The following is a 1,153,433-nucleotide window of genomic DNA, read 5'->3' as shown; positions in this document are numbered from 1 at the left end:
TGATTTCCTGGAATTATGAGGTCCAGAGAGCAAGGTGGAACTCAGGCCAAGATCAGATCAGCCCTGATCGTTCTGAATAATAGAATAAGCTTGAAGGGCCAATCACTGTACCCATTCTTTAAAAAATTAAAAAGATCAAAATGTTATTTTATTGCCTCTTCCTAAAAGCATGCATAATCTTTTGACACAATTTCAGTCTGAATGAACATGTGATTCTAATTAAGCCGAGCTCCAGAGCTCTGGCTTCAGAAATAACATTATAATATGTAAACCTGCCTTATAATTCTTTTCATTCAACATTTGTCCCCTGTAATTTCAAAATTATAAATGGTAGAAAACCGAATTGAGATATACCCAATGATTATGATAGATAGATAGATAGATAGATAGATAGATACTTTATTCATCCCCATGGGGAAATTCAACTTTTTTTCCAATGTCCCATACACTTGTTGTAGCAAAACTAATTACATACAATACTTAACTCAGTAAAAAATATGATATGCATCTAAATCACTATCTCAAAAAGCATTAATAATAGCTTTTAAAAAAGTTCTTAAGTCCTGGCGGTAGAATTGTAAAGCCTAATGGCATTGGGGAGTATTGACCTCTTCATCCTGTCTGAGGAGCATTGTATCGATAGTAACCTGTCGCTGAAACTGCTTCTCTGTCTCTGGATGGTGCTATGTAGAGGATGTTCAGAGTTATCCATAATTGACCGTAGCCTACTCAGTGCCCTTCGCTCAGCTACCAATGTTAAACTCTCCAGTACTTTGCCCACGACAGAGCCCGCCTTCCTTACCAGCTTATTAAGACGTGAGGCGTCCCTCTTCTTAATGCTTCCTCCCCAACACGCCACCACAAAGAAGATGTCTTTTTTGATTAACAATACTTCCAGCATCAAAAGGGGAGTTGTACTTTGAAGGGCACCCTGGGCTGATGAAGGATACCTCCATCTGCATGAGTCAGGTATGGACTAGTTTACTGAGGAAGATATGCCATTTTCCAAACAATAGTTCATTAATAGAACTAAACTCCAGAGTAGGAGATAGAAAACACCGATTCAGAATTGATTCCCCAAAGCTGTTTTGTCTTCACCACTATGTCTCTGCTTGGGGTTGCATGCAAACTTTCTCCTGGAGAGTAACTGCAAACAGATTTCTTTGGGCAAAATCTATCTCAGTTAATCTAAATAGAGTATAAACTTAGTTAATATTGCAGTTTGAAACAACCTTATACAAGTTTACTACAGATACAAGTGTTCCAGATCTGAGAAAAGCAAGAGGTACTTTATCATGGAATGCAGCTTCAATCCCATTGTAACATGTGCAATGTAACACATTAAATATTACATTATTATGAATGTTCAGGATTGAGGTAATGAGAAAGTTCTTCATAAATTCATTTAGTTTTATGATGAACTAATATTTCACTATAGTAAGGGGGGGGTAATTTTACCTCATTTTAGGATTAACGCAATTCTATACATATAGATTAAATGTCCATACATACTGTAACTGTTGAAGTAATTTTCTGTTTGTAGAGAAACAAGTCACCTATTCCTGTTTCCAAGCAGGAATTACAATGGAGATTCACAGTTCAAAGGAAATTGATTTTCAAAGTACATAAATGTCACCATTTGCAACCCTGAGATTTTTCCTGTGCGCATTCACAGTAGATAAAAGAAACACAATAGAGTCAGTGAAAAACCACACACAAGATGGACAAATACCAATGTGCAAAAGGCAATAAACTGGGCAAATTAGTTTAGGTTTCCTGGTTTTTCCAACAATGAGGAGGAACCCATCACTATCACCTGTCTTCCCTATATTTCCATGGTTTCTGGCAGATTGCCATAATCCTGAAGAAATAACAGATTAATACCATCCACAATTCATAAGGAAGTTCAAATGACAATTTATGAGGGTCAAAGGTTACCTGGGACTCAGGACAGCTGGTGGTTACAAGATTCTCTGTGAATGTAGAGCAGTGTATATCATTCAGAAGGGTGTGCGGTGGAAACCCGCATCTTGCTTAGAATTTCCCTAGCACATAGCCCTCTATTTTTTAAGCTCCATGTACCTAAGAGTTTTTTAAAAAACCCTATTGTATCCGCCTCCACCACCATCACTGGCAGTGCATTCCATGCACCCATCACTCTGTGTGGAAAAACTTACCCCTGACATCCCCTCAGTTCCAAGCACCTTAAAACTATGCTCCCTCCTGTTATCCATTTCAGCCCTGAGAAAAGCCTCTAGATATCTACACGCTTAATGCCTCTCATCATCTTATACACCTCTATCAGGTCACCTCTTGTCCTCCATCGCTCTGAGGAGAAAAGGAAAAGTTCATTCAATCTGTTCTCATAAGGTAGGCTCTCCAATCCAGGCAACATCCTTGTAAATCTCCTCTTCACTCTCTCTGTAGTATCCACTTCCTTTCTGTAGTGAGGTGACCACAAATGAACATGGTACTCCAAGTGGGGTCTGACCAAGGTCCTATATAGCTGTAACATTACCTCACGGCTCTTGGAACTCAATCCCACGGTTAATGAAGGCCTACACTCCATATGCCTTCTTAACAACTCTGTCAACCTGCTTTGAATGTCTTATGAACACGGACCCCAAGATCTCTTAGATCCTCCACACTGCCCATGAGTCTTACTATTAATACTACATACTGTCTTCAAATTTGACCTACCAAAATGAACCACTTCAAACTTGTTTGGGTTGAACTCCATCTGCCACTTCTCAGCCCAGTTCTGCATCCTATCAATGTCCCACTGTAACCTTTGACAACTCTCCATACTATCCACAACACCCCCAACCTTTGTGTCATCAGAAAACTTACTAACCCACCCTTCTCCTTCTTCATCCAGGTCATTAATAAAAAGAAGAGGGATCCCAGAACAGATCCCTGCGAAACACCACTGGTCACTGACCTCCATGCAGAATACGAACCATCTACAACCACACTGTACCTTCTGCGGGCAAGCTAATTCTGGATCTACAAAGCAAAGTCTCCTTGGATCCCATGCTTCCTTACTTTCTAAATGAGCTTTGCATGGGGAACCTTATCAAATGCCTTACTGAAATCTATACTATTCTAATATCTACTAATATTCTCAACTCCATTGGCTGACCAAAGACCATCTTGTTCCCTCTTTTTCTATTCTCCACTCTGCATTCTTAGATCTTCTCCTTACCTACCAATCACCTCCCTCTGCTGCCCCTCTTTCTTTTATGATCCACTCTCCTCTCCTACCAGATTCCTTCTTCTCCAGCTCTTTCCCTTTCCCACCCACCTGGCTTCACCTATCACCTTCTAGCTAGTCCTCATTTCCCTCCCCCCTCTTTTTAATCCTAGCATCTTCCCATTCCTTTCCAGTCCTGAAAAATGGCCTTGGGCTGAAACATCAACTGTTTATTCATTTTTCTATAGATGCTGCCTGACCTGCTGAGTTCCTCCTGCATTTTGTGTGTGTTACTCTGGAATTGCAGCATCTGCAGAATCTCTTGTGTTTATGATTTACTGTTACTGTGAGCTTTTCATTTCTCATTGTCTGCAGCCTAAATATTAACAAAGCTCAGTTGGGCTGAAATGATTGTTACAAGCTCTGAGTCTTTTCAGTATGTTGTAACACAGAAGCACATAGCAAAAAAAACATTTGCATGAACAACTGCGGTTCAACTCTTCATTTCATATCAGGTGAAGTCATGGATCCCTTCTACAATACAGCATGAAATTCAAGTGCTCCCCTCAATGTGGATTGTTACTGAACAGACATTATAGATTGTACGCACGCAGACATCTTGCTTACGCAGAAAACACATAAATACTCAATATGAAATTGCCAGATCTTCTAAGCTGCAGTGTATTGCCTGAGAGGACAGAAAAATCAATTTTCACATTCATATATACTGCATGGAAAGACTATCTGTGCTCACATCTGATAGCAATTATCCTTCTCTACTAATCCCATTTTCTAGCAATTGGCTCATGGCTTCCTCTAGCTTTGGATTTCAGGTGCTCAGCTAACTACTTCTTAAATGTTGACAACCTCCTTTATTGATGATGAAAAGAAAATAACTGTCCCAGAACACACCTAATGACTCACACATATTTTTGCTTTACATGTACACAAAGAGAACAGCATGGCCCGTCACCCTCACTGTTCTTAAGTCTGAACGGAAAACTCCTATTTTTATACAGAATTGGCAGTGTCCAGGCACAAGGAGCATCAATGCAACAGGGCCAGGGTCAGAGTGAGGAACGACCAGATGTTTGGACAATTTAAACACTGGGCCAGATGGATTGAAAAGGCAGTGTGTCAGGACCTGCTCGCTACTCCACTATTTTCACTCCGCTCTGCACTGCACTGAGGTTGAGGCCTGCTCCGGGCTTCAAGTCTGAGGACTCACTTTCATTCTAAATGCTATTTGCTTACTTTTATTGTTCGTGCATTTTTTAAAAAATTCCCCGCTGCAGGTTTCTTTGTTTTGAAAGGAGACTATTATCAGTTGTATTATATATGTACACTTCGATCATAAGTGTACTTTAGACTTTGCTGCCTTCAGAGATCCTTGGACATGTCTCACTGTTCTTCAATGCTGCCCTGATGAGGGGTCTCATTGACTGTTTACTCTTGTCCATTGATGTTGCCTGGCCTGCTGCATTCCCTCAGCCTTTTGTACACATTGCTCGAATCTCCAACAGCTGCAGATTTTCTTCTTTATGAATGGGAGAGGTGTTGCACTCCCCCGCCCAACCAGATTTTCTTTGTTCTACTATGTGGACATGATTCACAGCACCACCCCAAATGCTCCTCCTCCAATGAACAGGTACAGACCAGAGATTACCAGGGATCAGTAGGACAGTGCATTTCAGAGAGATTTTAAACACATCCATAAATAATTTATTCTATGTCCCTGAAACCAATTTCCATACCAAAGCTTACAATATGTTTAAACTGGTGTTTTATGCTACTTCCACAGCTGAGACAGGAACATAGAAATTAAGAGGCAAGATTACACTTGTATACCTTCAACAAACTGAAATTAATGCTCCAAAACCATGAAAAATTCAGTCTCACAAAACTACACAAACTGAAGAAACCAGTTAAAAAAAGGGCACATTTTAAAATTACATTTACAAAACAAAATCAATACCAAAAACTAGAACAGTTGTGGAAATATTTATACCACCTGATGGCTCAAAGAGACTATAATAACCCATCACTCAACCAAGAAACCCCCATCAGTATTTGACTATCTTAATGCAGTCAATTTACCATGTTTTGAGGGGGCGGGGAAGTAAATCAAATCATCCTGCCAATACAGTCCTGCATATTCAGTTGCAAATGGTAGAGAACAACCGAAGACAACCAGTCCAAGGATGTTGTCATTGACAACATCAAAGCCAAATGTGCAAATACTAAAGATCCGCAAACCATGGCTCTTTGGTGATCCTCCCCATCACAGAAGCCTGCTTTAAATTTGAAACATATTCATAAGGAAATAACCTACTTCTGGATACAACAAAAAAAAAGGCAAAGTGGCTAGATAAAAATACTAACAGTACTCAAGACTCCACTCTAGAATAAACTTCCAGCCAAACTAGTACTGTTACAGCACTAGCATCAACTTAACATGCAAAACTGTCTAGGCATGCCCTGTGCAAAAATGCAGGATAAATAATGCATGAATCTGCTTACTCAATTAGTGATAAAAGATGTTGTTAATGGCAGGTATTGTTAACAGTACCATTCAGTATTGATACTCAAAAACCGCTCCCCCAATACTCAATTTGAGTTTCACCAAGACTACTCCACACAGCAGATTGGCTCCCTTCAAGGCAACATTTCCAAGTGTGCCATGAAGCCCAATAAAATTATCAAAAGATGAAACAAAATTCCTATTGGGTGGAATATAATCCTATACAAAGGAAGATATAGGAAAATATTCCTATTAGCTTCTCCCTCAAAAAAGTTGCACCATATTCAAAGAGCGAACACGAGTAAATCTGCAGATGCTGGAAATTCAAACAACACACACAAAATGCTGGTGGAACACAGCAAGCCAGGCAGCATCTACAGGGAGAAGCACGGTCGACGTTTTGGGCTGAGAGAAGGGTCTCAGCCCAAAACGTCGACAGTGCTTCTCCCTATAGATGCTGCCTGGCCCGCTGTGTTCCACCAGCATTTTGTGTGTTGCACCATATTCAACTTCAGATGCAAATAAAGAAATAGCTTTAGCAGATTGCCACTTATTCCATAAAAGGCAACGATCTTTCAGCAAGAGGGAAAAACCATGGTTACAGGCATAACCAAGCTGTAAACAGCAAGTGCAACTTGTAGAGGCTTTTACACAACAGGACATTTGATGTAACACTGAAATCAACTTTTAAACTGGTTTGGTAGGAAATTGTGTTACACTTTAGAATTGGGTATAACCTAGTGTAATTTTAATGTTTTATTAAAATAGTTTTGTTTCCCATCCTAAGCATTGAATATTAAAGCCAGCACTATTAAGGAACATCAGACTAATCTTGCTTTGTTCATAAATTTTATTAAAGCTGCACAAATTTGTTTCTCCCCCCCCCCCCCACCATTTGTACACAGGACCATTCTTTTTGTTCTTTTTGTACATTGACTCTATTGTTTATTAACTTCCATAATACTGAAATTGCAAGGGTTGCCATAACTTCAGAAATTAGAATTTCAGGTAGGCAAATGCTGTAACAGTGAGCAATGTACAATTTGTATTTGTAAGCATACATGGCAATTGAACAAGTAATAGGTTAAGTAATGCTTAACATCTTAATTGCCCACTATTGAGCAATAATTTGTTTAATCATATGCATCTGGGAACACCTTGCATAGCCTTGAGAAATTACACATTTCTTTCTTCCTAGAATTAAAATCCTTCATGTTATCATGATTATACCCAAAATTAGCTATTTTCTATGAAGAATATCACAAGATAATATCTAATTAGCATAAAGGTCATGGAACCATATTTAATCATGCCATTTCAGATTCTAAATGTTTAATGCTTCCATAATGAAAGTATATCAAGGAATGCACTCAATTACATTTGATTTCAAAATCATACAAAATCCTAGCATAACCCATGAAGTTTACTTTTTTTAAAAAAAAAAGTTCAAGGCTACAAAATATAACCAAAAAATGTCATAAAAAGAACAGTCCTAGTTATACAAAATACTGAGGGGATACTCCAGTAGAAAAGCAGCAAGTGTGGATCACTGAAAAACAGCCAATCCAATCCTTGTTCCAGATCAACAATTTGGCTTCTGATAGGTTCTCGTGCACACTGCATCTCCCATGGTACAAGTCTGATTGAAAAAGGACATAGGAATCAGTTATATGTACAGAACATGGTGATTCACTACAGGACTAAATGACTTTCAGTGCATATATTGTTTGACTCACCATACTAATGTGATTACTGACATTCACTTTCACAATAAACATTTAAAAGGTCAAACACCACCAACAAAAACTTTCACGCCAAGAAGGCTGAACTAGGTAACACTGAGACAAGTCCTTACCAATATTAGTTTATCATCAATCAGTTCTCTAACCAGGGTTGTTTCTTTTCCATCCCACCGTTGTGTTTGGACTATTTTGCCATTATCCATTACCACTGTAGTCTGTTGGGGATGCAAACAGAGGAACATTTAGACCACAAGACATACTACAGGAGAAGAACTAACCCATTCAGCCCATTGAGTCTGCACCACCATTCCATCATATCTCTCTCAATCCCATTCTCCTGCCCTCTCTCCAAATCCTTGGACACCCTGACTAATCAAGAACTCAAAATGCTGGAGGACTGAAGAACTTATCAAGAACATCAACCTCCACTTTAAATATACTCAATCATTTGGCCTCCATGGGATCTTTGGCAAACAATTCCACAGATTCACCACCCTCTGGCTCAAGAAGTTTCTCATCTGGTCCAAAGGGAAGAACATCCACTCTGACGCTGTGCCCTCTTGTCCTAGATCCACCTACAAAAGAAAACATCCTCCTCTGCACACCCAGAGCCATCAAATCTCCCCAAATGTTAACCCCTTCATTTCCCCAATCATTCTCATGATCATCTGGACAAGAATGCCAGCACAGTTTTTCTTAGATAAGGGACCCAAGACTACTCAATTCTCAAAGTACAGTCTGATCAGTGTCTTATAACACTTCAGTATTATGTCCCACTCTTATGTTATAGTCGTCAAATGAATGCTAACATTCCATTTAGGTTCCTTCCCACCGACTCAACCTACAAGTTAACCTGCAGGGAATCCTGCATAAGGGCTCCCAAGTCACTTTGCACCTCCGATTTTTGAATAGTTTAGAATAGTTTATGCTTTATTCTTTCTACTAAAGTGCATGACCGTACACTTGCTTACTCTACATTCCATGTGCCACACGATTAACCATCCTCCTAACCCGTTTTAAATCCTACAGATTCCCTGTACACCACCTGCCGCTCCACCTCATTTCGTTTCAAACGCATCCACAAAGCCAGCTTATTCCTTCGCCCAAATCACTGATAAGTTAGGACCGTAAAAAGCGGCCCTAACACCACCAGTCACAGCCAGCCAAACAGAAAAGGCCCCATTTGTTCCCACTCTTTGCCTCCTACCAATGTTCCATTCATGTTAGTATCTTTCCTGTAATACCATGGGCTCTTATTAAGCAGTCTTATGTCAAGGGCCTTCCTAAAATCCAAGTAAACAACATCCATTGACGGCCCTTTGTCTGGATTAGTATCTTTACCCTGAGAAGTCGACACTTAGCAAATTACAACGCTCAGCAAGGTTAATTGTTCATGCACCTTGGTTTTCCTATTGTCAGCTGTGGTCTCATCAAACTCCTCCCCGAATTTGAAATGAATCTTTGTGCTTTTTATCGTGCTGTCGGTTGCTATGGTGATTGTATCGCCGTCCTTGGAAATTGTAGTCGTGGGTTTAGCCATTTTAGCCAAGCTCCTTAGTGTCATACCCACTCCTGAAAGGCAAACAACATACGACTCTTAAACGTTACTGACACGCGCCACGTTGCTTGCCCCACATGGAACGGGGACCGATTTTGCACTGATGCTACTACCACTTCCATGAACTGTCAACCGGGTTTCTGGAATCCAAATTACTGTGAAATACAAGGAGGGGTTTCGAAATGGATTCAGACACTTGAATTCGGGTCCTTCACCTTTAAACAAAGTCTTTATGCAATTCCTGCCGCATTACAAACGACAAGCAAGATGGTGGGATTTCATAATACACTACTATAATGTCATCTATAGGACCTACTGCAGTTAAATAAAAAAGCTCCGCTTGAACCACAAAAAGGGAAGAGTAGTGCGGCTGCATACATTACATGGGGGAGGGGAGCACAAATTATGTATACAAGAGGAGCAGAATCCTCACCTAGTTCAGCCATGTACTCGTCAAATTTTTCCGTTTTGATTAAGATCCATTTTCCTAGAAATGCGTCAACCATTTCTGCTGCGCCGCTACCTTCAAACCTTCACCACCCCACCGAAAAGTGACTTTCTAGCCGCTGCAAGCGGTTCTGCCGCCTTTAAACCCAGAACCACGTGCAAAATCACTCAAACCAATCCTGAGTGGGAACGTCAGGCATAAAGAGGCAGACAAGCTAAAACAAATAGTGAAAATGCAAATATTAATTCAGAATTAATCAATATGCGCAGACAAATAGACTCTAAAGAAAATCTGGAATATGACTGCATACCGATCGGGTAGTGGCATTTGTGCTTAAAGTGACCTTTCCAGAACATGGATCGGTAAGGTGGAGTTTCAGTGGAATAGCTTCAGGGATGGTGAATGTACGCTCCATTCTGCACAGCACTAACTGAGGAAACTGAGAACAAAATTCTCAAATGAGCTTTTTTTTAAATATACATTCCCAAGGCTGCCACTCGTATCTACACTCGCTATTCAGCGCCGATGAAGAGAAACTGCGAGTTCATGCCACATTCGGTTGCAGGCAAAACAATGTGGTTAATGTGTGTGGAAGTAGTAAAGGTTATATATTTATATTGTTTTCAACTTTATTTGTCTGATCCTGCAATCACTCTTTATATCAGTATCCAATGCAATAATTATTTTTTTTAAAAAACCCTTTTCTTAAATGTCTAATTAATAGAGTAAATTTATGCTTAACTTATGTTTTTTTTGTGAAAGCTGCGCATGTGCCGCGAATAAACTCCACTTTGAATTTAAACATCCCACCTTTCATTTCTAGCAGTTCAGTCTGCTAAAAGATTCTTATGACATTATTTAGAAACAAGCGGTAAAAAAGATGGTGCAATTAATAGAGGATTTGCCTACTTGTCAATATTATGCCGCTTTCTGGCAGGTCTTGCGACTTTTACTTTGATAGGGAGAATATGGGAAGTGGGGAATCTGTGGCAGAGTTTTTTCGTTGAATTTAATGTTTCAAAAACAATATTCTCCGGATGCTGGAAATCTCGTAGAAAAATTATGGAAATCATTCGGAGGTTAGACTTCACACAAAAGTTGACCTTTCTAGAATTATCCACCTGAAACATTTAACTCCATAAATACAGCAGAGTAAGCAGTGTCTCAAAGTTAAAAGTCAATTTATTATCAAAGTAAATATATGTCACCATATATAACTCTTGAGATTCATTTTTGGGGGTATTCACAGTGAACACAAGAAGCACAATCAGATCAATGAAAGACCGCCCCCCACAGGACGGACTAACGATGTACAAAAGACAACAAACTGCAAAAAGTATATTAATAAATATCAATACAGTTTGAGAACACGAGATGAAGTGTCCTTGAAAGTGAGTCCATAGGTTGTGGGAACAGCTCAGAGATACGAGAATGAAGCTATCCCCTCTGGGATATTAATTGTTGCTGAATCTGGTGGCACGGATCCTGAGGCTCTTGAACTTTCTTCCTGACGGCAGCAGCGAAGAGAGAGCATGGCCTGGCTGGTGAGGGTCCTGGATGATAGATGCTGCCTTCTTGTGCCATCGACATTGCTCCATACAGATGTGCTCAATCTGTTAAGAGAGAAACAAAGTTAACATTTTAAGTTAACCTATTAGCGACCTGAAGCTTTTTAACGTCTTGTTCTGTAGATGCAACTTAATTCATTAAGTTAAACATTCTTATATATTTGTGACCTTTAGAAAAGTTCTGTTTTGATGAACTACATTTGTTCAACAGAGAATTTAATTCTCATTCCTGCAGTGAAAAACAATTAAGTTTCATAATGATTCATGGCACCGAATTTGCTGCGTGTGTTAAGACAAAGGCCCAGGAAATGGCAAGTTGAGACTTAGTTAGTAAGCTGTGCACACCCAAGGTGAATCTTGTCTGGAGTCAACATCAATCAGACACTCTTGCAGCTACTGTACTGCATGAACAGGAAAGTTGCTGCATGGCAACAGTCTAATCATGGGATCTGAGGAACACATCTTCCAGCACCATGCTGTATAGTGCAAGTAAACAATTTAAACTTTGCTTTACTGTGGGGCATCTCCAATAGCCCATGCAAAGATGCTTATCAGAACATGGTATGTTGACCACTCTGTAGAATATATTTAAAGCTACCATGACCATGGTACCACTGAAAAAAAAACACTGAACAAAGCACTTTCGACGAATTTGGCAGCCAGTCCTGAAACAAGTGTTATGTCCCTGATTGGCATATTCACTTGTTTGACAAATGTATTATGGATGAGTGAGGGACTGATATATTCTTCAACCAACTTATTCAATGCTATGGAAAATTAAGCTAGTATCCATCCAACATTAATGTAAATTTTAATAATAAACATTCATTTACAATATTTCTAAAGGGTAAAGGTTGAAAAGTATTTATCACTGTCCATAAACTAACTTATTTGGAGGAATAACTTGTTCCATAACTGAATTGAGTATAAATATTTGTGAATGAAATGCAGTTCATTTTTAACAGTGTAACATTTCTGCTGACTGAACAGATAATGGAACAAAAGATCTCCTTATCTGCTGTGCAAGTGCACTCCCTGGAGGACATTTACAAAGCCATTGGTCAATAGCACAGGCAATTTAGTTACATTTCCAGCTTTTACCATAGCAACAGATACATTTCTGCTTTTAGATGGCTGATATACTATAGCTGTAGAAGAGTAAGTATAATTGTACATTTTGATATTTAAGTCTATAGTTGCAGAGTACTCTGCAGATACTGTCATAGTCGTGGATATTAGGCAATGTGTTGTTAAAACTTCAATCATGCTAGAAAAGATTTTATTTTCAATTTATGATCAGGTGTCCACATCTGCTGTGGTCTGTGCAAGGAAGTGAAGGGTGGCAGCCTTGTCAAGTCAGAATTATCACAATGCTATAACTTCGGTAACTGAATATTGATCAGTGATCTCAGAACTCAGAGTATGTAACAAATACAACACAGGAAAGTCAACATGTATTATCATGAAAATATCTCCTTCTGCTGACTAGGCACAGCTTTAGCCTCTGAACATCCTTAGACAGATGCCAGGCCAGTAAGCACTGTGATCAAAGACAAGCGAGGACAAGAACTGATGTTCTCTCAACACTCTCCTCTCCAAGTTAGTGAGTCTCCCATGGGAACAGGGGGATCGGAGATCCATGCAGGAAATAGGACTCTGGTCAGACCCCACATGGAGTACTGTGCTCAGTTCTGGTCACCTCACTACAGGAAGGATGTGGAAGCCATAGAAAGGGTGCAGAGGAGATTTACAAGGATGTTGCCTGGATTGGGGAGCATGCCTTATGAAAACAGGTTGAATGAACTCGGCCTTTTCTCCTTAGAGCGACAGAGGATGCAACGTGACCTGATAGAGGTGTATAAGATGATGAGAGGCATTGATCGTGTGGATAGTCAGAGGCTTTTACTCAGGGCTGAAATGGTTGCCACAAGAGGACACAGGTTTAAGGTGCTGGGGAGTAGGTACAGAGGAGATGTCAGGGGTAAGTTATTTTATGCAGAGAGTGGTGAGTGTGTGGAATGGGCTGCCAGCAATGCTGGTGGAGGTGGATACGATAAGGTCTTTTAAGAGACTTTTGGATAGGTACATGGAGCTTAGAAAAATAGAGGGCTATGTGTAAGCCTAATAATTTCTAAGGTAGGGACATGTTCAGCACAACTTTGTGGGCCAAAGGGCCTGTATTGTGCTGTAGGTTTTCTATGTTTCTATGAAAGAGGCACGTGTGTGGGTGATACCCTAAGTACGAGTCAGTGAGTCCACAACTTGAGGCCTGGAGTTTGGGATCCCATTAACTGTAGGTCCTGGGGCCAATACAAAGATCAAAGTTAGGTTAACTAAAACTGTAGTTAATCATTTATTATTATCCTTGTGTTGAAGAATTATAGAATATTGTATCAGGAGAATGAGATCTTCCTGGACTCTCTCCCTTCCGGAGATCTACCATGTGAATAAAGACGTGTATATTTAGTGTGGCTCAGTTTTAGTCAGAACACAGGCTAATGAACAAATCTTTTCTTACTCCACATAAGGAACAGCAACCAAAAAGCAACAGATTAAAATTGATATAACGTATCAGATTTGTGTACAAAATCAAATATTAACTGCAGTCCTCAACACATACACCATTTCCTAACCACTGAATCCTACCCTGTTCTCGATGGCTTTTTCAAATTTAATCAGCCTATTGGCAAGCTTGATATTATATTGAATCTGAATTGGATATTAGATCATGTATCTGTGTCTTTGTCAGAACAACAGGACACTGCTTGAAGATTACCGAACAGATTATTTTAGAAAGCATAATGTAAGGCAGAATTCTACTCCGATCAATGCAGCAGAGCATGGGATAAGAGGGAGCAGAAAGCCCCCTGAGGAATGTGGTAATCGGAGATAACAAGGCCTGGTCCTAATATCATCATCGTTGAATCCAAGGCATTAAAGAACAAAGAGACACTTCAACTGTGAGACCGGTAGAGAGGGCTCCAGAAGAACAAGATGATTATATTGAAATGATTATGTCACAGGGAATTGAGCATGGGCTTCCTAAGCTTGCATTATCCAAATATGGATAGAAGCAGGGAAAGTGTGTGTAGATTGCATAGATGAAGTGGATTGGCCCCTCTCTTCTTGGAGGGAAAGATCAGTTAATGAAATAAGTACATGATCTGAAAACAAACAGTGAGAGTTATTTTCTTGCTCCACAACAGAATGTACTTCTACCGCCATAACTCTGCCTGACTATGTCCCTACTTTGTCAGCTGATGTAAACCAAATCCCTTCCTTTCTTATCTCGGCAGTTGGTTTATTATTGTTGTCACGTGTACCAAAAGAGAGTGAAAAATTTTTGTTTGCATGCCATCCGCACAGTTCATTCCAAACATAAACTACGTTGATGTAGTACAAAATGAAAATAATAGCAAGTGCAGAATATAGTATTACAGATACAGGGGAAGTGTAATGCAGGTAGGCAAATAAGGTGCAATGGGCCATGGTGTGGTAGATTAAGATTAGGAGCTCAACTTTATCTTATTAGAAATCTATTCAAGAGGCCTATAACAGTAAGACAGAAACTGTCCTTAAACTATGTATCATTGTCACTGGTGCTGCAATAACATTACACTTACTACTACTGTGTCATTCTTTATTATGCGTTCTGTTATTTTTTTGATCTTGTTCTACCTCAATGCGGTGTGCAATAATTTGACCTGTCTAGATGGTAGGCAAGCCAAAATTTTCACAGAATCTTGGTGCACGTGACAATAATGAATCGATTCCAATTCCAATTCTGACTGTCAACCTCTTAGGTTTTAGGGCATCAAAACCTGCACTGGAGGGCTACCCAACCAAATGTTTGTATTTTTTCCAAACTTTTATTTATCTAAGGAACATAAATATGTAAAAAAAAAATCACACCACTGGTATTAAGAGGAAATATTAATCATGTGATCATCCATTTAAGGGATGATATTTTCTGTTCATATGCACATTTTTCAAGTTTAATTGAAAATGCATTGGACATTTTCTGCAATTCTGCTGCAGCTGATACAATTATAAATACACAGTGTATGTAGAACAGCAAGAGATATGCTCTTCCAGCTGGAGAAAATTAGCATGGTGATGAACAGCTGCAGTAATATCCTAATGAAACAAGTTTTAGAAAACATTTACATAAAAACAAAGAAAAGAGCAGGAACAGGACCTTAGCCCACCACGTCAGTACCAAACCGTGATGCCAAATTGTTCTAAGCACATCTGCCTGCACATAGTCTGTATCTCTCTGTTCTCTGCCTGTACGTGTGCTTGCCTCTTAAGCATTGCTCTCAGATCTGCTTCTACCACCTCCCTCGGCAGTGTGTTCTGTGTAATTGTCTCTCCCTCTGCAAAAAAAAACCTCCTTTAAACTTTCCCCCTTTCACCTTAAACCTTTGCATTCTAGTGATTGATATTTCCACCCTGACAAAAACTTCTGACAATCTACTCTGTTTAATGCCTCTCATAATTTTATATACTTTGAGCCAGTTGCCTCTCAGACTCTGTTACTTCAGTGGAAACAGTCTAAGTTTGTATAACCTCTCCATATAGCTAATGCACTCCAATCCTGGCAACATACCAGTGAGCCTCTCCTCCAAGGCTTCCACATCTGCTCTCTGATGTCTCAGCCAATAATGCACTTAATCTGTGAATGTGGCCTTACTTAAGTCTTGCACAGCTGCAACGTGGCTTTCTGGGTTTTATTCTCAATGTCTTGACCAATCAGGTGAAGCATGCCATATGCCTTTTTTGGGATATAGATAGAACATAGAACAGGACTGCAGGGTAACAGACGCTTCTGTGCATGTGATGCTGAACTAATTAAACTAATAATTAAAAGACTAACTAAACTGATCTCTTCTGCCTGGGAAAAAGATATTGGCTGTCTACCCTATCTACGCCTCTCAGATTCTTATAAACTTTTATAAGGTTCCCCCAGCCTCCACCACTCCAGAGAAAACAATCTGTTTGTTCAACCACTTTTTGTAGTCTTTGCCCTCTAATCCAGGCAGAATCCTGGCAATCTTTTTCTGCACCTTCTCCAAAGCCACCAGAGTTGAAAGCAAGGCTCCAAATGTAGCCTAACCAAGGTTTCATAAAGCTGTTAATAACCTCCTGACCTTTGAACTCAATGATGTGACAAATAAAAACAAGTATGCCATGTGCCTTCATTACCACCCTATTGACTCATTTGTTTATTTAGAGATACAGGGTGGAACAGGCCAATGAGCCACACCACCCAGCAACCCACCTATTTAACCCTAGTCTAATCACAGGACAAATGGCAATGACCAATTAACCTACCAATTGGTAAAAAAGGAGACCCACCATTGACCATGGAGGTTGCAACCTCGCTATTAGTACAAAGACAGCACACAGGCCAGGGTAAACCTTTATGTCTTTGGAATGTGGAAGGAAACTGGAGCACCCAGAGGAAACACCTGCATTGACGAGGAGGACATTCAAGCAACTTCTTACAGACAGTATTGGAATTGACCTCCGAACTCCAACAGCCTGAACTGTAATAGTGCACGTTAACTGATACCATGGTGCCCTGACTTGTGCATTGATTTCAGGGCATTATGGACTTGGACACAAGATCCCTCTGTATATTACTACTTCTCGAGTCTTGCTATTAACTGTGTATCTTTCCTTTACATTTGATCTCCCAAAGAGCAACACCTCACACTTGCTCAGATTAAGCTTTCCATCCTATCTGCCTTCAGGGAGTTATGGCCTTGAACCTCAAGATCTAATTGATTGCACATCAATGTTCCTAAGAGTCCTGGGATTTACAGTATTCCTTCATCTTACACTTAACCTCCCAAAATGCAAAACGCAAAACCTCACACTGTTTGAATTAAAATCCATCTGCTGTTTCTCTGCCCAAAATTTGAATTTACACTATATATTTACTTCTCTTTATTATAAGTTAAAGTAAAGGAAGGTGCAAATATATAAGCAAGAACTTATTTGAAAATAATAATTTAATTTAATAGAAATGCCTTTTGGGACAATAGAAATCTCTTGATTATTGTTATTCAAAAACGTTAGTTAATTGGATCAATTCTAGTGAATTTAGACAAGAGGTAGTGAATGGTCCCTGTGCTTTAGACCCAAGGCCTGGCCGAAATTGAATCAGGGATTTATTTAAATTAGGCCATTAAACTACAGGCAGCCTGCCAGAAAAGTGAAATTCAATTTCACACTGGATCTTCAATATGTCCTGTTCTTAAGGTTTGGAAGCTGATCAGGAGGAGCTGTTCTATATCTTTGGCCTTCTCATTCAGGCGACTGATTTTACAAAGCTTGTTAATTCCCTCTAGCAATCCCCATAAGATGGAAGCTAAGACTACACGTAAACCAAATATGGCTGGTTGGAAGTACTGCCTGCTTTTGTGCCTGTCATCCTAGGCTCAAGACATCTGTACTCTGGTAGGTGGTGGATATTGGCATCAATATTATGAAATTATTGCTTTATCTTCACGTATTTACTTGTATCTAATTTTAATATAAGTAACTATATAATGGTAGCATTTTTCCATAGGCATTTGGTGTGATATTATTAACTTAAAGGATAACTATTTAGTATTATAATTTTCTGCCCAGATCTCAATTGTTATTGAAGAAAGACTGATAAGCTGGATAACCTATTTCTCCATGATAAATTCTGTTTAATTATTACTGTTGAACAATAATTTCACTTTGTACTGATGCTTACGATGTGTGGTGTAAATCAGGAGTGAGGGCCCCAGATGCCATATTTATACTTTGACTGAAATATCATTGTGCTGGAAATTCATTTGTATTAGTGCTCCTATTATAAATACACTATTAACTTCTTAAACATAAGTAATCACAGACTAAGCCTCAAATTAATTTAATATACTGTATCCATTTTTTCCTGTCAGTGACAGGAAGAAACCTACAAAATCTTTATATATATGTTCTATGTTAAATAATTGGGACCAACTTTTAATTCAGAAAGAATAGCCGATAATTTTCTTGAGTTTCTTCCATTTCCATATCATAATTTTTCTGGAGCAACACACTTTGGCAGCTGGAGTCTCTTGTGTCTTCATATTATTTCTGGAAATGCATTGAAATCTTGGAATCCCTGACAATAATAATGGGGCTTTGTTGGAAAAGGTGTAACTTTGCTAAAATCCACATGATTCCTCGGAGTAACTTTACTGAAAGTGTTCGGGATTCCGTGTGCAGCTCTGCCTGAAGAGCAATAGTGTAACTTTACTGGAATTGTGGTGGATATTGATAATAACTAAGTCAAATTTGTTTTCATGAACACCCAAACCACTACTAGAAGGGAGGAAGAATTCCCATGCCAGTAACCATTTCAAGAGAAGCTGGGAAATATTTAAGCAGATGACTCAGTGTTTGTTTAAAAGTTTTGAATTTAAAAGGGTGAAAGCAAAAACAAGTACTTTAATGCCTATTTAATTTATGATTGGGCATCTTACCAACTAGTTGGTAATCTAATGATTGAAGGTAGATATTGCATTAACTGGTGTAACTAATTGTTTGACTTAATCAGCTTCTGCTTGTTTCTAGCTAGCAATCTGGATGAAATTCAGTCAAAAATCCAGTCAGATATTGTAATGGATTTCAATGAATCACTATCCAGGTTACATGGGAATTTGATTCAAATAAGGCACTAGGAACATAATAATAGATGTAATTCACTGGGAGCTTTTGTAGACCTAAGTGACTTCTTCCAGTTCATCCGCGTAACAGCTTATTCTTCTTTTTTCATATCTTTCTTTTCTTTTCAAGATGGCTGGGGTCCTGTTGGAGTCCGTGATCTACAACTGCAGCTCAAACCACGGTTCTGCACTAGCAGCGGGTTCTCAGTGCGGCGTGTGGCCTGGTGTTTCGATATCTCCAGGAGCGACTTGGTAGAGATGCGCCTTTGGGGTGCATCCCTGCAGCCGGCCCGGTTCCTTAGTTGAAGCTTTGTGTGAGACTGACACATCGAGAGAGCAGGCAGTGTATGCTGCTGTCAGAAGGAGGCCCTTTCGCTCTCTTTTTGATGGTGAGTGAGAGTCTGTCAGTCCTTGATTCGGGGGGCTCGGAGAGGAGACGCTGAAGATTATAACATCTTAACAGCGAGTTGCTGGTCTCAGGTCTCATAATTGCAGGAGCAATTTCTCTCTCTCCCTCACAAGTGAGAGAGAGCCTGTCTGAGATACCGAAGTGTTGGGTTATGGACCGTGGTTTTTGGGGGCTTTTGCTATTGCTTGCATGGTAGGGTGAGAGAGTTCAATGCTTTTGCTGGCGCAAGTGGGGCAAGGGTTGATGCTTCTCCTGCTTGTGCGTGCGAATGGGGAGGAGGGCTTCGGTGTTCTGATGTTTCTGTCATTCATTCTTTGGTGTTTTTTAAAATTTCATGGATATCTGTGAAGAGTAAAAATTTCAGGTTGCATACCGTATACATTCTCTGATGTTAAATTGAAACTTTTGAACAATTTAATTTCAATTTTATTCCCTTCCTTAATCTAGTTCATCAAGGCAATCCTTATGCTAGCATTACTAATATTATCTCTGTTATAGTTAATCTAATTAGATCAGTTTTTATTAATTTTCCTTTGTTTGAGGAGACAATAAAGCAATTAGAAAACCCCAGTCCTCATCTTTTATAGCAATACATTTACAATCAATTTAAAATATTAATAATTTAAGAAATGAAAATGATCTGAAGATAGAAAATTATTTAAAAGCCCTTCTTAATATATAAAATGTGAACTACAGTGGAATGGTTAAAACTGTAAAAAGCTTATTTCCTCCTTTGCTCTTTCCAAAGCCTGTAAATACATTGGCAAATATACAGAGAATGGGGCTTTCTTAATTGGACCACATAAAGTCAGCATGCCATTGTCTTGAGTTCTGATGCATGGCATCTTATCAAATAGATAAAAGGAACATTGAGTAAAATCAAGGGCTGGCTATTTTGCTGATGAAATAAAGATTCAAGTTTATCTGTCACACATACAGTGCATCAAAACATACAGTGAAATATGTATTTGCATTAACAACCAACATACCTAAGGGTGTGCTGGGGGCAGCCTGTAAGTAAAGTCCTACATAAGAAAATAAGATAAAGGAGCAGAATTAGTCCATTTGGCCCATCAAGTCTGCTCCACTATTTCATCATTGCTGATCCATTTTCCCTCATGTTCCTTCATGCCCTGACCAATCAAGAATCTATCAACCTCTACCTTAAATATACATAAAGACTTGGCCTCCACAACTGCCTGTGGCAAAGAATTCCACAGATTCACCACTCTCTGGCTAAAGAAATTCCTCCTCATCTCCGTTCTGAAAGGATGCCCTCCTATTTTTAAGCAGTGACTACTGGTCTTAGACTCTCTCACCATCCTTTCCACATTCAGTCTGTCAAGGCCTTTCACCATTTGAGAAGTTTCAATGAGGTCATCCCTTATTCTTATGAACTCCAATGAATACTGGCCCAGAGCCATTAAATCCTCTTCATATGACAAGCCTTTTAATCCTGGAATCATTTTTGTGAACCTCCTTTGAACCCTCTCCAGTTTCAGCACATCCTTTCTTAGATAACAGGCCCAAAACTGATCAGAATACTCCAAGTGAGGCCTGAACTGTGCTTTATAAAGTCTCAACATTACATCCTTGCTTTTATATTCTAGTCCTCTTGAAATGAATGTTAACATTGCATTTGCCTTTCTCACCACCGACTCAACCTACAGCTTAACCTTCAGGAAAACCTGCACAAAGACTCCCAAATCCTTTTCTGCCTCAGATTTTTGTATTTCCTCTCCATCAAGAAAATAGCCAACCCTTTGAATACTTCTACCAAAGTTCATGACCAAATTCTTCCTGACACGGTGTCCCATCAGCCACCTTTTTGCCCATTCTCCTAATCTGTCTAAGTCATTCTGTGGCCTCCTTATTTCCTCAAAACTACCTGCCCCTCCATCTGTCTATGTATTGTATGCAAACTTTGCGACAAAGCCATCAATTCCATCATCCAAATCATTGACATATATAGCGTAAAAATAATCAATCTCAACACAGACCCCTGTGGAACACCATTAGTCACCGGTAGCCAACCAGAAAAGGCTCCCTTTTCCTCTATTCTTTGTCTCCTGCCAATCAGCCACACTTTCCAGTATTTTGTGTGTGTTGCTTGAATTTCCAGCATGTGCAGATTTCCTCATGTTTACACCTTATCCGTGCTAGAATCTTTCCTGTAATACTATGTTAAGTAGCCTCGTGTGGCACCTTGTCAAAGGCCTTCTGAAAATCCAAGCACACAACATCAACATTCTAGTACCAACATCAGTGGTATCAGAGAGATTGCACTAGGACTGATCTGCCACAGATTTGAATAGCTATTTCTCAGTGGACTTCTATAGCTTAACTCCACATGGTTCTATTAACTTCAGCTATTTATGATGGTTACTTTGAAAAGTTAAATCATGTACTTAAAAAGTACTAGAAAACTTAAAATGTCCTTTTGTTATGTAGGAACTACAAAAAATACATAGAAACATAGAAAATAGGTGCAGGAATAGGCCATTCGGCCCTTTGAGCCTGCACCTCCATTCAGTATGATCATGGCTGATCATCCAACTCAGAACCCTGTACCTGCTTTCTCTCCATACCCCCGATCCCTTTAGCCACAAGGGCCATATCTAACTTCCTCTTAAATATACCCGATGAACCAGCCTCAACTGTTTCCTGTGGCAGAGAATTCCACAGATTCACCACTCTCTGTGTGAAGAAGTTTTTCTTGAAGAAAAACTGGATATGGAAATGATCAGATTGGGCTAACAGATATGGTAGATCCATTAACACACATTTTGGAAAATTGGCATGTGAATATAAGAATTAGAAGAAGTAGGCCTCAAATCTGCTGTGGTATCTCATAAGATCATATTTGATCTTAATGTATTATCAAAACTGCATTCCTTCCTTCCCCCAATAATCCTTTACCCCCTTGCTTATTAACTATTTATTAATCTCTTTTAAAAATAATTCTGAAATTCTGCTTCCACCATCCTTTGAGGAAGACAATTTCAAAGACTTACGGCTTTCTTGAGGAAAAAGGTTGCACCTCATTTCTGTCTTAAACAGTTGATCCTTTCATTTTGAGATTCTACCACGGGCAGAAACATCCTCACTATGTTCTCTCTTCAAGGACACTCAGTATCCACAAAATGCTAGAGGATCTCAACAGGTCAGGCAGCAACGATGGAAAGGAATATACAGTCGACGTTTTGCGCCCCGACCCTTCTTCAGTACTGTCTAGCAGAGTATGTACTAGGACACCTAGATCCGATCTCCACAACTTCTCACTTTTAAAGATCCACACAGAGTCCGGAGTTATAAGGGGTCTTTATTCATACCAAGCAAACTGCCAAGGGAGACCTGATGGAAGAATCTCTCTAATGTTAAACAATATCTAGCTATATTTACCCATTAGGTTACAAAGATAATAGCAGGCAATAAAATACTAGTTCAAAAGTTAAAACTGCATGGTTTATTTCAAAATTTTGGTTCTGAATAAATAGTTCCATGGAGTTCTACATTTTTAGTGGGACCACATCTTAACTAACAAGAACTGCTTTGCTGAATCAATGGAGCTGACATTGACATTCTAAAGTTACTGATTTTAAAAAAAACCCTCAAATACTCAATACTGTGTGGCATACAAACATGTCTAGAATTGATTGACCTAACAGTTATGAACATGATCAAGTTAGATGTGCCATGTGGTAAAATAGTCAATGTAGAATCCTCTCGATCTCACCAAGGACTCCTTTTATTAACATCACAATAATGTAAAATACCTTAGCTCAAAATGTCAAAAACCTGTATTAATGTAGTTTCATTAAGGTAGCTCTATCACCTATATACGAGGGGTGATTGATAAGTTTGTGGCCTAAGGTAGAAGGAGTCAATTTTAGAAATCCTAGCACATTTATTTTTCCTACATTTGCACACTTAGTCCAGCGGTCGAGGAGCATACGGATCCTTTTTTGGTAGAAGTTGGCGTCTTGGACCTCCAGAAGTGGTCCACAGCATGGGGTGATTGATAAGTTTGTGACCTATGGAAGAGGAGATGAGTTATTAACTTCAAACTTTCTACATTTTCATTCAAAGAGTTAAATTGCACGTGCATGTAACGAGAGCTGCATAACTCACCTCCTTCTACTTTAGGCCACGAACTTATCAATTACACCTGCTGTGGACCACTTCTACAAAGAAGGGATCCGTATGCTCCACGACCACTGGACTAAGTGTGTCAATGTAGGAGGGGACTATGTTGAAAAACAAATGTGCTAGGTTTTCTAAAATTGACTCCTTCCACCTTAGGCCACGAACTTATCAATCACCCCCCCCCCGTACAATACTTGGCCAGTGCATGTGAAAATGTCTCATGGTCATGTCGATTTCCAAAACATATCTCATTAAGTGAAGGGATCCAATTGCCTGCTCCCTTCACAGAGCATGGTGTAAGTTTATGCAGTTGTTCCTGCTATTTCATGAACAATGATCACATATAGATTACTTTTGGAGGAGGTCAGTTCTTGTTTGAATGAATGGCACCATACCTTGCGTAATTTTATATTGTTTGATTGTGGCTTTAATTCATTGACACTCTGTGCCAGAGAAATTGCAAAATATGAGTATAAGGCATTCTAGCAATCAGTTGTTTAGAGTTCTGACTTCACATCCTATCCCTGGACTCTCTATTAAATGTAGTGACATTTTGTAAATTACACAGATATATTTAAAATTTGATTTTAAGTATGTTTTTGATTATTTTGCTTAATTTATTCTTTCAATGTATTCTGTTCTTAATTAATTAAAAGCATCATGAGCTTTCAAAGGCCATTGGTCCAGAGCTTGTGATGGCACTTCTGAATACCACATCTACGCGCCTAATCAATGCTCAAACCTGCTTCAGTTGTGGGATAATTGCAGAATTGAGGCTTTGAGCTTATTGGGAGCAATGATACTGCAGAAGATATGTGTGGCTAGAAGGCTTCATGTCAGGGTGTGGGAGATGTGTGCTGGTGGCGAGAGGAATTAAGTTTGGCCCATCTTATTTTTAAACTTACATTGATATTAACAGGACACATGGTATTATTAATGCATAATAAAATATTAATATCTTTCATGACATTCATGGAAACCTGCTGCTTTGAAAATAAGTATGAATCTTTAATAAATTTATAAATAAATATAATAAATACTGAATTTAGTTAAATTCAGTTTTCTTAACCTTATAAGCTATTGTCTTAGCTTAACAGGTATTGCAATCCTCACTCAAGATGTATAATGTTCAATGTCAGGGAATGAAAAAACTTCTTGTATCCTAAATGTCATGATATGCTCTTCAGAAAAGGCAGCATTTAATTAAGAGCAATTAGCTGTCTCCCTGCTGAGAAGTTTCAAGAAGCAACTGTCCTCACAAAAGATCATTTGCACATGACAGCCTTGGATGTCAGTCAGTTCTTCTACAGTTTGAGATCAGTTTAACATAATTATATTAGGCAGAAAGGGTAGAGAAAATATTTTTCTCACCAAATCTCTGTTGTTGGATCTGACCAGGACTGAAGTAGGATTCCAATCAGCTATTGAAGACCAATTATTTCTAATACACCATATTAATTCACCTACTATCATGCTCTTTGTTAAAGGTGAGTGTCTTTATTTCTTTGATACCTGTGAAAAATTTTAATGGAGATGAGAAAAGTGACTGCTTTAAATGGGAAACAACCTGGATTTGTAAGTTTGAAACAATCTCAGTGATTATGTAATAAATATGATTTCTTGACTTTGTTGAATGTGAATCCTAATATCGTCCACATACTCTCGGTCGATGTTGATTTTGCATAATTGTTGATAACTTCAGTAATTACTAATTTTGAATTACGTAAATTGTTACACTTGACTGCATCTAGTTCCAGGAGTAACCAGCTATATCATGGTCCCATCAAAACTTAAGTTCATTATGGAGTCATAAAACAGTTGGATCTGATATTTCTAAAGGAGTTTGTCCACTCCTTTGTTATGTATTTATGTCATATTAACATTACATCCACTGTCACTATAGAGATTTTGAGAGAAAAAAATATTTTCTTTAATTCTTTGCTTAACATTGTTACCATTTTATTCCAATTATTAATAGCCTCTAAATTGCATGTGTTTCTAAGTATATATGAGAAAATTACAATAAATTATATGATTTATAATAGATACACTGGACAAGATAATGCAGTTTCATGTTGACAATATACTAGTGTCCTGACATTCTTTGATAGATCTTATTTTCCTCAGTATATGGAATTATTTATAATTAAAATAGCATAAGTTTGCTTTGAAATGCCTGATGCTGCAAATACTAGCTTCAGAAAGAAGTGAATGATTGCAAATCATTTAGCCTAACTGATTTTGATATTTCCTAAAATATGTTAATTCAGGATTGTTGATTTTGTATATAATTACATCCTTGTCATGCAATTGAAATTAATTTTTTTTGAAATCAAATTCAGTGTTCTGTGAAAATGTCTTGACTTTGTATTGACTGTTAAATTATTTTATGTAAATATTAATATCCATATATTTAATACATGTATATCAAATTTATTTAAATAGTTTGATGCCTTGATTCAATAAATTAATGACCATATTTTTCCTGATACAGAACTTCTGAAACAATAATAATTTTTCTATCATAGATAAGAAAAATATAATACTTTTTCAAAATCTTTGTTTTGAGGTTTACAACCATTGCTGCAATTACAGCTGATAAAATTTCTTGAAGAGAACATAATCTGTTGTATTTTATGGACAACTCTGGTTAGAAGTATTTGAGAATGTTACATTACATCCTGTCCCATCTTTCCCACATCAACACTCTTTTTATCCAGCATTATGGTGCATCAGTCTAATGAACAAGTTAGAACATGATTAGATGCTTCATTAGCCAATGGTGAATTACTAATATACGTACATGATAGTCAAAAACCATCTATTGGCTAATTAATAATCAGAAATGTTTACAAAAATCAAATGGCCCTATGGTTTTCTCTGGAATTGTCCACGACAATGTCCTAGAGAAGGAGTGCCGGGGTGGTGGGGGGTCGGGGGGGGGGGTGGCATGGGTGCAGACACACCTAGCACTGAGACACCAGACAAGGTCATTTGATTCCAAACAACTGGCTTATTTTTTCATGACAAAATGTCTCTCTGGTGCTTCCCTCTTCCTCACCTCTCCTTTCCCAACAATGATTCCTCTCTCCCTGCCCCATTCCCATTCTCAGAGCTCAATAGAGACCCATACCAGACAGCACTCACCTATGTCATGTATTTTTTTTTTTGCACAACAGTACAATGTAATACATAAATTCACTATAGAGCTGTACAAAAGTCTTAGGTACTCTAGCTATATACTGTATATGTGCCCAGGACTTTTGCACACTACTGTACATTATGAGGTACATTTGATTAATTAGTATTACTAATGTGACTCCTTAGTGGTACTGGACAAAATGTGGTAGGGTTTTGATGAAAATTAAATTAAGTCCTCTTTTAAATAATCCAATTTGTGCAGGTTTTGGAAATGTGAGTGTTTCATCCTTATTTAGAAATAAATAGGCTACCCATGATATAAAAACCACAATATCAACTTGTCTATTTTGAGCATTTCTGAAAACATTGCTGCATTTCTTGGCAGGTAGCATAACTGCACAGAAACAGGCCATTCAGCCCATTTAGTCTGTGCCAAGTCATTAATCTGCTTTATCCCATCGACCTGCACCCACAGTATAGCCCTCCATATCCCTCTCATCATGTACCTTTCTAAATTTTTCTTAAATGTTGAAATCAACACCATAACCATGACTTGCACTGCGAGCTTGTCCATCTTCTGAGTGAAGAAGTTACTCCTCATGTTCCCCTTAAACTTTGTATCCTTTAACCTTAACCCACTATTTCTAGTTGTAGTCTCACCCAACCTCAGTGGAAAAATCCTGCTTGCATTTACCCTATCTATACCCCTTATAATTTTGCATATCACCACCAAATCTCTCCTCAGTCTTCTACACTCTGGGGAATGAAGTCCTAATCTATTCAATTTACCCCTATAATTTAGGTCTTCAGGTTCTGGCAACATCCTTACAAATGTTCTATGCTCTATTTCAATCATATTTACATCTATCCTGCAGGTAGGTGACCACAACTACACACAATACTCCAAATTAAGCCTCAACAATGTCTTATACAATTTCAACATACCATCCCAACTCCTGTACTCAATACATTGAATTATAAAGGCTTTGTTTCAAAGCCAAAAGCTTTGTTTATGACCCTATCTACCTGTGACAATACTTTCAAAGAATTATGGAACTCTTTTCCCAGATCCCTCTCTTCTGCTGCATTCCTCAGTGCCCTCACTGTGTATGATCTATCCTAGTTGGTCTTTCCAAAGTACAACACCTCACACTTGACTGTATTAAATTCCATCTGCTATTTTTCAGCCCATTTTTCCAGCTCATTCAGATCCTGTTGTAACCTTTGACAATCTTCCTCACTGTCCACTACACCCCCAATCTTGGTGTCATTCACAAATTTGCTGATCCAATCAACCACATTATCTAGATCAAAAACCTTCCAAAAACTTTCCCACTGTCAATGTCAGGCTCAGCTGCATATAATTTCCCATTTATTTGTTAGAAACTTCCTTGAACAATGGAAAAACATTAGCTATTCTCAATCCTCCGGCACCTCATCCATGACTAAGGATATTTTAAATATCTCCTCTATGGCCACCACAATTTCTCCTCTAACCTCCCATAGGGTCCAAGGAAGCACCTTGCCGGGTCCTGGGGATTTATTCGCCCTAATTTGATCAAGCCAGCAAAATTTCTCCTCCTCTAATCTATATCAGTTCCATGATCTCACTGTTACATTGCCTTGCATCTATAAACTCAGATTCTGTCTCCAGAGTAAAAACAGATGCAAAAAAATCTATTTAGGATCTCCCCCATCTCTTCAGCTCCATGCATAGATTACCACTCTGATCTTCCAGAGGACCGATGTCAGCTCTTGCTATCTTTTTTCTCAGTATATCCATAGATGTCATAAGATCATGTGACATAGGAGCAGAATTAGGCCATTTGGTCTATAAAGTCTGCTCTGTCTTTTGATCAGGGCTGATCCATTTCCTTCTCAATCCCATTCACCAGCCTACTCCCTGTAACCTTTCACACCCTGACTAATCAAGAAACTATCAATCTCTGTCTTAAATACAACCAATTCCACTGATTCACTACCCTCTTCTAAAGAAATTTCGTATCCTCCCTGTTCTAAATGGACGTCTCTCTATTCTGAGGTTGTGCCCACTGTTGCTAGAGTCTCCCACTATAGGAACCATCTTCTCCACCTGCACTATATCTGGGCCTTTCAACATTTGTTAGGTTTCATTGAGATCACCCTTCATGCTTCTAAATTACAGTGAGTGCAGGCCCGGAGCCATCATATACCTCTCATATGATAAGTCTTTAATACCCGGAATCATTTCATGAAAATTCTATAAACTCTCTCCAATGTCAGCACATCCTTTCTTAGATAAGGGGCCCATAACTGCTCACAATACTCCATGTGAGGCCTGTCCAATGCCTTATAAAGACTTAGCATTACATCCTTGTTTTTATATTCTAGTTCTCCCAAAATGAATGCTAACATTGCATTTGTTAACCTTTATGGATTCCTGCACAAGGACTCACAAGTCCCTTTGCACCTCATTCTTTTGAATTTTCTCTCCATTTAGAAAATAGTTTATGATTTTATACCTTGTATTAAAGTGCATGACCATCCAGCTCCTGACACTGCTTTGCCCATTCTCCTAATCTGTCATGCTGCAGCTTCCCAGCTTCCTCAATACTACCCGTCCTGCTACTTATCTTCATATCGTCTGCAGACTCGGCCACAAAGCCATCATTATCCAAATCAATGAAATACTATGTAAAAAGAAGCCCCTAGGATTCTCTATCACCTTATTTGATAGAGTCACCTCATGTCTTCTTTCAGCCCTCCTGATTTCTTCGTTAAGTTCCCTTGCATTTCTTGTACTCCTCAAGTACCTTATTTGTTCCAGCCGGCCTACATCTGCTGTGCATCTCCTTCCTTTTCTTAACCAGGGCCTCAAAATCCCTTGAAAACCAAGATTCACTAAACCTATTATCCTCGCCTTTTATTCTGACAGGAACGTACAAACTTTTGAAGGCCTCCCACTTACTAAGTACACCTTTGCTGGAAGACAACCTATCCATTCCACACTTGCCAGATCCTTTCAAATACCATCAAAATTAGCCTTTCTTCAATTTAGAATCTCAACCCAAGGACCAGACCTATCCTTTTCCATAATTACCTTGAAACTGATGGCATTATGGTCACTAGGTGCAAAGTGTTATCCTACACAAACTTCTGTCATCTGCCTTGTCTCATTCCCTAATATAAGATCTAGTATTGCACTCCTTCTAATTGGGACCTCTATATACTGATTAAGGAAACTTTTCTGAACTCATTTGACAAAGTCTTTCCCATCCAGCCTACTTACAGTATGGGAATCCCAGTCAATATGTGGAAAGTTAAAATCACCTACTATGGAGAATGTGTGGAGCAGGTTAAGACCTACAAGTATCTGGGAGTACAGTTAGACGAGAAGCTAGACTGGACTGCCAACACAGATGCCTTGTGCAGGAAGGCACAGAGTCGACTGTACTTCCTTAGAAGGTTGGCGTCATTCAATGTCTGTAGTGAGATGCTGAAGATGTTCTATAGGTCAGTTGTGGAGAGCGCCCTCTTCTTTGTGGTGGCGTGTTGGGGAGGAAGCATTAAGAAGAGGGACGCCTCACGTCTTAATAAGCTGGTAAGGAAGGCAGGCTCTGTCGTGGGCAAAGTACTGGAGAGTTTAACATCGGTAGCTGAGCGAAGGGCGCTGAGTAGGCTACGGTCAATTATGGATAACTCTGAACATCCTCTACATAGCACCATCCAGAGACAGAGAAGCAGTTTCAGCGACAGGTTACTATCGATGCAATGCTCCTCAGACAGGATGAAGAGGTCAATACTCCCCAATGCCATTAGGCTTTACAATTCAACCGCCAGGACTTAAGAACTTTTTAATAGCTATTATTAATGCTTTTTGAGATAGTGATTTAGATGCATATCATATTTTTTACTGAGTTAAGTATTGTATGTAATTAGTTTTGCTACAACAAGTGTATGGGACATTGGAAAAAAGTTGAATTTCCCCATGGGGATGAATAAAGTATCTATCTATCTATCTATCACAACCTTGTGTTTCTTGCTACAGTCTCTACAAATTTGCTCCTCTAAATCCTGTGGACTGTTGGGTGGTCTATTATATAATCCCATTAACATGATTAAACATTTCTTATTCCTCAGTTCTACCAACAAAGCCTCACTAGATGAGCTCTCCAGTTTGACCGGACTGAGCACTGTCATTACACTTTCCATGACTAGTAATGCTACCCCTCCCCCCTTTAATCCCTCCTGCTCTATCACATCCAAACAATGGAAACCTGGAGCATTGAGCTGCCAGTCCTGTGCCTTCTGCAACCAATTATCACTAATGGCTACAACGTCCTAATTTCACATGCTGATCCATACCCTAAACTTATCTGTCTTTCCTTCAATACTCCTTGTATGCATAACCTTTTGATTCCTGACCTTGTATGTTGGCTTAATAACATCTTTCACCACAGTGACTCCTTTATCTGTTCTGATGCTCTGGTTCCCATTCTCCTACAACTCTAGTTTAAACCCTGTCCCTCCTACCCCTCATGAAGGACTAGCAAACCTTTCTGCTAGGACATTAGTCCCTGCTTCCCTGGAAAAGAGCCCAATGATTCAATAATGGTTTCAATATGTACAATTAATGTCAGAGAAGTATATACAATATACATCCTGAATTCTTTTTCTTCACAAACATCCACAAAAACAGCAGTGCCCCAAAAAATGAATGACAGTTAAGCATTAGAATCCTAAAGCCCACCCCCCCCCAGCTCTCCCCTCCCATGCACAAGCAGCAGCAAGGCAACGACTCCCCCCACCCCTACCAGCAAAAAAGCGTCAGCGCCCTCCACCGAGCACTCAAGTGTGCGGCAAGCATCAATAAAGACACAAACTCGCATTACCCCAACGACTACTCGTTCACCTGGAAATTCAACATACCACAGGCTTTCTCTCTCCATAATAAGGGAAAAAGAGGTGTCCCCGTTTCACAGTGAGAGGGGAGACATAACAAACAACACACTGATTTACGATGTTAAAAGTCTGTCGCGTTTCTTTTTCCAAGCTCTGTGCCCAGAGAGTCAGCCCCAGAAAGGCTCAGGTCTCTGGACACACAAGCAGCTAATCTGTTGCTCCTGATGTTCCATGTTCTCCCAAGACGCCTCAGTCAGGGGCACCGGCCTCGAATCAGCATGTCTGCAGAGCCACAAAAATCCAGCACCCTGAAGGTGCACTAGTCTTCCAGGCCGCATCCCTCGGATATCAAAAAGTGGCTGGTCGTGAGGCCCAAAGAGTGGGTCCCATTCCCACAGAGAACCAAAGTCAGACTGTAACTCCAGGTCAAGGTCTTCCACAAGAACCCCGAGAAAAGGGAAATAAGAGATATCAAAGATAAAAATAGAGCTGTTTATGAAGATGCAAGCAAAGAAGTCGCTGTTTAGCGCCGTCTTGACTTTGCTCAGTCCCTCCGAGTTTCCTCAATCTGTTGGAATCCTTTGAAGAAAACAAGTAGGATAGATGGAGAATAGGGTGATGTTGTGTGCTTGGATTTTCAGAAGGCCTTTGACAACTGCCACACGTGAGATTGCTTCACAAGCTGTGAGCCCGTGGTAATACAGGAAAGATTCTAGCATGGATAAAGCAGTGGCTGATTGGCAGGAGGCAAAGGTATGGAACAAAGGGATCTTTTTCTGGCTGGTTGCCGGTGACTAGTGGTGTTTCCCAAGGGTCTGTGTTGGGACTGATGATTTTTACATTGTATGTCAATTATTTTGATGATGGGATTGATGGGTTTGTTGTAAAGTTTGCAGATGATATGAAGATAAGTGGAGGGACACATAGTTTGGAGGAAATAGAGAGGCTACGGATGGGTTTGGACAGATTCGGAGAATGGGCAAAGAAATAGCAGATGGAATACAGTTTTGGGAAGTGCATGGTCATACACTTTGGTAAAATAAATGAAGGGATTGATTATGTTCCAAATGGAGAGAAAACACAAAAAAAAATGACGTGCAAAGGGACTTGGGAGTCATTGTGCAGATTCCCTAAAGGTTAATTTGCAGGTTGAGTCTGTGGCAAGGAAAGCGAATGCAATGTTAACATTCATTTCAAGAGGACTAGAATATAAAAGGGAAGATGTGATGTTGAGACTTTATAAAGCTCTGTTGAGGCGTCACTTGGAGTATTGTTAACAATTTTGGGCCTCTTATCTTATAAAGGATGTGATGAAACTGGCAACGGTTCAAAGGAGGTTCACAAAAATAATTCCAGGATTGAATGACTTGTCATATGAAGAGGATTTGATGGCTCTGGGCCAGTATTCACTGGAATTCAGAAGAATGAGGGGTGGCCTCATTGAAACCTATCGAATGGTGAAAGGCTTTGATAGAGAGGATGTGGAGAGGATGTTTTCTCTGGAGGGATAGTCTAAGACCAGAGGGCACAGCTTCAGAATAGAGGGGCGTCCATTGAGAATGGAGATGAGGAGGAATTTCTTTAGCCAGAAAGTAGTGATTTTGCCACAGGCAGCTGTGGAGGCCAGGTTTTCATGTATATTTAAGGCAGAGTTTGATAGATTCTTGATTGATCGGGGCATGAAGGGATACAGGGAGAAGACTGAGAGGAAAATTAGATCAGCCATGATGAAATGACAGAGCAGTCTCAATGGCCAAATGACCTAATTTTGCTCCTATACCTTATTTTCTTATGGTCTTATAATCTGATGCCATCCCTCCTACACCAGCTCTTTAGCCACTTACTTAAACTGTGTGATCTTCCTATTTCTAGCCTCACAAGCCTGTGGCCCAAATAGCAATCCTGAGAACACAACCCCGGGGGTCTTGACCTTTAACTTAACCCATAACTCCCTGTACTCACTCTGCAGGACCTCGTCACCCATCCATTCATGTCATTGGTACCGATTTAGACTACGATCTCTGGCTGCTCACCCTCCCACTTGAGAATGCTCTGGTCGTGGTCTGAGATGTCCTCAACCCTGGCATCCAGGAGGCAACAAACCTTCCGGAAATCTCATCCTGGTTCACAGAATCTCTTTTCTGTGTCCCTAAATAATGAATCCCCAATCACTAGTGTTCACCTCTACTCCCCACTTTCCTACTGAGCAACAGAGCCAGATTCAGTGCCAGAGATCTGACCAATGCAGCTTTCCTCTGTTAGGAGAGTTCCCCCAACCATATCCAAAGTGGTATGTCTGTTATTGAGGGAAACAGCCACAAGGGTATTCTGCACTGGCTACCTATCCTATTTCCCCCTCCTGATAGTCACTTGGTCACTTCTATCCAACAATTTCACTGTATGTCCTGTCTACCAACCCCTCAGCCTTCCCATTTCCAGCTCCATCTCTTTAATATGGCATGTTAGAAATTGCAGCTGGATGCACTTCTTGTAGGCGGAGCTGGCAGGGACACTGGAGGTCACCCTGTCTTCACACATCCCGCAAGAGGAGAATTCTGCTATCCCGCCTGGCATCCCCACTGCTCTAAATATGCAATAGGAAAGAAATAAAGGATAAATAATGAAAAAATATCTACTAACATCCTATCCCTCTCCTCTCCAAAGCATCAATCAGCCAAAGCCTCAACTCCCCTCTAAAACCTAACTTCCTTTTATTGGCCAAGTGCCTAATTATGTGTAACCCGATGTCTCCTTGGGAACTGTGGTGCGTAAAAATGTGCAGACTGCCCCATTCACTTCTTTTTAAACTTAAGTGTGTCTGTAGTGAGCAAAATGTGTTGATTTCCCTCATTGGCTTCTTTTAATTGCTCTCTCCTTCTACTCAATGCAATTACTTTTTGTGACTTGTGGAAAATGTGCTAATTGCCCCGTTTGCTTCTTTTGAACTCTCTCTCCTTGCATGCAATCCGATGACCTGTCAGGACTGTGGAATGCAATATGTCAATGATATGTACGCCAATGACATTCCAATCTTGTATTCCACTGTGTTAAGTAAAAGTCATCCAGTCACAAATGTGAGAAAATCTGTGGATGCTGGAAATCCGAGCAACACGCACAAAATGTTGGAGGAACTCAGCAGACCAGGCAGCATCTATAGAAAAGAGTCTGGTTGACCTTTCAGGCCGTGACACTTCAGCAGGTCATGAAGGGTCTCAGCCCAACATGCCAATTGTACTCTTTTCCATGGATGCTGCCTGGCCTGTTGAATTCCTCCAGCATTTTGTGTGTGTTGCTTAAGTAAAGTCATGTTAGTTTACGTAGAATTCTTTTTAAACAGTTTATAAATTCATTGCTAAGATACACACATATGCATTGACATATTAAGGAGAGAAATTATATGCTTGGAAGTGAAAAATTCCACATACATTATTTAGCTCCTGTAGCTTTTTTCTGAACAACATAATTCAAAATGTCTCATGTGGTTGTATCCAATTGATTGCAGCAGCATTTTGATATGAAGTGAGTTGAAATGGCTGAAAACTGACTTCTCTGATGATGAGAATCTCAGGAGGAGTTAAGATGAATCATCTACTTGGTAATGTTGGGTGAATATTGTTCATTTAAATTTTCAGGTACATTTGACTAATAATGTAAGTATAGTGTTTGAGTAAGCATTCTTTATTTGTTTAAATAATTTATTGCCGGTTATCTGTAAAATACATGAATTGAATATGTCATGATGCTACCACATTATACGTATGTGCCTCACTTAAAGTAAAAATGAAGTTAGACTCATATTCCTGGCTTTGTGATTTTGCTTTTTATTAGTTTTATGCTTTGGAGTTACAATACGTAACAGTGGTGATAAAGAAGTTTTAAGCAAACGCGAGATGACTACCTGCCTGTTGAAGCACAGCAAGATATCTGAGTTTTAAAAAAAGTGCAACATGATTGTTTTCATCAAAGTAGCAGGTTTTCTTCACAAAAGGGAAGTTGAAAGAAAAGGCAGAAAACGCAAAAATTCATGGGTTCATAAACCTTGAGAACTCGATGATAATATACTTTTTTTTAAATAAACAGAAATGGCTGGCTACATCAGAAAAGTAGACACGTTTGATTACACAAGAGAAAACTGGCTATTGTATCTGGAACAAATTGAGCAGTATTTTGAAGCAAATTTAATAGCCAATGTAAAATGAGTGCCAATTTTGCTGAGTTCATTGGATTTAAAGGCATAAAGATTGCTTTGAAGTCTGACTGCTCCACCAAACCAGCTGAAATTAGCTTGGCTGATAGTGTGAAAGTATTGCAGGAACATTTATAACCAAAAACATTGATGATTGCAGAAATCTTCAGATTTCATAAGTGGAATCAAAAAGAATGGGAGTTCATTTCAGCATACATGGCTCAGTTGAAGAAGTTGTCTGAGCATTGTCAGTTCAGTGATGGGCTTAATGACACACTGAAAGATTGTTTTATTTGTGGACTCTTACAAGAATGCATTCAAAACAGCTCCTAATTGAAGCATAGGCTATAAAAGAGCAGTTTAAATGACTGTATCGAAGGAAACAGCAGACAGAGACACAATTCAGTTGTAGTCAGGAATGAAAGTGAGCGTGAACAAAATTTCAACATCTAAACAGAAACCTGCCTGGCAAATAAATTGTGTTATTGTTGTGTCATGGGCTCACAATCCAAGTTTAGAAGTGAAACTTGCAGAAAATGCAACAAAATAGGACATGTACAAAAAGCATTTCAAGCAAACAAAAATAAATGGACTGCACATGGAAGAGAAAAAAGTAAAAAGTCAAGTTGCAGTTTCAAAAAGTGCACTAATCTGTGTGTTGTAGATAAAGAATCTGATAATAATGACAGTGACACAAGACTGTGCAGCCTTGAGATTTACATGTCAAAACTAACAAAAGACAAGTAATATGGCTTACACCAGAAGTAAAAAGCAAACTAATTGAAATTGAGTTAGACACTGGCTCGGCTATTTCAATCCTTTCACAAAATGAGTTTGAATGGCATTTCAAAGATACTGATCTGAAGCCTGCAGGTAACCAACTAAGAAATTATACTGGAGAAAAGAGAACTCCTGTAGGAATCCATCCATCAAGTGCATGCAACTTCCCCTGCAACAGAGTCACTTGAAAACAATTGAGAAAGTTACTAGATAGTTCCTTATACCATCAGTGATAAAGTTAGATCCTATGGAAGCTGAAGGACTTCTTTCCAAGGTTGAGTGGAGCCCATGGGCAACACCAGTGGTCCTAATAGCCAAGAAGAATGATTCTGTCAGGATCTCTGGTAATAAGGTCACTATCAACTCAATGCTGAAAGTAGATTCATACCCTCTGCCCAGGATAGAGGACATTTTTGCAAACCTTCGTGGATAAAAACACTTCGGCAAAATGGACTTAGCTGAGGCCTACCTACAGATGGAGATGGAAGAAGAGTCCAAACCATTTCTCACCGTAATGGGCTTTATTGCTGTAATAGGCTTATTTTTTCAGAGTAGCACGTGCACTCCAGCAGTAAGCTATTCATTAGCTGACGCAAGGCTGCACAGGCATTAAGTGTATCCAAAATGACATCATTATTACTGGTAAGGATGACAAGGAACATCTTCAAAATCTCAAGGCAGTGTTTAGAAGATTATGGCCTCAGAGCATAATGCAGCCAGCATGAGTTCATTAAATTAAGCATCACTTACTGTGGTAAATCCATTGATGCACATGATTTTCACAAGTGTGCTGAGAACATTCAAGCAGTGGTGGATGCCCCAAGGCCAAAGGATGTGTCACAGTTGTGGTCCTTTTTAGGATTTGTCAATTACTGTAACAGGTTTCTGTCAAACTTGGCTACTATCCTCTATCCCCTGAACTCATTACTACAGATCAGGAAGAAATAGTAATGGACAAAGCAGTGTGACGGGTTTTTCAAAAATGTTAAATAAAATGGTGACTTCAGAGACTGGACTTACACATTATGATCCATATCATCCAGTGAAGTTTGTTATGCACATTTCAGGATACCAACACACCCAGAAGAAAGATATCCAGAGTTGTCAGAACCACTTCCTACAGTCCCAGAGTCAACTCCAACAACTACCAGGGAGGAGGCCCCAGAACCTGAGATTGTTTCACAGCCACAAGTCTCACCTGCCAAGCAGAGTGACCACACTTACCCCCACCTTGTCAGAAAAGCTGTTATCCCATAAGAGTAAGAATCCTCCATCGTAATTAAATCTTCAGAACTGAATGAGACAATTTAATATCTACTATTCTGTGGATGCCTATATGTTAGTTATAATATATACATGTATACAAGTTGGTATGCATTTTATATTGAGTTGGAGTTTATAGCTAAGCAGGGAGGAGAGTTGTGTATTTATTATTTCAGCAACTTTCTAAATGTGTTGATTATCTAAGTATTCTTGTTTAAATAATTTATTACAGGTTATAAGTAAAAGTACGCAAAAGGCATACGTCATCGTGCTACCACATCATATATGCATGATTCACTAAAAGTAAACACAAAGCTAAGACGTGTTATTCCTGGCTTCTTGTTTTTCCTTTTGTTTAGTTTTATGTTAATTGGCAATTGTAAATTGGCCCTAGTATGAAAGGAGTGCAAAATCTGAGGCAAGTTGATGAGAATGTAGAAGGATAAAAGAAAGGGTTAATGTAGAACAAGTATAAATGGGTGTTCAGTGATGTCCCTAACAATACCTTTGCCTGTTTAATTTGTCCAATCAATACCATGTTCAAAAGTTTGAAGAAATCTATCAGCTGAGTATGTATACAGCCCAGAAATTCATTTTCTTGCAGGCACATGCAGGAAAATAAAGAAATACAAAATAATCCATGAAAAAGAAACATACAGAATAAGGGCAGATTCCCACAGAGTGAATGTAGAGGCTGTGGAGTCGGTTCAATGCTGAGGAGATGGAGTCCATCCGTGCTGGTCCAGAAGCCTGATGACTTTAGGTCAACAACCTGGAGGCGTGGGACTCAAGCCTCCTGGTCTTCCCACCTGATGTTAGTACTGAGAAATCTGCCAAAATAACTGTGCTACCCTTTTTCACAGGTTATTGCTACGTATGCTTTACCTATTAAGAGGCTGAGGGTCAATAGATCACTCCCACCCTCATTTTCACTCACCAGATATTTACATTTTCTACCCAGTCAAGCCTTGGGATTGACCTCGCCTCTCTAACTGTGCAAAGAGATATGTCAAAAGCAGCGACAGACCTACATTAAATACAAGGTGCCAAGCTGGTAAAGCTGAAATGTAGGATGCCATATGTGTTGATGTGGAATAAAAACAATCAACAGACAAAACTAAGTGATGCCACAACCTATGGAACAGATTAAAGCTCTGCAGTCCTGCAACATCTCATTATCATTGGTGTTGGACAATTAAAGAACTGACAGTAAGGAGAAACTGCAAAATCATCACATCATCAGCAAACCTGAGGCACTGCAGGTGAATACTGAAGACAATTTGTTGCAAGTATACACAAACAAGCAAAAATCTGCAGATGCTGGAAATCCAAGCGACACACACACAAAAGCTAGAGGAACTCAGCATGCCAGGCAGTATCTGTGGAAAAGAGTAAATAGTCAACATTTTGGGTTGAGACCCTTCATCAGGACTGGAGAAAAAAGATGAGAAATCAGAGTAAGAAGGTGAGGGAAGGGGAGGAAAAAATACAAAGTAGTAGGTGATAGGTGAAACCGGGAAGGGGGAGGGTTGAAGTAAAGAGATGGGAAGTCCATTGATGAGAGAGATAAGGAGCTGGAGAAGGGGGGAATCTGACAGGTGAGGACATACATCCATGGAAGAAAGGGAAGGTGGGGTGGGGGGAGCACCAGAGGGAGGTGATGGGCAGTCAGGAAGATGAGGTGAGAGTGGGGAAAGTGCCGGTGGGGAATGGTGAAGGAAGGGAGCCATTACCGGGAGTTTGAGAAATCGATACTCATGCCATCAGGTTGGAGGCTATCCAAATGGAAGATAAGGTGTTGCTCATCCAACATGAGTGTGGCCTCATCGCAACAGTCGAGCAAGCCATGGAGTGACATGTCACAATAGGAATGGGAAGTAGAATTGAAATGTATGGCCACTGAGGGGTGCTGTTTTTCGGCGGATGGAGCGTAGGTGCTTGGCGAAGCGGTTTTACAATCTATGTTAGGTCTCAACGATCTACAGGAGTCACATCGGGAGCAGCAGATACAGTTGGTGACCCCAACACACTCAGGGGTGAAGTGTCACATCACCTGGAAGGACTGTTTGGGGCCCTGAATGGTAGTTGCGGAGGAAGTGTAGGGGCAGGTGTGGCACTTGTTCTGCTTGCAAGGAGAAGTACATGTTCCTGATGCATGTATGTGTCTGCCTGTGCAAGCAGAAAGTGGGGGGAGAGAAAGACGTGCTTGGTGGTGGGATCCCGATGGAGATGTTAGAAGATGTGGAGAACTATATGCTGGATACGGAGACTGGTGGGGTGGTAGATGAATTCTCTCATGCCAGTCCATGACCTCCTCTACTGCTGTGTTGATGCCAGACTCAGATAGGAGGTGCAACACCTTATGTTCCATCTGGGTAGCCTCCAATCTGATGGTGTGAACATCGATTTCTCGAACTTCTGGTAATGATCCCTCCCCACCATTCCCTATTCCTATTTCCCTTGCTCACCTGATCTCCTTACCCGCCCATTACCACCCTCTGCTGCTCCTCCCACTTCCCTTTCTTCCCTGGACTTCGGTCTTCTCCTATCAGATTCCTCCTTCTCCAGCCCTTTATCTCTTTCACCAATCAATCTCCCAGCCCTTTCCTTCACCCCTCCCCTTTCCCGGCTTCACCTATCACCTTCTTCCTCTCCTCCACCCACCCTCTTACTCTGACTTCTCATCTTTTCTCTCCAGTCCTGATGAAGGACCTGGGCCTGAAACATTGGCTGTTTACTCCTGTCCGTGGATGCTGCCTGGCCTGCTGAGTTCCTCCAGCATCTTGTGTTTGTCATTGCAGCCATATGTGGTATGTTTTGTAACTCTAAAACATAAAACTAATTAAATATAAAAATGTAGAACCCCAAATGCCAGTCGAACTTCATAGTTACTTGATGTGAGGCATGCATGTATAATGTGGTAGCACCATAACATATGCAATTCACATATCACATATAATCAATAACAAATTATTTGAACCTAGAGCCCAGAATTACCATGTGACAGGGAGAACATAGGCAGGACCCAAGACCAGCTCTCTCAGTGTGTCGCTCTGTCACCCCATACTGTAAAATCCCAAAGGCAGCTTGAGAGTGAACATCCCAGGACAAGAATGAATTCATAATAAATAAGAACAATTACACTGGTCTGGAAATGAAATTGTCCAGAGTGGACAGAGCTAAGAGATAGGTCAGTGTCTGAGCAGTGGCAGATACATAAGCAGCTAGTTCTAATACTCAATGTAAATTTACCTCAACGAGAAAGCAGAATAACATCCATGGAAACATAGAACATAGAATAGTACAGCACATTACAGGCCCTTCGGCCCACAATGTTGTGCCAACCCTCAAACCCTGCCTCCCATATAACCCCCCACCTTAAATTCCTCCATATACCTGTCTAGTAGTCTCTTAAACTTCACTAGTGTATCTGCCTCCACCACTGACTCAGGCAGTGCATTCCACGCACCAACCACTCTCTGAGTGAAAAACCTTCCTCTAATATCCCACTTGAACTTCCCTCCCCTTACCTTAAAGCCACATCCTCTTGCACTGAGCAAGCGCCTCTTCCCCAGGGCACTGAGCAAGGTGCCCTGGGGAAGAGGCGCTGGCTATCCACTCTATCTATTCCTCTTAATATCTTGTACACCTCTATCATGTCTCCTCTCATCCTCCTTCTCTCCAAAGAGTAAAACCCTAGCTCCCTTAATCCCTGATCATAATCCATACTCTCTAAACCAGGCAGCATCCTGCTAAATCTCCTCTGTACCCTTTCCAATGCTCCCATGTCCTTCCTATAGTGAGGCGACCAGAACTGGACACAGTACTCCAAGTGTGGCCTAACCAGAGTTTTATAGAGCTGTATCATTACATCACGACTCTTAAACTCTATCCCTCGACTTATGAAATCTAACACCCCATAAACTTTCTTAACTACCCTATCTACCTGTGAGACAACTTTCAGGGATCTGTGGACATTTACCCCCAGATCCCTCTGCTCCTCCACACTACCAAGTATCTTACCATTTACTTTGTACTCTGCCTTGGAGTTTGTCCTTCCAAAGTGTACCACCTCACACTTCTCTGGGTTGAACTCCATCTGCCACTTCTCAGCCCACTTCTGCATCCTATCAATGTCTCTCGGCAATCTTCGATAATCCTCAACACTATCTGCAACGCCATCAACCTTTGTGTCGTCTGCAAACTTGGCAACCCACCCTTCTACCCCCACATCCAGGTCACTAATGAAAATCACGAAAAGTAGAGGTCCCAGAACAGATCCTTGTGGGACACCACTAGTCACAACCCTCCAATCTGAATGTACTCCCTCCACCACGACCCTCTGCCTTCTGCAGGCAAGCCAATTCTGAATTCACCTGGCCAAACTTCCCTGGATCCCATGCCTTCTGACTTTCTGAATAAGCCTACCGTGTGGAACCTTGTCAAATGTCTTACTAAAATCCATGTAGATCACATCCACTGCATTACCCTCATCTATATGCCTGGTCACCTCCTCAAAGAACTCGTATCAGGCTTGTTAGACACAACCTGCCCTTCCCAGAGCCATGCTGGCTGTCCTTGATCAGACGATGGACCATCCTTGGTTAATAAAGAAGTTGAAGGATACTGTTAAAGATGGCAAGCTCCAGTGGCAGATCAGTGGACTGGGAATGCTTCAGGAAACAACAATGAAAGGTCAGAAAGCTCCTACCAAAAGCGAACTTGATTATGAGAGAAAATATGTATGTAATATCTAGATAAATAGTCCATTTTTTGAAAGACATATAAAAAGGAAGAAGATGGCGATAGTAATAGTGGGACCTCTGGAGAATGAAGTGGCTTAAATAGAGGATTGTTTACGGAACGCAGTTTGTGGCCAGGATCAAACAATAGCTTCAATATTCAATCCAATATTCAATATTATATTCAATCTAAATGATGATCTAATATTCAGTCAGCTATTTCTGTGCATCCTATGCTGTGGGTTGGGGTGACAGAATTACTAATCAGAAACAGTGAAAAGCAGTGATGAAACGGTGCTGGGTGTGGCAATATTCATAGTGAAACTTGGTGATACATTTGTTAAGTGCACGAATGGATTGTACAAATGATTATCCAACATGATCAGTGTTGAAGTTGGGTGAAAGCAGCAAGTGAAAATATGATAGTATGGCCTTGGCCTGAAATATCAATTGTTTACTCTTTCCCATAGATGCTGCCTGGCCTGCTGAGTTGCTCCTGCATTTTGTGTGTTTTGCCATGATCTGTATTTTATTTCATGGTTTCAGATCTGATGCAGTGGTTGCTCCCCTGAGACAGAGGGAATGGCCTTCTGCTCCAGCCTGAAGTTAGAGCTAAGATACTTAGCGGTGTAGTTCTGTCACTCTTGAGATTGTCCTTATGGATTCTCTCATTCCAGGGTCTGAATTGCATATTGTGTTGTAAGGTGTCTGTGTGCACCACCAGACACACAAGCTTCACAGAGCAAGGTGCAAATCCAGTGACAATGGGATCGAAGGGACTGGTGACCAGGCTCTGCTGCATATTAATGCTCAGCCATCGTCGTCACAGCTGCCAAATGTGCACCCTTGCTTGCTCAACCTCTCTCTCTCTCTCACACACACGCACACACACACACACACACACACACACACACACACACACACACACGGATACACACGTGCACAGGCAGACACATACACGCATCAGGGACATGTACTGGCATGCGGCTAGATTCATTACTAGGCTGGGCGGCCAGTGAATGGGTGACAAATGAAGAGAAATGTAATGGGCAAGAGCTGCAGTACTTTAGTAATTATATCAATCATGATATCCCATATCTTCTCAAAACATACAAAATAATTGGTCAGTATTGAAGCTTTAATATCATTGTGTTCTTTCTTGTAGTATGAGATGACCCACACTTTATAAAACAGAAGAGGCTGAGCTGACCTAAAAGTTGCCTTTTTTACTTCTGGTAGACACAGATGCACATTGTCATAGCAAATGGCAATTGGGGAAGAAATGTCGTCCAAAGTCTCTTCATTATATATCTTCTTTTTTGAGAAAGGATCTAGTGCTTTCCTGGCATTTTTGACAAGTAAAATCTAACCCTAACCCTACTTTTGACAAGTAAAATTGATTATGACTGGTATTTCAATGACAAACTGAGCCATCTTCATCAAGAAATATGCCTGGGCATGTCTAGTCTGGTGGTAACCCTGTAGTCCATCCTTCCTGATTGGTTAGTCCACATCCAATTAGGTTTCCGCTGTCCCACCTTGTGTACAATTGAATTCCAGTTCTTATTTGGAGAGAGACCTTCATCTTCGTTAAAATTCTTTTCCTCTAGTTTTATCTTAATGGCTTCCTTCACCAGATGGTTCCAAATGTGATTGTCGCAGCACAGTAGTTTTGTGCATTTGAGGTCAATCCTATAGCCATTGTGAATGCAATGATCTGCCTTCGCCAATTTCTCCAGGTAATACAAACAAAATTACCTCCTGAGCTCCTTGATGTGAGTTTCCTCTGTCTGTCCTATCTGGCTGATATGTTGCTCTTTATTCAGAGGGAATCCTGTAAGCGCCAGCTGACCTGAGTCCCAGGTCACTTTTAACCCACATCAGCTGTGTTTTGAGTGTCCTTATAGTTTGTGGATGGTATTAATCCGGTATTTCTTCAGGATCCTGGTAACCTTCCAGAAACCTTGGAAATATAGGGAATACAGGCAGTAGCAACGGGTTCCTCCTTGTTGTTAGGGTTCCTGGTTTTTGTGTTGCCCCTTTTAAGAGCCCAATAGCTTTCCTTCACCTTGTAGCCATTCTGTCGGAATGTCACAAGCAATCATCGTATTTCCTCGGGGAGCCTCTGGGTCCAAAATAGTTTTTGTAGAAGCAATTATTCTACATAAAGAGTCATTTGGTGGCTGTTATTGTTGAGGTACAAGTCCATGTGAGTGGGTTTACGATGGATTCCATGTCCAAGGCTACTGTGCAGCTTCCATTGTATTAGAAAGTATCAGGAACTGGAGACAACCATTTCTCTCCATCTCCATTGTAAATTGAGGACTTGTATTGAGACGATGGAAAAACCAGAAAACCTAACGAGGAGGAACCAGTCACTACCGCCTATCTTCCCTTTATTTCCACAGTGTCTGGAAGGATTGCCAGGATCCTGAAGAAATACTGGATTAATACCATCCAGAAACTCATAAGAAAGCTCAAATCACAGCTTATGTAGGTCAAAGATAACCTGGGATTTGGGTTATCCCATGAAATCAACGTTAGCAGAAAACTGCATTTGCAATGACCATAGTATTGACATCATTGGCAAAAAACAACCGTGCCATGCCAATGGCTTTTGGGACTACCTTGTAAAGGAAGCTATTGAAATAAAACTAGAGGAAAAGTATTTCAATGAAAACTGGAATTCGATTGTAAACAAGGTGGGGGAGTAGAAACCTGATTGGATGAGGACTAACCAATCAGGAGGGATGGACTACAGGGATGTAAATACCACCGGACAAGACATGCCCGGACATCATCCTTGATGAGGATGGCAGAGTTTTTCATTGAAATGTCGATTTGATCGATGCCTGTTCTTGGCTGGAAGCCCAAAGAGAGTTTATTTATCTTCTTTTTTACTTCTAACTTCCACCACTCCCACATACTTTGCAAGTCAAACTTAACTTTCTCATCTCCTGCTCTCACCTCATTAAAATTTAATCATTGTCTCTCCTTTATAATATAAATAGAAATGTGATATGCTCTCTGTAATTCAAGAAAGGATAAACTTTCCTGAGGATAAACCATCACTCAGTCTATTGTAAACATGAGAAAATCTACAGATGCTGGAAATCCAAGCAATACACACAGAATGTTAGAGGAATTCAGCAAGCCAGAAAGCATCTATAGAAAAGAGAAAACCGTCAATGTTTCAGGCTGAGATCCTTCATCAGGTCTGGAAAAAAAATAGAGAAGTCAGAATAAGAAGGTGGAAGGAGTGGAGGAAGAAGTACAAGGTAACAGGTGATAGGTGAAACTCGGAGAGGGGAAAGGGTGAAGTAAAGAGCTGAGAAGTTGATTGGTGAGAGAGATAAAGGGTGAAAGAAGAGAGAATCTGATAGGAGAAGATAGAAAACCATGGAAGAAAGGGAAGGGGGTGGTGATGTGCAAGTAAGGAGATAAGATAACAGAAGGAAACAAGAATGGGGAATGGTGAAGGAGGGGTGGGTGCAATTCTGGAAGTTTGAGAAATTGGAGGATATCCAAATCGAGAACAAGGTGTTGCTCCTCCAACCTGAGTGCACCCTCATCGTGGCAGTAGAGGAGGCCATGGACTGACATGTTAAAATGGGAATGGGAAGTACAATTGGAATGGCTGGCCTCTGGGAAATCACGCTTTTTATGGTAGGAGGAGTAAAAGTTGTCCCTATCTATGTTGGGTCTCACTGATAAAAAGAAGGCCACACCGGGAGCACCGGATACAGTAGATGACCCCAACAGACTCAAAGGTGAAGTGCTGCCTCACCTGGGAGGACTGTTTTGGGCCCTGATTAGTAGTGAGGAAGGAGGTGTAGCGGCAAATATGATACTTGTTCTGCTTGCGAGGATAAGTGCCTGGAGGGAGATCGGGGGTGGAGGGGGAGGAGCACGAGTGGACAAGGGAGTGAATAGGGAGTGATCCCCGCAGAAAGCAGGAAGGAAGTGGAGGTGGGGAGGGAAAGATGTACTTGGTGGTGGGATTCCGTTGGAGATGGCGGAAGTTATGGAGAATTATGTACTGTATGCAGAGGCCTGTGGGGTGGTAGGTGAGGTCAAGTGGAACCCTATCTCTGGTGTGGTGGTGGGAGGATGTAGTGAGGGCAGATGTGTGCAAAATGAAAGAGATGGGGGTGAGGCCAGCATTGGTGATGGAGGAAGGGAAATCCTTTCTTTGAAGAAGGAGGACACTTTCCATATCCAATACATAATGCTCCGTAACGTCTGCCATCTCCAAAGGTATCCCACCACCAAGCACATTCTTTCGTCCCTCACACTTCTCTTTTCCACAGGGATCGCTCCCTATGCGACTCCCTTGTCCACTCATGCCCCTCTCCCCACTGATCTCCCTCCTCACACTTACCCTCTCAAGCGGAGCAAGTGCCACAACTGCCACTACAACTCCTCCCTCAGTACTATTCAGGGCTCCAAACTGTCCTTCCAAGTGAGGTGACACCTCACCTGTGAGTCTGTTGGGTTCATCTACTGTATCCGGTGCTCCTGGCGTGGCCTTCTGTATATCGGTGAGACCTGCCGTAGATTGGGAGAGCACTTTGGCAAGCATTCTTGCTCTGTCTGCCACAAAAAGTGGGATTTCCCGGGGGCCATCCACTTCAATTCTACTTCTCATTCCCATTCCAACATGTCATTCCATGGCCTCCTACACTGTCACAATGAGAACATAGTCAGGTTGGAGCATCAACACCTTATATCCCATCTGGGTAGCCTCCAACCTGATGGCGTGAACATTGATTTCTTGAACTAGTATTTGACCCCTCACGCTCTATTTCACCATTCGCCATTCTTGTTTCCCTCTTACATCTCATCTTCCTACCTGTCCATCACCTACCTCTGGTCCTCCTCCACCTTCCCTTTCTTCCATGGTCCTCTGTCCTCTCCTGTCAGAATCCCTTCTCTAGCCCTTTCTCTCTTTCATCAATTGATTTCCCAGCTCTTTACTTCACCCCTCCACATCTTCCAGTTTGACCTATTTCCTGCCACCTCGTACTTCTTCCACCTCTACTCCCACCTTCTTATTCTGACTTCTCCATTTCTTTTCTAGTCCTGATGACTGGGTCTCAGCTTGAACCATTGACTGTGTACTCCTTCCCACAGATGCCACCTGGCCTGCTGAATATTTTGTGTGTATTGCTCAGTCTATTGTGTTCTTTAGAGTTTGGTTATTGAATAAACAAGTTAAAGAAAAGAATGCTGTAGCAATTGAAAAGGGTATAAAATGTTGTTTTATTGCTGCTTCACAATATCATTGGGAGATAATGTAATTTGTCTGCTCCCTGTTTGCAGAGTGTTAAAATCATTTATACACATCTAGTATCATATGGTTATTCCTACCCCAGGTACTAGAGTCTTCAAACAATATTATCAGTTGGTTCTGTAGACTGCAGTGTTAAAACCGTTCTCCTCAGCTTGTCCTTATGTTTTGATTACATTAACTTGCCCTGATTGAGCTTGTTTATTTGATATTATTACAACGTATAATTTGGGTCAAGGTTTTATGTTGGTTCAAATAGTTTAACTTCAATCACACTAAGTAGTTCAACAATACTCATATTATCATTTTAAACAATTTTCTCTCAAATATTCATATGCTAAACCAACAGGTATGTACAGTAGAAGGCAGGCAGGAAGATGTGACATTGCAGGCCTTTCTCAATGATTTTGCCTCTTCCGATGAGCAGGTAATGTAATTATAACTAAAGATCAATTAAAGCCAGAAGTTATTTTACTTCAGCCCGATGTTGGTAACAGTTTCAAGTTAGTCATATATTTGATCTCCACTCCACTTTCTCTTGCTTGTTAACATTCTTCTTGACAGTCAATGGGAAATGGAAATAGGAGTTTTCATTATTTCACTCCTTGGTGAAAATGTAGTATAAAAAAGAAGGGATATTGTTGTTGTAACATGACATGGATGAGTTCTGTTATGAAATGCTCACTTAAATCCCTTCCATTATAATTATTGAAATAGAAACTGAGGTATGGAAATTGTGAGAATAAGGATAAAGTAGAAAGAATAAACACGAATGTATGCAAGGTAGAAAGCTATTGGCATGTTATAGATAGCTGAAGTTGACTAATTAATTTACTGAAGGTTGTCTCCCCCAGCAGGTGATAAACCTGAGAATGAATCACAGGAAGAGGAGCTGCAGATTACCAGTAAGAAGATTGTGGAAAAGGTTGTTCTGCAGGCTGTGCAGCAGTATACCCTAGAGAAAAAACAAATGAAAAAGCCAGAACCAAAAAGAGTTCACAATCTGCAGACATCTGAATGAGCAAAATGATAAGAAAGGAAGAAGTCTAGGATTGAACTGTGACTGAAACCTGATAAAATGTGGAACAGCTTCACTCAATACACACCTTGTGGTCAGCTCTGTATTTGTGTATCACGATGTACATATTAGCCTAGGCCATGCAGACAGAATAAAGGGACTATGCCTGTTGCAGGCATTGAGAAAAGTCATCCACTGAAATTTAATGGAAAGCATATCACCTATTTTCCCTATTTCAAGACAGTTTTCAAAGTTCAAAGTAAATTTATTACCGAACTACACACACGAACTACACTCAGCAGCATCTATGGGAAAAAAAAGCACAGTCGACGTTTCGGGTCGAAACCCTGCTGAATTCTTCCAGCATTTTGTGTGTGTTGCTCGGATTTCCAGCATCTGCAGATTTCCTCTTGTTTATTACCAAACTACATATGTCACCACATACTGTACCGCTCTGAGATTCATTTTCTTGTAGGCATACTCAATAAATCCCAATAACAGTAATAGAATCAATGAAAGACCACCAACAGGGACAATAACCAATGTGCAAAAGACATCAGACTGTGCTTATAAAAAAGAAAGAAGAAAAAGAAATCATAATAACAAATAAGCAGCAAGTATTGAGAAAATGGGATGAAAAGTCCTCGAAAGTGAGTCTAGAGTTTGTGGGAACAGGTCAGTGATGGGGCAGGTGAAGTTGAATGAAGCAGAATTAGAGGACCTGAAATCTTGTTTCTCCCTCCATAGATTCTGCTGAATACTGTATTTGAGGATTTGTGCCAGTAAGTAAAGTAGGCTGAGTGGCAAAACAGATTGAAGAATTCAGACCAGGTAGTTAAACACAGGAATTATGAGCAACATGTTAACATTTATATGAAAAGCATATTAAGTCTGGGGCATATACATTGGATTGAGGAAAAAGATGATATATGGCAATAAAACATAATGGTTTTATTACTTTAAACTCTTTGTCAGTTTTTTATGGAATAGAAAGAAATACATCCCACTCAGACATTCAACAGGCCAGCATTTTCAGTCTAACTTGCAGCAAGTCTACTTTGTCAAATCATTGACTCAGTTGATAGCACAACCATTGAGGACATTACTGATAGTAGCTTTGGGATGTATGGATGAAGATATGCATATTCAGATGCCAAGACTTGTTGTCTTTTCCACTGTAATACCAGTGAATACAGATGGTATTGACTGTTGCAAATTCTGGGTCAATAATTATGATTATACCTATATTGTATTGATAAATGATACCTAATATTTTAAAAATTGAATTGTACTGAATATACTGTTGTTCTTGATATGATTGATTTGTTTTATGATATAATAAAGGATAAACCATAAAACTTTTTTTTGTTCTTATTTAAGATTCAAGGTTTTTTAATGTCATTTCCAGCACACGTGTAAGAGAAAGAGATATTTGTCACTCAGACCCAATGCAGTACAAAAATAAAACCATTAAGATAAAAAATACAATAATAAAAAGCACAATAGATATAAATACATGTGATAGCTTATATACATAGATTGATTGTATGTTTTTAAAGTATATGTTGTGATCATATAAGCTTTACATATAAATCTGAAGAAAGAGAAATTGTTTGAGTTGCCTTTTGAAATGAAATTGCTATACAAAAGAGTGTATTTTTTCAACTCTGAGTAAAAGCTATTGCTAATGTAAAAAAAACATTATTGTATATTAGCCTCTTTTGTAGAGACTAATGTGAACCATACATACAGGACAGCTGAATATCTCAATTTTTTTTCTTCTGTAATATTCACATTTGTATGTGGCAGGTAATCTCTGTGATATTTTTGTAGCAAAATAGTAGACCATGTTCTTCGATAACCAATGTATTTCACATTTATGTTACATATTTAACAAAGTAGAATTCATACGATATGTAAATGATTCACTACCAAACAAAGTTTAACTAAGCCAGATAAGGATATATTAGAATTTTAAAAAGTTTTAAAATTAGCTTTAGAATTTAATAATGTTTTTGCCATGTAAGGAATAGTAACAAGTATATTGACTGGGTCATGCCCTCAGTATTAATCAAATAATTCCAAAACCTGGGTCTCTGTAACTCCCTCTGCAATTGGATGCTTGACTTCCTTATCTGGAGACCATAGTCAGTGCAGATCATTTATAACATTTCTTCCTCACTTACAATCAATGTATTTGCATCTGAAGGATTCATGTTTAGCCCGCTGCTCTACTCTCATGAATGTGTGGCTAAGCACAGCTCAAATGCTATCTATTAATCTTATGATGTCATCACAGCTTTTGGTAGAATATCAGATGGTGACAAGGAGAGATACAGGAGGGAGATAGGTTGGTTGGTTGAATGGAGACACAACAACAACATTTCAGTCAATGCCAGTGAGGCTAAGGAATTGATTCTGGACTTCAGGAAGGAGAAGTCGAAAGAACATGCACCAGTCTTCATTGAGGGATCACTGCTAGAATTTATAATAATTTTATATCTATGCACTGTTGATAGTCATCACTTGAATCAAGTAAGCTGTTCTCCTGCGGGGTTTGGGGAAAATGTGAATTAGGTATCTGAATGGCATGACCTATTCATTGGGGTTGGTGTTGTGATGGAAATGCTCTTCATGTTGGCCTCTTCCTCAGTCCTTCCAGCTCATCCTCAAAATCTTTCATAAGGTTCTTTGGTGGGATTGTTCCAGGGCTTTGATGTGTCTACTGTAGGTGCTCCATATAGTATTGCAGGAAGGATGACTACTCTTTTGACCAAAAATATTGTTTGGACTATATAACTGGAGTAAGCTTCTCTTTTGGCCTTGCTGCTGAAGTTATTTTGTCAGGAATAAAAGGAGATGAGTTGTTCTACCTCCATGCTCTTATCAACGAACGAATCCTGATGTTTTCTGGACCTGTAGCCAAAGATATTTTTACAGGTATCAAGGGTGGTAGATTTAAACAGACCCCAGTGTTCTTCTGTATCCTCTGGATACTCCGGTAGGAAGTTTTCCCTAATGAGGCCTGAAGGTGTTGTTGGGTGGCTGTGTCAAGCAGGCTCTTAAGTTTTAGTCTTAACCTGGTCTGTTTTGTATGATTCCTCCTCTTTTTTCATGAAGCTGGTGGACATAGTGGAATGGATCAGGTGATGAGCTGTTCAGCAGTTATCAGTGCCCTTGTGATATTCACATCATGGTGGTCCCTAGCTCAGACAATGACATAGCCAATGAGATGCCACTGTTTAGATCAGGTGTGCTTCCAAGATGCCTTGAATTTGTTTTCTTCTGCTGGAAGAGAGTTTGTGATGATAAGATTGTTCTCAGCACATATGGTGAGAAGTGGTATTCTATTGGAGATGATGTTGCTAATGTCTTCCTTTCCTATGGCACTCTGCAAAAGGATGAAGTCGCCACTGACTGTGGCATTGAGGTTTCCTGAGAGTATTATCTTATCCTCTTGTCTAGACAAGTGTAGATGGCTTCTTTTTCATACTTATGTGAGAAGAGATGGTGCGTAAACACTCACAAAGGTTGCCATCTGGTTGTTGGTATGCACAAAACACGTTATTTTTAGGGCATCTTTTCCAGCCCTTTCCCCGAATGGGGTGAACAGAGTGAATCCTAAGTAGGGCTGCTTAGCCCTGATGAAGGGCTCTTTCTGCCTCAGTCCAACAGCTCAGCGACTGAATCAAACACTCACTGTCCAATGTGCCCTCTCAGGACTAGGGGCTTCCAGACCTCACAATCCTGCCCCCCTTTGCCACTTGCTGACTACCATGTGATTTAATGCAGGATGTTCGGGTGGATTCTCTTCATGGAGAATGCCCGTGTGTGACTTTGTTTAGCGTGGGGAGGCTAATGCACAGACAGACACCACACAGATCTTGGCAGATTGGGGTCAGTGTCCAGTGGCATCAGAGCAAGATGACAGGGAGCCCTTCACTATGCAGCCTTCCTCCACCTTCAATGTGTCTTCCTCTTTCACCTGCTCCACAACTGAGGTCTTGGTTGCATTGCTCTTTGCCTGGAACCTTCTCCTTGACCTTACTGCCATGGGTGACCCTACCAGGAGCTAAACTCCAGACAGCATCATTCTCGTGATCTCAGGAACTCACAAGCCTCTTCACCATGATAAGGTGACGAACATTTGCAAAGCTTTGTACTGTACTGCTGCTGCTAAACAAAAATTTTCACAAAATGTAGTTCAACTAATAATAAGTCTAATTCTGATTCCGATAAGTTAAAATATAGGTGACTTATAGGAGTTTAATTTCACAACTCTGTCCCTTAGTTTGCTCAGTCTTTAGGTGGAGTTATACATAGAAACGTAGAAATCTACAGTGCATTTCAGGCCCTTCAGCCCACAATGTTGTGCCAGCCATGTAACCTACACTACCAGCTGCCTAGAATTTCCCTACCGCATAGCCCTCTATTTTTCTAAGCTCCATGGACCCATCTCAGAGTCTGTCAATAGACCCTGTTGTTTCCGTCTCTACCACCTTTGCTGGCAGTGCATTCCACACACCCACCGTGCTCTCTTTTATTTTGTCTGTGTGTTGCTTTACCTGTCAAATTAAGTTAACCATTTTCATCCAAAGATAAGAATATTTGGCAAGATTTTCCAATTAAATTTTAGAGTCACAAGATGACACAGGTTCCAAGCAATCCAGCCAAAAAATGTCAAGGGTTCATCTCAGCATTTCAGGTAAGTGGCAAGCATTATGACTGTATTAAATTGAGAAGGGAAGGTAGGTCTGGGTGGGGTAATCCATCACTCTCAAAAATATAATTCCTCCTACTGCATTTGCAAGCTGTTTCTCCACTTTTAGTAGGATTTGAACACTTCTTTTCTAAACCAATGCAGGTGATGACTTTTATGGCCTATACACAAAACGATCTTCATTTCATTATTCTGTCTTTGTCAGGAATCTCTGGCACTCTGGTATTCAGGAACACTGGTGATGGAAGGCAGCGTCACTGCTGCGCCTGGCAGACCTAAGATTTGATAGATCAGGGTTAGACATCCTGGAGTTTGGTGACAATGTGAACTGGTGTGCTGGTGGTGGGTGGTGAGAGAGGGGCTGGGGTATCCTTTTAAGTACTGAATAGTACAGAGTGAGAGAGAATGGAGATAATCACATCATTTTTGGGTTAAAAGTTGATGTCAATTGTGTCACATTGATGACTTCCTGATGGCACCTTTAACCAGAACGGAAGAACGGTGGTTTGATGTCACTTTGAAACACAGGCTTTCGGGTGTGGCGATGCAGTAAAATTCGTTCATTCCCTTTTGCATTAGCTATAAAATGGCTGAATATGTTAACATGATGGCTGAGTTAAGTTTTTTACGCTTTAGTTAGAGGTTGGCCGTCTGAGAGGATTTACTGAAAGTCACATGGCGGTGAAGATAAGTAAGAAGCTGAACAGTATAATATTAAGGTATTTTTTAGGGCAGATTGGATATCTCATTGTGCTGGCAACCTTGATATCACTTCATATCTGGCCGAAGTGTTAGGGCTCACTGGCTGCTCGAGACTGAGTGGTGGAAAGTATATGAGCTGAGCTGCTGATGTTCAAATAGTACCATGAACTGCATGTAACCTTGAGTTTAGTTTATTTGTTGAGAATCAAATAAAGAAGCTTAAGTATTCTTTTTTTCAGATTTATATCTGTAGTTAAAAGTTGAATTTGATCTGTAGCTACTATAAGTGTTAAACAATATTTACTTGAGTTACTAATTTCTTTGTCGTTTTGTTTAAGAGCTAAATAAAGTTATTTAATCAGAGTATCAGGAAACCTGAACTCTATTTTGAACAAATCAGTGTACGTGGTTGGCAAGGTTTCACTCTGAGCAAAATTTCATTGAAAGAAAGATGAGAACAGGCTGGAGGAGGTTTTATTTCCTGTGTGGGCAGATAATCTGAAGGTCTTAATGCTCTTACCAATTTAATAGCCACAAGACATGAGCCAAAGTCACGGGATCTCGACTGCTTATAGGGGCAAGAGGTAATAGCTCATTGGATGGCACAGCTGTTGTGGGAAGTGGGCCTAAAAAGGACACCACTCGGGCTGCACTTTGGATGTTTATGGATGTACCAAAATGTGACCCTCGGTTTGGCTAGCGGCTTAATCTAGGGGATGACAGCCCCTGGCCCGGCCAAACTTAAGAAACCTTGTTTGGGTGGATGCTTCACGCTTACCTTAGCCTTAGCAGTGAAACATTACAGAGAGGCCATCACATTAACAGTGAAACCTTACAGCATGTTACATAAGGATAGAGAGCAACTAATAAATGCCTTAGAGAAAGAAGTTTCTAGGTTGAAAGGTGAATTACAGAAGGAGAGACAGTGAATGCATATAAAACTGTATACACAGCCCAAGAATGGCCTGAAGAAGCTGAACAGTCAGGAGCCGTGCTGGTCTGCTGACTGGCAGTGGCTAGACAAAATGTTGAAAGTTGATTACAACCCAAACCCAATGAAAGGGTGCACGATGATGGTAAAAGGCTGGAGCCTGGACACTATCTGGTCTGTCTATTACAATAGACAAGTGGATCAATCTATTGATTGTGTACATGAGGAGGGGGAGGGAAATTATGAGCATCCTTACCAGACTTTTCCTCTCAGAACTGAAACTTGGGACAAATGGGGCAGAGTGAGTGAGGAACATGGTGAAGGTCAGCATGAGGATGACCAGAAACAGCAAACACCCCAGTGGTGTGCCCAGTGGCATCAGTCAGGACCAAAGTGGAACGTAATTGAGAGTTTGTGCAACAGATTTTGTTGAACTGTTGAACTGTCAGTTGCCAAAGTATCTATGCAAGGTGCTTCAGTGTATGTCACTGGATCAATGCAACTGTATGGGATGCATCAGTAACAGTGTCCTTGTTCAGCCAGGTGGTGCACGCCATTTGGCATCATCGTCCTAGCCCAATAGACTGGCATATAAATCCTGCAGAGTGGAATACACTTGAGCAAGGTGTGCAGCCACTCAAAGAGCCTTATATGAGGACAAGCTGACAGGCCCAAACCAAACCCCTTTTACTCAGCAAATCCAAGTGAGGCCAGTAGAATCGGAAGGGTTATGTTGATGCTAACTACCTTTGTGCTAAGAAAATTAATAGAGGAAATGGCATTTGGAATGGAAACACGACAGTGGGACAGAGTAAGATGTGACCTGTTAGGGAAGCACCCACACGTTAACAAGGGGCAGCAACTAGCAAAAGGCTGTTCAGAGAGTTCATAGGGGAATCAGTAAAGCACCCCCACGACCATTCACAAAGAAATGTCTCTAGCCCTGATGAAGGTGGGGGAGCCAAAAGAGAAGATAATTGGGATTATTACCACAACGCTTGCCATGTGAAAGGGAAATATTGGCAGGGGGATACAAGGATAACACCTTCTTCCCACCTAACCGCAGATGTGTCGCTCTACCCCTCCCAAGAGAAACTGGTACAGATTAATCAGAAACTGGAGTGGGAACAGCTACGACAGAATCAAAGAGTGAGAGGAGGGTGAGTCAGCCTGTCCTATAGATGTCAACCATCGATCCTGTCTGTATACAGGATTTCCCAAACCTCGATGGGGTCCTAAGGCTACATGCCCCAGGTACTATTTTAGGGGGGAAGGGAAACCAATAGTGATTGATGGGATTATTAGACATCTGTGCTGAGCCAATTAGGGAAAACAAAAATGGGTAGAAGGACTCAGAGAAGAACTGATACCGGTGACAGAGGTCCAGATGATGTTATCAGTGGATAATGACACCAGAATGTGAGCCCAGTTATTGGTGTGCCAATGCCAGAAATGATTCTGGGAATGAATATGCTTCACAGCACGAATAGGAAAATTTATGGTTGGAATTCAGAAGATCAGTGCCTTTAGAGTGGGAGAAGCTTTTAAGTTGAGCTTTTGCATATACCCTCACCTGATCAGGTGGTTTTTCAAAAACAGAACCGGATACCAGAGGGACAAAAAATTACTGAGACCATTAGGGAATTTAGGGTAACATGGCTGGTAAGGCTAGCCACATTACAGTACAACAGCCCAGTAAGGAAATCGGATGGGAGCTGACACATAAGCGCTGACTATTGACAGTTAAGTGTGTATACATTGCCTTTAGCCTCAGCAGTGCCAGATATTGCTACCCTGAGGGAAAGCATGTTGGATGCAGGAAGAACACACGTGATTGACCTGTCTAATGTGTTTTTCTCTATTCCTTTGGGGATGTGAGTTCACAGGATCAGCTTGCCTTCATCTGGGAGAGGAAGCAATACACATTTACTAGACTTCCTGAAGGGTACGTTCACAATCCACCTAGTACTGTGCCCCCTTCCAGCTCTGCTTCCCTCCCTGATGAACTCAATTACTTCTACGCTCGCTTTGACTGAGAGAACAAGAAGGTCACCATCAAGGTGGATCTCCCACCTGGTGAATTGCCTCTCTCACTTCCCACCTCCGATGTTTGTGCCACCCTGATCAGGGTGAATGTACGGAAGGCAGCTGGTCTGGATGGAATACCTGGCCGTGTGCTCAGAGTCTGTGCAGGGCAGTTGGCCGGGGTTTTCACCCTGAGCAGGGTGAATGTACGGAAGGCAGCTGGTCCGGATGGAATACCTGGCCGTGTGCTCAGAGTCTGTGCAGGGCAGTTGGCCGGGGTTTTCACCCTGAGCAGGGTGAATGTACGGAAGGCAGCTGGTCCGGATGGAATACCTGGCCGAGTGCTCAGAGTCTGTGTAGGGCAGTTGGCCGGGGTTTTCACCCTGAGCAGGGTGAATGTACGGAAGGCAGCTGGTCCGGATGGAATACCTGGCCGAGTGCTCAGAGTCTGTGCAGGGCAGTTGGCCGGGGTTTTCACCCTGAGCAGGGTGAATGTACGGAAGGCAGCTGGTCCGGGTGGAATACCTGGCCGTGTGCTCAGAGTCTGTGCAGGGCAGTTGGCCGGGGTTTTCACCCTGAGCAGGGTGAACGTACGGAAGGCAGCTGGTCCGGATGGAATACCTGGTCGTGTGCTCAGAGTCTGTGTAGGGCAGTTGGCCGGGGTTTCCACCCTGAGCAGGGTGAATGTACGGAAGGCAGCTGGTCCGGATGGAATACCTGGCCGTGTGCTCAGAGTCTGTGCAGGGCAGTTGGCCGGGGTTTTCACCCCGAGCAGGGTGAATGTACGGAAGGCAGCTGGTCCGGATGGAATACCTGGCCGTGTGCTCAGAGTCTGTGCAGGGCAGTTGGCCGGGGTTTTCACCCCGAGCAGGGTGAATGTACGGAAGGCAGCTGGTCCGGATGGAATACCTGGCCGTGTGCTCAGAGTCTGTGCAGGGCAGTTGGCCGGGGTTTTCACCCTGAGCAGGGTGAATGTACGGAAGGCAGCTGGTCCGGATGGAATACCTGGCCGTGTGCTCAGAGTCTGTGCAGGGCAGTTGGCCGGGGTTTTCACCCTGAGCAGGGTGAATGTACGGAAGGCAGCTGGTCCGGATGGAATACCTGGCCGTGTGCTCAGAGTCTGTGCAGGGCAGTTGGCCGGGGTTTTCACCCTGAGCAGGGTGAATGTACGGAAGGCAGCTGGTCCGGATGGAATACCTGGCCGTGTGCTCAGAGTCTGTGCAGGGCAGTTGGCCGGGGTTTTCACCCTGAGCAGGGTGAACGTACGGAAGGCAGCTGGTCCGGATGGAATACCTGGCCGTGTGCTCAGAGTCTGTGCAGGGCAGTTAGCCGGGGTTTCCACCCTGAGCAGGGTGAACGTACGGAAGGCAGCTGGTCCGGATGGAATACCTGGCCGTGTGCTCAGAGTCTGTGCAGGGCAGTTGGCCGGGGTTTTCACCCCGAGCAGGGTGAATGTACGGAAGGCAGCTGGTCCGGATGGAATACCTGGCCGTGTGCTCAGAGTCTGTGCAGGGCAGTTGGCCGGGGTTTTCACCCTGAGCAGGGTGAACGTACGGAAGGCAGCTGGTCCGGATGGAATACCTGGCCGTGTGCTCAGAGTCTGTGCAGGGCAGTTGGCCGGGGTTTCCACCCTGAGCAGGGTGAACGTACGGAAGGCAGCTGGTCCGGATGGAATACCTGGCCGTGTGCTCAGAGTCTGTGCAGGGCAGTTGGCCGGGGTTTTCACCCTGAGCAGGGTGAACGTACGGAAGGCAGCTGGTCCAGATGGAATACCTGGTCGTGTGCTCAGAGTCTGTGTAGGGCAGTTGGCCGGGGTTTTCACCCTGAGCAGGGTGAACGTACGGAAGGCAGCTGGTCCGGATGGAATACCTGTCCGTGTGCTCAGAGTCTGTGCAGGGCAGTTGGCCGGGGTTTTCACCCTGAGCAGGGTGAACGTACGGAAGGCAGCTGGTCCGGATGGAATACCTGTCCGTGTGCTCAGAGTCTGTGCAGGGCAGTTGGCCGGGGTTTTCACCCTGAGCAGGGTGAACGTACGGAAGGCAGCTGGTCCGGATGGAATACCTGGTCGTGTGCTCAGAGTCTGTGCAGGGCAGTTGGCCGGGGTTTTCACCCTGAGCAGGGTGAACGTACGGAAGGCAGCTGGTCCGGATGGAATACCTGGTCGTGTGCTCAGAGTCTGTGCAGGGCAGTTGGCCGGGGTTTTCACCCTGAGCAGGGTGAATGTACGGAAGGCAGCTGGTCCGGGTGGAATACCTGGTCGTGTGCTCAGAGTCTGTGCAGGGCAGTTGGCCGGGGTTTTCACCCTGAGCAGGGTGAACGTACGGAAGGCAGCTGGTCCGGATGGAATACCTGGTCGTGTGCTCAGAGTCTGTGCAGGGCAGTTGGCCGGGGTCTTCATGGACATTTTCAATCTGTCCCTGGCCAATCACCGTGGTGTCATCTGTGAACTTGATTATGGAGTTAGAACTATGTACAGGAACGCAGTCATAGGTGACAAGGGAGTACAGAAATGGGCTCAGCACACAGCCTTGAGGTACGCCCCTATTCAGGCAGTTGTCCCCACAAGCTTCAAGATCGCCACCATCATGCCAGTGCTGAAGCATTCCACTGCCACGGGCCTGAATGACTTCTGCCCAGTTGCACTCACCCCCATCATTGCAAAGTGCTTTGAGAGACTGGTTCTGTCACATCTGAAATCCTGTCTGCCCACTACCCTGGACCCCCATCAATTTGCCTATCGCACCAACAGGTCAACAGAGGATGTCATCTCCATAGCATTTCACTCTGCCCTGACCCACCTGGACAACCCCAACTCTTACGTCAGAATGCTGTTCATTGACTTTAGTTCAGCATTCAATACTGTGATCCCCTCCAAGCCGATTGCCAAACTTCGCCAGCTTGGTATCAGCTCATCCCTCTGCAAATGGACCTTGGACTTTCTGACTAACAGACCCAATCTGTTAAGTTAGACAACCTCTCCTCCTCCACTTTCACCCTGAACACTGGCGTGCCTCAAGGCTGTGTGCTGAGCTCTCTTCTGTATTCCCTTTTCACCTATGATTGCATTCCTGTACATAGTTCTAACTCCATAATCAAGTTCGCAGATGACACCACGGTGATTAGCCTGATCAGAGGGAATGACGAGATGGCCTACAGGCATGAGGTCCAGCACCTGGCCACGTGGTGAGCTGACAACAACCTGGCCCTTAACACCCAGAAGACCAAGGAGATCATTGTGGACTTCAGGCATGCTAGGAGCCACACTCATGTCTCCATCTACATCAATGGAGCTGTAGTGGAGCGTGTATCAAGCTTCAAATTCCTTGGTGTCCACATGTCTGAGGATCTCACCTGGTCCCAGAACTCCTCCATCCTGATCAAAAAGTCACAAGAGCACCTTTATTTCCTGTGGAGCATCAAGAAAGCTTACCTCTGTCCCAGGATACTGACGGACTTCTACTTCTGTACCATTGAGAGCAAGCTCACCAACTGCATCTCAGTGTGGTATGGCAATTGTCCTGTATCGGACCGCAAAGCACTCCAGCGTGTGGTGAAAACTGCCCAGCAGATTATCAGCACCTAATTGTCCATCATTGAGAACATCTACCATAAACGCTGCCTGGGCAGGGTGAAAAGCATTATCAAGGATGCATCTCACCCTAACCATGGACTTTTCACTCTCTCCCATCCGGAAGGTGCTACAAGAGCCTCTGCTCCCACACCAGCAGGCACAGAAAGAGCTTCTTCCCTGAGGCTGTGACCCTGTTGAACCTCTTATCACAGCACTAAACAGTATTGCACCCATATTGTACTGTCTCAGTACTTTTATATTTGTGTGCTGTAACACTTACTTTTTATTCACAGTTATTTTGTAAATTCTTTGCATTTCTCGTTAGATGCTAACTGCATTTCATTGGCTATGTATCAGTACTCAGCACAATGACAATAAAATTGAATCTAATCTAATCTCATCTAATCAAATTTTGTCATTCTTTGTTGGCTCAGGACCTGGAGCAACATTCCCTCTCGCCCAACATTACAGGTTACACATTCAATCGATGATATTTTACTAAAGGGACCCATGGACAGAGAAGTAGTGGAATCTCTTCTAGTTCAAGTTTAAGCTTAATTGTCTTTCAACCATGCACATTATTAAGAACATAAGAAATAGAGCTTCACCATTCAATAAGATCATGGTTGATTTGGCCATGTACTCATCCCCACCTATCTGCATTTTTCCCATAACCCTTAATTCCCCCACTATGCAAACATCTATCCAACCTTGTCTTAAATATATTTACTAAGGTAGCCTTCACTGCTTTAATGGGTAGAGAATTCCACAGATTCACTGCTCTTTGGGAAAAAGCAGTTCCTTTACATCTCCATCCTAAATCTACTCCTCCAAAACTTGAAGCTATGTTCCCTAATTCTAGTCTCACCTACCAGTGGAATCAACTTTCCTGCCTCTATCTTATCTATCCCTTTTATAATTTTATATGCTTCAATAAGATCTCCTCTCATTCTTCTGAATTCCAGTGAGTACAGTCCCAGGAGATTCAATCTCTACTTTAGTTTGATTACAGCCAAACAAAATAGTGTCTCTCAAGGGTTAAGGTGCAAAAACACAGTACTAACAGCACACAGCAGTCTGCACATACACAAACAGCTGCAGTTCCAGAAAAAGACGGTCACAAAAATATAACATAGCTCAAATGGCATGGTCTGTAGATTGATAGTGCCCTGGTCCACATGTCTTTCACCAAGAGAAAACTGGAGAGCAGCACCAATGGAAGGGGCCAAATTACCAACCCAGTATGAATTCTGGTGTATCCACAGGGGCCTCTGTTCTCTCCCATACTGCCTCCAGTGTCTCCTTTCTTGGACAGCGGCAACAGGCAACACTGGGGCACGAGGGCCTGGGCCACCCAACATCCAAGGCAACACATTTCCCCCACCATCGGTCTTGCCAATAAACCAGTGAACCAGACTTGCAGTATTCTACATTACCATTGTTCACCAGGGTCTCACAATCACAGCAAAAAAGCTCAAGGCAATCACTTGTACTATTTGTTGGACCATGCATCATCTCCACAAAACAATGGTATGCAACAAGTCCATGTGAAAATATGGTACAAAACGAGTCCAACTCCATCACTATCAAGCAACTCGCTGATGGGGAATCTGCAGTACTTGATGTTGTTAATATCCAGCAGTGTCTTGTGATTGAAAAAAAGATGCAAAGGATGAACATCCTTTGTTTGGAGGTAGACAGGGTGTTGTTAATGTGCATGCCACCATCTTACTCTATATGTTAAAGGAACACATGACACAGCGTGGATGGGCATTCAAAGTACGAGGGCCCAGAAAGATGGTTCTGACATTTAGCTGGAGGTCAGCTCAGGGAACCATCTTGGATAAAACCAAGAATAATATATTTGACAAAGTGACCTTCACCATTAAGAAGTGCAGAACTTTGTTGACCTGTTTAGATTTTGGATGCAGCATACACCTGATGCACCATCAATAACTCTGAGATGTGGGTTAAGGTAGGCTTTTATTGGCTGGAAGAAAGCACAAGCAGCAAGTGACCATCACACAACATCCTGGAGACTGAGGAAGGGTCTGTGGCTCCAATCGCCTTTATACCGGGGTCTGTGGGAGGAGCCACAGGAGCAGTCAGTGGGGGGGGGGGGGCATGTCCAGACAGGTATATGTAGTTCACCACAACACCCCATCTGACATTCCTGTTTAGGCCTCTGTATGGAACAGCCAGAAAGAAAGCTGAATTTGAATAGGCCTGACCAATAGAGGGCATTCCAGAAGGCAGAGCAGGAGATGGCCCAGCACTGACACTCACAGCATGAAAGCCTGATATGCCTTTTGAGTCAGAAGTATCAGAGTGGGAAGGTGTGACTGTTTGGAGCCTGTGCTAAAATAAGGGAGCCACCAATGTACCATTGGGATTATGGTCAAGTAAACTCCCAGACCTGGCTATGTGATAAAATGCTGTTTGAAAGTGTTGGACTGTATAGAGGCAGAGAACACTACAGCACAGAAAGAAGCCATTCAGCCAGTCTAGTCATCGAATGATTAATCTGCCTAGAGCCATTGACCAGCACCTGGACCGTAGCCCTCAATACCCATCCCATCATATACCTATCCAAATTTCATTCAACTGTTGAAATTGAACCTGCATTCACCATTTGCGCTGGCCGCTCATTCCATGTTCTCACTAACCTCTGAGTGAAGTTCTCCATTATGTTCCTTGTCAACATTTCACCTTTAATCCATGACTTCTAGTTGTAGTCTCACCCAACCTTAGTGGAAAGCCTGCCTGCATACGAAGCTAGACTGGACTGCCAACACAGATGCCTTGTGCAGGAAGGCACAGAGTCGACTGTACTTCCTTAGAAGGTTGGCGTCATTCAATGTCTGCAGTGAGATGCTGAAGATGTTCTATAGGTCAGTTGTTGAGAGCGCCCTCTTCTTTGTGGTGGCGTGTTGGGGAGGAAGCATTAAGAAGAAGGACGCCTCACGTCTTAATAAGCTGATAAGGAAGGCGGGCTCTGTCGTGGGCAAAGTACTGGAGAGTTTAACATCGGTAGCTGAGCGAAGGGCGCTGAGTAGGCTACGGTCAATTATGGAAAACCCTGAACATCCTCTACATAGCACCATCCAGAGACAGAGAAGCAGTTTCAGCGACAGGTTACTGTCGATGCAATGCTCCTCAGACAGGATGAAGAGGTCAATACTCCCCAATGCCATTAGGCTTTACAATTCAACTGCCAGGACTTAAGAACTTTTTTTTTAAAGCTATTATTAATGCTTTTTGAGTTAGTGATTTAGATGCATATCATATTATTACTGAGTTAAGTATTGTATGTAATGAGTTTTTGCTACAACAAGTGTATGGGACATTGGAAAAAAAGTTGAATTTCCCCATGGGGATGAATAAAGTATCTATCTATCTATCTATCTATCTATCTATCTATCTATCTATCTATACCCCTCATAATTTTGTATACCTCTATCCAACCTCCTCTCAATCTTCTGTGTCTTAGGGAATATGTACTAACTGATTCAACCTTTCCCTGTAACTTAGGTCCTCGACCTGGCAACATCCTTGTACATTTTCTCTGCATTCTTTCAATATTACTTACACCTTTCCTGTACGTACGTGACTATAACTGCACACAATTCTCCAAATCAATCCTCACCAACTTCTAATACAATTTCAACATAACATTCCAACTCCTGAACTCAATAGATTGATTCATGAAAGCCAATGTGCTAAAAGATTTCTTTATGACTCTATCTATCTGAGGCAACACTTTAAAGAAATTATGGAACTTTATTCCTAGATCCCACCGTTCTTTTGCACTCCTCAGTGCCCTACCACTCACTGTGTAAGAACTACCATAGTTAGTCCACCTAAAGTACATCACACTTGTGGGCACTAAATTCAGCTGTGCCATTTTCAGCATCTCCAAATCTAACTGCAAATTTTGATAGTCTTCCTCACTGTCCTCTACACCCCCATTCTTGTTATCCACAAATTTGCTGATCCAGTTCACCTCATTATTGATATAGTGTAGATGACAAACAACAATAGACTCAGCACTGATCCCTGTGGCACACCACTAATCACAGGTCTCCACTCAGAGAGGCAACCATCTATAACCACCCTTTGGCTTCTCCCACAAACCAAATGTCTAATCCAATTTACTATCTCATCTTGAATACCAAGCAACTGAAACTTCTTGACCAACCACCCATGCGGGATCTTGTCAAGTGCTTTACTAAAGTCCATGTGGACAGCATCTACTGCCTTGCCTTCATCAACTTTTCTGCTAACTTCTGCAAAAGAAAACTCTATAAGATTGTTTAGATACGACTTACCACACACAAAGCCATGCTGACGATGCCTAATCAGTCCCTGTTTATCCAAATACACATCTGCTCACTTAGAATACCTTACAATAACTTTCCCACTACTGATGTAAAGCTCAACAGCCTGTAATGTTGTGGTTTATTTTTAGAACATTTGTTAAACAATAGAACACCATTAGCTATACTCCGAACCTCCAGCACCTCACCTGCCACAAAGGATGACTAAAATATCTCAGCTAGGGGCCCATCAATTTTTGCACTTGCAGAGTCCGAGGGAACACCCTGTCTTTTATCCACCCTGATTACCCTCAAGGCAGCAAACACTTCCTTCACTGCAATTTGTGTAGGGATCATGACCTAGCTGCAAATTTGCCTCACTTCTATAGACCCTGTGTCCATCTCCCAAGTAAACACAGATGTAAAAAATCCATTTAAGATTTCACCCAGCACTTTCGGCTCCATGCATAGATTACCACGCTGATTTTCCAGAGGACAAATTTTGTTCCTTGATATCCTTTTGCTCTCAATATATCTGGAGAAGCCTTTAGGATTCTCCTTCACCTTGTCTGCTAGAGCAACCTCATCACTTCTTTTAGTCCTCCTGATTTCCTTCTTGGGTGTTCTCTTGCATTATTTCTCAAGTACCGGGTACCTTATTTGTTTCTCTCTGCCTATACCTGCCATGTACCTTCTTCTTTTTCTTAACCTGGTCCTCAGTATCTCTTGAAAACCATGGTTCACTAAACCTGTTATCCTTGCCTTTTATTTTGACAGAAACATACAATTCTATATACTCAAAATTTCACTTTTGAAGGTTTCCCATTTATCACGTACACTTTTGCAAGCAAATAACCTATCCCAGTCCATACTCGCCAGATCCTTTCTCATACCATCAAAGTTGGCTTTTTGCCAATTTAGAATCTCAACTCGAAGACCAGACCTATCCTTTTCCTTACTTACCTTGAAACTAATGGCATTATGATCATTAGTTATAAAGTGTTCCCCTACAAAAACTTCTGTCACCTGCCCTGTCTCATTCCCTAATAGGGGATCTAGTATAATACTCTCTAGCTGGGACTTCTGTGTACCAATTATGGAAAATTTCCTGAACTCATTTGAGAAACTATTACCTGTTCAGCCCTTTCACAGTATGGAAATCCCATTCAATACGTGGAAAGTTAAAATTACTTACTATCATAACTTTGTGCTTCTTGCAACAGTCATAGCTCTCTACAAATTTGCTCTAAATCTCATAGATTAGTGGGTGGTCTATAATATCATCCCATTAAATTGGTCATACCTTTTGTATTCCTCAGTTCTAACCATAAATTCTCACTAGATGAGCTCTCCAGTCTATCCTGACTGAGCACTGCCGTGACATTTTCCCTGACTAGTAATGCCATCCCTTTAATCCCTTCTGCTCTGTCACATCTAAAACAACAGAACTTCAAAACATTGAGAAGCCAGTCATGCCCCTCCTGCAACCAGTTGCTACAATGTCAAAATCCCCCATGCTGATCTATACACTACGCTCACCCGTCTTTCCTATAATACTCTTTGCATTGAAATATATGCAGCTCGGAATATTAGTCCCATCGTGATCCCTGACTTTGTATGTAGGCTCAACAACAACTTTCTCTACAATCACTCCACTATCTATTCTGGTGGTCTGGTCCCATCCCCCTGCAACTCTCGTTTAAACCCACCGTGCAGCACCACCTAACGTTCACACTAGAATGTTTCTCCTTTTCCTGTTCCGATGCAAGTCTCCCTTTCTGTACAGGTCCCACCTTCCCTGGAAGAGAGCTGAAAGATCCAACAATGCAAAACCCTCTCTCCTTAGCCACGTGTCAAACTGTATTATCTTCCTCTTTCTGTCCTCACTAGCATGTGGCACAGGTGGACACCTATTCAGGGGTGCTGATAGCAATTTCATCTGCTTGAGCAGACCAGTAAAGCACTACGATCAGACTAGAGCATGGCTCAGGCATATGGAACACTTATGAAAGTATAATTAGTAAACAGAAGCCATTTTACTGGGTAGCAAGTCTAAGAGTGGATTGTGCAAAATAGCTTGTGCTGAGAATTTCACATTCTCCATTATTCTCAAGCTTCTGTGTTGATTGAAACGATAAATGGTCTCCTGAAACAGCAGATTAGAAAGCTGACCTCCACAAGCACATTGCTGGGAAGACATTCTGTCCTACCATTAGCACTTTAGACCCAAATTGTAGGGCAGAATAATTTGAACAGACCACTTTGTCACACCTGAATCAGAAATGGTGGAAGAGCAAACACCTTCAGCTGGGCCGAAAGTAAGTTTGAGTCGAGCTAGCTGATGCATACAGCAGGGTGCAGAAGCAGAAAATGTCAATAGCAATACCGATTGGTTTATATTGCAGGGAACTGTAAAAACCCATTTGTGTAGATTGTGGTAAATAGACTAAAAGAGAAGGAATTAATAATGACAACTGCTCTTTTGACATTACAGGAAAACAACAAGTAAGTATAAGCTTTATCTGTCGACAACTGGAAAAGAAAGTTGTGAGGAGAGCTGGTTCCCTTAGCCTGCATTATTTGCGTTGTCAGATCTTGCTTGGACTGAATTTTATAAATATATACTCAGAAATTGTGCCTAAGCAATTCGATCTGATGCAGGTTTTAGTTATAATGATCTTGACAGTTTTGGTAGTGTTACGGCAACATAGGGATTTGCATCCGAACACCTATTTGTATATGTCCCTTGCCTGTGCTAAAAGTGCTAACTTAACTAATTCTTGGGTGTGTTCACATATTCCTATACACCCCACAGGGGGTATTCAGCAGTGTCCTGTCCCTTTCAATTGAGCTGTAGTTTTGTCTTGGTTAGCCTTCAGTAATAGTACCCAGTCACCAATGCCAATGAAATCTTCCTCTCACAACTATCAGCACCTAGGGGGATGGTAGAACCTCACAGTATTGCATCTTCCATACTCCATTATCACTGTCCCTTGACCAATATCTCAGATATTGTCTGACCAACCAGGTCTTTTTGATTTCAGAAGTTTAAAAATTCTGGATTTTGGATTGGGAATAGTTTTTGTAATGTTGGTATCCTTACAAATCACAACTGTTATTTTATGCCACCTACTTTGAATGGTACCTATTTTATATGTGGCCATCGAGCCTACCTCTGAATGGGTTTAGATATTGTCCTATCAAAAGCTGGGGAGGGGGCATATACACTTGTGGGAACTGACTTAATTTCCTTGCAAATTTGTAAACTCCAAACTTGCAAATTACATCAGAAATTTAGCAATGACTAAGTCTTTGAGGTATTGCAAAACCTGCTGGATGTGTTCAGTTATGACTGCCAAAATACAGGGGATAATTTCTTTTAGGACTGTCTGTTGGAGTAGTGACATCAGCACTGGCCTTCAAGACAGATGGTCCTGAGTTCAATTCTGGCAGGGTCCCAACCTGGGCAGCAGTAGTATCTGTGCAGAAGAAAGGCCTGGCAAACTACTTCTGTTTCTTGCCACAAAAGCTATACTACCCTTATGGATAGGGTTGCCATGAGCCAACAATGACTCAACAGCACGCAAGGACAAAAACAATTTCCTTTATGCTTATTATAGCTGCAATATTTTTGTGTTCAGCTGCTTAGAGGCTGCTGTATACAAATAGGTTTACCAAGGTACCCATGCATGGCCCGCGACCTTTGACGTAAAGCTGTAAGCAACAGTGAAATCAAGCTGTGGAGGTGTGGTAAGATGAAGCAGAGTTAGTGATTTCCCTGTTATAATAGGGATCATATGGCTGAATATGTTGACAAGATGGCTGACAAGTTTTGTTTTAGGTTCTGGTTACAGAAGTAGGCTGTCTAAGAGAATTTATTGGAAATCACGTAGTAATTTCCAATAAGTCAAGCATAGGGCACCTTGCCTTATATGGAGTTATTATTCATTTGTAGGTGAGATAAGGAAAATCCAGAATAGTATACTAGTAAAGATTTATCAAGTGATTTTTGGATCTTCTACATGAGCAGGTTAGCGAACAATGCCTAGCAATATTTATATCCCCTCATGTCTCGAAGTGTTGGGCCTCCTCAACGGCTAAAGACAGAGTGGTGAAGAATATACAAGTGGTGCTGTTAAATGCTGATAAGTATTATTATGGATTGCATGCAACCTTGAGTTTGATTTATTAGGAAAGAATCAAATAAAGAAGTCTGTGTTTTGTTCCTTGATTTGAATTAGATTGGATTTGTAGCTGAAGGTAGAAAGTTAAATTAGTTCTGTGACTGAGAGTAAAAATTACTGAAGTTACTGATTTCTTTGTTCTTTTATTGAAGAGCGAAGAAAGTTACTTAATCAAACTAATTGTTCAGTTGTGTCTTTCACGAGGAAACAAAGGAAACCTGAGCTCAGTTTTGAGCCAGGAGGTACTCTCTGTTCTGCTTTTTGTATTCTAATGTACCGTGGGTTACCAATAAAGAACCATATTCTGGAAGAATAGAACTTTTATTTAACAACAACTACATATGCTTACAATGCCATGTTTTCTTGATCTTCCTATCATACCTGCGCATGCTCAGAACTCTCTCCAATCATGTTCTTACATGTCATATCACCACATCTTCCTTTCCTTAAAAAGAAAAATAATTAGCAACATTGACCAGAGTAAATGCATAATTTAACATGTCTCTATCAGTCTCTCTGGGGGTTTATGAACACGAGTAGACCTTCTAAGTGGTTAACACAGTTCTTGTATTTTGCTGTTATTTCCATGTTTTGTCTGGTCTGCATCAATTAACTGAAACTCTGAGGTTGGCTCTTTCTTGAGGTCTTTGTGATTTCTTCTTAACACTGCTCCTTCTTCTGTTTGGACCATGTATGATCTGGGTTGTACTTCTTCAAGTTCTGTAGCTTTCTGTGTCCATGTGTTCATTTTGTCTTGTATCCTTACTTCGTCTCCTTGGTGCAGTTCAGGTAATGGACAAGAACAACTGTCAAAGTATGTTTTCTGCTTTGCTTTGTGCTCATCTTTCCACCTTTTCACTTGTTCACCTCCCTCTGTTCTCAGAAGGCTCTCATCTATTGGCAGATTGGATCTCAAATGGTGTCCCATCAAGAGCTGAGCAGGTGAAAATCCACACTCAAGCTGACAAAGCTTGATAAAAATCACCTCCACTATCTTTTGCTTTGTTCATCAGTTTCTTGATAATTCCTACCGACTTCTCAACTAATCCATTGGACTGAGGGAAAATGGACTAGATGTTGTATGAACAAAGCCCATTCCTGAGCAAACTGTCTCATGCATTCACCATTGAACTGTGGACCATCATCTGTGAGAACTTCATCAGGTATACCATGTCTGGAAAAAAAAACTGATTTCATGCATGTAATTACATTCTCTGCTGTTGTTCTGCTCAGACCACACACTTCAGGATACAATGAGTAGGAATCTGTTATTAACAGATAATCTTTGTTGTCAGTTACAAAAGGATCAACACCTACTTTCTGATAAGGTCTTTGAGGACTAGGATGTGGATGCAATGGCTCCTTAGGGTTGCTAGGTTGGTATTTAAGGCATATTTGACAAGAAGACTCCAATTCTGCAATTTCTTGATTCATCCTGGGCCAAAACATCCCTTCCTGTGCCCTTCTCTTACACTTTTCAATACCTAGGTGGCCTTCATGAATTTTCCCAAGCATTTCTTTTTGGAGACTTTTAGGAATCACAATTCTGCTACCTTTGTACAATATCTCATCCACAACAGAAAGTTCTGATCTGTGGTTCCAGTATTCTTGTACTTCTGAGGTCAGCTGAGTACATGAGTTTTCCAGGTGTGTGACACATTCAATACACTTCTTTGCAATTTGATCATCATTCGCTGAATTTGCAAAGGACGGTCACTTAAAGGTTTGCAAAACAATGCAATCAGAGGCTTATGATCAGTTTCAACATCAATAGATTGCCCTGACACAAACTGATGAAATCTCTCTGAAGCAAACATAATGCTGAGCAATTCTTTTTCAATTTGGGCATACCTTGTTTCTGGATCAGATAATGAACGAGATGCATATGCCACTGGTAGCCATTCCTTATCATGTTTCTGGAGTAATACTGCCCCTAAGCCTGCTTGAGAAGCATCACGTGAGATTTTGATGGGTCTCTCAGCATCATTGAATATCAACACAGGTTCTTTAGTGAGCACTTTCTTGCGATTTTGCCATGCCTTCTCCTGTTCACGATTCCAGCTCCATTCGTTTTTCTTTTCTGTTAGCTGCCTCAATGGAGCAAGCTGTTCCGAAAGATTGGGTATGAATTTTCCCATGTAGTTGACCATTTCCGTGAACCTTTGAACATCCTTTTTACATTGTGGTCTTGGCATGTTCTCAATAGCAGAACCCTTCAATGGATCAGGACGCACACCCTCATCGCTGATGATATCACCCACAAAGGTAAATTCAGTCACTCCCAGTTGACATTTGTCTTTATTTAACTTCAGGTTTACCATAACCATATAACCATATAACAATCACAGCATGGAAACAGGCCATCTCGGCCCTCCTAGTCCGTGCCGAACTCTTAATCTCACCTAGTCCCACCTACCCGCACTCAGCCCATAACCCTCCACTCCTTTCCTGTCCATATACCTATCCAATTTTACCTTAAATGACACAACTGAACTGGCCTCTACTACTTCTACAGGAAGCTCATTCCACACAGCTATCACTCTCTGAGTAAAGAAATACCCCCTCGTGCTTCCCTTAAACTTTTGCCCCCTAACTCTCAAATCATGTCCTCTTGTTTGAATCTCCCCTACTCTCAATGGAAACAGCCTATTCACGTCAACTCTATCTATCCCTCTCAAAATTTTAAATTCCTCGATCAAATCCCCCCTCAACCTTCTACGCTCCAATGAATAGAGATCTAACTTGTTCAACCTTTCTCTGTAACTTAAGTGCTGAAACCCAGGTAACATCCTAGTAAATCGTCTCTGCACTCTCTCTAATTTATTGATATCTTTCCTATAATTCGGTGACCAGAACTGTACACAATATTCCAAATTTGGCCTTACCAATGCCTTGTACAATTTTAACATTACATCCCAACTTCTGTACTCAATGCTCTGATTTATAAAGGCCAGCGTTCCAAAAGCCTTCTTCACCACCCTATCTACATGAGACTCCACCTTCAGGGAACTATGCACTGTTATTCCTAGATCTCTCTGTTCCACTGCATTCCTCAATGCCCTACCATTTACCCTGTATGTTCTATTTGGATTATTCCTGCCAAAATGTAGAACCTCACACTTCTCAGCATTAAACTCCATCTGCCAACGTTCAGCCCATTCTTCTAACCGGCATAAATCTCCCTGCAAGCTTTGAAAACCCACCTCATTATCCACAACACCTCCTACCTTAATATCATCGGCATACTTACTAATCCAATTTACCACCCCATCATCCAGATCATTTATGTATATTACAAACAACATTGGGCCCAAAACAGATCCCTGAGGCACCCTGTTAGTCACCGGCCTCCATCCCGATAAACAATTATCCACCACTACTCTCTGGCATCTCCCATCTAGCCACTGTTGAATCCATTTTATTACTCCAGCATTAATACCTAACGACTGAACCTTCTTAACTAACCTTCCATGTGGAACTTTGTCAAAGGCCTTGCTGAAGTCCATATAGACTACATCCACTGCCTTACCCTCGTCAACATTCCTCGTAACTTCTTCAAAAAATTCAATAAGGTTTGTCAAACATGTCCTTCCACGCACAAATCCATGCTGGCTACTCCTAATCAGATCCTGTCTATCCAGATAATTATAAATACTATCTCTAAGAATACTTTCCATTAATTTACCCACCACTGATGTCAAACTGACAGGTCTATAATTGCTAGGCTTACTTCTAGAACCCTTTTTAAACAATGGAACCACATGAGCAATACGCCAATCCTCCGGCACAATCCCCATTTCTAATGACATCTGAAAGATCTCCGTCAGAGCTCCTGCTATCTCTACACAAACTTCCCTCAAGGTCCTGGGGAATATCCTGTCAGGACCCGGAGATTTATCCACTTTTAAATTTCTTAAAAGCGCCAGTACTTCCACCTCTTTAATTGTCATAGGTTCCATAACTTCCTTACTTGTTTCCCACACCTTACACAATTCAATATCCTTCTCCTTAGTGAATACCGAAGAGAAGAAATCGTTCAAAATCTCTCCCATCTCCCTCGGCTCCACACCTTACATGTTGCCTCAAAGACTTGTCTGAGTCTAGTGTCACGCTCTTGTTTAGATGATCTCCAAACAATAATATCGTCCATGGAAGTATCCACACCCTCAATGTGCTCATATAGCATGTGAATGGTTTTATAGTACACTTCAGGAGCTGATGCAATTCCAAACAGAAGCCGAAACAGATAGTATCTGGCAAAAGGAGTGTTAAAGGTACACAACTTTGACCTCAGTTCATCTAGCTTCAGTTGCCAGAACCCAGGGAATGCATCTAATTTACTAAAGTACTTTGTATTAGCAAACTGTGACATAATTTATTCACAAGTAGGCAATTTGAAATGCTCTCTTTTAATGGCTCGGTTCAGATCTCTTGGATCTAAGCAGATCCTCAGTTTTCCATTTTTCTTATCAGCAATGACAAATGAATTGACCCATTCAGTCAGTTCATCAATTTTTTTTATGACTCCTAGCCATTCCATTCAGTCAAGCTCTGTTTTCAGTTGTTGACATAATGCAAAAGGCACATTTCTATATGGATGTACTACCGGTGGCACTGTGTTGTCAATTTTAATTGCGTGCTCTCCTGGAAGACAACCAAGCCCTTTGAACAACTTCATACTCTTTCATCAAGTCACTGTATTCTGACTCTGTGTCACTGTCCAGGGCTAATACTCTTTTCACCAAATTCAGTCTCTCACAGGCAGATAAACCCATTATTGACTGTACATTCCTTGGCACCGCCACAAATGAAAGTGTGTGCACAATATTTTTGTGTGATATTTTTGTCACACATGTTCCTTTAACTGGAATGGCTGCAACTGAATATCCAGTCACTTTTATATTTGTCTTATGTAACTTTGGTCTTGGCTTTAATGCATTAAACTCAGATTCTGCAAGAACGTTTACTTGTGTTCCAGTATCAAGTTTAAACAGAATATTGTTTTGTTCACTTGCAATAGAATATTCCAGTCATTCTTTGTTTGTTTTCACAAAGCACATCTATATAAAACTCCTCAAGTTAGATTTTCAAGCACTGCATTTACGTGTTTTATTTTCTTTCTACTTCTGCAACAGCATGAAAAATGATTACTCTACCGCAGTCGTTGCACATTTTCCCATACGCTGGACACTGTTTTAACCGATGCTGCTGCCCACAGTGATCACATAGCTTTTTTTCTCTCAATGATGTCTTGCTCTCTATTGGTTTTGTTGTCGTTTTATTACTTTTTCTAATATGTTTGCGCTTTTTCACAGCATCTACATTGCAGCTCTCAATGAAAAGTTCTTTAGCCTGTGACGTCACGGTTTCTGAAGCTTTGCAGAGCATCAAAGCTCTTTCCAAGTCTAAATCTTGTTCTCTTAACAGTCTTTCTCTCAGACCATTATCCAGAATGCCACAAACAATTCTGTCTTTAATGAGAGAGTCTGTCACTTCTCCAAACTTGCATGTTTTATTCCGGTGTCTCAACTCAGTATCATATTGATCAATAGTTTCACCAGCTCTCTGTGTACAAGTAAAAAATTTATACTGCTCATAGGTCACATTACGCTTCGGTATATAAAATGCTTCAAATTTGCCCATTATCGATTTTAACTTTAAACTATCTCCAGTTTTAAAAATAAAATTATTATATACCTCAATTGCGTTGTCACCTATTACGTGGAGTAGAAGTGCAGCTTTCATTTTTTTCTGGTTTTCCATCCACTTCAATCGCTGATAAATACAGTTCAAAATGTTGCTTAAATTTTCTCCAGTTCTCAGCTATGTTCCCAGACAATTGAAGTGTCAGTGTAGGCTGCAAACCTTCCATTTGTAAAACTGTTAGCAAACACCAAAACAGTTCAAACTCTTTTTTCAGAAAATTATCTTTGATTCTCCCGTGTTAGGAAACATAATTCTTCCAGACCAACTTCTGACACCATGTTGTGTTCTTTATATTGATACGTACCGTGGGTTATTAATAAAGAACCATATTCAGGAAGAATAGAACTTTTATTTAACAACAACCACACATGTTTACAATGCCATGTTTTCTCGATCTTTCTATCATTCCTGCACATGCTCAGAACACTCTCCAATCATGTTCTTACATGTCATATCATCACACTGTCAATGTGTAGGTATCTTCATACATCCATCAGAATACAATTATATTACTTTTGTACCAGTGCAAATGAGAAATAGAAAAGGCATGTAAAAAGAGTAATGTTAAGATAGTCATGGTAGATTTAGAAAATCTGTTTAGTGCTGGAGGCCAAGATAGGAAATTTGTAGAATGCCTATGACCAGCTTGTGGTTGATCCCATTAGGGGAAAGGCAATTCTGGACAGGGTGTTGTGAAGTTAACCAAATTTGATCAGAGAACTTAAGGTAAAGGAACTCTTAGGAGACAGTGATCATGTTATGATTCAATTCACCCTGCAGTTTGAAAGATAAAGTCAGAAGTGTTATTATCACAGTGGAGTAAAGAGAAATACAGAGGTGTAAGAGAGGATCTGGCCATAGTTGACTGGAAGTGAACACTAGGTCGGATGATGGCAGAGCAACAAAGTCTGGAGATTCTGGAAGCAATTTGGAAGGTACGCATAGATACATTCCAGAGATGAAAAAGTATGCTAAAGGGCGGATGAGGCAACCATGGCTGACAAGGGAAGTCAAAGACAGCATAGGTGCAGAAGAGAGGGCATACAATATAACAAAAAATAGTGGGAAGTTAAAAGATTGGGAAGTTTTAAAAACCAACAGAAGGCAACTAAAAAACCAATAAGTGAAAAAAAAGATGAAAAGTGAGGGAAAGCTAGCCAATAATGTAAGAGGATACCAAAAGATGTTTCAAATATATAATGAGTAAAAGAGTGGATATTGGACCACTGGAAAATGGTGCTGGAGAAGTAGTTATGGTGGACAAAGAAATAGTGGAGGAACTTAATAAGTATTTTGCATCAGTCTTCACTGTGGATGACGTTAGCAGTATGTCAGAAATTTGAGTGTTGGAGGGCAGAAGTGAGCATTAGGGAGAAGGTGCTTGGGAAAATGAAAGGTTTGAAGGTCAATAAGTCACCTGAATCAGATGGACTACACCTTAGTGTTCTGAAAGAGAAGGTTGAAGAGATTATGGAAAAATTAGTAATGTTCTTTCAGCAATCACTAGGTACCAGAAAAGTTCCAGAGGAATGGAAAATGGAAAATGTCACTCCACTCTTTAAGAATGGAGGGAGGCAGAAGAGAGGAAATTATAGGCCAGTTAGGCATCGATGGTTGGGAAGATGTTTGCGTGCATTATTAAGGATAGGACTTTTCTATGACTCTGACTCCATAAGGTTTCACGGTACTTGGAGGCACATGATAAAATAGGCTAAGTCAGCATGGTTTCCTTAAGGGGATGTTGTACCTGACAAATCTGTTGGGATTCCTTGAGGAAATATCAGGTAAGATAGACAAAGGAAGATTTGCTGACCGGCAGGAGGAAAATAATGGGAATAAAGGGGACCTTTTTAGGTCAGCATATGGTGTTTCACAGGGGTTAGTATTGGAACCACTTCTTATCATGTTATCCATCAATGATTTGGATGAAGGAATTAATATCATTGTGACCAAGTTTGTGGATGATACAAAGATAGGTGGAGGGGCAAGCAGTGTTGAGGAAGCAGGGAATCTGTAGAAAGACTTAGACAGATTGTGAGAACGGGCAAAGAAATGGAATACACCCTACCCTCGTTATATACGTCTTCAGACAATGCGGATTCACAGTTACGCATCAGACCTATTTCTACCAACTTCTCCTTATATGTGTTCAAAACTCACAGTTATGCGAGGCTGTTGGGATGAGAAGCCCCGCTTTCCTGCCAATACAAGTCATGTGTGCACGCCTCACAGTCTCGCTCCCGCCGGTCTCGCATTGGTTTTGACAGCATGTGGATGTGCGATCTTATGCTCTTAAACTTTTGTTGTTATTACCTAGGGTGCACTGATTTTGTGCTTTAAGTATTTAACTATGCCTCCTAAGCGTCCTATGTCAAGTCCTGGGCCATCAGCCAAGCAGCAGAGAAACGTTTTAACACTCGAAAAAATGTTGAAAATTATAAACAGGGCCGCGTCAGGTGAAGGTAACACAGCTTTGGGACGCTACGTCGGCCTGGGTGAGTCCACAGTTAGAAACATAAAGAAAAATGCTGAGAAAATAAAAAGTGCAGTGATTGATTCATCACAAGTGTCTTCAAAGATTGTTACCAAAGTGCGTAACCCGATTATGGGTCACTGGACAAATCTTTGAAGATTGGTTTGCTAATCATTTGCTGTTGAGGCTGAACGCTACTGCTGGGAACAGAATCTTGCCTCTAAAGTTCTTTTGTTGCTTAACAATGCAAACAAAACAAAATGATGCCAAGCAAACAATCCTCACCACTTTCTACAAACCGGTGTCATCTCCTGCTGCCGGCGGTTCTGAGAGTTCTGTGAGTCTTCCTTCATTCCTTGATGTCCTTGATGATCCTGACGACCCACAACCATCCACCTCATCCATGTAAAGCTGCCCAACACCACAACCACCACTCATCTCCTGGAGAGAACACACCTGCCACTGTTGGTGAGTACTGTACACCCTGGTATGTTAACTTTCTATGATTTATTATGTTGAATATTACCTTAAATTGATGAAATATAATACAAATGTTTCCTTGTGGTATTGCTTTTGTGTTGTATTGGTATGAAAATGTAAATAAATTACAGATAAAACATATTTAGGAAGCCCTCCAGAATGCATCCCTATTTTCTCCAATTAAATAATTATTCACATTTTGCGTTTTCCATACTATGCATCAACTGCGAGGAACGTACCCCTCGTATATAACGAGGATAGAGTGTATAGTGCAAGGACATCTTTGGGCTGTGGGGGGAAACCGGAGCACCCAGAGGAAACCCTCCCAATCAGGGGTGAGAGCTTACAAACTAAGTAGCAGCAGGAATTGAAGTTGTTTGCCTGTTCTGTAAACCTTTTTGCTAACCACTACGCTACTCTGCTGCCAATATATCAGCAAGGATGTAACGTGAGGCTTTATAAGGCATTGGTCTGGCAGCACTGGGAGTACTGTGAACAGTTTTGGGCTCCTTATCTAAAGAATGTGTTGGCATTGGAGAAGGTCCAGGGTAGGTCGTGGAAATGATTTCAGGAAAGAAGAGGTTAACATATTAAGAGCCTGTACTCGCTAGAGCTTAAATGAATGAGGGGCAATCTCACTGAAACCTATTGAATAATGATAGGATTGGTTAGAAAGGGTGTTTCCTGCAGTGGGTGAGTTTAGAACCAGAGGGCACAGCCTCAGAATAGAGGGACATCCGTTTGCAACAGAGAAGAGGAGGCATTTCTTTGCCAGTGGATAGTGAATTTATAGAATTCATTGCCACAGCTGGCTGAGGAGGCCAACTCATTGAGTGCATTTAAAGCAGAGGTTTTAGGTTTTTGATCAGTCAGGACGTGAAAGTTTATGGGGAGAAGGCAAAAGAATGGGGTTGAAAGGGATAATAAGTCAGCCATGATGGAATGGCGGAGAAGACAGCATGGGCTGAATGGCCTAATTCACTTTCTATATCTTATGGTATTACGATTAGGCCAAGCAGGTATTTTATCCCTTGGGCTCTTCCGGCAGCTGATAGACAACCCCCACCCTGTATTAAAACAAATCAAGTACATCCTTAAAATACTGTAATATCCAAGCATTCCTTGACCCAAAGAAGATCAAGTTAAAAGTAAGATTTTTAAAGTAAATAACTCATTTTCCTTCTCCATGAGTTATTATTTGAATACTGTATTGAATCAATTGCTTTAGTTACAGTTGAATTGTGTAGCTTTCTGAATTGGCTATATTAATTTAAACAGAAGTTAGTGTTGCAAAACGTTATTTGCATTTGCAGAAGTTGCAGCATTTTATAACTGATTAATTTATGAAATTTACAGGAAGATCATGAACAGTGGTTGTTTACAATAGTGGTAATATGGAGAAAGCAATTGATGCAAGACTGCATAAAACTGCTCCTGGGTATGGTCTAGAAGCTGTATTGTTTCTGCCAATAAGCTTGCTTTTTGTAAACAAGAGAAAATCTGCAGATGCCGGAAATCCGAGCAACACACACAAAATGCTGGAGGAACCCAGCAGGCCAGGCAGCATCTGTGGAAAAAAGTACAGTCAACATTTTGGGCCAAAACCCTTTGGTAGGACTGGAGAAAAAAAAGCTGAGGAGTAGATTTAAGTGTGTGGGGAGGGGAGAGAGAAACACCGGGCGATAGGTGAAACTTAGAGGGGGAGGGACGAAGTAAAGAATTGGGAAGTTGATTAGTGGAAGAGACAGAAGGCCTGTTAGAAAGAAAAAGTGGGAGCAGCAGGGTGAGACAATAGGTGGGCAAGGCGATAAGGTGAGAGAGGGAAAAGGGGATGGGAAATGGTAAAAGGGGCAGTGGGGGTATTACCAGAAGATTGAGAAATCGATGCTCATGCCATCCCAGATGGAATATAAAGTGTTGTTTTCCAACCTAAGTGTTGTCTCATCAAGGCAGTAGATGAGGCCATGGATGCATCTCCCACCTACGCTCCATCCGCCAGAACAAGCAGGATCTCCCAGTGACCACTCATTTCAATTCCACTTCCCATTCCCATTCCGATATGTGGTGCTGAGGGCACACTTACGTTTGAGGAATAACACCTTTGATTCTGTTAGGGTAGCCTCCAACCTGATGGCATGAACATCAATTTCTCAAACTTCTGATAATGACCCACATCCCCCCACCTTCATCATTTCCCATCCCCTTTTCCCTCTCTCACCTTATCTCCTTGCCTGCCCATCTTGTGCTCCCCCTTTTTCTTTCTTCCATGGCCTTCTGTCTCTTTCACCAATCAACTTCCCAGCTCTTTACTTCATCCTTCCCTCTTGTGTTTCTCTGTCCCCTCCCCCCACCTTTTAAATCTACTCCACAGCATTTTTTTTCTCGAGTCTTACTGAAGGGTTTTGGCCCAAAACATTGACTCTAGATTTTTTTCCAGAGATGCTGCCTGGCCTGCTGAGTTCCTCCAGCATTTTGTGTGTGTTGCTTTTTGTAAACTAGATTGTAGAAGAGACTAAGTTGTGGTTTATATCATAGTGGTTCAATAGCTGGAATATTATCAGCCATTCTCAAGTAGCTCCTAATTCATGAACATGTATCTCTAAACCAAGGAGGGTTGATATAATCAGTTTCCACATTAGACCACAAGATGTCACTATTTCATTTAAAAATATGGACGTTCTTGGGAGGAAAAGCAATGTTGGCACTAAGGTAGGAATTCCACCTCGGAGAGCATGCCAGCATAATGTCTTAAATCATTGACCGTTTAAATTCATTTGTTCCGTCTTTATGAATATCACAAAGGACAAATTGTAGATGGAGAAAATCAGAGAAAATCTGAAACAAAAATTGTAAATGATGGATATATTCTTTAGATTCAGGCAGCACAGAGTTAACATCTCAGGTTGAAGCCCCTTTGTGAGGGCCTTCAAACTAAAGCATTAACCCTGTCTTTCCACAGGTACTGCCTGACCTACTGAGTCTCTCCTGCATTTTCTGTATTGATTCCTTCCACTTAGTATTTGCTATCTTCAGTAAATGCAGTAAGGGTTTGGGGGCTGAGATTCTTGTGTGTTTTTTTGTGCGGGGAGGGGCTTTGGGAGGGTTGACGACTGCATTGCCATTTTTTATCTGCAGGGGTGGGTGGGATGCTGTTTCCCTTTGAACTTACTTCCATGGTCTTTCTTTGTTTCGTGAGAAGAAGAATCTCAAAGTTGTATATTATATTCTGTGCATACTATGATCATAAGTAAACCTATGAACCTTTGAAAACATGTTTAATTAATTTTATTACTTTGGAATCCATCTGTGTGGAGTGTAATGGTGACACTACTGATATCTAAATACTCAAGAGTTTTAAAAAGTAGCATACTGTAAATACTCCGAATCTGCTATTTAGCCCTGCAACACACACACAAAATGCTGGTGGAATGCGGCAGGCCAGGTAGCATCTATAGGGAGAAGCACTGTCGACGTTTCGGGCCGAGACCCTTCAGTTAGTTCGTCAGGACTAACTGAAAGGAAAGATAGTAAGAGATTTGAAAGTAGGAGGGTGAGTGGAAAATGCAAAATGATAGGAGAAGACCGGAGGGGGTGGGGTGGAGCTGAGAGCCGGAAAGGTGATTGGCGAAAGGGATACAGAGCTGGAGAAGGGAAAGGATCATGGGACGGGATGCCTAGGGAGAAAGAAAGGGGGAAGCACCAGAGGGAGATGGAGAACAGGCAGAATGACGGGCAGAAAGAGAGAAAAAAAAGGAGGGGGAAAAAACTAAATATATCAGGGATGGGGTAAGGAGGGGAAGAGGGGCATTAACTGAAGTTAGAGAAGTCAATGTTCATGCCATCAGGTTGGAGGCTACCCAGCCGGTATATAAGGTGTTGTTCCTCCAACCTGAGTGTGGCTTCATCTTGACAGTAAAGGAAGCCATGCATAGACATATCAGAATGGGAATGGGACGTGGAATTAAAATGTGTGGCCACTGGGAGATCCTGCTTTCTCTGGCGGACAGAACGTAGGTGTTCAGCGAAATGGTCTCCCAGTCTGCGTCGGGTCTCACCAATATATAAAAGGCCACACTGAGAACACCGGATGCAGTATACCACACCAGCCGACTCACAGGTGAAGTGTCGCCTCACTTGGAAGGACTGTCTGGGGCCCTGAATGGTGGTGGTGGAGGAAGTGTAAGGGCAGGTGTAGCACTTGTTCCACTTGTGATAAGGATAAGTGTCAGGAGGGAAATCGGTGGGAAGGGATAGGAGGCACGAATGGACAAGGGAGTTGCGTAGGGAGCGATGCCTGCAGAAAGCAGAAAGGGGGGGGAGGGAAAGATGTGCTTGGTAGTGGGATCCCTTGGAGGTGGCAGAAGTTACGCTGAATTATAAGTTGGACCCAGAGGCTGGTGGAGTGGTAGGTGAGGACAAGGGAAACCCTATTCCGAATGGGGTAGTGGGCGGATGGGGTGAGGGCAGATGTGCGGGAAATGGGAGAGATGCGTTTGAGAGCAGAGTTGATGGTGGAAGAAGGGAAGCCCCTTTTTTTAAAAAAAGGAAGACCTTCTTCGTCCTGGAAGGAAAAGCCTCATCCTGAGAGCCGATGCGGTGGAGACGGAGGAATTGTGAGAAGGGGATAGCATTTTTGCAAGAGACAGGGTGGGAAGAGGAATAGTCCAGGTAGCTGTGAGAGTCTGTAGGCTTATAGTAGATATCAGTAGATAAGCCGTCTCCAGAGATGGAGACAGAAAAATCAAGAAAGGGGAGGGAGGTGTCAGAAATGGACCAGGTAAATTTGAGGGCAGGGTGAAAGTTGGAGGCAAAGTTAATGAAGTCAACGAGCTCAGCATGCATGCAGGAGGCAGTGCCAATGCAGTCGTCGATGTAGCGAAGGAAAAGAGGGGGACGGATACCCGTATAGGCTTGGACTGTTCCACAAAGCCGACAAAAAGGCAGGCATAACCGGGATCCATGCAGGTGCCCATGGCTACACCTTTGGTTTGGAGGAAGTGGGAGGAGCCAAAGGAGAAATTATTGAGAGTAAGAACTAATTCCGCTAGACGGAGGAGAGTGGTGGTAGAGGGGAATTGGTTAGGTCTGGAATCCAAAAAGAAGCAGAGAGCTTTGAGACCTTCCGGGTGGGGGATGGAGGTATATAGGGACTGGATGTCCATGGTGAAAATAAGACGGTGGGAGCCAGGGAACTTAAAATCATTGAAAAAATTCAAAGCGTGAGAAGTGTCACGAACATAGGTGGGAAGAGATTGAACAAGGGAGGATAAGACAGTGTCAAGGTATGCAGAAATGAGTTCAGTGGGGCAGGAGCAAGCTGAGACAATAGGTCTACCTGGACAGGCAGGTTTGTGGATCTTGGGTAGGAGGTAGAAACAGGAAGTGCGGGGTGTGGGAACTATGAGGTTGGTGGCAGTGGATGGGAGATCCCCAGAGCTGATAAGGTTGGTGATGTTATAGGAGACAGTGGCCTGGTGCTCCTTAGTGGTTCTCCCGGTGTGGCCACTTATATATTGCTGAGACCCGACGCAGACTGGGGGACCATTTCACTGATCACCTACGCTCGGTCCGTCAGAGAAAGCAAGATCTCCCAGTAGCCACACATTTTAATTCCACGTCCCATTCCCATTCTGATATGGTTATCCAAGGCCTCCTCTACTGTCAAGATGAAGCCACACTCAGGTTGGAGGAACAACACCTTATATACCGGCTGGGTAGCCTCCAACCTGATGGCATGAACATTGACTTCTCTAACTTCCGTTAATGCCCCTCCTCCCCACCTTACCCCATCCCTGATATATTTAGTTTCCCCCCCTTTTTTTTCTCTCTTTCTGCCCATCACTCTGCCTGTTCTCCATCTCCCTCTGATGCTCCCCTCCCCCTTTCTTTCTCCCTAGGCCTCCCATCCCATGATCCTTTCCCTTCTCCAGCTCTGTATCCCTTTTGCCAATCACTTTTCCGGCTCTCAGCTCCACCCTACCCACTCCGGTCTTCTCCTATCATTTTGCATTTTCTCCTCCCCCTCCTACATTCAAATCTCTTACTATCTTTCCTTTCAGTTAGTCATGATGAAGGGTCTCGGTCCGAAACATTGACAGTGCTTCTCCCTATAGATGCTGCCTGGCCTGCTGTGTTCCACCAGCATTTTTTGTGTGTTGTTGCTTGAATTTCCAGCATCTGCAGATTTCCTCGTGTTTGCTATTTAGCCCTGTATACTTAGACTTTCTGGAGAACCAATGAGCAAATTCATCAGCTAGTATGTTACAAAGCTATATTAAAGTCCCAAATATGAATATATAGTGAAAAGCTTTTGTTTGTGTGCCAACACAGTTGTCCCTGATGACCACACTTGCAAAAGGTGCATCCAGCTGCAGCTCCTATCAGACCGAGTTAGGGAATTGGAGCAGGAGCTGGATGAACTACTGATCATTCGGGAGGCAGAGGCAGAGATAGATAAGAGTTATTGGGAGGTAGTCACACCAAAAAGTCAGGAGGTAGGCAAATGGGTGACAGTCAAGAGAGGCAGGGGGAGCAGACAGAGAGAGCAGAGCACCCCTGTGGCCATTCCCATCAACAATAAGTATACCTTCTTGGATACTGTTGGTGAGGATGACCTACCAGGAACAAGTTGCAGTGGTCCTGTCTCTGGCACTGAGGTTGGACCCTCGATTAGGAAGGGGAGGAGGGAAGAGAAGAGAGCGGTAGTGATAGGGGATTCTATAGTCAGGGGGGCGGATAGGAGATTTTGTGGGGAAGATCGGGAGTCTCGGATGGTATGTTGCTTCCCTGGTGCCGGGGTCCGAGACATCTCAGATTGGGTGCAGGTTATTCTCGAGAGGGAGGGCAAGAATCCAGATGTTGTGGTCCATGTAGGGACCCACGACGTGGGTAGGATGAGTGAGGGGGTCCTGCGTAGGGTGTTCAGGGAGTTAGGCGCGAAGCTGAAGAGCAGGACCTCCAGGGAAACAATCTCAGGATTGCTACCTGTGCCACGTGCGAGTGAGGCAAGGAACAGAAAGATTATACAGATTAATACGTGGCTGAGAGGATGGTGCAGGAGGGAGGGCTTCAGGTTTTTAGATATTTGGGCTTTGTTCCAGGGAAGGTGGGATCTGTTCCGAAGGGATGGTTTACACCTGAACTGGAGCGGTACTAATATTCTTGCAGGGAAGTTTGCTAGTGCTTCTTGGGGGGGTTTAAACTAAATTTGCAGGGGGCGGGGATCCAGAATGAGAGAGAGGATAGCGAGATGAAGAATAAAGAACAGGTGGGGACTACACGGTTCCGGAATATTAAGTGTGTAGTAGAGAAAGGTGAGGCAGAACAAGTGATAGGGAGGACACATGTACAGAGGGATGGTCTGATGGAACATGGAGTTAAATGTGCAGAAGGAATAAGTAAATTTAGGAAGAACAACAAAATTCTAGGGGCGTATAGCCCGATGGGAGTTCGGGGAGCTGGGTTAAGCACAATAGGCAGAGATTCAAACGGAGAGAGGAGAAATGGGCTAAAAATTCTATATCTGAATGCACGAAGTGTCAGAAATAAGGCGGATGAGTTTGAAGCTCAGGTGCGAATGGGTAACTATGATGCTGTTGGGATAGCGGAGACATGGCTGCAGGGAGATCAGACCTGGGAAATGAATGTACAAGGGTATACGTGCTATCGTAGGGACAGAAATGTGGGCAGAGGGGGTGGGGTGGCCCTGTTGGTGAGGAATGAGATTCAGTCCTTTGCAAGGGGGGACATAGGATCAGGAGGAGTGGAGTCTGTGTGGATAGAATTGAGGAACAGGAAGGGCAAAAGGATCTTAATGGGTGTTGTCTATAGGCCACCAAACAGTAGCATGGATATTGGGTGCAAGTTGAATAGGGAGTTAACATTGGCATGTGGCAAAGGTAATGTCGCAGTAGTTATGGGGGATTTCAACATGCAGGTGAACTGGGAGAATCAGGTTGGTGCTGGACCCCAGGATAGGGAGTTTGTAGAGTGCCTAAGGGATGCATTCTTGGAACAGCTTGTACAAGAGCCGACCAGGGACAAGGCTATTCTGGATTTAGTGTTATGTAATGAACAGGATTTGATAAGCGATCTTGAAGTAAAGGAGCCATTAGGGGGTAGTGATCATAATATGATAAGTTTTTATCTGCAATTTGAGAAGGATAAGGGCAGCTCGGAGGTGTCAGTGTTGCAGTTGAACAAAGGAGACTGTGGAGCCATGAGGGAGGAGCTGGCCAAAGTTAACTGGACGGATATCCTAGCAGAAAAGACAGTGGAACAGCAATGGCAGGTATTCTTGGGAATAATGCACAAGATGCAACAACAGTTCATCCCCCAGAGAAGGAAGGATTCAAAGGGGGGAAAGGGGCCACAGTGGATGACAAAGGAAGTCAGAGGTTGCATAGCATTAAAAAAAAAGGAAGTATGACAGAGCTAAGGTGAGTGGGAGGACAGATGATTGGGACATTTTTAAGGATCAACAGAACTTAACTAAAAAGGCAATACGGGGAGAAAAAATGAGGTACGAACGCAAGCTAGCCAGGAATATAAAGGAGGATAGCAAAAGCTTTTTTAGCTATGTGAAGAGAAAGAAGATAGTTAAGAATAATGTTGGGCCCTTGAAGAATGAATTGGGTGAAATTGTTATGGGAAACAGAGAAATGGCAGAAGAATTTATTAAGTACTTTAGATCTGTCTTCACTAAGGAAGACACAAGCAATCTCCCAGATGTATGGATGGGCCAAGGACATAGGGTAACAGAGGAAATGAAACAGATTGACATTAGGAAGGAAACAGTGATGAGAAGACTGATGGGACTGAAGGCTGACAAATCCCCAGGTCCAGATGGTCTGCATCCTAGGGTACTAAAGGAGGTAGCCCTGCAAATTGCGGATGCATTGGTAATCATTTTCCAATGTTCCTTAGATTCAGGATCAGTTCCTGAGGATTGGAGAATGACTAATGTTATCCCACTTTTTAAGAAAGGAGGGAGGGAGAAAACAGAGAACTATCGACCTGTCAGCCTAACATCAGTAGTGGGGAAGATGCTAGAGTCCATTATTAAAGATGAAATAGTGGCATATCTAGATAGCAGTGATAGGATTGGGCCGAGCCAGCATGGATTTACCAAGGGTAAATCATGCTTGACTAATCTATTGGAGTTTTTCGAGGATGTAACCAGGAAGTTAGACAAGGGAGATCCAGTGGATGTACTGTACCTTGATTTTCAGAAGGCATTTGATAAGGTCCCACGTAGGAGATTGGTGGGTAAAATCAAAGCTCATGGCATTGGGGGGAAGACATTGATATGGATAGAAAACTGGTTGGCAGATAGAAAGCAAAGGGTAGCAGTGAATGGGTGTTTCTCGGAATGGCAGGTGGTGACTAGTGGGGTGCCACAGGGCTCGGTATTGGGACCACAGCTGTTTACGATTTATGCCAACGATTTAGTTGAAGGCATTGAGAATAACATCAGCAAGTTTGCTGATGATACTAAGCTGGCTGGCAGTGTGACGTGATGAGGATGTTAGGAGAATTCAGGATGACTTGGATAGGTTGGGTGAGTGGGCAGATACTTGGCAGATGACATTTAATGTGAAAAAGTGTGAGGTTATCCACTTTGGGAGTAAGAACAGGAAGGCAGATTATTATCTGAATGGTGTAAAGTTAGGTAAGGGAGAAATACAAAGAGATCTAGGAGTCCTTGTTCATCAGTCACTGAAGGTGAATGAGCAAGTGAAGGCAGTGAAGAAGGCTAATGGAATGTTGGACTTTATTACAAAGGGAATTGAGTACAAGAGCAAGGAAATCCTTTTGCATTTGTACAGGGCCCTGGTGAGACCACACCTGGAATATTGTGTACAGTTTTGGTCTCCAGGGTTAAGGAAGGACATCCTGGCTGTAGAGGAAGTGCAGCATAGATTCACGAGGTTAATTCCTGGGATGTCTGGACTGTCTTACGCAGAGAGGTTAGAGAGACTGGGCTTGTACATGCTGGAATTAAGGTGATTGAGAGGGGATCTGATTGCAACATATAAGATTATTAAGGGATTGGACAAGATAGAGGCAGGAAATATGTTCCAGATGCTGGGAGAGTCCAGTACCAGAGGGCATGGTTTGAGAATAAGGGGTAGGTCATTTAGGACAGAGTTAAGGAAAAACTTCTTCTCCCAGAGAGTTGTGGGTGTCTGGAATGCACTGCCTCGGAAGGCAGTGGAGGCCAATTCTCTGGATGCTTTCAAGAAGGAGCTAGATAGATATCTTATGGATAGGGGAATCAAGGGATATGGGGACAAGGCAGGAACCGGGTATTGATAGTAGATGATCAGCCATGATCTCAAAATGGTGGTGCAGGCTCGAAGGGCTGAATGGTCTACTTCTGCACCTATTGTCTATTGTCTATCATTCCATTCATAACTGCATTGAAATAGTAAAAAGGAAAACAGAATGCCAAATATAATGACACAGTTACAGTGAACGCAAAAACAGACAAATAAAATGCAAGGTCCATGACAAGGTAGATTCAAAGATCAAGAGCTCCTCTTTTAGCATATGAGATGTCTGTTCAGGAGTCCGATATTAGTGGGATAGAAGCTGTGCATGACCATGGTGGTATGTACTCTCCAGCTTTTGTATCTTTTGCCTGAAGAGCAGGTTGACAAGAGAATAGCTGGGTTGTGATGGGCCCTTGATTGTACTGGCTGCTCTCCTGAGGTAGGGTCAATGGAGGGGAGGCTGGTGTATGTGACAGACTGGGCTGTGTTTACAGCTCCTTGCAATTTCTTGGGGTCTAGAGCAAAGCAGTTGTTGTACCAAGCTGTGTTGCATTTGGATAGGATGCTTTACGTGAAGCATTTATAAAATTTGGTGAGAGTCATAGGGGACATCTGAATTTCCTTAGCCTCCTTAAGAACTAGAGTTGCTGGAAAATTGCTAGACCATGACCAGTTGTTGGTGACCTATACATCAAGGAACTTGAAACCCACAACCATCTCTACCTTAGCACCATTGATAAGGACATGGGGGTACTCTGCCCTCTTCCTGAAATCAATGACAAGCTCCATTGTTTTGCTGGCATTGAAGGTAAGGCTGTTGTCTCGATACCATGCCATTAGGCAGTCCCTCTCCTTCCTGTACTTCATTGTTTGAGATATAGCCTACTAAGATAATGCCACCTGCAGAGTTAGAGCAGGCTCTGACCACACACTAATGAGTGTACAGGGAATAAAGGAAGAGGCTGAAGATATCATTGTTGCGGATAATTGTGGAGTAGGTGTTGCCTATTGTCACTGATTGCAGTCTGTTGCTCAGGAGATCAAGGATCCAGCTGCTATTAAAGGAAGGATTACAATTAATAAATAGGAGTCTGACGTAGGTGTCTTTTCTATCCAGATGCTCCAGAGGTGAGCATACGGCCAGGGAAATTATCTCTGGCATGATAGTACTCTTTCTAAAATAGATGGAATTTCAGATTGGAGATGGAAGAGGTTAAAGATATCTGCAAATACTCCTACTAACTGATCTGCACAGGAAATGAGGGTGTGGCTATGGATGCAGTCTCTCTCCACAGCTTTTATCTCAAGAAGGCCACTCTGATATCTGTAATGTTAACTTTGGATATACATAGGTGTACCAGAGGCTGTCATGGTGGCGGTGACCTTCTGTCTGAAGTGAACATAGGTGTATTGAGGGATATTATTGTCAGAGATACTGCCAAAAACACATAACCACGTTGCTTTTTGCTCTGTAATAGAACGCAAGTCCAGTCATGATCAGTAGCTGGTGTGGGACTCCTGCTTGGTCTGGTGTTGTCTCTTGGCACCCCTGATGGTTTGTGAAGGTTGTGCTTCAAATTCCTGTGTAGGTCAGTGTCACCTGATTTGACCCCTTAGACCTCGGCTTCAGTAAGGAGTGCATCTCTCTGTTTATTGATGGTTTCCGATTGGAGAACACTTGCATTTGACTTCTTTGGCACACAGCTGAATCGTTGAATATGGGCCAGTCCACTGACACAAATCAGTAGGTGCTCGTCTATATCCTGAGACCAGCATTACTTCTCTTTCACAGATGCTGCCAAACTTAATCAGTATTTTCAGCATGTTCTTTTTCAGTTTCACATTTCAAGCATTTGCAGTTCTTTTGATTTTCATTAGAAACCTATCAACACTGGTGCAACTTGCAGTGGAGTAATGTTGACTGTTGATGTCAGTGTAAGATGAATGATAGTGAAGCAATAGCTTATTAAGCTATTCTTATTTTCATTGACTATACATGGAAAGAAGTATGCAGCTTATTTCCTGTGGTTGTCCTAAGTCAATTTTTATTCCTTTTGCACGAATTGCATTGCTGGCAAGTTGTGAATTTATTGCCCACTCCGAAATGCCCTTGAAAAGCTGGTGATGAGCCAGCATCACCATTCCTGGAAGAGAGGGAGGAGGTGAGGACTGTAAGCTAGATTGAAACTTATCCTTGCGGGGAGGTTTGCTGGAGCTGTTGGGGATGGTTAAAACTAATTTATGTACATTTTCAGAAGGTCACAGTATTAAACACTGCTATAATAGTCAGAAAGTTCCTAGTGTGCTTGGCTATGCCCATACCTCAGGTTTTTACCAGTTTGAGTTGAGAAATAATAAAAATATAGTAATAATAAATAAATAAATAGTATTCAAAACTTGACTTGTAGAATCCTTGGAAGTGATTTCATAGGTTGTGGAATCAGTTCAGTGTTCGGGTGAGTGAAGTTATCCACTCTGGTTCAGGAGCCTGATGCTTGAAGGGTAATAACTGTTTTTGAACCTGGTGGTGTGGGACGTAAGGCATTAGTGGTAGACCAATCGATTCAAAGAGAGAGAAAGCGTTGCACAAGTTGGATAGAAGAGTTTAAAAACGGAACATTCAAGGGCACGGAGCTTTAGCAATGGATCAATCGATTTGCGATTCATTAGCAGGAGCAAATAAAAGTAAAGCAGGGTCAAAGCAGAGTGGCTATTGTGTGAGTGGACCAGTGTAGGAGTGGGGATTTGAGGCTTTGGCCATGTGGGTACCAACGACATACAAACATTTGTAGATAGAACGAGGAAAGAGGTTCTGCTGAGGGAATTTGAGCAGCTAGTACTAAATTAAAAAGCAGAACCAAAAAGGAAGTAATCTCTGGATACCACATGAGCCACATGCAAATTGCCATGGGGTCAAGAAGATCAGGGAGTTAAGTGCATGGCTCAAGGATTGGTTTGGGAGAAGTGGGTTTGAATTAATGGGAAATTGGCACCAGTTTTGGGGAAGGAGGGAACTGTTCCAATGAGACAGGCTCCACCTGAACCATGATGGGACCTGGATTCCAGTGAATCATATAACTATGGCTGAGAATAGGGCTCTAAACTAAATAGTGGGGTGGGGGGTGGTGTTCAACAGATTGGTGAAGTATGGTTAAAGTAAAAGAGAAAAGTGTGGATAAAGATAAAGAAAAAGCAAAAAATAAAAAAAGAGAAAAGTAAGAGTGGATAGAAGAGAAGTCAAGTGCAAAAGAGTAAAAGATTTTAAAAGCACAATGAGTGTGAGGACACTGTAAGTGAATGCCCATAGTATTTGAAACAAGGTCAGTGAACTTCTGGCACAAAACGATACAAATTTAGTGGCCATTACAGAACATGGTTTCAGCGTGGAGAGGATTGCGAATTAAATATCTGAGGATATCAGGTGATACCGAAGGATAGGCAGGGAGGTAAGGGAGGTGGTTTAGGACTTAATTAAAGATGAGATCAGGGCGATAGTGAGAGTTAAGGAGCAGAATGTTGAGTCCATTTAGGTAGAGATTAGGAATAGTAAAGGGAAAAAAAAATTAGTGGTGGGTGTTGTCTATCGGCCACCGAAAAATAACATTACAGTGACAGTGGCAATAATAAGAGAAATATCTGAGGCATGTAAGAATGGAACATGGGGGACTTCAACTTGCACACAGATTAGGTGAATTAAGTTGGTCGAGGTAGACTTGAGGAGGACTTCACAGAATGCATCCATGATGGCTTTCTTGAACAGCATGTTACTAAACCTAAAGGGACTATGATATCTTAGATTTGGTTCTGTGCCATCAGACAGATAAAATTAGTGATCTGGTAGTTAGGGATCCTCTTAGAAAGCGTAATCACAGTATGATTGAGTTTCTCATAGAAATGGAGGGTGCAATAGTTTGATCTAAAACCAGTATATTATGCCTAAACAATGGAGGCTACAATGGGATTTGTCTAGTGTAGACTCGGAACACAGCCTATATGGTGGGACAGTTGAGGAAAAGCGGAAGACTTTCGAAGAGATTTTTCACGGTGCTCAAGAAAAGTATATTCCAGTTAAAAGCAAGGATAGTAAGGGTGGGGAGAGTGAGCCTTGGATAACTAAAGAAATAAAAGAAGACATCAAACTAAAAGCTCATGCATACAAATTTGCCAAGAGTAGTGAGAAACTGGAAGATTGGGAAGACTTTAAAAAGCAACAAATTACCACTAAGAAAGGGAAGCCAGATTATGAAAATAAACTAGCACAAAATATAAAAATGGACAGTAAAAGTTTTTATCATTATATAAAGCAGAAAAGGGTGGCTAAAGTGAATATAGGTCCCTTGGAGGACGAGAAAGGGGAATTGGTTAATGAAGAAATGGTCGAGGCATTGGATGACTATTTCTGTTGGTCTTCACCGTGGAGGACACATCTAACATGCCAAAGAGAGATGTTATGGATGTGATAGGAGGTGAGGACCTTGATACAATAGCTATCACTAAAGAGGTAGTGCTAAGCAAACTTGTAGGCCTGAAGATAGAAGGCATTCCAGGGTACTGAAAAAAATGGCAGAAGTTACAGTAGAGGCTTTGGTGATAATATACCAAAATTCTCTGGACTATGGGAGGGTGCCAGTGGATTGGAAAATGGTGAATGTCATGCCACTGTTCAAAAAAGGATGTAGGTAAAAGGCAGACTAACTTTAGGCCAGTTAGTTTAACATCTGTAGTTGGGAAAATGTTTGAAGCTATCGTTAAAGAAGAAATAGCGAGATATCTGGAAAGAGATGGATCCATTAGGCAGACACAGCATGAATTCAGCAAAGGCAGGTCATGTTTGACAAATTTACTGGAGTTATTTGAGGATATAATGAGCATAGTGGATAGCGGGAAACAGATGGATGTTATTTATGCAAACACAAGGAAATCTGCAGATGCTGGAAATTCAAGCAACACACACAAAATGCTGGTGGAACACAGCATGCCAGGTAGCATCTATAGGAAGAAGTACAGTCAACGTTTCGGGCCGAGACCCTTCGTCAGGACTAACTGAAAGGAGAGATACTAAGAGATTTGAAAGTAGGAGGGGAGGGGGAAATCCGAAATGATAGGAGAAGACAGGAGAGGGAGGGGTGAAGCTAAGAGCTAGAAAGGTGATTGGCAAAAGGGATACAGAGCTGGAGAAGGGAAAGGATCATGGGATGGGAGGCCTGTGGAGAAAGAAAGGGGGAGGGGAGCACCAGAGGGAGATGGAGAAATATAGTGAGGTTGGCATTGGTGCGAAGGGAGTGGAGAGCAGAACGTTTGGAAGCCATGAAGCTGGAATTGGAACAAGGTGTGGTGAAGTCGAGACAGTTGATGTCCCGTTGGCAGTTAGTAATAAAGAAATCCAGAGCAGGCAGAAGACCAGAGTGGGGTGTCCATGAAAGGAGGAGGGTTGAAGACAGGAGAAGGGGTCATCGGTGGGGGTGGGAGAGTCCTTGTTGAAGAAGTAGGCTCAAAGATGGAGCCGGTGGAAGAAGAGTTCAGCATCATGGCGTACGTGGAACTCGCTGAGGTGTGGGTGAAGGGGGATAAAGGTGAGGTCCTTACTGAGGACAGAGTGCTCTGCCTCAGAGAGTTGAAGGTCAGAGGGAATGGTAAAGACCTGGCACGGATGAGAGCTGAGATCAGAGGGGGGAGGGAGGCTGGTAGTGTCAGTGGAGAGGAGAAGGTTGGGGTGAGAGGAAGATGGGGCCTCTGAGGGTCCAGGAGCTGATGATGGGATGTCAGGGAGATGGAGTTACAGAGTGGTGGTGGTGGAAGAGGAGACAGGAGTCACAATAGCAGCACGTGAAGACCTGGCCTGAAGTTCAAGGCTGGAGTCTTGAGAACTAGGATCAGAGGGGGGAGGGGGCAGGCTGGTGGTGTCGGGGGAGAGGGGAGGGTTGGGGTAAGGGGAAGATGGAGCCTCTGAGGACCCAGAGGCTGACGATGGGATCTGAGGGAGAGGGGATTGCAGAGTGGTGGTAGGGGAAGGGGAGACGGGAGTCACAAATGCAGCACGTGAAGACCCGGCCTGGAGTTCAAGGCTGGAGTCACAGTTGGAGGCTGCACAATCGCTTTGAAGGTGTCCATGGTCATTGGAACCTGCGTTGCTAGTGCTGGGGTCCAGGTTTTGAATGTGCCCCGGGTTGCTGGGGCAGCCGAGGTCGACGGCCGCAGCAGCCCCTCTCACAATCACTCTGCCTGTTCTCCATCTCCCTCTGGTGCTCCCCTCCCCCTTTCTTTCACCCGAGGCCTCCCGTCCCATGATCCTTTCCCTTCTCCAGCTCTGTATCCCTTTTGCCAATCACCTTTCCAGCTCTTAGCTTCACCCCTCCCCTTCCTGTCTTCCCCTATCATTTTGGATTTCCCCCTCCCCCTCCTACTTTCAAATCTCTTACTATCTTTTTTTTCTGTTAGTCCTGACGAAGGGTCTCGGCTCAAAACATCGACTGTACTTCTTCCTATAGATGCTGCCTGGCCTGCTGCGTTCCACCAGCATTTTGTGTGGATGTTATTTACTTGGATTTCCAGAATGCATTTGATAAGGTGCCGCATAAAAGACTAACCCATAAGATAAGGATGCAGAGAGTTGGGGTGATGTATTAGCATGGATGGAGGATTGGTTAACTAATAGAAAGCAGAGAGTTTGGATACATGGATGTTACTCTGGTTAGCAGTCAGTGGTGAGTGGCGCGCTGCAGGGGTCAGTGCTGGGCCTGCAACTGTTCACAATATGCTTGAACAATCTGAAGGTGTAACCAGGTGTAGTGTATCTAAGTTTGCTGATGATACTAAACTGAGTGGAAATGCAAATTGTGCAGAAGACACAGAGAATTTTCAAAGAGATATAGATAGGTTAAGTGAGTGGGCAAGTGTCTGGCAGATGGAGTATAATGTTGGTAAATGCAAGGTCATCCACTTTGGTAGGAAAAGGAAAGAGCAGATTGTTATTGAAATGGTAAAAAATCGCATCACGCTGCTGTGCAGAGGGACTTGAGAGTGCTTGTGCATGAATCACAAAAGGGTGGTTTGCAGGTGCAGCAGGCCATCAAGAAAACAAATGGAATGTTGGCCTTCATTGCTAGAGGGATTGAATTTAAGGGCAAGGATGTTCTGCCGCAACAGTACAGGGTATAGGTGAGGCCGCACCTGGAGTACTGTGTGCAGTTCTGTTCTCCATACTTGAGGAAGGATATGCTGGCTTTGGAGGTGGTGCAGAGGAAGTTCAACAGGTTGATTCCAGAGATGAGGGGGTTAACCTATGAGGAGATATTGAGTTGCCTGAGATTGTACTTGCTGGAATTCAGAAGAATGACAGATCTTACAGAAACATATAAAATTTTGAAAGGGACAGATAAGATAGAGGCAGAAATGTTGTTTCCACTGGTAGGTGAGACTAGAACTGGACTAGACATAGCCTCAAGATTTGGGGGAGTAGATTTAAGACAGAGATGAACAGGAACTGCTTTTCCCAGAGAGTGGTGAAACTGTGGAACTCTCTGCCCAATGAAGCAGTGGAGCCTACCTCAATAAGACAAGATTGGATAGAGTTTGCATAGTAGTGGAATTAAGGGTTATGTGGAAAAGGCAGGTAGGTGGAGAAGATCATGGTCAGATCAGCCATGATCTTACTGAATATCAGAACAGGCTCGATGGGCCAGATGGCCTACTCCTGCTCCTATTTGTTATGTAATATGTAAGGTTCAGTCTTGGAAGATTACTTTTGAAATTTTACAAAGGCATATCTTCTTCAACCTTTTGCTCCTTACATTTGATCCTGAGTTCAGAAACACAGACATTTTCTGATGATTCCATAGTATACAATTGTATTTGCAGTTAACTAAGCAATCCATGCCTGTGTGTAGCAAGACTGGGATTAGATTTGGGCCTGGTGTGAAAAGTGATAATTTAATTCATTGAAAAGAAAATCAGGCAATGTTCATTTTCAACAAGGTGCTAGGTATGAAAATAAAAATAAAACCCACAGATGTTGGAAATCTGAAACATAAAACTGCAGGAACATTCAGCAGCGGAAATAGAAACAGAGTTGACATTACAGTTTGAGAACCTTACAACCACATTAGGGAAAGTAAAAAATCTTTTAAGTTACACAGAAAGTGGGAGCAGGGGTGGATTGGATGACATGATTTCTAATGGGTTGAATCCAGGTAGCTGTGGGGGAATGAGTTGTTAATGGGACAGATAGATAGTTGCAAAGAAGTAATATGTGACAAGTAATTTTCCTCGATGTGTGCCACTCAGAATGTGGGGAGAAGCTGAGCTAACATCAAAGATGTATGACTTGCAGCTGAAGAGGCCAATTCTCACAGAGACAACATTCAAATGTTCAAAGTGAATTTATTGTTAAAGTTTAAATACTACTTTGAGATGCACTTTCTTGCAGGCATATACAGGAAATGAAATGCAATTCGATTTTACAAGAAACTATACATGAACAAAAACTGACAAACACCAATATGCAAAAGAAGGCAAGCTGTGCAAATAAATACTGAGAACAAGTTGTCCGAGGATCTCACCCAGTCCCTGAACTTCTCCATCCAGATCAAAAAGGTGCAACAGCGCCTTTATTTCCTGTGGAACATCAAGAAAGTTCACCCCTGTCCCAGGATACTGACGGACTTTTACTGCTGTACCATTGAGAGCATACTCACCAAATGCATCTCAGTGTGGTATGGCAATTGTCCCGTATCGGACCGCAAAGCACTCTAGCATGTGGTGAAAACTGCCCAGCGGATTATCGGCACCCAATTGCCCACCATTGAGAACATCTACCATAAACTCTGCCTGGGCAGGGCAAAAAGCATTATCAAGGATGCATCTCACCCTAACCATGGACTTTTTACTCTCCTCCCATATGGTAGGCACTACAGGAGCCTCCGCTCCCACACTAGCAGGCACAGGAAGAGCTTCTTCCCTGAGGCTGTGACCCTGCTGAACCTCATATCACAGCGCTAAGCAGTATTGCACCCATATTGTACTGTCTCAGTACTTTTATATTTGTGTGCTGTAGTACTTAATTTTTATTCACAGTTATTTTGTAAATAACACTATTCTTTGCATTTCTGGTTAGATGCTAACTGCACTTCATTTGGCTTTGTATCTATAGTAGGCACAATGACAATAAAGTTAAATCTAATCTAATCTAAAGAGTCCTTGAAAGTGACAAAGAAAGCGAAGTATTAGGAGTTCAAGAGTTCAATGTTAAATACATGTGTTTGCCATGTGAATAGATGGAAGATGAGGTGCTGCACCTTAAACTTGGGTTGATTTACAGCTGGGCAAACAGCTAGGTTAGAGTAGGATGGAGAGATGAAGAGACCACATATTCTCCAAGAACACAAAATAGGAGCAGGAGTAGGTCACATGGCTCTCAAGTCTATCTGCTATTCAATATGCTCAAGGCTGATCTTTGCTGGCCTCAACTCATTACTGTGCCAGTTCCCCACTGCCCTCAATCCCTGATCTTTTAAAAATGTATCTATCTCCATTTTAAACACTCAGTGATTTATCCTCGTCTACTCTCTGGCCTAGAGAATGCCATAGATTCACTAACATTTGTGGAAATAATTTTCTGCATGTATCAATTTTATATGACCAATCCCTAACTATAAATATGCTCCTTCATTTGACACTTTCCTACTAGTGAAGGATCTCCACCTTTAGACCATCATGGCCTTTTATAAAATCACAGCTCATTCTTCTAAATGCAGACTCAAATTAATCACTCTTGATAGGTCAAACCACTCAACCCAGGAATTAGCTTGTGTGAATCTCTTTTCTTATAATGTCCTTCCTGAGAAAAGAGAACCAAAATGAATATGCAGTACTCCAAGTGTACCCTCACCAGTACCCTGTGCAATTGTAGCAAACCTTCCCTATTTCTAAACTCTAACAATGTTGCAATAACCTAATAACATTTTTGTGATTCATGCGTAAGAGCTCTCGGGTCCTTTTTTGCTTCAGTCATTTGCAGTTTCTCTCCGTTTATAGAACCTGCCATTTGATTTTTGTTGCTGGTGTACATGACCTCACACTTTCCCACATGAAATGCAGCTCGCCAAGCTTTCACCCACTCACTCAACCTGTCTATTCCTGTTGCAGAGCCCAAGCATCCTCATTGCACCATGCCCTTCCACCCATCCGTGCCATCAGCAAACTTGGTTACATTATACTCTACCCCTTCATTAATATACCTAGTAAGTCATTTATCCATCAAGAGCCAATATTTTGCTCATTGCATCACAGAAAGGAACCTATTTACTTTAATTTGCTGATATATACAGTATATTCATGGCAAGTTTTTAAACAATGCTAACATGCTTCCTCCACCTCATAGTTTATCGATCCCTGTTAAGGCAGGATTGAAGAGAATATGGAATATTCTTCAGTTTCCTGGAAGAATTCATGTTCAACAATACTCAAGTTGCTTCACAACATTGAGGTCAAAACAGTCCACTTGACTGATATTCTATCCATCATTTTAAATATTCACTCCTACCTTTTTTGAATCATGTATAACTTTTGTACTACTACAAAACACACTGGGACAACTCAGCAAGTCATCTTCGACAACAACTAATGAAACTCAGGCATCACATTTCTTGCAGGTGCATGAGAATACTCCCAAGTTCAACTTCATCTATCCTGATTCAGAAATACATCATTGATTTTTCACAAACACTGGATCAACAATGTTTAGGTTTTCTAGTCCTTTTCAGCAATAAAAAAAAATACAGCACTTTTAGAATGAGAAATTGATTGCCTCTGACATTACTCAGTTCTATGAATTGATAAATTCTGTATTTTTAAGCTTTTTAACTAGATGTCTAAAATATTCTTTTCAAAGTATAAAGATTTCATTAATGGTCTCAGTATGGTATATTTAAGTTTAATTATTCATATGAAAATGAACATATTTCAAAGCAGATAATTTAAGACTGTGAAAAGCAGAATGGAAAAAAAAACCTAATTGAGAAACATGATGGAATAATTTAATTTCTGGATATAAATAATTTAATGTTGGCTTGGTTTGTAGTTTCCCTTAAATTAAAGTTACCATGGTCTATTCCTTAGGCCTCTTATTTCTATTAAAGCCTCAACAAGGAGAAATAATCCCTGTAATGAATTTCCAGAAATTTACTTTGAAATGTAGAAGTCAAGGTAGAGGACGGCTGGATGACATTTAAATGTACTTGTAAATTTATGTCAGTTTTTTTTTTCTGAAGAGGGAGGGGTATTTGAGAGGATATACTTGTAAGGGAAGCTGTACTCTCTGATTACTACCATGGTGGGAAATATTTCTGGAAAAAACTTAGATGCCAAAAGCAATTAAAAATTGCCTGCTTTCAGAGTTGCAGATTTTCTTTAAAACACTAGTATTATGGTTGGGTAGTCTGTATGACTTATGGATCTAGCTTTAGTGAAAGGAATCCAATTACTATGGCTTCATCTGTATTATTTCTTTAAAAACTAGTGTTAACTACACAATTTGTAAGAAAATCTTGAAAATAGATACAGTAATGTTGACAAGCCACATTCACTTCAGAGAAAATGTTGGTTGTTTTGTAGGCTATACAATCCTTACAGCGATAGTGAGGAATTGCGAATGCCACACTACTGACTGAACAGTACTGGCTGATCCAGTTATGAGCTGGATTATGCATGATGCATTCTGTTTCTTGTACCTGTGCTCTCCATTGTTCTCTCAGAAACATTTGCATATTGTTGCCATGTGGGATGACTTGGGATCCAGGCCTTGACTCAGGAGCCATTGTGAAAAGTGGAGCAGTCCACTAGCAACTGCACCTTGGGTGGTGGATCCTGAGGTACCCCAGCCATGGACCACCCTAAAGGCATTGTTTCAGCTTGTGGATATCAAAGAGCATTTGATGTTCCTAAATATTTTTAATAGAGATGTTTGTAAACAATTAAAATAGCTTTACATTATTTAAGTTACAGGTAGTCCCCGAGTTATGAACATCCGACTTACGGACAATTCGTAATTACAAACTGAGGAAGGAGAACGCCGTCCGCCATTTTAAGTCAGATCGTGACACCGTCTGCCGTTTAAAATCGGATTGCAACACTGTCCGCCATTTTAAGTCATTGCCGTCGACACTGTGTTCAGTGTTTAACTTTGTATTTGGCTTAAATTTTTCTTAGTAAGATTCACCCTGACCCTGCCCCCCCCCCCCCTCCCCGTTCCGGTCGGCTGGTGGCGCAGTGAGATCAGCGCTGGGCTAGAGAACGGAGGTTTCCGAGTTCAATCCAGTGACAGACTGCTCCCGTGCCGGGTTGATGTCGAGCTCGCAACTCGACCTTGTAAAAAAAACCGGTGCCACCTCCAGTTTAAATTCCCACGTGGAATATTGCGGATGATCAAATACCCAAACCCAGCACAGCCCCCACTTGTCCCATTTAGCCTGTCTCAGTGCAGTGGAGTTTAGGACCCGGGGAATTCAGTGCGGTGGTCCTTAGGACCCAGCAGACCTCGGGAGCTGGCGCAGCTCAGGACCCGCTGCCCGCAGTGTTTCTGTTCCATTGACGGGAAGTGATCGCGATTGAAAATAAAGTGGAAATAATAAAGCATTTGGAAATAGGTGAAACACCATCGGTCATTGAAAAAGCATTAGGCTACAGTTGGCCAATGATTGGAATAATTTTAAAATATAACAGATAAAGTGAGAATAATGGAGCATGTGAAAGGCCCTGCCCCAATGAAAGCTACAATTATTACTAAGCAACGCAGTGGTTTAATTATTGAAATACATATGTTTCTTAAGTGTTTTATATGCATAGAAAGGTAAAATATATACTATACAGTATACTCACACAGATGTTTGTCTAACTGACGCTAAATAATACTGGATGTACTTGTTCCGACTTACGTACAAATCGGACTTAAAGACGGACTCAGGAACAGAACTAGTACGTAACCCGGGGACTGCCTTTATTAATAATTAACAAGTTCATGATATAGAAATTAATTACTAACAGTGAGAAAAGTAATAAAATAAATCACTTGCCTCATTTTATTTTCTCAATCTGGCTTGCTGAGTTCATTTAAGTTCAAGTACAACTAAAGAGCAAATGGACCGAGGATATACACTTAGTGGCCACTTTATTGGGTACATCCGTACGCCTGCTTGTTCATGCAAATATTTAATCAGCCAATCATATGGCAACAACTCAATGCATTAAAGCATGCAGACATAGTCAAGAGGTTCAGTTCTTGTTCAAACTAAACATCTGAATGGGGAAGAAATAGGATCTAAATGACTTTGACTGTTGCTGCAAGCTGGGGTGGTTTGAGTATCTCAAAAACTGCTGATCTGGGATTTTCATGCATAACAGTCTCTAGAGTTTACAGAGAATGGTGTGGAACACAAAAGCCATCCAGTGAGTGAAGATTGCTTGTTAATGACAGTGGTCAGAGGAGAATGGCCAGACTAGTTCAAGCTGACAGGAAGACGGCAGTTACTCAAATATCCATTTGTCTAAACAGTAGTGTGCTGATTAGCGTCTCTGAATGCACATCACATCAACCCTTGAAGTGGATTGGATACAGCAGCAGAAGTCCACGAACAAACACTCATTGGCCACTTTACTAGGTACCTCCTGTGCTATAAAAATTAGCTTTTTGCAGCAGCTGTATTGTAAATTTCAAATATAAATTACATAAATGTAAGTTAACATAGCTTAATGACATAATAAGCAAAAACGTGTGTGTCTTCAGGCTCCTGTACTTTGTGACAGCAGCAGTGAGAAAAGGAAATGGCCCAGATTTTTCAAACCCAGTAGTGCTTTGAGAAAAGATATCAGAAGGTGGATGTCCTTAATCAAGACACCAACCTGAGCTTAATGTCATTGAACTGCCAATGCTAATCAGGCAATTCAATGAACTACAGATCAGCGACAAATCTGAGCCAGAAGCAAAAACAACTGCTGATTATCATACAGGATGGAAACAGGCCTTTCGGCCTATCTGATTAATGCCAACCGAGATTCCCGTTTAGGCCAGCCCCATTGTACAAATCTTAAACCTTTCCTATCAGGATACTTGTAGTACAGTAGTAACTTTTAAGTGTTGTTGATGTACGTGTCTCAAAACACTTCCTCTGGCAGCCTATTATCCTGGGTGAAAAAGTTATCCCTCTAGTTCTTATTAATATTCTTCCCTCTCTCCTTAAACCTATGCCCTCTAGTTCTCGATTACCCAACCCTTGGGCATTGAACCATTCTATGCCTCTCATGATCTTACGTACCTCTATAAGTACACCCCTCATTCTCCTAAGGTCCAATGAAAACTATCCCAACTTGCTCAACCTCCCTCCATAACTCAGTCTTTCAAGTCCCAGCAAAATCCACATAAATTTCCTCTGCAATTTTTCCAGTTTAATGACATCTTTCCTATAGCTGGGTGAACAAAACAGAACACAATATTCCAAATGTGGTTTCACCAACATCTTGTACAACTGCAACATAACATTCCAACTTCTATACTGACTGATGAAGGCCAAATGCAGCCTTCATCACACGGTTTACCTGTGACGCCACTTGTAGGGAACTATGTGCTTGTACACCCAGATTCCTCTCTTCTATGATACTCACCAGGCCCTTCTCCTGTCTGTGAGAATCAAGACCTGATCTGTCTTCTCAAAATGAAACACATCATATTCAGAATATGTGTGTGCACTTCTATGAAGAAGTGAATTGCTGGACAGGGACAAACTATCCTTCGACTATACACTTTGTTAGTGAGAAAAGGAACTACATTTATGCTGTTCCCCACACTTCCTACTCCCTATTATCATCCCAATTGGCCCTACCTTTCTGTCTGACCTTGTGATCACAAGATCCTCAACCCCTGATTTCCATTTGAGTTTTGGTACCCCACACATCAACAATTCTCTCCTGTCACCCCATCCTGATTCCAAATGGCACTACCACGTTCCTCACCTTCACTCATACTTACCCTAACTTTCCCGCCCTCTGTTCATACCTGTGATCAATCCTTCTGATGCAAAATTACACCCTCTGAAAACTTTTACATCTCAAGGAGGCATCAAAGATTAATGACTGTAATTTCTTATATCTAGGAAACAGAGAAGAAAGCAATACTTATTTTCCACTTTTATGAGTGTTCTGCGTGAGAAGTAATTGAACAAGGACATAAAAAGACTTGAATTACATCATCTTTAGGTTTTGAAGCATAATTTTAGTGTATGATGTAAAAGGTGTGGGCAGAGGGATTAATTAGCAATGATAGAGTTCACAGCTAATACAGCAGTCTTCAAATTATTCAAAACCGCTTAGTCAATAAGTTTTACTTAGGGGAAATATGTATAGAGAAAAAAGTTGCAATATACGTAAATCTTTTCAAAGGAGTCAGGAACAGATCCATCATTTTTTCACAAGCGTCTTTGATACAAAGAGAAAGATGGCGTACAAGGTAAATGGATTAACATAGATTTATATAGTGCTCAAGAAACAGATGCAGAAATAAAAAAACAATTCACATGTCATAGTACCAGATATAAATAAAACCAATCATCATTTCCAAATCAATTAGTAACCATTATGAAATTGGCCTGGCCACGTACTTACACAGTTCTCATTAACATTTGCATGGCATCAGTCAGCCAGCTGTTGCATAGTGTGTATTTCCTCCACTGTTGGCAGAAATTGAAGATTTTGGAGAAAACCCATCTCCTTTGCTATGCATTCTCAGAGCAACCAAGTCCATAATGTGCAGAGCTTAGAAATGAATTATCAATTAAAGTGTCTGTTTGAGCACACAGATTTCCTGAACTTATTATTTTCTACCCTTGCTCTTCGATGGTCTGTCTCTCATTATATAATTCACTGATCACAATTCTCTATTGCATGCAGCAATCACTGTGACCTCATCAGCCCACAATGGCTTAGGAACTTAAGAAGCCTGGAGGAAGAGAAGGAAGAAGCATTTTCATAGTGTCAGGCTGCATCTCAATTCCCCAGCTTATTGCCCTGTTAGGGGAGCTGGGGGATTGAGAGGCAATCAGACACTATGAAAATGCTTCTTCCTTCTCTTCCTCCATGTTTTTCCTCCCTTCCATTGCAGCCTCTTCTGCTGCTGTACTGTGGCTGCAATGGGTAGCGTTCTTTAAGCATGAACTCATTTCCCAGCAGTCAGCACAATGATGTTGGATCTGCATGCTTTACACAGTTCAGGTGCCTTGCCGTTCTCTCCATCCATATCGGTCCCTGACCCTCTGAATTGTATTTGTTGCCTCCCCTGTTTCTAACCATGATGTTAATCCATCTATCATTCTCATTCTCAGTCTGCCTCTGCTTCTTTTTCCTTCCAGCTTTCCAGTTTTAACTAAATGTTCCAATGTCCCTCTTCGCATGATGTGCCCAAAGAATTTTGATTGCTGTTTTCTGATTTTTTTAAAGTAATGTACGTTTTGTTTTCATTCTCTGAAAGACTTTTGGTTATCCTGTCCGTTATCCTGTGTTGGTTATACTTTACACAGAGGTCCTAAAGCAATGGTCTGCAATTTTTTCTTCCAAGGCATTCTACATAGACTTTCCATCCACAAATTGTCTTTATTATCCTGATCTGTTCTATGTTTCCAATGTGTTCTCCTTGAGTTAAAACTTCAAGAACTCGCCAACTTGCCGACCTACCCAAAGTCAAAGGTCTGGTTTCTGCCTAGGCCAGTGATAATCTTCACTGAAGCTATCCTCTGCAATCAGTTAATCCTACTTTCAGTCACAACTATTTCCTCATGAGAAGATCTGCTGATGCTGAAAATCCATGCAACACACACAAAATTGCTGAAAAACTCAACAGGCCGGGCAGAATCTGTGGAACTGAGTAAACAGTTGATGTTGTGGGCTGGACCAGTCCTGACGAAGGGTCTCAGACCAAAATGTTGATTATTTACCCTTTTTCACAGATGCTGCTTGGCCTACTGAATTCCTGCTGCATTTTGTGTGTATTGCTTAACAATTGTTTCTTGATTATTTTCTGGGATTCTTTTCTCATTAGCCCATCTTAGTGTCCTTGCTACTCTTTAGTAGTGTCTGAACCTGGTCATTCCCAAATTTTGAAGTTAAAATTTGCATTGGATGATTGAATGTGCCTTCAGACTGGCTGCACCTTGATTTGTATTATTCCTCCATTATCTGATCGAATCACTGGATATAATCTAATTACTAAAATAATTGTTATTCTTAGAGTTACACAGTGTGGAAACAGTCAAGTCAAGTCAAGTAAGTTACTTCTTATTGTCATTTCGACCATAACTGCTGGTACAGTACATAGTAAAAATAAGACAACGTTTTTTCAGGACCATGGTGTTACATGACACAGTACAAAAACTAGACTGAACTACATAAAAAACAACACAGAAAAAAACTACTCTAGACTACAGACCTACCCAGGACTGCATAAAGTGCACAAAACAGTGCAGGCATTACAATAAATAATAAAGAAGACAATAGGGCAGTAAGGTGTCAGTCCAGTCTCTGGGTATTGAGGAGTCAGATAGCTTGGGGGAAGAAACTGTTACATAGTCTGGTTGTGAGAACCTGAATGCTTTGGTGCCTTTTCCCAGATGGCAGGAGTGAGTTTGTATGAGGGGTGTGTGGGGTCCTTCATAATGCTGTTTGCTTTGCGGATGCAGCATGTAGTGTAAATGTCTGTAATGGCGGGAAGAGAGATCCCGATTATCTTCTCAGCTCACCTCACTATTCTTGGCCCCAGTCATCCATGCCTCCCTAGATGCCTATCAACACTAAACCTATTTGGTTGGATTTGACCCATATCCCTCTAAACCTTTCTTATTCCTGTACCTGTCTGAACGTTTTTAAGCATTGTCGTTATACCTGCCTTGACCATCTCCTGTGGCAGCTCATTCCATGTACCCACCACCCTCTGTGTGGAAAAACTTGTTTCTCAGATAACCTTGAAATTATTCAACTCTCATCTTAAACCAATGTTCTCCAGTTTTAAACTCTCATACCCCATGAAAAAGACTGCAACTTATTATCCTACCCATGTCCAGTATAAAGTTATAAACTTCCAGATGGCCACTCCTCGGCATCCTTCACTCCAGAGGAAACAGTCCAGCCTCGTCAATTTCTCCTCTTAATTCAAGCCTTGTCGTCCAGACAGCAGCCCTGTGAATCTTTTCTGGACCCTCCTTAATTTAATTACATTCTTATTTGATATTTTATATATCAGTTAATTTGATTCTTCCAACACAGAAAACAAATGTTTCAACAGATTATTATCAGAAACATTAAAGAACAAAGCAGCTACCTACTGCCACAATTTCAAGCACCTTTAAGAGAAATGGACTTGCATGTGATTAAATTTGATCTGCAAAGAGCTGAGTACAGTGTTGATAGATGAGCTCTCAATTAAACAAGTGCTTCTGGATGAATTAAAATATGTTCTACATATTGGATGTTTAGAAGGCTTCAGTACCCGTAAATACATGGCATGGGAATGCAATACATAGTTGCTAGATTTGACTCTTTCATGAAAAATGTTGCTGTTAATGCTTATTATTTCCACTTTCAGATTCAGTTTGTATATAGGTGAAGCAATTAATGATGGTGTTTGGCTACTGAAGTGTTAAAATCAGTTAGAGCAGATTGGTCTCAGTTGCCAGTAAGAACACAGAGCTCTGTCACCTTCCACACAACCATATCAAAATGAATTATAACAGTCATTTGAACTGCCTTTCTTCATTTATGGAACCTATACCACAAAATGGGATGAGTTGAAGTATAATCAATCCTGACAAAAATGATATTCCAGAACAGAACTGAGTTGTGGTCAGCATAAGGTAACTAACAACAAAGGGTTGAATTGCCCACTAAATATCAAATGGGCTCTGAAGAGATAATTCAAAGCATAAAATTATTAGGAGGCTATATGCAAAGCAACTTCAGTTATTAAAGATTATCCTTTTCGTCAAGGTTCCATAAAAATTGCTCAGCCAGTGCAGTATTTCTCTTGTAGTGATGGTATGCTCTTTATTAATTTTATTAATTTAGTAATTGTTCTCAATTCTTAAAAGTTTCTTGTACTAATCTCAGTATGTGGTTTCCCCATTACAAAGGAAACAAAACTATACCTACTATTTATATAAAAATAGAGAATGGTGTTGTTGGTTAGCCAGTATCTGTGGAAAGAAAAGTGCTTAAAGATTTGTCATCAGTATTGGATATGAAAAGAAGTTACAGTAAATATAAGTTGAGAGAAGATGGAGGTGGTGATGGTTTGGACAAAAGGAATATCTCTGATAGGGTGAGGCCATGGCTTCCCAGCTCATTACAATGTTTATGGAGCTGCCTCATTACTAAGAAAGACAGTTGGAGAGACAGAAAAATAAAGCAAATGGACTTAGTGAAGCCATCAATTGCAGGTCAGACTTGATGCTGAATCTGAAACCAAAAGGAGAGTGGTTGAAATGCACAGCAGATCAGGCAGTGTCTGTGGAGAAAGGAAGGGTGAATTCATATTAGTTATTATAGAATACACCTTCTGGTGCTACTTGGACATGTCTTCAGTGATGAACCCGGGGTCTTAGGATGTTTCGGGTCTTTAATCATCAGACACTCTCGCCCAGGTGACCCAGCTGGGGGTGATCAGCCCCCGACTTGTGTCCAAGTGGTGCACTAATTCACGGATCCCCCCCTCCGGATCCACAGCCACCGCAAGGCCTTTTCAGCAGCCTCCAGAATGTTCTTCGTGGCTCTTCTGCACTGCAGTCCTTTTACACCAAGGAGTTTAAGAGTCCGCTGCAATGAATGGCCAGCAAAGCTCTGGCAACCAGCTTTGACTGGCTCACAGCGAGCTCTCCAGCCACTGCTCCAGCATTCTGCAACAAGATCTGTGTATTTAGCCCTCTTGCACTCGTTAGCCTCTTCAATTCGGTCTTCCCAGGGGACAGTAAGTTCCAGCAGGACCACTTGCTTTGTAGACTCTGATATTAACACCGTGTCCAGGTGGAGCAGAGTGGCTGCGATGATCTCTGAGAATTTGAGCTGCCTCCCTTGGTTGACTTCGAGTTGCCAGTCTTGTGCAGTGGCAAGAAGCCCTCCCAAGGAGCTAGGCCGATGTTGAGCCTTCTCCCCCGCTCTAATAAAGGTGATGGACTGTTTGGGTGTGTGCTGATTTTTGCTGTCTTGATCGCTGTGCTGATTGTGTCCGCCATAGACCTTAGGACTTGGTCATGGTGCCAGCGGTATCACCCTTCCCCCAACACCTGCGGGCAACAACTGAGGATATAATCCAAAGTGCCCCTCTTCTGGCACAGTTGGCATGCTGAAGTGTTTGCCATGTCCCACGTGCAGGTTGGCTGGGCTTGGGAGAACCTCATAGACTGATTGGATGAGAAACTTGATGCGCAATGGTTCAGCTCTCCAGAGCTCTATCCAGGTGAACTTGTGAGGTTCCACATGATCCCATCTAGTCCAGGCGCCCTGTTTGTACATGCCGACCATCTTGCTGTATCGTTCTTCCTCCACTTCTGCTCATATCTCGTCCTCAACCAGTTGACGCTTCTCCTTTCTGTGGGTTTTGTCGTAGTGTGGTTTGGGAAAACAGCCCAGTCCTGCCCACCCCACCGTCACAGAGCCTACCAAAATGTTGTGCACAGCCATGCCTCTGCTCTGTCGACAGCTTCCCATGCCTGCCACTTCCTTCCGGTCTTTACGCGGATTCCTGCCAAAGCGACTTTAACATCAGAGGAGTCTCAGTACAACCTCCCACTCGAGTGACTTTGAGTTCCTCTGATAGGCTGCTGATGGGGAGCTGCAGCTTGGTGGAATGCCCATACAGGGTAACGCTGCTTAAGGTCCGGGGGAGCCCCAACCACCTCCGGAGAAACTGTCTGATGTTCTTCTCTAGAGCCTCCATCGTTGACATTGGCACCTCCTAGACTAGAATGGGCCAGAGTAGCCTTGGCAAGACCCCGTGTTCATACATCCAGGCTTTGAATTTTCCTGGAAGGCCTGATTTGTCAATCGTGGTAAGCCAGGTTATCAAGTCGCTCCTGGCTTGTTGAAGTGTGGCTGTGTCCTTCAGGGAATTGTAAAAGATCTTGCCTGGGCACTTGACTGGTTTTTCTGTCACTGTTGGAATCTGGATCCCTCCCAGGGTAAAGCGGAACCGGTTGACCACTCTTCCCTTCTTCAGGACCAGAGACCTGGACTTGGCTGTTTTAAAGCTCACCCTTGCCCATGAGATGAGCCGTTTCAGGCCTTGAAGGAGCCATTTGCACCCAGGGACGGATGTTGCCATCACCCTCAGGTTGTCCATGAATGCTCGTATGGGGGGCTCCTGAGTGCCAGATCTAGACATGGGGCCTCTACATTCCACCTCCGCTGACTTGACGATCATGTCCATGGCCAGTGAGAAGAGTGACACGGAGATTGTGCAGCCAGGGATTACGCCCTTCTCCAGCCGATGCCAGGCAGATGTTAATGACTCTGAGGAGACTCTTAACCTGAAGTTGCTGTAACAGTCCAGAATGAGGTTTCGGATCACCTCTGGAACATGGTGTATAATCAGTGCTGTTTCAATGAGCTTGTGTGGGATGGATCCATAGGTGTTAGTTAGTTCTAGCCAGAGTGCTGCAAGGCTCCTTTTCTCCCTTGCCTCCCGGATCAGGCGGGTCACCACTCCTGTGTGCCCTAGGCATCCAGGTACTCCTGGGACTTCCCCCTTCTGTACTGAGGTGTCTTTGTATCCATTCTTCAAGAGGAACTCAGTTAAACTTTGGGCCACAATCTTGAAGAAGATCTTCCCTTCAACTGGCCATTTTTGAGATAAGCAGCAAAAGAGAGTGACCTATTTTTGAATCTGATACTGAGTCCCAAAGGTTACAACATGCCCAGCAAAGGGTGGGGTGTTGTTCCTCAAACTTGTACTTGATCAAACAGATTTAACAGGAGTGGGATGGAGAACTGAAGCAATATATTTACACATGTATATTAGATGTACTATTTATACATACAATGGTGTATTTGTTATCCATGAAGTGTCCACTCCAGGGTGCTTTTTGGTCTAATGGATTTGAATTCTCCTGTGTGTTATCCACTTGGCTTCAGATTGCTCGTGCCTCCAAAACATGACCTGTCTAGTGATGGCACAAATGCTTCTATACTGCTTAAATATTTGTCCTCCACGTCACATCCTCGAGTGCTATTTATTTATGCACCAACAGATCCAGTAGATCCTTGTAATTTCTGATGCTCATCTTATCCAATAGTTCCTAACTTCCAGTAGTTCTAGAATCATTTTAGGTCCATTTATTAGACTGCCATGACCTAGAAGTATGCTCACCATGTCCCCATTTTAAATTGTTTCTACTGATCTTATGACCAGTTCTAATTTCTGCCACTTCCAAGTTAGACTGTGGTAAGGACAGCCATGTCCCAAATGTAAACCCATCAGAACCTCAGCAGGGCTTAATGAGGTTTGTCTTGCGCCATCAGCAGAAATAATAACCACTTCGACCTCTTGTCCAATACCTTCATATTGGAAACAGACTATTGCACCCCTCCATTAGACATTTGATGATGTGGGGATTTTAAGCTTTCATTAGAGCACTGGAATTGATCCATACAATGGGATGAGTTGCAATGTAAAAGGAAGACAAAATCAAAAAGGGTGATGAATACAGGCCTGAAGGTGTTAAGTTTGAATGCACACAGTACACGGAATAAGGTAGACGAACTTGTAGCACATTTACAGGTTGGAGTGCGTGACATTGTGGGCATCACTGAATCATGACTGAAAGAAGGTTATAGCTGGGAGTTTAATATCCAAGGATATGCATTGTATTGAGAGGATAGGCAAGTAGGCAGAGAGGGTGGGGTGGCTCTATTAGTAAAAAGTGAAATCGAATCATTAGAAATCTACAAATTGCCACAGGAGATAGAAAATGCATGTCAAGAAAGCAATGTCACAATAATCATGGGGATTTCAATATGCAGGTAGATTTGGTAAATCAGGTTGGTGCTGGATCCCAAGTGGGGGACTTTGTAGAATGCCTTTGAGATCGCTTTTTAGAGCAGCTCATAGTAGACTCCACTAGGGAACCAGTTATTCTGGATTGGGTATTGTGCAATGAACCAGAATTTATTAGGGAACTTAAGGTAAAGGAACGTTGAGAGGAACACGATCATAATATAATTAAATTTACCCTGAGAGTGGAGATGGAGAAGCAAAAGTCAGATACATCAGTATTACAGTGGAGTAGAGGGAATTACACAGTCATGAGAAAGGAGGAGGCCAAAGTTGAGTAGAAGGAAACACCAGCAGGGTTGAGAGCAGAACAGTAATGACTGGAGGTTCTGCAAGTCATTTGGAAGGCACAGGATAGATACATCCCAAAGAAGAAGAAGATTCTAAGGGCAGGATGATGCAACAGTGACTGACAAAGGAAGTGAAAGCCAAAAGGAGTGCATATTATAAAGCAAAGAGTAATGGGATGTTCGAGGAGTGGGAAGCTTTTAAAAAAGCAGCAGAAAGCAACTAAAGAAGTCACTAAGAGAAATAGGTGGAATACACCTATTAAGTTAAGTTAAGCTAACCACCAACATTAAAGAGGATACCAGAAGTTTCTTTAGATATATAAAGTGTAAAGGAGAGTTAAGAGTAGATATCGAACAATTGGAAAATGATTCTGGAGTGGTAGTAATGGTGGACAAACTGAATTAGTATCTTGAACCAGTCTTCATTGTGGAAGACATGTTAAGTTAGAGAGAGCCAGAGGGCAGAGCTGAGTAAAGTTCCCATTACTAGGGAGAATGAGCTTGGGGAACTGAAAGTCTGAAGGTAGGTAAGACACATGGACCAGATGTTCTAGTCCCCAGGGTTCTGAAAGAGGGAGATAAAGGGGTTGTGGAAGCATTAGTAATGACATTTCAAGAATCAATGGAATCTGGAATGATTCTGGAGGACTGAAAAATTGTAACTGTCATTCCGCACTTCAAGAATGGAGAGAGGCAATAGAAAGGAAATTATAAGTTAGTTAGTCTGACCTCAGTGATTGGGAAGATGTTGGAGTCAATTGTTAAGGATGTGGTTTTGGTGTACTCAGAGTCATATGATTAAATTGCTGAAGTCAGCATGGTTTTCCTCAGGGAAATACATGTCTGACTAATCTGTTAGAATTATTTGAAGAGATAACATGCAGGTTTGACAAAGGAGAATCGGGGGATGCTGTGTACTTTAATTTCAGAAGGCCTTCGATAAAGTGCCACATATAAGGCTGCTTAACAAGTTAAAAGCCCATGGTATGACAAGAAAAATGCTAGTATGGATAGAGCATTGGCTGGCAGGAGGCAAAGAGTGAGAATAAAGGGAGCCTGTTGTGGTTGGAGGCTGGTGACTAGCGGTGTTCCACAGGAGTCTGTGTTGGGTCCACTTCTTTTTAGATTGTATGTCAATGATTTGGATGATGGAATTGATGGCTTTGTGGCCAGGTTTGTAGATGATATGAAGATCGGTGGAGGGGAAGGTAGTATTGAGTAAGCAGAGAGGCGACAGAAGGACTTGACAGATTGAGCAAAGAAGTCGCAGATGGAATATAGAGTCATGAAGTGTATGGGCATGCATTTTGTTAGAAGAAATAAAAGTGTGGACTATTTTCTAAATGGAGAGAACATTTTAAAAATCTGAGGTACAAACGGACTTGGGAATCCTTATGCGGTATTTCCTAAAGGCTGAATCGATGGTGAGGAAGGCAAATGCAATGTTCGTGTAATTTTGAGAGAACTAGTATATGAGCGCAGGGATGTGATTTTGAGGGTTTGCAAGGCACTGATGAGGCCTCACTTGGAGTGTTGTGTGCAGTTTTGGGCCCTTTATCTACAAAGTTTGTAAGAAAGGATGTGCTAACATTGGAGAGGGTTCAAAGGAGGTTCATGAGAATGATTCCGGGATTGAAAGACCTGTCATATGAAGAGTGTTTGATAGCTTTGCACCTATCCTCACTGGAATTCAGAAGAATGAGTGGGGGGATCTTATTGAAACCCATCAGATGTTGAAAGGCCTTGATAGAATGGATGAGGAGAGGATGTTTCTTATGGTGGGGGAGTTTAAGACCAAAGGACATAGCCTCAGAATAGAGGGATGTCCTTTTAGAATGATGAGGAGGATATTTTTTAGCCAGAGAGTGGTGAATCTGTGAAATTCATTGCTACAGGCAGCTGTGGAGGCCAAGTCATTGTAAAAATATAAGGCAGAGGTTGATAGATTCTTAATTAGTTGGGGCATGAAGTGATATGGGCAGAAGGCAGGAGATTGCAGCTGAGAGGTAAATGGATCAGCCACGATGAAATGGTAGAGCAGACTCAATGGGCCAAATGGCCTAATTCTGCTCCTACATCCTATGGTCATTCTGACCTGAACTGCAGCTGGTTGTTAAAAACCATTTCCTCAGAGGACTTAGGCACTCCAAATTATGTTCTAATGTTAGCATAATCTAAGGGATAAACTTTCCTGTGCCAGTTAAGCAGCAGAAGGAAATAGTCTGTTCCCAATTGAAAGAATTTGTGATGTCTCCACTGGAAGGGATGTGCCGTCACTTCCATGTACTTCTCAGAATTGGACTTTAATGTCCCAAGCAATACTAGGCCGAGACTCTGGCCACTGATCTCTTCCCTGTTCCCCACAAACTGATCATGCATATTCATCATTTTCTGAGTTTGTGCTCTCTTCTGGTTCTCTGCTTTGCAACATTTTTACTCTCCTAGGAAGGTTTAACCTCCTCTCTCATTGCATCTCTGATTCACTCCTTTCCAAAAAAGTGTACGCAAACACTTGTCTTAAAGAAAGATCTTTATCTGTGGCTGGATTAACATCTTCAGCTTTCATTGAAAGACATCACCAGCAATTCTTATCGGGACTGAAAACACAAGAGATTCTGCAGAAGCTGGAAATCCAGATTTGGACTCAGATTGATTTATCATTGAAACATGCTGTGAGGTGCATTGCTAGCGTTGGCGACCATTCCACCTGATGATGTGCTGAGGGCAGCACAAGTATCACCATATGTTCCACTGCCAACATAGCATATTCACAATGTCTGGCAGAGCAATACAAGCAGCAGCAACAACAATAACAACAGATCAGAACAATACAAAACAACAAATTCAAAACAAGGCCCTTTCCGCCCTCCTTCCATCTACCCATCCTCTCACTCAGTCACACAGCCAGACCTCCAACTCCAGGATTGGGCACATCCAGGCCTTCAGTCCTTGGCCAGGTTCTCCCATTCTCACAGACATGGGCCCTTCAGCCTCCAGTACCCGGCCTGCAATCTCAGACTTGCAGTCACCGGGTGTATACATTTAATGACAGTTTTATCTGGCTTGATGACCAGCAACTACTCATAGCATTGGACCTCACCAAGATCCCATTCAACTTGCACAGCTCTTCCTCTGCCTGATGTTCAAAAGCGTAGGAACCAGTTTTATCCAACAATAAATGGGGCAGACTCCTGGTGAATATGTGAGCTCGTACCTATCAAAGCTGCTCTGTGAGTAAAACCTAAAACATGCTTAAAGGTTCTGCAGATTGATAGATGTTATCTATTGCAACCCAGTTAAAATGCAGAGATTGAGGGCAGTTCAAACAGTATCAGACATGCTATGCAATTGACTATGATTACAGGCAAATTTCTTTACAAATTTTTGTAGCAGGTTGTCAGTGTTATTTAATGAGAAACTACAAGACCTCCATAGAGTAAAAAAATCTTTAAAGGAATGTCAACCTTAAAGCAAGTGTTGTTGATCACAATCAATATTAACATTTCCTATAGTAGATATCAAAATAACTGGAGCAAGCTGTATGGGATACTGACACATCTGGGCAGTACAATAGACCAGCTAGTAGAGCTACTGCTGGGTTCAACGCTGTCGGTGTGAAGTTTGTACAGTCTTCCTGTGAACATGTCTACTTCACCTTGGTGCTCATATTTCCTCCCACGTCCCAAAAGATGTACAGATTGGTAGGTTAATTAACCACTGTAAATTACCCTTAATGTGTGGGTGAGAGATGAAATCTAGGGGGAAATTGATGGGTTGTGGAGAAAATAAAATGGGATTCATGTAAGAATGGGCACTTGATGGTTGAGGTGGACTTAATGAGCTGTAGGACTTGTTTATATTCTGTATGACTCAGTGACTTTATTACTCTGTGACTTCCTCATCTACACATGCACCATTGATAACATTGTTCAAAGAGCCCATATGATATGCGACCTATGCCTACAGAATACATTATTATTCCTCACTGCTCCTACACCGTTAATCGTTGTCCCACATTAACTTTGGAAATATCTTTGTTCAAACTATTTGGAGGGAAGAATTGTAAAAACACAGATGAGACTTGATGAATAATATGTGTTTGATATTTTGCATATGGATTTTCAAAGGCATTTTATGAAGTGCCGTGTATCATACCTGTTAACAAGATTGAAATGCATTAAATTAAATAACAGTCACTGCGCATATACATAATGTATGCTGTCGAGTAAAGCTGCGTACATTCTGAGCTAGATATATGAGCTATGAGCTGTATTGTCTCCCACACTTGCTCTTTCAGTCCAAGTGACTTGATAATTTTCTATTCATATTTTCCAAAACTGTTTTTTTAAAAATAGGTTGTTAAACTAAACATTTTTAAAAATAGAAATCATTTATCTAAACATGTTTACTAGAAGCTACAATTCTGCAGGCAGGCATGATGGCCAAACAGTTAAATTCAAAACTTCCATTTTGCCATTCATTGTTGGTGCTTTATTAAAGCATGCTCAACAAAACCTTCATTAATGTATGTTTCTATTTGCAGGAGCACTGTTGATGACTCATCTGAACTGAAAGTGTAAATATGGCAAGCACTGAGAACCAGTCTTTCACATATTATTGTTGATGGAACAGTCAATTGAACAAGTGGCAAGCAGTTTGTAAAACAAAATAAAAACACACTGTATAAATTTGGAACCATTCAATGCTTTAAGATATTTTCCATTACTAAAAAGCTGACATGGGTAGCTAGAAAATTTGGCTATAATTCTCTATTTTTCTTTCCACAGAAGCTGCCTGATCTGCTGGGTATATCCTACATTTACTGTTCTTATTTTTGAAAACTTTATTCCTGCCCATTTCTCTAAGAATACAGTGGTGAGAAGGATACTTTGTAGGTTTTAAACTGACCTAAAATTGTTTAGCTGTTGAAGAGTGTTTGCCTTGCTTAAGCATTAAAACGGAACGCCACCTTGGACAGTCCTAAGCCTGGCTGTGAAAGGAGGAAGACTGGACATAGGCAAGCAATCCTATTTCATAAAAACCCAGAGCTACAGGAATGCCAGCAGAAGCTCCAAAGACCTCATCCTTGGGAGAAGAAGGATCTTTGAAAATTGGGCTACACCGGGGGACAACTTGAAAGACTAAGTGAGTTGCTGGTGGTGGCTGATGCTACAGTAGGGGTGATGAGCACAGTAGGAAACTATAAACCTGACTTAAATGATGATCAATGTGATTTTTCATTTACTTTTGACAGAGATTTGTCTAGAATTCTTGGCCTCAATGGCTCTTACTTTGACAGCGCCAGATTTTGGCAATGATCAGGTGTTTTTAACCTGGGGTCCACAGACCCCTTGCTTAATGGTATTGGTCGAATGTATAAAAAAATTTGTGAGCCCCTGACACAGAGTATTAATGAACCACGGCATTCTAGTAATATAAAAGCCTGACTTGGCTTTGGTTTGGTGGAGGTATTCTACACTATGCCATGTCTCAATTAAGCAGCAGCTACTAATGGGTTTCATATTGGTTGTCTACCCTCTGCTTAATTAAGCTGAGCTCAAGGCAAGTTGACATCAACTATTATAGTGCAAGTCGCTTGAGAAAATTAGTTATCTATTGCAGGAATATGTTAGCGATGGCTATATACAGTAATCATGTGAATGGATAAGCAGCATAAGTTTCTGTGCTGTCTGGTCCTGAAGCAATGACATGCGTCCATTCTCCATTTGTGATTTCTGAAACTATTTACGGAGCTAGCAAAATCAAGAGTGGCTACATTGCATCAACATTATCTGCGGACTCAAAGCATTGTGTTCAAGTGCGTCAAATCTAAAGCTGAAGCATCTCTAAATTTTAAGCAAATGCCACAAACTCCAAAAAGAATAAAATTTGAAAAATAATCTTAGTATATATTTATTGTGAGCCGAGGGAAGAACAAGGCATCGAAATGGTGCCTTGAAACAGCTGGTAAGTTGAATTAAAATAGCAATGTAGGTTGGTTACGACGAAGCAGATGTACAGTATATTATAGCTAACATGCATTGAAAGATGACGGGAAGCATGACAGAAAAATCAGCAGGCATCAAAGGGAGCCTGCATAATGTCAATACGTTTGCATCAACCTCCTCTGCAGGTCCTGGGACAACTGACCTGGCAATTCACGGGGTCTGGGTCAGCAGGAGGTCAGCTGTAGATCATTACCATCTGCTGCAAAGAGCTGCAGTGCATTGTGCCCATTGGGAAAAGGCTTCCCATGGAAATCAAGGTCATCCTTCCCTCACCTAGGTTGTGTTGCAATGATTATAACACAGGGTCACTGGGCCCATGGGATTTGTGAATAGCTTACACAATCTCTCCAACATAAGGCCCAACCATTTTAGAACAAAGGGTGTGCTTTTGTTGACTTTCTCTGTGGACTCAAATCAATGGTTTGGCTGCCTTTAGGGGTGAAATTTTCATTACCTTTGCGCCTGAAGTTGGAATTCTCAGATGTCTTTGTTGTGGCGCAACAGCAGTTATGAATGTTTAGAAATCTTGGTTCTGCTGACTACATAAATGGACATATTGAAATGCTCTTTCAGGCACTTCAACATGCAGACTGCATCATTTCCTTGGAAAAGTACATTACTGACATTCTTCACTTTTGCTATACATTTTTCTTGAATTGACAGTAACAGAATTCTATAGCTGAGGGGATAATGAGGCATGCTTTTCTTCAATAAAACAATTAACAGTAGACTTCAGTGAACCTGAGAAGCATTAACATTTCAGATTGAGTTTTGATGAATGGTCTTCATTTTGAAAGGTTCCCCCTTTTTAGAGTGTTTTCAGCATTTTATATTTTCATTTCAGATATCCTGCAGGTAATTTTTTAAATTTTCAAACATTAATATGCCATCTGTAATGAAAAATTAAATTAGAACAGAAGCTAAAAAAACATTTCTTACCACAAAATGACCTTGCTCACACTTGTGAAGTCAATGAAGTTTTTGTGAAACTTGCTTCAGTTCTGAATCTGAAGGTTATCAACTCACAGAAACTGCCATTATATTTGGAAAGCATGACATGAGCTTGGCTTTCATGGTTAATTGACAGCATTCACCAGACACCTCAATTAAAAAGTGGAACTTTAGTGACACCCTTCATAGTTGATGTATTGTCCAAACATATTATTCATGTCATATGGAGACATTAGCACTAGATCAACCACACAATTACAAAAATAATTTTGCTGTAAATTCCAGCAATTAATCAAAGCAGTTTAGGCTTTTAACACTTTAGGAACATTCAAAGAATTCTAACATTAACAAGCTTTTAAAATAATGTTTGAAATGTTTATTAAAATATCCTTTTAATAGAATTGGCTTAGGGAACTCTTTTTAACTCCATCATCTGTGTCTCTTGCTGCATTTTCAACTGGCAAAATCCAGGAGAAAGCATAACTTAACTTCTTCATACTTAGCGCAGAATATATGAGCAAGTTCCTCTGTAAGTACTGGACAATAAACCAAAGTTGTTCTCCTTTGTGTTCTCAGTGCAGTGTTATACCTCTAACAGCAACTTGTAGATTTATGTCTTAGAATATAAATATATGGAATTCTCACCAGTGCTGTCAGTTTTGCCTTCATTCCCATTGGAAAATCCACTTTAGGGTAAGAATCTGACATATACTTCAGGAAATTACATTAACTTACCTCCTTACACTTTTCCATTTTGATTGACCAAAATAGCTTGGGTTATATTGCTCTTAAAGCTATTAATTAGTGAACGAAAAGGTTTGAAAGTATTACGATCAAGCTTTATTACACTGTGTGTTTTATTAGGTTTTATCAGCAGAATTTCTGTGAAGGATTGTAAAAAAAATCTTTTAGTTGTAAACCACATAACAACTCATTGAAAATTCATCCAGGAGTTTCATATGCAATCAACAAAAAGTTAACGATTATATGCATCTATTGTGAATCCTTAAATTCCTGTCTAATAAAACATATGTTTAATATTGCATTTTAGGATAAGGCTGAGCTCCACTTCTTGGTGTCATTATCTTCCTACTTGCAAAGCTTCTCTTAGAGCAGGGTTATGTGCAACTTTGAAAATAAATCCATATTTCGCTTTCAACTGTGCAAGAAGAAGATTAAAAATGAGGAGCGATACTTCCTTTTCAAAAATGAATTGAATGAGAAACTTAGGGTTGTCAATTACTTTATAATTGCTGGCCAGGATTTGCAGCTGTAATCATGGTGAAATGAATAGCATTGGGCTTCACTGTATTAGCATACTGATGAAGACTATTGGTGTGCACATGTGCTCTTAAATGCAAAAGTATTGAGAGAAAGGCATTAATGAAGGGATTTTACTTTAAAGAACCCTAAAAATGTTGCATACCTGGCTGTGGGCTCTTGCTCCTATATTGTTGTTATAAGGTTAAGGAATAGTCCATTATTTTCTGACTGCACAACTTGAGCCTTCCAGTAACTGAATTCAATAGTTTCAGTTAACTCATTTTCCATCTTCCTCATTAACCTCTTGTTAACCAGAAGATTTCATCAAAGGCTTATAATCCCCATGGCTTCACCCTATCTGAGATATTTCCTTTGTCCTATCTAAGCCTTCCCTACTGCTTTACAATATAAAACCAACTTGTTTACTCTCTCTTTCCCAACTCTGAAGGTTCTTTAACCTGAAATGTTAATCCTTTTTCTCTTAGTCCAGATGCTACCTGACCTGCTGTGCATTTCCAGAGCTTTCTGTTTTTGTTAAAAATATATTACCCTTTGGTGCATAAAGTATAAGTGAGTTTTGAATAGTGTACAAAGCTATAATTGATGCTTACTAATATTTTGGTTTTAAAAACAATTTCCTTTCTGTAGTTTTTCATCCTTTTGATAATTTCTTCAAGACTCAATGTCCTTTGTTTTGATGCCCACCTTCTGTTTATTCAGATCTAATATTTGTCTCTTCAAGGAGAAGTAGAAGTAAACAAGAAAGATGGAATGGACTACATGAAGGATTATAAACACTTGTGTATAATGATTGGTCAATGCTATGACTTTACTATTACAAAATCATATCCTTTGCTTTATTTCTAGAACTTTCACACATGCATCAAAGACACCTATGAGGTGGATTTCTCAAAAGGCATTTGAAAAGTGCTGCTGATTCTGAAAAAAAATGTAACACACGTAAGCAAGCTTCATCAGACTTAGTACCTAGATAAAAATTAGATGACATCTTAAATGAACAAAGTCTAACTAAGATGGAAAACTTGAACATGTTGATATTCATAGTAACTATAACTTCATATGTGTTTACAAGAAAGATCACATTCTAAAATCCCACCAAATCCATACTAGAGAATAAAATTGGAGCTAAGGAAGTTATAATACGAAAATTTTCTTTTAATATTGTAAAGCTGTCAATTACGCAATTAAACCTTCACTTTCCAGTAATAATTAAATTATCAACTTTGATGATTTGGTTCCCACATATGCATTAGAGATGGGCTGTTGTCAGGAATAAAGTATTAATACTTTGAATCTTTGGTTCACTTATTCTTCAGGATTAAATTTCTCCTCATAGTTTGAGGTTAAAACCAGAATGTATGTAGGTAATAACAGAAAAAATGTGCTTGGATGAGTAATTAATCTTTATTAATGACATATTAAAGACAGGTGATTAATGATAGAGATGGTGGACAGGGGGCAGGGGACAGGAGAATGGGAATGTGGAAAGATGTAGGAATGTATATATCATAAGTCGGAACCTAGAAAAAGTAGAGTAGGAGCCATTACTTCTCTATTTCCAACGTGGGTGTGATTGAAAGTGAAACAATATTTTGAGTCCAAGAAGCCAGCCCGAGACAAGAAAGGATATTGAGGGAATGTAAAACAGGGGAGGCCCTTAAGCAGTATTGAGAGTTTAGTAGGTAATTAAAAAAGAAATTAGAAGGGCAAGGAGGTGTCACAGACAAGGTTAAGGAAACTCTTAAATCATGTTATATTAAGGAAAAAGTATTACCTATTTTGAATCAAGTTGGCAATCTGCATGTGTGGGCTCAGGGGTTTAGGTGAAGGCTTTAAAAAAAAAACAAATCTCATCTGTATTCACCAAGGAGATAGACTGTAGTTAGAAAATTCATCAAGGGTGACAGTGAAATTTTAGAGCACGTTTGCATTAAAAATTTTCAGATGAAGCCAAGATTAGGATCATAGTGGACAGCAAAGGGTATCAAATCTTGTAGCATGATCTTGACCAGCTGGGAAAATGGGCTGAAAAATGGCAAATGGAATTTAATGAAGAATTATGTGAGGTGTGGCACTTTGGGAAAATAAGCCCAGGTATGTTAGGGAATTGATGTCTTCAGTAGAACAAAGGAGCCTGGGTATGCAGATTCATAATTCCTTCAAAGTGGCATCATAGGCCCAGCAATTAAGAGAGCTTTTGGCACACTAGAGTTCTTAAACCAGGGTACTGAGTATAGAATTTGGAATGTTATATTGAAGTCATATAAGACATTGGTGGGCACCTGATTTGGAATATTGTGCACAGTTTTGGTCATCTATCTACAGGGAAGATATCAATAAGATTGGAAGCGAACAGAGAAATTATACAAGGATATTTCTGGGCCTTGAGGACCTGAGTTAGAGGAAAAGGTTGAATAGGTTAGGACTTTATTCACTGAAGCACAGGAAGATTAGGGGAGATATTACAGAAGTATAGAAAATAATGAGGATTATAGATAGGTTGAATGCATGGAGTTTGGTAGGATTAGTTTACTACATACAAGTTAGTCCTGAAGCTTAGAGCCCTTGAGGATCCAGGGCAACTAGGCAAATCCGATCCAAAGTTGCTTGGTAAAAGGAAACAGGGAGTAATAGTAAGGGTTAATATTGTTGTTGATAGTATGTGACCAGTGTTGCACCAGAGAGTGCTGCCTATTGTCTTTGTACACATTAACAATTCAGATATGAACATCAGAGGTGACTAGATGACATGAACATTAGTGATGTTGTTGAAAGTGAGAAAGAATGTCATTACCAAGACGATCAATTAGACCAGTTGGTAAGATGGGCAGACTTACAACAAGTAGAATTTAATCTTGATAATTAAAAGCTCATTACACCATGGAAAGACTAATTTAGGGTAGGACATATAATGGTGGAGCCCTAGGGAGTATGAGGAACAGAGAGAGCTTGATATCAGTTCAAACATTTCATAAAGTAGCAGCACAGATGGCTAAATAGGATGAAGGCATATGGGAAACTTGCTTTCAGTAGTGCCGCACAATATGTAAGAACAAGAGGTTATGGAACAAATTTATAAAATATATGTTAGGTCACAACTGGAGTAAGCCTTACACAGTAAACAGTAGGGCACTGAGAGATCCGGGCATCACAGTTTTTTGGCACATTTGGCTTTATAAGTCAAAGTATTGAGTACAGGATTTGGAATGTTATGTTAAATTTGTATAAGACATTGGTGGGGCCTAATTTGGAGTGTTGTGTGCAGTTCTGGTCACCTTTCCTCAGGGAAGATATCAATAAAATTGTAAGAGTACAGAAAAAATTTACAAGGATGTTGCTGGGACTGAAGAATCTGAGTTATGACGGAAGGTTGATCTGGTTAGGAATTTTCTTCTTGGAGTGTAGGAGAATGAGGGGAGATTTGACAGAGGTATACAAAATTATGACAGGTAGAGAAAGAATAAATGTAATCAGGCTTTTTCTACTGAGGATGGGCAAGACTCGAACAAGAGGTCAGGTGTAAGGGTGAAAGATGAAATGCTTAAGGGGAATGTGAGTGGGAGCTACTTCACTCAGAAAGTGGTGATAGTGTGGAATGAACTGCCAGTGGAGATGGTGGAGGCATACAAGAGAAAATCTGCAGATGCTGGAAATCCAAGCAACACACACAAAATGCTGGAGGAACTCAGAAAATCAGGCAGCATCTATGGGCCAAAACCCTTCGGCAGGACTGGAGAAAAAAATCAGAGGCGTACGTTTGAAAGGTGGGGGGGGGGGGGGGGAGGGGAGGGAGAAATGCCAGGTGATAAGTGAAATTTGGAGGGTGAGGGATGAACTCACCAATCAACTTCTCAGCTCTTTGCTTCATCCCTCTCCCTCCAAAAACGGAATAAAACATGAGAAGAGGTTAACTGGAGAATGACAATACAAAGAAATGCAAAATGGTGTGAAATGTAGGGATGTAGTGTGCTAATGGAGAAATAAAACAGAGGCAATGTTATAGATTGATGACAGCAGAATTGGTCCTTTCTGACACCAACAGAGAAAGTAAGTTACTTGAAGGTGTACAATTCAGTACTGTGTCCATTCAGCACTGTGCCTGAATGTGAAAGAGCATAATCAAGCTGATGACTTGCAGCAGAATGGTCTTTCCCTCCTACTTCTGTGATATTCAACCACATTGAGGAGAAGTGACCATGAAAAATATAGAAAATTTGCTTTAGTGAAAAAGGCTACAGTCAGCATTTCAGGATTTTTAACCAGTGTGTTCAATGAATGTTCTTGATATCATTCTTTCAGCAAACTTTTATTTTCTAGTGTCTTTGGGACTTATAAAATTGCACTGATTACTAGCTTGCAAAACTGTGTAACTCAACTATTATTTCCAACTTAAATTGGTAAATCAATTTCCCAATTTAAGATTTTTCAGTCTTGACATTCTCACTTTTGTAGTCCTTGGCTGTGTGTTTTAATGCTACTATAAATACAGTGAATTCTCAAAGAACAGCAGTCAATCCTTCATTAGTTGTCCATATTTGGAGAAATAGTCGAACAACATTTTAGTAGAATTTAACAAAGAGCTGAATGAGTTTAACCTTTGTATCTTTTATGAAATCATTGTGAGACATAAAATGATTAAATTTATTTCTTTGCTGCATCGTGACTTCTAAGGTGCTAGGAGTCCTTGTGATAATTCATGTCTCTTTTATGGGAACAAGTTCTGCCACAAAGCTATGAAAACTATTAAATATATCACATTCTGTTATTAATTTTGTGAACTGTTTAAAAAGTGTGAAACTAAACTTGTATCCAGCTTGATTTCCATTTTGATGACCTTCGAGAATACTTAACAAAAATGTAAGAAAGCCTTCAACGAGATCTAGAATTATAGCTCCTCTTTTATCATTGCTTAAATAATTCAATGGGTTATCTCTATTTTATCTGGTAATCCTTTTATTGGCTGTTGTACAATGGAAAACATGTATTTATGTTTTTCTGTTCCACTGTGAAATCTCTTCAAGTGATGCTGACCCTGAAGAAGCTTAAATCATCTCTTTCAAGGGAGTTCGGTGAGACCCTCTCTCACTACTCCCCCTCTGTGATCACTGCTGCCCTCCAACTCTTCAACCATGTACTCACCCTGACCTGATCTTTCCTACCCACCTCACTTCACTTATCAGCTTCTAGCTATCTTCCTTCGCCTCCATCCACCTTTTTTATTCTGGCATCTTCCCCCTTCATATCAGAACCAGGTTTATTATCACCAGCATGTGTCATGAAATTTGTTAACTTAGCAGCAGCAGTTCAATGCAATACATAATATCGAAGAAAAAAAGTAAGCATAAGTAAATCAGTTACAGTATACGTATATTGAATAGATTAAAATCATACAAAAACAGAAATAATATATATTTAAAAAGTGAGCTAGTGCCCAAGGGTTCAATGTCCATTTAGAAATTGATTGGCAGATGGGAATAAGCTGTTCATGAATCGCTGAGTATGTGCCTTCAGGCTTCTGTACCTCCTACCTGATGGTAACAGTGAGAAAAGGGCAAGCCCTGGATGCTGGGGGTCCTTAATAATGGACACTGCCTTTCTGCGATACTGCTGCTTGAAGATGTCCTGGGTACTTTGTAGGCTAGTACCCAGGATGGGGCCGAGTAAATTTTTAACCCTCTGCAGCTTCTTTCGGTCCTGTGCAGTAGACCTCACCCCAACCCCCCATACCAGACAGTGATGCAGCCTCTCAGAATGCTCTCCATGGTACTGAAGTCCTGCAGAAAGCCCTTGGCCAGTAACATTGACTATTTGTTCATTTCCATGGATGCTACCTAAGTTCCTCCAGCATTTTGTGCATGTTGCTAGAGGGTATAGCTTTAAGGTGAGATGCAAAATATTTAAAAGGGACCTGAAGGGCATCTTCTTCATACAGGGTGGTTCGAATATGGAATGCATTGTCAGAGGCAGTGGTTAAGGTATGCACAATAACAACATTTAAAGTATAACTGCAGATAGAGCTAACTTTGATGGGTTCTGAAAGCCTAGTGGATGTTGATTCTGAAAATCAGCTATCAAAACCATAAGCTGAAAGTTTTGCTCAAACCTTGGCTGAAGGTATAGGGATTTCATGTTGCAGAATCAGTGGAAAAGAAAACAGTATGGATTTGTAGTCATACAAGTGTATGTGTTACAATATCAGTTTTCTGCTTTATATATCAGTCACATAAATAACATGCTTGTTCGCCACTCTCATTTATTCTTGGACTCTTAGTGGCAGCTTCCTTTTGGGGCTATATCAGCTCTATGGCAAAATACAGAAGCCCTTTCCTATATAATTTCATTAGTATAACCATCATACATGTAGTTGCTGACATCTTGCATCCCCTGCGAGAACAGGCATAATGTTGTGCAACTGTTGTTTACTGTCCCCAAACATTTACTACTTACCTCTCCAAAGGTGCTGCCTGACTCTCTGGATATTTCCTACATTCTCTGTTCTTATTTCAGATTTTCTGCAGCAACCGTGCTTGGCTTTTCATTTTCATTATGACTGTCTTCTTTGTAAGTAAGTTGCTGGCCCCTTGGAAGTGATCAGTAGTCTTGCTAGTGTATCTTGCACTGCCAATGCAACATATGTACATCTTTTTGCACAACCCCATCTTTTACACAAAGATTGGTATGTCTATGGAAAGAGTTACCAGATGAAGTGGTTGAGGCAGGAACAACAACAATATTTAAAAGACAGTTGGGGAGGTACATGGAGAGAAAGGTTTAGAAGGCTATGGTTGAAACATGGCAAATGGGACTAGCTTTGATGGACATCTTTGTCAGCATGGACCACTTGGACTGCTTGGGTCGATTACTGTGCTGTATGAGCCTGTGATCCTCTCTGTCAATAATACATGGAAGTATCCTGAAATGAAGAATTTGAAGATGACTGTGACTTGACAGCTGCTGGGAAGGCACATGCACCAGGCACTGACATCAGCCAGTCCAATTCCAGAAGGCTGAAAATATTAATCTCTACTTGTTGTGAGATCTTACGCTCCTAAAGTATTGGGGTTCTGATAACTTGAGCAAGCTTAATGGTTGTCCATAGGTTGTCGATGGTGGGTATAGCATTTGTCTGCTTACCTCTCTGATGATCTTCTCTAGCTGCAGCTCTGAGCATCAGGTGTTGATTGTGCAGGTCCTGAGACCCAATGTGACAGAACAAGTTCTAATATGGTAATTTAGAGCTACCAAAGGCAAATCTGGTCTCCGAGATATAGAGGATGCTTGCAGGGCACACAAAGTAATCTTCAGCACAAACGTTGAATTTAAACTCTGTTTTACTTTCAGGAGCAGTGAACCCCTATATACAGTATATTATTACATTTTCCTGATCTGGATACAGCCCCTTCCATGGCTCATTTATTCTTGCCTCACTTTCACTGGACACTCCAGAATGTCTGAGAAGTCCATGAAAAAAGACATCAAGACTCACATTGCATCACTTAAATTAACATTAATATGCAGAAATTGACCATCAGGCCTCTTTTGTTAAGTAAATTGCATGCAACCTTACAAGCTGCAATTAAGCATGACACTCCATGGATGACTTTCCTAAGCTCTCATATTGTGATGCGATTTCTTCCTCTACTGCTGCACATCTACTTTAAAATTCTCCCATGGCTTCTTATATCCCAGTACGGAAATAGCAACTTGCTTTTCGTACTGTTGCATTCAGTGAAAAAATATGTGAAAAGCCAGAGAAGGAGTTGGATCAAGCAATGACTGAAATGTTACAGCATGAGGAAAGCACTACTGTGCAGATGAGTTAAAACTGGCTGTGGTTGTAGAGTTAGATAGCAACAAGAGATAGAAGAGCTTTAAAGGGAACAAGATTTTAGACTGCGTAAGTAGCGATAGGAGCAATCTGTGATCTGCTGATTTGAAAAGCTTCTGAACCCTGTTCAGTTCTTCTTCCTAGAAAAGTGATAAAACACTCTCCCTGGCCAAATATAACATCAGGTTGTTATTCAGTAGAAATTGAAACTGCAGATTGGATCTTTTTTTGTGATTTGTGAATATCCTTTGGCAGAGAGGTTGAATATGTTTGTCATCTTTGCAGCAATGAGCAGACCTGCCTAATCTTTAATGAAGCCAGCAGCAGATGGCATAGGTCAATAGCAGGCAGTGTGAACATTACTGCATTTGCAGTGAACCTGAGATGTCGGGAACAAGTCATGTCTGATATCAAAGTGACATGATCTGTACCAAAGGGTGAAGTGCTTTTGAACTTGCACATGTTTTTCTAGTAAGTGTATGTGTTAATGTCAGGACTTTATAAAGTCATGATATTTTATGTGAGGTCTGAAACTTTTGTTCTGCGATTAACCATGCATTTCAAAAGCACTTAGAGGAGCACTTGATTGTGTCTCAACTTTGGATCATGTGTTGATAAGTGGGATGAGATATAATAGATCTGTTTTGGTCAGCATTAATGTGATGGATTTTATGCCATGAAAGTTCTGTGATCATCACTTTGTGTACAAAGATCAATAAACCAGGATAAAACGTGTCTCACAGATCAGGTGCAAAGCCCTTCCATAGGGATTCTATTGCTTAGTGGACATTCTGCTTGCATCTAAATTGCAATATGAAATTTTACAAGGTCTCCCTGTGGGCATGGCATATCAAAGCATGAAGGCTCCCAAGCATACAGATATGATGTTAGTTGGTACACAATGCACTTTTTATGTAACTCTTGCAACTTTTGTATGCAGTTGTAGCCCTCAAAAGCCAAAAAGATTATGCTTGCCGGGGGGTGGGGGGGGGTGCGGGGAATAGGCCTAATTGAACAGAAGTTACATGACCAAATTTACTTGAGACATTCTAGGTAAATTTGCTACTGAGGGTTGCCATAAAATAGAACATACAATATAGAACAGTACAGCTTGGGAACAGATCCTCCAACCCAAAATGTTGTGCAAAACTAATTAAATTAGTCATCAAGTGCTCAACTAAACTAATTCCTACTCACAATGTCTATATCCTTCCATTCCCTGCACATCCATGTGCCTAGTTGATGCACCATCAATAACTCTCCGAGACGTGAGGGTTGGTATAGGCTTTTATTGACTGGAAGAAAGAACAAGCAGCAATTGACTACCATGCTACATCCTGGAGACTGAAGGCAGGGCTCAGGCCCCAATTGCCTTTATACCGGGGTCTGTGGGAGGAGCCACAGGAGCAGTCAGCGGGGGGGGGGGGGGGGCATGTCCAGACAGGTATATGTAGTTCACCACACTAGTTAAGAGCCCCCTTGTATGCCTCTATTGTATTTGCCTCTACTACTATCCCAGACGCTACATTCTAGCACCCAGCACTCTCAGCATGAAGAGATCTTACCCTGCACATCTGCTTTAGAAGCTGATATTTTGCAATGGGTTAGCCATCTTTGATGCTTAATGCAAGGCCAATAGTTTTCTTTACGTAGGGTAATCTAAGCAATCATCTCCACAGCTGTACATCTACAGATGCGTGGTACCTCTCTCCATTAATGCAAGGCCAATAGTTTTCTTTACGTAGGGGAATCTAAACAATAATATCCTGAGGTGTACATCTACAGATATGTGGCACCTCTCCCCTCACTCTAAGTAAGAGTTGAACTGAATCTGACCAATCTGGCACAGTTGTTCTAATTGGGAGCATATGCCATAGTGAGATATAATGCTTCCAAGTTTGCACTTTTTGCATGACTTTTGACTTTTGAGATAACCCATAGTTACTATTCACGAGTATGCTGAAGACAGCAAATTCATAATATTAAAACACATTACTCCTGGCACATCTTGTGCATCAGAAAGTTACACCTCTTCCATGACTTCCCCTTTGTAACTGGTACAGGTTTCTAGTTTGGTGCTGTTTGCGCATACATCTATGTAATTAAAGAAAAAATAGGACCTGGTGGCTTTTTGTGCCTTCTGCATGTGAGTGGCTGGGCATCATGAAAATTATGCTTGGTTTTTTAGTGCTTTGTATCCAACTCATTTCAGATACACCGTTATAAACAGAATAATCTAAATGTGAAACAGCAGCAAAAAAGATGACATTTAATGTTCAGATGAGATCTGCTGATTATGTGGAATTTGTTGCCTTTCATCCACAACAGTCCCAGCAGTTATGCATAAATGATGCATGCCTCTAATGAAAACAGTATACAGCTTCTGTGCTGTAAATATGTAATCCCAGTTCCAGGTACAGGCTTCAACACGTTATCTTGTAACAATCATTAAAACATATTCTTCACAGTTAGACGCATGAAAAACAAACACACAGCTATACTTGGTCCTGATTTGAGAGGCCTGTTGCAGAGTGTGTAAGGGAACAGATCCAATGAGTGATTTTTGTATTTGTTACCCAAACCTATCTTTCTGCAGCTCCTCTGTTTTCAAGATAGCGTGTGCAATTTGAAAACACGAAGTCATTTGCGATGACCTTAACCAAGTTGTTAATACTGAAGGAAAGAAAATAATTTAATTTGTCAAACATTAAAATAGATGTAACAATAATGAAGATAACCTGCAGTGGTAATTCTTTTCAATTTGACTAAATCCCTTTAAGACATATTCCAATGAAAAAATCTCATTCTTTCATGTTTAGTTCATTGAAATGCAAACTGTATTATAGAACATTTGAGGCTATCAAAATTTAGTGATGTTATAAGAACTGAAGCATAGTTCGTCATTTGCCTGAACTGTGTTATTATTATCAGGAGAACATTCAGCTATTGCAATAAAAACAGAAATATCTGGAAAACCACAGAACGTTTTGAACACCTTAAAAAAGAAAACAGCGTACAGAGTCATGGAATGGTTATTGCACAGAAGGTGGTAATTTGGGCCGTCATGGGAGCATTGCTCATCAGATGTATCTTTGTGAGAACCAACACAATATAGGATTCTTGTGCTGTGTTCTTCAAAGGCAAATCTAAGGTGAGCCAGAGCTTTGACAATTACATCACACGGTTAAAAGAAATGGCAATGTTATTTTCAGATAAGTTTTGAATAATAATTTTCTTGGATATGATCCAAACCCAACCAGAAGTGAAACAAATACTGGTTATAAAATAAAATCTGACCATGAGAGCATAAGAATTAAATTTAGCTCATTGTTCTGGTGAATTCAGCAGTTCATCTATTATACAACTCAATCACTCTTAAATCTCTCCACCTTATCTGGACAATTATTTCAAATAACTCTCTCTTGAGTAAAGTAGTGAGGTTTGAAATTTCTGAAATTTCCTGAGGAAAATCCTGACAAGGAGTAGCTGGACGGCATCTGCATTCAAATTCTGAATTTAAATCTGTTGCATAAAGGGAGCAGGACAGTGAGCAGTCATATTACCGTAGATTCTGGATTTTAAGCCGCTACTTTTTTCCCATATTTTGAACAGCTTTGAACTTTGCGGCCTTTAATCCAGAGCGGCTAATACATGATTTTTTTCATGCCGCCTCGTAAACATTTTGCCTCATAACAGTAGACCAATAAAATTGATGAGTAGTTCACAGAGGTCCAATGAAATTGTACGATAAATCAAGCGCACTTTCACAATTAAATTATTGTAAATCAGTCATTTGTACTCACCCTCATCAACATGGAAAACACTCGAAGCATTGTGCTGCCTTATGGCAGTTACTTAGTTTATAATATTTTCGCTTAGTAATTCATTTTCTAGTTAAAGTTAGAAGAGTTTTAACTATATTTGTTTTCTGTACTACATCGCGGGATGCTATGACGTCACACCCGGTTTCGCGGTGTCTTGTGGGAAAACGCCGGTTTGCGATAAACGGAAAGGAGGGGGGAGCGCATTACGCGAGCGGCTTTGGATCTGAGCGAACGCTGCTTTTAAGTTAAAGGCGATCAATAACTTTTCCTGGTAGGCTGCAGTATATATATTTTTTACCAGTCGTTAGGAGATATTGGAATGTTGTTCAGTAAAGAAGTATACGCAACGTATATTTAAAAGTAGCCGCGTTACGGGCACGGTTCGAAAAAAAGCATTTGCAATATGTATTTGTTTTTGTTACCATATGGATTTAATTAAAAGTTAAAAAATCCTCACGTGTAATATCTTTCTGTGTAAATATCTCATATTACAACGTGGGACACCTGCGGCCGAAAATCCGGTGCGGCCTAAAATCCGGTGCGGCCTTTACAATTAAAAAATTGATTTTATTTCTAAAATTAGAGCCAGCGGCTTTTAATCAGGTGCGCTCTGTAGTCCGGAATCTACGGTATTTTCATGGGGGCACGTGCCAGTTGCTCATTGGTCTGAAAGATCGTGAAGTCCCATTGTAATAACTGGGTGGCAGCAGCATCAAGTTCTTGACTAACTTCCTGAGGAGCTGCCGGACTGTTCCTCTGCTTGCAATGCGAACTAAATAAGAATGTAGTGACCAATTTTGCAGGAGCTCTTCACACTTGATGGCAACATCCACCAGTGGGCACTGGTTTAGAGTAAAAGAATGGATCAGAGGAGAAAGATTTTCACTCAGAGAATTGTGGAGACTGATTCTCACCACATTCTGTGAACATCTGAGTCATCAAGATAAAGATATAATCCAACATCTGGTACATGGAATTACTTTAGATGGCTACATGATGATCTACATGGACACAGTGAGTCAAATTGTTTTCCTTTCTGGTTTCTTTAAATTCACTTTAGTACTGTATTGCAATAATAACATGCTACATAATGATGTCCTGTTGTACAATTTCACCAAGTTCATGAGTGTTAAATCTTTAGCCGTTCTCCTAGCTCATCCACTCTATTGGAATTACTCATTTCCCTTTCTATCCTTCCTCAGTGTGTCTATGACCCTTGTAAGGTATGGTGAACAGCAGGGCCTACAGCCCTTTCACTGTGCCTTCAAAAGTACGTAAAGCCCTCAGTGTAACTTCTTTTGATAACTGGAACACTTTTCTGTTCATGTAATAAAACACAGAGGTGCATTCATTTGTTTGCACCTGCGATAATGTTGACTTTTACTGCCAACAAAACAAACAGCTAAATGTAAAAAAAAATTGATAGCTTGATCAATCATTACTTCTAATCGTAATATAGGTCTAAGTTACTATTGTGTTACATTAAACTCAAGAACAGAACCAGTCGGAAATTCATATGCTACAGTTAAATTATCATCTGTTCTTTTACTATTGGAGAATATCAATAAATTTTAACAATGATAAATCCAGGTTGTAGGTAAAATAATTTTAACACAGATTATGAATGAAAGTTACTTCACCAACTCGTGCTCTACCTGACTGGAATCCACATTCACATGTCATCAGGGTTTCCATTATATAAATATTAAAGGTCTGGAACTCCTCGCAAACGTTGGCTGTATTTATTGTTTGTTCTCTGTGTACTGTAACAATGTTGATATTCTAAGGATAATAATGGAGTAAGATCTCAAGAACTTTAATCTGTGAAATTCATTAATTAGGTAATACATGACCTGCTGTCCAATTCTCTTCATCTGTGGTCTATATATTCCTGAAGTCCCATGAACTAGACTTCCTATCTGCATGACAATTGAGGAAATAATACAGGATGCTATCTTTTGGAAGCAGACTCCATCCAGCAGGCAATGTGCAAGTGAAAAAGTCTATAAATAATCCCTCATTATAGTGCATTTGAAATCAGGAGGATGCCTGTGGGCCAGACCCATAATCTATTACTATAATTTAGAAAACAGCAAAATTAACTTTAAGAAGTTGTTTTTTTTAATGCCAATGTTGTTCCATAGGGCTTTGCTTTCCTTTGTTAGTATAACTTCCATATTATTTCTATGTGCTAAAGGTCATAATAGGCATCATGCTATGGAAACATATGGTACAAGCAAATTAACAACTATTGTCTTTTGCTGATGGCGAACATCAATAATTGGTGTTTCCTCCTCTACAAATAGGGTTTTAAGGGCATTTAATTCATTTGATGAATGATGACTAGAGATTTTCTATCTGTTTCACCCTGAATTTCAAGTGCAAATTGGATGAAGCGGAGTAGAAAAGCAGGCAGAGATCTACTATACATCCTAGATGTGTCCTAGAGTCAAAAAAAATATTCACAGGACATGTTCATCTGAAAGTAGCAGAAGCTTCAATTAAATATTAATTAGAGGCAGGGGAACCTGAACATCATTTCCCAGTGTTCTGGTGTGCGGAACATCCAGAAATAATTATACCAATGTGAATTTAGCATCGAGATAGGCTTGGCAATTAAATACATACAGGTACTTTCAAAGGTCAGAGAAACATTGAGGGAAAAGCATTGCAGTCACGTCCTGACTGTTTCAATTCCTTTACATCTACTGACACGTGAGTTTTAGTGAATCTTTGCAACATTTATTTACTTTGTCCCAAAACCATTTTGGCAACTAAGTCTAAAAATGAGGGAAAGGAAATAGAGGTTTAGTGGAAAGCTGAAGACGGCACAAGAGGTGCTCTGTTCCTTTAGTGCACTCTCTGCAGGTGAAGGAAGACAGACCTTGCAATGTCAAGAAGTTCGTGGAGATAAATACTCTTTCAGCAGAACAGCAGACCTGAATCTTCTGCTAAAATATTTGTATGATTACTATAATACTGACTGATTTTCCAACAGAACTCCAAAGGAAAATAAAATGAAATCAAGAGAAAAAATTATGGCAGTTGAAATCTGTTGGGTAAAAAAGAAAGAGAATGCTGGCAATATCCAAAGGTAGACGATGCTATTTTGGATATACTCTTGAGAACTCAAGACTGCGTGACCAACAAATATTTTAACAAGGTTGTAAAAATAGAGAGATCAAAGAAAGGTGCGATAGAACTGATAGATATGCTAATGCAGGGGGGAATTATGAGGCCAGATTCTTGCCTGCATCCATCCCTTATGTTTTCTCATGTGACATTTGTGGCTCTACCCTCCATTTCAACCTTTTGATGAGACAATGATCCTGAGGCTTTGACTTCAGAATAACTAGATGATCTGTTGCTTTCACAAGAATTTTAAAACTATTTTGAAATAAGACAATCATCAGACAATAAATAGAATGTTCTAGACAGCTTTGGTCGCCACATTACAGGAGGGTTCAAATAGATTTTACAAGGGTAGTGGAGAAACTAATAAAGTTTTAGTTATGAGGATAAATTTTACATGTTGGTGTTATATCAACTGGAATATGAGAGACAAAGGAAAGGCTTAACTAAGAGGTCTCAAGTTATGTGATAGAAAATATCCAATTCCCTTCATACAGTAGTTAATAACTAGATTTGAAGTAATTGATAGAAGATTAGAGAAGAGATGAGATTTTTTTTCATCTGGTACACTTGAGGTTCTGGGTGAGCACAAGACTTGGAACTTAGATCTAAAAAGAAGTATGCTGGTTAACTCTTTTTCAGTGGGCATAGACATGATATGCTTAATGGCTATTTTATATGTCATAAATGTCTATGGTTCTATAATTTTATCCCATTCCAGACTTAAACATATGTCTTAAGGATTGTCTATAAGAGAGAAAAGCATTAAGTGCCAATTCATATTACAATTGCTGTTTCTCTGCTATATGCATCTATTTTCAGAATATCTGGCGGCGCACTATACTATTACCAGATGTCCATGCAAATAAATGAACCTGCATGGTAATATTGACCTGCAGCTACTTTGGTACAATTTACATTCTCCTGTTGAGCACTAATGAAGAATTTATCCTGCAGGGAGGAATTCATGTGATAAAGAAAACAAAAAAAATCTAACTTACCAGGTCGATATTTGAAAATGTCAGCCTTTGCCACAATAAATTACTATAAGCAGGATCTTTTATCAAAGAATACTTTCAGCATAAAGTACAGCAACATTAAGACAACGCTTTCAATTTCCTGAAAATTTCACTTTTTGGCATTGGACATTCTGCATTTCCACCTTATTAGGATAGGTATGTCAATTATTTCTAGTACACTGCTATGACCATTCAGTAACCTTCAGCTAGGAACAACACACAAATAAAAATATTCATTTACATTTTTTCCATCCATAATGATAGTCTTCCAGCTATTCTCACCAAATCAGGAAGTTCATGTGTAAAATCTTTATCTAATCTCATATAGTTTAGCTCATTATGCCAAAAGCTTGAAGCTAGGCTGTGGCCTTTGCACTTGAAATCCTGAGGCACCTCATGTTATCAGGTAAAGTTTGACATCAAGCCATGAAAAGTGATATTAAGACTGAAGGTTAAAATGTTGGTCAGAATGTTAGGTTTCCAAGAGGATCCGAGAGGCAGCTGATTTACATATATTCAGACATGTAAGGTTTCAAAAAAGTGAAAGCTGTCATATTGAGGAAATGATAGCAGTGAAGGTATCAGTCAGTATTGCACTTAGCTGGTGTCATGACCCAATTGCTCGTCTTAGTTCTGGTAGCTCAGCGCAATAACACTTTCACGAATATGGTATTTTACAAGATTTGCTACAGAAGTGTCAGCTACCATTCATAACTGTGTGTCACAGTGCTACATCATAACAAAATGAACTTATTTCTACTTTCCCCATTTGCCATGAAAAGTCTCAGCCTGCCTTGCATCTAATGATCTGAAGCTACTTTTCTTGGCTATTGATTTCCCACCAACACACTTTGCTTAGACAAAGATAAAAGCACAGCGGGGTGCAAAAATCATAATAGATTTTCTTTCTTTTTCTAACTGATGCACTTCAGAATAAATTATGGATTCACCAATCCCCATAGTGCAGTGTGCTTGAAGGATGGGATAATTGAAGATCATTTAATTCTGAAGCCAAATTTTTCTACGTTGTATTTTCTTCAAATACAGCTGTCTCAGGAGCATTGAAGCTCTGCAAATTTATCCTTGGGTGTTTTCTGTCATGTACAACTGTAATTGAATAAGTTTAGGGGGTTTCCACACACTTCCTATTAAATATGGAGCAATGCCCAATCTGCTGAGATAACTAAAATGGTCGAGTTTGAGGGAAGAAATTGTTGACATTTCAGGCCAAGGGTTTTGGCCCAAAACATTGACAGTTTCTTTCCTCCCATCAGTGCTGCTCAACGCATTGAGTTCTTCCAGCAGATTGCAAATCCTGGAGTTTGGAGCAACACAATCTCTTCTGTCTCCTATCTAACATGTATCCACAGTAAAAATACACACAATTCAACATTATCACAACTGTTTGAGAAAAATCAAGTGCAGGCGTAGAGTTATTAAGTTGTATCAGGCCTTTTGGCCCAAATCATCCAGACTGACAAAGGTCCCTACCTAAATTAATCCCATCTGGCTCTCTTGGACCATATCCCTCTGAACCTATAAATATATTCATCCAAATTTCTTTCAAGCATTATGATTTCACCTGCAACTGCCACTTTCTCTGGTAACTTATTCCACATACCCACCACCCTCTGTATGAAAATTTTCCCTTTCAATCACATTTAAATCCCTCTTAACTCACCTTAAACTTTTAGATTTAGACTCCCCTACTCTGGGAAAAAGACTGTGATTACCTATCCTATTTATGCAGTTCATAATTTTATAAATCTCTATAAGGCAACCCATCAGCTTTGCTATTTCCAGGGAAAACTGCCTCAGCCTAACTATTTGATGGGCCAAATAGCCTAATTCTGCACCTATATCTGGTCTAATTTCTCATATAACTCAAGCCCTGCACTCCTGGCAACATTGTTATGAACTTTCTCTGTGTCTGCTCTTGTTTAAGCACATCTTTCTTTGATTGTAGTGGCCAGAACTTCACACGGTACTCCAAGTGTGGTCTTATTAATGTCTTGCTGCTACTGTCCACCAGGACGTACAGAAACCTGAAGTCCCACACCAACAGATTTGGAAACAGCCACTTGCCTACAAGTATTAGGTTCTTGAACCAACCACAACCTTACCTCAGCAATGGAGTACTACGACCACCTCTGGAACTACCATGAATTTGTCTTTTTTTGCACTAAGGTACTGTTTTTTTTCTCTCACCCGTTACTCTTGTATAACTTATGTATAATTTATATTCTGTGTGTTGTCTGTATGCTCATGCCTGTGATATCACTACAAGTAAGTTTTTCACTGTACATATGGCAATAAACTCAGTTTGACTTGACTTCTAAAGCTGAACATGATGTGTCCCACCTCCTGTATTCAATGCGCTGTGAGATGAAGGCAAATATGCTATAGAACTTATTCACCACCCTAATTCTGTTGACTCTTTTAAGGAGCCATGTACATGTACCTTATTTCAACAATCCACCCATGGTTCTGTCATTCATTGTGAATGTCCAATGCTGCTTTAACTTCCCAAATTACCATCAATTTACATTATCTGAGTTACATTTCATCGGCTATTCCTTTGCCCACTTTCCCAGTTGATCCTGATACTGTTTTACCCTTCTTTGCTGTTCACTTTACCACCAATTTTGACATCATTCACCATCCTTCTTATTGAGGAAAGTTCAAGAAGGGACCAGTCTTAAGTATGAACGTTAATATTTAATTTATAATTTAATTAGCTTACAAGTATATCTCTTGGCCTGCTTTACATGAAATCTCTCTCTTTATCTTTTGTTTGGTTGAATCCTTTTATTGCTTTAAAATGGAGAAGTTGTTAATTTCTCCTGACAAACTGGCTGCTAAAATGGCCCAGGTACCAAGCCAATATATGCTACCTGGATCCCACTATTTTAATCTATTTTCCTGAAAAACAGAATGTTTGCTCAAAGCTGGAAAGATAGGCATGCTGAATTTCATCATGTTAGCACGGGACGGATAGCTCAGACCCAATTTTATTAGTTATCTTATAATCAGACCTTCTATTCTTTATGATCATGAGATTTATTTATCAGGTATAGGTTATGTTCTTATGTGGTCTACACATTGTAGCAATATGTTTCATTGTACTGAGAATGAGTACAATATTAGCCAATGAATCAACACATCTGTGCTACTTTTTCCTGAGATCAATTTAAAATAATTTTCCTGCCCTTTTCTACTGATCAACATGCAGCCAATTTAGAACCACAGTTTTAATTTTCCCTTTATATTTAACGTCCCTAAAATAGATAAGAAAAGCATATGATGCAATGGGTGCATAGAAAGGTTGTAAAGAGATCATAGATAGGTCAGATGCATTGGCAAAATGAGGTATAACATGGGTAAATGAGAAAATAATTATTGGCAGAAATATAAAGGCTAAGCATATTATCTAAATCATGAATTATTTCATAGCTCAGATGTGCATGGGTATCCTAGTGCTTCATTCATTAAAGGCTGCTCTATAGGTACAATAACTAATTGAGAAAGGAAACAGAATATTATTGCTTTTATGCTTAGGGGATTGAATTCAGAAGTAGAGATGCTACACCACAAATGCTAATACTCTGATGAGAGCACATCATGTACAGTATTGCTCTTTTTATTTAAAGATGTTAATGCATTAGAAGCAGTTCAGAGTGGGTTCATTAGACTAATACCTGGAGTAAGCATGTTGTCTTATGAGGTAACAGTGGACAGGTTAAGCTTGTATCCTCTAGGGTGTTGAAGAGGGAGAGGCGACTTGATTAAAAGATCTAAAATCCTGAGAGTCTTGACATGGTGGAAGTGGAAAGGAAATTTCTTCTTGTAGGATAATTTGGACTAGGGGCCACTGCATATAAAAAATGGTTGTCCATTTAAGACAGAGATGAGGAAATTGTTTCCCCTTAGTAGTTTGTGAACTTCTGAACTCTGTTTCTCAAATGGAAGTGAAAGCAGAGACTGTAGATATTTAGAAGGCAGAGTTTTGATAAACAAAATGATAAAAGGCTATGCTGGGCAGTGTTGAAATTGGAATTGAATCAGCCATCACCTTATTCAATTGCAGAGAGGCTTAAGGGGCCGAGGGGCCCATTCCAGGTCTCATTTTACATATTCCCATGTTCATCTATTTTAATCAGCTTTCTCTTCAAGCCAATTTATGAGGTACATCATTGATTTATTTTGAAAAGCTAAACATCCTATGTCTTCTGCTCACCCTTTTCTATCTAAAAAATGTTCAAGAAATTTTACTATATTGTTAAACCCAAATTAACTTGAGCAAATTGTGCCATGTTCCAGTCACTTTTACACAAACACTGAATTTGTTTAACAGTTCTCATAACTGCAAGATGACCTAAATATTTTATAGTTACCTACGTAAGTACTTCTTATAAATATACTATGTATGCGGCAATTGAATTAATGTGTGCATCAGTTAAAATTTCTCAGTGGTTTGATTAGCTCTATGTTTATCTTCAAATTAGTACCATGGAACCTGTGTCCATCTGAGAGACTTGAGATTTGCTTGTGTGAACTCTTCAAAAAGATGGCATTTTCAACAATGCATTCCTTCTCAGTACTCCAATGGGATGCAAACTCATGCTTTTGTTTTCAGGTTTAGTAAATGTATAAATTGTTGTAAGAATTGTCTGCAGTTGGAACATTTAGGATCTTCATTTTGCTCTTCTGCTATGGAAAGATGTAATACTGTATAACCATGAGCTTCAGAAAAATAAAACTTTTGAAAACTATATTTTCAAACAGCTTGAAGCTGGTTCTACTGAAATGTAGCATCTCCAGCAGGATAGGGCAGTTGTGCAGGATAGGGCAGTTGTGCAGGATAGGGCACTTGTGCAGGATAGGGCAGTTGTGCAGGATAGGGCAGTTGTGCAGGATAGGGCAGTTGTGCAGGATAGGGCACTTGTGCAGGATAGGGCAGTTGTGCAGGATAGGGCAGTTGTGCAGGATAGGGCACTTGTGCAGGATAGGGCAGTTGTGCAGGATAGGGCAGTTGTGCAGGATAGGGCACTTGTGCAGGATAGGGCAGTTGTGCAGGATAGGGCACTTGTGCAGGATAGGGCACTTGTGCAGGATAGGGCAGTTGTGCAGGATAGGGCAGTTGTGCAGGATAGGGCACTTGTGCAGGATAGGGCAGTTGTGCAGGATAGGGCAGTTGTGCAGGATAGGGCAGTTGTGCAGGATAGGGCAGTTGTGCAGGATAGGGCAGTTGTGCAGGATAGGGCACTTGTGCAGGCAGCTCTGATCTAGCCAGCAGCATTGGAACACCTGTAAATTACTTGAAACCTACCAATTAATGGAGCAATTCATGGCCAAATGCAGGAAAACATTACAACATTCCGCTTTGGGTTATCAGTAACAATGTAATTAAGAGAACACTAAAATAGCTCTGTAGCAGTAAAATAAAGAGCAGGGGGATGGTCTTGTAATAGAGAGATAAAGAGGGAGTCTGCGGGGTTAGTACCAGACAAAGCTAATCCAAACCACATAGGGAGGCTAACATGAGCTATAGTAAATCAGTATCTGGTTACAAGCCTAACAACTATACCATAACTCCAGGTTGGAACCTTTCCATTGTACACATTAGATAAGGATGTAACTGTACACAGTTCAAGTAGCACACAGGGTAATGATGTTTAATGGCTCACATAGCACAGAGGTGCTGAAGCTTGACACCCCTAACAGCTTACCTTGCCTATTTTGCATATGGGGTAGAGATAAATGTGCTTTGAGGGAGGTGGGTTAAGTAGGGAAGAAATAGTATGTGAATAATGGAAACTTTGAACTGAGAAGTGTTCATTCCAGGATAAGTGACCCTGTTGATGTTAGTGTGTAATCTAGGGAGACCCCAGACTCCATGTGAATTCTTTCTATGTACAACAAGTACACACATCACTACCTAATGATTGTCTCTGTTCTGAGAAGAGGCAATCCAAATACCTGCCTTTGATATCTAGTGGCATATCAGCATTGAAACTATCTTCATCATGAGCCTGGATTCACCATTGATCAGAATGCTAACTGGAATAAACACCGTGGTTGCAAGAATATTTCAGAGGCTGGTGTTTTGTGAAGTGAAGGATTCACATCACATATCCCTAAAATCCTGAGTAACACACAAAATGCTACAGGGACTCAGCAAGTCATGCAGCACCTATTGAGGAGAATAAACAGTCCATTTTTTGGGCTGAAGAACTTCATCAGAGCAATAATTTTAATTGGGACAATTAATAGAAAAGCAGCAATGATCCTTGTTCCCTTTAAGCTTGCATCAAAGGAGCTCAGCTGATCATTATTCACTCAATCTCCTTCAGCACTTGCTGGAATACCATGGCTGCAGAACGCACCACCTAAAAGTTAACTGCATTAACTTGCCAAGACTTCTTTGACAGCATCTCCTGACCTTCTGAACTCTACTATATGAAAGGAAAAACAGAGCAATAACATGGGTTCTCCTACAAAGCTCCCCTCCTAATCCCACTGGATTTTGGAGATATATTATTTTTTTATTTTCACTGACTCCGAACCCTGGAAATCTCTACTTAATAATACTGTGAGAGTACTTTGATCTCAGCGAACATCTTCTACTATCATCTACTATCCAGGCTTGTGAAACTTTGCTTGTTGAAATCCATAATTTTACCTTTACAAATAAAACTCTGAACCATTTCCTTCTTTAAAAATCTTAATTGCTAGTAGAATGACAGAAAGTACACATGGTGTTTCATCTATTTGCTGTTGACATTTACGAAGTACACATTGTGCATTTGACATTTTAGCTGTAGGTGTCCCCAATATTGAGGCCAACATTACTAAAAGGACAGAACTTTGGGTTAAAAGGCTACTTATAGATTTTGATTGTCATTTTTTCCTATGGCAGTCACTGTGCCTCTGATCTACTTCAGTAATTGTAAAAGGAACTCTGGGAAATCTGAAGATCCTAAAAAGTGCAATATATATGAATTAATTCCTTCGGTGCTGTGCAAAAGTCAGACACCCGAGATTTTTCATATGGTTTCATATGGTATGGCTTCCACAAGCCCTTGATCAAGGCTCTCTAGGATTACCTGGAGGGACAAAAGCAAACGAGACAGCCGAAATCTCCAAAAGAATCGTGGCAAGTTCTCCAAGATATTTGGAACAACCTGCCAGCCAATTTTGTTATAAAACTGCACCACAGTGTACCTTAGAGAACTGATGCGAATTTAATGACAATGAGTGGTCTCGCCAAATATTGATATGTTGTTTTATTGTTTATTGCTCTTTAAACACTTTTCATTTCATTATTTTTGAAAGCATCATAGCATTACCGAATTTTTTTACATGTGCCTAATACTTTTGCACAGTACTATACAGGAGTAGTGTGAAGTTGTCCCTGTGACTCTAAAGGGACATTTATTATATGTTGGTCTTTTGTCCGTCGACTGACATGAGAAGCAGTGTTTATTAATAGGATGAATTAGACCTGTGGTTTTAGATACTTCACCACATCATGTCATCATAGCTGTGTTGAAATACAAACAATTTCACATCCATTCTATTGAATTTAGGCAGTATTCCAAGACTATTTATAAGATAACGTGATTATTGCTGAAAGCAATTTCTCCTTTATAGCTACATGCAGAGTTGAATGATAACATACTTAATAAACAAATGCTTAAAGACATTGAAGGTGTCTAATTTCAGCATAGAGGGCACATAATTTAAAAAATAGCTTCAAAGATATAATCCCTAGAGATGGAAGCCTAAGCCAAAGTAATTTTTATAATTGCAAAAACTACTGAATCACAAAATTCAGACCAGAACTTTCAAAACAAATATAATGAAATGAAAGTAAATGCACAAGGTTATGAAGTCTACATTATCTTTAGTAGTCTAGACTAAATCAATATTTCTGGTGAATGAACAACATTTATTTTCTAAACTTTATAATGCATGTACAATAATGCTGCAGAATTTCAGTTAAGGTATCTAGAGAGGAAAGCTCATCTCGATAATATGGTGCAATCATTAACTACTAACAAGATTCCTAATCATTATGTGCAAGATAAATTCACTTTGTTTTTATTAGTAGTTGCAGCATTTGAGTAAAAGAATTGTATTTTATATTTGTGACACATTGCTTTTGGCTCATTGGCCTTCATAAATCAAAGTATTAAGTACAGGAGGTGGGATGTTATGTCAAAGTTGTATAAAACATTTGTGAGGCCTAATTTGGAGTATTGTGTGCAGTTTTGGCCACCTACTGAAAAGAAAGATGTAAATAAGGTTGAAAGAGTACAGAGAAAATTTACAAGGTTGTTGTTGGGATTGAAGGACATGAGTTATAAGGAAAGATTGAATAAGTCAGGATCTTATTCCTTGGAACATAGAAAATTGAGATGAAACTTAACAGAGGTGTACAAAATTATGAAGGGTATAGATTGAAAAAATCCAAAATGGCCTTTGCCACTGAGGTTGGGTGGGACTACAACTAGAGTTCATAGGTTAAGGGTGAAAGGAGAAAAGTTTAAGGGGAACATGAAGGGAAACCTCTTCATTCAGAGGGCTGTGAGAGTGTGAAATGAGCTGCCAGCGCAAGTGGTGCATGCCAGTTTGATTTCAATATTTAAGAGAAGCTTAGATAGGTACATGGGTGGTAGAGGTACGGAGTGCTATGGTTCTGGTGCAGATTAATGAGAGTAGGCAGTTTAAATGATTTCAGCCTGAACCAGATGGCTCAAAGTGCCTGTTTCTGTGCTGTACTTTTCTCTGTCTCTATGGTGACATTGGTAGGAATAGCCTTGGGAATGTTTTCTTCAGCTGCATTCAGGATGGTCTTGGAGCAGATCATTATAGAACCAAACAGGAAGCTGTCTGTTTTAGATCTGGTATTATAATCTGACAGTCTCAGTCCTGTACAGAGAGGGTTGAGGCTAAGTAAGAATGTTAAGGATCATATTAAATTGAAAGAAAAGGCAGAGGGAGATCATAAGATTTGGGAACAATTAACTATTTGGCCCTTCAGGTTTGTCCTGCCATTCAATAGGTTCATGGCTGACCTGACATTCCTTAAATCTATTTTTCTACCTTACCTTGTTTACTTGTACTGATTAGAAACCTCAACCTTATTAATAACCAAATACTTCACCTCCTCAATTCCTGTGGCAAGGAGTTCCAAAGACTCACAGCTCTCTGAGAGAAGAAATTCTTCCTGATCACAGTCAAAATTTGTACTGTTATGTAACTCCATTTCTCTGGCAAGGACACTCATGTTGGAGGAGAAAGACCTTACATTTTGTCCAGGTAGACTCCAACTTGATGGCATGAACATTGATTTCTCTAACTTCTGGTGGTTTCTCCTCCTCCGCCTTCTCTCTTTTCCTATTGTCCTTTGTGGTTCCCTCGCTAGATAATTATTTGAAATGTTCTGATTAGAATCTATAACTTACGAGGAATATTTTGGGAACTTCAGACGATATAGAATAATGATGGGGAAAGGGCTACAAGTTACCCTTTTTTTTGCTTTCAAGATTCTGAGTAGTCAATCTCTAAATAGATCTTTAGCTAAAATTTTCCTCCATGCAGAGGGACAGTGTTACAAAGAGTGGGAATAAATGGAGCCTTTTTTCATTAGCTGCTGGTGGCTAGTGGTGTTCCAAAGAAGTCAATTTTGGGACGGTTTCTTTTCACATCGTATGTCAATAATTTGTATGATGGAATTGATGGTTTTGTGACCATGTTCGCAGATTATATGAAGATTGGTGGAGGGGCAGGTAGTGTTTAGGAAGCAGGGAGTCTACAGAAGGATTTAGAGAGATTAGGGGATTGGATGAAGAAGTGGCAGATGGTATATAATGTAGGAAAGTCTATGGTCATGCACTTTGGTAGAAGGTATAAAGGCCTAGATTATTTCCTAAATTTAAAGAATTTAAAGAAAATTTAAAAATCAGGTACAAAGAGACTTTGTGTCGGATTCCCTAAAGGTTAACTTGCAGGTTGAGTTGGTGATAAAGACGGCAAATGCAACATTAGCATTTATTTTGACTAGGATAGAATATAAAAGCAATGATGTAATGCTGGGACTTTATAAGGCATTGGGCAGATCACAATGTGAGCATTGTGAGCAGTTTTGCATCTCTTACCTATGAAAAGTTGAACTGGCATTAGAGAGGGTCCAGAGGTGGTTAACAAGAATTATTCTGGGAATGAAAGGGTTAACATATGAGGCGCATTAGATGGCTCTGGAACTGTTTTGCTGGAGTTTAAAAGAATGAGGTGAGATCTCACTGAAACCAATCAAATATTGAATGGCTTTCATTGAATGGATGTGGGAGGATATTTCCTATGGTGAGTGAGTCTAGGACCAGAGGACACAGCCTCAGAATAGAGGAATGTCTGTTTAGAACAAAGATGAAGAAATTTCTTTCGCCAGAGTGTTGTGAATTTGTGGAATTCATTACCACAGATGTCTGTGGAGGCCAAGTTAGTGGGTATATCTGAAATGGAAATTGATAGGTTCTTGATTAGTCAGGCCATCAAAGGTTACAGGGAGAAGAGAGGAAAATGGGATTGAGAGGGATTGTAAATCAGTAGTGATGGAATGGTGGAGCAGACTCAGTGGATTGAATAGCCTAATTTGAGTAGAATGGCCTAATTCCTATCTTTTATGGTCTTATTGACCAAGATCAGCCTTTAAACATATTATAAGTGAAAATCAGGTTTTTATATATATTCCAATGTTTATATGCTATTAATTACTTTCCTGATTTTATGCTAAATTGTAAATGTCAAGAGTACGAAAAGTCTATCTCTGGATGCCCACAAATTTACTCCCCTCTGCTAACATTGAACATGTATGTCTGTATTCTGTTGCCTTCAGTGGGACAACCTTGTGTAAAACCCACTGCAATAATTACAAAGCACATTTAGCCTACCAACTGAAGAGGAATTTAGAGTCATAAAGACATAAAGTTGGGCAATTTGTCCCATATATCCACGCCAGCCAGTGGTCACCCATCCATATTTATCACATTTTCCAGTACTTGGCTTATAGCCTTCTCTGACTAAGCAATTTAAATGTTCATCTACACTTACGCACTGTCAGCACCTCTGCTTCCAACCCTCTTGTCAGCAGTATATTCTAGATATTTATCACTATCTGAGTACAAAAGGTACAAATCCCCTCTAAATCTCATACCCTTTACACTAGTCTATGTCATCTGGTTTTATTCACCCCTGATAAGAAGGAAAGATTCCTGCAGTCTACACACTTCATAATTTCATATACCTTAGTTATCTCTCTGTTTAACCTTCTCCTCTTCAGGGAAAACAAGCCTAGTCTCTCAAGTCTCTCTGAGTAAGTGAACCACTCTATCCTATGTGATACACTGCTGAATCTCCATTGCACACTCTCCAGCACCATAACTTTCCAGAAATGCATGCAGTACTCCAGCTGAGGTCTGATCAAATTGGAGCATAATATCCCTGCTCTTGTGTTCAATACCCTGTGTGGCAGCTGCAATTACCACCTTTACCTACTCTCCCAGTTTTATGCTTATCCTGGTCCTTCACACCCTGACTAAGGAAGATCAGCATCCCTTATGCCTTTATAACTATGTTATCAGTGCTGCTGACTTGAAGGAGATTTCGAAGTTTCTCTGATCATCAGTAGTTTCTTGAACCTTATAATTCACAATCTATGTCCCGTTTCATCACTACTTCCAAACGTATAACCTTATATTTATCAGGGTTAAGCACTACCTGCCATTTCTTATCCTATTTCTCTGTAAAACCATAAGGCATAGGAGTCATTTAGCCCATGGAGTCTGCTCCTCCATTCTATCATGCTGATTTATTATCCCTCTCAACTCCATTCTCCTGCCTTTTCCACATAACCTTGGTTGCCCTTACCAATCAAGAGCCAATCAACATCCACTTTAAATATGCCCCCAGAGCCATCAATGGCAATGAATTCCACAGACTCACCACCCTCTGGCTGAAGAGAAGGCACCCTCTGCCCTCTCCTTCTAAAGGGCATCCCTTTATTCTGAGACTGTGTCCTCCAGTTCTAGACTCTCCCACTAGTGGAAACTTCCTCACAATGTCCACACTATCTGAACCTTTCAATATTCAATAGGTTTCAATGAGATACCTCCTCATTCTTCTAAATTCCAGTGAGTACAAGCCCAGAGCTGTCAAATGCTCCATATGCATTTACCCTTCCATTCCTGGAATCATTGATACATTGATCTACACCAATAGATTGATAACACCCCGTCAACAGCAATCTTTGAGTCAGCTGTGAACTTACGAATCATGCCACCAACATACATATCCAGATCTCAGGCCTGTTACAACAGCATGGGCCCCAATATTATCCCAGTGGAACACCACCAGTCACTAGTCTTCAATCACAAAATCATCTACTATCATCTCCTATTGTCATGACAAACTTAAAACTGATTTAGCAGTAACCATTTGGAACAGTCTCCCATATGGTAGAAGGGACTGGGGGTAGAAACAGATAGTCCCCTGAAAATAGTGTTGCAGGTAGACAGGGAGGTGAAGAAGTATTTTATCACAATGGCACTTATTAATCAGAGCACTGAGTAAAGAAGATGGTATGTTATTCTGTAGTTGCTGAGGCCACATTTGGAATATTGTCTTTAGCAGGGCATTTGACAAGGTACCCCTATGCAAGGCTTATTGAGAAAGTAAAGAGTCTTGGGATCCAAGGGGACATTGCTTTGTGGATCCAGAACTGGCTTGCCCACAGAAGGCAAAGAGTGGTTGTAGACGGGTCATATTCTGCATGGAGGTCGGTGACCAGTGGTCAGCGATCTGTTCTGGGACCCTTACTCTTCGTGATTTTTATAAATGACCTGGATGAAGAAATAGAGGGATAGGTTAGTAAATTTGCTGATGACACAAAGGTTGGGGGTGTTGTGGATAGTGTGGAGGGCTGTCAGGGCTGAGAAGTGGCAGATGGGGTTTAACCCAGGTAAGTGTGAGGTGGTTCATTTTGGTAGGTCAAATATGATGGCAGAATATAGCACTAATGGCAAGACTCTTGGCAGTATGGAGGATCAGAGGGACCTAGGGGTCCGAGTCCATAGGGCACTCAGAGCTGCTATGCAGGTTGACTCTGTGATTAAGAAGGCATACGATGCATTGGCCTTCATCAATAAATGGATTGAGTTTAAGAGCTGAGAAGTAATGTTGCAGCTATATAGGACCCTGGTCAGACCCAACTTGGAGTACTCAATTCTGGTCACCTCACTACAGGAAGGACGTGGAGACTATAGAAAGGGTGCAGAGGAGATTTACAAGGATGTTGTCAGGGTTGGAGAGCATGCCTTATGAGAATAGGTTGAGTGAACTCGGCCTTTTCTTCTTGGAGTGACGGAGGATGAGAGGTGTACAAGATAATGAGAGTCATTGATCATGTGGATAGTCAGAGGCTTTTCCCAGAGCTGACTAGCATGAGAGGGCATAGTTTTAAGGTGCTTGGAAGCAGGTACAGAGGAGATGTCAGGGGTAAGTTTTTTTACGCAGAGAGTGGTCAGTGCATGGATTGGGCTGCCGGCGCGGAGACGATAGGGTCTTTTAAGAAACTGCTGGATGGATACATGGAGCTTAGAAAAATAGAGTGCTATGGGTAAGCCTAGGTAGTTTTAAGGCAAGTACGTGTTCAGCACAGATTTGTGAGCCAAAGGGCCTCTATTGTGCTGTAGGTTTTCTATGTTTCTATCTGATCACCTTGCCATTAAGCTGGGGAAAAGTGTGTAACACCTTGATAAAGGTTTTACTGCTAACGTAATGGTCCTTATGTAGAAGCACTGTTTGGGTTTGGGTAGAGATAACGGGTGCTTTGGAATGTGAGCCATCCAATCAGGGGAGTGGGTTTTTTTTGTTTGCCTGACACCGGTGTGAGCTAGGGTCTTTGTTCGATGGGAAATAGAAACATAGAAAACATGCAGCGCAATACAGGCCCTTCGGCCCACAGAGCTGTGCTGAACACATCCCTACCTTACTGGATAGGACCTACAGTGAGGTTGTTACACCGAGGATACCGGAAGAGAGAAAGGGGGTGACGATGAGGAAGGAAAGGATGCTTGAAGTTCAGGAGACCCCAGGGGATGTACCTCTCGTAAACTGGTTCACCCTCTTGGAAGCTGTCAGGACAGAAGATACTGCCAGTCTGAGAGGCGGACAGGTCTGCAAGCCGAAAATTGGTGCAGAAGCAGAGCTGAGGAGTCAGACATCAGGAAGAGCCATGGTAGTAGGGGACTCCATAGTAAGAGGTACGGAAAGGGGTTTCTGCAGCAACAGGTGAGATTTAAGGATGGTGTGTTGCCTCCCTGGTGCTAGGATCCAGGACATCACAGACTGATTGCAGGGAATCTTCAAGGGTGAAGGTGAACAGCCGGAAGTGGTAGTGCATGTCGGCACAAATGACATCGGGAAGAAGAGGAAGGACATTCTGCAGCGGGACTTCAGAGAACTCGGAAGAAGGCTGAAAAGCAGGACTTCCAGGGTGTTTATCTCTGGTTTGCTTCCAGTTCCTCGTGCTGGAGAGGGCAGGAACAGGGAGATAATGGATCTGAATGTGCGACTGAGGAACTGGTGCAGGAAGCAAGAATTTACATTCTTGGACCACTGGGTTCTGTTTTGGTGTAGGGATGAATTGTACAAAAGGGACGGGTTGCACCTTAATAGGCGGGGGACCAGCATTCTGGCAGACAGGTTTGCCACTGCAACACGGATGTGTTTAAACTAAGTAGTGGGGGGGGAGGGGATGAACTGGAAATATAAGGATGGAGTTAAAGGGAAAGTGAAAATAAGAAAAGTTAAAAAGGACAACAGAATCAATGGAGTAGAAAGCACAAGAAGAGATCATACAGTATGGCCAAGTGAAATAGGAATTGATAGGAAAGGAGAGGGGAGTAACGAATTAAAAGTATTATATATGAATGCACGAAGTATAAGGAATAAAGTAGATGAGCTTGAGGCTCAGTTGGAAATTGGCGAGTACGATGTTGTGGGAATAACAGAGACATGGCTTCAAGCGGACAGGGCCTGGGAAATGAATATTCAAGGTATACATCTTATCGAAAGGACAGACTGACTGGCAGAGGGGGTGGGGTGGCTCTGTTGGTGAGGAATGATATTCAGTCCCTTGCGAGGGGGGACATAGAATCAGGGGATGTAGAGTCAGTATGGATAGAACTGAAAAATTCTAAGGGTAGAAAGACCCTAATGGGAGTTATCTACAGGCCCCCAAACAGCAGTCTGGATGTAGGGTGTAAGTTGAATGAAGAGTTAAAATTGTCATGTCGCAAAGGTAATGATACAGTTGTCATGGGGGATTTCAACATGCAGGTAGACTGGGAGAATCAGAATGGTACTGGACCCCAAGAAAGGGAGTTTGTGGAGTGCCTCCGAGATGGATTCTTAGAACAGCTTGTACTGGAGCCTGCCAGGGAGAAGGCAATTCTAGATTTAGTGTTGCGCAATGAACCGGATTTGATCAGGGACCTGGAGGTAAAGGAACCATTAGGAGGTAGTGACCATAATATCATATGTTTTAACCTACAATTTGAGAAGGAGAAGGGAAAATCGGATGTGTCAATATTACAGTTGAACAAAGGGAACTATGGAGCTATGAGGGAGGAGCTGGCCAAAGTTCAATGGAACAATACCCTAGCAGGGAAGACAGTGGAACAACAATGGCAGGTATTTCTGGAAATAATGCAGAAGGTGCAGGATCGGTTCATTCCAAAGAGGAAGAAAGATCCTAAGGGGAGTAAGGGGCGGCCGTGGCTGACGAGGGAAGTAAAGGGCAGTATAAAAATAAAAGAGAAGAAGTATAACATAGCAAAGATGAGCGGGAAACCGGAGCACTGGGAAGTTTTTAAAGAGCAACAGAAGATAACAAAAAAGGCAATACGCCAAAAAAAATGAGGTACGAAGGTAAGGTAGCCAAGAATATGAAGGAGGATAGTAAAAGCTTCTTTAGGTATGTGAATAGCAAAAAAATAGTTAAGACCAAAATTGGGCCATTGAAGACAGAAACCGGTGAATTTATTATGGGGAACAAGGAAATGGCAGATGAGTTGAACAAGTACTTTGGATCTGTCTTTACTATGGAAGACACAAACAATCTCCCAGATGTAATAGTGGCCATAGGAACTAGAGTAATGGATGAACTGAAGGAAATTTATATTAGGCAAGAAACGGTGTTGGATAGACTGTTGAGTCTGAAGGCTGATAAGTCCCCGGGACCTGATGGTCTGCATCCCAGGGTACTTAAAGAGGTGGCTCTAGAAATTGTGGACGCATTGGTAATCATTTTCCAATGTTCTATAGATTCAGGAACAGTTCCTGCTGATTGGAGGATGGCTAATGTTGTCCCACTTTTCAAGAAAGGAGGGAGAGAGAAAACAGGGAATTATAGACCGGTTAGCCTGACGTCAGTGGTGGGAAAGATGCTGGAGTCAATTATAAAAGAGGAAATTACAACACATATGGATAGCGGTAGAAGGATCAGTCCGAGTCAGCATGGATTTATGAAGGGAAAATCATGCTTGACTAATCTTCTGGAGTTTTTTGAGGATGTAACTATGAAAATGGACAAGGGAGAGCCAGTGGATGTAGTGTACCTGGACTTCCAGAAAGCTTTTGATAAAGTCCCACATAGGAGATTAGTGGGCAAAATTAGGGCACATGGTATTGGGGGCAGAGTACTGACATGGATTGAAAATTGGCTGGCTGACAGGAAACAAAGAGTAGTGATTAACGGGTCCCTTTCGGAATGGCAGGCTGTGACCAGTGGGGTACCGCAAGGTTCAGTGCTGGGACCGCAGCTGTTTACAATATACATTAATGATTTAGATGAAGGGATTAAAAGTAACATTAGCAAATTTGCTGATGACACAAAGCTGGGTGGCAGTGTGAAATGTCAGGAGGATGTTATGAGAATGCAGGGTGACTTGGACAGGTTGGGTGAGTGGGCAAATGTATGGCAGATGCAGTTTAATGTGGATAAATGTGAGGTTATTAACTTTGGTGGCAAGAACAGGAAGGCAGATTACTATCTAAATGGAGTCAAGTTAGGAAAAGGGGAAATACAACGAGATCTAGGTGTTCTTGTACATCAGTCAATGAAAGCAAGCATGCAGGTACAGCAGGCAGTGAAGAAAGCTAATGGCATGCTGGCTTTTATAACAAGAGGAATTGAGTATAGGAGTAAAGAGGTCCTTCTGCAGCTGTACAGGGCCCTGGTGAGACCCCACCTGGAGTATTGTGTGCAGTTTTGGTCTCCAAATTTAAGGAAGGACATTCTTGCTATTGAGGGAGTACAGCGTAGGTTCACAAGGTTAATTCCTGGAATGACGGGACTGTCATATGTTGAAAGATTGGAGCGACTGGGCTTGTATACACTGGAATTTAGAAGGATGAGAGGGGATCTGATTGAAACATATAAGATTATTAAGGGATTGGACATGCTGGAGGCAGGAAGCATGTTCCCGCTGATGGGTGAGTCCAGAACTAAAGGCCACAGTTTAAGAATAAGGGGTAGGCCATTTAGAACAGAGATGCGGAAAAACTTTTTCACCCAGAGAGTGGTGGATATGTGGAATGCTCTGCCTCAGAAGGCAGTGGAGGCCAAGTCTCTGGATGCATTCAAGAGAGAGTTAGATAGAGCTCTTATAGATAGCGGGGTCAAGGGATATGGGGAGAGGGCAGGAACGGGGTACTGATTGTGTATGATCAGCCATGATCACAGTGAATGGCGGTGCTGGCTAGAAGAGTTGAATGGCCTACTCCTGCACCTACTGTCTATTGTCTATTGTCTTAGAACTACCTAGAATTTACCCATAGCCCTCTATTTTTCTAAGCTCCATGTAGCCATCCAGGAGTCTCCGTGTAGTAATCCAGGCGACCCTATCATTTCTGCCTTCATGAAGATGAAGAGAGAAGACACTGGAGAGAACCGGTCATAGAATTTAATGCAGTGGGAACAGGATCGTTGAATTTGAATTTTGGAAGAGTTGAATTCCAACTTATGCACATTTGACTGTTTATTTATAATGGGCCCTTTTGTTCTTTTTCTTTCTTTTCTTTACTAATCCCTTAGTTAAATTAACTTACACAAATATAATTCATTTAATCGTATGCCCTGTGCTGTCTGTTATTTCTTGGCACCGAGATGTAACAAGGTAACAAATTACACAGCATCCACACAAATCGGGCTTTGGGGTGGGAGGACCGTCTCAGCCTCACGGATTTGGCGGGACCGGAGTGTGTTTTCCCTAGACGTATGCAGCCCAAGGAAATCAGGGTTTTGGAATGCAAAGGAGGATTTTTCGGAAATTCAAAGGATGAGTTATAGAGAAACAGATTCAAGCTATTTTCATTGGAGTGAAGGAAAATGAAGAATTATATTATAGTGGTGTATAAAATCATGAGCAGCTTAGAATGAGACAATGCACACTGTCTTTTTCCCAGATCTGGATAATCAAGAAATAGAGAGCATAGATTTAAGATGAGAGGAGAGGGAATTTATAGAAGCTGAGGGGCAACATTTTCACCTAGAGGGTGGACAGTATATGGAATGAGCTGCCAGAGGAACTAGTTCAGGCAATTGCATGAATAACTTTTAAAACATACTTGGATAGGTACATGGATTAGAAAGGTTTAGAGAGATATGGGCTTAACCTGGGCAATTGGGACTAGCTTAGCTGGGAATTGTGGTTGGCATGGACCAGTTGGGCTAAAGGGCAATTTTTGTGTCCTGTATGACTCTAGGGTTCAATATGGAAACTTGCTGAAGGTCTTATTGTAGTGAAGTCCATATAGACTTCATCTATTGCACAAGCCTCATCCATGCATCTTGTTATCTCCTCAAAAATTCAATCAGATTGTTCAGACAAGACCTGCTATTGACAAATTCATGCTGGGTGTCTATGCTCTGTTCTTGCATTTCCAAGTGATCATTAATCCTGCCGCTCTGAAAGTTTTCCATTAACTTTCCAACGACTGATGTTACACTTGCAGATCTGTAACTGACAGTCTTTTCTCTACTGCCTGTGGTAGAAGGCACAGCGCATTTGCTGTGCTTCAGTTGTCTGATACCTTACTTGTGGTGAGCAATGATTTAAAAATCTCAGCCAAAGCTCCAATGATCTCTTCCCAATAGCAGCCTGGGCTAAATATCATTCAGCTATGGGGATTTATCCACCTTTAAACCCACCTAATGCATCTCTATCTGGTCTTTATTTATGAAGAGTTGCACTAGAATTCCATTCTCCTTCACAGACTTCACCAACTTCAATGCTCATTTCTCTTGTGAATACTAATGAGGAACATTTATTTAGGATCTCATGTGTAACTTCTGAATCTACACACACATTGCTCCTCTGGTTTTTAATGAGCCATACTCTTTTCCCTAATGAATTTACAACACAACTTTGGATTTACTTTATTCCTGATCATCCTTCTTTACCTACCTAATTTCCCTTTAAAGTGTCACCATTCACTATTGCAAGAGCTTGCTTGCAAATTCTCAAAAATTTCTAGAGAAGGAAACTAACTTATAACGTGTTCAAAGATTGACTACTGCATTAGAACCGGTGGGCCAAACATATCCCTGAAGTGGCATCTTTGGCCTCATTTGCATCAAACTAGTGAACTGTAAACTGCTATTGAGCTGAAAAACAATAGATTGCTTTCTGATAAAGAACTCTTGAATTTGTTATTTATCACCATTATGCTAAGCAGCTCTGAAAAGAAGTGGCAATTGACCTAAAAGAAGACAACTTCTGGTAAGATGACAGCACGTTTGATTGCCACATTTTCTTCAGAGTCAACAAAGAGGGTTGCTGTCCTTCACATCTTTTATGATCGCAAGATCCCGCTAGACATTAAAGTATTGCAGGTCTAGCCCATCAGTGAGTTGCTGAAGGAGCTGGGCTTGGTGTAGAACGTGTTGCTGCTTGCTTCAGAGAAGCTTCGGAGGAGCTGGTGCACGTAGGAGGCATGCAGTCTAATAGTGAGTGACCATCTTAGTCACTTTTCCTGGGATCGCAAGACATTGGACATTGTTAATGTGGAATGCTGCAAGTTCCGATTCACTGGCAGACAGCAGGGGAGCGTGTACCCTCAGTCATAGTGAGGACAAGGCCTCGAGCTATTGCCTGATTACAGCCACCAGGAGAGAGGTGTTGAAGCCGGTGTGCTCCACTGGGGGAGGTGTGGTTAGTGCTGTCTCCCAGTTGTTGATCGGCAGGAGACAAGCTGGGTGATGTTCGACTGCAGATTTCTGTGGCATTCATGGACTCAGGATCTGGACTTTTTTTTTGCATGGCTGTGTTTTACTGGTATCTTACACATGCTTGCTCTCTTGTATGTGCTCTGTGTGCTTTGTGCTGCATGCGACTGCTGGTGCTGTGTTTTGCACCTTGGCTGTCCTGCATGTCTGTACTCGAGGGTATTCATGTATGGTTGAATGACAATTGAACTTAAATCAGCAGCTGACTATAATCGAGCACTGGAGATAATGCATGATGCCGTCACCAAACAAGAAACAGTCCATTCTGTTGGATTTCAAATGATAGTCAATGACTTCAACCAGGCTTGTTTGAAGAAATCCTTGCCCAATTACCATTAACATATAACCTTTAGTCCCAAAACACTAGACCACTAAATAGACACACGATACTAAGATATGGAATGCCGACTGTTCCATGCCCAGACGGCATTTCACTTTTTAAGCTTTGACCATCAGAACATGGAGGATTTATCTCAAGCTCTGACAGGCCTATAAGACTCTGTGATTTCAGTCTCTGAGGCGGTGAACATGCAAGCTTCCTTTAGGTTGGTGCCTAAGAACATGGTGTCCTGCCTCAAAGTGACCGTCGTCAAGTTGTCAAGTCAAGTCGTCACTTTTTATTGTCATTTCGACCATAACTGCTGGTACATTACACAGTAAAAACAAGACAACGTTTTTCAGGACCATGGTGCTACATGAAACAGTACAAAAACTAGATTGAACTATGTGAAAAACAACACAGAAAAAAAAGTACTCTAGACTACAGACCTACCCAGGACTGCATAAAGTGCACAAAACAGTGCAGGCATTACAATAAATAATAGACAAGCCAATAGATGCTGTAGAGGGCAGTAAGTTGGTGTCAGTCCAGGCTCTGGGTATTGAGGAGTCTGATGGCTTGGGGGAAGAAACTGTTACATAGTCTGGTCGTGAGAGCCCAAATGCTTCGGTGCCTTTTCCCAGATGGCAGAAGAGATTGTATGAGGGGTGCGTGGGGTCCTTCATAATGCTGTTTGTCTTGCAGATGCAGCGTGTAGTGTAAATGTCCGTAATGGTGGGAAGAGAGACCCTGATGATCTTCTCAGCTGACCTCACTATCCGCTGCAGGGTCTTGCGATCTGAGATGGTGCAATTTCCGAACCAGGCAGTGATGCAGCTGCTCAGGATGCTCTCAATGCAACCCCTGTAGAATGTGATGAGTATGGGGGGTGGGAGATGGACTCTTCTCAGCCTTCGCAGAAAGTAGAGACGCTGCTGGGCTTTCTTTGCTATGGAGCTGGTGTTGAGGGACCAGGTGAGATTCTCCACCAGGTGAACACCAAGAAATTTGGTGCTCTTAATGATCTCTACCGAGGAGCCATCGTTGTTCAGCAGGGAGTGGTCGCTCCATGCCCTCCTGAAGTCAACAACCATCTCTTTTGTTTTGTTCACATTCAGAGACAGGTTGTTGGCTCTGCACCAGTCCGTTAGCCGCTGCACCTCCTCCCTGTATGCTGACTCATCATTCTTGCTGATGAGACCCACCATGGTCGTGTCATCGACGAACTTGATGATGTGGTTCGAGCTGTGTGTTGCAGCATATTCATGGGTCAGCAGAGTGAACAGCAGTGGACTGAGCACACAGCCCTGGGGGGCTCCCGTGCTTAGCATGATGGTGTTGGAGATTTTGCCATCCACAGAGATAAAGTGCTTTGAGAGGCTGGCAATTAAATGTATCAACTCCTGCCTGAGAAGCAACTTGGATCCACTCCAATGTTCTGACTTGTGCAACAGGTCCACAGAAGATCCCATCTCATTGGCTCTTCGTTCAACCCTGGAACATCTGGACAATAAAGATCCATACATCAGGATGCTCTTTATGGACTACAGTTTACCATTAGATATTATCATTCCCTTAAAACTAATTAACAAGATTCATGACCTTGACGTCAATACATCCTTGTGCAATTGGGTCCTCGATTTCCTCACTTGCAGACTCCAGTCAATTTGGATTGGTGACAACATCTTCTCCACAATCTCCATCCACATAAGGCCATGTGCTTAGCCCCCTGCTCTACTCACTTTACACTCAAGGTCAACAAGACCAAGGAGCTAATTATTGCCTTCTGGAGGAAGAAACCAAAAGTCCAGCAGCCAGTCCTCATTGGAGGATCAGAGGTGGAGAGTGACTGCAACTTTAAATTCCTTGGTGTTATTATTTCAGGGGATATGTTCTGGACCCTGGACATAAGTGCAATTATGAAGAAAGTACGGTAGCACCTCTACTTCCTTAGGAGTTTGTGAAGATTCAGCATCACACCTAAAACTTTGACAAACTTCTGTAGTTGTGTGGTTAAGGGTATATTGACTGGCTACATCACAGCCTAGTATGGAAACACCAGTGCCCTTGAACAGAAAATCCTACAAAAAGTAGTGGATACAGCTCAGTCTGTCATGGGTAAAACACTCCTCACCATTGAGCATATCTACATGGAACGTTGTCACAGGAAAGCAGCATCCATCATCTAGGATCCCCACCACCCAGGTCTTACTCTCTTGTCATTGTTGCCATCAGAAAGAAGGAGCGGGAGCCTCAGCACTCACACTACTAGGTGCAGGAACAGTTATTACCCCTCCATCATCAGGCTCCTGAACCAAAAGGAGATAACTTTACTCAAGTCCTGATGAAGAGTCTCGGCCTGAAATGTTGACCATTTATTCCCATCAGTTGATGTTACCTGACCCGCTGATCCCCTCCAGCACATTGTGTCTTGCTCTACATTTCCAGCACTGCAGTGCCCCTTGTATCTATAACTTCACTTACCCCATTACTGAAGTTTTCCCACAACCCATGGACTCGCTTTCAAGGACTCTTCATCTTATGTTCTCGTCATATACTTATTATTATTATTTATTTCATTTTTGTATTTTCAGTCTGTTGTCTTTTGTGTATTAATTCCATGTAAACTTGCTTTTTGCAGCAATAGCACAGTACATTGCAAATATGACAAGCAGAGTACATAAACTTAAACTAAAATATTTTACATTACTTAGACATCATAAGGATATTAGGTGTAAAGAGAAAAGGTTGAGTAAACTCGGCCTTTTTCTCCTTGAAGCGGTAGAGAATGAGAGGTGATCTGATAGAGCTGTATAAGATGATGAGAGGCATTGATTGCATGGATAGTCAGAGGCTTTTTCTCAGGGCTGAAATGGCTAACACAAGAAGGCACAGTTTTAAGGTGCTTGGAAGTAGGTACAGAGGAGGTGTCGGGGGTTAGGTCTTTTTTACGCAGAGAGTGGTGAGTGCGTGGAATGGGCTGCTGGCGATGATGGTGGAGGCGGATACGATGGGGTCTTTTAAGAGACTCCTGGATGGGTACATGGATCTTAGAAAAATAGAGGGTTATGGGTAACCCTAGGTAATTTCTGTTGCAGTGAACGACTGAAGTGATCCCAAGTGCAGGACACAGGCATGGAGATTGAATTTGGATATGTTACATAGGCATAAACACCAAACAGCAAGCAGGAGGGATCTTGACACAGCCCTGATATGGTACATTGACACAGAGCCTTGACTCACAGAAACAGAGTCTCATAAGTGACCCTTGAAACTGGAGCTAATCTTAGAACAAACGGTTCTAAGCAGTCAGCAACCATAGTTTACAAGGAGGAGGAGGAGGAGGAGGTTTTGTCTGATTTGAATTAATGTCTGCTATATTCACATAAATTCGTAATTCCTGAATCCCTAATAGAACTAGCTGAGTCCACCACTTCCTGCAACCTCTTGCATTCCTGTTCATAGAAATTCCCATACCAGTCAGAATGCTTTCCACTGTACATCTGTGGAAATCTGTCAGAGTCTTCAATGTCATGCCAAGTCACTTTAAACTTCTAAGAAAGATGAAATGCTGGTGTGCCTTCCTCATGGTCGCATTAATGTGCTGGGACCAGGATAAATGCTCTGAGATTTCTTCACTCATTCTTGTGTTAAACTTCAGCCCTATGCTGGCAACTTGTAAATGCCTCATTTTAAATTTTTTATGCCTGCTTAAAATTTGTCCTTGGTCTTGTTCCTCCATATCTCTGCAAACATTATAACCCCTTTTTTCTAGCCCCTGGGTATGCCCTCAGAGTTAACTAACATATTCTGCAGAGAAAGTGGTGAATACTGGTGAAAAGGAAATGGACAGTCTGTACTAGGCTGAGGGACTGAGGGACAGATTGGCACAAATGGTGATGATTTAGCTCATAGAGAGTGGCAAAATGTAATAAGCATCAGTACATATATATGTGCCAGAAGTAAATGGAAAAAGTTGAACTAAATCTGAAATGTTAGACAAGGATTGAGAAAGAAAGTGTTTGACTGCTGGAAATGTGCCAATACCTGACTCTAATGGATCATTGAATTCACTATTGAGGGCCAAAATCAGAAAGGTTAGAGGGGAGTAAAATGGGAAGTTAAATTGACAATTGAAATTCAAGGTCACTTATGTAAACTGAATTGAGATCATCACGAAAATGGTCCCACAGCCTGGATTTGATTTTCCCAATGTGAGCTTTGGGTATATTGTGGTACTTCAAGGAGTGTTGGGCTCCTAGCTGATGGTTGTTCTGAGTCATAAAGAGACCTTACTGTGAGCATAATACATGCTACTCCTTTAAGTTTTCAAGTTCCCTGCTGATCCCTCGTCCTCACTGGCTACAGAGAATGCTGTTATAATTTTGTAAACTACCTCTGGGTCTTCTTGTAAAGGCCACTGAGCAGTAAAAACATTTGAAACATTGCCTTGAGCTGCCTGAAAGTCTGTTCCATGATTCATCTAGTGTCTCCATATGCCTTTCAGTAACTTTGTTCTGCTTGAGATGGAGCTTGCATCACACTGACACAGAATTAATATCTGTCCTATTTTCATCTTAAAAATATTAATGAGTAGGTTTTATGCATTAAATTGACTGAAAATCACAGAAGAACAGTGAACTGACCTGTCTAACTTCTACAAGTGACCTGCTGGGCTTCCTTCTGTGCCAATGCATGAATCAATTCATTAAAATCTGCTCTTATGCTCCTTCATATATGTCTTTGTGAACCAAAATTAGCAAATGTAAATTAGGTTCTGTTAACTGCTGCTTCTGTATATTTCTTTGATTAACAGAACATTCAGCAACATTAGGGAAAAGGATGTTTGATTTACAGCTAGATCTGCCTCTAGTTGTTCATATTTTAAAGGCACTAAACTTGAGTCCGTTCCTTTAGTTGGGAGATATGTTCTGAAGTATACTGTGGATACCTTGTCAGATTCAGTTGTGTCAGACGCTCTGATCATTCTGAAGGAAATGCAAGAAACCTTTGATGTGAAAACATAAAGCTGCCTTATTCCAATGGCAAACAAGCATGAGAAATCTTGTTCATGTCACTACTACTCCTGTTCAAAAGCAAAACCCATATTGTGCGCTAACAGCGTCACCTTCTTCAGCACTAGTTAAGCCACACTGCCTACTCATGTACAGCCTTTAGCTGTTTGGCCACTAATGATATCAGTGTTCTTGATTTCAGAATCCCCTCTCACCTCTCAATACAAATGAATGAGGGTTTGCCAACTTCACACAATTTGCGCACACTGCTGAATTTCCCATTGCTTGGTCTCCGAGAAAAACAGCTATCCAGCTTATTAATTATAATTCATTTGCCTGGAGACATACAGGCTCTCATTCAAAGCAGCCTTTAATATTTTTTATGTGCAAGTCCCTTGGGCAAGAAATGAAACACGCTGGACACAATATTTGTTAAATATATTATGTTGTTGCAATAACATTTTATTGCCTTCAGTCTTCCTTTGCTAAAAATTTTAAACATTCCAAGTCTGGATTCCAACCCATATATGAAAAAAAGTAATCTGCCCTGTTGAGAAATTTCTTGATTGTTAGTAATTCTCACGTTAAAGTTAATTTTATTCATTACATTTTGCAGTCTAGATTTAACTACACCAATAGTTCATATTTAACTTATCAGATAAATAAATGCTCTTGATAAACTGACAATATCAAGAATGTTTATTGATAATAAAAGCTCCTGATCAATAAGTGCTCTTGATAAACCGAGTTCATATTTTCTCTGCTGTGTAAATTTTGTGGCCAAAATTTTATGTTAGGGTAGGCTGGTATTTTCATATTTCATTTAAACATGGGGGGGCTATTTTGGCCCATTGAATATGTGCTGGCTCGCAGATCAATCCCATTCCTCACTAATGTTTTCTATAACTCAATTTCCCTCAGATTCTGTCACCCACTTGCACACTGAGGGCAAATCCCAGTGACCTAATAACCTACTAGTCCACGGGTCCTTGGGATGTTGTTGCTCAGAAATTAAGATACGTAGTGTATAATGATTTTGATTAACCTGAACTGTTCAGATTCTTCTCTCTTGTTCCTACAATATAGTGTCAGTTGTAAATGCCTTCATCTAGAAGAACTGGGCACAGGTTAAGGGGGGAACAGTTAAAATGCTACTTTTTACTGCTTTTCTACCCATAGCCTTAATATGCTTCTTTGAGGACAAGCCTAGATGCAGGGAGAAGGCAGCAGGACACTTTAAACATGCAAACTAAAACCAGCGATGATACCGGAGCCTAATCCATCAGGAAGGGTGAGAGGAAACACATACAAAATGCTGGAGGAACTCAGCAGGCCAGGCACATCAATAGAAAAGAGTACAGTTGACATTTTGGCCCGAAACTGCGACTGTACTCTTTTCCATAGATGCTGCCTGGCCTGCTGAGTTCCTCCAGCAGTTTGTGTGTGTTGCTCAGATTTTTAGCATCTGCAGATTTTCTCTTGTTTATGATAGGAAGGGTGAGGGCATGCCTGGCAGTCAAAATCTCCCTATATGTGGATGATGCTGCTGAATTTTGCAAAAACCTATTGGCATAGCAGAATTTTTGATAATTATTTTTGAATATACAGTAGATGGAATCAAGGGATAAGGCATTACTTTAGGTAACTCACTCAGAGATAAAAGATCAGGCATAATCTTATTGAATGATGGGGGAGGTGCAAATAACCAAATGATTTTTTCTTGATTATACTTGTTAGAGTCCAATTTAGGACAATCAGTCTGGCTACCAGCTGCATCCTGGAATGACTGGTGATAGAGACTTCCCACTATTCAAAGAGTTGACTCCAGCCTTTGGCCTTCAGGCAAAATTCCAAGGTTCAATATTGCTGGCTGTAAAAGCTGTAAGTGATTTTATTTTGTAGTTCTAAAATGTCCTTGAAATTAAATTTGTTCAATGGTGAAGGCAATTGTTTCTTTAAAATTTATATTGATGACGTAGAATTGAGATTACAAGTCACACTTTCTAAATCTGTGGGGGATATAAAACTTAACAGTGTTATGAAATGCAAATTGGCTGTAAGGGCAGATTTATAGTATAGCAGATGAAATTTAATCCAGAAAATAAGTGAAATGTTGCATTTTGGAAGGAAGAATGAAGAATAGCAATATCGAATATCAGACACTGTTTTAAAAGGGGTGAACAAGCCCAGGAATCTGGGAGGGTTTGTGTACAAATTATTGGAAGTGTCAATTTGGGAAATTAGTTAATAAAGCAAACATAAGCTTGTGCTTTATCAGTAGGGTACACTATCAAAGCAGCTGATGCCAAAACTTTATAAAACTGGTATTAAACAGCCACTGGAATATTATGTTCAATTATGGTTATATCATTATAAGAAGAATGCAAAGATATTAGAGGGTCCAGTGGTAATTTACAAGAAGATTTCCTGGATGAGGAAATCTAGCTTAATTAGACTGGGACTGTTTTCTTTGGCAAAGAAAAGGCGGGTAGGGGGGAAGTGGGGTGTAGCGTGGAATGATGATCTGATTGAGGAATATAGAGTAATGAGGGTCTGAACAGAATGGGTCTGGGATGCTGTTCCCATTGGTGGAGGACTTGAGGACTAAACTCAGTTACAAAATAATGGGAAAGAGAATTCATGCAGTGTGCCTTTGGTATTTGTAGACGTAACAGAAGCATGTTCCATTATGCTCCTCAAAGGAGAAATTGATAGATATAAATTAAGCATCCATCATCAGGGACATCCATCACCCAGGACATGCTTTCTCCTCACTTCTGCATTCAGGAAGAAGGTACAGGAACCTCAGGACTCACACTGCTAGGTTCAGGAACAGTTATTACCCCTCAATCATCAGGCTCTTGAACCAAAGGAGATAACTTCAATCAATTTCACTTGCCTCATCATTGAAATGTTCCCACAACCATTGGGCTCACCTTCAAGTTCTCTTCATCTCATGTTTCTGATATTTATTTAATTTTTCCTTTTGTATTTGGACAGTTTGTTGTCTTTTGCACATTGGTTGAATGTCCAAGTTGGAGCAGTCTTTCATTGATTCTATTATGGTTATCATTCTATAGATTTATTGAGTATGCCCACAAGAAAAAGAATCTCAGGGTGACATATGGTGACATATCTGTACTTTGGGAAATAAATTTACTTTGAACTTTGAAAAATATGTAGAAAGGGGAGAGAAACCAGAGGGTTTGGAAGAAGCTGGCATTGACACAATGAACAAGTGGCTTTTTTCTATGTTGTGATCTATGACTTTATGAATGTAATAATTAACTAAGTTAATTGTAAATAATTAAAATGTCAACATAAGGTAGAATAATTAAAGCAGTACAGCTTACCTCCCCATTTAACTCTTAACCTTTTGCTTCACAACCTCATTGAAATCATCGGCATTTTGGATCTAGCATCTACAAAGCTTCTGATAATTAGTTTATTCTAACAAAGGATCCAAGAGCCAAGTTCCAAGTGAAATGCTGGAAAATCCCAGCAACAACGTAGAACATAAATCAGCATAGGCCCTTTGGCCCAAAAATATGTGCCAATCTTTCAACCTACTCCAATATCAATCTAATACTTCCCTCCCAAATAACCCTCTATTTTCCTTTCATCTACATGCATATCTAAGAGTTTCTTAAAAAACTTTAATGTATCTGCCTTTACCACCATCCCCGGCAGCACAACTTACTGTGTAGTAAAAAAAGCTCTACAGAGATAGATACGTTCTTGATTAGCCAGAGCACCGAAGGGTATGGGGAAAAGGCAGGGGAGTAGGGATGACTGGTAGAATTGGATCAGCTCATGATTGAATGGTGAAGCGACTCAATGGGCTGAATGGTAGGCTTCTGTTCCTATAGTCTTACGGTACTTTCCTCCAATCAACTGAAAATTACCCCTCCCTTTAGCCATTTTGCCTGGGGAAAATTTGTAATGGCTTTTCCTTTTGGGGTGAAGAAGCATAAAAACTGACTTGATAGAATTGTATAAGATGATAAGAGCCATTGATAGAGTGGGCAGCCTGCAACAATCTTACTTCATAAGACATGTTCTTGAATTCAGGCATTATCCTAGTGAATCTCCTCTGTACCCTCTCTAAAGTTGTCAGATCCTTCCTATAATAAGGCAACCAGAAATGACCACAGTACTCCAATTGTGATCTAACCAGATTTGCATAGAGCTGTAACTAATGAAGGCCAACACACCATACAGCTTCTTAACCACCCTATCAACTTGTATGGCAACTTTGGGATATATATGAACATAGACCTCAAGATCTCTGTTCCTTCACACTGCTGAGAATCCTACCATTCACTCTATTTACTACTTTCACGTTCAACCTTCATACTTTTCTGGATTGAAATCCATCTGCCACTTCTTAGCCCAGCTTTGCATCCTATCAATGTCCTCTTGTACCCATGACAACCTTCTACACTATCCACAGTACCACCAAACTTTGTGTCATCTGCAAGCTTACTAACCCACCCTTCCCATTCCTCACCCAAGTAATTTATGACAATCACAAATAGTAGGGGTCCCAGAACATTTCCCCCACAGAACACCAATAGTTGCTGACCTCCAGGCAGAATACACTCCACCTACTATCACCCTCTGGATTTACTTCTTAATCTACACAGCCAGTTATCCCTGGATCCCATGTCTCCTGACTCCATGCCTATTGCACAGGACCGAAAGAAGCTGCAGAAGGTTGTAAACCTAGTCAGCTCCATCTTGGGCACTAGCCTACAAAGTACCCAGGACATCTTTAGGGAGTGGTGTCTCAGAAAGGCAGTGTCCATTATTAAAGACCTCCAGCACCCAGGGCATGCCCTTTTCAAACTGTTACCATCAGGTAAGAGATACAGAAGCTTGAAGGCACACATTCAGTGATTCAGGAACAGCTTCTTCCCCTCTGCCATCCGATTCCTAAATGGACTTTGAAGCTTTGGATACTACCTCACTTTCTTTAATGACAATATTTCTGTTTTTGCACATTTTTAATAATCTATTCAATGTGTGTAATTGATTTGTTTACTTATTATTATGTTTTATTTTTTTTCTCTCTCTCTGCTAGATTATGTATTCCTTTGAACCGTTGCTGCTAAGTTAACAAATTTCACGTCACGTGCTGGTGATAATAAACCTGATTCTGATTCTGAGTCTATCAGGGGAACTTTATCAAATGTCTTGCTAAAGTTCATATATGACACATCCACTGCTCTACCTTCAATTTATTTTGTCATTTCCTCAAACAATTCAATCAGGCTTATGGAGCACAACTTGCCTTTCACAAAGCTGTTTCGACTAACTCTAATCAGTCTATGCTACCCCAATGCATGTAAATCCTATCCCTAAGAATTTTCTCTAATAGTTTGCCTACTACTGGTGTAAGGCTAACTGGTCTATGATTTTCCAAGGTTATCCTTATTATCTTTTTTGAATAAAAGAATAATATTTGCTACCCTCCAGTCTTAGACCATAGAACCAGAAGATATAGGAGCAAAATTAGGACATTTGCCCAATCGAGTCTGCTCCGCCATTTCATCATGGCTGAGCTATTTCCCCCTCAGCCCCAATATCCTGTCCTCTCCCCTGAACTCTTCATGCCCGGAATAATCAAGAATCCGTTAACCTCTGCCTTAAATATACCCAATGACTTGGTCTCTACAGTTGCCTGTGGCAATGAATTCCACAAACTCGCCGCTCTCTGGCAAAAGAAATTCTTCCTTATTTTCACTCTAAGTGGACATCCCTCTATTCAGAGGGTTTGTCCTCTGGTCCTAGACTCCCCTACAACAAGAAACATCCTTTCCACATCCTCTCTATCAAAGCCTTTCAACATTTGATAGGTTTCAATGAGATCACCCCTCATTCTTCTGAATTCCAGTGAGTACAGGCACAGAGCCATCAAACACTTCTGATACCAGAATCATTTTCATGAACCAACCCTCCCCAATGTCAGGACATTGTTTATTTGATAAGGGGCCCAAAACTGCTCATAATACTCTGTGAGACCTCACCAATGCTTATAAAGCCTCAACATTACATCCTTGCTATTATATTGTTCTTCGTGGGGCCTCAGCTCCCAGTGGAGAATAAGCCATTGATTTAGACTGAGTTGGACAATTCATGCCAGAGGTACATGAAAAGAGTCTCTTTTTAATGAGAGTAGTGATCAAAATATTGAAGGAAGCGTTTCGCGGCAGTTTTTCTGTTTTGAGGAGTGACTGATCAGCAAACGGCAATGCATGAAAAGAGCTACCTTTCAGTCAGGTCCATGTTCAAGATTTAAAAAGCAGAGCTTCAAGACCCTTTTCCCTGAATTGGATAATCCACACCAGAAGTGCGTGAAACGAGCAACGTTTTAATCAGGGAGGCGATCAAGATTTTCAAGGCAGAATTTTGCAGCAGTTTTTCTGATTTTTTGGAGTGAGCAATCAGCAAAAAGGATTCATTAGAAAGGCCCATTAAGAATAATTCAAGTGCAAGCAGAGTGGCCATTGTTGTGAGTGTGCCAGTCTTTAGAGTAGCTTCAGGTCATCAGGCTTGTGTTAGGTAGGTTGTCCTGTCTCTCATGATGAGGTGGATAGACTGGAGCTACAGGTAGGTATACCTAGGTTGCAGGAGACAGGTAACTGGCTGACGGTCAAGGAGAAGGAGGGGAAATGCACAGCCAGTGCACAGTAAACCTGTGGCTGTTCTCAACAATAATAAGCATACAACTTTAGATACTATTGAGGGGGACAACCATCGGGAGGGGAGCCACAGTGACCGGTCTCTGAAACTGAGTTTGATGCTGTGGCTCAGAAGACCACAGATTTGAAGAGGACTGCAGTGTTGATAGGAGATTGCTTAGTCAGAGGTACAGAGGGATTAATGGATTTGTGGTTAAATTTGCTGATGATACAAAGATAGGTGTTGGAACGGGTAGTGTTCAGGAAACAGAGCCTGCAGGAAGACTTAGATAGTTTAGGGGAATGGGCAAAGAAGAAGCAAATGAAATACAATGTTTGAAAGTGTATGGTTATGCACTTTGGTGGAAGAAATAAACGGGCAGACTATTATTTATATGGGGAGAGAATTCAAAATGCAGAGATGCAAAGGGACTTGGGAGTCCTTGTGCAGGATACCCTAAAGGTTAACCTCCAGGTTGATTCAGTGGTGAAGAAGGCAAATGCAATGTTGGCATTCATTTCTAGAGGTATAGAATTTTGGTGGTGGGGGGGTGGGGTGGTGTGGTGTGATTGATAAGTTTGTGGTCTAAGGTAGAAGGAGATAAGTTATTAACTTAAAACTTTCTGCATAATCAGTCAAAGAGTTGAACTGCACTTGCATGTAATGAGAAAATCTTGGACCTCCAGGTGGTCCACAGCAGGGGTGATTGATGTTTGTGGCCTAAGGAAGAGGAGATGAGTTTTACAGCTCTTGTTACATGCACGTGCAGTTCAACTCTTTGAGTGAAAATGCAGAACGTTTGAAGTTAATAAATCATCTCCTTCCACCTTAGGCCACAAACTTATCAATCACCCTGGTATAAGAGGAGGGATGTGATGTTGAGGCTCTATAAGGCACTTGTGAGACTACACGGAGAATTGTGTGCAATTTTCAGCTCCTTATTTTAGAAAGGATATACTGACATTGGAAAGGGTTCAGAGAATGATTCCAGGAATGAAAGAGTTACCGTATGAGGAACATCTGGCAGCTCTTGGGCTGTATTCCCTGGAGTTCAGAACAATGAGGGGGCTCTCATAGAAACATTCCGAATGTTAAAAGACCTGAACAGATTAGATATGGCAAAGTTATTTCCCATGGTAGGGGAGTCCAGGACAAGAGGGCACAAATTCAGGATTGAAGGACGTCCATTTAGAACAGGGATGCAGAGTTGCCACAAGCGGTTGGGGAGGCCAAGTCATTGGGTGCATTTAAGACAGAGATAGGTTCTTGATTAGCCAGGGCATCAAAGAGTACAGGGAGAAGGCAGGGGAATGGGGATGACTGGAGGAATTGGATCAGCCCATGATTGAATGGTGGAGCAGACTCAATGGGCTGAATGGCCTACTTCTGCTCTTATATCTTATGGAACAGGGATGAGGTTCTGTGGACTCTATAGTGACAGACACCTGGATGGTATGTGTCCTCCCTGGTGTCAGGATTAGGGTTTTCTCAGATCACATCCATGGCATTCTCAAGGGTGAGGTGAGTAGCCTTGGTATATATTGGAACCAATGACATAGGTAGACAAAGTGAGGAGGTCCTAAAGAGAGATTTTAGGGAGCTATGTAGAAAGCTGAGAAACAGGACCTCCAGGGAAGTAATCTCAGGGTTTCTGCCTGTGCTATAGTGAGGGCAAGAATAGGATAATTTGGCAGGTGAATGCATGGCTGAGGAACTGGTGCAGTGGACAGGGCGTCAGATTTATGGATCATTCAGATCTCTTCTGGGGAAGGTATAACCTGCACTAAAGGGATGGCTTGCACCTGAACTGGAGGAAGTCCAATATCCTTGCAAGTAGGTTGGCTAGAGTTGTTCAGGTGGGTTTAAACTAATTCGGCAGGGGGATGGGAACCAGTGTGTTAGTACTGAATCTGAGGTATCAGAATCAGGTTTATTATCACCAGCATGTGACATGAAACTTGTTCACTTAGCAGCAGCAGTTCAATGCAATACATAATCTAGCAGAGAAAGAAAAAATAATAATAATTATAATAATAATAAAATAAAACAATAATAAGTAAATCAATTATGTATATTGAATAGTTTATTAAAAATATGCAAAAACTGAAACACTGTATTTAAAAAAAGTGAGGTAGTGTCTAAAGCTTCAAAGTCCATTTAGGAATTGGATGGCAGAGGGGAAGAAGCTGTTCCTGAATCACTGACTGTGTACCTTCAAGCTTCTGTACCTCCTGTCCAATGGTAACAGTTTGAAAATGGGCATGATGCCCTGGATGCTGGAGGTCTTTAATAATGGATGCTGTCTTTCTGAGACATTGCTCCCTAAAGATGTCCTGGGCACTTTATAGGCTAGTGCCCAAGATGGAGCTGACTAGATTTACAACCTTCTGCAGCTTCTTTCGGTCCTGTGCAGTAGCCCCTCTGTACCAGATGGTGATGCAGCTTGTCAGAATGCTCTCCATAGAACAACTATAGAAGTTTTTGAGTGTATTTGTGGTCATGACAAATCTTTTCAAACTCCTAATAAAGTATTGCCATTGTCTTGCCTTCTTTATGACTACATCGATACGTTGGGACCAGGTTAGCTCCTCGGAGATCTTGACACCCAGGGACTTGAAGCTGCTCACTCTCTGCACTTCTGATCCCTCTGTGAGGATTGGTATGTGTTCCTTTGTCTTACCCTTCCTGAAGTCTACAATCAGCTCTTTCGTCTTACTGATGTTGAGTGCCAGGTTTTTGCTGTGGCACCACTCCACTGGTTGGCATATCTCACTCCTGTACGCCTTCTCTTCACCACCTGAGATTCTACCAAAAATGGTTGTATTGTCAACAAATTTGTAGATGGTATTTGAGCTATGCCTAGCCACACAGCCATGTGTATATCGAGAGTAGAGCAGTGGGCTGAACACACACAACCCTGAGGTGTGCCAGTGTTGATCATCATCGAAGAGGATATATTATCACCAATCCACACAGACTGTGGTCTTCCATTTAGGAAGCTGAGGATCCAGTTACAGAGGGAAGTACAGAGGCCCAGATTCTGCAACATCTCAATCAGGATTGTGGGAATGATGGTATTAAACTTATAGACTTTTAACATCTTTGGACTATATTTACTGTGCCCATGGTCTGTTTTTTTTTTATCAATTATAATATTGTTTGCACTGTTGTAACTATATGTTGTAACTGTGTGGTTTTGGGCAGGTCTTGTAGCTTTAGTCTTTGATCTTGTTTTGTCTGGTGGATTTGGAGCTCCTTTTCGGGGAACGCGCTAAAATGGTAGTGCGATATTAATACGCAGCAGCCTCTCCGGACTCTGGATTGGGGATTGCCAAACGTTATGTGGATTTTCTGGTGTAGTCTGTTTTGTCATGTGCTTTTGTGATATCATTCTGGAGGAACGTTGTCTCATTTTTTAACTGCATTGCATTTGTGGTTTCTAAATGACAATAAACTGAATCTGAAATGCTGAGCTATAGTTGATGGACAGCATCCTGACATAGGTATTTGCATTGTCCAGGTGGTCGAAAGCCATGTGAAGAGCCATGGAGGTTGCGTCAGCCATTGACCTATTGTGATGATAAGTAAAATGCAATTGGTCCAGGTCCTTGCTGAGGCAGAAGTTCAGTCCAGTCGTAACCAACCTCTCAAAGCATTTCAGCACTGTCGATGTGAGTGTTGCTGGGCGATAGCCATTAAGGCAGCCCATATTATTCTTCTTTGGCACTGGTATAATTGTTGCCTTTTTGAAGTAAGTGGGAACTTCTGCCTGTAGCAGTGAGAGGTTGAAAATGTCCTTCAATACTCCTGCTAGCTGGTTGGCGCAGGTTTTCAGAGCCTTACCAGGTACTCCATCGGGACCTTCTGCCTTGCGTGGGTTCACTCTCTTTAAAGACAGTCTAACATCAGCCTCTGAGACAGAGATCACAGGGTCATCAGGTGCAGCAGGGATCTTCACAGCTGTAATTATGTTCTCTCTTTCAAAGTGTGCGTAGAAGGTGTTAAGTTCATCTGGTAGTGAAGCATCGCTGCCATTCATGCTATTGGGTTTCGCTTTGTAGGAAGTAATGTCTTGCAGTCCCTGCCAGAGTTGCTGTGCATCTGATATCACCTCCAACCTCGTTCATAATTGTGCCTTCACCCTTGAAATAGCCCTATGCATATCATACCTGGTTTTCTATTACAGGCCTGGGTTGCCAGACTTAAATGCCACAGATCTAGCCTTCAGCAGACGACATACCTCTTGGTTCATCCACGGCTTTTGGTTTGGGAATGTATCGTAAGTCTTTGTAGGCACACACTCATCCACACAGGTTTTAATGATGTTGGTAACAACTGCAGCATACTCATCCAGATTCAAAGATAAATCCCTGAATACAGTCTAGTTCACTGATTCAAAACAGTCCTGTAGACGCTCCTGTGCTTCCCTTGTCCAAACCTTCTTGGTCCTCACTAATGGTGCTGCAATCTTCAGTCTCTGCCTATACTCAGAGAGTAGAAGTACAGCTCAGTGATCAGATTTCCCGAAATGAGGGGGTAGAATAGCATGGTAGGAAGTCTTGATGGTGGTGTAACAATGGTCCAGTGTGTTGTTTCCTCTTGTATTGTTTGTTTACAAACAGAGGCACTGTGTAGGGAGACTCCTAGCAAGGAGAGGCTGATGATAGGGCAAAATTGCAGTCAACAGATTGAGTTGCAATGTAAAAGGTGGACAAAACTGAGAAAGATCTAAAGCTGTTGCATTTGAATATGCGTAGTATATGGAATAAGGTTTATGAACTTATAGCACAGTTACAGATTGGCAAGTATGATGTTGTAGGCGTCACTCAATCATGGCTGAAAGATTATAGCTGGGAGATTAATGTCCAAGGATACAAATCGTATCAAAAGGACAGGCAGGAAGGCAGAGGGGGTGGCTTGGCTCTGTTGGTAAAAAAATCGAATTAAATCATTAGAAAGCGGTGATATAGGGTCGGAAGGTATTGAATTATTGTGGATGGAGCTAAGGAACTGCAAGGGTAAAGAGACCCTAACGGAAGTTATATACAGACCCCAAACAGTGGTAAAGATGTGGTCTAAGGTTACATTGGGAGATAGAAAATGTATGCCAAAAGGGCAACATTACAATAGTCATGGGGGATTTGAATATGCGGTTAGATTGGGAAAAATAGGTTGATGAGAGATTTTTAGAGGGAATTTCTTGATTGCCTATGAGACAGCTTTTTAGAGCACCTCGTCCACTAAGAGGTCAACAATTCGGGACAGGGTGTTGACCAATGAACCAGAATTGATTAGAAACCTTACGGTAAAAGCATTCTTAGGGGAAAGTCATCATAATATGAACAAATTCACCCTGAAACGTGAGAAAGAGAAGCTAAAGTCAGATGTATCAGTATTATAGTAAAGCAAATTACAGAGGCATGAGAGAGGAGTTGGTCAGAGGTGATTGGAAAAGAACACCGGCAGCAGTGATGGTACAGAAACTATAATTTCTTGAAGCAATTCAGAAGGCACAGGATATATACATCCCAAAGAGGAAGGAATATTCTAAAGGCAACTTGAAACAACCAAGGTTAACAAGGGTAGTTGAAGTCAACATAAAAGAGGGCATATACAAGGGGTGATTGATAAGTTCGTGGCCTACAGTAGACAGAATTAATTCTAGAAAACCTAACACATTTATCTTCAACATAGCCCCCTCCAACATTTATACAGTTAGTCCAGCGGTGGTGGAACATATGGATCTTGGACCTCCAGAAAGTGTCCACAGCAGGGTTGATTAAGTTCGTGGCCTAAAGTAGAAGGAGATGAGTTACACAGCTCTCAATACATGCACATGCAGTTCAACTCTTTGAGTGATTATGCAGAAAGTTTGAAGTTAATAACTCATCTCCTTCTATCTTGGGTCACGAACTTATCAATCACTTCTGCTGTGGACACTTTCTGGAGGTCCAAGGTCTGTATGCTCCATGACCGCTGGACTAAGTGTGTAAATGTAAGAGGGGACTATGTTGGAAAATAAATGTGCTAGATTGTCTAAAATTGACTCCTTCTACCTTAGGCCACAAACTTATAAATCACCCCTCATAAAAGAGCAAAATATAGTAGGAAGTGAGGGGATTGGGAAGCTTTTAAGTACCAATAGACAATAGGTGCAGGAGTAGGCCATTCGGCCCTTCTAGCCAGCACTGCCATTCACTGTGATCATGGCTGATCATACACAATCAGTACCCCGTTCCTGCCCTCTCCCCATATCCCTTGACCCCACTATCTATAAGAGTTCTATCTAACTCTCTCTTGAAAGCATCCAGAGACTTGGCCTCCACTGCCTTCTGGGGCAGAGCATTCCACATATCCACCACTCTCTGGGTGAAAAAGTTTTTCCGCATCTCTGTTCTAAATGGCCTACCCCTTATTCTTAAACTGTGGCCTCTAGTTCTGGACTCACCCATCAGCGGGAACATGCTTCCTGCCTCCAGTGTGACTAATCCCTTAATAATCTTATATGCTTCAATCAGATCCCCTCTCATCCTTCTAATTTCCAGTGTATACAAGCCCAGTCGCTCCAATCTTTCAACATATAACAGTCCCGCCATTCCGGGAATTAACCTTGTGAACCTACGCTGCACTCCCTCAAAAGCAAGAATGTCCTTCCTCAAATTTGGAGACCAAAACTGCTCACAATACTCCAGGTGGGGTCTCACCAGGGCCCTGTACAGCTGCAGAAGGACCGAACCGAATAAGTATTTTGCTTCATTCTTCACAGTAGAAGACACTAGCAGTATGGAGTAAATTCCAGGTATCAGGAGTCAGAGAATTACCATTACTAGAGAGAAAATTCTGGGGAAACTGAAAGGTCTGAAGGTTGATAGGTCACCTGAACCAGATGGTTACACTCCAGGGTTCTGAAAGAGATGGCAGAAGAGATTGTTGCGGCATTATTAATGATCTTACAAGGATCACTAGATTCTGAAGACTGGAAATTTGCAAATGTCACTCCACTCTTCAAGAAAGGAGAAAGGAAATTATAGACCAGTTAGTCTCACCTCAGTAATTGGGAGGATGTTGGCATCGATTATTAAGGATGTGGCTTTGCGATACTTGGAGGCACATGATAAAATAGACTGTAGTCAGCATGGTTTCCTCAAGGGAAAATCTTGCCTAACAAATCTATTGGAATTCTTTGAAGAAATAACAAGTAGGATAGACAATGGAGAATCAATTGATATTGTGTATTAAAATTTTTAGACGCCTTTGACAAGGTACCACACATGTGGTTGCTTAACAAGCTATGAGCCCATGGTATTACAGGAAAGATTCTAGTGTGGATAAAGCAGTGGCTGATTGGCAGGAGGCTAACAGTAGGAATAAAGGGAGCCTTTTCTGACTGGCTACCAGTGGTTAGTGGTGTTCCACAGGGTCTGTGTTGGGACTGATTCTTTTTATATTAATATGTCAATGATGAGGATGATGGAATAGATGGCTTTGTTGCAAGTTTACAGAGTATATGAAGGTTGATGATGTGAGAGGTTGTTTTGAGGAAATAGAATACAGAAGTATTTCAAATGATTAGGAGAATAGGCAAAATGGCAGATGAAAGACAGTGTCAGGAAGTGTATGATCATGTACTTTGGTAGAAGAAATGAAAAGGTTGTCTATTTTCTAATGTTACGGATTCAAGCAACAATAAATATATGAGTGAGGCAGGGGTTTTTATAACAAATAACACGTTTATTAAACACTGAAAACAAACCCCCCAAAAGTAAACAAATCACTAACGTAACCAGAAATCAGCTGCTGTGCGGCAGCATAAACAGTTCTTAAAGCAATGTTGCTTAAACAGTTCTTTAAAGTAGTATTGTAAAAGTACAAAATGCTTACAGTCCATTTAAGGGAGAGACTTTTTAAGATGATTTAAATTCTCTTTCACGTCGTCTTGTTGCAGTTCCCAGACGAACTACTTTTCCCACGAAGAATTTAGAAAGATGAAGAATGAAACGGCTTAAAGGCATTGACTTTTCCTTTACAAAACTGTACTCAATCCTTTCTGCTATTCACAGGGATTAACACGAGCACAGTCAACGAATTCCTTCCGAATGAGGATCAAGCAAGGTTGAACCTGTTTCACCGTCGAAATCGACTTTCTTTGATCTTTTAACTCCCGAACTCCGATCTTCACTCTCCACTGATTCTCAACTAGCAGTATTATAAAGAAACTGCTGGCAATGACCTTTTAAACTTTAGGCATTAAATAAAACTTCATCTTTCAACTAAACTGCATCATAACATTAAATCACGCAGTGGCATGAAGTCAACATGGCAAATCCAGCCATGAACTGCCACTCCTCACAGGGAGGGGTCCTTTTATACCCTGTAAAACAAAAAAAAACCTGTCACATGACCTCTACTGGCGGGAAAATGACGTCACTCCACCATCACAAGACCATTACCTCAAGTCCAGTATAGCTTCAACACCTGTCACGAGACAAGTACACCACTGTCACGTGTCACGGGTACGTAACACTAAATGGGGAAAAAAAATTTTTTAAAAACTGAGGTGCAAAGGGGTTTAGGAGTCCTTGTGTAGGATTCCCTGAAGATTCATTTGCAGGTTGAGTCTGTGGTGAGGAAGGCAAATGCAATGTTAGCATTAAAGAGTGCTAGAATATAAAAGCAAGGATGTAATGTTGAGACTTTATAAAGCATTGATGAGGCCTCACTTGGAGTATTGTGTGCAGTTTTGGGCCCCTTAGGAAGGATGTGCTGAAACTGGACAGGGAAAATGATTCCAGAATTGAATGGCTTGTTATATGAAGAGTGTTTCACTCTGATGCTACATTCACTAGAATTCAGAAGAATGAGGGGCGACTTAATTGAAGCCTATCGAATTGTGAAAGGCCTTGATATAGTGGATGTGAAAAGGATATTTCCTGTGGTGTAAGTGTCTAAAAACAAGGGATGCAGCCTCAGAATGATGTTGAGGAGAAATTTCTTTAGCCAGAAAGTGGTGAGTCTGTGGAAATCTTTGCCACAGGCAGCTGTGGAGGCCATGTCTTCATGTACAGTATATTTAAGGCAGAGGTTGATAGACTCTTAATTAGTCAGGACATGAAGAAATACAGGGGAATGCAGGAGATAGGGGCTGAGAGGAAAAATGGCTCAGCCATGATGAAATGACAGAGCACACTCAATGGGCCAAATGGCCCAATTCTGCTCCTATATCTTTTGGTATCATGGTCTTGATTACCTCTTGTCTCCATTGTCCAAATTCAATATTGTTGGACTTCATTAATGCTTCTGTAATCTACTGTATACACTGTTCAGGGGATTGGCCTATATAACTTCACCAGAGCCCTGTTCACTGGCCTTGCCCACTTCCACCTCTCATAATGGAGATGCAGGATGGGACTTAGAGAAGCACTTTTATATTCTAGTCTTCTTGAAATGAATGCTAACATGAAGGCATTTGCCTTCCTCAGCACCAACTTATCCAGCAAATTAATCTTTAGGGAATCCTGCACGAGGACTCTCAAGTCCCTTTTTCCACCCCAGTTTTTAAAATTTTCTCTCTATTTAGAAAATAGGCTACATGTTTATTTCTTCTACCAAAGTGCATGACCATATACTTCTAAATGCTGTATTCCATCTGTCACTACTTTGCCATTCTCCTAATCAAACAATCAATCAACATACATTTATTATCGAAGATTGTATAGATTATACACCTTAAGATGTTTGCTGACAGGCAGCCACAATACAAGAAACCCAAATAAACTAAAAAGAAAGACCATAACCACTGCACAGAGGGAAAAAAACACACACCATGCAAGCAATTGATGCAAACAACAGCATTCTGAACCCGAATCTCTCTAAGTCCTCCTGCAGCCTCTTGGCTTCTTCAACACTATCTGTCCCTCCACCTAGCTTTGTATTGTCTGCAAAGTTGGCCACACAGTCATCAATTCCATCATCCAAATTATTGACATACAACTTGAAGGGAAGTGGTTCCAACACCTGTGGACATCACTAGTCACCAGCAGCCAACCATAAAAGGCTTTCTTTATTCCCGCTGTTTGTAAAGCTGCCAATCAGCTCTATCCATTTAGCATCTTTCCTATAATCGTGATATGGGTTCTTCTGGTACAATCCTGTGGCCAGTGATGATGCAAACCTGATCAGGAAAGATGCAGCAATATCTTCCTTTGCTTCTCGTAGTGCCCTGGAGTATATCCCATCTCACCCTAGGGACTTACCTATCCTAACTTTTTTCAACATTTCCAGCACATCCTCTTTTTTAATGTTGACTTGTTCAGCATATTATCCTATTCTACACTCTCCTCACATCTCTCAAGGTCCCTCTCACCTGGAGAATACTGACACTAGGTTTTCATTATGGTCCCTCCCTGTCCTCCCAGATTGAAATCTGCTGCTGGAGTTCACGTAAAATCAAATGGCAAAATGAAGTAACAAGTTCAGTCTGCTGAGTGTGCAGATGGGTTGCAGAATTCTATATTTGGTAATGGAACATGCAGAAGTCTGGAACTTGTTACAGTTTAAATAGTGTTCCTTGTGAAACTGAGATATCAGTCAGCAAGATCCAGCTCAATAAAACATTAAAACATATTAAAATGATATATTAAATCCAAGGAAGACAAAAAGGATATGTTTTCTCTCTTGATGACCTTTCTGGGTGCAATGCTATGCATGAAAAATACAAATTTAATTTCAAATGTGGACTTTAGATCCCTTGCTGATTAAAAGCAGAACATGTGTTAATATTTATCCCTTAGGCTATGGTTATGTTACAGCTATTCCATTGACATAAACAAACAGGGTGAGATGGTAACAGATTTCACATGTCATGAGTTGATGAGTTAATTTTCTTTTTTTTACTGTGTAATTCCTTTAAGCTTAGAGATAAAGTAGAAATATGTAGTTGTATATTTTTTTTGCCTACATCACTGCTCTAAATATACACAAATGAGATTCATCGGATGTAATGATCTCTGAATTTGGAATAAGGTAAATGCAGTTTTATTTCTCTTACTCTTCACTCAATACTTGATTTGTTAACTCTAAGTAAAACAGAAACAGAGCAAAGATGACTTGAAATGGGAACTTTGTGTCTCTCTCCAAAGATCTTATTAAAGCTGATGAATCTTTCTAGCATTTTAGATGTAAATGTAAAGACATATTTACTTGACAGAGATCAAGACTAAGAGCTGAATTTCCAATAATTATGAAATCCTGGCAAAAATGTAAAGATTGCATTACTCGTAAAGGATGCAAACCAAATAATAGTGTAAAGGAACAGAAACAAAAAATGCTGTAAGCATTCCCACAACTCACTAAACCACAGCAATGCTTCATGGAAGTGGAAGAGGAGAAACCTAGGATATCCTGCTCTGTTGGCATCCTTGCAGAAACTCTTCATCAGTGTCAGATATCCTGCATCTGCAGTTTTTTAAATATGATTTCCAACACTGAGGAAGGATATTGTCTTGGAATGTCAGGTGTAAAATCAGTCTGGGTGGAGCTAAGATGATTGAAGCGGCAGTTGTCTGTAGGCCTCCAAAGATTAGTGATTGAATTGGGAGCAGAAAATGAAGTATGTATGCTATAAGGTACTACAGCAATACTGGGTGATCTTAATCTAAGATTAAGATAGGTTAGATAGGTTAAGATAGGTTAAAGATAGGATAATGGATAGGTTAAATATATTATTAAAAAGGAGTCACAGGGAACTGCAGGTGCTGGACTTTGGAGCATTAAATGATTTGCTGCAGGAGCTCAGTGGGGTGAGCAGGATCTGTGTATTATGAACAAGTGGGGTATGGGAAGGGGAGGAATTCTTGATGTTTCCAGGTGAAATCCCAAAATAAGAACTGAGGTTTAATATCTTCCTGATGGGAGATGGAAATGCATGAAGGTTAAACATCCATAGTGAAGATGAGATGATGGGATCCAGGGAACCTGAAATACTCAAAATGGTGGACTCAGATACAGGTGTCTCAGTTATCGATGGGAAAGGACTGGACGAAGGGAGACAGGATCGAATCAAGATATGAGGAAATGTTGGTTCCTTATAGTCAGGAATTGGAGAATTTATAATGGGAAACAAAAAAGCACATTTAAACAATTGCTTTCGTTTGTAAAAAAAAAAATCCTAGAAATGCTAGACACAAGTGTACATTGAAAACAAGGAATTAATTGAAATTAGCATCGGTTAAAAAAGAATACTCTTGATCTGTCAGTATAGCCCTCCCACCATATTTGTCTACCTGCACTGCACTTTCTCTGTAACAATAGATTCTGCATTCTGTTATTGCTTTCTCCTTGTTCTACCTCAACATACTTATGTTTTGAAATGATTTATATGTTTGATTTGCAAGACAGAGTTTTTCATTCTATCTCGGTGCTTATGACAGTAATAAATCAATTACTAATTACTAGGATAATGTTGGAGAAATGAAGGGCATTGAAGGCTGGTGAATCCCTGAAGATTGATCATCTGCATCTCAAAGTACTAATAGAGATGGAAAACAAAGGCTACAATTGTTGCCATCTTCCAAAATGACAAAGTTCATTGGTCCCACTATTTCAGGTCATCCGTTTTCCAGAGAGAACACTGGAACAGCATACTACTTAACTTAATATTGCTATTTAATTTATGTTAATATTAGTAACTTAAATTAGCTTAAAATGCAAGAGTCTGTTAAAAAATGGTGTGATAGCTTGACACTAACAAATCTCAATGGAATTAGACAGACTACATGGATTTCTGAAAGGACGGAGATATTAGTCAGTGTATCTGGTAGAATAGATAAGGAAGAACATGTAGATATAATGTATTTGCATGTCTGAAGGCCTTTGATCAAATCCTACACAAGATATTAGTATTCAAAAGCAAACACATGGGATTGACGTCGTATACTTGTATGAATTGAAAATTAGTTGAAAGACAGGATGCAGAGAATCAGAATAAATAGGTCTTTCTCCAGAGGGTGGCCAGCGGGGTATTGCTCAGATCATTACTTGGGCGCCATAATATAGATGGATTACTTGAATGTGAGAACTAAATGTATTATTTTAAAGTTTGGTAGCATGAAGCAGGGTAAAGTAATTTGTATTATTAAAGTGCGTATATGTCACCATATACAACCCTGAGACTCATTTCCATGTGGACATACTCAGAAAATCTATAGAGTAAAAACTATAACAGGATCAATGAAGGATCAACCAAAATGCTGACAATAATTGTGCAAATGTAAATATAAATAAATAGCATTCAATAATAAAAACATGAGATAATGAGATAAAGGGTCCTTAAGACCAGAAAATGTGCAGATGCTGGAAATTCAAGCTACACACACAAAATACTGGAGCAGGCCGGACAGCATCTATGGAAAAGGGTAAACAGTTGACACTTCAGACCGAGACCCTTCATCAGGACTGGGGAAAAATGATGAGAAGTTAGAGCAAGAAGATGGGGTTAGGGGAGGAAGAAGTACAAGACGGTAGGTGATGGGTGAAATCAGGAGAGGGCGAGGTTGAAATAAAGAGCTGGGAAGTTGATAGTTGAAAGATATACAGGGCTGGAGAAGGTGGAATCCAATAGGAGAGAGTAAAAGACCATGGAAGGAAGGGGGAAGAGCAATAGAGGAAGGTGATCAGTAGGTAAGGAGATAAGGTGAATGGGAATGGTGGAAGTGGAGGGATAACTACCAGAAGTTTGAGAAATCGATGTTCATGCCATTGGGTTCGAGGCTGCCCAGGCAGAATCTAAGGTGTTGTTCCTTCATCCTAAGTGTGGCCATATCACAGCAGTAGAGGAGTCCATGGATAGACATGTCAGAATGGGAATGGGAAGTGAATTGAAATGGATGGCCACTGGGGGATACTGTTTTTCCTGGTGGATGGAGCGTAGATGCTCAGTGAAGCAGTCTGCCAATCTATGTTGGGTCTCACTGATGTACAGGGGGCCACACCGGGATCACCAGATACAGTAGATGACACCAACAGACTCCCAGGTGAAGTGTTGATTCACCTGGAAGGACAGTTTGGGGACCTGAATGGTACCGAGGGAGGAGGTGTAGGGGTAAGTATGGCACTTGCTCTACTTGCAAGGATAAGTGCCAGGAGTGAGATTAGTGGGGAAGGATGAATAGAGAAGTGAATCTTGCAGGAAGTATCCCTGTGGAAAGTGGTAAGAGGCAGGAGGGAAAGATATGCATGTAGTGGGATTCTGTTGGAGATGGTGGACTCCCCCTCTGATCCTCTGATGAGGATTGGCTCATGGACCTCTGCTTTCACTCTCCTGAAGTCTACAATCAGTTCCTTGGTCTTGGTGACATTGGGTGATAGGTTGTTGTTATGACACCACTAAGCCTAATTTTCAATCTCCCTCCTGCTTGCTGATTGGTTGGGAAAAGGATGCAAATAGGCTTCAAGGTGAATCAGACAATTTGAGTGGGTGAGCAAACACACACCAGATACTGGATAATGCTCATAAATTTAAAGATATCCACTTTGGTAGGGAAAATAGAAAGGGAGCATTACTTAAATGGTGACGATCTGGGATGTGTTAGAGAACAAAAGGGACAGTTACTGAACACAAGTATGCAAGCACAACCACGAGTAAAAAAAAACAATTGACATGTTGAACTTCACTGCAAGAGGTTGTGGATAAAGGTGTAAGGAGATCATGCTGCATCTCTATAATGCCTTGGTAAGACCTTGTCCAGAGTATTGTATACAGTTTTGATCTCCTTAATTACCTTAAGAAGGATGCACTTGCCATAGAAGAATGGAGTAAATATTCATTAGACTGATCCCTGGTGACAGCACTCCCGCATGAGGAGTCGTGGGTTGACTAGATCTGTGCTGACTAAAAGAATGAAAAGAGAGAACATCAAAATATTTAAACTTCACATGGTTGTAATGTCAAGAACAAGGTGTCACAAAAGGGTAAGGGACAGTACTGAAATGAACAGAATTTTATTTTCACTCAGAGGGTGATATGGAATTCATTGCCATGGAGGGCTGACAGGCAAAATTACTGAATATATTTGAGAAGGGGATGGATAAGTTGCTGGATGCATAAGTATGGAGGGATACAGAGAGTGTGAATATGGAACTAAGTTGAACAACCCATTATGATCTATTGACCGGAAGAGCAGTCCCAAGCGGCCAAACGACCTGATCATATTCCTATCTTCTGTGTCCTATGTTCTCCATTTTTACTTTCAATTTCCAGCACCTGTAGTACTTTAGTTTTAGGTCATTAAGGACACTGCCTAGGAAACAACTTTGACTGAGGCTGTTTGCAATTGTTCATTGCTATATAACAAATTATTTAAAACTGGATTGATCTATCACTTACGCAAAGGTCTATTAACTAGTGGGTGGACAATCTAGTGTGTACCTGGATATATCGGGACAGTCCGACTCCTTAGAGATATCACTGCAGGTGTTGGACACAGCATTGTGGGTGCATCAGAAAGGAAATAAATGCAGATAGTTATGGTGGGGGGGGTTTCGATAATTATATGGTGGGAGGAAGGGATATTACTGTTGGAATAATCAAGGGATTCAGTGATGAACAAGAGGATCTGGCAGGTGGCCAGAGAGAGTTCAGGGATTAGGCAGGTTATCAGATTGGGCTGACAGCATCAGCAACAGTTGGGAGAGGGGGAATGAGAGAAATAAGTACAAATACCACGGAGACACTGGAGATGGTCTGAAAATGAGATTCTTTAAACAATATCAAGGCACTTCTCAGCCTTCTGATAAAGATGTCTTTCAATCTCCTTGTTGACTTATATTTGACATACTTTTGACATCAACAGGCATTCCAAATCATTTGACACCACAGTGCAATTCATTGAAAATGGAAAATCAAATAGGATCTGACCTCCTATCTGGAGCTGCCGAAGGTTGTAAACTCAGCCAGCTCCATCATGGGTACTAAACTCCCCACCGCTGAGAACCTTCAAAAGGTGATGCCTCAGAAAGATGGCATCCAGAGAGGAGGTACAGGAGTTTGAGGGCACACACTCAATGTTTTAGAAATAGCTTTCTCCCCTCTGCAAACTGATTTCTGAATGGATAATAAACTCATGAACACTATTTCACTACTAGAGGATAAATTATGGCTAAGGAATTGGAGCAAGGGGGCAGGGATTCAGATTTCTGGGTCATTGGGACCATTTTGGGGGCAGGTATGACCTGCACAAAAATGACAGATTGCACTAGAATCTCAGGGGGACAAATATCCTGGCAGGGAAGATTGCTAAGGCTATTGGGGAGAATTGCTGGAGGGAGGGAACTGAACTGAAGAGACGGAGGAAGGGACAGTTAGCTAATAAGTAGAGAAACCTTGGAGGCAGTGCAAGAGGGAGGATAGGCAGGTTATAGAGAAGTAATGTGCTCAGATCAATGGTTTGAGATGTGTCTATTTTAATGCAAGAAGAATCATGAACAAAGCAGATGAGCTGAGAGCATGGGTCAGTACTTGGAGCTATGATGCTGTGGCCATTACACAGATGGATGGCTCAGGGGCAGGAATGGTGACAGAGTGCCAGGCTTTAGATGTTTCAGAAAGGACAGGGAGGGAGTCAAAAGAGATGGGGGCCATGGCACTGCTGATCAAGATAGTGTCATGGCTGCAGAAAAGGAGGAAGTCATGGAGGAATTGTCTTGTGAGTCGCTGTGGATGGAAGATAGGAACAGGAAGGAGTCAATAACTCTATTGGGTGTTTTTTTTATAGACCACCCAATAGTAACAGGAACATCAAAGAGCAGATAGGGAGACAGATTCTGGAAAGATGTAATAATAACAGGGCTGTCGTGGTGGGAGATCTTAATTTCTCAAATATTGATTAGCATCTCCCTAGAGCAAGGGGTTTAGATAGGATTGGAGTTTGTTAGGTGTGTTCAGGAAGGTTTCCTGACACAATATGTGGATAACCCTACAAAAGTAGAGGCTCCAAAACCCTCCAAAAGTACTTGATCTGGTATTGGGAAATGAACTTGGTCAGGTGTCAGGTTTACCATAGCATTGGAGGGGGATAGGAACAGACAAGTCAGGACAGCATTTAATTGAAGTAAGGGGAAATATGAGGTTATCAGGCCTGAACTTGGAAGCATAAATTGGGAATAGATGTTCTCAGGATAATGTATGACAGAAATGTGGCAGATGTTCAGGGGATATTTGCATGGCGTTCTGCATAGGTACGTTCCAATGAGACAGGGAAAGGATGGTATGGTATGGAAACCGTGGTGTATAAAGGCTGTATGGAACCAGAGGAGATAGCAGAGGTACTTAATGAATACTTTGCTTCAGTATTCACTACTGAAAAGGATCTTGGCAATTGTAGTGATGACTTACAGAGGATTGAAAAGCTTGAGCATATAGACATTAAGAAAAAAAGAATGTGTTGGAGATTTTGGAAAGCATCAATTTGGATAAGTCTCCAGGACCAGATGAGATGTACCCCAGAGTACTGTGGGAGGTGAGGGAGGAGATTGCTGAGCCTCTGGCGATGATCTTTTCATCATCAATGGGGATGGGAGAGGTTCTGGAGGGTTGCAGATGTTGTTCCCTTATTCAAGAAAGGGAGTAGAGATAACCCAGGAAATTATAGACCAGCGAGTCTTACTTCAGTGGTTGGTAAGTTGATGGAAAAGATCCTGAGAGGCAGGATTTATGAACATTTGGAGAGGCATAATGTGATTAGGAATAGTTAGCATGGCTTTGTCAAAGGCAGGTCATACCTTACAAGCCTGATAGAATTTTTGAGGATGTGACTAAACACACTGATGAAGGTAGAGTATGTACATGAAAGTAGATGTAGTGTATATGTACTTCAGCAAGGCATTTGATAAGGTACCCCATGCAAGGCTTATTGAGAATATAAGGAGGCATGGGATCCAAGGGAACCTTGCTTTGTGGATCCAGAACTGGCTTGCTCACAGAAGGCAAAGAGTGGTTGTAGATGGGTCATATTCTGTATGGATGTCGGTGACCAGTGGTGTGTCTCAGGGATCTGTTCTGGGACCCCTTCTCTTAGTGATTTTTATAAATGACCTGGATGAGGAAGTGGAGGGATGGGTTAGTAAGTTTGCTGATGACACAAAGGTTGGGGTGTTGTGGATATTGTGGAGGGCTGTCAGGGGTTGCAGTGGGACATTGATAGGATGCAAAACTGGGCTGAGAAGTGGCAGATTGAGTTCAACCCAGATAAATGTGAGGTGGTTTGTTTTGATAGGTCAAATATGATGGCAGAATATAATATTAATGGTAAGTTTCTTGACAGTGTGGAGGATCAGAGGGACCTTGGGGTCCGAGTCCACGGGATACTCAAAACTGCTACGCAGGTTGACTCTATGGTTAAGAAAGCATACTGTGCATTGGCCTTCATCAATCGTGGGATTGAATTTAGAAGCCGAGAGATAATGTTGCAGCTATATAGGACCCTCGTTGGACCCCACTTGGGGTGTTGTGCTCAGTTCTGGTCACCTCACTACAGGAAGGATGTGGAAACCATAGAAAGGGTGCAGAGGAGATTTACAAGGATGTTGCCTTATCAGAATAGGTTGAGTGAACTCGGCCTTTTCTCCTTAGAGAGACGGAGGATGAGAGATGACCTAATAGAGGTGTATAAAATGATAAGTGGCATCGATTATGTGAATAGTCAGAGGCATTTTCCCATGGCTGAAATGGCTAGCACGAGAGGGCACAGTTTTAAGGTGCTTGGAAGTAAGTACAGAGAAGATGTTAGGAGTAAGTTTTTTACTCAGTGGTGAGTGTGTGGAATGGACTGCCGGTAACGGTGAATACGATAGGGTCTCCTGGATAGGTACATGGAGCTTAGAAAAATAGAGGGCTATATGTAACCCTAGGTAATTTCAGCATTGTTTGCTGAAGGGCCTGAATTGTGCTGTTGGTTTTCTATGTTCTATGTCTGTGTTTACTTTGCACTACCTATTTAATTTTTAAATATATATTTTGTAATTTATGGTCTATTTTATGTATTGTACTGTACTGCTGCTGAAAAACAACAAATTTCATGACAGACTGTAAGTCAGTGAGATAAATCTGATTCCAAGGAAGCTATTGTGTTTCTGCAAGTACCTCTGCTGCTTTTATTAGTTAAAGGAGGACTCAACACCCCCCCACCCCAGTACAATCTTTTTCTCAGGAGTCAGCTCCAGCATGAAGTAGTTCATGTTCAATTGAGTAAAACCTACTTAAGGAGTTTGCAACTACTCAGTTGTTGACACGTTTTGAAATTATGTCAAATGAAGTCCTATCATGTCAAACAATCTCCTTGTGTTCTATGAAGTGCAAGATCTAAATGTTAATCTTCTAGGCAAGTGTGCCTGCATGGCTGGTATTGCAAAACCAGTTTATTACACAATCAAGAGAAAATCTGCAGATGCTGGACATCCGAGCAACACACACAAAATGCTGGAGGGACTCAGCAGGCCAGGCAGCATCTATGGAAAAAGGCACAGTCGACGGTTATGCAAAATGTGAAATAGTTGCCAATGACAAATAAATGTGTTTCCCATGAATTCCAAATTTCATACAGGTTTTCAACTCATTTATTTCAATTCCTTATCTCAATGTAATTTAGTTGTAATAATTAAGTCAAGGGGATTAATATCTATAATTCAAGAAAACTAGTTGACGATATTAAAATTAGTCTTCCTGAAATCAATTATTGATTTGATATTGAAGGAATACTTTAAATTTATTAGAAGTAGTTTCTTCATGATCCCTAGTACTTGAGGTAACTTAATTTAGTGTTTATGTTATAGCTTTCACTGCAACACAATATTGGAAAGTACTTCAGAGTCAACCTAGTAAGATACAGCTGTTATAGTACAGTGAAATGCAGCAGTGTGCAGTGCCAAGGCCCTAACTGCTATGCAATAATGAGATAATGACCAGATAATTGTTTCCAGAAATGCTGCTTAAATGTTTGCCAAAAAGCTGGGAATAGCTCTCCAACTCTTCTTCAAATCATGGTACAAAATCTTTCATAAGGGAGAGGAAAAAGGGACATCTAAAAAGGAGAGCCTCAACAATTCAGCCTATCCTCAGTAATACATTGAAATATTTTCTTGAATTTGTAAACCCTAACTCTTAAAATGGTCTGATTGATGCATTTATACATGATGCAAAAACTGGTGGAGTTGTACAAGGTGAGGAACAATGCAGCAGGAGCAAAGAAGAAAAAATGATCAGATCAGACAGCATCTGTGAATAGGCATAGATGGTTGGCTTCTTTTTGTCAACTCCTGCCACCTGCATTGATAGAGGAGGAATAGCCAATATAAAGAGGTGAGGAGAAGGATGGGCAATAATATGTGATAAGTGGAGACAATGAAGGACAGCAGATTGTAGAAAGGAAGATCATGACTGGAATCTAATAAGGGAGAGATGGTCGGCAGACGGCTGGAAAGAATCGGGTATGTGAGAGGACCAGGGCAGATCATAGGGAAGAGGAAGGGGCTGACATGGAAAGGATCTGTTCCTGTTCTGTATGTTCCATTTGTTGACATGTCAGCAATAAGCCTAATCCATGACATGCTGCCTCAGGGGTCTGGTACAAGGTTGACAGAAGTGCATATTAGGATATCTTGGACATACATTCACCCCCTGGGAGAAATGTTAAATAATGTGGCTCCACAGTCTTCTAACTTGTATTCTTGACAAATCGGGAAGATCGTGGAATCACTCAAAGGTGCTTGTTAACAGCAATGAATAATATGCCATGTACATGGACAGTGCCAGAGAAATGTCAAGTATCCCATCGGGCTTTGGGAAGATACTCTACTGCCTTAGAAAATGTGTTGAAAAACACAGAACAAAAGGGTACAGTGAAGGAAGGCCACATATTTGATAATTGGTCAAATTTGATGACCAGCATTTGTGATTCTGGAGACCAACCACTGGAAAAAGCAAACATGAGTTAGAAGCTAAGAGAGAAAGTTGCTAAGCTCACACCTCGGTTAAGTGCTTCAAGAGTAGGTGATATCTGAATACTAGATGCAAGTTTTGGAAATTGTAAAAAAAAAACTCGTACAAGTTACTATAAGAACCGTGAAACTTTAGAGTTATGTAATTGTTTGAAACTATGTGGTAAACTTTTGAGTTGTGATTTATAAAAAAAAAGTACGTTGTTAGGCACAGTCATTGTCTGGTGTGTTTTTATCATGTACTGTATTTAATTGACAAGAACAGCACTCTGGTACAGTTAGCAGAGCCATGTCCAAACACCACTAGAGACATCGGTTCTGGGACCCCTACTTTTCGTGATTTTTATTAACGTCCTGGATGTGGGGGTAGAAGGGTGGGTTGGCAAGTTTGCAGACGACACAAAGGTTGGTGGTGGTGTGGATAGTGTAGAGCAGGGGTGTCAAACTCATTTTAGGTCATGGGCTGGATTGAGCAAAATGCAGCTTCATGCGGGCCGGATCAGTCGGACGCGTGCGAACGCAGCTTTCGTTGCCTCCGTTTTTTCAGCCAGCTCTCATGTGTCTCAGTCTCTGCTATAACTACAAAGTGTTTCACTTTACAAATTCCGTTTCTTATGAAGAAGACTGCCGAGCAAGACTGCCGAATAAACACTAAAAACCCTGAAAACCTAGTACCTGAATAAACTCAGCATTAGCCATATCATACGCCATAGGCGCTTCGATTACTGGGGCCAGCTTTAATAGTAATTAGATATTATCTCGCGGGCCAAAGATAATTCCACCGCGGGCCTTGAGTTTGACATATATGGTGTAGAGGATTGTCAAAGATTGCAGAGAGACATTGATAGGATGCAGGAGTGGGCTGAGAAGTGGCAGATGGAGTTCAACCCAGAGAAGTGTGAAGTGGTACACTTTGGAAGGGAAGGACAAACTCCAAGGCAGAGTACAAAGTAAATGGCAGGATACTTGGTAGTGTAGAGGAGCAGAGGGATCTGGGGGTACATGTCCACAGATCCCTGAACGTTGCCTCACAGGTAGATAGGGTAGTTAAGAAAGCTTATGGGGTGTTAGCTTTCATAAGTCGAGGGATAGAGTTTAAGCGTCGTGAAGTAATGATTCAGCTCTATAAATTCTGGTTAGGCCACACTTGGAGTACTGTGTCCAGTTCTGGTCGACTCACTATAGGAAGGATGCGGAAGCATTGGAAAGGGTACAGAGGAGATTTACCAGGATGCTGCCTGGTTTAGAGAGTAGGGATTATGATCAGAGATTAAGGGAACTAGGGCTTTACTCTTTGGAGAGGAGGATGAGAGGAGACATGATAGAGGTATACAAGATATTAAGAGGAATAGACAGAGTCGACAGCCAGCACCTCTTCCCCAGGGCACCACTGCTCAATACAAGAGGACATGGCTTTAAGGTAAGGGGAGGGAAGTTCAAGGGGGATATTAGAGGAAGGCTTTCACTCAGAGAGTGGTTGGTGCGTGGAATGCACTGCCTGAGTCTGTGGTGAAGGCAGATACACTAGTGAAATTTAAGAGACTACTAGACAGGTATATGGAGGAATTTAAGGTGGGGGGTTATATAGGAGGCAGGGTTTAAGGGTCGGCACAACATAGTGGGCCAAAGGGCCTGTACTATGTTCAATTCCTGACCTCCGGTACTACTGGAGCCGAATTTTGTATGCACTGTCAGTGACTGTATGGATTTCCCTGGGTGCTCCAGTTTCCTCCCATGTTCCAAAGGCACATGGGTTAGTAGGTTAATTGTCCACTGAATTTTGCCCTTAGTCTGTCAGTGAGTAGTAGAAACTGGGTGGAAGCTGATAAGAGGATAAAAAAAGAAATTAATACAAGTGTAAATGAATGGCTGGTGTTGGCTAGACTCGGGGGAGAAGTACTTGATCGGGTGTTGTATCTCAATCACTCTATGACTCTGACCTAATGATTCAGAGGTGTAGTCACCATCAATAGATTTTTAACACACACAAAATGCTGGAGGAACTCAGCAGTCCAGGCAGTATCTATAGAAAAATGTTTGTATTCGACATTTCAAGCCAAGTCCTAATGAAGGGTGTCAGATCTAAACATCGAATATACTCTTTTTCTTTAGATGCTGCCTGGCCTGCTGAAATCCTCCAGCCTTTTGTGTGTGTTACTTTGGATTTCCAGCACCTGCAGATGTTCTCATGTCTGCAATGCCATCAATAGATTGTTGTTGGACAGAGGATGGCAGCAGGGAATGACGGAGAATGGTTGCAGATGATAAGACCATATTGTACAGGAAGGCATATGAACACTTCACAGATAAGTCTTCCCATGTTATTTATAAAGCTTAAAGTTCACCTCACAGATAATCCTGATGGAAAAATCCAATGAGGGGGGTATAGGAGTGAGACAGAAGGGGATGTTGGAAAAACATATGTACTCCTTATTGTGGAGTCAATGGTGGAAAAGGTGAGCACCCCTAAGTTCTTGAATGTCAACACCTTGGAGGATCTGTCCTAGGCCCAATGCACTGAAGGAATCATGAGAAGGTATATCATTGGCTCTAGTTCATTAGGAGTTTGACAAGATTTGGGATGTCACCAAAGACTCTTGCAAGTTTCTGTAGATGTACAATGGAGAGCATTCTGCCCATCTGCATCACAGTCTAGTATGGGAGCTCCAATGGTTAGGATTACAAGAGAATGCAAAAGGTTGTAGATTAAGCCAGTTCCAGATTCCCGGATGCTATGTAGCCTCCTGGGTGCCAAGGTCCAAGGCCCTTGGCACTCTTAAGTGGAATGGTGAGCAACCAGAGGTTGTGGTTCATGTTGGTACCAATGACATAAGTAGGAAGAGGGACGACACTCTGCAATATGAGTTCAGAGAGTTAGGTGCTAACTGAAAGCACAGGACTTCCAGGGTTGTGATCATAGGATTGCTACCCATGCCATGTGCTAGTGAGGCCAGAATTAGGAAGACCATACATTTTAATACATGGCTAAGCATTTGGTGGAGGAGGGAAGGATTCAGATTTTTAGATCATTGGGCTCTCTTCCAGGATAAGTGGGATGGATACAGATGAGATGGTTTGCACCTAAATTGGAGGAGAACTAATATTCTAGCGGGAAGGTTTGCTACTACTGAATGGGGGGGGGGGGGGGGAGAGAGGTTTAAGATAGAGTTGCAGTGGGATAGGAAGCAAAGTCCCAGAACAGATAGTGGAGTTGTTGTGGAGTCAGATGTTGTTAACACCTCAGACAAAGTCAGGAAGCAAAGGATTGAGCATGGCAGGACTAATGTTCTGAGTTGTGTGTATTTCAATGCAAGTTGTACTGTAGGAAAGGTAGATGAGTTCAGGGCATGGATTAACACCTGGAATTTTGATGTTGCAGTCGTTAGTGAGACATGTTTGCAGGCAGTGTAGGACTGGTAGCTCAATATTCTGAGGTTCTGTTGTTTTAGACATGATAGAGAGGGTGGGATTAAAGGGGGAGGGCTGACATTACTAGTCAGGAAAAATGTCATGACAGTGCTCAGTCAGGATGTACTGGAGAACTCGTCTAGTGAGGCATTATGGGTGGAACTGAGGAAAAAGAAAGGAATGACTCCATTAATGGAGCTCTATTACAGACCACCCAACAGTCCACGGGATTTAGAGGAACAAATTAGAGAGATTGCAGACTGTTGCAAGAAACATAAGGTTGTGATTGTAGGTGATTTTAACTTTCCACATATTGACTGGGACTCCTATATTGTAAAAGGACTAGATGGGATAAAGTTTGTCAAATGTGTTCAAGGAAGTTTTCTTGATCAGTATATAGAATTCTCAACCAGAAAGTGCATAATTCTTGATCTCCTATTAGAGATGGTGACAGAAGTTTGTGCAGGGTGACACTTTGCATATAGTGATCAAAATGATATTAGTTTCAAGGTAAATATGGAAGGGAAAGGTTTGGTTTTCGGTTGAGTTTCTAAATTATTGATGAAAGGCCAATTTTGATGGCATCAGTAAGGACCCGGCAAGTGTCGATTGGGAGAGACTGTATTCTGGCAAAGGTATACTTGATAAGTTCAGGGGGATTTCAATGAAACCTGCCGACTGTTGAACAGACTAGACAGGGTGGATGTGGAGAGGATGTTTCCTATGGTGGGGGTATACAGAACTAGGGGCACAGCCTCAAAATTGAGGGGTGACTTTTTAGAATGGAGGTAAGGAGGAATTATTTTTAAGCCAGAAAATGGTGAATCTGTGGGATGCTCTGTCACAGATTGCAGTGGAGGCCAAGTCTGTGGGTATATTTAAGGCTGAAGCTGAATGTTTCCTGATCAGTCAGTGATGCACTATCAATTACTCCAAAAGACTGGAAGTAGAGTAAATACTGAAAGGCTTTTATTAGCAGTAAAATGGATCCACGTCCATGCTGTATGTCTGTCCTGGACTGTGGGAGGAGCAGTGACACAATCGCCTTTATTCAGGGGTCTGTGGGAGGAGCCACAGGAGCAGTCAGCAGAGGGGCGTGTCCAGACAGATAACCCAGTTACAACCTATATACACGGTTTACCACAGTCAGGCCATCAAAGGATATGGCAAGAAGGCAAGTGTATGGGTTCAGTGGGATCCAGGATCAGCCATGAAGGAATGACAGAGCAGACTCAATTGGCTGAATGGCCTAATTCTGTTCCTATGTCTTATGGTCTTATAGACTTCAAAAGTGATTTTTTTAGAGTAGAAAGCTTCTATGTGGCTGTCACAATAAAAGGCAAGTATAATGGGTTTAGGGAACCTTGGTTTTTGAAAGATATGGAGGGACTGGTTAAGAAAATGAAGGAGGTGCATAGCAGTGATAAACAGGTAGGAATAAATTAGGTACTTAAGGAGTATATAAATTTAATAGAACACTTGAGAAAGAAATCAGGAGGACTAAAAGAGGGCATGAGGTTGCTCTAGCAAGTAAGGTGAAAAAGAATCCTAAGGGCTTCTGCAGATATATTAGGAGCAAAAGGATTGCAAGGGACAAAATTAGTCCTCTGGAAGATCAAAATGATAATTTATTCGTGGAGCGATAAAGATGGGAGAGATCTCAAATGGTTTTTTTTGCATCTGTCTTTACTCAAGAGTGGGACACAAAGTCTGTAGAAGTGAGGCAAAGTAACAGTGAGGTGATGGGCCCTTTACAGATTACAAAGGAGGGGATGTTTGCTGACTTGAGGGAACTCAGGGTGTGCAAATCCCCACTGGCTGACAGGGTGTTTCCTCAGACCCTGTGGGAGGCAAGTGAAGAAATTGCAGGGACCTATTAGAGATATTTAAATCACCTTCAGCCCCAGGTGAGGTGCCAGAGGATTGGAGGGTAGCCAATGTGTTTCCACTGTTTAAGAATAAACCAAGTCCCTAAGAATAAACCAAAAAATTATAGGCTGGTGAGCCTGACATCAGTAGTAGGAAGGTTACTGGAAGGTATTTTGAGAAACTGGTATATGAGTTTGGATATCAGGGATTGAATAGGGATAGTCAGCATGGCTTTGTGCATAGTAGATCATGCCTAACTGATTTATGGATTTTTTGAGAAGTTATCAAGAAAGCTGAAGAAGGCAAGGCAGTAGATGTTGTCTACATGAACTTCAGGAAGTCATATGACCAGGTCCCACATGGGAGTTTGGTCAAGAAGGTTCAGTCACTTGTCTTTCAGGATGAGGTAGTAAATTGGACTAGACACTGGCTTTGTGGAAGAAGCTAGAAAGTGGTAGTAGATGGTTACCTCTCTGACTGGAGGCCTGTGACTAGTGGAGTACCACAGCAATCGGTGCATTCTGTTGTTATCTGTTATCTATATCAACAATCTGGATGAGAAAATGGTTAACAAATCAGCAAATTTGCAGATGACACCAAGATTGGGGGTGGAAGACTATCAAAGTTTACAGTGGGATCTAGGCCAGCTGGAAAAATGGGCTGAAATATGTCAGATGGAATTTAATGCAGACAAGGGAACATGGCGGTAAGCTTCTTCACTCAGAGGGCCGTCAGAGTGTGGAATGAGCTGTGAGCACAAGTGTTACATTCAAGCTAAATGTCAAAGTTTAAAAGTAGTTTTGGATGGGGAAATGGATGGAAGGGGTATGGAGACTATGGTCCCAGTGCAGGTCGATGGGAGTCGGCTGTTTAAATGGTACAGCTCAAACTAGATGGGCTGTAGGGCCTGTTTCTATTTTGTACTTTTCTATGACTCTAATTGTGAGGTGTTTCACTTTGGGAGAACCAACCAGGGTACTGAATCAATATGTTCTAGAACAAAGGGACCTGGGAATACAGGTCCATAATTCATTGAAGGTGACGTCACAGGCAGATCGGATTGTTTAAAGTCAGCTTTTGGTACACTGGCCTTCATAGATTGAAGTATTGAGTACAGGAGTAGGGGATGTTATGTTGAACTTGTATAAGACATTGGTGAGGCCTGGTTTGGCATATTGTGTGCAGTTTTGGTCACCTATCTACAGAAAAGATGTAAGCTTGAAAGAGTATGGAGACAATGGAAGACATGAGTTATGAGGAAAGGTTAAATAGGTTAGAACTTTATTCCCCAGAACATATGAGAGTCAAGGTAGATTTGATATACAGAATTATGAGGGGTATAGATAGGGTAAATGCAAACAGACTTTTTCGCACTGAGGTTCCATGAGACTCCAACTAGAGGTCAAGAGTTCAGGGTGAAAGATTAAATGCATAAGGGGAACATGAGGGGAATCTTCTTCACCCAGATGGCGGCAAGAGTGTGGAACGAGCTGCCAGTGGAAATCATGGATGTGATTTCAATTTCAACTTTTAAGGGAAGTTTGGATAGGTATGTGGGTGGGAAGGGTATGGAGGGCTATGGTCCGGGTGCAGGTCAAAGGGACTAGGCAGTTTAAATGTGGGGCCTGTTGCTGTACTGTAGTTTTCTGACTCTGTGACTCCATGTACCAGTGACATGAAACTGCCTAGTGACATTAAACTGATTCTGAAGTTCTGTAGTCAGAGGTTTACTTTGCTGTTAGAACTTCTCTGTTCATGTAAAGTTATCCTCATTTTGATGCTAATTGAAGGGATTTTTAGTAGGGTGTGAATTCCCTTGGGTGTAAACTCTTGATTCTTTCTAATTGTTCTTTCCTTTTCAGGTGAAAATAATTGAACTAGTTGCCTTTGAAAGCTTTGAATTCATTACTTCTGTTCTCGGTTGGTGTGATGTGCTGTTGTCTGTGTGTAGATGGTGTGGAATAGATAAATCTGCATGCTTTCACTGGGAATCCTGTTGATGGTCCTTGGAGGACATTGTAAAGTACCGCTGGGTCCAGACAAATGTGGTTCAGAATGAATATTCTTAATGGAAACAGCTCGAATTGCCTTACATTGCAAGCAGTAGAACAGTTGATGTGAAAAGACAGATTATATCATTTTGAAAGAGGACTGCATATTTTTTGTTCAAGTTCAAGTTTAATTATCACTCAACCATACATGAATATTGCCAAACGAAGCAGTGTTCCACTTCCTGGGGGAGAAAAAAACCTCAGCAATTATACTGATCTGGCAAGTCCCTTAAACACTGTATTCACTGCCATAATGGTAGTCACTTGAATTTACATGACAATAGTTTTAACTTCCAAACTTCCATTTTAGCTGTCCTCCTGGGAGCTGGTGTTCACACTATGCTATACTGCATCAATGTCCCAGTTGCAGATGATTCATGCTCAGTGTCTCTCCATTTTAAGTCTCCTATTTCTAAGTTATTGAAGTTAGGTAGATGAAGAATACCCATGATCTTGAAATTAAGTGATGCTGTCCCTTCTTCATTCTTGTCCTATTGCTTGTGGGCATCAGATCATATTGAATGGTGGAGCAGACTCATGGGAGTATATGGTACATTCCTTCTAGTTCTGGTGCTCTTTCTCCAAAGTACTTTTGTCTGCAACTCTTGGCTGTAGGAGAAGGGATCAAAGGACTGTGGTAATGGAAGAAAGGGACATAAAGATTACATGTATCCTGGGTCCAACATATTGATGCAATTACGAAGAAGGTACAACAGAGGATACATTTCATTAGGAGTTTGAGAAGATTTGATATGTCACCAAAGACACTAGCAAATTTTTACAGATGTACAGTGGAGAGGATCCTGACTGGTTGCATCACTGTCTAGTATCGAGGTTCCAATGGATAGGATCAGAAAGAGGCAGAGGTTTGTAAACAGCCAGCTTCATCATGGGCACAAGCATCCACACAATCAAGTACGTCTTCAATATGTAATGCCTCAAGAAGGCAGCATCCATCATTAAGGACCCTCACCATACAAACAGTGCCCTCTTCTCATTACTGCCATCTGGGAGGAGGTACAGAAACTCAAAGATGCACTCAATGTTTAGGAACAGCTTCTTCCCCTCCGTCATCAGACTTCTGAAAGGGCAATAAACTCATGTACACCACCTCAATATTTTTTCTTTGTTTTTGCTCTCATTTTGTACAATTTAATTTTTAAAATATATTTCTCATTGTAATTTACAGCTTTTTATTATATATTGCAATGTATTGCTGCCAACAAAATAACAAACTTCATGACATATGCTAGTGATATTAAATCTGGTTCTGCTTTATAGCTGAACTGCTGCCACTGTATGGAGACAGTGAGGCTAATAGAGGTAATTGATGCAGCACAGACTTGATGGGCTGAATGGCTTAACTTTGCTCCTATGTTTGATATATGAGGGGCATGCAAACCTATAAATGATATACGTGAGTCCAAATCAGTAGCTTTAGAAGACAAATTTGAATCTTTGGGATGAGGTTGGGGACTGGACTCTTTGCAATGGTCAGCATACAGTGTGATCCCATGACTTCATGGTAATTGCCTTTCTTGTTTTCCAGCGTTAATTACTCCTTTCCTCCTTCACCAAGATCTCCATTGCTGTATTGAAAAATCTTGAAACTTAAGCTCTCCTAAACTGTGTTGACCCTTTTCAGGTTAGAATAATTTCATAATGACTTCCACCACAAAGCATCTCCTCTTTAAGAAGCACAGATCGGCTTTCAGTAGCACAGGATCATTTTATGTGGTACTAGATATTCAAAATTTTGGCTGTATAACTACTCAACAGCAAGGTTAGCACTGGCTGTACATAGCAATGACAGTAATTAGCAGAACAAGATGAAATTGGTGCTCTGCTTACTTCAGAAATAATAGGCGTGGGCTAATTGCACATCACAAACCCATACCTAATTTAGTCCATTTTTATATGTTGTGCTAGAAATCACTGAGGAAAACACATTACCTATTTGACAGCTTCAAATTGAATGATGGCGACTTATGTTCACAATAATCTTATGTGGTGCTGTACTTTTCAAGAGAATGGAAAAGGAAATTATCCTGTGGAGGCTGTTTTCCAAAGTGTACATTTTAAAATTCTCTTATAAGATCATAACAAATTGAAAATCTCCCACCGAGGTGCACACCATCATTAACTTGTAAGTCCATTTCCTCTTATTATTAGATAGTAACTGTGGCATACTGAACAAAAAACATTATGTTCCAGTTCTGACAATACATTTAATTCCTTAATACTACAAATAATTACACTGAAAGTAAAGCCACTAATTTCACTGTATGTCCAGTTTGAACTTAGAGTCAATGTCACAGAACACTACAAAATACACAAACAATCCCTTCAGCTCATCTAGTTTGTGCTGAATGTTCCCTTGCCCCTTCCACCTGCATCCAGACCACAGCCCTCCATAACCATCTGAAGCATGTACTTATCCATGTACTCATCATTTCTGCTGGCAGCTCATTGCACACTTGCACTACCCTTTGGGTGAAGAAGCTCCCCTTCAGGTACCTCTTAAATATTTCACTTTTCACCTTTAAACCCTTAACCAATGACCTCCTGTTCTAGCCTCATCTAATCTAAGTGGAACAAGGCTGCTTGTATTTACCCTATTTTTAGGCATCTGTTAGTCTCGAGAGACCATGGATTTGCACCTTGGAAAGTTTCCAAGGCACAGGCCTGGGCAGGGTTTGTATGAGAGACTAACTGTTGCCCATTCTTTAAGTCTCCCCTTCCATGCCAGTGATGTCCAAGGAAAGGGCAAGGGTCGATACAGCTTGGCACTGATGTTGTCGCAGAGCAATGTCTGGTTAAGTGCCTTGCTCAAGGACACAACACGTTGCCCTAGCTGAGGCTCGAACTAGCAACCTTCAGATCACTAGACCAACACCTTACCACCTGGCCATGCGCCAACATGCATTTACCCTATTATACCCCTAATAATTTTGTATACTGTACCTCTATCAAATCTCCCCTCATTCCCCTATGCTCCCGGAAATAAAGTCCTAATTTGTTCAACATTTCCTTATAACTCAGGTCCTGCCATCCCAGTAACATTACACTAGAACACTGGACTACTACAGCACAGTACAGGCCCTTCAGCCCTTGATGTTGTGCAGCCCCATATATTCCTTAAAAAAAGTACTAAACCCGCACTACCCCATAACCCTCTACTTTTCTTTCATCCATGTGCCTGTCCAAGAGGCTCTTAAATACCCCTAATGTTTTAGCCTCTGTCACCATCCCTGGCAACTCATTCCAGGCACCACAACCCTCTGTGTTTTTTAAAAAAAAAACACAAAAAAAAACTTGCCCCTGAAGTCTCCCCTAAATTTCCCTCCCTTTACTTTATACATATGCCCTCTGGTGTTTCCTATTCATGCCCTGGGAAACATGTAATGGCTATCCACCCTATCTATGCCTCTCATAATCTTATAGACCTCTATCAAGTCCCCTCTCATTCTTCTACGCTCCAAAGAGAAAAATCCCAGCTCTGCTAACCTTGCCTCATAAGACTTGTTTTCCAATCCAGGCAACATCCTGGTAAATCTCCTCTGCACCCTCTCCATAGCTTCCACATTTTTTCTGTAATGAGGTGACCAGAACTGAACATAATACTTTAAGTGCGGTCTCACCAGAGATTTTTAGAGTTGCAACATGACCTCTCTACTCTTGAACTCAATTCCCCTATTAATGAAGCCTGGCATCCCACAGGCCTTCTTAACTATCCTATCAACCTGCGCAGCGGCCTTGAAGGATGTATGGATTTGAACCCCAAGGTCCCTCTGTTCATCCACACTCTTAAGTAACCGACCATTAACCCTCTACTCAGCCTTCTGGTTTGTCCTTTCAAAGTGCATCACCTCACACTTATCTGGATTGAACTCCATCTGCCACTTTTCTGCCCAACTCTGCATCCTGTCTCTATCCTCTTGTAACACTTGAAAACCTACAGCTCCATCCACAACTCCTCCAATCTTCGTGTCATCCGCAAACTTACTCACCCATCCTTCCTCCTCTACATCAAGGTCATTTATAAAAATCACAAAGAGCAGGGGTCCCAGGACAGATCCTTGGGGCACTCCACTAGTCACTGACCTCCAGGCAGAATATTTTCCTTTTACTACTACCCTCTGCTTTCTTCCAATTTTTAATCCAAACAGCCAAGGTTCCACTATCCCGTGTCTCATGACTTTCTGGATGAGTCTCTCGTGGAGGACCTTGTCAAATGCCTTACTAAAGTCCATGTAGACCACATCTACCGCCCTACCCTCATCAATTTCTTTTGTTACCTCTTCAAAAAACTCAATTAGGCTCATGAGGCACAACCTTCCCTTCACAAAGCCATGTTGACTATCCTTGAGTAGACTGTACTTCTCTAAAAACTCATAGATCCTATCCTTAAGACTCCTTTCCAATAGTTTACAGACTTCTGATGTAAGACTCACCGGTCTATAGTTCCCAGGATTCTCCCTATTACCTTTTTTAAACAAGGGAACTACATTTGCCATTCTCCAATCCTCCGGCACCTCCCCTGCAGCCAAAGAGGATTCAAAGATCATAGCTACTGCTCCAGCGATCTCTTCTCTCACTTCCCACAGCAACCTGGGGTATATCACATCCGGCCCTGGGGACTTATCAATCTTGATGTTTTTAAGAAGATCCAACACTACTTCCTTAATCTCCGCATTGTCCAGCACACAGGCCTGTTCTATTTCGACCTCGCCCTGATCAAGGTCATTTTCATTTGTGAATACTGAAGCAAAGTATTCATTTAGGACCTCCCCAACCTCCTCCACCTCCAGGCACATGTTGCCTTCTTTATCCTTCAGCGGCCCCACCTTTGTACTTGTCATCCTTCTGTTCTTCACATATGCATAGATCGCCTTGGGGTTCTCCTTAATCCTACGTGCCAAGGCCTTCTCATGCCCCCTTCGAGCTCTTCTAATTCCTTTCCTAAGCTCCTTCCTGGCTACCCTATATTTCTCATGAGCCCCTCCTGCTTCCAGCTTCTTATATCTGACATATGCTTCCTTCCTCTTGACAAGTTGCCTCATGTGTTTCATCACAGTTCCCTTTTCCTACCATTTTTTCCTTGTCCCAGTGGGACAAACCTATCCTGAACCCAGCACGTGGTCCCTAAACTTCCTCCACATTACTTCTGTGCTTTCAACATTGAACATCTGTTTCCAATTTACTCTCACTAGTTCCTGCCTCATCCCTTCATAGTTAGCCCTTCCCCAGTTAAGCACTTTCCCATTTTGTCTGTTTTTATGCTTTTCCATAGTTACACTGAAGCAAAGGGAGTTGTGGTCGCTCTCACCAAAATGCTCCCCCACCAAGAGGTCTGCCACCTGACCAGGTTCATTACACAAAACTAGATCCAGTATTGCCTTTCCTCTTGTTGGCTGGTCCACATACTGTATCAGGAATCCTTGAACAAACACACCTGACAAATTCAGCCCCGTCTATCCCCCTTGTACTCAGGAGGTGCCAGTCAATATGAGGGAAGTTGAAATCACCCATAACTACAACCCTGTATTTCCTGCACCATTCTAAAATCTGCCTGCTTATCTTCTACTTGGTGTCCGGAGGGCTAATTGGGGGCCCATAGACTACTCCCAGCACAGTGATTGATCCCTTCCTATTTCTAACTTCTACCCACACCGACTCAGTGGACACTCCCTCTGCAGCGTCCTCCCTCTCTATAGCCGTAATACTATCCCTGACCAGTAATGCTACTCACCCCCACTTTTCTAGCTCCCATCATATTCCTTTTAAAACACCTAAACCCCAGTATCTGCATCAGCCAAACCTGCCCTTCCTTCAGCCAAGTTTCAGTAATGACCACAACATCATAGTGCCACGTACTGATCCATACTCTAAGTTCATCCCCTTTATCCCTAATACTCCTAGTGTTGAAATAGACACATTTCAACCCATCTAACCAGCTACATTTATGTTTTGTCCCCTGCTTGTCCTTCCTCACCAACTCAACATATAGCATCATGCCCTTGTCCTTCTACCCTAATCTCTGCACTCACATTCTGATTCCCACCCCCTGCCAAACTAGTTTAAACCCTCCTCAACAGCTCTAGCTAACCTGCCTGCCAGGATATTGGTCCCTTTCCAGTTCAGGTGCAGCCCGTCCTTTTTGTACAGGTCAGACCTTCCCCAGAAGAGATTCTGATGATCCAGAAATCTGAACCCCTGCCCCCTGCACCAACTCTTCAGCCATGCTTCCTGCCATAACTTCCTGTTCCTACGCTCTCTGTCTCATGGCACAGACAGTAATCCTGAGATTACTACCCTTGAGGTCCTGCTTTTTAACTTCTTTCCTAACTCCCTATATTCTTTCTTCAGGACCTCATCCCTACTCCTATCTATGTCATTGGTCCCCACGTGGATCACGACATCTGGCTGCTCACCCTCTCTCCTGGGAATACCGAGAACTCGATCAGAGATATCCTTCTAAATTTTCTCTGCACTATTTCAGTCTTATCAATAGCTTTCCTGCAGGTGATCAAAACTAAACACAATACTCCAAATTAAGTCTCACCAACATCTTGTATAACCCCAATATACCCCAATTCCTGTACTCAGTACTCTGATTAATGAAGGCCAATGTGCCAAAAGCTTTCTTTATGAACATATCTGTCTATGACACCACTTTCAAGGAATTATGGATCTGTATTCCCAGATTCCTTTGTTCTCCCAAGCTCCTCAGTGCCCTAGCATTCACTGGATAAGTCCTATCTTGATTTGTCCTCTTAAAGTGCAACACCTTACAATTGCCTGCAACAAAGTCTATCTTCCCTCTTTCAGCCCATTTTTCCAACTGCTCCAGATCCTGCTGCAAGCCTTGATAGCCTTCCTCATTGTCCAGTAAGCTCTCAATCTTGATGTCATCCACAATTTTTCTGATCCAGTTTAACACATTTTCATCAAAAACATTAATACAAATGACAGACAACACCTGACCCATCACTGTGCCACAGGCCTTCAGTTAGAGAGGCAACCATCTACTACCACTCTCTGGGTTCTCCCGCTAAGCTAATGTTGAATCTAATTTACTATTTCATCCTGATCGCCAAGCGACTTAACCTTCAAAGTACTTTGTCAGAGGCTATGCTAAAGTCCATATAGACAGTATCCACTGCCTTTCCTTCATCAACTTTCCTGATAACCTCCAAAAAAATATTCTGTCTGTATCAGTACCTCCAGTTGAACTCTGTCTTTTTGTGTGTTTTTCCCTTAGCTGTCAGTCTGTGGTTTTGTATTGCCATGTGCTCCTGTTTCCACACCTGCTCTACTCTGGCCCCTGTATTACTGAGTATTCTGTTTCTCATTATTACCTGTATTGCTGCCACCTGTGTCTCATTGTGCTCCACCTATCATCTGCTTCTCTGTTTATTGCTCAGTGTATTTCAGTCCTGTGTTTTCACCTGTTTGTTGCCAGATTGTGCCTGTGAGTTTTCCTGAGTCTGTTCAGCATTTGTATCTGAACTCTGTCTGAATATTGACTCTGCCTGTTTCTGGTTTTTGGATTTCTCTGGATGTTTTGAGCTTTGCCTGAACTTGGATGTTGCCCTTGTTTGCATTTTGGGATTTGTTACTCAATTACTATCACTGTGTGCACAGTACTGGGTCTGCAATTGGGTCCCTGCTCCAGAATCCTGATAGTCTGATTAGTTATACCTGTAACATGCAATACCATGTTGACTGTCCCTAATCAGGCCCTGTCAATCCAAATGTTTATATGTCTGGTCTCTCAAAATGCTTTCCAATAACTGCTGATGTCAGGCTCACTTGGCCCATAATTTGCTGACTATTCTTAGAGCCTTTCTTGAGCAACAAAGCAACATTAGTTATCCTCCAAGTCCTGGTACCTTATCTGTGGCTAAGAATACTTTAAATACTTTGGCTAGGGCCCCTGCACTTTTTGTACTAGTCTCTCAAAGTTTTCCCCTGCACAAACTTTTGTCACCTGCCATGTCTCCTTCCCTAATAGGAAATCCAGTGTTATGCTCTCACTAGTTGGGACCTCTGTATATTCATTAAGAAAACTTTCGAACACATTTGTGAACCTCTATTCCATTAAGACCTTTTACAGTATTGGAGTCCTGTCAACATGTGGAAAGTTAAAATCACCTACTAATGCAACCTTATTATATGTTTCCTGCATATGCTTGCTATCTCTTTGCAGTTATTACCCCTCAACCAAAGGGGATAACTTCACTTGCCCTATCACTGAAGTGTTTTCATAACCAATGGACTCACTTTCAAAGACCTTTCAACTCATGTTCTCAATATTTATTGCTTATTTATTATTATTATTTCTTTTTATATTTCCACAATTTGTCATCTCTTGCACACTGGTTGAACAACTAAGTTGATGCGGTTGGTTTGATTCTATTATTAAGTATGCCCACAAGAAAATAAATTGCAGAGTTATATATGGTGACATACATGTACTTTGATAATAAATTTACTTTGAACTTTTTGAGTATGAAACTTACTCCTCTAAATCCTACTGAATAATGGGTGGTCTATAGTATAAACCCATTAGCATGGTCATCCCTTTCTTATTACTCATATCAGATCCACCCATATTACTGCTGTAGATGAGCCCTCAAGTCTATCACCTCTGAGCATTGCCATTATATTTTTTCTTGAAAATTAATGCCACCCACCTCCTTTTAATGCCTTCCCCTCTACCTTGTCTATAACAACAGAACCCTGGAACACTGAGCTGCTAGACCTACCCCTCCTGCAACCAAGTCTTCCTATTGGTTACAATATTATAATTCCAAGTCCTGATCCATATCACAGAGGCTATGTGCAAGGGCCAGAGTCACCTCTACTTCCTGAGGAGACTGAGGTCCTTTGGAGTATGCAGGCCTCTCCTTCACATGTTCTACCAGTATGTTGTCACCAGTACAATCCTCTGTGTGCTGCGGCAATGGCATCAAAATGAGTGATGCCAACAGGTTCAATAAACTGATTAGAAAAGTTGGTTCTGTTAAAGGTGCAAAGGACCCTCTGGAAAATCTTGGCAATTCTGGACAATGTTTCTTACCCTCTGCATGCCACTTTGGCTGAACAGAAGAGCACTTTTAGTAATAGACTAAGACAACTGTGCTGCTCCAAAAAGTAGTATAGGAGGTCATTCTTGCCCTCAAACATTAGGCTTTATAATGAGTCAACCTACAGCCTGGGAAGTGATGACCCCCTCCTGTTGGACTGTTGTGGTAACTTGATTTTTATTCTTTCTACTTCTCTTCTAATATTTATATTCATGCATTTGTAGTGTTACTGTGACACTGTAATTTCCTTTGGGATCAATAAAGTATCTATTTATATTCTCAACTCATCTGCTTTAACTACAATACTCCTTGCATTGAAATAGGCACAACTCCATTAATCCCACAATGCTTAACCTTTCCATTCCTTTGTACGTAGGTTTACTTCCACAAATAAACACTCCACTATTTGCCTTGGCACTCAGAATCCCATCCCCTTGAAACTTTCTGGAAGAACTGAGTGCTCTGTAGTGTTCACTGTATTCAGCATCTGGAATTGTGTTTAAGTTTGTCTGAGATATCTTAGTAACTGAGGGCAAGAAACTCCCTCTGACATATGTCTACAATTTACTAGATTGCATTTTTCATTTACTTTCTGATGCCAGATGCACAAACATTATCTTTTTCCTATATTCATTTCCAATATTAAGTTTGCTGACAATAACACTGTGGCTGCCCAAGTCAAGGGTGGTGAAGAATCAGCACATAGGAGGGAGATTAAAAATCTGTCTGAGTGGTGCCACAATCACAACCTGTCACTCAACGTCAGAACAACCAAGGAGCTGATTATTAACTTCAGGAGGTAGAAACTGGAAGTCCATGAGCCAGTCCTAACCGGGAGATCAGAGGAGGTGAGGGTCAGAAACTTTAAATTCCTTGGTGTTATCACATCAGTGGATCTGTCCTGGATCCAGTATGTAAGTGCCATTATAACCATATAACAATTACAGCATGGAAACAGGCTATCTCGGCCCTTCTCGTTTGTGCCGAACGCTTACTCTCACCTAGTCCCACCTACCTGCACTCAGCCCATAACCCTCCAATCCTTTCCTGTCCATATACCTATCCAATTTTTTTTTTAATGACAAAAATCGAACCTGCCTGTACCACTTCTACTGAAAGCTCGTTCACAAAGCTACCACGCTCTGAGTAAAGAAGATCCTCCTCGTGATGCCCTTAAACTTTTGCCCCTTAACTCTCAACTCATGTCCTCCTGTTTGAATCTCCCCTACTCTCAATGGAAAAAGCCTATCCACGTCAACTCTATCTATCCCCCTCATTTCCTGTTCTCTCGCAAACGATGGGCAAAATGAAGAAAGCTTAGCAACACCTCCACTTTCTTAGAAGTTTGTGAAGGTTTGGCATATCGTCTCAAATGGGATTTGCTGTGGAGAGTATATTGGATAGTTGCATTATGGCCTGGTATGGGAACACCAATCCTCTTGTACGGAAAAGCATACAAGAAGTAGTGGATAAGGCTCAGTCCATCATGAGTAAAGCCTTCCTTAACACTGAGCACATCTACATGGAGTGTAGTCACAGGAAAGCAGCATCCGTCATCAAGGAATTCTGTCATCCAGGCCATGCTCTCTTCTTGCTGATGCCATCAGGAAGTAGCTGCAGAAACCTCAGGACCTGCTCTTCCAGGTTCAGAAACAGTTATTACCACTCAACCATCAGGCTCTTGAACCAGAGGAATAACTTCATTCAACTTCACTCAACTACACTTTCACCATTACTGAACTGGACTCCCTTTTAAGGACACTTCAATTCATGTTTGCAATAGTTATTGCTTTTTTATTCATTATTATTATTATAATTTCCTTTTTTCTCTTTTTTAAAAAATATTTGCACAGTTTGCTTTTTGTTTTTGAACACTGGTTGTTACCTGCCTTGTTGGATGCAATCTTTAGTTGATTCTAGAGTTTTTCTTGTATTTCCTGTGAATGCCCACAAGAAAATAAATCTATATGGTCACACACATGCGCGCGCGCACACACATATATATACACATTGATAATAAATTTACTTTGAACTTTGTGCTTCGAACTTTATTATAGAGACACTCAGTAATGCAGCCACCTCATTTTGTATCAAAAAATTAACTTTGCGAGCCACTTAACATGGATCTGGGTCTCTGCCACTTCACTATCTGGACACATTCTCAAATTCTTTCATCAAAATTATTTACCCTCACTTCCCCAGCTCTTACTCTGTCAGGGCTACATGCATCCTGTAATTTATGATAATTGTTGAGGCATTTTCTTTTTAATTATTCTAATTAGTTAATTTTAAGCATTACAGTCAATAAACTAGATTGGATTTATTTTTAGTGTCCTGCAGCATGACTGAACTTAGCACTAATTCTCAGCCAGCACTTGGTCATAAAATTCCCACTGCTATTTGTAAAGAGTTTGTACGTTCTCCCCTTAAACAACGTGAGTTTCCTTTGGGTGCTCCAGTTTCCTCCCAAAGATATATGGTCACGTGTGTAGTTGGGTGCTGCAAGCTCTTTGGGACAGAAGGGTCTATTATGCTGTATCTGTAAATAAAATTTTTAAAATAAAATAAAATTGATCAAAATGATGTTTGAAGCAGCACTGAGCAACACATGCAAATTGCTGGAGGGATCCTCATTAAGGATTTCGGCCCAAAATATCGATTGTTTATTCCACTCCATAGATGTTGCCTGGCTTGATGAGTTTCTCCAGCATTTTGTGTGTGTTGATCAATATTTGCAGCATCTGTAGAATCCATTGTGTTTATAAAACAGCACTGAGGGAGTTAACATCCAGAAACAAATGCTAAGACAGGATAGGAATAATTTCTAACAGGACCTCACCCTAGTTCAGACAACTCTTGGCAGAAAGCAGGAGGACATCAGCTTTTAAAGGCACCCTTCTTTTAGAAGACAAAGGAACTTCTGCTATCATGAAAGGCAGAAATGCTTCAGGAAAAACCAGGAATTTCTTCTATTCAGCTGAAAAGACATGTAAATCCTGGTCAATGAGATATGCAAGAAGGAAGGTCCTGACTGAGGGGTATCAAAGACACATACCAAAACCATGATAAGTACTTGACTAGAAAAGGCTCCTGGAGTGTGAAGCTCCATCTAATGGCACAATGCTGATTTCATCCACATTCATGAGGTGTCATGCAAACGTTTCGTACATCTGGATGGTCTACAGACCACTGCCCACACTTGCTGAGCATAGGCCCTCTCAGGGAAATGCATTTTATGGGGATGTTAAAATTATTCATGTGAGTTTCCTTTCCTCTGCCATATTTCAAAAGTACGCTGGTGTGAGGAAGTAGGGATCCTTATCCTCCTGAGCCCATTCTTTAAGGCTGTGCTGGCAGCTGAAAGTGTGTGACAATATGGAGTCTCTGAGGATGCGGCAGAGAACAACTGATTAAGATACAATGTAGAGATCTGGTGTGGCTGCTCAGAGCTTGGAACATCATGCTCTCTGTGGAAAGAGAAGAGGCATCCAGGCACAAGAGAATGACTGGAAGTCTTCCTGCAGATGTCACATATTTTAGTAATAATAGTTTAAAAAACTCTCAGCTTGCCAAAACATTATTCATCAGAGAAGGCCATGCAGGAGGTGATTTCTGAATATTCTAGGGAGCATCATAGAAGATAAATGCTGAAGAAAACAGTAGTTATGAGTTTAAGCATACTTTGTGGACTTTGGAAACTATTTGAACGGTTGGTAATGAATTCTAATCATACAGATCATTAGAAGTCTACAAGCTTTAGAGCAGCTTCTGGTAGAACCCACTAAGGAAAAGGTATTTCCAATTCAATGTTGTGTAATGAACTAGATTTGACAGAGCAGCTTAAGGTAAAGGAACCTTTAGGAGGCGGTGATGATAATATAATAGAATTCATCCTGCAGTTTGAGAGGGAGATGCCAAAATTGGTTGCATTGCTATTGCAGTAGAGTAAAGGGAATTACAGTGTCACGAGAAAGAAGGTGGCTAAAGTTGATTGGAAGGGGACACTAACAGGAATGGCGGTCAAGCAGCAATGGCTGGAGTTTCTGGGAGTAATTCGGAAGACATAGGATTGGTTAGAATGCTTAACAGGATAATAAGGCAACCATAGCTAACAAGAGAAGTCAAAGATAGCAATAAAGCAAAAATAATGGAAGTCAGAGGTTTGGGAAGATTTTAAAAATAAACTAAAGTCAACTAAAAAAGTAATAAGGATAGAAAAGATGAAATATGAAGGTAAACTAGCAAATAATATAAAAATATATACCAAGAGATTTTTTTTTAGATACATAAAGAATAAAATAGAGAGAGAATGGACATTAAACTATGGAAAATAGTGCTGGAGTCATAACAATGGGGAACAAAGAAATCTTGGATGAACTGAATAAGTACATCATGTCAGTCTTTACTGTGGTAGACACCAACAGGATTCCAGAAATTTGAGAGTATCAGAGGCAGAAATTAGTGTAGTCACTATTACTAAGCAGAATGTGCTTGGGAAGCTGAAAGGCCTGAAGGTAGATAAGTAACATGAACCAGTTTTATCGTATCCCAGGGTTCTGAAATAGGTTGCTGAAAGCATTAGTGAATGATCTCTCAAGAGTGACAACATTTTGGAATGGTTCCAGAGGACTGGAAAATTGCAGATCTTGCATCTGTGGATGTGTATTTCCCTCTGTTCAGGACATTTACTGCAGTAGGTGTATAGAAAGGGGCCAGAGGATCATCAGGGACTCCAGTCACCCCGAGCACAAACTGTTTCAGCTACTTCTGTCTGCCAAATGGTACCACAGCATTAAGGTCAGGACCAACAGGCTCTTTCACCAGGCCATCAGATGATCAATACATATTGATCTGATTACAGATCTTACTGTATATTGTATCTGTCTGTACAAACATGCATACAAAACAATTATGTATTCAATCTTAGTGTTTGGGTAATATCCTCCCACATTTCCCTTCCTTATTGTTTGTACATAGCGACAGAGATGCAACATAAAGATTTTTACTCCCTCATGCTGTGAGATGGATGTAAGAAATAAAAATTCTAATTCCAATTTTACTCTTTAAGAAAGGAAGAAGGCAAATAAAACCAGGAAATTACAGGCCATTTGGCCTGACTTCAGTGGTTGGCAAGATGCTAGAATCCATTATTAAGGTTTTAGCATACTTAGAAGTACCTGATAAAATTGGCTGATGTTTGCAGGATTTCCATAAAGGGCAATCCTGCTTGACAAATCTGTCAGAATTCATTGAGGAAATAACAGGCAGGATAAACAAAGGAGAGTCAGTGGATATTTTTAATTTGGATTTTCAGAAGGCCTTTGACAAGGTGCCACATGTGAAGCTGCTTAACAAGATAAGAGTCCATGTTATTACAGGAGAAACTAGAATGGATAGATAATTGACTGACAGGAGGCAAAGAGTGCGAATAAAGAGTGCCTTTACTGGTTGTTGCTGGTAACTAGAGTGTGCCACAGGGATGGATTTTGGGTCTGCTACTTTTCATTTATATGTTAGTGATCTGGATGACAGTTAGTTGGAGGGGCAGGTACTGTTGAGGAGGCAGAAAGTCAGCAAAAAGATTTTGACAGATTAGGAGAATGGGCAAAGAAGAGGTAAATGGAATACAGTGTAGGGAAGTATATGGTCGTACATTTTGGGAGAAGAAATAAAGGCATGGACTATTTTTTATTTGGGGAGTGAATTCAGAAATCAGAGGTGCAATGGGAATTGCAAGTCCTAATGCAGGATTCCCTAAAGGTTAACTTGCAGATTGAGTCAGTAGTGAGGAATATCAGCATTCATGTCAAGACTAAATATAAAATCAATGATGTAACGGTGAGGCTTCATAAGGATATGGTCAGACCACATTTGGAGTATTGTGCCCAAAGTGTGTGCTGGCATTCCAGAAATGGTTCATGAGAATAAACCCAGGAATGAAAGGGCTAATGAGTGTTTCATGGCTTGTGGCTCCTACTCACTCAAGTTCAGAAGAATGAGAAGGGATCTCATGAAACCAAGTGAATTTTGGAAGGCTCAGATATTGTGGAGATGGAGAGGATGTTTCTAATTGTGGATGAGTCTCAGACTGGAGTACATGGCCTTAGAATAGGACATCCCTTTAGAACAGAGATCAGGAGAAACTTGAATCTGTGGAATTCACTGCTATGTTTGGCTGTGGAGGCCAGGTCACTGGGTATATATAAGGCAGAGTTTGATAGGGTCTTGAGTATTAAGGACATCAATGGTTAAGAAGGCAGGAGAATGGTTTTAAAAGGAAAAATAAATTAGCCAAGATTGAATGGCTCATTAGGCTTAATTCTGCTTCTGGGTCTTATAGCCTTATGATTTTATGGTCAGCTATTATGACAGAAGTAGAGGGTGCCTTTAATACCTTTAAAGGCAACAAACTAAGCTAATCTGTTGCTAGTTCAATAGAAACAGTTCAATGATTGTTGTAATTTGGAGATTGGAGCTCCAGTTTATATGTGGTACTGACAGAAATGGTCATTACATGAATAATGACATCATTTGGGAATAGAACACAGAAGCACCCTGCTCAGTTTACCGATTGCATTCTGCAGGATACCATCCTTATCAGCAGTGTCGCACCTGGTTCCTTATGAAAGCACAAGTGGTCACGAGAAAAAGGACAAGGACTAAGGAGTTTAAATAAGAAAGGTCAATTCAGTCAACACATTCTCCTATTTGCCATTTGGTACAGCCCATGTGACAGTGCTTTAAAGCAGTGATGATGAAGGAAAACTGATGGTTATGTGCATCTTGGAGGATCAATAGGAGGGAATGCTACTTTGCATCTCATGAACCTTCATTCTCCATGGCAGTAGTAGTTACAGGATTGTAAGATACTATTGAAGGAGCCCTTGCAAGTTACTTGAGTGCAGTTTGAGTGATCATCTCTCTCTCCTGAGCAACCAAGTGGCAATCCATCTCACCTGAAAGTGTTTCTTACATGAAACCTAACATTATGACCCAGAATTTGATAGGTTGGAATCAGCTTTCATATGGTATGGATTTTCATAGTTTTAACCTCTTACTCATTCCCAAACCCAATTGTCAACACTCTTGCATACCAAATTTGTACCCTCTGTAGACAGCAGACAGGATTAAATATTACTCAAAATATTTTTCACAGCAGACGGGGTTAAAATTTACTCCAAATCTAAGTAAACTTTCTTTCAAAATGGAGGCAACACTGCAAAGGTAATTACTAGTTTAATTCTTATAGTTAGAAGTTAATGTAATATATGATACTTTATTATAATAAAATGGCTTTACAATCACTTCCAATATACAAGTACAATGATCTATTGATAATGGTACAAACAAAAAACAAGAGGTTCAGACATGTGAAACGTGAATACAGAATTCCTGAAGTGTTAAACTGATTCAAAGTTAAGTATTGTCCTTGGTTCTACTGTAACAGGGCAAGATTTTTTTACTTTCCTGAATGTTTTTGAAGTGATGGAACTGTTCCAGAAATCCATTTAAACAACGCAACGATAAGAGATGTGTCAAGAGATGATGAACACTGAATGATGCTGTTAGTGTCATTTTATGCTGATAAAATGGATCAAGTAAGGGGTCTATATGAAATCTTTTCACAGGCATGACAGTTTAAAATAATGCTGATAACATGCTGAAAATCGTTTCACTTTAAAACGTCATGGATAATAAATTGAAGGGAGCACGTTTGATCCTTGCCTGTCTTTTCCGCTGTTTGATTCCCTCAATCCCAATATATATGGGAATATTCCAGAAGTTAAACTTTAGGGAGTGTTCATCTGCTGGTTTAAGATATTTCAGGACACAGTTGAACTTAGACAGGTAAATCAGGGACTATACCTCCAAAGATATTTGATAGAAATTTATCCCTGTAGTTACCTCTAAAATCCCAGCAGATAATCTCCAAATTCACTGGTTTTGGGTGTTTTAGTCCCATTAATTGCTGCAGCACTCTTTCTTTACCAGTCTAACTTCATCACTGTTCTCATTGGACCTACTACTTACCCCAATTACCAATTTGGCTCTGCTACTGTTGAAGGTGGGTAAAGTATCTGGTTAAATTTTCTGCTTTTTCTGCTTTGATACACAATCAAGAAGAAAGCTGGGTTAGGGAGGAAAGAATGTACTCACACAATTGACGAAATCCAAATACCTGAAGTTACAATGGATTTGCTGAAAGTGGTTATAAAAAGTACAACAGGAAAAGTACCAGCAGTGATAATACACATAATTATTGGTGTAAAAAGTTTACTTGCCTTCATCCATACCTAATAACACATATCAACAACTTTCTTTAAAATCCTAAAACTATGCCCGAATTTTTGTCAGAAGGTAAAACATATCCCTCACCAAAAGTAGAAATCGCAAATGACCCATCATTGTAAACTACTAGTTGTTTACAAAATATATTTAAAATTGTAACATCATGTATCTCACAACTAATCATCACTCACTTAGATAACAACAATATACTTACAGAGGAGCAGAAAGGGTGCTGTAAGGGTTCAATAGGTACATTTAATGTCAGAGAAATGTATACAATATACATCCTGAAATTCTAGGTATGAAAAGATGTAAAGAACAACTGATAATAGATTCTGTAATTCTAAATCAAGCCTGATGGAAGAGCAGAAATCTTTCTTGTGGTTATATTGACTACCAAAAAGCATTTGATCTTGTCCCACACGCATGGTTAATAGAAGTTCTTAATCTATATAAACTATACCCAGTACTTGTGAAATTCCTTCAACACCCAATAAAGCATTAGCGTACTATAATTACCTTATCTATTAACAACCAAAAAAGTATTACCACCATTATCAATAAACTGAGACATTTTCTAGTGTGACTCTCTAAGCCCACTATGGTTTTGGCTGGCTTTAAACCTGTACTCTACCGAATCAGATGAAAATTGGGTGTCAAAACAGAAACAACCAAATGAGTGATACCTTGACATGCCTTCTATAGATGGAGAATTTGAAATTATGAGCTCCTTCATCAAAATCTTGCTTTAAAATACAAACTTATAGCAGACACCATACTTTACTATAGGTATAAGCCTGGTCCAGTTTTAGCATCAGAGTCATAAAAATTACATTAAGACTGATCCATTATTACAAATAAGAGAATCTATAATAACCAGCTGGATAAAATATAACAGGATAAACAAGCAAGAACAACTTACTTAATAGATGTAGCCACTCCAAACATATATAGATAGATAGATAGATACTTTATTCATCCCCATGGGGAAATTCAATTTTTTTCCAACGTCCCATACACTTGTTGTAGCAAAACTGATTACATACAATACTTAACTCAGTAAAAAAAATATGATATGCATAAATCACTATCTCAAAAAGCATTAATAATAGCTTTTAAAAAGTTCTTAAGTCCTGGCGGTAGAATTGTAAAGCCTAATGGCATTGGGGAGTATTGACCTCTTCATCCTGTCTGAGGAGCATTGCATCGATAGTAACCTGCCGCTGAAACTGCTTCTCTGTCTCTGGATGGTGCTATGTAGAGGATGTTCAGAGTTATCCATAATTGACCGTAGCCTACTCAGCGCCCTTCGCTCAGCTACCGATGTTAAACTCTCCAGTACTTTGCCCACGACAGAGCCCGCCTTCCTTACCAGCTTATTAAGACGTGAGGCGTCCCTCTTCTTAATGCTTCCTCCCCAACACGCCACCACAAAGAAGAGGGCGCTTTCCACAACTGACCTATAGAACATCTTCAGCATCTCACTACAGACATTGAATGACGCCAACCTTCTTAGGAAGTACAGTCGACTCTGTGCCTTCCTGCACAAGGCATCTGTGTTGGCAGTCCAGTCTAGCTTCTCGTCTAACTGTACTCCCAGATACTTGTAGGTCTTAACCTGCTCCACACATTCTCCATTAATGATCACTGGCTCCATATGAGGCCTAGATCTCCTAAAGTCCACCACCATCTCCTTGTATAACGTACAGAAGTCAGTAAATGGAGAAGTCAGAAATATGAGGAACTAAAGGAAGAAATTGAAAAGACAGTGGAACATGAACAGGGTATACATTATCTCTTTAGTATATCTACAACCGGTATCATTCCAAAGTCACTACGCAATAACATTAAACAATTAGGGCTACACAGCAATATTTATGTAAGTTATCAGAAAGTCGCAATGCTAAATACCATTGAAATAGTCTGAAGGTTCCTAGCAATTGAGAAATGAGTGTGCTTGGCTATGTCTATACCTCAGGTTTTACCAGCATGAGCTGAGAAAGAAAAATAATAAAAAATAATAATACAGTGCATGCAAAAGTCAGGGCATCCAGGTCAAAATTTCTGTTACTGTGAATAGTTAAGTGAGTAGAAGATGAACTGATCTCCAAAAGTCATAAAGTTAAAGATGAAACATTCTTTTCAACATTTTAAGCAAGATTAGTGTTCTATTTTTGTTTTGTACAATTTTAGAGTGGGGGAAAAAAGGAAAGGAGCACCATGCAAAAGTTTGGGCACCCCAAAAGATTTGAGCTCTCAGATAACTTTTACCAAGTTCTCAGACCTTAATTAGCTTGTTAGGGCTATGGCTTGTTCACAGTCATTGTTAGGAAAGGCCAGGTGATGCAACTTTCAAAGCTTTATAAATACATTAGATTTTTAGAAGTGTTTTGAAACATTTTACAGTACTAGTCTGATGAATCTCAATTATTAAGTTTGTTCCAGATTTTTGGTGCATAAAAGGAAAAGGTTGCATCACTAGTTCTGATACGCTTAGCCCGAAAAGCGCTACGTAAACCACAATATTAACAGATCTAAGATCATGATGAGAGATGTAAGCTGATAGTCATTCCAAAACACATGGAGGAACTAGATTATTCAGAACTTTCTATACAATTAAGAATATTTTAAAATTGATCCTAAAGGACATAGGAAGCCAGTGTTATGATGCAAAAACAGGTGAAATATGCTCAGACAACAACACACACAAAATGCTGGTGGAACACAGCAGGCCAGGCAGCATCTATAAAGAGAAGCACTGTCGACGTTTCGGGCCGAGACCCTTCGTCAGGACTAATATGCTCAGATTTTCTTTGTTTTGTAAGAAACTTGCTCCTGTATTTTGAACAAGCTGAAGTCGATACATATTTTTCTTAGGCAGTCTTAAAAAGAGTGCATTACCGTAATCTAATTGACTAACAACAAAAGCATGTATCAATTTTTCTGCATCTTGAGATGTTAAAAGAAATTGAAGGCTTGCAATGTTCTTAAAATGAAATAACACAGTCTTAATAATATGGTTAATATGTAATTTGAAATTTAGCTCAGAGTCAATAGTAATGCCTTCTGGCTTGATTTGTAGACTAGATGATCAAGTTTATTTCTCAGACACACTTGCTACCAGTATCTAAAATCTCTGATTTTTTTGTTATTTAGTTTAAGGAAATTCAAACTTATCCATACTGTATTGCCTATAAGACTCTGAAGGGTATAGACCTGGGGTTCCCAACCTGGAGTCCACAGACCCCTTGCTTAACGTTATTTGTCCATGCCATAAAAAAGGTTGGGAACCCCTGGTTTAGAGCCTCAGGTTTATCTGCCATAATGAAAAATACAGTTTTGTTTCATCAGCATAGCTGTAGTAATTCACCTTGTGTTGTGTTCATATGATGACAAGGTCAGTAGAATGGTGGTGTGGGATTGTGGTTTTGTTGTCAGAAACTCCTGACACTGTTGCTTAAGACATTAGACCAAACTTGGGAAAAAATTGCCGAAAAAGCAAATGTGCGGAAGTCTGCAATTTGTATCAAAAATATTGGTATAATTGGTAGACTGATTGGAACTCACGTTCATTATCACTCACACATTTAGTAGTCTACATAATAAGTGGATATAGAGGATAGTTTATAGCTCGCTGATTTATTTGATTGTGTCCTGTTTTTATGACATTTTCACCTTGTTGATTATCTACCTTGCTTTATGGAATCTCTGCAGCTACAATGAGATTCTGCTACCTTTCCCTTTCCCTTACAGCATTTTGAAATGTTTGATCCTTTCTTTTCCATACAGCTGCTCTCTGTCCTTTTGCAGTTTCCCACACAACCACAGCAAATACAAACCCTGCACTTTGCTTCTTCCCTTCCCACTGTTCAGGATACAGACTGCCTTTCCAGATGAAGCAATGAGTCACTTGCACTTCTTCCAGTCCCATGTGTCACATTCACTGATTGCTTTGCATTGCACTTGCTGTATGATCCATCTCCAGTGGCCCAGAGCTCAAAGATGCCAACCACTTAAATTTGCCATCAGACTCCCACTTTGTCCTATCTCTTTCACGATTATAATGAAGCTCAGCTCAAGCTTGGGTTAAATCACCTTGATTTCCTGCTGGGCATGTTGTTGCCTCTGTCTCATTTCCCCAACTCCCAATAATTCAGTTTCTCTGACTCTAACAGAACTCATCATATTTTCAGAAATCCATACATCTGTGATATTGGCTCAGTTTTGTTTGGTTTGTCCATTAGCAAATGTTGCTCTGCTACTTCCAACACATCATCCACCTTTGGGATGGTCTCATTTGCCCCATTAACAATTATGGAAACAGGCTAACTCCCTTAGACATCAAAGGATTTGGGATTGAGAAGGTGAACAGCTTTAAGTTCCTCGGCATGAACAGCACCGAGGATCTCACATGGTCTGCACGTACCAATTAAGTGGTGAAAAAGGCACAACTGCACCTCTTTCACCTCAGACGGTTGAAGAAAAAACATAGAAAACATACAGCACAGTACAGGCCATTCGGCCCACAATGCTGTGCCGAACATGTACTTAGTTTAGAAATTACCTAGGGTTACCCACTGCCCTCTATTTTTCTAAAATGTATCTTTCCAGGAGTCTCTTAAAAGATCCTATCATATCCACCTCCACCACCGTCGCCGGTAGCCCGTTCCACGCACTCACCACTCTCTGAGTAAAAATCTTACCCCTGATATCTCTTCTGTACCTACTTTCAAGCACCTTAAAACTGTGCCCTCTCATGTTAGCCATTTCAGCCCTTGCAAAAAGCCTCTGACTATTCACTCAATCAGTGCCCCTCATCATCTTATACACCTCTATCACCTCTATCTTATACACCTCATCCTGTGTCACTTCAAGGAGAAAAGGCTGAGTTCACTCAACCTATTCTCAGAATGCATGCTCCTCAATCCAGGCAACATCCTTGTAAATCTGCTTTGCACCCTTTCTATGGCTTCCACATCCTTCCTGTAGTGAGGTGGCCAGAACTGAGCACAGTACTCCAAGTGGGGTCTGACCGGGGTCCCATAGAGCTGCAATATTACCTCTTGGCTTCTATGCTCAATCCCATGGTTGATGAAGGCCAATGTAACCTATGCCTTCTTAATCACAGAGTCAGCCTACCCAGCTGCTTTGAGTGTCCTATGGGCTTGGACCCCAAGATCCCTCTGATCCACCACACTACCAAGAGTCTTACCAGTAAAACTATATTCTGCCATTATATTTGACTTACCAAATTGAACCACCTCACACTTATCTGAGTTGAACTCCATCTTCCACTTCTCAGCCCAGTTTTGCATCCTATCAATGTCCCGCTGTAACCTCTGAGCCCTCCACAATATCCACAATACCTTCAACCTTTGTGTCATCAGCAAACTTACTAACCCATCCCTCCACTTCCTCATCCAGGTCATTTATAAAAATCACGAAGAGAAGAGTTCCAAGAACAGATCCCTGAGGCACACTATTGGTGACCGACCTCCATGCAGAATATGACCCATCTACAACCACTCTTTGCCTTCCAGGCAAGTCAATTCTGGATCCACAAAGCAATGTCCCCTTGGATTCCATGCCTCCTTACATTCTCAATAAGCCTTGCATGGGGTACCTTATCAAATGCCTTGCTGAAATCCATATACAGTACATCTATTGCTTTACCTTCATCAATTTATTTGTTCACATCCTCAAAAAATTCAGTCTGGCGCTTAAGGCATGACCTGCCTTTGACAAAGCCATGCTGACTATTCCTAATCATATTATGCCTCTCCAAATGTTCATAAATCCTGCCTCTCAGGATCTTCTCCATCAACTTACCAACCACTGAAGTAAAACTCACTGGTCTAATATTTCCTGGGCTATCTCTACTCCCTTTCTTGAATAAGGGAACAACATCTGCAACCCTCCAATCCTCTGGAACCTCTCCCATCCCCATTGATGATGCAAAGATCTTTGCCGGAGGCTCAGCAATCTCCTCCCTCACGCATCACAGTAGTCTGAGGTATATCTCTTCCGGTCCCGGTGACTTATCCAACTTGATGCTTTCCAAAAGCTCCTGCACATCCTCTTTCTTAATGTCTATATGCTCAAGCTTTTCAGTCCACTGAAAGTCATCCCTACAATCACCAAGATCCTTTTCTGCAGAGAACACTGAAGCAAAGTATTAATTAAGTACCTCCGCTATCGTCTCCGGTTCCATAAACACGTTTCCACTGTCACACTTGATTGGTCCTATTCTCTCATGTCTTATCCTCTTGCTCTTCACATACTTGTAGAATGCCTTGGTGTTCGCCTCAATCCTGCCCGCCAGGACCTTCTCATGGCCTTTTTTGGCTCTCCTAATTTACCTAACAAACTCCACCCCATCTAAACCACTTGATCTAGGGAGATGCCAATCAATATTTGTGAAATTAAAATCTCCCACTACAACAACCCTGTTATTATTACACCTTTCCAGAATCTGTCTCCTTATCTGCTTCTCTATGTTCTTTTTACTATTGGGTGGTCTATAATAAATACCCAGCAGAGTTATTGACCCCTTCCTGTTCCTAACTTCCACTCACGGAGACTCAGTAGACAATTCCTCCATGACTTCCTCCTTTTCTGCAGCCGTGTCACTATCTCTGATCAGTAGTGCCACGCCCCCACCTCTTTTGCCTCCCTTTCCTGTCTTTTCTGAAACATCTAAAGCCTGGCACTCTAAGTAGTCATTCCTGCCCCTGAGCCATCCAAGTCTCTGTAATGGCCACAACATCATAGCTCCAAGTACTGATCCACGCTCTAAGCACATCCGCTTTGTTCACAACACTCCTTGCATTAAAATAGACACATCTCAAACTTCTCTATCACCTACCTATCCTCTCTCTCGCACTGTTTACAAGCTTTCTCTATTTGTGAGCCAACTGCTCCTTCCTCCATCTCTTCAGTTCAATTCCCACGCCCAGCAATTCTGCCCAATAGCCTTAATAAACCTCCCTGCCAGGATATTGATCCACCTGGGATTCAAGTGGAACCCATACTTTTTGTACAGGTCACACCTGCCCCAAAAGAGTTTCCAATGATCCAGAAATCTGAATCCCTGCCCCCTGCTTCAATCCCTCAGCCATGCATTTATCCTCTAGCTCATTCTATTCCTATACTCACTGTTGTGTGGCACAGGGACTAATCCCAAGAATACTACCTTTGAGGTCCTGCTTCTCAACTTCCTTCCTAAATCCCTGTAGTCTGTTTTCAAGACCTCCTCCCTTTTCCTGTCTACGTTGTTGGTACCAATATGTACCACGACCTCTGGCTATTCTCTTTTCCACTTCAGTATATCGTGGACATGATCAGAAGCATCCGGACCCTGGCACCTGGGAGGCAAACTACCATCCGTACTTCTTTCCTGCATCCACAGAGTTGCCTGTCTGACCCCCTAACTATGGAGTTCCCTATTACTGTTGCCATCCTCTTCCTTTCCCTACCCTTCTGAGCCACAGGTTGCTTCTCCCAGGTAGGTCATCCCCCCAACAGTACTCAAACAAGAGTACTTATTGTTAAGAGGGACAGCCACAGGGGTACTCTCTTGCCTTTCCCTCTCCTGACTGTTACCCACTTACCGTAGATTCCGGATTATAAGCCGCTACTTTTTTCCCACATTTTGAACAGCTTTGAACTCTGCGGCCTTTAATCCAGAGTGGCTAATACATGGTTTTTTTTCATGCCGCCTCGTAAACATTTTGCCTCGTAACAGTAGACCAATAAAATTGATGAGTAGTTCACAGAGGTCCAATGAAATTGTACGATAAATCAAGCGCACTTTCACAATTAAATTATTGTAAATCAGTCATTTGTGCTCACCCTCATCAACATGGAAAACACTCGAAGAAAAGCACATCAGACCCGAGCACATCAGACCCGAGCGAAAACGCTGCTTTTAAGTTAAAGGCGATCAATAACTTTTCCTGGTAGGCTGCAGTATATATATTTTTACCAGTCGCTAGGAGATATTGGAATGTTGTTCGTGCTGTTCAGTAAAAAAGTATATGCAACGTAATTTGTGTTACCGATACGTATGTATATTTAAAAGTAGCCGTATTACAGGCACGGTTCGAAAAAAAGCATTTGCAATATATATTTGTTTGTTACCATATGGATTTAATTAAAAGTTAAAAAATCCTCACGTGTAATATCTTTCTGTGTAAATATCTCATATTACAACGTGGGACACCTGCGGCCGAAAATCCGGTGCGGCCTGTACAAGTAAAAAATTGATTTTATTTCTAAAATTAGAGCCAGCGGCTTTTAATCAGGTGCGCTCTGTAGTCCGGAATCTACGGTACCTGTTTCCCGAGGCCCCGGTGTGACTACTTGTCTATAGCTCCTCTCTATCACCTCCTCACTCACCCTGACCAGATGGAAGTCATCGAGCTGCATCTCCACTTCCCTGATCTGGTCCCTAAGGAGCTGCAGCTCGATGCACCAGACGCAGGTGTGGCTGTCTGGGAGTCACCCGGACTTCCCACATCTCATACCCAGTACAGAACACTGGCCTCACAGACATACTTTGTCTTTCTATTCCTCACGTAACTTAACTGGCTTCAACCCGTTATCACTGAAGCCCCGTTGAGACAATGCCCTCTTACTCTGTCTCCCTCTACTTGTTACACGCTCTATAAAACTCTCTTCCTTTTAAATCCTTCCCGTTGGTCTAACTCGCTGACATTCATGCTCTTGCGCAGTCATGCCTCGAAGTTTGGTATAGCCCCTTAGATTCTAAGAACTTTCTACAGGGGCATGATTGAGAGCATTCTGACTGGCTGCATCACTGCCTGGTATGGGAACTGTACTTCCCTCAATCGCAGTGCTCTGCAGAGAGTGGTGTGGACAGCCCAACACATCTGTAATTGTGAACTTTCCTCTATTCAGGACATTTACAAAGACAGATGTGCAAAATGAGCCAGAAGGATCATTGGGGACCTGAGTCACCCCAACCACAAACTCTTCCAGCTGCTACCATCTGCGAAATGGTATCGCAGCATAAAAGCCAGGACCAATAGGCTCCGGGACAGCTTCTTCCAGCAGACTGCTTAATTTATGCTGACAAAACTGTATTTATGTTATATTGACTATCCTGTTGAACATAATATTTGATATAAAATACTATAATTGTACTTTGCACATTTGAACAGAGACTTTTACTCCATGTATTTGAAGGATGTAAGTAATATAGTCAATTCAATTCAAATCAAATCAATCTATTGCATTTATTCCATCTGTTCTATCAATCCACATCTTTGTCTCTTTATCTACAACTAAAAAATTAGCTTTTTTTCTCTCTTTCCCATTTCTAATGCAGGATCACTGACCTGAAATGCTAACTCTGGTTCTCTTCCCAAAGGTGATGTCTGACCAACTCGTATTTTTTCCCAGCAATTTACATCTTTGTTTCAGAATTCCATTATCTGCAGGGTTTTTGCATTTTTTTTACAATTACTGATGTATATTGAAATGAACAGAAAAATCTGCTAGACATAACTTGGTCTACAGTATAAATGTAACGTTAAATGTTTCCTATATGTTATATCACATGACATTACATGATTTGGAAACAAACTTTAGTTACTTGGAAATTTAATTCACTTTCAGTGGATGTAGCAATCCTTTGATGATAGCACAGATTTCATTTTTATTGCAAATGTCAGCCAGTGTAGTTCAGTCTGTGATTTTTCACTCTTTAACAAGATTAATTTTATACATCTTCCCAATATTTCAGAAGGTTTGGAGATGCATAACTCCTTTTTTGTCCTCACAATTATTTTAAGTACACTATACCATGAGTATCTATCTAAACCCTGAGCAATGACTTTTTGAGTTGCTTGCATTTTATTCTTCCTGGTCTCCAGTTTTTATTTGTGTCTCCAGGTTCTTTATCCATATCAGAGTTATGCCTATTTGATACATCCCACATAGTCTATCATGTAGAAACATAGAAAATAGGTGCAGGAGTAGGCTATTCGACCCTTCGAGCCTGCACCACCATTCAGTATGATCATGGCTGATCATCCAACTCAGAACCCTGTACCTGCTTTCTCTCCATACCCCCTGATCCCTTTAGCCACAAGGGCCATATCTAACTTCCTCTTAAATATAGCCAATGAACCGGCCTCAACTGTTTCCTGTGACAGAGAAATCCACAGATTCACCACTCTCTGTGTGAAGAAGTTTTTCCTCATCTCGGTCCTAAAAGGCTTCCCCTTTATCCTTAAACTGTGACCCCTCGTTCTGGACTTCCCCAACATCGGAAACAATCTTCCTGCATCTAACTTGTCCAATCCCTTTAGAATTTTATACATTTCAATAAGATACCCCCTCAGTCTTCTAAATTCCAGTGAGTATAAGCCTAGTCGATCCAATCTTTCTTCATATGAAAGTCCTGCCATCCCAGGAATCAATCTGATGAACCTTCTTTGTACTCCCTCTATGGCAAGAATGTCTTTCCTCAGATTAGGGGACCAAAACTGCACACAACACTCTAGGTGCGGTCTCACCAAGGCCTTGTATAACTGCAGTAGAACCTCCCTGCTCCTGTACTCAAATCCTTTTGCTATGAATGCCAACATACCATTTGCCTTTTTCACCGCCTGCTATACCTGCACGCCCACCTTCAATGACGGGTGTACAATGACACCCAGGTCTCGTTGCACTTCCCCTTTTCCTAATCGGCCACCATTCAGATAATAATCTGTTTTCCTGTTCTTGCAACCAAAGTGGATAACCTCACATTTATCCACATTAAATTGCATCTGCCATGAATTTGCCCACTCACCTAACCTATCCAAGTCACCCTGCATCCTCTTAGCATCCTCCTCACAACTAACACCGCCGCTCAGCTTTGTGTCTTCCGCAAACTTGGAGATACTGCATTTAATTCCCTCGTCTAAATCATTAATATATATTGTAAACAACTGGGGTCCCAGCACTGAGTCTTGCGGTACCCCTCTAGTCATTGCCTGCCATTCTGAAAAGGTCCCGTTTACTCCCACTCTTTGCTTCCCGTCTGCCAACCAATTCTCTATCCACATCAATACCATGCCCCCAATACCGTGCTCTTTAAGTTTGCACACTAACCTCCTGTGTGGGACCTTGTCAAAAGCCTTTTGAAAATCTAAATATACCACATCCACTGGCTCTCCCCTATCCACTCTACTAGTTACATCTTCAAAAAATTCTTTAAGATTTGTCGGACATGATTTTCCTTTCACAAATCCATGCTGACTTTGTCCTATGATTTCACCTCTTTCCAAATGTGCTGTTATCACATCTTTGATAACTGACTCTAGCATTTTCCCCACCACCGATGTCAGACTAACCGGTCTATAATTCCCTGGTTTCTCTCTCCCTCCTTTTTTAAAAAGTGGGGTTACATTAGCCACCCTTCAATCCTCAGGAACTAATCTAGAATCTAAGGAGTTTTGAAAAATTATCACTAATGCATCCACTATTTCTTGGGCTACTTCCTTAAGCACTCTGGGATGCAGACCATCTGGCCCTAGGGATTTATCTGCCTTTAATCCCTTCAATTTACCTAACACCACTTCCTTACTAACATGTATTTCCCTCAGTTCCTCCATCTCACTAGACCCTCGGTCCCTTACTATTTCCGGAAGATTATTTATGTCCTCCTTAGTGAAGGCAGAACCAAAGTGGTTATTCAGTTGTCTGCATGTCTTTGTTCCCTATGATCAATTCACCTGTTTCTGACTGTAAAGGACCTACATTTGTCTTGACCAATCTTTTTCTTTTCACATATCTATAAAAGCTTTTACAGTCAGTTTTTATGTTCCCTGCCTGCTTTCTCTCATAATCTTTTTCCCCTTTCCTAATTAAGCCCTTTATCCTCCTCTGCTGGTCTCTGAATTTCTCCCAGTCCTCAGGTGTGCTGCTTTTTTTTTGCTAATTTATATGTTTCTTCTTTGGACTTGATACTATCCCTAATTTCCCTTGTCAGCCACGGGTGCACTACCTTCCCTGGTTTATTCTTTTGCCAAACTGGGATGAACAATTGTTGTAGTTCATCCATGCGATCTTTAAATGCTTGCCATTGCATATCCACTGTCAACCCTTTAAGTATCATTTGCCAGTCTATCTTAGCTAATTCACGTCTCATACCTTAAAGTTACCCTTCTTTAAGTACAGAACCTTTGTTTCTGAATTAACTATGTCACTCTCCATCTTAATGAAGAATTCCACCATATTATGGTTACTCTTACCCAAGAGGCCTCGCACGACAAGATTGCTCAATACCCAATCTAGAATGGCCTGCTCTCTAGTTGGTTCCTCGACATATTGGTTCAGAAAACCATCCCGCATACATTCCAAGAAATCCTCTTCCTCAGCACCCTTACCAATTTGGTTCACCGAATCTATATGTAGATTGAAGTCACCCATTATAACTACTGTTCCTTTATTGCACGCATTTCTAATTTCCTGTTTAATGCCATCCCCAACCTCACTACTACTGTTAGGTGGCCTGTACACAACTCCCACCAGCGTTTTCTGCCCCTTAGTGTTATGCAGTTCTACCCATATCAATTCCACATCCTCCAGGCTAACGTCTTGAGTCTTATTTTTCTCCAAGCTAACATATCCACAATATCTGATTTACATGATTTTGAAAAGCTGCAACAGTCCATGTTCTGTGCAACATTGGTAATACTCACCAACTTCTTCTGTACAACTTTGATGATTGATTTGGTGCTGCTTCATGCACCCATGCTGAGCTTGTCAATTTCACAAACTCTATCTCCAATATTTACTCTCACCTTGAATTGATTTGATCCATCTCTAACATCTCTCTCCCCTTTCTTGATCTCACTGTCCCCATCTCTGGAGACAGATTATCTACTGATAACTTTTATAAAGCTACTGACCCTCTCAGCTATCTTAACTATACCTTTTCCCACCCTGTCACTTGTAAAAAATGACTATCCTTTTCTCAGTTCCTTCATCTCTGCTACATCTGTTCTCAGGATGAGGCTTTCTATCTTAGAACATCTGAGATCTCCTTGTTCAAAGAATGAAATTTCCCTTCAACAACCATTGGTCTTCCCTCACCCACATCTCCTCCATTTCCCGCACATCTGTACTCACCTCATCATCCTACTGTCATAACAGAGACAGTGTTCCCTTGTCCTTACCTACCATCCGATGTGTCTCTGTATTTAACACATCATTCTCTGTAACTTCCACCATCTACAATGGAATTATGTCACTAAACACATCTTTCCACTCCCCCACTTCAGTTTCCATAGGGATTTCTGTCAGTGTGACTCCATGGTCAACTTCTCCCTCCCCTCCAATGTCCCTCCTGGCACTTTTCCATGAAATTTTTAAAATGAAGGTTTAACATGGACTGAGGGGTCTGGACAATATACAAATATATTTGTCTGGTTATGTTTTTACTAATGTTCTATGTGTGCTATATATACTATGATATTCTATATAGGTCTGTTAACTTGTATGATCAAGCCGTGGTGTCACAGGGTGGGAGAGGGAGGTGGTCCTCAGGCCCATTCAGGGCCACAAGCAACTCTACCAGATGTGGCAACAATTCACCTGCCAGTCAGTCAGGGCCATCTACTGTTTCCGGTGCTCTAGTTATGGTGTCCTCTGCACTGGTCAAGCACCTTCACTCTGTTTACCGTAAAAGGCAGAATTTCCTGTTGGCCACCCATTTCAATTTGACTTCCCATACCCATTCTGACATATCTGTCCATGGCACAATGAGGCCACATTCAGGTTGGAGGAGAGACACCTCAATTCCATCTGGATAGCAATTAACCTGATGGCATGAACATCAACATCTCTAACCTGGTAATTTATTCCCCCACCTCCTCCTCTACTTTTCCATCCCCTTTTCTGGTTTGACACTGACCCCTATTCTTTTCTTCATCTGTCTAGCACCTACCTCTGGTGCTCCTTTCCTTCCTTTTCTTCTGAGGCCCACTGTCCTCCCTATCAGATTCCTTCTTCCTTAGCTCTGCATCTCTTCTACTTACTCCCTCGCAGTTTCTTATTTCATCCTCCCTCCCCCACTCACCGCTTTCCCCCCTATCTTGTTTCAAGAATCACCTGACAACTGTACATCTTTCCCTGCCCCCCTCCACCTTCTTATTCCGGCCTTTTCCCCCTTCCTTTCCAGTCCCGATGAAGAGTCTCAGCCTAAAATGTCAACAGATTATTTCCCTCCATAACTTATTCCTAAATTCCTCCAAAATTTTGTGTGAGTTGCTCAAGATTTCCATCATCTGCCGAATGTCTTGAGCTTATAGTTTAGCACTCCCTGTGTTTCCAGCTTGGTGAAGTGCAATTTCTCTTCTCTGTGCCAGTCCTTTATGTTCTAAAAGTATTCCCAGCTAATTATAACAGAAGCAAAATGTTTTCACACCATGTTATCAGATACTTCTTAGTGCATCAAGTTTTCATTTCTGAGGCTACGTCCACACTACACTGGATAAATCCGTAACCGAAGCTTTTTCTCTTCGTTTTTACCCTTCATCCACACTAAAACGGCGTTTTCGTCCCCCGAAACTGGAGCTTTTCAGAAATGCTCTCCAAAGTGTGTATTTTTGAAAACGCCAGATTTGCCGGATCAGTGTGGATGGGGTAACCGGAGACTTCTGAAAACACTGTTGGATGGCAGCGCGCTATTTCATTGTTTTCTTGAACGCAACCTAACAATTTCAGAACAGACAGCAAAGAAACTGATGCCAGAAGAGTTAGAAATGTACTCACCAAATACTTTGACCCATAACTTACTCGTAACTTCCTGAATAAATAAATATACTGTACTCACTTTGCCCTGTTTTCTGTCCTTGCTCATATGAAAGTGGTTTACCTATTTATGCAAGTACTTCTCTGACAACAGATGTGCAACAGCCTAATGTAACATTGTATGGAAATACAAGATAACACTGATGCAGACATGTTTTATACATTTAACAAGGTGCTTTATTAAAGCAACAGAGTTAGTCAGTTTCTCAATGTTTGTTGTCAGCCGGGTCAATCTATCCGTGAACTCCCTGTCAGTTGCCTCCGTACACTCCAGTATTTGTCTTTTTTTACTTTTAAGATCTCCTGCGCGAGAGCCAACACAGACACACACTTTTACGGTGAGATTCGACACTAAACATGTCGCTTGTTTTCGGTAGATGTGTCCTGCGCATACCCAGGAGGAGGAGATTTGCCGAAATCGTTGTTTCAATGTGGATAGAGATATTTTTAAAAATGCATAGTGTGGATGCCTATCGTTTTTACGTGAAACTGGCGTTTTCAAAATTATCCGGTCTAGTGTGGACGTAGTCTGAATTGTCGTTTATTCCTTAAGCCTGAAATGATTGCAATGGGAATTATTTTCTTCCTATATTTTAGAATTATTAAACTATCTTTGTTACCCAGTATTATTTTTATCTCATATTTGGTCCTTTCCTAATCCATCAGCATACATCTAATATTTCTTCAAAATTTGGAGTTCTTCCTCCATATTGAGACTGCAGATGCTGGAATTGGGTGCAAAAATGATGTTGTAGAACACAGAGAACTGGGGATAGAAGTACGTTGTTCCCTGCAAGTACCGATACAGGTAAACAAATTAAATTGAATTAAATTGACTTTATTTCTTACATCCTTCACATATGTGAAGAGTAGAATTCTTTACGTTCCATCTTTGTCTGAATGTGCAACTTATAGCAATTTGTAATAAATAGTATGTACCCTAAGATATAAAACAGAGCAGTCAATATAGCTTAGAAATACAATTGTGTCAGTGTGAATTAATCAGTCTGATGGCCTGCTGGAAGAAGTTGTCCCAGAGCTTGTTGGTCCCGGCTTTTATGCTGTGATACTGTTTCCTGAATGGTAGCAGATGAAAAAGTTTGTGGTTGGGGTGAATCAGGTCCCAATGATCCTTCGGGCCCTTTTCTCACACCTGTTGCTGTAAATGTCCTGAATAGTTGGACGTTCACATCCACAGATGCGCTGGGCTGTCTGCACCCTTCTCTGCAGAGTCCTGCAATTGAGGGAAGTACAGTTCTCAACCAGGCAGTGAACAAGCTTAAACAAAGTAATGAAGAAGGCATATGGCATGCATGCCTTCATCAGAATTAGTAAAGAAATTGGACAGCTGCACAAGTGTAGTGAGACTACACTAGAGGATTGTGCGTAGCTCTGGTTATCATACTATGGGAAGGATGTGCTTTACACTAGAGAGAGTGCAGGACAGATTTGCAAGGATGCGGCCAGAATTGAAGGGCTTGAATTACAATGAAGGACTAGATTAGTTGGCACAATTTCTCTGAAGCAAAGGAGGCCAAGGGGTTCATTAAGTCATGAGGGGCATAAATAAGGTTGATAGGCACAGTCTATTTCTGTTGAAAACTAAAGTGCAAAGGTTTAATGTGAGAGGGGAAACACTTAAGGGGGATCTGAGGGATGAGGTAGTTTTTACACAGACATATGGAATGAGCTGCTAAAGGAAGTTGTAAATGTGGGTATAATAACAATGTTTTAAAAACCATTTGGAAAGATATAGGGAGAGGAAAAGTCTAGAGGGACATGGTCAAACACAAGCTAATGCGATTAGCTCAGATAGGCACTTTGGTTAGTATGGAAACGTTAGGTGAAAGAATCCATTTCCAAGCTTTATTAACTCTTTGATTCTATGACTCATAGGATGCTTTGACAGAATCTCTTAAGTAAATGATATCGGCCAGAAAAATCAGGAAAAGAAAAATCAGAGAATTTGCTATCTGCCTCCAGGGTCACGCATCTGGAAATATATCATTGTTTCTTCATTCTTATTTAATCCAAATCTTGGAAGCCTGTATCAGCACAAAAGGACTATGACTGTTCACTAGGGTGGTCCAACATTATCTAACAGAGGCCACTGATTAATGACCAATAAAAGATTGATTTGCTACTGAAACAATGCCCCATACAACTGAGCATAAAAAAAGAATGTTACAGGCTTCTCTGCTTTTGCTGTAATATGTTTGATCACTTTTAACATTGACAGCACATCTAAATGCTTGCTTCACTGGTCTCTCCAGAATTGATCTCCGAAATACAAACATCTGATTCTGACTGTGTTGTGGCTCATTTACAGTCCAACACTATCCATTTCAACTCAATAACTGCTTAGCTTGTTCCTTTCTACATTCCTTATTTTCCTCTGAAGCCATAGTTGATTAAATGTATTGATCTGTAGACAATTTTCTCATCATTTAGCCCATTAAGTGTGCTTTATTGCTTTTGTTAACATCCCACAGCAAACACAACTTCAAGATGTCATCTGACTTAATTTCTTTTGTCTTCCTTTAAATCTTACTTTTCTTATTCATCCTGTTTTATTTTGCATTCATCTCTTGGCTTCAGACATTAACTGCCTTTTCCGTTTATATTTTTCCAGTTAATCTTCTACCAAGCAAAACCATTTTGAATTTATTACATCTTGTGCTTCCTTAGTTCATTTCTGAGTCAGACGTAATTTTCTCAAATCTCGATTTTCTAGTGATTTATCATTAATTTCTACTTAACTCTTTGACTGAGACTCTTTGGTAACAACAGCCTTTACACAGAACATGGCTACTGGGAGACTTTGCTCTAGGCTTCAATTGTTACTGGGCCAGAGATTGTCGAGGTGGCAGGAAGGGTTATGTTAGTTTGTTTATGTTGGTTAAATGAAAGTGGTTCGACTTGATCCGACGCATTACCTCACTAGTAAGTTACAGTAGCTCTTTGGTTGCTGCAGATGTATGTGAATGCTTCATAATGGTTGGTGAATGAGGAACGGTTTTTGCCTTTCGGTATGAGTTGGTAAGATTTTCATGTGATTGAGAGGAAACTATGGATAGAGAGAACCAAAGACTCCTTGAGGAGCCAGTGAGAACTATACATGCTTTTCCTCAGCCACAGTGAACTCCAAGAGAAAGACATTTGCCTTAGCCCCCTCTAGCCAATCCCTTCAATCTCCTGTGATTCTGTTGGAGGGCTATGTGATATTCATGGGTAAATGGGTCAGCTTGGATAGGCATCATGTCCTGCATGGATAAAGGACTGAAAGGCTTGATTCTGTGCTGTATTACTCTGTAATGTTAAATGTAAAATTACAATAATATCAACATATTATGAACTTAACCTCTTATGTAGAGCCATCTACTTTTAGCCAATAGCTTGAATCAACACCATTGTTATTGTGATGGCTGGGAAAACAGCAGAACTGAAACACATTTTCTATTTCCAAGATTTTAATTCCCCCCCCCCCCCCCCCGACCCCGTTTGGCTCTTTACAGTTGATGCTTTTGAGTATATCCAAGCTGTGAGCTATGTTTCTGATTTGATATTCAGGTATTTAAAGGCCTAGATACAGTGGATGCAGAGAGGATGCTCCCTGTAATGGAGAAGGCTAGGACCTGGGTGCACAGCCTCAGAATAGAAGAATGTCTGTTTAGAACAGAGATGAGGAGGACTTTCTTTAGCCAGAGAGTGGTGAATCTGTGGAATTTGTTGCCAAAGATGGCTGTGGAAGCTAAGTCACAATGTAAAGCAGAAGTTGATAGGTTCTTGATTAGTTAGGGTATCAAGGGTTACAGGGAAAAGGCAGGAGAATGCATTTCCACTGAGGTCCAGTGGGAGTACAAATAGAGGTCATGGGTTAAGGGTGAAAGGTGAAATGTGTAAAGGGAACATGAGGGGAAGCTTCTTCACTCAGAGGGTCGTGATAGAGTGGAATGAGCTGAAAGTGCAAGTGGTGCATATGAGTTCAATTTCAATGTTATAGAGAAGGTACATGGATGGCTGTGGTCCAGGTGCAGGTCAATGGGAGTAGGCAGTTTAAATGTCTTGGCACAGACTAGATGGGCAGAAGGGCCTGTTTCTGTGCTGTACTTTTCAATGAATCTATGACTCTAATGGGGTTGAGAGGGATAATAAATTAGCGGAACAAGTTTGGTAGGTCAAATGGCCTGATTCAGCTCCTGTGTCTTATGGTATTATACTTTTATGGACTGGCTAACTAAGACTCGTCTACTAAAACAACGGCATCAGAAGAACTAAGTAGATTCGACAATAGCGGTGGAAGAAAATGGACATTCATCTTTTTGGGTAGAGACCTTTAAATGGAACTGGAAAAATAGATGGGAGATAACTAGAATAAAGAGATGAAAAAAGAGGGAAACTATAACTCAATGATTAATTATCAGCATTTATATTTCATGATCTTTATAGATTCTTGTATAAATTTGAACTGGGGTACAAGGAAATGTAGAATGATTGATCAGCTAGACTATGTGTGGTGATCAGATTGAAACATTTGTTATCTAATTGTTGAATCCATTTCCTAAAAATTCTGTTCATTCGGGTTGAAGAATGTGCATGTATATAAAGTTGCATATTAAAATACCTCATATCTTCACCAATTTAATGGTGTTATCTTTGCAGGAAGCACAAACATGATTTGAATACTTAGTAAATGTCATGCTGTCTTCCCAGATAAGCACTGGCCAGATCTGACAAGGAGACAAACTGCATTTCCACTTTATTAGCAGCAAGAAGATTAGTGAAAGAGTGAGAAAGAATAAACAGGTTTAAGGAGTTACAGGTTTTAACCGAATTATATGGTCATCAACAGATTAATTATACATCAAATACAAGATCAGACTTAGATATAAACCAAAGCTTCTTTCTTATTGCATCTTTAAGCATTTTTAATATTTGTACATTTTTAATGAGTAGAATGCTTTTGAGTTAATTTTCACAAAAGAAATTTAACTGCCTTCTTCCAGCTTGAACATTTCCTCAAATTGGTCTTCATCTTTTCAGACATTCTCAAATTAATAATATGGCTTCCATTCAAGATAGAGCCAAATTGCAATATGTCCATTGATGTCATGACTCATAATTATTTGCTTTTAAGTTTGTTGGGTTTGCGGGTCAAAACAAAAGAGTTAGGGGACAGGTTAGGATTTAGGGGCTAGAATGAGGAAGGACTAGAGATCAGGGGCAGTAAATGAAGAGTTAGGCAGAGCAAGAGCCAGAGTTTGGGGTCCAGGTTGGAGTGCTCCATGGTGTAGGGTTAGTGATCACAGAGTTTGGGTCGATGGGCGCAGAGCAGACTAACAATCTGCAGGTCAGTAAGCCCTGGGTTGGAGGTTCATTCATCTGGGTGGGAGTCATGAAGGTTGGAACCCCTCCCGGAGGTCTGCGTGAATCTGGAAGTTGAGGCCTGGAGGTAAAACCCATTATTAGTGAGACCTGGGATCGAGGCCTGGAAGTCAAACCTGTGATTGGCGAGTCCTGGGCTCAATACCCAGACAGGGTGAAGGACAAGGCCAAAGTTGAAGGTAGTGGCCCAAAAAGTCCTGACGGCTGATGACACTCCTCCCTCCACCCATGTCAACAGGATCAGAAGTCATACAAGACCAGAAGTCAAGGACCAAATGTTAAACCCGTGATTTGAAAGTTCTGGAGTCTATACAAAGAGATTAGTGAACTCCAGAGGGAAGAACTGAAGGTCAAAATCCATACAACAACAACAACACACAAAATGCTGGTGGAACACAGCAGGCCAGGCAGCATCTATAAGGAGAAGCACTGTCGACGTTTCGGGCCAAGACCCTTCGTCATGACTAACCGAAAGGAAAGATAGTAGGAGATTTGAAAGTAGTGGGGGGAGGGGGAAATGCGAAATGATAGGAGAAGACCGGAGGGGGTGGGATGAAGCTAAGAGCTGCAAAGGTGATTGGCAAAAGTGATACAGAGCTGGAGAAGGGAAAGGATCATGGGACGGGAGGCCTCAGGAGAAAGAAAGGAGGGCAGGGGGAACACCAGAAGGAGATGGAGAACAGGCAAACAACTAAATATGTCAGGTATGGGGTAAGAAGGGGAGGAGGGGCATTAACGGAAGTTAGAGAAGTCAATGTTCATGCCATCAGGTTGGAGGCTACCCAGCCGGTATATAGGGTGTTGTTCCTCCAACCTGAGTTTGGATTCATTTTGAAAATAGAGGAGGCCATGGATAGACATATCAGAATGGGAATGGGACGTGGAATTAAAATGTGTGGCCACTGGGAGATCCTGCTTTTTCTGGCGGACCGAGTGTAGGTGTTCAGCGAAACGGTCTCCCAGTCTGCGTCGGATCTCACCAATATATAAAAGGCCACACCGGGAGCACCAGACGCAGTATACCACACCATCCGACTCACAGGTGAAGTGTCGCCTCACCTGGAAGGACTGTCTGGGGCCCTGAATGGTGGTGAGGGAGTAAGTGTAAGGGCAGGTGTAGCACTTGTTCTGTTTACAAGGATAAGTGCCAGGAGGGCAGATGTTGGAGTCAATTATTAAGGATGAGGTTTCAAGGTACTTGGAGGCATATGATAAATAAGGCTGTAATAGGCATGGTTTCCTCAAGGGAAAATCTTGCCTGACAAATCTGTTGGAATTATTTGAAGAAGTAACAAGCAGGATAGACAAAAGAGATTCAGTTGATGCTACGTACTTGGATTTGCAGAAGGCCTTTGACAAGGTGCCACACATGAGGCTGCTTAAGAAGATATGAGCCCATGGCATTATAGAAAAGATTCTAGCATGAATAAAGTAGTGGCTGATTGGCAGGAGGCAAAGAGTGGGATTAAAGGGAGCCTTTTCTGGCTGTCTGCTGATGACTAGTGGTGTTCCATAGGCGTCTGTGCTGGGACTGATTCTTTTTATATTATGTATCAATGATTTAGATGATGGAATTGCTGGCTTTGTTGCAAAGATTTGTAGATGATATGAAGATAGATGGAGGGACAGGTAGCATTGAGGAAGTAAAGAAACTACAGAAGGACAGATAGATCAAGAGAATGGGCAAAGAAATGGCAGATGGAATATAGTGTCGTGAAGTGTATGGTCATGCACTTTGGTATAAGAAATGAAAATGTTAACTATTTTCTAAATGGAGAAAAAATACAGAATTCTGAGGCACAAGGAGACTTTAGAGTCCTTGTGCAGATTCCCTGAAGGTTAGTTTGCAGGTTGAGTCTGTGATGAGGAAGGCAAATGCAATGTTAACATTCATTTCAGGAGGACTAGAATATAAAAGCAAGGTTGTAATGTTGAAACTTTATAAAGTACTGGTGATGCCTCACTTGGGAGTATTGTGAGCAGTTTTGGGCCCCTTATCTTAGAAAGGATGTGCTGAAAGGAGGTTCATGACAAGGTGCCCTTAACTGCTCACAATGCTCCAACTGCTGTCTGACCAATGCCTTAGAAAGCCTCAGTATGACATCCTTGCTCTTATATTCTAGTCCTCTCAAAATGAATTCTAGCATTGCATTTGACTCTCAAGTCCCATTGCACCTCTGATTTTTTAGAAAATAGAAAATGCCTTTATTCCTTTTACCAAACTGCATGATCATTCAGATCTTTGCCTCCTGCCAGTCAGCCAATCTTCTACCCATGCTGGTATGTTTCCTGTAATAGCATGTGCTCTTATCTTGTTAAGCAGCCTCCTGTTAAAAGCCTTCTGAAAATCCAAGTAAACAACATCCACTGAATTTCCTTTATTGATACTGCCTGTTATTTCCTCAAAGAATTTCAACAGATTACTCAAACAAGATTTCCATGCTGACTTTGCCTGATTTTAATCATGTACCTCCAAGTATCCCAAAACCTCATCCTTGATAATGGACTCCAACATCTTCCCAGCCACTGAAGTCAGGCTAACTGGCCTATAATTTCTTTTCTTCTGCCTCTTTAATGAGTGGAGTGACATGTTTAATTTTCCATTCCTCTAGAACCATACAAGAATCTAGTGATTCTTGAAAGATCATTACTAATTCCCTCCACTATCGCTTCAGCAACAACTTTCAGAATCCGGGGGTGTAGTCCACATGGTTCAGATGATTTATCTACCTTCAAGCTTTTCAGCTTTCCAAGCACTTTCTTCTTCAAAATAGCAATTACATTCACTTATGCCCCTGACATTCTCAAATTTCTACGAAAGTCTTCTACAGTGAAGGCTGTCGCAAAATTCCTATTAAGTTTATCTGCTATTTCTTTGTTCCCATTACTACCTATCCCGCGACATTTTTCAGCAGTCCGATATCCACCTCACTTTGCTTACTCTGTATATTTCTGAAAATACTTTTGGAATCCTCTTTTATATTATTGGCTAGCTTTCTTTCATACTTCAAAGTTCAAAGTAAATTTATTAACACAGTACATGTATGTCACCATATACAATCCCGAGACTGATTTCTTGCAAGCATACTCAATACATCTATAATAGGATAATAACCATACCAGAATCAATGAAAGACCACACCAACAAGGGCATTCAACCAATGTGGAAAAGACAACAAACTGCACAAGTACAAAAAGAAAGAAATAATAATAATAATAATAATAAATAAACTATAAATATCAAGGACATGAAATGAATAGTCCCTGAAAGTGAGTCCATAGGTTGAGGGAACATTTCAATAATGGGACAAGTGAAGTTGAATGAAGTTATCTCCTTTGGTTCAAGAGCCTAATGTTTGAGGGTTAATAAATGCTTGTGAACCTGATTAGAGTCCTGATGTTCCATTCTTTCTTCTTTAAAGGCAGCAGCAAACAGAAAGCATGACCTGGTTGGTGGGAATCCCCTGACTATGGATGCTTCTTTACTGCATTAACACTTTGTGTAGATGTGCTCAGTGGTGGGGAGACTTTGCCTGAGATGGACTGGGCTGTATCCCCTACTTTTTGTAGGATTTTCTCTTCAAGGGCATTGATATTTCCATACCTATGTGATCTCTTTCTAAGGACTTGATTACCAACAGAGCTGCCCCCCCCCCCACCTACCTGTCTTTTTGACGCAATGTACGTATACCCTTGGAAGTTAAGCTCCCAAGTATAATCTTCTTTAAGCCATGACTCAGTGATGTCCACAATGATTTACCTGGGAATCATCTACTTTGTTCCATATACTGTGTGCATTGAAATGTAACACCTTTAGTCCTGTATTCATCATCCTTTTTGATTTTGCCCCCACATTACACTTCATCTCAATTACTGACTGTAATTTGTCCTATCTCCTTCCTATCCTTCTCAACAGTGTTGCCAACGGGCCCATACTCACTCCTATCGCTCTGGTTCCCAGGGCTGCTAGAGCTGTTGGGGAGGATTCAAAATTAGCTCTAGCAACCATCCCCATAAGGGTATTGGTCCATCTTGGGTTTAGTTCTTACCCATTCTATTTTTACAGATAATACCTTCCCCCAGAAGAGATCCAAATGATCCAGAAATCTGAAACCCCACCCCCTGCACCAGTTCCTCAGCCATGCATCAATTTGCCAAATCATCCTATTCTACCCTCACTGACAAGTGGCACAGGAAGCATTCCAGAGATTACTACCCAGAGGTCCTGCTTTTCAACTTTCTATCTAACTTCCTATATTCTCTCTTAAGGACCTCTTCCCCATTCCTTCCAATGTAAGACCACAAGACATAGGAGAAGAATTAAGCCATTCAGCCCAAGTCTGCTCCACCATTCAATCATGGCTGATCCTTTTTTTTTCTCCTTCTCAACCCCATATCCCAGCCTTCTCCTGTAACCTTTTATGGGATGTCCAATCAAGAACCAACCAATCTCTGCCTTAAGTACCACTCAATGACCTGGCCTCCACAGCTGCATGTGGCAACAAATTCCACACATACACCACCCTCTGACTAAAGAAATTTCTCTGCATCTCTGTTTTGAATGGACACCCCTCTATCCTGAGGCTGTGCCACCGCTCTTGCACCATGAGAAACATCCTTTCTACACGAGGTTTTAATGAGATCCCCCCCTCATCCTTCTAAATTCCAGTGTGTACAGACCCAGAGCCATCAAATGTTCCTCGTGTGATAGCCCTTTCATTCTGGAATCATCCTTGTGAACCTCCTCTGGTAGTTCTCCAAAGCCATCACATCTCTCTAAGATGAGAAGTACAAATCCGTTCACAATACTCAAGGTGAGGCCTCACCAATACCTTATAAAGCCTGGGCATCACATTCCTGCTCTTGTATTCTAGACCTTTTGAAATGAATGCCAACATTTCATTTGCCTTCCTAACCACTGACTCAACCTGCAAGTTAACATTTAGGGTGTTCTGAAAAGGACTCCCAAGTCTCTTTGGATTTTTGGATTTTCTCCTCTTTTAGAAATTAGTCTGTACATTTATTTATACTACCAAAGTACATGACCATGCATTTTCCAACATTATATTTCATTTGCCACTTTAATGCCCATTCTCTTAATTTGTCTAAGTCCTTCTGCATCCTACCTGTTTCCTCAACACTACCTGCCCCTCCACCAATCTTTGTATCATCTGCAAACTTGGCAACAAAGCCATCTATTTCATCATCTAGACTATTAATATTCAGCATAAAAAGAAGTGGTCCTAACACTAACCCCTGAGGAACACCACTAGTCACTGGCAGCCAACCAGACAAAGATCCTTTTATTCCCACTCACTGCCTTCTTCCAATCAGCCAATGCTCTAACCATGTTAGTACCTTTTTGGAAATAACTTGGTAAGCAGCCTTATGTGTGGCACCTTGTCAAAGGCCTTCTGAAAATCCAAACATACAACATCCACTGCATCCCCTTTATCTATCTACTTATTATCTCCTCATAGAATTCCAACAGGTTCGTCAAGCAGGATTTTCTCTTAAGGAAACCATGTTGACTTTGTCCTATCTTGTCCTGTGTCACCAAGTACTCCATCACTTCATCCTTAACAATTGACTCTAACATCTTCTCAGCCACTGAGATTAGGCTAACTGGTCTATAATTTCCTTTTTGCTGCCTTCCTCCTTTCTTAAAGGGTGGAGTGACATTTGCAATTTTCCAATCTTCTGGCACCATGCCGGAGTCCAATGATTTTTGAAAGATCATTGCTAATGCTGCCACAATCTCTAACGCTTCCTCTTTCAGAACCCTAGGGTGCAGTTCATTTGGTCTGGGTGACTTATGTACCTTTAGGTCTTTCAGCTTTTTGAGTACCTTCTCCCTTGTAATAGTAACTGCACTCACTTCTCCTCCTTCACACACTACAACATCTGGCACACCATTACTGTTTTCCACAGTGAAGACTAATGCAATATCATTGGCTGTTCACTCCCTATAGAATGGTCTTGGCACCTGGGAGGCAAAATACTATCCAGGTGTCTTTTTCACATCCACAGAATCTCATGTATGCACCTCTAACTATGGAATTGGCTATTACTACTGTAATCACCTTCCCTCCACCCCCTTTCCTTCAGAGCAATAGAGCCAGACTCAGTGCAAGACACCTGGCTGCTGTGATTTCCCTTTGGTAAGTGGTCCCTCAATAGAATCCAAAGCAATATACTTAGTATTGAGGGGAATGGACTCATGGGTATTCTGTATTAGCCGCCTATTCCCTTTCCCTCTCCTGACAGTCACCTAGGCACCTGCATCCTGTAATTTAGGGGTGACTACCTTTCTGTAGCTCCTGTTCATTACCTCCTTATTCTCCTGAATGAGCCGAAGGTTATCCACCTGCAGCTCCAGTTTCTTTAACAGTGTCTCTAAGGAACTGCAGCTCGATGCATTTCATGCTGATATAGTTATCAAGTTATCCAGAGTTCCCACGTCACACACAAAGAATATACTACTAACTCTGGACACATTCTCGGTACACTAGACAAAGAAAGAACTAAAATCTTATGAGAAACTTAATTAGGACCTCTATCTGTGCTTGCCCAAGTCAGTTCTTGCAGTAGCCTGTTGAGCCAAAGCTTCCCACTCTAACGCTATCTCTTTGCCGCAGGATCATTTCAGAGAAGATCATGATCTCTTACTTTTCAAAAGCCTGCTTAAATGTCCTGTTTCACATCCTCAGCAAATGCTAAGCTCTCATGAACTTTATTCACAAATCTGGAACATCCATTCATCTTCCTCAGTTGCTTCCTCTCCTAGATGCTGACTAACCCCTGACCAATACTCCATGCAAGGACTCTTCCTGACCTAGCCCTGAACAGCATTCTTGAAAAACCAACATTTACTGCCTTTCACTATTGCTCTACAAAAAGAGTTAGAATTTGAACACGTAACTATGGGCTCAGAGTCACACTTAGCTAATGAGATTAGAGGGTGATACACCTATCACTTGTTAGCTCTTGCCCACCCTTTTTTCTCAACTATTTACACTGGTTATCTTTCAGTCCAGATGACTGGAAATGTCGGCTTTTCATTTCCCTCTGCAGAGCCTGAGTTCCTCCAGCAGTTTATATTTTTTCCAAATTCTAGAAAACATTTTTTTCATGAAGAGCATTATTGAATCTGATGGTTTCCTGGTTGCAATTACTGTTATTAGATTAGTTTTTTATTTCAGATTAATTAAATTCTTCAGCTGCTGTAGTGGCTATTTTATTTCTATCACTAATTTGTTAATTCAGGTCTCTGAATGTTTAGACTAGTAACATAACCAGTATGCTATTTATTATGCCCATTCTGCTAATGATATGTGCTCCCCAAACTGTTGGAATTATCTTTTGTATAATTTCCAGCTTCTTTCTCTCCAGCTATGTACCCAGCCCTTTGCAACACCCTCAGACCTTTAGAACAGAGACCTTTGGAGCAATGCTCTCTCTCTTCTTGCTGTCTTTGCAGATAATCAGACATAGGACTATGATTTCCTGGTAGTCCTTTTACTAACCCAAATGTAGCTAAGGTATTTCCGGTAACAATCCCTCTCTAGTCAGTTGCCCCACCAACATCTCGCCCATGCAGACAGTTATGCTTTCTGAGTCTCCACAATCTCCCTTGCATCCCAATAAAAATCTTTTATTCTTCCCTGTATTCGTCTACAGGAGTGACTTACTATCAGCTTCTATATAATGTGGTAATCACTGGAGAGGTTAACTGCCTTGCCCTAGTATCACCATAGACTTCATTTAAGGAATTCAGGACTAATGCAGAACATATCCTGGGCTACTCTGAAATATACATCGTTCTGCATCTGCTTTGCATTGCGATGGAGATGTCAAGGACATTGGCTGATAGGTATAATTCTGTGCAAATGACCACATCACTGCGCTCCTTGATTGATCTCTTAGACAGTTCTTTCTATTCCAGATGCTCCAGGAGAATATCTCAGGGTTGACTGATTAGCCAGTTTTGCCTTGTCATTTCCAGATTCAGTACTGTGGCTGTCCACGTGATTATTTTTTGTCAGGGTAAATGGAGCTTTGAACTTTGACATTATCTTTGGAGGAGATGGGAAAAGATATCCTATCCAGATGTCAGTTAAAAGGACTGATTGGGCTTAAATAAATAATGAAAATATCAGTCTATGATGTGAAATGACCACCATTTGTATTGATTTCTTACCATTCTCTTCATCCTTTTTGACCAATTTTTTACATTGTGAGTCTCCTGTGAGTTCACTCCTCATTCTAGCGCAAAGCTTTACAGAGCATAACACACAGGTCTGAAGAACCTGACTGGTGCATGAGCTGGAGGCCATCTCCAAATTTATTAAAACATTGGGTAGATGCATTGCTTTGGCTGCTTCACTTCAGGGCCTCATTTGTTCCTGTGTTTTTTTGTGTATGCCTGTTTTTTACTGAGGACTTATTCATTGTTTCTATGCACGTAGGTACAGATATGCAAGGGAATCAGTATAGTTGGACTGCCGTAGCCTGAAGACATCATGCCTGCCACTTGGGAATCCTGCATGCATGTGCCTTTTGTAAATGACTCATTCCTGCCATCAAATTGCTTTTCTAGTCCACACTTTAAAACTCTTCCAACACCCAACCAAAACTGTTCAAGACCCAAAAGTATTAGAAACAAATAATATTTTATATACATCAACTAAACAAGAACATTTTGTAAAGCCTTCATATGCATTTCTTTGTGCAACATCGAGTCTTGTAACTCCAAGTGACCAGACCCTTTTGTCTTTGCAAAGATGGCTGAGATGCTCTATGCTAAAGGCTTCTGGTTTAGCGCTGCATCTGTGAGTCTGTAAAATCTGTGGGGGGTTCTGACAGAAAGACAGTTGAAAGGATGAAGGTCTGACTGTGAAAGATACAAGCTATTACTTGTTTGTTCTCCAGAGTGTTGTTTATGAATTAGATTTCAAGAATTGGATCTACAGCTCACAATGAAACATTAGCATAGTAACGTATTGGGTAGCATAGCACTTTACAGTGCCAGCAATCAGGGTTCAACTTTTGCCACTGTCTGCAAGTAGTTTATCTGTTCTTTCCATGGTGTGAGTTTTCTCTGGGTGCTCTAAGATGGATGGTTCAAGGTGATAAGTTGTGGTCATGTTATGTTGGTGCCAGAAGCATGGAAACACTTGCGGTCTGCCCCCAGCACATCCTCAGAATGTGTGGGTCATTGATGCAAACAATGCATTTCACTATACTGGTGCACTATCAATAACTCCAAAAGACTGGAAGTAGAGTAAATACTGAAAGGCTTTTATTAGCAGTAAAACAGAGCACGTCCATGCCGGATGACTGTCCTGGACTGTGGGAGGATCAGTGGCACAATCACCTTTATCCAGGGGTATGTGGGAGGAGCCACAGGAGCAGTCAGCAGAGGGGAGTGTCCAGACAGATATACATGGTTTACCACATATAGATTTCAATGTTTTGGTGTACATGTGACAAATAAAGCTAATCTTTAACCTTCAATCTTTCAGTAAATAGGATTCTAGTGAAGGACGAAGACAAAAATGAAATACTGTATACTTACACTGAATAATATAGTTCAATTTCAATAATACAACCCTTAAAATAATATTACATTTTTTAAAACAAGTACCTGTTTACTTGAATGCTCTTTTTCATTGATGTTGTTGGTATTTGGTGTGACTATTGCAAATTTATGCTTCAGTAGCTCTAGTATAGCTCAAAGATGGATCTGGTTCCATCTTGTTCATATTCTTTGTCTCGGTGATGTATGATCTTGGTTATTGACTTTATTGATGGCTTTAGCATTGTTTCAGGTTGCCATACTGAGATGTGCAACTGCTCGTTCTCCCCACAACTGAAATAATGATTTATCATGATTTTTGCAATGTTGGCTTCCTTTTATTTGTGCATCAGTCAGGTGTTGTCATACATCTTGTCTTGTGGAGGATCTAATTTCCCTGGTAAAATTGCCTTGTACTTCTGACATATTGTGCATGTAAGTGCCATTCTCTTGTTACCACTGTGGATGATTTTGGTGTGTGCAGCTGATCCAACTTTGATTTTTTTAAAATCTGTGCACGTCTCTTAAACAGTTGAGTGATCTGTATTCAAATCCTCCCACAGCAGTTTTGAAATTTAAGTTCAGTGAATAATTTGGAACTTGGAAAATATAACAATAACTAGTTTTGGTTATGGTGACCACAAAAGGTAGCAGATTGTTGTTAAAACCCATTGAGTTCACTCACTGATAGACTTCAGGAGAGGAAATCTATCTATTTTACCTATACGGCCAATATTTGTGTTTACTCGCACATGGCATGATTGACTCTTAAATACCTTCAGAAAAGGCCTAACCATTCACTCATTTGTAGGTGGCTCCCATTACCTTCTGATAGGCAATTAGAGATCCACAATAAATGCCCACACTTGCCAATGACACCCAGTGCTGAAAATGAACAAATTATCAAAAAAAGTCTTGTGTATCTTCTGAAATAACTCTCCTTGCATCTCTTTAGGGTGTGAAAATTTCAGATCTAGCCAGCGGAACACTATCTTCCAAAGAGCTGTCACCTTTAATTGAGTAATGTTTTGTTGTTGGGTGTCTTTTATCTTTCCAGGCCTCCTCTTAATCACTTTCTGAGAGAACACCTGAAAGAACATTTTCTCGGTGGTCTGTCTTCGCAATAGATACCGGTATTTAATTTCTTGCTCCTTTTGAGGGAACTATTTAGAAGTTCAACTGCCAGCTATATGTTACTTCCTGGTGTATGTTTCAGATGATCATCACAAGCCTGAAGCTTCATGGGTAATTAATGAAATTTTGCTAGTGCAAATTACAGTACTGTGCAGAAGTCTGAGGCACATATACAGTGGGAGCTTCAGACTTTTGCACAATACTGTGGTAATTTTATGTATTGCACTATACTGCTGCCACTGAGAAAAATTATGGTATATTTGAGTGATGATAAACCTGATTCTGATATAGGTCTCTATCAGGGACTGAGAGTGGGAATCATAGTTAAGAAAAGGGAAAGGAAGATGGGAAGGAGTGTGAAGCACCAGAGAGACATTCTGTAATGATCAATAAACCAATTGTTTGAAATGCAATGACCTTGCCATGTACCTGCAACCATGCTACTCCCCCACCCCGGCACTCCTTCTCTGCCACCTGTCCCACACCCCTTCTGTGGCACTCCATCCTCGCCATTCCCAACATCCTTTCTTCTCACTGGATTTACAAAGTCGCTCTCCATTCCACGTTGAGAAATACAGAACTGTGCAGAAGTCTTAGGCACCCTAGCTATATATATATATATATATATATATATATACCTAAGACTTTTGCACAGTACTGTAGGTTTTTGTAAAGAGTTTTACTAGGATTGATGATCAATTTCTTTTCAGCCAGGCAAGTGTGGAATTTCTCACATGTATACAGAATAGTTCTTCTTATTTCTTATTTTGCTGGTGTCAGTGATTTAGATGCAAAGACCGAACATCTTACTATCTTGTATTAAACCCACCTTTTAGTTGGTAATAGAGGCATCTATCTGAAAAATGACAGTTCCTTTTTCTAACTGCAATATGACAGGCTTGTGTCTGCACATTATTTCCTGGGGTTCATTGAAACCAATGGGTTTCAAATATTAAAAATATAAAAATAATCAAAAATATAATTAATAATTAAAAATATAAAAAAAATTCAGATTATAAAATCTGATAATCAGCATTTTCTTTCAGGCATTCTCTTAAGTTTGTTTGTGATATGAAAGGAAAGAAAATTTATCTTTGGATTAGCCATAGGAAGCCTTTTAGTTCATACGTATTCTTTGATGTTTCAATTTTCTCAATGCCTGCTACTATTTTGGGACTTGGCTTCACTCCATTTGATGTGTATACCATTCCAAAAAAAATGTTGCATTTAGCAGCATTCAGCTTAAACTCATCTTTTCTGATCTTTCCATGATTAGACAGAGATTATAGGCATGTGTTTCTCATAGATCTAGGTGTCAGGTTCCTGATTTCTGCCTCTTCTATAGGCTCCATCCATTTCCTGTTTGAGCATTGAACACTGGAATTCATAAAATCAGGAAAAATTGATCATCAGTTCAAATGTGAGGTGGTGCATTTTGCAAAAGCAAACCAGCGCAGGACTCGAATGTTAGGGCATTGGAGACTGTAATAGAACGCAGAGGCCTTGGAGTAAAAGTGCATTATTTGTTGAAAGCAATGTACAGGTAGGCAATGTGGTGAAGAACAGTGCTTCAAATCCTTTGCCTTTGTTCATTGCTGCTCATCACTGCCACCATGCTGATGGAGATGTTTGGCTCGAGCAGATTTAATTGCTAGAAACGGGTGTTGGATTGATTTCCCAGTCAGCATTAGGATCAACTCCTATTATCATGACCATCGTGCTGTAGGACTTACGTCCACTGTGATAAAGTGCTTTGACAGGTTATTGTGAAACATATTAACTCCTGCCTGAGGAATGACTCGGATCCACTCCAATTTACCTACTGACACAACAAGTCAACAACAGATGCCATTTCATTGGCTCTTCATTCAGTTCTGGAACATTGGGACAGTGAAGATGTATATATCAGGATGTTTTTTTATTGACTACAGCTCAGCATTCAACACTATCACCCTCTCAAAACTAATAATTAATCTGTATGACCTAGACCTTGATACCTACTTATGCAACTGGATCCTCAATTTCCTTACTTGCCCCAATCAATACAGATCAGCAACATCTTCTCCACAATCATTATCAGCATAGGTGCTTCACACCATCTGGGTGCTTAGCCTCCTACTCTACTTGCTTTATACTTATGACTGTGAAGCTCAGTACAGTTCTAATGCTAGATTTAATTTTGCTGAAGAAGCCACTGTTGTTAGCCGAATCAAAGGTGGTGATGAACTGGCAGTTAACATGGAGATTGAAAGTCTGGTTGAACGGAGCCTCAACAACTATCTCTCACTTAACATCGGAAATACCACAGGGCTGATTATTGACTGCAGGAGAAAGAAATTGGGGGTCCGTGAGCTCGTCTTCATTAAGCGATCAAAGGTGGAGAAGGTGGTAACTTTAAATTCTTGAGTACTATCATATCAGAGGACCTATCCTGGGACCAGCACATAAGTGCCATTTCAAAGAAAGCATGCTGACGCCTCTACTTCCTTAGAAGTTCGCACAGATTTAGCATGTCATCTAAACCTGACAAACTTCTATACATGCAGAGCGGAGAGGATGCTAAATGGCTTCATTACGCCTGGTATGGAACCACTGGTGTTCAAGAATGGAAAAGCCTACAAAAAATCGATAGATGCAGCCCAATCTATCACAAAAAAAGCCTTCCCTACCATTGAGCACCTCTACAAGGAGCGCTGCCTCAAGAAACCAATATCTATCATCAAAGACGATGCCATCATGAAGGTGGTACAGGAGCATTTGGTAGCACTCCACCAGGTTCAGGAACAGTTAATGTCCTTCATCCATTATTAGCATGGATAAATTTATTTTGATTTGTATTTGCATGGTTTGTTTTCATTTGCACATTAGTTGCTTGTTAGTCTTTGTTTATGTGTAGCTTTTCATTGATTCTATTATATTTCTTTGTTCTACTGTGAATGCCTTTTTCCCTTTCAAGATTCTTTTTAAGACTCTGACTTTGGTTCTTTAAGGGAATGGGGCCCATATTGCTTTTCGATATGCCAAGGACACGACCTGGATGGTTAGCGCGTCTTCAGGCTGCCAGATTTTTGTGGCTCTGGAGGCGGGCTGTTTCAAGGCTGGTGTTGCCGCTGCTGACTGATGCGTCACGGGAGAACAAGGAAGATCGGAAGCAGCGGGCTTGCTGCTGGCTGTGTGCCCAGAGGAACAGAGCTCAGAAAAAGCAACACAACAGACATTTAACACCATACATCGTTGAGTTGTCTTGTTATGCCTCCTCTCTCGCTGTGAAATAGGGACACCTCTTTTTCCTTTATTAGGGGGAGAGAGAGCCTGTGGTATGTTGAATACCAGGTGAACGAGTAATCTTTGGGGTACTGCAAGTCTGTGTCTTTATTGATGTTTTGCTGCACGCATGAGTGCTCGGTGGCGGGCGTCGATGCTTTTTGCTGGTGGGGGGTGTCATTGCCTTGCTGTTGTTTGTGCGTGGGTGTCGGGGAGGGACTTTGGGGTTCTAACATTTAGCTGTCATTCATTCTTTGGGGCACTCGTCTGTTTGTGAAGAAGAATAATTTCAGGATATATATTGTATACATTTCTCTGACATTATACGTAGCTATTGAAACTTTTTGAAAATGAAACTTGGGAGTTATATGGTGACATGTATGCACTTTGATAATAAATTTACTTTGAACATCAGCAGGTTCGGTTTTCAACAGGCAGCCAACTGATTGCAAAGAGTCACTATTGCCCTCCTTCATCAAATTCAACTTCATTGCAGATTAGCCCTTGTGCTTGGCCACACTGGTCCTGGGAGATTGGCTCTAGTGATCACTGATTCTCCTCTACAAGCAAGCACAGGATGGTGAAGAAGCATTGCAGTTCCCATTCAATGGATGTTTTGCTTTCAGTTCTTTTTATTGATTTTTAAAAAAATTCTTGCTCCTTTATTTTCTCTGCCTGTTCTCACTTGTCTCATCTTTTATTTGATCTGGCCATTTGTTTGATTAGTAGGCTGAATATTTTCTTTCTCTCTGGAAGTGTGTATACTTGTTCATGTCTGTTGCATTATTCTCCTTTAATCTGTTTTTCCTTCTTTTAGTCTGTTTCCAACTGCACCAGCCCTGTTTATTGTACTCAGGTTGTATTTGAAGGTTACATATTTGAGGAGTCAATGTTTCTTTGCAGTTTCTAGAAATGTGTTCCATAGTGTGTTCTACTTTCTGACTAAGCTTCTGCATATTGGAAATGTTATCCCCAAAAGGTCCACTCACCCATTTTCTGCTTGTGGTCCACTTGTGTTTTTAATTTACCTCTGTGACTCCTGCCCTCATAGTCTGTTAGTTGCTAATTTTTTTTTGGTTCACTGTACTAATTATTCTAAGATACAAACAATATTTATGTTTTAACTGTTCAAAGTAAGTTCATTAACAAAATACAGTGTGTATAGATATATATGTCACCACATACAAAATTGAATTCATTTTCTTGCGGGCATACTCAATAAGTCCAATAACCATAATAGAATCGATGAAAGACGGCACCAACAGGGCTGACAATTGACATTTCAATGACAAATCCTACCATTGAAACGTTGGCTATAATCAACACTTGAACCTGGCTGGAAGCCCGTGAAAAGTTTATTCATCATATATGTCAAGAAAGCACTAGATACATTTTCATTGAGAACCTGAGATAAAGGGTCCCTGAAAGTGATTCCATAGGTTGTGGGAACAGTTGAGTGATGGGACAAGTGAACTTCTCTCCTCTGGTTCAAGAGCCTAATGGTTGAGGAGTAATAACAAGTGGTGTGAGTCCTGAGACTCCTGTACCTTCTTCTTAATGGCAACAGCATGGAGAGTGCATGACCTGTGTGGTGGGGGGTCACTGATGACGGATGCTCCTTTCCTGTGACAGTGTTCTGTGTAGATGTGCTCAATGCTGGTATTATTCTATATTAAGTATAATATTACTGGTGTCTATGAAAAACTAATCTATTTCAAAGCTCTGAATAGGAAATTTTATTTATAATATATATAATATTCTTCCAACCAGCAATGAAAAAGGGCTTAATATTGTTACTTCGGGTATTTAGTGAGATTCTTGTGACTGATGCAGATTAGTGAGTTTTTTATTACCTGATTGCAACTTGGTCAAAGGTAATTGAAAATCATCTATTTTCATAACATCAGGATGGTTTGAGCTTTTGATAGCATATGAAGAGCCTAAGTAACACCACATTCAACTAGTTAAGAGTAGGAAATACAATAAAAAGACAACTTTGTTTTCTCCCACAGATGTGGAAACTTATTTTGAATATCACTTTCTAGCCAGAAATTTTGCTCGCTGTGTTTGAATTTTGCTTGATCTGTTATGTCACTCTGCAGTTCAATAAGACATTCTTGCAATGTGGTGTCAACATTGTTCACGTTCACCCCAACTTCCTTTCAAAATATGACAAGTGTCAAAAATTTGATGGAAGTTTTAGTGGTAGATAGTAATGCACAAGTCACATTTTATAAGTATTAAAACATTCACGGGTCAGTGGAAGGCAAACAGAACCATCCTCCTGCTGCATACTCACTGAACAGCAGGCAGCCCCGCCCAGTGTGCAGTTTGTGATTTGTGGGTGGATGTGGATCAGGGCTCAGGCGACCTCTTTGTAGGTGTGAACGGTGATTTGTGCATGGTCAAGCAGGAGCAGAGATGGCGATTGATGCGCGTGTGCGCGCGCGCACACACACACACACACACACACACACACACACACACACACACACACACACACACACACACACACACACACACACACACACACACACACACACACACACACACACACACACACACACACACACACACCCACCCCCTCCCTGTTTAGCTGCCTGATTCACATCATCTAGCATATTTTTCCATTCATTTCATTCAGGGCCCCAATTAAATTACATGAGATTCAAAGATTCGAAGTACGTTTACCATCGATGTATGTATGATGTATACAACCATGAAATCCATCTTCCCCACAGATGGTCACAAAACAAAGAAGAACTATGGAACCAACCCATTCAAGGAAAAACGTCGAACCTCAACCGCAACCCCCCCCCCCCCCAGCCCACATGCGAAAGAATTGTGCAAATGGCAACAAGAAAGTACAAGCAGAAATTCAGAATATAAAACACAAAATCAAAAGGCATATTTCAGTTCAGTTCAGCTCAGTGCTCAATATCTGCAGGCTGCTGTGATTCAAAAACCACCCAAAAGTATTAGCAACAAAGGGAGTCCAGAACTAGAATTGGAAGTAGAACACATCATAAAAACTGAATTAGAGTCCAAAACCCCAATCTGCATTGATTAAACCTTGCTCTGGCACCATCCGTTGACAGCTTCGAGGAAGAGATAGATCACTCGAATGCAGGACATTCCCTCAGGAGCAGTGAGTGAGGGAGAGCGAGAGACTGTCACATGCAGACACCTTCTCCGGCAGAAGCCACTGAGAGGCTGCTAGATGGCGTTGAACACTTGCTCACCCTCCATACCTGCCTCGTTGATTTTAATCTTCCTTGGTGCTTTAATCAGAGAGGGATGAAGTCAATTATGGGCTCGCACCCTGTCTCATGGCTTCCTGGGCCCATGCTGCATGTCTTGTGGAGCCAGCGAAGTGCCAAATCACCTGATTGGCCCGAAACCACCCTGCCAGAATGTAAATAACAGGCTCTAACATTAACACAACCAGATCTGAAACCAAAAGAAGTGAAAGGAATTGCTCCGTGAACCATCTCTGGTAGCGTTGTTTGCTGGCGCTATTTTCCACTGGTACCCGAACCATAAGTCCATAAGATCTTAAGACATAAAAGCAGAATTAGCCTGCAGAGCTGTCTGTGGCAATGAATTCCACAGATTCACCACTCTCTGACTAAAGAAGATTTTCATCATCTCTGTTCTAAATAGATGTCCCTCAATTTTGTGACTGTGCCCTCTGGCCATAGACTCCTCCACTATAGGAAACACCCTCGCCACATCCACTATATCTGGGCCTTTCAATAATGCTCTCCTCCTCATTCTTCTAAACTCTAGGAAGTACAGGTCCAGAACCATCAAATGCTCCTCATACATTAACCCTTTTATTCCTGGATCATTCTCATGAACCTCCTCTAGACCCTCTCCAATGCCAGTACATCTTTTCTTAGAAATGGGGTTCAAAGCTGCTCACAATACTACAAGCTTCAGCATTACATCCTTGCTTTATATTCTAGTCCTCTCAAAATCAATGCCAACATTGTGTTTGCCTTCCTTACTATCGTCTCAACCTTCAAGTTAACCTTTATGGAATCCTGTATGAGCACTCCCAAGTCCCTTTGCACCTCAGATTTTTAACTTGTCTCCCTATTTACAAAATAGTCCACACCTTTATTCCTTTCACCAAAGTGCATGACTATGCACTACCCTAGATTATATTCCATCTGCCATTTCATTGCCCATTCCTTCAATTTGTCCAAGTCCTTCTGCAGACACCCTATTTCCTCAAAATTTAACTGCCTGTCCACCTGTCTTTGTACTATCCACAAATATGGCCACAATGCCATCAATTACATCATCAAAATCATTGACATATAACATAAAAAGAAGCGATCCTAACACTGACCACTGCTGCACACCACTAGTCACCTGCAGCCAACTGGTAAAGGCTGCTGTTATTCCTACTCTTTTCCTCCTGCCAGAGAGCCAATCATCTATCCATGCTCCATGCTAGTGCCTTTCCTCTAATAACATGGGCCCTTATCTTTTTAAGCAGCCTCATGTGTGATACCTTGTCAAAGGCCTTCTGAAAATCCAACTAAATAATATCCACTGACTCTCCTTTGTCCATCCCGCCTGTTATATCCTCAAAGAATTCCAACAGATTTGTCAGGTAGGTTTCCCCCTGAGAAAACCGTGCTGACTTTGGCATATTTTAGCATGGCCTCCAAGTAGACTAAAACCTCATCCTTAATAATAGACTCCAACATCTTTCCAACCACTAACACCAGGCTAACCAGGTTATAATTTCCTTTCTTCTTCCTCCCACCCTCCTTAAAGTTATTACATATTCATTTATTTTGTATTTATATACTTAAGTGATATTTCATTAAAACAGTAAGCTTATCATGATGTATCTTGAAATTCCTGTGGCATCCAGTTACTCGTTCTTTACTTACAAAATCCGGCTTGGCTTGGTCCCCTTGGGGGACCACATGGCCTATGTTGATAACCACAGCACTAACCTTTCATTCAGTCTTAAATCTGCATTTATTGGATGTGATTCTTAGTCTTGCAATTTATAAATTAATTAATACAAATCTGTGAATTCATTGATTCAGTTTCTGCTTGGGATTTATTTCTTAATCTTGTATGTAGCAATTTTTATTTTCAATTCTCAACCAGCTGTAGAAAAAATATAATTATTTTTCTTCTGTCAACAAAATTATATAGATGTTCTTCCCTTTGTCATCTGAGCCTTTCTGAAAACTACTGAATATCAATTTATATCTTCTTTTAAATTTCCTGATTGCCAGTTGCTTCATTGCTGGGTGGAATTGTGTAGAGATTACAGTCATTTTTCACCTAGGGGCACAGGTCTTTTTTGTTTTTAGCATTTACACTACATATGTAAAACAATATTTTTTAATTTTACTCTCTCAGCCTCTGTGCCCTTGTTAATCTAATATGCAAACTCTTTGTCTCAACCACAAGAAAATCAGCAGTTGGTGGAAATCCAGAGCAACCACACAAAATGCTGGAGAAACTCACCAGGTCTGGAAGCATCTATGGAAAAGAATAAACAGTCAACATTTTGGGACAAGACCCTTCTTTAGGACTGGAAAGGAAGGGGAGAAATCAGAGTAAGAAGGTGGGGGGAAGGGGAGGAAGAGTGAAAAATGTGCTTGTTGGTGCGCCCTGTTGGAGTTGGTCGAAGGTACAGACAATTATGTGCTGGACGTAGAGGCTAGTAGGGTGGTAGCTGAGGACAAGAAGAACCCTACCCCTGGTGTGGTTGTGGGAGGATGGGATGAGGGCAGGCATGTGCAAAATGGAAGAGATGCAGTTGAGGGCAGTGTTGATGGTGGAGGAAGAGAAGCCACTTTGTTTGGAGAAGGACATCTCATTAGTTCTGGAATGAACATCTTCATCCTGAGAGTAGGCACAGTAGAGATGGAGGAATTGAGAGAAGAGCTTGGCAATTTTACAAGTAACAGGGTGGGAAGAGGTATAGTCCAGGTAGTTGTTGAGAATCTGTGCATTTATATAAGAGATCAATAGATAGACTGCCTCCAGAGATGGAGACAGAGAGATCAAGAAAGGGGAGGGAGGACCAAGTTAATCTGAGGGCAGAGTGGAAGTTGGAGGGAGAAATGTTGAAGTCAATGAGCTCAGGAAGCAGCACCAATGCTGTCATCAATGTAGCGTAGGAAGAGTTGGGGAGTGATACCAGTGTAGGCTTGGAACATGGATTGTTCCACATAACCAACATAAAGTCAGGCATAGATGGGACCCATGCAAGTGCTCATGGCTACACCTTTGGTTTGGAGGAAGAGGGAGGAGCTGAAGGAAAAATTGTTGAGAGTGAGGAGCAATTCCACCAGATTGAGTTGAGTGAAGGTGGAGGGGAGCTGGTTGTATCTGTTGTCCAGAATGTAGCAGAGAACTTTAATGCCCTCCTGCTGGGGGATAAGGGTGTATAGGGACTGGGCATCAGAACTTTCCTTGCTCTCCCTAACTCTACAATCTTCTAGAGAATTGAAGACACCCCTTTCCTTCTCTCTCATGTAGGGTTCTAGTCAGGCTTCTCTCCAACACATTTGCCCCTCTTTGATCAGCTTGAGGGACCAAATTCCCTATTTCTGCTATTTTTATGTCCTTGCATACTTTAATTAAATTTAAGATTTCATGCCTCCTTTATAGATTTGAAAATATAACTGTTACACAGTATTTGACACTGTTAGGTATAATGTCTGAAAAGTGAAAGGCTTTTATAAGACAACTGTATATCTTCCAATAATTTTGATAAGTTGCCAATATTTAGTCCATACCTTATGCCATGTCAAACATAAAACTTAGAATTAGAGTTTTAAGAAGAGTTGAATCAGAATAGAACCTTATTGATTTTGGTTTCAGAAATTGATCATCCTATTAATAATTTTTCCTACTGTACATCTGGTCCTGCTAACATTTTATTTCATCAGTTCTCTTTAGGTCACCAGATGTCAGCAACCTCACAGTATAAACTAAGATGAATGAAACCCTACTGGCAACTCACAGGAAAAACTAACCATATATAGAACAAGCTTCATATGACGTCACTGCTGTTGAGTCTCAAAGGAGAATATTATTTTACATTAGCTCACAAATTAAAACTAAATAGGACTTCACTGAATTCATCAAGCACAAATTGTGATATTGTTCTGATTGAGCTAATATATTTAAGTTTCACAAAAAGCTATTTTCCTGTGTTTAAAGCAATAGATTAATCCAGAATCTCCCAGGAAATATTATCCACTCCGGGTCTTTATAACTGCCTTTGTTCCTCCATCTATATATGTATTATTTTTTCTCTCTCTCGACATTCGGTGCTGCAGCATCACTGTATGAGTGCAGGCAGCAGGGATTGTGAGAATGTGTTTCACCATTCCACTTCAGTAAATGCTGTACAGTGAATGCATCAAGCCTGCTGGACAACTGCTGTTTACTAGAAAGAGCATCGTTTCAGGATTAGGTGTATTTTCCACACACGTGGTCTGAGCAGACAGTGAACACTGTGTAGAGGTAAGTGCTTTTGTTTTTGTATGAGCTGTTAGGTCCAGCCTTTTTACTGTAAACATCGGTATTCTTAATTTGATTGGAATTCTGAGTCCAGGACTGACTCAAGTTATCATTTCACTTACACATTATTTATAGGTCTGATATTTTCATAGTGTGATAATGTAAACTTGCAGCAAGATTGTATATGTTCTTAATTTTTCCCCCTGTTAAAACAAACATGTGGAGTACAAAAAGAGCAGAGCTTGTTTGGTCCATTAAACGTCATTATATTGTCTAATTAACTTAGGTTATTTTAAATTTATTTCATTCACTTAAATCAAAAAGCCATTCAGACCTTTAGCATTTAAAACTGTCCAAGGGACAGTTTCAAAGTAAAGTAAATGCAGGATTGATGTGTTACTGTTCTTATATAAACCAATGGATATATTGAGTCCATTGAAAATAAAGCCAGGCTAATGTGAGATGATATGTGAGGAACCAGGTCCAGGAAATTCACTGTTCACAATGTAAACATTTGTTTCTACCGTTTTAGAAAAAGCTTTTCCACTTTGAATCAAATGCTTGATTTGTAAAGTGAGTCTGACGTTGCCTTTGGTTTTAACAATCCAGTGTGTGATCTCTAAATCTGCCTGCAGAGAAGACAAATTAAGGCTGTATCCAGAAGTGCAACAATATTATTGAAAGATATGAGCATTTTCCTTTAATATCCTATGAGTCAGGGTAGGATGCTACGGAACACATGATAGCAGATCCATTTCAGTTCCATTTGTTAATATACATCAACATGTGAGTTATTGTGCAATAATTAGGAAGAACAGTCAGCTTTTGATTCCAACTCTTCGGTTTTTGATAAGAAACACTTAATTCCTTAATGTGGATTCCTTGAGTACATTCCTCAGACTGTATTTTGGTAGATATCCATGCTTGTTGTTAAGCTTTCATCTACATTCCTTAAGAGAATAAAGTCTGAGGGACATTGACTGGTCTTGGAATATTTCCAGATCATTGGACCAGAGGCTGATCAATAAAGCAAATAGTTAAAGTGAATGATTGAGAAAATATGGATCCACAAATAATAAGCAGGATCTGACAGCAAAAGCATTCCACAAAAATTTGTATAAATTCACTTGCTAGATCCTCTATATTAAAATTTTTTTCCAGAAACAGGAATATGAAATGTAAGGTACATAATCAGAGTAAATGGATTGATTCAAATCCGAGTAAACTGAAAACACAGTTCTAACTTGCATGCTTATATTAAAAAATATGCCACCCCACTTCCTTTTCCTTATTTTGCATGAAGAACTGAGTGAAAGCATAATGCATTGGTTACATTTCATGCTGGAGAAAGTCCACACTGACAGGAGAATTAGCCTTTAACACTATCAAAAGGTGACGGCCACTATGCTATCAGAACAGTTTTACCATGAAAAAGGTGAAAGCCCAGGGCAGGTGTACACGTGACTAGTGTTATCCCTTTCTTAACCTGTGTTAATACACTTTGCCAGTTCGTGGTGTAGCATTTGGCTGTGAAACTACAGCATTTTATTATTTGATGAGAGCAGATACAGTACCAAGTGATAAATGGCCAGTCATATATAGTCATCAGCTTGCCTCAGACCAGTATTCATTTACAAGAGTAACAAAATTTCTTTTAGTAATCCCCTTCCACTATTTAATTCTTCATATACTATAATTGCAGCATGGCTGCTTGGAATTTGCCTTATTTCTTACAATTAGTCCAAGACATCTTCATTGGAAGCATATGAAGAAACAAGCGACTTACAATTAAGAATAACATATGTACAATTGTCAGTAATACATGCATGTTGTGGCAGAAATGTTGAGTTACAATGGGTACATGTTAATAGAGACACGAGATTAAAGTCATCATTACATAAGAGATCAGTTTATTTCTCTATACAGAAAAAAAGATGTTCGGAAAGCAATTAATAATGTCTCAGCAAACGGTTTACTGAAGATGTTACACTAAGGTAATTTGATCTGAGGAAATGTATGTCAATGTGGCAGGATCAGTTAGAACTAATCTTGCTTTATGTATGGCTGTCGCTCTAAGGATAGGGTGTACTGGACTGTGGATACCACCGCACAGTTGTGATAGTCTCCAGCAGTTGGCTCAGTCATATACTGATTAAGCTGTAAATTACAGAAAGAGAAAGCCTTTAACAGAGAGGGCTGATGGTTCTATTGCATATTAAGTGTTAGTATTCCACTGTCCCATATGATGCCAGACTTAGCACTTCTAGTAGTTTAGGTTAATGTGATAACAATGAACTGCACAGTCTATTGACTGGCAATTTTCTTCAATAAACACATAAACACATTGTTGCATAAAAAAATTAAAACATTATAGAATATATAATACATTTTGCAGATGAGAACATTTTCAGGTGCAAAGGCTAACATTGCTTGCATTGTAGATATAGCCCACAATAGATACTAACATCATATACATGTCACTCATGTGATCCATACTATTACTCTTGAGAATGAACACCTGAATCTCCTATGATACCACCTCTTCCCTACCTAGAGTCTCTCAATGTGCTGAAATCGGTCAGTGTGAAATGTCTTCTCTTTGATATTAGTTATCTTACTAATATCAACATTACCAGTTTGCCACTTCTTTGGCAAATTGTTGGAAGACTTTTGGATACTTGCTTTCTATTGATACTTTCTGGCAATGAAAAGAATTATCTATCTTTTTTATATGAAGCCATATTTATACTTCTGAGCCTTTGGTGTTCATAAAAAGCATAGAGTCAAATGACACATGTTTCCATGAGAGATCAGTTGCAAATGTGACAATGTTCTTCTGAAAGCCAGGATGAACAGTTTATGTAATCTCTCTTAATCTATAGTAAAGCAAAATGATTATGTTTATTAAGTCAAAATTAAAAGTTAAATGTAGTCAAATTAATCAACGTGTTGAAAGGGATTAAGTAGAAGCATATTTTCCTTGGTCAAAAATCAGTAAGATGAAATAAAATTAGGATTGGAGTTCATGACAAAAGTGGAATATTTGTCTTTCAATATACAGCTTGTAGAAGTTAGTATACATTAACTTATATAATGTTGAGACTTTTGCAACTTTATTGAAGACAATTAGATATCCTTTTTAAAAGGGAACTGTTAAAATGTTGGCGAGATTTCAGAGAAATGTATGCAATAAAAATTGCTATTATATTACATGCAAACATATGTAAAGAGTCAAATAGCCTTTTCCTTTGCTTACATTTTCATAGGAGAGATTTTCTACTTTAGCACTTGCATAATCTGTTCAGGACACAATGTATGAAATCAGCAATGCAAAGCCTGTGTTATTTTTTTGCCTTTTAAATTTAATTTCCTACTGGGAGCAGTGAAGCAGAAAATCTCCCTTAATTCTAAAAAAGCTACTAGATAAAATGTTAATCAGAAAATTATAAACATGAAATGACAAATCAGAGCTCACGATGAGGTGCTTAAAATCACATAGAATTCTCTTCCATGACTTGTTTAATAGACCCCATATACTCCCATCTGCATCTGCACACTTAGTATTAACATATGTAAATTCACCTTTAAACTGACAACTTTTACTTGCAAAGAAATGTACAAAGATGTATATGCATGCACAAACATATCCTCGCACTAAATGGGAATAGAACAATTTTCACCATCAGTCTGATAGTAAAAGCATGAGAGAGAAGCAGCTTACTATAACAGGGAACAATTATTTCACAAATTGGTGAGGTACTCTTTCTTTATAGAAAATAATTTTGGTAACAATCTCAGCACCAATGGTTTGGCATGACATTTAGAAATGGAAGTGTGAGAGCATGACGATTTAAATTGCATCAGCTTCACACCCTAATGCGTAAGGCTTGACAGATCTGAAACATTCAATATCCACAGCTTTTGGTACATTGTTTCATCTGAAACTTATAAAGGACATTCACACAATCTTTCCACCTTTAAAATCTTGGAGGTAGATCAGTGCTACATGAACTCTACCTTTTACAGGTAAATTTACATCTTAATACTAACAAGTAAATGAGCAGGGAGAATATGATCTAATCCTTTTCATGATTTAATAGTCATATTTTGCTCATTTAACTCAAACAGTGAGAAATTAAGATCATTAGCACCTCTTTCTGTGTAAAATAAATGTCCTAGGAACTTCAAATTCACGTCCACAGTGACAGCATTTGTGAGGAAAACTGTCACATTTTACATCAATCAAGACATCATAGTGTGTAAGCAGTAAATGTCTGTTGGAAGTTGGTAGAGTGGTATATAAGCATACCCATCAGTGTCTAATGCCAATTTGATACCAATGTAACTATTTTAGAGCTCTGTGTGCTACCACACATCCTTCAATCCTGAGATTTATAAAGGTATCTTCCACATGTTGAAGGTTAGTTGCTAGCAGATTTTCTTTGGTTTCTTTCACAATTTCACCATGACTTGGTGTTATCCATGGTTATTTCAATTGGAAACAGTCTGCAGGGTGAAGTGTGGCAGGTAATGGTGCTTATCTCAAAGATTCTGCACAAACCATTGCTTGCCAGGCTTGGATTAATTAGTGGGAAGAATGAGCGGATTGTGCAAAGCAAGACAACTTTGGTAAAGGGAGGAGGGTGGAGGAGACAAAAATGCTTATAAAGGACATTACAGCCAGAACTATGACCTCTACGTGGGGCAAGAAGTGGGAAATCAACATTGATTAAGGTCACTGTGGGCGGAATGAACTTTTAAATGCCTTTCTCCTTCCAGGCTGAAGCTGAATATATTAATAATTTCCCAGTGCTTGATATCCATAAATTATCATTCCCTTGATGAAAGCAAGCAGTCAGAAAGAGATAATGGCTTTACAGGGATTGTAGGCATCCCCATAGAGCAGAGTGCAATTGACTGCATACGATGACTGTAAGTACTACCTGTCAACCCTTCTGTACTCTGGAAATATTCCACTTCCTCAATTTCTACTCGGGGTGTGACTGTTGACAGCAAATCATGTGATTCAGTATTCTGCAGCATGATGCAGCGCTGAACTGATATAATACTCTATGATATTCTGTAAACCACAGTCATAATGGCAGTCTGAACTTAGATGACAACACTCAGTATTCAAATGTTACTTGGTCACAATGCACACTACAACATCAGCAATAACATAGTCTATTGTGGCAGAGTTCAAAAGTAATAATTGGAATAATAGCAGTTTCCATGTTGGGAACTTTGGGCTCACTTTAAGTACACTCCTTAACCCTGGCCTCTCATCTGAGGGGATCAAACTCTTGCAGCCTTTCCTTTGGATCTTTCACACTTAGCTCCAAGCCTTGACTTCCAGGGCTATCCTTCTAGGCACATCTTTTCAATTTCTCTTAGGCCTTGTGGATACAGAATACCTCTCCTACTTTGCAACACATCTACAAAAATCTCTAATTCAGCACCAAAATCTGTGAAACATTTTGTCATTTGTGCTGTCCCATTATTCAATATTTCCCAAGTTAGACTCTAGTAGAGTGCCTGCCAGCACTTGCACTGGCACAATAGTGAAGGCTAGCAAAACTTGTGCATCCAGCCAATGACCAGAATAAGTCATACTGGCTGGGAAAAAAGATATAAACAGAGGACACAAAGTTAAGAATGCTGTATGCCAACTATGTTGCTGTTTCAAATTTTGGTTAAATTGAAATTTGCATTAAGCTGATGAAAAGACTAGTATTTGCTTTTCATTGATTGCAAATGTGTCTATATTGAATTTTTTATGGCGGTGAAAACTCCCCTTAATGCATTGTCCAACTACTTACAGTATGTTTAGAAGTAATGGACAAGGTGCCATGTAAAATCTTGCATCTTTGGCTCTGGTTTGCTCTGAAAAGAAAAAGCAGAAGATATACTTAGTTGACACAGGAAAGAGAAGGACATTGAATGGGGTGGAAGAAGGTGCTCAGCAGACTGCAGATACTATTGGCGCTGGGATCGATAATCATTAGTAATTTACACCAATAACCCGTGACTGACTGTACATGATAGTAGGCTGCATGCATAGCTACTTTGTGGCTTCATAAACACAGCAACAGTGTGTTGCTTGGTACTTTCCTGCTGGCATCTTGATTAGTGATGCTACTTATTTCTAGCTTATTAAATTTAATCATTAGACTAGAGGGAATGTTCTGATTTTAGCAGCATTATTCTCACCTGAATAAGCGCAAGGGGAAAGCAAACAGACACAATTTGCATTTTAGTAGATTATTAATTTTCAGATTTTGAATTATCTACTAATAGCTATTACAGTTCACATCAGTGGTTAATGTTCAACCTGTCTTTTCAAGAATTCTGACACATACATACAATTGATAATTTTACTATTGATAGGATCTATGGTACAGCTCTTGCCTGCAAGGTAATTATCATTCAAATCCAAGCTTACAAAAGTTAAGGAAGTGTTTTAAGATTGTTTGGGATGTTAGCCTATTGATTTAGTAAATGCTGATTTAGTTTCCAAGCACTTTTTTGATTTAGGTAAAAGTTTGAGGTAATTCAGTCAGCATCATGATATCTATGAATGATACATCTTTCGTGGATTGGTACTAATATAGGGCTATCCCTTGTTGATTGGTGCAGATTTAGGAGAGGAGAAGCCTCTTAAACCTGCTGTTAAATTAATGCAATCTCGGAGGACTGTGTCAGTTCGTAATATTCAGCACCGTAGGAAGAACCTGTTTTTCTGACTTCCAGATAATTGAGTGCTGAGTCTTCCAAACCTTGTTTGTGTCTTCAACCAACTAAACTGTTTAATTACTGACTTGCGGCTCTGTGAACTTTCAATTATCTGAAATAATTTGTAGGCTGTGGAGTCGTTTAGGTAATGGAAATACTGTGTTCATATTCCAGCCCATAGCAGTTCTGTGAAATAAAGGCCTGAAATACTGCCAGAAGCTTGTGCCTTCAATGGAGAAATGAACAGCTTGCTCATAGGTCAGGGGTTCCTAACATTCTTTATGCCATGGACCAATACCATTAAGCAAGGGATCTATGGCCTCCAGATTGGGACCCCTGTCATAAATCTTTCCCATCTGGTTCCACTAAGTACCTCCTGCATCTAATGAAGTGGCCACACCTGGTCTGAAAGCTCTGGTGGCCTGCATGAGGAGTGTTCACTGACCATCCGGCCTCTGTTGGAAGTGATTGCTGACCCCCTCTGCGTTCACCTATTAAATATTGAAGCACGTGTTAAGGCTGGTTCTCACCCTCTTGAATGGAGCTATCAAAAAGAAAGTAGGCTACTTTATTGCAAGCATTCTTACAATTTTGTGGAGGGCTGGTGGGAAAGGAGGGAAGCATTAAATTATGTTTACTGGCTGTCTTAATCTTTTTTGTATAGATGAGCAGGTTAAAACAAGTAGGCAGGAAGAATATTTATGGGGCCATTTCTAGGAGTGGAGATTCTAGTGTTGCCCCAGATTCCATCTTTACCTGTCCTGGGACCAGATGCAAATGAGTATATCTATGGAAAATGACTGTCACATCTCTATCACAGAAAGGTGTCTTAAAGCGCTATTGCTATATGTTCACAGCTTGGTATGCACACTATTTACATCAAGCAAAAATCCATCCTTGCATCTTCAAACACTTAGCTGCAATGGAGTACCTCTTCCGCTAACCCTCTTCTTCCTGGAACATATGAGTATAAAACTGATACTTCCTAAGAAATGTAGACAACTCGAAGGATCACATCAAAGCTGGCAACAAATACAGACTGTGGTGAACCATGCTGTGAGGTTGACTTTTTGGAAGAGCAATGCCTATTTAGGCTGCATTTCAAGATAATCTTCATTCACATTGATGTTGTGAGAAAACCTCAAGTACTAGGAAACAAGAACACAAGAAAATAAGGAGTAAGCCATCAGTCCCCTCAGATCTGCCCCACCAGTCACTATGATCATGATTCTTCTTCTGTGTCAGTTCCCCTAACTCATTCTGTCATCTAGCCTCCACCACTCTCTAGGACAGGGAGGTCAGGAGGTTTACAACTTCCAATCTGAGAAATTTCCAAGCACCACAGTTTTTAATGCCACCCCCTATCTTTTGGTTACGCGTCACATCCAAGACTACTCTGTGCATACCTCTGAACTTATGAATGTGAGGTTAAGTATAACTCATTGGCTGAATCAAAGGTATTGATGAATCAGCACATAGAGGGAAGATTGAAAACCTGCCTGAATGGTGTCACAACAACAACCTTTCACTCCTTGTCAGCAAAACCAAAGAGCTGGTTATTGACTACAGGAGGCCCATGCACAAATCCTCATCAGAGGATCGAAGGAGAGTGGATCTCTCCTGGGTTCGGCACGTAATTGCCGTTAAAAAGCAAGCATGGCAGTGCCTCTTTTTTCTTAAAAGTTTGTAAAGATTCAGCATGTCATCTAAAAACTTGATATACTGACTGGTTGCTTCTTGGCCTGGTATGGCAACAGCAATGCCCTTGAATGTAAAAGCCTATAAAAAGTAATAGATACAGCCCAGTCCATCACAAGTGAGGCCCTCCCAACCACTGAGCACATCTACACAGAACATTGTTGCAGGAAAGTAGCATCCATCATCAAGGATCCCCAAAATCCAGGCCATGCCCTCTTCTAACTTCTGCCATCAGGAAGTTAGTACAGGAGCCACAGGCCCCAACCTACCAGCTTCAGGAACCTCTCAACTATCAGGTTCCTGGACCAGATGGGATAACTACACTGAACTTTATGCACCCTAATTCTGAACTGTTCCCATAACCTATGGACTCACTTTAAAGGACTCTTCATCTGATATTCTCAATATTAATTATTTATTTATTATTATCAGTATTTTTTCTTTTTGTGTTTGCACAGTTTGTTGTCTTTTGCACATTGGTTGTTTGTCTTGGTGTATGCGGATTTTCATTGATTCTATTGTGTTTCTTCGTATTAAATGAATCTTAGGGTAGTATATGGTGAAATATATGAACTTTGGTAATAATTTTACTTTGAACTTTTTGAACTTTTGAACTTCACTTATCTAAATCTGTCTTTTGATTCCTGGAACTGAGCCATGTGCCTGTACTTCTCTCACAGTGCAAGTCAATCTCACCCCTATTTTCAACTTCCTAATTTCAGCATCATTCCAGCCTGCAGCTGCTGATTTATGCCATGTGTCAGTTTGCTGATCACAGCTGCACATTAGGAAAGCCATTGACATAATGATGCAGAGTGTGAAACTTCATTGACCTTTCTTTCAATCAAAAGAAGCAGACAAACTAAACATGGGCACTTGCTGCATTGCAGGCTCCCACAAAAATCCAGGAACTGAAATAGCCATTGCAACTCCATTCACAACCCACAAATACTTAACAAACAAAACTATTTTATCTCCTGGTGGGACATCAGGAGACTTATTAATGGAGAATTCCATGTTGCTGGCACTACTCATTAATTCTTAGCCAATCACAGAGTCCCAGAGTCATAGAAAAGTACAGCATAGAAACAAGCCATTCAGCCCATCTAGTCTGTGCCAAACTATTTAAGCTGCCTATTCCCATTGACCTGCACCGGGACCAACGTCCTCCATATCCCTATGATCCACGTACCTATTGAAACTTCTCTTAAATGATAAAATCGTTCTCTTACGCACCACCTGTGCTGGCAGCTTCTTCCACACTCTCACAACCCTTTGTGACAAGTTTTCCCTCATGTTCCCCTTAAATATTTCACCTTTTGAACTTAACTCATTACCTCTAGTTGTCATCCACCAACATCAATAGAAAAAGCTTTACCATATCTTTGCCCTCATAATTTTGTGTACTTCTTTCAAATCACCTCTCAGTCTTCTACATTTCAAGGAATAAAGTCCTTACCTATTCAGTCTTTCCTTATGATTCAGGTCTTCCAGACCCAGAAACATCCTTGTAAATTTTCTCTGTGCTCTTTCAACCGTATTTATATCTTTCCTGTAGGAAACTGCACACAATACTCCAAATTAGCCTCACCAATGTCTTATACACCTTCAACGTAACATCCCTTCTCCTGTACTCAGTATTTCGATTTATGAAGGCCAACATGCTTTCTTTACGACCTTATCTACCTGTGACGTCACTTCCAATGAATTCTGGACCTGTATGCTCAGATTACTTTATTCTACCACACTCCTCAGTGAACTACCATTCACTGTGAAAGACCTACCCTGCATGGTCTGACCAAATGCAACACCTCACAGTTGGCTGCATTAAATTCCATCTGCTATTTTTCAGCCCATTTTTCCAGCTTCTCCAGATTCTGCGGCAAGCCATGGTAGCCTTCTTCGCTGTCGATATACGTACCCCTAATTTTGGTGTAATTCACAAATTTGCACATCCAGTTAACCATATTTATCTCCAAACCATTGATATAGATGACAGGCAACAATGGACCCAGCACTGATCCCTGCGACACACCACTAGTCACAGGCCTCCAGTCAGAGAGGCAACCATTTACTAGCACTCTCTGGCTTCTCTCACTAAGCCAATGTTGAATCCAGTTTACAACCTCATCTTGAGTGCTGAGTATCTGAACCTTCTTGACCAACCTCCCATATGGTACCTTGTCAAAAGCCTTGCTAAAGTCCATGTGGGGAACATCCACTGCCTTGCCTTCATCAACTTTCCTGGTAACTTCCTTGAAAGACTCGAAAGAAAGAGACAGATGGGTGACTGGGGGGTGGGGGGAAGGAATTGCAGAATAAGAGGTACACACTGTCTGGGGGCATCAACTCCAGAGTTAGAAGTTTCCAACCATTCTGCACACCTAGCGATGCTCAATGACAACCATGAAACCTTTTCTGTGGTTGGCAGGACAGAGGAGCCCCACTGGACCCTTCCCAATTCTTAAACCCTGTAAAAATGAAGTAGTGATAGTAGAGAACTCAATTAACAAGACAGATGAGAATCAGGTGTGTACTGACAAGGAGTCTTGCACGGTGCGTTACTTACCAGGAGCGCTGCTCGGAAATCTCACTGGATGAGTAGATAAGCTGGGGTGGATCCACAAGTCATTGTCCACATCAGAACAAATGACATAGGTAAGGGTATGCTGTCGGTTCTGCAGGACAGATTTAAAGAGTTATGTGGAAAGCTTAGAAACAGAACTAGCATGGTGGTCTTCTCAGAAGTTCTGTCTTTGCCACACGCCGGTCCAGGTAAGATGGAGAAAATTAGAAAATTTAATGTGTAGCTCAAATCATGGTATGTGTTAGAGGGGCATAGGATTATGGGACATTGGGGTGCTTTTTGGGGTTGGTGGGACCTGTACTGCTAGGACGGGTTGGATTTGTACTGGGCAGGTGTATTCTTCAGTTAGTTGAGGATTGCTTAAAGTAGGGAATGGGGGTGGTGTTGTGGGGCAGGTAACTTAGAACAGGCCAGGTTCAAGCGTTCAAACACCACAGTGGAGAATAACATATTTGGACATAAACCAATTATAGGCTTCAAAAGTATAAAAATGGGTCAGAATAGGATGAAAAACATCAGTAATAGATCAAGGATGGCCTGTATAAATGCAAGAAGTATTACAGATAAAATAAATGAGATGGAATTATATGCAAGTGTATATAACTATGAGATAAAAACAATAACTGAAACCTGGCTGACTTCAAAGGTTGGTGATGAATATAATATTAAAGGAAATACTTTATTTAGTAAAGGTAGGCAAGACTGTAAAGGTGGAGGAGTTTCCATATACTTAAGAGAGAATTTAAACATGAGGCTGCCTATGATAGGAGATGAATTGAGACGTCACTGATATCTGGGTGAGAATTGAGAGCTATAAGGATAAAGGAATAACATTGGGTGTATGTTATAGACCCCCTCATGCTGATAGTGATTTTAATAAACAACTCTACCAGAATATTAGAAAAGCAAGTTCTGAGGGTGATGTTGTAACTATGGGAGACTTTAATTTCCCAAATACTGAGTGGGAGAACCCAGTGACTAATGGATTACCGGAAAGTGAATTCATTGAGTTATTGAATGATATTTTTTTGACGCAGTATGTAAATGCACCAACAAGGGGGGAGGCCTGTCAAATTTGATATTCTGTAACAATCAGGATAGAATTTTGAGTATAGAAGTTGTTAAGCCTTTAGGAATAAGGAATTATAACATTGTTAGTCTCAAAGTTTTCTTGGGAGAGTATATCAGTAAAAAAAAAACAAAGCTATTAAATTGAATTTCAGAAAGGCAAAGTTTGAGCAGGTGCGACAAAGACTTTAGAAGGCAAATTAGAAGGAACTGCTTGATGTTGAATCAGTTGAGAAATAATGGGATCACCTTAAAGAGGTAATACATGCAGTGCAGAAAATGTTTATACCCAAGGTCAGGAGAAGGAATAAAAATGATAGATCAACTGCATGGATGAATACAGATATACATAAAAATATTGAAGAAAAGACAGGTACATAGGGAATATGGAAAAAATAGTAATGATGTTAGCAGTAAGCCATATGAGAGCTATATTTAAGAGGGAAATTTGGATTACCAAAAGGCAGATTGAGAAGGATATTGCTGATAATGTTAAGATTGAAGGTGTCTTCAATACTTTAGTAGTAAAAGAACAGTCAAGGAGAAAGTAAAGTGTATTAGGAATAATAATGGGGTGATAAATTATGCAGAGGACACTCTTAACTATTACTTTGCTAAAATATTCACCTGCAAAGATGTTAGCAATATGCCAGTGTGGAGAAATATAAGGTTGTTTTAAGTGACTTAGAGATGTTAGAATGTAAGGTCCTGCTTCAGCTGAAAAGGCTGAAAGTTAATAAATCTCTGGGGACAGACAACATATATCCAAGGGTACTTAAACAGGTCTGTGATTATATATACAAGTCCCTAACATGTATTTTTCAAAAGTCAGTGAAGACTGGTGAAATCCCAAAAGACTGGAAATGGGCTAACATTGTCCCGGTACATAAGAGGGTGACCGCACTGACCCTGGTAACTGTAGACACATAGAGCTTAATGTGTATCACAGGCAAGATAATGGAAACATTAATAAACAATGAGATGGAAAAGCAGCTGGTAAGAACAGGCATGTTAGCAGAAAGCCGCATGGGTGCAAAAAGATGAAACCATGTTTTATGAATATGCTGGAGTTCTATGAAAAGGCAACTAAATTTATGATAGCAATAGAGCAGTTAGTATCATTTACTTGGACTTTCAGAAGGCTTTTGCCGAGGAACCCCATGAGAAGATAATCAAATTACAGGAAGTAGATGTCCAGGGTAAGGTGTGCAAATGCGTGCAGAAATGGCTCTGAAACAGAAAACGAGTTTTGGTGAGAGAATCATTTTCACACCTAGAAAATGTTAAAAGTGGGGTTCCCCAGGTATCAGTTTTTGGGGCCACTGCATTAATAATTTATATTAATGATTTGAATAAGCACATAGCAAATAAACTAGTAAAGTTTGCAGATGACACAAAATTAGGGGATGTGCTGGTAACATTCAGGCAGCAGAATCAATACAGTTAGATCTAAACAAAATCTATATGTGGGCAAATAAATGGCAAGTGAAATTTAATGTATGTAAATGTAAAACATGACACATAGGAAGCAGAAATATTAGATATAAATAGACAATGCAGTGGGGGGGAATCTTGAGTTTAAAAGTGAATTCTATGAGAAGGATTTGGGTGCCCTGGTAGACCCATCACTATCAACAGTGATTAGGAAGGCTTATAGAATGTAGGGCAAATTAATGCATTCAGTGGAGTTCAAGTCTAGAGATGTTCTCCTTAAGCTATATAATGCGCTTGTGAGGCCATATCAGGAAGCATTTCTTTACCCAGCGAGTTGTGGACACATGGAACAAACTACCTAGTTGTGTAGTTGAAGACAGTACCTTAGAGAATTTCAAATCTAAACTCAATAGTTATTTCAAAAACTCTATGTGAATAGGAATTTGGCAAGCTTTGATGAGCTGAATAGCCTGTTCTTAGCAAGAATCTTCTAATGTTCTAATGTACTAAAAACTGTATAACTTTGATTAGACATGACCTGTCATGCATGAAGCCATGTTGACTATCCCTAATCAGTCCCCGTCTATCCAAATACTCATATATTCGGTCCCTTAGAAAACCTTCCAGTACCTTTCCCACTACTGATGTCAGGCTCGCAGGCCTATAATTTCATGGTTTATTTTTAGAACCTTTCTTAAACAGCAGAACAACATTGGCTATCCTCCAATCCTCTAGTACCTCTCCAGTCATGAAAGATGATTTAAATATCTCTGCTGGGGCCCTGGCAATTTCTGCATGCCTCCCACAGAGTCCGAGAGAACACATTGTCAGGCCCTGGGGATTTATCCATGATAATTTGCCTGAGGACAGAAAACACCTCCTCCTCTATAATCTATATAGAGTCCATAAAGTTGAAGCAGGATCAGGTTTATCATCACCAGCATGCATCATGAAAATAGTTAACTTAGCACAGTTCAATGCAATACATAATATAGAAGAAAATAATAATAATAAATAGTAATAATAAATAAGTAAAATATGCTTGTGAGGCCTCATCAGGAATGGCTTCTCGCCTCACTTCTATAGACTCTGTCCGTCTCCTAAGTAAAACCAGAATTAAAAAAAATTAAGATCTCCCCCATCTCTTTTGACTGCACACATGGATTACCATTCTGATCTTCCAGTGGACCAATTTTGTTGCTTACAATCATTTTGCTCTTAACATATCTGTAGAGTCCTTTCAGATTCTCCTTTACCTCATTTGCTAGAACAATCTCATGCCTTCTTTTATCCCTTCTGATTTCCTTAAGTATTCTCTTGTGTTTATTATACTCTAAAAGCCTTTCATTTGTTCCTAGCTGCCTATACTCGCTATGTACCTCTTATGTACCTCTTTTTTTTCTTTACCAGGACCTCAATATCTCTAACAACTAGGGTTTCCAACATCTGTTATCATTACATTTAATGTTAACAGGCAGATACAAGTGTTGAACTCACAAAAGTTCACTTTTGAAGGCCTCCCACTTTACCAAGTACATCTTTGCCAGAAAACACACTGTCCTAATCTACATTTTCCATATCCTTTCTGAAACCATTAAAATCTCCAATTTGGCATCTCAACCCATGGACCAGAATTATGTTTTTGCATAATCACTTTGAAACTAATAGCATTGTGATCACTAAATGCAGTGTGTTTCCCTACATAAACTTCTGTCACCTGCCCTGTCTGATTCCCTAATAGGAGATCAGGTATCGCACACTCTCTTGTTGGGACTTCTATATACTGATTAAAGAAACTTCCTTGAACACATTTGACGCACTCTTTCCCATCCAGCCCTTTTACAGTATGGGAGTTCCAGTCAATAAGTCAATTACCTACGATAACAACCTTATGTTTCTTGCAACAGTCTGCAATCTCCCTATAAATTTGTTCCTGGAAATTGCTCAGACTGTTGGGTGGTCTGTAAAATAGCTGCATTAATGTGGTCATGCCTCTCTTATATCTCAGTTACGCCTCACTCGACAAGTTCTCCAGTCTGTCCTGACTGAGCACTCCCGTGATATTTTCCCTCACTGGTAATGCCATCCCTCCTCCTTGACTCCCTCCCATAATATCCTGACCTGTGAAGTGCTGACTGAAATGACCACTTTTGATCTTAATCTCTCGGCACAGTTCACAAGGAGACATTGGAATGTGCATGGTTAGGTTCTTGGCAATGCCAATTTAAAAAGTGGTTTGGGCAGAGCGGCCATTGTGTGAGTGGGAAGTGTTACAGTGAGGATCTGAGGACTTGGCTCATTGAGGATTCAGTGAGGAGAGGCATAGATCATAGGTAGATTCTTTTCATTATTTATTCTTTCTTTCTTATTGCACATTTAGAGAAGTGGGGATGCCAGACAGGATAATGAAATGCTCCTCTTGTGGGATGTAGGAAGGCAGGAAGACTTCCAGTGTCCATGATGACTACACTTGTAAGAAATGCATCCAGCTGAAGCTTCTAACAGACCATGTTAAGGAATTGGAGTTGCAACTGTACGAACTTTTGAATATTGATCCATTATTCCTTGAAAGTGGAGTCACAGGTAGATAATGTCGTAAAGAAAGCATGTTAGCTCTCATAAATCAATATAGTGAGTACAAGAGTTGGGATGTTATGTTGTAATAATATAAGACATTGCAGAGGGCTAATTAGGAGTATTGTGTGCATTTTTGGTCACCTACCTACAGGAAAGCTGTAAATAAGATTGAAAAAGTGCAGAGAAAACTTATCAGGATGTTGCCACGTCTTGAGGACCTGAGTTATAAGGAACGGTTGAATAGGTTAGGACTTTATTCCTTAGAACGTCAAAGATTGAGGGGAGATTTGATAGAGGTATACAAAATTATGAGGGTATACTCATGATGGGGCAGGGCTTTTCCACTGAGGTTGGGTAAGACTACAAATAGAGGTCATGGGTTAAGAGTGAAAAGTGAAATGTTTAAGGGAAGCATGAGGGGGATTAACTTCAGAGGGTGGTGAGGGTGTGGAACGAGCTGCCAGCGAAAGTGGTGCATGCAGTTTTGATTTCAATGTTTAAGAGAAATTTGGATAGGAGTGGTATGGAAGTGTATGGTCCGGGCAGGTTGATGGGACCAGGAAGCTTAATGGTTCAACATGGACTAGATGGGCCAAAGGGTTTGTTTCTGTGCTGTAGTCTTCTATAACTCTGTAACTCTGAGTCTGCCAGGGTTTGCAACAAGATATATTCTCAGACATAGAGATTTAAATGAGCATCCGTTTGTTACCATTGCCCAGCCTTGTAGGCATGCGCATATTATTTCCTTAGTTTTCAGTCTAGCGATTGCAATGTTTTGATTTAATCTCAGAGATTGAACATCTTCTTGGCAAAGCCATTCTTTCCCCTGATAAACTTCACAAGTCAGTTTGCATGACATAGCCTTGCTGACTGAATGACCTCACTACAACTAGTCTCTTCCACTTTGAGTACATTAAGAATGCCTAGAGAATGGACAAGCATTGCACAAAAAAAAGAATTTATGGCTTTTCAGCATGTGACAGTATGGAGCAGGTTCAGAATCAGAGTTAGGTTTAATATCACTGGCATATGTTGTGAAATTTGCTGTATATATATATATATAATATTAAAATAAATAAGTCGACTTTGGGTTCATGGGTTCAATGTCTATTCACAAATCTGAAAGCAGAGGGGAAGAAGCTATTCTTGAATTGTTGAGTGTGTGCTTTCAGGCTCTCGTATCTCTCCCTTTTGGTAACAATGGTAAGGGAGTATGATGGGGGTCATTAATGATGGATGGCAACTTTTTGCGGCATGTCCTTGAAGATGTCCTGGATGCTGGGGAATCTAGTGTCCATGATGGAGTAGAATGAGTTTACAACTTTCAGCAGCTTTCTTCGAACCTGTGCAGAACCCGCTCCCCCCATACCAGACGGTGATACAGCCAGTGCGAATCCTCTTCATGGTACATCTGTAGGTATTTGTGATTGTCTTTAGTAACATACCAATTTCCTCAAACTCCTAATGAAATATAGCTGTTGTCGTGCCTTCTTTGTAACTGCATTAATATGTTGGCCAGTGATAGATCCCCTGTGATGTTAATACCCAGGAACTTCAAATTGGTCACTCTTTCTATTTCTGATCTCTCAATGCAGACTGGAGTGTGTTCCCTCATCTCACTCTTTCTGAAGCCCACAATCAATTCTTTAATATTACTGACTTTGAGTGCAAGTTGTTGCTGTTTCACCACTTAAATTACTGAACTGTCTCACTCCTGTACGCCTTTTCATCACCATCTGAAATTCTGCCAACAATAGTTGTGTAATCAGCAAATTTTTAGATAGCTTTTGAGCTGTGCCTGGCCACACGTGCATGGGTGTAGAGAGCGTACAGCAGTAAGTTGTTCTTTGAAATGACAGCTACTGAAAAGACTGCGATGCCTACAGCTGACTTAAACACAAGGTCAAGGATGAAAAGTATAATTTGAATCTATTGCACAACTTGTCCAGATGAAGGGTCTCACCCTGAAACATCGAATGTTTATTCCTCTCCATTGATGTTGCCTGACCTTCTTGGTTCCTCCAGTATTTTGTGTTTGTTGCTGAACAATTTTAATACAGTATTTGCTGGATTGGAAACATGGTTTAAAAAAAATCTACTTATTGGTGCCTTTTGGTTTTCATGCTTTTCTAGAAGGGCATATACACAGTCACAATGCTACAGTGGCTGTCAGTTTGTTGCTGAAAAGATGCCTCTCTTTTTGCCTCTGATATCCTGTCAGGATGCTCATAATAAGCTGATACTTTGATGATCCATTTCCAGATTATGGGGTGCCACATAATATGTGTGCAGTCTGGGGAAACACCAGCAAGAACAGTGCCCTAGAGTCAGAGCTCGCTGGCATCCTGATACGGAGATGGATGGAGTCTCTATTTCTGCATTTCCGTCTACATCCCCATGGTAGCATGCAAACAGCAGTTTGCACTCAGCTACAGAGCCCTGCCAAGGTGAGCAAGTTGCTCCTGTATCATTGGCGATGCTGTCAGGGAGCAGATATAGCTCTCTGGCGGTGAAGTAAGCCGTTACCCCTGGGAGCTGTCCTCCTGCTGCCTTAGGGTTAGAAAAGATTTGGAAGTCTGTATCATGCCTAACTGGAACAAGTGATCTGCCCCTCAGTTGCTATGTTTTGTCAGTGTTGCTATTGCCTGGCACTATTGCCTGGCACAGAAGAGCCAATAGGCCATCTGGCTTTGTTTTGGATATTGAGAGAATGTGGAATGAATTCCTCCAAATCATCATCATCTCATTGAAGTGCTCTGATAAGCTGAACACTGCTCCTAGAATCTTAGAAAGCCAACAGAAGAGGTTGTGCCTATATACTTCAAGACAGCAGGAGTTCTGTTCTTAACAACTATGGATCTGTTCACCGTGGACAATCCTGTCACGAACAAGTGTACCTCCCTGGATACTGTTGAGGGGGATGTTCTTTCATGGGCTAGCAACAGTAGTCAGTAGTCTGGCACTGTGACTGGCTCTGAAAGGGTGCAGTCAGATAGGGCGATAGCGATAGGAGAATTGATGGTCAGCGGGGGGAAGAAATGCTGACTGGAAATTTGAAAGTTCCAGGATGGTGTGCTGCTTCACGGATGCCAGAGTCAAGAGTGACATAAAATTCTGAAACTACAGAGCAGGCAGCCAGAGTCTGTTGTACGTGTTGTTTCAAACAACATGAGCAGAACAAGGATAAGGTCCTGAAGACTGAGTATAGAGTGTTAGTTAAGAAGGAGGAATCTGAGGTTAGTAATCTCTGGATTACCCCCAGTGCCATGTGATAGCAAGGTCAGAAATAGAAAGATAGGCTGGACGAATGTGTGACTGAGGAGCTGGTGTAGTGGGCAGGGATCGGGTTCTTGGACCTTTGGGATCTTTTCAGAGTGAACTGTACAGGAGGGTTGGGTTGCACATGAACCAGAGAGTCATAGAAACATACTACACAAAAACAGGCCCTTTGACACACCTCGTCTGTGCAGAACCATTTTAACTGCTTAATATCAATGACCTACACCGGGAACAGTAAACCTGCAGGGAAATTTGCAAATACGTAAGAACATAAGAAATAGGAACAGGAGTAGGCCATCTGGCCCATTGAGCCTGCTCCGCCATTCAATAAGATCACGGCTGATCTGACCATGGACTCATCTCCATCTGCCTGCCTTTTCCCCATAACCTTTAATTCCCCTACTATGCAAAAATCTATCCAGCTTTGTCTTAAATATACTTACTGAGGTAGTCTCCACTGTTTCTTTTGGCAGAGAATTCCACAGATTCATTACTCTCTGGGAAAAGCAGTTCCTCCTCATCTCTGTTCTAAATCTATTCCCCCGAATCTTGAGGCGGTATCCCCTAGTTCTAGTCTCTCCTACTAGCGGAGACAACTTTCCTGCCTCTATCTTACCTATCCATTTCATAATTTTATATGTTTCTATAAGATCTCTCATTCTTCAAATACCAGTGAGTACAGTCCCACGCGACTCAATCTCTCCTCATAGTCTAAACTTCCCCCCATCTCTGGAATCAACCTGGTGAACCTCGTCTGCACCACTTACAAAGCCAGTATATCCTTCCTCAAGTAAGGAGACCAGAACTGCACGCAGTACTCCAGGTGCCGCCTCACCAGCACTCTGTACTGTTACAGCATGACCTCCCTGCTCTAAAATTCAATCCCTCTAGCAATGAAGGCCAACATTCTGTTTGCCTTTTTGATAGCCTACTGCAGCTGCAAAACAACCTTTTGTGATTCATGCACAAGCACTCCTGAGTTTCTCTACACAGCAGTATGCTGCAATTTTTTTTTTACCATTTAAATCACAATCTGCTCTTCCATTTTTCCTTCCCAAGTGGATGACATTTCATTTACCAACATCTGCCAGATCTTGCCCCCTCATTTAATGTCACCCGTGGAATGAGAAACACTGAAGTGGGTCGATAGTTCACAGATTTTAATGCGAATAATGTTTGTAATGCTTATGCGATCGGCTGGTGTATGTCTAGGGGAAGATTCGTCCACCCGCCAAACCACGCCTCCCATATGCATGGATGCTGTGAAACGCACACTAATACAAACACGCACACACAATATCAAGTGTACACCATGTACGTTTACAGAATACACTTTATAAATCTTACTAGAACTAAATGATTAATAGCGATACAATATATATGAAAGGAAAGAAAAGGCGCCAGAACTTATCAGGGTTCAGTCAATTAGTGCACATCGTTGGAGCTCAACCATCAAGTCTTCGGTCCACTATTCGATCTTCTCCCACCTCCATGACCCGCGCGCCTGGGACCACCCTCGGTGATCGACCAGCAGTGCCTCCAGCACCATCCACCTTCCTCGCAATCTCCTCTCCAACTCTCCAAAATCAGCGAAACCACAGCTCACAGACCCACTAGAAAGAATAACATCTATCCCAATTGATAGATGCAGTTCATTTGCAATGAATACAATTCTCATTATCAGCAATCATAACCCAAACAAGCTGTGAGAGAAAGCAGCATAACAAAGAAGCATTTTCACTTTTAACAAACAAGGAAGCCATTTTGATTAACTTACGCAGTAACATAAGAACCTCTTTAAATGTTAAAGGGAAAAGAAAACAATAAATGCTAGGCCAAACAGGGTCATTAACTAAAATTCTCAAATGGAAAACGAAGCCTACACTCTGGCTGAAAAGAACAACTAAATAGAAAATGGATACCGCTAATCTTCAGAGACAGATGACTCGACAGTCCAATTTCTCAGGCAAGGCCGAATGCAAACAAGCAGTGAAGCGTTGCTGTACTGGGTTCAAGTCTCGACAAGTACTACGAGGGAATGAATAGAATTGAATACTATCACAATGAAATAACAAATAGCTGATGCATGCATATCCACGAGCACAATTGCCGTATCTGCTGCACTGCCAAATCCGTGGTTGTGACACTTAACCTATCTTTATCTCTCTGCTCTCTCTGTATCTTCTACAAAATTAGATTTTTCACTAAATTCAGTATCATCAGCAAACTTAGATACACTACACTTGGTCCCCTCTTCCAGATTGTTAATGAATATCGTGAACAGTTGTGGGCCCAGCACCTACTGCTGCAGCACACCACTCACCACTTATTGCCAACCAGAGTAACACCTATATATCCCACCTCTCTGCTTTCTATTAGTTAACTGATCCTCTGTCCATGCTAACATATCACCCCCAACTCTATGCATCCTTATCTTATGGATAAGTCTTTCATGTGGCATCTTATCGAATGCCTTCTGAAAATTCAAGTAAACGATGCCCAAATTTTCCCCTCTATCCAGGGCACTCATGATATCCTAAAAGAACTCCAGTAAGTTTGTCAAACAGGATCTGCCTTTGCTGAATCCATGCTGTGTCTGCCTGATGGATTCATTTCTTTTGAGCTGCTTCACTATTTCTTCTTTAATGATAGCTTCAAGCATTTTCCCAACTACAGATGTTAAACCAACTGGCCTGTAGTTACCTGTCTTTTGCCTACATTCTTTTTTGAACAGTGGCATGATACTTCCCTTCTTCCAGAGAAGTCCATAGAATTTTGGTAAACTATCACCAAAGCTGTATCTTGTGCCATTTCTTTCAGTATCCTTCCGTTATTATCTGATACCTTGGATATTTAATTCCCAATCCTCTCCACCCTGCAACCACATTCTGTAATGGTCACTAAATCATACCCCTTTGTACTGATTTGTGCCACAAGTTCACTGACCTTGTTTCAAATACTACAGGCATTCAAATAAAGTACCCTTACACACATTGTGCTTTTAAAATCTTGTAATCTTTTACTCTTTTGCACTTAACTTTACTTCACTCCACTCTTACTTTTCTCTTTTATATCTTTTGCTTTTTATTTTTCTTTATCCACACTTTTCTTTTTTACTTTACTTCTCCAATCTGTTGAACACCCCCCCCCCCCCCCCACCACTACTATTTAGTTTAGAGCCCTATCCACAGCTCTAGTTACGCGATTCACTAGGATCCAGACCCCATCGAGGTTCAGGTGGAGCCTGTCCCATTAGTACAGCTCCCTCCTTTCCTAATACTGGCACCAATTTCCCATGAGTTCAAACTCACTTCTCCCACACCAATCCTTGAGCCATGCATTTAACTCTCTAATCTTCTTGACCCTATGCCAATTTGCACATGGCTCAGGTAGTAATCCAGAGATTACTGCCTTTTTGTTTCTGCTTTTTAATTTAGATCCTAGCTGTTCACATTCCCTCAACAGAACCTCTTTCCTTATTCTACCTATGTCGTTGATATCCACATGGACCACAACAGCTAGATCGTTCCCCTCCCATTGCAAATTCCTCTGCAGGTCAGATAAGAGGTCCCAAACCCAGGAAACAGGTAGACAACGCAGCCTTCGGGACGCTCTATCCTCGTGGGAAGATTTATGAAAATGTTGATTTATGAGAATTTATAAAGATTTATGAGGACTAAAGTGCCTGAGTTATAGGGAGAAGTTGGCCAGACTAGGTCTTTATTCCTTGGAATGTAGGTGAATAAAGGGCAATGTAAAGAAATGTTTAAAATAATGAGAGGCATAGATGTAGTTGATGTAAACGGTCTTTACTCCAGAGTTGAGGAATCTGAAACTAGAGGACACAGATACAAAGTAAGAGGGGAAGAGATTTAAGAGAGACCTGAGAGATAACTTCTTTATTCACAGAATAGTGAGTAACTGGAATGAGCTGCCAGAGGAAGTGTTTGACGCAGGTACAATAACATCATTTAAGAAGCAATTCAACACATATATGCAGAGCCTAGAAGGAGGTGAGCTACATGGAAGAAATTGGGACTCAGACTAGCTGAGTGAGCACTGTGGCATGAGTGGGCTTGTTGGACTATAAGGGCTCAAGTCCGTGCTTCATTGATCTATGACTTCAGCCTGATGGTGCTAGTGTCTCCCTGTGTGGAATGGCCTTGCTGATCCAATTTCCACCTCTTGGTGCCTGTGTCTTTTCTCAAGTACTGTATGTGGTGACAGGAGTACTGAGCCAAGGTTTTCTGCTCCAGGGAGATATTTGAGGAGCAGAAAGAGACACTGATTGCAACAGTAGAAAAATTCTCATTGCAACACTAACCTGTCCCAGCAACTGGATTCTGAACGTCTTGTCAGATCACTGGCAGGTGGTAAGAGTGGGCTCCCTCACCTCCACCCCTCTGACTCTCAATGCAGGAGCCCCTCAGGGCTGTGTACTAAGTCCCCTCCTTTACTCCCTGTATACCCATGACTGTGTTGCCACCCACAGTTCCAACCTGCTAATTAAATTTGCTGATGACACTACACTGATTGGCCTAATCTCAAATAATAATGAGGCAACCTACAGAGAAAAAGTCATCACCCTGACACAATAGTGTCAAGAAAACAACCTCTCCCTCAATGTCACAAAAACAAAGGAGGAATGGAGACAGGCTAACTCCTATGGACATCAATGGATCTGGGTTTGAGAGGGTGAACAGTTTTAAGTTCCTCGGCATACACATTACCAAGGTTCTCACGTGGTCTGTACATACCGGGTGTGTGGTGAAAAAGGCACAACAATGTCTCTTTCACCTCAGACAGTTGAAGTTTGGTATGGGCCCCCAAATCCGAAGAACTTTCTACAGGGGCACAATTGAGAGCCCAGCGCATCTGTAGATGTGAACTTCCCACTATTCAGGACACTTAAAAAAACAGGTGTGTAAAAAAAAAAGGCCCAAAAGATCATTGGGGACCTGAGTCACCCCAACCACAAACTGTTCCAGCTGCTACCATCTGGGAAACAGTAGCACAACACAAATGCCAGGACCAACAGGCTCTGGGACAGCTTCTTCCACCAGGCCATCAGACTTATTAATTCATGCTGATACAATTGTATTTCTATGTTATATTGACTTGTCATATCATACATGCTATTATAAGTTTCTATAAATTGCACATTTAGATGGAGACGTAACATAAAGATTTTTACTCCTCGTATATGAAGGATGTAAGTAATAAAGTCAATTCAATTCAATTCATTCTCTCATCTGAAGGAGTAACCCTGAAACACTGAGGTCAAGCACCATCTGGTCTGGAGTACCATGCAACTCTTCCCGGTGACTTTTGCCACCAGTATCCAAAGGTGGCTAAGTTGGTGAGGCATTGTTGTCATTTTGGATAATTGGGTAGACTGGTCATGTGAGTGAGTGGCAGAGAATAGACACAAGGGGATTAATGGGACAAGAGCAGAGTGTACTCCTGAATTAATGTGTGAGCTGTTAATCGATGAATTCATGAAGGCGCATGGAACAGCAGGGAAAGGGAGAAGGAGGGAAGCAGACCTGCAAGAAATGAGAATGGCTTCCTGAGAAATAGCATGGAAAAGAGAGAGAGGCTGAGCAGTAGAGCATGGTTAAGGGAAAAAGCAGCACCTTGAGCATTACAGAAATGGTATGAAGCAAAGAGTGTGCTGTAGAAAGTAGCACTAAAAGGCAGAGATAGGAGAAAGGAGACAGAAATGTGTTCTCTGAAGAGAGTATGTAAATATTCTAAAGAAAATGCATCAATTTGAATTGGAGTGAAAGCAACAGTTTAAGTTGTGTAGAATACATCTTACGTTGTATGGAAACATCTTAACTAATGTGAAGTCAAGACATTCCAGCAATAAGGGAATGATTACTCCTGCAAGTATCACCTGAAAAATATTCGACAGGACCATGCAGCTCACTTACACATGACTGCAGGCAACCTGTCCCGCCAGCCTTTCATGCTCCCTGCATGTACTTCTCGGAAGATGCTTCAATGATCGCTAAAATCTCTTGTGCACTGAATAATAAAGCAAACAGTGACTGAAATAATCCTGGTTGTACTGTGCTTGTCTTCCTTTAAGAGTTGACTGATTAGGTCATATCTGTGACTAAGTGAGGAAACTTCAAGAACTTTAATTAAATCTTCTCAATGATGCTGCTCTTTTTAACACAGTGTGGCATTGCATGAAGAAGGCTGATTTGTTCTTATGTAAGTAGATACAGTCAAATATTGCAATTTTTTAAAGTTTTGAAACAGCATTAAAGAGACACACAACAATGTTGTTAAGACCCAAGGTACCAGAGATATGATTTCAGTTTGAAATCCTGAGGTAAGTGATAAATATCATGAACTAAGTTGTTGACCCAAGTGTTAAATTTTCTTCCACGCCCTCCCATCTTTGTGAAGGAGTACTAATTTACAACTTTTTGCATCATACAATGCAATATAACATTTGTTTTTAGATTGTGACTTGTGTTTTCAATTAAATGCATATCACCTTGCTTTGGATATCCATAGATTTCAAATAAATTTTCATGCTATTTTCAACTTCTGTAATTTTAGGGAATAGTTCACTGATATACACCATATTTTCTATTTCAGCAAATACATCATTTTGTTATACAGGTCTACCTTCTATAATCCAGCACTATTGGGACCTGAGGAGTGCCGGATTAGTGAAAATGCCGAATTACAGAAGGATCTCATTAAGCAATAGCTAACGGCCTCATCATACTTTTAAAATATCGTGTAAATCTGTACAAGTTAGATAATAATGAAACAGAAATATTAAGTGAGTAGCAAGTGAAACTTTTTAATAAAGTAATATAATGTACAGGCACAGATAAAATAAAGGGTACAGGTAAATGTGCAGGAATTAACTTATACAGAACAGCTGAACACTTCCGCTTCTAAAGTGAGATGTTTAATATACCTTCAGGCAAAGTTACATGTCTGCAAGTGTGGGGTTGTCAGGATCATCAACATCTTCATCTTGAAAAATGAGTGAAGCGTCAGGAGCTGGTGCTGAAACTGGCACAACAGTTTCTTCAAAAACTGTTGATGATGGTGGCAGCACATCTGGGTGAGCAGAAGCTGGAGAAAGGAGGTCTCCTATACGCCACAGTTCTCGTGACCGCCAGGCGGCCGGGGCTTCGGCGCTGGGCTCTTCCCTCTTCACTCACAGTTACTGAAGGTATCCTCATTAGTTTCTTTTCCTCTGCTTAGTAATATGCTTAAATTTAGTGGGTCACCACGTCTGATCTGAGGTCATAGGCAGAAGAGAACGGAGCGCTGGCCGGGCAATGCTGGAGGGCAGGGCGTGACTGCTGGCAGGTGGGCGAGAAGGCGGACCGACCCAATGCACGCCAGCTCCTCCGCCGCTGGCGGGTGAGATGGGCAGGTGCTGGGCAGCCGTACCTCACGTGAATGATATTAATAAATGCAGGAAATCAAGCAGGAATCACCTGTCTGTGCTTACGAGAGCACGCCAACATGTGAACAGATCTAATGCAACCAAAACAATGCACAGCAGATTGGTACGGTGGCCCAGTAAATTTGAAATTACAGTTGAGCGGAAAATTTGAAATGAGTGTGGGATTATCAAAGGAACCTGATGCAACATCAATAACTCTAGGAGACTGGAAGTGAACGATAGGCTTTTATTAACAGCAAAAAGGGAGCACGACATGTCGAAGACTGAGGGAGGAGCAGTGCCCCAATCGCCTTTATACAGGGGTCTGTGGGAGGAGCCACAGGAGCAGTCAGCAGAGGGGCGTGTCCAGACCCCTATACATATGTATACATGGTATATATAGTTTACCAAAGAACCGGATTACAGGTAGTCGGATTACTGAAGGTCGACTGTATTAGTGTAAGTCACATTTAAAATTGAAAAACTTCCATGACTATATCTGAAGCTGTCTTAAGAGGAAGAGTTTGATCAAAAGAGTATGAATAATAGATAGCTTGAAACTTTAACTTTCATGTTTCAAGAAATAATTATGTAGTATCTCCAACAGATTCCTCAGATCCTGTGTATTCACATTGTTCTCAGTATGTTTGCACCTATTTATGTATTCAAGTAAATGTTAATAAGTTATGCAAGACATTTTAAGTTTTGAATGATCTTTAGCAAATTAGGAATAAAAATGGGTGTAATAGAAGTAATTATGACTTATCAGTGGAGTAATCAACAGTACTATATCTCTGATCAGCTTGGTATTCTTTTCACATATCTGAGATATTGAGAATCAGAGCATATTCATTGGAGTATGGCATATATGTTGAATGAATTAAAGACTGGTTTTAATCCACAATATTAATAACATAAAGGACAATTTACACATTAGCAGGCTGAGTTCTTTGAAAAACATTGCAAAGGCTCATTCAACATCTGAATGATAGGTCTCATTTGGAATAACATGAAAAATACATCATCAAGGACTGGTCAATTTGTGATTTAGCTGTGTTAGAATCAAAAGGTAACAGTGCTTAATTTTGGGAGTCTGAGATTTCATTTGTATTTTAATAAGCTGTCAGTGCTGGAGAATTGAATATTTAACCGCTATAGCTATAAACTTGGAAACTATAGACCAGTCAACATTTAATCAGTTGCGAAGATGTTGTTGAAGAAGACTCGTAATATAAGCAGTGGAGAAAAATTCCATTGCCCTTTCTCAATCTCTCTGTCTCCATTTCTGGAGTCAAACTGTCTACCAATATAGAAACATAGAAAACCTACAGCACAATACTGGTCCTTCGGCCACAATGCTGTGCCAAACATGTCCTTACTTTAGAAATTACCTAGGGTTACCCAGAGCCCTCTATTTTTCTGAGCTCCATGTACCTGTCCAGGAGTCTCTTAAAAGACCCTATCATATCCACTTCCACCACTGTCGCCACCAGCCCATTCCACATACTCACCACTCTCTGAGTAAAAAAACATACCTCTGACATCTCCTCTGTACCTGCTTCCAAGCACCTTAAAACTCTGACCTCTCGTGCTAGCCATTTCAGCCCTGGGAAAAAGCCTCTGACTATCCACATGAACAATGCCTCTCATCATCTTGTACACCTCTATCAGGTCTCCTTTCATCCTCTGTCGCTCTAAGGAAAAAAGGCCAAGTTCACTCAATCTATTCTCATAAGGCATGCTCCCCAATCCAGCCAACATCCTTGTAAATCTCCTCTGCACCCTTTCTATGGCTTCCACATCCTTCCTGTAGTGAGGTGGCCAGAACTGAGCACAGTACTCCAAATGGGGTCTGACCAGGGTCCTATATAGCTGCAGCATTACCTCTCGGCTCTTAAACTCAATCTCACAGTTGATGAAGGCCAATATACCATATGCTTTCTTAACCACAGAGTCAACCTGCACAGCAACTTTGAGTGTCCTATGGACTTGGACCCCAAGATCCCTCTGATCCTCCACACTGCGAAGATTCTTACCAATAATACTATATTCTATCATCATATTTGACCTAACAAAATGAACCACCTCATACTTACCTTTCACTTCTCAGCCCAGTTTTGCATCCTATCAATGTCCCGCTGTAACCTCTGACAGCCCTCCACACTATCCACAACATCTCCAACCTTTGAGTCATCAGCAAATTTACTAACCCATCCCTCCACTTCTTCATCCAGGTCATTTAGAAAAATCACGAAGAGTAGGGGTCCCAGAACAGATCCCTGAGGCACACCACTTGTGCCTGACTTCCATGCAGAATATGACCTGTCTCCAAACACTCTTTGCTTTCTGTGGGCAAGTCAGTTCTTGATCCACAAAGCAATATCCCCTTGCATGGGGTATCTTGTCAAGTGCCGCTGAAATCCATATACACTACATCTACTCATCAATGTGTTTAGTCACATCCTCAAAAACTTCAATCAGGCTTGTAAGGCATGACTTGCCTTTCACAAAGTCATGCTGAGTATTCCAAATTGTATTATACCTCTCCAAATGTTCATAAATCCTGCCTCTCAGGATCTTCTCCATCGACTTACCAACCACTGAAGAAAGACTCACTGGTCTATAATTTCCTGGGCTATCTCTACTCCCTTTCTTTAATAATGGAACAACATTGCAACCCTCCAATCCTCCGGAACCTCTCCCATCCCCATAGGCTCAGCAATCTCCTCCCTCACCTCCCACAGTAGCCTGGGGTACATCTCCTCTGGTCCCAGTGACTTATCCAACTTGATGTTTTCCAAAAGCTCCAGTACCTCTTTTTTTCTTAATATCTACATGCTCACACTTTTCGGTCTGCTGTATATCTTTTATAAACCCACCTATTCCATTGCTATTTGACTATAGCTTTTCCCACCCGGTCTCTAGTAAAATGTTATTCCCAGTTCTCAGTTCTGTTGCCTCTGCTGCATCTGTTCCCAGGCTGAGGTTTTCTTTTCCAGGATATCAGACGTGTCCTTTTTTTTTTAAAGAATGGGATTTCGCTTTTTCCACCATTGATGCAGCCCTCACTCACATCTCCTCCATCTTCTCAACATCTGGGCTCACCCCATCTTCCCACACCCTCAGCAGGGATACAGTTCCTCTTGTCAACATCTACCACCCCATGAGCCTCAGCATCCCACACATCACTGTCCACAACATCCGCCACCTTCAACAGGATCCTACGTCAAACACATCTTTACTTTCCGCCCTCCCCCATTCTTTGCTTTCCACAGGGATCGCTCCTTCAGGATTACCCTGGTCCATTCATCCTTCCTAACTAATCTTCCTCCTGACACATATCCCTGTAAGTGACAGAAATGCTACATCTGCCCATCCACCTCCTCCCTCACCTCCATTCAGAGCCCCAAACAGTCTTTATCAGTGAGACAACACTTCATCTACAAATTTGTCGGGGTCAACTATTATATCTGGCACACTCAATGCGGCCTCCTCTCTGTTGGTGAGACCTGATGTAAATTGGGGGACCACTTTGTCAACCACCTCCACTCCATCCACCAAAAGTGGAATTTCCTAGTGGCCAACCATTTTAATTCCAATCCTATTTCCATTCTGACATGTCAGCCTTTGGCCCCCTCATTTGCCAATCTCAGGGTGCACAAGCAACACCTCATATTCTGTCTAGGTAGAAACCAACCTGATGGCAACCTGATCTTCTTCTAGTAATTTTATATATTTTTCTCTTTTCTCCCTTTCTTCTATTCTCCACTCTGTCTTCTTATCTCTTCTCTTCACATGCCTATCATTCTTCCTGGTGCCCCTCCTTTTTCCCCCATGGTCCATTTTCCTCTCCTATCAGATTCCTTCTTCTCCAGCCCTTTACATTTCCCACCCATCTGGTTTCATCTATCACCTTCTAGCTTGTCCTCCTTCCCCGCTCTTCATCATTTTATTCTGCCATCTTCCCCCTTCCTTTCCAGTCCTGATGAAGGTTCTTGGCCTAAAACGTTGACTATTTATTCATTTTCATAGGTGCTGCCTGACCTGGTAAGTGCCTCCCACATGTTGTGTGTGTTGCTCTGGATTTCCAGCATCTGCAGATTCTCTTGTATTTTCAATTGTACAGTTTTCTCAGCTCAATGCAATATCATCTGATAACTAGTGAAGCAGTGGAAGCAGCCATATCCAACACAATCAATGATAATCATTTGACATTTTCTGTAATATGCAAGGTTCAAAGATCAACTTTATTTGCTATATACATATAGAGACAAATTCTGTAATATATAACTTCTGTAACAGGACAGACTATTAGCCTTTTCTGAAAGTGTGAGTGTGTGATTTCTATTACAATATAGCCTTTTGTTTTTTGATTGCTTGCTGTCTACTCCATGATATACCAAACCTTCTTGCAAACAAAAACCCTGTTGATGATTAAGAAGATGATGAATAGAATTCTGTGCTCTACACTGTGTGAAGTTATTATTGTGCCCAATGATCTGCTATTTTCCATGAAAAAATATTACTGATGATGAGCAATTTCTTCAAGGAGTGATCAATCATGGATGAAATGTGTTCTATCTTCTACTTGGGCAACAGGTCAAACTGTTGATTGTCACCAAGAAGATCAAGGGCCCTAGGCATATGGGAACACCAGCATCTCCACGTACCCCTCCCCAAGTATTGAACAATCATAACTGTGTCTCCATTCTTTTTCCGGTGGTCTATATCTTTAGCTTGCCACCCAACAGTGTGTTGGATATACCTTAAGCAGAAGGAATGCAGCAGTTTAAGGTAGTGATGTGTCACCATCTTCACAAGAATAATTGCGGCTGTATATGTTGGCCTTGCCAAAAAACTGAATAGATAAAAAGTTTATAGTTGGTATGGACCAGGGATTTCCAACCACCTTTATGCCAAGGACTAATACCTTTAAGTAAGGGGTCTGTGGACCCCAGGTTGGGAACCCCTGGTATAGACTGTGCTTTGAAATTATGTATTTTTAGATTAAATTTTGCCTTCTATTAAAAACATGTTTACCAGCCATATACTGATTCTGGCTCAGATGTTTTGATTCTATTGAAAGTGAACCTGTTTGCACACTGAAACCAATGACAACTTCTGGAGTGCTCAGATGGTCAGTTAAACATGGCAGCTGAGAAGCTGCTGACATGATCCAATTTCAATACAAGTAATTGCATATTAGGAACAACTGAGCTGTCCATTTCTGCTTCCTTCATTCTTCCTATTTGATGCCCTAAATTTCAGAGGCGATGGATAAGCAAATGAATTTAGCATTTATCAAGTGAATATCACTGGACATTAATTACATCATTTTCACTCTTCCAATCATGTTTTGCAACATCAGGAAACAAGTTTTCATTGTGCACTTGAGATGTGTGTCATAAAGTGGTACAGCTAGTGATGGGAATTTCAGGTAAGCAGCTTTGGGTCCCTATCGGTGCCTTACATTTCTAAAATGATTTCCACCCTCCCCAATCCCCTTTGCCCAGTCTGCACACCCTGTCCAGTTGCCCACCCACCAGTCTTTGAAGCTAAATTAACAGTGCTGTTCAAATTCTTATAACGCAGATTGAAAACCTCCCTTCGGTTATTGCTTTATGCTAAAGGCAGAGACTGCAATTTCCTTCCAAAGAGTCCAAAGCGCACTCAACGATGCCTCGATGGAACAGTCTGCCTCCCTTACCAGCTAACAAACAATCTGCTGGGAGATCTCCATAGGCCAAGCAACATCTAATGTAACATTACAGTACATCAGGACTCTTGATTCGAAACACTGACAATTCCAGCCTTCCACAGATGCTGCTTGGCCTGCTGAGTTCCTCCAGTAGATTGATTGATGCTCCAAGTTCCAGCATCTGCAGTCTCTTGTGTCTCCATTAACCTATTAGATAAAGTGGCATGAGGTCAAGAGGCATGAAGAAACAGCCTATTGAAAGTTAATTCAATATGCTTATATTTTTGTGATTACTCAATTTTTGGTCATATTAATGAAATTATAATAGGCTACCATTCTTTAAAATGATAAGATATTAATTTTCATATGCATTTTAACCACATTGATAATCATTGCTCACCTTTGCTGTTTCCAGTCAAGATTTTCATGTGGTGATTTGTAAATGAGATTGAGAGGTAATTTTACAGAAAAATTACATTATGCAATTTATGTGCAATTTTTTCTTGATAAATGATTGTGCCCAACCCAGATAGGTTTAAACTTTACCGTGACACAAAGGAACAAATTTGATGGATAAAGTGGGTAATCTATTAGACACTTAAAAGAGATGCACATGTAGAAATATGAAATAGGCTTCTGCTATCCTGTGAGCAAAGCCAAACTAACTTCAAATTTCTGTGATTTCCTGATACATAACTCCTACTATTTTATATCCAACTATGTCTCTGAATATATTGAATGCTTTGGCTATCCTGTTACAATTCCTTAGAGGTATACACCATGTTTTCAAAACAGCAGCAACAATTTGAGGTGATGAAATAGAATTTGCTCACGCGGAGTGAGCTGAAGTGACTGTAAGTCTCAGTTCTCTGTGTATTCAAGTCAATATTATATGGTGTTCCAAGTAAGAGGATCCCATTAACTGTAGATTTCCAAGGGATTCAGGCACTTATGTATCATATTTATTTTAGTAAGTTCCCATTCTCCAGAAAAGATCAATGGAAGGCAATATTGCATATTGACATTGTAAGTGGAGCCAGACTGGGAACTAATGAAAAGAACAGTAGACTTGCCATAACAGTCAAATTGACTATCGTGAACTTCTCCAAAGTTACTGACAATCCTGGTATGTCTAGTCTACCAGTAATGGATGCGTTTTCCATGCACACTGTAATGATATTTATTCTGTGATTTTATTTGTTGTATGACCTTAGCATTCATCTGAAAGCCGTACAATATAAACTATCCTTTAACCTCATACAGAATTAGCTTTATGATTAGCTTTATCATAATTTTAGTAAATCAAATATACAGCGTCTTAGTTATCTTCTTTGGGAATGAGGTTTCTGAATTTACTGTAGTATCCTGCTTGGGTCCTGCAGATTCAGCCACAGAGGCAGAGGAGATGTTTGACAGGGTGGGTGAATGGATCGTGTAGAATTTTGTATTCTGGTTTTACACTGAAGTGCCTTACTGAATATTCTCCATGTTAAACAGTCATGGAACTGGGATAGATACCTCTGATTGGCTTGAGAGGTGAACCAATGGACTCTGAGAATTTTGCAAAGACAGTATGTATGTCTTCCTTCTACAGTATTTTGAAGTTGCTATTGTAAGTCATTCATGTTTCTGAACCATATAAGATGATGGGGAAGATGGCTGTTTAGTGGACCATGAGCTTGGTACAAGGTTTAATGTTTTGATTTATGAAATTTCTCTCCTTAGCTGTCTGAAGACTATAATGGTGTCATAGTGTTAGTTGTGCACAGCATTGTTGATATTGGGCATCAGCGAGCAGAGGCTCTCAGGGTATGGAAAATCTACAAGATTAATTTCCACAAGGTGGATCATAAAAAGTGATCCACCTTGTGGAAATTAATCTTATGAATTTTAATTCAGCTGTTGATGGGGACTTCCAGTGGCTGTAATGGAGTAGGTTGCAGTAGCTACGTGCTCCAAAATTATTCGCTCACTTTGCTGTTTAAACCTATCTCGGTGAGAGCACCGTGAGTAGAAAACACTCTAGAAAAGAGGTTACTTTAGAGACTTTGTCTTAACAAATGTCAGAGAGACTCGAAAAACTGGATAAACTGGATGACTTGGAATCCAAGTTTGACTTGTTACAGAATTCCTTCGACCTGGTTAAATCTGAACTGAAAACGCTTAATCGGAAACTTGGAAGTATACAGCAGACTGTGAATGACCATGAAATTCGTATTAAGCTACATGAAGAATCTCTGCCGATGTTGCAGAAGGATATCGAAGGTTTCAAGAAAATTTCTAAGGAGCAACTTAAAAAATACGACGCGTTACTGAAGAAACTGACAGATTTGGAGACCAGGAACTGAAGGTGCAATATCAGAATTCTTGAGCTTCCTGAAAAACTGGAGGGTAATCAACCTATCGATTTTTGTGCTCAAATGCTGAAAGATTTATTCCCTGATATATTATCGGAACTACCAAAATTTGAGCGCGTTCACCGAGTTACACCGCCTAATTGGGATCCTGCCAAACCTCGCTCTATTATCCTTCACTTTTATGACTATCAGATTAAAGAACAGATCCTTCATAAATCAAGGAAGAAACGCATATTACAATTTCGTGATCAACAATTTCGGATCGTTCAAGATTATCCACCGGAAGTTTTAAGAGCTAGACAGGTTTTTAAAGAGGTCATGTCTGATCTTTTTAAGCTTGGCCGTCGCCTTTCTCTCAGAGATTCGTGTAAACTCAAGGTTACTACTTCTGATAATAAGGTTTCTTGGTTTACGAAGCCTGAAGAAGCTAAGAAATTTTTACATAGTCTCCATGCTTAAATTTAACCTTGAGTTGCTTTATGCTAAATGTTTTAATTTCAGGTGTTCAGTCAAGTAATTGGCGCTTTGTTGATAACAAGGTTTCTTGGTTTTACGAAGTTTTAATCATTTGTTTGATTAAGTAACTGGCGCCTTGTTATCTTTCAAACTATGCAAAATATGCAGGCAGACTGCATCCATTTTTTCTTTTGTTGTTTTCCGCCTTTATATAGGTCCTCTAATGTTACTTTCTCGCAGCTCTTATTAAATAAAACATTATATTCTCTCAGTGTTATTTTTACCTTCCTTTTAGTAATTTGACTGAAAGTAATTATGTAGGGTATACATGTAGTAATTACTGAGGAATGAAACTATAGGGTGTTTTGCTTTACTTTAAATTCATTCAGATTTTTCCTATCTTTTGATTATTTATACACTTTTCGGTCTTTTACTGTTTTTCAATAGTATACAATATTCTATTGCTGATTTTTGGTTTTTTCATTATTTTACATTTTGTTTTTCTTTCTCCCTTGAATGTCTTAAATTAGTCATGTAGGAAGTTATCTAAACTGCTTCCCTTTCTAATTATTTTCTATTTGTTTATTTACTCCTTTTCTTTGCACCCATAAGTATATGTTGTTTTTACTTATTGATTTTCCTTATTTGTCTTTCCTTTTTACCGAGATTAATACTTATATTTTCCCATGGTTTTTTCTCGTAAATAGCAAACTTAATTACTTTGATATTTTGTTTTTGTATACATATATTTACAATCATTTGTTCATCTCAGCTATACATATATATTTTTTGGAGCCACCGGAGTTTTGGGTTGGGAATGTTAGAATTAGTCTTCAGCCTCCCTTGGCTGATTTCTCTCTTTGGGGAGGAGGGGGAAAATGAGTTCTTCCAGAAAGCTGATTGGAGGTTTTTACTGTTTTATTTATTCGCTATCTACATGTCTGAGATTACCTTTTATACATTACTAAAGGATACTTGATGGATTCTTTTATTAAACTCAGTTTTAATGTGAAAGGTCTAAATAACCCTGTTAAACGAAATAAGATTTTCTCTTATATCCGGAAACTTAAAACTCGTATAATCTGTCTCCAAGAAACCTATATTCATAAAGATGATATTTCACGCTTTTTGAAAGGATGGAAGGGTATACATTTTCACTCACCCTCTCAATCTAGATCGAGAGGGGTCTCTATCCTGTTTGATCAGAATTTATCCTTTATTCAACATAATGTAATTTCTGATACAAATGGGCACTTTGTTATTGTTTCGGGTAGTCTTGAGAATAAACTAATCGTATTTGCGAATGTATACGCTCCAAATACAGATGACTCCTTGTTCTTTGAACGTCTTTTCTCTTTTCTGCCTGATTTGAATCGGTATTCCTTAGTGATGGGTGGAGATTTTAATTTTTGGCTTGACCCTATATTAGATCGCTCTTCAAGTAAAACCCCTGTCACTAACAAATCAGTCCTACTTTTTAAATCTTTTCTATTTCAATGTGGCATTTTTGACATGTGGCGTTTTTTACACCCCCAAGAAAAGGAATATTCATATTTCTCTCAGGTTCATCATATGTACTCTCAGATTGACTACTTTTTTATAGATAGAAACTTGCTTCCACTGGTTCAATCCTGTGATTATAAGGAGATTGCTTTGTCTGATCATGCACCTGTGCTTCTGGCTTTAAGATTACCTGTTTACTCTGTACCAAATAGAAGTTGGCGTTTTAACTTATCATTGTTATCTGATAAAAATTTTCTAAAGTTTTTGGAAAACCATATTACTTTTTCCTTTAAAGAAAATTTTAAAGGAGATACTGCTGGTACTATAGTCTGGGATACTTTTATAGCATATATTCATGGAGAAATTATCTCTTACTCTCCCTATATAAAGAAAAAAGCTGATAAAGAAAGGTCTGACCTAGCCCCGATATTAAAAGATCTTGATCGAAAGTATGCCCTATCTCCAGATCCAAGTATATATAATAAGCGTATTGAAATCCAATCCAATATAATCTTCTGCTGACTTACACAATTGAACGACAGCTGTTGAGAGATAAAACTCAATTTTACATTCACGGGGATAGAACAGATAGTTTATTAGCCAATCGCTTAAAATCTTTTACAGTTAATCGTCAAATCACAGAAATGTTTAAAGATAATGGTACTAAGATATCCGACCATTCTGAAATCTACAACGTATTTAAAGACTTTTACCTTAAGCTGTATCAGTCTGACTCTTCTTCAGATGATACCTATATGAATGCTTTTTTCAGTAATATCAAAATTCCTACATTGTCTGCTGATAGGCTGATCTAACTGTGTTAGGCTATTTCCAATGAAGAAGTGGCTGAGGCTATACGTGCTTTACATTCTGGTAAGACCCCAGGACCTGATGGCTTTCCTGGGGAGTTTTATAAAACTTTCACTACGTTACTTACACCTTATTTATCCTCTGTTTTATCAGAGTCCTTTAAATCAGGTAAACTCCCTCAATCTTTTTATGAAGCTTTTATTTCTCTTATTCTTAAAAAAAAATAAAAATCCAGCTGAATGTTCTTCATACAGACCGATCTCTTTATTAAATGTTGATGCAGAAATCTTATCCAAAATCTTAGCTCGAAGACTTGAAAATATTCTACCATCACATGACCAGACAGGATTTATTAAAAATCGTTACTCACATTTTAATATACGTTGGTTATTCAATGTGATATATTCACCATCCAAAAAAAATCAGAGTGTATATTATCCTTAGATGCAGAAAAAGCCTTTGATAGGATTGAGTGGAATTATCTTTTTAAGGCCTTAGAAAAGTTTAATTTTGGGCCTAATTTTATTCATTGGGTTAAATTAATTTACTTGTCTCCTACCGCTCAGGTTATTACTAACTCTCAAATTTCTAAGCCCTTTAAATTACAGCGGGGAACTAGACAAGGTTGCCCTCTTAGTCCTTTACTTTTTGCTTTAGCTATAGAACCCTTAGCAATAGCATTTCGAGAATCTAAGGACATTTCTGGTATACTAAGGGAAGGTATGACTCATAAAATTTCATTATACGCTGATGATATTTTACTTTTTATCTCTAACACTGAAACTTCTTTACCTTCGGTTCTTTCTTTAATTTCCCAGTTTAGTTTTTTTTCAGGATATAAGCTGAACTTACATAAAAGTGAGCTATTTTCTTTAAGTGACCTAATGTCATCAAATGCCAAATTTCCGTTCCAAGTTGTTACAAGTCAATTTACATATCTAGGTGTAACAATTACTAAAAACTTCAAGAATTTATTTAAAGAAAACTTAAACCCCTTATTGAATTATGTGAAAAAGACGCTTTCTAAATGGTCTCCACTTTCTTTATCCCTAATTGGCTGAATTAATTCGATTAAAATGAAGATTCTCCCTAAATTTTTATATCTTTTTCAGGCCTTACCTATTTTTATTCCTAAGACCCACTTTGATTCTTTAGATTCAATTTTAACATCTTATATTTGGAATAATAAGCAAGCTCGTTTAAGTAAAGTTTACCTACAAAAAAATAAAGAGATGGGTGGATTAGCCCTACCCAATTTTAGGTTTTACTATTGGGCTGCCAATATAAGGAATATTACTTTCTGGTCTTATCATATTTATCATAAAGATTGCCCATCATGGGTCTCTTTAGAAGTTAATTCTGTAAAAAAATCCTCTATTGTCTCTCTTCTTGGATCATATTCTTCTTTTTCAGCAAATAAAATAACAGATAACATAATTGTTAAGCAAACTTTAAGGATTTGGTCTCAATTTAGGAAATATTTTGGTTTAGCGAATTTTTCATTATCATCTCCCATTTTCCTTTATTTTTTTTTATCCCTTCCATGACTGACAAAATCCTTAAGGATTGAGATGAACTAGGTATTAAGTGTTTTTGGGACCTGTTTATCTCAGGATCTCTTGCTTCATTTGACCAATTGTCAACTAAATTTGCACTCCCAAAAACACATTTTTACAGATACCTTCAAGTTAGAGATTTCTTACGTTTCCAATTAACTACTTTCCCTATAGGTCCTGATAAAAATTTACTGATAGATAGATAGATAGATAGATAGATAAATAGATAGATACTTTATTCATCCCCATGGGGAAATTCAACTTTTTTTCCAATGTCCCATACACTTGTTGTAGCAAAACTAATTACATACAATACTTAACTCAGTAAAAAATATGATATGCATCTAAATCACTATCTCAAAAAGCATTAATAATAGCTTTTAAAAAGTTCTTAAGTCCTGGCGGTAGAATTGTAAAGCCTAATGGCATTGGGGAGTATTGACCTCTTCATCCTGTCTGAGGAGCATTGCATCGATAGTAACCTGTCGCTGAAACTGCTTCTCTGTCTCTGGATGGTGCTATGTAGAGGATGTTCAGAGTTATCCATAATTGACCGTAGCCTACTCAGCGCCCTTCGCTCAGCTACCGATGTTAAACCCTCCAGTACTTTGCCCACGACAGAGCCCGCCTTCCTTACCAGCTTATTAAGACGTGAGGCGTCCCTCTTCTTAATGCTTCCTCCCCAACACGCCACCACAAAGAAGAGGGCGCTCTCCACAACTGACCTATAGAACATCTTCAGCATCTCACTACAGACATTGAATGACGCCAACCTTCTAAGGAAGTACAGTCGACTCTGTGCCTTCCTGCACAAGGCATCTGTGTTGGCAGTCCAGTCTAGCTTCTCGTCTAACTGTACTCCCAGATACTTGTAGGTCTTAACCTGCTCCACACATTCTCCATTAATGATCACTGGCTCCATATGAGGCCTAGATCTCCTAAAGTCCACCACCATCTCCTTGGTCTTGGTGATATTGAGACGCAGGTAGTTTGAGTTGCACCATATCACAAAGTCCTGTATCAGTTTCCTATACTCCTCCTCCTGTCCAATCTTTATTACTGGACAATACTGGACAATCTTTTAAATTTAAAACCTTTTGTAAATGGTTCTATTACCGGTATCTATAACTTGTTGATTGAATCTAGACAAGACTTTTTAGATAAAATAAAACAAGCTTGGGAGGATGACCTAAATTGTCAGATTTCTGATGATAGATGGAATAAAATTATTAAACGGGTTAATAAGTCGTCTTTCTGTGCTCGTCATTCTCTTCTACAATTTAAAGTGGTTCATGGAGCTTACATTTCTAAACAGAAGCTGTCCAGTTTTTATCCGAATGTTTCTCCACTTTGCAATAAATGCAACTGTGCTGATGCCTCTTTAATTCATATGTTTTGGTTTTGCCCTAAAATTGAAAAGTTTTGGCGGGAAGTATTCCATACCTTTTCACAACTTTTTAGGGTCCAATTTGACCCATATCCCCCTACTGCCTTGTTTGGTATTATTGCAGATGAAGATATAACTTTAAATACTCCTAACCTACAGATTTTAGTTTTTACCTCTCTTTTAGCAAGAAGAGCAATCTTGCTTAAATGGAAGTTTACCCCTCCTACACATCTTCAATGACTACATGATATTATGTCTTATTTAAATTTAGAAAAGATCCGCTGCTCAGTCTTAAATTCGAAACAATCTTTTTATGATATCTGGGGACCTTCCCTAAATTACTTTTCCAATTTATAAAGTTTAACAGTGCACAAACTTTTATGTATATTTTTATCTTCTCTTCTTAAGCGAATATGTTTTCTTTTCTAATTTATCCATTATCATCCATCAGCTTTTTTCTTTGGTAGTTGGTAGGGGGTTGACATTTTTATATAAAAAATTTCTTTTATGATGTATGACCTATCTTTAAATTTTTAATTATAGAGTGGTATACCTTTATGTGTTATGCTATAACATTTTGATCAATTTTATTACAATATATGAATGTACACAAGTTATGTTGAGATGTATCTATGTGTTGCACTCTGTAAATCTTTTTTTTCTGAATAAAAATATTGTAAAAAGAAAAGAAAGTTGTTGATGTGTTGCGGCAGGATTGGGGATTAATCCTCAACTAATCCAGTTTATGGGCCATGAAACCATGATTCGGAAATGCTCGTGTTTGTCTTACGGATAGAATCTTGGTCTATGCATGGTAACAGGGCTTTCAAGCCCTATTCACCATGGCAACCAAGATGCCTATCCACTCTAAACTTCTAATCTGCATTTGGCCCATGTCCTTCTATTCCTTTCCAATACATCCATGTCTCTGTCCAAAAGTTTTTAAACACTATGATTATACCTGCCTCTATAACCTCCACTGGCAGCTTGCTCCACCTTCTGTGCGGTAAAACATATCCATCAGATTCATATTAAACGTCATCCTTCTCACCTTTAACCTGCCTTTCTGTATTTGACTCCTCTACCTGAAGGAAAGGACTGTGACTATTTATCCTATTTATGTCCATCATAATTTTCTAAACTTTTATAAGGCCACACCACATCCTCCTTTGCTCCAAGGAAAACAATACCAGCCTGTGAATCTCTTTGTAACTCAAGACATCCAGTTCAGGCAACATCCTTGTGATTTTATTTTGTCTGTGTCCTTTCTAGCTTAAGCACATTGTTTCTCTAAAGTAGCAACCCGAATATCATGCCAATTGCAATATTGCAAGTGTGGTCTAACCAGCCTTTGTACAATAATTTCAATCAGTGCATTATAATGTGATGATTCAACTCATGTACTCAATCCCACAGCCAATAAATCACCAATGCCAGATGCCACCTTTGCCATCAGTCTACTTGTTTTATCACCTGAGGGAAATACCAACAGGATTGCCCAAGGCCCTGCCATTTGTATGTCCTGGATTGATGCCCTTCTGGTCTCGAAAGCACAGGAAGGTAGAGTCAAAGAGACGTAAGTGTAAACCAGCATGGAAATAAGCTGGTTGGCACAACTGCTCCATGCCAGCCACAGCGTTTTCCCTGCTAGTCCCAGCTGCCCACATACAAGTTCTCCCCTCTATGTACCTATGCAAATTCCTTCCTCCGAGATTCCCTTGTCCAATTGTCCCTCCCCACTAATCTCGCTCCTGGCATTTATCCCTGAAAGCAGCCAAATTGCTTCACCTGCCCGTTCACCTCCTCCCTCACTTCCACTCAGGGCCCTAAACTCTCCTCCCAGGTGAGGTAACACTTCACCTGCAAATCTGTTGGGGTCATCTACTCTATTCAGTGCTCCTAATGTAACCTCCTCTACATTGGTGAGACCTGTCATAAATTGGGGGACTGCTTCATCGAGAGCCTCCACTCCATCTCCCAGAAGCAGAGCATCCCAAAGGCCAAACATTTCAATTCCAATCCCTATTCTTATTCCAACATGTTGGTCCGTGGCCACCTCTTCTGCTGCGATGAGGTCACTCTCAGGGTGGAGGAGCAACGCCTTGTATTCCATCTGGGTAGACTCCAACCTGATGGCATGAACATCGATTTCCCATTTTGGTTAAAAAAAAATTCCCTCCTCTCCTCTTCTATTCCCCACTCAAGTCTCTTGCGTCTTCTCACCTGCCTATCATCTCCCGGGTGCCCCTCCCCCTTCCCTTTCTCCTATGGTCCACTTTCCTCTCCAATCAGATTTCTTTCCCTCCAGTCCTTTACCTTTACCACCCACCTGGTTTCACCTTTCACTTTCAGCTATCCTCCTTCCCCTCTTCCCCCATCTTTTTATTCTGATGTCCTTCCCCCTTCCTTTCCAGTCCTGAAGAAGAGTCTTTGCCTGAAATGTTGATCGTTTGTTCATTTAAATGGATGTTGCATGACCTGCTGAGTTCCTCCAGCATTTTGTGTGTGCCGCCATTTAATGGATGTTGTGCAAAGGCAGTTAGGGTATTTTTGTTGAGAAGTTGGAAAGCTACAGGAAGGAAGCCTTGGAGATGATGTGTAGTCCTGATGGTGAAAGACTTGTAGCATCCCCCTGATGGCAATTTGGTGAATAGGTGACTGCTAGGGTGGGTGGAGTCAGCAGTAATTTTTCAGCTCTTTTCTTCACTCTGGCGATGAACTGGTCTTTTAATGTTGGTACCGGATGATAATGATCTTCTCTGCTGAGTGGACCACACACTGCAACCTGGACTTGGAGTGGGAGGAGACAACGGGAAACCAAACAGTGATAGAGGTGGTCACAACACTCTCAATGATGGCTGAGTAATAACCCATCAGGATGCACCCTGAGATGTTAAGTTTCGTAAGCTGATGTAGGAAGAACAACCTCTACTGGGCTTTCCTAGTGATATGCACAATGTGCTTCTTCCACTTCAATGTATTGGTAATGGGAGTCCCCAGGAGTCTGAATGACTTGACCACAGGCACAACCTGACCATTAATTTTCAATGGGTTTGGGAGCAGATAGTGAGTTGTCAGCTGGAATTGATCCTCATTTCCACTGTCTTGATATCATTAAACTACAAGTTGTTATGAGCACATCATACTGCAAGACTTTCCACCTCTCTTTGATAGCAGGATGCATCATTTTTAGAATTGATACCAACTATAGTCTTGTCATCCGCAAGCTTAGAACTTTAGAAAGTTGTCTCTCAGGCCTCTCTTAAATCTCTTCTCTTTACCCTGTATCTGTGCCATCTAGTGTTGGTACTGTGATGAACAGACAGTCACATATAGTGCTCCAATGAACTTTGCACTACATCCCAAAGTAGTAATCTACTCTCAGTGGCTAACTTCCTGGATACCTCCTGTACGTAATAAAGTAGCCACTGATTGCATGTTTATGGCCTTCTGTTGCTATAACCCATCTACATCATGATGATGTATGGAACGTGGACTTCCAGAGAGTATTTGGCAAGATGACTCAAAAAGAAATGTGAGGAGAACAAAAATAGGTGATGTATACCAGGGGTCACCAACCTTATTTGCACCGTGGACCAGTTTAATATTGACAATATTCTTGCGGACCGGCTGACCGGGGGTGGGAAGGGTGTTAATCATGACCGGAATACAGCAATACTCGAAGGGGATTCCTTATGTCCAGTCTATTCCGCAATTTAGTTTTCATGGCTATCAGCAATTGCTTCTGTCCCGCTTGCTCATGTTTTTTCCGCTCAAAAAACTCAACGGGTTTGTCTTTAAGTGCAAGGTGCTTGGACTCAAGATACCTAAAGCAGTTTTGAGGGCTTCATTGCCTCATTAGACAGCCTCCTGGCTTGAACTCCAGCTTCCCACCTGCTCGCCGCCGGACGCCTTGGCCAGGTGCGGCTGGTGGGGTGAGAGGACAAGGCAAGCCAGAGGTCCCCGTGCTGGGGCCGCGGCGGTCGCAGTCTGGAGAGAGCAACCAAGCGGGCTGGCCCCCCTTGTAGGTAGGTAGGATCTATCGGCCGACAAAAGTTTGGCTCGAGGGATGACTTTCAGTATTTCACAGTGAGGTAGCTGCTCCACTGCTTACGAAACCCTGAGCCCGAATTAGGTCATCTGTGAATATTTTAGCACCGGGTTCCCACGAGCATTCAGTGTGCTAACCAGGATTAGAGGCAGCGTCCATCTGTCCGTGCTCCAGGCCAGTAGCAATGGCAATTCCCGCCGGCTGCGTGAGACCAACCAATGATCCCTGGCGCGAGGGTATCACTGCATTTAGGTGACTGATGACCTCACGTGTGTTCAAGTTCAACAGTGGGCATGACAGGGAATGAGGAAAGGTGCAGCTGACTCATATTGTTTCATATTGCCAAATCATATCATTTCCTCATGGCCCAGTAGCACATGCTTTGCGACCTGGTACCGGTCCGTAGCCCAGTGGTTGGGGATCATTGATGTATACAACAGTAGGAGTAATGTAGAAATGGGTAATTGATGGTCCGTGTGGACCATCATAGTCCTTCCATGCTGCATTGCTTTCTGACTCTGAAGGAATAAGTCACCTATTAAGAGGCTACAGTGTTGTAGCATATTGGCATGGACAGAGGATTGTCCAAAGGGCAGAACAGTGAGTAGGGATAAGAGAATCATTCTGAGATTTGTAATCTGTGACCAGTGTGGTATCTTGTGATTCAGAGCTGGAACATAACTGTTTGCAATGGATATTGGTGATCTGATAAATGAGGCATTCAGAACATTTAAAAATGAATGTAATTATCTATTCATCCTGCCTCTGAAAGGCATGGGAGTTGTAGGGAAAGCTGGTTACATCCTTTTGTCAATGAGAAAGAGTGAGGAATAAGTCATTGCAACAACAGGGAAATAAATGAACCAGAGAATAAAAATTCTGACAAGATCTTTTTTTCAAAAAAAAATCCATACCCATCTTGAGCCAAATGAAATTATGGAATTTATAGCTATGTAATGTAAATGCTGGAATTGGAACCAAGTGAGTCCTTTATTGAATTCCTTAAATGGCTTGGGGAAACAGAGTAGATGCCAATTCAAAAACACAAATTAAATGTCAGTAAATCAGTTCATTTAGAATTTGGCATGTTCAGACATGCAGAAGTCTTTGATCAGGACAGCAGAACTCACTGTGTTACAGGCTGTGGATGTGGTCATAGTACAGAAGCCACAAGTAGACTGGTGCCATCATTAGTTATGGAAAAGAAAGCAATGTGAATGATTTTAGATAAAACACGAATGAAAAATAAATGGTAAGATACATATAGAGGAGCTGTGGATGATCTCGTGAGTTCACAGGGGGAAGATGATTGCACATGTGACATGCTCGAACCTTGGATTGTGCAAATCATAAATGAATATATGTAGAGGAGGTACAAAAGAAGAATAAAAGGACAAAGTTGTGCTGAACTAATTTAAATTAGTAATCAAATAAATGAATTCTGTCTGTGCACACAATGTCCATATCCTTTCATTTCCTGCACATCCATATTCCTATCTTAGAGCCTGTCATATTTGTCTCCACCTCAACCCCAGGCAGTGTATTCCAGGCTCCAAGCACTCTGTGCAAAACTGAAACTGGCCTTGCACATCCCCTTTGAACTTACCCCCATCTGCTTAGATGCATGCCCTCTGACATTAGACATTTCAGCCTCTGGCAAAAAGATACTGACTATCTACCTACTCTATCAAAGCCTCTCTACCAGATCTTCCTTCAGCCTTTGCCTCTCCGGAGTAAACAACCCAAATCTGTAACCTGTCCAACCTTCTCTTATGGCACATGCATTCTAATCCAGGAAGCATCCTCTTCTGCACCCTTTCCAAAACTTCAACAAATTCCTACAATGGAACAACCAGAAATGAATGAAATACTCCAGGTGCTACCTAACTTGAGTTTTATAAAGCTGCAACATAACTTTCAAACCCTTGAACTCATTGTTCCAACTAATAAAGTCAAGTGTATCATATGCCACCTTTATCACCCTTTCCTCCTGGGTAGCCACCTTCAGTGTGTCAACACTATTAAAGGGTTTGTTATTAACAGCATACTGTCCTTTTACATTTGATCTCCAAAGTACAATACTTCACATTTGGCAAGGTTCAACTCCATCTGCCATTTCTGCATTGATATCTGCATTTGATCTATATCCAGCTGTGTCAGTCTTCTACCCATCACAATGCCATCAATCTTCATATTATCTGCAAATTTACAAATCTGCTCATCTATGTTTAGATCTAGCTTAAGTTCCTAGAATGAACATTACCATGGATTACCTAGTCCCACCATGTAAATAATACATCCAAGAAAGCTCACAAATCCCACTACTACCTCAGGAGCATAAAGAAATTTGCCAGGTTTATGTCAACCCAAACCATACAAAACATCCTATCTGGATGTATCACAGTTTGGTATGGCAACTGCTCTGCCGTGACAGCAAGAAACAACAGAGCTGTGGGCACAGCTCAGAACATCACAAGAATCAGCCTCACCTCCATGGACTCTGTCTACAATTGTCACTGCTTCACTAAAGCAACCAGCATAATGTAAGACCCTGCCCACCCCAGACATTCTTTCTTTTCTCTGGTCCCATCAGGCTGAAGATACAAAACCTTTAAAGCACCTACCACCAGGCTGAAGGACAGCTTCTACCCTATATTGAGACTATTACATGGTTCCTTAGCATGATGAAATCTACCTCATTATGATCTTGTGCCTTATTGTCTACCTGTACTGCACTTTCTCTGTTACATTTTATTCTGCATTCTTTTATTTTTTAACCTTGTCCTACCTCTAATGTACTGTACAATGAATTAATCTGTATGAATAGTATGTAAGTCATGTTTTCCACTCTATCTTTGTACGCCAATATCTGTATCAATACCCTGGAACATTAAGCATCCATTCATATCCTGCTCTCAACCAAGACTCTGTTAAGGCCACACTGTCATAGTTCCATATACTGAGCCATGCTTGAAGTTCATTACCCTTGCTATAACACTCCTAGCATTAAAATGCACACACTCTGTGTCTTTCACCTTTGCTGCTCTCACTGGCTATGACATTTACCTAACCTTCAATCCTTCCGTTTTCTAACCTGGTGCTCTGATTCCCATCACCAGGGAAAAACCATTTTAAACTCTCCCAAGTAATACTAGTGAACCTTCAGGCCAGGCTATTGGTTCCCTTCCAGTTGAGGTATAATCTGTCTGTGGTGATATCACATGTCACGTGTAAGAACGTGATTGAACGGAGCTATGAGCATGTGCAGAACTGACAGAATAATTGAGAAGCTTGTGTGTTAAACTTGGTTGCTGTTTGCTGTTAAATAAAAGCTCTAGTTTTAATTTGTCCAGAATATGGTTTGTTCTTAGTAACCCATGGTACGTACAAAGAACACAACACTCTCTCTCTTGTAGTGGTCACCTCTGCCCCAAAAAAGGTTCTATTGGCCCAATAACTGGAAACTCTGCACCTTGAATGGCATCCTGTGGCAGTTCTCAAAGAAGTGAAATCCACACTGCAATCCAGAACTGTACCCTTTCCAAATCCTATTTTCACATCCTTCCTGTCATATGGATCTGTGAGTAGTTATTTAAATGTTACTTAACCGAAGTTTTATACATTTGCAACATTTACGATGGAAAACTTTGTCACATGGTGTGAGCAGAATCACCTGCAGCTTAATGTGAAAAAGACTAAGGAGCTGGTGGTGGACCTGAGGAGGGCTAAGGCACCGGTGACCCCTGTTTCCATCCAAGGGGTCAGTGTGGACATGGTGGAGAATTACAAATATCTGGGGATACGAATGGACAATAAACTGGACTGGTCAAATAACACTGAAGCTGTCTACAAGAAGGGTCAGAGCTGTCTCTATTTCCTGAGGAGACTGAGGTCCTTTAACATCTGCTGAACGATGCTGAGGATGTTCTACGAGTCTGTGGTGGCCAATGCTATCATGTTTGCTGTTGTGTGCTGGGGCAGCAGGCTGAGGGTAGCAGACACCAACAGAATCAACAAACTCATTCGTAAGGCCAGTAATGTTGTGGGGGTGGAATTGGACTCTCTGAAAGTGGTGTCTGAAAAGAGGATGCTGTCCAAGTTGCATGCCATCTTGGACAATGACTCCCATCCACTCCATAATATACTGGTTAAGCACAGGAGTACATTCAGCCAGAGACTCATTCCACCGAGATGTAACACTGAGCGTCATAGGAAGTCATTCCTACCTGTGGCTATCAAACTTTACAACTCCTCCCTTGGAGTGTCAGACACCCTGAGCCAATAGGCTGGTCCTGGACTTATTTCCACTGGGCATGATTAACTCATTATTATTTAATTATTTATGGTTTTATATTGCTATATTTCTTCACTATTCTTGGTTGGTGCAGCTGTAACGAAACCCAGTTTCCCTCGGGATCAATAAAGTATGTCTGTCTGTCTGTTTACTGTGTACTCAATGCACGTATGGGTAACTATGTCATATACTTTTTTTTTAGTATGCTATGCAATTATGTTGCTACCTTCAAGGAGCTATGTACTCGCAACCCAATGTCTCTCTGTATGTCAACGTTCCTATGGGTGCTCCCATTTACTGTCACTCTTCACATAATGCAGTGTTTTTTTAAAAAGTCCCTTTGAACATTTGAGACACTCCTGCTTCTACCTTCTTTAGAATCTAGGGATTAAAAATAGGGATCTCAGGATTTGTTACCCTTTATTCATTCCTCCTTTATCCTTTGGTTAAGAACTAATTTACAATTAGCTGGACCACAATTGGAATATTTATCCATATTCCGGCCTCCACAATATATATATACGAATATATATAAATATATCCGTGCATTCCAGGGAATCAATTATTGGGATTTTTAAGTATCACTGGTATCATGCCAACTTACTTAATAGCAGAGAACATAAAGAAAAACTTCACTTGATCAACTTTGTGATTGAATAATATTTGTCATTCAGAAGCAAGACCACTTTGCCAAGGATGACAGCATGATGGTTGATTAAGAGTCTCAGATGGTTGGGAACCGGCATGAGTGTAGGCAACATTAGAGTTTGGAGTGTTCTGTCTTTGTGTTTCAGGTAGAAAGTATATGTTGTATAGTTGAAGGGAAACCATTAAACTAAACTAAAATAAACAGCAGGAATAGAATCAACAAGGGTGGGATGGTGGGCACAGATTCATGAAATTAAAATATAGTTTAAAAGCTGAAAATATAAAAATATGAAAACAGTGGGGGCACCAAAATTAATTCAGTTCATGCATAATTCTTTGAAACATTTCAGAGTATTGTAAACACAAGAGATTGTGTAGATGCTGGAAATCCAGAGCAAAATGTACAAAATGCTGGAGGAACTCAGCAAGTCAGGCAGCATCAATAGAAATGAATAACAGTTAACAGTTTGGGCTAAGACCTTTCATCAGGACTGGAAAGAAAGGGGGAAGATGCCGGGGGGAAAATGGTGGGGGGGTGTGGAGTGAGGACTAGCTAGAAAATGATATGTGAGGGGCCAGATGGGTGAGGAAGGTAGAGAAGAGGAATCTGATTGAAGAGGACAGTGGATTATGTTTCAGAAATATGAAGAATAGAAGAGAGACATAAGTAGATGTTGAACTGTAGGAAAATGACACTGGAGGGGTAGTAATGGGGGACAAGGAAGTAGCAGATGAACTGAATAAGTATTTTGCATCAGTCTTCACTGTGGAATACACTAGCAGTATGCAGGAAGTTCAAGTGTCAGTAAGCAAAAGTGAGTGCAGTTCTATTATTAGGAAGAAGGTGCTTGGGGAGCAAAAAGGTCTGAAGTTAGACAAGTCACTTAGACCAGATTGATTACACCCCAAGGTTCTGAAAGAGGTAGCTGAGGAGATTCTGGATGCATTAGTAATGATTTTTCAAAATTCACTTGCTTCTGGCATGGTTCTGGAAGACTTTGAAATTGGAGGGAGGCGGAGGAAAGGAAATTATGGGCCAGCTAGTCTAACCTCAGTGGTTGGGAAGATGTCACAGTCCATTGTTAAGGATGAGGTTTCAGGATACTTGGTGACACATGATAAAGTAGGCCAAGGCAGCATGGTTACCGGAAGGGTAAATCTTGCCTGACAAATCTGTTGGAATTCTTTGAAGAACTGACAAGCAAGATAGACAAAGGAGAATCAATGGATGGTCATGGATTTTCAGAAGGCCTTTGACAAGGTGCCAAACATGAGGCTGCTTAACAAGATAAGAGAACATGGTTTTACAGGAAAGATATTAGCATGGGTAGAGGACTGGCTGATTGACAGGAGGCTAAGAGTGGGAATCAAGGGAAATTCAAACATCTGAGGTGCAAAGGGATTTGGATGTCCTTGTGTAGGATTTCCTAAAGGCTATCTTGCAGGTTGAGATGATGGCGAGGAAGGCAAATTAAATGTTAGTATTCATTTCGAGACAACTAGAATATAATAGCAAGGATATAATGCTGAGGCTTTATAAGCACTGGTGAGGCCTCACTTGGAGTACTATGAGCAATTTTGGGCCCCTTATCTAAGAAAGGATGCACTGACATTGCAGAGGGTATAGAGAAGGTTATGAGAATGATTCTAGGAATGAAAGGGTGAACATATGAGGAGTGTTTGATGACCTGGCCTGTACTTGCTGGAAATTAGAAGGTGGTGGGGGGAGAATCTCATTGAAACCAATCGAATGTTGAAATGCTGAGAGTGGACGTGGAGAAGAATAATGGAGAAGTCTAAGATCAGATGGCACTGTCTCAGAATAGAGGGATGACAATTTAGAATGGAGATAAGGTGGAATGTCTTTCACCAGAGAGTGATGAATATGTGGAATGCATCTCCATGGGTGACTGTGGAGGCTTGCACATCGGGAGTATTTAAGACCGAGGTCGATGGGTTCTTGATTAGTCAGGGCATGAAAGGTTATGGGGAGAAGGCAGGAGAATGGGGTTGAGAGGCAGAATGGATCAGTCATGATGAAATGGTGGAGCATACTCTGGGCTGAAAGGCCTTATTCTGCTCCTTGGTCTTATGGTATAATGGGAGAAAGAGGGGCTCCAAGGGCACCTAATAGGCAGGTGAGAAGAAGAGGTAAGAGCTAGAGCGAGGAACAGAAGAAGGAGCAAGGGGGAGAGGAAGAAAAGTTATTGGAAAGAGAAATTGATGTTCATGCCACCAGTTAGAGGCTCCCTACATGGAATATGAGGTGTTGCTCCTCCACCATCATGGAAAAATAGGAGGTCATGGACCAACATGTTGGAATGGGAATGGAGTTAGAGGTTAAAGTGGTTGGCCTCTGGGAAATTTCTGATGGAAGGAGCGAAGGTGCCCAATAAAGCAGTCCCCCAATTTGCATTGGATTTCACCAATATATAAGAGGCTGTGTGGGGGGCACCTGATACAATAGATGACCCCAACAGTTTCACAAGTGTTGTATTGCCTTACTTGGAAGGACTGTTTAGAACGATAATGGAGGTAAGAGAGGAGGTGAATGGGCAGATGTAGCATTTCTGTCACTTGCAGGAATGTGTGCCAGAAGAGAGATTAGTGGGTAGGGACAAATGGAAAGGGAATCACGGAGAGAGTGATTCCCACAGAGAGTGGTGGGGAAGTAAAGGCGTGTTTCATGGTGGAACCCCATTGACAACAGTGAAAGTTGCAGAGAATGATGTGTTGGATGCAGAGGCTCATGGGGTGAAAGGTGAAGATGAGGAACTCTCCTTGTTGAAGCTCTATCCCTATAAAGGGAAGATGGGGTGAGTGTGGATGTCCAGAAAATGGAGTATGTGTGGGTAAGGAGAGCATCAATGGAGGAGGACATCTCTGATATCCTGGAAAGTAGTTGCTTCCTGGGAACAGATGCAGCAGGGACAAAAGATCCATGAAAAGGGAATCGCACAGGAGACAGGGTGGGATGAGTTACAGTTAAGATAGCCATGGGAATTGATAGGTTTATAAAATATGTCAGTTGACAGTTTGTATCCAGAAATATGAGAAAGAGGAGAGAGGCATCAGAAATGAAGCAAGTGAATTTAAGGGCAAGGTGGAAGTTGGAGACAAAGTTGATTAACTTGATGAGCTTTGCATGGTGCATGAAGCAGCACCAATGCAGTCATCAATTTAGTGTAAAAAGAGTTGTGGAGCATTGTTGTTGTGTGAATGAAGCCTCTGGAAAAATGTATTTGGGATATGAATCAACTTCTTTATTTGACAAAACAAGATATGACAGGCATCATATGGAGACGCTTTCGGTGGAAAGGTCTGGGTTGCCCAGCTTGGGGCTGGATATTCTATGTGCTAAACATCAAAGGAAATTCCATATTTACAATGTATCCACAATGCTTTCTTTGAAACTACACACAGACTTTACACACCCTGGTTCACTGAGACATCTAAAAGAATTCTAATCATAGTTTGGTCTATGATTCAAGGCTTTTAGGATTCTGTTGTTCAGAGATGCATTTTAAATTAAATCAACAATTTATATTTAGATTTGAAGATTGGTGGCTGAAATTCTTTGCTAAATGTAAATATGCTATCACTCTATCACATTACCAGCGAAGGCTCGGAACATGGACTGTTCTACATAGCCAACAAAAAGGCAGGATTAACTGGGGCCCATGCAGGAGCCCATGGGTACCCCTTGAGTTTGGGGAAAATGGGAGGAGTTGAAGGAAAAATTGCTGAGGGTGAGGACTAGTTCTGCCATAAGGTGGCAGGAAACTGGTCGTTTTTTGTCAAGAAAGAAGCAAAAAAATTTAAACCTTCATGATGGGGGATAGAAGTACATAGGGACTGGACATTCATCGTCAAAATTACATGGTCAGGGCCAGGGAATTGAAAGTTGTTGTGGAGATCGAGAACATGTGATGTATTATGATTAAGGGTGGGAAGGGACTGAGCGGAGGGGAATAGAATAGAGTCTAAGTCTGCAGACACTAGTTCAGTGGAGCAGGAGATGCAGAGACAATGGGCCTGCATGGACAGTAAGGTTTATGGATCTTCGGTAGGAAGTAGAAGCGAGCTTTGCCAAGTGAAGGAACTATGAGTTTGCTGGCAGTGGATGGAAATTCTTCAGAGATGATGAGGTTAGTGATGGTGTCTGAGACAATTTTCTGTTTGTTGCAGAGTGAGTCACTTCTCAAGAGATAAGTCAGAGGAGGTGGCTGTGAGTTGTCACCTGGCCTCAGCAAGGTAGAGGTACATCCACCACACTACAACAGCATCTCCTTTTTTTGGCTTTAATAGCAAGGTTGCGAATGGTGCAGGGAGAGTGGAGGGCACTGCGTTCAGAGAGGGTAAGGTTCGAGGGGGAGAGAGGAGTGCTGAACTCAAGCCAAGGAATGTTGATGTTTCATTAACAATTAGAGATAAAAAGATCCAGAGCAGACAGAGAGCCCCAGAATGCAGTATCCAGCAAAAGGGTTGGAGATGGGAGAAGAGGAGATTTCTAAGTTTGGTGACGAGAAGAGCACACAATATTCTAAGTGCAATCTAACTAATAATTTATCTAGTTATGACATAACATCCTGAATTTATATTGCATGCCTTGACCTATGATGATGAGAATGCTATAAGCCTTCTTCTCCAACCAAAGTATGTTTTGTCATTTACAGCAAACTATGGTGTGGAATCACAAGGTTGCTCTGTTTTTCATTCTTTCTTAATACTGTATACACTTAATAAACTCCAGCATATTTGTGTCTGTGGTGTGCTCCTCTGGGATGACTGTGCATGTGGCTAGTTAATTATATTAATAGTAATAATAATAATAACAACAGACTCATGCTAAATAAATAACTGTGGCTATTATTTCACTGTACAAGGTAGTTGTTTATCTATGCAAACTCATTTTAATATTTGTATTTTCAATTGAATTGAATTTCAGTTTATTGTCATTTAGAAATAACAACTGCAATGCAGTTAAAAAATGAAACAACATTCCTCCAGAATGATATCACAAAAGCACACGACAAAACAGACTACACCATAAAATCCACATAATGTTTGGAAATCCCCAATCCAGTCTGGAGAGGCTGCTGTGTATTAATATTGGGCTACCATATAATAATTTTACATTTTGCACATTCTTATTAACTGACTAGAAATATCCTCAAAATAATTATTGCAAAGGTATTGATACTAGTCCTTAAACATGATATAGTTTGGGAAAACCATTGAAATATAGTAGGGGAATTAACCATATAACCATATAACAATTACAGCACGGAAACAGGCCATCTTGGCCCTTCTAGTCCGTGCCTAATGCTTACTGTCACCTACTCCCACTGACTCGCATTCAGCTCATAACCCTCCATTCCTTTCCTGTCCATATACCTATCCAATTTTACTTTAAATGACAATACCAAACCTGTCCCTACAACTTCTACTGGAAGCTTGTTCCGCACAGCTACCACTCTCTGAGTAAAGAAATTCCCCCTCTTGTTTGAATCTCCCCTACTCTCAATGGAAAAAGCCTATCCACGTCAACTCTATCTATACCCCTCATAATTTTAAATACCTCTATCAAGTCCCCCCTCAACCTTCTACGCTCCAAAGAATAAAGACCTAACGTTCAGCCTTTCCCTGTAACTTAGGTGCTGAAACCCAAATAACATTCTAGTAAAATTTCTCTGTATTCTCTATTTTGTTGACATCTTTCCTATAATTCGGTGACCAGAACTGTACACAAAGCTCCAAATTTGGCCTCACCAATGCCTTGTACAATTTTAACGTTACATCCCAACTCCTATACTCCATGCTCTGATTTATAATGGCCAACATACCAAAAGCTTTCTTCACCACCCTATCCATTATGAGTTTCCACTTTCAGGGAACTATGCAGCATTATTCTTAGATCACTCTGTTCTACTGCATTCTTCAGTGCACTACCATTTACTATGTATGTCCTATTTGGATTATTCCTACAAAAATGTAGCACCTCACACTTATCAGCATTAAACTCCATCTGCCATTGTTCAGCCCACTCTTCTAACTGGCCTGAATCTCTCTGCAAACTTTGAAAACCTACTTCATTATCCACAACGCCACCTACCTTAGTATCATCTGCATACTTACTAATCCAATTTACCACCCCATCATCCAGAGCATTAATGTATATGACAAACAACATTGGACCCAGTACAGATCCCTGAGGCACACCACTAGTCACCAGCCTCCAACCTGACAAACAGTTATCCACCACTACTCTCTGGCATCTCCCATCCAGCCACTGTTGAATCCATTTAACTACTTCAATATTAATACCTAATGATTGAACCTTCCTAACTAACCTTCCATGCGGAACCTTGTCAAAGACCTTACTGGTCCATATAGACAACATCCACTGCTTTACCCTTGTCAACTTTCCTCGTAACCTCTTCAAAAAATTCAATAAGATTTGTCAAACATGATCTTTCCATTCCATTAGAATCTTACCATTTAAATAAAATGGACCTTCTGGCTATTAATGTAACAAATGCAATCAAACGGCAAGCTGATAATTGACTAGAGTCCATCACTGACAATCCAAAAATTGCAGTAATAGGATGAGGTTGTAAATCAATATGCAAAACTGCTGAAATAATATCAAAAATATCTTTCCAATATTTTTCCAAAAGAAGACAAGACCAGAACATATGTGTCAAGGAGGCTACCTCAGAATTACATCTGGCACAGACAGGATTTATATGGCAATAAAAACGAGCTAACTTATCCTTGGACATATGGGCTCTATAAGCCACCTTAAATTGTATCAAAGTGTGTCTAGCACACATTGAAGTAGTGTTAACTAGTTGGAGAATTTTCTCTCATTTCTCTATAGGTAAAGATACCTGAAGTTCTCTTTCCCATTTATTCTTAATTTTATCACATGTACCTAGAGGTATTTTTGTAATCAGGTCATAAATAATTGCTATTAAACTCTTCTGATAGGGGTTTAAACCTAATTTCTGTAATTTCAGTTTGATGTGATATCGGAAAAGTAGGTAAAATAACATTCAAAAAGTTTCTAATCTGTAAATATCTGAAAAAATGTGACCTAGGCAAATTATATTTATTAGACAACTGTTCAAAAGACATGAGACAACTATCCATGAATAAGTCACGAAAACATGTTATTCACTTTGTTTTCCATAAAAGAAAAGCTTGATCAATTCTGGATGGTTGGAAGAAAAAATTAGATATAATAGGACTTGATAGGATAAATTTATTCAATCCAAAAAATTTACGAAATTGAAACCATTTTTGTATTGTATGTTTAGTTATTGGATTAGTGATTTGTTTATTCAGTTTAGTAAGTGCAAAGGGAAGTGAGACCCCTAAAATAGAAGCCAAGGAGAACCCCTGTACAAGACTCGCACTCGATGTTCATCCATCGTGGACATTGAATTTCGTCCAGATCTTGTGTCTGGAATGTTAAATATTGAATATTAATTGCCCAATAATAGAATCTTAAGTTTGGCATTGCCAAACTGCCATCCTTGTTTGATTTCTGTAAATATTTCTTACTTAACCTTGGATTTTTATTCTGCCATATACATGAAGAAATTTTAGAATCAATAATATCAAAAAAAGGATTTAGAAATGAAAATTGATACTGCCTGAAATAGATACAGAAGTTTAGGTAAAATAATCATCTTAATAGCATTAATTCTACCTATCAATGATAAGGACAATGGGGACCATTAAGTAAGCAGTTGTTTAACATGATCAATTAAGGTTAAAAAGTTAACTTTAAATAGATCCTTATGCTTAGTTATTTTAACACCCAAATAAGTAAAGTAATCAGTAACCAGTCGGAATGGGGTGATTGTCTATAGATTGGAACTTGCATATTTAATGGAAAAAGATCACTCTTATTAACATCCAATTTGTAACCAAAAAAACTACTAAACTGAGCAAGTAGTGATAGTATTGCAGGGATGCATTTCTCTGGGTTAGAGATATATAGTAACAGGTCATCTGCATATAGTGATACCTTATGCATTCCATTCCCATGAATAATGCCAAGTATATTGGGTGAATCACGAACAGCGATTGCCAAGGGCTCCAAGGCAATATCATATAGTAAAGGACTTAAAGGACAGCCCTGTCTAGTACCTCGAAAAAGCCTGAAAAAGGTGGATCTCTGTTTATTGGTAAGTACAGAAGCCAAAGAAGTATGATAAATCAATTTAATCCAAGATATAAATTTTGGGCTAAAATTAAATTTCTCAAGCACGTTAAGTAAATATTCCCATTCAACTCCATCAAACGCCTTCTCAGCATCAAGCAAATAACACATTCTGGAGTTTTAGATGAAGAGGTATATACAATATTCATTAACCTCCTAACATTAAAATAAGAATAACGATTTTTAATAAATCCTGTCTGGTCTTCAGAGACAATTTGTGGTGATACATTTTCCAATCTAATTGCCAATATTTTGGAAAATATTTTGGAGTCCACATTCAACAAGGATATAGGTCTATATGCTGCACATTCAGTGGGGTCTTTATCTTTTTTAGGAACTAAAGAAATAGATGCTTCATAAAAGTATTGTGGAAATTTACCTACTAATAAGGCATCCTTAAAGATTCTACATAACCAAGGAGAAAGTAGATTTGAAAAGGATTTTTAAAAATCTACTGTATACCCATCCAAACCAGGTGCTCTACCAGAATTCATCAAAGAAATTGCTTCCTTTATTTCTTCTTGCGTGATGGGATGGGTGCATCTAATGCTAAACATTCAGTAAGTGGTAATTTTGAAATATTCAATTTCCTTAAAAATTCATGCATTATGGTAGAATCATCAGGAAATTCTGATTAGTATAAAGAGGTATAGAATTCTTGAAAAGATTTATTAATTTCATCATGGTCAACCATCAAAATACCATCCCATTTACGAACTTTAATAATCGGATATTTAGCCGAAGCAATTTTCAATTGGTTGGCCAATAATTTACCCAATTTATCACCATGCTATAAAACTGACTCTTACTTTTAAATAATTGATTTTCAATCGGGGATGTTAATAACAAACTGTGTTGCATCTGAAGTTCAACTCTCTTTTTATAAAGCTCCAGATTAGGAACAGCCATCGATTTCTTTAATCTTATCAACCAATGTATGCATTTCATTATTAATTCTTTTTTTCAATCCAGCAGAATACGAAAATGTGGCTCAGTTTAATAATTAGTTAACCTGCCTGCCATGTCTTGTGATGTTTCACTTCCCTTTCAGTTGTGCTTATACTTACATTCATTGTCTCTGACAATCTTCATTTACAATGGAACAAGAAGCTGCTTTCCTTTAAATTATTTACACATAAATTGCACAAAAGAAGCCAGGCCATGAAATTAGTTTGGGGTTTGCACTATTAATATTAGACTGATTTTACAGAAAATCTATCTAGCCATCTACCTGAGCTCTATTCAACGCAGAAATGTGGCTTCAACATATATCTGTAATGGACATTAATGCTTGTTTATCCCATTGATCTGAATTTGCAGTAGTGGCAAAGCTATTGTGCTTGTGGCTTGCATCAGAAAGGGCTCCTGATGAAAACCCATTGATCTCTGCAGCATTTTAGCTTTCAGAACAATGGAATCCAGGCGTCCACTAGCTGCAATCTCACCAAATTAGACAGCTAGTCATCACATTTAAAAATTATGCAACATAGATTGAAGCAAAATGATTTAAAATATTATATGGAGAGATGAATATACAGTATATTTGTTTGCAGAGCAGCTGAATTAATCACCAATCAACATTTAAAGTGAACCAAAAAGACAAAAAAGTATCTGGACCTATCTGGACTTTGACTCATGTAGATATGCTTATTTCCATTATGCAATTGAAAATAGACTTTCTTGAAGTAAGATGCAATACAAATCCTTTCCAGACATTTTCTTTCACCAAAAAATCCCATTTCAATGCACTTGCACATTAAATACAATTCTCTAATTTCTATATTGGACATATCAAATGACCTCATTCCTCATGCAACCATGCTTTCAGCAAATCAAAGGGAAGCTGACCAGATTGACCATTGTGGTTATTCCCAGAAACCCATTTTATCGCTGTGTTGTGCTGGACCTGGCCCCCACCATTGGGCTTCATGTTCTATCCCTCAGGAGCTACAACCCTGAAGCTAAACTGAGAATCACAGAATGGCTATGGCAGGGGCACAGTGCATTCAACACACCAACTCTGTCCTAATCCAATACCCAAGCGTGCCATTTACATCCCAGGCACAACCTTCCCACCATTGAGGATATCTTCAAAAGGCCATGCCTCAAGAAGGCAGCATCCATCATTAAGGACTCTAAACATCTGGATCATGCCCTCATCTCATTGCTACCTTCTCAGAGGAGACTGAAAACCCACACTCCATGTTTTAGGAGCAGCTTCTCCCCCTCTGTCATCAGATTTCAGAATAGTTCATGAAAATATGGATACTACCTCATTATTCCACTTTAAACTATTTATTTATTATTGTAATTAACAATGACTTTTATATGCCACAAGGCATAGGAGCCTATTTCATCCCATAAATTCCTCTCCACCATTTGATCATGGCTAATTTATTTTCCCTCACATCCATATTCTTCTGTTCTCATTTGACACACTTACTAATCAAGAACCTTTAAATATAAAACTATACTTTAAATACACCCAATGATTTGGCCTCTTCTGCTGTGTGTGATAATGAATTACACAGATTCACCATCCTCTGGCTAAAGAAATTCCATTTCAGCTCTGTTTTAAAGGGACATCCTTCTGTTCTGAGATTGTGCCCCCTAGGTCTAGATTCTCACTTTTGGAAAAATCCTCTCCATGTCCACTCTGTCTAGGGTTTTCAATATTCAGTAGGTTTCAATGGGATCCATCCTCATTCTGGTAAACTCCAATGAGTACAGGCCCAGAGCCATCAAATGTTCCTAATACATTAAACCTTTCATTCCTGGGACCACTCTTATGAACCTCTTCTGATCCCTCTCCAATGCCAGTAATTTACTTGCAATTTAGAATGTGATCTACACCTTTACTCCTTCAACCAAAGTGCATGACTACAATTCCCTACTCGGTAATCCAATTCTTTCCCCATTTTCCTAATCTCTCTATCCTTCTACAGACTCCCTGCTTCCTGAATACTACCTGCTCCTCCACCTACTGTATGTTGTCATATGCCTTGCAATGAATGGCTGGCATAAAACAATAAATTTCATGCCATGTCAGTGAAAGTAAACCTTATTCTGATTCTGGCCTCTACCACAGGCACCATCCCTACACTTCCTCTCTTATTGAAAATATATACAAGAACCTTTTGATCATAACAATAGAATCACTTTCCCTCATCACATCTGATGGTGTATTCTAGATGCTAAAAATATTACTGTTAAATAACAGTTCTTCCACATGTTACATTTTGATTCTTTAATTATTTCATTCAGCGTGGTGGTATAGTGACACAGCAGCTACAGTTGCTTCCTTGCAACTCGATTTCAAGTTTGCGTCTTGTTTTGTACGTGTGGAAAGTGCACATTCTTCTTAGCACTGCCTGGTTTTCCTCTAGCTTCCCTGCTTTCCTCATAGAGATCATGGATGTGCTGGTCAGTGGGTTACCTGGCTACAGTATATTGTCCTTAACATAGGTGAGTTGGGATTTAACAGCATTTGAGTGCACAAAATTAGGCGAAAGAAAATCATCGTGCTGCATGCAGATTTATACTTGATGGACCAAATAGCTTCCTTCTACTGTATGTTGTAAGGCAACAAACAATATCCACGGATTCTTGATCATGCCGCCTTTGAAACAGTTTCTATCAATTCTGTCCATATCCTTCATGGTTTTATCACCATTATTAGATTTCCTTGAAATCTCCTTCATTCAAGAACAGTATCAACTTCTTCAGGCTGTCCACAGAATCTTATCACTAGAGTCATTTTAGTAAACTACTTCTCTAATATCTTTTTCTTCCCCAAAGTCTGGGATCCAGAGAAGGACAAAACACCTCAGTTGTGAATTATACAGGTTCATCTTGACTTTCTTACTCTTCTGCTCTGTATTAAGTTGGAAAAGATGTGCTGGCATTGGAGAGGGTCCAGAGGAGGTTCACAAGGATGATTCCAGGAATGAATGGGTTATCATATGAGAACATTTGATGGTTCTGGGTCTGTACTCACTGGAATTCAGAAGGATGGTGGGGGGGGGGGGGATCTCATTGAAGCCTTTCAAATGTTGAAAGGCCTAGACAGAGTAGATGCGGAAAGAGTGTTTCCCACGATGGGAGAGTCCAGGACAAGAGGGCACAGCATCAGGATAGAGGGGAGCCCTTTCAAAACAGAGATGTGGAGAAATTTCTTTAGCCAAAGGGTGGTGAATTTGTGGGATTTATTGCCACATGCATCTGTGGAGGCCAGGTCATTGGGTGTATTTAAGGCAAAGATTGATAGGTTATTGATTGGACATGGCATCAAAGGTTACAGGGAGAAGGCTGGGAACTAGGGCTGAGAAGGAGAAAAAAGGATCAGCCATGATTGAATGGCAGAGCAGACATGATGGGCCAGATGGCCTAATTCTGCTCCAATGCCTTATGGTCTAAGTTTTATATTAACCATTCCTCCACCTGCCGTATAATTTTCAACAAACTATCCCAATAGGAATTGTGCCTCTTCTCAATTTTTACAAAAATGTAGCACATTACATTTTTCAGCATTAACTTACTTGTGAGTTCACTGACTCGCTGCTGACCATTGAGTTCACTTTGACGCCAATCACATTTTACTTTCGTACACATCATAAATTTTTACCCCAAATTGTACTACTTATCTCCACAGGATGGGAAATGTTTGGTGGAAAACTAACCTATCAAGCCCAAGTCTTCAGATTCTTAAGAGTAAGGATGATTAACTTAGAGCATGGACCAATGTATAACATTTTGATGTTGTGACCATTACAGAGACTTGACTGTCACAGGAGCCAAAGGAAGGAGAGTGGAATTGCTAATCAGGGGTAGCACCACAACTGCGGAAAGGGAGGCTGATGTGAAGGGATTGGCCACCTAGTCAGTGTGGGTGTAAGTCAGGAAGAGGAAGGAAGAAATCACTCTATTGGGAGTATTTTATCACCACCCCAATAGGAACAGGGACACAGAAGAGCAGATAAACAAGCAGATTTTGTAAATGTGCAGAAGTAACAGGGTTGTTGCCATGGGTGAATTCAACTTCCCTAATATTGACTGGCACCTGCTTAGTGCAAAAAATTTAGATGGGGCAGGATTTGTTGGTATGTCCAGAAAAGATTCCTGATACAGTATGTGGACAGGCCAACTGGAAAGGAGGTCACACTAAATCTATGACTAGACAATGAACTTGCTGGATGAGTAAGCATTTGCAATAGTAACCAAACCTCACTGACCTTTAGTATAGCCATGAAGTGATAGTATTGGAATGTATTTAATTATGGGAGAAAAATTATGATAGTATTAGGCAGGAATTGAGAGCTTAAATTGGGAGTGGATGTTCTCAAGGAAATGATAGTTTTGTCCCACTGAGACAGAGAAAAGATGGTAAGGTAAAGGGAATTAGAACGTTTAGTCAAAATAAAGAAGAATACAGTGTTTGAGGAGCAAAATCATTTAGGGCTCTTGAAAGTTATAAAATAAGTAGGAATTAGCTTAATAAGGGACTTAGAAAAGAGTATAAAAGGGCCTTGGAGAGTAGGATTAAGAAAAGCCCAAGGCATTCTACACCTATTTGAAGAACAGGAAGTTGACTAGTATGAGGGTAGGACTGCTCAAGATTAAAGGGGAAATTGTGCCTGGAGGTGAAAGAGGCAGGGGATTACCTTAATGAATATTTTACTGTCATGTTCACATATTTTACTGACATGTTTACTGTCTTTGAATGTAATGTCAGCATAGAACAGTCCAGTGCTCTTGCTGAGGTTAACAAGAGGTAGTGTTGGAGCTTCTGAAAAAATGTAAGATGGATAAATCCCCAGGGCTAGACAGGATACACCCTAGTTTACTATGGGAAATGAGGGAGGAGGTCGCTTGGGCATTGAAGATTATCTTTGAATACTGAAAGATTGGAAGATGAAAAAATTATTTTCCTTTGTTCAAGAAGGATAGTAGGGATAACCCTGGGAATTAGAGACCAGTGAGTCTTGAATCAGTGGTGGGCAAGCTATTGGAGGGGTTCTTAGGAAAAGGACATATGAGCAATTGGAGAAGCACAGTCCTAATAGAGATAGTCAGAAAGGTTTTGTGAAAAGTAACTTGTGCATCATGAGCCTAAATGAATTTTTGGAGGAGATTCACAAAAGAAATTGAATATTGAGAAGTAGATGTGGTGTATAGGGATTTCACTAAGGTGTTTGACAAGGTTTCCCATGGCTTGTTCATCCAGAAAGTCAAGAAACATGGAAACTGGGCTGCATGGATTGAGAATTTGCTTGACCACAGAAGGCAGAAGATAATAGTACAAACATAGATGGAGCATATTCTGCCTAGAGGTCAGTGACTGATGGTGTTCTGCGGGGATCTGTTTTTGGACCTCTGATCTTTGTGAATTTTATGACTGACCTGGGTGAGGAAGTAGAAAGGTGGGTTAGTAAGTTTAGAGCTGACTTAAAGGTTGAAGGTGTCGTGGATAGTATAGAAACTTATTGTAGGTTACAACGGCATATACACAGGATGCAGAATTGAACAAAGAAGTGGTAGATGGATTTATTGCTGAAAAGTGTCAAGTGATACACTTTGGAAAATTGAACTTGAAGGTAGATTACAGGGTTAATAGCAGGATTCTTAGCAGTATGGAGGAAAGAGGGATCTTGGGATCCCTCAAATTTTTCATGCAAGTTGATAGGGTGTTTAAGAATGCATATGGTGTGCTGTCCTTAGTTAATTGGGGACGGAGTTCAAGAGCCAGCAGATAGCGTTGCACCTCTATAAAACTCTGGTTAGGCCACACTTGGAGTATTGTGCTCTGTTCTAGTCACCTCATTATAGGAAGGATGTGAAAGATTTGGAGACAGAGTAGATGAGATTTATCAAGATGCTGCCTGGATAAGAGAACATTTCTTATGAAAAAAGTTTGAGTGAGCAAGGGCTTCCCTAGTTGGAACAAAGGAGGATGAGGGGCAACTTGATTGAAGTGTATAAGATTATGAGAGACCGAGATTGAGTGGATAGCCAGGACCTTTTTCACAGGCTGACAATGGCTAATGCCAGACAATATCCATTTAAAGAAAGATGTCAGAGGTAGGTTTTTACAGAGCGATGGGTATCTGGAACATTCTGCCAGTGAGCCTGATAAAACAGTGATATTTAAGAGACTCTTGGATAAGTATATGAATGTCAGAAAATTGAGCTGTGTAGGAGGAAAGGGACAGATTGATAGTGGAGCAGGTTTCTTCTGTAATGTTGGCACAGCATCATACTCTGAAAGATCCATATTGTGTCATACTGTCCTATGTTCTTAAACAATTAGTCACAGGGAGAATTGCATATTGCAGACAGCACTGGAGGCTACGTTTGAACCCAGATTGCTAGAGATGAGGGGCCATCTCTACCAGATGTACCAATGTCACTGATTAATTCCATGGGCTTCAGACTTGTAAAGCATATCACGTGGCACCTTAGCAACCCCAAAGAACCCACCATCTCACTTTCCTCTGCTTCAGCAAACCAGATAGCTCCTGATCTTGTACCCCATTGAATACAACCTTCTGATCAATGCTCTCCTGATTACTGATTCTTTGAGCTGTTGTGTCTCCCTCATCTTTACAATGTCAATTTGCAATGGAAGCTGCTCAACTAAATCAGTCATTGCATACATTGTATTGGCCATATACTGTGCCTTTTATGGGAAATCTTCAGTTCTCTCATATTTTTGAAATATCCTGTGAGTGTATTTGAAGGCATAAACATTAAACTGATGTTTGAAGCTGGTGAGTTTGCTAAATAATAATTAATTTTGATAAATGTTTCAACCTGATTGGACCTTTCACCTTGTCTGCACGCAAAGAAAGAAATGTTGCAGTTGCTCTAATTCTGAAATGAAAATAAAATAGTCAAATGCTCTGTGGGTCTGGCAGAATCTGAAAAGAGAGAATGAGTGTTGATATTTTAAGGTCTTGCTTTGCATTTCAGATTTGAATTAGGATCAAAGCCAGGATTTAGATTTCTAAAGAAAACAGGACATTTTCAAAATTCTCAGCTGGTGAAGCCTGCACCTGTGGAGAAGAAAAGCAGAAAGACACCTTGTCTGAAATGTTAATTCTCTTTGTTTTCCAACAGTTGATGGAAATTCTGGACAAGGATTTTTCTGTACATTGCTGACAAAAGGTCATTGATATGAAGAATTAGTCCCCCTGCCCTTCTATCTCCCCCCCCACCTTTCTCTCTTCCCCCACCCTTCCCTTTCCCCTTCCTCACTCTTCCTTCTCCCCCTCCCCACCCCATGCTTCTCCAGCATTTTCTGCCTTAGTTAAGATTTTCAATGCCTGTATTATTGTTCATCTGGATAATATTTTCAGGTTACCTATTTTTAGCAAGGCTGGTTCGGGTGTAGCTGAAACTCATGTTAGCTTGAGTGGTTTGGTTTGGTTCTAAAGACAAAAACTGCAGACGGTGCAGCCTGTTATGGCACAGTGAATCATTGCCAGCAACTTCAGAACTTTGTGTTGAAATATGCATGTGTGAAAATCCTGAAGTTGCTGTCAGTTTCGCAGAGTGATGACAGTAGTTTTGATGTCAGCACTGCAGCAAATACCAGATTCATAATTGTGCTTCCAGTTTTCAAAATGCAGAAAACAACTTAAATTGTTCATATATCAAATCATGAGTCACCTTTGAATGCTGGTTAGGTCTTCCAATATTCACAGATCTTTGGGAATGATTTAAAATACCCCATAAAAATAGGCATGTTGCAAATCATGGTAATACAGCAGCATACCTTGCCCTTTGCAGTACTTCACTAATTAGAGGAAGCTAGTTCGATTGGTAAGAAACAAAAATTGCAGAGAGGATATTTACAGGTATATCATTATGATTGACAAGCTCCATCTGTTTTTCACTTTAAAATGTTTTTAAGAGTACATTAAACTTTAAATAATTGGTAGGAATAAATGTTAGAAAATTTGAATGCCCAGCAGCTAAGTGTTATAGCCCCAGGCTCCAACGGAAAGGCTATAATTTTAATAATGGCTTTGATTTGTATTCAAATATGGTTTTGCCTGTGGGTGACTACGGCACTTCTCAGCAGTACTTCAAGGAAAAAGTTTCACTGCAGCTAAGTATTTAATCCAGGTGCTTATAGAAATAGTAGTTAAAAAAACTGGCATGAGTGGCTATCCTATCTATTTGGACAAGCAATTCTATAAGGCATAGAAATATGCCCCGAAGTAATACTGCATCAGGGACCTGCAACAGTTTTGGCTGAGGATATTGGGAATGTTTTAAATGCAGAAGATTTAATCAATGAAGTGTGTTTGCAAACCTGTACTTTTATGCAAACATGCATATATGAAGAGAGATAAATTTTCAGGATGGCATCTCTTAAAGCTGAAGACACAATATGAAAAACTGCTTCAACTCATGGATGTACCTTATGGAATGTCTTCCCTTGACTGATGATTGGATTGAGGGAAATTAGCAAAATTGGTAATAATTGTAAAGAAATACACTGAAGAATGTTTTGATCTCTAAGCATATGGAGTGCATGTTAAATATTGAAGAGTAATGAGTAAAATTGTTCAAGTGAGTTATATAGTTGTATTAGTGAATATAAAAAGAGTAATACTGAATATAAGAACTAAATGACATGACAGCTTTAGACAGAAAGCTGCATTTATAGACCTCTGTCAGGTCACTCCAGAGGAATCAATGCCACTCTAACAGCAACAAATCATTAAAAAATTAAACTCATTCACACTTGTTGTAACACCCGTAAGAGATGGCCAACATGAAATTTAGTGCCCTGCCTTTGTCAGAACATGATTGATTGAGTTAGCTACAGGAGTGGGTTCATTGCTGCCAGTGGAATCACAGTACCACAGCTCTGCTACTGATTCAGCACAGACAGAAGGGCTGGCATAATGACAGTGGGCTGAGGGGATAGAATCATGAATTGCAAATCTCAGCTCAGCTTACACTTTTTTCTTTCCATATGGTGGGATGACAATGCTGACTGTGGAGAAGAGAAAGCAATTGCTTTGAATTAAATGATGCTTGACTGTGGGTCCTCAGGCTCCCAGACCACCTTCCTGGTGGCGGTCATGACAAGAGGGCATGACCTGGATGGTGACGTTGCCTTTCTGAGACATGGGGAAAATGTACTTATGATGGAACCGGATAAGTCTGCTACTCTCTGTAAGTGTTCCTGTGCATTGAGGTTTCCACACCAGGCCATGATGCAGCCTGGAATGTGAAGGATGTGATTTGTATTTTACCAATTCTTTCCTTTTCCTCTCCACTCTTGTATTTCTCTTTCTCTTCTGGACATGGAAATTGCTATTGGTGTCACTCAGTTTATCTGTGTCTCTCCCTTACTTTACTGTGTCGATCCTAACATACTCCTCAGAATCTTGTTTCTTTCCCTTTTGAAGGCCATAAGACATAAGAGCAGAATTAGGCCATTCAGTCCATTGAGTCTGTTCTGCCATTTCTTCATGGATGATTTATTATCCCTCTCAACTCCATCCCCTGCATTCTCCTCCTAACCTTTGATGACCTGACTAATCAAGGACCTATCAAACTCTGTTTTAAATATACCCAATGGCTGGACCTCCACAGTGATCTGTGGCAATGAATTCCAGAGATTCATCACCCATTAGCTAAAGAAATTCCTCCTTATCTCTGTCCCTCATTTCTGAGGCTGTGCCTAGGTTCTCCCACTATAAGAAACATCCTCTCCATATCCACTCCATCAAGGCCTTTCAACATTTGATAGATTTCAACGTGATAACCCCTCATTCTTCTAAACTCTAGTGAGTACAGGCCCAGAACAATCAAAATCTCCTTATTCATTAACCCTTTCATTCCTGAAATCATTCCCATGTACCTCCTCCGGAGGCTCTCCAATGCAGCACATTTTTCTTATGTAACGGGGCCTAAAACTGCTCACAATTCTCTGAGTGCACTTTGATTAATAAAGCCTCAGCATTAACCCTTGCTTTTATATTCTCATCCTATCGAAATGAATACTAACATTGCATTTTCATGCTTTACCACCAACTCAGTCCTACATGGGGAATCCCCAGTCCCTTTGCACCTCAGGTTTTAAAAATGTTCTTGCTGTTTAAAAATGTAGTCTATGCCTTTATTCTTTCTACCAAAATGCATGACCATACAGTTCCCTGCATTATAGCCCATCTAAAACTTTGTCCATTCCCCCAATTTAAGTCCTTCCGCAAACTCCTTGCTTCCTCAACACTACCTGTCCCTCTATCTATCTTTTCATATTATCCAACAACTTGGACACAAAGTCATCAGTTCCATCATCCAAATCATTGACGTATAATGTGAAAAGAGGCAGTCCAAATACTAAGACCTGCAGAATACTAGTCACTGGCAGCCAACGCTTTGCCACGCTTTGCCTCCTCACTGCCAGCCAATCTTGTATCTAAACGAGTGTGTTTCCTGTAATATCGTCGGCTCTTATCCTCAGCATCATAAGAAAAAGCCTTGTCAAAAGCCTTTTGAAAAATCCAAGTATACAATATCCACTGACTCTCCTTTATCTTTCCTTCCTGATATTTCCTCAAAGAATTCCAACAGATGTTTTCACTATGGTGTTGATAGAACCAACCAGTGTCAATTTGAAGCTAGTAAAGCAATTGTCTCTTAGTTGTTGGGGGCGTTTCGCATCCTTCTGTTCTTCCTATCTCATCTGTCTCTGGCACCCCTACTGTGTAAAGGGAAGCTATGTTCTTAAGTTGAATACACACTGCCACAGTTACCCTCACTTATCTCGTCTGCAGGAAGCAGGGTCTGGCAGGGTCCGTCTCCATCGCATTTGCTCTCAGGATGGGGCTTTTCATTCTAGAACGAAGAAGATGTCCTCCTTTTTCAAAGCAAGGCATTTCTTTTCCTCAAACGTTAATGCTGCCCTCAACCGCATCTCTCCCATTTCACGTACGCCTGCTCTTACCCCATCCTCCTGCCCCCCTACTAGGAAAAAGGTTCCTCTTGTTCTCACTTACCACCCCACCAGCCTCCACATCCAGTACATAATTCTCTGAAACTTCTACCACCTCCAACAGTCTCCCACCACCAGACACATTTTTCCCTCCCCCCACTTTCTGCTTTCTGCAGGGATCGCTCTGTACGCGACTTCCTTATCCATTCATTCTTCCCCCCGATCTCCCTCCTGGCACTTATCCTTGCAAGCAGAACAAGTGCTACATCTGCCCCTACACCTCCTCCCTCACTACCATCCAGTATCCTTCCAGGTGAGGCAACACCTCACTTGTGAGTCTGTTGGGGTCATTTACTGTGCCTGGTGCTACCAGTGTGGCTTCCTCCTACATCAATGAGACCCAACATAGATTGGGAGACCACTTCACCGAGTATCTACTCTCTGTCAGCCAGAGCAAGTGGGATTTTCCAGTGGCCACACATTTCTATTCTACTGCCCATTCCCATATGTCCATTCACAGCCTCCTCCATTGTCGTGATGAAGTCACACTTAGGTTGGAGGAACTGCACCTTGTATTTTATTTGGGTAGCCTCCAACCAGAAGGCACAAACATTGATTTCTCAACATCCCCACCCCTTCTCCAATTCTCATCCCCTTTTCCCTCCCTCACCTCATTGCCTACCTCTGGTGCTCTTTCCCCCTTTTTTGATCTTCCATGGCCTTCTGTCTCTTTCACCAATCAGCTTCCCAGCTCTTTACTTCATCCCTCCCTCTCCAGGTTTCACCTATTACTTAGTGGTTCTCTCTCCCCTCTAAATTTACTTCACATCTTTTTTTTCTGCCGAAGGGTTTTGGCCCAAAGCATCAACTGTACTTTTTTCCATAGATGCTGCCTGGCCTGCTGAGTTCCTCCAGCATTTTCTGTGTGTTGGCTCTGGTGGTGTCACTTTAAAGGTCTCACTTGACTATAACTGCCCCAAGCTATCCTTTCCAGGATATGGTCTTTAACCCTTTGCTTTACTGCAACTTTCTCACTCCCTTCTTTCTGTCCTGTAGAGGAAAACATGAATCTTACTGAATTTCAAAAGCAGAGTCTGATACTCTATGACACTTCAATTGGGAACAGTTGGCTATCGATATCAGGACAAAAGTGCAACACTCCTGGCTAAAAACAACACAAGCATCACCTCTTTTAGCCAACAGAAACGTCTAGTGCTAGTTGATTTTGAAGGGCCACAATGCAGATTGTGAGGATTTCAGCAATAATGACATTGATGACCTAGCTCATGTCATCTTGCATGAGGGCTGTGTTAGTAACCAGCTTCTCCTCAGTGCTGAGACCATGTTAATGCTTTCATGAGCTAGTCTGGCATGTCCCCAGAACAGGAACACTACAATCTAGAAATGCTCAGTTTTGGTCATGGCATACGTTCACAGTAGGGTGTAGAGAGAGAGTAGGCAGGTGATTCATCTATGGTACTGCCATAAGTCCATAAGATATAGGAGCAGGACTTGGCCATTTGGCCCATTGAATCTGCTCAGCCATTTCATCCAATTTTCCTCTCAGTCCCAATCTCCTACCGTCTCCCCATATCCCTTCATGCCCTGACCAATCAAGAATCTATCAGCCTCTGCCTTAAATATACATAAAGACTTGGCTTCTACAGCTGCTTGTGGCAAAGGATTCCCTATATTCACCACTCTCTGGCTAAAGAAATTCCCCCTCATCTCCATTCTAAAAGGACACCCCTCTATTCGGAGACTGTGTCCTCTGGTCTTAGACTCTCACATTATAGGAAACATCTTCTCCAATCCACTCTATCAAGGCCTTTCACCATTCAAATGATTTAGTGAACACCGGCCCAGAACCATTCAAACACTCTTCACATGGCAAGCCATTCAATCCTGGAATCATTTTTGTGATCCTCCTTTGCACCCTCTCCAATGTCAGCATATCTTTTCTAAGATAAGAGGCCCAAAACTGCTCACAATACTTCAAGTGAGGCCTCACCTGTGATTCAGCAGCATAGGCCGTGCTGTCAATCCACCTTCCAAGTGTACAGATGCTCTCCAGAGTTGACCTACCAACCTGACCTGTTAGTATGCAATGCATATTCAGAACGAAGGTGAAGAAAGGTGTTAAGAGGTGTGGTGACGTGGGATGCTTCTACACTTAGACGGAAAGTAGTTGTCCAGATTACCCAAAACCTATAATGCACAATGATTACTTAAAGTGGGAAATAGCAAAGATCAGAAGTTCAGTCCATCAGTCCTTATCACTAACTTTCTACTAGCCACCTGTTCTTTTGTCCGCTGGCTAAATGATACAAGGCGTGTATCCGTGTCAGCGTTCCTTGAACCTTTATATGGTCCATCCCACATGGAATGGACCTTCCCAGCAGTGCTCCAGATAGTTCTTTCATTGGTAGGTTCTCACCAGTCCCCAGTTCCTAAGCTGGTAGATGAGACACCCTGCAACCAGCATCATCTTCAGGGTGTCAAGTAGCTGTTGATGGAAACCTTTAAGAACTTGCTTAGTGATGTACAACAATGCCACATGCTTTCATTCATAATGTAGATGTCCATCTGTTTAATTAAAAAGGGAGAGCAAGTGGTAGGTGCATGGTACTTCCCAAAACTATCTCATGCAGATAGTCTTAAGCACATGCATTTAGATAGGGTGCCTAAGACGTCTGCACAATGTCGTTTCTATCAATGTGGAACAGAGAGTGAGTTTCTAAATCTGGCAGGAGCAAGATGTTGGCAATGGCGAGAGTGGAGCATCAGGTGGCAGAGGAGGAGTGCTATGGTCGGGGGGAGGGTGTGGGGAGAATTGGCACAGGTGCAGACACACCTGGGCCTGAGACACTCTGCAAGGTCATTTGCTTCCAAACAATTGGTTTATTGATCATTACAGAATGTCTCTCTGGTACTTCCCATTCCCCTCTCCCTTTTGCCTTTCCTCTCCTGCCGCTTTCCTACTCTCAGTTCGCAACAGAGACCCATATCAGAATCAAGTTCATCATCACTTACCTATGCCGTGAAATTAGATGTTTGTTTTTGCAGCAATAGTACAGTGCAATACGTAAAATGACTGCAGCACTGCACAAAAGTCTTAGATCCGCTGGCTGTGTATGGGCCTAAAGAATTTTGCTCAGTACTATAGACCTATTATGCTATTTGGAATGCAGTGCCAGTTGAAGCACCTATGGCTAGTTTAGCTCAGTTTTGATCGATGTTTACTCTCCTATTTGACTTTACTGGTAAAGTGAGAACTGTTATCATGTGAGTTTTTTTTCAGTGATCTCAAACCTAGGAATAAATTCTTTATAATGAAAAAATTAAGCAAGTGTTACAGCATCATTTCTCTGAATTGCATAAGTTTTTACCCATGGTGATACCAAACACTATAACAAGTGCAACATCACAATCCATACATTTGGGTAACAGCATAAAATCCATTTGGAGATGCACAGGTAACACCTTGAGGGAGGACCAGCAGTAGCAGGAAAGGTTTCATAGTTACTTCACCATGATTTATCAGAGTTTCAAAGGGGTGAAACACCCTTGTAGTTTCCATAATTGTCCATTGCTACACACTACTCTTCAGGCATAATGAGATTTCAGTGTAAATGTTTACAGCAGTACCAGCTGCAAGGATGAAAGCTTTTGTTCAGGTAAAAGGTTCAGCTGCTTGAGCAGAACAGAAAGGAAGGTGGCCTTGCCACCTCAGTTGTTGTACAAGGTGGAGGAAAAACTAAAGCAAATGATCAAACGGCATTTTACAATGGGCAGAATTAAAATTGTCCAAATTTTTAAGTACAGTTTGGGAGCAGATGTGTACTCAATGGTGGTGCGTGGCCAAGTGGTTAAGGCATTGATCAAGTGATCTGAAGGTCGCTAGTTCGAGTCTCAGCTGAGGCTGAAGCTCCTTGTTGTGTCCTTGAGCAAGGCACTTAACCATACATCACTCTGCGACAACACCAGTGCCAAGATGCATCGGCCCTTGCCCTTCCCTTGGACAACATCGGTGGCGTGGAAAGGGGAGACTTGCAGCATGTCTTCCATGCAACCTTGCCCAGGCCTCAGTCAACATAGAAAGTCGATGGACAACCGAAGAAGAACTCAATGGTGATTATGATGGTGGAGGCAGAAACTGTTCTGAAAGCTGCCTTGGCTGGGAAACATCGAGGCTGTATCTCTTGCAGATATCCCTATGTTTTACTCCTAGAATGTTCACCATCATATTTCCATGTTTGATGCAAACCAAAGAACTATAAAGTTCTACATTAAGAATAGCACTATCTATAATATACCATTTATTACGCTGTACAAAACTAAAATAATGCCGTTCACAAGCAAAAGAAAATCTGCAGATGCTGGAAATCCAAGCAAAGTGCACACAAAATGCTGGAGGAACCCAGCAGGCCAGGCAGCATCTCGGAAAAGAGCACAGTCGATATTTCGGGCTGAGACCTTTGATCAGGACTGGAGGAAAAAAGCTGAGGAGTAGAAGGAAGGGGAGGGGAGGAATAAACAGAAAGTGATAGGTGAAACCAAAAGGAAAGGAGAGTAAAGAGCTGGGAAGTTGATTGGTGAAAGAGATACAGGGCTGGAGAAGGGGGAATTTAATAGGAGAGGACAGAAAGCTATGGAAGAAAGTAAAGGGTGGGAGGAGCACCAGAGGGAGGAAATGGGCTGGCAACAAGATAAGGTGAGAGAGGGAAAAGGGAATGGGAAATGGTGAAGGGGTGGGGAAGCATTACCGGAAGCTCAAGAAATTGATGTTCATACATTGGGTTGCAGCCTACCCAGATGGAATATAAGATGCAGAAGTTACGGAGAATTATGTGGTGGATGTGGAGGGTGGTAGGTGAGGACAAGAGGAACACCATCCCTGGTGAGGTGGCGGGATGACGGAGTGAGGGGAGACGTGCATAAAGTGGAAGAGCTGTGTTTGAGGGCAGCGTTGATGGTGCAGGAAGGGAAGCCCCTTTCTTTGAAGGAGAAGGACATCTCCCTAGTTCTAGAATGAAAAGCCTCATCTGGAGAGCAGATGCAGTGGAGATGGAGAATTCAGAGAGGGGGATGGCATTTTTACAAGTAGCAGGGTAGGAAGAGGTATAGTCCAGGTAGCTGTGAGAATTAGTAGGTTTATAATAGACATCAGAAGATAAGCTGTCTCCAGAGATATAGACAGTGAGATCGAGAATCGGGAGGGAGGTGTTGGAAATGGACCAGGTAAATTTGAGGGCAGGGTAGAAGTTGGAGGCAAAGTTGATGAAGTCAGTGAACTCCACATGGGTGCAGGAAGCAGCACCAATACAGTCAATGATGTTGGGAGTGAAACCAGTGTAGGCTTGGAACATAGACTGTTCCACATAGCTGACAAAAAGGCAGGCCTAGCTGGGACCCACGGCCACACCTTTTGTTTGCAGGAAGTGGAAAGTGCCAAAGGAGAAATTACTGAGACTGAGGACAAGTGCCACCAGACAGAGGAGAGTGGTGATGGAGGGGAACAGGTTGGGTCTGGTGTCCAGAAAGAAATGGGAGAGCTTTGAGGCCTTCCTGGTGGGGGATGGAGGTGTATAGGGACTGGGCATCCATAGTGAAAATAAGATGCTTGGGGCCTGGAAAATTTGAAATCATTGGAAGGATCAAGGGCATGTGAAGTGCCATGAACGTAGGTAGGAAAGGACTGAACCAGGGCAATGAATAGTCGAAATTTGGTCACTGACAATTTGGTTAAATATAAAACAAAGCTATAAGTTAAAATAACATTTAAACAGTATGAGCAACTATTGAAATACTTTTAAAGAAATGTTCTATATTGCCAGAGAGTGCTGTGGAGCAGCTGTGAAGTCTCACATGTGCATTGTACCCATTCTCCTTAATGGCTTTAATCCCTTGATACTGTAATTGCTTTCTGGAAATATTGTAAACACTCACAATTTTACTTAACTCTTCTGATCTCACTCAGGTAACAGTGTATGTTTTCCTTTAACCTATGTTGCAACTTATTTACAGAAACACTTATTATGAGAATCCCCACTTCTAGAGTTAACCTGGAATACTTTTAAACATTTACACAAGCGTTTTACGCATTTTTAATGCAATCGTGAACAATAGCCAGATCAGAAATGCTGATCAAGTCAACTAGTTCCCAAAGAGAACTCTGATAGGCCAATCAGATAGTTCACCACTGCTCAGAAATAGAACACAAAAAAAATCATATGTACAATTAAGAAACATTAAAAAAGTAGTAGAAATACTGGAGTCATGATGAAGTCTGCTGGAGAGAGACATTTATACACATGCTGTCCTCCATAATTCAAAGAGATTGAAGGATAAGGTTGCAGGGTGACAAAACGTGGCAGGAGCACTTGGAACTAAAAGCTAATCCCTACCAGGAGAAAACAGCACCTGATCTTTCTGCACTGTTCTCCAACAGTTGAAGGACTAAGTCTAGCCAGAACATAACTCACAAGTGCTCTTGAAAGTCAGGTATTAACCCTAGCTGCCAACAACCGAGCATTGCCATCCTGGTCCCCTTCATGATAGCTTATGAAGAAGCATGTGACTTCCCACCCAGAGATGATAGGTGTTTGTGCACTCGACTCTTGAAGGCTTGGACCCCATCATTGTAGATGTTTCCAACCACAACATCTGGAAGACTGTTCCAAATTCTGATAGCACAGTGAAGGAAGCTTCTATCCAGTGTGTAGGTTCTCGCATCAGGCATAGAAACAGCATGAGCAGGCATAGATAAACTTGATTGTGTCGTGCACCGTCTCTCATAAGCTGAAGGCAGCATGGCGCGAAGGTCTGCAGGGCTGTGGCTGGTGTGCATTTTGTACAGCACAGTAGCTGCGGCAAACTGTCGTCTGTGGTGTCAGCTACTGATGGCCAGCTTCTCATGAGCTGTGGCTTCATCTGCACCTATAATCCTGAGAGCCTTTCTTTGAATAGAATCAAGCTGGCTGAATACACTCTGTGAGACATTCATCCATGATAAGCAGGCGTACTCCATGATACTTCGTACCTGGGCTTTGTAAACCGTGGCTCTGCCCTCTTTGTCTAGTTTGGATGCTACTTTCCGCAGAGCTCCAAGCCTTTGTCCAGCTTTGTTTAAAATAGTGGGAAAGTGTTTATCCCACACCAACTTTCTGTCAATATTAACACCAAGGATTACTAGCTCCTTCTTTAAATCCAGCTTGCAGTTCTCAAAATAGAGGTCGGGGCTAGATGGATTCCTTTTCCTAGACATCACCGTCGCCTTGCACTTAGTAGGCTCAAAGGTGACATTCCAGTCATCTGCCCTGGCGTTCATCCTGTCAAGATCCCTATTCAGGCCTGCTGCCACTGTATTACTCTCTCTGCTCTAATTGGTGCAAAGAGTGTGCAGTCATCAGCGTACAGGTATAGCTCGTTACTGCATGCATCAACCAAGTCATCAATAAAGATGGAAAACAGAAGTGGCCCGAGTATTGAATCCTGTGGTACAGATGCATTGATGGTTGAAGAATCAGAAGCCTGACCAGAGGTAACAACTTTGATGCTCCATCCATGAAGGTAGCTCTGCAGTCATCTAAGCAGCTTTCCGGATCTCAGCTCAACACAGAGTCCATAATGCCAGACCTTGTCAAATGCTCCTTTGATATCCATACACACTTCTCCACCTTTGTCTCAGAAGGTGTTCACGTTTGAGATAAGGTGGTGAGGAGATCGGCTGTACTGTGATCCGGTCTAACTCCATACTGCCTACTTGAACTGAAGTTGTTACGGAGTAGGTAGTTCTGAACTTGTTTGTGGACTGCTGCTTCCATTACTTTGCTGATGACACTGAGTAAGGATATAGGGCGGTAAGTTGTAGGATCAGCTCTGGAATCCCGCTTGTGTACTGGTGTTACTGATGCTATTTTTCATTGTTCTGGGAATACACCACTCTAGAAGCATAGCTGGAGGAGGCAGCAGAGAGGATTTGCAAGTTCTGCACCAAATTCCTTTAAGACCCTAGTTGGAATCTGGTCAGGGCCCGATGCTTTATCAGGCTGAAGCTGTTGCATAATTTTCCTGATGTCTTTAGGTTTGAAGATGGTTTTGTTCAGCGAGGTGGTAGTAAGCTGCTTGACATCTGGTGGCTGGTCATTAGCATTTGTGAGCCAACATTTATCTGCAAAAGCCTGACAAAAAACATTGGCCTTATCCTTTGTTGTTGTAAGTACGGACCCATCGTGCTCAATGACAGGGATGTCAGAGTGGCCTGTTCTTCCAGAGAGGGAGTTCACAACATTCCACCACTTCTTGCTGCTAAGGTACTCACTGGTTAAGTCATTTTTGAGTTTAATGTTATGGTTTCTTCTGGCCTGCCTCTCTGCTAGATGGTACGACTGCCTAGCCTGTGCAAACTTCTCCTTATTAGCAGTGATGTTGCACTTCTTTAGATGGCGGTAGAGATGTTTCTTCTTTGCTGCTTGTCTGAACTTGTCATCAAACCATACTTTATTGCCAGTCTTCTTAGTAACAATTTTGCTGGGAATATGAATGTCCGTGGCCTCACATGTAACTTCTGTAAGCTTGGTGCAAGTCTTCTCGGAGTCCTTGTTTTTGAGAATACCAGACCAGTCAGTGGATGAAAGATGACCATGCATATCCCAAAAGTTGTAACATCAAACTTTCCTCTTGTAAACTGAAACATCCAACATCTCTAGCATGGGGTTATGGTCTGAAGAACCCACTTCAGCCATAGTTGTTGCCTTAGTGGGTAGGTCCGTCATAACAAGATCAAGGATATACTCCCCTCTTGTTGGGTCTGACACAACCTGCTGCAGACCAGGACTATCAGCTAGTTGTAGTGTGTGCTGGCCACCATTGCCAGTTGTCGGCTGCCCAGCCAGTCTCGGTGATGGATGTTGAAATCACCTATAAGCATCTCAGACTGTGCACTGAACTCTGTCAACTTGGGGAAGGTGTTGCTGTCCAGGTATTCGAGGACATCATTGTTGGCACTAGGAGGTTGGTAGACTGCACCAGTTAGTAGTTTCTTTAACAAAATTGCTTTAGTACAACTCTACGTATATAATGCCAGTCTAGAGTATGAGGGGAACATTTTTGTAGTGCACCTATTAGATCAAATGAAGGTATATTTAAATAAATATATCATTCATTCACCTCTCTACCCCTCCGTCTTCTGTAGCGCAATTGGGAACAGCTGCCTGTGGCAGGGCGCCGGCTGTCAGTGGCCTCAGAGTAGTCAAGTGGCGCACTTGGTGTGGGCCTTATTGAAAATGTGCCTGGAAACGGCATCTAGTTCATCCTCAGACTCTGGTGCCAGTGGTTTCATTTCAAACACCGAGGTCTATGCTAATATATCTTTGCCTTCAACTTCTGCTCACTTACTCTGCTTTATTACGGAATTCATCTCACCTTTTCTTGCACTTCTTATCAAACACAGAGCATCCTACAGTCTTATACTTTCCTTCCTCTAACAGCACGTCTGCAGACACTCACTCAGTCCATTCCCACCATACGATATACTTCTCAACATATTTAATACTTTCTGGTTCAAACATGCACACTGCCAGCATCCTTTAAAGGTCCAAACCGGGGGACTTTCAGACTACCACCCCAAACACCCCAACCCCACGCACACTTCAGAATCCCTGCTTTTATTAAACCACATGCTTGCCAGATTGATCTGTGCTTCCCTGTTGGGCATAACCTGGATAAGAACAACTTCATACAGAACCCAACCCGGTCCTCAGCAACTTGTAAAACGGTGCAGCTTCCTATGTTGGCAGCAAGTAAGGTGTTGCCGTACCCTGACTACTCCACACAGGAGGAAATTTGTGTTATAGCAGGGAATTCAATCTTTTGTTCAACTATGAACAGTCTAGGATTTGGACATGATCAGCTACCAGGCCTGAATTCCTTTCTCCCGTATAACAGTCATCTCAGTAGAACCTTCAAGTAACTGTCGCAACCGAGAATAAAATACAATAACTAAAATAATCGGGCCCAGAACATACACATTCAATTGCCTTGCAATCATACTTTTATTTTACTTACGCACAAAGAGGGGCCCCTGCCATTCACATTGTTTTGAAGCAGGACAGAAAACTGCTATTTTTATACAGAGCAGGCTAATCAGTTATGGATATTGATTGTTTGATAAATTTTATGTTTGAACTCCTTACTGGCAAGATCAATCAGCACTTACAATAGAAGTACAAAATGTCAACAGAAATTGCAAGCTGACAACCAATGACAATTCGATGTTAGTAAAACAATTGTTCCTTAGCTGTTGGGCATGTTTCGCATCCTTCTGTTATTCCTATACAGTTTGGCTCCCGCACACCCCACTGTGTAAAGGGAAACTATGTTCTTGGGTTGAACACACACTGCCACAATCACCCCCCACTAATTTCGTCTGCAGTATGCAGGGTTGGCTCTTCAAAAGTTTCACTTGACTACATATGCCCCAGGCTATTCTTGCCTGGATGCTGTCTTTAACCCTTGCCTTACCATAACTTCCACAAGTACACCAATAAAATAAATGCAAGCAGATTGGGATCAGCATGCTTGTGTTTCATGTAAAAAATGCATGATTGATTTGATAAAATAGTAAGATATCAGGAAGAACTGGCAGAATGGCCAAAGAGCTAGAGAATGATGAACCAAATGATGAGCTATACGGGTCATGAATATTTGGTAGAATGCTTAAGTTCCCTGATGCTGAGACAATTGGCCCAAGGACCTGACACTGAAGCCATTTTGGCAGCTGGATAATTTAAATTCAAGCAATTAAATAAATTTATAATGAGAAGTTTGTTTCAGTAGCAGTGACCATTAAACTTTGCTATAAAAGTTCACTTGATTCATGAAAATCCTTCAGAAGGTCACTTCTTGCTCAGACCTATGTATTATTCCAGAGCCATCAATTTGGCTGACACTTCCCTACCCTCTGAAATTGCCAAGCTAGCTACTTGGCCCAGTGTGAGTCAAACAATAGATGTTGAATTTGCCAGTTAATGCCCATATTCTGTGAAGCAATCACAATATGGTAGAACTGTACTTTGATGATTGATGTGTGGTAAGCAGCAACAGGAATGCAAACATTGTCTGGGGTTGAATTCAGCATTCAAAATGGAAGTTACAACATTTTAGCTTGAGAGAGACAAGAATAGTTATGAGAAGGGAGAATGAAAGTCAATGACTTCTCCTCCTCCATCCAACCATTAATAACACGTATTATTGTGGGTTGAAAACAGAGATTTAGGCCTATTTTTCAAAAGATATTGATCTGCTTTGCTGTGTTTTCAATTTATATTTTTTTCTGTCCCGCGTTTGAGATGAGTTGTGCACTCGGAATATTGTTGCAGTTATTCCTGCTCATTCTTTCCTCCTTTCAGGCATACCACAATCAATGTTTTGACATTATAATAATTGCAATATCTATACAATATTACAAGAACACAGCAAAATACAAGAAGGAGTAGGTCACCAGGGCCATCGGACCTGACTGCTATTCAATGTAATCATGGGTGATCTATGTTGTCCTCAACTCCTCTTCTGTGTCAGTTCCCCATAACGCTCTATTCCTCCTCCTAACAGCTGCCTATCAAATAAGCTTTTGTGCCAGTGCTGTGGATTTTGTTAGAAAACATGAGTTGATTTATTGCACTCATAACCTGCCAACTCTACACAGTCCAATTTATTAAACTCACGTTTGTACTTGAATTCAACATTGCTCTTAATGCAATGGGTTTTCATTAATAGAGTTCATGAAAAGGATATTTAAATTCTTAGTGCTCTGCCGTAAGATCAGAGATAATTATTTAATAATTTAGACTGATTATTTGCCAATTAAGTTGGTGAGATTCAAAACTATAAACCCAATTATATTCAATCACTAAGAATACAAAATGGTAATAAAGAGCCAGATATTTCCGGTGTGATGTAACAAAGGTTTTTAAGCAGGGAAGTGATGCAAAAGAGTGCAAATTTTATGATTGTATAGATCCACAACAAATTGTACTATCCAAGCTATAACCTTGAAAAATGGAAACATTGTGTTTTTCTTTGTTATTTTTTAACATCTGTTTCTCTTGACATAATATGTACAGTGATTGAAGAAGTTAAAGATTGTTTCTAACAGGAGTGAAACTACAACGTGTATTGAGTAATTTCAGGAAAATATAAAGAACATAACTAGATAGAATGTTCTCCAATTGTACTTCGTTGTGTTTAAAATCCAAGCCAAAGAATATAGCACCTTCCAACTAACCACCATAGAAACACCCCCACTCCCCCCCACCCCCAGGCACCAGCTGCCTTACTTTTGGCATTACTGTGTACATCTGCTATCTTCAAATCTGCAGAAATGCAGAAGAAGCAAGTCAACTTATTCCCAAGGCACTTCCCAAAAGAAGAGACAAGAATAATGTTAAACTACAATACATTGAATTAGAAAATGCAGAGTAAGGAAGTAAGGGGCTGTTTCTTTTTAAACGCATTAACACCATATGACAGTTTATACAGAGAAATATGTTGTTCCTATTTTGTTTATCTACCCCATAACGCTGTGAAAATGTTAGAGTCCTTGTCCAAAGGAAGAAATGAAAATTACTTGAGGACATGGTTTTAATGTGAGCAGAGGAAAGTGTAAAAGAGATGTGCAAAGCAAGTTTATTTTTATATACAGAGTGTGGTAGATGTCTGAAATGCACTGCCAGGGGTAGTGGTGAAAGCATCACAATTATGGCATTTAAGAGGCATTTTGACAAGTGCATGCATGTACAGGGAATGAAGGGGGCTGGATTAGTTTATTTTGACATCACGATGAGCAGAGACATCAAGGGCTGAAGGCCCTGTTCCTATGCTGTACTGCACTGTTCTATCTTCATTATTGTATGTGCAAAGGAAATGGGATGCTTCAATACCAACATGTTTCTTTATTTGTAATAAAAAGCAAATATATCAATGACTCACAGTACATGCACAAAAGAAGGCTTGTGTTATGTCTCCACATGGTTATGGTTTGAATTGTATTCTACGTGATCCATGAGGGAAAATGATTTGCAAGCTTTTCATTTGCAAAAAAAAGCAGATAGGGTATTTCATTCATGTAATTTGTACTTATACATTTACATTTAACAATTTGTCATTTCCTTCATACTGTTAGAGAAAATGAGAAATACAAAGAAGATTCTGTCACAGTTCTGGTACAAGTTGATGTAAGAACATAGACATATAGTAAAACATGTAAGCTGATTCACCTGCTTTGCCTTTCAGTGACTAATCAGTGACCTGACTAAATTTATCCAATTCTTTCCCATAATACCTTTGATTTACAAAGTTATATTACTTCCAAATATGAAATTAATAAATGCTGTAAAATCATCTGTAATCTGTGCAAGCAAATTTTAAATTGAGTGCTGAAATACTTTTGAATTGCACTTTGGAACAACATGGCTTTAATTTTAAACATTCTTTCTACTCCTGGACCACGCAACAGAAGTAAATACTCTTACTCCACCCTATCAATTTACCTTTAAATCTTGAGAATTTTAATCAAATTACCTTTAATCATCAGTTTCTGTTACACCTCTTTGGAATTTAACCCTTGAAATCCAAGTGTTATTCTGGCAAATCTCCTTGGAATGTGATCACCTAACCACCTCTCAGACCTTTTCATGTGGTCTAACCAGACCTTTGAGTAGTTGTCATATAATATATTTCTGCATACAGTTTTGAACAAGACCAGCATTCGATTAGCCATTTTGAATATTTCCTGTATCTATTCATTATATGTGTTTTAATGATCAATGTGCATGGAGACCTTAGCACTTTGTGCCTCCATGTCATTTAAAGAGTAAATTCTCCTATCCTTAATGGGTTTAAGGTGGCTGAATTTACTGTATGTCTGTCTATTTGAAATCAATTTGTTTTTTTTTGGATTTATTTCATCTATTAATATGACTTTGTAAATTGATCCTTCCATGTAGATTATTTATTAGGTCTTCTGATCATTATCAAACACGGATAAGTGACTTCCTATCATACCATCATAAATATATCATAAATAAATTCATAAATATATCATGATTGTTGAAATTTCAATATAAATCTTTGTGTGATGTTGTAAACCTCATGCTCTTATTATTGCACACTTCCCTACTTTCATGTGGCTAATTTCATAGTTCTTCCTTTTGCTTTCACTAACATCAACTTTAGCTTATTGTATCATTTGAAGTATTTAATAATAATCCTCGTGAAGCTAATAAACATACCTTTGTAGTTTCCACAGATATTCCTCTACCCCACCTTCCCACTACCTTAGTCAGCTCCTCAAAAATTCTACTGCCTTCGCCAGGGTGATCTGCCCTTTAAACATCATTGATGGTCAACTCAAAATATATTTAATCATTCTACCCTTAATTATAGAACTTGGCAACTATCGCACAACAGATGTTAAACGAACTGATCTATAATTCCCTGGTTCCCATCACATTTTTCTAATAACACACATTGCAAGTGTAAAATTCTGATTGAAAAGTCTACCTCCTGAACTGCAGCACCCAACTGACAAACATTTGGAGGTAAACACATACAGCTCAGATGAACTCTTTCATGTTTGTAAAGGATTGAATAGCTTGTAAAGATCTTGCAAAGGTGGAATTATTTCTTTGGTCAAAATGCTTTATTCTTAATGGCACAAACCATATTTAATTGCTATTAGGATAACAATTTCCTTTGGTCTCCCTCAGTGTTTAGCTTCACAGGCTGGTTGTGTTTATTGATTTCCTTTCCTTGAGATTGAATGGGCAGAAAATGACACTGGCATAACTTCAACATCTCTAATGTATGCTTCCATATATAAAAAATTCTACACTGCAGATGATAAATGTGAAAAGTTACTTTACACTAACAGTAAGAAGATGCAAACTTTTGGAAATGTAAATTGCGTTGAGCACATATTGGTGGAAACTTAGCAAAAGCAGCAGTTTTGAAAGAAGATGTCTGAGACCTTGTTGGAGATGTTAGCGCTGTAGGTGAAGAAAGTGCCAAAATTGTGTTTCCAAGTGATTAGACACTATAGCAGTTACACCAGGAAAAAACTCTACTCAGCAACATAAATACTACAATTGGTTTTGTCTCTTATGATTGATGCTGGTAAACTGTGTGAAAAGCTGCACTGCAATAGGGAAGCCACAAGTGAATTGAACCATCTGGAACAAAAGCCACAAAGCAATAAAATAATGTGCATTGCCAATGAAAATAAAGTGTGGACTACCAGAAGTTTACAGTTGCCAATTTCTACTCACAGATGGGTCAGTCTGTCTTGCCACATTAGTTGTATAACTAAAGCCTTTCATTATAGCAGTAGTGAAATCCAGCCTTTATCGGAAAGGTGGAACTTTAAGCAAGTTAAATGGAGGTTTTCAACACGTGCCACTTTATGCAACTGAGGGACAACTTCAAGATTATCAACCCAGTGAAATTATGTTACAGCATATATGACCAACGCAGAAATTAGCCTGACCTGAGTGAAGAAGTGCAGTCCTCCGATACATTATTACAACCGATTGACAGTGGCCAATCAAGCAATTTATGTAAGGAATGTAAGGTATGTCCTACATACATTGTAACTTGTAAGAAAAGTCAACATCTGAATAACACAGACTAGGCTCAACTGTTTACAAATATCTTCAACAAAAAAAGTATTAGATTAATGGAATAACCTGGCCTCTATAAAATCTCATAGTGTAATAAAATTAATATACTCCTTATGAATTTAGTTTTTCTTAGTAGAAGTTTAATTACTGAGGTAATGAAGTCTTACTGGAATTTTAATAGGCTGTAATTACATCTAATATATTTGCCATCAAGGGAGTGTCGCAGAGAGCCCGTGAACTGGAACTGTGTTCTTTAGAGAACAGGAGGATGAAAGGAAAATTCATCAGAAAATTATTGATTTAAATTCATAGAGGATGCTTCCCCTATTGGAGGAGTCTAGGAGCAGGGCACATAATTTGGGTCGAAGGCACTTTGGACTGAGATGAGTAATTTCTTCACTCAGATGGCTGTGTACCGCTAACATTCTCTACCATAGATGGCTGTGGAAACTCAGTCAATGTGTTCAGTCAACAGTATGTTCAGATCAGTAGATTTCTAGATATTAAGGAAACTGAGAAATATGAGATAGTGCTAAACAATGGAGCTGAGGTAAAAAATTGCTGTATCTTCATAAATCACAGAGAAGGTTCTACTCTTGTGTTGTAATTAGTGTTCTTCTTAAACATGGCTGAAAGTACTGGATATTGAAATGGCATCACAATAACTGAACCACTGATAACCGCATAATAACATGAAAAATTGTCCAGGCATGTCCTACTGCAAAAGAAATGGACACATCTAACATCGTATATTATCGTCTTTCCAATTTTCTTTCCTATATTCGTATGATGAGGGAAAAGTTTGTCAACTGTGTCATCAAGCAAGACAAGTACAACTCAATATTGCAGCACCTGATGGCAACACTCCATTCATGCTTGAACTAGATTTCTATTCCCTGTACAATCATGGTTAGTGTGCTTCAGTAGCCTGTTGACACACTGTAGATTATTTTTCTGTGTTTTCTGTGTTTCATTGGTGTTCTTTTCCCATTTCGGTCACTGGTGAAGTGTCAAAAGATGAAAATCTAGCTACCTATCTAACTGACCTTTCTGAAATTGAAAGATCTGAACTTTTATAAAAGAAGCTAATGTTGTGTGATGACATGAGTTGGAAATCAGCTCCTCTGGGGATTGGTCATCCATGAGGTCCATCAGCTACTGCTGTGAGCATGGAGGTCCTGACTAAGAGAGAAGACAATGAAACTGTACTAACAAGGTTAGAGTCTCTGAATCTATCATGAAATTTATATTTTGTATGCTGAGAGTAAATTAACATGATATGATATATTGATTTCAATTATCCTTGATATAATCGAGTAGAAATCTGTTTGGATCAGTGGCGGCAAATGAGTGGTTGCCTGTGACATAAGACCATAAGACATAGGAGTAGAATTAGGCCATTCAGCCCATTAAGTCTGCTCCGCCATTCATTCATGGCTGATCCTGGATTCCACTCAACCCCATACACTTGCCTTCTTGCCATGTGCTTTTGATGCCCTGACCGATCAGGAAATGATCAATTTCTGCCTTAATAGTTCTCATAGACTTGGCCTCCACCTCAGTCTGTGGCAAAGCATTCCACAGATTCACTACTCTCTGGCTAAAAAAATTCCTCCTTACCTCTGTTCTAGAAGGTTTCCCCTCAATTTTGAGGCTGTGCCCTCTAGTTCTGCTTACCCCCACAATAGGAAACATCCTCTCCACATCCACCCTCTCTAGTCCTTTCAACATTTGATAGGTTTCAATGAGATCCCCACGCATACTTCTAAATTCCGATGAGTACAGGCCCAAAGCTACCAAACGCTCATCATATGTTAATCCTTTGATTCCTGGAGTCATCCTTCTGAACCTCTGGACTCTCTCCTTGGGGCCCAAAACTCTTGACTATATTCAAGTGCGGCATGACTAGTGTCTTATAAAGTCTCAGCATTATCTCCTTGCATTTCTATTCTATTCCCCTTGAAATAAATGCCAGCATTGCATTTGCTTTCTTTACCACAAACTCTACCTGTAAATTAACCTTCTGGGAGTCTCGCACAAGGACTCCTAAGTCCCTCTGCACCTCTGATGTTTGAACCTTCTCCCTATTTAGATAATCATCCGCACTATTGTTCCTTTTACCAAAATGCATTATCATATATTTCTCAAAACTGTATTCCATCTTCCACTTTTTCCCCATTCTTCCAAATTGTCCAAATCATGCTGCAATCACATTGCTTCCTCAGCACTACCTACTCTTCCACCTATCTTTGTATATCTGCAAATTTTGCTACAAAGCCATTAATTCCATTATCTAAATCATTGACAATGTGGAAAGCAGTGGTCCCAAAACTGATGCTTAAGGAATATCACTAATAGCTGGTAGCCAAACAGAAAAACCATTTTATTCCCACTCACTGCCTCCTACCTGTCAGCCGGTCCACTATCTATGCCAGTATCTTTCCTGTAATGCCATAGGATTTTATCTTATTAAGTAACCTCATGTGTGGCACCTTATCAAAACCCTTCTGAAAATCCAAGTAAATGACATCCACTGCCTCTCCTTTGTCCACCCTGCTTGTTACTTCCTCGAAGAACTCTGACAAATTTGTCAGGCAAGATTTCCCTTTCATAGAAACCATGATGACTTTGACTTATTTAATGATTAGTCTCCAAGTACCTTGAAAGCTCACCCTTAATAATAGACTCCAAAACTTCCCCAAATACTGAGGCTAAGTTAACTGGCCTAAAACTTCCTTTTTTTTCTTCCTCCCTTAAAGAGTGGAATGACATTTGCAATCTTGCAGTCCTCCAGAACCATGCCAGAATCAAGTGATTCTTGAAAGATCATGACCAATGCATCCGTTATCTCTTCAGCAACCTCTCTCAGGACTCTGGGATGCAGTCCATCTGGTCCAGGTGACTTATCCACCTTAAGACCTTTGAGTTTGCCTCGCACTTGTTCTGTTCTAAGAACAATGGCACTTACTGCTGCTCCCTGACACTCACAGACCTTTGGCACACTGCTAGTGTCTTCTATAGTGAAGGTAGATGCAAAGTACCCATTAAGTTCATCTGCTATTTCTTTGTTCCCCATTGCTACCTCACCAGCATCATTTTCCAATGGTCCGATATCAACTCTCACCTCCCTTTTATACTTTATATAACTGGAAAAACTTTTGGTATCCTGCTTTATATCATTGGCTAGTCTGCCATCATATATCACTCATTCCCTATTGACAGCTTTTTTAGTTGCCTTTTGTTGGATTTTAAAAACTTCCCATTACATTGTTCCTCAGCAGGCCAGGCAGCATCTATGGAAAAGAGAAAACAAAAGAGTAAATGAGGGATTTCTTGAACTTCTGGGACTTGGCCTTTCCACCTTAACCATTCCCATTTCCTCCTCTCACCTTATCTCCTTACCTGCCTATCATCTCCCTCTGGTGCTCCCCCCCCCCCTTCCCTTTCTTCCATGATCTTCTGTCCTCTCCTATCAGATACCCACTTCTTCAGCCCTGTATCTCTTTCACCAAACAACTTCCCAGCACTTTACTCCACCCCTCCTCTTCTCCTGGTTCAACCTATCACCTACCACCTTGTACTTCTTCCTCCCCTTCCCCACCTTCTTACTCTGACTTCTCACCTTTTTTTCTTCAGTTCTTCAGTTTTTTTCTCCACCCAAAATGTGACTGTTTACTCTTTTCCAAAGATGCTACCTAGCTTGCTTAGTTCCTTCAGCATTTTGTGTGTGTTGCTTGGATTTCCAGTATCTGAAGATTTTCTCAACGTTGTTCCGTAAGTGAGTTTGCATGTTTGCCCAGTCAATCAAGTTAATCTTCTATCCCAATTATCCTAACATCATAATATCATGATAAGAAACTGATACCATCAGACATTAAGGTTTGGACATGAATTGTGCTGTTTGTCTATGTTTAATGTTATGGATAAGACTATAGATAGTCATAATGAATTATATGATCTGTAAGAGTTAACAATTTTCAACAGTTCAACAGAAATAGATAGTTAATTTTCAAATTATTGCCAATTAGAGAAATTATCTTGGACTTTTATAAACTATGTCAACACTACAAACAAGTCGAAGTTAAACATACTCACCCATTAAAATTTACTTGTATCATGGATTAAAATAATAAATTGGAAATTATTGCTGATTATTATAAGGATATAATTATTTATTGATTTTTGGCTTGTTTCTCTTTTACATTTTAAAAGCAATTTAAACCTCTGATTAATTCACTATTACATTCACATCCAGGTAACATTTGGGCTATTCTTTCTTTGATCCATAACCTATCACCAAGAGCTTAAATGGATTATGACCTTTAAAGTGACATCCTGAGCTTTAATTATGACATCACTACCCCAGCAATTTATTCTTGCATGTCACACATTGTGAATTAGATGTTCTTTTATTTAGTATTTTGCTTATTGATATTAGTACCCTTTACTAATACTTACTAGAAATCTGGATTTCCCTAAGAAATTACCCAGACAGTAGTCAGGCATTAAGAGTCAGACTGGGTTGGAAGTAACAAAATGAACATTTAACATTTATTCCGATATCGAATTGTAGGATCTGTAATTTGTTATCCAGGGAAGCTGAAAGATATTGCCCTTCCTTCTATGAATCTGTCCTCTCACCTTTCTATGCCAATAATCTGCATTATATTTGGCAGAACTTTTAGCACATGCAGGTGCGTGATGTCAGCCAGTAGAGTGGGAAAAGCTTAAAAAGACGACCGCCATATCCAGAGTGCAGTGTTCGGAGTGGGCAGCGGAGTGAGAGATAGCAAAGTGATAGGGCTTTGGCTCAACGGGCTTAAGCGGTAACGAGGCGAGGTAGGTTTACCTGTGTTAATTGCGGAAAGGAAGTATGTGTGTGAGGCCGGTTTTCTGTGCTCGGTGTCAGATGTGGCAGGTCCTGGAGTCTCCCAGCCTCCCGAACGGCCATATCTGCACCCGGTGTGTCGAGCTGCAGCTCCTAAAGGACCATGTTAGGGAACTGGAGATGCAGCTTGATGACCTTTGTCTGGTCAGGAAGAGCAAGGAGGTGATAGAAAGGAGTTACAGGCAGGTGGTCACACCGGGGCCACAGGAGACAGGCAACTGGGTAACAGTCAGGAGAGGAAAGGGGAAGAGTCAGATACTAGAGAGTACCCCTGTGGCTGTACCCCTTGACAATAAGTACTCCTGTTTGAGTACTTTTGGGTGTGGGGAACAGCCTACCTGGGGGAAGCAACAGTGGCAGTGCCTCTGGCACAGAGTCCGGTGCTGTGGTTCATAAGGGTAGGGAAAGGAAGAGGAAGGCAGTAGTGATATGGACAGGAAATTCTGTGGATGCAGAAAAGAAACACGGATGGTAGTTTGCCTCCTGGGTGCCAGGGTCTAGGATGTTTCAGATCACATCCAAGATATCCTGTGGTGGGAGGGAGAACAGCTAGGGGTCGTGGTACATATTGGTACCAATGACATAGGTAGGAAAAGGGAAGAGGTCCTGAAAACAAACTACAGGGAGTTAGGAAGAAAGTTAAGAAGCAGGACCACAAAGGTAGTAATCTCGGGATTACTGCCAGTGCCACACAACAGTGAGGACAGGAATAGAATGTGGTGGAGGATAAATGCATGGCTGATGGGTTGGAGCAGGGGGCAGGGATTCAGATTTCTGGATCATTGGGACCTCTTCTGGGGCAGGTGTGACCTGAACAAAAAGGATGTGTTGCACTTGAATCCCAGGGGGAACAATATCCTGGCGGGAAGGTTTGCTGAGGCTACTGGGGAGAGTTTAAACTAGAATTGTTGGGGGGTGGGAATCAAACTGAAGAGACTGGGGAAGAGACGGTTGGCTCACAAATAGAGAAAGCTTGGAGACAGTGTGTGAGGGAGAATTGGCAGGTGATAGAGGAGGGACATACTCAGACAGACAGTTTGAGATGTGTCTATTTTAACGCAAGGAGTGTTGTGAACAAAGCGGATGAGCTTAGAGTGCGGATCAGTACTTGGAGCTATGATGTGGTGGCCATTAATTACAGAGACTTGGATGGCTTAGGGACAGGACTGGTTACGTTAAGTGCCGGGTTTCAGATGTTTCAGAAAGGACAGGGAAGGAAGCAAAAGAGGTGGGGGTGTGGCACTGTTAATCAGAGATAGTGTCACAACTGCAGAAAAGGTGGACGTCATGGAGGGATTGTCTACGGAGTCTCTGTGGGTGGAGATTAGGAATAGAAAAGGGTCAATAACTTTACTGGGTGTTTTTTAAAGGCCACCCAATAGTAACAGGGATATCGAGGAACAGATAGGGAAACAGATCCTGTAAAGGTGTAATATAATACAGAGTTGGCGTGATGGGAAATTTTTATTTCCCAAATATCGATTGGCATCTCCCTAGAGCAAGGGATTTAGATGGGGTGGAGCTTATTAGGTGTGTTCAGGTGGTGTTTTGATACAATATGTAGATAAGCCTACAAGAGGAAAGACTGTACTGAATTTGGTATTGGGAAGTGAACCTGGTCAGGTGTCAGGTCTCTCAGTGGGAGAGCATTTTGGAGATAGTGATCATAATTCTATCTCCTTTACAATAGCCTTGGAGAGAGATAGGAACAGACAAGTTAGAAAAGCATTTAATTGGAATAAGAGGAACTATGAGGCTATCAGGCAGGAAATTGAAAGCTTCAACTGGGAACATGGAAAAGTATGGAAGAAATGTGGCAAATGTTCAGGGGATATTTGTGTGGAGTTCTGCATATTTGCGTTCCAATGAGACAGGGAAGCTATGATAGGGTACAGGAACTGTGGTGTACAAAGGCTGTAATAAATCTAGTCAAAAAGAAACTAAATGCTTACAAAAGGTTTAGAGATCTAGGTAATGTTAGAGATCTAGAAGATTATAAGGCTACAGGAAGGAGCTTGAAAAGGAAATTAGGAGAGCCAGAAGGGGCCATGAGAAGGCCTTGTCGGGCAGGATTAAGGAAAACTCCAAGGCATTCTACAAGTATGTGAAGAGCAAGAGGATAAGATGTGAAAGAACAGGACCTATCAAGTGTGACAGTGGGAAAGTGCGTATGGAACCGGAGGAAATAGCAGAGGTACTTAATGAATACTTTACTTCAGTATTCATTATGGAAAAGGATTTTAGTGATTGTACTGCTGACTTGCAGCAGACTGAAAAGCTTGAACATGTAGATATTAAGAAAGAAGATGTGCTGGAGCTTTTGGAAAGCATCAAGTTTGATAAGTCACTGGGACCGGATGAGATGCACCCCAGGCTACTGTGGGAAATGAGGGAAGAGGTTGCTGAGCCTCTGGTGATGATCTTTGAATCATCAATGGGGATGGGAGAGGTTCCGGAGGATTGGAGGGTTGTGGATGTTGTTCCATTATTCAAGAAAGGGAGTAGAGATAGCCCAGAAAATTATAGACCAGTGACTCTTACTTCAGTGGTTGGTAAGCTGATGGAGAAGATCCTGAGAGGCAGGACTTATGAACATTTGGAGAGGTATAATATGATTAGGAATAGTCAGCATGGCTTGTCAAGGGCAGGTCGTGCCCTACGAGCCTGATTGAATTATTTGAGTTTGTGACTAAACACATTGATGAAGGAAGAGCAGTAGATGTAGTGTATATGGATTTCAGCAAGGCATTTGATAAGGTACCCCATGCAAGGCTTATTGAGAAAGTAAGGAGGCATGGGATCCAAGGGGACATTGCTTTGTGGATCCAGAGCTGGCTTGCCCACAGAAGGCAAAGAGTGGTTGTAGACGGGTCATATTCTGCATGGAGGTCGGTGACCAGTGGTGTGCCTCAGAGATCTGTTCTGGCACCCTTACTCTTCGTGAATTTTATAAATGACCTGGATGAGGAAGTGGAGGGATGGGTTAGTAAGTTTGCTGATGACACAAAGGTTGGGGGTGTTGTGGATAGTGTGGAAGGCTGTCAGAGGTTACAGCGGGATGTTGACAGGATGCAAAACTGGGCTGAGAATTGGCAAATGGAGTTCAACCCAGATAAATGTGAAGTGGTTCATTTTGGTAGGTCAAACATGATGGCAGAATATAGTATTAATGGTAAGACTCTTGGCAGTGTGGAGGATCAGAGGGGTCTTGAGGTCTGAGTCCATAGGACACTCAAAGCTGTTGTACACACAAAATGCTGGTGGAACACAGCAGGCCAGGCAGCATCGAAAGGAAGAAGTATGGTCAACATTTCGGACCGAGACCTTTCATCAGGACGAACTGAAAGAAAAGAGATTTGAAATTAGGAGGGGGAGGAGGAAATCCAAAATGATAGGAGAAGACAGGAGGGGGTGGGGTGAAGCTAAGAGCTGGAAAGGTGATTGGCAAAAGGGATACAGAGCTGGAGAGCTACTTTCAAATCTCTTACTATCTTTTCTTTCAGTCAGTCCTGACGAAGGTTCTCGGTCCGAAACGTCGACTGTACTTCTTCCTATAGATGCTGCCTGGCCTGCTGCGTTCCACCAGCATTTTGTGTGTGTTGCTTGAATTTCCAGCATCTGCAGATTTCCTTGTGTTTGTGTTTAAAGCAGCTGTGCAGGTTGACGCTGTGGTTAAGAAGGTATACGGTGTATTAGCCTTCATCAAATGTGGTATTGAATTTAGGAGCTGAGAGGTAATGTTGCAGCAATATAGGACCCTGGTCAGACCCCACTTGGAATACTGTGTTCAGTTCTGGTCACCTCACTACAGGAAGGATGTGGAAGCCATAGAAAGTGTGCAGAGGAGATTTACAAGGATGTTGCCTGGATTGGGGGCATGCCTTATGAGAATAGGTTGAGTGAACTCGGCCTTTTCTCCTTGGAGTGATGGAGGGTGAGAGGTGACCTGATAGAGGTGTATAAGATGATGAGAGCCATTGATCATGCGGATAGTCAGAGGCTTTTTCCCAGGGCTGAAATAGTTGCCACAAGAGGGTGCAGTTTTAAAGTGCTGGGGAGTAGGTACAGAGGAGATATCAGGGGTAAGTTTTTTACTCAGAGAGTGGTGAGTGCATGGAATGGGCTGCTGGTAACGGTGGTGGAGGCAGATACGACAGGGTCTTTTAAGAGACTTTTGGATAGGCACATGGAGCTTAGAAAAATAGAGGGCTATGGATAAGTGTAGTAATTTCTAAGGTAGGGACATGTTCAGTACAACTTTGTGGGCCGAAGGGTCTGTATTGCGTTGTAGGTTTTCTGTGTTTCTATGTTTATTTCTCTATTTTTCTTTAAAATCTCTCAGCTGCTGTTCCTTGTATATTTACTCAGCAATATGTTTTAACTGATTGTTTGTATTGCACTGAAAGATATTTTCTCATTTAACGCTGATGGTTTTATTCACTTGAGCTGCTGCACTTTTAAGTCCATCTATCATATTCTTTTGTGTTTCCATAGCATCCAAACTTGCTCCAAATGATTTTATTCTTATCCAGTATCTGCCACTTCATGTGTACAAATACCAAATTCTACTTGTATTTGTATTTGCTTGGAGCTACACTTTGTTTCAATTTCATTTCCGAATTTAGAAAGATCACTTTGCCCCCTACATTTAATTCATTGATGTGCATGGCTGGCTACTGTGGTCTCAGAATGGAACCCAGTAAAGGATATTATTAAACATTTCCATATGCTCTAGTTGACATCATCTCCTCTCGTCCTCTCATATAGCCATCCCAAATACCAGTGTGGTAACCTTCTGTTGCACTCCCTTTGTGGGAAGTGTCTCCTTTATGAGATGAGTAGACCAAATGTGAATACAACACTTCAAGTGCAGTTACATAAAACTGTAGAAAGATATAGGAGATAATTCAATGGAAACAACCAGCAGTTTCAAGCTCCTGAAAGTGCACATCAGATGCAAACTCTCATGGTTCCAGAACACATCCCACACAATTAAGAAGGTTCTCTAACACCTTTACTTTCTCAGGAGGCTGAAGAGAGCTGGACTTGGCACATTCATACTTGCATCATCCTGCAGATGTGCAGTACAGAGTCTCCAGCAGGAAGCCTCGCTTCCTGGTACAGAATCTGCATTGCGATGGATAGGAAAGCTCTGCAGCGCCCAGCACATCACTGGCAGCAGCCTACTCACCATTAAGAACAGAAAAGTGCTGTAAAATGGCCAGCTGCATCATGAAGGACCCCACACACCCTGTTCGTGCACTGCTGTCCCACTCCCATCAGAGAGGAGGCTATGTGGCATCCATGCCAGGACCACCAGATTCGAAAACAGTCACTTTCCCCAAATAGTAAGACTGATCAACCCCTCCCACAAAATGCAGGAGGAACTCAGCAGGCCAGGCAACATCTATGGAAAAGAGTAAACAACCAAGCTTCGGGCTGAGAATCGTCCTGATAAACGACCTCAGCCCGAAACGGCAACAGCTTAGTCTTCACCATAGATGCTGCCTGGCTTGCTGAGTTCCTCCAATATTTTGTGTGTGTTGCTTGGATTTATGGAATTTTCATGTTTTTGATCAACATCTCCACCCACTAACTCCACAACTACTTTATTATTTCCTGTCAGTCATCTTGTGTACAGACTAACATCACTTTATGGACATACAATCAATATATGTATAAGATAGCTTGTATCTTATATATATAAAAGATATCTTTTGTATTTATATTTATTGTGGTATTTATTATTATAGATAGATGCTTTATTGATCCCAAAGGAAATTATTGTGTCAGAGTAGCATTACAAGTGCACAGATATAAATATTAGAAGAGAAGTAGAAAGAATAAAAAGTAAGTTACCTCAAACATGAAAGAATCATCATTTCCTTGGCTATAGGTTGACTCATTGTAGAGCCTAATGGCCGAGGGTAAGAATGACCTCATATAGCGTTCTATGGAGCAGCATAGTTGTCTTAGTCTATTACTAAAAGTGCTCCTCTGTTCAGACAAGCTGGCGTGCGGAGGGTGAGAGACATTGTCCAGAATTTCCAGGATTTTCCGTATGGTTCTTTGTTCTACCATGGTCTCCAGTGTGTCCAGTTTGACGCCTACATCAGAGCCAGCCTTTCTAATCAGTTTTTTGAGCCTGTTGGCATCAAAAGTGTTGATGGCATTTCCCAAGCACTCCACTGCATAGAAGATTGTACTGCCAACAACAGACTGGTAGAACATGTGAAGGAGAGGTCTGCATACTCAAAAGGACCTCAGTTTCCTCAGGAAGTAGAAGCAACTGGCCCTTATTGTACACAGCCTCTGTGTTGGAGCTCCACTCAAGTCTGGCATCCAGGTCCAGGTACTAATAAGTCCTCACCACATCCATGTCTTCACTATCAATAGTAACAGGGAACAGTGTAGGCTTAGCCTTCCTAAAGTCCAATACCATCTCCTTTGTCTTACTGATGTTGAGTTGTAGATGATTCAACTTACACCATTTGACAAAGTCCTCCACCTGGCCCCTGTATTTCTCCTCCTATCCTCCCTTTATACACATAACTATTGCTGAATTATCAGAGAATTTTTGCAGATGATGCGACTCCGTGTTGTATCTAAAGTCCGAGGTAAATAGGGTAAACAGGAAGGGAGCCAATCCAGTTCCCTGTGGGGCCCCAGTGGTGCTTATAGCCATGTTTGACACACAGCTCTGAAGCCGCACAAACTGATCTGCCAGTCGGGTCATCCATTATCCAGGACTACCTGACTATTGTTGTGTTCTTTATCTTTTGTTTTTGTTTTTTTGTGCAGCATTGAATCCAGAGTAACAATAATCCATTCTCCTTACAATCGTGTACAGAAAAATGACATTAAACAATCTTGAATATCCTTACAGTATTGTCAAATCTTCAGATATAGCATTTGCTTTCCCCATTCAGTCCACTTTGCATTTGCTACATCTGGCACTTCCTCAAGGAACTCCCTTTGTATTCAGAGTTCCAAAAGTTCTCTACCGCTTTCTGTTTTTATTACCTAATTTCACCTAACCTATTAGAGGAATAATTTATCAACCAGGTCATCAAACAGCAAATGGCAAATTGGTCACCATTATACAGTACCCACAGCTTAATTCTTGTCATCTGTTGCCCCTGTTGAAAATTATGGGTGGAAGGGTGGAGATGCATCTCTATCAAAGGAGGTGTAAGGTACTCCTTCCCTCCGCTAGCCTGCAGGTCACTCTTTGGTAAGGTGTAGCACTTGCTTAGCACCCCCCACCTGCCCCCACCCTCCAATCAGGGTCATATGAAGCTATGGCAGCAGTTGGTGGATGGTCATATCATCTGGTGCATATCACAAGGCCTGCTTATGCGACCACTGGCAGAAGCATACAATCTCTGAGGAGTATTGATAATGGCTGGGATCACCTGACTTGTAAAGACACTGCCCAGAAGAAGGCAATGAAGAAGCACACCTGCAGAAAAATTTGCCAAAAACAATCATGATGAAAGACTGATTGCCCATGTCATTCAACACAACACATAGTGATGATGATAGTGATTGAAAATTGGAATAGTTTTCCAGGATATACTCCTGTCTCACTGTCTCACTATTTTTCATGAATACTGTGGTGAACTACATATACCTGTCTGGACACGCCCCCCCCCCCTCTCCCCCCGCTGACTGCTCCTGTGGCTCCTCCCACAGACCTCAGTATAAAGGCGATTGGAGGCACAGCCCCTTCCTCACTCTCCAGGATGTTGTGTGGTGGTCACTTGCTACTTGTTCTTTCTCGTCTCCGAGAGTTATTGATGGTGCATCAAATACCAACCCACTTTTTAAGCTTAGCTGATTTTCCCCTTCTCTCAGGTGCTCCAACTGAAAGGTGCCTGTTTTCTTTTTATCAATAACTTGGTGAATTTTGGCCTATTTAAGAAGTTCTTTGAGATACTCTTCATATAAACCTCACTGTCTCTTAATCTCCTCATTACTTTACCATGTCTCTTTTCCATCATTGCAGGCAAATAATACAGCACAGCATTTGCAAGACTATTTGAAATAAATGTATTAATGCATTATGTCTTTTTTCCAAAAGTTTACTACTTAAAAGAAGACTGTTATTATAGTGAGTATTCTAGAAGTTTATTTACCATGATGAGGTATTTGGCAAAGGGGATACAAGAGAGAAAGAGTAATAAAATTCACTAATCAAATGACCTAGAAGGTACTGAAATATTTTATACAAGTTCATTTTCCTTTTGTGAATTTTTAATCTTTGATATATTTGCAATTTGTAAATGTTAGTTTTGACGCCTTTGCTCAGTTAACAGTGATTTTTGTTTCTTGGTCAGTGACATTTGAGCCAATCAGGTGCACATGTGGTGCACACTTAGCGTAAGTGATAATTAAGTATGATATTTTGAAGTGTGATGTTTTGATGTGTCACATTTCCCACAGTCTTTTAATTATATAAATACATTGAAAACTATTACAGAGTTGGTGGGAGGTTAATAACCATGACTGTGAAATAGCTCACATACTCCCATATCATCATTTTCTTTTTGTTTAAGTAGTAAACTTTTGGAAATTCAGTGTTCAAAGTAACATTTATTATCAAAGCATGTACACTTTATGCAACCTTGAGACTCGTCTCCTTACAGGCAGCCACAAAACAAAGAACCCATTTAACAAAAGAAGACAGTCAAACATCCAATGTTCAGAGAGAATAAAAACAAATCCTGCAAGCAATAAAAGTAAGCAAAGAGTATTCAGAATGAAAGCAAGTTCACAAACCCAAAACCCGGAGCAGACAGAGCAGGTGACAACCTCAGCCTCAGCTCAGTAAAGAGCAGAGTTAATGTCACAGAGAGGCGAGCAAAACTGGCGCAACCCTCACCTCTTGTCCTTTTCAATCCATTTGACCCAGTGTTTAAATCATCCAAACATAATGTCATTCCCCGCTCAAGGTCTTGGGCCCTGTCTCATCGATACGGACAGAGTCTAGAACCTACTGCCACATTTCGACCCATACCCAACCTTTCAAAATTAGCCTGGTGCTAAGATCGATCAAACCTCACTCTTGGTTTAGGTGGACGAATCTACCTCTCCTCTACTCCAACTTCACTCCGCTTCACTAGTCCCGACTTTGCCTTGAACATGTTTCAACTTTGCCTCCACTGCCTCACGCCCCATGCGACGGCCCTCAAATCAGTTTTGTTTTGTTGACTCTCCCTTGTTTGTGGTGATCGTTTACTATAAATTTTACCAGGAAAAGTATTATTAATGAAATACTTAGTTATATTCTTTGTTTTGTTTGCCGCAGATAAGTAATTGCTGAGCTTCACCAATGCCATCTTAAATCAGAAATTAAGCAGCATAATAGATTAATTCATTTAATAAAGTGGTAATTTTTCTAATTATTCATGGAAATTCTTTATGGCTATTTTGTGGCAGCATTATTTGCCTGTAAATTTTCAACCAACGGAAAACAAAATTATCCTAGCCAAATTTTCAATTCTCATCCCATGGCACTCAACTAATATGATCATTCAAATATACAAAAATGTTTTTTTAACTTTTACTATAAAAATCAAAGATATAAAAGAACAATTTTAAATTTAATTAGGTTATGACCCAAGTTTTACTTATCCTCGTCTGTTGGTCTTGTTCTCTGGAATTGTATCACTTTTATAAGACCATAAGACATAGGAGCAGGATTAGGCCATTCAGCCCATTGAGTCTGCTCCACCATCTCATCATGATTGATTTATTATCCCTCTCAACCCGATTCTCCTGCCTTCTTTGCTACCCTGTCTAATCTGGAACCTATCAACCTCCGATTTAAATATACCCAATGACTAGGCCTCCAAGCCATCTGTGGCAATAAATTCCTAAGATTCACAACCCACTGTCTAAAGAAACTTCTCCCCACCTCTGTTTAAAAGGGTGTCCCTCTATTCAGAGTCTGTGCCCTTTGGTCCTAGACTGCCCCACTATAGGAAACTTACCCTCTACATCCACTCTCTCTGGGCCTTTCAATATTTGATAGGTTTCAATAAGATCACCCTTCATTCTTCTAAACTCCAGAGAGTACAGGCCCAGAACCATCTAACACTCCTCGTACATTAACCCTTCCATTTCTGTAATAATTCTCGTTAACCTGCTCTCCAATACCAGCACATCTTTTCTCAGATAAGGGGCCTAAGCTTGACAGAATGCTTGAGGTACAGGCTGACAATACCTTATAATGCCTCAGAAATCCTTGATTTTTAGTTCTTTCCAGTTAATATAATAAACTTTAAATAGTCTTTAATCTAGGTCAACTTTAAACTTATCCTGATTTTTTTTCTCCATTTTCCTTTAGGGAAATAATGAAACTGGCAATTTAATAACACCATTTACATCGTCTCAGAGCATTTTCCACTTCAGAAATATCTCCCAGACTTTAATAATTTGTTATATAGGAAATGCTACAAGCAATTTTGTATGCATCAAACTCCCCGAAACACCAATGATGATGAATAATGTATTTTTCCCCTAGGATAACTCCTCATTTTTGATCAAAATATTTTCATGGGATATATTGTATCTTCTTAAGATAGCAGATTGAGCCTGGGTTTAGCTGTTCATCCATAACCAATGGTAAAGCATTGCACGGGATGTCAGCCCAGATCTCTGCGCTCATTGCTCTGAAGAGAGACTTGAATCCATAAACTTTCATCTTGGCAGATAAGTGTGCTAACCACTGAGCTGTAACTGACATTGAGAAAAGGTTGTAAATTTCACAAAAATTTCTTTTGTAAGCTAAACACTGCCTCTGAAGACTGACCTAGTCATGTCATAGAATCCCTGATGTGTAAAATCTGTCAGCCACTGAGAGATGCTGCTGGATGAATAAGCTCATCAGTGATTACTTTGACTGGATTTTTTCCACTGTCGCCTTGTCTGTGCTACACTCAAGACTGCAATTTATTGTGCTGTATGTGTTGTAGTTAGGATATCATACCTTTGTTAAAAGGCTAGTGACTTCATTGGTAACATTTTTTTTTCTCATACACTTTTATTTTGTAACTATTTGAAAACAATAAAAAAAGTTTAAAAAAAAAAAAAAAAAGAATGTACAAGCTGGTTATGAATATTCAGAGATTTAATAGTTGGTTTATAACCATAACAATAGATTACTGACCTAATGTTAATAATATGTTTAATGTTATCTTTAAATATTTTGCTGTTCAGAAAACAAAACAGAAATATGCTTTTATTTAAGTTAAATCTGCAATAATGCTATCTTCAATGGAAATACTATTATTACTTTGATTATTTCTGATATGAATTCTCAGTTGTCTGCAGTACAAGTCAGCTGCCAGTAACAATAACAGATAAAAGTGCAAATTATTTTTAAATTCTTGTGCCAGCAAATGAATGAAAAAATATTTCTTTTCTTTAATGAAAGCTCTCTCTTCCTAGTTACTTTACACTGGTCTAGCTGATACAAATCCTGCTTGTTTAACCCTTACCACAGCAGAATTTTGTGATAAATTAATAACTTAGATAAAATTACTGCAAAAATAATAAAATGAAGTATTCGGGGCATGAAAAATAATTATTGTTGAAATGCAAAATGAAAGTGAAACTGATTCACTTTATTATGTGTATGTGTACGTATATATATGTGTATATATAATATTAGAAGTAACAATTATAATGTTGGATATGGTCAATTATGAATCATGTCTGTGCTGAGTTGTTCCTGGCAGAAATGCTAGTAAAGAAGCATTAACAGCTCTTCACATCTGACTTACTGGCCTCAGATTAGGAAGAACTGATACCACCAATTGACTAATACCATTCTCTGTGAATACTCACACTGAATTATGGAGATTTATATTTGAAAATTTGTTAGTTATTATAGAATTATATAATATAAGAAGACAATAGGCTGACTGCAATGCCCCAACATGAAGGCAGGTGTCCTGTCACTTGTGCAGCTGACGGGCTTCAGTTCCACCGCAGCTTTTAATAAAAGTTCAGTTATCTAATATTTTAAAAATTTATTTCATATTATACAAAATATGTGTGCACTTTAGAATAGGAGATGCATAACATATATACCAGATGAGAAAATATTCAATGGTAAAGAGGGAAATGGAAATGTCTTCAGTCTGTATAAAAATATATTCAATGGAACAGATTAAATTCAAGGTCATTTGCTTTATGAATTGACCGTATTTAGGTGATTAATTAAGCCACAAATGGAACACTAAATGCTGCTTTTTTTTATTGGTTGTAGTACTTGGCTGTCATTACCCAGAATCTCATCTATTGCAATCCTTAAAGTAGAGCATTCTATCTTCTAAAGAAATATGTAAGTTGAAGAGAAATGATACAAATATCTTATAGGTTATAAGATGATGAGTGGCATTGATCGTGTGGATAGTCAGAGGCTTTTTCCCAGGGCTGGAATGGCTAGTACGAGAGGGCACAGTTTTAAGGTGCTTGGAAGTAGGTACAGAGGAGATGCCAGGGGTAAGTTTTTTACACAGAGAGTGGTGAGTGCATGGAATGGCTGCCAACAATGGTGGTAGAGGCGGATACGATAGGGTCCTTTAAGGCACTTCTGGACAGGTATGTGCAGCTCAGAAAAAGAGAGCTATGGGTAACCCTAAGTAATTTCTAAGGTAAGGACATGTTCAGCACAGCATTGTGGGCCGAAAGGTCCGTATTGTGCTGTAGGTTTTCTATGTTTCTATGTCAGAAGACCAACAACAGCAAACATATGCACGACGAGATCAAAGAGGTCACAAATCAAAAGAAAAGCGGGGCAACAACAGGATGTATAAAAGTAAAAGACAGATCTAGAATTATGGAAAAAGGAAAAATAATGCAAATATGGTCTGAATACATCAAAGACCTATAAGACAACAAAGACCGAGAGGACAACTTTGATATTGGCAACAACAACGAGGGCCCGGCAATACTGAAAGAAGAAGTGGAAAATGCTATGAAGAAATTGCGAAAGGGGAAATCATCAGGACCAGATAACATTCTGGTTGAACTGTAAGAAGCGCTAGAAGATTTTGGTGTAGAGAAATTAACAATCTTATTGAATAGAATATGCAACAGTGGCAAAGCACCAGAAGATCTTTTAGAGGCAGTATTCATTGCATTGCTAAAGAAACCGGGTGCAACAGAGTGTGGACAACACAGAACAGTTAGTTTAATGAGCCACCTCACAAAAATTCTACTTAGAATCATCATGATCAGAATAAGAAACAAAATTAAACCAGAGATCAGTAAATAACGATGCTGTTTTGTCAAAGGCAAGGGGACATCAAATGCAACTTATATTCTCAGGGATATTATCGAAAGGTCAATAGAAGTACAAGAAGATCTATACTTCTGTTTCATTAACTACACAAAAGCCTTTGACACAGTGAAACACCAAGTCATCATGAAAATGCTTAAAGATATTAATATCGATGGAAAAATCTAAGAATAACAGGAATCTCTACTGGCAACAAAGTGCAGCCATACGGATAGACAACAAGATTGGTGACTATCAACCAATGAAGTGAGGAATCAGACGGGGTTGTGTTCGATCACAAGACTTGTTCTCCCTGTATAATGAAAACATCATGAGAACTATACAAGACCTACCTGGAATAAGTATAGGAGGATATAATACAAACAACCTCTGCTATGTGGATGATACAGTAATGAGAGCAAATAGTGAAATAAATTTACAGAAACTAGTATCTACCATCAGCACAGAGAGCGAAAGACTTGGCCTAACCTTAAAAAAAGAAAACTGAAGTAGTGGTAATATCAAAGAAACCTGATATCCCAAACTGTAGGATCGTAATGGGAAATGAAATCCTGAAACAAGTTCAGGATTGGTCTGAAGATATCAGACCAAAAGTATCCACTCCAGGATGTGCTTGTTTTGCTAATCTGGCATTATACTTTATTTCTTTTGTTGGACTGATATCACATCTGTAAAACCTTTTGCAAAAAAATACAAAATGGTCGAAGTCTGTGATTGAACAGAGTTTGCAGCTTTGTCGTTGTATTGGTTCCTGAGAGTTGTTATAGTCGGGGGTGGTAGTGGGGATAAGCTCCCATGACTTATTAGGTGTTCCCAATGGCACTGTTGCAAATAGCCTCTGATAGCTGACAATCAAGTCCAACTCCTGGCCTTCAAGTATGGATTAGCTACTAAGTCCTGCAGAACCATTTCTACTGACAGCAGGAAGAGCAAAGGTTGGTTACCGGTTAAAAACAGCTACTTTGGGCAGATGAACACAAATCTCCACTGCCTGGTAGCTATACCCAATCAGGGGGAAGGCTTCATGAGTAAACCCCAAGGAAAAATCCAGAGCTAGAGTTCCTAAAGTAGAGCTACGGTGAGTTTAACACCAACTTGCCATGCTTACGACATCACTGGAGCAAACTGTATCAGCCTTTGCTGTTTCTTTGAATTCATCAGTTGCATGGAGAGGGGAAGCCTGTTACATGGGTTACAGCTTGCTCTCCGTATCTAACTGCACCAACTTGCATACACAGCTGGGATGCATCATCCATGGTCAACCTTGGACAACGGAGGGCCTCTGAGGTTGTTGGATTTGAATTTTTTCTGCTTCAATGTTTCATGAACGTCTCCACTGCATAATCTGTATTGATTGAAGAGTAAAGTATTAGAGAAATAGTTGCAAATAAAAAACATGTGGTGCCTGTTGGAACCTGATTGCAGAGTAGGAGATTGCTTGGGTTAATAGTAACTAGGGTTAATTAGCAAGGGTCCACATAAAGATGCAGAGTTTAAGCGGAGCTGTCATTATGTGAGTGGACAGGGTTGGAGTGGTCAGGCTTTGGTAACAACAGGATCAGGCTAGAATTTAAGTTTAAGAAGTTAGAGGCATAACAAGTGTAGACAGGCAGTGGAAAGATCCTTCTGAGAGATGTGCGATTTCAGGGTACCTAATGGTCTCTCTGATGCTATATCCGTGGGAAGCGCACACAAATTCAGCTCCCAACTGACAAGATCAGGGAACTGGATACACTCAGGACCATCTGGAAGGCTGAAAACTTCATGGCCGAGTTCTTCAGTGAGGTGGTCACAACCAGAGTGCAGACTACAGATAGTAGATGGGTGACCACCAGGAGAGGTGAAGTGGATAAGCTGTCATTGTAGAGATCCTGAGTGGCCATCCCAATCAGCAACATATGCCACTTTGGGTAGTACCAGGAATGACCTATACAGGCACAGCAGCAGTAGCCAGGCCAGTGGCTGGCTCTGAGGCTCAGCAGGGAAGGGTAAAGCCAGGGAGAGTGGTAGTGATAGGAGACTCCATAGCTTGGGGGAGGGGGCAGACGGGAGATTCTGTGGTTGTGAAAGAGAAACCAGTACAGTGTATTGCCTCCCAAGTGCTGAGGTCCAGAATATCTCAGAGTGGCTGCAAAAGATTCTCAAACGGAAGGGTGAGCAGCCAGAGGCTGTCACCAATGTCACGCTGGCACCAATGTCATCGATAGAATGGGGGAAGAGGTCCTGTACAGTAAATAAAAGGAATTGGGGATATGGCTGAACAACAGGACCTTCAGAGTAGTAATTTCTGGATTACTCCCATCCCACGTGCTAGTCAGGGCAGAAATAGGATGATAGTACAGATGAGGAAGAGGTGCAGGGGGCAAGGTTTCAGTTTTCTGGATCATTGGGATCTCTTCTGGGGAACGTATGATCTGTAAAAAAAGGACGGGTTACACCTGAACTTAAGCGGGACCAATTCCCTTGTTGGCAGGTTTTGCTAGAGCTGTTGGGGAGGGTTTAAACTAAGTTGGCAGGGGGAATGTGAACCAGAGTGACAGGGCTGAGGATGGGGCAGTTAGTAAACAAGTTAATGCAGTGTATAGTGAGATCCTGAGGGTAGACAAGCAGATGATAGGGCAAAATTGCAGTCAGTGGATTGAGGTGAAGTGTACCACAGGGGCAACATCAAAAACAGTGATGAATATAGCACTGAAGGTGTTATATTTGAAAGCAAACAATATACAGAATAAGGTCTTGTAGCACAGTTAGAAATTGGAAGGTATGACATCGTGCACATCACTGAGTCATGGCTGAAGGAAGGTTATAGTTGGGAGCTTAACATCCAACTATACACCTTGTATCAAAAGAACAGGGAGGTAGGTGGGGGGTTGGTGGTGTTGGTTTAAAAAATGAGATCAAATCCTTTGAAAGAGGTGAGATGGGATCAGAAGATGTAGAACCTTTATGGGTAGAGTTAGAAACTGCAAGGGTAAAAAGACCCTGATGGGAGTTCTATACAGGCACCTGAATGTAGCCAGGACATGTGATATAAATTTCAATGGGAAATAGAAAAAGCATGTAATAAAGGCAATGTTATGATAGTCGTGGAAAATTTTAATATGCAGATAGATTTGAAAAGTCAGGTTGGTTCTGGATCCCAAGAGAGAGAATTTTTAGAAGTCAAGTCAAGTCAAGTCAACTTTTATTGTCATTTTGACCATAACTGCTGGTACAGTACATAGTAAAAATGAGACAACGTTTGTCAGGACCATGGTGTTACATGACACAGTACAAAAACTAGACTGAACTACGTAATAAAACAAAACAAAACAGAGAAAGCTACACTAGACTACAGACCTACACTGGACTGTATAAAGTGCACAAAAATAGTGCAGGCATTACAATAAATAACAAACAGGACAGTAGGGCAAGGTGTCAGTCCAGGCTTCGGTTATTGAGGTGTCTGATAGTTTGGGAGAAGAAACTGTTACATAGTGTGGTTGTGAGAACCCAAATGCTTCAGAGCCTTTTCCCAGATGGCAGGAGGGAGAAGAGATTGTATGTAAAAGAAATAGATCTATACATTACACTCCCCCCTTTAGATTTATGTAACTCAAATCTGTATATGTAACAAGACATTCAATTTCCCTTTTACAAACCATATTCAAATACACATGCTTCCACAATAACAGTCCATAACACACTTCACTACACTAAAGATTCTTTTGGATGGCAGTCTGTTTCTTTCAGGATAGTGCCTTTGGATCTTTGGAGTAGCATCAGGTTTGGCTGGTACCTTGTCAAAAACAGCATTCTCTGTTGCCAGCATCACGATGCTGTTAGCGACATGATCATCACTGAGAGGTAGCTTCAGTGGCTCTAATGTGCCTGTCTTGTTGGATGCAGTCGACTCAGGTGTGTCCTTTGGTTGAGCATCCAGTATCTGGTCCACATGACGTTTCCATATATGATCTCCAGCATCCACAACACTGTTCCAATTCTTGTAGTTATACTATCAGGTATTCACTTGTCTGCTTGGTAATCCATTCATGCTGGGTAGTGAGGAGCTGATTTGAAATGTTTGAGACTATTTTTCTTCATGAATAGTCTGAAATCTGCTCTTGTGCATTGTCTGTTACCACTCACAATTTATTCTGGTAAGCTGTTTCTGGTGAAGACGGTCCACAAAGTGGAAGCAGTCTTTTCTGAGGTGGTTGACTTCATTGGTATGACCTCCAGCCCTTTTGAATCAGCATCCACAGCAATCTGAAACATGGAGTCCATGAATGGCCCAGCAAAATCAATATGTACTCTTTGCCACTTGGGTGTAACTGTGCCTGTGGTAGTGCATTTTGAACTTCATGTCATCCCAAACAGCTTTTGGTCAAGTCTTCAATCTGTCTGCCTATTCCTGAATCTCACACATAGCTCTAGATGAGATTCTTCATCTTGTCTCTACCCGGATTTCCATTATGCAGATTCTCTAACACTAGTGCACAGTTTAGAGGGAACCACAAGATGGGATCCACACAGCAGCCTTCTTTGACATACAGACAGTTGGTCTCATCTCACTGAGGACTCTGGAAACATAGGATTACCATGAGCGGGACATGTATGCATGTTGATGTCATAGACTTTTGTCTATGTCAGGTCATTTCTTGTTTCACTTTGTACTTCAGAATTTGTTACCAGCAAATGGTCCACCAATGCTGTGTGGAAGACATCTGCTGCATCACGGAATGAAGAGTTCTCTTCTTCAGTTGTCAATAGTGGAACATGTGACAAGCAGTTATCATTACTGTGTTGTTTGGTACCCTTGAACTCTGTCATAAAAGTGGGCTCCAAAGAAAAGTGCCCAAATTTGTAACCAGGTAGCAGACATCACTGGAATTCCCTTCCTGCAACTGAAAATGGACACAAGAGTTTGGTGTTCTGTTACTAGTGTAAACCTTTGTCCTTCAAGGTAATGGTGGAACTTCTTTATTCCCCATATTAGACTAAGGGCCTCTCGTATGATCTGTGCATAGTTGTGTTCTGCGCTTGTCAATGATCTTGAAGCAAATGCAACCAGACATTCAGAAGCATCTTTCATAAAGAGTGACAAAATGGCACCAAGGCCATAAAGGGACATATTGCACGCCAGTCTGATGGACAGCAATGAGTCATAACAGATGAGCAGTTTATCTGACGTTATTAGTCTCTTTGTTTCCTTGAAAGCTCTTTCACATCTTTCTGACTATTTCCACTTTGCTCCTGTCTACAACAATGCACTCAGCTGTAGCAATATTTGGGAGAAACTGGTGGTTGTAGTTTACAAAGCCCAAGTATGACCGAGTTGTGACACATTTTCTGGTTTGGGTGCCAACAGCACTGCTTCAATTTTCTCTTGTGACTTATGTAATCCCTGCTTGTCAATGACATGTTCACTCTTGAAAAACTCACATTTCTCTCCCGTTGCATGCAGACCTTACTCACTCAGCCTGGTAAGCACTTTACCAAGGTTCTGGAGGTGCTCTTCATCATTCTTGCCAGTCACAATGATGTCACTGAGGTAACATTGTGTTCCTGGGAGATCTTGGAGCACCTGGTCCAATGCTCTTTGCCAAATTGCTGGAGCCAAAGATGACATGATTGTACTCAAAAAGTCCCTTGTGAGTGTTGACTGTGAGAAACTTCCTGCTTGTCTCTTCAATCTCCATTTGCTTATAGGCTTGTGATAAGTCAACCTTTGAAATAATGCAATAATGCAATAATGCAATAATATCCTCTATTCATGGCAGGGGATACTGGGTTGATGCTCACTTTGAAATCCCCACATATGTAAACAGATCCAGCCTTCCCTTTCTTGAACACTGGGACTTGATTTCAGAATAAATATTGCTTGCAGCAACGACTCCCCTGCTTTTTGTTTTGAAACAATTACCTGGGATCTCTTACACCTCTTGGGGGAGAAGACAGGAAGAGGGTTTAAATCCTCATCTGAAAGGGGATACCTCTGACATACTCTCAGTTCTACATAGAATTGCTAAGTGAGTTTTTAATGCTTGAATCTCTCAAGTGTGCCCACATCTTCTGACGTCTTCAGTGGGAGGAACAATACCAAATGAGCCACAGCTGGCTTACTAATTTGACTGCCATATGGCTCTATAAGTTGTTTCATCAATGATTTTCCTCCATATTTGATATCTTGATATTTACCAATGATTTAAGAAGCAATTCCTCAAATAATGAAGCCCATTATTGCTTGAAAAAACCTGGAGATCATTCAAGCCTAGCTGATAAATGGAAAATAACATTAATTCACACTACACTAGATGTTGCCAGGTAATGATTATCACTAGGACAGTATAACTATACCCCCTGGTTTTCAACAATATTATTATCACCAAACTCCTCTCCATCAACATCCTGCGGAACATCTTTGAGCAGAGAACCAAATTGCAGTATGGATACCAGAGACTTGAGAACTCTGTCAATCAACTTGACAACTGCAAGGCATAAATCAGGAATGTGATGAATAAAGCTCTAGGACAAAGTAATGCACCTAGTTTGCAGCCTTTCCTTGTTCAACATCCACTACCTCTACTACAAACACAGGCTGTACTGTGTACATATATGTACCATCTTTCCATGGCTCCTTTAGTAGAAAGTCTCTAGCCTGTGACATCTAACAGATAGACAATGGTATTAATATTCTTTGAGAAATTGCCATGGAGAGATTTTTAAATCATTAGTAAACATCAAATCTTCAACCATATAGAGGACAGCTATTGATGAACCAGCTCAGAGTCATAGAATCATGAAATCATATGATTGACAGCAGTCAATTTAGTAAGCCAGCTGCAGCTAGTTGAGTTAAAAGAACATCTATTTAAAATTATCAATCAAGTCACACACCAACCTAAAATTCTGCAGAGCTGGAAATCCAGAGCAACAAACACCAACATGGTGGAGGATCATGCAGCATCTATGGAAATGAACAAACAGTTGATGTTTTGGGCCAAGACATTTCATCAGGACTCAAAAGGAAAGGGGAAGATGCCAGAATGTAGTGAGGAGGGGAAGGAGGACAAGCTAGAATGTGATAGGTGGGGAGTGAAGTAAGAAGCTGGAAGGTGATAGGGGGCTGGAGAGGATCGATTCTGATAGGATAGGAAACTGAACCATGGGAGAAGGGCAAGGCAGAAGGGTATCAGGGGGTTGTGATATGCAGGTGAGAAAAAGAGGAAAGAGGCTGGTGTGGAGAATAGAAAAGGAAAGTGGACCAATTACTGGAAGTTGGAGAAGTTAATATTCATACCAGTAGGTTGGAGGCAAACAAGACAGAATAAGAGGTGTTGCTCCTCCAACCTAAAAGTGGCCTCATTGTGGCAGAAGAGAAGGCCATGGACTGAAATGTCAAAATGGGAATGGGGATAGGAACTAAAATGATTTGCCTCCCGGAAATTCAGCTTTTTGCAGATGGAACAGAAGTGCTCAACAAAATGGTTCCCCAATCTACATAGGGTCTCACCAATGTACAGGAGGCTGCATTGGGAGAACAAGATACAGGCAACAACCCCAAAAGATTTGAAGGTGAAGTATTGCCTCACCTGGAAAGACTTTTCAGGGCCCTGAATGGAGGAGAGGGAGGAGGTGAATGGGCAGATGTAGCACTTCTGCTGTTTGCAGGGATAAGTGTCAGGTGGGAGATTAGTGGGGACGGACAAATAGACAACAGATTCATCGGAGTGATCCCTACTGTAAGTGGAAAGTGGTCGGGAGGCAAGGAAGTATTTGGTGGTTGGGTCCTATTAAAGATGGCAGAAGTTGCGGAGATTGGTGTGTTGCATGCAGAAGGTCATGGAGTAATAGGTAAGAACAAGAGTAACCCTATCCCTGTTGAGGTGGCAGGAAGATGGGGTGAATTCAGTTTCAATGTTGAAGGAAGGGAACACTAGTTCTTTGAAAGAGAAGGACATCTGTGATGTCCTGGAAAGGAAAGCCTCATCCTGAGAACTGATGCAGCAGAGATGAAAGAACTGTGAAAAGGGAACGGTATTTTTAAAGGAGACAGGTTAGGAAGAGATATAGTTAACATTACTGTGGGTATCAGTGGACTTAAAAAAATATATCATTAAAGAGTTTGTCTCCAGAGCTGGAAGCTGAGAAATTGAGAAAGGGGAAAGAGGTGTCAGAAATACACCGGATGAAATTAAGGAGGCAAAGTTGATGAAATTAACAAATTTATTGCTTTATTATTACTGTTTAGAAAATAAAATTTATGTCAGAAAGTATTTGAAATCTGTAAAAGACCAGTTATTATGTAACTTGAATCCTTTCTGCAACTTCCAATTAATTTGGTTTAAAGCCATGGTAATATCATACCATTGAACATAAAAGGAGTCATTTGGCATTTGTAAGATCCAATCGCATAGGTGTTAATAGTAATTGAAGGAAATGTAACTGGTTTGGAAGACAATATTGCAATTCTGTAAAGTGGTCACTACTGAAGAATTTGGAAATCAGAGAAATTGGTATATTTCTGCATGAAAATCTTCAAATTATAGCAAAACCCAAATGGTTAAGAAATTGACTTGCATTGTGCATAATTCATTTATCAAACATAATTGCTTCAGAGTTCAATGTTGGTAAGTAGTGAAACATTACATATCATTTTGCATCAGAAATATATCACCTGACATTTGGTTAGAGCTCCTTCATAGATGTTAAGCTAACTGTATGCAGTCTTTTGAATATTCAGAGAATCAAGGGATATGGATTTAGCATAAGAAAATATAACTGGGTAAAGGGTGAACTATGATCTTATTGAATGGTGGAGCATGTGCAATTGGTTATACAGACAATAGTTGCTTCTGAAAATGATGCATATTCCCACCTAAGTTCCAGCTTCTATTTCAATATTTTGTTGGGATTCCGGTTCAATAAAAATAGTATTTGAAATGGAAATATAAAATGTCATAATATTAAAATTGCATTCTGGTATCTAATCAATTCTCTTTCCAATATTCAAAGTGACAAGTTCAGTTTGGCACCTACTGTATAACAATGATTTTCCAAAGTTCATGTTCTTCAGGCAAAGGAATAGATAATAGCAAGCATTTGAATGGCAACAACAACACACCAAGTGTGATTGTGCTCTACTTTGCCCAATGTCAGAATGGACATCTAGATAATGATTAGAAAAAAACCTCCATTCCTTCATCCAGAATTCCATTTCTTCTTCCTAGCCTGAAAGAAATTAATCTTGTGTCTGTCATTCCTGGTGTAAGACTTTCAAAGTCAAGATCTTCTGGTTAAGGTGGCTCTACTAAATGCATGCAACTGCACTTAGTAGTTAAAATATTGACAAAACTGACAAAAAGCATCACTAAAGATATCTTTTCTGACGTAAATTGTGTTAAATTATTGCCACAAGCAATGAAGGAGTGAGCGATGGTGAGGCAAGTTTGGGGGTTGAGCTGAGACGGTGTATTGCAGAATCATTGTAGATGGAGTTCTGATGTCCATACAACTGGCCTGGGTGTGAGGTTGGATCATTCTAGGTGCTGAGCTTATTCACTTTTGTTCAATTTAAGCATTGGCCCAAATAGATGGAAAAGACAAGGTGTTGGGATCTGGGGTGAGAGCTGATTTTTCACTCGCTCTATATGATGGTTCCCTCTCCCTTTCCCTCTCCCTAAATTGTGATAGATTTTTAATATCTACTGGTATCCTTCATGGAAGATTTTTGATCTGCAAATCTGAATTTAGCCTCTACTGGTATACTGTCTATTTGCAATTTAAACTATTTTGGTATTATCTTAAAAAGCACATTACTTGACTCTGCGCTGAACTGAGGAATTGGCCTGGAACTAATGGGCTCCTGGGCTGTCTGCAATGATGACTGGCTTTGTGGATGTGCGCTCACTGTTGTGAATGTTAGTCCTGAATGTTATTTGCATATTGAGTGCCTCATGATATTTTCTAATGGTGTTTATTGGGGTTTTTTTTTGTGGCTGACTGTAAGATGAACCTCAAGGTTATGTACAGTATACATATTTAGAATATAAATGTACTTTGAACTTTGAATTTGGATGACTAATGGTGCTAACAGCATAATAGTTGGTACACTGATGTTGATTCTCCTCTTTGGAGATGGAGGTTATTACTGATTTATTCTGTTTTTTTTTCCATTTTGCAGATATTCTGCAGTATGACATCTGTTTCTTATTTTGATGGATTCATAGCTTTCTGTTCCGTCGCTTTATTTGTGTTGCTTCTTATAGAAGCTTTTGCATCTTTAGAAATTGTAAGTTTTTATTGTTTTTCACAGTTCTAGATCCAGCTTTATTTGCGTGAGTTATTATTTATGGATCTGCCATAATATTGTGATTACAGACTTTGTTTAGTTACTCTGTCTGCCTTTTATGTATTGCACTATTTTCAGTAATCAAATCCCTCCAGTCCATTCATTCTTGTTCAATGTGACCAAGTTAAGACCTTTTACAAATTTGCACAACTTTATTTACTGACTTTAGATTCTCTTTTTAAGTCTACATGGTTTTTGATGTTGACTCTGGCCCTATAAGTCTCAAGGAGTCAGATTAGACACTAGCAAGGAATCTTTCTGCTAATACATGACTAGTCTATCATGTAAATGAATGGCCTATTCAAGGGTAGCACTGGGAGTATTTAAGTTTGAGATGATAACTTGATTAGCAAAGTTGAAGTGTACATGTAATTTGAACACTGGAAGTGCCATATCTTAGTCAGACCAATATAATCATCTAGAACTTAGAAAGAGAGAGCTGAGGCTTAAATGGAGAAAAGAAATAAAGGCTGTTTAAAGGAAACAGATCGGAGAGTGAGAAAGGGAGACTTGAGTCTGAAGTAGAAAGAGAGAAAGACTGAAGCAGTTGACATTGCTTTTCAGCCCGATTATGAGGCAGTTTAGCCATCCGTTAAGTTAATTGCTTAAACTACTAGGAAAACATGCCGGTAAAGACAGGTAATAATTTAGAGTCATAGCCTTTGGGATTTAAAATAAAGAGACTTACTAATATGGTTTTGGGATTTGTTTTCTAAACGCAGGTTGATAGAAATTGCTTGAGTTTGCATTGTGGTAATTACAGTCATGTTGTGCAGCTCCAGGCTAACTCCATAGTGACTGTGACTGATTACATGCTGCAATTGAAGTCATCTGATTGAGCAGAGCAATGAAATGAAAGACTGAAATATGAATGAAATCTATATTGCTGTTGATTTGTTGTTTGTCCTCAGCAATATTATAATCAAGGTAAGTCTGAGGCATATAAGGCAGAAATACAATCCAGCTTCACTGAAAATGGATTAAAACCCTCACAGTAACCACATGGTAGGACAGAGCCTAAAGAATGAAATTAATTGCTAAATTGTTCCTTTTAGAATTGACGTGTGCTGAGCTACAATGGAAAAACGTCTTGAATACAGCCCATAGCAAATCAATTCATAGCTAACAGAATATTACCATTTATTGATAGGGGAATTACACACATGCTTCAGTGAGCCTCAGCAGAGGAGAAGCTATAGCTGAAGTGCTGCTTACAAAGCTGATCCCTTTTTTTAAGCAAGGATGCTAATGCATTGGGAACAATTCAGAAACTGCTTACTAGTTAATCCTTAAAGTGCTGCTGTCTTAGGAAGGGGAGGGGGTGGATATGTTCCGTAGAGTATAGAATGAGAGAGGACTTGACTGAAACATGTAAAATTCTGAGGAGTCTTTACAAGGTAAATGTGCAATGGACATTTCTGCTTGTGAGAAGAGCTAGAATTAGTGACCAAAAATAAATGTTTGAACATTTTTAAGACTGAGCTAGATAGACTAATGATGAGACAGAGATAAGCAATTATCACTGATGGATATGAATGCAGATTTTAAGTTAAATTCTGATCAACATTATCTTATTAAATGGCAGAGTACTGTATGTCCAAGTGGGCAAATAGTCTACACAACTCCTAATTCATATATTCATATGTTTGCATGTCCATATGTGGGTGAAGATAATGCTCCACTCAAAGGAATAATATTTTAACAAACAGAATTGAGGTGACTTTGTAGTGTAATATGAAGCTATCAAAATTTAATTCCATTTAGATTTAGAAGGCAACATTGATTATTTAAAGTTGATTGTACATGGATTCTTCTGTTTTGGTTTTGAATATCAGAGGTTCAAGTAGCAGTTGTGAGTTTTGACTTTTAATTTGATATTTTGACAATATACTACACTAAAGGTTGGAGTTGGTGTTACGGTTTATGTAAATTCTAATTTTACAATAATAAAAATAATGCATAATAAAATAAACTAAATTACAATAAGATATATATTTAATTAAGTAGTTCAAAAAGAGAGTGTTTGCCATGCACAAACAGCACAGGCCTTGCTAGAGAGCTGACTTGAAAGAGCAAAATTATTTAATTTCAGACTGAAATGCACATACATTACCAACAACAATTTGTCATCTGATTTCACTGAAATGAAATTAAAATGCTCAAGTTGAAAAACTGCAATGTTATTCTTTCTTTGAAATGGTATACTAATGGATTTTTGTGGGGGAAATTGCATGTTCCAAGACAGGAAATCATAGCAATTATTTTTTACAATTAAATAAAGCTTTCAAGTGGGTCATTCAGCAGAAGTGTCAGAAGTGACAGACTCAAGGCCTCTCTGTCAATCTGTGTCTAAATTTTCTCTGCAGCGGTAAGGGAACGTGATGCAAAGGTTATGTGGCGTTCAAGTTCAAATTTAATTATCATTCATCCATACAAGAATACAGCTGAACAAAACAGTATTCCTCTGTGGCTAAGGTGTGGACCATACACAGACACATTCTAGCAAACATAGAGTCACACAAAAAAATATATAATATAGAGTCCAAGTCCATGAATGACATGTCCCACAAATTGATGGTATAGTTCCTGGCTGTCCGCAGACAAATGCACACACGCTTTCGAGCTTGAAACATACAAAAAAAAATCACCTGCTGTTACACTACGCACTTGCTTCACGCACCAACTCCAAAGCCTTCCTGAAGCAGGTCCAACTTCTCCAGCAACGAGCTGCTCACTAATGTGGCTGACCTGCCATATCCAAGATTCATAAAGTCCAGTGTTGTCTTGCAATCATAAAAAATGTTTAAGGAAGACAGAAACACATTTGGTTGGCCCCCAAAAGGCTGCTGTTTAAGAGTGTGCCACCATCTTAATTACTTATTACTTACCTCACTTCCATCACTTGTAACATGTGACTTGACTGCACCTATACCATAAACCAAGCCATCATGGGAAAGTTTCATTCGATGATGTGGATCATAATGTGTCAGTACAGTGTTTGTCATCACCATTTCCTTTGCCTTTTGGAAATCCAGCTAACACTGCTTTGTCCATTCCATATCTTCCTGCTCTATAGTAATCAGTCTGAGGAATTGAGCACAGTAGCTAGGTTTGTCAGGAACCTGTTGTAGTAATTGACAAATCATAAAAAGGGACTTTTAGACTTTGGACATATGCTTGAATTTTCTCAACACACTTTTGTAAATTCTTGTGTGTCAATGATGTGACCACAGTAATTGATGCTTTGTTTATAGAATTCACACCTGTTGCATTATGTTCTGGGCCCACAATCTTCTAATCCCTTTAAAACCATCTTGAGAATTTGGAGATGTTCCTTGTCATCCTCACCAGGAACAATGATGTCATCCAAATAGCAGAGTGTCTGGGCAACTTTGCAGCATCTGGTCCATAGCTTTCTGCCAGAGTGCAGGTGCAGATGCTACTCCGAAAATACACCTATTACAGTGATGAATTCCAATGTGAATGAATAAGGTTGAGAAACACTTTGGACTCTTTTTCCATCTCCATCTGTAAACAGTCCTTTGTGCTGAAGTGTACCTCTCCAGAAATATTTGCAAAGATATCCTCCATCCCAGGCAGAGGGTATCAATCTACTTTTAATACTGTGTTGGCTATTTCATTTGCTTAAAAGTACTGCTCAATTTGTTCAGTATACGTCATCCAGTTATCTGTTGTGGAATGTACCCAAACATTTTTGCTTTTTTAAAATTTATTGCATTATCACTCAGTACTCAGTTTATGAACCTGTGAACCATTTGTTTTCTGCTTTTTTTTTCTTGCCTTGACCATCTCTCTCCCCTTGCAAGTTTAAAACTGTGTTGTGTTTCAATAGGTGGGTAGTTGTCTCGGGTTCATTTTAAAGCTACCTCGTCATCATTTTTATAGTCGTAGGAAAGTACAGTGCAGAAACAAGCTCTTCAGTCCATCTGGTCCATGCCAAAATCATTTAAACTGCTTGCTCCCATCAACCTGCACTGAGACCAGAGTCCTCCTTACCCCTAAGATCCGTATACCTATCCAAACTTCACTTAAATGTTGAAATCGAGCTCACGTGCACCATCTGTGCTGGCAGCTCACTCTACACTCTCAGAATCCTCTGAGTGAAGAAGTTTCCCTAATGTTCCCCTTAAACTTTTCACCTTTCACTCTTAAACCTGACCTCTGGTTGTCGTCCCACCCATCCTGAGTGGAAAAAGTCTGCTTGTATTTAATTTATCTATACCCCTCATAATTTTGTATACAGTACCACCTTCAAACCTCTCAATCTTCTATGTTCTAAGGAATGAAGTCTTCACCTATTCAATCTTTCCTTATAACTTAGGTCCTCCAAATCTGGTAACATCCTTGTAAATTTTCTCTGTATTCTTTCAACCTTATTTCCATTTTTCCTGTAGGTAGGTGACCAAAACTGTACACAATACTCCAAACTAGGCCTCACCAATGTCTTATACACATTCAACATAACATCCCATCTCCCGTACTCAGTACATCGATTTATGAAGGCCAACATGCCACAAGCTTTCTCTCCAATCTTATCTTCCTGTGAGACCACTTCCAATGAATTCTGGACCTGTATGCTCAGATTACTTTGTTCTACCACACTCCTCGGTGCCCCGCCTTTCACTGTGTAAGACCAATCCTGGTCAGACCTACTGAAGAGCCACACCTCTCACTTATCTGCATTAAATTCCATCTGCCATTTTTCAGTCTATATTTCCCACTGATCCAGATCCCTCTGCAAGCCACCATGGCCTTCACTGTCCACTACACCCCCAGTCTTGGTGTCATGGGCAAATTTGCTGATCCAGTTAGTAACATCATCATCCAGATTGTTGATATAGATGACAAACTACAACAGACCTGGCACCGATCCCTGCAGCACACCATCAGTCACAGGCCTCCAGTCAGAGAGGCAACCCTCTACTACCACTCCCTGGCTTCTCCCACAAAGCCAATGTCTAATCCAATTCACTACCTTATCCTGAATGCTGAACAACTGAATCTTCTTAACCGACCTCTCATGCGGGATCTTGTCAAATGCCTTGTTAAAGTCCATGTAAATAACATTCACTGCCTTGCCTTCATCTACTTTCCTGGGAACTTCCTTGAAAAACTCACAATTGGTTTGATAAGTCCATTTAATATCAGAGAAATGTATACAATATATATCCTGAAATTCTTTTCCTTCTATAAGATTAGTTAGACATGACCAATCACTCATGAAGCCATGCTGGCTGTCCTTCATCAGTCCATATCTATCCAAATACTTGTATTTTTGGTCCCTTAGAATACCTTCCAATAACTTTCCCACAACTGACATCAGGCTCACCAGCATATAATTTCCAGGTTTATGTTTAGAGCCTTTGTTAAACAATGGAACAACATTGGCTATCCTCCATATAACATATAACCATATAACAATTACAGCACGGAAACAGGCCATCTCGGCCCTCCTAGTCCGTGCCGAATGCTTACTCTCATCTAGTCCCACTGACCTGCACTCAGCCCATAACCTTTTCTGTCCATATACCTATCCAATTTTTTTTAAGTGACAAAATTGAACCTGCCTCTACCACTTCTACTGGAAGCTCGTTCCACACAGCTACCACTCTCTGAGTAAAGAAGTTCCCCCTTATGTTACCCCTAAACTTTTGCCCCTTACCTCTCAACTCACATCCTATTGTTTGAATCTCCCCTACTCTCAATGGAAAAAGCCTATCCACATCAACTCTATCTATCCCCCTCATAATTTTAAATACCTCTGTCAAGTCCCCCCTCAACCTTCTTCGCTCCAAAGAATAAAGACCTAACTCATATATGTCAAACTCAAGGCCCGCGGTGGAATTATCTTTGGCCCGCGAGATAATATCTAATTACTATTAAAGCTGGCCCCAGTAATCGAAGCGCCTATGGCGTATGATATGGCTAATGCTGAGTTTATTCAGGTACCAGGTTTTCAGGGTTTTTAGTGTTTATTCAGCAGTCTTGCTCGGCAGTCTTCTTCATAAGAAATGGAATTTGTAAAGTGAAACACTTTGTAGTTATAGCAGAGACTGAGACACATGAGAGCAGGCTGAAAAAACGGAGGCAATGAAAGCTGCGTTCGCACGCGTCCGACTGATCCGGCCCGCACGAAGCTGCATTTTGCTCAATCCGGCCCGTGACCTAAAATGTGTTTGACACCCCTGACCTAACTTGTTCAAACCTTTCTCTGTAACTTAGGTGCTGAAACCCAGGCAACATTCTAGTAAATCTCCTCTGTACTCTCTATTTTGTTGATATCTTTCCTATAATTTGGTGACCAGAACTGTAAACAATACTCCAAATTCAGCCTTACCAATGCCTTGTACAATTTTAACATTACATCCCAACTCCTATACTCAATGCGCTGATTTATAAAGGCCAGCATACCAAAATCCTCCAATCCTCTAGTACATCTCCTGTCTCTAATGATGTTTTAACTATCTCTGCTAAGCCCTGGCAATTTCTGCACTTGCCTCCTGTAGCTTTGTAATTCCAGAAACAAATGGAAAGAAAACCTCAAGAGTCCGGGAAAACATCTGTACTTAGTTTTACTTTTAATAGAGTGTTGACATATGACATGATGGCGTAATAACGTATGCCATTCACGTACTTCTTGCGTATAACCCAGAATGAATTATGTAAACAATAAAGAATGATTGATCGAACAATACATTTACAATATTACTCAGATATTACTGAAATATTAATACTTTACAGTTATTACCTCTCAAACATCAGGCTCTTGAACTAAAGGTGATCTTTGTAGAAAAATACATGGCTTATTTAGATTTCGGTAATCAGATAGTGATTGCTGACCATGCAATGCAAACCATAGAAACCGAACACACACTATCTACAGGGTAAATATATTTATTATTGTTGTATTTTTATTTTTCTTAGCTCAAGTTGATAAAGCCTAAGATTCTGACATAGCCAAGCCCACTCATTTCTCAATTGCTAGGAATTTTTCGACTATTTCGGCGGTGTTACTATTGGAACAATGTTCATGTTTCATAGTCTTTCAGTTTCCTCTTTTAACTCAGCATATTTCTGGTATTTTTCTATTTGCACAATTGGTTGTCTTTTGCATATTGATTGTTTGTTTGCCCATCCTGTTGGGGGGCTGTTTTCAATTGATTCTATTGTGTTTTGTGTATTTACTGTGAATGCCCACAAGAAAATGAACCTTATGGTTGTATATGGTGACATACGTGTACTATGATAATAAAATTTACTTTGAACTTTGAAAGTCATTCTTGGAAATTTTCCAGTAAAACGTTTTTATGTCCTCTCCTTGACCTTCATTGGATTATTTAGTTATCAGATGCTGTACTGTGGTTGTGACCTAACCAGTGTTACACCAAGCCCCTATTTATAAATCTCAGTATCTCATATGTTCCACTACTCACTTTCCCTACATGCACTTCCACTTTCAAGGATGCATGCACATGTACACCCAGTTCACCAGTTCTCTGTGCACATTTTAGATTTCTGCCATTCAAGCTATTTTGTTTCTTAAGTGTTTTGCCAAAATTGATAACTGACAACAGAAGAATAAACAGAAAGGTGCCAGCAAATGGATGCCAAATCTGAATGGCTAAGAAACGTCAGACAATTTATGACTATAAAATAACCTAGGATGACCTTGTATTATTTGCAAAGGACTTTAATATTAACCTCTCTGACAATTATGGACAGCCTCGCAGTACTAAACGAAAATGATTATATCACTATATTACTTTATTTTGGTGATAAATAATGGATTTAAATGACAACAGGAGCACTGGTACAGACTACCCTGTACCTTATTCAGGATGAGGTGTGTGACATTAGGCCAGTATACAAGATATCATAAAGGAGAAAGTCTCATTCAGCTTGCCATGATCAATCAGTCTACTTCACACATGCAGGACTGGTGCCTTCCTCTTTTACAAAAATCTAGTGACTGAATTAACACCAGTTGTACCAAAATCCTGACTAGGGAAAGTTCTCTTTCCCAATACTGCCAAGTTGTTTCTTTTTCCATTTATGCTACCTGTCTTGCTGACTCCTTTTTGAAAACCAACAATTCTTTTATATTTCTGGTTTTCATTCAGATTTCCAGCATCTAAATGTTATTGATTTAGATAGGAGAGGTATAGAAGTCTACAGCCTCGATGCAGGTTGATGGGACTAAGTAGATTTACGGTTTGGCATGGAATAGATGAGCCAAATGGCTTTGTTCTGTGCTGTGGTGTTCTATGACTCTATGACCCACAACCACCTCAGGGGTCTGATGATGAGGTATGACCCAGATACGGACCAGATCAACCTTCCTTAACTACAAGGCCTTTGTGCCAGAGAAGACAATGTTTTAAGATTAAACCTTGCCAGCTTCCTCGTTGATTGAGCAGTAAACTTCACACTCAGAGTGAGCATCAGAACTTCAGCCCCCTCTTCAGCTCCTGTCTGGTTTCTGCTTCAGCTACGTAATACAAGTTACAGAATCATAACCTGGAAATCTGGGCAATCAAAAATTTCAATAACTATATTAGGTTTACACATATGTTTGTGTTTCAGGTGGAAAAGGATTTCAGTAGAACTACATAATCATAGGGTTTTGTTTCTGGTCGGAAAATACAGACTTCAATTTTTTCCATCCATATTTCTGTTGACGAAGCTAGTTAAATGCTTCAGGCACATGGTGGGGTTTCTAATACAACTTCTCTTTTGTTTGCTTAGTTGAAGTACTCTTCCAATGGTTTATAACTCGATGGCCACTCAGTGTTAGCATTTCCACAGGCAGGTCATAGAGCACTTTCCTGATCTCTATATTTTAAATACAGCCTGGTGCGGGGGGGTCAAAAAATCACAGTGGATCAGAGATGAGTCAGTGTTGACATCAGAATCATATTTAATCTCACTGGCATATGTGGTGAAAAACAGCAATTTAAAAAATATAACTTGCAATAAGAGTTTGTGTAACATTAAATTAAATAAGTAGTGTAAAGAGAGGGCAGAAAATAATAAAAAAAAATAGCAAGATAGTGTATATAGGTTCATTGTCCATTCTGAAATATGATGGTGGAGAAGAAGAAACAATTTCTAAAATGTTGTGTCTCTCTTCAGGCTCCCATACTTCCTCCTTGATGGTAGCAATGCGAAGAGAGCATGTCCTGGGTGATGGAGCTCCATGATGAAAAAACTTAGCTAAATTTTATCAAATAGGCATCCCCTTCTGAGTTCTCTTGACTTTATATTCACAAAGGCCTCAACCAAGGCAGCACAGTAGTGTAGCAGATAGTGCAAATCTTTTTGATGCCAGCAATCACTGATAAGGGTTTAATTCTTGATGCTGTTTGTAAAGTGTTTGTATGTTCTCCCCATGGCTGCATTGGTTTCCTCTGATTGCTCTGGTTTCCTCCCACTTTCCTATGGCTAGGGTTAGTGTGTTTTGGGAACGCTATGTTGGTGTCAGAAAGTGACGCTTGTTGGTTTCCCACAGTACAATTCTTGGACTATGTTGGCCGTTGACACAATCGGCCCATATCCATCATTGAGCCCCGTCACCCAGGACACAATCGGCCCACATCCATCATTGAGCCCCGTCACCCAGGACACAATCGGCCCGTATCCATCATTGAGCCCCGTCACCCAGGACACAATCGGCCCACATCCATCATTGAGCCCCGTCACCCAGGACACAATCGGCCCACATCCATCATTGAGCCCCGTCACCCAGGACACAATCGGCCCACATCCATCATTGAGCCCCGTCACCCAGGACACAATCGGCCCACATCCATCATTGAGCCCCGTCACCCAGGACACAATCGGCCCGCATCCATCATTGAGCCCCGTCACCCAGGACACAATCGGCCCGTATCCATCATTGAGCCCCGTCACCCAGGACACAATCGGCCCGCATCCATCATTGAGCCCCGTCACCCAGGACACAATCGGCCCGTATCCATCATTGAGCCCCGTCACCCAGGACACAATCGGCCCGTATCCATCATTGAGCCCCGTCACCCAGGACACAATCGGCCCACATCCATCATTGAGCCCCGTCACCCAGGACACAATCGGCCCGTATCCATCATTGAGCCCCGTCACCCAGGACACAATCGGCCCGTATCCATCATTGAGCCCCGTCACCCAGGACACAATCGGCCCGTATCCATCATTGAGCCCCCTCACCCAGGACACAATCGGCCCACATCCATCATTGAGCCCCGTCACCCAGGACACAATCGGCCCGTATCCATCATTGAGCCCCGTCACCCAGGACACAATCGGCCCACATCCATCATTGAGTCCCGTCACCCAGGACACAATCGGCCCGTATCCATCATTGAGCCCCGTCACCCAGAACACAATCGGCCCGTATCCATCATTGAGCCCCGTCACCCAGGACACAATCGGCCCACATCCATCATTGAGCCCCGTCACCCAGGACACAATCGGCCCGTATCCATCATTGAGCCCCGTCACCCAGGACACAATCGGCCCGTATCCATCATTGAGCCCCGTCACCCAGGACACAATCGGCCCACATCCATCATTGAGCCCTGTCACCCAGGACACAATCGGCCCACATCCATCATTGAGCCCCGTCACCCAGGACACAATCGGCCCGTATCCATCATTGAGCCCCGTCACCCAGGACACAATCGGCCCGTATCCATCATTGAGCCCCGTCACCCAGGACACAATCGGCCCACATCCATCATTGAGCCCCGTCACCCAGGACACAATCGGCCCACATCCATCATTGAGCCCCGTCACCCAGGACACAATCGGCCCACATCCATCATTGAGCCCCGTCACCCAGGACACAATCGGCCCGTATCCATCATTGAGCCCCGTCACCCAGGACACAATCGGCCCGTATCCATCATTGAGCCCCGTCACCCAGGACACAATCGGCCCACATCCATCATTGAGCCCCGTCACCCAGGACACAATCGGCCCGTATCCATCATTGAGCCCCGTCACCCAGGACACAATCGGCCCGTATCCATCATTGAGCCCCGTCACCCAGGACACAATCGGCCCGTATCCATCATTGAGCCCCGTCACCCAGGACACAATCGGCCCACATCCATCATTGAGCCCCGTCACCCAGGACACAATCGGCCCGTATCCATCATTGAGCCCCGTCACCCAGGACACAATCGGCCCGTATCCATCATTGAGCCCCGTCACCCAGGACACAATCGGCCCGTATCCATCATTGAGCCCCGTCACCCAGGACACAATCGGCCCACATCCATCATTGAGCCCCGTCACCCAGGACACAATCGGCCCACATCCATCATTGAGCCCCGTCACCCAGGACACAATCGGCCCGTATCCATCATTGAGCCCCGTCACCCAGGACACAATCGGCCCGTATCCATCATTGAGCCCCGTCACCCAGGACACAATCGGCCCACATCCATCATTGAGCCCCGTCACCCAGGACACAATCGGCCCGTATCCATCATTGAGCCCCGTCACCCAGGACACAATCGGCCCGTATCCATCATTGAGCCCCGTCACCCAGGACACAATCGGCCCGTATCCATCATTGAGCCCCGTCACCCAGGACACAATCGGCCCACATCCATCATTGAGCCCCGTCACCCAGGACACAATCGGCCCACATCCATCATTGAGCCCCGTCACCCAGGACACAATCGGCCCATATCACTGTATGTTTCAATGTTTCAATACTTATCTTACAAGTAAAGCTAATCTTTACCTTATGCCTTGCTGGAATTTTCAACATTTATTTTTTCAACATTTTCAACACTCCCAACCTGACAGTGTTGTGAATACCCTGTCCTCCTCCTGAGATGTTTGTCATTGGAGCCATCCTGATGGAGCTGGTTGATTATAGTTGGTCTAGTTGCTGGAAAAAGGTGTTAAATAAGTTTCCCAATTAGTGTTAGGCAGCCACCTGATCACCTTGTTCACCTAGTGTTAGGCAGCCACCTAGGAGACCTTGTTATCTTCTTCCTTCTTCAAGTTCATATTCACAGAGATCATCCATGGATCTGGCTACAGTTAGCCACACGTTTAACCGGCAAAGTGGTACGCCCTTTCCACCACAGATGCAAGACCTCAATGTGCTTTTGATGTATGGGCTTGATGTTTTCTTCAGTGCCATCATGACTGCTTCCTTATTGCCTGATAACAGATGATGATGAGTTAATGCAAACACTTGCTTTGCATGTAAATTAAAGTTCTTTCTGAGAATGTTCCCTCAGCAGCAGCTGAAAGCGTAAGCATAATTCTCATTTTAAATAAAAAATTTCTATGCTAAGTTTTTTTTGTTGTTTTGACGAGGATGGAAGATTGCCTAAAGGGAAATCGCAAATAAGATTATCAACCTGATTTTCTAACACCTATTGTCTGCCCTTGTGGCTTCACAACCCTATAGTCAGGTTATACAAATGCGTACAGATTTCTCAGAATACAGTTAAAAAATAATGCTGTTAGCATGCAAAAAAACAAAGACGTAAAATAAGCATAGATGTTTCTTAAAATATAAACCAAAAAATCAAGTGTATTAATTTACATTTATATGGACACGTCATGCTCCATAAAACACAACCAGGCACTTCCTTGTAATTCACATTAGCCCATTTGTTATTTTTCTAATTTCACACTCCCAATAATATCATTAGTCATAAATTTCTTCCATACTGGAATCAATTGGAACTTTTGAAAGGAACTTAACACTTGCATTGAATTCTCAAAAGTCAACTGGGACCACATCTGAAATTACATTTATTTAAAGGAAACTGATAGCCTGGAGACCTGACTGGGCAGCTTTAGCACTGACTGCAAGTTGCAAAAACAGCTTCCAAAGTCGAGCTGCTCATTCAAACCACCAGAGAATGTAAACAGGAGGAAATCTGCAGCTGCTGGAAATTCAAGCAACACACACAAAATGCTGGTGAAACACAGCAGGCCAGGCAGCATCTATAGGGAGAAGTACAGTCGATGTTTCGGGCCAGGACCCTTCGTCAGGACTAACTGAAAGAAGAGATTTGAAAGTGAGAGGATGTGGTCTCCAGTTATTTAGCTGTTGAAATTGTCATTCAATTCTTGTTTAGTGATGCCACCTCTCATAGCATTCAGCTACTGGAACTCACCACTCACTGCTGCTGTAGGAGATCCCCACTTGTTTCAAAAGGGTATCAATCATACAAGTGCCCAAGAAGAACAGGGTGAACTGCCTCAACAACTACCATCTAGAGTTAACTCCTGTCTGAGCAAGGACCTGGACCTGCTGGAATTTGCCTTCTGTCACTAAAGGTCTACAGTAGACGTAATCTCAATGGTTCTCCACTCAACTTTGGAGCACCTAGACACCAGCAACACATATGTCAGGCTGCTGTTCATCAATTGCAGCTCAGCATTCAACATCACCGTCCCCTCACTACTAATCTACACCTTCTAATTTAGGTTACATGGTCGGCAAGAGTCTCAAATAGCAATAAGGATCTGTACAGGACTCAGCTAGATCAGTGGATTGTGATGCTGCAACAACAACCTTGCACTCATTGTCAGCAAGACCAAGGAGTGGACTGTGGACTTCAGGATGCAGAAGGAAGGAATATATACACCAGTCCTTATTGATGATTCAGTAGTGGAAAGGGTGAGCAGCTTCAAGTCCCTGGGTGCCAATGTCCCTGAAAATCTATCCTGGGCCCAACACATTGATGCAATAACAAGGAAAGCACACCACCTGCTATACTTCATTAGGATTTAAAGAGATTTGGTATGTCACCAAAGAGTCTTGCAGAATTCTCCATATTGGGAGCATTCTGACTGGTTGCATCACAGCATGGTATGAAGGATTTGAAGGAGGCTAAAGAGGGTTGTAGACTCAGCCAGGTTCATTGCAACACAACCCTCTCTGCCGCTGAGTGCATCTTCAAAAGGTAGTACTTCAAGAAGACAGCATCCATCATTAAAGACCTTCAACATCTGGCATGCCTTCTTTATGTTACTACCATTGGGGAGGAGGTACCAGAGAATGAAGACCCACACTCTATGTTTGAAGAACAGCTGTTTACCCTCTGCCATCCGATCACTTTCTGAATGGTCCATGAGCACTACCTTGTGTAGTCTTTTGCAGTATTCATTTATTTTTCATTTACAGTCATTTTTTATGTTTTGTACGCTATTGCTGTCACAAAATGGCAAATTTCACAAAATATGTCAGTGATTTTGTTTCACTATTTGCACCATAAAATTAGTATGAATTCCTGTAGCAGATCTTTACATCACCTCACAATTGTACTCCTCATCACCACATCAGAGAGGTCACCAAGGTGAGGTGTTCAAGCAGAGTTGAGTTCATGCATTTCATGGATGACCAGTTAGTAAGTCTACAAGTCCCTGCAGCCATTACAGTAAGAGCTGCCATTAGTAACACAGACTCAAACACAGAATAGAACACCGAGTCTCTTTCATTAAATCTAGAGGCTCTCTTCTTTATCTTTGTGATCTCCTTCTCCATTTCTGCCCAGTGACAGAGATGGTATATGTGCTATGTCTGGTTGTAATGAATTATAACAGTTCAGGTCTGTTATAAGATTTGTTATTGTCAACGTGCCAAGTATTCTGCAAAATTGTCTTGAATGCCATCCATGCAAATCATTGCACAACAGCAATACATTGAGGTAGTACAAGGGAAAAGCAATAATATAATGTGGAATATAGTGTTACAGTGACATGAAGTGTGGTTAGCTAATAAGGTAGTTTGTGAGATCAAGAGTTAAACCTATCATACAAGAGGTCCATTTAGTAGTTTTAAAACAGCAGAATGAAAGCTATACTTAAACCTGAGGGTACATGGCTTCAGGCTGTGTGTCTACTGGGGGAAGAAGAGGGAACATCCAGGGCGGGTGGGGTTTCTGTTTATGAAGGCAGTGACAGTTCAGATAGGAATGCAGCAAATTTCCAGAAACTGAGTCAGGTCCCTTAGGAACATTATAGCAGATTATTCTAGTGTTAACCACAGCATTATTTCTAATGTATCTTCAGTCAATTTCATTATTTTTCATCCAGGCATCCAATTGTATATTAATGTCTTATCCTGTTCCAATTTAGCATATGAAAAAGTAAAATCCATTTTCTTGTCAAACATCTTTTTGTAATATCATGCTGCAAAAGGTTACCAAAGGACCATGTTTGGACAACTGGTTAAAAAATGTGATGCAGTTCTACACCATTCCATTGCTTTTTCATATTTCTGTTAATTATCGAGTATCATCCTTCTGGAAAAACTTCCATTGGCACTTCCATGAACATCATTTAAAATTAAGTGAGTGAAGACAGATAAAGGTGTAATCTATGTGTAAGTACTTTCAGGAAACAAAAGAATATAATAAATACCTTGAAAATCTTAATGCTGTCAGATCTAATTGCATGCATTATAAAGCAAGGATGTGCAAAAGAGGTTTTTGACACTTGCACAGATCCTGCTGTTTTCTCGAGATCCATAGCTACTAATCTTGATTGAGCAAGTTAGCTCTTTGCCAGCAAATGTAGCAGGTTATACTAGTTTTTTGATGCATGTATTTTTCTCAAATACAATAATTGACTGACTACAACGAGAATCTGCATTAACCAACAATTACCTTTATTGTTTCAGTTAAAACCAAACATACAATACTAAATATCTGTGCACACACCCCTTAAATTTCTGTAACCCTCCCCAAACAGTCAAAAAATAGAATAGCTAATACAATAGGAGTTTATGCTAGCCAGGTGATCCCCTTGATCCCAACATAATCTCTATGTTTATGATATAGAGTCATCCAATTTCCCAATCTCCAAAGTTTTCCCTGCTTCCACATATGAAGCATTCTGTTCTTATCCTCTTTCTCATCAGTTGTTGTGTTGTTTTTTTTGACTCAGGCTTATCTGACTAGCCTGTATCAGCTTCTCATTGGATGTGGCCCAAATTTACAAGCAAAATTACTTCCACCAGACTTGTGCCTCATGTCTTTTTCATGGTTTTCCCTTTTTATTAAAATTCATAAATGTTCAGAATATTTAAAAATGTTGATCCTTGATTATGCCTGAAGTTGATACTTAGTCAATTGGCAATGTAGTTGACAACATATCAGCTCAAAACCCTTTGCTTCAGGAGGCAAGCCAGCTGAAATATTCCATTATATTTTACATTTGTCTTTCATGCAACTTTTCCCACAGGTTCAAATTAAAGTTTGAGATATCATGAAACCAAAAATGTTGATTAAAATACATTCTTTTTGTAATTAATATGTATTTCATTCTCTATTTAATCTGCTGTTTAGATCGTAACATAAACTTAATCAGGTTTTGGTTGACCTTTGTAGCACTAAACACAGCCACACATGAAGATCTTGGAATCCAAGGCTTCTAATACAACATACAATTGGTTAATAGCTGGTGTTGATAAAATCTTTCCTTTTTTATGATATCTTTATGTTATCTTGCACTTGAATATGTTCCAGAACAACTTTCACTATCAAGTATTAATCCATATTCTTTTCATAATTACTGAGTTTTCCTATCCTTGAAAAAGAATATCAAGTTACTTTACAATGCAAATGATATAATTCTTTGACAACAATAGCATCAATAGCATCAATTACACATTTAGAAATAGTTGCTGCTTCACATGCAATATAATTTTATAGATTGCTGTCTATTATGAATGCGGAGAATGACAATTCCCTGAACGTTACTGATAATAAATAGAGCAAATGTAGACACTGGGGAGACATGCAGCAGGGTAAAAAATTCCAAGTGATTAATTATTAAGATAATATGGAAGTATGCTTAAAATAATGTGTACCTATTTACAGATGTAAATGAGAAGACAAAATTACAAAATAATGCAATACACATTTAGTACATCAATTAAAACTTTAATTAGTACTCCTTTAATGCAAAAACACTAAGTTAGAATTTATTTCATTTCTTTCATATTTTCCTTCCAGTAAATTTCATGAGCGAAATAAAACAAAGTTACTAGCAGCTCAAATATATCTACAACTATTTCTTAGTGATGATCATTTTCTGTAATAATGAATGCGTGGCTGACAATGGTAGAATGAAGGAATTCATTAGTTGGGAGCCCTGACAAAATTGTAAGCAAGTGGAGAATACAGGGAAAAGCAGAACTAAAGCCATGAAAACTTCAGCACGATGATGTCGAAAACTTAAAGGTCAGAGAAGATATATGGAGAGTGATTAACCAATAAAACATCAGTAAGTGCCTGAATGACTGGCGTCCTGTCGCATTCACCTCATTAGTAATCAAATACTTTGAGAGGTTGGTCAAGGATTACATCTGCAACTTGCTACAACCCAAACTGGACCCCCTACAATTCGCCTACCGACACAACTGAATGACAGACAACCCAATAGCCACTGCTCGACATACCGTCCTTAGACATCTGGAGAAGAAGGATGCTTATGTGAGAGTGCTTTTCTTGGACTACAGTTCAACATTCAACACCATAGTTCCATCCAGGCTCAATAAGAAGCTCAGAGACCTTGGCCTTGACCCTGCCTTGTGCAGCTGGATCCTGGACTTCCTGTCAGATCGCTGGCAAGTTGTAAGAGTGGGCCTCCTCACCTTCGCCACTCTAACTCTCAATGTAAGAGCCCCTCAGGGCTGTGTACTAAGTTCACTCCTTTACTCCCTGTATACCCATGACTGTGTTGCCACCCACAGCTCTAATCTGCTAATTAAATTTACCAATGACGCTACATTGATTGGCCTTATCTCAAACAATAATGAGGTGGCCTACAGGGAAGAAGTCATTTTTTCTGACACAGTTGTGTCAAGAAAACAACCTCTCCCTCATTGTCTCAAAAACAAAGGAGCTGGTTGTGGATTACAGGAGGAATGGAGATGGGCTAACCCCTATTGACATCAGTGGATCTGGGGTTCAGCGGGTGAACAGCTTTAAGCTCCTTGGCATCCACATTACCGAGGACCTCATCTGGTCTGTAAACACCAGCTGTGTGGTGGAAAAGGCACAACAGCACCTTTTTTCACCTTAGACGGTTGAGGAAGTTTGGTATGGGCTCCCAAATCCTAAGAACTTTCTACTGCGGCACAATTGAGAGCTTCCTGACTGGCTGCATCACTACCTGTTATGGGAACTGTACCTCCCTTAATCGCAGGACTCTGCAGAGAGCGGTGCGGGCAGCCCAACACATCTGCAGTTGTGAACTTCCCATGATTCAGGACATTTCCAAGGACAGGTGAGTATAAAGGGCCCAAAGGATCATTGGGGACCTGAGTCACCCCAACCACAAACTGTTCCAGCTGCCACCATCCGGGCAATGGTACCGCAGCATAAAAGACAGGACCAACAGGCTCCGGGACCTCTTCTCCCACCAGGCCATCAGACTGATTAGCTCGTGCTGATTTGTGTGTTCTCTATATTACATGAATGTTCTATTTATTATAAATTACTATGATGCACATTGCACATTTAGAGGGAGATGTAACGTAAAGAGTTTTACTCCTCATGTATGTGAAGAATGTAAGAAATAAAGTCAATTCAGTTCAATTCAAATGGACTTAAAAGCATGGCAGATTTTAGAGGAAGAAAACAGGATAGATTAAAATTATCATACCAAATTACAAAGATCCAGCATTGTATTTTTTACCTTTTGTATTCAATTTGAAATGTGAATTTTCTAGAGTTTTTTTCCTCTTCTTTGGACCAGAGTTGCACTTGGCCTTTTATTGTTCATGGCATTAGTATGTGAGGAAAAAAGGAACCCTAAGGTATAGAGCAATGGCTGTTGTAAATCTAGTCAAGAAGAAAAGAAAAGCTTACGAAAGGTTCAAAAAACTAGGTAATGATAGCGATCTAGAAGATTATCAGGCTAGCAGGAAAGAACTTAAGAAAAAAATTAAGCGAACTAGAAGGGGCCATGAGAACGCCTTGGCAGACAGGATTAAGGAAAACCCCAAGGCATTCAACAAGAATGTGAAGAGCAGGAGGACAAGACGTGAGAAGATACGACCAATCAAGTGTGAGAGTGGAAAAGTGTGTATGAAACTGGAGGAGATAGCAGAGGTACTTAATGAGTAAACTGCTTCAGTATTCACAATGGAAAAAGATCTTGGTGATTGTAGTGATGACTTTCAGCGGACTGAAAAGCTTGAGCATGTAGATATTAAGAGAGAGGATGTGCTGGAGCTTTTGGAAAGCCCTAAGTTGGATAAGTCACCGGGACTGGATGAGATGTACCCAAGGCTACTGTGGGAAGCTAAGGAGGAGATTACTGAGCCTCTGGCAATGATCTTTGCATCACCAATGGGGACGGGAGAGGTTCTGGAGGATTGGAGAGTTGCAGATGTTCTTCCATTATTCAAGAAAGGGAGTAGAGATAGCCCAGGAAATTATAGACCAGTGAGTCTTACTTCAGTGGTTGGTAAATTGATGGAGAAGATCCTGAGAGGCAGGATTTATGAACATTTGGAGAGGCATAGTATGATTAGGAATAGTCAGCATGGCTTTGTGAAAGGCAGGTAATGCCTTATGAGCCTGATTGAATTTTTTGAGGATGTGATTAAACACATTGTTGATGGTAGAGCAGTAGATGTAGTGTATATGGATTTCAGCAAGGCATTTGACAAGGTACCCCATGCAAGGCTTATTGAGAAAGTAAGGAGGCATGGGATCCAAGGTAACATTGCTTTGTGGATCCAGAACTGGCTTGCCCACAGAAAGCAAAGAGTGGTTGTAGATAGGTCATATTCTGCATGGAAGTTGGTCACCAGTAGTGTGCCTCAGGGATCTGTTCTGGGACCCGTACTCTTCATGATTTATAGCAATGACCTGGATGAGGAAGTGGAGGGATGGGTTAGTAAATTTGCTGATGACGCGAAGTTTGGAGGTGTTGTGGATAGTGTGAAGGGCTGTCAGAGGTTACAGTGGGACATTGATATGATGCAAAACTGGGCTGGATGGAGTTCAACCCAAATAAGTGTGAGGTGTTTCATTTTGGTCGATCAAATATGACGACAAAATATAGTTTTAATGGTAAGACTCTTGGCAGTGTGGAGGATCAGAGGGATCTTGGGGTCCAAGTCCATAGGGCACTCAAATCTGCTGCGCAGGTTGACTCTGTGCATATGGTGTATTGGCCTTCATCAATGACTGGTGGACTGATGAGGGGTTGTGCAAAGTAGGGGAGGTGAGTAGGCATGGAGTTCAAAGAGAGCAGCAGGTGAATAATAGATAGAAGACAAAGTCAAATTAAATTAGTTACAAAAGTGTGTATATGTTACCACATCCTACCTTGTGATTAATTTCCTTGCAGGTATTTGCAGGAAAGCAAAGAAATACAAAGAAATATATGAAAAGCTATATATAAACAAATACTGACAAACACTTTATACGCAAAAGAAGACAAACTGCAAAATAAGAATACAGAGTACACAAGTTGTAGAGTCCTTGAAAGTGAGTCATCAGGCTGGGAAATCAATTAAGCGCTGAGATGAATGAAGTTATCCACACCCATTCACCCATTCAGGAGCCTGATTTAATTTTAATTTAGAGATACAGCACAATAACAGGCACTTCAGGCCTAATGAGTCCATGCCACCCAGTTACACCCATGTGATCAACTAACGTACCAGTCTATAGGTTCTTGGAATATGGGAGGAAACCAGGGCACCTAGATAAAACCCATGCAGTCACAGGGATAATGTCTCAATTCCTTACAGATAGCAGTGGGAGTTGAATGCCAGTCGCTGGCTCTGTAAAGCAATGCACACCACTAGGCCACTGTGCCACCTCTCGATGGTTTAAGGCTAATAACTGTTTGTAACCTTCCTGGTGTGGGACCTATAGCTCCTGTACTCCCTCCTGATGGCAGCAGCAAGAAGAAAGCATGGTCTGGATGGTGGGGGTCTTTAATGATGGATGCTGTGGCTGTGTTCCCTGTAGGTTTGCTCAATGGTGAGGAGGACTTTGTCTGTAACAAACCAATTTTTTTAGGCTTTTCTATTCATGGGCATTGGAGTTTCCATACCAGTTTGAGATGTTACCAATCAGGATACTCTCCACTGTACATCTATAAAAGTGTGTCAAAATTTTAGATAATATGTTGAATCTGTGCAAACTTTTTAGAAAGCAGAAGTGATGCTGTGACTCCTTTGTGATAACACTTAGAGTATATGCTGGTCCCAGGACAGATCCTTTGATACGGTAACACCAAAGAAATCAAAGCCACTGACTCTCTCCACCTCATTTCCTCTAATGGGGATTGGCTCATAGAGTTCCATTTTTTCCCTCCTGTACCTGATAATCATTGTACCATAACACATAGGAGTAGAATTATGCCATTCAGCCCATCAAGTCTGCTCTACCATTTCATCACGGCTGATCCATTTTCCCTTTCACCCCTAATCTCTTTCCTTCTCCCTGTGTCCTTTAACACCCTGACTAATCAAGAATCTATCAACCTCTGTCTTAAGTATACTCAACGACTTGGCCTCCACATATTCCTCACACTCTAGCTAAAGAAATTCCTCTTCATCAACACTCTAAAAGGATGCCCCTCTATTCATCTGGTCTTAGACTCCCCCACCTGTTGCTGTGGAAAATGAAAAGAGGTGGGAGGAGAAGATGTGGCTGATGTTGGGATCACATTGAAGCTAGTGGAAACGACAAATTACAAAATAAATTCTGCCAGCTTGATGAGAACGTTGGCCAAGGTGAAGTGGTTGGATCTTTGTTGCAGAAAGAAGTGGAGCAATTTAAGACCTTCCTGTGAGGAATGGAGGTGTATAAAGATTGGACATCCAAACTGCACATCCATACAGACTGTACTTCTGTACTTGTGCCCAAGGCCAGCAGGCAGACAAAAGATGCATCTATTTGGATTTGGACTTGAAATTTCATAATATCATTTGTCAAGAATATAAAATTAGGTGGGGTTGTGGATGGGGAGAACTTCAAGAACACATAGTCAAATTAAGTGAATGCGCAAGAACATGGCAGTTAAATTAAAATGTATAAAAAAGATTGCCATCATCCCAAACAGAAAAGCAACATGTTATATTGTTGAGAGATTGGGAAATTTGGAGCAACAAACATGCTGGAGGAATTTAGTGAGTTGGGCAGCATCTAAGGTGGGGGAGGGGAAGGAGCTGTCAATGTTTTAGGCTGAAACACTGCACTGGAAAATGTTGATGTTTAAATGGACCGAGGAATCCTAGTATACATTACTTAAAGCAAATATCCAGGTGCAGCCATCAGTTAGGAAAGTCTTTATTACAAGAGAATTTGCGTGGATGCTGGTCTATTATAAGAGAATTTGTGTGGAGGTATAAATTCATCTTTCTATAATTTTGTAGGATATTGGGTTTGTTACATTAAGGAATCTTGAGCAGGCCTGACCTGTATTCTTGAAAGTTTATAATAAAGAGCAGAGATGCAGTGAAACTTACACAATTCTTAGACGAGAAAATCTGCAGATGCTGGAAATCAGAGCAACACACACAAAATGCTGCAGGAATTCAGCAGGCCAAGCAACATCTAGAAAAAGAGTACAGTCGACATTCCTGCCCGAAATGTCAAATATACTCTTTTCCTTGATGCTGCCTGGCCTGGTGAGTTCCTCCAGCATTTTGTGTGTGTTGCGTGTGTTATAAAATTCTCACAGCTAAAATGCTGAAGATGTTCCCCCTGACCCAGGAGTGTAAAGAAATTTCAAATATGGAGCCTTGGTGTAAGGGCTGAGCTACTTAGGATCAATAAAAGGGGATATTTCTTCACACAGATTGTGGGGACTCCTTGTATTTCTCAATCACAGCGAGCTCTGAAAGTTTAATGAGTATTGTTAAAACAGAAAATGATCAATTTCTGCTTATGTCAGGAAAATTAAATGTATCGAGGTAGAAGATAAGCCATTATCTTGAGGAATGATGCACAGCTCAAAAGGAGAAATGGTCAATTCCTGTTCCTCATTCTTAAGTCCACATTTTTATTGGGTTATTTCCTATATTTTGACAATGTGCAAATTGCTTTTGGGGACCACAAGTAATTAGAAATGAGTTCACTCTTTCACAGCGTATAGCAATCATGTCACTAGGAGTTCAAAATCCAGTGCTCTTGCTGTATTGAAGATGCTTTCACTTTGTAGCAACACAATCCTTCACCTGGAATTGATAGCAGACTAAAGGCTGATTTAGTGAGGCTTAGTGAGTGATTTAGTGAGGCTGATTTTCTGCAGACAACACATCATGTGCAGAACCCATGCACATGTTGGCACCAGGCAGAAAATGAAAACCATGTTGCTGCATTATCAGTTGCAGAGCATACCAGGTGCAGAAACAATAAATTCAGCACCCAACCTTTTTTATGCTATGGAGCCTTACTATTAACTGAGGGGAATGTGGACCCCTGGTCAGGTGCCCATGACCTAGTTCATGCTGCAGGATTCATAAAATACTCATTGAGATGGATATCAGGATTTGAGATGCTGTTTTACAAACCACATAGCTCTGTCATTAGAAACACACACCCGTAAGCCAGGCAGCTGAAGCACATGGATATGAAAATAGAGGAAGAGAAAATGGAAGTGGTGAATAAAGTGGAGGAACAGAAAAGTGTGCGTGGGGGGGAAGGTAATATAAGCAATCCCTCTAATATACAGGAAGTCAAGGACTTCAATTCCAGAAAATCAATCTTTATTCACTAACATCCACTCAGATCAACCTTTCCTCAAGCATTGACCATTCCAGTATCTCCTTGGCCACAATGAAAAATTTCTACCACTTCTTTTGGAAGCTTCTATATATTCACCACCCTCTGTGTGAAAGTGTTCCTTTGCTCTAAAACGATGCCCTCTAGTTTTGGAGTTCCCTACCCTGGGGAAAGACTATTACCATCCATCTTATATGCTTCTCATAATTTGAAACATTTCTATAAGGTCACCCCTCATTCTGCTACTCTTCATGTTATTATGTTCTTACAAGGACTGGCCCAGTCGGCCTCTCCCGATAAGTCAGGCCCTCTAATCCTGGCAACACCTTTGTAAATTGTTCTGCACTCTTTCCATTTTAACCACATCTTTCCTACAACAGGAAAAGTCAATTTACTTTGACTTTTTGACGTTGACTAAAATGGTGCACAGTACTCCAAATGCAGCCTCACCAAAAACTTATACAACTGCAACAAAATGTCCCAACTCTGTACTCAATGACCTGACTAATGGAGGCCAGTGCGCTGAATGCCTTTTTTTGCCTCCCTGGCTACCAGTAATGCTGTTTTCAATGAACTATGCCCGTGTACTTAAAGGTCCCTCTGTTGCATTACACCCCATTGTGCTTTACCATCCATAGGACAAGTCCTACACTCATTTGGCTTTCTAAAATAGATCATCTCACAGTTAAGTGTGTTGAAATCCATTTGCCACTCCTCGGCCCACTTCTCCATAACTGATCAAGATTCCCCTATATTCTATTACCTTCTTCACTATCTACAACACGTCTTAATTTTGTTTCATCCACAAACTTAGTGACCAAGCCTTTTACATTTGCATCCAAATAATTTATATAGAAAACAAATAACAAGGATCCTGACTCCAGCTCCTGTGGCACACCACTAGTCACTGGTCTCCATTCCAAGAAACAACCTTCAAATTCGGCTTTCTGCTTCCTACCTCCAAGACAAATTTGAATTCAACTAACTGGTTCTGATTAGAAGGAGTCAGTGTGACTTCATGTGCTTTGGATTGTTCTTCACCACTTAATGGAAGACATCCATTTTTATTTGAGCTGCAGGTGCCCCATTGTGGTCAATCCTTAAATGGTTTAGGGGCTTTTGGGAATGGTTAAACCCACCTCATTAAATTCACTTTGATCCAGTACATGGGTAATTTTGTGTAGACTTGCATTCTGAACTGTTTTGCTTTGAAATTGTACCGTTAGACCTTGTAATTTTCCCCAATTTCCTCACTTTGATGGAGTTATATCTTAACTTACAAAATAGGCCAAGGCTGTGTTTCATTCTTTAGTACATCTATTTTTTTTTAATCTCTTCTGCACATGACTGCAAACACAACTCGCAGAGAACAATAAAAAAAGTGTCTGTTAAACTCTAAAATGGGGTTATAATATGAGCACCTGAAAACTCTATAACCTCTGGTGCTTGAAAGTGAACAGTCATCAATTCTATGGATGCAATTACATATCTTACTACATAAATTATACACATTGCTATATTCCACCACCACCACCCATATTCATCCCTGCCATCCCATGTCAAAAGCTAATTCAATGTTACTTAACCAAAATTTCCCATCTGCTGTAGACCTCCTCTCTTTGGTAGCATATCTGACCTTTACTTGTGGCAGTACAGAATATTTTCAGGTCTTCTGACAGGCAAAGTGTTCAGTTAACTCATCACCAATATGTAGATAGATAGATAGATAGATAGATAGATACTTTATTCATCCCCATTGGGAAATTCAACATTTTTCCAATGTCCCATACACTTGTTGTAGCAAAAACTCATTACATACAATACTTAACTCAGTAATAATATGATATGCATCTAAATCACTAACTCAAAAGCATTAATAATAGCTTTAAAAAAAAAAGTTCTTAAGTCCTGGCAGTTGAATTGTAAAGCCTAATGGCATTGGGGAGTATTGACCTCTTCATCCTGTCTGAGGAGCATTGCATCGACAGTAACCTGTCGCTGAAACTGCTTCTCTGTCTCTGGATGGTGCTATGTAGAGGATGTTCAGGGTTTTCCATAATTGACCGTAGCCTACTCAGCGCCCTTCGCTCAGCTACCGATGTTAAACTCTCCAGTACTTTGCCCACGACAGAGCCCGCCTTCCTTATCAGCTTATTAAGACGTGAGGCGTCCTTCTTCTTAATGCTTCCTCCCCAACACGCCACCACAAAGAAGAGGGCGCTCTCAACAACTGACCTATAGAACATCTTCAGCATCTCACTGCAGACATTGAATGACGCCAACCTTCTAAGGAAGTACAGTCGACTCTGTGCCTTCCTGCACAAGGCATCTGTGTTGGCAGTCCAGTCTAGCTTCTCGTCCAACTGTACTCCCAGATACTTGTAGGTCTTAACCTGCTCCACACATTCTCCATTAATGATCACTGGCTCCATATGAGGCCTAGATCTCCTAAAGTCCACCACCATCTCCTTGGTCTTGGTGACATTGAGACGCAGGGGTAGTTCTGTCTGTGTTCTGTCATTAGCATTTTCTCTGATGCTGGAAGATAACTGAGAACATCACCATTTCTAAAGTATTTCTCTGCCTTGAGTATAATCATATGCTCACAAGGTCAACGCCTATCTTTGAACTTAAAGGAAAAACATCTGAGGCATTGGCTTCATTTCTGGAACAGAGAAATTGGAAATTTGTGATCTGTGTAAATGTAAAACGCCTTAAGGAATTGCGGCTACACCTTGATCAAAAATGTATTTTGTTTTTAAAGGAACTAATTTCAAAATATTTAAATTGTCCATTTATGTTTACTGAATAATGTGATGAAAAGATGAAACATACAATATAATGTAGGTTTATTTCGTTATGAGGGAAAGAGAAATAAAATTGACATTCTTAAACTGCTAAGTAATACATCCATATTAGTCTCCCAGGGGTAATAATTGTATATAGTGTATGGAGGCTAAGCAACATCTCTACAGTGTAACAGCACTATGGAACCTAACCTACACCATCTAAATATGGCAAACATTAAATCTTAATTCCCAACATTGGTCATTGTTTGGTATGGCATTCAATGGCAATTAGTACTGAATTAGGTGATATGACTGTGAAATTGTCCCAGTAAAATTACATTGAGGTTATTTTCTGGGAAAGCCCTCTAACAATATAATTAGGAATATGTATAGTGTACCTGATTGTGACTTAGACACACAAAAAAGATGAGCAGTTCTTCCAAATGATATACAATGATGTTGCGTCCAGCTGCTGCTTGTAACTCTCTGCTTCCTACACTGGACTCACCACTGAGCCCAAAGGCAAAGCAGTGATTTATTGAAGAGAGATCTGTATGACCTGCGGAGCTAGCCTCCAACTTTATATCACAAATGAATATCAAACGTTTTATTTTGTTTATAAAGGTAAGTACAGGAAATGTTTTACTTATTTTGCTGTGTTTAATTTCTGAAATTATTAAATTATTAAAATTAGACTTCTAAATTAAATTAATAGTTAAAACTTTATCTATTAACATATTTATATCTAATGTAATATTTTTCAAACTGTGACAATATAACAAGACAAAATAGACATGTGACTTGTAATAGATGTGAAGATTCCTTTATACTATATTTGACAAAAGATAATAGAAAATTCTCTCAGATTCAGCTGTGGGAAACACCATCCTTCTTTGTTTTCTTCATCTTGAGATTTATCTTTTCAAGTTAATCATGGTGTTAAGATAAACAAGCTTTAGTTCACGTTGAAGAGATGTTGATTCAGTACCTTCATTTTACCTTGTGTGCAAGAACTTAACTACCCTGTTACAAGGGATTAGTTAATGCCCCCTGTCCGTCACTGTCCTAGTTGCCTCAACACCAATCATAAATGAACAGGCACTGTAAACAACTCTGCTTTAATGAAGTAAAATAGTTATGACCCTTCCTTACAGCTGCTTTACTCATACATTCCTCATATCTCTTGGTTTCTCTATTCCTCCAGGGAAGCCCATTCTAGTGATACTGACTTAATTAACTTAGTCATACAATCTCAGATTACTGGTAGCAAGATCTTTCTTTCCCTTATCTACATTTCAGCAAGCATAGTGTCTTTATCTTATGTTTCCAGAGGAAATTTGCTTGACTTACTTCCAGATAATGCAGCATGCATTTGCTTGGAGTTAAATAATGTGGCATCAACATTCCTCCCCTAATACCTTGGTCTTTACAAAAATAATTTAGAAGCAATATTTATATATGATGAATAAATATATTTTTGGCTATCCTCCTACTACTTAATAGATGACCTAATAATCAATAAGTTAAAGATGTTTTAACCAATACTGTACAGCTCTGTCCAATATGCAAACATCATATCAAGTTTCTAGCTGCTAAATATATTTATTCTTCATACCATTCCCCTTTCTACTCTCATTTTGTCTCTGTCTCCTACACTAATCAACAGAAGCTCAAAATAATCTTGATAAACAGTATCTCATTTTTGAATCGGTACATTGTAAACATTTGAGTTTAACAACTACTTCAGCTATTTTACATGATAATTCTGTTACTTCCATTTATACCACAATGAGACACATCTTTAGTTTCTTTTTTGTCTCATTGTCACCTTCCTTAGCTTTCCACGAACATCTGTGTAATCCACTCCTGTTTTCCAACCTATCAATCTTATTTTTCTTCTTTCCATTCCTCTTCCATTTCTTTTAAGTCCAATGTTTTCTGGTCATTGACTGAAAATGCTGACCATAAAATATAGGAATAGAACTATTGGTATATCCGGTCTGCTCCACCATTTGATCATGGCGGATCCATTTCCTTCTCAACCATGTTCTCCTGCCTTCTCCCCGTAACCTTTCCTGCCCTGATTTATCAAGAATCTACCAACCTCTACCTTAAGTACACCCAGTGACCTAGCCTCCGCAGCAGTCTGTGTCAATAAAATCCACAGATTCACCATCATCTGGCTAAAGAAATTCCTCCTTATCTCCATTCCAAATGGATGTCTTTCTATTCTGAGTTAGTGGCCTCTGGTTCTAGACTCCATCACTATAGGAAACATCCACTCTATAATGGCCTTTCAACTTCAGATCGGGTTCAATGAGATCCCACCTCATTATTCTAAATTCCAGTGAGTACAGGCCCAGAACCATCAAATGCTACTCAAATGATAAGCCTTTCATTCCCGAAATCATTTTCATGAACCTACTTTGAACCCCCTCCAATGACACTGCATCCTTTCTCAGATGAGGCGCCCCAAACTGCCCCCAGTACTCCAAGTGAGGCCATGAAAATGGTCCACATTTTTATTCTGTTACCAAATTGTATGACCATATATTTCTCAACACTGTAGTGCATCTGCCACTTCTTTGCCCATTCTCCTAACCTGTTTAAGTCCTTCTGTAGCCTCCCTGTTTTCTGAATACTACCTACTCCTTCACCTATCTTTGTATCATCCACAGACTTGGCCACAATGGCATCAAGTCTTCATCCTAATCATTGACAAATAACTATCACAACACTGACCCCTGTGGCATACCACTAGTCACCAGCAGCTAACCAGGAAATGCCCCCTTTATCCCTACACTTTGCCTCCTGCCAGTCAGCCAATTATCTATCTATGCCGGAACATTTCCTGGAATACCATAGGTTGTTATCTTGGTAAGCAACGTCCTGTGTGGCACCTTGTCAAAGGCCTTCTAAAAATCTTTTGTCATTTCTTGAAAGAATTCCAACAGATTTTTCAGGCATAATTTTCCCTTTGGTCTATTTCATCATGTCCCTACAATTATCCCAAAACTTGGTCCTTAAAAACTGACTCCAACATCTTTCTAACCATCGAGGTCAGGCTAACTGGCCTACTATTTCCTTTCTTCTACTTCCCTCCCTTCTGGAAGAGTGGAGGACACATGCAATTTTCAGTCTTCCAGAACCATGCCAGAATCTAGTAATTCTAGAATGATCATTACTAATGCTCCATAATCTCTTGAGCTACCTCTTTCAGAAACCTGGGTGTAGCCCATCTGGTGTGGGCATCTACCTTCAGACCTTTCAGGTTCACAAGCACCTTCTTCAAAGTGATAAAAACTGTGCTCACTTCTGCCCCTGACATTCATGTACTGCCAGCATACTACTAGTGTCTCCCACAGTGAAGATTGGTGCAGCATACTTATTCAGTTCATCCACTATTTCCTTGTCCCCCATTACTACCTCTCCAGCATCATTTTCCAGTAGTCTGACATCTCCAGTCACCTCTCTTTTATTCTTTATGTATCTGCAAAAACTTCTAGTATTTACTTTGATATTACTGGATAGCTTACTTTCATATTTCATTTATTGGCTATGGCTTTTTTACTTGACTTTTGTGAGTTTTTAATAGTTTCCCAATCCTCTAACTTCCCAGTAATTTTTGCCATATTAGATAGATAGATAGATAGATACTTTATTCATCCCCATGGGGAAATTCAACATTTTTTCCAATGTCCCATACACTTATTGTAGCAAAACTAATTACAACCAATACTTAACTCAGTAAAAATATGATATGCATCTAAATCACTCTCTCAAAAAGCATTAATAATAGCTTTTAAAAAGTTCTTAAGTAGTTTACTTAAATACATTGAGTCCTAACCCCGGCACTTTAACATATCTTACTCCTGGCGGTTGAATTGTAAAGCCGAATGGCATTGGGGAGTATTGATCTCTTCATCCTGTCTGAGGAGCATTGCATCAATAGCAACCTGTCGCTGAAACTGCTTCTCTGTCTCTGGATGGTGCTATGTAGAGGATGTTCAGGGTTTTCCATAATTGACCGTAGCCTACTCAGCGCCCTTCGCTCTGCTACCGATGTTATACTCTCCAGTACTTTGCCCACGACAGAGCCCGCCTTCCTTACCAGCTTATTAAGACATGAGGCGTCCCTCTTCTTAATGCTGCCTCCCCAACACGCCACCACAAAGAAGAGGGCGCTCTCCACAACTGACCTATAGAACATCTTCAGCATCTCACTACAGACATTGAATGACGCCAACCTTCTAAGGAAGTACAGTCGACTCTGTGCCTTCCTGCACAAGGCATCTGTGTTGGCAGTCCAGTCTAGCTTCTTGTCTAACTGTACTCCCAGAGTATGCCCTCTCTTTTGCTTTTATGGTGTTTTTTTTATTTTCCTGGTCAGCCATGGTTGCATCACTCTGCCTTTGGAATACTTCTTCTTCTTTGGGATGTATCTATCTGTGCCTTGCAAATTGTTACCAGAAACTCCTGCCATTGCTTCTCTGCTATCATCCCTGCTAGTGTCCCCTTCAAAATCAACTTTAGGCAGCTTCTTTCTTATGCCTCTGTAATTCCCCTTACTCCACTGTAATACTGATTTATCTGACTTTAGCTTCCCCTTCTTAAATTACTGAGTGAATTCTATCATAGTATGGTCAGTACCTCCTAATGATTCCTTTACTTTAAGGTCCCTAAACAGAACCAGTTCGTTACACAGCACCCAATCCAGAATAGATGATCTCCTAGTGAGCTCAACCACAAGCTACTCTGAAAAGTCATCTATAGGGCATTCTACAAATTCTCTCTTGGACCCAAAATCAGCACCAACCTGATTTCCCCAATCTATCTGCATATTGAAATCCCCCATGACTGCTGTCTGGTTGATAAGTAATTTTCTATCTCTCCTTGTAATTTGTAGCTCACATCCTGACTAATGTTTGGAGACCTGTATATAACTCTCATTAAGGTCTTTTTACCTTAACTCTACCCACAGCGATTCTACACCTTCCAATCCTATGTCACCTCTTTCTAAGGATTTGATTTCATATTTTACTAACAGAGCCAAACCACCTCCTCTGCCTACCAGCCTATCCTTGATGTAATGTTTCCCTCTTCACAAATTCTGTCTGCCAATTTAGTATATGCAGTACTTTTCTTGTTATTTCAGTCAAAGTCATTCTTCAGTTTTCATTAATGGAAAATTATCGAAGTATGTCATTCTTGACCTTTATGTACATATGCATTAAGATGAATTGGGCACTTAGGAGGAGCCATACATTAGATGTCTGCTCAAATATAAAATTAAAACTAAGTCCAAACCTAATCTAACCACAGCCAATTGGAGTGCAGGGCTTTTGGCATTCATCAGACTCAGGTCAAATTATCAGACTCTATTCTTCATTATGCATTAGAAGCCCATTTTCAAAGAAAAAAAACTCCAACATGAAATGCTTTTTGCTTATGTACTTACGAGTAAAGTAATTGATACAGAATAATTGAATAATATAAATGTCTTTATTCAAATGGAATCGGTCTTGTTTCAGTAGAAAATATATATTCATCAACTGGGCTTAAAAATAGTCCTCCGCATTAAGACAAGAAATCAAAGAGTTCTATGTATTTCTCAACAGGGTATCTTCCCTATAATTCAACCCATCCTATCCTTCGCCAGAGTTTCCTGAACTAGCTCAAGTGTAAGATTCTTTATCTGTAGGCGTTTTTCAAATTTTTCTGAAAGATGAGTAATGATGAGCAGTTTGAAACATATAAACACTGTGACTCTATTATGGTTTTCAGTGAGTTGAAAAGACAGTGGGGAATTTGAACCATTTCAGGTTGCTAAATGGTAGACAGGAAAATTTGCAGAAGCCAATGGGTAGGAACTGATAAGGGCTGTTCCTTACTGAAAATGACTTCACGGGTAGAGATGATGGCAAAGAAGACCTTTGACACTCTGGCCTTCATCAGTCAGGGCAATGAGTGTGGGATTTGGGAAGTTATGTTGCAGTTATATTGGACATTGATAAGTGTAGGATTGTTGTATACAGTTTTGTTCACCCTGTTCTTGGAAAGATATCACTGTCATGTATTTAATATTTCAGTGATATTTAATATTGTAAATATATTGTTTGATTAAGCATTCTTGTTCATTCAAATAATTAATTATGGGTGATATCTAATACTACGTGAATGGCATATGTCATCAAGCCATCATGGCATATGTGTGCACTTTGCCCAAAGTGAAAACCAAGTGAGACAAGTTATACTTGGCTCTGTGTTTCTATTTCTATTTTTTTTTATATTTTGTAATTACAAAGCATAACAGTGGTGATGAGTAAGTTCTAAAGTGAACCTGAGACAACTACCTACCTGTTGAAGCACAATGAAACATTGGTGCTATAAAAAAAGTGCAACACGCTTTCTTTGCACGAAGAGTAGATGTTCAAGTTTTTAAAAAGGCAGGAAACAGACAAAATTCATGGGTTAATATACAGGAGTACTGAGTAATAATAAGAATAAATTACAAAAGCAGAAATATCTAGCTACTTTGGAAAGATGGATGCATTTGATTGTATAAGAGATAAGTAGAATATATATACTCAGCAAATTCAGCAGCATTTTAATGGAAATTAAATAGCCATTTAGAGGTGAGGACCAGTTTTGCTGAGTGCATTGGGTTTAAAGGCATACAGTTTACTTAGAAGATTGATTGTTCCAATCAAACCAGCCGAAATGGCCTTTACTGATATCCTGAAAGTATTGCAGGGACATTTAGAACTGAAACTATTGTTGATTGCAGAATGTGTTTAGGTTTCATAAGCAAAATGAAAAGGAAGGGGAGTCCATTTCAATGAACATGGCTGAATTGAAGAAATTGCCTGAGCATTGTCAGTTTCGTTATGGGCTTAATGAATCACTGAGAGATTGTTTAGCTTGTGGAATCTTATAAGAAAGCATTCACAATTGAACCACAAGCTATATTTAAAAGAGCATCAATTTGCATACTGTTAATGAAAAATCTGATAATGATGAAAGTGTCACAGGACTGAGTAGCCTTGGAGTTAAAATGTGAAAACTAACAATAGACAAGCAATATAGCTTACACTAGAAATGAATGGCAAATTAACTAAAATGGAATTAAACACTGGTTCAACTGTTTCAGTCATTCCACAAAATGAGTTTGAATGGTACTTAACATACTGAACTAAAGCTTGTAGATATCCAACAAAGTTTTATATTGGAGAAAAGATAACTCCTGTGGGAATGACATTCATAACAGTGAAATACAACAACCAACAAGTTATATTGGGCTTGTATGTGGTAAAAACAAGGGGGGGGGGTCAGCATAGTGGGATTGTGTCTGGCTGAGACAACTACAACTTGACTGGAGAGCCATCCACCATGTGCATATACATCCCCTGCGACTAAGTGAACTGAAAGCAGATTAAGAAAAGTATTGGATGATGTCACAGCAGTGTTCAAGGATGGCACTGGAAAACTCAAGGATATGAAAGTATCCAGACAGCTAGATTACATGGAGGATGAAGGAATTTTTTCCAAGGTTTGGTGGAGCCCATGGGTAATGCCAGCAGTCCCAGTATCAAAGAAGAATGGGTCCATCAGGATCTGTGATGAGCTTATGGTCTCTATCAACCTAGTACTGAAAGTAGATCAATACCCTTTGTCTAGGATAGTGGATATCTTTGCAACCTCTCTAGAAGAAAACATTTTAAATTCCAAGGTGTTATTATTTCAGAGAATTTTCTTGGGCCCAGCACATAAGTGCAATTATGGGGAAAGAACAGCAGCACCTCTACTTCCTTAGGAGTTTTTGGAGATTTGGCATGACATCTAAAACTTTGACAAACTTCTATAGACGTGTAGTGGAGAGTATATTGACAGGCTGCATCACAGCCTGGTATGGAAACACCAATGCCCTTGAACAGAAAGTACTGCAAAAGGTAGTGGATATGGCCCAGTCTATCACGGGTAAAGCCCTCCCAACCACTGAGCTCATCTGCATGAAATACTGTAGCAGGAAAGCAGCATCCATCATCAGGGAACTCCACTACTCTCTTCTCATTGCTGCCCTCAGGAAGAAGGTCCAGAAGCCTCAAGATCAACACCACCAGGTTCAGAACCATCAGGCTCCTGAACCAAAGGGCATAATTTCACTCAGCTTCACTTGCCACATCATTGAAATGTTTCTACAACCAAGGATTCCTCATCTCATGTTCTCAATATATATATATAGTGCTTATTTATGTATTATTATTATTTATTTTGTACTTGCATAGTTTGTAGTCTTCTGCATTCTGGTTGAGCACTCTAGATGGGTGGTCTTTCATTGATTCTGTTTTTGTTATTATTCTATAGGTTTATGCCCACAAGAAAATGAATCTCAGGTTTGGGGGGTGGTATATAGTGACATATATGTTCTTAGATAATAAATTTACATTGAACTTTGAACTTTAGTAAAGTGGGCTTAGCTGAAGCCTACCTCCAGATGGAGATGAAGGAAGAGTCTATAAAAACTCACAAAAGGCTTTATCATTATAATAGGCTTATTTTTAGAGTAGAGTTGCAGAAAGCTAAGGACCAGGTAGTACAAGGCTGTCCAGGTACTCAGTGTTAACTGGATGCTGTCATGTCATATGCATGTGCCTCATTTAAAGTGAAAACAAAGTTAGACATGTTATTCCTGGTGCCTTGTTTTTATTTTGATTAGTTCTTAGGTTTTGAACTTACAAAACATAACAATTACTAAATTAGAAAAAGTGCAGAAAAGATTGCCTGGACTTGTGAACTGAGTTACAAGGAGATGTTTCATAAGCCAGGACTTTAATTCCCGGAATGAAGGAGATTAAAGGGTGAACTTATAGAGGTATATAAATTCATGACAGGCAGGAACAGGGTGAAAGCACATTGTATTTCCCAGGGAGGTAGAGCATAGGTTTAAGATCAGGGGCTGGAGATCTAAAAGGGACATTTTGGGAGAACCTGAAGGTAGCATTCTTATGTACTGACATCATTGTTTATCTACGTAGAAAAGATCATGGGATTGGCAGTGCTGTTAAACAAGTCTTGGTAGTTAGTGATTTTGCATTTTTTATGGCAAACACCATAAAACAGGTCTTCAGTGTGATGGATGTGGTGCCAATCAGGAATCTGTTTTTACCTGTTTATTTCCCCCCAAATGGTTTGAGTCCATGCATGTTATTAGAACTGCATACTTCCAGGCAATGGAAATTATTCCATCATGCCCCTTATTTATGCCTTGTAGATGGTGTAAGAGCTTCGGGAGATGGATCACTAAAGCAATATTTATGCAGCTGATCCATTTAACCTTTGGATTAATGTTAAGTCCTCCAAGATTCTGACTGCTGAGGTCATGGCAATAATAATTCTAAGTAAATTTGTTATTGAAGTACATATATGTCACCATATACTATCCTGAGATTCATTTAAATTTTAATAATTATCAAAGTGAAGTCTTTATAGTTCAAAATAAACATTGCTTGACATTTGTGTAGTTCAAGTGTCATTATCCCTTGTCGATTGTTCAACCATGGGGGAATGTTCTACTCTTATAATGGAAGTAGTCATTGATGAGGATGTGTTAATTAGTTTCTGATAACTACAGACATCTTTTTTGTTGTTTCTGAATTTGAATTTCTGATCAGTAGTGAGATTTTCCTTTGATTCTGATTTATCAGTTTCATTAACTTTCTTTGATGTTTTGTTCAAATGTTTGCCTTAACATAGACATCATCCTGAGAAAAGAATCTTCCACAGCCAAAGCAAAAACTTTGAGATAATTTGTTTTGAATAAGCAGAAACTTTAGGATAAATTAATAAGCACATGAAATGAAAAATTCAAACATGCTCTTTCGTACTGTGCAAATTTGAGTTCAAATATTACTAAATATTTTTCTGTCAAATGTTCCAGCAGTATTTGTTCTATTAATGGATTTTGATAAAGAAATTTACAATAGGAAAAGATGTGCATAATTATTATAATCTGGGCTTCCAGCCATGGATCAACTAACAAATAATAACTGTTAAAGTAAGAGAACACAATTAAATTTAGCTGTGACAACTTATTCAGAAAGCAAAGCATTCTTTATGACTTCCAGTTTAAGGGTAGCGTTAATAAATACTGCAGATAAAAAATAAAACAAAAGCACTTTACATTGAAGGATGTTGATGATATCTTTGTTCAGCACATACACAAATAATGTTCACAATGCTTTTCTTTTAGATGTTTATAAAGCAAGTTTGGTGATGGGGTTTATATCTAAGAAAGCATTGCAAAGGCCAGCCAATGCTGAACTGGCAAACTCTCCATTCAGTTTATGCCTGCAACCTGCGTGTAAAACCTGTTTATTTATACCCAGGCATCATAATTTTTTTGCTGATTAATTTGGTAGAAAGGGGGATTTTGTCTGTATGAGGCTCCAGCTCAGATGTAAATTTAAGTCACATGACAGATGACTAATATAAAGATCTTTTTTGTCCGATCCCAATATTTGTTTTACTCTCATGAATAATCTGCTATTCACAATCTTGAGAACACATGAATACAAATTAAAAATGTAAAAACTCCGTCTCACCTTTTCTTCTCACTTCTCTGTACTAGCAATCATCCCACCACAGTCTACTCCTATTGCAGTTTCAACCACTTCTTTACTTCCACTGATGCTGATTCAGACCTTGAGTTCCTCCAGCAGTTTGTTTTCTGATCAAGATTTCAGCATCTACAGTTTCTTTTGTCTCCAAAAGGAAATGACTACCTAATTCATATTTTACCATTCTGAAATTTGAATGATGTAATAAGAGTGGTGTTGCTCTTAAATCCTGATAAAGAATTTCATCTTAATGCTGAGTCAGAAACCTACATTGCAGTATCTTTCTTTGTATCATCTCTTCTACATTGTCTTCTCAATGTTTGGAAGATAATGAGAACTTCTACTAAAAACTTTAACATAGAAACTTGACAGAACAACAAAATCCATAAATGCCATCATATTGATATGAAATATTCTTTTAGTTAAGCCATTATTTGGACATAGCTTAGAAACTAGATCCACTAAGAACACCAAAGTGAACTTATATGCTCTGGATTGGACTGTCATTGTTTTCAGGTGAAATCAAGCCATTTGACAAATTGGCCCTGATACTTTCATGTGTTATTCACCTTAGTGTGTCTGAAAATGTTCTGTTTTCCTAATGTTGTCATAAGTCATGTGCCACACATTTAATCCCCCACTGACATAAACTGGAGAGTGGTTGCAGCCAGTGCCATTTGTGGAACACTACTAAATAATAAAAGCATATTGCTAATGAGAAATGAATTACAGCATTTCCATTCTGATATTGATGCTCTGTCTGATACCCACACTTTTCTGTGTTCAGAATATTTGAAACATCATCCCTGGTTATCCTATCAATGATGGCAATCTATATCAGGCCAATTTGTTAAGATCCTACGCCTCACTGTGGCTGAAGTTGAATGGGAATTGATCAGTGTATACATCATGTGGAGCTTATCCACATATGCAGAAAACTGTCTTCTTCCTGCTACTCTCTGTTTTCCTTCATGTCCACAGCAGCCTTTGAAACAGCTGTCATGAAGACAGTTCTGATGTACTTGCCAGTGATCATCATGGAAAAGGCACATCTGGGAGATCTTCAAGTAAGTCCCATTAGTTCTGTTTCAGCACATAATTCTGAGTACAAACCACTACCGTGCTATTTTAAAATAATTTTGGACAATTTGGCATTTGGATGAATGCACGTTTAGTTGACCAAAAAGAGATAAAATCAATTTCTCTCAAAAAGTAGTTAAGTAAATAGGAAAACTATAGATTTTCAGTTTCATTTATAGTCTGTGAAATTCCTGAGTTTGTAATTAAAGCAATTGCTGTAATTAAAATTATTTAATTGGAAAATACTTTTTAAATATTAGTGTCAAAAATTAATTACCAGTTATAATTTGCAGAGATTTCATATAAATGCATCTAGTCTTTTAATTTGATAGCTGGTAGCTGACAGATTCATCAAATTAGCTGATGTATTATTTTTGCTAACAAATTATCAAAGTTAGCAAATATGTGGGATTAGGAAAATTGTATGACAGAAAGAAAATGATGAAACCTTCCAAAATTAGTTCAATGAGGATTGAGAATATTTTTGTCAATGGAAATGCAGCAGTACCCAGCACATTATAACATTTTCAATATTGTTTGATACCAATCTAGTAAAAATTTAGCATGCATTTTTAGATATTATCCAAAGCCAATTGCTTGATGCAGTCCCTCACTAAGTCAGTCAGAAATCTTGTTTTATATTAGTAAATAATCTTCTACTTACAATCATTATATGTAATTGTTTCAATTCATTAACTTTCAATAACACATTCTCTATTCCTAGATAGTTAGGTAAAATTTAGAATGGGGCAGATTTTGAAGTCAAAGTGAGAGTTCAAGTAGTAAATTTTAAATTTACTCATAATCAACAACCATCCAGGTGATGAAAATAAAAATCTCATAATGAAAAATAGTGGATGGTTGCAAATTTGGCTCAACACCACTTCCCAGGAGAAATATGAGTTTAGCAGCTATCTGTCACATGTAATCAATGCATTAAGCTTTTTGTTGTACAATTTTAACAAGGACTAAAGCTGTAAATACAAAGAAGAATGTGCTTTTCCTTTCTTTACATTTTCTGTAAGAGAAAGAGTTAATGTTCCTGGTCTGAGATTGTACAACTATGTACGGTCGTGGACCTGAAACATTAAATATTTAACTATGTATGGTCCCGGACCTGAAACATTAACTATTTATCTTTCTACAAAAGCTGCTTAATCTGTTGAGTGCTAGCAGCATTTTCTGTTTTTGTTTCAGATTTTTAGCATCTGCATATTTATTTATTTTCATTTAAAATGTGATTGCTGAAAAGGGATCATAATATGAAGGGAATTATTCCATTGCAAACTTTCTTCCTGAGCTTTGAGGAAGAAAAAGAAGATATCTTTTGTCAGTATACTAGAAGGAGAGAATATACTTGAGTGGAGTAACTGCCTTTAAGTGATAAGTTTAAATGTGGCATTTCCCAGTATGTAATCAGTCAATGAAAGAACTGTGCAAGACCTCAAAAACACATGAAAAATGAAATGGTTAGTTTGGCTACTCCCCTCTTGACCACCCCATATCAGAATCCCACTCCTAAACCATCCAGTAATGCATAAATGAACTCTTGACATTTAATTTTATTCTCACTCTTTCTTAGTATTGTTAAATGTTGAAGTTTCAATTGAAGTTATGCATTCCTTATGACAGGAAGCATATTTTTACATTAAGTATTTATATTTGAAATGCACTGTCTTGTAAATTTTTCATCCATTTGTTACTTTCTATTGTCTTTGTTGCAATAGTTGATGCAGTTTCTCTGTAATGAACACAGTCAGTTCCTATAAGTATCATCACATCATCCTGTATTTCTGACTACCCAACAATAAAATACCTCATCACAAATTATTTATATAACCAAAAGAGAGAGTCCAAAATTCTAACAAAAATAAAGCAAACACATTTTTTCATCTTCCATTACTTCTCTTTTAGGGTTGCTTGAAACAGTGCTGAGAAATTAAAACTCAGATCCCGACAATTGCTGGTGGTTTATACCCTTCTGAAAGAACTGAAGTTCCCATCTATGTATCTGGGGGTACTCCTTGAAAAAGGAATATAATAATTTGCATACTGAAAGATAAATAAGTAGATTATGGATTTGTACCTTTAGAATTAGAAGGTTTCGATTTATTCTGTGAAGTACAACTTATTTGATAAATTTTAGCAAAACTATTGTTTATCTGGTTAGTTTAATGTAGATAAATCCAAACCATTATTTTTCAGTACTATTTGTTAATGCTACTCAAATCTATTTCATTCTTAAACTGAAGAAATGAAAACTTTCTGAATGTTTATATGTTTGGAAGGCTATCATCCATTAGCTATGAATTAAAGGGATAGTGTGTTATTTTAACTTCCAAGTAAGATACTAGAACCAGTCGAATTAATTAATGCCATCTATTGAATTACATATTTTGAGAGAAAATGTCCTTGAAGAACTAAAGGAAAAGGATTTCAATTTTCAGATTGAAAGATCTCAAGAAGCTGTAGAACTCAGTGAGTGACTGCACTGAGGGAGTATAATTTGAGAGAACATATGGTGAAAGATAACAGCAAAAGAGTGGGTTGAATGAAAGGTGTTGGTAACAGCTAAAGGAAAAAATAGAACAGAGAGAAAGAGAGAGAGGGGGGGAAGCTAGACTAAGAAAGAAGTGAAAAAATAGAACTTTGGGAAATCCCTGAATTATAAGCAACTAATGCAGTACAGATTGGATGTTCAGAGATTAAAAAGGAAGCTTTTTATTGTCATGCATTTTGAGGTTTATATGACATATTCAGTCAAAGGATTTGGAGCTATTCAAAATGATAACAAATTGATTCAAAATATTCTTATATAAAATATAGGCAAAATTAAAACTAATTTGAAGACCTGTACTACAGATCATAGATGATGTTTGAGTCTCAAAGGTTAAATATGTTTGCAAGATATTTGCAGTCTACATACATAGAAAAGAGAACAGATGAAAAGGCAATTGGATAAAGAGTAAGAGCAGTCAATATGTGGCATTTTCAGGCTCACAAATGGAGTGTAAGAAAGGATGGTACAGTACTATAAAATAAACACAAACATGTACAAGTTGACTGAGGACAGGACAAAATAAATCTCATGTTGGTGTAGAACCAGACTTTTCCCAATCCTTATTGCTTTCAAAGTTAAATTTTAAAATTTATAAAACCTTTCACTGAAATGTTTTATTAAAAATTTGTAGTATACTTCTATAAACACTACCTCTGCATATACCACTATTTCAAATCAGTTAAATCACAAATTGCTTAACCTACATTCGAAAATACTGACACAATTCCACTCGCAAATTCTGTGTACCTAACTCAGATGTTCAGGGCCAATTTTACATTCTTCACACTGTTCCTATAGTAAAGGTAGTTCATACTTCCTGTCAGGTTTATCTTACTGTCCTGCAGATAAAAGCTGTTTAATATAAAATAGTCCACACTATTTACGTTCAGCAGGCATTTAGAAAGGTAAGTGCTAAGTTAATATTTATTGTAAAATGATTTGAATATTAGAGGTTACTTGCCATAATTATGTAAGACCGTGATTGGACTGCACCTGGAATACTTGGTACCGATTTGGACATCTAACCCAAGAAATGATATACATTAAATAGAAGTGAAGTATTGGTTCACTAGACTAATTCCTTGTACAGTGGAATGCTTGTATGAAGAGGAATCATTCCATTATACTCTTGAATTTATATGAATTTAAGTTGTTTTAATTGAAACCTACAAAGATGTGGTGATGCTGTTTCACTTGGCTGGTATATTTTGAACAAGCCCAAGGGGATTGAGATTGAAGAAATTTTTTCACTTAGAGTGGCGTATCTTTGGACATCTCTGATTTGAAGGGCAGTGGAGGTTTAGTGACTGACAATATTTAAGACAGAGTTTGACAGATTGGCCTGGGTGTTGGACTGGAGGATCTGCACCAATATTTAATTCCCTATTATACTTTATTTTTTCAACTCTTGGTTTGTCATTGGGGACAAATGGGGATCTGATAAATTATTTCATTTCTGTTCAATGTTTTGATCAATTTCAGTGAATCATTTACAATTCATGAATAGATTGCAAACAAGTAATGATTTTATTCTAGCTCTTTGCCTTTGCTAAATTTAGGAAAAAGTTTGTATTTAATCACAAGTGCTAGACATGTACATGCAAGAACAACAGCCGCTGATAAATCAACTCCATACCATAATCCCGGGACTAAACATTCAGGACTTGAATACAACTGGCAGTTAATATTCCCACCCAAGTTTAGCACGGCCAGAGTGAATTTATTCCCAAGGTCTAGATTTTTGTGCAATAAATTCAGAACACTGAAAATAGAAAAGTATATATTTTTAAAAATATTTCTGAACATCTTTGACTTTGCTGATTCCTATGAAAGTACAACATGCTTATGGTGTTTGACAAAGCAGATGCAGAAATTATGATCTCCTTTACTGAATATCCGGATCTTAGTCAGGCAGTCTCAACATAAGAGTCTGCCATTCAGTACACAGATGATAAGAATTTTTTTCACCAAGTTTGTTAGTGAATATTTGAAATTCACCTTTCAGAGGAAAGGTTTATTCATTGAGAATAGTCAGGGCAGCAAAGAGTAGGTTTGGGATTTGGGGATATTATAGGTAGAAAAAGGTATGGAATTGATTAGAAAAGTGCTTTTAATAGTCATAAGGAACTAAAACACTGATTGACAAACAGTATCTGTCTGTGCTTTATTATTTTATATATATCAATATCAATCCACAAGTGAGAAAGGCATAAGGGCAAATTGATAGCTTAGAGTTTCAACACATGGTCATGTGGTAAAGGAGTCGATATGTAGAATTTGCAAATGGAGGATTGAAAGACCTTGCATAAGTAAACAACACAAAACCAGATGGCATGAACCGATTACTGTGATCAAATTCCCATGGCTTGCTTCCCTTGTGTAAAATGCTATGTAGAAAAAAGCACTTTTGTGGAATCTAAATTCTGCTATGCATAAGTGAGCTGCGTTTAACAGTGGCTGATTATTTAAGAGAACTATTTCTGATCTACAGTCTTGGTGCTGTGCATGAAGGCATAATAATATTAGTAGAAGTGATGGAGAGCTGTCCATAATGCAGCCTGCCCAGTTTTCCAGCTGGAAATATTCACTGCATCCAATATTTCACAGGAACTCCCATCAAATGCTGGATGCAAATCCTGTGCCTGCTTTTGAAACCAGATTCAGGACACCACCTGAACTGCAACGCTCATGAACTACTGGGCTCGCCAGATGAACTGTTGGGTGTGAGCCTGCAATGCATCTGATTTTTGAGCATGGACAAACCTTTGACTAAAACACAATATGGAGATTTGGAATGAGTGTACAAACAATTGAAACTCCTGTGGAGTCAAGGCAATGTTTTCTCTCCCCTGATGTCCAGGAAGTAGTTTGAATTTAATTCCTGTCATCACTTACTTGAAATCTGGAACAGAAGCCTGCGGCCCCCACATTTTCTCTTTAAAATTTTTAGAAGATATCCTAATTGACCAATATGCACCAAAGCACAGATGAAGGAAAGGTTTAGTACATGTTTCAGAAACTGTTCAGGACACCTGCAAGTAAGATGTCAGGTTTAGCAATGGACAATAACCCCCAACAGTTAAATTGCAGGCTCATTTCTATTTATGTACATCTGAAGATGTACTGCAATTTGCATTCAGCACTGTCACAAAAGTACGTTGTACAAACATGTTCATTGTTCATGGTTAGTGAAGTTTTAACGTGCTTTTAGCTGAGCATCAGAGACGGGATTTTGCTGTAAACTGAATTTGAATTTGACAGGGAATTTCACTGGCGAATCGAGATCCTTTTAGACAGCATTTGCCAACAGGCAAAAACTTCCTACTTGCCCAGAAGCAGGGGGAATGGGCTGTTAGAGGGGATCTCAAACATCCTATCACTGGCACACAAACGTCATACCACTTTCTGACCACTACACAACATATTAAAATTGTGTACAACTCAACCTACATAATATAAACATAAATGTGAAAATAAATGTTTTTAGAACAATGCAGATAATGTTTTTCTAGGTTTGTTGCTGTCAGATACTGTTCACTAAATCATACTTAATCACATAACATGAGTTCATTATCACATGAGCCAGCTGGTGGCTTAGTGGCATCAGCGCTGGACTTCAGTGCGAGAGGTCCAGAGTTCGAATCCAGCTGGCTCCTGTAAAGAGCTGGAGATATGTACGCCACTGCTGTAGTACATGATTTCCCAGTTCTCAGAGAGGCATGGAAGGAAATCATCCGCTACCTGGAAATAATTCCGGATGCGACATACCTACCTACCTACCTTTATCACATGCATTGACAATGATATTAACTGTATTGAGCACCTCAGCATATCAGCAAATTGTTCATGGCTTACTCTTCAGTTTCTAGAAATGCATTCCTGGAGGCCTCTTAAATTAAAGGCCATACAGTGAGTAGAACTTTATTAGGTACACCTGTTTGTTAATGCAAATATCTAATCAGCCAATGCATAAAATCATGCAGACCTGGTCAAGATGTTTAATTGTTATTCAGATCAAATATTAGAATGGAGGAAGAAATGTGCTCTAAGTTCCTTGACTGAAGAATGATTCTTGGTGTTAGATGGGGTGGTTTGATTATCTCGGAAACTGCTGATCTCCTGAGACATTCATGCACACAGTCTCGAGGGGTTGCAGAGAATGGTACAGTAAACAAAAAAAAAAGCAGTGTGCGGCAGTTCTGTGTGCAAAAATGCCTTGTGAGTCAGAAAAGTCAGAGGAGAATGGCCAGATTGGTTCAAACTGACAGGAAGGCGACAGTAACTCAAATAACCACAAGATACAACAGTGGTGGGCAGAAGAACATCTTTGAATGCAGAACATGTCAAACCTTGTAGTGGAAGGGATACAGCAGCAGAAGAATATGAACAAACACTCAGTGGCCTTTTTATTAGGTACAGAAGGTACCTAATAAAGTGCCCACTGAGTGTATATTTTTGTAATATAATAATCAAGGAGGAAATAACTAATCATTTTGGTTAAACTCAATGGAATCAAACCAGATCAATGTAGACTTATTGAAAGGTAAATTGTTTGATAAATTTACTAAAATTATTTGGGGATGTGAAAGGAAGAGTTTATAGAGGGGATTTACTGTATTTAGCTTTCCATATGATATTTGACAAGCTGCCACACCAGGGGCTGGTGCAATTAACAGAGAGCACAAGATGTTTAAGGATGTGTTTTGATGAGGATTGAAAACTCACTATCACATAGAAAACAGAGTTGGAATAAATAGGTCCTTTTCAAGCTGGAGCAATTAATGACCAGTGCATCCCAAGGATCAGCTCTAGTGCCTCAGTTTTTGTATATATATAAATGACTTGGATGAGGAGTTTCCAGATTTGCTATGGATATGAAAATAGGTGGAAGGGTATGTTGTGAAGGAGATGTTGCATTTCTGCAATAAGTTCAGAACGAAGGGTCTTGGCCCGAAATGTTAACTGCTCATTTCAATGGATGCTGCCCGACCTGCTGAGTTCATCCAGCTTTTGTACTTGTTGAGTTTAATCTAGGAAGTGTGAGATGTGGCATTTCACCAGGTGGATCATGTCGAAATGGAGAGAGAATGCAAATGAGTGAAGTTCCGAGGGATCTGTAAGTATTCTAGTGCATGAATCACGACAGGTTATCAGGTAGGTCCAGCAATAGCTAAGAGGTGAATTGTCCAGTATGGAATAGGAAGGTTTTTTTTAACCCAGTTGTATAGGGTATGATCCGGCCACACCTGGAATACTGTTCACAGAGTTGGACCTCTTGCTTAAGAAAAGATACAGTATAATCGCATTGGAAACAGTCTAAAGGAAATTCACTAAGTTACTTCCAGCATGAGAGGGTAGACCTATTGAGAGAGGCTAGGCAGTTTGTGTCTGTATAAATTGAGTTTAAAAATTGAATATTCAAACATTTAGGATCCTGTGGGTGCTTCAGAATGGAAAAGCTCAGTTGGTGCAGCAGCATCTGTGGGGGGAAAGCAATTGTCAGCTGTATCAGGACAGAGAGAGTAAATACACAAAGGCCAGTGTGATGAGTGAAGGGGAGCTACAGTAGAGATAGATCATTTGATATACACTCAGTGAGCACTTTATTAGGTATACCTGTTCGTTAATGCAAATATCCAATCAGCTAATCATGTGGCAACAACTCAATGCATAAAAACATGCAGATGTATTAAGAGGTTCAGTTTTTGTTCAGGTGGAACATCAGAATGAAGAAGAAACGTGAGCCAAAGTGAGTTTGGCTGTGGAAAATTTGTTGGTTCCATACGGGGTGGTTTGAGTATCTCAGAAACTGCTGGTTTTCTGTGAATTTCATGCTCAACAGTCTCAGTTTACATAGAATGGTGCAAAAAAAATAAAAATCTAAACATTCAGTGAGCAGCATTTCTGTGTGTGAAAATGGAAGGTGACAGTAACTCAAATAACCACGTTACAACAGTGGTGTGCAGAAGAGCATCTCTCAGGAACAGGGTATATACTGTAACAGTACATATATTTGGATAGACAGGGCCTGTTGAGGAATAATCAACATGGCTTTGTACATGATAGTTCGTGTCTAACCAATCATAAAATATTTTGTAAGCATGTTACGGAATATTGATGAAGGCAAAGCAAGGCCTTTAACAAAGTCCCCCATCGTAGGCTGATTCAGAAGTTGCAGTTGCTTGGCATTCAGGATCAAGTAGTAAATTGGCATAGGGCAGGGGTTTCCAACCTGGGGTCCACAACCTCTCGGTTAATGGTAGGGTTCATGGCATATATATGGAGCTTGTCAGCCTGGGAAGGCAGTCCATCTAAGAGAGGGAAAACTTTGATTTCAAACCTCTGCTGCCTTGCGGCCATACCCAGTCATGGGAAAGGCTTCGGGAGTAAACCCTGAGGACAAATCCAGAGCTGGAGTCCCTAAGGCAGTCCGACGTTGCCTTCAAACTCATTCTGGCAACTCCTGCGACAACACTGGATCTGCCCTTGCCCTTCCCTTGGACAACTTTGGTGGTGTGGAGAGGGGAGACTCGCTGCATGGGAAACAGCCGGTCTTCTGTACAACATTGTCCAGGCCTGCACCTTGGAGAAGACTTTCCAGGCACAGATCCATGGTCCTGCGAGTCTAACAGTTGCCGTACATGGCATAAAAAAGGTTGGGAATCACTGACTTAAAGGAAGAAACCAGAGAGTGGTACTAGCAACTTGCAGCTCCAACTGATGTCCTTCAGTGATCGGAGTTGGGTCTGCTGTTTCTTCTTGTATATCAATGATTCATGTGATAGTGTAGTAAACTGGATCAGCAAGATTGGGTTCACAATGGACAGTGAGGAAAGGTATCAAAACTTGATGTGGGATCTGGACAGGCTGGAAAAATGAACTGAAAAATGGCAAATAGAATTTAATATAGACATGTGTGCAGCATTGCACTTTAAGAGGACAAACCAGCATAAGACTTACACAGTGAATGCTAGGGCACCGAGGAGCTAGGGAAAATAAAGGAATCTGGGAATACAGATCCATAATTCCTCAAAAGTGGTGTCACAAATAGTAGCATCATGCAGAGAGCTTTTAGCAGATTGAACTTCATAAATCAAAGTTTTGAGTACAGGAGATGGAATGGATGTTATGATGAAGTTGTATAAGATGCTGTTGAGACTTAATTTGGAATATTGTGTCTTTTTTTCATCAGCTACCTACAGGAATGATATCAAGGAGTTTATTAGGTGTTTTTAGGATGGTTTCCTGATGCAATATGTTGATAAGCCAACTAGACAAGAGGCTGTACTTGATCTGCTATTGAGAAATGAACCTGGTCAGGTGTCAGACCTCTCAGTGGGAGAACACTGTGGAGGTAGTGATCACAATTCTATTTCCTTTACCCATGTGCTGGAGATGGATAGGAGCAGACAATTTGGGAAAACATTTAATTGGGGTAGGGGAAATATAATGCTATTAGGCAGGAACTTGGAAACATAAATTCGGAGCAGATGTTCTCAAGGAAATGCATGGCAGAAATGTGGCAAATGTTCAGGGAACATTTGCGTGGCATTCTACATAGGTATGTTCCATTGAGACAGGGAAAGGATGGTAGGCTAAAAGAACCTTGGTGTACAAAGGATGTAGAAAATCTAGTTAAGAAGAAAAGTTTATGAAAGGTTCAAGAAACTAGGCACTGTTTGAGCTCTAGAAAATTAGAAGGATGGCAGGAAGGAGCTCAAGAATGAAATTAGGAGAGCTAGAAGTGGCCATGAGAAGGCCTTGGCAATCAGGATTAAGGAAACCCCCAAGGCATTTTACAAGTATGTGAAGAGCTAGAGGATAAGTCATGTGAGAATAGGACCAAACAGGAGCAAGAGTGGAAACATGTGCATGGAGTTGGAGAAGGTAGTGGAGTGGACTGAAATGCTTGAGAATATAGACATTAAGAAAAAGGATGTGCTGGAGCTGTTGAAAGGTATTAAGTTAGTTAAGGCACAGGGATTGGATGAGATATACCCCAGGCTACTGTGGGAAGCGAGGGAGGAGATTGCTGAACCTCTGGTGATGATCTTTGCATCATCAATAGGGACAGGTGAAGTACCAGAGCATTGGAAGGTTGCAAGTGTTGTTCTTTTGTTCGAGAAAGGGAATAGGGATAACTAAGACTGGAGCGTCTTATTTCAGTGGTGGGTAAGTTGTTGGAGAAGATCCTGAGGGACAGGATTTATAGCATTTGGAGAGACATAATCTGGCTTGGGGTAGTCAGCATGGCTTTGTCAAGGGTAGGTCATCCCTTACAAGCCTGATTTAATTTTTTGAGCATGTAACAAAACACATTAATGAAGGTAGAGCACTGGACGTAGTATATATGGATTTTAGTAAGGCATTTGATAAGGTTCCCTGTGCAAAGCTCATTCAGAAAGTAAGGAGGCATAGGATCCAAGTAGACCAAGGATTCAGAATTGGATTGCCCACAGAAGGCAAAAGGTGTTTATAGATGGTTCGTATTCTGCATGGAGGTTGGTGACCAGTGGTGTTCCGCAGGAATCTGTTCTGGGACCCCTCCTCTTTCTGATTTTTGTAAATACCTGGATGAGAAAGTAGAAGGGTGGGTTAGTAAGTTTACTGATGACACAAAGGTTGGGGGTGTTGTGGGTAGTCTGGAGTGTTGTCAAAGGTTACAGCGAGACATCGATAGCATGCATGAAGAATTGGTCTGATAAACGGCAGATGGAGTTCAACCCAGATAAGTGTGAAGTGATTCATTTCGATAGGTCAAATTTGAAGGCAGAATGTAATATTAATGGTAAGACTCTTGGCAGTGTGGAGGATCAGTGAGATCTTGGGGTCCGTGTCCATAAGACATTCAAGGCTACTGCCAGGTTGACATTCTGGTTAAGAAGGCATATAGTGTGATGGCCTTCATCAACCGTAGTATTGAGTTCAAGAACCATGAGGTAATGTTAAAGCTATTTAAGACCTTGGTTAGAACCCACTTGGAGTACTGTGTTCAGTTCTGGTCACCTCACTACAGAAAAGATGTGGATACTATAGAGATGGTGTAGAGGAGATTTACAAGGATGTTGCATGGATTGGACAGTGTGCCTTAAGAGAGTAGGTTGAGTGAACTTGGCTTGCAAGTAGGTACAAGGGGTATGTCAGAGGTACGTTTATCATAGAGAGTGGTGGGTGTGTGGAATTCACTGTCAGCAACAGTGGTAGAGGTGGACACAATAGGGTCTTTTAAGAGACTCTTAGGTACATGGAGCCTAGAAAAATAGAGGACTAAGTGGTAAGGAAATTCTAGGCAGTTTCTAGAGTAGGTTACATGGTTGGTACAACATTGTGGGCGGAAGGGCTTGTAATGTGCTGTTGAATGTAATATGATTGAAAGAGTGTAGAGAAAATTTACAAGGATGTTACCCCAGTTATAGGGAAAGGTTGAACAGGTTAGGACTTTATTCCATAGAGTATAGGGGAATGAGGAGAGATTTGATAAAATTATTAGGGGCAGTGATGGATAAATGCAAGCAGGCTTTTTTTCACTGAGGTTGGGTGAAGTTCGAACAGGAGCTTGCCTTATCATAGGAAGAATGTTGAAGCTTTGGAGAGTGTGCGGAAGAGAAGGCTGCCCAGATTCAAGAAGTTGGACAAACTTAGGCTATTTTCGCTGGAGCATCAGAGTCTGAGGGAAGATCTGATAAAAGATTATGGGAGGCTTTGATAAAACAGACAGGAGTATCTTTTTCCCAGGGTTGTAATGTCTAATACCAGAAGGCATGAATTTGGCATAAATAGTATATGTATTTTTCACAGACTCTGCTTAACCCACTGATTTTCATATCTATATAGGTGCTCCTAGATAAACCTCCAGTAAAAGCCATCTTCAATTTCAAACAAGAGAAAGCTGCAGGTGTTGGAAATCCAAGAAACATACAGAAAATGCTGGAGAAGCTCAGCCGGTCAGGCAGCGTCAATGGGAAAGATTATAGCCAACGTTGTTTGGGCCAAGACCCTTCAGAAGGACTGGAGAAAAAAAGATGATGAGTCAGAGTAAGAAGGTGGGGGGAGGAGAGGAAGAAACTCAAGGTGATAGGTGAAACTCGGGGGGGGGTGATGGTGAGAGCTGAGTAAAGAGCTGGGAAGTTGATTGGTGAAAGAGATACAGGGCTGGAGAAGGGGGAATCTGATAGGAGAGGACAGAAGGCCATGAAAGAAAGGGAAGGGGGAGGAGATGGGCAGGTAAGATGAGAGAGGGAAATGGGAATGGGGAATGGTGAAGGGAGGCTGGGGGAACATCACCTGAAGATTGAGAAATTGATGTTAATGCCATCTGGTTAGAGGCTACCTGGACGGAACGTAAGGCATTGCTCCTCCAACCTGCATGTGGCCTTGTCACAACAGTAAAGGATGCCATGGACTGACATATTGGAATGGAAATGGGAAGTGAAATTAAAATGGGTGACCAGTGGGAGATCCTGCTTTTTCTGGTGGATGGAGCTTAGATGCTTGTTGAAGTGGTCTCCCAATTTATTTCAGGCCACACCGGAGCACTGAATACACTCTCAGGTGAAGCGTTGCCTCACCTGGAAGGACGGTTTGGGGCCCTGAATGGTAGTGAGGGAGGAGGTGTAGTACGTGTTCAACTTGCAAGGTTAAGGACCAGGAGGGAGATCATCCTACTTTCATTGACAATATTAAACACAAGTCTGATAATAAATCACAATTCTTAGAAGTCAACAAATTTTCAGTATGTCATTTGAATCACATAACAATGCGTATGAGCTCATATTAACAGAATGTGTATGTATTGTATTTTTAAGGTAATGTGTAAGATATTTAGAGAGGATCTGAGAGGAAAATGTTGCAAGAAAAACAAAAGAAATAGGAGCAGGCTCCAACATTCAACAAGGTCATGGCTGATCTAACCAAGGGCTCATATCCACTTAGCTGCCTTTTCCCCAGAACCCTTAATTCCCCTACTATGCAAAAATCTATCCATTCTTGTCTTAAGTATATCTACTGAGGTAGCCTCCACTGCTTCATTGGGCAGAGAATTCCTCAGATTCGCCACTCTCTGGAAAAAGCAGTTCCTCCTCATCTCCATCCTAAATCTACTCCCCCGAATCTTGAGGCTATGTCCCCTAGTTCTAGTCTCACCTAGCAGTGAAAACAACTTTCCTGCCTCTATCTAATCTATCCCTTTCACACTTTTATTTATTTCTATAAGATCTCCTTTCTTTCTTCTGAATTCCAGCGAGTACAGTCCCAAGCAACTCAATCTCTCCTCATAGTCTAACCCCCTCATCTATGGAATCAACCTGGTGAACGTCCTCTGTAGCCTCACCAGTACCCGATACAGTTGCAGCATAACCTCTCTGCTCTCAAATTCAATTCCTCTTGAAATGACAGCCAACATTTCATTTGCCTTCCTGATAGCCTGCTGCATCTGCGAACAAACCTTTTGTGAATCATGCACAAGCACTCACAACTCCCTCTGCACAGTAACATGCTTCAATTTTTCACCATTTAAATAATAATCTTGTCTTCAATTTTTCCTTTCCAAACTTGTGTTCTTGCATTTATCAACATTGTACTCCATCTGCCAGACCTTCACCCACTCACTTAACCTATCTATATCTCTCTGCAGACCCTCCGTATCTTCTGCATAATTTCCTTTTCCACTCAGTTTAGTGTCATCAGCAAACTTAGATACACTTGGTCACTTCTTCCAGAACAGTGAAAGTCTTCCACTGTTCCTCAACTGTCACACCACACAGCCTGTGTTCCCAGTCTAAACTAGCCAAATCCTCCTTTATTCCATTGAGGTCTCCATTGATTAGGCATAATACACTGGTTTTAGATCGAATTATTGCACCCTCCATTTGTATGAGAAACTCAATCATACCATGATCATTCTTTCCAAGAGGATTCCTAACTACAAGATCAGTAATTTTACCTGGCTCATTGCACAGGACCAGATCTAAGATAACACTTTCTCTTGTAGGTTCAGTAACATGCTGTTCAAGAAAGCTATCATGGATGCATTCTGTGAAGTCTTCCTCAAGACTGCCTTGACCAACTTGATTCACCCAATCTATGTCAGAGATCAGTGAGTACCTGGAATACATTTCCAGAGATATACTGAAAGTACATTCAATGGTGCTCCCACAGTCCTGAGAAAGGAAGATTCATGATTTTTATTCAACGGCAATGAAAGAATAGAAGTACATGTCCAAGACTCAATTCTATTCACCTTGGAAAGAAACTTAAAAGAACTAGTGTTTATTAGGGCTCTTGTAGCCATCACAAAATCCAGCTGTACAGAATGTAAGAACAAAACATTGGTCAAAATGTTGCCAAACAAGTGGACTACATTGTCCTGTTTGTGAGCCAGTACTGTGAATTTGAGACAATTTTGCTCTTTTATGAAATAAAAGTCCAGTCTAGTGATGCATCTTGATCCATCTACCCAGGTGAATTGCACCAATGTCAGGGATGTGAAGCACTATCATGTACTCAGGATCTGATTTACATCAGGAAAATAAGGGCAGGGATTTTTATTTTGAATTCTCCCCTATCAATTCCTGATCATCCTTCATTACAGCTTCGGGGATTTTAGTATTATAACTTGCAGATATAATTTTCCCTGTTTACCCATTGATGTATTTACACAGTTTCACTGCTGATATTCTGAAGACAAAGGACAATAATTAAAGTTACCTACAAAAACTGAATATGAAGGAAAGAGATATTCTAATAAAAGTAACTGATCCCCTTGTCTTTAGGTCCAATAGTTTTGACATCAGTCTATAAGGCAGATAAACAGTTAAAATCACAAGAGAATAATTTAGATAATTTGAAACTATATTTAAAACAGAAAATGAATCGGTTATCGGTTAAGAGGCTGAGGTAATTGTTCAAGATTTACAAATAGTTCCATTAGATGAGAAGATATTAATATTAATATATAACTGTATTGGTCTTGGCTTGAATGTGAACTAACCTGAATATCTTACTTGAACGAATTATCATATTTCACTTCTTAATTATGCATCTTCATTGCTGTTAGTTGAATAGATATGTAGATAAACAATTAAAATGATACCCTTAAGTATCGGTTTTGTCCTTGTGGCAAGCTAACATGGTATAAATATATACCATTAATTATAGGTTTAATGATGGGAGGATTTTTCCTCTCTGTCAACCATATCAATGCAGCATGGTGCAAAGAAATAAACTGAACCTATAATTATTAACCACCATTAACCTTATACATAAAGTTCTTGCTAAACACTATGTTGTATGTGACAGAAGAGCTGCACATTTGTTGGTGATCAAGCATAAACTAACTTCAGAAATAGTTACCAAATTACTTGTGACTTATAATGTTTCAGTGTTTTATGAGGGGTGATTGATAAATTTGTGACCTCGGGTAGAAGGAGTCAATTTTAGAAAACCTAGCACTTTTATTTTTCAACATAGTCTCCTTCTACATTTACACACTTAGTCCAGTGGTCGTGGAGCATATGGATCTTGGACCTCCAGAAAGTGTCCACAGATGGGTGATTGATGAGTTCATGGCCTAAGGTAGAAGGAGATGAGTTATACAGCTCTCGTTACATGCACATGCAGTTCAACTCTTTGACTGATTATGCAGAAAGTTTGAAGTTAATAACTCATCTCCTTCTACCTTAGGCCACGAACTTATCAGTTACCCCCAAAGAGTTATTAACTGATAAGTTATTAACTTATTAACCAAGTGTGTCAATGTGGGAGGGGACTATGTCAAAAAATAAATGTGCTAGGTTTTCTGAAATTGGCTCCTTCTAGCTTAGGTCACGAACTTATCAATCACCCTCGTAGGTGCAGCAAGATTCCAATATAAAAATAAAATGACCACTGAATTGCCAAATTGGTTTATAATTGTCACATGTACTGCCATCCATCGGCACAGATGCTCCACAAGGCTTTGTGCTTACTTCCCAGCTCTACTCACTTTGTACTTAAGGCTGGGAGGCTAAGCTTAGCTCCAAATGGCATATTTAAGTTTGCAGATGACAGTATTGTTGTTGGCCAAATCGAAGGTGGTGATGAATCAGCGTATGGGTGCGGAGACTATCATTGCACTGGATCCAGTATATAAGCGCTATTACAAAGATAGCACAGCATCACCTCTGTTTTCTTAGAAGTTTGCAAAGATCAGCATGTCATCTAAACATTTGACAAAATGTGCAGTGGAGAGCATACTGAATGGTTGCATCACAGCCCGGTATGGAAACACCAAAGTGCTTGAATGGAAAAGCCTACAAAAAGTAGTGGACATAGCCAAGTTAATCATAGGTCAAGCCCTCCCCAACAGTGAGCACATCTACAAAGAGTGATGTTGCAGGAAAGCAGCATCCATCGTCAAGGACCCCCACCACCCAGGCCATGCTCTTTTCTTGCTGCTGCCTTCAGGAAGGAGGTGCAGGAGCCTCAGGACCCACACCACTGGGTTCAGGAACAGTTGTTACTCCTCAACCATCAGGCTCTTGAAGAGAAGGGGCAACTTCATTCACGTCAACACTGAACTGTTCCCACAACCTATGGACTCACTTTCAAAAACTCTTCATCTCATATTCTCAATATATTTTGTTTATTTAAATATTATAATTATTTATTTTGTGTTTGTGCAGTTTGTTGTCTTTTACACATTAGTTGTTTGTCCTTGTGTACAGTTTTTCATTGATGTTTCTTGGTATTACTGTGAATACCCACAAGAAAATAAATCTCAGTGTTGAATACGGTGACATGTATATATACTGATAATAAATTTACTTTGAACTTTTAATCTATACAGATCATTTAATTACAACAGTGCATTGAGGATGTACAGGCAAGATCAATAACAGAAGGCAAAATAAAGCTTTGCAGATGAAGAAAAAGTGCAGTGCAGTCAACAGTAAGGTGCAAGGCCACAATAATATAGATTGTGTGTTCAAAAATCCATCTTCTTGTATGAGTGGACCATCCAATAGTCTTGTAATAGCATGATAGAAGCTGTCCCTGAGTCTGGTAGTATGTATACCTTCTGCCTTATAAGAGAGAGAAGGAAGAATCACTGGGGTGAGTGGAGACTTTGGTTAGGTTAGCTGCTTTCCCAAGGGAAGTGTGTACCGAGTCTGTAGGAAACAGACTGTGATGTGACTATAATCTTTGCACTTTCTTGTGATCTTAGACAGAGCTGCTGCCTTGGCAAGCTGTGAAACATCAGGATAGGTGAAAAGCCAGGGAGTATGTCAACACGTGGCTGACCTGTTTAGTCATTTGTACTGTTGGAGGACATGGCACTGTCATTTCTGTTAGTAACCGTATTTGCACTGTTAACAAAAAGGAAGATACATATATATTGCCTGTGGAGTTGACTATGACCATGGGGGTGTTCTCAAGTAATTGGGTCCTGGATCTTAAGGCAGCAGCCTATCACTTTATTCTTATTGTATAATTGCAGTCAGCAGTGGGAAAAAAAATCATTTGATGCACTAAAAAACAGAAATTGTTAAATTTATATAATTACTTCAAATTACATTCAGAACATCCAAAAATGACTTTAACAGTCAGAGAAGTACATTTTGAAGTTTAATCACTGTTGTATTAACAAGTTCTCACAAGGGTAATCTAATAATGAACAAAACATGAATTTTAGTTGTGTTGAGAAAAGGATAAATATTGGTCAGACCACCAGGGATAATGCCATTGTTATTCCTTTAAATAATGGGATCTATAATATTGAGATAAGGTGGAAGATGAGATCTTATTTTAAGTTACAAGACCTGATTTTAGGGAACGTAGCCTGCCAGGTGGTTGGAGTGTCAGTGAGGAAGCTATTTTGGAGCCAGTGTCTATAAGTATGGGTAGGGAAAAAGGATGGTTCAGAAATTAAGATCCTAGACTGAAGGGAAGTTGATTTCATTATTATAAGCAGGACCCAAGAAAAGCAAACCAGAAGCAGCCGCTTGTATTTAGGTCCACAAATGACAATTGAAAGCACAGTAGATTCCAGTTAATTAGGACACATCGGAACTAGTATGTTTTGGCACAATTAAGCACCTGCCCAAATTAGCCAAAGTTTCATAGCAGCAGATAAAAAAGACAATCTACTGTTTAACCGAGTAACAAATTATGTATTTAAATGAAATGCAGAACAAATTAGAACTCTACCAATGTTACTACAGTACTATAAAACTGTGTACTAGCTCCTCACAGTTACTGATGGAGGAATTCATCCTGTGTATGGGGTGTTTAGGGAGGGGTAGCACGTCTGGTAAAGAGGCTTGTTGTGTTCTTTCTGGGGCAGCCACACCCCAGTACTCTACTTCAACAAGCAGGCTAAACCAGGTGGCCAGTCGGCCTCATACCCCAGTGAAATTGGGACATGATTGCCCTAGCATGTGAAGTCAGCTCCAGTGGACTGAGCAGATGAGACCAACACTGAGATCCAATGGCCCAGAACATGGTTCTGCAATGGTTTATGGAGAGCAAAGGGCTTGATAAAACACAGAATAAGTCATGGTTATCCACTGCAACCACGGAAGACCCTGTTTTGTGATAAATACTCATACCACTGGACCCAGACTTCCGAGGTTGAGAGAGTGGAACTATCCTAGTGCCACAGCTTTTCCACTTTAAAAACTCACTGGCATAGGTTTCACTGTCATCATCGACTACAATGGACACCCAACGTGCTGACATGTTCTTTTGATTGACAGTAAATGAATAATGTTAGTGCAGACACACACTGCAGATAATGGACTGCCTTCAAGTCAAGTGAAGCTTATCGTTATTTAACTATATACGTATATGTATATAATGTATGTAAAAATGAGACAATGTTTCTTGGAACCAGGGTGTAAAGCACATAACACACAGTAACACATGATGACTTAAGAAGTTGAAGGTAAAATCTACAGATGAAAAATCTACACGTAAATAACAAACTACATCGCATTAACATTAAATATCATAATGTATGGAACAGATTAACCAATGGCACCTCGAATACGATGCAACAAGGAGATCAGAAGCCTGAGGGAAGAACTGTTTCTCATCCTGACCATCCTTCTTTTTATGCATCGTATTTTCCTGCCAGGTGGTAGAACATCAAAGAGGATGCTGGATGGATGGAAGGGTTCCTTAATAATACTCAGGGCCCTGCATATGCAGCACTCCTGATAAATGTCCCCGATGGATCATAGGGGACCCCGATGGTCCTCTCAGCTCGTAGGGGCTTCAGGTCTGATGCTCGACTGCTCCCATTCCGGATGGAGAAACAATTCATCAGGATGCTCTCAATCATGCTCCTGTTAAAATGAGGAGGGGGAGCCTTGCTTGCCTGAATCTCCTTAGAAAGGTACTGCTGTACCTTCTTGTTTAGGGAGGTGATATTAAGGGACTAGGTGAGATCATCATGATGTGAACTCCCAGGAAATTGGTGCACTTAACTGTCTCTATGAAGAAGCCATGTATTCACAGAGGGGAATGGTTTGTCTGCACCTTCCTAAAGATCGCAATGATTTTCTCCACGCTCAGGCTTAGGCTGTAATTCTCACACCAGTCCACCAGCCGCTCCGCTTCCTCTCTGTACTCCGTTTTGTCATTGTTTTTGATAAGGCCAGCCACTGTGGTATCATCTGCAAATTTGATGAGATGGTTTAAACTGAATCCTGTGACACAGTCATGCGTCAGCAGTGGGCTGAGCATGCAGCCTTGGGGAGCGCCAGTGCTCAGCATACTGGGATGAGAGATGTTGCTACTCACACAGACTAACTATGGCCTTACTGTGACGAAGTCTGGTATCCAATTGCAGAGGGAGGTTTTGAGACCCAGCAGGAACAGTTTCCCCACCACTTTCTGGGGTATGATGGTGCTGAATGCTGAACTGATGTCTATAAACTGCATTCCGGCATATGAGAGCCATTTTCCAGGTGGGACAGGACGGAGTGGAGGGCAAAGGCAATTGTATCTCAGGATTGCTACCTGTGCCACGTGCGAGTGAGGCAAGGAACAGAAGGATTATACAGATTAATATGTGGCTGAGAGGATGGTGCAGGAGGGAGGGTTTCAGGTTTTTAGATATTTGGGCTTTGTTCCAGGGAAGGTGGGATCTGTTCCGAAGGGATGGTTTACACCTGAACTGGAGCGGTACTAACATTCTTGCAGGGAAGTTTGCTAGTGCTTCTTGGGGGGGGGGTTAAACTAAATTTGCAGGGGGCGGGGATCCAGAATGAGAGAGAGGATAGCGAGTTGAAGAATAAAGGACAGGTGGGGACTACACGGTTCCGGATTATTAAGTGTGTAGTAGAGAAAGGTGAGGAGCAAGTGATAGGGAGGACACATGTACAGAGGGATGGTCTGACGGAACATGGAGTTAAATGTGCAGAAGGATTAGGTAAATTTAGGAAGGACAACAAAATTCTAGGGGCGTATAGCCCGATGGGAGTTCAGGGAGCTGGGTTAAGCACAATAGGCAGAGATTCAAACAGAGAGAGGAGAAATGGGCTAAAAATTCTATATCTGAATGCACGAAGTGTCAGAAATAAGGCAGATGGGCTTGAAGCTCAGGTGTGAATGGGTAACTATGATGTTGTTGGGATAACAGAGACATGGCTGCAGGGAGATCAGACCTGGGAAATGAATGTACAAAGGTATACGTGCTATCGTAGGGACAGAAATGTGGGCAGAGGGGGTGGGGTGGCCCTGTTGGTGAGGAATGAGATACAGTCCTTTGCAAGGGGGGACATAGGGTCAGGAGAAGTAGAGTCTGTGTGGATAGAACTGAGGAACAGTAAGGGCAAAAAGACCCTAATGGGTGTTGTCTACAGGCCACCAAACAGTAGCATGGATATTGGGTGCAAGTTGAATAGGGAGCTAACATTGGCTTGTGACAAAGGTAATGTTGCAGTAGTTATGGGGGATTACAACATGCAGGTGAACTGGGAGAATCAGGTTGGTGCTGGACCACAGGATAGGGAGTTTGTAGAGTGCCTACGGGATGCATTCTTGGAACAGCTTGTACAAGAGCTGACCAGGGACAAGGCTATTCTGGATTTAGTGTTGTGTAATGAACAGGATTTGATAAGCGATCTTGAAGTAAAGGAGCCATTAGGAGGTAGTGACCATAATAGGATGTTTTTATCTGCAATTTGAGAAGGATAAGGGCAAATCGGAGGTGTCAGTGTTGCAGTTGAACAAAGGAGACTATGGAGCCATGAGGGAGGAGCTGGCCAAAGTTGACTGGATGGATAGCCTAGCAGAAAAGACAGTGGAACAGCAATGGCAGGTATTCTTGGGAATAATGCACAAGGTGCAAAATCAGTTCATCCCCCGGACAAGGAAGGATTCAAAGGGGGGAAAAGGGCCACAGTGGTTGACAAAGGAAGTCAGAGATTGCATAGCATTAAAAAAAAGGAAGTATGACAGAGATAAGGTGAGTGGGAAGACAGATGATTGGGAAATTTTTAAGGCACAACAGAACTTAACTAAAAAGGCAATATGGGGAGAAAAAATAAGGTACGAACGCAAGCTAGCTAAGAATATAAAGGAGGATAGCAAAAGCTTTTTTAGGTATGTGAAGAGAAAGAAGATAGTTAAGAACAATGTTGGGCCCTTGAAGAATGAATTGGGTGAAATTGTTATGGGAAACAGAGAAATGGCAGAAGAATTTAATAAGTACTTTAGATCTGTCTTCACTAGGGAAGACACAAGCAATCTCCCAGATGTATGGATGGGCCAAGGACATAGGGTAACAGAGGAAATGAAACATATTGACATTAGGAAGGAAATGGTGATGAGTAGACTGATGGGACTGAAGGCTGACAAATCCCCAGGTCCAGATGGTCTGCATCCTAGGGTACTAAAGGAGGTAGCTCTGGAAATTGCGGATGCATTGGTAATCATTTTCCAATGTTCCTTAGATTCAGGATCAGTTCCTGAGGATTGGAGAATGGCTAATGTTATCCCACTTTTTAAGAAAGGAGGGAGGGAGAAAACAGAGAACTATCGTCCTGTCAGCCTAACATTAGTAGTGGGGAAGATGCTAGAGTCCATTATTAAGGATGAAATAGTGGCATATCTAGATAGCAGTGATAGAATTAGGCCGAGCCAGCATGGATTTACCAAGGGTAAATCATGCTTGACTAATCTGTTGGAGTTTTTCGAGGATGTAACCAGGAAGTTAGACAAGGGAGATCCAGTGGATATAGTGTACCTCGATTTTCAGAAGGCATTTGATAAGGTCCCACATAGGAGATTGGTGGGTAAAATCAAAGCTCAGGGCATTGGGGGGAATACATTAACATGGATAGAAAACTGGTTGGCAGATAGAAAGCAAAGGGTAGCGGTGAATGGGTGTTTCTTGGAATGGCAGGTGGTGACTAGTGGGGTGCCACAGGGCTCGGTATTGGGACCACAGCTGTTTACAATTTACGTCAACGATTTAGATGAAGGCATTGAGAATAACATCAGCAAATTTGTTGATGATACTAAGCTGGGTGGCAGTGTGACATGTGATGAGGATGTTAGGAGAATTCAGGGTGACTTGGATAGGCTGCGTGAGTGGGCAGATACTTGGCAGATGACGTTTAATGTGAATAAGTGTGAGGTTATCCACTTTGGGAGTAAGAACAGGAAGGCAGATTATTATCTGAATGGTGTAGAGTTAGGTAAGGGAGAAATACAAAGAGATCTAGGAGTCCTTGTTCATCAGTCACTGAAGGTGAATGAGCGAGTGCAGCAGGCAGTGAAGAAGGCTAATGGAATGTTGGCCTTTATTACAAAGGGAATTGAGTACAAAAGCAAGGAAATCCTCTTGCATTTGTACAGAGCCCTGGTGAGACCACACCTGGAGTATTGTGTACAGTTTTGGTCTCCAGGGTTAAGGAAGGACATCCTGGCTGTAGAGGAAGTGCAGTGTAGATTCACAAGGTTAATTCCTGGGATGTCCAGACTGTCTTACGCAGAGAGGTTAGTGAGATTGGGCTTGTACACGCTGGAATTAAGGAGATTGAAAGGGGATCTGATTGCAATGTATAAGATTATTAAGGGATTGGACAAGATAGAGGCAGGAAATATGTTCCAGATGCTGGGAGAGGCCAGTACCAGAGGGCATGGTTTGAGAATAAGGGGTAGGTAATTTAGGACAGGGTTAAGGAAAAACTTCTTCTCCCAGAGAGTTGTGGGGGTCTGGAATGCACTGCCTCGGAAGGCAGTGGAGGCCAATTCTCTGGATACTTTCAAGAAGGAGCTAGATAGGTATCTTATGGATAGGGGAATCAAGGGATATGGGGACAGGGCAGGAACCAGGTATTGATAGTAGATGATCAGCCATGATCTCAAAATGGCGGTGCAGGCTCGAAGGGCTGAATGGTCTACTTCTGCACCTATTGTCTATTGTCTATTGTATCATCAGTGGATCAATTTGAGTGGTGAGTGAACTGGAAAGGGTCCAGTGTAGCCTGGAGAAAGGCTTTAATGTGCTCCATGACCTGCTGCTCAGAACATTTCATAATGGTTGATATTAATGCCACCAGACGAGAATCAGTTTGGCAGGAAAAGTTGCCTTCTTTGACACTGGAATGATGATTGCTACCTTGAAAACCAAAGGGACAATTAAGTGGCATAATGTCCCAACTAAACAGAGTTCCAACTATTTACTCCATTAGATTTTATTCATTAAGAGTTGTCCCAAATAAATGGCTTCCCCGATTTACCAATGGCCCAATTAACTAGAATATTTGTATTTAATTATGAAAATGTGAGAAATCAGGGGAGATGGCAAAGAGGCGATTCTGGCGTGCCAAAAAGGACAAGATAGGTTGATTTTTCTTGGAAAAGAGACCAAAGAATAATTTGAATAAGGTATATAAAAATATGAGTGGTGTAGATTGGGTAAACAGTAGAGAACATAGGGTGAGTGGAAAGGGGAAAAGGTTTAGAACAGACCTATGAAGAAGTTTTTCCACACAAAGGATAACTGGAATCTGAATCACATTGTCTGAATGGATAATGGAGAATGATACTTTCACCACATTTAAGAAGGGATTTCAAATGACTGAGTTAAGGGGAGAGGCTGGGACTTGGAGCTTAGGACAATGAGGAGCAATATTATATTGTTACAGTTGAAAAGTGTTAGATGGATTTATATGTTCAAGTCTCTGGAATGGTAAATAAAGATTAAGAAAATTGCATTTGAGACTTCAAACTGCGGACAAAGGCATAAAGACCATAAGCCCTAGGAGCAGAATTAGGCCATTTGGTTCATCAGCCCTGCTCCGCCATTTCATCATGGCTGTTGATCATTTTCAACCCTATTTTCCTGCCTTCTTCCCATCAATTTTGATGCACTGATTAATCAAGAACCAATCAACCTCCACCTTATATATATCCAATAACTTGGCCTGCACAGCCATCTGTGGCAAGGAATTGCATAGATTCATCACCCACTAGTTAAAGAAAATTTTCTGAATGGACATCCTTCAATTCTGAGGCTGTGCCCTCTGGTCCTAGACTTTCAGAACCCTGGGGTGGAGTCCATCTGCTGCAGCTGAGTTACTTACCTTCAGATTTATAAGCTTCTCAAGCACCTTCTTCTTAATAGTGATGACATTCACTTCTGCCCCCAGACACTCGCGCATTTCTCGCATTCTGCTAGTATCTTCCACAGTGAAGACTGACATGAAATACTTATTGTTCCCCTACTATTTCTTGTTCCCCCATTACTACCTCTCCTGCATTATTTTCTAGTGGTCAGATATCCACTCTTGTCTATGTTTACTCCTTACATAAATGAAAAATCTTTTTGTATCCCCTTTTATATTATTGGGTAGTTTACCTTCATATTTCATCTTTTCTCTCTTTATGGCTTTTTTTTTTACAAACGTAGTTCCCTTCTGGTATTTTTTTAAAAGTTTCTTAATCCTCTAACCTTCCCACTAATTTTAGCTATATTATATGCCCTCTCTTTTGTTTTTTTTTCGTTACCTTTGAATTTCCTCATCAGCCATAGTTGCCTCATCCTCCCTCTAGAATACTTCTTCCTCTTTGGAATGTATCTCTTTCTGCACCTTCCAAATTTCCCCCCGAAATACCAGCCATTGCTGTTCTGCTGTGATTCCTGCTGGTGTCTCTTTTCTTTGGTCAGCTCCTCTCTCATTCCTCTGTAATTCCCTTTACTTCACTGTAATATTGATACATCTGATTTTAGCTACTCCTTCTCAAACTGTAAGATGATTTCTATCATATTATGTTTACTGCCTTCTAAGGGTTTGTTTACTTTAAGCTCCCTAATCATATCTGGGTTATTAAATTGCACCCAATCCATAATTACCTTTCCTATAGTGGGCTCAACCAAAAGCTGTTCTAAAGAGCCATTTCAGGGTCATTCTACCAAACTTATTTTCCCAATCAATCTGCATATTGAAATTGTCCAATCCTGCATGATTATCGCAACTTTACCCGTTTTACATGCCTTTTCTATCTCCTGTTCACAAGGACTCTATGCCTTCTCATTCTATGTTACTTCTTTCTAAGGATTTGATTTCACTGTTTACAAATAAGGCCACCCTCCCACCCCCCCCCAACTGCCTGCCCGTCCTTTCAATACAATGTGTATCCTTGTATGTTAATTTCCCAACTATGATTTTATTTCAGCCACGATCATCTACCTGCATGGATTCAAATATAACACCCTCAGTCCTGTATTCATCACCTCTTTTTTGGCCTCCTGTTACAGTTTACCTTATCCCACTGACTGTCTCACTGTCCTGCAGTCTCACTACATGGCGTCAGGAGAAGTAGAGTCTGTGTGGATAGAACTGAGGAACAGTAAGGGCAAAAGGACCCGAATGGGTGTTGTCTACAGGCCACCAAACAGTAGCATGGATATTGGGTGCAAGTTGAATAGGGAGTTAACATTGACATGTGGCAAAGGTAATGTTGCAGTAGTTATGGGGGATTTCAACATGCAGGTGAACTGGGAGAATCAGGTTGGTGCTGGACCACAGGATAGGGAGTTTGTAGAGTGCCTACGGGATGCATTCTTGGAACAGCTTGTACGAGAGCCGACCAGGGACAAGACTATTCTGGATTTAGTGTTATGTAATGAACAGGATTTCATAAGCGATCTTGCAGTAAAGGAGCCATTAGGAGCTAGTGATCATAATATGATAAGTTTTTATCTGCAATTTGAGAAGGATAAGGGCAGCTCGGAGGTGTCAGTGTTGCAGTTGAACAGGGGAAACTATGGAGCCATGAGGGAGGAGCTGGCCAAAGTTGATTGGACGGATATCCTAGCAGAAAAGACAGTGGAACAGCAATGGCAGGTATTCTTTGGAATAATGCACAAGGTGCAAAATCAGTTCATCCCCCAGAGAAGGAAGGATTCAAAGGGAGGAAAGGGGCCACAGTGGTTGACAAAGGAAGTCAGAGATTGCATAGCATTAAAAAAAAGGAAGTATGACAGAGCTAAGGTGAGTGGGAGGACAGATGATTGGGAAGTTTTTAAGGAACAACAGAACTTAACCAAAAAGGCAACACGGGGAGAAAAAATGAGGTACGAACGCAAGCTTGCCAGGAATATAAAGGAGGATAGCAAAAGCTTTTTTAGGTCTGTGAAGAGAAAGAAGATAGTTAAGAACAATGTTGGGCCCTTGAAGAATGAATTGGGTGAAATTGTTATGGGAAACAGAGAAATGGCAGAAGAATTTAATTAGTACTTTAGATCTGTTTTCACTAAGGAAGACACAAGCAATCTCCCAGATGTATGGATGGGCCAAGGACATAGGGTAACAGAGGAAATGAAACAGATTGACATTAGGAAGGAAACGGTGATGAGAAGACTGATGGGACTGAAGGCTGACAAATCCCCAGGTCCAGATGGTCTGCATCCTAGGGTACTAAAGGAGGTGGCCCTGGAAATTGCGGATGCATTGGTAATCATTTTCCAAGGTTCCTTAGATTCAGGATCAGTTCCTGAGGATTGGAGAATGGCTAATGTTATCCCACTTTTTAAGAAAGGAGGGAGGGAGAAAACAGAGAACTATCAACCTGTCAGCCTGACATCGGTGGTGGGGAAGATGCTAGAGTCCATTATTAAGGATGAAATAGTGGCATATCTAGATAGCAGTGATAGAATTGGGCCGAGCCAGCATGGATTTACCAAGGGTAAATCATGCTTGACTAATCTGTTGGAGTTTTTCAAGGATGTAACCAGGAGGTTAGACGGGTTGTAGTGTACCTCCATTTTCAGAAGGCATTTGATAAGGTCCCATATAGGAGATTGGTGGATAAAATCAGAGCTCATGGCATTGGGGGGAAGATACTGACATGGATAGAAAACTGGTTGGCAGATAGAAAGCAAAGGGTAGCAGTGAATGGGTGTTTCTCGGAATGACAGGTGGTGACTAGTGGGGTGCCACAGGGCTCGGTATTGGGACCACAGCTGTTTACAATTTACGTCAACGATTTAGATGAAGGCATTGAGAATAACATCAGCAAATTTGTTGATGATACTAAGCTGGGTGGCAGTGTGACATGTGATGAGGATGTTAGGAGAATTCAGGGTGACTTGGATAGGCTGGGTGAGTGGGCAGATACTTGGCAGATGACGTTTAATGTGAATAAGTGTGAGGTTATCCACTTTGGGAGTAAGGACAGGAAGGCAGATATTATCTGAACGGTGTAGAGTTAGGTAAGGGAGAAATACAAAGAGATCTAGGAGTCCTTGTTCATCAGTCACTGAAGGTGAATGAGCAAGTGCAGCAGGCAGTGAAGAAGGCTAATGAAATGTTGGCCTTTATTACAAAGGGAATTGAGTACAAGAGCAAGGAAATCCTCTTGCATTTGTACAGAGCCCCGGTGAGACCACACCTGGAGTATTGTGTACAGTTTTGGTCTCCAGGGTTAAGGAAGGACATCCTGGCTGTAGAGAAAGTGCAGCGTAGATTCACAAGGTTAATTCCTGGGAGGTCCAGACTGTCTTACGCAGAGAGGTTAGTGAGATTGGGCTTGTACACGCTGGAATTAAGGAGATTGAGAGGGGATCTGATTGAAACATATAAGATTATTAAGGGATTGGACAAGATAGAGGCAGGAAATATGTTCCAGATGCTGGGATAGTCCAGTACCAGAGGGCTTGGTTTGAGAATAAGGGGTAAGTCATTTAGGACAGAGTTAAGGAAAAACTTCTTCTCCCAGAGAGTTGTGGGGGTCTGGAATGCACTGCCTCGGAAGGCAGTGGAGGCCAATTCTCTGGATGCTTTCAAGAAGGAGCTAGATAGGTATCTTATGGATAGGGGAATCAAGGGATATGGGGACAAGGCAGGAACCGGGTATTGATAGTAGATGATCAGCCATGATCTCAAAATGGCGGTGCAGGCTCGAAGGGCTGAATGGTCTACTTCTGCACCTATTGTCTATTGTCTATTTTCTATCTACTTGTATATCAATTGCCCCATCCTTAGCCCTATCACTCAGTTTTCCATCCCTTGCCAAATTAGTTTAAACCTTCCCCAACAGCTCTAGAAAACCTGTCCACAAGGATATTTGTCCTCCTTGGACTCAGTTGTAACCCATCCATGTTGTATTGGTCATGCCGTCTCTAGAAGAGATCCCAAATATCCAGAAATCTGAAACCCTGCACCAACTCTTCAGCCACACACTTATCTGCCAAATCAAATTCTTACCCTCACTGGTGCATGGCACAGGCTATAATCCATTAATTAATACCCTGGAAGTCCTGCTTTTCAGCTTTTGACCTAACTCCTTATACTCCTCTTGAGGACCTCCTCCCTTCTCCTATCCACAATATGTCACTGGTAACAATGTGTACCCCATGACCTCTGAGTGTTCACCCTCCTCCTTTAGAATGCCATGGATCTGATCTGAGCTATCCCTGACCCCGGATCCCGGGAACACACCATCCGGATGTCTTTCGCATCCATAAGATCTGCTTTCTACTCCTATAATTATGGAGCCTCCTATCACTACTGTACACTTCTTCTCCAGTGCCCCCCCCCCCTTCCCTTATGAGCCTCAGAATCAGACTCAGTGCCAAAGACCTAGCTGCTACAGTTTTCTCCCGGCAAGGCATACCCACTGACAGTATCCACATCTGTATACCTGTTGCTGAGGGAATTGTCACAGGGGTACTCTGCACTGGCTGTCTACTCCCTTTCCCTCTCCTAACAGTCACATAGGGACCTGCCTCAGGAGCTACAGAGCGGTAGTCACCCCTGTCTTTCAACTCCTCATTCTCCCATGTGAGCTGAAGGTCATGACCTGCCATTCCAGTTCCTTAAGGAGCTGCAGCTCGATGCACTTCATGCAGATGTAGTTATCAGGGAGACTGGAGGTTTCCCAGCCGTCCCACTTCTCACACAAGGAACATACCACTACCTCCAGATCCATTCTCAGTACACAAGCCATGTACTAACAGAAAGAAAGAACTTTCAAGGAACTTTCTTACTTACTTACTCAGAACCTCCACCTATGATTGCCCATGCTAGTATACTCAAACAATGCCCTGCTCCAACAAAGGCTGCTCAAACTCCTTTCTTTTCACTGGCCCTTCACTGTCTGCCATCTGCAGAGAAAAATAAGCTGTAAGTTGAAAAACTGCTGAGTTTAAGTGCAGATAATATACTAGACTACATGGGATAGTGAAAGAAACACAGACATAAGAGTTCTGTTCAGTTTCTATTATGAGAATTCTGTTTATTACCTTGAGGAATGAAAATTCAACAAGATGATATATATGCTATGAATCATCATTTTATTAATACTCTTCAACAAATCAGAACCTAATGAATGTTAATAAGAGCTATTTAGGAAACAAGTTTGGGTGGCAAAGATGGAGAAAATTTGCAGACTGTTAAGCCTTTGGGAGCTATTGAATGCATCGTTATCAACTTTACTAGACTAGTGGATTTGGTTCATTTGAGGGAAACTATCTTTGAATGCAGCACTTAATGGAGGAAAATTACCAGGCTATTAAGATAAAGAATACGTAAAATTATTTATTTTGTTTAAGCTTATAATGGGGAATAAGGAAATGACAGAGGAATTGAACTAATACTTTGTTATCTGTGTTCATGGAAATACTAAAAGATCTGCCAAACAGATCTGAGAAACATGGGTCTAGTGAGAATAGAACTGAAAGAAATAAGTATAATGAAAACAAACTGTAACAGAGAAAATGGCGAGAATAAAAATCAATAAATCCCCAAATCCCAAAGTTTTGTAATGGGTGACAATGATGAACTGGTTATCTTTTTCCAAAATTCAATCGAATCTAGAATTGTTCTTGTAGTTTTGAAACTGGCAAAAATGACCTCAATTAAGAAGGAAACTGCGAAATGCAACATCTTAGCCTTGTTTCATTGTGGGGGAATCCATTGGAATCTATAATGAAGATGCAATAACAGTGCTGTTTGAAAACGAATCACAAAATTGAACAGAACTGAGCAACACACACAAAATGCTGGAGGAGCTCAGCAGGCCAGGCAGCATCTATGAAAAAGAGTACATTTGACGTTTCAGGCCAAGACCCTTTGGCAGGACTAGAGAAAAAAGCTGAGGAGTAGATTTAAACTTGGGGAGAGGGGCGAGAGAAACATAAAGTAATAGACGAAACCTGAAGGGGAAGGGATGAAGTAAAGAGCTTGGAAGTTAATAGGTGAAAGAGACAGAAGGCTATGGAAGAAAGAAAAAGGGGAGGGGGAAGCACCAGTAGGAGTCTATGGGCAGGCAAGGAAATAAGGTGAGAGTGAAAAAGCGGATGGGAACTGATAAAGGAGAGGGGATTGGGGTGTATTACCAGAAGTTCGAGAATTCAATGTTCATGCCATCAGGTTGGAGGCTACCAAAACAAATGTAGGGTGTTGTTCCTCCTATCTAAGTATGGCCTCATCACAACAGTGGAGGAGGCCATGGATTGACATATGGCAATGGGAAGTGGAATTAAAATGGGTGGCCACTGGGAGATCCTGCTTTCTCTGGTGGATGGAGTGTAGGTGTTCAGGCGAAGCGTTCCTCCAATCTACATCAGGTCTCAACTCCTGTATATTGGTGAGACCCAACATAGATTCTCTGCTAGTTTCTCCAGTTTTCTCACATATTCCCAAGACATGCAGGTTAATAGGTTAATTGGTCACATGTGTTTATTTAGGTGGTGTCGGCTCATTGGTCTGTCATCACGCGGTATCTAAAGTATAATGTCTTACAGCAATAATATAAGACTTCAGTCAAATTAGGAGCATAATATATTATATTAATCTTATCTAAAATAAAGTAAATTTATCAAAGACGTAATGAAGCAAAGATTCACTAGATTGGATCCTGGAATGGCAGTGTGCTGTTTAAGGAGAAATTGAGAACTTAGAAATGTCATTGAAATCCCAAAAATATTATCTAATTCAGAAGACTTGATGCAGGGAGGATGTTTCCTCTGGTTGGGGAGGCTAGAACCAGGGTCACAATCTCAAAATAAGGGGTAAACCATTTAAGACTGAGATAAGATGTCTTTTTATGCAGAGTATTATGAATATTTGGAAACATTAATCTTAGGCGGTCATGGAAACTCAGTCACTGAGTTCCATTGAAACAGAAATCAATAGATCTCTGAATATGAAGAGAACCAAAGGCATATGGGAATAATGAAGGAAAGGCATTGAAGAAGAAGATTAGCCATGATCTTGATGATTGGTGGAGCAGGATCAAAATGGCAACCTCTCACTGCTATGGGCAAAAGTTCCCACTTGCTTCAAAATGGCAACAATTATACCAGTGCCTAAGAAGAATAATGTGAGCTGTGTTAATGACTAACACCTGGTAGCACTCACATAGACTGATGAAATGCTTTGAGAGGTTAGTCATAACTAGATTGAACTCCTGCCTCAGCAAGGACCTGGACCCATTGCAATTTGCCTATTCCCACAATAGGTCAATGGCAGACACAATCTCAATGGCTCTCCACACAGCTTTAGACCACCTGGACAACACAAACGCCTATGTCAGGATGCTGTTCATCGACTATAGCCAACTAGTGGAGTAGTGCCATGGCAACAACCTGGCACTCAATAGCAGGAAGACAAAAGAGCTGATTGTGGACTTCAGGAAGGGCAATACAAAGGAACACATACCAATCCTCATAGAGGGATCAGAAGTGGAGAGAGTGAGGAGTTTCAAGTTCCTCGGTTTCAAGATCTCTGAGGATCTAACCTGGTCCCAATATATCGATGTAGTTATAAAGAAGGCAAGACATCGACTATACTTCATTAAGAGTTTGAAGAGATTTGGCATGTCAACAAGTACACTTAAAAACTGCATCACTGTCTGGTATGGGGGGGGGGGGGGGGGGCGCGGTACTGCACAGGACCGAAAGAAGCTGCAGAGGGTTGTCAATCTAGTCAGCTCCATCTTGGGCACTAGCCTACAAAGTACCCAGGGCATCTTCAGGGAGTGGTGTCTCAGAAAGGCAGCATCCGTTATTAAGGACCTCCAGCACCCAGGGCATGCCCTTTTCTCACTGTTACCATCAGGTGGGAGGTACAGAAGCCTGAAGGCACACACTCAGTGATTCAGGAACAGCTTCTTCCCCTCTGCCATCTGATTCCTGAATGGACATTGAATCCTTGGACACTACCTCACTTTTTTTAATATACAATATTTCTGTTTTTTGCACTTTTTTAATCTATTCAATATACATACACAGCAATTTATTTATTATTTTTTAAATTTAATTTATTTTTTTCTCTTCTATATTATGTATTGCATTGAACTGCTGCAGCTAAGTTAACAAATTTGACGTCACTTGCCGGTGATAATAAACCTGATTCTGATTCTGACCTATTTCTGCTCCAAATTTTTGAGTCAACCCATGTATAAAACCCAGGCAATTTCAAGAATAGCAAAAATGTTCTTTTAGAGATATGCTGTTGAGATTTAATCTGTGCACCACATGCAGCAACCATGCTCAACATTATATTAAGTTAAAACCAAGAAACTAGCTTTATAACCAAGTTAAAGAAGCTCCACAAATGAGATTTTCTAAGTGCAGTACAAGTTCAAGTTTATTGTCATCTGACTACATATATACAACCAGAAACTGCTACCCAGTCTGGTGGTCGTAGTCCTGATGCTCCTGTACCTCCTTCCTGATGGCAGTGGGTCAAACAGATTGTGGGATGGGTGGTCGGGATCCTCAACAATGCTTCGGGCCCTTCGTATACAACACTTGTGGTAAATGTTACAAATAGGATAGAGGGTGATCCTGTGATCCTGTCGGTGTTTCTTATTACCCTCTGTAGGGTCTAGCAGTCCGATGCCTTGCAGCTTCCGTATCATACAATGTTGCAGCCAGACAGGCAAATTGATGGTCCTCCTGGAGAAAATTGTTAGAATGTGGGCAGGGCACCTTGCACACCTCAAACTTCTCAGAAAGTGTAGACACTGGTGTGTCTTCTTGACGGATGAAGAGGAGTTGTGGGTCCAGGTTAGATTGTCCAAGGAACTTTGTGCTCTTCACTCTCTTCATGGCAGAGCCATTGATGTGCAATGGAGAGTGATCAACATGCAACTTCCTGAAGCCCACAATTTTCTCTTTTGTCTTGTCCATGTTGAGACTCATGAAATTGTTCTCACACCATTTGACAAACCTCTCTACCTTCTCTCTGTATGCTGGAAATAAACAATGATGTTGGAAACACTTTGAAACTGCCATCTCATTGTTGTTGATGCGGCCAGCCACTGTTGTATCATCAGTAAACTTGAGATAAGTTTTGAGTTGGATCTGGCAGTGCAGTCTTGAGTCAGCAGTGTAAACAGCAACAGGCTGAGCACATAACCCTGGGGGGCACTAGTGCTCAGTGTGATGTAACTTGAGATGCCATTGTCAACTCGGACTGACTAGGGTCTCTCCATCAAGAAATCCAAAATCCAGTTCCAGAGAGGCGTGCCGAGTCCCAACAAGGATAGTATCTTAATTTATTATTATTTTATAAATTAATAATACCTGTTGAATCCCAGAGAAGGTCTTTAAAAAAACATTTGTGTTAGATCATTGCACCTGTCATATGATGGTGTAATTCTTAGTCATCAATGCTTGAAGTCCTTTGTCATATTCACACAGCATTTGTCACAAGCAGAAAAATATCAGTAGCATAAGCACCACATCTTGGTGCAAACCCAAAGTCTCATCAGATTGATATGCAACCAGATGGAATTTCCCTATGTAGCTTTTGACCTTTTGTTGTCTTGAATAAAGAATGGTAAAAATTTGGCAACAATGTCATGGATGGTTATTTATCACTGTGTATGATTTCTGCAGATACTCCGATCAGTGATGTTAAAAGCACTTTAGAATTGCCTCAGAAATGTTCCTGCTATCATCTATTTAGTTATTGATTTATGTGGTGATCACAATTCTGAGAGCAATTTAAGTGAAATGCATAGCAGTAGGAAACTGAAATCTGGAACTTAAGTAAAGCTAGTTACAACAGGTTTGAGCAGTGTATTAGCACAGGTAGAATGGAAGAGTAAAAGATTTTCCTGTAGGTTAACAACGATAAACTCTTAAATGGATATTTCACATTCTCATTGCTTGTACATTCCACTGAAAAGTAAAAGCTCAGTAAGATTAACGAATCTACAGTGTGTATAATCGAAAGAGTTCAGAATTAAAGCAAGGGTGTTTTTTAAAAAAAGATGCTGAAATAAATGATTAAGACATGATAAAAAGAGAGAGGGTGGTATATGAAACTAAATGAAAAGCATATTTAAAAGTTAGGGCGTCACGGTAGCATAGCAGCTGGCGCAGTGCAATTGCAGCTCGGGGAGTTGGAGTTTGGAGTTCAATTCCAGTGTCCTCTGTAAGTACGTTTGTATGCTCTCCCCATGTGCGTGTGGTGCCCTTTGGTGCTCCTGTGTCCTCCTATGGTCCAAAGTCAGACTGGTTAGTACGATCATCTGTCATTGTAAATTGTCCTGCGATTAGATGGGTAGCTGGGCAGTGGACCAGAAGGGCCTGTTCTGCACTTTATCTCTAAATAATGAAACAAATAAATAAGAGATTGTAAGCACTTCTTCAGTGATGTAAAAGGAGAGCAAAAAGGAGCAGTAAATGTTAACTTTCTGCTCATAGTTCCATGCAAGCCAACACTTAACTGCAGGTCACGATGAGTTGATCAATAGATCCTGACTTGGCTAACCCTCTGCACCCTGCTGATCTCACTGTTAAAATCAGGATGAATCACAAAACATTGGAACTGAAGAGTTGGATAAGCTCACACCTGATCCTTCAGCTTAATGTTAGGAATGGTTGGTGTATGCATTGCAACCCATTGATCTGAATGAGGATGACAACTTGCAAAATCTGAATTCAGGCAAGTGTTTTATTTTCATGTATTCTAAATGTACTTAATTTCTAGCAGAGTTCACCAGGGTCAGTGAACGTACTCAAGCCTGAGGTTTTTGAATATTAGAGATAACAGAGGTTTTGATGTAGATTGGAGAGAAATTTGTCATTGATTATCCATGAAGTTGTTAGGTATCTTTGAGAACATTAAGGTGGACAAGTCAACAAAGACTGTTGGGATCTATCTCAGGTTATTGAAAGAGGGAAGGGGGAGATTACTGGGGACTTGACAGCAATCCCTCTATGAGATCTCAGAGGACTGGAGAATAGCCAATTATGTTCCTTGGTTGAATAGGAGCGATATGGACAAGCCAGGAATAATAGTGAGCTTTACATCACTGGTAGGAAAATTATTAGAAAAGGCTGTTGGGATTGAATCTACTTGCATCTCAAAAAAACATGGCCTTATTTGTTAGTTCTGCATGGTGAGATTTAAACTAGAGTTTCAGAGGGATGGGCACTAGAATACCAGAACAGTTGGTGGAGAGGTTGTGGAGGCAGAGCTCAGATAAAGATAGAAATCCAAAGGTTGAGCATGGTGCAACTAGTGTCCTCAGCAGCCTACATTTCAATGCAAGGTATTGTAGGAAAGACAGATAATAGTGTTGAAGGTGAGATAGCTGGATTACAATCAAAGGTAATATGTAGTGAGGAGAGGCTGTTGATAGGGCAAAATTGCAGTCAACAGAATGAGTTGCAATGCAAAAGGCAGACAAAATTGAAACGGATGAATACAGGACTGAAGGTGTTATATTTGAATGTGCGCAGTATACAGAATTAGGTAGATGACCTTGCAGCACAGATGGAAATTAGCACTTATGAAGTTATAAACATCACTGAATCATGGCTGAAAGAAGATTATAGTCAGAGCTTATTGTCCAAGGATACACATTGTATCAAAAGGACAAGCAGGAGTGCAGAGCTCTGTTGGTAAAACTGAAATCAATTCATCAGTAAGAGGTGACATAGGATTAGAAGGTGTTGAATCATAGTCATGGGGGACTTCAATATGTAGGTAGATTGAGAAAATCAGGTTGGTGCTGGATTCCAGGAGGGGGAATTTTTAGAAAGCCTTTAAAATAGTTTGTTGGAGCAGCTCGTGGTTGAGCCCACTAGGGTATCAGTTATTCTGGATTGGGTGTTGTGCAATGGACCAGAAATCATTAGAGAGCTTAAGGTAAAAGAATCCGAAGGGAAAGTGTTCATAATATGATCAAATTCACCCAGAGATTTGAGAATGAGAGGTTAATGTCAGATGTATCGATATCACAGTGGAGTAAAGGGAGGCATGAGAGAGGGGTTAGCCAGAATTGATTGGAAAAGAACACTGACAGGGATGACAGCAGAGCAGCAATGGCTGGAATTTCTGGAAGGAATTGAGATGCCACAGGATATATATGTCCCAAAAGGGAAGAAGTATTCCAAAGTAATGATGACACAACTGTAGCTAACAAGAGAAGGCAAAGCCAACATAAAAGCCAAAGAGAGGGCACATAATAGAGAAAAAAATTAGAAGTTAGAGGATTGGGAAGCTTTTCAAAACCAACAGAAGGCCACTAAAGATGTCATTAAGAAGGTAAAGATAGAAAACAAAAGTAAGATAGCCAATAATATGAGAGGATACTAAAAGTTACTTCAGATACATAAAGTATAAAAGAGAGGCAAGAGTGGATATTGGACCAGTAGAAAACAATGCTGGAGAGGGAGTAATGGGGGACAAGGAAGTGGCAGATGAACTGAATAAGTATTTTGTGCCAGTCTTCACTGTGGAAGACACTATCAGCATGGTGGAAGTCCCAGGTGTCAGAGGACATGAAGTGTGTGAAGCTACTATAACTAGAGAGAAGGTTGTAGGGAAGCTGAAAAGTCTGAAGATACATAAGTCACCTGGACTAGATGGTGTTCACTCTAGAATTGTGAACAAAGTAGCTGAAGAGATCGTGGAGGCATTAGTAATGATCTTTCAAGAATCACTATATGATGGAATGGTTCATGTCAAAAATCTTACCTGACAAATCTTTTGGAATTATTTGAAGAAATAACAAGCAAGATAGACAAAGGAGAATTGGTTGATGCTGTGTATTGGGATTTTCAGAAGGCATTTGACAAGGTGCTACACATGAGGTTGTGTAACAAGCTACAAACACATGGTTTTATAGGGAAGATTCTAGAATGGATAAAGCGGTGGCTGGCTGGCAGGAAGCAGAGTGGGAATAAAGGCACCCCTTTCCGGTTGGCTGCCGATGACTAGTGGTGTTCCATAGGGGTTTGTGTTGGGACTGATTCATTTTACATTATATGTCAATGGTGTCGATGATGCAATTGATGGCTCTATTGCAAATTTTCCAGATGATATGAAGTTAGGTTGAGGAGCAGGTACTTTTGAGGTAGCAGAGAGGCTGCAGAAGGACTTAGACTTAAACAGATTAGACTGAAATTGCAGATGGAATACAGTGTTTGTAAGTGTATGCTCATGCACTTTGGTAGAAAAAATGAGAGGGTTGACTAACTTCTAGGTGGAGAGAATATACAAAATACTGAGGTGCAAACGGTCTTGGGAATTCCTGTGCAGGATTCCCTAAAGGTTAATTTGCAGGTTAAGTCTGTGGTGAGGAAGGCAAATGCAATGTTAATATTCAACTCAAGAGGTCTAGAATATAAAAGCAAAGATTTATTGTTGAAGCTTTATAAAGCACTGGCCAGTCCTCACTTCAAGCACTGTGAGCATTTTTGTGCCCCTTATCTCAGAAAGAATGTGCTGAAACTGGACAGGATTCAAAGGAGGTTCACGAAAATGATTCCAGGATTGAATGACTTGTTGTATGAAGAGTGCTTGATGGTTCTGGGCCTGGATTGACTGGAATTCAGAAGAATGATGGTGACCTCATTATAATCTATCAAATGTTGAAAGGCCTTGATAGAGTGGATGTGGACAGGATGTTTCCTATGGTAGGAGAGTCTGGAACCAGAGGAAACAGCCTCAGAATACAGGCTGTCCTTTTAGAATGGAGATGAGAAGGTATTTCTTTAGCCAGGGAGTGGTGAATCTGTGGAATTAATTACCACAGGTAGCAGTGGAGGCCATGTCTATTTAAGGCAGAGGTAGAAAGATTCTTGATTGGTCAGGGCATGAGGGGAAGGCTGGAGATTGGGGCTGAGGAGGAAATTGGATCAGCCATGGTGAAATGGCGGAGCAGACTTGATTGCCAAATGACCTTATTCTGCCCCTATATCTTATGGTCTTATGGAATAGTCCGCACGGCTTGTTTTGCAGGAGTGGTCACGTTTTGCATAATTGATTGACTCGTTTGAGGAGGTGAAGAAGATGCTTGATGAGGGTAGGGCTGTGGATAGTGCATACATAGACATAAATAAAGCTTTTGAAATTGGTTCCATGAAGGGCTGAAGGTTAAGGTATTTTGGGGATTCCCAGACATTTTAGTAAATTGGATTAAAAATTGGCTTGGCCATAGAAGGCAGAGATGAAAGGGTTTTGTTCTGATTAGTTCCTTAGAGATCTATGCTGTGATTTTCATTGTTTGTGATATATGTTAATGATTTAAATGAAAATAGAGGCTAATTAGTCTAATTAATAAATTTGTTGATGGCACATAAAATGGAATTATGGAGAGTGAGGCAGAGAAGTGGAAGATGAAAATTAATCTGAACAAGCATGAGATGTCTCACTTAGGGAGGTCAAAAAGTATGAGGAAAGTACACAGTAATTGCTGTACCCTTGGAAGCTTTGATATACATGTTTTTGGGTGCAGGTCCATAGCTCCTTGAAAGTGGCAATACAAGTGGATAGAGTGGTCAAGAAGGCATATGGCATTCTTACCTTCATCGGTCATGGAATTGAAAGAAAACTGGGGAAATTATGCTGAATTTTTATGCCTTGGTTAGACCACATTTGGAGTATCTTGTATCATTCCAGTTGCCTTATTGTAAGTTTGATATGGAAGCTTTGGAAAGGATGCAGAAGTTCAACAGGATGTTGCCTGGATTACTGTGTATTAGTTATAATGAAAGGTTGGACAAACTTGAATTGGTTTCTCTGGAGTGTCGGGGGCTAATTGGGAAATCTCATAGAAGTGTATAAAATTATTGGAGGCTTAAAGACGGTAGAGTCTTTTCTCCCCAGGGTGAAAATGTCAAACAATGCAGGGTATCGCTTTAAAGAGAGAGGGGCAAAGTTTAAAGGAGATTTATGCGGCAAGATTTTTTTTACATGTATATAAAATGGGGATGGCAGGTGCCTGAAGCACACTTCCAGGGGAAGTGGTGGAAGCAGATATCATAGCGAGGCATTTGGACACACATGACAAAGAGGGAACGGGGGAGGCACAGAATATGTGTAGGCAGATGTGCAGTTTAAATTGACATTGTGGTTTGCATAGTTATTGTGGGCTGAAGGAGCAGTACCTGTGGTTCACTGTTCTATTTTCTTTGTTCAATGATCTTATTGAGCAGGCTAACGGGCTGTGTAATCTATTACTTCTATTTCTCATTTTCTTATGATCTCATTCTGTCTTTCACATTATCAAGAAAGCCGTTGGCTATTAATTATATCTGTTTCACACTAAGATAATTAAACAATGTTGTATATGTATTTAATATTGAACTGCTTAGCATATTTACTAAAATAGAAGGTAATGAAATGTCAAGCAGAAACTGATCCTGATGGGCCAGTGACAAACTGTCCAAAAATCAGCTTGTATAGTTGCATTTTATGAATCAACTGACATCAGGTTAGTACTATTCTAATCTGAAACAGTAAAATTCTGTGCAACAAATGTTAAACAATTAAAACATTTAATTAAAGTCAGGTAATTCAAAAGAAAATAAACTATTTAATATGTGCCCTTCCCCCACAGAAATCCAAACGTTGTGGCAATTACAGGGAAAGCTGTTAAGCTTGGAATTGCCAGCAAGCACTGATCCACAATCACCCAGACAGTAATTTGTCTTGCAATATTAACTAGTTACACAAATGAAAAAAACTGACAGAACTAGGCAGCAGGTCAAACAATACAGGAATTATAAAGTTGGATCAATATCTCTACAAGAAAGTTGAAGGCTTCCTTCATAATAAATTTTAAAAGTGAACTGTGGCTTAGAAACAGAAGTGAAGGGTTCAAGTTTGTAAATTACTTGAGCAAAAAGACTTACTGAGTTCAGTAGACTGAAGTGCTGAAAATGGGTTGAAATACTCTGCACTGCACAAAGTGCATGGCTGTCAGGGATATGAAAAAATGAATAATATTAATGGAAGAAGAAATTTGTGTTTGGCTGTCAGTATGTGATCAGGTTTAATATAGGATGAGCTTGGATCTTCGTGTTCAGTTCCAGGATTCTGAAAGAGGTAGCTGAAGAGATTGGAGAGGCATTATTGATGATCACTCAAGAATCATTAGATTCTGGAATAGTTCCAGAGAACTGGAAAATTGTAAATATCACTCCACTCTTTAAAAAGGGAAGGAAGCAGAAGAAAGGAAATTATAGGCCATTTAGTCTAATGTCAGTACTTGGGAAGATGTTGGAGATTAAGGGTGAGGTTTCGAGATACTTGGATAAATATGATAAAATAGGCCAAAGTCAGCTTTTCCTTAAGAGAAACCTTGTCTGACAAATCATTTGCAATTCTTTCAGGAAATAACAGGCAGGATACACAAAGAAGAGTCAGTAAACTTTGTTTACCTGGATTTTCAGAAGGCTTTTGACAAGGAGTCACACATGTGGCTTCTTAACAAGACAAGAACACATGGAATTATAGGAAAGATACTTGCACGGGTAGAAGATTGGATGACTGACAGGAAGCAAAGTGTAGGAATAAAGGGGGCCTTTTCTTGTTGGCTGCCAGTGACTAGTGTTGTTTCACATGGGTGGGGACTGCTTCTTTTCGCATTATATGTCAATGATTTAGATGACAGAATTGATGAGTTTGTGGCCAAGTGAATGGATGATATAAGGAAAGGTGGAGCAGCAGCTAGTGTTGAGGAAATTGGGACTCTGCAGAAGAACATGGACAGATTGGGATAATGTGGAAAGAAGTGGCAGATGGAATATTGTGCAGGGAATTGTATGGCTATGCATGTTGGTAGAAGGAGTAAAGGCATAGACTATTTTCTAAACAGGGAGAAAATTCAAAAATCAAAGGTGTTTAGAGACTTGGAGATATTGCACAGGATTCCGAAAGGTTAACTTGCAGGTTCATTTGGTGGTAAGGAAGGCTAATGTAATGTTAGCATTCATTTAGAGAGGACTAGAGTTTAATACAAATAATATAGTGCTGAGGCTTTATAAGGCATTGGTCAAACCACACGGAGTATAGTGAGTATTTTTTGGCCCATTTCTAAGAAAAAATGTGCTGGCATTGGAGAGGGTCCAGTGGATGCTTACTTGAATGAAAGGGTTAACATCAGAGAAGTGTATGAAGGCTCTGAGACTGTGCTCACTGGAGTTTAGAAGACTGAGTGGTGATTTTATTGAAGCCTATTGAATATTGAAAGGCCTAGATAGAATGAATTGGAGAGTATGTTTCCTACAGTAGGTGAGTCTAGGAGCAGAGGGCACATCCTCAGAATTGAAGGATATCCATTGAGAACAGATATGATGAGGAAGTTGCTGCTTGGGCAACTGCTGGTCTTCCATACGACCTTGCCCAGGCCTGTGCCCTGGAGAGGACACTCCAGCGTCGCCTCACCACAATGGCACAACGTGGAAAGCAGCAGTCTACCGGTTATAAGCCTGTGCTCTATTGGCATAGAGCAAGGTGCCAGGGGTTGCTTTCGATGGAGGGAAAGACCATCATGTCTCACTGGACAGCTACCACCGGCCTCAAGCTGGGCAGCCCCCAGCCAATTAGGTGCTGTCCCGCCACAGTCCGCCCACTCCACTGGGTGCATGGGACTTAGGGACACAAGTAGCCCAAACTGCGGACTGTAAACACTGCAGCAGGCACAACAAGAAGACAAAGGAAGGAGCCATCACTCGGACTAGAATGCTGGAATATACGGACCATGACCACTGGTATATCAGATGACCTTTGGGAGATCAGCGACACACACAAGACAGCAGTGATTAACAATGAACTGCTGAGACTCCAAGTGGACATCGCAACTCTCCAAGAGACATGTCTCATGAAATTGGGAACCCTACGTGAGAGAGACTATACCTTCTTCTGGCAGGGGAAGGACTCAGATGAGACCAGAGAGCATGGTGTCGGCTTTGCTGTGAAGAACTCGCTGCTGAAGATGGTAGGACCGAGCGAGAAAGGGACAGAGCGGATTTTTTCAATTCGAGTCCACACATCCGACTGGCCGGTCAACCTTGTCAGTGTCTATGTTCCCAACCCTCTACTCTACACAGGTCGCAAAGGTCAAGTCCTATGACCAGCTCTCAAGGATGATACAGGAGATCCCAAGTCAGGAACAGTTGCTGCTACTTGGCAACTTGAACGCCAGAGTGGACGCCGACCACGACTCCTGACCAAGCTGCCTGGGGCGGTATCGGATTGGCAACATGGATGACAACGGACAACGACTGCTCGAGCTTTGCATGCTCCACGAATTGTGTGTCATCAACACCTACTTCCAGACCAAAGCTCAGCACAAAGTGTCTTGGCAACATCCCCACTCCAAACACTGGCACCAGCTAGATATGATAACCACAAGACGCTGTCACCTGAGACAGACGTGCTCATGACTTGCTCCTTTCAGAGTGCCGAATGCGACACAGATCACTTCTGGTTTGCTGCAAGATCAGATTTCAGCCAAGGAAGATGCACTATGCCAAGCCTCCAGGCAAACAGTGCATCGATGCCAGTAAGACACAACGCCCAGACAAAGCGGTGGAGTTCATCAAGTCACTGGGGGATGCTCTCCTTGCAGACCCACCAGAAGGAGATGCTCAGCAGAGATGGGACTCTCTCAGGGACACTATCCACAGCACTGCACTCAAGGCCTTCGGGAAGAAATGGGGCAAGACACAGAACTGGTTTGAAGCGAGCTCAAGTAAGCTCACCGCTGTCATTGAGGAAAAGCGTGTTGCACTACTAGAGCACAAATGCCACCCCACCCAGGCAACACTGCAAGCATTAAGGACAGCAAGAGGCAAGGCCCAGGAAACAGCCAGACACTATGTAAATGAATACTGGCTACAACTATGCGAAAGCATTCAGTCATCATTTGACACAGGCACCATCCGTGGAGTGTACAAGGGGATCAAGAAAGCCAACGGTCCAACGCAGAGCAAGATAGCTCCACTGAAAACCATAACAGGCGAGACCATCAAAGACAAAGACAAGCAGATGGAGAGATGGGTGGAGCATTACTGTGAAATCTTCTCCAGAGAACACGGTATCTCGGACAGCATGTTAGACACCGTGGAATGCCTGCCTGTCATGGGGGATCTGGATGCTTTGCTGACTGGGAAGGCACCAGGATTGGATGGCATTCCACCAGAGGCCATCAAGTGTGCAAAGGGCGTCCTGCTAAACCATCTGCTACAAGAGAAATGCAGAGAGCAAAGACAACCACTCTACGTCGCTTTCATTGACCTCATGAAGGTCTTCGACCTTGTCAGCAGAGTCAAAATCCTCGCCAGGATTGGTTGCCCCCGAGGCTCCTCAGGATAGTTCAGTCATTCCACTCAGACATGAGGGGCGTCATTCAGTTTGACGGCTCTTCTTCGGAGGCCTTCGACATCTGCAGCGGTGTGAAGCAGGGCTGTGTGCTTGCCCCCACCCTATTCGACATCTTCTTCGCAGTCATGCTGAAGCACGCCTTTGGAACATCAAGTGATGGTGTCTACCTCCACACTAGATCGGATGGGAGGCTGTTCAGTCTGTCCTGGCTGAGGATGAAAACCAAGGTTTGCGAAGTACTCATCAGGACATGTTGTTTGCAGACGACGCGGCACTGGCAACACACTCGGAAGAGCAACTGCAACGCCTCATGGACAGCTTCTCACGAGCCTGTCAGGACTTCAGCTTGACCATCAGCCTGAAGAAGACCGACATGTTGGGCCAAGACGTTGAGCACCCCCCTGCCATTACCATCAACAACTACGAGCTGGAGGTAGTTCACGAGTTTACATACCTTGGCTCCACCATGGCGACAGTCTCTCCCTAGGCCCAGAGATCAACAGACGGATCCAGACACCAGGCTGACAAAGAGAGTCTGTGAGAACTGTTACGAACCCTGTAACTGGGTCACTTACCAGCAAAGATAGAGAGGTCCGTTGAAGTCTGATGGTACTATTTTTAACAGTATTTATTAGTAAAAATACACAAAAATAATATCAATGCAAACATACAGATAATATATGTTGTCAATACTAAATCTAACAGTGCGGGTATAATAATAATCAAAAGAAATAAGCTCTATCGTTGTCTAGGGGATAATGAATTGTCCGATGGAAATATAAAAGTCACTCAGTTCATGCAGGCTGCAGTCTTGGTTGGAGTCGAGAGAGAGATTTTTAGAAACTTGCCAATTCCTTTTATGATTTCGATCCGTCAGAGTCTCGTTGGTGTGGCCGTTCACTTGTGGCCTCTCCTTTAGCTAAGCCATTCTTCCGTGGTGAGGTTGCCAGTCCCAGGCAAGGGAAAGGATGCACGTGAGCCCCCCACCGGCTGTTGCTATTAAACGCTGTCACGGGATTTCTAGCGTTTCTCCTGGTGCATCTAAAGGGGTTGTTCCCCAGACCCCTCTTTTATCCTTACTCACGGGGTCTCAGATGTCAATCAGGTTGGGATGATGCAATTCCTCAACCAGCCCACTCTGGTCGTCCCCTGAGGGGCTTCAATGAATAGTACAGTACTCAATACACAATTCTGTCTCCAAGAGACAATAGCCGTTATCAGGGGTTTTGTTTTCACTGAGGCCAGGACACATTCCAAAACCTTGTGGATTCTCTCTCATTTCCTGGGTCCCAGACCCGAATTAATAGCGATCTTGCGATTCTCAAAAAGGAGAAATTTTGTACTCTTCAGCCCCTCAGAGTTATGGCACGTTCGTAACACCCCCTTCCTTCAAAGATTTTTACCATCGGTAAAAAATGAATTTACACAGAGTCTTACAGGATTTTCAGAATCTAACACAATACAAAAGAGTTTTTTTTCCACTACAGAGTAATACAGTTATACATTCAATTCAGCATCTAAACAGTTAGCGATTATATTGTCACTTCCTTTAATATCTTAACATCTTGTACCTTAATAAATTCTTGTAGTATCAGACTCCAATTTAATAACCACATATTTTTATTCCTTTTCTTCAGCAAACAAAAACTAAAGAGTTGTGATCTTAGCTTACATGTATATTACAAAAGTTCATGCAAATACTAATCTTTATTTTTTTTACTTTCAAACTTAATAGTCAATCTTCCATGGGGATTGTCTTTATTAGTTACATGCTTTGTCGAAATCCCTTAAAACTGGATCCTGTTATTTAAAATGGCATCCCGTCAACCCTCGCCCCTTTTCCAGTTAACTCCCATGTGGTTAACTTGTATACTAGTGTGGAATAAGCTTTTGCATGCTCCTTTCATAGGAGTTATTTTATCAACAATGTGTTCCAAACTTGGACCATTTTCCGAATTTCCACACAATTCTTTAATTTTAAGCAAGTTGCTAGTTTTCTCTTCAGGACCCTTCATGCTATTAGTTTTCAGTTTAAACTCTTTGTTCAAACAGCATTTCAAATTCTGCTTTTTCACAGCACACTCTTGAATAACAATAGCATGTGGGGTACCTTTACATTCCAACTCAACCTGTAATTGATTCGCAGGCACCGTGTTACCAAGCCATTGTCTCTGTAGCCTGGTGGCTGCTTCTGACATCAATCCAGACTTTAAATTTTCTTCATTCAATTTAGGAACTACACTTTTCCCTCAATAATAATATTCACCTCACCACCTTTTATCTCCTCACTAACTTTTAACACACCTTCGAGAACAAACAATTGGGAATTCTCACTTCCCACTATTACCAAGGTTAACCCTTTCTTCACTGAACCAAGTCCATCTGACCCACAAGGACTGCATTCCTTTTCAACTGAATCAAATACCTCAGACTTTTTCTGAGCTCCATTACTAGGTTCAGTACCACGTGCATCCACATCTTGAACACACTCAAACGGGACATCTGCCTCTTCCAGGCTTTCAATACCCGTACCCTTTTCAAATTCTAAATTCCTCTGATCCTCCCAGTTCCTCTCTGGGCAACTCCCTTCCGGAGTGAACTCAATCCCGCGGGCTGAAACAACCTCATCTGCCAACCCAGCAGACTTCTTCAAGGTAATGGCATCCTTTTCATCTAGGACCACCCTCATTTCATTATCGGGAACACCTTTAGAATTTTCAACTTCTTCAAACAGTTCTGCCAAACCAGACAGATCATCTATGTCCAACCCTGGACCTTTTAACAGCCTTATCTGTTTCTCATCTTTACTTCGTGCCTCTATAAATTTCCTCCTGGCTAAGGGCAGGTCTACCTCCTCTCCCTTACTCTCTTTCACTTTCCTATTCTCTGTTTTACCACCCTCTAACCCCTCTTGGTACAGGGTCAGTAAAAACGTCTCAGCCAAATCGATACTGACTGGATTTAAACTGGTCTCGTTCTCAGCTGCCTTTCTCGACATGCTGCGAGTGATCGCGCATGCGGGATAGATCTTGGAATGTAGGGGCGGGACCTCAACACTCACAGGCTGGCTCGTCAGCTTCATTGCTGACCAAACGTCACCACCAGCTAAATCGTTACCCAGAAGGACGTCCACGTCAGTTCTCGGGAATTCTGATCGCACCCCTATTTCCCTATAACAGTTATATACCCTATAACAGTGCGGGTATAATAATAATCAAAAGAAATAAGCTCTATCGTTGTCTAGGGGATAAATGTATTGTCCGATGGAAATATAAAAGTCACTCAGTTCATGCAGGCTGCAGTCTTGGTTGGAGTCGAGAGAGAGATTTTTAGAAACTTGCCAATTCCTTTTATGATTTCGATCCGTCAGAGTCTCGTTGGTGTGGCCGTTCACTTGTGGCCTCTCCTTTAGCTAAGCCATTCTTCCGTGGTGAGGTTGCCAGTCCCAGGCAAGGGAAAGGATGCACGTGAGCCCCCCACCGGCTGTTGCTATTAAACGCTGTCACGGGATTTCTAGCGTTTCTCCTGGTGCATCTAAAGGGGTTGTTCCCCAGACCCCTCTTTTATCCTTACTCACGGGGTCTCAGATGTCAATCAGGTTGGGATGATGCAATTCCTCAACCAGCCCACTCTGGTCGTCCCCTGAGGGGCTTCAATGAATAGTACAGTACTCAATACACAATTCTGTCTCCAAGAGACAATAGCCGTTATCAGGGGTTTTGTTTTCACTGAGGCCAGGACACATTCCAAAACCTTGTGGATTCTCTCTCATTTCCTGGGTCCCAGACCCGAATTAATAGCGATCTTGCGATTCTCAAAAAGGAGAAATTTTGTACTCTTCAGCCCCTCAGAGTTATGGCACGTTCGTAACACCCCCTTCCTTCAAAGATTTTTACCATCGGTAAAAAATGAATTTACACAGAGTCTTACAGGATTTTCAGAATCTAACACAATACAAAAGAGTTTTTTTTCCACTACAGAGTAATACAGTTATACATTCAATTCAGCATCTAAACAGTTAGCGATTATATTGTCACTTCCTTTAATATCTTAACATCTTGTACCTTAATAAATTCTTGTAGTATCAGACTCCAATTTAATAACCACATATTTTTATTCCTTTTCTTCAGCAAACAAAAACTAAAGAGTTGTGATCTTAGCTTACAATTCCATCTCCAAGAGACAATGGCCGTTATCAGGGGTTTTGTTTTCGCTGAGACCAGGACACATTCCAAAACCTTGTGGATTCTCTCTCATTTTCTGGGTCCCAGACCCGAATTAATAGCGATCTTGCGATTCTCAAAAAGGAGGGGGCGACTTTGTACCCTTCGACCCCTCAGAGTTGTGGCACGTTCGTAACAGAACAGAAAGCTGATGACGCACACCAAGATTGCAGTCTACAGAGCCTGCATCCTCAGCACACTGGTTTACGGCAGCGAGACCCGGAGCCTCGACTTCAGACGAGCGGCGTCTCAACATCTTCCACCTTCGCAGCCTGAGACGCATCCTGGACATGAAGTGGACTGACCGAGTCACCAACAATGAGGTCCTGGCCTGCGCCAGATACCCAGCCTCTTCACCCTGCTCCAACAACGCCGTCTCCGCTGGCTGGGCCACGTAAACCACATGTCAGACGGGAGGATCCCGTAAGACCTGCTGTACAGGGAACTGGCCTCCAGCAAGAGAGCAGAAGGGCTGCCCCATCTTCGTTTCAAAGATATCTGCAAGAGAGACATGAAGTCACTGAACATGAACGTCGAGAAGTGGGAGGACATTGCAAGCGATTGCTCTCGCTGGAGGCTGGAACTACGCTGAGGCCTAAAAAGGGGAGAAGAGAAGCTGAGGCTTGCTGCTGAAGCGCACTCGCCGAAAAAACAGCATCAAGACCAACACCGAAGGACAGTGCCTACAAGTGCAGCTGAGACTGTCACTCCCATGTGGGCCTCTACAGCCACAACAGACGCTGCTCTACCAACATAGACTGAAGTAAGACTTCCCAGGCGCAGATCCATGGTCTCGCGAGACTAACGGATGCCATCATCATCATAATCGAGGAGGAATTGCTTTAGCCAGAGGTTGTGAATCTGTGAAATTCATTGCCACAGATGGCGTTGGAGGCCAAGTCATTTATTATATTTGAAGTGGAGATTGATTTGTTCTTGGTTAGTCAGAGTCAAAGGTTACAGGGAGAAGGCAGGAGAATAGGGTTGAAATGGATAATAAATCAGCCATAATGGAATGGTGGAGCAGACTTGATGGGCCAAATGGCCTAATTTTGCTCCTATATCACATGGTCTTATGGTCTTACTCATTTCCACAGGAGTCTATGGTACAGATATGGAGATAATTATGGATAACTCTGAACATCCTCTACATAGCACCATCCAGAGACAGAGAAGCAGTTTCAGCAACAGGTTACTATCGATGCAATGCTCCTCAGACAGGATGAAGAGGTCAATACTCCCCAATGCCATTAGGCTTTACAATTCTACCGCCAGGACTTAAGAACTTTTTAAAAGCTATTATTAATGCTTTTTGAGATAGTGATTTAGATGCATATCATATTTTTTACTGAGTTAAGTATTGTATGTAATTAGTTTTGCTACAACAAGTGTATGGGACATTGGAAAAAAGTTGAATTATTCATGGGGATGAATAAAGTATCTATCTATCTATCTATCTATCTATCTATCTATCTATAATGCAGCTCCAAGTGATAGATTTTGGAGACAAGAGTGCTTGAAATTCCTTCTTTATCTTATACTGCACTCCAAAATCAAGGATGATTTGTTTTCACTCCTGTTTTGTGGGTTCTGAGTTATCTGATGAAGTGCAATAAACAATCTACTGGAAGAAGAGAGCAGGGTGAGCAGCACCTGTAGGCAGGAAAGGAATCTTTTAATGTTTAGTGTCAAACCCTGCAACAGGTTTCAAGCCTGAACATCAACAATTCCTTTATTCCACAGGTGCTGCCTGACCCAGTGAGGTCCTCCAGCAGAGAGTTTGTTGCTCCAGGTTCCAGCATTTGCTGTGTCTTGTCCAATGAGGCGCATGACGGACACTCAGTTTCTAGTTGAACCAAAGGTGATGCTTTCAAGGTGTCTGCTTCTGCTTAGGATTTGCATATTAGTTAAACATCTGGCAGGTATAATTTTTTGTCGCTTTTTAGACTTTATCTGTTGTTGCACCCATTTTGCTTTGTCACCAAATTTCAGCCCCAGGCTGAAGTGTGTAGTCACCTCTCTATGGCTACTGGCACTGTTGAATATTTAGAAGCACAACCATCCCCATCATAGTGAGAGTATCTAGCCCATGGAAGCCAAGTGCTGCCCTTTTGAGAACGACATCCGCTGGCCAGCAGTCTGCTATTCCACAGTGTAAGGAATTCCAAAGTGCTTACCTCGATATAAAGTTGATTTCCATTTTTTTAACTCTAAAATTAGTAGCAGAAGATTCCGGCATCGATGTTGTTTCACTCTTGACTATGCCTTTGCCTCCACAGCTGCTGCTCAACCCATCGAGTTCCTTCAGCAGTTTGTTTTTCTTTTGTTCCAGTTTCTACCAGATTCCAGAATTTGCACTCTCTTGTGTCTCTATTTCTATTTATGTTGTAGGAGGCGTAATACCTAGAAATTCTCTGTCACAAGGGATTATTAATTGCAAGGGAAATTACATGAGTCCTACAAGTTGGGACCAAACTATTTAAAAGATACTTTTGCCCATACAAATTTAATTAGCAACACACAAGCTTCATTCATCATGTTAACAAGACTCAAGTTAGTAATGATCAGATTCTTGTCCTGGGCTGTGCTCTTATTTGAAAGCAGAGTCCATTTTAGAAATTAAAAAAGCATACAATTCAGCTGATCTCCAGCTTTTTTGGCTTCCAAGTCATAGATATTCCAGTGTTTTTTTTTTCATTGGTTCATTCACAATCAGTAGATACTCCAGGCAAAGCCATCTTTTTTTGTTCATCAATAATATCTCCTTAACATAATAGCTGGGCCCTTTTAGAAGTTCACCATGTTGGTTGGTCTGTAGTCACATATTGTTCAAAGGAGGTAAAGGAGCCGGTTCCCCTTTCTGAATAGAATTAGTGAATTAAATAGATTTTTTAATTCAATCTCATTAGTTTCATGATCATGGTCACCCACAAAGGTTTATTTTTATTCCAGTTTATTTAATTAGTTTATGTAAACTCACCACTACCGCAGTGGATTTGAACTCATAGCACTGAATTAGCAGTCCAGATGCTTAACACCCAATCCATCAATGTGACTATTTTGTTACCATGCACATGTTGGCAAATAAAAAGCAATGCAAATGGCTCAATAATGATGAAACCAGTAAAGCAGGTTATAAATGCTAGGTAATTTGATGTGTAGATTAGTAGATGTGAAAATAATTAATCATAATTAACAGCTTTAAAACTTTAAACATTGGCAATTTCCTTCCCTTCCCAAATCTCAACCCAAACTTCTCAAAGTTGTACGATTGAAATGGAAACCCTGTGAACTAAGTGAAACCAGTACCCCAACAATAAACTGCAAGGATATTATCCATAGAACTTAAAATAATAAAGTGGAGAAACAGGATTTAGTTAGAAATAATCCCTGATAAAAGATAAAATAAGTAGGGTATCACAATTACAAGATAAGGAATAAGGATAGCATATAGGCTTGTAATATAATCACAACTATGAATCCAATGTCTAAGTGAGCAGGAAAGCTTTTTGTAGAGAATCATAAATCAGTAAAAATATTCTGAGGGTTACAAGGCATTAAGAAATACTTGATTAATAGATAGTAGGATAAACATTGGAGAGAATGTGTCTGACAATTAGAAAGATGATTAGATTATGATCAAGGATGCAGATTGCCGCAGTTTGCTTGAAGGGTTGATGATAATCACACTTCCTCCTTCTGGCTTACAAGTATGATAGAAAAACACGTACATATTGGATCTGATTGCTATCACCTTTACTAAGCTGTTGAGTTTCTCAAGGCCCTGCTCACAGACATTACATCCAATGGCACTTAAGATTTGTGGTACAGTCTTATTAACATATTCAAACTTCTGATCTGCTTCTTGATAGCATTTTCTTATTATCTACCCAAAAGCCCTGTTCAAAATGGAATTAAGCCCATTCATAGAATATTAAAAACAGATTACCCATCTCTAGTGATTTAGTTTCTTACCGAATGTCCTCCCACCCATTGTGGTAGAGGGAATAAAGTTAAGATAGTTAATCCATTGACTTCGCTCTTCCACGCAAATTTAAAATATACCTATCATCTGTAATTAATCTTCATCCATTAATGGATTAGCTTTTATGGTTTTGGCTGTAGACTTTGGGAGACTTATTCCTGGTTTTGGTGGTGTTGTGAGTCATCTTACACTTTTATGAACAGATAAGAAATTAAGCAGTAGCAATTCCTACCCTACCAAATATGGACCATTAATCTGCCTGGGGAAAAATTAATCTCTTGGGTTTTGAGTAACATGATACCTTATCCAAAGTGCTGAAATTAAACTGAGCTAATGTAAAATATTACTGATAGTAGCAGCATTCTAATGACTGTAAAACATGGAATTATGAATACAAAGTCAAAGAAATGATTGTGGACTGCAGGAAGATGTCAGCTGATCACTGCTCACTGCTCATACACGGCCTCTCCATGGAGAAAGTTAAGTGCACTAAGTTTCTGGGAGTGCCTCTAATGGACGATTTCACCTGGTCCCTCAACACTACCACTTTGGTCAACAAAAGCACAGCAGCATTTCCACTTCTGAAGGAGACCGAGGCAAATGAGGCTCCAATGTCTCCCACCCCCATTTTAATCAATTTTTACAGGAGCGCCTCTGAGAATGTCTGGTATTAGAATTGCAGGGCATCTGACTGCAAGTCCCTACAAAGAATTGTGAGGACTACTGAGAGGATCATCAGCGTCTCACTTCCATCCATTAGGGATACTTATCAGGAGTGCTGTGTTCCCAGTGCATTTAGCATTGTCAGTGATCCCTCCTATCCATCCATGCAACAACCTCTTTACCATCAGGCAGAGATTACTGTAGCATTACAACAAGAACTGTTGGGAAGTGAAACAACTTCTTGCCCCAGGCTGTAAGACTGCTGAGTTCCATGCCACATGCAGATCTCCAGTAGCATCATACTGTTTACTTGTTAACTTGTATCGTATATTTGCTAAGTTATTTATGGTAATGTTATGTTTATGTGCATGAGTTATATATAATGTGTTGTGCACCTTGCTCAGGAGGAAGGTTGTCTCATTTAGCAGTATACATGCGTATGGTTGAATGACAATAAACTTGAAGTTGAATTTGAAAACCTGCTTCATTACAATTTGATGCACAAATTGATTTGCAAAGAATTATTTTGAATGAATGTGGCAAAATGTCTCAATGACTAATCATTGATCTATATTATTTAATAAACATAGAAATGATTCACACAGTGCATTCAGGACACAAACATTTATGGGCAATGGTAAGTTATCTTACACAATTAAGAGCATGGATTTGTTTGGAATCACACATTCAAATGTTGCTTATTTGTTTTGTTATATTAAAAGCAAAAAAAAACATTAGTCTTGGACTTTGATGTCAATTAAAAAGAAGTGCTAAAATATCCAGGCATGTAGGACAAGAATGCACAGCCAGCTCTGCCACTGGGGTTTCTGTCAAAGCAATACAGACAATCTTGTTATTTATGGCTAAGTGAGAATGATAAGAAGGTATAGCTAAGAATGATTGTGCTGCAACTGAGGCTCAAGTGACACTGTTGAAAAAGTGTGTTTTATCCATTTGACATCTAAGCTGCCAATAGAGAAGGAAACAAGTAAGCTTTAAAGCACCAGTGTTTCATCTGGAAGAGAATGTGGACAAACTTAGATCTTATTTCAGCCTGAAAAAATTATGACTTACTGGAGCATGTTTTAAAGAAAACCAAAAGAGTAATTTGATGGAAATAATGAGATGGAACTGCCACAATAGTCATGGAAATAAGGTAAGATAATTAAGGTAAGTACATTTTGAACAAGAGCTTCAAGAATAATGAGAAAACATCTAAGATGAGGGAAAAACAAAAGGTCTGAAAGGGACAATGACCTCTCTTTACAAAATATTATGATCAACAGAATGTTACAATGGTTCACCTAAAGCAATCAAAGAGATATTTTAAAAGGAATGTTATCTGAAGGGAAGATGAAAATTAAATTTGTAGAGATAATTAATAACTACTTTACATCAATGAAATATGAAAGGAAACCAATCTTGAATGAAAGGTGAGTAATATCATGAAGCAATAAAAGAAACGATAGTAGGAAGACTGAGGCATCCCAATGAGATGCCAATGAGATGCCAATGAGATGCATCCATAGGAAGATTGTCACGTTCTTTGGTTTCACTATAAAAATCAAAAGTGATCTTCAAGACATTTCTGGATTAAATTAGATTAATTTTGTCACATCAAAGTAATAGGACATTATTCCACAGGATGACACAAAGATAATTTTAATTTTAATGAGTCGCCAGAATTGTTATTGCATCCTTGAGTTTACAGAGGATATTCTTCCCACTTACTAAATATTATTCTGATTAGCATTCCTATTACATGTTCAACAAAGTTCAAATAAAATAAACACTTTCCACTGCTCAGTTTGTAGCATGCTCTCAATTGTTAAAACTGATAATCTATTGCAACTTTTTTTGATTTTGGAAGATTCTAGTTATACTTCCAATGGTAGCTACATTTCTGAAAGAAATCAGAATTAACATGAGGTTGTAAAGCCTGGAAATGGTCTTTCACTTTGTAGAGAATGAACACATCTAAAATAAGCTAAATTTTGATTACAATGAAAGATTAGTTTACATAGATACAGTAGTCAGAACAATTATTTTAGTAGCAGGTGGTTCATGTTATTTAGATACATAGAAACATTGAAAATTTGCAGCACAATACAGGTTCTTCGGCCCACAAAGCTGTGCTGAACATGTCCTTACCTTAGAAATTACCTAGGATTACACATAGTCCTCTATTTTTCTGAGCTCCATGTACCTGTCCAGGAGTCTCTTAAAAGACCCTATCGTATCCACTTCCACCACCGTCGCCAGCAGCCCATTCCATGCACTCACCACACTCTGCATAAAAAAACTTACCCCTGACATTTCCTCTGTACCTACTTCCAAACACCTTAAAACTGTGTCCTCTCATGCTAGCCATTTCAGCTCTGGGAAAAAGCCTCTGACTATCCACACGATCAATGCCTCTCATCATCTTATACACCTCTATCAGGTCACCTCTCATCTTCTGTCACTCCAGGGGAAAAAGGCCAAGTTCACTCAACCTATTCCTATGAGGCATGCTCCCCAATCCAGGCAACATCCTTGTAAATCTCCTCTGCATCCTTTCTATGGTTTCCACATCCTTCCTATAGTGAGGCGACCAGTACTGAGCATAGTGTTCCAAGTGGGGTCTGATTAGGGTCCTATATAGCTGCAACATTACCTCTCGGCTCCTAAACACAGTCCCATGATTGATGAAGGCCAATATACCTTGTGCCTTCTTAACCACAAAGTCAACCTGCGCAGCAGTTTTGAGTGTTCTATGGACTTGGACCTTCTGATCCTCCACACTGCCAAGGGTGTTGCCGTTAATATTGTACTCTGCCATTATATTTGACTTACCAAAATGAACCACCTCACACTTATCTGGGTTGAGCTCCATCTGCCACTGCTTAGCCCAGTCAGTGTCTCGCTCTAACCTCTGACAGCCCTCCACACTATCCACAGCACCTTCAACCTCTGTGTCATCAGCAAATTTACGAACCCATCCCTCCACTTCTTCATCCAGGTCATTTATAAAAATCACAAAGTGTAGGGGTCCCAGAACAGATCCCTGAGGCACTCCACTGGTCACTGACCTCCATGCAGAATATGGCCTGTCTAAAACCACTCTTTGCCTTCTGTGGGCAAGCCCGTTTTGGATTTCTAAAATAAATTTTAAAATGATTCTATTGATAGAATAGGATACTTTGTGAGCCAAATCCATTTATAAAGTTCAAAGTCGAAGTGAATTTATTATCAAAGTACATTGTACAATGCTGACATTTATTCAATAAATCCAATAACCATAATAGAGTCAATGAAAGACTGCACCTGAAAGGGCAGACAACCAGTGTGCAAATGCAAAAGAAAAAATGAAATATTAATAAAAAGAAAAAATATATAATAAACAAGCCATAAATTTCAAGAACATGAGATGAAAAGTCCTTGAGTTATCCCCTCTGGTTCAAGAGCCTAATGGTTGAGGGGATAATAACTTCCTGATGCTGGTTGTGTGAGTTCTGAGGCTCCTGTATCTTCTTCCTGATGGCAGCAGTGAGAAGACAGCATGACCTGGGTGGTGGGATTCCTAATGATGGATGCTACTTTCCTGCGACAACACTCCATATGGAAGTGCTCATAGAAGTTTGCAAAGTTTTAGAATTCATGCCAAATGTTCACAAACTTCTGAAGAAGTAAAGGCACTTGCTTGCTAGGCTCAGGACTGATCCATTGAAATGACAACCTCAAAGAGTTTAAAGTTGCTAATCCTCTCCTGATCAAACCAGATGGGTACCTCAGACTGCTGAAGGAAGAAGTTAAAGATCTCAGTGAACATTCCAGCCATTTGATCAGTACAGGTCTTTGGTACTCGGCTGGGTATCCCATCTGGCCCGGATGCTTTCCATGAGTTCATCCTCCTGAAGGATGCTCTCACATTGGCCTCAGAGATTAAAATCACACGGTCATTGGAGGACATAGGAGTTTGTGACAGTCCCTCACTATCTGGATGGACAACGTGAGCATAGAAGGAACTGAGTTCATTTGAAAGCAAAGCCTTGCTATCAGCTATGTAACTTGATTTCATTTTGTAAGAGGTGATAGCATTCAAGCCCTGCCACAGTAGTTGGGCATCCTTTATTGATTCAAGTTTAGTCCAGAATTGCCAATTCACCCATGAGGTGGTTTTCTGGTCTTTTTGTAACTTCTCTGGTCACCAGATTTGTATATCTGATCTGTCCCTCAGCAGATTGCAGATCTCATGGCTCATCCAGAGCTTCTGTTTGAGGAGGACTGACTGATTTTTGTGGGGACACACTCAGCTATGACTGTTTTTATAACGTCCATGATAGCTGTGGCACATTCGTTCAGATATTCAGTTCTGAACTTCTATTGTAAGTGATTATAGCAAAATATTGATCTGCAAAGTATCTGGACAGTTTTAAAATTTAATTTCTGAAAAAAGCATTTGTAACAAAATGGCTTCCAAAATGTACACAATGAATTTTTAGAGCAACAGAAAAATATTTGTCAGGAAATTTAGCTGCTTTGACATAGACTGTCAGGGCTTAACAATGCTAAGCACCAAAATGGCAACCAGAAGAGCAGATACATCATAGACAAAATGTGCCAACTATACTAGGTATGAAGAAGCAAGAGGCATCTGTTCTGTGCACCTGAAGCAGATTTTTTCATCACTTTATTCCCAAGTAAGAGGGTCAATGCCTGATCCAGCTTTGTTTTGTGTTGAAGCAGACAACCCATTGCAAGTTCTATCAGGAAAGCCAGTTCCACAAAATGTCAAACCACAAAGAATGAGGAATCAATCAAAGGGGTTGAATGATAGACAATAGACAGTAGGTGCAAGAGTAGGCCATTCGGCCCTTCTAGCCAGCACAGCCATTTACTGTGATCATACACAATCAGTACCCCGTTCCTGCCCTCTCCCCATATCCCTTGACCCCGCTATCTATAAGAGCTCTATCTAACTCTCTCTTGAATGCATCCAGAGACTTGGCCTCCACTGCCTTCTGGGGAAGAGCATTCCACATATCCACCACTCTCTGGGTGAAAAAGTTTTTCCGCATCTCTTTTCTAAATGGCCTACCCTTACTCTTAAACTGTGGCCTCTAGTTCTAGACTCACCCATCAGCGGGAAGATGCTTCCTGCCTCCAATCTCTTAATAATCTTATATGTTTCATTTTGTAAGAGGTGATAGCATTCAAACCCTGCCACAGTAGTTGGGCATCCTTTATTGATTCAAGTTTAGTTAGATTCAAGTTAGGTACTTCTAATCTCATACTAAAGAACCCAGTAGCAGCTCCGAATCCCCTAGCCATATCATTGTAATTGCTGCTGGCCCTGTACTTCACTGTCATTAAGAATTACCGTAGATTCCGGACTACAGAGCGCACCTGATTAAAAGCCGCTGGCTCTAATTTTAGAAAGAAAATCAATTTTTTACTTGTACAGGCCGCACCGGATTTTAGGCCGCACCGGATTTTCGGCCGCACCGGATTTTCGGCCGCAGGTGTCCCACGTTGTAATATGAGATATTTACACAGAAAGATATTACACGTGAGGATTTTTTAACTTTTAATTAAATCCATATGGTAACATAAACAAATACATATTGCAAATGCTTTTTTTCGAACCGTGCCTGTAACGCGGCTACTTTTAAATATACGTTGCGTATACTTTTTTACTGAACAACATTCCAATATCTCCTAACGACTGGTAAAAAATATATATACTGCAGCCTACCAGGAAAAGTTATTGATCGCCTTTAACTTAAAAGCAGCGTTTTGGCTCCGCCGCTCCGCCGCTCGCCCCCCGCCGTCCCGTTTATCGCAAACGGCATTTTTCCCACAAGACGCGGCGAAACCGGGTGTGACGTCATAGCATCCCGTGATGTAGTACAGAAAACAAATATAGTTAAAACACTTCTAACTTTAATTAGAAAATGAATTACTAAGCGAAAATATTATAAACTAAATAACTGCCATAAAGGCAGCACAATGCTTTTCTTCGAGTGTTTTCCATGTTGATGAGGGTGAGTACAAATGACTGATTTACAATAATTTAATTGTGAAAGTGCGCTTGATTTATCGTACAATTTCATTGGACCTCTGTGAACTACTCATCAATTTTATTGGTCTACTGTTACGAGGCAAAATGTTTTTGGCGGCATGAAAAAAATCATGTATTAGCCGCTCGTATTAAAGGCCGCAGTGTTCAAAGCTGTTCAAAATGTGGGAAAAAAGTAGCAGCTTATAATCCGACATCTACGGTATTCAAATCAATCTCTGCTTTTCTTTACTGACATCACTTACCCCAGCAAATAATCCTCAGCCATGATCCTGTCAAGCTTTTACAATGTTGTTGCAGTTGCCGTTATCCATATTTGTGGTTGCTTTAATTGCACCCCTGTTGTGCTTTGCAGATAGCAGAAAGGTTTTGGTAATTTGAATTATTTATTTATTGAGATAATCAGCATAAAATACCCAACCACTAACCTGTGCATGTGAACTCTTTATTTAGCTGTTCTCGTTGAATAGCCAATCAATTGTGACACTCAGGATGTTGAATTTAGGGTATTTGTTGATAGAGACGTCAAAGGGAACAATTGATGGTCTCTACCTGTTAATTGTGTTGGACAATTATTACTTGCTACTTAATGCAAGTATTTGAATGTTATTTAGTACTTGGCCATGGGTTTCTGCATCATGTGAGGAAATGAAAACAGAAACTGTGCAAACATCAATATAGACAATCAGCTCTGGCTATGTTATGGAAGGAAAGTCATCAATGCTTGTAGCTGAGCCTAGGTCACTGTTCTGTTCAACTCCTGCAATGCTATCCTGCAACCAGAATAACTGATGACCAACAAACTGTCTTTCTATTTGCAAGGCATGATTTTAATCTGTGAGGAATTTTTCATTTGATTCCTATTGACCAGTTTTACCAAGTGATGCGATACTTTATCAACTACTGCCTTGGTGCCAAGACAATTCCCTTGAATTCAAATCTGGAAGTAAACTCTTTGGTCCATGTTGGACTGAGGCTGTGAAATGATTTGGAGCAGCATCACTACATTCGCAGTGAGATAAACATGGAAGCAGGTTCTTTGACCTGTCAACATGTCAGCCAATCATTTTGCCAGTGTTCTGGGTAAAAATCCAAGCTGACCATCAGTGAGCATGTTATTGATCAATAGATTCTGATTGGTTCCATTATTGATGACAGCTTGCATCACTATGATATGGATGGAGGGTAGGCCAATGGGATAATAAGAAACTGCTCTTGTCATGTCACCGGTGCAGTTTTCTATAGTGTTATCACTGCACTGGAACAATTTAGTTAGAGGGACATCAAGTTCATTAACACAAATCTCCAATAATAGATCAAGTTTGCTATCTAGTTTGGCCTATGCTTCATCCAGAGCTCTTAGTCACTACTCAGTATTATGTGCAGTCAGCTATAATGGTTGGAACCTCAGGAGAAAGCCAAGGGGGTTGGTAAGATTAGCGTTAGGAGGAGGCCAAGGAGGATCATTCACCTGGAATTCTGGTCCATTTGCTTGCAAGTGATTCTGACAAGTATTCATACTTATTTAAAAGTTCAAAGTAAATTTATTAACAATGTACATATATGTCATCATATACAAACCTGAGATTCATTTTCTTGCAGGCATGATCAGTAAATCCAACAACATAATAGAATCATTGAAAGACCACACTTAACAGGACTGACAACCAGTGTGCCAAAAGTAACAAACTTTGCAAATACAAAAGAAAATGATAAACAAATAATAAATAAACAAGCAAACAAAATAAATAAATAACCAAGCAAGCAATAAATATCAAGAACATGAGATGAAGAGTCCTTGAAAGAGCATAGGTTGTGGGAACAGTTCACTGTTGAGACAAGAAAAGTTGAATGAAATTATCCCCTCTGGTTCAAGAGCCTGATGGTTGAGGGGTAATGACTGTACGTGAAGCTAGTGGTGTGGTTCCTAAGGCTCCTCTACCTTCTTCCTGATGGCAATAGTAGGAAGAGAACATGACCTGGGTGACGAGGGTCCCTGATGATAGATGCTGCCTTACTGCAACAATGCCCCATGTAGATATGCTCAATGTTGGGGAGGGCTTTAGCCACGATGGACTGGGCCATATCTACCACTTTTTGTAGTATTTTTCTTTCAAGGGCATTAATGTTTTTATACCAGCCTGTGATCTAGCCAGCCAATATACTCTCTACCACATATCTATAGACGATTGTCAAAGTTTGATTTATGATGGACTTCTCATCAAAGCCTTTTACTCCTATTAGCTATTGCTCACCACCATTCACTGTTGCTGTCAAAATGTGCCCCATTCACTCACTTCATACCTTCATGGGAAGGCACTCAGCTGAATGTTGAAGTGGAATCATTACCTCGCTAGATAATGATGACCGCATTGCTGTGGATAACACTGAGGAACGTAACTTTCCCTGGTTGTATTGACCTTCGAATGGAGAATCCATCTGTATAGCATCTGGCACACCTCACCACCTGATTCTTAGATGCCTCGGAGACCCTGGAGACAGTTGTTTTTTGTCATTGTCATGTTGATACACTGGGGTTCCTGATTACAAATGAAGTATAATGGCAGGTGTGGGCACTCCTGCTCTGGTGCCAGCTGTTGCTTTCTTTCCTCTTGCGCACTTAGATATCATAGCTGAAGCATTCAAAATGCCATTTTCATTATTAATGTTAAATCTACAGTGCTTGTCAAAGAACCTCCATTCCTTTGAGTTGCATTTTGCAACCAGTCTGTCTTTAACAAAAATAAATCAAAAAGAGAAGTACTGCAAATGCTGGAAATCTAAAAATAAAAACTGGAAAAGTTTGAAGTATTCACTGAGTCAAACAGCATGTTTGGAAGGAGAATTAAGTCAATCACTAGAACTCTAAAACATGTCATCAATCTGAGTCATTAATTCTGTTTCTCTCTCCTCAGATGCTGTCTGATTTTACGAGTATTTCCAGTATATTGTGCTCTTAACAAAAAGGTCATGGTGACGGAAGGAATGTATAATTAATGTAGCTCACACATTATATGGATTAAATGTCTTACTCCCTGCACAACTAATTCAAGCAGGTTACAATAATTCTATTCACTCATAACATTTACATCGTTTCTTTCCTGACAGATACTAACACCCCTGCTGAGTATGTCCAGTATATTATTTTTCTTTATTCGGCTTACACAGTTTTCTAAGTGTTTTAAAATAGTTTTAGGTTTTATGGGAAATACATAATACATTGCTGTTATTATCATGCACAATCTGCTGTCATTTTTCCACATATCAAAATAGTTCATTGGCTGTAAAGTGGGCTGGAATGTCCGGAAGTCATGACATGCAACATATAAATGCTTTAGCAGTTTGCTGGTGGCCTTTTATCTGTGCTTTGGTAATAAATAAAACAATGACTTTTCAAAATATCAGAAACTTGGGAAGATAAGAAATCATTCAACCCATAATTTTTGAAAGACCATAGAAAGCTTCTTTATTTTCTTGATGACTCTAATCCATTTTGTTGGTACTGACAATTCACATGACAGATTGCAACCATTTCTACATTGCTAACAAAATAGCCATGAAAATGAATAGCAATAAGGTTGATGATTATGGGAATTCATGCAGTGAAGTTAATTAGTTTAACAATAGAATTTTGCCAAGATTAACTTCACTTTCCTTGAGAGTCAGATAAAAAAGTAAGATGATAACGTAAATACTCTATGAGGAATGGGAAAGCTTCAGATGCCTTCAAGTCTACCATGAGCATGTATTTTAAAAATCAAATATCTAGCACTGATTAGCAACTGAAATAAACCTAGAGGTGTTAGTTGACGTTACACATCAGCTCCAGTACTTATGAGGGGGCGAGGAGTGGGTGGAGGGATTTGTTATAACTGGGAAATTTGGAATTAATTTTACAAGAATGATTTATATTAAAAAGATCATGATCAACGCTTAATATGATTATTCCAGAAGTGATGTGCTATTTTTAAATTTCATTAGATGTTTTCATTACCAGCTCTGGCAAGAAGTCTATTTTTTTATTCTTAATAATAGGTAATATACATTCATTCCAAAACATGGTTTAGAGTTGTGGATCATAGCAAACTACAGCACCGAGTCAAACCCTTCAGCCTATCTATTCTATGTCAAAGCATTTAAACTGCCTAGTCCCATTTATCCTGTTTATTCCATTAACAGCATAAAAAACAAGGCTTTTATTAATTATTCTCTTGACGGCATAGCTCTTGTTCTAGAACCTAGGTTTGGGTAGGTGGTGGGGGGGTGGGGGTGGGCAAAGGTGAAATTGGTCTATGCCAAAGACACAAAAAGATTTCTGAGCAGAACTATATTTTGTTTTGTTCCAGAATATTTTCACTTGGCTGCTGAAACTACATCATTTCACTGTTGCATTTTGTCAGTGTGCTTTATTTTAAAAAGAAGAGTTATATTTAAACCTTAGGAACTCTGAATCAGCCAATCTTCTTTCTTATCTCAATAACTGAAAAGAATTGGTGGAAATTGCTTTTAACCTCTCCAATTTCTCTCATTGGATCATATTAACCTGCAGAAAGTCAGGAGCTGCTTTCTTTTAGCACATTATTATGTCACTAAGACTAACCCAACGCTCTTCCCCATCCTATACATTAATAGAATGTGAATATCACCAGAGATTTCCAGGTTGTTTTCTCTCCACAAGCTTTTTGTTGTAATACACTTGAGCATTCCTGTTTGAAGTGGAGACAAGACCAGCAGATTTTTTTTTATAGTAACCACAAGTAATGCTTAACTGTCTGAAGAAGAAACGTGACATTCTGATTGAGTTAGAAACTTTCAGTCATCTGTTAATGCAGATGACAAACCAAATGTGATCGCCTCTCCTATCATGTTAGCGTCTGAATGCATGATGGCATGAGTTGCCAGGTAATCTGCAAAGTGTCAGTGTTGAATGCAGGTAAGGGTCTTCAGTGACAACTCTTTCCAGAGCTGTCATCTGTATTACAGAGGTCATTTGATCCTCCAGCAAAAATTTTCTGATTGTCTGTGAAGGCAATCTGAATCACAGGGTAGTGATAAGGAGAAAGGATTTCCATTACCCCATCATAAATTGCTGGTAATACTCTAGATGGCAACCACTCGGAGGTCACTTCTTTTTATTGCTCTTTGTTCAAGAACACAAAAGAAGTTACAACACAATATCACACTGTAATAATTATCAGCTGTCGTATCTGGTTAAAAATACATAAAACGATAGTTGATGTTGACCTCATTGCATTTAGGTTATTATTGTCAACTGCCTATTTCTCTGATGTTGAGATAAAAATAATATCTGGAAGTTGACTGTGTGGAATGATATACATTTGCAAAATGCCATTAAGCCCTCAAGTTGATGTATTATTTTGAAAATATTGAATTGTTGGTCAGTCTTAAGAATTTCTAAGCATTTCTGCATCATTGCCATAAACTGCGTGAATAAAGAGAGAACCTTTATTACAATGCACATCAATCAGGCTATTTGGTTAAGAAAAGGTTTAGATGAAAACTTAGCAAAGAAGGAAGTAATTGAAGCTTGGATCCAACAGCTTAGCTTCTTTGCAGTGACACCCAAAAGAAAAAGATCTAGGAATTCTTCCATGTTATGACATACTTTGTGACATACTTGTGGACTTTGTGATATGGTCAAACTACCTGCGTCTCAATATCACCAAGACCAAGGAGATGGTGGTGGACTTTAGGAGATCTAGGCCTCATATGGAGCCAGTGATCATTAATGGAGAATGTGTGGAGCAGGTTAAGACCTACAAGTATCTGGGAGTACAGTTAGACGAGAAGCTAGACTGGACTGCCAACACAGATGCCTTGTGCAGGAAGGCACAGAGGCGACTGTACTTCCTAAGAAGGTTGGCGTCATTCAATGTCTGTGGTGAGATGCTGAAGATGTTCTATAGGTCAGTTGTGGAGAGCGCCCTCTTCTTTGTGGTGGCGTGTTGGGGAGGAAGCATTAAGAAGAGGGACGCCTCACGTCTTAATAAGCTGGTAAGGAAGGCGGGCTCTGTCGTGGGCAAAGTACTGGAGAGTTTAACATTGGTAGCTGAGCGAAGGGCGCTGAGTAGGCTACGGTCAATTATGGATAACTCTGAACATCCTCTACATAGCACCATCCAGAGACAGAGAAGCAGTTTCAGCAGCAGGTTACTATCAATGCAATGCTCCTCAGACAGGATGAAGAGGTCAATACTCCCCAATGCCATTAGGCTTTACAATTCTACCGCCAGGACTTAAGAACTTTTTAAAAGCTATTATTAATGCTTTTGAGATAGTGATTTAGATGCATATCATATTTTTTACTGAGTTAAGTATTGTATGTAATTAGTTTTGCTACAACAAGTGTATGGGACATTGGAAAAAAGTTGGAATTTCCCCATGGGGATGAATAAAGTATCTATCTATCTATCTATCTATCTATCTATCTATCTATCTATCTATCTATCTATCTATCTATCTATCTATCTACTTGTTAATGCAGCATTCCTAAGAGACCAGTTCAGGTGGTTACAAGTTGCCAGCAGCCTGTGTTGATCATATAGAAGTCAGGGTAACCTTTTCAAGAGAATGGACTTTGCATTTGTAAATTGGACCAGAGGTGACAGAGCACGAGATTGGATGTAAAATTGGTTAGTGGGAGTAGATGAACACAGAGAAACCTACTTGAGGAAGGCCAGTCGGTAAATCAATGGATTGCATGAACTACCTAGCAATTAATTCTAAACAGAAGAGATTCTGCAGATGCTGGAAATCCGGAGTAACACACACAAGCTGCTGGAGGAACTCAACAGATGAGGCAGCATCTATGTAAATGAATAAACAGTTGATGTTTCATGCCCAGACCCTTTATCAGTCCTGATGTTCCAGTATCAGTAGAACAGATGTGATGTAGACAAACAAATAAGGAGTTTGGAATATAGTCCTTACTGAAAGCAGGGTAGGAGTAATATGTGCAATGTAACTGTGAAAGTACAGAGACAATGATGAATGTTAATGTCACTAGACTATGCCTGATACAGAAGCTGAGAAGTTGAAGATGGGAAGGGAAGAGTCAGAGGCAACGAGACAAACCTGTCCCTTCACTTCTGTTAGAAAATTAAACCTTCTGGCAGGGACAACATGGAAACAACAGCAGCCATAAGACTTTTGGGGAAGAAAGTTGAAACAGAAAAGTAGCTAGAAACACTGGGCAGGTCAGGCAACATGTGTAGAAAGTGGGTTAAGGTTTCAGGTTGAAAACTAAACTTGCATTGCTCTCAGCTCCTGAGTACCAGCATCCATCTTCAGTTCTACTGGATGCTTTCAGACTGCTTCTCACGAATACACCGATTGGCACCACTCCAGTGTGATCATTATGAGGAGCAAAAATCGAGATGTTGACTGTATTTAATATGAATTATTCATTTCTAGCATGGACAAGATGCAAGTTTGAGTAGAAGCTATTGAAGGAAAGCTGAATATATCAGATATGTAAAATACTGAGGAAAGTAGATTATTGTTGGTAAGATAGATTAGACTTCTCCAATAGACATGATGAGTTATTGGTAATACACAACTGCTCTATAAATGAAGAACCACTTACTAAATTAAATCTGAAGGCAATTTATTTTATTTATTACATAAAATACTTCGAAATAAATAAAATTCTAAGTAAAACTGTGTTACATTGGTGATAATAGAGCTAACATACTGACCCCTCTGAAGATCTAATTTCTAACCAATGATGTATTGAAAATGTATTGAAACACCACGGACTTATGGCATTATTGAATAACATAGGGCACGCCAACAAAACAGTAAATGTGATGACCATTATACAGTGCCTATAAAAAATATCCATCCCCAAGAATTTTTCATGTTTTATTGTTTTGCAACATTGAATCACTGTGGATTTAATTTGGCTTTTTTGACACTGATCAACAGAAAAATACACTTTCATGTCAAAGTGAAAACGAATCTCCACAAAGTGATCTAAATTATTTACAAATTTAAAAAGTAATAATTGATTGCATAAGTAATCACCCCCCCCCCTTTAATATGACACATCAAATCATCACTGGTGCAGTGAATTGGTGTTTGAAGTTGCATAATTAGTTAAATGGAGATCACCTGTGTACAGCTGATTGTAGTAAAAATGCACCTGTATCTGGAAGATTCAACTGCTGGTGAGTCAGTATCCTGGCAAAAACTACACCATGAAGGTATATTTGGAATATTGTGTACAATTCTGGTCACCGAATTATAGGAAAGATATCAATAAATTAGAGAGAGTGCAGAGACGATTTACTAGGATGTTACCAGGGTTTCAGCACTTAAGTTACAGAGAAAGGTTGAACAAGTTAGGTCTCTATTCATTGGAGCGTAGAAGGTTGAGGGGGGATTTGATCGAGGTATTTAAAATGTTGAGAGGGATAGATAGAGTTGACGTGAATAGGCTGTTTCCATTGAGAGTAGGGGAGATTCAAACGAGAGGACATGATTTGAGAGTTAGGGGGCAAAAGTTTAAGGGAAACACGAGGGGGTATTTCTTTACTCAGAGAGTGATAGCTGTGTGGAATGAGCTTCCTGTAGAAGTAGTAGAGGCCAGTTCAGTTGTGTCATTTAAGGTAAAATTGGATAGGTATATGGATAGGAAAGGAGTGGAGGGTTATGGGCTGAGTGCGGGTAGGTGGGACTAGGTGAGATTAAGAGTTCGGCACGGACTAGGAGGGCCGGAATGGCCTGTTTCTGTGCTGTGATTGTTATATGGTTATATGGTTAAGGTAAAAGAACACTCCAAGCAACTCTGAAAATATTAAGAAGCACAAGACAGGAGATAGATACAAGAAAATTTCCAAGTCACTTGGTGTACAGTTAAGTCAATCATCAAGAAATGGAAAGAATATGGCACAGCTGTTGATCTGCCTAGAGCAGGCCGTCCTCAAAATCTGAGTGATCGTGCAAGAAGGTGACTAGCGAGGGAGGCCACCAAGATACCTATGACAACTCTGGAGGAGTTACAAGCTTCATTGGCTGAGATGGGAAAGACTGGACATATAACAACTGTTGTCTGGGTGCTTCATGAGTCACAGCTTTATGGGAGAATGGCAAAGAAAAAGCCATTGTTGAAAACAACTCGCATGAAATCTCAGCTAAAGTTTGCCAGAAGGCATGTGGAAGACACTGAAGTCAGCTGGAAGAAGGTTCTATGGCCTACTGAAACCAAAGTTGAGCTTTTTGGCTATCAGACTAAACACTATGTTTGGTGTAAGTCAAATGCCGCACATCTATCAAAAACCCATCATCCCTCTCATGAAGCATGGTGGTGGCTGCATCACGCTGTGGGGATATTTTACTGCAGGAGGTCCTGGAAGGCTTGTAAAGGTAGAAGGTAAAATGAATGCAGCAAACTACAGGAAAATCCTGAAGGAAAACCTGATGCAGTCTGCAAACTAACTGCAACTTGGGAGAAGATTTGTTTTTCAGCAAGAAAATGATCCCAAGCATAAAGCCAAATCCACGCAGGAATGGCTTAAAAACAACAAAGTTTATGTCCTGGAGTGGCCAAGTCAGAGTCCAGACTTCAATCCAATTGAAAATGTCTGGCTGGACTTATAATGGGCTGTTCACTTACAATCCCCTATGCAATCTGACAGCTTGAGGAGTTTTGTAAAGAAGAATGGGGAAAAATTGCAGTGTCCAGATGTGTGAAGTTATTAGAGACCTATCCACACAGACCCAAGGCTGTATTTGCTGCCAAAGGTACATCTACTAAATACTGACTTGGAGGGGGTACAATCAATTACTTTGTGATTAATTTGGATCACTTTGTAGAGATCTATTTTTACTTTGACATGAATGAGTCTTTTTTTGTTTATCAGTATCAAAAAAAGCCAAATTAAATCCACAGTGATTCAAAGTTGTAAAACAATAAAACGTGAAACCTCCCAGGTGGAGGTGAATACTTTTTATAGACATTGTACATCATCATAAACTGGCAAGTTATCAGGTTAAGACAATAAAATAAAATCAAATAAATTTAAAACATTAACAGCATGCCAGCAGTCCTCCATCAATAAGAAACTACATGGACCTTAATATTGGAAACAGGACCTTGTTAGTGACAGCTGAAAATCTATCCTCTGAACATTTCTTGTAAATTGTGATTAGCAACCAATTAAAACATTTGATTTCCCTGATCAGATGATGCTAACAACAATTAAATTATATATTTGTCAATTTGGCAACAACATTCTAAACTTAACTAGTTTTTAAGAGCTCATGTTGTAGTACAAGATTCAAAAGGTCTATATCAAATCTACAGGCTAAAAATATGCACAAAAATCAGTAATCCCAATGCACAAGAAAGCAGTATCTGTCATTAAGGGCCCCCGTCACTCAGGCCATGCTCCCTTCTTCTCGTTGCTGCCATCAGTAAAGAGGCACAGGAGTCTAAGGTCCCTCAGGAACATCTATTACCTTTCTCTTCTCAGGCTCCTGAACCAAAGTGAATAATTTCACTCACCTCAACACTGAAATGACTTCACAGCCTATGGACCCACTTTAAGGACTCTACAACTCATGATCTCAGTAGTACTTATTTATTTGTTTGATTGTTAGTTATTTTTTGTATTTGCAGTTTGCCTTCTTTTGCATATTGGTTATTTTTCAGTCTTTGTTGGTGTGTAGTTTTTCATTGTTTATATAGTATTTCTTTGTTCTACTATGAATGCTTGCAAAATAAATCTCAGGGCAAATACATTGTTAATAAATTTATTTTGAACTTTGCCTTAATATCACTAAATTTGAGCTCAAACTATATATAAATTTGCTTTTTTATGCATGACGGAAGAATTCTTCCATTTACATGTTAATAAGATAAATTTCAAGTTTGAATAAAGAAGCTACTTTAACATTTAAATTAAATCCTCCAGGTGATTAAGATAGCAAGGAATATTCATATAATTTTGCTCAATTCATACATGAATTTGCAAGAAATGCCAATTATACAAAATCATCCTACAACTAGCAATACATAACTTCGTCAATGCAGTAAAACTATTTGAAAAAGAGAGCTGTCAATCAAAATTCAACACCAAGGTACAGATATCAGGGCCAAAAGCTTGGTCAAACAGGAAGGTTTTAACAAGAGCTTTACAATATGAGAATGAAAGTGGAATTTTCGGAAGTTTAGGGAAAACTGACAGAACTAATAGTCAGCACACTTTAAAAAGTTCAAAAGTTTAAAGTTCAAAGTAAATTTAATATCAAAGTACATAAATGTTACCAAATACAACCCTGAGATTAATTTTCTTGCAGCATACTCAATAAATCCATAATAGAATAATAACCATTATATATAATCGATGAAAGACCACATCAACTTGGACATTCAACTAATGTGCAAATTACAACATACTGAGCAAATACAAAAATAAAGAAATTATAATAATAAATAAGCAATAAATATCAAAAACCTATGATGAAGAGTCCTTGAAAATGAGTCCATAGGTTGTAGGAACACTTCAATGATGGTGCAAGTGAAGTTAGCCCCTTTTGTCGAGAACTTGATGGTTGACAGGTAATTTTTAGTGAACCTGGTGGTGTGAATCCTGAAGCTTCTGTGCCTTCTTCCTGATGGCAGCAGCGAGAAGAGAGCTAAGTGGTGGGGGTCCCTGATGATGGATGTTGCTTTCCTGTAACAACACTTCATCTAGGTGTGCTCACTGGTGGGGAGGACTCCAAGCAACTCTGAAAGGGCTCTACCCATGATGGACTGAGTTGCATCCACCACTTTTTGTTCAAGGGCACTTTTTTTTTTCCATACCGTGCTGTGCTGCAGCCAATCAATCTACTGTCCACCACACAAGTATAGAAGTTTGTCAAAGTATTAGATGTCATGCTGAATCTTCACAAATTCCTGCAGAAGTAGAGCAGCTGATGTGCTTTCTTCATAATTGCACTTACACACTAGGCCCAGGACAGGCCCTCCAAAATACTAACACTGAGGAATTTAAGGTTGCTGTCCCTCTGCACCTCTGATCATCTGATATGCTGATCTGTCACCACCTTTGATTCCACCTACAACAGCAATGTCATCAACGAACTTGAATATGGCATTGGAGCTGTGCTTAGCCACACAATCATAAATGTAAAGTGAGTAGAGCAGGGAGCTAAGCACACAGCCTTGTGGTTCACCTGAGGTGATGCCGGTCATGGAGGAATCTGGCTCAGAGGTTCGAGGCTGGAACTGGGAACTTGATTCTCTAAAGTATCCTTTAAGGTAGATATTTATCTATTGTTTCTGAATAACCTCCTTGGAACCCACTGACACAGAATTTTTATATAGTTTGATTTCAAATTTAGTCCCAAACCTTATCAACTTCCCATTCACTGCCTAATTGTTTCCTCACCTGGGAAAATGTCAACACTCCCTCCAAGAAATAGCACACTGCATTTGCAACTTCCAGCCACTGATGACATCTCTCAATAAGGAATCCTACCCTCATAACCATTCCTAACCCCACCCCCCATTGACAAATACAGTCGGCCCTCCTTATCCGCGGGGGATTGGTTCCAGGACCCCCCACAGATACCAAAATTCGCGGATGCTCAAGTCCCTTATTTAACATGTTTCAGTGCGGTGGTCTTTAGGATGCAGCGGAACCCTGGACTTTATTTACCATGTCTCCCTATGGTGGACATTAGGACCTGGCGGCAACAGTGTTTCTGTTCACGAAAATAATCACGATCGCGATTGAAAATAAGGTGGAAGTAATAAAGTGATTGGAAAGAGGTGAAAAGCCATTGGTCATTGGAAAAGTGTTAGGCTACAGTTGGTCAATGATCGGAACAATTTTAATGGAAAATGTGAAAGGCCCTGCCCCGGTGAAAGCTACAATTATTACTAAGCAACGCAGTGGTTAAATTATTGAAATACGTAGGTTTCTTAAGTGTTTTATATGCATAGAAAGGTAAAATATGTACTATATACTAAGAAAAACATTTCACTAACTGACCCTAAATAATACTGCATTGTATCTGTTCCGACTTCAAATCCGACATAAAAACGGACTCAGGAATAGAACTCATTCATAACCCAGGGACTGCCTGTACTTTTAAGTCATTTCCAGATTACTTTAATACCTAATACAATGTAAATGCTATGTAAATAGTTGTTATACTGTATTGTTTAGGGAATACTGACAAGAAAAAGTAGTCTGTTCATGCTCAAACTATGAGTGCTGGAGAGAGAACTTCTGGGTTTTCCCGATCTGTGGTTGGCTGAATCCGTGCATACAGAATCTGTGGATAAGGAGGGCCGACTGTATAGATATAATGGTGGAGAATCCAAAGGGAAAGTGTTGAGTGTGCAAAGCCTATTCAGGATCTCTGCTTTACTGAATTTTTCAAGAGCAGATTTGACATTTCCTGGAAATTCATGTGTGAATTCAGCAAAATTATATGAATTTGTCTTGCTGTCTTGGTCTCCTGGAAGAATTAAAGAGCAGGCCATAAATCCAAGTAACATCTCCGTGACAGAGTAATGTACCCATAGAGTGTACGGGCTAATTTGTAGGCAATGAAATCTTTTGCAATGATTATCATGTCACTAAAAGGAGACTGAAGAAAATTGTTTTTAGAGAAAACCTTTAATTTGGAATTAATTTTATCTATAGGATTAATTTAAACCCACAGACTTACCAATATTAGAAATTTTCTGTTGGAAATGGCAAATTCACATGGATCTTCAAGACAGCAGTGAACAAAAGGGAAAGATGACGTGCTGTAATTGTTATATGGTTATATGACACAGTTTGGGCCACGTACAATTGAACCTTGAATACAAACTTAGAAAACATTGATTTTACATGATTGGAAGTTCTGCATAATCACAGTCAGAAAGTTCAAGATAATACCTTGATAAAATCGTGTACAATTCAAAAATTCAGAAATAAGAGGTGCAATGGGATTTGGGAGTCCTTGTGCAAGATTCCCTAAAGGTTAACTTACAGGTTGAGTAAAGGAAATGCAATGTTAGCACTTATTTCAAGAGTGCTAGAATATAAGATCAAGATACTGAGCGAGGGGCTTCCCTTCCTCCATCATCAACGCTGCCCTCAACTGCAGGTCTTCCATTCCGTGCACCTTTTAAATCTACTCCTCCGCTTTTTTTCTCCAGTCCTGCCGAAGGGTCTCAGCCTGAAACGTCGACCGTACTCTTTTCCACAGATGCTGTCTGGCCTGCTGAATTCCTCCAGCATTTTGTGTGTGAGGCTTTATAAGGCATTGGTCAGACCGCACCTGGAACATTGTGAGCAGTTTTGGGCCCCATATCTAAAAAAAGACATGCTGGCAGTGGAGAGGCTCCAGCAGAGGTTTACAAGAATGATTCTGAGAATGAAAGGATTAACATATGAGGAGCATTTGCTTAATAATTCTGGGCCTACACCCACTGGAGTTTAGAAAAATGAGGGTGGGTCTCATTTCAACGTATTGTATATTGATAGGTCTAGATAGAGTGGATGTGGAGAGAATGTTTCTTATAGTGGGTGAGTGTAGGATCAGAGAGCACAACCTCAGAATAGAGGATGTCCCTTTGGAACAGAGATGCGGAGGAATTTTTTTTAGCCAAATGGTGGTGAATCTGTGGAATTCACTGCCATGGATGGCTGTAGAAGTCAAGTCACTGAGAATATTTAAAGTCGAGGTTGTCCGGTTCTTGGTTACTCAGGGCGTCCGATGTTAAGGGGAGAAGGCAGAAGAATAGTATTGAGAGGAATAATAAATCAGCCATGATGGACTGGCAGAGGAGACTCAATGGGCTGAGTGGCCTGACTCTGCTCCAATGTATTAAGATCTTCGTTTTTTTTGCATGTAGAATTATACTGATGAAGGAATCAGAAAAGAGTTTTAATTTAGCAGCTTTTCTGTCCAACTCGGGGTCTTCAGAAACACTTTGCAACCAATCATTTGAAGAGCAGTTACCCACAGAAGTCTATTTCCAATTTGTACAGTGACCACAGGAATCTCAGAAGTAAATAATGTTATACATTATGGGTGCTATTTGAAGAGTAAATGACTGCTGAATATTGGTACCATTCTCCTGATATTCTTCCAAAGAGCCGTGTGTTACCTATTGCTTCTGCTCAATGATAGATAGGAACTGAGTTCATTGTTTTATCTGAAATATAGCACTTTCAACATTGTAATTGTCAGCTGAGGTCAGGTAGTTTTGAGACATGAACATTTAGAAATAAGAATAGTATTACTACACCACCACCAGCATATTAACAGTACTAATGTGCTTGACATCATTGATTTATGCCTTTATGTTTCAGTTTTTACATACACAGCATGTCTCTGGGAAGAACGATAAATGCCTGTATTTTGTGAGGTTATTGATATAACACTCTACTGAATAAAGGCAATACGTGCTGGGAGAACTCATTTCTCTGTGACCTCCAAATTACACTGCGCAGTTTAGTCTGTTTTTGCTGCTTATATATTCATTATTTTTATGGTAATGTTAAAATAAATGGCTTAATAATACCATTAAGATAATGAACAAAAGATTCCAATAAGAATCTATTAGTGTTTGTTTACTAACCTTTTGCCTTTTACTGGAATAGTACACTTATGGTACACAAATATAAAACAATCTCAGTATTTCCATCTATTGATGGGTCTTAAAATGGTGACTACTACATTAGTCAGTGGGCAGTAGTTTTTAAAGCATTCAACACACCTGTCTGATACAAATTTCAAAACCCAGCACAACTTCCCAGTACAAAGCCACAAGCTCAATTTTCACTCTGTAGCATAGCAGCTCCTCTCCCTTTTCCCGTCCAACCATTGCCTATCCCCTCAGTATTAGCTCATCTCCCATTCTACTTGACAATGATATGTGTCATTGTTAAACAAATTGAACTTTTTAATTTCAAGGTGCTGGCATATAGTTGCATTTCAAGGTTAAGAATAATTAATGTAGATGTATTAATGATATATTGTTCACCCATTGAGCTTGAAGGTAACCACGACATCATTGATTGATTTATTTCAAAAAGAACATGAGTGATTGATCAGACTTATTAGTACTTTCAACCCCCTATGGCATGCTAAGTGATAGATACTATTTTGGTTTCTCATGAATACACACAATACGATGCTTGTGCTTCTGATTTGCCTCAGCAGTTCTCCTTTGTATATAAACTGCAGCTCTACTACCAATAAGACATTGTCAGGTGAATGGATCACCAGGGAGAGATCATATCAAAATTCTGATGGCTGCTGAACTACCGTAGATTCCAGACTACAGAGCGCACCTGATTAAAAGCCGCTGGCTCTAATTTTAGAAAGAAAATCAATTTTTTACTTGTACAGGCCGCACCGGATTTTCGGCCGCACCGGATTTTCGGCCGCAGGTGTCCCACGTTGTAATATGAGATATTTACACAGAAAGATATTACACGTGAGGATTTTTTAACTTTTAATTAAATCCATATGGTAACATAAACAAATACATATTGCAAATGCTTTTTTTCGAACCGTGCCTGTAACACGGCTACTTTTAAATATACGCTGCTTATACTTTTTTACTGAACAACATTCCAATATCTCCTAACGACTGGTAAAAAATATATATACTGCAGCCTACCAGGAAAAGTTATTGATCGCCTTTAACTTAAAAGCAGCGTTTTGGCTCCGCCGCTCGCCCCCCGCCGTCCCGTTTATCGCAAACTGGTATCCCACAAGACGCGGCGAAACCGGGTGTGACGTCATAGCATCCCGCGATGTAGTACAGAAAACAAATATAGTTAAAACTCTTCTAACTTTAACTAGAAAATGAATTACTAAGCGAAAATATTATAAACTAAATAACTGCCATAAAGGCAGCACAATGCTTTTCTTCGAGTGTTTTCCATGTTGATGAGGGTGAGTACAAATGACTGATTTACAATAATTTAATTGTGAAAGTGCGCTTGATTTATCGTACAATTTCATTGGACCTCTGTGAACTACTCATCAATTTTATTGGTCTACTGTTACGAGGCAAAATGTTTTTGGCGGCATGAAAAAAAACCATGCATTAGCCGCACCGTATTAAAGGCCGCAGAGTTCAAAGCTGTTCAAAATGTGGGAAAAAAGTAGCGGCTTAAAATCCGGAATCTACGGTACTTCAAAGGATCTTGAAGGAGATATTGAAATGTTTCTTTTGTCCTCTAAGAGGATATTTTATTGTAAAAGATATTTTAGGCAGTCATTCATATCACATCTTGATGATAGCCTTTCCATCTCACTTGGGATCTCATGAGCACAGTACTGCTGCTTGGAAATTCTGCCCATGTCAGAACTTTAGTATCTAGGATCTTGTCTCATCATCTTACTTCCTTCATATTCTTTACTTCATGTGAAAATGGCCAGCTCCATAGAATGGCATGTGTAAACCACCCAGACTTTCTATACATACTTCTGGCTTGATGACACAATAGTTTTGTAGGCATTCAATTTTATTTATTAACTGATGACTTTGCACATGATAAACACAGAACTTGTACAGCACAGTACAAGCTCTTTGGCCCATGGTGTTGTGCCGAACTTTTATTTTACTCCATGATCAATCAAACCCTTCGCTCCTCAATAACCCTCCATTTTCTGAAATCGATATGCCTATCTAAGAGTCTCTTAAATGTCACTAATGTGTCAACCCCAACCACCACCCCTGGTAGCACATCCCTGACACCCTCAACTCACTGTTCAAATAAGCTACCACTGATATCTCCCCTTTACCTTCCTCAACTCACTTTAAAAGAATGTAATCATTGCCATTCTGTGAAAAATGCACTGACTAATAGCTCCATCTGTCTCCTATAATCTTCTATACCTCTATCAATTGTTACGTACCCTGTAACTGGGTCACTTACCAGCAAAGATAGAGAGGTCCGTTGAAGTCTGATGGTACTATTTTTAATAGTATTTATTGATAAAAATACACAAAAATAATATCAATGCAAACATACAGATAATATACGTCGTCAATACTAAATCTAAAATCAATAATTATTATTATTGATAATAATAATCAATAAGAAATAGCTCTATCATTGTCTAGGGGATAATGTATTGTCCGATGGAAATATAAAAGTCACTTTAGTTCATTCAGGCTGCAGCCTTTGGTTGGAGTCAAGAGAGAGAGATTTTTGGAACTTGCCAGAGTTTTTCCTGTTTATGATGTCGATCCTTCGAAATGTCATTGGTGTCCTTTTCCTTTTAGCTAAGCTGTCTTCCGTGGTCAGTCCTGCCAATCCCAGGCAACGGGAAAGGACGCACACGGGCCCCACCTGCTGTCGCTATTAAACGCTGTCACGGGATTTCTAGCATTTCTTCTGGTGCATCTAAAGGGGTTGTTCCCCAGACCCTCTTTTATCCTTGCTCACGGGGTCTCAGATGTCAATCAGGTTGGGATGGTGCCATCCCTCAACCCAGCCCACTTTGGTCATTCCCCGAGGGCTTCAATGAATAGTACAGTACTCAATACACAATCCCGTCTCCAAGAGACAATGGCCGGTATCCGTGGCTTTGTCTCGCTGAGGGCAGGACACACATTCCAAACCCATGAGGATTCTCTCTCCTTTCCTGGGTCCCCAGACCTGAATTAATAGCGATCTTGCGATTCTCAAAAAGGAGGGGGTTACTTTGTACCCTTCGGCCCCTCAGAGTTGGGGCACAGGCGCAACACAATAATAATAATAACTTTATAGCACCTTTTGTATATTAAGATGTAGGTTCAAAGTACTTTACATAGATTGTAAAGATAAATCAATATAGTCATAAAATCAAGAAAAAATTAAAAGTCACAAGTAAAAACAAACAACAGATAAAATAACACCACATCAAATATACCAAATTATATAAATAAAATAAACATCAACAGGCATTAAGTAATTCTTTAAGGAGGCCAAATTTTAAAAGTTGTTTTTTTAGAAGTATTTTGAAGCATTCTACAGTACTAGCCTGGCATACAGTACTATCTCAGTCAGTTTCAAAGGTATACTTAATGTTAGAGAAATGATACAATATACATCCTGAAATGCTTTTTCTTTGCAACCATCCACGAAAGCAGAGGAGTGCCCCAAAGAATGAATGACAGTTAAATGTTAGAACCCCAAAGAACCCCCCCCACTTCCCCCTCCCGCACGTAAGCGGCATCAAGCAACAATCTCCGCGCCACCTTCCAGCAAAAAAAAGCATCGGCACCCACCACTAAGCACTCAAGCATGAGCAAAGACACAGACTTGCAGTACTCCAAAGACTACTTGTTCACCCAGTATTCAACATACCACAGGCTCTCTCTCTCTCTCTCTCTCTCTCTTTCTCCCTAAAAAGGAAGAAATAAGTGTCTCCATTTCACAGCGAGAGGGGAGACGTAACAAACGACTTGTTGGTTTATGATGTTAAAAGTCTATTGCATTGTTTTTTCTGAGCTCTGTCCCCAAAGATCTTGGGTCTCTGAGCAAACAGCCAGAGATTTTCCGTCTCCAACAACACACCGATCTCCTGCAGAGGCACTGACCTCTGATCCCCTTATCCCCAGAGCCACAAAATCTCGGTCCTCCAAAGGCAAATGAAGCTCATAGCCCGAACCCTTAGCAGGTCGAATAATGGCCAGTCGTGAAACCCCGAGAGCAGGTCCTATTCCCGCAAAGAACCATAGTCAGTGTGTAACTCCAGGTCAGGGTCTTCGCAAGAACTCTGAAAAGGAAAATAGAACTGTTTCTGAAGATGCAAGCAAAGGAGTCGCCATTAGGCGCCATTAATCCTCTTAAACTCGGTAGAGTATTCCTGAACTTTTGTGCATAAAAGCCGAAGGCTGCATCACCAGTTCTTATATGCTTGGCTCTAGGAGGACTAGCAAACCAGTATTTGCTGATCTAAGATTATGATGAGGGATGTAAGGGGATTGACACTCCAAAATACATGGAGGTGCTAGATTATTCAGAGCCTTATAAACAATTAAAAGTATTTTAAAACTGATTCTAAAGGACACAGGCAGCCATTGTAATGAGGTCAGATTTTTTTGTGGTTAAGGTTCTTGCTGCTGCATTTTGAACAAGCTGAAGCCAATTTATATCTTTCTTAGATAGTCTTGAAAAGAGTGCATTGCAGTAGTCTAATTGACTAAAAACAAGTATGTGTATTACTTTTTATGGATTTTGATTTGTTCTAAGAAATCAATCTCTTGAAAAGCTCCTTAAATTAATGAATGCAGCCTTAATAATATAGTTAATATGCAATTTGAAATTTAACTCAGTGTCAATAATAATACCTAAATTCTTTACTTCTGGCTTGATTGGTAAGGCCAGATGATCAAATGTACTTCTAAGATTCACACCTCTTTTTTATTGCTATCAATAACCAAAATCAAGTCACCTCCTATCCTCCTTTGCTCCAAAGAGAAAAGCCCTAGCTCAGTCCACCTTGCTTCATAAGACATGTTCTGTAATGCAGGCAGCATGCTGGTAAATCTCTTCTGCACCCTTCCTAAAGCTTTCACGTCCTTCCTAGAAAGAGGCAACCAGAAGTAAGTGCAGAGGGACTAACCAGAGTTTTGCAGAGCTGCAATATTGAGAATCTTCTGACGAGGTTGGCTGTAATGGCAGACTGTATACAAGACCCGCTTGATGTAGGCTGATGTACTGCATGATATTGATGTTGCATGCTAGATATTGCAGATTCAACAACCTCTCATATTTTTACCCCAGGTCTCTCTATCTCAATGCTTTGATTTGTGCAGGATTTGGGTATCACCATCCCTGGTCCTTCCCTGATTGCAAATGAGCACACCTTCCTTCATTTTCAATATCAAAAATCTGAGACATAAACTCAAGGGGTTCTGCAGATACTAGGAATTCAGAGTAACACACACAAAATGCTGGAAGAACTCAGCTGGTCAACAACATCTATGGAGAGGTATAAAGAGTCAAATTGTGGGCCAAGACACTTCATTTGATGAAATGTCTTGGCCAGAAATGTCAGCACTTCATTCCTCTCTGTAGATGCTGCCATACCTGCTGAGCTTCTCCAGCGATTTGGGTGTGTTAGACCATAAGACCATAAGACATAGGAGCAGAATTAGGCCATTTGGCCCATTGAGTCTGCTCCACCATTCAAACATGGCTGATCCTTTTTTTCCACTCCTCAGCCTTCTCCCCACAAGCTTTGAGGCTTTGCCCAATCAAGAACCTATCAATCTCTGCCTCAAATACACGAAGCACATCTTTCATTTCCAGAATCATCCCTGTGAACCTCCTCAAGACCCTCTCCAGAGCCTGCACATCTGTTCTTAGATGAGGAGCCCAAAACTGTTCACAATACTCAAGGTGTGGCATCACCAGAGCCTTATAAAGCCTCAGCACCACATCCCTGCTGTTGTATTCAAGACCTCTTGAAATGAATGCTAACATTAGCATGTTCTACACAAGAACTCCCAAGTCCCTTTGTATTTCAGATCTTTGGATTTTCTCGCCACTTAGAAAATAGTCTGCACATTTATTTCTTCTACTAAAGTGCATGACCTTGCATTTTCCAACATTGTATTTCGTTTGCCACTTTCTTGCCCATTCTCCTAATCTGTCTTGGATAAAGGAGTAGTACACCATAAAAAAATTATTGATCTGACATTCCTTCACTAGGAAAGAGAGCTGCATTGTGTGCTCATCTTCTTCTTTCCACCAACATAATTTCTAAATCTCCTCTCTGACTCTAGGACTTAGTGAAACAATGTTATGCCTTCTGACCCCAGCATAGTTCTAGTGCCGTGGCTACATTGTCCCTAATGCATTGCCAAGAGTCTCTTCTTCACATTGATGATTTTACCACTGGCATAAGGATTCTTGCCAACATCTCTGATAAGCTGCTGTCTAGAGAATCATACCAGATACCAGACTGGCTAAATGAGTGGAAGACTAGTCTCGATAGGACATTGACTCAGTGGTGATGAGAATCCTGACCAATGTGTGCTACTATAAAATGTTTAAATATAGAAGTGTCATTTACTTCTATGAAACTTATTCCTGTAATAACATCAAGTTAATGGACATTACAGTCTTTGGAGAAACTAATGATTAATTATTTAACTGAACAATTTAATTGAATCTATTTAGCTGTGACCTCAGTTAAGTATCATAAAAGGAAACATTTCCATCACATGCTCCATCAGCCCATTAATGCCTATTATAATGATTAATGCAGAAAATAATGAAAAATAATTTACTAACTTGCAAGAAAAAGTATATTTGTTTCATCATATGGGTTGGTCTGCTTTGTAAAAATTTCACTTTTTATTGTTTTGTGAACCATACATTACTGTGCTTGTCTGCAATTATTTACAGTTTTAAATAAATATTCATCAGTAAAAATCCATATGAAAGGATTTAATCTCCAAAATAATACAGCAAAATCTCTCCCAACTGTCCCCACCCACACCATCCCTGTATGTCTGCATGCTTTTTCGCAGTTCTTCTCATTTGCTCAGTGTTCTTCTGTCAGTAGAGGTGTAGGGATATCCAGACTTTTCATAACAGGACAGCAATATTTCAGTGAGCATGCCAAGGTTTGTTACAAGTTGGATTTTGGATATGCAAACTTGCTTATCTATTCAGTCCTGACGAAGGGTCTCGGCCCGAAACGTCGACAGGGCTTCTCCTTATAGATGCTGCCTGGCCTGCTGCGTTCCACCAGCATTTTGTCTGTGTTGTTTATCTTTTTATTGTTTATATTCTGCATTTAGCTACTCCTATTGAGGTACACCTCGAATGGCAACCAAATTTTGACACATCCAGAGCCTACATTTGGCTGGCGAAGGGATTTACTCTGATATGTCTGAAGTGCTTGTGAACCTAAGAGGATGGTCACTGAGTTGTGATAACTTTTTCATGAGACAAAGACTGCAAAGGAGTGACAGCCCTGCCTGTTATCTCTGATGCTCCTTAAACCTTTATGCTTTCAATTCACTTCCAGAGAGATTAGAACTTCGCATTCATTTAGGAGCCTGTATAGTACAAACAGTTCACTGAAACAAGAAGTAAATGCATTGTCACCTCTCTAGTAGGAAGGAGGAAGCTAATGGATAAGGTCTTCCACTTACCCCTGGCATCTGTCTCTCCTGGAGTTCTTTCTGTAATCTATTGATTATCATGCAAACCTTTGGTTAATAGCCACCATTTCATTGTGTACACATTTTATTAATGATCAAACAAGTACATTTTGATGTGATACCATATCCATATAAAATAGTTTTGGAACTAATCTCTTAATATGATAATTTTATTTTTTTGTTTTAGTACTTTTATGTATATATTCATTAGCAATTTACTCCAGATTTGAAACTTCTATTGAAGTACCTAACAATTGTTGAATTTGAAGTATATTATGCCATCAATTTAATTAGATTGCAATTTCATTATTGTTATCAGTAGTTTCAAATTTCTATTCCACATTGTGTAATTATGTAAATGATTATCTGAAATGAGCTGTTCTGCGGGGTGCTGCATATCAAAGAGTGAAATTAATGTATTCCTGAAATTTCACACTTGGTCAACAGTAACACATGCAAACATACAAAAGTATTGGGAAGGAAAGGACCATCTGTTCCACCAGGAGGATCCCACTGTTACATTACCTAAAGCCTGATGAAGAACAGTCTATCCAGCATGCTAATAAACTGCCATTCTCTACTCATCTACAGTAGTACAATCTCCCGGGAATGCATATAAAAAAAATTTGTGAAGAATAAAATTCTAACTTTGGTGTAAACAAAAACGATCAGGAAACCACATGAAGGGGAACAATACACTCATTTCAGGAATCTTTTACCTTGTTATTTCATTCTTGTTGTTAATTGCTATTTATTTATATCTGCATTTGACAGTTTGTTGTCCATTGATCCTGTTCAGTTACTGTTCTATAAATTTGCTAAGGATGCCTATAGAAGTAGAATATCAGGGTTGTATATGGCGACATGCATGTACTCTGAAAATAAATTTAACTTTGACCTTTGAACATACTTAGATTACCTGACATTTCAAAACAGGTCAAAGACCACCTCAGAATGAAGTTAGCTGAGGCTTCTTTTGAAGTTAAGAAGAACGTCAAAGCAGACAGGGCAAAGTAACATCTTGTTCCAATTTTTGACCAATTGGGCAAGTTACATAACTCTATCCTTGCACACATGACTTCTCATCTGACACAATCGGACACATCAAATAACTTCTCTTAATGGAAGCACAATCAAGCACGTAACCATTTTGCATACTGCTATCAAATTACTCCGAAGTCTGCACTCCTTTAAAATGCATTGACGTGGCAGACTAAGATTATTAAAGCAGTCCAGGTTATCTACAGTACACTGGGATAAATCTTGTGGCCCTTCTCCAAAACGTTTCTAAACTCTAGGTATCAGCACACTTCTGCAAGGGGTCAATCCTCAGTTTTTCTCATTGGTGGAATTCCATCTGAGTCTGAGAGAATTCTTCATGTTTGGTTATACAGTGTTTTGCATGACTGGTCAAACAAGGGTCTATCAATGATTCCATGGCATATTTTTTTGAATAGAACAATAGTTCTAACAAATACCTGTCTCTTAGTCAGCATTCCTCAACCAGATTATTTGGACATAAAACTTAAAGAAGAGTGCTAGGCAAACTGAAAGGTCTTAAGGTGGATAAGTCATCTGGACCAGATGGACTACACCCCAGAGTCCTGAAATATGTTGCTGAATAGGTAACAGATGTATCGGTCATGATCTTTCAAGCATCACTTGATGCTGGCATGGTCCCGGAGGACTGGAAAATTGCAAATGACACTCCACTCTTCAAGAAGGGAGGAAAACAAAAGAGAGAAAATTATAGGCCAGTTAGTCTAACCTTAGTGTATGGGAAAGTGTTGGAGTCCATTATTAAGGATGAGGTTTCAGGGTACTTGGAGACTAATGATAAAATAAATCAAAGTCAGAATGGTTTCTGTAAAGGGAAATCATGCCTGACAACTCTGTTGGAATTCTTTGAAGAAGTAACAGGCAGGGTGGACAAAGGAGAGGCAGTGGATGTCATTAACTTAGATTTTCAGAAGACATTTGCTAGGTACCTCACATGAGACTGCTTCGTAAGATAAAGTCCTATGGTGTTACAGGAAATATACTGGCATGGATAGAGGAATGGCAGTCAGGCAGGAGGCAGCGAGTGGGAATAAAGGGGACCTTTTCTGGTTGGCTGCCAGTGACTAGTGGTGTTCCTCAGGGGTCAATATTGGGACTGTTTCTTCTAACATTGTTTGTCAATGATTTAAATAATGGAAATGATGCTTTGTGGCAAAATTTGTGGATAATACAAAGATAGGTGGAGGGGTAGGTAGTGCTGAGGAAGCAATGAGATGGCAGTTGGACTTGGATAAATTGGAAGAATGGGCAAAAAAGTGGTAGATATAATACAGTGTTGGGAAATGTATGAAATGTTTTTTGGTAAAAAGAACAATACCGCAGACTATTATCTAAAAATGAGGAGAAAATTCAAACTTCAGAGGTGCAGAGGAACTTACGAGTCCTCATTGAAGACTCCCAGAAGGTTAATTGACGGGTTGAGTCTGTGGTAAGAAAGGTAAATGCTATGTTGGCATTTATTTCAAGGAGAATAGAATATAAATGCAAGGAGATAATGCTGAAGCATTATCAGACTCTAGTCAGGCCACAATTGGAGTATTGTCAACAGTTTTGTCAATCCTTATCTCAGAAAGAATGTGTTGTCATTGGAGAGTATCTATAGGAGTTAATGAGGAGGATTTTGGAATGAAGGGGTTAATATATTGGGAGCATTTGGCAGCTTTGGGCCTTTACTCACTGGGATTTAGAAGAATGTAGGGGGATCTCATTCAAATCTGCTGAATGTTGAAAGGACTAGATAGGGTAGATGTTTCTAGTGGGGGTATCTAGAACCAATAGACAATAGACAATAGGTGCAGAAGTAGACCATTCGGCCCTTCGAGCCTGCACCACCATTTTGAGATCATGGCTGATCATCTACTATCAATACCCGGTTCCTGCCTTGTCCCCATACCCCTTGATTCCCCTATCCATAAGATACCTATCTAGCTCCTTCTTGAAAGCATCCAGAGAATTGGCCTCCACTGCCTTCCGAGGCAGTGCATTCCAGACCCCCACAACTCTCTGGGAGAAGAAGTTTTTCCTTAACTCTGTCCTAAATGACCTACCCCTTATTCTCAAACCATGCCCTCTGGTACTGGACTCCCCCAGCATCTGGAACATATTTCCTGCCTCTATCTTGTCCAATCCCTTAATAATCTTATATGTTGCAATCAGATCCCCTCTCAATCTCCTTAATTCCAGTGTGTACAAGCCCAGTCTCTCTAACCTCTCCGCGTAAGACAGTCCTGACATCCCAGGAATTAACCTTGTGAATCTGCGCTGTGCTTTCTCTACAGCCAGGATGTCCTTCCTTAACCCTGGAGACCAAAACTGTACACAATACTCCAGGTGTGGTCTCACCAGGGCCCTGTACAAATGCAAGAGGATTTCCTTGCTCTTGTACTCAATTCCTTTTGTAATAAAGGCCGACATTCCATTAGCCTTCTTCACTGCCTGCTGCACTTGCTCATTCACCTTCAGTGACTGATGAACAAGGACTCCTAGATCTCTTTGTATTTCTCCCTTACCTAACTTTACACTGTTCAGATAATAATCTGCCTTCCTGTTCTTACTCCCAAAGTGGATAACCTCACACTTATTCACATTAAACGTCATCTGCCAAGTATCTGCCCACTCACCCAGCCTATCCAAGTCTCCCTGAATTCTCCTAACATCCTCATCACATGTCACACTGCCACCCAGCTTAGTATCATCAGCAAACTTGCTGATGTTATTCTCAATGCCTTCATCTAAATCGTTGACGTAAATTGTAAACAACTGTGGTCCCAATACCGAGCCCTGTGGCACCCCACTAGTCACCACCTGCCATTCCGAGAAACACCCATTCACCACTACCCTTTGCTTTTTATCTGCCAAACAGTTTTCTGTCCATGTCAGTGTCTTCCCCCCAATGCCCTGAGCTTTGATTTTACCCACCAGTCTCCTATGTGGGACCTTATCAAATGCCAGAGGGCTCAAAATTGAGGAGCAAACTTTTAGAACAGAAGTAAGGAGGAATTTTTTTAGCTGAAGAGTGGTGAACCTATGGAATACTCTGCCACAGACTGCGGCTGAGGCCAAGTCCATGGGTATATTTAAAGTGGAATTTGATAGATTTCTGATTGGTTGGGGCATCAAGAAATATTATGAAAGGGCCAATGTATGAGTTGAATGGGATCTAGGATCAGCCATGATAAAATGGTAGAGTGGACTCAATGGGCAGAATGGCCTAATTCTGTTGTATGTCTTATGTTCTTAAAAATATGTCATATTACAGGCTCTTTGGCCCATGATGTTGTTCTAACTTGCATAAACCCACTCCATGGTCAAACAATACTGCATTACTATTGTTTGTGAGAAATTTTTGCTGCAAATGAACGTTGTACTTCTTATTTTGCAGCAATGATTCTACTCAAAAAGATTCTTCATTGACTCTAAAGCATTTTGCATGTTCTGTGATAATGAAAATTTCCACATAAATATTTCTTAAATTTGTTACAAAACTATTTTTGAAGTTTATTTCATCCCTCTGGTGAAATGTGTCCTCATCTGTTTTCCTAATTCTCACATTTTGTATTATTCTGTAGACCACATTTAGGTTATTTATGAAGACAATGAAAAGCAATGACTCAATGCATTGTATACTTTACTCAATGAACAACTATCTGATTCCTTTAGATGCTATCTTACAAGAAAACTATAGTGAATAGGGTTATATTGGCTTTCTGAAAAGCCTATATTTGGTGCTACATCTTAACCATTAATCTTGTAAGACAAACCTAGTAATCTAGATGATAGCAAACTGACACATCGCCTGCACTCCAGGGGCAGGGACACTCTCCCACTCCTCATCCCTCTCCTGTTCCCCCGGCTCCCGATGAGACAAAGCATCCGCATCGACATTCTTGCTTCCGGGCCGGTACCTCAGGCTGAAATCATATACCAACAAGGCCGCCAGCCACCGATGTCCTGTGGCATCCAGCTTTGCCGAAGTCAAAATATAAGTGAGCGGATTGTTATCCGTTCGCACCTCAAACTTGGCTCCCTACAGGTAATCGCCCAACTTGTCCACCACCGCCCACTTCAGCGCCAGGAACTCCAACTTGTGAGTGGGATAGTTTCTCTCCGATGGCGACAAGCTTCGGCTGACAAAGGCTACCGGCCTCAATGCTTTGCCATGCTCCTGGTACAGAACAGCCCCGAGACCCTCTCAACTGGCATCCGTGTGCAGCACATATGGCTTCTGGGGATTGGCAAAAGCCAACACCGGGGCCTGGGTCAGTGCCCGTTTCAAAGATCGGAACGCCTCTTCACATTGATCATCCCGGATGAGCCCCCACAAATGTAACACTTACCCAACAGGCTGGTATATGTCTAGGGGAAAAGGAGATCCAGCCACACACCAACCCACCTCTCGTACACGCAGGTGCTGTGATAATCACGTTTATGCCTCACGCCCGCCAACAGTATCAAACCCACAACAAATACCGGTATGAAATACACTTTAAAGAGTTTACTAAGATTAAAAGAGTATTAGGCAATATATATACAAGAAAAAAACAAAAGGCGCCAACTTATCAAAGTTCAGTCAGTTTAGTGCACTCGGTGGAGCTCATCCAGTGAACCATTCGACTCCTCGGTGGTCATCCTCCTGACTTCCACTTCGGACTCCCCGGTGGTCATCCGAGCACACGTCCTCCTTCCTCGGCGTCTCCCTCCGGACTCCCTTCACCCCCAAGCCCGCGCAACCCCTCCCCCAAGTTCCCAGCCTCACAAAACACAATAACATTCCCCATTGATTAACAAATGAATACAATTACCATATCAGCCATTCTAAAGCGAAACAACGGCGAGAGAAACATTTAACAGACAAAGAAACATTCCTACTCGTAACAAACCAAAGAAGCCCTTTTTAGTAACATACACCGGACATTGTACATAGACAAAAAGAATAAATTTGTCAGGAAAATGCTTCTTTTCCAAAAGTAACACTGAATATATTTCCTTTCGTAGCAAGGAGATTATAAAAGGTTTTTCCTAGAAAATGGTTTTCCCTGCTTTGGGGTCCTGAAGTAGAGTTCCAAGGCATATCCAGATTGATGTTGATGCCTTTGAAAAGGTTGCAATTTAAGCTCACAATGAGTGTGCACCAACTATAGTCCATTTTAGCATGAGATGTTCCCTTTACTAGAAACCAGTACGGACAATTATGCTCCAAATTTCATCCAACTGTGCAACAATCACAGAAATGTGCCATTTCTGAGAGGAGCGTTGGAACAAGCAATCAACTGACATCCTTAATTTAGGGCCTGTAAGTAGTTCTGCATCTGTAATGTCAATGAAAGTGCATTATCGGTTTTAGCAGGTTAGGACATTTGCTCCTGAGACCTCCACTGGTGTGGAAAAGCTAGATACATGGTGACCATTATCTTGCTAAATTCAATTCATAATTGGGGTGAAGGTGATGTTCATGTTGGCCTCCTTCAGTATGCTTGTGTTAGTTCATCTGTCCTTACAGCTGATCTTCAAAATCTTTCATAAAGATCTTGTCCCAGGCTTTCAGGTGCTTACTGTAGGTCCTGATGAAGGGTCTTGGCCTGAAACAATGTACTCTTTTCCATTGATGCTGCCTGGCCTGCTGAGCTCCTCCAGCATTTTGTGTGTGCTGCCTACTGTAAGTGGTCCATTTGTCAGTAAACTACTAAACTAAATTTCCTTGAAACTGCATTTATGAAAAATGCTTTTCATTCTTCTAAGGCAGAAGCTGAAATGTATTGAAATCCCTCTGCCAACAGATTAGAAAGATTTTAGACTGCCAAGTGAGAGGTGCTTTTAAAGATTGAGTAGTGCTTCACTCCACTCTCCTTAAGCAAAACGAGATCTCACATCAGCATGTAACTATAACAGTTCTGATGTTTGAATGAGACATCTGATTTGCTTCTGATTCTTTTCTCAAACTTCTTGTCTGTGAGTACTGTGTTCTTTAGAATTTTGACACTGATCTGCTTGAAGGAATGACTGGTGAAAAAGGCTTCAGTAGCAGCTGTAGCATATCCACATCTCTGCACAATATGTTGAGCACTGATCCCTTCTCCCAGAGATGCATGCTGAGTTGGTACTAATACTCATTTGGTATAATGAGAGTGAGCATTTATTATCCTTGTCCAGAGTTTGGATCAGTAGTTGCTCATTAGATGATCATTGGTTTTGTAACATCCAGTTGGATCCAAAGCTTTAATTTAACCTCATGATTTAAGGTGAATTCCTTGAAATTTTTTTCACATTACTACGTATTTTATCACGGACTTTCTTGGCTTGTAATATTGAGCTGTACTTACTCTCCCCACGCCATGAAATAGTATACATATTTAATAAAGTCCATTACCTCTAGAGGCAGCTGTTCAACTGAAACCATCATCATTGTAACTTTTAAACCTCAATAAGGCTTTTATTAATAAAGGCATTCATTAAGGCATTTGGTTAGTGGTTAAACTGCGAGGAACCTTATGAGGGTGAGATTCAGAGGCATGTGTGTGATATTGGAATGAGTAACATGCATGTGAAAGATGTAAATCAATGGCTTGGGATTGTTTCAATGATCTATTTGAAGTACTGCAGTAAGACTTTTGCATTGACACGTGAGGACAGATGTTTCTGTATAAAACAAGATTCACCTGCTGTGTTGTTCAGTTGGTTTCAGAGGATGAAATATTGTGAGGTGGAGATCAATGGTCATGCTAGGCCTTTGAAGGAAAAGAAATCATGGTTAGACTTTGCACTCCCTCTAACCTAATCTTGTTACAGCTGCTAATCCAATGCCATTACCATCCCACTGGATGCCCTCATCCTTCCTTTACTCTGTTCTTTCTTCTTGCTGAGAAGCTTCAAACCTGATTGCCCTTCTGCTAGCAAGGTTGTGGAACTTAGAGGACACAGTTACACAGTATCCACATTTGTCTTACATACTGCTACATACCTGCATGTTCAGTAGATGGTATAAGTTCATCTTGAGAAATCAGATGGCATCCTGCACCATATTCCCAATATCGCACTGGTTTGACAATATTGCACTTGTTGACTTGAACTTGACTTGGTTCTCATTGTAGCCGTACTCAGTGGGAGTGATCAGCATTGTACAGATGTTCAAAGGCATGCAAGTATGAACTCTTGCCTGTCTCCTAGGACCTTTCAGGATAGCGTTGTCCACTAATGATATATGACAATACAAACTACTAAGAATGAAGATGCTATGCTAACTTCTAGTAAACATGGCATGGATGACAAGAAAGTTTTACTCATGCTCAACTGGATCTTTCTAGCAATGAAGGGGTTAGAGTTCTTCAGTGGAGACTGAATGGCAGCATGGAACTTTGGAGAACCACTGTAATTTCAAATGCACATTCAAGCAATACTAGCTCCTCTCCACTGAAACCGAAGAACATGTATTTTATTCATTCAAGGGAGGCTAAGCAGTGATTTAATTGTCAATCCTTAATTGTTCTTCAGAAACGTAGCAGCGAGCTGCCTCCTTGAACTCTTGTGCAGGGTGTAGCTTATACCCAAATAATAAGTAAAACACATTTAAATAATTCTACCTTGTGACAATATAATGCTTTTTAGACATTGATGACATCACAAACACGAGGAAATCTGCAGATGCTGGAAATTCGAGCAACACACACAAAATGCTACAGGAACTCAGCAGGCAAGGCAGCATCTATGGAAAAAAGTATAGTCGGCATTTTGGCGCAAAACGTCAACTGTACTTTTTCCCATAGATGGTGCCTGTCCTGCTGAGTACCACCAGCATTTTGTGTGCATTGCCAGGATTTTATTTCCATTTCCAAAGAAATCACAATAGAATCGTAACATACAAAATCTAGTAAGATAGAATTAGAAGTAGAGTTAGAATTTTATTTCTTGCATCTATTTCACAGCATCTCTGTTGCTATGTACAAGGAAGGGAAACGTGGGAGGATATTGCCCAAACACTAAGATTGTATACATAATTTTGTATATGTATAAGTACAGTCAGATATGCAATCAGATCAATGCGTATTGATAAATCTGATGGCCTGGTGAAGAAAGCTGTCCAGTAGCCTGTTGGTCCTGGACTTAATGCTGTGGTTCTGTTGCCACACAGAAGCAGCTGAAACAGTTTGTGGTTGGGGTGGTTGGAGTCCCTGATGATCCTCCAGGCCATTTTTACGCACCCGCTGCTGTAAATGGCTTGGATAGTGGAAAGTTTACATCTACAGATGTGCTGGGCTGTCCACACCACTCTCTGCAGTGCCCTGCGACTGAGGGTAGTACAGTCCTCATACCAGGCGGTGACACAACCAGTCAGGATTCTCTCGATGGTACCCCTGTAGGATAGTTCCTGAGGATATGGGAACTCATGCCAAACTTCTTCAGCAATCTGAGGGGAAAGAGGAACTTCCGTGCTTTATCACCACACAGATAAATGGTTTTAAAGTCAACAGGATAAACAATGACAGCATAATGTCCATAATCAGCAATAAACTATATATATCTAAAAAAATAACCCATGTTAAAAAATAGATATGCAATATTCAAATAGGTAAGTAAAAAATAATATTGATGACTCATCTTTCTGCAGGACTGTGTTATTACATCAATTATTCACAAAGCCAATTCCCCTCAAGACAAGGCAAGAACCATACATACCTGTATGCAACGTTAGTGATCTGGACTAGGAAAAGGAGAGGAGCAAGGGTCACATGATCAGGGCTGTCACTGCCCTTCACTCTTTCAGGGTTAAGGATGAACTAGAGGAATGGGTAAAGAGGCGAGTATGAGGCAATGTATAGCAAAGCAGTTATGTGAGCGATAACCCATGTACTGCAGGTTAAGTATGGGAGTTAATGGAGTAGACTGTTATACAAAAAGCAGAAGCCAACAAACTTCCATCCATGCAGACTTCAATGTCTCAACAAAAAGAGAACAACAAAATCAATCATTCCAATAGCTAAGGGAATTCTCCACTGGAAAAGTGCAATAAGTATCTGTAACCTAATTTAATGTAGTGCCAATCCACCCAGAAACTGCAATAACTAGCAATAGCTAATTATTGCTTCAGCTAAAACATTAGGGGCTTGGTATGAGACTCCGAAGTAAGCTTGTGAAAGGAAAAGGTTCCTTGCTTGTCTGCTTGTGTCAGTTCTGTTACTCTCATAATGTATACAGAGATATTCATTTGACTAAGTTTCTTCTCGCTATTGTAAATGAATATCAAGTCCTTGTGGAACACCCTTCATTGCAGCCTTCATAAATCATTCGTTAAAGCCAGACTTGTGTTTCTATTTTCAGCTAATATAGATTAAATCACCAAATTACTCCAAGAATTATTTCCTTTAAAAAATTTAAAATGCAAGTGATCCTCTGCTAGCAGTATGTCTGAACAACTTCTGTCATCAGAAGCTCTGCCTTCCCATTGGTGCTGTTATGAGAGTCGAGGAAATTGTACAGGCAATTTTACTCTAATATTTTCTGTTAAAAATCATGAAAATTGTTGAGACACAGTGTGGAATAGGTCCTTTTGGGCCTTTGAGACACGTCACCCAGTTAGCTCCAGTTTAAATCCTAGGCTAATCATGGGACAATTTACAGTGGTCATTAACCTACCACTCAGTGTGTTTCTGGACCGTGGGAGGAAACCGGAGCACCCGTAGGAAATCCATGCAGTCACAGGGAAAACGTACGAACTCCGTACAGGCAGTGGTGGGAATTGAGCTTTGGTCATTGGAACTGTTAAGCGTTGTGCTAACTACTATGCTACCATGCTGCCCTAAAATCTCTAAAAATCATATTGGACCCATCAATTTCAGTTGACCAGGGAAGAAAGCATTTTCACCTCATCTTAGCTTTTACTTCAGTGCATCTTTCCATTCAAAAGCCTGGATCAAGGGCTTTGATGAATCTTTTTAGAACATAACCGAGAAATACTGAAAATTGTCATGTTACCTTAACATGTAACAATGGAATGAAATTGAGGCCATAATTTGACACGTGGAAACATCTAAAATCATTGTAGTAAGTATGCTCACAAACTTGTTGGTCATAAAGGGGAAGTGCAATAAGATATCTGTCTAATGGTGAAGTCTTCATTTTAAAAATGGGTTTTCACAATGTTCTCATCTAACAGTGTAAATGTCATGCTCCCATGAGTGGCATAACAGTGTCTACACTTTTCTTCAAGTGTAGGGGGATCGACGTCAAAGGATTATTCTATTAATTTATCTTCACTATCTGGGCTGGAATCTTTCAGTTTTGTTAGGGTGTTAAAAATCATCTCTGCAAGTGATTTTTGTCTTCCCATCTACCTATGTTCATTTCATCTGCAAAATGGCCCATGGTCACATTATATCAAAAATATCATGTTAGAAAGAATTATTATTCAGCAGTAGTCCAACTGAGAGAGCTCCCAACGAGTGTTATAGCACCCCATCTAGTACTATAAAATGGTCAGCATCTTGGTTTCCAGCAGTTGCACAGGCAAATGCTGGTCAGTATTATAATGTGTTAATAAAATAACAGAAATTTGGGATCATACACCAACTTGCTCCTTGAGTTGAACATGGTGAATATTTTACTCTTCAGGTCAGAGACTGGAATGACTAAGGGATAGAACATAGAGAAGGGTGCAGATTAGACAGACCAAACCCCTGCTGTACGAAATACTGGAGCCACCATCACAATTTGTACCGGATCCCCACAATGTTGCAATAATTTGTACCTGGAGACAATGAATTGGCCCTTTTGAGATAGAAACCAAGCACACTGGTGGAGACCACATGCTTATGTGATTGGTTGACCATATCTTAATTCTGATGCATGGGCATATTGTGTATTCCTAAAAGGCACACATAAGGTAGTGCACACACAGTAAACCCTTGAAGTATTAATGAAACCTGAACAACAGATGCCTGGGGACATGCACTAAAATTACTGAAATATTTGTCTATAACCAGTAAAAGAGGAATACAGGGACAGATTCCTGTGCAGAGAGCTGCTGCAGCTTCTCCTCTACAAACATCCCATCAAATTTTTGGACCTTTGACTATTCATATTTTGCAGGCTGTGTATGCACGCCTCCAGCTATAGCTGAAGGAACTTAAAATAGTTGCTTTAGAAAGCCAGGACGTTACAGGCTTTGTAGGCCAGTCATACTCCCCAACATATTCAGCAATTCTTATTAATGTTTTTTCTCATAGTCCCGGTACCACCTCCACACAAGTGTGGAAATTCATATCAGATATGTGTGTGGAATTATAAACAAATACATAGTGGAGGTGTAGGCAGAGGACTTACACAGTATTGAGTAAAATAGTCAAAAGTTTTGGGCTTAGTAGCAGCTTATAAGAGTACAAAACAAACAGCAAGAACAGATTGGGACCTAGTTCATTCTATAATGTTATCCCTTTATTCCCTTAACTCTATGTAGAATAGCCCCTAATCAGCACCTGATACATGAATGATTTCAGGTTGTTGAAGAAATCATATGCACTCACATGGTGGTAGATTTCCCACACAAGGGCAATGGGGTGCTGGCATAGGATGCTCCCCTTTACCCTCCAAAGGGCATGTAGGATAAGTTATCAAACCATCCTTATTCCTCTGGTCGATCACATTCACAGCTTTCTCCTACACCAGCCCTCAGCAGGGAAGATGTAATCAACAAACTTGTTATTGTACAAACAGATTTTGCACTTAAAAAAATGATAGGAGGTTACCAACAAATGGACAAAAAGCTACCATATGGAGAATGGCTAATATTTTTACAAGATAACACCTTAAAGAGGGAATACATTCCGGAGCACTATGACTTGCAATTTTACTTTTCATTGAAGATTCAGAACCATCTTTTCTACATAGTAATGTAGCATAACATCCTTTAGAGCACTATTCCCAAATATGGTACTGTGATGGATCAGCAATGAAAATCCAGAAAGATGGATCCACTCAATTATTCCCATTCCTGGTTATAAAAGGATATTTTTATTGGAGGAATATTTATGAATTGTTATTGACTAAACCGTTCATACAGGTGTTACACATCCTGGGACATACTGCAGGCCTCTTACACAGCTATGGTAATAAGCAAGCTGATAAACAAGTAAAACTAGCTGTCAAATGGACTTTACTGGGGTAAGGGAGGCCAGAATTTTTGTAATAACAAATTAAAAAATAACCAGGATGATGTCTTAAGAATTCGCCTAGATATAACTAAACCCAATTCCAAATGATTTCCAACGTGGTACAAATATAAAGCTGATGGTGAAGGTAAAGTCTGGGTCTACCACCCTGAAAAAGTTAAGAAGCAAATACCTGCTGTACACAAGGGGCCGCACTGATTCAAGAATTTGAACACTATCATGGTGGTGGAACAAGCCACTCAAGTGAAATTAGCCATTTCATACTGGTGGCCTTACATGTTGAGTGATTGCAAATAGTAAAGAATGTCTGACCTATAATAGTCACAAGACCACCTCCTGTAAGAAAAACAAAATCAATAGTGCCACTGCAGGTGTGGAAATTGATTATAAAGGCCTATTTCCGGTATCACAAGGCAACGCACCTTATTAGAAACCTAATAAGTATCTTCTTGTGAGATTTGATCTTTGTATGGGATACACGGTGTTAATCTCTATAACTTCTTGTAGTGTAACCGCAACTGTCACACCGCTCCAATAGTTCATATTCCCATAAACTGGCAACCACGCTCAAGAGTCTTACTTCACAGGTAAAGACTTCCAACCCATGTGTGAACGAACAGGCTCCATTCCAGCTGCAATCAAATGGCATGGTGGAGTGAAGGAATTGAGAGATTAAGCAAGGCTTGGCAAAAATAGTCTACTCTAGAGGTAAAATAGGCTACTCTTGTCACTGAAGTGCAATTTTTAATAAATAAAATGCCAATTGCAAAGATAGGCATACACACAAATTTTTTTTAATGTACCTTGTCCACCTAACTACACCCTAATCACTAACTCAGGCTAGCCATCGCCTATATACAATACAACTCAAGGAACTGAGAGAGTTTATGGGAATTCAAGAGAAAGCAAAATAACCTGAGAAAATTGTTTTGAGACCATTAAAAAGAGACTGGCTCCAAGGAAAGAAATTTCATAAAAATAATTTTGGCCCTAGTTTCCATCCTAGGTGGAAACCTCTTTATCTCATTACCCGGGTTTTCAATGACAGGACTGTGGTAGTCAACATGGGGAGGCTAAACAAGACTGAAGGTAAAACTATCTCTATAGAAAACATCAAACTTGCCCTTGCAGGGTTTATTCCTCCAGAGTGAATTGAACCCTTACATTAGCTAAGGCATTGGTATAGTGATCTGAAGGTCGCTAGTTTGAGTCTCAGCTGAGGCAGCATGAGCAAGACACTTAACCATACATTGTTCTATGGCAACACCGGTGCCAAGCTGTATCAGCCTAGTGCCATTCCCTTGGACAACACTGGTGGTGTGGAGAGGGCAGGCTTGTAGCATGGGCACCTGCCGGTCTTCCGTACAACCTTGCCCAGGCCTCAGTCAACATCGAACTCAATGGACAGCTGAAGAAGAAGATAATATATCCAGAATATATTGTTGTTTTCAGAGTAAGACAGAGTCAAACTCTAGAAAGAAATGGTGCTTCTGCTGTATTCTACATTTAATATTCATGCTTATAATAATACTGTCCTGTTCTGCCTTACCTACCATTTGCTTTTTCACAGACAAAATCACATTTACAATTCAAATTGTCACATCTGACTTGGATACCGCTAAAACATAATGATCCAGAGAATATTATTTAAGGGGATCTGAGAGCAATGATAATGCTCATTTAAGTATCACTAAATCATGGATCATCCATGATTGGATGGCGGAGCAGACTCAATGGGCTAAATGGCCTAATTCTGCTCCTATGTCTTATGGTCTTATGATCTAAATCTCCTTTAAATTTTGGTCATACAGTAGGTGAAATAATACACTGGAAGCCTTAATTCCTGCCTCTGGAAAATGATTGTTCCTATCCACACACAACTCTTCCAACTATAAACACATCAATTATTGATATGTTATATGATATTATCTATCTGGTTCTGAAAGCTACCTTGAATTAAGTAACATTAGAGTCAGCTTGTCAGTTTGAAACCCCCAAGTTTAAACAATCCATTGACTTATATTCTACCCTTGAGCAATGATAAAGCAGGTGCAGTAACTCCTTACATACAGGGTATCATCAAAATACAGAGCCTATTTACAAAGCTGTTCTACAAAAACTGCATTTTTTTAAACTGCAAGCTGCTTTTCATTTACATTTTAAGAACAGAAGACTGATTTCTATTTATGACCAGAAGTTAAACAAAACTATACAGATGAAAGTTTATGTATAACTATTTGTGACCTTTCCACTGGCAGCTGCTATTTAAGAAGCAAGCTTAGCTAACATGAGATACAATCGAATATCTATCACAATAGCATGTTTACTACCAATCATATTAACAATATCCCCAATAAACTGCATAATAGGATTAGTATAGAAATAAGTATTCCCTTTTTTGAAATAGCCAAGGGAGTTATTTGAAGTAAGAGCAAACTTCCTTTCCAGGCTGTAGGCATTCTTCAGAGGCTTATCCACTAAATATTTTGACAGCCAAGAATTACACACTAAAATTGAAGGATCACAGGGAACTCTCAGAATCTCTCTATTGTGCCTCTATAGCTATAAGCTTTAGCATTATACAAGGAATTCCCAAGACTTCAATCACAGATCCTTTTATGTGAAAATATTACTTCTACTTTTGATCTTTATGAGGAACGAAAGAGAAATTACCATACATACACATATCTCTACATTGTTGACATATCTTTAAAAAATCTTCACAACTATAGTGTAAGACCAACAAATAATGCAATGAAAAGATCAAGAAATAATTTTTTTAAATTCCGAGTGACACAAAAGACTGCAGATGCTGCAAGGACCTGTGAAGAGTCTTGACCCAAAACACCGACTGTCCTTTTCCTTCCATTGGTGATGCCTGACTTACTGAACTCCTTCTGCTCCTTTTGTGTTGTTCCATTAAAAAGTCATTCATTTCTCAGTGGAGTATGAAAAAGTCCTCTCCAAATTTGCCTTTATTTATATAAACCTTGTAATCAATTAAGCTCGGAAAAGCATAATTTTCTAGCACAATGTATTCAAATATACCTCCGTTGTAAGCCAATAATGCAGTATATCAAAATTCTGATGCATTCACATATAACTAAAAATAAAATTGACATTTCAATAGATGGAAAAAAAACTTCTGAGTCTCTAAAAGGAGCTGAAAATAATTAAAACAAAATAGTAATCAAGGTAAATTGCATTGTTCTGCTTTCCAGCAACTGGTTTAAGCAGCAGAAAAAAAAACCTTGGTACTCCAGAGGGACAGAAGCATGAGAGCACAGAGACTACTGAAACCTTTGTTAATAAACCTTTCTTTGGATGAGACTACCAGGGTGCAGCAGGAGTTCCAGTACCTTTGCAAACTGACATCACACAAAAAGACAAGGTCAGCTCGTTATTTCTGTATGTATTTCATGCATTGTGAACTGAAGTTTGTGGAGGACGGGTGGGCCGATTATTGGCACTCAGAAATGTCATCTGATAGTACACAATCTAATATGTGGATTCCCAAATTTGTTCATAATGTGGGAAATTGACATATCTAATGGACTTTCCAAAATGAGAGATGAACAAGTTTATTTTATTTATAAAATCAGCTTTATAAGCCATGTTGAGGCTTGGATCTTTGATGACTGTGAACTGACATATCATGGAGAGGCTCCAAACTCATCATTTTCAGTGAACCTATTATATTTTCACTATTTTGTGAGTAAACTCCCAGCAGCCTTCTACCTGTACATGTCTGCATTGAGGTGCTCGTAACTCCTCTGGTCTTCTCACCTGATAATATGAAGAACTGACATCACTTTGATGCTTTTAATACTCCATTGCAATACAAGCCTTTATTAATTTGTTGATTCAATTACTTTAACTGCTCTATTCCTAGCTTAACAGTCCAAAATGAAACTTCTTAAATCTATGACTTCTAACTCCATGACATAAGTAGAAAAATAGACAGCCAAAAACTGTGAGCAGTAGGGAAAAAGGCTATCAGTGTAATTTATTAAAATGGGAAAAAAATTACATGATTGGCTAAAATTTCACACAAAAACCTGCAAGCAAGCCTGGTAAATGGTATATCCATTATAAGGAAGGACGTTAACAGGATGAATGAATTTTTTCTGATAATTTGACGAATCATGCGTTTAAATGACTTCCACTTCTTTGCCTCATTTCAACGTTTGATGCAATTTTCTTTCTTATGTCATCACATTCTCTATGATATTGTATATTATCTTATGTCATCTTCTTTATTGTTTTGGCCATGGCAGGCTCCTTAATCTTAATACATTTCAGTGTGATGCTAAAGTATGAATGTTTTGTCTGTATAAGTTGTATAAGTAAATTTGTATAAGTAAAATATTTAACATAATCATCTCATTAACATTTTAGTCTAATATTAAAATCATATGAGAACACATTGTAACAAATAGCTGACTTGAAACTAATTCTCTAGTTGGTAGCATTAAGCTTTAAAAGCAGTAAGATTAAGTCTGTCTCCAGAATGAATGAATACTATGTGTCCAGTGTTACCAATGGAGGATCCTTTTCTTGAAAAGTATGCACCTACGGGTGATAATTGGATGTATGTATCTTGACATTGCACAAACACATTTAATGAGTGCAAATTCAGATCTGAATTCATTAAAATTATTTATTTAAAACCCTCATCAATTAATAACATTTGTTTCACTGCTTCCTGTTGAGTTGTTTTATGTGTTCAGGACCAGTTCGTTAAAAACAAACTTCCTTGAAATGATAGATATCTCAGTGACATTCCTTAGTTTGTTGTAGTGTGCCACAAAAAATCAATGTTCTACCTACATTATAATGCCAAAAAGCATAACACAATCAATTTATCAACCTGGGGAATAAATCCTGTAGACTGTCGGCATATTCAAATATAGAGCTGAGCCTCACGTATGTTCTAGTCACTGCTCTATAGCCAGTGTAAAACTTGGTATAAAACCTTGGCAACACACGCAAAATGCTGGAGGAACTCAGCAGGCCAGACAGCATCTATGGACAAGTGTTTGGTCGATGTTTTGGGCCAAAGCACTTCAACCGGACATGGGTTTCAGCCTGAAACATCGACAGTACTCTTTTGCATAGATGCTGTCTGGCCTGCTGAGTTCCTCCAGTGCTTTGTGTGTGTGTGTGTTGCTCAGATTTCCAGCATCTGCAGATATTCTCTTGTTTATTAAACCTTGGCACTGAATTGCTTTGTAATTTAAGAGGGTCAATCATCACTAGTATTGACAGTTCTTTTAATTTCATTATTCTGAACAATAGAATTTTATTACATGTAATGATTATAACTTGTTATGATATTATTTTAAATTCTGCCACAACTCTGCCATGGAAAAGGTCAGGCCATTGTTAACAATTAACTATTTTTTATCTTCATGCTCTGTTAATCCTGGTTAAATGTAATGAAGTATTATTGGAGCTCACTGATAATCCTACCACCCCTGTGTAAAGTAGGTGATTGAAACAATAATAAAAAAGTGTAACTTATTATTTTGGTGGCAAAGGGCAATGTCTTTATTTTTAAAAAATTAGACTAGCTGCCAGTGAAATCATATGATCTTCAAGAGATGTTTTAGCTTCTGATCCAAGTAAATAACTAATTTTGGTTCCCTCCGCCACTACATCTCATCCCCTGGCTTTGGAGAGGAAATCTGGAAACATAGGAAGCCATTAAAAGCAACATCGTATTATTGCTCAGGAACAGATGGAGCAGGATTATTCTTAATATCTGCTAAATTATGCTTATCACATTTTCCATGTTCCTGCTCCCTTTCTTTCTTTGCAACTTACCTTTTTGCTGTAAATTTCCATTTGGTACTGGACAACAATCTCCTGCTGTGTAAATTTTGCTTTTGCCAACCTCTGCCTGTTTCAGGCCATCTGCTAGCCATCAGCACTTTGAAGTGTTCTGGTCTCACCCTCTGGGTGTGAGTGCAGCAGGATGGGAGGGAAATTTCGAGTTTAGCTGAACGTCTGTCTCCAAGTCCTGCAGTGGATTAAAATTAAATTAATGTTTCGATCTTCACTACCATCTAGTGTGAATATTTGTAGAATCTCTATCATATCCAAAAGTCTGTTTGCACTCCTTTAACCTACACTCCTTTGACAAAGAAGCTTGAACTGATTACTCAGCTGACTAACTGAGTAAACTTACTCTCTAAAATAGTTTGCAAAGCTGAGAGACTTCTGATATTTCCTATTGTTGCCTGTTTTACCCATGAATTCTCATTTGAACAGCAGAATAATGAGAAAATAATGGAATCCCCCCAGAGTCCGGTTTGAGAAGCTTAAGACATCTCAGCCAATTTATGTTGTTGATCATAAACTAGAACTAAGGAAGATCAAATAGTGTAGTTGCAGATTGGACATGCAGTTCTGATTCTTTTAAACCAATGAGCTGAGAATTTCAGACATGTGCATATTATGCAAATATTTGAGAAGCTGTGAAACAATCAGGTGAAAACTTTATTTACCTTTAAGATTGTATCTATCCTTCAGCAATGTTTTGGAGCATCAGCCTGTTTTTTCATCTTAATTATGTGTAGCAGGAGCTGTCCAACTTTTGACTCAGAAGGAAGAGTGAACAGCAAAGGGCAAAATTAGACTTATATGTTTATGAAGGAAAAACCTGTGGACGTGAGATCTTATTGAAGGAAAAGCTCATACAAGTGTGTCCAATGCATACAAATCAAACCTTAAACACTGAAGTAGCTTTTGTGTCAGACACAGGTTTTAATATAGTGCAATATTCATATGCTGACTTGAAATTATCCATGTTAATTTATATAAGTGTTTGAACATTTGCCTGTATAGTTAAGTTCAATTTTACAATAGCAAAATATCAAGTTGTCAGGTCTTTAATTCTCAAATTTCAAACTTTCACTCTTTCAAAAGATTACGAAGAAGCAGATTTCATTCCAGTTTCCCATTGTCGCTCCTGTGCCCACTCATTTGTAAACACTTACCTGGGGTAATTTTCCTTCCTTCAATACTGATTTTCATAAGTGGTCTTCTGCCTAGTATATTTTTTGTTGTGCCTCATGAATATTCAGATGGTGTAGATTTCTATTCATTGTTCACTAGCCTGTGTTATCTCCATAGGATAAGTTGGATCCTTTCCTCCCTAATTGCTACCAAGAACTTGTACAATCCAAAGAGTTGAGGACCTGCTATTTAAATGTTGCACTTTTTCATTCTTACCCACTTACCTGTAATGAATTTGCAAATTAGATTCTTCAACGTATCATTTCACCCGTATTATACTTTTGGCAGGACCTCTCTTCAGCCGCTTTAAATTTCTGCTGATTTAATTATTTATACAAATTGCTCATCATTCCATTTTTAAATGTTATTATGAGTTTGTAAACTGTAGGTGAACATAAAATTAAGTCATATTCGGAATCAGACACTGGTTTACTATCACTGATAGATGCCGTGAGTTTGCTGTATTGTGCAGCAGTACTGTGTGTGTGTGTGTGTGTGTGTGTGTGTGTGTGTGTGTGTGTGTGTGTGTGTGTGTGTGTGTGTGTGTGTGTGTGTGTGTGTGTGTGTGTGTGCGCACGCTTGTGCAAGACCGTAAGGTATAGGAGAAGAATAGACCATTTTGCCCATCAGGTCTGCTCTGCTGATCCATTTTCCCTCTCGACCCAATCTCCTGCCTTCTCCCGTATCTCTTTATGCCCAGACTAATCAAGAGTCTAACAACCCCTGCCTTAAGTATATCTAATGAATTGGCCTCCACAGTGGCCACAGTGAATTCCACAGACTCACCACTCTCTGGCTAAAGAAATTCTTCCTCATCTCTAGTCCATATGAACATCCCTTTATTCTGAGACCATGCCCTCCCCCACCATAGGAAACATCATCTCCAAATCCACTCAATTGAGAACTTTCAACATTTGATAGGTTTCAATGTGGTCTCCCCTCATTCTTCTGAATTCTAATGAGATCACTCTCTTCATAAACGCTTTTCATTTTCAGGAATCTCCTTCGAACCCTCTCCAATTTTAACGGATCTTTCTTTAGATAAGGGGCCCAAAATTGTTCGCAATAGTCTACCCTTTTATCTCTTATAGTGAAGAGCATAACCATACACTTCCCAACACTATATTCCATCTGTCATTTCTTTGCCTATTCTCCTAATCTAAATCCTTCTAAGGCCTCTCTATATATCCTCAGAGCAACCTGCCCCTTCACCTATCTTTGGATTGTCCATGAACTTTGCCACAAAGCCATCAATTCCATCATCGAAGTAATTGAACGTAACGTAAAAAGAAGCAGTCCCAACACAAACCCTGTGGAACACCACTAGTCATTGGCAGCCAACCAGCAAAGTTTCCCTTCTTTCCCATTCTTTGTCTCCTGCCAAACATCTAACGCTCAAATAATTCCAACAGATTTGTCAGGCAAAATTTTCTCTTAAGGAAACTATGCTGACTATTTTCTATTTTATCATGTGCCTCCAAGTACCCTGAAAACATATCCTTAACAATCAACTCCAGCATCTTCCCAACCACTGAGGTCAGACTAACCAGCTTGTAAGTTCCTTTCTTCTGCCTCTCTCCCTTCCTGAAGAATGGAGTGACATTTGCAATTTTTCAGTCCTCTTGAACCATTCCAGAATCCATTGATTTTTCAAAGATAATTACTAATGCCTCCACAAACCCTCAGCCACTTCTTTCCAAACACTGGGGTGTAAACTGTCAGGTTCACATGACTGATCTACATTCAGACTTTTCAGTTTCCCAAGAAGCAGCTTCACAAATTTCTACCCCTGATTATCATGTCCTTCTAGCATACTGCTAGTGTCTTCCACAGTGAAGACCAATGCCAAATACTTATTCCATTCATCTGCCATTTCTTTGTGCCCATTGCTACCTCTCCAGCATCATTTTCCAGCAGTCCAATATCCATCCTTGCCTCTCTTTTACATTTATATATTTGAAGAAACTTTTGGTATGTTGTTTAATATTATTGGCTAGCTAACTTTCATATTTAATCTTTCCATTCTTAATGACTTTTTAGCTGGCTTCTGTTAGTATTTAAAAGCTTTTCAACCTTCAATATAATAAAGCACTGTATTTGCTCTATTATATGCCCTTTCTTCGGCTTTTATGTTGGCTTTGACTTCACTTGTTATATATGGTTATTTCTTCCTCTTTGGGATGTAAATATCCTGTTCCTTCCAAATTGCATCCAGAAATTCTAGGCATCGCTGCTCAGCCATCATCCCTGCCAGCGTTTTTTTTCCAAACAATTTTGGCTTGCTCATTTCTCATGCCTCTGCAATTTCCTTTAATCCACTGTAAGAGTGATACATCTGACTTTAGCTTCTCCTTCTGAAATTTCAGGGTGTATTTGATTATATTATGATCACTTGGCCCCGAAGGGCTCCTTTATCTTAAGCTCTCTTATCAATTCCATTGTGGAGCTGGCTGATTGTTCAACCCTCTGAAATGCTGGTGGAACACAGCAGGCCAGGCAGCATCTATAGGGAGAAGCACTGTCGACGTATCAGGCCGAGACCCTTCGTCAGGACTGGTTCCACCAGCATTCTGTTGATTGAATTTCCAGCATCTGCAGATTTCCTGGTGTTCAACCCTCTGTAGCTTTTTCTGAATTAGGTGGCAACCTTCTGGTTTCTTTAGCATTTTTGTCTGTTTTTTTTTGTGAGGCCAAATTGTTAGCTCCACGCTCAACCCAACATGAGTGGAAAGCGTGTAAGGATCTGGCCAGATTCGAACTCTGGACCATTCGCCTTAAAGTCCAGTGCTGATGCAACTGCACCATTGACTGGCTAAGATCCTGTACATTGGTGGCTCCCTACCAGACTTTGATGCAACAAGTCAGAATACTCTCCTCAGTACATCTATAGAAATATGCTAGTCTTTGGTAACATACTAAATAACATCAATATGTTGGGCTTAGGATAGATTTTCAGAGAGAATTCAGAACATCCACAAACTTCAATCTGCCCACCCTGATGAGAACTTCTGTGGGTTCTCTTGATTTCCCCTTCCTGAAGTCCACAATACCAATTCTTTGTTGAGTGCAACTTTGCTTTTGTGACACCTTGCAACAAGCCGACCTATCTCACTCCTGTATGTCTCCTCGTCACCATCTAAGATTCTGCCAACAACTGCTGTGTCATTGGCAAACTTATAGATGGCATTTGTGCTGTGCTTAGCCACATGTTTATAAGCTTAGATAGAGTAGAGCAGTGGGCTAAGTACACATCCTTGAGGTGCAACTTTACTGATTGTCAGCAAGGAGTAGATGTTATTTCTCATCAACACGGACAATGGTCTCACAAAGAAGAAATTAAGGATCCAGTTGCTGATGGAGGTACAGAGGCCCATCTTGTTTTTGGTATCCCTGCCGTGGGCAGAAAGATTATGACTATCTACTCTCCTATAATTTTATATACCTCTATCAAGTCAACCCTGAGCCTCCTTCACTCAAGGAAAGCAAATTTCTTCACTTTAGAGCAAATGGTTTTGATCCTGCCAGCCCTCCCATGAACCCCAACATAACTCTATTTGTTCTTGATTTATCCTCTGCCCTAACCTCCTCTGCTTCCCACCCTCTCCCTCCCCAGCATGCTAATTTAAACTATCCTGAGTACTGTGAACAAACCTTCCCGAGGGGATATTGATTTCCTTTCAATTTACATGCAATCTGTCCTTAGTGCACGGGTTCCACCTACTGCAGAAGTAATCCAATGATCAAATTACCTGAAGCCCACTGCCCATGCACTAGCTTTTTAGCCTAATGTCTATCTGGCCTATCCTCCTCACTCTGCCCTCAGAAGCATGGGGCACAGGGAAAAATTCTGAAATTACTGTCTGAGAGGTCCTGCTTTTTAATACTTTTATGTAACTCCCTAATTAAGTCCACATCTTTCTTTCCACCAATTTCATTAATACCAGTGCATACTATAACCTTTGGCTTGTTTTCCTGCCCCTTCAAAATGTTCAGTACATGATCCAAGCCATCCTTTACCCTCACACCAGGGAGGCGACAGACTTTTCTGGAGTCTTGATCTCAGCCACAAAAAAGCCTCGATAAGAATCCCTTGCCAAGACTTTCCCTACTCTACTCTCTGTGTATTAGAGCCAACTATAAAGCTGCAGGCTTGGTTGCCTCTGCTAGTTTATTCTAAGAGGACATCTCTCCAAAGGAATTCAAGATGATATTCCAGTTTGAAAGCAGAATGACCACAGCGGACTCCCACTCTGTCTGCCGACCTACTACACTTCCTAGGAATCAACCATCTTCTTTCATTTGGCAGCTACAGCATGACTACCTCACTAATTGCACTATCTGCATCTTCTACAGTGACTGCAACCATAGCTCAAGTGCTGCGTGTGGTCTAACATGAACTTCACCTACACACAAACTTCCCTCAGGTACAATTACCAGGAGCACTGGAAATGTCCCTGATATCGCACATACATTGCCCTAGACTCCAGTTCCTTCTACTGAGAAAGAAAGAGAAACATCCTTACCTAGTCAGTACATTCCCTCACCAATGAAGCCCAAAGCTCCCCAGTCTGCAGCTTGACCTGAACAGTAGTGCTTCAAGCTTATGGCCCATAAAAATTATACCTAGCTTTACTTTTATACCTCTGGCTATCTAACTTCCACAACCAATCCACAAGGTTCACTTGAACAGAGGCAGACCTCTTAGCTCCTCAAACCTACTCTACCTTGTTAGAAAATAGCTGATTTGTGATCCGACTCCTTATTCATGGTTTTGCCCCATATCCTTTAATATACTGTATTTGGATTACAAAAATCTATCAATCTCACATTCAAAATCAAAAACTGACCCAGTGCCAATTGTTAGTTCTGGTACAAATCTTTAAATTATTCCCACCCCTTGTGAGCAGATATGTTTCTTAACTTCACATTTAAATTCTATCCTTGTACAGTCAAAATCCACATTATTCTCTCTGTCATTCTCACTTCTCCACAAGCTTTGAAGAAGCAATGTGGTACTGAAACATTAACTCAGTTTCTGTCTCCATGGCCATTCCCTGACTTTTCTGATGCTTCCAACATTTTATGTTACAATTTCAAATTTTTGACATCTTCAGTATTTTTTTCTTTCACCTTCTTAATTTTGTTCTTAAAGCCTGGTTCTAATTATTAAACCCTGTGCCCTAGTTTAAGCTTCCAAACCAGAGGAAATATTTGGATGCAAGTTCATGGATGAGGATGGCTTCAACCCAAATGCTGAAGTATCCAAAGCTGGGATCGAGAAGTTGAGCTCAAAACAAACACTAGACAAAAATATTGGTAGGCTTATGATTGAGCACTGGACCTATGTTCAGGTTTCCCTTAAATATTCAATTCTTGGCACCCAAAGCATGATTATCAATTAAATGGACCACCCTAAGCCATAAATGAGGCTGCGTCAGCCCTTCATACTCCAAAGAATTAGAGCATAATCTCAGAAGCTGGCGTGGTTGGAAGCATGTCATAACAATATTTCTTTTAATCTATCAGTATTGCTCTTCGTCCACAGTCTGTATATCCTCCCACAGAAATCAATACACTATCCCTGGTGTGGTTTAACCTGAGCTTTGTATAGTTGTAGCATAATATCTGTCCCACTCATACATAAGGTTTCTTGGTACAAAGGTAAGTCTGAGTCTTTTTGATTGTAGTATAGTGTCATAGAATCATACAGTACAGAAACAGGGCCTTTGGCTCATTGATTGTGTGCCAACAGTCAAACACATTTTTACTCTCATGTCATTTTATTCTCCTTATTCTCATTATTCAGTTGAACTACCCAGACTATATCCATTACCTGGGAATGACTCTGTAATGTTTTTAATACATGTGTCATTGGATATACATTGGTTTTAGCTTTTCACCTTATTTCTGTAAGTCCAAAGTGACTTCACAAATGCTGGCTTTAAAACAATTTGGTACATTTTTGTAAATTTAATTATTCTAGTTATATCACACTAGAATTTTTTCCTTCAATCTACAGTGCTTACAAAACATTATCCTAATGCAATTTTTGCTCTTGGATATATATTAATTCTATTAATTTTGCTGTTTATAAATGTGAGAAATAGTTGCAACCCAGGTATATCCTACAGTGCACAATTAGTCACAAATTGCCTATTTTCTATGCTTTCTGGCTTAATCAATTTCTTAATCAACAATTGCTTTCATTTCTATCAGCTTCAACTTCAGTTTACATTCTTTCAGGAGGAACTTCACCAAGTGTATGTTGCAGTCCATATAATTAGCATCTGTAGACATTCTCTTTCAAAAACTGGGTTCATCAAACTTAAAACCACCCATTGCAAATACTTGCAGGCTTTCCCTGACAACTGAACATTTCAGTGTTCAGTTGCTCTTCACCATTATAGATGTTGGTAATTTACTGACAACAGATGTTAGACTAACAGGTCTATAATTCCCTTGTTTCCCATTCATAGCTAGGCATTCAGTGTTCTTTCGACTATTTTCTTCAAAGCATTACCCTATAGCAGATTACCTTCCCAAATGAATATCAGTGAATCAGATGGGGATTTTTCTTAATTATATCCACTCCTTAGCATTTATTACACTTCAGTGCCTGTATTTAATATCTCTTGAGATCTAATGCCATGACCAAAACGTTTTGGTCAAAATTGACCTTCTGCATTCCTCTCAGTCTTAATATTTACTCTTCCTCTGCCTTCTCAACTACTCAAATTTCAAAGTAGTTTTTATTATCAAAGTACATATATGTCATCATATACTACAATGAGATTCATTTTCGCGCAGACCTCCACAGTAAGTACAAAGAAATGTAATAAAAGCAACGATAAGCTGTACACAGAGGTGAACAAACAACCAATGTGCAAAAGACAACAAATGTTGCAAATACAAAAATGAAAAAAGCAATAATATAAATAATAATAATAAACAAATAAATAATAAATATTGAGAACATAAGGTGTAGAGTTCTTGAAAGTGAGTTCATAGGCTGTGGAGGGGTGAGTGATTCAGCAGCCTAACAGTTGAGGTGTAATAACTGTTATTGAAACTGTCAGTGTGGGACCAAAGACTCATGTATACCCTTCCTGATGGCAGCAGCAAAAAGATAGCATGGCCTGGATGATGGGGTCCTTGATGATCATAAGACCATAAGACGTAAGAGTAGAATTAGGCCATTTGGCCCATCAAGTCTGCTCTGCCATTCTATCATGACTGATCCTTTTTTCCCCTCCTCAGCGCCACTCCCCAGCTTTCTCTCCATAACCTTTGATTCCATGGCTAATCAAGAACCTATCAGTCTCTGCCTTAAATACACCCAATAAACTGGCCTCCACAGCGGCCTGTAGTAATAAATTCCACAAATTCTTCACCCTCTGGCAAAAGTAATTTCTCTGCATCACTGTTTTAAATGAATGGCCCTCTACTCAGAGGCTATGCCCTCTTGTTCTAGTCTCTCCCAACATGGGAAACATCCTTTACACATCTACTCTGTCAGGGCCTTTCAGTATTCAAGAGGTTTTAATTAGATCCCCCCCTCATCCTTCTGAATTTCAGCGAGTTCAGACCTAGAGCCATCACACAGTCCTCATATGATAACCCTTTCATTCCTGAAATCATCCTTGTGAACCTCCTCTGGACCCTCTCCAAGGTCAGCACATCTTTTCTAAGATGAGTGGCCCAAAACTGTTCACAAATATACTCAAGGTGAGGCCTCACCAGTGCCTTATAAAGCCTCAGCATCACATTCCTGCTCTTATATTCTAGAGCCTTTTAAATGAATGCTAACATTGCATTTGCTTTCCTCACCACCAACTCAACCTGCAAGTTAATATTTTGGGTATTCTGCAGAAGAGTTCCCAAGGTCCTTTGCATCTCAGATTTTTGGATTTTCTCCTCAGTTAGAAAATAGTCTGCACATTTATTTCTTCTACCAAAGTGTATGACCATGCATTTTCCAACATTGTATTTCATTTGCAACTTTCTAGCCCATTCTCCGAATCTGTCCAAGTCACAGCACATCTTTTCTTAGAGAAGGAGCCCAGAACTATTCACCTCAATACTCAAGGTGAGGCCTCACCAGTGCCTTATAAAGCCTCAGCATCAGATCCCTGCTCTTATATTCTAGACCTCTTTAAATGAATGCTAACATTGCATTTGTCATCTATTCCATTATCTACATAAGCATAAGAAGAAGAGTTCCCAACACTGACCTCTGCAGAACACCACTAGTCACTGGCAGCTAACCAGAAAAGGATCATTTTATTCCCACTCGCTGCCTCCTACCAATCAGCCGATACTCCAACCATGCCAGTAACTTTCCTGTAATACTATAAGCTCTTAACTTGGTAAGCAGCCTCCTGAAAGTCTAAATATACAACATCCACTGCATCCCCTTTATCCATCCTACTTGTAATCTCCTGAAAGAATTCCAACAGGTTCATCAGGCAAGATTTTCCCTTAAGGAAACCATGCTGACTTTGTCCTACCTTGCCCTGTGTCACCAAGTACTCCGTAACCTAATCCTTAACAATTGACTCCAACATCTTCCTAGCCACTGATATCAGGATAACTGGTCTATAATTTTCTTTCTGCTGCCTCCCTCCTTTCTTAAGGAGTGGAGTGACATTTGCAATTTTCCAGTCCTCTGGAACCATGCCAGGGTTTCTTGAAAGATCATTACTAATCCCGCCACAATCTCTACTGCTACCCCTTTCAGAATGCTTGGGAGCAGTTCATCTGGTCTGGGAGACTTATGTACCTTTAGGACTTTCAGCCTTTTGAGCACCTTCTCCCTTGCTGCACCCACTTCTCTTTCCTCACACTCTTCAACACCTGGCACACTGCTATTGTCTTCCACAGTGAAGACTGATGCAAAATATTCATTTAGTTCATTTGTCACCTCCTTGTCCCCCATTATTATTTCTCAGGCCTCATTTTTTAGTCGTCCTATATTCACTCTCATCTCTTTTTTTATTTTTATATACTTGGAAAAGCTTTTCCTATCGACCTTAATATTGTTTGCAAGCTTGCTTTCATATTTCAACTTTTTCCTCCTAATGATTCTTTTAGTTGTTTTCTGTCGGTTTTCAAAGGCTTCCTAATCCTTTATCATTACGCTAATTTTTGCTTTGTTTTATGCCCTCGCTTTTGCTTTTACATTAACTTTGACTTCCCTTGTCAGCCACAGTTGTACTATTTTGCCATTTGAGTATTTCTTTGTTTTTGGAATACATCTATCCTGCATCTTCCTCATTTTTCCAAGAAACTCACAACATTGCTGCTCCGCTGTCATCCCTGCCAGCATCTCCTTCCAATTTGCTTTTGCCAACTCCTCTCTCATGCCACTGTAATTTCCTTTACTCCACTGAAATATTGTTATGTCGGACTTTACTTTCTCCCTATCAAATCTCAAGCTGAACTCAATCACATTGTGACCATTGCCTCCATGATATATGCTCCATCGCTGGATTCCATTATTTCAGGACTCATGAGTGAGTAAAGTATTGATCACAGTTTCTGAAATGAAGCACTCCTACTGCTATTTTCCCTCATCTTGTTATAATGTCACATCTACATGGGCAAACAAGAAATGAAAGAAAATAAACTAACGTTATCTAAACTGCACAATATTTTTGCTGCCAGCTCAAGCTATGAGCCAAAACATTTTGATGACGGAAACCCATTGCTGTAGGAACGGAAGAGACATGAGGAGATGAATCTCTTCACTAACTTGCAGCTGCCACTTGTACTTTTTCTCCATCTGTAACAGGCTGGGTTGATTAGACTCAATTTTTCAAGGGTCCAGCCCATGTGGTAGTAAGTGTATAGTACAACAAAATAACCTAAGCCTCCTTTAATATCATAAAATTGATCACATAACCATATAACAATTACAGCACGGAAATAGGCCATCTCGACCCTTCTAGTCCGTGCCGAACTACAAATAAACCACACAAAAAACTACATAGCAAGTCAAAAAGATTTCTGGGCTCACAATTCTTAGTTACCACTCAGTTGTTGTCAGGGGGTGAAATCCAATTCTGACTCGTGAAAACACTCCTTGGCCCCAGGCACTGATTGCAATTCCAGTCTGGCTGAAATTCCAATGAAGCCTGGGAAGTCACCCTCATAAATATGAGCACAGAGTCACCATGAGACAAACAAATCTTCTGTTCTTGTCCATTAACACAGTTTGGCTCCTTTCATTTAAACAACACATCATACCCATCAATATAGTCTCTAAATCAATTAGACATTTTAATGGTCACCCCTTGTTATTTCAGTCCTTAATCTCACACTGTCCATGACACACAACATTCCTTCAGTTTTCACAGTACATTATCGTTTACAGATTAAGGAAAAACCCGAATTCCAGAAGAATCTAGCTAACAATCTCACTTGACAGACATTGCCCTTGACAGTACTGACCTACAGATCCCACATGCTACAGGTTTAGAAAAAGTTGCCACATGACCTGACAGATATTCATTCATTAATCTATAACTTCTATATGATACACCATCCCCCACTGATTCTCCGCTACATATTTCCAAGAGCAATTTGATGACCTAGTGGAATGAGTTTGAATTCTACTTGATATCAGAAAAATTAAAATTCAGTTATTCGCAGGAAATCAGATTCAGATTCAATTTATTGTCATTTAGAAACCACAAATGCAATGCAGTTAAAAAATGAGACAACATTCCTCCAGAATGATATCACAAAAGCATATGACAAAACAGACTACACTAAATCAGCATTATTATCAGAGACAGACAACACCCAAGACATGCTCTCTTTTATTACTGCCATCAGAAAGAAGGTGCAGGAGCCTCAGGACTTACACCACCAGGTTCAGGAACAGTTATTACCCCTCAAGCATCTTGAACCAAAGGGAATCACTTCTCTCAACTTCACTTGCCTCGTCACTGAGATGTCCCCACAACCTATGAATTCACTTTTAAGGATTCTTTATCTCATTTTCTTAATATATGTTGTTTATTTATTTTTATTACTCTTTCTTTCTTTTTGTATTTGCACGGTTTGATGTCTTTTACACACTGCCTAAACACAAAAGTTTGTGTAGTCTTTCATTAATTCTATAATGGATTTATTGAGTATGCCCGCAAGAAATGAATCTCAGGGTTTTATATGGTGACATATGTATTTTGATAATATATTACTTTGAATTTTGAACTTTAAATAGTCCTTAATAAAAATTATTGATATTTTCCAAAATGTTAAAAATTTTCAAAAAAATCCCCATCTGTTCCTTTAATGCTCATTAACACATCAAAATTGACCTTTCGCAGATATGAATAATTTTATCAAGCCTTTGTAATTAAAATAATGCATTCTAATCCATTGTTGGCATCACACAACAAAGAGAAATTCTGAATATTACTAATAATGCATCTAGTATCCTTGCAACTATATTTGTAAAATTCCAAGGAAGTTGTCCATTGTGTCAATGTGATTTATTGACTTTAATAGCTCCCGTGCTATTTCTGGACTATTTGTTCTTTGTTCCTGACTCTCATTTGCAGGGACTCATGCTACAAGCATGAACTTAAAATGTGTTTTTATTATTTAAAATAATTGTTGGTTTCCTCCATCCATTTTCTTCTGTTTAGCTTCCCTATTCCTTTCCTTTTTGAACTTTTTTTATATTTAAACTTTTCTGTGTATTTCCAATGATTGTTCCAACAATCTACTGCAAATTTTGACTAGCTTTCCTTTAGTTTGTTATTGGGCAGAATATTGAACTTTAACCATTTTAAATTATTCGGTGTCTGAGTTAAAACTCTATCTTCTTCTGTGTTGATTTGGGTTGTACTAATCATTTGAGGAGATAATTAGTCATTGACCTAAAGACTTCAGAGTTAATCTGTTGGTCCTGTAGGATGGATTAATATTGAAGACTATTTACTGATGATATCAATAACAAATACAGCCATGCAGTGGAGGCAACATGAAATATTTCAATAGTTGTGAATGGAAATAACCTGAGATTGTTATATAAAGGTATCTAAAGTGGGCAATATTTTGAGGAGATTGAGGTGTGCAGAAAAAGAAAATCAATATTGGTATCATTTTCAGTCAGGATCATAATATATTCTGATGGGAACATAGGATATTCAAACAGAAACATTTTTGAATATTAGAATATAAAGAAAATTTACAAGTGAGTTGCACTGTGCAGAACTGGGGAGAGAAACCAATAAGAAAGAGAAAATAAAGATAAACAACTAGCATACAATGTTGGTGTACCTCCCAATAGTGAGATCAAATGTGACATGGGTATGACGCTAACCTACAACAAAAATAGCAGCATTTTTATTACTAGCATGAAAGATTAAGATGGAAAGGAGAGCTCAAATAAAAGAAGATCTGATCCCTAACGAGAGTCACAATATTGCCTAACAATCAAACTCTGTCACTTTGATTTATTAGGATCTAAGCCAGGTCACTTTAGACAAACAGCTATGGGGCTCTATTTCACTGAAGGAAACCAAAGTGTGTAGTGAGCTGATTGATTACTAAAGGATGGTGATAGTTTGAAAGATACTCTAGAAGCAGTCAATCTCAAAGGTAATTATTAAAGAATACACAATTATCCATATTTCAACTAATTGCACAAGATTCAAGATTGATTAATGTCATTTCCAGTACATCAGTGTAAAAGAAAAGGAAATAATTGTTACTCCAGATACAATGCAGCAAAATAAGATAAAAAAACACCATAACATTAATAAAACACAAAAAAATAAATATGTAAAATAGCTTATATACATAGATTGATTCTATGTCCATAAAGTGATTTTAGGAACAGGAGTGTCTGTACATAAGGTGACAGACAGGAAACGATAACGTAGTGTTAGTTGGAAGGTGAGTTTGTAGGTGGGAGTATTGATAAGCCTTACTGCTTGGAGTAACTGTTTTTGAGTCTGTGGTCCTGGTGTGGATGCTAATTAGACTTCTTCCTGCTGGAAATGACACCTTAACCAAGAAATAACTCTATGACTTACTTTACAGTGTTAAAATAGCATTACAGGTCATCCTATTGCCATGTGCAGAAGTTGCTTAAAGTCAGAGTCAAATCAAAGTGAAGTTTATTGTCGTATGTATGAGTATATACACTCAGTGGCCACTTCATAAGGTACATCTGAACACCTACTTATTAATGCAAATATCTAATCAGCCCATCATGTGGCAGCATCTCAATGCATAAAAGCAGACATGGTCAAGAGGTTGTTGTTCAGACCAAACATCAAAATGGGGAAAAAAATGACATCTAAATGGTTTTGACCATGAAATGATTGTTAGTGCCAGCCAAAATAGTTTGATTATCTCAGAAACTGATGAGCTCCAGGGATTTTCAAACTGATCAGTGTCTAGAGTTTACAGAAAAACAGTGGGAAAAACAAAAGAAAAATCTAGTGAGCAGCAGTTCTCTGGGCAAAAAGACTTTATTAATTAGAGAAATTAGAGGAGAATGCCCAGACGATCTCAAGCAGACAGGAAGACGATAATAACTCAAATAACCATGTGTTATGACAGTGGTGTGCCGAAGAGTATCTGTGTATGCACAACAAATCTAACCTTGCAGTGGATGGGCTACAGCAGCAGAAGACCATGAATATACACTCAGTGGCCAGTTTATTAGGAACAGGAGATACCTAATGGACACTGAGTGCATATGCACAGGTGCAATGTGAGCCTTACTTGCAGCAGTAGAATCATATAATTAGCATTCTCAAGAAAAACATATATTAAATGTTAATTGACCACAACTTTTACAAGAAAGAACAGAAATAAAACAAAAAGTCCAGTTTAGTGCAAAGAGATCAAAGTGGTCATACTATTGCTAAACTCTAGTGATTAGGGTTGTGCCAGTAAGGGAAGTAGCTGTTCTTGATCCAGGTGGTGTGGGATTTAAGTTGCAGTACCTCCTGAGAGAAGCAAAGCGAGAAGATGGCTTAGCATGGATGGTGGGAAGATTGACAGTGCCTTCTTCAGGCTTCGCCTTTTGTAAAAATGACCGATGGTGGAAAGGAATGTGCTCCGATGTATCGGACAGAGATTCTCTGCACCTTCTTATATCTCTGTACTCTTGAAATGCAATGCCAGAACCATGATGCAACAAGTTAGGTCACTTGCAACAGTTCAACAATAGAAGGTTGTAAGAGTGGTGACAAACCAAACCTCCTTAATCTCTTAAAAATAAACATCTTGGTGAACTTTCCATGTGACTGCATTTATGAGCACAGCCATGGATAGGTCATCCTAGTCATAGAATAGCATCATTGCAATATCATCAATTTCAATACCATCTTATCTACTAATGTATTACAAGTTTGGCAGTTATTACAATGTTACAGCAGGTGCAATCTTTGCAGACAGCTCTCAAAGGGCATAACCCAGTATAAATAATGCTCCTATATTACAAGAGATTTAATAAATGAATGGTTGTGGCAATAATGGGAGCAAGGTGGGGAAGGCTCATCGGGAACCAGAAGAATTGATGGAGATCGCTGGCACAGGCGTATTGTTATTAGCAAAGAGTTGCAGTAAAGCATGGTGCTACAGCCTGGTGCTCCAGGTAGGTGGTTGACAGGGAAGATTGTCAGCACATAAGTATAGAGTTCTGAATATAACAGCCATAGCAAATTGAAATAGAGAACTCCAAAGAGTTGTGATCTTTAAACAGAAGGAATTTCTTCCAATCCTCCTCGAGAAAGGGGAACCCTTTTATTCTGAAACAAATACTCTCCTTGTTCTAGATACCATTAGGGGAAATGTCCTCTCAGAGTGTCAACTCTCCTCAGAATCTATATATTACAATAAGGAATCATGCATTCTTCTAATCAATTGTTCATACATGTACTCCCCTACTTATCAACCTACTGAATCTTCTCTGAACTTTTTTCAATGCAGGATCAAAAATCCAAGTGTGTTCTCACAAATTCCCTATACAGTTGTAGCAAGACATTCCTTCTTTTGTAAAGAAGTCCCTCCTGGTTATAATCCACTCCAACTGGAGGAGGTTAGACACATGGAAAACTAATGCAATCACTACAGTGCTTCCCCAACAATGCTGCTGCGGGACTGTATTGCACAGTGTGGTTTGTTACCTGCCTTGGATGTTGCTTGTGTGAGCCTGCTGAATTGAAAATAAAGTTGTCAGGTCTCCTTTGATATTTTCTTGTTGAAAAATAAAAAGATTAAGTTAATGATAAAAATTCACACTTACAATTATGACCATTGTTATCAAATTGTTGCAGGATCTTACTTCCAGTTCAAGTAGGTGTTGGAGATGTCTTCTAATGGTGGATAATTACCGACTTCTGCCTTGCTTAGAACATCTCTATCTCAATCTCTGTATTCCAATAATTACAAGCACAGTCTACAGTAATTATTTGAAGCTCACTGTTCACAGCTGGTGCTGCTCAAAATCCAAATTGAAAGTCGATAATAATTTGGTACAATTATTATTCTGATCTATGGATGATGGTGATTGCATAGGTTATAAAAAAACAGTTTAGTTATAGAATGAGTTTATAGAGTTCTTATAACAAACTAACAGCTCTCATAGATTTTACAAAACCCTGCAATGTTGTCACAGATACTAATTTCAGCCTGGGATGATGTAATATCCTAAGTTCATTTCATTCTTTTCATTGATCTATAGATTACCAATTCACTGGAAGCAAGTACCTCAAATACACCTTGCAGGCACCAAGTGAATAGCAGCCCCTTATTTTAACAACAAATAAATAAATAAGTGTCATAAATTGCACATACTTGTACCAATAAATGGACAATTGCATAATTTTTTGATTGAGTCCAGTAGCATGCATTTTACAAATAAGTATTTCAAGGAACAAGCCATAATGTTCATCAAAATAATTAATTCCTTGGCACTTCAGCAAGAGCATTCATTGTCTAAATTAATTTCATAGTTCTTTCCATCGCTACAGGGAAATGAAAAGTGTCAACCAACAGGAAAGTGAAAAAGAGACCAGAATGTTAACTGATTTTGTCCCTGTGTATAATTGGCCCTCAAAACTTTCAGCAGCAATGATAGAAATTATGAAGGAGGGTTTCAGAATCCAGTCTCACACAATTCTTTAATGACTATTACTATCCATATATAAATTAACTTCCAGTGAAGACCAAAACTCTTCATATACGTTTCCATCCTACTACGCCAAACATTCAACAGAGGAAGCAAGCTTGTCACAACACTATGATCAATGCTGTGATCAACTTTGAGATCAATTTTCACTCAAAATTAAAGACCTCTAATCTCCATCTTTTTTTTGTAATTTATTTTCATCATCAAACAAACATGTCCATAAGATGTATTTCAGACATTGTACATATATATCATATAATTATATATGTCACAAATCTCCACATAGTATTTATCTGAGGTATACACTTATAGAAAAGAGTGGAAAGAAAAAACAAGCAAGAGGAAATAACTATGTACAAGTAGGGAGTGATTTTTTTTAACAACATATTCATTGATTTGTGAGAATAAAATTAGGCCTATGAGGCATTATGTAGTTAAACCATTTTTCCCAGTTTGAATCAAATTGTTCCAGCTTATGATTAACAGATGCTGTTATCTTCTCCATTTTGTAAATGTCCATTGTAATTTTCATCCATGTATTTAAAGTTGGGCTCTCCTGTGATAACCATTTCCTAGTAAGAGTCTCTTTACCAGCCACCAACAGTATATTCATTAAATATTTATCTCTTTTCAACCATTCTTGAGGTATATACCCAAAATATATGGTCTTACTCTCTAAGGGTATTTCACATTTAAAGATGTCTTGTAGGGCATTGTGTATCCCCCTCCAATAGTCTTTGATAACAGGGCAGTCCCAGAAAATATGATAATGATTTGCATTTTGATTTCCACAATTTCTCCAACAAACAGGGAGGTTACTATTATAATGGGATTTCTGAGAGGGTGTAATAAAATATCTTATCAATTTTTTCAGTCCAAACTCCCTCCATTTCTGTGAACTGGTACATTTCCATTGATACCTCCATATTATTGTCCATTCTTCCTCAGATATCATTATCCCTCCTTCTTCTCACATTTTGTTTTAATGTATGAAGTTGAATGTGTTTTAAGATTTGACAAACCTTTATACATGCTTGAAATGATTCTACTACCGTTATCTAAATTATATGCTTTTCTAAATAGCTCTATCAAGCATGTACTTGCCTTGGTTAAATTTTTAAGCGTCCTATTAACATATTGTCGCATCTGTAAATACCGATAAAAAATCTTGTTTTTCTAATAAGTGTTTCTCTTTAAGCATTTCAAAACTGAACAGTGTTCCTTCTTTCATTATGTTGCAAAGAATTGTTATTCCTTTAGCTGTCCAGCCCTTAAATCTAGCATCCAGTTTATTTGGTGTAAAATCCAAGTCATATGCACACCATTTAAGAATTGCAATATCTCCCTCTAGATTATATTCTTTTATGGTAGTTTTCCATATTTTAAGAGTCAATTGCACCCATGGGTTATCAATAGTATTTATGTACCTTTGCAGGTTGTTATCAGTCAAAATTGCTTGTATGGGGATGGGAAGTACCCACTCCTTAATGTTTTTCCATTGAGCGTCATATGATGGGTTGCACCAACATATCACAGCTCTCAACTCTGCTGCAAAATAATAATCTCTAAGAGAAGGAAGGCCCCATCCCCCCTTGCTAATTGCAAGGTTTTGAGATGAACTCTAGGCCTTTTACCTTGCCAAATATACCTTGATATCTTGTTCCATTCATTGAATTGATTTTGATTAATCTCTATTGGTAGGGTCTGAAAGAGATATAACAATCTGGGCAGTATATTCATTTTAATAGACTCAATCCTTGAACTGAGACTAAAAAAAGGAATCAGGTTCCATCTTGCCATATCTTCCTTAATTTTTTTATATAAAGGCTAATAATTACATTCTGATAATTTTGCCAAATCTTTTGGCATAATGATGCCCAAATATTTGAAAGACTCTGCCATGCCCAGGGATATCTACTTTCAATTTCTCTTAGTGGGCTATAGTTATATGAAAGTAATTGGGTTTCACCAATGTTGATCTTGTATCCTGATAATTGACCATATTGTTCAAAGGATTGCATCAATTTAGGTAAAGAGAATGTTGGTTGCCCTAGATAGATCAAAATGTCATCCACGTAACAAGCCAATTTATGCTCTGTCCCTTTAATAGTAATTCCCCTGATATCTTCATTTTGACTGATGTATTGAGCTAATGGTTCCAGATATAATGCAAAGTGTAGCGGTGACCATGCACAACCCTGTCTCATGCCCCTTTCTAGGGTAAGACTATTTGATAAATATCCATTGATTTTAATCCTAGCAGTAGGATTGTCATATAGTGCCTGTATAGTTTTAATAATTGTGTCTTGGAAACGAAATCTATGTAAAACTCTGTAAAGAAAATTCCAATTAACCGAATCAAATGCCTTTTCAGTGTCCACGCTTATCACTATTGCTTCGATTTTATTTTTTTGTTTCTGATCCATAATGTGAAGTGTCCTTCGTATATTGTCTTGTGTTTGGCGTTGTCATATAAAACCTGTCCGATCATTATGTATCAGTATGGGTAGAAACTCCTCTAATTGGTTGGCCATGATGGAGGTAAATAATCTATAATTTACATTAAGAACGGATATTGGTCTAAATGACCCGCATTCCATTTTATCCTTGCCTTCTTTTGGTATAGCTGAACTAATCTCCATCTTCATATTCTCTGCTGTCATTCTTTCCCCATTCCTGTGCTATCTCCATACTTGATTACTTCCCCTCCTCTGATATCTCATGTATTACGGTTCAGTTTACTTAAAATCATCTGGGCCAAAGGCTATGGTCATCAAGGCTGTCCAAATTTCCTTCTTAACATCAAGCCTTAGCTGTTCAAGATAGATCTGAGGATTTGTACAGTTGATTTTAGATAGATGTTGGTATTTTGTAACAACACTTTTATGAACAACTGTCATTGACACAGCATTTACCAAAGTGAGACAACACCAACAGCAGTAGTTCAGAATCAGAACCAAGTTTATTATTACTGACATACTGTATGTTCTGAAATTTATTGTTTGTGGCAGCAGATCAGTGCATACACAAAATATACTATAAATAAGAAATTTATATAATAAAATGAAATAAGTAGACCAAAGAGAGAGCATGGGTTCATTGTCCATTCAGAAAGATGATGGCAGAGGGGAAGAAGCTGTTCCTAAATCACCATGTGCATGTCTTCATGCTACTGTACCTCAGTCTTCTATTGCCTTGCTAAAACTGCACTTGTAACGCCAGAAGAAAGCTCTGTATGCATATATTTGCATATATGTATCATCAGGGAGGCAGTTCAGGAGCCTGAAGACCCACACCTAAAGATTCAGGAACAGCTTATTCCCCTCTGCCATTAGATTTCTGAATGATCCATGAACCAATGAATACAACCTTATTATTCTTTTTATACATTGCACAATATACTGTATATATTTTTGTAATTTTATTTTGTCTTTGCACTCTACTGCTGCTACAAACCAACAAATTTCATGTCCAATATCAGTGATAATGAATCTGATTCCAATGTACACTTGCATTTATAAACAGTATAATTAGAGTTTACGTGAGCAAATGAGCTTCACGTTTTTCACTATTTCATTCAACCGACAATCACTCTAATTTAATTAAAGGTCAGACAATAACACATTTCTGCTCAAGTTTGACAATATCAATTCCCCACATGTCAAGCAATTGCTTACAAATAAATTTAATACATTGATTTTTCTGTAAGCATATTGGTATTTATAATTTATGGAAACAAAATGTTTAGAAATTTTCAGCATTTTTCATACCTTAAGTGATCATATACACTTCTCCAAATGGAAAAAAGTGGTAAAAAGATAAAATTGTATGTACTTTCCCTCTGCCCTACCTTCCTGTACACATCTTGTATCCCTGTCAATATTCATCTTCAATATGCTCTTTGCGAGGGACTTTGTGCAAGTAGTGTTCTTTAGTTATAATCAAAAGCAAGCTGATGGTATGATGATGACTCGGTACCATAACAGATCAACAGTTTTATTCATACATTAAAAATAGAACCACAGAGCATGGGAAAAAGTGATTGTTCACAGTAATTGCTTCATAGCATTCACAAACATGATTCAGGTTTCAAAAAAACCATTGACCCTCCACAAATTTGCTGGAAAGATTGTAAGTATATTAGTTACCTTGGATCATATGTTTAGAGCTTATTTAGTAAATCCCCAATTTGATTTTGAGTCCAAATAATTTGCTGTCATGTCAGGTAATGTAATAAGACAAAGTACCCTGGGAAATAACGATTGCTGAGCAGGGATATGTCCATCATTCTGAGGGCATGGCACCTGACTATCTTGAGCATATGGTAGCATTTCCCTATCTCATCCCAAGCAAACTTTCCAGCACAAAACAAAAAACAAATGACACTTCATAAGCTGAGCTTCATTTACTTATCTGGTTTCCTATATAGAGCACCCTGCTTCTGCAAGATTGGCACTTGACATGGCATTTGGTTGTGTCTATTATTAGCAATGAAGATTAATTGATCTTTTCCACTCACATTGATGGACAGTTTGCCAGTGAAAATATGACAAGAGCATTTGTTCCATTTTCTTGCAATTGAAAAATGACAGGCACTCCATGGGCATTTATTGTCAGATCAAGAGAGTGGCAGATCTTGTCCCATATGGCAAACAGCTCATATATGCCAGCTGAAAATCACATTTTTAAGCGATAGTACTTTAAAATGGGGAAAAGAGTACTTGGCCAAGCTTATTACAGACACGGGCACCAATACCAGGTAGATGGTATGTGGATTTGCACATTCCTACGACAATCCATGAAGACCCTGACAGGGGAAGGTTATGGACGGTCCGTGGACAATGATCTGCTAAGCAAGTGGTTGAAATATCCACCCTTAATCAGGGATAGTACATTCTTACACAGTAAAGTAACTCGGGACCAAAATTCAGGTCAGAACTGCTTTTTTTAAGTGGAAGGTGAAGTGGGATTTGGTACCACAAATTTTATTACTTAAAGTAGTGTTTATTCCAGACCAAACTAATGTTATTTTGCTTACATTATAAACTTGAACCTCTGCTTTTGAGTGATACTTGGATCCTGTTAATAATCATACTAGGCTGCCTACCAATAAAATGCAAAGCAAAAGCACTCATCATAAAGGAATACAGACATGAGAGAAATACACAAAATGCTGGAGATACTCAGCAGACATGCAGCATCTATGTCGGGAATAAACAATCAACATTTTGGACTGAGACCTTTTATCAGGACAGATAGAAACAGAAATACAAATAGGGATATGATTCCCTCAGTTCTGAAGCAGGGTCTCAGCTTCAAATGTTGACTATCTATTCATTTCCATAGATGCTGCCTGACCTGCTGAGTTTCCAATATTTGCAGACTTTCTCATGTTTATGATTCCCTTTCTTAGTTAATTATTTAGTTTAGTTAAAACTATGAAATCTGAATAAGAATCCTAACCTTCCTAAAATGTTTGGTGTGACAGAAATTATTGATTAGAAGGCAGCTGATAAATAATTAATTTTAAACACCTTTTACATTTTAATAATTATTGTAATTGCTTTTATTTCCAATGCAAGTAACGTGCAAGGCATGGTCAAGGAAAAGAATATAAAATTTGCCACTGAATGAAGAATTAACGAGGAAATAAAAAAAGATTTTATTGAACATTAGCAAATAAAATTGGACTAGAATAAGATTGAAATTAATTTCCCTTACTTGACCTCTTTCCAGAATATGAGCTTCAGCCTTAACATAGAAAGGTACAGCACTGGATAGGCCATTGAGCCTACAATGTTGTGCTGATCTTAATGCTAATTTATACTAAATCATACGGATCAATTCAATACACCAGTACACTGTGGTAATATAAAGTAAAACAATAACAGAGTGCAGAATAAAGTGTTACAGTACAGAGAAAGTGCAGTGTAGATAGACGGCAAGGAACAAGATCACAACCAGGTAGATTGTGAGCTCAAGAGTCCATCCTATTGTACTAGGGAACCATTCATTAGTCACAGACTGGGATAGAAGCTGTCCTTAAACCTGATGGTTTCAGGCCTTTGTATTTTCTCTCCAATGGGAGGTGGAGAAGAGAGAATGTCTGGGGTGAGTAGGATTTTTGATTATGCTGGCTCCTTTACTGGTGAAATGAGAAATGTGAACAGAATCCATGGAGGGGATTCTGGTTTCTGTAACGCACTAAGCTATGTCTTCAGCACTCTGCAGTTTGTTGTGGTCATGGACAGAGTATTTGCCATACTAAGCTGTGGTGCCTCTGGATAGGCCACCTTCTATGATGCATCAAGAAGAGTTGGTGAGGATCAAATTTCTTTAACCTCCTGAGGAAGTAGAGGTGCTGATGAGCTTTCTTGGCCATGGCATGAATGACCAGGACAAGCTATTGGTGATGTTGGCTTCTTTGGATATATGTGGACTTAAGGGGGGGGGGGGGAACATAGCAGGGGCTATAGAGTCCACTTACATTCTTCTCTCTGAATTCTTGTCTTCCTGGTATGTATAATGGAAAACAATGTAAATGGTTCCCTCTCCTGTTCTTTACAAAACCTGCATCAGTTATTCTTCAAGGGGTTGCCTTGGGCCTCAAAGGAAATTTTCATTTGTTTGGCAAAAATTATGAAAATGCCCCCTTCCCACAATCCAACCCCCTATGACTCACATTCTCATTTTCCCCACAGTTCTTCAGTAAGTCCTTCCACTTCCCCCCTATAAGATCAGAGGATATTAACAGTCATAAATAACATTCATTGCATTGACATATTCCCAATGATTCTCTGCCTCTTCAGTACAATTGACATGTTATTCTTATGTTTGTTCTCACAGATTAAAAAGTCCTCTTTGAAATAGATGGGCTTGATGATTTTGTCAGACCCAACCTGAGCAATGTTGTGCTTCTGTTGATGGATTTTACTTAGGACTGTAGTAACCATGCTATTCACTTCTGGCATTGGTCCTTCATGATCTATGTCAGTGGGACTACCTTTGCCTGATTCTACTCTTAGGTTTTTGACTAGAGCACCTCTACTGATTATTCTTTTTCTTCACATTATCTCATCCAAATTTCCCCATAGCTTTACTTCTTTCCTTCAGGCTGAGTACACCTTGCTGAAAAATACAAATAGTTCCTGTAATACATCACAATATTCTTCACAGTTCAGAAAATTGTCAAGTTTTGTATCATTAAAAATTGTAACTTGAACCCTCAAACAGAGAAACATAGAAAATAGGTGCAGGAGTAGGCCATTAGGCCCTTCGAGCCTGCACCGCCATTCAGTATGATCATGGCTGATCATCCAACTCAGAACCCTGTACCTGCTTTCTCTCCATACCCCCTGATCCCTTTAGCCACAAGGGCCATATCTAACTTCCTCTTTAATATAGCCAATGAACCGGCCTCAACTGTTTCCTGTGGCAGAGAATTCCACAGATTGACCACTCTCTGTATGAAGAAGTTTCTCCTCATCTCGGTCCTAAAAGGCTTCCCCTTTATCCTTAAACTGTGACCCCATGTTCTGGACTTCCCCAACATCGGAAACAATCTTCCTGCATCTGGCCTGTCCAATCCCTTTAGAATTTTATACATTTCAATAAGATCCCCCCTCAATCTTCTAAATTCCAGTGAGTATAAGCCTAGTCGATCCAGTCATCCAGTCTTTCTTCATATGAAAGTCCTGCTATCCCAGGAATCAATCTGGTGAACCTTCTTTGTACTCCCTCTATGGCAAGAATGTCTTTCCTCAGATTAGGGGACCAAAACTGCACACAATATTCCAGGTGTGGTCTCACCAGGGCCTTGTACAACTGCAGTAGAACCTCCCTGCTCCTGTACTCAAATCCTTTTGCTATGAATGCCAACATACCATTTGCCTTTTTCACCACCTGCTGTACCTGCATGCCCACCTTCAATGACTGGTGTACAATGACACCCAGGTCTCGTTGCATCTCCCCTTTTCCTAATCGGCCACCATTCAGATAATAATCTGTTTTCCTGTTCTTGCAACCAAAGTGGATAACCTCACATTTATCCACATTAAATTGCATCTGCCATGAATTTGCCCATTCACCTAACCTATCCAAGTCACCCTGCATCCTCTTAGCATCCTCCTCACAGCTAACACCGCCGCCCAGCTTCGTGTCATCCGCAAACTTGGAGATGCTGCATTTAATTCCCTCATCTAAGTCATTAATATATATTGTAAACAACTAGGGTCCCAGCACTGAGTCTTGTGGTACCCCACTAGTCACTGCCTGCCATTCTGAAAAGGTCCCATTTACTCCCATTCTTTGCTTCCTGTCTGCCAACCAATTCTCTATCCACATCAATACCAAACCCCCAATACCATGTGCTTTAAGTTTGCACACTAATCTCCTGTGTGGGACCTTGTCAAAAGCCTTTTGAAAATCTAAATATACCACATCCACTGGCTCTCCCCTATCCACTCTACTAGTTACACATTCAAAAAATTCTATAAGATTCGTCAGGCATGATTTTCCTTTCACAAATCCATGCTGACTTTGTCCGATGATTTCATCTCTTTCCAAATGTGCTGTTATCACATCTTTGATAACCGACTCTAGCATTTTCCCCACCACCGATGTCAGACTAACCGGTCTATAATTCCTCGGTTTCTCTCTCCCTCCTTTTTTAAAAAGTGGGGTTACATTAGCCACCCTCCAATCCTCAGGAACTAATCCAGAATCTGAGGAGTTTTGAAAAATTATCACCAATGCATCCACTATTTCTTGAGCTACTTCCTTAAGCACTCTGGGATGCAGACCATCTGGCCCTAGGGATTTATCTGCCTTTAATCCCTTCAATTTACCTAGCACTACTTCCCTACTAACATGTATTTCCCTCAGTTCCTCCATCTCACTAGACCCTCGGTCCCTTAATATTTCTGGAAGATTATTTACGTCCTCCTTAGTGAAGACAGAACCAAAGTAGTTATTCAATTGGTCTGCCATGTCTTTGTTCCCTATGATCAATTCACCTGTTTCTGACTGTAAAGGACCAATCTTGACCAACCTTTTTCTTTTCACGTATCTATAAAAGCTTTTACAGTCAGTTTTTATGTTCCATGCCAGCTTTCTCTCATAATCTTTTTCCCCTTTCCTAATTAAGCCCTTTGTCCTCCTCTGCTGGTCTCTGAATTTCTCCCAGTCCTCAGGTGTGCTGCTTTTTTTTTGCTAATTTATATGTTTCTTCTTTGGACTTGATACTATCCCTAATTTCCCTTGTCAGCCACGGGTGCATTACCTTCCCTGGTTTATTCTTTTGCCAGACTGGGATGAATAATTGTTGGAGTTCATCCGTGCGATCTTTAAATGCTTGCCATTGCATATCCACCGTCAACCCTTTAAATATCATTTGCCAGTCTATCTTAGCTAATTCACGTCTCATACCTTCAAAGTTACCCTTCTTTAAGTTCAGAACCTTTGTTTCTGAATTAACTATGTCACTCTCCATCTTAATGAAGAATTCCACCATATTATGTGTGGTGAACTACATATACCTGTCTGGACTGCTCCTGTGGCTCCTCCCACAGACCCCTGCTGACTGCTCCTGTGGCTCCTCCCACAGACCCCTGTATAAAGGCGATTGAGGCCTGATGCCCGGCCTCATTCTCCAGGATGTAGTGTTGTTCATTCTTCCAGTCAATAAAAGCCGATATCTCGTTTCTTACTTCTCAGAGTGAGTTATTGACGGTACATCATTATGGTCACTCTTACCCAAGGGGCCTCGCACGATAAGATTGCTAACTAACCCTTCCTCATTGCTCAATACCCAATCTAGAATGGCCTGCTCTCTAGTTGGTTCCTCGACATGTTGGTTCAGAAAACCATCCCGCATACATTCCAAGAAATCCTCTTCCTCAGCACCCTTACCAATTTGCTTCACCCAATCTATATGTAGATTGAAGTCACCCATTATAACTACTGTTCCTTTATTGCACGCATTTCTAATTTCCTGTTTAATGCCATCTCCAACCTCACTACTACTGTTAGGTGGTCTGTACACAACTCCCACTAGCGTTTTCTGCCCCTTAGTGTTATGCAGCTCTACCGATATCGATTCCACATCCTCCAGGCTAATGTCCTTCCTTTCTATTGCGTTAATCTCCTCTCTAACCAGCAATGCTACCCCACTTCCTTTTCTTTCCTGTCTATCCCTCCTGAGTATTGAATATCCCTGGATGTTGAACTCCCATCCTTGGTCACCCTGGAGCCATGTCTCTGCGATCCCAACTATATAATATTCATTAATAACTATCTGCACATTCAATTCATCCACCTTGTTACGAATGCTCCTCGCATTGACACACAAAGCCTTCAGGCTTGTTTTTACAACACTCTTAGCCCTTATACAATTATGTTGAAAAGTGGCTCTTTTTGCTTTTTGCCCTGGATTTGCCTGCCTTCCACTTTTACTTTTCACCTTACTACTTTTTGCTTCTACCCTCATTTTACATCCCTCTGTCTCTCTGCACTTGTTCCCATCCCCCTGCCACATTAGTTTAAATCCTCCTGAACAGCAGTATCAAACGCTCCCCCTAGGACATTGGTTCCAGTCCAGCCCAGGTGCAGACCGTCCTGTTTATACCGGTCCCACCTCCCCCAGAACTGGTTCCAATGCCCCAGAAATTTGAATCCCTCCCCCTTGCACCATTTTTCAAGCCACATATTCATCTGAAATATCCTCCTATTTCTACTCTGACTAGCACGTGGCACTGGTAGTAATCCAGAGATTATTACCTTTGTGGTCCTACTTTTTAGTTTATCTAATAACTCCCTAAATTCACTTTGTAGGACCTCATCCCATTTTTTACCTATATCGTTGGTACCTATGTGCACCACGACCACTGGCTGTTCACCCTCCCATTCCAGAATGTCCTGCAGCCGCTCAGAGACATCCTTGACCCTTGCACCAGGGAGGCAACGTACCATCCTGGAGTCTCGTTTGCGGCCACAGAAACGCCTATCTATTCCCTTTACAATCGAATCCCCTATCACTATAGCTCTCCCACTCCTTTTCCTTCCCTCCTCTGCCGCAGAGCCACTCATGGTGCAATGAACTCAGCTGCTGCTGCCTTCCCCTGATGAGACATCTCCCCCAACAGTATCCAAAACAGTATATCTGTTTAGGAGGGAGATGACCTCAGGGGACTCCTGCACTACCTGCCTACTGCTACGCTGTCTAGTGGCCACCCCTTCCCTTTCTGCCTGTGTAGCCTTTACCTGCGGTGTGGCCAACTCACTGAATGTGCTATTCACGACTTCCTCAGCATCGCGGATGCTCCAGTATGAATTCAATCGCAGCTCCAGACGCTCAATGCGGTCTGCCAGAAGCTGCAATTGGACACACTTCCTGCACACATAGTCGTCAGGGACACTGGAGGTATCCCTGATTTCCCACATGCTGCAGGATGAACAAACCACAGGGCTGATCTCAGCTGCCATGACCTACCCAATACTTGCCTCAACTTTTGAAACTTTCTCCTTTGAAAGGAACTTACCCGGCCTTACCTCACTTGGAGTGAAGCTCGTCCTCAGCCTCTTCTCGCCGATGCCTCTCGAGTCAAAGCCTCAAATCTCCACTCCTTCACTGGCCCACTCACTCACTGGCCGCTTTCCACAGGCCCTGGGTGACCTCAAGTCTAGGTCGTCAATATAGATCAATAAATACCCAACACCAATCGCTGAGAAGTGTTACAATCTGAAAAACAACCATTCACAGTGACCCCCTGTTGCCTGTTACCAAGCAACGCTTATGATCAATGTCCCTTTTATGATATGTGTTACAAGAACTCAAGAAAATATGAGCAGGAGAAGGTCACCTGACCCCCTGAGGCTTGCCCACCATTCAATAACATCTTGGCTGATCTACCACAGGTGTCGACTTCTTCTCTATGCCAGATCCCTATGGCTCTCAATCCCTTGGTCTTTCAAAAAATCAACACCTCTTTTTAAATACTTCTAATGATCTGCCTCAACTCCATGGGGCTTTTAGGATCTTAGTGGGTTTTCCCTTCAATTTTGTAAGATACTTCAACCTTATACTAACACAGAGACATCTATTGATCACATGCTACAACTTTCAATGTGGTACCAAGTAATATTCCATATGCTATACCTTGAGGAGTGCAATACTTCCCTTACCACGTTTGACATTTGGGATAGGGCATCTACTTCAGGATCAGAGAAGTTAAAATGGACTTCTAAAATGTCAAAAATTTCCCCCATGGAGGGAGCCACAGGACAGTTGTCCAAATCTATTAACAGGGACATGGTGCCTTTAAGGAATCTTCGGGATAACCAAATTCCCATGGGCAAAATATTCCTGAATCATTGAGTTAAATCTTAACAGAATTAGCCCTGGAACTAAGTGAATATTTGTGCACAATACCCCCTTTTTTCTGCGTGGCTGCTGCATACCACTTGGTGGTTATATTAAGTAGATTGATAAAGAAGCAAGATTCTAAGTTTCCCTGTGTCTCATTTCAAGAGTTGGAAGAGGATAATGGGGCAGAAATTGATATCAACTAATCGTAACATTGGCACATCCGTGAATGAAGTGTAATTTGGAAGCAAGGAACTACCAACTGAAGGTGAAGAAATCTAATTCATCAAACACCGTTTGATGAATGATAAGAGGCAAGAACAAGAGCAGAAATTGAGAGATTATATAACATAATAAGATCATAAGACATAGAAGTAGAATTAGGCCATTCAGCCATTGAGCCTGCTCTGGCATTACATCAGGGCTGAATTATTATCCCTCTCAACCCCATTCTCCTGCCTTCTCCCCATAACCTTCCATGCCATGATTACTCATGAATGTCACAACCATCGCCTTAAATATACCCAATGGCGTCTGTGGCAATGAATTCCACAGATTCACCATCCTCTGGCTAAAGAAACTTTTCCTCATCTCTGTTCTAAATGGATTTTCCTCTGTTCTGAGGCCGTGCCCTCCTGCTATATTAACCTATGGGGCCTGACTGCCCCACTATAGGGAACATCTTTTCCACGTCCACTCTACCTAGGCCTTTCACCATTCGATAGGTTTCAATGAGATCCACCCCCCATATTCTTCTAAACTGCACTAGCCTTGAGCCATAACTCACTCCTCATACGATAAGCCTTTCATTCCCTGAATCACTCTTGTGAACCTCCTCTGAACCCTCTCCTATGTCAGCACATCCTTTTTTAAATAATGAGCCTAAAGGTGCTCGCAACACTCCAAGTGAGGCATCACCAGCGCCTTATAAAGCTTGAACATCACATTCTTAAACGCTGGAGGAACCAGCAGGCCAGGCAACAGCTATGGAAAGAAGTACCGTCGACATTTCAGGCCAAGACCCTTCAGCAAGTCTTGTCCTGAAACGTCAACTGTTTTTTTTTTCCATTGATGCTGCTTGGCCTGCTGAGTTCCTTCAGAATTTTGTGTGTGTTGCTTGGATTTCCAGGATCTGCAGATTTTCTGTAGTTTGTGAACATCACATCTTTGCCCTTATATTCTAGTCCTCACGACATGAATGCTAACATTGTATTTGTCTTCCTTACTGGTGATTCAACATATAAATTAACCTTTAGAGAATCCAGTACGAGGAGTCCCAAGTCCCTTTTCACCTCATATTTTTCAATTTTGGCCTCATTAAGAAAATAGTCTTCACCTTTATTCTTTCAACCAAAGTGTATGACCATATACTTCTCTCTATGATATTCCATTTTCCACTTCTTTTCACATTCTTCCAATCTATACACGTTCTTCTGCAGACTCCCTGCTTCCTCAACACTACCTGCCCCTCCACCTATTTTTGTATTGTCTGAAAACTTGGCCACAAAGCCATTAATTCCATCATACAGAATGCTGACAAGCTGTGTAATGTGAAAAGAAGCGGCCCTCATACCAACCCCTGCAGAGCACCACATTCCAAAAGCAGCCAACTAGAATAAGTCCCCTATATTCTGACTCTTTGGCTCTTGCCAATCAGCCAATCTTCTATCCATACTAATATTTTTCCTGTAATACTGTGGACTCTTGTTAAGCAGCCTCATGTGTGGCACCATATCAAAGGCCTTCTGAAAATCTAATTAAAAAACCGCCACTGACTCCTCTACCCTGCTTGTTATTTCTTTAAGGAACTGCAACAGATTTGTCAGCCAACATTTCTGTTTAAGGAAACCATGCCGACTTTGGCCTATTTTGTCATGTGCCTCCAACTACCCCGAAACCTCATCCTTAACAATAGACTCCAATATCCTTCCAATCATAGATGTCAGGCAGAATGGCCTATAATTTCCTTTCTTCTGTCCCCCCCTTCTTAAAGAGTGAAGTGTCATTTGCTATTTTTTAGTCTTCTGGAACCATTCGTAAGACCAGAAGACCACATGACATAAGAGCTGTATTAGGCCATATGGCCCATTTAGTTTGCTCTGCCATTTGCCTCTCAACTCCATCTTCCTGCCTTCTCCCCATAACTTCTCACACACTGACTAAACAAGAACTTATCAACCTCAGCCTTAAGTACATCCAATAACATCCTCTCTACATCCACACTATCTATGCCTGACAACATTCGATAGGTTTCAAAGAGATTACTCCCTCATTCTTCTAAATTTCAGTGAATAAAGACCCAGAGCCATCATTCACTCCTCATATGATAACCCTTTCATCCCCAGAATCATTCTCGTGAACCTCCTCTGAACTCTCTCCAAAATCAGTACAACCTTTCTTAAATAAAAGGCCCAAAACTGCTCACAAACTCCAAATGAGTCTTCACCAATGCCTTATAAATTTGTAACATTGTGACCTTTCTTGTATTTTCTAGCTGTCTCTAAATGAATGCTAACATTGCATTTGCCTTCCACACCACCAAGGGTGTTCGCCCGAAATGTTGGCTACTCTTTTCTCACGGATGCTGTCTGACCTGCTGAGTTCTTCCAGCGTTGTGTACATATTTTTTGATCCACACCATCTGCAGTTGTATTTTTGTGTTTTAACCTTTAAGAAATCCTGCATGAGGTCTCCAAAAGTCCCTTTACCCCTTCAGTTTTTCTCCCCATTTAGACAATAGCCTATGCTGTTATTCCTTCCATCAAAGTGCATGCCCCTACACTTCTGAACACTGCAATCCGTTAGCCACTTCTTTACCCATTCTCCTAATATGTCTAAGTCCTTTTGCAGACTCCCTGCTTCCTCAACGCTACCTGCTGTTCAAGCTATTTTTGTATCATCCATAAACTTGGCTGCAGAACTATCAATTCTGACATTCAAGATGCTGCATATGATGAAATGATAATGATCATTTATTTTTAATTTCATATTTCAAAGGATGCAAAGGAGTACTCCCTTGTTTATCTTGTTGATCTCTTACTCTAGTGGACTAAATTTAACCTCTCTCCCAAATCATGATATCCCAGACCATATTGACCTTTCTCAGAAAATGAAAATTATGAAAGCATTGCAGATGCTGGAAATATGCGATAAAGTTCAAAAGTAATAAAAACACTCATCAAGTTACCCATCCTGCTGCCCATCTCCAACATTTTTGTTATTTTTATCTCAGCACTTGCTCATTTTACAGAAAGTAGATGTTATAGCACTATTGAAAAGAGTGAAGAGAGAAAATAACAGCAATTCCTAAATGGTCAAGCTGACTTCCATGATTGAGAAGCTCTTAGGTAAATTATCCCATAATAAAATTAGGTGGTTGTTGGAAAAATATAGGCTAGTAAACTAAGACATTGAATTCTATGAAGAAATGGAGAGATTGCACTCTGGTTGACATATATGAACTCTCAATGGGAATTTGATACAATAATGTAAGAAAGCTATCAGCAAAATGGAAGTCCATGCTATTAAAGCAGCATTGTCTGCATAACACAATATAGACTAAGGCTTAAAAAACCAAGAAGACTGCTGAATGTAAAATATTGTTCCATTTGCTCAGTTTTGGACTATTGCTTACTTTTAGATAAACAGCATATTGATGACATGGACTAGGTATATGGAGCATAGTCCAAATATTACAAACAAAAAATTTAGAAAATAGTAAGGAGTGAAGAGGACAGTAACAAATATCAGAAGGATATTTGGAAAGGGTGGGGGATTCCTAGCAGAGGAAATTCACAGCAGTCAGGTCTCCAGCACTGAGTCTGGTTCTGTGACTCAGAAGTGATAGGGGATTTGTTACTCAGGGAACAGAAAAGAGGTTCGGTGGATGAGAATGAGATTCCTGGATGGCATGTTGCTTTCCAGGTGCCAGGTTCTGGGACAGGTCAGATTGAATCCTCAACATTCTCAAGTGGGAGGGTGAGCAGCCAAAGGTTGTGTTCCGTGTAGGTACCAATGACATAGATAGGAAGAGAGACGAAGTTCTGCAAAATGAGTTCAGGGAGTTAGGTGCTAAATTAAAGGGCAGGACTTCTATTGTTGTAATCTCAAGATTGCTACCCTTACCAAGTGCTAGTGAGACCAGAAGTAGGAACATCATACAGTTTAACACGTGGCTAAGGAGTTGGTGTGGTAGGGAGGGCATCAGATTTTTGGATCATTGGGCTGTCTTCCAGTGAAGGTGGGATATGTACAGAAGAGATGGTTTGCATCTGAACTGGAGGGGAACTGCTATCCTAGTGGGAAGGTTTGCATGGGGAAGGGGGTTTAAACTAAAGTTGAGAGAGATGGAACCAAAGTGCCAGAACAGATAGTGGAGAGGTTGTGCTAAGATGGTGTAAAGACCTCAGACAAAGTCAGGAATCAAAAATTTGACCATGGTGTAACCAATCTGCTGAACTGCATGTATATCAAGACAAAAAGTTTTATAGAAAAGGCGAAAGATCTCAAAGCACAGATCAACACATGAAATGGTGAAATTGTGGCCATTAGAGAGACTTGGTTGCAGGAGAGGCATGATAGGCAGCTCAATATTCTGGGGTTATGTTGTTTTAGATGTGACAGAGTGGAAGGGATTAAAAGGGAGGTGTGGTGTTACTACTCAGGGAAAATGTCATGGCAGTGCTCAGTCAGGCGAGACTGTAGAACTAACCTAGTGAGGCATTATGGGTGGAAATGAGGAATAAGAAAGGTATGACCACATTAATGAGGCTATATTACAGTCCACCCAACAATGCTAGGGATTCAACGAAACTAATTTGTAGAGAGATCGCAGGCTGCTGCAAGAAACATAAGATTGCTATAGTAGGTGATTTTAACTTTCCATAAATTGACTGGAACTTCCCATACTGTAAAAGGACTAGATTGGATAGAGCTGGTCAAATGTGTTCAGGAATATTTCCTGAGTAAGAGTCTTACCATTAATACTATAGTCTGCCGTCATATTTGACCTACCAAAATGAACCACTTCACACTTATCTGGGTTAAACTCCATCTGCCACTTCTTAGCCCAATTTTGCATCTTTTCAATGTCCCGCTGTAATCTCTGACAGCCCTCCATACTATCCACAACATCTCCAACCTTTGTGTCATCAGCAATCTTACTAACCCATCCCTCCATTTCCTCATCCAGGTCATTTATAAATATCTTGAAGGGTCTCAGAACAGATCCCTAAGGCACACCACTGGCCACCGACCTCCATGCAGAATATGACCCATCTACAGCTACTCTTTGCCTTCTGTGGGCAAGCTAGTTCTGGATCCACAAAGCAATGTCCCCTTGGAGCCCATGCTTCCTTACTTTCTGAATAAGCTTTGCATGGGGTACCTTATCAAATGCCTTGCTGAAATCCATATACACTACATCTACTGCTCTACCTTCATCAATGTGTTTAGTCACATCCTCAAAAAAATCAATCAGGATCATAAGGCATGACCTGACCTTGACAAAGCCATGCTGACTATTCCTAATCATATTATACCTCTCCAAATGTTCATAGATTCTGCCTCTCAGGATCTTCTCCATAAATTTACCAACCACTGAAGTAAGAAGATCTACCTGCAGGAAAGATGTAAATAAGATTGAAAGAATACAGAGAAAATTTGCAAGGATGTTGCCAGGACTGGAGTAAATGAATTATGAGGAAAATTGAATAGGTTAGGACTTTAATCCTTGGAACATAGAAGATTGAGAGGAGATTTGATAGGGATATACAAACTTATGAGAGGTATAGAGAAGGTAAATGCAAGCAGGCTTTTTCCACTGAAGTTGGGTGGGACTAAATCTAGAGGTCATGGGTTCAAGGAGAAAAGTGAAAAGTTTAAGGGGAACATGAGGGGAAGCTCCTTCACTCAGAGGATCTTGTGAGTGTGGAATGAGCTGCCAGTGCAAGTGGTGTACGCAAGCTCTATTTGATCGTTTAAGCAAAATTCGGATAGGTACATGGATGGTAGAGATATGGAGTGCTATGCTCCAAGTACAAGTCGATTGAAGTAGGTAGTTTAAATGGTTTGGCATGGACTAGATTGGCTGAAAAGCCTGTTCCTGTGCTGTATTTTTCAATTACTCCAAGGATACGGACAGATTGGTGAAATGAGCAGAAGTGAGAGATGGAATTTTACACAGAAAAAAAGTGAAGTGATTTATACCTATAGTAAAAGTGAAGAGAGAAAGTCAGTGACTGAAACTTGTTTAAATGGACGTCAAGAAAAACACATCAACAGTTGCATGCCAAAATGTTGGCACTTCCCTCATAAGCTTTAGCAAGGTCAGGACTCCTGCTATGAAACAGAGGGCATGGTCTTGTGAACTGGTTGGCATTGAAGTTGTAACCTGTCTTTCAGAGATGGACTGCTCCTGGTCTCCAGAGGCAGAGCATTGACCTATGAACAACTCCTCAACAGTTACATTGAAGAACATACCAATATGCCTATTGAACCTTTGTCAATTTAGACCTAGGGCAAAAATGGTGAGCACATCCAATTCAATAGAATGGGAGAAGAAAGTCAAATTACTTTTTTTTTAAATATTGTTTCGTTTATGTTTACTTATGAATATATATATCTTCATTGATTTTTCATGTTTCAAGGATTCAGAAGTTTTGAGGTCCTTAACAAGTTTGATATCTGGCAAGCTTTTTAAAATCTGTTTTTGTTAGAAGACCTTGTTTTTGCCCTGATCCACGATGGTGTTACATTTTGCGAGGCCTTGCTACTGTAGGTTCAGGATGTCTTCAGGCAATAAGCCAACACCTACTAATTTGAAAAACAATTTATCACCTGTATCAGTGGTCAGTGGATGTATTATCATCAGCAAGAGCTGGCTGCAATATCAATCAAATGGAATAATTTTGAAAGAGATAGAGACAGCGGGTCGTGCATGGATTAATCGTGCAAGATGGTATCATTAGGTTGAGAAGTTGATGAGGAGGAATGGTGACTATACATTGAAAACCCTAATACAGAAGTCTCTGAATATCTTTGAAAAAAAACACAAAATGTTTAATATTGGGAGAAGTGTGAGATTCATGTGGTGAGACTTACACGCTGGTAAAATGTGCTTGGTAGAAAATGATTTATCCTTCAACCTTCAGTTAAAACAATAACATTGAGAAGATATACTATAAACACAAGAGATTCTGCAGATGCTGGAAATCCAGAGCAACACACAAATTACTGGAGGAACTCAGCAAGTCAGGGACCATCTATGGAAATGAATAAAGAGTCGATGTTTCAGGTCAAGATCCTTCTTCAGAAATGAAAATGGGTGGGGGGGGGGGGGCGGGAAGACACCAGAATAAAAAAGTGGAGGGAGGGGAAGGAGGACCAGCTGGAAGATGATAGATGCAGCCAGGTGGGTGGGAAATGTAAAGTGCTGGAGTAGAAGGAATCTGATGGAGGAGAGGAGTGTGAAGCATGGGAGAAAGGGAAGAAGGAGGGGCACCAGTGCGAGGTGATAGGCAAGTGAGGAAAACAGGTAAGAGACAAGAGTGGGAAATCGAAGAAGAGAAAAGGAGGGTGGGATTATTTTCATCAGAACAAGAAATCAATGTTCATACTATCAGGTTGGAGGTTACCTAAATAGAATCTGAAGTGTAGCTCCTCCACCTGAGAGGGACCCCATCATGCCAAACGAGAAAGCCATGGACCAACATGTTGGAACAGGAAAGGGAATAGGAAGTAAAATGGTTGGCCACAAGGAAATTCCACTTTTGGCCAATGAAACCAAGGTGTTCAATGAAGTGGTCCCTAATTTACATTGGGTCTTACCAAGGTAGTGGAGGCTGCATTGGGAGCACCAGATACAATAGATGACCCCAACGGATTCACAGGTGAAGTGTTGCCTCACCTGGAAGAACTATTTGGGGCCATGAATGAAGGTAAGGAAGGAGGTAAATGGGCAAGTGCAGTATATATGTCACTTGTGGGGATTGTGCCAGGAGGGAGATTAATAGGGAGGGACGAATGAGCAAGGGAATCACAGAGGGAGGAATCCCTATGAAAAGCAGAGTGTGGGGGGGGGGGGGGGATTGGGCGAGGGTAAAGGTGTGTTTGGTAGTAGGATCTGATTAAAGATGCCTTAAGTTGCGGAGAATGATGTGTTGGATGCAGAGGCTCATTGCGTGGTAGGTAAGAACAAGGTGAACTCTATCACTGTTAAGGTGTCAGGAAGATGGGGTGAGCTCAGATGTTCAGGAAATAGAAGAGATACGGGTGAGAGCAGCATCAATGGGGAAGGAAGGGAAACCCCATTCTTTGAAAGAAGACATTTCCGATTCATCCTTGAAACAGATGTGGCAGAGAAGAATGAACTGTGAAAAGGGAATAACGTTTTACAGGAGACATGGAGGAAAGAGTTATAGTTAAGATAACGGGGGGAATTGGTAGGTTTATAAAAGGTTTCGCTAGACAGTTTGTCACCAAAGTTGGAGACAGAAGGTTTGAGAAAGGGGAGGGAGGTGACAGAAATAGACCAAGTGAATTTAAGGGCAGGGTGGAAGTTGCAGGCAAAGTTGATGAAATTAACGAGCTCAGCGTGGGTGCATGCAACAGCACCAATGCAGTCATCAATGTAGTGGAGCAAGAGTTGGGGAGCATTACCATGGAAGGTTTGGAACATGGACCAAAATAAAGTCAGATATAGCTGGGATCCCTTGAGTCTGGAGAAAGTGGGAGGAGCAGAAAGAGAGATTGTTGAGAGTAAGGGCTAGTTCTGCCAGATGGAGGAGGGTGGTTGTGGAAGGAAACTGGTTGGATTTTTTTTCAGAACAAAGCAGAAAACTTTAAGGCCTTCTTGATGGAGAAATGTAAAGGGACTGGATATGCACGGTGAAATAAAATGACCAGGGCCGGAGAATTGAAAGTGGTTGAGGAGATTGAGAGCATGTGAAGTGCTGAAGAGGCGGTGCAGGCTCGAAGGGCCAAATGGTCTACTTCTGCACCTATTGTCTATTGTCTATAAGTGTCGTTGATGTAGGTGGGAAGGGACTGAACCGGTGGGGTGGGGGGGATAGAATGCAGTCAAGGTATGCGGACATACGCTCAGTGGGGCAGGAGCACGCAATATCAATGGGCCTACTCATACAGTCAGGTTTGTGGATCTTGTATAGGAGGTAGAAATGAGCAGTGCAAAGTAAGGGAACTAAGAGTTAGGTGGCAATGGATGGGAGCTCTCTAGAGTTAATCAGGGTAGTGATGGTGTCAGAGACAATTTTCTGATCATCCAGGGCAAGTAAAAGGAGGTGTCCCTGAGTTGTTCCCTGGCCTCAGTAAGGTAGAGGTCAGTCTGCCACACTACAAAAGCACCCCCTTCATTTGAGTCTTTGATGAACAGAGAGGAGGGTAGTGCATTCAGAGGGGGTAGGATTCGTGGAGGTGTGAGGAGTGCTGAAGTTGAGCCGTTTGATGTCCCATCAGCAATTAGAGATGAAAAGATCCAGAACAGGCAGAGAACAGAATGGAGTGTCCAAGAAGAGGAGGAGGTTGGAGATAGGAGAGGGGTCACTGTTGTGGTGTGGGGAATTCTTGCCAAAGAAGTGGGCTCAGAGACAGAGGCACGGAAGAAGAGCTCAATGACATGGTAGACACAGAACTTACCAAGGTGCGGGCGAAGGGGAAAAGGTGAGGCTCTTGCTGAGGACAGTACGTTTTGCCTCAGAGAGGGGAAGGTCAGTGGCAATGCTGAAGACATGGCAGGGATCAGAGAGTTGCTGGTGTCAGAGGAAGGAATGCTGGGGTGTTCAGGGAAGGTAGGGTGGGAGGATGATGAAGGCTCCGAGGACCCAAGGGGTGACAGGGGATCCTGAGAGACCTGGGGCTGGAAGCCTAGGGGCCCACCAGTGGCGAGGGGAGGTGACAGTGGCTGGAGCCGGAGCTAGAAGCCACGTAATTTACACTAATGTACATGATACATTACCAATAAAATAAATAGGATTTCTAAACTTGAATTGATCTTTGTGTTCATTATGATCAAGGCTTAGAGAAAATAGCTAAATATATTTTAAACTCTTGGTAAATGTTCTTTAATAACTGAATTCCACAAAACGTTAGAGGGGGGAACAGGGAGTTTGGATGATTTCTCTTTAGAGAGACTTTTCACCAATGTTAAATAGAATAAATAGCCACAGTTCATTATGTAAAACTCTGGCTAAACCTCAAAGTTCACTTTTGTGGAAAGGTTAGAAAAGATATCGTTTATTTCTTTCAAGTGAAAACAAACTAAATGGGTTTCAACAGAGGTATTCAAAATTATACAGGGTAAATGGGGAGTAACTGATTCCCATAGTAGCAGTCACTAATTAAAGGACAGATTTACAGTAATTTTCAAAATAAGCAAGAATAAGAATAACTTGTACTTAGACAGTAGTTTCACGTAAATTAAAACATTCCATGGCACTTTACCGGAGCATTACCAAAAACCATATGCCATCAGCTAAATGAGATATGCCGACAATTTGCCAAAGACTTTGTGAATCAAGTAGATTTTAAGCTTCCTGAATGAAAGGAAAGAGATGATAAGGCAGAAAGATTTAAAAGGGAGCTTCAGACCTTAGGGTCAAAGCATTTCACCTCATGGCTTCTGAGGCTTGGGGGATGAACCAATGTTTGACAGAGTGTGGTGGGTGCATGGGATGGTGGTAGAGGCCGATACAATAGGGTCTTTTAAGAGACTCTTAGATAGGTACGTGGAGCTGAGAAAAATAGAGGGCTATGTGGTAGGGAAATTCTAAGCAGCTTCTAGAGCTGGTCTACATGGTCGACACAACATTGTGAGCCAAAGGGCCTGTAATGTGCTGTAGATAGCGAAGAGGCTAAATTTTGAGGACCACATAAATTTCAGTGAACCGCATAGTGGAGGTAGATACAGGGAAACGGAAATGTGAGACATCTGAGAACAATTGATGTGTTTGAAAGTAAAACTGGGGGTTTATAATGGAGCCAATATAAATCAATAGGCACTAATGTATAGGGAAATTATACATTATACATGTGCAGGTGAAATTATGAAAGTGTTTGTATACAGATTGTGTGTGTGTGTGTGTGTGTGTGTGTGTGTGTGTGTGTGTGTGTGTGTGTGTGTGTGTGTGTGTGTGTGTGTGTGTGTGTGTGTGTGTGTGTGTGTGTGTGTGTGTGTGTGTGTGTGTGTGTGTGTGTGTGTAGAGTCGTCGGGGCACCGTCATGACAAGCTTTTTGCACCGATCTTTTTGGTGATTGCTCATCGTACGGCGTGTCTTGGGCATCTGAAACCTGACGGAGCCCATCCCTCTCCCGGGTTTATACAGATCAGTTAATTACAAAACACTCAGAGGATCGAAGTTATGGATGTGGGTTTCATCAGCATTCGAGGTGGCAGTGACATGGAGATGAAAGTAGGCTGACATGGCCATGAAAGAGCATTGTCATTAGAATTCATTTAGGATAAAATACATCACTGAGGACAAAAACTCTAGATCAACCTCAGATGGATGCCAGGGAACAGGATGGAGTGTAAAGGAATTGTGGTGGCAAAGACACGCAGGAAAAAGTAAACTACGTAGTGAATCATCACGGTCTGGAAGGCACTGCCTGAAAGAGCAGTGAAAGCAAAAGGATGGATGAGTACTTGAAGTACAGGGCTACAAGGAAAAAGAGAGTGGCTAAATCAGGCAGTCATTCAAAGCACAAACAAGCTTGATGGGCTGACTGATTACTGTCATCGTATGATTCTATAAAACAGGAACAGATTGGAGCTGAGAACAAAATCATTTAAGAGCCCCATAGGACCACAGCTGGGATGATTGATGAGTAGTTCAGATTAACAAGAGGACTTGGCATTAAATCAGACTGATGATAGGCAAAAGAGAAGCAGGGATGTCGTAGGTGCTGAACAATGAGATATCCAAGAACAATCAGTTGAATTTGCCATCATTTTAAATGTTCAAGGGGAAAAATAACGGTTAAAGTCTGATGAAGAGAAAAAGATAATGTTATTAGAATTGAAATTCTATGAGGAATTAGTGCTGTGATAAAGTAAATGGAAAGCATGTTATAAAATGTATTACTGGTAACATTCCATTTTTCAAAAGGTTTGATAAATTGTCAGATAGGAAGCTGGAGAATAAATTGAAGGAACTTTATTAAAAAGGACATGTCAAGGCAGACAGTAAATTAGTTATAGCACATAAGCTTGTTTCCAGAAAATATGTTTTGAATTGTATAGATTTCTGAACTCCGTGGGATCCCTGTGGCACCTTTATTCTCCTCTCATTTTATTTGGATTTAAGGACCATGTTATTACCATTTACAAATAACACAAAAATATGTTTGCAATACTGTACTCAGTAGATCACATGGCACCTGTGGAGAAAGAGTTTTTAACAACTAAAGAAAACTACAGATGCTGGAAATCAAAAAAATAAAAACAGAAAGTGATGGAAACACATTATCAGGCAGCATCTGTGGAAGAAGATGCATGTAATATTTCAAATCTGGGACCCTTCATCAAAACTGGGAATGAAAGAAAAAATAGAGAAAATCTGCAGATGCCGGAAATCTGAGCAACATGCACAAAATGCTGGAGGAACTCAACAGGCCAGACAGCATGTATGGAAAAGAGCACAGTCAACGTTTCAAGCCAAGACCCTTCATCAGGACTCCAAATGAAGGGGAAAAAATTATTTTCAGAATCAAGGAATGTGGAGGAGGGTTGGGTAGAACAAAGGGAATATATCTGATTGGGTGAGCCCCATTAACTCTTTATGACTCACCCTATCAGGTATATTTCTTTTATTCTACCCATTCTTTCTTCACTTCCTCACTGGAGTTCTTTCTTCCCCACCCCAATTCTGATGAAGAGTCCTGGAACTGAAATGCTAACAGTTTGTGTTTTCAGAGATGTTTTAGGCAAATGATCTTTCACCTGCCCATCATCGGCAATGATGAAAGATGAAATTACGCTGACAAAATTATGGAAGATCTACTTGAAATGTAACCTCTGTTTCACTGTCCACAGTTGCTGCCTGACCATCTGATTATTTTTGATTTTTATATCAAATTTCCAGTATCTGCAGTATTCAGGAAAATACATGAGTGTCTAGCTTCAAGGTTTTATTTTTGCAGTGAGTTGTTAGCAAATAACATCGATAGAAACAGCAATTCAAAGTAAACTTTAAAACAGAAATGAATACATTCAAAGAGAGATTAGAAGGGCAGGTAAAGAGTAATCTCTCACAGAGCTGAGATAAGCCGAAAAAGTCACATGAGCTTCTCTTCACCAATGAGAAAGAAAATTGTTGGGAGGTTCAGTGACATAATCTGTGAAGTATGTTTTCAGAGTAACAATATACTTCAGCACATTTTTCAAATTGGAAACTAAAGTTAAACATATTACAGAACAAATTTTAGGAGGATTATTCAGAAAGGTTAAGGAGAAAAGCAACTAATAAAATTTGTGATGTCTACCTGCAGACTTGGTCAGGTCTGAAATTTCACCATATACTAAGCATGATCTTGTAAAAATCCTACAGAAAGTAGCAGATTCAGCCTAGTATAGCACAGGTAAAACTCTCCTAACCATTGAGCACATCTACATGAAGTGTTGCCATAGAAAAGCAGCATCTATCATCAGAGATCCTCACCACCCAGGCCGTGCTTTTATCTCGCTGTTGCCATCAGGTAGAAGGTACAGGTGTCTCAGGACTCACACCACCAGGTTCAAGTACAATTACTACCTGACAACCAACAGGCTCTTGAACAAAAGGTGATAACTACACTTATTCTGCTTCTGAAATTTCCACAACTGATGGTCTCACTTTATGACTCTTTATCTTGAAATTCCATGCTTCTTATTTTTTGCTATTTATTTACATCTGCATTTGCACAGTTTGTTGTCCATTGATCCTGCTTACAGTTACTGTTCTATAGATTTGCCAAGTATGCCTGCTGAAAAGGGATCTCAGGGCTGTATGGGGTGACATGTTTGTACTCTGATAATTAATTTGACTTTGAACTTTGATACGGATTGTACAGGAAAGGTCTCATGGAAAGGAAGCTGAAAAAGATATAAGCAAAGCAAAATATCTTAGAAGCTGAGATTTAAGCTAAGCATGTTCCTCAAGACAGTGATGGAGACGAAACAGCCAAATCTGAAGTCCAGAGGAGTGAGAATTATGTTTCAGCTATGATCATAGTGTTGTCCCAGATGAGCAATCCCCATAGATGCTCACATTCATATACAGACAAAATGTTTGTCTTTAAATGGGCTATCTTCCTACAAGATGGCATTGAGTTCAAATTCCTCACTGTTAGCAAGTGAGAAAATGCATTTTGTCTACACATTGAGCTGGCATATATAACCAGAGGAGCAAAAATCTGAGGATCCAATACTACCAGATTAAGTTTTGCATGTTTCTGAAGAATTTCTGTGAAGTAGAAATTGCCAAAGTATGCAATTAACTATGTTGCTGTCATCCATGTGTAAGCAATGTACACCCAATAATAGCTGCAAGTTTGATGCAAAAGCACCTTTCAGTTAGGGCTAATACACCTACAGTAAGGTAAACATTTCATGCTGTTAATTTCCTTTTTTGCCATGTGATTTGAAGGATCTTTCTTATTTCTTTATACAATACTCTATCAAGGACTATTTAATCAATATTTGAAGAAAACACAGGCATCATAGTACACTTTATTCTGATTTATAAAGTGATTTGGAAATATTTCAAATATTTCAAGTTTTAAGAATAACCAAATTTGATGTGTATCATATCTTGGATATATGATAAACCACGCTTTGGTTGAATCATTTCCAATTTCCATAATATTGTTAAATCACTAAATACATAAAGCATACATGTATTATAATATTTGCAATAATTACCTTCACCATCATCAGATGCAACAATTGAAACTTATTTGGAGATACAGCATGGAACTCTACAAGCTGCACCACCCATCAACTGACCTACTTAAACCTAGCCTGATCGCAATACAATTTACATTGACCAATTCACCTACTATCTGTTATGTCTTTGGACTGTGGCAGGAAACTGGAGCACCTGGAGGACACCCATGCACTCACGAAAAGGATTTACAAACTTCTTAATGACAGCATTGGAATTGAACTCTGCACTCTGACACTCCGAGCTATAAAAGCATCATGCTAACAGCTACGCTACTGTGGCACACAAAAGGAAATAGACATTTAATTTTTTAAAAGTAAAGCAATGCAAAAACAGCAAATCCAAGTGAAATTCAGAACTATCAATAAAATTCCAAAAAAACAGTGAAGTTGCTCAAAATATGTTTTAAAAATACTTTTATGAGTCGTATCAGAAACCTTGCTTTAATAGAAGACATAACAGTGGAAGTATGACTAATAATAACATTTAGGCTGAAATATACAAAATCTGCAACATAAATATTACTGTACAATGTACTGTGTATGTTAATCAAAATGGCTTCTTTGTTTTGTTAAGAGTAGGAATACTTCTTTGTATGATAAGTGCTTTCTCTCACAGTTGTTTAGCTTTAGACTTGCTGATATCGGGATTGTATTCATTTGTTGACCAATGGGGAATGTTATTTTGACTTGTGGGGCTGGGAGCTTGGGGGGTTTTGCGGTCTTTTCAGGGGAGTCGGGAAGAAGACGCTGAGGAAGGTGGACGTGCGCTGCACTGCTCGGTCGACCACCCGGGTGGTCCCAGGTGCGAGGACATGGAGGTCAGAGGAAAGTGATGAGGGGTCGAATGGTTCGATGGTTGAGCTCCAACGATGTGCACTAAACTGACTGAACTTTGATAAGTTGGCGCCTTTTACTTTATTTTCTTTTCCTTCATATATATTGTATTGCATAGTACTCTTAGTTTTAGTAAAAACTTTAAAGTGTATTCCATAACGGTATCTGGTGTGAGTTTGATATGGTGTGTGTGCGCGCGGCATAAATTTGATTCTCACAGCACCTGCGTGTACGGGAGGTGGGGCTGGTGAGTGGCTGGATCTCCTTTTCCCCTAGACATATACCAGCCTGTTGGGTAAGTGTTACATTACTTTTGCCATAATCCAGACTAAAAAGATGGGGGGAGGAGGAACACAATCTGGCTGGTCCAGGTGAAGGAGTAAAGGTAGGAAGGTGGGGAAGATAAAAGAGATTCTGCAGATACTGGAAATCTAGAGCAACACACACAAAACACAGGAGGAACTCAGCTTGTCAGGCAACATCTATGGAGGGAAATAAACCCATGTTTCAGGCAGAGACCCTTCAACTTCCTTTACATCAGTGACACCTAGCACTACAGCGTGATCTCCCAATGGCCACTCATTTTAATTCCACTTCTCAGTTCAATACTGACATGTCTGTCCTCAGCCTACTCTGACACCACGATAAGGCAGGAGGCAGGTTAAAGGATCAACACCTCATATTCTGTCTAGGTAGTCTCTGAGCCAAAGGTATCAAGATCGATTCTGGTAAACACTCCCCTCTGTTATTCTTCCTCCCCCCCCCTTTTGTTTTCCCTCATTACTGTGGCCCCTTCACTCCTCCTCTTCCCCTTTCCAACCTCATAACCTGCCCATTACCTCCTTCTGATTTCCAACCTCCTTCCCTTTATTCCATAGTCTATTGTCCTCACCTATCAGATTCCTTGTTCTTCAGTCCATTGCCTCTTCCATTCTCACCTTCTATTTCTCACATGATTCCCTTTCATCCATCCCTAGTTCCACCTCTCACCTGCCATTGCCTACCCTACCTTTTTATTCTGACTTCTGCCCTCTTCCTTTCCAGTCCTGATGGGGGCCTAAGATGTTGATGGTTATGGTATGGGTATGGATATGGGTATAGATCGATATGGGAAGAGCTGCATAACACTAAGGGGCAGAAAACGCTGGTGGGAGTTGTGTACAGGCCACCTAACAGTAGTAGTGAGGTTGGAGATGGCATTAAACAGGAAATTAGAAATGTGTGCAATAAAGGAACAGTAGTTATAATGGGTGACTTCAATCTACATATAGATTGGGTGAAGCAAATTGGTAAGGGTGCTGAGGAAGAGGTTTTCTTGGAATGAATGCGGGATGGTTTTCTGAACCAACTTGTCGAGGAACCAACTAGAGAGCAGGCCATTCTAGATTGGGTATTGAGCAATGAGGAAGGGTTAGTTAGCAATCTTGTCGTGCGAGGCCCCTTGGGTAAGAGAGACCATAATATGGTGGAATTCTTCATTAAGATGGAGAGTGACATAGTTAATGCGGAAACAAAGGTTCTGAACTTAAAGAAGGGTAACTATGAAGGTATGAGACGTGAATTAGCTAAGATAGACTGGCAAATGATACTTAAAGGGTTGACGGTGGATATGCAATGGCAAGCATTTAAAGATCGCATGGATGAACTACAACAATTGTTCATCCCAGTTTGGCAAAAGAATAAACCGGGGAAGGTAGTGCACCCGTGGCTGACAAAGGAAATTAGGGATAGTATCAAGTCCAAAGAAGAAACATATAAATTAGCAAAAAAAAGCGGCACACCTGAGGACTGGGAGAAATTCAGAGACCGGCAGAGGAGGACAAAGGGCTTAAATTGGAAAGGGAAAAAAGATTATGAGAGAAAGCCGGCAGGGAACATAAAAACTGACTGTAAAAGCATTTATAGATACGTGAAAAGAAAAAGATTGGTCAAGACAAATGTAGGTCCTTTACAGTCAGAAACTGGTGAATTGATCATAGGGAACAAAGACATGGCAGACCAATTGAATAACTACTTTGGTTCTTTCTTCACTAAGGAGGACATAAATAATCTTCTGGAAATAGTAAGGGACCGAGGGTCTAGTGAGATGGAGGAATTGAGGGAAATACATGTTAGTAGGGAAGTGGTGTTAGGTAAATTGAAGGGATTAAAGGCAGATAAATCCCCAGGGTCAGATGGTCTGCATCCCAAAGTGCTTAAGGAAATAGCCCAAGAAATAGTGGATGCATTAGTGATAATTTTTCAAAACTCCTTAGATTCTGGATTAGTTCCTGAGGATTGGAGGGTGGCTAATGTAACCCCACTTTTTAAAAAAGGAGGGAGAGAGAAACCGAGGAATTATAGACCGGTTAGTCTGACATCAGTGGTGGGGAAAATGCTAGAGTGGGTTATCAAAGATGTGATAACAGCACATTTGGAAAGAGGTGAAATCATCGGACAAAGTCAGCATGGATTTGTGAAAGAAAAATCACGTCTGACGAATCTTATAGAATTTTTTGAAGGTGTAACTAGTAGAGTGGATAGGGGAGAGCCAGTAGATGTGGTTTATTTAGATTTTCAAAAGGCTTTTGACAAGGTCCCACACAGGAGATTAGTGTGCAAACTTAAAGCACACGGTATTGGGGCTATGGTATTGATGTGGATAGAGAATTGGTTGGCAGACAGGAAGCAAAGAGTGGGAGTAAACAGAACCTTTTCAGAATGGCAGGCAGTGACTAATGGGGTACCGCAAGACTCAGTGCTGGGACCCCAGTTGTTTACAATATATATTAATGATTCAGACGAGGGAATTAAATGCTGCATCTCCAAGTTTGCGGATGACACAAAGCTGGGCGGTGGTGTTAGCTGTGAGGAGGATGCTAAGAGGATGCAGGGTGACTTGGATAGGTTAGGTGAGTGGGCAAATTCATGGCAGATGCAAAGTAATGTGGATAAATGTGAGGTTATCCACTTTGGTTGCAAGAACAGGAAAACAGATTATTATCTGAATGGTGGCCGATTAGGAAAAGGGGAGGTGCAACGAGACCTGGGTGTCATTGTACACCAGTCATTGAAGGTGGGCATGCAGGTACAGCAGGTGGTGAAAAAGGCAAATGGTATGTTGGCATTCATAGCAAAAGGATTTGAGTACAGGAGCAGGGAGGTTCTACTGCAGTTATACAAGGCCTTGGTGAGACCGCACCTAGAATAGTGTGTGCAGTTTTGGTCCCCTAATCTGAGGAAAGACATTCTTGCCATAGAGGGAGTACAGAGAAGGTTCACCAGATTGATTCCTGGGATGGCAGGACTTTCATATAAAGAAAGACTGGATCGACTAGGCTTATACTCACTGGAATTTAGAAGACTGAGAGGGGATCTTAATGAAACGTATAAAATTCTAAAGGGATTGGACAGGCTAGATGCAGGAAGATTGTTTCCGATGTTGGGGAAGTCCAGAACGAGGGGTCACAGTTTAAGGATAAAGGGGAAGCCTTTTAGGACCGAGACAAGGAAAAAACTTCTTCACACAGAGAGTGGTGAATCTGTGGAATTCTCTGCCACAGGAAACAGTTGAGGCCAGTTCATTGGCTATATTTAAGAAGAAGTTAGATATGGCCCTTGTGGCTAAAGGGATTGGGGGTATGGAGAGAAAGCAGGTACAGGGTTCTGAGTTGGATGATCAACCATGATCATACTGAATAGCAGTGCAGGCTCAAAGGGCCGAATGGCCTATTCCTGCACCTATTTTCTATGTTTCTATGTTTCATTTCCTCCCAATGATGCTACCTAACCTGCTCAGTTCCTTAAGTGTGCGCTGCTCAAGACTTCCAGCATCTACAGAATTATTTGTGCCTCTATTAATTATACCTATGTGCCTTTAAGATATGGATCATGTTTTCAAAGATATGCCCTGAGGTTTGCAACCATGGGACCTTCCAAAATATCAGCTCAAAGGAAGTTGTTAAGTTCGTGCAAGGCCTATTATTCCTCCACTCCTATAAATCAGTGGGGAATGACTGAGAATGAAACCATACAGAGAAACTGATTTTAAGTTTCATGAAAACTAATTCTTGCAAAAAGTATTAACCTTTCGATTTCTTTTTAGAAACAAGAGGTAGATGGAATAACAACACACACAAAATGCTGGTAGAACACAGCAGGCCTATAGATGCTGCCTAGCCTGCTGTGTTCTACCAGCATTTTGTGTGTGTTGTTGTTTGAATCTCCAGCATCTGCAGATTGCCTTGTGTTTGCTCGGTAGATGGAATATATTGTTTTGGGGCCATAATGGGGAAAACAAGAGCTGACAGGTGATATGTGGATCCAGGTGAGGTCCTTATCTGATTGATACATTTATCACCTCCCAGCTCTTTCTTCACCCTTCCATCGCATCTTTTTATTATTGGCTATCACCCCTCTTTCTTTCCAGTTCTCATGAAGCCTCTCAACCCAAAATATCAACTATTCATTTCCCTCAATAGATGCTGCCTGACCCACTGAGTTCTTCCAGTGTTTTGGGTGTTGTTCCAGATTTCCACCATCTATTGTCTCTTGCGTCTGCAACTGTGGTCTGCTTGGATGGTGTGTACTCAATGTTATGGTTGTATGGAGACAAAAGCTACATTCTTGATGCCTCCTTCGTGAGTGTAAAACACTTTGGCACCAAAATAGCCATCAGCAACTTGTGGTCAGTGACTGTTGTGAATTACTTTCACTAAAAAAAGATGAACTTTTGTAATGCTACCTCCCCTATCTGAGTGTAATCATCTTTTTCACTTTCAGTCAACGAATAAAAATACAGCATTTTCTGGCTGCTGTCCATGATGAGGAAAATCATTGCTCCAATTCCATCCTTGGAAGAATTACACAGGATTTTTTAGTCAGGATTATTTGTTACCTGATGATTTCCTTGTACAGATCTTACATTTTTATTTTTGCCAATTGTCACCTGCAGCTATGAGTCTACTTTCTTTATTATCTGATGAAATGGAGTCAACACCATGCCAAGGTCCCTAACCTGGCAATGTTTGTGTATTTACTGGCTCTGCTGATAGTTTCACAGGCATAAATAAATCATTTCCTTCTGCACAAAAGCAGATACTGTATGCTGTTTTTATGCTGACATTGTTTTTCGCAGGTACCTGAAGATTTCTTTCCTTTATCACAGCCACAATTAGAATGTCATCCTAATTGCACAAACAATGCCAGATCTTTGCAATGTCCAATCCATGGCTACTTGCTTTGCTTGTCATTCATTGTCCTGTCCATAGCTACTCACCTTATAAGACAGCTAGTTATACCAGTACAACTCCATATAGAAACATAGAAAACCTACTTCGGCTCACAAAGTTGTACCCAACATATCCCTACCTTAGAAATTACTAGGCTTACCCATAGCCCTCTATTTTCCTAAGCTCCGTGTACCTATCCAAAAGTCTCTTAAAGGACCCTATCGTATCCACCTCCACCACCTTTACCAGCAGCCCATTCCACACACTCACCACTTTCTGAATAAAAAACTTACCCTTAACATCTCCTCTGTACCTAATCCCTACACCGTAAACCTGTGTCCTCTTATGGCAACCATTTCAGCCCTGGGAATAAGCCTCTGACTACCCACACGATCAATGTCTCTCATCATCTTATACACCTCTATCAGGTCACCTCCCATCCTCCGTCGCTCCAAGGAGAAAATTCCAAGTTCACTCAACCTGTATTCATAAGGCATGCTCCCCAATCCAGGCAACATCCTTGTAAATCTCCTCTGCACCCTTTCTATGGTTTCCACATCCTTCTTCTAGGGAAGAGACCAGAACTGAGCACAGTACTCCAAGTGGGGTCTGACCAGGGTCCTATATAGCTGCAACACTACCACTCAGCTCCTAAATTCAATTCCACAATTGATGAAGGCCAATGCACCATACACCTTCTTAATCACAGAGTCAACCTGCGCAGCCGCCTTGAGTGTCCTATGGACTCGGACCCCAAAATCCCTCTGATCCTCCACACTGCCAAGAGTCTTACCATTAATACTATACTCTGCCATCATATTTGACCTAACAAAATGAACCACTTCACACATAACTGGATTGAATGCCATCTGCCACTTCTCAGCTCGGTTTTGCATCCTATCAATGTCCCGCTGTAACCTCTGACAGCCCTCCACACTATCCACAACACCTCCAGCTTATGTGTCATCAGTAATCTTACTAACCCATCCCTCCGCTTCCTCATACAGGTCATTTATAAAAATCACAAAGAGTAAGGGTCCCAGAACAGATCCCTGAGGCACACCACTGGTCACCGACCTCCATGCAGAATATGACCATCGACAACTACTTTTTGCCTTCTGTGGGCAAGCCATTTCTGGATCCACAAAGCAATGTCCCCTTGGATCCCATGCCTCCTTACTTTCTCAATAAGCCTTGAATGGGGTACCTTATCAAATGCCTTGCTGAAATCCATATACACTACATCTACTGCTCTACCTTCATCAATGTGATTAGTTACATCCCCAAAAAGTTCAATCAGTCTCGTAAGGTATGACCTGCCATTGACAAAGCTATGCTGACTATTCCTAATTATATTATACATCTCCAAATGTTTATAAATCCTGCCTCTCAAGATCTTCTCCATCAACTTACCAACCACTGAACTAAGACTCACTGGTCTGTAGTTTCCTGGGCTATCTCTACTCCCTTTCTTGAATAAAGAAACAACATCATCGACCCTCTGATCCTCTGGAACCTCTTCCATCGCCATTGATGATGTAAAGATCATTGCCAGATGCTCAGCAATCTCCTCCCTCGCCTCCCACAGTAGCCTGGACTACAGATCATCCAGTCCCGGCTACTTATCCAACTTGATGCTTTCCAAAAGCTCCAGCACATCCTTTCTTAATATCTATATGTTCAAGCTTTTCAGTCCACTGCAAGTCATTACTACAATCACCAAGATCCTCTTCCATAGTGAAAACTGAAGTAAAGTAGTACTTTTACTTTTACTTAAAGTAAATTTCCATACACACTTTCCCACTGTCACACTTGATAGGTCCTATTCTTTCACGTCATCCTCTTGCTCTTCACATTCTTGTAGAATGCCTTGGGGTTTTCCTTAATCCTGCCCACCAAAGCCTGCTCATAGCCCCTTCTGGTTCTCCTAATTTCCTTCTTAAGCTCCTTCCTGTTCGCCTTATAATCTTCTAGATCTCTAACATTACCTAGCTCTCTGAACCTTTTGTAAGCTTTTCTTTTCTTCTTGACCAGATTTATTACAGCCTTTGTACACCATGGTTCCAGTACCCTGCCATAACTTCCCTGTCTCATTGGAACGCACCTATGCAGAACTCCACACAAATATCCCCTGAACATTTGCCACATTTCTTCCGTACTTTTCCCTGAGAACATCTGTTACCAATTTAAGCTTCCAATTTCCTTCCTTACAGCCTCATAATTCCCCTTACTCCAATCAAATGCTTTTTCTAACTTGTCTGTTCCTATCTCTCTCCAACGCCATTGTAAAGAGATAGAATTATGATCACTATCTCCAAAATGCTCTCCCACTGAGAGATCTGACACCTGACCAGGTTTATTTCCCAATACCAAATCAAGTACAGCCTCTCCTCTTGTAGGCTTATCTACATATTGTGTCAAGAAACCTTCCTGAACACACCTAACAAACTCCACCCCATCTAAACCCCTTGCTCTAGGGAGATGCCAATCGATATTTGGGAAATTAAAATCTCCCATTACGACAACTCTGTTATTATTACACCTTTCCAGGATCTGTTTCCCTATCTGCTCCTCAATATCCCTGGGCGGCCTATAAAAAACACCCAGTAAAGTTATTGACCCCTTCCTGTTCCTAATCTCCACCCATAGATAGATAGATAGATAGATAGATAGATAGATACTTTATTCATCCCCATGGGGAAATTCAACTTTTTTTCCAATGTCCCATACACTTGTTGTAGCAAAACTAATTACATACAATACTTAACTCAGTAAAAAATATGATATGCATCTAAATCACTATCTCAAAAGCATTAATAATAGCTTTTAAAAAGTTCTTAAGTCCTGGCGGTAGAATTGTAAAGCCTAATGGCATTGGGGAGTATTGACCTCTTCATCCTGTCTGAGGAGCATTGTATCAATAGTAACCTGTCGCTGAAACTGCTTCTCTGTCTCTGGATGGTGCTATGTAGAGGATGTTCAGAGTTATCCATAATTGACCGTAGCCTACTCAGCGCCCTTCGCTCAGCTACCAATGTTAAACTCTCCAGTACTTTGCCCACGACAGAGCCCGCCTTCCTTACCAGCTTATTAAGACGTGAGGCGTCCCTCTTCTTAATGCTTCCTCCCCAACACGCCACCACAAAGAAGAGGGCGCTCTCCACAACTGACCTATAGAACATCTTCAGCATCTCACTACAGACATTGAATGACGCCAACCTTCTTAGGAAGTACAGTCGACTCTGTGCCTTCCTGCACAAGGCATCTGTGTTGGCAGTCCAGTCTAGCTTCTCGTCTAACTGTACTCCCAGATACTTGTAGGTCTTAACCTGCTCCACACATTCTCCATTAATGATCACTGGCTCCATATGAGGCCTAGATCTCCTAAAGTCCACCACCATCTCCTTGGTCTTGGTGATATTGAGACGCAGGTAGTTTGAGTTGCACCATATCACAAAGTCCTGTATCAGTTTCCTATACTCCTCCTCCTGTCCATTCCTGACACACCCCACTATGGCCGTGTCATCAGCGAACTTCTGCACATGGCAGGACTCCGAGTTATATTGGAAGTCTGATGTGTACAGGGTGAACAGGACCGGAGAGAGTACGGTTCCCTGCGGCGCTCCTGTGCTGCTGACCACCGTGTCAGACCTACAGTCTCCCAACCGCACATACTGAGGTCTATCTGTCAAGTAGTCCACTATCCAATCCACCATGTGAGAGTCTACTCCCATCTCCGTTAGTTTGTGCCTTAAGATCTTGGGCTGGATGGTGTTAAAGGCACTAGAGAAGTCAAGGAATGTAATCCTCACAGCACAACTGACCCCCTCTAGGTGAGAGAGTGATTTGTGCAGCAAATACGTGATAGCATCCTCCACTCCCACCTTCTCCTTATACGCAAACTGAAGAGGATCCTGGGCGTGCCTGGTTTGTGGCCTCAGATTCTGTATTATCAGCCGCTCCATGGTCTTCATAACGTGCGACGTCAAGGCAACAGGTCTGAAGTCATTCAACTCCTTTGGTTGTGGTTTCTTCGGTACCGGGACAATACAGGATGTTTTCCACTGTCTGGGTACTCTTCTCTGCTCCAGGCTCATGTTGAAGATGCGCTGTAGTGGTTCTCCCAGCTCAGTCGCACAGGCCCTCAGTAATCGTGGGGAAACTCCATCCGGTCCAGCCGCCTTGCTGGTACAGATCTTCCTCAGTTGACCTTCCACCTGTGCAGCCGTAATCCTGGGCGTGGGCAAGGTCTCCTGTGAGTGGCTATTTTCCTGTGAGGGAAGTAAGCCTGGTGTGGATTTCTGCAGTGAGGATGAGATTGAGCTGTCGAACCTGTTGAAGAAGTTGTTCAGCTGGTTCGCTTTCTCCACATCTCCACTTATGTTCGCCCCCCGCTTTGCACTGCATCCGGTGATGATCTTCATCCCATCCCACACCTCCTTCATGCTTTTTTTCTGCAGCTTTTGTTCTAGCTTCCTCCTATACTGCTCCTTTGCCCCCCTTATCTGTACTCTGAGTTCCTTCTGAACTCTTTTAAGCTCCAACCGATCACCATCTTTAAAGGCCCTCTTCTTCTGGTTTAGGAGGCCTTTGATGTGACTAGTGATCCAGGGCTTATTATTGGGATAGCAGCGAACAGTTCTAACAGGGACAACTACTCAACTACATAGAGACTCTGTAGACAATCTCTCCATGGTGGCCACCTTTTCTGCAGCCATGACACTATCTCTGATTAACAGTGCCACACCCCCACCTCTTTTGCCTCCCTCACTGTCCTTTCTGAAACATCTAAAACCCGGCATTTGAAGTAACCATTCCTGTCCCTAAGCCATCCAAGTCTCTGTACTGGCCACCGCATCATAGTTCCAAGTACTGATCCACGCTCTAAGCTCATCCGCTTTGTTCACAATACTCCTTGGATTAAAATAGACACATCTCAAACCATTGGTCTGAGCGCATCCCTTCTCCATCACCTGCCTATCCTCCCTCTCACACTGTCAACAAGCTTTCTCTATTTGTGAGCCAACCACCTCTTCCCCAGTCTCTTCAGTTCGGATCCCACCCCCCCCCCCCAACAATTCCAGTTTAAACTCTTCCCAGTAGCCATAGCAAACCTCCCTGCCAGGATATTGGTCCTCCTGGGTTTCAAGTGCAACCCGTCCTTTTTGTCCAGGTCATTCCTGCCCCAAAAGAGGTCCCAATGATCCAGAAATCTGAATCCCTACCCCCCTGCTCCAATCCCTCAGCCACGCATTTATCCTCCACCTCATTCTATTCCTATACTCACTGTCATGTGGCACAGGCAGTAATCCCGAGATTACTACAATTGCGGTCCTGCTTCTCAACTTCGTTCCTAACTCCCTGTAGTCTCTTTTCAGGACCTCTTCCCTTTTCCTACCTGTCATTTGGACCAATATGCACCACAACCTTTGGCTGTTCTCCCTCCCACTGCAGAATATCGTGAACGTGATCTGAAACATCCCAGACCCTGGCACCTGGGACACAAACTACCATCCGAGTTTCTTTCCTCCGTCCACACAATCGCCTGTCTGACCCCCTAACTATAGAGTCCCCTATCACTACTGCCTTCCTCTTCCTTTCCCTGCCCTTCTGAGCCACAGCGCCAGACTCTGTGCCAGAGGCATGGCCACTGTTGCTTCCCCCAGGTAAGCTGTCTCCCCCACCTCCAACAGTACTCAAACAGGAGTACTTAATGTCAAGGAGTAGAGCCACTGGGGCTCTCTAGCACCTGACTCTTCAGCTTCCCTCTCCTGACTGTTACCTACTTGTCTGTCTCCCATAACCCCGGTGTGACCACCTGCCTATAACTCCTCTCTATCACCTCCTCGCTCTCCCTGACCAGACAAAGGTCATCGAGCTGCATCTCTAGTTCCTCAACGTGGTCCCTTAGGAGCTGCAGCTCGACACATCGGGTACAGATATGGCCGTCCAGGAGGCCAGGAGAATCAATTAGCATATAGGTGCTAATTATCAAGAGATGTTGACTCTTCTCTTTGACATTAGGCTGGACATGACTGTGAGACAGATCTAATTTAGTGAAAATTTATGCCTGCGGCAACTCTGTATGCAAACTTTGTGATGTTGACAATTTGTATTGCTCATCAGGTGATGTTTTGTTATTGGTCACTTCGTAATCTCTGCAGAGACTGATGATCTTATTGGTCTAGGTTCAGCCAATATGTTTTCTGATCATCACTACCACAGATTCACCATGCCATTGACGTTTTGTTGGGTTGTCAATGCATAAAGAATTGAACTGGTTTACATTGGTTTAGCTTGGGGTTAATTTTAGGTATGAAATTTCTGTCTTTTGTTGCCTGTGTATGAAACCTTGAGCATTCTTTCATAATGGTCCAGTAGCTCACTTAAACATAAATGTGATGCGTTTTTCCATCCATTCTCAATTCTTTCAATGAATCTTTTCTTACAGATCAGATCAGTTGTTATAATAAGCCAGCCATTCAGTCAATTTGTCATTTATTTATTATAGAGGGTGTCACATTCCATTTGTCCAAATATTCTTGTGTTCTCAGCAGAGAACATTCTGAATGTCATGAGCATCTGGTTAATGGCACCTTACATATTTCTCTACCAAGGCACATCAATTCATGAAAGCATCAATATTCATATTGATATTCTGATTATTGATCTTTAATTTTGAAATTGTTTTTTTCTGGTTAATCACCACCTTCACAGTTATGTAAACTACTTTTCTGTGGTTTTCTTCCGTAAAAACTCTGCTCAGTGGTTATTAGTTAGACTTATGGTGCTCTGTTTAACCCTACATTCAGAGGTTGTGTACCTTTATTGATAAAACAAGTTCCTGCTCTGAAATGGCATATACATACTGTGGTTGGGTGAGACTAGACCTAGAGATCATGGGTGAACAGTAAAGGGTAAACTATTTAAAGGGAAGATGAGGGGGAACTTCTTCACTCAGAGTGTGTTGAGTGTGTGGAATTAGGTGCCAGAAGAAGTGGAGGATGCGGATTCAATTTTGATATTTAAGAAAAGTTTTGATAGGTACATATGATGGGTGGAGTATGTTGGGTTATGATCTAGGTGCCGGTCAGTCATACTAGGCAGCATAATAGTTTGGCATGGGCGAGGTGGGCCAAATAGCCTGTTTCTGTGCTATAGTGCTCTATGTCTCTCTGACTCTAACTCCCTCCAGACCCAGTGCTTGCAGTGCTTGTGGTCATATGATCAAATCTCGATAAGAAATCTTCTGCAGCTGCTCCTGACTTGATCCTCATACCATATTTACATGAATGTTCACATTTTTGATTAACATTTTTCCATAAATATAGCTACATTGCATTTGCATTGTTCAGTACATTATGAGCTTTAAGTAATTTGGGTTGAGGATGCAAATTTATTCCTCAGCAAGCAATCCAGAAATGCATCAAACCTGCAATGCAACAACTGTACAGATGCTAATTATTTCTCCTCTCTTCTGGTTATGAGCTCCAAACTCATTGCTTTCCATAATTTCTGTTAGCACTGAGTTGAAGTGATTTTATAACTTCTTTATTCCTTTGTTAAGTAGAAGACTGACAGTGTGCTAGAGTCATTTATGTAAGCGTGTGGTTCTATCTCTTGCATAAGATCATCTTCTTACATTCACATACAGTGCTAGTCATCTTCACCCTGGCCTTCATATCAATGATATTCATTTAAAAATCTATCATTTCAATGTACAGATTGAAGAACTCCCATGCTTTGTCTGTCCACTGTTGTCTGGTCTAGCCAGTTTGTGATTGGCTTGCCATTCTCCATTATTTGCTACCTCAACAATAGCTTGTCTTGTGTTTTGTTCCATGCTGAATTTCCCTGCAACACTTCCTCATCTCAGTCTGCACGTTATACATGCCAAAATTAATTGTGAGCTTCACAGTATCACTCTACTAACAAAAGCATGGGTTGAGTTGATGTCATTAGTGACTTTTGTCACTTTTAATAGCTGTGATTCTTTGCTATTCTCATCACCGGTGGCAAGGGATTTCTCAGCTACAATATCTACAGACAGGTACCTTTCAAGAAGGGGAACAGATTTCCAGGCAAGGTAAACCTCAGGTGAAGTCTCCATATTATGAGAGTTTGTGAAACATTTTGTATCCTTTTCAACTTTTATTTAATGTATTCACAACAGCTATTCAGCCACGTACATTTACAAATCAAGCTGCTCAACCAGTAGACACCTGATTACTGTTCCAACAAATTTGCTGAAACTGACCATAGCCAGCAGTTCATCAGCAACAATACAGGACTGGTGCTGTCACTGTAACACATCGAGAGTCTGGAATGCTTGGACATGGAGCTCTCAAATGTATTTGCAAGGCAATATTATCCCATGGGTCTGTGAAATACAAACCACATTCTCAATTAATCTACAATTGAACTGTAATTCTCCTGAGAAAGGAACATAAATGAGTTATCTGGAAACATAAATCATCAAACAAATTTATGTGTTAGATATGTGACAGTGTTTAAATTTATCCTGGTAATTATGCAAATTAATTCAAAACTTGTAACTATATGAATTTCTGGACACTATTCTATCATTGGAAGAACATGGTCATTCCTTTAGAAAAGGAAGGTGCCTTACAGCATCATCCCAGAAGTTTAATTATTCATCAAACTTGATCATATTGGAAATTACAGAATCAGAATGGGTTTTCTGTCTCTCTGTAGGATCTATAACTAAGTGACAATTTATTCATATTCAATCTTTCTGAAAATGTTCTCAGGATGTGGATGTCATTTGCAAAGCTGAGATTTGTTGCCCATTTACAGTTACCCTTTCGAGGTGATGCTGTTTTTTTCCTTTGAACTGCTCTGTTGCATGTGTTAAGTTCCAGGATTTGAACCCAAATGTAGTGAGGAAATGGGATATTTTTACAGATTAGAAAGTTTTGTACTCACAGGGGAGCTTGGAAATGATGAGATTGCCATGTAAACCACTTTTCTTCTCCTCAGTTACGTATTTTACAAGCTTGCTAAGTGCAGGTCTCACCGGAAAGCTTGGTAGATTGGATAAGTGACAACAAAAGCATTATATCCAGATCATGTATGCAATGTAGGAATGTATTTCTAAACTCAACTATTCCAACTATTTTCTGCCTTTCCAATTATTTTCTGTTATAAAAGTTTCTCTTTTCTCAAAGCTACTCAACTATGAACTGCACCACATTCTCATTTCATTGTATTGACAGCTCTTTGATCATCATTCATGTACTCCAAACAATCAGCCAAATCAAGCTGAAGAATCAGAATCAGAATCAGGTTTATTATCACTGGCATGTGACATGAACTTTGTTAACTTAGCAGCAACAGTTCAATGCAATACATAATATAGAAGGAATAAATAAATAAATAAATAAATTACAGTCTATGTATATTGAGCAAATCTTTAAAACGTGCAAAAAAAGAAATACTGTATATTAAAAAAGTGAGGTAGTGTCCAAGGGTTCAATGTCCATTTAGGAATCGGTAACTGTGAGAAAAGGGCATCCTCGGGATGCTGGAGGTCCTTAATAACGGACACTGCCTTTCTGAGACACCGCTCCCTGAAGATGTCCTGGGTACTTTGTAGGCTAGTACCCAAGATGGAGCTGACTAGCTTCGTTTTTTCCTGTGCAGTATCCAACACCCCTCCCCCCTTCCCAGATAGTGATGCAGCCTGTCAGAATGCTCTCCACAGTACAACTGTAGAAGTTTTTGAGTGTGTTTGTTGACATGCCAAATCTCTTCAAACTCCTAATGAAGTATAGCTGCTGTATTGCCTTCTTTATAACTACATCAATATGTTGGGACCAGGTTATATCCTCTGAGATTTTGACACCCAGGAACTTGAAGCTGCTCACTTTGTCTACTTCTGATCCCTCTATGAGGATTGGTATGTGTTCCTTCATCTTAGCCTTCCTGAAGTCCACATTCAGCTCTTTCATCTCACTGACATTAAGGGCCACGTCATGTCACCACTCCACTAGTTGGCATATCTCACTCCTGTACATCCTCTCGTCACCACCTGAGATTCTACCAACAATGGTTGTATTGTCAGCAAATTTATAGATGGTATTTGAGCTATGCCTAGCCACACAGTCATGTGTATATAGAAAGTAGAGCAGTGGCCTAAGCACACACCCCTGAGCTGTGCTAGTGTTGATTGTCAGTGAGGAGGATATGTTACCCCCAATCTGCACAGATTGTGGTCTTCCAGTTAGGAAGTCAAGGATCCAATTGCAGAGTGAGGTACAGAGGCCCATGTTCTGCAACTTCTCAATCAGGATTGTGGAATAATGGTATTAAATGCTGAGCTATAGTCGATGACCAGCATCCTGACATAGGTGACTGTGTTGGCCATGTGGTCTAAAGCCATATGGAGTGCCATTGAGATTGCGTCTGCCGCTAACCTATTGTGACTGTCAATAGGCAAATTGCAATGGGTCAAGGTCCTTGCTGAGGCAGGAGTTCAGTCTAGTCATGACCAGCATCTCAAAGCATTCATGATTCACGATTCTTCACCAAATATGCATCAACTTCCAAAATGTTGATTTGCTCCATATCTGGGTAGCATTCTTAAAACATTCCTAATTATAGCATCAATGCAAGTGCTTCATTGGGTGATGGGTTTCCCACCATCATTATTCTCTTCCCTTCTGTAATCGTTATGACCAATGTTACCCTCATCTTCTATATATTAGCATATGCATATTCAGAGACTGAGCTTAAAAATAGATGTTAATTGGTATAGTTAGGTGCTAATTGATATAGTTGGGGATTAATTGTTTGAAATATTTATTACAGTCCAAAGATATGTTGTTTAGTAGGTTAAACAACCATTCTGAATTGCCTCCATTGTGTAGGTGAGTTGTAAAATCTGGAGATGGTTGTTGAGAATGTGAGAAGAATAAAAAGATAGAGTCATTTAAGTAGGTGGTTGCTGGTCAGCATAGATCAAGTGGGCTGAGGGGCCTGTTTCTATGCTATATGTCTCTATCACCTCTCCTTAGTACATGTGCTGCACTCACTACAGAATTATATCACTATTGTGGTTGATGGTGAAACTTCTGTTCTAAGTACTTTCCAGTCATTCCCCATCCTGATCTTTCAATTCAAAATCCTCAAAGGTTGTGTGAATATCAGTATTCACACAAGCACTCTTTGCAAATATTTGCTGAGAGGGAATTAAGACAGCAGCTGCAGTAAGTGAGCCTTTATTCTAATGGGACATAGACAGGTTTAAATACCCAACTGAACTGATGCTCAGACTTGTCTAATGTTCCCTGGTCAGTTTCCAGGGAAATCTGCTTTGCTCAAGTCAAATTAGAGATGAGTTAAAGATAAATTTTAAAATACCTCAATGAAATCTAATTTGAAATTGAAGATGCACAACTATGTTGGTATCTCTTTAATTTACTTTAAAGAAACACTGACTTCAATGAGTATGTTTCCCACTGGCTTCTAAATACTGTGTTGTTTAAACCTAAAGCCTTTCTAAATAAATGCAATATTTGCACCTCACTAAGCTTACCGCTCACTTGTTCTTTGGGAATAAAATTTCCCTCATTCACTTTTGGTAAATCTTATGCAAGACATGTCCCACAATCTAATGTTGTAATACATCATCGACAACACCTATGCTACCACTTGATTTTTGCGGTTGAGCAGATTTGAGGGTAATGTCAGCAATGCTGCCTCAGTCATTGCATGAGGTGCAGTGGACTGCAAAGAACAAATCGGCTTCAGAATGCAAAAGCTAAGGCACCATATGGGAAGCATCCTAATAACCTTTTGAAAAACCGTGCTGTTAAAGGTTTTTCACTTTCCAAAAGTCTCTGATTACAACTGAAAAAGTGAAAATGAGACACTTTAAATATTATTTAAGCATTGATGGTTTATAAATATATACAAAACATGTGAACATTGTTTAACTAGATGTAAATATAAATACACATTAAATGAAAGTACACAAGGTGTGTCTAACTTCCCTTAGCTCAGAAACTTTGGATGTGATGATGACTAGATTTACTAGAACGTTTCCTGGGTTTCAGCACCTAAGTTACAGAGAAAGTTTGAACAAGTTAGATCTTCATTCTCTGGAGCATAGAAGGTTAAGGAGTGACTTGAAAGGGGTATTTAAAATTATGAGGGGGGATAGATAGAATTGACGTGGATAGGCTTTTTCCATTGAGAGTAGGGGAGATTCAAACAGGAGGACATGAGTTGAGAGTTAAGGGGCAAATGTTTAGGGGTAACATGAGGGGGAACTTCTTTACTCAGAGAGTGGTAGCTGTGTGGAACGAGCTTCCAGTAGAAGTGGTAGAGGTAGGTTCGGTATTGTCATTTAAAGTAAAATTAGATAGGTATATGGACAGGAAAGGAATGGAGGGTTATGGGCTGAGGGCAGGTAGGTGGGACTAGGTGAGAGTAAGCACTCAGCACGAAGGGCCGAGATAGCCTGTTTCCGTGCTGTAATTGTTATATGGTTATATGACCATTGACTATCTGTCAGTAAATTCTGGAACATTGTGTTTGGGTGGTTTTGAAATGAAATTCCAAATGTGTATTATCTACAATCACCTCTTCCTCTGTAGCCCTCTTTTTAAATGAGTGGTCCAGGTCAGATGTATAATAGCCTAGAAATTACCATCTGTCCTAATGGGTGGATTGGATAATGATAGAAGCAGTGCACTGCTGAAAAGTTGACCAATGTTACAAAGATGCACTGAGGTTCACACCAGGATAGCATGGTCTAGTTTCCCTTACAGCGCCACAAAAGGAATAATGAACTGGAATTGATGCAGTTGCATCTGCTACTGATGCAGAAGTCATGGCAGATGTGCAAGAATAATCGACATCTGGAAAGATCATATGCCTGGAATGACCTAAAACAAGCCATATGCAGTTGTAATCACATTGCACCCCATGATTAGTCAGTGTTCAAACTGAATCAATCTGATTTCTGGGTCAAGATGTCCAGCCAAGGTGAATGGTGATCATCTGAGGAACTAGTGCACTTCAGTGTATTGGAACATGTGAATCAGCAGCAGGAGTTGCCCTCTCAGCCCCATATTCCTGCTCCACACTTCAATAAGATAGTGGCTGATTGGAACCTCAGCTCTGCATTCCTATCTATATGCTGTAATCTTTCAAATCTCACTTGCCATCTCAGATATCTGTCTGTCATTGTCTTGAAAATACACAAAGACTCCTCTTCAATTGTCCTTTGAAGAAAAGCATCACTAAGATTGATGAATCCAGACAAAGAAAGTTTACACCATTTCAGTTTGATAATGGGTAACCCTATTTTTTTAACAGTGACACCTACTTCCAGGTTCTCTCACAAGAAGGATTACTGTCTCTACATCCATCCTTTCAAGATCCCTCATGATCTTATATGAATCAAACAAGTCTCCTCTCACTTTTCTAAATCCCTAATTTTACAATCCAACCCTGTACAACATTTCTTCATGAGACAATCTGCCCTTTCCAGTTTTAGTTGAGTAAACCTTCCCTGACCCATTACCAATGGGTCCCATTCCAATATGACTCCTTAAATAAATTGCAAAGAGGATTGCAAAGGGCTATCAGACTCACAGCGGTACAATTAATTAGGAAGACTGACAAAATGTTTTTGTTTTATAACTCTGCAATTTCTCACCATTTTGATGGTGGGGGTACTGTTAGTATATCCGATATCTTCACAATCTTCATAAAATTCATCAATTTTCTTAAAAGCTTAGGAGTAACACTAAAACTTATAAGCCTATCTTTGGACAATTCCTTTTCATGATGTCAATCATGAAACCACTGGAGGCACTTTTAATGTTTAGCACAGCTAACGTTCATTTTGGCTATGTTGTATGAAATTTTAGACATCACTGCCTAATCATGCTTCTTCAAGGGAGAGCCTAATTCATGAAGATTAAATGTTTTAATGACTGAAACTTGGAATATTTTCTCACCTCTCATCAATAGCTCTGGATATGTGTGAAGCAATCATAACATTTTCTCCATTCAGAGGAATTTGGATGTTTTGAAATCACCAGAAATATTATTCCTGGAAGTATCTAGGAATTAGCTCCAGATATTCAGGTTATTTATCCCAGAGTGCTACAAGATGGCTGCATAGCTTCCACAGTAAAAGGAAGGATGTAATTGGATAGATTGCATATTTGCATGAGGGATGGGTGTGGATGAGTCCGGAACGTAACATCCAGCCATTTTTGCACACAGCTGGTCAGCATATGTTAGTCAGACTTGTCTGTACTTAAACAATGTTCAAAGCATCGGAAACCAATGCAGTGGTAATTTGTGGATATCATACAACTTGCAGTAAGTGTCCAATTTCCTTTTTGTTCATTGAAATTGAATTTCATAATGCATTGAAACTTGGTGCTTCACTATCCAATTTCTTGATCATTCTCTTCAGTTCAAAATGTTCTAGTTGATCTAAAGTAGACCAGAGTGCTTCTAGTTTTGAGAAATGGGTAAAGTAGATTATACATTTATTGATGACAAAATGTCATCAGGATATGTGGAACAATTTGGTTCTGCCAAGCAACATTCTGTGTATACTTAAGATTTGTCGTTAAAGCTTTATGAATATAATTCATAAGACTGTGCAGAATTTTATTTATTGTCACTTGGCAGGTTGTCTGTTCACTGCTTCATCACTCATATGCTTGTCAATGTAAACTGTGCACAGATATTTCAAAAGTCACATTATCTATTTACCAATTAATTTAATTAATGGAATCATAGAACTATACAGCAGGGAAACAGGCCCATTGACCTACTAAGTCCTTGAAGATCACTGGACTCACTTATACTATTTATTTGCATTTAGTCCTTTGACTTCGATACCTTTTTAGTTTAAATGCTCATCTAAATTGTGTGAGAATACCACCTCCTCAGGAGCACATTACAGACTCTCAGCGTGGAAAGAAAACCTTTGAATTCTTCAATGCCGTCTACCTCTCACCTTATATCAATGCCTTTTTGTTTTAAAAATCACCTTCTTTTGATCCCCTTTTAATTTTATATACCTCAAATTAATTTTATATATCAGATCACCAGTCAACCTCCCCCATTCCAGGGAAAACAAACCTAGCCTATCCAATCTGTCCTTTAAATGGAAATGCTCCAATCCAGGCAACTTCTCTTCTGTTTCCATAACAATCACATCCTTCCTATAGTGTGATGAACAGAACTGCATACGGTACACAAGAATACAGTGCAAATGCTGGAAATTCAAAGCATTATAGACAAAATGCTGGAGGAACTCAGCAGGTCAGGTAGCATCCATGGAAATGAACAAAACAGTCAACATTTTGGGCCAAGACTCTTCTTCATGACTGGAAAGGAAGGAGCGAGTTGCCAGAATAAAAAAAAGATAGGGAGTTGGCCTAAACAATGCCTTGTAAGATTATACCATAACCTTGCTGCTCTTATATTACATGACATGTCTGATAAGGGCATTGGTATGGAACATGGAACTAGTTTATTATTGACAGATGGAGCAGATTTAGTGAAAAACTTAGTTTTTCTTGCCAAAGCATAAGTACTAGTGCAAACACTCAAGTTGAATATGATGTTCTCCTAGTGGGTTATTCCCTTAATGTTGAACTCCTGTGCATGAATTTGTTTAAACAGGGAAAGCTGATGCACAGTCAGACATAACATGGTCCTTGACACATCGGGGTCAGGGTCCAATGGCATGGAAATCAAGATGCATTCATTGCTGTTGTGATGTGACATCAACTTCTGCCAGCTCCACGGTTCAGAACTTGGTTTGATCACTCTTTGTCTAGGACCTCCACCTTGACCTTACCAACATAGGTAATCCTACCAGGTGCTAAGCTCCAGATAGCGTCACTCTCAGGATCTCAGGAACACACAAGTCTCTCTATCACTACAGACAGACAGACAGACAGACATACTTTATTAATCCCGAGGGAAATAGGGTTTTGTCACAGTTGCACCAACCAAGAATAGAGTAGAAATATAACAAAATAAAACCAGAAATAATTAAATGATAATAAGTAAATTATGCCAAGTGAAAATAAGTCCAGGACCAGCCTATTGGCTCAGAGTGTCTGACACTCCTAGGGAGGAGTTGTAAAGTTTGATGGCCACAGGCAGGAATGACTTCCTATGATGCTCAGTGTTGCATCTCGGTGGAATGAGCCTCTGGCTGAATGTACTCCTGTGCCTAACCAGTACATTATGGAGTGGATGGGAGACATTGTCCAAGATGGCATGCAACTTAGACAGCATCCTCTTTTCAGACACCACCGTCAGAGAGTCCAGTTCCACCCCCACAACTTCACTGGCCTTACGAATGAGGTTGTTGATTGTGTTGGTGTCTGCTACCCTCAGTCTGCTGCCCCAGCACACAACAGCAAACATGATAGCACTGGCCACCACAGACTTGTAGAACATCCTCAGCATCGTCTGGCAGATGTTAAAGGACCTCAGTCTCCTCAGGAAATATAGATGGCTCTGACCCTTCTTGTAGACAGCCTCAGTGTTCTTTGACCAGTCCAGTCCAAGGGGACGATCCTTGGAGAGGAAAAAGTACATTGAGCCAGTAGATGGAAAAAGCAATAAGAGAATGCAGATTACAGAGTTACAGTTAGAGAGAAAGTTCAGTACAAGTCGCAACAGGGTCAACAGCAGATGCCATTTCATTGACTCTTCATTCAACCCTGAAACATGTGGACAGTAAAGATGCATACATCAGGAAGCTCTTCATTGACAACAACTCTGCATTCACCACTATCATCCCTTTGAAAACTAATCAATAAATTCCAGAAGCTAGGCCTTAATACCTCCTTGTGTAGCTCGATCCTCAGTTTCCTCATTCGCAGATTCCAGTCAGTTTGGATTGGCAACAACATCTTCTCCACGATCAGCAATAGCACAGGTACATGACAAGGCTGTATGCTCAACTCCCTGCTCTACTCGCTTTAGACTGTGAAGTTAAGCACAGCTGCAATGTCATATTAAAGTTTGCTGATGACACCATTGTTATTGACCGACTCAAAGGTGGTGACAACATATAGGAGGGAGATTGAAAATCTGGCTGAGTGGTGCCACGACAGCCTCTAATTCAATATCAGCAAAATCAAAGAGCTGATCATTGACTACAGCAGAGGGGGAACTGGAGGACCACGAACCAGTCCTCATCAGGTGATCAGAAGTGGACAGGATCAGCAACTTTAAATTCCTCCGCATTATCATTTCAAAGCATCAGTCCTGTGTATAGCACATAAGTGCTATTACAAAAATGCATGACAGTACCTTTACTTTCTTGAAAGATTACAAAGATTTGGCACATCATCTAAAACTTTGAGGAACTTTTAAGGATGTGCAATGGAGAGAATACTGGCAGTTTGAATCATGGCCAGATAGGGCACAAATTTCCTTGAACAAAAAAGCCTATCAAAAGTAGTGGATACAAACCAGTCCATTATGGATAAAGCCCTCCCCAACATTGAGCACATCTCCAAGAAGTTGTGTTGCAGCAAAGCAGGATCCATCATCAAGGACCCCCACCAACTGAGCCAAGCTCTCTTCTCGCTGCTGCCACCAGGAAGAAGGTACAGGAGCCTCAGGACATACAATACCAGATTCAGGAACAGTTATTACCACTCAATCATCAAGGTCTTGAACCAAAGGGGATAACTTCACTCAATTTCATTCACCCCAGCACTGAACTGACTTCACAACCTATGGACTCACTTTCAAGGACTCTACAACTCATGTTCTCGATACATTGCTTATTTATTTATTATTATTTTGTTCTTTTGTCCTTATTTGTAGTTGCACAGTTTGTTGTCATTTGCACATTTTGACATCTATAGATTTTTCTTCTATAGATTTATGGTGGAAAGTATATTGACTGTTTGCATCACAGTCTGGTATTGAAACACCAATGCCTTTGAAGAGAAAATCCCACAAAAAGTAGTGGATACAGCCCAGTCCATCATGAGAAAAGCCCTCCCCTTCAAAAGCAGATCAAACCAAAGCGCTGTCAGAGGAAAGCAGCATCCATCATCAGGGTCCCCTGAGACACAGGACATACTTCCTTCTCACTGCTGTCATCAGAAAGAAGGTACTGGAGCCTCAGGACTCACACCACCAGGTTCAGGAACAATTATCACCCCTCAACTATCAGACTCTTGAACCAGTGGGTATAACTTCATTCAACTTCACTTACCCCATCACTGAACAGTTTTCACAACCTATGGACTCACATTCAAGGACTTTTCAATCTTATGCCCTTGATATTTATTATTATTATTATTTTCTCTTTTGTATTTGCACAGTTTGCTGTCTTTTGCACATGGGATGTTTGTTTGTCTTGTTGGACACACTGAGTATGCCCGCAAGACAACGAATCTCAGGGTTGCATATGGTGACATATATATTTACATATACACTTCAATTTTAAATTTACTTTGAACTTTTAGTTGTTTGTCTGCCTTTGTTGTGTGTGGTTGACTATTGTACTTCTTTGCCTTGTTGTGAACACCCACAAGAAGATGAATCTCAGGGTGGTGACATGTAATAGTTTGATAATAAATGCATTTTCTGCCTTGAAATTTGATTAGACAATAAGGTGTAAGGCCATAATGTGGTAGATTGTGAGGTCAACAGTTCATCTTTAGCGTAAAAGAGGTCTGTTAATAGCAGGATTGAAGCTCTGCTTGAGCTTAGTAGTACGTGTTTTCAAGCTTTTGAATCTTCTACCAGATGGAAGGGGTGAAAAGAGAAATTGTATGGATTGGCAAGCATCCCATATACCTTCTTCATTACCCAATTTTCTGGGCTGGTGCTATGAGCTTTTATCCTCAGGTTCTTCTGTTATCATCAGTACTCCCGAGGACTCCACCAGTTACTGTGCATGTCCTACCTTTATTTGACTTTCCAAAATACATCACTTCACACTGTCAGGATTAAGTTCCATCTGCCATTGCTCCACAACAACTTTCCGACTGATCAATATCATGCTGTAGCCTAATGCTCATATTTTGAAGAAAACTTTTAAATTTAAGTTATTACTTCCTCCTTGCTGTGATACATTTTAACTGTGCATTTTAAAACTAGATTATTACCTTTAAATGTAAAAATTGATTAAAATTTCCTCATTGGACGAAGTATTCAGAATCCAGGGTATAATTTATAATGGAGACATCTGTTATCTGCATCACAAAGCTCATGAACTTATGACAGGGTTTAATCGAAATACAATATTTAAAACAAGTACAGTACTAGAATTTACCAATGTAATAATGGTGAAACTGTCAGCACTTGCCATCTTTCTGCATTAAGTGATATCAAGTAACTTTATCCATGTGTGCAACTAAAATACAGAAGGTACTGTTAGGGTCACCCTGCTGTTTGCATAGTGTGTTTTGGGTCTTCACAGTTTCTGTCAAACCAATATTGGCAATTTTAGAACTTTTATTGTCCACACACCATTTCTGCTATAAGACTTTCAGAAACACCATCATTTTAGAACAATTTGTTACTGAGTTTTAACTGGTGTAATAAATTATATTTACTGCTAAGTAACCTCACTGGATTGAAAATATGATTTAGAATAGACTGTTATTCCCTTCTTTTTATTATTTGAAGTAATTACATAGAATTTTGAAATATTAAAACCAAGTTTTTATTTTAGTTTGTGCCTTAATTGTTCTATGTGTTCCTAATCTTTAGAACATAAGACCATAAGATATAGGAGCAGAATTAGGCCATTTGGCCCATTGAGTCTGCTCCACCATTCAATGATGGCTGATCTATTTTTTTCCCTCCTCAGCTGCATTTGCCGGCCTTCTCCCTGTAACCTTTGATGTTGTGGCCAATCAAGAACCTATCAATCTTCACCTTAAGTACACCCAACAACCTGGCCTCCACAGCTACCTGTGGTAACAAATTCCCCAAATTCACCACCCTCTGGCTAAAGAAATTTCTCCACATCTCTGTTTTAAATGCACACCCCTCCATCCTGAGGCTGTGCCCTCTTGTCCTGGACTCCCCCAACATGGGAAACATTCTTTCCACATCTACTCTATCTAGGCCTTTCAACATTCAAAAGGTTTCAATGGGACTCCCCCTTCATCATTCCAAATTCCAGTGAATACAAGCCCAGAGTCATCAAACGTGCCTCATATGATAACCCTTTAGTTCCTGGAATCATCCTTGTGAATCTCCTCTGAACCCTCTCCAATGCCAGCACATCTTTTCTTAGATAAGGAGCCCAAAACTGTTCACAATGCTCAAGGTGAGGCCTCACCAGAACCTTATAAAGTCTCAGCATCACATCCCCGCTCTTGTATTCTAGACCTCTTGAAATGAATGCTAACATTGCATTTGGCTTCTTCACCACTGACTCAATCTGCAAGTTAAGGGTGTTCTGCACAATGACTCACAAGTCCCTTTGCATCTCAAATTTTTGGCTTTTCTCCCCGTTTAGAAAATAGTCTGCACATTTATTTCTGCTACCAAGGTGCATGAACATGTATTTTCCAACACTGTATTTCATTTGTTACTTTCTAGCCCATTCTCCTAATCTGTCTAAGCTCTTCTGCATCATTCCTGTTCCCTCAAAACTACCTGCCCCTCCACCAATCTTCATATCATCTGCAAGCTTGGCAACAAAGCCATCTATTCCATCATCTAAATCATCATCTAAATATACAGCATAAAAGGAAGTGGTTCCAACACTGACCCCCGCGGAACAGCACTAGTCACTGGCAGCCAACCAGAAAAGGATCCCTTTATTCCCACTCACTACTACCAATCAGCCAATGCTCTATGCTAGTAACTTGGGCTCTTAACTTAGTAAGCAGCCTCATGTGTGGCACCTTGTCAAAGGCCTTCTGAAAATCCAAATATACAATATCCCCTTTATCTATCCTACTTGTAGTCTCCTCAAAGAATTCCAACAGGTTTGACAGGCAAGATATTCGCTTAAGGAAACCATACTGACTTTATCCTCTTTTGTCCTGTGTCACCAAGTACTCCATATCCTGATCCTTAACAACTGACTCCAATGTCTTCCAACCACTGAGGTCTATAATTTCCTTTCTGTGGCTTCCCTTATTTCTTAAAGATTGGAGTGACATTTGCAATTTTTCAGACTTCCGGAATCATGCCAGCGACCCATGATTCTTGAAAGTTCATTCCTAATGCCTCTACAATCTCTACTGCTACTTCTTTCAGAACCCTCATGTGCAGTTCATCTGGTCTGGGTGACTTATGTACCCTTAGGTCTTTCAGCTTTTTGAGCACCTTCTCCCTTGTAATAGTAACTGCACTCATTTCTCTTCCCTCACATTCTTCAACAGCTGGAACACTGCTGGTGTCTTCCACAGTGAAGAATGATGCAAAGTACTCATTTAGTTCATCTGCCATCTCCTTGTCATCCATTATTATTTCTCCAGTCACATTTTCTAGTGGTTCTATATCCATTCTCATCTCTCTTTTATTTTTTATATACTTGACAAAGCTTTTTCTGTCCTCCTTGATATTGTTTGCTAGCTTGTTTTCATACTTCATCTTTTCCCTCTGAATGATTCTTTATCTTGCGTTCTCTAAAATGCGGGCACCACGGTACTGTAATGGCTAGCATGACACTATTGCAGCTCGAGGTGTGAAGTTCAGAGATCAATTCCAAATTCATCTGTAGGGAGTCTGTATGTCGTCCCATGTGGCTTTTCTCCAGGTGCTCCAGTTTCCTCCCACAGTCCAAAGATGTGCCAGTTTGTAGGTTAATTGATCATTGTAAATTGTTCTGTGATTAGGCTAGGGTTAAATTGGGAGTTGCTAGGGGGGCACAGCTCAAAGGACTGGAAGGGCCTGTTCTATGGTCTATCTCCATAAATTGATAAAATAATAAAAATGTAATACAACTTTGGCATTCCTTTCTATAAGAATTATTCAGTCTGAATAGTGGCATAGTTTGGTGTTGACTTCACTGTTGTTTGATGCCATAGGTCTCCTTCACAGTGTACATCACATTGGGACAAAGGATGCAAGAGAGAATATTAAATTGAAAGCAGCTTTTCTAAAAATAGTGATGAGCACCATCCTTTCATTATCAACCAAACCATTGTCATTCCTGTAATTTGAAAAGATGGAAACTTTACATTAAATATTTAATTCTAATTTTGTTTGATTTTCCAGTATTTATTCCTTTCTTATGTGAGTGTTGATATAGATCTCTGAGGCTTTGTGCTCAGTAATAGGTTAACTGCTCATCAAGCATAAAGTGAAACTCAGGCCTGTCTTCATGCAGAAATCATTCAGATGGAGATAGAGGCTGATCATCTGAATGATCTGTTTTCTTCTTTCCAGTGGCACTGAACCCAATGGTGAGGCATTGAACACCTGGCCAAGATGTGTTGTTGAATAGGCATGGACGTTTGCAGCACTAATGAGCATCTCATATGCCTGGAGACAGTAACTAAGATTTGTAACAATAAAATGAAAATGAGTATTATTGATTGAAGCAAAAATCTAAGAGGACAGGCACTCATGGTCATTTTAGTAATGTAATCCATAGACTTCATAGCTCAAGAAAAATGGTCTTTGTCCTTTTATATACTTAGAACCTCTTTTAAATATTTAAATATAAAATCCTTCTTGTACAGCCATAATTGCGTTTTTGTGAAACTGGTGCCTCACATGGTGCTTTATTAGCTGTTAATATCACAGTACTCTCAATGGGTGTCACATGGTATCACCAGGCATCACATGGAAAGATATGGAAGATTCTAAACTTGCTCACTATCCTCACCATGATCTTGTCATTACCATATCATATGCCTTTGTGTTCATTGATGTCTATTCCCTTTGTAAAGGGTAGATTGAAGCCAGCTCACTGGCATTCTGCTCCTATTCTTGTACTTTGGACTACATGTTAATATTTGCAAAAAATAATATAGGCCAGGTATATCTTCTCCTTCACTTTGAAAGAATCAGTTTGTGTTTTTAACTAGTTGCCAAGTTTCAAGAAAAATAAGGACAAGTATAAGCGAATATACTGTAGTTATTAACCTCTTTAAACAGATCAAAAACACAAGAGATTCTACAGGTGCTAGAAATCCAGAGCAACATATATAAAGTGCTGGAGGAACTCAACAGGTCAACAGCTTCTAGGGAAGGGAATTATTCTCCTCCATACTGATCAGCTGAGTACCTCCAGCATTTTTTTGTGTTGCTCTTTAAAGCAGGTATGTTTTGTTGAATAATTATAGCCCAACAGCTTTCCTTTTGCCCCTTGATATGTAGAAGAAGCATATAAAATTCTGAAAGGGACAGAAAAGATAAAGAAAGGAAATTGTTTTTACTGGCAACGAGACAAGAACTAAGAGACCTGGCCTTAAGATTTAGGAGAGAAATGGGAGACTAGTGAATCTGTGGAATTTTTTGCCCAGGGAAGCAGTACAAGCCAATTCATTAAATATATTTAAGACACAGTTAGATATATTTTTTGCATAACAGATTAAAGTTCAATTAAAGATTATACAGAAAAGGCAGGTGGTTGAAGCTGAGCCAATGGCCAAATCAGAAGTGGAAACAGGCTTGACAAGCCAAATGGCTTACTCCTTCTCCTATTTATTAAGCTCTTCTGGTCTTATAACAGATGATAGTTGATTATGATATTGACCACAATTTTTGTTACCTGAATACCTAACATCTCCTACTGTGGCTTGGTGATCAATATTGTTTGACAAATGTCATGAAAAGCTTTGTGAAATTTTACCAGCAAAAGATGCTACATAAATAAGTTTTGGTGCACCTCCATCAATCCCAATGTACCTTCAATATCACCATATTAGCAAGCATCAACACTGCGTTTACTTTTAATTATAAGGCTAACAGGCATTGACTGTGTGTTGACTCAGTATGAATTTGAATCTGGTCATTGGAGTCATAGTTGGATTTACTGGCACCTGCCTGTGCAAACTTGGCAGGCAGGAGTGCATGATACATGAAGCTAAAAGATAACCAGTTAGAAGCCACAGTGAAAGACCTGACTGTCAGATATGCCATATGCCCATACCCAATCTTCTGTATCTAACACATGATGAATGGAAGCCCGTGCATATGATGCAATTTCTCTTAGGGGTAATTGGAAAGGTAAATAATTTTATTCCTTTCCCTTTCAGCACATGTGTTAGTCCAGTTGGACTGTGAATCCATAGTTGATCACTTGCCAGCTAAAGTGGGGAGTAATAATGTGTGTGAGAATTGTGATGTTGAAATACAAATGATTTCATATGCTGGAATGTGGAGCAACACACAAACTGCTGGAGGAACTGCGGCACCCATGGAGAGAAATAGACAGCTGATGTTCTGAGTAAGCACTCTTCATCTGGGTTAGCAGCCCAAACAAAGGGTCTCGGCCCAAAACATTGACAGTCCATTTCTCTCCACGGTTGCTGCCTGATCTATTGAGTTCCTGGATATTCAGCGGACTGAAACAAAAATGCCAATGTAAAGAAAATAGAGACAGATTTTTAGGATGGGACATGGAAGAAATCTGAATTGCAGTGGCTCTGTTATAGACAATGCTCTACTAGTAATTATCAGTAAATGTAGAAGGAGGTTTGACACTAAAACAGAGCAGCAGAAGACAATTCAGTAGTAGCTAATAACTTGAATGCTAGACAACAAGATAACAAGCCTTAAGGAACCACAAACCAAGAGAGAACAGAAACAAAATACAGCAGGCAACAAGGAGTAACTAGTGCTGACAATGGATGGCAACTGGTTGCGGCTGGCTGGTTGAATGAGTGAACAAGAACTCTCGAAGAGAACTGAGGTTAAATAGACTGGAGATGATGAATCTGGAATGATTAGCAAGAGAATCCTATACGCTGGGTGGAGGCTGGAGGTGCCTGCCTGAGCAGACCTATCCCCCGCCCCACCCTCTGCATGGCCACCAGCCCGGGATGATCTGGATGGGTCTGGTGGAACTCCTCGATGAGTGACGGATTGAAGATGTAACTGGACAGCACCCAAGACTCTCCTCCAGTTCAAACACTCCCAGTTGGCTAGATAATGCACACCTCATCCACGGCGACTTGAATCCTGCAACTGGTGAACCATGTACATAGGATCAACTTCCATCATTCTAGATTCCAGAGGATGTGGGAGTCGATATGGCACAGCGTAATATCTCTGGTGGGGAGCCAGATATGGTCCACAGGCTGGAGTAGTCTGGATGGGTGCCGACAATGAATGGCATTAGGCATAGTAGGTGACTAGGATGGCCCTCTGTGCCTTCTTCCAAGCATTCCAGCAGCGACGCACCAGGGCCCTTGTGGATAGTACTTCCACCATGGGCTCCTCCAAAGGAAACAACCTGTGGCAAAGGAGGTGTGTAGGTTGTGGGACAACTCAGCCCAGAGCAGATACTTCTTCCATGTGGAAGGGTCAGAGGCAGCAAGGCAGTACAGACAACAACACACACAAAATGCTGGTGGAACACAGCAGGCCAGGCAGCATCTATAGGGAGAAGCGCTGTCGACGTTTCGGGCCGAGACCCTTCATCAGGACTAACATCCTCAGAAGGACCAAATTGAGAAGCTCAAAAACGGATCCTGAAGCCAACTGGAGTCAGTTGGCGGCGGAGACACGTTCCAAGGAAGGATATATGGCTGTAGTAGTGGGTCTGGGTCAAAATATGATCGAAAAGTTGAAGGGCCGAAGGAATTATAGATGGGGAGCAGCGAGACAGGGTTTCACTGAACTCCCGTCGAAGAGAAGATTTAAACTTCTTCAGTGTAGACATCACTGGTAGAGGCTTCGCAGTAGTGATTTTCAAAAACAAACACGAGGAAATCTGCAGATGCTGGAAATTCAAACAACAACACACACAAAATGCTGGTGGAACACAGCAGGCCAAGCAGCATCTATAGGGAGAAGTGCTGTCGATGTTTCGGGCCAAGACCCTTCGTCAGGACTAACAAGGCAGTACAGAAACTTCTTCACTTGCTAACTTTCTGACTGGCTGTTTGTCTGCAGATGATAGCAAGAGGACAAACTTACTGAGATGCGGAGAAGGGAGCAGAAGGCTCAACGGTAGTGGGAGTTGAACTGTGGGCCCTGCTCCAACACAAAGTCCTAAGAGAAGCCATGGAGGTGAACTAGGTCTGCCATTTTAGTGGCTGATGGAAGCTTTGAAGGCCAATGAAGTACGCCACCTTGAAGAATCAATCTAACACTTAGGATCACCATGGTTCCATCAGAAGATGGCAAACCTGTGATAAGATCCATGGCAATGTGGGACCATGGCCATTGAAGGACTGGAGGGGCCACAAGAGCCCAATTGGCCCTGACATACTGAAGGCAAGCATTGACAAACTGATATACATCTGCCATCATAGTGGGCCACCAGAACCAGCTTCACAGAAAATTTAGAGTATGTTGTGTGTCTGGATGGCCAGAGAGGGTTGAGCAATGGGCTCACTGTAGTGTATCAGAGCTCATGGCCACAGCATGTACATGCAGTTGTCAGGAGTGTTGACCAGAGCAGGATTGTGCTGTAGGGCCTGGCAAATCTGGTTCTCAAGATCGTAGACCATCGGGGCAAGTATCTGAGAGGACGGAACGATTGGCCAAGGGTTGAGCTCCATTTCAAATGGGTCTAACTGTCATGACAGGGCATCTGCCTTAGTGTTCTTGGAGCCGGGTTGGTAGGAAATGGTGAAGCTAAATTGTTCGAAGAGGAGTGGTCTAGCAACCCTGAGTGGGCTAAGTTGATGGATCTGTTCTATAGCTATAAGGTCATAGATGTCAGTTCAAATCAGGAAGTTGTTTCCCATCCACCAACATCTCCATTCCTCCAAGGCCCATTTAATAGCAAGTAGCTCCCCATCATCTACTCCACAATGGCATAATTTACGCAAGAAAAAAGCACAAGGGTGTGTCTTCATGTCCAATTCTCACTAGGAGAGGACAGCTCCAGTGCCCACGCCAAAATGTCCACCTTGACCAAAAAAAGTTCCAGCGAGGTTCAGATGGTGGAGAATGGGAACGGTGGTGAAGTGTCTCTTGAGCTCCTCAAAAGCATAGCCTACGGCAGCAGAGCAGATATCTGTGAGGTAGGTGATTTGGTGAGGGAAGTGAGAGGAATGGAAATTTGGTTGTAGCTTCAGATGAAACGGCAGTAGAAATTGGAGAAGCCCAAGAAGTACTGTAGCTGTTTGAGGATGCATGGTCAGGGCCATTCTTGATGGTGTGCTCTTTCTCTAGGCCCATGATTCTGCCTTGCGGTGAAAGGATTTAACCCGGGAAGGAAATGACTGGGGTGTGGAATTGACATTTTTCTAACTTGGAGTACAGCTGGTGTTTGAAGAGATGAAGAAGGACTGAACAGACGTGACAGATGTGATTTTAGGGGTTCTTGGAGGAGGTAAGGAAGTCATGAAGGTAGACAAATATATACCTGTGTAGCATGTCTCATAGAATCTCATTAATAAAGGCTTGGAAGATGGCTGGACTGTGGGAAAGTACAAAATGCATCACAAAGTATTCGTAGTGGCCAACGTGTATTATGAACAAAACCTTCCACTCATCCCCCTGACAGATACGGAACAGGCTGTACGTACTCAGTAGATCCAGCTTGTGAAGATCTGTGCCCTGCAGAGTATTTCAAATGTGCTATCATCCATCAAGAGGAGAGGGAAGTAGTTCTCCATTCTGATTATGTTGAGCTCACCGTCATCGATGCAGGGACAAAGTCAACCCCCCCCCCCCTCCCACCACCCCATCTTTCTTTTTGAAAGAAGAATCCTGCACTGGCTGTAAGCTGGAATGGCCGAATGAAGCCATGCTGGAGTGCTTTGACGATGTTGTCATTCATGGCTTGGATTGTAGGAAGAGTGAGGAAGAGCAGACAGCCTTGAGGAGTTCTGGGAGCAGGTCAATCATGAAGTTGTGTTGTCTGTGAGGTGACAGGATGCTGGCTTCCCTTTTACTGAAGACAGTAGCTGAGTCATGATATTCCTGTGGGAGTTTGGTGAAGTTAAGGGTTTCCTCCATCTCCATGGATTTGTGGGGTGAAGTCAACTGAGGTCAGGCAGTTGGGCCCCAACTCAAAGGTTTCAAAAGGTTTCAAGTGTAAATTTATCGTCAGAGAAATGTATACAATGTACATCCTGAATTGCTTTTTCTTTGCAATCATCAACGAAAACAGAGGAGTGCCCCCAAAGAATGAATGACAGCTAAATATTTGAACCCCAAAGTCCCTCCCAGCTCCCCTCCCTCCTGCGTGTAAGCGGCAGCAAGCAATGATCCCTCCTTCCCCCACTGGCAAAAGGAAAGCATCGGCACCTGCCACAGAGCACTCAAGCATGCAGCAAAGCAACAGCAAAGACACAGACTTGCAGTACTCCAAAGACTACTTATTCACCTGGTATTCAACATACCACAGGCTCTCCCTCCCCCTAATATGAGAGAAAGAGGTATCTCCGTTTCACAGTGAGAGGGGAGACAAAACAAACAACTCACTGGAATATGATGTTAAAAGTCCATTGCATCGCTTTTTCAGAGCTCTGTGCCCAGAGATCTCAGGTCTCTGGGCACACAGCCAAGGATCTTCTGATTCCTACGACACACTGATCTCCTGCTGGGACACTGACCTTCAATCCGCTCGTCTCCAGAGCCACGAGATCTCAGACCTCCGAAGGTGAGTGAAGCTCTTAGGCCAAGCACTTGACATGTCGAATTACGGCCAGTCATGCAAGAGCGGGTCCCACTCCCACAAAGAACCATAGTCAACATGTAACTCCAGGTCAGGTTTTTCAAAAGGGAAAAATAGAGATATTGAAGATAGAAATAGAAAGGAGACATCATTAAGTGCCATTGACTCTCCTAAGCTCCTCAGCAATGAACTGAACGACCAGCGAAGTGAGGGTTACACGTGGAGAGCCAGGAGTAACTCAGGATAAGAGGAGTTTTGGGTGAGTGGATCAGGAGGAATTGAATGGACTTGCGGTGCTCAGCGACGCTTACGTGCACGGGCTGTGTGCAGGTTCTGACTGCCGCAGACCCCAAGGGCTGCCCGCCAGTGGCCATGATGAACCACAGCCTCCTGTGTGTGTAGAGCCAGCAGAATGTGGAGGAGGACAGAGAGAGTGAGAAGGGCTATGGTGCTGGACCAAAGGGCCAGGGAGAGTTTCCCACATAGGAGCCCACTAATAGAGTTCTCAGCCTTCTGGAGTGCTCAGGTATAACATCAAAAAATATATCAATCCAGTGTTCACAGCTGTATCTGACAGTTGTATGAAATAGTTAAATATACCACACAGTTAACAAGATATCCCAACATGAGTACTCCATGCATCTGTTTGACTGCTTGACTGATGAAATCAAAGGCAAACAAATACACAGTCACTATTTAATGTACCTGATTCACTCTGCGATTTTCTTTAACAATGGAAATGTACTTTATGAAAAAAAAGATACATTCCGATGGTGGAGTAATAGCCATGTCATTTAAATTACAAAGACAAATTTTATAGCTTTATTGATGGTGATCGAAGCAACAGGATTGAAAGAAGACAGATAAATATATAAGCATTGTTCCAAAGCATGTGGGTCCAGAAATATGTCAGGCATATAGAACAAATAAGCAAAAAGAATATGAGGTACAGACCAGCTGTGATTAAATCAAATGTTTTGAGGAGCTATAAGGTCTAAATCAAAATCCTAATGTTCAAATATTCATATTTCCATGCCGAATAGTAAAAATACAAAAAGCATAATTTAAAAAGATGAAAAGTTACCATTTTGATAACTAAGCAGGCAAGCTTTCCCTAGCTGCTCTAATTTTTCAGTACAATAACTGAAGAACAGGGAAGTCAACCTTATATATACCTCCTTCATTCAATATTCAAAACATCCATTCAAAATTAAAGCTGGGAGAAGATTTGATCACAGCCCAATTACTCTTGAGCTACAGCTTAGTTTCAATGTGCAAACAAATGTACCAATGTTTAACAAGAAGAACCTTTCTTATCTTTGTGAAGTAATTATGACAACAATCTATCTCTTTTTCCTTTCACTTTCCTCTTGCTTCAAATGGATCCTTATGGACATGATGCTGTGACAGTTACACAAGCATTTCTTTCATTTATTTAATTCCTTGAAAATTCTGTTAGAGCTTAAACCAACAAAAAAGTTATGTCAATGTTATGTTTAATGTTCTCAGATCAACATGAGGGCAATTCAAATAAAGCTCAAGATGTCTCATTTACAGCCTTGGCAAATTTTTGCAAAACATTACTTTTTAATGATTTTGTGAACATTCACAGTATATCCCAAATAGAAGTTTTGCTATTATTGATATTCATTTACTAATGTGTGATTAGTAGAGTATGATCAGAGGTGAATGTAAGCCTATATGAGTTGCTATAGCATACCAATAGGGAAGTAGTGATGCTACTTTGTGATACCATCATACAAGTTAGAAGTTTACATGAGTTCATTTTACCACTATTCTGGTTAGACCTCTAGACTAGCTAGTAGGGCAACCAATAGAACAGAGGTGTTATCTTTGATTATTGGTCAACCTTTGAGTAGACAGCTAGCAGAACTCAAATCAGTCTACCTCCTGGAACTCACCACCCAACAGCCTTCTGGGAATACCTTGACAAGAAGAATAGCAGTGATTCAACAAATCAAATCACCGTTATCTTCTCAAAGGATGGGGTTTGAATTTTGGCTTGGTCAATAATGACCCATCCTAAAAAGTAATAACCAAAAAGAAATTAGGCCATGGACCCAAATAAAGTGCAAATAGGGACCAGTTGACATTGTCAGGTCATCCACTCTCCTCATTCTGTAGCTGTATTTTTCTCTGTCTGTTCACAAATCGTGAGCCAGGCAGATCTGGAGAAGAAGTTTCCTATGACAATTTAAAATTTCATGGAGAACAACGCTTTTTTTCATAATTTTCTAGGCATTTTGTGCTTTAAAGCTTTAAAGCTTCCTGGCAGGTCATCCCATTGCTGACACAAAGTACACTGCCGATGCTATGGTCAAATCAACATGTACAAACAAGCTGGATGAACTCAGCAGGTTGGGCAGCATCCACTGAAATGAGCAGTCAACATTTCAGGCCGGGACTTGAAGTCCTGATGAAAGGTCTCGGCCCAAAACGTTGACTGCTCATTTCAATGGATGCTGCCCGACCTGCTGAGTTCATCCAGCTTGTTTGTACATCCCATTGCTGATCTGTATGCTTCAAGAAACTCCCTGCCCAACTTCACTCCTGCAGCTTCTGCTTTCCAAGTTTAAAAATTACTCCCAGCCAAAGAAGCCATTGGTGTTGTCAGTTTGCCTACTAAATTTACATGAGTTCCAACCTTTCTAAGCAACCGGGTCTCCCATTGATAATATTAGGCAGTCAGAGTAAATGTCTCACCCACAATCCTTTCAAAATGTATCAAAACTCCTGTGGGTAGTCCAGTCTATGTCTCACTATAAGGAGGTAAATCCTAGTTCTGTGTTTCACACTTTTCCCTCAGAAAGCAAACAATGCAAACACTTGAATGAGTGCATAACATCACTTTAGTTGAAAGTCAACATCTTAAATGACAGTACCTCCCTCCCATTTGAGTCCAATCTTATTGGTCTAATTTAGGCTCTTTTTTGTTCAAATTTTACTTTCTGCTGATCAGGATGAAATTTAAAATTATACTGAAGGGAAATGGTGTCATGATGAATGACTTTCAAATAACCACATGTGTGCTAACAAGCTTGAAAAGGGGATCTGAAGCAGATATTTAACAAATACTGTTATTTTTAACTTCCTTTGAATTGATGAAGCCTATGTTTGTAAATTCCCAATTTGCAAGCAATATTTTTGGCATCTGGAATAGTGGGCCTTCTATTATTTTTTTATTTAGTTATTCAATGTCAGCAATTCATCCATACACAGTGACTAAAAAAAGATTTATCAGGCTTCCTTCACTAATGGTAGGGCTGTCTGATATTATTAAAGACTTTGGATATGTCTCTCCCCCAGGATTACATGGAACTGCTGGTTGAGTGAGGATTGCTCCAATTCTGTTCAACCACATTTCTATTAATAAAGATGACCACAAAAAAATAATATCTTTGGGGAAGATGTGATCATTACCCAAACAATTTTTATTCAGCTAATTTGAAATTAATGATGTATTTTACATACAATGGCTTATAATAGCTTTGCAGCTCAGTCATTTACTCCAGCACTTTAGAAGCATAAACTGCAGCTGTACACCATTTAGTGAAAACCCTGTCAACAATGTAAAACTGAACAGTAAATGTTAAATGTCATCTCTACACTAAACTTTCTATTTGATTATTACCACCACAAATAGAAATCATCAATGGAAAATGTAGATGTACAGTTTTATAGATAATTAATAGAATCACGGGATGTACAGCATGGAAACAGCCCACCTCTCCTCTGCAGACTCCACAACGTATCTAGACTAATGCCATTTGCCTGCATTATGTCCACATCCCTCTACTCCATTCATACCCAGTCACCTGTCCAAATGCCCTTTAAACATTATAGATGCAGCTGCTTCAACCATTTGGATTAACCAGATAATCAGCATCACATAGAAAGAAGTGTGAAAATTTTATCCTTTAGATCTCTTCAAATTTCTGCCCTCTCATTTTAGACCTGTGGCCTTTAGTTCTAGACACCTTTGCCCTGAGAAATAGACTCTAACAATTTGTCCTATCTGTTCCCATAATTTTATGCTTCTATAAAGATTCTATTAGTTTTATAGTGATAATAAACCCAGCTTATCTATTCTCTCCTTTTAACTACAACTCTCCATTCCAGTTACACCCAGGTGTATCTCCTCTCTATTCTGAATCTACTTACTAGGAGCAATTTTAAGTGGCCAAATAACCTCTCAACCTACATGCCTTTGTGGAGTTTGGAGATACTGGAGAACCTGGAAGAAATCTACGCGGCCATAGGGAGAAAATGCAAATTCCAGGCAGACAGTTTAATATTGACCGGGTGTCACTGAATTTATAAAGCAGAAGCACTATTGGCTGCAACATTCTGCCATCTCACTGGTGTGCCCTGGACTGCTGAATATTTACAGCTTTTTTTAGTTTTTAACTCATTCTTTAACTTTCTCTCTTTCAATAAAAAAACAAGCCCAGCCTCTTCCCCACTACTCAAGTTTTGCAATCTTGTAAATATTCTTGTGAATTCATATACACCCTCTATAACATGGTGACTAAAATAGTGCCCAATACTGAAGCTATGGCTTCAATTCTAACATACTATGTTCCAAAATGATCTCACTATAGATTCTTGTTTGATAAACAAAGCATCGTGTATCCTTTTCATCCATCGTAATGATCCATCCTGCTACAATTTTTCCAAACCTTTTGCAAGGCTCCTTTGTTACATCAGACCTTTTATTATTGTTGCTTCTATTGTCTCATTTATTGTGTAATCCCTTGCCCTGTCTTTCAAACTGGAGGAAGGTGGATAGTGAGATTCCCTGGGACCATTATTGGAGCTCTTTCTTTTTTAATCTATATTAACTTGAAATTAAGTTAAGACTTTAAGGTAAAAGAACTCTTAGGGGCAGGTGATCAAAATATGATTGAATTCAAGCTGAAATTTGAGAAGGAGAAGCTAAAGTCAGATGCATCAGTATTACAGTGGAGTAAAGGGAATTATAGAAGTATGAGAGAGGAGTTGGCTAGTACTGATTGGAAAAGAACACTGGCAGGGGTGATGGCAGAGCAACAATGGCTGGAATTTCTGAAAACAAGTCAGAAGGTACAGGATTTTCAGCAGGCCTATGTCAAGGTGACACACATGAGGCTGTTTAGCAAACTGTGAGTCCTTTGTATTAGAGGAAACATTCTAGAATAGATAAAGCAGTGCATGATTGGCAGGAGGAAAAGAATGGGAATAAAGAAGACCTTTTCTGGCTGGCTGCCGGTGACTATTGGTGTTCCACAGGGGTCTGTGTTGGGACCAATTTTTTTTACATTATGTCAATGACTTGGATGATGGAATTGATGGGTTTGTTGAAAAGTTTGCAGATGATATGAAGATAGGTGGAGGGGAAAAGTAGTTTTGAGGAAGTAGAGAGGCCACAGAAGATTAGGAGAATGGGCAAAGAAATGGCAAATGGAATATAGTTTGGGGATGTATGTTATGCACTTTGGTAAAAGAAATGAAAGAGCTGACTATTTTCTTAATGGAGAGAAAATACAAAAAAAATTTGATGTGCCAAAGGACTTGAAAATTCTTGTGCAGGACTTCCTAAAGATTAATTTTCAAGTTGAGTCTTTGGAGAGGAAGGGAAATGCAATGTTGGCATTTATTTCAGGAGGGCTGGAATCTAAAACCAAGGATGTAATGTTGAAACTTTATAAAGCTCTGGACAGGCCTCACTTGGAGTATTGTGTGCAGGTCTGGGGTTTCTTATCTTAGAAAGGATGTGCTAAAGCTAGAGAGGGTTCAAAGGATGTTGATGAAAATGATCCCAGATTTGAATGGCATGTCATATGAAGAGCATTGATGGCTTTGGGCCTGGATTCACTATGATTTAGAAAAATGAGGAATGACCTCATTGAAACCTCATTGAATGGTGAAAGGCCTTGATAGAGGGGATGTGGTGAGGATGTTTCATATGGTGGGAGAGTCTAAGACCAGGGGACACTGCCTCCGAATACCGAGGTGCCCTTCTAAAATGGAGAAGAGGAGGAACTTCTTTAGCCAGGGAGTGGTGAATCTGTGAAATTCTTTGCCACAAGCAGATGTGGAGGCCAAATCTTTATGTATATTTAAGGCAGTGGTTCATAGATAATTGATTGGTCAGGGCATGAAGGAATATGGGGATAAGGCTAGCAATGGAGCTGAGAGGAAAATTGGATCAGCCATGATGAAATGGCAGAACAGACGCGATGGGCCGAATGGCCTAATTCTGCTTCTATAACTCACAGTCTTATAGTCTTAACTTGGAAAGATAGAGCATAGAACATAAAACATCACAGCACAGTACAGGTCTATGATTTTGTGCCAACCCTTTACCCTAATCCAACATCAATCTGACCATCTCTCTCCCACAGAGACCTCCATTTTCTCTCATCTATGTGCTGAATTAGGAGTCTCTTGAATGTCTCTAATGTATCTGTCTCTACTACCACCTCTGGCAGTGCACCCACAACTCTCTGTGTAAAAAGCCACCTCTGATATCCCCTCTTGCTTACCTCTAATCACCTTAAAATTCTCGTATAAGCACAAGCTATAATTTCTAAATTTTCAGATAACACAAATTTGGCAATGTTGTGAACTGTGAACAGATTAGTGGTAGAACCCAGCAGGATATAAACAGACTAGTGAAAAAGGCAGACACATAGTTGATGAAATTTAATGTGGAGGCATACATGATAGGGAAAATAAAAGTATACACTATGACATACAGGTTACTTCTCCAGAAGAGATGCAAGAGCAAAGGTCTCTGGAGAACAGGTGTGTGCAAATCATTGAAAGTAGCAGATCAGGTTGAGAAAGTGGTCAATAAGTTCCTCATACTTCTGGCTTCATCAGTAGAAACATTGAATGTAAATGCAGAGAAATAATTGCTAACATTTATAAAATATAGGCCATACCTTATTTGTTTACATCTCTGGTTTCCACATTATAAAAGAATATTTAGGTTTTGAAGCGTTCAGAAAAGATTTTCAAGAATAGATCCAGGGATGAAGGATGATACTTACAATAAGGCTTCTTAAGGCCCAAGGCTTCTTCCCTGATTAGGAGAATCCAAAACTAGAGGGTGTAGGTTTCAACGAAGAGGGAAAAGATTTAAAGAGGATCTGAGGGGTAATCATTTCACACAGAAAACATGCTGCCAGAGGAAGAAACAATTACAACATCTAAAAGGCATTTAGATTAGTTAATGGATAGGAAAGGCTTAGAAGGATATGGGCCAAACGAAGGCAAATATGAGAAGCTCAGTTAGACAACTTGGTCAGTATAGAGAAGTTGAATCAAGGAGCCTGTTTCCATTCTGTATATCAGTGTAACTCTGTGATAGAGAGCTGGAACTTTTAGAGATAAGAAGGTTAATGGCAGACTTAACAGAAATGTATAAAACGATGAGTGTCTCAGCACAGTTGATAGTGGAGTGTCATAGAGGTCACATGTATAAAACGAGGGAAAAGAATTAAGAGGATATTTTTATGCAAAATGTGTTGGAATCAGAAGTGCACTGCCTTTGGATGTACTGTAGTTCTATTATAATATTGAGTGATGTAGAAAAAATATGGTGGAGGAAAATTTTCAAGGCCAGAGAGAAAAGGGTTGGTAGGTGAAACTAGTTAGAAAGGCAACCTGGTCATGATGTACCGAAAGGTCTCCTTCTGCGCTCTAACCATTTTAAGATTCTAGAACTCCTCTCTGTCACCTTTTAATCACTAGTAAAATCTATTTAGTCAGTTTATAAATATTTCTAGCACCGTTAATAATTACAAGTTTTTAAAAGGCTAACAACACAGAAAAATAATAAATAATTAAAAGCAGAATGGGAGATTTGACAGAACTACATAAAATTATGAGGGTCTCAATTTGGTTGATAGTGGAAGGCTTTTCCCTTTTGTAGAAGTGTCAGAGGTCACAGGTATAAAGCAAGGATAAAAAGACTGAAGAAGAATTTTTTTATGCAACATTTGATTGAAATCAGGAGTGTTTCCTTACTTTTCCTTTGCCCCTCAATGCTTGTTGAAATAAATGGGATACAAGAGTCTACTGATACTGAGAGTCCAAGAAAGTTGGGGTTGACTGCAGAGCTGACAGATTTGTCTATCTTGATCAGTCCTGCACTTACTCATTCTGATCCAGCTCTAATTTATCAGAAATATTGTACATCCAACCAAATTTTCAGCACATATTTGATAATGAGCAGTTTTTAAAAAACTTTTGGATACATGAGAGATTTTTTTTTAAAATTCAATCTGCAAACCAGGAACAATAACCAACTGTTCAACCAATATTTACAGGGAGATGTCAATACTTGATACCCTAATGTGTGTTGTCAAATCCTTTTTGTAAAATCACATATTTGAAGAACACTTTCGTCCAGTTCTTTCATCACTCGTCACATAGATTAGAATGTTCTTTCTAGCTATTTTTACATGGCAGTTAGTGGGTTGCTTTATATCTCTAATATCGCTTTCCAAACAAGACATTGTCCCGTTTTGGAGATATGTTCCTGTTTATTTTAACTAACATAGCAATACTTAAGAATGAGTAATGTTTCAATCCTTCTCACTAAGAGGATATTGCAATTTCTTTTCAATTATCAACAGTTTTTAAAGCCTCCTTTAAACTCTTGCTAAAAGGAGTAGATATGCCTCCTACACTGAGCAGATGGAAGAACATTTTGGTCCAGATACTGCTGTCAAAATAACGGTAAGCCTAATGGTGCTTGCCTTTATTCATGTGTGAAAGGCACCACAACTTCAGGCAAGGAACAGATGTGTAGTTAAATGCAAATATCAAAAAGTTGCTGTTAAAGTTGTTCTGTTGCATGTTAGCTATGTAAGAGAATTATTTTGCTATCTGACACATTACTGAAATCCAATAAATGTAGTGAAGCTGTTATATTTTTGGGATTGTTGCAAACAAAACTTCAATGTGGACAAATAGGATTAGTAACTATAAACATAAATATCCTTTTATTGATGTAATGTATATTAATTAAAACAAATCAACTTCTTTGGCACCTAGAATGAATAAATATATGTGTGAGATTGAAATCTTGTGTGGTAATTTTAAAAGAGTTTTAAAAACTGCACATTAAAATTTAATGCTTTACCTTATGTTCCTTTTTGTTTATTCCTTCCCATTCTTTCTCTTTCGTTACCTGCTTTGACATTTAATTCAACCACTTTAATCTTCTCTCTCCTTTCATTATGCTGTTTATTTTCTAATCTTTAATTTCCCATAGTTCGTAAAGCAGGATTTACTTCTCTGATGCTTGTGCTAATTATGTAGGTCTAGGAGGTGGATGTAACATAATTTCAGTAGATTATAACATGTAGTTGCTATTGTATTTAATGTTCAACCCCTGTAGCTGAGGACAAACTTTTACTCCATGACTCTTTACGATGCACCTGTTATCTCTAGCCCAGACTGTTTGATTTGAGAAACCTAGAGGAAAGATTTGCCCTCAAATATAGGACACTTCTCATTATTTAAGTACTATTAGCTTATCCTTAAATCTTATTGGTATCCATTCATCAATCAATATCAAAAAATAAGTACCGATCTTAATATTGTTTGTGAGATCTTCGACTATTTCCTCCTCTTACACTGAGCATACTTTAAAAAGGCAGTTAAGTAGTTGTTCTGAAAAAATCATGATAGAAATGTAAGTACTTTATTTTCAAGTGATCAATTCTGTGTTTTCACTAATTATCACAATAATTATTTACAATGAAATCCAGTGAGACCACTCATCAAATGCAGCTGTATTCTCTGATCATGAATGAAAATACATGGATTAGACATTTAAAAAATTAAGTTCTGATCAGTTTCAAAGTGGACTAGAATTCCTTTCACATTTTCCTGTCTATTTCAAATTAAGTTCAAATATTTCGATTCAGCTATTCGGTGATAATCTTCCTGAACTGAAGGCAGCATCGAAGTATTACTAAAGTCTCTGTTCAAAATTTAACCAGCTACGTCCTAAATACAGAGGGATTGGGTAAAACATCTCGTCCTGTCATTTCCAACTGGCAAAGAGGGTGACAAAGGTGCAACAAATCTACTCTGAGGAGATCGACTGATGGCTCAGGATTACTCAACAATTTCAGTGAAAACTTTCTGTGTCTTGGGAAACAGAGAAGTGGAGCTGAGAACCATTGGATCTAGGTGTTCGTTATTCACAGCAAAAGAGTATTGCGATCTTTCTGCCGTACTCTGCAAGACACTGATTCTGCATTCCCCCCTCCCCCACCCCCGAGATCTCAAACGTTGTTTTATCCTCATCACACTGAGACTTTGGACGCTTTCATCTCACTTTCTGCTCAAAGATCGCGGCCTGGTATCAAAAGCCTACCACTTGACAGCCAGCAGACTTCTTAACCTGGCTAATTTTGCCACAAAATGGAGGCAAAATTAAGGTAACAGATATTTACCAAATACTGCTTTTAAATTTGGCAGAACTAGTAAAAAAAATCACCCCACCTCACTCACAGCTCTAGCACCGCAGTCTCTAATCTAACGGCAGGACCAAAGTGATTATTGACATCACTGAAATAACATTATTTCATTGCACCAGGAGAAACCTATCAATTTGTAGTGCAGAAAGGGTGTCACGTAGCGTAGTGATTACTGTAGCACTATTTCAATCCCTGTGACCTGGATTCAATTTCACCGACATTTGTAAAGAGTTTGTATGTTCACCATGTGACTTCGTGAGTTTTCTCCAGGTGCTCTGGGTTCCTCTCACATTCCAAAGACATACAGTTTAGTATAGGTTAATTGGATATATTTGGTTGGCACAGACTTTTGAGCCAGGAGGCTCTGTTACTCTGCTGTGAATCTGAGGCCTCCGTCGGTCACAGATGACCATGATATTGCTTCCTAGTTGTCTAGATACACAAGCCTGGTCAGTACAATATTGAGTCAAGCTGTTGCCTGTGTAGCAAGCTCCCTGCCTTTACTCATCAGATGAACCCAAAGATACGACGGAAACCAGTACAGTTTGGCATCAGCAGCATCGTGGGAGTTGCTAGTCAACATCAAACTCAATGTAGGACTGCCTGATGACTCCAGCTCCAAATTTTTTCCTCAGAATTTACTACTGGATCCTTCCCCATGAGTGGGTACAGCCACAAGGCAGCAGAGGTTTGAGATCAGAGTTTTCCTTCTCCTGCGTGAGCTGCCTACCACGGCTGTCGAGCCCCATCTGCCTGAAGAGACTGGATTTAAGGTGACAGTAACCTGCCATTGCCCCTTCCCCGATCAGTAGAAACGGTTCTGCTGGGCTTAGTAGCTATCCACATGTAAGGTCTGGAGCTGGACTTGGTTGTCAGAGGCTATTAGAGGTGCATGCCACTGGGAGCATTTAATAGGTAGTGGGAGCTTGTCCCTATTACCACCCTCCAGTTATACCAACCTTAAGGAACCTACTATACTGTACAGTATATCTAAATAAGTAAAAAAGTATGAGAAACCCAGAAAATAAGGAATATAACTTAAGGACTTCTGAAAATGAAATTTTCATTGAACATACTCAGATGGTAGAATTTTTGTGCTAAAACACTATATTTCAAAATAAGGTATGTTCACCTTTGCTAACCTTATTCATCTTTTGTGAATGTCTCGAAAAATTTCTGCACAGTGGGTCAAAATTCTTTCTATGTGATTCTGACAATTTCACCCCTACAAAATCTTCCTTGTTTCTTATTTAACCACAGTTCCTATTCCGCTCCTTGTATTATGGAAATTGATACAATAGGTACACTGCTACAATTTCCTCTTTTATTCCTTTGATAGCCTAAGCCTGCTACTTCAGGACTATTTTTATAATGGTACCAGTTTAGTTCAAGATATCTCATCTTGTGTCTATGTCTCATCCTTTACCACAGCCTTATAATTATGGCGTTTCTCCTTTTGATAGAATCTTACTGGTACTTAAAAATATGCTTTTAAAACTAAACTCCACAATCCTAATTGCTTCCTAATTTAGCTTGCTTTCCTTTCTACTGCTTCTTTTGAAATGCCTTCCATGAACACAAGCACAAAGCTTGTCTGGCTGAATTTATGTACATAATCTTGGCTGATACTTCGATGTGGGAGGAGCATTTGGTGTACCAGCAAAGATTGCATTGTTCAGATGTAGTGCCAAAACAATGGACATGAAATAAGCCAGTGACACAAACATGGGGTACTTGAGCAAAAATTGCAAGTGGTAGTCATTCCAGACAAACACGAAAATAATGAGGCAAAGGAAGGAAACTGAAAGACCATTTCCTGGAGATTGTGATTAAAGGTCTCAGGGAGACCCCATGCAGAAATATTTTGGAATCCGAAATGAGCTGGTTTCCTGGGATACAGATGGTGCTGGTGGCTCAAGAACAAAACTCACCAACAACATTGCTCTGGTAAACTGTGTATGGAGATTAAAAACACAAAGTACTGATTAAAAACACAGGTGTGATTACCAGAAGATTCAGAGTTGGATATCTGCCTTGTTGTGTGTACACAACACATTGGGCCAATTGGGGCCAGTTCCTCCTGTTACGTACCCCGTAACTGGGTCACTTAACAGCAAAGATAGAAAGGTCCGTTGAAGTCTGATGGTACTATTTTTAACAGTATTTATTGATAAAAATACACAAAAATAATATCAATGCAACCATACAGATAATATACGTCGTCAATACTAAATCTAAAAGCGCTGGTATAATAATAATCAATAAGAAATAACTCTATCGTTGTCTAGGGGATAATGTATTGTCCGATGGAAATATAAAAGTCACTCAAGTTCATTCAAGCTGCAGCTTTTGGTTGGAGAGAGAGACGGAGGGTGAGAACTTGCCCGGTTTTCCGTTTTATGATGTCGATCCTTCGAAATGGTGTCGGTGGTGATCTCTTCCTTAGCTAAGCCGCCTTCCGTGGTAGGGCCTCAATCCCGGGGCAACGGGAAAGGACACACGTGGGCCCTCCACCGGCTGTCGCTATTAAACGCTGTCACGGGATTTCTAGCGTTTCTCCTGGTGCGTGTCTGAAGGGGCTGTTCCCCCAGACCCTCTTTTATCCTGACTCACAGGGTCTCAGATGTCAATCAGGGTGGAGGGATGCCTCCCCTCAATCAGCCCACTTTTGGTCATTCCCTGAGGGCTTTGAATAAATAGCACCGTACCCAATACACAATTCCGTCTCCAAGAGACAATGGCCGTTTCCCGTAGCTTTGTATCGCCGAGGGGCCAAGACATTCCAAACGTCTCTCTCTCATTTCCTGGGTCTCCTGACCTGAATTAACAGCGATCTTGCGATTCTCAAAAAGGAGGGGGCACAGGCGTAACACTCCAAACAGAACTGCCAACATTCAGGCATCTAAACAAAAGTCCCGCATGTGTTTCTTGTCTGGTAGTTTCAGGGTAGGCGAAGATCAGCATTTGTCATATGTTGGAGGCACAAGAGAGTGCAGATGCTGGAACCTGGATTAACAAACTGCTGGAGGAATGCAGTGGGTTGAGCAGCATCTGTGGAGGAAAGGAATTATCAAGGTTTCAGGTCAAAACCTGATCAGGTTCTGAAGCAGGATTTCAACCCAAGAGGTCAACAATTGTTTTCCTTGCAAATACATAGAGTTTCTCCAGCAGCTTGTTTGTTTCAAGTCAGATATGTCATTGTGCTTCATTGCTGGACTAATCCATGAAGTGGAAGCCCATTTCCGTTTGCATTTTCAGCATGACAGAAATACACGAACACCACCACCAGATGCTTTTCCAGTTTCACCTTCCATTAGGAGGATTTCAGAGACAGATCATGGAAACTACACAGGCTGCAACCTTGTAAACTGAATTGAATTCAATTGACTTTATTACTTACATCCTTCATATACATAAGAAGTAAAAATCTTTACATTATGTCTCCATCTAAATGTGCAGTTACAGTCATTTATAATAAATATTATGTACAACAGGACAGTCAATACATAGAAATACAGTTGCCTCAGCATGAATTAAGCAGTCTGATGGCCTGGTGGAAGAAGCTGTCCCGGAGCCTGTTGGTCCTGGCTTTTATGCTGCGATACCATTTCCCAGATGGTAGCAGCTGGAACAGTTTGTGTTTGGAATGACTCAGGTTTCTAATGATCCTTCAGGCCCTTTTTACACATTTGTCTTTGTAAATGTCCTGAATAGTGGGACGTTCACATCTACAGGTGTGCTGGGTTGTCCACACAACTCTCTACAGAGTCCTGTGATTGAGGGAAGTACAGTTCTCATACCAGGCAATGATGCAGCCAGTCAGGATGCTCTCAAGCGTGCCCCTGTAGAAAGAATTTTGTGGGCCATAGCAAACTTCTTCAACTGTCTGAGGTGAAAGAGGCACTGTTGTGCCTTTTTCACCACACAGCTGGTATGTACAGACCATGGGAGATCCTCAGAAAATTTAGAAAACATAGAGTTCCAGTATTGTACAGCACCGAATCTAACTCTTTCATCACCAAATGCATGCCAACCTTTTGTCCATCTAAAATAATCTCACCTGCCCACAATAGGTTTTTGTGCCTTTAATGCACTAACTATTGACATCTAAGTATCGTTCGAATGTAGAGATTGCATCTGATTTCACCAGCTTCAGTGGCACCTTGTAGCTTGACTCAAGGCTGTGAGGGGCTAGCAAAATAGGTCCTGCACACTAAACTTCAAAGTTCAAAATTTATTATCAAAGTACACATATGTTACCATATACAACCCTGAGATTTTCTTGTGGGCATACTGAATAAATCCAAAATAGAATAACAACTGTAATAGAATCAATAAAAGACCACAGCAACTTGGGCATTCAACCAGTGTGCAAAAGACAACAAACTGTACAAATACAAAAATAAATAAAAATAATAAATAAATAAGAAATAAATATTTAGAACATGAGATGAAGAGTCCTTGAAAGTAAGTCCATTTGTTGTGGGAACATTTCAATGATGGGGCAAATGAAGTTGAGTGAAGTTATCCTCTTTGGTTCAAAGCCTGATGGTTGAGGGATAATAACTGTTCTTGAACCTGGTGGTGTGAGTCCTGGGGATCTTGTACCTTCTTCCTGATGGCAATAGTGAGAAGAGAATGAGTCCTGGGTGGTGGAGTCCCTGGTGATGGATGCTGTTTTCTTGTGACAATATTTTATTTAGATGCGCTCAACCGAGGGGAGGGCTTTACCTGTGATGGACTGAACCATATCCACTATATTTTTGTAGGATCTTTTGTTCAAGAGCATTGGTGTTTCCATACCAGGCTGTGATACAGCCAGACAATATTCTCTTCATTACACATCTACAGAAGTGTGTCAACATTTTAGATATCATGCTGAGTTTTCAAAAACTCCTAAGGAAGTAGAGGCACCGCCATGCTTTCTTTGTAATTGCACTGATGTGCTAGGCCCAGGACGTTGTTCTGAAAAAATAATGCCGAGGAATTTAAAGTTCCTGACCCCCTCCACCTCTGATCCTCCCATGAGGACTGGCTCATGGACCTCTGGTTTCCTCCACCTGAAGTCAATAACGAGTTCCTTGGTCTTGTTGACATTGGGTAAGAAGTTGAAGTTGTGGCACCACTCAGCCAGATTTTCTGTCTCTCTCCTACATGCTGATTCTGCTTATGACAGTGGTGTTGTCAGCAAAGTTGTATATGGCATTGGAGCTGTGCTTAGCCACACAGTCATAAGTGTAAAGTGAGTAGAGCAGGGCCACACACACACACAGCTTTGTGGTGCACCTGTGCTGATGGAGATTGAGGAGAAGATGTTGTTGCCAATCTGAACTGACTGGGGTCTGCAAGTGATGAAATCAAGGATCCAACTGCACAAGGAGGTCTTGAAACTTATTGATTAGTATTGAGGGGATGATGGTATTGAATGCTGAGCTATAGTCGATGAAGAGCATCCTGGTATATGCATCCTGGTATATGCATTTTTTCTGTCCAGGTGTTCCAGGGTTGAGTGAAGAGCCAATGAGATGGCATTTGCTGTTGTTCAGGTAGATGAACTGGAGCAGATCCAAGTTATTTCTCAGGCAGGAATTGATATGTTTCATCACCAACCTCTCAAAACACTTCAGCACGGTGGGTGTAAGTGCTACTGGTCAATAGACACTGGGGCAGGTTATGACATGCTTCCTCAGCAGAGGTATAATTGAAGCCTGAATGAAGCAGGTGGGTACTTGCCGAAGCGTGGAGTTGCAGCAAACTCACTCTTGGACCACCTACACCATTAACTAATGGACGAATGATATCAAATTTTAGAAGTGGAGTTCAGTGAGCAAAGATTGTTTATGCTCAATGCATAATTGGAAAGGATTTAAACAATCAAGAGCTAAGCTTTCACTTCCAGTGGTGATCTGTTATCTATGTATCAGGGTAAAGGAACATTTCTTAGATATAGTAAAAACTGATAATTGCAGTGATGCTTTTTCTTGCATTCATTCTGTTTTCCTTTGAAAACTGTTCATAGATTGGAGCAAGTATAGTAGTAGTAGGAAGTTTGAGGAAATGAAAAAAACAACAGCCACACCTTCATTTCCCCGGATGTTTAATTACCAATACAAGAGTTAAAGTATCGAATTTTAGAATGACCAGCAAAAAGACATAACAACATTGAAAGTAGTGATTTAAGAAAGATGGTTGTGCTCTCAGAGAGTGAAAGTTTGGACCCAGTGTCCATGCTGACCAATGGGCAACCTACTGAACTAGTTCCATCATCCAGCATTTAGGCCATAGTCCTCCATGCCTCAATGACTGAAGTGCTCCCATTGACAATTCTTAAGCACTGCCAGCCTCAGCTGCTCTCGCACTCACTGTGATTACCTGGCCTTGAATTTAATTGCAACATTGCTCTACCTTTCTTCACCGAAAGCTCACCAAAAACATTTTATTTTGTTTTACTGGATAATTTCCCTACCATCCCAACAGGTCAACAGCAGACTCCTTTTCATTGGTTTGTCTCTCAGCTCTAGAATGCCTGGGCACTTCATTAACTACAGCTCAGCATTCAATAGTATCACTAAACTCCAAGACCCGGGGCTCAGTACCTCCCTGTGCAACTGGATCCTCAATTTCCTCACTTGCACACCCCGGTTAGTATGGGTTTGCAACAACATCTCCTCCACACTCACATCAGCACAAGTGCACCGCAGGTGTCTGTGATCCACTCCCTCCTCTACTCACCATATCCTTCTGATTGTGAGGCTATGCACTGCTCCAATGTTGTATTTAAGTTCACTGACAACACCATTGCTGTTGACCAAATCAAGGATGCTGACAAATTGGCATATAGGATGGAGATTGAAAATTTGGTTTAGTGGTGCCACAGCAACAACTTCTCACTCAATATCAGTAAAACCAAGAGCTGATTATCAACTTCAGGAGAAAGAAGTGGGAGGTCGATGTGCCAGTCCTCATTAGGGGAATAGAGATGGAGAGGGTCAATAGCTTCAAATTCTTTGACGTTAACATAGCAATGTATCTGTCCTGCAAACAGTACATAAGAGTCATCACAAAGAAGGCACAGCAGCACCTCTAGTCCTTTTGAAGCTTATGTAGATTTGGCATGTCACCAAAAACTTCTAGAGATGCACAGTAGAGAGTATCCGAATTGGTTGTATCATAGCCTGGTATAGAAGTACGAATGCCCAGGAGTGGAAAAGGCTACAGAAAGTAATGGATATAACCCAGTCCATCAGAGGCAAAGCCCTCCCCACATTGAGTACATTTACAAGAAGCACTGCCACAAGTGAGCAACAACCATCTTCAAAGACCTCCACTATCCAAGCTATTCTTTCTTCTCACTATTATTTTAGGTTGAAGGTACAGTAGTCTCAGGTCCTACTCCACCATGTTCAGGAACAGTTAGCACACGAATACCATTAAGCTCTTGAACCGGTGTGGATAATTTCATTCATTGCTACTCTGAATTGATTCTGTGAAGCACAGACTCACTTTCTAGGATTCTTTATAACTCGTTCTCAGTATTACTTTTAAAGCATAGTTTAATTTCTTCTGGACATTAGTTATTTTTGGTCATTATCTGTTTATGTATAGTTTTTCCATTACTTCTCTACTCTCTACATACACATGACTGTGTTGCTAGGCGTAGCTCAAATATCATCCATAAATTTGCTGATGATGCAACCATTGCTGGTAGAATCTCAGGTGGTGAAGAGAGGGTGTACAGGAGTGAGATATGCCAACTAGTGGAGTTGCGTGGCAGCAACAACCTGGCACTCAACATCATTAAGACGAAAGAGCTGATTGTGCACTTCAGGAAGGGTAAAATAAAGGAATACATACCAATCCTCATAGATGGATCAGAAGTGGAGAGAATGAGCCGCTTCAAGTTCCTGGGTGTCAAGATCTCTGAGGATCTAATCTGGTCCCAACATATCAATATAGTTGTAAAGAAGGTAAGACAGTGGCTATACTGCATTAGGAGTTTGAAGAGATTTGGCATGTCAACAAATACACTAAAAAACATCTATAGATATACTGTGAAGAGCATTCTGACAGGCTGCATCACTGTCTGGTGGGGGGCGGGTTGCGTGGGGACAGCTACTGCACAGGAATGAAAGAAGCTGCAGAGGGTTGTAAATCTAGTCAGCTCCATTTTGGGTACTAGCCTACAAAGTACCGAAGACATCTTGAGCGGTGTCTCAAAAAGGCAATGTCCATTTTTAAGGACCACCAGCACCCAGGGCATGCCCTTTTCTCACTGTTACCATCAGGTAGGAGGTACATAAGGCACACACTTAGTGATTCACGAACAGTTTCTTCCCCTCTGCCATCTGATTCCTAAAATGGACATTGAACCCTTGGACACTACCTCTCTTTTTTTTAATATACACTATTTCTGTTTTTTGCACATTTAAAAAAACCTATTCAATATACGTATACTGTAATTGATTTACTTATTTATGTATTATGATTTTTATCCCATTTATTATTATTATTACTTCTATATTATGTATTGTATTGAACTGCTGCTGCTGTTAACAAATTTCACATCATATGCCAGTGATAATACACCTTATTCTGATTCTGACATTCTAATATATTTCCTTTTTCTTGTAAATGCCTGCAAGAAAAAAAGAATTTCTGAGGTAGTATAGGGTAACATATACGTATTTTGAAAACAAATATACTTTGAAATTTGAATGACTTAAATAGCCATTGGATTTCTAAAGTATTGTTGTTTAAGACCAAAATCATTGAAAGCCAAGTGTATTGCAGACGTAAGCAAGAGCTAACTCTAAGTTGAGGGAATCATGCTGCACTATTTTGGGCCTCAGATGGGAGCCAGCAGAATACAGTAAGCACATTACAAGCATATTGCACAAACTCTGGGAAACAAGAGAGCTATGATATGACTTCCATCAATCTACAGCAGAAAGATGTCACATCCATACTGAGAAGCATTACAGCACCGCAGATAGCTGGCAAAGGGACACCATGACATGAGGAACAACACACACAAAATGCTGGTGGAACACAGCAGGCCAGGCAGCATTTATAAGGAGAAGCACTGTCGACATTTCGGGCTGAGACCCTTCGTCAGGAAGGGTTGTCAACAGTGCTTCTCCTTAAAGATGCTGCCTGGCCTGCTGTGTTCCACCAGCATTTTGTGTGTGTTGTTTGAATTTCCTGCATCTGCAGATTTCCTCGTGTTTGCACCATGACATGAGGATTTCTTCTTCATGTAATCACAATAGCCACAGATGAAAGTGCAGGTACCTTTCATAAAACAGGGTAACTAAAAGGTAAATAAAACCACGTACTCCGGTGATTGCATGACTTGTTCTCCACAGCTGACTGTTGAGAAATTTTTACCTAACTTACTCTAACACCCATTCTTCACTTTGAAGTTATAAAATTCTTTATTCCTGATTTTGTTCTTACCCCAGTATTAATCTGCTCACTTGTCTTTCGCTGATTGAAATGTAACAGTCATTTAGACACTTGGCATCAGTAATTCTACCCATTCCATCATTTCACCTGCAACTTGCATCATTACCCCTCATGATCATGAGCATGATTACAGAAGGAAAAGAGAGAACACAAGAGAGCTTAGGATATTTGCATTTTAACTTCTGATTGCTCTCTTATCCTTCACCCTGAATGAAAATCTATTGGTTAGTCCTTTTCTATGCGTCAAATTCTTACTGCATTGATACACTTTATGTTAAAAGATGTCAGTTAAAAGAAACAACATTGCATCAGTTAATTATGACAAAAATGGGTCATAGCTGTCCCAATTCATGAAATCAGTGCAGTGTAGTGGAATAAACAAGTTAGAGCACAGACAGTAAACGCTGATGCCTAAAGATTGAACCATGTAGCACCCACATTTCAGATACAAATTGTGTCAAATTTGTATCACTTTTCAGATATAAAATACAATAACAAATATTTCCTAAATGCTTCCAGATGAAATTGTGCTGATTGTAAAATTTGACTATACATGGTACATGTTAAAATGCCTGAGCTTTTGCTGACATCAGCAATATATCAAATGTGGGTTAGGGGGAGGAGAAAGTAAAATTATTCATTTTGGCAGGTAAGATAGAACAAAAACAAATTACCTTAATGGTAAATGTTTGCAGAGTTCTGAGATGCCGAGTTGTTTGGATGTCATAGTGCATGACTGGCAAAAACTTGGTGTATAATTACAGCAAGTAATTAGTAAAGTGAGCAGAGTGTTGTAGTTTGTTGCTAGGGGGACTGAATAGAATCATAGGATGGTTTGCGCTTCAGAGATGTAGGCCACTAGTGATAACACATCTGGAGAATTGCGTAGAGGAGTAGTCTCCTTATTAAAGAAAAGAGTAAATGTATCGGAAGAATAAATGGAATGGGTGGGTTGTCTCATGAGAAAAAGTTGAACTGGCTGGCTTTGTATCCACTGGAACTTAGGTGAAGGAAAAGTGAATTAACTGAAGCATATAAGATCCTGAAAGATCTCAAGAGATTGGATATGGAAATGATGCTTCTCCTTGTGGGAGAGTCTACACCTACATTAGAATAACACTATCTTGTAGATTGGCGGAACAGCCCCAAAGGGCCATGTTGTCTACCTTGCTTCTAATAGGTATAAGGTTTTATTTACAGAGAACCTATTACTTCCCACGCCAACAAACATTGTTGTTTGCAGCTCCAATTATGACCATTGTGGAGTAGTCTAAACGGAACAACTGTACATCGTGTTAGCTTGGTGTCTTAGTCATTAGGTAAAGGGACACAACCAACATTGGAAAACTTGAATGGGTAGCCTCTGAACTTGCTACTGGCTGTGCAAAGCACTTCACAGTGCATGCTACAACAAGCAGCAAGGGTTTCCTAAGCCTTCAGCTACTGAGATGTTCATTCATTAGGTGCCTTAATGGTAATTCAGATAACAACATTTCATGCAGATAGAACTAATACCAGGATACTAGTGGAAATTGTCATTGCAGTATACACCAAGCAGGTGCAGAGGCTTCATCATTGTGTGTTTTGTGTGACACAATCCTGCAATCCAATTACCACAGCTGATCCCAGAGGAAGAGTGACAAGAAGATTCTGGAGTAAGGAGGAGATGAGGCAATACCTGAGAAGTAATAACAGAGAAGATAAGCAGAAGGAAAGAGGCTACCAGCCTCGCCACCCACAGTCTCACCTTCTGGTTATGCAGAGGAAAGGAAACAATAAATAGATAAGGGATTCTGCATAAACTCAAAATCCAGAACAACACATACAAAATGCTGGAGGAACTCAGTAGTTCAGGCAGCATCTAAAGAAAGGAATAACCAGTCAACGTTTCAGGTCAACACTCTTCATCAAGTCCAGATGATGGGTCTCAGCCTGAAACATCAACTGTTTATTCCTTTCCATACCTATTGAGTTCCTCCAGTACTTTTTACAGTATTTATTACTTGGGAAGGAAACAATGTTGGCACAGGATAGAGAGAGAGTTAACTCATGTTCCACTCCACCTCCCAATCATTGGTAGCCAAAGAGCTTATCAAGAATTAGTGGGAGAGCCTGGATGATGCATGAAACTACCTTATGTTCTGTTTTGCATGTTCACCTGCACTGATAATAACACATGAATGAATTAACAGTTCCTCCAATTAGATAAATTGATTGCTATATGAATGGTATCTAATACACCTACATATCAGACATTTACACCAAAAAAATTTCTGTAAACATCTCCATTTTGCAGGTGTAAATAGTGGTGTTACCTATTATGTCTTATCTTGTGCAGGTATAATTTTTTTGTTCTGTTGTTAGTGTACAGAGATTCTCATCCCTAGAAAAGACTGCTGGGACTGACCCCTGCCTGGCTCTTTTTTTATGGTAACACTGATGGAAAAGAGTACATGATGGAGTCATGTACTTCTGGTACATGACTAATTGGCCATAACTTATTTTTCCTCAGACTGTACATTTAAGCTATAGCCTCTCCACTATAGTGTCAGTGTCCTCCAATGGAATCATAATGTCTATTGCTGCTCTCTAGCTGCCTTGATTGAATAACTTTAAGAGCCAATTTTCTTTTCTGGTTCCTGCAGAGCAAAATGTTAGTAACTGCATCAAGTCTCATCACAAACCATGGAGATTCTTATTTCTGACTGTAAACTTCCCCAGTACTATCCCATTGAATTCTGGTCAATTTTATGGGTTTTTTTTGACGGGGGTGGATCTTGATTTGGCATGAGAACTAAATATGGCCACATTTTAATGCAGTAAAAATAAGTAAATCCAGACTCTGAGCATGATTTCTACTTTGACTTCGAAGTTTAAAGGAACAGATGGGTAAAGGTAATAGTGGCAGCTATGGTGAAGCCTTTTTCAACATAAAAATAATGTAACAAAATTTCTGGATATTTTTTGTTCTAAAGTCAGAATCAGAATTAGATTTATTATCATTGACATATGACAAGAAATTTGTTGTTTTAGGGCAGAAGTGCAGTGAAAACCTATAAATTTAAAAAATAAATTATGCAAAAAGGGAATAATGAGGTTCATAATGGACTGCTCATGGTCCATTCAGAAATCTGGTGACGGAGCAAAAGGAGCTGCTTCTAAACTATTGAGAGTGGATCTTTATGCTTCTGTATCTCCTCCCTGATGGTAATAATGAGAAGAGGGCATGTCCTAGATGGGGAGGGTCCTTAATAATGTATGCAGCCTACTGAAAGCACTGTCTCTTGAAGATGTCTGTGGCTAAGTCTATAAATTACTCCAACCTTTTGTGAACCTGTCCATTGGAGGCTCCATATCAGGTTGTGATGTACTTTCCACTGTACATCTAGAGAAATTTGAAAGAGTCTTTGATGACCTACCAAGTCTCTTCAAACTCCTAATAAAGTAGAGCTGCAGTATGCCTTCTTCAATATTGCATCAATATCTTGGGCATAGGATACATCTTCTCAAATATTGACACCAAGGAACTTGATGCTGTTCACCATTTCCACCACAATTAGGAGAGGTAGGTGTTTCCCTGATATCCCCTTCCTGAAGTCTGCAATCAGTTCCTAGGTTTTGCTGACTTTGAGTGCAACATTGTTCTTGTGATTCCACTCAACCAGCCGATCCACAGATCCTCACTCTTGTAATGCCTCCTTTCCAACATCTGAGGCTTTACCAGAAACAGTGGTATCATCAGCAAATTAATAGATGGCGTTTGAGCTATGCTTCGCAATACAATCATGAGTGTAGATAGGACAGCAGTGGGTTTAGCACACTTGCTCAAGGTGCTCCTGTGTTGGTAGTCAGCAAAGAGAACAGATTGATTCAGCATTTAACTACTAAGGAAATGCTATACAAGTTCAAGTGATGCCTTTTAGATGAACCATTATGATTATTCTTTAAAGGCTGCATGGCATTGTTCAAAGATTAGCTGGATAGTTCCCACTACTTATCATTAAACCAACATTTTAAAGTGTATTGGCCTAGAATTTTCTGGGCTTTTCAAATACTTACAGTGGATCTCCTGCTTTAGAGCTGCAAGTATCAACAAAAGTCTGACAACAAACGCTTGACTGACAATCTCTATGTCCGTCCTGCTGGTAAGTTTGCAGAAGTTCTTGCTGTTGGGTTTTGCTTGAGTTGAGTGGCAGTACATATGAGGCCTGGGTCACCCATTCCTTTGGGCATCCACTGAGGATTGTACACCAATGAAGAAGAAACATAAGAATAAGATAGTTGTATTTCATTATTGGTGATAAGTTTGATAAATCTACTTACTTTTAACTTCTGTATTTTAACAATGTTTTAAAATATTTAATATTTATTGGGTTTTTAATAGCTTTGGGATGTTGCTGCAAGTCAGAAACACCTGGTAGCATCAAATAAACAAAACAACTTTGACTGACAATAGAACTGGGAGGTAAACCTTTATAGCGTGTTTAAACTTTCACAGGGGGGCCACCCATATCGTTTGAAGCTTCTGTATCAGAAAACACTGGAGACACAAAAGTGCTGGAGCCACTCACCATGTCAGGCAGGATCTGCAGGTGTCAGGGCATCAAATTCAAACATGATCTCTATTGCAGTATTTCTTTGTTCTCAATGTTGACAGGTGTTCTTTTTATTTTTAATTATGTTGGTGAGAGGAGAAATGGTTAATATTCTTGGAGAATTCAGCTGTCCTTAAAATAGTAAGGAGAGATGTAGGCTTTGACACCAGTGTGAAGAATGTTATCTCTGGTAATGCATAAGGTCCTTCATACTTCACAGGGATGTCATGCTAAATGTTGTGTTTCCACTATTGAACCTCATTAGCATGTTTTCTAAATGCTTCATTCTGAGATGTCTTAAGCATGTGACAAAGTTGACATCATACGGAATCAAATTAATGCCTGTCCTCAACCTTCTGAATTCTGAGTAAATAGACGATGACTCAGACGGATTCCTTGAGAGCTGCTGTTTCTAAAGAGACCCCAATGGCTGGGACAGCTATTTAGAAAAGAGGGGATGGATTCCAGTAATTTTTCTTCCATTTTAATGGATGCAAAATGATGAGCAGCATGTCCTTGGTGTCCTGATGTGTGCTCCCTATGGGCCAAGGTTCAATCAAGAAGTAACAGCATTTTGCCACAGATGACTAATGTAATTGAGTCAACTAACTGGAGCAATTTCAGTGCAGAATAAATTAACTTTTTCTAGATCCATTTTGTTTTCCACTCTGTCAGAGTCTGACAGTCAGTTTACCCAGTGAAGTATGACCTGTAAATAAGCTGGTAAATCCCTATGATCCAGTTACTCTTACAACCTTTAAGCGGCAGTTGCTTTTCATATTTTCACAAATTATTTTAAAATCTTCATTTGTTCACTGATTTACTGGCATCTCCAGCAGATTTTTACGTTAATTACTTTATAAGCTTTTCAGATTATGATTTGCTGTACATTTTTGTTAGCAAGATAAAATATTATTCAATCCTCCTTTCCTCATTTACTATAGTGTTATCTTTTTATACTCTGCATCATTTCTGAAATCTGAATCAATACAGAAATTAGGTTATTGTTCCAGTGCTGTCCTGGAAGACACAAATGAAGTTCTATTTTAATGTTAATGTAGAGATCCTTTCCTCATTTTCTCTGGAGAAGTTGGTGGATATCAAAGTCTTCGTTGTGATGATTATGGACTTCAGGAAGGTGCACGCCAACCACTCTTCAATGCACATACACGATTCCTCCACGAAGAGAGTTAGGAGCACCATGTTTCTGGGAGTACACATAATGGACAATCTCATCTGGTCCCTCAACACCACCTCATTGGTCAAAAAAGCACAGCAGTGTCTCCAGTTCCTGAGGAGATGGAGATGAGTGAGCCCCCCCCCCACTCCATCTCCATTCTAACCAATCTTTACAGGAGCACCACCCACCACCACAGCAGCCCAGCTGCATCAAGTCAAGTCAAGTCAAGTCACTTTTATTGTCATTTCGACCATAACTGCTGGTACAGTGCATAGTAAAAATGAGACAACGTTTGTCAGGACCATGGTGTTACATGACACAGTACAAAAACTAGACTGAACTACGTAATAAAACAAAACAAAACAGAGAAAGCTACACTAGACTACAGACCTACACTGGACTGTATAAAGTGCACAAAAACAGTACCGGCATTACAATAAATAATAAACAAGACAATAGGGCAAGGTATCAGTCCAGGCTCCGGGTATTGAGGAGTCTGATAGCTTGGGGGAAGAAACTGTTCCATAGTCTGGTCGTGAGAGGCCGAATGCTTCGGAGCCTTTTCCCAGACGGCAGGAGGGAGAAGAGATTGTATGAGGGGTGCATGGGGTCCTTCATAATGCTGTTTCCTTTGCGGATGCAGCATGGAGTGTAAGTGTCCGTGATAGCTGGAAGAGAGACCCCGATGATCTTCTCAGCTGACCTCACTATCCGCTGCAGGGTCTTGCAATCTGAGATGGTACAATTTCTGAACCAGGCAGTGATGCAGCTGCTCAGGATGCTCTGAATACAACCCCTGTAGAATGTGATGAGGATGGGGGGTGGAAGATGGACTTTCCTCAGCCTTCGCAGAAAGCAGAGACACTGCTGGGCTTTCTTTGCTATGGAGCTGGTGTTGAGGGATCAGGAGAGATTCTCCGTCAGGTGAACACCAAGAAATTTGGTGCTCTTAATGATCTCTACTGAGGAGCCGTCGATGTTCAGCGGGGAGTGGTCGCTCCGTGCCCTCCTGAAGTCAACAACCATCTCTTTTGTTTTGTTCACATTCAGAGACAGGTTGTTGGCTCTGCACCAGTCCGTTAGCCGCTGCACCTCCTCTCTGTAAGCTGACTCGTTGTTCTTGCTGATGAGACCCACCATGGTCATGTCATCGGCGAACTTGATGATATGGTTTGAGCTGTGTGTTGCAGCACATTCGTGGGTCAGCAGAGTGAACAGCAGTGGACTGAGCACAAAGCCCTGGGGGCCCCCGTGCTCAGTGTGATGGTGTTGGAGATGCTGCTCCCGATCCGGATTGACTGTGGTCTCCCAGTCAGGAAGTCTAGGATCCAGTTGCAGAGGAAGGTGTTCAGGCCCAGTAGGCTCAGCTTTCCAATCAGTTTCTGAGGGATAATTGTGTTGAATGCTGAACTGAAGTCTATGAACAGCATCCGAATGTATGTGTCTTTTTTGTCCAGGTGGGTTAGGGCCAGGTGGAGGGTGGTGGCAATGGCGTCATCTGTTGAGCGGTTGGGACGGTATGCAAACTGCAGGGGGTCCAGTGAGGGGGGCAGCAGGGTCTTGATATGCCTCATGACAAGCCTCTTCTGGTATAGAATTGCAATGTTTATGACCACAGGTCCCTACAAAGAGTTGTGAGGACTGCTGAGAGTATTATTAGAGCCTCTCATCCACCCATTAGAGATATCTATCGGGAGTGCTGCATACACAGGGTGTTTAGCATTGTCAATGAAACCTCTCATCGGTCAACAGTCTCTTTGATCCCCTACCAACAACCAAAAGGTACCATTGCATTAGGACAAGAATTTCAAGATGGGACACAGGTTCTTCCCCCAGACTGTGACCACTGAACTTCCTGCCACTACCCAGATCTCATCATGCATCCAGTAGCTGTATGCTGTTTACTTTATAACTTGTATCATAAATGCACCTTATTATTTGTTAATTTACTTAATCTGTTATGTGTGAGTTATACAGTACGTACTGATTTGTACACCTTGGTCCAAAGGAAAGTGATTTTTTTTTTGGTGGTACATATACACTGTATGTATATGGTTGAGTGACAATGAACTTGAACTTGAATTTATCACGACAAACCTCTCCTGCAAAACCTCTCAGAGGAGTCATCTACATACTTAAAATCATTTTTCAATCAACTGCTTTTGAGGATGGTGTTTAGCTTTTAAATTGCTTCATGTTTGTACATAGAACATCAGATGTTTGCACTGAAAACCATTAGACAGAAGTAGCTGTGGTAGTTGTTCATTTACAGAGAGTGATTATTTCCACTTATCCCAAACAGCCTATAACCTGAGATTGCTTTCTTTGAAAGTGAAGCCATACACTGGAAAACACAAGTCAAGAAAGAGGTAGCACCAGTTTTTGCATGTCATCTGGGCAATGATATTCTGTTGCCAATGAAGCTTGTTATTTAAGAATATAGGCGCAAAGTTAGATCTTTTGGCCCAATGAGTCTCCTCCACCATTCAATCATGTCTGTTTTATTATCCCTCTCAACCACATTCTCCTGCCTTCCTCCTGTATGGAGTGATAAGGTTCTGCATAGGGATTTCAGGGTGTTCGGAGCTAAATTAAAGGGCAGGACCTCCAGGGTTGTGATCTCAGGCCAGAACTAGGAAGAATATACAGTTTAATATGTGGTTAAGGAGTTGGTATAGGAGGGAGGGCATACGATTTTGGAATCATTGGAATCTCTGCCAGGGAAGGTAGGACCTGTACAGAAGGGTTAGTTTGTACCTGAACTGGAGGGGGATTAATACCCTATTAGGAAGGTTTATTAATACTGCCCGGTGGGGATTAAACTACAGTTGCAGGGGGATGGGAACGAGAGTGCCAGAACGATTAGTGATGAGGTTGTGGAGGCAGATGTTGGTAAGACCTCAGACAAAGTTAGGAATCAAAAAGTTGAGCATGGTGCGACTAGTGTCCTGAGCTGTGTATATTTCAATGCAAGAAGTATCGTAGGAAAGTTGGATGATAATACTGAAGATGAGGGAGCTGGTTTACAAACAGAGGCAATGCATAGTGATGAGAGGCTGTTGATAGGGCAAGATTGCAGTCAACAGGATGAGTTTCAATGTAACAGGCAGACAAAATCAAAAAGGGTCAATACAGGACTGGAGGTGTTATACTTGAATGTCCACAGTATTCGGAAGAAGGTAGATACAAACTTGCAGCACAGTTACAGATTGTGAGGTATGTTGTTGTAGGCATCACTAAGTCATGGCTGAAACAAGATTATAGCTGGGAGCTTCATGTCCAAGTATACAATTTGTATCAAAAGAAAAGACAGAGGGAGTGGCATGGCCTTGTTCATATAAACTGAAATCAAATCATAAGGAAGAGGTGATGTAAGGCATTGAATCATTGTTGATAGAGCTAAGGAACTGCAAGGGTATAAAGACCCTGACAGGAGTTGTATACAGACCCCCAAATAGTAGTAAAGATGTGGTCTACAAATTACAATGTGAAATAGAAAAAGCATGACAAAAAGGCAAGAACATAGGAACATAAGAAATAGGAGCAGGAGTAGGCTATCTGGCCCATCAGGCCTGCTCCACCATTCAATAAGATCATGGCTGATCTGGCCATGGACTCATCTCTACCTACCTGCCTTTTCCCCATAACCGTTCATTCCCCTACCATGCAAAAATGTTACAATTGTCATGGGGGATTTCAATATGCAGGTAGATTGGGAATATCAGGTTGGAGCTGGATTCCAGGGGAGGGGAATTTATAGATTGCCTACAAGTTGGCTTTTTGGAGCAACTCATAGTTGAGCCCACTAGGGGATCAGATATTCTAGATTGAGTGTTGGGCAATGTGGAGTAAAGGAAAATTCAGAGGCATGAGAGAGGAGTTGGCCAGAATTAATGAATACTGGCAGTGATGATGGCAGAACAATGGCTCGGATTTCTGGATGCAATTCAGAAGGCATGGGATATATACATCTCAAAAAGGGAGAAGTATTCTAAAGGAAAGATGACACAGCCATGGCAAACAAGAGAAGTCAAAAACATAAACACCAAAGGGAAGGCATATAATACAGCAAAAATTAGTTGGAAGTTAACGGATTGGGAAGCTTTTTAAAACCAACAGAAAGCAAATAAAAAGTCATTAAGAAGGTAAAGATGGAAAATAAAAGTAAGATAGCCAATAATATTAAAGAGGATACCAAAAGTTTCTTCAGATGCATAAAGTGTAAATGAGAGGTGAGAGTGGATATTGGACAGCTGGAAAATTATGCAGGAGAGGTAGTAATGGGGAACAAAGAAATGGCAGAAGAACTGAATAAGTATTTTGCATCAGTCTTCACTGTGGAAGCCACTGGCACTATGGTGGAAGTTCAAGGTGCCAGGGGTCATGAGGTGTGTGAAGTTACCATTTCTGGAGAGAAGGTTCTTTGGAAACTGAAAGGTCTGAAGGTAGATAAGTCACCCAGACCAGATGGAGTACACCCCAAGGTCCTGAAAGATATAACTGAAGGGGCATTAGTAATGATCTTTCAAGAATCAATAGATTCTGAAATAATTTTGGAAGACTAGAAAATTGCAAATGAAACTCAACTCTTCATGAAGGGAGAGAGGAAGAAGAAAGAAAACTATATACCAGTTAGTTTGACCCCTGTGGCTGGGAAGATGTTGGAGTTTATTATTAAGAATGAGCTCTCAGGGTACTTGGAGGCACATGATCAAATAGGCTATAGACATCATGGTTTCTTCAAATGAAAATCATGCCTGTCAAATGTGCTGGAATTCTTTGAAGAGAGTAACAAGCAGGATAGACTATAGAGATTCAGTTGATGCTGTGTACTTGGATTTTTAGAAGGCTTTTGACGAGGTGCTGTACATGAGGCTGCCTAAAAAAACTATGATCCCATGATTTTACAGGAAAGACTCTAGCATGGATAAAGTAGTGGCTGATTGGCAGGTGGCAAACAATGGGAATAAAAGAAGCCTTTTCTGGTTGGCTGTCAGTGCTCCAAAGGGGTCTGCGTTGGGACCAATTCTTTTTATGTTAAATGTCAATGATTTGGATGATGGAATTGATGACTTTATTGCAAGGTTTGCAGACAATATGAACATAGGCGGAGGAACTGGTAGTTTTGAGGAAGTAGAGAGTAGAGAGGCTACAAAATGGGTAAAGAAATAGCAGATGGAACACACGAAGTGTATGGTCATGCACTTTAGTAGAAGAAATTAAAGGGTTGGCTATTCCTAACTGAGGTGCAGAGGGACTTGGAATCCTTGTGCAGGATTCCCTGAAGGTTACTTTGCAGGTTGAGTCTGTGATGAGGAAGGGAAATACAAGGTTAATATTCAATTCAAGAGGACTGAAATATAAAAGCAAGGGTGTAATGTTGACACTAGTGAGGCCTCACTTGGACTATCGTGAGCACATTTGGGCCCATTATCTTAGAAATCATGTGCTGCAGCTGGAGATTGTTCAAAGGAGAGTCATGAAATTGATTACAGTATTGAATGGCTTGTCATATGAAGAGTGTTTGATGGCTCTGAACCTGTATTCTCTAACATTCAGAAGAATGAGGTGTGACCCATTAAAACCTATTGAATGGTGAAAAGCCTTGATAGAGTGGATGTGGAGAAGATATTTCCACTGGTGGTAGAGTCTAAGACCAGGGGCCACAGCCTCAGAATGGAGGAGTATCCTTTTAGAAAGAGATGAGAAGGAATTTCATTAGCCAAAGATTGATGAATCTGTGGAATTCATTGACACAGGCAAATGTGGAGGCCAAGTTTTTAATATATATTTAAGGCAGAGGTTGATAGGTTCTTTATTGGTAAAGGCATGAAGGGATATGGGGTGAAGGCAGGAGATTGGAGCTGAGAGGAAAATTGGATCAGCCATGATGAAATGGCAGAGCAGACTCAATGAGCAAATGGCCTAATTTTGTTTCTATATCTTATGGTCTTATGGTAACTTTTGATGCCCTGACTAATCTAGGATTCATGAATTTCTGCTTTAAATATTTTCAATCATTTAACCCCATGACAAAGAATTTCACCGGTTCACCTCCCTCTGGCTAAAGACCTCCTCATCTCTCTTCTAAAGGGATGTTACCTCTGGCTCTAGACTCACCCACTATAGGAAATACTTTCTCCACATCCACTCTATCTAGGCCATTCAATATATGATAGGTTTTAATAAGATTCCTCTACCCCGTTCTTCAAAATTCCAGTGAGTACAGGCCCAGGGCCATCAAACGCTCCTCATACATTAATCCTTTAATTCCCCAAATCATTGTCATAAACCTCCTCTGGTCCCTCTCGGATAACAGCACATCTTTTTTTAGGTAAAGGGCCAAAAACTGCTCACAATGCTCCATGTGTAGTCTGAAAACAGCAGTATATCCTTGCTGTTATATTCTAGTTCTCCAGTACATACTGGAATAGGCCTTAAAGTTCAAAGTCTGTTTATTATAAAAGTATATATTTCATATACAACATTGAGATTCATCTTCTTGCAGACAGCCATAAAACAAAGAAACACACTAGAAGCCGTTAAAAAGAATACCCAACAAAGACTATCTAACACCCAATGTGCCAAAAGAAGAATTAATCATGCAAACAATAAAAATGTAAACAAATAACACACAGAACATAATCCGAAGAGTTCCTGAAAGTGAATCCACAGCCCTGGAGCCAGTTCAGTGCTGCAGGCAGTCCGGGAGCCCGATTGCTGTAGACCACAGCGATGAAGCCAGTTCAGTGAGTAAAGCCTCTTGGAGCAGTGAGCTGAACACTGGTTCATCCTTCAGCCTTGATCTTTTTAATCTGGCTCGTGCTTAAATCAGCTAAACATCAGTTTGTTTCCTGCTCTCGGGACTGGGCCCTGCTGCGGCAATCCAGCCTAAAGTTTCAGTTCGGCCCCACGTCCACTCCAGCAATGGCTGCTGCAGTCTTACCCACATTCTCAAGAGTCTAATCCTTCAGGTTACCAAAAGAAATGGCGGGTCATACAGATGGTTCAAAAGTACAGCTTTCTAAAGGAAATGACAGGCTGTGGATGGTAGAGATCACAGTTCAGAAAAAGTATAATTAATAGAATAGTTCTTGGTTTTGTTTCTGTGTTTTGCCAGCACCATCTTGCTTAGAGAAAAGTCACACAAATGTTTTCCTTACTATTCTCGAGAAAGAAGCAGATGGAGCAAGTGAATTTCAGTACGGATATGGTAGATAGTTAAATAGATAGATACATTATTGTTCCCAAAGGAAATTACAGTGTCACAGCAGCATTACAATTGCACAGATATAAATATTAAAAAAGAAGTAGAAAAAAATAAAAAATAAGTTATCACAAACAGTCTAACAGGAGGGGGTCATCACTTCCCCTGCTATAGGTTGACTCATAATGGAGACTAATGTCTGAGGGTGAGAATAACTTCATATTGCGCTTTTTGGAGCAGTGCTTTTGTCTTGGTCGGTTACTAACAGTGCTCCTCTGTTCAGCCAAGGTGGCATGCAGAGCGTGAGAAACATTGTCCACAATTGCCAGGATTTTCCATAGGGTCCTTTGTTCTCCAGTGTGTACAGTTTGACTCCTATAACAGAGCCAGCCTTTCTAATCAGTTTATTGAGCCTGTTGGTTGATGTTATTGCCCAGCACACCACTACATAGGAAACTGTACTGGCAACAAAGGACTGGTAGAATATGTGAAGGAGAGGCCTGCATACCCCAAAGGATATTAGTCTCTTCAGGAAGTCAAGACAACTCTGTCCCTTCTTGTACACAGCCTCTGTGTTGGTGCTCCACTCAAGTCTGTCATCCAGGTGCACCCCCAGGTATTTGTAGGTCTTCACCATCAACAGTAACAGGGAGCAAAGCAGGCTTAGTCTCCCTAAAGTCCATCACCATCTCCTGTGTCTTACTAACGTTGAGCTGCCGATGATTCAGCTTGCACCATTTGACAAAGTCCTCCACCATGGCTGTGTATTCATCCTCCCATCCTCCCTTTATATACCACACCATTGCTGTCATCAGAGAATTTCTGCTGATGATATGACTCAGTGTTGTATCTAAAGTCTGAGGTATACGAGGTAAACAGGAAGGGAGCCAATAGTCCCCTATGGGGCCCCAGTGCTGCTTATAGCCATGTCTGTCACAGCTCTGAAGCCTCACAAACTGTGGTCTGTCAGTCAGGTGGTCCATTATCCAGGATACAATGGTAATGCCAACCTATTTTGAATGGAGCTTTCCTCCCAGCAACGAGGGCTGTATGGTATTGAAGGCACTTGCGAAATCACAAATCATGATCCTCAGCCTGCTTATCTAAATGGGAGCAGGCTCTGTTCAGCAGATAGATGACAGCATCATTGACTCCAATGCGCTTCTGGTAGAAAATCTGCAGGGGATCGTGGGCCGATCTGACCAGGGATCAGAGGTGACCCAGGACCAGCCTCTCTAGAGTCTTCATGACTTTCAGTTGGCCCTTCTGGGTACTGGGACCACACATGACGTTTTCCACATAATCAAGACCCTTTCCAGACTGAGACTCAGATTGAAAATGTGCTGGAGAACTCCACCCAGCTGCTCAGCACACTCCTTCAGGACCTTGGGGTTCACAGCATCCAGTCCCAATGCTTTGCCGTGTCTGAGTTTCCCCAGAGCCCTTCTCACCTGCTCAGGACTGAAGCTGAGTCCATGATGACTGGAGAGTTGGTGGAAGGTGGGGGCTGGGGAGGTGAAGATCGGGACGATAGCAGTTGACATGTGGAAGTGTGGATTGTAGGTACAGGGCAAGGAGGGGACGTTGATAGTGGTAGTCTGTGTTTATCATCCACTTGTTGAACTGGAGGGGGAGGAGGGATGAGGGGAGGCATTGGTGCTGAGGGAGCATTAGATTCCTCGGCAACTGAGCTAATATGCTGTGGGGGGAGGTGTGAACAGGAGGCAATTGTCAAACCAATTGAAGAATTGGTTTGACACATTAACTCATTTACGGCTGCATTCTGAGGCTCTAAAGCTAGGTTGATTAAAGCCAGTAATGTTCTTCATGCTTCTGCACATCTCCTGTGTGCTACTCTGCCCAATCTTGTTCTCCAGTTCTCTCCTGTATTCCTCTTTAGCCACCTTAATCTTCTCCTTTAGCTCCCTCTGTGCATGTTTCAATTCCTCCCTGTCTCCTGTTTTATAATTGAGAAGAGAAGAAGAAAGAGTAGGGGAAAAGAGAAAAGAAGAAATATGCAAAGAGAAAATTGCTGGAAGAAAGATTATGCAGGAGAGAGGATTGTAGAAAGGGAGGGAATCGTTGGTGAGAATGATCAGTTGTATGCTTGGTCACAAGATTGTAAGCATGAAAAATCTGTTAGGTAGTTGAATGGGGATCAAATAGGAGATTCTGTTAGGTAGGAATTTATGGTGGAGTTTTGGTTTAAAAAATGATTTTGGAGATTTCAGGGAAAGGACTGAGAACAGGATTAAGATTGTTAATGTTGTAAAGCAAGGAAATGCTCAGATATGGGATAAAGGAAAGCATATGATAGTACAGACAGGCTGAGGACATTAGCTGCAAAGAGCAGGCTGAATTGAGAATGTTTATCAATCTAGAGGAAGGTTGATGCTTAATATCCTGTCAGTTATTAAGGACAAGTGCCTTCAAAAGCTTTGTCTGTGCAGTAAAATCTTGGGTAGGTTACATCGAAATGAGTATGATAGACATTTTGATGTCACTCCACAAGTCATTAGTCTCCATGCTTATGTATATCATATGCACAAAAGGCCCATCTTCATTTTACAGAAGAACACTATTGGTCCATAAAGAGTCATTGGGTTTAATGTTCAGGTTTTTTTTTAAAAAATTACCATATTGTACATAAAATTGTCCCACTCCATGATGAAATTTTAAGAGTACATCACTTCCACCTTTATTTAAATATTAAGAATTTCTAACTCTGCATTTATTGTGGTAAGAATACAGAAGTTAGTGTAATCCACAGAATTGTTAAGGTGTTCATATAGAGATTTTTTCCTGCTTTTCTAATAAATGTATTAGTATGTTACTAATATGCATTACGTATGTTAATATAAATTATTAATATATGGTTTACAGTTCATCTGATGTAAATTTAAAGATTTTAGAGAGAGAATGGTTATAATCAATTTTCTTCAACTAAGATGCTTACAAAAATTACTTGTAATATTTGGTTTGGGCAAGATGGCGTCAGTGACCAACGGTGACATACTGCAGACAGCTCACAGAACTACTAGACACTCTTCTTCTACAAGATATAATTCTTTTTCTGAACTATGATCAATTGCAGCCTCTAATTTCCCTTTTAAAATCAATTTTTGAGCTGACTAAATGATCTTGCACTGGGGGATTAGGTGAGGATGAGAGCAGAGAGGGCAGCTAGAGCCATCACTGGGGGAACACAAACCCCGGTTGGTTCCATTACTCCACGCCTGTTAAAGCATCAAACAAGATTAAAATTGTCGATATCGGGAAGAAAAAGTGAGCAGGTACTCAGCACTGTCTGCCTGCGTTTGACTTCTCCTCGCTGCTGAGGTGGGCGGAAGGTGTAGGAATCATTCTCTGAGGCCATTGGGAGCAGCTGGTGCTTCCCTCACCTCAGTGCTCTGCAGCTGTGCACTCACTTTCGAGGACTCTGCAGTTAATTTTTCTTATGTTTTTCTTACTTTTTTATTATTTGCACAATTTGATCAAGGCATTTCAGCACTGACTCAGGGCTTGTAGACCAGCTTTACTTGCCTCGTCGACTCCATGGCTGTAGACTCACTTTCGGGGCTCTTCAGTTAATGTTATTATTTGTTTACTTTTTATTGTTTGCATTATTTGTTCTTTTTTCACACATTGGGTGTTTGATGGTCTTGCTGTCTGGGGTTTTTCTTTAAACTGGTTCTAATGTGTTTCTTTGTTTTGTGGCTGCTTGCAAGAAGACAAATCCCAAGGTTGTATACTGTATACATACTTCAATAATAAATGTGCTTTGAACTTCGGTTGAACATTTTGTATCTGGTATAAATGTCACATTAACAAGGAAGAGTTCATAGCACTCAAGAATATTCATGCACATCAATGTACCATAGGTTTTGTTAATTGGAAATATAATATATGGAACCAGCACCTGAGTGGTTCAGGACCTCAGTCGTGGCTTTTGATATTTATCACAGCTCCAACACAGCCAAGTACAAGAGCCCATTGCTTTAATTCTGCAAAATTATTGACACAATAAATTCCATGAATGAGTGGGGGGCTATTCCTTACTGAGAAGTTACAGTAGGATTCAATGCTAAGTAGCGCACAAGAAAGTGATAGGTTCTAAAACTTTTCCACTCATTCCATTCATCCATTCAGAGGTTCCAACAACTGCCTACTTGTAGCATTCAGCTATTTCCTAAATAATTCCAATATATTTTGCTTTACTTAGTTTGTTTAGAGTTAATTCTGCATTTTAATTGCTGATAAAGAGTCGTTGCTCATAGCTCAAGCAAACTGAGTTCAATCCTAATGTTGAGGAGATTCCACTCCTCCCTGTGATGGTGTGAGTACCCCTGGGTGCTCTGGTTCCCTCTTGCATCTCAAGGATACGTGTGTTGGTAGATCAATTAACAGTTTGAAGTTGTCACGAGTGAATAAGCGAATGGCAGAAGATGGGAGCCAAGGTTCTACTGCTCATTTACATATTCAGAACTCTTTATAGTGGCCAAATAACTTCCTCAAACACATGTCTTTGGTATGTGAGGAAAGTATGGATCACTCAGAGGAAACCCAGGCAACCATGCAAACTCCACACTGTCAGCATCGGAGGTTAGGTTTGAATCCATGTTGTTCAAATGCTGAGGCAAAAGCTCTACTAGTTATACCACTGTGCCGGACACAATGAAAATTATGTAATTTTTTTTAATTATCTGTGGGTTTGTTTGAAACTAGTGAATGGGATTCTTTATTTGAGTTCTGCACCTGAGAATAGCATTCTCTGTTATTATTTTCTGTATATTTAAAAATCTTAATGACTTGAAGAGATTGTTTACTCACTTGGGTTTCTCCTACAGAACCTCTCAAGCCCATGACCTCAATGTAACCCCCTGGGTCGCCTCAGGCTCGCTCAGCTCATTCTCATCTAGGGGGAGCAGCCTTTGGCCCCGCCAAACTGGGTATTCAGCTGGTGTGGATGCTGTGTGATGTCCCCGCCTCGCCCAAAAACAGACAGTACACCATATGTGATTAAATGAGTACAATTTATAAAGGTTACTATAACTAAGTGATTAATAACGATACAGTATATATGAAGGAAAAACAATAAAGAAAAGGTGCCAAACTTATCAAAGTCCAAACCACTTCGTGCACAACCGTTGGAGCTCAATTACTGAAGTCTTCTGGCCACCATTCGATCCCCTCCGAACTCCTCGACTCGCAGCTTAGGACCACCCGAAGTGGTCAACCAAGCACATCTAGCTTTATCTCCTCTCCTCGGAGTACCTCTTGGCCTTGGACCCCCGCTTGGGGTCCGTTCCTCGCCCAGCTTACAGCATCGCGTCCTCTCTCTCTCAACCCCTCGTGCCGATCTCCCCAAAAGCCCGCCAACAATGGCTTACAGACTCAGAAGAAAGAACAACATTAATCCCAACTGGTTTACAAAGGAATACAATTCTCATTATCAGTAAATTTTAACCCAAACAAGCTTCCAGTACTCTCTCGCAACAAAGAAGCATTCCTGCTTTTAACAAAACAAAGAAGCCATTTTGATTACATACACAGTAACAAAGAAAAAAGAAGAAACCCCCTTTACATCAATAACCAAGAATGCAAGGTGCACCAATGCATAGGAGCATCAGCTTTCCTTCTAAGCTGCACGGAAATTGTATCGCTCATACTACAATCATTATTGGGCCTCAACCCTGTAACTGGCTCCTTAATCACACAATGGAAGTAACTTCATCAGAGGAACTACTGTGGTTCAAAAAGATGATTCATCACCAGGTTCTCAAGGGAAATTAGACATGAGCAATAAGTACTGATGCCCAGTGATGCCCAGCTCTAGATAAATTAATTTTGAATATTAGATACAGTGAACATAAGAAGAGTGCACAATCTAACTCCTTGCTGCTTGATTTTGCATAATTTCTTCATATAGTATTTAAAATGAGTAATCTTCCTCTGCTTCCACTGTTGTTTGAGCCCTCCTCTGCTCCCTACAAAAATGACAATTATTTATGTGCTCCCTTAAAGTGATTATTTGTGCACACCTCCATATTACACAGAATGGTACTTGCCAATCCCATAAACATCACGCTCTGTTTGGACCACTGTGATTTGTTTCCTTACGAGCTAACAAAGATACAATGAAATCGGCATTGAGACAGGAAGGAATTTTGGTACTTTTGATTTAAGACTGACATTATGCATCTTCCTTGGTGAAGAAAAGTGATTTTATTCTGTATTTTGTCTGTGTGTGTAGGTATCTCTCTTTGGATTTGACAGAAAAATAAACAGTCTCATTTGTAGCACTAAATTGCATTTCAGACTGCAACATACACAGGATGCCAGTATATTCTTAACCGTTAAATGGACACATTATAGTGAAAAACTATGATGGTTTCAATCAATCTTTCAAGAAATACTTCTCAAGTTATTCTTATAAATGTTACAGTGGATATTTAATGATGTTGGTTTTGCTGCTGTTTTCACTGGCTAGTAATGCCATCATGCAGTGCACTGAAATGCAGTAACACAGTTAGCAGAGCCATTGCTGTGCTTAGGTGTTCACTCCTGTCCTTGGGTGTTATGGGCTTTTTCCAGGCGCACTAGTTTCCCTCTGCTTCCCAAAGACATGGGGGTTGGTAAGTTAATTGCCCACTGTAAGTTGCCCCTGATGTGTATGAAAATGGTAGAATGTGGAAGGAGTTTATTGAAAATGCAGGAAAATTGTTGGTAGGATTAGTGTAAATAGGTTGCTGAAGGCTAACATGGACTCAGTGGGCTGCAATGCCTAATTCCATACTGTATCTTTCTCTGATATGCTGACTCCACAGCAAGATTCTGTACCCTCTATTCCCTCTGTGGAGTTACCAGCCATCTGCTTGATCAATCCAAAGAGGTAGCTCTGAATATGAGGGCCTTAGCAACCACATCATGGTGCCAACAACACATTACCAAACTGGGAAGCAGCAGTAAGTTAAGCAGATGAACAGACAATAAAACAGAGATTCAAATCAACCCCCAGCACTCACAAGCATGTCTTCTTCACACACTGCCACATGATACAGCAACAAAAAGAAGCCACGACCATGGTTTCCCCAAAACATTTCCTGTTTATTTATTCATTTTCTTTGGATCTGGACATTGCCTGAAAAATCAAAGTTTTTCAAAGTCATGTGTATTGTCAAATGAACATGTATGCACATGTGCAATGAAAAGTTTACGTGCAGCAGCATTACAGGCCCATAACATTTAATAAACAGGGCTCACAAGTAAAATACAGTACAAACTAAATTATACGCAATTTTATAATAAAGTTTAAATGTAAATTGTGCATGAGTTATATTCCCTTGAGAAGATAGTGGTGCAACATAGTACTGAACTGCAGCATTCCCTCTGGTGAAGGTGCTCCTACAGAGAAGCTGGCCTCAAAATTGTAGGATTTAGACCCAATATTGATGAAAGACCATAATATGTTTCCAAGTCAGGACAGTATGTGATTTGTAAGTGAGTGCGCAGGCAGTGGCATTGTCATTCATATTGTAGATGTTACATTCTGCAGACACTGTGCAACAGTTGTTCATGGATTACGTGTTTTAGGATGTTGATGGGATGCTAAGCATGATGGTATACTCTGGTGATGTCATTCAACGGCAAGGGTAAGTGACTCTATCTTGTAAGACATCATTATTGCTTGCAATTTTATGGTGCATATATTACATTCCACTTATCAGCCATAGCCCGAACATTGTCTACCTCTTGCTAAATGCATGCATGAGCCACTCAGATTGCTAGGGAGTTCAGCATTGTGCAATCATCAAACAATATCCCCATTTATGATTTTATGGTGAAATAGTTGAAACTCCCTGGGCCTGAACACTACTGTGAGGAACTCCTAAAATAATGCCCTGAAGGCTGTGATGAGTGAACTTCAATAACACGCGTACGGTGTATTGGCCTTCATCAATTGTGGAATTGAATTTAGAAGCCGAGAGGTAATGTTGCAGCTATATAGCACCCTGGTCAGACCCCACTTGGAGTACTGTGCTCAGTTCTGGTCACCTCACTACAGGAAGGATATGGAAGCCATAGAAAGGGTGCAGAGGAGATTTACAAGGATGTTACCTGGATTGGGGAGCATGCCTTATGAGAATAGGTTGAGTGATCTCAGCCTTTTCTCCTTGGAGCAAAGGAGGATGAGAGATGATCTGATAGAGGTGTATAAGATGATGAAAGGCATTGATCGTGTGGATAGTCGGAGGCTTTTTCCCAGGGCTGAAATGGTTGCCACAAGAGGACAAAGGTTTAGGGTACTGGGGAGTAGGTACAGAGGAGATATCAGGGGTAAGTATTTTACTCAAGAGTGGTGAGTGCATGGAATGGGCTGCCGGCGACGGTGGTGGAAGCAGATATGATAGGGTCTTTTAAGAGACTTTTGGATAGGTACATGGAGCTTAGAAAAATAGAGGGCTATAAGTAAGCCTAATAATTTTTAAGGTAGGGACATGTTCGGCACAACTTTGTGGGCCAAAGGGCCTGTATTGTGCTGTAGGTTTTCTATGTTTCTATGGAACAACTATCTGCTTTTGTTTGAGTTAACCAACACAAAGGATAAACCATTTATACCTTATATAGTTCATTCACAGTATACTTTGATATGAACTATTCAAGTGATATTACATCCAAAAGAAAATATGCATTGTCTTCAGTGTGGAACCAAGACTGTGATAATTTCTGGAGCTGAGTGGTTCTGGCAAAATCTAAATTGGACATCAATGATAGGCTTGATAACACTGTCAACAATGACATCTGTCACATTGCTAATGACTGAGACAGACTGATTGGCCACAATTAACTGGATTAGATTTGTTTGTGCTTTTGGGAATGGGACAGAGCTGGGCAATTTTCCGCACTGTCAGGGGGATGCTGGTATTATAGCTGGGCTGGAAAGCTTGTTTGGAGGTACTGTTGGTTTTGCAATGTGGCTTTTCAGTTCTACAGCTGGGATGTTGCCTGTTTGCAGGCCTTTACTGCATCTATATACTTTCAGACTTTCCTTGGTCAGGGGTCAGTGTGTACATAGTGAAGGATTACAGATATCTGGGGATATGAATGGACAATAAACTGGACTGGTCAAAGAACACTGAGGCTGTCTACAAGAAGGGTCAGAGCCATCTCTATTTCCTGAGGAGACGGAGGTCCTTTAACATCTGCCGGACGATGCTGAGGATGTTCTACGAGGCTGTGGTGGCCAGTGCTATCATGTTTGTTGTTGTGTGCTGGGGCAGCAGGCTGAGGGTAGCAGACACCAACAGAATCAACAAACTCATTCATAAGGCCAGTGATGTTGTGGGGGTGGAACTGGTCTCTCTGATGGTGGTGTCTGAAAAGAGGATGCTGTCCAAGTTGCATGCCATCTTGGACAATGACTCCCATCCACTCCATAATGTACTGGTTAGGCACAGGAGTACATTCAGCCAGAGACTCATTCCATCAAAATGTAACACTGAGTGTCATAGGAAGTCATTCCTGCCTATGGCCATCAAACTTTACAACTCCTCCCTCAGAGTGTCAGACACCCTGAGCCAATAGGCTGGTCCTGGAATTATTTCCACTTGGCATGATTATGATGATGACAACTTATTATTATTTAATTATTTCTGGTTTTATATTGCTATATTTCTTCACTATTCTTGGTTGGTGTGGCTGTAACGAAACCCAATTTCCCTCGGGATCAATGAAGTTTGTCTGTCTGTCTTGATATTACACAGAGTGTTTAAAATCGGTTGGAATGTGATTTCAATAGGAAGCTCAGGAGGAACCTAAGATCAGTCCCATGTTCCAATTCAACATGCATGTCAATTCTGAAGCCGTTTCTTTAGTATGGGTCAAGCCATCACCCCCAGGATAGCTGTACAACAGTCCACTAATATTCATGATGGCATTCATGGCAGGACTATTGAGCTTTATTCTGAACTCTTGGTTGTGAGATTACTTTGTTCATCAATTGCACTCTATTATTTTCTTTAGCACACATATAATTCCAAATTGTACCAGTCTAATGACTTAAACGTAGCTGATACACCTCCACCATACCCATACGCTTTATCACCACCACAGAAACAGCTGAAAGATGTTCTGTTTACTCACCCACCAGTAATTCCAGGATGTTCATGGCCTGGAAATGCAACAGGCCATCTTGCAATTAGCAATCACTTTCACTAGGGTCGTCCGGATGAACTGGAAGAAAGAAGCCATTGGTGGATTGCAAACATTATTGATAGTACTGCACAGCTTTCAGCCTTTTGTGAAGTGCTTTTGATGCACTTTGGGTTAACTAATCACAGCCTTACTGGAAGTTATGAGACTGCTGATGTACCTTATTGAAGACGTAGGAGTTAGAAGAAAGGAGATGACCTTTTGAGGTTTCTGTCTGAACAAGATAAAGGGCAGGAGAAGAAGACGAAACCTGCTGCTGGAGGGCAGAAGGAGATGTGTGATGGTAAGGAAGGGCCCATATCACAATGAGCTGCTGCTGCTCTGCAGCCATTGGAGATCAGCTATTACCATAATAAATTGTGTGTTGGGACACACTGACATTGTATCGTTATCTGTTATTCCCCTAAAAGGCTTCTGCTCCAAGATCTCTGGCTCCATGTACTTTTAGGCTGTATAGGATAATAAAATCTTGAAGTTGCCTGGTGTGCAGTACCACTTGCAGGATTGAACAACAGAAATGAAGATATCAACATGAGCTTACAGAAGAGAATTTAATTATCTTCTGATAGGGTTAAGAAATCTCAAGAAATTGCTTTACAATATCACTGCAATTTCAGCTCCGGCTAAAACTGTTGGAAATAAATTGGTTTAATTAAATAAATAATTAACTAATCTTTTGTTTCATTCAGAAGGTTTAGAGCAAATTTTGTTTTTTTTTGTGTTGAGCAACTCACAATTTTTGATCCACTAGAATGAAAGCGTGGACTAATAATCTTGTATTGGCCATGCGGAGAATATAAGTGTAACTGCACCTTTAAATACAGACTGCACCTCGTGGTATGGCTCTGATGCTGCTGCTTAGTTGAGATTTACTGCCTTCAATAAAAGATATCCTGTTTATAGCATTATCTCTCTTTTCTTGTTTGTGTAGGCAGCAAATAAAGGAGTCTATAGCATTAGAGACAGCCTGCAGTTTATTACGTCAGTTCATTTTCATTATTATTCATAGCACCCAGTTTGGAATGGAAGCAAGCCCAGTTTGAGAGGTATAGGAACTAGAAAACAGGAATCTACTGAAAATTCAAGAAGTTTAGATGATTTACAAGCTGGAGGGAAATATCCTCACAGCTTCTCAAAAGGTATTTATAAGGTATTCAAATTCATTATCAATCTTTGCCAGTACTGAAGGAAAATAAAGTGAAATTATACATAGAGTTAATTCACAAAATGAAGTCTAGAGACAGGAGTCAAAGTGATTTAAAAAAAACATCTCCTGAGAGTCACAGACTCATAGAGCACTATAGCACATAATCAGTCCCTTCAGCCCATCTGGTCTGTGCCAAGCCACTAATCTGGTTATTCCATTGACATGCACCTGGACCATAGCCCTCCATAATCCTCCATCCATGTAACTATCCACCACCCTCTGTGTGAAGATGTTCCCCTTAAACATTTCACCTTTAACTTTTAGCCTACGACCTCTAGTTATAGTCTAACACTACTTCAGCAGAAAAAGCCTGATTGCATTAACTCTATATCTCTTGTAATGTTGTATACGGCTATCAATCTCCCCTTTATCTTTTTATGTTCTAGGGAATAAAGTCCTAACCTATTCAACCTGTCCCTATAACTCAGGTCCTTAAGTCCTGGCAACATCCTTGTAAATTTTCTCTGCACTTTTCCAATCTAATTTACGTCTTTCCTGTAAGTAGGTGACGAAAAAAATTACACACAATACTCCAAATTCAGCCTCACCAATGTCTTATACAATTTCAATATAACATTCCAACTCTTGTACTCAATAAATGCATTCATGAAGGTGCCAAGCCTCCTTTATGACTATTTACCTGTGATGCCACTTTCAAGGAATTATAGACCTGTATTCTGGATCCCTCTGTTCTACCACACTGTTCAGTACCCTCCCGCTCACTGTGTAAGACCTACACTGGCTGGTCCTCCCAATGTGCAAAACCTTACCCTTGGCAGATGGAATTTAATGCAGTAATTTTTCAGCCCAATTTTTCCAGCTGGTCCAGATCCCGTTGTAAGCCATGATAGCCTTCCTCATTGTCCACTACACCTCCCCCGTTCTTGGTGTGATCTGCAAATCTGCTAATCCATTTTGTTCATTATCTTCCAGATCATTGATATTGATGACAAACAGCAAACCCAGCACCAATCCCTGTGGCACATCAATAGGCAGAGGCCTCCAGTCAGAGAGGTAACCATCTATGACCACAATGTCTGGCTTCTCCTTTGAAGCCAATATCTAATCCAATTTACTACCTTATCTTAAATGCCAAGTGAATAAACCTTCTTGAACAACCTCCCATGCAGGATCTTGTCAAAGGACTTTCTAAGGTCCATGTAGACAACATTCACAGCCTTGCCTTCATAAACTTTCCTGGTAACTTCCTGAAAAAACTCTGATTAATTAAAGATGACCTACCATGCACAAAGCTATGTTGATGATCCTTATCTGTCCCTGTCTATCCAATTACATATATATCCAGTCCTTTAGAATAACTTTAAATAACTTTCCCACTGCTGATGTCAGACTCACCTGTCTATACTTTCCTGGCTTATTCCAAGAGCCCTTCTTAAACAGTGAAACAATATTAGCTATCCTCCTATCCTCTGGCACCTCACCTATGACTAAGGATTGTTTAAATATCTCTGCTAGAGCACCTGCAATTTCTGCACTAGCCTCCCACAGGGTCAAAGAAAACATCTTATCAGGCCCTGGGGACTTATCCAACTTAATTTGCCTTAAGGCAGCAAACACCCCCTCCTCTGTGATCTCTATAGGGTCTATGACCACACTGCTGCTTTGCCTCACGTCAATAGACTTTGTGTCCATCTCCTGAGTAAATATAGATGCAAAAAATCCATTTAAGATTTTCTCCATCTCTTTCTGCTCCACGCATGGATTACCAATCTGATCTTCCAGAGGACCAATTTTGTCCCTTGCTATCATTTTGTTCTAACATATCTGTAGAAGCCCTTAGGGTTTTCCTTTTCCTTATCTGCTAGAGAACCTCATACCTTTTTTTAGAACACAGAACATAGAAATCTACAGCACATTACAGGCCCTTCGGCCCACAATGTTGTGCTGACCATGTAACCCACTCTAGAAACTGTCTAGAATTTTTCTAGTGCATAGCCCTCTATTTTTCTAAGCTCCATGTACCTATCTAAGATGCTCATAAAAGAACCTATTGTATCCGCTTCCACCACCGCCACCGGCAGTTCATTTCACGGACTCACTACTCTCTGTGAAAATCTTACCTCTATCATCCCCTTGGTACCTATTTCCAAGCACCTTAGAACTATGCCCCTCATCATCTTATACACCTCTATCAGGTCACCTCCATCGCTCACTATTTTAGCTCTCCTGATTTCCTTCTTAAGTGTTCTCTTGCATTTCTTGTACTCTGCAAGAACCTCATTTGTTCTTTCCTGCCTATACCTGTTGTGCACCTTCTTCTGTTCATTAGGTAGGGCCTCAATATCTCTCAAAAACTAAGCTTCCTTAAACCTGTTATCCTTGCCTTTTATTCTGGTTTGGCTCATATAATGACGTTCTTGGATTGTCTTCATTCGTCTTCTACAACCTTGAATGTGAAACTTGAGACATCCCTTTAAGCAAACCTCATCAAACCTCGACTTCACTGATCATTTTAGTATTACAACTGGCATGTCGCAACTTCTTACTTTTGGGAAAATGGTATCAGATGATACTTGTTTACAGAAGATTCCTTTTCCACGTGATCAAATTATTTTTTGAAAATCTGCTAAGAACTTGCTTACCATGAGTTATTAAGAAGATGACATGAGCAGTATTATAAAGTGACTGTGAAATAAAGAAACAGACAATGCTGGAAGCAATCAGCAAACTCGGGCAGCATCTGTGGAAGGAGGCATTGAGTTAACATTTCAGGCAAGTGATACATCATAACAAACTAAACTGTGGACTCATTTTTTTTCCACAGATACTGCCTAACCTACTTGTATCTTCTGCATTTTCAGTTTTTTTATTTCAAGTTTCCAGTATTTTCAGCTACTATTTTCCAATAATGAAATAAGTAAACTACTCCATTTAGTAAATCAAACTCTCTCCCCAAAATAGAACAGTTTAGAACATGTAGAAATACTGGAAAAAGTGATAAATGTAAGCATATTACTGAAATGTCTCTGAAACATGACAAATAAATTCCCCTTACAAGTCTACTCCTTGTTTCAAAATACTTCTTCCTGTTTTGGTCATCTTCACTTGTTTCAGAAGAGATTTAAAGGGAAAAGTACATCATATTGCTAAGAAAGCAGAGCATCTAACCAAAATAATTCTGTAATATTTATGACTGAGATTGAAAGCCTTCTCTGAAGTAAAAATATCAAGCAAGGTTGAAATACGGTTGAGGCATCAATGTGCCATGAGCACATTGCCAGGTGAAAGAGCCTTGTGGGATTGAATGTCCTCCTGTTCCTAAATAAGAACATATGGCTTAGAAATGTTTTAACACGTGGCTTAGAAATGCTTTAATATTTAAAGACAAATGTTGAAGCAAGGTAGCATAGCTGGTTTTATTTGAGGTCTTTGTGGACTTACACTCTTTTCAAGTCAAGTCAAGTCAAGTCACTTTTTATTCTCATTTTGACCATAACTGCTTTCAGGACCTTGGTGCTACATAAAACAATACAAAAACTACACTGAACTACGTAAAACAACACAAAAAACTACACTAGACTACAGACCTGCCCAGGACTGCACAAAGTGCACAAACAGTGCAGGCATTACAATAAGTAATAGACAAGACAACACTGAATAATGATGCCAATTGGCAATCCTGGGCCATGAGCAAATTGCATGTGAGGCACAATTTTGCTACTGAAATCCATTTCTAGATCTATTATCTACTCTAAATAGTCTTGAGAAGCTGACTTTCACCATTCCGCCTATGTGATGATGTTGGGTAGGATTTGAACCATCAATAGTGAAATAATGATAATATATATTTCCAAGTAAGGAGGTTCTAACTTTAAAAGGAATTACTGGTGGCAGCCTTCCCGCACACCAACTATTCTTGTCTCTTATTCATTGATAATGAGTTGGAGGTACAGCACTATGGAAGGATCTTTTGTGAGTTACCCTACTGCATTTTACACTAATTCATCATGGAAGGAGAGGTGTAGGAAGTTATCTTGTCTCTATCTTGATACTATGAGGTTTCATGGGGCCTCGAAACATTTTTGAAATCATCCAAGACTATTTTCTATCTGTATATTACAAGGCCACCAATTCTAGTGGGACAGGCATACTCTGGACTATAATGGATGAGTTAGATGTGATTCTATGGCATTGATTATGTCATGCTACATTTGTCTAGTCTGAGATAAAGCTCTTTCAATTTTCGTAGAGGATTACATCTGCAAATAGAAGGACTTTTCATGACTGATGTGTTTGTATATGTTGTGAGGTGCTCTTTTTTAATTCGCATCTGCTTTGATACACATGGATGGCTCACACACTCATTTCAGAGGGAAGCAAACATATTGCCCTCTATTCGGAAATAAATGTTAACATGATTAGTGAAAGACAGAAAATTCTCTTCACTATAGTAATTCAGATAGGTGTTTATGTTTACTTGGTCACCAATACTAATACTAGAAGCTCATTATAGATAATTCAATTTAAATTTCCCAATTACTCTGTGGGATTTAATTTCTGGTCTCCAGATCAATAGCCAAGACCTTTGTATCCCTAGACCATTATGCTATCATAGCCCTAACATTCTCTATATGGTTCATATAATCTAGCTATTACAATAAGCAGCAAGCATGTTTTTGTATAACTTTTGCTTGTCTCATTATTGTTTTAATCATCAATGTTCACAAAACCATAAAATGGTTACTACCTGGTAGGGGGCCATTCAACCATGCTAGCTCAATGCAATTCAGCTTGTCTCAGTCACTCACTCTTTCCTCACAAGCCCAGGAAGTTGTTTGCCTTTCAAGAACTCATCCAGCTCCCACTCGAACTGCTTCCATTCTGCCTCCTGGCAGTTTAATCCAAATTCAGCCACATACGGTATTACTTAAGCAACTTTCCCTCAGGTAACATTTGATTCTTTTCCAAATCACCTCTATTCGGTGCACTTTGACCGTTGACCCTTTTGTCAATAGAAACAAATTCTTCTGTCACTCTTTCTGATTTTGAATGCCCCTCTCAGACGTCCCCTCAACATCCCCTGCTGCAAGAATAACTCTAGTTTTGCCATTCTGTCTACATAACTAAATACCATCATCCCTGTGAACTATTCTAGTAAATTTCTGACCTTCTTTAGGGCTTTCACAAACAAGAGAAAATCTGCAGATACTGGAAATCCAAGCAATGCACACACAAAATGCTAGAGGAAATAGGCAGGCCAAGTCTCGGCCCAAAACATTGACTGTACACTTTTCCATAGATGTTGCTTGGCCTGCTAGCCTGTAAAGACTTCTAAGGTGTATTGTCCAGAATTTGATACATTATTTCCATGGTAAGCATACCAAAATCTTATGAAGGTTCTGATGCACCATCAATAACTCTCGGAGATGTGAGGCGAGAGATAGGTTGAAAGAGAGAGCACTTTCAGCAGCAAGAGACCATCACACAATATCATGGAGACTGAGGGGGGAGCATTGCCTCCAATCCCCTTTATACAGGGGTCTGTGGGAGGAGCCACAGGAGCAGTCAGCAGATGGGCGTGTCCAGACAGGTATATGTAGATCACCAGGTATATGTAGTTCACCACAGGTTCACATCAATGTTTTGCTCTTGGACTCCTTCCCTCTGTTTATAAAGCCCAGGATTCACCTAATTTTTTGATTTCTTTCTCTGACTGCTTATTATTTTCAATGATTTATACTCACAAACATATTAAATCTGTTCCTGCATGCATGATATAAATATGCCTTCAAGCTTAAGTTGTCTCATCTCATTTTTCCTACCTCACATTTTTTCTGCATTAAATTGCTTATTGGTTCAACAAAAAAGCTGGATGTTGATTGCCAGTTGTAGTTTACTGCCATAGCACCTGGTGAAATGTGTCATTTTCATGTCTAATAAATAACTTACCAATGAAATCAAGATTTCATAAATTTCCCATTAGCTAGCTACTAACTTGATTGAAAGGTGAGGCTAGAAATGGGAGAAAATCAAAGGTTCAAAGGTACAATTCAATGTCAGAGAAATGTATACAATATACATCCTGAAATGCTTTTTCTTTGCAACCATCCACAAAAACAGAGGAGTACTAAAGAATGAATGACAGTTAAATGTTATAACTCCAATGTCCCCCCACTCCCCGCACCGGTATAAAAAAAGTATCGGCACTGCCACTGAGCACTCAAGCGTGAGCAAAGCAATAGCAAAGACACAGACTTGCAGTTACCCCAAAGACTTCACGTTTCACCTGGTATGGATGAAATGCATAGCTTCATCCAAACTTACCTGTTTGCTATTCTCAGTGATCAGTTTAAACTTCACTTTTGATTCATCTGAATCCCTCAGTTTCCCTTCAGACAGGCTGATGTTAAAAGTACACTTAGATATTCTCTAAATTCTCATTCAGCTAAAAAATTCTACCTCTTTTGGTGGGTCCATTTAGAAAAAAATCAAGCAGGCTACAGGCATCTGTTGCTTAGAGATAAACACTTTGTTAGTTGCAGGGAGCACAGGGAAGGAAATAAAAGGATCTATTAGACCCAGGTGAAGCACCCCTCAGACCAGGATTTTAGCTCTTTGCTTGTCCCATAAAAGCTGTTCTGTGATTTATTCTTTCTTATCTATCACAATTTAGTTTTGCAGTTCTAGAGAAAGGTGATGAATTGAAACGTTAACTTATTTCCACCAAAAATACTTCTATTTCAGATTTCCAGCAATGATAGCTTTTTTCCCAACAAGATGTAAAGGTAGCACTTAAACAACTTCCTAACAGATAAATGGAAAGCAGAAAATTTAAAGTAATGGCAGGATGAGAATTATTAGATCAATTTGAAAATATCGTGATTTTTGGTGTATCTGAGAACCACAGTGCCACTTTGCACTAGAGTGTTGTTTCTTTGCTACGAATGATGTATCATAAATACTACATGCTCATTTATTAAGAGTAATAATTTCTGCAATGACTAACAGGATACTAGTGAATTTTGAAGTTTCAAGAGGAATCACAAATCGGAAAAAGAATCAAGACTGGGAAATACTAAATATTTTCCAGAAATATGCAGCAAGTTCTGTTGCTCCTCACTCAATTTTTATTCAAATTATACTTTTAACAAAATTCCTTGCACAGAAAGGTAATGGTAAAAATTCTTCTTCTAGATCACCACCCGTGAAAGATTTTTTGAGAATAGTAAGAAAATGTCTAGTATCTTTCTCAAGCAAAATAGAACAGTTGAAAATGTTTTGCTCAGAAAATACATTTAAACTGATTTTGTCAAAGTAATTGGCCCTTTTCCTTCCCTAATTTAGCCCTTCACTTAGATTTTTCAATGCTAGAGTCTACTTATTCAGCTAAGTAAATGTGAGACGTGAGTTGCCATTTTAAATCGTATCCATGATGAGTAACTGAATCATTATAAAGATGTATAATGTTGTGTTACATGAAGACATGGAGGGTCACATTCCCAGAGAAGGATACATTCTTTCAAAGGTGAAGATTCACAATAATTGACCCTTTCTTCAATAAAACCTGTAATTACATTTTACTCATCACCCTGGGCACAATAACCACATTTGTTAGGCTTGAAATGAGCATACATGGCTGTTTTCTGCTGCTAAACATAACAAGGTCAGAAAATTTTATGTGAGGTGAGAATTAAGACAAATAATTGAATAGGCTTCTACTGCTGGTAATTTTCAATTCATGAAAGTGACCACTTGCTGAAGTCTTTTATTTATTCAAATCAAAATCTTATGTATAATATAGCATGGAATACGGGTACAGTTTCTTCATTAAGTCTGGTATCTAATTCAGCAAAATGTGAAATTAAAAATAAATCTCCCTACAGTGTCTAATATCAGTTTAGGTCCTTTGATCAATGTTTACATACTATGGTCCCCTCACCCCATTCTCACCAAAAGACTGAATGCAAATATAATGTGGCTAGGAATATAAGTCCATGATATTGACGCAGTGATCACCAATTATTCAATATAGAGAATGGTGGAAATAACTTCAATATTCCTGGTTTAAGAAAGATCTAATTTAACTGATGTCTAATTTATGGTTAACATAATTGATAATCACTAGAAAGTAAATGATCTTATGGGCTTCCAGCTGAAGATGAAGTTGATAATAATAAAAGTTGCAACTGGGAAATCTGCTGACATTAACCATCTCTAATAATACACAAGGAGTGTGCAGCATATTAAAATGTTGTTTGGCTATGATCATCTATGGAAATAAATATAAACATAGGTATATTTGGTACATTTCATGTCCTTTAAGCAAATGTTGCAATTCGATTTCCTTGTTTTTGGTGTATGATGATAATTATGCAGGTTTGCTGACCATTGTTAGTTGTTAATAGTGTTCTAAGTGCTTCTAGGATATAAAAATGTGGATTCAATTCTTTCTGCGGTAATTATTGCTAATTAGCTGCAAATCCATATTTATCAAATGGTCATTGCAAAAGTCACCCTAAACAATTCCATCCTTTTAAATTTTTCTCTATCCACCTGAGTTTAAGCTGCTAAAACCAGAAATTCCTACGATCTACTCAAAGTTCTTATCTAATTAAAGGAACCATCCATTCATTATTAATGCCTGGCTTGGGCTACTATGCGTAGGGGGTCAGGCTGAAGTCATCTTCAAACCTGCAATATGGAGTGAGAGATAAATGTGTCTGCCTGAGGAAATATGATTTGGATCAAGAGACCCATTGAAAAACTGATGGACATATGTCCACTGGCCCACTATTTAAGGAAATCACAAAACATTTCATAAAACATAACTCATATATAAGCTACAAAACAAGAGAAAATCAACAGATGTTGGAAAATGTTGGATGATCTCAGCAGGCCAGGCAGCATCTATGGAAAAGAGTAAACAGTTGATGTTTCAGGCCAAAACCCTTCAATAGAACACACTCTTGATTTTCCAAAGATGCTACCTGGCTTGCTGAGTTTCTGCAGCATGTCATGTGTAAGCTACTCCATTTACCCATATTGCTCCATTTCCTTTACTCCAAGTGGTATGTATGGTGGTGCAGCAGCTGGTACTGCTGATTCACAGCTTCTGTGACACTGGCTCAATGCTAACCGTGTTGTTATCTGTTTGAAGTTTGCATATTCTTAATGTGACCTTGTGAATTTCTTTTAAGTGCTCCACAGCTATGTGGGAAGGTTAACTAGCTGAAGTAAATTATGCAGTGGTGTAAGTCAGTGATGAAAACGATAAGGGGAGTTGATGGGTGTGTGAGAGAGAATGAGTTGTAGAGATACACATAATAATGGAATAATGGACAGGAATAATGGATCTAAGTGGATTGCTTCTCTGGGGAAAAATGAAACTGGACTTGTAGGGCTAACTGTTCTCTCTATGTGTCTTTTAAAAATAAGAAAAAACTGCAGATGCTAGAAATCTAAATTAAAAGAGAAAAAAATGTTGTACTCATTGGTGGGAAGAGAAACAGAGTTGAGGATCAGCTTGAAGATCTTTCATTAGAACTGGGAATTAGACAGAAGAAACATGTTAATCTGCAGGGAAGTGGGACACAGGGCTGCCTCTGTCAAGGGTAAAGCTAGGATGACTACAGCATATAAACAGTAAACCAGCTCAGCTTGGCAGTGTGAATCAGAGCAGTTCTTTTATTTGTGACAACTGATATTTTATTTTATTTATATTCTTTTGTGTATGTTCTCACTCTTGTGAAATGCAAAGCAGAAGGGCATGATTTAGCATGCCTCTTCCCCAGATGAAGTAAAAAAATAAATAAATACCTGCTCTAAAATCCAAAATCCTATTCAAGATACTGGCTCTGCTAAGTCAGAAAATTCTCTTGCAATTTCAAGTGCAACTTCTCAGCCAGCTGTTCTTATTCCATATCCTGTTGTTGTTTTCCATTGTACTGCCTCAATGCACTGGTGCTATGAAATGATTTGTATGGATGGCATATAAAAGAAACTTTTTTTGTACTTTCATACATGTAACAGTAATATACCAATTTAAAGATTGTTCTAGAACAAAAACAATCTGCTTGAATTGACGTGAAAGCAGTGTAGAAAATAACTTTTAAATAATTATTCAGTGGGGGGGGGGAAGATCTATTTGTTGTGGTCCATGTGCATAGATAGAATGAGGAAAGAGGTTCTGCTGAGGGAATTTGAGCAGCTAGGTAGTAATCTCTGGATTACTACTACCTGAGCCATGTGCAAATTGCCATAGGGGCAAGAAGATTAAGAGAGTTAAATGCATGGCTCAAAGATTGATGTGGGAGAAGTGGGTTTGAATTCATGGGAGATTGATGCCAGTATTGGGGAAGGAGGGAACTGTACCAATAGGATGGATTCCACCTGAACCATGATGGGGCCTGGATCCTAGTGAATCGCATAACTAGAGCTGTGGTTAGGGCTCTAAACTAAAGAGTAAGGGGTTGGGTTCAACAGATTAGAGAAGAAAAGTAAAAAAAGAAAAGTGTGGATAAAGATAAATAAAAAGTAGAAGATAAAAGAAAAAAGTAAGAGCAAAGTGAAGTAAAGTCAAGTGCAAAAGAGTAAAAGATTACAAGATTTTAAAAGCACAATGAGTGTAATTATTTGAATGTCCATAGTATATAAAACAAGGTCAGTGAACTTGTGGCACAAATCAGTACAAAGGCGTGTAATTTTGTAGACATTACAGAACGTGGTTGCGAGGTGGAGAGGACTGGGAATTAAAGGATATCAGGTAATACGTAAGGATAAGCTGGAAATTAAGGGGGTGGGGTGGCGCTCTTAATTAAAGACGAGATCAGGACGATAGTGAGAGACAATATAAGATCTAAGGAGCAGAATGTTGAATCATTCTGGGTAGAGATTAGGAATAGTAAAGGGAAAAAAATCACTGGAGTTGTCATCGAATAATAACATTGCAGTGGCACAGGCAATAAACCGAGAAATATCTGAGGTTTGTAAGAATGGAAGAACAGTTATTGTGGGGAACTTTAACTTGCACATAGATTGGGTAAATCAGGTTGGTTGAGGCAGTCTTGAGGAGGACTTTATAGAGTGCATCCGTGATGGCTTTCTTGAACAGTATGTTACTGAACCTACAAGGGTACGTGTTATCTTAGATCTGGTCCTATGCAATGAGACGGTTAAAATTAGTGATTTTGTAGTTAGAAATCTTGGAAAGAGTGATCACAGTATGATTGAGTTTCTCATACAAATGGGGTGCAATAGTTTGATCTAAAACCAGTGTATTATGCCTAACCAATGAAGACTACAATGGGATGATGGATGATTTGGTTAGTGTAGACTGGGAATGCAGGCTATATGTGGGATGGTTGAGGAACAGTGGAAGACTTTCAAAGAGATTTTTCATGATACTCAACAAAAATATATTTCAGTTAAAAGCAAGGACAGTAAGGGTGGAGATATCCAGGCTTGGACAACTAAGGAAATAAAAGAAGGCATCAAACTAACAGCACATGCATATAAAGTTGCCAAGAGTAGTGGGAAACTGGAAGATCGGGAAAACTTTAAAAAGCAACAAAGTACCATTAGAAGAAGAAGAAGAAAGCCCTTAACTCCGAGTGGAGTAATCAGAACACCATCGTGACGGCTTTTTTTTAGCAGGCTTTCTTGTTTTTACGAGGTCAAGTTGTTAGCTCGACACTCAAACTAGCACGGATGGAAAGCGTGCAAGGGAGCTGGCTGGATTCAAACTCGGGAGGATTTCAATATTTGAAACAGATGTTTCCTAGAATAACTGATGACTAGATTAAGGAAGGCATTTTTGTCGGTCCACAATTCATATAGGTCATCAGTGACAGGCAATTTGAAGAACTTCTAGTGGGACTGGAGAAAATTCAATGGAAGTCATTCAAGATGTTGTTGAATATTTTCCTGGCAACTACAGAGCACCAAACTACGTGCAGCTGGTTGACAACATGCTTCAAGCATACACAACTATAAAGTGCAACATGTCACTAAAGATTCATTTTCTTCACTCCCACTTAAACTTCTTTCCTGAAAATCTTGGTGCTGTCAGTGATGGGAATGGTGAAAGGTTTCACCAGGACATTGCAGTCATACGGAAACAGTATCAGGGCAACTGGAATCCATCAATGCTGGCTTATTATTGTTAGTCGCTTAAGCAAAATGCCTCAGACACTGAGGGCAAACAAAAATAATCAACAAAGCATTTTAGCTTAATTGAACTATTGCAAAACATCAGCACCATTATGCAATTAAACACACTATATTCAATAAAGTTTAATCTCTTATTTCTCCAAATTCCTATGAGATACAGTAGACTGAAATTATATTTTGGTTTAGCTTCAAGCAGTCTATAATAAGCAAAAATAAAATTCTGAAGTAGCAACACTTTGTTACCCCGTGAATATTTTCAATGCCATTCTACTGCCTTCTCCCTCTAAGCCTTAACCCCTTTACAAATCAGGAACATATCAATCACTGCCTTAAATGCATCCAATAAACTGGCTTTTACAGCCCTGTGTGGCAACTAATTTCACAGATTCATCAACTGAAGAAATTCCTCATCTCAGTTTTAAAGAGATGTCCCTTTATACTGAGGCTGTGTCCTCAAATACCCAAATGAAAACATTCTCTCCAGGCCTTTCAGCATCTGGTAGGTTTCATTGAGATTCCCACTCATTCTTCTGAACTCCATCAAGTACAGATCCAGAGACATCAAACACACCTCATGTTTTCCCTCTAAAGACATGCATGTTTTTCGTTTACATTAATCGTTCAGAAACCCAGCTTGACTGATCTGTTTGGCTGCCTATAAACAAAGCAATGATGCATAAATTTCACAAAGCTTGAGTCAGTAGTGAGTGTGATTTGGGAAGTCAGGGATGATTAAATGTTGGAGAGGCACATAATGGGTGAAATGGCAAGAGGATAGTAGAGGGAGAGATGGAGAATTCAAGAGTATGAAGAACAGTTGGAGAGGGAGAGAGTGATCAAGGAGAGGGAGAGAGTGATCAGAGTGAGAGATAGAAAATGAATAATTGTGGGCAACAAGCTAGAAAGAAGAGAAATATCAACGTGTGAGCCAAAAGAAAGATGGATCGGCAGGAAGAATGTATAACAAGGGTAATAATGATAGTGGAATGATTGGTGATGGCAGAATGATTTGATAAGAGTGGAGAATATCAGGGTGAGGGGAGTAAGAGACATAATGAAGCTGGTAGACACTCTGCACTTTAGCTTGTTGAAGCAGGAGGAAGCATCTGTAATTCTGATACACAAGCACTGCTGTAAATGCATTTACCAGATGAATCCATCCTTCTTACCTCTTTCATGTTTCTGAGGCTACAGAAACACAGCTGGCTGTAGTTAAAAATAGAAACCTAAACAAAAAAAGTGTGATTCTAAAAATCTGAAGTAAAAACAGAAAACAGTGGAGTTAAACGGTGGCCTTTCATTGGAGCCTCCGTTAAAAGGTCATCAACCAGAACCGTTGACTATCACAAAAAGTAATATGATAAAACACAAACATGAAATAGAGCTCTCAGTTTTTTTCAGCATTTGCTATTTTATCCAAAAAACTGTTAGAATGCAGGAATGCAACCTCCTTCAAATGCTTCAGTAACTAAAATGCCTTTTTTTTTAGCAAATGTCATCAGCCTCCCTTTCTGCCTCAGTTAAGACCATAAGTAGAATGCAAATCTGGTTTGGTTTCTGTTTCATGCTTCTAACAATATAACTTCATATTTGACCCAAAGGCACTCATGTATAGAGTCTAAATTGCCTCTTAAATCTCTAATGACTACTTTATCAGATAAAACACTTGAGATTTGCAAAGCTTTCTACCTCAACTTTCTCTTTGAATAGTATGTTCCTTTTGTTTGCTCTACTTTGTGTAATGAATCTACTCTCTTCTTTTGAGTTTCATTTATAGCTTTTTATTATAGGTACTGCTGAACATTATTTTTGTTGACTTTCAAACATTCTATTATTCTCAGTAATTATTGGTGATGAATGAGTACAAGGAGAGAACAGTTGATATTGTATGAGAAATAAAATAAATATCCATGCTGAAGAATATGACACTGGAAAAAGAATGTTAATTCACAAATTCAGTTATGTGTTACTGTAACATATTTCAAGTAATGCCTGATGTTTATGTATTAATCATATTATACAAGAAGATCATTGTCAATTGAATGGTTCTCTTCCTGTTATATCTTAATACAGCATTATTGCACATTCCTTGCCTGTTTTCACAAAGAACATCTAGAGTTGCTCAAGACTTGTCTGCAAGGAGCTGATATTGAAAAATAAATTAGGTAGGCAACTTTTTCCAATTAACTATTCTTTTTCTGTCATTCTCTTGTGAAATTTATATTTATAGGAACATTGTACGGCCTGAGGTCAGCCTTATTATGTTAAAAGTAATTGTACATGATTGAAGAAGACCATCATTATTAAACAAAATCCTGTATGATTTAATTTATTTTTAATTTTTAATGTTGCTTTTACACCTTTGAGCAATGCATCATTGCCTAGCCAAGAACCCAGGCAGATTATTTTTTCCCCAGTCTATTTCAACTGCTGCCATTCAGTGACCACCATGAGCCAGATGAGAATGGATTGGAATGCCTGCCTTTAGTTTTCTTTTCCCTCCTACAGTGGATAAATCTGTCAGGATGAATTTCCCTTTTTGCCACCAAAATTTTGGTTGAACCCCAAAAAAAAATAAAAAGATGGGCTATTCATAGTATCAAGATGCTGCAAAATTCTTTATAGCTGATGAAGAACAAAGCAGATGCTGGAAAGATGAAATAAAAACAGAAGAAAACCAGAAAGAACTGACTGACCAAGGGTTTTGGACCTGAAACATTAACTTTTCCTCATTCCACAGGCATTGTTTGATTGGCTGAGTGTTTCCAGCACATTTCATTTTTATTTTTGAAATGTATACTCTATTTTATTGTGGAAAATATAGCAGCCAAGTTGTAAACAGTGTGGTTCACAAGCGCTAAAATATAATCATTTTATAGTGATGTTGATTGATGGACAAGCTCTAGTTAAGGCACAGGGGAAACTTTATTGCTCTTCAAATAGTGTTACAGGATCCTTTGCATTTATTCAATAACTCAGATGGAGCTCAGTTTAAAATCTGATTTGAAATACTGTAGCACACATCCAACACTGTAGGGTGCCCACAGTTAACATGAATTGTGACCTTAACTTACTTTTAAATTCACCTACTTTTCTGGATGTTGATACATTTCAATGGGATATTTGCCAGTCTTCCATCAAGGGGGCAGTGGCAGATGCTTGAGCTGGTGACAGCACTGGAACACCTATTGGAACAGGAGTTCTCTGAGGTTTTGATACCGCAGTCAAAGTATTTCAATCAACTCACAAAGCCGAGGAATCCAAATACTGCTGAATGCAAGCATTCTTCCAAAACACTGTAGTATATTCAGTGACATTACAAAAAAGAATATGAACATGTATCTATAATGAGCTTTGGAATCTCATATCACCTTACAGTGGTTAGGAGACCAGATGATATGAAATGCAAAGTAAAGTGCAATTTTTACAACATTCTAAGCAAATCTACAGAGATGAATTTACGCAGTCTTTTGAATAATAATACTATATTGAAAAATTTGTTTGCTATCCACCCAAAGGATTTTTTAAAATTCATTAATGTTACAAGATGTTCTACAGACATATGCCGGAAATAATCCATTGCTATATAATATGCTGATGAGAAGACTGAATGCAATCTTTTTGATTGTTCAATTATTATCAGCAATCTAATGAAAGAAACAAAACATCTGGAGTATATAGATTCCAAAAGCAGAATCAGAATCAGGTTTAATATGCCATGTATGTCACAAAATTTGTTGTCATGAAATATATCTATATTAAATAGTTAAATAAGTAGGGTAGAAATAAAAAATAAAATTGAAATTAAATAAGAACATCATTCACTAAAAAAAATTACACTGACTAAATGGTTGAGATTTTGCAGTTCAGTGCATAGCTCCTTGAGAATGCCCTATTCCCAAACTTGCTGTCCACTCTTTTTCTCCGATTGTGTTTGTATGTTGGTTGTTGACGAGTCCTAAGATAGAAATAATGGCACTTCCCCAGTTTTTACTCTGAGGAACCTATGTGCCAGATCTGTGCCACGTTAGATGCAATGCAACTGTGAGGAGCAGCAGATTTTAAAGCGGCCAGCGAGTGAGTGGGCCAGTAAAGGAGTGGAGATTTGAGGCTTTGACTCGAGAGATTCTGGCAGTTTTGGCAGTTGGACTGTGCAATCAAGTCATTCAAGATTTGAATAGCTCAACAGAAAGCCGTTGATTAGACAATCAAGCTCTGAATAGCTCAGACTCAGCAGAAAGCAGCTGATTGGGCAATCGAGGTCAGGTGACCAAGCAGTTTGAAAAGCTCAAACAAATAAATAGAGGGTTACCTCAAGCGGAGCGGCCAGTGAAAGTAGTGGAGATTTGAGGCTTTGACGAGAACAGGCTGAGGACCAGCTTCACTCCAAGTGAGGTAAGGCCGGGTAAGTTCCTTTCAAAGGAGAAAGTTTCAAAAGTTGAGGCAAGTATTGGGTAGGTCATGGCAGCTGAGATCGGCCTCGTGGTTTGTTCATCCTGCAGCATGTGGGAAATCAGGGATACTTCCAGTGTCCCTGACGACTATGTGTGCAGCTTCTGGCAGACCGCATTGAGCGTCTGGAGCTGTGATTGGATTCATACTGGAGCATCCGCGATGCTGAGAAAGTCGTGAATAGCACATTCAGTGAGTTGGCCACACCGCAGGTAAAGGCTACACAGGCAGAAAGGGAAGGGGTGGCCACTAGACAGCGTAGCAGTAGGCAGGTAGTGCAGGAGTCCCCTGAGGTCATCTTCCTCCTAAACAGATATACTGTTTTGGATACTGTTGGGGGAGATGTCTCATCAGGGGAAGGCAGCAGCAGCCGAGTTCATTGCACCATGGGTGGCTCTGCAGCACAGGAGGGAAGGAAAAGGAGTGGGAGAGCTATAGTGATAGGGGATTTGATTGTAAGGGGAATAGATAGGCGTTTCTACGGCCGCAAACGAGACTCCAGGATGGTATGTTGCCTCCCTGGTGCAAGGGTCAAGGATGTCTCTGAGTGTCTGCAGGACATTTTGGAATGGGAGGGTGAACAGCCAGTGGTCGTGGTGCACATAGGTACCAACGATATAGGTAAAAAACGGGATGAGGTCCCACAAAGTGAATTTAGGGACTTAGGAGATAAAGTAAAAAGAAGGACCACAAAGATAATAATCTCTGGATTACTACCAGTGCCACGTGCTAGTCAGAGTAGAAATAGGAGGATATTTCAGTTGAATACGTGGCTTAAAAAATGGCGCAAGGGGGAGGGATTCAAATTTCTGGGGCATTGGAACCAGTTCTGGGGGAGGTGGGACTGGTATAAACAGGACAGTCTGCACCTGGGCTGGACTGGAACCAATGTCCTAGGGGGAGCGTTTGCTATTGCTGTTCAGGAGGCTTTAAACTAATGTGGCAGGGGGATGGGAACAAGTGCAGAGAGACAGAGGGGTGTAAAATGAGGGTAGAAGCAAAAAGTAGTAAGGTGAAAAGTAAAAGTGGCAGGCAGGCAAATCCAGGGCAAAAAGCAAAAAGAGCCACTTTTCAACAAAATTGTATAAGGGCTAAGAGTGTTGTAAAAACAAGCCTGAAGGCTTTGTGTGTCAATGCGAGGAGCATTCGTAACAAGGTGGATGAATTGAATGTGCAGATAGTTATTAATGAATATGATATAGTTGGGATCACAGAGACATGATTCCAGGGTGACCAAGGATGGGAGCTCAACATCCAGGGATATTCAATATTCAGGAGGGATAGACAGGAAAGAAAAGGAAGTGGGGTAGCATTGCTGGTTAGAGAGGAGATTAACGCAATAGAAAGGAAGGACATTAGCCTGGAGGATGTGGAATCAATATGGATAGAGCTGCATAACACTAAGGGGCAGAAAACGCTAGTGGGAGTTGTGTACAGACCACCTAACAGTAGTAGTGAGGTTGGGGATGGCATTAAACAGGAAATTAGAAATGCGTACAATAAAGGAACAGTAGTTATAATGGGTGACTTCAATCTACATATAGATTGGGTGAACCAAATTGGTAAGGGTGCTGAGGAAGAGGATTTCTTTGAATGTATGCGGGATGGTTTTCTGAACCAACATGTCGAGGAACCAACTAGAGAGCAGGCCATTCTAGATTGGGTATTGAGCAATGAGGAAGGGTTAGTTAGCAATCTTGTCGTGCGAGGCCCCTTGGGTAAGAGTGACCATAATATGGTGGAATTCTTCATTAAGATGGAGAGTGACATAGTTAATTCAGAAACAAAGGTTCTGATCTTAAAGAAGGGTAACTTTGAAGGTATGAGACATGAATTAGCTAACATAGACTGGCAAATGATACTTAAAGGGTTGACGGTGGATATGCAATGGCAAGCATTTAAAGATCGCATGGATGAACTCCAACAATTGTTCATCCCAGTCTGGCAAAAGAATAAACCAGGGAAGGTAGTGAACCCATGGCTGACAAGGGAAATTAGGGATAGTATCAAGTCCAAAGAAGAAACATATAAATTAGCAAAAAAAAAAGCAGCACACCTGAGGACTGGGAGAAATTCAGAGACCAGCAGAGGAGGACAAAGGGCTTAATTAGGAAAGGGGAAAAAGATTATGAGAGAAAGCTGGCAGTGAACATAAAAACTGACTGTAAAAGCTTTTATAGATACGTGAAAAGAAAAAGGTTGGTCAAGATTGGTCCTTTACAGTCAGAAACAGGTGAATTGATCATAGGGAACAAAGACATGGCAGACCAATTGAATAACTACTTTGGTTCTGTCTTCACTAAGGAGGACATAAATAATCTTCCGGAAATAGTAAGGGACCGAGGGTCTAGTGAGATGGAGGAACTGAGGGAAATACGTGTTAGTAGGGAAGTGGTGTTAGGTAGATTGAAGGCAGATAAATCCCCAGGGCCAGATGGTCTGCATCCCAGAGTGCTTAAGGAAGTAGCCCAAGAAATAGTGGATGCATTAGTGATAATTTTTCAAAACTCTTTAGATTCTGGATTAGTTCCTGAGGATTGGAGGGTGGCTAATGTAACCCCACTTTTTAAAAAAGGAGGGAGAGAGAAACCGAGGAATTATAGACCGGTTAGTCTGACATCAGTGGTGGGGAAAATGCTAGAGTCGGTTATCAAAGATATGATAACAGCACATTTGGAAAGAGGTGAAATCATCGGACAAAGTCAGCATGGACTTGTGAAAGGAAAAACATGTTGACGAATCTTATAGAATTTTTTGAAGGTGTAACTAGTAGGGTGGATAGGGGAGAGCCAGTGGATGTGGTATATTTAGATTTTCAAAAGGCTTTTGACAAGGTCCCACACAGGAGATTAGTGTGCAAACTTAAAGCACACGGTATTGGGGGTATGGTATTGATGTGGATAAAGAATTGGTTGGCAGACAGGAAGCAAAGAGTGGGAGTAAACGGGACCTTTTCAGAATGGCAGGCAATGACTAGTGGGGTACCGCAAGGCTCAGTGCTGGGACCCCAGTTGCTTACAATATATATTAATGATTCAGACGAGGGAATTAAATGCAGCATCTCCAAGTTTGCGGATGACACGAAGCTGGGCGGCAGTGTTAGCTGTAAGGAGGATGCTAAGAGGATGCAGGGTGACTTGGGTAGGTTAGGTGAGTGGGCAAATTCATGGCAGATGCAATTTAATGTGGATAAATGTGAGGTTATCCACTTTGGTTGCAAGAACAGGAAAACAGATTATTATCTGAATGGTGGCCGATTAGGAAAAGGGGAGATGCAACAAGACCTGGGTGTCATTGTACACCAGTCATTGAAGGTGGGCTTGCAGTACAGCAGGCGGTGAAAAAGGCAAATGGTATGTTGGCATTCATAGCAAAAGGATTTGAGTACAGGAGCAGGGAGGTTCTACTGCAGTTGTACAAGGCCTTGGTGAGACCGCACCTAGAATAGTGTGTGCAGTTTTGGTCCCCTAATCTGAGGAAAGACATTCTTGCCATAGAGGGAGTACAGAGAAGGTTCACCAGATCGATTCCTGGGATGGCAGGACTTTCATATGAAGAAAGACTGGATCGACTAGGCTTATACTCACTGGAATTTAGAAGATTGAGGGGGGATCTTATTGAAACGTATAAAATTCTAAAGGGATTGGACAGGCTAGATGCAGGAAGATTGTTTCCGATGTTATGGAAGTCCAGAACGAGGGGTCACAGTTTAAGGATAAAGGGGAAGCCTTTTAGGACCGAGATGAGGAAAAACTTCTTCACACAGAGAGTGGTGAATCTGTGGAATTCTCTGCCACAGGAAACAGTTGAGGCCGGTTCATTGGCTATATTTAAGAGGAAGTTAGATATGGCCCTTGTGGCTAAAGGGATCAGGGGGTATGGAGAGAAAGCAGGTATAGGGTTCTGAGTTGGATGATCAGCCATGATCATACTGAATGGCGGTGCAGGCTCGAAGGGCCGAAGGGCCTACTCCTGCACCTATTTTCTATGTTTAAGAAAATCACATTTTCTTGTTTTGGCTTTAGTTAATTGTTTTGTTCTTTTATTTTGTTTTTAATTGAATGATCATTTATAGTTAAATGTTTTGAAAGACGTTCAGAAGCATTCACAGTTTTTTGACAGATTTTACAGCCAGCTGAATTGGAAGTGTGACTTTAGATTCAGATTTATTTATCAAATATACATGGGAGCATACAGTGAAATTTGGCATTTCTGTTAACAACCAACACACCTAAGGATGTGTTGGGGCAGCCCACAAGTGTCAGCACACATTGCAGTGCAAACATTGCATGCCCACGACACTCAGCAGAACACAACATGCAACAAAATACTGTAAAAGCAGCAAAACATCCCTTTGTTCCACACATGGACAGTCATCCAACTTCAAGGCTGGCCTCCAGCTTCCTGGCCTCAGCCATCGGGATTCAATTTCCAAACTTCTGTTTGACCTTTGGGTCTTGATCTCCAGTATTGAACCCTGGATGAGCTGATGACAGGAGCCTAAACCCCACTATGCCAACTGACTGGCCCCATATCTTCTGTTTGCACAGACATCTGGTCCCAGGACTCATCGAGCTGCGAAAGCCGGATATTCATGGATGGCCTTCACCGCCAGTCCACCTCACTGAACATTGAACATGGAGCACAGAGCAGAGGCCTCACCTCTAACTCCTCCACATCCCTGCCCCTAAACCCTAATGTGACCCCTAACTGACCCCTGCCTCAAAACCCTAATCTTCCCCAGGCTGCGAGACTAATGAATACCAAGGTCTTGTCACTCGAACAGCGAGCTGTTTACTGTTCATCTGTGCTGCACAGTTTATGTGCATTTTGAATTGTATTTGTGGCAAAGTTTTGTTTTAAGTACTGTGTGTGAAATATGTCTTGTGGGTGCACTATAATCCAGTGGAACGTTGTTTCATTTGATTGCATGTATGTGCAGTCAGTTGACAATAAACTTGAACTTCTCTCTCTCTGTCCCCAAAACCATTCCTACGATCTTAAAACAACTACGTACTATGTCTGAATCACAGTGTTGACAGAGAGCACAGCTCGGTGCCCTTTTTAACCAGAAGATTTGGGAGAAGAACATACTCAAAATGGCGGAGGAACTTAGCAGGTCAAGCAGTATCTATGAAGGGAAATAAATAGTTAAATCTAAGACTCTACATCAGGACTGAGTCCCTCCAGCATTTTGTATGTATTTCCGGCATACGCCAGATCACTTGTTTCTGATTCGGAGAGTGCTTGTTTTGCTATCCCCTTACTCTGTCATGCCTCCTTGTCTGCACTTTTTCTGTAACACTTACACTAAATTCTGCATTCTGTTATTGCTTTTCCTTTATATTGCCTCACTATATAGTACTTCTGCACAGAGTGCTCAGTCTGGATAGCATTTAAAAGCTTTTCGCTCTAAAATAGTGCATGATCTGATCACCAGTTGCAATGTATTCAGCATTTATACTCACGAGGCCTTGCTGGCATACAGGGCCATGCCAATGAGGATCCTCCTAGTACCTGTCACCAGTGGATCTACAAACAGCAGCCACGTACCTCAACAGTGAGCCTGGGTGATTTTATAAACATGAACATCAAATAAATCTTTAAAAAGAAGCAAATGTAGGTATTAGTTTGTTCATTTTGCACCATTTTCAGCTTTAGAAGGTTGTTGATCAAAATTAATTTCTAAGGAATGACCACATTCTGGGCTGAATTTGATGTTGAACTATATATTGGGACCTTTAATAGCACTTGCAATAATCCATTCTGGGGCCGTCCCTGGGCCATCAGTCTCTGATGCTGTGCACCAAATTTCATAAGCCTTTGTGCACTAATGCAGATAACCAGTGCTGGCACCTGCTGTTGACATCTACCCACAATTCTGCATTCTCGTCCCCTTTGGTTTAAGGTTTCCTTTTGTTTCCAGCATACTTGCTTTTCTCCCACAGATCTCAAGATAAGTGATTTACTGTCTTCCAGTGAGTGATAATTGATTTTAGCATTTCCACTTTAGAGTTTTACAACATTTTAGCTCAAATTTAAGCGATGCAAAATAACCATGTCTTCACTATACACCTTTTTGACAATTATTTAATCATGCTGTTTCCATGCTGTGTAGCTAAAGCTAAAGCAGCTTACTCCTGCCAACAAGGACGCTTCACATTCAGTGTCTTGGCCATCACAGAGTTGCAAGACCATAAGACATAGGAGCAGAATTAGGCCATTCAGCCCATCGAGTCTGCTCTGCTATTTGATCATGGCTGATCCCGGATCCCACTCAACCCCATACACCTGCCTTCTCACCATTTCCTTTGATGCCCTGACCGGTTAGGAAATAATCAACTTACACCCTAAATATACCCACGGACTTGGCCTCCACCACAGTCTGTGACAGAGCATTCCACAGATTCACTGCTCTCTGACTAAAAAAAAAAAATCCTCCTTATTTCCATTCAAAAGGCCACCCCTCAATTTTGAGCCTGTGCCCTTTAGTTCTGGATACCCCCACCATAGGAAACATCCTCTCTACATCCATTGGATCTAGTCCTTCCGACGTTCAGTAGGTTTTAATGAGATCCCCCGCATTCCCCAGAGCTATTGACAATACTCCAACTGTGGCCTGACTAATATCTTACAAGGGCTCAGCATTAGCTCCTTGCTTTTATATTCTATTCCCCTTGAAATAAATGCCAACATTGCATTTGCCTTCTTTACCACAGACTCAACCTGTAAATTAACCTTCTGGGAGTCTGGCACGAGGACTCCTAAATCCCTCCGCACCTCTGATGTTTGAACCTTCTCACCATTTAGATAATAGTCCACACCAAAATGGTTCCTTTTACGAAAATGTAGTATCATATACTGTGTTTCCCAACACTCTATCCCATCTGCCACTTTTTTACCCACTCTTCCAATTTGTCTAAGTACTATGGCAATTGCATTGCTTCCTCAGCACTACCTACCCCTCCACCTACCTTCGGATCATCCGCAAATATTGCCACAAAGCCATCAATTTCATTATCTAAATCAATGTGAAAAGCAGCAGTCCCAATACTGACCCATGAGGAACATCACTAGTCACTGGCAACCAACCAGAAAAGGTCCCTTTTATTCCCACTCGCTGCCTCTTGCCTGTCAGCCATTCCACTATCCATGCCTGTATCTTTCTTGTAGCTACATAGGAATTTATCTTGTTAAGCAGCTTCATGTGTGACACCTTATCAAACGCCTTCTGAAAATCCAAGTAAATGACATCCACTGCCTTTCCTTTGTTTACTCTGCTTGTCACTTTCTCGAAGAACTGTAAAAAATTTGTCAGGCAAGATTTTCCATTACAGAAACCATATTGACTTTGACTTATTTTATCATCATTCTCCAAGTACCTCAAAACCTCATTCTTAATAATAGACTCCAACACTTTCCCAAACACTGAGGTTAGACTAACTGGCCTATAGTTTCCTTTCTTTTGCCTTCCTCCCTTCTTAAAAAGTGGAGTAACATTTGCAACCTTCCAGTCCTCCGGGACCATGTCAGAATCAAGTAATTCTTGAAAGATCCAATGCATCAGTTATCCCTTAAGCAATCTGCCTTAGGAATCTGGGATGTAATCCATCCGGTCCAGATGACTTATCCACCTTAAGACCTTTGAGTTTGCCTAGAACTTTTTGTTTTGTAACAGCAATGATGCTCACAGACCTCTGGCACACTGCTAGTGTGTTCCATAGTGAAGACAGATGCAAAGTACCCATTAAGTTCATCTGCCATTTCTTTGTTCCCTATTACTGCCTCATCAGCATCATTTTCCAGTGGTCCAATATCAACTCTCACCTCCCTTTTACTCTTTATGTAACTGAAAACCATTTGGTATTCTGGTATCCCTTTGGATGTAATCCAAAGTCACCTGTTACTCACATCATAGCTACTCGGTAGTCTGAGAGACACTCTTTAATGTCTTGTTGAGGTGTATTCAGAAGTCATGCACAGCTTATCACAGACAAATCCAACCTTTACACCATCCCTATGTCATACAATGTCATTCCTGACCAGTGTTATAAGAAGGTCCAAATCTCTCAGAGTTTAACAGTTTATTCAACTGCTCAGTACCTTCAGAAGTCTGAGGACTGCAGGTTGTGAGTTGCTTTTATGTACTCACAGACTGTCTCCCCTGCAGGCCTCAGTGTGGTTCATGTGTCACTTAGGTGCACAGGAGGAGATTCTGAAATGATTTACAAGCTCCACCCAAATGCACACGTTTCTGGTGAATGCAATTTGACAGGATATATTGGTGCAATTTATTACTTCTATTGGCATGCTGACAAACAGCAATTGTTTTTCATTTTCTCATGAGAACTTCTGAAACTTTTTTATGTTTCACTGAAAGTTACACAGGGAATTGAAATGATAACAGTTGTGTCTGTTTCTGAATTCTAAGCACATTAGGCCATTGATGAGATCAGCGAAGAGTGGAGCTGAGCGAGGAACCTTGCCCTTCAGCCAGATCAGCACAGGGAAGGGGTGGTGAGGCTGTGAAGTCGTTCTTGACTTCCTTGCTTTTTCCAATATTTTCATTAATTTACATATAAGCATACAGAGTACAAGAAAAATATATATATCAATATATTATACTAAATCACATATAAAGACTCCTTACCCTATATTCATACAGTTAGATTAATTCATAACATTGCAACATAGTAATTATATTGTGTTAAAAAAAATCTAACCCACTACCAAGACTGAAGCTGATTAGTAAAGAAAAAAAGGAAAAAAAATATTAGTCATTATCTGTGCTTTAACAGCAAATCAAAGGTTTTGAAAATAATTCAGAAAAGGTCCCAACAATGTTTAAAGTCCTGACCAGATTCGGAGATTGAACATTGAATCTTCTCTAAATTTAAACATGACATCACATCACGTAACCATTGGGTGTGAGTAGGAGGGGCCACATCTTTCTATTCAAGCAAAAGCTTCCTTCTGGCCATAAGAGAAATAAAAGCCAAAATGTGCAAGTCAGATGACTCCAAAATAATATCCTTTCCTCCAACAATACCAAATAAAGCAGTCAAAGGATTAGGCTTAAAGTTTACTTTGAAAAGTATCAAGAAAGTTTGAAATACTTCTTTCCAATATTTTCCAAGACTTGGGCAGATCTTTCTCTGAGCCAGAGAAAGATGAGGAAATGACAATCACCTTGATGGATCTCCATTTCAGAGTTCTCCATGTATTTCATTTCAAAAAGTCCCAGGCTCCGTCCTTCCTGACTAATGAAGATGTGCTGACTGAAGCCCATTATTGCAGTTGTTCTTGCCGAGTTACACTGGATTGGTCCTGTGCATTTTTCAGACATCCTCTTCAGCACAATGTGCATCTGAACAATCATATTCCACATGCCATTGAGGTTGTCCTACAATAGGGTGGAAATGTAAGAAGGTGATCCTTGTGAACAAGAACCCACCATGCTCTCAACATATCCTGGGCAGTGTGTCACTCTGGTGAAAGACAGATCAGTTAAACTTGCCACTCAGGTGAAGAGCACTTATGTACATGATGTATGGTGTGTTTTGAAAAGCAGAAGAACCTTTTGTCAGTGAAAGCCTTGGAATGTGAATGGCCAATCATCTGGCACCTCTGGCCAGCACACTTGTGACCAAAGGAAAGCCTGCAGTGTGATGGAAAACTGGCTCACTGTTGGAAACTGATCTCTAACATGCAAAGGCTGAAGATCCCAGAGGCCAGCCTGAAGATGGCTTCCGTTACCCTGAGAGCACAGGCTGTTTTCTGGGAGATGTCACACAGCAGTATCTATGGTCACCTTTATGGGATTATCAGGGATGTTCACTGATGGTGTCACATAAGTGCTCCAGTGGATCTTTACTGAAACAAACTCTCCTTATTCACAGCAACCCTATCATGATCTCCTGGGACAAACTTTGTGGTTGAAACTCTCGCAGAGTAAGCAATCAGCAGGAGGTGCTTTGGCAAATGCAGACAAGTTCACAAAAGGTTCCAACTTCTCCTCAACAGGATTCAAATGATATAAACTATTTGAGCAACACACAGAAATTCCAGAGGAATTGCGCAAGTTATTCAACATCTATGGACAGGAATAAACAGTCGAGGTATCTAGCCGACCCCCTTCATCACCCAGTCCTTTAAATTAGGTGGCATGGTGGTGTAGCGGTTCATACAATTGCTTTACAATGCCAGCTTTACAACCCCTCCACCATCAGGCTCTTGAACCAAAGGGGACAACTTCACTTGCCCCATCATTGACTTCCCCACAACCTATGCACTCACTTTCAAGTACTCCTCATCTCATGTTCTCAATATTTATCACTTATTTATGTATTATCATCATTACTATTATTATTATTTATTTTTGTACTTCCACAGTTTTTTTGTCTTTTGCACATTGGTTGTACACCCATTTGGTATGGCCTTTCATAGATTGTCTTCTGGCTGTTAGATTTATTGAGCATGCCCACAAGAAAATGAATCTCTTTTCATTGTATATGGTGACATATATGAACTTCAATAATAAATTTACTTTGAACTTTGATCATCAATCATGGTTCTATTCCTGCCACTGGGTAAAAGAAGCTTGTACTTTCTCCCTGTGACCACATGGGTTTCCTCCAGATGTATGGGTTAGTGAGTTGTGGGCATGTGCCACAGTAGCAGTGCAGTTAGCATGAAGCTATAACAGCTTAGGGTGTCAGAGTTCAGAGTTTAATTCCGCCGTCCTTTATAAGAAAATTTGTACGTTCTTCCCATGTACATGCAGGTTTCTCCAGGTTCTCCAGTTTCCTCCCACAGTCCAAAGATTAACCATCCATTGGTTAATTGGTCACAGTAATTAATTAGGCTAGGGTTAAATTAGTGAGTTGCCTGTTCTGTGCTGTATCTCAAAATAATATTAAAAAATAAATAAATTCTAACATTTTATTGCTTATATCCTAGAGTTGGGACTAGTTTTGCTACATGGTCACACCAGAAGCAAAGATGTTTATTTGCAGAAAATTTGCCTGCATTTTAAGAGAAGTGGCTGACTCTAGGAGCAGGAGTAATAAATTGTACCATGGTCAGTTTGTTTTACAGAAAACATTACATCACTTGGTTTTGCCCACTCTCTAATTTCACTGTAAGCCACATATCAATTGCTTGCAATGCATTCCTACTAATGAAATATTATTAGAATTATAGGTAATTATATGTTGTATATTGTATGTCATCAATATGTTGATATCTAGGACAGTTATTACACATAGAACTGCATTAGTGCTCTGACTTTCTAAGTACTGTGAAGATCAGTAGAATCCCAGGGCCATCTGCAGATGCAGAGTTCAGAAGATGATTCTGGCCCAATGAGGTTCCACAGCAGCTCAGTGAATTTCTCAGACAGACAGCACGTCAGCAGATCACCACCTGTTTGTGTCTGTTCAGCCGTCTCATTCCTGCAGAAGGACAGGTGTAAATGCTTGAGATTGAGACTGTAACTGGTTGTGAGCCTTTGAATATTATTGCTCATTGTCTAGCATATTTTCTTTCTGTATTACACTGTGGAAGTGCCAGCATCCAGATGATATTTACTTACTAGCAGGTGAAAGTAAAAGAAGACATGAGAAAGTTTGTAAAACAGCAGAGAAATATCCCAGCCACCCTTCATTTCCTGGTTAGATACCACCAAACAGAATAAATGGTGTTCAGATTATTTGCTCTTAGTGACTTCTTTGTACTTCCCAGCAAGGATTAGTTCATCATATTTTACCTATTGCAACAGATCACCAAAATACATTCACTTGGGCCATAATAATTTTCTGGCTAAATATAGTGATTGGTCTTTAATACAATAAAATGAACCACTACCACCCAGTATAGATAACTTATGACAGCACAGTATACTTTTATATGTTTAACTAAATGTCATATATATGCTTTATGTCAATTCGCCTTTTGAAGGTGTCCATGATGAAACTGGTTGAGTTGACAACTTTCTGCAGTTTTTTTCCAATCCTGTACAGTGTCCCCTCCAAACCAGACAGTGATGCAACCAGTTAGTATGTTCTCCGTGGTACATTTGTCGAGATTTGTAAATGTCTTTGTTGACTTACCAATTCTCTTCAAGCTCCTAATGAAATATCGCTGCTTGCATGCCTTCTTTGTAATTGCATCACTTTGTTGGGCCCAGGATAGATCCCCAGAGATGCTGACACCCACAAATTTGAATTTACTCATCTTTTCCATTTCTGATCCCTCAATGAGGACTGGTGTGTTCTCCCTCGACTTCCTCTTCCTAAAGTCCACAATTGATTCCTTAGTGTTACTGACATTGAGTGCAAGGTTGTTGTTGCAACAGCACTCAGCCAGCTGACCTTTCTCACTCCTGTATGCCTCCTTGTCACCATTTGAAATTCTACCAACAGTAGTTGTGTCATCAGCAAATTTATAGATGACGTTTGAGTTGTGCCCAGCCACACAGTCATGGGTATAAAGAGAGTAGAACAGTGGGCTAATCACTCTTTCTTAAGGTGTGCCAGTGTTAATTGTCAGAGTGATGGAAATGTTATTTCTGATCCATACTGACCGTGGTGTCCTGTTGAGGAAGTGGAAGATCCAGTTGCAGAGGGAGGTACAGAGGCCCAGGTTTTGGAACCGTTCATCAGAACTGAGAGTATTATTGTGTTTAACACTGTGTTCAATAAATAGCGTCCTGACATAGTTGCTGCTAACATCTGTTAATATCATTGTGCTAATATTATTTTACATGCTGTATGTGATTCCTGTACTGTCTTTAGCATCTTGGTCCCTGAGGAATGTTGTTTCATTTAGTTGTATACTTGTGTATGGTTGATTGACAATAAATTTGAACTTGAACTTGAAATTGATTAGCTATAAATAATTTATTGTGATAATAATTGATCCATCCTTAAGCAACAGAGTAAATTTTAGATTTATTATTCTACCTGAAGAATCCCATTTGCAATTTGAAACATATGAATAGGTTTATGATTAGAGACAACTCTTTGATTATTTTTCCTGACATTTAAATGATATAGTCAGGGAAAGTTAGGAAAAATTGGAGTACTGTGCTCATTCTGGTCCCCTCACTACAGGAAGGATGTGGAAAACATAGAAAGGGTGCAGAGGAAATTTACAAGGATGTTGCCTGGATTGGGGAGCAGGCCTTATGAGAATAGGTTGAGTGAACTCAGCCTTTTCTCCTTGAGTGACGGAGAATGAGAGGTGACCTGATAGAGGTGTATAAGATGATGAGAGGCATTAATCATGTGGATAGTCAGAGGCTTTTTCACAGGGCTGGAATGGTTAGGAAGAGAGGGCATAGTTTTAAGTTGCTTGGAAGTAGGTACAGAGGAAATACCAGAGTTAAGTATTTTTACACAGAGTGGTGAGTGCGTGGAATAGGCTGCCGGCAACAGTGGTGGAGATGGATACGATGGGGTCTTTTAAGAGACTCTTGGACAGGTACATATAGCTCAGAAAAATAAAAGGCTATGTTAACCCTAGGTAATTTCTAAGGTAAGGACATGTTCGGCACAGATTTGTGGCCTGTATTGTTTCTGGTTTTCTATCTTTCTATGTTTCTAATTATGTATTATATGTTACTGCATATGTCTACTTGGGCTTTCTGATTCTTGGGGAAAAAAATCCCCTTTATGGCAGAATACTTCATCATGTAACAACATAAATAGATAAACAAAAAAAAGCACAATGTGATTTAATGAACTACACAAAAGTATCGAATTTATATTTTGTGTCCAGCTAGACCTAAACAAGTAAAATTTAGTATTACAGAGAACATTTGAATTTGATTTAATGAATGACTGAAAACTTTGGCAATTCTATCATCACAGATCTATTTACATATTTAATTTAAAAGGTTGAAGGAAGTTTAAATCTTTCCTGGTGGTGATTATGCATACCTATGGCTATTAGGTGCTTTACAAGAAGAAGTGAATAATTAGCCCCTTCTTGCTGAATGCAAAGAAAAGAAAAATCAAGCAATCATTTAGCTCAACAATCAACCAAAAGTAAGTTTAATTGTGATGAGCCGTGAGATTCACAAACTGAAAAGGAAGCATCATTTTTCCTGTATGATTCCTGTATGAAGGAAAAAAAGGTGACATGATAAACGTCCAATTAAATTTCAATTCATTAGGTTGAATCCTGAATTTGAAAACAGTTACTAAAGCAGATGGTTTGATCTGATTTAATATCACAGTAAAATATTTGTTAAAGACACAATTTATTGTCTTAACGTAACATGACAGTCAGATCATCTGCAAAAGGACTGTCCTTATGGGTATTCCATATTACAATATTGACCTGTAGCATGTGTAACTTGGGCTTTAGTCACACTACTGTTGAAACATTTACAGGAGAAAATTGATTTTTTTTTTGTATACCTGAGGTTTCATTTTTGTAGTAGCATTTCACATTGACTCAGAGCTAATAATAAGACCATAAGACCATAATAATATAAGATATAGGCATGAAAATTAGGCCAATCGAGTCTGTTCCCCCATTTCATCATGGCTGATCCAATTTTCCTCTCAGTCCCAGTCTCCTGCCTTCTCCCCATACCCCTTCAATCCCTGACTGATCAAGAGTCTATCAACCTCTTCTTTAAATATACATAAAGACTTGCCCTTCACAGCTACCTGTGGCAAATAATTCCACAGATTCACCACTCTCTAGCTAAAGAAATTCCTCCATTCTAATAGGATGCCCCTCCATTCTGAAGCCATGTCCTTTGGTCTTAGACTCTCCCCCCATAGGAAACATCCTCTCCGCATCCACTTTATCAAGACCTTTCACCATTTGACAGGTTTCAATGGTGTCACCACTCATTCTTCTGAATTCTAGTGAATACAGGCCCAGAGCCATCAGACACTCTTCATAAGACAAGCCATTCAACCCTGGAATCATTTTCGTGAACCTCCTTTGAACCTTCTCTAGTGTCAGCATATCATTTCTAAGATAAGAGGCACAAGCCTGATCACAATATTCCAAGTGAGGCTTTATAAAGTTTCAAAATTATATCCTTGCTTTTATATTCTAGTCCTTCTGAAATGAATGTTAACATTGCATTTGCCTTCCTCACCACAGACTTAACCTGCAAATTAACCTTTAGGGAATCCTGCTCAAGGTCTCTGAGGTCCCTTAGCATCTCAGTTTTTTGTATTTTTGCTCCATTTAAAAAATAGTCAACCCCTTCATTTCTTCTACCATATTGCATGACAAAACACTTCTCAACACTGTATTCCATCTACCATTTCTTTGCCCTAATCTGTCTAAGTCCTTCTGTAGTCTCGCTCGTTCCTCAAAACTACCTGCCCCTCCACCTATTTTCATCTCATCTGCAAACTTTGCAACAAAGCCATCAATTCCAGCATCCAAATCATTGTTATATAACATAAAAACAAACATTTGCAACACAGACCCCTGTGGAGCATCACTAGTCATCGGCAGACATTCATTAAAGCCTCCCTTTATTCCCACTCTTGATCTCCTGTCAACTGGCCATGCTTTATCCATGCTAGAATCTTTCCTATAATACCACAGGGTCATAGCTTGTTAAGCAGCCTCATGTGTGACACCTTTTCAAAGGCCTTCTGAAAATCCAAGAACACAGCATCAACTGATTCTCCTTTGTCTATCCTGCTTGCTATTTCTTCAAAGAATTCCAACAGATTTATCAGGCAAGATTTTCCCTTGAGAAACCATACTGACTACAGCCTATTTTATTATGTGCCTGCAAGTACCCTGAGACCTAATCCTTAATAATTAACTTCAGCATCTTCCCAACCACTGCAGTCAGACAGACTGGCCTATTCTTCCTCTCCCCCATCTTGAAAAGTGGAGTGACATTTGCAATTTTCAGTCTTCCGGAACTATTCCAGATATAGTGCTTCTTGAAAGATGATCACTAGTGCCTCTACGATCACTTCAGTCAGCTTGTCCAGAACCATGTGGTGTACACCATCTGGTCCAGGTGACTTATTTACCTTCAAAACTTTCACTTTCCCAAAAACCTTCTTTCTAGTTATGGTAACGTCATACACTTCATGCCCCATACTGCCAATGTCTTCGACTTTGAACACTGATGTAAAGTTCTTATTCAGTTCAACACACACAAAATGCTGGAGGAACTCAGCAGGCCAGACAGTACTTAGGAAAAGAGTACAGTAAACATTTCGGGCCAAGTTCCTTCAACATTTTGTGTGTGTTGCTTGGATTTCCAGCATCTGCAGACTTTTGTCTTGTTTGTACTTATTCAATTTGTCCACTATTTTGTTGTCCCCCATTACTAACCCTCCAGCAACTTTTTCCAGCAGTCCAATATTCACTCTCGCCTCTCCTTATACTTTATGCTTCTGAAGAAACTGTTGGTATCCTCTTTAATATTATTGGCTAGCTTACTTTCATATTCCATCTTTATCTTCTTAATTACATTTTTAGTTGCCTTCTGTTGGTTTTTAAAAGCTTCCCAATCTTCGAATTGCCCACTAATTTTTGCTCTACTATATGCCTTCTCTTGGGCTTTTATGTTGGCTTTAATTTCTCTTGTTAGCCATGGTTGTGCCATCTTTCCTTTAGAATACTTCTTCCTCCTTGGGATGTATATATCCTGTGCCTGCCAAATTGCATCCAGAAATTCCAGCCATTGCTGCTCTGTCATCATCCCTGCCAGTGGTCTTTTCCAATCAATTCTGGCCAAATTCTCCCTCATGCCTCTGTAATTCCCTTTACTCCACTGTAATACTGATATGTCTGACAAGCTTCTTCTCAAATGCTTTAATACCTCATACAAGTAATGGGCTAAGTTTTTTTCTTTGTGGTTATTGATAATTTTTAGATTATCTTTTGTGTGCTGAATTGCTAGTACCCATGAAAATATACTTCCAAGTGAACTGAAACAAAAATAACTTGGCAAAACATATATAAAACAAATGTATTTTCATTGATTTAACTGGCAATTCTGATGTCTTGTTTATTGCAATGATTTAGGAATGAGGAAGCCAATATATGATTTAGTCTAGCATTTCTAAGGACAACTTTTAAAAAATAATGACATGCTGAAATTTATTTCTGATGCAGTTATTGTTGCTTTGCTATTTATTGTGGAATTCTTTGTAAGCTCTATAAAATAATGCCACGACCTGTATTAATGGAATAGTAATTTAACTTAATTTCTAACATGCTTCGGCATGAACAGCATTGTATTTCTAAAGAAGCTTGACGAGGAAAACAGAGTATTTGACTCATAATTTTTTTGAAGAATAGAAAATTGCAGACATGTTGCCATATTATAGTGGTATCAAGGAAACAATATTGAAAAATGAGATTATTGTGTAGAAAACAAATTATATTAATGATGTATCTGTCTGTACTTCAGCTATATACCATACAAGACTGCTTCTCAGGCAGTCCCATAAGATTGACAATGACTTTTTTCCATTCCTGCTCTCTGTGGTTTCTGGTGACTAATGAGGGCAATGTGGAAATCATAAACTCTTCCTCAGGTGGTTTCAGTAGCAGCTAGTGTGGCAGGAGGAATGGCGACTTTTGAAAAGGTCTGCTGTTTCCATCATTCAGGCAGAGCTTCTGTGTACTCCTGATGCATGGATTGAAGGCTCTCAAATTCCTTACAAATGGCCCATTCCATTTTGATTGTCCTTTGCAAAGAAATTCGCAGCAGTCAGTGAGGATGGTCCATTTTTTCAAGAAGGCCTTCAGCATATTCTTGAATCTGTCCTCTGTCCACAGGTTACTTTCTTCCCATGACAGAGTTTAAAACAGATTGTCTACTCTGGCAGAACATTGCCAACCATATGAACTATATGTGCTGTCCAACAAAGCTATCAGGAATATTGGCCTGTGAGGACATTGACATTGTTTCCTTTGTCCTTCCAAGAATTTGGAGGATTTTACAGAGATTGCACTTATGTAATTTTTCAAGTGCTTTGAGATGCCTGGTGTAGGTAATCAAGATGCTGCCCTTATTTCTCTCGGGCACTATTTAAGCAGAAAATCACGTTAAAGCACTGAAAAATAGATTGACTTGTGGCAAAAGGTAATTGCCATTAATTTTAGCTCAACTAAGGTGATCTCTTCTTGACCATTACGTTTCACTGAGTGCAAATTCCTAGCTGTAAGCCTAGAGAATACGTGTGAGGGGGCTGTGGATGCTTCTCCCATATGCATTTTAGCTCTCTGACTTTTAATAATAAAAAAGATTACCCTTACATTCAAACAAAAGTCTGGACTGATCAGTGAACATTTGAAATGGCAGGATTTCAATGGCAAGGCAATCTCATCAGTGTCATTGCTTATCTTTAATGGCTGGAGGGAGTTAAAAATCCTATCTTTACTCTAGACAGCAAGGAGACAAATAACTATCACCAAGTAAAGGAAGGCTGCACTTTTCAATAATTTCTGTAGGTCAAAATTTGTGCAATGGAAGTAGTCATTAGTTGATAATGTTTATTTGTATCCTGTCTCCATGTTAACTTTCCATTATTTATTACACTTGGGAAGGTGCCCTTGAGTTGGCAGAACACTGAGTCTCCCTGTACGAATGGATCCTCAATTTCCTCACTTGCAGACCCTGGTCAGTTCGAATTGGCAACAATATCTACACAATCTTCATCAGCACAAGTGCACCACAGACTGTGCTTAGACCACTGTTCTACTTGCTCCATACTTATAACTGTGAGTTTAAGCACTGATCCAATGCCATTTTTTGAGTTCATCTGGGATTCAGAGGTGGTCAGGGTCAGCAACTTTAAATTCCTGGGTATTATATTTTCCAGAGGATCCATCCAGGTCCCAGCATGTAAGTACCATTATGAAGAAAACTTGGCAGTGCCTATACTTTCGTAGAAGCTTGCAAAGATTCAGCTTGTCATCTATAACTCTGACAAACTTGTATAGATGTGCATGGAGAGTATATTGACTGATTGCATCACAGTCTGGTATGGAAACACCAATGCCCTTGAATGGAAAACATACAAAAAGTAGTGGTTACAGCCCAGTCCAACACGAATAAAGCCCTTCCCACCATTGAACACATATACATGGAGTGCTGTTGCAGGACAGCAGTATCCATTATCAAGGACGCCCACCATCCAGGTCATGCTCTCTTCTCACTGCTGACATAAGGCAGAAGACCATAGTATGTCTGCAATGATGATGTGGTCAGCCTGTTAGCTCCCGATAATAGAATCATGTCTTTCAAATGTTGGAGGACTTTGATTTAAATAGGTTTATATGTCTCTCATCTTTATTCAGACCATTAAAAAATCAAGATTTGATGATATAATTTTACATTAATTGTAACCTTCATCCCACTAATAGCACTTACAGCAAATATTAAGAATGAGCTTTGAAAACTTCACAGGCAATAAAAGAGATTTAAATTCCAGTAAGCAAGTGAAGTGAGTTTACCTCACTGTCTTGCCGATTATCATGTCTGGCAAATTGTTAGCACATTATGAAAAAATATCCATTCCTAAAGAATTTCTATGATGGGCTTCTGCTTCAAATGGGGAAAATCTTAAACACCAAGAACAGCTGAAGTGGGATTACATACAAGTGACAGCTTAATTGCAACCAGGAGCCACTTCCAATGTGCCCATTTCCATTTCAAGCATTAACTTCTGTTGTGTGTTCACCAGATTGGAGAGGGCATTAGAACAGGCAGATTGGTAATTATCACAATATGGAACATCTTTAATAACTGGCAATGAGGTGACTTCAACTGAATTAAATAGTATTTTGTCACAGATAAGATCCCAATCTCTCCAAGGGAGATGCAGGCATGTTATATTTCTAGGGCTTACAGCTCTGAATCTGAGAGCTATCTACTTTTGACCGTCCTCTTATCGTCCTGTTTCACTTATACATTTTCTCCACAAGGACTAAAATAAGAGGCTAGTGAGTGATTGAGCTTCATGTATTCTTCCCCACCGATATAATGCATTCAGAGAGGGAGACAGAAAGACAGATGTATTTTGAAGAATTAAGTAGATGCATGGGGAGATGATGAAATACATAGAAAGGGAAGAAAGGATCCTGCTAAATTTGACTGTATATATGAAGAGCATGCAATGAACAAGAAGGAAATGGCTAGCCCATTAAAAAGTGTATTTTCAAAATAACAGGAAACTAAGTGTTTAAATTAATTTGCAAGGGGGATGGGACCCGGAGCGATAGAGCAGTGAAAGAAGTGCATGGGGTAAAGCCAGATCTAACATACAGAGAGGCTTTGAGGAAAGAGCAGCACAATAAAGGGTATAAAGGTAGTAAGGTAGAAGGGCTAAAGTGTGTGTACTTCAATGAAAGAAGCATCAGGAACAAAGGTGATGAACTGAGAGCTTGGATACATACATGGAATTATGATGTAGTGGCCATTACGGAGACTTGGCTGGCACCAGGGCAGGAATGGATTCTCAATATTCCTGGATTTCAGTGCTTTAAAAGGGATAGAGAGGGGAAAAAAGGGGAGGAGGGGTGGCATTACTGGTCAGGGATACTATTACAGCTACAGAAAGGGTGGATAATGTAGCAGGATCTTCTTTTGAGTCAGTATGGGTGGAAGTCAGGAACAGGAAGGGAGCAGTTACTCTACTGGGGGTATTCTATAGGCCCCCTGGTAGCAGCAGAGATACCGAGGAGCAGATTGGAATGCAGATTTTGGAAAGGTGCAAAAATAACAGGGTTGTTATCATGGGTGACTTTAATTTCCCTAATATTGATTGGCACATGATTAGTTCCAAGGGTTTAGATGGGGCAGAGTTTGTTAAGTGTGTCCAGGATGGATTCCTGTCACAGTATGTTGACAGGCTGACTAGGGGGAATGTAATACTAGATCCTAGATCTAGTATTAGGTAACGAACTGGGTCAGGTCACACATCTGTCAGTGGGTGAGCATCTGGGGGACAGTGATCACCGCTCCCTGACCTTTAGCATTATCATGGAAAAGGATAGAATCAGAGAGGACAGGAAAATTTTTAATTGGGGGAGGGCAAATTATGAGGCTATAAGGCTAGAACTTGCAGGTGTGAACTGCGATGATGTTTTTGCAGGGAAATGTACTATGGACATGTGGTCGATGTTTAAGGATCTCTTGCAGGATGTTAGGGCTAAATTTGTCCCGGTGAGGAAGATAAAGAATGCTAGGGTGAAGGAACCATGGGTGACAAGTGAAGTGGAAAATCTAGTCAGGTGGAAGAAGGCAGCATACACGAGGTTCAGGAAGCAAGGATCAGATGGGTCTATTGAGGAATATAGGGTAGCAAGAAAGGAGCTTAAGAAGGGGCTGAGAAGAGCAAGAAGGGGGCATGAGAAGGCCTTGGCGAGTAGAGTAAAGGAAAACCGCAAGGCATTCTTCAATTATGTGAATAACAAAAGGATGACGAGCGAAGGTAGGACCGATTAGAGATAAAAGTGTGAAGATGTGCCTGGAGGCTGTGGAAGTGAGCGAAGTCCTCAATGAATACTTCTCTTCGGTATTCACCACTGAGAGGGAACTTGATGATGGTGAGGACAATATGAGTGAGGTTGATGTTCTGAAGCATGTTGATATTAAGGGGGAGGAGGTGTTAGAGTTGTTAAAATACATTAGGATGGATAAGTCCCCGGGGCCTGACAGAATATTCCTCAGGCTGCTCCCCGAGGCAAGGGAAGAGATTGCTGAACCTCTGGCTGGGATCTTTATGTCCTCGTTGTCCATGGGAATGGTACCGGAGGATTGGAGGGAGGCAAATGTTGTCCCCTTGTTCAAAAAAGGTAGTAGGGATAGTCCAGGTAATTATAGACCAGTGAGCTTTACGTCTGTGGTGGGAAAGCTGTTGGAAAAGATTCTTAGAGATAGGATCTATGGGCATTTAGAGAATCATGGTCAGATCAGGGACAGTCAGCATGGCTTTGTGAAGGGCAGATCGTGCCTAACAAGCCTGATAGAGTTCTTTGAGGAGGTGACCAGGCATATGGATGAGGGTAGTGCAGTGGATGTAATCTACATGGATTTTAGTAAGGCATTTGACAAGGTTCCACACGGTAGGCTTATTCAGAAAGTCAGAAGGCATGGGATCGAGGGAAGTTTGGCCAGGTGATTCAGAATTGGCTTGCCTGCAGAAGGCAGAGGGTCGTGGTGGAGGGAGTACTTTCAGATTGGAGGGTTATGACTAGAGGTTTCCCACAAGGATCTGTTCTGGGACCTCTCCTTTTTGTGATTTTTATTAACAACTTGGATGTGGGGTTAGAAGGGTGGGTTGGCAAGTTTGCAGATGACACAAAGGTTGGTGGTGTTGTAGATAGCATAGAGGATTGTCGAAGATTGCAGAGAGACATTGATAGGATGCAGAAGTGGGCTGAGAAGGGGCAGATGGAGTTCAACCCGGAGAAGTGTGAGGTGGTACACTTTGGAAGGACAAACTCCAAGGCAGAGTACAAAGTAACTGGCATGATACTTGGTAGTATGGAGGAGCAGAGGGATCTTGGGGTACATGTCCACAGATCCCTGAAAGTTGCCTCACAGGTAGATAGGGTAGTTAAGAAAGCTTATGGGGTGTTAGCTTTCATAAGTCGAGAGATAGAATTTAAGGGACGCAATGTAATGATGCCCCTCTATAAAACTCTAGTTAGGCCACACTTGGAGTACTGTGTCCAGTTCTGGTCGCCTCAGTATAGGAAGGATGTGGAAGCATTGGAAAGGGTACAGAGAAGATTTATCAAGATGCTGCCTGGTTTAGAGAGTATGGATTATGATCAGAGATTAAGGGAGCTAGGGTTTTACTCTTTGGAGAGAAGGAGGATGAGAGGAGACATGATAGAGGTGTACAAGATATTAAGAGGAATAGACAGAGTGGACAGCCAGCGCCTCTTCCCCAGGGCACCACTGCTCAGTACAAGAGGACATGGCTTTAAGGTAAGGGGAGGGAAGTTCAAGGGGGATATTAAAGGAAGGTTTTTCACTCAGAGAGTGTTTGGTGCGTGGAATGCACTGCCTGAGTCAGTGGTGGAGACAGATACACTAGTGAAGTTTAAGAGACTACTAGACAGGTATATGGAGGAATTTAAGGTGGGGGGTTATATGGGAGGCAGGGTTTGAGGGTCAGCACAACATTATGGGCTGAAGGGCCTGTAATGTGCAGTATTATTCTATATTCTATGTTCTATGTTAAAAGTCCAATGAAAGTAAAAATCATTAACGTTTATAAATACAAAATATGAGAAATCATCGTTTGACTGGTCGTGCTTCTTGGAGTTGCAGAAGTAACCACTGCAGAGAATCAGGATAAATTATTGATGACCCTACAAATCTCCCTATATTTTAAGAACAGAGCCAATGTATTGAAAGAAGGGAAAGAGACCTGAGGGAATTGAAATCATTTAGTCTAGTTTGATTTGTTGGAAAAATGTTGAAATCTATTTTTTAAAGTAGGAACAATCTAAGTGGAGGGACATGAAGATGGCGGATTGAGTACAAATTGAAGGAATAGATGCCTTTCATTTTGGTCAAACGAATAGCCAAATACAGTGGATTCCAATTATTTGGGCCATCAATTAATCATGGCAACTCTTAAGAAACAAAAACTGATTGAGAAAATAGCTGAGATTCCCTTCATTTATTTGTGACACTATGCTATTTAATTGAGACAAGAGACTGTTGCCAAAGATTTTCTACCTAGCGCCAGTAATACGCATTTGTGTGGCTGTTTGGCACTACACCATGCTTAGAGCAAATAGTTTTTAAATACCTTCAGTTGCATGTGTTTCTCTTCAAAATACAGTGATTTTTTTTGTCACTGATAGTTGACAAGAAATAAGCAGTAAGACAATTCAAAACTGTTTTGCTCACTGGAGTTTCAAGCACTCAGGCTTGGAGATGTCAGAAACAGCTGGGAGTGCAAATGAAATGATTCATTATTACAGCAAGTTAGGAACTATGAAAAACTTTAAGATATTGATAATCATCTTGAATGTTACAATGAAAACAAAGATTTGCAGGATACAATTCTCAAAGGTATTGTATAACAGCAGTCCATTATTTGCACGAGGTGTCTGCACTGATTATGTTCATTTACAGTTAATCAAAAGAACATGTCAGTGTACACTGAATGAATTCCTGTGTTGACAACTATTAGGAATTAATACAGTTTTATAGTTCTGTAGTAGTATTGGTAGTGTTCTAATTTGTTGTGTATTTCATTTAAATACGGAACTTGTTACTCAGTTAAAACTAATTTGTCCTTTTTATACCTTTTTAACTATTTCAGTCAGCATTGTTATTGATAAAATATGCAGATTTAGTGGCGGGGTGGTGGACATGGTTGGATATGGTAGAAACTGGTGATAACATTTTGAACACTTGGTTTTCCTTCTCATTGCCTGATTGAAAGTTAGAGCAGTAAGAAGGACATTCACAGCACTGATATATTGCAACTCTATGTACTTTCAGTGAGAACAGTTCCATAGTAGAAAATATCTTCTAAGATTAAGAGACTATCCTGAATGTTGTTCTCTTCCACCTATTAACAACAGAGCAATTTGTTCAATCAATTAGATATTCAGAGAATTGCTGGCTCGCAGTCGTATAACGGATGGCATCTTGCTATCTCTCATCATTCACTATATATCACTGCAATTGTTATAATTGTAGCATATATCATATTGGCAAAAATGCTGCTACAATATTTTGAAGCCGATCTGTATTAGCCGACAAGTGACAAATGTCTCTTCCATTCTTGACAATTTTCTCCTGGTGTACTACTGTACACTTTCAGTTAAAGTGACAACTAATTGAGAAAAAAAATTGAGGTTTAGAGGAAAAATGAATGGATACATTTTAGCACTCTAATATTTGCTTATGAATGCCATGTTATTATGTCACTTCCTGTCAAAAAATATTGGTAAGTATCAGAAGTTACATTGAATGCCCAAACAAGACAAAACATGAGAAGCTTGAATCATTCTAGAAAGCAAAGGACTCATTCTTAAAGAGAGATACAGTGCAGAAATAGGCCTTTTGTCCCGCCGTGTCTATGCCAACCATCAACTATTCTTTTGTTTTCTCTGCACATTCTCATCGACATCCCCATATTCTAACACCCACTTGCACACCAGAGACAATCTACAGCAGTCAGTTAACTCACCAACCCACATGTTTCTGGGATTTAGGAGGAAACATACTCAATCAAGGAAGAAGGTACAAGCTGCCCACAGATAGCATCTGGTGCCAGGACCAATCCTGGGTCTCTGGTATTAGAAGACAGTTTCTCTGCTACTCAATATGACAAAAAATATAAAACATAAAAGGGAAAGTGAAATCTCTTCATCAATACAAGGCCAAGTCCCTTTAAAAAATAATTCAGCCTCTTTCATCAAGGCGTAAGTTCTCTCATTATAAACCAAAGAAACAGAGACAGAACATTCTGGAAACACTTTGTAAGTCAAGACAACATATGTGGAAAGAGAAATAAATAAAAAATGATTTCTCATCTGGCATTCTTTGGCAGAACTCTGAAAGAGAGAAGTACAAGTACAAGTAAATATGAAAATAGACAAGTAACTATGAAAATGGACAAGGGACAGCCAGTGGATGTAATGTACCTGGACTTCCAGAAAGCTTTTGATAAAGTCCCACATAGGAGATTAGTGGGCAAAATTAGGGCACATGGTATTGGGGGCAGAGTACTGACATGGATTGAAAATTGGCTGGCTGACAGGAAACAAAGAATAGTGATTAACCGGTCCCTTTCGGAATGGCAGGCTGTGACCAGTGGGGTACAGCAAGGTTCGGTGCTGGGACTGCAGCTGTTTACAATATACATTAATGATTTAGATGAAGGGATTAAAAGTAACATTAGCAAATTTGCCGATGACACAAAGCTGGGTGGCAGTGTGAAATGTCAGGAGGATGTTATGAGAATGCAGGGTGACTTGGACAGGTTGGGTGAGTGGGCAAATGTATGGCAGATACAGTTTAATGTGGATAAATGTGAGGTTATCCACTTTGGTGGCAAGAACAGGAAGGCAGATTACTATCTAAATGGAGTCAAGTTAGGAAAAAGGGAAGTACAACGAGATCTAGGTGTTCTTGTACATCAGTCAATGAAAGCAAGCATGCAGGTACAGCAGGCAGTGAAGAAAGCTCATGGCATGCTGGCTTTTATAACAAGAGGAATTGAGTATAGGAGTAAAGAGGTCCTTCTGCAGCTGTACAGGGCCCTGGTGAGACCCCACCTGGAGTATTGTGTGCAGTTTTGGTCTCCAAATTTGAGGAAGGACATTCTTGCTATTGAGGGAGAGCAGCGTAGGTTCACAAGGTTAATTCCCAGAATGGCGGGACTGTCATATGTTGAAAGATTGGAGCGACTGGGCTTGTATACACTGGAGTTTAGAAGGATGAGAGGGGATCTGATTGAAACATATAAGATTATTAAGGGGTTGGACACACTGGAGGCAGGAAGCATGTTCCCGCTGATGGGTGAGTCCAGAACTAGAGGCCACAGTTTAAGAATAAGGGGTAGGCCATTTAGAACAGAGATGCGGAAAAACCTTTTCACCCAGAGAGTGGTGGATATGTGGAATGCTCTGCCCCAGAAGGCAGTGGAGGCCAAGTCTCTGGATGCATTCAATAGAGAGTTAGACAGAGCTCTTATAGATAGCGGGGTCAAGGGATATAGGGAGAGGGCAGGAACGGGGTACTGATTGTGGATGATCAGCCATGATCACAGTGAATGGCGGTGCTGGCTAGAAGGGCCAAAGGGCCTACTCCTGCACCTACTGTCTATTGTCTATTGTTAGTTTTGGTAGAAGAGAAGATAGGAAAGTGATATGTTAAAAATGAATTTTTCTGAGATGGTAAGAGCAAATGACTCAATGGGGGAGTAGCCTGCACATTAAGCTTCTTTGTATAATATATCATGAATGGTAAGCATGCTAGACCACATGAATAAAATAAGAGAAACTGAGACAATACAATGACAGGAAGAAATGGTTACTTGTGTTACAGATAAAAAGTAATAGCGACTCTTCACAGTTCAAATGATCTTTCAAGACATTGTCTGTGATCGATAAACAAGCAACTAAATAGTAAAGTTAAATTGTTTTATTTAGACATCCTTAAAGCAAAGATCCTGTAACAAAATATACTTGCTGCAAAATATAAAAAAGATAATAGTTAATCTTCCCACAACCTTTTGCTGTGAGCTTAACTACAGTTTTTGTTAATGCTCCTGGCTTTTATTACATGTTAAGTGTTAATTAAATGGAAATTGTTGTTGTTTTGTGATCAACAATATACCCAAGTGACAGCCAATGCCCAGATACTGGAATTCGAGAAATAGAACATTCAGGAAGGGATTTAGCAATCATCACACTCATAAATAGACATTGAGAAATCAAATTGTCTGGTTCAGTCTGCCAGATATGTTGAATAGGCTGTGGAGCAAAGACAGCTTTAAAACTCAGAAAAAATGGTCCTGAACTCAGCAGGAAATTTTAAAGTTAGTCTTTTAGTTTATCTGATATAAGGTCCCATAAAAATGTCAAGAAATCTAGCATAACCTCATATATTATTGTGCTTAGAAGTTCAAGATCAATAGTTGGCACAGATATCACACTTGTGGGGATATATTTCACCCAACAACTTGCACTGAATCAGCAAAAGAGTTGAAGATGGGTCAGAACTTATGGCAGAACCTAAATGAAGTATAACAGTGTGCCTAGTGAGAGGAAATACGAGGGCATATTTACACATCTGAAGTTTGTAAATCAAAAGAGAGTGTGGCATTGAGCATGTTAGGACGTGAGGGGGAGATGAGGAATGAGCATTATTGCCCATGCAATTCAGCCCACTGTTAGTGATGGCCAGAGGAACAATGGCCACAATATAACCATCTCCTCTATGGAGGTGAAGGCATGCCAATATGCTTCCTTTTAGATGGGTCTTGCTGCATCCTTTTCACCTCCATGTCTGCAAGGGGGAAAATAGAATGCAGCGTAGAATGGTACTGCACAGGAACAGACTCCATAAAATCTGTGCCAGACGATGCTAAACTAAACTAAATCTCTTCTGACTGCACCTGACCCATATCTCTCCATTCCCTTCATATTCATACCTACTTAAACACCTTTTAAACACCAGAATCACATCTGCTTCCAACAAAGGTTCAAAATAAATTAATTATCTGAGTGTATATATATGTCACCATATGTTACGCCAGGATTAATTTTCTTAGTCATTCACAGTATACCAAAAAAAATACAATAGAATCAATGAAAAGCTACACACAAAGACTGACTAACAACCAACGTGCAAAAGACAAACTGTACAAACACAAAAAGCAAATAGTAATAATAATAATAAGTAAATAGGTAAACAGAGAGAGCAAGTTGCAGAGTCCCAGAGAGTGTCCATATATTGAGGAATCAGTTCAGTGCTGAGATGAGTGCAGTTATCCAGGATGGTTGATGGATAATAACTGTTCCTAAGAAGAATGGGGTAACTTGCCTCAATGTCCATAATCCAGTACAGCTTGCATCCACTGTGATGAAGTGCTTTAAGAGGTTGGTGATGACATATATCAACTTCTGCCCAAGGACATGGTGAGTATCCTCCAGTTATGTGGCTTGCTTCCAGCATCAGGAAGCTGGTAGTGTGTCTGCATTGCAAGTTGCAGGTATCAGCAAGGCCTGCAGCATTACTACATGTCTATAAAGTAATCCTTATTTGGACTTTATTAAATTACATAAAAAATAAGCTTGCTACAACATTTATTGTCATAGCTGTTAATGTAACTTGACCATTCTCCATCATGGCTAATAAGGTCTCTTTACCGTAGGTAAAATTTAAGAAAGACAACCATCAATTCACAGGAGGAAAGTAGCTTTTGTAATTCCAAGTGTCTGTACGTAAAACAATGCTTTACCCTGCCTTTTGCTGTATCAGAATGAACAATAATGTACATGTGACAAGATCTGGACCAATTTATTCATCCACTGAATTTGTTTCTTACATACAGGAACAATATTGATATTTTGGGATATATCCATATTTTTTGATAAAATGGTTGATGATTGCCTTCAGCTGGAAGAAGTGCAAACTAAAGAACAATAACACACCAATTAGATTTATGTAATAGCAATTGTGAAGCTCATTTAGATGCAAGTAGTATATATTGATGATGGATATTGTGATAACTTATGTGCACAGCAAAATTTTATTTCTCAGCAATCATACAAAAAACGGATTCTTTATGTATATTGTTTCTTCTTCAAGGACCTTCCTTTATTAGTTGTAGCTCAGTTGGTGGAATATTGTCTCTCAAGCAAAAGGTTGTGTTTTCAAATCTCACTCTGGAGACTTGAGTTGAAAAGTGAGGTTGATATCCATTGCATTCATCTGAGAGCTGTTCATGATTAGAGGTTCCACCTTTTTAAGACAAAATTATGTTCCCTCAGGTGATCTCATTGCACTATTCCGCAGAAGAGCAGGCATGTTATGTGTGGAATTTATTCCTCATTCAACATCACTGAAATTGGTTATCAGGTCATTAACACACTTGCTGCTTGTGGGAGTTTGTTGCACACAAATGAGCTGATATATCCTTTATTACAGTTATAACCACACTACATAACATACCTCATTAGATATGAATTCTCCTGAAACCAACTAGGGCAGCATTATGTAAATGCAAGTCCATTATTGTAAATTTCTCTCCTTCAGCCTATCATGTCTTTATCTCCATTCCTGCCTTCAACAGTCTATCTATACTAATCCCATTTGAACTGTAACTGACTAAACCATGGTGTTTCAAGTGCTTTTTGAATCTCTCTTCACTATCTCCTCAGGCATGGCATTTGAGATTTCATTTTAAACCAATATCTTCAGATCACAGACACCTCTGGAAGAGTTCCTCAGTATCTACCCTATTCCTACCCCTCATAACTTTGTACATCTCAATCTGTTCTCTGTTCCAAAGAAGGCTACTCTGGCCTATTCATAAGACGATAAGATATAGGAGCAGAAGTAGGCCATTTGCCCCATCAATTCTGTTCTGTCATTCAATCATCGGCTGATCCAATTCTTCCAGTCATCCCCACTCCTTTACCTTTACCCCATACCCTCTGATGCCCTGGCTAATCAAGAACCTATCTATCTCTGCCTTAAATACACCCAATGACTTGGCCTCCACAGCTGCTCGTGGCAACAAATTCCACAGATTTACCACCCTCTGTCTAAAGTAATTTCTCTGCATCTCTGTTCTAAATGGATGTCCTTCAATCCTGAAGTCATGCCCTCTTGTGCTAGACTCTCTTGCCATGGGAAATAACTTTGTCATATCTAATCTGTTCAGGCCTTTTAATATTCGGAATGTGTCTATGAGATCCCCCCTCATTCTCCTGAACTCCAGGGAATGCAGCCCAAGAGCTGCCAGACGTTCCTCATACAGTAACCCTTTCATTCCTGGAATCATTCTTGTGAATGTTCTCTGAACCCTCTCCAATGTCAGTATATCCTTTCTAAAATAAGGAGCACACAATACTCCAAGTGTGGTCTCACGAGTGCCTTATAGACCCTCAACATCACATCCCTGCTCTTATATTCTATACCTCTAGAAATGAATGCCAACATTGTATTCCCCTTCTTCACCACCAACTCAATCTGGTGGTTAACCTTTAGAGTATCCTGCACAAGGACTCCCAAGTCCCTTCGCATCGCTGCATTTTGAATTCTCTCCCCATTTAAATAATAGTCTTCCTGTTTATTTCTTCCACCAAAGTGCATGACAATACACTTTCCAACATTGTATATCATTTGCTATTTCTTTGCCCTTTTTCCTGAACTATCTAAGTCTCCCTGCAGGCTCTCTGTTTCCTCAACACTATCCACTCCTCCACTTATCTTTGTATCATTGGCAAATTTAGTCACAAATCCATTAATCCCATAGCCCAAATCATTGACATGCATCATAAAAAGCAGCAGTCCGGACACCGACCCCTGTGGAACTCCACTGGTAATCAGCAGCCAGCCAGAATAGGATCCCTTTATTCCCAATCTCTGTTTTCTGCCGATCAACCAATGCTCCACCAATGCTAGTAACTTCCCCGTAATTCCATGGGCTCTCATCTTGTTAAGCAGCTTCATGTGCAGCACCTTGTCAAAGGCCTTCTGAAAATTCAAGTACACCACATCCACTGCAACTCCTTTGTCTACCCTGTTTACGGTTTCCTCATAAAATTGCAGAAGTTTAGTCAGGCGGGATTTTCCTTTCAGAAAACCATGTTGGCTTTGGCATATCTTGTCATGTGCCTCCAGGTATTCCGTAATCTCATCCCTAATAATCGATTCCAACAACTTCTCAACCACTGATGCCAGGCTAACAAGTCTATAGTTTCCTTTCTGCTGCCTCCCACCCTTCTTAAACAGTGGAGTAACATTTGAAATTTTCCAGTCCTCCGGTACAATGTCAGAATCTATTGATTCTTGAAAGATCATTGTTAATACCTCCTCAATCTTTCTAGCTACTTCCTTCAGAACCCGGGGTGCATTCCATCAGGTCTGGAAGATTAATCCACCTTCAGACCATTAAGCTTCCTGAGCATCTTCTCAGTAGTAATTTTCACTGCACATCCTTCACTTTCCTGACACCGTTGAATGCCCGGTAAACTGCAGACATCTTCCACTGTGAAGACTGAGGCAAAATACACATTCAGTTCCGCTGCCATCTCAGCATCTCTCATTACAATAACTCCACGGTCATTTTCTATTGGTCCTGTACGTACCCTCAACTCTCTTTTACCCTTAATATACTTTAAAAAAAAAGCTTTTAGTATCTTCTTTGATATGTCGCCAGCTTCATTTCAAAATTCATCTTTTCCTTCCTAATGACCTTCTTAGTTTCCTTCTGCAAGTTTTTAAAAGCTTCCTAATCCTCTATCTTCCCATTAGCTTTGGCTTCCTTGTATGCGTCTCTTTTGCTTTTACTTTGGTTCTGACTTCACTTGTCAGCCACAGCAGTGTCTTTCTCCATTTGAAATTTCTTCTTATTTGGAATATATCTGTCTTGCACTTCCCTCATTTTTTGCAGAAACTCCAGCCATTGCTGCTCTGCTGTCCTTCCTGCTAGTGTCTCTTTCCAGTCAACTTTGGCCATTTGCCCCCTCATGCCATTGTAATTTCCTTCATTCCACTGAAATACCAACACATTGGAATTTTGTTTCTCCTTCTCAAAGTTTCAAAGTGAACTCCAACAAATTGTGATCACTGTTCCCTAAGGTTTCCTTAACCTTATGCTGTCTTATCACCTCCAGATCACTGCACAACACCCAATCCAGCACAGTTGATCCCCTGGTGGGCTCAACAACAAGCTGTTCTAAAAAGCCAACCCTTAGACATTCTACAAATTCTTTTTCTTGAGGTCCAGTACTGGCCTGGTTTTCACAATTCGCTTTCATGTTAAAATATCCAACGATTATCATGACATTGCCCTTCTGACATGCCTTTTTAAACTCCTGCTGTAATTTGTAATCCACATCCCGGCTGCCTTTTGGAGCCCTGTATACAACTGCAATTAGGGTCCTTTTACCCTTGCCATTTCTTAAACTTAAACCATAGAGACTCTACATCTTCTGATCCTATGTCATCCCTTTCCAATGATTTAATATTATTTCTTATACACAGGGCCACACCACCCCTTCTGCCCACTAACCTATCTTTCTGAAAAACCATATATCCTTGGACATTCAGCTCCCAAAGGCAGCTATCCTTTAGCCAAGTTTCAGAGATGGAAACAATGTCATACTTGCCACTCTGTAGCTGAATTTCAAGATCATCCATTGTATTTCTTATGCTGCGTGCATTCAAATATAACATTTTCAGTCCAGTATTTGTTGCTTTCTGTTTTAACTGCACAATGCCTCTATTGCCCTGTAACTCATCCCACTGACTGTGATTACGCCTCATCTCCTGTATGTCCTTTCTATCATCTCTGTTGCATGCTATCTTTGATTTATTTCTGTTTTCCCCTTCATCAGCCCTATCACTCCGGTTCCCATCCCCTTGCCAAATTAGTTTACACCCTCGCTAACCGCTCTATTAAACCTGCCTTCTAGAATATTGGACCCTTTTGGGTTTAGGTGTAACCCGTCCTTTTTGTACAGGTTGTACCTCCCCAAGAAGATACCCCAATGATCCAGGAACACGAAGCCCTGCCCCCTACTCCAGTCTCTCAGCCACGCATTAGTATACCTGATCATGCTGTTCTTGCACTCGTTAACACATGGCACGAACAGCAATCCTGAGATTACTACCCTTGAGATCCTGCTTTTCAGCTTCCTACCTAACTCCCTGAATTCTCTCTTCAAGGCATCCTTCCTTTTTCTACTCCCTGAATTCTCTCTTCAAGGCATCCTTCCTTTTTCTACCTATGTCATTGGTACCAACGTGTACCAAGACTTCTCGCTGTTCACCCTCTCCCTTCAGAATACTCTGCACCCGATCTGAGACATCCCGTACCCTGGCACCTGGGAGGCAACACACCATGCGGTATCTCTATCAGGCTGACAGAACCTCCTGTCTGTTCCACCCGCTATGGAATCCCCTATCACTACCACATTCCTCATCTTTTTCTTTCTCCTTCTGCACCACGGAACCAGGCTCAGTGCCAGCCACCCGATCGCCGTGGTCATCCTCTGTCAGGTTATCCCCCTCAACAGCATCCAAAACGAGATAACGATTACTGAGGGAGATACAGTAACAATTACTGAGGAGGATGGCCACATTGATCCTCTCTACTATCTGAGTTCTTCCCATCCCTTCCCTTACAGTCACCCACATATCTAACTCCTGCAGCCTTGGGGTGACCATCTTCCTGTAGCTTCTATCCACAGTATCTCCTGCTCACTTTCCCTAATAAGCTGTAGATCCATCTTTCTCGATAGAAAGAAATAAATCCATAACATTTTTCTCGGGCATTTCAGGGAAGTTAGGAATTAAAGGATTAATAAAATGTCTAATTTGGAGATATCTTAAAAAAAAAATTTAATATCATTTATTCGTGATAAATTAGCATTCTTACGGAGTGCCCCTGTGGAAAAAAATTAGAATGGTTTGGGAGCATGATTTAAATATCTCTTTATCTGATGAGATTTGGGACTCAATTCTCAAATCGGTTAATTCAACCTCTCTTTGTGCTCCCCATTGCCTTTTACAGTTTAAGATTGTTCATAGAGCCCATATGTCTAAATCTAAGTTATCTCGATTTTACTCTAACATTAGTCCTCTTTGTGATAAATGCAAAAGGGGCAAGGCTTCTCTTATTCATATGTACTGGTCCTGTCCTAGCTTAGAGAAATTTTGGAAAGATGTTTTTATAACTTTATCCTGTATTCTGAATCACCACTTAGAACCTAACCCTTTAATTGCTCTGTTTGGTTTTTTGGGTGAGACAGATATACGTTTGAGTTCGACTAAGTGTCGAATATTATCTTTTGCTTCTCTCCTGGCTAAACGTTTAATCCTCCTTAGATGGAGAGATGTTGCCCCGCCCACGCATGCTCAATGGCTTAATGATATTATGTCCCGTTTAGACCTTGAAAAAATTCATTATTCAATTCTTAATTCAGATATAAAGTTCCATAAGGTCTGGGGACCTTTTATTGAGTACTTTCATAACCTTCCTCTTAATGAAGTTTTTTTTTTCAGTCCCTTACTTTCAGCTCTTTTTTTTGGTAGTAGGCATTATTATCTTCTGTTTTCAAGTGCATTTACAGTTTTGGGGGTTTGAATGTCCTGATTTATATTCTCTATATTGTGTTGTGGTTGGTCTGGAGTTTTTTTTTTGTTGTGGGGCTTGGGGAGGATACTAACTTTACATGACTTCAATTTGGGTGCTTTCTCAATTATCTTTTTTGTATTATATTATTGTATGTTTATTTTTGCACTGTATTAATTTTTTTAATTTTGGTTTGGGGTTTTTTCTTATTTGTAGTGATGTAGAAAATGCATAAAAAAACAATTTTAAAAAATTTAAAAATAAAATAAGCTGTAGATCATCAGGCCACCACTCCAGATCCCTAACATGGTCTCTCAGGAGCTGCATCTCAGTGCACCTGGCACAGATGTGGCCATCTGGGAGACTCGAAGATTCACAGGATTCCCACATCTAACACCCAGAGCAAAGTACTAACCCTACAGACATGCTCTCAGTTCCTCAAAAAATGCAAGGAAAAGGTAAGTCCTCTTACCCACTTACCTCGCCAAAGCCCAAATGAGCCAAAGACCTACCACTCTGACTCAGACCACTCCAACGATGACCGTTCCTTCGATGACCAACGATGAGCACTCCTTCAATGACCAATGATGAGCACTCCTTTGATTCATCCTCAGCTCATAAGGGAAATACTCTATTCCTAATAACGTCACTGCACACACTCCAGTGCAATTGCATCCTTCCTATACAATGATAACTTGAACTATACATAGTACTCCAACCGTGCTGTAATCCTGTGTGCCTTCAGAACTACCGTATCTACTCTCTTACTGCCTTCAGGAATTCTTGGATATGGACATCTGCTGCTCCTCAGTTCTTCCTAAGGTCTGACCACACATTGAATATACCCTTGCCTTACTGCTCCTGCCTGTGAGTATCACCAGTCATGCTTCAGGGCTCACCCATCTCTACCCATCTTCATTAACCATAAGAATTATCCTGTATTCAAAGTCTACCCTCCTTACCATTAATGACACCAAAATCTTCATATTTTATTTTATTCTATGGAGATAGAGTGCAGAATAGGCTCTTTGAGCCATGCAGCCCGGCAACCCCCGATTTAATTCTAGCCCAATCGCAAGACAATTTATAATGGCCAAATACCTACCAAATACCTTTCGACTGTGGGAGGAAACCCACATGGTAACAGGGAGAGTATACAAACACTTTACAGGCAGCAGTAGGAAATGAACCCAGGACGCCTGTACCATAAATCAGAGTGTGAACCACAACATTACTGTTCCGCTGTGAACTTATTGATGACACTGCAACATTCCAAATGCAATAAAAACTCACTATCCTTATCATCTGTTTTCTGTCACCAAACCAATTGTAGATCTATATTTTCAAATTGCCATACATTCCATGGATCTTTTGGACTAATACACCATGTGGGATCTTGTACACCAACCTCACCAACAAACTATGATAACTCTTCAAAAAAATTAATCAAATTACTATTTTGTTCATGGACTGGTTCATTGTCCCTTCAGAAATCTGATGATGGAGTGGAAGAGGCTGCTCCTAAAATATTGAGTGTCTGTCTTCAGACTCCTGTACCTCTTCTCTGGTGGAAATAATAAGAAGAGAGCATGCCCAGGGTGATGGAGGTCCTTAATGATGGATGACATCTTTTTGAGGCTTTGCCTTTTGAAGATGTTCTCGATGCTGGAGAGACTAGTGTTTACGATGGAGCTGGTTCAGTCTGCAATCCTCTGCAGCTTTCTCTGATCCTGTGCTGTGGCCACTCTATACCAGTTAATGATGCAACCAGTCAGAATGCTCTCCATGGTACATCTGTAGAAATTTGTACGAGTCTTTGGTGTCGTACCAAATCTCCTCAAACTCCTAATAATATATAGCCCTCTGCCTTTTTTGCAATTGCATCAATATGTTGAGACCCAGGAATTTAAAACTGCTTAACTCTTTCCACTGCTGACACCTTGATGAGGACTAGTGTGTGTTCCCTTGACGTCCCTCCTGAAGTTCACAATGAATTCTTTGGTTTATTGACATTGAGTGCAAGGTTGTTGTTGTGACATAACTCAAATAACAGATCTATGGTACTCCTGTATGCATCTTCTTCACCACCTGAGATTCTGCCAATTACAGTTGTGTCACCGGTGAATTTATAGATGGCATTTGTGCTGTGTCTAACCACTCTGTTGGCTGTTGGCTGTACTCTGTTAGAGTAGAGCAGCAGGCCAGGCAAGAATCCTTGTGGTGCACCAGTGTTGATTTTTCAGTGAAGAGCAGATGCTATCTCTGATCCATGCTGATTGTGATTTCCTGATGAGGAAGCCTATAATCCAGTTACAAAGGGAGGTACAGTACAGAGGTCCAGAGTTTAAAACTTACTGATTAGTTATTGATTATTGATTGTTTAGGGAATCATTCTCCAAATATATTCATGATTTCTGGCTTGGGAACATGCAGATTGTCCTTTTTTGCTAGAGATTTACCAAAGATGAAAACTCCCAAGTTATTATTTAAATATATTTTCCTCAATTTCATGAACTTTTGCAGGTTACCTTTCTTGATAGTTAGACAAGAAAAAAATTCAATAGAATTCCAGCTTTTAGGCAACAATATCTCAATGTAATATTCCAGTTTTATTTCCTGGAATAAAATAATCTTGTTGGAAAACGTAATTCATTCTGATCTACAGAGCAACATTGTCCTAACCAATTGCATTACCGTCTGGTACAAAGGATTGCAAGGACTGCAGAGAGGATCATCAGAGATATTTATCAAGAGTGCTGGGTACGCAGGAACCTCGGCTTTGTTAATGATCCCTCCCATCCATCCAGCAATCTCTTTGACGCCCTCCCACCATGAGGCAAGAGATAGCGTAGCATTAGGGCAAGAACTGTTAAGATGGGAAACTGCTTCTTCCCCCAGGCCATAAGCCTACTGCCCTCCCTGTTTCATCACATATGAACTAGCAGTAGTGTTATACTGTTAATTTTTTAAACTTGTGTCATACATGCACCCTATTATTTGTTAATTTACTTGCATTAATATTAATTTGTATTATGTGTATGTTATATGTACTTTGTTGTGCACTCTGGTCTGAAGGAATATTGTTTCATTTGGTGGTATACATATGTACAGAAAAATGACAATAAATTCAACGTGAACCTGAATATGTCTGAAAATTAAATTCTCCCGATGTGAATGGAGCATTGCTGATTTTAGATGAGTTTGACTCCAAAGATAAATTTTGATAGTACTACACCTGATGCCTCATCCGTACAGCACAAATTATGACAACTCCTCATCCTGACCATTTTCAATTATGAAATAGTTTCTAATTGTTGAAAGCAAAGTGTTCATCAGAAGTAATTATATTTCTAGCCTACGATTTTACAGAAAAGACAGTGAGGGAAAGTGTTGCAGTTGAAGTCAGATTTTTTGTTTTATACAGTGGTGTTTTACAAAAACCCATTATTTTCATCCCTTGTCATTTTGTAAATCTGTTTGCAACAGTGGTTAATCTGTCATGTGGCCAGAAACTATAAACACCTAAACACATCTAATATTGAAGAGTTAGATGTAATATTCTCAGTGTTTTCACACATCTTTAATCTCACTTTGGCATCGCAAATTGTTTGTGCTTGGAGGTATTAGTGATGCAGGAAGAGTTTGTGTTTGGAATTAGATGTTCTCTCACTATTTTTACATCAAATATATTTTATACAAATTACAATATACAGAATACAATATACAATATACAAAAACCAGATTTGAACCTGTTTTGCAATTCTATCTTCCCTCCTGCAGATAGCCTTCCACTGACCTTCTTTGCAGCATGCTGATGCATGGTAGTTTTCGTAATACACAAGTTGAAAGATGCTATAATCACTGTAATAATGATAACAACAAATTCTGAGCAATGTATTAAAAAAGAATCCAGATTCTCAAGGGTCCTAGATAATCACATAAATGTTACAATAAATTAGATAACTTATAACAGTTTGAGCACACATATATTTCTGTGGTTACCTTTCCCTAAATAAGTCATGATTGTGCATTCAGGGAATGTCTTTAGGGAGTTTTTTTCATTATAAAGCATAAAATATCAGCCCAGAGTACAGACTTGTAAGTTTCCAGTTGAACAAAACTTTAATAAGAAAATCTTTTATTTGTCAGCAATATAAAATTTCACTTTGATTATTTTAGTTTCTTTTTTGTTAGTGCACAGTTGGCTCTCAGCCAAGTGCAAAAAAAATGTATTCATAAAATATAACTGTGTATAATGATGTGCATAAATTAGTGGTTGCACACTCCAATATATATCTACAGGCAAAATCCAGATGTGGAAACTGTATATTCTTAAACTTAGCTCCTAATTGTTACATCAGTAAACTTTCTGGGCTCCTTAAAGTTGTCATAGCCGAGGGGGAGGTAGTGGAGATAAGCTCCTACTACATATTAAATGATCCCAATGGCGTGTGTCTCAACTAGCCTCTAACAACCAAATCTAGCTCTTGACATTCGCATGTGGCTTAGCCAGCAAGCCCAGTGGAACAGTTTCTACTGACAGGAGAAGAAGCAAAAGCGGGTTATTGCTGCCTCAAAACCAGTCACTTTGGCCATATGGAGCTTGTCAGCCATGGTCACAACTCATCTAGGAGAAGGAAAACTCTGATTTCAAACCTCTACTGCCTTGCAGCTATACCTTCTCATGGAGAAGGCTTCAGGAGTAAACCTAAGGAATTCTGGAGCTGGAGGTACCTAAGGCAGTCTCATGTTGAGTTCAACATTGACTGGCAACTCCTTCAAATGCCGCTAGTATCAACATGTATCAGTCTTTGCCATTTCTTTGGATTCATCAGCTGCATGGATGGGGCAGCCTGCTACATGGGCAACAGCTTGCTCTCGATATCATACGGTCTGGGTTGTGTATTGATATTATAGACAGGTAGGACGTAATATCCATGGACAACCCCAACCAATGGAGAGCCTCTCACAATTTCTGAATTTTAAAAGATTTTATTTAACTTCTGAAGATCTCCCATCCACTGCCACCAAATGCATGGTTCTCTTTCCCACACTGCTCATTTCTTCCTCCTAACCAAGATCTATAAACCTGACAGTTCGGGCATGCCCATGGCCTCTAGCTGCTCCTTCCTTCCCCACTGAACTAGTGTCTGCAGACCTCGACTCCATTCTGTTCAACTTGCTTCAGTCCCTTCCCACCTATAATCATGACACTTCACATGCTCTCAGTCTCCACAACAATATTCTATTCCCTAGCCCTGATTGCCTCATTTTCACCTGTACACTTCTATCCTCCACCAAGAAGGCCTTAAATTTCTTCACTTCTTTCTTGACAAAGGAAAGACCAGTTATCCTCCTCCTCCTGGCAGAACTGGTCCTCGCCCTCAACAATTTCTCCTTTAGTTTGTCCCACTTTCTCCAAACTGAAGGGCAACTGCATGGGCCCAAGCTTTTTGTTGGCTATGTAGAACAGTCCATGTTCCAAGCCTTCCCTGGTAATGCTCCACAACTCTTTCTGTGCGAAACTAATGACTGCATTTGGGCTGCCTCAGACATCCACGCTGAGCTCAGCAATTTATTCAATTTTGCCTAAAACTTCCACCCTCCCCTTAAATTCACTTGACCCATTTCTGACATCTCTGTTCCCTTTCTTGATCTCTCTGTCTCCATCTCTGGAGACAAACTGTCTACTGACGTCTTTTATAAACCTACCGATTCCCATGGCTGTCTTGACTACACCTCTTCCCACCCCGTCTCCTGTAAATATGCTATTCCTTTTTGAAGTTCCTTCATCTCTGCCATGTCTATTCCCAGGATGAGGCTTCCTTTCCAGCACATCAGAGATGTCCTCCTCCTTCAAATAATGTGGTTTCCCTTCCTGTGCCATTGATGCTGCCTTCACCCACGTCTCTCCATTTCCCCAACGTTCCATCTTCCCACCACCTTAACAGGAATAGAGTTTCTCTTGTCCTTAACGACCACCTCATGAGCCTCTGCATTCAAAACAATATTCTCCCCACCTTCCACCATCTTCAATGGGAATCTGCGATCAAACACATCTTTACCTCCCTCTCCCTACTCTCTGCTTTCCACAGGGATCGTTCTCTCCATGATCCTCTTGTCCATTCATCCAGTCCCATTAACCTCATTCCTGGCACCTATCCCTGCAAGCATCAGAAATGCTAAAACTGCACATTCACCTCCTCTCTTACCTTCATTCAGGGCCCCAAACAGTCCTCCCAGTTGAGATAACACTTCACCTATGAATCTGTTGGGGTCATCAATTGTAACTGGTGCTCCTCTCCATTGGTGAAACCCAATGTAAATTGGGGGAACCATTTTGTCAAGCAACTCCATTCCATCTGCTAAAAGTGGAATTTCCAGTTGGCCAATCATTTTAACACATCCCCATTCCTGTTCTAACATATCAGTCCACGGCCTCCTCTTCTGCCATGTTGTGGTACTCTCAGAGTGGAGGAGCAACACCTCATATTCCATCTAGGTAGCCTCCAACCCAATGGCATGAACATCGATTTCTTCTTCCAGTTATTTTTTCTCTCCTTCTTTCCTTTTTTCTATTCCCCACTCAGGCCTCTTACCTCTTCTCTTCACTTGTCTATCACCTCCCTCTGGGGCCCCTCCTCCTTCCTTTTTTTTACATGTTCCACCATCCTCTCTTATCAGATCCTTCTTCTCCAGCCCTTTGCCTTTTCCACCTATCACCTCTAGTTTCTTAGTTCATTTCCCCTCCCCCACCCACCTGGCTTCACCTTCTAGCCTGTTCATTTTCCCCTCCCCCTACCTTTTTATTCTCGCATCTTCCCCCTTCCTTTCCAGTCCTGATGAAGGGTTTTGGCCTGAAATGTCAACTGCTTATCTATTTCCATAGATGTTGCCTGATCTCCAGGTTTCCTCCAACATTTTGTGTGAGTTGCTTGGGATTTCCAATTCTGCAGAATCACTTGTGTTTTTAATTACTTGAGCTGTTTTATATTCTAAGGAATATTAGGGAAACCTCAAACTATATTATGAATTTTGGGGGGAAATATTTTTCTGTATTAAACTGAGAAATAATTAGATATTATTTATTGTTATCCTGTATGGTGTTTATTGGTGAACCTCATGAAACCAATGCAATGCACTCTGATGTATGTGATATTAGATTAATATATTTAATCTAATCTTTTCATTAGAACAGTCAGTATTTTTCCTGGGAATGGTATTAACAATTGGGATGAGAAAAGTATCCATGTTACATTTACTAGAATATTACCTGAGTTTCAGCACCTAAGTACAGAGAAAGGTTGAACAAGTTAGGTCTTTATTCTTTGGAGCGTAGAAGGTTGAGGGGAAACTTGATAGAGGTATTTAAAATAATGAGGGGGATAGATAGAGTTGACATGGATAGGCTTTTTCCATTGAGAGTAGGGGAGATTCAAACAAGAGGACATGAGTTGAGAGTTAGGGGGCAAAAGCTTAAGGGTAACACGAGGGGGAATTTCTTTATTCAGTGAGTGGTAGCTGTGTGGAACGAGCTTCCAGTAGAAGTGGTAGAGGCAGGTTTGGTATTGTCATTTAAAGTAAAATTGGATAGGTATATGGACAGGGAAGGAATGGATGGTTATAGGCTGAGTGTGGGCCAGTGGGACTAGATGAGAGTCAGTGTTCAGCACGGACTAGAAGGGCCAAGATGTCCTGTTTCCATGCTGTCATTGTTATATGGTTATATGTTTGATATGATGCAATTTCGTTTACTTTAGTATCATGAAAATCAATATCATTAAAACATCCTCATTTAAAAATCTGCAAAATATCCCCAGTTCTGGCATGATATGAATGTTATTTATAATTTCGTAACATGTTTTAACTATATCAATTGATGCTAATAGATGAACTCTGCATATAACAATGTAATCTTTAAAATGAACAGGAAATATTTTGAGTTTTAGTAAATAATTAGGTAAGGAACCAGAAATGGCTTGAAATGTAAAGTAGTTGTTATTAGTAATGTTTTTAAAAGAACTCTCAGCAGAAATATATTTTTCTTTCTGGAGATTTTCTTGTTTCCTGTATGTAGATACTATTTATTGAATGATTCAGGCTTAAGAAACTTTATTTCTAGGAATGAATTATAGTGTGCTCCTGACATATCAACTTTAATTTCAAACACATGGAGGTGAAAAATGTCAATTTCATCTTTGTGACTTAATGACATTCTTGTAGGTCAAAGCCTGTGTGCTGTTTTATGAATATGTATTGATCAATATATCAATAAAATGCAGAAGTCTTCTGATCTGATTTAAATCAGATCGGTCCAGTGAAGTCTGGACCAATTTCTCACTAGAAATGAACAGATCAAAAGGTCATAGAAATATTGATTTTAGAAATGTCATACTTTGTGAATCTGACCAACAACATTTATGACTTGAATGAAGCCTGATGTTATAAAGTATGCATCCAGTTGATGTGATTGTTAACCGCCAGAAACTGTCTATGAAATGTTACATGGTATTATCAGTCCTTGAGCTTTTTCTTTAAATTTCCCACAAATAGCTTTAGAAGTATACCACTTTTTATTAATGCCACAGCATTCATACCTTTAAACAGCCTTTTAAGTAAACATTCAAAAGAACCAATCATAAAGCAAATTATTCCACTATTTAACACTTAAAGTCACTACTTGGTGAAATACAAAGCTATACAAATTTGCAGGTCCAATTGTGATTCATGTCCCATGCAGAGATAACCATTTTAAACCAGGGAAGCAGACAGTTACATAATTAGGCTTGCCTCTGTATTTCCGGGGGAAAATCATCCAGCAATTCCAATTCTACTTGGTTACCATTGAAGCCTGCTGAAAAAGTAGTTGTGTATATATTTTTTTGAGAACTTATCAACCTTTCACAAGAGGGCCTTCAGATTGCATAAACCTGGTGAGATGGTCAACCATGAAACAGTGCCACATCAAAAACTGAAACAAGAGAAAAGAACAAAGCAGAAAATATATTTTGAAACATTTGAGATTTTTTTTATGATCAGATCATTAAGAAAACTGGAATAGATCTTTCAGTCAACTCTGCCATCCAAAAGATTGAACGTTCCTCAAGGGTCCTGACGAAGGGTCTCGGCTCAAAACGTTGACAGTGCTTCTCCTTATAGATGCTGCCTGGCCTGCGGTGTTCCACCAGCATTTTGTGTGTGTTGTTTGGACATTCCTCAAGTTCACTTTCCAGGCTTTATCCTATAGCCTTTGATTACCTAAATGTCTCACTTAAAATATACCTACAGACACTGTCCCCACAGCTCTCTGTGCCAAGAAAGAAGATGTTGAAGGTGAGCTTCACTAGGATGTTACCTGGGATGCTGCATTTCAATTATAAGGAGAAGCTGGAGAAGCTACATCTATTTTCCCTGGAGCAGAGGAAATTAAGATGAGACTTGACTGAATATGTGAAATTAAGAGGGATAGAGATAGGTTAGACTTCAAGAAACTTTTCCTCACATCATGGTAGATCAAACTGAAAGACATAAATCAAGAGTAAGGGGTAAAAGATCTGGAGGGGATGTAAGAGTGATCTTTCTCAGCCAGAGAGTGGTGAATAGATGGAATACACTGCCAGAGAGGTTGGTGGAAGTAGTGTTGCAGACAGCATATTTAAACCAGCACTTGAATAACCAATCATACGTTTGTATGTACAGGCCATGTTCTGAAAGGTGGGATTAATCTGAATAAGTGCCAGTAGATCCAAATTAATCATAGTGGCTGTTTTCATGTTGCATGACTCTAAGACAATATAAATTGTGTACAGCAGCTGTCCAGAACTGAATTTTGTAGCAGGTCATTACCACTATCTGCCTTCTTCCACTGACAACACCTACCCTTCACTCCCACTCTATTTTCTGTCCTGAAGCCATCTAATAATTCAATCTGCTGCTTGTTGCTTAACTCCTTATTCTGTAATATTATTCATGAATCTTTCATGGGGTACTTCATCTAAAGTTTTTGGAAATACTTGATAAATTAATTCTACTGCATTACCATTGGCCACCTACTCTGCTAAATATAGATATTATCTTAGCTATCCGTGCTGCCTCCAGCACTACACTTCTTTCAAAAGAGATTTTTAATATATGTAGTAATAATGGTTTAGCAATCCCCTTTGTTATTAAGGTGCATGGTTGTAATTTATCCAGATTCTAGGCTTTATCTTCTTGAAGTTTAATTAGTTTATGCAATATATCACCATTTTCTACTTTAATTTCAATTATCATTGTATTTGAAATGATAACTGGTAGTATTGAAATTCAACTTGGCTTATTATTTAAAATGTAAAGTCCTCCAAATTTCAAAAATCTGAAAAAAAACTAGAACTGACAAAAATACTCAGCAAGTCATGCAGCATCTGAAAACCAGTTCTGATGGAAGATTATTGAGCTGAAACGTCATTCCTTTTTTACCAATGGTTCCTGTCTGATCAACTGAATATTTTCAGCATTTTCCCTTTTTATTTATATTGCATGCTATTGTCTGCATTCTTTTTCTTCACTGGCAATTCCTGGGTGATTGAGTTAAAAATGGGACGGGGGACATTGTAATGTAATAAGTGTGAAGCTACATCAGAGGGTTCTAAACGTAGACAATGATTGCATCTTCCACAAGTTAGCTGGGATGAAAGGAAAATCTTTATCCTCAAAAGTTTCAGCCTTGCTGTTGGCTAGATATACATCATCCATAGCCATTTTGCAGTTGCGTCTATACCCTCTGGCTTACCACCTTGAATGAGAAAAACATCAGTAGGTGACATGCAAAATCTTTGCAATGTATGGCTTATCATAACTGAAAGACTGCCAATGAGTGAAATATACATGTGAGGCTTGTAGTAGTGCTGAGTATGTGAGAGGCTAATGATGCAGATTAATTTTAGATACAAGTACTAATTGATCTAGATTGTTGGTAGTTACTGACTAAGCAGTGATTAGGATGTGGTATACAATGCATTCTCTGACATTGCCCGTGACAATTTCTAGTAATGCTCAGTTTGTTGGGCTTGATTCTTGACATTCTTGACTATCTGCTCCAAGTACATCCTGTCAATATACTCCAACTCTGTTTCCAACTAATGTCTTCTAGGTACAGATTTGGACAACATAGCAGCACAGCCTATTTCACATTGTACCATTCTTTAATGTATTCCAAGCCAATTTGCCTGTTGAACTACTAGATTGGTAAAGTTGTTTATTATTGTCACGTACTGAGGTACAGTGAAAAACTTTTTGCATGCCATCCATACAGATCATTTCATTACATCAGTACATCCAGCTAATACAAGGAAAGTAATAGCAGAATGCAGAATATAATCTTACAATTACAGAGAAAGTGCAGTGCAAACAGTCAAGAAGGTGCAAGGCCATGAGGAGGTAGATTGAGGTCAAAAGTTCATCTTGCCATACAAGGGGACTTATAAATAGTGTTGCAACAGCAGGACAGAAGCTGTCTTTGAACGTGGTAGAACATCCTTTCAAACTTTTGTATTTTCTGCCTCTCCAGAGGAAGAAGAGAGAAGGTTTGGGATGTAAGGTGCCTTTGAAGTATCAGGAACTGTAGTGAGAATCCATGGAGAGGAGGCTGTTTGTAGTGAGGTGCTGAGCTCTGTCTACAACCCTTTGCACTTTATTGCAGTGTTTCAAACCACAGCACATCATTCCTTTATCAGGTACTGGTTAGCTTTAGTTAGCTTTAGTTCAACCCAGTAAAGTTTATTCGCATTAGTCAATGATGATATTGAAATAAAAACAGAAAATGTAAATACTCACCAGGCTAGTCCAAATCTGTGGAAAGAGGAACAGAACTAATATTTCAGGTCAAAGAACATAATATTCACTTCTTTATGGATATATCCAACTAGTTATGGTCTTATGGTCTACAACATTTTTGGCGCAGGCTAGGTGGACAAAATACAAAAAGATGGATAAATTGTATAAATAAGAATGTAGTATAAAATTGAGTTGCCAACAGCTGAGTTCAATGAGTTAATTGTATATTATTATCTCTACATCTGATTAAATTGTTATTTACCTTAACAGGCCACAGGCCAATGTGTAAATGAATCTTAAGGTCAAATTATGGGATATTCAAGCAACACACACAAAATGCTCTGTCTGCCAGAGAAAGCAGGATCTCCCAGTGGCAACACATTTTAATTCCACATCCCATTCCCATTCTGATATGTCTATCCATGGCCTCCTCTACTGTCAAGATGAAGCCACACTCAGGTTGGAGGAACACCTTAAAATTCCGTCTAGGTAGCCTCCTACCTGATGGCATGAACATTGATTTCTCTAACTTCTGTTAATGCCCTCCTCCCCTTCTTACCCCATCCCTGATTTATTTATAGTTCCCCACTTTTTTCCTCACTTTTTTCTCTCTCTGTCCCTCTCACAATCAATCCTTGCTTGCTTTCCATCTTCTTCTGGTGTTCCCTTCCCCCTTTCTTTCTCCCTTGGCCTTCCGTCCCATGATCCTTTCCCTTCTCCAGCTCTGTATCCCTTTTGCCAATCAACTTTCCAGCTCTTAGTTTCATCCCTCCTACTCCTGTCTTCTCCTATCATTTCGGATCTCCCCCTCCCCCTCCCCCTCCTACTTTCAAATCTCTTACTATCTCTTCTTTCAGTTATTCCTGATGAAGGGTCTCTGCCTGAAACATCGACTGTACTTCTTCCTATAGATGCTGCCTGACCTACTGCGTTTCACCAGCATTCTGTGTGTGTTGCTTCAATTTCCAGCATCTGCAGATTTTCTCGTGTTATGGGATATTCTTGGGTTTTTCTGTAAAGCCAAGTGCTATCCAAATTAAATTTGATCCCACTGTCCCAATTAACATACAAAGAATAGGTAGTTTTTAAAAAAGGCAACTTCTGTTTATATATAACATCTTCAACAAAAATGCAAAATGCAAATAGAAGAGTTATCTAACAACAATTAACATAATGCTACTTAAAGACCAATAACAATAGGTATAGAGGAAGGAGTTTTAGGCATTCCATAACCTATGGTCTTTATTTCTGAAGACAGGCTAGCAATAATGTACCAATTAAACTGGAGAATGTTCAAATAGCCAGAATTGAAAGAGCGCAAATAGAAGCTATTTTGGGTTGATGGAGGTTTTAGAAATTGTGACATGCTAAAGGTTCACTGTTAACAGTCGATGGGTGACCAGCAGGAGAAGTAAAGCAAGTAAGCAGTCAGTGCAGGATACCACTGTGGCCATTCCCCTCTGCAACGTGTATGGATCCTGCTGGCGGGGGTGACTTAGGACACAGCAGCAGCAGGTAGGCCAGTGGCACTGTGGCCGGCTCTGAGGCTCAGCAGGGAAGGGTAAAGTCAATCAGAGCAATAGTGATAGGTACATTGCCTCCCAGGTGCTAGGGTCCAGAATGTCTCAGAAAGGCTGCAGAAGTTTCTCAAGAGGAAGGATGAGCAGCCAGATGCCACGGTGCACATTGGCACCAATATCATAGGTAGAAAGGGGAAGAGGTTCTGCATAGTGAGTATTAGAGCTGGGAAGAGGCTGATGGGCAGGACCTCCAAAGTAGTCATGTCTGGATTACTTCTAGTCAGGTTAGGAATGGGATGATAGTGCAGATCAGTGAATGGCTGAGGAGGTGCTACATGTGGCAGGGTTTCTGATTTCTGGAGAAGGCATGACCTGTAAAGAAAAGATAGGCTACACATAAACCCAATATCTTTTCGGGCATTTTTGCTAGAGTTGCTGGGAGGCTTTAAACTAATTTGGCAGGGGGGTGGAAACCAGAGTGATGGGGGCAGTTGGTTTACAGGTAGATGCAATGTGTAGTGAGACTGTGAGGAAGGACAGGCAATATTGCAGTCAGTGGGATGAGTTGAAGTGTAAAATGGGGGCAAAATCAAAAAGGGTGACAAATGCAGGAATAGTTGCAGTGCTATATTTGAATGCATGCGGTACAGTGTACGGAATAATGTAGCCTAGTTCGAGATTGACAAGTATGATGTTTTGGGTATCACTGAGTCGTGGTTGAAAGAAGATCATAGTAGGGAGCTTAACATTCAAAGACAGATTGCATTGAAAGGGCAGGCAAGAAGGCAGTGGGGGTGGGTAGCTTTGTTGGTTTAAAAAAATAAATCAAATGCTTAGGTAGAGGTGACATATAATCAGAAAATATTAAATCCTTATGGGTAGAGTTAGAAACTGCAAATATAAAAAGACCCTGGTGGGTTATAGACAGGTCTTTGAACAGTAGTCAGAATATGGGATATAAATTACAACAAGAGATAGAAAATGCATGTAACTCGGGGAATGTTACAATAGTCATTCAATCAATAATCAGAGGCATTGATTGTGTGGAAAGCCAGAGGCTTTTCCCCTGGTCTGAATTGGCTAGCACGAGAGAGCATAGTTTTAAGATGCTTGGAAGTAGGTACAGAGGTGATGTAAGGGGTAAGTTATTGTACACAGAGAGTGGTGAGTGTGTGGAATGGGCTGCCGGTGGTGGTGGTGGAGGCAGAAACGATAGGGTCTTCTAAGAGACTCCTGGATGACTACATAGAACTTAGAAAAATAGAGGGCTATGGGCAAAGCCTAGGTAGTCCTAAGGTCGGGACATGTTCGGCACAGCTTTATGAGCCGAAGGGCCTGTGTTGTTTTCTACAAACGTATGTTTCTATGTCATAGGGAGACTGGGAAAATCAGGTTGGTGCTGGATATCAAGAGAGGGATTTTGTAGAGTGCTTATGGGCAGCTCAACTTTGAGCCTACTTTTTTTTTAATTAAGTCCAATCGTGAACAACAGCCAGATCGGAAATGCTGATCAAGTCAACGAGTTCCCAAGGAGAACTCCAGGCAAATCAGATGGTTCACTGCTGCTCAGTGATAGAACACAAAAAAATCATATGTACAATTAAGTAACATTAAAAAATATTAGAAATACTGGAGTCATGATGGTCATGATGAAATCTGCTGGAGAGACACATTTATACACATGCTGTCCTCCATAATTCAAAGAGATTGAAGGATAAGGTTGCAGGGTGACAAAACATGGCAGGAACACTTGGAACTAAAAGCTAATCCCTACCAGGAGAAAACAGCACCTGATCTTTCTACACTGTTCTCCAACAGTTTAAGGACTAAGTCCAGCCAGAACATAACTCACAAGTGCTCTTGAAAGTCAGGTATTAACCTTGTCTACCAACAACCAAGCATTGCCATCCTGGTCCCCTTCATGATAGCTTATGAAGAAGCATGTGACTTCCCACCCAGAGATGATAGGTGTTTGTGCACTCAACTCTTGAAGGCTTGGACCCCATCATCGTAGATGTTTCCAACCACAGCATCTGGAAGGCTGTTCCAAATTCTGATAGCACAGCGAAGGAAGCTTCTATCCAGTGTGTAGGTTCTTGCATCAGGCATTGAAACAGCGTGAGCATGCATAGATAAACCTGATGGTGTGGTCGGTCGTCTCTCATAAGACAGTCTGGCGCGAAGGTCTGCAGGGCTGTGGCTGTTGTGTTGTGAAGCAGATTTGATTAGGGAGCATAAGATAAAGGAACAATTAGGAGACAGTGATCATGATAAAATTCACCTGGCAGTTTGAGAAGGAGAAGCTAAAATCAGTGTTACAGTGCAGTATAGGGAATTACAGAGGCATGAGAGGGGAGCTGGTGAATGTTGCATGGAAGATGACACTAGCAGGGATGAAGACAGAACAGCAATGGCTGGAACTTCTGGGGGCAACTTGGAAGGTGTAAGCTAGATAGATCCCAAAGATAAAGGAGTGTACTCTAAAGGAAGGTTGAGGCAACCGTGGGTGACAAGAAAATCAAAGACAACATAAAAGCAAATAAAAAGGGCATGCAGTATAATATAGCAAAAATTAGTGGGAAGTTAGAGGATTGGGAAGCTTTTCAAAACTAGCAAAAGGCAATTAAAATGCCAGAATGAGAAAAAACATGAAATATGAATGAAGGCTAATCAATAATATAAAAGAGGATACCAAAAGTTTTTCAGATTTACAAAGAGAAAATGAGAAGAGAAACTGGAAAATAATGCTGAAGAGACAGTAATGGGGGACAAAGGAATGGTGGATGAACTTAATAAGTGCTTTTCATCAGTTTTCACTGTGGAAGAGACTATCACAATGTTAGTAATTCCAGAGTGTCTGTGGGCATAAATTAGATTTGTTGCTGTTGGTAACGGGAAGGTGCTTGGGAAGCATCTATAAGGAGAAGCACTGTCGACATTTCGAGCCAAGACCCTTCGCTTGACGAAGAGTCTCGGCCCGAAACGTCGACAGTTCTTCTCCTTATAGATGCTGCCTGGCTTACAATGTTCCACCAGCATTTGGTGTGTGTTGTTTGAATTTCCAGCATCTGCAGATTTCCTCGTGAAGGTTCTGAAGACTTATGACAACTAACTGGCAAGTGTATTCAAAGACATTTTCAACCTCTCACTGCTATGGGCAGAAGTTCCCACCTGCTTCAAAAGAGCAACAATTATACCTCTGCCCAAGAACCTCCTCTCCATTCTTTCCAACAGCTACACATCTTTTCTGAGATTTGGAGTGCACAATAGATTCTAGCATGGAGACAAGATTGGCTAACTGTGAGGAGGCAAAGTGTAGGAATAATGGGCCTTTTATGGTTGGATGCCAATGACTAGTGGTATTCTAAGGGTTCAGTACTGGTCCAGTTTTTTTCACATTATATGTCAATGATTTTGATGACAAAATTGATGGCTTTTGACCAATTTTGTGAACAATACATAGATGGGTGGTGGGGCAGGTAGTGTTGAGCATGCAGAGAGTCTGCAGAAGGACTTAGAGAGATTGAGTGTAAAGAAGTGGCAGATGGAATGTGGTGCAAGGAAGTAGTCATGCACTTTGGTAGAAGGAATAAATGCTTAGACTATTTCCTAAACAGGGAGAAAGTTTTTAAAAAATCAGAGCTGCACAAGGACTTGGGTGGCCTTGTGAAGGTTTACCTAAAGGTTAACTTGCAGGTTGAGTCAGAAGGCAAATGCAATATTAACATTCAGTTTGAGAGGACTGGAATATACTGTAAGAGCGAGGATATAATGCTGAAATATTATCAGGCATTGGTCAGTCTGCACTTGGAATTCTGTGAGCAATTTTGCGTCCCTTATCTAAGTGGCATTGGAGAGGGTCCAAAGCAGGCTCACAAGAATGATTCTGGGAATGAAAGGATTAACACATAAGCGTTTAATATCTCTGGGCCTGTACTCACTGGGGCTTAGAAGAATTCACTGCACAAATAGCTATGGAGGCCAAGTCATTGAGTATATTTAAAGTGGATGTTGATATTTTCTTGATTAGTCAGGGGTCAAAGGTTAAGGGGAGAAGGCAGGAGAATGGTTTTGAGAGGGATAATAAATCAGCCATGGTAGAATGGTGGAGCAGACTTGATAGGCTAAATGGCTCCTCTTTCTTATGGTCTTATGCTGAGAGTGGGATATTTTTGAGATCAATAATAGAAGATAAAATAGTCTATCTTTATTATTTCTGTATTAAATACAATTATATAATAGAAATGACACTGGCAATCATGCTGTTTCTTGCTGGTAAGGTTCTAACAGCCTTCACAGGGATATAGGGTAGATGAGAATAGCTTTGATGCCAAACCGTAAACAAGTTGTCAAAAGCTATTTTTTAAGACTGCAGTATTTTCCTTAGCTTGGGCAGTACTAATGTTTGTTGTTTACCTTTTTAATGCTCAGAGCACAGCATAACACTTGACTGTTGGAGGATACTTTGTCTCTTCTGGAACAGTTGATCCTAAGTGATCGATAGCCAGCACTGAAAGTAACTATCTTTACATCATTAGAAGTTACACAGACAGTGTGGATGATGAGCCACTTGCTTGCAAAGAGAAAATATTGAACTTTTACTACCTCAAAACTGTTAATACCTAATGAATCAACTCCAAGATAAACATAATTGGATCTCACGCTTAAAGATGCAGCATTCAGAAAATGCTTCTGCAAGGAAAATCTCATCATTATTTTCTGCTTTGGTAGAGTGATTTTGGAAGAATGTCAAAAATCAGCTCTTCTTTTCTTGCACATGTGCTCATTTTCCTTCAACTTCAAATATAGCCTCAAGGCTAAATAATGCTTTTGTACACACCACTGACTTCCCGAGAATAAAAAGCCAGGCAATGTTAAAAGACTGCAGTTTTCATCCATTTTTGGCTTATTTGTTGAGAAGTATGATAAAAATGCAACATAATACTCATGATTTGTTTAAATGTCAATTTAGATTACTTGCTAAAAATCTATTTTAGTCATTGACTTTAATTCTTTCAAAAAATCTATCAAAAATGCTCATATTTGAGAATTACGTTAGATTTCATTATAACTTAATTACATGCCTATGTTCTTGTCTAACGTAGATCCCTTAATCATGTAAATTAGGGGTCTGAAACACTCCTACATGATTAAATGCAATATTAATTTATTTTCTTTAGACAAATTTCCCTTCTATTTCGATCTGATATGATGGCTGTGAGAATAAAATTAAAAGCAGAACATTAATTATAGTGAAACCAATGTTCTTGGAATAGGAGCTGATAACAGTAACTACTGTCTAATAGTTATTCATTTCAAGTGATGTATACTTTATCAAGAGTGAATAAAATAAATTCAATAATGCTATGACGTGAATTAACTCCTAAGTCAAGTACATACCTAAACCCATTACAATTTAACTACTATCACAACAATCTACAATGTACACTATCTCACTGGCTCTCTACATGGCTTTGGAGCACCTAGGCAACAGCAAATCATATTCAGGCTACTATTTATTGATCAGATTCCCTCACTACTAATCAAGTTTCAAATATATTTAGCTAGGGTGGCTAAGACTTCTGCATTTGTCAATGTGGAGTGGAGGATGAGTTTGTAAATCTGGTGAGAGCAAAGGATGTTGGGAAGGGCAAGGGCAGAGTGCCACAAAAGGGTTGTGGAACAGGTAGCAGAGAAGGAGTACTGGGGAGGTACAGACACACCCATCCCTGAGACACCAAGCAAGGTCATTTGAGTCCAAGCAATTAAGTTATTAATCATTGCAGAATGTCTCTCTGGTGCTTCCTGCTCCATCCCCTCTCTCTTCCTCTTTCCCCAACCATAATTCCCTTCTCTCTGCCGCCTTCGGATTCTCTGTGCACAATGGAGAACTATATCAGAATCGGGTGTATCATCGCTCATTTATGTCATGAAATTTGTTTTTGCAGCAGAACAGTGCAATATATAAAATCACCACAGTACTGTGCAGTAGTCTTTGGCACCCTAGCCATCTGGTAGAGGTGTGTCACAACAACAACTTCACACTCAACATCGAGGATTGAGGACTTCTGCAATGGGAAGTCGAAAGAACATCCACCAGCCCTCATGAAGGAGTCAATGGTCAAAATGGTGAGCAACTCCAAGTTCCGAACTTCAATATTTCTCAAGATCTATCCTGGACCCAGCACACTGACGCAATCACAAAGAAGACATGCCAGCAGCTATATTTCATTATGAGGAGATTTGCCATGTCACCAAAGACTTTTGAAAATTTCCATAGATGAATGACAGAGAGCATTCTAACTGATTGCATCACAGATTGATATAGAACCTCCAATGCACAGGATTGCAAAAGGCTGCAGAGGCTCAGCCATAACAGGTTAAATCTTTTCCACCGTCAAGAATAACTTCTGAGATGGTGCCTTAAGAAAGCAGCATTCATCATTAAGACCCTTGCCATCCAGGATATGCCCTATAAATGTTGCTACCATTGATGAGGAGATACAGAAACCTGAAGACCCACACTGAGAACACCTTCTTCCCGTCAATTTTCACAGCACATGAACACATAAACGAACAGTGCCTTTTGCACTATATATTTATTTCTGTAACTTATTGATTGCAACTTGATTGGTCAGGGCATGAAGGAATAGGGGGGAGTTTGGGACTGAGAGGAAGAATGGATCAGTATTGAGGAAATGGTACAGCAGGCTTGATGGGCCAAATGGCCTAATTCTGCTCCTATATCTTACAGTCTTATTGTACTATAGTAATTTTTATGTATTGTACTGTATTGCTGCCGCAAGACAATAAATTTCATGACAAGTCATTGATAATAAACCTGATTCCAATTCTTACTCTAACTGAATATTTATTAATTGCCCATGATAATGATCAAGGAGTTAAATTTTAGATTTGTTTCTATGTCACTGTAATTGAAACTCCATTAACTTCATAAATTCCCCACTGTTAGATTTCTAGCTGAGAGTTATTTTTGAATCCATTTACTACTCAGTTTTAACAGGTGGGATAGGTGGGGTAAGAATTAAAAATAGAAAACTGGGAACATACCCCAGGCTATTGAACGACTCTGTTTTACGTCAGTGAGTTCATGGTCCATCTTATTCAGAGTGCAATCCAGAACTAGAGTTAAGTTTAACCATAGCCATTCAGTTTCCCATAAATGGAAGGCAGGGCTTGCCAGCTCAAAAAGCTAAGTTCTGCATTTGGGCCTTCAAGAAAACCTTCAAAATCCCCTTTGTCAATGATGGATTTTTCTTCCAGCGTTTCTCCTGCAACCAAGTGGACGCAGTTATCGACACCACTCCCCTATTTTTGGGATCTCTTGCCCTTTTCCTTCTGTGGCATTCACCTTTGCATTCATTATTCACTTCATCCACTGCTGCTGTCCTGAGTCTTGACTTCCATATGACGTCCCAAACATACCATGCTGGTAGAACACAGCAGGCCAGGCAGCATCTATAGGGAGAAGCACTGTCAACGTTTTGGGCCGAGACACTTTGTCAGGACTGACGAAGGGTCTCGGCCTGAAATGTCGACAGTGCTTCTCCCTATGGATGCTGCCTGGCCTGCTGTGTTCCACCAGCATTTTGTGTGTGTGACTAGAATTTCCAGCATCTGCAGGTTTCCTCGTGTTTGCATACCATGCTTCTCTCTGTTTGAGCTGCTTGGTAGGAAATGGAAGAAATATAATACAATTATACCATTAAATTCAGTGAAACTCCACATTCTTTGTATTACGGGATATTATTCAGATCTTCCCATGCCTTCCCCACCAGCCAGCTCCACCTTCTATAGTCACTCAGACCAATGTGTTAAATAAACCTTACAAATGAAAGAAAATTGTTGTTTTGAAATTCTACATTTGCTTCTGAATTTTTTTTCTAGAATATTGAATAATCTTCAAACATAAAAAAAAGATTTCATATTTCTCTTATACTGCTCCAGCAAGATAGAATCTGAAAGTCTATAATATTTCTGTCCTTGGAATTTTTAATCTAATGTTCCTTACTTCTATCTGGCAATAATGCATACAGACAAGCAGGTAGCAAGGCATAGAATCTTGCATAAGTGTGCTTAATACAAAACTAGCAAATTTCTTTTTAAAAATTATTTATATTACACTGGATAGTTCAACAGATTACAACTGATATTGTTTGGATTTCACAATAGGAACTTTAATCCATTGTCAGTACTGAATTTATTTTTCCTCATTATTTTGGAATCTGGTATTGGTAGCAGGGCAAAAATAAATTGTCCATCCCTAAATGCCCTTGGGAAACTGGCGGTGAATAATTTCTTTGAACTGCTGCTGTCTTCCCATTATACTTGAGGATGAAGACCCAGGAATTGGACCTAGTAAAGTACTGGCGATGCTTTTCATAGAAAGGATGGCGTGTGAATTGGAGCTGAACATTCAAGAGGTGATACTCCCATGTGCCTGAATACCATGTCCTTGGAAATAGAACACGGAAAGTTTGGAAGATGATGTCATTCATTGCAGCATAGGCAAGAACTGCTTATTGAGATTACTTATTTCTACATCATTGGAGATGGAGAGGATGCATATTTAGGGCAGGCTAACAGTCAAGGAGATTGCATTATCCGAATACGTCTGTGGCACTTGCCTGAGTGTTGTTTGGGTCTTCAGATGGCCTGCAGAGGTAAAATTCTTCATTTTCTCGGGAGTTGTGAATGGAGTTGAATATTGTACAATCATTATTACATTTCAGACTTTAATATAGAGAAAAGGTTATTGAGAAAGTAGCCAATGATGAAGTTGCATAGGACTCTGCTTTGAGGAACTCCTGCAGTGATGTCCTTGCATATGGATGGTTGCCCTTCAACAACCACAACCAGTTTCCTTGTTGCAGTGGTATGAATCTAGATATTCAACTCTTTTCCCCTTGATGGCCACTGACTTTAATTTCACTGTTCTCCTTAGTCCTTTCATTTAGTCAAGGCAAGGACTCTCACTTTGCCTCTGACATTCAGCTGTTTAACGGCTTGGACCAAAGCCGTGCTGAAGTCTAAAGCCAAAGCTGAACATCGGTGAGTCGATTATTGACGAGTTTGTGCTGCTGGATGACACTATTAATGACAGCTTCCACCGCTTTGTTGCTGACTGAGAGTGGACCGATTGGGAAGATATTAGCCAGACTGGATGTGTGAAATGGGTTCTTAATTGTCTATCTTGTCAGGCATATGCCAAATTTGTATCTTGACTGGAGAAACCTCCAATTCGGGAGTCTAGATTTTACTGGTAATAAACTGGGATGTTCTTCTCCCATAGCATTTGCTAATCTAGTGTACCCAGCCATCTCATTATATAATATAGAGTGAATCAAATCATCTGAAAATGTACTTCTTTAATTGGTAGGGATGTTAGGAGAAAGCTGAAATGAGTAGAGTACTTCCAGCTGAAAGCAGGTCCAGTCACATCTACCTTGTCTCCAATGTTCACATGTTAAATCGTGATACCTCTAATAATGACCTACCACTATTCATGGCTAGATACTTACAGGATAGTTGTAGTTCCACCTGGTCTTTAAGCTGTGAGATAATGTGCCTCTGTCTATCGCTCTTCTATTAAAGGGGAATATTATAAGCTTGTAATAGAAGACAAGCAACTACAATTGCCTTAATGTTGATTATTCTATACATCCCAGTATTTCCTAGGGTGATTGACCTTTGAGTAAACCAATGTACTAAGAATTGTCTTTGCAATTACAATTCAAGGAGGAACGAAAAAAACAAATAATTAATAGTTCAATAGTTTCATTTAGTATCAGAAATGTATACAATATTCATCCTGAAATCTTTGTTCTTCACAGACATCCACAAACTGAAGAGTCATGAAGAATGAGTGACAGTAAAAACATCAGAACCTCAAAGCCCCCAATACTCCCCCCTCCCATGCATAAGCAGCAACAAAGTAATGACCCTAATGCCCCTCACTTCAGCAAAATAAAGCATCAGCACTCTCCACCCATCAAACAACCAACTGCAAAGCCCCAAAGAAAACCCATGATCTTCAGTACAACAAAAACTAATTGTTCGCCAACAAATCGACATCCCACAGGCTCTCTCCCTTTCCCCAATAAAGGGACAGAGAGGTGTCACCTTTTGACAGCAAGCAAGATCTTAGCATCTTAGTACAGGAAACTCAAGTTTAACAGTATGTACATGAAGTAATTAGAGAAGCCAGTGGTACATTGGTCTTATTACAAGGAATATGGAGTATTAAAGTAGGATGCTTATAGACTGCTTATTCAGGCACTAAATAGGTCTTTATGACATGGAAGACTTCTTGGCTGACTCAGTCTATGCTGATTTCCATTCCTCCACTAATCTCCCTCTAACCCATTCTCCCCACATTCCTGTGAACCTGTTAGGGTTCGACACTCACCTACAGTATGCAAGGGTAATTTTAAAGTAGCTAATTAACCTACCAACCCTCGCACCTTTGGGGAGTGAAAGGCACCTGGAGTAGCAGATGAAAACAACAGGGAAACCAAGGAAACTTCACACAAAAAGCACTAGAATTCAAGCAGGTCATTGGAATGGCATGGTAGTAGCTTTAACCATATAACAATCACAGCACGGAAACAGGCCATTCTGGCCCTCCTAGTCCATGCCGAACTCTTAATCTCACCTAGTCCCACCTACCCGCACTCGGCCCATAACCCTCCACTCCTTTCCTGTCCATATACCTATCCAATTTTACCTTAAATGACACAACTGAACTGGCCTCTACTACTTCTACAGGAAGCTCATTCCACACAGCTATCACTCTCTGAGTAAAGAAATACCCCCTCGTGTTTCCCTTAAACTTTTGCCCCCTAACTCTCAAATCATGTCCTGTCGTTTGAATCTCCCCTACTCTCAATGGAAACAGCCTATTCACGTCAACTCTATCTATCCCTCTCAAAATTTTAAATACCTCGATCAAATCCCCCCTCAACCTTCTATGCTCCAATGAATAGAGACCTAACTTGTTCAACCTTTCTCTGTAACTTAAGTGCTGAAACCCAAGTAACATCCTAGTAAATCGTCTCTGCACTCTCTCTAATTTATTGATATCTTTCCTATAATTCGGTGACCAGAACTGTACACAATATTCCAAATTTGGCCTCACCAATGCCTTGAACAATTTTAACATTTACTAACTCCACTATATTTTTTTCACCCTTTCCTCTTCTATTCCACATTCTGGCCTCTTGCTTCTTCTCCTCACCTGTCTATCATCTCCCCAGTGACACTTCTTCCCTTTCACTTATCATCCACTCTCTGTTTTCTTTTTCTCCAGCCCTGTACCGTCCCCACCCACCTGGATTCACTATCACCTTCCAGCTTGTCCTCCTTCCCCTCCCCTGCCCTTTGCTTTCCAGTGCGGATGAAGAGTCTCAGCCCAAAACGTCAACTGTTTATTCATTTTCATAGATGCTGTCTGACCGGCTGAGTTTCGTGTGTATTGCTCTGTCTTTGGTTTTCCTTGTGTAGCAGACACCATATTCTGAGCATCAAAGGCACTGCACTAAATCTGAAGTGGTACAAATGAATCGGTCCTTCATGAGGGAGGTGTGCTTAGATCCTGAGATGATGGGAAATAAATTTGACTTTAATATACAATGGACTGAAAATATATGGAAACAAGGCAGGCATAAAATATCTTCACCATGTCTGTGATGTCAGATCTATTTTTTAAAAATAGATGCACTTTATATCATTTTATTTAGCATGGGTAGCTTTTTTTCTCAATAAAGTTTTAGAAAGTAACTTAAGCAGAAACAATAAGATTTTGGCATTGTTTGGAATGTCACTATCTTAAATACTTGCAGGTTGTGGTATTCACAAAAAACAACTAAATCATTATAAGTAACAATGTCAGAGCTAAACCTTGACAGTTCCATTACTCGGTGGTTATGAGCAATTAATTCAAGGGTCAAATACCCTTACTGCATCCAACATAGTCATAGAAGAGTGAGTTGAATATGTGGGTGACAGCTGTATCTGCAAAGACATCAATCTCATGTTGATTCAATCTGTGCATAATCTGCAAGAGGCTAAAGGAAACAATTATGCCATCTTGAGCCACTGAGACCATTTTCTCATAGACAAACGCTTTTGATTTCTGGCATAGTTTAGAATGTCATAAGGCTATTATCCCATTACACGCCTCTGTGGATGCTTTGATGTATTACTGAACACATGAATTGATTGTGCCTGCTGCTGATAAGCAACATGAAGAATATGCCAGAGGAGCAAAACAAATTTTTGCCATTTTCCACAAATTCTTGGCAAATGCAGAGTTAAGATGAAAGTTCCTTCAGACATGCAGTATAAAGTATTTCATAACATTTTCTTCCAGAACAAACCTTGTAACCTGACAAACGATTACTTAGGTAAACGGTTAATATAAATACAGCTATAAATCGTTCATAGAATATGTAATGATGATATCAGCTTCAGAGAAGGTATGACATTGCCACTCTGTCTCTGAAGAATCTTACAAGTTGTAACATAAATTATAGACTAGCGACTCCAAATGATCACCAAATATCACATTGTTCCACTGAAAATAACATAAAACTAACATAATTGGGTTATTATTGTCACATGTACAAAGATACAGTGAAAACCTTTTATTCACGTGCCATCCAGCTGGATCATTCTAAACGCAAGTATACTGAGGTAGTACAAAAGGGATGCAATTACAAAACAAAGAATGTGGTGTTAACAGCTGCAGGAAGTGTAGTGCAAGTAGGCAGTGCGAAATGGCTACGAGATGGTAGAATGAGAGATTAAGAGTTTATCATATAAATGGTTTGTTCAAGAGTCTTGTAACAGCAGTGAATATTCCATCCTTGAATCTGGTCGTAATCAAACTTTTGTATCTTCTGCCTGATGGGATGGAGGAAAGAGAGAATGGCTAGTGTGGGAGGCATCCTTAATTTGTTGGCTATTTTCCAAGAGATGTGCCATTGGAGTCTAGTTTTCTTGATGGATTGAGCTGTGTTCATAACTCTGCAATTTCCAGCATTCTTGGGTCAAGCTGTAATGTAATGCATCAAGTTAAGATGTTTTCGCTAACATACCTCTAACAAATAATGAAGGTCATTGGGAATGTCACATTTACTTAGTCTTCCAAGGAAACACAGGCATGGGTGTCTTGGCTGTAGCATCTACATGGTTGGACCATGACAAATAGTCAGTGACATTTACACAAATGGACTTTAATCAGAAACAGGCTTACTAGCATGCAGCATGTTGTGAAATGTGTTGTTTTTCAGCAACAGTAGATTGCAACACATAATAAAAACTATAAATTATGATATATAATTAAGGAGTGCAAAAAGAGAGCAAAAAAAATGAAAAAGAGTGAGGTAGTATACATGGGTTCATTGTCCATTCAGAAATCTGATGGCGGAGAGGGAAAAGCTGTTTCTGAAATGTTGACTTTATCTTTGGGCTCCTGTACCTCCTCCTCAATGGTACCAATCAGAAGAGGGTATATCATGGGTGATGGGTGTCCTTTTTAAAAAGAAAAAGGATTAGCCATGATTGAATGGCAGAGCAGACTCGATGGGCCAGATGGCCTAATCCTGCTTCTATGTCTTATGGTCACTTTTTGAAGATTTGCCTTTTCAATACCAGGGAGGCCAGTGCCCATGATGGAGCTGGCAGAGTTTCCAACTTCCTGCAGCTTTCCAATTTTGTGCAGTTACAGCTTCGTACCAGATCGTGATGCAACCAATTAAAATGCTTTCCACAGTATATCCGTAGAAATTTGTGAGAGGCCTTTGGTGATGTACCAAATCTCCTCTAACTCCTAACAAAATATAGCCACTGTCATGCCTTCTTTGTAATGACATCTATATATTGGGCCAGGATAGATCCTCAGAGATGTTAACACCCAGGAACTTGAAACTGCCCACCCTTTCCACTGCTGATCCCTTGATGAGGAATGGTGTGAGTTCCCACTAATTCCTCTTCCAGAAGTCCACCATCAATTCCTTGGTCTTACTGATGTTGAGTGCAAGTGGTGTTGGGGCACCACTCAACCAGCTGATCTCTCCCACTTCTGCATGCCTCCTCACCATCTGTAATTCTGCTAACAACAGTCATGTTATCAGCAAATTTATAGGTGACTTTTGAGCAAGGCATAAAGAGAGTAAAGCAGTGTGTGTTAAGTACACATTCTTGAGGTGCCATGCTGATTGTCAGTGAGGAGGAGATGATACTTCTGATCTGCCCTGACTGTGGTCTCCTAAGGAGAAAGTCAAGGATCCAGTTGCAGACGGAAGTAAAGAGGCCTGAGTTTTGGAGCCTACTGATTAGTACTAAGAGTACAATGGTGTTGAACACCGAGCTGTAATCATTGAACAGCAGCCTGATGTAGGTTTACTACTGTCCAGGTAATCCAAGACTGAGTGAGAGCCAGTGAGATTGCATCCACTGTAGACCTATCATGCCAATAGGCAAATCACAGCAGGTCCATGTCCTTGATTAGGCAGGAGGTGTTTCTGGCCATGAACAATCTCTCAAAGATTGATCGTTGTCATCATAATAGATCATAATTCATCATAATAGATGTGAGTGCAACTGGGTGACAGACGTTGAGGCAGCTCACCCTGCTCTTCTTGGGCAATGGCATGATTGTTGCTCTTTGAAACAGATGGGAACCTCCGACAACAGCAGTGAAAGATTGAAGATGTCCTTGAACACTCCCGACAGTTAGTTGGCACAGGTTTTCAGTGCCTACCAGGTACATCATCAGAGCCTGATTTCATGCAAGAGTTCACCCTTATGAAAGTTGTTCTGACGTTGAATCAGAGTTTACAAGGTCACCAGCTCTCAACCATTTCCACCTCAGCTCCATACAGCCAGGGGTGTGTACTCCACCCTGCTTCCTGAAATCTATGACCAGCTCTTCTATTTCGCGAACATTGAGGGAGAAGATGTTGTCTTGACACCATTTCACTAGGCTCTCTGCCAGAATAGAAATCAATATATACTAGTATTCTAATAGGTCCCAGATTCATCAGCATTTGAACAAAAACAAGCAATACTTCAGAAAAAACCAAGTCATCAACAAATTTAATTTTATTATACCCCTATCATAGAACAGCAATTAACGGATCATTAGATGAAAATTAATACTTATCTAGTAAAGGAATATATAGCTATGTGACTCAAAACCTGATGACTTGGTTAGAGCAGTGCTTTTTCAGGTGGTTTTAAATGCGAAGGTGGCAGTAGATGTGCTCAGAAAAAAATGAATTTGTGGAAATGATGGTGGCTTGGTGCTTGAAGGAATAGCAAGCAATATCAAACCTGGCTTTTTTTTTTGCTGAATAAAATACTTTGTTACCTTTTTCATAAAACTGCTATGATGTGTCACAAGAAATCTATAATTATAATAAATGGCAAACAATTGAATAGAGAGGACATAGATGTTAATGAGATCAGGGAGGGGTATAGGGTGTTATAAGGCACATTGGTATTACAGACAATTGGTATTACAAACAATTGAATAGAGAGAAGGACATAGATGTTAATGAGATCAGGGAGGAGTATAGGGTGTTATAAGGCACATTGGTATTACAGAAGTGGAGCTGGTCCTAAGATAAACAAGTCCCAGGCCTGATGACATCTATCTCAAGATACTGGAGAGGTAAGGCTGGAGATTGCTAGGACCTGGATAGAAATCTTTGTATCCCAGTGTTGGAGAGCAGTTAGTGTTAATATTTTGTTGATGAAGAGCAATTAGAATAATCCAGCCAATTACAGGACAGTGAGCCTTCCATCAGTGGTAAGGAAATCATTGGAGAAGGTACCAAAAGTTAGTGAAGGAAGGGCAGTGGATGCTGTCTAACCGGATTTTAGTCAAACCTTTAAGGAAGGCTGATCCAGAAGACTAAGGCATATAGGATTCAACTGGCATATAGTATTCAGAATTAGCCTAGTCATAATAAGTTCAGATCACTCCACACAGGAAGAATATGGAGGCTATGGAAAGACTGTAAAAGAGATTTACAAAAATGTTGCCTGGATTGGAGAGCATTCGTTATAAAGAAAGTTTGGACAAACTTGGTTTGTTAAGGGTGACATGATATAAGTATATCTAATGTTGCCTTAGCTGACTCTGATTCTTCACCTACCATTGATTTTATTTCAGCTTCAGCTGCTATACCCTTGCTGCCAGGTAACTTGATGAACAGATCGCCATAGTCACACCATTCCAGAATTATGTGCTAAGTATTTAGCAAAAGTGCAAGGTACTTACTTGGAGATACTTTGCTGAAAGGTCATTGTAAATTCACGTTATGCAAAAGGATAGTGGGTGGTTCAAGTTTCTCCATCTTGCAGCTCTGGAAGTTTTTCTGAATATTGATTTTTCATATCAACATTGAGGTTCCAGAGTATTGGAGGGTTTCAGGTGTTGTTCCCTTATTCAAAAAAGGGAGTAGAGATGGCCCAGGAAATTATAGACCCATGAGTCTTACTTCAGTAAGACTTCAGTAAGTTGGTAAGTTGATGGAAAAGATCTTGAGAGGCAGGATTTATGAATATTTGGAGAGGCATAATATGATTAGGAATAGTCAGCATGGCTTTGTCAAAGGCAGGTCGTGCCTTACGAGATTGAATTGTTTGAGGATTTGACTAAGTTCGTTGATGAAGGAAGAGAAGTAGATGTACAGTACATGGATTTCAGCAAGGAACTTGATAAGGTACCACATGCAAGGCTTAATGAGAAAGTAAGGAGGCATGGGATCCAAGAGGACATTGCTCTGTGGATCCAGAACTGGCTTGCCCACAGAAGGCAAAGAATGGTTGTAGATGGGTCATATTCAGCATGGAGGTCAGTGACCAGTGGTGTGCCTCAGGGATCTGTTCTGGAACCCTTACTCTTCATGATTTTTATAAATGACCTGGATGAGGAAGTGGAGGGATGGGTTAGTAAATTTGCTGATGACACAAAGGTTGGGGGTTTTGTGGACAGCATGGAGGGCTGTCAGTGGTTAGAGCAGGTTATTGATAGAATGCAAAACTGGGCTGAGAAGTGGCAGATGGAGTTCAACCCAGAAAAGTGTCAGGTGGTTCATTTTGGTAGGTCAAATATGATGGCAGGATATAGTATTAATGGTAAGACTCTTGGCAATGTGGAGAATCAGAGGGATCTTGGGGTCTGAGTCCATAGGACGCTCAAAGCAGCTGCGTAGGTTGACTGTGTGGTTAAGAAGGCATATTGTGCATTGGCGTTCAACCATGGGATTGAATTTAAGAGCCGAGAGGTAATGTTACAGCTATATAGGACCCTACTCAGACCCCACTTGGAGTACTGTGCTCAGTTCTTGTCGCCTCACTACAGGAAGGATGTGGAAACTGTAGAAATGGTGCAGAGGAGATTTACAAGGATGTTGCCTGGATTGGGTAGCATGCCTTATGAGAATAGATTGAGTGAACTCAGCCTTTTTTCCTTGGAGTGGCAGAGGATGAGAGGTGACCTGATAGGTGTGTAAGATGAGAGGCATTGATCGTGTGGATAGTCAGAGGCTTTTTCCCAGGGCTGAAATGGTTAACATGAGAGGGCACAGTTTTAAGGTGCTTGGAAGTAGATACAGAGGAGATGTCAGGGGTAAGTTTTTTTTTAAATCTAAGTGCATGGAATGGGCTGCCGGCAACGATGGTGGAGGTGGATACGATAAGGTCTTTTAAGAGACTCCTGGATATGTACATGGAACTTAGGAAAATAGAGGGCTATGGGTAACCCTAGGTAATTTCTGAAGTAAGTACATGTTCGGCACAGCATTGTGAGCTGAAAGGCCTGTATTGTGCTGTAGGTTTTCTATATTTCTATAATTATGACAGGCATGGACACAATTGATGGTCAGGATGGAAATATTAAACATTAGAGGGCATAAGTTTAAGGTGATTTAAAAGGCAAGCTTTTTTAAAAAAGAAACAGAGTGGCATGTGCAGTCAGGAGAAGTAATACCATAGTAATTTTAGTTAAGCGTTTAGCCAGACAACTGAACAGGCAGTGTGCAGAGGTTAACAGACTATAGGTAGGTATATGGGATTAGATTAGTTTGGCATTGTGGTCAGTACAGACAATGTGGGCTAAGGAGCTTGTCCCTGTGCTGCATTATTTTGTATTCTGTGTAGCAATAGATGGACAAGGGAATGAAAACAAAACTGAAGTGGAGGTATTTCTTGCAGGATTGAAGGGCTAGTGAATGTTGCAAATGTTCAGAGAAATGAACTCTTGGAGGAGTTCAATAGGGTGAGAAGTGCTTTGTATGACATGGAATAAATCAGATGAGCTGTGCCTTATGGAAGGAAAAGTCTAAGTACCAAACTAAGAGGACAGTGGAATAGTTGCCTTAATAGATTTTTTTAAAAAGCACATGTGAGGCACTTAGCAGAAGATGTGCAGAAGCAGAGGCGGAAATGAGTGATGTTTGGAATGGGACGAAGATGATGATTCTCCTAGACAGGTAACTGAGAAACAGAACATAAATATTGGTGGTAGAAGTTCTGAGTTAAGGCAAAAAGAAACCTAATGGGCACAAGAGGGACATTCATTTGAATGGATTGCTCTTACCTTAGTGACAAAAGAAAACGTGTTGCTCAGACTTGCTGATGGACGAGGAGTATGGGCAAGAAGTTTAAGAAAATGATTGGTCATAGAAAAAGTGTAACAGCTTGGCACAAAAGTAAAAACCACAAGCTAATTTTAATGTGTTAATCGTGCCCTCAATAGTGAATATTGTGCAGAACACAACTGTAAATCTCTATAAGTTTCCAGCAGCAAAACTGTCTACCCATGGACTCTTTGCTTGTCAGCACCCACATATAAACTTAATGGCCATCAAATAAGAAAATAACATCAAATAATTTTCAGCTTCTCTTAACTGCCTGACATCTACAAGCACTTCAGTCAGAGAGAACCTCAGACTTACCCAACTTGCCACTATAACTTTAGTGGCCACTTTATTAGGTACAGGAGGTACTGCAGTCCATCCACTTCAAGTTGCAAAGTGCTGTGTATTCAGCAATGCTCTTCTGCATGGCACTATTGTGATCTTTGGTTATTTGAGTTACTGTCACCTTCCTGTCAGCTTGAACCAGTCTGGGCATTCTCCCCTGACCTCTCTCATTAAAAAGTATTTGTGCCCAAAGAACTACTGCTCACTGGCTGTTTATTTTTGTTTTTCACACCATTCTCTGTAAACTCTAGAGACTGTTGTGTGAGAAAATCCCAGGAGATCAGCAATTTTGGAGATACTCAAACTACCACATCTGGCACCAACAATCGTTCCACTGTCAGTCACTTAGATCATGTTTCTTTGTCATTCTGATAAAGTTGGCACAAAGTGTAAGAGACAATAAAGATGTAAAAGCAGAATTAGGCCAGTCAGCCCATCAGATGTGTCCCACCATTCCATCAAGGCTGATTTATTATTCCTCTGAACCCCATTAGCCTGCATTCTTCCCTTGACCTTTGACACCCTTACTAATCAAGAATCTGTCAGCCTCCATTTTAAATATGCTTAATGACTTGGCCTCCACAGCCATCTACAACAATGAATTCTGCAGATTTACCACCATCTGGCTGAAGAAACTCCCCCTCATCTCTGTTCTAAAGGGACAAGTTTCTATGCTAAGGCTATGCACTCTGGTCCTAGACTCGCCCACTATAGAAAACATCCTCTTCGCATCCACATCCACTCTCTATCTTGACCTTTCAAAAATTCAATAGGTTTTAATGAAACTCCCCCTCATTCTTCTAAATTCCAGCAAGTACAGGCTCAGAGCCAACAAATGTTCCTCATACTGTATGTTAACCCATTCATTCCCAGGATCATTCTCATGAACTTCCTTTCCAATGGCAGCACATCCTTTCTTAGATAAAGGAACCAAAACTATTCACAATATTCCAAGTGCTGTCTGACTAATGACCTATAAAGCCTCAGCATTACATCATTGTTATTATATTCTAGTGCTCTCAAAATAAATACTAATATTGCACTTCAGAATCAGTTTCTGACTCAGATTTAATATCAGTGACATATGTTGTGAAATTCGTTATCTTAGCAGCAGCAGTACAATGTGATACGTGATCGTACAGGAAATAATAGATAAGTAAATCAATTAGAGTAAATGTATAATTATACATACATATGTACATTAAATTAAAAATAGTACAAAAATAATATTTAAACAAAAGTGGGGTAGTGTTCATGGGTTCAATGTCAATTTAGGAATTGGATAACAGAGGGGGGAAAAAAAGCTGTTCCTGAATCACTGACTCTGTGCCTTTAGGCTTCTGAACCTCCTTACTGATGGTAGCAATGAGAAGAGGGCACGTCCTGGGTGATGGAGGTCCTTAATAATGGACACCACCTTTCTAAAACACCGCTCCTTGAAGATGTCCTGGATACTATGGAGGCTAATACCCAAGATGGAGCTGACTAATTTTACAAATTTCTGTAGCTTCATCCAATCCTGTGCAGTAGCCACTCCTCCATACCAGATGGTGATGAAGAATGCTCTCCACGATACATCTACAGAGGTTTGAGTGTTTTAGTTGATAAAACAGAACTGTCTTCCATACCCTGCATGGGGATTCCCAAGTCTGATTTCTAACAAAAGTTTCACTCTGTTTTTTCCATTTAGAAAATAGTCCCTGCCATTATTCCTTCAATCAAAGTGTATGACCTTACACTTCCTTATACTGTATTCCACCTGTCACATCTTGGTCCATTCTCCTAACTGACTTTACTGACTGCGAAGTCCTCAACTCGAGTGAAAACCGCAAGTCCCATCAGATATAAATTAACATGAGTATTCTCACTAAATGGAGATTATACTGCAAGTACCAATCTTCAAAGACTAGTTCACTTCCCTGTTTATTCTCCACAGCGAGTTTAGCTGCCAATATCTACCTTTTGAGTTGATGGTACCCTCTCCCTACCAAGAAGGCACTTCCAGCTAACAAAGTAGTTCAAGCACTTTTATTTTCAGTGATACATGTTTAAATCCAATTAACATTCTTAAAACACATTTAAAACTGGCAGAGGATTTTTCAATCTTATATATTCCAAAATTACAAACTATTTCTAAAACACAAAGCGTTTCTAAAAAAAACAAAGCACGGAGCATCAAGGATTTTGAAAACACAGGTACAGTTCATATTAACTAAACAGGCATACCCCCGAGTTGCTAGAATCAATCATTTATCGTAGAAATTGAAGGCAAAGGAATGGATTCTCATTCAACTTAAGTTTCTTACATGGCTTCTTAACGTTCCTTACCCAACTCCCAATAAGCCTCAACTGCTTTCTACACCCATACTGTTTCTCTGTCACTTGGGTAACTTTGGGTGAATGCTGTAAAGCTAACCTCAAGTGCATATAACTTGCAGCAATAATAAATCGATTATTTGATATGTTCAATGATATTATCGATCTGATCTGCAAGCTTCCTTGAACTAAGCAACTTAGTCTGCTCGTCTGTTTGAAACAAACCAAATTAAATAACCCATTCTTATACTGACTACTTAAGCAGTAATAAACCAGGTGTAGTTACTTAATACAGACAGAGTGTATTTTAAATACAGAGCTTGTTTGCAAAAATGTTGTTTTAACTTCAAACTGACTATTGCTTTCCATTTATATTGAAGGCATTGAGAATAACATCAGCAAGTATGCTGATGATACTAAACTGGGTGGCAGTGTGACATGTGATGAGGATGTTAGGAGAATTCAGGGTGACTTGGATTCGCTGGGTGTGTGGGCAGATACTTGGCAGATGACGTTTAATGTGAATAAGTGTGAGGTTATCCACTTTGGGAGTAAGAACAGGAAGGCAGATTATTATCTGAACGGTGTCGAGTTAGGTAAGGGAGAAATACAAAGAGATCTAGGAGTCCTTGTTCATCAGTCACTGAAGGTGAATGAGCAAGTGCAGCAGGCAGTGAAGAAGGCTAATGAAATGTTGGCCTTTATTACAAAGGGAATTGAGTACAAGAGCAAGGAAATCCTTTTGCATTTGTACAGGGCCCTGGTGAGATCACACCTGGAGTATTGTGTACAGTTTTGGTCTCCAGGGTTAAGGAAGGACATCCTGGCTGTAGAGGAAGTGCAGCGTAAATTCACAAGGTTAATTCCTGGGATGTCCGGACTGTCTTACGCAGAGAGGTTAGAGAGACTAGGCTTGTACATGCTGGAATTATGGAGATTGAGAGGGGATCTGATTGCAACATATAAGATTATTAAGGGATTGGACAAGATAGAGGCAGGAAATATGTTCCAGATGCTGGGAGAGTCCAGTACCAGAGGGCATGGTTTGAGAATAAGGAGTAGGTCATTTAGGACAGAGTTAAGGAAAAACTTCTTCTCCCAGAGAGTTGTGGGGGTCTGGAATGCACTGCCTTGGAATGCAGTGGAGGCCAATTCTCTGGATGCTTTCAAGAAGGAGCTAGATAGGTATCTTATGGATAGGGGAATCTAGGAATATGGGGACAAGGCAGGAACCGGGTATTGATAGTAGCTGATCAGCCATGATCTCAGAATGGTGGTGCAGGCTCGAAGGGCCGAATGGTCTACTTCTGCACCTAGTGTCTATTGTCTATTTATGACAGGAAGCAATATTATTTGGGTGTTTACTTACATCTGTCTGTGATCTTACAAGAGTCTGTGTTTAGAAAGCAAAATTAGCAAACATGAGATCTCCGAGTTGTAGGAGTTGTGTCTGAAACTGCAAGAAGTGACTCTGAGAGCTCTGGACACATTTCTTCTCTTTCCTTTTTCTTAGAGTTTGTGCATCTTGATATTGGGAAGGTGCATTTAGTTCACTAGCATATTCCCTATTAAGCCTTCACTTTACAATCCAATCCATCCTCTTGGATTCCACATCCACAACATCTGACAAATCCTCGGTTTTTGTATCTCTATTGACTCCTTTCTCTTTGGCTTTCCATTCATGCAGCTGGGCTTTGGTCTTTGCATTTACTTTACCAGCAGCTTTTTGTCTCCCACTTGAAGTTCATGTAATAACCTTAATGGGCACAGAGTAGATTCTGGTTCCTTATACTCACAAATGCTTAACACTTGCAATTTTCCTGAAGCTCCTTGAACTCTCTTCCAGCTTAAATCCAAGCCACATTTCACAAGTAACAGTCTGATTAAAACATCAGTAGCTTTCTCAAATATGTTGCCTAGAAGAACTGTTGTAGTTGGACCACTGCTTTCATCACTTTCACAATCACTCTGAGCAGCATTGTCCTTGCTTGGTCTAATATGCTTTCCAACCAGAGGTAGAGGTTGGCACCAACATCTGTTTGTCCTCTGTTTAGTAACAGTTTATGGCGTTCAGTATGGAGATAGTTGTGGCATCATCCAGTGACATTCTAAATTCACATTCAGTTGGCTTCATTGCAAGGAATGTGGCATGTAACTGGTGGATGGATCTCCAATCAAAGTTGTAGTGGTCTCAGCCAATCAGGCACCCACAATGTTTCTCTTTTTTTTAAACTACATACAAGCTCAATTTAGCTTGTTGGTTGTTGGTTGTTTTATGTTGTAATGTCACACCCACAGGTGTTATCTTCTCTCCCGTATAAGTTCTTAGTTGAATATATGCAGGTTTCAGTTTGGTGTCTTTGAAATGCCATTCAAACTCATTTTGTAAACTGACTGAAACAGTGACTAATTCCATTTTAATTAATTTGCCGTTCATGCTGGCTTAAGTCTTACTGCTTGCCCATTGTTAGTTTAAGCACTACAAATCTCAAGGCTCGCCAGTCCTATGTCACTTTCACTATTATCAGAATTTTCACCAGCAGCATGCAATTTAGTGGTCTTTTTGAATCTGCAACGTGACTTTACAACTTTTTCTTTTCCCTGAGCAGGCCTTTTCTTTTTGTCTGCCCAACATGCTCTTTGAATATGTCCTACTTTGTTGCATTCTCTGCAAGCTTCATCCATAAATCTGCATTTGTTTGGTGTATGTGAGCCCCTGCCACAACCGTAACACAATTTGTTTTACCAGTCTGATTTCTGTTTAGATGCTGTAATTTAATTCACACTTACTTTCATTCCTGACTGCAACTCAATAGTGTCTCTGTTTGCAGTTTCCAGTGAAACAGCTATTTCAATTGCTCTTTTAAATTTAAGTTCTGCTTCAGTTAGCAGCTATTTTTTGAATGCTTTCTTTTAAGATTCCACAAACTAACCTACTTCTTGGTGTGTCATTAAGCCTATTACCCAACTGACAATGCTCAGATAATCTCTTCAATTCAGCCATACACACTGAAATGTACTCCATTTTATTTTATTCAGCGTATGAAAACTTAAGCATTCTGCAATCAACAGGGGCTTTGGTTCTAACTTTTCCTGTGTTACTTTGACAATATCAGCAAGCATTTTTTAACATTAAGTAATTATTTGAATAAGCAAGAATGCTTAATTAAACAATATGCACAAAATTACTCAAATATTACTTAAATATTAAATACACAACAGAAACCATGCTGTCTTTGGTCTATTTTATTGTATCTAGATGTCTGATTAGTGAAATAATGAGAAAATTATAGATGCCAGCAGCACTCTGCCAGCTCATGGGTGTTTACTACTTTTGCCTCAAAGTCTTTGCTCTCACTTGTCCATCACAAGCTTTAACCTGTTGTGTCAAATGTTTTAATCTATGGGCAAATAAGTACAAGAGATAGAACATGCATTAGTCCACTATGGTTACTACACTAAGAATATTACATTTCCAGTACTGACATTGGACGGGAATTGTGAACATCATGTCTATTATAATTTTTGGAGATAGAATTGTGAGTTCAGTAACGTTTGCTTAGCTATTTCACTGAACCATCATAACTGAATTGTTAGCTGAAAATAGAGCAACAGACACTTGATTCTCTTTTTTGTATGATTTTGGATGGTATGCATTTCAAATTGGAATTTTAAAATGTGAAGTTCAGACCTGAAGCTAACACACCCAAAGATTTGCTGCTACTCAAATGGAACTGAAGGATAAGGATCAAAAAGCTTAACATAATCATATTATAAATGAAAATATTTAAAACTTTCTGTTGTATGTATTGATGTGTAATGTAGCAACCCAAGTTATCAATTCTCTATCAGAAAGTGGCTCAAAATATTCCAGAATTTACACATTCAGGTTAATTCAGAAGTGGAGCCCAAGGTGACCAGAATCAGTTATTTCAACAAGAATGGTTCATTCCATCAACTCTGTTCATGGAACTCATTGAGATAAAGAATGAGTTCCACTCAGTGAGGTAACTTGCAAGAAAAGTCTGATACCTTGAATCAAAACCTAGGAGGCTTCACCTGGAAATTTACCAGGCCAGAAGAACATAAAATAAGCGCAGTTTAAAACTGGTATTGTGTTAGTGAATGTTTTTATGGCTCTTCCTTTTGGTGTAGTTCTTTTGAGCACCTCAATCTTAGTGAATGAGGGTGACAGACAAATATCATTACCCAGTCTTAGTTATGCTATCTCTTGCTCCTTAATGAAGACACGTTTACTGGTTTCCCCAGACTTGATTTGTTATGTGAGCAGTTATTGCAATTTTCAAAGTTAACTCAACCTCAAAGACACCTCAAGTAACCTTAAGAGGTATTTTAGAAAGGCACGTCAACAGACAGGGACTGAAGGGATATTGACCAAGTGCAGACAGACGGTATGAGTTTAGTTTGACATTATGTTCAGTACAGACATTGTGGGTCAAAGAGGTTATTTCTATGCTACACGGCTCCATGTAACAACTTCATAACTGAAGTTGGCTCAGTCTTCACTATGAAAGATGCTTTTCCAGGGCTTTCAATTTACCAGCTGGCGAATTGATTGACAGCAGCAGAATTTTAGCCCTTTGGCTGCTAGAATGAAAACTCAAACTTGGCAGCATATATGGAATTCTGAAGCTTTTTTTTGCTTTACATAGGTTACTTCAAGGAAACCTCGGAAATAAACTTTATAAAGGTTATAAAAAAGCAAGGAAGTATCACAATCTTGTTCTTGCCCATCTTTCATTGCGTTCGTCTATTTTGGCTGTTGCTGAGTTGTGCATTCACTACTGTAGACTCTACCTGTTGTTCCAATTATTTTCCAAAGACCTTGTAATCCCTGGTAAAGGTTATGCATGTGTTTCCAGCCAGTTATTACATTGTGATTAATAGCAAAAATGGCATACTTGTTGACCACTGTTGAAAGCATGTATTTGTGAACACCAGGTGAGGGAAGCTTCAATTGACATTCTGTACAAAATCTCATACAAATTATTAAATAAATTTTGATTCCATAGTTGCCATGCTGGGATTTGAACTAAGTTCTCTGGATCAGTAATAGATCCACTATCTCAACACCACACCTTTGTGAACTTTACTGCCTTTCCCTCTCAAGCACACTTCTCACTGATGGAAAGCAATGCCTGACCTGCCAGAGAAGTTGGAGATATATAGTGCCTTCCTCCATTCCATGTATTAAGTGCCTTTGTACTTTCTCACCACAGTCTGTTGTTGCTACCAAAACTGCCTTCAACTCTGAAGTAGTTCTTTTTCATTTGACTCCTTCTCTATTCCTTGTTTTTTTCCCTTGTTGGGATTACTTTTGGAGCCGAGATTTATTTGGGAGCTGGTCTTATGACTCTGACACCGGAGAATTTGAATGCTTTAATACTCTACAATATCTAGCCTAGTGTCCCCCAGGACATGTAGGTGCAAAAGGGAAATAAGACATCGAAGAAGAGGAGATAAACATTACTTTGTTTTTCACAATTTAAAATGGTATAATTGATTATCATTAATAAGGCCAGGCTGTTTCCCCAAGAAATAAAAAGGTTACTTAGAATTGTAATGACAGCAAACTGCTGGAGAAACATGGAAGGTCTAGAGAGAAAAGGGATGGTAGATATTTCAGGTTGAAACTGCATCAGGATTGAAAGTGTAAAGGGGAGAGAATTGGTTTAAAGAGATGAGTTAGGTGCAGAGTAAGGAAAGCACAAGCAAATGATAGGTGGAACCAAATGAGGACTACAGCTCAGCATTTAATACTATCATCTCCTCAAAAATAATCAATAAGCTTCAAGTCCTTTGCCTCAATACATCTTTGTGCAACTGAAACCTGGATTGTCTTACTTGTGGACCCCAGTCAGTTCGGATTGGCAGCAACATCTTCTCCATGATCTCCAGGTGCACCACAAGGCTGTGTGCTTGGCCTCCTGCTCTAATCACTTTACACTCATGCTTAAACACAGCTCCAATGCCATATACAAATTTTCTGATGACACCACAGGGTGGTGACATTTCAGCATATAGGAGGGAGATTGAAAATCTGGCTCACTATTAGCAAGGGAACTGATTATTGACTTTAGGAGGAGGAAACCAGAGATCTATGAGGCAAACCTCATTGGAGGATCAGAGGTAGAGAAGGTTAGCAAACTGAAATTCCTTGGTGTTACTATTTCAGAGGACTGTCCTGGGCCTAACACATTATTGCAATTTCAAAGGAAGTACAGCAGTGCCTTCACTTCCTTAGGAGTTCGCAGAGACTTGGCATGACATCTAATACTTTGACAAACTTCTGTAGAAGAGTAATGGATAAGATATTGATTGGCTACATCACAGCCTGGTATTGAAACACCAATGCCCCTGAACAGAAAGTTCTACAAAAAGTAGTGGATACTGCCCAGTGCTTCACTGATAAAGCCCACCCAAGCACTGAGCACATCTACATGGAATGCTGCCACAAGGAAGCAGCATCCATTATCAGGGAACCTCACCACCCAGATCATACTCTCTTCTCGCTGCTACCATCTGGGAAAAAGGTACAGACGCATCAGGACTCACACCACTGGGCTCAAGAAAAGTTACTACCTCTCGACCATCAGGCTCTTGAACAAAATGGTTTAGCTGCACTCAACTTCACTTGCCGCATCACTAAAATTTTCCCACAACCAATGACTCACTTTCAAGGACACTTTATCTCATGTTCTCACTATTTATTGCTATTCATTTATATTCGCATTTGCACAGTTTGTCATCTTCTGCACACTGGTTAAATGCCCTAGTTGGGCAGTCTTTCATTGATCCTATTATAGGTGCTATTCTATAGACTTGTTGAGTATATCAACAAGTAGATAAATCTCAGGGTTGTATATGCTGACATATATGTACTTTGAGAATAAAATAAATCTAACTTTGATAAACAGGTGGGGAGGCTGGAAGTGGAAACAGAGTCTAGCAGGTGATATGTGAAGACAAGAAAGGGTTGTGGACTCTGGAAGTAAGGAAGGTGATGAATGGAACTAGATAAGGGAGGCATGATGGGCAGATAGAACCAACCGGGGGAGAGGGCAAAATAAACAGTGTGTAAAGTGGGAGGATAACTTGCAAATGGAACTAGGTAGGCGAGGTGAAAGAAACGGTATAATGGAAGTGTGAAGGGTGGAAAAAGATGGGTTTGTTGAGAGAACTGAGTGCCCCAAAAGGAGAGGAAAAGGAACACAGGAGGAGTGGATTACCTGAAGATGGAAATTTAATTTTGTAGCATTGGATTGCAGACAGCTTGCAAGAGATCTGTTAGCAGTTTTTTTTAATTATGATGCCATTCATTAAGGAGCACATGGAGAAATCACTTGTGTGTGAGTTCATAGCTAGTAATTCAAAGGGTAGCCACTGAATAATAATTTAAGGGATTTGAAAGGAGCTTGTTTATACAAGTAACAGTAATGCAAGTAATGTCCTGAACCAATTTCCACCTGCATCCATGAAGGTAAATACACAAGTGCACTGAAAACTTTGATACAAGTCTTATTCAGTGACCTGGAGTGATCGAAGGAATAAGATGCCAACTAGTTTTCAAAACATTGTTGATCTGAACGTGTCTTTTAGTTTCTCTACCATCCAACTTTTGTATTGCAAACAATTTTCATTGACATTGTGATTATGTTGGCATTAGTTTAACAACTTCTGCTTTACATCACAACGTAAGAGAACCTACATTTTTTTTTAATCAATTTTTTTGAGTTGCAGGCAGCTCAAGTAATTCAGACTGAATACGAACATAGTGCTCAAGTAAATAGTTTCAGGTTAGCTTTAATCATCTACTACATTTGCCATTCTGATCAAAGTGCATACTCACTATTCATTAAACTTCAATGAAAACATGTTTTGTGTGAACCTCAGCTAAGATTTGGACAAATTTGATAAGGTGTAAATTGAACCAATTTTCAACATACCCAACCTGACCATCTGTGGGAAAAAAAACGGAAGGTTTACCATTATCTATCACACAAATGAGATTTTCAAGGAGATGAGACACTAAATAAAGGACAAGAGAATTTGAAGAGTTCAGAATCTGTTATTATAGCTTTAAGAATAATTTGTGATACTTTTATTGTACTTAAACAATAATTCATTTTTGGAAACATTTTTGCATTTGACAGTTATATATTACTCAGTGGAGATGCTATTTCACCTTCACCCATAATACATATTGTATGTGATGACTGATTTTTTTTTGAAGTACAGCAGAAATACCACTTGAATGGCAAGTTTGACAGAACCCAGATCTTACCCAACCATATCAGCATCAGACATTTGGTAGAGAAAAATTGACTGTGTGAGCAAGTTTAAGAAAAGTGGCTTCCTTGATCAATATTTGATGCATAAGGACTATCAGTGCACCAATTAGGAAAACATCTATGTCCGAAAGCAGAAATCAATGAAATTTTTAGTTTATTGTCTTATTAACTCAAATAGATATCATGTCAATTATTTTGGAATACTTGTAACCCTCTGTGAAACTACATGAAAACAGAGGGGATGATGTTCATGCTGGTTGGAAATGGCTGAGAGGGTTGAGGTCTATATTGTCACCACCAGACCCAGTCTTCAAATTTGGAGGATGAGTAATGACCACACAACAGCAGGAAGAATTAATTTTTTTCTTCATCTCTCCATTTCACTCCACACTACCTGACAAAACCATTTCAGTTCTTGCCATCTTCTCCACCAGAGTCTACAATTCCCTTACCTCCATCACATTCTTCAATCCACTTTAGCAAAGACATTTGAATACTCTTCCTTCACAGTCCATACACAATTTTGTCTGCTTTCCTTTCTTCACATCATGCAAAAGCACCTTGGTGTTTTCACATTCCAGTCATTGCAGTACTAGGTTCTCTTTCCAGCAATCTTTTCTCACTTCATAATCCACATATTTCCCTTCACATTCATCAATTCACCAGCCACTTAGCTTCTTCTCCAGTTTTCAGCACATAAGCTATATGCACCAACTGCTCTAAATCTCTAACACTTGCTGGCTCCAAATTTCTCTCTGTGGAATAGAACCATAGGGAACATCCACTGTTGACTATTATGAACTGATCTGGGTTAGGCATTTCACTACACAACACTTGATTAACCGTAGCTCACACTTTATTGTCTCTGTACAAACATCAACTTTACTATGTTGACCCCAGGCCAACAACTTAAACTGCTCCCTCTTTACCAATACTCACTCAGACCACTTCTCCAATTTATAACTCTGAAATAGGGGAATCTCTTGTTAACCAGACAATTGATCCCTATTCTCCCTACACCGGCACGGGGATCATTCTTGCAATAGATAATCTCCAGAGTTCTGATGCTTTTCATTCAAAACTCCACACCTTTATACTCCCCTCATCAGTTGTGCTCCATTCATGTTGACTCTGGCCTTTCTGGCTGACGTGTCAGCTTCCCATTAGTTCTGATCAAAGCCAGCATCAATTCATTGCCCTTCTCCAAGTGACAACTTGTAATTAATGTCTCTTTGTTCTGAATTAGCCAGCTACCAGGTTGTAATTACTCGGATCAGACACAGACTCCGCTATTCATAAATCTGTATGTTCTATCGTACCAAAGAACATCTCACAAATAACTCCTTATTTGGAAATGATCTCTAGTTCAGCAGATTATCAGGTGCATCACTCTGTCCACTTTAAGACAGATATTCCTAAGCAAAACCAGCTCACAAGACAACTCACAAAATGGAGGTTATAGTGCAGCTTCACAAAATAGTAACCTCCCTTCCTTCAATCACATGACAAGAACAATAGATGAAGGACAATCTATTTCCACTGTCCTTGATTCATTGCAGTTCAATGTTTTCTTCCATATTTTAATTTCATCATGGCCAACACCATGCACTTACACATTATTCATGGATATTAATACCCTATGAAGAGCTGAGAAGCTGGGGTGCACTACCCCGAACTCATCCTGCCAATATTCAGCAAGATTCACTACCAGTCTGGACATCTGTTTACTGTTCAACATACAGTACTGTATTAACCCCGGACCTCCTTCAGTAGGTTAAGCCACCAGCCGAAAAATATCTTTTCATTCCACACAAGCACCTCCTCAGGCACTATCAGTTCGATGGTGAAGGAATACGCAACACAAATAAGAAATGTTGGGTGCCTTTGACAGAAGTGGCACAGGCTGCAGCTCATTAGGTGGTGAGGTCTTCTGAGCAAGCAGAAAGGTGGAGCTGCTGAGGTCATCAAAAGAAAACTGCTTGCCTCACAGAAATTAATGTTGGTCAGATGATATCAAAGTATGTCCGGTTAAAATGGCCACAGTTAGAGATTAATTGGAAATAGAAAAGAAATATCCCAATATTTTAACCCACCAATTCATTCTCCTCTCCATGGGATGAATTGGGTTAAAGTTCTAATTTTTTACTTTAAATTTCAATAAGTTCATGTAATGGACTTAGGCTTTTGAGTTATTGCTCCATATATACACTAGCGTACATGTGCCAAACATACAATAGGTGGTGAATTCACACAGTGGGACATAATGACTTTAGATCAAACATTTCTCTTGCTGCTTTATGTATTTTTATAGAATTTCTGGTATTATTTATTTCAGTTATTATCTTTGGGACATGCATAAAAGCTATATATATATATTATATAAAATGAGAGTTCAGATAAAGTTGAGAAGATCAAGATGGTATTTTGCTGGTGAAATAACCTTTGTTGCTTTGGATGGTAGCAACTATATTCGTGAATGCACTTGTCAAAAATAATCTGGTACTCCAATGCTACAAGTGATGATTTTGTCTACAGATCTGACATTCACCAATTAAGGAGGTAATGTGGAAGAAGGGAATACAAACTGGTTTGAATTGGACCAGCTGTTCCCTTTGAGTTAATAATGAATGAAGAAGGCAAAGAAATTGTTTGTTAATTTCAGAGAACAAAATGTATCTGAAATGTATTGTGCTCATTTCTTCTCAGTACACAAACATAAATTTGAAAAGCATAGTTAACTGAGATAGGCTGAGTGTTGTCAAGGACAGTGTTAGATACTGAAAAAGGGCAGCAGAAGCAATATGTGAACTACAAAGGAAGCACGTTCATATTCACTTTAATCAATTACCAGATTCCTCAAGGTTTGGTTGAATTTTGGACACTTTTGATTTGAGTTTAGAAGTTGAATAATTCTTTCCCCTTTGATACACAAATCTATTTAATAACTCTTTCAAATAGAGGGCAACAAAAGCTTCAGACCTGATTGATTAAAAAGGAGGCAGACTTTTGGAAGCAGCTTGGAAACTTGAATTTCTTTACTGGCTGTGGAATTTTATCTCCTCAACATGCATGATTATTTTTTTCTTTTGCAGAATCAGAATCACTGGCAAACAGTATGTCATGAAGTTTGTTGTTTTGTGGCAGCAGTACCGTGCAATACATAACAAAGACATAAATTACAAATATATGGATTCCGGTTAATTGGGCCATCAGTTAATCAGGGCAGCTGCTTATTTGGGACAACTCTTAAAGAACAAAATCTAATTGACAAAATTTCCAGGATGCCCTTCCTTTATTTGGGACCCTATGCTGCTGCTTAATTGGGACAAGAGGTTATTGCCGAACAGTTTCTAACCAGCATCACTCTGGTGCACCTATATGACTGTTAGACACTATGTGCTCAGTGCGAACAGTTTTTAAGTAGCGTCAGTTGTGTGTGCTTGTGCTCAAAAAGCAGTGATTTTTGTCACCGTCTGGAAATAAGCAGTAAGGTAATTCAGAACTGTTTTGCTCACTGCACTTTCAAACATTCAGGTTTGGAGATACTAGAAGCGGAAGCCATTGTGCTTCACCTGGGGTGGTGTGGCGCGGCGTCTAGAACGGAGTCACCACTGCCCTCCTGGGGTTTCACTTGGCCGAAGTTAAGCTCTGTTGTGGCTGAATGGAGATTTTTTGGAGGCACTTGATGGACTTGGGCCTCAAGCTGTGGGTTCACTTGTTTTTCAGCCGCCGGGGAGAGGCATCCAAGCTATCACGCTCTACCAGGCTGGTACAGCACAGTTGTACTCAACTGAAGATTTTAATTGAATGGAGGGGTCTGGACTATATACGCATATACTTGTCTGGTTGTGTTTTACTAATACTCCGTATATGCCTGTATATAGGACAACTGGGTCTCTAAGCCACAGTATTGTCTACCGGACGCTGGGCTGGTCAAGAGGTGATCTCAGTGGGCTGGGAGATCAGGACCATATAATGTGTGTTCTGCGTCATTGTATTGTTTTTTTACTACTCTTGTATATGTCCTTGATGATGGTGCCCAGATCATCAAAATGAATTTTAACAACAAGTAAAAGCAATAGTGGTAGTCCTTTCCTCCTCAACCTGCTAGGCCTATCTACAGAAATCAACAACTGCATCCTTCTGCAATAGCCTTCATCATTCAGACATTCACTTTATTACATTGCTTTCCAGTCAGGGGCTCACGTTTATTGTTTCTCTCTTACAGTATTTTATTGCTCCCAGGGTCCCTCAGGGCTCTCTCTATGGCCCTTTCATCTCACTTCAGCCACTTGCTGCCCTGAACTAAAATCACTTGAAATGGCAGACCACATATATTCAAGGAAGCCCACCACCTGCAGAGGGGTACTGAGGGATGGGTGGTAAGTGCTGGCCTTACCAATGGTAAACAAACAAAGGAGAAATCTATTTCAATAGTGTTCCAAGCAGACATGACTTAACTTCACCAGCCTCTCTCAACCTCTCCACTCTCCTTTCTAGCATTCTGTATAAAATGAGTGAATGTTTCCTGCAGCTATTGGAAAAGAAACTTTCTCTCTAGTCCATTTCTATGCCTTACCATAACTATCTGAGACTGAGGCACACAGTCCAAGCTACTAGCCCGACAAACCTTGGTCTGTGTAGCCATACCTACTGCTGAGACTGACTATTTTCGCATCTGAAACACAATTTGACCTCCAACAAGTGCTGCTGGAACTCTCATCTTTGTTTTTGTTCTCTCTGGTCTGACTACTCCAGTAAGTGCTCTCCCTTACTCTACTGTTCACAACTCTGAGATTATCCAAGAGGCTCACCAGCGTCTCTACTTTGTCAGGAGGACAAAGACATTTGCACGTCCCTGTCAACCCTCACCAATCTTCACCTTGATGCACAATAGAAACCATCCTATCTGGATGCACAATGGCTTGGTACGGCAACTACTCTGTACGTGACCACAAGAAACTGCAGGGAGTTGTGGTCACAACTCAACACATCACAGAAACGAGCCTCCCCTCTATGGACTCTGTCTATACTTTTCCCTGCATCAGTAAAGTAGTCAGCATAATCTAAGACCCCACACATCCAGGTCATCCTCTCCTCTCTCTTCATCCATCGATAAAACTTACAATTGTCTGAAAGCATGTACCACCAGACTCAAGGTCTATCCACTGATATAAAACTATTAAATAGTCCCCTAAAATGGTAAGTTGGAACTTGACTTCACAATCTACCTTATTATGATCTTGTACCCTATTATTTGCATGCATTGCACATTTTCTATAGCCGCTACGCATAATTCTGTTTTTTATTGTATAACTTATTCTACCTCAGTACTCTGTATAATGATCTGATCAACATGAACAGAATACAAGACAAGATTTTCACTGTATCTCAGTACATATGACAATAATAAACCAATTCCAATTCTAATTTCAAATGTGTGTCATCATGTGTACCATAGTCCTAACCCATAGTAACCAGGTAGAGGATTAATTAAATCCGTGATTTTTTTAAAGTGCAAATTTGAGGTTAAACTTTTATACTGGAAAGATTTGATAGTTTTGAGATTAGTAAAGATCCTAATGAGAACAGATGAGTCAGCTATTTGGAGTGTTGTTCATTTGTCTCTGGTGAGAAAATAAAACAGAAATAATACCTCATATATGTAAATGAAAGACATGATCCCTATTTTAGGGCTTCTCTATTAAGTAAGCCAGCAATGAGTGCCAGAAGATACAGAGCAAGGTGATATTTAGAACAAAATCTCAAAACCTAACAGCATGTCTCAAAATACTGCCTGTGAAATAATTTTACATTTGTTGCCTCGAGCCCTCATAAAATCTAGCAGAGCATATGTTCAAGCAGTTACCAACAATTGAAAGGTTTGGCATGCTGATATTTTCAAAAATCCTGACACACAGAATCATTGTAATACAACCCAGATGCAAGACCACATACAGACATATAGGATAGACTGCAGGCTTTACTCATGCATATTATTATGATCTTTCCACTGCCAAGAATTTAATTTTGTACAATATAATGTTGCTAAGAGTGTGACAATGCAGTCCATTTTATATTCCACGTGAGTTGAAAGGTGTAACTGCCTTTCAACATATTTTCATCCATTTTATGCTTTTGAACAAAACCTCTCTATATCACATTGCTCCTTTACTTCATACTGCATTACAAAGGAAAACAAATATTAGATAATATACAACATAAGTAAATAGCACTAATAGGCCACTTGGCCACTCAAACATACCTCACTATTCAGGATGATCATGTCTAATCTACCAGGCATCATATCCTCTTCTGTACCAGTTGCCTACAGCCCTTAAGTCCTTTACCTTCCAAAAATTTAATACCCCTAATGATCTCATCACCAAACTATCTAGGGAAGAAAATGTTTAAAGTTTCACCCCCATCTGTGAGCTGTACTTCAGTTTTAAATTACCACTCCTTAATCTCCTTAAACTAGGTCCTCTTGCTCAAGGTTTTCCCAGTAATAGAAATATCTTTACATTTACCCTGCTATGACAGGGATAAGAGTCCCATAAGTCTTCTCATTTTAAAGACTAGTAAAAGAGGTAGGACTGCAAAGGAAAAGTGAATATTTTCTTCAAGCTCATACCTGACACAGAAGGGTTTCCCATATATTGCACCTCATAACTAATCAAATAACAACACAAGCATAATACAATGTTGTCTTGATTCTAGCATCTGCTTCACTTGTTCATTTGTGAACCAGGACCACAAATGGGTATCACTTTGCCCAGAGCAAGCCACCATCTCATTTTGTTCATTTCTCTCACTATTGTTTAATATAGAACACTGAACATTACAGCACAGTTTATACCCTAAGGCCCATGATGTGTTAATCCAACCTTTCCTTCCTACATAGTCCTCCATTTTTCTATCACCCCTATGTTGATCTAAGAGTTTCTTAAATGCTCCTAATTTATCTGCCTCTACCATCACCCTGTCAGGTTGTTCCACTCACCCACCAAGTTTTGATGCATTGTTGTATGAGTATATGCCCCAAATAATATAGCTCATGAATTTGATGAGATAGCATAGGGTGAGTACAAGGTACATATATATTCACTTTGACTCACTCTATGCTGTAGGACTTGCCACGTAGTTTTAGTACAAATAACTATAAAGTTTGAATCTAAAGTTTGAATTGCTGAACCCACTCGGGGGAAAAGTCCATAAGATATGGGAGCAGAGTTGGGTCGTTTGGCTCATTGAATCTGCTCCACTATTTCACCATGGCAATGTGCTGTCTTTGACCTTGCATCACTCAGCTAAAAAATGTATTTATGGGGAAGCACATTGGCTGTTTCTAGGGTTCTTCCTATTCCAGCCTGGTAGTTGTGATCTCTGCTGACACTAGATGTAGAAGCAATTAACACTGGTCATTCTTGAGTATTGGTTTTTATTGCAGTCCAACTCAGCCTGCTATTATTATTTCTAGTGTACTACCTTTCATATTGTGACATTTTTAAATGCTTTAAAACTGATCAGTATCATTGACTTTAATTTCCAGTTTAGGAAATAGGCAGTAGCCCCCTGAAAGAGATCATTCCAGAAAAGCTTTTTATCTATTTGCTATTTATTGAGTACTGTTTAGAAGAAGGCTAGTAAGTCATTCAATCACAATTGGATTTTGAAAATTTTGCAGCCACCTATTAATTTAATCTTTTCAAAAATGAGTTGAATAAATACAAGAACAGCAGAATTTTTTTGGAAAACCAAAATTAAATAAAGAAGGAAATTCTGTTCGCCTTAACTGCTCCTAGCCCAGTGACAACAAATTCCGCTCTCTCACTACTCTCTGGTAAAGTTTCACCTAAATTCACTTCTTAATTTCTTCATGACTGTCCTAAGTTGATGACCTCTGAGCTTTTCCTCTGCCTCACTTGTAGACAAGAAGTTACTTGCATGAAGCATTTATTTTTTGTGCCATACGATTTGTAAGATGGTGTAAAATGAATCAATATATTTACCCATATACTCACATTCACCTGCATATGCATGTGTTGAGCACACACAAGGGCAACTGACATGCAGCAATGATGTCAAGTAGCATGCCGTGCACCAAATTCCTTACCTGTGTTAACGTTGAAGGAGTGTACCATGGAAAAGAATGATGGATTCTTCTCCATCAGATTAATGGATCAATTGTATACAAATTATGCAAGTAAAGCCTTTTATGTTCTATTCCTAGAGAAATAGTGAGCATACAAATTCTTGTCAGGGGTGTCAAGTATTATTGCTATAGAATCATACATGAAGAAAGCAGAACTACTCCTTTGACTACAAGCTGCCCTGCCAAAACGTCAGTCTTTTCAGTTCTAACTAAAAGCTCGCAACTTGCTGATAAATCATGATACGATATTAAGACCAAAAGACAGAGGAACTGAATTAGGCCATTCAGCCTCTCAAGTCTGCTCCGCCATTCCATCATGGCTGATTTACTATCCCACCTAACCCCATTATCCTGCCTTCTCTCCATAACTTTTGATGCTGTGACTAAACAAGAACCTATCAACCTCTCCTTTAAATATACCCATTGACTTTACTTCCATAGCTGTCAGTGCAATGAATTCCACATAATCACTCCCTCTGGATAAAGATATTCCTCCTCCTCTCTATTCTAAATGGATGTCCCTCTATTCTGAGGCTGTGCCCTTTTGGTCACACACTCACCCACTATAGGAAACATTCTCCCCACATCCACTCTATCTGGGCCTTTCAATACTCAATAGGTTTCAATGAGATTCCACCTTCATTCTTCTAAATTCAAGCAAGCCATCAAATGATCTTCATACATTAACCTTCCCACTCTGGTAATCAGTCTCATAAACCCCCTCTGGACCCTTTCCAATGCCAGCACATATTTTCTTCGGTAAGGGCCCAAAACTCCTCTCAATAGTCAAGTGTGGTCTGACCAATGCCTTATAAAGCCTTTGCATCACATTGTTGCTTTTATATTCTAGTCCTCTCGAAATGAATGCTAACATTGCATTTGCCTGCCTTTCCACTGACTCAGCCTGCAAGTTAACCTTTAGGGAATTTCAAGTCCCTTTGCACCGCACATTTTTTTAATTTTCACCCCCTTTAGAAAGTAATCTACACCTTTATTTCTTCTATCAAAGTGCATGACCATTCACTTCCCTACGCTATATTGCATCTGCTACTTTGCCCATTCTCCCAATCTAGTTAAGTCCATCAATTCTGTCATCTAAATCATTGACATATGACATGAAAAGAAGTGGTCCCACACAGAACCCTGCGGAACACCACTAGTCACTAGCAGCCAACCGGAAAAGATCTCCATTTTTCCCCACTCTATGCCACTCACCCAGTCTTCTGTTCATACTAGTATTTCTTCCTGGAATAGAAAGGGCTCTTATCTTGTTATGCAGCCTCATGTGTGGCACCTTGTCAAATGCTTTCTGAAAATCCAAGTATAGAACATCCACTGACTCTTCTTTGTCTATTCCACCTGTTGTTTCCTCAAAGAATTCCAACAGATTTGTCAGTTAAGATTTCCACTTAAGGAAACCATGCTGACTTTGGCCTACTTTATCACATGCCTCTAAGTATGCATGCACACCATGCACACCAATATCTTTCTAACCACTGAAGTCAGACTGACTCCCAATTTCCTTTCTTCTGCTTCCCTCCCTTAAAGAGTGGAGTGACATTTACAATTTCCCAGTCCTCTGGAACCATTCCAGAATCTAGTGAGTGCTTCCACAATTTCTTCAGTTACCTGTTTCACAAACTTGGGTCCATCTGGTCATGATGGCTTATCTAACTTCAGACTGTTTAGCTTCCCAAGCACCTTTTCCTTTGTAATAGCAACTACACTCATTTCTGCCTCCCAACAGTTTTGAAATTTTGGCATACTGCTAGTCTGATGGAATATACTAATTAAGTTTATCTGTCACTTCTTTGTCCCCCATTACTACCTCTCCAGCAACGTTCTCTCTTCCTCTCATTTACTCTTTATATATCTGAAAAAAAACTTTGGTATTCTCTTTTATATTATTGGCTAGATTATATTCGTATGGTTTTTTAGTTGCCTTCTCTTGGGTTTTAACAACTACCCAATCAGGGCTGGATTAAGCTAGTGTGGGGCCTGATGCATATGTTATAAAGAGGTCCTAAATTTTTAAAAATGCACATAAATTTTAAAACATAAATTACTTACTTTCATAGTAAAGTAATTCAATTTTTACATTTGCTTTACGGCCAGATAATAAGACAAATGTCTGACAATTCAGTAATAGTATTATTTACATGTAGGTATCAATTTCAAATGTCAAAAGTAACAAAACTACAATTTAAAAGTTACATTTTCTCATGCTAAATCTATCAAATTTGTTGATGATATGGAAATGTCTATTTCACGCAGAAGTTCACGTTCAATGCTCATTAGAGTGAGATTGTTCAATCTGTTTTGACCCATGGTGCTCCTTCGTTCATTTTTAATACTTTTCCGTTTTGAAAATGAGCGTTCTCCACTGCAGTTGGTAACCATGAGTGACAAGTAGATGTGCAAGGCATTTTCTACATTTGGAAAACATGACTCCAAAGAATTGTCAGTTATCAAACGGTACAACTGTATCTCTACAAGGTCTTGCTTGGCGCCAATATGAGAAGCAGGATCAATTTTCAATAGTTGAGTATACTGCACAAATTCTTCATTAAGACTTTCTTCCAGATCGTCTGGATATGACTTAATAAGATTTGATGACCTCTTTACAATCTCTTCAGGTGTAAATGACTGTATCTGATGAAGGAATCCAAAAGCACCATTCACCTTTAGATAAGCTTTCTGCCTTTTTGACAGGGCAGAAAGCAAGCTGTCAATAATGGCAAGAAATGTACAGCCTTTAAACTTCTGAGAAGGCACTTGAGATTTAACAAGTGGATCAAGAGTGCTGGAACCACTGAAATCATCATACGTGGGATTTTGCTTGAGTTTTCTTCGAGTTTGCTGTTGTTAATCTTCACACTTAGTCAGATCCTTGGCTTTTTGCTCAACGTCTGAAAAAGTAGACTGCATAGCTTGAATATATCCATACAAGGTTTCATAGAGTGCACAAGCTTGTTCAAGTCTTGGCCAGAAGATTGCAAAGAAGTACTGGTCATTTGAAAATGCTGTAATACTTGATCCCACAATATGACCATTATTCCCGTTTCCAACTTCATCATGGTTGAAGGTAGTCCACGAGCCTATTATCCACACTCTGCCTTCTGATTGTTGTTATTTGAGATGTCATCCAAGACTTGTTTTATTACAGAAAAGCTGTGTAAAAGTGCTTTTGTTGCATCTGCACGAGCTGACCACCTGGTATCTGACATTCTTTTCACAATGGGCAAATGAGCACCACCATCAGATAACGAGGCAGAAAGGAGATCCCACCAATAAGCAGAAGCAGAAAAAAATGTGTACAGGCTTTCTACAAAGTGAAAGAAAATTAATGCTTCTTGACAACATTCAGCAGCACATTTTCCAACCAAATTTAGCGGATGTGCAAAACTCCTGGCAGCTCCACTGCTCTAACTGTGCATTAAGAAAGAAAAAGAAAAAAATAAATTTAAAGAATCTATCTACCTCTCCTCGCTGAAGCCTCTATAAGCCAAAGTCTGATCTCCCCATTCTAACACTGGTCCACTCCCACAATGGCCGCTCCACTTAAACCTAACTTCTTTTTATTGGTCCTTCCCAAGTGCCTAATTATGTACAACCCAATGTCTCCTTGATGCGCAGAATGCCCCTACTGTCCCTACTCGCTTCTTTTAAACTGTCTCTCCTGCTGCACAATTCAATGTCTCCTTGGGAAGATGGTACACAGAATGTCCTAGCTGCCTCTGCTCACTTCTTTTGAACACTCTCTTGCACTAGACAATCCAATGTCTCCTCAGGTACTGTGGCACATACAATTTTCCAACAGCCCTCGCTCGCTTCTTTTGAACTCTCTTTCCATTATGCAGTCTAGTGCCTCCTCGGGATCTGTGGCATGCTGAAATGTTTGTGCTCCTCTCACAACTCCAGAAAACATGTGAGTAGCCACCACAAGATCCAGTGAATCAGAACACGTACATGTACAATAGTTTACACGTTGTGCAGAGAAGGAAGTTCCAGCCCTGCACTTCAAGTAAACAACCCCGAGTCACATGCACAGCAGAGGCACTTCTGTGATCAAAACAATCTCTGCCACTCACCATCTAAAATGACACAATCAAAACTTTCCTTTAATTTGAAAGACCTTTCTTGTTTGCTTCATAGGCCTGCCTCTTTAAGAGAGAACAGCTCTCTGGAGCTGTTCATCCTTTCTTGACAGGTACACTCTTGGATTGCTGTCCTTCTCATTTATTCATGGGATATGTAATTTGGTGTAATTTATCAACTATCCCTAATTGCTCTGAACTCCCTGCTTTATTGGTCTGTAGAAGTCAATCACGTGCACCCTTTCCAATGCCTCTTTATCCTTTTCGAGCTGAAGCTGCCAAATTTGGAACATTAGGTGATCAAACCAGCATTCTATGTGTATACCTATACATATATCTATTTAGAATGATTTTATGTCCCTCTAGAAATAAAGCCTACTGCTTAGTTTGCCATCTGTGGCCTTGGATTTGGCCTCATTAACTTGTGTTGCTGCTTTTAGGAATTTGATTAAACTTAATCCTCAATCCCTCTGCTTCTCTAACTCACTTACATTCCTCTTTTGCAATATATGGCATCCGTATGTTTCATAATCAAAATGCTCCTCCTCACATTAAATGTATTGAATTTATCCATCATATGTGACTCTGGAAGTTTATTAATGTCTTATTTACATTTTTTCTCTGTATTAACTACCTCAGCCCCAAAGTGTAATGACATGCAAATTTTGAATGTTGATTTTTTTTATTCCAGATCTTAAATTATAAATAAAAACTGTAAACAATTGTAGATATGTAAATCATTGTGGATCAGCCAAATGATATTCCAAAATTTTCCTTTCAAACATACTGCTCAACTGCATAAAACAAACTCCTGAGGTGGACTGATGCCATGCTTTCTGTTAACTATACTGGATACCATTCAAAACCAACATTTGTTCATATATCAAATTAGCTCTGTCATTACATACTAATGGAAGCGCACATCTACATAGAAGACATTTAAAATTACAGAATATCAGCAGTAAAAGCAAGTGTTTTGGAATCAGGCATTGAGATCCTGAAATTCCATGCCACAATCTCAGCAATTCTGTAATGATAAATCTTTCTTTACCGGATTCTTGCAAACTCTATTTTCCTTTGATCACTCCAGTCCTCCTCAACCTTGCACTCTGAGTCCCTCACCATTCCTCATTTTATTTCTTAAGCCAATGACATCAAATTGGGCATCAATGATTCAAGTAGTATTGCATGTTTAACTCAAACAGTTCAGAACTTGCCAAGCTTCCACTCCCATTAAACCATGGGAGGTGAAGGCTTCCGTCGCTCAGAGTTGACTATGGATATTGTGTCCTAGCCATCTAAATACACAAGCATGGGCAGTACAATATGGAGAGCAAGCTGTTGCCCATGTAGCAAGCTCCCCCTCTCCATGCATCTGATGAACCCAAAGGAATGGCAGAGACTGATACAGTTTGGTGCCAGAAGCATTGCAGGAGTTGCCAGTCAAGATTGAACTCAATGTAGGACTGCCGTGGGGACTCCAGCTCCCGATTTTTCCCATTGGGTTTAGTCCCAAAGCCTTCCCCATGAGTGGGTATAATCACAAGACAACGAAGGTCAACGTTTTGCTTCTCCTAGATGAGCTGCCAACTATGGCTAATGAACCCCATCTGCCCAAAGCGAGGGGATTTAAAGCACCAGTAACCCGCCTTTGCCCCTTCAGTAGAAGCAGTCCACTGGGCTTAGTAGCTAAGCCACACATGAAGGCCAGGAGCTGGACTTGGTTGTCAGAAGCTATTGGAGGTATTCACCATACTGCACAACTTAATGGAGTTATCAAATACTCAAGAAGGGTAGGAAAAACAGGCCAGGTGTTACGTATTCAGGCAACAATAAATATATATGAGTTAGGCAAGGGTTTTTATAACAAATAACATGTTTATTAAACACTGAAAACAAACCCCCCAAAAGTAAACAAACACTAGCGTAACCAGAAATCAGCTGCTGTGCGGCAGATTCACATTTCTTAATAGCATTGCAGTTCAAACAGTTCTTAAAGCGGTATTGAAAAAAAACAGTTCTTTAAAGTGGTATGCCGAAAGTTCAAAAGCTCACAGTCCATTTAAAAGGAGAGACTTTTTAAGGCAATTTAAATTCTCTTCCACGTCGTTGTCCTTCGATCCCCAGCGTCGAACTTTCCCATGAAGAATTTTATGAAATATAACGGCTTAAAGGCACTGACCTTCCTTCCACACTATTCTCAAATCCTTTCTGGTCAAACCCAGGGATTAACAGCAAGAATAGTCAACGGAATCCTTCCGAATGAGGATCAAATAAGGTCAAAACCCATCCACCGTCGAAAATCGATTCTCCTCAATCTTTAACTTCCGAACTCCGATATTCACTCTCCACTAGCAGTATTGTAAGAAACTGCTGGCAATGACCTTTTAAACTTTAGGCATTATATAAAACTTCATTTTTCAACTAAACTGCGTCATAACATTAAATCACGCAGTGACATGAAGTCAGCTTGGCAAACCCAGCCACGAACTGCCCCACCCCACAGGGTGGGTCTTCCTTTAATAACCTGTAAAAAAAAACCTGTCACATGACCTCTACTGGCGGGAAAATGACGCCACTCCACCATCACAAGACCACCACCCCATCCAGTATAGCTTCAACCCCAATCACGTGACAAGGGTACCACTGTCACGTGTCACGGGTACGTAACACAGGAAACTAAAGATGGGTGAGCCTGACTAAAATCCTAACATATTATTTGAGCATAAACATTTAATCTACTGTATTGAATTTAATTAGATTCTCATGTGCCAATATAATCAGATTTTTTCTCACTGACAAATGTCGTGAAATTTGTTGTTTTGCGGCAGCAATACAGTGAAATACGTAAAAAATTACAATAGGTTACAATAAGAATTACAAATTGACAGTGTCTTTAAGCTCCAGTACCTCTTCCGTGATTTTAGTACTGAGAACAGGACCCTCGGGGGGAGGTATAGGAGCTTAAAGTCCTTAATGATGGATGCGATCATCTTTTGAAGGTGTCCTTGATAAGAATGGAAAGAATAATAATTCACCCCCAATCAAATCATCTGTCTACCGAGACTTATAAAATTCAATCCCATTCTTAATTAACTTTTACTAATAAATAAATAAACAAATTTCTTGGAATCTATATCACACAATCCATTACTTCATTTCAATAGAAAAGATTTTTAATCTGCATTTTCAAAAGATTTCTTTGCCTCAATTTTTATAACCTTGTTTTACGCCTTTCATTTTGTTGATTTTTGATGAAGGTGCAAAAACATTCCTTCAAGCTTCTCAAGTATTTATGACAGCCCTAAATCCCAGAAGTAATCAAAGTCCCATCATCATGATCATATCTGGAGAATGGTTCCGAGAATCTTTCCACTGGGATTCTAGTTGCAACATTTCAATGTTAGATTCCTACTTCCATTTGCTAAGCAGTGCTAGATTTGCTTAAAGACAAGTTGGATCTTCCTAGGACTTCGCTGGATTTCCTGGGGTCACTCTGCACTTGGCATGCACTTTATATCCACCACTCATCAGCTTGCCCCCACCATTCGTCAAAATCAAGTTCATTAATTGTACTCATCTCCTCTATTTGCTTCCCACCCTATATAATGAACAAGAAAAGCTCTGCTGTTTATTCTCTTTACTGAAGCTGACCTATTTCATTTATTCACCTTCAATATATTTCATTCAACTTATTTGAACCATTTTCTTCTTCTCTACAAGTGCCTGTCATATTTTTAAAAGCCTTGAATTACAAACACTCTTAACATGTTACCCAATTAAAAATAAATTCAAAAGCTCATGGTAGGTTTCATCTAAGCTTAAAATGGCATCTTGTGATTGAAAAGCATCTGTCAGAAACTTTATTTCAGTTTATAAAAACTTAGTTTAATTCACAATCAAATTAAACTGAGGTGTACCCAACCATCTAACTTACCTTCCCCTGAATAATCAATAATCAATGTCAGAGTTTCTCATCCACCTTTGTTAATGGACAGCATTTCAACTCAGAATAATTTCAAAAAGAATATCAATTTACCTATTTATCTTATGTACATTTGATTGCTCAAACATCTTCAAATGCTGAAATGTATAAATATTCCCATTTTACAACAGCTGTGTGATAATACTGAGCAGCTTCAAAGTAGAAATCTGATTATGTTGTTCAAAAGTGCAGTTCAATGGATTTCTCTGATCAGCACACAGACACCTTTCTGCTTTTCTTTTTATATGGTAATGAAACACCTGTTAAAATTTTCTTTTGAGAAACTATCAAAATATTACGAACATTTAATGCAGAGAACGCTTGTTTAGTAGATCATTTTATTTTGATTGCACTTCATCATGCATCAATACATATACCCATAGAACAAAATATTAGTTAGATTTAGAGGAGTGGCTCCCAAACTTTTTTGTGTCACTGCCCCCTTGGTTTCCAGGCCACATTCCCACCCCCTTTCCTTACATAACAACTACAAAGAATTTTGAATTATGATACACAATGGGGAAAAAATACAAACTGCAAGTTCAAAGCAGTGACAAATAATAGCAAAAACTGTTCAAATCTATATAAAGCTACAAATAAGATTCTTTCTCTTCCAACTTAGGCTTGGAAATTGGAAAAGGTCACAATGACCAATGTTGCATTTAAATATGATTAACTGGGATTGAAATGCGGAAAGGACTGATTTGATTTGATGAGATTCACTTCATTTCCTTACAATTGAAGACTGATTTCATTAAACTTGGCAAGTAATTCTGATAAATAAGCAACACCAAGCCTAATATTCTTGAGTTGTTTACTAAATAAAGCATTTGACTCTTCAAAGAACTTTATCAGAGATTTAAAAAGTGCATGAAGACAACTCAAGCACTTCCTTGTGTGAGCCATCTGATTTATGTGTGACAGCAAACATTCAACCTGTTCAATGTTCTCGAAACAAAGCTCTCGAAATAGCTGAGAATTGAAAGCATGGCTCTTGATCTTATTTACCACTGTGATAACAGTATTTAATGATTTGTGTAGCCGATCACTTGTGTATTATACGACAAGATGTTGTTTCTGAATTGCACAGTGAATCATAAATACGTTAGCTGCAGGCTTTTTCAAGAAAGTAATAACCCCATAGTGGTGGTCTATCATTGATTGTGCCCCATCTTTTGTACAAGCAAGAACGTTAGTGATTGAAATGTCCTTCTCTTTGGAAAAATTCCTCAAAAAAACTGAAATATTGACTCCCCATTCATATCTGCTTCTAGTCCCCTTGTAAATAACATCACTTGAACCATGCTTCCCTTTTCTATGAAGTGAATAAAACCAAGAAGCAATGATTTGTTGCCTGTCAGAGTTGACTCACCCAGCTGCAGAGCAAATTCTGTTGTCCTAACTATTTTGCACAATGTGTATCCACATTCTCAAACATTTCATCAATTCACCTTTGAAAAGAGTTGTTGCAGAGCAGAATCACTGTAATGAGTTCATCTGGTGACTTATGCAAAGCCATACTGCTAGCAGAATCAGATCTTCTCTAATTGTATGGGGCTTTCCAGACTTAGCGATGAACAATGAAATGTTGTGTGAAGTACACAAATCATTACTGTTTTGTTGTGAAATGCTGGCAAATATGTTTAAGTGCTTTCAGTTTCTGAAAGCTTTTGTGAATTCACTGAAATAAGCCAAGTTCTTGTTTGCTTTATCAGAGTGTATTCCCATCAAATATTCCAGGAGCCTGAATGGTTTCATTGCCTCATTTGAAAAAACCTTTTCTACACAACAAACACATTTGCTGTCATTGCTCGGTGCGGGTATGAATCCATATTTCAGATACTCCACATTATACTGTCTATACTTTTTCCTTTGGTCTACTTCTTCCATTTTCGTTATGGAATAACGACCATGGCCAATCATCTATTATGTCCAACCTCAAGTGCTGCGATCAATAAACAGGAAGGTTATAGCTCAGGCAAAACCTGACTCTCTACCTGAAGGGGGACAGCGATACCTTGGTTGGGCCATGGGCTAGAGAAATGCAGACAAGAGCTTTCAAGAGAACAGATTCTGAACTTTACCCCATTGGATGCCATACCCTAATTCACACGAATTGAGTCACTGCATGGGAACTGTACTAGCCAGTCCCAACCCGAAAAGTCAACTATCTATTCATTTCTTTAGATGCTGAGTTCCTCCAGCATTTTGTGTGTTGCACTTTACTACAACAATGAACAACAATTATGCACTGACCTGGACCTAGAAATAACATGGTTTCTTCAGTCCAGATTTCTCATGATATGCCAAATACAGAAGTATCACATTCTGTTTCAACAACAATAATGTGCTTTGATCAAAGTCTAGGAGCACTGTGGGTTAGCAAGAGATGAGGTGATTACGTAATCATTGTAATCAATTATGAGGCACTGAGAATCAAGTGCTTATAATAAGTAAACTCGAGTGAATCTGCAGATGCTGGAGATAAATAAAAACACAAAATGCTGGCAGAACTCAGCAGGCCAGATGGCATCTATGGGAGGAGGTAGTGACGACGTTTCGGGCCGAAACCCTTCATCAGGAGTGAAGTAATATGGGATGGTCGAGGGGGGATAAGAAGTAGGGAGAGGGATAAAGTAGAGAGCTAGGAAGTGATAGGCTGGAGGGAAATGGGCTAGGAGGAAGGTGGAGAATTATGGGAAATAAAAGAGAAAGAAAGGTAGGGCTGGGGGGGAGATTATAGTGAGGGGGGAAAAAAGAGAGAGAAAGAGAACCAGATTAAAATAATAGATAGGGATGGGGGTAAGGGGGGGCAGGGGTATCAATGGAGGTCTGTGAGTTGGATGTTCATGCCAGCAGGTAGGAGGTTACCTAGGCGGGAATAAGTAATTCATTTCTTAGATTAAACCTATAATACCTCAGCTGCCCCTCGTGCTACAGAGTGCCTGCCCACCAACCCCTCTATCATTGTCGCCCCCCCGCCCCGGAAACTCTCACTGCACAGGTGCACAATAATGCCCAATTTGGGACACACTGGTCGAGAGGATATTATTATTGTAAGAAAATTTCTCTTCAAAATTGCATTATCCTGGCATTTGCCATTACACAGCTAATGTCCTCTATATAGGGGAAGAATATTAATCAGTTCATTAAACTAAACAAAACAGCAATTTATAAAATCAAGTATATAGGAAGATCTTCTATCATTTTTTGTCTGTATATCATGGTATCTGGGGTCCAAAGTCTATTTCGCAGAACTTACACAGGGGTAATTTGTACTTTATCTTTATGGAGCCCAATGGACAGTCTCTGCGGTGGGAGAACTTAGTGACACCCTGCATCATAATTTAAGAAGTTAGACTCTTTGACATCAGCATTACCACATGACAAGCAGGAAGTCAGTAGTTCAAAGAACAAATGGAGGAGGAACCTTCATTTGGAGAGCCAAACCAGAAAAGGAATGTCATCTTCAAAGTGTGAGTTTCACCATCAAGAAAGAGTGATTCCTGCAAAATTCTCAAGAGCCTCATCAAAATTTGGCCCAAAAATTAGAGCCACTATGCTGAAGACACCAATGCATTCCTGAAGCTGCAGATGAAGCTAAGGAAGATTTCCACTCCCACCTTACAAATTATCCTGGTTCATATCCCAAAGGGAGACAAATTAATAACTTTCAGTCTCTTCAAAAGCAGAGCTTGATAGGTTCTTTATAAGTAAGAATATCAAAGGTTATGAAAATAAGGCTGAAAAGTGGGGTTGAGAGGGATGATAAATCAACCATTATGGAATGGGGAGCAGACTCAATGAAATGAATGGCCCAAATCTTTTCCTATGTCTTAGGGTCTTGTGTATTTCCTCACAGCCCATGCTTCACAAACAACATGACAACTCACAAACAACATGACAACTCCCAACCAACATGTGCCACTGAATGTCTACATCTGTGAAAAGCCTCTTGGCTTCTCTGCCATAAAAGGCACAAATAGTTTGATATGGATGACTAGGAGTTTGAGGTATTAATTAATCACCTGCATACATTTTTGTTGGATGGAAAGCTCCACTACAAGGGAAAATAAAAACACCTGCAGGCAGAAGTCCAGCAGAAAATGATGAGCTAAGGAACAGAGATAGTGAGAGGTGAGAGCACAGGCAGTTCAGCAATTTATTGTTTGCCATGACATGTGTGAGTTCATCAATATTGACAGACCATTCAATGCACCATTCTGCTAAGAGCCAAGAATAGAGATTGCAGCCAGAACTTATCTGCAGGATAGAGAGGAATATCAAGGCCTCTGGAAATACACCCACAAACTTTGACATCACCTTTGATGTAAGCATTCTTGACTCAATTTAAAAGCAAGCTATTTGATGTAGTCTTGATAGCACCACTTGCCAACAAGAAGTCAAAGATGCCCTGGAAGTTTCCCTTATTGAAATTCTAAAACTTGATAATTTCAGTCACAATATAGCAGGAACCTCAGAGGTGTCATTATTGTGACTGTATTCAAAGTATGAAGATGTTCACTGTTGTAACTATAGAAAACTTTCTCTGATATCTGCCACAATAAAAGCCATTACGAAATTCCTCTTCAACAGCTTCCTTTGAATCATGATTGGAATTCCATCCATCCAGGAGCAAGTGGACAGGATCTTCAACACCCGACAGTTCCAAGAGAAATGAAGGGGGCAGCATCAGCCACTTTCTTGACTCTCATTTGACTCCATCAACTAGTATAGGCTATGAACACTCTCCTCAAATTTGGCTGTCCAAGAAAATTTTGCTAAATCTTATCCAAGTTCCAAGCCATTGTCAACTCTGTTTACTGAACTATACAGGACATTGGTCCCCACACACAATATCAGAATCCATCAACTCAAATGCAGTAAAAAGAGCAGTACATAGAACTACCTGCAGAGAGGATCACTTTATGATTCCTCCATTTAATGCAGGTTCCATTCAGGGTCTCCAACACTGGGCCCTGTCCTGAACCTAATAGCGTCCATACCATCCAAACACTCTATCCCAGACCTCTCTATCAGCTGTTTATGAGTCCTTCCTCCACCTGGTCACAATACCCCAAGCTGACCCTTGAGTTTTAGTGTTGGAAGATCTAAATACAACAATCCCTTCCCCCTTCTTGGGCTTTGCTCACCCACAAACTCACATGTTACTAGACTTTAGAAAGATGGGATACTAAATGTAGGAATATTCTTTGTGTATGTGAAGTGTGCAAAGACCAATCTGTTGTACACAATACATTGATCCACATGCTGTAATGGGAAGTGAGAACATTCTTTGCCTGAGGTATGGAACTATTTATGGAGCTTTTAATCTTAAAGATGGATAGTACAAATTTGTGTGCATAATACAGATATAATTTCCAGTTTTGCTTATTGGTATAATGCGTGTTTCCTTATCTTTTAAATTAGTAAATGAGTAACTAATATTTACTCAAACTCAGCAGTTACCATTTGTTGGACAATCCTATGGAGCCTCTCTCTCCACCAACATTCCTTTACTGTCCCTGCCATATTTCAGATGAAGTAACATTGTTGAAAAGAGAAGCAACATTAAAGAAATTCTACTTTACTGTTAAAATCTGAAATACTGCCATCATATGATACTTCAATGCATTTGGACTCCTTTACATTTCAATCTGAGGTGAGGTAAACTCTCGATTAATAATTACTAAGAGGGTCGTTCCTTTTTCAAGATTTTACTGATAAAATATTCAAGATTTCTCTCTGAAAGAGTATGTCCCATAATGCGTTATGGAGCAGGTTTGTATAAGCCTTGTATCTATTTGGATAAGAATGATTAAAAGTGAGTAAATCAAGCTGATTTGCCATTGATTTTTTTTCCCTGTACATGGATGTGAGTGATTAAAAACCAACACTCCCACTCACCAATGTGATACACTATTCGTTCTACAGTCACATGGTTCAAAACAACATGCTCTGCTGATAACTTGTAAAATATCAGCCTTCTCTACCTGTTTAAGCCACTCAAAGTGCTCTGGAGCTGTTTTTAAAGCATTTCAGCCAGTGAGTGGGAGTGTGTACTGCAGAATGGCTGATACAGTACCCATTTCTGGAAAGGAGGCCAGAGATATTTTGATTACAGACAGGTCAGTTGCCTTGTCAACTGGACTGTGAAAATTGCCTAGAAACAGAAGTTCATCTTTATTCGCTGCATTGAACAAATACTGTTCAGAGTGAGCACTCAATTGAGTTGTAACCCACAAAATGATGGAACTTGAAGAATTCACTTTTAAAAAATGGTTAAAGCTGTGTGCACTCACGACTGCTTTGAAAACTGAGACCCGTGAATTCCCTGATTACAACCGCCTGCAGCGATCACAGGTGCTGTATCTTTAACATTAGGAATCATGGGAAGTCTATAAGAACCCTCTGCATAGCAATATTAGTATAAATGACTTCCATCGAAATGAGGGAAACTGCAGGGAGGGTAATGGATGATTACAGTGCGTGTGGCCACTATTGTTGTTTCAGATTGGAAAGTAGTTGTAAATCACTGTGAGGAAAGTGCTGTTCTTCTGCAACGATCACAAAATATATCTGAATTGTACATGGCTACTGTGAGTACTGTGAGACCCAGCAATGATGTAGATAATTTGAAGAATATTAAAATCTCAGACAGAAGTGGACAGCTATACTTGAATGCCCCAGTGGGAGACCATTTATTCATGTCTCTAAGCTGTCTTGCTATTTGAAATTTTCTTTGCTTTACTGGGAGTTTGTAGGTTGTACATTATTGTACTGATTACTGGCTGTAAGGCAAGGATGTGCTTCACTTATTGATGACATTATGATGTTCATGCACAACTCTGAATCATGCCAGAAGTGCCTGCTCTAATTTCTTGAGAGAGATTTCAACAGGGAAAGTCAATTTCATATTAAAATGTTTATTAAATAGTTTCTATGTCTGCATCTTTTCCATATAAATAGATGCAAGTAGGTACCATTTCTTAGTGTTTACTCTCAGTTAAGAATAAGTTTGTCCAACATCAGAATTTTTTGAGGAGGTATCATGTACAGTCGATAGAGAAAATGCAGTGGATATGCTATGCATAGGCTTTAGGGAGAGCTTATGATACCTCGTCAGATTTCCAAAGGGAATTATGATGTATTGAATTTACTGAAGGATAATTCAGGACGGACAGTCAAGAAAGCTCACTCTGAAGAGAGTTGGACGATGCAAGTCAATACTGACATGCAACAGAGATCATCCTAACTCACTACATCACTATGTGGTACAGGTAGGGCTAGATGTTGGTCCATATGAAGCAGGGTTTTTGATTGGTAAAATTGTTCATTTTTGGGTGTTGGCAACTGGGGGGGTCAATAGAATACAACCAACAAATTTTACCCCTGTAGTCGGCAGGGTGGGGAGTGCCATAATCAGCTGCCATCTTTCTGATAAAGAAAATCCACTGAGTTGAGAGAAGCAGCATTAAAATCTAGTGACAATTAAATTTAATTTTCTTTTATGTAAACAGTAGTAGTCAGGATAGACCTGTATTAAGCATATTCCCTTGCAATTTCAGAAGGACATTCATTCTCCCTATTATGCAATATTGGGTACCCATGCAAATTTTAACCTCGTCTTTTAAATCTTAGGTAGCTTCAGCTGCTTGGCATTAGAGAAGAAAATAGCCAACAGTGGAACTAATTGTACATATGTTTTGCAGCTCTCTCAATCAGTGCTTAAGAATATTTGTGCTGTCTACCTTTTGTAGAAAATTGTTCCTGACATAAGTATGGTTCACTTTGTCATTGCATTTTTCTAGTACAAAACAAAACCCCACTGACCTTAAATGCATCAGGCTTATTTCCCTCATTGTATTGGATTAAATGTTGTATGATATACCACCATTTTGGTAAAAATGAATGATACGGCCATGCCTTCAAATCTTAATGTCTAACTAATGAGCTTAGGTTATAAATTACTCACCTCAGGTACAGTCCATACAGGATGAAGTTACTGAAAGGCAACTGGTTCTATTTCATTAGAAACATAGAAATATAGAAAGCCTACAGCACAATACAGGCCCTTCGGCCCACAAAGCTGTGCTGCACATGTCCATATCTTAGAATTTACCTAGGGTTACCCATAGCCCTCTATTTTTCTACGCTCCGTTCTTTAAGAGAAAGTTTATCAGATCTTGTAGCCTCTTCCTTCAATGGAGGAGAGAACTATCTTACCAACAAAAGCTGTGAGTTGGATTCAGAATTTTGTTTTATTGTATGTGATACTGAAACTACAGATAGAATAATAATAGTAGCATCTGCAGGTTACTATAGTTACAGATGGTGCTGATGCTTAGGGCATTTTTCTGTACAGCCAATGAAAGTCAAGTGAAACTAGTTCGCTTGAAATAAATTACATATCATGTATAACTTGCATGTACATGAAAATGATGGACATAATGTGATGGTCCATTGTTCCCTAAACTTGAGATGAATTTGATAATTAAAATTAAGCTTCAGAAATTAATTTTGATTGGATTTTAAATGGGCAGGTGTCCATTTCAGTTAGCTGAAATGTGAGTAATTGGATGTGACCCTACCTAGGCTACTGCAGGAGTGACTGAGGGCAAGTCTTTAGATCAGACTTTTTTCTCCCTTATCCTACATAGACTTTAGTAAAGAATTTCACAGGGTCCCTCTGAGTTCAAAAGTTCAAAGTAAATTTATTATCGAAGAACATATCATTTTCTTTCAGGCATTCACAGTAGAACAAAGAAATACAATAGAATCAATGAAAAATTACACACGATGGACAAATAACCAGTTTGCAAAAGATAAACAACCAATGTGCAAAAGACAAACTGAACAAATACAAACAAAATACTAATAAACAAATAATACTGATAATGAGTTGCATTTATTTATTTCACAATGCAGCATGAAGTAGGCCCTCCTGGCTCTTTGAGCCATGCCACCCCTGACAAATCCAGTTAACCCTACGGGACAATTTGTTACTGTTGCTTTGTGTATCAGGTGTTTTTCTCTTCACACTTCTACTTGTTTTTTGCCAAGCCACTGCTCCAGCTCGTGGCCACATCGTTGGGCATCTCAGAGCTTGGTGAGAGGGCATGTTTGGACCAGGTGGAGGATGTCCTGGGTTGGGGCACCACAGGGGCAAGCTGGGGTTTGTCGGGCACCCCATCAGTGTAGTGTTTGTGCTGTTTTTACATGTCGACTTCTGACCTCCACAACCTGGGTCAACACGTTAACATCGTGTGGAGGCTTGCATGCTTGAGGGACTCCATCAGGCAATGCCAATTCTGGGGCACCCATATTGGAATGGCTGTGGATGAGATGCCAGACAAAGAATGATCCAACCCCGGCTCCCGAATGGACAAACTCATGTCTGCCCCTCCCAGGTCACACTCCATCATGAATCGATGGGGCAATATAAAATGACTGACTAACCTATCCAGTAAATCTTGGGAGGAAACTGGAGGACCCAGAGAAAACCCATGCATTCAATGGGGAGTTGTAATAGGATAGCACTAACTCTATGCTACCGTGGCACCCATAATCTGTGGAATCAGTTCAGTGCTGAGGTGAGTGAAGTTCTCCACGCTGGTTCAAGAGCCTAATGATTGAAGGGTAATAACTGTTACTAAAACTAGAGGTATGGGACTTAAAGCACATAGTAGGTTAATCCAGAAAATTATGTTGCATCGGATTCACTGTGACTTGATAATTTGGATACAAAATTGGCATGCCCATAGAAAATGGAAAGTGGATGTTGATGTGTCTTATTCTAGCTGGATGTCCATGATGAGTGTGAGTGTGCATGTGTGGGGGTCTTTTTTCTGCAAGTTTTCCTACCTTGGCCTCTGCTGTTTGTGATATTATATAACTGACTTGGATGAAATTTTGGATAGGTGGATTAGTAAATTCACAGATGATAGATAAAAATTGTGGTACTGTAGATAATGTGTAAGTTTATTAAATGGTATAGCAGAATATAGATCAGTTACAAACATGAGCAAAGAGATCTCAGGGTCCTAATAAATATGTCCTTTAAAGAGATTGCACAGGTCGATAGGGTGGTACAGATGGTGTATTTTATGCTTTCCTTTACTAGTCAAAGCATTGTGTTTAAGAGTTAGGAAGTTATGTTGAAGCTTCATAAAACTATGGTTAGATCATATGTGGAGCACTGCTTTCAACTCTGGTAGCTGCATGATAGAAAAGTTGTCGAGGCTTTGGAGAGGGTGCAGTAGAGGTTTACTAGGATGCTGTCTCAATTGGAGGGTGTGTGCTGTAACGAGAGATTGAACAAAGTTGGACTGTTTTCCTGCAGCAGTACAGGCTGACAGGAGACCTAAAAGAAGTTGATAAAATTATGGGATGCACAGTTAGAGTAGATATCCTGTATCCTTTCCCCAAGTTTGAAATGTCTAATACGAGAGGGCAGCATTTAAATGGAAAGGGCCATATGCAAAGGAAATGTGCAGGGAAAGATTTTCAGCTTTCTTTTGGACAGAGTGGTGGGTGTCTGGGATGTGCTGCCAGAGGTGATGGTGGAAGCAGGTGCTGATCCACATCAACATGTTGAAGTATCTCTCCTTGGACCAACACCTTGTTGTAATCATGAAGAAGATTCATCATTGGCTATGTTTCATCAAGATTTTGAGGAGATTTGTTAAGTCACCAAAGCTCTAGCAAAGTTCTACAGATGTATGGTGGATGGCATTCTGATTGGTTGTACCACCACGTGGAGCAGAGGCTCCAATGTACAGGATAGAAAGAAGCTGCCAAGGGTTGTATCCTCAGCCAGTTCCATCACAGGCACAGCCCTTCCCACCATCAAGGAGATACTCAAGCTGCATCCAGCATTAAGAACTCTCACCATCTGGGTCATACCCTCTTCTCATTAGCACCATCAGGGTGTAGGTACAGGACCTTGAAGATGCATAATCAACATTTTAGGAACAGCTTCTGCCCCTCTATCATCAGATTTCCATAAACATTCACTATGCCTCCTTTGCACTATTTATTTATTATAACCTCTAGTAATTTTTATGCCTAGCACTGTACTGCTGCCACAAAACAACAAATTTCATGACATGTGGTATGTCAGTAGTAATTAAATTGACTCTGATTGAAAATATGCATTTAAGAGACTCTTAGATAAGCACATGAACGTAGAGAACAAGGAAGGATATGCACCATGTGGAAAGAGGGATAAGTTTAATTAGTTCTCATTAGCTTAATAGTCTGGAACAACATCATGGGATGAAGGGCATGCCCAGTGTTGTACTGGTCTATGTTCTCTGCACTATATCATTGAATTCTTCTAATCATCTCTCCAGCAAACCTACATCACCTAGACAATCTACAATTATCCTGCAAACCCCATGTCTATATTTAAACATAGAACACAGAACAGTATAACATAGGAACAGTCCCTTTGGCCCACAAGTTTACGCCAATCTAACTCATCCCATCTGCCTGCCCATGGTCTATATTTCTCCATTCCTGCCTGTACATGTTCAAAGTAAATGTATTACCAAGATACATATATGTCACGTATACTTCCCTAAGATTCATTTTCTTGCAGGCATTCATAGTATAAACAAAGAGATAAAATATAGTCAATGAAATGTTACACCAAGAAGCAACAAACGTGCAAAACAAAACTGCAAATAATAAATAAATTAATAAATAAATAATACTGAGAACATGAGTTGTAGAGTCCTTGAAAATGTGTTCATAAGTTGTAGAATCAGTTCGGAGTTGAGGTGGGTGAAGGTTATTCATGCTGATTCAGGAACGTAGTGGTTGAAGGGTAGTAAATGTTCCCAAGAAGAATGTGGTATCCTGCCTCAATGACTATCATCCAGTAGCACTTACACAAATGTGATGAAGTGCTTTGAGAGTTTTGTTGATTAAACATACCAACTCCAGCCTGAGAAGTGACTTGGATCTGCTCCAACAGGTCAACAGCAGATGCCATTTCATTGGCTCCTCAATCAGCACTGTCATATCTTGACTGCCAAGATGCATATATCAGGTTGTTCTTCAATGACTACAGCTTGGCATTCAATACTATTATCTCTTCAAAACTAATCAATAAGCTTCAAGGCCTAGACCTCAATACCACCTTGTGCAACTGTTTTTTCAATTTCTTCACCTGCAGATCCCAGTCATTTTAGATCATCTCCTCCATGAATCAGAATCAGAATCAGGTTTATTATCACCATCAGCACAAATGCACCACAAGGCTGTGTGCTTAGTCCCTGTTCTACTTACTTTATACTGTGAGGATAGGCACAGTTCCAATCGCATATTTAAGTTTGCTCATGACATCACTGTCATTGGCTGAATCAAAGATGGTGATGAATCAGCATATTTGGGAGATTGAAAATCTGGGTGAGTGATGCCACAACAATCTCTCACTTAATGTTGGCAAGACCACGGAGCTGATTATTGACCAGAAGGAGGAAAATGGAGGCCCATGAGCCTGTCTTCATCAGGAGATCAGAGGTAGAGAAGGTCAGCAACTTTAAATTCCTCAGAGTTATCATTTCAGGGAATCTGTACTGGGTCCAGCACTTAAGTGCAATTATGAACCAAGCACAGGAGCACTTCAACGTTCTTAGAAGTTTGTGAGGATTCAGTATGTTGTCTAAAACTGAGACAAACTTCTATAAGTGTGTGGTGGAGAGTATATGTACTAGTTGCATCATGGCCTGATATGAAAACACCAAAACCCTTGAACAGAAAAGACTACAAGAAGTAGCGGATATGACTGAGGAAAGGCAAATGACTCATATGACTCAGTCCATTACAAGCAATGCCCTTCCACCATTGAGCATACCTACATAGTGCACTGTCACATGAAACTGGCATCCATCATCAAGGACCTCCACCATCCAGCACCTGCTCTCTTCTCACTGCTGCCAAACAAGAAGAAATTATTATCCCTGAACCATTAGGCTCTTGAACCAGGGAGGATAATTTCACTGAACTTCACTTGGTCCCCTTCACTGAACTGTTCCCACAACCTGTGGACACTTCTAAGGACACTTCATCTCATATTCTTGATATTTATTACTTATTATTTATTTTTTTCTCAGCTAGTAAAACCTGAGGTTCCGGCATCGCTAAGCATGCTCATTTGTCAATTGCTAGGAACTTTTTGACTGTTCCGGTGGTGTTTAGTATTGTGGCTTTCTGAAGATTTACATAGATATTACTGCGCAGCCTGAATTGTTTAATGCTATTGTGTAGTAACTTTGGGATGATACCTGTTGTATATATTACTACTGAGACAATGTATACCAAAATCTTTCAATTTCCATTTTTAATTCAGGATATTTCTGGTGTCTTTCACTTATTGATACCTGTGTTTGGAATGGCTAATTCTATTAAATAAATTGTTCTTGTTTATCCTTATTATTATATCTGGACAGTTACTATGGATTGCCCTATCCATAATAACTGATCAGTCATGATGTAATTTGTGATATTCTGACTCTAAAACTGGATCAGGTTTGTATTTATAATAAGGTGTGATTTCATTTATGAGTTTGGATTTTAAAGCAAGATTTTGATGAATATTGCTTGCCATTTAATCGTGCCTGTGTAAGTAATCAAATTGAGTAAACTGCTGCAGGATCCTGCATTGCGTTGGTTTGTTCCTGGTTTCTTTTAGCATTTTCTGCATTTATCACCTCATATTTCTTGGTCTTTTATTATATTTTTTTGATATATTTTTGCGTTGACCACCTGGTCCTGTATTACCACAAGAAACCATTCTGTTCCTGGGAAGAGGTCTCCAACTCTGAGCCAGGCATTTGACACTTCCTCGACATGTAGTCTGCTCAGATCATAATACCACAAGACACAGGAGTGGAATTAGGCCATTCAGCCCATCGAGTCTGCTCTGGAATTCCATCATGGCTGATCCCAAATGCCACTCAACCCCATACACCTGCATCCTTTGATGCCCTGACCGATTAGGAAATGATCAACTTCTGCCTTAAATATACCTAAGAACTTGTCCTCCACCGCAGTCTATGGCAGAGCATTCCACAGATTTACTACTCTCAGGGTAAAAAAAAAATTCTTTCTTACCTCTCTTGTTAAAGGTCACCCCTCAATTTTGAGGCTGTGCACTCTAGTTCTGGAAAACCCCACCATATCTCCACATCCACCATATCTAGTCCTTTCAACATTCAGTAGGTTTCTATGAGATACCCCTGCATTCTTCTAAATTCCAGTGAGTACAAGCACAAAGCTGCCCAATGCTCCTTATGTTAACCCCTTCATTCCCACCTCCTCTGAACTCTCACCAATGAAAATACATCCTTTCTGAGATACAGGGCCAAAAACTGTTGGCAACACTCCAAGTGCGGCCTGATCAGTACCGTGTAAAGTAGTAGATCATGCCTAACTAATCTTAAATAGAATTTTTCAAGGAAATTACCAGGAAAGTTGATAAAGGCAAGGCTGTGGATATTATCTATATTGACTTAAGCAACGTCTTTGACTAGGTCCCGCAAGAGAGGTTGGTCAAGAAGGCTCAGTCACTTAGCATTCAAGATTAGAGCGTAAATTGGACTAGACATTGGTTTTCTGGGACAAGCCAGAGAGTGGCCTTAGATGGTTGCCTCTCTGACTTGAGGCCTGTCACTAGTACTGTGCCACAGGGATCAGTGCTGTGTCTATTGTTGTTTGTCATCTAAATCAATGATACGAACGAAATTGTGGTAAACTGGACCAACAAATTTGCAGATGGCACCAAGACTCACCAAGCTTGGGGATGTAGTGGACAGTGAGGAAGACAATCAAAGCTTGCAACCAGCTGGAAAAATGGGCTGAGAAATGGCAGATGGAATTTAATGACGACAAGTGTAAGGTGTTGCACTTTGGGAGGACAGACCAGGGTAGGACTTACACGGTGAGCAGTTGGGCACTGAGGAGTACCCAAAAGGTTTTAAGTGGTTTATTTATTTTATTTTTGTTTCTAACAATCATCTAGTAAATTTAAGTATTTTAATGTATTCTTAACATCTTTCAGATAATATTTTAGCTTTTTAAATTGCTTTTGTTTTTATTTATTCATTTACAGGATGTGGGTGTCACCAGCTAAGCCGGCATTTATTGCCCATCCCTAGTATTTTGTTGCTTTATGATGGATATTTTAAAATAGTTCAGAGGCCTTTAATAGTATCAGGATATCAAAAGGTAATCTGGGGATTCAATTGAGTCCTAGTTGCTGCTTGCAATCCTGTCTACTTTGCAGGACATCCGAGGTAGCCAAGCCTTGGTTGTTATCACAAAGCTCAAAGCTGTTACAGGAGATAGCAATCCAGATCAAACACCACCCAGCCTAAGTCACAGTGCCAAGGATGGAAAGAGCAAACAGGCTGATCAGGAGGAGAATATTTATATCCCTTTATATTCCAGATCCCTTGAGATAAATCCCAAGACTCTGTTAGCTTTTATTTAATTCACATCCCTCTCTTTTAGTAATTTCTGTATTTGCAGCTCCAAGTCTGTCCATTGCCATAGTTCCAAGCTTTTCATTGCTTTGAAAGTATGATAATTTCAGAACATTTAAGTTTCTCCACATTAAGAGCTACTGCTTTTGCGGGCCCACTCACTTGTTCTTTTGTAACTTGCTCCTCCTAACTCATTTCCTACAGTACCACTTCATTAATGCCAACTGGAAACCTCCTTACTCAAATAGTATTCCATGTGTTACTTCAATAGAAACATTAATTAGTTCAATCTATCAGATAATCATCCAGGCTAAAATAGTTCAAGTGAATATGATAAGCATCCATCGACTATTAACATCAGAAGGTAATTAGGATGCTTCTAATTTTTATTCCTTCTGTTTAGCTTCTGCTAAGTACCATCAGAAAATGACAGTACAAAGGCATAGACTTGTATCTCTAGTCATTAACAAGAAATGCATTATGTTGGTACATCAGTACAAATTAATTAGCTTGTCTGCAGTGGAATGTTTTTCAGAGGCAGAGTTCAACAAGGTTATATGACCATATAGCATTTTTAATGCTCCACTAGTGATAAATTTCTTTGTTAAAATATTAGTTTGACATTACTACTGTATATCTGCTGTCTTTTATTGCAGTATTCCAATGCAGTTCCTCTGTTCCACCCCTTTTGATTTTATACAGGAAGTACTCAGTTCTATAAACAGTGTGCCAGCAAATTTGTCTTTCGGCTCTTGTGATCTTGGGCCATGAGAAATGACAGAAATGCAAAATTACATTAGTAGTGTTGGGGATCATTCTGGCTTACAAAATTATGGGTAGAATAATTATGGATTAACTAAAATGAGAACCATTATTCAGGAACTAAAGCCTGTACACAAGCTAAGCTCCAACTCAGCACTCACAAAGTGCTGGAAGAACTCAGTAAGCCAGGAAAAAGGTACAGTTGATGTTTCAGGCCAAAACAGCATCTGCAGGTTTTCTCTTTTATGTGAAGAACTTAGCAGATCAGGCAGCATCAGTGGAAACAAATAAACAGTCATGTATCGGGCTGAGACCCTTCCTCAGGACAAATTCCAACCAATACTTTGTGGCTAATGAAACCAATTGTGTGACAGTCCGATTCTGTCCAATTGAAACTACACAATAGATGAGTCATCATTAGAGTGAAGTCAGGGAAGGCATTAAGTGACCATCTCCTGCATTAGCACAGAGTTAAAGGTGTTTCCCTACCATTTAATATGCAGATCAGAGCAGGTCTGTTCGATCAGTTTAAAATTCTGTCTGTATATTCATGAAGACATCCTTCAATGCTGTAACAAAAGGGGTATATTTTGGGAGTTTGTGCTTTTGGTACAAATACCAGTATTGAATACCCAAAGGGGTTTTGCTAGTTGGGATGTGCCAACATTTTAATCATGTAATTCTGTAAAATTACCAGGCTCTATTCAAAATGGTAAGATAATTATAGCAATTGCAACACACACAAAATGCTGGAGGAACTCAGCAGGTCAGTCGGCATCTATGGAAATGAATAAACAGTCAACATTTCAGGCTGTGAACTCTTCTTCAGGACTGGAAAGGAAGGGGGAAGACACAAGAATAAAAAGGTGGGAGAGGGGAAGGATGATAACTGGAGAGGAAGGAATCTGTTAGGAAAGGAGAGTGGACCATAGGAGAAAGGGATGGAGGGGACCCAGGGGGAGGTGACAGGCAGGTGAGGAGAGGTAAGAGGCCAGAGTGGGAAACAGAGAAAGAGAAGTGGGGAGGGAATTTTTTTTACTGGAAGGAGAAATTGATATTCATGCCAGCAAGTTTGAGGCTACTCAGATGAAATATATGGTGTTGCTTCTCCACCCGGAGTGTGGTCTCATCTTAGCACAAGAGGAGACCATGGTCTACTGGAACTGTAATTAATCATTTATAGTTGTTTTATGCTTAAGAAATATGCAACATCTTATCAGGAGAGTGAGACTGTCTTGAGATTCTCTTGGATTCACCTGGATGTTCTATCCTGAAGGTTTGCTGTGTGAATAAGGACTCCTATGGGTCTCAGGTATAGCTCCCGTGTGGCTCAGTTTTGGTCAGCCACAACAAGTAGTAGTGGAAAGAAAATGTAGAGCAGCATACAAAAAAATGCTGGAAGAACTTAGCAAGCCAGGCAGCATCTATGGAGGGAAATAAAGATTTGACATCTCAGTCTGAGGGCATGCATCAGAGTGGAAAGTAAGAGGGCAAAAGCCAGAATTAGAAGGTGGGAAGGGCACAAGCAGACAGGTGATTGATGAAACCAGGTGAGGGTGGAGGTGGGTGGATGAATTAGAAAGCTGGAAATTGATAGATGGAAGAGGTAAGGGGCTGAAAAAAAAAGAATCGAATAGGAGAGGGCTGTGAACCAGGGAGAGGACAGACTTCAGAGGGAGGTGAGAAAGGGTATGAGAGGAACCAGAATTGGGACTGCAAAAAGAGTAAAGTGGAAGGGGGAGAAATTACAAGAAGTTAAAGAAATTTATGTTCATGCAATTGGGTTGGAGACAACCCAAACGGAATAAGAGGTGCTCTTCCAACTCGAGTTTGGTCTCATCATGGCAGTAGTGAAGGCCAAGGACAGACAGGCCAGGATGGGAATGGGAAGTTGAATTGAAATGGGCAGTGAGCAGGATTTCCTGATCCTGCCTTTGTGGTGGAAAGAGCAAAGGTGTGCAGTGAAGCAATCCCCTAATCTACGTTGGGTTTCACCAATGTAGAGGAGATCACACCAGGAGCACCAGATACAGTTGATGACCACAAAAGACTCACAGGTGTAGTGCCTCACCTGGAAGGACTGTTTGTGTCCCTGAATGGTGGTGAGAGAGGAGCAAAAGGGCACGTGGAGCACTTATCCTGCTAACAGGGATAAGTGCCAGGTGGAAGATAAATAGGGAGGGATGCATGTATACAAGTCATGTATGGAAAGGGGGGAGAGGCAGGGGAGGGGGAAGTAACAATGTACTTAGTCATAGTATCACATTGGAAGATGGCATCAGTTACGGGGAATGATGTGCTTGATATGGAAGGTCTTGGAGTGGGTAGGTAAGACAAGGGGAACCTATCTCTATTATGGGGGTGGGAGGAGAGGTGAAGACAGATGTGCAGGAAATAGAGGAAATGCAGATGAGAGCAACATTGATGGGAAAAATATAGTAATATTTGTTGCTTCACAAGGGTATAGAGATCAATGTTGGAAAGTATTTGAATCATCCCTATTATCTTTATATCAAAATCACATCTCTTCAACAATCCAGTTAGCCAGCTGAATTATAGATGGTGAAATGGATCAGTGATTAAAGTATATAAACCTAATAATACAGTTAAACTGACTGAGTTATACTATGGAAATATTGATTTCATCCAAATGGGCCCAAAACATCTATATGAGATAAAACTTCCCTTTATTACAGCAAGCCTTATAAACCTAGGATATAGTAGGGATCTACTCACAGAGAATTAGGCAAACTAAAAAGTTTACCAAAATATCTCTTGCATGTAATAACCGGGAATTTCAGCAATGCACTTTATGGTTCCAGTAGAATTATTTCTCTTTATCTGTGCGGTAGAGTATTCGTACAAAAAGCAATACGTTTCATTTCCAAATCTATACAAAAAATCCTTTCAAGCTGAAGTATTATGTTTTTGTGTTTTGTGCCAACGTACTTAGAAATTGATTAGCCAATCAATCAGGATCAACATGATGTTATGAAAAGGAAATCAAGCTTGACAAGTTTACCATGTCTCTTTGAAGATATAACAAGAAAGTGGTAGATAAATGAGAATCAGCAGAATATAATATTTCTGTAATGCAGAAGTCACTCAGTAAGATGTCACAGACTATGAAGCCCGTGTTTACACTAACTTGTGCTAATTGCATTTTATTTTTCCTAAATTTCCATCAGTGTCCCTTTTCCTTCCTTCTACTTCTCTCCTTTAACACTTACACATTAGGGGCAACTTAGACTGGTCAGTTAACCTTCTAACCAGCATATCTATACCACATAGGAGGAAAATGAAACACAAGGAGGGGACGAGGGTTGTGTTAGGGCTGGAGAAGAAACCCATATGAACACAGGGAAAGCACGCAAGCTCTAATTACTGAACAAGATTAATGTATACTGGGGTTGGGTAATATATTAGCATGGGAAAGTGCATGACAAGATAACAAAAACAGATAGCTGTGAGAAATGGAAATTTATGGAGTGGCAATCAGTAAGTATTGGACTGCTATAGAAATCAGTACTAGGCACAAAATATTTAATCTTTATATTAATGATTTAGATGAGGAGACAAACCTGCCAATGGTACCCAGGTAAATATATTAGCAAGTTGTGAGGAGGCTACAAAGGAATGCAAATAAGTTAGTGAAGTGATGAAAAAGTTGGCAGATGGAATATAATGTGGGGAAATATGTGGTCACAGTCATCAGTGGCTATTTGAGTCGTAATGCCATTAGGAGTACTTAATCGGTAGTGGGAGCTTATCCCTACTAACACCCCCGGCTATCACAACCTTAAGGAACTAATTAATAATCATAATAGTAACATTTTCAAGAAGTAGGGTGACGCTAATTTCATTCTCTACTCTCCCTACTCTCTTACAATGGGATTCTTAATTTTGGAGAGTGAGATGACCTTAGTTGTAATTAACACACCCCTTTTCTCTCCCGCTCAACAAATTACTGACACGTGCAGAGAAATATTAGAAGATTGATTTCATTTTATAAATTTTAGCATAAATAATAAGCAAAATCAATCATGATCAGTGTGCTTGGATGACCAGGGTATCTCTTATGATTCTTGAACACATTCCCCATCCTAACATCTTTGTTTAATTCTTGGTATCTGAAGAGTTACTGACACAGCTATGAAGTGGTAAAATTTAATTCAATCTAAGAGAAATGGTTTCAGCATGAGGTATTGCTTGAGACACATTTTGGCCAGTTTCCAGCAATTTTTTTCTTTCCTGTTCAACTTTTCAACATATGCTTGCTGAGAATAACTAGGTGTATATTTTAATACAACATGCAGATGGTATCTATTTGGTGTGCATTATGATAGTTTGGTTAGTGCTACTGGCTACATTTACTCTTGCTGCATTGCACTGCAGCTGTGTTACACCACTCATTGCCTCTTTCATTATTTTTAGCTAAAAGTTTATTCGTCAATTTGACAAGAGCACATGGGAAGAAAACAATCACAAAGGAGCAGGAAAGAACAAGGAGTCAGGGAACACAGACAAAAAAGGTAATTATGTTTCCATTTCTTGAAGATAAGATTTAAAAAATGTAAATTCTGTTAAGAACTTTTGTGAAAATGCAAATTATATGTAAAAATCAAAACATTAATAGAAGTTTGAATGAAGGAATGGCAAAATTATTATGATGGCTCATTAGCTAAAATATCCTTTGAATGTGGATCCAGCTCAACCAAATACTCGTCAAAGGATGAAGTACTTAACAACCATAGAACAGTATAACCAGAGGATCAGTGTCCTATTAGCAATGGAGCTATGCTGGAAGAACAGAGTAAATTATTGATTATAGATTACTGAAAATTGTGCAACTAGCAAATATATGCTCACAGCAATGGGAAGTATTTGAGTTCTGCCTGCTCTGTTCATAATGAGATGTTTGCCCATTGGTTCTTCCTCTTCTCCACTTCAACAGAACTCATACAAAAAGGTTCTCAAACTGAACAATAATAGTTCATAAAGGTGCAAGAAAACTTGTAAAGAGTCCTGTAATGCTGTTTTTCGCTAGACAATGATCTGGTTGAATGGGCCCATAAAATAGATGCACAATTTTCCCATCCCTATTGTACATTGCTGCAAAAGTGGTACAACTGCTGCTTCATAGTTCAAGTGCTCTGGGATCAACCCTAGTCTCCATTGTTGTCTGGAGTTTGCATATTCTGCCTGAGACCATGTGGGTTTCCCCTCCAGCCGAACCCAGCCCTCATCCCCTCCTTGTGTTTCATTTTTCTCCTATGTCGCATAGATAAGCTGGTTATAAGGTAAACTGGCCACTGTAAGTTGCCCCTAATGTGGTAGAATTTGAGGAGCGAGGTGGTGGGAAGGCAAGGGGGGTATTAATGGGAAGGTGGGAAAAATAAGATGTAATAAGTTAGTGTAAATGGATGTTTCACAGTCTGTGTGGGCCCAGTGGCCCAAAGTAACTTTTTGCGCTCTATGACAGCGTATGGAGTGAGCTGCCAGCACAAATGGTGCATGTGAGCTCAATTTCAACGTTGAAAAGAAGTTTGGATAGATATTTGGAAGGTAGGGATATGGTTGTGGTCCTGGTGTGGGTTGATGGGAGAAGGCAGTTTAAATGTTTCAACATTGACTACATGGGCCAAAGGGCCTGTTCCTGTGCTGTACTTTTCTGTGATTCTATGGCTCTGTAACAGCTCATATTAGCAATTAAGAATGCCTAGTCCTGATTTATGAATCTAGCATGGAAGAGGTGAAAATGAGTTTCCAGTCACTGACAGATCTATTTGTAAACTTGTTACACTAGAAGCTCATGATAGTTCTGCAGAGGCCTACTCAATATGGTTCAGGCCTCTGCAGAATTACCATCAACTGCTAATGCTGTCAGAATGTATTATAAAATTAGTTATCTACATATTAAACAATAACTCTCCATCCTCTGAGGAAAGCTAAGGATTCTGCCTTCTATTGAATTTCCATTTTCTATTACCATCTAAAAGAAGTAACTGAACACATGGCTTTGCATTCACATTGCTCTGAATTGCACCACAGCTTTAACCATCCAAAGTGATTGACTTTCCACTTGACAGGATGGAAAAACCGATTGCTTTTCATTTTAAGTGCAGCTTGCGCATGGAGACAATTCAGCTATTATTCATGGCAAATCTTTCAGGACTTCTGACAAGATCACTAGCTCTGAAAACCACTCCACAGTGAGCAGTCACGGGATGAATGTAGTGCTGCTTGCAAAAGCCACGCTAAAAGTGAGGACGTCATTTGTACAGTTTACAGAACAGGGTTTTCAGATTCCCTGTAATATTTTGCTGAAACTAACTTTGTTGGTGCTCACACTTCTCAATGTCACAGAGCAGTTGGGATTTTGCAGTGGGTTCTTAAAAGGATAAGGAGAGTATTTCTCCAAATGATGGGATAATGCAGAGATGGAGAGAGAGTTACTGGAGTACTACAAGAGATTTGACGGATCCAGATAAGCTGTTGGAGAACAGTGCCCACACGAGACATGCTCTTAATACAAAAGGACAACAACAAAAAAACAGTCCGAAGCTATAGCAAAACACCACTATTAGGAGCTTGTCAGCAGACTCTGATTATTTGCACCTTGAGGAATGTCTGTACTCACTCTACTGCTCCTGTGAGCTGAAGGAAAAGTAAATGATGTCTCCTCTCCTTGGGTAGGAAGATGGGGCAACTTTCTAAATTTGTAAGATGTAGCAGTGATCAGCAACAAGCTCCTGAGGCTAGGAGCTTGAGAATGACTGGTATCCTGGCAAAGTAGTCAAGGTGCACAGATGGAGTTGTATCTGATGTCAGAGAAGGTCACCCCTTTCAATTGAGATGGATAATGCACGTTGAGTGATAACCTTTTAAATAACTTGATTTTAGGCAAATAGCATTGGTGAAAGTTGGCTATCCCTGTGAGTAAATAGGAACTGCTGTTTATTAGTGATATTGCTGAACATTGAATTACGCTTTTATTAACTTCATCTGGAGAGCTTTATACTGGAATAAAAGGAAGAAAAAAAGCACAATGCTCATCTGATTCCAATAAAATATAATTTTTCGGGTTGTGTAAGCAAATTTATTGCTTTCATTTGTGTGTAGTGGGTGCAGCACAAAGATTCTGTTAGGCTGGTTAATTAGTGTACATATAAACTGAAAATGATTACCTCAGCCTGGTGAAGAATGTCTTGAGGTACATTTGGAAGACTCGTGTTGTGTTAGAGTCTCTTACGTACCATGTCTGAGCTGGGGTAAACTCACAATATTTACCACCTATAAATTCAGATGTGTTCAACTAGAAATCAAGTAGTCAGATTAAACATAAAAAGCAGTCCTTAATCACACTAGGACACCAAGTTTGGCTCCCTCAGATAAAATTATAATATCTCCCAAAAACAGCTGAAATGTGGAAGGGTCATTTACACCTAATTCTTGAGTAAAACAGAACTTATGCCACTCCCAGTGGAACAGGGTTCAGAAGACCAGGCAGCATCTAAGGAAAAGAGTAAACAGTCAACGTTACGGCCTGACACCCCGAGTCCTGATGAAATGTCTTAGTCCAAAACGTCGACTGTTTACTCTTTTCCATAGATGCTGCCTGTCCTACTGCATTTCTCCAGCATTTTGTGTGTGTTGCTTTGGATTTCTAGCATCTGCAGATTTTCTCCTGTTTGTGGAACTGGGTTCAGTTGCACATAGCTGTCAACACCGGAACCAGACACCAACAAATAGGAGGGAGAGATGATTTTCAGGAAAGTGTTTGAAAGTGCTAGTTCATAAAATATATGCCAACAGGGAGTCCTTGTATGTTGGCAGGGTGTAGGGAGGAGACCCTACTGTTATAAGATCCAGGCAGGAGTGACTAGAATCACTCGGGTAATGGGAATACTGCAAATGATGGTATATTGTCAAAACGTTTGAAGAACACATAAGGTAGAACAAGATGAGCTGCAGATTGCTAACAAAACTGCTACCTAAAGCAGACGCCCTTATCCAGACCTAATTATTCAGTTTCTTACACACAGGAAGCTGTTATTCACACAAGCATTTAGTCCATCTACACTCCTACACATTCCTACTGACATTTATTCAAATTAGGATAATGGAAAACTTACTTAACGTTCTTCATCTTCTCGATTAAAGCTAGAATAGTGGGGCATGACTGGAACTGCATTCAGAAGTTGCCATGTACACCATTCTGTTGTCGCAATAAAGATGGTGCCAGTGAACAATGTGATATCTTGCTGATAGTTCACAAAATTACTACTTCTTTCAAATATAATCGTACTACTAAGCTGTGTGCAGTTAGAAGCTGTGATTTACCTATTGATGGTGTGTTTTGAAGCTGAATGAGTGATCTGGTGCTTTGCGGTTTTTGTTGTGAGGGACCTTAGTGAGGTTTGGAGTGGAGTGTACAGCCTGGAGGCCTGGTTGCCTGGAGACGGGCATGAGGTCATGAACGACTCCATTGCTTCTCCCTGAATGAAGCGTCCAGCAAGGTTGAAGTCAATGAAATTGAGAGTGGAGGATGGGTGGGTGTTCGGCACCATCTGCCTGTGTTTAACCGGTCCTCCTCTCCCTCTCGCTAGAAGCTGTTGGAGGAAATTGCAGGAGTGTTGGGATCTATGTTGCCATGATTAATCAACAAGGTTGTGGACTCGTTTTGGGGGACTTGGAGGTTCCTGGATTCTGGTTACTTATTTTTGTTGTTTTTGAGTGATTTGACCGATGTAAACTGGGAAACTTCAACAATGAATGGTTGGCCCTGCGGTCAGCATTGGCTCATGGCACAGTGCTGAACTGAACTATATTGAATATTTCTGGTTAGGTGTTTGTTATTCTATGTGTTGTTCTCTTGCTTTTTGCCATTTGCACAGTTGGTTCTTTTTTTTCCACGCACTGGGTGTTTGATGTTTTCTTGAACTGGTTCCATGACGTTTCTTTGTTTCATGGCTGCCTGTGGGTGGACGAATCTCATAGCTGTATTCTGTATACATACTTTGATAATAAATGTTCTTGAATCTTTGAAGTTTTGTATTAACAGGCAGAGGGACCATGGAGTCCAAAACCACTTCCCATCTAAAGGAGTCTACTGGCATTTTACACTGTAGTTCTTCTACTTGTGTTTCTCTCATTGTATCTGCATTTAGTGCTGTGTTGTAGAAGACACTAGAATGAGCAGCCTTGGAGAATGAGGCTAGCCATTGTGCCCCAGGATCCAGCCCTTCAGCCAGTCCCTGGAAGTGTCCATCGGTACAGCCTTTTATAGGACCTACAATCAGAGAATTGCCATCTGAATGTTCTTCTCATAATTCATGGCAATCTGTATTTTAAGAGAAAGGTCTGGGGTATCAGTTGAAGCCCCTATGTATACATGAGTGTAGTCAATGCTGTCTGCACACAGAGGAAGCCAACAATGCTGGTAAATCCCAGAGGTCAAGATGCCATCTTATTTTTATTGGTATCAAAGATGGAATCATTCCTTCACGGATTCAGTGCCTGGGTGACCACTCCACTGCAGCACTGAAGAGCAAACACATGGTAGGCTCTGGTGGACTTGAAATGATCCTGTGGTGTGTAAGCTGAGACAATTTGTTTACAGAGTTAGGAAATCATTCATTGTTGTGGATTACAGGAGGAACGGAGACAGGCTCGCCCTGATCAACATCAATGGGTCTGCAGTCGAGAGGGTGAGTAGTTTCAAGTTCCTCAATGTACACATCACTGAAGATCTTACCTGGACTGTATCCACTGGTTGTGTGGCAAAAAAGAGCACAACAGTGTCTCTCCCACCTCAGGTGATTGAAGAAGTTCGGCATGAGCCTTCAAACCTTCAAGACTTTCTACAGGAGCACCATTGAGAGCATCCTGACTGGCTGTCTTCAACCTGGTCCAGGAACTGCACCAACCTTAATCGCTGGGCACTGCAGAAAATGGTACAGACAGCCCAGTGCATCTGTGGATGTGAACTTCCCTCCACTGGGGACAGTTACAGCAGCAGGTGCATAAAGAAGGCCTGGAAAGTCATCAGTCAGCCCAACCGTAAACTGTTTCAGCTGCTTCCATCTGGCAAACAGTACCACAGCGTTAAAGCCAGGACCAACAGGCTATGGGGCAGTTTCTTTTGACAATCCATTAGACTTATAAATTCACATGGCTATACACTGCAAAAGGGTCATAATGCAAAGATTTTTACTCCCTCACATTGTGGGAAGGATGTAAGATTTAAATAAATTCAAATATATTCAGTGAAGGTAGACCTGAGCTGGGGAAAGGATGTATTGAATCTGACATTTGACTATTCCCAACAGATTATCAGTGCACTATATTGATTATATAAATATAAGCACTATGCAGTCCAATTTTTTAATTATGTCCCATATATTCACAATGGAGCTTGTTGCAATTAATAGATAAATGGATCAGAGATTAGATGGTAAAATTTGTCTAAGGTAGCTCCCTCAGTGCAAATTCCTGGGATCATGATTCCAGTGAAATCACCATCATGCAGGAAGATTGAGTAGCAGGTGAAAGAAGGCAGATTCAGCTGGGCCATTTATTAGGTGTTGGGTAACCTTTACACTGTGAGAAATGGCTTTGGAGAAGCATACATACATCCTTCCATGAACACCTAATGATCGCAGGTAAAATTCAAAACAAGCAGATTAAAATATCAATCACCTTGCAAAGATGCTTTGATATTAGTGCTGCCATTTTTGAATAATATGCTGGAATCCACACCCTGTGTAAACATCACTCAACTGATTATGATATTAATTGATTATTACCTTCCTTCATTCCTGTCTAAAATAATTTATACTCACAAATGAGTTGCAAAATTACTTATTCAGGCTGCTGAATATTCCACACTTGTTTGCTTACCAATAATTAAATATTGCACAACTGTTGAAGTAACTTCACATTTATTATAAAGGCTGTCCTTGTTCAAACTGCTACCGGATGTCAGTGGTCTGGTACACTTACTTCATGGGGGATTTCAGAAGGCTGAATTAGAGCAGGGCAGGATACTAGAAGCCAGAGAAGGAAGAGGGAGAAAGGCTCTTTGCTATTGGTCACATAGAGAGAGAGTCTCTAGGGAGGAATAATCTAATTCCATTGATGGCTTCAAGAAAAATGGGCTATTAATTTGGGTTTTAGACAAATGACTGTAAGGTTTAAGGGTATCGTATTTTTTCTATTTGCTCCACCTGCTCAATATATAACAGAAATAATTATCTCATAAGGTGAATACTTTATAGTAGTTTTATTTGTTCCATTTTGCCAATTCATAGCCTCTGATTTAGAGTCTGTTCATGATAGAACATGACAGGGCTTAGACCAACATCTGATTCATTTGCCAATAACTGGGTAATTGTATTTAAGTATTAGTTAAAAAGTTAGCTCTATGTAGCAGCACAGTCATGTGATTTCAAGAATTCTATTCACACTGTATTTCATGTATATTTCATTTTCTTTTGGGCATTGTTAACAAAATAGATTAAAACAACTTTGTAAGACTGCTGTTTAATTACTTGAACTCTCGTATCTGTGATGTCAGTACACAAGAGCATGCAGGTTTATTCAAATAACATGAAGACTTTTCAAAGGCTGGTCACCTCATTTCTCAAATCCGTCGCTCAAAACTTGTAGATCTGCTGCAGTTCGCCTACGGAGCCAACAGATCTGTAGATGATGCAGTTAATATCGGTCTGCATTTTGTTGTCTGGCACCTCAACTCCCCTGGTACATATGTTGGGATTCTATGCTGATTTCAGTTCAGCCTTCAATACCATCATCTCTGAGATTCTGCAAGAGAAACCCTCTAAACTTAATACACCAGGTCTGGTATGCAGGTAGATCACAAACTTCCACTCTGAAAGGAGGCAATATGTGAGATTAGGCAAGCAGATCTCCACATCCCACCCACACAGTACTGGTTTGCCACAGGAGTGTGTTCTCTCCCCTCACCTATTTCCTCTATCCACCAGTGACTGAATCTCCAGTGATCCATCAGTTAAACTGATAGTTTGCTGATGGTAGCACTATCATTGGACTAATCTCAGAAGGCAACAACCACAAGGATCACCAGGAAGTAGCCAGCTGGTGTCCTGGTGCAATCACAGCAACTTGAACAGAATGCTCTCAAAACTGTGGAAATGCTTATCGACTTTCGCAGAAATGTGTTTCCTTTCCACCCACTCATCATCAACAACTCAACGGTTAGCACCATTTCAATACTCAGGTTCTTGGGCATCATTATTTTGTAGTACCTCCTGTGGGAGAACCATATCTGTTTTATTAACAGAAAGGCTCAGCAGAGGATGTACTTCCTGCAGCTCTTAGTAAAATTCAATCTTCCCCAGAACATACTGGTTTAATTCTCCACTGCCATCATAGAGACTATCTTCCTGAGGTCCTCCATTCGTCGGGATTGACTACGGATGTTGTATCCCAGCTGTTTACGTGATATGCAAGTCTGGGCAGTATGATATGGGGAGCAAGCTATTGCCCATGTAGCAGACTCCCCCTCTCCACGCAGCTGATGGATCCAAATGAATGACGAAGACCGATACAGTTTGGCACCAGCAGTGTCACATGATGACTGCCTTAGGGACTCCTGCTCCAGAATTTCGCTTGGGGTTAATTCCCAAAGCTTTCCCCATGACAGCAGAGCCATAAAGCAGCAGAGGGTTGAAATCTGAGCAAATCCCCAATACATGCAAATGTATGTAGTGAATAAAGTTGATTCAATTGTTCAGTGCCTTCAGACCTAAATCTACCGCCATTACAAAATATACTTTCACTTTCTTTTTAGCATTGTAGCTATTTCTAGCAGCTTTAGTTATGACGTACTGGCAACCAGGATAACTTCAGAGTAAAATGGTCCGGATGTAGGGTCTCAGTCTAACACTTTGAATGCCCAATTCCATCGATAGATGCCGCCTGATACAATGAGTTCTTCCCCCGGGTTGTGTGTTGCTGCAGAGTTCCAGCATCACTCGGGTCTTCAGAATAAAATGAGCCTCACAAGTCAGCTTTGTTTAGAACTACTCATAAAATTTGTTTTGGAAACTTTTACCATTTTTTCAACTGCTGATCAATATTTGCCTGTTTTATACTTTACAGAGAAAACAGTCATATACTTGAAGTGAAAATGCATCAAAAGTTGCTTTGTGTTAGTCACTAATCAATTGCGGTAAAGAGCAAATGATTGAAATATTATGATTGAAGTGTTAAGAATTAAAGTTACAGAGGCAAAACAGATAACAGGATGAGCAAAAGAGAAGAGAATCCCAAACTGAAGAGGAAGTAATGGATGCTAAACCAATCAGCTTCTAAGTTGTTGCCAAAGTTGCTCAGTGTGTCACTTCTCATCATCTTGATTCTTGCAAAACAGCAACAGAGGACCAACTAAAGGCAGTAAAATTCTGAACTTGACTAGTCCTCTGCATTGAATGACTCCCTCAGAGCTAAAAGAAGTGACAAGTTTGAAACAGGAAACAAGCAATAATCAACAGAGTAGGAATGCAGATTGTTATTTGGTTCATTGACGATGAAGGAAATTGTATGAAGGATGGAAGGAGCCAGAAAGGATAATGAGCTTTTAGTAAACCAGATTCAATCGAAATAAGAAGCAAAATTAAATAGTGAAATTTTTCAAATAACAAAGAAAAGATGTGTGGGGGTGGGCTCATTTTAAAAATAGTGGGATAGAAGCTGTCCTTGAGCCTGGTGGTACATGCTTTCAGGCATTAGTAGAGAGGGGAAGTGAAAATATCCAGGGTTGGTGGGGTCTTTAGTTATGCTTGCTACTTTACTGAGGCTGTGAGAAGTATAGACAGAGTCCATAGAGGAAAAGCTGGCTCCTTTGATGTGCCGAGCTCTATCCACAATTCTGCAATTCCGTGCAGTCACATGCAGAGCAATCGTCATACGTTACAAGCAATTATGCATTCAGGCAGCATGCTTTCTGTGGTGCATCAATAAAAATTCAGAAGAATCGACAGGGACAAGCAAACTTCTTTAGCCATCTGGTGAAGTAGAGGCATTGGTCAACTGTCTCGACTGTGAGATCAATATGGTTGCACCAGGACAGGCTACTTGTGATGTTCATACCTAGGAACTTGAAGCTCTCAACCTCAATACTGTTGTTGTAGACAGGAGCTTATGCTCACCCAAGGCTCTTTTCCTGACAGTGAGGGAAAGGTTATTGTCATGCCACCATGTCACTGAGTTCACTATCCCCTTCCTGTACGCTGCTTCATCATTATTTGAGATGTGGCCCACTACAGTGACATAATTTGCAGACTTGTAAACTGAGTTAGAGCAGAATATGGACATGCAGTCACAGGGGCATAAAGTCAGTCATTTCATGGCTGACAGCAATAATGTTTTGGTTGCCGTGGTCATCAAAGAATATAAATCAGACCTGGTAAGTAGAGTTGAAATTGGTAGAAGCACAGAATTGACAAGCTGACCATATTTCTAACTTCCTAGACACATTCATCATGGAAGCTAGTAAAGAACACATCATTAGACCCTACTTACATATGAAAAATATTAGGACACAATAACTTGTAGATCAAAATATTAAATATTGTAGTTGCGCATTTGTTAGTACTATGGAATTTTTCAATTTGAATATTAAGTGTATTTATCTTTGGGTTAAAGTGGGGAAAAAAGTCAGAATCTGAAATGCATGAAGTATTTATCAGCAAGTTCTTGGAAACTGTCTCTAAAGGAAATTTTTCCAATTATTTCTTTGACCCCCCTGGTGGTATATGTTCTTCCCAAGAGCAGAAGTGAATAAAAGACTCATTGGGTTATAAAAAGGTCGTTGAAATAAAAAAGAAAAGTTTTCAAATAATGTTCTTAAATAACAAACATCAAAGTGAACAAAAAGGATAGAAAATGCATTTTCTTGCAAGCATTTTGCTGACGTCAGTCAGTTCAATCTGACTTAGTCTTGGGAAATAATGTTCTGCATTCTATAAACATCCTTGTGTTCACAAGACCTTGTTGGACATTGGTAATGTAGTATACTGCAAGCGCGGTTCGCTGGTTCATTGGCAAGACCGATGGCAGGGAAGCTGCACAGCCATGGTTGTTGCACAGGATTGCCTGCTGCAGCCGCCCGGGGAGGAGACACCAGTGGTGGTGTGGTGGGCAACCAGGCTGGATTGAGGTCTGGACCCTGCCATTAGTGCTGCTCTCCAGTGTTTGCTCGGTGTAAGATAAGCTGGATTGCCCTCATCTGTGGCTCCACTTGCGTTCCAGGACAATCATTTTCATCTTCTTTTTATTTCATTTGAAATAAAAGGGCCCTGCTGGCCCTTCATGTCATGTTATCCCAGAAAACTCAATTAGCCTTAACCTAATTACAGGACAATTTATAATGACAAATTATCATACAAAGTAGGTCTTTGGATGGTGAGAGGAAACAGAAGCACCCAGTGAAAACCCATGCAATCCAGGGGAAGGACATACAGAGACACCTTACAAAACAGCACTGAACTCCAGAACTCAATTTGACTGTTTTCATTCATATGGTTGAATGACAATTAAACTTAAACTTCATTATCTTCACTTCAAACACCTATGAAATAACTGTTCTGAAAAATGAACCAAGCCTCTTCTTCTGTTTACTTTTTTAATTTCAAATATAAAATCCATTCATAATGAAATATAGATACACAGAAGAATAAAAAACACAATGCAAAATCTGCCAAGAATTTTCAATTATCTTTAACAAAACAAACTGGATAACCTTAATGTATAGGAAGTTTGCAAAGACTACCTTCACCTCAAAGAAATGATGAATGTTAATGGTATTTTCAAAGTCCTTGCCTCTTGTTTTTGTAAAGGAATAATTAGTCTCATAGTTGTCACTTATCTCTTGCACTGCAGCTATGATCTACCTGCTACCAGCAAAGAAAGCAAACAGCAATTTCTTTTTGATGTAGTGCAATAGTGGTGCCAAGTGTAATGAAGAAATGGGAGCCTGCTCCATGCATCACTTATGCTGTGGATGAATGAGCTGTTCACATCAACAGTCTTTGGAATATTGTTCTCTGGTCCTTCAATCATTAGTCAAGTTAAACAGCCCATTTACTCATCAATACCTATCAATTGATATTATGAGCAGTGAAAGCACTTGAAATTTTCATGATGATTCCTGTAAAACACCAAACTGCTGAAGATTAGAAAGTTGAAAAGCAGGACCTCTAGGGTAGTAACCTCTGGTTTGCAGCCTGTGCCTTGTGCCAGTGAGGATAAGAATATGATGATTTGCAGATGAATATCTGGCTGAGGAATTGGTGCAGGGAACAGGGTTTCAGCCATTAATGTTTTTAACAACTGCATGTCAGCCACATTGTTCAAAGGTTGAGTTCTGTGCCAAACTACTGGCATTTCTCCAAGCAATTACCAGCAAGTTTGAAATATGACCATAAAAGCACAGAACTTGCTGTTTGGTCTCATACTGGAGTTGTGATGAAATCTCGTGGTGAAGGAAAAATATGTCAGGAATTTCCATATTGAACTGTTGAATTAACTCTGTTTCTCTCTCCATAAATGCGGTCTGATCTGCAAAGCATTTTCAGCATTTTTTGTTTTGATTCCCAACAATGCACTGGAATCTGGCTTTGAATCTACACAAGGGCAGGTCCAAGCTGGAATTGTGACCAGCTTGAATGAAGAGGAATTATTGGGAATTGTAAGAACAGCTATAACATTGAGCTTTTTTAATGTTTTTTATTATATTAAATAACATATACATAACATAACTTGTATAACATAAATTTTTATAACATAATTTTCATCGAGCTGGAAACAGCATGAGGCATTGTTTGTTGGTGATGCAGCACAAAGTTTCAAAAGAGCTCAGGAGCTTTCAGCTTTCTTTTTTGTGGCTGAAATCCATGTGAAGCCAATAAAAAAGAAAGGAGGTGTAAGCAGAGTGACCATTGTAGGGGTGGGCTAGTGTTAGAATGGTCCAGCTTTGGCTCAACAGGCTTGGGCAAACAGAAGTGGAAGTTCTAAATAAGTAAATATGAAATTTGCTAGTATTTTTTTCTCTGTTAGTACTTAGCGAGTGCACTGAGAATGAATCTGGAAGCAGTGGTATATTCTTTCTGTGAGATGTGCGAAATCTGGAAAACCTCCAGACTCCTTGTTAACTACATCCGTTCAAAGTGCATTGAGCTGTATCTCTTTAGAGGCTGTGTTAGAGCTGCAGCTGGACAAACTTTGGCTCATATGGGAAAGTGAGGAGGTGATAGGTAGAAGCTCCAAGGACATAGACACCCCTAGAAAGTAAGAAGCCAGTCACCTGGATGACTGTCAGTAGAGGGAAAGTGAATCTGCAGCCGGTACAGAGTACCCCTGTGGCTGTTCCCCTCAGTAATTAATCTACCGCTTTGGATACTGTCGGAGGAGGTGGCCGACCACAGTGAGCAGGTCTCTGGCACTGAGTCTGACTGTATAGTTCACGTCGGAAGTGGGGAGAAGAGGAATGCAGTAATGATAGAGAATTCCATAATTAGACGAGCAGAAAGCAGATTCTATGGATGTGAAAGAGACACCCAGATCGCACGTCGCCTCCCAGGTGCCAGGCTCTTGGATTGGGTCCATTGCATTTTAAAGAAGCACGGAGAACAGCCAGAAGTTGTGGTACATATTGGTACCAATGATACAGGTGGGAAAAGGGAGGAGGATCTGAAGGGAGAATATAGGGATTTAGGCAGAAAATTGAAAAGCAGGACCACCAGGGTAGTAACCTCTGGTTTGCAGCCTGTGCCTTGTGCCAATGAGGATAAGAATAGGATGATTTGCAGATGAATGTCTGGCTGAGGAACTGATGCAGGGAACAGGGTTTCAGATTTCTGAGTCATTGGCATCTCTTCTGGGTTACTGCTGAACCTGAAGGGGAGCAATATCCTTGCAGGCAGGATTGATAGAGGGGTTAGAGAGGCTTTAAACTAAATTGGCAGGGGGATGGGAACCAGATTGATAGGGCTAAGGATGGAGCAGTTGGTGTACAACAAGATACAGTGTGTAGTGAGACTATCAGGCAGGACAGGCAGATGATAGGGGAAAATTGCAGTCAAAGGGGTGAGTTAAAGTGTAAAGGGGGCCAAAGCTAAAAAGGGTGATGAATACAGAATTACAGGTATAAAAATTGAATGTACACAGTACGTGGAATAAGGTAGATGATCTTGTGCCGCAGTTAGAGATTGCCAGATATGATGCTGTGGGCATCTCTGAGTCATGGCTGAAAGAAGATCACAGTTGGAAGCTTAATATCCTTTCCTATTTTTACAAAGGAAAAATACAAAGACTTTTCCTTTGTATTGAGACGTCAGGCAGTTAGGCAGAGGGGGTGGGGTGGCACTGAAGGGAAAAAAAATGAAATTAGATCCTTGGAAAGAGGTGACATAGCGTTGGAAGATGTAGAATCCTTGTGAGTGGTGTTACAAAACTGCAAGAGTAAAAGGGCCCTAATAGGAGTTATGTACAGGTCTCCAAACAGTAGACAGGATGTGGGCTACAAATTACAATGGGACCTCATTTGAAGTGTTTTGGGCATTGGGGAAGGTCTAGAGAAGGTTCACGAGAATGATCCCAGAAATGAAAGGGTTGACATATGAGGAGCATTTCTTAGCTCTGGGCCTGTACTCATGGGAGTTTAGAAGAATGAGGGGGGAATCTCCTTGAAGTCTATTGAATATTGAAAGGTTTGGATAAAGTGGATATTGAAAGGATGTTTCCTGTTGTGGGGAGTCTAGGATAGGAATTGAGATATGTCCATTTAGAACTGAGATAAGGAAAAATTTCTCTGGCCAGAGAGTGGTGAATCTGTGAAACAGATGGCTGTTCAGCTCGTCATTGTCTATGTTTATAGAAGAGGTTGATAATTTCTTGATTAATCAGGGAGTCACAGGTTCATTAATCAGGGGAGAGGGCAGGAAAATAGGGTTGAGACGGTTAATAAATCAGCTATGATAGAATAGTGGAGCAGACTCAATGGCCGAAATAGCCTAATGTCTTATCGTCTATTTTCTAAAAAAAGAAAAGTATAGAGGTGTAAAGTAATAAAAGAATCTTTGAATTCTGGAATGCATATCCATTGATCCCTGAAGGCAGATAAGTTGATTAAGAGGACATGTACTCTACTAGATCATTAGCTAAAGCAATGAATACAGGAACAGGGAGGTCATGCTAGAATTGTATAAAAGATCAAGCCATCACCAGAGCACTGAACTCAGTCAGAGCACAAGAAGAATGAGACTGCATTCAAGAAGACACAAAAGAAGTTTTTAAGAATTATGCCAGGGTTGGAAGATAGTAATTAAGAGGAAGACTGATCATGCTGTGTTGTTTTCTTTGGAACAAATACAGAGGGAAGTTTAATTGTAGTCTACAAACATGTTCAGGATGAACAGGAAGGGCCTATTACTCTTGGATGAGGGTAATAACTAATGGACATAGATTAAAATAACATTCACCCAAGAGTAGTGTGGGCCGGACCTAACTGCCTGAAAGTATTAACCATTATTACATCTAGAAAAATCACTGAGCATTTGAAATGTCATAACTTATGGACTGAAGATGAGGAATATGGATATTATTGCATCATCTTCCTTGAAAGCACAACCATGGGATCTCTGAGAAAGCAAACAAGACTTCAGTTTAACAACTTGTCTAATGTACAGTGCTTCTAGAAGAACAATTATCTTAGATTTGTGTGCACTTTCCTCTGGACTCTGGCTTAAACCTACTGATTTCAGATTCAGATGCCAGAGCTCCACCAACAAAACCAGAGTTGACTACAACATTACTACAACGTTCTTTGTTTTTTTTTCTCTAATAGATTGCATCAAAAGATTGAGTGATTGGATAAAAACTGTCTCTCTCACAGGTGAACTTCAAGATTAGTGTGGTCATCTATACACGGAGACAGACATTGAGTCTATAAAACTGGGGCAAAACAGCAATGAGGTCATGGAGGTTGCAGAAGAGGAGTTTCTTGTTACCTTGAGGCAAATTAGGTGGATGTGTTCCCAGGGCCTGACAAGCTTGCACCTTGTGGGAGGCAAGTGCAGAAATTGCAGGGGCTCTGGAAGAGTTATTTAAAGTATCCTCAGCAATGGGTGAGGTGCCAAAGGACTGGAAGATAACTAACATTGTTCCGTGTTCAAGAAAGGCTCTAAGAATACAGTGATCTGGGAAATTATAGGCTGGTGAGCCTAACAACAGTAGTGGGTAAATCACTGAAAGCTTTTCTGAGGGACCAAATATGTAAGTATTCTGATAGGGTGGGCCAGATTAGGATTAGACAACATGGCTTTCTACATAGTAGCTTATGTCTATCCAATCTTATAGAGATTTTTAAAGAGGTTACCAGGGAAGTTCATGAAGGAAAGGAGGTGAATGTTGTCTACCTAGACTTTAGCAAGGTCCCATATGGCAGGTTAGTCAAGAAGGTTCAGTTACTAGGCATTCAGGATGAAGTAGTAAATTAGATTCAATTCTGGCTTTGTTGGAGAAGCCAGACAGCAGTAGTAGATGGCTGGCTTTCTGACTGGAAGCCTGTGGCTAGGTGATCCATAGGGATTTGTGCTGGGTCCATTGTTGTTTGTCATCTATATCAATGATCTGGATGATAATGTAGTAAACTACATCAATAAATCCATGCATGACACCAAGGTTGGGGGCATGGTGAACAGTAGGGAAGGCTATCAAAGCTTGCAGTGGAGTCTGAATCAGTTGGAAAAATGGCAGATGGAATTAAATGCAGACAAGTGTGAGGGGTGGCACTTTGGGAGGACAAACCAGATTGGGACTTACACAATGAGCAATATGACACAAAGGAGTGTAGTAGAACAAAGGGTATCTGGAGACACAGATCCATTATCCTTGAAAGTGGTGTCACCAATAATTAGGGTTGTAAAGAGAGATTTTAGCACATTGGTTTTCATAAATCAAAGTTCTGAGTTCAAGAGTTGGGGTGTAATATTGTAGTTGTATAAGACTTCAGTGAGGACAAATTTAGAGTTTTGTATGCTGTTCTAGTCACCTATCTACAGAATAGATGAGAATAAGATTGAAAGAGTACAGAGAAAATTTACAAGGTTATTCTCTGGACTTGAGGACCTGAGTTATAGGAAAAGGCTGTATAGGTTCAGACTGTATTATCTCACATATAGGAGAATGGGGAGGAATTTGATAGAGCTTTACAATATTAAGAGAGTTTAGATAGGTTAATGTAAGCATTTTTTTTCCACAGAGGTTGGATGAGACGAACTAGAGGTTAAAAGTGAAAAGTGAAATATTTAAGGGAAACCTGAGTGGGAGATTCCTCGCTTAGAGGGTGGTGCAAGTGTGGAACGAGCAGCCAGTGGAAGTGGTGGATGTGGTTTTGATTGCAACATTTAAGATGTGTTTGGATAGGAATGTGAATGGGAGGGGTATGGAGGGCTATGGTCCACATGCGGGTCGATGGGATCAAGCAGAATGGCTGTCTGCTGCAGACTAAATGGGCCAAAGGGCCTGTTCTGAGCTCTGGTGCTCTAATACTCTATGACTCTAGCGGAAAAAGCTTCCAGAAGTGGAAAGATGATGAAAGGGAGTGTTCTCAGGCAAGAAATTATAGTCACTGAAGTGTGCCAGGAAGCAATTTTCTTCCTTTACTTTAACAACTTTAACATGAATGAATAATTCAGGTATCTCTAACAAAGTGATTGTGACTATAATCTTTCACAGCAGAAGCCATAAATGCAGCTTCAAAACTGGCTAAAAATGGCATTACCCGGAGCTGTCAAAGAGTCATGGCCCATACCTTTTGTTATCTTGATGCTTAAGTACATTTATGCATGAAAGAGACTCTCCATCCTCGGTGAAAACAATTCATCTTATTCTCTCTTAGTGGAGACAAGCAAAAAGGCAAACGTGAGTTTGCTTAGATAGTAAACCATCATAATTCAGGGTGTACTTGAACTTGCACACATTTTCCTGTTTACACATCGTATGATTTTGCCATGTTCATAAACCAAGAGTTTTCACTCCATCAATATGTTCCTGCTTTCTAACCACTAGAAGCACATCACACAGGAGAGCACCCACTCTCCCGGCCATATTCACAATTCCTTTATACTTCAGATAGAATGGGTCTAATGAGTACTGGCCAACAAGGAATGTCTGCTGATGGCATTGTTCATGAGTTAGTTCTGGAACTAATGTGCAGGAAGCCCACAATGAAAAAGGTGTCATCCAAAGAACAGTATGCAGCAACATTGCTCAAGCAATGATCCACTGCCTGAGCTGTTCTGAAATACTGTTCAGCAGGGTGAGATTAAAATTTAATATATCAACTTACTGTATTCAAATGCAGGGAATATAGAAATTAAGGAAATCAAATCTCAGTCTATTAAAATGTAACATTCCAAAGTCTACTCTAAAAAGTTTATTCCTTCACCATTCACTGACATTAATTTTATCTTGTTTTTCACCGACATGGTAATCCTGATTGTTTAGATGTTTCCTTCTCTTTCTACAGTATAATTACTCCTGGTCTGGTGGAGTTGAATATCAGCTTTTGAAATAAGCTACGTCATTTCTTCAGTTATATAGGTCAATAAGACCTTATATGAAACTTATTTCAACTATGCGTACATTAAGGGCATGTAATAATCATTCTGTCCCTGAGTAAAAGAGCAGAAAATTTAGTTAGTGTTGAGTCCAGTTCATTGTTCAGTGGTTCCTGTCAGAATATGGCATTTCAGGAGGATCATATCTGGCTCAGCCATAATATCCCTCAATATCACAAAAGCCATTGACAATTAATTCTGAAACTCATGCATGTGAATCAGTAACTGTTCCACATTAAAGGCTGCTATTAGCAGGAGATCCTTCACATAATGCACAGCTATGGGAGTTATGGGAAAAGGAAGGATATCATTTTTTATTACACAGAATTTTCAGCTGTAGAAGCATACCTGCTGTTTATTGGCAAGGAATATCCCAACGGTAAATGATACTGTCATAAATCAATTTTAATTTAGAGGTACCAAATGTGCAAGCTTTCATCTGCAGAGAGTTGCAATTTATGTTGATCTAGGAGATAGAAAATATGATCAGAAATTATACTGATTCTCTTCCTTAAGGAATTTAACAACCAAGTATAGAATAAACAATATTTCTCAGACATAAGTCTTTGCATCAGTAAGAAGTATATTGAAAAATCTTTGAATGTCCACAGAGGAATCTGAATGATTAGGTATGTTAAAGTTGTCAGTTCATAGACTTACTATAATGCCAAAATTCACTTAGCGTTTATGAACCAACAATCAGCTATGTGTTGACCTTTTTATAAATAATTTATCTAACGTTCTTGGAAAATCACTGTATACTAGTAAACTGCTTCAGTTAATTGGGAAATGAAAGTAGAAGAAATAGGAAAGAATTTAATGGCAATGACATCACTCGGATTGTTGAGACCACAAGATATTGCAAAGAATTGTGAACCCAGCCCAGTCCATCATGCAAACCCATCTCCCCTCCACGGACTCTGTCTACACCTCCTGCTTTCTCACAAAAACAGCCAGTATAATCAAGGACTCCTCCCATCCTGGTCATTCTCTCTTCTCAGCTCTCTCATCAGGCAGAAGTTACAAAAGCTTGAGAGCATGTATGACTTGAATGAAGGACAGTTTCAATCCCACTGAAACAGAGTCAGAACAATACAGCATAGAAACAGGCCCTTTGGCCCCTCTAGTCTGTGCCAAACCATTAATCCCTCTGTCTACTACCTTCCCAATCTTGATCCCAGTCATCTGAAAATTTGCTGATCCAGTTTACCTCATTATCATCCAGACCATTGATATAGATGACAAACAACAATTGACCCAGCACCAATCTCTGCAGCACACTAGTCACACACCTCCAGTCAGAAAGGCAACCATCTGTTATCGTCCTCTGGCTTCTCCCGCAAAGGCCATGTCTGATCCAATTTTTATTTCATCTTGATTGCCAAATGACTGAACCTTCTTGATCAACCTCCCATTTGGGACCTTGTTTAATTCCATGTAGAAAAGGCCTTGCTTAATTCCAGGTAGAAAACATCCAATGCCTTGCCTTCATCAACTTTCCTGGTAACTTCATTGAAAAACTCTATAAGATTGGTTAGAACAAGCCACGTTGACTATCCCTAATCAGTCCACATCTATCCAAATACTTATATATCCAGTCCCTTAGAATGCCTCCCAATAACCTACCACTGCTGATATCAGGCTTACTGGCCTATGATTTCCTGGCTTATTCTTAGAGCTTTCTTAAATGGCAAAGCAACATCAGCTATCCTCCAATCTTCCAGCTACTCACCTGTGGCTAGGAACATTTAAATATCTCTGCTAGAGCCCCTGGAATTTCTGCACTAGCAGCCGACAGGGTCCAAGGGAACAACGTATCAGACCCTGAGGATTTATTCATTCTAATTTGCCTCAAGAGAGCAAACAGCTCTTCCTCCTCTGTAATGTGTATACGGACCATGACTTCACCACTGCTTTGTCTCACTTCTATAGACTCTGTGTCCGTCTCCCGAGAAAATACAGATGCAAAAAATCCATTCAATATTGCTCCGATCTCTTCACCTCCATGCATAGATGACCTCCACTCTGATCTTCCAGAGGACCAATTTTGTCACTTGCTATCCTTTTACTTTGAATATATCTGTAGAAGCCCTTGGGATTCTCCTTCACCTTGTCTGCTAGTGCAAACTTAGCCTTCATGTAGCCCTCCCTTAAATGTTCTTCTGCATTTCTTATAGTCCTCAAACACCTCATTTGTTTCCTCCTGCCTCAAAATCTCTCAAACTGTTATCAAGTTCTTGAACAGGATTATCACATGTGAGAAGATACACTCATCATCTACCAATCTACCTCATTGTGTCCCCACTGCACTTGGTATGTATGTAACTGCAACTTTATTTTCTTCATTCGACTTTCTTTAACTACCTTGATGTAATTATGTATAACATGATATGTCTGAATTGCATGCAAAATAAAGCTTTTCACTGTATCTTGATTCATCTGACAATCATAAACCAATCCAATTAATTAACAGTGAGTGATATATAAGCAGTTGTACAGTAAACAAATCATTTATTTGTATGTAGGATATTGGCATTTTTGACAAAGCTTGAATTGAATGAACTGAATACTAATTTTCTTCAAGAAGTTAGTGATGAGTTACCCATAGAAGTAACATAGGTCTTATGACAAAATTATTCTAAAGTGCTGCTGGACAGGGAGCTGCAGGAATATGACCCAGCCATGATGCAAACCAGCCTTATATGTAATTTGGAGTGGAATACACTATCTATAAGATGTGCAGTGGAAAATGTATTGACTGGCAGGCTTACGGCCTGGTATGGGATGACCAATGCTTTAAGTGGAAAGTCCTACCAAACATAGGACTGTACATCACAGGTAACGACCACCCAAGCAGTGAGTACATCTATATGAAATGTTGCCATAGAAAAGCAGCACCCATCATCAAAGATCCTCACCACCCAGGTCATGCTCGTTTCTTACCTCTGCCATTAGGGAAAAGGTACAGGAGCCTCAGGACTTGCACCACCAGGTTCAAGAACTGTTACTACCCTCACCCATCAGGCTCTTGAACAAAAGGGGATAACTACACTCATTTTATTTCTGGTGTTCCCACAATCGATGGTCTCACTTTTAAGGACTCTTTATCTTGTTATTTCATGCTCTCTTTATTTATTGGTATTTATGGATATTTGCATTTGCACAGTCTGTTGTTCATTGATCCTGTTTACAGTTACTGTTCTATAGATTTGCTAAATATGCCCACTGGAAAAGGAATCTCAGGGTTGTATGTGGTGACATGCATGTAATCTGATAAAAAATTCTACTTTGAACTTTGAATTCGCAGTAGTGGTGTTGCCATTTCTTTTCAAGGTAATAGACACCCTAGGCTTCATCTAAATTGTTACTGCAAGGCACATTGTAAATGCTACGACCACAGGCAAATCACAGTTGCAAGTATCCATTGTACCATTCACCTGAAATTTCTGATCTTCTAGTCGCCTTGTCAGTAGCAGATTAGGAAGAATGCTGCAGAAAGAGTGCATACTTATGTCAATCCCTGGGACTTTTCAGTCAAGATCACGGCATGAGCTCTGGAGAAACGGATGGAAGATTTCCCTTGGTGCATTCAACAGCCATCAGCTTTAAAGTTAAAGTCTGAATTTTCATTTCAGTTTAGGAAGATTTGTAAATAAAAGACTATTGAATTATTCCAAAGAATGAACACTGCTATTTTCCAAGCAACACACACAAAATGCTGGCGGAACTCTACAGATCAAGGAGCATCTATAGAAATGAATAAATCTTCCACATTTTGGTTTGAGACCCTTCATCAGGACTGAACAGGAAGGGGGAAGAAACCAAAGTAAGAAAGCGGGTGGAGGAGGAGGAGGACGAGCCAGAAGGTGATAGGTGAAGCCAGGTGGGTGGGGGGAGAAGGAATGAAGTGAGAAGCTGGGAGGTGATTAGTGGAAAAGATAAAGGGCTGAAGAAGAACAAATCTGATAGGACAGAAGAGCGAATAGTGGGAGAAAGAGAAGGAGGAGGAGCACCGGGGGAAGTGACAAGCAGGTAAGGAGAAGAAGTAAGTTTTGAGGCTACCCAGACAGATTATGAGGTGGCAGAAGAGGAGGCCACAGACTGACATGTTGCAACAGGAATAGGCATAGGAATTGAAATCGTTAGCCACCGGGAAATTCCACTTTTTGCAGATAGAGCTGAGGTACTCAACAAAACAATCCTCCAAATCTACATCAGGTACATGTCTATGTGGATCCATGGCCTCCTCTTCTGCCATGATGACCTCTTCCCCTTTCCTTTCCAGTCACGATGAAGGGTCTCATCCCAAAACTTCATCTGTTTATTCACGTCCATAGATGCTGCCTGCCCTGCTGAGTTCCACCAACATTTTGTGTGTGTGTGTTGCTTGGATTTCCAGCAACTGCAGGATCTCTTGTGTTGACTGTTATTTCCCTCCGGTAATTCCACTGTGCCTTTAATTCACTGGCTTTGTCCGAGATGGATAAAAGTCACTGAATCCAACCTTCTTTCAAAATTGTTTTTAAATAAATCACTATGTTATATCAACAGGTTTTTAAGATGTTGGTGTTGTTACCATAGAATTTACATACAGAATGGTTTTCAGAAAAGACATATCATATCAAGAAAATTCAATGGCTGAAGAATGAGAACACTGTAGATTCAGAGGAGGAACTGCAGGATCTAAACCAGAGAGCTCTCAGGCCCAGGAGGTCAGATGCGAATTTCTTCTGAAGACAGCGAGAAAGAAGACTGCAGACAATCGGTTATGGCAACTGTTAGCACCAGAACTAGTCACATCAGTGACAATATATATATGTAACAGCAAGGCTCAATTTTAGTACCGACAAATATTTCCAAGCAACTTCAAACGGAACAGTTTTACAAGATACAAGAACTGCCGTGGGCCAGGAAGGCAGTCTCACTACCTTACAGAACAATTTGGGATGGTCAATAAAGGCTGATTCCACAGTAAAGCCCCCCAGCCACAAGCAATAATAATTAAATAAATAAGAACTCCTATCCCAGTAGTGATACAGTTCTATTGATGGCACTTTCAGTTACTCATATTCTCAGCGTTCTTGTGCTCTCAGCACAAGCCATGGAAGCTTATTAAAAGCAAACACTCTTGTACATGTCCTTTGTTCCTGCTCTTCCTTGCGTGCATCGTTGCTCCCATGGTGTTTGCATCCAGTGGTGGCTTACTCAGAGGACTAGAGGTAGCAGCTTGTTTTGAAGAGCAACACAACAGCTCTTTCACTCATTGGATCAGCTTCGGATAACACAATGATGGGACCAGAGTTGGAGTGATAGAGGAAGGAGCTCAGATACTCATAACCTGTGAGACGAAGCACATTTACGATCAGCAGAGTCATTGACGTTATTGTGCAGCAGATCAGGAGCAACTCCTGCTTGTAGCCAGATTCCTGGTGTGCTGTGACACTCTCAAATAGTCAAATCCCAGAATGCCAGGTATCCGATCTTAAATGTCAAATATCAAAGCTTTCTGTGCAGTGCCTCAGTACTGGATGGCCGATGCTGTTGGGAAAAACTCTCTTAAGCCACAAGAAGCCGCACCAACATTAGCTCTATGGGTTTTTCCAGGGAGACAGTTACTGCTTCCAAGCTGCAGAAGATGATCTTCCAGCTCCTCGTAAAGTGATTTTGCAGCAAGGACCTCCTGTGCTCTTCAACATTTCTGGCAGGACGTCCAACACGCTAGCCACGTACAACTTTCCCAGTCATTGACAGGAGACTGCTGCTTTGCTAATACAAAGTATAAGTTTACTGCACAAAGACTCAGATGAGATCTGGTATGAAGCCTTGCTTTCTGGGGAGCAGGTACAGAAAGTACCTGCCTTTATGCCCCTGCCTTTAGGCCAATGTGCAGACCAGTTATCCTTGGGTAATTTGATATAATCAGATTCTGTCTCTAAACTACTCCCCAGTGTTGCATAATACTGGATCTTAGCTGGGCATAGTGATTGTCATATGAAGTGATACAGGATCGTCGTCTTACTCTAAGTACAAAATGCCCTTCTCTGAAGAATACAGATAGCAAAAGTCTGTGGTCATGGTGACAGCATGGAGGCAGGGCTTACATAAACCATTAGAATCTTACATGGATAGTGTAGGACAACTGTGAGTTGGAATGCAGTAAGCAACATTAGAATTAAGAATACTCTTACCTTCAATAACTCTCCTGTCCCATCCTTCACCAAGCCTCTGCACTTACATGAGTGTCATTTTACCGTGCGCCAATGCGGACAAGATCACAGATGAAAGCAGAAGCTGCTGGATATGCTCAGCTCATCGGCAATGTCTGTGGTAAAAGAGAAAAAAAATTAACATTTCAGGTCTGAGAATTGAGCAAAAGAAATTTAAAAAAAGAAATTTTAAGTGATGGAGAAGGGTAGTTGGACAGAGAGGCATATCTGTGATAGGGTGAAGACAGGTTGAATGGATAATGTCTAGAGAGATGGTGATAATGCTTCTATTGGCAGTGTTGTTAATGCCCAGCACACCAGGCTATAGTTATGGAGAAAGAAAAGCTGATGACTGACAGAAATAGCCAATTCTGTTCTGATGGAATGAGTGAATTAGCCAGTGTTAAAGTATTTAATACTGAATCCTAATGGCTGCAATCTGTCCAAGTAGAAGATGAGTTGTTTTGCCTCCAAGCATATGTTGGGTCCCTTTGTAGGAAGGCAACAGATTGAGAGCTTGAGGGATGGAGAATCAAAGTGTCAGGCAAGAAGAAGCTCTGGGTCAGTCCTGCCAATTGAACACAGGAGCTCCACAAAGTAATCACCCCAAACTGTACTTGACTAGAGGAAATCAACAAAGTACACTAAACTGGAAAGTGTGTGTGTGCTGCTTCACCCAGGCAAAGTGATTGAGCCCTTGAATGGTGGAAAGGGAAAAGGAGAAAAGGCCAGGTTTTACAATTCTTACACCTCTATTAGATGGAGAATGTTTGCTAGGGACAGAAGAGGGGATCAAGGAATCATGAAAGAAGATATCCCTTTGAAATTCCTAAAAGGAAAGGAAGAGGAATATGATTCTGGTAGTGGAATTCTTAAGGAGTTGGTGGTAATTTTAAAAAGGATTCCTAGTCTTATATTATTACAGACATTTATTTTGCCCATTCCATCCACTTCATCTTCTCTGGAGTTTAGAATTACCTTTCTTATCAGTCTTTCCCAGTTCTGACAAAGGATTTGAACCTGAAATGCTAACCTAATATTTCTTTCTGCAGACACTGCCTGACATGCTGAATGTTTACAGCATTCTCTGTTTTTATTTCAGTTCATTTACAAGTCCTTCCCAGTTTATGGCACCTGACCTATGGACACTCTCTACATATGAACAGCATTTATGACCAATGGATGGGTGGCAGTGGTTTTGCCAGCCGCTGGTATCCTCTGCCGGGTGTGAATGAGACGATTTTGTGTGCTTTCTCTCCCCAGCCCATCAGGCTGCAATAGTCTGGGACTGGGCAGACACTAGAGTACTGGGCAGACCCAATTACTCTCTCACTGAGTCAGAGAAGTGTTCTGGTAGCTGCTCTTCCAACCCAAGCTGGTTAAAGTTGTTTCTGTAATCCTCTCCCATCACCTTTTTTTGTTCATTTCTGATTTATGAGCACTTCTCAGGAATGGAACCTTGTCACAAACTGAGGACAGTCTGTATTTTCAAGACCACAACTAGCTCCTCTACATGCCTAATCTTTACAAGAAACATACACACAAAGAAAGAGCTTCTGCATTTCAGTTTTAGCACACACTTTCATGCACAACTGAATTTCTACCTTGTGCATCATAACTGATTCTTTCATTCACGGGTATTTGAAGGCAAATGTATCATTCAACCATGGAAATGTGTTCACAATTCTGGCTGAAGATTAGGTTTGTTTAGAAGTGTCAATCATTGATTCAAATGTTGAATGAACATTTTGTGGTAATTATAACCTTGACAGAGCATAATGAGTCATCTTCTCATCATGAATTTTTTGTTTATTTAAGGCATAATTATTTTCCATTAGTTAAGAGGTGTAGTGAATGAAGTCCATCTTGATGGAACTCATGAACTGTATGTGGCACAGCAAAGATTGCTGAGTCTGCGCACATTGATAATGTTGCTAAGAAGTGAGATAATAGTGCCAGTGTTTGATGTCTGTTGAACAATGAAATTTATCTTCAGGTGAAGCAAAAATTCATATTTATATTTCTTCAAAAATTGCTATTTAATTTAGATTAGCTTTCTCAGCTGGAAATTTATGATATATCTTGTAGATACCATACATTGCATCCTTGGTGTTCTGGTGGTTAAATATAGTATTAGTAAGTGTTCATAAACAAATAAAGTCAGATTTTGCTTTCAGTCAAAATGCTGTTGATAATAGATTCAAACAACAGATTCACACAAACATTCCATCCATGCCCTAAATGTGCAAGATGTATTCAGAATGACATGGTACAAAACCAGGATAAGTCTCTCTGGTCCTCTCTGAATTGCACTTAAATGCCTATAAAATTTGGAGGAGAATTGTAGAGTTTTGCTCCCTAAAATGTTTGTTTTTCTTTCTCACTTCTATGGCTTCTAGAAGGTTTGTTAAAGCAAAAATATGCAGATGCTGTAAATCTGAAGCAAAAACAGAGCAATCTAAAAACACTTAATAATCAGCAGCATCAGAGGAGAAAGAAACAGAGTTGACATTCTAGGTCAAGGATCCTTCATTAGAACTGGAAAAGTAGGAAGCAAAGAGTGTTTTAGGTGTTGAGGAGGAGATGAAGAGAGCAGAAGAACACCTGTGATAAGGGTGCAGACTGAAGTTCTGAACTACTTTAGAAAATTGGGAATTGCAATGCATCATGTAGAAATGAACCAAAACATAATAAACTGAAAACCTGGCATAAGGCATGCTAGGACTGATAATATGTAAATCATAGCTGTTAGAGTCTGGCTGGATAGTCTATTCCTATCCCTCAATTTTGCATGTTCTGAGTGAAACATCATGATCTCCAAATTCTCAGGTCAAAATCTTTAAACTATGTACCATAGGCTACTATGTAGCAATTTCTTAAGAAGAACTCATAAGGACAACTAGGGAGGTACTGTAAATGCTGGTGTTAATGGAATTCATATTTTTACAATGATATTTCTAAAACATATATATGTACAATGGGCTGAATTGCACTCAATCTAATCAGCCATCAGCACCTTACCTCACCCCTCTGTCTTGGCCAACCCCATAATTATCATTTGTAACCTGTAGCTCCAAACAACTTGGAGTTCTTGGTCCTGGACCCAGCCCATGCGGTAGCTGAAATGGATTTAACTTATTACATATTTTTGTTAAACTGTGATTTAAAACTTAATACTAAAAGTTAAAAAATGACATTTTTGTTAGTTAAATATATAGAAACTTGAATATCTAGTTTAAAAAAGGAAAATGAATAGCATATCTAGAGTTTTTTTTAAAGGAGAGCATATCACTCATATGAATGGGGCACACAAGATACACTTGGCCGATGTAAAGCTGGGAGCCACATAGGAAGCATCTGATCCCTTGAGGCAGCCACTTGTGGGACAGTTGCAATCAGGGATGAAGTGAGACGTCAAGTGTGCCCACATTTGTCCTTCAACATGCTACTGCATCAAGTTCCAGATGTGTGGAATAAGCAGCCAAATGCAGTTCAGTTGTTTGACGATTTCCATGGAAACATCAGCTAACCATCAACACATTGAGGCCGACTGTTCTCAGTAAATATGATTTAGGTTAATGAATAAACTCTTCTTGGGATTCCAGCTGGGTACAGGTATTGATTATAATGGATATTTTGATGAAAACTCTGCCATCTTCTTCAGGGATGATGTCTGGGCATGTGTAGTCTGGTGGTATTTATAACCTCTGTATTACATCCCTCTTCATTGGTTAGTCCTCATCCAATCAGGTTTCCACTCTCCCACTTCGTTTACAATCAAATTCCAGTTCTTACTTAGAGTGAGACCTTCGTCTTTGTTAAAATTCTTTCCACTAGTTTTATTTCACCAGCTTCCTTTACCACGTGTTCCCAAAAGCCATTGAAATAAAACTAGTGGAAAAGAATTTTAACAAAGACGAAGGTCTCGCTCTAAGTAAGAACTGGAATTCGATTGTAAACAAGGTGTGAGAGTGGAAACCTGATTGGATGAAGGCTAACCAATCGGAAGGGATGGACTACGGGAATATAAATACCACCCGAATAGACATGCCCAGGCATAATCAATGAAGAAAATGGCAGAGTTTGTCAATGAAACGCCAGTTATAATCGATACCAATAACTGGCTGAAAGCCCATGTGGAGATTATGTGACATATACGCTGGGAAAGCACTAGATCCTTTTCATGATTTTGGATGTTTTTTTTATTGTTTTGTTTTGGGAAAATTGCTTAGTCGAATATTAATATTGATTTTTTTTTAAGTTCGCACTTTGACAAACAAGTACACCCAATTGTATCCTTTTATCCAATTTTAAAATCTATCTTTCAGACTAAAGTTTTCAATTAATCCCACTTTAAAACTCTGATGAAAACTAAGGAATTTCATGGAGACATTCAACATTTCTAATTAATCCCTTTATTATGATTTTTCCAGCCTTTTAACTGACTACATTCTGATCTGAATTAAACAAATTAGATGGATTGGTAAAAGTATATTATGTGATGATTATTTTGAAAAGAGTTATCTTATTCCCATTAATTTTGGTTCCTATATGGTTAAACCACAACCTCAGAAGAAACGAAGAACTGTATAGTTCTTTCATTTCTACTGGCAAATCTGTAGATTTCAATTTGATTATAATTGTGTAAGATTGTCATTGCGATATTGAACATACTTCTTGGATATATTGCTCTAGTCAATTAACTGAGCAAAACATTAATCTGCCATTATATTTAATAGTAGTTGTTTATCACAGATGGTAACAAGTCTGAGATTGTATGGCAAATTATACCTCACACCAAAAACTGCAATTTCCAATCAAATGTGTATAACTATGCTGACACTGGCAGCCCACACTTGATAGCAGAAAACAGTCAGTAGTGTAGTTTTAATAGTTTGATACTAGAATCTACTTGTTCACAGAAAGTTTCCACAAATAGCAAAGTGGTAATAGACAGTTTCAGCAATGATTGTTGAGGGATAAACATTGGCCAGAACATTGAAGATAGTCGAAATCAGAATCTCCTACTCTTTGAAATTATACCATCAGATCTTTTAAATCTTCTTGACATGATAGGTCATATTTAAGATTATACTTGTATGATGGTATAATTGAAAATGCTGGCCAGAACGAAACTAGAACCCACGGCTCTCTTAACTTATAACCAAGAGTGCTGTCCCGAGGGCCTCAGTTCCAATAACTAGAAGAGTGTACAGTCAGATGCACCCCTTCCTATACACATTTTCTGCTCACTAAAAGAAAAATGCTTCTGAAGAAAAAAAATATCAGGCAAACATGAAACCGAATGGAAGATTTCTATTGGCCATTTGCTGCTGCATCCTAAACCCAATTATATCACCACAGATATATCTTGGCATTGAAATTGAAAGGTGTTGGCTTCTCTCCAAAAACTCTCTCAAGAGGCATTTATCAGTATAAGGTTAAACAGTAAGGGTTGGCATGCTATTTCATTAAGTAAGGAAGAGTTTGCAGTTAAATATTGGCTTTTGTAACCTCAGGATATCCCAAAGCACTTTTCAGAAAAAAAGTACTTCTGAATTATAACCATGCTAGGGAAATAGAGCCGCCAGGTTACTTAGAGCAAGATTTTTTTTACTCAGCAAAAGACTTAATTACCTATAATGATACAGTAGGCCATTCAGCCCTGTGGATCTCTGGCAGCTTCCAGTTGTGTAATCCCAGTTCCTCTCCTTATTTCCTTGCACTCTGAAACTTTTCATGGCTCACACGTGCCAATGAACTATCTTCTGATTCTCTAGCTACATACCTACACTGAGCAATAATTTACAGTAGCCATAAACACAAGATATTCGGTAGATGCTGGAAATCCAGAGAAACACAAAATGCTGGAGGAACTCAGCAGGTCAGCCAGTATCTATGGAAGGGAACAAACTGTTGATATTCTGGGCCAAGATCCCTCATCAGACTGGGTCTTGACCCGAAGCATCAACTGTTTATTCCCCTCCATATATCCTGCCTGAGTTCCTGCAGGATTCTGTGTAGTCAATGAAGCTATTGCCATACTTTGCTATGTGACAGTGATGCACCATCAATAACTCACTCTGAGACGTAAGAAGCGAGATATTGGCTTTTATTGAATGAACAACACTACATCCTGGAGAATGAGGCCGGGCTCAGGCCTCAATCGCCTTTATACAGGGGTCTGTGGGAGGAGCCACAGGAGCAGTCCAGACAGGTGTATGTAGTTCACCACAGACAGGAAGCCAGAGCGCTTGTGGAACTCAATGCACACACAGGGAGAACATCCAAACTCCCTATCAACATCACCTAAGGTCAAAGTCAAACCCAGGTCTCTGGACACAACAGTGCTAACTGCCTTACCTGCATGCATTGAACTCATTCTATTCTTCACTGGCACTCCAATGATGTGTTAAGCTGTTCAGGACAAGAAATCACAGAGATTATGTCAGAAATCTTTTATTCTTTTCCACCTCGTCCTAAACTGTTGAGCTTTTCAGTGTTCTCTGCCAGGTGAAATCAACCAATTACATATAGTCCAGGTAAAAACAAAAGTCCTTCCTGCTCTCTATAGCTCACAGTCCTACATTTATCAACTGCACCAATTCCGGTCTATTTCTTTTATTGGAGACAGTGCCAATGGTCCTGTCTACATCAATAGTTCAAGTTCCTCAGTGTTCAGCCATATAGACTACATGACTGACAAAGCTCATCATCAACTCTACTTCCTCAGAGACTAAAGAAATTTGGCATGTTCCTGTAGACCCTTACCAATTTTTATCAATGCACCCCATCTGGTATGGCATATGCTCTGCATGTGTCAACAAGAAACTGCAGAGAATTGTTGACTCAGCTCAACACATCATTGAAATCAACCTCCCCACAATGGACTCTGTCTATACATCTCAGTGTCTCAGTGAAGCAGCCAGCATAATCATACCTCATCCACACCAGACATTCTCTCTTCTCCCTTCTTCCACTGAGCTGAAGATACAAAACTTTGAAAGCACTCACCACCAGATTCAAAGACAGCTCCTACCCTGTGTTATGGGACTATTGAATGGGTCCCTAGTAAAATAAGGTAGACTCTTGACCTCACAATCTAGCTCTTTATGCTATTGTGTTTTGCTGTTTATCTGCACTGTCCTTTCTCTGCATTCTGTTTTTGTTTTATCTTGTTCTACCTTAAAGCATTGTATAATGATCTGATCAGCACAAGCAGTGTTCAGGACAAGCTTTTTACTGTTCCTCAGTCATGTGATGATAATAAACCAGTTCAGCTCAATTCAATTCAACAAAGGAGTGCAGGGATCACAGTCCTCTGGTAGACCGTGAGTGTTTATCAGTTTTAATGTCTTTTCTAACAACAAGGCAATTGTAATGTTGGCATTCATTTTGAGAGGACTAAAATATAAAAGCAAGGATGTAATGCTGAGGCTTTGAAAGCATTACTCAAACTGCATATGGAATACTTTGAGCAGTTTTGGGTCCCTTGTTGAAGAAAGGATTCACTGACGTTGAAAAGGGACTAGAAGAGGTCCAAGAGAATCATCCCTGAAGTATAAAGAGCATTTGGTGCTCTGGACCGGTACTCATTGGTGTTTAGAAGACTGCAGGGGGATCTTATTGAAACCTATCGAATATTCAAATATAGATAGAGTGGATGTGCAGATAGTGGGAGTCTAAGACTAGGGGCCAAAGCTTCAGAATACAAAGGCATCCCTTTAGAACAGAGATGAGGAGGAATTTCGTTAGCCAAAGGGGGATGGGGTGAATCAGTGGAATTTGTTACCACAGGCAGCTGTGGAGAACATATCATTAGGTATATTTAAAGTGGAGGTTCTTGATTAGAAGGGGTGTAAAAGATAACAAGGGGAAAGCAGAAGAATGAGGTTGAGAGGGATAATAAATCGGCCATGATCAAAGAGTGGAGCAGACCTGATGGGCTAAAGGGGCCAATTCTGCTTCTATGTTTTATCCCTCATTCACTGCCCTTTCACCTCTTTCAGTGAACTGTGGGCTTGCTGCAAAATTGACTTTATTTTTGATACTTAACATCCGAACTAAACTAAAGCGTTTATATAAAATACCTTACAAAGTAAATGCAGCCCACCAGCCTCATTTCTGTATAATAGATAATATACATGAATCACAAAACAATATTTAATCATCACATCACAATTCCATCTTCATGTTGTCTCACCACTGGACCATCCTATCAGAGTTACAAATGGAAAACGACCAGTACAAGTTCACCGTTGCATTCTTTGCTCTGTTGCCAAGACAACTTGCATCACAACAGCATTAGGGAATCATGACATTATCTCCAATCTAAGAGGACTGCAATGATAAAGGGGTTCTGCCTTTTAACTGTGAAATGTTTTCTAGTTAAGGTGCATGAATGATAATCTGTCAGTTGGATTGAAAGCAAGGGCTGGCTCATTTCTAATTATGTCCTCAAACACATGGGGTTGCCCTGTAATCAGCCTGTGGATTTGAGTGAAGTTAAGTAGTGCTTAGTTCCCTAAATATCCAGGGGAAAAGAATGCTATTGCAAGAGGATTTGGGCACAAGAGTAAAGATGTCTTACTGAAGTTATTTAAGGTCTTTTTGAATAATGAACACAACTTTGATTTTATTTCCTAAGGATATTCTTGCTCTCAAATGAGTGCAGCAATGATTCACAGGACTGGTTTCCAGAATGGGTGTGTATCATATGAGGAGAGATTGAGTAAGCTTGGCCTCTGTTTCTCTAGAGTTTAAGATGAACAAGAGATGACCTTATTGAAACAAAAAAATTCTCCAAGTATTTGACAGGAAAATTAAGGGTAAGGTGTTTCTCCTGGCTGAGGTTTCCAGAATAAGGTTTAGCAATTGCAATTCATGGCTCTACATTAAGTTTTGCTCTCTAGAATTTAATTTGTCACAACATGGAAGAAATTCTTTTGGAATAAAGGAGGAGTGAGTTTATAATCCTATGAGAGGAGGGAAAGCTGGTAAGAGAGGAAGGACTATTGATGCTCCAGATCTGTCTGATGCTGTATTCTTGGGGGAATGAGGTGCTGTGGTTTAGGAGATTGAGCAGATGGAGATGATTTGAATATTTTCCAATGAAATATAGGATCCTATTCTGGTCATAACAATGCAAGCATCTGGTAAAATCTTTGTCTAACTTTGTCAGTTTTTGTGTAAACATAACAGCTCAAAAATGTCCACAAATAGTTTGCAAATTTATATTTAAGTGGAGTCAGGTGAAGAAGGTCCTCTTGGCTCTCAGAATTATTTTGGGTCTCTACTAGTTTGGAGTCATTCTTTGGAGTCACAAGAAACTGAAGATGCTGGAATCTGGAACAAGTATCTGTTGGAGGTACTCAGCGAATCAAGAAGCACCTGTGGGAGGATGGGAATTACCACTGATACGCAGTTTCAACCCAAAATGTTGACAATTCCTTTCCTCCTATAGATGCTGTTTGACCCACTAAGTTCCATCAACAGATTGTTTGGATTCATTCATTGTAAGTTTTTTCTTTCCTTTAAAAGATCCAACTCACCAATAGAGTGAGATAATTTTCATCAGACTTCACTGGGTAAGCCCCTTACAACTATGGGCCTCATTATTCCATCAGCTTCCTTCCAAGGTGCAACACATTGGATTTGGCTTTGACCACATTAACGCCATAAATAACCACCTCTGTGGCTTATTTTGCCCATGCCACGTTTCTCATCACTTGAGTTTGTGGTGGTTCAGTGGACTCCTGCTGTTTTAGTTGCATTATAATCAACAAACTTTCCCTCGTTGTCTGGTCTGTCTAAATTGTAATCATATTATCTTCCTATTCATTAGTTTCTGCACTAATTGCCATCAATTGTGATTTGTATGTAAATTGAATGGAAAGGTATTAAAATCAATCATACCAAGATCATCTGGGTGGATATATAAATCCTCAAGAATGTCAGGACTCTACAGCAAGGAATGTCAAATTATAGCAGTAACTCAAATAGTATCACTTTTTTATGACAGTCTTTGAAAATGTGTTTTACTGGAGTGAAGATTTCTGTTGTGTTCATTAACATACTATGTTTTGTTTTAATAAATGGGAGACTAAATTATAGATTGTGCACTGTTATCAGACAGATTGATTACATATACTGCCTTGGTATAAATTCTATCTGACGAGAAGTCTAGCTTTCCTTCCTTCCTTTTTCATTTTCATGCTTATTTACTCCACATGAGCCGTCACCCAACATATTAGATGTGCTAAACTATTTAACCTTCAATGACGTATCTAAATGTTTCAACAACCGTCCTAAGGAGCAAAGACGTAAGCTGTAAGGATTTCTAGCCGAGAGCATGATGCGCAGGCCACACTGTGTTGCAGTAGTATCACTTGCAGTCAGATTTTTTTAAAATCAACTTGATTAAATAAAAGGTATTGAAATCCTTTCCCCTTTCATTACTGGAAAAAAGGTTAATCCTACATGCAGCAGTTTTGCTAGTTACGGGAATTGAGATTCTATTTTTTTGGTATTTATTTGTTTCCGTCTTAGGAGGAAGAGGAGGATAAAGGTTATAAACAGCTGTCCCTATCCGCAGAGAGAACTTTGCGGATTATTACATATTTCATGTACCCACCTGAGGAACAGCGTCTCAAGAACATAAGCTTCATATCAGAGATTGACAGAGGAAACTGGCTCAATTATGCTGCAGCCACAGAGAATCAGAATCAGGTTTATTATCACCGGCATATGTCATGAAATTTATTAGCTTAGCAGCAGCAGTACAATATATAAAAAGAATAAATTACTGGAAAAATATATATTTATATTAATTTGTTAAATCAAAAATAATGCAAAAACAGAAGTAATTAAAAAAAGTGAGTTAGTGTTCATGGGTTCAATGTCCATTTAGAAATCAGATGGTAGAGGGTAAGAAGCTGTTCTTGAATCATTGAGTCTGTGCCTTTAGGCTTCTGTACCTGTTTCCTGACAGTAACAATGAGAAGAGGGCATCCCCTCTGTGATGGGAGTCCTTAATAATGGACACCACCTTTCTAAGGCACTGCTCCTTGAAAGAGAAGGGTCAGATCACCCTGGCAAATGAGAAAAAATATCATAGGCAAGTTAAATTTCAAGACTTAAGGAACTTTCAGTTGCTGATGTGTGTAATATGTAGCGACTTGCACCCCGTTGTCTCTGATTCACAATAGTGGCTTTGTTTGCCACAGAGGCTGACTTTGTCTTTTCCCTTTAAGGCAGTGTTACGTACCCCGTAACTGGGTTTACAGATCAGCAGAAATAGAAGAATCCGTTGGAGTCTGGTGGTACCGAAAACTAAAGGTGTTTATTAGTAAACTACACAATACAGTATCAAAAATGCAAATATACATAAAAAACAGGTTAGCAATAATAAACATAGAAGTGTAGGAATAATAATCAACAATAATAAACAAGCTCTATCAATGTCTAGGGGTAAATGAATTGTCATAAGAGAATATAGAGTTCAGTTCAGTTCATGTGTGCTGAGGTAGTTGCGGTTGTTGTATTGTAATTTGTTGGAGAGAGAGAGAGCGAGGAAGAGATTGAACAGCCGCAGCCAGCAAACCTTCTGTTGTATTCTGATTCTGTTGTACCATTGTGGTCATTCGGTTATGACCCTCCGTTCTCAGCCAGACCGTTCTTCTGTGGTGGACTCGTCACTCTGGCATGAGTGGACACACACACAAGTCCCCACCAGTCCTGCCGTCACACTGTGAGCTTTATTGACCGATCTCCTGATTCGGTCCTCGAAGCCCCCACCTTCCTGTGGGTGCACAACACTCGGTCAGTGTCCACTGGTGTGTCTGAGGTGTGTCTCCCCACACCTGTCTTTTATCCCCATTGACAGGGTATCAGCCATCCATCAACTCAAATTGACTATGTCCATCAAATCAGGCCACTCCTGCTGTCTCCTTAGGAATGTTAACGAGCAAAGTAACGTCCTTGCAGCGAAAGGTAAACAATCCAGGAAGAAGCCATAATACATAAATCAACTGTGTGTGTCTCTCTCGCTTATCTGTAGCAGATGTTCCTGCATCTGTGCTTCATCTCTCTCTCTCATTAGCAGCATAGCAATAGCAATAGTTCATAGTTCTCAAAGGGGGGGGGGAATGGTTAACTCTGCACCCCATTTCCATCAGGTCTGTTCAGCACTCATAACAGGCAGCAAACACTGGAGCCATTGCTAACATTCCAAGCTTTCCATGAAGTTATAGACTACACACTCTTCACTTCCTCATCAGAGCCAACATCTTCATCAAATTTGTTGGTGGGAGGTTGTTCATCGTCTCCTGGGGACATAGCAGCCTGTTTAATATGTAACCAATTGACAACCACTTACCCATTTCACCAACAATGCACAGTAGTTTATACTATCTGCACGAATCACAGCAGCAACTCGCCAAGACTCCAGTGACAACATCCCCCAGACTCACATCTTCAGCCAGCTGGAAGGACAGGGCAGCAATGGACTGAAGGTGTTATATTTGAATGCATGCGGTGTGCAGAATAAGGTGGATGATCTTGTCGCGCGGTTAGAGAGTGGTAGGTATGATGTTGTGGGCATTTCCGAGTCATGGCTAAAAGAAGATCATAATTGGGAGCTTAACCTTCAAGGATACATGTTAGAGAGGCAGGTAGGCAGAGGGAGTGGGGTGGTTCTGATGGATAAAGATGCAATCAAATCCTTGAAAAGAGGTGACATAGGATCGGAAGATGTAGAATCCTTGTGGGCAGAATTAAGGAACTGCAAGGGTAAAAAGACTGATGGGAGTTATATACAGGCATCAAACAGTATCCAGGATGTGGGCTACAAATTACAACAGAACATAGAAAAGGCATGTAGAAAGAGCAATGTTGCAATAATCACAAACAAGAGAAAATCTGTAGATGCTGGAAATCCAAGCAATACACACAAAATGCAAAAGGAATTTAGCAGGCCAGGCAACATCTGTGGAAAATAGTACAGTTAATGTTTCGGGCTGAGACCCTTTTTTCACTCTCCTAAAAAGCGGATAAAGAGTCCTACTAAATGGCCCAAAAAGTCAGCTGTACTCTTTTCCAAAAAATGCTGCCTGGTCTGCTGAGTTCCTCCAGCATTGTGTATACTGTTATAACCAATAGGGATTTCAATATGTAGGTAAATTGGGAAAATTTGGTTGGTGCTGGATTCCAAGAGGGGAAATTTGTAGAATGCATATGCAATAGTTTTTTAGAGCAGCTTGTGATTGAGCCCGCTAGGTGAACAGTGATTCTTCATTGTGTGATATGTAATAACCCAGATTTGATTAGGGAGCTTAAGGTAAAAGAAACCTTAAGAGACAGTGATCATCATATGATATAATGCACCCTGCAGTTTAAGAAGGAGAAGCTAAAATCAGATGTACTCCATCTTAGAGTGGAGTAAAGGCAATTACAGAGGCATGAGAGAGGCACTGGGCAAAGTTGACTGGAAAGTGTTACTAGCAGGGATAACAGCAGAACAGCAATGGCTGGAGTTCATGGGGATATCCAGAGGGAGCAAGAAACATATATCCCCAAAATGATGAAGTATCCTAAAAGGAGTGTGAGGGAAGCATGGCTAACAAGGGGGGGGTGAAAAAAATCATAAAAACAAATGAGGGGGCACATAACTGAGCAAAATGTAGTGGGATGGTAGAGGATTGGGAAGCTTTTAAAAACCAACATACAGAAGACAAATAAAAAAGTCATAAGGAGAGAAAAGATGAAATATGAAAGTAAGATAGCCAATAATAAAAAAGAAGATAACAAAAAGTTTTTCCACATATATAAAGAGTAAAACAGGGATGGAAGTAGATATTAGACACAGAAGTAGTAATGGGAGGAAAAGAAATGGCAGAGCAACTTAATTAGTATTTTGGACCAGTTTTCACTGTGGAAGACACTAACAGAATTCCAGATATGTGAGACTGTCAGGGGCAGTGGTGAATGTAGTTGCTATTGCTGAGGAGAAGGTGCTCGGAAAGCTAAAAAGTCTGAAGTCACCTGGACCAGATGGACTACACCCCAGGATTCTGTAAGAGGTAGCTGAAGAGATTTTGGAGACACTGGTTATGATATTTCAAGAGTCAATAGACTTTGGAATGGTTGCAGAGGATTCGGAAATTGCAAATGTCACTTCACTCTTTAAGGAGGGAAGCAGTAGAAAGGAAATTATAGGCCAGTTATCTTGACTCAGATTGGATGATGTTGGAGTCTATTATTAGGATGAGGTTTCAGAGTATTTGGAGACACATGATAAAATAGGCCACAGTCAGCATGGTTTTCTCAAGTGGAAATCTTGCCTGACAACTCTATTGGAATTCTTTGAGGAAATATCAGGCAGGGTAGACAAGAAGGAGCGTAAATGGATGTTGTTTATTTGGAGTTTCAAAAGGCCTTTGACAAGGTGCCACACATAAGGCTACTTAACAAAATTATGGAAAAGGTACTGGAATTAAAAGAATAATGGCTGTCTGGCAGGAGGCTTTTTCTAGTGGCTTTCGGTAACTAGAGATGTTTCACAGGGTCAATATTGGGGCCACTTCCTTTCCCATTGTATGCCAATGATTTGGATGAAGGTATTGATGGGTTTGTGACCAAGTTTGAAGACAATACAAAGATAGATGGAAGAGCATGTATTGTTGAAGAAGCAGCGTATCTGCAGAAGGACTTAGACAGATTGGGGAATGGGCAACGTAATGGCTAATGGAATATAATGTAGGGAAGAGCATGGTCATGCACTTTGGCAGAAGGAATAAAAGAATGGACTATTTTGCAAATGGGGAGAAAACTCAAAAAAAATCAGAAGTGCAGAGAGGCTTGAAAGTCATGCAGTATTCTCAAAAGTTTAACTTACAGGTTGAGTCAGTGGCAAGGAAGTCAAATATAATGTTAGCATTCAGTTTGAGAAGATCAGAATACAAAAACAACAATGTAATGCTGAGGCTTTACAAGGCTCTGCTTGGAGTATTGTGAGCAGTTTGGGGCTCCTTATCCAAGAGAGGTTGTGCTAACATTGGAGGGGATCTAGCAGAGGTTCACTAGAATGGTCCCAGGAATGCAAGGCTTAACAAATGAGGAGTGTTCAGGACTCTGTGTCTGTACTCACTGGAGTTTAGAAGAACAACGAGGATCTTATTGAAGGCTATCGAATATTGAAAGATCTGGATAGAGTGGATGTGGAGAGGATGTTTCCAATTGTGGGAGAGTCCAGAATCAGAAGGCACAGCCTCAGATCTGAGGGACACCCACTTAGAACAGGGATGAAGAAAAATTTCTTTATCCAAAGGGTGGTGAATTTGGATAAATTTCTTTACCCAAAGCATGATGTTCTGCATAGGTACGTTCCCATGAGGCAGGGAAAGGATGGTAGGGTAGAGGAATCATGGTGTACAAAGGCAGTTGTAAATCCAGTCAAGAAGAAAAGAAAAGCTTACGATGGGTTGGGTTCGTAAATTTGCTGATGAAACGAAGTTTGGGGGTGTTGTGAATAGCATGGAGGGCTGTCAGAGGGACACTGATAGGATGCAAAACTGGGCTGAGAAGTGGCAGATGGTGTTCAACCCAGATAAGTGTGAGGTGGTTCATTTTGGTAGGTCAAATATGATGGTAAAATATAGTATTAATGGTAAGACTCTTGGCAGTGTGGTGGATCAGAGAGATCTTGAGGTCTGTGCCCATAGGACACTCTAAGCTGCTGCACAGGTTGACAATACGGTGTATTGGCTTTCTTCAACCAGGGGATTGAGTTCAAGAGCCGAGAGGTAATGTTACAGCTGCATAGAACCCTGGTCAGACCCCACTTGGAGTACTGTGCTCAGTTCTGGTCACCTCACTACAGGAAGGATGTGGAAACTATAGAAAGGGTGCAGAGGAGATTTATAAGGATGTTGCCTGGTATGGGGAGCATGCCTTATGTGAATAAGTTGAGTGAACTTCGCCTTTTCTCCTTGAAGCAACTGAGGATGAGAGGTGACTTGATAGAGGTGTATAAGATGATGAGAGGCATTGATCATGTGGATAGTCAGAGGCTTTTTCCCAGGGCTGAAATGGCTAAAATGAGAGGGCTCAGTTTTAAGGTGCTTGGAAGTAGGTACAGAGGGGATGTCAGGGGTAAGCTTTTTACGCAGAGTGGAGTGCATGGAATGGGCTGCCAGTGCCAGTGGTGGAGGTGGATACAATAGGGTCTTTTAAGAGGCTCCTGGATAGGTACATGGATCTCAGAAAAATAGAGGGCTATGGGTAACCCTAGGTAATTTCTGAAGTAAGTACATGTTGGGCACAGCATTGTGGGCTGAAGGGCCTGTATTGTGCTGCAGGTTTTCTACGTTTCTATGTTTGTGGAATTCTTTGCCACAGGTGACTGTGTAGGCCAATATTTAAGGTGGAGATTGATAGGTTCGTGATTATTCAGGGCATCAAGGGTTACAGGGCGAAAGCAGGAGGATAGCGTAGAGAGGTGTAATGATGGGATAGCAGAGCAGAGTCGATAGACACAATGGCCTAAATCTACTCCTTGGTTTCATGGTCTAATGGTCTCAAAAGCAGTTAACACCATCACTTGGAAATTACTCTCCTTGACATGGAAATGTATCACTGTTCCTTCACCATCACTGGTTCAAATCAAGGAGCTCCCTGTCTAACAGCATTGTGGACATATCACACCTCAAGTTCTTCGTTGGTTATAGAAGGCAGCTGGACACTACCTTCTCATGAGCAAGTTGCGATAGACAATTGAATACTTGCTCAACTGTGCCCACTTCCAATGAAGGAATTTAAAAATAGACAACTACATATGTTATGAGAGTGGCCATGAAGATGTTACACTCAGGCAACACACAATAGCTTCATTTTTACTCCAAATGATGGTGTGCTCACAGGGGCTAACTGCCGAAGGCACTAAAATGACATCACTTTTTCATTCTAGACCTACAACAAAGTGGCTGAATACTGGAAGCCACATAACTGCACAGCTCAGAGCATACAACAGATGTCCTGAAAAGATTACTTCAGTTAGGTCTGGAACTGCATTCAATTGTACTTCAGAAATAGTCTTCAGGCTTTTGATGACAGAGTCTGGAAGTAAAAGAGATCCAGCCATAACTACTAGCTGTGGTGAATAGAGGGACAAGGAAATGGTAGATTAGTGATTTGGAAGACTACCTTTCTACCCCTTTCTACCTTGCTGACAAGAAGTGCTTCACCCGTGGAATGTTACCGCACAGCAGAGTGTGTGGCTAAGTGCTTGGGTCATTTGCCTACAATGAGTGACCAACTGATAGTTTGAGGAAACTCTGCAATAACATGTCAGAATACTGTTGCAATAAAATTAAAATGTGATACATAGTGGAGATCATTGTAATGTGAGCAAATGGGGTGCTTGCAGAAGCAATGACTAAGTCCAGGAGGAACACTGGAAAAAATGTGATGGTCCTGTTGTCCTCTGCCAGAATGACGAATTAGTCTAACGATATTTACTGACATCGATCAGTAATGTGAACACCTTCCTGCTCTGAGCCCAGGTTCTGAGACTTGATTCCTGATGTTCACTTTCATACACTGACACAATGATGTGATATGATGGGTTCTGATATGTGTGTAAAAACATCTGACCATCTCTCCATCTTGTCTGTCAAAGTTCTGAAGGTAACATTCATGAAACAGGGATTCAGCTTTTCCATGGCCTGACATCCGCTCCTGCTATGCATCGACTTCCCACACAGTTTGCAGTCACTTCTTTGCTGGCTAGATCCAACAGCTGCAAACCAATCCAGACCATGAGCTGCACCTATCAGTAGTAAGCGCACACCAAAACACCAATTAATCATGACTTCTTGCTACATCATGGTGATTAAGCGTGGTGATGGATAACATACATGTTGAATACACACAGGGAGTTTTGCATCTTTTCTATGGCAGTACAATCTAACATCTAAAATATACAGATGCAGTAGAATTCCAAAACCTTCTGGTTCACCTCCTCGCAGAAACACAGCACCCTAGCCAGAAATTTAACAGGGCTACCTGGGTTAAGAAAGGTGACTTACAGAAAAATCTGACATTTTGCATTTTTCAAGCTAGTAATAATCATAATCATAATAATAGAATAATTATGTAATAAATATTATCATTTAGTAATAATAAATAAATAATAATAATACAATATTTTATCCATGATGAATGGGTACAATTACTAATAGAGGGTAATATTAGAGCAATGATTCAATGAAGTATATAGAGCGATATGATATGAGTAGCTATAGATATAAGATTTGACTTACGGAGAAATTGGTTTATGGACAGTTCATTAGAACCCTGTATAGCTGAAATCTTTCACTGTTGCAGAGTCAAAAGAAACAAACTCCAGCATGTAGCAAGACCCAGCAACACGTAGGCCCCAGTGGACAATTGCCATATAATATCACACTGCTAAAAATTCAGGCAGTGACTATCTTCACCATGAGTCTGAACACTCAACCCTTGACACTAATTGAGCTTACAATCATGGGCTCACCTTGAGGTGAACTTTGACCAGAAACTCGATTGGACAAACACATCAATTGTGTGATTAGAGGCTTAGTTTTCTGTCATAAGTGATTCACCTCCTGAAACCCCAGAAGCAGGCCATATGTCAAAGAAATGATGGAATATTTTTCACTTGCCTGCATGAGATAGTCCCCTCAATACCCAATGAGCTGAAGACTATGCTTGATAAAACCATCCTCTGAGTTGTCATGACAACCACCATCCTAAATCTTTATACCTTCCACCATAGTAGTTGCAGTTTATATCATCTACAAGATGCACAGTAGTTATTCATCTAGGTATTTCTAAGAGCTTTTTCCAAACCTACAACATCTACCACAAAGAATGACAAATACATCAGAAATATAAAAATTCCGCCATCTACATATTCCACTCCAAGCTGCACACTGTTCTAACTTGGAAATATAGCAATGGTCCTTTACTATTGCTTTTATCGAATTCCTAGATCTCCCTATCCAATACTATTGTAGGGAGTCTGCACCAGAAGGAATGATTCAAAAAGGTGGCTCACCATCATCTTCTTAAGGACAATGAAAAATTTTGAATAAATGCTAGCCTTACTAACAAAATTCCACCCTGCCAGAAAATTGCCTGTGAAGGGAATATGAAAACTTATTGTTGTAAATCTACAGCATCACACTTCACTGCAATATTTTAACACTGTTTCAGGAAATGTTCCCTTTTATACCCGAATAATAGCTATAGCAGTAATTTAAATGACATCTTTCAATTTTAATTTGTGCAGACTTTACTGTAAAATTAATTAATGTGCAAATATTGGGCAATTATCTGATGGACAAGATCGCCTAAGCATTCTGAAGCTGTCTGATTTTTGTTTCATTTTCTATCTTGAACAACTACAAACGGAGTGGATTCAAACTATTGTTCTATCAGTGGTTTAATACAAGAGGCCATACTAAAACAAATCAAAGGACATCTTAGAGTCAAACTTAGCAGCATGCCTTAACTTGGAAATGCATGAAAAGAAATGTGCTGCAGTTAGAATTTAGTGAAACTACAAAGAAGGCATTCATCTTATAAAACACGTATAGGTTTAAAAGTATAAGGTGAGTAATAAGACATGTTGATGAAAGTTGTACAGATAATATAAATTATTCTCTCTTAACCAAGAAACCTGCATGAACTGAAATTAAATAAAAATAAATGAAAGCATTTGAGATGTCATATTAAATAATATTATCTAATCGTTCAATGTAAAAGATAACTGGAAGCCTTTTTGTCGGCCATGTGGAGCAATCTGTGTTCCAAGCCTACACCGGTATCTGTCCTCCTCTTTTCTTACGTTATATTGACGACTGCATCGGCGCTGCTTCCTGCACACATGCTGAGCTCGTCAACTTCATTAACTTCGCCTTCAACTTTCACCCCGCCCTCAAATTCACCTGGTCTATTTCCGACACCTCCCTCCCCTTTCCAGATCTTTCTGTTTCTATCTCTGGAGACAGCCTATCCACCGATGTCTATTACAAACCTACAGACTCCCACAGCTACCTAGACTATTCCTCCTCCCACCCTGTCTCCTGCAAAAATGCTATCCCTTTCTCTCAATTCCTCTGCCTCCGCCGCATCTGCTCTCAGGATGAGGCCTTTCATCCTAGGACAAAGGAGATGTCTTCCTTTTTTAAAGAAAGGGGCTTCCCTTCGTCCACTATCAACTCTGCCCTCCATTGCATCTCCCGTATTTCACGCACCTCTGCCCTCACCCCATCCCCCCGCCAGCCCACCAGGGATAGAGTCCCCCTGGTCCTCACCTATCACCCTACCAGCCTACAGATCCAATGTATAATCCTCCGTAACTTCCGCCACGTCCTACAGGATCCCACCACCAGCCACATCTTCCCCTCCCCCCCACTCTCGACTTTCCGCAGGGATCACTCCCTACGCGACTCCCTTGTCCATTCATCCACCCCATCCCTCCCCACCGACCTACCTCCGGGCACTCATCTCTGCAAATGGAAGAAATGCTACACCTGCCCCCCACACTTCTTCCCTCACTACCATCCTAGGCCCCAGACAGTCCTTTCAGGTGAGGCACCACTTCACCTGTGAGTCAACTGGGGTGATATACTGTATCCGGTGCTCCCGATGTGGCCGTTTATACATTGGGGAGACCTGCCGCAGACTGGGAGACTGTTTCACCGAACACCAGCGCTCAGTCCTCCAGCAGTGGGGGGATTTCCCTGTGGCCACACACTTCAATTCCACAGACCACTCCCATTCCGACATGTCTGTCCATGGCCTCCTCAACTGTCAAGATGAGGCCACACGCAGGATGATGGAGCAATACCTTATCTCCCGCCTAGGTAGCCTCCTACCTGCCGGCATGAACATCCAACTCACAGACCTCTGTTGATACCCCTGCCCCCCCCCCCTTACCCCATCCCTATCTATTATTTTAGTCTGGTTCTCTTTCTCTCTCTTTTACCCCCCGCACTACAATCTCCCCCAGCCCTACCTTTCTTTCTCTTTTATTTCCCATAATTCTCCACCTTCCCCCTAGCCCATTTCCCTCCAGCCTATCACTTCCCAGCTCTCTACTTCATCCCCCACCCCCCGACCATCCCATGTTACTTCACTCCTGATGAAGGGTTTTGGCCCGAAACGTCGTCACTACCTCTTCCCATAGATGCTGTCTGGCCTGCTGAGTTCTGCCAGCATTTTGTGATTTTATTTATTTCCAGCATCTGCAGATTCACTTGTGTTGACCAGAAGTACAATCTCTGTCAGAGTAGAGCAGTAAGGATACTAGTGGAATATTGTAAAATATGATTTATATAAGCACCTACCCTTGCAGCAGCTGGCTAATTATTGTCTGGAAAGTGGCATAAAATCTACCATTAAAATCAAACTTCTGACGGTCTTTTTGAACCCAAAGGACTATCCTGAAGGGTCAGCCTTCTGTCTCTAAGTGCTTGATTAACTGCTCAGTGACTTTGGCTTGCCTTCTCGGTTTATTGGATTATATGGATAATTTATTACACAATACGATTGGACTCTTCCCATGTCCTTTAGGACTATTCAGTCTTAAATCTGCTGCCTAAGTAAATTAAGAACGCTTCTCTTGAAACCTTTAATATTCTACATTCATTTTACAGCTATGCAAATATCTCTAAATGTTAAGTATATTATATTAACACTATGTAGCCTCAAAGAAAATTAGTGGGATATAATAGATGCAGAGGTGAGAACAACATACATAAAATAATGAAAGTAATAATTCTGTATCTGACATTTCCTAGGACTCGTGTTTATCTTCAATTATTGTTTTTAATTCTCATTTGTTTCGGGGGAGAGGAAAACCTGAAATAAATGAGATAAACAAAATGCAAAGACTGTTTAAATATTTTATTGTTGTGATGCATTTAACAAAATGTATTCTAAAAAAAAAGAGATAAAGAATCTAAAAATTCCAATCTATTACCCAAGCTCCATCTGTCTATTTCCATGCTGTCACGCCATTCGACTCTTTTAATTCTTACTTTCCCTTGCTTGGCAATTTAAGAGAGCTCTTTCAGTTACATTTTTCATTTTTCAGACTCTAGGGTGGTTGAGAACATCAGCATTTACCACATATCCTTGAACTGAATTGCTTGGTACGCCTTTTAAGAGTTGACTGCAACACTAGATCAACAGTCGTCTATAGCTTGGATGTGATAACAATGCCATATTTCCTCCCCTAAGCATTTTTACTGAACTGTATTGGTTTCTGCAACATTTAGGTTTCTAAGAGTTTTACTTTTAATTTCAGATTAGTCCTTTAACATTAATTCCATAATTGCCAAGTTGGGATTTAAACTCAGGTCTCTCTGGATTGTCAATCAGGCCTCTAGGTAATTAGTTCAGTAACTTAACTGATGAACCTGTGACCACTACTTCATGAGCAATAACCCTATTTGCTCCATTTCCTCTCTTGCTGAATGTTCTACCCAGTGTGCCTACTGTGGGTTAATCTCACCAACTTCTTTCCTCACCTCATGCACTAGATCTACCATTCTCTCTTGCACTTTACCCACTGGCATTGTTCTGGGAAGGAAACCTAAAACCTCTCTCCATATGGTTTCACTTATTTTGTATTCACCTTTTGGCATCCTCTACTTTCTTATGCATGCTTGACTGGCATCAGGCCTTTGAGAGAAATCGGACTTACTGATGCAACAGTCTTACAGAAGCCTTCCTGTTCTGCAGTATTTTGCACTGTCTTCAATGCCCAAGCTAGTTGGTTGACATTGATGGCTTAATCTCCAAATCACATTTGCTCCTTTCCCTTAATTTCTCCATCCATCTTCAAGCATTTCACTTTGTTCCTCCTCACTGCATCTTATTTAAAATTCACCAAGCCCCTACCACTGTGTTTCTCCAACTGCTTTCATCTCTCAGTCTCTGCACTGAGCAAAATCCATTCATGATATCAATCTCCATTTTTCATCTAATTTATATGATCATGCTTCTTCCCAGAATCTCTCAATCCAGATTAACATTCTCATGGCTGTTTCTAACTCCTCTAATCTCCTTGAATCTCTCAAAGTTCATTTCCTCCTACATATTCCAATAAATCTTCCTCATGAATATATCACCTGGTGAGCTGAAGGGCTTCTTTTTGTGCTGTATGATGCTATGACTCACCTGGCAAATGGGCAAATTCAGTGATACACATTCCTCTGCTCAAAAGGGAGCTTTCTTTACAGGTAGTCCAAAGTAAAAATTATTTCAGAAGTGCAAGAGTAACTCACTCTCAAACTTCCCTTTTGAATTCCCTGTGTCTGGAAATGATACAGGAATTGTCATTACAATGTTTAATCCCAGAAAAAAGTATCTATTCTCAGCTGCATAATTTTTTAAAGTGCTGTGCAATTATATTTCAAGGTTTATCTCATCTTGCTCAATCTTTTGACAGCGCTGACTACATTTGTCACTGTCAATGTTCAAAGTTCAAAGTAGACTTATTATCAAAGTACATATATGTCACCATATGCAACCCTGAGATACATTTTTGCAGGCATACTCAATAAATCCAAGAACCATCATAGAATCAATGAAAGATCAGAAAAACAGGGCAAACAAAACAGGGTGGACAAACAACCAATGTGTGAAAGATAACAAACTATGCAAATACAAAGGAGAAAAATTAATAATAAACAAATAAGCAATAAATATAGAGAACATAGGATGAAGAACCCCTGAAAATGAGTCCATAGGTTGTAGGAAGCAGTTCAGTAATGGGGCAAGTGAAATTGAATGACGTTATCCCCAGTGGTTCAAGAGCCTGATGGTTGAGGGGTAACAACTGTCTCTGAACCTGTTAGAGTGAGTTCTGAGGCTCCTGTACCTTCTTACTGATGACAGCAGCAAGGAGAGAGCATGACCTGTGTGATGGGCATCCTTAATGATGGATGCTGCTTTCCTGCCACAGCACTTCATGTAGATTTGCTCGATGGAGGGGAGTGGCTTGACCCATGATGGACTGGGCCATATCCAGTATTTATGTAGGATTTTCTGTTCAAGGGCATTGTGTTCCCATAACAGTCTGTGCTGTAACCAGTCAATATACTCTCCACCACACATCTAAACAAGTATAAATGTCATGACAAATCTTCACAAACTTCTAAGGAAGTAAAAGCGTTGCAATGCTTTCTTCATAATTGCACTTACACGCTGGGCCCAGGACAGATCCTTTGAAAGTATAACATCTGGGAATTTAAAGTTGTTGACCCTCTCCACCTTTGATCCCCCGATGAGGACTGGCTCATGGACCTCCAGTTTCCTCCTCCTGAAGTCAATCATCAGCTCCTTGGTCTTGCTGACATTGAATGTTGTTGTGGCACCCCTCAGCCAAATTTTCAATCTCCCGCCTGTGTGCTGACTCATCATCACCTTTGATTTGGCCAGAGACGGAGGTGCCATCAGCAATCTTAAATACGCCATTGAAGCTGTGCTTTGCCTCACGGTAGAGCAGGGGGCTAAGCACACTGCCTTGTGGTTATTCACAACTCTCAACTCGAGACTTTTGCCTGGTGTTCCATACCTGCCTATTCACTCATGAGCAGAGAATCTACCCAGTCCTACTCTGTGAGGCTTTCTTCAGTTCCCATCCACCATAAAATTAACGAAGATGCTTTGAAATTAGATAAAGCAAACAAATGTAGACAGAGCAGTTGGATTCCCAAGGTATTAAACTTTTTTGAGGGTCTGATAATGTAGGGCTTATGGATTTTAATACCAAACATTTCTGTCATTGGCTGAGTGAATACAGCCTGATGCAATGTAGTTTAGGCACATTCTATAAATTGTGAAAGATTTATCCTGAAGTGTTGCAATTTGAAAGTGTTTCCAAATGTTGTGACTATCAGTGTTGTTATTATTTGTAGAATGGAGTCCAGATTTCAAGATGCAAATATAACACCTTAGGTTTATAGCTTATGGTTGATAGGAAATGCAGATTGAATATAATAAATTGCATTTATTTTTAGTGTCTGGTGTGTTTTTCCAAAGAGAAAATGAATGAACAAAGTGGAGATTATCGAAATACAGACAATTCATATTTTAAATTTAAAATATTGTAGCGATGTACTACATACAGAGCTAGAAACCACGACACGCAGTTGGTAAGTCGATTCGGGACTAGTTTATTCAAACTTCGCGGCGCTGGCATTAAATCCCTAGTGCCCGCCCTCTCTGGGCGGAAATGACGTCAGAGGTGCATTACCAAAGTCTCTCCCCCCGCGCTAGCTATTTGTGAGCTGATTCGCCTGCACAGAAAGTGGGTCGCCACATAACCCCCCCCCCCCAGAACCGGCGATACACCCCCCAATATCCACAGTCTGGATCAGCCTCTGTTTGGGAGGTCTGCCTCTGCGCCGCGGTGCCTGAACCTCGACCGACTGCGCCAAGTCCACATGGGCTGGTTTGAGTCGGTCCACCGTGAAAACCTCCTCTTTCCCCCCAATGTCCAGAACGTACATGGACCCGTTGTTGTTGATCACCTCGAATGGCCCCTCATACGTCTGCTGTAGCGGTGCCCAGTGTCCACCCCTTTTGTACAAACACAAACTTACAGTTCTGCGGGTCTTTGGGTACATGGGTCGGGGTCCGTCCATGCTGTGAAGTCGGTACAGGGGCCAGGTTACCAAGCCTCTCACGTAGTCTGCCTAGGACTGCTGCGTGTTCTTCCTTTTGCCCCCTTGGGGCTGGTATGAACTCTCCTGGGATGGCCAGGGGCGCGCCATACAGCAACTCGGCCAACGAGGCGTGCAGAACCTCTTTGGGCGTTGTGCGAATTCCAAGCAGGACCCAGGGAAGCTCGTCCACCCAGTTAGGTCCTCTCAGGTGGGCCATGAGAGCCGACTTCAAGTGACGGTGGAAACGTTCCACTAGTCCGTTTGACTGTGGATGGTAGGCAGTTGCGTGGTGTAGCTGCGTTCCCAACAGGCTGGCCACAACCGACCACAGGCTGGAGGTGAACTGGGCGCCCCTGTTGGAGGTAATGTGGGCCCGTACCCCGAAGCATGCTACCCAGGTTGCAATCAGAGCTCGGGCACAGGAATCGGCAGATGTGTCGGTGAGTGGGACCGCCTCTGGCCACCTCGTGAACCGGTCTACCATAGTTAGGAGGTACCACGCTCCTCAGGACACTGGTAGGGGGCCCACGATATCCACATGAATGTGGTCAAACCCCAACGGTCCAAACGGGATTTGGACCACAGATGACCGACTCTTCATTTGTTCATGTAGTTTCGCTAAAACTGCCTACTTTCTGGAAGCTGCGACCACACGTGTGGTTTAGCCAAGCAGAAGCCCAGTTCCAGATTCGGCAGATATCTTCTGATTCCACGCGTTACTACCACGTGGTGAGCACCCTTGACCAGGAGACGGCCGCCCAGGTTGCGGATTTCATACGGTCGCCCCCGGAAGAAGGCAAATATGAAGCATTCAAAGCGCTGCTCTTTGGGACCTTTGGCCTCTCACGGCGTGAGCGGGGTGCCCGCCTGCTTCACCTGGACGGTTTGGGAGACAGGCTGCCGTCAGCATTGATGAACGAGATGCTGGCCCTGGCTGACGGACACAAGCCCTGCCTCATGTTCAAGCAAGCATTCCTAGAGCAACTGTCCGAGGACATACATCTGCTGCTGGCCGACGCAGACTTCAGTGACCCCCAGAAGGTGACGGCCCGGGCAAACGTGCTGTGGAAAGCCAAGAGGGAGAGCGTGGTGTCTGTCGGTCAGATTACCAGGCCACGCGCCCAACAGCAGACCAGACCAGGCCCCGCAGGGGGGCACACACAACACAGAGGCAGGAGTGAGGAGGACAGTGAACAGTGGTGTTTCTACCACCAGCAGTGGGGTACAGAAGCCCGCCGTTGTCGCCCGCCCTGCAAGGGCCAGGGCCAGGGCCAGCTGCCGCTAATGACTATGGCGGCTGGCCACCAGGACAGACCCTTGTACGTCTGGGACAAACAGTTGGGATGCCGCTTCTTGATCAACACCGGAGTGGAAATCAGCGTCTTGCCCCCAACGGGGTACGACACCCGCAACAGGAAGCCAGGACCCACCCTGAGGGCCGCAAACGGCAGCACGATACGGACCTATGGCACCCGCACAGTGCAGCTGCAGTTCGGCGCCAGCCGGTTCACATGGGACTTCACACTGGCCATGGTGGCCCAACCACTCCTGGGGGCAGACTTCTTGCGAGCTCACAGCCTGCTGGTCGACTTGCAAGGGAAAAGACTGGTACATGCCGAGACTTTCCAGACGTTCTCCCTGGGTGAAGCTAAGTTGCCGGCCCCATGGCACCCGCAGTCAAAAGCACTGTACTTGAGTTCGGGTGGTCGTAGGTGCTTGCTGAAGAACGCCAGGGGTTGCCAGCGCCCCTCGATGAGTTGCTCCAGCACCGCACCGACTGCTGTGTCGGATGCGTCCACTGTGAGGGCGGTCGGAACGTCCGTTCTGGGGTGCATCAGAAGGCTGCATGTTCGAATCACATCGGGGTCACCAACATAGCGATGTATTACATACAGAGCTAGAAACCACGACACGCAGTCGGTAAGTCATTTCGAGACTAGTTTATTCAAACCTTGCGGTGCTGGCATTTAATCCCTAGCGCCTGCCCTCTCCAGGCGGAAATGACTTCAAAGGTGCATTACCAAAGTCTCTCCCCACGCGCTGGCTATTTGTGAGCCGGTTCGCCTGCGCAGAAAGTGGGTCGCCACAATATTATACTTTCTATCCATATTGTTGTATTTTTGCTGACAACTCACATTTCAACTGCTTTTATGCTATTATAAACAACATTGCAATGCTGATAAATGTCAGCTGTTTTTTAAATATTTAATCTGTACGTATTTCCTCTGAATCATCACATTCCTAGTGTTTAAGTGGAATACTTCTAACTATGTTTTATTAATTTATTTGCTCTAGAGAATGCTAAGAGTAGCTAAAGAATTGAATCTATAAAAAAAATTTTAACAGTCAAATTGGCCTTATTCTTAAGGGTTGAACATTTAGGCTAACTGTCCGCTCTTTCAAGAATGAACAATGACTTTCTATTTAGCTTATTGCTACATTTAAATGATATAAAATAGAAATTTCTATCTAAAGATGAATGTAAAATGAGGTTTTGGTTCCCATTCCCCAAGAAGGATAAAATCTCTCCCCAGAAGTCAGATATTTCCAGATTAAGGGTGTCAGCACAAAACATCGACTGTTTATTGATTTTCTTAGAAACTGCCTGAGATCTGAGTTTCTCCTGCTTTTTGTATGTGTTATGTTGGTACAGGAATTGCAAGGCACCTGACCACAAATCCCTACAAACCATTGTGAGAACTCCTAAGAGGATCATTAGGGTCTCTCTTCCACCCATCAGAGATATTTATCAGGAGCGCTGCCCATGCAGGGCCCTTAGCATTGTCAATGATCCTCCCCATCCATTCAACAATCTCTTTGATCCCCTACCATCTGGCAGGAGATACCACAGCATTAGAGCAGGAACTGTTAAGATGAGAAAAAGCTTCTTCCCTCAGGCATTAGACTATGGAACCCTCTGCTACCACTCAGGTCTCATCATGTATGAAGTGCCACTGGGTGTTATACGCTTTACTTTTTAACTTGTTTTATATATATGGGGTGTGTGTGTGTGTGTGTGTGTGTGTGTGTGTGTGTGTGTGTGTGTGTGTGTGTGTGTGTGTGTGTGTGTGTGTGTGTGTGTGTGTGTGTGTGTGTGTGTGTGTGTGTGTGTGTGTGTGTGTGTTTTGTGTGCGTGCGTGCGCCCTTAACTCCTAGTGGAATCATCAGGGTGCCGTCATGACAAGCTTTTTGTACCGACCTTTTTGGTGATTGCTCATTGTACAGCATGTCTTGGGCATCTGAAACCTGGTGGAGCCCATCCCTCTCCAGGTTTTTTTTTACGAGGTTGAGTTGCTAGCTCGACACTCAACCCAGGCATGGATGGAGAGCGTGCAAGGGAGCCGGCCGGATTCGAACTCGGGACCTCTGGCCCCGAAGTCCAGCGCGGATGCCAGTACATCATCAGCCAGCATGACTGCTTACAATATTGCTTTATGTGTTGTGTGTGAGTTATATGTAATATGTTGTGCACCTTGGCCTGGAGGAATGTTGTCATACATGTGTACAGCTGAATGACACTAAGCTTGACGTTGAGTATGGACTATTCTAATAAACTATTTATCTTCAGTTCCCTTATCATTAATGTTTCAGGAAGGTGGAAGTGTAGCATTATCTTCATCTTAGACTCTGACATTAGGATTTTTCCACCGTGTTTTACAAGGTACTTGCTGGACTGGCTATATTGCTTAGAATTAATTTCAGTAGTATTGCCTCTATTATTGCAACAGAAGACAGAACCTCAGCTGTCATCAACAGCATGCTGATTGATATACACAATGAAATCCTTAGTAAATTGGAGAAGTCTGTCAGAAAGCAGGAAATAGGAGCCCCATTCTTTCCAGCTTGGACGTAAGTCCACCCTCAAATTGGGTCACCTAGGCTATGAATTGTTGTGTCTCTTACAACATAGAAAAAAGCTATTTCCCAGAGCAATCCCATGAGTTCCATTCCTTGTAACCTAGTCTCCCTCACGTGCCCATCATTTTTCCTCTATCCTCTATTTCTCCTAACATTCACACATACAAGTGGTAATTTACTGTAGGCAGTTAACCTGCCAAACAGTACATCTCTGGGGTGCAGGAAATATTCTCTCAGTCACTCATGGGAAGCTCACATGATCACAGGGAGATTATAGAAACTAGACACGGCACAGACAGTAATGGAGGTCAAGTGCTATAATTTCCAGAGTACAAATATTGGTCCACATAATTGCAGAAGTCAATTGGTTTCTGGGCACTATAGTTGACTCTTGGGTTGCACTGACAAATGAGCTTGCACAGCAACCCTGCAATGTGCCCAACAACAGATCATCAATATTGTTGAAGATGATAGCATTTGCGACTCAGTGAGTCTGCTAGTGTCCTTGCAGCTGCTTAAAATCACCTACCCACATGTTTGTTCTCATGGAAACAATTGTCTGGAGCTGTGGGCCCAAAGCTGCTTAAGGTCATCTGGCAATACGATCTCCAACAAGAGAAAATCTGCAGATGCTGGAAATCTGAGCAACACACAAAATGCTGTAGGAACTCAGCAGGCCAGGCAGCATCTATGGAAAAGAGTACAGTCGACATTTCAGGCCGAGACTTTTCATCAGCCCCTCCTTAAGACCGTAAGATACAGGAGCAGAGCAGAATTAGGCCATTTAGCCCATTGAGATCCAATTTTTTTCTCAGCTCCAATCTCCTGCCTTCTCCGCATATCGCTTCATACCCTGACAAATTAAGAAACTATCAACCTCTGCCTTAAAATATGAAATAAAGACTTGGCTTCCACAGTTGCCTGTGGAATTCCACAGATTCCATACTCTCTGTCTAAAGGAAGACCTCCTAATCTCTGTTCTAAAAGGATGCCTCTCTATTCTGAGGCTGTGTCCTTTGGTCTTGGATTCTCCCATTTTAGGAAACATCCTCTTCCCATTCACTCTATCAAGGTCTTTCACCATTCAATAGGTTTCAATGAGGTCACCCTGCACTCTTCTGAATTCTAGTGAAATTCAGACCCAGAGCCATCAAACACTCTACATATGACAAGCCATTCAATCTTGGAATCATTTTCGTGAACCTCCTTTGAACTCTCTCCAGCTTCAGCACATCTTTTCTAAGATAAAGGGCCCAAAACTGCTCACAATACTCCAAGTGAGGCCTCACCAGTGTTTTATAAAGTCTTAACATTACATCCTTGCTTCTACATTCCAGTCCTCTTGAAATGAATGCTAACATTGCATTTGCTTTCCTCCCCACAGACTCAACCTGTAAATTAACCTTAAGGGAATCCTGCACAAGGACAATCCTTGTTTCAAATTCAGGTTTTTGAATTTTCTTGCCATTTAGACAATAGTCATTCCTGTATTTTCTTCTACCAGAGTGCATGACCATACACTTCCCAACACTATATTTCATCTGCCACTTCTTTGCCCATTCTCCTAATCTGTCTATGTCCTTCTGTATCCTCTCTATCTCCTCAAAACTACCTGCCCTTCACATACCTTCATATCATCGGCAAACTTTGCAACAAGGCCATCAATTGCATCATCCAAATCATGGACATATAATATAAAAAGAGTTGGTACCAACCCAGACCCCTGTGGTCACCAGCAACCAACCGGAAAAGGCTCCTTTTATTCAAAGGCAACACGAGTGAATCTGCAGATGCTGGAAATAAATAAAAACACAAAAATGCTGACAGAACTCAGCAGGCCAGACAGCATCTTTGGGAGGAGGTAGTGATGATGTTTCGGGCCGAAACCCTTCATCAGGAGTCACTATGTAAGTGACTCCTGATGAAGGGTTTCAGCCCAAAATGTCGTCACTACCTCCTCCCATAGATGCTGTCTGGCCTGCTGAGTTCTGCTAGCATTTTGTGTTTTTATTTGTTCCTTTTATTCACACTCTTTGCTTCCTGCCAATCAGCCACAGCTTTATCCATGCTAGAATCTTTCCTGTAATACTATGGGCTCATAGCTTGTTAAGCAGCTTCATTTGTGGCACCTTGACAAAGGCCTTCTAAAAATCCAAGTACACAACATCATTTGATTCTCCTTTGTCTATCCTGCTTGTTAATTCTTCAAAAGAGTTTCAACAGATTTGTAAGGCAAGATTTTTCCTTGAGGAAACCATGCTGACTACAACCTATTTTATCATGTGCCTCTAAGTACCCAAAGAACTCATCCTTAAATGACTCCAACAACTTCCAACCACTGAGGTCAGACAAACTGGCCTATAGTTTCCTTTCTTCTGCCTCTCTTTCTTCTTGAAGAGTGGAGTGACATTTGCAATTTTCCAGTCTTCTGGAGCCATTCCAGAATTTAGTGATTCTTGAAAGACAATTACTAATGCCTCTGTGATCTCTTTAGGCACTTCTTTCAGAACCCTGGGGTGAACACCATTTGGTCCAGTTAACTTATCTATGTTCAGATCTTCATATAAAGTATATCTTCATATACTGTCTTCCCATTTGGAGATTAACTGTCTTCCACCAGATCAACGAAAAAATAAGTGAAGGTGAAGGCTTCCAATGAGTGGGCAAGAGGGTCCTATTTATCCATATATTGTTAAAAGCCTGCTTGGCCAGAAAAGGGATGATCTCCGTTGCCTCTTCTCTAACGCTTCCTTGACCTCTTCCTTATCCTGCACTACAGCTGTTGGTAAGTGCAGTGCCAAGGACGTCCAGCACACAGCAAGCAACATTAATTCTTTGCCCCCTTTCCCAAAGTAGGGCTTTTCAACAGCTATCCAGGCACTGAGATCATTGTTTCGGCACGCCAGCTGTGCGTACTTCTACATTTATTGTAACAGAGTAGCTTTCACTCTGTTTACATTGCCCATGCCACTTTAGTCACATACTTGAGTCATGTGGTCATATCCATTTGTTCTGACTGGGGTGTGGATGAGACAGTGAACTGCTACAGATTGAAAGCTTCCGGCCTAATGCCAGGGTACTGGGCATTGACCTGTATGAAGTGCCACTTATTGCCACACACCAGTTCTATGATGGAGAAGTGTACTCGATGGAGGTTGCAGTGCAGAGTGCTGTGTCTGCTATTAATGCCGCAACATACACACTACCTTTTACTGAGAGTCTATGAGAAGCATTGGTCCCTGAACACACTGTGTGGACAAGTCCTCTTGTTGTGAGGCCTTTCCCTCCCGTGCCTCACCCACCCTCTCATCTCGCTCTTCATTCTTATCGTTTTCCTGTTCTGCGTGCCTTCTACTCGACTCTTTCGTCATGCTGTATTACAAGACATTTGCTTCCAATTGTATTTTTTATTTGGTTTGTACAGAAACCTTGAAATCAAGATAAATTCCTTCAGAAATTCTGGAAGGCACCAACACTTGTCAGCAGAAATCCGACAGCACCTTTATTATTGTCTTGCTGTTCCACCATCAGCTGTTAATGTGGTTGCTGTCCTTTTAATAAATTGGTAAATTGGTAACAGCTACAGATATAGCACAGTGCAGCTAAACAATGAGGTAGAAAATCCTAATGAGTTAGATTACGAGGTCAAGAGCATCCATCTTATCATACTAGGGAACCATTTTATAGTCTTATAACAGTGGGGTAGAAATTCAGAATCAGGTTTATTATCACCAGCATGTGATGTGAAATTTGTTAACTTAGCAGCAGCAGTTCAATGCAATACATAGAAAAAAAGTAATAACAAATTAAATTAAAATAGTAATAAATAAACAAGTAATTCAATTATGTATATTGAATAGATTTTTTTAAATGTGCTAAAGCAGAAATACTACATATTTTTTAAAAAGTATGATAGTGTGCAAAGCTTCAATGTCCATTTAGGAATCGGATGGCAGAGGGGAAGAAACTGTTCCTGAATCGCTGAATGTGTGCCTTCAGGCTTCTGTACCTCCTACCTGATGGTAACAGTGAGAAAAGGGCATGTCCTGGGTGCTGGAGGTCCTTAATAATGGACACTGCCTTTCTGAGACACCACTCCCTAAAGACATCCTACTTTGTAGGCTAGTACCCTAGATGGAGCTGATTAGATTTACAACCCTCTGCAGCTTCTTTCGGTCCTGTGCAGTAGCCCCTCCATACAAGACTGTGATGCAGCCTGTCAGAATGCTCTCTACAGAACAACTATATACGTTTTTGAGTGTATTTGTTGACATGCCAAATCTCTTCAACTTCTAATAATGTATAGCCGCTGTCTTGCCTTCTTTATAACTACATCGATGTGTTGGGACCAGGTTAGATCCTTAGACATCCTGACACCCAGGAACTTACAACTGTTCACTCTCTCCATTTCTGAGCCCTCTATGAGGATTGGTATGTGTTCCTTCATCTTACCCTTCCTGTAGTTCACAATCAGCTCTTACTAACATTGAGTGCCAGATTGTTGCTGCGGCACCACTCCACTAGTTGGCATATCTCATTCTTGTATGCCCTCTCGTTAGTACCTTAAAATTTACCAACAATGGTTGTATTGTCAGCAAATTTATAGATGGTACTTGAGCTATGCCTAGCCACACAGTCATGTGTATATAGAGAGTAGAGCAGTGGGCTAAGCACACACCCCTGAGGTGCACCAGTGTTGATTGTCAGTGAGGAGGATATGTTATCACCAATCCACACTGTTCCTGAGCCTGGTAATACATGCTTTTAGAATTTGGGAAGCATGTACCAATCATAATTAACTTGATAAGATCAAACACCTGGGCTAAACAGCTCTAACAACTAGTAAATACAGGCACTCGGGAAACACAGGAGCCCCATGTTCTATGGCAAACCACAGAGGCCCACAGGGCTCATAACAGTACCTCTCTCCCCAAGGCTGGCAACTAACAGACCAAGGACCCCTGGGGAACTGAAGACAGGGCTAGAAAAACCTGGAACAGACCTGGTGCTCTCAAGGCAGGGCTGGAAAAGCACCAGGAAGACTTGATGACAGGGTTGGAAAAATCCCAGGGCAGAGCTCCTGCTCTCAAGACAGGACCGGAAAAAGTGGGAACAGTGTATTGCATCCTACTTGGAAGCATTGCATGCAGCTTGAAAACATGGTATATAACTCAGAACTTAGCATACCATGGGAGACTTTTCAAACTTTGTCAACACAGAGAACCCCAGAAAAAAATCTTGAACATAGAGTGGAGAAGCTTGAAATGAAGCCTTTGATAACCCTCAACACAAAGATTTCAGGAACCCTTGGCAACCAGACTAAGTAAAGAAGGCATTCCTCCAACTGACTGATGACCAAGCCTCTGTAGAACCTCTGCTGGGTGCATTGAGAGTGAAGTCCTTCTGTCACAGGGTGAGTTCACAGGACTGGACTTAAGTGTAGAGGAACAGTACACTCTCTCCATCACAGTGGTCACTGGCATCAGCTCAATCCAGGTGTAGCAGACAGCAGAGTCTTGTCACAGTGATCATTGGCACTGGCTCAATCCAGGAGTGGAGTAATGGCAGACTCCCCATGAAGAGACAGTAACAAGAGGTTAGACAGAGGAATACCAACAGGACATCAGGTGTATGACCAAGCACCTCCACAAGACAAATCATTCCACCAAACATACCATGAAGGATCCAGCTTCCAGAGAACAAGAGTCCCCTTTAAATAATCATGGAATGTAGGCAGCATATGCCAGTCACATTTAACTTGACAAGGTTAAACTGAAAGCACCTGGGTTTAGCAGCCCTAATAATTAGTGAATACAGGGGCTTCAGAAACCCAGAAGCCCAATGCTTGATTGCAAGCCCTAGAGGCCCGCATTGCTCATGACATTGAAGCTTGCAATTTTCTCAAGCTCAACAAAGTTGACATAGAGCGAAGCGTGTGACCACCCACCCCCAAAGTCAATGACCAGCTGTTTTGTTTTGTTGATGTTGAGGGAAAAGTGTTTTCATGACACCATGTTACTCAACCTCTATTTCCGGTACTCTGAGTCGTTGTTACTTGAGATACAGCCCACTATGGTGCTATCATCTACAAACAGGACAAACCAATAACAGATTGCAAAATAAAGTTTTTCAGCACAGAGACAGTGCCACACAGTAGGGCAGTAAGGTTCAAGATTCCAGCAAGATAGACTGTGAAGTCAGGAGTCCATCTTATCATACTAGGGAAGCATTTACCTGTCTTATAAGCTGTCTTTGACTCTGCTGGTAAGTGTTTTCAGGCTTTTGTACCTTCTGCCTGATGGGAGGGAGAAGAACAGAAAATGTCCAGGATGGATGGTGGTTTCGATAATGCTGGCTGCTTTACCAAAGCAGTGAGAAGTACAGATAGAGTTGATGGAGAGGAGATTGGTTCTATGATGTGCTGAACTATGTCCTCAACTCTGCAATTTCTTATGGTCATGGACAAAGTAGTTACCATATCAAGTCAGGTTGCATCAGGATAGAATGTTTTCAAAGGTGGAACTTTAAAAATTGGGGAGGGTCAAAGGGACAAGCCAAATTTCTGTAGCCTGCTAAAGAAGTAAAGATATTATTGATCTTTCTTGGTCCTGGCATCAACATAGTTGGACCAGGACAGACAACCGGTGATATTCACTCCTAAGAATGTAAAACTCTCAACCCTCTTCACCTCAGCAACTGCAACACACCATTCAAGTCCTTGAGACTTAATGCCTATCATGAACTAAAAGGCACTCTGCTGTTATTGGTGGAAGTGGAAGAGATTCACTTCCATGTTGAACAGTTATTCAATGTTTCCTAGTCCAGATTGGTTTCCATACGCCTGCCACCACATGTGGCAGCCACAAGACACATCTCCTTACAGAAACGTAGATTTTTATGTGGTGCCGATGAGAATAAAATGATGTGAGCGCTCATGGTGTTGAAGCGCTGCTGAGAAGTTAAGGCCATTAAATAGCAAATCTAGAGCTGGTTGTTTGTAGCAATAATGCAAATATGTGCCAACATGAAGTTAGCATGCAAACTGCATCGAAAGCAACAGCTACAACACATTTTGCAATGCCATTTCCTGTTTTCCAGGGCTACCACTTTAGCTTCATATCTTTTAAATTTAAACTATATTCCTCTTTTCCTCTGTTTTGTTCCCATCATTCATTCTCTACTGAATGAAGTGATTAATACTGTGTACTCACAACAACTAACTCAGAATTGAATTAATATCATACCCAGATTATTTTCAGGACACGTTATTTTTTTTTTAAAAGTCTCATCCATTCTAGAATTACTTTTTATGTCATTGCATTTCAAATCTATTTGTTTATTTATCTGAGACTGGCTTGACAGTAATCTAATACAAGCACAATGCTGAACAATAAAATCCTTATATCCTGACCTCTAATCAGTTCTCCAGCTCTGTGAGCCATATAAAGTTGTATTATGATTTATACAAGAGTGAGTCATAGAGAAACTAAATTTACTCAAAAAGGTTATTTTATTCAGAGGTATTTCAAAATTGATTTGCAAATTTAAACCATGAAATGCAAATTTTAATCAAATACAAATTTTAAATTGTTAAAAAATAATCTTTATAAATGGAAAGCATTGGAAAACATCTGCACCATTTGTAGGGAGAGAAACCTGCTTAATATTTCATTTTGTGGTCTTCAGTGAGGACTACAAGAGTTAGAGATTAAAGCCTAGATATATATTCCCGGCCACATGCTAAGTGCACTACGTAAGCATGGCAGCATGTTGCAGATCACTGGAAAAATTTTGAAAGTGGAGTACAGCCCACTGCTACCACTGAATAGTACAGTTAGCGCCAATAATGATGTTTTTCTGAGCCTAACATTTTTTTTAATAAGTGTAGCTGTGGGAATGTGTTGTGAGAGTTGAGGCAGGGCAGGGAACTTTCATTGGATGGTGAGCGAGGGTGATAATGTGACCGTCAGATAATTGCACAGGGCAAAATGGGTGGTAAAATGCTGCAATTTTTTTAAAAATAACTGCTACAAAAGATCCAGAAATCTGGGAGAGTGGAAGAGAAAGGCAGGTTATCTCTGAGATGTGCATCATTCCACAGCCATATATCCAGAAGGGACCCCTGAATGAAGAATCTACCCCACTCACTCTGGTGTAGTGTATTTCCCCTTGACAGATTGAAGAAAGGAGCGACAACTCAATTGAATGCTGAGGCTGACTCCAGCTCAACAGAATTGCTGTTGCTGCTGTGAAGCTATGCTCAAATTTTGCTTTCCATTGTTACAGTTAAGGTCACAACATTTGACCAGTGAGAAAGTGCAATTACTTCTTAGCATGTTGTTATTAACTCTTGAAACGGCAATTGCTTCTCTCTTCAGTAACCTCAGCGCAACCTTTAGAACATGTAAGCACATCCTCACATTGCCAGGGAAATAGTTTTACCACACTCCACCCCCCTCCCCCCATTTCTTTTAGATTATTTTTTTCATCCACTAAATAAACTTGTGTTAAATTGCTTTTAATTTATCAGAAAAAGGTGAAGATTGATATTTGAAATATTAAAGAGAAATGATAGGGTAACTGGTTGTAATCAGAGTCCATTGTCTCTAAATCAAATTCAACATGTCGAGAGTAATAAAATTTAGAATTCTTCTCTGCAAGTGTAAAAGATGCTAATTCATTGTTATTGCTTAATCTGACAATTTAGTCATAATTACAGGTATTAAGAATTATGAAGGAAGATCAGAGATAAAGGGATATCAGTTATGATCTTATAGAATGGTAGAATAGACATGTGAGGCTGAATGGCAGGAAATGCATCCCATTATCTCTTACCAGTGAGAAAAATCTATTATTTATTAAATACATTTAACCAATTTTCTGCATCATAGATTTTAATATGATCAGTGATTAATGGGTTTCCTTTACCCTGCTACCCTACTATAAAATTACAAGAAGTCTGGTCTGAGACAAATGTTTTAAGATTTTGAAATCATCATTTAGAGTTATGGAATCATTAAGGTCCATTGAATCTATGGTCCTACCAGGCAGAGTATTTCCATTGCTCCCATTCCCTTTCTCTTTCCCAGGATGCTACCAGAAAACAGAAGATAAGGGATTTAACAACAACCTGGTACATTTATGCAAACTGACTTTATGCAGAGCTTGAAGGCCATTCTTTCCAGCTTGGAAATGGTGAAGAGTCTCTTTTCAATGACATTCAATTCCCTTTTGAAAGCCTGGATAGATTTTGTTTCTACCACCCCTACAGGCAATAAGCTTCAGATTATAAGTACTCTCCCCATAAACAAATTCTTCCTCACATCCCTTTTTAACTTGGTTCAAGATGTTGAATATGTGCCCTCTGGTCCTTATTAATGGGAACAGCTTCCCTCTTATTTTAGCTAACCAACTATGATCATGTTTGCCTCTATCAAATCTCTTCTCAACCCATTTTGCTCCAAGGAATTTTCATACTGTGTTTGAGTAAAAATAGAAGTATTGTTGTTCTTGGTAGCTCTGTATTTCTTGGTAAATTTAAATTCCTTTCTCCTTTATTTCACCACCAATATAAAATTAATAAGTAAAACATGAAATGATCACCAACAATTTAATCTGAAATAACTATTGCCATGACAGATTATTCTGAGATCTAATTAAAAATAATAAATAATAGGCTGAAAATTTCTCATTCAACAATGTATTATTTCATAAATTTGCAGTAATGACTAAGTACTGCTACAATATAAATATCATTACAATATCAGTGACAAAAGGTTGATTAACAGTTAACTTCAGCATAGACAGTAACACAAAAGATGACAACCATCTCTTAAATAAATTAAGAAAAATAAGAGCTGTTCTGGTGTAATTTCAAGCTACTAATGAAATCTAGAGTTCACAAACTAATTAAAAGGCATTCTAGATTCACTCGAGTTTTGTGATTTCATCTTGATTAAATTATTGTTTCAGAGCATGCACATTGCAGAACTCAAAAGAATCCTATGAATACACAATCAGTCAGCATCCATGGAAAGAAACGACCTTCTATTAGAATGTGAATATCATGAACCAAACGTTTTTAGGAAAATACATAATAGGGCAAAGGGGCAGAAAAAAATACCAAGAGGGTCAGGTCTGTAACACCATGTATGAGTAAATGACAAAGGGGATGATTATGTGAAACAAACTCAGATAAGGAGCAGCATGGTAGCATAGTGGCTGGCACAATGCCTTACATAACAGTCAACTGGTGTTCAAATCCCGCCCCTGCCTGTAAGGAGTTGGTATGTTTTTCATGCAAGAATGTTTTTGTGTTCCTCCCCATTCCAAAGATGTACCGGTTGGTAGGCTGACTGAGCATTGCAAATTATCCTGTAATTAGGCTAGGATTAAACTGGGGGATTGCTGGGTGGTGAGGCTCGAAAGGTCCTATTCCATGCTGTACAGTGAAGTTCTAAATAGCTCAAAGCAAAAACATTGTTTTACTCGTTTACATTGATGAGGATATCTCTGGCAAGATACAGTAAATGCTATTGCCCATCCCTAACATTCTTGAAAATGTGATGGCAAATCTTTTTCTTTAGCATTCTATTCCCTAAGGTGAAAGTACACTCACAGGGCTAATGGTTAGAGTGTTCCAGGTTCCTGAACCAGAAAAATATTGGGAGTTTAGTACTAATGTCTCCCTCTGCCTACCTTTGTTTTAAATGGGCCTTCAACTGAATTAATACTAACAATAAGAAAGTTATAACTAAGGATCTTAATAACAGTACAAAAGTTGTAACTATGGATTTTTAGTAAATGATGAAAAATCTAAATTCCTTATTCCTTTGTGAAATAACCTTACTTAGGTTGAGAAATTACTGCAATGTTAATGTAACCACTAACTCAAAGCTATCCTTTCTTTTTTTTCCTACCCCTTCCTGCTATGAGTTGAACCTTGCATTAATTCACAAATATTCCAGGATTCAATTTATTGACAATCTGACAATTTTAACATTATACAGCCATAATTTTGAATTATATATCAGGTATTTTGAAAAGAATAATTCCCATAGCTATAATGGGATTCCTTAGACTAAAAATTCTGGGTCTGAAGATAATTCCAGAAGGCATAACAGAATTAGGCTATTTGGCCCATCGAGTCTGCTCTACCATTTCATCATGGCTGATCCATTTTCTCTCTCAGCCTCGATCACTTACCTTCTCCCCATATCCTCTCATGCCCTGACTAACCAATGATTTATCAAACTCTGCCTTAAATATATCCAATGGTGCCCCTCAGGTTCTTCGCATATAAGATAAAGAAGAATCCAAAGAGATTCTGTAAATATATTAAGAGAAGAAGGGTACCTTAGGAGAGAATAGGGTTGTTGAGGAACAATGTAGTCATTTTCATGAAAAGCTGCAGAGATAGGAGAGATCTAAACTGAATACTTGTCTATATTTACCATGGAGAAGGTCATGGGAGTTAAGGAAGCAGTGTTATCCTGAAACATACCAGCTTTACAAAAGATGAGGTGTCAGCAGTGAATAAATCCCTTGTCGGTTAAAGTGTATGCTAGGATATCTTGGTAAGCAAGGATGAAGTTGCAGAGACTAGATGAGCCGAAAATGTTTTCCATCAGGTGAAGCAGGCTGAGAGGGGATATCACAGAGAGTTATAAAATCATCAGGGCCACAGATAAGACGGATTTTCACAATCATTTTTCCAGAGTAGGTAAGTCTAAAACTTAGTTTAAGGTGAGAGGGGAACGATTTAAAGGGAAACTGAGGGGCAACTTTGCGGTAGATACAATTACAAGACATTTGGATATTATCATGGACAGGAAATGTTATCAGGGGATTTAGGCCAAAAGAAGGCAAGTGAGACTAACTCGGTATGGTATCATGGTTGCCATGGACAAATTGAAGTGAAAGACCAGTTTCTATCATGTATGACTATGATTGAAATTGTTCTCATTTACATTGTTTCATATACACCAGTTAATTATGTTTTGAACATTTATTCATATCAAAAACACAATTACTGAAATGCTGATTATCTACACCAACAAAACTCAGTGAACTATTGTATATAATTTTCACTAGTGATAAATCAATTTGCTCAAATGCAACATAGATATGCAAGAGAAAAATCAAATGATAACATTCTATTCACAGTAATAGTTCAAAGAAACTTTAGTATTTGTTATTCTATAAATAATTTTTATCAAAAACATGAGTTGTGATCTCACCAGTGCAATCTCTGGTGCACTTTTGCACAACTTCCCCAAAATGCACATCAATTAAAAGTAATTTCTTCAGCACTGCTGAAAGTAAATTGAATCATGGATGAATTTTCTATATTTTTCTGACACAACTCCTCAGGGCATTCCAAGCTCTTCAGTACCAATTAATTATTTCTGGAGCATAATCATTGCTGTAAGGTAGGAATTACAACAGCCAATTTGTGAAGAAAAATTTCCAACCACAGCTTTATAAAGACAAAAATTTTATTTCTGTAATATTGAGTAAGGATATATTAGTCAAGACAATAGTGATATAGGATCTCCTGAGTGTTCTTTCATGCTTCTTGATTTTTCATCTCTTGCAAATGGTAGCACTCTACATGCCATATTCACATTCGCCGAGAACACCAGTGTAGATGGCCAAATCAAAGGTGCTGATAGTGTGACATATAGGAACGACACTAAAAATCTGGTTGAATGGTGCCAAGACAATCACAACCTTTCAACCCACATCAGCAAAACCAAAAAGCTGATCTATTTCTACAGGAGGAAGAAACAGGAGGTCTATGAGCCAGTCTTCATCAGGGAATCGGAGGTGGAGAGGGTCAATAACTTTAAACTCCTTGATATTATCATTTCTGAGGAACTGTTCATACCATTGCAAGGACAGCACAGCAACATCTCTACTTTCTTAGATGTTTCCGCAGATTTTGCAGATTATCTAAAGCTTTAACGAACTTCTATAGATGCATGGTAGAGAGAATCCTGATTGGTTGTATTATGGAAACACAAGGAAATCTGCAGATGCTGGAAATTCAAGCAACACACACAAAATGCTGGTGGAACGCAGCAGGCCAGGCAGCATCTATAGGGAGAAGCACTGTCAACGTTTCGGGCCAAGACCCTTCGTCAGGACTAACTGAAAGGAAAGATAGTAAGAGATTTGAAAGTAGGCCTTTTATATATTGGTGAGATCCAACACAGACTGGGAGACCGTTTCGCTGAACACCTACGTTGTGTCCGCCAGAGGAAGCAGGATCTCCCAGTGGCCACACATTTTAATTGCACGTCCCATTCCCATTCTGATATGTCTATCCATAGCCTCCTCTACTATCAAGATGAATCCACACTCAGGTTGGAGGAACAACATCTTATATACCGGCTAGGTAGCCTCCAACCTGATGGCATGAACATTGACTCTCCAACTTCCGTTAATGCCCCTTCTCCCCTTCTTACCTCTTCTCTGATATATTTAGTTTTCCCCCCTTTTTTTTGCTCTTTCTGCCCATCACTCTGCCTGTTCTCCTTCTCCTCTGTTGCTCCCTTCTTCCTCTCTTTCTCCCGGCCTCCCGTCCCATGATCCTTTCCCTTCTCCAGCTCTGTATCCCTTTTATCCCTTTTGCCAATCACCTTTCTGGCTCTCAGCTTCACCCCACCCCCTCTGGTCTTCTCCTATCATTTTGCATTTTCCTCTCCCCCTCCTACTTTCAAATCTTTTACTATCTTTCCTTTCAGTTAGTCCTGACGAAGGGTCTCGGCCCGAAACGTCGACTGTGCTTCTCCTTATAGATGCTGCCTGGCCTGCTGTGTTCCACCAGCATTTTGTGTGTGTTGGTTGTATTATGACCTGGTTTGGAAACACCAATGCCCATGAAGAGTTTGACATAAAATTAGTGAATGCAGCCCAGTCCCTCACAGGCAAAGCCCTCCCCACCATTGAGTGTAACTACAAGGAGCACTGCCACAAGAAAGCAGCATCAGTTATGAAGCATCTGTGCCATCCAGGCATGCTCTTTTATTGCCACTGCCATCAGGAAGGAAGTATGGGAGCCATACTTCCCATACCACCAGGTTCAGGAGCAGTTAGTGCCCTTCAACCATTAAGTTCCTGAACCAGTGTGAATAATTTCACTCACCTCAACAATGAACTGTTCCACTACCTATGAACTCACTTTCAAGGAGTCTACAAGTCGTGTTTGCAATTTTATTTATTATGTATTTATTATTTTTTTTGTAATTGCCCACTTTGTCTTCTTATATATAGAAACATAGAAAACCTACAGCACAATACAGCCCCTTTGGAACACAGTGCTGTGCTGAACATGTACTTACTTTATACACATTGTGTGTTCGTCAGTCTTTATTTATGTGCGGTTTTTCATTGATTCATTTGTGTTTCTTTGTATCAACTGTGCATCCCCGCAAGAAAATAAATCTCAGGGTAGTTAGTATCTGATGACATATACATACTTTGATAATAAACTGACTTAGAACATTTATTACTCAGGAGTGTTAGTGTAGATTTTGGTGATTAAATTCCTGGAGTAAAACTGAAAGACAAGAAGGGTGCAAATATAATTGTAATTTCTTTGGAAAATGCAAAAAAGAAGAACATAATTGTGATAATTCTTATAGGAAATGTATATTGCAAGGATTAAAACTAAATGCCTGTGACATAGGAAAATAAGCTCATGAAATGGTATTGCAAAGAAGAAAGGCAATCAACAATGCGTTTCTTAATTTTTAAAGTACAGATACAAAATTGTTTTCTAATAAATATACTGCCCATTAAATTACTGGACTGATAACTGATCTCATGTGTGACAAAGACAAGGAGTCTGTAGTAGATAATAATCTAGGTTAGGAAGGGGTAAACAATCAATTTGGCTTCTTTTGTAATCAACATCTGCCAGAAAGGGCATATATTGAGATCAATTAAGGAGAAGATTGGATTTAACTTTGATATATCAAATTATCCACACGCCCACCATCATGGCTCACATAACTGTGATGAGGTATTGGAATTCTGCTGTTAGCTTAGTGTGAGTCATTGAATTCAAGAGCATAGAAAAGGGGAATGTTCTGCTAAAAATAAGATCAGACCTATTAAATATTATTTTTGGTATCTTTTTATGCAGTGATTCATACCTATATGATTAAATTTTTCATCCCCTGATTGAACTATGTGCAGTGTTATCTTCATAAATCATTTATACTGCTTTTCGTCACAAAGAGGTATAACTTTCTAATGATAGCATAGTTTCTCTATTTCCATTGTATGCATCAGCATGTTAAGTTCATGTGTTAATCATGACTCTTTCTTCTTGAATCAAAAGATTATAGGATGAAACCCAGTTTCAAAGACCGGAAAACAAAAACTTAGGTTGACATGTATCAAAATAGTGTCTTGCAATTGACAATAAACTAGGCTTTGCCTGCACTCCCAAGTTGATGTAAAAGCTTCTATGACAACTGTGGGAAAGAAATGGTGTCCAAGAACATACTTCTCTCTTGATCAACAGATCTTAAAACAGATTATAAACCGTTATTTTAATGATGTTTGTAGAAGTTTGCTACGTCATTGGAATATATGAACAGAATGAGGTCATAGACAATAGACAGTAGGTGCAGGAGTAGGCCATTCGGCCCTTCTAGCCAGCACCGCCATTCACTGTGATCATGGCTGATCATACACAATCAGTACCCCGTTCCTGCCCTCTCCCCATATCCCTTGAGCCTGCTATCTATAAGAGCTCTATCTAACTCTCTCTTGAATGCATCCAGAGACTTGGCCTCCACTGCCTTCTGGGGCAGAGCATTCCACATATCCACCACTCTCTGGGTGAAAAAGTTTTTCCGCATCTCTGTTCTAAATGGCCTACTCCTTGTTCTTAAACTGTGGCCTCTAGTTCTGGACTCACCCATCAGCGGGAACATGCTTCCTGTCTCCAGTGTGTCCAATCCCTTAATAATCTTATATGTTTCAATCAGATCCCCTCTCATCCTTCTAAATTCCAGTGTATACAAGCCCAGTCGCTCCAATCTTTCAACATATGACAGTCCCGCCATTCCGGGAATTAACCTTGTGAACCTACGCAGCACTCCCTCAATAGCAAGAATGTCCTTCCTCAGATTTGGAGACCAAAACTGCACACAATACTCCAGGTGGGGTCTCACCAGGGCCCTGTACAGCTGCAGAAGGACCTCTTTACTCCTATACTCAATTCCTCTTGTTATAAAGGCCAGCATGCCATTAGCTTTCTTCACTGCCTGCTGTACCTGCATGCTTGCTTTCATTGACTGATGTACAAGAACACCTAGATCTCGTTGTAACCTTTAAAATCTCATTTAAATCTCCCTAGATCTCATTTAACCTTTTGAAGACTGGTTTGCACTTAATGAGAATGTGGTTATTTTGGCTTAACTCTACATCTTCCAAACCACTTCATAATTTTGGTTAACAAACTATTATCAGGAGAAGACAAAGTTAATATTTTGACATAATGCTAATTGCCATTTATGAAAGAAATACATTTTTATACCACCCTTTCTATGTAAAATTGCAACCTAACTTCATTCCTGAAAGGGCCGGCTCCACTTTCAACATGATACTCTCTTGCTTTAGATTCCCCAGAAGGGGAAAACAGTTCCGGCATAAGTCCCTTAAAGTTAAATTATGTGTGTGTCAATCTCCTGCACTGTTGTACAGGCTGATGCGTGATCAGGTATGGTCTTCATGTGGGGCAGCTGCCAGATGTATGTCAACAAAATTAAGTTTCCACTTAAAAGGCCAGAATTCTGCTTTTATTTTAAGAAGATTCTTTTTTCACAAATATGGATAAGGATTATACCTTTCAATCCCTTAAATATGTTCTTTCTTTCAGGACTAAAGACATCGGGGCCAAATTGCTTCTCAAATTCCATCTGTCTCCCTCAGTTCCATATCATTTATAATCTTATAGTAGAATGGGCCTTTCCTTCTCATCCCATACAAAAGCTTTCCCTCAATTATCACTGACCTCATAATCACATGACCCTCAGTTATGTCACCCCAGCTTTCTGTGTTTCAGGGAATACAAACATAGTCCATGTAATCTGTCCTCATAATAAGATCTTTGAAGTCCTGATAATATTATTGAACTCTGCACTAAATCCTTTCTGATTTTTATTGGTGTTTACAGGAAAAATAATATTTAGAATTCTCCACACCGGGGTGGGCGGGTTGTTGTATGGGTGTTCTGTCATCTGCTTATCAAGAAAGTAAAAGGATATAGGGATTATGCAGGAAAATGGTGTTGAGAAAGGAGATTAGCCATGGACTTTATTAATGCTTAAGCAAATTCAAAAGACCAGATGCTTCTTGTCCCTGTTTCTCATGCCTTTATGGCCTTACTTTCCTCCAAAAGAGTATTAAAATTAAGAGTATAGTTGAAATAAATAGAGAAGAAAATATAGACTGATTAACATTGCTTTAGCATTAAACCAGTCTGTTCACTACGGACAGATGCTGGGAGGCTGCCTCATATGCACAGCATTTGCCAGCACCGTCTACTTCTCTTCCAGCGTGAGCAGTGCATTATATTTAAGATAAACAATTGAAAACACTTTTTAAAAATTCAATATGCAACAAGTCATATTATATCTGGACAACTTAAGAAAGGTAATAGGTAACTTGATTGAAGCATACTGTGGAAAGCGCTGAGAGATTTTGACAGGGTGGAATTGAAGAGAATGTTTCCTCTTTCAGGGGATTTTAGAATTGAAAGTATGAATCACTTTCTTCAATTATGGTGAAAAGCTTTATAGTAACAAAACTAAACCTTCATAAGATATTTTTTCCGTGAAGAAAATATCTTTATGAATGAATGTACCAGCACAAAACTTTCAGTGTTCCCAGGCCCTAAAAGAATTGTCCAACAGTGTCAGGCCAGTTTAAAACAGCTGGCAAAACCTAATAAGAAGCATTGCTTCCTTTGGAAATCTACTTCTTACAGTTTATTCACAGGAAGACATTCCTAGACACAGAAGTAAATACAGATCTCATGAAAGGTCAATGACCTGATACATTTATCCTTAGTTCATCTCCTCATAGATGCTGCCTGATCAGTTAAGTATTCCTACGTTTTTTTTATTTTTATATAAATCAATATTCTTTTTTTAATATTCCATACATATTCTATGTTACTTTATTTAAGGAATGAAAGAATAAATTGCAACCTAGGCAATTATAATTAAAACAATATAGTTTGCAAAGGTGGCAATGGAAGCTTTTGTACTTTTCCTGGCATTGAGTATTGAGAGAGTACTAATGTGTTGGAGCTATTGTCCTTTGAATGAGACCTAAAGTGAAGCCACACTTGCCCTTTCTTCCTTAAGAAGAGCCTCTCATTGCTCCAATAGTTTCCAATAATTAACACCACTAAAACAGATTATCTAGTTATTAAATCATTGCTCTGTGTGGAAATTTGTTTCTCAGTTCCCCACACTTCAAAAGTTATCTTCCTCTTTGATACAGTCCTCAAGTTCTGGAGCACTTGCTTCCATCACTGTTCTGTGGGTTCTGAGGTGGTAGAGAAATCAATGTGAGACCTACAGACTCCCACAGTTGCTGCAGTAAGTTCTTAATTAGTGTCTTAGACTAGGCACATAGGTTCTGCAGTTTATTCTGGCCTTCTGTGTGTTCTTGATGAAGGGACTCAAAGTTCTCAGTGCCATCCTGAATACCCCTTCTCTATACTGTGTGGTCATTGACCAGGTAATCCAAAGCATGACTGGATATGTTATACTTGCTCCGAGAACATCCTAAAACCAGTTCCTCTGTTTCTTGCCATGATGGAGAGATTTCTTTCTCTGGGAGTCCAGTGTCAAGCATGCAAACAATGTAACTAGACACACACACACACACACACACACACACACACACACACACACACACACACACACACACACACACACACACACACACACACACACACACACACACACACACACACACACACACACACACACACACACACACACACACACACACACACACCATTTGCTCACTGCAGCTACATGGCCAGGATTGGAGTGATCTTTATTCTAAAGTGATGATAATATACGTTAAGTTGATTGTACTTGTCCAGTACACTAGCTCCTCTCAGCAGGGATCTCATTAGAGATGAGGTTTAATATTGTCACAGGAAAGTCCGAATAAAATTTTGAGGTGATAATGTATTGTTTCTTGCCATCAATCAGCCTGGCAATTAGACTCATCAGTTAAGATTGTAACTTCCATGCCATATGAAGGATAGAGATTAATTTCTGATGGTAGCAACATTTTTAAGGATTGTTCACAGACTGTCTGGATCGTTGGAGTCAAAATCTTGTGAATTTTAGCTTGTAACTCTGTTGGGTGTTGCCAGGCATTGAGTTCTAAAATAGAATAGACGCAGCTTACCATTTCTGCTCTATTGACAACTCACCAGTACCAACGCACCGATCTTATTATCAGTATGCCAAGATTTCAAAATGCAAGGAAACCCATGTAATTAATTTGAGATTAAAACATGAAATGGCTTGATTTTTAATGCATTTGATATTTTTTCTGTGCAATGTATTAAAAAATCAGTAGCTTATTGAACCAAAAGTTCTAATAAAGTATTCTTTGAATTGTTATCCTCAGCTTCCAGAGATAATGTACTGATTGGTAAAGTACTTAATTCAATATTTAATTAAATCAGGATGTTCATTATAAGATACCACTTATAAAGCAACAACATTAAGCGTTAAGGCAATTTTTATAAGTATAATTTTTTTGCAGTCAATACCATAGTCAAGTGACTTTTGGTGTCAAATTGTGATGAATATCTTTGTAACTCTCATAGCAGCATATGAATTGACCTAGTATTTCTCCATTTTTACTAGTGACAGGAATGGATAATGTTTCAATCTCAGTGTTAGTGCTGAGTTTAAGGCTCTTTTCAAATTACTTCTACATCTTTTATTAAAGGCTCTGTCTAAGCTTTTTAGAGAAATGTCAGGCATAACTATGTGAAAACTGGTACCTGGAGATAAAAACTTTGCAATCTGTAACTGTCCTGACAATAAAGATACAATAATTATTTATCAATCACAATATCCAGCCAGGATTACTTTCTGCTTTAACAAAGCCAGAAAGAAGATATTAATGTGGTTTGAAACTCTCCACTAGGTTTCTGGTAACCACTTGATAATGTCATGGTGATGGAATATTTACTAAACAGCATGAAAACAAGTCCTTCATTCCAACTGGCCCAGGCCAACCAAGATCACACCTCCAAGCTAATCCAATCTGATATTCCTTGCCTCATGATCTTCTGAAACTTCCCAATCCTGTCCAACTCTCTCACTCAATCCTCACCTAAGGATGTGCTGGGACAGTCAGCAAGTGTAACAGATATGTCAAGCCCACAATGCTTGGCAGTGCAATTCGCAACACAACAAAACAGAATACAACAAGTGACAAAACAACAACTGCAAAACAAGACCTGTTCCTCCCTCCCACCCAACCACCAATGCACATGCAAGTCCCCAAACCCCAGGACATGCCATTTTTGGCCTCCAGCCCCCAGTGGACCCACACATACAGAGAGTGGGTCTTCATCTTCCCTAGGAGACTTATAGAGATTTGCAGGCTTGGGACTCCAGCCATTGGGTTTCGAATTCCAGAATTCTGTCAACATTCAGGCTTCATTCTTTGGTCTTGACCCCCGAACCATTGATCACCAAATGCTAGGCTCCAACCTCCAGACTCAAATGACAGGAACTCTGGTGTCACCAGCTCATGTGCCTTGGGGGGGGGGGGGGGGGGGGGTTGGTCACTGCCTATTGATTCTCCTGAGCTACCTGGAGTTGTCTGGGAGGGGAATGAAATCCTTTCAGTTCTCTCAGACAAGAGTTTGTGATATCATACTGCAAAGCTGCAAGTTCACATGCTTGGATGGAGCAATTCTGTTGTGAGGAAAGAATGGAGAGGCTAAATCCATTCTCCCTGGAATGGAGAGGGCTTAGGGTAAAAGGGAAGAGATTCCAAGGGTATTTAAGGGAGACCTTCTCCATCTAGAAAGTCTATGCCTGGAGAGTGGTTAAAGCATGGCAGGTTAATCTGTAAGTTCATGTTGTATAGCATTCAGCAGGAATTGGGCATACTCAGAGTGAAAACACATAGTCTTTTTCCCAAGGAGGGAACACTATGTGCCCATCCCAGTCACTATTTCTGGCAGATTATTCCAAATACGCTTAGGACTTTATGTGAAGAAACTGCCCCTGATTACTCTTAAATCTCGTGCTTCTGATCTTAACCCTACACCCTCTTGTTTTCACCACCCTCTCCTTGAGAAAAAGATTATGTGTTTTCGCTCTGTCTATGATCTTTGGTACGTAAGAACATAAGAAATAGGAGTGAGAGTAGCCATTCTGCCCGTTGGGCCTGCTCTGCTATTCAATAAAATCATGGCTGATATGACCATGGACTCATCTCATCCTACCTGCCTTTTCTTCATGACACTTAATTCCCCTACTATGAAAAAATCTATCCATCCTTTCCTTAAATATATTTACTGAGGTAGCCTCCTCTGCTTCATTTGGTAGAGAATTCCACAGATTCACCTCTCTTTGGTAAAAGCAGTTCCTTCTCATCTCCATCCTAAATTTACTCCCCAAATCTTGAGGCTATGTCCCCTAGTTCTAATTTCACCTAATAGTGGAAACAACTTTCATAATTTTATATGTTTCTATAAGATCTCCTCTCATTCTTCTGAATTCCAGTGAGTACAGTCCCAGGCGACTCAATCTCTCCTCATAGTCTAACCCCCTAATCTCTGGAATCAACCATTTCTGCACCACCTCCAAAGCCAGTATATCCTTCTTCAAGTAAGGGACTAGAACTGCACACAGTACTTCAGATGCAGGCTCCCTAGTACCCTGTACAGTTGCAGCATAACCTCCCTGCTCTTAAATTCAATCCCTCTAGCAATGAAGGCCAACATTCCATTTGCCTTCTTGATAGCCTGCTGCATCTGCAAACCAACCTTTTGCGATTCATGCACAAGCACTCCCGAGTCCCTCTGCACAGCAGCATGCTGCAACCTTTTACGATTTAAATAATTATCTGCTCTTCCATTTTACCTTTCAAAGTGGATGACCTCGCATTTACCAACAGATCTCTAACAGGGCATCCCTCAGTCTCCTACATTAAAGGGAATAAAGTCTTAGTCTATGCAACATTTTATTATTCAGCCCCCTAAGTCCATGTGACATTCCAGTAAATCTTCAAAGGAAGTAATGTTTATTTACAAGAGAGTACACAGACTATGTACATGTTGACTTTGTGGATAAGCTAAATGTACTGTAAGAGCAAGGATTTCATGCTAGAACTGTACAAAGCCCCATTAGATGACTGCTAATATACTGTGCACAATTCTAGTCATGAATTGCTGCAAGATTTTCATTACATTATTAGTTATTTAATTGACGGGCAACAAGCATTAGAGAGAGTGCAGAAGAGATTGATCAGAAAGATTCAAGTGTTGAAGAACTATTGTTATGAACTCAGACTGATCAGGCTGAGAGTGCTTTCTTTGTAATCAAGAGTCAAATTGAGATGAATGAAGCTGTCAGAAAGGCCCTAGGTCAATGGCTAAGTTCAAAATTTAAGTTAATTGGTGGAGAATGGAGAGAATTGAGGGTAAAAAGAATGTCACCCAAAAACGGAGGGGATCTGAAACTCAGGAGTGATGATAGCGGAAGGAAGGTACCCAGATGAAAACTTAAAGAGTCATACTTTACAACAAATCTGGGAGGATGTGGGAGTAACCTAAGTAACTCCATTTTTGATTAGCATTGCATAATTGAACTGACTTGTGTCCTTCTCTACAATAAAGATCAATGATTCTATGCAACGACAGTGCTGGCATCAGCCTTCCATTATGTAATTCGCTTAGGCAACATATTTCCAGTAGGTATTAGTTCAGCATCCTCATCCACAACCACAGGTCAGGTGTGACATCCACCTGTCTGCCCTGGGGCTGATCTTGGTAGCTTTTATCTTTTACTGTCTTTCTTTTGATTTTGAGAGATTTCTCTGGAGCTCTCTACCAGAGAGTTATGAAGATCAAAGCAACACACACAAGGCGTCGGAGATTTTGATTTCCAGTAGCTGCAGATTTTCTCATGTTTGGGAGTTATGAAGACGAGATCATTAGAAATATCTATACTGAAGTTTGAGGTGTTTTTTTGAAAGGTCAAGGGATTGAGTTCAATGGGAATTGGCAGAGACCTCAGATAGATCAGACATGATCATGGTAAATGACAGGACTGGTTTGAGGAGCCAGGTGGTCTACTCTTCGTCTTGTAAGTTGATGAAATCAATATGAATGAAGGAGGATATTGTTAGCATGTTTCCTAAGATAAATACTGCATATCATTAGCTTGTCACATTTCATATAGACCTTACAATGACAAGTAGAAATAAGAATAGTTTAGTACAAACCATATCACTCTTCACAGACCAATGCAATGAGCCACACAAACTTATTTTTCTTTACTTTAAAAAAGCCTTGATTAAGAACATGAATGTGGCCTTCTGACATTTTACAGAGTTACAAGATATTTTTCTAACTGATCATTACGGTGTAAGTACTTTAAAATAACATGTGACTCAGCAATATGAAAACAACATCTGTTTCATAAAAGTACTGTTCTTTTAATGTTTTCTAATCAGATTGAGATAATGAAGCGTCACTAGCAACAGAATGCAGCATTCACAAAAATGATATCACTTGGAAATAGCAGCTGAACACCATTCGGTATCCATGGCAATACCCATGAAATTAACATCAAAAGAATATTCCCTGTTGTGTCATTTGCTCATTTTGTGGCACATACAGTGCCTTTGATGAACGTGCTAAGCAAGAATGCCAAATTTTGAGTACAATATTTGTAACAAGATTTAAGTTGCCATCTCTGTTCAAACATATGTTTGGTGTCTGGTTTGTGCTAATCTGAGTCCTTCAAATGCAACTGATTCAAAGTTCAAAAAAGTTTGAAGTAAATTTATTATCAAAGTCGATATACAAATCTGAGATTCATTTTCTTGCAGACATTCTCAATAAATCCATAATAGAATCGATGAAAGGTCTCATCAACTTGGGCATTCAACTAGTGTGAAAAAGACAACAAACCGTGCAAGTACAAAAATAAATTGATAATAATAATAAATAAATAAGCAATAAATATCAAGAATATGAGATGAAGGGTTTTTGAAAGTGAGTCCATAGGTTGTGAGAACATTTCAATGATAGGACAAGTAAAGTTGAGTGAAGTTATCCCCTTTAGTTCAAGTTCCTGATGGATGAATGGTAATAACCGTTACTGAACCTGGTGGTGTGAGTCCTAAGGCTCCGGTACCTTTTTCCTGGTAGCAGCAGTGAGAAGAGATCATGTCCTGGGTGGTGGAGTCACTAATGATAGACTGCACTTCATGTAGATGTGCTCAAAGGTGGGAGGGCTTTACCTGTAATGGATTGCGCCATATCCATTACTTTTTATAAGATTTTCCATTCAAGGGCATTGGTGTTTCCATGCCATGCTGGGATGCAGCCAGTCGATATACTCTTCACTACACATCTACAGACGTTAGTCATGGTTTTAGATGTCATGCTGAATCTTTGTAAACTCCTGAGGAAGTAAACTGTGCCTCTATTTCACTTAAATGCTGGGCCCAGGACAGGTCACCTGAAATAATAGCACAGAGGAATTTAAAGCTGCTGTCCCTCTCCAACTCTGATCCTCTGATGAGGACTGACTCATGGATGTCTGGGTCCCTCCTCCTGAAGTCAATAATCAGCTCCTTGGTCTTGCCAACATTGTTGTTATGGCATCAGTCGGCCAGATTTTCAATCTCCCTCCTATATGCTGATTTGTCACCAAAGGTGGTGTCATCAGCAAACTTGAATATGGCATTGGAGCTGTGCTTAGCTGCAGTCATAAGTGCAAAACGAGTCGAGCAAAAGGCCAAGCACACAGCCTTGTGGCGCACCAATGCTAATGGAAATTGTAGAGTAGATATTGTCAATCTGAACTGACTGAGGTCTGCAAGTAAGGAAATTGAGGATCCAATTACACAAGGAGGTATTGAGGCCAAGGTCTTGCAGCTTATTGATCAGTTTTGAGGGAATAGTTGTATTAAATGCCAAGCTGTATTTGATAAATAGCATTCTGATGTATGCATCTTCGCTATGCAGATATTCCAAGGCTGAGTGAAGAGCCAATGAGATGGCATCTGCTGTGGACCTGTTGCTCTAGTAGGCAAATTGGAGTAGATCTAGGTTGCTTCTTAGGCAGGAGTTGATATGTTTCATCACCAACCTCTCAAAACACTTCATCACAGTGGATGTAAGTGCTACTGGATTACTGTCATTGAGGCAGGTTACCACGTTCTGCTTAGGCACCAGTATAACTGAAGGCTGCTTGAAGCAGGTGGGTATCTCAGACTGTCAAAACAAGAAGTTAAATATCTCAGTGAAGACTCCAGCCTGTTGATCAGCACAGGTTTTTAGTACTTCACCAGGTACCCCGTATGACCCAGATGCTTTTTGTGGGTTCACCCTCCTGCACATTGCTCACACATCAGCCTCAGAGACTAAAATCACAGGATAATTGGGGACTGCAGAAGTTCGGAATTGTTCCTCCATGTTTTGACAGTCAAAGCGTGATTTAACTTTATAAGAGCTGATAGTTTTCAAACCCTGTCTCAATTGTCGAGCAGCCTTCATTGATACGTTTAGTCCCAAATTGTTACTTCAGCTGTAAGATGGCTTTCCTGAGATCATACCTGGACCTCTTGTAACTTTATCGGGTCACCAGACTTGAAAGACTCTGACCTGGCCCTCCGCAGAATGTGGATCTCATGGTTCATCCAAAGCTTCTGGTTGGGGAAGTCTTTGAATGATTTTGTGGGGACACAATCATCTACAACTGTTTAAATAAAGTCCATGACAACCATGTGTTATTTATTCAGATCCATAGATGAGTCCTTAAACACGGCACAGCCCACCGACGCAAAGCAATCCCATAGGCGCACCTCTGCCTTCTTTGTTGTCCTAATCTCTGGAGTTTTGCTCTTTAGCCTCTTCCTGTATGTGATTAGAAGAAGAACAGCCAAGTGATCAGATCTACCAAAATACAGTCTGGGCATTCCTTAACTTAGCATAACAGGGGCTTACAATGTTGGAACCTCTGGTGTTGTAGGTTATATGTTGATGGTAGTAGGGCAGGTATTTCCTCAAACAAACCTTGTTGAAGTCTTTGACTCTGATTTGCAATGCAGCAGGGTGGATGGTTTCTTGGTTGATTCATGAAAACATTAAGCATAAGATGGCAAATATGAATGCTCCACATGCTGACCAATGATAACCTATGGTTTCAAGCATGGATGGCATTTGCCAAGATTGTATAGGTTCCATCTTTAAAAGAAGAGGGGCGTTCACATGTGTTGAATGAACATGTTGTTTAGTTCATTATTGAGGTTAAGCTGACCTAAAACTGAAAAAAATGCATCTGCTCAGCCATGGATTTGTAAAGGGTAGTTTGAAGGCATGATAAACCTGAGTGATATACTTTGAAAAGAGCCCGAAGTCTGGAAAGGAAAATATTGTTTAAATTGATTTCCAGAAAGCACCTGAAAAAATTAGTCAGTTCAGTTGAACTTCATAGAATTAAGTACAATTTATTGACCTGACTGAGATGTAAGAGAAAAGGACAATAACTAGGTTACGACTGATAAAACTTCACAAGAATCTGTGTTAGAGTCACAATTCAACATATTTATAAATTACGTTGTGATGGGATGAAAAACCATGTATCCAAATAAACTCCAATATTGGCAAATGTATCTGTTTGAAAAGATGCTGTAGAGATTTTGCCAAATAATGAATGTTAGAAGTAGATTAAAGGAAATACGAAGCTCCACATGGCTAGATTGATAAAATTCTATGCATAGATCCAAAAAGAACAATCCAAAGATTCTAATGGAGTGAAGGGGAAAAGCTGTTTTAAAACTGCTATGAAAGATCTTACCGAACTGGAATATTGTCTGACAGCCTATGATTGAAACACAGAATCTGAATGGTTTTGACAGGATGGATGTGCAGAACATATTTTGTCTAGAACAAGGGGGTCATGGTTTAAAGTTGACGACTCAATTTAGAGTGATGGCAAAATTATGCCTAATCTGTGTGCTATTTTCACAGGATTTTCAGTAAATGGGAAAATAAATGCAATTTGAAAAGTTACTTCAACAATGAAGTTACTTTTCAAATGTACAATAACCAAACACTGATCTCAGAATGAATGTGATTGTACTTTTAAATAATTGTCTGAAAATTGATTAAAACATAATCTGAACTTTGCCAAAGAAGTTCATTTAATACGGCTAAGAATAAGATGTTGGAGATTGTTTTAATTGCATCCCTTATCAGCTTCTTGTATGTATGTAAAGGTTTAGGGAATGGAAAATGTTTTCAAGAATTCAATTATATTTTTATTGGAGGACCACCACGTTTCTCACTAATTGTTTCATTTTATAATTTTTAGGGCTTTCTCAAGACACCTCTTGATACTAGCTACAGGTATTAAATGACTTGGGAAAAGTCTGAGTCACAACAATGAAAGGGTTATCGAGCAGCCGAGGCCACCTTCATACAGCCAACTGTGACCTTTCATATGATGCACTTTCCCATCAACAGGAAAGGAAGCCATACATAATCAGTCCAGTTAACTCCCAGCCTGGGGATCATTCATATTACTCCCAGCGGAACTCTTTTCACTCAGACTGCACGGTTCCCCTCAATGACCAAATATCCAGCAGTACCTTTCCCAGAAGACATTATAGTTCACATCATGATCTCAAGGATGAATGTGCCCTCGTGCCCGTACCCACAACCAATAAAATTAATCGGATACCTGCTAATCTCCTGGACCAGTTTGAAAGGCAGCTCCCAATCCGCCGGGATGGCTTCCATACATTGCAGTATAAACGGTCAGCCCTGGAGCAGCGAAGTGAAAGTCCAGGACGGATACGCCATCTGGTCCATTCAGTGCAGAAGTTGTTTACCAAGTCCCATTCTCTGGAAGGTCCTTCCAAGGGAAATATAAATGGCCATAAAGCAAATTCCGATGAGGTGCATGCTGTGAAACGTGGGAAACGGAGCAAGAGCAGAGAAAGGAAGTCGGAATTGAAGAACAAATCTAACATTTCAGGTTGGTGGAGCTCAGAGGATAACCTGGATGGAGATGTATGCCTTTATCATGGACCGACAAACGTGATGACCATGGGTCGATGTCCTGACCGCTCAACATCCCAGTACTTCATGGAAGCTTACAATACCATCAGTGAACAGACCTTGAAATCTTCCCGCAGCAATAATGACATGAAGTGCACAACTTGTGTAAATATTCCCCTGAACGTTGATGCACAGATCATGAAGAAAAGCTCGTGGTCTTCAACTTTAACTGTCAGCCGAGCCCATGAAGTTTATCAGAAAGCCTCGATGAATCTTGATAATAAATCTCTCATGAAATCAGAAACATGCCAGCAAGAACGTTCATGCCAGTATCTCCAGGTATGCATCAAAACAATGTATGTCAGGAGTGATTAAAGTTGCACCCTCATTTATAAGCTGAATTGGTTTGGAATGCAGTGGCCATGTTTGTTGAATACAATCATATTAGTACAGCAGACCAGTAAAGTTCCTGTTAATGCATTGGGAAAAGGTTATCAAGCAGTATTGATTTCATAAAATGTCCTTAGCAAATTATGTTTTGTCTGTTTATATTGGCACAAGTTATATAATAATGCATCCTAGCACCTTTGTTATGAGCCTTTAATGATATACAAGCTGGGAGATTTAGTGAAAAGGAGCAAATACTTATTCAGCTTCAGTTTGTTGCCAGTAATAAATACTCTTGAATTGCTCAATTGATAGTAGATATAAACTTAATTCCCCCTTCTTAGATGTCTTCAAGCTAATTCTCTATATCACATTTTCTAACAGAAACTTAAGTCATTTGTACTCATAGATAATCTCTGCACTATAGAATTTTCTGGAAAACCTTGAGAAAATCAAAATAAGAGAGTGGGGTTGCATCAGTTGTTTTTCCCAGACAACTTAAATGCAACTAGTTTATTCTATTTTTAACATCAAAATATCATTGAATAGGAACTTTTTTTGCTCATTTGCACTGCCCACAAAATACACTAAGCATATTGTCATAGTTCAAATTCATTCAGGAATCTAGTAAAAGAGAACTTCATGCACTTATGCCACTCCTTACCACAGATTTTAGTTTATAGATAATAAATCACTATTTTCAATATTTCACAGTTATTATCTTTGTTCCTCCATTTTAACATTGTTTCTTTTAATGTTTTTAATGACATTAGGATCTGCTAACTTTAAAAAATACAAACATGTCATGATTGTATTTTATTGTAAACATAACTGTTCTTAATGTGGACTAATGATGTTTTAATTACTTCAAACTACAATTTAACAACAATAATAAGACAAAAGTGATTTTAAGGGAAAAAATTATGTTGCATATAATATTTTCCTGTTTTTTCTATTTCCATTCTGTATTGGGAAATAAGTTATGTAAGAGAATAAGGAAATGGCAGAAAAACTGGGTAAGTATTTTGTGTCTGTCTTTGCAGAAGCCTTTCAGAGATAGTGGAGAGCAATGGGACTACAGTGCAAGAAGAGTTTAATTAATTAGAACTTGTTTTTAAAAACAGAGCACTAGCAAAATTACTGCAAGTGAAAACCTATAAATTCTCAGAAGCGGATGTTCTTCAGAATCAGAATCAGAGTTATCATCATTTACATACGATGTGAAATGTGTTCTTTTGCAGTTGTAGCAAAGTTCAAAGACATCAAAGTCTTTAAATTACAAAAATAAAATAAATGGTACAAAATATAAGAAATAACAAAGCACTATTCATGGGTTCATGGGTTATTCTGAAATCTAATGGTGGAAGGCAAGAACCTATTTCTAAATTATTGAGTGTGGGTCTTCAGGCTCCTGCACCTCCTCCCTGATGGTAGTAACAAGAAAAGACAATGTCTAAGATGATAAGTGTCCTTAATGATGGATGCCACATTATCGAATTACCACCTCTTGAAAGTGTCTTCAATGGAGGGGAGGGTCGTGCCTATGAAGGATCTGGTTGTGTCTATAACTCTCCTCTTGTGATTCTGGGAATTGAAGGTTTCATGCCAGGCTGTGATGAATGCTTTCCACCATACTTCTACAATAATTTAAAATGTCTTTGGTAATGTACCAAGTCTCCTCAAGCTTTATCATGACTGCCTCAATGCATTGGGCCCAGAATAGATCAGTAGGGATGTCAATGCCTACGAATTAGAAGCTGCTTACCCTTTCCCCCACTGACAGCTCATTGAGGACTGCTATGTATTCTCCCACCATCCCTTACCTGAATTGCCAAAATATCAGCCTGAATCTTCATTCCAAAGTATTGAAAGAGTTAGCTGTGATAGTGATTTCATCTTCCAAAGTTCCATAGATTTTAGAACAATTCTTGCATATTGAGAGGAAGCAAAAATAGCAGAAGTACTGTAATACCACCATTTAAGAAATAAGAGAAATAGAAAAGGGAGAACTATAGACCAGTTTGCCCAGTGTCATTAATAGGGAAAGTGTCAAATGAATTATCAAGGAGTAACAACATAGCAAGGTTAATATGGATTTATAGAAGTAGAAACCTATTAGAGTTTTTTTTTAGGTTTAACAAGGACAGTAAGGGAGAACATTGGATGACCATAAGATATAGGAGCAAAATTAGGCCATCTGGCCCATTGAGTCTGCTCTGCCATTCAATCATGGCTGATTCTTTTCTCTTCTCCTCCTCAACCCCAGATCCCGGCCTTCTTCCCGTAACCTTTGATGCCATGTCCAATCAAGAACCTATCATTCTCTGCCTTAAATACACCCAATGTCCTGGCCTCCATGGCTGCCTGTGGGAACAAATTCCACAAATTCACCACACTCTGACTAAAGAAATTTCTCCACATGTCTGTTTTTGAAAGGGCACCCCTCTATTGCAATGTACTTGGACTTGCAGAAGTTCTTTCTTAAGGTGAACCACAAGAGATTACTGAACAAAATTTATTAAAAACATATGGAATTGTGAGAAATGTACCGATTGTGACTAAGAATTTGGTAATGGATGGAGAATAATGAAGAAATAAACTTCAAGGAGGCTGTAATCTGTAGGATGCCATGGGGACTGGTGTTGAGTCACAGCTGTTCACAATCATTTCCAGTAATTAAGGGATGAAGTGCATGATATCCAATTTTGTTGTTAACAGATGAGCTAGATGCCTGAGCAGATTGTGAAGAAGATACAAAGTGACTTCAGTTTCTAAGTGGATGGGTGAGAGCATAACAAATGGCATACTCTCTTTGAAGTTGCTCACAATAATTCAATAGTGGAGAATTCAGTGAAGAGGTAGGTTAAAGTCTAGTGCAGACCTCCATGAATAAAGCAGAATGCTCAGTCCCTTACCTGGCTTAAAGGTTGGATAACATGCCAGGATTTATCCCATGTCCAAGATGAGAAGTGTCCTTAAAGATGGATGCCACCTTACTGAAGCACCAATTCTTGCAAGTGTCCTCAGTGGTAAATGAACAATAATAATTACGTTTCATTGCAGTGCTCGTCATATCCTGATGGAGCTGGATTTAACCCAATTGATTCAAACCTGACTACTTTTCCTGAGCCCATCGGCTTATTTTGCTTAAATAACTCTGATGTAATCTGTTCACTATTTATGACCTTTTTAAAAAATTAGCAGTGTTACAAAGGCTTGAGTGATATGAACAGCAGGAGAAGTACAACAAAGTGCCTAGAGCTCTGTTCTACAGCACTTTACTGCTCATTGGCTCTAGAAAATATTTTCTTGTCATTTGTCCTCATCAGCAAAAAAATTGTTAAGTAACCCCTTAAGTTTCAAAGGAGTTAAATTTACTGGATTTTCTCCCCCTTCTCCCACGTTCTTAGTTTGGCTTCTTTTCCTTTCCTTTCCAGTCCAGATGAAGAGCCTTCACCGAGAAGTTCAACTGTTTATTAATTTCTATAGATGCTGACTGATCTGCTGAGTTCCTCCAGCATTTTGTGTGTGTTGCTCTAGATTTCCAGCATCTGCAGAACCTCTTGTATCTGTGACTGGATTTGCTTCATTGTCAATGAAGAAATATATTATGTCCCATGGTTTAATGTTAATGATCTCAGTAGGTGACACATCACCTCTATATAACAATAACCCTCGCAAGTCAAATTGTACATTACTTTTCTCATCCTGGAAAAAATCACTACCCATTCACCTTAGTATGGATTTTGCACTCAGTGAGAAAGTGCTTTGGACTTCTATGAAAGAAGCCAACAAAGAATTAGCAACCATTGTGATTGATTGCTGCTAGGTTTCAAATCAAATTGGTACAGGGACCCAACAGTAGCCTGACCACTGGCTGTAACTCACAATGTAAAGTTTCAAGGGTTCATTTTATTGTTAAATTACGCCTGTACAATACAACTCTGCTATTCATCTTCTCCAGATAGCCATGGAATACAGAAAAACCATGAGAGCTGTTGAAAGAAAATATATCACTTGATACTCATGAAACAAATGTTAACATTTTCATAATAGTTTAAAACAAGATTAATTCATAACTGTTTATAGCTTACATCAATTGAACTGATTAACCTTGGTTGCAGAAGAGAAGGTCACACAGTGGTGTAACTTGTGAAGAATGACTGATTGACAAGCAGCAGCTTTGAAGCTACAGCCAAACCTGCCCATGCATGGAAATCCCAATGTTACTGCAATTCTTCATCAATGTCTTCATTTTTGAGTTCAGCTGTGGAAATATAAATATAATCAAAAATACTCTAACATGAATATAAATAAAATAGAATAGAACTTTATTGTCATTGCTCAAGACAATGAAAATGCTTAACAAGCATAAGTCCTTGATTCAGAAAACTGCAACAAACATACGTTCTTTTCTCAACAAGGTATTGCCAATCACTTCCATAAGGAAAAGGTGTAAAACAGATAACTCATTCAGTCTTGGTGGATAATTAGAAAGTGCACCCTTGTGAATCAAATTTTGTAATTCAATTTGCTTACTTATTGAGGAAAGTATAAATGCAAGCAGTATCACAGGAAGCAATAAACAGTCTTTGTGGCTTTCAATGGAGGAGCAATGTTCTTAAAAAAGATTACTGTACTCCAAATGTCTCTTCAATGCAGATTTCTATTGTGATTTCTCAAAACCCACTCTGAATCCTCCAGTTAATCCATTTCTACATTTCGCCACTGACTACATACTTGAGTTTCAGACTCATTTCCACATAGTTTGCATAACAGTTTTGCTTGAGTGGCAGTGAATGCATTAATTGCAACCCACACAATCACATCTTTAAAGTATGCCTGTAACACAATTTATATTCCACCAATAGTGTGCGTTTCATCTTAAAATAACCATCTGTATATAAAACTAATGTATTGGTGCCAGAAAATAAAGAAAACCTTCCCTTGACTTACCTTTGCATGTCATTTATATGAGCACTGATGATTAAAGCACAATGTTTTCAAAATGATGAGTAACACTGAACTATTGAATTTTCTCTTTCAGATTGTTTGGCAATAAATAAATTATTAGTTCATCCAAAAAATACTAAATTGAGGTGGAAAGTGAATGTTTTTTTTAATAAATAAATTTGATCTGTATTTTGTTGTTGACCCACTTGTGGAGGACAAGAGTAGAAGTGCTAAAATGCTGTGAAGTTCATCCTTGCATACCTAAAGTGCTGCTTTGAATTTTGCACCCTAGTTCTGATCAACTTAAGAATGTAAATTGCACATTTCTTTTATAAAACAAGGTTATTCCTCATAGCAAGTACTGTATATTTGTTTGACATCCCAATGTCAAGTAGAAGTCCTAGCAAAAATATATCAAAGGCCATCAATCCAAACATGAGTTTATTGTTACCTACAGCTGCAGATCCCTTTCATGGTCAACAGACCGAAAGTCAATTGAAATACCATAACATTCTTACATGTTGGGAAAAAAAGCAATTAGGAAGCTTGTGTGTGAAATTTACCAGCTGTGATAAATGAGTTGGGAGCTATTCACCTGGAAACATCAGCTGATCCCTATAATCAGTTCTGGAATTAGGAGGTGAGGCTTAGATTAGCCTGCTTTGCTTTATCATCTTTTTCCTTCTTACTGCTCCTTGTGGCACCGATTTGCATTAACCTGTCAAACAGAAGCAAAGAATTATGATTACTTTATGGATTCAGACCAGCAGTAATGGAAAAATGGTATGTGCATACATAAAGAAACATAAACAATTTCTGTGGTGCCTGACTGCAGGTGGAATTTTAGTAACTGATAATGGGGTTGTCATATTCAGTGGAAATGGAAAGGTCAACATAGGAATGTTTTAGAAAGGTTGACAATTTAGAATCCTGCTCTACATTGACATCAATTACATCTGTTACATGGGAATACATTTACCAAGCAGTATTATTCCGTTAACAGAATGATACTATACATCAATGCTTGCATTTAATTGTTGACAAATAACTGCCTCACTCCAGCCTTGAAAATGAGATTTTCTGCTTTAGTGCTCCACTCCCCTCATCTCCTGTGCACCACACCATTCCAAACCCCCACCACCTACATCCAATGTCAAATTTTGGATCTTTCCTTTGCATTCCAATACCCAAATCAAATATATATATAAAATGCAGTGGTCTTAGCAATGACCATGGGGAACACTACTGTCTTCTAATCCAGATAAAAAAAATACCATGCATCACTGTTTCTGTCCTAAGGTTTTTGTTTCTTAATACTTTAATTCCATGACACTTTGTTGAGCTTAGTCATATACAAACTGCATTTTACAAGTCTGCACAGGCTCTCCTCAATTAGATCAAATCTATCGGTGGCGTCTGTTAATTTTTTTTCTCTCATTATTGTTTCTAAAACTTTACCTGCCGCCACAGTTAAACTGCTGTCTGTGAGCAATTCTCATTTTGAATGGATCTTCACCCAGGACAAAATCCTGCCCAAAATTCAGGATACTGTTTCCCTGCTTGTGATAAATGGGGAGTTAAGTAGCCAGGGATATGGTGGATGATGTATAATTAGACTCATGCTATCATTTACCTCTGCAACAAAAATGTATGTGGTTCGTGTTCCTGCATCTATTATAATTCCATTTTGTCAACAGTTCCTGTGCACTGTTACCTTAGACATTTTTTCAGTACTTTACATCTGAAATGTAATGGTGCAAAAGTGACTCTTCCTTTTGTGATTTGTCTTCCACACAGTTATATCCCTAATTTCATCCTCAAAGTGGATGGAAATGCTGTTACTCTAGAACTCTATGCTCTGCCATATTCCAGCACCTTTCATATCACCTTAACTTTAAAGACTCCACCAGCAACCACCATGTCTTTATCTGTCAAAACCCTACCCTAATGCTCCTGCCTGAGGCCTAATATTCTCTGCCTTTCTAAACCAGCCTCTTCTTTAAAACCTACTTTGCTAACCAAAACTTTGTTTACCTATCCCATTAAAAAATATGATCTTATCTGTAGAATGAGACTCACTCAATAGTGACCTCAAAGAAAACTGCAGGTAAAGACCTATTGACCTTGGTGGTGTGGGTTTTCCTCTACTCTGGTTAATTTCATCTGGCATTGCTAACAGGTATCTCTGAAATACAACAAGTGCTATCATCGGACTGATCAGAATCAGGTTTAATGCCATTCGCAAATGTTGTGAAATTTGTTGTTTAGTTTCAGCAGTACAGTGCAATTCGTAACAATAGAAAGCTATACATTACAAATAGATATATATTTTTTATTTAATTTAATAAGTAGAACAAAAAGGAAGCAAAAATGTAGTGAGGTGGTATATATGAATTCATTGTCGGTTCAGAAACCTGATGGTGAAGGGGAAGAAGCCGTTCCTAAAATGTTGAGTGTGTGTCTTTAGGATCTGTACCTGGTCCTTGTGGTAGCAATGTGAAGAGGACATGTCCTGGGTGAAGATCCATTCAAAATGAGAATTGCTCACAGACAGCAGTTTAACTGTGGCGGCAGGTAAAGTTTCAGAAACAATAATGAGAGAAAAAAAATTAACAGACGCCACCGATAGATTTGATCTAATTGAGGAGAGCCTGTGCAGACTTGTAAAATGCAGTTTGTATATGACTAAGCTCAACAAAGTGTCATGGAATTAAAGTATTAAGAAACAAAAACCTTAGGACAAAAACAGTGATGCATGGTATTTTTTTATCTGGATTAGAAGACAGTAGTGTTCCCCATGGTCATTGCTAAGACCACTGCATTATATATATATATATATATTTGATTTGGGTATTGGAATGCAAAGGAAAGATCCAAGATTTGCAAAGATATCACGCTTGGCATTCTGGCCAACAGTTATACTGCAATTACTTGCAGAATGGAGAAATAGGTTGCAAATAGTTTTTGAGAAGATTAGTGTAAGGTGATGCATTTGACAGAAGGAATGGATGAGGCAGTATAGATCAAATTACAGAATTCTAAAGAATGTGTGAGGGAACAGAGAAACCTGTAAGGTTCATGTGCATAGATTTTTGAAAAGACAAGACATGACACATAGAGAAAGCAGTTAGCAAAGCAAATAGACTCCTGGGCATCATAACTAGAAGCTTTGAATACAACTACAGAAAGCTGTATAAAGATTTGATTAGACCATAAATAGATCATTGCACCAAGTTTATGCCACCACAGTTTTGGAACATTGTGGAAATCCTTGAGAAGGTAGACAGGAGATTCACCAAAATAATTCCAAATGTGAAACTTTTGAAGTCTGAAGCTGGAGAAGCTGAGGTTTTGTTTTCTCTTTGGAGCAAAATAGGTGGAGGGAAGTGTGCAACATCAGGACAGGTAGGCAAGAAAAAAGCTGTTTGCATTTGCAAATGATACAATTACTCAACAACAAAGATTTAAGGTTTTGGATAACAGCTAGGTGTGTAGCAACAACTTTTCTTGGTGATGATCTGAAGCTCATTTCATACAATGTGGTGGAAGTAATTTCACATGGAAGATGAGTAGAAATTGACAGCTATAAACATCCAATGCCTACAGAAGTAGGGTAAGGGAGAAAGACTGATGGAGTTTCTCTACAGAAAGCCAACATAGACTCCATGGGCTGAATAATCTTTTCTGTGTCTGTGTGATTCCATAATGAGTGAATCTCATAATGACAGCAAACCCCCAGGACAATTGGGTGGTGGATACAGCAGCAAGTGATGTACCAGCAAAGCAAAATAGATTTAATCAGAGCCGATTGAAATTAGTCTTCTCCCTCAGTTGAGCATGAAACACACAGCACTAAAGTAAACAAATTAAGTCCTAGTTCCTTGTAATAAGAAACTACACAAAACTCGTCTCTAACTCTCCCTACATTTAATGCTGCAGGTTTATAGAAATCAACCAGAGTTTGGTCAATTAAATCAAGGAAAATTGCAGAGAAGGAAGTAATTCAATTCATTACACCTGTGCTGACTCTTCTGTAAAGATATCCAATCCATTCCATTTCTTTGGTCTTCCCAATTTTCTTTAAGAATTTCTCTTCCAGTATTTATCCACTTTTTAAATATCGCTATTGAGTGTACTTTCACTAACCTGTCAGACAAGGCACAGCAACTCATTAAGTTAAACACAAGAGATTCTGCAAATGCTGGAAATGCAGAGCAACACACACAAAATGCTGGAAGAACTCAGCAGGTCAGGCAGCATCTATGGAAATGAACAAGCCATTGACATTTAGGGCCAAGGATCATGAATGGAAAGGAAGGGGAAAGATGAGGGGAGGGGAAGGAGGACAAACTAGAAAGCAGTATGTGAAGCCAGGATGGTGGGAAAGGTAAAGGGCTGGAGAAGAAGGAATCTGATAGGAGAGACAGTGGACCATGGGAGAAAAGGAAGAAGGGCTCTAGGGCAGGTGATAGGCAGGTGAGGAGAACAGGTAAGAGGCCAGAGTGGGGAAAAGAAGAAGAGGGAAAGGGAGGGGAAAGAAACAAAAATTACTGGAAGGAGAAATCAAAGTTTATTGGTTGAAGATATCTGGTTGAAGACTTCCTAAGTGGAATATGAAGGTTTGCTCCTCCACCCTGAGGGTAACCAGCAGGAAATTCTGCTTTTGGCAGATGGAGTGGAGGTGCTCAACAAAGCGGTCCCCAATTTATAATGGTTCTCACCAATGTAGAGAAGGCTGCATCGGGAGCATCGGATACAATAGACAATTCCATCTGATTCGCAGGCAAAGTGTTGCCTTACCTGGAAGCCTGAATGGAAGTGAGGAAGGAGGTGAATGGGCGGGTGTAGTATTTCTGTTGCTTGGAGGGTGATTAGTGGAGAGGGATGAATGGATAAGAGAATCACAGAGGAAGTGATCGCTGTGAGAAGCAGGGAGTGTGGGGGTAGTCTAAGATGTGTTTAGTGGTAGGATCCTGTTGAAGATGGTGGAAGTTGCAGAGAATGATGTGTTGGATGCTGAGGGTCATGAAGTAGTAGGTGAAGACTAGAGGAACTCTATCCCTGGAGGGCAGTAGAAAGACAGGATGAGCATACATGTCTGAGAAATGGAGATGTGGGTTAGGGCAGCATCAATGGCAAGGAAACACCAATCTCTGAAGAAGGAGGACACCTTTGATGTTAAAAATATTTCCTCTTTGTGCCACTGTCCTTTTGCCAATCACCGTTAAAAAAATTCCTTTTGTTACTGATTTTTCTGCCACTGGGAACAGTTTCTCTTGATTAGTTCCATCACACCCACTGATGTTTTGAGCACATTTATTAAACCCCTCAATCTCTCGGCTCTATTAGAGCATAATGCAAGATTCTCCAGTCGCAATATTTAACTGAAGTTTTTCATTCCAACTCATCCCATTAAATCCTTCCCCATCTTGTCTGAATTATGGACATCTTTCCTGAAACGTAGTGCTGAGAAATGAGCAATGTTCTCGCTGGACTAACCCATGTTTTATAGAGTTGTTGCATCGCTTCTTTGCCTCTAACTTCAGTTTATTTATTACAAAAACCAAGAATCAATTTGCTATTCCAGTACCTTCTTAATGTTCCTGTCAATGTCAAAAATTCTGGACAGAATGCCTGAGGAACGCTGCTGCACCTAATTTGAAAGAGTACCATTTAGTTCATGTAACTTTTTCACGGTGTTCCTACCATAGTGCACCACTTTATACTTCCCTACTTATAATGTTATCATTTTTACCCCTTGTTATCCTGAGAAGGCAGCATTCAGGATGTTCTTGAATCTTTACAAGAGACCCGACAGTGTTGTTGGGTCAGTATTTTCAGGAGAGACAGCAAATAAAAAACTTTGGTAATTTTCTAAATCAGTGGACAATGTAACTTGGAGAGAAGCTTGGTGGTGCTTGTATTCCTATGCTCTGTTTCTTTTTGTCTTTCTTGGTGGTAGAGCCTGCAGATTGTGGGGACGCTATCAAAGAAGACTTGGCAGGTTATTACAATGGCATTTGTAGATGGTGCACAACATGATCAAAATGAGGAAAAGGAGAAAGAAAATGTTTAGTGTGATGGATAGACTGCCAGTCAAATTGGCCATATGTTCTGGGATTGGAAATAAAACCTGAAAATGCTGAAGTTTTAAGTTGCAGAGGAATTGACAGTGGGGAGATGGGGAAGGGGTAGTGATAAAGAGAACAAATTAAAGGCCTCTGAAAGAGTGGAGACCACAAGACATTAAATGACTTGAGCGATCATGATTCAATGGAAGGTGGCAGTAAAGGGAAGTAAATAACAGAAGTGAATCTAGGAGAGATGCAAAGTGGATGAGGCCAAAAGAACATGAAAGTACCTGAAGATAAAAGATGTAAGATGCAAGGTATGAACTGCTGGCCATCTGAAACTGTTGAAATCTGTTCTGAGTCAGGAAAGTTGTTAGAAGATAAGATGCTGTTCCCTGAGTGTATATTCAATATCACTGGAAAAGTGTGGGAACAAAGAGGTCAGAGTGTGACTGAAATCATTAACATGACAAACATCTGGAAGCTGAAGGTCACAGGTTGACTGAATGGAACTATACTACAACATAATCAATCCAATCACTATTTATTTTCTCAAAAGTGTAGGGGAGCATTTTCTGAGAACTGAATGCAATAAAATGGGATGAAATGTCATATCAAAACTGGCAGACAATGACCACCTCCAAAACATATGAGCCTAATCAAGAATCCTTGCATCCAATGGCATTGCCATTGTCAAGTTCCCCACTGTCTGTATCCTGCTGTCACTATTAACCAGAATCTCAATTGGAGCAACCATATAAATACTGTAAGACTAGAAATCATACAGTAGGTGATATACCTCCTGACACCCACAAGTCTGGTGAGTAATGGAATAATCCTCGCCTGCATGATGAGTGCTGGTCCAACAGCACACAGGAACCTTGACTTCATCTCTTGCAAAGCAGCTCCAGACAATTGCTCCTCAGCCAGCACTTTAAAGATTCATCTGTTATGTAATAGAAATAGAGAGAAACAGAGAAAATAGGTGCAGGAGTAGACCATTCAGCCCTTTGAGCCTACACCACCATTCAGTATGATCATGGCTGATCATCCAACTCAGAACCCTGTACCTGCTTTCTCTCCATACCCCCTGATCCCTTTAGCCACAAGGGCCATATCTAACTTCCTCTTAAATATAGCCAATGAACCGACCTCAACTGTTTCCTGTGGCAGAGAATTCCACAGATTCACCACGCTCTGTGTGAAGAAGTTTTTCCTCATCTCGGTCCTAAAAGGCTTCCCCTTTATCCTTAAACTGTGACCCCTCGTTCTGGACTTCCCCAACATCGGAAACAATCTTCCTGCATCTAGCCTGTCCAATCCCTTTAGAATTTTATACGTTTCAATAAGATCCATAAGATATATAATATAATATATATATTCCATAACCTGTGACTGTGCCCACATTGTGTATCATCAGCAAAATGCAAGGTATGAACTGCTGATCATCTGAAACTGCTGTAATCTGTTCTGAGTCAGAAAAGTTGTTATGTGTCTAGTTAGAAGGTAAGATGCAGTTACTCTCCAAAGCTATTTCAACTGTCTTTTCTAAACTTACTACCTCTGACACAAAGAAGCACATGAACTTTGAGCACCTGATAGCACACAAACATCTGCAGGTTCCCCTCCAAATCCTACATTATCATGGCTTGGAAGTATGCCACCATTTTTTACCACTACCTGGTCTAAATCCTGAAACTCCCTCCTCAGTAACACTGCCAGAGTTCCCAAATTTTTGCATTTGTTTCATAAGATAAAATGCAAATAATAATACAAGGCTTTATATTTTGCCCTGTTATAAAAATAAAGAAGATCCTTATTTTTAATTTTAGTGATCACCTAATTCCTTCTTTGATTCCAATCTATTCAAATTAAAATAAAATATTTTGATAGCTTTGAGCATTTCTACAATGTGAAAATCAAAAGATGTATTGTTGGTATTTCAAAACTCAATAATAAAAATTACTTGTGATATTTGTAACTAATTTTCATGGGGAAACAATAGCCCCTAAACAGCCAAGAATCTCGAGCTAGAAACAGTAAGATAGTGAGGCATCTTCCATCACATCCCTATCCCCATGCTCCCACCAATCCTGCTCATGTTCCTGCCACCATCTGAAGTATGTTAATAATTTCCAGAGAATCACTTTCTGTGGTAATTTTACAGCAAACCATAGGAAGCTTAATGGCTTGTGGAGAAGTGGAGGAACTGCTGTCGATGATATTTCTATGCCCTCACTACTCACCCATTACAAAAGTCCAGAGGGATCCTACCATAATATTATTCACCGTGTCCTTATCAAACATGGGAAATAATAATATAGTAGCTAATTTACTGTACTTTTATCTGAACACCTAGATGAACATTCCTGAAGCATAAATTTCAATACTACCCTGGCAGCTAGAGAATTAAAATTCAGTTAATTAAATAAATCTGCAAAAGGAAGCTAGTATTGATAATGGTGAGTAATGATAATGCCATTGCTATATTATCATAAAAAATAATCTCTCACTAATGTTCCTCAGAGACAAGATCTGACCATATGTGCCTCTACATTTGCCAGTATGGTTGACTTAACTGACCTCTGAAATGAGCTGGCATCTGGTATAAATTCGGAAATACAGTAAATGCAAGTCTAGCCCGTGATGCCTGCATCTAATTATGGAACAAGGAACAAAGAGCTGACAACTCGAACTAACTACTACTTAATAAAAGGATAAAATTATTTATTATTTTTTTCCAAAATTGTAAAATAATACTTCATTGAGTGTTTATTTTTCTACTTTCTTTCCATTTTGATACTGCCATTACTTTTGTCATACAGGGCATTTCAAAAACAAGGCAGTAGCTATCAAGCTCTTATGGAAGGCAATATTCAGAAATGTTGTCAATCTTGGCAGCTTTCTGTTCAGTAAATGTCAGTAATCCTTTGTAACCCTTTTGAGCTGCCAGTGTGTGGCTTTGCTAAGTCTGTGCGACATCAGATAGTTCCGCTTTAGTGATATATTAAATGGAGATGTTTGCCCTCAATCCATTGCTTGTACTATGAACCATCTGCCATCTATTCCTTGGTCAATGTGGTAAAATAAAGTTTAAAGTTCAAAGTCAAATTTATTATCAGAGTACGTGCATGTCACCACATACAACCCTGAGATTTTTTTTCTGCGGTCAAGTATTATAACTAATGACAAACAAGAAACTCTGGTATGTGTCCATGGATCTACCTTTATGATGCTTAGGGACAATGTTTTTTGAAGGAATGGCAAGAATAGTTATCCCAAAAGTGAGTTGTCTGGGAAGTTCGGAAACTAATTCACATCGAACAGAGTCAGAGTACACAAGGCTGTCGGGTTGGTTTAGAAAAGATCAAGAATTGGTGGTGAACTACAGTCACAATTAGCCATGCACAAATATAATGTTTTGCAATAACACAGAACTGGCTGAAAACATGTACAGGAATTAGCTCTAAATATTCCTGAATATAAAGTGCTTAGAAGAGAAAGGAGATTATTCTACAGCTTAGCAGAAAGAGGCCCTGAAATATCAAGAACACAGAATCTATCTGTTTAAGAGTAAGAAAGCAAAGAGTAGGTTTATACTACAGAGACTAATTATTCCATGGGTCTACCAAGTTCTGAGAAATATAATGGAGCAGATTTCCAATTAGGATGCAGATATTTGGAAAAGCCAATTTCATTGTTCAAATATCAAGGGGGTGCAAAAGAATGATGCCTAGGAAGAGGATTTTCATCCTGGAAATAGACTAAAGAAGCTGATGGAAAAGATTGTGAGGAAATCATAAAGATGTTTAACGTTATGAAGGACGGAGTAGAGAGAGAAAAGTTATTCATATTGCCAGAGGGATTAATGTACAGGGTGCACAGAATTGAGGTGATTGGCAAAAGCACCAAAAGTGACATGAAAGAAAGCATTTTTACACAGTGAAACTGGCTGCCCATCACCTCCCTGGTACTCTTTCTACTTCTCTTTCTCCCATGTTCCAATCTCCTCTCCCTTCAGATTTCTTCTTATCCAGTCCTTTACCTTTCTTAATTCACCCCTCTCCCTCACCCACCTGGCTTCACCTATCATCTTCTAGCCTGTAGTCCTTCCCCCTACCCCTACTTTCATCACCTAGCTACATCCACCTTCCTTTTTAGTCCTGATAAAGTGTCTTGGCCTGAAACATTAACTGTTTATTCATTTCTGTAGATGCTGCCTGACCTGCTGAGTTCCTCCAGCATTTTGTATGCTTTGTTCTGAATTTCCAGCATCTGCAGAATCTCTTGTGTTAATAAACTGGAACCTGCTGTCAGTATTAAGCCATCCTCACACAGTGCTGAGATGCAAACAATCTTTGTACTGCCCTTCTACACATCTCCCAATGTTGCCTTCATTGTAAGCTCTTGTTGCAAAGCCTTATGCCACAACTTTGTGACCATGGTCAACTGGAATAAGTCCCATCCATCAAATGGCCCAAATATTTTGACAGCTGGCAAACTTATCAAGGATTGTGAGGTATTGTGAAAGTCCCTAAAATTCAGAAACATGTAAGTTTAACTTACAGAGGCAACTGTATTATTGACATTCACTTTGAAACGACAAGTATATATTGTTAAGGCTTTATAAGGCATTGGTCAGACTATATTTGTAATTTTGTAAGCAATTTTGGACCCCTTATCTAAAGAAGAATGTGCTGGCCCTGGAGAGGGTCCAGGAGAGGTCCTGAAGAATGATCCTGGAATGAAAGACTGTTTGATGGCTCTGGGCCTGTACTCGCTGGGGTTCAGAAGGATAAGTGATCTCATAGAAACTTACCAGATTCTGAAAGATCTGAATAGAGTGGTTGTTGAGAGGATGTTTCCATTAATAGGAAATTCTAGCATCTGAGGACACAGCCTCACAATAAAGGGACATTAGTTTAGAATTGTGATAAGAAAAAATTTCTTCAAGCATGGGGTCAATAATCTATAGAATCCATTGGCATGGAGGGTTGTGGAGGCCAAATCACTGGTTGTATTGAAGGCTGACATTGATAGGTTCTTGACTACTTACTTACTGTCTGTTACATCACTGGCATTTCGGGCAGCAATGATGATCCTCCATCTCTGGCAGTTTTCAGGGCTTCCTTCACCATGTCAGTAGCTTCCTCTTCATTTTCACTATTGTCAGTCATGCAAGTCCCAAATGGAAACTCAGGAATTACCATTGCACTTACATGTAGAAGAATTCTTCATTACTGTTTCTATAACAATTTTGTTTTACCTGTTAGGGTCATTAGCCCTGAGTTGAACCTCAAACCTGGAGGACCGGTGGACCACTCTTAAGTCTGTCCTCTACCCTTTGACCTGTTTGGCATGGTGACCCTACCAAGAGCCAAAGCATAAAGGCCTAGCTTCAGCAAACATAGTTCTCCAGGTCATTGAGTCAAGAAAGTGGTCCTCTTGGAGGAGGTTCTTGATTGATAGGGGATTAACAGTCATAGGGAGAATGCAGGAGATGTCGTTGAAAATAACAGCCATGATTGAAAGGTGGAGCAGACTTGATAGGCTGAATGACCTAATTATTTTCCTATATTGTATGGTCTTATGATCAAAAAATCATTAAAAACACCATTTTGAATATTAAAATAACAAAATACTTGGAGGCACCAAAACATATATGCTGTAGGAACTCCTCCTCGAAGTGGACCACCACCTTGTCATGGTTCGCTACATTGACAACTGCATTGGCGCTGCCTCCTGCACGCATGCTGAGCTCGTTGACTTCATTAACTTTGCCTCCAACTTTCACCCTGCCCTCAAATTTACCTGGTCCATTTCCAACACCTCCCTCCACTCTCTTTATCTTTTTGTCTCCATCTCTGGAGACGGCTTATCTACTGATATCTACTATAAGCCTACAGACTCTCACAGCTACCTGGACTATTCCTCTTCCCACCCTGTCTCTTGCAAAAATGCTATCCCCTTCTCACAATTCCTCCATCTCTGCTGCATCTGCTGTCAAGATGAGGTTTTGCATTCCAGGACGAAGGAGATGTCTTCCTTTTTTAAACAAAAGGGTTTCCCTTCTTCCACCATCAACTCTGCTCTCAAACGCATCTCTCCCATTTCCTGCATATCTGCCCTCACCCCATCCGCCCACCACCCCACTCAGGATAGGGTTCCCCTTGCCCTCACCTACCACCCCACCAGCCTCCGGGTCCAATGTACAATTCTCCGTATCTTCCGCCACCTCCAACGGGATCCCACTACCAAGCACATCTTTCCCTCCCACCCTTTTTATTTTCCACAGGGTTCACACCCTACGCAACTCCCTTGTCCATTCGTGCCCCCCCCCATCCCTTCCCACCGATCTCTCTCCTGGCACATCCTTGTAAGCTGAACAAGTGCTACACTTGCCCTTACACGTCTTCCCTCACCACCATTCAGGGCCCCAGACAGTCCTTCCAAGTGAGGCGACACTTCACCTGTGAGTCAACTGGCGTGGTATACTGCGTCCGGTGCTCCTGGTGTGACCTTTTATATATTGGTGAGACCCGATGCAGACTGGGAGACCGTTTCGCTGAACACCTATGCTCTGTCCGCCAGAGAAAGCAGGATCTCCCAGTGGCCACACATTTTAATTCCACATCCCATTCCCATTCTGATATGTCTATACATGGCCTCCTCTACTGTCAAGATGAAACCACACTCAGGTTGGAGGAACAACACCTTTTATACCATCTGGGTAGCCTCCAACCTGATGGCATGAACATTGACTTCCCTAACTTCCGTTAATGCCACTCCTCCCCTTCTTACGCCATCCCTGATTGATTTATTTTCCCCTCCCCCTTTTTTTTCTCTCTCTGCCCATCACTCTGCCTGTTCTCCATCTCCCTCTGGTGCTCCCCTCCCCCTTTCTTTCTCCCTAGGTCTCCCGTTCCATGATCCTTTCCCTTCTCCAGCTCTTTATCCCTTTTGCCAATCAACTTTCCAGCTTTTAGCTTCACCCCACCCCCTCCGGTCTTCTCCTATCATTTCGGATTTCCCCCTCCCCCTCCTACTTCCAAATCTCTTACTATCTTTTCTTTCAGTTAGTCCTGATGAAGGGTCTCGGCCCGAAACGTTGACAGTGCTTCTTCCTATAGATGCTGCCTGGCCTGCTGTGTTCCACCAGCATTTTGTGTGTGGTGCTTGAATTTCCAGCATCTGCAGATTTCCTTGTGTTCGTCATGTTTTGGAGACTTTCTTTTCTCAGTGACCCAGAGAGCTATGTTGGCTAGAGTTAGGGCCTTATGCCTTGGCTCTTTCACCAATGAACTTCCCAGCTCTTTACATCATTCCTTCCCCTCCAAGTTTCACCTACCACCTGGTGTTTCTCTCTCCTCTCGCCCCACCTTTCAAATCTACTCCTCACTTTTATTTCTCCAGTCCTGCCGAAGGGTTTAATCTCAAAGTGTCGGCTGTACTTTTCCCCACAGATGCTGCCTGGCCTGCTGAGTTCCTCCAGCATTTTCTGTGTGCTGCATATATTTCAATTATTCAAATCAAATAAAGAAGTATTAATTTTAAAGCATGCTAAGTTACTTTATACTTGTTGCAGCAGTTTTTAATTCAAATGGCTGGGCTTTGCTATTCACAGCCCAGTTCAAATGTGCCAAAGTTTCAGCAAGTGCCTTTGGGTAAGTGCCAGGAATGAGCAACTTCAAACTCTGCCTCCAGGTGGAGTTAAAAGTCAAAACCCACCTGGAAACCAGGGCATTATGGTCGTTAAATCCTGGATGCTGCAAGTGTTTATTGCCAGATTTAGTTAATTGCTTAATTAAATTTTGTCAGCAATATACTGAACACTGATCATCAATATACAATAATCTTATGTTTTAAATTGTAATGTCAGTTAAGTCAAGGTGTACATTCTTTCCTGAATCTCTGATTCCACCAAACGTGAAATATCATGTGATCAAAATGATTTATAACATGACTTACAGTTCTTATTGCTCAATATTTTCGAATCTTTATCTGACTGTCTCAAGAAGCAACATGTCTAATTTCTGAATGGTATTTAACTAGGTTCCTCAAGATGAATGGAGTGGCTTTTCACCACAAGGCAAGGAAGATGAAATTCCCTGCCGGCGAATGCGCAGTGGCAGTTACATTAAAGCAATGGGGGATGACGATAGTGGGGAGTCAGACACCAGCCCCAAACCGTCTCCAAAGATTGCTGCACGACGAGAGAGCTATCTCAAGGCCACCCAACCATCCCTAACAGAGCTCAGCACACTCAAGTAAGTAACTGTGCTTGGTTAAAATACCAGTTAGTGGGTTAGTACTTAGTGCTGATCCCCACTTGCCCAGAGAATACAGGCAACCCCTGTGTTATACAAGTGCTTATTCGAAGAAAACTATTTCAAGATTTCTGTAATGTGAACCCCTTCATCCCACTGAATCCCATGATTTTCTGTAATGTGAACCCCCTTATCCCATTGAATCCCATGATTTTCTGTATGGTAAACACCTTCATCCCACTGAATCCCATGATTTTCTGTAATGTGAACCCCTTCATCCCACTGAATCCCATGATTTTCTGTAATGTGAACCCCCTTATCCCATTGAATCCCATGATTTTCTATATGGTAAACACCTTCATCCCATTGAATCCCATTTTGTAATTGGGGCTGCATTCCTACTGGATGTTTTTCTCTTCTACAAAGCCAGTTTATAAATATTGGCAAAGTAACCCACTGCCTTTACTTAACACCTGAGGCCAACACTAGACTTGAGGAACAGGTGAGGCTCATGCAGAGGAAACAGCACATTTTCTCAGTTTTTATTTTTAGTCACCTAATACTGTGGGCCAATTAGATTGGATATGGCATCACAATGTTGGTTGGCTGGCAATCACAGGCGAGATCCTCCTCTGCCACATCCTCCCCAGTCTGAGGACCTGTGAACAGAAGTCTGCTGTGAGGCATTTACTCGGATATGCAAAGCCCGGGGAGAAAGATAGGGTTTAGGAAGTTTGGAAGGGATGATACTTTGGGATTGTGATTCATGGGAGAAGGGTAGTATCAAAGGAATTCAGTGGGTTAAAGCAAGATGGTTTAGTGAAAATAGACAAAGGGACAGAGGAATATTTTAAGCAGTTGCCAATGGCTTCTGCTGCTGCCCTCACTGCAGTGCATCAGAGTAAATGCCTCACAGGTGAAGAGCATAGTAGTCCTGTGTTCTGAGACATTGTCCTCATACTGAAATGGTGTGACATCATATTCAGACCTTATCCCCCACTGTTCGAGTACTAAAAATAAAAAAGTGACAATATTTGCATTTTATGTTTAAAAATTTATTTTCCTCACATGAATTCCTAAATTCAAAGTCTATTCGTTACCTCAAAAGTTTTGGGCAGTAACTTGTGAATTCTGTAAGGGCAAATTCCCGCAATTCACGCAGCCGTAACCCAGGGGTTGCCTGTACCGTAATTGTGGGTATTCTGCAGTGGTTTGCTACAATTAAGTGGCATACCTGATTAGAGGCACTTAAGTATAAGCCATATGACGTAGTAATGACATGGTAACTGGCGAATGAGTTTTCTGTTTCTAAAAACTGAATGGAGTAAATATGCATGACAAACAAAATAAGCAGGGGATCACAATGTATAATTAAATTGTTCCAGTTATGTCCAGTACAGGCAGCGTGAAGACGTTGCACTGCATGATACCAATTTGGAATTGTAATGAACCTGTATCTCCCCAAAAGAGCAAATACCATGGAACTTAATTTCCTGACCACATTACCTGGTTTGAAATTTAGAAACCCACTGGTTTTTTTTATAATTTTCTTCTGTGTGGGAACATTATATATTATTATCAAGCATAGAGAGGTAAACTTTGGGAATAAATGTATATCATCTTAAGAACCTCCCCAAAAGTAGGAATATTTTAAGGAATATTATTGTAAATGAAGCCTTTTTTTAAAATTATGCTGAATTTAGGTAACATTTAGAAATCTGCTCTCCTATTGCTGTCCTGGAAGCAAATAGAATAATGAGCAGGGGATTGAATCGAAGGTCAAGATGTTTTTATTATTTAGAGATACAGTGCAGAACAGCCCCTTCTGGCCCAATGAGCCACACTGTACAGCAACCCACCTATTTAATGCTAACCTTCTCACAGGACAATTTACAATGACCAATTCACCGTCTGCCTGTTTCATCTTTGGACTGTGGGAGGAAACCGGAGCACCTATTGGAAACCAATACAGTCACAGCGAGAGTTTGTAAACTCCTTACAGGCGGAGCCTGAATTGAACTCCAGACTGCGGATTGCCCCATGCTGTAACAGTGCCACACCAACCACTGCGCTACCATGGCAACCTATGCATTCCAGTATCTAAGGCGCATGATTGTTTCACAGTAAATTCATAATGCAGGAGCAGCCGGTAAGGAAAGGATACACTGTCACTAAGTAAAAAATTCAACTAAAACTCTCGTATTTGTTTCTCATTCAGAATTCTCTGCACTACATTTGAACTACTCCTCGACTTATCAAAGACTAGGTGAGGGGAGCAGGGAATCATATACTGGCTTGGCTAAACACCATTAGTTTTCCATTCATAGTCTGCAACTTAGATTTACAAGATATATAAAAAAATAAGTAACCATTAACAATTATGAAACTTCACTACCATTTCCAGTCCATAGTTACAATACATTAAAGTTACTCATGTAATTCTCCAGTTCCTGAATGCAATTTTGGGCACCTCATTATAGAAAAGACTTCAAAGCCATTTAAGATATAAATTCATCCGGTGATACCAGGCACGGAAAGCAACAGCAGTGAGGAAACCTGAGAAGGCTAATTAATTTGAAACTCACACAGTAATGAGAGAAAGGTTTGGAAGGATTACTTTGCAAATGGAATTGTTAAAACTTGGCCCAACCACAGGGTGAGACAAATTACAGAATCTATATTGGATACAAGGTATAAGGTATATCAGATAAATACTTCAGCTTGAGAAGATACTTAGCTATAGCAAAAATCTGAGAAGAAAAATTAGTTTTATAGAACATACAAATCTACAGCACATTACAGGCCCTTTGGCCCACACTGATGTGCTGACCATTTCACCTACACTAGAAACTGCCTAGATTTACCCTACTGCATAGCCCTCCATTTTATATTGTACCTATCTAAGAGTCTCTTAGAAGACCCTACTGTATCTGCCTCCACCATCGATGCTAGCAGTGCATTCCACGCACGCTCCACTCTCTGTGGGAAAAACCTACCTCTGACATCTCCCTTACACCTAGTTCCAAGCACCTTAAAACTATGCCCCCTCATGTTAGCCATTTCAGCCCCGGGAAAAAGCCTCTGGCTATCCACACGATCAACGTCTCTCATCGTCTTATACACCTCTATCATGTCACCTCTCCATCCTCTGTCGCTCCAAGGGGAAAAGACCAAGTTCACTCAATTTATTCCAATAAAGCATGCTCTTCAAAGCAAGAATCTTCAAACAAAGAGTCAGTACAAGCATAATGGAGCAGAAGTTTTTCAGAATCAGAATCAGGTTTATGATCAGCAAAATGTGATGTGAGATTTGTTACCTTAGCAGCAGCAGTACAATGAGATACATAATACAGAAGGGAAAAAAAGGAAAAATAATAATAAATAAATCAGTCAATTACAATATACATATAATGAATAGATCAAAAGTTGTGCAAAAAATAGAAATACTATATATTTTAAAAGTGAGGTAGTGTTCAAGGGTTCAATATCCATTTAGGAATTGGATGGCAAAGGGGAAGAAGCTGTTCCTGAATCACTGAGTGTGTGTCTTCAGGCTTCTGTACCTCCTACCCAATAGCAATAGGGAGAAAAGGGTATGCCCTGGGTGCTGGAGATCCTTAATCATGAATGCTGCCTTTCCTTGAAGATATCCTGGGTAATTTGTAGGCTAGTACCCAAGATGGAGCCAACTAAATTTACAATCCTCTGCAGCTTTCAGTCCTGTGCAGTAGCTCCCCATATCAGACAGTGAGGCAGCCTGTCAGAATGTTCACCACAGTACATCTATAGAAGTTTCTGAGTGTATTTGTTGACATACCAAATCTCTTCAAACTCCTGATGAAGTATAGCCACTATCTTGCCTTCTTTATAACTGCATCGATATGTTGGGACCAGGTTAGATCCTCAAAGATCTTGACACCCAGGAACTTGAAACTGCTCACCCTCTCCACTTCTGATCCCTCTATGAGGATTTTCTGTGTTGAAAACAACTTTACTTCTGGAATAATAGGAATCCAATGTCAGAGTGAAGAATATGGTATAGATTTATGTGTTAAAAAGGATAAGTATGTAGAGATAAGGGATTTAAAGACCAACCCAAGTATTCTACAAGTGAATTCTTATTAACTAGGGGTATTGGTAATAAACGGAAAGAATAAATTAAAACAGGAGATTTAAAATCTGCCAAATTTGTAGCTGTAATATTAAGTTAAAGTTAGAGACACAAGCGAGAGCAGATGCTGGAATATGGAGTAATAAATACTCTCCTGAGAGACCTCATGTAGTATCTATAGGAAGAAAAGAATTATCAACACTGCAGATCATATCATGGTTAGATTTGATGCAGGGTTTTAATCAAAAATGCCAACAACTCCATTCCTCCCACAGGTGCTGCTCGACATGCTGAGTTACTCCAGCACATTGTTTGTTGCTTAAGTTGTAGGTCCTTTCAGAAGATGTGGCAATAATGAATTAGTGTTTGCTGACCAAGAAATGCAAATCATTGAAATCTACATAAATATACAGTGTTCATTATTATTTGTCTTACGCTTTTAATTATTTAATTTTTGTCCATCTATTTTCAAAGTCCTTGTTCATTGTGCCTGTGGGCACCTCTTCATTTTCTGTGGTTGTGGCTCAATCACTGATCATGGCCCATTCAACCTTGCTGATCAACAGAGGCAGTCATCATGGCAGGCAGGCAGTACCCTGGGGAGCCATGGAGATGCAAGATGCAGTCATGTAGTTACTGTCAAATGTGGTCAGGTCAGGCTTGAGCCAGCCAAATATTTATTGAACAAATTGTACCAATAACATTGCGAGGAAGAAATCATTTATGAAATACAATTTGTAACAAATTACCTTTGTGAAAACAACATTTCATAATTAACATCCATGACATTTTCATGAAATTCCTGCATTTGTATATTAGTTTTACATTAAACTCACTATAGAGAGTTAGGTCTAGTACTTAATGAATATGGTAATTAACACTGGCAGTACCTTCCAGAGCCTTAATAAAGACTAATATTTTTTAACCCAAAAATAATCAACTATAATTGGGGAGACTCATTCTATCATTTAGTTGCTTGAGATTTAAAACATATTAAATTTACACTCAGTGGCCACTTTATTAGGTACAGCAGTGTATATGTTACTAGTCTTCTGCTGCTGTAACCCATCCACTTCACAGTTTGATGTGTGGTGCATTCAGAGATGCTCTTCTGCACACCACTGTTATAACACAAGGTTACTTGAGTTATTGGTACCTTCCTGTCAGCTTGAACCAGTCTGACCATTCTCCTCTGACCTCTCTCATCATCAAAGCATTTTAACCGACAGAACTACCGCTCACTCAATATTTTTGGTTTGCACACCATTCTCTGAGATTGTTGTCAATGAAAGTCGCAGATCAGCAGTTTCTGAGATACATGAACTGCGCCGTACAGCACCAACAATCGTTCCAAGGTCAAAGTCAGTTAGACCACATTTCTTCCTCATTATGATATCTGGTCTGAACAACAATTAAACCTCCTAACCATGCCTGCATGCTTTATGCACTTAGTTGCTGTCACATAATTGGCTGGTTAGATATTTGCATTAACAAATAGGTGTACCGGTATACCTAATAAAGTGGCCACTTAGTGTATTTTTTTTTCCTCTCTGCCTAACTCAATTGCTCACTGCTTTTTATTTCTTTTTCTATTACATACATTGAATTTTTCACAAGAATTTGCCTCAATCATTCTCCATCTTTGTTTTTCCACTTTGTATTTCTTGACCATGTAAACTCATGCATATTGTTTGACCCATTGGTCATCATGGTCTATTGTCCTCCAGCACTATTAAATCTTGTGAGTGAAACATTTAAAGCTTAAAGCTGCAGAAACAATTCTAAATGTGAACTACAAGATGCCCTGCTTCAGCAAAGATTTCCCCATTAGTTATGTTTTCGCCTTCTCGATGCTAGAGTTCAGAAGAATAACAAACCTGATTAAAACATAAAATCCTGATGAGAATGGACAGATTAGACAAGGAGAGATGTTACGAATGGTCAGAAATTCCTTATCCAAGGATCTTAGGTAGGATGTCCCATAGTGGAAGAATAGACCATAAGATATAGGAACGAATTTAGGCCATTCAGCCCATTGAGTCTGCTCTGCCATTTCATCATGGCTGATCCTGGATCCCATTCAACTCCATACACCTGCCCTCTTACCATATCCCTTGATGCCCCGACCAATCAGGAAAAATTTTGCTTTAAATACACCCACAGACTTGGCCTCCACCACAGTATGTGGCAGAGCATTCCACAGATTCACCACTCTTTGGCTAAAAAAATTCCTCCTTAACTCTGTTCTAAAAGATCATGCCTCAATTTTGAGGCTGTTCCCTCTAATTCTGGATACCCCCACCAGAGGAAACATCCCCTCCACATCCACCTCATTTAGTCCTTTCAACATTCAGTAGGTTTCAATGAGATCCCCCACAGTTTTCTAAATTCCAGTGAGTACAGGCCTAAAGCTGCCAAACGCTCCTCATATGTTAACCCCTTCTTTCCTGGAATCATCCTCATGAATCCTAGTTTACAAGGATGTTGCCTGTATTGGAGGGAGTGCCTTATGAGAACAGGTTGAGTGTACTTGGCCTTTTCTCCTTGGAGCGACAGAGGATAAGAGGTGACCTGATCAAGGTGTATAAGATGATGAGGGGCATTGATCGTGTGGGTAGCCAGAGGATTTTTCCCAGGGCTGAAATTGCTAACATGAGGGGGCATAGTTTTAAAGTGCTTGGAAATAGGTACCAAGGGTATGTCAGGGGTAAGTTTTCACACAGAGAGTTGTGGGTGCGTGGAATGCACTGCCAGTGGTGATGGTGGAAGCGAATACAATAGGGTCTTTTAAGAGCTTCTTAGATAGGTACATGGAGCTTAGAAAAATAGAGGGGAAAAAACTAGGGAAATTCTCAGCAGTTTTTTAGAGTAGGTTACATGATCAGCACAAAATTGTGGGCCAAAGGGCCTATAATATGCTGTAGATTTCTATGTTCTATGTTCTATGTTCTATGATCTAACCTCCTCTGGACTCTCTCCAATGACAACACATCCTTTCTGAGATAAGGGGCCCAAAACTATTGACAAAACTTCAAGTGTGGCCTGAGTAGTGTCTTATAAAGTTTCAGCATTATTTCCTTGTTTTTGTATTCTATTCCCCGTGATATAAATGCCAACATTGCATTTGCCTTCTTTACCACAGACTCAACTTGTGAATTAACCTTCTGGGAGTCTTGAACGAGGATTCCTAAGTCCCTCTGCAACTCTGATGTTTGAACCTTTTCCCCATTTAGATAATAGTCCACACTGTTGTTCTTTTTACCAAAATGTATTATCATACATTTCCCAACACTGTATTCCATCTGCCACTTTTTTGCCCATTCTTTCAATTTGTCTAAGTCCTGCTGCAATCGCATTGCTTCCTCAGCACTACCTACCCCTCCATCTACCTTCATATCATCCACAAACTTTGCCACAAAGCCATCAATTCCATTATCCAAATCATTGACAAACAACGTGAAAAATAGCGGTCCCAATGCTGACCCCTGAGGAACACCACTAGGGGCAGCCAACCAGAAAAGGCCTCTTTTATTCCTACTCGCAACCTCCTGCCATTCAGCCATTCCTCTATCCATGCCAATATATTTCCAGTAACACCACAGGATTTTACCTATTAAGCAACCTCACAAAAGGCACCTTATCAAATGCCTTCTGAAAGTCAAATAAATCTAAGTAAAATATAAGAAAATCCACTGCCTTTCCTTTGTCCACCCTGCTTGTTACTTCCTCAAAGAACTCTAAAAGATTTGTTAGGCAAGAGTTTCCTTCACAGAAACCAAGCTAACTTTTGACTTATTGTTTCATTTGTCTCCAGGTACCCTGAAACCTCTTCCTTAATAATGGACTCCAGCACTTTCCCAACCACAGATTGGGAAAGATTGTTCATTAAGAGCTGTCTGAATTTAGAGGATTAAATAAACAGTTATTTAGGATTCTCAGAGCAATAGGATTAGTCACTATCTTTGATAATAAGCAATTCAGAGGAAGAATTCATAATTTCTTTGAATGATACGATAGAGCTATTTCAGGACCATGGCTGTGCTGCTAAAGAAATCTACAGCAGATGTGGAAACATGTAGGAAGAGATGGTTTAATGAGCTCATTTCAATTGAGCGTGGTGCAGACAATACCACGGCAGGATGTCATAACTTTTGCTAAAGATCTCACTCAGAGTTTACAATGTTTTGCTGTTAACAGAATTACTGAATGGTCTGCATCAAGCACTGGATACATAAATAAACATTACATTGAACACGGAGACTATTCAAGAGCTCCAAATATCTTGAGAGAAATGTGAAGCCGATAGAGTATAGCTGTAATATGATAAGACACTGAGAATAGTTTTGATAGATTTGTGAGCAATAGACACAGAAAGTCAAAAATGTCTTTGTGACTTCAAAGGGGACAATGGAAAAGAAGGAAAGCCCTTTATATAAACCTGAATGGACAGTATAAATGGAGAGGCACAAAGAGCAAGAGAAAGCAACCAAAGTAGAAAATTGTGGAGACTCGAAATCATGCTGTCAAGTAATGTAGCACATGGTTCTACAGCTTTATCTGTAATAGCTGATCTGTTATTAACTTGATTAAGTTGAGACATAGATAAGGAGAATGCATTATTTTTTTTCCAGCACTGGGAAATCAAGTAATAGAGGGCATAGGTTAAAGGTGAGAAGGGAAAGATTTTGTAGGAATCTGAGGGGTAACTTTTTCACTCCTGATGCACCATCAATAACTCACTCTGAGACGTAGGAAGCGAGGTATCGGCTTTTATTGACTGGAAGAATGAACAACACTACATCCTGGGGAATGAGGCTGGACAATAGGCCTCAATCGCCTTTATACAGGGGTCTGTGGGAGGAGCCACAGGAGCAGTCAGCAGGGGTCTGTGGGAGGAGCCACAGGAGCAGTCCAGACAGGTATATGTAGTTCACCACAACTCCGAGTTTAATGTTATAGTTGGTTTTTTTGGAGGTATGTAATGCAATGTATTCATACTCCAGTTACAGAGATAATTATAAGATGTGACATTTCAGCAAAAGGATATAATATTAGCTGTGTAGGAAGCCAATGTGGCAAAGTGATCCATTGAAATTACTAATGCCTGGACTGGATACCCTTGGACTTTGCTAACCTACAGTACAGTGAAATAGGTAAGTGAACAGCAAGTATTGGCAGATACCTGGCTGACTACTGCAACAGGTCCATGATGTTCAAAGAAAGCTCTTGATATTCTTAAACTCAAGCAATTCTGCAGATACTAGAAATCCAGAGCAACACACACAAACTGCTGGAGGAACATTGTCTGTTTATATATACTTCTCCATAGACACTGCCTTACCTACTGAGTTCCTCCAGAATTTTGTATGTGTTGCTCTTAATTCTCTGTTTATATCTCAGAACATATTATTTGTCATTTTTGCAACCTACATCATGATGCCCTTATCATTCTCCACTATACCCATTCGTCTTATTTTACAGCAAATAAGGCACTTGTGCTGTCTGTTTTTTCCATCGTTTGTTGCATACTGTTGGGTTCTGAATGGTTCAGACCACCTCTCCTCTCAGTCCCTGTGTGGCATCTGTTGTTGCTGTGGTGGACACAGTCACTCAAAGTATCACACCGAAAATGGATTAAATTAGATTAGATCAAATCAGATTAGATTAACTGTAACGGAATGTAGAGAAAGCCCTTGGACATATTCTCGAATCAGGTGATGGACATGAAACACTGTTCATGCAACTCTGTTCTAGCTGGTGGTCTTGCACAGTTAATACAAACTCATTCCCAAGAGATTTTATGATGGCAACAAATCCAATCCCAATCAGTGTCTATTAAAACAGTAACACATTGCATATCAAGGACCCATGGCTGAAGAGAATTCAAAAGGTTCATCTTAAAACTCAGCTACTGAGTTTTAAATACTACCTCTCTTTTAACTCATGCAAACTGTTAATGAAGTCATTCACCAAACTTCTAGTCTCTCAGTGCTTTCTTGCTCAGTATTCACCAACCACTAACTTCCAAGAACATTGCCATCCAACTATCCCAAGCCATGATTAGGTAGACCATGAAAATTATTGGCATCTATCTTCAGAACTTCACAAAATTCTTCTTCTATGACTTTTGAATAGAGTATCTATTTGTCACAACATTCTTGTCTATTTCCTTTATTACATTTGCAGATACTGGTGTCTGTGGAACCTCCAGGGATTTCATTTTGAATACCTTGATGTTCTATAGTGGGGATGATAAAAAACTTACAGATCTAAAACAATTTCTAAAGCAAAGATGGCACTGACAAGACATGGTGATGCTTTGCAGACAGGAAACAAAACTAATAACAATTCTACTAAATGTACTTCCTTGGGACAATGTTCACTACAATCCACAGCCTGTAATTTTCCACTGGGAGGTCTGTTTTTGAACCATCTGTACAACCTGCCATTTTTATGGTGTCCTGAAATATTCAGCAAAATGTATTCTCAAGCATGCACGTAGGACCATGGTGGCCATTGCTGAAGTGGCCTTGAGGTTAGACTGAAGGGCCTGAGTCCAACAGCAAATAATGAACTGATGTTTAAGTTCCGAACCAGATTTTAAAAGATTTACACTTCGAGGCCAAAGATGGAGGGCAAACCGATGTTCAGCTCATTACCCCAGGAGGCTTCACTCGCCTCAGTGCTGAGATGACGCTGTAGCTGCAGCCATCAGCACTCACCTCAACATTGAACCTTGCTCCACAGTTGTGGCCTGCCCCTCCCTTTTGTCCAGAGCCCCTTCTCCCATGGATTCCTCATCAGAGGAATGAGTGGGTACCAGCAATGAGCTATGGTCTCGACTGTATGGAAGGTTGGTGCTCCATGGAATGGGGTAACTATCAATTCAACTTGCTACTTGTTTCCACGTGAGATCATGGAATCATTATTTGTCCAGTAAAGGCTGATGGCCAAATTGCTCCAGTAACACTTTGCATTTATGTAGCATTTTTGATATTGTGAAGAGTCACTGATTGCGTCATGGGATTTTTGTCAGATAAAATCCGATACCAACTTTCTGTTAACCATAATATTGCTCTTTTTGAGTCTTTTACTTGTTTTAGCTTCCTGCCTATCTTCTCCATCCTACTACAACTGAGTCATCTAACCACCCCCAGCTTTCCCACTGTGATGGGAATGAGCAAAACAGATTTTGTTATTTGTGGCAATATTAGTAGAAAAATTAGTTTTCTGCTTTAATAACCAGTAGATATTAAACTGAATTGGCAATTACTAATATCTGTTATTCATCATTATTATTCTCATAGATTTTTTTAGAAACAAAAGATCATGAGGAATTGATTTTGCTTGTCTGCATACTGCAGAGCTTTTATTATTTTCTAAAATTCATATCACTTCAGATTTTTAAAAGAAAGAATTAACAGGTTAAAGATATTGAGAATGAAGTTTTACAGAAAAATATTTGGCCTCAAATTATTGTAAAATGAAAAAAATTAAACTACTTGAAATAAACTAAACTAGTCTCATTCATCTCTCCTTCCAAATGCTTTGCAGATGATTAGATACAACACCACATGTTTAATCTTTTAAAAAATGGTTTCCAAGTTCATCTTCCCTTTCAAAACAATTCCCATTCAAAACTGAGGCAAGTTCCAGATTAATCTTTCCAAGTATTCACTAACTTGATTACACGGTGTGAATTTCTGTGAGCACACGTTACAAAAGGGACAGCTAAAAAAAAATCTGCAGCAAATTACTCATCTTAGAAACAGGAAGTCAACAATTTTTTCAGGCTAAATGGGTATTTCATTTTACTCTGATGCCAAAGCAAGGATTTGCTCACAGCTGCCATCTCATTCACAGGCTGCCTGCTGAAAAGCTGGTCGGCCACTGTCAAAGTGAAGTCTCTATGTCAGACAGACAGGCTATCATGGAAAAAGAGGGAAAGTGGAAAGGGAAGAAGCAATCAAAGGTGCCTTGCAGTATGAGAGAATCAAGGGAAAAAGAGGAAATGGTGAGAAGATTAAGTAGCATAGTAGTGTGAGATGTTGCCCATCGCACAATAGAACAGCCTTGTTCCACAAGTGGTCGACTGACACAGCATCTATTGGGGCCACAGGAATCAGCACCTTGCACTGAGGCGCACTGAAACTGCTATCATTATGAGTGCTACCTGGTTGTGATGGGTAGCAAATGGAAGTTAGTTTGGCAGGCAGTGATAATGGGCAGAAATCCTGCCATGTAAAATATGTAAAACATTTTAATATGACTTATGCATTAAACAGCAGCCTCATATCTTGTCGGTTGTTTGGGTTTTCCAGACTATTTTCTGGACTGTTATTTTTTATAGTTGATTCAGATTCAAATTTATTTATCCCATGTACATTGGAACATGTAGTGAAATGGATCATTTACATTAACATTGTGGGGGCAGCCCACAAGTTGGTGCACATTCTGGTGCCAACAGTCAATGCCCACAATGCTCGGCAGAACAACACAGAACATAACAAAACATCAACAGGAAAATGAGCCCCTTTCCTCCACCCATTCATACAGAGAGTCCTCCAATTTCAGGATAAGCCTCCTGTCTCCAGGCTTCAGCTATCAGGCTGTGGGCAGTTATCATTTTCTAATTCCTTCGTTTGATAGGATTAACTGCACAATATACTTCTATGTGTCAACTGTCCTTGAACATTATGTCTTGGTTAAAATAATTAGTTTGCATTGGGAACTTCTTGTGATTGTACTATCACTCACAGCACCTTTCAGCACTCTTAACAGTCCCTCTTCGGCATATCCAGATCAATAATCCTTAGTTATGATATTTGGTTGAAATAAATAGATCCTTGGTGGTAGGAGATGTTAATGAATACCATGTTACACCTTCTCCCTATTGTATTGCCTAATGTTCATATCAGATTCTGAGTGGGAGTGAAAACTACCACAAAATCCTTGTGGACCCTGGCCTTGCTAGACAATGGTTCTTCAAATCACAATACTTGTCACGCATAAACCTGACCTAAGGTATGGAGAAAATGGATGCTTGGATCTAAAAGTGCATTTAGACCTGGTTGTAGCAGAAGATGAATCCAGCTATGCCTCAGGTTTGAAGAAAGCATTAGACATTGCCAATCACCATAAAGGAAGTACAATGTACAGCTGAAGTATAAAAGTTTACTAATTAAAGGCAACACATTAGCATAGCAGTTAGTATAATACCTTACAGTACCAGCCATCACTATGGGGATCAGTTCCCACTCTCATATAACTTTACATTCTCCCCGTGGCCACTGAGTTTCCTCCGGGTGCTCTGCTTATCGCCCACATTCCGAAGATGCACTGTTAGGGTTAGAGGTACTGACTTGTGAGCATGCTATGTTGGTGTTGGCTTGAGGGCTGCCCCACTGCCCTATCTTGATCATTTCTGTATTGCTATTAAACTTAAATATTACAAAATTGCGATAGGTTACAGTCATACCCCACCACACAGGACATGTCCTCTTCTCATTGTTACCATCAGGAAAGAGGTAAAGAAGCCTGAAGGCACACACTCAGCGATTCAGGAACAACTTCTTCCCGTCTGCAATCAGATTTCAAAATGGACATTGAACCCGTGAACACTACCTCAGTACTTTTTTTATTTCTTTTTTTTTACATTACTTCTTTTAACAACTATTTAATAGACCTATGCTTGCTATAATTCAGTTTTTTCCCTCTATATTTATTTAACATATATTTCATTGCACTGCTGCCTTAAAGTTAACAAGTTTCATGACGTATGCCGGTGATATTAAACCTGATTCTGAATCATTTGTCCTCATCATTTATAAAGGAAAAAGTACTTTTCTTCAGTAAAGTGTATCTCATCATTATGTTAGTTGATCTTTGTTTCTTCCTCCCACGCATAAAGCAAAGTTTCCCCTTTTCTCCCCCAGGATATCAAATGAACACTCTCCCAAGCTTCAGATCCGGAGCCACAGTTACTTACGAGCAGTCAGCGAAGTGTCGATTAACCGAAGCTTGGACAGTTTGGATCCTGCAGTGCTTCTTGCCTCGCCTAAATTCCGTTCTCGCAATGAAAGTTACATGAGAGCCATGAGCACCATCAGCCAGGTAAACAGAGTATTTATGCTTAGAGTAAAGTTTTAAGTTATATGGCTTAGTCTAAACTAAACGGTCCTTGGTGTGATCTCTATTTTGCAGGTGAGTGAAGTGGAGGTTAATGGGCAATTTGAATCTGTTTGCGAATCAGTATTTAATGAATTGGAGTCGCAGGCGGTTGAGGCACTGGATCTGCCGATGCCAGAGTACTTCCGTATGCGAAGCCACAGCTACGTGAGGGCAATCGAACGTGGCTGCTCACAGGATGATGAAAGTTTGTCACTTAGGTCAACATCACCACCTCGAACCACGACAACAGTGAGGACAATCCAAAGCAGTACTGGTAGGTTCTTGGAGCATCTCCTTCCATATTTAATGTATTAAATATATGGTGAATGTCTGAATCCCTGTCTTTCTGCATTGGGTGCGGAGAATAATGAAAATCATGCTGCCTTTCCCCATAACTGGGAATCCATTATGTAATTTCTGAAAGGTAATACACTATTCAATGTTTTTCCTCAAAATTTTATTATGATGTTGCTAATTATAGCAAATTATCAATATTCTATTAACTTTAATTAAATAAATGGGTTGTGTACTCATGACTCTGCTAAGGAATTAGTCCACTTTTATGATAATTCTATTGAATACAACTCCAGAAATCCAACAATTTTCCAAGCTTTTGAATGAAAGGAAAACTCTTGGCTATTGTGCAAAATAGATGCATGTATTTGATTTGATAATACTCCCTACCAGTTGATGAAACTTGGAAAATATTCCTAATTCAAATTCACTGCAGTATCTCTTAAAGTCATAAATAGTTTATTATTGCCAACTGTAATATTGACAACTGACTGTGGAGGATTTTATCTATCTAGTCACAAGTTCAGAGAATTTCTCCCTTCTAATCAGAAGATATATTTTAACTACAATGAATTTATAAATACCATTGCTTCATTCCTTAATGATGTACTGTCAGGAAGGTGGGTGACTTTGTCCCAAAATATTATTTTTAGTTATTGCATATATTTATTAATTAAATTGTCTGTTGAATTGTATGTTCGGCGCAAAGAAATTTTTGAGGCCTTGTGAATTTCCTTGTGAGTTGCCTTAAAGAGACAGGAAAGATGTACATAGAAAATTAAAATATAATAACCAATCTAGATTGGTCATAATAATGTATGTGATTGTGTTAATGATAGTTAAATTGGCAATGCTTTGTCATAACAGGTTTCATAATGCAAAGTATAAGTTCAGTGATGTATATATCCAGTGTGAAACTTCAGACAATAGAAGCAGTACAGTTTTCTGTATTTTGATCTGTATTCCTAGTTTGCATCACCCCATGCCAGAAATTTAGCATTACTTAATATATACTTATTCCCCTTCCTCGGCATGATTTAATGCAGAAATTAGGATGGCTGTTTTTGCTTCACTGTTCGTCTTTGATACAGAAAATCACACTGATTCTCATCACATTGATACTGGAAATTCACAAATCTATAGGTACCTTGGTCTGTCAAGTTGCTCGTGGCACCATTGTTATCTTATTTTAGTTGATTGCATTTGCCAAATCAGCACTTTGCAATTTTGAAAAACAGATGATTATTGGATCTGTGTTTCTCAAGATAAGAGATATTATAAAGGTAAGATCATGTCTTCTGCATGTTATTTCCAGTCTCATGTCAAAAATAACATAATATTGATCCGTAAGTTATCTTCCAGACTTGTATGATACCAATTGAACTGACAATTTTTCATTGAAAAGTGTGTCATTTTAATTTATATTTTTTCATACACCGCATCCTTCTGGACTAAAATATATTTATAACTTTTTTTTAACTTCAAGCTCCCTTTCTTCTCCAAAGTTAGAATAGCTCCTGCAACCTTTTTAGTTTGGCTTCTGCCCTACTTCCTTTCTCATTCTGATGAAGGTTCTCAGCCCAAACTATCAACTGTTTATTCTCCTCCATAGATTCTGCCTGAATTGCTGAGTTCCTCCAGCATTTTGTGTTTTTTGCTCTGGATTTCCAGCATCTGAAGAATCTCATGTGTTTATCATGACCTACCATGGCTTCTTTTTTGATACCTTTAAAGTTCTCTATGAGGGTTTATCCCAAAGATTTATGCTTAGTCTTTTCCTATTCTGCAACTACATTTTGCTCCTTCTTCTGTGAAATCATCTGACTACACAGATTTTCACACAGTTACCAACACTCATTGGTTCTCGTTACACCTTTGCTGCTTTTAATTGGTCAGGCTAACATCTGTAATCTGAGCGACAAATACTTCTTCCAAGTGACATTAACCTAAAATTGGATTATACCTTTTTTAAATTTCTAAGCCAGCATAGTCCTGATGAAAGGTCTTAGCCTGAAACATCGATTATTTATTCATTTCCATAGATGCTGCCTGACCTGCTGAGTTTGCCCAGCATTTCCTGTGTGTTGCTCTGCAGGATCTTTTGTGTTATTGTCAAGTTGTTGTCATATTAGATCCCCTGCGAAAAATAGAGGAGTTTACCAAAAAGAAGTTGAAAACAGCATGAAGGTGGCATAGAGTATACCCAGAATCAAGATGGGACATAAGACATAAAATGAGGCGTATGGCTCACAGCTAAATTTTGTATGCTGCCAGTATGTTGTTATGTACCAATGGCAGAAATATCTCAGCTCCTGAATACATACTCTCCAAGGTACACAGGCAACAATGTCTACGATGGAGGGAGCTGTGCAACAGGACATTGAAAACCCGGTACAGCACGCAGTCTGGGCAAATATTCTATGTGTCAGGTGAGAAGTCAGAAAGACTTCCATGGTGATCAATAGAGATACAGGGCAGGAGGTGACCTGGATGATGTTACTCTGGAGTAACAATCACTGACCAAGTTCAGAAAATATTCCGTGACTCTCTGATATGTGTGAAAGTGAGGTCAAGACTAATATAAATACTCCTCTTATATGCGCATCTTTGCACACACATATAGATATTTCCCTTTGTGAGAGGACCAATTCATCACCCACTAGGACCTCTCTGGTTCCCCCACAGCTAGGTCTTTACTTCAGGGCAAGAACTTCTGGAATATCAAGGATGCTTCTTGCGAAGATATTGGGTTTGCTGACCGTGAAGTTCTAAACTCAATAAAAGATCTTAAACCCTTTTGGATACAGATAGCTACAGGTGCCTTCACAAAAGGGAGGTTATACTGTAACCACCTACTCTTCAAAAACTAATTCATTTCACTGTTTATCCTCCATGGCGGGTTTAGCTGCCAGTACCCAGTATTTGAGCAGTGTGTCTCCCCTCCCTAAGAAGAAGGAGATAATTCCAGCTAACAAAGTAGTTTAAACACAGTTCATTTATTTTTAGCAATAGATGTTTAAATGCAGACTAAGCTCTTTAAACACATTTCAAACTCAGAGGGTTTTCTATCTTAAAAAAAAATTCCAAATTACAAGCAAATTCTAAAAGTAACACAAAGGATTTCCAAAATACAGATACAGCTCCTATAAGCTAAAAAGTCATAAAAACAAAGCAGATGAACATATTGTCCAAGAGGAATAGATTCCAGTCACCCAATCTTTCTATTATTCTTTTTGATGCTCTTTAACCATTCCTAATAACCTGAACTACTATCTACTTTTATACTATTTTCCTACCACTTGGGTGATTTCACACTTATATGATACTTTTTTGCAGAAACTCTTTTTTGCAGTCTAAAAGCATCTTGGAGACACGGTTCCCAGATTCCCACAATTAATGCTGTGAAGGTGACTCTTTAAGCATACAAACTTCCCATCTATTAACAGGTCAGCCATTCGATATGCTAAATGAAATTAGCAAACTTCCTTGAACTAAATAATTTACACTGCTTGTTTGGATTGAAACAAGCCCAATTAAATAATCCATTGACTTACACTACAAGTCTTGAGAAGTCAGTGCAGGTGCTGCATCCAGCATTCTATAGATCAGTGGTTCCCAACCTTTTCTATGCCCCACACCCCTAGGAAATGTTTGATTAACGTTCGCACCCCCTACAAAAGTAATATCACATTTGAAGATGAAGAAGTCTAATTTCTCATTTTTGAACCACAGATTGAACCATGTACAATACTGCAGGTGAACAAATTGAACTTTAAAAAAATACGCTTTTAACTCAGTGCATAAAATGCAAATATAAATTGAGCAATTAGATTCTAATTTATTCAGAAAAAATAGTAAACAGTAAATTGATGAGACTCCTCAACTCTGAGGTGTAACTTCCCAGGTAACACTGATGAGAATCCTCAACGCTGACTCGGGCAGTGGGGGTCTGCAGTGAGTTTATGTCTCTCTCGACTCGGGCAGCGAGAGACTGGAGTGTGCTTGGGACAAACGTTACTACCACTTCTCAAGGCACACTGGCAGCTGGCTGAGTGATGACTCGTGACTTGTCACACAAGCCACTCTTGTCGCACCCCCTGAAATTCCATCTTGCACACCCTGGGGGTGCGGGCACCCCAGGTTGGGAACCCCTGCTATAGATAGTCATGCACACAAAATGCTGGAGGAACTCAACAGGCCAGGCAGCATCTATGAAAAAGAGTACAGTTGACATTTTGGGCCGAGATCCTTCAGCAGGACTGGACGAAAAAAAGATGAGGAGGAATAGAGTTAAAAGGTGGTGGGAGAGGAGGGAGAAGCACAAGATGATAGGTGAAACCTGAAGGGGGTGGGTGAAAAAAAGAGCTGGGAAGTTGATTGGTGGAAGAGATACATGGCTGGAGAAGGGGGTTTCTGATAGGACAGGACAGAAGGCCATAGTAGAAAGAAAAGGGGGCAGGAGCACCAGTGGGAGGTGATGGGCAGGCAAGGAGTTAAGGTGAGAGAGGGAAAAGGGGGTGGGGAATGGTGAAGATTGGGTGGGAGGGAGACATTCCCAGATGTTCAAGAAATCGATGTTCATACCATCAGGTTGGAGGCTACCCAGATGAGATATAAGGTATTGTTCCTCCAAGTGTGGCCTCATCTTGAAAGTGGAGGAGGCCATGGATAGACATATCAGAGTGGGAATGGGAAGTGGAATTAAAATGGATGGCCACTGGGAGATCCTGCTTTCTCTGGCAACAGTGGCCATACTTGGATATTGCAAAGTAGCCATATCACTAGAATTTTGAAACCTATCAAAGCGGCTATGATTTTTGTATTGTTTTGTCGTTTTTGGAATTCAAAACACACCATATGTATTCTCACTTTGGGCAGGTCATATCCATTATTGTACTAAGTTATGTGGTCCATGTGTGGCAACTTTTGGAATTGTAGCTGCGCTTCACTTAGAAAGGCTGCTAATGAGATATTGCCAATGAGATCAGCACAGAATTACCTATGGAATAAGTTAGTCATCAATTAACTTCCGGAGAAGGCACTGCCTATTAGTTGTAGCACTCTGATATTCTGAGAAATGTCCAAGCAGGTGGCTAATCAGGACTCCTATTATCAGTAGAGTGCCTCTTTTTAGTAATAGGAATAACACATTAATGCATAGCTGTGCTGAGCGTACCACAACAGTCGTAGGCTGCATCAATAAGCTCCAGTTCATGTCCATAGAAGCAGAAATAAACATTATGTGAATAATGATGACATAACTGCACATCTTAATGCTGAACAAATGTAAGGCATTAACATTAACAGTGCACAGAACTGCTTAGTTCAATTTTGCAATGAATGTGACTTCATCTGGAAATGATTGCTGGAGTGATCTCAATTAAATCATTGTTTATATGATTTGCATATTAAAAAGGACAGAATTTGGAACTATCTCTAAGCTACTATTATAGATTCTGCTCCTTAGTCATTGGCTCCATCATCTCCCTAGAAACTGAACCAGAATGGATGAATGTATCATGTTTGAATCCAAGATAATCTTCATAACAAATGTCCCTGATTTCATGAAGAACACTTATTTCTATTTTGCTCATGTCCCCCAACTCTTTCCTGGCCTCAATTTATCTGCTACCAAAGTATTTATTTGCACTTTACCACCATTAGATGGGATTATTCCTCTGCACTCTGAACCATCTTAGCTCATTCTAACATCTGCAAGTTTCGAATGATCCAACAGAGTGTTGACAATGTTCCAACTCCCACTAAATCCAATCCACAATTACTTGTTATTCACTCAGTCATAATATCTCGGTAACTGCCTCTTCACTCGCTCTGTAATCTCCTCTGAAAGAGCTACATTTTATAGTTCAGAACTTATTATCCCCAAATTTAATTATTCTACAACTGATGGTGTGTGTTTAGTATCCTAAACTCCAGAATTCATTCACTAACATAATGCTAGAAGAACTCAGCAGGTCAGGTAGTATCTGTGGAGGGGAATAAACAGTTGATGTTTTGGGCCAAGACCCTTCATCAGGACAAAAGCATCTGATGAAGGGTCTCAGGCCAAAACATCAACTGTTTATTCCCTTCCATAGATACTGCCCAACCTGCTGAGTTCTTCTAGCATTTTGCATGTGTTGCTCGGGATTTCCAGCAGCTGCAGAAGCTCTTATGTTTAAAATTCATTCACTAAACTTAATTGTCTCTTGACTGACATTTTCTAATATTTTCCATTAAATTATTCCTATCAAGCCTTTGGGCATCTGGCCTAATATCTATTTACTATATATGTCTCATTATTTGATGGCATACTTGCAAAATGTTTTGGGAAATTTCATTTTGAGCAAAGAGCAATGTAAAGATAGGCTTTTGCTTTTGTTGTGGTGACTGTAGAAGTGTATTTAAGTGAGGCAATGCAAGAGATAGAAGAATTGGTAACTTTTCCTGATATCTTTGTAACCTCTGGAGAATCAATTTCATGCATCAGTTGTGCTGAATAATCTCAGGAAATAAAGCCCGGAACCACTTTTTCAACTCTGCATTCAGTGGGCACTAGAAAAAAGAAATTCAACTTGATGTGTTTGTTTTAAAGAAGGTATTTGTAGTATAAACTACAAAATGATCTGACACAAATTGAGATGTGTTGAATGTGCAGCACCTGTCCATCAGACTGAATGGAGTTCAAGCTGAAGTTTTCCTTCAGTTTGTGTATTTTGCTAATCAAGAGGGAATGAGGCATTTTAGATTAGTGAGAGAGGCACATTGTGGCAAAATCAAAAAATGTTCATGACGTCTTTGAATCCTGTTATGGCATGCTTCAATCCAGCTTCAAAACACTGTAGATAATCTCCATAAATGTATCAACAGAAGCTGTAGCCACTGCATCAACAGAGCGCTCTCTGCTGTACTGTTATGATCTTGTGAACTGCAAGAGACCTGTCAGCATTAACTCCTGATAATAGCTCCTCAAAATCTGATTTGTCTACATTCTATTTCTCTTCTGTCTCAGTGAATCATCAACAACGCCTAGAATCATCGACATACAGCTGGTTCCTGATAAATGAATAATGCAGCCAAGAAATCCTCAGCACCATCAGAACTCTTAGTAAATAATTTTAATCAATCAGCTATTCACAGAATTTGAATATTGGGCTAGCTGCTTTCATTGCATTGTTTGAAATAGTAACCTTGGATGATTTTGTTAGCTAGTTGAAGATTAATTGCTTAGAATAATCAGAATCAGAATCAAATTTATTATTACCAGCATATTGTTTGTTATGAATGTTTTTGTTTTGTGACAGCTGTATGGTGCAAAACATAAAAATCACCATAAGTTACAATGAATAAATAAATACTACAAAGGAGGAATAGCGATGTAGTGTTCATGGACCATTCAGAAATCTGATGGTGCAGAGGAAGAAGCTGTTCCAAAAACAGAGTGTGTGTCTTCAAACTCCTGTACCTCCTTCCCAATGATATTAATGCAAAGAGGGCATGTCCTAGATGGTGAGGGTTCATAATGATGCATGCCATCCTCTTGAGGCATCAGTTTTTGAAGATATATTTAGTGGTGGGACGGGTTGCGCCCACAATGGACTAGTTAAGTCTACAACCCTCTGTAGCCTCTTTCAATCCTGCACCTCTGTACCTGATGATGATGCATCGTCAGAATACTATCAACTGCACATGGAGAGAATCAGAAAGTTTTACTTCATTGGTATTCAAAAGAATATCAATCAATATTTAAGATTTGGTATTACTTTGAAAAATGTTTTGATTATTTTAGGTTTTATAAAAGTCTAAATGGAAACAATTGTTTAAACCAGATATTATAGATTTTATTTGCCTTGGTGATTCAGTGTTTCTTTTATCACTGCAAGGGAGTGTACATTTCTGCAGTGTCTTTGATGCAGAAACAATGATTTCAGAGAGATGGATTGCAAACCTAAAAAAAGGGAAGTTGATGTTGTTATCACTGTCAAGGCTGACATTTATTGCCTGTCCTTGGGAAAGCTATGATAAGCTCCCTTCTTGGACTATGCAGACCTTCACCCTGGTTGCTAATAGGAAAGGAGTTCCAAGACTGAGATCCAATGAAGATAGGAATGTTGACATATCTCCAGGTCAATTAACAGTTTTCCCATATTCCAGTTGCCTTTTTCCTTTTAGGCTGTAGACACGTTTGGGTTTGAAGCTAAGTATCCCACGATTAATATCTGGGAAGAAATTTTTGACTGCAATTTAAATACTATAGTGGGTCAAACAATGGGCATCATGAGGTGAGTGACTCACCTCCTCCCTCTCTAAAGCCTTCTCCGACCTGCAAGATATGTCAAGAGTTTGATTAGAATATTGAATGCCTGCCTGGATAAGTGCAGCTCAAACACATAGTAAGTTCAAAAGCTACTTGGAAAAGCAGCCATCCACTATCCACCATCACAAGCATTTATTTACTCCACCATTGTTGCGTTGTGCCTGCAAGATGTAACAGCTACAAAATACACCGGAGTTACTTACTAAGGCTGTTCTAAAGACAGCTTCAGAATATTTCAACAAAATGACCAGACAGTGTACCATATTCCAGATCTAATCACACATGTGATTAATATAATGGTAAATTACTTCATCTTTCTGATTCAATATCAGCCTTTCAATATATCTAAACATGATTTACTGTACCCATCGTCACCAAGCTGATGAATCAATGCTCATGCATGTTGGACAACACCTAAAATAAAGACTGAAAGGATCAAGGATTCAGACTGTACTCTAGGTGAGGAGTGGTTTAGTAAAACCTCCACAAACTGAGCAGACCAAATACTAAAGGTCAAGCTGCAGGATAAGGTATGCAGCAAATGATGAGTCAATACAAGAAGGGTAAACTTCATAGTTCAAAGTAAATGTATTATCAAAGTACATCGGTGTCACCATATACAACACTGGGATTCATTTTCTTGTGGGCATTCATGCTAAGTACAAGAAACATAATAGAATTCAAAGAGACAAAAGAATTGAAGGAATAGAACATGGCAGAGGTGTTCACTTTGGGTAAATTTCTGCTAAGGTTCCCTTTTTTTCCCTCTTACTGTACCCAGTGCAGTAAATGCCCATTGTGTGCTCTTCAGGCCGGATGTTGGAGTCCTGGAAGGCCCAGAGTCTCCCAGGGGACTACATCTGCATGAAGTGCATCCAGCCGCAGCTCTCTGAAGACCATGTTAGGAATCTGGAACAGAAGCTGGATAACCTTTGGCTTGTACGGAGGTGTGAAGAGATAATCGATCAGAGCTACAGCAAGTAGTCATCCTTAAACTGCAGGAGGTGAGTAGCTGGCTGACTATCAGGAGAAATGGAAATGTGATAAGCAGTTACCGTTTTGGATACTATTGTGGGGGATGACCTCCCTGGGGAATGCCTTGGAGACCAGGTTACTGGCACTGAGCAGAAGGAAAAGAGGGAGAAGAGGTGAGCAGCAGTGATAGGGGACTCAATAGTCAGAGGATGAGACAGGAGATTCTGTGGAAATGAACGGGACACCTGGGTGGTATGTTGTCTCCCATGTGCCAGGGTCGGGGACATCTCGGATCGCGTCTACAGCATTTTGGAGGGGAAGGGAGAGCAGCCAGATGTCTACCAGCAATTTGTACATGCTTCCTGCGACTGTTCGGGGTTCCTGTGGGTGCCCTGGTTTCCTCCCACATTCTAGAGATGTATGGTCAGGGTTAGTAAGTTGTAGGCATGCTACATTGGCACTGGAAGCATTGTGATACTTGTAGACTCATCTGCACAACCTTCACTGATTTGATTTGACACAAGTGACGCATTTCACTGTATGTTTCGATGTACATGTGACAAATAAAGCTAATCTTTAACTTTAAAACACAGTAACTCAAGGAGATAACATTTCTCATGGGCAATTAGAGAGGGAATATAAATGCTGATCTTGTCACTGACACTCAAATCTCATAAATAAATGAAAACATTATTGATAAAGCAACCATTTTTTAAAAATCAGACTATATCATTATACATTTTTCTTCTTCCATTTACATTTTTTCTTTCCACTTAATATTCCATTTTGTTCATATTTGAAATATTTTGCAACATCTACCAGCTGTCCGCCAGATAGAAAAAATCATGTTATTGCCAACTATAACATTCAGTAACTGCAGCATCATGGTGATAGTGAGTCATTATGTTCAAACTGATTATTATGTGCTTTCATTTACCAGGCATTATCTCTACAGGAAATAAAATGAGATTTCCATATCAATGTTATCAGGTCTCCACTGTCTCCCATGACATCAGTCAAGGATGAGAGACCTTGACTTCAACCCTTCCTAATTGTAAGAGCACTTGTTGATTACAGTAGTAGCTTGCTTAAGTGAAGAACATGTGTCTCTTGCCATTTTAACCTCACATAGACTCCAGCTATGCGTGTCTTTTCATTGAATGTGTAGAATAGTCCATGTTCCAAGCCTTCCCTGGTAATGCTCCCCAACTCTACACTGACAACTGCATTGATGCTGTTTCATGCACTTATGCTGAGTTCAGTAATGGCATCCAGCATCCTACACTGCCATAAATGCAATTGGTCCATTTCTGACATCTCTCTCCCCTTTCTCGATCTCTCTTACTCCATCACTAGAGACAACTGATATCTTTTATAAGCCTACCGACTCCCATGGTTATCTTGACTATACCTCTTCCTATCCTGTATCCTGTAAAAATACCATTACATTTTCTCAGTTCCTTCGTCTTTGCCATATCTGTTCCCAGGATGTTCCCCTTCTTCAAAGAATGGGGTTTCCCTTTCTCCACCATTGATGATCCACTCCCAGACATGCACACTCTGCCCATCTCCCACCACCTTAACAGGAATAGAGTTCCTCTTCTCCTCACCTACCACACCCTGAACCTCTGTATCCAACACATTATTCTCCTCAACATCTGCCATCTTCAACAGGATCCTACCACAAAGTATATCTTTATCTCCTCCCTCCCCACCGCTTTCATCAGGGATTGCTCCCTCTACAATTCCCTTGTCCATTCATCCCTCCTCTGTAATCTTCTGTAGCGATGTGCTACACACAGAGCTAGAAATAACGACACACAGTCTGTAAGTTGCATTCGAGACTGGTTTTATCAAACTTTGCGGCACTGGCTTTTACACAGTTCTGTTCCCGCCCTCTCCGGGCGGAAATGACATCAGAGGTGCATTACAAAAGTCTCTTCCCGCACGTGGGCTTTCTCCCCTTGCTGGTGAAGAAGGCGGCCCAGCACAATTTTGGGGCTGTACTCTCTGCCGACGCGCACGCCATTTTGTGAGCTGGTTTGCCTGCGTAGAAAGTGGGTCGCCACATAACCTCCTCCCCAAAATCGGTGATACACCCCCCAATGTCCACAGTCTGGATCAGTCTCTCTTTGGGCGGTCTGCCTCTGCGCCACGGTGCCTGAACCTCGACCGGCTGCGCCAAGTCCACATGGGCTGGTTTGAGTCGGTCCACCGTGAAAACCTCCTCTTTCCCCCCAATGTCCAGAACGTACGTGGACCTGTTGTTCCTGATCACCTTGAACGGCCCCTCGTACAGCCGGTGTCCGCCCCTTCGTACAAACACAAGCTATTATTAATGCTTTTTGAGATAGTGATTTAGATGCATATCATATTTTTTACTGAGTTAAGTATTGTATGTAATTAGTTTTGCTACAACAAGTGTATGGGACATTGGAAAAAAAGTTGAATTTCCCCATGGGGATGAATAAAGTATCTATCTATCAAATTTACAGCTCTGCAGGTCTTTGGGTACGCAGGTTGGGATCTGTCCGTGCTGTGAAGTCGGTACGGGGGCCAGGTTGCTGAGCCTTTCGCGTAGTCTGTCCAGGACTGCTGCCAGTTCTTCCTCTTGCCCCCTTGGGGCTGGTATGAACTCTCCCGGGACGACCAGGGGTGCGTCATACACCAACTCGGCCGACAAGGTGTGCAGATCCTCTTTGGGTGCCGTGCGGATTCCGAGTAGGACCCAGGGAAGCTCGTCCACCCAGTTAGGCCCTTTGAGGCCGGGTCATGAGAGCCGACTTCAGGTGACGGTGGAAACGCTCCACCAGTCCATTCGACTGTGGGTGGTAGGCGGTTGTGTGGTGCAGCTGTGTCCCCAAAAGGCTGGCCATGGCTGAGCACAGGCTGGAGGTGAACTGGGCGCCTCTGTCGGAGGTGATGTGGGCTGGTATCCCGAAGCGTGCTACCCAGGTTGCAATCAGCGCTCGGGCGCAGGAATCAGTGGTGATGTCGGTGAGCAGGACCGCCTCTGGCCATCTTGTGAACCGGTCTACCATAGTTAGGAGGTACCACACTCCTCGCGACACTGGTAGGAGGCCCCACAATATCCACACGAATGTGGTCGAACCTCCGGCGGGTGGGGTGGAACTGCTGCGGCGTGGCTTTAGTGTGCCGCTGCACCTTGGCTGTTTGGCACTGTGTGCACGTTTTGGCCCATTCGCTGACCTGTTTGTGAAGTCTGTGCCACACGAACTTGCTGGAGACCATACGGACGGTTGTCCTGATAGATGGGTGCGCCAAACCGTGTATGGAGTTGAAAACTCGCTGCCGCCAGGCTGCCGGGACGATGGAACGAGGTTGGCCGGTAGCCACGTCGCACAGGAGGGTCCTCTCACCTGGGCCTATAAGGAAGTCTTGCAGCTGCAAACCCAAGACTGCGGTCCTGTAGCTGGGCATCTCGTCGTCTGCCTGCTGCGCCTCAACCAGTGCTGCATAGTCCACCCCCAGGGACAGGGCCTGGACAGCTGGTCTGGAGAGTGCGTCCGCCACGACATTGTCCTTTCCTGAGACATGCTGGATGTCTGTCGTGTACTCGGAGAAGTAGGACAGATGTCGCTGCTGGCAGGCTGACCAGGGTTCGGACACCTTCGTGAACGCAAAGGTCAACGGTTTGTGGTCCATGAACGCGATGAATGGCCTGCCTTCTAAGAAGTACCTGAAATGCCGGATTGCCAGATACAGTGCCAACAGCTCCCGGTCGAAAGCACTGTACTTGAGTTGGGGTGGCCGTAGGTGCCTGCTGAAGAAAGCCAGGGGTTGCCAGTGCCCCTCGATGAGCTGCTCCAGCACCCCATCGACTGCTGTTTCGGATGCGTCCACCGTGAGGGCAGTTGGAATATTCGTTCTGGGGTGCACCAGCATTGCGGCATCTGCCAAGGCTTCCTTGGCTTTAATGAAAGCAGCCACGGCCCCTTTGTCCCAAGTAATGTCCTTGCCTTTACCTGACATCAGAGTGAACAAAGGGCGCATGATATGGGCTGCTGAGGGGAGGAAGCGGTGGTAGAAGTTTATCATACCAACGAACTCCTGCAGGCCTTTGACCGTGTTGGGCCGGGCAAAGTGGCGGATCGCGTCTACCTTGGCGGGCAGAGGTGTTGCCCCGTCTTTGGTAATCCTGTGACCCAGGAAGTCAATGGTGTCGGTCTGAACTAGCATTTGGCCGGGTTGATCATGAGGCCGAAATCACTCTGAGGAGTAGAGCTGGCGAAGGTGGGACAGATGCTCCTGATGACTACTGCTAGCTATGAGGATGTCATCCAAATAGATGAACGCAAAGTCCAGGTCGCGTCCCACTGCATCCACTAGCCGCTGGAACGTCTGTGTGGCATTCTGCAGGCCTAATGGCATTTGGAGGAACTCGAACATGCCTTACGGGGTGATGAGTGCTGTTTTGGGGATGTCTTCAGGGTGTACCGGGATTTGATGGTATCCCCGGACGAGGTCTACTTTGGAAAAGATGCTTTCCCTGTGCAGGTTTGCTGCGAAGTCCTGTATGTGTGGCACGGGGTAGCGGTCTGGAGTTGTAGCCTCGTTCAGTCTGCGGTAGTCGCTGCATGGTCTCCAGCCCCCGGCTGCTTTGAGCACCATGTGCAGGGGGGAGGCCCATGGGCTGTCGGACCTCCGTACGATCCCCAATTCCTCCATCCTCTTGAACTCCTCCTTCGCCAGGCAGAGCTTGTCCGGGGGGGGAGACTTCTTGCGCGAGCGTGGAGGGGTGGTCCCTGGGTCGGAATGTGATGCTGTACTCCGTGTCTGGGCATGGCTGCCATGAACTGCGGTGCCAGAACCGATGGAAAGTCCACCAGGATTCTGGTGAATTCATTGTCAGACAGCGTGATGAAGTCCAGGTGTGGGGCCGGCAACTTGGCTTCACCCAGGGAGAACGTCTGGAAAGTCTTGGCATGGACCAGTCTTTTCCCTTGCAAGTCGACCAGCAGGCTGTGAGCTCACAAGAAGTCCACCCCCAGGAGTGGTTGGGCCACCACGGCCAGTGTGAAGTCCCACGTGAACCGGCTGGCGCAGAACTGCAGCTGCACTGTGCGGGTGCCGTAGGTCCGTATCTTGCTGCCGTTTGCAGCCCTCAGGGTGGGTCCTGGCTTCCTGTTGCGGGTGTCGTACCCCGTCGGGGGTAAGACACTGATTTCCGCTCTGGTGTCGTCCAAGAAGCGGCGTCCCGACTGTTTGTCCCAGACGTACAAGAGGCTGTCCTGGTGGCCCATCGCTGCCATCGCTGGTGGTAGAAACACCACTGTTCATTGGCCTCCTCACTCCTTGCACTCCGTTGCTGGGCCTGGTCTGGCCTGCTGTTGGGCGCGTGGCCTGGTAATCTGTCCGATGGACACCCCGCTCTCCCTCTTGGCTTTCCACAGCACGTCTGCCCGGGCCGCCACCTTCCAGGGGTCACTGAAATCTGCGTCGGCCGGCAGCAGATGTATGTCCTCGGGCAGTCGCTCTAGGAACGCTTGCTTGAACATGAGGCAGGGCTTGTGCCCGTCAGCCAGGGACAGCATCTCGTTCATCAATGCTGACGGTAGTCTGTCTCCCAAACCGTCCAGGTGAAACAGGCGGGCACCTCGCTCACACCGTGAGAGGCCAAAGGTCCCAAGGAGCAGCGCTTTGAATGCTTCATATTTGCCTTCTTCCGGGGGCGACCGTATGAAATCCGCAACCTGGGCGGCCGTCTCCTGATCAAGGGAGCTCACCACGTGGTAGTAATGCGTGGAATCAGAAGATATCTGCCGAATCTGGAACTGGGCTTCTGCTTGGTCAAACCACACACATGGTCGCAGCGTCCAGAAAGTTGGCAGTTTTAGCAAAACTGTGTGAACAGATGAAGAGTCGGTCATCTTTGGTCCAAATCCCGTTTGGACCATAGGGGTCACCAATGTAGCGATGTGCTACACACAGAGCTAGAAATAATGACACGCAGTCTGTAAGTTGCACTCAAGACTGGTTTTTTCAAACTTCACGGCACTGGCTTTTACGCAGTTCCGATCCCGCCCTCTCCGGGCGGAAATGACGTCACAGGTGCATTACAAAAGTCTCTTCCCGCACGCGGGCTTTCTCCCCTTGCTGGTGAAGAAGAAGGCTCAGCGCCATTTTGGGGCTGGCCTCTCTGCTGACGTGCACACCATTTTGTGAGCCGATTCACCTGCGTAGAAAGTGGGTCGCCATACTCCTTCCTTTCACATATCACTGCAAGTAACAGTAGCACAACACCGGCCCATTCACCTTCTCCCTTATCTCCATTCAAGGCTCCATACAGTCCTTCTGGATGAGGCAACACTTCACCTGTGAATCTGTTGGGGTCATGTATCCAGTACTCCCGATACAACCGCTCTTGTGTCTGTGCACAATTACATATATATTAAAGAAAAGCATGCAAGCATGAAATGGCTTTAAATTGCACTGCGAGAGAGAGAGAGAGAGAGAGAGAGAGAGAACAATGCACATGTGTAGACAACAACGCATATGCAGACAACAGATCAGTATGTAGTGCTAAGAGGGGGTGGGGGGTCATTGCCCTAAAAGAAATAGATCCATACATTATACTCCTCCTCCTCGAGATTAATGCAACATAAAACTGTATATGTACAAATCATTTAATTTCCCTTTCATAAACCAATATTCCAAATAAACATGCTTTCACAATAACAGTCCATAACTGACTTCAAAGTTCTAAAGGTTCAGTCTTTTGGGTGGTGCTCTGTTTCTTTCAGGATAATGCCTCCAGACCTATGGAGTGACATCAGGTTGGTAGGTGCCTTATCTAAGACAACACTCTCAGTTTCCCATGTTACCTTGCTGTCAGAGACATGATCATCACTGAGAGGGTGAGTCCAGTAACTGTAATGTGTCCGTCTTGTTGGATGCAATCGACTCAAGTGTGTTCTTCAGTTAAGCATCCAGAATCTGATCCACATGACATCTCCATGTCTGATCTCCAACTTCTGCTGTGTCTATCAGTGGTCCATTTCTTATAGTTATCCTGCCGGGTGTCTATTGTCTTCTCGATAATCATGCACAAAGACTTCCTGTCCAACCTCGAAGCTCCTTGCTGCTTCACTAGGCAACTGGCTGAACTTTCTATTCTGCACTTCCCTCTGTAGATCTGGTTTCAGGAGGTCTATGCGAGATCTCAGATTCCTGCTCATGAACAGCATTATAGATGTTTGATTTGTCGTTGCATGAACAGAGTTCTGATACACAAAAAGGAAGTTGTCCACCTTGTGCTGTAGAGAAATGCCCTCCTTGTCCATCACTTTCATGGACTTCTTGAATGCTTGGATAAACCTTTCAGCTAACTCATTTGTTGCTGGGTCGTGAGAAGCTGACTTGAATGTTTGATGCCATTTTTCTTCGTGAACAGTTGGAATGCTTCTGACATGTATTGGGGTCAGCTGTCGATCACAATTTGTTCTGGGAAGCTTTTTATGGTGAAGATAGTCCTCAGAGCGAAGACAATATTTGCTGAAGAGGTTGACTTCCCTGGTATAACTCCAGCCACTTCAGTCCGTTTATCTGTTCCCAGCCTCCATACATAGCTCTGGGTGAGACTCTTCATCCTGACTGTTCCCAGGTGTCCTTCATGCAGATTTTCTAACACTCTGGTGCACAGTTAAGAGAGAACCACAACACGAGATCCACACATCATCATTCTTGTCTCGCTGAGAACTCTGGAAGCATAGGGTTACCATGAGCTGGCCAACCATGCATGGTAATTCCATAGACTTTTGACAATGTTGGGTTATTCTTTGTTTCCCTTTGTGTTTTGGAATTTGTTACCAGCAACTGGTCCACCAATGAGGTGTGAAACACATCTGCTGGATCACAGTATGAAGACTTTTTTTCGTTGCCAATAATGGAAGATGTGACAAGTCATCAGCATTGCTGTGTTGTTTGATACCCTATGTCATCCCACTGTCATCTCTAACTCTATGTCATTGTGGTAAACTATGTATACCTGTCTGGACACGCCCCTCTGCTGACTGCTCCTGTGGCTCCTCCCACAGACCCCTGTATAAAGGCGATTGGAGGCACTGCTCCTCCCTCAGTCTTCAGGATGTTGTGGTCTCTTTTGCTGCTAATAAAAGCCTATCGTTCGCCTCCCGTCTCCGAGAGTTATTGATGGTGCATCAGTCATAAGAGTGGGCTCCAAGGAATAGTGCCCAATGTTGTAACTGGGAAGCAGTCATCACTGGAATTCCCTTCCCGGGATTGAAAATGGACACAAGGGGCAATTGATCTTTCACTAGTGTAAACTGTTGTCCATAGAGGTAGTGGTGGAACATACTAGACTAAGGGCCTCTCGGTCAATGTGCGTAGTTGCATTTTGCAATAATCAGTGATCTTGAAGCAATCACAATCAGGTGTTCAAATAGATCTTTCATAAAGTGTGAAAAAATGGTTCCAATGGTGTAAGGAGATGCATTGCACACCAGTCTGATGGGCAGGGATAGATCATAATGGGTGAGCAATTCATCGATGTTATTATTCCCTTTGTTTCCTTGAATGTTCTTTCACATCTTAATGACCATTCCCACTTTGCTCCTGTCTGCCACAGTGCATTCAATGGGTGCAGCACTGTAGCAATGTTTGGGAGAAATTGGTGGTAGTAATTTACAAGGCCCAAGTATGACCAGAGTTGTGACACATTTTCTGGTTGGGGTGCCTGTAGCAGTGGTTCAGTCTTCTCTTGTGACTTATGTAAGCCATGCCTCTCAATGACATGTCCACAATATGAGATTTCATTCTTAAAAAACTGACATTTCTCCCTCTTTGCATACAGACCGTACTCACTCAGCCTGGTATGTACTGTACCAAGGTTCTGGAGGTGCTCTTCATCATTTTTGCCAGTCACGATGATATCATCGAGGTAACATTGTGGTACTGGGATATCTTGGAGCACTTTGTCAAGTTGCTGGAGATGATGTGATGCCAAAGATGAGACAATTATACTGGAACAGTCCCTTGTGAGTGTTGATTGAGAGGAACTTCCTGTTTGACTCCTCAGTCTCCATTGCAAATCGGTTTGTGACAAGTCAATCTTTGAAAACCTCTCCCTGCCTGCCAAAGATGCAAAAATGTTTTCTATTCATGGCAAGAGATGCTGCACAGTACGCAGCACTGGATTGATTCTCACCTTGAATCCCCACATGCGTGAACTTCCCTTTCTTGATCACTGGGACAACAGACATGGCCGAATCACTTCACTCAACCTTGGAGAGAGTTTGAGATGCCTCCAAGCTCTGTAGTTTAGCATCCACTTGAGGATGTAATGCGTAAGTCACAGAATCTTGGTGTTGCTGTTTCATCCAGTTCAATTCTGGCCTTCATGCCTTTGAGTTTACCAATCCCCTTCTCAAACACCTTCTTATTAGCATATAGCAGCTGTTCCAGTCTCTAGTTAGTGCTAACGTTTGGTCTGCTATTGCCTGTTGATACCACACTGAGAGCTTTGCTTGATTGCCAGTCTAGTTGGATTTTTCTCAACCATTCACATCCGCTTTCCAAAGGTGTCCCTTCCACTTTCCAACAAATAAAGTTCTAACTGCTGTTTTTGGCCTAAATACATCACCTTCGCTTTCAGTTTGCCTTTGGGGGACACCTTTTCACCTGTGCGGGTCTCCTCTAATGGTATCTTAGAAAACAGTTTGTTGTAGTCAGCCTCTGGAATTATGGACAAAACTGACCTTGTAACCAGCTCCATTTCCAGTTTTACACCAGACACATCCATTGCGATCTATATTATATTGCAATCTACTTCAGTAATATTATGCAATTCTTGGCATAACAGTTCACCTTTGTCAGACTCTGTGGTCTGATTCAGTTTTGCATTCGGTAACGTTACACATTTGCTTAGTTTTGTGTTAGGGACTTTTCACTCGGTTGTACTTTTTGTCTGCTTTGCATGCTCTCTCTGAGTGACCTCTGTAACACTGAAAACTTTTTCTTTGAACCAACAGTCATTTATGTCATGGGAGAATTTGCCACATCAATAACATTTTTGGCTTTTTACACCATTCAGGGACATATTGTACATTTCACATTTTAAGCTCCTTTTCTGTAGATTTGCTGCAGTGTCTAGTGATAGCGCAATGGTCAATGCCCAGTCTAAGGTTATGTCTCTTTCAGCCAGTGGCCTCTTCTGAGTGCTTTGAATACACGTGCCACGTACAAACCTATCCCTTATGCATCAGAAAGTCCATCTCTAAAGTCACGGTACTGGGAAAGTTTGCGCAGTTTAGAAATGGATTCAGAAAGGCTTTCATCCTTTGACTGGTTCTTTTTGTAAAATCTAAATCTCTCAGCTATTACCAATGGTTTAGGTATCAATCTTGTAAAATTGTAACAATTTCAACGAACGTCTTGCTTGCTGGCTTTTCGGGGGTTACTAGGTTGCATCAGAGACTGTACGTTCTTAACTATTAAGCTGAAAAGTGTATGGGGTTTTTGTTTGTTCTTTCACATTGTTCCCGTTACAATACAGTTCAACTCTCTCGATACACCACTCCCAGCCTTCATTCGCGCTATCAAATTCATCAACTTTCCCGACTGAAGCCATCGCCACGTCATTGTCACTTTAAATTTAGCACGTCTTTCAATGTTACTCATACGTTTGTTAGTGCCAGTGGCAGTCCTCTCGTGCTGTTTAACTCTTGCTGTTTCGTCCCATAACTGTCGGTGCAGTTTGTGACATTCTCTGACACTCAGCTTCATACTTGTTGCCTATTTGTCATGTCTGTGCAAACTACATATGTATTCAATAAAACCAGGCACACTGGAAATGGCTTTAACTGCTGTGCTCACATTGCAGTGAGAGAGAACAATATGCAAGCATAGACAACAGATCAATACATAGTGCTAAAGTGGGGGGGGGGTCATTCTTCTAAAAGAAGTAAATCTATACATTACAACCTCCACTACATTGGTGAGAACCAATATAAATTGGGGGACAGCTTTGTTAAGCACCTCTGCTCCATCCGCCAAAAGCAGAATTTCCCACTGGCCAACCATTTTAATTCCTATCCCAGTTTTAACTCTGACATGTCCGTCCATTGTCTCCTTTTTCATCATGATGAGGCCACTCTTAGGGTGGAGGAACAACACCTCATATTCTGTATAAGTAGCCTTCAACCTGATGGTATGAATGTCAATTTATCCTTCTGTTAATTTTTTTTTCCCTCCTGCTTCCCTCTTCTATTCCCCACTCTGGCCTCTGACCTCTTCTCCTCAGCTTCCTATCACCTGCCCTTAGTGCCCCTCCTTTCCTTTCTCCCATGGTCCATTCTTATCAGATTCCTTCTTCTCCAGCACTTTACCTTTCCCACCCACCTGGCTTCACCTATGACCTTCTAACTAGTCCTCCTTTTCCTCCCCCCAATGTTTTTATTCTGGAAGATCCCCCTTCCTTTCCAGTCCCAAAAAAGGGTCTCAGCACAAAGCATCAACTGCTTATTCATTTCCATGGATGCTGCCTGACCTGATGAGTTCCACCAGCATTTTGTGTGTGTTGCTTTTAACTTTGTATATAGTTTCCCTCTGGGTCATTACGGTGCAATGGATCTCCTGCCTGTTCTAAAAGTGAATCTTCCACATTATAGCACCCTCGTGTGTTGGGAATTTCATTGAATACAAAACTGATAACGTTTCTGGGGGTGAAATCAAGAAGCTTGTTCCTCATGCTGTGCCACACAATGCTTTCCTGCTAACCTCCAGTTTATTTATCTTTCTGAAAAATATAACATGTTAAATTTTAACAAGGTTCCGTGACTGGATTTTAGATACAATCCTCAGATTTCAATTGAAAGCAAATTAGTCATCTCTATAAGCAAAGCATTTGTTTTTTGTTATTGATGGATGTAGTCAAAACATTTGGCACTATATGCATACTACGGTAAATGCCAGTGATTCAGTCCCAGTCTTTAGACATGCTTGCAGACATGGCTAATTCAAATAAAATATGATGAAGTAAACCACGGTTTAAAAGCATCAAAATGTATTTTATAGTGTGTCATCCATCTCTTTCCAGGATAATAACAAAATTATGATCAAAATCACTTCTCTGTCCTAATCATTCATGTTAATAGAATTCCACATTTTTTGTCAGGTACTGTAAATATTACCAAGCTGTGGTTATCTGTTTATCTCTTGTGATAATGCTTTAAATTGGCCCTGCATGATAATCCTTTTAATACAACTGATAGCAGTGAGTAATTATAAAACCTAGTATTGTTCATCTTGTGTATGACTCCACGATATTAGGTCACATTTAATAGGCCTGATTAATCTAATAAATAACAAGTTTATTTGTAAAAAAATATATATAATTTCTGCATCTCTCTTTATATGCATTGGATTTAATGGCTGTCATAACTACAGAAGAGGTTGTGACTTAGAAAATCCATTAAAGGTCAAAACAGGCACCAAGGGAATCCCATTGTGAGCCAGCAAGCCTACAGCTTGGTGGTAGATATGAATATTTATCTCTTGGTTTACTTAAATTGCTAAGCTTCTTAAAACATTTTGCAAAACTTCTTAAAGTTTAGCAATTATAAGTAAAACGTAGATTTGTTGGATTCCTAGTCACACTCCAGCTTTACTGAAGTTATCGCTACAAGATGAGACAACTTTCTTATGGCTAGTCATAACTGTGGTTGGTGTTTATCTGAACACATATATGCACCAGATTCACGTACTGAAAAATAACAGAATAGATTAAGGGAACTGAATATAGTCATTTGCAAAAGCAAAGGATTGATGACTAGTTTGATACTGCTACTGATCAATGTTTTAATAGGTTTCAATAGGTGCACTTAATGTCAGAGAAATGTATACAATATACATCCTGAAATTTACAGACATCCATGACAACAGAGAAGTGCCCCAAAGAATGAATAACAGTTAAGTGTTAGAACCCCAAAGCCCCCCCCCAACTTCCCCTCCCACACACAAGCAGCAGTAAGGCAACGAACCCCCCCACCAGCAAAAAGGCATCAGCACCCTCCATCGAGGGTGCAGCAAAGCAACAATAAAGACACAGATTTGCAGTAAACTACACATTCATCCGATAATTCAACATACCACAGGCTCTCCCTCTCTCTAATAAATGAAAAAGAGGTGTCTCCATTTGACAGCGAGAGGGAAGATAAACAAACAACTCACTGGTTTGCGCTTTTAAAAGTCTGTTGCATCGCTTTTTCTGAGCTCTGCGCCCGTGAGTTGGTACCAAGATGGCGCAGCTCTCCAGACACACAACCCCTGCGGCTACCCCGCTGTTCCCGATGTTCCGTGTTCTCCTGCGAGGTTTCAGTCAGGGGCACCGGCCTCGAATCAGCATGTCCCCAGAGCCACGAGATCCCGAACCCTGAAGTAGAGCTCATCTTCCAGGCTGCATCCTTGGGATATCGAAAAGTGGCCGGTTGTGAGACCCTGAGAGCAGGTCCCATTCCTGTAAAGAACCAAAGTCAGAGTGTAACTCCAGGTCAGGGTCTTCAAAAGAAACCCCACACCCTGAAAAGGAAAAAAAAGCTATATCGAAGGTAGAAATAAAGCTGTTTCCAATGATGCAAGCAAAGGAGTCGCCATTCAGCACTATCTTAACTTCGTCCTACCATTAATGTTCCCATTAACTTGAAAATAGGCTTGTTTTCACCTTTGATAAAGGTCAATTTTCCTTTCAATTTTCTTTTACTGTTTAGTCTACATCCTCGTTTCTGTGGCTTCATTCTATTGCAGAAAAACTAATGCAGAAGGCTTAAGATTTAATCAAACAAAAACATTCATAACTTTCAAACCAACTCCAACACTTCCCATATTGAAACAGAAGTGGAACAGGTAGGATGCCAACCTCTCCAAGGATTCACTGATCATTCCAGTATTTTCATAAAGTTAGTTAGCTTTAATTATATTTGTGTTATGGGTCTACGAGTTTCTGGTAGTATCAGGAAGCTTTGAAGACAATACTCACACAGCACTCTTGGCGTGGCTATTAGGAGAAAGAGTACTCTTCCACTAAATACAACCAGTCCTACCCACCCCGTCAGTCTTATACATCAAAATGGGTTTGCAGACCCATTCTTCCCTCACCATAGATTGGGAACCCAATCAGGCCATCACACTCCCTGCAGGGCACTGCTTTCCCATCTAGATTCCAAGCCTGACAGCTCAGCTAATTTTGGTGCACAGAACCTGTAAAGAACTTTAAATAAAATTCAGAAGTTGTCCTTGCAGCAGAATTCTCTCAATTCTGTTTTGCTGTTCACTGTGAATATAGTTGGTCCTATACTTCAAGTTCACACTCTGCATAATCCTCAGTTCCCTTGATGTCTGATAACCTATCAATCACTGTTCTTCTTGAATACTGGCGGATTACACTGCAATAACAAAACAGAATCTGAAAAAGTCTAGTAAGTTAACTATGACATTTCTACCTCATGTGCCCCAGTACCTGTTCTTCTGCCAAGAAGAACACTTGCCAACTTTAGCTTTCAGTAACTGCAGAAACATGGTGATAGTTTGTCATTATGTGTAAACCTATCATTATTTTCTTCCATTTACCAAGCATTAATTCTATAGGCAATAAAATGAAATCTCCATATTAACATCATTGGGTCTCCACTGTCTCCCATGACATCAGTCAAAGACTAGAGATCTTGACTTCAACTCAACCCTTCTCAATGATAAGAGCATTTATTGATTAAGGTAGGAGCTTGCTTAAAACTGAAGAGCCTAGATCTCCTGTGATTTTAAACTCACATGGGAAAAGCATGTATACAGGCAAAGAGACTACTGTTGCCACTGTTTTATTTTGGGGGGGAGCTCTCTAACACCTCTGTTGCAGTAATGTGATTTTGTACTTTGGTCATATTCAGGATCCTGCTTTGGTGTACTTTTATCAGTCCTCTCTGATGTGCTGTTTAGCATGTGCATTCATAAATGCTCTTCTGTATGTCACTGTAACACATGTTTTTTTTGAACTACTGTCGCTTTCCTGTCAGTTTAAACACTCTGTTCATTCTTCTCTGATCTCCCTCATTAACAAGGCATTTTTTGCCCACAGAACTGCAGCTCACTAGCTTTTTTATTTGTTTCTTACACCGTTCTCTGTAAACTCTAGAGGATGTGTCTACCAAGGCCATATGAGTGGAGCTGAGAAACAGGAAAGGTATGGCCACATTAATGGGGTTGTATTATAGACCACCCAATAGTCAGTGAGAATTGGAGAAGCAAATCTTCAGAGAGATAGCAGACAACTGCAGGAAAGATAAAGTTGTGATAGTAGGGGATTTTAATTTTCCACATATTGATTGGGACTCCCATACTGTTAAAGGTCTAGATGGGTTAGAGTTTGTAAAATGTGTTCAGGAAAGTTTTCTAGATCAATATATAGAGGTACCGACTAAAGAGAATGCAATATTAGACCTCCTATTAAGAAATGAGTTAGGACAGGTGACGGAAGTGTGTGGAAGGGAACACTTTGGTTCCAGTGATCATAACACTACTTGTTTCAACTTGATCATGGATAAACAGAGATCTGGTCCTCGGGTTGATGTACTAAACTAGAAAAAGGCCAAATTTGAAGAAATGAGAAAGGATCTAAAAAAGTGTGGATTGGAACAGGTTGTTCTCTGGCAAGGATGTCGTTGGTAAGTGGGCCTTCAAAGGAGAAATTTTGAGAGTGCAGAGTTTGTATGTTCCTGTCAGGATTAAAGGCAAAGTGAATAAGAATAAGGAACCTTGGTTCTCGAGAGATATTGGAACTCAGATAAAAAAGAAGAGAGAGATGTATGACATGTATAGGAAACAGGGAGTAAATAAGGTACTTGAGGAGTATAAAAAGTGCAAAAAAAACTTAAGGAAGAAATCAGGAGGGCTAAAAGAAGACATGAGGTATCTTTGGCAGTCAAGGTGAAGGATAATCCAAAGAGCTTCTACAGGTATATTAATAGTAAAAAGATAGTAAGGGATAAAATTGCTCCTCTTGAAGATCAGAGAGGTCGGCTATGCATGGAACCAAAAGAAATGGGGGAGATCTTAAATGTTTTTGCATCTGTATTTACTAAGGAAACTGGCATGGAGTCAATGGAAATAAGGCAAACAAGTAGTGAGGTCATGGAACCTACACAGATTGAAGAGGAGGAAGTGCTTGCTATCTTGAAGCAAATCAGAGTAGATAAATCCCCAGGACCTGAGAGGGTATTCCCTCGGATCTTGAAGGAGACTAGTGTTGAAATTGCAAGGGCCCTGGCAGATATATTTAAAATGTCGGTATCTACAGGTGAGGTGCCGGAGGATTGGAGGATAGCTCATGTTGTTTGGTTGTTTAAAAAAGGCTCAAAAAGTAATCCAGGAAATTATAGGCCGGTAAGCTTGACATAGGTATTAGGTAAATTATTGGAAGGAGTACTAAGAGATAGGATCTACAAGTATTTAGATAGACAGGGACTTATTAGGGAGAGTCAACAGGGCTTTGTGCATGGTAGGTCATGTTTAACAGATCTATTAGAGTTTTTTGAGGAGGTTACCAGGAAAGCGGATGAAGGGAAGGCAGTGGATGTTGTCTACATTGACTTCAGTAAGGCCTTTGAGAAGGTTCTGCATGGGAGGTTAGTTAGGAAGATTCAGTCACTAGGTATACATGGTGAGGTAGTAAATTGGATTAGACGTTGGCTCAGTGGAAGAAGTCAGAGAGTGGTAGTGGAGGATTGCTTCTCTGAGTGGAGGATAGTGACTAGTGGTGTGCCACAGGGATCAGTGCTGGGTCCATTGTTAATTGTTATCTATATCAATGATCTAGGTGATAATGTGGTAAATTGGATCAGCAAATTTGCTGATGATACAAAGATTGGAGATGTAGTGGACAGTGAGGAAGGTTTTCAAAGCTTGCAGAGAGATCTGGACCAGCTGGAAAAAATGGGCTGAAAAAAATGGAAGATGGATTTTAATACAGACAAGTGTGAGGAATTGCACTTTGAAAGGACAAACCAAGGTAAAACATACAAGGTAAATGGTAGGGCACTGAGGAGTGCAGCAGAACAGAGGGATCTAGGAATACAGGTACAAAATTCCCTAAAAGTGGAGTCACAAGTAGATAGGGTAGTAAAGAGAGCTTTTGGTACATTGGCCTTTACAAATCAAAGTATTGAGTATAAGAGTTGGAATATCATGGTGAGGTTGTATAAAGCATTGGTGAGGACAAATTTGGAATATTGTGTGCAGTTTTTGTCACCGAATTACAGGAAGGATATTAATAAGGTTGAAAGAGTGCAGAGAAGGTTTACAAGGATGTTGCCAGGACTTGAGAAACTGAGTTACAGAGAAAGGTTGAATAGGTTAGGACTTTATTCCCTGGAGCGTAGAAGAATGAGGGGAGATTTGATAGAGGTTTATAAAATTATGATGGGTATGGTTAGAGTGAAAGCAAGCAGGCTTTTTACACTGAGGCTAGGGGAGAAAAAAACAACAGAGGTTAAGGGTGAGGGGGGAAAAGTTTAAAGGGAACATTAGGGGGAGGCTTCTACACACAGAGAGTGGTGGGAGTGTGGAATGAGCTGCCAGATGAAGTGGTAAATGCGGGCTCACTTTTAATATTTAAGAAAAACTTGGACAGGTACATGGATGAGAGGTGTATGGAGGGATATGGGCCAGGTGCAGGTCAGTGGGACTAGGCAGAAAAATGGTTCAGCACAGCCAAGAAGGGCCAAAAGGCCTGTTTCTGTGCTGTGAAGTTCTAAGGTACTATGTGTGAAAATCCCAAGAAATCAACAGTTTCTGAGATACTCAAACCAACCCATCTGGTACCAACATTCTACAAAGTCATGTAGATCACATTTCTTCCCCATTCTGATGTTTGGTTTGAACAATAACTCAACATCTTGATCATGTCTGCACACTTTTATGCATTGAGTTGCTGCCACGTGATTGGCGATTAGATAATTATATTAATGAACAGGTGTACCTGATAAAGTGGCCACTGGGTGTATGTATTGAATTGAATTGAATTGAATGATCTTTATTGTCATTATACAAAGGTACAATGAAACTCAGTTTGGCTTTCTCTCAGGCAATCAAATGTATCATGATGATATAATTGTTCTCACAATGACTCTTAATTGTAAAGTTTAACAATTGAACTCAAGTCTCTTTTTTGCATGAGTCATGAAATGCTAAAGCTTTCAAGTTACACCATTAATTCACATTCATGTTACAGAGTCACACCTGTCAAATGTTAGAATACTAAATAAATAGAAAATTCAAATTAAATTAAATTATATATACAGAAAATAATGCATTTGAAAGTCAGTGTGATACTCCACAATGAGTAGTATGCATATTAAGTGTAAATGTTTTCCTGTTTCTTTCCTTCTGAAGCTAAAAATGCAGTGCAATTTCAAACCATCTGTCATCACTTATTAGCTGTATTTGTAGGTACGATAGAAATAAAATTGTAACTTGTTTACATTAATAGCATACATATGATTCAAAACTAAAATAGTTCTGTGATGGACATATTCCCTGTAATGAATGCAACTTATGTATTTATACATGGGTACTCCTTGAAACTCTTTCTCTTCTGGAAGTAGGCATACAGCAAAGAAAGGCATGTCTCTCTTTGTAAATTTTTTGATTAATAAAGTACTTAGTTTAATATGCTGGCTATCCTCCAGCATCTTGCAGAGAGAAGGATATTAATTTGTAGTGTCAGAAGTGCCAGTTGATGAAAATATAATTGCAGTTTTGAAGGTCTCACTTATCAAAGGCTGGATTGTTTGTGTAATCTGGGAGTTTAGCCTGAGTTGAGCCACTATGAGATAAAGAGTTATCTTTAGAAATTGCAAGCAGGCATGCAAAATTGTGCAATTATCAAAAGCCAGCACAAAAATGTTTGACCTAAAAATGGAAATAGACATTGTGAAAGGGAAGAGAACCACCAGAACAGAGAAAGTACAGCCAAGTGGTTTTGATATTGCAAATAATATGGACACAAAAATGCAAAGAAAATGCTCTGTGTATGTCAAATTTCTTATGACTCTGGATATTACTGAGCCTGTTCAATCTATGCTGCCTTTTAAAGCATCACACCAGTCCCATTTCTCTAATTATCTCTCTGTAATCTGTTCTTTCTTATATGCCACCAACTCTCCCTAGCCTGATTTCCCAGCCTCCTGTCTACATTATACTGTGGCCACCAAACCTACCTGGTCACTGGGACAATGTGCAACCTCTATATAGACAGCACCAAGGTGAGGATTAACCCTAGACTGCTAAAGCTATGGGGCAGTAGCTCTACTGTACCACTCTGTGAATATCAACAACTCAAGCAGGTATTTTTCATGGAAGTACTTAGACATTAGGCTAACTGCGATGGAATTTGTACTGTATCTCTGAAAAGTCAAAAGAAGCCATCTTAGATTACACATTGTCCTAATATTCAGAGGAAATATCATCATGTTTGAAGTTGGCCAGTTGCCAATTTTAAATATACACATGTTTACTATTCTCCAAAGTCAACAGATAATCATCAGCAAATGGAAACCCTAAGTGATTTACTTGTCCCACATTATTTTCTTCTTCTTGGATTTGAAAGGGAACTGCTTATGCTCCAGTTCTGAGGAGAGGAGTTACCTGTGATTCGGCCATTGCACATGAACTACTGAAAGATCTTGATTGAGTGAAATGTTGCTTCATTGCTAAGGGATTCAAGATGACTGGAGATCAGGTTCTGCAATAGAAACTGAGTCCTAATTATATGCACATAAACCACTGGCTTGACTGAGAAGTTTGCTAATACGGATCCTGGAAACTTAAGACAATTAGTGAGAATGTGCACCATAAAGCTACAAGTCCATTGCAACTGATGACCATTTTGGTGGCAAATCCTGCTTATGTATCCTGCTTTGATATCAGACACAATTGATATCATTGGGATGTTTTGTCTATCATACAGCACCAGCATGGCAATATTTCATATCCTCACAATAATTTCCCTGACAGTAAATCAAGTATATTTTGCTTGCTTTCCCTTGAATGTTACCTTAAATCTGTACCTTCCAGTTCCTAACAGTTCTGCAGCAGGGAAATGGTTATCATTTACTCAGTCTAAGTTCTTCATGATTTTCAACACATCCATTAACTGTCCCTTTATTCTTTTCTGCTGTAAGGACCCTGATTCTTCAAGTCTGTATATATAATTGACTGCCCACATGATAACAAGCAGCTTTACAGGAGCGAGATAGATCAGCTGGTGAGTGGAGTCACAACAACCTGGTACTCAACACTAGCAAGAACAATGAACTGATTGTGGACTTCAGAAACAGGAAGTCAAGAGAACACACACCAATACACATTGAGGGGTCAAAAGGGTGAGAAAGTTCAAGTTTCTTGGGGTTTATATCTCAGAGGATCTATCCTGGGTCCAACATATTGATCCAATCACAAGGAAGGCATACCAGCTGCTCTAATTCATTAAGACTTTAAGGAGATTTGATTGTCAGCAAAGACTTGGAATATTTTATTTTATAGATGCATGGAAGAGAGCATTCTGACTGGCTGCATCACTGGAGACCTGCAGGTGGACTGTCCTAGGGAAGGAGAGGGGGAGAGACAGATCATCTAAAACTTGTGCGCAGTACTGTACATCAGTGTTTGTTCCTCATAATTCTCTGATCTTCTACAAGAAGGTGCACCTCATCATTAAATACACCCAACAATCTAGCCTCCACAACCCTCCACTGGAATCAGCATCCACATAAAAGAAGTTCTTACTCACTTCAGTTTTAAATGACTAACCCTTTATCTCATAATAGAGTTAATTAAACATGATTAGTCCAACTACCACTGGTATTAGTCAACACACAGGTGACACAGATATCGATACCTGTTCCCGGCTGGAAGCCCGAGAACAGTTTATTTATCATATACGCCGGGAAAGTACAAGATCCTTTTCCTATCTAACTCAGTTCTGAAAATAATCAACGATTCAATCTCTACAGGTTTCTGATCAAGCAATTCCAAAGTCTCACACCCCTTTGAGAGATAAAATACTTTATTTTAAGTGGGTGCCCCTTTATTCTGTAGCTATACCCTCCAACCCAAAACATACCTTCACATGCCCTGTAGAATCTTGCATGTTCCAGTCAGCTGACTTCTCATCATTCAGTACCCCAATTCGAAAACACAATATGATCAACCTTTCCTTATAAACCACCTGGGATTATCCAAGTGACCCTTCTCTAAACTGCTTCCAAAAGAGTACATAGCAAAACTGTACCCAGAGGCTGACATCGGAACAGATTTCAAGAGGGATCAGGCCCCAATGGTGTACTTGGCAAGGCAATGAAAAGCTTGTGCCAACCAGCTGGCTGGAGTATACAAGGACACCTTCAATCTCTCATTGCTACAGACGGAGCTTCAAAAGGGCATCAATCACATCGGTGCCAAGAAGAGTGGAGTGAGCTGTTTCAACAACTATCATAAGGTAGCACTTACATCTGCTGTGATGAAGTGCTTTGAGAGGTAGGTTATGGGTATAATTAACAATTGCCTAAGCAAGGCCCTTGCTCCTGCTGCAATTTGCCCACCAGCACAATAGGTCTACAGCAGATACAATTTCTCTGGCTCTCCACTCGGCTTTGGACCGCCCGGACAAATGCAATCAAACTGCTATTTATTGATTACAGTTCAGTGTTGAACAATATCATCCCCTCGGTACTAATCAACAAGTTTCAAAACCTGGGCCTCTGTACCTTCTTCTGCAACTGGATCCTTGACTTCCTTGTCAGGAGGCTCATCAGTTTTGGATCAGAAATAATACCTCCTCCACACTAACAATCAACATAGGCACACCTCAAGGATGTGTGCTTAGCCCTCTGCTCTACACTCATGCCTGTGGGGCTACACAGCTCAAAATTCATCTGTAAGTTTGCTGATGACACTACTCAGATGGTAATGAGGAGGCGTACAAGAGTGAGATTGATCAGCTGGTTGAGTGGTGTCGAAACAACAACCTCAGCAGTAAGACCAAGGAATTAATTGTGGACTTCAGGAAGGAGAAGTCAGAACACACCAGTTCTCATTGAAGGGTCAGCAGTGGAAAGGGTGAGCAACTTCCAGTTCCTGGGTGTCAACATCTCTGAAAAATTATCCTGGGCCCAACAATTCAGAAGACATGACAGGGGCTATATTTCATTAGGAGGCTGAAGAGATTTACTATGTCAGCAAAGACTCTAGCAAATTTCTACAGCTGTACCACGGAAAGCATCCTGACTAGATACATCACCATCTGATACACAGTATCAGAAAAGGCTACAGAGGTTTGTAAACTCCAGGAACTCCATTATGGATACTAGCTTCCCCACCATCAAGGATGAACATAGAACATTACAGCACAATACAGCTCCTTCGGCTCATGATGTGGTGCTGACCTTTTAACCTACTCTAAGATGTAACACTTCCCTCCTACATAGCCCTCCATTTTTCTATCATCCATGTGGCAATCTAAATGCCCTTAATGTATCTGCCTCTATCACCACCCCTGGTAGTGTGTTCCAAGGACCAGCTACCCTCTATGTAAAAAAACATCTTCAATAGATGATGCCTCAGGAAGGTGGCATCTATCATGAAGGATCCTCACTACCCAGGACATACCCACTTCTCATTACTACCATCAGGAAGTAAGTACAGGAACATGAACTGCTTCTTCCCTTCTGCCATCAGATTTCTGAACGGACCCTGAACCCTTTGAACAGTAGCTAAGTTTTTGCTCTCTTTTTGATCTACTCATATTTTAATATTTCTTTTTGTAAGTTATAGTCAACTTTAATGCATTGCACTGCAGTGTTGCCATAAAACAACACATTTCACGAAATACATCAATGATAATAAACCTGATTCTGAATCAGTCTGGGTGAGGTGTCACTAGTACCTTGTGCAGTTGTAGTAAGAGTCCTTTACTTTTATACTCCAACTCAAAAATTCAAAGTTCAAAGTAAATTTATTATCACAGTACATATATGTCATCATATACTGTCCTGAGATTCATTTTCTTGCTGGATTTCACAGTAGATACAAAGAAATGCAGTAGAATCAGTGAAAAACAAAGATGAGAAAATGTGCAAAAGACAACAAATTGTGCAAATACAAAAAGGACACGATAAAAATAAATTAATAAATAATATTGAGAAGGTGTGTCATATAGTCCTTGGAAGTGAGCTCATAGGTTGTGGAATCAGGTCAGTATTGTGGTGAGTGTATGTATCCAGTCTGGCTCAGGAGCCAGTTGGTTAAGGGGGAAAAACTGTTCCTGAACCCGGTGGAGAATGACCTAAGGCTCCTATACTTCTTTCCTGATGGCAGCAGCATGGCCTCGATGGTAGGTGTCCTCGACGAGGACACTGCTTTCTTGTGGTGGGGAGAGCTTTTCTTGTGATGGACTGTGGTGTATTCACTACTTCTTGCAGGCTTTTCTAACAAAGGACATTGGTGCTTCCATACTGGGCCATGATGCAACCAGTCAATACACTCTCTACCTTGCGTCCATAGTAGATTGACAGAGTTTTCCGTGTCAAACCTTCGTAAACTTCTCAGAAAGCAAATGTGTTGCTATGCCTTCTTTGTAATGACACTTACATGCTGGACCCGGAAGTGATAATGCCAAGGAATTTAAAGTTACTGACCCTCTACACCTCTGATTCTGGCTCATGCAACTTTGCTTTCCTCCTCCTGCAGTCAATAATCACCGCTTTGGTTTTGCTGATATTGAGTGAGAGGTTGTTCTGCTATCATTCAGCCAGATTTTCAATCTCCATCCTATATGCTGATTCATCACTATCTTTGATTCGCCCCTTGAAGGGAAAATATTTTATTAACCGTCTTGATTAACTGCTGCGCCTCTCTGTGCTTTTTTTTTTAATGAGGACTACGATTTTCAGCACTCCTTTTCCATTTAAATCATAATTTGGTTTATTATTGTATCCAAAACAAACAATTTTATGTTTTCCCACAATTCAGAATCAGGTTTAATATCACTGGCATATGTCGTGAAATTTGTTAACTTTGTTAAATTTGTTAATTTATAAGTCATATTCACATAATAAACAAGTTTCATTTTTATAGACATCCATGAGTCTACTTTATTCTTAAGTTGAAAAATAACAAAAATCATTTAATATTGTAACCATACATCCATGGCATTGAAATGAATGGCATCAATAGCATGTGAAACTGATAGGAAGAACAATTACAAACTTTTAAATTTAACAGTATGGGATCTCATTTGTCTGCAGGTGTGTCCATAAGTTGGGTGTTCAAAACCCATAGGCACCATTTAAATAATATAGCATGTTATATTTGTCCTATGTTTGTCCTTGGTACATGGAACATATTCCAAGGATGTTTATCCTTACTGCTCATAGATAACAAAATAATTCTTGTCAATAACACAACTCTGTATGTAATGGCGCCCTTTTCAGCTCTGATTTAATTAGTACGCTTGTGCCTAGAAACACATTTTAACTTATCCTATAATAACACTGAAGAGGGTATTTCACTCAACAGAACCTTATCAGCTCCAGTGGTATCAGTCCTCTTAGTCCCCACTCCCCTTTTCCTTCCAACACAATTTATTCTCTCCCATATGCCCATTGACACCTTCTCAAATGTTTTTGCCTTGATCTTACATTAGGTTAATTGTCTACCGTAACCTAACAATTAACCCAATAGCATTTCTTTGAGTACCTGTGTATCCTTTGCACCTGGTCAGAAAAGAAAATCCTTATCAGAGTCAATGGGAAATGAGTGAAGTTTTGTAGATAAGCATAAACCAAGACAGAGTCCAAGACATAAAATGACACTCGGTGATTTATAATGCAGCGTTTAATTTAACGATGGCAAATGATGCAGTAGACGTTTAGTGTTTGACCTTAAAAACACAGAAATGTTTTTGTGGTTTATCCTAATATTTCATGTACTGCAATACCTTTAGTGTTGTGAAAGGGCTCCTGTTATATGATTGGAACCCATTATGTCAGGTTGGCTTTATCTGCTTAAGAACATAAGAAATAGGAGCAGAAATGGTCCATCTGGCCCATCAACCCCGTTCTGCCATTCAATAAGATCATGGCTGATCTGGCTATGGACTCATCTCCACCTACCTGCCTTTCCCCATAACCCTTAATTCCCCCACTATACAAACATTTATCGTACCTTGTCTTAAATATATCTGCTGAAGTAACCTCCACGTCTTCTCTGTTTAAATGTCCTATATGTTTGATTTTGAACCAGGAAAGCATTAAAATCACTCTTCAATCTTGGTATTGGTATTGCTTTACCATTGTCACATGTACAAGCATACAGTGAAAAGCTTGTTTTGCAAACAGTTTATACAGATGAAATCATTACATGCTGCATTGAGCTCAAATAAGGTAAAACAATAATAATACAGAATAAAATCTAAAAGCTACTGAAAGAGTTTAGTGCAGGTGAACAATAAATTACAAGATCATAACTAGGTAGATTACAAGGTCAAGAGTCCATCGTATTGTACAAGAGGTCCATCTGAGAGTTTCATATTAGTGAGTTAGAGCAGGGGTCCCCAACCTTTTTTGCACCGCAGACTGGTTTAATATTGACAATATTCTTCTTTTTTTTTTTTAAAAATTTTATTTAATTGCATTTTTAAATGATTACAAGTGTAGAAACAAAAAGTATGTGACCCTTCCCCCCTCCCCTTAATCCCTCCCCCCTAACTTCCCTATATAAAAAAAATTAAGAAAGAAAGAAAAGAAAGAAAGAAAGCATGCCTGGTTGTTGGAAGGTCTCCACATGCTCCATGGAGTTCTTAATAACTTTAGTATATATATTTATTTCTTTCCCCAAGTAACCATTAATTTTCTCTTCAGAGCACCTATATATTTAATCCTGTCTTTTGTAAATAAGGGCCACAGATTTTCAAAAATGTTTCATATTTATCTCTTAAGTTATAAGTAATTTTTTCTAATGGAATACAGCCATAGATTTCTTTTTTCCAACAATCTATACTTAAATATGTATCTGATTTCCAAGTAATTGCAATAGCCTTTTTGGCTACAGCCAGCGCAATTTTTATAAATTCTTTCTGATATTTATTAAGTTTGAGTTTCGGTTTTGTCCCTTCAATATCACCTAGTAAAAGTAATATTGGATTATGAGGAAGTTTTATTCCCGTAATTTGTTCCAATAAAAGTCTTAAGATAAACCGGCATGGATTAGAATAGAACTGGACAAAATAGGAGAAAACGTACCAGAAGATTTTATATATAAATGGGAATCTAAATGGATACGGGAAAAGAAAGAATCTCCTATATTAAAACATTTGATTGATTTATGGAATAAGATAAATGTTGATGATGAGACAAAAAAATCTTTATTAGCAAAGAGATCTTTAATTCAAAATAGACTTATTCCTTTTACAATGGACAATATTGACAATATTCTTGTGGACCGTCCGACCGGGGCAGTGGGGTGGGCTGTGTGTTAATCACGACCAGAATATAGGTGAAACTGTAAGTCACTTATAAGTGGCTAATTAATACACTCAATTTTGTTTCTAAAAGGGTTTATCTAACAAATTTAATATTAAACACACAGCGTATATTTTCCTCGCATGAATATAGTGATAAATCTTATAAGTCAATAACACGGACCATTCCTTTGCATGTCTTGGGTCATTTACGGTTGGGAAGTAACACTCAAATTCTGTCAACAGCGAAAATAGGTGATCGTGCACCAGCTGTGAGAAGGACGATGCAGCCTCAGTCTCTCCCAAAATCCCAGCTAATGTTGGGAACATGTCAAATATGCCCCTGTCCACTCACCGTCCCCACAGTTCCAGTTTGGCTTTGAAAGCAGACACATTATCTGCCAAATTGAAGACAGTTGTCATTCTCCCCTGAAGTGACAAATTGAGTTCATTGAGCAGGTTGAAGATGCCACACAGATAAGCGAGTTTTGCTATCCACTCCTCGTCACTGAAGTGTGCTGCCAGTGGTGAGGTTTTTCTTGAAAGAAATCTCTGTAGCGGCTCTCTTAACTCAAAAACCCTGGCCAGGGCTCTCCCCCTTGATAGCCACCTGACTTCAGTGTGTAAGAGAAGGCGTTTGTGCTCTGCATCCATTTCCTTGCAAAACTGCTCAAACAGACGTGAGTTAAGGGCTTTTGCTTTGATGTGATTGATAACTTCAACAAAGTCACTCAATACGCTGTTAAGATCAGGTGACATTTTTCAGCTAGCCAGCATTTCCCTGTGTATGACACAGTGTGTAGACTGGCATTCAGGAGCAACCTCTTTGACTCGGGTAGTGAAACCAGACAGCAATCCAGTCATAGCTGCAGCCCCGTCTGTGCATATTCCAACACAGAATGACCAGTCCAGTTTGCCTGACATGTAGTCATTCAAAGACCTGAATAGTTCCACCCCAGTTGTGTTAGTTGGCAGCGGCAGTTCATACAACATATCCTCATGAACATCGTCTTGAAATATATATCGTACATAAACCAGCAGTATTGCCTTGTTGTCGACATCGGTAGACTCGTCAACCTGGATGGCATACCATGGTGACCCGGTAAGTCGTTCCAATAGCTGTGCTTCGATGTCCTCCACTATGTCATCGATTTTCATTGAAACGGGTAGCTGAAAGAGAAACCTGTGCCATCTTGTTAGCTGCAGCTTCTCCCAACAGTTCACGGCACATGTCCTTGGCAGCAGGCAGAATCAATTCTTCACCAACAGTGAAAGGCTTCTTAGCCTTAACAATACGGCTAGTCACTAAGTACGACGCTCTCAGAGCAGCAGCGTTTGTGGTGGTGGCTCTCAGCATTTGCTTCTGTCCCACTTGCTCACATTTTTTCCGCTCAAAAAACTCAACAGGTTTGTCTTTAAGTGCAGGGTGCTTGGACTCAAGGTGCTGAAGCAGTTTTGAGGGCTTCATTGCCTCATTAGACAGCTTGTCTCCACATATCACACACAGGGGGCTTGGAGAGTGCGAGTCACCGGTCACATTAAGGCCATATTTTGTGTATGACTCATCGTATTTTCTGTTGAAGGAAGTTTTTTTTTGCAGTCTCAGCCTCAGCTGTCTCTGCGTTACCATCATCGTTAGGCCTTTTATGTCCCCTGACACCTCTTCCAAAGAAACTCTCAAGCGACGTTTGTTTTTACTCATACCGTCTGATTACCTTGTGTGCGCAATGACCTTGCATGCGTAATGACCTCATGTGCGTTCAAGTTCAACAGTGAGCATGACAGGGAATCAGGAAAGGTGCAGCTGACTCATATCGTTTCATATCGTCAAATCATATACCGTAGATGTCGGATTATAAGCCGCTACTTTTTTCCCACATTTTGAACAGCTTTGAACACTGCGGCCTTTACTATGGTACGGCTAATACATGATTTTTTTTCATGCCACCAAAAACATTTTGCCTCGTAACAGTAGACCAATAAAATTGATGAGTAGTTCACAGAGGTCCAATGAAATTGTACGATAAATCAAGCGCACTTTCACAATTAAATTATTGTAAATCAGTCATTTGTACTCACCCTCATCAACATGGAAAACACTCGAAGAAAAGCATTGTGCTGCCTTTATGGCAGTTATTTAGTTTATAATATTTTCGCTTAGTAATTCATTTGTTAGTAATTTCTAGTTAAAGTTAGAAGTGTTTTAACTATATTTGTTTTCTGTACTACATCCCGGGATGCTATGACGTCACACCCGGTTTCGCAGCGTCTTGTGGGAAATACCAGTTTGCGATAAACGGGAAGGTGGGGGCGAGTGGCATTAGATCTGAGCGAACGCTGCTTTTAAGTTAAAGGCGATCAATAACTTTTCCTGGTAGGCTGCAGTATATATATTTTTTACCAGTCGTTAGGAGATATTGGAATGTTGTTCAGTAAAAAAGTATACGCAACGTAATTTGTGTGTTACCGATACGTATGTATATTTAAAAGTAGCCGCGTTACAGGCACGGTTCGAAAAAAAGCATTTGCAATATGAATTTGTTTATGTTACCATATGGATTTAATTAAAAGTTAAAAAATCCTCACGTGTAATATCTTTCTGTGTAAATATCTCATATTACAACGTGGGACACCTGTGGCCGAAAATCCGGTGCGGCTTGTACAAGTACAAAATTGATTTTCTTTCTAAAATTAGAGCCAGCGGCTTTTAATCAGGTGCGCTCTGTAGTGCGAAATCTACGGTAGTTTCCTCGCGGCCCGGTAGCACATGCTTTGCAGCCCGGTGGTTGGGGACCACTGAGTTAGAGGCTGTCCAACGAACCAGTGGAGGCTGCCTCAGTGAATATGTTTAAGACAAAAGGTTGGTTAGATTTTTGCATAGTAGGGGAATTAAAGGTTATGGGGAAAAGGCAGGTAGGTGGAGATGAGTCCATGGCCAGATCAGCCATGATCTTATTGAATGGTGGAGCAGGCTCAACGGGTGAGATGGACTACTCCTGCTCCAATTTCTTATGTTCTTGTGTTCATATATTCTTATGTCTTTGAGCCTGGTTCTACTACATTACCTTGTTTCTTAGGTGGTATATGTTTTACTTGTAAGGTGGTGTATTAATATTGTAGGATAAATTGTATGATATTGACACTAACAAACGACAGTACCTGCTCAGTTGATCAGAAGCAATAAATTGCCTTCCATTCAGTTGCTGGAATGCAGCTGTGGAGGTGAGTTGAGTTGAAAGGCATATTTCCCATATTTGGCTGACAGAACAAAGTAAACACCCAAGCTTAATTGGATATCTATTATTAAACAATGCTTCCCTTTGTTTTTTTTTCTTTCAATACATTTTTCTGTTATTAACATTTCCTTTCAAAGATAACAAATGCAGAAATTTTGCATTAGAAGCAGCAGCACCAGCTCATTTACATTGAATTATTGCTGCTAAAGCTGTGTGCATTTGATGCTACCATCATAAAAAACCATTATAAAATTTGAAAATCATGTTACCCCATATATACCATCTGAAAAATAAGATAATTTAGTTAATAATGGATGTCTAATTAAACCAAACGAAATGATGCATTTCTCTGTATATTTCAATGTATATGTGACAAATTCAGCTCATCTTTAATCTGTTCATTGTCTTTTTGACTCTCAGAAGAACTTTGCGATGCTACTTATAGATTTATCCCTCTACTTCTAGCAGGAGTGGTAGGAGAAAGTTTGCTGAAATGTGTCCAGTGTTATGGCCATTTTTTTTGTTCTCTATCATATATATTTACATTTTTCACACAATTCCATTTACAAAATAAACAGTTTTTGACAGTATGGGAGTGAAGAAGAAGAAATGGGTTAACCAGAAAATAATTTAATAAATGATTTATAGTACCAGCACAATTATTATATTTATTCAGTGTATAATATAAAAAACACATACATTATTCTGATTATTGCTGGACTATTACTAGGATTATTCAATACTTTAAATACTAACAACAATAAAACTGAATCTGACTTTCCCAAATGTCTTATCCAGTTTTTCAAAGTAGGGAAGTCCCAAACTTGATTGTTAATCTGCAATTTGAATTGTCACAACTGGAGCACTGGCAGCATGGCAACCAGGAAATTCCTTTGCCAATGTAAGCCAGTCTTGATAGCTTTCTGGTGCTCATGCTGCAAACTTTCTACAGATGCTGCATATGACTCAGGGACAATTTCTCCAAAGCCTAGTTTGCTTATTGCACTACAACTCACTAAAATAATTAACCCTGGGAACAAAAGAAAATTCTACTTCAAAGAAGAATTATCTGCCATAAGGCTTGGTAGTATAAATTTGGCAAAGTTAAAATCAACACAATAGTATCAGAAACCCGCAGATAGTCCTGAGTCAAAAGCTTATGGGTTCGAGTCCAGTCCTGATTCTTGCGCACACCGATCTTGACTGATATTCCATCTGAGGGAGTGTTCCAGGGTTGGAAGTGATGTATTTCAAATAAGGCACCAAAAGGTGGACCTATCAGACGTCCATTTACCCTGATCAGGTCCTTTCTAACCATTCATTGTATCTAAAATTCTTATAAACAGCAAGTTACAGGTTATTAGTGCTCAAAGCATGTAAAAGTTTTTCATTGTTTTCCTGCTGTGTTCCTTACACAAATCCTTAAAATTTGTGCCCTTTACGTCTTTGTACAATCAACTTTATTTTGTTTACCTTACCTCAACCTATCAAAATCTTGTATATTTCAGCAAATCTTCCCTCTATCTCCTTTGCATCAAAGAGAACAGCACATGCTTCTTTAATATTGCAGCTTAAATTTCTCATTGCTAGAATAGTTCTGATAAATTCCCTTTGGATCTGCTTCAGGACTTTTACATCATTTCTTAAATATAGTCATCAAAACTTGATATGGCTTAACCAAAATTTAGAAAGGAGTAACACTCCTTAGTACTGGCTTCCATGTTCCAGTCTAAAAGAATAATTATTCTTTAATAAAAACAAAATGCTGGCCAGATAGTATCTGTGGAAAGAACAACCAGTAACACATCAGTTTCTGGACTCTACCACCATGCTGAGCAGGAGGGAAAAATGTCAGTTTAACTAGCAGCAAAGGTGAGGGAGGTAGACAATGGATAGAGCAATAGAATTGTTTCTGATATGGTGAAATAATGAGACAGATAAGCACAATTAATTTCAGATTAAGCTACATTGTCTGTGTTAAAATGTCACACAGAGAGATGGCAATGGGGACTACTACAATCCCAGACAGTTAGAGATTGCTAAATGTTATAAATTCCAGATAAATATGCAGAGGATAGAGAGAACCTCAGGTGCAACATATTATATTCTATCTGGTTAGCCTCCAACCTGATGGCATGAATATCGGCTTCTCCTTCCGGTATATGAAAATTTCCCTCTTCCTCTCCTCTTCTCCTATTTCCCACTCTGACCACTCATCTCTTCTCAGCTGCCTATCACCTCCCCCTGGTGCCCCTCCTCCTTCCCATTCTCCTATGATAAACTAGCCTCTCCTATCAGATTGCTTCCTCTCTAGCCCTTTACCTTTCCCACCCACCTAGCTTCACCTATCACCTTCTAGCTGTCCTACTTCCCCTCACCCAACCTTTTTATTCTGGCATCTTCCTCCTTCCTTTCCGGTCCTGAAGAAGGGCCAAAACGTCGACTTTATATTCATTTCCATGGATGCTACCTGACCTGCTGAGTTCCTCCAGCACTTTGTGTAAGTGACCATGTTGTTACTTTCCATGAGTCCTGGCAGTCACCAGCTCTACTCTTTCAGCTAGTACACATTGATTATTGCCACACTGACATTACAAATGGCTGCAAATCAAGCCAGTACAGCAACAATACAAAAAACCATGGATGTGTTCCAACTCGTACTCATTACCCACAGCGTACCTTTACACATGGTGTCCCATAATGGACAGGATTTACATTCCATGTTTTTGAACATTTTAGTATAATGTCATTCATCATTCTTTCCATTCTCCCATCATCTAGCATTAAATGGAGTAAAGAGTGGTGATAGTGCGTAAATAAGTATTAATAGTCCAATAATTGAAATTGGAATGAATTATTTACAAGTTATCCATTGAATTTCATTCAAATATTAGAATATTTGAAATATTCATTCAAATATTTCATTCAAATATTCATTCACACTCAATCACAGGGTTCTCACCAACTGAGCTCTCAATTTACAGGAGACCTTAAAATGGACAGAGTTTGCCCATATTTGGGATATAATTTAAAGAAATTCATTGAGTCCATATTCCATTAAGCATCTTCTCCAGGAGAAGGCAGGCAGACGTACTTTAAGGTAATGTTGCTGTAAGGAGTCCATGAAAGCAAGGTTGAAGGACAAGAGTGTTAGATTTAATGAGGCTGAAGTCAGATCGTCTCAGAGGCAGCTTCAGGCATTTTGCAATTGTTAGAAATTGTGGCACCAGCAGCAAAAGTGCAAAGATGGAGAATGGAAAGTTTACGCAAATCAAATAACAGCTGCAGGCGCATTAAAATTAGAGAGTGACTCTGGCCTGAGTTATGCAGAAGTCAATAAGGATGAAAAGCTGGGATATGAGTCAGAAAGAATGCTAAACACCAGCCAAGTCCAAAAAAGATGTCAAGTGAGTAATTGAATAAGCGAGTAAGTGAATGAGAGTGAGTGGAAGAGGGTTAGAATAGGGACCTGAGGCCTTGCCTCAAGACTGGAGGGCTGGAGGTGGACTGTCCTGGTGTTGGAGGCCTGTCTGTGTGTATCAGTGGGTGGGAGAGTGGGAAAGAGACTTAGTTTGTTGTCTTGTTGTTCTTGTTGTTATGTTTGTGGTACTGGGAAGCTGGGTGGCCATGAACAATACACACGAGAGACGGAGAGGCGAGGAACAAATGTGCATCTGTTTATTTTACTTGCAAGTCATCTACCCAGAATGCCCTCTCACATTATGTTCAGTATGTAATACACAGGGAAGCTTGACAGCAACCCATAAGGATCAAAATATACATGAACACGTAACATATCTCTCCCCCCTCATTTTTAAGGTTTTCCTTTCTTCCCATAAACAAGCCAGTTGCTGAACTGTTAACATTCAATGGAGTAATCATCAAGTTCAACCGACAGCAAAAAACATTTTTTTCTAAACTGGGGAAAGAGGGCAGAATGCCTCTATTTCCAGACATAACCATGAGGATTATTCCTCCCCATGTGCTGAGGGTTAGTCACTAGAGATTCAATCTGTCTGGAAGCTGCCTGTTCCTTGGAGGTTACTGACCACCTGGGGATGATGCCAAAGTCATTTTATCTCTTGATGGTGTATGTATAGATCTTGGCTTGGGCACTCCATTGTCAGTAGGGGCATCTCAGAAAGCACAGGTGAAGGGGGAGCACTGGCTGTGTCATTTGATCTTAATTGAGGTGTTGCAGTTATTGTCTCAGAATCCTGACCCGTTTCTACAATTCGATCTGGATTGGTCAGTTTGTGTTGGTTTTTAGTAGCCTCAGATTGGGCAACAGCCGATCAACATACATTCTCCAGATGTTGTAGTTACTAGTTTCCACTTCGCACGACACAGTTTGTGCCACCACTGTCACAGGTATCCACTTTATTCCAGAGATGTAGTTCTGGGCAAGTACTCTCTCTCTTGCTGTGAAAGTTCTGTACTGCACTTTGCCTTATCTCTCTGCTTGGGATATACTGTTCATTTAGCTCAATCTGCTTTAAGTTTGGGGGTTTAAGTAGGTCAAGCCAGGGCAGTGGCCAGAGCCATTTTGGTGGTGGTGTGAGGTGCGTTGCAGTATATCAGTAAGAAAGTGATAAGATGCTAGCTGAGGGATACACTTCTGGCTGAAGTCTTAATGGCTTGTTTCATTGTTTGTACGAATCGTAAATTAAAGTCATTAGTGGCTGGATGATATAGTGCTGACTTGATGTGGTGACTACTGTTTGCTTTTATAAGTGGCTTGAACTCTTAAGAAAGGATTTCTGGGCCATTGCCACTTACAAGCTGTTGAGGAAGCCCAAAATGGCTGAAGTTGGAAAATAGCTCCTCAATGCGCTTTTCAGATATAGTGCTCTTCATGATGGCAATCTCGGGCTATTTGCTGAGTGCATCCACTACAACCAAGAGTGAGTCGCCTTCTTTGGGTCCTGCAAAATCTATGTAAATCTTTTGCCATGGTCCTTCAGGACATTCCCATGGATGCAAAGGAGCAAGTTGAGGAACGTTTCTCACTTGCTAATGAGGTCAGCTTACTTTGACCTTCTCTTCAATGGTTACATCCAACCCTGGCCACCAGAAGTAGCTGTGTGTGATTTCTTTCATGGGCACTATGCCACATTGTCCTGCAGGTAGCTCATCATGAATTTGTTTTCTTAATGGTGGAGGAATGACAACACAGTTACCCCATCGTAAACATCCTGCTTGGACTCTGAACTCTTTCCATCAAGCTTGGTAAGATTTCAATTCTATGGTTGGTTCTCCTTTGCACTCATGAGTTACAATGTCCACCATTTAGATAGAACAGGGTCACGGTTATCAGAGCTGTAGGTACTTCCTTGAAGTAAAAGATCTCTTTCAGGGATGGTTCTGGAGCTGTAACAGCTATGGGAAGTTCATCGGCATTTGAATAGTGCTTGAACCACCTTGTACTATATATTGTTTTGATGTGCAGATAGAAACAAACCACAACATTGCTTTCAAATAGCAGCCAGGGAAGGAATGCCTACATGTGGACCAAAAACTGATGTCAGGGGAAATGATCTGTCCGTAGTGTAAATCGTCGACCAAAGAGGAATTGATGGGATTTCTTAACTCCAATATGAGTGCTTGCTGCTCAATCTGAGCATAGTGGCTTTCTGCTTTGCTTAATATCCTTGATACGAAAGCAATCGGGTGCCCTTCACCTGGTGGCCTGATGTGTGAGATAACCGTTCCCATACTATAGGGTGATGCGTCGCAGGCCAACTGTATGAGCAACGCCAGGGGTTGAAGCGTGTGAGTGCTTCAGATTGTGACAAAGCTATTCCGGCCTTTTTAAAAGCCGCTTCTCAGCAATTTTTCACTGCTAGTGTATTGATATACTTAAAAGCTCATGAAGTGGTTTCAGTATGCTAGCTAGGTTAGGAACAAACATTGCGTAGTATATAAGAAAGATCTCAATCGACTTTTATCTGTGGTGATGGAGCCTTCACAATTGTGTTCACCTTTGATGGTGCCTTGTGAAGCCCTGAGTTGTCCTGAATATTCTACCAAAGGTTGAAAGAACTCAACTCGTCCTTCTGGACACTTAACCCATATTCCTTGAGTATTTAAACCATTGACATTTCAGGCCATGACTCTTTATCACATCCTGATGAAGGATCTCGACCCAAAACATTTACCGTTCATTCCTTTCCATAGATGCTGCCTGCTCTGCTGAGTTCCTCTAGCATTTTGTGTGTGTTGCCTTGGATTTCCGGCAACTGCAGATTTTATCTGCAGTGTCTGCGTTCCTTGAGACTTTGTTACGTAGCATCCATTTTTCCCAGTAAGGAGTAAGTGATCAAAATATCATTGCATCTGATTAGGCACTCAGGATCTGATCCATTTCTGGTTGAAAAAGTGTGAGAGCCAAGGTGATGCCAAACGGAAGCCTTGCTTACCTGAGCATTTCTTTGTGAGTCATTATGGTCAACAGTTCCTGTGACTGGCTCCACACACACCTGCAAGTTCACTTGACACAAGTCAGTCTTGCTAAATGCCTGTTCTCTGGCCAATCCATCAATGAGGGGAAGGCAGTATCGTTTAGCGATAAGAACCAGGCTAATGGTTACCCTGAAGTCTCCACAAAGACCTTTTTAGGATAGTCTTTGGTTGACAGTGTCTCTTTACTTTTACAGACACATTAAATATGTCCCTTTTAGCCACAGCTTTGGCAATCTAAATCCTTCTACTGTACCAGTTTTCTTTTGATGAATCCCCAGTTTTGCCACAACAATAACTTTGATAGCCAATAGATGTCTAATTCTGAAAGTCAATGGAGCTTTATGAACCTGGGAATATGCACATCTAACTGTGCTTCGTGAGCTGCCATCTCCATAGATGTGCTAACCTAAATTGCCTTCTGTAATACTAGTCTGTCTGCTGAAAACAAATATTTCTGAATTGCCTCACTACATGCAAGTCTGTCATGTATCATGCCATTCAGCGACTGCCCAAAATCACAGCCCGTTGCTTGAAGATCACCACAAACTGTGAAGTAGACTCACCTTCCTCTTGATTCTTTTTATGATATCTAAACCTCTCAACAATAATCAAAGGTTTAGGTGTACAATGGTCCTTTAAGAATTTAGCTTCTGTGTGTCCTTATAAGGCTTATTGCTGGGCTTAGCAGGTTGCACTACACCGCACAATAAATTAAATGTTTTTGCACCAATCACAGTGAGAAATGATCTGAAATTTGATTTGGTAGTGCAAAATATACACATCTTTCAGTGTGTGAACTCATTAACCGGCCCCATACTTCCAAACATTGTCATCATTTTCAAATACAACCACATGCCAGAAAAGCTAGCTAGTCTTATCTGTCTCTCCCATTTGTTTTATTGAACTATTCTACACTCGTTCTCTCCCACGGATTCTTCACTCACCACGTTTCCAGCAGCCATTTTACCCACATTACACAGTGTTACACTGCCAACGTTGCACACAGAATTCTTTTTGTCACAGGAAACAAAACAAGAAATATTGCATACGAACTTGTCACCTCCTCACTAGATGTTCTGCTCCTGGTACTGGGAAGCAGGGTGGCCGTGAATAACGCACATGAGAGACGGAGAGGTGAGGGACGAACATGCAGCTGTTTATTTTACTTGTAAGTCATCTACCCAGAATGCCCTCCCACATTATATTCAGTACATAACACACAGCAAAGCTCAACAGCAAGCTGAAAGGGTCAAAATGTACATGAATACATGACAGTTGTTGCTCTTGCTTCTTCTGTTGTTTTGAACACTTTGGATTCACTACGTTGGCACCAGACTGTGTGACTGACCCTGCACATCCTTGGTTGTGTTGGTTATTAGTAGAAATGGCACTTATCCCTGTATCAACACGAGTGAATCTGCAGATGCTGGAAATAAATAAAAACACAAAATGCTGGCAGAACTCAGCAGGCCAGACAGCATTTATGGGAGGAGGTAGTGACGACGTTTTGGGCCGAAACCCTTCATCAGGAGTGAAGTAACATGGGACGGTCAAGGGGAGGGATAAGAAGTGGGGGGAGGGATGAAGTAGAGAGCTGGGAAGTGATAGGCTGGAGGGAAATGGGCTAGGGGAAGGTGGAGAATTATGGGAAATAAAAGAGAAAGAAAGGTAGGGAGAGGGAGAGAGAGGGAGAGAGAGAGAGACCCTGTATGTATGTTTAGATGTCCATGTGATAAATATACGTGAATCTGAAAGCCCCAGAAACTCATCAAGTATTAGTACTATTAAGAAGATCTCAGACTGTGGAAACTAGTCCGAAGAACTCATCTTTAATGCAAGGCAATCAGTATTTTCAGTTAGGAAATGTATTGGGGCATCCAAGAATTGTTTAAGGCCCATGTGAAAGCTCTTTGCCCTAATTTTCTGTTGTTAACTTTACAATAGTTAGATCCAGATTCCAGTTCTAGAGTCCTGGTGAAGGGTCTCGGCCTGAAACGTCTTTTCCAGATGTGGCCTGGCTTGCGGAGTTCCTCCAGCATTTTGTGTGTGTTGCTTGGATTTCCAGCCTCTGCAGATTTTCTCTTGTTTCCAGTTCTATCTGATGGCCGGATTTAGGAAACTAACCACACTCAAACATCGATCAGGCAGCAACTGAAGAGAGCAGATGAGTAACCGGAAAGCTACAGATGAAACACGGCAAAATACATAGGCAAAGAAACACGAAAGAATGGACTTAGAAAGAACAACGTTTAACGAAAGCTAAAACTCAAAGGTGAAATATCCCTTTCTGTAAATGTAAATGAATCCAGTATGCTGGTTATCTTAACACAAATGAAAATCCTCTCATTCTCTCATGGCAAGCTCATCCTCGCTCCACACTCTGCGCTTCTTCCAAGTCCCGAGAAGCCATGTGACTCCACCACGCCGTTACTTAGCGACAGTCTGTGCGGTCGCCTGGCAACCCGGTTAGCTAATGGTGATTGGCTGTAACATGAATCAGCGGCAACATTGTCCCATCCTGGGCGGCTCGTGCCTCCTCCTATCCCTAGGGTTGCCGTGTGTGTGAACTCCGTGCAGTTGCATCCCCCAAAACCCACCCCCATCCCAGAAAGAACAGCGCTGAAGAGAAATACATTTCATAGTGTGCCTATTCCCCGATGGCGTCAGTCATTAATCCAGGTGGGAATCCCATGTATCTTTTGTAGTGGTGAATAGTTTTAGTTGTATTGATCTAATGACTGTAGAGACTAACTGATAACGCGTGGGTATTGGTAGTGGCGCTGGGAAATAAATAAACTTGAATGAAGATGAAAGGTGATTGGGAAACGTGGCAGTGGAATGTATAAATAGAGTTTCCTGGTCCTTCTGGAAATGTATTGAGTAAAGGATTAACAAGCAAGTAGTGATATTCGATGATGGAACAAATGATGAGCGAAATTAGCTAGGAACTAAACGAATACAGATTGTGAATGAAGTGCAAAGCTGACCATGGTGCACACAAAGCGCAGCTCGGAGTACTACGATCTGAGCATTTCATTCCCAGACAAAGCATTTGGGGGGAAATGAATTAACATGGGATACATTTGGTGTAAATCGAGGGCGCAAACGCTTGCGATCACCGTAATAATGGAATGTTTATTTAAATATAATGACTGCAAAACAAAGATTAAAATAATAGATTGGGGGAAACAAGCTATCTTGAGAGGGGGGCATTGTTTAATTTGGGGGAATAAGGCATATAGTGTTACTTCGGTACTAAAACATGTTTAAGCAATTTCGGGGAAATGTTCCCTTAATAAAATAAGAATCAATTCACACGAGTGAAACACCACAAAGAGAACAGTTTACAACGGAAACTAAAGGAAACGGCATGCGCTGTGTGCATGGATGATGGATGATAGGAAAATTTAACGGATTGTATGATGATTAGGAACAAAGTCAAAATCAGGAAAGCAAGAACAGTAAAATAATAAAGTATAACAAAGTAAGCATGCAACAACAGAAAAGTCACTAGGGAAAGGGTCAGTAAGGATGGCACAAATTAAATTCACTGTAGAATAGCAGAGACTTTGTCTCAGTATTTGAAAAGACAAGCATCTGAAACAAGATTTGAAAACTAAAGAGAAGTTGAATACAAAAGCATAGAAGGCAGAGAGGGAAGAGACCATATAGCAAAGAAAAAAAGTTAATGTCCAGAATTTTAACACATAAACGGAGAAGTGCTTACTGGATGATGGAGCCTTTGAACACAGAGAGGGAATCTTTGGTCGATGTTTTATTTTCTATATCAGACCTGACCAAATCTGACAAATTGGTTAAGTCCTTATTAAAAGATGAAAGGCTGCCCCTCCAGGTTATATTGGGTTTTGGAGACACGAGACTGCAGGTGCTGCAATCGCAAGATGCCGGTGAAACTCAGCAGGTCAGGCAGCACCTGTACAGCGAAAACGACATTTAGCGTTTCAGGTCAAGACCCTTCATCTGGACTTTATTAGAATGCATGCACTTTGTTGGAACAATACAAGAAGTCAAAGCTGGATAGGGAGAATTAAGATGTCATTTAAGGTAAAATTGGATAGGTATATGGACAGGAAAAGAGTGGAGGGTTATGGGCTGAGTGCGGGTAGGTGGGACTAGGTGAGATTAAGAGTTCCGCACGGACTAGGAGGGCCGGAATGGCCTGTTTCCGTGCTGTGATTGTTATATGGTTATATGGTTATATGATACTCAGCTGGAAATTTGGGTTAATACAGCATGGAACAGAATTATTCCGCTGAGCTTTCACCCAGTTTAAATTTATGTTTTCCAGTATAGAAGAGGTTACTGACTTCAGTATGGTGGACCAGGTTGAGTGTACCATATTGCCATGGATAGGGGAGTAGCTAACTATGAGAAAACAGTAGGGATAAGTAGGTGCAACACACACAAAATTCGGAGGAACTCAGCAGACCAGACAGCACCTTTGGGAAAAGAGTACAGTCGACATGTTCAGGCCAAAACCCTTCAGCAGGACAGCCTTCCTGCTGAAGGGTTTCAGCCCCAAAGTGTAGACTGTACTCTTGTCCCATGAATGCTGCCCGGCCTGCTGAGTTCCTCCAGCATTTTGTGTGTGGCTTGGGTTTCCAGCATCTGCAGATTTTTGGATTGGCAAACAGTAACTGGTGGGCAACCACAAGAATCATACTGGAACTCAAATTGTTTCAAATCTGCGTTGTTGACTTCGAAACAATATTTCCCAAACCAGAAACCCTGGATAAATCTAGAGATTCACATTCTGCCGAGGACTAGGCCTGTGGAATTCAAAATTAGCAATCCAGGATCCTGCAATAAGTCCAGAAACACCAGCATGAGAGCAGAATGGCAATTCTTAGTGAAATTAGAGACATGGTTGGATGCACAACGACTGTGGCAAGGTTTGCATGCCTTTACTTCTTATAAGGTGAAACCTAAGAGTAGAACTGGCAGTGATGCTTCGCTGCTGATGAGCTCAATGCCTTTCATGTGCACTTTGAAAGAGAGAATAACACCACTGCTATGTGAATCCCCACAGTTGTCTGGCGATTCCAAGATCTCTGTCTCAGAGGCCAATATCAGAACACCCTTCAAGAGGGTGAACCCTCGCAAGATGTCAGTACCTAGACAGTGTACCTGGCCGGCTACTCAAACCTGTGCTCACCAACTGGCTGAGGTGTTTAAGGACATTCTCAGCCTCTCATTGGTGCATTTAGAAGTTCCTACCTGCTTCAAAAGTGCAAGGTCATACAGGTGCTCGAAGAGCCGGGTGATCTGCAATATTAACTGGTAGCACTCACATATAATGGAATGAAGTGCGTCATGAGGTTGCATACATCAAGCTGCAGTTTATCAATTACAGCGTGACATCATCCTCCCCCCTCAGTATTAATCAATAAGCTTCAAAACATGGCCTACTGTACGTCCCTCTAGAACTGGATCCTCAGGAGACCACAGTCAGCATGCATTGATGATAGATAACACCTCTACTTAATTGTGAATCAACACTGGTGCACCTCAACGATGCATGTTTAGCCCACTGCTCAACTCTCTCTGTACCCGAGACTGACAGGTCAGCATGTCCAGTGTTGCAGCAACACCAACCACGCAACCAAGGAATTGATTGTGGGCTTGGGGAAGAAGCCGTCAGGAGAATGCACACTGGTCCTCACTGAGGGGTAGTGATGGAAAGGATCAGCAGCTTTGAGTTCCTGAGTGTAAGCGTCTCTAAAGATTCATCCTGGGCCCAACATTATTGATGTAATTACAAAGGAGACACGTTGGTGGTTCTTTCATGATGAGTTTGAGGAGATTTGTTAAGTGACCAAGGACTAACAAGTTTCTACAGATGTACCATGGTGTGCATTCTGATGGGTTGCATCATAGCCTGATATGGAGGCACCAGTGTGTAGGATTGGAAAAAGATGCAGAGTCTTGTAAACTCATTCATCTCCATCATAGGCAATAGCCTCCCAACCATCAATGACTACTTCAATAGGTGAAGCCTCAAGAAGGCAGCATTCATAATTAACAACCCTCGCCATCTAGGACAAGCCCTCTCCTCATTATGACCAGATGGCATTGCTGTTGTTGGTAGTGATGGTGATGAGGTGTACTGTATTGAAATAAGTTAACTGGTGTACTGTATTGAGATAAGTAGTGCCATAAGAACAACTTCACACTCAACATCAGCAAAGCCAAGGAATTGATTGTGGGCTTCAGGAGAACCCACACTGGTCCTCATTGAAGGGGAGCGACGGAAAGGATCAGCAGCTTTAAGTTCCTAGGTGTAATGAAGGTTCAGTAATTTGATTTGAAAGGTGTAAGGGTTAGTGTATAAAAATATTGAGCAGGATTCAGATTTATTTATTGTACATCGAAACATGCAGTGAAATGCACTGTTTTATGTTAGCAACCTACACAAGCTAACGATGTGCTGGGGTCAACTTGCAAGTCATATCCTTATTAAAATTTAGAGGAATGAGAGGTGATCATATTCAAATATATAAAAGTCTGAGGAGGTTTAACAGGGTGGATGCTGAAAGGATGTTTCCCTTCATGAGAGTAATCAGAACTAGAGGGAACTATTTCAAGATACTGTAAAGACAAGGAGGAATTTCTCCTAGAGTGCCATGCAACTCTTTAATTTTCTACCTAGAGATCTGAGGAGACTCCTCAGAATTGAAAATTATGAATTGTATATTCTGAAGGCAGATATTAACACACATTTAAACTATATTGATATCAATGAGGATGCCAAGAGAGCAGGAAATGAAGCTGAGACCAAGATTGGATCAACCATGGTCTTACTGAGTGGGAGAGGAGGCTTTTGTTTCTTGTCGTCTTCTTCTTCTTCCTTGTCTTGTGAAGAGTGAGTAAGTACCCATTCCCTATACTATCATGAATTTAGGCAATGAAAGGTAATTTGATTGAAATGTGCAAAATTCTTGCAAGGCCTGAATGAGTACATATGGTATTGATATTCCCACTGTATGGGGATTCGAGAACCAGAGCATAGAGTCTCAACACAAATGGTTTGTTATTCACAACAGAGATAAAAAGAAATGCCCTCATCCAGCTTAATTGCTGGGTATATTCAAGGTAGTGGTTGGTACACTTGGATATTAAAGGGTGGCTATATTATAGACCAGTCAACAGCCTGTGAGATTTAGAGGAACAAATCTGTAGAGAGATCGCAGAAACAAAGTTGTGATGGTAGGTAGGTGATTTTAACTTTTCACATATTGACTAGGACTCCCATACTGTAAAACAGCTGGATGGGAAAGAGTTTGTCAAATGTGTCCAGGAAATCAGTACACGAAAGTTCCAACGAGAGAGTATGCAATACTTGATCTGCTATTAGGGAATAAGACAGGGCAGGTGACTGAAGTTTGTGTAGGGGAACATTGTGCATTTGGTGATCATAATGCCATTAGTTTCAAAGTAAATATGGAAAAAGATAGGCCTGGTCTGCGGGTTGAGATTCTAAACTGGAGAAAGGCCAATTTTGATGGTATCAGAAAGTATCTGGAAAGTGTGAATTGGGACTGGTTGTTTTCAGGCAAAAGTGTTCTTGGTAAGTGGAAGGCCTCCAAAACTGAAATTTTGTGAGTACAAAGCTTGTATGTGTCTTGTCAGAATTAAAGGTAAAGATAACAGGTTTAGGCAACCTTGGTTTTCAAAAGATATTGAGTCCTTGGTTAAGAAAAATAATTGAGGTATATAACGGGTATAGGCAGATAGAAACAAATGAGGTACTTACAGAGTATAAGAAATGCAAGAAAGAAATTAGGAGTTCTAAAAGAAAGCTTGAGGTTGACCTAGCAGACAAGGTGAGGGAGCATCCTGGGGAATTCCGCAGATATGTTAAGAGCAAAAAGATTGGAAGGAACAGAATGGTTCCTGTGAAAGATCTATGAGTGGAGCCAAAAGAGATGAGGGAAATAGATCTTAAATCGATTTTTTGCATCTGTATTCACTCGGGAGATGGACACAGAAACCAAGCAGCAGCAAAGTCATGGACCCCATGCAGATTACAGAGGAGGAGGTGTTTGCTGTTTTGAGGTAAAGTAGGGTGGATAAATCTGCAGTTCCTGACACAGTGTTCCTCAGACCCTGCAGAAGGCAAGTGCAGAAATTGAAGAACCCCTAGCAGAGATATTTAAATTATCCTTAGCGATAGGTGACATACTAGAGGATTGGAGGATAGATAATGTTGTTCCACTGTTTAAGAAAGGCTCTAAAAATAAACCAGGAAATTATAGGCCATTTTTCCTGACATCAGTAGTGGGAAAGTTGATGGAAGGTATTCTAAGGGACTGGATATTTGTTTCTTTGGATAGACAAGGACTGATTAGGGATAGTCAGCATGGCTTTGTGCATGGTAAGTTGTGTTTAACCAATCTTAAACAGTTTTTCAAGAAAGTTACGAGGAAAGTTGATAAAGAGAAGCCAGTGGATATTGCCTACGTGGACTTTAGCAAGGGCATTTGACGAAGTCCCGTGTGGGAGGTTGGTCAAAAAAGTTCAGTCGCTGGGCATTCAAGATGAGGTAATAAATTGAATTGGACCTTGTCTTTGTTGAAGAAGCCGAAGAGTGGTAGTAGATATTTGCCTCTCTGACTGGAGGCCTGTGACTAGCAGAGTGCTACACTGATCAGTGCTGGGTCCATTGTTGTTTGTCATCTATGTCAATGATCTAAATGCAATGTGCTTAACTGGATCAGCAGATTTCTGGATGATATCAAGATTGGGGGTGTAGTGGACAGCAAGGAAGATGATTAGAGTTTGCAGCAGGGTCAAAACCAGCTGAAAAAATGGTCTGAAAAATTATAGATGGAAATTAATGCAGATAAGTGCAAGGTGTTGCACTTTGGTACCACCGACCAGGGTTGGGGAGGGCACTCAGTAGTGTGGTAGAACAAAGCAGTCTCGGAATACAGGTCCAGCATTCATTGAAAGTGAAGATAACAGTTGTAAAGAAAGCTTTTGGTGCACTAACTTTCATAAATCAAAGTATTGAGTACAAGAGATGGGATGTTATGTTGAAGTTATATAAGACATTAATGCTTAATTCGGAGTATTATGTACAGTTTTGGTCACCTACCTACAAGAAAGTTGTAAATAAGATTGAAAGAGTACAGAGAAAATTTACAAGGATGTTGCCGGGAGTGCAGGACCTGAGTTATAAGGAAAGATTAAATATGTCCGGACTTTATTTCTTGGAGTGTAGAAGATTGAAAGGAGATTTGCTAGAGGTATACAAAATTTTGATGGGAATAGAAACATAGAAAACCTACAGCACAATACAAGCCCTTCACCTCACAATGCTGTGCTGAACATGTACTTACTTTAGAAATTACCTAGGGTTACCCATAGCCCTCTATTTTTCTAAGCTCCATGTTCCTATCCAAAAGTCTCTTAAAAGACCCTATCGTATCATGGAAACATAGAAAATAGGTGCAGGAGTAGGCCATTCGACCCTTCGAACCTGCACCGCCATTCAGTATGATCATGGCTGATCATCCAACTCAGAACCCTGTACCTGCCTTCTCTCCATATCCCCTGATCCCTTTAGCCACAAGGGCCATATCTAACTCCCTCTTAAATATAGCCAATGAACTATCCATCTCCACCACTGTCACCTGCAGCCAATTCCATGCACTCACCGCTGTCTGCATTAATAAAACCAACTTACACCTGACATCTCCTCTGTACCTACTTCCAAGCACCTTAAAACTGTGCCCTCTCATATTAGCCATTTCAGCCCTGGGAAAAAGCCTTTGACTATCCACACGATCAATGCCTCTCATCATAATATACACCTCTATCAGGTCACCTCTCATCCTTCATCGCTCCAAGGAGAAAAGGCCAAGTTTGCTCAACCTATTCTCGAAAGGCATGCTCCCCAATCCAGGCAATGTCCTTGTAAATCTCCTTTGCACCCTTTCTATAGTTTCCACATCATTCCTGTAGTGAGGAGAGCAGAACTGAGCACAGTACTCCAAGTGGGGTCTGACCAGGGTCCTATATAGCTGTAACATAACCTCTTGGCTCTTGAACTCAATCCCATGGTTGAAAAAGGCCAATACACTGTATGCCTTCTTAACCACAGAGTCAAACTGCGCAGCAGCTTTGAGTGTCCCAGGATCCCTCTGATCTTCCACACTGCCAAGAGTATTACCATTATATATTCTACAATCATATTTGAATTACCAAAATAAACCACCTCACACTTACCTGGGTTGAACTCCATCTGCCACTTCTCAGCCCAGTTTTGCATCTTATCAATGTCCTGCTGTAACTTCTGATGGCCCTCCACACTATCCACAACAGGATAGTGTCATCAGGAAATTTACTAACCCGTCCCTCCACTTCCTTATCCAGGTCATTTATAAAAATCACGAGGAGAAGGGTTTCCAGAACAGATCCCTGAGGCACACCAATGGTCACCAACCTCCATGCAGAATATGACCCGTCTACAACCACTCTTTGCTTCTGTGGGCAAGCCAGTTCTGGATCCACAAAACAAGGTCCCCTTGGATCCCACACCTCCTTACTTTCTGAATAAGCCTTGCATGGGGTATGTTATCAAATGCCTTGCTGAAATCCAGATACGCTACATCTACTGCTCTACCTTCATCAATGTGTTTAGTCACATCCTCAAAAAATTCAATCAGGTTCATAATGCATGACCTGCCTTTGACAAAGCAATGCTGACTATTCCTAATCATATTATGTCTCTCCAAATGTTCATAAGTCCTGCCTCTCAGGATCTTCTCCATCAACTTACCCACCACTGAAGTAAGACTCGCTGGTCTATAATTTCCTGAGCTATCGCTACTTCCTTTCTTGAAAAAGAGAACAACATCTGCAACCCTTCAATCCTCTGGCACCTCTCCGGTCCCCATTGATGATGCAAAGATCATTGCCAGAGGCCCAGCAATCTCCTCGCTCATCTCCCACAGTAGCCTGGGGTATAACTCCTCCAGTTCCAGTGACGTATCCAACTTGATGCTTTCCAGAAGCTCCAGCACATCCTTTTTAATGTCTATTCAGTCCTCTGGAAGTCATCCCTATAATCACCAAGGTCCTTTTCCGTAGTGAATACTGAAGCAAGGTGTTCATTACGTACCTCCACTACCTCGTCCGGTTCCACTGTCACACTTGATTGGTCCTATTCTCTCACATCTTATCCTCTTGCTCTTCACATATTTGTAGAATGCCTTAGGGTTTTCCTTAATCCTGCTCGCCAAGGCATTCTCATGGCCAATGTGCCCTCTAATTTTTAGTAGTCAGTGTGCGCAAAAATCTTATGTTGTGCAAATTGCTTCCTGTGACAAATGTATGTGTGCACTGAATGCACACATGGCACAGTTTATGTAGGTTTACAAAATATTTGACATAAAACTGCACATAATAACAACAAAATAACATACATATTTAAGTCACTCAGTTATTTTTCTCTCTCTCCTGCATTTGGCATTTACCCATTCTTTGTAAACTCTATCTAGACTAATAGAACTTCCATCAAATTGATAGCTTTTGATTCTCATTAACATATCCAAATGACATTCACCTAAATGGTTTCTCAGCTTGTTTTTGAGTCGATTCATTAGTCTTAAACCTCGCTCACAGTCTGCACTAGACGCAAGAAAGGTTCCCCCAATGTCCATCAACTGTGCAAGCTCGCAAAACTCTTCATTTTGAAGTACAAATGCCAACATTGGAGCAAAGTTTGAAATCAGTTTGGATTTAATTTTTTTCTTGCACAGAAAATTTGAAATCATTAAACTGTCCAACTATTACAGTATTTTCAGCAAGAAAATCATGATATTTTAGACATAAGGCATTAACTTGTTCATTGCCAAATGTGAAGTGAAAATCTGCAATGGCGGAGAAATCAAAAGCTGACCATTCTTGTACCTCATCTTCAGGAAACATTTCTTCTAAATGAACACAAAGAATATTTATAAAAGTCAACAGCGAACTTGTATCTACTGTGACATTTTCATCATGTTGTTGGCTTTGCAAAACTTTAACATTTTCAGTCCACGAAACATTGCCTCCCAGATACTGCTTTCTTATCTTGTTAATTTTGCCTCGCGCAAAATGAAGTGAATCAGTCGGTGTCAGGCCACTCTTTTGCAGAATCTAGTTTCTACTATTTTTTTAAGCCATTCAACTTTAAACAAATTTGCAGTTCTTTTGCGCTTCATGCCCTTCACTTCTTTTGAATTCGACATAGTGAATCAATATTTTTTTTCAATAAAAGCTTAGTAAGCTGCCTACAGGATTTGAAACAGAATTTTGTAAACTTTACGATATGAACACTGTCGGCCATGGATGGGTGCTGTCATGATGCAGCTGTACAAACCAGAACAGGAAAGGTGAGGTGTCGTAAATTAGTAACATGCATTGTGGTATTTGAAAAACTAACTAACTAGTTTACAGAAACACTTAGCTAAAAGATTATTTTCAGTAAGTATAATTATTAATTACTACATTATTTTAGGTAACTAACCTTTTTTTGCACACATTAATTTCCTTTGTGCACTGGTTGAAAAACGTGTGTGCGTGCGCACACATGCACAGCTTAGAGGGAACATAGCTCATGGCTCCTTCTGGCTCTCCTAATTTCATTCTAAAGTTCCTTCCTGCTAGCCTTATAAGTTTCTAGATCTCTATCATTACCTAGTTTTTTGAACCTTTTGTAAGCTTTACTTTTCTTCTTGACTAGATTTTCAACAGCCTTTGTACACCATGGTTCCTGTCTCTTTAGAACGTACCTATGCAGAACGCCACGCAAATATCCCTTGAACATTTGCCACATTTCTTCCGTACATTTCCCTGAGAACAACTGCTCCCAATTGATACTTCCAGCTTCCTGCCTGATAGCTTCATATTTCCCCTTACTCCAATTAAACATTTTCCTAATTTGTCTGTTCCTATCCCTGTCCAATGCTATAGTAAAGGAGATAGAATTATGATCACTCTCTCCCACTGACACCTGACAAGGTTCATTTCCCAATACCAGATCAAGTACAGCCTCTCCTCTTGTAGGCTTGTCTACATATTGTGTCAAGAAACCTTCCTGAACACACCTAACAAACTCCACCCCATCTAAACCCCTTGCTCTAGGGAGATGCCAATCAATATTGGGTAAATTAAAATCTCCCATCACGAAAGCCCTATTGCTAGGGTAACTGCAAGTAGGCTTTTTCCACTGTGGTTGGGTGGGACTACAACTAGAGATCATTGATTAAGGGTGAGAGGTGTATAGTTTAGGGGAAAACATAAGCGGAAACTTCTTCAGTCAGAGGGTCATGAGAGTGTGGAATGAGCTGCCAGTGCAAGTGGTGCATGCAAGCTCAATTTCAATGTTTGAGAAGTTTGGATGGGTACATGGATGGTAGAGGTATGGATGACTATGGTGCTGGTGCAGGTTGATCGGGGTAGGCAGTGTAAGTGGTTTGGCACGGACTAGGTGAGCCAAATGGCCTGTTTATGTGTTGATATTTTTTCTATGACTCTATGTCTCTACAACTGAAGGGATATGGGGTTAGTGCAGGAGAGAGTCACTGAGGCATCATTGTTGTGGAAATATTGAATCAAACATGAAAATCCAAATGGCCTACTCCTAATTCTGTTTCTAATGTTTTAATTATAATTTCTTCACCATAACTTTGGCTCAGATCAATTACCTCAGTCAAGGCAATCATATCTCAAGGACTCTTTGACTTGTTTTTCTCTGTGGCGATTTGGTCTACCACACAACTTTTCTCAAACTCACTCATTATCAGCCCAGTATCAAGGGAACAGTTAATTTATTATATAATCTATGTAGATTATTTACGGAAATTCTTGTTCTTTTCTAAACAGATAATACCTACCTTACAAGAAAAATCTTCAAGGAAATTCAATTCACAAAAGCAGAATTTTCAAAGTCACTGCTTGATGGCACTGATTTCATGTAGTCAAGGCTACATTGATTTATTCCATGAACTTTTCATAATGTTATATATTCATAGTAATTAAAATTCCAAAAACATTTTATTTATCTTAGATCAATCAGATTTATAATCATTGGCATATGTTAAATTACTAAAATGACAAAAATTCAAAAGCGTACTTATTGCCAAAAAATGTGATCATTTATTATGCTCATTATTGTTGTTTGGATCAAATTAACTACCCCAATGTAATTTGTAACTACAATGAACTCTAAAAGACGTTCTTGAAGAAAAAAAAGTATTTTGCTCTCTTGCTTAAGATGATAGGCAGACACAGCTGATTTTTTTTCTTTCCAGGGACTTGAAACTAGATTGGTAATGACAACTGGAGGTAAATCCAAGTGTACCACAGCAATCTGTGCTCTCTACAATGGAATTCTATGTCAGACTTGCTGTCTCCCAAATTAATACTTTAAGATAACACAAACTACCAAAAGGATGCCTGTTATTTAAGACTTAAAGAAACCCACTAGTTTTCATGATAACTATTAAAACAATTTCAGTTTGTGTAATAGAAAATAATGTTTTAAATAAATCATATAAAGTGATTTTTAAGTCATATCAACATCAAGTGCATCGTTTGAGTTAAATTAAATCAGCAAGGATTGTGCTGGAAAATGTTTAAGTGTCACCACACTTCTAGCACCAACAAGGCACTAATCCCGATGAGTACATCTTTGGAATGTGGGAGAAAACCGGAGCACTCAGTGGGGAACTGGGGATGGGGGGGGGGGGGGGCATGGGAACCCATACACTCACTTGGAGAATGTACATACTCCTTACAGACCTCATCGAGATTTGAACTCCAATCTTAAGTTTTACAATAATTTCTGCACCAGTGCGATTTAATGATAACTTCCAGCATTTCCAATCACCCAAGTAATTGGTCATGCTTCATATTACGATTTTTTCACTGCAGCTATCCCGTTATAAAGAACATCATAGCTAACCAGTCATATTTGCACTTTACATCATATCGTCCCAGTGAAGATCATTTAAAGAGTTTAGGAGACAAAAAAAACAAGATGCTTTTCTTAACCCAAGGATTGGCTTCTACACTGATATCCACTAAATCAGTGCAGCGCATATTAACTATTGAAGCTGTAATTTTCCAAATTTGTACAGTTTTTAAAAAACTATAGGTATGTTTATTTTCTGTTAGATATTTTTATGGGCAGCTGGTTCTTGGTTAAATAAGTTATTCTTGAAGAACATTACAACATTTTTGTATTCGATTGAAGTACTTGACAATGATATAAGTAAGTCTGGATAACATTCCCTGCCATTTGATTTAAAAAATGGAGTGATTAAGATTCTTAAAAATAATAAAGGAACTTAGTAGGTGTAATGATTCAAAAAGACTGAACTATATAAAGAAAAAAAAGCTTTTCATACCCTTATGAAAAAGAAGAGAAATTAAGTGGAGAAGACAAATGGAAGCGTACAAGATATCAGGTGAATTTCCCAAGCACTTAATGATGTGAGCATTGTTATGTTCATAATTAAATACTTGTATGTAGATACATTTGGAACATAGAAGAAGTTGGAAACTTTGTTTTGTGATGCTTTTCTGCATCTACAGTGTGTATAGAATTGATGCAAAGTTATTCTTCCCTGTTTGGTGAAAACTTGAACAGTAAAATATTATGTTAGAATTGAAAAATGTTTTGAAGAAGAATGCCTTTGCAGAACATTATCAAAGTTGCATAGACCAGTAGTGAGTAATGATCTTCGCCCAGAGGAGCAGGAGCTAAATTTACTAAGGGTTGAAATTTGAGAAACTAACCATGTATAAAATATATTGGGAGGAGTGAGTTCAGGACCCTAATAAAAGTGGTGACACTAGAAAGAAAATAAAATTTTAAAAGAAGAAGAAAAATGGGACATGTGACTTCTTGGAAGTCAAGTTCTTACAAATTTTAGCACCTTGGTTCCCATCGCCTGTGAAAATCTCAAGTTACAACAATTCACTTGGAAACATCCAGTCAGTTCTAGACATTGCTAATTTAGTTTTGTACAAAAGTACAAACTTGTTTTCCTCAGGCAATCCTGTTTCAGCCTGCTAGGGTGGAAATGGGATCTAGCAATGCACTGTGGCCAGTTTCCTGATGCAGGCAGTGATCAGATCCGAACTAGTGACGTTAAATGATTGATCAGGTTCTGCAGCACAGAATCAAAATAAGATGAGCTCTGATTCAGAGAGAAGTGAGAGACACCAGAGGTGGAGTGAATCCCCCCCCTTTGCCAACCCCCACCCTCAGTGCTGCTTTGGCACCCTCAGCAAAAACTCGATTGTTGTCATCTGCCAATTACCCCTCCCACTTGCATCTCCTTCACTGAAGTTTTTACCAGATCTCAGCCAATGTTGTCCGATGTGATTCAGCAGTGGATTGCAGCTGGATCCATGTAGATTTGGACTGCGTTAATGAATAGGGTCAGGAGTTCAGCTTTTGAAATGTTTAGCTATGCATGAAATTCCTCAGTTTTCTTTTTGATTGTGCTGTATGTGAGAGATTTGCAAATTTGGTGAAGTATTTTGCTAAGAATAGTTTTCAACACCAGAGGGAGCAATTGGAGCATCTGAGTTGTTCAATGCCGTTTGAGTAGGGTATATATAGTGTGCAAGTCTAAAACCTCAATTGTTCTCCACAAATAATTTCTGAACAGCAACATTTTACAAAAGAAAGATAGGGCTTCAGTGCTTTTCTAATCCAAAGGGTGTCAATTTCTTAGATATTATTTGCTCTTGAAATTCACAGTGATAAATGTCTTTATAGACAAGTTATACATTAGTAAACCGAAGAGAGCAGCTGTTCGTGACAGCTGACAGTTATAAGTCAGAATAGTCCTTTCTGCAAAGATGAATAAGGGGACAGCACACTATTCAGGAAATAAGAATCAACAGTCGGACAAAAATTTATCTTTGACAATGAGTCCTAAATGGGCAGCTGCCATTAAATTCACAACAATTTATGGTCAATTGACGTCAATGAAAAACGTACAATAATGAAAGATGTACAATGAACAGCTGATGTTTCAGTGCTTGCTTGGCTCTAAGCAACTGAAGATGAATTTCAGCCACCAGTTGTTGTACTGGAGTAAAGGGATTTTGGATACGCATTTGCAAATCATTGAACTTAACAACACTGGTTAACATGGCCATAAGTTCAAACAAGCCACTGGCTCGAGTTTCTACTGGATACAATTAAAACGCAGATTAATTGTATTAAACATCATGGGCCTTGGCTCTGCTGCTATACACAATTCTGGTTTTAATTTAGAATAAAGGATAGGAAAAGAGGTAAAACAAATTTACAAAGATGATTCCAAAAATGAGAAGTTGTAATTAACATGAAAGATGGAATAGTCTGAGGTTCTCTAAGCAGAAGGCATTAAAGAGACCTCTAAAACTATGAAGGGATTTGACAGGATGGAAATAGATATTTCCACATTATTAAACTGCAGGCTTGTGCCTTTTAAGTGGTGGAAAGGCTTTGGATGCTAGGAAATGGATTATCATTGTGGGATGCCTACCCTTTATAGCTACATTAATTGACTGGTCCACTTGTGCAGCTGGATGATGATGGAATGGAGCTCTCACTGGGTAAGCTGTGGCCAGGCAATTGTTAGTCATGAATGGTATCTGCTTCTCAGATTCATGCCAGAATGTTGACTAGGTTTATCTGCTTGCATGGTTGGACTGTTCCATTTTTTAAGAAGTTGCAAATGAAATTGAATGACTTCTGATCAATTGATGGTTTGGATGAGGCAACTGGGCCGGAAGAAACAAGTTGGTTGAATAATGGCTTCTGTGACAATGGGATCTCTGGAAGAAACCAACATGGTTCATCTACTGTTCACTTTTGGCCAAGCTGGTTATAAATGTTTCATTCCAGTCTTTGACGCTTACTTGCTGGTCCTTGCCATTGTTGAGGATAGGGATTTATTTAGTTAATGAAATACATTGTGGAATAGGCTCTTTGACCCACACTGCCCAGAAATTCCCTGATTTTTTTTTCTCTAGTCTCATCACGGAGCAATTTACAAAGACAAATTAACCTACCAAGACGCTGTCATAGACAAAAGTACTGAACTTGGTAGGTTGGTAAGGATGACGTTAATTATGTTTATTCCTTCTGTTGGTTCATTCACTACCTGCTGGAGATGCAGTCTGCAGCTATGTCTTAAGCAATAGGCCCAAACAATGTTATGACGCTACCAAGCCAATCTTGATTATGAACATTGAAGTCTCCCAACCGGATTCCATATTTTACCCTTGCTATTGCTGCAATTACTTCATGTCGTTTAAATGGACAAATGCCGATTCACCATTTTAGGGAGATATCTTTATAATATCTTCCAGAAAGCTATCCAGCTACAGATGTTATTATAACCATTTCTAATGCTATTGTCTCATCCACAAATTGATTTGAAGGATTGCTGTGCTGTGGCACAGTAGCATAATGATTAGAGTAAAGCTGTTAGAGGGAGAATGACCCTGGGTTCAATTCCTGCCACCGGTCTGCGAGGAGCTTGTACATTCTCTCCATGACCTTATGGGCTTCCTCAAGGTGCTCTGATTTGCTCCCACATTCTGCAGGCCGGTGACTAGTGGTGTGCCTCAGGGATCTGTACTGGGTCCAATGTTGTTTGTCATATACATTAATGATCTGGATGATAGGGTGGTAAATTGGATTAGTAAGTATGCAGATGATACTAAGATAGGTGGAGTTGTGGATAATGAAATAGGTTTTCAAAGCTTGCAGAGAGATTTAAGCCAGTTAGAAGAATGGGCTGAAAGATGGTGGATGGAGTTTAATGCTGATAAGTGTGAGGTGCTACATTTTGGTAGGACTAATCAAAATAGGACATACATGGTAAATGGTAGGGCATTGAGGAATGCAGTAGAACAGAGTGATCTAGGAATAATGGTGCATAATTCCCTGAAGGTGGAATCTCATGTGGATAGGGTGGTGAAAAAAGCTTTTGGTATGCAGGCCTTTATAAATCAGAGCATTGAGTATAGGAGTTGGGATGTAATGTTAAAATTGTACAAGGCATTGGTGAGGCCAAATTTGGAGTATTGGTGACATCTTTCACCGAATTATAGGAAAGATGTCAACAAAATAGAGAGAGTACAGAGGAGATTTACTAGAATGTTACCTGGGTTTCAGCACCTAAGTTACAGAGAAAGATTGAACAAGTTAGGTCTTTATTCTTTGGAGCGTAGAAGGTTGAGGGGGGACTTGATAGAGGTATTTAAAATTATGAGGGGGATAGATAGAGTTGACGTGGATAGGCTTTTTTCTATTGAGAGTAGGGGAGATTCAAACAAGAGGACATGAGTTGAGAGTTAAGGGGCAAAAGTTTAGGGGTAACACGAGGGGGAACTTCTTTACTCAGAGAGTGGTAGCTGTGTGGAACGAGCTTCCAGTAGAAGTGGTAGAGGCAGGTTTGATATTGTCATTTTTTAAAAAATGTGATAGGTATATGGACAGGAAAGGAATGGCGGGTTATGGGCTGAGTGCAGGTCGGTGGGACTAGGTGAGAGTAAGCGTTCGGCACGGACTATAAGGGCTGAGATGACCTGTTTCCGTGCTGTAATTGCTATATGGTTATTCCAAAGATATACAGATGCTTCATCTGGACCAAAGCTGTAAAGGCTGCTATCAGCTAATAAGTCAGAGCAGACTGGATTACTTGGAAAGCTTTGGAAAGGAATCTCTGTCTTTGAGCTACTAGAAAGTCAAAACAATTGAGGCTGATAGAAAATCAGTGTTGCCTCTGAAACTCATTTCAAGACTGGAGCACATATTTTTCTCTGTTGCAATGTGTTACTTCAATGGCACCAGCTTCTTTAATGCAAACCTGGTGCATCTGACTGGGGCACATACCAGTGGTTCTATTCATATTTGCTATGTAAATGCTTTTAATTACATTTCTTAGCTTCTAAACAAACAATATATTTCAGACTGCATGTGAGTAAGGAGGAAGTGGTGTTCAAGAATACGGGTTACAGAATACAGAAGTAACAGGTGTGTTAAGACAGGCCATTGGCTCTGTAGGAGGATTTTTTGTGTGACTGTATGTTTACTTGCTATCTCATATGTGCCTTGTGCTGTGTATGACTGTTGGTACTGCGATTTGCACCTTGGCCCCAAAAGAACACTGTGGGTATTCATGCATGGTTGAATGACAAGTAAACTTGAACTTGAGAAACTCCTAATAAAGGAGCTGTTTTGCTGCCTTGTGATGTTTAATCAAAAAGATTAATATTTCAAGGACACACACTCCTATAATTGGACTAAGACAGGATCTTGATATACTTGCTATTTTTAAGAAGTTTGACCAGTTCGCATAATTTCTGTTTGGACTGCTCAGTAATATTCTGTTTTGTTCATTTGCCTATTAATATTTAAAAGTCTCTGGCCTTAATTCTTCCTAAGTTACAAACGTTTACATCATGGTGAAAGGAAGTGACTTAATCATGTTTAGGGGAAAAAAACATGGGAATCTCAAGTGAGTTTGCTCACGGAGCAACTCTGGCTATCCAGTACGAGACCAAGGAGACATTGCTGTGGTCAATTTCACCAGGCAGGAGACCTCTACTTTCTCCTGGTCATTTGAATAAGATGATGAACTCTGAGCTTCTGTGAACATAAAACTTAATCTGGTATCATGTGAGGAAAAGGCAAGGAAATTCTTTTTCTAGACTAGTTTCAAGCCCTTAGTTAATTATAATCAATTATCTGGAAGTTTGATGGGTGTGGCCTTGCTGTGCATATACAGACTACGTATTTATCAGACTATTTAAACTAAAAGAAAAAGCACAATATAACACCGAAAGCAAAATAGAGGGTGCAAGGAATCTGCAGTAAAGTAGAAAATACAGAAAATCATCAAGAAATGCAGCAGCGCCAAGGAGGAGAAATAACTAAGACTTGAGACATTGTTAACAACCTTTCATGTGTACATATCATAATTCAGTCCAATTATGTCTTTACCCAGTGTCCTCTGCCTGAAGTTAACAAAATGGAATTGAAGTACTGTATTAATTAATTTTCTATTGTCTTATCCTAAAAACGCTTGTAGACTGACTGCTGTCTGTACTGAGACCAAGATCTTTTTCAGTATTACAAAAGTCAGAAAACTCCAGATAATGGAATCTGAAATGAAAAGAGAGTGCTGGAAACACTCAACTAATCAGGCAGAAAATTTGCTTTGACGAAGGTTCTCCAACCTGAAACCGTAATTCTGCTTTCCTTCAATAAATAGTGCTTGAAGTGCTATTTCCGTCATTTCCTGTTTTGTGTATTAATTTATCACTCAAATATTAAAGCAGTTTTTAAGCCAAAGACAGTTTAATAAAAGCATTATGAATTCAAACAATCTCAAACAGAAAGCTAAATGGGAGGATAATTTAGATTTTTTGTGGGGATGAATGATATCACCGTAATTATGAATATTACTTGCCTCAATGCTGAAGCTTCTCAAGAATTTTAACTGCTTTTTGGCAGCACTATTGGAGAAGAAAATGCTTCTGTCTCCCTGATGTGGTCCTGCTTTTGATACATCTAATTCCAACCAGCTTAAGTGCGAGTTTAGCAGAGTTAAAATTTAGGGTCTACTGGGTAGCTGCTGAAAGTCTGATGGAGTTAACAAAAATACCTGGATAAATTTGTTTCTAATACTTTGACCAGGACAACCTAAATCAATTGGGAGCTATACCTTAAATGGTACTGTAGAGTTGGTTGGAAAGAATCTTGGGGAGCTTGCAGAAGATGACTACCTTGACATTTACCCAACTACTCAGTTGGATTAAGGCTATCGATTCCACTCTATCCCATCTCTACTCCCCAACTCATTCTGTATTTGCTTAAAGGCACTGATGTCAAATTGCTATAAAGTCTTTTAGAAGAGACCTTTAACTTGTAATTTTATATCTTGCTTTGAGTCAGCAATGACACACAATTAATAAGAGCTGTTGCCTCATAGTTCCAATGATGCATGTTAGTTCAGTACTAACTTTAGATGCTGTCTGTGTGGAGTTCATGAGTTTCCTCTATAACTGGGTGGGTACCTTAAAGCATTATAGTTTTGTCTCACATCCCCCCAAAAAAAAAGACTTGCAGGTAGCCTAAAATGCCCTTTGTGTGTAGGTGAGTGGTTGAAACTGGGAGAATTGTTGGAAATCTGGAAAATCTAAAATGGGAATTTTGTACAATTAGAGTAAATGGTGCTTGATATTCTGCACAGAAGAACCTGTTTCTTTGCTGTACAATTGTATGGCAATATACCTTTAGCAAAAAAGAAAAATCATAACTGTATTAGCATATTAGACCAGTTCAATGTGAAGTTTCAGGGAGCTGATATTCTAATATATCATTGTACAAGATAAATGCTTAAATATCATGTCTACTTAAATCAGCAATTCCAATCATTGTGTTTGGAAACTGCATACAGAAATTTTCCTCCATGACTTCCTATGACTCTCAAAGCAGTGGTTCCCAACAGGAAGTATTGCTTGAATTACTGGGATTACTTTTGATGGTAAGAGAGGGAGGGAATAGGCATAATTATATTTTTTTTATTTTTTTAAAGAAGGAATATAAGGACTCAATTAATACAACAATTAATACATATTGAAAAAAATTAATTCAAATACATTAATAATTCTGAGAGAAAAAAAAACCTATCCCAACACCATCTCCCCACATTTAGAAAGGAGTGGGGGGGGGAAATGTGAGAGACAGAGGAAAGAAAGAAGAGAAGAAGAAAGAAAAGAGAAAAAAAGAAAGAGTAGGCATCCAGCTCTCAGAGTCAGTTTAAAATACAAATTAAAACTAGCTTATAATAAGGGATATATCAATTTTTTTAAAATAAAATAAATTAATTAAACAATCTGGGCATTTAAGTAATCCACATACAGTTGCCAAATCCCAATGAACATAGTGTATCCATTCCTAAGAGTATAAGTAATCAGGAATAGGCATAATTGGCCAATGGGTTATTAGCTGTCAGAGAAGAACACTCATCCCCAATTCCAACCAAATCTCCTGCCCCATAGAGACAGTGAAATAAAGATATTAACTTACTGGAAGGAGGAACTACCTAACCAGCTGAAACCTTTACCGCAGGATTGGGTGGTATTGAGCCAGACAGATTTGAGCCTTTTAAGAACAGACAGGAGAAATCTATGTGGTTCATAGTATTCACAGCAGAAAATCACAAGTGTAACATTTGTGTGTGTTTAATGTAGATTGACATCATTCAAATGCTCCAGGCAAAATACTCATGGATGACCACAATTGAATTTGGGAAGCACATTATGCAAGCATAGAATGCCCAGCAGCATTTAGTTATCAGAATTTAAATGAAATTTTACCTTGGAGAGCAAAGATTTATGTGTTATACAATAGAATTTCCAGCTCAGTGCCTTTCATGACTTGAGAAGGTCTCATAACACATTATATTCAATGAAATACTTGCAGTATAGCCACTGTATGGGTTGTTTTAGCATTTATCTTGCATGAAACGACCTCTCCTCAAAATTGAAGTTGCAACTAGAGTGTAAGGTTGAAATAGTATTGTGCAATATATAGGCAGATGGATGAAGGAAAAATGGCATGTTATGGGCTATGTAGGAGGGAACAGTTAGATTGATCATGGAGTAGGTTAAAGAGTCAGCTCAACATTGTGGGCTAAAAGGCTCACGCTGCACTCTACTGTTCTGTGTTGTAATATTAATAACAGGAATTTCCTGTTACAGGTATATTAGTAATGTAACTTCAGCAAGTGTCAAAGAAAGTGACTCTGGTAGAAGTGACGTGATAGCTAAGGATGAGATAATTAACTGAAGGAAATTACTATCTTTCACTTTCTTTCTAACGAGAGATTCATCTAGCTTGTAATGAGATTAAATTATAATGTTTGTATAATAAAGTGAAACCACTGCTGTCAGAGCTTTTATAGAAGGCTCATCACAAAGAATTTCCTGAGCTGTTTCCAATAACCAGTTTGGACAATATTTTAAGAATCATAGTTATAGCGCATGTCCTTCAGCCTATCATAACTATACTGACTATCATTCCTATTTATACTAATCGTACTTGTTGAATAATTTATCTATGCTGTACTCTTTCAAGAACCTGTCAAGATGCCTCTTACAATTTACCATTCCTGCCTCCACCATCACCTCTGGCAGCGCTTTACAAGTACTCTTTATATGAAAGTATTTCACCTTGTTCCCCTCTAAACTTTCTCCCACTCAACTTAAAACTGTGCCCAAGTGCTACCATGGGAAATAGACATCAGCTCTCTATTCTATCTGTGCCTTTCATAATTTTATATACCTCCTTCATGTCACATCAAAGCCTTTATCACTCCAGGAGAAAAAGACCTGGCATATCAAATCTCTCTTCATAGCTTAGTCTAGAATCTTTTCTGTACCCTCTCTATCTCAACATCCTTCTTGCAGTGTAGCAATCAGGGATGAACACTGTTCTTCAAATGTGACCTAGCCAGCAGTAGGTACAGTTGTAACATGAAGTCCCAACTCTTATACTCATTTCCTCAGTCAATGAAGGCAAGCATTACATATGCCTTTTACATCACTCTGTCTATCTGTGTTCCAGTTTTCAAGGAAATATGAAATTGTGCCTCAAGATCCCTCTGTTCCTCAGGGCTCAGCATTCTTTGTTAATGCCCTACCCAGATTTAACATCTCAAAGGTATCATTTCATAACTGTTTGAATTAAATTCCACTTACCTTTCCCTTGTCACTTTCGTAGTTGATTAGGATGGTGTTCCGTCCTAGGCAACTTTCTTCACTGTCCATCACACCACCAACTTTGGTGCCACTGTAAACTTGTCAGTTATCACCCTCATCTAAATCTACATTCCTGAGCAAAGTTTTAGTATCTACAAGAAACTCTGCTTTCTGCAGCACAGCACTGGTCACTCCTCCAGTTGAAAAATAATCCACTATTACAACCCTCTGCTTCCTAGTACCAAGTCAATTTTATTTCTAATTGGCAAATTCATTCTGGATTCTGCAGCCTTCCAGCAGGACAGTGTCAAAGGCCTTGCTGAAGTTCATCTAAAGTTTGCCACCTGTATCTCATCAGTCCTCTTGGTCACCTCTTCAGAAACTTCAGTCAAATTCATGAAACATGATTTCTCATATAAAATTCCATGCTGACTAGCCCAAAATCAGTCCTTGGCTTTCCACATGCAAAATAAGATTCTGTCCCTCAGAATCTTTTCCAATAACCCTTCCTCCACTAATATTAGGCTCACCAGTCTGTAGTTCTGTGGCACACACTTGGTGCTCTCCTCAAATAAAGGCACAGCATTAGCCACGCTCCAGTATTCCAGTATCTTACCCATGGCAAATGAAGATAGAAAACTCTTTGCCAAAGCCTCAGCAATCTCCCATAACATCCTAGGATACAGTTGGCAAGGTTCTGGGGATGTCTCCATATTTATATCCTTCAAAACCTCTAATACATCCTTTGTAATGCTGATATGATCCAGGATCGCAGGTTTGCTGGAGTTGTTGGAGAAGGTTTCCACTAATTTGGCACAGTGGGATTAGCTGAAGTGTAACGTGGGAACAGAATCGAAAATGGTGATGAGCACAGGGCTGAAGATGCTATATTTGAATGCGTCCCATATAAGGAATAAGGTAGATGATCTTCTAGTGCATTTAAAGATTGGCAGGGATGATGTGGGTATTGCTGAGTCGTGGCTGAAAGAAGATCACAGTTTGGAGCTCAACATCTAAGAATACACATTGAATTGAAAGGAGAGGCAGGAATAGGCAGAGGGGATGGGCTGGCTCTTTTAGTAAAATATGAACTCAAATCCTGAGAAAAATCAGAAGACATAGAATCCTTGTGGATATAGCTAAGTAATTGTATGGCTTTTGAGTCCTTGATGGGAGTTGTATACAGGTCTCCAAACAGTAGCCAGACATCCGTAATATAAATTACAATGGGAGAGAGAAAAGGCATGTAGAAAGGGGAAGATGATGATAGTATTGAGGAATTTTCATATGCACATAAATTGGAAAAAAATAGGTAGGTAAGTGCTGGATCCTAAGAGGGGGAATTTATAGAATGCCTACAGGATGGCATTTTAGAACAGCTTGTGATTGAGCCCACTAGGAGTCAGGCAATTCTGGATTAGGTGTTGTGTAGTGAACCAGATGGAGTTCACCCTGTAGCTTGAGAGGGAGAAGATAAAGTCAGATGTATCAGTGTTACAGTGGAGTAAAGGGAATTACAGGGGCATGAGAGAGCTGGCCAAGGTTGATTGGAAGGGGACACAAACAGGGATGACAGCTGAACAGCAATGGCTGGAGTTTCTGGGGGCAATTCAGAAGGCGCAGGATAGGTACATCCCAAAAACAAAGAATTCTAAAGGCAACTGTGGCTGATAAGGTAAGTCAAAGGCAGCATAAAAGCAGAAGGAAGTGCATATAATACAGCAATAATTATATTATTGCTCTGTCGTGGGCAAAGTACTGGAGAGTTTAACATCGGTAGCTGAGCGAAGGGCGCTGAGTAGGCTACGGTCAATTATGGATAACTCTGAACATCCTCTACATAGCACCATCCAGAGACAGAGAAGCAGTTTCAGCGACAGGTTACTATCGATGCAATGCTCCTCAGACAGGATGAAGAGGTCAATACTCCCCAATGCCATTAGGCTTTACAATTCTACCGCCAGGACTTAAGAACTTTTTAAAAGCTATTATTAATGCTTTTTGAGATGGTGATTTAGATGCATATCATATTTTTTTTTACTGAGTTAAGTATTGTATGTAATTAGTTCTGCTACAACAAGTGTATGGGACATTGGAAAAAAAGTTGAATTTCCCCATGGGGATGAATAAAGTATCTATCTATCTATCTATCATAATTTGTGAGAATTTAGAGGCTTGGGAAGCTTTTAAAAACCAACTGATGGCAACTACAAAGTCCTAAGAGGAGAAAAGAAGAAATATGAAGGTAAGTTAACCAATATTATCAAAGAAGATGCCAAATTTTTTTCATAAAAGAATAAAAGAGAGGCGAGAGTGGATATTGAACTGCTGGAAATGATGCTGGATAGGTTGTAATGGAAGGCAATAAAATGGTGTACAAACTTAATGAGTATTTTGTATCAGCCTTCACTTTGGAAGGCACTAGCAGCATGCAAGAAACTCATGAGAATCGGGGGCAGAAGTGAGTGCAGTTACTACTATTAAGGAAAAGGTGCTTGGGAAGCTGAATGGTCTGATGGACCAGATAGACTACACACCAGGGTTCTGAAAGAAGTAACTAAAGAGATTGTAGAGGGATTAGTAATGATCTTTCAAGAATCACTAGATTCTGGAATGGTTCTGTAGGACTGGAAAATTTGTAATGTCACTCCGTTCTTTAAGAAGAAAAGCAGAAGAAATGGAATTACAGGCCAGTTAGACTGACTTCAGTATTTGGGAAGATGTTGGAATCAATTATTAAGGATGAGTTTTCAGGGTACTCAGAGGCACATGATAAAGTAGGCCAAAGTTAGCATAGTTCCCTGAAGTGCAAACCTTACCTGATAAGTTTGTTGGAAATATATTTTAGGAAGTAACAAGCAGGATAGACAAAGGAGAGTCAGTGGGTAGTGTGTACTTGGATTTTCAAAAGGCCCTTGACAAGGGGCCACACATGAAGCTGCTTACCAAGATAAGAGCCCATGGTATCACAAGAAAGATACTAGCATGGATAGAAGATCGGCTGACAGGCAGGAGGCAAAGAGTGGGAATAAAGGAGACCTATTCTAGTTGGCTGCTCGTGACTAGTGGTGCTCATGACAGGGGAGTGTATTGGGACTGCTTCTTTTCACGTTATGTGTCAAGGATTTGGATGATGGAATTGATGGCTTTGTGTCCAAGTTTGTAGATGATACGAAGATAGATGGAGGGGCAGGTAGTATTGAGGAAACAGATTCTGCAGAAGAACAGATTGGGAGAATGGGCAAAGAAGTAGCAGATGTAGGGAAGTAACTGGTCATGCACTTTGGGAGAAGGGAGAAAGGCACAGACTATTTAGGAAGTTGTTGGTTCCAGTAGGAATTGTGTGGTTCTTCCAGTAGGCGGTGTGGCACACGGCAGCAGCGGCCTTTTGGATCTGGTGCTACTTTAATTTAGTTTTTTAGTTTAATTTAATTTTAAGGCACAATTAGGGTTTAGGGCAATGGATAAAGAGTAACTATCTACCATCGCCAGATACTTCTATAATACAGAGATTGCCCAAAAACAAACCTTCATGAAAGTCTGCTGACTAGATTGCGCGACCTCGGCTTGCTGAGGGAATCGGGCCTGCAGTCCTCGGAGTCGCCTGATGCCAGTGGCCGGAGGTGGTGACGTCGTAAGCGGTGTGCGAGGAAGCGGAAGCGAGGTGAGCGGGCAGGAGTCCGTGCCAGGAAAAAAGCAAGCCCTAGCCGGCCGGCTCTCCCGTCCATTCTGCTCTCCAATGAACATTAAATTGGACTACATCTGTGGCAACGAAATACTCGGCGGGAGTACAGAAACGGACAGAATCCCCGGACACCGCCATTCATCTGTTTATTTATATAACAGATTTTCCCCCAAGGCATCAGACTACCAGCCTACTGCGCTCTGCTGTGCCTATTGACTTGTTTATTATTTATTGTAATGCCTGCTCTCTGTGTACTTTATGCAGTCCTGGGTAGGTCTGTAGTCTAGTGTAGTTTTTGTGTTGGTTTATGTAGTTCAGTGTAATTTTTGTATTCTTCATGTAGCACCATGGTCCTGAAAAACATTGTCTCATTTTTACTGTGTAATGTACCAGCAGTTATGGTCGAAATGACAATAAAAAGTGACTTGACTTGACTTGAACCATGGAGAAAAATTAAAAATCAAAGATGCAAAGGGCCTTCACAGTCACTAGAAGACACTAGAACACTACAGCACAGAACAGGCCCTTCAGCCCTCGATGTTGTGCTGACCCATATATTCCTTAAAATAAAGTACTAAACCCACACTACCCCGTAACCCTCTATTTTCCTTTCATCCTTGTGCCTGTCCAAGAGGCTCTTAAATAGCCCTAATGTTTTAGCCTCCACCACCATCCCTGGCAAGTCATTCCAGGCACCTACAACCCTCTGTGTAAAAAAACAAAACAAAAAAAAACACTTACCCCGATGTCTCCCCTAAACTTCCCTCCCTTAACTTTGTACATATGCCCTCTGGTGGTTGCTATTCATGCCCTGGGAAACAGATACTGGCTATCCACCCTATCTATGCCTCTCATAATCTTGTAGACCTCTATCAAGTCCCCTCTCATTCTTCTACGCTCCAAAGAGAAAAATCCCAGCTCTGCTAACCTTGCCTCCTAAGACTTGTTTTCCAATCCAGGCAACATTCTGGTAAATCTCCTCTGCACCTTCTCCATAGCTTCCACATCCTTCCTATAATGAGGTGACCAGAACTGAACACAATACATCTAAGTGTGGTCTCACCAGAGATTTGTAGAGTTGCAACATGACCTCTCTACTCCTGAACTCAATCCCCCTAATAATGAAGCCTAGCATCCCATAGGCCTTCTTAACTACCCTATCAACCTGCGCAGCGACCTTGAGGGATGTATGGATTTGAACCCCAAGGTCCCTCTGTTCATCCACACTCTTAAGTAAATGACCATTAACCCTGTATTCAGCCTTCTGGTTTGTCCTTCCAAAATGCATCACCTCACACTTATCCAGATTGAACTCCATCTGCCACTTTTCTGCCCAACTCTGCATCTTATCTATATCCTCCTGTAACCTTCGACCACCTATAGCTCCATCCACAACTCCTCCAATCTTCGTGTCATCCGCAAACTTACTCACTCATACTTCCGCCTCTTCATCCAGGTCATTTGTAAAAATCACAAAGAGTAGGGGTCCCAGCACAGATCCTTGCGGCACTCCACTAGTCACCGACCTCCAGGCAGAATACTTTCCTTCCACTACTACCCTCTTCTTTCTTCCTGTAAGCCAATTTTTTATCCAAACAGCCAAGGTTCCACTGATCCCAAGTCTCGTGACTTTCTGGATGAGTCTCTCGTAGGGGACCTTGTTAAATGTCTTGCTAAAATCCATATAGACCACATCTACTGCCCTACCCTCATCAATTTCTTTAGTTACCTGTAATGCTGAGGCTTTATAAGGCATTGGTCAGACCACAGTTGGAGCATTGTGAGCAGTTTTGAGCCCCTTATCTATGAAAAGATGTGGTGGCATTGGAGGGGGTCCAGAGGAGGTTCATGAGAATGATTGCGGGAATGAAAAGGTTAATGTATGAGGAGCACTTGATGACTTTAGGGTTGTATTTGCTGGATTTCAGAAGAATTAGGGAGATCTCATTGAAACCTCGCTAATGATAGAGTAGAGAGGATGTTTCCTATGGTGGGTGTGTCTAGGACCAGAGACCACAGCCACTGAACAGACTGACCTCCATTTGGTACAGAGATGAAAAGGAATTTCTTCAGCCAGAGGGTGGTGGACCTGTGGAATTCTTAGACGGCTTTGAAGGCCAAGTCATCGAGTATACTTGAAACACGGGTTTATAGGGTCTGGATTGGTCAGGTGTCAAAGGTTACAGGGAGATTGCAGGAGAATGGAGGGTGCGAGGGATAATATATCAGCCATGTTGGAATAGTGGAGCAGACTCGATGGGTTAATTTTGCTCCTATGTCTGATGGTCTTCCCTTTGCTGAACTCACTAGCTTCTACACAGTAACCACAGATGTCAAACATTTATTTAAGACATCACCTATCTCATATACCGTAATTGAACACATAGATCATCCCACTGATCCCTAAGGGATCGACACTCACACTAGCTTCCCACTTACCCTTTATATACAGCACATAGAATCTTTAAGAATTCCCTTTGATCTTGTCTGCCAGGAATATTTCATGATTCCTTTATACCTCCCAAATGTACTTGTTCCTTATGCCTTGATCCCTTATGCTCTTCATGGAATTTGCTAGATCCTTGCTACCCAAACCTGACATACATGCTTCCTCCTTCTTCCTGACCAGACTTTTAATATCACTCGCTAGAGAATTTTTTCCTCTTTCGGGTAATCTCTTCCCAAGGCGGAACTTAGTACAGAGAGTTTTTTCATCTCAAGGCACTAGAAAAACCTCTTAGGAAATCTTCAAAATGTGTGGGCCGAATAAGTGAGCCAACATCCATATGGGCTGTGCTGCTCAGCAAGCTAGTCTGAGTTTGGCCCATAGCCCTCTAAACCTCTCCCATTCATGGGCATCCAGAGGACTTTTAAACATTGTTTATGTGCCACTTCCACTACCATTTCTGGCCACTCATGAAGCAACTGCCACCTGGTGTCCCTTTTACATCTCCCCTTTCTGATGTTAAACCTACGCCCTCTTGTTTTTAGCAACCTCTCTCTCGGCAGAAGACTTTGTGCTTTTATCTTGTCTATGTTCCTCATGATCTTATGTACCTCTATTAGTTCCCCCTCAATCTCTTGTTTTGAGGGCGATAATCGTGGGTACATACTGAGGGCCTGACAAGGTGTTCTCGCTCAGACACTGCAGGAGGCAGGAACATCAATTGCAGGGGCCCTGGCAGAAGTATTTTAAATGTCCTTTGCTAGAGAAATGGTGGGTAGCTAATGTTGTTCCATTGATCAAGAATAAGCTGGGAAAATAATAGGCATCAGTAGTGGAAAGTATTCTAAGGGACTGGATTTATATTTGGATAGACAGGGCCTGATTAGAGATAGTCAACACGGCTTTGTGCACGGTAGGTCATGTTCCCAGATAAGTTGATGAGGCAGTAGCTGTTATCTACATGGACTTTCACAAGGCCTTTGACAAAGTCCTGCATGGGAAGCTGTTCAAAAAAGTTCCATCAATTGGCATTCAGGGCAAGGTACAAATTTGGATTTGACATCGGCTTTGGAGGAGAAACCAGAGAATGGTAACAGATGGTCTGTTGATATTTGTCATATGAGGAGAGATTGAGTCACCTGGGGCTATATAGATGGAAATCAGAATAATGAGAGGAGATCTTGTAGAAACATATAAAATTATGAAAGAATGAATGAATGAAATATCTTTATTGTCATTGCATAGTACAATTTTCATTCACCAATACAGCAAACATGAGTTTGCAACTCTCATACTCAATGCTATAGAGCAACAAATAAAATAAATAAACAATAAATAAAATCAAGTAACCAGCCAGTACAAGCAACGTCCAGCAGTACAAAAGCGCAACTCAGATGTATGACAGCCATAAAACCAGTATTAAAAGTAGCAATATAACAAACTTATGGATGATGCTTGATCGATTGGTTCAGAGCAATTATAGCTCTGGGGAAAAAGCTATTTTTCAGTCTGGAAGTGCGGGCATAGAAAATCTTATAACATCTGCCAGATGGAAGAAGTTCAAACAGATGATTGAATGGGTGTACATTGTCCTTACAGATGCTTGTAGCTTTCCTTAGGCAGCGTGAGCTGTAGGTGTCCTCCAGGGCTGGGAGCTGTGTCCCAATGATCTTCTGTGCACTAGAGACGACCAGCTGAAGTGCTTTCCTATCAGCTGCTGTACAACTGAGATACCACACTGAGATGCAGTATGTTAAGATGTGCAGCAGTAGAAGGTCACCAGCATCTGTTCTGGTAGACCAGCTTTCTTCAGCGTCCTAAGGAAAAACAAGCGTTGTTGTGCTTTCTTAACTATTGCATAGATAAAGGCATAGATAATATAGAGGCAGGATAGTTGTTTCCACTGTTAGGTGAGACAAGAACCAGGAGACATGGCCTCAAGATTCGGGGGAGTAGATTTAGGATGGAGATGAGAAAGAACTGCTTTTCCCAGAGGGTGGTAAATCTGTGGAATTCTCTGCCCAATGAAGCAGTGGCAGTAAATATACTTAAGAGAATATTGGATAGATTTTTGCATAGTAGGGGAATTAGGAGTTATGGGGGAAAAGGCAGGTAGGTGGAGATGAGTCCACGACCAGATTAGCCATGATCTTATTGAATGGCAGAGCAGGCTCAACAGGCCAGATGGCCTACTCCTGCTCCTATTTCTTATGTTTTTATAAATATATCATGCTTAAAGTAGTTGAATCCTGCGTGACATAAACTATCCCCATAGAATATTGTTTTAATGATTATCACCTGTAGTATTAATCTTTATGGAAATGCGTTGCCAATGTCCTGTGGTACAGATCAAGTTTTCTGTGAAGTGATGACTGCTCTTCACAGATGGCTCAGTCAAAGCTTGCGGTGCTACCACTAATAACAGAAGTTGAAAGAACCTCAAGTCCATTCCATACTCGAGAGTAGTCTCCCTGTGAGACCCATGTGCTGTCTTCCCATCTTCCCCCTATCCAACCCCTATGTTGTGACTTTGATCAAAGTCACCGGAGAGATATTGAAGCCGGTGATATAGAATTCTTTATTCATCACAACAATCAGGCATTCTTCTCCCTCACAGTAGAGTCTCGCAAACTCAAAAATAGTTACATTTCTATGCCCTTAGATCAATAGGTGATTCAATACAATTTCAATAGTTACAATGACTATTTCGATACTTTGGGCCGACAATGCTTACTTTCAATTGCATTTCTACAGTGGGAGACATCTCTGATTCTTCAAATACCTTTACTGGGACACTGCCCCGAAATTATTTACAATGCTGCAAATTATTTAAACACATATTTGGCTGGATTGATGCAGGCCAATTAACACGACACCACTGTCTTAATGTTTGGCTGATACATATGCAAGCTCTTAGTCTGTGGGCCGGCCTGTGCGTTTAATTTCAATTTATTGCTTGCAATATACAATAAAATTGGAAGACTGTTTCTTGCTCGAATCTACTATATTCATCTAACTCCAGAATACTCCTTTAACACCTATTTATCACAGTTCCCATCTCCCTACCTCTTTTCCATTTGAGTATTTTTGAGACCCCAAGGAGAAATAACTCTGACAACAGTCCCATGTACCTGCATATAAATGCTGTTTTACTACCTGCTTAGCAAACAACAGTGTCTGATATATGTAAATTTGATCTTAATGTTTCTTAAAAGAAGTCGACCACTGCTGTCCCAGTGAAAACATTCAGATTGTGATCTTAAGCAGCAAGTCAATTTTGAATCAGTTTTGGTGGTTATAGAGATTTTATAGAAACATATAAAATTATGAGAGGGATAGATAAGATAGAGGCAGGAAAGTTGTTTCCACTGGTAGATGAGACTAGAATTAGGAGACGTGGCCTCAAGATCTAGGGGAGTAGATTTAGGATGGAGATGAGGTCTCAACACCTCAGCAGTTCTCTCCGTCTTAGTGCCTCAGCTCATCTGCAGCAATCTCCCTCTTGCAGTAGAGTTAAACCCATAGAACAAATGAGGAATTGTTACATTTATGTAACTTCCTCTCCGGGTTATAAGGCCACTTCAGCCTCAGTAATTGAGCTACATCAACATTCACCCGTTCAGACACCAGGCTCACTGAACCACACAAGAGAATGAGCCTTGCATCAAATGTTTACAAACCAGATGGCCAGTCTGCTTTCTGTACAATACCATCCCCCACAGTAATAGTCCATAACAAGACAGTGGGAAATATGAGCGACTTCCCACCTTTCACCAAATGCAGACACTAGGGATGGATTTCACAACCACCTGAGTGCCAGCATTGCTTTGACAGTCTGAGGAGGAAAATGTTTAAAGATCAAGACCTTCAGAGTCTGCGTAGAATTGGTCTCCGCTCTTCTGTACACTTGGGAAACTATTGTCTACCTTTGGCAAGCATTTCTTCTGGCAACATGTGCAAGGCAAATAGCACTCTTGCCATGGTAATCCCCTTTAAACTTGCTCCCACACACTTCAAAATGACATCCACTGACATTTCCATCTTGTAGAGAGTTTCTGATTATCTACCCTGTCTGTGCCTTTCATAATTTTGATCATTTTGCCCATCAGCTTTAAAACAATACAAGTTTGTCTAACCCATCCTTGTAACTGATACTATCTAATCCAGGAAATCTCTTGGTGTAAGTCTTCTCACCTTCTGCAAAGCCACTATATCCTTCCTGTAATGTGGGGACCAAAACTGCACAGTACTACAAGTGTGGCCTACCAAAAATTTTATACAGCTGCAACACGACTTCCTGAATTTTATACTCAACATCCCAAACAACGCAGGCAAGAATGCTTAGGCCTTCTTTACCACCCAATCTACTTGTGTTATTGTTTTTAGAGAGCTGTAAATTTGCATCCCAAGTTCCCTTTGTAAATTAATGCTCCCAAGTGTTCTGCCATTTACTATATATTTTCATCTGAAATTTCACTTCCCAGCTCACAGTTTTCCCAATGAAAGCCATCTGCTGTTTCTCTGTCCACAGTTCCAACTGTTCTATATCCCTCTGAATCTTTTGACAGTCTTTCTCACTATCCACAACATCTCTGATTTTTATGTTATCTGCAAATTTACTAATTAGTCCACTTCATTTCATCCAAACTATATATCACAAACAACATGAATCAACGGGAAAAAGCCCTCCCCGCCACTGAGCACATATATAAGGTACGCTGAAACAAGAATGGAGCATCCATCATCAATGACCCACACCATCCAGCTGTGCTCTCCTCTCACTGCTGCCATTGAGAACTAGGCACAGGAGCCTTGGGTCCCTCACCAACAGGTTCAGGAACAGTTATCATGCTTTAACCAGACCCCTGAACTAGCACAGGCAACTTCACTCATCTCAAAACTGAACTGGTTCCACTGAGAACTCTGCAATTTGTGTTCTCAGTATTATTTATTTATTGTATTTATTATTATTTTTGTATTTGCACAGCTTGTCTTCTTTTGCACGTCGGTTGTTTGTCAGTCTTTGTGTGTAGTTTTTCATTGATTTGATTGTCTTTCCTTGTTCTACTGTGAATGCTTGCAGGAAAATGAATCTCAGTTGACATGCGCTTACAAACTTTGATAACAAGTTTACTTTGAACTTTGAATAGAGGTCCCAGCAGTGACCTTTGTGGAGTACTGCTAGTCACAGACCTCCAGTCAGTATAGCACCACCTCCATCACTAAACTTTTGACTTTTATGCCCAAGCCAATTTTAAATTGAATCTACCAAATCTCTTTTGATCCCACGTACCTTGATCTTCTGGATCAGTGGATACTGTACACATTTTCGGAAGCTTTACTAAAGGCCCATGTGTACAACATCCATTGCCCACTCTCATCAATTATCTTCATCACATCCTCAACAAACTCACAATCAAGAGAAAGAATCTGCAGATCCTAGATATCCGAGCAACACACACAAAATGCTGGAGGAACTCAGCAGGCCAGGCAGCATCTATGGAAAAAAGTACAGTACTTATTTCCATAGAAGCTGCCTGGCCTGCTGAGTTCCCCCAAAAAACACACAAGTTTATAAGACATAACCACCCCTGAACAAAGCCATGCTAAGGATCAATAATCAGTTTTACGCTTTTCCAAATTTTTTTTTTTGATTTGGCAGCTGTCTTGATTCTAGAATGGTCCCTATGAATTTGTAGGTAAAAATATAATATTACTGCTTAGGAAAGTTGGGAAAGAAAATACAGGGCAGTCAGGCTGAGATGTCATCAGTAACAGGGAAAATACCAGAATCTCTTATTAAAGAATTTGTACAGAATCTTTTGAAAATTTCCATTTTTTAAAGCAATGCCAAATAGGTTTTATGGAAGAGAGTTTCTATTTTGAGGGTGAGCAAACAGTTTAGGGATGTTATGCATTTGGATTTCAGAAGATATTAAACAAGGTGCCAGAGAAATGATGATTCCACATGACTTCATTCAAGGGACATTTATCAACATGCACTGACTAATTTTCTGGAGGACAATTTATTATGAGTAGTGTGTGATAGAGATCCATATTTGGCCTGAACTGTTTGCAATCTATTGCATATTAAAGGCTTAGGTGAAGGGGTCCAAATCTAAGTACGTTGAATGTATTATCAGGTAGTTATCATAAATATAGAGAGATAAAGTGTTTTTTTAAAAACGTCTTATGATCTTTGTGCAGGGACCCCATACTTCAGCGGAACACCACTCTTGCTGTTTTTCAAGATCTTTAATGTTCACCCCTTTCAGTCCAAGTGAGTTACCTCACATACTAACCAAGCTTCTCATCTAAAATAATCCCATTTGACTGTGTTTGCCCATACCACTCTAAGCCATATCTATCAATTTACTTGTGCTTTTAAATGCTGTCAGTGTAGCTGCCTAACCACTTCCTCTCATTCCATACACTGACTACACTCTGGGTGAAAATGTTGGCCTTCAGGTTCCTACTAAATCTTTCCCCTCTCATGATCAGCTTTATTATCAGTGATCTGTCATGATTTTTTTGTTTTGCGGCAGCAGTACAGTGAAATACTATAAATTACAATAAGAAATATACCTAAAAGTCAAATTACCGGTAGATAAGTAATGCAAAAAGGGAGCGAAAATAGTGAGGTAGTGTTCATGGATTCATTGTTTGTTCAGAATTCTGATGGCGGAGGGGAAGAAGCTGTTCCTGAAACATTGACTGTGTCCATGTCCACATACACGAGGAAATCTGCAGATGCTGGAAATTCAAGCAACACACACAAAATGCTGGTGGAATGCAGCAGGTCAGGCAGCATCTATAAGGAGAAGCGCTTTCGACATTTCAGGCCGAGACCCTTCGTCAGGACCCTTCGAAGGGTCTCGGTCCGAAACGTCGACAGCGCTTCTCCCTATAGATGCTGCCTGATCTGCTGCGTTCCACCAGCATTTTGTGTGTGTTCCATGTCCACATTGCTGGTTTCGAATGTGGAGCTGAGGCCTAAACTCCAGCCGATCTCTAGCTCCCACATCCCTGTCCCTAAACCCTAACGTGATCCCTAAATGGGATCAATAAAGTATGTCTCCCTGTCTGTCTAAATCCCGCTCTGTCCCCAAAACCATCCCTACTAACTTAAAAACAACTAAGTTTGAGCCATGGCCGTGACGGAGACCGTGGCTCAATGTCATCTTGACCAGAATGTAATATTATATTGTTCTTCTGTTGTTCACATGCTTATTTCTATGGTTCTAATCTGCTGCTAAAGCATTTATTGAAATGAAGTAAAATTTTACAATCTCCTGTCAGTGCACCAGGTGGCAGGTTTTCTAAGGTTAACGATTCAATGTGATTTAAAATAGCATTCTCCTTTTCACACAATCCCATTTCTTTTTCAGTGGATTTTGATGGATTTTACCTTTTATTTGTTGGCACATAATTTGATGTTTAGTAGCCCTGCCTTTTATTAAACTACCAATTATTTTGTCTTCGCTGCCAGCAGTGCTCTCTGCCTCTTGTCCTTTGCTTTTCTGTCAATGTGATGTGCTCCTGGGTTATGATTACTAGACACATCACCGTACACAACTTGTAATTTTTCTGTTTTATGCAAAAGTAATCTCATTCCTTTTTTTTAAAGAATTTGTTTTTTTATGAATGGAGTGATTTCTGCTTCTGATTCTTTTCAATCACACTCCATTGGCGTTATTCTGTTAGGGTCCCTGTTCTAAGCAGAGTTTTTCAGTCATGATGATGGAGGTTTTTTTGGTGCAACCACAAAGTTCAACCTGTGAAATTTGAAAAAGTTAATAGAATGATGTATCTGTGCTGCTGTGACTGACTGAACTGTGTTACTGGAGACACACTGAAGTTGGTGGTATAAAAGGCTTTATTTAATACAGCAGAAATTCTGGAGAGAATTTAATTCTCCTGTCCTGACATGATGTTTTATACATTTTAAACAGTGGTAAACAATGTTTTAAGAGCTGGAATCACCTACTTTAATATTTTGAATATAGACAGTTAACATTGCAAAATTACATATTTACAATGGGAGCACATCCCAATATACAGGACCCCTTTGAATATTCAAATACTGATGGCTGGTCCAAAAGCTTCTGAGCATGAACTCCAGCCATTCAAAATGTATTTCTTTTGTTACTGTGTAGAGGAATAGCTCCCTGCTGAATACACAACTAGCCAGAATATTAACCAACAAAACAGACTTTCCTTAACTATGCATTAAGGGGCAGTAATATGTATTTAACAGTGTGTTAATATAGGAGAAGGCCACTTAATACAAGCTTGTTGTTGCAACAGCACTCAACCAGTTTATTTATCCCATTACTGTATGCCTCCACGTCACCATCTGAAATTCCACCAACAACAGAAATCAGCAGATTTATAGATGGGATGTGAGCTGTGCCTAGCCACACGGTTGTGCATGTAGGAAGAGTAGCACAGTCGGCTAAGCATGCATCCTTGAGGTGTTCCAGTGTTGATTGTTAGCAAGGAGGAGATATTAGTTCCAATTTGCACTAACTGTGGTCTCCCAATGAGAAGTCAAGGATCCATTTGCTGGTATGATGCTGTTGATTACAGCTCAGTATTCAATAAACAGCAGCCTGACATAGGTGTTGAGTTGTCCAGATGATCCGAGGTCGATTACAAGGAACCACTAGTATCATCTAGTGACAAAATGATCATCAAGATATGACATTCCCTTCACTGATCTGAGGTTACTGAAGCCAGTTACAGTAGACTTTGTGTAATCTGTTCTCTTTCAAAGATATCTTGGTGGTGAAACTAAACCTGGGCAGTTACATAAAATGGACAAAAATAACTCACCAGCTTATTTGACAATCAAATTTCTTTTCCATTTTAAGTTAATGATTACACTGCAATACAGACTAATTTGCCCTTTTCTTCCCACTCACAAACACACACATCACAATGATCCATATAGAAGAAGAATTTGTTTTAAAAGCATTTCTAGTTAATCATATATTTGGCCTCGACTGAACGCTGATAAGGATGCCATGGCTGTTGCAGGCTACATTGTGAGTGGGAGATGTTTCTTTCTCATAGCCAGTGTAGAGTATGTGAAATTGTGAGACAAATACCCTTTTTATAATTAATGCCAGTCTCTTTCAACCCCTGCGTCTCATCTATGACTACATTCTTTTGGATAACTGTGACTGAAGTTTGTGAAGACAAATTAGGCAGTGAGTTCCTTCGAAGGAATTTTTAAAATTTTTAATTTCATTTAAAGATACAACGCAGTAACAGTCCCTTCTGGCCCAATGAGACGGTGCTGCCCAATGCCACCCATGTGATCAATTAACCTACTAGCCCATACATCTTTGAAATGTGGGAGGAAACCCATGTGGTCACATGTGGAATGTACAAACTCCTTACAGATGGCGACAGAATGGAACCCGGCCTGCAGGCGCTGGAATAGCATTACACTAACCAGTACGTCACTGAGCCATCCAGTTCCAAGGTCTTGTTGTAGACTTTTATTGCTGGCATTTGCAGTGTTTTGCAGAGGCAAGGTGGGCCTTTATTTGCTGCATGATTAATGTAAGGCCATTTTGTTGTAATGTGAGTATTATTAAAAGTAAGTTAATACTAATCGGGAAGCTGTTGGTAGCAAGAGGCGGGATCTGGGGTTGGCGGGGTCTTTACTTCTGCTCTTTTACTCCCGGTATGCATTGTATATAGTTCCACCACCCATGCCGCACGAGGTACCTGGAAGCCTCTGTATTGTAAATATTATTTGCCGTCCCAGAGAAAGATGCTCTTTTGGCCATCAAGTTGTCGAGTGGTCTTTTGTAAAGTAGAAGTTACCACATATTTTTGGCAACGAGGTAAACTGGTTTTGTGGACGGGTCAGCCCCGTTTTCGATCAGGAGCTGTGAGTGGGCGAGGAGCTTCGTGTTCGGATGGCTTCGTTCGGAACGGTCGGTGTGTTCGACGAGCAAATTGAGGAGTGGCCGGAGTACGAGGAAAGGTTGGGCCACTTTTTCTGTGCTAATGCAATTACTGAGGAGGCTAAGAAGTGCTCTATTCTCCTGAGTGTGTGTGGGGCAAGGACGTACAAGCTGATACAGAACTTAGCTACGCCACGGAAACCGGGAGAAATTCCATACGATGATCTGGTCAAGCTCATGGGGAACCACCACAATCTGAAGCCTTCGGTGATAGTACAACAGTTCAAGTTTCACAGCCATGTCCGGAAGCCAGGTCAGTCTGTGGGCGATTTTGTGGCCGAGCTTTGGCAGCTGTCGGAGCATTGTGATTTCGGAGCCGTGTTAGATGACATGCTCCGTGATAGATTAGTATGCGGCATTAATAATGACACCGTACAATGCCACTTTTTGGGGGAAACCCCACCTTTAACTTTCAAGACAGCCCTAGAGATTGCCCAAGGCATGGAGATGGCCACTGATAATGCCAAGGATATCCAGAAAGGACATGGGGGGTCGCAGTCGATGGCAATGCTCCAAGTCAGGAGGGAGACTGGTAGACAGGAAAAGAATGTGGAATGTTTTCGGTGTGGAGGAACGCACTATGCAAATGTTTGTAAATTCAAAGATACTGTCTGCCATGCTTGTAGCAAGAAGGGGCATTTAGCTAAAAAGTGCAGGAGCATAAAGGGTAAAGTTAAGCCTGGACAGGGGAAAGCTCAACAGACTCAGGCAGCCACACACCACCTAGGGGAAGCAGACGAGGAGGCAGCGTGTGCCTACAACATGTTTGGGGTGGAAACGGATGAGGGACCACCTGAACCATATTTTGCCACAGTCACTGTCAAGGGAAAGGACATTAAGTTTGAGATTGATTCAGGGGCTACTGCATCGGTCATTAGTGAAGAGACCTACAGGAGGACATGGGGATCCAATCTGCCTCCCATCAGACCATCTAAGCAACTCAGGACCTATACGGGGCAGCCCATACCTCATTTAGGGGTGTTATATGTGGATATTTCAGCCGGGGGCCAAAAGGCTGAAGCCAGGCTGGTGATAGCTAAGGGCAGTGGGCCCAGTCTTCTGGGCCGCAATTGGCTTTGCAAAATCCGGCTCAACTGGCATGAATTTAAATATGCATACATGACGGAAGAGCATGAGGTGCAGCGTGCAGATGAAGTCGCCAATGGCAATGTGAGTGCCAGACATAGTCCAGACACATTTGAGAGTGAGCTCGCAGCACAGCTTGCGGCTCTTCAGCCTATTACAGGAGCAATTGAAGTTACCCCCTCGGCACTGAAAGCCAGCATGCCACTTCTAGTACGGCGAAGCAGTGACCCAGCTCTTGTACCACCTGCCTAGTTACAGCAAGGTGCATCTCAGCCTGATGATCCCGCTAACAGGAACATGCATGTGAAGCCAATTGTAACAGTAACAAACGGGGCACCCGCAGATGATGTAAGAACAGAGCCTCCAGGACCACCAGACCAGACAAGCATTCAGAAAGCACTCTAAGTGATTTGACGAAGAAAGTAGAATTTTCTGGAGGCGGTGGCCCCCTGGGAATCCATGTGGTGCCTTTTTACTCTACGCTGAGTGGAAGATTCCTTGGCCTGAATATTCATGGTATTTAAGAGAACAGCCATTCAAGAAAAGAGAACCTGCTCCAGGAGAATGAATGGATCATCAAAGTCAATGACTGTGATTTAACAGACAAGACCTTTGTTCAAGCACAAGAGGTTTTCCGAAACACATTGTGATTTCCTGCTGTTGAACTCCAGATAATTCCAAGTTATAACAAGCAATTCTATGAAAAATTTGCAATTGGGTCTATTCTGAGCCATGGTCGTGACGATGGTTCAAAAACCAAAGTTCCTTCTTCAGTGCGTTTCAAGCCGGGTGGCAAACCTGCAGATGCTGTTTATCCCAATAATGCTGAGAATAGCTTGCCACCGATTTCAAAGAAGCTCAGTAGTCCAAAACAGTTAAGGAGCAATGTCCACAATGCATACCAGAAAAGCATGTCCACCAGTGACTTTGCTAGTGGGAGACACACTGGCAGAGGGGGCAGAGTCCCCTGAAGAGGATGGACGTTCTCACGCGGACACACAGACCCCTCTCATGTCCCCAACACTAGATCCACCCAAAACATCCTCACCAGCGGTGCCTGCTGGGTCACCGGGGGTAGTGCGTAGATCGCAGCGCCCTCGCAAACCTCCTGACAGACTGAATCTTTGATTGGATAGTTTCTTTTGTTGTTAGATTGAATGTTGAATTTGCTATGTTTTTTACGTGGTTTTGTATTGGTAACCTGTTGCTAACGATACCACTGTTTTTATTTCCCAGTTCTTCTATATTTGGGGAATATTGGATTTTAAAGGGGGAGAAGTGTTGTAATGTGAGTATTATTAAAAGTAAGTTAATACTAATCGGGAAGCTGTTGGTAGCAAGAGGTGGGATTCGGGGTTGCCGGGGTCTTTACTTCTGCTCTTTCACTCCCGGTATGCATTGTATATAGTTCCTCCACCCAGGCCGCACGAGGTACCTGGAAGCCTCTGTATTGTAAATATCATTTGCCATCCCAGATAAAGATGCTCTTTTGGCCATCAAGTTGTCGAGTGGTCTTTTTGTAAAGTAGAAGTTACCACACATTTCTCCCCAGTGCTTCAGTGAACAAATCAATGTCTTGGGAAATTTGAAACTGCGGATGCTGGAAACTAGAGCATCAATCTGCCAAAGGAACTTCATGGGTCGCGCATCACCTGAGGGGGTGAAAGGAACTGACTACATTTCAGTTCAAAGCCCTGCTTTGGGGAGAGGAGTTAGCCAATATAAAGAGGAGAGGTCGAGTGGTGAGACAGGAGCCAGAAGTGACTGGTGGACTGAGGAAAAGTGAAGGACAGATAGAGTCAGGGAGGGAGGGGTAGGTGTGGAGCTGAGAGACAGCTAGGTGACAAATGGAGGCAGGCAAAAAAAGAGACAAATGAAGCTGGGGGGGGGGGAGAAGAATTGGGTGAAGGTTATCACCCTCCCAGTAGTCTTCACCTTCACCCTCCCCTCACAATGATGTCTTATAGCTTAGTCTTTGAACATGCACTGGCATAAGCAACAACCAGGGTTAATATGAGCTCAGTTCTGAATTGGAGGCAAAATATACTGAAGCATTTTACAGTGATTGTGCAGTTAAGTAGGAAATTGCTTAGAAGCAACACACACAAAATGCTGGTGGAAGTCAGCTGACCAGGCAGCATCTATGGAAAAGAGTACAGTTGACGCTTCAGGCCGAGACCCTTCGACTGTACTCTTTTCCATAGATGCTACCTGGCCTGATGAGTTCCTGCAGCATTTTGTGTGTGTTGCTTGGATTTCCAGAATTTACAGATTTTCTGTTGTTTGTGATTGAATATCTTAGAAGAGAAGATAATCCCTGCAGTGTGAGATTGATATAATGCAGCCTTACCAGCCTTCAATCTGTCCTAAATTGGTCTGATGTCTGCCAGTTGGAGAAAGTCATAGATTGCATATGCTCCTGTGTAAATGTAGGATGGAGACAAATTACTGCACAACAGCTGAATTGGAGCAGCCTGTCTCATTCGAGCAATATAAAACTTCTGTGAGGTGAAGAATGGTTCACAATAATGCTCAGTGCTGCTCTTCACATTATCCTCAGAGTTTTCACGCGGTGAAGATTATTTATGTCCATTGCACCTACGAATGGATGGAGTCCATACTGTGATTCTGGGAAGCTGTTCGTCGGCCACTGGAAGGAAATAGGTGAGGAGGACCTTGGCAATAGTTTTCCTTGTGGCAGACAGCAGGGAATCCCCCTGTAGTTACAGCATTTTGATTGTTTCTCTTTCCTTGAAGCTGCTGCCAGTTAGAAGGTCACTGATATACCCAGGCATGTCTTCTTTCCAGATGTGTGAGATAAGCCAGAATTTTTGTCTGAAGTTACTCTCCGTCATACACAAAATGCTGGAGGAGCTCAGCAGGCCAGGCAGCATCTATGAAAAGAGTACAGTCGACGTTTCGGGCGAAACCTTTGTCAGGACTGGAGAAAAAAGCTCAGGAATATATTTAAAAGGTGGGGCAGGGGAGAGAGAAACACCAGGTGACAGGTGAAACTTGAAGGGGGAGGGATGAAGTAAAGAACTGGGAAGTTGATTGGTGAAAGAGACAGAAGGCCATGGAAGAAAGAAAAGGGGGTGTAGGAGCACCAGTAGGAGGCAATGGGTGGGCAAAGAGATGAAGTGAGAGAGGGAAAAGGGAATAGGAAATAGTGAAGGGGGAGGTGGGGCATTACCGGAAGCTTAAGAAATCAATGTTCATGCCATCAGGTTGGAGGCTACCCAAACAGAATATAAGGTGTTGTTCCTCCAACCTGAGTGTGGCCTCATCACAACAGTGGAGGAGGCCGTGGATGGACATATCAGAATGGGAAGTGGAATTAAGATGGGTGGCCACTAGGAGATCCCGCTTTTTCTGGCAGCAAAGTGCTCAGCAAAGTGGTCTTCCAATCCACGTCCGACAAGCCACATTATTTCTATGCCCAATGTCAGACTCCTGAAGTAGATAGTTGATGCACCATCGATAACTGTCGGAGATGGGAGGTGAACGATAGGCTTTTATTAGCAGCAAAACGGAGCACAGCATCTCGGAGACTGAGGGGGGAGCAGTGCCTCCAATCGCCTTTATACAGGGGTCTGTGGGAGGAGCCACAGGAGCAGTCAGCAGAGGGGCGTGTCCAGACAGGTATACATAGTTTACCACATTCACCCCCCCCCCCCACCCCTTGTTTTAAAAGAGAGTCCCCATGGGGCGAAGTTTCTTACAAGTATATTTACAGGTTAAGTCTATCAGGTGGTCGAATCTGTCGCTGCGATCTACGTAGCACCGGTGGTGATTGCACAGGTGCCGGTGGTGATTGCACCGGAGACGGTGGTTGTGCTGACTCCGGCCTGACTTGAGGTGCCAGCCCGTTAGGCATCAGTAATCCCTCATGCGTGTGCGTGGCGCCCGATATGGGAGTGTCGTGAGGAGTCTGTTTAGGGCTTGGTGTGTGCGGTGTCTCGTGGGTATATACATCGGTGGGTACGGGGTTCAGAGTCACCGTGGAGTGTTTGGGGTAGTGGTCTGGTGCTCCTGCGGGTGCCAAGTCGCCGACGGAGACCGTGTCCTCCCGGCCATCAGGTAAGACCACGTAGGCATACTGGGGGTTCGCATGAAGTAGGTGAACCTTCTCGACCATCGGGGAGTATTTATTGCTCCTCACATGTTTCCGGAGCAGCACTGGCCCTGGGGACATCAGCCAAACTGGTAGGGTGGTCCCAGTGGCAGACTTCCTGGGAAAAGAAAAGAGTCGCTCATGAGGGGTGGCATTGGTGGACATGCATAACAGGGAGCGGATGGAGTGGAGTGCCTCGGGGAGGATCTCCTGCCAGCAAGAGACCGGCAATCCCTTTGACCTAAGGGCTAAGAGTGTGGCTTTCTCCCTCTCCACCTGTCCATTCCCCCGGGGATTATAGCTCGTGGTCCTACTGGTAGCAATACCTCTACCCAGCAGGTACTGGCGCAGCTCGTCACTCATAAAGGAGGACCCTCTATCACTGTGGATATAGCAGGGATATCCGAACAGAGTGAAGAGCTGGCGCAGGGCTTTTATGACGGACGTGGCAGTGGTATCGGGGCAGGGGATGGCAAAGGGGAACCGCGAGTACTCGTCGATTATGTTGAGAAAGTAGATATTGCGGTTGGTGGAGGGAAGGGGGGCCTTAAAGTCAACACTCAGTCGCTCAAAGGAGCGGGTGGCCTTGATAAGTTGCGCCTTTTCAGGATGGTAGAAGTGCGGTTTGCACTCAGCGCAGACTTGACAGTCCCTGGTCATCGTCTTGATGTCCTCAAGGGAGTAAGACAGGTTCCGGGCTTTCACGAAATGGTAAAGTCGGGTGGCCCCCGGGTGGCAAAGATCTGCATGGAGGGCGTATAGCCGGTCGAGCTGCGCGCTGGCACATGCTCCCCATGATAGGGCATCAGGGGGCTCATTGAGTCTGTCAGACTGGTACAGGATGTCATAGTTGTAGGTGGAGAGTTCTATTCTCCACCGCAAAATTTTATCATTTTTGATTTTGCCCGCTGTTGGTTGGTGAACATGAACGCAACTGAGCACTGGTCGGTCAGCAAGGTGAACCTTTTGCCGGCGAGATAGTGCCTCCAGTGCCTAATAGCTTCCACTATGGCTTGGGCTTCTTTCTCCACCATGGAGTGCCGAATTTCAGGCCTCGAAGGGTACGAGAAAAGAATGCTACTGACTTTCCTGACTGATTGAGGGTAGCAGCCAGCGCAAAGTCGGAGGCATCACTCTCTATTTGGAAGGGAATGGTCTCGTCCACCGCATGCATCGTTGCTTTGGCAATGTCCCCTTTAATGCGGCTGAAGGCCGCACGGGCCTCGGCCGAGAGGGGAAATGCAGTGGATTTGACCAGGGGATGGGCCTTGTCTGCGTAGTTAGGGACCCATTGGGCGTAATAGGAAAAGAAGCCCAGGCACCGTTTAAGGGCTCTGAGGGTGGTGGGAAGAGGGAGTTCCAACGCATACAGTCGGGGTCAGGGCCAATGACCCCGTTCTCCACGACATACCCAAGAATAGCAAGTCGGGTGGATCCGAACAGACACTTGTCCCTGTTATAGGTGAGGTTAAGAGCTTTGGCCGCTTGGAAAAATCGTTGGAGGTTGGTGTTGTGATCCTGCCAGTCGTGTCCGCAGATGGTGATGTTATCCAGATATGGGAACGTGGCCTTCAGTTGGCACTGGTCCACCATCCGGTCCATTTCCCTCTGGAAGACAGAGACACCATTCGTGACATCGAAGGGGACGCGCAGGAGGTGATAGAGCCTGCCGCCCACCTCGAAGGCGGTGTAGGGGCGGTCCTCCAGGCGGATGGGGAGCTGATGGTAAGCAGATTTCAGATCTATGGTCGAGTACACCTTGTACTGAGCTATCTGATTGACCATATCCGCGATGCGGGGTAGGGGGTACGCGTCAAGCTGCGTGAACCTATTGATGGTCTGGCTATAGTCCACGACCATCCTATTTTTCTGCTCAGTCTGAAAAACGACCACCTGGGCCCTCCAAGGACTTGTGCTTGGCTCAATGATCCCCTCCCTGAGCAGCCGCTGCACCTCCGACTTAATGAAGGCCCTGTCCCCCGCGCTGTACCTCCTGCTTTTAGTTGCCACAGGTTTACAGTCGGGGGTCAGGTTGGCGAACAGTGGTAGGGGAGGGATCTTGAGGGTGGAGAGGCTGCAAGTGGTGTTAGTAGTGCGGCCGTTGGCATGGTGTTGGGTGGGATGTGCGGGTCGGTGTGCGGTCAGTGGCGGAGTATATAACGAAGTCCCACAAAACTGAGGATTCCTGACAATGAGTGGTGGGAGGGGCCCGTCATACTCCATTGTCACACTTTTCAGGTGGCTCTGGAAGTCGAGCCCCAATAGCACAGGGGCACACAGTTGAGGCATGACCAGTAGCGCAAAGTCCCAATATTCTGTGCCCTGCACCACCAATGTCGCTACACAACCCCCCCGGATGTCTGGAATGCGATCCAGAAGCCAAGGTGACCCTCTGGCTTACCGGCTGTGTCACAAGTCCGCAGCGTTGCACCGTGTCCGAGTGAATAAAACTCTCAGTGCTGCCCGTGTCAAACAGGCAGCTAGTCCTGTGCCCCTCCACCAGGATGTCCATCATTGACCTTGCGAGCTGGTGTGGAGCGATTTGGTCGAGGGTCACGGAGGCCAGAGTTGATTCGCCATCTTGGTTCCCGATAAGCACCTGTGGGTTGGAGGCGGGGCGAGGTGGCGCCGACAAAGATGGCCACCCCCATGCCTTGCATGAGGCGGGCAGGCAAGATGGCGGCGACCAAGATGGCGACCCCCATGCCTCGCACGCAGCGCTGCTCGACCCCGCTCGTGGTTTAGACTTACAGGCCTTGGTGAAGTGGCCCTTCTTGCCGCAGCTGGAGCAGGTAGCTTCTCGGGCTGGGCAGCGTTTTCGGGGGTGCTTTTCGAGTCCGCAGAAGTAACACTGCACAGACTTGTGACTGGCAGCAGCCGTGGTCTACTCGCCAGCCAGTTGTAGGGACTTCACGGACTCGCGACTGGCAGCAGCCGAGGTCGATTCGCCGGTGGGTTGCGGGGACTTCACGGACTCGCGACTGGCAGCAGCCGAGGTCGATTTGCTGGCGGGTGGCGGGGTCTGCAGCGTCCACGGGGCCGGCGGGAGATCGCGTGCCTGGACAGCGTCAGCATTGTGCAGAGCGGCCTCCAGCATGTCGGCCGTCTCGATCGCCAAGCGTAAGGTAAGATCGGCGTGTTTCAGCAGCCACTGGCGCACGTACACTGACCTGATCCCCGTAACGAAGGTGTCTCGTACCAGGAGATCCGCATGCTGCTCCGCTGTCAGTCCCCTGCAGTCGCAGGCCCGCACGAGTGTCTGTAGGGCCCGGACAAACTCAGCACTCGACTCTCCAGCCCGCTGCCACCGCGTCGCTAAGCGATGTCTTGCATAGACGGTGTTCACCGGCCGCAGGTACTGTCTTTTGAGGGCGTCCAGTGCCCCTTGGTAGGTCGGCAGGTCCCTGATCAGGGAGTAGACCCGTGGACTGACCCTGGAGAGGAGAATTTTGTGCATCGAAGCAGGGTTAGTCACACGAATCTCCTCCAGGTACGATTGGAAGCATGCAAGCCAGAGTTCAAAAGCGATGCCGGCTTCCGGAGATTGAGGGTTAATATCCAATCTGTCAGGTCGTAAAATGCTCTCTGTGTTTTATAATTGCTGCTAATAAAATTGATGCACCATCAATAACTCTCGGAGACAGGAGGCGAACGATAGGCTTTTATTAGCAGCAAAACGGAGCACAGCATCTCGGAGACTGAGGGAGGAGCAGTGCCTCCAATCGCCTTTATACAGGGGTCTGTGGGAGGAGCCACAGGAGCAGTCAGCAGAGTGGTGTGTCCAGACAGGTATACATAGTTTACCACAATAGTCTTCTTGTGACTGTTCAAAATGGAAAAGGAATATTCAGGATTACACTGAGATCCATGGGTATCTTCATTTGAAGCACAGAGAAAACCTGCTCAATGAAACTAGTGTGGGATCTACAGACTGGATCATCCTCAACCCAAGGAATTGCCTAAAAAACATCTTCAATATTATGTATTCATATATTTTGGTAAATGTGTATTTTAAATCGTTCTTTCATTACAAAACTGAGTGACTCAGTGCTATTCAGGAATTTTTCTCCCCACTTTTCAGCTGGATTTTGTTCTCTTCAGCATTTTAGTTCTGGTGTAGCACACATAATTTATCTGCAAGTATGATTTTGAGCTTCACTGCTCTGTAAAAAAAAACATTTATTCACAAAGAACTAGTTATATTAACCCCATAAACCATACAATTGTCCTGCTTAAAGGGCAATTGGATGTTTAGGATAACGGTCACACTGAGTTTCACAGCCTCATCTCCATCATGTCTGCCTCTGCTTGTCTTGGCCACATCTCACATTTCACTCCATATTCAAGGCAAGAAGATCATCGACTTTTCCTTCAGGGCACACGTGCAGTATAATCGGTATTTGTCCACATTGCAGACTTCATCAAAAATGCAGGTATTTATAGACTGCATTCATGTCATAAGAGACCTCTATGAACTTCTTGTCAGGAATGTCTGTCTGTAGCCCAAGGCTCAATGCATAAAGAAGGTGCTTCCTGCAGGTGCTATTCTTCACCGGCTTGTCCAGGTCTCAATCCACCACTTCAATTCTCCTATTAATGCGTATCTATATGTTCAGAAGCAGCACTCCCCTACTACAAGGAGAGGATGGCTGGTATTCTGGTTAACAGCTACCTGCAAAAATCACACCTCCATCATCTTGCAATGCATTAGTAGGAAGAGGCATGTTGCAGCTCACATCAATATCAGTGTGGCATTACACCTGGAATGCAGCAAGGCTATATTTAAACCTTGTAGTTGAAGTTCTTCACTTTCATTAGTAATCTCTGTATTGCTGCTTGTGACATGTACCAGTGAGGGAAGAGTAGGATAATATGGCAGATGAATGTGTGTTTGAAGAATCGGCATAAGAGGCAGTGTTGGATTTGTGGATCATCTCCTATCTCCTCTGGGATCCAACTGGACTCGATAGGGATCAATATCCTTATGTTTGCTGGAGCTGCTGGGACGGGTTTCAAACTAGGTCAGCAGGGTGTTGGGAACCAGAGTGGTAGGTCAGATGGTGGAGAGATGATGTAAAGGAAGAAGCAATGAATAGTGAGACTCTGATGAAGTGTAAACACGAGGAAATCTGCAGATGCTGGAAATTCAAGCAACACACACAAAATGCTGGTGGAACGCAGCAGGCCAAGCAGCATCTTTAGGAAGAAGTGCAGTCGATGTTTTGGGCCAGGACCCTTCACCAGGACTAACTAAAAGAAGAGATAGTAAGAGATTTGCAAGTGGGAGGGGGAGGGGGAGATCCAAAATAATAGGAGAAGACAGGAGGGGGAGGGATGAAGCCAAGAGCTGGAAAGTTGATAGGCAAAAGGGATACACAGCTGGAGAAGGGGAAGAATCATGAGACGGGAGACCTAGGGAGAAAGAGAGGGGGAGGGAGCACCAGAGGGAGATGGAGTGCAGACTAGGAGTGAATGTGAGAGGGACAGAGAGAGAAAAAAGAAAAAAAGGGGGGAAATAATAAAGAAATCAGGGATGGGGTAAGAAAAGGAGGAGGAGCATTAACAGAAGTTAGAGAAATCAATGTTCATGCCATCAGGTTGGAGGCTACCCAGAGGGAATATAAGGTGTGGCTTCATCTTGACAGTAGAGGAGGCCATGGATAAACATATCAGAATGGGAATGGGATGTGGAATTAAAATGTGTGGTCACTGGGAGTTCCTGCTTTCTCTGGTGGACCGAGCGTAGGTGTTCAGCGAAACGGTCTCCCCAGTCTGCGTCGGGTCTCACCAATATATAAAAGGTCACACCGGGAGCACCGGACACAATATACCACACCAGCCAACTCACAGGTGAAGTGTCGCCTCACCTGGAAGGACTGTCTGGGGCCCTGAATGATGGTGAGGGAGGAAGTGTAAGGGCAGGTGTAGCACTTGTTCCGCTTGCAAGGATAAGTGTTAGGGAGGGAGATCGGAGGGAAGGGATGGAGGGGACGAATGGACAAGGGAGTCACATAGGGAGCGATCCCTGCGGAAAGCAGAAAGGGTGGGGGGGTGAAGATGTGCTCGGTGGTGGGATCTCGTTGGAAATGGCGGACATTACGGAGAATTATATGTTGGACCCAGAGGCTGGTGGAGTGGTAGGTGAGGACAAGGGGACCCTATCCCGAGTGGGGTGACGGGTTTCTCTCTCTGCCCCTCTCACAATCACTCCTTGCCTGTTCTCCATCTCCCTCTCGTGCTCCCCTCCCCCTTTAATTCTCCCTAGACCTCCCATCCCATAATTCTCTCCCTTCTCCAGCTATGTATCCCTTTTGCCAATAACCTTTCCAGCTCTTAGCTTCACCTCTCCCCCTCCTGTCTTCTCTTATCATTTCAGATTTTCCCCTCCCCCTCCTACTTTCAAATCTCTTACTATCTTTTCTTTCAGTTAGTCCTGACAAACAGTCTTGGCCCGAAACGTCGACTGTACTTCTTCCTATAGATGCTGCCTGTCCTGCTGCGTTCCACCAGCATTTTGTGTGTGTTGCTGTGATGAAGTGTGCTTACTTTAATGTGAGAATTAGGAACAAGAGTAATGAACTTAAAGAATGGAAGAGTACTTGGAACGATGATGATGTGGTCATTGCAGAGACTTAGCTGTCACAGGGACAGAAATGGCTGCTGGGTGTTCTGGGGTTTAGATGTTTTAAAAGAGACAAGGAGGGAGATTAAAGAGGCGGGACAATGGCTTTGCTAATCAATATCACAGCTGCAGAAAGGGAGGACATGGAGGGCTCATCTACTGAGTCAATGTGGGTAGAAGTAAAAAAACAGGAAGAGAGTGATGCACCATCAATAACTCTCTGAGACGTGAGGCGAGATATCGGCTTTTATTGACTGGAAGAAAGAACAAGCAGCAATTGACCACCATGCTACGTCCTGGAGACTGAGGGCAGGGCTCAGGCCCCAATCGCCTTTATACCGAGGTCTGTGGGAGGAGCCACGGGAGCAGTCAGCGGGGGGGCATGTCCAGACAGGTATATGTAGTTCACCACAGAGAGCAATATGTCTTAAGAGAAATTGCAACAGGGACTCTGAGGAGCAGATTGGGAGGCAGATTTTGGAAAGGTGCAAAAATAACAGGGTTGTTGTCATGGTTGAGTTCAACTCCTCTTATATTAATTGGCATTTCCTTAGTGCAAGAGGTCAAATGAGGCAGAATTTGTTAGGTGAATCTCGATCCAATATGTGGACAAACCAACTAGAAGAGAAGCCATACTAGATCTAGTACTAGGCAATGAACCTAGTCAGGCAACAGAACTCTTGGTGGTGTGAGCATTTTGAAGACAGTAACCATAACTCCCTGACCTTTACCATAGCTTCAGACAGAAATAAGAGCAGGCAGTATGGTAAAGTATTTCATTGGGGAGGGCTTTTTATGATGTTATTAGACAAAAATTTTGGAGAATAAATTAGAAACCGATATTCTCAGGGAAATGCACAGTAGAAATATGGAGGTTGATTAGGGAGAACTTGCATGGGGTTCTGAATAGGTTTTTCCCATTGGGGCAGGGGGAAAGGATGGGTGTTGAAGGAACCATGGTTGACAAAAGCTGTAGGGCATTTATCAAGAGGAACCAGGAAGCCTACCTAAGGTTTAGGAAGCAAAGATCAAAGAGGGTCTTGAGAATTGTGAGGTAACCAGGAAGGAGGTTAAGAAGAGACTTAAGAGAACTAGAAGGGAAGTCATTGGTAAGTAGGATTGGGGAAAACCCCAGGGCATTCCACATATAGTGAAGGACAGGGGGATGACTGAAGTGAGGATAGGGTTAAAAGTAGAAACATGCGTGGATCTGAAGAAGGTAGGGGAGGTCTTTAATGAATACTTTGCTTCAGTGATAGGGACCTTGATGAATGTAAGGTCAGGTAAAAAGGCTGATATGAGGTTAAGAAGGAGGCAGTGTTGGAAATTTTAAAAAAAATCATTAAGATAGATAAGTCGGCAGGGACAGGCGGGATATACCCCAGATTACCTCAGGAAGTGAAGGAAGAAATTTCTGCACTGTTGGTAATGATATTTGTGTCCTTGCTTGGCCACAATAGTACCTGAAGATAGCAAATGTTATTCCTTGGTTCAAGAAAAGTAGTAGGGTTAACCCTGCAAATTATAGACCCAGGATTATAGACATCAGTGGTAGACAAACTACTGGATTAGAGAGGATTCTTAGAAAAAGGATTTACAAGCATTTGGAGAAACACAGCCTGATAAGGGATAGTCAGAATGGCTTTGTGACGGCAGCTCATATCTTAAGAACCTGATGAACTTTTTCAAGGAAATGACAAAACAACTTGATGAATATAGAGCAGAGGATGTGGTGTATGTGGGTTTTAGTAAGCCATTCAACAAGGTTCCCTACGGTAGGCTAATTCAGAAAGTCAGGAGGTATTAGATCCATGGAAGCCTGGCTGCATGGATTTGGAATTGTCCTGCCCACAGGAGGCAGAGAGTGGTAGTAGATGGATCGCATTCTACCTGGATGTCCATGGCTGGAGGTGATCTTGGAGCAGATTAAAAGATCTGTACAACATTGTGGGCCAAAGGGCCTGGACTCTGCTGTACTATTCCATGCTTCTTTCCGGAACACCTTAAAATGACCCACTGCGCTGTGTAAATATCAAAAAGAGAGCAAGGCCACTTTAGCTTTCGGTATCTTTGGTGGGACTGAATGTTCCATCACAATCACATCCATGCATACTAATGCATCCAGGTACACAAAAATGGCTCAGAGGAGGCAGCTGTGGATCACAAGACCAGCAAAATTGGAACCTTTGTTGTTGCTGGTCATACAGAGTTTGAGCCAGTTATGTGTAGTGCTTACAACCGTGGTATAGGGCGGGGCATGTGGAATAAGCATGCTTCAAAGTAACAAAATAATTCTAGTTTACTGTTAAAGCCATAAGATGCTAAGAAATACATGATATCCTGAATGTGCATTGTAAGATTTTTATTTGTAAATAATGAAATCTACCTAAGAGAAAGAAATAAGGAAGCTTATACTTTTATACCTCCGAGGCTTCACTGTGCTTGAGAATCAGTATAGTAATTTTACAGTGGAGTCATTGTCTTACTACAATAAACACTAAAGTCCTGAAATTCCTGGTGAGATGTTTCACTGCTAGACAGCTTTATACAGGGAAGGGCACAACACTGGCTGTAAACATAAACCTCCAATCACCCCACCCCACACCACACTCATACACACGGCTCTAACAAATCAGGAAGCTGGGAATGAACACAACAGAAATTTAGATTTTGACCTCTTGCACAACCAAATCTGATTGTATATTACTTATTGGTACCAATTTGCTTTATTTTAATGAATAACATGACTTGTATGTGAATGTTTTAAATGTCAGAAATATATACATAGGCAGTGTATCATGTTCAACTTGTGGCCACTGCTGTTTCGATGCTTCTACCACCAATTTGAGTCAGCTGATGAATGTGTTCAACTCATATGGATAATTCCAATGTTTAGTGGCATGAAGGAGCCGGTTATTAATTACCTGTATGTTACTTATTTTTCTATTTGTTTATTTTGGATGGGATAAAGTACAAGTGCTAGTTGCTGTTTCAGTTTCTCACAGGGAGTGGTGTGACCAAAAACAGGATGCCTTGTAATTCAAGACTTCAGCAAATTCATTCCCAGATATGAATAATTTATTTACAATTCCCTTGGGAGTGCAATGTAAAGGGTAAAATGACAATGGGATACACAGAGCAATGGGGGGGGGGGATAATGGGGAAGAATGAGAAAGGGAGAGAATGGTGCTCAGCAGCTTGCCCTATCCACCAAAGATGGTCAAAGAACAGCACCGAACAGCATAGAAATGGGTCCTTTGGCTCACCATGTTCATGCTGTCCATCTACATTAATCCATGGCCTCCTCTCATGCCACAATGAGGCCACCCTCAAGGTGGAGGAGCAAAAGGAATTTCCCTCCTTACTTCCCCTGTCTGGCCTCTCGCCTCTTCTCACCTGCCTATTACCTTACACTGGGTCCCTTCTTTCTTCCCTTTCTCCTACGATCCACTCTTCTCTCCAATAGATACCTTTCTCTCCAGCCCTTTGCTTTTCCAACCAAACTGACTTCACCTATCCTCCTTCCTTTCCCCCCACCTTTTCATTCTGGCATCATCCCCCTTCCTTTCCAGTCCTGATGAAGAGTTTCAGCCCAAAATGTTGACTCTCTATTCTTTTCCATAGATGCTGTCTGACCTGAGTTCCTCCAACATTTTGTGCGTGTTGCTTGAATTTCCAGCATCTTCAGAATTTCTTGTGCTTACATTAATCCTGCCTGTCTCACTAGGTCCATATCCTTCTATACCTTGCTTGGTTTAGTGCCTTTCAATGAGGTGATAACCAAATGTAGTGATTGCACCTGATTCCACCTCCTCATCTAGGTATCGCCAGTTACAAATATTCTCCTCAAATCACATTTAAAACCTTCCTTGTCTTTGATACTCCAATCAGAACAATAAGATCTGAATATCTATCTCTTAAGCTGTTTATAATTTTATATACCTGATCCTTTGCTTAAGGAAAACAAGCCCAACCTGTGCAATCTCTCCCCAAAACTGAAGTCCTCCAATCCAGGCAACAACCAGGAGAATCTCCTCTGCTTCTTTCCAACACAATCCTGACTGTCCTATCATGTGCAGAATACTCTAAGCACAGTAAATGGAATGATGCTTAAAGATCATCTTCTGTGCATAGATCTTGATCAGAAGTGTTAGGTCATTAAACATTTAATGGACCGCATCCAGCTGTTTAGAACTATACCCCTTGCATTCACTTCCATATGTTAGCTCCTACAGTTCTGGTCACCTGCCCACCCCTCCACCAGACAGGATATCTCTTTAAGAGATGCAGGTTGCCATTCAGCAGTGCAACCCATTATGAATTACTGCTAAAAATAAAAACACAAAATGCTGGCAGAACTCAGCAGGCCAGACAGCATCTATGGGAGGAGGTAGTGACGACGTTTCGGGCCGAAACCCTTCATCAGGAGTGAAGTAACATGGGATGATCGAGGGGGAGGTAAAAAGAGGGGGGGGGGAATAAAGTAGAGAGCTGGGAAGTGATAGGCTGGAGGGAAATGGGCTAGGGGGAAGGTGGAGAATTATGGGAAATAAAAGAGAAAGAAAGGTAGGGCTGGGGGGAGATTATAGTGAGGGGGGGGAAAAGAGAGAGAAAGAGAACCAGACTAAAATAATAGATAGGGATGGGGGTAAGGGGGGGCAGGGGTATCAACAGAGGTCTGTGAGTTGGATGTTCATGCTGGCAGGTAGGAGGCTACCTAGGCAGGAGATAAGGTATTGCTCCATCGACCTGCGTGTGGCCTCATCTTGACAGTTGAGGAGGCCATGGACAGACATGTCGGAGTGGGAGTGGTCTGTGGAATTGAAGTGTGTGACCACAGGGTGATCCCGCCACTGCTGGAGGACTGAGCGCCGCTGTTCAGTGAAACGGTCTCCCAGTCTGCGGCGGGTCTCCCCAATGTATAAATGGCCACATCGGGAGCACCGGATACAGTTTATCTACCGTCAAGATGAGGCCACACGAAGGTCGATGGAGCAATACCTTATCTCCTGCCTAGGTAGCCTCCTACCTGCCGGCATGAACATCCAACTCACAGACCTCTGTTGATACCCCTGCCCCCCCTTAACTCCATCCCTATCTATTATTTTAGTCTGGTTCTCTTCCTCTCTCTTATTTCCCCCCTCACTATAATCTCCCCCCAGCCCTACCTTTCTTTCTTTTTTATTTCCCATAATTCTCCACCTTCTCCCTAGCCCATTTCCCTCCAGCCTATCACTTCCCAGCTCTCTACTTTATCCCCCCCCCCCCCTTTTTACCTCCCCCTCAACCATCCCATGTTACTTCACTCCTGATGAAGGGTTTCGGCCCGAAACGCTGTCACTACCTCCTCCCATAGATGCTGTCTGGCCTGCTGAGTTCTGCCAGCATTTTGTGTTTTTATTTATTTCCAGCATCTGCAGATTCACTCGTGTTGCCTATGAACTACTGCTGACCACTTACAAATGTGAGTCTATCAGCTAAGATTCATTGTTCTTGTTGATCACTAAAATCTTAATAATGAGCAGCCAGCGCAAATTTTATGCTCATCTCCACTGGGTCAAATGGGGGTTGGGAGCACATGGGTTAACCTTGCATTTCACATTCAATTTTCTAATATTAACCCATGTAGTTCGTTTAGATTTTGAAGTTACCAGCAGGAGCAATAGGTGTGGGATTCTCACTGGCATTTCTCCACAAGTAGCGACTATAAACTCTTTCTGTGGAGGATACGTGAAAAATTCAACTAAAGTCTTCCTTCCTTAAATTGAAAATTTTTATTAAAAATGTAGGCAAAGAAAGAACCAGTGTGTGTTCCATTTTCTGACTCTGTTATACTGTAGGACTTCAGTCTGATCAGAATTTCAATGTACAGGTGTGTGGAGTGAATGCTACTTAAATGTATTTTTTCTTCTCATTATGAAACCAGTACTTAGAGTTGAATTTACCTTTGATCTTTTATTGTTGAGTACCTATACTAAGGTAACTTTTTATAAATTACTTTGCTCGATAAGCTGTAATGATCTTTTGCAGATGAACAAGTGTCATTTCCTTTATAAACCTGTTTGTATCTTGTATTTCATTGTCAACAATGTTTTGTTGGTCTACTGCCATAGATGTAACTACCCTCTTGCAGACATGGTTAATGGTTATGTGATTGTAACTGATGAGTCATTCAGTTTCAAGCAATTCATCTTAGTTCAAAATGTTATGTCCTATCATCTCCAGAGTAACGTAATGTCCATTTCTCATCAGGATTACACCACACTTCTTGAGCCAGTAGGGATAACTTCACTCATCACTGAACTGTTTCCACAACCTGTGGACACATTTCCAAGGGCTCTCCACCTCATGTTCTCAGTAGTTATTGCTTATTTTCCTTTTATTTTGTGTCTGCAGTTTGTTGTCCTTTGCACATTGGTTGTTTGTCCACCCAGTTAGGAGTGGTCTTTCCTTGGTTTCGGATCAGTTCTTGGATTTACTGAGTATGCCAGCAAGAAAATGAATCTCAGGGTTGTACATGGTGACGTATATGTACTTTGATAATAAATTTACTTTGAACTTTGTATCTCCTAACTACTGGGAGCATTTAATAAGGTTTAAGGTTTCAAACTTCTTATCTCACTTCAAAGCGACATATTGAGTGGTACTTAATTATCACTCTTTTCCTTGAGATGCTTGAGTGCTGCTGTGATAGTTGTCAGTTTTCACTTCTTTCTTACTGCTTACTAATATGCGATCATCAAATTTTGGGGTGTGTCTAGGATACTGGAAAATACCTGCAATCCTGTGTGTAATGGAGTAAGATTGTTGCAGAGTAAAGGATAAGTCCTAACAGTGTATTAAAATGCCACCAAACCATCACTATTATCATTTTCATTCACTTATCCAGCCTATTTCTTGCAGATCCACAACTTACTGCAACTTCTTTTGACCAGCACCAGGCAGGTCGAAATAGATCTGGTTTGTTGGTTGTAGTTATACAAAACTCCAGAAATGAGGGCCGAGTTTGGTTCATGTACATAAGTCCGCATACATTTTGTTTTCTGTGACAGTATTTCCAGTTGAGGATTTGTTGATTTTCTCTTTAACTGACCAGCCATCTCTTCTTTAGCTATGGAACACTCTTGGACATCTTGAGTAATGAAAAGAGTTAATAATGAAATCTTAACTTCATTTTTTCTGACAGTGCATTACTGACCATCCTGCAGACTAGGATCAAAGGCAGGTGAATGGCACATTGAGAGTGGTTATGGAGTATCCGCAAGCAGGAAAAGGGACTGGGATGTCAGGTTTGAAAGGGAAGGAACCAGCACTGTTCTTGGATATTGTGTTTGGGATTGAAGGAGTGGGTAGGATGGAAAGATTGTTTGAAAATGAAGTTGAGAAGTTGGTGGGGATTGGTGGGGATTACTTGAGGTAAGGGGTGGATGTAGGTAAGAACAGCAGGCTTCAGAGATCAATCTTGAAGGAGTAACACCACGTCATTCCAGGGAGGTGATGATCAAACACTTCAGCGTAATGTTTTTTCCAGTTGTGAAATTTGTGTTTATACACAAACTTCCTGATTGAGCCAGATTTCTCTTCTATTCTCTTATTTCTCTTTATTTCTCAAATGAGAAATTCTTTAGTTCATGTTTCAGAACATTCTTTTCTCACAGAAATGCAAAACCCAGATAAGTACAGAATTTCAGCAACTGAGCCAGCAGCATATTTAGCAGTCACTGACAGAGAAATACAGCCAGGAATGTGAACAGGTACAATTTCTGCATGAATATTTGTCAAAGATATTTGGCCTACATCTCACAACCATTACCACATCAACTTTAACAGGAATATCATGCACTAATAACTTGTCTTATTTAAAAAGATGAGGCCAAAAGAAAGAAAGTGAAGGAGGAGGCAGATATATGTGACACATGAAAGTGACACATCAAGGAACATAAATCTATACTACTTTAAGATGTCCTGCTCATTGAACTGTGTCTGCTCTCTGTTGAATCTGTTCTGATGACAACACATTCTATGCCAGATGAAAATAAATAAATCTGCTGGTGCTGGAAAACTGAAATAAGAACAGAAATGATCGAAAATTATTAGCAAATTATGCATTATGTGGAAGAAGGTTCTCCTGTCATGCCCAAGACCCTTTATTTGCACTCCCACTCAGCCCCCAACCCTCCATTCCCACTTAATCCCACTCTTCTTCTTGATACCAAGGACTGATGAAGGGGTCTCCAACATGATGTTGTTAGACCTACTCAATATTTCTAGCATTTTCTGTTTTTATTTTAGATATTAATCATCCGTATTTTTTTTACGTCCCATACGCCGCTGTCTGTAAGGCGTTTGTATGTTCTCCCTGTGACAAAGTGGATTTCTTCCGGGTGCTCCGGTTTCCTCCCTCCCAATCCAAAGACATATTGGTTGGTAGATTATTATAAATTGGTCATTGTAAATGGCCCTAGGGTTAGGCTAGGGTTAAATTGGGAGATTGCTGGGTGTGCGGCTTAAAGGGACGGAAGGGCCAATTCTTGGCTGTATCTCAATAAATAAATAAATTTCTGACTTCAATAAAATCTGACTCTCAAATCCCCTGACTTGACTACGCTTACTCAAGTACCCTTTTTGAATCTACAAGAAGATGATAATTTAGAAGCCTTCTCGTATCTACACTCCTCAAAGGTTTAATTCTACTTCATTTCCATCAGTGTTATCACCCTCTCCTCCCTCACTATTCCACTGATCCTCTGACTATGTCTGACCTTGTGTGCAGCCACACAGCTTCTTACAATGATTGCTGGAATAAAGACAGAAACAGGGAAGCTTTATACCTCTGCAGCACATGTCAGTGTAAACAAAGGCGGAACCCTCCATAAATTACAACAAAGTTAAAATGGAATTAACATTTTAGAATTCAGTTTCACTCTCCACAGACACTTTCTGACTTGCCTAATATTCCCAGCATTTTCTGCCTATATTTCATATTATCGTTATCTATATTTGTTGCTTTGGCTTGAATACCCATTCATTCATTTGACGTCACTGATTGTTCTCCAAAATTAATCTAGTAAAATGTGATTTTGGGAGTTACAAAGAATTTCACATGAAGTCATAGACTGGCTTGGGGCTGTTGGTGGATGTTGATATATGTTGATGCATTTGTTGATAGATTGTGGCAATGCAAGTTGAGTACACCGAACCGAAATCCTTGGTGCTGGAAGAGTTTTGGATTTTAGAAAATATAATGAAGTAGCTTGGGATCACCATCATTTCCAACTCTGAATTAAATCTTTGTCTTACACGTGTTCCTTGCACATATGCACATACCAGTAAAAGTTATGACATACCAGTGATGAAAATTTAATGTGCGCAGGGTAATAGAAACAGCACAGTAGCATCAGGAGAGAATACTTGAATCAGCTGTTGAACAAAAAACAATAGCAGGCTTTCACTGCTGTTTTGCCTGTTTTGATTAAAAGGTTATTGTACACTATATTAGTAATTTACTTTGTTTTGATATCTTACATAAATTTAAAAGAATTCAGCATTTTAAACTTGTTCTGTTGCAAACCCATCAGTGAACTTCTCTGCTGCTTCATGATCAGCAGACACTTTATCTTTAAAATTTTTAAGCCTTTAAAATGTAATGCCTTACCCTTTCTTAAGTTTCTGCAATCAGCCTGCTGAATATTCACAATTCCCTTCAAATTCTAGTTTGTCATTATGGATCTTGGCTGATTTTCTGATCAGCATAACGTTATAGAATAGTACAGCACATTACAGGCCCTTCAGCCCACAATTCCTGGATTTAGTTGCTTCAGGTGTGATAGAGTAGGAGGGGCCAGAGGAGGAGGTGTTGCATTGCTTGTCCGAGAAAATCTTATGGCGGTGCTTTGGAAGGATAGATTACAGAGCTCCTCTAGGGAGACTATTTGGGTGGAATTGAGGAATGGGAAAGGTGTAGTAACACTGATAGGAGTGTATTATAGGCCACCTAATGGGGAGCGTGAGTTGGAAGAGCAAATGTGTAAGGAGATAGCAGATATTTGTAGTAAACACAAGGTGGTGATTGTGGGAGATTTTAATTTTCCACACATAGATTGGGAAGCTCATTCTGTAAAAGGGCTGGATGGTTTAGAGTTTGTGAAATGTGTGCAGGATAGCTTTTTGCAACAATACATAGAAGTACCGACTAGAGATGGGGCAGTGTTGGATCTCCTGTTAGGGAATGCGATAGGTCAGCTGACAGATGTATGTGTTGGGGAGCACTTCGGGTCCAGTGATCACAATAGCATTAGCTTCAATATAATTATGGAGAAGGACAGGACTGGACCTAGAGTTGAGATTTTTGATTGGAGAAAGGCTAACTTTGAGGAGATGCGCAGGGATTTTGAGAGAGTGGATTGGGTCAAGTTGTTTTATGGGAAGGATGTAATAGAGAAATGGAGGTCATTTAAGGGTGAAATTATGAGGGTACAGAATCTTTATGTTCCTGTTTGGTTGAAAGGAAAGGTTAAAGGTTTGAAAGCGCCATGGTTTTCAAGGGATATTAGAAACTTGGTTCAAAAAAAGAGGGATGTCTACAATAGATATAGGCAGCATGGAGTAAAGGAATTGCTCGAGGAATATAAAGAATGTAAAAGGAAACTTAAGAAAGAGATTAGAAAAGCTAAAAGAAGTTACGAGTTTGGTTTGGCAAATAAGGTGGAAGTAAATCCGAAAGGCTTCTACAGTTATATTAAAAGCAAGAGGATAGTGAGGGATAAAATTGGTCCCTTAGAGAATCAGGGTGGTCAGCTATGTGTGGAGCCGAGGGAGATGGGAGAGATTTTGAACGATCTCTTCGGTATTCACTAAGGAGAAGGATATTGAATGGTGTAAGGTGTGGGAAACAAGTAAGGAAGTTATGGAACCTATGACAATTAAAGAGGTGGAAGTACTGGCACTTTTAAGAAATTTAAAAGTGGATAAATCTCCGGGTCCTGACCGGATATTCCCCAGGACCTTGAGGGAAGTTTGTGTAGAGATAGCAGGAGCTCTGATGGAGATCTTTCAGATGTCATTAGAAACGGGGATTGTGCCGGAGGATTGGCGTATTGCTCATGTGGTTCCATTGTTTAAAAAGGGTTCTAGAAGTAAGCCTGGCAATTATAGACCTGTCAGTTTGACATCAGTGGTGGGTAAATTAATGGAAAGTATTCTTAGAGATAGTATTTATAATTATCTGGATAGACAGGATCTGATTAGGAGTAGCCAGCATGGATTTGTGCGTGGAAGATCATGTTTGACAAACCTTATTGAATTTTTTGAAGTAGTTACGAGGAATGTTGACGAGGGTAAGGCAGTGGATGTAGTCTATATGGACTTCAGCAAGGCCTTTGACAAAGTTCCACATGGAAGGTTAGTTAAGAAGGTTCAGTCGTTAGGTATTAATGCTGGAGTAATAAAATGGATTCAACAGTGGCTAGATGGGAGATGCCAGAGAGTAGTGGTGGATAATTGTTTATCGGGATGGAGGCCGGTGACTAGCGGGGTGCCTCAGGGATCTGTTTTGGGCCCAATGTTGTTTGTAATATACATAAATGATCTGGATGATGGGGTGGTAAATTGGATTAGTAAGTATGCTGATGATACTAAGGTAGGAGGTGTTGTGGATAATGAGGTGGGTTTTCAAAGCTTGCAGGGAGATTTATGCCGGTTAGAAGAATGGGCTGAACGTTGGCAGATGGAGTTTAATGCTGAGAAGTGTGAGGTTCTACATTTTGGCAGGAATAATCCAAATAGAACATACAGGGTAAATGGTAGGGCATTGAGGAATGCAGTGGAACAGAGAGATCTAGGAATAACAGTGCATAGTTCCCTGAAGGTGGAGTCTCATGTAGATAGGGTGGTGAAGAAGGCTTTTGGAACACTGGCCTTTATAAATCAGAGCATTGAGTACAGAAGTTGGGATGTAATGTTAAAATTGTACAAGGCATTGGTAAGGCCAAATTTGGAATATTATGTACAGTTCTGGTCACCAAATTATAGGAAAGATATCAATAAATTAGAGAGAGTGCAGAGACGATTTACTAGGATGTTACCTGGGTTTCAGCACTTAAGTTACAGAGAAAGGTTGAACAAGTTAGGTCTCTATTCATTGGAGCGTAGAAGGTTGAGGGGGGATTTGATCGAGGTATTTAAAATGTTGAGAGGGATAGATAGAGTTGACGTGAATAGGCTGTTTCCATTGAGAGTAGGGGAGATTCAAACGAGAGGACATGATTTGAGAGTTAGGGGGCAAAAGTTTAAGGGAAACACGAGGAAGTATTTCTTTACTCAGGGAGTGATAGCTGTGTGGAATGAGCTTCCTGTAGAAGTAGTAGAGGCCAGTTCAGTTGTGTCATTTAAGGTAAAATTGGATAGGTATATGGACAGGAAAGGAGTGGAGGGTTATGGGCTGAGTGCGGGTAGGTGGGACTAGGTGAGATTAAGAGTTCAGCACGGACTAGGAGGGCCGGAATGGCCTGTTTCCGTGCTGTGATTGTTATATGGTTAATGTTGTGCCGACCCTCAAACCCTGCCTCCCATATAACCCCCCACCTTAAATTCCTCCATATACCTGTCTAGTAGTCTCTTAAACTTCACTAGTGTATCTGCCTCCACCACTGACTCAGGCAGTGTATTCCACGCACCAACCACTCTCTGAGTGAAAGCCTTCCTCTAATATCCCCCTTGAGCTTCCCTCCCCTTACCTTAAAGCCACGTCCTCTTGTACTGAGCAGTGGTGCCCTAGGGAAGAGGCGCTGGCTGTCCACTCTGTCTATTCCTCTTAATATCTTGTACACCTCTATCATGTCTCCTCTCATCCTCCTTCTCTCTAAAGAGTAAAGCCCTAGCTCCCTTAATATCTGATCATAATCCATACTCTCTAAACCAGGCAGCATCCTGGTAAATCTCCTCTGTACCCTTTCCAATGCTTCCACATCCTTCCTATACTGAGGCAGCCAGAACTGGACACAGTACTCCAAGTGGGACCTAACTAGAGTTTTATAGAGCTGCATCATTACATCGCGTCTCTTAAACGTTATGCGCTATATGTTCACTCCGATGCTGGAGAATCCATTCTTTCAATGTGCATTCGAGATCTCCATTTTTCATTTCATGCATTTTTATTATTTCACTTTAACATTTGTTCATTTCCTATATGATATTACTTTTCAAAACTGTCTCTGATGCGCAGAGACCTGTGGGAATTTTCCCAGCACCTTGTGGGATTTTCGATTTATGACATCATGTCAGCATTCTAAAGAATTTAAGATATCGGAGGTTTTCAGATTATGGAATTTCCGAGAAGGAGTACTCAACCTGTATTTAAGTACCCAAGTCTTTAGTTCACCAAGAACAAAATAACAGGACAGGAAACTCTCTTATAGTAATTGTCATTTATGACTGAGGGGGCTGCAAAATTTCATAGAATAGATACTGTAGAAGAGATGCTTTTTCAGATCTGAGGGAACAAGTTTGCATCTTCAGAATTAGTCTTTCCTTATGAAAAGTATAAAACTAAGGAGGAAGTAGCTTACGTGTAAACCATTCTAAGAACAGGGCAGCAATAGAGGAACATGTTTAACATTTTTATCAAAATTGAACTACCTAATTTTTTTTTATATTGTGGTTTGGAAAAGTATGCATTCTACCATTTTTTAGCATGCTAGTGATAAGAAAATGTAATGAGCTGTTAGATATCCTTTGCAATGTTACTGGTACCTGGAGAGGCTGGCATGCGTTCTGAGCCTCAATGGATGTTAAAGTACACTATATTTGTATTTTACTTTGTTTTTTATATCTTACATAAAAGAGCTCAGCTGCTTGTGCTGGGCCGGCTTCTGAGATGTACCCTTCACTAGAAAAAAAACAACAAGTCGCAGAGGCAGGCAATCATGATTTTGGAGAAAATAGCATGTGCATTGTCAGACAAGCATTCTCAACTGATATATTTTTACAACTTTCAAACTATTCTCAATCCGGAAAGTAACCTGCAACATAGTCTGCGTACACAACAATTGAACTTCTAGCTTCTCTCGGTCTCTATCCCTTTACTCTTTCGGCATTTCATCTCTATTTGCTTCCCTAAAAATTGAAGTAGACCAGATAGAAACAAAAATGAATCAAAGCTCTTGTAATTTTATAGCATTAGGTTCTTCTAACGGATCTTTTTTTGTACATCTTATTTATAAGAGACTTAAATAAATATAAACTCTGGAAAGCACCCTGAAGCTGAAAGCTGGTATTGTCTTTGAATAGAAACGGATGTCCTTCCTCAAATATGTGCAACAATTTCACTGCAAACTGTAGTAAAGTACTGGACCCAACATTTCCACAAGACTGAAGATCAAAATCTACAAAAGCTGGAAATCTGAAATATAAACAGAAAATCCTGGAAACATTCAAATGGTTGGGCAGCATCTTTGAAGAAAGGAACAGAGTTAATGTGTTATCCAAAGATCCTTTGTCAGGGTATTTCATCTGTAATAATAACAGTTTCTCTTTTCATAAATGCTGCCTTATCTGCTGACTGTTTCCCATGTTTGCTGTTTTCACAAATCCCTCTTGTTATAATGCCGAATGCTGATTTCCCAAGAACAAGAGAGTAAGCTAACAAAATGCTGGAGGAACTCAGCAGGTCAGGCAGCATCTATGGAAAGGAATAAACAGTCAACGATTTAGGCCAAGATCCTTCCTCAGGACTGGAAAGAAAGGGGCAAGAAGCAAGAATGGAAGGTGGGGAGAGGAGGAAGGAGTATAAACTCGAAGGTGATAAGTGAAGCCAAATGAGTGGGAAGGTGGATGGGTGGGGGAGGGGGAAATGAAGTGAGAAACTAGGAGGTGATAAGTGGAGAAGGTCAAAAGGGCTGAAGAAGAAGGAATTGTGTAGGACTGGAGAGTAGACCATGAGAGAAAAGGAGACAAGGGAGGAGCCAAAATAGGAAATGGTGGAAGTAGAGGGAAGGGGGAGGGTTAAGAAATTACTGGAAGTTAAAGAAATCGATGTTCATGCCATCAGGTTGCAGGGTACCTAGAATGCATGGAATATGAGATGTGGCTCCTCCAACGTCACATCCCAGCTTCTCATTTCATCTCTCCCTCCTCTACCCACCAACCTACACTGCAGCTGGCTTCAGCTATCACCATCTAGCTAGTGCTCCTTCCCCTTCCACCAGCCTTCTTATCCTGGCTTCTTCCGCCTTCCTTTCCAGTGCTGATGACGGATTTCAGCCAGAAACATCTATTGTTTATTCCTTTCCATGGATGCTGCCGGACCTGCTGAGTTCCTCCAGAATTTTCTGTGTATTGCTCAAGATTTCCATTGTCTGTGGAGTCTCTTGTGTTTAAGCTTTAGGAAAACTACCAAGGCTACAACATTCACCACGAGTGTTAGAATTCCTGGGAGTGTTGCAGAACACAGGAACCTTGAAGTGGCAGTGCAGGAAGCCAATGTGCTTCAGAAGTCAGATGAAATACTGGCCTTCATTGCTCAGGGTGGCATAATGAGTGGCATGGTAGTGTACGAGTGGCACAGTAGCATAATGCTATCACAGCATCAGTGACGCAGGTTCAATTCCCACCACTGCCTGTAAGGAGATTGTCTGTTCTCCTGTGACCACGTGGGTTTCCTCCAGCTCCTCCATCTTCTTCCCACATTCCAACCTACAGGTTAGTAAGTTTTGGTTACATGGGTGTAATTGGGCAGTGCAAGCTCCCTTTATTCCATGGTCCACTGTCCTATCTGATTCTATCTTTTTCAGCCTTTCACCTGTTACCTCCCAGATTCTTGTATCAGGGCATTCCTCCCCTCTCACTTGCCTCTCACCCCACCTGCCCCACAGCCAGCATCCACATATCACCTGCCAGCTCTAGCTCCCCCTTCCCCCCACCTTTTCAAACTGGCAATCTCCCCTCTTTCTTTCTAGTCCTGACAAATGTCACGCCAAAGTATCAACTGTCCATTTCCTTCCATGAGTGCTTCCTAACAAGCTGAGTTCCTCCAGAATTTGGTGTGTTGCTCCAGATTCCACCACCTGCAGACTTTTACGTCCCCTCTGCAACTCTACAATTTTTGGAATGGTGGGTGACTACAGAGCCTTGGTATACGTACACACTGTTCTTCTGCAGGCAACACCTTGGTCCTTGGGTGCAGCAGAAAATCAGTGTCAGAAAACGGCACAAGAAATAGATATGATTCCCCTCACCAATCCCCAACCCCAAGCAACCCTCCAAAAATCCTGTTGTAACACGTGATTTCAAGCACAGAAGAATTTCCCAACCTTAATCTGCAAGTATGCTGCCCACTACATTAGCCATGGTTTCATGTGTTAAAAAGAAAACTGTTAAAAACTTATAGTGTTAGTCGGTATCACATAAAGATAACAGATAAATGAGGAGTTATACATTGAAAAAATGAATGAGGGACATAGTGATGTTGATATCTTTCTGTTGCCATCAACAACATTGACTTGCTGCATAATTACGGAAGTTTATTTAGCTTAATGCCAGAAAGTTTCTTTGTCCTACACGTATCTCCATTTAAGATTAAAATAGGTCAATGTGCTCCACAGTAATGATTTGTAGAGATTTTTGTTGCTGCTTTCTTCAACCGGTGGAGACCAAAGGCAGTCGGGTGTTTTGTTAAATTGCCTTTAGTCTGGCCATTTTTAATTGCAGCACAGCTGATTCTTCTTGCCTAGCGACTGAGTAATTGATGTTTCGAAAGCAGCTGTATAACTTGTCCTCCAGCAGTAGCGGCTGCCTTGATGTTTGTTCTACAAACAACCCTTTGCAGATTAGCAAAGTGAGCTGATAAAATGGAAGGAACAAAATTCTAGGACAGACTTGCTAAACAATACCATTATGGTTAACGTGTTTAGTATCTGTTATAAACTACCGTACACAGCAGGGATAGGATATTTTTTCACCACCTGCATTTCTGAAAGCATGTGGGTAGCAGATCCATTGAAGATTTTGAAAACAAATCCTAATTTTCTGCCTGTAAGTTATTTCCTGCTCTGTGACTCATGATGGGAGTGGTAGTTCTAATGCGCTCTTGTGTAATTTGTCAGTTTTGGTGTTTGCTATCAATGCTGTCTGGAAGTTTGGGGTCATCGGTGTTTCAAAATTATGCATCTGGCAGAAATCAAACTGAAACTGATGAAAAGCATTTACTGCTTTGTCATCTAACTGCTGAAGCATATCATTGAAACAGATTCTGCACTTCTTTCTGTCGTCTGAGAAGCCACTTGGGTCAAATTATTAGAACATTTGTCCCATGGCTGCACCCTGTTCCATCACTGGCATTGTTTAATAAGAATGATACAGAACAATGTTTTATTAAGATACAGACAATATGGGGATAAGAAGCATATGCCTGCGAGTGCATCGTACTACGTCAGAAATAAGAGCAATTTTTGTTTGCTGATTTCCTTCTTAAGTGATTGGCGTTTTCCTCTAATTAAATCATAGGGTATGGATACTTCCCACATCACTTTAGAACATTTGTTCCAAAACCTAGACTTGCATTTTGATTTCACCTAGTATTCTTGTTGCCAGATCTATCTGCCTATATTCCAGGTTTTTTCTGAGAAAATTTTTTTTTTTTTGCAAAGTCCAGGTAAATGAAACATGATTGCTTGTTTCAGGTTATCATTAGGATGATTCTTTGATAGTTGATAAAATAGTTACTATTATCAGGAGATTCCCACAAGCTGCTTGAAGAAAAACAAATCATGGGGGATATAAGCTGGTGTTTGTTACTTCTGCCATCTCTCCAGCTAGATACTGATCTCTGGAATGCTTGTTTTACAGTCCCTCAGTGTCCAGAGTGGCTGCCAGTTCTGAATTGGCTGATGGGTGGGATCTGGAGACTGAGCTACAGGTGGGACCAACAATACTTGCTGGGTAGAGCTTTCACTGAGCTTTTATGTGGTTCCCTGATGCCCCTTTCCATTCTGTGCATTCATGAACCAGTGATTTCTGCATGGCAGCAAGTTAGATACATGTTTTCAGGGAGGATTTGAAAGTGTATCTGAATTATTAGCACCACTCCACTGCCCACACCAACCCCACATCCTTCTGTAATGTTTTGCCATACAAAGATCTCATCTGTGATGGACGGCATTATTCACTTACAGGCATACATGAAGATTATTTACTTAAGCCTTTAAGTTCTTTCTTTATTTAAAAAAAACTCTATTAGCTGAACACTGAAACAATTCTGCAGTGTCAATCATACTATATGATGCAATGCTTGAGTTTAACAGCATGATACTGCAACAGGACAAGCAGATGAAGAAGCCTGTCTTTCTGAGGAGTTTGGGGTCAGGGATATGAACAATGTGGCTAACCCAACAAAGGTGACTAAATGTAATTAACACCTCAGTGTTGAAAATATTGTCCTGGGAAAGGAAATTTACATCAACGCATTTGGAGGATAGAACAGCTTTGCTGGTATCTCCACAGTGCTTAGAGATCTAAGCTTGTGAAGTATACAGGAGAGGGGCGATTACTGCTGCCTGGTAGAACATGTTATTTCTGCCAAATGTGAGGTCTTGATCTTCATACACTTTCTCACTTGGCTAAAGGCTCTATTGGAGGCAGTATTGAATTCCATCCCTTACTTGAGTTGTGGCTTCCAAGATATGGGAAGGAGTCCACGTTTTCCAGGCTCTCATTATGATCCTTTATTGTCAGTGGGTGGCATTGTAGGGCAGGGGGAAATTGGTAGAAATCTGCTTAGCAGATGTTTAGCATTATGTCCATTCTCTCACACGATTCAGTAAATCAGTTAACAACGATTTGGAATTCTGACTTTGGGCATCTGCTGGCAACCGGCAAGCATCATTGGCATATTGTTGCTCAGTGCCGAGGTTAGTGTGACTTTGATTCTGATGGGAAGGGATGTGGTCTGAAGCTTTGCCTCTTTGTCTGGCAAACTAAATCCTCTCCATCAGGAAGCTTATTGAAGTTGAGATACAATATCGTAAAAGAATGATTGAAAACAAACTAGAGTAGTAACGCCGCTGTGCTTGGACCTGTTTTGTAGTGGACCCTTTAATTAGCATCATGCAACTGACATTCTAACTACAGACAAATCTGAAATGGGTTTTCCACAGCCCCACTTCAGATGTTGATAAAATTGAAGGGTTTTTCGTAAATTCCAAAAAGGAATGCAGTTGATGCCGCTCTCTGACTTCTTCCTGAAGTTGATGCATAGCGAAGATGATCTTCAATAGGTTTCTGGATGGAATCCACAAATTTGAGGAAGCATTTCTTTGGCCATAACATGCACATATTAAGGAATGCTTTCTTTATATGTCAAATAGCAAAATTAATTGATAAGTAGTTAATTATTGTCACATATACCACGACACAGTGAAAAGCACAGTGTTTGTTTACCTAACAGATCAGATGGATCATTCTATACATAATACATTGAGAAAGTACAAAAGGGAACAAAGCAGAATACAGAACATAGTGTTACAGTTACAGAAAATGTGTAGTACAGGAAGACGAAGTGCAAGAGCCATGCCGAGGTAGATGAGAGATCAAAGTATCATCTTAATCATATGAGAGATCTGTTCAATTGTGATACACGCTTCCTTGAGCGTAGTAGTACATATCATATTCTCAACCTTTTGTATGTTCTGCGCAATGAGAGGTGAGAAGAGATAGTGAGCAGTTTGGGAGGGGTCCTTGATTATGTTGGTTGTTCTCTGAAGGCAGCAGGAAGTGTAGACACAATGGCAGGGAGGCTTGCTTTCTTGATGTACCAGGCTTTGTTTATAGCTCTGTAGTTACTTCTATAACTCTGTAATTACTTGTGGTCTTGTATGGAGCTGCTGCCATACCAGTCTGTGATGCACTTGGATAGGATGCTTTCCATGGTGGGTCTGTAAAAATTGGTGATGGTCATCAGAAGAATGCCAAATTTCCTTTGCTTTCTGAGGAAGTAGAGGTGCAGGTGTGCTTCCTTGGCCATAGCATTTTTTAGCTGGACCATGACAAGTAGTTGTTGATATTTGCACCGAGGAAATTGAAGCTCTCAACCATCGATACAGACAATGGCATACCCTCAGCCCAGCTTCCTGAAGGCAATGATCAACTCTTTTGTTTTGCTGACATTGAGGAAGTGGTTACTGTCGTCACACAGTGCCCGAGGCTTTCCATCTCCTGGCTGTAATCTGGTTTGTACTTGTTTAAACCTGGCCCACAGTGGTGTCATCTACAAAATTTGTAAATGGAGTTAGAGCAAAATCTGGTCACACAGTCATCAGTGTGTAGGGAGTAAAATAAGGGGCTTCAGCACAACAGATCATCAGAAACTACTCTGTTGGAGCGTCATTAACCTGAAATTGCCACTCTTTTTCTCTGACCTGATGAATCTAGACATGCTGAATATCTCCATCAATTCCAGTTGTTTCCCTCTGTTTCAGCATCTGCAGTCTTTTTTTTGGTTTATGTAGTATCTTATTCCAATTGATGTGGATAAGGATTTTAAACCTACCATTATAAATTCATTTGCATTGCTGGGGGGAGAAAAAGCTGTGTGTACATGAGGCACACTGGATTTAGCTGTCAGTGGAATTCAGAGGAATTTGACAAGTCTGGATGCCTGCAGCTGTGTTTTGAGCAAGGTGAGGCAGCCGTCATACTCTCTGGTTATAAACGCCTGGGGGGTGCATATATCGGAGCTCATCAGAAAGGAGAAGCAGCTCACACAGGGCAAAGACTTGTAATAACTTGCTTCAGACTGCAGCTGTTCATCCTAGCTCTGGGGCCAAGAAACGAACTGAGACTTTGTATGATTACTGACTAACACATAACCATATCTGTGTGTGGCCAGCGTGATCAGGTATACTTATAACTTTCAGCATCTTAGAGACCCTTAAAAATCAGTTCCAACAGACTCATTTTTAATCCTACCAGCACGTACAATGAGTTTGTTTGCAGGAATGATGAGGGTTGGATGGTAAGGTAACACTACATTAGCCCCTCCTGTTCTCTTAGCTGACCTTAGATGAATTATAGGGTTATGGAGCAAGTTGTGATTGGATACATGGGGGACTGTTTTACATACATATCATTCAGCACATTGATGCCGCAGTCCATTGGACTAAATATGTAGAAGTTCCTGGCATGTTCGTGCTTCTCACCCAATATCCATTTGATCTCATTTGGCTTTACCTAATATCCATTCCAGCCCACTGGGCCAGATTTAACACATTCTAGGCTGCGGAACTTGAACCAACACCAAGAACAGATTAAGTTGAGTAACTTTGGTGTGCTTCACACTAAATCTTAATGAGGAGATCTAAGCAAAGTTTTCAAAATTGTGACAGACTTAATGCAGGGAGGGTGCTTCATCTGGCTGGGATGTGTGTACAAGGTGAGAATGTGGTAACTTCTACTTTACAAAAAGACCAGTCGACAATTTGACAGCCAACAGAACATCTTTATCTGGGATGGCAAATGATATTTACAATACAGAGGCTTCCAGGTACCTCGTGTGGCCTGGGTGGAGGAACTATATACAATGCATACCGGGAGTAAAAAGAGCGGAAGTAAAAACACCACCAACCCCGGATCCCACCTCTCATTACCAACAGCTTCCCGATTAATATTAACTTACTTTTAATAATACTCACATTACAACAGAGAGGATCACAGACCTGGATTACTAGGCTAGGACTGAGAGGAAGAGAAATTCTTTCTCTCAGAGGTGGCAAATCTGAAATCTTCTAAAACAGAGTGCTGAAGAGGCAAGTCACTGAATATTTTAAGAAGGGAATAATTTTCTTAGCACAAAAGACATCAGTAGGTATGGGAAATATAGTAGGGAGATAGATGATCAGCCATGATATAATGAGAAGCTCAGAAAGTCAAATGGTCTGTTTCTGTTCCCACATGCCGGGCCTAACACAGCTGTTGCCCCTTTTCAACCCTTTCTACAGTACTACAGAATAAAAATGAGACTGGGATATAAAATGATTCAGGCCTCGCACTGACCTAGCCAATTCCAGCCTCATTCTTACTCCCTGCCATTACATGCATGACCTTGTCGTAAAATACATTCAGTCTTTCTATGTCCTTTACAAAAGTTTCTCAAACAGCTGCTGCTAGCTTCAGAAATTTTCTCCATTTTCTCTGTGATCAGAATAGATCTGCACATGTGAGATCTAACATTAATATAATTAAATATTTTATGTTCCATTAACTGAAAATTACAATTTCTTTGCCCTGAAATGTTTAATTTGCAGCTGACAACAAATGTGCAGTTCCCTCTAGCCTCCTGCTCTAGGACAAGTACTGGATAATGAGTGTCTCGCAGTGGAAAAACAAACAAGACACCCCACACCACTTCAGTAATAATAGCCATCTACAGACCTACCAAGAAGCAGTTCATGTGACTTCTGGTAGTCTCAGGATTGCCTGTCTTTTTTTAATTCCTTGTATGATCAAATGCAAATTTTAAATGTTATACTTTGCGAAATTAAATTGTATAGTGCAAGTTAATAAACTGATCCTTCAAGGGGAATTTTACCTCTCTCCACCTTGTTGGCACTCCATGAATACATATACATCAAGGTTCAACAATGTATATAGAAGCTAATAGACATTCAAATCCCATACCTGGAAAAATGCCCCTCAGCCATAATCTTTTCAGTAAAACCTGTCACACAAGAAGTGGAGGCATTGACAGACAAGAAGGAGATTAGTTTTTGTGGGACCAGAAGCTGTTCACTCACTCCCTCAATACTCAAGCAGTGGTTGGGCAGTTTCTAAACGGCCTATTTGTGCAAGAAGCTCACCATGCCTGAACTTAAAAATAGCCTGGGCTTCTTGCTTGTTCTATGGACCTCCTGTGTAGTAGTTATAATTCCCAACAATTTTTCTGCACGTCCTCACAATAATGATTTTGCTGCTGTAAGAAGGCTGAGTAATGTAAAAAAGCTATATTAAACAATTGATTATTTGTGAGATGTAACAATGTATTAACCCTTTTATTATTAAATTCATAAATACTTATTTTAAAAATACTCCATTTAATATTTTGGTTCAGTGGAAGAACGCTGAGACTGATCACAGAAACTAAGCTGACGTATTGGCACAGGTGTGCTGCCTTTTTGATGAAACTGCTTCTTCATAGAGATATTAAACATGTCTGTTATCTATCTGACAGGTTAAATTTGAATGATGAAGTCTGACCATCTGAAGAAAAGCAGGGAATTCTCCCCATAACTTTGCTACATTCAGTTCTCAACCAATACCACTGCGAAAAAGGAGATTGACTTCATTCATCTCATTTGCTATTTGTAGAACCCTAATATATGGGGTTTAGCTGTCAAATGCCTTATAATAACAGTCCTTCCTCTACAATATAATTGATTGTTTGTAGTTTGGTTTGAAGTAACTGGAGCCCTGCGTGTTCTTCTGCTGCTATAGTCCATCCACTTGAGGGTTCGATATGTTGTGCACTCTGAGATGCTCTTCTGCACACCACGATTTTAACACGTGGTTATTTGAGTTGCTGTCACCTTCCTGTCAACTTGAACCAATCTGACCATTCTCCTCTGACCCCTCTCATTAACAAGGAATTTTCAGCCACAGAACTGACGTTCACTAAATGTTTTTGTTTTTCGCACTGTTCTCTGTAAACTCCAGACTGTTGTGCATGAAATTCCCAGGAGATCAGCAGTTTCTAAGATACTCAAGGCACCTCATCTTGTACCAATATTCATTCCACGGCCAAAATCACTTGGGTCACATTTCTTCCTCATTCTAATGTTTGGTGTGAACAACAACGGAATCTCTTGACCACGACTGCATGATTTTGTGTTGAGTTGCTGCCACATGATTGGCTGATTGGATATTTGCATTAACAAGCAGGTGTACCTAATAAAGTGGCCATTGAGTGTACAGTATGCATAAAGTATGGTAACAACAGTGTAACAAAAATGAATTAGTTAATTTATGTGAAGCAAACTCCCATAAGAAATTAAATAAATTGGAAATTATTGGAGATCTGCAGGCCAGAGAGCATCTGAAGAGAGGAACAGAGTTCATAATCCTTTCATTCAATTTGCTTGCTTCTGTTGTTTGCATGATTTGTGTTTTTTTCTCTTTTGCTGTGCATTGGGTGTTGGTTTTTCTTTTTTATAATTGGGTTCTTTCAGGTTTCTTGCTTTTTAGCTGCCTGTAAACAGACAAATCTCAATGTTGCTTAATTTATATGTTCTTCGATAATAAAAGTACTTCCGAATCTCTGAATTACAGATCCTCAGTCCATAACAGACACGGCGGTAATAAGCACCAGTTAATATATTGTTAGTTGTGTTGAGTAAAGGGTAAAATCTAATCAGGTTGTCTAGGATAACACAGAGAGCTTTTAAAAATATACTTTGGATTGAAATGAAACGCGGTGACTGTTAATTCCAGGTTACTTTGCATTGCTTTGGAAATTTGACTGGATGCTTTCCAGCATAAGTATTTCAGTGCTGACTTCAATCCAGAACCAAACGCACATCAAATGCCATCATTTCTCATTGCAACATTTCCTTTTTAAATATTAACAGGAAAGTTACATGACTTGTTCAGAGAGTGACTGTTGGCCACTCCTGGGATAACTGCTTATCTCTGACTTTTAGCTGAAACTCCTGGCCTTGTTCCTTGATAGTTGAGGAAAGTACAAAGGGAGAAATACAGTACCAGTCTGGTGTTGGACACCTGAAGTTTACAGTTGGTCAGTCTTGAATGGGAATGATAATTAACATACTTATAGCAACTATATCACATGTTGATAACTCACTTAACAGCTACACTGAGAAAATAGTTTGCTGCACCGAAAAACAAGTTGACATACAGCCTGACAAGTTAAACGGTTAGCACCAGCCGACCATATAATTTAAATTTTAGATTTAACGCACCTTCACAAAGTAAATTTATTATCAAAGTTCATATATGTCACCAATTACAACCCTGAGATTCATTTTCTTACAGGCATACTCAGTAATTCCAAGAACTGTAATAGAATCAATGTAAGACCACACCCAGCAGACTGACAGACAGACAGACATACTTTATTGATCCCGAGGGAAATTGGGTTTCGTTACAGTTGCACCAACCAATAATAGAGTAGAAATATAGCAAAATAAAACCAGAAATAATTAAATGATAATAAGTAAATTATGCCAAGTGGAAATAAGTCCAGGACCAGCCTATTGGCTCAGAGTGTCTGACACTCCGATGTGCAAGACAACAAGCTATGCAAACCTTTATCCAGAGCTTTCTCATTTTCACTGGATTATTTCCACAGACTAATAAAATGTTGCATATGGTGATGTCTGGTGTAACTGTCAATATTTCTGCATTCTATGACCTTAACCCTAATGTATTTACTTTACATTTCTTAAAATGGCAGATCACATACTTACAAGCTTTTTTGCATCGGGGTCAATAAAAAGAGTCACATGAAATAATTTTGATTTCCTTTAAAATGTTTCAAGGTTCTTTTCACTGAACAAGAAGGGAAGAGATATTTACCTTTGTCACAGTTAACTAATTTTCCATTGTTTGATGAAGACACTAAATACTACTACATTTACTGTTGGGGCTTAGAAGATATCTGACATTCTGCTTTTGTCTGTTTAACCAGTGTCGTCGTGTATTACTACATATAAGAAAAATCCTCCACCGGTCCCACCACGGACCACAATTAAGCCATTCATCTCAATCACTGCGCAGAGCAGCACGGAATCTGCTCAGGATGCGTATTTGGATGGACATACCCAGCGGGGTGATCTGAACAGCCAGTCAGGATTAAGTAACTCCACAGAAAGTTTGGATAGTGTCAAAGCCTTAACTGCTGCTATCGAAGCTGCAAATGCACAGGTTCATGGACCATCTAACAGTCAACAGTACATGGACAACACACCAGCAAATGACAAGGGAATCCAGCCAGCCGAGGAACTGAAAGGGGATGTGTTGCGGAAAAGCAAATGTTCTTCTGTTGGAATACAGGTGAGTATCTTTTCGTTCTTGTATTAATGATGGTGTAGATGTTACTTTTAAATGGATTAGCATTAAAACAATGGAGAGAAGAATTTAAATATAAGTACCTTGAAGGATTCTTTATGATGCTAATCATGAGAATAACATCCAATTTAATTTGTGAGCTACAACTATATTTGAAGTGACTTCAGGTCAACTTGGGTTGTACCCCAGAGTTAGTCATTGGCCTCTGTTGCAGAAGCCCCCAGGAAAGAAAAGCATGCTTGAATTATTACATCCCATTAATATCAGTTGTGACTCCAAGGCACATAAAATAAATAAATTGTAGTCATTTCTGAAAACTTCAGGGTTCTGTTGTGAGGTACTTGTTTCTTCAAATTGGACTCTTGTTTATTAACACTCTTCTATTTTTCCTACTCTACTTATCAGAACACTGGAAGCCACAAACTATGATTGATTGACCCAAGGCCAAATGCATTTTACTATCTATATAACAGCTTCAAAGCAACCTAATTTCTAGGGCTTTCATGCCCAGAAGACTATGAAGATCTCTTGCTTTACATTAGAGTGGAATGAGCTGTGTCGCACTTGGAAAATAACAGTAAAAAGCTTCACTATGAAAATGCCTTTGCTAGTTGTGACATTATGATTAGAAGGCTATAGCCCTGGTTTTAATCTAACCCACCAATTAGAAATGAAACGTGCTTAAAATGAACAAACGTTTGTATGTCCAATTTAGAGTTAGACAGATTAGGAGAATGACCAAGAGCATGGCAAATAAAATGCAATGTTGGAAAATGCATGGTCTTGCACTTTGGTAGAAGAAATAAACGTGAAGACTATTTTCTAACTGGGGAGAAAATCCAAAAATCTGAGATGCAAAGGGACTTGGGAATCCTTGTGCAGATCACCCTAAGGGTTAACTTGCAGGTAGAGTCAATAGTGAGGAAGGCAAATGCAATGTTAGCATACATTTCAAGAGATCTAGAATACAAGAGCAAGGATGTGATGCTGAGGCTTTATAAGGCACTGGTGATAGATAGATAGATAGATAGATACTTTATTCATCCCCATGGGGAAATTCAACATTTTTTCCAATGTCCCATACACTTGTTGTAGCAAAAACTCATTACATACAATACTTAACTCAGTAATAATATGATATGCATCTAAATCACTAACTCAAAAAGCATTAATAATAGCTTTAAAAAAAAAAAAAAAAAGTTCTTAGGTCCTGGCAGTTGAATTGTAAAGCCTAATGGCACTGGGGAGTATTGACCTCTTCATCCTGTCTGAGGAGCATTGCATCGACAGTAACCTGTCGCTGAAACTGCTTCTCTGTCTCTGGATGGTGCTATGTAGAGGATGTAGAGGTGAGTCCTCACCTTGAGTATTGTGAATAGTTCTGGGCTCCTCATCTAGGAAAAGATGTGCTGTCTTTGGAGAGGGTTCAGAGGAGGTTCACAAGGATGATTCCGGGAATGAAAGGATTATCATACGAGGAACATTTGATAGTTCTGGGTCTGTACTTGCTAGAATTTAGAAGGGTGAGGGGGAATCTCATCGAAACCTTTCAAATGTTGAAAGGTCTAGACAGAGTAGATGTGGAAAGGATGTTTCCCATGGTGGGGGAGTCTAATACAAGAGGGCAAAGCCTCGGGATAGAGGGGCATCCATTTAAAATAGAGATGCAGAGAACTTCCTTTAGCCAGAGGGTGATGAATTTGTGGAATTTGTTACCACAGGCAGCTGTGGTGGCCAGGTTGTTGGGTGTATTTAAGGCAGAGCTTGATAGTTTTTTGACTGGACACGGTATCAAAAGTTCCGAGGAGAAGGCCCCCGGAGAGTGGAGCTGAAGAGGGAACAAAAAAGGATCAGCCATGATTAAATGGCAGAGTAGACTGAATGGGACAAATGGATAAATTCTATTCCTATGTCTTATGTCTAATTTATAACCTACCCAAATGTGTGATCGCATTAGCTCAGTTAACCATATAATCCATATAACCATATAAAAAAAAAAGAAAAAAAAAGTTGCATTTCCCCATGGGGATGAATAAAGTATCTATCTATCTATCTATCTATCAGATAGCATAGATTCTGAACTCATCCTATTCCAAACTGAATGGGTTATATTAAAATTGGGGCTGATGCTTTGCCAATAGAATGGCATTGACCTACTATACAATGCTGATGTTGGTCGGCCTACCCTGTCAATTGTTTTATAGGATTTTAAAGAGCAATACAAAGTACTATATCAATGCTTTGGGAGCCTGTTATAGGCCTGGATTAGGCTCAGATTAAATCCGGGGTTTGCTGTGAGATGCAATTCGAAGGGCCTATTCCAAACTGTATCTTAATAAATAAATTAATAATTAAATCTCCGCCTGAGGCCTAGCATGGACTCGCCAGACCTTCTCCAGAAAACCTGAGTAAAGGTTTCAGTGACTCAAAGGAATGAGGAAATACAGGTTAGATGACCCACCCATTCATAGCCAGTCATGCAGAATATCTAGCCTTCGCAGTTGGGATATTAAATCCATGTTTATATAAGATAATTTGTTTCCAGTACAGAAATATACTATATTGATGTAACACATACTGATAAATTTACTCCATGTTTAAATATAAATCATGGAAATTTTAGTATAGAAGGGAACTATTTAGATAAACACAAGAGATTTTGCAGATGCTGAAAATCCAGAGCAACATGCAAAAAATCAGGGTCCCGGCCTGAAACGTTGACTGTTTCTTCCTATCCCTGTTACCTGATCTGCTGAGTTCCTCCAACTCCTTAGGTAATATAGCTTTTACGAAGTTTTAAAGTATCTATTCTCACTTCGTAGACATCATTAATTTTCATTGAAAGCTTAGAGATAGAATTTCTAAAACCACTCCAGATTATATATTAAAACTGTAAATTGGGATGTTTTAGAAGACATGTTTTCAAGATTTTGCTTTCATACCAACTATTCAACCAAGTCACTGAAGTCTAATACATTTCTCTTGTTTGTTCTCCACAGTTCTAATATTTAAATTATATTCCTGAGTCAATATCAGGGTGATTTCAGGCTTGCCATGATACGTCACTTATAAACTCTAGCATTTGAATCACAGTACCTAGAAAACACATTAACTGAAAAGTCCTGCCACTTTTTTTGTATTAATTCAATCCTTTTGTCTGAGATGTGGATTTGCTTACGTAGATAATGTGAACGTAGCCATGACTTTGCATGATCAGTGACCAAGGAGATGTTTGGAAATGCTAAGTGAGGTCTATTCAACACATTGTAAGTTCTGTCATGTGTTCACTTAAATAGGACTTGAACAATCTGAAATATTACATCATCACAGCAAGCTTTTGGCTGTCTGGATATTTTAGAATGACTTCAAATCTCCATGTACACAATCCTGGATTCGTTCCAAGGCAGTTGTATGTGAATAAACTCATAATTGTTCGGAATGTTTATTTGCAGTTGATTTCTTACAAGTTTATGTTTTCCTGAATTAGCAAATGTTAACCTAAAGCTAACCGCTGAATGTGTTCCTAATCAGTTTTACACCTTACATATATGTAACATAATTGTTACATTGTTAGTCAAGGATCACAGTGATAAATTCAACCTAATTTTCACTTACTACCTTGAATTTGCGAGAATCATTTTTACTATTATATTACAACTACAAAGATGAGCATGTACAGTTTTGAAACCCATGCTTTGAAGCACTATAATCCGCATTAATTTCAACTGTATGTTAAGGTACATAGTGCATTTGTTTGCTCGTACGTTGGTATCATTGCAACACTTTCTGCCTTGTTTCTAACCAATGCAAAGCACTTATTTTCTGAAATATGTCATGTTTTTGTGACTAAATTGCACTATTTTCTTAAATGCAGGCTTAACAGAATTGGAATAACAGACAGCATTCTCTTTTTATCTTCTTCTAGGTTGATGGTCCAGAACACATGGGTTTAGCAGATACACACACAAACAAATTTCAGTCAGTAGGAATTCAAGTGGAGACAGAGAAGTGGTAAGTCAATTTCTGTGATGCTTCACACAACTTAATTTACGCATTGCAAATCAAACGTCTTGTTCACATAATGAATCTCTGGATTTCAATGCTCCTTGATAGCTCTGGTAACTATTCAGTTATAGCTGTAGATAAGGAAAGTCATTTGCTGCATCACTTCCCATCCATCTGGGAAAATACAGTTCTGTGGTATATTTTGCTAGGATGCCTAAGACTTTTGTACAGTATTGTATTGTAATTTTATGTATTGCACTGTACTGCTACCGCAAACAAAAAAAACAAATTATCTATCAGCCATTTTGTGGAATTCGACACAAGAAAGTGAAGTTAAATGTGATTGAAAGTAAATTGGATGTATTGAAACTGGGGAAAAGTTTTCTAATAACGCCACTGTTTAATTACAAAAAAGGTATTTTTACCAGATACCAGATGAACTATAATACATTGCAGCATATTTGGTGTATGTTTGCCCACTTAATAAAAAAAGTGAACAAAAATATTAACTGCATAATTGCTCTTTTCCTCTTGATTATCTCCTCATCTTACTCAATATTCTAATATTAATACAGCAGTTTAATTATTCTATTTTCATACTATTTATTTGAAATAGACAATATAAAATCACATCTTCAACCTAAAAAAAAATCAGCTATGTGCTGGAAGAACTAATTCTGGCTATTTTTTCAAAAATAGACTTTATTCATGATCTCAGTAATATATAAACTGTGTTTGTGTGTGTGTGCATTATTATCCACTTTGTCCAGCACATTTGATACATCCACAAGAAGCAAGTGGCCGAACATGCCATTTTAATACCAATCCCCATTTCCAGTCGGACATGCTGGTACATAGACAGTGGTCCTTCCCCACAAAACCTTAGCATTGATTGCACCAAGCTCGTGCACATACTCGAGCAGCCTGGACTGAGCCACTCTGCACCCTTGTCTTACAGCCTTTTTTATGCCATGGACCAATACCTTCCTGATGACGGGTCTTGGCCTGAAACGTTGACTGTTTACTCTTTTCCGTAGATGCTGCCTGGCCTGCTGAGTTCTTCCAGCATTTTTGTGTGTCTTGCTTGGATTTCCAGCATCTGCAGATTTTCTCTTGTTTATGATCAGGTTGGGGACCCCTGCTTTATAGATATCATGCTGTGCTGGGAGAACAAGTTTAGGACAGACCAAAGAACATCCTACACTAAGTTGTGACCTTCCAGCAGCACTCGATATCTGTCTTTCTGTGAGACTCTGGGAACATCCCTAGATCAGAGAGTCTTCTGTCATGCAGCTGCTAGGGATAAACTGTGACGTAGACACTTGCATCTGTCACCTCATTCTTGTAAATCCACAGTCTGCAAAGAGGTGGGTTTCTGTCTCTTCCCCACCGTAGCCATTGTCCTGAGGACAGCACATATCGGGGGTGATATGTGATCTTCAGAGGAAGGCTCTGAATTGAAGGGCACCTCTCACCACCAGGCAAGCCAGACCTTGGTGCCTTTTGGTCAGATCTAGTGATGAGGCATTCTGTCAGATGCTTTGGACCATTTGCTCAGGGAACAAACCCACAGTCTCTATCCCACGGTGTCTGCAGGACAATACACACTGACCAGGCCTGATGAAGTAGTGCTCAAAGGTGTTCGTTCGTAAGAATTCTTCCACAAATGACAGGTAGTGGAGCAAATCCACAAAAAGCTGGAGGAACTTTGCATGTCAGGCAGCATCTATGGATGGAAATGAACAGTCGTCATTCCAGGCCAAAACCTTCATCCAAACTGGAATGGAAGAGGGCAGAAACCAAAATAAAAAGGGGGACAAATTGGCAGGTAATAGGTGATAATTCATATTCAGCAGTGAAATAGGTCACCAATTTCAGCTGTCCTCTCAATCCCCTTCTGTTTGTTAATGAGTGACGATGCCCTTCCTCACGGAGACTGGCATGTTGCCATCCCATTCCATAGGGTGGTATAGAACTCTGCCAGTAGACCGTCACGTCAGCGAGTTTTATTCATGTTGAGCGAGTGAATGAGCTCGTCAGCTCCTTCTGGTACAGTGGCTGATCTAGATTCTCCTGCTTACTATTATCCAGAATTTCTGTGATAGAGGAAATCAGGCTGTGCTCTTACTGTAATACAGACTGGCATAAAATGATCTGGAGAACCTCAGTACATCTGTTTGTGAGGATGTTACTGAGCCGTCCTCTTCCTTAAGATGACAGAGGTCAACTTGTGATACTTTTGGAAGAACAAGCATCAGCACATCTCATCCTTTCCCACAAAATGGATCCTGAATCTGAAGAAGACCTTGGAAGATTCAGAAGCAGTGAGGACAGTTTGCTGGCTCTTCACCTCTCAGAGTTCCCCCTCTCACATTTACCCCCATACCCTCGCCTCTTGATGGCAGAACAAGTTAATGCAGGTCTGTCTGGAGTAGGTGCAATTCCCTCTGACTGTGACTTGCTTTCTACAACTTTTGAGAATGAGAAACCTCTTAATGTTCTCTTTGGTTGCTTCTCACCAGTGAGTAGTGAATTTTCCAGCCGACATAATCCCTTGTTTAGTTCCTCAATATTCTCTAGTCAGCAGTTTGACAGCCCCCTGCCTTCTGGTCCTCCAAACGATTACAGGAGGCTGAAAGGAGGGAATGATCAGTGAAGAACACCGGCGTGACATCAGTGGATCTGGCCTTGATGGTGCTTGATATGAAGAGGAAGTCTATCTGGAATTACAAGGAACTGACTGTTCTAGTCCAAGTGCATTGCAGCTGGGTTCCGCCTACACCGGTGCTGAAAGCATCTCCAACCATTTCCATCAGGAGTCTCGAGCTGCTGCCCAGTCTCCTGTCAGCACTGCCAGGTTGTCCAGCCAGTTGAAGTCTCCAGCCAGAACTATTGGGAGGGACATCGCAGCGTCGGTGGGAGCTGCTGGGGGACAACTAGCGTTTCACTCGGAACATTTGAGGTGCACGTATCAGTTAGCTGGAGCAAAGTGTTCCGGTATTTTACCTCAGCCTCTCGGAGCCGCTGCACTACTTTCACTTCATTGATTGAGAAGTTGCCGCCCCCAGCAGAATCCCCAGGCTGCTTCCTCTACTATTGTTTCCACTCCCACCACATAGACAGAGTCCTTGCAACCACCATCTCCAATAAATGTGAAGGTGTGGCAGCCCACACACCTGTTTCAAAAAAATACCAAAATGCCCAGTATTAATGCCTTCCAATACCTGACCAAGGGATAATCTGCCTTTCCCTAGGTCAGGTATTGCAAGACATCAATACTAGACATTTTTAGAGATGCCAGTTTTATTTCCATAGTTACTGGAGTTCAGGGTTTACATATACAGTTCTTTGACAATCAGCCCAAGCCCACATGCCCACAGCCTTAGTGAAATGCCTTACTGTTTAGGCTCAGGTACTGCGAATGGTCTCCCCTAGGATGTGGGCTCATTGATCAATGCTGGAGAGAGATTACTCTCTGTTTCTGTTCTGACCTCTGACTGGTTGTTCTGTACCCTCCATGTCAGACCCTGGCTGCTCCCAGTTTCCTGGAGCTGGGGTATGTGGGATGCTCCCATCTCCCACCCTTCATCACTCTTCTTTGTCTGTAGGCTCCCTCATTGTCCCCTCTGTTTTTCAGTTTTGTTGTCCGTGTCATTAGTTTTCTATGTTTACTTCTTCCTCCAATGAGGAGAGGCTGCTGGCATCTGGTATTTTGCGTTGTCCTTTCTTCCCATAATGTAGATAACCACACTGTATTGGGCCACATGTCCAGGTTTGTTGCAATTAGGTCATAGTCTTGGCTGCAACCTTCGATAGCCAACACTGAGGGAGGGTGGATGACATTCCATTTGCATCCACCTTTAGTTTTTGTTGATCCAGTTCCCAAACAGGTCGATATCCCTCCACACAGCTTCCTGCTCCCTCGACATAACGAGTCAGGCTCGTCAGGATCTTCACACAGATGCATGTGGGTTGAACGTGTGCACTGTTACCTCACACTCCTTCCAGGTGTGAGGTGGGTGAGGCGTGGCTACACCCCCAACAGCGATGGCGGAACCTCGTTCCTCTTCTGAAAGTCCTGTAACATGTGCCATCCCACTGGGTACTTGAAGGTAATGTCAAGCAGCCCGTTACCTGAGAAGTGCTGGTAACAGTAGATGTCCTTTGTCTCAAAATGCAGCATTCCCGCAGGACCTTCATGATGAGGTCCTTCACCAGCACCCAGACGGAGCTTTAAATCCTCTGTTCTCTTCCCAGTCCATTTGTCACTGCAGCCACCCTGATTTGTTATCACAGGTTAATTGCCGGAAAGGGGTGTTAGATTAGTTTCTCAATAAATGTCAGGGATCCAGCCCTACGTCGGCGGTTAAGCTCTCATAAGGCAGCCAGTTTATCACAAAGAGACTCATTGTCTTCCTTCTTTAATGTCAATATTTGAGTTCACCCCATGAGATTGTCCTCCTTGATAACTGTCCTGGGAGCTCAGCCCTGCTGACCGCTAAGCACTCCTGCCGGTTAACCTAACTGCTTACAACGTGTGCAGTTGCAGAGGGAAAGATTATGGATATTGTGACCTTCTAGTGCTAAGGCACACTGTTGTTTATTAACAACAGTTGTTTAAAATGAAACATTTCCAGTCAGGCCAGTTTTTGTTGTTCAGTTCTCACACATTAAAGCTGGCTAAGATGAACATGTCTCAAAACCAGTGTTTCCTCTGGTGGGTGTATCCAGAACTAAAGGGCACAGCCTCAGAATTGAGGGTAAACCTTTTAGAACAGAAGTAAGGAGGAATTTTTTTTAGCCAAAGAGTGGTGAATCTGTGGAATGCTCTGCCACAGACTGCAGTGGAGGCCAAGTCTGTGGGTATATTCAAAGAGGAAGTTGATAGATTCCTGATTGGTCAGGGCATCAGGGGATATGGTGAGAGGCAGGTGTGTGTGGTTGAATGGGATCCAGGATCAGCCATGATGAAATGGCGGAGCGGACTCGATGGGCTGAATGGCCTCGTTCTGCTCCTATGTCTTACTGTCTTATGGAAATTAGATCATGTAGAAGGTGCAGTTTATTTCCACAGAAACAATTGAAATGTGCACAGCACAAAATGAAAGGCAGAAGTGACATTCTCTGGCTCACTTGCTTTCATTCTGGACATTAAGCTGAACTGTCTCCCAGAGCATTTCCCACAATGGATCTCTGACTTGCAAGTTATGTCATTCCTGTGCAGCAGCCAGTTAGAAGGATGGTGGAGGAAGTTTGCAACGATTATTAAGTACTGCTAGGACAAGGTTCTTGTTGTACATTGCCAGACTGGCACCCAGTTAAGTCGCGAAAAAGACAGAGTACAAGGTACTCTCAAGACTGCAAAGAATGATACCATTAAGAAAGTCTTAGACTTTAAGTACCTCAGGTCAAGAATGATGAGTTTGGAGAAGGATATGAAGATACGGAAGGTGCAGGCGTGGAGGGCTATGAATGACATGAAGGAAATCTGGAGGTCGAACCTGACCGGAGGGCTCAAAAAGAGGATCTTCATAGCAGTCAGAGAGTCCATTCTCATGTACGGATGCGAGACGCGGACACTCACCAAGACCATACAAAAGTCACTAGATGGTTGCCACACACGAATGCTCTGGATGGCTCTTGACGTGAGTTGGCAACAGCACATGACGAACGTCAAGCTCTATGATGACCTACCGATGCTCACCACTAAAATCGAGGCGAGAAGACTGCAACTAGCAGGGCACTGTCTACGTCACCCTGAGCTAACTGCCAGCCTAGTCATCACATGGGAGCCCAAGCATGGGAGAATGAACCCTGGGCACCCTCCCAAGACTATGGTCAACACGCTCCTAGAAGACAGCGGCATGGCTACTGTAGATGAACTGAACACACTGATGAGGGAGAGGGAGGAGTGGAGAGTCTGTCATCGTGCCTGACACCGGCCCCCCAGGCCTGAGTCGACATAGTAATAGTAGTAAGTCACAAGCTCACCTTTTACCTTTTACTAACAACCACCCCACCCCATCATGCCAATACCTTCCTCAAACCATTTCCCATTCACCAAATTGCTGCCTCAATACTCCAATACTACTTGACTACTTCTCCCTCTGACTCAGCTGTGTCTGTAAACCCCAATCAAGGCTTTGAATTCCACCCCGCCCTCTCTGGAAACCCATAAATTTCTGATCTCCCCTACACTCAATAAGTTATTATGCACTTACTTATTAATAAGCAACGTGGTAACAGTTTTACAAGCCATGCCTCCTATTCCCACCACCTCAGAACTTAGTTCCATGTGACACCGAAGGGATTTGGCCCAAAGCCTCGACTATGCTCTTTTCCGAAATGCTGCCTGGAGTTCCTCCAGCACGTTGTGTGTGTTGCTCAGATTTCCAGCATCGTCAGGTTTTCTCGTTTGTCTAGGCGACATCTTTTTGTCTATGTAAAATTACAATAGCTTTTCACCCTCGGTTGCTGAAAGAGGAACATTGGCACACAGTTGCTATGAGTGTATGGAACATCAATTTCCATGCAGGTGAGTACTAATTAAACATTATGGACAACCTTCTTACATACCGCAAAGAAATCTTCCATCACTTAATGAATGAATCAAGTCACAGGATTTTATCGATCATTCTGTTCTCACCAGTTAGGTTGTTTCATTACAATCATGACTGCTGCTGCTGAAACTATGGGGGAAAATACAGACAGAACAGGGCATCAGTTTGTATAGGAAGTGTGATGAGAAACTCTAGTGGACCTCAGTGGGTGATCTCAACGAACAGTGAAGTGCTCATCAAAACCCAGTGCCTTGGGCACAATTGAACCCACATGCATGTTCATTGTGCCATTCAGGATCAGAGAAAAAACATCTAAGGAGGGGCTAAATCGAACTGATGAGCTGTGATTCACCATACCAGATGGTCTATATTCACACTGAGGAATCACAGGAGTTATTGTAGTGTCATTCAAAGTGCAGTCCGTTCTGCAAATGTGTCAGAGCAATGTGTGGTAGCAAGTGCCTGTCTGGAACAAACTGTCCTCAGGTTATGTAAGGGTTCCTGAAAACTGTCACAAGCCAAGTCAGGAACATCAGTTTTCTACATACAGACATATTGCTTTACATGCACTTCCTATAATTCATTCACTTTGTTGAACAACCACCCTCATACTACCCATGATTACATATCTTATTTCAGGAAGTCCCCAGGTTCTAACAGGGTTGTGTACTTGAGAACTATTTGTAACCCAACTTTTTTCATAAGTGGGAACTGAACAAAAACAGTGAGTGGGAGAGGATTACAGAAACCATTGTGACAGGTGAGTGAGCAGGCACAAGAAGAGGGACGCAAGCAGGCCTCTCTGACTCCGGGAGTGAGTCTGCTCAGCTCGATTCAACCCCTGTTTCAGCTCGATTCAGCCCGCTACAGCTTGGGGTGTGGAAGAAGAGAAGGCAGACAGACATGCTCTGTTCCCCACCTAGCAGCAGCCAGCAAATCCATCCCGATCCATCCTGGTTAGTGTCACCAACATTTGTTCATACTTATGGTTGTCCATAAGTCCAGCATTCTTAACCCATGTACAGCATGTATAATTATTACTAGCTTGAAAAACGCTTTAAAATTTTATAGGAGATTTTGCATTGTAATCAGATTTCAATATCAGTCATTCATAACTTTGCCAGTCCCTGTATTCTCACAGCATTTATTTTGTAAATGTTTGCCTTAATTTACATAAACAGAATTAAGATCTTTATTGTACGTATATTGTAATACATGACAAATACGGTACATATTTTTCTAATGAATGTTGATTAAAAGAGATCTTGGACATTTGTAGCAAATGAAATAGCCATAATTGCCATTACTCATGATGTATTTATAACATATAAAATGTAATTTAATGTAATGTTATGGGATGTAAATTTTATTCTCATGACCTAAATTTTAAAAATAGTTGAAAGATGAGTAATTTGTGATGCAGTCAATATATATTTTTCTTTGTCTTTTTACAAGTTGTTCTCTCCATATTACATCTATTCCTCACTCTTCAGCCCCACTAAATGCCTTTATATGACAATTCCACCATCTGTGTGCTGAGTATGGGACAACAGAGAGTTGATAAACAAAACAAATATAGTTTTAATTGTGCTGCACAAAGATGAAATTCTTCTGGGTGTTTTACTTGCCTGGCAATAAGCAGATATCCTATAATAAACTTCCATTCTTATCTGCATCTGAAATGGCCAAAAATTGGGAAGGATGAATATGCAGATGTGTATCAAAGTTTTGATCTTTCATATTCCTTTCCGTCCTCATCTTTCTATTTCTGAAATCACACTCTAAGTTATCATTATTTTAGATTGCTATAAATACTCAGTGCATTCATTAGCTTTAAAATAATTTTGCAGCAATTATGATCATGCAACCCTGGCTACAGTGCAATACATTTAATTGCCAGATATATTACAATTTGACTTTGTTTCAAATAAATGATTTTAATAACTTTTGCTTTATTAGAGACCATCTGTCTCTCTCTGTTTTTCAGTGTAAATGGTTTGCTTTGTATGCAAGGTGCCTCAGCCTGTTATGTCATGTTTGAATTTACCATATTTATGATAGGATATCTATTAAACTCGGCATTCTCTGCTGAATTGTATCTTAATTTACACAACTTTGAATTCTGATTTATTGACAAAAATTGCACCATTTCACATCAATGTCCTAATGAATTCCAAAGGAAATGAATAAATCTATTTTAGAAGTGACATTTTGACATAGGCACAAGCTACAGTGGTAGCATGATAAATAACCTGTTTACAGGTGTTCCCCCCCCCCCCCCTTACAAAGGTAAAGCGTTCCTATGAAGTCTTTCTTAAGTCAAAATGGCGTGAAGCAAAGAACCATTAATTTATATGGGAATAATTTTCTTAAAAGCGAAAATCCTCATTGTAATGCGAAAACAGGTTACTAATGTAGGTCTTTTGTAAAAGCAAAGTGGCGTAAAGCGAACATTCGTAAATCGGGGACACCTGTATTTTTAAATCTTATATAAAATTATAAGATTTTAAAATATCACCCACCAATTGGTTTACAATGTCTTTGGTTGAGCCTCATGTGTCTTTTTGCCCATGGCACACTATCGTTTCACCAAACCTAAGCTTTTTCCAGAGTGGAATGTTGTAATGAAAAGGGTAAGAATTAAAATGTCCACTCAGTGGCCACTGTATTTGGTACAGGAGTGGAGCACTGTGTGGTCTTCTACTGCTGTAACCCATCTACTTCAAGGTTCGACATACACGTTCAGAGATGCTCTTCCGCACACCACTGCTGTAACGTGTGGATATTTGAATTACTATTGCCTTCCTGTAAGCTTAAACTAGTCTGGCCATTCTCTCTGACCGCTCCCATTAGCAAGGCATTTTTGCCCACAGAACTGCTGCTCACTGGATTTTTTTTGTTTTACACGCCAGTCTCTGTAAACTCTAAAGACTGTTATACGTGAGGTCAGCAGTTTCTGAGATACTCCAACCATCCCATCTGGCACATCTAATCATCCCACAGTCAAAGCCACTTCCATCACATTTCTTCCCCATTCTGATGTTTGTTCTGAACAAATGGACCTTTTGACTATGCCTTTATGCATTGAGTTGCTGCCACATGACTGGCTGATTAGATATATGCATTAACGAGCGGGTGTACAAATAAACCTAATAAGTGGCCACTGACTGTATATTTTAACATTTTTAAAAAAAAATCATAACTCTACATCCAGTTAAAGGAACAGGTTGGAAATCCAGGTCAATTACAGCAGTCAATGGCTGGCCAGTAATTATTCTGTCTTTTGAAAGATTTCCAAAAGTTGTATAATTCCTCGCCTAGTCTCTACTGTGGTCCTTAAATAAGTAACATCTAATTATCAACCAAGCTATTATAACTCTGACTCTTCTTGCCCTACTCTAGCACGCTCCTCTTCCCAATACCTGTGATCTTTCTCCAAAATTGCTGTAAACTCACATTAGGACTATTGCTATTCTTCATTACTGTCCCATTCTTCATTAACATACACAACTTAACCGATGCATTTCTTGATTACACCTCATGTTTTGCTTTACAATTGTTCAAACTACAAAGAAATCCAGCTCATTATCTCACTCTCACTTTATTGTTTACACCTGTTTTAGTAAAGATAGAGAGGGAGGTACAAGAGGTGGGGGAAGTTACACTACTAATCAGGGACAATACCACAGCTGCACTCAGAGGGGACATAATGGAGGACTCATCCTCTGAGTCAGTTGGGATAGAACTCAAAAGTAACAAGGGCGCAATCATTCTGATGAGATTGTGCTATAAATTCCTGCCCCCCCCCCCCATACCGACTGGAAATAGAGGAACAGGTTTGCTGGCAGATTAAGGAAACATGTAAAAATAATAGGTTTGTTACCATGGGGCACTTCAACATCCCTGATGTAAATTGGGACCTTCTTAGTGCAAGAGGTTTAGATGAGGCAGAATTTGTTAGATGCATCCAGTAGAGTTTTTTTTAATCAATCTGTAGATAGTCTAACAAGAGGAGGGACTGCACTGGACCTGGTGTTGGGTAATGAGCCTGTCCAGGTGACCGACCTTTCAGTCTGCGAGCAGCTATGGAATAGAGACCACAACTCTAATTTTTAACATAACTATAAGAATGGACCTTGAGTGGGAGTATTAAACTGGAGCAGGGCAAATTACAAGAGCATTAGGGAGGAACTAGGGGAAGTTAATTGGGAATAGTTGTTATTGGGGAAAGTCCACAACTGAGATGTGGAGGGTGTTAAAGACCAACAGCACAGAGTACAGGATGGGTATGTTGCAGTCAGAAGGAAGGACAAGGTAAGACAACTTTGGATGTTAAGAGAGGTGATAGAGTCAAGAAGATAAAGGGAAAGTCGCTGAGGATGCTAGAATCAAACAAGCCCCTTGAGGATTATAAAGAAGCCAGAAAAGAACTCAAGAAGGGAATCAGGAGGGGTCAGGAAAAGTCCTTGGCAAGTAGTATTAAAGAGAATCCCAAGGCATTCTATGCATAGATCAAGAGCAAGGGAGAGGGTAGCATCACTCAAGGATAAAGGTGTGTGGGGGGTAAACATTTGCTTGGAGGCAGAGAAGTGGATGAGGTCCTTAATGGGCAGTTTACATCAGTATTTACCAAAAAGGACATAGAGGATACAGAGATCAGTGCAATTTTGGGTCTCTTTAAGAACACTAAGGTGGTTAAGTCCCCGGGGTTTGATGGGATGTATCCCCGGTTATTGAGAGAGGCAAGAGATTTCTGGGGCCTTGACCAATATCTTCTTGTCCTCTCTCTCCACAGGCCAAGTCCCAGAGGACTGCCAAGTAGTTAATGTTCCATTATTCAAGAAGGGAGCCAGGGATAATCCTGGAAGCTATAGATTGGTGAGCCTCAACTTAGTGGTAGGGAAATTACTGGAGGGAATCCTTAGGGTTAGGATTTATGAGCATTTGGAAAACCATAGCCTAATTAAGGAAAGCCAGCTTGTTTTGCACAGGCAAGTCGTGTCTTACTAACCTGACTGAGTTTTTTGTTGAGCTAATGAGGGTGATTGATGAAGGTAGAGCTGTGGATATTGTTTACATGGATTTTAATAAGACATTTGACAAGATCACTCACATGGGAGGCTCATCAAGAAGATTAAGATGCATGGGATCCATGGTGAATGAGCCATTTACTTGCCCATAGAAGACAGAGGTTGGTGGTCAAAGGGACTTATTCTATCTGGAGGTCTGTCATTAGTGGTGTTCCCCAGGGATCTGGACTGGGACCTCTGCTGTTTGTGATGTATATAAAAGACCTGAATGAAAATGTAGATGGCTGGGTTGGTAGGTTTGCAGATGATATGAAGATTAGTGGTGTTGTAGAAGACTGGCAAAGAATTACAGACAGGATATAGATCAGTTGCAGATATGGGTGGAGAAATGGCTGGGTTGGAGTTTAACACAGCCAAATGTGAAGTGTTGCACCTTGGTAGATCAAATGTAACGAGACCTTACACTGTTGAATGCAAGACCCTTAACAGTGTTGATAAGCAGAAGGATCTTAGAGTCCAGGTTTATAACTCCTTGAAAGTGGCTACACAGTTCGATAGGGTCTTTAAGAAGGCATATGGCATGTTTGCCTTTATTAGTTGAGGCATTGAGCTCAGAAGTCAGGAAGTTAGTTATGCTCCAGCTTTATAAGACTCTAGTTAGGCCGCACGAGGAGTATTGCGTACAGTTCTGATTGCCCCATCACGGGAGGCTTTGGAGACGGATGCAGAAGAGGTTTGTTAGGATGTTGCCTGAATTAGAGGGCATGTGCTGTAATGAGAGATTGGACAAAGCTGGGTTGTTTTCTCTGGAGCAGCAGAGGTTGAGGGGACACCTGAAAGAGTTTATAAGATTATATGAGGCATCAACAGACAGACATTATCTTTTTCCCTAGGATTGAAATGTCTTAATACCAGAGGGCATGCATTTAAGGTGGTGGTGGGGAGGGGTCATTTTAAGGGAGATATGGAGGGCAGATCTGCTACACAGAGAGTGATGCGTGCCTGAAAAGCACTGCCTGGGTGTGCTACAGGCAGAAACACTAGGGACTTTTAAGAGATGTTTATATAGGCATATGAATGAGAGGAAAGCGGAAGGAAGTGGACGTTGTCCAGGCAAGGGATTAATTTTATTCGCCTTTCGATTATTAATTTAATTGGTTTCACACAACAGTGTGGGCCACAGGGCCTGTTCCTGTGCTGTACTGTTCTATGTTCAAACTCCCCACTCAGGAAAAATATATGCTCACGTAAAACATAAGAAATTGAAGAACCCCTCATCCCTCTACTTTTCATTAATATCATATCTGATTGGTCACCATGAACCCCAAGTCCTTTGATTCCTTTCACAACCAAAAGTTTATCAGCATCTTGCACTTCCACTACTCTCGTGCATATTGAATTCCAAAGATTTGCTAACTTATGGGTGAACAAAAGCTTGTTGGGTGGGTAGTTGTGATCATCTCACTACAGGAAGGACATGGAGGCCTCAGAGAGGGTTCAGAAAAGATTCAACCAGAATGCTGGATTAGAGGGTATGAGCTTTTCAGAGAGGTGGACAAACTTGAGTTGTTTTCTCTGGAGAATCTGAGACTGAGAGGAGACCTGTCTGAAGTTTATAAATATTGTAGGTATCAATGTCCAATCTTTTCTCAGGATAGAAATGTCAATTACTGGAAGACTTGCATTTGAGGTGAGAGGGGATAAGTTTAAAGGAAATATGTGGGGTAAGTGTTTTACATTGAGATTGGTAGGTGCCTGGAATAGGCTGCCAGACATTGTGGTGGATGCAGATTTGAGCGTAGAACATGGACCTACACAGCACAGTACAGGCCCTTCACCCCACAATGTCATGCTGACTTTTATCCTACTCTGAGATCAATCTAACCCTTCATTCCTATATAAATGTCCATTATTCTGTCATCAGATAGGAAAATGCAGAGAATGAATAATATCCAGGCAGGTTTAATTTGGCATAATGTTCAGCATTGACATCATGGGCTGAGGGGCCTGTTCTTGTGCTTCTTCAAAGCATTGGCATCAACACCACATCTACCATGTCAAACCCCTCAAGCATTTTTGTACATTTTGCTGAGATCACCATGCACATCAAACCCTACACCATATCAAGCACAATATATACGTCTGGATTGTTACACCAGGGTGGCTTCCTATTGATGTCCTGAGCAGGTGCTCAAAACACCACCCCCTTCCTCCCTGTGAGATACAATGTGTCTGCATCACAACTAAGCCTCATCCTGCCATTTCTGGTACCCATTCTATGCTGGAGGGAAAACAGCAGTCCAGACTGCAGGTTTAAGTTTGTTTAATGCCATTTCCTGTATATACCTAAAGGAGAAGGAAATAATTGTTACTCTGGATCTGATGCAGCAAAAAAAACCCACAAACAATATATAATGCAATAATAATAATAATAAAAACAATAAATATGAATAGATAAGATAGCTTATATAAGTAGATGATTGTATGACCAATGAGAACAATAGCACTTAACTCTGCGGCATCTGAGGATCCAGTAATCTGGGATTTTTGTACTTTGTGTAGATCAATATTGCCAGTGTATTAAGCCATTGGGTCAACTCAGGACCAGAATACTGTTCATCTATTGTACATTTTTATGCTTAGCTACATAAAATTACGACAGATTTTCCCCCAAACTGTTTTATTACAATGTTTGTTGTTCTCTTGTAGTTTTCGAAGATTTACACGATCAAACAGTGTAACAGCTGCAGTACAGGCTGATCTGGATTATAAGGAGAGTTCTGAAATTTCAGTGGTGCCCCAGGAAGTAGTTTCAAGTCCATTACTAAGGCAGCTCTCCAAAGACGCAAGCACATCCACACCCAGCTTTCTTGGATCAGAGGGCAACCATTCGCAAGCCAGTGCACAAGAGAATACCTTTGACTCAAACTTTGATCCCTCGTTTCTGCCACCCCCTGAACCCTGGATCGACTCTACATCAGAGGCTGAAGTAGAAGCAGGCCAGCGGTCAGTGTGCCAAAGGGACGGACGATGGTTTATGAAATTGCTTCAAGCAGAAAAGGAGCGCATGGATGCCTGGTGTCAACAGATGGAAAAAGAAGAACAAGAAAATGCCCTTCCTGAAGAAAGTAAGTCTATATAATAAATTCACAAGAAAGTAACAAACTCCAGCCTACAAGGGAAACAAACGTAAAGCTACTTGTAATGTAACATTTACCTATAACATAGACTTGTTTGTCCATGGATGAATTTCTTCACTGACAGTGAGTGGGAATAAAGGGATCCTTTTCTGGTTGGTTGCCAGTGACTAGTGGTGTTCCGCAGGGGTCGGTGTTGAACTGCTTGCTTTATGCTCTATATCAATGATTTAGATGATGGAATAGATGGCTTTGATGCCAAGTTTGCAGATGGAACAAAGATGGGTGGAGGGGCAGGTAGTATTGAGGAAACAGGAAGGCTGTAGAAGGACTTGGATTAAGAAAATGAAATATAATGTTGGAAAATACATGGTCATGCATCTTGGTAGAAGAAATAAATGTGCAAACTGTTTTCTAAACAGGGAGAAAATCTAAAAATCTTGAGATGCAAAGGGACTTTGGAGTACTTGTGCAGTATACCCTAAAGGTTAACTTACAGTTTGTGTTGGTGCTGGGAAAGCAAATGCAATGTTAGCATTCATTTCAAGAGGTCGAGAGTGTAATAGCAGAGGTGTGATGCTGAGACTTTATGAAGCACTGGTGAGGCCTCACCAGTATTGTGAACAGTTTTGGGTTCCTCGTCTAAAAAAGATGAGGGTTCAGAGGAGGTTCACAAGGGTGATTCTGGGAATGAAAGGGTTATCCTATGAAGAACGTTTGATGGCTCTGGGCCTGTACTTACTGGAATTTAGAAGGGTGAGGGGGAATCTCATTGAAACCTTTCGAATGTTGAAAGGCCTAGACAGAGTAGATGTGGAAAGGATGTTTCCCATGCATAGAGGGCCATCCATTTAAAACAGAGATGCAGAGAAATTTCTTTAGCTAAAGGGTGGTGAATTTGTGAAACTTATTACCACAGGCAGCTGTGGTGGCCAGGTGTATGGGTGTATTTAAGGCAGAGCTTGGTAGTTTTTTGATTGGACATGGCATTGAAAGTTCTGGGGAGAAGGCCAGACAGTGGGGGTGAAGAGGGAAAAAGAAAGGATCAGCCATGATTGAATGATGCAGACTCCGTGGGCCAAATGGCCTAATTCTGCTCTTATACCTTATGGTCTTTCCCCACTTCACTGACTAATTTCCACCAAATTTAAGGCAAAAAGAAAGGGGTGGGGTTTGGTCAGTTGAATGGGTGAAAACAACATTCTGGTAAAACAGGTGATAACAAAGATTTGTTTTCTAAATTGTGACATGAAAAGAAAACCAAAGAAAATTAACACTTTGATGGTTTAATTGAACATTATTGTGAATATTTTCAGATGCCACTTGGTCTTCCCAAGTCACCAAAATCATGAATATGAAACAACTGCACAGTTCTAACTGGAAATCTGGCATCTACCATGTTGAGGACAAAAATAAATTAAATTTAACAATTCCTAGGCTATGCTTATTTGCATATACAAAAAGAGCTTTAATGTATACTTCAGTTCCAGCTCCAAATTCCCTTCATCAGGAAATAGGAGTTTGGGCAACTCGCAAGGGGAGAAGTAACCATTTATTCAGATGGGTGGGAGGAATTTACATAAAACTCCAAAATTTGAATTGTTTCACTTATGAGGTCTGCGTAAATATATTTTATTAGCATTGCAGGAATGATCTCTGTAAGAGTCTCATGATATGAATGTTCTGTTTCTGTTCTCTAGCAGTCTATGATTCTAAAATATTGAATGTTTACATATTTCTTGGTATTCAAATTTCAGCAATGAATTTTAGACAGCTAGACAGTGGGTTGGATTGGCAGAAATTTAAAAGTAAATGGCAAATGTTTACAGAAGAAGCCATTAGCTAAAATGATTGCTGGTGCCCTCTTGTCGTGCCTTTCCATGTATCCATTTGCGTGTATGTCCTGTGTTCACCTCTACTTGCAAGCAGTCCCATAAAAACAAACTGCCAAATTAGGAGAGCATTTGATCAGTTTTTTTTGTTATCAGCCAGGTTGGAACATGAAGCTGTCTCAAAGACTTGCAGATTAATTGAATGCTGTCTATTGCTCCAAGTGCAGATGAGTGGTGGAATCTGGGGAGAGCTGCTGGGAGTGTAGAGAGAATATGTTATTGGGGGAAATTCAATTGCTCTCTGAGACAGCATATGGTCTGTGTGTTCCAATGTCATAATAGAAGATGGAATAATCTATATGGAATCTACACTTTCTTTATATACTTAGGCTAAGTTATCAGTTGTAAAATACTCTCAGTTCCATTGTGTGCAACCAATCCCAAAGCATTAGGGTTGATAGAGAATGGCCTTCTGTTACTCTTCCGCCAGGTCAGGTTTCCTTGTTTATTCTTTGGACTTGTTGCCACCATTCTGTTGTAAACAATACGCAGGGAAAGCTTTCATCTACCATTGCTTGCAGTTTGGTCTGACTTCGGATTCATATATGTATTTAATTGAATATACCAAAGAACCATAAAAATGTTTGCAATCACTGGTAGATGTGCATGTTAAGCACAACAGAGAGGATGAATTGTTTTTTTAAAAAAATATTATTTATTTATTAAATTTTAGAAATTACAAAGAATAAATGTGGTGATAAAATAGTAAGAAAAATAATATTAACCCTCCCCCCCTCCCCTTAACCCTTATCTAAAGAAAGAAAAAAAGGAAAAAAGAGAAAGATTGCCTGGATCTCGGAGGATCCCCACATGCTCCATGGAGCTCAAAATAATTTTGATATTTATTTTTACTTTCCCCAATTACTGAGGATGAATTGTTACCTCAGTCTCTCATTTGCAGTGAGGCTTGTTTTGAAAACCTGCTCTTTGCTCCATGATTCTCTAGCTGCTTTATCCTGCCTTCTCTCTGTTACTTTCATTGCATTTGGCTTATTATTTGAATCCGAGCAAAAAGGGAAGGGAGGGGGAGAATGAGAAAGCACAGGCTAACTTGAACCTGCATTGAAAGCATGTAGCTTTAGCCACAGAGCATGCTTATATTCGTGGTAATCATTCTGTCAAAGTCAATACCAAGTTTATTGTCATATGCTCAGCTATAGTGAAAAACCTGCAGCAGCATCACAGGCACATAGAACATGATTAGAACAATAAAAATAAAGTCCACTGTTGAGCAAAGTGACACGGTGTTGCTATAATGAGTAGCGAACAGTGTTGTGAAGATTGGTTTGAAGAACTGAATGGATAAAGGGCAGTAGGTGGCTTGAACATGGTGATGTGGGAATTAAAATCGCTGTATATCCTGCCTAATGTTAACTGTGAGAAGACAGCATAGCCTAGATAGTGAGGATCTTTGATTATAGATGTTGTCTTTTTGAGGCAGTGTCTTATGTAAATACTTTGGGACTAACTTGGGTTAAGATCATATTCCCCAAATATTTAAGAAAAAAAACACTTTAAGAATTCTCTATTTTTTTCTTTTCTTGCCTTCAACTCTTCCTGAACATCTACTCAACAACATTTATTGACATTTATTAAAATGTATATGCAATAAAACTCATATACGAAACAACCATCTTTGTGAACAGCTGTAGACACATCCAGAAATTCCTCATGCTTCCACATCCACTCTGAAGCACTGGGAACATCTTTCATTTCTCCCACTCTGTTCATTGGATTCTTCAACCACATCTGAGTGTCACTGAGTTGCTGTTTTGTCCTCATACCCATCCATAACTGCATTTAATCGACAGCATCTCTTACCCCTTTCAACTACTCCATATTCAGATTGCAACTACTGTTTTTCATCTATCTTAACAAAGCTAGATGTGCTTTGCACTGTGTCTCTGTGAAACAGTCCGTGGACCATGAGCAGTAGGAGGCATACATAAAACCATTAACTTTGATTAATAGGGGTATAGGTCGAAGTGATGCAGCATTGTCATAATGTTGGTCAAGATTCTATTGTAAATTATTGCAGGGTCAGTAATTGATTTTGGATGAAAAAGTTGAAGGGTAGGTTAGTAAGTATGCCAGTAACATGAAGGTCGGAGGTGTTGTGGATAGTGTAGAAGGTTGTTGTAGATTACAAGGGACATAGACAGGATGCAGAGCTGGGCTGAGAAGTGGCAGATGAGTTTAATCTGAAGAAGTGTGAAGTGATACACTGGGGAAGGTAGAACTTGAAGATAAAGTACAAGGTCAATGACAGTGTGGAAGACCCAAGGGATCTTGGGTTCCAAGTCCATAGATCCTTTAAAGTTGCCACACATTTTGAGAAGGTGATTAGGAAGGTGTATGGTGTTCTTGGCCTTGATTAATCAGGAGACCGAATTCAAAAGCCATTGTGTAATGGAATAAAACTCAGGCTAGACTACACGGAGTACTGTATTCTTTTCTGGTTCCCTTATTATAGAAAAAATATGGATGTATTAGAGAGGGTGCAGAGAAGATTTACCAGGATGCCGTCTGGATTGGAAGACATGTCTTACAAGTAAAGGTTGAACAAGCTTAGGGCTTCTCTCTTTGGATCAAAGGGGATGGCTTGATAGAGGTGTATAAGATTGTAAGAGGTATGGAGCCGTCCGCCATTTTCAGTCATTGCCGTTGACACTGTTGAATGTTTAACTTTGTATTTGGCTTAAATTTTTCTTAGTAAGATTCGCGCTGACCCTACCACTCCCCGTTCCGGTCGGCTAGTGGCGCAGTCAGATCAGCACCGGGCTAGAGAACGGAGGTTCCCGAGTTCGATTTAGTGACAGACTGCTCCCGGGCCGGGTTGATGTTGATGTAGTGACTCCCGTACCATCCGTGTCGTGTTGATGTTGAGCTCGCAACTCGACCTCGTTAAAAAAAAACACTGCCACCTCCAGTTTAAATTCCCATGCGGAATATTGTGGAGGATCAAATACCCAAACCCAGCACAGCCCCCAGTTGTCCCATTTAGCCTGTCTCAGTGCGGTGCAATTTAGGACCCGGGGAATTCAGTGCTGTGGTCCTTAGGACCCAGCGGACCTCGGGAGCCGGCGCAGCTCGGGACCCACCGCCCGCAGTGTTTCTGTTCCATTGACGGGAAGCGATCACAATTGAAAATAAAGTGGCAATAATAAAGCATTTGGAAAGAGGTGAAATGCCATCGGTCATTGGAAGAACGTTAGGCTACAGTCGGTCAACAATCGGAACAATTTTAAAGGATAACGGATAAAGTGAGAATATTATAACATGTGAAAGGCCCTGCCCCAATGAAAGCTACAATTATTAGTAAGCAATGCAGTGGTTTAATTATTAGAATACATACGTTTCTTAAGTGTTTTATATGCATAGAAAGGTAAAATATATACTATATACTAAGACAACGTTTGACTAACTGACGCTAAATAATACCGGATGTACTTGCTCCGACTTAAAGACGGACTCAGGAACAGAACTCGTACGTAAGCCAGGGACTGCTTGTATACCGTTTCTCCAGACCAGGGTCTGTCGTACACATAACATGCATATAATATACAATAACATAGGAAAGTAAGGATAAAATTTACAGATGCATTACACAAGTAAACAAACTAAAGAACATAAATTCAATATTTTAGGGTACAGAACAGATTAACTGGAGACACTTCAAATGTGATGCAGCAGGGAGTTCAGAAGCCTAATGGCCTTAGGGAAGAAATTATTTCCCATCCTGACCGTCCTTGCTTTTATCAGAGTCATGTGATCATCAGGAGAAGGTGTGAACTCCACACAGTCAGCACCGAAAGGTGTAATCAAGCCCAGCTCACTGGAGTCGTCGCAGCAACAGCAGCATACATCACTTACGTTGATGAGATCACAACATACACAAGGTGTGACGGAAGGAATTTGCAATCAGGAAATGCCTCAATCATTCTCCCTGTAGGTGGGACTCCTGCAAGAAAAAGGTGCAAATACTTAAGACCATGTACAAAGCAATTCATACATACAACTTCAGCCCATCAAGTTGATGCCAACCACCCATTTACACCAATTTAATTTTCTTTCTCCCCACTTTCTCATCAACTCTTCTCATGCCCAGGCCCACCCCAGCCCCAGATTCTGCCTCTCACATACATTCTATGGGCAAATACCAGTGGCTAATTAACCTACCAAGCAGTATATCCTTAGAAAGTGGGAGGAAACCCACCTAGTCACAGAAAAGATATGCATACTCCACAGAAACAACACTTAGGGTTGAACCTTGGTCTCTGGCACTGTACAGCTCAGCTAGCTATGTCAGTGTGCCATACATAAATTATGGAAGACTTAAAGAACACCTAAATGGAAATTTGGTCTACCATTTCAATATAGTTGCTGGATTTACTTGATTTTCTAGGTTTTGCAGCTTCATAACATGACTATTAATAATGGCTTTCATTGCCTTCATACATATCTCAGAAGATAACATGCGTTACTTCCCATGTACGCATGGGTTTCCTCAGGTGCTCAGGTTGCTTCCCACAATCCAATGACTGACCAGTTACTAGATTAATTAGTCATTGTAATTTGTCTGTTGATTAGGCTAGGTTAAATAGGTGGGTTACCAGGCAGTGCAGCTCAGTGAGTTGGAAGGTCCTGTTCTGCCCCGATCTCTAAATAAATAAATAGTCTATTATAGAACCACAGCTAGAACATGACAAGAAGGAAACACTGATAAAATAGATTCAAATGACAAATAATTAATTGTGAATTATAAAGATACTTTTCATGAACAATGCATCAATCACCTGCTAAATATAAATCAGTTCTGACAAGGTCACTGACAGTAACTGAACTTGCCAACAACTGAATCAACTTATAATTAGATTAATTATGTTTCTCTGTAAAATATTACATCAGAGGTTAACTAAGCAGAAATATACACATTTTACATTCATATCTTACCTTAGAAAGGATGTGCTGAAACTGGAGAGGGTTCAAAGGAGGTTCACGAAAGTGATTCCAGGATTGAATGGCTTGTCAGATGAAGAGTGTTTGATGGCTCAGGGCCTGTACTCACTAGAATTCAGAAGGATGAGGGCTGACCTCATTTGAACTGATCGAATAGTGAAAAGCAATGATAGAGTGAATACAGAGAGGATGTTTCCTTTGATGTGAAAGTCATAGGACCATAAGATATAGGAGCAGAATTAGGCCATTTGGCCCATCAAAAGTGCTCCACCATTTCTTCATGGCTGATCCAATTTTCCTCATCTATCAATCTCTGTGTTAAATATACATAAAAGACTTGGCTTCCACAACTGCCTGTTGCAAAGAATTCCACAGATTCACCACTTTCTGGCTGAAGAAATTCCTCCTCATTCCCATTCCAAAAGACTCTCCACTCTAGTCTGAGGCTCAGTCCTCTGGTGTTAGATTTTCACATCACAGGAAACATCCCCTCTACATTCACTCTATCATTGCCTTCCACTATTCGATCGGTTTAAATGAGGTCAGCCCTCATCCTTTTGAATTCTAGTGAGTACAGGCCCTGAGCCATCAAACACTCTTCATATGACAAGCCATTCAATCCTGGAATCATTTCTGTGAACCTCTTTTGAATCCTCTCCAGTTTCAGCACATCCCGTCTAAGATAAGGTATAAGGTAAGATATGAATGTAAAATGTATATATTTCTGCTTAGTTAACCTCTGATGTAATATTTTACAGAGAAACACAATAATTAATCTAATAGAGCATATGAGACCATATCATTCAACAAATAGATTGGATTTTGTTCAACCTAGTCATTATTCTATCTTAATTCTTTTACCTTTGCATTGTTTCATCTAACTCATGCAGGATACAATGCTCCTTTTATTTGGTACTATCATACTTTCTATCACAATCAGGTATCTTTAGTAATAGCAAAAAATTGGGAGTCTGTAATAAAGATGTCAGTTCTTGCTGGGTTTTGTTTCTAGGCCTCAGCTATCATTTAAGTGGCCGTTCTCAGTGTGCATTGTTCATCAATTTAATTGGAGGTGACATCATACCTGCAATCAGTGACAATCAGCTATATGGTCTGATGCTGCTCATCAGATGATTAGATTCAACCCTCAGGCCTATAAAGAGAGGGAAAGCACTTTGAGCCAAATTACAGCACATCCCAATACCTTGCATGCAGTTTGCAAATTTGATGCAATACATGACCATATTACATACTGCATAAAGCTTTCAAAAAACAAATTTTATGTCCTTCCATTCAGTGAGTTCGTTTTCTTAAGATTCAGTTTCATACAGCAAAGTAAGAGGCCTTTCCATCCATCGACTTTACTATGGTTGGCATCTGTCTGCCTCGAAGGACAGTGGGTGATGATGATCATCACAAGCCTGGGCAGAAAGTATGAAGATCCTGAGATGCCCAGTTGTCAGGATCCACCTCTTGGCCTCAAAAGGAAAGCTTATGAAGCAATATTTTGGCACCAGTTTGGCTGCAGGAGCTGTCAGAAGGACGTTCAATGATGTCCTTAAGGCCTCCGCTCCGGATTTGCTGTCTGGGTTTATTCCTGTAGCCTTCATTTCTCCTGAGGCTGCCTACAAGGCAGTGGGGCTATTGACCCATACATGGGGTTCTGGTTCACGAGCACCAGGGTGTGTCCACACACACCAGAGGGCCTGCGTGCTACGTGTGCAGGGGCCAGAACTCCTCCCTGTCCTCTGTAGGTCACCCTGAGTCTGACAGGAATTCAGTTTCTGTGCATCGCCAGCGAGGAGGCACTGTATGAGGCTTGCTGTTGGAAAGGCTATATACTGGCCAGAGGAGACTGACGCAGTCAGCTCTCCTTTTGAAGAGACTGCTAGCCAGCAGTGGAAGCTGAAAATGAGAGTGGCAGCCACTACCCACTGCACTACCACGCTAGACGCATCACAGCAAGCACTGACTCCACCCTAACCAGCAAGCATTACGTTAGTCCCAGTTTATTCTCACCACATTCCCACCAACTGCCCCAGATTCTACAGTGTAACTACACTCACCTACACACAAAGGGCAATTGACAGTCGCTGGTGGAAACCAGAGCAAGTGGTCACAGGGTTCAGAATAAAACCATCATCGCCGGAGCTGTGAGACAACCACTGTAGCAGTTGTATGGCTGTGCTGTCTTTAGCAGCACAAACATTTCATAATGTGGAATGAAATAAAAACCCTTGACTGGAAACAGCTGCTCAATCAGGAAGTCGGATATTATTTTACCTCTATAGTTTCCTAAAAATATCAGTTGTTTGGAAAGGAGCTTTCACTTTCTTTTGGATTATCTGAATTACTATACTGTAGAATACGTGGAAAAGATTCAGCAATGTAAATACAGGAAAAACTTATATTTTCTGTTAAGTTATGTTTAAAACCAGAGAAAGTGTGATACTGAAGTTAGAATGGGCCATTTCAGTGTGCAACCAAGAAGCACAGTTTTACAAAAATGTTATTGGAAATCTAGAACTCTCCCCAAAAACTCATCAAAACTGGGTCTATTAAAATTAGAAAAACAGAATTTAAAAATTTTTTTTAGATAGGAAGAGTGTTTGGAATCTTGGCTACTCTCAGGTTTATTTACATTCTCTCCTGGACTAGGCATGAAATCAGTGAAAACCTTTCACTAACAATCATGTTATAAAGCTGCTGAAGTTAGAAAGTCAAATGCCTAACCCTTTTCACGTTATGTAACTGAAAGTTGATCTTTTTCTGAAGTGAAATACAACAGCAACCGTATTCATGCTCTTTAACTTCACACTGGAAATTCAACCAGACATTTCCAGCTGATAGTCATGCTTAAAAGCCTGTTAATGATCACTGTACAAGGACCAGGAGGGATAATTTCATTCCTTGTGAGACAGTAAAAGTTCCAGTGCAGACATGCTTCTCTGCTGCGCCCAACTCAAAACCATGGGTTCCCAACCTTTTTTATGCAATGGACTGATACCATTAAGCCAGATTGGGCTCTTGAATGCATCATCTTTCTCCCTATCCACCACCACCTCACCAAGCAGAGAAAAATATTATTGCCAGAAGGAAATCCACACACTTACATTATGAGTAGTGTTGAAGATAACAGAACAACACACACAAAATGCTGCAGGAACTCAGCAGGCCTGGCAGCATCTATGGAAAAGAGTACGGTCGAAGTTTCGGGCTGAAACACTTCGGCAGAACTGGAGAAAAAGGCTGAGGAGTAGATTTTAAAGGTGGCAGGAGGGGAGAGAGAAACACTAGGCGACAGGTGAAACCTGGAGGAGGGATGAAGCAAAGAGCTAGGAAGTTGATTAGTGAAAGAGACGGAAGGCCTGGAAGAAAGAATAAAGGTGGGGGGTGGGGAGGAGCACCAGAGGGAAGCGATGGGTGGGCAAGGAGTTAACATGAGAGAGGGACAAGGGGATGGGAAATGATGAAGGAGGGGGCAGCATTACTGGAAGTTTGAGAAATTAATGTTCATGCCATCAGGTTGGAGGCTACCCAAACGGAATATAAAGTGTTGTTCCTTCAACCTAAGTGTGGCCTCATCCCAACAAGGGAGGAGGCCATGGATGGACATATGGGAATGGGAATGGGAAGTGGAATTAAAATGAGTGGTCACTGGGAGATCCCAATTGTTCTGGCAGACGGAACATAGATGCTCGGTGAAGCGATCACCCAATCTACGCCGGGTCTCACCGATATACAAGAGGCCACACTGGGAGCACCTAACACAATATATGACCCCAACAGACTCACAGAAGTGTCGCCTCATCTGGAAGGACTGTTTGGGGCCCTGAATGGTGGTGAGGGAGGAGGTGTAGGGGCAAGTGTACAAGGATAAGTGCCAGGAGGGAGATCAGCAGGGAGGGATGGACAAGGGAGTCGCTTTGGGAGCAATCCCTGCAGAAAGTGGGGGGGGGGGGGGGGGGGGAGAAGGGAAAGATGTGTTTGGAGGTTGGATGCAGTTGGAGGTGGCAGAAGTTTCGGAGAATTATCTGCTGGACTCGGAGGCTGGTGGAGTGGTAGGTGAGGGCAAGCTGAGCTCTAACCCTGGTAGTGTGGCGGGAGGATGGATTAAGAGCAGACATGCATGAAATGGAAGAGATGCGGTTGAGGGCAGTGTTGATGGTGGAGGAAGGGAGGCCCCTTTCTTTGAAAAAGGTGGACATATCCTTCATTTTAGAATGAAAAGCCTCATCCCGAGAGTAGATGCAGTGGAAACGGAGGAATTGAGAGAAGGGGATGGCGTTTTTACAAGTAGCAGGGTGGGACGAGGTATAGTCCAGATAGCTGTGAGAGCTGTAAGCATTTACCCTGCTCTCATGTTACAATTTCCCATCCCCTTGTCCCTCTCTCGTGTTATCTCCTTGCCTACCCATCTCCTTCCTCTGGTGCTCCTCTCCCCTCCCCCCTTCCTTTCTAACAGGCCTTCTGTCTCTTTCACTAATCAACTTCCTAGCTCTTTGCTTCATTTCTCCCCCTCCAAGTTTCACCTATCGCCTGGTGTTTCTCTCTCCCCTCCCTCCACCTTTCAAATCTACTCCTCGTATTTTTTCCTCCAGTTCTGCCAAAGGTTTTCGGACCAAAACATCAACTGTACTTTTTTTCCATAGATGTTGCCTGGCCTGCTGAATTCCTCCAGCATTTTGTGTGTGTTGCTCAGATTTCCTGCATCTACAGATTTTCTCTTATTTGTGATTTGAGATAACTGTTTTTGATCAATACCGAAAGAATATAGCAAAGAATCTCATGAAATCTAGCCTCGTAACAAGACAAACAAATTTTTCTTCTTAGCACTTACAATCTCATATATTTCTTCTGAATATACCAGATTTATGAAGGTGTCAATTATTTAGGATATCAGGAGGAAACAGAAGTGGTCCGTCAAAAGGATTAGTTAGAATCCTTTTAACCATATTTATTTGTAGCACCAGATAATTCTTAATGCATCTTAAGATAAATGAGAGTTTATAAGGTGGATTTCAGTCACCAGACTGAAATAATTCATTCATTTCTCATAGCCACACCAAAATGATTAGCAATTCAAAAGAAAATACATTTCCATTCTCCCTCTAGTAGCATTTTAGCTTATTTTCCATGTCTGTGCATATTTGCTAAAAATCAAAGGAACTAAATTAGTTCAAAAATTATTCCAATGGCCCTTGGTACTCTGTATCAATATTTTGTACCAGTGGACATTTTTGTCTATCTTCATTAACAGTTGGAAGCATAATGTATCTAGAAGCAAAGGAATAGAGACTTGTGGTGATATATTTTCATAACCTCAACTTGTTTCAGGGAACTTTACACTGTGCATCATAAACACAAGAGATTCTGCAGATGCTGGAAATCCAAGCAACAAACACACAATGCTGGAGGAGCTCAGCAGGTCAGAACTCAGCATCTTTGGAAAGGAATAACAAGTCAATATTTTGGGCTGAGACCCTTCATCAGGGGCTGATGAAGTCCTTCTTGTCAAACACACCAGTAACTGGTGCTGGGGGGGGGGTCCTTGATAATGGCTCCTGCTTTCCTGCAACAACATTTCATGTAGATGCGCACAACGGTGGGGGAGCCATCTGGACCGTATCCACTTCTCTTTATAGGATTTTCCATTCAAGGGCAATGGCACCTACATGTACATCAAAACATGCAGTAAAGTACAATGTTTGTGTCAAATCAAATCAGCGAGGATGGGATTGGGCAGCCTGCAAGTGTCACCATGCTTCCATTGCCAATGTAGCATTTGTAGTACTTACAATCTCTAACCATACATCTTTGGAATGTGGGAGCAAACTGGAGCACACAGAAGAAATCTGTATGGTCATGCGAAGAACGTACATACTCTGTACAGACAGCAGTGGGGTATGAACCCAGATGTGTGATCACTGGCACTGTAGTAGTGTTAAGCTAGCCTCTCCACTACCACACTGCCCTTCTTAATGACTGCTGTGGCTGTCAGCTGTTTTTCAAGCCTCAGGTAGTTTGGTGATGCTACTAAGTTGCTCTTGGTTGCCTTGATATTTCTTACCAAAGTATATTTAGTCCTTAATATTCTCACTTCTTCGTCCAAGCGGTTTTTTTTCCAAACTGGAGAAGCATTAATTTATCATTTGATGGAGGATACTAGGTGTCATCAAGGTTTACTAGCCCTTATGTAACCAACCTGATTCAATGTTGAGAACTCTCGGAGGAGCTCACTCTCCCCTTGTGTCGGCACTTCCTGCTAATAGTGTAGTTTTACTGAGTAATAAAGATAGAGGGGTTTATAAATTTTGGATGCTTGGTATGATGGCTTCTGGAACAACAGACCCAAATCAGTAAGGTTAGGCAGCAACATAGTCATCCCCAAAACTGGTATCCCACAATGCTACATTCTGAGCCTTACACTATACTCGCTGAACACGGATGACTGCATGGCCAGATTCTGCCGTAACTCCATCTACAAGTTTGCAGATGATGCCACCATACATAGTGGACCCAATCTCAAATAATGATGATCGGAACCGAGGAAGGAGAGAGTGAAAGAAAGTGGCTGGTGACCTAGTGTATAGACAACAACCTTTCCTTCTGTGTCAGCAAAACAAAAGACCTGGTCACTAACTACAGGAAGGGTGGTGATGCACGTGCTCTAATGGTGCTGAGGTCAAGAGGGTTGAGAGCTTCATGTTCCTTGGATTGAACATCACCAGCAGCCTGTCCTAGTCCAACCGCACAACCCAAGACCAAGAAACCGTCCGCACCTCTACTTCCTCAGCAGGTTAAATAAGTTTGACACTCCCTTTAACCACCATTTCTAAAAGCATCCTATGTGGGTACATCACAGCTCGATATGGCAATTGCTCTGCCCAAAACTGCAGAGAATTGTGGATGTGCTAGCTCAACATATCACAGAAATCAGTCGCCCCTCCAAAGAGTCCATGACTGCACTTGTTGCTGCCTTGGTAAGGCAGCAAACATAATCAAAAGCCTCACCCATCCTGGATATACCCTCTTCTCCCCACTCCCATTGGGCAGAAGGTGCAAAAACCTAAAGGCATGTATATAATCAGTCTCGAAGACCGCTCCTATCCTGCTGGTATATGGCTAGAATGATAGATAGACTCGACCTCTTTATGGCCTTGCACGTTATTGTCTGTCAGCTTCTAATACAGGCAGCAATCACCAGATGTTTGTAAGGAAATTGCAGCATTCTCAGGACCGGAAGTGACTATGAATCTTGTGTTTCAGCCCATGTTAGGTGGTAGGATTTTGTTCATATTCCATTTTAAAGTATTGATCTTGATACAGTTGAATAGCCTGCTTCACCATTTCAGAAAGTAGTTAAGTATTGAAGAGATTGTTGCGTATTGAAGTCACGTTATAGACCTAACTGGGTAAAGGTGTCAGATTTCTGTGTCACAAATCCTGATTGTTAACCTAGTCCTCACCAGTGTACACGCCCACCTACCGTGCTTCCACTCAGTTCCGAGTCTAAGCCTCTCTAACCGCACCTCATGATTACTAGGTCACATCTCTAAACCACTCCATCTAATTGGCAATCTAACCCTCTCCACCCTTCTGTGAGAAGACTGACCTTCTCTAGTAACTGACTGAAAGCCAGCACTTTGAGATTTCACATTTTAATGCTGATTCAGGACTAATCTCCTCTGCAATTACTAGCTGACCTTTGAATAAACCGCACAGTATGAAATTAATGTGTCTTTACAGACATCACAGTTTTTCACCAATTATCTCTGATCAACATAGAAGTTGTACTAGTGTTGTATTTCCTGTATATTCAATGGCAGTTTTATATTGGATGAGGATTTTGGTGGTAGTGCTCAGTGCCTTTTCCCAATCAGATCGCAGTAAAGATAACGAGTCTCAATGAAGAGTTGGTGTAACCACAAGGGTTTCTGTTGCCTGAATATACAGCAAATATGTAACCATGCCTTGTGCATTGTGATTGTCACTGTGCAGGATTCAGAATATTTCTGCCTTTGTGACATGCAGACTCACTCCTGGTCAACCTCTCTCTTTTACACTTCATAAAAATGTCCTTCAAACTCATGTTTCCATGTTGTGATTCTCACAACGTACTGGCCGCAGCTCTGCTTCTGCAGTTGTTTAATCAACTGCTCATCCCTGTTCTCACATCCCTTGCTGTACAACAGCTCCCCATTTCAGTCCATTTACCACTAATATATCTGTACTTTCAAATTCTAGCCTCCTGAACATCCCTCAATGCAATTGCACCACAATGACAGCTATGCTTTCAGCTACAATTACCCGAAGCCATAGAATTCAGTCCCTATATCCCAAAGTCCCTCTCTAATTCTGCGATCTATTTGAGATATTCTGTAAAAGCTTTTGGTCCTCTCTCCTAATATTTATGAATTAAGCATCCAGTTTTATTTGGTATCTCCAAAGAAGCACATTGAGAAGCTTTCACATGTTAAAGCTAGTACATAAATAGGAGATTTTAAACTTAGAGGAAGAAAATAGTACTGATGGGACCTAGAAACATAGAAAACCTACAGCACAATGTAGGCCTCCATTAGGCCTCGATAGACCATGGATTTGCATCTTGGAAAGTTTCCAGGGCACAATCCTGGGCAAGGTTTTTTTTATGGAAGACCAGCAGTTGCCCAAGCTGCAAGTCTCCCCTCTCCACGCCACCAATGTTGTCCAAGGGAAGGGCATTAAGACCCATACAGCGTGGCACTGGTGTCGTCGCAGAGCAATGTGTGGTTAAGTGCCTTGCTCAAGGACACACACACAGCCTCGGCCAAGGCTGGAACTAGCGACCTTCAGATAACTAGACGAAAGCTTTAACCACTTGGTCACACGCCAACACACAGCGCCATACAGGCCCTTCGGCCCACAAAGTTGTGCCGAACATGTCCCTACCTTAGAAATTACTAGGCTTACCTTTAGCCCTCTATTTTTCTAAGCTCCACATACCTATCCAAAAGTCCCTTAAAAGACCCTATCATATCCGCCTCCACCACCATTGCCGGCAGCCCATTCCACACACTCACTACTCTGAGTAAAAAACTTACCCCTGACATTTCCTCTGTACCTGCTCCCCAGCACCTTAAACCTGTGTCCTCTTGTGGCAACCATTTCAGCCCTGGGAAAAAGCCTCTGACTATCCACACGATCAATGTCTCTCATCATCTTATACACCTCTATCAGTACTCCAAGTGGGGTTTGATCAGGGTCCTATATAGCTGCAACATTACCTCTCAGCTCCTAAATTCAATTCCACAATTGATGAAGGCCAAAACACCGTATGCCTTCTTAACCACAGAGTCAATCTGTGCAGCTGCTTTGAGCGTCCCATGGACTCAGACCCCAAGATCCATCTGATCCTCCACACTGCCTGGAGACTTACCATTAACACTATATTCTGCCATCATATTTGACCTACCAAAATGAACCACTTCACACTTAACTGTAGCTTGCAAGGAATAATCTGGTAAGTTTTTGAAGAAGAAAATGATAACTATAAAATTTACAAGGTAAATGAATAGGGAGCTTAGTGTAAAGGTACGCTTAGGAGCCGGTGAACATAATTTGATAAAATTCACCCTGGTGTTTGAGAGGGAGAAGCTAAAATTGAACGCATTAGTGGAGTACATAGAACCATAAAGCAATGAGAGAGGAGGGGCCAAAGTTGATCGGAAAGGGGCACTAGCAATAAAGACTGTATTGCGGCTATGGCTGAAGCATCTGGGAGTAATTTGGAAGACAGGATTGGTTTAGCGTGGTTTTCTTAAGGAGAAATCTTGACCAACAAAGGTTTTGGAATTCTTTGAGTAAATAACAGACAGGATAGACAAAGGAGAGTCGGTGGATATTGTTTACTTGGATTTTCAGAAGGCCTTCGACAAGGTGCCTCACATGAAGCTGCCAAACAAGATAAGACCCCATTCTATTACAGGAAAGATAATTGCATTGATAGAAGATTGGCTGTCTGGCAGAAGGCAAAGAGTGGAAATAAAGGGGGCTTTTTCTGGTTGGCTACCAGTAACTAGTGGTGTTCCGCAGGGATCGATGTTCTTTTCACGTTATATGTCAATGACTGGAATGACAGAATTGATGGCTTTGTGGCCAGGTTTGTGGACAACATGCAGAGAGGTGGAGGGGCAGGTAGTAGTGAGCAAGCAAAGAGTCTGCAGAAGGACTGGAACAGATTGGGAGAATGGGCAAGGAAGTGGCAGATGGAATATAGCATAGGGAAGAATATGGTTACAATATGCACATTGGTAGAAGGAATAAAGGCATAGACTATTTTTTAAATGGGGAGAAAATTAAAAAATCAAAGGAAATTGGGAGTCCTTGTGCAGGGTTCCCTAAAGGTTAATTTGCAGTTTGAATCAGTGGTAAGGAAGGCAAATGCAATAATTGTTAATTTTGAGAGGACTAGAATATAAAAGCAAGGATGTAATGGTGAGGCTCTAAAAGGCATTGGTCAGACCACACTTTGAAGTATTGTGAGCAGTTTTTGGTCCCTTATCTAAGAAAAGATGTGCTGGCATTGTCTAGATTGGCAGATCTAGAGGAGATTCACAGCAATGATCCCAGGAATGAAAGAGTTAACATATGAGAAGTGTTTGATGTTTCAGGGCCTGTACTCACTAGAGTTTAGAAGAATGAAGGGGGATCTCATTGAAACTTATTAAATATTGAAAGGCCTATATCAAATGGATTGGAAAGGATGTTTCCTATAGTGGGGTACAAAATCTTAGCTTTCATTCCTGAGTTGTCCCACATCTACTCTAGATTTGCCTAGGTCAACCAGTTGTATCAATTTGTAAGATAATAGTTCCATTGAAGGCCACAGCAGAACAATATCCTATCCAAATTCAATAATACATGTAATGTTTTCATCAGTATTCCTTCAATACCAGCCAGAAATGAAGACATTAATTTGTGCTCACTACAAATAAATAGCAGCTGCAACTTTCTAACCATTGATTCAGTCACTCTTTCAAGGACTCTTCATCTCATCTTCTCAATATTTATTGCATATTTATTTATTATTTTTATCTCTTTTAAAAAAAAATTTCCACAGCTTGTTTTCTTTTGCACACTGGTTGAATGCCCAAGTTGGTGCGGTCTTCCATTGATTCTGTTATGGTTATTATTCTATAATAGATTTATTCATAAGGCCCACAGGAAATTGAATCTCAGTGTTGTGTGTGGTGACACATATGCACTTTGACAATAAGTTTACTGTGAACTTTGAACCTTATGGTCTTTCTCAACCTCATAACAGCCTCATCCATCTTAAAACATTTGAAGATGGTGTTAAAATTGGCCATTTGGTCCAGCAAGGACTAGAAAGCTTTAGACTACAGGAATGTATAGATTATCTTGTCAAATTGGTCAATAAATGGTAAAAGAAGTGTAAAGTCATACATTTCAAGAGTTGGAACAATCAAGGGAAATAGTAATAAACTAGATGATATTGAGTGGTGTGCAGGAACAAAAAACCTTGGAATGTTTGCATGCAAAAAACAGATAGCAGGTCAAGCAAGGTAGTTATAAACAACACAGACTGTTGTCCTATTTTAGCCTGAGGCATTGAATATGACAAGGAAGTAATGATAGAACTGTATAAAATGCTACTTGGAACACAGCTTGAGCTCTGCATAAGTGAAAGGTATGTCTGAACCAAAGGTGATGCAGAGACTTATTGTTGGAAGTAGTAGTATAACCCCCAGGTTCGATGGACTGCATTAGTCTAGGGGAAAACAGTCGTCGCCCCGCCACTGATGAAATCTCATTTGTGTGGATGCTGCGTGATGTGTTCCTCATTACAACTGAATACCATGAAAGATCAGATGGCACACCATATGCAATTAAACGATTGAGCTTTATAATTCTTAATTTGACTACAGGGTTAATACAGAAAACAAAAACAAAAAGAGCCCATTTTAATGAAACAGTCTATTGCGCATGTTGGAGCTGATGGTTTTCCGTCCTTGAATTTCCCATCGATTTCCTCCGAGCGTCATCGACTCCCAGACCTTCAGTCCAAGTCCACTCTGTCCTGCAGTCTACCAGCTTGCCCTTCTCACATCTTCTCTCATCATCTCTTGTCAACAAAAGACTGCAAATACCTCCCCTCAGACACACAAGAAACAACACACCTCTCATTGGATGGCACACATTCCAAAGTCCCCATTAACTGTAGTCATAACCCAAACACTGCTGCTACAAAGAAACCATTACATTAGCAGGGAAACATTACAGAGCGTTACACTCTCTCCCTACCAAATTTAGTCATGTCCTCATGACTTCGAGATAATTCGCCAACACTTCCTGCAAAGCACAAAGTCCAACCCAGGTGTAAAAGGCAGTGACATAGCTCCCCACGATGGTAGGGGCCACACTCTGTTTCCCCCTCATCTACATGTTCTGACATTATTGGGGATGCTTCTGGTCAATCACATCCTCACCGCAGAAATCCACACCAGGCTTACTTCCCTCACAGGAAAATAGCCACTCACAGGAGACCTTGCCCACGCCCAGGATTACGGCTGCACAGGTGGAAGGTCAACTGAGGAAGATCTGTACCAGCAAGGCGGCTGGACCAGATGGAGTTTCCCCACGATTACTGAGGGCCTGTGTGACTGAGCTGGGAGAACCACTACAGCGCATCTTCAACATGAGCCTGGAGCAGAGAAGAGTACCCAGACAGTGGAAAACATCCTGTATTGTCCCGGTACCGAAGAAACCACAACCAAAGGAGTTGAATGACTTCAGACCTGTTGCCTTGACGTCGCACGTGATGAAGACCATGGAGCGGCTGATAATACAGAATCTGAGGCCACAAACCAGGCACGCCCAGGATCCTCTTCAGTTTGCGTATAAGGAGAAGGTGGGAGTGGAGGATGCTATCACGTATTTGCTGCACAAATCACTCTCTCACCTAGATGGGGTCAGTTGTGCTGTGAGGATTACATTCCTTGACTTCTCTAGTGCCTTTAACACCATCCAGCCCAAGATCTTAAGGCACAAACTAACGGAGATGGGAGTAGACTCTCACATGGTGGATTGGATAGTGGACTACTTGACAGATAGACCTCAGTATGTGCGGTTGGGAGACTGTAGGTCTGACACGGTGGTCAGCAGCACAGGGGCGCCGCAGGGAACCGTACTCTCTCCGGTCCTGTTCACCCTGTACACATCAGACTTCCAATATAACTCGGAGTCCTGCCATGTGCAGAAGTTCGCTGACGACACGGCCATAGTGGGGTGTGTCAGGAATGGACAGGAGGAGGAGTATAGGAAACTGATACAGGACTTTGTGATATGGTGCAACTCAAACTACCTGCGTCTCAATATCACCAAAACCAAGGAGATGGTGGTGGACTTTAGGAGATCTAGGCCTCATATGGAGCCAGTGATCATTAATGGAGAATGTGTGGAGCAGGTTAAGACCTACAAGTATCTGGGAGTACAGTTAGACGAGAAGCTAGACTGGACTGCCAACACAGATGCCTTGTGCAGGAAGGCACAGAGTCGACTGTACTTCCTTAGAAGGTTGGCGTCATTCAATGTCTGTAGTGAGATGCTGAAGATGTTCTATAGGTCAGTTGTGGAGAGCGCCCTCTTCTTTGTGGTGGCGTGTTGGGGAGGAAGCATTAAGAAGAGGGACGCCTCACGTCTTAATAAGCTGGTAAGGAAGGCGGGCTCTGTCGTGGGCAAAGTACTGGAGAGTTTAACATCGGTAGCTGAGCGAAGGGCGCTGAGTAGGCTACGGTCAATTATGGAAAACTCTGAACATCCTCTACATAGCACCATCCAAAGACAGAGAAGCAGTTTCAGCGACAGGTTACTATCGATGCAATGCTCCTCAGACAGGATGAAGAGGTCAATACTCCCCAATGCCATTAGGCTTTACAATTCAACCGCCAGGACTTAAGAACTTTTTAAAAGCTATTATTAATGCTTTTTGAGATAGTGATTTAGATGCATATCATATTTTTTACTGAGTTAAGTATTGTATGTAATTAGTTTTGCTACAACAAGTGTATGGGACATTGGAAAAAAAGTTGAATTTCCCCATGGGGATGAATAAAGTATCTATCTATCTATCTACCTACCTGGCAAGGCCTCCCCCGATCTACCACTCGTGCACACCTGCAGCTTGGAGCCCTCTGTCCCTTGGCTAAGCCCTACTTCAACCCTTGCAGGGTCCTGCTGCAACCCAGGCTGTCCATTGATAGCCCACTCAATTTCACCTGACTCAGCGTGAGAAGGGTTGGGAGAACTTCCTCAATCAGTGGGGAGTTAGCAACGGGCAGCATATACCACCCTTCCATGTCCTCATCCTCCAAATCAGTATTCCTCTCAGGGTTGGGGGCTGGTCTAATCTTCCCTGCTGTTGTTCCTTTAGTCACCCTGTGTTGCCGTAGAGTCCTTTTACTAGGTGTAGGCTCCGGGTCGGGCTCTGGGCCCACCTGCACCTCTTGTCCCAGGGGCAGCAGGTGGTTCCGATGGAGAATCTTGACAGGCCCATTCCCCTCCTCTGGTTTCACCCGGGAAGCTGGTACGTTTAGCATCTGACTCTCCACAACATAGGGCGTAGCCACCCAGCAGTCAGCCAACTAATGCTTCCCAGGTAGCCCCAAATTTCTTATGAACACTCGGTCTCCCGGCATGAGTAGGGAGAACCTCACCTTTTGATCGTATCTCCCCTTATTTCCTTGATTCTGCTTAGCAGCCGCAACCTCTACTAATTCATAAGCTTTTTTCAGCTCTCTTCTCATGTCAGACACATACTTTAGATGAGACTTCAGTGGTGGGTCATTCCCAAAAATAAAGGTCAATGGGCAACTTTGCCTCGCGCCCGAACATCAGATAATATGGCAAGTACCCAGTAGCTTCATTTTGGATACAGTTGTAACAGTGGAGTCAACATACTGGACATCTGGTCCACCTGCTGTTCTTGCTGATCTCCAGGGTCCCGAGCATGTCTAGCAAGGTCTGATTAAACCTCTTGGGCTATGAGTGATAAGGAGTAGTCCTCGACTTCTCAACTCCAAGCATGCTCAGTAACTCATGGATGAGCCTGCTCTCAAAATCCCATCCTTGATCATTATGTATCCACCTGGGGACACCATAATAAATGAAATACTTCTCCCATAACACTTTGGCCACCATGGATGCCCCCTGATCCTTGGTAGGGAAAGCCTGGGCATATCTGGTGTGGTGATCCGTAATGACTAAGACATTCACCATGTTGCTGGCATCTGGCTCTATTGACAGGAAATCCATACACACCAGGTCCAGAGGCCCCGCACTCTGCAAGTGGGACAAGGGAGCTGCCCTCATAGGCAACGTCTTCCTCCGTATGCATGGAATGCACGACTTGTAGTACTCTTCGACCTCCAGCTTCATTCGAGGCCAGTGAAACCCATCTCTGAGAAATCCATAGGTCTTTCCAACCCCCAAATGCCCAGAATCATCATGAAGTGACTTCAACACAATCCTCCAATACTTTTCAGGCAGAACCAGTTGGGAATGCCGAGGTCAGTCCGGAGGTGACGTGACCCGGTAGAGGATCTGGTTCCTCAACTCCAACCTGGGCCACTCCCTCAGTAATGGAAGCAACCCAGCATGTTTCGTCTTCTCTGCCTGAACCATGTCTCCCTTTTCAACCGCTGACCGAACAGTGCTGATGCCGAGGTCATCTTGCTGAGCAGCTACCACTTCCCCAGAACTCAATTCTGGTAATTGGTTCGTCTTCAGAGCAGTCAGGTTACAGTAAACTGGTGGAATGGCGTCATCAGAAGCTCCCAATTGATCCACCGCTCGATCCTGCCCTTGCTTTCCATCCACCTTCACCATGATGGCAAACTGGCACATGGCTTTCACCCTCGGGGCAGGAACACTCTCCCACTCTTCGTCCCTGTCCAGCCCTTTATGCGCACGTCAGGACAAAGCATCAGCATCAATGTTCCTGCTTCCCGGCTGGTACTTCAGGCTGAAGTCATAAGCAGACAATGTCACCAACCACCGATGGCCTGTGGGATCCAATTCCTTTTCCTCATGAAACATCATTTCCTCATACTTTATCTTCCCCCCTCCCTCCCACACAAGCCACAACAATTGAGTACTGGGTTGAGCCAACCAGATCTGGAAGCACTGTGCACAGTCACTCATTGAGTCAGTGAGGCTGGCTGGCAGCTCCCTTTCCCTTGCCTGCTCACTCTCCCATCACAGCTGTTTCCATGATCCTCTCCCACACAATGATCTTGTTCATTTCTGAAAAATCTGGATTGTGAAAATTCTCAGGAAAGGAACATGTCGTAACCTGCAGGCTTTCTTAAATGTGTACTTGAAAAGACTTGTAGATCAGTGGACCATGTGCTCAAAGTGCAGTTGGCAGGATAGAACTCTTTCAAATAGCACTAAATCAGTGGGCCTAATGGCCTCCTACATCATCCATCTGCTATGCTCTGCCTCGCATTGATAAGAAGGGTATGATTTTCCAAACCTTAATGGTACCCAGCAATAATCCAAGTAAGACTCATTGAATTCAGGTGCAGGTCTTGCTGAAAGGGTTCTCCACATTCTATTTTTGAAGTGGCTTCTTAAATAAGGCAAGTTAACCACTATATCATGTGCATGTGCCTAGTGTGCTACACCCCCTGGAAAAATGAAACGTACCAGGAAATAGGGCATCATTCAATCAAGATGAAATTGGAGAGAGTCCAACTCACTATGCTTCTTCCAGTTTTCCATTCTGATGGAGAGCTCTCACCAGATGTCATGAAGTTGCCTCTTGTATCATGTGAATTTCAAATGTGTGAATTCCTTGCACATTTCTGTTCTGATATGCAAGATGTAATGGAATATAGAGAGATTAGCTCTTCATCTTAGTCTAGCTGTTATCCTTCTTTCTGGAATCACAAGCCTTAGGGGTGAATCAAGCCAAATTCTTTTACCAATTATAGATTTTTTTTTAAAAAACTGTATTTGTAAATAATGAGTGAAAATATGTACAGTTAAGCAGAGTTATGTGCTGTCCTTCTATGTACAAACAATTTCAAATTATTTACATTACTTTATCATGACATCAGTTTCCTTTACTCATTCCTTGAATTCTCTGAAAGTTTTTAGATTTGAGTGGTAGGAAGGCCTTAAACCAGCCTTACTTTGTATGGAGTTCACAGCACTGCACTGAAGTTCAGTGCATCCTCAACCTAGGATTGTGTTAATCCAAATTATTCATCATTGCCAGTGCCTCGTACTGGAATACTGGCAAATTTCAGAGGGTATCTTTGACTATCGTGGTAATCTTCCAGCAGGAATTGATATGTGTGTCCGGGATCTATGTAGCCCAATGATTTAACCAACCAACTAGAATTAACCACAAGGAACTATTTTCTCTTTCAAAAGCTTATAGCAGGTAAATGTACATTCCAGAAGGAGAACCATTGACAATCTTACCTCAAGTGCAGGACCTTAACCAGTATGGAGTGGCACTGAGATTCTCACAGCGCCTGAGTGATCTATAGGGAAAACCATTCTCATTATCCATACCTAGAACTACCTAATGTTATATTTTTGTCAACTTGCTGAAATGACTAAGTGCCTCATTTACTGAGGGACATATTTTCTATGACCTCCCCTGAACTTGCTGGTGGAATTACTTGATGCATATAGCCACATGATCTTTGGTCCTTGCACATTTTCTCGATAACTAGTTAAAGAAAATCTCATTATTCAGAAATTTTATTCAGCAAGTAGCAGAGCTGGTTAGGAGAAGAAATCCCAGTTGTCAGTGGATTACAGTTAAGGCTGGAGTACAGGAATTCCACTTGGTCTCAGGATCTTCCTGATATGTGGAAAGAAAATTAGTTGTTCCTGATTACTGGCCAATCGTTGATGCTGGAGTGAAGATAGGATTGAAGTTAGTATTTGCCTGAGATTTTGCTTCTGCTTATTTGGAATCGAGCCCCTCAGTCAGTTGGAGTCAACAATGGATGTTGCATCCCAGGTGTCCACGTGATAAGCAATATGGAGAGTAAGCTGTAGCAGGCTCCCCCTCTCCACAGAGCTGATAAATCCAAGGAACGACAGAGACCAGTAGCGGCAACAGCAGCGTCACAGGTGACTGGCTGCATCGCAGCCGTGTGTGGAAACACTAATGCCCTTAAATGGAAAATCCTACAAAATGCAGTGGATACGGCCCAGTCCATCACGGGTAAAGCCCCCCCCACCATTGAGCACATCTACATGAAGTGCTGTCTCAGGAAAGCAGCATCCATCATCAGGGACCCCCACCATCCAGAACATGCTCTCTTCTCATTGCTGCAATCTGGAGGAAGGTACAAGAGCCTCATGACTCACACCACCAGATTCAGGAACAGTTATTACCCCTCAGCCATCAGGCTCTTGAACCAAAGGGGATAACTTCACTCAACATCACTTGCACCATCATTGGAATGTTCCCACAGCCAATGTACTCATTTTCAAAGGCTCTTCATCTCATGTTCTTGATACTTATTGCTCATTTATTATTATTATTATTATTACTTTTTGTATTTGCAGTTTGTTGTCTTCTGCACTGTGGTTCAACACCCTAGTTAGGTGTTCTTTTATTTATTCTGTTATGGCTAGTATTCTATAGATTTATTGAGTATGCCCACAAGAAAAATAAAACTCAGGGTTGTATTTGGTGACATTTATGAACTTTGAAATTTACTTTGAAATTTTCTCTGTCAGGAGAAATGGTTCTGCCGGGTTTAATAGTTAAGCCACATGGGAAGGCCAGGAGCTGGATTTGGTAGTTAGAGGCTATTTGAGATGCACGCCATTGGGATAATTGAATACGTAGTGCGAGCTTATCCCCACTACCACCCCTAGATATAACAACCTTAAGATAGATAGATAAATAATTTATCGATCCCAAAGGAAATTACAGTGTCACAGTAGTATTACAAGTGCCCAGATATACAAATATTAGAAGGGAACCTATTTGGAATCACATTCATTTTTATAAAAAAGTTTCTAGCACACACAATTTCTTTGAATATTTATATAATGGAAAATATAATTGAATTTAGATACCCTGAAAATTAGTATTGGAATGATTTATTTAATTTTACTTCAACACATTTTAGCAATCCAAAGCATTTAATTATTTAATTAAATGTGATTTTTCATATTGTCATGTCAGAGGAACATCATGCATCAATTGTTTATATATTGAATACAAGTTTATGATGTAATACAATTTATTTGGAGTTCGTCAAACATCACTTACTCTGCCCGTTGCTTTACTGTAGTTCTGGGGAAAATCCGAAGTGCAGTTGGAAGTGCTCAGCTCCTGATGTCCCAGAAGTTCCAACAGTTCAGTGGACTGTGTGAAGAAAATATGGTATGTGAATATTGCTTTATTCTGCAGTCCTTCTCATCTTTTGGCTGATTCACTGTAACCATGAGACTACTAGCTTGTATTCACAGCAAGCAACATACTCAGATAGTTTACTATTCTGCTTTTGAAGTGTTTTACTTCAGTATTTTAACAAAAATTGCAAAACTTGACAAACCAAGGATCTACCAACCATAGAAGTGCATACAACTGTGTGTGTGTGTGTGTGTGTGCGCACGCGCGCGTGTTCCGTTCCTAGAAGAAGACAATAAATGCAAAGCTTACAAATTATTTTCCTGTTGTTCCTAGAATCCAAATGCATGTCCTCGACTGACCTCCCAAGACTTGGCAGGATTTTGGGATATGCTACAGTTGTCTATTGAAAATGTCAGCATGAAATTTGATGAGCTGCATCAACTCAAGGCAAACAGTTGGAAGCAGGTGGAACTTCCTGAAAAGAAGGTATCCCAGTAATAGAAAAACAATACAACTCTCTCATTTGCAGTGTTGTTCAAGATGTGTAGTTTTTTTGGGGTGGCTTCATTGTGTGACAGTTTTAGTAGAAACCATGGTGAAAATAAGAGCAAGTTCTCTGCCCAATAATTCTATGAGATTCAATACACCTTAAGTGTTTTAATCAGAATCAGAATTAAGTTTAATATACACACACACATACATACATATATAGATATATATATACCGTATATACATACACACACACACATATATAGATAGATAATATGTATATAAAATAGTTGAGTTAAAATAAGAAGTGCAAAATAACAAATAAAAAAAGTAGTGAGGTAGTGTTCATGGGTTCAATGTCCATATAGAAATCGGATTGCAGAGGGGAAGAAGCTGTTCCTGAATCGCTGAGTGTGTGCCTTCAGGCTTCTGTACCTCCTACCTGATGGTAACAGTGAGAAAAGGGCATGCCCTGGGCGCTGGATGTCCTTTATAATGGGCAGTGCATTCCTAAGGCACCACTCATTGAAGATGAGATGTTATGCATTTCCATATTTTTATAGAACCTTTGGAACTAGAATTGGTTTATTATTGTCACGTGTACTGAGAAACAGTGAAAAGCTCATCTCGCATACTGTTCACACAGATCAAATTACACAATGCATTAAGAGAGAATAAGGTAAAACAATAAGCTACATCAGGCCGCTGTTTATTGATTACACATCAATGTTCAACACCATGATACCCTCAATTCTTATCAACAAGCTCCAAAACCTTAGCCTCTATACCTCCCTCCCAACTGGATTCTTGACTTCCTCACTGGGAGACCATAGACAGTGTGGATTGGAAATAACGTCTCCTCCTCGCTGACAATCAACACTGGGGCACCTCAAGGAAGTGTGGTTAGCCCACTGCTCTACTCTCTCTATACCCATGACTGTGTGGCTAGGCACAGCTCAAACATCATCTATAAATTTGCCAGTGACACAACTATTGTTGACAGAACTTCAGGTGGTCATGAGGAGGTGTTCAGGAGCGAGATAGATCAGGTGGATGAGTGGTAATGCAACAATGACCTTGCCCTCAACATCAGTTGGACCGAGAAATTGACTGTGGGCTTCAGGAAGGGGAAGTGACGGGAACGCACACCAGTCCTCATCGAGGGATCAGCAGTGAGCAGTCTCAGGTTCCTGGTATCACCATCTCCGAAGATCTGTCCTGTGCCACGCATATTGATGTAATTATAAAGAAGGCATGACAGCGGCTATACTGCATTTCACTAGGAAGTTGAGGAGATTTGGGGTGCCACCAAAGTCCAGCAAATTTCTAGAGATTTACAGTGGAGAAGATTCCAACTGGTTGCACCATTATATGCTACGGAGGGGCTATTGCACAAGATTAAAAAAGGTGCAGGAAGCTGTAAACTCAAACAATCCCATCATGGGCACTATCCTCCCCAGATTCGAGGACATCTTCAAAAGGTGTTGCCTCAAAAAGGTGGTATCCATCACTAAGGACTCTCTCCTCCCCCACCCCCCACTCACAACATGCCTTCTCCTCATAGCTACTATCAACGAGGAAGTACAGAACCCTGATGACACACACTCAACATTTCAGGAACAGCATCTTCCCCTCCAACATCAGATTCTGAAAGGACAATGAATCCATAAACACTAACAGTCCATTTTTTCCTCCTCTTGCACCACTTAATTTCTTTTTTATGGATACTACTAATTGTAATGTATAGTTTTTTTTATTATGTATTGCAATGTACTGCTGCCACAAAACAGCAAATCTCACAACATATGCCGGTGATAGTAAACCTGATTCTGAAATTAAACTCTAACACCGCAGACTGAAGTGTAACAGCTACAGAGAAAATGTACCACATACAAAAACAGTATGGTACAAGATCATAACGAGGCAGATGGTGAGGTCAAGAATGCAACTAGGGAACTATTTAATAGTCTTATAACAGCAGGTAGACTCTGTCCTTGAGCCTGGTGGTGTATGCTACCAGGCTTTTGCATTTTCTGCCCAGTGGACTGGGAGATACGGGAAAATGCCCAGAGAAGGTGGGGTCTTTGATTATGCTTGCTGCTTTTCTGAGGTACAGAGTTCAGTGGCTCCACAGGGTGAAACCATTTAATTTAATTCAATGTCTGCCACAAATCAAACTGAACCAGGCTGTTTGAATGGGAAATCAATCAAGAGAAAGAAAATGAAATAAGTGGTCTACTCTGGGAAATTACTATTAATGTGTGAAGTCAATAATTAATCTGGTTTTTCTTCATCAGGCACTAGGGTGAAGGGGAAATAGATGGCCAGAAAAAGCAGGTAGCTAAATAAAAAAAATTGTAGTTTACCACTCCTAGACTTCATACCACCAGTGATGATCACAAGTCCCTTTACTTCAATCCAGAATTTACTGCAATCCCAAACACCAGCTCCAGTGACATTTTCAAGTCATTATTGGTGAGGTGTGCAAACTAGCACAGGGAAACAGCAATCTGGGACCTGAAGAAACCAAGAGCATTTCTAACCTGAAGTTGAAATAATCCACTCGTCAAATGATTCAGTGTCAATGAGGGCAAGTGTTGTACCCTTACATTTTTTTTTAATCCACTCCTCTTAAAATTAGGGTGTGAAGAGCAGACAGTGCAAATTATCAATGTATACTGTAATCATTGTGATAAAATTAGCATTCCTTCATAAGCAATATTTTTAGTTCCAAAAATATTGTGTTGTTACTTTAAATGAATAAGAATTAGCCACTTGATAACTCTTCCCGTGTCCCCTTTCCCACAATTCGATATCTTCTCTCCTGCAAAGTGTTCAGAAACATCTCTCTGGATGCAAAAAGTGACATAAGTAACATTATTCCAAATATTAATCATTACAGAACGTCTCTCTTATGCTTCCTTCTCCTTCTCACCTTTCCCTCTCCCTTCCCCCTTTTCACTCACAGTGCATAATAGAGATCCATGGCAGAATCTGGTTTAGCATCACTCACATATGTCATAAAATATATTTAAATTTGTAGCAGGAGTACACAGTGCAATGCAGAAAATCAGTACAAGTACTATGCAAATGTCTTAAGTACCCCATCTATATATACGTGTGTGTGTCTTAGACTTTGCATAGAACTATAGTTATGTGATTCAAAGACCTGTTAAAATGTTCCTGTTCCTTCATCTATTATTTTGTTTTTCTTTTGATAAATCAGCACAGAAAGATAATTGTACCCTTTATTTCTATTTCTAAATTGTAATCCGGCCCAGGATTAATGAATAGATATTTTTCCTCTGGAAAATTCAGTACGTCAATATACTAGATTAAAATTAAACACCATTATACTTCCATATGAACCTCCCATATGATACATCTTTTAAATTTGACAAAATAGAATGCTTTTCCTCAAAATATTTTTGTGCACTTATCATTCATTGTGTTTAATGCTGTACAGTTTTGGGCTTCTTGATTAAAATGGCCATAAATGTATTTGAAAGGGCATTATGTTTAAATGCCCAGAAAGATAAACTGAGAAAACAGGACCTAACTGGTCCCCAATATGACCACACTCTATTAAAAGCAACTTCCTACAGTTTCCTGCATTTAATTTGAGAAGGATGTTGGAATTTAAAGGCATGCTCCCTATGTCAGCTTGATAGCAGTAATACACACTATGGAAATTGTTGAGAAAAGAGAGGGACTACAGGGAGAAAAGATACAGACAGGGTTTCTAGACTCAGTGAGGAAATGTGATCAATGAGATACAAGCCATGTTAGAGGTCTTATGCAGCAAAAGATTCAGGATACACACCAGGACTACCATTTGAAAAGACTGCATCTGTCTCCTCCAAATAGGAGAATTCCCTCTCATTCAAGCAGTGCAGAAATAAATGTCATTTCCTCACTTGTTATAGCAAAATGAATTGGATATTGCATGAAAAACTATAGGAAGCCATTTCATTAATTTGATTGTGATTCATTCACAGATGTCTTATGAACAGTGAGGGTGGTCTCATGAAGTAGCCTGTGAATGATAATTAGATGTTATCTGATTGTTGGTGAGGTATGTTGGTGTTAACAATTAGAGTATAGAGAGGGTCACTTGTTTTGCATTGAGGTTTTGAAAAGTACACACTTCACAGATGGGCATGGCACTCATGTCCTGAGTACCCAGCTCATCATAAAACCATAATATATAGGAGCAGAATTAGGCCATTTGGCCTGTCGAATCTGCTCCACCATTTCATTATGGCTGATCCATGTTTCTTCTCAACTCCAATCTCCTGCCTTCTCTCCATATCCCTTCATGCCCTGACCGATCAAGAATCTATCAACCTCTGCCTTAAATATACATAAAGAATTAGTCTCCATAGCTGCCTGTGGCAAAGAATTTCACAGATTCGCCACTCTCTAGCTAAAGAAATTCCTCCTCATCGCTGTTCTAAAAGGACACCCCTCTATTCTGAGGCTGTGTCCTCTGCTCTTAGACCTTCCACCATAGGAAACATCCTCTCCACATCTACTCTATCAAGTTCTTTCACCATTCAATAGGCTTCAATGAAATCAACCCTCATTCTTCTGAATTCTAGTGAATACAGCCCCAGAGCCATCAAACGGTCTTCATATGACAAGCCGTTCAAACCTAAAATCATTTTCGTGAGCCTCCTCTGAACCCCCTCCACGTCCTTTCTAAAATATGGGGCCCAGAACTGCTCAGAGTGCTGCAACTGAGGCCTCACCTTGTGGGGCCAGCCAATGCCAGAATGTTTGCAGTAATCGATTACTGTCAGCAGAGTCAATACTAAGACTGAGTCTTCAATTTATTGCTGAAAATCATGAGAGGCAGAAACAGGGTACGCAGTCAGAACCTTCTTCCCAGGGCAGAAATGTCAAATACTGCAGGACATGCATTTAAAGTTGGAAGGGGGAAAATTTAACAGGAATATGCAGGGAAATCTTTTACACAGGAAGTGGTAGCTGCCCGAAACCGGCTGCGGGGTAGTGGTGGAAGCAGATACAGTAATGGTGTTTAAGAGGTTGTTAGACAGGAATATGGCCATGCAGGGAATGGAGGGATATGCAGGCAGAAAAGATTTAATTTAATTTTGCATTATGTTTAGCAGATACTGTGAGGCAAAGGGCTGTTCCTGTGTTCTACTGCTCTGTGTAGAAACAGAAGAAAGCCAGAGGCTGAGCCTCCATTCTCTGGATTCACAGCTGACCATGTAGCTCTCCCATTCTCATACCCCCTGTCCTCCTTTTAATGCACATCTGTCTCTGTGAATTTACGCTGGGCCAATCTTCCTTATTAAAGGAAACCAAAGCTGTAACAAGTTGAGCTTCAGCACGGAGGCAAGTAAACCTCACAGAGCAGCAATTTGAAATGGCCCATGCCTCACCTCGGGCCCCAACATCCTGTCCTTCTCGACCTGGCCCGGCCCTTAAATGGTCCAGACCTCGCTCTCAGATCCAGACCTTGCCACTTCAATACGCTCCCAGTCTGGTCCCCTGCCACTTCAATTTGGCCCGCACCCAACTTTTCCTATTCAGCTCAGCGCTTAAATCAATCAGACCTCAGGACTTTCCTTGCTGTCAGGCTAGATAGCATGGACTAGGTATGTCTGCTTCTGTGCCATAGGGACAGGAGACACTGTGCTCACAGTGAAAAAGCATTCAAATAAAGAAATTGAGGAGAGTGTGCAGAGTGAGGCTGCAAAACACAGATGCATTGCTTCAAAAGGTTTATTGGCCTCATTAATCCCATCTCCAGTACCTCTGCAAATGCACAGTTATTTCACAAGTGCAGTAGAACTACAATCATCTCTAGCATGGGCTAACATCAAAATATTTTCCCACATTCTATCATGAAATTATCAAGCCACCTATTTACATTTCATTGTTTGCAAGACTCGCAGCTGTATCGCCAGGGCAGGAGCACTGCCCGACAACACATCGTGTGGCACTTAGTAGCCACACTAAAGCAGTGTGGCACTGCTTTACAGTTCAAGGTGGCCCATTATAAACGACAGCAGCAGCAGAGGACTGGACCCTTGAATGTGCAATTTCAATTGCTCCCAGCCTCGAGGAAAGCGGGACGGAATGGTGGCCATCCTCCCCTATCTCAATAGAGCATTCAAGATGTTCGTCTGCTCATACTTGATCCTCAGTTCTCACATTATTCCACAATCCCTTCTGATTTACAAACTACAAGAAGTGTAAGTCAGGCAGCTCTAAATTAAACCGTTATACCTTTCACCTCCTATTTTAGGACAGACTCTCAACAAGAAAGAAAGCGCATCACACTTGTAGCCACCAGCAACAGTTTCCATTCATGCACACTGTAATGTAGGAATAACCATAAGGTAACCATAAACTAAGGAGATAACAGTGAATGCTAGAAATGCCTAGCAGCTCAGGCAGCACCTGTGGAAAGAGAAACTGTCAAGAACCTTTTGTCATAACTGGGAAAGAGAGAAAACAAGTTAGTTATAAGATGCAGAACTATAAAGGATAGGACAAAATGAATGTAGATCATGGAACAGTAGAGCATGGGATCGGGGCTTTCTGCACACTATGTTGTGCTGAACTAATTAAATTAGAAATCAAATGCCCTCTAAACCAATCCTTTCCCTCCACACAATATCCATATCCAGCCATTTCATGCATATTCATTTGCCTGTCTAAAAGCCTCTTTCATCTTTGCCTCCACAACCACCTCAGGCAGCACATTCCAGGCACCCACCACTCTGTAAAAATTTACTCCTTTAAACTTAATCCTTCTTACCTTAAATGTATACTGTCTGGTATTAGAAATTTCAACCCTGGAAATAAGATTCTGCCTGTCTATTCTACCTACTGTATGTTTCTCATCGTCTAATAAACCTCTATCAGATCTGCCCTCAGCCCCTGCTGCTCCAGAGAAAATAACCAACCACTGTTTATAACACATGCAGCATCCTGGTACAGTACATCTCTTCTACACCCTCTTCAAAGCCTACATACCCTTCCTATAAATGGACGTAATACTCCAAATGCAGCTTAACTAGAATTTTATAAAGCTGCAACATTACTTCTGCACTCTTGAACTCACTTCCTCAACTAATAAAATCAAACATGCCATATGCTTTCTTTACCACCCTATCAACCTGTGTAGCTACTTTCAGGGAGCTATGAATTTGAACTCCAAGATCCCTCCATCATAAGCATTGTTAAGGGTCTTGCCATTAACAGTTCACTGACTCCTACATTTGATCTCCCAAAGTACAGTGTTTCACATTTGGTTGGGTTAAATTCCACCTGCTCTTTATCTGTCCATACCTGCACTGATTACATGCAACTGTATCCTTTGCCAGTCTTTTATGCTATCCACAACACCACCAATCTTTGTATCATCAGCAAATTTACTAATTCATCTATCATCCATGTCATTACTATATATCACAACCGGTACACGTCCTAGTATGGATCCCTGAAGAACACCATTAGAAACAGACCCCCAGCTAGAATAGATCCCATTGACCACTATCTATTTTCTTCTATTGGAAAGCCAATTCACCATGGATCCCATGCATCTTAATCCTCTGAATAAGCCTCCCGTGAGAGATTTTTTCATACATCTTACTAAGGTCTATGTAGACAACATCCACAGCTCTACCTTCATCAATCATCTTCATCAGCTCCACAAAAAAAAAACTCAATCAAGTTACTAAGAACAACTTGCCTTGTACAAAGCCATGTTGACTGTCCCTAATCAGGCAATGGTTTTCAACTTGCTCATAAATCCTATTCCTAAGAATCCACCCCAGTAACTTCCCTACCACTGGCATGATACTCCCTGGTCTTAAATTTCCAGGAAAGGGAAGCAAAATAAAGGGTATAAAGGTAGTAAGGTAGAAGTGCTAAAGTGTGTGTACTTCAATGCAAGAAGCATCAGGAACAAAGGTGATTAACTGAGAGCTTGGATACATACATGGAATTATGATATAGTGGCCATTACAGAGACTTGGCTGGCACCAGGGCAGGAATGGATTCTCAATATTCCTGGATTTCAGTGCTTTAAAAGGGATAGAGAGAGGGGGAAAGGGGAGGAGGGGTGGCATTACTGGTCAGGGATACTATTACAGGTGCAGAAAGGGTGGGTAATGTAGCAGGATCCTCTTTTGAGTCAGTATGGGTGGAAGTCAGGAATAGGAAGGGAGCAGTTACTCTACTGGGGGTATTCTATAGGCCCCCTGGTAGCAGCAGAGATACCAAGGAGTAGATTGGGAGACAGAATTTGGAAAGGTGCAAAAATAACAGGGTTGTTATCATGGGTGACTTTAACTTCCCCAATATTGATTGGCACTTGATTAGTTCCAAGGGTTTAGATGGGGCAGAGTTTGTTATGTGTGTCCAGGATGGATTCCTGTCACAGTATGTTGACAGGCCGACTAGGGGGAATGCCATACTAGATCTAGTATTAGGTAACAAACCGGGTCAGGTCACAAATCCGTCAGTGGGTGAGCATCTGGGGGACAGTGATCACCGCTCCCTGGCCTTTAGCATTATCATGGAAAAGGATAGAATCAGAGAGGACAAGAAAATTTTTAATTGGGGAAGGGCAAATTATGAGGCTATAAGGCTGGAACTTGCGGGTGTGAATTGGAATGATGTTTTTGCAGGGAAATGTACTATGGACAGGTGGTCGATGTTTAAGGATAGGGGAATCAAGGGATATGGGGACAAGGCAGGAACCGGATATTGATAGTAGATGATCAGCCATGATCTTAGAATGGCGGTGCAGGCTCGAAGGGCCGAACGGTCTACTTCTGCACCTATTGTCTATTGTCTTGCAGGATGTTAGGGCTAAATTTGTCACGGTGAGGAAGATAAAGAATGGTAGGGTGAAGGAACCATGGGTAACAAATGAGGTGGAAAATCTAGTCAGGTGGAAGAAGACAGCATACGTGAGGTTTAGGAAGCAAGGATCAGATGGGTCTATTGAGGAATATAGGGTAGCCAGAAAGGAGCTTAAGAAGAGGCTGAGAAGAGCAAGAAGGGGGCATGAGAAGGCCATGGCAAGTAGGGTAAAGGAAAACCCCAAGGCATTCTTCAATTATGTGAAGAACAAAAGGATGACAGGAGTGAAGGTAGGACCGATTAGAGATAAAAGTGGGAAGATGTGCCTGGAGGCTGTGGAAGTGAGCAAGGTCCTCAATGAATACTTCTGTTCGATATTCACCAATGAGAGGGAACTTGATGATGGTGAGGACAATATGAGTGAGGTTGATGTTCTGGAGCATGTTGATATTAAGGGAGAGGAGGTGTTGGTGTTGTTAAAATACATTAGGACGGATAAATCCCCAGGGCCTGACGGAATATTCCCCAGGCTGCTCCACGAGGTGAGGGAAGAGATTGCTGAGCCTCTGGCTAGGATCTTTATGCTTTATGTCCTCATAGTCTACAGGAATGGTACCGGACGATTGGAGGGAGGTGAATGTTGTCCCCTTGTTCAAAAAAGGTAGTAGGGATAGTCCGGGTAATTATAGACCAGTGAGCCTTACGTCTGTGCTAGGAAAGCTGTTGGAAAAGATTCTTAGAGATAGGATCTATGGGCATTTAGAGAATCATGGTCTGATCAGGGACAGTCAAGCATGGCTTTGTGAAGGGCAGATCGTGTCTAACAAGCCTGATAGAGGAGGTGACCAGACATATAGATGAGGGTAGTGCAGTGGATGTGATCTACATGGATTTTAGTAAGGCATTTGACAAGGTTCTACACGGTAGGCTTATTCAGAAAGTCAGAAGGCATGGGATCCAGGGAAGTTTGGCCAGGTGGATTCAGAATTGGCTTGCCTGCAGAAGGCAGGGGGTCGTGGTGGAGGGAGTACATTCAGATTGGAGGGTTGTGACTAGTGGTATCCCACAAGGATCTGTTCTGGGACCTCTACTTTTTGTGATTTTTATTAACGACCTGGATGTGGGGGTAGAAGGGTGGGTTGGCAAGTTTGCAGACGACACAAAGGTTGGTGGTGTTGTAGATAGTGTAGAGGATTGTTGAAGATTGCAGAGAGACATTGATAGGATGCAGAAGTGGGCTGAGAAGGGGCAGATGGAGTTCAACCCGGAGAAGTGTGAGGTGGTACACTTTGGAAGGACAAACTCCAAGGCAGAGTATAAAGTAAATGGCAGGATACTTGGTAGTGTGGAGGAGCAGAGGGATCTTGGGGTACATGTCCACAGATCCCTGAAAGTTGCCTCACAGGTAGATAGGGTAGTTAAGAAAGCTTATGGGGTGTTAGCTTTCATAAGTTGAGGGATAGAGTTTAAGAGACACGATGTAATGATGCAGCTCTATAAAACTCTGGTTAGGCCACATTTGGAGTACTGTGTCCAGTTCTGGTCGCCTCAGTATAGGAAGGATGTGGAAACATTGGAAAGGGTACAGAGGAGATTTACCAGGATGCTGCCTGGTTTGGAGAGTATGGATTATGATCAGAGATTAAGGGAGATAGGGCTTTACTGTTTGGAGAGAAGGAGGATGAGAGGAGACATGATAGAGGTGTACAAGATATTAAGAGGAATAGATAGAGTGGACAGCCAGCGCCTCTTCCCCAGGGCACCACTGCTCAGTACAAGAGGACATGGCTTTAAGGCAAGGGGAAGGAAGTTCAAGGGGGATATTAGAGGAAGGTTTTTCACTCAGAGAGTGGTTGGTGTGTGGAATGCACTGCCCGAGTCAGTGGTGGAGGCAGATACACTAGTGAAGTTTAAGAGACTACTAGACAGGTATATGGAGGAATTAAAGGTGGGGGGTTATTTGGGAGGCAGGGTTTGAGGGTCGGCACAACATTGTGGGCCGAATGGCCTATAATAGAACATAGAATTGTGCGGCACATTACAGGCCCTTCGGCCCACAATGTTGTGCTGACCCTCAAACCCTGCCTCCCATATAACCCCCACCTTAAATTCCTCCATATACCTGTCTAGTCATCTCTTAAACTTCACTAGTGTATCTGTAATGTGCTGTACTATTCTATGTTCTATCCCAATTTCTCTTCTTGAATAATTGAACAACATTAGCTTCCTCTAGGAACTCCCTTGTGTTGAAAGAGCACATCAAGATATTGATCAAGGGTTCAGCAATCTCATCTCTTCCTCTCTCAATAACCTGCTGTATATACTATCAGGCCCTGGAAACTTATTCACTTTAATGTTTGTTAAGAGATCCAACACTATCTCCTTCTTTAGACTGAAATGCCCTAGCAAAGTAGCATTCTCCACACTGATCTTCTTATCCTCCATGCTCTACTCCTTGGTAAATACTTGATCCCTCCAGGTCTTCTCCTTGGCAGAGCATTCACTTAGGGCCTCATCCCATCCTCTGCCTCCAAGAGCATGTTCCCTCCTTTATCCTTGAGTGGTCCTACCAGCTACCTAGTTATCGCTGATAAGCTAAAGCCTGAAATGTATGGATCTCTCTCTTTTAGTGCAATGACTGCCCTTAGCACTACATATAGACTGTTGTCTACACAGGTGTATTGATCTGTTGTCCAAGCATGCGTGCCTGTCTGTCTGTCTCTCTCTCTCTCCCCCCCTCATTGCAATGTGAATACACCAGTTAAAGCCATCTCCCATATGCGTGCTTTCACTTAATTGATATGTAGTTGAACAAACACAACAGATTGGCGACAAGTACGAACCTGAATATCATAAAATATCACGAACTGCACCGACAGTTCTGGGACGAGACAAAGAGAGGAAAGATTTACAAAGTACAGAGAAAGCCGTCACGGATGCTGACAAGAGGAAGCATGAGTAACTGCGTAGAACACAGTGAAAGATGCACAACTAGCAAAGTTAAAGTGAAAATAATGTGGTGATGGCTTTAGTCGGGAAAGTTGATGAATTTGATTGTGCTTGTGAAGACTGTGCATCATATATTGAGAGGGTTGAACAGTATTGTAACGCGAACAACGAAGATGAGCAAAAGAAACCCCCCATACTTCTTAGCTTGATGGGTGTTAGAATGTACAGTCTCTTACACAACTTAGTAACACCTGGAAAATCAGCAAATAAGACATTTGACAAAATTGGTACAATTTTACAAAATCAATTGAGCCCTAAACCACTGGTAATAGCTGAGATATTTAGATTTTACAAAAGGAACCAAAGGAAGAAAGCATTTCTGAATACATTGCAGAACTGTACAAACTTTCCCAATACTGTGACTGTGCCTCAGTTCTGCACTCCTAAGGCAGTTGGAAACCATGCTAGGTGAATAATAGATAACATTGACAATTGAAGAGGGGCCTATATCACCCTGCACTGACCTGTTGAGTCAATTGCACATCATAAAGTGATGTTTCTGAAGCTCATACCATTGGGATATTAAACTGGAATAATCTAATTAAAACAGCAGGTATCGCACTCAATTGGAATAGGCACAGTTGAGTGTGTCAAGGTGGGACAAGTTAAGTGCCAATAGTGTAATCTCCTTGTGAGTTAAACACATGGCATTAGCTGCAACTTTCAAAACCAGTTTAACAACATTGTCCTCATATCTGTATCACACACTGATTATAGTTTGAGAACTTAAACTGCATAATTACACTACATGCAAAACAACCCCTACCAATATGGCAATCATTTGAAAATACTTGTGTATATAGCTTGTAAAATGTAAGTTGATTATCCTTCTAATTGTGCCAAAGGCTCTTTTACACAAATGTGTATTTGATTTAATTTGTCATCTGCTACAGTTACAGCACTTCTTCCCCCGCATAGCAAACTATTGAAGTGTACCATGCTGAATAATGTACCCAAGTGTCTAGGGACTTTAATCTACAATTTACTGACTTGAGCAAGACAGCTGCCAATAAGCCTTATTATTATTAGAAAACAAGACAAATTGTCCAATCGCATAACATTCTGGTTTGTTTATCTATAAAACACTTCTGATTTAATCAAGAACCCAAGGTTGAATACAAGCCAGCAGAATCACAAGAACATTCCACTTCTCTTCTTCCACCTTCTCCAGAGAGATCCTGTTGACACTGTGTAGCTGGGTAATGTATTACACCAGAGTACAGGATAATTGCTGTGTGAATTGGTGATGTGTTGGGGTGGTTTATTGTTCTATGATGCTTGAGTAATTACGATACTGATTTGACATGCTGCTGATGAAACTACAGCAGCAATGTTGCCAGGTGTATTGGGCTTCCGCTAATTGTATGCAACAGCATAGTTGTGCTTTGTCATACCTATCTGAAATAAAAGCCAAGCTTCTAAATCACATATATTTATTTCTGCAGGAGAAAAGGATTCCTCCTCCCGTGCCAAAGAAGCCCCCAAAGGGTCAGGTACCCCTGAAACGTGAAAAGTCGCTTGACGCCACGGAGAAACAAAGGCAGGAAGCACGGAAGCGTCTAATGGCTGCCAAACGGGCTGCATCAGTAAGACAGAATTCTGCCACAGAGAGTGCAGACAGTATTGAGATCTATATCCCAGAGGCCCAGACCAGACTATAAACTACACTGCAGAGGAACGGTGATAACTTTAAATCACAGAGCTGGTTGTAACATATCCGTGTTACAGTTTTATTAGAGATACATCCTAATGTCTGTATCTCTTTAACCCTCTGGAAGAACATTAAGAATCAGGACAATTATGAGCAGGTGTGGCATTATTAATAAACCCAGGTTAAAAAAATCTGTAAACAGTTTTAGCATATTCTACCATTAATGTTTAGCTACGTAAAATATTTGCTAATTGCCATGTCATTTGCATGGCTTCACTCTAATTGTTGTTGCAGTTGCTTTTTGAAACTCCTTTCCAGTGTTCTAGCTCCATTAACTCACCCACATATGTAGTAATGTTTCAAGTACTGACAATAGTTTAAGTAATTGAATGGGGGAAAAAATAAAAATCATACGTGCACAGCAATAGAAACTTCAATTATGATGAAAGGATGTTGGTGTCTTCCTAATTTAGATGTTAGGACTTAGGATCATGGTTGTTTATTTCAAAATAGATGGATAGATGGAATGCATTACTCTCAATAACTCACTTTTGTAATTGGATTTTGACAGCAGTAAACATGTATATGCTAACAGCTCCATGTGTAAAAGGCAAGAACCACTGGCACTGTGTTGCTATTGAAGTGCATAACCTTCAGAGACTTGTATTAATTCACTTTCAAGGGTTGCAATGTTGGATTAAACGTAAATTAAAATTACATTTGTTAAAATTTAAAATGAGTCTCATCGTTATGCTAAAGCAGTTAGTCTAACAGCTTAGAAAGTGGGAATGACAAACCTGTGTGATACTTACAGACATTACCAGAGATAGTGTAAGTGAAAGGGACTTCCAAATCTTTGTGCTACCTGCTACCGTGCAAATTCACTGGTGACACTGGAGTGCTTCTTACTACCACATTTTAATAGACAATAGTTTAGGATAGCATTTGGAAAAATGAAAAGCAATGTATTTTTAATTGAACCATTAGGGTGATGTAATGAATACACAAACCTTTGAAAGGTATAACCAGTCAAGACTGTGATGCTTATGAAATTCAGTAAGGGCTATGTATTTCTTTGTTGAAATGCTAAGCTGTACAAACTAATCTGATTTTCACAAGTCTGATTTTTTATAGCTGTACCCTTTATCAATTTCCCTTTGATCCACAATATCTAATCTTCTTACTCACTGTTATTTGCACATGTTTTTGATTGAAATGTGTCTAATGATGTCCTGTAGTAAAGATATCAGGTACACGTAATTTACCAGTGAGCTGAGCTCTTCCTTTTTCCAGCATCTATTGTATTTTAAATGAGTTGGGTCTAGGTTGCCGATGCATTTGCCAAAATGCATTAATCTGTGCCTATAATATGTCTGATGAAAATGAATTGCTTTTACTGAAGCAAATGTATGTACTTGAGGCAGTAAATTCTTTCTCAGTCCGCCGTACTCACTACTGTTCGCTTCCACAGAAAGTTTACTCAGTATTATTTGTTAAACATGCATGGTATTAATTTGAAATTTCAAAGGCTATGTTCTTCAGTGGTGAACCTTTGCCGTGAATTTAGCAGAAAGCAAACCCAAGCATTTTTTTTGGAAATGGTACTTCCTTTGTCTTTGACACAGTGAGAGCACTTGTTTGTTCTCCAGACTTGTGGCCTAGATAATAGGCTTTACCCTCTCTCACACCTTTGTATTCACCAGAGCTGACAGGGGCTAAATGTGGATGTCACCCTGCATTCCTTTTTATACAAATATGTATCTGTAGAACTGTTCTACTGGAATACATAGACTGCTTGTGAAAGTTAATAACTGTGAATAATGTTACTTCCCACCAAGTGTGAAAAGAAAAAAAATCATTTGTGCAATGTAGATTAAAACCTGGTGGCAACTGGCTGTTCATTGAAAACTATGAAAATTTTGTTCCAATAAAACTTCCTATCAAGTAACCTGTTACTGGTTATATTTTAATATGAATGTTGTAATATTATGCTAGATTATATTATATTATTTATTTGAAAGTTGTTAATTTTTGTTACCTCATTTGTATTTATTGTTTAAATATATATGCATTCCTTAACATATCAATGACATGAAGGATTTCTCTGTAAGGGGTATTTCCAATTAATAGAAAGGATGTTTTGAATAGAGAACGCAAATTACTGAATAAGCCAGAAAGTGGATTCCACTCAAATTTCAAAATAGTTGGTACATTGAAAAAGTTTAATTAATAAAATAATGTAAATAATTGAATGTTTGCCATTATATAAAAAAGTACTTAATTAAAATCACACCTCTGTGCAATATGTTCTCTGAAATTTTTTACCAACTAATAATATGGCATGTTCTGAAAGTACAAACTCCAGCTGGGATATACTGCGGGAATATAGTCCTTAAATCCTTCAATAAGTGACCTGTTTTAGACATTCATTATTATCGGGTTATTTAATTAGAAAAGGAAGACAACCAAGTCCCCTGCTGACATCCACACATATTTTTACATAAATGCAGAGGAAAGCAATAAAAGCACTCAGTAAGGTATGAAAGATTCTGATATATTGTACAATCTGTGTACGGAGACCCCGTGGATGCATGAATTGGTGATCCGTCCTTTATAACGGCTTCAATAGTGGCAAGAATTTTTGGTATCTCACTTAATTGGGCATTATTCCAAGCTGAGCTTTGAAAATAAATGTCAGCATTGTCCTCAGCCAAGAAAGGGAGTGTTGCTTCTGTGCATCATTTCAGCAGTGAAGGTTGCTGATTACTTTTCGCTTTCCTAAATCACAAAGATTAGCAGCAACTTTTCACTGTGTTGCCACAGGCTCCCTGAAACAATCTGAACTGAGATTTCATATAGGTTTAAAATTACTTCCCACAAAATGCTGATTGAAATTTGTATCACTAGTTTGCTACGCTGTCAGGTAATTCCAGGCAGGCAGTTCCTCCAACTAAATATTGGGATGTCCAAAGGCATTGTCTTTGCACCCAACTAAGAATATTTTACCATTGGCAGAACACAATTCTCTTCCACAGGAGCTTTTAAAGTTCAATTCACTTGTTAGTAATCTTAAGATTTCTATTTGGACCAGAGATGAGTTTTTACTGCAAGAACAAGAATGCCTATTTTCATCTCCAGAAAATGACCCAATTTTCCCTTCACCATCACCCCGCCACTCACCATTGCTCATGAGCAGCAGAAAACTCTATCTATGCCTTTGTTATTTCTAAATTCAACTATTCCAATGCTATTTCAGCCTTCCCCCATTTTCAACCTTGATAAAACTGAGCTTACAAAAAACAATGCTTCCCATATCCTTTCCTATCTGTTTACGACAGCCAGATAGATATTGGGGTAGGAAAGGTTTATGAAGGATATGGGGAATGGCAAATCGTACTAATTTAGATGCAGTCATGGTTAGCATGGACCAGTTGAACTGAAGGTCCTGTTTGAGTCTATGTTCTGTATCCATTTTGCACTATTTATGACCTCCATTCAGGAAGTGCATAACATGAATAGATCTCTCATTCCCCAGCTGATATCAGTATCTAAAATAATGAAACCGTTCAATGGGGAAGGTGTAAATTACAAGGCCAATGATGCAATATTATTTGGCACCAGTCTTCATTAAGATTGGCTCTATTGGCTCTATTAGTTAGTGTCGTGCTTACATGCCATCATGAAGCAAATTTAAAATGGATCAGCAAATTTAAAGATGACAAGATTGGGGGAGAAAGGCTATCAAAACTTGCAGAGGGATCTGGACCAGCCATAAAAATGGCAGGTGGAACTTAATGCAGACAGGCGTGAGGTGAATCACTTTGAGAGGACAAACCAGGGTAGGTCACTGAGGAATGTGGTACAACAGAGGGATCTTGGAATTCAGATCCGTAATTCCTTAAAAGTGGTGTCACAGGTAGATAGGGTCATAATGAGAGCTTTTGGCACATTGGCCTTCATAAATCAAAGTACTGAGTATAGGAGCTGGGATGCTGTTGTGTAAATTGGTGAGACCAAATTTGGAATATTGTGTGGAGTTCTGGGCACCTACCTACAGGAAAGCTATCAATAAGATTGAAAAAGTGCAGAGAAAATACAGAGGGATATTGCCAGGACTTGAAGACCTGAGTTATAAAGAAAAGTTGAATAGATCAAGACGTTTTCCCCCGGAGCATATGAGAATGTGGGGATATTTAATAGAAGTATACAGAATTATGAGGCATATATATAGGTAAATGCAAGAAAGCTTTTTCCACTGAGGTTGGGTGAGGCTAGAATTAGAGGTCATGGGTTAAGGGTGAGAGGTGATGTGTTTAAGGGGAACATGAGGGTGGAGAGTGTGAAACAAGGTCCCAGTGGAAGTGGTGGATATGGGTTTGATTTCAACATTTAAGAGGAATTTGGACAAGTACATGGATGGGAAGGGCATGGATGGCTACAGACTAGTTGCAGGTTGATGGGACTAGGCCCAGTAATAGTTCAGCAGGAACTAGATGGGTCAAATGGCCTGTTTCTGTGTTGCAGTGTTTTATGACTATGATTGCATAGAGATGAACTTTCATGGGCAACTAAATTCACATGGGACTGCAGCTGCTCTTAAAAAACTAATGAGAATCTTTTCAACAGAGGGTGACTATGTTCCAGAACAATGATCAGCAAACATCTGTAGACAAGCTGCAGTATGCAGATAATGTGACTCCTTGCACTTGGAGGCCCAGTTCCTGAACATCCTTGACTTATTAACTGAGACAGATGAGAGGATAACCCTACACACATCTGCAAAACCGAGGATCTCTGCCGGTCTCTCCTTGCTCTACAAGTCTCCCTCCAGCAATAAAGATTCACAAGACCTAGGAGAAAGTGGACCACTTCTCTTTTATTGGAAGCTTCTTCTCAACCAATGCAGACATCAATGTTGAAATACGCCCAAAATCATCTTCAATACATTGGCAGAGCCTTTGATTAATGGAGGAAAAACATGTTTGAAGATGGCAGGAAATTCATGAAAAACTAGCTAGTAGAGATCCATGCTTTTCTGTATGCTTGCAAGACCAGAGTTCCCTACAGAAAGCACCTCAAGGCATTGGAAAGATACCATAAACATTGCCTTTGGGAAGGCAACTAATGTTAGTGTCCTCTCACACACCACAGCACTGATGATGCCCAATTGCCTCGATTGGACAGACCAGGTTAATCACGTCCCTGTCGTATGGTGGGCATTGAGAACAGACCCAAATGCAAGACACAGACACTGAAGTACTAGGGAGAGGACTAGGTATATCAAGAAAGCAAGGGAACTGGGGAAGAAACGACACTGGACAAGACACAGACCCTGGACAAGACTAGGAGACAGGGCATGAGCTAGGAAAGTGGGACCTTTACGAGGGACTAGGAACTGGGAACTAGGAACCTGGACAAGGACTCCGAGCCAGAGACTGGACAGGGACCCGGAGCCTGGGTCTTGACTCGGATTCGGACTCCGGATCCAGGCGAGGACTGGACATGGGGGCAGGATGCGGGACTTCAGGGCTGGATGAAGACATGAAGCTCAGACTTGTTCTTGATCGAGGGAGAGCAAGAACGCAGAGCCTCGGTCGAGGGAGAGCAAAGCAGAAGTGGGGAGAGGCGTAGCTGGACACTGACACTAGCCCTGGACAAGACCAGGACTCAGGGCCTAGACTACAACTTGCACTTGGACACAGACTGGAACCTCCTCAGAGCCTTGGACTGGAGCACAGGAACACAGAACACAGAGCCAGGACCCCTCCTTGGGAACAGGACGTAGGGCTGGGGACTCGTACACAGACATTAAACACAGGGACACAAAGAGACAGTTCCAAGCTCAGTGATAGATAGTTCCTTCTGTTGGCATGGCAAGGCTCCAGTCTCACTCCAGCAGCTAAACTTGATGGCAATACAGTGGATGACACAGGCAAGGTTGCCAGCAGGGCTTCAGAGGGAAGGAAGGGAACAGTCCAGCCTCAGAGTAACAGCAAGGACAGCCTGACTTACCCCACAGTTGCAAGGACAAGATACCAACAAGAAGAACCAGCAACCACATGCAAACCCAGGGCCACTTATATTCTAGCCTCAATATGAGAATCAGGTGTCTGTGATTAAGCCCAACTGAAACAACGGACAGCCAGAAGACCCGGAGTCCAGAGTACACGGACCGGACCGTGAACCGGAACGTGGACTTCACGGACCAGGCCATGACAGTCCCTGCCATCAGATTCCTAAATGGACCCTCTGTTTTGATCTCTCTAACAGGAAGAGATGACAAGACAAAAAGATTCAAAAATCTGCTCATAGCCTCCTTGAGAAAATGCAATATCATCCTTGACAGCTTGGAACATCCATCCCATGACTGCTCAAACTAGAGAATGATAATGCTGAGAAACTTAAACCCATGGATCAGAAGCAAGTCATTGTAAATGATTATAGAATCATACCATCTCACAAACTGAGGGAATTTACCATCACCTTCAATGCCCAGGCTAATGGAGGAACAGCATGTTTGAGTGATTCAAACAATGAATATTTTGCCACATTTGTGGAAGAGGCTGCTGTTCCAACATTGTCCTTATCATCATCTCAAAACTCAAAGAACTACAATTGTGTCAGTCATCCTTGATCCCAAGGAACTGCCTATGAGAAGTTATTTCCAGAAAATAATACTAAAAACTAGAAAGATAATGGTAAGGAATTAAACAGGGCAAAATGTGTTAAATTTTTCTCAACCAATATGTAGATGGCCTTAATAGAGAATATAGAACATAGAAGAATACAGCGCAGGAATAGAGCCTTCAACCCATAATGTCTGTATCAATCATGTTGCCAAATTCAACTCATCTCACCTGCCTGCACATGATCCATTTCCCTTCCATCCCTGCATGTTCATGTGCCTGTCTAAATGTATCTTAAACACCATTATTGTGTCCACTTCTGCCACAGCCCACGATGTGTTCCAAGCACTTAATACTGTCTGTATAAATCCTGCCCTACACAGCTCCTTTAAACTTTCCCCCTCGCCTAAAAATTATTCCCTCTAGAATTTAATATTTACACCCTGGGAAAAAGACAATGTCTACCCAATCTATGCCTCTCATTATTTTAGAAATTTCAATCAGGTCTCCCCTCAGCCTCTGACACTCCAGAGTAAACAAACGTAAAAGGAGTTACACTTGACCTCCTCTTAGAAATAATGTATCAGTGGGGGAACACTTTATGACCATAATTTTCTTAATCTCAATATAGTCATGGAAAGATCCTCAAGTTAAAGTTTTAGATTGGGGGAGGCTAATTTCCACGACAGACAGAAACTCTCATCTGCTGATTGGGAGAGGCTGTTTGAACTCAAAGGGACATCTGGCATATAAGAGGCTTTTAAAAGTAAAATAGGAGTTCAGGGCCAGCATGTGAAAGTGAAGGACAAAGCTGGCAAGATTAGGAAACCCTGGCTGATGAGAGAGATAGGGTAAAAGGAGGTATATATCAGGTATAGGCAGCTTGAGGAATATAAGATATATACGAGTACATTAAAGAAGGAAATTGGGGGGGGGGGGGGCAAAATGAGCCATGAGATATCTCTAGTAGATAAGATAAAAGAGAGTCCCAAAAGATTCTCTAAGTAACTTAAGGGTAGGTAAAGAGAGACCAGGTCTTCTTAAGGATTCATGTGATGATCTCTGTGTGAAGCCACAGAAATGGATAGGATCTCAAATTAATATTTATCATCTTCATTTACTATGGAGAAGGATACAGAAGCTAGTAAATTCAGGGGAAGGAACAGTGATAACTTAGAGCTTATCAATATTACAAAGGAGCTGCTGAAGTTCTTAAAATGCATAAACGTGGATAAATCCCCAGGCCCTGTTCAGGTATATCTTAGGATGTTGTGGAAGAAGACTTTCGGGGGTGTTGTATCCTTGTTAACCATGCGTAAGATGTTGGAAGACAGGTAACTAGCCTAATACCTTTACTTAAAAAGGGCAATGGGATAAGCCAGGAAACTAAAGGTGGTTAACCTTGGGTCAGCGATGACAAGGATTTTGGAAGGGATTCTAAAAAAAAAAGAGACATAGGAGGTTGCAGATCCTGGAGCTTGGAGTAAAAGCCGAGCTGCTGGAAGAACTGATTGGGTCAGGCAGCATCTGTGGAAAAAAATAGAGAGTTGACTTTATGAGTTGGGACAAATGGTCCAGGCGTAAGTTCTCAACCTTAATCATTGATGGTCCAATTCCCTCCACAGATACTGCCTGACTCTCTTGAGTTCCCACAGCAAATCCTTCTAAAAGATAGGATTAATTTTGCATTTGGGAAGGCAAGGACTGGTTAGGAATAGTCAGCATATTTTGTGCATGGGAAATCATTATCCATCAATTAGATTGAAATTTTTGAAGAGGTAACTAAGAAGATTGAAGAACACCATGAGTTAGATGTTGTCTTCATAGACATTAGCAAGATTTTTTACAAGCTCCCCATGATAGGCTGATCTGAAAGGTTAGAAGGCGCAGTTGAGCTAGCCAGACAACATAAAATGGAGATTTAATGATAGAAATAAACAACAGGTGAGGCAGGATGTGAAGAAGATGTTATCAGAAGTATCTTATAAATTGTTCCCTTGGACCCTACAGAAGGCAAGTGCAGAAATTGTTGGGGCTCTACCAGAGATATTTAAATCAACCTTAGCAACAGGTGAGGTGCCAGAGGATTAGTGGATAGCTAACGTTGTTCCACTGTTTAAGAAACAATGTAAAAATAAACCAAGAAATTATAGGTCTGTGAGCCTGACATCAGTAGTGCTACGGTTATTAGAAGGAATTCTAAGGGACAGATATGTATGAGTATTTGGATAGGCAGGGATTATTTCAGGATAGTCAGCATGGCTTTGTGCATGGTAAGGCACGTCTAACCAATTTTATAGAGTTTTTTGAAGAAATTACCAGGAAAGTTGATGAAGGCAAGGCAGTGGATGTTATATGCATGGACATCACCAAGGCACCTGACAAGGTTCCACATGGGAGGTTGGTCAAGAAGGTTCAGTCTCTTGGCATTCAAGAAAGTGTGAGCAGATTGTTGCCTCTCTGACTGGAGGCCTGTGACTAGTGAAGTGCCGCAGAGATGGGAGCTGGGTCAGTTCTTGTTTGTCATCTGTATCAGTGATCTGGATGATAATGTGGTTAGCTGGATCTGCATATTTGCAGAATATACCAAGATGGTAGTAGGCAGTAAGAAAGACTATCAAGACTTGCAGTGGGATCTGGACCAGCTGGAAAAACAGCCCGGAAAATGGCAGATGGAATTTAATGCAGATCAGTGTGAGTCATTGCACTTTGGGAGGACTAACCAGAGTAGTCTTACACAGCGAATGGTAGGGCACTGAGGAGTGTGCTAGAACGAAGCCATCTGGGAAGACAGGTCCATAATTCATTGAAAGTGGTGGTACACGTAGATAGGGTTATAAAGGAAACTTTTGGCATATTGGTCTTCATAGATCAAAGTATTGATCACAAACATGAGAAAATCTGCAGATGCTGGAGATCCAGAGCAACACACACACAAAATGCTGGCCAGGCAGCATCTATGAAAAAAGTAAATGTTCAACGTTTCGGGTCAAGACCCTTCTTCAGGACTGGAAAGGAAGGGGAGGAAGAACTACAAGGTGGCAGGTGATAGGTCAAAGTGGGAAGGGAAGATGAAGCAAAGGGCTGGGTAGTTGATTGGTTAAAGAGATAAAGGGCTGGAGGAGGGGAAATCTAATAGAAGATCATGGAAGACAGGGAATGGGGAGGAGCACCAGAGGGAGGTGATGGGCAGGTAAGGAGATAAGGTGACAGAGGGAAATAGAAATGGGGAATGTTGAAGTGGGAGGCAATTACCAGACATTTGAGAAATCAATGTTCATGCCCTCAGGTTGGAGACTACCCAGAGTAAATATAACCTGAGTGCGGCCTCATTGTGGCAGGACAGGAGGCCAAGGACTGACATTTTGAAATGGGAATGGGAGGTGGAAGTGAAATGGGTGTCTATGGGGAGATCCAACTTTTTCTGGCAGACAGAGCATAGGTGCTCGGCAATGTGATCTCCCAACCTATGTCACATCTCACCGATATACAGGAGGCCACACCAGGAGTACCAGATAGAGCAGATGACCCCAAAAGACTCACAGGAGAGGCGTCGCCTCATATGAAAGAACTGTTTAGGGCCCTGAATGGTAGTGAGGGAAGAGGTGCAGGGGCAGGTGTGGTACATGTTCTGCTTGCAGGAATAAGTACCAGGAGGGAGATCAGTGGGGAGGGACGAATGGACAAGGGAGTCACCTAGTGAGTGATCCCTGCCGAAAGCAGAAAGTGGGAGGAGGAAAAGATATGCTTGGTGGCGGGATTCTGTTGGAGATGGTCAAGATAGCAACTGGGTACAAAGCTCCTTCAGTCAACATATTCTGGATAGATCATGAAGCCATATATATCACTTCCTTTTACGTATTTTACATTTGCTTTTTGTTAATGTGGTTCTGGAATTGTTGGAGCCTGTGATTTGCGGTTTGGAGATGGTTTGGGTGTTTCAGCACTCTACAGTCTCCAAGAGGATTCCGGAAGGCAGAGGCAGCATGCGGCGAACTCGTGGCGAGAAGACTGCGGGATGGGAGCAAGCCGATGTCTGACTCCATTTCGCTGATTAAAGCTATGAGGGAGATTGAAACATTGATGGGAATGCAGAAGGCGAGCTTTCCTTTTTATTGCTGGGGGAGCGCTCTGTTTCCTGAGAGGGGAGACCGCCATTTGATTGCTGGAGGATCACTCCGCTACCAGAGAGGGTTGATTGCTTTTGATTGTTGATGGGATCACTTGCTGCCAGAGAGGATAACACCTACCGCTGTGTCCAGAGAATATTACCCAGGTTTTCTGTGTTTTGTATATGGACTTGGTCTATAGATTTATTTTCCAGTCTCATATTTTTTATATTCTGTGTTTTTCGTCCGATCGTTCACATTTTTGTGTGGGGGAGGGGCATTTGGGGATCGATGTGCCTGTCCATTTTTGGTTATTTTTTGTGTGGGGAGGAAGGATTTGGGGGTCGATGATCGTGCTGACATTCTTGTCTTTCTTGGTTTCATCGCTACCTGGAGAAGAAGGATTTCAGAGTTCTATACTTCAATAATAAATTAACCTTTGAGATGTCGGAAGTTATGGAGAATTATGTACGAGACCTGGAGGCTAGTGAGGTAGTAGGTGAGGACAAGAGGAACCCTCTCCCTGGTGTGACAGCGGGAGGCTGGTGTGAGGGCAGAAGGGTGCGAAATGGAAGAGATACTGATGAAAGAAGCCCCTTTGAAGAAGGAGAACATCATTGCTCTCAGAAGGAAGCTCTTCATTCCTGAAGTCCATTCCCAACACCTCCCTCCCCTTTCTCAATCTCTCTGTCTCTATCTCTGGAGACAGTCTTCCTATTGATAACTTTTATAAACCCACTTATTCTCACAGCTACCAGGTCTATACCTCTTCCCAACCTGTCACCTGTAAAAATGCCATCTCCTTTTCTCAGTTCCTCTATCTCCACCATATTTGTTCTCAGAATGAGGTTTTTCATTCCAGAACTAATGAGATACCCACTTGCTCCACTTCTGGCAATTACCCCCCCCCCCTTCATCATTCCCCATTCTTGCTTCCCTCTCTCACCTTATCTCCTTACCTGCCCAACACTTCCCTCTCGTGCTCCACCCCCTTCCATTTTTTCCATAGTCTTCTATTCTCTCCTGTCAGATAACCCCTCCTCCAGCCCTTTATCTCTTTCACAAACCAGCTCTTTACTTCACTCACTCCCCCTCTCCTGGTTTCACCTATCACCTGCTATTTTGTACTTCTTCCTCCCCTCCCCACACCTACTTACTCTGATTTCTCCCCTTCCTTTCCAGTCCTGATTGAGGGTCTCAGCACAAAACGTTGACTGTTTACTCTTTTCCACTTTTGCTGTCTCCAGCATTTTGAAGGAGTTGGGATGTTATGCTGAAGTTGTATAACACATTGGTGAGGCCTGATTTGGAGCATCTACCTACAGGAAAGATGTAAATAAGATTGAAAGTGTACAGAGAAAATTTCCAAGCATGTTACAGTGACTGGAGGATCTGAGTTATAAGACTGAATGGGTTAGGACTTTATTCCCTAGAACATAAAAGATCAAAGGGAGATTTGATGGAGGTATACATAATTATGAGGGATATAGATAGAATAAATGCCAGCAGGCTTTTTCCCACTGAGGTTGGGTGAGATTACAACTAGAGGTCATGAGTTAAGGGTGAAAGGTGAAATGTTTAAGGGGAATATGAGGAAAAACTTCTTCACACAGAGGGTGGTGAGAGTGTGGAATGAGCTGACAGCGCAAGCGGTGGATGTGATTTTGATTTCAATGTGTAAGAGAAGTTTGGATAGGTACATGGAAGGGAGGGATATGGAGGTCTATGGTCTGGTTGCAGGTTGAATGGACAAGGCAGTTTAAATGGTTCAGCATGGACTGAATAGTCTGCCTGTTTCTGTGCTGTGGTTCTCCAGGCCTTTCTAATGGCTTCTGAGTTGAAACATAGACTTGTTTCTTTTTCCATGGTTACTGCCTGACTTGAGTGTCTCTTGCATTTTCTGCTTTTGTTGAGGCAGTGGTGAGAGAGACAGGGTAGGGAACAAGAGCCAACTAATACAAGTCAAGCAAACCCATACTGACCTCACCACTAAGAGAACAGAAAGGGACAAAGTTGTTCTGCTTGAAGACCAGTGTGACCATCAATGCATGGGACCGAAAGAGTTGGAGGAGATCTTAAATGGATTTTTTTTTCATCTGTATTTACTCAGGACACAGACACAGAAACTGGAGAACTGAGGGAAAACATTGTTGAAGTCATGGACCATTCCAGATTACATAGAAGTAAGTTCTTGCTCTCTTGAAGCAAATTAAGGTGGACAAGTCCCCAAAGCCTCACAGGGTGTCCCTTCAGAACTTGTGGGGCAAGTGAAAAAATTGCAGGGGTCCTGGTGCAGGTATTTAATTCATCTATAGCCACAGGTGATGTGCCAGAGGACTGGCGTTCTGTGGGCTAATGTTGTTTGTTTTATAAGAAGTCTCTGAAAGAAAGCCTGGATACTACAGGCCTGATGTCAGTAGTGGATGAAGTATTCTAAGGTACAGGATATATAAGAATTCAGATAGATAGGGACTTATTAGGGGTAGTCAACGTGCCTTTGTGTGTGGTAGGTCATGTCTAACCAGACTTACAGAGTTTTTTAAAGAAGTTGATAGGAGAATTGATGAAGGAAAGGCACTCGATATTGTTCTCATGGCCTTTGGCAAGGTTTTGAGAAAGTCTTGCAGGGGATGTAGGATAAAGTAAGCAACTGCATTCAGTGCTGGCTTATCAAGAGAAGCCAAAGATTAGACGGTTGCCTCTCTGATTGGAGGCCTGTATCTAGTGCTGTATGACAGGGATCATTGCTGGGTCCATTAGTGTTTGTCATCTATGTTAATGATTTGGATGACAATGTGGTAAACTAAAAACTAAAAACAAATGGGTTGAAAAGTGGCAAATGTAATTTAATGCAGACAACTGCATTACATTTTGGGAAGTCAAACCAGGTTAAAGTACTGAGATGTGTGGAAGAACAAAGGGATCTGGAAACAGAGATCTATAATTCTTTGAAAGTGGCATTACAGGTAGATAAAGTTGTAAAGAGTGCTTTTGGCATATTGACCTTCATAAATCAGAGTATTCAGTACAGGAGTTGGCATGTTATGTTGAAGTTGTACATATAAGACATAGCTGAGGCCATATCTTTGAGTATTGTGCAGTTCTGGTCACCTACCTACAGGTCCTCCATTGGTTAGGGTCAACCATGGATGTTGTATCCCATCTAGCAGGCTTCCCCTCTCCTCGCAACTGATGAATCCAAAGGAATGGTAGAGGCCGATGCAGTTTGGCACCAGTGCGCAGGAGTTGCCAGTCAGCATTGAACTCAACTTAGAACTGCCTAAGGGACTCCAGATTTTTCCTCGTTACTCCCGAAGCCTTCTCCATGGGTGAGTATAGTTGCAAGACAGCAGAGATTTCAGCTCAGAGCTTCCCTTTTCCTAGATGAGCTGCCAACCGCAGCTCAGGAGCCCAATCTGCCCAAAGTGACTGGTTTTAAACACTAGTGACCCCACCTTTGCCGATAAGAGTTATCGGGAGGTAGTCACACCGAAAAGACAGGAGGTAGGCAAATGGGTGACAGTCAAGAGAGGCGGGGGAGCAGACAGAGAGAGCAGAGCACCCCTGTGGCCGTTCCCATCAACAATAAGTATACCGTTTTGGATACTGTTGGTGGGGATGACCTACCAGGAACAAGTTGCAGTGGTCCTGTCTCTGGCACTGAGGTTGGACCCTTGACTAGGAAGGGGAGGAGGGAAGAGAAGAGAGCGGTAGTGATAGGGGATTTTATAGTCAGGGGGCCAGATAGGAGATTTTGTGGGGAAGATCGGGAGTCTCGGATGGTATGTTGCCTCCCTGGTGCCGGGGTCCGGGACATCTCAGATCGGGTGCAGGTTATTCTCGAGAGGGAGGGCAAGAACCCAGATGTTGTGGTCCATGTAGAGACCAACGATGTGGGTAGGATGAGTGAGGGGGTCCTGCGTAGTGAGTTCAGGGAGTTAGGTGCGAAGCTGAAGGGCAGGACCTCCAGGGTAACAATCTCAGGATTGCTACCTGTGCCACGTGAGAGTGAGGCAAGGAACAGAAGGATTATACAGATTAATACGTGGCTGAGAGGATGGTGCAGGAGGGAGGGCTTCAGGTTTTTAGATAATTGGGCTTTGTTCCAGGGAAGGTGGGATCTGTTCCGACGGGACAGTTTACACCTGAACTGGAGCGGTACTAACATTCTTGCAGGAAAGTTTGCTAGTGCTTCTCGGGGGGGGGGGGGGGGGTGTTAAACTAAATTTGCAGGGGGCGGGGATCCAGAATGCGAGATGAAGAATAAAGGACAGGTGGGGACTACACGGTTCCGGAATATTAAGTGTGTAGTAGAGAAAGGTGAGCGGAACAAGTGATAAGGAGGACACATGTACAGAGGGATGGTCTGACGGAACATGGAGTTAAATGTGCAGAAAGAATAAGTAAATTTAGAAAGGACAACAAAATTCAAGGGGCGTATAGCCCGATGGGAGTTCGAGGAGCTGGGCTAAGCACAATAGGCAGCGATTTAAACAGAGAGAGAAGAAATGGGCTAAAAATTCTATATCTGAATGCACGAAGTGTCAGAAATAAGGCGGATGAGCTTGAAGCTCAGGTGCGAATGGGTAACTATGATGTTGTTGGGATAACGGAGACATGGCTGCAGAGAGATCAGACCTGGGAAATGAATGTACAAGGGTATACGTGCTATCGTGGGGACAGAAATGTGGGCAGAGGGGGGTGGGGTGGCCCTGTTGGTGAGGAATGAGATTCAGTCCTTTGCAAGGGGGGACATAGGGTCAGGAGAAGTAGAGTCTGTGTGGATAGAACTGAGGAACAGTAAGGGCAAAAGGACCCAAATGGGTGTTGTCTACTGGCCACCAAACTGTAGCATGGATATTGGGTGCAAATTGAATAGGGAGTTAACATTGGCATGTGGCAAAGATAATGTCGCAGTAGTTATGGGGGATTTCAACATGCAGGTGAACTGGGAGAATCAGGTTGGTGCTGGACCACAGGATAGGGAGTTTGTAGAGTGCCTACGGGATGCATTCTTGGAACAGCTTGTACAAGAGCCGACCAGGGACAAGGCTATTCTGGATTTAGTGTTATGTAATGAACAGGATTTGATAAGTGATCTTGAAGTGAAGGAGCCATTAGGAGGTAGTGACCATAATATGATAAGTTTTTATCTGCAATTTGAGAAGGATAAGGGCAGATCGGAGGTGTCAGTGTTGCAGTTGAACAAAGGAGACTATGGAGCCATGAGGGAGGAGCTGGCCAAAGTTAAATGGACAGATATCCTAGCAGAAAAGACAGTGGAACAGCAATGGCAGGTATTCTTGGGAATAATGCACAAGGTGCAAAATCAGTTCATCCCCCAGAGAAGGAAGGATTCAAAGGGGGGGAAAGGGCCACAGTAGTTGACAAAGGAAGTCAGAGATTGCATAGCATTAAAAAAAAGGAAGTATGACAGAGCTAAGGTGAGTGGGAAGACAGATGATTGGGAAATTTTTAAGGAACAACAGAACTTAACTAAAAAGGCAATACGGGGAGGAAAAATGAGGTACAAACGCAAGCTAGCCAGGAATATAAAGGAGGATAGCAAAAGCTTTTTTAAGTATGTGAAGAGAAAGAAGATAGTTAAGAATAATGTTGGGCCCTTGAAGAATGAATTGGGTGAAATTGTTATGGGAAACAGAGAAATGGCAGAAGAATTTAATAAGTACTTTAGCTCTGTCTTCACTAGGGAAGTCACAAGCAATCTCCCAGACGTATGGATGGGCCAAGGACATAGGGTAACAGAGGAAATGAAACAGATTGACATTAGGAAGGACATGGTGATGAGTAGACTGATGGGACTGAAGGCTAACAAATCCCCAGGTCCAGATGGTCTGCACCCTAGGGTACTAAAGGAGGTGGCTCTGGAAATTGCGGATGCATTGGTAATCATTTTCCAATGTTCCTTAGATTCAGGAACAGTTCCTGAGGATTGGAGAATGGCTAATGTTATCCCACTTTTTAAGAAAGGAGGGAGGGAGAAAACAGAGAACTATCGACCTGTCAGCCTAACATCAGTAGTGGGGAAGATGCTAGAGTCCATTATTAAAGATGAAATAGTGGCATATCTAGATAGCAGTGATAGGATTGGGCCGAGCCAGCATGGATTTACCAAGGGTAAATCATGCTTGACTAATCTATTGGAGTTTTTCGAGGATGTAACCAGGAAGTTAGACAAGGGAGATCCAGTGGATGTAGTGTAACTCGATTTTCAGAAGGCATTTGATAAGGGCCCACATAGGAGATTGGTGGGTAAAATCAGAGCTCATGGCATTGGGGGGAAGATATTGACATGGATAGAAAACTGGTTGGCAGATAGAAAGCAAAGGGTAGCGGTGAATGGGTGTTTCTTGGAATGGCAGGTGGTGACTAGTGGGGTGCCACAGGGCTCGGTATTGGAACCACAGCTGTTTACAATTTACATCAACGATTTAGATGAAGGCATTGAGAATAACATCAGCAAGTTTGCTGATGATACTAAGCTGGGTGGCAGTGTGACATGTGATAAGGATGTTAGGAGAATTCAGGGTGACTTGGATAGGCTGGGTGAGTGGGCAGATACTTGGCAGATGACGTTTAATGTGAATAAGTGTGAGGTTATCCACTTTGGGAGTAAGAACAGGAAGGCAGATTATTATCTGAACGGTGTAGAGTTAGGTAAGGGAGAAATACAAAGAGATCTAGGAGTCCTTGTTCATCAGTCACTGAAGGTGAATGAGCAAGTGCAGCAGGCAGTGAAGAAGGCTAATGAAATGTTGGCCTTTATTACAAAGGGAATTGAGTACAAGAGCAAGGAAACCCTTTTGCATTTGTACAAGGCCCTGGTGAGACCACACCTGGAGTATTGTGTACAGTTTTGGTCTCCAGGGTTAAGGAAGGACATCCTGGCTGTAGAGGAAGTGCAGCATAGATTCACAAGGTTAATTCCTGGGATGTCCGGACTGTCTTACACAGAGAGGTTAGAGAGACTGGTCTTGTACACGCTGGAATTAAGGAGATTGAGAGGGGATCTGATTGCAACATATAAGATTATTAAGGGATTGGACAAGATAGAGGCAGGAAATATGTTCCGGATGCTGGGAGAGTCCAGTACCAGAGGGCATGGTTTAAGAATAAGGGGTAGGTCATTTAGGACAGAGTTAAGGAAAAACTTCTTCTCCCAGAGAGTTGTGGGGGTGTGGAATGCACTGCCTCAGAAGGCAGTGGAGAGCAATTCTCTGGATGCTTTCAAGAAGGAGCTAGATAGGTATTTTATGGATAGGGGAATCAAGAGGTATGGGGACAAGGCAGGAACCGGGTATTGATAGGAATTGATCAGCCATGATCTCAAAATGGCGGTGCAGGCTCGAGGGGCCGAATGGTCTACTTCTGCACCTATTGTCTATTGTCTATTGACATCCTGAGTTTTCGGTAGATTAATTACTTCTCTATATTTTTTCTCAAACTATGAGCACTACATTCTACATTATGTTAGTGTTTCCTTTGTAATATCTCGGTGTTACTGCTATGGTGAGCTCATCTGTGTCGATGGGCTGCAAAACAATTTCTTTCTCGGTACCCCTGACAACAATAAGGCAATTACCAATTACTGTAAGCCACATCATTACTCATTGTGAATGGAACTGAGATGTTCTAAGCCGATAACCCTTCATAAACCAACCCACTGGAGCAGGAACCTTCTTTGCTTTGGTTGCTGGGATGAATGGCTACAATGATTTGTCGGCGTTGGTAACGAACTTCTCTTTCATGTTCACTTTCAAGGGCTCTTTACAAGGCTGGTTCTCGGTATTATTTTTTACTTGCACAGCTTGTCTTCTTTTGAACATTGATTGTCAGTCTTTGTTTTTTTTTCATGAAATTCTATTGTATTTATTCACTGGAAGAAAATAAATCGCGAGGTAGTATATGGTAACATAAATTTACTTTTTAGTCGGGGCTGCATTTCTCACTCAAATTCTCGGAATATCTTACTGTCTGCTGCTGCCTGCCATGAACGCACGCATTCTTGAATCCTTTGTTAACCCACGAGTTAACCCGCTGCGATTATTACTTTCCTTCTCCCGGTGGCCGTTCTGTAGAATATATTTGACAAGTGATTGCATTTAAGACTGAAGACCTTATTCACCATGACTGGGCTTTCGCAGCACGTAACGGGGTCCTAGAACTACCCATTTGGAGGTGAAGTGTACCTGTTTCCCAACACCCCCAATCTTCGTCCCACCAAAAGATTGAATGGGGAAGGTGTGTTTCGTGATCTTCAACAATAGCGAGAGGCGCGCTCACTGATGGTAGCACTTAACGGCTCGAGAGTCACATTACCGCAGACCATTCAGCAGCAAACCTGCAAAACCACAGTTTTCTTTGTTATCGTCCTTTTGCCTTTGTGATGTTAAAAACGGAGCCAAGTCTCAATGGTTCTGCCGTTTCACCCACCCTGCACTTTACAATCAGTGGAATTCAGAGAATGTGGTTCAGAACACCGCGCTCACTTGTTTTTTTATATATATTCCAGTTGCACCGACACTTTAAATCCAAACCAATCAAACCACATTAGCAACCGCCTTCTGCGAATAATTCCAAGGAGTTCAGTGGTATCCAACAGGAGATAAATGTCTGCCGCAGCTCAAAATTGGAATCTGAAAATGAAAACTGCGCTAAATAAGAATGGGCCGGCTTAAACAAATCCCGTTATACAAGAGACTCTGCAGATGCTGGAAATCTTCAGCAACACACACTAGATGCTGGAGGAACTCAGCAAACTCAGGTAGCCTTCCGTCAACCGCCAGTGACCCCGAAAAAATATGCTCACGCAGACACCCCATACACATACCAATGTGCACATTTCCATAGCACCTGCGAGACACAGAGAAACCCGTTCGAAGAATCGCTTCAGTGCAGGGCTGAACCTGGAGGGATGCTGGGCGGGAATTTTGCTGTTAATTATTAATATTTTTATTGTTCCTCGCTCTCAGGGTCGGAACATTCCCGCGCTCTTGAAAAACTTGAAAGTGACAGCACCAACATTATCGCTTGTGCAGAATCGCCAGGCGAGAAATACTGGGGGGAGAGAGAGAATCCACACCACAGCTTATTTGTCTCCAGGACATTGACCTGATACATTGACTCTCCCCGCCTCCTCCCCACCCGACAAGTTCCTCCAGCAGACAGATCGTCTGTCGCTCTCTTTCCACAGATGCTGCCTGACCTGCTGAGTGCGAACAGCGCTCTCTGTTATCATTTCTCTTTTCCAGCATCGTCCTTTGACTCGTCACGGCGAAAATCCCGGCAAGCAAACAAGGATATTAATGCGTCTTTTATCGCATTTGAAAATAAATAAATCATTCATGAAAATCGGAAATCTGTCGCATAAATTGAGAAGTTTGGATAAGCACGTGGATGGTAGGGGGATGGAGGGCTATGGTCCCGTTGTAGGTCGATGAGTTGAGGCAGTTTATACGCTGCAGCACGGACTAGATGGGTCGAAGGGCCGGTTTCTGTGCTGTACTTTTCCATGACTCTATAACTACAGCAAAATGTGCATATTGCGTTCTTGGCCGGAACGTGGTCAGAGACTTCTGTTGTGTTTCAACCATTTCCCGCCTATCCTTATGTAACTTAAGACTGTCAGTACATACTCCACAGCCAGACTTTTGGACTTTTTAACGAGGCTCAAGCGGCTCATTACCTACTTCAGAGCATCTGCAAGAACACAAGAATTGAGTAATAATATATAGACTTGATTTTACAACGTTATAATGTGTTCTAAATTGTTGTCAGTATCTTATTAAAATGTTTGAAAACGGGCATGTTTCTATCAATTGGTTCACTCTCAGAACACAAGATGATAATCCTTTGAGCCCAAGGAGCTTTGTTGAAAACCTGGTATAATTTCAGAACGTTATAGAAAGAATTCATGCTTCCCTTCTATTGTTGATCCAGCCTATTGGGAAAGAAACAGCTATAGCGTGCTCAGTAAAGCTTAACAGGGACATACAGCTCAAAAAATGCACACTGGGTCTTAGCAGGGTAGATCCTATTAAGCTGTGGAATTAAAATTGTAACATTTTTATTGAACAATGAAGCTCTTCACCTGCACTTACTTCTGATCATCCTTCAGACAGTGGAGGCTTACATCGAGAATGTATTCAGCCCAAGTAGACCACAGTTCCACTCAGCTCTTACCAACTTTCTAAGTTCAATCCATATCGCTCTAAGCCCTACCCCTGCATGAACCTATTCAAGTGTTTCTCAAACAATACTATTGTACCTGCCTCAACCACTTCCTCAGGCAGCTCATTCCATTACTCATCAACCTCGGTGTGAGTGAAGTTGTCCCTCAAGCCCCTTTTAAATATCTCCCCTCACACCCTAGATCTGCACTGAATGCTGGGGGATTAGTTACTCAAAGAGACTTACCTTCTTCCTTGTCTGTCTCATAATTTATAGAAATGTTTAGTCTTTCATTCCCCTATGGGCCAGAGGATAAAGACCAAGCCTTCCCAACCTCTCCCTCAAGTCCTGGTAACATCCTTATGAATGTTTTCTGCACTCTTTCCAGTTTAACCAAATGATTCCTATGGCAGGTTGACCCAAAACTACACAGTACTCCAATTGCAGCCTCAACAACACTTACATAACTACAACATAATTTCCCTGCTCCTAAAATCAATGCCTTGATTTATGTAAGTCAGTGTGCTGACTGCCTTTTTTTCACTACCCTGTCCACCTGTGAGACTTTTCAACGAATTACTCACTGGAACTCCAATGCCTCTGTCTATTAAACTCCGCAGTGTGGCACACTATTCACAGCACACTACTCCATTCTGAGAAACAATCTTCAACCACCACCCTCCTTTCCCACCTCAAACCAATATTTAATCCACATTAGGCCATTGGATTACAAACCCACAGACACTTGCTGCACTCTCCCACTCAGCCACAAACCCACACATGCTCCCTGCACTCTCTCATTGGGTTACTCACCCCTGACACTCACAGAGTGACTGACCACAGACACGCCCTGCATTGTTCCATTACCATCTCATAGGGTTACAGAACCACAGGCATTCACTGTACCATGGGTAACAGACTCTCATGTACCTTTCACTGGGTGCACTCTCTATACCCCTTCACTAGATCACAGACCTACAGACATTCCCTGTAACCTCCTACTGTTCTATGTGATCCTCTTACCCTACTTCATTTAACTCTACTAAAATAATTTTCTGTTCATTTCTTCATCATGTATTTTTCAGAATTTACAAATGTTCAGCAAAGACTCTGAAGTGTTAAGAATTAGTGACTTTACATGTGGACACAATAGATTTCTAAATAGTTAGTATATTTGATCATAGCTTTAATTTAGAAATTCCAACATGTTTCTATAGATTGCAAGTGATTATTTTATCATAATATTTAAAATAATATTCCATGAAGTTAAATTGTTGCATCAAATCACGTCTTAAATTAATATACAGTTGCAGAAGTAAAATATAAGCTGGATTTGGAAGTAGAAGCAGGAAGCACAGAAGATGCCGCTCAATATATAAGCCATGTTTTTTTGCTCTGCTTTCAAGCAAACTTCATCAAAGTTGGGGAAATTTTCTGTGCTAATGCATTTCAGGTTGAAACAGCTACCGGTAATTTAAATTGCCATACTTCCTAAATGGTTTTGTATTAGTTTCCTACAGGTATTAACATGTTAATGGTCCTGACTTTAGAGCTAATCCCTCTTTAACAACGTTTATGGCATTTTAAATATATTTCTTTCCTTTGCTGTTAATGCTGCACTTCATTCAGCATTCAAAGTCAGAAAGACCCATTGATCTGGTAATCAAAATCAACATTTCAAGCTCTTTGCCCCATTTCTTCATTCTTATACTTGCCCCTTTCTACTAAAGGTACTGGCACTTACTAGCGAACAATTTTGGAGACCTTAGCCAGTCTTTGGTAATTCATTCAGATGGGTCCTCTTCATATTTTATGCTTGGGTTTACTCTTACTAAGATTACAGATCCTAAAAGGACACTGGTTAGTTACCTCACAAAAACTCACGAGTGTACACACTGACTAAAGTTCACCATTAACACTCATGTGAATCTCAGCTGTTGTCATGGTAGAGCTTAGTTAACTTGTCACAGTCTGTGGGGATTAGATCTGGGAACCTCTGATCTGCATGGCTTGACTGATCTATTTATAATTCAGCAAATCTGCCAAATGGGCTTCAAGTTGCATGGCTTACCAACATCTCACATAAAGACTTCATCCTGGAATTCACTGGAACTGATCCAGTCTCCGGTGATTTATGAAAATTGCTAAGCTAATGGCTAAACTCTTAAATCCAGAATTCTTCTTCTTTCACACTTAGTGAGATCTGTAAAGACCCCGATTATAAACAGGCAGCTCTTGCAGTTCCTACTCACAAAGAAGCCTCAGCACATAGGGAAATGAAGACCACCCGTGTGTATGTTGCTCTCACGTATTTGATAAATATATACATATTGTCTTTAGCTTTTTGGTTTCAAAGTTCTTTATTTTTAATTGAAACTTAAATTCAGAGTCACCTTAACTCAGTTGGTTCAGGAATGTAACTGGACTAACAAGCCTTTGTAAGTTCCAGATAGATTACTTGGTGGGTGGAGGAATGATCTTAAAAAACTTACCAAGGATAATTTACAGAACATGTATGAGAATACCAACCGGCAGTTGCACTATCCTCTCAAACATTCAGTTCCATTCAATCAATGTTTACAGGTGTATTCAGCCGGCAACTATTACTCTTGCACACACTTTATTTTCAGCTGTATCAAACAACTTATTTCAAGTTTTGCCCTGGAACACCTCAGGTTTTCTCCATAGCCATTTATTGGTGCTGCTTAAATAGAAATTCTACAGTTGTAGCTGTGGCTGGAGCCTGGAACCTGAAGGATCTGGAAAACATCTCATAAACAATCATTCAATGCTTTTGATTTAAGGTTCAAGGTTGTTTAATGTCATTTCCAGTACACAAGTGTAAAGGAGAACAAAATAATTGTTACTGTGGATCTGAAGCAGCACAGAAAAAAAGCACAATGAGTTAAAAACACAGTAATAATAAAAGCACACTAAGTATAAATATATAAGGTATCTTATATACGTAGATTGTTTGTATGTCCGTGAAGTGACGCTGAGCACAGGAGTGTCTGTACAGAAGGAAACTGACAAAACATAATAAAGTAGTGGTGGTTGGAAGTGCGGAGGGGTGAGTTAGTCAATGGAGGTATTAATCAGCTTTCCTGCTTGGGGAGATAAGTCACGTCAAAGTTATTGTCATTTAACTATATACATGTATACCAGAATCATAATCAGAATCATGTTTATTATCGTTGGCATGTGACGCAAAATTTGTTAACTTAGCAGCAGCAGTTCAACACAATATGTAATCTAGCAGAGAGAGAAAAAAACATAATAAATAAACAAGTAAATCAATTACATATATTAAATAGATTTTTTTTAAATGTACAAAAACAGAAATACTGTATATTAAAAAAAGTGAGGTAGTGTCCAAAGCTTCAATGTCCATTTAGGAATCAAATGAGGCAGTATTTCTCCGAACCGGGGTATAAAGCACAGTAATATACATAACACACATAACAGATAATAACTTATGGAAGAATTGATGAAATCTACAGATGGATTACACATAAATAAACAAACTAAAGTGCATAAATTAAATATTGTAAAGTACAGGACAGATTAACCAGTGACACTTAAATGTGATGCAGCATGGAGTTCAGAAGCTGAGGGAAGAAACTGATTATGCATTGGAGTCTCCTGCTTGATGGTAGAATAGAAAGTCAAAGAAGATACTGGATGGATGGGTGGGATCCTTAATAATACTCAGGACCCTGCATATGCAGCTCTCCTGATAAACGTCCCCGATGGATGGTAGAGAGACCCCTATGATTCTCTCAGCTGTTTTCACAGTCTTTGCTCCAATACTCGACTGCTCACATACCAGCCAGAGGTGTCACTTGTCAGGGTGGTCACAATGGTGATCCTATAAAATGCAGTTAAGATGTGGAGTGGGGAAGCCTCGCTTTCCTCAGTTTTCTTAGGAAGTGAAGATGCTGCTGTGTCTCCTTGTTCAGAGAGGTGATATTAAGGGACCAGGTGAGGTCATCCACGATGTGAACTCCGAGGAATTTGGTGCATTTTACTCTCGCTACAGAGGAGCCATGTATTCGCAGAGGAGGTGGTTCATCTGCATCTTCCTGAAGTCCACCATGATTTCCTTTGTCTTCTCCACATTCAGACTTGGGTTGCTCTTCTCACACCAATCCACCACTTCCTCTCTGTACTCGGACTCATCATTGTTGCTGATGAGGCCAACCACTGTTGGGTCATCTGCAAACTTGATGGCATACTTTGAGCTGAATCCAGTGACAGTCATGCGTTGGCAGTGTGAACAGCAACGGGCTGAGCACAACTGGCTTTGAATCTGGCAGTCCTGATGTGGATGCTACATAGCCTCCTCCCTGATGGAAGTGGGACAAACAGTCCATCAGCAGGGTGGGTGGTGTTAAGTTTGTAACTGCAAAAAATTCTAACTGCAAGAAAAAGTCAGAGCTAGGAATACAAATCTAACTTCATTTCTTTTACTTTAAATAAGGCATGTAATTGCATATACTATCTATGTACTTTTACATAAACCCACAATGCATTATGTAAACAAAAATGCTTAATCAAACAATATATTTACAATATTACTCTAATATTATTGAAATATTAAATACACAACACTCCTTCCTCCTTAGATGTAAACTCCAACTCAATATAGAATGCACCACAACTACATGCACAGTATACTGTATAACACAACTCTATACAAACATCCACAGCATAGTAAGTCTTAAATTGTCCCATTCAGGCCTCAAGATTTAATTGCTGTGGAGGCTTTCTTACTCTTCTGGGATAACATTTTTCCTGACAAGGGGAATTACTCTATTGTGGCTGTGAAAATAATCACAGGTTCTGGGTTTCCTCCGTGATGCATACAGGAGTTGAATGTGAGAATAGTTCTGGATACTGTTCTTCTCCTTTTCTGCTTCTCTTTTGTCTCTCGCCTTCCTTTTACTTCTTCTAGTTTTTTGTGAGTATCTCTGAACTTGCTAATTTCTTTAGAAATCAAGTCTCATTTCCCCTTTTCCATTTCCATAGCACTTCAGTCATCCTTCTCATTCTTTTCCTTTTTCTTCTTTCTAGGTGCATCTTGATCTTGGAAACGTTGGGGTTTTTCTCTTTTTAATCCTTCTTCTTTACAATAGGTGCAGAAGTAGACCATTCGGCCCTTCGAGCCTGCACCGCCATTTTGAGATCATGGCTGATCAATTCCTATCAATACCCGGTTCCTGCCTTGTCCCCATATCCCTTGATTCCCCTATCCATAAGATACCTTCTGATCTATCCCAGGCCACCAGACAAAGCTTCGAGCCAATGCTTTCATTTTGACCATGCCTAGATGCATGTAGCTCCTCCAAGACTTCAGCTCTCAGCTTGGATGGCACAACAAATCTCAATCCCCACATAAGACCACCTCCATCAAGGGCAAGTTCATCTCAGTACTGGTAAACAGGAATTTCTGCTGTACATTTTGAGTGGCCATTTAGACCTGAGTGAGCATGAGGTCTTCACAAACAAGAGAGAATCTGCAGATGCTGGAAATCCGAGTGACACACACAAAATGCTGGAGGAACTCAGCAGGCCAGGCAGCTTCGACAGAAAAAAGTACAGTCGTCGCTTCAGACCGAGATCCTTCGGCAGGACTAGAGAAAAAAAGATGAGGAGTAGGTTTAAAAGGGAGGGGGGGGGAGCGAGAGAAAGACAAGGTGATAGGGGAAACTGGGAGGGGAAGGGATGAAGTGAATTGTTGGGAAATTGACTGGTGAAAGAGATACAGAGCTGGAGAAGGGGGAGCCTAATAGGTGAGAATAAAAGGCCATGGAAGAAAGCAAAAGGGGGGAGGAGCACCAGGAGGTGGTGACGGGCAGGCAAGGAGATAAGGTGAGAAGAGGAGAAGGGGACGGAGATTGGTGAAGAAGAGGGTGGGGTGGAGGGGAGAGGGGCATTACTGGAAGTTCGAGAAATCAATGTTCATGCCATCAGGCTGCAGGCGAACCAGATGGAATATAAGGTGTTGTTCTTCCAACCTGAGTGTGGCCTCATTGTGACAGTGGAAGAGGCCATGGATGGACATATCAGAATGGGAATGGGAAATGGAATTAAAATGGGAGGCCACTGGGAGATCCCACTTCTTCTGGCGGACAGAGAAGCAGTCTCCCAATCTACGCCAGGTCTCACTGGAGGCCACACTGGGAACTCTGGACATAGTATATGACCCCAACAGACTCACAGGTGAAGTGTTGTCTCACCTGGAAGGGCTGCTTGGGTCCAAGAATGGTAGTGAGGGAGGAGGTGTAGGGGCAGCTGTAGCACTTGCTCCACTTGCAAGGATAGGTGCCAGGAGGGAGATCAGTGGGGAGGGACGAATGGAAAAGGGAGACCCGTAGGGAACGATTCCTGTGGAGAGCAGAAAGTGGGAGGGATAGGAAAAAACGTGCTTGGTGGTGCGATCCCGTCGGAAATGGCAGAAGTTATGGAGAATTATGTGCTGGATGTGGAGGCTGGTGGGGTCATAGGCGAGGACAAAATGAACCCTAACCCTGGTAAGGTGGTGGGAAGATGGGGTGAGAGCAGTCATGAGTGAAATGGAAGTGATGTAGTTGAGGTCAGTGTTGATGGTGAAGGAAGGGAAGCCTCTTTTCTTTGAAAAAGGAGGAAATCTTCTTCATTCTAGAATGAAAAGCCTCATCTTGAGAGCAGATATAGTGGAGTCAGAGGAACCAGTGCCCAACCCCTTTTCTCTCTCACCTTGCCTGCCCATCACCTCCATCTGGTGCTCTCCCATGCTTTTCTTTCTTCCATGGCCTTCTATCCCCACCTATCAGACTTGCCTTCTCTAGCCCTGTATTTCTTTCATGAGTCAACTTCCCGGCTATTTACTTCATTCCTCCCCCTCCTGGTTTTACCTATCACCTTGTGTTTCTCTCCCCCACCCCCACCTTTTAAATCTACTCCTCATCTTTTAATCTCCAGTCCTGCTGAAGGGTCTCAGCCTTAAAACGTCAACTGTACTTTTTTCCATAGATGCTGCCTGGCCTGCAGAGTTCCTCCAGCATTTTGTGAGAGTGGAGCTGGTTTCCCTTTGTATCATCTCTGCCATAATAGAGAGACTTTTGATTTGCATTAGGCAGAAAATGTCAAGAACTATGGTATCTTTTGTAAATTTTTCAGATATTTAATTTTCCAAGGGTAAACAGGACAATTCATCAGAATTTCCATGAAAGGTCATCCTCTTGAATTCAATCTTGTAATTGTGTCCTCCAATAAACAGGGCATTTGTACTGCTGATGTTAGTGGAACATCCTTCTGTGGATTGAAAATGGACACTGGTGGTTGACAATCAGTAATGAGGGTAAACTCTCTCCCATTCTAGTTGAAACATTTTACCAGACTTGAGGCCTCTCTGTCAATCTGTGTGTTGATCTCTGTAGTGGTAAGGGAACATGGCAGAGAAGCAATGAGGTGATTCCTTCCATCAGTCAGAACATGTGCTACAACAGATCCTGTACCATAAGGTGAGGCTGGACTTCACTGCAAGCTTCACTGGACAATGGGGATCATAATGTGTGAGTACGGAGTCTGACTCACCATTTACTTTGCTTTTTCGAAAGCCATCTCTCACTGCCTTGTCCATTGCCATTTCTTCCTGATCTGCAGTAATGAGTTCAAGGGATGCAGCACAGTGGCCAGGTTTGGCAGGAATCCGTTATTGTAATTGACAAATCCTAAGAAGGGCAAAAACACTGACATGTCCTTTGACCTTGAGGCAATCACCACTGTTTGAATTCTCTCGGCACACTTGTGTAAAACTTATGCACCAATGTTGTGACCACAGTAAGTGATATTTGGTTTAAATAATTCACACATGTTGCATTGTGCTGGGCCCATAATCTTCTAATCTTTTTAACATTGTCTTCAGCTTTTGCAGATGTCCCTTGTCATCCTCATTGGTAATAATTATACCAACCAGGTAACATTGAGTGCCTGGGCAGCCTTGCAGCACCTGGTCCATAGCTTTCTGCCAGGGTGCAAGTGCAGATGTTACTACAAAAATAAGTCTATTATAGTGATAAATCCCTTTTTGAGTACTTATGATTAGGAACACTTTGAACTCTTCTTCCATCTCCATCTGTAGACAGGCCTCTGCTAAATCCACCTTGTTGAATTGTTTTCCTCCAGAAAAGTTTGCAAAGATATTCTTTATCCTGGTTAGAAGATATTGATCTACTTTCAGTACTGAGTTGACATTGACCACAGATCCTGACAGATCCATCCTTCTTGGCTATTGGGTCCACTGGTGTTGTCCATGAGCTCCACTCAACCTTGGAAAGGATTCCTTCAGCCTTCATGCAATCTAGCACACTAGTTACTTTATCATGAATGATATAAGGAACCAGACGGGTTTTTCAAAACTCAAGAGTGACATTTTCATTTAACGCTAATTTACCCTTAATATGTTTGAGTTTTCCAGTGTTATCCTGGAACACTGCGAGGTATCATCCAGTACCTTTCTTACTTCACATTCACTTGACTCTATTGCAGGGAATGTGACATGCAAATCAATCTGTAATTGTCTCAGTCAATAATGACCCCACAATGTTGGCCCTTCTGTTTTTACCATATACAAGACCAATGTGACATTGTGGTTTTGTTGTATTTCACTGTTACGAATGTCATTCCCACAGAAGTTATCTTTTCTCCAGTTGTTTCGTATGGCTATTGTTTTTCTCTTCACACTTCTGCTTTTTGTCAAGTCACTGCCCCAGCTCGTGGCCACATCGATGGACTGCGGCAAAGTCATCTCAGAGCTTGGGGAGAGGGTATGTTTAGACCAGGTGGAGGACGTTTTGGGTTGGGGCACCACAGGGCCAGCTGGGGTTTGTCAGGTGCCCCACCAGTGTAGTGTTTGTGCTGTCTTGTCATGTCGACTTCTGAGTCTATATTCTGGTAGCTGTAATAAAGCCTGGGAGGAGCAAGATGGGGTTGTTGATCAGATCTTCACTGACGGGGAGGGTGATTGTTGATGTGTCAGTATTGGTGCCATTCAGTGTTTGTCATAAGAGTTGAGGTTTCTCAAGTTGTGGAAATGTTTTCAGGATTTGAGTCAGGTAGTTTAAGGAGCATTTTCGATGAGTTAACGAACTGGAATGTTGTTGGGCATATTTTGGATACACTTGTAGAATTTTGCTGAAACTGTTCTTCTATGGATCTCTGGGGGTGCTATTCCACTCATTCTAGGGAGCCGTTGGACAGGTGTGGATTTTAGGGCTCCTGAGATTATCTTCATGGAAGTATGGAGCTGTATATTGATTATGTTTGTGTGAGCACTTCTCTCCCAGGTGAGTGTGCAATTTTCGACAACTGAGAAACATAGTGCTAGGCTAGATGCTTGTAGGACTGGCTGGTTAGCACCCATTTGGTTCCTGCTATCCTCCTGATCATAGACGTACTGGATTTTAGTTTCTTTACAACATTTTGAAAGTAGACCTTGTATGAAAGAGCTCGATCAAGTGTGACACCTAAGTACTTTGGGTCTGGATCGTTGGATAGCTGTTTGTCACTTAGTATGATATTAAATTTAAGCTTGGTTAGTTGATTGTCCAGCTGAAATATGGGAGCTACTGTTGTGTTGATATTCATATTTAGGTACCACTTTGAGAAATAGTTGGATAGGGAGTTGATATTTTGGGTAAGGTTTTTTTTACAATGGATTTGACATTGTTCAATTGGAAGGCTATGTTCCAGTCATCAGTATATCCAGATTTAGCAGATTTGGTTTCAGGGAGGTCACTGAGATCCAGATTGAACAAGGTTGGAGCCAGAACTGACCCTTGGGGTCACCATTTGCAAAATTTCATAATGTGACTAGTGTTGCTTCCTAGTCAAGTGAAGACAGAATGGGTGCCTGCCATTCTGTGGAGGAGACGTAGGATCTTTTTACATGGGATGGTCCGGGCTAGTTTTAGTATTAAGCCTTAGTTCCAAACAGAGTCACGTAGCAGGTAAAAATAGCCCCTGCTTTCTTTTTTGAGTTCAAAGCATGATTTGATGTATGCAGACTTGTTCAATGGTATTGTGTGCTTCTGAACCCAGAGTGGTATAAGTTCTTAGTTGGATAACTGCAGGCTTCTGTTTAGAATCTTTGAAATGCTGTTCAAACTCATTTTATGGAATATCTAAAACAACTGAGCCAGTAGCCAATTCCATTTTTCTTAATTTGCTGTTTACTTCTGGTGTAAGCCATATTGCTTTTCTCCTAGTAGTTTTCATGTTGTAAATCTTTAAGGCTAATTAGTCCTGAGTCACTCTTATCATTATTAAATTTTCCATCAATAGCACGTAGATGAGTGCATTTTTTGAAATTCCAACTTGACTTTTTATCCTTTTCTCTTCCCCATTGTATTGCAACTCAATTGCGTCTCTGGCTACTGTTTCCATTGACACAGCGGTTTCAATTGCTCTTTTAATTGGTTTGTGATTTAGTTAGGAACTGTTTTTGAATGCTTTCTTGTAACATTCCACAAACGAAACAATCTCCCAGTGCATCATTAAGCCCATCATTGAACTAACAATGCTTGAACATTTTAAGTTCAGCCATTGAGTTGAAATGAACTCCCCTTCCTTTTGATTCTGCTTTTGAAACCAAAAGTGTTCTGCAATCTACAATGGTTTCAGTTCTGAATGTTCCTGCCTTCTTTCAACACAAGCTGCAGCCTGAGTGTTCAGCACATTGTTTACAGAGTGCTGCAGTATTGGAGGGAGCATCCCTTGGGATATAAAATCAGCTTCCCATCTGTTCTCTCAAGTGAAAGTTCCTTTGGTGCTCTTTGAAGAAAGAACATCAAATAAGGGATTTAAGCATACTTTCTGATTAGTATAATTTGTTTTGGGTCTTATGTAGGCACAGTTAGTGATGTATTTCTCTGCAGCAGTGACTAGACTTGAAATGTAAATTACCTGTATAGCTATAAAAAATTTGGGGATTGTCCGAGTTCATGAAAGACACCAGAATGTAAGCTCCTTTGTTTCTTCACTGTCTGGCAGTATCATTGGACCTTTTTTCTGTAACCAAGTATCATTTTTGTTCCAACATTATGGAAGCTCATAATCTATGACTGCAAGATCACATTGCAACTTTACGTACCACCCAGAAATGATTGTGTACCAATAGTTCACAGTGGCACTTGCAACTGTAAAATGATACATTTCCAAAGAGAGAGAGAGAGAGAGAGGGGTGGGGGGGAAATCAGCTTTCAAGTAACTAAACAGTCATTAAACCATGGCTTTAACAAATAAGGGCATTTCCAATCTACTATCAAACCCTATCAATAAATAAAGTGCACATTTTGTTAATCATTCTTACAATCGTCTGAGGTCCCAGAAAAGCTAAGATTTGACAGAAACACCAAGACCAGTGTATTAAATGGCAGATTCTATCTCACATCTCCATAACATTAATGTTTTTCTTTTTCATGTCACTTGTCTCCTTTCTTTAAACCTGACCTGAGATGCCAGGTCCCAGCTGTACTTGCTGGTTCCATAGTAAAATGCAAGCTCAGATATATGAGAATGACTTCCCAGCTTTCTTTTACAGAAGCACGTGGTTCCCTCTGGGTCCGAATGTTTTCAATGGGTCGTACAGCCCCAGGCGTAAGAAGTACAAGGTCAGATGCATTCTGCAACATAAAAGCAACAGCAGCTAGAAAGCAATGCAGCACCCTTGGGCTAGGGAGGAGCAGTTAGCCCAGGATTCCTGTTCTCAGTTCACAGGCATTCGTGTAAAGTCCTCCATGCTCTACCAAAGAAACTATATTTATTCCCCGAAGCATTCTTATTAATATATTTTAAAACACAGAATTATCTTTCCTGTAATTAGTATTATAGAAACATACAGATTTAAACAAAGCTTTTGGTTCCCATGTCCTTCTAGTCTGCAGTTCCTGAAAGGACAATCCAATTAGTGGCACTCCCTTACACTTTTCCTAATGGTCCTGCAATTTCCTAAAATCAAATGTTTGTCTAACTTTTTTTTTTAAAAAAGTTGCTTTTGAATTTCCTTTCTCTACTCTTTCAGGCACCAGATAGAAAAATCTCACCATATAGAATAGAGTTGCATTTCAATTGTCGCTCCCTTGAGAGCGTGGCTCTCTCCTGTCAAGCTGGCTATGCAACAACTCACCCCCCCCCCATATATAATTAAATTAAATCCTTATTCTTTTATATTTCTTGCTCCATAGTTGGTTGTATTAAATTTTTTCCAGTTATTTCTCCTCCTTTTAGAGCCACTGAAGTCTGTTGCTTATACCTTTTTATTTTGTTTTCATTGAACCACCAAGAGGGATCTTGCTGCCAAGACCAATATTTTATTGTCCAAACCAAATTGTGCTTGGACTTGGTGGACCGCTGGATATTGCGGGAAGTTTATGAGTTTAACCAGAGTTACATTTAGAGAATATGGTAAAGATTGTCTATCTGCAACTGATTTTGTTCATTAATGTCTCTGAAGGGTATCAAGTGAACCAAATGGGCTTTTAACAACATTGCAGTGGTTTCATGGTCACTATTATTATTCTGGCTTTGAAACTCCCTGAAGGCTGAGGTGAAATTCAATAGTCCAGTCCTCTGGATATGACTCCTTATGCTTCAGCATCAAAGTCAGGTTTTATGAGATAACTATTTGACTGACTCAGAGGTAAAATTAATGCCAATAAACTAAGGATAACACTTTGTAGTTTACACTAGATATGTGTGTGAAAGCAAAGCCCCTTACAATGCCTGCCATACTATTCCTCTGTGGAGGGATATCATTGATTTTCATCTATCATCACCCACCTGCCATGTAGACATTTTTTGAAACGTAAGAATTAAGAGAATACCAGGAGCCCTTTCAACCATGAGATGGTGTTGCATTGAGTCTTGTGTTGTTCTCATATGATATCTAAAATATGCACCTTCCAAATGAGATAACTGGATACCATTTAGTCATGGGATCACATAGTTTAGAGATAGTAAGCAGAATTATAGTTATTAATACAACTGAGATCAGCTAACACAAGATGAACCGGAGATCAGAATTAATACTAAATACCTTATTTTCACACTGAAATTCATGCTCATAAGTATTCAGGGAGCTAACCATTTTCTTCAAATAAAAGGAACACCAAAAGCACTGGGATGAATACGCTTTTCCCATTTACCATTCCCTTGATAATGAAATAATTACAAGGCTCGTGGTTCTGCTTGTAATAAATACTTATAGCTCCAAACTGATCATGGGTTGAAAAATGAAACAGTTGATTGTTGCTGTTTACACTTCTAAAGTCTTGAGAGTTAGTGCTCACCTACACAGATGTGAAATGCATTTGTGTTACATATTAAATTGAACTTATAATAGCTGAATGAGCAGGATTAATAAACTCTATTTGAAAGAGATTAGATATAGGAAGCAGCTATGTTGTTGTGTCCTACAAATACAGTAACTTCTCAAACCAGCAAGTTCATATGAACTGACACAAGATGCAAATTACACAACTTATCTTTTTTAGTTATCAGTCAGACCATTTGTTCTCTATCTTTGTGTAAATTATAAACACACAAACATATTCATTTATGCCAATTAATGGGGTTAAGACTACTTATATCCACTGAACCTCTTCTCTTAAGAACAGAGGCAACTATGTGTAAGACAACACAGATGATACTTTAAAACGTTACCAGGTCACCAGATCACAGAAATAAACATTCCTCTGTTTCACTTAGGTTTACAAAGCTTTCAGCCAAACAAATTCAGATTAGAAAGCACCAGGTCTGTTCTCCAGCTTGTGCTAAATCAGCTGATCTCAGTGAACCATCATTGAGATCAACAGCCTCAACAAGTGACTTCAGTATCCTTTGAGATGGGAAAAACCAACCAGGTTTCCCCTATCAGAGCCCTGTTCAAAAGCATTTGGTGTTGGGTGATGGATACACAAATCCTCCAGAGGTGAATAGCAGATCACTCTATCTATCAAGTCTCAAATAACAAAAATGTGAAATACAAGGAGTCAACCTAGGTTTAGTGGCAGTAATCATGTCTCTGGTTCAGGTCCAATCAGCCATGAAGACATCAGCATTAGCCTGCCATTTATGTACAACACTGTCGGAATGCCACATTGTCAAAGATGCTTTGTTGATACAACTTTAGCCAATATGCCTCCAGCTTTAAATCGACATGAATTTCAGTTTTTTTCTTTGTGCTTTATCTATCCTTGAACAAGACCTGAAATGCCATTTTGACCTAGAAGTGAGGTATTATCAACTGAACCACAGCCAACTCTATATCATAGGTACAATTTCTTATTGACTTTCCCTTTCATCTCTTCCAGTCCCCTAACATTCCAGGATAAATATTCCACAAGCACTTGTTACGCTTCTCTTCATTGTCCAAATAACCAGAAGATCATAGAGTCAAAGCACAGCATAGAAACAAGCCCTTCAGCCGTCTATTCCACACCAAAACCATTTAACTTGCCTACTCCCACTGATCTGCATCAGTGCCATAGCTCTCCGTATCCCCACCTGTACAAACCTCTTAATTGTTGAAATCAAGCACACATGCACCGCTTGTGCTGGCAACTCTCACGAGTGTAAAAGTTTCCCCTCATATTCCATTTAAACTCCTCACCTTTCATCGATGACCTGTGGTTGTAGCCTGCTTGCATTTACCCTAGCTATACCTCTCATTTTGTATACCTCTACCAAATCTTCTATATTCTAAAGAATACAATCCTAACCTGTTCAAACTTTCCTTGTAAGTCAGGTGCTCCAGATCATCACTTTCTCCTCTTCATTGACAATCAGCACTGTGCACCTCCAGGTGCTCTACTCATGACTGTGTGGCTAAGCACTGCCAAAATTGCATCTATAAGTTTGAAGATGGCTCCAATCTTAGTAAAATCTCAGATAGAGCCAAGGAGGCATGCAAGAGTGAGATAGATCAGTATGTTGTATGGTGTTACAACAGCATTGCATTCAACATCAGCAAGACCAAGGAATAGACTGTGGACCACAGGCAAACACACACCTTTCTCATTGAGGGGTGATTGAGGAGATCTGGCACATCACCAGACACTTACAAATTTCCACAGATGTATTGGGGAGAGCACTCTGACCAGCTGAGTCACAGCCTGGTATGGAGCCTCCAATGCGGATACTGCAGAGGATCAGAGACACAACCAGCTCTATCGTGGCCACAACCTTTCCTACCGCCGAGAACATCTTCAGGAGGCATTCACAGTAGACACAAAGCAGCACAACAGAATCAATGGTAAAACTTCAAAGACTGACAAACAACCAATGTGCAAGACAACAAATAGTGAAGATACAAAAATAAAGATAGATAAATACTAAATATTCAGGATGTGAGCTGTGGAGTCCTTGAAAGTGAGTCCAGTGAGAATAGTTTGCGGATTCACTTCAGTGTCTGGGGTGAGTGAAGTTAACCACTCTGGTTCAGGAACCTGACAATTGAGGGAAAATAACTGTTTCTGAAACTGGTGGCTTGGACATTAGACTCCTGCATCTCTTCCCATGGTGGAGGTTCTTGATGGTAGTCCATGAACTCTACTTCATTATTCCTTCCTTTATTGCACTATTTACTTTGCAATTTATACTATTTCTGTCTTTGCACTGTACTGCTGTCTCAAATTACCTATCATATAAGCAGTGATAATAAACCTGATCCTGATTTATTTGTGGATCTCTAAATGATTTATTTGTGGATCTCTAAATGATTGTTCCGCGTAGAAGCACTTTATAGTCAGCTGGATCAGATTTCAGATAAAAGTAAAAGGCATCATAATAGTTAATTTAAGCAGCCCAAATAGTGTTTTCTTCATCATTTACAGAGTTACCAAACATCATCATCTTGCACTTGAGTTACATGGACAGAAAGCCAAAGACAGACTGCTCAACAATTACATCTACACCTTGTGGATGGAAGACATAACCAAATTCATCGGTACCCCAACAGATCATTCACCACGTCTTCTACAGAAATTTAACAACACCCTTAAGCTTTTAAGAGATGCTTTAAATCTTAATTCACTGGGGAACAATCTCATTGTAAAAACCAGTTTTGTTCTATTTTTCACTTGGGATTCATTAACAGCTGCAGATTACACTTCTTAGGTTCCATTTGAAGAAGAAATCTCATCTGTATACTTAACATACAAATCATGTGGAAGGTGCTCCAGCAGTAAAATATTTGGTTATTTCCCAAAATAAACTAAGCTCCTTCTTAAACTAGAGTTCTGAAATAGTCAATGCCAACCATCCTTCTATGCAATCAGTCTTCAGGGTTCTCCGATTCTTTGATGCATAAGAAAGAAGTTGCTGTTACTATATCCAATAATCTTGGTCTGAATGTGAGCCTAGGAATTGTATTGACTACAGATAAGTCAATGATTGAATTAACTGTTGTACATTGACCTTAATTAAGTATTGGCAACGCTTCCTGCTAATGAAGCAGTTTCATTCAGCTTTAACAGAACATCCTGCACTGTACTCCCAGTATAAAACCATTACCAAGTACAGACGCATCACTCTCAGGCAAAGTTTCCTTTAACAATAAAACTCCTAATAATAAGAATGACATGTTACATGCAAATATTAAATAAACAAAACAACTCATTGCTATAAATTACACTATAATGTTTGGTTGCATCAACACAAATCCATTTGACCAAGTAGCACACTCGTTATTTCAGAACAATGGCATGAGTCAATCAAATCTCTTAGCTATCATATGGAAGGTGGTTTGATGATTTGACACACTGCAGAGTGAATCAGAATCCTTCATTCATGTACTTTATTAGGGAAACTATCCTGGGTAAGAAGACTTAAAATTAAAGATGAGATGTTCACAAGGCAATATCCAGATGACCCAAAGCATTGACTGTCCATTTCCCTTTGCTGGTGTGGCATGACCTGCCAAGTTGCTCCTGCAGCAGTTTGGTGTTCTTTTTAAACTATATATAGAATAGCTGAATATGCTCGTACTTCAAGTGTGGAGGGTGAAAAGGATCTTTTAAATAAAGTAATTGGGTCACAGGGCTGTGTCCTTGTGCTTTTATTTTCCCTGTCAGTTTTCTCCACATTCCATTGTGGTCTCATGGGCATTGACAACAATGGATTTCCACATCCATGTGGTTATTATTCACATCTTGACACAGCAACATTTTTCATGTTATGATCCTGGCTGATGATCATCATTCAGAGGCCAAGTGTAAAAAGCCCCAATGCTAATTCAACTAAAGATCACATATTGCAGTGCCACATTTGGAACTTCCCTTATGTTGATTGATTCACCAAATGGCAGGGCTGCCAAATAGGATGTTAACTCAAATTGGTATGCATAGGAATTTCAAAGAATGAAAAATGATCCAGTTGAAGCTTACTAAATTCTGACACACTGTAATTAGATAGGCTGGATGTGGGATGTTACCTTTGATTGGTTTGTCTTCAAAATGGAATCAGAGTTTCAGATTATAAAGACAAAAGATTTTGGTGAAATGAGAAATATCACAACAGAGAAGCACATGACCCTGTGGAGTTTGCAGAAACTGAATCACTGAACATTTTTAAGCTGGTAGATTCAATTCTAAATGTAAAAAAGGTATAAAGGGGAATGGAGTGAAAGAGTAGGAAAATAGCATTAAACATCAAACTTGATTAAGCTAAGTGCCAGAGCAGGCTCAATGGATTAAATAGCCTATTCTTATGTCCTTTACTTACTTAGCTTAGAAACCTGCACCTTTGGCAAAGTCTGTCAGTAAGGAAAGCCTTTTAACTCCAGTCCATGAATGCACAAGGTTAACTCCTGCAATTTGGAATATTTCAGTGTGATGAACACAAGTACAAATCACCATTGTGTTAACGTGAAGATTTTGTTTACACCATTTAACAGAAGTCAAGGTTGAAAATGTTTTAAATCCATTGACATTCATCTAATAATTCATAATATGCACATAATCTAGCCGTATTCTCAACATTCATAATTTCTTAAACCAGGTGAAATCCCTATTTTCACAGATTTAGGGATTTTGATTTCTGAAAATGAATTTTCCCTAATCTATTTAATGAAATTATTAAATCAAAGTAATATTGGAATACACTTAGTTAACGTAGGCTCCAAATATACTGGGATTACTGATGAGATGTGTTGTTGAGTATAATATACATGAAGATTTATTCAACTTGCACTCATTGCAACAGTACTTTATCTGTGTAGAACCACATATCAGTGTACTTCTCTTCACAGCCTTGGCTACTTCATTCATTCTCAGCCTTATTATTATTGTTCAGAACAACATCCACTCAGCTTCATCCCAAAGTAGATAAAGTTCATCATTAAAGAGTAGAAACAAAACAAATAGATAGGAATAAAGTAATTTATTATTTTTTAAATCAAAATTGGGTACATTGTGAAACTGCATTCTGATGCCCCCACCTTGTAATTAGGAAGTGAGAAGAACCCTGCCTGCAGAATCCAGTGGCAAGGCAAAGAGGAATACTGCAGCTTTAGTCAGTCTTTACAGGTCTTTGCATCTTGATTCGTCAATAAGGCAAAACATCAATGCAAAATGAACCAGGTTCATATAGTACAGTCTACACTCATACATTACAATTTCAGATGATCACAGTGATGAAAACTGTACAAATACCTTCTAGGTTGAAGGGTTAAAAATAACATCTAGTTTAAAAGTAGACACTCTACTTTTTTTTATATAAAAAAAGTTACAGATTTATGATTAATTTTCATCAGGAAATATATTTCCACACAATATTGTTGACCAACCATAAAAAGAAGCAAAGTGAATAACACCAGCAATGAAATTCAAACTAGGACCATTTCAGAGACTTTGTCGTTTTAACAGTGTGTTAACTAAGCTGCCTTTTAAATGTCAATCATTAACAGCATGACAGGACTCCAGCATCACTGGTATAATGAAATATACAACAAAAAAAGGTCATAGAACTAGACTGTATCCCAAACATACTGATCATCTGATCATAATTCTTTAAGAGGTACAGATATGGAGACAAGATTCCCCTTTTAAAAGGTATTTTCAGAACCTACTGCTGGATTTTTGACTTAACCCTACCACCACATTAGGACCTCCAGAAAGCAAACCACAGGATGCACCCATAAGAGGTAGGATACAGTTCCAGCAGTGGTGCTATGGAGGTGGGAATGAAGGTGCAGGAGAGGTCCAACTCCCACTATAAATTTTAGAAGCAGGGCACACACAATTGAAAGAACCAGAATAAAAGTTTCAATTGTTGCTGTTACTATTAGAGATGCCACTGGGTTCTCACCCAAATACATTAACCCTCAAGTAACCTTAGGACCTCTTGTAGCCTCATTGCTGGCTGTTTCAAACAGTGGTCAATTAGTACAACCACACTTCATTTGAAAAATCTCCCAACCTAAGCAAAAATCAGAACCTTTTTTTCTAATACACAGCACTACCTGAAAAAAAAGCTTACATTGGTTTTACCATTTTACAGCTCTTATATGCAAACCTTGGCAAAATCAAAAACATCACTATTCATGCAGTTATGTGTCTAGAGTACAGAAGGGTGAATAGGAGTATATACTGGGTAAAATTAATACAAAGTAAGGGAGAAGGAAATGACAAGAGTTTAATAGCTTTAAATTCTCTTCAGCTAAAGAAAAATCCCAAATTCAACTGAAAGTCCTTCATCCAGGCTTCAATGCTGTGTTTTTTAAAACTAGAAATTGAAACAAGAGTTCAGTTTTGTCTCTCACTCTCCGCTAACTAAATGTGTTGCAGAGTACATTATTGCTACTAGTGGGATTTAGCCACAAACAAGGATTTTCTCCAATAATTGTAGAGACAGCAACTAAGATTACTTTTTTTAATTTAACGAATAGTGCTCGCTGGGCTTTGTGTTGGGGATCCAGCAGTACAGCAAAACTGGAGAAGGAATGTAAATGCAACAGGGCCTGGTCTTTGGGATAAGGTGCATTGTCAGGCTGACAGAAACCAAAACCGGCACTGGGATGGCTAAATAATATATTCACCAGTCTCTAAGCCTCCTAGCATATTTAGTGATGTATTTAAACTTTTGTCCTGATGTTCTGCACGGCTTCTCCCCTGCTCCTCATACCACCCATGTACTTCCCTCCAATGGTGAAGCTTAGGAAAGGCCTTGTGGAACCTCAATTAATTATGTAACAGCAGTTTTAGAAACAAAACATCCTTCACTTAAAAGTCAATCTCAACTTCATGAGTTACAAGCTAGAAATTTAGAAAGCACAAAGGCACAGCCATCATTGCTGACCCCCAAACATCTCCAATCTGCATTCAAATATCTCAAGACACTGAACAATGGAAAATGACAAACTGACAATACACAAACTCCATAATTAACTTATCCAGACCTCACAGTTTTAAAGGCAATGTTCCAGCAAGGCACAGCAGCCGCATGGTTAACAAGGGAATGACCCAGACTTCTCCATTCAGTGCCCACTAAAAACACAAGCAACGTCAAAACCACATGCATCAATATGGTTTTGATAAGGATATCTCAATAAGGAGACATACATTCAAGAATTTTGTGCTAAATTTAAAGTTTACTGAGCCCGGCCATAAAAAATATTGGTGACCAAGGAACCATTATATTCTGGGGTTGGTTCTGGTCTCAGCCTGTCCAGTGGTCACCACTTCTTGTGCAGATGCAGCCTTACAGTGAATTGGGCAAGTATGACAGCCATAAAACAGAACCATACCAATGAAAGGAAGCCAGTGGTCAAGCAATGTCACCAGAGTCAGGAATGCTTGTGTGTGCAGGTTCTGCTGTGACAACTGGAACCTGAAAAGAGAAAGAAGTCTGCACAGTACCGCAGACCAATTCAGTTCTGTTACCCAGCTCCATGGTTGATTGCCTTACACTGAAATAAAGACTGAAGAATAATCAAAACTCAGTTTAGCCCCAGTGACAATACATAATTATATTAAAAAAACCATTATTCTAAACAATGCATGAGCCACATTATTTTCCCATGCAGGAATGATAAAGAGTTATAAGAAGGCTCTGTATATCTAAATATTGCACAGACTGAAAGTAAAGAATCACATGATCATGGGAAATTCTCACATTATCAACTACAAAACAAAAGGTTCATCTATCTATAGTAGTCATGAATTCATCAGTCTCCATGTGAGCAATTTGTTAAGACAATTCTGTGATAGGAAGCCAATTTTTGGGATTCCCTTGTGCAAATAAGAAGGCATCATGCTGCATAAAGCATCTATTTTTACCATATGGAACAAGCTTTTCCTGTAGTGTTCTTCCCTCAGGTCAGTTTGACAGCCAGCATGGATAGGATCTAAGCCACAGACTTGGACTGGGATTCCATTTCCGCAGCTCGTTTCAGCGCAACATCCACCAGCAGCTGAAATCCGCTGAAATCTTGATTGAGATCCGGAGGAGTGGGTGGAGGAGTGTTAAATAGTCCACTCTGGTGGGATGGGTTGGACCCAATCGGAACAGCATCTTTGGAGCATCCAGGATTGGTATGCACCAAGCCTGCAGTTGACAAAAGATCCATTTTAGACACTCCCTCTGAGCTGGTGGGTGGGCAGTAGTGTAAAGGCACATCATTCGGTGTCGAAACGGTAGTGTGGCAAATGACCGACGGCCTAGGTAGGAACGCTCCCGAAGAAGAGGTGCTGCATGGAGAGGTCTCCCCATTATCAGGGCCGGAGCTTGTGGATCCAAACGATCTTTCGTCAAGATCTTGGACAAAACTGCTGGACGCCACTGATGCCTGAACAGGGGTGTGCTCCACACTCTTACCCCCTCGCCGAGAGATGGTGAAGTTATTGGGATCTTTTCCGTCCTTCCTCAGCATGTCGGGCAGCAGTCTGCGGCGTGCATTAATGAACCAGTTACAGACCTGGAATGCAGCAGGCAAGAGGATGATCAGGTTGAGTACATTTCTACTCCAGTACAGGAGGCAATCAAAAGTGCAGAACACAAGTAAAACACACGCAAAATCAAATATGAAAACTGTAAAAGGAAATTAACATAGTGCTATTTGTAATATTAAGTTCAGTTTAAATATACCAAGTCACTTCCTTTTCAAACAGAACAGTTTAGACTCAGAGCACAGAAAGAGCCCCTTCAGCCCAAATGGCATCCCATGTCAACTAAGATTCCCATCTAACTTTTTTTTAGATATAGCACGAAACAGGCCCTTTGAATGTGGTGCCCAGCAAAACACCCATTTAACCCCAGTCTAATCACAGGAAAATTTACAATGACCAGTTAACCTACTAACCCATATATCTTTGGACCTTGCGTGGATTTCCTCCAGGTGCTCTGGTTTCCTCCCAGTCACTGGGAGAACATACATACTCCTTACAGACAATGGGCAGGAATTGAACGCAGGTCACTGGCTCCGTAATAGTGTTAGGTTAACTGCTACACTAGTGCCAAGTTAGTCACATCCTTTTAAACCTTTCCCAACCACAATAAAGGAATTAAGTTTAGATATCCGGTCTCACAAAGAATTAAGTCAGAGAATATAAAAATCAAATAAACTACAGAAAATGGTATCTGAAATAAAGCAAAAATTAGCAGCATACTCAGCAGTTAAATTGACAACTATTTCTTTCCACAACTGTTACCAATATGTAAGTCTCTTTTTCCCCAACTGGATCATATGCTTTAACGCCCTTTAAAGATAGCTTTCTTAAAATATTACTTTCTCTACCTATTCTGCATGCAATTATTTCTCACCCCATGACAAAAACAAACTAAAATAACTCAGCGCTTAAATTCAACCATCAGGCTGATTCCACACTTTAATATAGAACTGCTTCAAACAGCCCAGCCCAATAAACAAGTTCTACAAGATAAACAAACCATAACAGTCTCTATTCCAGCATCCAGTTCCATTCTGTCAATGCCACTGGATAGACTAAAGTCGCACTAATATAACAGAACAGCCTCTTTGTAGAAAACTTACTGACCATACAAGGGAACTTTGCTGTCAGAAACCTAGGACCATCGTTGCAATCTTGAAATATAAAAACGAATGGTGCAACCATCTTTCAAGCTGCTTCTCATCTCTAAATTCAGATGCTTGGCATCTGAAGTAAAAACTGCCTCATCCTTCGGACTAAGTAAGCCACACTGTTGCTACAATTTGCTGCAATCTATACTGTGTGTATTAAACTGGACCAAGGTATATTTTGATGCTTGAAATATTAGGTTCTATTCCCAGTACAAAGGTGCACTTAAAAAATTTCATTAAGAGTTAAGGAAAATTAAACCATTCTTTCAATAAAAACAGCACAAAGGCAATGTACTAAATAATGTTTTGAGATTATTTAATTTATATAATTCAGCAAAATTCAGGAAATGCTCAGATAAAAAAAACTCCATAATCACATGAACTATTACTCCACAGAAATGAAACAATAGAGCAGATATTCAGCAGCAGAATATTTGCATTTTTATACTCAGGATAATATTTCAAGAAAATCCACATTGTGCATCATAAAAATGCTTTCATATTCTACAACTGAATATATCTACTTAACCTCAGGTGTATCAGTTAAAACTGAGGGGGAGATATACCAACAGCAGAGTGGGTTAGGTAATAGGTGCTGTCTTACAGCTCCAGTGATCTGCAGTGCATGTCCGTCAGGGTTTAGCACATGTTCCCTGTAACTATGTGAGCCGATGGGAAATTGCAGAGGGAGAAAAAAAATACTAATTATGTAAGTGGGGAATTGATGATCAGCATGGACTCAAGGTTAATAACCAATTTCTGTATGACTACATGGAGCAACACTGTGGACTATAACTGGGAGGTTAAAATGCCTAGAAACTGACACCTGACAAAGAATCCATCTGAATTACAGAGAATGGTATTAAGCAGACATTAGTAACACTCTGTTCAATGGAATCTATATTTTGCTCTTACTCCAGTACGGTACAAGGGAACAATTTTTCCCTCTTATCTGAGTTAATAGCTTCAGCAATTAAATCTAAAGGTGCTCTTACTGTAGTACAACAGCACCTCTGTCACACACAATATCAGTGTTACAATGTCCAGGGATAACTCAAATTGCCCTTTATGATGCAATGAGCAACGTGCATTCAGTGGACCACAAGCAAATCGTTGACAACCTGGCTCAAGAATGCCAAAACATTTAAAATCTCATCACAGAAAGAAAAAGCATTTTCTAACTATCAAGTAGTTCACAAGTATACCATAAAACAATCTCACAATGCTCCAAAGCTGCTTCCGGCTGCATCTAAAGCCAGCATTTCCTGCAATAGACCACCAGATCACAGAAGTCCATCTTTTTGTAATTTGCCAGGGCAAAATATTTTTTCATCTCACTTCTCCACACATCAAAATAAATATGTATATTCAATAACTGTTTCTCTTTCCATCAACTCAACATTATCTAGTTGAAAACAGATCGCTAAAGGATTTTGCAAACTTTGAATTAAAGACCAATTAATTACAGATGGAAAAACTTAATTAAACTGGCCACAGCAAACAACAGGTAAAACCATCTTAAATCCACTTTGTGGCCAATTGTTAATGCTTTGCAAAGACAAGACTGTTTTCACCTCTGATCCTCTCACAATAGAAGTTTTATTCTTTTCTTTTTCTATCAAAGCTCACATACAACAGAATGTGATGAAGAAATTTGAATGCAAAAGTAATCAATGATGGTCAAAGCATATAACTGTATAACAATTACAGCACGGAAACAGGCCATCTCGGCCCTTCTAGTCCGTACCAACGCTTACACTCACCTAGTCCCACTGGCCCGCACTCAGCCCATAACCCTCCATTCCTTTCCTGTCCATATACCTATCCAATTATACTTTAAATGACAATACCGAACCTGCCTCTACCACTTATACTGGAAGCTCGTTCCACACAGCTACCACTCTCTGAGTAAAGAAATTCCTCCTCGTGTTACCCCTAAATTTTTGCCCCCCAACTGTCAAATCATGTCTTCTTGTTTGAATCTCCTCTACTCTCAATGGAAAAAGCCTATCCATGTCAACTCGATCTATCCCCCTCATTATTTTAAATACCTCTATCAAGTCCCCCCTCAACCTTCTACGCTCCAAAGAATAAAGACCTAACTTGTTCAGCTGAAACCCAGGTAACATTCTGGTAAATCTTCTCTGTACTCTCTCTATTTTGTTGATATCTTTCCTATAATTCAGTAACCAGAAATGTATACAATACTCCAAATTCAGCCTTACCAATGCCTTGCACAATTTTAACATTACATCCCAACTCCTATACTCAATGCTCTGTTTTATAGCATACCAAAAGCTTTCTTCACCACCCTATCCACATGAGATTCCACCTTCAGGGAACTATGCACCATTATTCCTAGATCACTCTGTTCTACTACATTCTTCAACACCCTACCATTTACGATCTATGTCCTATTTAGATTACTCCTACCAAAATTTAGCACCTCACACTTATCAGCATTAAACTCCATCTGCCATCGTTCAGCCCACTCTTCTAACTGGCCTAAATCTCTCTGCAAGCTTTGGAAACCTACTTCATTATCCACAACACCACCTACCTTAGTATCATCTGCATACTTACTAACCCAATTTACCACCCCATCATCCAGATCATTAATGTATATGACAAACTTTGGAACCAATACAGATCCCCAAGGCACACCACTAGTCACTGGCCTCCAACCTGACAAACAGTTATCCACCACTACTCTCTGGCATCTCACATCCAGCCACTGTTGAATCCATTTTACTATTTCAATATTAAATGTAGAGTCAGTATGGATAGAACTGAGAAATTCTAAGGGTAGAAAGACCCTAATGGGAGTTATCTACAGGCCCCCAAACAGCAGTCTGGATGTAGGGTGTAAGTTGAATGAAGAGTTAAAATTGGCATGTCACAAAGGTAATGATACAGTTGTCATGGGGGATTTCAACATGCAGGTAGACTGGGAGAATCAGAATGGTACTGGACCCCAAGAAAGGGAGTTTGTGGAGTGCCTCCGAGATGGATTCTTAGAACAGCTTGTACTGGAGCCTACCAGGGAGAAGGCAATTCTAGATTTAGTGTTGTGCAATGAACCGGATTTCATCAGGGACCTCGAGGTAAAGGAACCATTAGGAGGTAGTGACCATAATATGATATGTTTTAACCTACAATTTGAGAAGGAGAAGGGAAAATCGGATGTGTCAGTATTACAGTTGAACAAACGGAACTGTGGAGCTATGAGGGAGGAGCTTAGTTCAATGGAACAATACCCTAGCAGGGAAGACAGTGGAACAAAATGGCAAGTATTTCTGGGAATAATGCAGAAGGTGCAGGATCGGTTCATTAAAAAGAGGAAGAAAGATCCTAAGGGAAGTAAGGGGCGGCCGTGGCTGACGAGGGAAGTAAAGGGCAGTATAAAAATAAAAGAGAAGTATAACATAGCAAAAATGAGTGGGAAACCGGAGGACTGGGAGCAACAGAAGATAACAAAAAAGGCAATACGCCAAGAAAAAATGAGGTACGAAGGTAAACTAGCCAAGAATATAAAGGAGGATAGTAAAAGCTTCTTTAGGTATGGGAATAGCAAAAAAACAGTTATGGCCAAAATTGGGCCATTGAAGACAGAAACGGGTGAATTTATTATGGGGAACAAGGAAATGGCAGACGAGTTGAACAGGTACTTTGGATCTGTCTTCACTAGGGAAGACACAAACAATCTCCCAGATGTAATAGTGGCCAAAGGAACTAGGGTAAAGGATGAACTGAAGGAAATTTATATTAGGCAAGAAATGGTGTTGGATAGACTGCTGAGTCTGAAGGCTGATAAGTCCCCGGGACCTGATGGTCTGCATCCCAGCGTACTTAAAGAGGTGGCTCTAGAAATCGTGGACGCATTGGTAATCATTTTCCAATGTTCTATAGATTCAGGAACAGTTCCTGCTGATTGGAGGATGGCTAATGTTGTCCCACTTTTCAAGAAAGGAGGGAGCGAGAAAACAGGGAATTATAGACTGGTTAGCCTGACGTCAGTGGTGGGAAAGATGCTGGAGTCAATTATAAAAGAGGAAATTACGACACATTTGGATAGCAGTAGAAGGGTCAATCCGAGTCAGCATGGATTTATGAAGGGAAAATCATGCTTGACTAATCTTCTGGAGTTTTTTGAGGATGTAAATATGAAAATGGACAAGGGAGAGGCAGTGGATGTAGTGTACCTGGACTTCCAGAAAGCTTTTGATAAAGTCCCATATAGGAGATTGGTGGGCAAAATTAGGGCACATGGTACTGGGGGCAGAGTACTGACATGGATTGAAAATTGGCTGGCTGACAGGAAACAAAGAGTAGTGATTAACGGGTCCCTTTCGGAATGGCAGGCTGTGATCAGTGGGGTACCGCAAGGTTCAGTGCTGGGACCGCAGCTGTTTACAATATACATTAATGATTTAGATGAAGGGATTAAAAGTAACATTAGCAAATTTGCTGATGACACAAAGCTGGGTGGCAGTGTGATATGTCAGAAGGATGTTATGAGAATGCAGGGTGACTTGGACAGATTGGGTGAGTGGGCAAATGTATGGCAGATGCAGTTTAATGTGGATAAATGTGAGGTTATCCACTGGTGGCAAGAACAGGAAGGCAGCTTACTATCTAAATGGAGTCAAGTTAGGAAAAGGGGAAGTACAACGAGATCTAGGTATTCTTGTACATAAGTCAATGAAAGCAAGCATGCAGGTACAGCAGGCAGTGAAGAAAGCTAATGGCATGCTGGCTTTTATAACAAGAGGAATTGAGTATAGGAGTAAAGAAGTCCTTCTGCAGCTGTACAGGGCCCTGGTGAGACCACACCTGGAGTATTGTGTGCAGTTTTGGTCTCCAAATTTGAGGAAGGACATTCTTGCTATTGAGGGAGTGCAGTTTAGGTTCACAAGGTTAACTCCCGGAATGGCGGGACTGTCATATGTTGAAAGATTGGAGCGACTGGGCTTGTATACACTGGAATTTAGAAGGATGAGAGGGGATCTAATTGAAACATATAAGATTATTAAGGGATTGGACACATTGGAGGGAGGAAGCATGTTCCCGCTGATGGGTGAGTCCAGAACTAGAGGCCACAGTTTAAGAATAAGGGGTAGGCCATTTAGAACAGAGATGCGGAAAAACTTTTTCACCCAGAGAGTGGTGGATATGTGAAATGCTCTGCCCCAGAAGGCAGTGGAGACCAAGTCTCTGGATGCATTCAAGAGAGAGTTAGATAGAGCTCTTATAGATAGCGGGGTCAAGGGACATGGGGAGAGGGCAGGAACGGGGTACTGATTGTATATGATCAGCCATGATCACAGTGAATGGCGGTGCTGGCTAGAAGAGCCGAATGGCCTACTCCTGTACCTACTGTCTATTGTCTATTAATACCTAACGATTGATCCTTCCTAACTAACCTTCCGTGCGGAACCTTGTCAAAGGCCTTACTGAAGTCCATAGACAACATCCACTGCTTTACCCTCCTCAACTTTCCTCGTAACCTCTTCAAAAAATTCAATAAGATTTGTCAAACATGACCTTCCACGCACAAATCCATGCTGACTATTCCTAATCAGACCCTGTCTATCCAGATAATTATATATACCATCTTTAAGAATACTTTCCATTAATTTACCCACCACTGACGTCAAACTGGCAGGCCTATAAATGCTAGGTTTACTCTTAGAACCCATTTTAAACAACGAAACCACATGAACAATACGCCAATCCTCCGGCACCATCCCCGTCTCTAATGACATTTGAAATATTTCTGTCAGAGCCCCTGCTATTTCTACACCAACTTCCCTCAAGTTCCTAGGGAATATCCTGTCAGGACACGGAGATTTATCCACTTTTATGTTCCTTAAAAGCACCAGTACTTCCTCCTCTTTAATTGTCAGTTTCCATAACTTCCTACTTGTTTCCCTTACCTTACACAATTCAACACCCTTCTCCTTAGTGAATACTGAAGAAAAGAAATTGTTCAAAATCTCCCCCATCTCTTTCGGCTCCACACATAGCTGTCCACTTTGATTCTCTAAGGGACCAATTTTATCCCTCACTATCCTTTTGCTATTAATATAACTGTAGAAACCCTTCGGATTTATTTTCACCTTACTTGCCAAAGCAACCTTGTATCTTCTTTTAGCTTTTCTAATTTCTTTAAGATTCTTTTTGCATTCTTTATATTCTTCGAGCACCTCATTTACTCCATGCTGCCTATATTTATTGTAGATCTCACTCTTTTTCCAAACCAAGTTTCCAATATCCCTTGAAAACTATGGAGCTCTCAAACTTTTAACCTTTCCTTTCAACTTAACAGGAACATAAAGATTCTGTACCCTCAAAATTTCATCTTTAAATGACCTCCATTTCTCTATTACATCCTTCCCATAAAACAAATTGTCCTAATCCACTCCTTCTAAATCCTTTCGCATCTCCTCAAAGTTAGCCTTTCTCCAATCAAAAATCTCAACCCTGGGTCCAGTCCCATCCTTCTCCATAATTATATTGAAACTAATGGTATTGTGATCACTGGACCCAAAGTGCTCCCCAACACATACCTCCATCACCTGACCTATCTCATTCCCTAACAGGAGATCCAACTCTGCCCCTTCTCTACTTGGTACTTCTATGTATTGCTGCAAAAAACTATCCTACACATATTTTACAAACTGCAAACCATCCAGCCCTTTTACAGAATGGGCTTCCCAGTCTATGTGTGGAAAATTAAAATCTTCCACAATCACAACCTTGTGCTTACTACAAATATCTGCTATCTCTTTACAAATTTGCTCCTCCAATTCTCACTCCTCATTAGGTGGTCTACAATACACCCCTATAAGTCTTACTACACCTTTCCTATTCCTCAATTCCACCCAAATAGCCACCCTAGATGAGCTCTCTATTCTATCCTTCCAGAGCACTGCTGTAATAATTTCTCGGACAATCAATGCAACATCTCCTCCTCTTGCCCCTCCGATTCTATCACACCTGAAGCAATGAAATCTAGGATGTAGGAATGGCACACCCACTGAGCCTTTTCTAGAGAATGGGTTACTGGATACGCATTCTATCTTTATTTTGAGGTACCTAAAATTGTGGGGAAAGAGCAGTATACCTCAATAAGTAAATTGAAAGCAAAACCTTTTTGATCTGACGAGGTCAGTATTTAAGTTAACATTGGAGGAAATACTAATTTTACTAATACATGTCCATCTACTATTAAAGAAAGGGAGTGAGCTAGAAAACAGTTAGGTCAATATCAGTAGTAGGCATTATTTTGTTAAGGAAGTACTAACAGGACACTTACAGAACATTAAAAAATTGATTTCATGCAAGGGCAATCATGTTGGAGAAATCCATTTCCAAGGTTGTATTTAACAGAATAAATAAGTGACAACCAACTGATATGGTGCACTTGGACTGTCAAAAGACCTTTGATAAGATACTACACAAGAGGATGTGGAAATGGAAGATTAGCTAATGAATGGAAAACAATAAAACAGATCAACTTTGGATTGGTAGGCCATGATCAGTAGTTTCACAGGGACCAGTACTGGGTGCACACTCCTCACAATTAGCATAACACAATTAGTATTGCAGCCCAGGTGCAATATAACTATGTCAACAATGATGCCATGCTAAGCAGCAATGCAGGGACTATGCATCGGGGGGTGGTAAGGGACAGACAGATACCATGGTCAGCTTGGGCTATCTGGAACAAAGAGACTGTACCATTGCCCTATGCCTAATCAGAAAGATAAAGGCTTGCCAATTTGAGAGAGTGAAAGGTACTGGCGATCAACAGGATAAACAGTGGAAATCCAGGAATTCAGGATTATTGCAGGAAAGTGGTGGCAAAGTTAGAAAACAAATCACTCTTGCAGGCAAAAAATAAAGTCCAAGAGATATCAATAGGAAGGACTCATGTTCTTCCATAAATATAAAGGCTCTGTGTTTTTGATTAACTATGTCCTTCATGTACAGAAAGGCATTGAACTACTTGGAAACTAAATTTTAGTAAAAGCAGACAAAGAAAAAAAAATGAACTGATCTATATTGCCCAGATCAAAACAATTCCCACAGACAGTTTGGCTCTGGATAGTCTTACTTAAATAATTAAGTCAGGTTACACACAGGTGGTTAAGGTGATTTTTGGAAAGAATTTAATCTTCGTTACATTAATAAAGCCAGACCAGATTGCCACAGTGCCAGGCACCACAGCTGTTTATACTACTTCAATGCTGGTGTTCTCATATACAGCCTTAACTCTGATCTTCAGTGTAAAATTAACCTCCAGCATCTCAGCTTATCCTCATATGAAATTCCTTCTCTATTGAGGGCACAACAAGGCATCACATTATCAAACTTCAAAGATGCTCACACTGTTCAAAACCCAGCAGAGCTGTTTCAACATCATGCAAAAAGACCTCTGTGATATTTTTAATGTTCTTCCAATAATGTTTGTGTCCACTACAGCTAAAACAAGCGGAGCCTTCAGCTGTTTAGGCCCTATCTAATGGAAATCCTTTATAACAGCCTCTGCTTATTCCCAACTCTCTCCAGGGCATTACTCAAGACTTCTCTCAATGCACCCTAGGATATTACCCCAAGGTATAAAAGTTATCACTATGGAAACTATACTAAAGATTAGAAATATCAAATAATTGTTCTAAGCAATACCTGCGATTTTTGTTTTATTTGGTAATACATAAACTGAGTGGACACTGAAGCATGAATCAATTTGAAAAAAAAAGGTGCAATTTGGAGCAGAATTTGTGCCCAAAATGCTCTTCCTAAACCAAGTAGAAACTCCAGGCTCACAAAAGATGGGCCTAGGAAGTCTGAAGGGATGGATTTAAGATCCTTGCCCCCTTGGAGGGCAACTTTCAGAATTCAGCTGAAGAGCATAGACCAAAACTGGCGCCAACAATTCTGCCAGCAGAGAATGGACACAGTGTGTTTGATGATGTGTGCAAAAGTCTGCATAAACAAGGTGCCTAAGAATATTCAAGCAGGCCTAAAATTGAGGCTCTGGCGCACTGCCACATTAGTAAATGGATGTGCGAGGCATTCTGGGTAAAATAAAATCTAAATGATTAACAAATCCTAAAGATCGTTGCACTGATAACCTGGGAATAATTGTATCTAAGCACCATATTAGCAGTATTCACCTAGATTCATCCTGGAACCTCACTGGGTTAAAATTAGGTGTTCACATTCTATGATACAACAACAACCCAGGTTTAGCTTTCAAAAGTTACACCAAATTGCATTTACTTTACAAATTACCTGTGCTCACAAACCCACTCCAGTTCTAAGTAAATAAAATAAACTATCTTAATTTAAAACTCTCATTCAGTTTTCACCATGGTCTTTCCCTTCCCCATATCAATAATCTCATCCAGTCCCATCACCCTCCAAATTTCTCTACTCTTCCAACCATGGTCTTAAATACCTTCTAATAGAAGGTCAGCCCTTGCCTGCAAAAGACATGAGCTCAACTGCTCAAAATCTTTTCATATCACTCTACCTTCTTGAAAATAAGCCTCAAATCCTACCCATTTCCCACAAACTTCTCTCCATCAATAAATCACCTAACAGACCTTGAGTTAGTTATTTCATTGGATAACGAAAACAACCCAAGGCAAAGGAATGTTGTCTTAAAAGTCATAAATCAATGAGAATATTGCTGTACCCTCCACTGGCACCATACTAACTACACATAATGGCTAATTTCCATTTACAAGCTTGCATTAGGACTCCCGTGTACAATGTAGTTTGTTAATTTCTATCTCTGATAAAGGTGGAATTTATTGTCCACCTCTTGCCTTGTCAGCCCCTAAACTTAGTAGATCTCTAGACTATTTCAAAAGGCAATTAAAGTGTCAACAATCTTAGTACATATGGAGTTACTTACAAGTAGGAGTAAAACTGAAAACAGTTCTCAAATGGGTGTGGTGAATGGTGAGAGGGACATGGCTTTGCAGGGGGTGCAGGTATATAGAGGCCTGAGGGTACCAATGCATAAATTTTTTGACTGTGTCTGGACACTTCAGGAAAACAATAATCAAAAGCTCCCAGACAGCGTGTACAAAAGCAGGAAAATTACACAGAACCTTGTAAAACTGTTCAGGCCACAACCAGGTTCAAGTCACCACACTTTAGGAAGGATTCAAAGATCACAGAAAGGATGCGTGAACAAGACAATAGCTCCATGCTTGATGGATTTCTGTTACATCCCCAAATTGGAAGCAAAGAAAGGATGAAAAGATCTGACAGAGTGAATTCATGACTGATGTACCTAGACAGAATCAACTCCTGTTGGTTAATGACTCAAAGACCAAGTTACACAAATTCAGAGTGGCACCCCAAAAATTGGGAGTACATGAACAAACACAAAAAAAATAGTAATTATAATCCAGAACTTACTGTGTTTAAGTGGTGGAATGAATAGAGACAATCAGGACTTCAAAAGATTTTGTTCAAATACAAGTTTGACAGAAGATGATTTGCTGGGCTACATGGAAAGAGGGGGGTTGTGGATGAGACAAACTGAATTGTTCTAAAAAGGAGCTGGCAGAGTTGACGGCTAATGAGACACCTGCACCATTACTAATTAACAAATCTTGAACTTATTTCCCCAAAAGAGTGCAGAAGGTGAAATACTTCCCCAGGATCTTCATCAAGTCATCCTTTGTTATATTCCCTTGATTATCAGTACAAAGATGTATGAGCAAAAGGCCAATGAATTTTTTAATTAGCATTGAACAAGTCACATCAACACTGAGGCTTCACCCTTTGCTACAATTTGTTTAGTTTAGTGACTTCAAGTTGGCATCTCAGGTTCTAGACACCACTGTCTCTGTGCAAATCCAAAACACTACCCCACAGCTCCAGAGTTCATTTCTGGCCTTGGGTCCTGGGTTTTACACATTCACCCAGCAATTTCCCAGGCATTTCAGCTTCCTTTCACATTCAAGTTTTGGAGTATTGTGTACAGTTCTGGTCACCGAATTATAGGAAAGATGTCAACAAAATAGAGAAAGTACAGAGGAGATTTACTAGTATGTTACCTGGGTTTCAGCACCTAAGTTACAGGGAAAGATTGAACAAGTTAAGTCTTTATTCTTTGGAGCGTAGAAGGTTGAGGGGGGACTTGATAGAGGTATTTAACATTATGAGGGGGATAGATAGAGTTGACGTGGATAGGCTTTTTCCATTGCAATTAGGGGAGATTCAAACAAGAGGACATGAGTTGAGAGTTAGGGGGCAAAAATTTAGGGGTAACACGAGGGGAAACTTCTTTACTCAGAGTGTGGTAGCTGTGTGGAACGAGCTTCCAGTAGAAGTGGTAGAGGCAGGTTCGATATTGTCATTTTTAAAAAAATTGGATAGGTATATGGACAGGAAAGGAATGGAGGGTTATGGGCTGAGTGCAGGTCGGTGGGACTAGGTGAGGGTAAGCGTTTGGCACAGACTAGAAGGGCTGAGATGGCCTGTTTCTGTGCTGTAATTGTTATATGGTTATAAGGGATGTACAAGTTGGTGGATTAACTGACCTCCTAAAATTGCCCCTAGTATGCAAGTAAGGCTATGGAGGGGAAATAAGCAATAGGATAAATCAGTGTGGGAACAGAGGCATCAACAAAGCAGTGGGCGAAATGCCATCTTGTTACGTTACTGCCAGTCAGTCTGAATTGGCAGCAACATCTCTAACTCCATCACGCTAAGCACCAGTCCAGCATGCTCAGCCCGCGGTTGATGCATGACTGTACTGCTTGATCCAGTTTAAACTAAATCAAGTTTGCTGATGACACAAAAGTGATTGGCCTCATCAATAATGATGACAAGATAGCATACAGAGGTGGTAGAGCAGATAGAATTTTGGACTAACCTGTGAACTCATCTTAGGTTCTTGATATTTATTGCTTATTTATTATTTTTTCTCTTTCTTTTGTATTTGCAGTTTTTTGTCTTTTGCACATTCATTGTTTGTCCATCCTGTTGGGTGCTGATTTTCATTGACTCTATTGTGGCTCTTGGATTTACTGTGCGTGCATACAACTCTCAGAGTCGTATATGCTGATATACACGTACTTTGACAATAAATGTACTTTCTACTTTGTAATGTTTGAACGAAGGAGATGATTGTGGACTTTAGGAAGGAGCATGCTGACCACATAAACGGCTCCTCCATGGAACTGGAGCAGCAAATGCCTGGAAGTGAACATAGTGGACAGTTCCACTTGGTCACTCAGCATCACTTCTTTAGTCAACAAAGTACAGCAGCATCTCCACTTCCTACGGAGATTGATGCGAGCGAGCCCCTCACACCCATTCTAACCCGCATCACTGTCTGGTGTGGGAATCCCAAGGCATGTGACTGCTAGGCCCTGCAAAGGATCAAGAGGACTCTAAGAAGATCATTGGGCTCCCTCCTCCACCCATCTGAGATATAGTTATCAGCGGTACTGCATACGCAGCACTCTTAACATTGTCAATGTTGCCTTTCATCTGCCCAAATATCTCAATGCATTACCATCAGGCTGGACGGATTGGAGCATTTGAACAAAGGACCATTAGAATGGGATTCAGCTTCTTCCCCCTTCCCCGCCAAGCCATGAACTCCCTGCCACCAGCCAGGTTTCATCAAAAATAAAGCACCTGTAGCATATTACTGTTCACTTTTTAAACTTGCATCATAAATGCACCTTATTATTTGTTAATTTACATATGCTGTTATTACTTTATATGTTGTGTGAGTTATGTGTACGGCATTGTACACCTTGGTCCAGAGGTACTTTGTTTTGTTTTGGACTATACATATATACGGTCAAATAATGATAAACTGAACTTCACTTGTAATGAAATATGTAAACAACTCAAATGGAAGCCAAGTCAGAAGGATTGCATCTTACAAAATACTCAGCATTCTTCAAGAAGAAAGTTTGCTTAATTGGCACTGGTTTCAGAAACCATTAGTGACAGAACAGAACATCACTTCAGCAGCTTACCACGTTCAATTCGATCGCATCTCCCAGCCCAGCAACTTCCATATCTACGTAGCTCATGTGCAGCAGCATTACAAATTTATAACCAGCGGGTTTCCCCTTCACTGACCAATCTGACTTGACCGTACACAACCACTGGTGTCACTCAATCAATGTCCTAGAGCTCTTACCAGACATTCTGACCTCAAAATCACCACAATCCTTGGTGCTTCAAAGGCAGCTCACTCCAAAGAATCAGCCGGGCAATTAATGCAAGAACAAGCATATTTAACAAAGCAGATGGCACATTTACTTCATTCAGTCACCCATGCCTCCTCCCCTGCTACCCAGCCATGATCAGCCTTCACTGAGCTGTGCAGCTCTGTAAAGCTGAGCCTGTGCATGCTTGGATTCCACTAGTTTCACATCTATTTACTTAGTGACACACAATGCAGAATAGACCCTTCCAGACTTGCCCAGCAATCCCCTAATCACTGGACAATTTTCAATTGGTAGCACACGAAGGAAACCCATGGGGAGAATGTACATACTCCTTACAGTGCTGGGAATTGAACCCGAGTCACTGGTCCTGTAAATCAATGTGCTAACTACTATGCTACCATGCCACCCATAGGAGAAGGTAGCAGAATTAGGCCATTCAGCCCAACAGTGTCTACAAGCCCGGTCAAACATGGTTGCTTATTTCTCTCTTATTCTTCTCCCCGTAACCTTTGACAAACTCACTCATCAAGAACCTATCAACCTCCACTTTAAATATACCCAAATGACTTGGCCTGCATGGCCATCTATGATAATGATTTCTAGATTCATCACCCTCTGGCTGAAAAAAATCCTACTGATCTCTATTCAAAGGTACATCTTTCTATTCTGAGGCTGGTCCTAGACCCAACTATTGGAAACACTGTCAACACGTCCACTTTCCCCAGGCCTATAATATCCAGTATAGACCAGGAAAAAGCTGGGCTTGCACTAAGCACCCAAGTATGGGGTGATACTCCCCTACTCTGAGACAGGAGCAGATCAGCTAAAAGAGATAAGCAGTTTAAAAATCCAGAATGAGAATAAACAAATATTTTAAGCATTACACGTAGAACTGCAATAATTATAATTGCTATCACTGAATTCAAAGTCAGCTTAGACGCATACAAACACATCCCCGACTGCATTATTCGTCAGAGACCCAAACCGCAATCCCACATTAGCCAGCAAATGCAGACATCACCAATTTGTAGGATGACAGCTCCAACACTGAGAAAGGGTCAACAAGAACTAAATATTGCAGTGATCCTGACCCATGGCGCTTGCAGCTCGGGTAGTGGTTTGATTCACTCACCTGCAGTACAGATAGCTGTGCCTGTCTCGACAGTTGAATTTTCTCCTGTTCAGACGGATACGCCTTATAGCGATGCTCGTATAGCCAATCCCTCAGAATCCGTACAGACTCCTTAGGCAAGTTCCCCCGTCTCCGCCGCTTCCCTGAGTGAGAGAGATCAAGCGGGACCTCCAGACTCTCGTCTTCATCAGTCTCACTGCCGCACATCGGCCCCATTGCTGTGAAGAAGAAGTTTTAAAATGGCATGCTGGCATGTGCGGCGAAATCAGATCAATAAAAACCCGCCTTGTAGCAGCGCCCCAGCACGTATACCCTTAGCACATTCACCGGCCCCATTGCTGTGAAGAAGTTTTAAAATGGCATGCTGGCATGAGCGGAAAAATCAGATCAATAAAAATCCGCCTTGCAGCAGCGCCCCAGCACGTATGCCCTTAACACATTCAGTGCCTCCTGTCATTTATATGCCTAGACTTAAAGGGGGTGGGGGCGAAGGAAGGAGTCAGATCCGACATTTAAATGGCCTGCTTCATTTGTACTTATAGACACTTAATGCGGATTTTCACCAAATATTGGTGACTTCGCGTCCTATTCAGGGGCCTTGGCAGTGTTTGAGTTAAGAAAATACAAGTTTTCGGAAACAAACACAAATTATGTAATTAACTGGAGGTGTCAGCTGGCGACTACTACATGCTCGAGATGTTTACAACCTAAGAGACGGGAATGGTTAAATAAACCTCTGTCCTCAAACTACCCCGTGAACCTCAGAGACTTTTCAATCCAATCAAGAAACAAATCCTGTAAAGCTCGGCCCCCGTTCAGGGAAACCTCTGGTTGGCTGAGTTTGAATTGAACCCGATCGGACTGTCAGTTTGTAAAGTGATACATGCTCTTTCCCAGCGCCTACAGCAGCCATTATCTGCTTGTTCCAGAACAAAAGAACAGAAATTTTCCAAAATTACTCGTGCTTCCCCATGCTGCCTTAGCACCAAGTCCGGAGGAACCCGGCATCCATGGATAAAGAGCAGTCCTTTGGGTAGTTCGTGTTCCATTTTACGCAGTCTACCTAATCAGTTTTGAAAATCAAAATAAAACTGCGGCCTCTTCAAACACGTGTTGCTTAACTTAAGTAACGTGAATTCGAATCCCATCCTGACTTGAAAACTATCCTCGTAAGTCTGAAACTACTGTGGCAGTAAACTATTAAAAATCAAAATGTTTTCGACACAGAAAAAGAAACAAACTTTCAGCATTCTTTGTTTAAAAAAAAGTGTTTACCCCGTGACTTAAAATTATAAGTTTGCTTACAAAATACCATTGAAACAAAGATTCTGCATACTGGGACCTGTCACAAACATTTCACTTGGCTATAGTTCAAGACGGGGTGGGGGGGGGGGCTGAAAAATTTTACATTCCAACAAATTCCTGAAGAAAATAATTTTTTAAAGCTTCAGAAACTAACACAAAACTACCGCAATGTGTCCGATCCCACACAACTCTAAACATACTTAACAAAATGGTGACTGCATTTGTCGGGATCTCGTCCTTTGAAATCCGAAGTACTTACTTCAATTGAGTGAATGCACGATAAAACAAAAGTACGTTATACACGGTTGAGCGTTTAATAAGTGGAGGCTTTGTAGACTAACAGAAAATAACCGTCCTTGTAAATCATTTTCCAGATACCGCCCACATACAATAGAGATTTTTTAGAAAGTTGTTTCTATGTTGGCCTTCGACTCATTTCGGAAAAAGCAATGCATCACTGAATGCTGCATTAGGTCACTGTGCCTTTCCAATCGATAGGAAATCCCCCTAACGAGAAACGCTCAAAGCCCCTGGGATCCATTGCATGTATAAACTGCTTTTAAACAGAGTAACACAGAGATGGGAAAACACGATGAATCAGTCGGGTTTAAACATCGTCATATGAAACTTTTAATTTATGGTGCAAGCTTAGTCACAGGAAAAAGTTTTTTTTTCCACGAGCTGAAACCCCAAACAAAGCATCTCAGCGCCTCCTCCTTCCAAATGGCATTATTTCCTAATTCTCTGTCGCCAACTGATCGATTATACCGCCCTTCATCCATACCTCCACTTCCAAGAATAAGATGATTAAAATGCTGAATTAAATAACAAAAAGAAAGCCTGGATAGACGGTGGAGTAGCTCAAGACGGAAATGAACACGACTTGACAACGTGCCAGCAGCGTGGACAAGTAACTCAGCTTTCACCTACCTTTCTTAGCTTTCATCCCGTTCCACAAACGTGTCTCCAGGCAAACTGGGGCGTAGGGAGGAGGAAACAGCCAATAAATCAAAACAATCTTTTCCAACAAGTTTCCAAGTTTAAAAACTAGGCAGCGAAGCAAGGAAAATAGCAATTTTTTAACTATTGAGAAAACGCAACTTCTTGTGAGTATCGACGCACACAAACGGTGGGTGCCCCTGCTCGCTCTACCCCAGCGTGTTGCTCGCTGGATGAGTTAAACAAAAGGTAAACACATCGCTACTACCTGGCGCTCGGAAGTACTCGGCTCCGCTCGGCTCGGCTCGCCGTACTGACTGCCTCCACAGGAGCTGACAGCTCTCTCTTGACAGCTGTTGCCTTGACTCAGGACCCGCCCCCAAACGAAGGCCGTGGCGGTGCAAGAGAGAGCAAAATCTCCTCTCTGACATCAGCACAACCCCATTCAAAAAAATGTTCCTATTTGCATATGGTGTTGCAATCCAATCCAGACTTGATTTTAGTACTTTTTGAAAAACTTTTGTTTTCCTGATAGGCGAAAATTGACACTGGGAGGGGATGCTGGACCTTTTTTTTTGTAGCTAGTTACAAGTAAATCAAACGAAACTGTTTATAATTAAAGTGGTTGTAGTTTCTTTGTGCTTCGCTGGTTAATATCCGGCGAAAGCAGTGTAGCGAGACACTTAGATGACGGTTGGCCAAACTCCCCCGTGGAGCAAGGAAAATATTTTTTAAAGTTTTATTTTAAGTGGATGGGATTAAATATTAAACTTGGCAGCGCCGCCAATGCTCCTTGATAAAAGAACGCCTATTGTTTTTTTAAGTTTATACAACGCTTGTTCGCTCCACTTCCGCACTTGCCAGCTCTTTTGTTTCCACATGTTGCATTGGCTCGAGACTGCTTTGTGGTCATTGATCCACCAGTTAATCAAAATCGTTTCCAAACTTCTTTAACTGATGCGTTTGGCCGATCATTTAAAGTAAAACAGCGGATGTAATTTCTCAAATGTTGCCATAATTTTCAGAGTAAAGGGATTTTAGAACTGTGCTAATGGGCCGTTGCTGCTCGATATTTGGAATCGCTGCTCAGTCATCTTCACCACATGGAAGAGGTGAATCTGTCCGTTTGCTATTAAAATATTACCGTGTCCATTTCTTCAGCAATAGGATCTGGTGTGTTTTTAAACTAAGGAACTATTTTATTCCCTTTTAATCAAAAGCAAGCTATTTTTAGTGTTTTCTGCGGCCCTTTCCAAAATGAAATGTGTGTTTTTTTTTCATTTTCAAGATGAGACTTTGTGAAACTGCACCCCAAAAATTGTTCAAATAAGATGAGAGAGACAAAGATCACTTTTTAAAACGCAAAATGCTGACATTAACGGTTGTTGCCAAACAGCGGCTTGATGCGAACAAGAACTGATTTGCATTTACCAGTCATTTGTGACTGAATAGCTCCTGGATTGTTCCTCGTTATCTTGCCCCATTGAAGACCGGTTGTAAGAGTTGAGAATGCTCACAAAGAAGCCGACAATGGGGTGCTTGATCCTATTGTTCTCTGAAAATTAGGTTGTTTTCAACAATTGTCGCACCTTCATCAGTAATTCTCAGACAGCATGAGACTGTTAACACATTACTGTTATTCCAATCGCATCACCGAGGAGTCGCGTCCATGACAAAAGGTTGAAGTTTCAAATACATTCAGTAGAGGCAGGTAACAGCCGGCATGGCGTAATGACAGAGAGGCATACATTAACTATAACCTAGAAATCCCCAGATTTAAATTAGATTATTTTGATTAGGATGTTTGAAATTAGTTCATGCGTCTAAGTGAGTACGCAAATTCAACTATAAAAAGGCTGCTATAGATCTTCACAAACTGTTTTTTGCTCAATATTTCAAACTACATATGCTAAAGACGTTGTCCCTAATCGGGCAGGAATAACGAACTAAAAAAGCAAAAACGAAAATATTCCAATCGGTTCCTTATTGTCCATTTGATCGGACAATAGCTGAGTAAAATCTTGGCAATACCACGTTCTCACTCTCTCCCTATCACCCTTGATTCTCTCACTTTTGACAAACTGCTGGATATCTCTGTTTTATTTAATGACACCACCCATGTACCTCCAGGATAGAAAACAGAGTTTTAACTCAAAAAGAAGTTCTTCCTCAATTCTGTATTGTTCTGAAACCATGCCAATTAGTTCTAGCTACCTCTTCTTTCAGAATAATCTTTCAGCATGCCATCAGTCACCCTTGGTATATTATATAGTCAGCAGATGGGAAAATGTGGGATTATACTTCTGGAATGTATAATGTCACATTTCCCCCAGTTATCTTCTATCTGCCTATTTCTTGCCCAATCAGCTGACCTATCTATGGACATTTGGCAAAGTGATGAAAATCAACTTAAACTGCAATAGCTTGTCTGGTGTAATTTACAGAAATCAGTTTATTCATTTATGTCCAATTACAATGTAAACATGATTTCAAACAGAGACTGATATGCACATAAGTCCAAAGAAACCCAATGAAAGAAATACAGCGTAAGATATACTGCACTTTACTGTGAATTTACAAGTGCTAAAAGTTAATAACTGGATCATGAGTTTGTGGAATGGTCGATTAACAAAATTGACAGTCTCCTTTCACTATAGTTTTTAATAAGTAGAAGGAAAACAATGAATCTTACCATTTGTGATGTTCCAGAATATTAGTACACAATATTAGTCATTGTCTACTAATATTCTGGGAGTTCCATCCTAATTTGGAACGTTTACCCATCACGGCTCTAGGTTCCTTCTGTCAGATGCTGAAATTCTTACTTTAGACCTAATTGCCCACAGAAATTTGTCAGTCTTTAGTGTTTGGTCAAGGCAGCAATCCTGTTGAAAGGATTTGTAACAGAACCAATGCTTCCATGAAGGCTGGTGATGTGCAAAGCTGCATCATTGTCTCAACATATTTTATTTCATCTTTCGAATGGAATCATTGGACCTCACCTCCAGGAAACACCCCACAGATAAAGAGTGAAGCAGTTCAGACTATGGCCAACTATTCTCCAGAAACTAAACATCTGCAGATGATTTGCATAAACTCAAAGCCATCATCAATACATTCACTGAAGATATGAGAGTTTTGGCCTTGTACTCTCCAAATCAAAAGACCTTTACCAAACTGACTCTGGTGTGCAAACTGCCCCTGACAATAAAGATTCAAGGCAAGACTATGAAAAATATGGACTATCCATCAACAGACATCAATTATGATATACACCACCTCTTTCAACGTGCGTTTGGTTGATTGAAGAAAAGTGTATTTTAAGATTTAGGACCTCTGATCTGTCACAAAGCACAACACTCCAAATGAATCAAAGGATATAAGACCAAAAGAACTAGGTGCAGAATTAGACCATTTGGCCCATTGAGTTTTCTCTACCACTCAATCATGGCTGATTTATTATCCCTATCAACACCATTCACCTGCCCTCCCCTCATACCCTTTGATGCCCTTATTAATCAAGAACCTATCAACCTCCATGTTAAATATACCCAATGACTTGGACTCTACAGCTATCTGCAATAAGTTTCACAGATTCACCATCCACTGGCTAAAGAAATTCCTCCTCATATCTGTTTTAAAGAGACATCCTTCTATTCTGAGACTGCCCTCTGATCCTAGATTCCCCACAATTGGAAACTTCCTCTCCACATCCACGCTCTCTAGGCCTTTCAATATATGATAGATTTTAGTAAGATCCTCCCCACCCCCACACATTCTTCTAAATTCCAGCAAGTTCAGGCCGAGAGCCATCAAACACTCATTTGTTATCTCTTTCTTCCCCAGTATTACTCTCATGAACCTCCTCTGGAGGCTTCCTGTTTCCTCAGAACTACCTGCTCCTCGGCCTATCATTTGCAAAATTGGCCACAAAGCTATCAATTCTGTCAACAAAATCATTGACATATAACATGAAAAGATGCAGTCCTAACACCGACTCCTGTGGAATGCTACCAGTCACTGGCAGTGAACCAGAAAAGGCCCCCTTTATTCTCACACTTTGCCTCCTGCCAGTCAGCCGATCTTTTGTCCATGTAAGCATCTTTCCTGTGATACCAAGGGTGCTTATCTTGATTAGCAGCCTCATGAGTTGCATCTTGTCAAAGACCTTCTGAAAATCCAAGTAAACAACATCCACTATCCATCTTTGTCTATCCCGCCCGTTACTTCCTCAAAGAATTTCAACAGATTTATCAGACAAGATTTCCGCTTAGAAAACCATACTGCCTTTGGCCTATTTTATCATGCACCTCTATCTAGCCCAAAACTCCATCCTTAATAATGGACTCCATCATCTTCAGGCTAACTGGCCTGTAACTCCTGTCTATTGCCTCCCTCCCTTCTTAAAGAGTGGAGAGATGTTTGCAATTTTCCAATCTCCGGAACCATTCCAGAATCTAGTGATTCTTGAAGGATAACTATGATGATGATTGACAGTAATCTAGACCAAAGATACAGTATCATATGCGGTGGAGTGCTGGGGCAATGGCATCAATACGAGTGATGCCAACAGGCTCAATAAACTGATTAGAAAGGCTGGCTCTGTTGTAGAGGTCAAACTGGAGGCTGTGGTAGAAGAGAAGACCCTATGGAAAATCCTGGCAATTCTGAACAATGTTTCTCACCCTCTGCATGCCACCTTGGTTGAACAGAGAAGCACTTTTAGTAATAGACTAAGACAACTATGCTGCTCCAAAGAGCGTTATATGAGGTCATTCTTACCCTTGGCCATTAGGCCCTATAATGAGTCAAACTATAGACCGAGAAGTGAAGACTCCTTCCTATTAGACTGTTTGAGATAGCTTATTTTTATTCTTTCTTTCTTCTCTTCTAATATTTGTGTATTTGTATATCTGTGCACTTGTAATGCTACTGTGATGCTGTAATTTCCTTTGGGATCAATAAAGCATTGATCTATCTCATTCATGATCTTATTGAATGACAGAGTAGGCATGAGCAGTTGTGCAAACTACTTTTGCTTCTGTTCCTTAAAAAAAGTAAAACCATGGTGGTGATGCAGGGAAGGAGGAACTCTACAAATATAAATAGAGTAAGATAAGAAGAGTATGATAGCATGAGGGTGGGGGATAGAATTAGGCAATAATGACTTTTGGATGCTGCCCATTCACTGGCATTTATACACTTCTGAATTGGATGTTAATGCACAATTAGGACTCCAATGGTAGAGTGAAAAGAAAAAAACACATTGCAGATATAACATAACCATATAACAATTACAGCATGGAAACAGGCTATCTCGGCCCTTCAGGTCCATGCCGAACACTTACTCTCACCTAGTCCCACCAATCTGCACTCAGCCCATAACCCTCCATTCCCTTCCTGTCCATATACCTATCCAATTTTACTTTATAAGATACAAGGTCATGCAGCACAAGAAGGAAAAGAAGCAGATTTAGCTTTTCAGGTCTTATCAGAAGGTGGAATAGTTAGGACATGAGCACATTGTAAATAGCAGGAGATAAGGAGGACACCAAGGAGACTCACTGATGCAAATGATAGTGGTGCTGACTAAGAAGAGGTGATGAAGGCTTGCTAGTTACAGATGATCTGTATGGAAATGTGAGTACCTGTAGCAGAAAATAAATGAATTCAAAAGAGCGAAGAAAGCAAAGCTAAAAATTGGAACGAAAAGCATATGGTGCAAATGCCAGTTAGGCAGAAATGCTGAGGAACTGGTTGGATTGATACCTATGCCTGCTTTAAAGAAATTTATCTTAACTTCATTTTGAATTAACATTGGATTAAATTGGTTTCCACCATTAAAACCATGATGTGACATAAAATGCTGGAATTCTCAGCATCTGCAGAATTATATGTTGCTCTGGACTTCCAGCTTCTGCAGAATCTTTTGTGTTTACGACTGAGGGTAATTTACTTCCCATCCAGTTCTGTGGGTTGAAGAGTCCTATGTGGGATCAACAGATAACATGAACATTGATCCCTACCCCTTTTCCCTTCTCTGTTTTTCAATTCCCCATTATGGCTCTCCTCTTACGCCTTCTTTCTCACCTGCCCATCACCTCTCTCTGGTGCCCTCCCATGGTCCACAGTCCTGTCCTATCAGATGCCTCCTGCCTCCCCCCCCACCCCCCAATATCTCTTCATGCCCTGACAAATCAAAAATCTATCAATCTCTGCCTTAATTATACCTAAAGACTTGGCTTCCACAGCTGCCTATGGCAACAAATCCAGAGATTCACCACTTGGCTAAAGAAATTCCTTGTCATTTCCGTTCTAATAGGATGTCCTTCTACTTTGAGGCTGTGTCCTCTGGTCTTAGACACTGCCACCATTGGAAACATCCTCTCCACATTCACTTTATCAAGGCCTTTCACCATTCAATGAGGTCACCCCTCATTTTACTAAATTCCGGTGAATACAGTCCAGTGTCATCAAACACAATTCACATGACAAGCAGTTTAATCCTGGAATCATTTTTGTGAACCTCCTTTGGATCTCTCCAGTTTGAGCACATCCTTTTCTAAGATAAGGAGCCTAAAACTGCTCACAATATTCCAAGAGAGGCTTTACCAGTGTTTTACAAAGTCTCGACATTACGTCCTTGCTTTTATATTCTCGTCCTCTTAAAATGAATGCTAACATTGCATTTGCCTTCCTCACCGCAGACTCAACCTGCAAATTAATCTTTAGGGAATCCTGCACAAGGACTCCCAAATCCCTTTGCACCACAGATTTTTGAACTTCCTTTCCATTTAGAAAATAGTCAACCCTTTCATTTCTTCTACCAAAGTGCATGATCATACACTTCCTAATACTGTTTTCCATCTGCCACTTCTTTGCCATTCTCCTAATCTGTCTAAGTCCTTCTGTAGCCTCCCAGTTTCCTCAAAACTTCTGCACCTCCACCTATCTTCCTATCATCTGCAAACTTTCACCTCTTCCATATATCGTCTCCCACCATCTTTCTTCATCCCTCTTTGCGACTCACCCACTTCCCCCTTCACCTGGATTCACCTGTCATTTGCCAGCTTGTATTCCTTCCACTCCCTCCACCCACAACCACATGTCATCTCTCCCCTTTCTTCCCAGTCCTGATGAAGTGTTTTGGCCCGAAACGTCGGCTGTTTACTTATAGATGTTGCCTGATCCGCTGAGTTCCTCCAGCATCTTGTATGTGTTGCTCTGGATTTCCAACATCTACAGAATCTCAGCATGGTTTTGTGAAGGGCAGATCATACCTAACAAGCCTGATAGAGTTCTTTGAGGAGGTGACCAGACATATAGATGAGGGTAGTGCAGTGGATGTGATCTACATGGATTTTAGTAAGGCATTTGACAAGGTTCCACACGGTAGGCTTATTCAGAAAGTCAGAAGGCATGGGATCTAGGGAAGTTTGGCCGGGTGGATTTAGAATTGGCTTGCCTGCAGAAGGCAGAGGGTCGTGGTGGAGGGAGTACGTTCAGATTGGAGGGTTGTGACTAGTGGTGTCCCACAAGGATCTGTTCTGGGACTCTACTTTTTGTGATTTTTATTAACAACCTGGATGTGGGGTTAGAAGGGTGGGTTGGCAAGTTTACAGACGACACAAAGGTTGGTGGTGTTGTAGATAGTGTAGAGGATTGTCAAAGATTGCAGAGAGACATTGATAGGATGCAGAAGTGGGCTGAGAAGTGGCAGAGGAGTTCAACCCGGAGAAGTGTGAGGTGGTACACTTTGGAAGGACAAGCTCCAAGGCAGAGTATAAAGTAAATGGCAGGATACTTGGGAGTGTGGAGGAGCAGAGGGATCTGGGGGTACATGTCCACAGATCCCTGAAAGTTGCCTCACAGGTAGATAGGGTAGTTAAGACAGCTTATGGGGTGTTAGCTTTCTTAAGTCGAGGGATAGAGTTTAAGAGACACGATGTAATGATGCAGCTCTATAAAACTCTAGTTAGGCCACATTTGGAGTACTGTGTCCAGTTCTGGCCGCCTCAGTATAGGAAGGATGTGGAAGCATTGGAAAGGGTACAGAGGAGATTTACCAGGATGCTGCCTGGTTTAGAGAATATGGATTATGATCAGAGATTAAGGGAGCTAGGGCTTTACTCTTTGGAGAGAAGGAGGATGAGAGGAGACATGATAGAGGTGTACAAGATATTAAGAGGAATAGACAGAGTGGACAGCCAGCACCTCTTCCCCAGGGCACCACTGCTCAGTACAAGAGGACGTGGCTTTAAGGTAAGGGGAGGGAAGTTCAAGGAGGATATTAGAGGAAGGTTTTTCACTCAAAGAGTGGTTGGTGCGTGGAATGCACTGCCTGAGTCAGTGGTGGAGACAGATACACTAGTGAAGTTTAAGAGACTACTAGACAGGTATATGGAGGAATTTAAGGTAGGGGGTTATATGGGAGGCAGGGTTTGAGGGTCAGCACAACATTGTGGGCCGAAGGGTCTGTACTGTGCTGTACTGTGCTGTACTGTTCTATCTATGTCTATCTCTTGTATTTTAAAACAAGTACCCATTTGAAAAATAGTGTTCACCATATTCTCTTTAAGCATTTCCTCAGGACTGAGGATAACCTGCTTCCTATCCAGTTCTGTGTTTTGAAGAGAAAATGTACGGATGCAGAAAATCTGAGCAACACACTCAAAATGCTGGAGGAAGTCAGGCCAGGCGGCATCTATGGAGAAGAGTACAGTCAACGTTTCAAGCCGAAACCCTCTGGCAGGGCAAGTACCCATTTGAAAAATAGTGTTTACCTTGTTGTCTTTAACCATTCCCTCAGGACTGAGGATAATTTGTTTCCTATCCAGTCCTGCCGAAGGATTTTGGCCTGAAACGTCAACTGTGCTCTTTTCCATAGATGCTGTCTGGCCTGCTGAGTTCCTCCAGCATTTTGTTTGTGTTGCTACGTGTTGAAGAGTCCTATGTGTGATCAACATAGGGCAGGAGAATGGCTTGCTGGAGAATGGAACTTGATGCCTTCATGGTTGGTACATTTCAAGCAATCATATTTTTGGGGTGCCCATAATCTGGTAAGGGTGTTTTCTTCTTGAACTGTTAAGGACTTTGAGGGTGTTTTTGATTATGTTTAATCTGTTCTTCCAGAAACTTCAGAGTAGAGTGATTTTTCAGGATTTCAGATTTAAAAGTTCAAAGTAACTTTATTATCAAAGTACATATACGTCCTCATAGAAACATAGATACATAGAAAACCTACAGCACAATACAGACCCTTCGGCCCGCAAAGTTGTGCGGAACATGTCCCGAACTTAGAAATTACTAGGCTTCCTTAGAGCCCACTATTAAGCTCCATGTACCTATCTAAAAGCCTCTTAAAAGACCCTATCATATCTGCCTCCACCACCGTTGCCGGCAGCCCATTCCATGCACTCACCACTCTCTGAGTAAAAAAACTTACCTCTGACATCTCCTCTGTACCTACTCCCCAGCACCTTAAACCTTGTCCTCTTGTGGCAACCATTTCAGCCCTGAGAAAAAGCCTCTGACTATCCACCCAATCAATGCCTCTCATCATCTTGTACAACTCTATCAGGTCACCTCTCATCCTCCTTCGCTCCAAGAAGAAAAGGTCGAATTCACTCAACCTATTCTCATAAAGCATGCTCCCCAATCCAGGCAACATCCTTGTAAATTTCCTCTGCATCCTTTCTATGGCTTCCACATCCTTCCTGTAGTGAAGCAACCAGAACTGAGCACAGTACTCCAAGTGGGGTCTGACCAGGGTCCTATATAGCTGCAATATTACCTCTCAGCTCCTAAAATCAGTTCCACGATTGATGAAGGCCAATACACCGTATGCATTCTTAACCACAGAGTCAACCTGCGCAGTTGCTTTGAGCGTCCTATGGACTCGGGCCCCAAGATCCCTCTGATCCTCCATACCGCCAAGAGTCTTACCATTAATACTATATTCTGCCATCATATTTGACCTACCAAAATGAACCACTTCACGCTTATCTGGGTTGAACTCCATCTGCCACTTCTCAGCCCAGTTTTACATCCTATCAATGTCCCGCTCTAACCTCTGATGGTCCTCCATACTATTCACAACACCTCCAACCTTTGTGTCATCAGCAAACTTACTAACCCATCCCTCCACTTCCTCATCCAGGTCATTTATAAAAATTGCAAAGAGTAAGGCTCCCAGAACAGATCTCTGAGGCACACCACTGGTGACTGACCTCCATGCAAAATATGACCCATCTACAACCACTCTTTGCCTTCTCTGGGCAAGCCAGTTCTGGATCCACAAAGCAATGTCCCATTGGATCCTATGTCTCCTTACTTTCTCAGTAAGCCTTGCATGGGGTACCTTATCAAATGCCTTGCTGAAATCCATATGCAGTACCTCTACTGCTCTTTCTTCATCAATGTGTTTAGTCGCATCCTCAAAAAATTCAATCAGGCTCGTAGGGCACGACCTGCCCTTTACAAAGCCATGCTGACTACTCCTAATCATATTATACCTCTCCAAATGTTCATAAATCCCACCTCTCAGGATCTTCTCCATCAATTTACCAACCACTGAGGTAAAACTCACTGGTCTATAATTTCCTTGGCTATCTCTACTCCCTTTCTTGAATAAGGGAACAACATCCGCAACTCTCCAATTCTCCAGAACCTCACCCATCCCCACTGATGATTCAAAGATCTTTGCCGGAAGCTCAGCAATCTCCTCCCTCATCTCCCACAGTAGCCTGGGGTACATTTTGTCCGGTCCCGGCAACTTATCCATCTTGATGCTTTCCAAAAGCTCCAGCAGATCCTCTTTCTTAATATTTACATGCTCAAGCTTTTCAGTCTGTTGCAAGTCATCATTACAATCACCAAAATCCTTTTCCATAGTGAATACTGAAGTAAGGTATTCATTAAGTACCTCTGCTATTTCCTCCAGTTCCATACACACTTTTCCACTGTCATACTTGATAGGTCCTATTCTTTCACGTCTTATCCTCTTGCTCTTCACATACTTGTAGAATACCTTGGGGTTTTCCTTAATCCTGCCCGCCAAGGGCTTCTCATGGCTCCTTCTGGCTCTCCTAATTTCCTTCTTAAACTCCTTCCTGATAGCCTTATACTCTTCTAGATCTCTATCATTACCTAGCTCTCTGAACCCTTTGTAAGCCTTTCTTTTCTTCGTGACTAGTTTTATTACAGCCTTTGTGCACCATGGTTCCTGTACCCTGCCATAACTTCCCTGTCTCATTGGAACGTACCTATGCAGAACTCCACACAATTATCCCCTGAACATTTGCCACATTTCTTCTGTACTTCTCCCTGAGAACATCTGTTTCCAATTTAAGCCTCCAATTTCCTGCCTGATAGCCTCATAATTCCCCTTACTCCAATTAAACACTTTTCTAACTTGTCTGTTCCCCACATACTACCCTGAGATTTAATTTCTTGTTGGTCTACACAATAAATATAAAATAACACAATAGAATCAATGGAAAACTATGTGTAACAAAGTCAGAAAACAACCAATGTGCAGAAGACAACAATCTGTGTAAATACAAAAAGAATAAACAAACAAATACATAAATAAATACATTTATTCATTCATACATACATACATACATAGATAAATAAATAATGAATGAATGAATGAATGAAGGAGTCCATACGTTGTGGAATCAGTGCAGTGCTGGGGTAAGTGAAGTTATCCCCTCTGGCTTAAGAGCCTAATGACTGAGGGGTAACAACTATTCCTGAGCCTGATGGTATGGGACTTGAGGCTCCTGTAACTCCTTTCTACTGGCAGCAGAAAGAAATGAGTATGAACTGGATGGTGGGAGTCTTTGATTATGTTTACTTATTTCCTGTGACAGTGCTCCTCGTAGATGTGTTCAGAGGTGGAGGGGGCTTTATCTGTGTTGGACTGGGCTGAACCCGCTATTTTTGTAGGTTTTTCTGTTTAAGGACTTTGGTGTTCCCATACCAGGCCGTGATGCAAACAGTCAGTATATTCTCCCCTGCACACCTCTAGAAGTTTGTCAAAGATTTAGAAGACATTCTGTACCTGTGCAAACTTCTAAGAAAGTAGAGGTGCTGCCATGCCTTCTTTGTAGTGGCACTTATGTGCAGGACCCAGGACAGATCATCTGAAATGATAATGTTGATGAATATAAAATTGCTGAACCTCTCCACCTCTGATCCTCTCTACCTCGTTCTGCAACTGGATGCTTGTCTTCCTCACTGGGAGATGACAGTCAGTGCGGATTAGAAATAATACCTCCTCCTCACTGGTGCACCTTAACAATGTATGCTTAGCCCACTGCTCTACTCTCTCTACACCCATTCTTGAGTGGCAACGCACAGCTCAAATGCCATCTATAAATTTGCTGATGAAACAACTATTGTTGGCAGGATTTCAGATGGTGATGAGGAGTAGAGGAATAAGATAGATCAGCTGGTTGAGTGGTGTCATAACAACAACATTGCACTCAGTGTCAGTAAGACCAAGGAATTGAGTGTGGACTTCAGGAAGGGGAAGTCAAAGGAACACACACCAGTCCTCATCGAGGGATCGGCAGTAAAAAGGGTGAGCAATTTCAAATTCCTGGGCATCAACAGCTCTGAAGATCTATTCTGAGCATAACATATTGATGAAATTAACAAAGAAGGCATGACAGCAACTACATTTCATTGACAGTTGGAGGAGACTTGGTATGTCATCAAAGATTCTAGCAAATTTCCACAGATGTACCGTTGAGAACATTACAACTGATCAATTCACCATCTGGTATGGAGCCACCACAGCACAGGATCGGAAAAAGATGCAGGAAGTTGTAAATTCAGTCAGCTCCATCATGGGCACTAACCTTCAAGGACACCTTCAAAAGGTGATGCCACAAAAAGACAGCATCCATCATTAGTGAGCTCCATCAGCCAGGACATGCCCTCTTCTCATTGCTACCATCAGGGAGGAGGTACAGGAGTCTGAAGACACACACTCAGCATTTTAGGAACAGCTTCTTCCCCTCCATCATCATATTTCTGAATGGACAATGAACCATTTACACTACCTCACTACTTTGTTTTTTTCTTTTCTGCTCTCTTTTTGCCCTACTTGTTTAATTCAATTTATTTTCTTACTGTAATTTATAGCTTTTATTAGTATGTATTGCACTGTACAGCAGCCACAGAACAACAAATTTCAGATGATTTTGAACGATTCGGATTTTGATTTGTTGCTCTACGACAGATACCATACATCTGGCCCTGACACATCTGGAAAACAAGGACACATGTCAGAACGCTGTTTCTGGATTTCAGTTCAGCATTCAGCATTACTGTCCCACAGACTTTGGTGAACAAATTTCTATTCCCTGGTCTAAAACACCACTGTGCAACTGGCTGGTGGACTTCCAAACCAACAGACCTCAGACAGTCAGGATGCACAACAGCTCCTCCCTCTCCATCACCCTCAGCCCAGTGCCTGCAGGGCTGCGTGTTGAGCGCATTGCTCTACACTGTGCTCACACACCACTGCATGGCCATATACCCGAAAAAGATGATTATTGACTTCAAGATAACTCGCACCACTCTTTATATTGATGGCATGCAGTGGATACGGCAAGCAGTTTCAAACTCCTGGGAGTACACATCTCGCTCAACCTCTAGTGGTCCCAGAAGAAACTCCACACTATTAGAAAAGCTCACAAATGCCTCTGCTTTCTGAGGTGGCTAAAGAGAGTTGGACTATGCACCTCTATACTTGGGTCCTTCTACAGATGTGCCGTAGAGAGCCTGTTAACAAGCTGTATCACTGCATGGCATGCAAACTGCACTGCTGTACAACTGGTAGTTAAATCTGCCCAATGCATCACCAGCACCAGCAACCTACCTGCCATCAAGGACATATATAGAAAGGTGCAGAAAAGAGCCAGTGACATTATGCAGAATCCCTCCCACTCTGCTCATAGACTATTTGTCCCACTTCACTCAGGGAGGAGGCTACGTAGTAAACATACCAGCACCACCAGACTCAAAACAGTTACTTTCCCAATGTAGAAAGGCTGATCAACACCAGCACCCAATAACCCATCTTTCACACTCCCAACCACCTCTACTTTATCATTTCCTATCAGTCACTTTATATACAGACACCCCTGTGCCTAGTGTCACTTTATGGATATACAACAATCAATGTATATAGGCTATCTTATGTATTTATACTTATTGTGTTATTATTATCATGTTCTCTATCTTATTGTGTTTTTTGGGCTGCATCAGATCTGGATTAACAATTATTTTGTTCTCTTTTGTACTGGAAATGACATTAAACAACCTTGATTCTGATACTGAGGACTGGCTCCTGCACCTCCGGTTTCTCCTCCTAAAGTCAATAATCAGTTCTTTGGTTTTGCCGATATTGAGTGAGACATTGTTGTGGCACCACTCAGCCAGAGCTCAATCTCCCTCCTCTATGCTGAATCGTCACCACCTTTAGTTCGGCCCAGAACAGTGGTGCCATCAGCAAACTTAAAGATGGCTTGTTTTCTCAGTTGGCCAAGGAAATGCTGGTGCATTGGAGTTAGTTCAGAGGTGCATTCACTGAGAGAAAGGTCCTGAGGTAATTGGTAATTACTAATTGATGGTCGGTCATTGGTTTATTACTGTTACATGTACAACACACTGATGCACCATCAATAACTCACTCTGAGACGTAAAGGTGAGGTATCAGCTTTTATTGACTGGAAGAAGGAACAAGCAGTGATTGACCACCATACTACATCCTGGAGACAGAGAGGCCGGGCTCAGACCTCCATCACCTTTATACAGGGGTCTGTGGGAGGAGCCACAGGAGCAGTCAGCAGGGGGCGTGTCCAGACAGGTATATGTAGTTCACCACACACACACAAAATGCAGGAGGAACCCAGCAGGCCAGGCAACGTCAGTAAAAAACTCTGTTCTGCATGCCATCCATCCAGATCATTTCACGACACCAGTACATCGAGGAAAAAGTGAACATAATGTGGAGCATGGTGTTACACTTACAGAGAAACTGCACAACAAACAAACAATATGGTGTAAAGCCAAGATGAGGTAGATTCTAGGGGAAAAGTCCATCTTTTTCTACAAGTTCAATTTACTGTACTCTATACAGATTACAGATGAAGAGGTGTCTGCTGCTTGAGACAAATTAGAGTAGATAAATCTCCAGAGCCTAACAAGGTGTTCCCTTGCACCCAATGGGGGGGGGGGGGGGCGCAAGTGCAGAAATTGTCGGGACCCTAACAGAGATATTTAAATTATCCTTAGTGCCAGATGAGGTATAGGAGGCTAGGAGGATAGCTAATGTTGCTCCACTGTATAAGAACGGCTCTAAAAATAGACTAGTAAATTATAGTCTAATGAACCTGACATGAACAGTGGGAAAGTTATAGGAAGTATAACTGTATGAGTATTTGGATAGACATGGGCAGATTAAAGATAGACAGCGTTGTTTTGTGCATGGTAGTTCATGTCTAACCAATCTTATAAAGTCTTTTGAGGAAGTTACCAGGAAAGTTGATGATGGCAAGTCAGTTGTTTACATGGACTTTAGCAAAGCATTTGACAAGGTCCCACATGGAAGGTTGGTCAAGTAGTTTCAGTCATAGTGGATAGCAAGGAAGACTATCAGAGATTGCAGCGGGATCTGGACCAGCTGGAAGAATGGCAGATGCAATTTAATATAGACAAGCGCAAGGTGCTGCACTTTGGTAGGTCAAACTAGGAGATGTCCTTACACAGGGAATGGTCGAGCACTGAGGAGTGCGGTGGAAAAAGAGATCTGGGAATACAGGTCCATAATTCATTGAAAGAGGCAGCACAGGTAGATAGGGTCTTAAAGAAAGCTTTTGGCACATTGTCCTTCATAAATCAAAGTATTGAGAACAGGAGATGGGATGTTGTGTTGAAGTTGTATAAGACGTTGATGAGGCCTAACTTGGAGTGTTGTAGTTTTGGTCACCTACCTACAGGAAAGATGTAAAAAAGATTGAAAGAGTACAGAGAAAATCTACAAGGATGTTGCCAGGACTGGAGAACCTGGAATGATTGAATAGATTGAGACTTTATTACTTGGAACGTAGAAGATTGAGGGGAGATTTGATAGAGGTATATGAAATTATAAGGAGGATAGATTGGGTAAATGCAAGCAGGCTTTTTCCACTGAGGTTGGGTGAGACTACAACTGGAGGTCATGGGTTAAGGGTGAAAGGTGAAAAGTTTAAGGGGAATGTGAGGGGAAAACATTTTTGCTCAGAGGGTTGTGAGAGTGTGGAACATGCTGACAGCACAAGTGGTGCAGGCAAGCTTGATCTCAACATTTAAGAGAAGTTCAGATAGGTACATGGATGATAGGAGTATGGAGGGCTTTGGTTCAGGTGCAAGCTGATGGAAGTAAGCAGTTCAAATAATTTGGCATTGACTAGATGGGCTGAAGAGCCTGTTTCTGTGCTGTACTTTTCTATGACTCTAAGAGGTCCATTCAATTGTCTTACAACAGTGGAGTAAAAACTGTCCTTGAGCCTGGTGTACATACTTTCTGTCCGACGGGGTGGGGGGGGGGGGGGGAATGAAAAAGAATGCCCAGCATTGTCTTCCGATCTCCACGTGTGTAAGAATCATCTGTGCACTATAAATGAATGATTGAAGTCAGTATGATCTTCTGCCTCGTTTTGAAGTGACAAAGATTGAACAGCTTTTCATTCTCCCTGAAGATTTAACTCTAACAAGTAGGGAAGCTTGTTGAGGGTGAGGTGAGAGTTGTAACAAGGATGATTGAAAAAGAGGACTGTGAGATGACAAAGCCTTGCTTTACTCCAGGCTGCACTGTGATTAGATTTGTTTGGACCCATTAGTGAGGTTCATGCCTTGCAAGTCATCCTGTAGCAGATATAAAATAGTAACAAATCTCTGAGGAAGGCAGATGGTGTAACTGTCAGTAAGGGTTTGTGAAAGAACATTATAAGTATGCAGCTACTCCCCATGTCCTTCAACCAGTTTACTTTGTCTATGATACAACAAACCTCTTTACTCACTTTCCCATGAGTGGGAGAATGGATATTATCAATTAGTTAAGCTTTAGGTATGCAAGTTATGTAATGACATCATACGTGCTGTAACGTTCAGTCACAAAAAGGTTACTTGAACTCTAAAACAAACTTTGAAGATCAGAATTAAATGAAATGACTTGCTAGAAATAATTTGTTTTATTTTCAAGGTGATGGGATATTTTAAATTCTCAGGTTAGGCTTTCCATAATGCTTCATATCATTTCTCGCTCAGAAAGCAAACAGACAAATAACACTTTTGAACTAAAAAAACTCAAGAATTTATCATTACAATTCCACGCCTCCTTCTCAGTCACGTGGTTCAAATTCATATTTTCCTTATCAATGTGATCTAAATTCCTTTTGTATGATCAACCCACTGGTTGCCAGAGCTACCTTTCCACCTGGGATCTCTCTTCCTTTAGTCATCTTTCCTGTCTCCGTCTGCCTATCGTCTACATGCCTATCTATCTGGATTTCGTCTTGCCATCATCCTTCCCTTACCTGTTTCCATTTTTCACCCATCAGCCTCTGTCTTGCAACAACACCTCCCTTCCCCCAACCAGCTCCATCTGCCCGCCGTCCTCCTTATCACCTTGCTCCTTCGATTACTTACCTAGACCCCGTCTCAGCCATTGCCTTGAAAGGTGATGAAGGAACGGCATCAGTTTTCACAATAGAAGACACTACAATATCCGTTTAATACTGAATGATGACAGGGAGGATTCAAATGCCATCATCATCACTGAAATTAAAAAAAAGTTAGGTTAGTTTTATTTGTTACATGTACATCAAAACATACCGTGAATTGTGTTGTTTGCATCAAATCAAATCAGTGAGGATTGTGTTGGGCAGCCCATTAGTGTTACCACACTTCCAGCACCAATATAGCATACCCACACCTCACCATCTCTAATTGCATGTCTTTGGAGTGTGGGAGGGAACTGGAGCACCTGGAGGAAAGCCACTCAGTCATGGGGAGAACAATACTGAAATAGTAGGAGACACATTAATGGGGTGAAAAGCTGATGCACTTAGACTACTGTGAAAAAGCTTTCACTACATGTTTAGGGAAAATTATGTTAGGTGGGTGGGTTCCCTTACGAGAGGATGCCTGTAGGTGACTTTGTTTACTGTGGGGAGGGGGGATGCATGGGCAGCCACAGTACAGACCTTGACAGCTTTAAGTCAGCATCCAGTGTCATGGCATGCAAGATGACTATGGACCCTTTACTATTGCAGCCTTCTTTTGCCTTCACTACTATCGTGATGTGCCATCATCTTCCACTAACTTTACTGTTGAGGTCTTGGTCGGAGTCTGTAAACTCCATCTTGACCTTACCAATATGGGTAACCCTACCAGGAGTTAAGCGCCGGATGATTAAACTCTAGACAGCATTGCTCTCCAGATCTCAGGAAATAACAAGCCTCTCTGCCATGACAAGGTGACGATCCTTGGAGAAGAGCAAAAATATAGAACACATGGGACTGTAGGTGCAGGAACTTAGAGCAAAAAAACAAAATACTGAAGGAGTTCAGTTGGTCAAGAAGCACTCGTGAAGGCAAAGGGATGGTTGATGTTTCAGGTCCTGACCTGCATCAGGGCCGAAGGTGTAGAGGGAAGAAAGCTAGTATAAAGAGATGAGAGGGAAGGCTGAGACAGGTATGGAAACACCAGTGCCCAGGACTAAAAAGGCAACAGAAAGTTGTGGATGAAGCCCAGTCCATCACAGGCAATTCCCTCCCTACCATTAGGTACATTTACATGGAGCGCTGGCACAAGAAAGCAGCATCCATCATCAAAGATCTCCATAATCCAGGCTGTGCACTCTTCTTCTCTCTATTGCCACTGGGCAGGACATACATAACCTTTGATCCTACTTCAAGAAGAATTATCACCCCACAACTATCACCGTAGAAAACTTCATTCACCACCACTCTGAACTGCTTCTATGATCTACAGACTAACTTTCAACGTTTCTTTACAACTCAATTTCTCCACATCATTTTTATTTGTACAGTTTGTCTTTAGTACATTGGTGGTTTGCCCGTTCTTGCCTTTTTATGTATAGTTTTTAATAAAATTCTATTTTGTTTCTTTTTCTCCTGTAAATGCCTGCAAGAAAATGTATTTCAAGGTAGCATATGGTAACATGGATGTATTTTGATAATAAATTTACTTTAAATTTTGATTTTCCATAGATCTGCCCTCACCCCTAAACCCTCATCCCCCAGTCATACCAAGAATAAGGTCCTTTCTTTCTCAGTCCTGAAGAAGGATCTTGCCTGAAATGCTGAGTTCCATAGATTTCCAAGGATGCTGCCTGACCAGCATTTTGTTTGTATTGCCTAGGGTTTCCCTTGTCCTCACCTATCACCCCACGATCCTCTACATCCAATATATCACTCTCTATAACATCTGCTTTCTCCAACAGGATCCCATCACCAGACTTTTCACCCCCTTTGCTTTCCACGAGTATCACTCTCTTTGCAAATACCTTATCCACTCACCTCCGCTCACTAATTTCCTCCTCTAGGCAACTGTCCAAAATGTTTCGCCTGCTCTGGCACCGCCTCCCTCAAATCTATTCAGGGTCAATCCAAGCGACACAGCACTTCACATGTGAATCCATTTATTGCATCCCGTGCTCCCTGTGCTGTCTCCTTTACATTGGTGAGACCCGACAAAGATTGGGGGATCACATTATAGAGTGCCTTTGCTGTAACAGCCAAGATGTTTTGTATTTCGCTCCATTTGGGTATCTGCATTCTCATTTGTGTCTCATTTGTATTGATTTCCTTTCTCCAGAATCATTTTGGTAACAGACCATTACAAAATAGCTTTCTCGCTTATCGCAAGTAATAACTCATCTGCTGAGATTTTCCAGAATTTTTTATTTCAGCCAGCCAGTATACTGCATATTTGGTTTTTATTTTAATAATGATGATAGTTTTGTCATTTTTACCTTCTCCACTTGAATCTATTAGGCCTTCCCCTGGCCCATTACTGCTTTCCATTTAATCTCCTTTCTGTTCTGCCTGACCATACTTTCCCTTTTATATTTTATCCCTAACTTACCCTATTATATCATCTTAACTCCTGAATATTTCAAGAGTTTTTGCAAATTAACGTTAACTCTGTTTTACCATTTTTCTCAATCACTGAAGAGGTATTTATTTATTTGTTTGTTGTTTATTTAGAGATAGAGCATAGTTACAGGCCCTCTCAACCCAACGAGCCCGCACCACCACCCTCCCCATGACACTCATGTAACTAATTAGCCTACTAAGCTGTACACCTTTGGAATGTGGGAGGAAACCGGAGCACCCAGAGGAAGTCCACGTGATCACGGGGAGAACGTGCAAACTCTTTACAGACAGCGGCAGGAATTGAACTAGGGATGCTAGCACTTTAATATTGCTATGCTTACTGCTACACTACTGTGTTGCCTCACCAAAACTTCTGAGTATTTCTATTGTTGTCTGCTTTTAAAAAATATTTTGACTAACTGCTCCAAGGAACTGCGCTATTTCCTGCCTCAGATAAAGATTTAACACAGGACAGTCTTAAACTCACATGATGGATGGACAACACACAAACAAAATGCTGGGGGAATTCAGTAGGAAAAGAGTATTGTACAGTGAACGATTTGGGCTGAAACCCTTTGGCAGGTGGCTGAGACCACTTCAAAGGAACTAGTGAGGAGAATGCAATCGATTCATGGGACCTACTCATCCTTCACTGTAATCAAGTCTTTTCCTCTACCGAAGACAGCGAAGCAGGAAATTACCACTTGCCTCTGGTGTTTAATTCTATATTAGCTGATCCTGCAATGTCAGACCCTGATGGTGTACCTGCTGTGGTTCTGAAAACCTGTGCCAACCAATTGGTGGGAGTATTCAAGGACCTCTTCAATCTCTCACTGCTGCAGTCAGAGGTTCCCACTGGTTTCAAAAGATAGATAGATAGATAGATACTTTATTCATCCCCATGGGGAAATTCAACTTTTTTTCCAATGTCCCATACACTTGTTGTAGCAAAACTAATAACATACAATACTTAACTCAGTAAAAAAATATGATATGCATCTAAATCACTATCTCAAAAAGCATTAATAATAGCTTTTTAAAAGTTCTTAAGTCCTGGCGGTTGAATTGTACAGCCTAATGGCATTGGGGAGTATTGACCTCTTCATCCTGTCTGAGGAGCATTGCATCGATAGTAACCTGTCACTGAAACTGCTTCTCTGTCTCTGGATGGTGCTATGTAGAGGATGTTCAGAGTTTTCCATAATTGACCGTAGCCTACTCAGCGCCCTTCGCTCAGCTACCGATGTTAAACTCTCCAGTACTTTGCCCACGACAGAGCCCGCCTTCCTTACCAGCTTATTAAGACGTGACAATCATACCAGTGCCCAAGAAGAGAAGGGTAAGCTGCCTCAAAGACTATCGCCCAGTGTCACTCACATCAGTATCAACTTTAATATCACCAGCATGTGTCATGAAATTTGTTAACTTTTTGGTAGCAGTACAATGAAATACATGATAAATAAATATAGAGAAAAGTATGGAATTGCATTAAATATATATATGTCTATTAAGTAGTTAATTAAAGTAAGTAATACAAAAAAAACAGAAATAAATACAGTAGTGAGGTAGCATTCATTGGTCCAATGACAATTTAGAAGTCAGATGGCAGAGGGGAAGAAGCTGTTCCTAAATCACTGAGTGTGTGCCTTCAGGCTTCTGTACCTCCTTTCTGATGGCAACAATGAGAGGACGGCATGTCCTGGGTGGTGGAGGTCTTTAATAATGGATACCACCTTCCCAAGGCACAGTTCCTTCAAGATGTCTTGGATACTATGAAGGCTAGTACCCATGATGGAGCTGACTAACTTTACAATTTTCTGCAACTTATTTTGATCTTGTGCAGTAGCCCCCAATACTAGATGGTGATGCAGTCTGTCAGAATGCTCCCCACGGTACATCTATAGAAGTTTTCAAATGTTTTAGTTGATAAACCAAATCTTCTCAAACTCCAGATGAAATATAGCTGATGTCTTGCCTTCTTAATAGCTGCATCAATATGTTGCATCTGTCCAGGTTAGGTCCTCAGAGATATTGACACCCAGGAACTTGAAACTACTTACTCTCTCCACATCTGATCCCTCTATGAGGATTGGTTTGTGTTCTCTCATCTTACCTTTTCAATGGTCCACAATCAACTCTTTGGTCTTGCTGATGTTGAATGCAATGTTGTTGCTGTGACACCACTCCACTAATTGGTATATCTTGCTTCTGTATGCCCTTTTGTCACCATCTGAAGTTCTGTCAACAATGGTGTATCATCAGATTTATAGATGGCACTTGAGCTGTGCCTAGGCACAAAGTCATGGGTGTAGGGAGAATAGAGCAGTGGGCTAAGCTTTGAAAGATTGATCATAGCTAAAATCAACTCCTGCCTAAGCAAAAATCTGGACCCACTGCAATTTGCCTATCACCACAATAGGTCTACATCACATGCAATCTCGCTGGCTCTCCATTCAGCCTTAGATCACCCGGACCAACATCAGCCTATTGTTTATTGACTACAGGTTAGCACTGAACACAATCAGACCCTCAATTCTAATCAACAATCTCCAAAACCTAACCCACTGTACCTCCCTCTGCAACTGGATCCTTAGCTCCCTCACAGGAGACCACAGCCTGTGTAGATCAAAAATAACATCTAATTTAAACTTAAGTTAGAGGTTTTTTTCTGTTTCTTAGTTTTATGTTTTCCTGTCATGGGATGGCTGTATAAATATGCTGTACTGTATCTGCTCTATGATATGCTGTGCTGCTTTGTAAAATAAGAATAAATAATAATAACAATTTGAATTACAAAAAAAAAATCTTCTCACTGACATTCAACACTGGTCCACCTCAAGCATGCATGCTTAGCCCACTGCTCTATACTCTCCACACGAACAACTGTGTGGCTCAGCACAACTCAAATGTCATTTATGCATTTTCTGGTGACACAGCTACAGTATCGTTGGCAGAATTTCAGATGGTGATGATCAAGCAACTCTAATCGAACACTGATAGATGTGGATTTGATTTTAGCATTTAAGAGGCTTGGATGGGAGGGGTATGGAGGGCTACGGTTCATGGTGAGGGTCAGTGGGACTGGGCAGAATAACAGCTTGGCATGGACTAAATGGGCCAATATGCTCTATAACTAATCCCATTTTATTCTTCTCACAGTCCCGTCAACTCAACCCCTTCCCACTCCATCTCTGTAAATCACTTCTTCTGTAGTCCTCCCTTTACCTTTCATGTCAATTTTTTTCTACTTTATCAGGAATATTCACTGGCCAGGTCTGATCCTGAGGGGACAGGTTTTGCAGTTTAATCCTGTCCTCATCTAAATGGAGAGGCTTGAGGCCTACTCTTGACAGTATGCAGCAAAGGCGGGCTTCTGACTGAACTCCATTCCATTATTTGTCAATGGAAAGCACTGAGTGATATTCTATTGCATTTTGTAAAATATTGCCAGGCCCCAATTCATTTTAACAGCCTACTTGTCTTGCCAAAAACTCAGGTTCTCCTAGCGGCTTAATCTAGGGGAAGACAGCCTCCAGCCTGGCCAAACTTGAGAAATCTTGTTTGGATGGATGCTGTGTGATAGATAGATAGATACTTTATTCATCCCCATGGGGAAATTCAACTTTTTTTCCAATGTCCCATACACTTGTTGTAGCAAAACTAATTACATACAATACTTAACTCAGTAAAAAATATGATATGCATCAAATCACTATCTCAAAAAGCATTAATAATAGCTTTTAAAAAGTTCTTAAGTCCTGGCGGTTGAATTGTAAAGCCTAATGGCATTGGGGAGTATTGACCTCTTCATCCTGTCTGAGGAGCATTGCATCGATAGTAACCTGTTGCTGAAACTGCTTCTCTGTCTCTGGATGGTGCTATGTAGAGGATGCTCAGAGTTTTCCATAATTGACCGTAGCCTACTCAGCGCCCTTCGCTCAGCTACCGATGTTAAACTCTCCAGTACTTTGCCCACGACAGAGCCCGCCTTCCTTACCAGCTTATTAAGACGTGAGGCGTCCCTCTTCTTAATGCTTCCTCCCCAACACGCCACCACAAAGAAGAGGGCGCTCTCCACAACTGACCTATAGAACATCTTCAGCATCTCACTACAGACATTGAATGACGCCAACCTTCTAAGGAAGTACAGTCGACTCTGTGCCTTCCTGCACAAGGCATCTGTGTTGGCAGTCCAGTCTAGCTTCTCGTCTAACTGTACTCCCAGATACTTGTAGGTCTTAACCTGCTCCACACATTCTCCATTAATGATCACTGGCTCCATATGAGGCCTAGATCTCCTAAAGTCCACCACCATCTCCTTGGTCTTGGTGATATTGAGACGCAGGTAGTTTGAGTTGCACCATATCACAAAGTCCTGTATCAGTTTCCTATACTCCTCCTCCTGTCCATTCCTGACACACCCCACTATGGCCGTGTCATCAGCGAACTTCTGCACATGGCAGGACTCCGAGTTATATTGGAAGTCTGATGTGTACAGGGTGAACAGGATCGGAGAGAGTACGGTTCCCTGCGGCGCTCCTGTGCTGCTGACCACCGTGTCAGACCTACAGTCTCCCAACCGCACATACTGAGGTCTATCTGTCAAGTAGTCCACTATCCAATCCACCATGTGAGAGTCTATTCCCATCTCCGTTAGTTTGTGCCTTAAGATCTTGGGCTGGATGGTGTTAAAGGCACTAGAGAAGTCAAGGAATGTAATCCTCACAGCACAACTGACCCCATCTAGGTGAGAGAGTGATTTGTGCAGCAAATACGTGATAGCATCCTCCACTCCCACCTTCTCCTTATACGCAAACTGAAGAGGATCCTGGGCGTGCCTGGTTTGTGGCCTCAGATTCTGTATTATCAGCCGCTCCATGGTCTTCATCACGTGCGACGTCAAGGCAACAGGTCTGAAGTCATTCAACTCCTTTGGTTGTGGTTTCTTCGGTACCGGGATAATACAGGATGTTTTCCACTGTCTGGGTACTCTTCTCTGCTCCAGGCTCATGTTGTAGATGCACTGTAGTGGTTCTCCCAGCTCAGTCGCACAGGCCCTCAGTAATCGTGGGGAAACTCCATCCCTTGGGTTCCCTTGTTACAAATCAGTACCGTGAAATAACAAACAACACACAATATGCAATTAAACGTTTGAGCTTTATAATTCTTAATTTGACTAAATGGTTAGTAAAGAAACAAAAAAAGGAAAAGGGCCCATTCTCATGAAACAGTCTAATGCACAACGTTGGAGCTCACGGTTCTGTCCATTCGATCCCCATCGACCTCCTTCGAGCATCGCCAACCCTTGGACCCTTGGCGGTCTACCAACTCTCTTCATTTGCATCTTCTCTCTTCATCTCTTGCCGACAAAAGACCACAAATCCTTTCTCACAGACCCACAGGAAAGAAACAACATGCCTCTCATTGGATAGCGCACATTCCAAAGCTCCCATTATCTCTTGTCATAACCACCCAAACATTGCTGCTACAGAGAAACCATTGCATTAGCAGTGAAACATTACAGAGAGGTCATTACATTAGCAGCAAAACCTTACAGCAAGTTACACTTACAATATGGAAAATTCCAGATGTAGAAGTATTTTCATTTTCTATTTTCTATGCCTGTGTTTAGAAATGAGATAACAACTGCTCTGCTGGAGATGAAGCCAGGGTCAGTGACGCATCAGTTTGTGAACAGGTGACCCAGTTGCATTGATAAATTGATTTTTTTTTGTCTGGCGTGAAACACAATAGAAGCCATTGTTTCACATCACTCACTGTGGTAATTTGACATGGAGCTTCTGGCCATGAGTCACCCTTGTGCCTTGATATGAGTTCCACTTTGGTGACATGTGGCATGATGTCATTCCTTGTGCAAGGCTCATTTTGGAATAGGACAAGGAAATATGACCCATTTTGTTCTTGGGATGCCGTTTGTTGGGAATACTACAATGAAGTGGTTACCCAACATAGTATTGGACCGTTAATGTATTATTTTTCAGGTCCTTACCTCTAATGGGCACTGATTCCAGCCCAAACACCCTAAACTTCAGACCAACCCTGACCTGGTGATCATCTGAATCAGAGACACTGATCAAATGATCCACTTCCCCAATCCACGATCTTCCAATGGAAAAAAATTGCTATTTCATCTACACCTCTTGCAAACTGAAAGTCTCTCAGTTATGTTCTCTATCCTCTTTCCCCTTTCCCACCACTCCAAAACAACTGCCTTTCAAACCATGCTTCTTCTCATTGTTACCAGCAGGTAGGAGATACAGAAGCCTGAAGGCACACACTCAATGATTCAGGAACAGCTCCTTCCCCTCTGCCTCCTGATTTCTGAATGGATATTGAACCCAGGAACACTACCTCAATACAACTTTTTAATTTCTATTTTTTCACCGCTTATTTTACTTTAACTATTTAATATACATATACTGTATATTCATGCTGTAATTCAATTTTCTCCTATATTTATCATGTATTATATTGTACCACTGTTGCACAATTATCAAATTTCATGACATATACCAGCGATATTAAACCTGATTCTGATTCTCCTGTCTCCAACCCATACCTCTTTTTTCGAATGTGTCAAGCTTCTTATTTATCTTCCCTCCACCCCTACTGCTGAACCTGATTAACTCTGTAAAGCACATTCCAAACTATAGTGTTACTCTGCTCCCTTCCCATGAGTGGCTGCCCTCCAAGCCAACAGCTTCCTGTCATAGCACAGGCATGGCCCAGTTGGGCCTATTGTAATCTGCTCAAGTGAAATAAAAAATCTCATTGGAGGATAAATGACTGAAGTGGCTGCCAATCCCATGTAGACAACACTAGAATTCTTCGGCAAGTTGTTCTTGAGCACAGGTGCTCACCAGAAACGCTAGACTGAAATAGGAAAACATAATCTAGTATTTCTGGCTGTATATGAAGTGCAGAAAAAAGGTCTTTGATTCATGTAAACAGTTTAATATCAGATTCTGATTGCTTCTCCAGCCTTCACTTGCTGGGACTGAAATAGGACACCAAATGATATTTGTTTTACCTTGACTCCAAGGTGACACCATAGGAAAGATAAAGTCAATTTTACTTTGACTGAGTCAGATTAGGTTTGGAAGGTGCATACTATGTGCTGAAATAGCAGTAGTTTATATATGCATCTTCTGCATAATAAAGTATGCCAAAGGAAATGCTTGGAAAATTGTAAAAACATAATAATGCGCAGATATTGCTGCATTGCATTACATTGTGTTACATTAATTATTCCAATATTCAAAAATCGTCACATCTCATGATGTGTTTTGTACATTCCTAAGAATATTTGTCACCAGTTATTTTAATTCTCAACCATGTTAATTAAATTGTCTATAATCATTGTCTTGTCCATATTCTCTTGGAAACATCAATAAGATTAACTCCAAGCCATCCCTTCTGTATTCTGCAGGATCTTTGGAACTTGTGTAAACATTGCACCCTTTGTCAGGGAATCCCCTTCATACCATGTGAATTAACTTCTATGTATAATCAGTGTTGTTTTGCAAGCAAATGTGTTCAGAAAGCAAATAAATTGAACAAGCTAGATTGCTTTGATGGCATTAATTTAAAGGGAGAAAATGTTTACTAAGATAGGGGAAGGGATTCCTTGTCCTTCTCTAAATAGTACCGTGAATTTTTTTCATCCTATTTAAATAACCACAACATATAGAGACATTCCCAGTTTAATATTTTTAAAAAAATATATAATGTTGCTTCTCTGTTCTCTGCTGACATTAAGGGTGAAATTTAACTTAAGGAGGAATCCAAAGATAAAATTAGAGTCTTGACATCAAAGAAAAGCATGCTGTTGGTATAAGGCCCAAATCTATATTCATAAATTTAAGCTTATTTCCAAGTTGAATACATCTCAGTTAATTAGTTGAGAAGGTTCTATTTAATTGTAAATACAGAGGAGTGGACACATTACATGAAATATAGGTATCACAGATAAGCCAAAAATTCCAAATGCAAAATTACATCACTAAGTGGCACTGCGCTGAACGAGAGTTTTGGTTCCTCGATGTTCCTGCCACAAAGCGTACCATAGAGATGTGAGCAAGCATTTAAAAACACAAAGTTTACTATCAGTTCAACCTGATCTTTGTTTCAAATACATATACAGGTACGTTTTACTTTTAAGGAAATTGGAGGAAAGTATAGGGGTACGTCTGATGTAGGTTGTCTCACAGAGTGGTAGGTACCCATATATAACCATATAACAATCACAGCACGGAAACAGGCCATTCCGGCCCTCCTAGTCCGTGCCGAACTCTTAATCTCACCTAGTCCCACCTACCCGCACTCAGCCCATAACCCTCCACTCCTTTCCTGTCCATATACCTATCCAATTTTACCTTAAATGACACAACTGAACTGGCCTCTACTACTTCTACAGGAAGCTCATTCCACACAGCTATCACTCTCTGAGTAAAGAAATACCCCCTCGTGTTTCCCTTAAACTTTTGCCCCCTAACTCTCAAATCATGTCCTCTCGTTTGAATCTCCCCTAC

At 40.6% G+C, this 1,153,433-nt stretch overlaps 3 protein-coding genes, 1 long non-coding RNA gene and 1 pseudogene across 14 annotated transcripts; 1 reads left to right on the top strand and 4 right to left on the bottom strand.

Annotated features, from left to right (window-relative positions):
• Positions 1 to 7,151: 7,151 nt before the first annotated feature.
• Positions 7,152 to 9,603, bottom strand: LOC140726918 (fatty acid-binding protein, liver-like). Its single transcript, XM_073043923.1, has 4 exons — positions 9,448 to 9,603; positions 8,856 to 9,028; positions 7,570 to 7,671; positions 7,152 to 7,353 (listed from the first exon to the last, which is right to left on the bottom strand). Exons 1-4 carry the CDS (start codon positions 9,518 to 9,520, stop codon positions 7,297 to 7,299), a joined length of 405 nt encoding a protein of 134 aa, XP_072900024.1. The 5' UTR covers positions 9,521 to 9,603; the 3' UTR covers positions 7,152 to 7,296.
• Positions 9,604 to 107,611: 98,008 nt separating this feature from the next.
• Positions 107,612 to 119,035, bottom strand: LOC140727843 (uncharacterized; annotated as a pseudogene).
• A 135,918-nt stretch (positions 119,036 to 254,953) lies between these two features.
• Positions 254,954 to 1,066,404, top strand: dlgap1a (discs, large (Drosophila) homolog-associated protein 1a). Of its 7 annotated transcripts, XM_073043810.1 has the most exons (15): positions 254,954 to 255,138; positions 407,241 to 407,326; positions 633,857 to 633,937; positions 647,126 to 647,217; positions 764,212 to 764,309; positions 845,856 to 846,883; positions 866,008 to 866,222; positions 880,269 to 880,446; positions 880,537 to 880,777; positions 1,004,742 to 1,005,106; positions 1,009,047 to 1,009,132; positions 1,023,426 to 1,023,844; positions 1,050,039 to 1,050,130; positions 1,050,434 to 1,050,586; positions 1,063,894 to 1,066,404. In XM_073043810.1, the coding sequence occupies exons 6-15, from the start codon at positions 845,927 to 845,929 to the stop codon at positions 1,064,107 to 1,064,109; spliced, it is 2,922 nt and encodes a 973-aa protein (XP_072899911.1). In that variant the 5' UTR covers positions 254,954 to 255,138; positions 407,241 to 407,326; positions 633,857 to 633,937; positions 647,126 to 647,217; positions 764,212 to 764,309; positions 845,856 to 845,926; the 3' UTR covers positions 1,064,110 to 1,066,404. The 7 variants fall into 7 exon arrangements, with proteins under 7 accessions (XP_072899911.1, XP_072899920.1, XP_072899904.1 ...); XM_073043819.1 differs by lacking the exon at positions 633,857 to 633,937 and having other exon boundaries at positions 407,244 to 407,326; XM_073043803.1 differs by lacking the exon at positions 633,857 to 633,937.
• On the bottom strand, positions 1,029,062 to 1,032,942 carry LOC140726916 (uncharacterized). The gene is made up of 3 exons (XR_012098755.1): positions 1,032,771 to 1,032,942; positions 1,031,789 to 1,031,857; positions 1,029,062 to 1,029,706 (listed from the first exon to the last, which is right to left on the bottom strand). It is a non-coding gene; the product is annotated as an uncharacterized lncRNA (long non-coding RNA).
• Positions 1,066,405 to 1,103,430: 37,026 nt separating the features above from the next.
• Positions 1,103,431 to 1,125,147, bottom strand: tgif1 (TGFB-induced factor homeobox 1). Of its 5 annotated transcripts, XM_073043866.1 has the most exons (4): positions 1,124,970 to 1,125,147; positions 1,124,693 to 1,124,737; positions 1,122,458 to 1,122,675; positions 1,103,431 to 1,106,980 (listed from the first exon to the last, which is right to left on the bottom strand). In XM_073043866.1, exons 1-4 carry the CDS (start codon positions 1,125,130 to 1,125,132, stop codon positions 1,106,411 to 1,106,413), a joined length of 996 nt encoding a protein of 331 aa, XP_072899967.1. In that variant the 5' UTR covers positions 1,125,133 to 1,125,147; the 3' UTR covers positions 1,103,431 to 1,106,410. The 5 variants fall into 5 exon arrangements, with proteins under 5 accessions (XP_072899967.1, XP_072899977.1, XP_072899993.1 ...); XM_073043876.1 differs by lacking the exon at positions 1,124,693 to 1,124,737; XM_073043892.1 differs by lacking the exons at positions 1,124,693 to 1,124,737; positions 1,124,970 to 1,125,147 and adding an exon at positions 1,124,547 to 1,124,671.
• Between the last annotated feature and the right edge of the window lie 28,286 nt (positions 1,125,148 to 1,153,433).

The sequence above is a fragment of the Hemitrygon akajei genome, chromosome 1 (assembly GCF_048418815.1).
Source record: "Hemitrygon akajei chromosome 1, sHemAka1.3, whole genome shotgun sequence".
NCBI lineage: Eukaryota > Metazoa > Chordata > Chondrichthyes > Myliobatiformes > Dasyatidae > Hemitrygon > Hemitrygon akajei.
This window is presented reverse-complemented; position numbering and strand designations above follow the sequence as displayed.

Excerpts from the sequence above, each read along its gene's own strand:
- tgif1 (XM_073043866.1), bottom strand. The coding sequence starts at position 1,125,132 with ATGTCAGAGAGGAGATTTTGCTCTCTCTTGCACCGCCACGGCCTTCGT. Across the intron at positions 1,124,738-1,124,969 it reads CGAGTACTTCCGAGCGCCAG|TTTGCCTGGAGACACGTTTG; the intron begins GTAGTAGCGATG and ends CCTACGCCCCAG. Across the intron at positions 1,122,676-1,124,692 it reads CGGGATGAAAGCTAAGAAAG|CAATGGGGCCGATGTGCGGC; the intron begins GTAGGTGAAAGC and ends TCTTCTTCACAG.
- LOC140726918 (XM_073043923.1), bottom strand. The coding sequence starts at position 9,520 with ATGGTTGACGCATTTCTAGGAAAATGGATCTTAATCAAAACGGAAAAA. Across the intron at positions 9,029-9,447 it reads CGAGTACATGGCTGAACTAG|GAGTGGGTATGACACTAAGG; the intron begins GTGAGGATTCTG and ends TTTGCCTTTCAG. Across the intron at positions 7,354-7,569 it reads TTGATGATAAACTAATATTG|ACTTGTACCATGGGAGATGC; the intron begins GTAAGGACTTGT and ends TTTTTCAATCAG.
- dlgap1a (XM_073043846.1), top strand. The coding sequence starts at position 845,927 with ATGAAAGGGTTATCGAGCAGCCGAGGCCACCTTCATACAGCCAACTGT. Across the intron at positions 1,005,107-1,009,046 it reads GTTCTTCTGTTGGAATACAG|GTTGATGGTCCAGAACACAT; the intron begins GTGAGTATCTTT and ends ATCTTCTTCTAG. Across the intron at positions 1,050,587-1,063,893 it reads TGGAACTTCCTGAAAAGAAG|GAGAAAAGGATTCCTCCTCC; the intron begins GTATCCCAGTAA and ends TTATTTCTGCAG.